This window comes from Pleurodeles waltl, chromosome 3_1 (assembly GCF_031143425.1).
Source record: "Pleurodeles waltl isolate 20211129_DDA chromosome 3_1, aPleWal1.hap1.20221129, whole genome shotgun sequence".
Lineage (NCBI taxonomy): Eukaryota > Metazoa > Chordata > Amphibia > Caudata > Salamandridae > Pleurodeles > Pleurodeles waltl.
This window is the reverse complement of record NC_090440.1, coordinates 1,802,004,291-1,803,157,723: the sequence shown is the minus strand read 5'-3', so window position 1 is coordinate 1,803,157,723 and position 1,153,433 is coordinate 1,802,004,291. Positions and strand designations below refer to the sequence as shown.

General features: G+C 47.2%; 1 long non-coding RNA gene across 2 annotated transcripts; it reads right to left on the bottom strand.

The window, feature by feature from the left end:
- Window positions 1-499,814: 499,814 nt before the first annotated feature.
- LOC138283428 (uncharacterized) lies at window positions 499,815-1,024,552 on the bottom strand. 2 transcript variants are annotated; one of them, XR_011201255.1, is made up of 5 exons: window positions 1,024,399-1,024,552; window positions 1,007,710-1,007,800; window positions 732,710-732,842; window positions 731,588-731,713; window positions 499,815-500,454 (listed from the first exon to the last, which is right to left on the bottom strand). It is a non-coding gene; the product is annotated as an uncharacterized lncRNA (long non-coding RNA). The 2 variants fall into 2 exon arrangements; XR_011201254.1 differs by lacking the exon at window positions 499,815-500,454 and having other exon boundaries at window positions 731,250-731,713.
- Between the last annotated feature and the right edge of the window lie 128,881 nt (window positions 1,024,553-1,153,433).

Sequence of the window (1,153,433 nt, the reverse complement as noted above, 5' to 3'; positions counted from 1 at the left end):
CCTTTCAGGTGCAGCTGTCAGCTCCTCCCTCCCCACTCTGGCCCAGTAGACCCATTAGGATATACAGGCTACACCTCAGCTCCCTTTGTGTCACTGTCCAGAGGGAATTCACAAACAGCCCAACTGTCAGTCTGACCCAGACACGGATTCCACAGGCAGGCAGAGGCACAAAATGGTTAAACAAGAAAATGACAACTTTCTAAAAAGTGGCATTTTCAAACAGACAATCTAAAAACCAGCTCCACCAATAGATGTATTTGTAAACTGTGAGTTCAGAGACCCCAAACTCCAGATCTCTATCTGTTCCCAATGGGAAATTACACTCAAGAGGAATTTAAATGCCATCTCCATGTTAACCTATGGGAGGGATAGGCCTTTCAATAATGAAAACCAAATTTGGCAGTATTTCACTATCAGTACATGTAAAACACAACTGTACATGTCCTACCTGTTAAATTCACTGCACCTTGTCAATGGGGTTACCTACAGCCTAACTTAGTGGTGCCTTACATGTACCAAAAGGGAAGGTTTGGGCCAATCACAAATTAAACAATCACCAGTACAATTTGCATAGGGAGCACTTGCACTTTAGCACTGATTAGAAGTGGTAAGTGTGCAGAGACAATAGACCAGCAAAACAGAGTCCAACATACCATAAAGACAGGATTTCAGAACGCAAAACAACAGGGGGAACATGCCAAAAGATGCCAGGTCTAACATCTCCTAATTTATAACATATTGCATGTGTGTTGCAGAGTAGAGCACACACCCAATGTTGGAAATGTTTTAAAGTTTGTCTAAGCATAGGTTTTCTACTGAAAAATATCTTAGATATCATGCAGATACCTTTTGCACTATGGTGTAGATGGGTGTGTGTGGCACTGAAGTGTAATTTAAGTGCTGGTGCAGAGGAAGAGAGAGGCAGTAGGACACACTCTCTGCTGCTTTGGCTCCATAGTGTAAGGCAGGGGAGCAACTTTGATTGAAGCTTTGAGGTATTTTTTCAATATATGACAAGCACCTTTTGTGTTACCAGTGAAGTATTTTTTACTGTGTTCCATTGACATTCTGGGGTCAATATTCAGTTTGCACACTGAATTTCAGAAAAACATTAGCCCTTCTGTACAGGATAATGTTACAGGGTGATTGTGAAAAACTGTAATACTTGGTGTTAGATATGGGGTCTTTGGTTGGCAGTCAGGTTATTCTCTGTCCAAGCACGGACCCTCGCTCTAGTCAGAGTAAGTCACACACAATCCAAATTAATCTATGCATACCCTCTGGTAGCTTGGCACTGAGCAGTCAGGCTTAACTTAGAAGGCAATGTGTAAAGTATTTGTGCAATAAATCAAGCAATAACACAGTATAGCACCACAAAAATACACCACACAGTGTTTAGAAATATATATAATATTTATCTGGTAATGTGTAGGTCAAAGGATTAAAATGCAATAAGTATCTGTTGAGATATCACTGTAAAAAAGTGATATAAAGTGTCTTTTAAAAGCAATAAATGTCTCTTTCAAGCACAAAGTACCTGGTTTGCATTCAAAATCTCCGCAAAGAACCGCAGAGGAGGGGATGAATGGAAAACAAGGAGGTGTTGTCGATTTCTTGGGCCGCACATGGCGATGCGTTGTTTAGTTTTCGTGCAGGGACGGCTGTGCATCGATTTATGGTGCTCAGTCGTGGATCATCTTCGGGTTGTGGGGTTTTCAGAGGCCCCAGGTTCGCTGAGTGGATTTCTGGTGCTGACAGGACAAAGTCACAGGGGCTGCGTCGATCCGGTAGGCGTTGCGTGGAAATTTGTACCACACAGTAGGTGCTGCGTCAATTCCTCTCCGGAAATCAGGCTCCAACTTTCCAGCTCGGCAATGCGGCGATCCAGTGGGCTGTCCGTTAAATTTCCGGTTGCTACGCAGGCGCAGCATCGATCTTCTCGTTGCGAAGTCGGGCTGCTTTGGTCCGGTTCGGCATGCAGTGGATTTTTCACTGCGATGTAGGCTGTGCGTCGTTTCTGGCAGCCTGTCCGCCGATTTTCGCCGCACAAGGAATCCTTCTTGTAGAATTTACTTTTTTTGGTCCTAAGACATCAGGGAACAGGAGGCAAGATCTATCCAAGCCCTTGCTACTGTCCTTGCAAGGCAGCAGGGCAACAGCAAGGCAGCAGTCCTTTACGGGAAGCAGTCAGATGAGTCCTTTGGGCAGCCAGGCAGTTCTTCTTAATACCAAGTCGAATTGGCAGTGAAACAGCACACACAGACCTTGCAATGGCAGGCCTGAGACAAGGTTAAAAGGAGCTACCTAAGTGGGTGGCACAATCGGTGACGCAGGCCCACTAGTAGCATTTAATCTACAGGCCCTGGACACATATAGTGCACTTTACTAGTGACTTATAAGTAAATTAAATAACCCAATTGGGTGTGATCCAATGTTATCATGTTTGAAGGGAGAGAGCATAGGCACTTTAGCACTGGTTAGCGGTGGTAAAGTGCGCAGAATCTTAAAACCAGCAAAAACAGTATCTAAAAAATAGAGGGAGGCAGGTAGGCAAAAAGTTAGGGGTGACCACCCTAAGGGTGTCAGGTCTAACATGTCCCCCCGCTGAAAGTAGGGAGAGCTACCCAACCTCCTGCTAGCTCTACCCAACCTCCTGCTAGTTCTCATTGCTAAGGTGGAAGTATCTGGAGAGACTATCAACATTGGCGTGGTCAAACCCCGGGTGATGCTCCACCATAAAGTCCATCCCCTATAGGGAAATGGACCACCTCAAGAGTTTAGGATTCTTACCCTTCATCTGCATGAGCCATCTGAGGGGTCTGTCTTAACCCGGAAGTGAGTCCCAAACAGGTATGGTCTCAGCTTCTTCAGTGCCCAGACCACAGCTAATGTTTCTCTCTCAATAGCACTCCACCTCTGTTCCCGTGGTAATAGTATGCTGCTAATAAAGACTACTGGTTGGTCTAGGCCCTCCTCATTTAGCTGTGCTAGAACAGCCCCTATGCCATGCTCTGAAGCGTCTGTCTGCACAATAAATTCCTGGGTGTAGTCAAGGTCCTTGAGCATGGGGGCCGTGCACATGGCTTCCTTCAGGGAGTCAAAGGCTTTCTGACAAGCCTCTGTCCAATTCACCAACCTAGGTTGCTTTTTGGAAGTAAATTCTGTCAAGGGTGTCACAATGGATCCATAGCCCTTGACAAACCTACGGTAGTATCCAAGGAGGCCCAAGAAGGCTCTCACCTCTGTCTGTGTTCTAGGTGGTTGCCAGGCCTTGATAGTTTCAATCTTGGCCTGGAGTGGCTGCACCTTGCCACCACCTACTAGGTGTCCCAAGTACACCACGGAACCCTGCCCAATCTGGCACTTACTAGCCTTGATGTACAGGCCTGCCTGTTGCAGAGCCTGAAGCAGCTCCTTGAGGTGGAGCAGGTGTTCCTCCCTGCTGGAACTATAGACAGCTATGTTGTTCAGATAGGCTGCGCAGAAGGCATCCTTGCCAGCTAGGACCTCGTTAACCAACTGTTGGAAGGTAGCAGGGGCATTTTTCAACCTAAAAGGCATTACCCAGAATTGTTAATGGCCCTCAGGAGTGGAAAGTGCAGATCTCTCTTTATCCCCCCTCAGTCGAGGCGATCTGCCAGTACCCTGATGTGAGATCAAAAGTACTGAGGAATTTGGCAGTGCCTAGTCTGTCTACGAGCTCATCAGCTCAGAGGATGGGGTGAGCGTAAGTCCGAGTTGAGATCCCAGTAGTCCACACAGAACTGGCGTTCTGGCTTGGCACCGGGTGCAGCAGCCTTGGGTACCAGCACCACAGGGCTGGCCCAGGGACTGCTCGACTTCTCAATAACCTCTAGGGCCAGCATCTCTGCAACTTCCTCCTTGATGCTGGCCTTCACCTTATTTGACAACCTGTAAATTTTGTTCTTTACAGTGGGACTGTCTCCTGTGTCAATATTATGGACACACAAGTGGGTGAGTCCAGGAGTAAGGGAAAACAGGGAAGAGAACTGCCCCAACAACTCGTAGCAGTCTCCTCTCTGATTTAGAGTCAGGGAGTCAGAGAGATTGACACCCTCCACTGACCCATAACCTTCTTTGGCAGCCAGGAGTTTGGGGAGAGGTTCACTCTCCTCTTCCATGCACTCATCTGTCTCAAGGAGCATACTGACCTCAGACCTTCCAAAATGAGGTTCGAGTCGATTGTGGTGGAGAACCCTCAGGGTGTATGTAGGGGTCTTGAGGTCCACTAGGAAAGTGGCCTCCCCTTTCCGCTCCTTGATTTCAAATGGGCCATTCCAGTGGTCCTGGAGAGCTCTAGGCTCTACTGGCTCCATTACCTAAACCTTGTCTCCAGGTGAGAATTCGACCAGAGTGGCCTTCCAGTCATACCACTCCTTCATCACCTCTTAACTGGCCTCAAGGGTACTTTTGGCCTGCTTCCAAAAGTGTTGGGTTTGGTTGCGGAGGGCCAGCATGTAGCTGACCACATCCTGGGTAGGTGTCTTGGGAGCTTCCTCCCAGCCCTCTTCCACTATGCTTAGGGGTCCCCTGACAGGGTGACCATAGAGAAGCTCAAAGGGGCTGAACCCCACCACTTTCTGGGGCACCTCCCTATAAGCAAAGAGAAGGCATGGCAAGAGGACATCTCACTTACACCTCATGGCCTCAGGAAGGCCAGTGATCATGCCTTTGAGGGTCTTGTTGAATCTCTCAACAAGCCCATTGGATTTAAGATGATAACGGGTGGTAAACTGGTAGGTCACCCCACACTCATCCCACATGAACTTCATGTACACTGACATGAAGTTTGCGCCTCTGCAAACACAACCTCCTTTGGTAACCCGACACGGGTAAATAGTCCCATCAGGGCTCTGGTCACCACCGGTGCAGTCACTGTTCTCGGAGGGATTGCCTCTGGTGGCACGGTCCACCAAAACCAGAATAAACCTGTTGTCCAAGGCAGTTTTGGGAACCAAGAGACCAATGACGCCGATGCACACCCTTTCAAAGGGGGTACCAACTACGGGAGTGGGATCAGGAAGGTCGTAAGCCCTTTCCCTGTCTTCCCACTAGCCTGGCAGGTGGGGCAGGCCCTGAAGAAATTATCTGAGGCTACCCGCATTCTAGGCCAATAGAAGTGGGTGACAAGCCTGGCAAAGGTCTTATCTTGGCCCAAATATCCTGCCAGGGGGATCTCGTGAGCCAGACCCAGTAGGAAGGCCCAGTAACACTGGGGGACCACCAGCACACGTGCTGCTCCAAAGGCCAGAGCCTTAGCCTCATTGTAAAGGAGATCATTCTCCCAGTAGATATGGTGATCGCCTGAGGCTTCTCCAGCTGCTTGGGCTGCGGCCTGTCACCTCAGACCCTCAACAGTGGGACATTCTTTCTGCGTCTTGCAGAATTCTGCCCTTTTTGGCCCACCTTCTACTTGCCAGCCAGAAAGTTCAGGCAGGTTGCCCAGGTCAGCAATATCCTCTCCAGTTGGCTCAGGGGCCTCTTCCTCTGGAACCCCGTCCTCCACAGTGAGAATATCTGAGGCGGGTTTCCCGCGCCTCTTGCGCTTGCTCTGTGCAGCTGTCTGGGCCATTGCTCCAGGCTCCAGATACCCTTGGCTCCCTTCCCGGGCAGCCATGGACCTTGTGGTCATGCAGACCCACTCATTCAAATCTAACATTTCCAGGTGGGATCCGAGCTCTACTTCTTTCCAGGCAGTATGCTTAAGATCATTGCCTAACAGACAATCTACAGGCATGGCAGAACTCACAGCTACTTTTAGAGTACTAGATACCTCCCACTCAAAGGGAGCCAGAGCCACTGGTAGGTGACTCTCGCGATTGTCAGCGACTATGACCTGGTGGAATGTATTAGGGACTATCTGCTCTGCTAACACCAGCTGACTTTTGACAGTAGTCATACTGGCTCCTGTGTCATGCAGAACCTCCACCCTTTGCCCATCAATCGTGACCCACTGCCTATACTTGGAAGTATTGGCAGGCATGTGGGCTTTTGGCACCATCTTATCTCCCAGGGATACTAGGGACACCTCTATCTGCCCCTCAAAGCTAACTGGGACTGTCTCCCCTGAGCGCTACACTAGCCAACCCAGGTATCTGCCTTCCAGTGGTGGGCTCTGCTCTCTTGGAACACTGGGAGTCGCCCTTATAGTGTCCATGCTGGTAGCAATCCAAGCATTTGGGGATGAACTTCTCTATCTTTTTATCGAAGTACCCTGGTTTCTTCCTAAACTTACATGAGGAATGGCTACCACCCCCCCCCTTGGGAATTATCCCCCCTCTTTATTCTGTTGGGGACCCTAACCACCTTTCTGGGTGTCCCACCCAGATACCATTTTGGACACTCTGGTGCTAACCCAGAGGTCCGCCTCCTCAACAAGCTTCCTGGGATCAGTCAGCTTACTGTTTACAAAGTGCTGGTGCAACTCTGTAAAACAAATGCTGAGCAGCATATGCTCTCTCAGAATCAAATCATATAATCCTTTGTAATCATTTACTTTGCTACCCTGCACCCATCTCCCCAGGTCTGTGTGGAAAGTTTGGAGGCTGTCCCTAAACCTCTGACGGTATTTTTCAGGGGTCAGCCCAAATTTGGCCAGTAAAGCGGATTTGATGGGTGCATAGACATTGTGATCATGTGGATCTAGCGTAAGGAGTGTGTCCCTCCCCACTATTGGTACATAAAACCACAAGGCCATCCCCATTGCTCCTCAGAGGTCCCATGAGCCCTTAGTGCAACTTCATAGGCAGTCAACCACTTATCAATGTCATCTCCCACCACATAACTTGGCACCACATTCTTGGGTATACAAATCTTTTTCGCCCCAACAGGTCCTAAATGTATGCTGCCACCATCACTGCTGGATTTAGACTGTCTTGCCTTGATGTGCAACTGCTTGAGACTCAGTTCAAGAGCCAACAAAAATGTATTTTTAGCCAAGGCTCTTTGTTAATCTTGCCATTTGCAATTGGAATTCTCTCTTCTTTCCTATGCGGTCAGGCCCTGATAAGAGACATCTCTCCCTGGTTTGGAAGGGGGCACAACTGCAGTGGTAACATCCTCCACCAATGGCAAAAAATGCTCTGAGGGGGCCATCCTCTGGACCCTCCTCCTCAACATTCTCCTCAGAATGGGCTTCTGCCCAGGACTTCTGCGCCATTTGGAATCCCTCTTTTCTGAAGGCCTTCTGGGTAGGTACTCCCATATCCCTGCAGAACCCCTTCAGCTGTTTAAGAGTGTCGGTTTCCAACATTGCCAGATCAAAATCTTCATCACCTGCTTGAGACCCAGCCAGAGACATGTTGAATGAGGATTTTAGTTAAAAAATGTCAGGTGGAAAATGAAATTGCAGAAAAAGATAAAAAAACAAGTTGACCTTCAACTGTGGGTAGGTAGTGAACACTTAGCTATTGTATGTCACTGCACAAATACAAATCCTATACTCACCGCTGATCAGCATTGCTAGAAATTGGGTCTTTGGTTGGCAGTCAGGTTATCCCCTTTCTAAGCAAGGACCCTCACTCTAGTCACGGTAAGTCAGACACAATCCAAATTATCCTGTGCCCACCCTCTGGTAGCTTGGCACTGAGTAGTCAGGCTTAACTTAGAAGGCAATGTGTAAAGTATTTGTGCAACAAATCATGCAATAACACAGTAAAAATACACCACACAGTGTTAAGAAAAATACATAATATTTATCTGGTAAAATGTAGGTCAAAACGATTAAAATTCAATAAGTATATTTTGAGATATCACTGTAAAAGTTATATAAAGTGTATTTTAGTCTTTTAAAAGCATTAAATGTCTCCTTCATGCACAAAGTACCTGGTTTGCGTTCAAAATCTCTGCAAAGAACCACAGAGGAGGAGATGCATGGAAAACAAAAATCTGTGCGTCGATTTCTGGGGCCACACACAGCGATGCGTCTTTTAGTTTTCACACAGGGGTGGCTGTGCATCGATTTCTGGAGCTCGTTCGTGGATCCGCTTCGGGTTGCAGGGTTTTCAGATGCCCTGGGGACGATGCGTGGATTTCTGGTATTGACAATGGGTGTTGCAAGTAAATTTCCAACGCACGACAGGCGCTGCGTCGATTCCTCTCTGGAAGTCGGGCTGCGTCGTTCCAGGTCGGCTATGCATCGATCCATTGGGCCGTGCGTCGAATTTCAGGTTGTTACGCTTGTGTTGCGTCAATCTTCTATTTGTGAAGTCGGGATGCATCGTTCTGGTTTGGCGTGCGGTGAATTTGTCACCGCAATGCAGGTTGTGCGTCATTTCTGGCAGTCTGTGTGTCGATTTTCGCTGCACATGGAATCCTTCTTGTAGAGAGGAAGGGGGTCATTCCGACCCTGGCGGTCCATGACCGCCAGGGCCGGGGACCGCGGAAGCACCGCCAACAGGCTGGCGGTGCTTCCTGGGCCATTCTGACCGCGGCGGTAAAGCCGTGGTCAGAAAAGGGCAACCGGTGGTTTCCCGCCGGTTTACCCCTGGCCCAGGGAATCCTCCATGGCGGCGCTGCTTGCAGCGCCGCCATGGGGATTCCGACCCCCTTCCCGCCATCCTGTTCCTGGCGGTTTTTACCGCCAGGAACAGGATGGTGGGAACGGGTGTCGTGGGGCCCCTGGGGGCCCCTGCACTGCCCATGCCACTGGCATGGGCAGTGCAGGGGCCCCCTAACAGGGCCCCATAAAGATTTTCAGTGTCTGCTTTGCAGACACTGAAAATCGCGACGGGTGCCACTGCAGCCGTCGCACCCCTACAACTCCGCCGGCTCCATTCGGAGCCGGCTTCAATGTTGAGGGGGGTTTCCCGCTGGGCCGGCGGGCGGCCTTCTGGCGGTCACCCGCAGGCCCAGCGGGAAAGCCAGAATGGCCGCCGCGGTCTTTTGACTGCGGTGCGGTCATTCAGCGGTTCCCTCCAGGCGGGCGGCTCCCGCCGCCCGCCGGGGTCAGAATGACCCCTGAAGTGTTTTTGGTCCTGAGACTTCAGGGAACAAGAGGCAAGCTCTATCCAAGCCCTTGGAGAGCACTTCTCAGCACAGCCAGAGAGCAGCAAGGCAGCAGGTCAACACCAAGGCAGGAGTCCTTCACAGAAAGCAGTCAGGTGAGTCCTTTGGGCAGCCAGGCAGTTTGTCTTGGCATGATGCAGGTTCTGGTTCAGGTTCTCTTCTCCAGGAAGTGTCTGAGTTGGTAGGGGCAGAGACCCTGTTTAAATACCCAAATGTGCCTTTGTAGTGGGGGAGACTTCAAAGAGTGGCTTAGAAGTACACAAGGTCCCCTTTCAGTTAAATCCTGTCTGCCAGGGTCCCAGTAGTGGGTGTGGCAGTCCTTTGTGTGAGGGTAGGCTACTGTCCTTTGACATGTAAGTGTCAGGCCCTCCACCCTCTCAGCCCAGGAAGACCCATTCAAAATGCAGATGTATGCAAGTGAGGCTGAGTATCCTGTGTTTGGGGTGTGTCTGAGTGAATGCACAAGGGAGCTGTCAACTGTACCCAGCCAGACGTGATAGGAAGGCACAGAAGGATTTAAGTGCAGAGAAATGCTCACTTTCTAAAAGTGGCATTTCTAAAATAGTAATATTCAATCCAACTTCACCAGTCAGCAGGATTTTGTATCACCATTCTGGCCATCCTAAATATGACCTTCCTACTCCTTTCAGGTCAGCAGATAACAATGAAATAATATATAAGGGTAGCCCTAATGTTAGCCTATGAAGGGTGCAGGAATCATAGCAGAGTAAAAACGTATTTAGGAGTTTTACACTACCAGGACATGTAGACTACACAGGTACATGTCCTGCCTTTTGCCTACACAGCACCCTGCCCTATGGGTTACCTAGGGCATACCCTAGGGGTGATTTATATGTAGAAAAAGGAGGGTTTTAGTCTTGGCAAGTACTTTTAAATCGAATTGGCACTGAAACTGCACATACAGGCCGTGCAATGGCAGGCCTGAGACAAGGTTAAGGAGTTACCTAAGTGGGTGGCACAATCAGTGCTGCAGGCCCACTAGTGGGGTTTAATCTACAAGCCCTGGGCACATATAGTGCACTTTACTAGGGACTTATAAGTAAATTAAATAATCCAATTGGGTATGATCCAATGTTATCATGTTTAAAGGGAGAGAGCATATGCACTTTAACACTGTTTAACAGTGGTAAAGTGTGCAGAGTCTTAACACCAGCAAAAACAGTATCTAAAAAATGAAGGGAGGCAGGCAAAAAGTTAGGGGTGGCCACCCTAAGGCTACTGTCAGTTCTAACACTTGGCATTTGTTTTTGGGTTGGGCAAGACCACCCTTGTTTTTCCAGTATGATATCTGTGAAGTAAAGATGTTTGTCAGAACTTATGTAAAAAAAAAGAAAATAATAATACACAAAAGAGCACCAGGGCTGAAGTGCATATGCTCTCTGTGTAAATTCTATTTTTAATTGGTTTATCCATGATTGGCATATTTGATTTACTGGTAAGTCCCTAGTACAGTGCACTGGAGATGCCCAGGGCCTGTAAATCAAATGCTACTAGTGGGCCTTCAGCACTGGTTGTGCCACCCACATTAGTAGCCCTGTAATCATGTCTCAGACCTGCCACTGCAGTGTCTCTGTGTGCAGTTTTAAACTACCAATTCAACTTGACAAGTGCACCTACTTGCCAGGCCTAATCCTTCCCTTTTCTTACATGTAAGTATGCCCTAGGTAGCCCCATGGGCAGGGTGCAGTGTATGTTTAAGGTAGGACACATACTAATATGTTTTATATGTCTTGACAGTGAAATACTGCCAAATCCGTTTTTCACTGTTGCAAGGCTAATCTCTCTCATAGGTTAACATGGGGGCTGCCTATAAATATGATTAAAGCGTAGATTCCCTTTGGGAGCAGACAGACACGTGGAGCTTGAGGTCTCAGAATTCACAATTTAAAAAGACATCTTATTGAAAGATCAAACCCTCATTAACCAGTCAAGCCTGGTTGGAGGTCCATGTGGTGAATGAGACAGAACGACATTCTGTCAGTAATCTTCCAGTGAAAGAACTTTATAATCTGCTAGTTTAATGCACATGGTGTCAGTGATTTCAGCTTGACCTTTTCCGTTCCAGGGTATGGTTTGTTTACTCTGTCTGCTGTATAAGTCCGTGAAGTTTCAAAGGGTCAGACACAGCAGAATAGCCAAGCAATGTGTTGAGTCCAAGATATAGAACAGAGATATCATCAGGCACTGGGCCCTATCTTTAAATCAGGAGTCCAATTAAAAAACAATTCTCAGTTCCAAGAGAGGAGAAGAACATGCATCAAATTATTCAGAGCAATTACAGTGTAACTCAGTGAGCCACACACTAAAAGGGTCATTTTGAGTTTGGCCGAAGGAAAACTCTGTCTGCCAAACTTCTGACAGTGTGGCCACCCCCTACATGGTGACCTCCCCACTGGAGTTATTAAGGGTTTCCCTCATGGGAAACAGGCTACAACATTGTCTCCGGCTCGTAATCGAGCCAGCGGCAATGCTGTAGCTAACAGGGTGCATTATCACCATCGCAATGTTCAGGGCAGGGGGGACCCTACACTGCCCGCCTGTGGTCCCCTGCACCTGTTCTCCACCAGCCTTTTCATGGCAGTGTTACCGCCATAAAAAGGCTGGCAGAGAATGAGGTCATAATCCCCCGGGCAGCATCACTGTCAGACTGCTGGGATCCATGATCATGGTGGACCTGGAGGTCCAACTGTTAGGGTTCTTATGTGGCGGTTGGACTGTCGCATTGGAGGTGGTCCAAACCACCACTGCGAGCGACCGCCACACTCGTAACCAGGAGCTAAGTCTCAGACACCAACCTTTTTAGTTTTTTAAAGTGCTTTATTACAGATTTCAAGTCAAACTTACATAAAGGAGTCTCATAACCATAGTAGAGATGTACAAAATCACCAAAGGAGAGTTAAAGCATTGAAAAATATTAAACTTTACAAGCATATGAAAGACAAGTATCTCAATAGCAATAATGTAGAAAATCAGAAACGGAAACTAATGTTTAAATCTAAAATCAAATTCCTCTACCTAACCATTGAATCAAAGTTCTTGAATATTCTAAAACTAAATACTTCAGAAAAAGGGTCAGAAAACAGAACGTCTGATGAAGTTTCCATTAAGAGCAGTGCAGCAGCATTCCAGTCTCAATTCTTCCAGAGGCTTGTATCAATGCAAAAACATCCTTACTGAAAAACAAGTCTTTAAGTCAACATTAATTGAAACTTTCTGAAGTCTTCTGCCTTGACCTTGTACACCCTTGCACTTTCAGGAATTTCAGAAAAGTTACAATCATCATCCCTGGTTACTCCTTTCGTCCTTGCAGAGCTTCATGCAGATCTTGTTATCTCCTGAGCACAATGGGCTCCTCATTAATTCGGTCTTGGATCTTAACACCGCAACTCATAGAAAAACATGCAAAAGCAAACTTCACGTTGAAGATTAGGCACAGAAAAAATATGTCTGGCCTTCACGTCAGCCAAGCTACGGAAACACATTTATACTTTCAGTTTAAATTCATTCTCTACACTGCTTATGATGAAATACAAAATGATTGAATAGAATATTACTTCTAAAACACTAACCCATAAACATGCTTTCAAAACAGTGATTAACCCCTTGGGTGCAGAGGACCTAACGGTTACATCCTCAGCTGCACCACTCGCGTGCCGTGAACGTAACCATTACGTCCTGACCCGGCCAACAGGAGGGAGTGCTAACGCTCCCCCCGTTGGCCTCCAACCCCCCTCCCCCGGGCAGGAATTGAAAGGGAATCACTTCCCCTTCCACCCCAATCCCCCTAGTGACGTCTGATGATGTCTGCGTTCTATCACACGCTGACCTCATCAGAGATCACTCCATCACACTGGAAGCTCAGCTTCCAGTGCGATTGGAAGAGAAATGCTTGCATATCTCTTCGGATCGGGAGGTGGGGAGGAACGGAGAGGCATGAAAGGAAAGGCTTTTCCTTTATTTTCATATCTCTCAGAGCATTTCTACAGCACAATCGCATAGTGATCATGCTGCAGAAATGCCCACTGGACACCAGGGAGTTTTTTGTTTTGTGTAATTGGCATGAGGGGAACAGCCCCTTAAGCAAGGGTCACTCCCCAGGGGGGGCATTGTTTATAAGGCCATTTCTGCCCCCCTTGGGGGCAGATAGGCCTATATTAATTAGACCCATCTGCCCCCAAAGGGGACAGAAACCCCTAAACGCCAGGGGTTGTTTACTTTTTTGTTTTTACAGGTGGGGAGCGACCAGCATTGTCACATCTATACAGATAAAAGTTCTGCCCCACTTGTCAGCCTAAAAACGTTTTTTTTTCAAACTGCCCTTTTGGACCAGCTTTGGGTCCCTCTCAATTTCAACATGTTTTTGGCTCTTCCCTGTCACAGGCACTTGGCCCACCTACACAAGTGAGGTGTGATTATTATCAGTAAACTGAGGGGAACATTGGGTGGTAGGACATTTGTGGCAGTGCGGTGATCTCACACAGAAATTGAGGGAAAATGTTAAATTTTTAGCTAAATTTGAGGTTTTCTGAGGATTCTGGGTAAGAAAACACTGGGGGATCCATGCAAGTCACACCTGTCTGGACTCCCTAGGGTATCAGGTTTTCAGAAATGTCTGGGTATGGTAGGTTTCCCTAGATGATTCCTGAACCCAGGACCAAAAACAGAGAATCCCCGCTTTGCAAAAACAGGTAGTTTTGTAATTGATAAATTTGATATGTCCACATGGTGTTCTGGGGCATTTCCTGTCGTGGGCACTAGGCCTATCCACACAAGTGAGGTACCATTTTTATCAGGAGATGTGGGGCAATGCTGGATAGAAGAAAGTTTGTGGGTCCCCTCAGAATCCAGAACTTTGGAGCACCGAAACGTGAGGAAAAACTGTTTTTTTTTGTCAAAGTTTTAGGTTTGCTAAGGATTCTGAGTAACAGGACCTGGTGAGAGCACCACAAGTTACCCAATCCTGGGTTACCCTAAGTGTCTAGTTTAAAAAAATGCACAGGTTTATTAGGTTTTTCTAGTTGCCGGCTGAGCTGAAACTAAAATCCACAGCTAGGCACTTTTCAAAAAATATGTCAGATTTCAATGTAAAAATGTGATGTGTCCATGTTGTGTTTCATGTCGCGGGCATTAGGCCTACCCACACAAGTGAGGTACCAATGTGGGGAACATAGAATAGAAGAACAAGTGTTATTGCCCCTTGTCTTTCTCCACATTTTTTCCTTCCAAATGTTAGAGAGTGTGTAAAAAAGAAGTCTGTTTGAGAAATGCCCTGTAATTCACATGCTAGTATGGGAATTCAGAGATGTGCAAATAAGCACTGCTTCTCAACACCTAATTTTGTGCCCATGTAGGAAATACAAAGGCTTTCTTGATACCTGTTTTTCACTTTTTATATTCCACCAAATGATTTGCTGTATACCTGGTATACAATGAAAACCCATTGCTAGGTGCAGTTCATTTATTGGCTCTGGGTAACTAGGGTTCTTCATGAACCTACAAGCCCTATATATCCCTACAACCAGAAGAGTCCAGCAGATGTAATGGTATATTGCTTTTAAAAATCTTCCATAGCTGGAAAAGGTTATAGATGAAAACATGGAAAGAATTTATTTTTCACCTCAATTTCCATATTTTTTTTATTTTAGCTGTTACTTTCTGTAGGGAAACCTTAAATGATCTACACAAATGACCCCTTGCTGAATTCAGAATGTTCTATACTTTTCAGAAATGTTTAGCTGTCCAGGATCCACCATTGGTTTCACACCCATTTCTGTCACTAACTGTAAGGAGGCTGAAAGCAGAAAAAATAGTAAAAATGGGGTATGTCCCAGTAAAATGCCAAAATTGTGTTGAAAAGTGTGGTTTTGTGATTCAAGTCTGCCTGTTCCTGAAAGCTGGGAAGATTGTAATTTTAGCACTGCAAACCCTTTGTTGATGCCATTTTCAGTTAATTAACCACATGCTTTCTTCTGCAGCACTTTTTCCCCATTTATTTAAAAACAATGACATTTTAGCTGTATTTTAGCAAAAAGTTATAAGGAAATAAGCACAAACTACCCCAATTCAATTATATCCTGTGAAACTTGTAAGACAGCAGACGGGATATCCGTCATATTTGGGACTGAGTAACTCCCTCTGCCAAGGTCGTAATCTGGCCCTAAGTGTCTTTCATAAAGTCCTGGGGGCTTTAGAAGTGTACCCCTGTGGTGTAATAAGACTAAAGACAGAAAGTAAAAAAAAATTACCAGATGAACCTGGTGGATGTATCTAACCTGGGCTACATCATGCATCAAACTGTGCCTTATTTCTGGTCTACTGCGACCACTGACTATCAAGGCCACTTTATATTTCTTGGCATCATTCTTACTTAACCCATTATCTGTTGGGGGTTCACCCCCCACTCTCGTGCTGAACCTTTTTTGGCTATTCGGGGTAGATTATGCTTAGGCTTCCATAACATTTTTCGCCACATAAGGTATCCATGTCAAATGTGCATCTTTTCTCCCAATAGTCTGTGGATTCTAGAGGTACCCAGGATGTGTGGATTTCCCTGGAGGGGACCAAGAAAATAGGAAAAATGTACCTACAGTTTGAGATTTTTGGCATACATAGGATAAAAGTGCTTGCCAAAAGCATTTTTTCCCTTAAACAGGCATGAACATAAGGGCTGCGGTGTGAAAGTCACCATCTTCCCAGCTTTCAGAAACTTGCAGAACAGAATTAAAAAACCTAATTTCTTAACATAGTTCTTGCCTTTTTTGAAAGAGGCAGCCATTTTGTCAGGCAGCCAGGAAAGTTATAAATGTACTAAAAGTGGAGGAAATTCTAGAATCAGCAAGAGGACATATGTTTAGATCCCTCTAGGCTTTTTCAAAGAAACCATTTGTTGAAATAAAGAAATAATGAAAATGAGTAGTAAAAAACATTTGTGGCAATGTTTTCACCAGTTATTGTCCTGACACCCGGTTTGCCAAAACAATATACTGTTACTTTCATTAGGCATTTCTGGTTGCAGGGATATGAAGGATTTGTAGGTTGTCCAAGATCCCGAAGCACTCATAACCCACAACTAAGCTGCATCTTACAATTGCTTATCATTGTGTACCAAGTATAGAACTATTCATTTGGTGAAGTATGAAGAGTGCAACATTGGTAAATCATGTAGTTCTGAAATGGGCACCACATATGGAGTTTAGGAGCTGCGAATATGTGTGCATTTCTGAATATTTAGTACCCATACTACTATGTGATTCAGAGGTTATTTTTCAAAATGTCTTCTTCCTTACCCAGTGGCTTACATTGGAAGGCACAAATGCAGAAAAATCCAATTGGTAATTACACATGTTCGACTATTCTATGTTGCCACTTGTCTCCGTTAGCACCGCCTTTATGTCATTTTTTGATGCAAAAGCGATGCAAACGTACGAAATATCATTATATTTCGTAAGTTTGTGCTGCTTTTGCGTCAAAAAATGATGTAAAGGTGGTGCTAACTTTTCATAAATCAGAACCTATATGCCTAGGGGAATACAGTGTAGGTTGCCATGTGTGGCTCTCCCAGAAATCATTGCAAACCTAAAAATACATATTTCCTCACATTTCAGTGAGGATAACTTCTGGAATCTGTGAGGAGCCAGAAATGTCCTACCCGAAAGCATTTTTGAAAAATAGACACATAAGGGATGTAGGCACCCTGTTGCAATACCCCCCACTTCTTGCCTGGTTTCTAGATACAACTTGTTTGTAGTGACCTGGGATCCTGCTAACCAAGTCCCCAGCACCAGTGTTCTCTTCCTAAAAATGCAAAAAGATTGGCACAATTGACATCGCCTTTAGCTGCCACTATAAGTCCCTTTTAAATGATACTTAAGTACCCAGGGCATGGGGCACTAAGGCTAGGCCCCTGAGGGCAGACTCACAGATTGTGCCCCCCTCAGGGACCATGCATTCAAGTGCACCTAGCATGCCATTGTAGCCTGAGTGTCCTGGTGTAATCTAAAAATGCAAAACTGACATGGCACACAGCCTGTATGTCCTGTCCACTGCACACTGCATGCAATATAGGTACACCTCCCCTCTGGCAGACCTTCCAGCCCTAAGGCAGCGTGCACTATAATGTGTGTATTGGCATAAATGATAAATGCATGAGCAGTTGGCCCCTAATGTGTCCTTGTGAAACCTGGGCAAAGTAAGTAAAGCAGAGCAGCCATTTGAAATGCATGTGCTGGGCACTGGTCAGTGTGAGTTCCATAGCTATGTGATGACAACTCTGAATCCTGGGTTGTTTAGTATCAAACAACTCAAAACAATAAATTCAAACTGGTACCAGTATTGTATTTATTGCAAATTGTACCCAGGAGCCATCTTAAAGGTGTCCCTTGAAAAAGTTAACTAACCCTGGCATGGTTGCTGGCCAGTCTCAGCCAGCTTGCCACCACCAAACAAGATTCTGGAACTCTGGAGTGGGAGCCTGTGTTCTCTGGGTTCAGGAAACAAAGTCCTTCCTGGGCAGAGGTGTTACGCCTCCTCCCCTAGAAATGTGCACTGCCCTTCCAGCGTGCTTCAAAGGGCTTACCACCTTTAAAACTTGACCCCCAGCCCTGCTGCTAGTATCAGATGGCTGCCCCCCTTGCAAAACCCCACTTTTGGCAGGAGCAACAGTGGGGAAATGTACAAAGAACAGATAGAGAGGCCACTCCCAGCTTGCACCACCCATAAGGTGTTGCATGCAAGGTGACCTCTCCATTTAATTTTCTTCCATCCTGAATGGTAGAAACATAGCATATCGGGAATCTGGATGTGACTTCTGCCAACAGTAAGTGGTCACATAATAGGTGTAGCCACCCTAAGGTAGATGACCCATTGGTCACTACTAGGGACTCCCCTAAACGCTCACTAAATGCAATATTTAATGAGCATCCCTAGACTTGCAGATCAGATTCTAAGACCACAAGAAGGCCTGCAACAAAGAAGACCCAAGGATTGAGAACTGGAATTCCTGCTGTATAAAGAAAAAGGCTCCAAACCCTGCCTGCTGAACTCAGGACTTGGCAATCACCGCTGAGGAGGTTGCATGGACATCAGACAGACTCTACAAAACCCCAGAGGACCTCCACCCTTCTGAAAATTGCCAAATATCTCCCTCCAAAGTGAGGACATCACCTCCTGCAACAAAGAAGCTAAAGATAAGTGAAGTCTAGTTCATTGACCAGCCACTGACCAAGGAATCGTACACAGCAGTGAAACCAAATTCCACCCAACAAACTTGGAAGACAAACCTAGCAAGTCTGCCACGTTTGGTGGCACTGCAACCTCCAGAGGCTGAACTATGCAATAGTCCGGGGTACTGGACACCCAACATCGGACACCAAGAAGAAAAGTCCATTTAGGACTCTCAAAGGACCAGGAGTGAGCCCCAGTCTAGCAACTTCAGGATACATAAGGTCCATCCCCCACAGTGACCCTGCTGACCTGAAACCCACCCTCAAAGTGACCTGCCTCTCATTTCCAAGGGCACTTTTGCGCACAGCTCCTGGCTCACCTATCTGCTCTGCACCTGGCCTCCCTGGGCCCTGCAACGGAGAACCAGCTGTACTCTAAAGGTCCCCCACCCCTTGTTACCTCTACATTCCAAGGGAACCCACCGGACTCACCTGGAAGTCAGCCTGTGCAGCACTTTTCCAAGTGGTCTCCCGACATGGTCCTGCACCAGCTCTAAAGACTTTCAGCAGCTGCTCCCACCGGAACCGGGAGCCATCCAAACTTCTCCGGCTGGCCCAAGGACATCTCGATGACCCCAACTTAAAAATGAAAGGAGACATTTGTAAATGCACTGCCTGATTTTAAAAGCATTTTTAAAGTGTTCTCCCATTGAGTCCTATGGTACGTAATCATGCACACAAACAGAACACTCTCCATACTTTGCAAAATCATAACCAAAATAGTACCTACCTGATTTTGATGATCTTGGTCTAAAATTCTTTATAAAAATCTGAATTACTTTTGTAAATTGGTCTCAAGTTATTCTTTTGAGTGTGTGTCTATATTTATTGATACTGTGAGTACGAGAGATGCTTAGAACTTCTTCAAGATTGGCCTAACTGCTAGACCAAGCTACCATAAAAAATAGAGCATTCGGTGGTCTAGTTTGTACCTCTGTAAACCGAGGTGGCATTGCTTGGACTCTCTTCACACTGCACATCATTTGTTTACAATGTATAGAGAGCCAGCCTCCTACATGGGAATCCATGTGGGGACTTGTGCGGCCCTTACCAGGTTTTTTTACCCTGAAGCCCTTTAAACCTCACACTTTCACTCTAACACACACACATTTTCCTCATACTTCTGTGATGAAAAGCCATGGAATCTGTGAAGAGCCACACATTTTTGACCCACTAGCATTCCTCTAAATCGTCGATTAAAAATGGTACCTCACTTGTGTCGGTAGGCCTAGTGCCCGCAACAGAAAGGGCATGGACATATCACATATCAGTCATCACCTAGGAAAACTTAGCAAATTTGTACATTTTTAAAATCAACTTAAACCAACAAAGGAGAGAGTGAGAAAAGAAGAATGCCTGCTCACCTTCAGAAATATATTTCAAAACCACAATAATTAAAGAAGGTATACTGCCACCTTTTTATACCATTCACAACCTGTCTCTGTGTATTATGGGGCTCTATTAGTTCTTTAAAAAGACCTTTCACATACCAAATGGATGGTATGCAGAGGTGGCAATATGACAAGGGACAGTTTTGAGCAATTCTCATGAAATAGCAAATCCATGTTTATCAAAAAGTTTAAAAAACAATTTTCATTAATTTCTCATTAATTAATTAAAACAAGAAGTAAACACATCTGAACACAAAGAATTTCCAAAGCTAACCATGATAGCAATAATCATCATGCATGAAACAATAATGAAGTAAGATATAATGTAGAATATGTGTTTAGTGATATACCAACCTTCATACAAAGAACCAATGATCAATTGTCAACATGATTCAATGTCAAGGAAATAAGGATACAATTATCCATCTCACGCATGTGAACTCGAATCAGTTAAATATACTGTGTCTGATAAACAGTGTACCATTACTAATACAAAGAATCAATCCTCAAAGAACACATGTTAACTGTCGACGTTTAGGTCTCTTAGAGCAATATGCATGAGACCATCATCAGGAGTAAGTATTAGTACCTGAGAACCAAGTTGCGTATGCTGAAAGGGGCCCTGGAAAGAGAAAAGAAAGGAAAAAGGAGGAAAAATAAAATTCAACATTAAAATCAGAAAGTACAGCCAATGCAAAATGCGTCATAATTAAGCAGGTTACCAGAATCTTTCCAGTGGTGACATATTCTCCGACTTACAGTGAAAAGTCATGTAGTAGATTATCAGTAAACTGATGCCACAAGTGTGTGTTCCAACCAGGCAAAATAGCATCAACACAATGAAGGATCCAGTGTTAGCATCCAATGACCAACAACATGCAGAGTGCGAGTACCGGTATCACTTTAAATAGCCCGTGTACATACCCCTAAGAAAACATGCCGGACTTGACTCATTACTGAATTACTAGTGGACTGGCGAAGCAAGAAATTGACACTAAAGTGATAGCACAACGGGTGATTACACTAGAATGTGTCAATTAATTTAACATCTTCACAAATGGCATTCAAAGGAAAAGCAATAAATTCCCACCATTTTATGCGGCCCCAAGACCGTAAAATTGGATCAAACAGAAAGAATAATTTTACATACATCCAAGTTGTAAGCATCTACTAGAGACTGTGGCTACTACTAGTGCGGATCCCGAAAATGAATACACGTACTGTTCAAGCCCAGAGTTTATTGAATATAAATTCTTCAGAAAACATCAAAAACTTTAATTATGTGTTCTAGAATAACAGGGAACACTGATGAAACAAACCAAAAGCGAGTCCTCACACTCACCACTCAGGGGAATAATACATTTAAGTGAGAATAGTCAACCAGAAGGGCAATAGGACTATGGCCTGTTGGGCACGCTGAAAAAAAAACACGGACGCCATGTAAAATGCGACAGAACCTCAGGCATAAGCCACAATATGTAATAATTTTAAAAAATAAAGCTAGTTTGAGGATATAGCGACAATCACATTATAAGAAGGCAGCACAATACTGTGATCATGGTGTAATTATGGTATAACTGTGTTAGCATGCACAAAGGCGCAGTGAGTCAATACTTATGAGGTGAAAGCAATATCGTTTAATTAGGGGAAGAAAGATAAGGGGAAGAAGAAAAAAGACCAAACAAAAGAGACACTTAGAACAGAATTTTCAGCAGGGGCAGCTCCAATAAAGAAGTACTATGATATTGATAGTTACATTTCAAATCACCACCAGTCTGCAAATAGAAACATAGGCCCTCATTACAACCCCTGCGGTTGGTGATAAAGTAATGCCGCCAATAGGCTGGCAGTAACTATCGCCAAATTATGACCGTGTAGTTACGTACTCAGATAGACAGCCACTTTACCACACCGACCGCCAGGGCGGAAACAGGAGCCACCAGGGTGGTAGCCGTCTACAGCCAGGCGGAAGTCAATGTTCCGCCCACTACATTAAGAGACACAAATCTGCCACCTTTTCCTATGGGGTACCAACGACCTCAAAAGCCTGGCAGAAACAGAACACAGCAGGGAAAGGACTCACCTTTGGAGACACAGAGAACAACAACACCACCATGGAGCCTGAACTTCAGATCTTCCCAATGATTTTCTACGTCTTGCTCCACCACGAACACCAACAACAGTGAAGATGACCATGGTGAGTACAGCCGCCTAGCACACAGGGGAGGGAGGGAGGAAAAAGAGAGTGACACACACGCACAACACACACCCACATGTCCAACACCATACACACAATCAGCTGCAGTAATAAAACATATTGACCCCATAGCCCTTAGGAATAATGCAAGAACAACAGGAATTGATGAAAGTGAGTGTAATAATATAAATACAGTAGAAATACAAATAAATTAAATCTAATGGTATATACATATCTACAGTTCAAGAGACACTGCCCAGTCCTCAATGTGCGTGGGCCACAGGCCAAAGTCCAAGGACCCACTTGTCACGTCCACCAACATGGAGAGAACACTGCAAGGGCATCAACTGGAAAATAGACAGCCACCTCAGGGGGGACGGGGTATGGGGGGGGGGGCACCTAAGCCGGCAGATGGAACAACACCACTGGTCCTGGAGGGGGCAACATGCCCTGTGCTCGATCCTGGGGAGTGCAAGGCCACAGTCTCTCAAATGGGTGACTTGCCCACATGCTCTGGATGGGGCAACATGCCCTCTGCTTTGTCCTGAGCCGTGCAAGGCCATAGTCTCTCAAGTGGGTGACTTGCCCACTGGTCCTGGAGGGAGCAACATGCTCTGTGCTTGTCCTGGGGAATGATAGGCCACAATCTCTCAAGTGGGTGACTTTCCCACTGGTTCTGGAGGGGGCATCGTGCCCTGTGCTTCTGATCCTGGGGAGGATGGGGTGAGTGGGTGTCATACCCACTGGTTCTGGAGGGGACATCGCATCCTGTGCTTCTGATTCTGGGGAGGATGGGGTGAGTGGGTGTAGGAGGCCGGCCTGGCTTATAGTGGGTGCCTGATGGTACTTACACCTTGTGCCAGGTCCAGTTATCCCTTATTAGTAGATTAGTAGTGTTCCAGCAGCTTAGGCTGATAGAGGTAGCTATAGCTTAGGCTGAACTAGGAGACATGCAAAGCTCCTACTATACCACTTATATAATATAGCACTATATCATAAGAATCATAATACTCAGAGTTACCAAAAATAAAGGTATTTTATGTTAGTGACAATGTGCCAAAAATATCCCAGAGGATATACTCCCTCAGGAGGTAAGTAAAATACACAAAATATACACACAAACCAAAATCAGGTAAGTAAACAGTTTGAAAAGTAGTGCAAACAGTGTAGAATACAATAGGATGCAATAGGCATAGGGGCAACACAAACCATATACTAAGAAAGTGGAATGCGAACCACTTAGGGACCCCTTGCCTAGTGTAGTGTGTAGAGGGTCGCTAGGAGTGTAAGAAAACACTAAGGGTGTCCAAGATACCCCACCCAAGACCCTGAAAAGTAGGAGTAAAGTGACCCTACTTCCCCAGAAACACACTAAAGTTGTGATAGGAGATTCTGCAAAGACCACAACAGACTGCAAAACACTGAAGATGGATTCCTGGACCTGAGGACCTGTAAAGGAAGGGGACCAAGTCCAAGAGTCACAAAAGTGTCCGGGGGAGCAGGAGCCCACTAAACTCCGGATGAAGGTGCAAAATGGCTGCCTCTAGGTGGAAGAAGCTGAAGATTCTGCAACAAAAGAAGATGCCAGGAACATCTCCTTTTCACAGAAGATGTCCCACGGAATGCTGGAGGATGCAGAGTTGTTTCTTTGTAGAATGATAACAGCAAACAAGCCTTGCTAGCTGCAAAGGTCACAGTTAAAGAAAATGGGTGCTGCCCGGGCCCAGGAAGGACCAGGAGGTCGCCCCTTGGAAGAGGAGCAACACAGAGAGCCCATGCAGAAGAAGGCAGCACCTACAGAAGTACTTGAACACGGGTTCAAGAAAACTGAGCACAGCAGTTGTCTCAACACTACAAAGGAGGGCCCCACGAAGGCTGTGGTCATCTCAGCAAGTTGAGCAATGCAGGACAGAGTTCTGGGGACCTGGGCTAGCCTGTGCATGAAGGATTCCTTGCAAAAGTGTACAGAACCCTAGCAGCTGCAGTTCACGCAGCACACAGGATTACTGTCAGGCGGGGGAGGCAAGGACTTACCTCCTCCAAATTTGGACAGACAGACCACTGGACTGTCGGGGTCACTTGGATCCACCACCTGTGTTCCAGGGACCACGCTCGTCACTATGAGGGGGGACCCAGAGGACAGGTGAAGCTGAAGTTTGGTGCCTGCGTTAGCAGGGGGAAGACTCCGTCAACCCACGGGAGATTTCTTCTTGGCTTCCAGGGCAGGGCGAAGGCAGACAGCCCCTAGAGCATGCATCACCAGGAAAGCCAGCAGGATTAGGCACTACAATGGCGCTGGTAGTCTTCTTGCTACTTTGTTGCAGTTTTGCAGGCATCCTGGAGCAGTCAGCGGTCGATCCTTGGCAGAAGTCGAAGAGGGAGATGCAGAGGAACTCTGGTGAGCTCTTGCAAATCGTTATCTGAGGAAAAGCCCACAGGAGAGACCCTAAATAGCCTTCAGAGGAGGATTGGCCACCTGGTCAGGTAAGAACCTATCAGGAGGGGTCTCTGATGTCACTTGCAGTAGCCACTCAGAGGCCTCCATTGTGCCCTCACTCCTCTGGATTCAAGATGGCAGCGGTCAAAACACACTGGAGGAGCTCTGGGCACCTCCCCTGGGGTGGTGATGGACAGGGGAGTAGTCACTCCCCTTTCCTTTATCCAGTTTCGCGCCAGAGCAGGGGTTGGGGGTTCTTTGAACCGGTGTAGACTGGTTTATGCAAGGAGGGCACCATATGTGCCCTTCAAAGCATTTCCAGAGGCCTGAAGAGACTACTCCTCTCAGGCCCTTAACACCTATTTCCAAAGGGAGAGGGTGTAACACCCTCTCTCAGAGTAAATCCTTTGTTCTGCCTTCCTGGGACTGGGATGCCCTGACCCCAGGAGGGCAGAAGCCTGTCTGTGGGTTGGCAGCAGCGGTAGCTGCAGAGAAAACCCCAGAGAGCTGGTTTGGCAGTACCCGGGGTCCATGCTGGAGCCCCAGGGATGCATGGGATTGGCACCCCAATACCATATTTGGCATGGGGGGACAATTCCATGATCTTAGACATGTTACATGGCCATATTCGGAGTTACCATTGTGAAGCTACATATAGGTATTGACCTATATGTAGTGCATGCGTGTAATGGTGTCCCCGCACTCACAAAGTCCGGGGAAATTACCCTGAACTATATAGGGGCACCTTGGCTAGTGCCAGGGTGCCCTCTTACTTAGTAACTTTGCACCTAACCTTCACCAAGTGAGGGTTAGACAAATACGTGACTTATAGGTTACTTGAGTGCAGTGTAAAATGGTTGTGAAATAACGTGGACGTTATTTCGCTCAGGCTGCAGTGGCAGTCCTGTGTAAGAATTGTCTGAGCTCCATATGGGTGGCAAAATAAATGCTGCAACCCATAGGGATCTCCTGGAGCCCCAGTACCATGGGTACCTAGGTGCCATATACTCAGGAATTATAAGGGTGTTCCAGTGTGCCAATTAAAATTGGTAAACATGGTCACTAGCCTATAGTGACAATTTTAAAGGCAGAGAGAGCATAAGCACTGATGTTCTGGTTAGCAGAGCCTCAGTGACACAGTTAGGCACTACACAAGGATACACATATAGGCCACAAACTATGAGAACTGGGGTCCTAGCTAGCAGGGTCCCAGTGAGACATATAAAACACACTGACAAATAGGGTTTTCACTATGAGCATTGAGGTCCTGGATAGCACGATCCCAGTGAGACAGTAAAAACACCCTGACATATACTCACAAACAGGCCCAAACGTGGGGGTAACAATCCTAGAAAGAGGCTACCTTCCTACAGTGGGTGCCATACCCACTGGCTCTGGAGGGGGCATCGTGCCCTTTGCTTCTGATCATGGGGAGGATGGGGTGAGTGGCTGTCATACCCGTTGATTCTGGAGGGGGCATCGTGCCCTGTGCTTCTGATCCAGGGGAGTGCAAGGTCATGGTCTCTCAGCTGGGTGTCATTCCCACTGGATTTGCAGGGGACAGGCCGCATGGAAGATCATGGAGGCAGGACTACAGACCGTTCTCTGGCAGTGACGGCTGCTCATTGGTGGTGCTGCTGATGCTGGTGGTGGTGGGGGGAGGCTCCAGCCCATCTCCTGTAGCCTTGGATGGCCTCCCACTGGTGGTGGTTGTGCTGCTGCTGGTGGGGGGAGGCTCCAGCCCATCCCCTGCAGCCTCGGATGGCTGCCTACTGCTGGTGGTGGTTGTGCTGCTGCTGCTGGTACTGGTGGGGGGAGGTTCCAGCCCATCCCCTGCAGCCTCAGACGTCTGCCCACTGCTTGTGGTGGTGATGCTGCTGCTGGTGGAGGGAGGCTCCAGCCCATCCCCTGCAGCATCAGATGGCTGCCACTGCTGGTCATGGTGGTACTGTTGCTGCTGGTGGGGGGAGGCTCCAGCCCATCCCCTGCAGCATTGGACAGCTGCACAACCATTGTTGGTGGTAGGGGCTCTGACTGAGTCCCTGCACCAGGCCCTTGTCCTACCTGCCAGCTGGTGCAGGGCCCTTGCCCTTCCTGGCAGCAGCTGGGGATGGCTCCTTGCCATTCCTGGGAGCACTTGGAGCAGGCTCCTTGCCCTTCCCGGCAGCACATGGGTCAAGCTCCTTGACCTTCCCGGCAGCAGCTGGGGATGGCTCCTCGCCCTTCCTGGCAGCAGCTGGGGAGGGTTTCTTGCCCTTCCGGGTAGCTATTGGGGCAGGCACCCTTTCCTTGAGGCTGCCTGGTGCTCTGGATCCTTTCCCACCACGAGTGGGTATGGAGACTACAGGGCTTGTGGACTAGGTGGCTGATGAGCTTGACTAGGTTTTTGCCACCCTGGCCTGATGTGAAGGACGGGGGGTAGGGAAGAGGTCAGTGGTGGAGAGGAAAATCTTCTTAGGGACATTGGGGCAGGAAGAGGGAGAAGGTTTGGGAGTGGAGGAAGAGGGGGTGGGTATGGTGCAGGTGCATGGGCTGGATGCTGTTGTGAGGTGGATGACGGTTGGGTGTCTGAGTGTTTGCACTTGTGTACCTTGGGAGAGGGGGGCAGACACAGTGGGAGAGGACATGGGGGACGTGTGGATGGCTGTTGTGGTGGTGTCTGCCAGTGATGTGTGTGTTCTGCTAGGTGTGGTGGTGATGCTGGTAGTGGATGATGGTGTACTGCATGCAGGTGTTAGTGTAGACGGAATTGGGATGGAGGAGGAGGAGGAGGAGGAGGTGGAGGGGGACACAGTGGAGGCAGTGGATATTGGTATGTCTGGATCTGGATAGTGTTTGTGTGAGTGCCTGTGGGATGTTGTGTGGTGCTTGTGTTTGCCTGTGCCACTCTTGTGTGTTGTCTTGTGTGCATGCTCATCTGCCTGTGTGCTTGGGATAGGTTGGGGATGAAGGGAATGGGACTGGGAAGAAGAAGTTTGAGGGGGAGGGAGGAAACAGGGACAATGGCTGCCTCAGAGAGGAGGCCAGAGCCTGGATTGATTTCTGTTGGGTCACCAAGCCACTGTGAATGCCCTCCAGGAATACATTTTCTGTTGCATTTGGGCTGCCAGCCCCTGGATAGCATTCACAATGGTTGACTGCCCTACAGAGATGGATCGCAGGAGGTCAATAGCCTGAGGTGCTTGGGGCGAAGGAGATGCCCACCCACCTGGGTGAGCGGGCATGGGCAACATGTTGAGGGGCTGCTGGGAGGGCGGTGCTGGTATGGGGGTGGCGGCTGTACCTGTAGCTGGGGTAGTTACCACCATGGAGCTTCCATCGGAAGAGATATCTGTGTCCGAACTGTCCCCTCCTGTTGCTCCCCTCATCCTCCTTCTCACTGGTGCCTTTACCGTCGGTGGAGTCTGCCTCCTGGGTCTTGTAGGATGCAGCTCCCTCCATCACCAGTGCCTCTGCTCATCCAACAGATGATGCTAATGCACATAAGGACAGGGTGACAAAACAAAAAAGGGGGGGGAGACAAAGGGTACACTTGGTCAATGGCTGCACCAACACCTCCGTTGGCGTAAACACCACCGTCAAACACAGGGAACAGCCCTACGCACTATGCAATACACTACCAGTAATAATGCTAGCCACCAGGGCATGGGGAGGGGCACATGCCACCAACTGCAGCAGACCTGGGACCCAACCACCCCTGACCAACAGTGGATGCCTACAAGGTAGGTAGCATGATTATCACTTCAGAACCCTGCCCACCATGGGACCTACTCTGCAATGTCAGGCCTGGCCTAGGGGCACCCACTGACACACATCCCCCACCTGGGTACCCCCTACCATACCTAAGTTGTAATGAAGGGAACTGTACTAACCCCTTGTGGCTGCTGTGATGCCCTCAAGCATCCATCCAGCTCCAGATAGGCCACCGCCAGTATGCGGGTCATCAGGGGGGTCAGGGTTCGACGGGCACCCCTTCCTCATTGGGAGGCCATCCCTAGATGGGCCTCCGCGGTCTTCCAAGCTCAGCGTCTCAGGTCCTCCCACCATTTCCGACAGTGAGTGCTCCACCTGCCATAGACCCCCAGGGTCTGCACATCCTTGGCGATGGCACGCCATATACCCTTCTTTTGATGGGCGCTGACCTGCAGAGAAATACACACAGCAAAAGGTATCAGTCAGACCATCCTGCCTGTTACACTTATGGCCCACCATAACCCTTCAGATGGCTATTTGCACAAACAGGGCCCAGCACACAAGCTGCATGCCACACAGGAGACATCCACCAACCCCCCTACACAAGGCCTTCACAAACACCACTCTATGCATTCATGCCCCATGCATCGTGCTCACAGTGTACTCACCTGTTGGTCTGGAGGCCCATACAGCAGTCCGTACTGTGGTAGGACCCCATCCACCAGTCACTCCAACTCCACTGAGGTGAAGGCAGGGGCCCTTTCTCCAGTCACACGAGCCATGGTAGGTTCCAGACACAGGTCACAGCAGCTCATGCAGTGTAGGTCCTCTCCTGTTGAAGGTCAGGTAGCAAGTGAGTGATCAGATGGAAAATGGCGGTCACGTCTGCGGCGGTGCATACCGTCACCGCTGGCGGACAGCACCATTGGCCACTGTACCCCATAGGGCCCAATAATAGCCACAGAGGAGTTGCATGGCGGCTGCTGACCGCCTATCACAACAGTGCACAACGTCAGCAGAATTACCTCACTTCCACCTGACCTTCCACACGGGACAGGCGGACGCCATTTCGGGGGGGCAGGCCCTGGATAATAACAGCATTCAAAATTGGACATACAGGACAAATGCCACTTATACATTAAAAGTTAACATCATGCATTGTACTGTTGTGGGTACGATGTGCAGTTTGTGACTGGCTCCTCACTCTTTTGCACCATAGATTTCTACCGCTGCAGATGAATAGTAGATGTAGACGTACCACCGTGTACAGACCCCTGGTGGACTTGGCAACACTGGAGGACAGGCACATCATCCTCACCTATAGACTTGACAGGGCCGCAATCATGGAGTTGTGTGCCCAATTGAAGCCTGATCTAATATCTGCAATCCGTCACCACACTGGGATCCCCCTCTTGTGCAAGTACTAACTATACTCAATTTCTTGGCAACTGGTTCTTTCCAAGTGACAGCGGGCTTGGCAGCAAGAATGTCACAGCCAATGTTCTTAACAGTGCTCACAATATTGTTGTCTGCCCTGATTAAACACATGTGCAGCCACATTGTTTTCCCTCAGGTGGAGGATTTCGCCACAGTGAAAGCTGACTTCTATGCAATGGGACATATCCCCAACATCTTTGGGGCAATTGATGGTACACATATTGCATTTGTCCCTCACTTCCCTGGCAAAATGAACAGGTGTTCAGAAAACAAAAGAGTTTTCACTCAGTCAATTTCCAGATGGTATGCTTGGTGGACCAGTACATATCCCATGTCAATGCTAAGTGTTCTGGGTCGGTGCATGATGCCTTTATCCTGAGGAATAGCAGCACCCCAAATGTGATGGGCCAACTACAGAGGCATAGGGTGTGGCTAATAGGTGAGCGCTAGTGCCCACCCACTTAATGTTGGGGTATGGGTATGGTGTGGACCATATGGGATAGTGTGTGGCTAAATGTTGTCCCTCTATATTTGCAGGTGACTCTGGTTACCCAAACCTATCATGGTTACTGACCTCTGTGAGGAGTCCCAGGACAAGGGCAGAAGAACGTTACAGTGAGGGACATGGGCGAACAAGAAGGATTATCCAACGTACCTTTGACCTCCTGAAGGCCAGGTTTCAGTGCCTCCATCTAACAGGTGGATCCCTTTGCTACTCACCCAAGAAGGTCTGCCAGATAATCGTGGCATGCTACATGTTGCACAACCTGGCCCTGAGACACTACAGTATGGGGGTCATTCTGCCAGCCAAGTTGGAAACCGAGAATGACCGCCGCGGTCTTTTGACCGCGGTACGGTCTTCTGGCGGTTCCCGCTTGGCGGGCGGCTACCGCCGCCCGCCAAGCTTAGAATCAGGGCCTATGTTCCTTTTCTGCAGGAGGAGGAGGCTGGAGATGGCTGTGTGGTAGCAGGGGACCATTGTGGACCGTGAGGATGAGGAGGTAGAGGATGAAGATGAGGACGACAGAACTGCAGTGATTTGAAAATACTTCCAATGACACACAGGTAAGACAGTGTTGCTTCATATTTCATTGTCATTTTATGGATTATCTTTGTCACTTGCATGCTGTTATTTCCCATGTCTATGCCCACTCACTCTACCCTTTGGCAACTAATTTTGCAGATGTTGGTGCCCCACTATCGCTCCTTGTGTGATCACTGCAGCCGACTACAGATCTTTCCTATTTGAACATTACTGTACAGTTGAATTGCAATGTTTGAACCTGGTTAAACGAATACATACTAAAATAAGTTTGACATACTCCAGAGGGTGTTTATTTAAGTGCTAAGAAGTAGAGGGGCAAGTGCAATGGGCTGTGGTAATGATGGAGGAAAGTCCAGGGTATTGTTCCAGTCTATTGGTAGCACAGATGCATTGTCCAAGGGGACGTAGGAAGGGGAGCAATGGCAGTTCAAGGTGGACAGGGTGACAGGGTGGGACACAAAGGTGACAATCAGGAGAACCTCATTTCCTGGTGGGGTCTTGGCAATAGTCTCTGGCTTCTGCCTGGATCACAGGGAATGTTTGCGGGGTGGTTCTCCTTCTGCAGGGGGAGGGGTGTTGGTGGCCTGTTGGTCCTGTGGCGGGGCCTCCTGTCCTTTAGAGGCAGCGGAGGTGGAAGGCAGTTCAGATGTCTGGTTAGTGGCAGGGGCCCGCTGTTGTAAGACTGCCTCCCTCATAATGTTGGCCATGTCTGCTAGCGCCCCTGCAATGGAGACCAGGGTGGTGTTAATGGCCTGTAAGTCCTACCTGGTACTGTCCTTCCTGCAGCTGCCTGTTCTCCTGCACGTTGGCCAGGATCTGGCACAGCGTATCCTGGGAACGTTGGTATGCTCCCAAGATCTCGGTGAGTGCCTCCTGGAGAGTCAGTTCCCTGGGCCTGTCCTTCCCCTGGCAGACAGCAGTTCTCCCAGTGTCCCTGTTGTCCTGTGTCTCTGTCCCCTAAACTGTGTGCCCACTCCAACTGACCCCAGGTCCCTGATTGTTTTGGGTGCGAGGTGCAGCCTGGGGTCCGTGTGGTGGTGGACACACTATTGATTGACTTGTCCTGGGGACAGGGTTATGGGTATGCTGGGTGGGTGCTGTAGTGGTGATTCCTGATGGGGGAGGCTCTGTGGTGGTGTGTGACTGTGCCTGGGTAACCGACTGTCCAGAGGTCCCTGATGGGCCAGGTTGGTAATCCAGATCCAGGTGACCTGAGTTGCTGTCATCACTGTGTGCCTCTTCTGTTAGGGGACTGTATAGTGCTGGCACCTCTTTGCAGCTGACATTGGCTGGGGTACCTGCGGGATGTAAATGCAGTGTTATTGTTTCTGTGTGGGTTGCACTCTTTGATTGTATTGACAGCTTTCACTTGTGTAAGTTGGTATGTGGTGGGCTAGCTGATTCTCTCTAGTGTGCATGCTATGGTGATAAGTGTACATGCAGGTCTGTGGGTGGTGTCCATGCATTGGTATGGCATGCATGGCTTGGCATTGGGATGAGTAATATGTGATGGTGGGGTGTGTGGGAGGTGGTGGAGTGATTGGATGAGGGTGGGGGTATGTTATGACATGCAGGTAGGGGGTTGATAGTAGTAAAGTGTTGACTTACCAGAGCCCAGTCCACCTGCTACTGCAGCCAGGCCCCCAGGATGCATGATTTCCAAGACTTGCTCCTCCCATGTTGTTAGTTGTGAGGGAGGAGGTGGGAGTCCACCGTCAGTCCTCTGTACAGTGAGTTGGTGTCTTGCTGCAATGGAACGTACCTTCCCCTGTAGGTCTTTCCACCTCTTACTGATGTCATCCCTGGTTCTTGGGTGCTGTCCCACGGAATTGACCCTTTACAAGATCCACCGCCATTTCTCTATCTTCCTAGCTATAGATATCTGCTTCACCTGTGCTCCAAATAGCTGTGGCTCTACCCTGATAATGACCCTTAGCTCCCCCTCTGAGAATCGGGGGTGTCTTGTGGTGCCATGGGTGTTGTGTGAGTTGTGTGGGTGAGTGTGTGTAGGGTGATGTGTTTGGGTGTGTGATGTGGTGTGCGTGGGTGGTGTATAGGTGGTGGTGGTGTGTGGCTCTGGTCTTGTCTGTGGTTGTGATGTCTGTCTCATGCCAATTAGTTGTAAAGGGTTGTGGGTATTGTGGGTGTGTGTTTTATAGTGGTGTGATTGTGTGGGTGTGGTGTGTGTATGTGTGTCAGATGTGTGTAGTTTGAATTGTCCAATGTGGTGTTGTTTTGTATGCTTGTATGTATTTTGAGCACAGCGGTGTGTACCGCCAATGGTTTACTGCCATTCAATGTCCGCTGTGGAGATTCGTGGGTTATAATGTGATGGGCATAGTTCTGTTAGCGTAACAGTGTGTGTTTTGATACCGCCAGTTTATCACTGACTTTTTGTGTGACTGAATAGTGACGGATTGGTGTGTTTGTGTCATACTATGGTGAACGGATGTCCGCAACGGTGGTAGCGGTATGTTGGTGGCAGTCAGTGTGGCAGTAAGTGTGATTTATCGCCAATGTCATAATGAGGGCCATAGCCTAGCTCAAACATTGTCCAGCAGTATTAATCATGTACAAGGGGCATGGAGGAATATGATGCTATAGTTTGGGCTATATTACCATTGAAGCCAGTCCTAGGGTTGTTCTACTCCAGTCCCAAGTGGAAACGATCATCCAATTAGATCAATGCTGACCAATCTTCCATACGGTTGAGGCAAGTGTGCAGACTGTTGACCCGTAAAATCCTGCGTAGTTCTTCATGTTGAGCAATGCAGCAATATCAGCTCCTCTAGGTGGTGGCTTAATAACCATAATCACTTGCCAGCGAAGATCATTTTTCATGTGCCAAGCAGAGACAAAGTGATGCACCAGTGGGGCGTTGACCACTCTGCAAAGTAGATAACTTCTGTGTTGATAACTGCATACAGATCTTTTTGGTTGTTTGTCCGATGCAAATCAAATTGCAAAGGGGGAGGTTGCATGAATGACATTCATAATATTACAATTTGAAAATTCACACAAAGCATATTCAATGATACCATACTTGAATCCTTTGGTTTAAGTCGAGAACTGGCACACACTACATTGTCCACATTTGAAATGCTCCATTATGGTTGTCAGGCCCCAGACGTCATGGAGTGTATGGGTTATTACTCTGAAGAGGAGATTAGCACGTACCAGGTGATCTTTTAAATTCTCTCTCTGGCAAAAAGCAAAAAGTGGGTGTTCACTACATAAACTGTTTGTATAGGAGGCTAGCCTGGCTTATAGTGGGCACCTTGTGGTACTTACACCTTGTGCCAGGTCCAGCTATCCCTTATTAGTAGATCAGTAGTGTTCTAGCAGCTTAGGCTGATAGAGGTAGCTATAACAGAGCAGCTTAGGCTGAATTAGGAGACATACAAAGCTCCTACTATACCACTTATATCATATAGCACTATATCTTAAGAAACACAATACTCAGAGTTACTAAAAATAAAGGTACTTTATTTTAGTGACAATGGTGGTCATTACAACATTGGCGGTAAAAGCTGCTTACCGCAGTGCAGAAGACCGCCAACATACCGCCGCGGCCGCGGAATTCCGCCACAGCTATTATGACCCACATCTCGAAATCCGACAAAATTCAGACACCCATACAAGTCCGCCACACCAAAGCTCAGTGATAAAATGGCGAAAACAAAACCTCCACCATCACGCCAACAGAAATACGCCCACGCTATCACGACCCACGAATCCACGCGGCGGTCTTTCAACTGCGGTATTCCATTGGCGGTACACACCGCGCGCTCAAAATACACACACATTTACAAAACACAGCCACATTGGACAATTCAAAATACACACACCTGATACAAATACACACACCACTCCCACACACCCATTACAATATAAAACACACACCCACATCACCCACAAACCCCTACGACCAATATTACAGAGAGAAGGCCAGAGAGAGACACCACCATCCACAAACTAGCATCCACAAGCACTCAACACCATCACCCACAACAACCTCCACGCACAAAACACCACACACCACTACATATCACCACACTTATCACCACATACACCACCCCACACATCACCTACAACACCCCATGGCACGGCAAAGACATTCCAGGTTCTCGGAGGAGGAGCTCAGGGTCATGGTGGAGAAAATCGTCCAGGTAGAGCCACAGCTATTTGGAGCACAGGTGCAGCACACCTCAATTGCAAGGAAGATGGAGCTATGGCGAAGAATAGTCGACAGAGGCAACGCAGTGGGACAGCACCCAAGAAATCGGGACGACATCAGGAAGAGGTGGAACGACCTACGGGGAAGGTGCGTTCCGTGATCTCAAGAAACCAACTCGCTGTACAGAGGACTGACGGTGGACTCCCACCTCCTCCCTCACAACTAACAACATGGGAGGAGCAAGTCTTGGACACCCATCACTAAAGCAAGCCCACTGCACATACCCATACAACCCCCTAAACCATCATCACACAAGTCCCCACATTGGAATGCAAGCACTGGGGTACACCGATCACCCACCCATTGCCCACCATGACACACACAGATGCAATAATTAAGCTTTTACACCCCTGCAGGACCACTACCCAACGTCACCAGACAGGAGAGACCAGACATCTCCACCCCACCCACAGAAGAGGCCCACAGTGATGACAGCAGCTCTGTCCAACTGGATCCAGATGACCAGCCCGGACCATCGTGGGACAGTCGGTTCCCCTCGCACAGGCACAGCCCACCACAGACCTTCCACCCTCCGGTAACACCAGCACAGCACCCACCCAGCGGGCCCATACCTCCATCCCCAGGACACGTCAATCAGCTGTGTGTCCACCACTACAGGGAACCCAGGATAACCCACCACCCCAACAACAACAGGGACCTGGGGGCAGTGGCATTGGGCACACAGCCCAGGGGACGGAGGCTCAGGAACACAGGGGAAATGGGAGGGCTGCTGTGCGACAGAGAGCGGACAGGCCAAGGGAACCCACTCTCCACAAGTCCCTCTCCTCCATCTTGGGAGCATACCACTACTCACAGGAGATGATGGCAACGGTCCTGGACAAGTTTCAGGAGACCCAGCGCATACAGGAGGAACAGTATTTGGGGTTCAGGGAGGAACTCAGAACCATCAGCTCTGCCCTGGGAACTATCGTAGGGGTGCTGAAGGAAATACTCAACACCGTGTGGCACTCCAAGGGGCCCCTGACACTAGCATGGACGATGAACTGCCCACCACCTCCGCCGGCGCTAGTGGACAGGAGGCACTGCCACAGGACCACCATACCAGCACCCCACCCCCTGTAGAGGGAGAACCACCCCGCAAGCAGTCCCTGAGATCCAGGAACAAGACAGAGCACAAAGCCAAGACCCTCGCCAAGAAATGAGATCACCCTGATTGTCAACCCACTGTCCCACTTTGTCACCCTGTCCATATTGGAACTGCCCCAGCTCCACTTCCTATGCCCATATGGGCAATGCACCTATGAGACAAATAGACTGGACTCTGCCATGGACACTCCTCCGCCATCACCCCTCACCATTTTACTCCCCCCTCAAATATTTTGTATGTAAATAAACACAACTAAAGCATCAAAAGATCTGGAGTCTGTCTGTGATTTTGAAATAGTGTATTTGCAATGACAGTGACAAAATTTGCAGGAAATAGTAATGTCAACGTACCTATGTCACACAGCTCTAGTCCATGAGGAATCTAAGCAGATGACACACGTTGGGACCCACACCTGTGAAACCGTAAGGGAAAGTGACAACTCAGTGACCATACACTGGGTGAAATCGACAGACAGGATAGAGGTAGAAGTGTAAAAGTACTTTTAGTAGGCAGGAATGTATTCTCGCCTGTGTTTCACTGGAAATATTGCTGGATGACTGAGTCCCTGTTGTCAATGTCTTCTTCCTCTGCTTCCTCCTCATCACTGTCCACAGGCTCCACAGCTGCCACAACACCGCCATCAGGACCATCCTCCTGCAAAAAAAGGCACCTGTCGTCGCAAAGCCAAATTATGAAGCATACAGCAGGCCACAATGATCTGACACACCTTCTTTGGTGAGTAGAATAGGGATCCACCTGTTATATAGAGGCACCTAAACCTGGCCTTCAGGAGGCCGAAGGTGCATTCGATCACCCTCCTAGTCCACCCGTGGGCCTCATTGTAGCGTTCCTCTGCCCTGGTCACCCTCACAAACTGGATCTCCAACTGCGCTGACAACCTTGCTCCCCTCAAACGCACGCATCGACAGACCAACACCAAAAAACCTCTCTGGTTCTCTGACACCCTCAAAGAATCAAAGAAAACTTGTCGTGCCCTTGAGAAGGCCTGGCGCAAGGACCACACCGCTGACAACATGACCGCCCTCAAGAACGCTACACGCGAACACCACCACCTGATCCGCACTGCCAAAAGGAACTTTTTCACCGACAGACTAGACAAAAACAGTCACAACAGCAGAGAACTCTTCAGCATCGTCAAAGAGTTCTCCAACCCCAGCGCCAGCGCCAACGCCGTCACGCCCTCACAGGATTTGTGCGAATCCCTCGCCACTTTCTTCCATCGCAAGATCAGCGACCTCCACGACAGCTTCGGACACCAGACCCAACCATACACCACTGAACCCGCTTCCCCGGACATCACCCTCAACAACTGGACCCACATCAACACGGAAGAAACCAAATCCATCATGAACTCTATCCACTCCGGCGCCCCTTCGGACCCCTGCCCGCACTTCATCTTTAACAAAGCCGACGACATCATCGCCCCGCACCTCCAGACCGTCATCAACTCTTCTTTTTCTTCTGCTACCTTCCCCGAATGCTGGAAGCACGCTGAAGCCAACGCCCTACTAAAGAAACCTACGGCTGACCCAAGCGACCTGAAAAACTTCCGCCCCATCTCTCTTCTACCTTTCCCAGCCAAGGTAATAGAAAAGACCGTCAACAAACAGCTGACCACCTTCCTGGAAGACAACAACCTGCTCGACCCTTCACAAACCGGATTCCGAACCAACCACAGCACGGAAACCGCCCTCATCTCAGTCACAGACGACATCAGAACCCTGATGGACAACGGTGAAACAGTCGCCCTCATTCTCCTCGACCTCTCGGCTGCCTTTGACACCGTCTGTCACCGCACCCTAATCACCCGGCTACGCTCCACCGGGATCCAAGGCCAGGCCCTGGACTGGATCGCCTCCTTCCTCGCTAACCGCTCCCAAAGAGTTTACCTCCCTCCGTTTCGCTCAGAACCCACCAAGATCATCTGCGGCGTACCTCAAGGCTCATCGCTCAGCCCGACACTCTTCAATGTCTACATGAGCCCCCTCGCCGACATCGTACGCAAGCACGACATCATCATCACCTCCTACGCCGACGACACCCAACTTGTACTCTCCCTCACCAAGGACCCCGCCAGCGCCAAGACCAACCTACAAGAGGGTATGAAGGACGTCGCAGATTGGATGAGGCTCAGCCGCCTAAAGCTGAACTCTGAAAAAACGGAAGTCCTCATCCTCGGCAACACCCCGTCCGCCTGGGACGACTCCTGGTGGCCCACGGCCCTCGGCACCGCACCGACCCCCGCAGACCACGCCCGCAACCTCGGCTTCATCTTGGACCCTCTTCTCACCATGACCAAGCAAGTCAACGCCGTGTCCTCCGCCTGCTTCCTCACTCTCCGCATGCTCCGTAAGATCTTCCGCTGGATCCCCGCCGACACCAGAAAAACCGTGACCCACGCCCTCGTCACGAGCCGCCTGGACTACGGCAACACCCTCTACGCCGGGACCACAGCCAAACTCCAGAACCGCCTGCAACGCATCCAAAACGCCTCGGCCCGCCTCATCCTCGACGTACCCCGCAACAGCCACATCTCCGCACACCTGAGACACCTGCATTGGCTCCCAGTCAGCAAAAGGATCACCTTCCGTCTTCTCACCCACGCACACAAAGCCCTCCACAACAAGGGACCGGAATACCTCAACAGACGCCTCAGCTTCTACGTCCCCTTCCGCCCCCTCCGCTCCGCTGGCCTCGCACTTGCTGCCGTCCCTCGCACCCGCCGCTCCACGGCGGGTGGGAGATCTTTCTCCTACCTGGCGGCCAAGACCTGGAACTCCCTCCCCACCAGCCTCAGGACCACCCAGGACCACTCCGCTTTCCGGAGACTCCTAAAGACTTGGCTGTTCGAGCAGCGATAACCCCCCCTTTCCCCCCTAACGCCTTGAGACCCGCACGGGTGAGTAGCGCGCTTTATAAATGTTAATGATTTGATTTGATTTGATTTGATTTGGTCCTGGGATTCCTCACTGGGGTCAGTAGCCATGACAGGTTGAGGTAACCAGAGTCCCCTTATAGCCACACCTGGTGCCTCTGTAGTTGACCCATCACATAAGGGATGCTGCTATTCCGCATGATGTAGGCGTCATGCAGTGAGCCAGGGAACATGGCATTCACATGGGAGATGGACTGGTCTGCCAAACATACCATGTTTACATTCATGGAATGATAACTCTTCCGGTTCCTGTACACCTGTTCACTCCTGTGGGGGAGGACCACAGCCACATGGGTCCCATCAATGGCACCTATGATGTTGGGGATATGTCCAAGGGCATAGAAGTCACCTTTCACTCACTTGCAAGGAAATGGAGCACTGATAGTACCTGCACTTGAGGTGGGATTCCAGTGGGATGGCGGATTGCTGACATCAGGTCTGGCTCCAACTGGGTACACAGTTCCTGGATAGTGGCACGGTCAAACCTGTAGGTGATGATCAAATGTCTTTCCTCCATTGTCGACAGGTCCACCAGCGGTCGGTACACCAGAGGATTCCGCCATCTCCTCACATGTCCCAGCAGACGGTGCCTATGAAGGACAACAGCGAGCACAGAATCAAACAACTCAGAGGTATGTACCCACAGTCTGCACAGAACACCATTCATACACAAAATCTGGCCTGTATGTGTGTTGAGAGTAGGCCTAGGTATGTGTGACGCAGTTGGTAATTAGGTCATGTGGGCCCCTGAAATGGCAGCTGCCTGACCTCTAAAGCGTGACAATGGGATGCGAGGTAACTGTGCTGGCGTTGTACACTGTCGCGGTAAGCGGTCGAAGACCGCGGCGCAATGCTGCATTGGTTAACATTGGACCCTATGGGTCCCAGGAGCCAATGACGATGTACGCTGGCGGTGATGGTACGCACCGCCGCGGACGTGAAGGAAGGGGGCAGAGTTCTGCGTGCATGAAAGACGCTGAATGCATGTGCCACATGGCAAGGGTAGGGATGGGGGCCACTCACTTTGACGATGCAGTTGGTAATGACTTCTATTCTTCCCCTGTACATTTCATGTAGGTCAGCGCCCACCAGAAGAAGGATATTTGGCGTGTCATCGCCAAGAACGTCCGGAACCCTGGGGGTCCAACACAGACGGAGCACCCACTGCCAGAAGAGATTGGAGGACATTTGCCGCTGGAGCAAGAAGACGGCGGAGGCTCAGCTGGGAAGGGCCTCCCAACGTGGGAGGGGTGCCTGTCGAACCATGACCCCACTGATGTTCCGGATCCTGGAGGTGGCCTACCCTGAGTTGGATGGGCGCTTGAGGGCATCACATCAGACACAAAGGGGTGAGTACACTCTCATTCATCTGACTTTGCACGCAGTGAAGGTGTCTTGGTGGGGGAGGAGGGCTGTGGGTTCCCCTAGGCCAGGGCGAGTTCCATAGGCTAGGCCCATTCGTAAGGCATGGCCCTGTGGCCCCCCACCCCACCTCTGTAGAGTGCCAAGTACAGCTATTCATGCCCCAGGGTCATCTATGTGTGCAGATGTCGTCCATAGCCTTGTAGGCCATTTCCCAGGAATTGCACTGTAGAACCCAACAGCGCGACGTATTGCGGGGGCTGTTGTGCCTGTCTTGTCCACCAACGGCAGCGGTAATCCATGCACTCAACCTGTCTTTCTTCTGTTCCCCCCCGTTTTTTTGCAGTCTCCCTCTTCTTGTGTGCATTAGCATCATCAGGCGGAGGTACAGTGGCACCGGAGCACGAGGAAGCTGCATCCCACATGGGCATGGAGGCCCACACTACGGACTCTGAATACACCAGTGGGACGGAGGGCGAGGGGAGCACCACGGCAGTCACAGGATCTGCAATCAGCAACACGGACTCATCCTCCGATGGGAGCTCCCTTGTGGTGGCGGCAACATCTGTGCCGCACACTTCAACAGGTACAGCCGCCACCCCCCCTACCAGCACCGCCCTCCCAGCAACCCCTCAGCCTTTGCCCCGTGCCCGCTCACCCAGGAGGGTGGGCATCACCTTCACCCCAGGCACCTCAGCCCATGCCCCTGTCACCTCTGCTGCCCTCAGTGAGGAGGCCATTGACCTCCTCAGGTCCCTCACTGTTGGGCAGTCTACCATTTTGAATGCCATCCAGGGTGTAGAAAGGGAGATGCAACACACAAATGCATTCCTGGAGGCCATTCATTCTGGTCAGGCTGTCCTTCAGCGAACCCTTCAAACTCTGGCCTCAGCACTGATGGCAGCCATTGTCCCTGTGTCTAGCCTCCCCCCTCCAACTTCCTCCACCCAGACCCAATCCCCTGTACCTCTGCCTATCCCAAGCACACCATCAGACCAGCCTGCACACACCTCACCACACAAGGGAAGCTCAGGCAAACATAAGCACCACACATCCCACAGGCACTCACGAAAGCATCACACACATACAGACACACCAACATCCACTGCCTCCACTGTGTCCCCTCCTCGTCGTCTCCCTCCTCCCTCCCAGTCTTGTCTACACTCACACCTGCATGCACTACCACTACAGCCACTACGTCCCGCACCAGCACACCCACCACCACACCCAGCTCACGTACACTCATCACCCCCACTACCATTTGCACGTCCCATGTGTCCTCTCCCAGTGTGTCTGTGACGCCCCCTCCGAAGATACACAAACGCAGGCACACACCCACCCAACAGCCATCCACCTCACGACAGCCTCCAGCGTATGCACCTGCACCCAAATCCACAAAAGTTACACCTCCTACAAGCACCACCTCTTCCTCCACACCCAAACCCCCTCCAGCTACCCGTCCCAGTGTATCCAAACAACATTTCCTGTCCCCCCTTAACCTATATTCCACCCGCCCTTCCAACTCATAGGTCCCGTACTAGCACCTCAGCCAAACAATCTCCGGGACCAGTTGTGCCTGTTATTACAGGTATGTGGAGTGCACCAACCACCAGGCCAGCCAGTCTTTCACTGAGCCACAGCACAGCCATTCCCCCCCCTGTGAAGCACCAGAAGTTGGACAGTTCCCGGCGGGAGAGGGGGAAGACTCCAGCAAGCCAAGCCGCTCACAGGGGAGTGTAGACTCAGCTGTGACTCCTCCCAAGGTGGGGAAGGGGCGGAAGAAACCTGCAGAGTCAGTGAGGAGCAGCACAGCGGAGAAGACGGCCATCATCCCCGCTGGCCAGGAGGCCACCGCCAGCCCCATTGTCGCTGCCCAGGAGGGCCCCGCAAGCCACAGCCCAGCTGCCCAGGAGGGCCTCACAATCCACAGCCCAGCTGACCCATGAAGGACCGCCAGCCACAGCCCAGCTGGGCAATGACGGACCGCCAGGGCAGGGACCGCTGAACAGGGCAAAGACCGCCATGGCAAGCACCTCTGAACAGGGCAAAGACCGCCATGGCAAGCACTGCTGAACAGGGCAAGGACCGCTGAAGAGGTCAGAGACTGCCAACTCAAGGACCACTGAACAGGGCAAAGACCGCCATGGCAAGGACAGCTGAACAAGGCAAGCACTGCTGAACAGGCCAAAGACCACCATGGCAACCACCGCTGAACAGGGCAAGGACCGCTGAACAGGGCAAAGACCGCCATGGCAAGCACCGATGAACAGGGCAAGCACCGCTGAACAGGTCAGAGACTGCCAACTCAAGCACTGCTGAACAGGGCAAAGACCACCATGGCAAGCACTGCTAAACTGGGCAAGGACTGCTGAACAGGGCAAAGACCGCCATGGCAAGCACCGCTGAACAGGGCAAGGACCACTGAACAGGGCAAAGACCACCATGGCAAGCACCGCTAGCCCATTAGCGGCAGGGGCAGTGACGCAACTGGGATCGTCACGGGTGAGTGCTGCACTCTGGGAACCAGTCCCCCTCCAGAACCAGTGGATATATGCATCCACTCCCTCTGTCCTGCACATGATGAAGCACTCTGGGCACCAGCCCCCCCTCCAGAACCAGTGGAGAACTGCATCCACTACTACTGTCCTGCACAGGATGAAGCACTCTGGGCACCAGTCTCCCTCCAGAACCAGTGTAGAACAGCATCCACTCCGTCTGTCCGGCACAGGATGAAGCACTCTGGGCACCAGTCCCCCTCCAGAACCAGTAGAGAACAGCATCCACTCCCTCTGTCCTGCACAGGATGAAGCACTCTGGGCATCAGTCCCCCTTCAGAACCAGTGGATACATGCATCCACTCCCTCTGTCCTGCACAGGATGAAGCACTCTGGGCACCAGTCCCCCTCCAGAACCAGTGGAGAACAGCATCCACTACCTCTGTCCTGCACAGGATGAAGCACTCTGGGCACCAGTCCCCCTCCAGAACCAGTGGAGAACAGCATCCACTACCTCTGTCCTGCACAGGATGAAGCACTCTGGGCACCAGTCCCCCTCCAGAACCAGTAGAGAACAGCATCCACTCCCTCTGTCCTGCACAGGATGAAGCACTCTGGGAACCAGTCCCCCTCCAGAACCAGTGGATACATGCATCCACTCCCTCTGTCCTGCACAGGATGAAGCACCCTGGGCACCAGTCCCCCTCCAGAACCGGTGGATACATGCATCCACTCCCCCTGTCCTGCACAGGATGAAGCACTCTGGGCACCAGTCCCCCTCCAGAACCAGTGGAGAACAGCATCCACTACCTCTGTCCTGCACAGGATGAAGCACTCTGGGCACCAGTCCCCCTCCAGGACCAGTAGAGAACAGCATCCACTCCCTCTGTCCTGTACAGGATGAAACACTCTGGGCACCAGTCCTCCTCCAGAACCAGTGGAGACTGTTATCCTCTTGAGAGACTGTGGCTTTGCACTCCCCAGGATTGAACAGTGGGCAAACCACCCACTGTTAGAGACTTGAGAGACTGTGGCTTTGCACTCCCCAGGATTGAACAGTGGGCAAACCACCCACTGTAGAGACTTGAGAGACTGTGGCTTTGCACTCCCCAGGATGGTACAGTGGGCAAACTACCCACTGTTAGAGACTTGAGAGACTGTGGCTTTGCACGCCCCAGGATGGTACAGTGGTCAAACCACCCACTGTAGAGACTTGAGAGACTGTGGCTTTGCACTCCCCAGGATGGTACAGTGGGCAAACCACCCACTGTTAGAGACTTGAGAGACTGTGGCTTTGCACTCCCCAGGATTGAACAGTGGGCATGGTTCCCCCTCGTGGATCTGGCATCGTGCACTCATCCGGCTGAGGTGCCCCCCCTTCCCTTCCCCCTGAGGTGCCTGCTGTATTTCTATCTGATGCCCCTGCAGTGTCCTCTCCGTCATGTTCGGGTATATTGTGTGGGCCTCGCCCGTGCATTTTGGGCCCAGTGATCCACGGATTATGAATGATGCAAAACCTGGACTACTAATCGTGGTATATATTTTGTTTATAGTGTATATATATATATATATGTATATTTTTGCTTACTGATTTTAGATATATTACAATAGTTGCACTCATTTCCTTTTGTCTTTGCATTCTTCCGGGGAGGCTGGCGGGCGTTACTGTAATGTATAGATATGCATTGGTGTGTGTGTTGTAGTGGGTGAGGGTCGCGGTGGGGGTTGGGATGTTGAGTGTGTGTGTCCCTGTTTTTTGCCTCCCCCCTCCCCTGTGTCGTCGGTGCAGTGCCCACCATGGTCTTCGCCGCCGGTGTTGGTGCTCCTCGTAGAAGAGCAGGAAGACTAGCGCTGGGAGAATATGAAGTTCCGGCTCCATGCTGTCCTCCTTCCTCATGGAGTGTGTAGAGATGAGTGTTTTTCATTTGAAATGCCTGCTTCGCCATGTTTTTATCCGCTGTGAATCTGCCCCGGAAAAGGTGGTGGATTGGCCTGTCATAATAGTGTGGGCGGTACATTGTCTCCCGCCTATTTGTTGGCGGTGACCGCTGCGCTGTTTGTCTGTACCGCCGTGGCAGTCTGAGTGTTAAAGTGGCTGTATTTGTTGGCTGTTTCCACCACGGTCGTAATTGCGAAATGTTTACCGCCGGCCTGTTGGCGGTCTTACCGCCACTTTAACACCGTCCGCCAGGGTTGTAATGACCCCCAATATGCCAAAAGTATCACAGAGGATATACTCCCGTAGGAGGTAAGTAAAATACACAAAATATACACACAAACCAATATCAGGTAAGTAAAACACTTAGAAAAGTAGTGCAAACACTGTAGAACACAATAGAATGCAATAGGAGACAAAAGGCCTAGGTGCAAAACAAACCATACACTCCTATAAGTGGAATGCGAACCACAAATGGACTCCAGGCCTAGTGTAGTGTGTAGAGGGTCGCTGGGACTGTAAGAAAACACTAAGGGTGTCCAAGATACCCCACCCCAAGACCCTGAAAAGTAGGAGTAAAGTTACCCTACTACCCCAGAAAGACAGTAAAGTCGAGATGGGGGATTCTGCAAAGGCAACAACTGACTGCAAAGCACTGAAGATCGATTCCTGGACCTGAGGACCTGCAAAGGAAGGGGACAAAGTCCGGAATCACGCAAGTGTCCGGGGTAGCAGGAGCCCACTAAGCCCCGGAAGAAGGTGCAAAAGGGTTGCCTCTGGGTGGAAGAAGCTGAAGATTCTGCAACAACAGAAGGTGCCAGGAACTTCTCCTTTGGCCAGAAGATGTCCCCCGGTGTGCTGGAGGATCTAGAGTTGTTTCCACGCAGAAAGACTGCAAACAAGCCTTGTTAGCTGCAGGAGTCACGGTTGAAGATTATGGGAGCTGCCAGGGCCCAGGAAGGACCAGGAGGTTGCCCCTTGGAGGAGGAGACAGAGGAGGCACCCAGCAACAGAACGAGCCCACGCAGAAGCAGGCAGCATCCACAAAAGTTCTTGAACAGGCATTCAAGAAATCTGAGCATGGCGGTTATCTCAACAAAACAAAAGAGGGTCCCACAAAGCTGGAGGTCAACTCAGCGAGTTGGGCAATGCAGGACGGAGTGCTGGGGACCTGGCCTGTGCTGTGCATGAAGGAAGTCTTGCAAAAGTGCACAGAAGCCCTAGCAGCTGCAGATCACGCCTGTCTGGTGTGGGGAGGCAAGGACTTACCTCCACCAAATTTGTAGAGAAGGACCACTGGAATGTTGGGGTCACTTGGATCTATCTCCTGTGTTCCAGGGACCAGCTCGTCAAGATGAGAGGGGACCCAGAGCACCGGTGATGCAGGAGTGTGGTGCCTGCATTAGCAAGGGGACGATTCTGTCGACCCACAGGAGATTTCTTCTTGGCTTCCAGTGCAGGGTGAAGGCAGACAGCGCTCAGGGCATGCCCCACCAGGAAACAGTTGAGAAAGCCAGCAGGATTAGGCGCTATAATGTTGCTGGTAGTCTTCTTGCTACTTTGTTACGGTTTTGCAGGCGTCCTGGAGCAGTCAGCGGTCGATCCTTGGCAGAAGCTGAAGAGAGAAGTGCAGAGGAACTCTGGTGAGCTCTTGCATTCGTTATCTGAAGACAAACCCACAGTAGAGACCCTAAATAGCCCTCAGAGGAGGATTGGTTACCTAACCAGGTAAGAGCCTATCAGGAGGGGTGTCTGACATCACCTACTGGCACTGGTCACTCAGAGGTCTCCATTGTGCCCTCACACCTCTGCATTCAAGATGGCAGAGGTCTGGGACACACTGGAGGAGCTCTGGGCACCACCCCTGGGGTGGTGATGGACAGGGGAGTGGTCACTCCACTTTCCTTTGTCCAGTTTCACGCCAGAGCAGGGGCTGGAGGCTCCCTGAACCATTGTAGACTGTCTTATATAAGGAGGGCAGCATTTGTGCCCTTCAAAGCATTTTCAGAGACTGGGGGAGGGTACTCCTCCCCAGCCCTTAACACCTATTTCCAAAGGGAGAGGGTGTAACACCCTCTCTCAGAGGAAATCCTTTGTTCTGCCTTCCTGGGACTAGGCTGCCCAGACCCCAGGAGGGCAGAAGCCTGTCTGAGGGTTGGCGGCAGCAGTAGCTGCAGAGAAAACCCCAGAGAGCTAGTTTGGCAGTCCATGCTGGAGCCCCGGGGATGCATGGGATTGGCACCCCAATACCAGGTTTGGCTTAGGGGGACAATTCCACGATCTTAGACATGTTACATGGCCATGTTCGGAGTTACCATTTTGAAGCTACACATAGGTATAGACCTATATGTAGTTCACGCGTATAATTGTGTCCCCACACTCACAAAGTCCAGGGAAATTGCCCTGAACAATGTGGGGGCACGTTGGCTAGTGCCAGGGTGCCCTTACACTTAGTAACTTTGCACCGAACCTTCACCAAGTGAGGGCTAGACATATAGGTGACTTATAAGTTACTTAAGTGCAGTGTAAAATGGTTGTGAAATAACGTGGATGTTATTTTACTCAGGCTGCAGTGGCAGTCCTGTGCAAGAATTGTCTTAGCTCCCTATGGGTGGCAAAAGAAATGCTGCAGCCCATAGGGATCTCCTGGAGCCCCAGTACCATGGGTACCTAGGTGCCATATACTCAGGAATTATAAGGGTGTTCCAGTGTGCCAATTAAAATTGGTAAACATGGTCACTAGCCTATAGTGACAATTTTAAAGGCAGAGAGAGCATAAGCACTGATGTTCTGGTTAGCAGAGCCTCAGTGACACAGTTAGGCACTACACAAGGATACACATATAGGCCACAAACTATGAGAACTGGGGTCCTAGCTAGCAGGGTCCCAGTGACACATATAAAACACACTGACAAATAGGGTTTTCACTATGAGCACTGGGGTCCTGGATAGCACGATCCCAGTGAGACAGTAAAAACACCCTGACATATACTCACAAACAGGCCCAAAAGTGGGGGTAACAATCCTAGAAAGAGGCTACCTTCCTACAGTGGGTGCCATACCCACTGGCTCTGGAGGGGGCATCGTGCCCTTTGCTTCTGATCATGGGGAGGATGGGGTGAGTGGCTGTCATACCCGCTGATTCTGGAGGGGGCATTGTGCCCTGTGCTTCTGATCCAGGGGAGTGCAAGGTCATGGTCTCTCAGCTGGGTGTCATTCCCACTGGATTTGCAGGGGACAGGCAGCATGGAAGATCATGGAGGACAGGCAGCATGGAAGATCATGGAGGCAGGACTACAGACCGTCCTCTGGCGGTGACGGCTGCTCATTGGTGGTGCTGCTGATGCTGGTGGTGGTGGGGGGAAGCTCCAGCCCATCTCCTGTAGCCTTGGATGGCCTCCCACTGGTGGTGGTTGTGCTGCTGCTGGTGGGGGGAGGCTCCAGCCCATCCCCTGCAGCCTCGGATGGCTGCCTACTGCTGGTGGTGGTTGTGCTGCTGCTGCTGGTACTGGTGGGGGGAGGTTCCAGCCCATCCCCTGCAGCCTCAGACGTCTGCCCACTGCTTGTGGTGGTGATGCTGCTGCTGGTGGAGGGAGGCTCCAGCCCATCCCCTGCAGCATCAGATGGCTGCCCACTGCTGGTCATGGTGGTACTGTTGCTGCTGGTGGGGGGAGGCTCCAGCCCATCCCCTGCAGCATTGGACAGCTGCACAACCATTGTTGGTGGTAGGGGCTCTGACTGAGTCCCTGCACCAGGCCCTTGTCCTACCTGCCAGCTGGTGCAGGGCCCTTGCCCTTCCTGGCAGCAGCTGGGGATGGCTCCTTGCCATTCCTGGGAGCACTTGGAGCAGGCTCCTTGCCCTTCCCGGCAGCACATGGGTCAAGCTCCTTGACCTTCCCGGCAGCAGCTGGGGATGGCTCCTCGCCCTTCCTGGCAGCAGCTGGGGAGGGTTTCTTGCCCTTCCGGGTAGCTCTTGGGGCAGGCACCCTTTCCTTGAGGCTGCCTGGTGCTCTGGATCCTTTCCCACCACGAGTGGGTATGGAGACTACTGGGCTTGTGGACTAGGTGGCTGAGGAGCTTGACTAGGTTTTTGCCACCCTGGCCTGACGTGAAGGACGGGGGGTAGGGAAGAGGTCAGTGGTGGAGAGGAAAATCTTCTTAGGGACATTGGGGCAGGAAGAGGGAGAAGGTTTGGGAGTGGAGGAAGAGGGGGTGGGTATGGTGCAGGTGCATGGGCTGGATGCTGTTGTGAGGTGGATGACTGTTGGGTGTCTGAGTGTTTGCACTTGTGTACCTTGGGAGAGGGGGGCAGACACAGTGGGAGAGGACATGGGGGACGTGTGCATGGCTGTTGTGGTGGTGTCTGCCAGTGATGTGTGTGTTCTGCTAGGTGTGGTGGTGATGCTGGTAGGGGATGATGGTGTACTGCATGCAGGTGTTAGTGTAGACGGAATTGGGATGGAGGAGGAGGAGGAGGAGGTGGAGGGGGACACAGTGGAGGCAGTGGATATTGGTATGTCTGCATCTGGATAGTGTTTGTGTGAGTGCCTGTGGGATGATGTGTGGTGCTTGTGTTTGCCTGTGCCACTCTTGTGTGTTGTCTTGTGTGCATGCTCATCTGCCTGTGTGCTTGGGATAGGTTGGGGATGAAGGGAATGGGAATGGGAATGGGAAGAAGAAGTTTGAGGGGGAGGGAGGAAACAGGGACAATGGCTGCCTCAGAGAGGAGGCCAGAGCCTGGATTGATTTCTGTTGGGTCACCAAGCCACTGTGAATGCCCTCCAGGAATACATTTTCTGTTACATTTGGGCTGCCAGCCCCTGGATAGCATTCACAATGGTTGACTGCCCTACAGAGATGGATCGCAGGAGGTCAATAGCCTGAGGTGCTTGGGGCGAAGGAGATGCCCACCCACCTGGGTGAGCGGGCATGGGCAACATGTTGAGGGGCTGCTCTGAGGGCGGTGCTGGTATGGGGGTGGCGGCTGTACCTGTAGCTGGGGTAGTTACCACCATGGAGCTTCCATCGGAAGAGATATCTGTGTCCGAACTGTCCCCTCCTGTCTCCTCCGTGTTGCTCCCCTCATCCTCCTTCTCACTGGTGCCTTTACCGTCGGTGGAGTCTGCCTCCTGGGTCTTGTAGGATGCAGCTCCCCCATCACCAGTACCTCTGCTCATCCAACAGATGATGCTAATGCACATAAGGACAGGGTGACAAAACAAAAAAGGGGGGGAGACAAAGGATACACTTAGTCAATGGCTGCACCAACACCTCCGTTGGCGTAAACACCACCGTCAAACACAGGGAACAGCCCTACGCACTATGCAATACACTACCAGTAATAATGCTAGCCACCAGGGCATGGGGAGGGGCACATGCCACCAACTGCAGCAGACCTGGGACCCAACCACCTCTGACCAACAGTGGATGCCTACAAGGTACGTAGCAGGATTATCACTTCAGAACCCTGCCCACCATGGGACCTACTCTGCAATGTCAGGCCTGGCCTAGGGGCACCCACTGACACACATCCCCACCTGGGTACCCCCTACCATACCTAAGTTGTAATGAAGGGAACTGTACTAACCCCTCGTGGCTGCTGTGATGCCCTCAAGCATCCATCCAGCTCCAGATAGGCCACCGCCAGTATGCGGGCCATCAGGGGGGTCAGGGTTCGACGGGCACCCCTTCCTCATTGGGAGGCCATCCCTAGATTGGCCTCCGCGGTCTTCCAAGCTCAGCGTCTCAGGTCCTCCCACCATTTCCGACAGTGAGTGCTCCACCTGCCATAGACCCCCAAGGTCTGCACATCCTTGGCAATGGCACACCATATACCCTTCTTTTGATGGGCGCTGACCTGCAGAGAAATACACACAGCAAAAGGTATCAGTCAGACCATCCTGCCTGTTACACTTATGGCCCACCATAACCCTTCAGATGGCTATTTGCACAAACAGGGCCCAGCACACAAGCTGCATGCCACACAGGAGACATCCACCAACCCCCCTACACAGGGCCTTCACAAACACCACTCTATGCATTCATGCCCCATGCATCGTGCTCACAGTGTACTCACCTGTTGGTCTGGAGGCCCATACAGCAGTCCGTACTGTGTGTGGTAGGACCCCATCCACCAGTCACTCCAACTCCACTGAGGTCAAGGCAGGGGCCCTTTCTCCAGTCACACGAGCCATGGTAGGTTCCAGACACAGGTCACAGCAGCTCATGCAGTGTAGGTCCTCTCCTGTTGAAGGTCAGGTAGCAAGTGAGTGATCAGATGGAAAATGGCGGTCACGTCTGCGGCGGTGCATACCGTCACCGCTGGCGGACATCACCATTGGCCACTGTACCCCATAGGGCCCAATAATAGCCAAAGAGGAGTTGCATGGCGGCTGCTGACCGCCTATCACAACAGTGCACAACGTCAGCAGAATTACCTCACTTCCACCTGACCTTCCACACGGGACAGGCGGACCCCATTTCGGGGGGGCAGGCCCTGGATAATAACAGCGTTCAAAATTGGACATACAGGACAAATGCCACTTATACATTAAAAGTTAACATCATGCATTGTACTGTTGTGGGTACGATGTGCAGTTTGTGACTGGCTCCTCACTCTTTTGCACCATAGATTTCTACCGCTGCAGATGAATAGTAGATGTAGACGTACCCCCGTGTACAGACCCCTGGTGGACTTGGCAACACTGGAGGACAGGCACATCATCCTCACCTATAGACTTGACAGGGCCGCAATCATGGAGTTGTGTGCCCAATTGAAGCCTGATCTAATATCTGCAATCCGTCACCACACTGGGATCCCCCTCTTGTGCAAGTACTAACTGTACTCAATTTCTTGGCAACTGGTTCTTTCCAAGTGACAGCGGGCTTGGCAGCAAGAATGTCACAGCCAATGTTCTTAACAGTGCTCACAATATTGTTGTCTGCCCTGATTAAACACATGTGCAGCCACATTGTTTTCCCTCAGGTGGAGGATTTCGCCACAGTGAAAGCTGACTTCTATGCAATGGGACATATCCCCAACATCTTTGGGGCAATTGATGGTACACATATTGCATTTGTCCCTCCCTTCCCTGGCAAAATGAACAGGTGTTCAGAAATCAAAAGAGTTTTCACTCAGTCAATTTCCAGATGGTATGCTTGGTGGACCAGTACATATCCCATGTCAATGCTAAGTGTTCTGGGTCGGTGCATGATGCCTTTATCCTGAAGAATAGCAGCACCCCAAATGTGATGGGCCAACTAGAGAGGCACAGGGTGTGGCTAATAGGTGAGCGCTGGTGCCCACCCACTTAATGTTGGGGTATGGGTATGGTGTGGACCATATGGGATAGTGTGTGGCTAAATGTTGTCCCTCTATATTTGCAGGTGACTCTGGTTACCCAAACCTATCATGGTTACTGACCTCTGTGAGGAGTCCCAGGACAAGGGCAGAAGAACGTTACAGTGAGGGACATGGGCGAACAAGAAGGATTATCGAACGTACCTTTGACCTCCTGAAGGGCAGGTTTCAGTGCCTCCATGTAACAGGTGGATCCCTTTGCTACTCACCCAAGAAGGTCTGCCAGATAATCGTGGCATGCTACATGTTGCACAACCTGGCCCTGAGACACTATGGGGGTCATTCTGACCCTGGCGGTAAATACCGCCAGGGCGGAGGTTGGCGGTAGCACCGCCAACAGGCTGGCGGTGCTCCGCCGGGCATTCTGACCACCGCGGTACATGCCGCGGCCAGAAGCGGAAAGCCGGCGGTGTACCGCCGACTTTCCGCTGCCCATGGGAATCTGCCATGGCGGCGCAGCTTGCTGCGCCGCCATGGGGATTCTGACACCCCATACCGCCATCCTGTTCCTGGCGGTTCGCCCGCCAGGAACAGGATGGCGGTATGGGGTGTCGTGGGGCCCCTGGGGGCCCCTGCAGTGCCCCACAAAGAATTTCAGTGTCTGCTTTGCAGACACTGAAATTCGCGACGGGTGCAACTGCACCCGTCGCACCTTCCCACCCCGCCGGCTCCATTCTGAGCCGGCTTCCTCGTGGGAAGGGTGTTTCCCGCTGGGCTGGCGGGCGGACTTTCGGCGGTCGCCCGCCAGCCCAGTGGAAACCCAGTCTGACTGCCGCGGTCTTTTGACCGCGGTACGGTCTTCTGGCGGTTCCCGCTTGGCGGGCGGCTATCGCCGCCCGCCAAGCTTAGAATCAGGGCCTATGTTCCTTTTCTGCAGGAGGAGGAGGCTGTGTGGTAGCAGGGGACCCTTGTGGACCGTGAGGATGAGGAGGTAGAGGATGAAGATGAGGACGACAGAACTGCAGTGATTTGAAAATACTTCCAATGACACACAGGTAAGACAGTGTTGCTTCATATTTCATTGTCATTTTATGGATTATCTTTGTCACTGGCATGCTGTTATTTCCCATGTCTATGCCCACTCACTGTACCCTTTGGCAACTAATTTTGCAGATGTTGGTGCCCCACTATCGCTCCTTGTGTGATCACTGCAGCCGACTACAGATCTTTCCTATTTGAACATTACTGTACAGTTGAATTGCAATGTTTGAACCTGGTTAAACGAATACATACTAAAATAAGTTTGACATACTCCAGAGGGTGTTTATTTAAGTGCTAAGAAGTAGAGGGGCAAGTGCAATGGGCTGTGGTGATGATGGAGGAAAGTCCAGGGTATTGTTCCAGTCTATTGGTAGCACAGGTGCATTGTCCAAGGGGACATAGGAAGGGGAGCAATGGCAGTTCAAGGTGGACAGGGTGACAGGGTGGGACACAAAGGTGACAATCAGGAGAACCTCATTTCCTGGTGGGGTCTTGGCAATAGTCTCTGGCTTCTGCCTGGATCACAGGGAATGTTTGCGGGGTGGTTCTCCTTCTGCAGGGGGAGGGGTGTTGGTGGCCTGTTGGTCCTGTGGCGGGGCCTCCTGTCCTTTAGAGGCAGCGGAGGTGGAAGGCAGTTCAGATGTCTGGTTAGTGGCAGGGGCCGGCTGTTGTAAGACTGCCTCCCTCATAATGTTGGCCATGTCTGCTAGTGCCCCTGCAATGGAGACCAGGGTGGTGTTAATGGCCTGTAAGTCCTACCTGATACTGTCCTTCCTGCAGCTGCCTGTTCTCCTGCACGTTGGCCAGGATCTGGCACAGCGTATCCTGGGAACGTTGGTATGCTCCCAAGATCTCGGTGAGTGCCTCCTGGAGAGTCAGTTCCCTGGGCCTGTCCTTCCCCTGGCAGACAGCAGTCCTCCCAGTGTCCCTGTTGTCCTGTGTCTCTGTCCCCTAAACTGTGTGCCCACTCCAACTGACCCCAGGTCCCTGATTGTTTTGGGTGCGAGGTGTAGCCTGGGGTCCGTGTGGTGGTGGACACACTATTGATTGACTTGTCCTGGGGACAGGGTTATTGGTATGCTGGGTGGGTGCTGTAGTGGTGATTCCTGATGGGGGAGGCTCTGTGGTGGTGTGTGACTGTGCCTGGGTAACCGACTGTCCAGAGGTCCCTGATGGGCCAGGTTGGTAATCCAGATCCAGGTGACCTGAGTTGCTGTCATCACTGTGTGCCTCTTCTGTTAGGGGACTGTATAGTGCTGGCACCTCTTTGCAGCTGACATTGGCTGGGGTACCTGCGGGATGTAAATGCAGTGTTATTGTTTCTGTGTGGGTTGCACTCTTTGGTTGTATTGACAGCTTTCACTTGTGTAAGTTGGTATGTGGTGGGCTAGCTGATTCTCTCTAGTGTGCATGCTATGGTGATAAGTGTACATGCAGGTCTGTGGGTGGTGTCCATGCATTGGTATGGCATGCATGGCTTGGCATTGGGATGAGTAATATGTGATGGTGGGGTGTGTGGGAGGTGGTGGAGTGATTGGATGAGGGTGGGGGTATATTATGACATGCAGGTAGGGGGTTGATAGTAGTAAAGTGTTGACTTACCAGAGCCCAGTCCACCTGCTACTGCAGCCAGGCCCTCAGGATGCATGATTTCCAAGACTTGCTCCTCCCATGTTGTTAGTTGTGAGGGAGGAGGTGGGAGTCCACCGTCAGTCCTCTGTACAGCGAGTTGGTGTCTTGCTGCAATGGAACGTACCTTCCCCTGTAGGTCTTTCCACCTCTTACTGATGTCATCCCTGGTTCTTGGGTGCTGTCCCACGGAATTGACCCTTTACAAGATCCACCGCCATATCTCTATCTTCCTAGCTATAGATATCTGCTTCACCTGTGCTCTAAATAGCTGTGGCTCTACCCTGATAATGACCCTTAGCTCCCCCTCTGAGAATCGGGGGTGTCTTGTGGTGCCATGGGTGTTGTGTGAGTTGTGTGGGTGAGTGTGTGTAGGGTGATGTGTTTGGGTGTGTGATGTGGTGTGCGTGGGTGGTGTATAGGTGGTGGTGGTGTGTGGCTCTGGTCTTGTCTGTGGTTGTGATGTCTGTCTCATGCCAATTAGTTGTAAAGGGTTGTGGGTATTGTGGGTGTGTGTTTTATAGTGGTGTGATTGTGTGGGTGTGGTGTGTGTATGTGTGTCAGATGTGTGTAGTTTGAATTGTCCAATGTGGTGTTGTTTTGTATGCTTGTATGTATTTTGAGCACAGCGGTGTGTACCGGCCAATGGTTAACTGCCATTCAATGTCCGCTGTGGAAATTCGTGGGTTATAATGTGATGGGCATAGTTCTGTTAGCGTAACGGTGTGTGTTTTGATACCGCCAGTTTATCACTGACATTTTGTGTGGCTGAATAGTGACGGATTGGTGTGTTTGTGTCATACTATGGTGAACGGATGTCCGCAACGGTGGTAGCGGTATGTTGGTGGAAGTCAGTGTGGCAGTAAGTGTGATTTATCGCCAATGTCATAATGAGGGCCATAGCCTAGCTCAAACATTGTCCAGCAGTATTAATCATGTACAAGGGGCATGGAGGAATATGATGCTATAGTTTGGGCTATATTACCATTGAAGCCAGTCCTAGGGTTGTTCTACTCCAGTCCCAAGTGTAAACGATCATCCAATTAGATCAATGCTGACCAATCTTCCATACGGTTGAGGCAAGTGTGCAGACTGTTGACCCGTAAAATCCTGCGTAGTTCTTCATGTTGAGCAATGCAGCAATATCAGCTCCTCTAGGTGGTGGCTTAATAACCATAATCACTTGCCAGCGAAGATCATTTTTCATGTGCCAAGCAGAGACAAAGTGATGCACCAGTGGGGCGTTGACCACTCTGCAAAGTAGATAACTTCTGTGTTGATAACTGCATACAGATCTTTTTGGTTGTTTGTCCGATGCAAATCAAATTGCAAAGGGGGAGGTTGCATGAATGACATTCATAATATTACAATTTGAAAATTCACACAAAGCATATTCAATGATACCATACTTGAATCCTTTGGTTTAAGTCGAGAACTGGCACACACTACATTGTCCACATTTGAAATACTCCATTTTGGTTGTCAGGCCCCAGACGTCATGGAGTGTATGGGTTATTACTCTGAAGAGGAGATTAGCACGTACCATGTGATCTTTTAAATTCTCACTCTGGCAAAAAGCAAAAAGCGGGTGTTCACTACATAAACTGTTTGTATAGGAGGCTGGCCTGGCTTATAGTGGGCACCTTGTGGTACTTACACCTTGTGCCAGGTCCAGCTATCCCTTATTAGTAGATCAGTAGTGTTCTAGCAGCTTAGGCTGATAGAGGTAGCTATAACAGAGCAGCCTAGGCTGAATTAGGAGACATACAAAGCTCCTACTATACCACTTATATCATATAGCACTATATCTTAAGAAACACAATACTCAGAGTTACTAAAAATAAAGGTACTTTATTTTAGTGACAATGGTGGTCATTACAACATTGGCGGTAAAAGCTGTTTACCGCAGTGCAGAAGACCGCCAATATACTGCCGCGGCCGCGGAATTCCGCCACAGCTATTATGACCCACATGTCGAAATCCGACAAAATTCAGACACCCATACAAGTCCGCCACACCAAAGCTCAGTGATAAACTGGCGAAAACAAAACCTCCACCATCACGCCAACAGAAATACGCCCACGCTATCACGACCCACGAATCCACGCAGCGGTCTTTCAACCGTGGTATTCCATTGGCGGTACACACCGCGCGCTCAAAATACACACACATTTACAAAACACAGCCACATTGGACAATTCAAAATACACACACCTGATACACATACACACACCACTCCCACTCACCCATTACAATATAAAACACACACCCACATCACCCACAAACCCCTACGACCAATATTACAGAGAGAAGGCCAGAGAGAGACACCACCATCCACAAACTAGCATCCACAAGCACTCAACACCATCACCCACACAACCTCCACGCACAAAACACCACACACCACTACATATCACCACACTTATCACCACATACACCACCCCACACATCACCTACAACACCCCATGGCACGGCAAAGACATTCCAGGTTCTCGGAGGAGGAGCTCAGGGTCATGGTGGAGAAAATCGTCCAGGTAGAGCCACAGCTATTTGGAGCACAGGTGCAGCACACCTCAATTGCAAGGAAGATGGAGCTATGGCGAAGAATAGTCGACAGAGGCAACGCAGTGGGACAGCACCCAAGAAATCGGGACGACATCAGGAAGAGGTGGAACGACCTACGGGGGAAGGTGCGTTCCGTGGTCTCAAGACACCACCTGGCGGTTCAGCGGACTGGCGGTGGACCCCCACCTCCTCCCCCACAACTAACAACATGGGAGGAGCAGGTCTTGGCGATTCTGCATCCTGAGGGCCTCGCAGGAGTCGGTGGAAGAATGGACTCTGGTAAGTCAAAGCTTTACTACTATATACCATACCCTTCCTGCATGCCATCACAAACTCCTACCTCTACCCTCACCCTCATCACTCCACCAACTCACATATACCCCACTATCACAAACCACCCATCCCAACACCAAGCCCTGCATGCATGCATGCAACCCCAACGCATGGACACCCATCACTAAAGCAAGCCCACTGCACATACCCATACAACCCCTAAACCATCATCACACAAGTCCCCACATAGGAATGCAAGCACTGGGGTACACCGATCACCCACCCATTGCCCACCATGACACACACAGATGCAATAATTAAGCTTTTACACCCCTGCAGGACCACTACCCAACGTCACCAGAGAGGAGAGACCAGATGTAAGGAAATGCCTCCTTGGCATGGTTGCCCCCTGACTTTTTGCCTTTGCTGATGCTATGTTTACAATTGAAAGTGTGCTGAGGCCTGCTAACCAGGCCCCAGCACCAGTGTTCTTTCCCTAACCTGTACTTTTGTATCCACAATTGGCAGACCCTGGCATCCAGATAAGTCCCTTGTAACTGGTACTTCTAGTACCAAGGGCCCTGATGCCAAGGAAGGTCTCTAAGGGCTGCAGCATGTCTTATGCCACCCTGGAGACCTCTCACTCAGCACAGACACCCTGCTTGCCAGCTTGTGTGTGCTAGTGAGGACAAAACGAGTAAGTCGACATGGCACTCCCCTCAGGGTGCCATGCCAGCCTCTCACTGCCTATGCAGTATAGGTAAGACACCCCTCTAGCAGGCCTTACAGCCCTAAGGCAGGGTGCACTATACCATAGGTGAGGGTACCAGTGCATGAGCATGGTACCCCTACAGTGTCTAAACAAAACCTTAGACATTGTAAGTGCAGGGTAGCCATAAGAGTATATGGTCTGGGAGTTTGTCAAACACGAACCCCACAGCACCATAATGGCTACACTGAAAACTGGGAAGTTTGGTATCAAACTTCTCAGCACAATAAATGCACACTGATGCCAGTGTACATTTTATTGTAAAATACACCACAGAGGGCACCTTAGAGGTGCCCCCTGAAACTTAACCGACTATCTGTGTAGGCTGACTAGTTTTAGCAGCCTGCCACAAACCGAGACATGTTGCTGGCCCCATGGGGAGAGTGCCTTTGTCACTCTGAGGCCAGTAACAAAGCCTGCACTGGGTGGAGATGCTAACACCTCTCCCAGGCAGGAATTGTCACACCTGGCGGTGAGCCTCAAAGGCTCACCTCCTTTGTGCCAACCCAGCAGGACACTCCAGCTAGTGGAGTTGCCCGCCCCCTCCGGCCAGGCCCCACTTTTGGCGGCAAGGCCGGAGAAAATAATGAGAAAAACAAGGAGGAGTCACTGGCCAGTCAGGACAGCCCCTAAGGTGTCCTGAGCTGAGGTGACTCTAACTTTTAGAAATCCTCCATCTTGCAGATGGAGGATTCCCCCAATAGGGTTAGGACTGTGACCCCCTCCCCTTGGGAGGAGGCACAAAGAGGGTGTACCCACCCTCAGGGCTAGTAGCCATTGGCTACTAACCCCCCAGACCTAAACACGCCCTTAAATTTAGTATTTAAGGGCTACCCTGAACCCTAGAAAATTAGATTCCTGCAACTACAAGAAGAAGGACTGCCTAGCTGAAAAACCCCTGCAGAGGAAGACCAGAAGACGACAACTGCCTTGGCTCCAGAAACTCACCGGCCTGTCTCCTGCCTTCCAAAGATCCTGCTCCAGCGACGCCTTCCAAAGGGACCAGCGACCTCGACATCCTCTGAGGACCGCCCCTGCTTCGAAAAGACAAGAAACTCCCGAGGACAGCGGACCTGCTCCAAGAAAAGCTGCAACTTTGTTTCCAGCAGCTTTAAAGAACCCTGCAAGCTCCCCGCAAAAGGCGTGAGACTTGCAACACTGCACCCGGCGACCCCGACTCGGCTGGTGGCGATCCAACACCTCAGGAGGGACCCCAGGACTACTCCGATACTGTGAGTACAAAACCCTGTCCCCCCTGAGCCCCCACAGCGCCGCCTGCAGAGGGAATCCCGAGGCTTCCCCTGACCGCGACTCTTTGAATCCTAAGTCCCGACACCTGGGAGAGACCCTGCACCCGCAGCCCCCAGGACCTGAAGGACCGGACTTTCACTGGAGGAGTGACCCCCAGGAGTCCCTCTCCCTTGATCAAGTGGAGGTTTCCCCGAGGAACCCCCCCCTTGCCTGCCTGCCGCGCTGAAGTGATCCCTAGATCTCCCATTGACTTCCATTACAAACCCGACGCCTGTTTCTACACTGCACCCGGCCGCCCCCGCGCTGCTGAGGGTGAAATTTCTGTGTGGACCTGTGTCCCCCCCGGTGCCCTACAAAACCCCTCTGGTCTGCCCTCCGAAGACGCGGGTACTTACCTGCAAGCAGACCGGAACCGGGGCACCCCCTTCTCCCCATTCTAGCCTATGTGTTTTGGGCACCACTTTGAACTCTGCACCTGACCGGCCCTGAGCTGCTGGTGTGGTGACTTTGGGGTTGCTCTGAACCCCCAACGGTGGGCTACCTTGGACCAAGAACTAAGCCCTGTAAGTGTCTTACTTACCTGGTTAACCTAACAAATACTTACCTCCCCTAGGAACTGTGAAAATTGCACTGTGTCCACTTTTAAAACAGCTATTTGTGAATAACTTGAAAAGTATACATGCAATTTTGATGATTTGAAGTTCCTAAAGTACTTACCTGCAATACCTTTCGACTGAGATATTACATGTAGAATTTGAACCTGTGGTTCTTAAAATAAACTAAGAAAAGATATTTTTCTATATAAAAACCTATTGGCTGGATTTGTCTCTGAGTGTGTGTACCTCATTTATTGTCTATGTGTATGTACAACAAATGCTTAACACTACTCCTTGGATAAGCCTACTGCTCGACCACACTACCACAAAATAGAGCATTAGTATTATCTCTTTTTGCCACTATCTTACCTCTAAGGGGAACCCTTGGACTCTGTGCATGCTATTCCTTACTTTGAAATAGCACATACAGAGCCAACTTCCTACACCAGACATCTCCACCCCACCCACAAAAGAGGCCCACAGTGACGACAGCAGCTCTGTCCAGCTGGATCCAGATGACCAGCCCGGACCATCGTGGGACAGTCGGTTCCCCTCGCACAGGCACAGCCCACCACAGACCTTCCACCCTCCGGTAACACCAGCACAGCACCCACCCAGCGGGCCCATACCTCCATCCCCAGGACACGTCAATCAGCTGTGTGTCCACCACTACAGGGAACCCAGGATAACCCACCACCCCAACAACAACAGGGACCTGGGGGCAGTGGCATTGGGCACACGGCCCAGGGGACGGAGGCTCAGGAACACAGGGGAACTGGGAGGGCTGCTGTGCGACAGAGGGCGGACAGGCCAAGGGAACCCACTCTCCACGAGGCCCTCTCCTCCATCTTGGGAGCATACCACTACTCCCAGGAGACGATGGCAACGGTCCTGGACAAGTTTCAGGAGACCCAGCACATACAGGAGGAACAGTATTTGGGGTTCAGGGAGGAACTCAGAACCATCAGCTCTGCCCTGGGAACTATCGTAGGGGTGCTGAAGGAAATACTCAACACCAGGAGGGACACTGTGGCACTCCAAGGGGCCCCTGACACTAGCATGGACGATGAACTGCCCACCACCTCCTCCGGCGCTAGTGGACAGGAGGCACTGCCACAGGACCACCACACCAGCACCCCACCTCCTGTAGAGGTAGAACCACCTCGCAAGCGGTCCCTGAGATCCAGGAACAAGACAGAGCACGAAGCCAAGACCCTCGCCAAGAAATGAGATCACCCTGATTGTCAACCCCCTGGCCCACTTTGTCACCCTGTCCATATTGGAACTGCCCCAGCTCCACTTCCTATGCCCATATGGGCAATGCACCTATGAGACAAATAGACTGGACTCTGCCATGGACACTCCTCCGCCATCACCCCTCACCATTTTACTTCCCCCTCAAATATTTTGTATGTAAATAAACACAACTAAAGCATCAAAAGATCTGGAGTCTGTCTGTGATTTTGAAATAGTGTATTTGCAATGACAGTGACAAAATTTGCAGGAAATAGTAATGTCAACGTACCTATGTCACACAGCTCTAGTCCATGAGGAATCTAAGCAGATGACACACGTTGGGAACCACACCTGTGAAACCGTAAGGGAAAGTGACAACTCAGTGACCATACACTGGGTGAAATCGACAGACAGGATAGAGGTAGAAGTGTAAAAGTACTTTTAGTAGGCAGGAATGTATTCTCGCCTGTGTTTCACTGGAAATATTGCTGGATGACTGAGTCCCTGTTGTCAATGTCTTCTTCCTCTGCTTCCTCCTCATCACTGTCCACAGGCTCCACAGCTGCCACAACACTGCCATCTGGACCATCCTCCTGCAAAAAAGGCACCTGTCGTCGCAAAGCCAAATTATGAAGCATACAGCAGGCCACAATGATCTGACACACCTTCTTTGGTGAGTAGAATAGGGATCCACCTGTTATATAGAGGCACCTAAACCTGGCCTTCAGGAGGCCGAAGGTGCATTCGATCACCCTCCTAGTCCACCCGTGGGCCTCATTGTAGCGTTCCTCTGCCCTGGTCCTGGGATTCCTCACTGGGGTCAGTAGCCATGACAGGTTGAGGTAACCATAGTCCCCTTATAGCCACACCCGGTGCCTCTGTAGTTGACCCATCACATAAGGGATGCTACTATTCCGCATGATGTAGGCGTCATGCAGTGAGCCAGGGAACATGGCATTCACATGGGAGATGGACTGGTCTGCCAAACATACCATGTGTACATTCATGGAATGATAACTCTTCCGGTTCCTGTACACCTGTTCACTCCTGTGGGGGAGGACCACAGCCACATGGGTCCCATCAATGGCACCTATGATGTTGGGGATATGTCCAAGGGCATAGAAGTCACCTTTCACTGTAGGCAAGTCTTCCACCTGAGGGAAAACGATGTAGCTCCGCATGTGTTTCAGCAGGGCAGACAACACTCTGGACAACACATTGGAAAACATCGACTGGGACATCCCTGATGCCATGGCCACAGTTGTTTGAAAGGACTCACTTGCAAGGAAATTGAGCACTGATAGTACCTGCACTTGAGGCGGGATTCCAGTGGGATGGCGGATTGCTGACATCAGGTCTGGCTCCAACTGGGCACACAGTTCCTGGATAGTGGCACGGTCAAACCTGTAGGTGATGATCAAATGTCTTTCCTCCATTGTCGACAGGTCCACCAGCGGTCGGTACACCAGAGGATTCCGCCATCTCCTCACATGTCCCAGCGGACGGTGCCTATGAAGGACAACAGCGAGCACAGAATCAAACAACTCAGAGGTATGTAGCCACAGTCTGCACAGAACACCATTCATACACAAAATCTGGCCTGTATGTGTGTTGAGAGTAGGCCTAGGTATGTGTGACGCAGTTGGTAATTAGGCCATGTGGGCCCCTGAAATGGCAGCTGCCTGACCTCTAAAGCGTGACAATGGGATGTGAGGTAACTGTGCTGGCGTTGTACACTGTCGCGGTAAGCGGTCGAAGACCGCGGCGCAATGCTGCATTGGTTAACATTGGACCCTCTGGGTCCCAGGAGCCAATGACGATGTACGCTGGCAGTGATGGTACGCACCGCCGCGGACTTGAAGGAAGGGGGCAGAATTCTGCGTGCATGAAAGACGCTGAATGCATGTGCCACATGGCAAGGGTAGGGATGGGGGCCACTCACTTTGACGATGCAGTTGGTAATGACTTCTATTCTTCCCCTGTACATTTCATGTAGGTCAGCGCCCACCAGAAGAAGGATATTTGGCGTGCCATCGCCAAGAACGTCCGGAACCCTGGGGGTCCACCACAGACGGAGCACCCACTGCCGGAAGAGATTGGAGGACATTTGCCGCTGGAGCAAGAAGACGGCGGAGGCTCAGCTGGGAAGGGCCTCCCAACGTGGGAGGGGTGCCTGTCGAACCATGACCCCACTGATGTTCCAGATCCTGGAGGTGGCCTACCCTGAGTTGATTGGGCGCTTGAGGGCATCACATCAGACACAAAGGGGTGAGTACACTCTCATTCATCTGACTTTGCACGCAGTGAAGGTGTCTTGGTGGGGGAGTAGGGCTGTGGGTTCCCCTAGGCCAGGGCGAGTTCCATAGGCTAGGCCCATTCGTAAGGCATGGCCCTGTGGCCCCCCACCCCACCTCTGTAGAGTGCCAAGTACAGCTATTCATGCCCCAGGGTCATCTATGTGTGCAGATGTCGTCCATAGCCTTGTAGGCCATTTCCCAGGAATTGCACTGTAGAACCCAACAGCGCGACGTATTGCGGGGTCTGCTGTGCCTGTCTTGTCCGCCAACGGCAGCGGTAATCCATGCACTCAACCTGTCTTTTTTCTGTTCCCCCCCGTTTTTTTGCAGTCTCCCTGTTCTTGTGTGCATTAGCATCATCAGGCGGAGGTACAGTGGCACCGGAGCACGAGGAAGCTGCATCCCACATGGGCATGGAGGCCCACACTACGGACGCTGAATACACCAGTGGGACGGAGGGCGAGGGGAGCTCCACGGCGGTCACAGGATCTGCAATCAGCAACACAGACTCATCCTCTGATGGGAGCTCCCTTGTGGTGGCGGCAACATCTGTGCCCCACACTTCAACAGGTACAGGCGCCACCCCCCCTACCAGCACCGCCCTCCCAGCAACCCCTCAGCCTTTGCCCCGTTCCCCGCTCACCCAGGAGGGTGGGCATCACCTTCGCCCCAGGCACCTCAGCCCATGCCCTGTCACCTCTGCTGCCCTCAGTGAGGAGGCCATTGACCTCCTCAGGTCCCTCACTGTTGGGCAGTCTACCATTTTGAATGCCATCCAGGGTGTAGAAAGGGAGTTGCAAAACACAAATGCATTCCTGGAGGGCATTCATTCTGGTCAGGCTGTCCTTCAGCGAACCCTTCAAACTCTGGCCTCAGCACTGATGGCAGCAATTGTCCCTGTGTCTAGCCTCCCCCCTCCAACTTCCTCCACCCAGACCCAATCCCCTGTACCTCTGCCTTTCCCAAGCACACCATCAGACCAGCCTGCACACACCTCACCACACAAGGGAAGCTCAGGCAAACATAAGCACCACACATCCCACAGGCACTCACGAAAGCATCACACACATACAGACACACCAACATCCACTGCCTCCACTGTGTCCCCTCCTCGTCGTCTCCCTCCTCCCTCCCAGTCTTGTCTACACTCACACCTGCATGCACTACCACTACAGCCACTACGTCCCGCACCAGCACACCCACCACCACACCCAGCTCACGTACACTCATCACCCCACTACCATTTGCACGTCCCATGTGTCCTCTCGCAGTGTGTCTGTGACGCCCCCTCCGAAGATACACAAACGCAGGCACACACCCACCCAACAGCCATCCACCTCACGACAGCCTCCAGCGCATGCACCTGCACCCAAATCCACAAAAGTTACACCTCCTACAAGCACCACCTCTTCCTCCACACCCAAACCCCCTCCAGCTACCCGTCCCAGTGTATCCAAACAACTTTTCCTGTCCCCCCTTAACCTATATTCCACCCCCCCTTCCAACTCATAGGTCCCGTACTAGCACCTCAGCCAAAAAATCTCCGGGACCAGTGGTGCCTGTTGTTACAGGTATGTGGAGTGCACCGGCCACCAGGCCAGCCAGTCTTTCACTGAGCCACAGCACAGCCATTCCCCCCCCCTGTGAAGCACCAGAAGTTGGACAGTGCCCGGCGGGAGAGGGGGAAGACTCCAGCCAGCCAAGCCGCTCACAGGGGAGTGTAGACTCAGCTGTGACTCCTCCCAAGGTGGGGAAGGGGCGGAAGAAACCTGCAGAGTCAGTGAGGAGCAGCACGGCGGAGAAGACCGCCATCATCCCCGCTGGCCAGGAGGCCACCGCCAGCCCCATCGTAACTGGGCAGGAGGCCACCGCCAGCCCCATCGTCGCTGCCCAGGAGGGCCCCGCAAGCCACAGCCCAGCTGCCCAGGAGGGCCTCACAATCCACAGCCCAGCTGACCCATGAAGGACCGCCAGCCACAGCCCAGCTGGGCAATGACGGACCGCCAGGGCAGGGACCGCTGAACAGGGCAAAGACCGCCATGGCAAGCACCTCTGAACAGGGCAAAGACCGCCATGGCAAGCACTGCTGAACAGGGCAAGGACCGCTGAAGAGGTCAGAGACTGCCAACTCAAGGACCACTGAACAGGGCAAAGACCGCCATGGCAAGGACAGCTGAACAAGGCAAGCACTGCTGAACAGGCCAAAGACCACCATGGCAACCACCGCTGAACAGGGCAAGGACCGCTGAACAGGGCAAAGACTGCCATGGCAAGCACCGATGAACAGGGCAAGCACCGCTGAACAGGTCAGAGACTGCCAACTCAAGCACTGCTGAACAGGGCAAAGACCACCATGGCAAGCACTGCTAAACAGGGCAAGGACTCCTGAACAGGGCAAAGACCGCCATGGCAAGCACCGCTGAACAGGGCAAGGACCATTGAACAGGGCAAAGACCGCCATGGCAAGCACCGCTAGCCCATTAGCGGCAGGGGCAGTGACGCAACTGGGATCGTCACTGGTGAGTGCTGCACTCTGGGAACCAGTCCCCCTCCAGAACCAGTGGATACATCCATCCACTCCCTCTGTCCTGCACATGATGAAGCACTCTGGGCACCAGCCCCCCTCCAGAACCAGTGGAGAACTGCATCCACTACTACTGTCCTGCACAGGATGAAGCACTCTCGGCACCAGTCCCCCTCCAGAACCAGTGGAGAACAGCATCCACTCCGTCTGTCCGGCACAGGATGAAGCACTCTGGGCACCAGTCCCCCTCCAGAACCAGTAGAGAACAGCATCCACTCCCTCTGTCCTGCACTGGATGAAGCACTCTGTGCACCAGTCCCCCTTCAGAACCAGTGGATACATGCATCCACTCCCTCTGTCCTGCACAGGATGAAGCACTCTGGGCACCAGTCCCCCTCCAGAACCAGTGGAGAACAGCATCCACTACCTCTGTCCTGCACAGGATGAAGCACTCTGGGCACCAGTCCCCCTCCAGAACCAGTGGAGAACAACATCCACTACCTCTGTCCTGCACAGGATGAAGCACTCTGGGCACCAGTCCCCCTCCAGAACCAGTGGAGAACAGCATCCACTACCTCTGTCCTGCACAGGATGAAGCACTCTGGGCACCAGTCCCCCTCCAGAACCAGTAGAGAATAGCATCCACTCCCTCTGTCCTGCACAGGATGAAGCACTCTGGGCACCAGTCCCCCTCCAGAACCAGTGGATACATGCATCCACTCCCTCTGTCCTGCACAGGATGAAGCACTCTGGGCACCAGTCCCCCTCCAGAACCAGTGGAGAACAGCATCCACTACCTCTGTCCTGCACAGGATGAAGCACTCTGGGCACCAGTCCCCCTCCAGGACCAGTAGAGAACAGCATCCACTCCCTCTGTCCTGCACAGGATGAAGCACTCTGGGCACCAGTCCCCCTCCAGAACCAGTGGAGACTGTTATCCACTTGAGAGACTGTGGCTTTGCACTCCCCAGGATTGAACAGTGGGCAAACCACCCACTGTTAGAGACTTGAGAGACTTGAGAGACTGTGGCTTTGCACTCCCTAGGATTGAACAGTGGGCAAACCACCCACTGTAGAGACTTGAGAGACTGTGGCTTTGCACTCCCCAGGATGGTACAGTGGGCAAACTACCCACTGTTAGAGACTTGAGAGACTGTGGCTTTGCACTCCCCAGGATGGTACAGTGGTCAAACCACCCACTTTAGAGACTTGAGAGACTGTGGCTTTGCACTCCCCAGGATGGTACAGTGGGCAAACCACCCACTGTTAGAGACTTGAGAGACTGTGGCTTTCCACTCCCCAGGATTGAACAGTGGGCATGGTTCCCCCTCGTGGATCTGGCGTCGTGCACTTATCCGGCTGAGGTGCCCCCCCTTCCCTTCCCCCTGAGGTGCCTGTTGTATTTCTATCTGATGCCCCTGCAGTGTTCTCTCCGTCATGTTCGGGTATATTGTGTGGGCCTCGCCCATGCATTTTGGGCCCAGTGATCCACGGATTATGAATGATGCAAAACCTGGACTACTAATCGTGGTATATATTTTGTTTATAGTGTATATATATATATGTATATTTTTGCTTACTGATTTTAGATATATTACAATAGTTGCACTCATTTCCTTTTGTCTTTGCATTCTTCCGGGGAGGCTGGCGGGCGTTACTGTAATGTATAGATATGCATTGGTGTGTGTGTTGTAGTGGGTGAGGGTCGCGGTGGGGGTTGGGATGTTGAGTGTGTGTGTCCCTGTTTTTTGCCTCCCCCCTCCCCTGTGTCGTCGGTGCAGTGCCCACCATGGTCTTCGCCGCCGGTGTTGGTGCTCCTCGTAGAAGAGCAGGAAGACTAGCGCTGGGAGAATATGAAGTTCCGGCTCCATGCTGTCCTCCTTCCTCATGGAGTGTGTAGAGATGAGCGTTTTTCATTTGAAATGCCTGCTTCGCCGTGTTTTTATCCGCTGTGAATCTGCCCCGGAAAAGGTGGTGGATTGGCCTGTCATAATAGTGTGGGCGGTACATTGTCTCCCGCCTATTTGTTGGCGGTGACCGCTGCGCTGTTTGTCTGTACCGCCGTGGCGGTCTGAGTGTTAAAGTGGCTGTATTTGTTGGCTGTTTCCACCACGGTCGTAATTGCGAAATGTTTACCGCCGGCCTGTTGGTGGTCTTACCGCCACTTTAACACCGTCCACCAGGGTTGTAATGACCCCCAATATGCCAAAAGTATCACAGAGGATATACTCCCATAGGAGGTAAGTAAAGTACACAAAATATACACACAAACCAATATTAGGTAAGTAAAACACTTAGAAAAGTAGTGCAAACACTGTAGAACACAATAGAATGCAATAGGAGACAAAAGGCCTAGGTGCAACACAAACCATACACTCCTATAAGTGGAATGCGAACCACAAATGGACTCCAGGCCTAGTGTAGTGTGTAGAGGGTCGCTGGGACTGTAAGAAAACACTAAGGGTGTCCAAGATACCCCACCCCAAGACCCTGAAAAGTAGGAGTAAAGTTACCCTACTACCCCAGAAAGACAGTAAAGTCGAGATGGGGGATTCTGCAAAGGCAACAACTGACTGCAAAGCACTGAAGATCGATTCCTGGACCTGAGGACCTGCAAAGGAAGGGGACAAAGTCCGGAATCACGCATGTGTCCGGGGGAGCAGGAGCCCACTAAGCCCCGGATGAAGGTGCAAAAGGGTTGCCTCTGGGTGGAAGAAGCTGAAGATTCTGCAACAACAGAAGGTGCCAGGAACTTCTCCTTTGGCCAGAAGATGTCCCCCGGTGTGCTGGAGGATCTAGAGTTGTTTCCACGCAGAAAGACTGCAAACAAGCCTTGTTAGCTGCAAGAGTCACGGTTGAAGATTATGGGAGCTGCCAGGGCCCAGGAAGGACCAGGAGGTTGCCCCTTGGAGGAGGAGACAGAGGAGGCACCCAGCAACAGAGCAAGCCCACACAGAAGCAGGCAGCATCCACAAAAGTTCTTGAACAGGCATTCAAGAAATCTGAGCATGGTGGTTATCTCAACAAAACAAAAGAGGGTCCCACAAAGCTGGAGGTCAACTCAGCGAGTTGGGCAATGCAGGACGGAGTGCTGGGGACCTGGCATGTGCTGTGCATGAAGGAAGTCTTGCAAAAGTGCACAGAAGCCCTAGCAGCTGCAGATCACGCCTGTCTGGTGTGGGGAGGCAAGGACTTACCTCCACCAAATTTGTAGAGAAGGACCACTGGACTGTTGGGGTCACTTAGATCTATCTCCTGTGTTCCAGGGACCAGCTCGTCAAGATGAGAGGGGACCCAGAGCACCGGTGATGCAGAAGTGTGGTGCCTGCATTAGCAAGGGGACGATTCTGTCGACCCACAGGAGATTTCTTCTTGGCTTCCAGTGCAGGGTGAAGGCAGACAGCGCTCAGGGCATGCCCCACCAGGAAACAGTTGAGAAAGCCAGCAGGATTAGGCGCTATAATGTTGCTGGTAGTCTTCTTGCTACTTTGTTACGGTTTTGCAGGCGTCCTGGAGCAGTCAGCGGTCTATCCTTGGCAGAAGTTGAAGAGAGAAGTGCAGAGGAACTCTGGTGAGCTCTTGCATTCGTTATCTGAAGAGAAACCCACAGTAGAGACCCTAAATAGCCCTCAGAGGAGGATTGGTTACCTAACCAGGTAAGAGCCTATCAGGAGGGGTGTCTGACATCACCTACTGGCACTGGTCACTCAGAGGTCTCCATTGTGCCCTCACACCTCTGCATTTAAGATGGCAGAGGTCTGGGACACACTGGAGGAGCTCTGGGCACCACCCCTGGGGTGGTGATGGACAGGGGAGTGGTCACTCCACTTTCCTTTGTCCAGTTTCACGCCAGAGCAGGGGCTGGAGGCTCCCTGAACCGTTGTAGACTGTCTTATATAAGGAGGGCAGCATCTGTGCCCTTCAAAGCATTTTCAGAGGCTGGGGGAGGGTACTCCTCCCCAGCCCTTAACACCTATTTCCAAAGGGAGAGGGTGTAACACCCTCTCTCAGAGGAAATCCTTTGTTCTGCCTTCCTGGGACTAGGCTGCCCAGACCCCAGGAGGGCAGAAGCCTGTCTGAGGGTTGGCGGCAGCAGTAGCTGCAGAGAAAACCCCAGAGAGCTAGTTTGGCAGTCCATGCTGGAGCCCCGGGGATGCATGGGATTGGCACCCCAATACCAGGTTTGGCTTAGGGGGACAATTCCACGATCTTAGACATGTTACATGGCCATGTTCGGAGTTACCATTTTGAAGCTACACATAGGTATAGACCTATATGTAGTTCACGCGTATAATTGTGTCCCCACACTCACAAAGTCCAGGGAAATTGCCCTGAACAATGTGGGGGCACGTTGGCTAGTGCCAGGGTGCCCTTACACTTAGTAACTTTGCACCGAACCTTCACCAAGTGAGGGTTAGACATATAGGTGACTTATAAGTTACTTCAGTGCAGTGTAAAATGGCTGTGAAATAACGTGGACGTTATTTTACTCAGGCTGCAGTGGCAGTCCTGTGCAAGAATTGTCTGAGCTCCCTATGGGTGGCAAAAGAAATGCTGCAGCCCATAGGGATGTCAAGTGGACCACTCCTCCTATCCTTTGTGTTTTTTCCTACTCTTGCTCCTGCTAAAAGCAGCAGGCATGAGAGTCACATTTCAAAGGTGGTAAGCCCTTTGAAGCTCGCCGCCAGGGCAGTGCACATTCCTGCAGGAGGAGTGTGAGCATCTCCACCCAGGAAGGGCTTTGTTCTGCAACCTAGGTAGACAGATCCCCCACCCCAAGGTTGTAGATTGGTTGTTTGGTGGTTTCAGGCTGGATACAACCTGTCAGCAACCATGCCAGGGTAGTTAAAATTTGCATGGGGCACCTCTAAGTTATCTCCTGGGTACATTTAGTAATAAATCCAATACTGGTACCAGTTTGAAATGGGGTCTCTGGTTGGCAGTCAGCTTGCACTCTGTCCAAGCAGGGACCCTCACTCTAGTCACAGTAAGGGAGGAATACAGCTCAGATAACCCCTGCTCATCCCCTTGGTAGCTTAGCACAAGCAGTCAGGCTTCTCTCACATGCAATTTATAAACCATTTGTACAGACACACAAAGTAACACAGTGAAAACACCACAAAAAGACTCAACACAAATTTTTTAAAATAGCCAGTATTTATCTAAATCAAACAAAACCAAAACAACAAAAATCCAACCTACACAAGCAATGTTCTGAATTTTTAAAGGTTAAACTTGAATGTATTGCTTAGGAAAACAAATGCTTCAGTTTAGAGTTGTTGTGGCTTCGTGATGAAGTAATTCCCAACAATCTGACGCCAATGGCGCTGGTCATGCGGACCCCAAGGTACAAAACCTTTGGTAATGAAGAAACAAGCCACGCACAAAGTCGGGGAAAAGAGGCATTGCTGGATCCGGTGCGGTATTGGTTCCTTACTGCACAGCAGGGGAAGTGATGCAGCATTGGTTCCTTACACTGCAGCATGTTCGATTTCAGGTGGGTCAAGACATGGTAGGGCAACCTCATGGAGTCGTGGTTGCACCATGGGGCTGCGGGCCCCGCAGTGGCGTTGGGTGTCAGGGATGTCGATGACACGCACTCAAGTATCAAAAAGTCATGGGATGTCAGCTGGGCTGCAGCGGCGTCAGCCTGCGATGTCGACCGGGTTGTCGCACTCCAGCGGGGACCATGGCTTTGGTTGCAGACGATGTTGCGATCTCAAGCAGAGGCATCGGTCCGGGCATCGTCCGGAGTTAGTGCACTGGTTTTTCTTGTGCTTCAACCAGCTTTCACTCCCAGGGGCCCAGAGACTGGTGTAGGCACCACCTGACCAGCTAGAATCCACAGCAAGTAGACCTAAAGGCTGTAAGTGAAGTCTTTGCTGTCCTTGGGACTTCTTAACAGGAGGCAAGTTCAGTCCAAGCCTCTGGAGACACTTCACCAGCATGATTGTAGAAAGCGGAGTCTGGTCCTTTCCCTCTTAGGCAGAAGCGGGCCAGCACAGCAAAGCAACAGGCAGAGTGGCAGGTCCTCCACAAGCATTAAGCTCTTCTCCTTGGCAGAAGTTTCCACACCAGCAGAATGTGATGAGGGGCTTCAGACTATCCCACATCTCACAGATGTCCATTGCCCTTGCACTGGGGGAACTGAAGGGTTAGAGGCCCATCTGCATGGCTGCAACTGAAGCAGTGTTACGCCCCACAGCATGAACCTTGCAAGAAGGAATATGGGTGCTTCATATCGCAAATCAGATAATTCAAGGCCTCAGGAAAATATAGAACGACCAAAAATTATAGTAAAGCCAATATTTGCAGCATTGCAAACAACACATTTTTCCCCAGGCAACAGCAATATAACTAAATTAAAACTAATTCTTCTTTTAGAAACCACTACATTACTCTGAAAGCGAATCTATTTCAATTTAACCTTTTTCTTATAATGCAAACGTCGTAATCAATATATCTATAATGTTACACAAACAATAATGTTTCTAAAGCAAATCTAATTCCATTTGTTACTGCTACCCTACATCTGTTTATGCAGAACAAGCTAAATTTTAATATACTGCAAATACAAGATGGCAGGTCAGATCTGGGACATGCCGTTTTTAACAATGATTTCCTGTCATCTTTTCCCTTCTGTACACACAATATTCTGTTAACTTCACAATGCAGGGAAGTTTATAACTAGAAATGGTGGCATTTCATTTCCATATTAATCATGTTCACGTTCCCTTGACACTCTCCCCCAAAGTATTTGTCAGACAAGTGCATTTTCATGGTAAATTATTTATTTTCAAATTCATTGAGAAAAGGAAGAAACGCTTTCAGTGCCCAAGCAAACGCTCTATATTTTGATCAAAATAAGGAATACAGAAGCCACTTCTTTATGCACTTCTCTGCAGTTGAGTAGACACTCCATACAATTTTGGGCTGTTTGGTCCTGCTGAGCAAGTCTAGGTTTACGGGCTGCAGGGCGTGTGTGAGTTGAAAGGGGAAATGAAAGGGAAACATTAAATGAGTACGAAATTGTGACCTTAATACAAGCTCTAGTCACATGAATAAAGACACTCACCACGCTTTGAGGTGGGGCGTGCAGGAAGCAATCTTCCTGTTAATGGGACCAAATGTGCCCAGGATCATCCACCATGGCTCTTTTTTTATCAGAGTGGAAATACAGCTCCTCATACTGTTAAATCTAGTTATTTTTTACATACCATCACAAACTCAGGAAGCCGGCCAGTTATCGCTGGATGGCAGAAGCCTGGCTGAACAAGCCAGTGTCCAAAGCCCCAGCTGACATAGCGTTTAAATCTAGTGGAAACATGCCAAGCACTTAAACTCCTACTGCCTATAATTAGCCCTCCAGAACCGTATTCCCAGGAAACCCATCTGAAACGTAACTGTTCAGAATTACTGCTCTACAGATGTAGCTAGAATTATCCATTCCAAAGCTGTATCTGGACAGAGTCACCCTCCATATCCCTGACTGTTCATATTTCCTCCCAAACCCCTACCTGTTCTGTGTCACACTTCAATGCTCATGTCTACCGGGACTCTGCAAACTTGAACTAATGCCCTACTGACCCCTTGGTCTCCCAATGAGCACACAAGGAGGGGCCACAGTCAGATCCTGTCCCGCTATCACCGATACTCCCATATACAAGAACAGAGATCATATAAGCGCCCATCAGTGGCCATCATATGCTGTCTTCTCTTTTATTATAATGTTGCATATATAACAGGCCATCTGAGTTCAGGAGTTCTATACCGTGCATATCTACAGGGCGCTATATCCAGAAGCCCTCTCAACCCTCGCCGTATTGGCTTTTTCTTGGTGCAGGTGATTACACCATTACATGAAGTACAAATGTCCAGCTGATGATGTCTAGGAAGCACGTTTCACTATTCAACTATCAAGAGTATTGGAGCTGTTTTTCCCTGTCTGTTCAACAACAGTCCAACTTAAAAAATACATAATTGTCTAATAGTAAAAAAAAAAAAAAACAGGTATCCTCACTATAAATGAATTTCAAACAGACAAAAATACAGAGCGATTGACCTCTTTTCTGGTCAGAACCCTCACACATAATTCAGATCTGGGTCTATTGCATACCACAGGTAAAAGTATCCGGTTCCTTAAGCCACAATGTCACCACACGCTGTAATATGTGGTGTCAAGTGTCTTTGAGAATCCGCCACGTTCTATGGAGTAAAAGTCAAAGGCGTAAATAAAACCTATTTCCTTAATGACGGCTTCATAGGAATGAATAAAACAAGGAATCCGTGTCCCAATAGTGGAATTCTTCTGAGGCAAAGAGTCAGCATCAACAAATGGAGGGAGTGAGGAAACGACTGAAGTAACACAGCTTTGTTGAGTTGCACCTGTCAATCACACTGAAGTCCTTATGTAGCAAAATAACTGGAAAAGGAAATTACATTAAACATCACATGGCAGGAACTATAATGAATTTGGAAAATCAAGAACAATCAAAGGAATCAGTAGCCATGGTGGAAAAGGAAAATACTTTAGAATGAAAACCTGAACTGGACAAGTTATGGAGTAGCTTTAAAAGACAGCTGCAAACTGTCAGCTAGGTGATTGTCATTTTGCAGTTGGTAGAGGGAGGAGGAGAAATCAATAAACTTGGAACATGAAAAGTGAGGTGAGTGAGACTCATATCTCTCAGCTGCAGGATTCTTGCAGCATATGATACCCGAGGACAACAAAACCACGCAAGGAAGTATAGACCTTGGACATCCAAATTTATGAAACACCTACATCAGAATACTCCCTAGCCCAGGGTTTCAGAAGAGGACAAAAATATTTAGCCCACATGCTGTACCCACCTCATTTTTCTTGAATTATGTCTCACGAAATAAATTCTATTTTGATGGCCACTTTTATCAACATGCTATAGGGATGTCCAGGAAAGCTGTTTTGCTCCAGATTTTGCCATTCTATACATGGACTACCATAAGGGCAATAAAATGCTTTCTAATTTGAATCTGTTTTACAACAACTTTATTGTTTGGAAATGGTATGTAGATAATATATTCATGATTTGGCACAGTTCTGCTGCTACATTAGCAGAGTTTTCAGAGTGGCTCAATATTACTTGTAATGGGTTAAAAATTCTTGGTGGCAACTAGTAAGTCGGAGATTCCCTTCTTGGACCTTTTAATTAAAACTTCAGGGGATGAATTGTATACTACACTGTACCAAAAACCTACAGAAAGAAGCACTCTTTTGTCCTATAAAGTCAGCACCCCAGGGCATTTCGTGATTCACTTCCCTATTCACAATGTCTTTGTATTAGGAGGAACTGTTTTTTCAAAGAATATTTCTTCCTAGAGGCTAACACACTGTCAAAGAAACTGATCGCTTGGGGTTACTCACGGAAACTGATGAAATGCTGTATGGAGAGGGCGTGGTATTGCTCAATGGATTTATTGTTAACCCCAAAGAGAAAACGAACAATGAATGCATGGTTTGCATGACAACTTTCTCCCCTGTTTCTAATTGCCTTAAAAAATGTATATTGAAGCAATGGCCGATACTGAATGCAAACTGTAGGAAAGTACCATCTTGCCTGGCATGTTACCCCCATTTTTACTTAAATGTCAGTTTGTATTTGCCTGTGTCACTGGGATCCTGCTAGCCATGACCCCAGTGCTCATAATTGTGGCCTGTATGTGTTCCCTATGTGGTGCCTAACTGTATCACAGAGACTCTGCTAACCAGAACCTCAGTGTTTATGCTTGCTCTGCTTTTAAAATTGTCACTGCAGGCTAGTGACTATTTTCACCAATTCTGATTGGCACACTGGAACACCCGTATAATTCCCTAGTATATGGTATCTAGGTACCCATGGTATTGGGTACCTAGTGACGGTTTTCATTACCTACTTGAAAGAATTCTCAGTCCAAATCAGTTCAGTGGATCAACCTTGGAGAACATCAAACTAAAGCCCAACTTTGAATCTGAATGCAAGTGGTTTGATGTCTACTTGAACTGCCTTAATGTTGGAGCTCCGACTAAGTTGAAACCTGCCTTAGATTGCTTGTGTTGCAGTTGGGAGAGGATTGCCCACTGCCCTGAGAGTCTGACTGCATGTGAGAGGTATATTGACTCTTATTTTAGCCTCAGCATCACAGTAATCTAGTGTGAATGCAGAGGCCTGGGCCTGTCTATAGTAAAGCAAGGTTCAAAACGTATTCTCTGACCTACAGTGGTGCACAAAGAGTGTCCTCAGAGTGGGCATTGGACATCAGTCTTTACCCTGGTGTACCACATAAATAGGTGGTGGCACTGTAGTGGGTTTTATTAATCTGCAGTTTGACCAAAACCTTTTCTCTGTGTCAGTAAAAGGGTAGCCTATTGCCCATTCGTGTTTAAAGTTCCACTGTTAGGCGAAACCCAGAACCATTCTCGGCCATCCAGGGTAGATGTTGAGTGCACCTATTTACAGTGAGTGGGAAGCACATATATGGTAGTAGGACTATGTGTGATGTATGAGTCTGATTATTGGGGTCAGTGGAGTATGAATCTGAGAACTAGGGCCAGAGGGATCCATTCTGGATGCCCATTGTATAGCCTGGCTCAAGGTAGAGAATAAGGAAAGCTTCTTCAGACAGTTGAAGAGGATTGTCTTGTCATAGAAATTCAATGAGGGCCTTGTTAGCAAAGGGATGGAGAGTAGTTCTTCCTACTTGCTGACAGTTGGAAGGTGATAGAGGTGAGGGGTGACTGTTGTTTCTTTGGTTCAAGGTGAGGATGCTTCTAAAGAGGAACTGCCCTTTGCCTGTCTCTGATTTCTGCATCAGGAAAGTTGAGGACTTCCTTGTGAACAGATCTCATACTTAAAATTACCCAAGTTTTGTATACTCCTGTTTGGAACCTGTATGGGAAGGGGCCCCTTCCCATTTTCCTATGGGATACCACCACATTTAAATGGTGGTAACGTATTAATGTTTTGTGACCAGAATTTTATCACCATACAGTAACACATACTATACCGACTAAGAATTTGGAAGAGACCGACAAAATATGCCCCTTACATATAACAGCAGATGCAAATTCCCATTCTGTAATATTACTGAATCACATTTCCCATGTTGTAAAATTGAAAAGGCATTTTTTCTGGTCGTAAATGGCCCAATTTCTGCAAATTGGAAAATTTGCAAATAGACAATTGCTTTGTACAACTATCATTTCTGTGATGCTAAGGCGGTGTTAAGGTGACCATTCACCTGTGCCTGTAACAAAGTGGCAATATGCATTCCTTGTGCCTCTTAGCAAACGCTTGCGCCATCTCATGGCTGCATCAGCCAAAGTGTATGAAAAAATTTACACATTGCTCCAATGCATGTTTTCTGATGGCATTGTATGTGCCACAAATGACACATACCATGTGATGCGTGACGCATCAGAACGGGCTAATGTTGTGTTGCAATGCAACATTAAAAAATCATGCACAGACGCGTAGCATAAAAAAAAAACAATGTATCTTCAAAAACATGAGCACAGGAAGTGAGGTAAGAAATCTCCCATGTTGCACACAAGGAACTGCAAAATTACTTTCACTTTCTCTTACAGTCACAGTCTTTTTGTCTATCTTGGTGAGAAGAGGTGTATTTGCGAGCTGTGCCTATGAGTGGTGTTTGAGGTTTCTTTTGTGCTATCTTCCATCCAGTTATTGTCCCTGACTTCTATATTGTCCTGTTTATTTGTCATTTGTATTGTGCAGTAATTGTATTGTAGAGTGTCCATCTCTAAGGTAGTATTCAAAGTTCAGGTAGGGGTTGCTTGGGTGTATTTATTTTTTTCTTAAGGGTACATTTAGTGTGTGTGATGTGATGTCACGGTCAGGAAGGGCACGTCACCTCAGTGCTGATGTATGAGGTGGACTCTTCTGGCTAGCACACCATTACCTGCACAACATGGTGGCCATGGGTGGACGAGTAATTCAAAGGCAAGGGAGATGCAGAGGGGGAAAGTTCTCTCACAAATGTCAAGGATCTTCAAGACTAAGTGAACTGCCAGGCAACTCAAGCATCACTGGGAAGACAATGTGATCAGAGAGCATGACCTTGTGGACCACATTGGGATTAAGGTCGGGGAAACGGTGGGTGAGTACACAGTCTATGTGGTTGACTCCTGTTTAACAATTTCAAGTACATGTCAACTGGCCATGGGGCTTCCTTTACCAAGTTGAGGGAATGGGCAGAGTCTTGAGTATTGTATGGCACAAAAACATCCATGATAATGGCAGCACTGCACTATTAACGAGATAAAAGGCTTATTCCGGTCCTTGTTCCCTGGGTTTTACCACCAAAATCTGAAAAACACCAATGCCAACACAACTGAACCATGGTGGAATGGTACATGGTTACCAGGAACACGTGTCCATGTCAACCAAGTGCCTAACTACTGTTGTATGTTGCATAGTCATGTACATTTTGGCTTACAAAATTACACAGGAGTAAAGGGAGTCATGACTGTGTCCTGTGAGTCATGTGTGTGCAGAGTGACATTACGATTAGCAATGTTTGAAAAATGTTGTAGTAGGAAGTCATCTGCAATAACTTAACAATGTAGAAGTGGCAGGTATGTCTACTTCCAGCACAGATGTGTATATGACAGTCTGGCAAACCAATGTATTTCACTGAGACATGTATAATGCCCTAATTGAGTGTTTATCAGCCTAAGTATTCTAGGATCATTGGCAAGTTATGTCTGATGCGCAATCGTTTTTCATAGAGTTCATTGTGCAACACCCACAGTGTCATATCTCATGTTATTTATTACAGGTGGACCCCAAACATACACTATTGGAGAGGTGCCAATCTCTGATGACCCTGATGCAACCAGTGAGTCACAAACTGTATGTGTAATGTGTTGTGCAAGTGTTGTGTGTGCTGTGGTATGTTGTAGGTAATACCATGTACCAAGTGCATGTATGCTACTATAAACATAGTAGGAAAAACATGTATATGGATTGTATGGTTACAGTTGTGTGTGGGATGTGCATCCATGAAATTAATGCACTGGTGGCAACATGTGTAGTAAGGGCCATGGAAATGTTGGACATGGTACATGAGTCACATAACAGTAATGACAATATGGACATGTGGCAAAAGTTAAGGGCCCAACACATGTGATGCATAACCATGTGAATAGTTATCTAAGATTAGCAGGACAGGGATCAACATGCCACACTTAATATGCCAAACCTTTGACAACCATTGTGGTGTGATGTCCCTTTATCTGAGTCATAGTTTGCAACATTTCTAACCTATGTCATTATCAAATATCTAGTCATGTCTGTTTGGCGAGAAGGATGTCCATACTTCATTGACATATGACATGCCATAACCCACAGCATCATCTACTCATAGTGATGCAGATAGTGTACATTATGTGATGTAAAAAAATTGCACACAATGTACAGCATTTACAGTGCTGTTCAAAGATTCCTGTGCAGATGAGATGAAATACATGCATGCACCCATATGAGATGGTGGTGCTGAGTGCTGTTATGCAACATGTTGAGCATAGTTTAGAACACAAATACAACCAATGGGCAGCCTAGTATGAGAAAACAAATTACTCTGGGACTATGCATCAAGTCATACCACAGCTCACCAGGTGCGGAACTGTGTCCATATGAGCGTATTATCATCATCCTCTGTGTGATATGAGTGAGTGCACCCCCTACAATTTCACATTTGATGCCTGTCACAACCAATTGTGCATATAGCATTGTGTCCTGACATCTGTTCATGCCATATTTGGTTCTGTTTGAGACCACATTTTACTTGCAATTCTGGCTCAGATTAGTTTGTTACATCCAATGGAACTGAGGTAATTTGCGCAAGCATGAGGGACATTGATGAGCAATCCAGCATGATGAGTGTGATGTTGCATGGTCACATGGCTGATGTGTATGAGAATCCTTGTCAATGTAATTGTGCAACAATAGCTAGTCTTGATATCATAGACATGGGCAATGTGAAGATAACAGATGCCCACTGTGTCACAACTGCAGATGGTGTATTCATTGCATGCTTCCTATTCATTTGCCAAAAATAAAATTGACTGACATGTATAATTCATGTTACAGCTGCAAACATGACCGGACCCCAGAGGTGCCAATTTGAGAAAAAGGCAGAAAGGTACCACCGCATTCGCCAGGTTGCCAAGGGGTACCTGAGACTGCAGCGCCGATATGACAGTGAGTATGCATCAAGGGCATGGAAAGCCTTCCCTCAAGGGGGTCCAGCTAAAGAACCTTCCACCACCACCACCAATGCAGAAGCAAGGCCTGTGGCTACATACAGTGCCACTGCTCCTGGGGCAAGACCTTCTACCTCTGAACCAGCTACAAGTTCCTCTGACCGCTACTATGGCTGCACCAATCTATGTTGAAACCCCATAAGTGCATTGATTAAGAATGGAACTGGCAGACCTAAAATATAAGATTGGCAGGGTGGAGCACCAAAATGGACAGTTTTTAGCGCTGTTCTGTGAACCAAAGGCCTACATCATGAAGCGCCGAGGGGACACTTTTTAATGGACACTGCCTTCCCTTCCCTTTGTAAATATGAATGTATATAGTTTGGGTATATAGTTAATCAGGGTTTGTTAAGATACCGTAGTGTAGATTAGTTGTAGGACTTAGTAGTAGCTTTTTCTTAGGGATAGGTGGTTTAGGGTATCTCCTTTATTATTTTGGTTCGGGAGTGGGGTGATATTAGATAATATTAGGGTATGTGTTTAAAAAAAATAAAAAATAATAAAATATAAAAATTTAATAAAAAAAGACATGGGGGTCATTCTGACCCCCACGGGCGGCGGAAGCCGCCCGCCTGGCGGGAGCCGCCAGAAGACCGTACCGCGGTCAAAAGACCACGGCGGTCATTCTGACTTTGCCGCTGGGCTGGCGGGCGACCGCCAAAAGGCCGCCCGCCCGCCCGCCCAGCGGGAAAGCACCAGCAATGAGGAAGCCGGCTCCGAATGGAGCCGGCGGAGTTGCTGGTGTGTGACTGGTGCAGTTGCACCCGTCGCGATTTTCAGTGTCTGCCAAGCAGACACTGAAAATCTTAATGGGGCCCTGTTAGGGGGCCCCTGCAGTGCCCATGCCAGTGGAGTCCCCAGGGGCCCCACGACACCCGTTCCCGCCATCCTGTTTCTGGCGGTGAAAACCGCCAGAAACAGGATGGCGGGAAGGGGGTCGGAATCCCCATGGCGGCGCTGCAAGCAGCGCCGCCGTGGAGGATTCCCTGGGGCCGCGGGAAACCGGCGGAAAACCGCCGGTTTCCCTTTTCTGACCGCGGCTGTACCGCCGCGGTCAGAATGACCCCAGAAGCACCGCCAGCCTGTTGGTGGTGCTTCCGCAGTCGTTGGCCCTGGCGGTCCATGACCGCCAGGGTCAGAATGACCCCCATAATTGTTTAGGCCATATAGTTAGTCAATGTTTAGCTTCAGTTACACTTGTCCTTGTCGATATTTGTATATTAAGAGGAATGGGGTGTTAGATTTCTAGTTCTAGTGTTAGACCTTACAGCCTTAGGGTGGTCATCTCCCAACTTTTAGCCTGCCTCCCTCCATTTTTCTGACACTGTTTCTGCTAGTTTTAGGACTCTGTGCACTTTACCACTGCTGTCCAGTGCTAAAGTGCATATGCTCACTCCCCTAACCCTGGTAACATTGGTTCCTACCCAATTGGCATATTTAATTTACCTGTAAGTCCCTAGTAAAGTGCACTACATGTGACCAGGGTCTGTAAATTAAATGCTAATAGTGAGCCTGCAGCACCGATTGCTCCACCCACATTAGTAGCCCCTTAACCTAGTCTTAGGGCTACCATTGCAAGGCCTGCGTGTGCAGTTTCACTACCATTTTGACTTGGCATTTAAAACTACACACAAGTCAATCCTAAGGTAGGCCCTAGATAATCCGTAGGGCAGGGTGCTATGTAGATAATAGGCAGGCCATTTACTTATGTGTTTTACAAGTCCTGGTAGTGAAAAACTCATAGATCTGTTTTCCACTACAGTGAGGGCTGCTCCTCTCATAGGCTATCAGTAGAAATGCCCTCATATGTTTTCAAGTGTTAGATTCTGATCTTGCAGGAGTAGCTTTGTCATATTTGGTATTGCCAAAATGGTAATAGTAAATTCTGCTTACTGGTGAAGTTGGATTTGATATTTTACGATTTTAGAAATGGCACTTTTAGAAAGTGGGCAGTTCTCTGTACTTACTACCATCTGTTCCTTACAGACTGTCTCCAATTCATGTCTGGTCTGTGCTGGTTGACAGCTCCCCTTGTGCATTCCATCTAGACAACCACAAACACAGAACAGTCAGTCACATCTGCATTCATCTGCATACTGAATGAGTCTTTCTGGGAAGAAAGGGTGGAGGGGCTCACACTTACATTTTAAAGGCCAGTGGCCTGCCCTCACACAAAGGACTGATAACCCCCCACAGGCATCCTGGCAGACAGGACTGGGCTGTAAGAGGAACTTGTGCACTCGAAAACCACTCTTTAGAGTTTCTCACAATTCAAAGGCACTTTCATGTATATAAACTTGGTCTCTGACCCCACCAAATCAGACATTTCTGGACTTACACCTGCACTCTGTCAGAGGAACTGTCTGGCTGTTCAAAGGACACATCTTGACGGCTTTGCTGAAAAGGTCTGCTTCCCTGCTTGTTGCCCTGCTGCCCTGCTGCCTCTGCCTGCCTCCTGAAGTGCTCTACAAGGCCTTGGATTGAGATTGCCTGCAGAAATCACAACTGGGAAATCGCTGCACCGCTGACCGCAATGACACAGCACTAACTTCCTGACGTAAAATTCAACTCAGTGCCTGCCTTGCGACGTAAAATACGATACATCACCTACTGGATCGATGTAGCGCCTGCTCCTTCAACCAGCATGTGCAGGATTTTCAATGCATTATCCCTGGGTGTCAAAATATCCCTGCATCGCAGTGAGGAACCAAGACTGCATGCCTGAAAAACTATGCAAACCCTTGCAGCATGGAAAGAAATGACACATTGTCTGTGCCACATTGAAGAATCTGATGCAACACCTTATTTTTCCACGCATCTCCTCCTCTGCGGTCTCCGTGCTTTGTTATTTTTTACACATTCCAGGACCTGTGTGATACAAAGAATGAACTACTGATTTCTAAGTATTGAGACTCTTTTAAACATTTTAAAAGTGATATTTCAACTTGTGCTTATTGGATGTTTGTTGTTTTCACTGTGTTACTGTACGATTTATTGTACAAATATTTTACACATTGCCTTGTAAGTTAACCCCGACTGGTCAGTGCCAAGCTACCAGAGGGTGGACACGGGATAATTTGGATTGTGTTGTGACTTACCCTGACTAGGTCTGTGGCCCTACTTGGACAAGGGGTATACGTCTGCCAACTAGAGACCCAATTTCTAACATTTAGAATAAGTAGAGATAAGATAAGTTAGTTTTAGGAATAAGTTGAGCTAAGACAGTGTAGTATAGGATAGTTTAGGTAGGTTAGTTGGTTTAGGATTTTTGGGCTTAGTTTTGTACTTGAATTAAATCTTGATTATTTTTCTAATATATGGTCTCCATCCTGGTTTACTGTGTAGGTGGTAGATTGTATGCACAGGTCATGTTAGGCACAGACCTTTGCAAGTAGTAGTTAGTTTACTTTTGTGACTATGTGTATCCTCTATGCTCAAGTTCCTGCAAGGTTGGCAATGGTATCACATCAGCACCTCCAGACATCTTTCAGCAATGTACGTGACACACTGGATGTGTGTGGATACACATCCCAAAAGAAGAATTCATACAGCATTTATCTGTATTGTTAAGTAATGTGACTTGATTGCAATTGTGTTGTTGTAATTACATTCCCCCTGATCTAGATTTTGTCACTGAAACACTCATGACTTCCCCTCACATTCTTACATATGCTTCATTTGTCACATCAATGTTTTCATGTTACTACCATCCTTGCTAGGCCAAGCCACCCGTGTAGTGATTGCTGTCTGCTATCACAATACAGGCATGCAAATTGTCAAATGCCATGCTTGGGATATTTAGGTACAACTTGCTAGTTCACATAGCTATGTCACCTCAATCATGTTGCAGTAAGTGCGTGGGACTTTGTGTATGTGCATGTCACTATTCCACACATGTCCCTTAGGCCAGTACTCAGGGGCCTATTCCCAATCCCCTAGCACTACCAGAGCATGTCTTCTTGTGATAGTCCCATGCCATTGAGCTCTTTCACTAATTTCAAGGTGACATAAAGACACTTTGGGTGGCTTAACACCCCATTATATACATGCCTCCCCCCAATGCAGATTTTTGTGGCACAGGGGCATGAAATGGGTGTTGCTGGGGGCATAACCATGCAACACCCATTGCATTTGGCAGTGCATCAGATTTACAATGGAATGTAGACCTAAGGCAGTGCCAAAAAAATGATGCCAGCCCAGGGGTATGGTTTGCATGGCAAAACTGGAAGACAGAAACATCTTTTGCCTCCTTTTTGCTTATTGTTTGTGTTCTGCATTGTGCAACACACATAATAGGAGCAAGGAGCTATTATTGTTTGTATATGTGCAGGGAGGAAGACTTCCTGCACATAAACATCCAATCCCTGCAACACAGACACCCTTACAATATGGTGTAAGTGTATCTGCCTTGGCACTAGACAGCTGCATCAGCATTAGCACTGGTGAAAAAACATGGTTGCACAGTATCTTATTCCATACAGTGCTAACCTGCATTTTGGTAATGATGCAGCTCAGCACAGCTACATTGCTTTCGGCACAATGCTGCCCCATTTTGTTTTGTAATTAGGCTCCTCAGTGTGTAGGTTTCATGCAGTTACTGCCCCTGGTACCGCTTCAAGACAATTTATCTTTAGAGTTAATTTATTAGCATGTGAAATTATTTTATTGGTTGTACTGTACAGTACACAGGAGACTGACCCCATGAGAGATCCAAAACCATTGGATGTGAAGTCAGAGTCCGGGGGGAACAACATGTCATGAGACATGTGTAGAAGAGGAGTGTATCAGTGAGTAGGTGATCACATTGTCAATTGGTAGGAATTGGCCACAATGACAGTTCACATCTGTGAGTGGTAAACAGTGGGAAAGTGAAGATGGGACGTTGATATGTGTTGTAACACTGGCATGATCTTAAACACGGAGCAAAAGAGAAACTGTCCATGCGCTACAGACTCTAGCTACCAGGCGTTTTTTCAGGTGAATGATGTTCCTCCCACATCTTCATCCTCTGATGTGTGCAGGGCCTCCCGTGCCATGGTTGGTACTGGTCTTGAAGTTGAGAGGGGCACACACAAATCAGGGGCTGGAGATGGGGATTCAAAGGTCCGAGCAACTGTCATCTGTGGAAAGATGAAAGGCATCCCTGCAGCAAGGAGGCACTGCTGGTTTTGCAACACAGCAACAACATCACAGTGGTAGGCAGCCAGGTTACCCCTGATGGAGCCCAGCATCTATTGCATGGTCTCCAGGACAGTTTGGATAGCCCTCATCCTGTTGTCAATTATGTTGAAGCCACTTTGGGAGGGCATTCGTTCATCCCTTTGCCTCAGGACATCAGCGATTTCAGCCAGGGTCTGCTGGAGTCCATGCAGCAGAGAGTGGGTGCCTCTGATGGCAAAAGAATTGTCCTTATTTGGACTGAGGCACCTATGGCCTCTCACTAGGCTGCTCACCATGGTATCTATCCCCACCTGCACCTGCTGTGCCAGCTCCCACTGGACTCCTACCACTGCATTTTGGAAGATGATGTCTGGGTCCTGGGGGGCCAAGGCTCTGGATGAGGTGGCAAGTGGTGTGTGTTGTATGTTGGGTAATTCATTTGTAGACCCTGCAATGCCATGTGTCCTCCTTGCGACTAGAGATGGTATCTGGATGGCACCCAGGAGCTGCTGAAGAGTATCAGAATTCATGCTTTGCAGCTAGTCATCATTGGTGAAGTCCAAGACAGGCAATTTGTTGTCATTATTGGCATCATCCTCTTAAAGGAGATTGAGATATGCCAATGTTGATTTCTGTTAGCTGTTCACATGAGTCATTAGGTTGGTAATCATGGTGCTTCACTTATATGGTGCAGAGCCACGCATTAGGTCCCTCATTTATGGGCTCCTAGTGGCACATTATGCTACCAGTGTGTTATTTTTTGGAATGGACCCTTGGCACAATATGAAGGCCCACATTTCCAAGTCCAGTCTAAGCCATCTTGTGTGGTTCTTTTGGGTTACTGCATTTAGATCCCTTTCACGCATTACACTGCATGGCAATTGCGTGGCATGGGTGTTGCTTGGGATGTTCACATGCAACACCCAAGGAAACGTACAGAATCTGTTGCATTGACAGATCTATAAGTTTTGTATATTACATTCTTCTGTCACCCCACATGGGTTGTAAGAGTGATGTGAGGGGGAGAACTTTTCAAAAGCATTCTCTTTGTCACGTCTTATCATGTGTGCTGGATCCTGAGCCACCCACACTGCAATACGACCACCTCTCATGTATAGGGATATACAGGAAGGTGTCCCTTCCTTCATGACAACACTCATACCTGCAACACAGGCCTGCTTAAGCATGGGTGCAAAGGTTCCTGTGTTGCAGGGCTGAGTATTGCTGTGCATGAAGGGACACCTCCCTGTAAATTCCCATACACATCAGGTCATTTAGACTTACTATCAGTGGTTCAGGATACAGCACGATTGATGAGAAGTGACAAGGAGAATGCTTTAGGACAGTTCTCCCCTTTTCATCACTCTTACCACACCCGTAGTTTGGTGTAAGGAGCTGACACATTGGCAAACTTGTGTGAATGCATCAGGTTGCTACAGGAGTGGCTTTGTTGTAGTACTACATATGACTGACATTGTTGTGGGCCCAGTTTTTGCATCTTTCAATGTGTGTTATAATTGGCAACAGTCATTGAAAGTGGCAAACAGCATTCCTGATTTACACATGTGTACAAACCAGGCACTCCTACACCATGCTCAATGTGTGCCAGTGTTGGAGTTAGGCAGCAGTTAGTGCCCCATCACCAAGGGTAGTACAGGGATGCATGGCATGTTAGTGACAACTAAACATTCCAGCATATTCAAGATGATCCCACACAGCAGGCTGGGCTGCTGTACTGCACTGCATAATTTCATCATATATGGTTAACAATGGCCCACATTTCCCAGACACTGACTGCAAACTGCCCTACAACAGCATACATTTTATGTTACATTCCAGAGGGGCGGAGTGCCAGGCCATATTTCCTAGGCCAAGGAAGGCAGTTTGTGTGCCTTTTAATGGTCTGGTATTATTTATCCCTTTCAGACCACACACTGTGTGTAGATGTCATTCCATGTGTGTTACTGCGGGTGTTCCCATAGAACACACATGTAGCCCACCCAAATTCTGAAGCCTTCCCAAACATTTACATCTGGGAATGCCACAGTTTCACACACCACCTCAGAGTTTGCATAGAAATGACATGAGAGTGAGTGTCATCTTTGTTTGTCCCCATAATGTCATATTACACTATATGCTGCATTGTGCATCACACACAGTAAGATGGAAAGACCACTTGTGCCTGATGTTGCACAAGAAGGTGTCCCTTCACGCCAATAGCATTCATACCCAATACACAGACACCCTTGCAGCATAGTGAAGGTGTGCCTACATAAGCACATGGCAGGAAATTGTGCCCCACACAGACAGTAATGACAGAAATGCCCTTATGTTGTGTGCATGTTACATTAGTTCCCTATCCCAGTGGTGCAGGAAGACATATCCCTGCCCTTGCTGCCCAACCATGCACAACAGACCTGGTACATGATGGCCAATGAGAGTTAACCTTAGGGTGAAGGGAGTGGTGTGATGGTTTTGAAGTGATCTGTGCATATGGTGGAGGTGTCAGTGTACATTACATGTGTTTGGTGTTTAGCCATTATAGTGCCCCCATGCAATATTTTGCATGCATAGAGTGCCTCCTATGTGCCTCGCCCATCTGCCATTAGTTAGTAACAACATTGCCCTCTCTGCAACTTACCCAGTGTTTGCTGTTGGTCATCATATCCTGCAGTGTCCTGTCCCTGGACTCCGGTCACCAACTCCTCCTGGATGACCACTGCCACCATCTCCTCCAGCTCATCCAACTACTCCTGCAGTGTAGGATTTCCACCTCCGGTCTCCAATGCTGCCTTTCGGTTGCTGGCCATTTTCTCTTTTGTTCTGCACTTGCAATCATGCCAGTGCTTTTTACAATCCATCATATTCCTCTTCACCTCTGCCACACCTTTGACTTTATCAACTATGGCCTGCCATATGGCCTCTCTCCTACTTATGGGCAATTTAGAGGTTACAAAGAGCTGGTGTTGGTGCTCCATCACCTCTGTGATCAGGATCTGATTTTCCTCTTCACTGAACCTACTTTTCCTCTTCCATTTCCCCTTCTCCTGGTAGTCTGTCTGGACATCCTGGCTTGTACTGGGCTGATTGGGGTCTCTCTGTTATCTCTCCTGTCCTGACTCCTCAATTGTTTTACCTTGCGGCTTCCTTTTGGCATTTTTTAGTTTTTTAAAAAATTGACAGTAGCACGATTAGTTTTAAAAAAGTGCCCCAAATCATGCTAGCGCCACATTTGTGGCACTAGCGTTGTTTTTTTTGATAGTGTAATTTTTTTTTTACGCTAGCCTTTACTTATCACCATGCTGTGCCATTTTGCAAATATCGCACAAGCATGGCTGTAAGAATTGATAATAGCCAGCGTTAACATTTTTGATGCACAACTACGCTAGACCAGTTGAATGTCATATCTTGTAAATATGCCCCAAAGTCCCAATGTAAAGCCTCAGACAGAGTTGAACTATGTTCCTGTATACAACCTGTCCTTCTTCATGGTTGGCCTCAAATCGCGCCTAGGTTCCAGTCTATCATGACCAGTGGAGCACATTTGATGGTTAATGATTTTTAGCACTATTTTTGTTTAAAACTTTAAGAATTCATGTTTCTGTAGGAAGCTGGCCCTCTGTGTAGTGTACAAAATTAGGTACACTGTGTAGGGGGTCCAGGCAACCACACGTTAGTTTCCAGAGGCAAATACCAGATCAACTAATGTTCTAATAGTTCTAATAGATGAGGTAGCTTTGTTGAGCTGTTAGGCTAAATTTGGAGAAATGCAAAGAATTAGCGGTACTTACAGTATCAATCATGCGACTCACACACTCAAAGGAATAACTTGAGACCATTTTATAAAAATGCTTCAGATTTTTATATCATTTTTAAGACCAGGATTATCAAAATTTGTTAAGTACTTTTTAAGTTATGATTTTTTCAAGTTTTAATAAATGCAGTCTTTCTGTGAGTAATTGCGCAACATACAAATCAATGGAAGGCCACCTGTAAAAATACATATAAAATAGTACTCTCACTTTACCATTTTCAGCTTTGGCAGGTTGATTGCAGTCACCAGTGGGCACACTGTGCCAGCAGGAGAAGTTTGTATGGCTCCCAGTTCCGGTGGGAGCAACAATAGAAGACTCTTGAAGCTGGTGCAGGGCCACTGCGAGGGATCACCTGGAGAAGGTCTGCAGGGCCCGGTTTAAACGTAGTGCCTTGGGGCCTTTTTGTGGTGTTGAGGCTGCAAGAGGTGAGGGCCCCTTGGGGCCCCTTGGGGCACTGCTGCTTCCTCTTTGCAGGGTGCAGGGGACCAGGTGCAGGGCGAGTTGTTGATCCAAGAACTGTGCGCAGAGATGCCTCTCTGGTCCAGATGCAGGTCTCGGTCAGGGTCGCTTACAGGACAACGGGGGCACTGTGGCTGGAGGTCCAGAGTGTTCCTGAAGTTCCTCGACCGAGGTTTCCTTCTGGTCCAGTTGCAAGGAGATCTGTTTTACTTGGTTTCCGATGTCCACTGACCAGTACTCAGGGTATTAGTTTGACTCAGCCACTGGAGGGCACATTGCCACCAAACCTAGCTCACTTGCAGGGTTTGTCCTTGTGGTCATTGGTGTGTCACCAAGTATGGCTGAAACTTCTGGTTTGGGTGATATCAGCCGGTCAGTGAAGTGACTCTCACTGGCTTGTTGGTTCTTGCTTCATTGCCTCCACTCAAAAGGGCGATCTGGGGCAATTTGTGAAGCCTAGAGGTCCCCTGGGTTTCTTGGGATCAGACCAGTGTCCAGCTACTCCGCAGCGGTGATTGTCAGATCCTGGGTGCAGCAGGCAGTGTTTGGCACTTTTTCTTGATGCAGCAGGTCCATAGTTCTCATGCTTTGGATCTTCCTTGGTGCTGGTCTTCTTTGTCCTTTCAAATCTAATTTCCTGGGACACTTACCTTTGGGTGACTCCACCCACTTTAGTGATCACTTCCTGTGGGAAGGGTCACTGCCCTAAACCTAATTGGCTACTTTCCCTCCACTCAAGATGGAGGAAAATTAAAAAGAGGATCCATCTCACAGGCAACACCTTAGGGGTAGTGAATGCCAGGTGAGGCCACTCCCCCTACCCTTTGTGTGGTTTCCTGCCTTTGCGCCTGCCAAAAGTGGGGCTTAGCAAAGTGGGAGGCCATCTACTGCTAGGAGCAGGCCTGGGGGGTCAAGTTTCAAGGGCGGTAGCCCTTTGAAGCTCACTGCCAGGGCAGTGCACATTTCTGAGGGAGGGGGTGTTAGCTCCTCTACCCAGAATTGGCATTGTTTTACAAACCAGAGAGACAGAGCTCTTCCCCAAGATTTGTATGTTGGCTGTCTGGAGGTGGCAGGCTGGCTGGAACCAGTCAGCAGCCATGCCAGGATAGTTGGCTTTTGCACCTATAAGGTAACCACTTGGTTCATTTTATAATAAATCTAGTAGTGGTACAAGTTTGGGTTTATCATTCTGAGTTGTTTGATACCAAACAATCCATAGTTCAGAGTAGCGATTATGTAGCTGGTAAACTCGTGTTGACCAGTGTCCAGTACATATATTAAAATGGCTGCTCTGTTCACTCACTATGTCCCAGGTTTGGCAGGGACACAGTTGGGGCATATTGCTCATGCAGCTATGCCCTCACATATAATATAGAGAACCCTGCTTTAGGGCTTTATGGCCTGCTATACGGGTGTTGTACCCATAGTAAATCCAATGTATAGTGGACAGGGCACACAGGCAGTGTGCCATGTTGAGTTTGTATTTTAGGTTTGCACCATGACACTCATCCTGCTATGGCAGTGCTGAGTGCATCTGGATGCATGGCCCTAGAGGGTGGCACAATCAGTGCTGCTGCCTCCATGGGCCTACCCTTACTACCCCATGCCCTCAGTACCTAAGTACTTTTTACTAGGGACTTATAGTGGTAGCTAAAGGTGTATCTAATACCTTTACAATGTTTTAGGGAGAAAAAAAAACACCAGCACTGGGAACCTAGTTTGCAGGATCCCAGTGCACTCCAGGCCAAGTTGCATTCAGGAACCAGGCACAAAGTGGGGGGGGGACTGCAACAAGGTGCCAGTTTCCCACACTCTTTGGTTCCCCATATTGGACTTTTATCATGTTAGTGTCATTTTACTAATTAAACTATTCTCAGTTTTTCTGAATTAGTTTGTGATTTTTAGCGTATTGTGTTTTAACTTTATTACTTTCTTGGCACTGCAGACATACTTTATAAGTCTGTGGCATACTTAACAGGAGGTTGTGCTCATGTTAATTCAGTGACTTCAGTGGTTCATATGACAAGTACATGTATAACTTAAAGTGGATAGTCACTACTGTTAACTAATAACCCAATTTCTTCCAATTACAAGCAATAACAATGATGACTCCTGTGGTGATGTATTGAAAGTGCAGGATAGTCCAGATCTGGATAAACATACTTAGCCAACTTTTAGATAAAAATCTGGTTGGCAGAAGAGAATTTAGCCAATAAAAATTGTTATCACTGTTAGCCACTCACATTTGCTAAAAAACTGACTCTACCATATTGTAAATAGCCATAGATGATAGAGGAGTGAGATTTCATCCATGACAAATAAATCTTCTGGAACATCCATCTGTATGGACTTAGGCTCTGTTAAGTCATGAAAGTCCATATAATGGTTTTAGAGAACTTTATGCTTCTCCACATATTCTTGCATTTGTTTAATCACTAACCTCTCAGTAATCCTATTGGGCAAAGGTAAGTTTGGGATTTTGGTCTAAATAATCAGCCGAACCTTTCTTCTTGAGTTGTATGATAATTGCATGTTTAATCGGTCGAGGACACTGCCCTGAGAAAAACAGGATGTAAACAATACTAAGAAGTTAGGGGAAAGTGTGGTTAAAAGAATGCCTTGATTCCAGATTCTGAAAAGGACTTTTGTTTAGAAACACTGTTAGTTATATGTATTATTCCTAACTGCATCCTCTATCAGGGAGGGGTGAAGAGAGCAGATGGCTATATATGTGAGAAAGAGAATGTGCAATGGAAACATAGGAGTGACCAGGTACAGCAAGATGGTGGTCGGGTTTTAGGACTGTTCTGATCTGTCAATGCCCACCGCAATCTTCCCTCTGTTAGCCTGTAATAGAGCTGGTCAGCAGTGCGGAGCTTAAACAGCATCACTTGAATCATTTTTTTTTTACCGCAAACTTGCTTAGAGCTAAGTGTCTACCTGTGACTGTGAGGCCTATATTGTGGTCTAGTTGGCATGGAGCGGGCCTGAGAGACCCAGTAGCCTGGATAGCACAGCATGGTGTTCTGGTAGGTGAGAAGGCATAACCTATCAACCCACCCTTGGACCATCCTAAGTTGACAGTGCTCCAGCGGGGTAGTTAGGCTGCCTCGCGTCTGCCTTAGACTGCGTGGCTTGGACCTGTGGGAGATGATGGCAGCCCCTCAAGGAGAGCAGTAGTCACCAGTGAGAGACAGTGAGTACAAAACTGGGGCCCCTGCAACTGTCCAGACTCATTCCCCAACCGTGCACAGCTGTGGACACATCATGAGTAATGGTGTCCCCCTGATGACTAACCCTCCTGCCAATGGCGGTGCCATGAAGACCTGATGCGGGCAGTGATCCAGGGCTGCTTTGAGGGCTACGGCAAGTGCTGAGCCCCCTATGATGCATTGAGAGTCTCAAGGCAGTGGCCAACACGAGCTGGAAACTCTACTCCCCCATAGAGAGACATGATAGCACCTGAAGGATGCCTTCCATAAATGCCTACCCCGTGAACCCATCGCAGAGGGGGCACTCTAGATACCAGGCATCCCAATTACTGCTGAGGACCTAAAGGGCAGCGCGGAGGGCTGCACCTGCCTTATGTCCAGATGACCAGTAGCTGACTGGGGGTGAGGTGGAAGATTACAGCCAGCCATGCTAGAGGACCTTGTCTTCAAGGAAGAGATACAAGAGTCAATATCTCATTATTTGACAGAAAACTGCAGTACAGCCTCTTCCAGGCCAGTCAAAGGTAAAGCGCTACATGTTGTGATTAGAAGTTATTGCATCCTCACTGTGGTAGCCATTAGAGCAGACCTTCATAGGAACTTAACACACATTGAAGCATTGCTAGGAGCCTTAGGAGACAGGGAAACCCCATGGAACTGCAGGCTTTGACATCAGTCATGTAGCAACATGCCCAGCTAATCAAACAGTTACACTGCTTGGACTCTATGGCCTATGAGGCGAAGATGCATGCTGAACGGGACAAATAGGGCTGCCTTTTAGCATGATTCCCATGCAGTGCAACATCTGCCTCTCCCATTAGCATGATCTGAATGACTCTGAGACACCTGGTTATTAACCAAGTAGACATACACAATGCATTTACCACCCAACATCAAACTGTATGAAAACCTCCTCTGACCGTCAGACCCACATCCATGACTTCCTAAGCAAGGTCACATTGCCTATGCTTGAACCCTAGATAGGTAAGTGCTCAATACACCCATTACTATACAGGAAACACAGAAAGCCATCAGGCATGCAGCCACCAATAATACCCGAGAACTTAATGGGCTGCCTATTTATTTCTACGAAGCATATGAGAACCTACTAGCTCCTACGTTCCTTGAAATGAACCAGGATCTGCTGATGGAAGGTTGGCTTCCGTTGTCACCCTGAGAGTCACTCCTAGTATCCCTACCCAAAGCTGATAAGGACCCCCTAAAAGTAACTTTGTACCAGCCATTGTCTCTGCTTGGGACAGATTATATGATTCTATGCAAGATCATTGTGGTCCGATGCCTTGAGCACATGCCAAAACTGGTTCTTTCAGACAACAATGCCATCATCTCAGTCTCATTTACAATACTCAACATCCACAGACTTCATAAAATAATGGAACTCGCCTCTGTCCAGTGGCTCCTTGCAGACTGCATGGTGCTGGACTTGGAGAAGGCATTCAATACTGTGAACTGGGAGTATCCATTCTCGACCTTTACCTCCTTGGCCATCATGGGCAGGTTTTTCTATACAGAACCCACTGCCCGAATGAAAATTGGACAATGCATCTCCTCCTATCCTCAGTGAGCAGAGGAACGTGGCAGGCCTGCCCCCTGCCCCTCTTTGCCATGGCAATGGAGCCACTAGCACAGAGAAAACAGGATCAGGTGTGTGGTATTCCTCTGAAGGGTGAAATACATAGGGCCAGATTTAAGAAAAGTGACACTACATTGCATGTAGCTCCACTTTTCTTGTGGCCCCTTGCGCCCGGCTTCTGCCATGATGTGTGCACAACATTTTAAATACGGCACACCATGGAACAGAGTAGGGGCGATCGTGAACGAATTTCTGATGCTGTTGATGTGCTGTTCAAGGTTAGTTCCAAAACCTTGGCACTAACCCCGAACAGTACATAGGGGCCCATTAAAAACAATGCCATGCTCCCTTTTAACTCTGAGCAGGTGTTAAAAATGCCAAACAAAATGACGCAAAGAAATCTTTTAGATTTCTTTACATCTTTTCTTGGGCCCCCTTGCATACATTGTGCCTTTGTAAATTTGGCGTGGCGATTTTGGCTTGTTGGGCCACATTAGCATGAAATAAACGATGCTGATGTGGCACAAGGAGGCACTAGGGTCTCTCAAATATGCCCCATATTGTTTGGCTGTTTGCAGAGATTGTCATAATCCACGTCCTTGATGTCCCACAAGGCATATCAGAGATCGGGGATATCCTATCAGAGTTATGAGCAGCCTATGAGTGAACTGTGCCAAGTCCTGCTTGTTCTCGCTTCACCTCGATTGACTGCCACAACTCCTGATAGTAGATTCACATCTCCTTCGCTGGGAGCCCCACACATTCCGCTACTTTGGCATACTTGTCTATCATGCCATGCATAACCTCATAGGGCACGATTCACAAAGGTAAACATAGGCCAAATGTACAAGTTTAGACCTAAAGTCTAACTTCACGTGTAGTAAAGTTAGACTTTTACTCTAAGTTTACACTTTTGGTCTAAGTTTAGAACAAAATTGTAACTTAGACCAAAGGTTTAACTTTACCCGTAGCAAAGTTATACTTTTGGTCTATGTTTACACTTTTGGTTTGGTTTGGTTTGGCTTGGCTGCAAGCCCTTCAAGAGGAATGGAAGAATGTGGATAATTAGTTGAGCAAGATGTATGCCAGCAACCTTTTGTCTACTGGAAACCAAGTTTTCCATTGTAGCACATGGCTCTCAGGATAGCAAAGTGGAGCAGTCCAAGGTCTAATCATGGGAGATGGTGTGGGCTAGTACCTCAATTCACTAGCACAAATCAACAACACCCAATAAACCAGGCCCAGTCAGTGCTTTCACTTATAAAAAGGAAAAATACTTAATTACACTTACACACTACTAATACACAATAATTTACAAATAAGTTCATGGGTGTTACCACATTAGTAAAAGCAGAAATATATCAACAAAAAACCAATGCAACCCCATTTAATAATCAATATGGATGGTACCCTCCTACAATGGCATTCATTAAGGTCTTTTATGATTCAACGTTAGTGTTGTAATTGTCAAAGTATTTCCATACACTTCAATCACCTTCATTGAAATAGATAGTGATTGACTGGTGATGAAGTCCCTGCAAATAAAACCTTTTCATGTTCTTGATTAAACCATATACATTTCCATTACCAATTAGGCATTTCCAATTCAACTTTGTGTACACATTTTTTTTCACATTTACTACGCTTCAAAAAACAACTATAAGACGAACCAACAGGAAACCACACACTTGAAGACAACATTCTAAACTCAAAGAGTGATTGAAACAGAAACAAACATTTCCTGGGATCATCTACGCACTTTCCTGGATTTTACAGTGACGGGAAACTTATGTTTGGAGCTATTGGATCAACAATGATGTAATCTTGTTCACCCCATTTCATAGAATTTAAGGTATTTGGACTTTCAGAAAAGATTTTGTCTAGTGGGACTTTTCCATTTCTTCAGGGGGGGAATGTTAGACCTGACATCCTTGGCATGGTCTCTCATGTCTTTTTTGCATCTGCTTCCCCTGGGTTGATTGTGTGCTGAACTCTGTTTTTGCTGTCTTTACCAATGCTGAGAAGTGCTAAAGTACGAGTGCTCCCTATGTAAATTGCAGGCGTAATTGGCTTTTCAAGGATTGGCATATTTGATTTCCTAGTAAGTCCCTAGTAAAGTGCACTAGAGGTGCCCAGGGCCTGTAAATCAAATACTACCAGTGGGCTGGCAACACTGGTTGGGCCACCCACATCAGTAGCCCTGTAAGCATGGTTCAGGCCTTCCACTGCTGTGTCTTTGTGTGCAGTTTTAACCTGCCAATTTGACCTGATAAGTGTGCCACTTGCTGGGCCCACAGCATCCCTTTTTATACATGTAAAGCACCCTTTAGGTAGGCCCTAGGCTGCCCCAAGGGCAGGGTGCAGTGTATGTTAACGGTGGGACATGTACTGATGTGTTTTACAGTGAAATATTGCCAAATTCATGTTTCACTGTTGCAAGGCTTATCTCTCTCATAGGTTAACATGGGGGCTGCCTTTAAATATCCTTAAAGTGTAGTTTCCCTTTGAGAGTAGATAGAGATTTGTAGTTTGGTGTCTCTGAACTCACAATTTAAAAAAACATATTTTGGTAAAGTTTCTTTTTTTTTTTAATTGTTTGTTTGAAAATGCCACTTCTAGAAAGTGGGCATTTTCTTGCGTACACCATTCTGTGACTCTGCCTGCTTGTGTATTCCCTGTGTGGGTCAGACTGACAGTTGTGCTGTTTGTGAATCCCTTCTAGACAGTGACACAAAGGGAGCTGGGGTGTAGTCTGCATACCCTGATGAGCCATCTAGGCTAGAGTGGAGGGAGAAGTGGTCACTTACTCCTGAATGGGCTGTGCCTGCCTTCGCAACATGCAGTCTCCAACCCCCTGGTGTGTGTCTTGGGCAACACCTGGGCAAGGCAGGATCTTGTGAACAACAGAGACTTTCCTTTGAAGTTTGTCTTCTTCAAACGCAGAAAGGGGTATAAGTAGTGGACCCAAAACCCCAGATCTTCAGATTACTTCTGGAACAAAGAGAAACCTCTGCCACGTAGAAGAGCTGAAGTACTGCCCCTTTGTCTGTGAGTGTGTTCCTGGGCTGGCCTGCAGTTGCTGCTTCTGCTTGAAAGAGACCAAAGACTGGACTTTATGGTGTATTCCTGCTTGTGAAGAATCTCCAAGGGCTTGGACTGAGCTTGCCTCCTGTTTTGAAGTCTCTGGGCCATCACAGACTTCCTCTGCCAGCACCTGGACTTTCTGCTGACATTCCTGCCCTCCCAAGGGGTATCTCCTACAGTCCCTGGGCCTTTCAGAGATGCAGTTGGCAGACCAATGACAGAAATTCACATACAGGAAGCCGTGCGGGGAAAGTTTTGATGTACCACCTGCAAAACGGCTGTAAAAAGAATGCAAGACCCACCTCGTGGCTGAAATCGACCCACCAAATGCTTCACGGCTGGGAAATTGACGCACTTGCATCGCTTCCAGAGAAACAACATAACACCCACGTGTGGCAGGTGGAAATAACACAAATCCCATGCAATGCAGTTTTCCATCACTGTGCAGCCTGATTTTACACGCAACATTGTTTGGCATCAAATTCATCATGAACCTTCACAATCTGAGTTGCCCTGTCTCCAAATCCACACATCGCTCTCTTGCAGGAAAGAAAAAGAGTATGTGAAACCACAACACTCATTTGACATCATCATAAAAAAGGAAGAGAACCTTCCACAACAAAAACACCACTTCAAAAAGAAGAAGGTTGCAGGAATTTCGGTAAAAATATGCTGCACATTCTGAGAACATTACTTCAGAACAAGATGTTGGCATTGACTCTGCTAGACGGCGTGGGAGAGGGCACATTAGTTTGCCAGAATCTTCAAGAGTACTAGATGCAAAAGCAAGTAACAGCTACACCGAAGTCGAAACCTCAGATCGGCGGGTCGTCCCTCCAGACAGTGTATAAATTAAATACACAAATTGAGAGGGACATAAAAGGTACAACTAAAATAATCTTCTGTGAAACACTAATATTTAGTTGTGACATTCTTCAGGATGAAAAAGATTGGCCTCAGAAGTTTGTTGACTTCTCCCACAAGGGGAAGATGTAATGTTACAATTTGTCTCAGTCCTAGTTCTTGAAGAAGTTAAACAGGCATATGCTACATAATGGGTTCCTACACAAGCCCCTGTGCTACATCACAACCATGTGATATGAGATAAAGACTCACCTCATCATAAAATACCCATAATGTCCAGCTCACAAGTGCAAACTCAAGCCCCATTTAAATATGAAGCAAAAGCTCCTGTAAGGGAGATTTTCTTCCAGATCAAGTACCAGTAACTAAATTAAGCTTTTGAATCTTGCATGAACAGCCCTTTATTTCCAGTAGTTAAGCAGGGTCACTCCTATAGAATAGCCTTAGGTGATAGATATTTGAATAGCCACACATGCAGATTTGCAATACAAAATTCACACATACGGCTTGCATGAACAATGTTGCCCATAAAAAAATATAAATATATTTCCAACAGGGGCTTTCTGCCAAAACATAGAGCCTGAAACCAGGGATTTAACCACTTTGTCCACACTTGGCTCTAAGCACCATTTTTGTCTGCTCCATCAGGTTCATAGGAACAATCCTGGACTGTTTGCTGCCCGTGTAACATCAGTATTGCATGATACTGATCTAGAAGCATTGTCCTATGTTGATGATATCTACCTCACTGACGATGACTTAAACACATATCGAACCAAGGTAGATCACATTGCTTTAGAATTTGCTGAACATGGCTACACATTCAGAAAAACTAAAATTGCTTTTCTCAGTGTCCTGTTCTTAGGATACAAGTTATCAAATGAGGGAAAGAGCCTGTCATAACACTACCTAAATAAATGCACCCAATTAAAACCACTAAGCACTAATAAAAAATTACAATCTTTATTAAGATTTCTACATTTCGGCAGATGATACATCCCAGACGATGCATAATGCTTGAAACTACTGCACAATTTAATTCATCAAGGTTTTTCTAGTAAAATATTGGACACCAGAACATAATACATCACATATAAGCATCTTTGTTTTATGCAAGATGCCCAAAAACACCGCACACATTTACAAAGTGGTGCAATGCATGCATTGCGCCACTTTGTTACTCCTTGCACCACATTATGCCTGCGCCAGGCATAATGTATGCAAGGAGGGAGTTCCCCCATGGGTGCAGCGCCACTTATCTGAAATATGTCCCTTGGTACCATTGGTTTACATATGTAAAATTCAATGAAGGTGACGGTACTGATTGCATATCAATCACATTTATATTCTAATGCAGAAATGTATTTTGCATCCACTGAAACAATCCTGACTGCAGTTCGGATGGTTGTCATAAAGGAAAGACCACTGGCTCATAGGAAACACATCATTGTTGGTAGCCCTGCCCAGGCCTTACAGGCTGCCACAACAGTCAGTGTCCCAAACAAGAAAGTCTTAAATCCTAGATGGATACAATGGGAAACCTGCTTGACTGCAGCTGATGTAGATTATGGCCCTCATTAAAACCCTGGCGGTCGGTGATAAAGCGGCGGTAATACCGCCAACAGGCCAGCAGTAAAAAAAATTGAATTATGACCACAGCGGAAACCGCTTAGAAAGGCAGCCACTTTAACACACCAACCGCCATGCCGGTAGCAACAAGCACCGCGGCCGTAACCTCCAACAGCCAACCAGAAGATAATGTACCACCCACAGTATTACAACAGGTCTATCCGTCACCTTTTCCAGGGCAGTACCAATGACCTCAAAAGCACAACGGAAACTGGACACAGAAGGCAAAGGACTCACCTCTGGAGAATCAAGGAAGAACCACAACACCATGGAGCCGAAGTTGCACATCTTCCCACTGATTGTATACCTCCTCATTCACTATGAACAGCAACGCCGGCGAAGACGACCACAGTGAGTACTACCGCCTAGCACACAAGGGAGAGGGGAGGAAAAAGAGAGTGACACACACCACGCACCACCCCCACCCCCAATGCAATACACACAAACAGATGCAGTAACATTACATATACACCCCGTACCCCTCAGGAGTAAATGATTAAAGTGAGTGTAGTAAGAAAAAATATGAGAAAATCGTGCTTCAAAACAAAACAGTATATACATATTTACAAATGGAGGGAGACCTCCCAATCCTCAATGTGCGTGGGCCACAGGGCCACATCACATAGGCCAAGGCCCCACTTGACTCCTGCAACAACACAGAGAGATCAGTGCGGGGGCATCAGGTCAAAAATATACAGGCACCTCTAGGGGACGGGGAACGGGGGGCACCTCAGCTGGAAGATGGTACAAAACCACTGGTCCTGGAGGGAGCTACATGCCCTGTGCGATGTCCTGGGGAGTGCAAAGCCACAGTCTCTCAAGTGGGTGGTTTGCCCACTGCTTGGTCCTGGGGAGTGCAAAGCCACAGTCTCCAAAGTGGGTGGTTTGCCTACTGCTTGGTCCTGGAGAGTGCAAGGCCACAGTCTCTCAAGTGGATGGCTTCTCCACAGGTTCTGGAGGGGGCTTTGTGCCCAATGTGCTTCATCCAGGCATGGAGGGGGTCAGTGGATGACTTCTTCCACTGGTTCTGGAGGGGGCCTTCTGCCCAGTGTGCTTCATCCTGGCAAGGATGGGGTCGGCTTCTTCCACTGGTTCTGGAGGGGGCCTTGTGCCCAGTGTGCTTCATCCTGTCAAGGATGGGGTCAGTGGATGGCTTGAGGGGACCTTGTGCCCATTGTGCTTCATCCTGTCAAGGATGGGGTCAGTGGATGGCTTGAGGGGGCCTTGTGCCCATTGTGCTTCATCCTGGCAAGGAGGGGATGGGTGGATGGCTTCCCCACTGGTTCTGGAGGGGGCCTTGTAACCAGTGTGCTTCATCCTGGCAAGGAGGGGGTTAGTGGATGGTTTCTCCACTGGTTCTGGAGGGGGCATTGTGCCCTGTGTGCTTCATCCGGGCAAGGAGGCGGTGAGTGGATGGCTTCTCCACTGGTTCTGAAGGGGGCATTGTGCCCTGTGATGCAGCACTTGGGGAGTGCAAGGTCACAGTCTCTCACCTGGGTGTCACACCTACAGGATTTGCAGGGTCCAGGACGCACTACAGCCGATGGAAGCAGGACTACACACTGCCCGCCGGCAGTGATGGCTGCTCAGCGGTGGCAGTGCTGGTGTCGGGGATGGCAGTGGTGGGGGGAGGTTCCAGCCCTTCCCCTGCAGCCTTGGATGGCTGCCCACTGGGGCTGCTGCTGGCAGTGGTGCTGGTGGCAGTGCTGCCAGTGGTGGGGAGAGGCTCCAGCCCTTCCCCTGCAGACTTGGACGGCTGCCCACCGGGGCTGCTGCTGCTGGCAGTGGTGCTGGTGGCAGTGCTGGTGGAGGTGCTGGTGCCGGGAATGCCAGTGGTGGGGGGAGGCTCCAGCCCCTACCCTGGAGCCTCAGACGGCTGAACCGCCATGGTTGGTGGTGGGGGCTCAGAATCTGGCCGAGTCAGCTACATCCGAAGCATGCTGGAATTTGGGAAAGGAGTGCCTATAGTGTATCTGTTATAGACTGATCAAATTCCTATCTTTGTGGTTATACAAAGTAACTATATAAAGACTCCCACAAATATAGTAATGGTACATTTTTTTATGAACTTTGGAAAGAATAACCACAATTATATTTCATAACAGGAATCAAAGAAATATATAAATGTAAATGACTCAGGATTGGGTGATTGTATAGATGTGAATATTCCCTGGTTATGTTGTGGATGTGGATGTGGATATTTGATAAATTATTGAAATGTGTATGTATATGTCCTTTGGGATTGATATATATGTGTTGCTAATTAGAATTGTCTGATGTGTTGTCCTGTCGTGTATTATTTGGAGTCTGTTCGTGATTTTTATCAGTAATTAACTTGTCTTTATGTCTTTGTGTTAGGAGTATTTTTTCAGGTTTTTAGGATTGATTTACATGTTATGAGAAATAAAATTTACATATTCTGTTTCTATTCTTTTTTATGTGTAATTAGTGCTTGTTTGTAAAATATATAGGAGAGTGGTATTCTTTATGTAGATAGGCTCAGAATCAGGGCCAGCACCAGGCCTCCTGTCCTTCCTGCCTGCAGGTGCAGGCCCTCTGCCCTTCCCATTGGCAGCTGGTGGTGCCTCCTTGCCCTTCCCCTCGGCAGCTAGTGGTGCCTCCTTGCCCTTCCCCTTGGCAGCAGGTGGTGCCTCCTTGTCCTTACCCTTGGCAGCCGGTGCAGGCACACTGTCAGAGCTAATGGTTGGGTCACAGGAGCCTCTCCCACCTGCTGTAGCTACCGGCACTACTGTGGTCGTGGACTGGGTGGCTGAGGTACTAGCCTGGGTTCTGACCACCATGGCCCGATGTGAAGGATGGGTGGGGGGTAGGGAAGAGGTCAACGGCAGAGAGGAAAAGCTTCTTAGGGACACTGGGACGGGAAGGGGGTGAAGGTTTGAGAGTGGAGGAAGAGGGAGTGGTTGTTGGAGGTTTCTATCTGCTGTGTTTGGGTGCAGGTGCATGGGTTGGATGCTGTTGTGAGGTGGATGGCTGTTGGGTGTCTGAGTGCTTGCGTTTGTGTACTTTGGGAGAAGGGGGCACAGACACAGTAGGAGAGGACACAGAGGATGTGTGCATGGATGTGGGGGTGGTGACTGCCAGTGAGGGGTGTGCAGTGATAGATTTGATGGTGATGGTGGTAGTGTAGTGCATGCAGGTGTGAGTGTAGGCACTACTGGGAGGGAGGTGGACGAGGAGGAGGAAGGGGACACAGTAGAGACAGTGGATGTTGGTATGTCTGCATCTGGATGATGTTTGTGTGAGTGCTTGTGGGATGGAGTGTGGTGCTTGGGTTATCAGTTGAAAGTCTGATAGAGGACACAACAGCGAAGTTGATTTAGTGGTCCAAGAATCTGAAGGCATGGAATGATGGAGGAATTTTTCAGGTGAGCACCAATTTCATACTAGAGACAAATGCAAGTATTTTTGTCTAGATGATTAATTTTGAGCAGATAGAGACAGGAGGATGGTTATTGCCAGACATTTTCCCATTGCAGAGTTTTGGGAACTCTTTAAGAGGATGTTCAGTCTTGTTGAAAATGGACAGTGTTTTAGCACCATGCTATATCAACTGTTTGAAGGAAGCAGGCCAAAGGGCTTGTCAGATTTAGCAACGGGATTTTGGGAGCTCTGTTTTCAGCACAAAGTGCATGTGAGAGCTGAGTATCTGCTGTGGCTAAAGAACTTAATGACAGATTTGAACTTATGTTATCTTTGAGATTAAACCGAATCTGATCTGTCCATGGTCCTGTTTTTGAATTGCACTTGCATTATTTTCATTGCTCCTATAGAATAAATTAGTGACTGTATTGCTCTTGCTTATAAATGGTCATTATCTTCTGGGACGCTCCGCTGTTGAACTAGTTTCAGAGGTATTGAAATCTAATTATTCTTCTCACAAAGCGCAAAGAGACCTGTTCCTTGTAAATATTTGTACTATTCCAGTTCCTGATGGAATTGTTTAGAATAAGGTTCCCTATGCTTTTTGTGGTCTAACAGAGACTATACAAATTCCACATATCTTCAAAGTGTCTCTACATGAGGTGATAACCACAGTTGCTGTGTTTGATGAATAGGACATTATAATAGTGTCTTCAATGCTCTTGGAGTCTGAATATTATACTGCATTTGAAAGTGAGGATATATGCATGAATTCTGCCAACTATGGCAAAATGTTTTGTCATCATCACTATGCACACCATCACCTACCCAGATCTAGCACTCCATGTATAGTTTTTAATTATACACAATGGGGACACTGCTTGACTCCACCAGTGAGAAGTTCAAGAACATATTTGGAAAAATGTACATATTTATATGGGCATGATACTTCAGAACTTGAGTCTTATTATTTTATCTTAACACCTTCAAAAGCAAGGAAAAAATATGCTGATCCACAGAAAATTCTTATTTTTCTTTAATTTCCCAACTAGTAATTAAAGGTTATGAATACTGGATACAAATTATTTAAATCAGTTCAGTGAACAAAAAGCTGAGTAACACAGTGCAGCAGACCACCCACCTAGGTCTGGCAAAAATTGAAGACATTAATGTGCCCAGCATTCCCTCAATTGAATATTTTGAAAATTGGCAACATTTAGTAAATTTAATTCTGCACTTTCTGGTCCCAATCAGTGCGTATTGTGGCCAGTGGACACAAATGGTTGTTATGCATATTTTTTAAACTCCTCACAGGGCTTAAAAGCAAGCAGACTGGACCCTCATTATATCCAGACACAGCTCTCAACTGTGGTCACTACACACAGAGTAGAAAAACTATGTCAGCAATGGTTCCAACATTCCACATTGTCAGTCTTGAAAAAGCACCTCTCTCTCTTCTTTGATGAGATGGATTTTCAGGATTTCTTGCTAGGCCCCAGGTGACCATGATCCAAGAGTATCCTGTATGCCATTTACAATGAAACTTGGAAGCTTTCACAAATGGAAACTGCTTCTTGTTAAAGACAAACCGAGCAGGCTAATTTAAAAAAAGCTGTTGCTGATAATTGAATGAATACATTGTCTACTCATACTGACACTTGTCTTGTCTCATATGTGGTTTTCTGTTTCTCAGCTATTATGAGATGCTGCAATAAGGTACGTTTCCCTATTGCGAAAGATATTATGATAGCTAGCTTATGGCCTTCCATTCCAAACTTTAATGTTAAATTCGAAATGCAGAGCTTGCTAAAAGCAATATAGTTTCAGGAAACATGGTGCTGAAATCTGCCTGGAAAACTTTCAAATTGCTGTTAAACATAAATTTTCAGCTGACACTTTAGTGAACTTGTGAGTCACATCTTTAATGCGACTAACACTGCAGGTTTTGTTCACTTTTTTCAAACAAATAGGTCTGGATTTGTCAGTACTTTCCAGACGGTTTTTGAAGTGATTTGATCTTTTATGCACTTTGTGTTTTCTAGTATATTTGGAGTTATACCACTTGTGTTATTCCTGCAGGTATTTCAATTCTGTTTTTGCTGCTCCACAATGGGTGTCCGATCTCAAGACCAAATGGTGATGGAACTGGTGCATGCCCAGCTCTATTGTGAATGCATGATACAGTACTTTGACGTACATTTATTGGAGGGCATATATGGTGACTGGTCTTTGTCCTTTTAGCCAGTGTGTCCCGCTTTCTTTGATGCCCTTTTGAGTGTGCACTCAACACCTGTCTTGCAATGCAATTGGTACAATCTATGGGCCTGGATCTGCTGATATTCCCTTTAAGGGTTCATTTTTGGGGTTGTCCTATGAGATTATTATTGCTTCAGGATACCTTTTATGAGCCATTTATGTGGACATGGATGCTATGGCTCCAGGATTCCTTCCTTCTGGCACACCCACTGTGGGAAATGCCCAGGATACTACTACCTCAGCAGTAGATGAGGCTATTGGCCATGTTTGTTCCTTCAACTAGCTCACAGAGGCCCTTGTGGTTCTGTCATCTGCAGAAGTTGGATCCATTCTGATTTCCGTTTACAATGACTGATTGATGTTATACTATTAAATAGCTCATTTTGTATTCAACTTGTTATTTTGCTTGAAGTGAACAGTTTATATTTTTATTCTTTTTATACCATGGTTTCGTTGGAATTTACTGTTTCACAGCAAGGCGAGTTGTAGTGATGTTTTCTTGGACCCATGTGGGTTACTTGTTTTAGCTTAGTTTTATATTTTACATTTTACACATTTTAGCAACAGTGTTTTTAGCATGGCTTTTTAACTGTGACATTTACATACTTCGCTTGTTTGATATTATTCTAGGAATAGATTGTACGAGTTGCTTGTTCTAGTTTAGTTTAGTTACCTCCTTTTCTCAACATATATTCAATACATTCTGTTCAAGGCTAGGAAAACAGTACTCAATATCCTAGTACTTGCATTGTCCGTTCAGGAGACAGATTTTAACATCCAGACATAGCATCACATCAGGCCTATGCTTCTCACACAGTGGCTTTTTATTATATGAATGGTGCACTCACCCGAAAAAGGCAGAAGTGTACTCTAGCTCTAACAGCCCTTGGTCAAATAGTGTATTCGACATGCAGCTTTACAGGTGAAAATCTACCAGCTTCCAGAGAGGATTGCCATCCACACTACAGTCTGAATTATGTTGCAGTTTCCAGGTATGGGGCTAAGGCTAATACCGTAAATCAAGCAAAGGCAGAGGGTACACCTGCTATGCTCTCAGTATAATCTTAGAGTTATGTAGGAATATATAGAAATTATTGCTCATGGTTGGTTTATTTATCCTAGTTACCAAGTGAGTAAGGCTTACTACTTTACTATGTTTCATCTGCCTAATTATCACAGCTCATTCTCTTTATGCAAGATTACAATTGTTTCAACAAATGTATTGAAAACCTATGTTGGGTCTTTCATGTGTTTTGCCTGAGTATGCATGAGTTGTACAACGAGAGGGTGAGATCTCTTTCTACGACTTCCTTGGGTTCTGTTGGGCAAATTTACAAAATAATAATTCAGCCATGTGCCAAAAGCCATCTTGCAGTGCCGAACTGCTCTATTAGGAAAGTGCAGGGATGAAATGTACTTACAGCTATATGTTATATTCCTGTATTTTCCTCAGCGCTGGTGCACAATTGGCAGCCAAGCACTAATGCAGGCACCCTTGCACCATGGTGCAGGGGTGCCTGCATTGCATGGATGATTGTTTATGTGCAGGTAGGGACGCCTTCCTGCACATAAACAGTCATTAATGGAATTTTCCTTCTGCATTCTGCAGCACACATAGAAAGATGAAAACACAAGGAGAAAGAAATATATTTTTTCTTGTTGCGCAACTTTTATGCCACCCCTGGGGTGACGTAGGAATCTGATGCATTCCAAACCTTGTAAATATGGGAATGCAGCTGATTCCATGGGTGTTGCATGGGAATACCCACAGCAACACCCATGGAATTCTTTTGATGCAGAGTAATGCATGAAAGGAGGGCATATTTATAGAACCATGACAAGCCGAGCAAGTTGGCTTTGCACGGTCTTGTAAATATGGGCTGGCACACTGTGCCACCGGACCATCAAAAAGTGACACTCCTGTGGGGTTAGGGGCTTGTAAATATGCCCCAGAGTGTCTTTTTCAGGTTGCCACAATCACCATTCACCTGGCAGGGTTGGGAGTGTAGGTGAGGCACAGTGATCTAGCAAGGAGTTGGTCAGGCAATTTCTGTCGGTGTGGGTGGACTTAGGGCATCATTATGAGTTTGGTGGTCCATGAGCTGCAATGGCTGCAGTGGCGAAATGACCGCCATTGGCTTGGCAGTCGGACCACTGTATTACAAGTCATGTGGGTAGGCAGTGCAGAGTATTGTGGTCACAAGGCAGCACAAACAGGCCAGTGGAGACAGTGTTGCCACCGGACAAATTATGAGGTTGCAAACCGCCAATGTAACTGTGGCTGTCCAACCACCAAGTCTCAGCAGGCAGAAATGGAAAGTATAAAGGGAATAACTCACCTTCAGGAAGTGTTACACATCCTGTGCAGCCACAGAGCCCATCACACACTTCCTGCCACTATCTTTGCTCATCAATGGAGCCTAAAATCCACGCAGCCATGGATGCAACCGACCCAAGTACACACACTTTCCTTCGTCACTAAGCTCAACAGATCATTGCGCCATCATCTAACATGATATGGGGGTCACGCTGTGTTGGCCAAGTACACTTGTCATCGTGTACACAGTCAGAGTCATTCACAAAGATGTACTGATCATGAAAGCCGCCAAGGTGAAGTTACTAAAATGAGCTCCCAGGTTTGGGATAACATATCTGTAAATATCCCAGTTTTGCCCTGCCATCCACCCCATACCTTTATGTCCCCGCAGAGCAGACCTCATGAGGAAAATTACAGAAGAAACTGGTTCCCTCTGCATGCATGATTGCTGGATTCTCTCTTCTAGTCTATTTCCATGCCAGGCAGTGTGATGATCTCTGCCTACATTTTACAGAAGCCTGGGGTTACCTTAAGGTACTAATCATAGTCATCGGAGGTTGAGCTGAACACTTTGCCAGCTACCAATCTGGCCTATTGCTTCTTATGGTGCTGTGGGGTGGCTGGATGCTTTGGTGACAACCAACTGCAGTCTACTATCTTCTGTAGGCTGAATGCTGTCTGACTTTAGCGGTCTGCCTACTGCTGAGAGTTTGCCTTGAACCTTGCTCACCTGCCATCGGTGAGGTGGAATCATCATTATTGCTGCTGCTGACCAAACTGTACTGGTTCGGTCAGTGGTCTCAATCTTGAGACTATGCTGTCTCCGATGAGAATCTGCTGCCCCCCACCATGCCTGATCCGTGTGGTGGGCCGGTTCGAGACTGTGTCACTACCATCAAGGGATTCTGCCCCCTTCCCGGATCCCTTTCACTTTTCCAGCCAGCGTGACTCTGTATTGGTCACTCCCCGAGCTATGCTCTTCTATGTGTGGGCGGGGCAAGTTCATTTGGATTGTGAATGCCTATGCATCTGTGGCTCCAAAGTGGGGGTATTTAGTTGCAGTGCATGAGCACTTCTTGCAGCACTGCTCTCGGCACACTTGAAGGCTGTTCACTCTGCCCCGGGGATTGTCCTGACTGCTCCTCTGGAATTTGACCCTTTGAATACCCAACTCTGCAGTGGTCTGTTTGCCGGACCTCCATTTTATGGTCACTCTTACTCAGGTGGGACCCATCCCCAAAATGGTGGCTGCACAGTCAAAATTAAAATAGGCCTCAAGGCACCCAGACCACGGCCCTTAGCTCCCTTCTTCTATCCTCATGTACACCCTCCATTTGTGCTCTCACATATGCTTCCACCCTCTATAAATTAGACATTTGAGCTCTCACAGAGGCATCTACCCCCATAACTTAGGCATTGATTCTGCAGCTACTTATGTTCCCAGTAGATTTATCTTAATCACTTAGACAACCATTTTATCCACTACTTAACCACTGTTCCATTACCTATTATGGAGCCATAAGACCAAAGTTCGCACACTTTCATAGGTCAGCTGCAATGATTTCAAGACCAACTACCACCTTAACCTATCTAAAAAAGCTGCAAAAAAATTCAAATGTAATCTACTCAAATGCAATTCTGAACCGCTCATATCTGATTCACCTTTGCCCTAAATACGGTATCTTGGTTAATGATCCAATCTTCTACACCAACCGAAGTGCTCAATGGAGGAGAGCTATAGTCTCTTTGCTCTGGATTAACTCATCTACGAAAACACCCCATAGCCTACGAATCACCATTATCCCATCACCAATCTTCAAGGCCAAATTAACCATTTCACTCTACAACACTGTAAATGTGCTCATCCAATCATCTGACAGAAACCTAAAGTGATTTGATGAAATCTTTTTCAGGATCAAAAACTTGGTATTGAACAATGCCTCCTCTTCATCCAGTAGATCTCCCTCCTGCATTGTAATTGAAACATTGGCATCACCCATTCCCACATCTAGCCTATCACCCACACCTCGACTTGACCATCTTTTTACCTACAACACTATAATGGATGCTTTTAGCCCTAGGTCATGTATTCCTACTCATGATTCTTACCTCACCCCTGTACCTCATTTATCTGTCTTGCCCCTCCCTTAGCTCATAATACGATGAAAATGAATGCACCCTGTGCTAGATTTACAAACATCTCAAATCAGAGATTCCCAGGACCTCCTTCATTCAAGGGCTCCTCTCCCTTCCTTCAACCCAATGGGCAACTTGGCATTTCTAGGAGACCCTTTCTACCTCACTTCCAATCATTACTCCTAAATCCCCACCCAATCATCCTCTTCCTCCCATCACATCCCCTATTTCTGCCCTCACCACCTATGACTCATCCAGGTCAGACACAGCTCCCCTCACTCCAAAGGGACCTCTCACGTTCTCAGTGCCCAGTCAAAGCTACACCCCTATTTTTCTGAATCCTTGACTCTTGATGACCAACATGATGCTGTCAATAGTGACCACCAGATAGTTAAAGATGATCTCCAGAAACTCATACTCACTACCTCAAAGCTCGAGAAATTCTGGAACCCCAACCGGACCACCAAACTTAACAGAACCTCACACTCTAATCAATACGACCTATCCACAATGAGAAAGCTGGTCTGCTCCTGGCAAGAGACTCCAATGCTCAACCACGCAACAACCATGAGCTGGAGAACTTGACCCCACTCTGATCCCGCTACTAGGCCCCTGAGAATTACTGACTGTCTTTTTGAGGCTGACATTCACTCCCTTTTACTATCATATAAGCTTCACTTGAGAACTTGTCTCTCTCAAAGCTCAACATCCAGACCATTCCCTCCAACCCTCTTAGAAAACCGAATCACAGTCAAACTGCTTTGAACAAGTGCAGCCTGCTACATGTCCCAAATATGCACCAAGAGACACTATTAATCAAATCTCACATCAAGTCAATGCTTCTCAATTGCAGGTCTACTGTAGAATATGCAGCGGACATAGCTGATCTAAACTTTGCACATGACCTTGACCTCCAAGTCCTAATGGAAACCTGGGTCAATGATACCTCACCCATTCTTGGCATCCTAGTTCCAGCCAACTATGACACAATCAGATTGAACAGATCTAGACAAACTGGGGGAGCATAGCATGCATTTATCGCTCCCCTTTCATCCTGAAACACGCACAAAGCTCTCCAATGTCTTCTTGCATGTACCTAAGTATTGATGTATGGAACAATGGTAAGATTGTGTGCACTCTTCACATCTTCTAATCGTCTACCATGCCCTGTGTTAACAACCCACTTTTCTTCGAACATCTAATGTAGATCATGACGACTAACTCAGTCCAATGCACCAACCAGATCTTCCTTGATGATTTTAACATTTACAGGAACAATTCTAATGAACCTAAACTGAACTCCTTCAAGGCCTTCCTCTCGGACCTTAACATGACCCATTCTTGCAAAGGCCCAACATATTTTAGAGGCTCTAAACTCGATCTTATCATCGCCACGAACATTGTCATACAGGTAGAATCCATATCCCCTTGCAGCTGGTAAGATCCCTGAACACAAGAAAGAAAACGAGCTACAGCTAATATTCACTGTTGTTTACAATGTAAAACAACCAAACCATCAAGATAAATACAATATAAAAAATGATATTTATTCCATATGTATGTACAACAACAAAACACCAATAATCCAAATATAATATATAAGTATTTACATGTTCAAAGGGAAAGACACACACACTAATATATAGTGAATAGACAAAGACAAAGAGTTATACAATACAAGACACAAAAGATGATAGAAACATAACATAAGAAAAAGAAAAACAACAAATCCAAACTATACAAAATACAATAAAATACAAATTGAATATATACTTTCTCTATGGCACTACTTAAGAGCCTTAATAACATTCATAGTTGTAACATATAATAACTTAGAACAGGATCACGTCTCCACCTAGTTCATAGGAGAAAATTACTTGGACCCTAAAATTTCATATTCCATTCTAGCAACTGTAGGAACTAAGCCTACGCGCGTTTTGGCGGCAAAACTCCGGTTTGTAGAACCGCCTTCATCAGGGCAATTCCTTTTTAATATTCAGTGACTGATATTGCAGTTCTTTTAAATTCTCGTCTCTCCCATCTGAATCAAATCAGATGACAATGCTGATGCGTTCACTTATAAAGGGAGCACAGAAAAAATGATTTTCTAACTTCAACTTCTGGTCACACGGGGCTCCTTATACCGGCATGCAGCCAGATTCACAGCTGACTTCCTGAATTATCTTTTTCACTTCCCTTTGCCAGCCACTGTTGGTTTTACTGTAATGCTCCGGTATACCTAACATAAGTCTGATCTTATGTTTATACTGGTCCATATCCAGGAGGACAATTCCTCCCCCTTTGTCACAAGGTTTAATAACAATGTTTCTATTCTGCTGTAATCTCAAAAGGGCCTGATGTTCATTTCTCGTAAGATTATAGTTAGGTTTAGGAGTGAATTTACACAGTTTTTTAACCTTCTCAAGGAACAAGTTCTCAAAGATTCTTATTTCTGGTCCTACCATATCAAGGCTTGGGAAGAAGGTGGATACAGGTTTCAGCCCGGACAGATTGTTCTCTGCAATATTATTTCTGTTCTCAAAAAATCTGCTAAGCCTGATGCGTCTAAAAAACGCATGTAAGTCAGTAAGAAGTCCAAAAAAGTTGATGGATACACTTGGAACAAAAGATAAACCTTTCTTCAAAATAGCTTCCATATCTGCATCCAAGGTACAAGAAGTGAAATTAAATACTGGTATGGGATCTAGTCCCTCCCGTATTGTTGTCTCCTTGTCTGCAAGAAATGTGCAGGGCTGTCTGTATTGTAATACACAGGGTGAGCCGTCCGGCTCACTTGCCAGGCCAGGGTCAGGACATATTGACCTGCTAGCACCATTATAAGCAAAGGGAGATCATAATGGCAGCAGCTCGGACAAATCAATAATTGACTTTGAGGGCTTTCGTGTTGGCTCATTTCAGGACTTGTCAATGCTGACTCTGCAGCTCCGCAGAACACTCAGACCTATAATGGATTTCCTGAGAGACAATGGTATCAGATATATGTGGGGCCATACTTTCTGCCTCCAATTCTTCTGGCAGAATAAAACCTGTATTTTCTGCACGGTAGAGGAGGCACAGGTGTTGGAAGGTATGCCGCCCTGCATCAAGAGAGGTGACCACGGACTGATGGGGGTTGCTCGAAAAACCAAGACAGACGAATCAAACAGAATATGCCCTCCATGGCAGAGAACCAAAAAGAGAGAGCGGCATTGCTTAGGTATCTACGCAGTAAAGACAGCATCTCAGATGTAGACACGGACCAGTGAGGCCCTGCAGGCCCTTTCCACTACCCCTGGCGGATGGAGACCTGCGGCCCAATAGGCAGTCAGAGCGATAGACCTTGGGCTGGTGCAGGTAAAGAGACAACTGTTTGAGGAGGCGGTGCAGCGGGACTCCGACCCCCTTCCAGAGTGGTGATCGCCTTGCAACGGCATGAGAATCGAACTCTCCCACAGTTTGTTCCCAGGCAGGGAACGCTGTTCAAGTTAATATCTCATTGTCTGTTTATTCCTCCCTTCCTCTCTATCCCTCTGTCCTGCCTCTGCTGGGACTACACCTTATCCTATTTCCAGCCATGGGTACACATATCAGGGCCCTCCTGGGGCAGGCTGGGAGGTCCCGTCGGCACAATAGCGGTAGGCCTTATTCTTCCCATGACCACTATTCTTAGCCTAAATGTCCGGGCCTCAATGCCACAGTAAAGCATCAGCCATTACTGATACAGCTTATAGACGCACGGGCTGATCTGTGTCTTTTACAGGAAACTCACTTAGTTCGCTCAGACTGGAGGGGACTGAGATCACGATGGTTCGACAGACAATTCTACTCCTTTGGCCCTGGGAGGCGGGCAGGAGTGGCCAGTTTCCCGGGACGGTTCCTTGGGGTGCAGGCCGAGATTCCTTGGCGACTTCTCTCCCTCCACATAGACCTTCGAGGACATAGGCTGACAGCAGCTAACATTTACGGCCCAAATGACCAAAAGGATCGATTCCTCAGAGGCACCCTAGCAAGGGTCATGGTGACCCCGGATGAGGGCATTGTGGTGGGGGGAGATTTCAATTTAGTACCCGACACTCTGCTAGACAGATCAGCACAGAGAAACAGCCAGACTGGTGCTTTTACTAAGGACTTCCGGGAATGGTTAAGGGCGGCGGGACTCTCAGACATGTGGCGCAGACAACACCCGACGGAGAGGGCATACTCTTTCTTTTCTGCAGCACACCAGACCTATGCATGCATTGATCTTTTCCTCACCTCACCACGTGTTACCAACCAAGTGACCAGGACTTCGTTGGGTGTAGCATCCCTGTCTGATCACGCCCCGCTTACGCTGTCGCTGGCCCTACAGCTGCATGCTCCGGTTGCTAAATGTTGCCGCCTTAATGCGAGACTCCTAACCTACGAAGACATCCTAATGGAAATTGAGGTTACGATAAGATAATATCTGGAGGCAAACGATACCCCCAAGGTTGGCGTGGCCACACTCTCGGAAGCCTTAAAGACAGTCGTTAGGGGGCAGTTCATAGCGTTCGCTGCAAGATTAAACAGGGCCCAGTGGACAAAACACCAACAACTAGCGGATGACATACGGACACTGGAGGCCACCCACGGTTGGGCTGTGTCACTGGTGACGCAGAGACAGATTGCTTCCCTACATAAACAACTGTGGGGGTCATTCTGACCCCGGCGGGCGGCGGGCGCCGCCCGCCGGGCGGAGACTGTCAGAAGACCGTACCGCGGTCATTTTGACTTTCCCGCTGGGCAGGCGGGCGACCGCCAAAAGGCCGCCCGCCCGCCCAGCGGGAAAGCCCCAGCAACGATGAAGCCGGCTCCGAATGGAGCCGGCGGAGTTGCTGGTGTGCGACGGGTGCAGTGGCACCCGTCGCGATTTTCAGTGTCTGCTTTGCAGACACTGAAAATCTTAATGGGGCCCTGTTAGGGGGCCCCTGCAGTGCCCATGCCAGTGGCATGGGCACTGCAGGGGCCACCAGGTGCCCACGACACCCGTTCCCGCCAGCCTCTTCCTGGCGGTGTAAACCGCCAGGAACAGGCTGGCGGGAAGGGGGTCGGAATCCCCATGGCGGCGCTGCTTGCAGCCCCGCCAGGGAGGATTCCCTGGGGCAGGGGAAAACCGGCGGGAAACCGCCGGTTTCCCTTTTCTGACCGCGGCTTTACCGCCGCGGTCAGAATTGCCCCTGAAGCACTGCCAACCTGTTGGCGGTGCTTCCTCCGTCCCCGGCCCTGGCGGTCCATGACCGCCAGGGTCGGAATTACCCCCTGTGTGCCTTGGGCAGTGACAGGGTGGAATATGCCCTGCTACAGACCAAACAGAGGTATTACGCAGGGGGTGATCGGATGGAACGCCTATTGGCTCACTGGCTTCGGGTCCAGGCGGCGGGATGGTGAGTGGCAGAACTCCAGCTGCCTGACGGCAAACGGACCTGCCAGGAGGAGCAGATTGTTGCCCAATTTGAGCGGTTCTACTCCTACCTATACGCAGAGGAGGGGCTCGATGAGGAGGGGGTGGGAGGCTATCTGGCCTCCGTCCCCCTGTCTCGGATTTCCCTGACCACCAGTGAAACGCTAGACGGAGACATCACCATAGCTGAGGTCTTGGCGGCTATACAGAGGCTGACGATGGGGAAGGCACCTGGGGCTGATGGTTTCAGCGTGGAGTTCTACAAATCTTTTGGTTCTTTGTTGGCGCTGGTCCTGGCCCGACTATATAACAGACGGGGGCGGCTGTCCTTCTTCCTTCCTGCAGCTGTTGATAGTGACCATAATCCCTAAGCCGGGAAAGGCCTCTGCAACTCTTATAGCACTATCATGTTGTTGAACGTGGACGCTAAGATTTTTACAGGAATCCTAGTCCTTAGACTGAAACCGTACACGCAGAGCCTGATCGACCCGGACCAAACTGGCTTTATCCCCGAGCGCTCCTGTAGTAACAACACTAAAATGTTATGCCATTTACTGGACAAAGTGCAGCAAACTCAAATCCCAGCCCTTCTTCTTTCTATCGACGTGGAAAAGGCTTTCGACAGGGTTCATTGGCGATACCTCCATTAGGTCCTGCGGCATGCTGGGCTTGGCCCTAGATTCCGCAACTGGGTACGTTGTTCTTATGATAAGCCTAGAGGCATGGTGTCTGTAAATGGCAGATTGTTGCCGGATGTTTTCTATTTCTAGAGGCACGCGGCAGGGTAGCCCTTTCTCTTCCTTATTATTTGCTCTCTGTAAGGAGCCCTTTGCTGAACGTATATGTAATAATCCTGACATAACGGGCCTTCCAATGGGGAGCAGATCACATAAATTGGCTCTCTATGCGGACGATGTGCTACTCCAGCTCTCCCGGCCTCAATCCTCCCTGGTGGGGATTATGACAGAATTAGCAACATTTGGTGCGGTATCAAGCTTTAAAATGAATCTCACTAAGTCCTCAGTCTTGAACTTGACCGTCCCAGAAGCTGAGAGGTGCACCCTGGAGGCCGGGCTCCCTTTCTCTTGGGCCACACAAGACATTTTGGGGTGTCATTCTGACCCCGGCGGGCGGCGGGAGCCGCCCGCCTGGAGGGAACCGCCGAATGACCGCACCGCGGTCAAAAGACCGCGGCGGCCATTCTGGCTTTTCCGCTGGGCCGGCGGGCGACCGCCAGAAGGCCGCCCGCCGGCCCAGCGGGAAACCCCCCTCAACAATGAAGCCGGCTCCGAATGGAGCCGGCGGAGTTGTAGGGGTGCGACGGGTGCAGTGGCACCAGTCGCGATTTTCAGTGTCTGCAAAGCAGACACTGAAAATCATTATGGGGCCCCCAGGGGCCCCACGACACCCGTTCCCACCATCCTGTTCCTGGCGGTAAAAACCGCCAGGAACAGGATGGCGGGAAGGGGGTCGGAATCCCCATGGCGGCCTGGAGGATTCCCTGGGCCAGGGGTAAAGCGGCGGGAAACCTCCGGTTGCCCTTTTCTGACCGCGGCTTTACCGCCACGGTCAGAATGGCCCAGGAAGCACCGCCAGCCTGTTGGCGGTGCTTCCGGGGTCCCTGGCCCTGGCGGTCATGGACCGCCAGGGTCGGAATGACCCCCTATATAGCTAGGCTTGAGAATACACCCCAAGCCTGAAGCAACGGTGGCATGTAACTATACGAGGAAGTTAGACTCTGCCTGCACTGCACTGGCAAAGTGGAGGGCTTTCGGCCTTTTATGGCTGGGTCATATAGCGGCGGTCAAGATGACTCTCCTGCCTAGAATACTCTATCTCATGCAGACTCTGCCACTGCGGCCACCACCCCATCTCCTAGACAAATTTCAGGCGTTTATATGGGAGTATATTTGGAATGGTAAGAGAGCCAGAATGTTGAAGGCCCAAGCCTATCTACCTCAGGCGGAGGGTGGCCTGGGTATCCCACACTTGCTTAACTACTACTATGCTGCTCAGCTGCGGTATATGGTGGAATGGGCTCACCCGCAGATGAAAAAATACTGGTGCTTTATCGACCAGGCCATAGCGGGAATGCACATATGGAAAGTGCCATGGCTCCCTATAAAACACTGCCCGCCCGCAGTGTATGTGTCCCCAGTCTTGCGGGCCACACTTGGAGCATGGGACAGGGTGCACATGGCAAAGGGACTGTCCACCCCCATTTCCCCCCAGGCATCGCTCCTCGGTAATCCCGACTTCCCTCCTGCGGTCAGGGACCCAGCGTATCTAACGTAGCAGGTTGCACAGTGCAAGAGAATCGGAGACCTTTTTGATGAGGACGGGATAATGACTTTCACCAGGCTACAGGCGGTATATGGTCTTCCTGGCAGTGCCTTCTGACAATATCGGGATGTCCACCATTGGGCATCCTCCCCTGCAATACGACCCCATGCGAGAAGACTTCTGACCCGTTTTGAACAGTGGCTCCTAACTAGGGACACAGACAATCGCATTCTGTCTGATATCTACACGTTCTTGATTACATCGCCTCAGCTTCTCAACACTTCAGCCAAATGTAGATGGGAGTTCAAATGCGGACGCACCTTTACAGACAGCGAGTGGAGGGATATCCTCCACAGTGACGGCTTGCGCCACGAACACCAAAGAAATGTTCCTGAAAATAGCCCACTATATGTATTACACACCTGCCAGATTGGCTACCTGGGGAGGGCAGAGCGATGGTGGATGCTGGCATAAATGTGGGGGGGAGGGCACACTCACACACTTGCTATGGCTTTGTCCAAGGGTTGCTCCCTTTTGGGGTCTGATCCTTCAGGCGATAGATGATATATGTGGCACTAGCATACCTCAGTTTCCCAGTTATATTCTGTTGGTCCTCCCTAATCAGCTGATGTTTCCGCTCTGCTTTCCTAGGGCTGGGCTATTACTCTGGCCTTGGGGGTGGCAAAGCAACTCACTTACACGGACTGGTTACATAAATTGTGGGCTCTTATGGGCATGGAAAAGCTGACGGCTGCGGTGACTGGCACACTCCCCCTTTTTGACAAAATGTGGGGTCCGGCTTTTAGGTACTTGTCAGCAGAGTTTAGGGAGCTGTCATGTCCCTCCTACCATCGTATACTGCAGCTGACCACAGCAGATGACTCTCAGGACTGAATGGTGGACTTGCCCCTCATACCACTTGGGCAGACCACATCTACTCAGGGTAGTCCCATTGGCTGATAACAGCAGTCAACTGAACTAAGGTGTTCCCCCCTTTTTTCTACCCCCTACTCTTCTTTTTTCCCTCTGTTTCCTCCCCACCGGCCTCTAGTTGTAGGTGGGAGATGTCGTAATGTTTCAAAATCAATAAAAGAGATCTTAAAACATAAACTGGAACTGTCTGGCGGCAGTCACACCTCAAGAAGTACTAACTCTATACTCTCAACAAAAAACTACTGCTCCTTCCCTGGCCTAGCCCCAAGAACATGAAACGTTCTACCACATTTAATCAGGTGAAACCCCTCAACTACCTCATTCAAAAAAAGAAGTAAAATTGCTTTTGATGAACAAATTACTTCAGTAATAACCCTGAAGTACTCACCTGGCATATTCCTTGATGCACCACTAGAATGTGAATCTACTTAACCAATTTGGTTCACAGTACATTTGCTTTGATACTTGTCTTTTCCTGTTTGCTTTTTACCATAGGTGTGACTTGTATGCTATTTGATGCCCAATCGGTGATGTTCGAGCTGTATACAACTCCTCAAATATATAAATAAATAAAATAAATGAAGAAGGTCTAGTTCACAGCCACAAAACACCCCATTTGGGAAGGTAACTAACACTGCACTACAACACAACACAACAACACAAGTCTGCACATCTTAGGCACAGGGACAGTGAAGTGAACACAACATTTTGTCATATAATATCAACAATACAGCAACATCACATCTACAAATTCAACTGACACCCTCACATTGCACACATGCCATGGACTGTCATCAGCTACAACATGCATATGTATGGATGTGTCATGGAACACAAATACCTCTCCCATGAACCAACCCTGCAAAGGACCCACACATCACAAACACTGCAACACTTTGAAAGGGCAATGTGGAGCAGAGTAGACAAAGAGACAAATAAACAATACTCACTATGCAACCAACACCTGCACTATAGGGATGGGGCATCAGGAGAACTCAGGGAAGGATGCTGCACTGAGATACATATCACTTTGCACATGACCAAGACAACATTTGCACAGGAACTGGAGCTACATGTTTCTCAGGGCCAAGTACTACTAGAGCCAAGTGACATGCCTATCTGCATAATGTGGAAGTGCAAATCAAGAAAGCAAATACAACTGCAACTGAATAGGACATACATCTAGATTAAGTAGCTGCAAGGTACACACACAGCTAAATGGACACATGCACAGACAAATGCAAACAAAGAAAGTACAACTGAACATCCTCTATGTCTGCACAAACAAAATTCAAGCTGCCACACTTGAGATGAATCCATATCAGAGGAACAAGTCTAACACCACTAATGCTGACATTCGACCACACAAGATGAAATACTTATCATACCAAACAGAACACAATGCAGTGACACCACAATTGCATTAACAAACACATATCCATACAGTCAACATCTACCTTTGTTGTGGGTGACACCTGCACTGCCTACAAAGGCAGATACTGCAAACAATAGATAATGAATCAGTAAGCAGGCTGAAACACACACAACTGTAGGCACACAACACAAGTTGCTCAGAATCAAAAGAAAGGTGGAAAAGGAATTGCAGGACAAATGTATCCCCCAAAAACAACTATTTGGGTTTATTTTAATCTAAATGTGAAATGTTCAAAGCCAATGGCAAGCCCATCAGCCTTTCAGTGCATAGTACTGTGCCCAACACTTGAATCCTACTAATGCCAGGGAACCTCCACAGGAAGGGGTATCAAATGGGCAGGCAGGCACCTTAGGGATCATCTGGGGGTTGAATTTGGGATGGGTGGATTTGGGTTTTGGAGGGGTGGACTGTTTCTTTGGAGTGGTGAGCTCCTTCTGGGGGGGAAGGGGTACGAGTGCTTGCAGGGGGGCGGGTGTGACAGGGAAGTACTTGGAGGTGGACGGGATGGGTTGGTATGTGGGCAGGCCTCTTGGATTTGCAACAGGGTGGAGAGAACTGGGGAAAGCTCAAATTCAAACAAAAATCTTTCCTTGGGAACACAAGGACGGTCACCAGAAGGGGTGGGGATTTAGAGATTGAGGGAGTGATTGTCGGTGTGTCGTGTGGATGTCTTGGGTGTGTGTGTGAGGTATGCTTATGTTTCGGTGGTGTCTGTTGCTTGTGTCGCTGTGGGTGTTTGTGTGTCTTGGGGGATGGGAAGTGGAGGTTCTGCATGATGTGGGAGTGGTGGATATTTGGGGTGGGGTGGTATCTGCAGGTTTGCTTGTAGTCATGGATATGTGAGTGCCTGTTGGGGTGGTGTCTGCAGGTATGATGGGTGTCTATCTGTCTGCTGGGGTGATATCTGCAGGAATGGTGAGTATGATGGTGTGTCACTGCCTGTTGAGGTGGTGCCTGTGGGTATGCTGGATGTGGTGTGTGGGACAGTAGAGGTAGTGGGGGTGTCTGGGGAAGAGCTGACAGATGTGTACGTGGGTGTACGTTGAGTGCTTGCGAGCCAGTGTGTTTTGTGGTGTTTGCATTTATGTGTGATGCTTTTGTGTGTTGAGGTGGATGCATGCAGATCTATCTGTGTGCTTGGGAGAGGTAGGGGAATGGGGGATTTGAATTAGAAAGAGGGAGGTGGAGGGGGACAAAAGGTGGGGGTGACTGGCTGTCATCAGTGAGGAGGCCAGAGCCTGAAAAGATCGCTGTGGACCAGACCTGAACTATGAACGTCTTCCAAGAAAGCATTTGTCTGCTGAAGTTGGCAGGCCACCCTTGGATGGCATTCACAATGGCAGTTGGCCCACAGAGATACTCCTCTGGAGGTCAATAGCCTCCTCACTCAGGGCAGCAGGGGTAGCTGGGTAAAGGAGACAGCCACCCCCTTAGGTGAGTTGGCATGGCCAACTGGGTGGGGACCAACAGGGAGGATGGCAATAGAAATGGGGGTGTCACACAAGGATGGTACTGGAGAATGTAGATCCGGTCTCCTCTGTGGCACTTCTCTCACCCATTGGGCCACTGCGTCTCCCCCTGTCAGTGGTGCCTTGACCTGAGGTACAGTGGTCAGTTGCTTTCCCACTCAGCTGTGCCCTGCCTCCTTCACTCACCTGGGCTGAGGCTGCAAATACAAAGATAAATAGCATCATCAAATGTCCATTATCCCACTTGAACAGCAGCTGTGAGTAGCAAACATTACCATCATGTCAGGTGAGCCTCAGCAACAAACTCCACCGAAGTGGCCCCTACATGTACTATAACATATGCATACATGACATCTGAACTGTCAACAGTTGCCCACAGGGACATCATGATCTCAGACAACTATAATTGCATGGCTGAAGTTGTGCAATCACAATACCCATTTAACACATAGGAAACCACATCACCTTCAATGCTTTGCCTCATAAAGCAAACGTCACTTACATGTGGTCATTCAATAGCAGGCCAATGCCAACTGCATTCCCACAGATTGCACACAAGGTCATGCAGAGATATATTTGTCACAATAACACAAAAATAAGTAATGATGCTCCCCAAGCATGCCATGTTGCTGACAACAGTACAATAGTGTGGAGAAGGTCACATGGAAATACTCATGTCACACTGGAAACAAATCCACAATGCATACTTCACCAAATAAAGTTTGTACCAATAGAGTCAAGGAGGTAGTACCAATGTTGCTCTAAAAGGCCACACATTTGGCATGGAAATATACACTGTAGACATCAGGTGCAAATTGGCAGGGAGCTGTGTCCATAAAATCCACAACACAATGATTCAGCAGGCCTCTGGGAAATTACCACTAATGCCTAGCACCCCTTACAATTACATACTCTGATTGCAACAGTAGAAGCCATTAGTCCTTTGTATGTTCGAGAGACATACAGGTGTGCAAATATCTGTAGAAGGCCCTCAACATGTTGCCCAAGGAGAAGCTACATCACTGTTTCTGTTTTGGTCCTGCAAACACTGGTGGCTGTGGATGAATGGTTGTACCCAAACATATGTGATTTCAACATACCTGGAAGATATCCCACGATAAATGCTAAAAGTCAGGTAAAAAAAACTTACACATTACACATCTGCAGGGCACTTTGCTACATGATGCCATAACAATGGCCTGCAGATGCACATTGTGGCTAAAAATATCTAGTCATACATGTCTTGCTCCTCAATTGCTACTGCAGTTGCACATGTCAAATGACATGCAATGATAGTTAAGGGTATGTGTCAGTCACACACTCCTGTCTGTGGCACCACATAAAATGTACTCCCATTGCAAGTGTCCTATTCCCAACACAGATTGGCATGCACATATATGTGAAGGAATACATGACTCATCCCATGAACACAGGTAGACCATGGATAAAACAACATGGTATACATTTTGTCAAAAGAGAAAGGGACACATACTAACATGCAGGCACAAGGGGGGTCATTACAACCCTGGCGGACGGTGTTAAAGGTGCGGAAATACCGCAAACAGGCCGGCAGACCAAAAAAGGGAATTATGACCCTGGCGGAAACGGCCAGCAAAGACAGCCACTTTAACACACCGCCCGCCACGGCGGTACAGACAAGCAGCGCGGCGGTCTCCGCCAACAGACAGACGGAAGACAATGTACCGCCCATAGTATCACAACCCGCCAATCCGCCACCTTTTCCGGGGCGAATTCACCGTGGATAAAAACACAGCGGAAACAGTTACTGCAATGGGAAAACGCTCACCTCAACACATCCCACGAGGAACGAGGACTCCATGGAGCCCGAATTACACATTCTTCCGGCCCTTATATTCCTACTCATCTATGAAGACCAACAGCGGCACGGCCGAAGACAATGGTGAGTACAGCACCTACGACATGGGGGAGGCAAAAGTTAGGGGGACACCCACGAAACACTCCGACCCCGACCCCCACTCTCACATATTACAACATACACACCAATGCATCCAAAATAATCACAGTAACAACCCACAATCCCCCCGGAAGAATGCAAAGACAAAGCAAAATCTGTTCAAACATTGTAATGTATCAATATACATGTCTGTCAAAAATATATAGATATATAAGAAAATCAGCCAGAAATATATACATTACGAGAAGTAGTGCAGATATGCACATAGCAATGTCCGTGCACCACTAGTCCAAAAATGCATGGGCGAGGCCCACAAAAGATACCTGTCCTCAATCGGAGAGAACACTGCCGGGGCATCAGATAGAAATACTACAGGCACCTCAGGGGGAAGGAAGGGGGGCACCTCAGCCGGATGACTGCAAAGCCAGATCCACGACGGGGCTCCATGCCCATTGATGTATCCTGGGGAGTGCAAAGCCACAGTCTCTCAAGTCTCTACAGTGGGTGGCTTGCCCACTGATCAATCCTGGGGAGTGCAAAGCCACAGTCTCTCAAGTCTCTACAGTGGGTGGCTTGCCCACTGTACCATCTTGGGGAGTGCAAAGCCACAGTCTCACAAGTCTCTACAGTGGGTGGCTTGCCCACTGTACCATCCTGGGGAGTGCAAAGCCACAGTCTCACAAGTCTCTACAGTGGGTGCGTTGCCCACTGTACCATCCTGGGGAGTGCAAAGCCACAGTCTCTCAAGTCTCTACAGTGGGTGGTTTGCCCACTGCCATATCCTGGGGAGTGCAAAGCCACAGTCTCTCAAGTAGATAGCATCCGCCAGTGGCTCTGGAGGGGGACTGGTGGCCAGACTGGATCAGTCTCCCCGTGAAGGTTCCTGTCCCGTCACTGTTCCTGATGCACATGGGATAAGGATGCTCGATGTGGCGGTCTTTACATTCTTACCCGGTGCATGCCCTGTTCAGCGGTGCTTTGCCATGGCGGTGCTTGCCCTGTTCAGCGGTGCTTTGCCATGGCGGTACTTGCCCTGTTCAGCGGTGCTTTGCCATGGCGGTGTCTGGACTGTTCAGCGGTGCTTTGCCATGGCGGTGTCTGGACTGTTCAGCGGTGCTTTGCCATGGCGGTTCTGGACTGTTCAGCGGTGCTTTGCCATGGCTGGCTCTCTGGACTGTTCAGCGGTGCTTTGCCATGGCGGTGTCTGGACTGTTCAGCGGTGCTTTGCCATGGCGGTGTGTGGACTGTTCAGCGGTGCTTTGCCATGGCGGTCTCTGGACTGTTCAGCGGTGCTTTGCCATGGCGGTGTCTGGACTGTTCAGCGGTGCTTTGCCATGGCGGTCTCTGGACTGTTCAGCGGTGCTTTGCCATGGCGGTCTCTGGATTGTTCAGCGGTGTTTGCCATGGTGGTTCTGGACTGTTCAGCGGTGCTTTGCCATGGCGGTTCTGGACTGTTCAGCGGTGCTTTGCCATGGCAGGGCTTGCCCTGTTCAGCGGTGCTTTGCCATGGCGGTCTCTGGACTATTCAGCAGTACTTTGCCATGGGGGTCTCTGGACTGTTCAGCGGTGCTTTGCCATTGCAGTCTCTGGACTGTTCAGCGGTGCGTTGCCATGGCGGTCTCTGGACTGTTCAGCGGTGTTTTGCCATGGCGGTGTCTGGACTGTTCAGCGGTGCTTTGCCATGGCAGTCTCTGGACTGTTTAGCGGTGCTTTGCCATTGCAGTCTCTGGACTGTTCAGCGGTGCTTTGCCATGGCGGTCTCTGGACTGTTCAGCGGTGCTTTGCCATGGCGGTCTCTGGACTGTTCAGCATTGCTTTGCCATGGCGGTCTCTGGACTGTTCAGCGGTGCTTTGCCATGGCGGTCTCTGGACTATTCAGCGGTACTTTGCCATGGGGGTCTCTGGACTGTTCAGCGGTGCTTTGCCATGGCGGTCTCTGGACTGTTCAGCGGTGCTATACCATGGCGGTTCTGGACTGTTCAGCGGTGCTTTGCCATGGCGGTTCTGGCTGTTCAGCGGTGCTTTGCCATGGCGGTGCTTGCCCTGTTCAGCTGTGCTTTGCCATGGAGGGGTCTGGACTGTTCAGCGGTGCTTTGACATGGCGGTGTCTGGACTGTTCAGCAGTGCTTTGCCAAGGCGGTGTCTAGACTGTTCAGCGGGTCTTTGCCATGGCGGTCTCTGGACTGTTCAGCGGTGTTTTGCCATGGCGGTGTCTGGACTGTTCAGCGGTGCTTTGCCATGGCAGTCTCTGGACTGTTTAGCGGTGCTTTGCCATTGCAGTCTCTGGACTGTTCAGCGGTGCTTTGCCACGGCGGTCTCTGGACTGTTCAGCGGTGCTTTGCCATGGCGGTCTCTGGACTGTTCAGCGGTGCTTTGCCATGGCGGTTCTGGACTGTACAGCTGTGCTTTGCGATGGCGGTGCTTCCCCTGTTCAGCGGTGCTTTGCCATGGCGGTGTCTGGACTGTTCAGCGGTGCTTTGACATGGCGGTGTCTGGACTGTTCAGCTGTGCTTTGCCATGGCGGTCTCTGGACTGTTCAGCGGTGCTTTGCCATGGCGGTGTCTGAACTGTTCAGAGGTGCTTTGCCATGGCGGTCTCTGGACTGTTCAGTGGTGCTTTGCAATGGCGGTGTCTGGACTGTTCAGCTGTGCTTTGCCATGGCGGTCTCTGGACTGTTCAGCGGTGCTTTGCCATGGCGGTCTCTGGACTGTTCAGCTGTGCTTTGCCATGGCGGTTCTGGACTGTTCAGCTGTGCTTTGCCATGGCGGTGCTTCCCCTGTTCAGCGGTGCTTTGCCATGGAGGTCTCTGGATTGTTCAGCGGTGCTTTGCCATGGTGGTTCTGGACTGTTCAGCGGTGCTTTGCCATGGCGGTTCTGGACTGTTCAGCGGTGCTTTGCCATGGCAGGGCTTGCCCTGTTCAGCGGTGCTTTGCCATGGCGGTGTCTGGACTGTTCAGCGTTGTTTTGCCATGGCGGTCTCTGGACTGTTCCGCAGTGCTTTGCCATGCCGGTCTCTGGACTATTCAGCGGTGCTTTGCCATGGCGGTCTCTGGACTGTTCAGCGGTGCTATACCATCGCGGTTCTGGACTGTTCAGCGGTGCTTTGCCATGGCGGTTCTGGCTGTTCAGCGGTGCTTTGCCATGGCGGTGCTTGCCCTGTTCAGCTGTGCTTTGCCATGGCAGTGTCTGGACTGTTCAGCGGTGCTTTGACATGGCGGTGTCTGGACTGTTCAGCAGTGCTTTGCCATGGCGGTGTCTGCACTGTTCAGCGGTGCTTTGCCATGGCGGTCTCTGGACTGTTCAGCGGTGTTTTGCCATGGCGGTGTCTGGACTGTTCAGCGGTGCTTTGCCATGGCAGTCTCTGGACTGTTTAGCGGTGCTTTGCCATTGCAGTCTCTGGACTGTTCAGCGGTGCTTTGCCATGGCGGTCTCTGGACTGTTCAGCGGTGCTTTGCCATGGCGGTCTCTGGACTGTTCAGCAGTGCTTTGCCATGGCGGTTCTGGACTGTTCAGCTGTGCTTTGCCATGGCGGTGCTTCCCCTGTTCAGCGGTGCTTTGCCATGGCGGTGTCTGGACTGTTCAGCAGTGCTTTGCCATGGCGGTCTCTGGACTGTTCAGCGGTGTTTTGCCATGGCGGTGTCTGGACTGTTCAGCGGTGCTTTGCCATGGCAGTCTCTGGACTGTTTAGCGGTGCTTTGCCATTGCAGTCTCTGGACTGTTCAGCGGTGCTTTGCCATGGCGGTCTCTGGACTGTTCAGCGGTGCTTTGCCATGGCGGTCTCTGGACTGTTCAGCATTGCTTTGCCATGGCGGTCTCTGGACTGTTCAGTGGTGCTTTGCCATGGCGGTCTCTGGACTATTCAGCGGTACTTTGCCATGGGGGTCTCTGGACTGTTCAGCGGTGCTTTGCCATGGCGGTCTCTGGACTGTTCAGCTGTGCTATACCATGGCGGTTCTGGACTGTTCAGCGGTGCTTTGCCATGGCGGTTCTGGCTGTTCAGCGGTGCTTTGCCATGGCGGTGCTTGCCCTGTTCAGCTGTGCTTTGCCATGGAGGGGTCTGGACTGTTCAGCGGTGCTTTGACATGGCGGTGTCTGGACTGTTCAGCAGTGCTTTGCCATGGCGGTGTCTAGACTGTTCAGCGGTGCTTTGCCATGGCGGTCTCTGGACTGTTCAGCGGTGTTTTGCCATGGCGGTGTCTGGACTGTTCAGCGGTGCTTTGCCATGGCAGTCTCTGGACTGTTTAGCGGTGCTTTGCCATTGCAGTCTCTGGACTGTTCAGCGGTGCTTTGCCACGGCGGTCTCTGGACTGTTCAGCGGTGCTTTGCCATGGCGGTCTCTGGACTGTTCAGCGGTGCTTTGCCATGGCGGTCTCTGGACTGTTCAGCGGTGCTTTGCCATGGCGGTCTCTGGACTGTTCAGCATTGCTTTGCCATGGCTTTCTCTGGACTGTTCAGCGGTGCTTTGCCATGGCGGTCTCTGGACTATTCAGCGGTACTTTGCCATGGGGGTCTCTGGACTGTTCAGCGGTGCTTTGCCATGGCGGTCTCTGGACTGTTCAGCGGTGCTATACCATGGCGGTTCTGGACTGTTCAGCAGTGCTTTGCCATGGCGGTTCTGGCTGTTCAGCGGTGCTTTGCCATGGCGGTGCTTGCCCTGTTCAGCTGTGCTTTGCCATGGAGGGGTCTGGACTGTTCAGCGGTGCTTTGACATGGCGGTGTCTGGACTGTTCAGCAGTGCTTTGCCATGGCGGTGTCTAGACTGTTCAGCGGTGCTTTGCCATGGCGGTCTCTGGACTGTTCAGCGGTGTTTTGCCATGGCGGTGTCTGGACTGTTCAGCGGTGCTTTGCCATGGCAGTCTCTGGACTGTTTAGCGGTGCTTTGCCATTGCAGTCTCTGGACTGTTCAGCGGTGCTTTGCCACGGCAGTCTCTGGACTGTTCAGCGGTGCTTTGCCATGGCGGTCTCTGGACTGTTCAGCGGTGCTTTGCCATGGCGGTTCTGGACTGTACAGCTGTGCTTTGCGATGGCGGTGCTTCCCCTGTTCAGCTGTGCTTTGCCATGGAGGGGTCTGGACTGTTCAGCGGTGCTTTGACATGGCGGTATCTGGACTGTTCAGCAGTGCTTTGCCATGGCGGTGTCTAGACTGTTCAGCGGTGCTTTGCCATGGCGGTCTCTGGACTGTTCAGCGGTGTTTTGCCATGGCGGTGTCTGGACTGTTCAGCGGTGCTTTGCCATGGCAGTCTCTGGACTGTTTAGCGGTGCTTTGCCATTGCAGTCTCTGGACTGTTCAGCGGTGCTTTGCCACGGCGGTCTCTGGACTGTTCAGCGGTGCTTTGACATGGCGGTCTCTGGACTGTTCAGCGGTGCTTTGCCATGGCGGTCTCTGGACTGTTCAGCGGTGCTTTGCCATGGCGGTCTCTGGACTGTTCAGCATTGCTTTGCCATGGCGGTCTCTGGACTGTTCAGCGGTGCTTTGCCATGGCGGTCTCTGGACTATTCAGCGGTACTTTGCCATGGGGGTCTCTGGACTGTTCAGCGGTGCTTTGCCATGGCGGTCTCTGGACTGTTCAGCGGTGCTATACCATGGCGGTTCTGGACTGTTCAGCGGTGCTTTGCCATGGCGGTTCTGGCTGTTCAGCGGTGCTTTGCCATGGCGGTGCTTGCCCTGTTCAGCTGTGCTTTGCCATGGAGGGGTCTGGACTGTTCAGCGGTGCTTTGACATGGCGGTGTCTGGACTGTTCAGCAGTGCTTTGCCATGGCGGTGTCTAGACTGTTCAGCGGTGCTTTGCCATGGCGGTCTCTGGACTGTTCAGCGGTGTTTTGCCATGGCGGTGTCTGGACTGTTCAGCGGTGCTTTGCCATGGCAGTCTCTGGACTGTTTAGCGGTGCTTTGCCATTGCAGTCTCTGGACTGTTCAGCGGTGCTTTGCCACGGCGGTCTCTGGACTGTTCAGCGGTGCTTTGCCATGGCGGTCTCTGGACTGTTCAGCGGTGCTTTGCCATGGCGGTTCTGGACTGTACAGCTGTGCTTTGCGATGGCGGTGCTTCCCCTGTTCAGCGGTGCTTTGCCATGGCGGTGTCTGGACTGTTCAGCGGTGCTTTGACATGGCGGTGTCTGGACTGTTCAGCTGTGCTTTGCCATGGCGGTCTCTGGACTGTTCAGCGGTGCTTTGCCATGGCGGTGTCTGAACTGTTCAGAGGTGCTTTGCTATGGCGGTCTCAGGACTGTTCAGTGGTGCTTTGCAATGGCGGTGTCTGGACTGTTCAGCGGTGCTTTGCCATGGCGGTCTCTGGACTATTCAGCGGTGCTTTGCCATGGCGGTCTCTGGACTGTTCAGCTGTGCTTTGCCATGGCGGTTCTGGACTGTTCAGCTGTGCTTTGCCATGGCGGTGCTTCCCCTGTTCAGCGGTGCTTTGCCATGGCGGTCTCTGGATTGTTCAGCGGTGCTTTGCCATGGTGGTTCTGGACTGTTCAGCGGTGCTTTGCCATGGCGGTTCTGGACTGTTCAGCGGTGCTTTGCCATGGCAGTCTCTGGACTGTTTAGCAGTGCTTTGCCATTGCAGTCTCTGGACTGTTCAGCGGTGCTTTGCCATGGCGGTCTCTGGACTGTTCAGCGGTGCTTTGCCATGGCGGTCTCTGGACTGTTCAGCATTGCTTTGCCATGGCGGTCTCTGGACTGTTCAGTGGTGCTTTGCCATGGCGGTCTCTGGACTATTCAGCGGTACTTTGCCATGGGGGTCTCTGGACTGTTCAGCAGTGCTTTGCCATGGCGGTCTCTGGACTGTTCAGCTGTGCTATACCATGGCGGTTCTGGACTGTTCAGCGGTGCTTTGCCATGGCGGTTCTGGCTGTTCAGCGGTGCTTTGCCATGGCGGTGCTTGCCCTGTTCAGCTGTGCTTTGCCATGGAGGGGTCTGGACTGTTCAGCGGTGCTTTGACATGGCGGTGTCTGGACTGTTCAGCGGTGCTTTGCCATGGCGGTCTCTGGACTGTTCAGCGGTGTTTTGCCATGGCGGTGTCTGGACTGTTCAGCGGTGCTTTGCCATGGCAGTCTCTGGACTGTTTAGCGGTGCTTTGCCATTGCAGTCTCTGGACTGTTCAGCGGTGCTTTGCCACGGCGGTCTCTGGACTGTTCAGCGGTGCTTTGCCATGGCGGTCTCTGGACTGTTCAGCGGTGCTTTGCCATGGCGGTCTCTGGACTGTTCAGCGGTGCTTTGCCATGGCGGTCTCTGGACTGTTCAGCATTGCTTTGCCATGGCGGTCTCTGGACTGTTCAGCGGTGCTTTGCCATGGCGGTCTCTGGACTATTCAGCGGTACTTTGCCATGGGGGTCTCTGGACTGTTCAGCGGTGCTTTGCCATGGCGGTCTCTGGACTGTTCAGCGGTGCTATACCATGGCGGTTCTGGACTGTTCAGCAGTGCTTTGCCATGGCGGTTCTGGCTGTTCAGCGGTGCTTTGCCATGGCGGTGCTTGCCCTGTTCAGCTGTGCTTTGCCATGGAGGGGTCTGGACTGTTCAGCGGTGCTTTGACATGGCGGTGTCTGGACTGTTCAGCAGTGCTTTGCCATGGCGGTGTCTAGACTGTTCAGCGGTGCTTTGCCATGGCGGTCTCTGGACTGTTCAGCGGTGTTTTGCCATGGCGGTGTCTGGACTGTTCAGCGGTGCTTTGCCATGGCAGTCTCTGGACTGTTTAGCGGTGCTTTGCCATTGCAGTCTCTGGACTGTTCAGCGGTGCTTTGCCACGGCAGTCTCTGGACTGTTCAGCGGTGCTTTGCCATGGCGGTCTCTGGACTGTTCAGCGGTGCTTTGCCATGGCGGTTCTGGACTGTACAGCTGTGCTTTGCGATGGCGGTGCTTCCCCTGTTCAGCTGTGCTTTGCCATGGAGGGGTCTGGACTGTTCAGCGGTGCTTTGACATGGCGGTATCTGGACTGTTCAGCAGTGCTTTGCCATGGCGGTGTCTAGACTGTTCAGCGGTGCTTTGCCATGGCGGTCTCTGGACTGTTCAGCGGTGTTTTGCCATGGCGGTGTCTGGACTGTTCAGCGGTGCTTTGCCATGGCAGTCTCTGGACTGTTTAGCGGTGCTTTGCCATTGCAGTCTCTGGACTGTTCAGCGGTGCTTTGCCACGGCGGTCTCTGGACTGTTCAGCGGTGCTTTGCCATGGCGGTCTCTGGACTGTTCAGCGGTGCTTTGCCATGGCGGTCTCTGGACTGTTCAGCGGTGCTTTGCCATGGCGGTCTCTGGACTGTTCAGCATTGCTTTGCCATGGCGGTCTCTGGACTGTTCAGCGGTGCTTTGCCATGGCGGTCTCTGGACTATTCAGCGGTACTTTGCCATGGGGGTCTCTGGACTGTTCAGCGGTGCTTTGCCATGGCGGTCTCTGGACTGTTCAGCGGTGCTATACCATGGCGGTTCTGGACTGTTCAGCGGTGCTCTGCCATGGCGGTTCTGGCTGTTCAGCGGTGCTTTGCCATGGCGGTGCTTGCCCTGTTCAGCTGTGCTTTGCCATGGAGGGGTCTGGACTGTTCAGCGGTGCTTTGACATGGCGGTGTCTGGACTGTTCAGCAGTGCTTTGCCATGGCGGTGTCTAGACTGTTCAGCGGTGCTTTGCCATGGCGGTCTCTGGACTGTTCAGCGGTGTTTTGCCATGGCGGTGTCTGGACTGTTCAGCGATGCTTTGCCATGGCAGTCTCTGGACTGTTTAGCGGTGCTTTGCCATTGCAGTCTCTGGACTGTTCAGCGGTGCTTTGCCACGGCGGTCTCTGGACTGTTCAGCGGTGCTTTGCCATGGCGGTCTCTGGACTGTTCAGCGGTGCTTTGCCATGGCGGTTCTGGACTGTACAGCTGTGCTTTGCGATGGCGGTGCTTCCCCTGTTCAGCGGTGCTTTGCCATGGCGGTGTCTGGACTGTTCAGCGGTGCTTTGACATGGCGGTGTCTGGACTGTTCAGCTGTGCTTTGCCATGGCGGTCTCTGGACTGTTCAGCGGTGCTTTGCCATGGCGGTGTCTGAACTGTTCAGAGGTGCTTTGCCATGGCGGTCTCAGGACTGTTCAGTGGTGCTTTGCAATGGCGGTGTCTGGACTGTTCAGCGGTGCTTTGCCATGGCGGTCTCTGGACTATTCAGCGGTGCTTTGCCATGGCGGTCTCTGGACTGTTCAGCTGTGCTTTGCCATGGCGGTTCTGGACTGTTCAGCTGTGCTTTGCCATGGCGGTGCTTCCCCTGTTCAGCGGTGCTTTGCCATGGCGGTCTCTGGATTGTTCAGCGGTGCTTTGCCATGGTGGTTCTGGACTGTTCAGCGGTGCTTTGCCATGGCGGTTCTGGACTGTTCAGCGGTGCTTTGCCATGGCAGGGCTTGCCCTGTTCAGCGGTGCTTTGCCATGGCGGTGTCTGGACTGTTCAGCGTTGTTTTGCCATGGCGGTCTCTGGACTGTTCCGCAGTGCTTTGCCATGGTGGTCTCTGGACTATTCAGCGGTGCTTTGCCATGGGGGTCTCTGGACTGTTCAGCGGTGCTTTGCCATGGCGGTCTCTGGACTGTTCAGCGGTGCTATACCATCGCGGTTCTGGACTGTTCAGCGGTGCTTTGCCATGGCGGTTCTGGCTGTTCAGCGGTGCTTTGCCATGGCGGTGCTTGCCCTGTTCAGCTGTGCTTTGCCATGGCAGTGTCTGGACTGTTCAGTGGTGCTTTGCCATGGGGGTCTCTGGACTGTTCAGCGGTGCTTTGCCATGGCGGTCTCTGGACTGTTCAGCGGTGCTATACCATCGCGGTTCTGGACTGTTCAGCGGTGCTTTGCCATGGCGGTTCTGGCTGTTCAGCGGTGCTTTGCCATGGCGGTGCTTGCCCTGTTCAGCTGTGCTTTGCCATGGCAGTGTCTGGACTGTTCAGCGGTGCTTTGACATGGCGGTGTCTGGACTGTTCAGCAGTGCTTTGCCATGGCGGTGTCTGCACTGTTCAGCGGTGCTTTGCCATGGCGGTCTCTGGACTGTTCAGCGGTGTTTTGCCATGGCGGTGTCTGGACTGTTCAGCGGTGCTTTGCCATGGCAGTCTCTGGACTGTTTAGCGGTGCTTTGCCATTGCAGTCTCTGGACTGTTCAGCGGTGCTTTGCCATGGCGGTCTCTGGACTGTTCAGCGGTGCTTTGCCATGGCGGTCTCTGGACTGTTCAGCGGTGCTTTGCCATGGCGGTTCTGGACTGTTCAGCTGTGCTTTGCCATGGCGGTGCTTCCCCTGTTCAGCGGTGCTTTGCCATGACGGTGTCTGGACTGTTCAGCGGTGCTTTGACATGGCGGTGTCTGGACTGTTCAGCAGTGCTTTGCCATGGCGGTCTCTGGGCTGTTCAGCGGTGCTTTGCCATGGCGGTGTCTGGACTGTTCAGCAGTGCTTTGCCATGGCGGTCTCTGGACTGTTCAGCGGTGCTTTGCCATGGCGGTGTCTGGACTGTTTAGCAGTGCTTTGCCATGGCGGTCTCTTGACTGTTCAGCAGTGCTTTGCCATGGCGGTGTCTTGACGGTTCAGCGGTGCTTTGCCATGGCAGTGCTTGCCCTGTTCAGCGGTGCTTTGCCATGGCGGTGTCTGGACTGTTCAGCGGTGCTTTGCCATGGCGGTGTCTGGACTGTTCAGCGGTGCTTTGCCATGGCGGTCTCTGGACTGTTCAGCGGTGCTTTGCCATGGCGGTCTCTGGAACGGGCATTGGTGTGTGGCATGACGATCCCTAGACTGGGCATTGGTGTGTGGCATGACGTTTTTATGGACTGGGCATTGGTGTGTGACATGACGATACCCAGACTGGGCATTGGCGTGTGGCATGACGTTCCCTCATAGCGCACCGGGGCTGTGGCAGCCGGGTCCCTTCTGGGCACTGACTCCGGCAGTTGTCTCCTGACCAGTGACGATACTTGGGCCCTCCTGGGCACTGACTCCAGCGGTTACGGTGGTCTCCTGACCAGTGACGATACTTGGGCCCTCCTGGGCACTGACTCCGGCGGTGGCGGTGGTCTCCTGACCAGTGACGATACTTGGGCCCTCCTGGGCACTGACTCCGGTAGTGGCGGTGGTCTCCTGACCAGTGAGGATACTTGGGCCCTCCTGGGCACTGACTCCAGCGGTGGTCTCCTGATCAGTGACGATACTTGGGCCCTCCTGGGCACTGACTCCGGCGGTGGCGGTGGTCTCCTGACCAGTGACGACGGTGCTGGCGGTGGCGTCTCGACCGCCGGGAATGATGCCGCCCTTCTCCGCTGTGAGACTCACAACAGGCTGGGCAGACTTCCTCTGGCCCTTCCCCACCTTTGGTTGAGTCATAGCTGACTCTCCAATCCCCTTGGGACCCCTGTGAGTTGTTTTCCCACGAGGAGTCTTCACACGGTCCCGTCGTCCACTTTCCAATTTCAGAGCCTTTACAGGGGGTGGGCTGCCAGTGCCTTAGCTCCGGGTCATACTGCCTGTCCTGGAGGCCGGTGCACTCCACATACCTTGAACAGGCGCCACTGGTATTGGAGGCATTTTGGCTGAGGCGCTACGACGGGACTGATGAATTGGAGGGTGTGGTGGGGACAAAAAGGTCAACTTTACACAGGGACAGTTTCTGACGAACACTGGGATGGGTAGTTGGAGGGGGTCTGGGAGTGGAGGAAGAGGAGGTGGTTGTAGGAGGTGTCACTTTAGGTGTTTTGGGTGCAGGTGCAGGTACTGGAGGCTGTCGTGAGGTGGATGGATGTTGGGTGTGTGGTTGCCGGCGTTTGTGTACTTTAGGAGGGGGCGTCACAGACACACTGGGAGAGGACACAGGGGACGTGTAAATGGCAGTGGAGGTGGTGAGTGCAGGTGAGCGGCTTGTGGTGCTGGGTGTCCTGGTGCGATTCCTGGTGCCTGTAGATGTGGTGCATGCAGGTGTGTGTGTAGACGAGACTGGGAGGGAGGAGGGAGAAGAGGAGGAGGGGGACACAGTGGAGGCAGTGGATGTTGCTGTGTCTGTATGTGGGTGAGGCTTGCGTGAGTGCCTGTGGGTTGTGTGGTGCCTATGTTTGCTTGAGCTACTTGTGTGTGCTGACTTGTGTGCATGCTGGTCTGTAGGTGTGCTTGGGATGGGCTGGGGTACAGGGGATTGGCTCTGGGTGGAGGAGGTTGGAGGTGGGATGCTAGACACAGGAACAATGGCTGCCATCAGTGCTGAGGCCAGAGATTGCAGGGTTCGCTGAAGGACAGCCTGACCAGAATGAATGCCCTCCAGGAATGCATTACTGTGTTGCAACTCTCGTTCTACACCCCGGATGGCATTCACAATGGTAGACTGCCCAACAATGAGTGACCTGAGGAGGTCAATGGCCTCCTCACTGAGGGCAGCAGGGGTGACTGGGGCAGGGCCTGAGGTGCCTGGGGCGAAGGTGATGCCCACCCTCCTGGGTGAGCGGGCACGGGGCGAACACTGAGGGGCAGCTGGGAGGGCGGTGCTGGTAGGGGAGGTGGTGGCTGTACCTGTAGAAGTGGGGCACACAGATGGTGCCGCCACCACAAGGGAGCCCCCATCGGCGGACGAGTCCGTGTCGCTGGTTGGTGATCCGGTGGCCGACGTGAAGCTCCCCTCGCTCTCCATCCCACTGGTACATTCTGAGTCCGTGGTATGGCCCTCCATGGCCATGTGGGATGCAGCTCCCTCGTGCTCCAATGCCACTGTACCTCTGCCTGATGATGCTGATGCACAAAAGAACAGGGAGAGCACAAAAAGGGGGGGGGGGGAAAGACAGAAGAAGAACAGGTTGAGTGCATGGCATACCGCTACCGCTGGCGGACAAGACAGACACAGCAGCCCCCTGCATTATGCTGTGCTCCTGGCCTCTGCATATGCAATTCCTGGGATATGGCCTACATTGCTATGGTGGGCATCTGCACACATGGATGCCACAGGGGCAACTATACCTGTACTTGGCACTGTACTGAGGTGGGGTAGAGTGCCACATGGGCTGCATTACAGAGGAGCCTAGTCTATGCATTTCTGGCTGGCCTAGGTACACCCAAACCCCTCCTCCCCCACCCAGACCCCTCTACTGCACGCAAAGTCCGCAGAATGAGGTTGTACTCACCCCCTTGTGTCTGCTGTGATGCCCTCAAGCGCCCATTCAACTGCGGGTAGGCCACCGCCAGGATCCAGAACATCAGGGGTGTCATAGTGCGACGGGCACCCCTCCCACGTTGGGAGGCCATCCCCAGCTGAGCCTCCGCCGTCTTCTTGCTGCAGCGGCGAATGTCCTCCCATCTTTTACGGCAGTGGGTGCCCTGTCTCTGGTGGGCCCCTAAGGTCCAGACGTCCTTGGCGATGGCACGCCAAATGTCCCTCTTCTGGTGGGCGCTGACCTACATGACATGCACAAGGGAAGAAGAGAAGTCATTACCAACTGCACCGTCGATGTGAGTGGCCCCCCTCCCTACTCTAGCCATGTGGCCCATTCATTGACATGCATTAATGTTCCCTGAACTCTGCCCCCTTCCCTCTTCCACCCAGCCCTCTCCACCGAGGCCTAGCCCATACAACGTGCTCCCTGTGTACTAACCTGTTGGTCTGGAGGACCGTAGAGTAGCGTGTACTGGGGGAGGACCCCGTCTACCAGTTTCTCCAACTCCTGAGCAGTGAAGGCAGGGGCCCTTTCCCCAGATGCAGTAGCCATCGTCGCTTCCAGACCGAGGTCACAGCAGCACTTGCAGTGTAGGTCCTCTCCTGTCGAAGGTCAGGTATCTAGTGATTGAACAGATAGAAAATGGCGGTGATGTCCGCGGAGGTGACGTCTGCGGCGGTGCGTATCATCACCGCCGGCGCACCTGTTCATTGGCTTCTGGGACCCATAGGGTCCTATGTGAACCAATGCAGCATTGTGCCGCGGTCTACGACCGCCTACCGCAACGGTGTGCAACGCCAGTGCAGTTACCCCACAATCCCATTGTCCCAGTGTAGAGGTCAGGCTGCCGCCATTTCAGGGGCCCACATGGCTTCATTTAATTCTGCGTCACACATAGCTAGGCCTACACTCAACACACATACAGGAAGGGTTTTGTGTGTGGTGTCGTGTTCTGTGTAACTGTGGGTACATACCTGGATGAAAATTGACTTTATCGTCGCTCTTGTCCTTCGTAGGCGCCGTCAGCTGGGACATGTGAGAAGATGGCGGAATCTTCTGGTGTACCGACCGCTGGTGGACCTGTTGACAATGGAAGAGCGACATGTCATTGTCACCTACAGGTTTGACCGTGCCACAATCCAGGAACTATGCACCTAGTTGGAGACAGACCTGATGTCACCAATCCGCCATCCCACAGGAGTCCCCCCTGACGTGCAGGTGCTGTCAGTGCTCCATTTCCTTGCAAGTGGCTCTTTTCAGACAACAGTGGCCATGGCATCAGGGATGTCCCAGCCTATGTTTTCCAACGTCTTGTCCAGAGTGTTGTCTGCCCTGCTAAAACACGTAAGGAGATACATCATTTTCCCTGAGGTGGATTATTTGCCTACAGTTAAAGGTGACTTCTATGCCCTTGGACATATCCCCAACGTCATAGGTGCCATTGATGGGACCCATGTAGCTCTGGTCCCCCCCCACACGAGTGAACAGGTGTACAGAAACAGGAAGAGTTATCATTTTATGAATGTACAGATGGTCTGTTTTGCAGACCAGTACATCTCCCAGGTTAATGCTATGTTCCCTGGCTCTGTGCATGACGCCTACATGCTGCGGAATAGCAGCATCCCTAATATGATGGGTCAACTCCAGAGGCACCGTGTATGGCTATTAGGGGACTCTGGTTATGCCCAACCTTTCCTGGCTACTGACCCCAGTGAGGAATCCCAGGACCAGGGCAGAGGAACGCTACAATGATGCCCATGGGCTGACTAGGCAGGTGATCGAACGCACCTTCGGCCTCCTTAAGGCCAGGTTCAGGTGCCTCCATATGACAGGTGGTTCCCTATTCTACTCACCGAAGAAGGTGTGCCAGATCATCATCGCCTGCTCGATGCTTCATAATTTGGCTTTACGACGCCAGGTGCCTTTTCTGCAGGAGGATGGTCCAGATGACGGTGTTGCGGCAGCTAGGGAGCCTGTGGAGCCTGGGGACAGTGATGAGGAGGAAGCTGAGGAAGAAGACAACGACAACAGGGAGTCAGTCATACAGCAATATTTCCAGTGACACACAGATGAGAACATTTTCATATTTTACATTACATTCACTGTCACACGTCTTCCTCTGTCCTGTGTGTAATTACTTGGGATTGTTTGGTAATTGAGTTGTTTCTTTCCATTACGGTTTCACAGGTGTGGTTACCAACGTGTGTCATCTACTTGCATCCTTCAAGGACTTTTGATGTGTGACACTGGTATGTTGCTTTTACATCTCACAATGCATTTTCACACTGTCATTGATATTACATTTTAACAAATCATAGACTGACACCAGATTGTTTTGTGTTTCAAGGGTGTTTATTGCAGTGCTCAGAATTGGGAGGGGGTTGTTAAATGGTGATGGGTGAGTGCGGAGGAATGTCCATGGCAGAGTCCAGTCTATTAGTCTCACAGGTGCACTGCCCATCTGGGCATAGGAAGAGGAGCTGGGGTAGTTCAAGTATGGACAGGGTAACAAAGTGGGGCAGTGGGGGGACAATCAGGATGGTCTCATTTCCTGGCGGGGTCTTGCCATCTTGCTCTGTCCTGTTCCTGGATCTCAGGGACCGCTTGCGGGGTGGTTGTCCATCTGCAGGGGGTGGGGTGCTGGTGTGGTGGTCCTGTGGCGGGGCGTCCTGTCCACTAGCGCCGGCGGAGGTGGTGGGCAGTTCATCGTCCATGCTAGTGTCAGGGGCCCCTTGGAGTGCCACGGTGTCCCTCAGGGTCTGCTGTATCTCCTTCAGCACCCCTACGATGGTGCCCAGGGCGGAGCTGATGGTCCTGAGCTCCTCCCTGAACCCCAAATACTGGTCCTCCTGCAGGCGCTGGGTCTCCTGAAACTTGACCAGGACCGTGGCCATCGTCTCCTGGGAGTGGTGGTATGCTCCCATGATGGAGGTGAGGGCCTGGTGGAGAGTGGGTTCCCTTGGCCTGTCCGCCCCCTGTCGCACAACAGCCCTCACAGTTCCCCTGTGTTCCTGTGCCTCCGTCCCCTGGACCGTGTGCCCACTACCACTGCCCCAGGTCCCTGTTGTTGTTGGGGTGGTGGGTTAGCCTGGGCTCCCTGTAGTGGTGGACACACCGCTGATTGACCTGTCCTGGGTAGGGAGGTTTGGGCCCGCTGGGTGGGTGCTGTGTTGGTGTTACCAGAGGGGGGAAGGTCAGTGTTGGGCTGTGCCTGTGCGAGGGGAACCGACTGTCCTGAGGCCCACGATGGTCCAGGCTGGTCATCAGGCTCCAGTAGGGAAGAGCTGCTATCGTCCCTGTGGGCCTCTTCTGGGGGTGGAGTGGTGTTGTCTGGACGCTCTGGTGTGGTGACGGCCCTTCGTGTTCCTGCAGGGGCATAAGAGCATGATTATTGCATGTGTGTGTGTCATGGTGTGCAATGGGTGGGTGTGCGTGTACCCCAGTGCTAGCATTCCTTTGTGGGGGCTTGTGTGATGATGGTTAGGGGGTTGTTCTGGGTATGTGCAGTGGGCATGCTTAGGTGATAGGTGTCCATGCTTTGTTGTGTCATGCAGGGCTTGGTGTTGGGATGTGTAGTTTGTGTTATTAGTACATTAGTGAGGATTTGGGGTGATAGGGGAGGGTGTGAGGGTGGGGGTGTGTGATAGCATGAAGGTAGGGTGGGGGATATGTTAGTTAAGATTTGACTTACCAGTGTCCCATCCTCCACCGACTCCTCCGAGGCCCTCTGGATGCATGATGGTCAAGACTTGCTCCTCCCATGTTGTTAGTTGTGGGGGAGGAGGTCGGGGTCCGCCGCCAGTCTGCTGAACCACGATGGTGTGCCTGGAGACTGTTGGTCGTTCCACCTGTTCCTGATGTCCTCCTTATTTCTTGGGTGCTGTCCCACAGCGTTGACCCTGTCCACTATTCTTCGCCATAGCTCCATCTTCCTGGCTATTGATGTGTGCTGTACCTTTGAGCCAAATAGCTGTAGCTCTACCCGGACAATTTCCTCCACCATGACCCGGAGCTCCTCCTCGGAAAAGCGCGGGTGTCTTTGGCGTGCCATGGGGTGGTGTGTGTGATGTGTGGGGCGGTGTGAGTGTTGATGTGTGTGGTGATGTGTCGTGGTGTGTGGTGCTTAGTGCGTGGATGTTATGCTGGTGTTGTGTGCCTCTGCGTGGTGGGATTGTCTGATCTGTGCTGTGTCTCTGGCCTTTGTGATAGATTTTTGGTCGTAGGGGTTTGTGGGTGATGTGGGTGTGTGTTTTATATTGCGTTGGGTGTTTGGGAGTGTTGTTTGTATGTGTGTCAGGTGTGTGTATTTTGAATTGTCCAATGTGGCGGTATTTTGGAGATGTGTGTGTATTTTGAGCTCGGCGGTGTGTACCGCCAATGGAATACCGCGGTTCAAAGACCGCCGCGTGGATTCGTGGGTCGTAATAGCATGGGCGTGTTTCTGTTGGCGTGGAGGTGGAGGTTTTGTTTTCGCCAGTTTATCACTGACCTTTGGTGTGTCTGACTTGTGTGGGTGTCTGAATTTTGGCGGTTTCCGAGTTGTGTGTCATAATAGCAGTGGCGGAATTCCGCTGCGGTGTATTGGCGGTCTTCTGCACGGCAGTAATCGCCTTTTACCGCCAATGTTGTAATGACCCCCAAGGAGTGCTGGCAACAGTGATGCCACGCATGCCATGTCCATTTATCACTTAACAAGGGAAGGTATTGATCTGTAGCTACACCCAAAGATAATTTAATGCTCTGTCACATGTACGATGGTCATCTTCAAATTATAGACAGTAGTGAGGCACCAGCATCCGTCACACGCTGAAGACAAGTAGCCTCTGGGTGGCAGATGCCAAAATACTAATTTAGCCAGACACATGGCTGAGGACAGTGATCCATAACTTCCTTTACTTTTGCCTGAAACACTGAGGAGTAGAGGTCTGTTGCATAGAATTCACAACCACTACAGCAACAAACAGTACTTGATTGATCAATGTAAACAGCCATTTGTTTTCCCTGCAGAGCAAATTGTTTTTAGATTGTTCACAGTTGTATCCTAGGTCCCTGGGCCAATAGGCCAGGCACATTAGCATTAGGGGTGGGTGGTGAGCTCTACTCTGCTGACAAATTTAACTGAGGTTTTGGCACTCAGGGCTCTGATTGGGGTGCTGCATCCAGCCAAAAACTATGCTAGCCCAGCAGCAGAGAAGAGCTTACCAGCATGCACACAGTGCTTGCACTGTGTGGGCTGTACTTTACACTTGGCCTAAAATGAAGACAACATTTGCCCTACAACAGGAAAGGAGATCACAAGCTAAGGCTGTGCTTTCTGCCAGTCAGTAGCTTGGAGCTGCTGCAAGCTGCTGCTGAGGGACTGCCCCAGTGCAAGGTCCAGATCCAGGCCTCCCTCCTTTCATTGTCTTCAGCAGACCAGGATCAGGTAACAGAGTGAGGCAGAGAACCAGGTCACTGGCAACGGGGAGCTTGGACCTAGATAGCATTCAGGTCATACCCTCATTTTGCTTTCTCTTCTATGTGTGCGCACAGGGGTCAGCGCTGGGCATGGACAGGATTTGTACATTAGGTGGATCTGTGCTTGGAAAAAAGGAAACTTGCGGTCAGGACTTCACTTCAAAATAACATGTCTCCCCTGGAAAAGGAAGTAGTTTAATGGGGTACGTTACTGAAGCCAGCAGAGAGAGCTGGAGCCCTGGAGAGCATCAGCTACTGAGTGGTATTCCAGCAGCCCATCCCAGATAGAAATGTGTGTGGCCTGAGAGAGTTCATTAGAGCCGAGTGTCAAGCAAGGCTTGGCACTTTGTGAAAATACCAGCCTGCTGGTGGTGACCTGGTTTGCTGCTGCTAGTGCTGGGCCCTAAAGAAAGGGCAGTTTGAGGCTGTGTGTAAGTACAGAGGAAGCGATTGCAAGACTGGTACAAGACAAGGGGTGTGCTTGGGCCTCTGTTGCAAGTTTGGGAAGGAGGGCAGTTGGTGAAGGGAAGTGTGCAGGTGTGGTTGAGATCAGCAGACTCCAGGACGGGGGACTCTGTCAGCACAAGAGGCCTGAAACAGCAGCTTTCTCTGCCTATGCCATACCACCCTGGCCTACATGCACCCTATCTCGGAAGTGCTAAGGAGGGTCAGGCCTGGTTAGTACTACTAACCAGGCCCAACCGTCCTTAGTGCTTCTGAGATCAGTTGCATGCAGACCAGTGTTGTAGGGCAGGTGGCATTCTACCACACCTGGAACTACGTGGAATTTCACAGAGGTTTTAGCTAATTCTGCGGAATTCCACAGAGTAGAACTCTATGAGCTCAGCCCACCCTTAATCAGCATGCAACACATTACAAAACGACACAGTCACTCATCTACTGTGTCACACATGGCGCATCCCTAATTCTCAAGGGGAGATGTCTGAATCTAAAACATTAACATGACAATGTGGCAATGTCACATGCATGAATATGCCCTGTACTCACCCTCTTGTGGCTGCTATGCTCCCATCTAATGCCTATCAAGGTGTGGGTATGCCAATGCCAGAATGCATGATATTAGAGGCATCGTGCTCTGATATGCACCCCGCTCATGTTGAGAGGACAGCCCCAGCTGGACCACCCCGATGTACAGGGCCCAGCATCTCAGGTCCTCCTACCTCTTGCAACAGTGGGTGCTCTGCCAGCTGTGGACCCCTACAGTCAGCACCTTCCGGATGATGGCTCTCCATATCTCCTTCTTCTGATGGGTGTTCACCTGCATGAATGCAAAAGACTACAATCACAAGTTTTCACACAAATGGTCGAGATTCAAATGTCAGAAAAACCAAGCTGGACAATTTCAATTTGTTAACACACCACAAATACAAAGCACACAAGCCAAAAAGTACATAGACAAGCCTACACACTTTTGTATCCATCTGCAGACTAACCCACTATCCTGCTCATGACCTATCATGACTAAGCAAGCATACTCACATCAGGTAGCCCATGCTCCAGCAACATGTACTCAGATGAAACACTACACACATATGTGGCTTCAGAAGGGTAAACTCCTGAGGCTTAAATGGACCAACACATTCACACTCTGTGGGATCGACTCACTGCATACCCTACAGGCAACTGCCATTGTGCAGCCTTCACTTTTTCACTTGAGTGAAAATAAAGGAGCTGGCAGGGTGGGTACATAAACTGTATTCCTTGTACATGTGTTGACATGTGGCCTACCAAATGTAGACTGGTGCCACTTGAGAGGGTGGGTCCTGTGGTATCTATCTGTACCATAGAACACTCCTTCGGACATATGTTTCTATATCACAGAGATGGCATCCATCATACAACAGTATGCATTGTACAATTTACGCTCTGTGACCAAGCTAGTGAGTCATGTCATGGCTTTCAGGAATCAGCACACTGTCTGCAATGTGGGACTGTCAACAGTGCAATTAGGCTGTATATGGCAAATATGACTTATGTGAAGGTGACAACAGAGATGTGGGAGTGAGGGGCCTGTCCTGAGTCAAAGACACACATTGCCGATGATGCTAAATGCACATATGGACTAGTTTAGGGATTAACCACAGTATCTATTCCTAATCTAATCAACATACAGAGGATTTCAGGGCAGGTTCTCCCACTAGAGCCTCATAGTGGCCACACAACAGGAACTGCTGGTGTACAGGGAGTAGGTACAGTGTCACAGTTGCATAGCCACAGTAACTCTACCCCAGGCTGGACTAAGCACCATTCTGGGAGATACATTTGCCAGGCCCTGGTCTCTGCTAGCTGAGCATTCAGAACCTGCATGACAATCCATTTCCATCACATCCATGCATAGCAGTATATTATGGGGCCATCAGCAACTTGGCACGTGATATGTGACAATCTGGAGGGCAGAGCGAGTCTGGGTATGCCTTCCAGACTGCAGTTTGGCAAGGCCAGTTGTGTGGGGAAATATCTGTAATACTACACACATTGCTTAAAAGAGCCTCAAATGATTCAAACAAAATGCATATGCAGCTCATGCTGTGAGGCACATAGATGTTGTCTAACATTTACAATCATCATAAAAAAAAGATGTCAGTTTGGTGCCTGAGGCAGCCTGTGGCAGCCTCAAGGAGATAGCATCCCGACATCTTGGGGGAACTGCAAAGGAGGGGGAAAAGAGAAGCCACACAGTTGGACAAAGGACCAAGGGAGCACGGAGGAGCACAGAGGTCACGTCAGCTGGTCAGCGGTGAAGCTGGGCAGAGCTCTGGCCACAAGGTGAGAGTAGAGAGGAGAGAAAGAGCCTGAGGTGGTGTAGGTCAGCTGGCCAGCTGGTAAGATCCAATTTCTATTGGTGCTTGGGACCTGGACCTGCCCTGTTTTCCACCCAGCTACAACTGTCTGCTTGCCTATAATCACAGACCTGCTGCTACTACACAAGGAGGATCAAGGACCACAAAACACTGCACACAACGCAATGAGACTTAACTTACCATATGTTACTGGCCACCAATACCTGCACCATGTACATCATATTGATACCACAGAGATTGCAACAACGGTCCCACAAGAAGTCTATCTGCCATGCAGGGGCATATTGTAGCTTGTGAGGGGAGAAAAGGATAGTGTTGAAAAGTATCAATTGTGCCTATGAGATTTTGACGTGCTCATCTGGTGAGCCATAGAACTGTTCATACAGGGGTAGGACCTCATCAACTAGCCTCTCCAGCTCCTCTGGAGGGAAGGCAGGGGCCCTATCACCTGCTAGGCGTGGCATCATTGCTTCCAGAGGTGGCACCCAGCAGCTCAGGTTATGGAGGTGTTGCTGGAAGCAGAGCCAGGAGTCAAGTGTCTGAATATGCAGAACATGGAGGTCACATCTGCCACATATGCAGTTGTCATCGCCAACGAAAGCAGCCATTGGACCACGACCACCACAGGCAACAACATGAGCCTATGGCTGTATCAGCCGCTGTTGCAACTGCCTACCGCCCGGATTAGTTCTGTCAGCAGACGCAGGTGGTTCCTAATGTTGAGTGGAGTTGGTCAGGCATCCTCGGTTTTGGTGGTCTGAAATGCTGTATTTGACTTTATAATTTGTGTCACACCTACAATAAATGTTTATTTCCTTCACAAACATCCTTATTCTGTCTTGTCATGTAGGGCCTTCTACTCAACCACTGTTGTAGTTTGTTGCAGGGTACAGATGGCATTTAACAGTGGTGTATGGGCCACAACCACTTACGGTCATTTTGGTTGTTGGAATATACAGTCACATTCGAGGGGCAATTTTGTAGCACATCTCTGAGTTCAGTCACAATCCATGTAGTGGACACGTCTTGAAAACCATGTGGGTCACCTGTGAACCTTGTGTAGTTACCAGCTGTGATGTGTACTGGGTGTCATGTCTATCCAGTCAGAAATGCTTTGTCACATGATATTGTTGGCATGCATCATGTATGTTGCTGGGTATACACTGACTAATGTTACAGATCATGTCTTGTCACACATAGGTACCATGGAAGGGGGAGGATGTGACAACTTTCTGACTACTGTCCACTGCTAGACCTTCAGACCATGGAAGTACGCAACGTCATCCTGCTCACCGTCTAAATAAGCAAACAATAGTGGACTTATGCTGTCAGTTGGAGAGAGATCTGATGCCAGCTATTAGTTATCCAAGAAGCATACCACCCATTGGTAACAGGATTCATGTCAGTTTTGCACTTCCTAGCCACAGGGTCCTTCCAACATACAGTGTTTGAGAAAGGACCTCCTTTGACATGGTAACCCCCCCACTTTTTTGCCTGGAAAATGACGCGGTTTTAAACTTTAAGTGCCCCGGGCTCTTGCTAAATACGGTCTTTGCTTCCCCAAAGCTTTTCTATGTTTGGCACTTCAGCCACCTTTGTACATCGCTAGTAAATAGAACTTGTTACCCAGGGCATGGGTACTGAAGAGGGTTCCTCAGAGCTGCATTACCAATTGTGCCACCCTGAGAGTCCCCACCACAGCCACATGCAGACTGCCATTGCAAGTCAATGACAAGGTATATCCAATGTTGCAAAGTCAATATGGCACTCACCAAGTGCCACTAACACTGCATGCAATATAAGTAAGTAAACCCTCTGACAGGCGTTACGGCCCTAAGGCAGGGTGAACTATTATGAGTGTGAGGGAAAATTTGTGGAAGAGAAAATATGTCCACAATATGGCCCTCATTACAGCCCTGGTGGACGGCGGTAAAATGGAGAAATGTCCTGCCAACAGGCTGGCAGTACGTTTCCCCATATTATGACACTGGTGGTTTGGCTCAAGCCAAACCGCCAATGTACCACACCATCTGCCACAGCGGTAATGACCCCTGGGCTGGAGACTGCAGTCTCCAGCCAGGAGGCCGTCACTAGCCTGCCTGCAGGATTATGACCCCTCCTACCGCCATGGTTTTTCGTAGCTTCCTTATCGGCACGAAAACCATGGCGATAGACACTATCAGTGACAGGGAATCCCTTCCCTGTCAATGATAGGGGTCTACCCCTCCCGCGGTGTACCCCCCCATGCCCCAGTCCAAGACAATCCCAACGACATACACGCACCTTCATGCACCATCTAACACACCCATATACACACTCATACCCACATTCATCCATGCATGCATATATCCATTCACATACACGGACATACATATATACGCATACACGCATGTACACAACACAACATACATGCACTCACACATCCATACACGCACATATGGACAACACACATCTCACACCCGCATACAAGCACGCACAGATATACACACACAACAGACCCCTCCCCTGTCGGATCACCCGACTTACCTGATGTCAGGGGGTCATCCGGCAGGAGATGGGACAGGGCACTGCTGCCAGCAGCAGTGTCCACCAGCAGAACACCACCAGGCTATATCATGTGTCATGATACGGTCTGCGGTGGGCTACTGGCGTGGTGCTGCTGCTGGTAGCAGTGCCACCTTACTGCCATCCGCCACCGTGTCTGCAGCCCTAATTCTGGCTACGGTCATAATATGGCAGATGTCTTGTTGCCGTGTTGACAGTCTTTTGCCCGCCATCGCCACGGCGGTAGGCGGTATATACTGCCAATGTTGTAATGGGACCTACGTCCTTGATAATTCTTATACCTAGTAAGTGTACAGGGCAGTAATAGAAAAAGCATGTGCTGGACACTGGCATTACAAGTTCACTAGCTACATGATGGCCCCTCTGAGCCCTGGGTTCTTTGGTATCAAACAGCTCACAATAATAATCCCACAATGATAACAGTGTTGGATGTATTATAAAAGGTACCCAGAGGGCATCTTAGAGGTGTTGGCACCTTAGAAGTGTCCTCTGCAAAAGCCTAACAGCCCTGGCATAGTTGCTCACTGGTCCTAACCAGCCTGCCAACACAAGACACAATTCTGGACACCTGGGGTGAGAGCTCTCAGGAACCAGAACAAAAAGCATTTCCTGGGTGAAGATGTTAGACCTCCTCCCTCAGACAGACACCCTCCACCAGCAGACAGCTTCAAAGGCTTTGCTGCTGCAGGTCTGGCAGGTGAGGTACCCACTCAATTTAATTTTCCTCCATCTTGGATGGCAGGAAAATAGCCAATCAGGGTTAAGGATGTGACCCCTTTTCACAGGAAGTGGTCACTTAGTGGAAATACCCACCCTAAGGTAGGTGGCCCATTGGCCATTTCCCGGTACTCCCCCAAGTCCCCCTACATGCCATATTTATTGAGAATCCGTGGACCAAGAGATTAGATTGGATAGACTAGGAATAAAGAAATTGCAAAGCACAAGCACAGAAGTCCTGCTGCACAAAGAAAAGGGCTCCAAACCATGCCTGGTGCTTCAAGGATTCAACAATCGTGACTGAGGTGTCACCTGGAAACCTGAAGAACTCTACAAAATCCCAGAGCACCTCCAGTCTTCTAAAAAGTGCCAAGAACCTCCCTCAGAGTGAAGGTATCACTCTCCTGCACCCTGCAGGCAAAGAATCCGTGAAGCCCAGTTCACTGACCTACTGATGAATAATGAACCGGACTCAGCAGCCCAAACAAAATCTACCCAACAGACCCGAAGGACTAAACCTACCTCTGTGTCAAGTTTGGTAGCACTGAGACTTTCAGGGGCAGTAGTGTACCACTAGTCGTGGTAGTGGGCCCCTAACATTGGAAACCTAGAAGCAAAGTCCACTTTGGGCTCTCAAAATCCCAGAAACAAGCACCAGGTAGGAGACTTCACGTGGCCCTGCTGACCTGCAATCCACCCTCCAAGTGACCTGCTCCTTGCTCCAAAGGCTCAAAGACACATGACACCTGACTGACCTATTTAGGCTGCACCCTGCCTCCCTGGCTCCTGCATTGACAAACCAGCTGTGCCTTAGAGGTCCCTAATCCCTTGCAACCTCCAACCTCCAAAGTAACTCCATCCCAGTCCTAAGAGAGGTATACCTGTATAGTGCACTGGTGTTGAAGAACAATAGAGAAACAGAATTGGGCTAATTTGTGTAGATTTGTGTTTGGTAACTAAAGTGACTGATCTAGTCTCTGAAGAACCAGGAAAACGGAGTGGACCCTGCAGGCAAATTGTGCTGAGTTTGAAAGGTCAATCACTTTTGGAAAAAAAAACAATTCCCCATTAGCCCCTAAACATTTCAAATCATAAAACTAAAGTTTACAAATTTGTTTAACTCCCTCCCTCACTGTCTGCCACCACATACATTATCAGTCATCACTCACAATCACTCAATATATCATCACTCATTGGTGCAATAGTTAATATGAACAGTGGTAAATACAACATTTTATTTCTTCTTTGGTGCTGGCAACACATTCGAATTTTGCATTGGCACTGGCAGTCTTTTATTCAATGAACGTCTGTGGCAGCCCTTCTGGGTGATACAAAAAAAGGATAGATAATGGCATGTGAGGGAGGCAGACATTGTCTCCAATGTCTTGAAGGGAATGTGGAGGCTTCTTCACTGCACCCATGTTCAACTCCAACCCAGTCATATATGAAACAAAAAAATGGTGGGGCAGCATAAATCCGACACAAGCATAATGTTCCACTAGCTTTTTTTGCAAAGAAAAAAATAAGTTAAAAAATAAATAATTGAAAAGTTCTGTGGTGACACTGGAATACTCAGTCCTTCAGAAGAGTTATTTTTCAAACTCAGGTGGTTATGTTGGTCAGCTAACACACTTGATTCTGACCAATTCTTCTCCTCTTGTGGCATTTCAGAAACTGTGTAATCAGGTGGCATAACATGTTGGTTAATTTTTGATCATGGTCAATCTCTCCTCATTTTGAGGCAAGAGACTGGTCCTTCTCTCTCTAACAACTGTGGCAGCTGCACTAAAACCATGATCAGCAGACACACTAGGTACAGGACAAGCCTGATACTTTATTGCCAGTTTGCTGATCTCCACTGGAGCATCTTCCCATACCAATACACCAAGGGGTTTTGATTCACATAGACCTCTTTTCAGCAATCTAGAAACTCTTTGAACATCCTCTGAATGGTCACTGGTGCTGCCACTTGCATTTGCCTTCCCCTCTGCACTGGACTTAAGACCTTCCACTAGGAACCAATCCAATTTAGAGGTTGGGTCTGATTCTTCTGTTCCTGTTGTGTTCTTGTTGCTGGTGATCGCTATTGTGATGGAACAAGACTTCCCTCTCTGGACGTTGAAGGCATTACCCCAAAACTGTGTGGTGGGACTCTAATGAAAGTTGGCAGAATGTTTTTGTAGAGTGGATCAAGTAGGGTGGCACAGCTGTACTCTTTGGTCGAGATAATGTCAATTTGCGGCCTTGGACTGCAAGTCAAGCAATTGCTTACGTCTCAGCCAAGGCATGTGCTTCTGTGTTTTTGTTCACACCTCCGAGTGTGAACCTTTGAGAAACCTGCTTTAGCTGGTCCGGTAGCAAAAACAAGAAAGGGATAGCTTGGCCATTTGGTCCTGCTTGCTTCCCATACTTCCCTTACTTCCCATGTGAAAACCTCAAAAGGGAGTAGCATCTGTGTCAGGCATTTACTAGACCCCATTTGTCTGCATACATGGTCATAGTTTTCCCAGTTGCATTCCCTCCTCTTTGAATGACATAAATATTGATTTGTCTGTACTGCTAAAAACAGCAATTGCAACATGTAACATGTCAAGTTCCAATGTTCTGGCTCCTCTTTTATCATGGCTTTAACTGCTACTCTATTGACATACTGATTTATCCACAACTGTTCCTGTGGTTAAAAGAAGGCTGGTGTGAGTGCAGATTCATCTGCAGGTTGTCAGTATGGTGCTGTCTTCTTTTTGCAGAAAGTCTTGTACAGCCAGGTTGTTGCGGTAGACAAAACAAAGGACCCTGTAATAGCCACCATCTGCCATGGCCTTGACTATGTTACTGGCATTGTCTGGGGCAACAAATATAATTTGGAAACCTCTGAGTTGCAGACATTCAGACACCTTGATGTTGAAATCATCCAAGATGTTTGCAGCTGTATGTGAATTATCCAAGATGAACGTGGCTACTGTTGTATGATGCCGAACGCTCTTAAAACTTTCTTCAGGACCTAGATCTGTAGAAAGCTTTTGCTCTACTCCCACAAATATGATCCAGTGTGCAGTGATGCACATGTAATCAGTTGCCTGACAACTGGTCCACATGTCTGTTGGCAGGTGGATAGTGTGGACAACACTTTGCTGCAAAGCTTGTCTAACCAATACAGTACAATGTGATGCAGCACTGGAACAGCAACTCTGGCAAATTAGGTCCAACTTCCATTTTGGGCACATGGCTGACACAAATTCTCAGAATCCCACTCCTTCCACAAAAAAAGGGAAGAGGTCCAGTGCTAAAATGTAACCATCGTCCCATGGTACAAATGTGCCTTTGGGTGGTTGTGGATGTAGGGCTCCTCCTGCCTAAACATGGACATAATATTAGCTTGTATTTTCTTCCTTCCTGGGGCTACTGAAGCAGGTGACTTTCCAGAAGTAGGTGGTGGTAGACTCAATATGTGTCATGGGGCAGTCACCATATACCATGGTGCCATCTGATTCTGTATCTGCTTGTGCCATTTTAAGGTCACTGAGGCTGGTGATTCTAGTGCATTGCCAGGGACAGGGCTGCTTTGCATGAGGATATCACCCTCATCTTTATCACCTACCACCGTGATTTGACAAGTTGTATCTGATATTTCCTGACTCTCCTCACTTTCACCACCATTCTCAGCAATGCCTAAAAGTTGCTGCTCCCATTGGATTACATAATGTTTTTTTCATATGGGTCGTCTGGCCTCCAGTACCACAATGTGAACCAGGCTTACGTCGACAAACACTTTCATGCTAAATGAAGCATATTGTAATGTTTTCCTCCTGTTTGGATATCATAATAAAGTCCTAAACTGGGGAGGAGCTCTTCTTAATGGATTACTGGCAATTACTGAAGAAAAACTGGAGGAGGGGAGATGTGCCAATTGCCTCTTTGCATTACATACTTCTACTAAGGTATGGGCTGGTGCAAGTCTCAGCCGGGGCCTTACAAATATGGGAGTGGGTGGGGCTACCCATGCCACATCCCTCAGAGCAGGTTGGATAGTAATGTCAGACCCCTCTGTGCCAGCTTCCCAAATGACTGACTATTCATTGTCATCCTCCTCACTATCCCCTTCCATGATTTTTAGGGTTTCTGGAACTTTTCTTTTCCCTTGCCACTGCTGGCATCTCCTGTCCTCTGCCGGTGTCCACTCTATGTCCCTATCATCATCATTGCCAAGTGGTGCTTTGCGAAGATCGTCGAGTAGTACCCTTCCTTTTCCTTGTTGGAGATTTGGGAGACAATTATTCTAAAAGAGAAGGCGCTTGCTCGGCAGGAAGCTCAACCTCCTGTTCTGCCCCAACTTCAGAAAGATCTACTATTGCTGGCTGCAACTGCGGCTGCTGTCAACTTTGCTACTACTTTGTAAAAGGGACAAATCAAGAACAGCATCACTGTTCGTCGGCGTTGCCATGATTTCAGTGGCTCCTTCACTGACAGACATGGCCTGGGTTTAGGTTGGGGTGGTGCTGTTGGTGCAGGAGTGTTCCACTCGGAGGCCGGTGTGCCAGGCGCACATCTCCCGAAAAAGGTTGTGGTTGGTACGCCTCTGGTGGAAAGCTGCTTCTTCTCACTGACCACTTTCTAGAGATCAACTTTTTTTGAGACCATCTTAAAACTCCCTGTTGGGAGTACCACTAAGTTGCACAAGTGGAAGGGATTGTAGTACTGAAATAACTGTACAAGCCTTCTCTTTTGCAGTACTGCAGGTGATGTCTCTACTTCTCTTGTGCACCTAAAAGTAACCAAGCAAGAAAAACATGTAGTTAGTAAAATGTGGTATTGTGGTAGGCTGAAATAGTACAGACAAATGCAATATTAGTGTGGTGGGTTATGTAATAAATACCAATATAATCCAACATTTTAAAGTCAAACCACACCACCACACCATAAGATTACATTTCAAATTTCAAATCAGGCAACAGAACATGCAGAAATAATTATTTGCTTTATCTTCATCTGTTTTGAAGAAGACACCAGTAGTAGTCAGAGAAAGATGTATGGGCAAGTGGAATAATCTTTAAAAAAACTTATGATGGTAAGGTGGTCCATGGGAAATGTAATAGTTCTTTACAAAATATGTATTATACTGCTTGTGTGCCTGCAGTGCACTTCAGCCAGGTTGTCCAGGAAGAAATTAAATTATGCACCTAAATGTTGATGGATGCATGGATCAAAGCAAAATGCATAATTAAATAAAATGAATGAATAAAACTGTTTAAGATAAAACATATACAAATCTAAAATAAAAATGTAAAAAATCTAATAAAAACAACAAATTAAATGAAAAAAAAAGTTAAAAAAAAAAAAAAAAAAAACATTTTTAAATAAAAACAAACCAAAAACAAAAATTAAATAAATGCTCAATAACTGCCAATGTTTGTATGGGAGGACAAGAAGAAAGAAACCCATTGTGAGGAAGGGAGGTGCAAAATAAAAAAAATGCAAAAAAGGAAGGAAATATTATAAGCAATCAGAATCATATTCTTTTGGTAGACATATGCTTCAATGACCCCCAAGAATACCAATAAACTCTGATCACAAAAATCCATGCAAGCCTATGGCAAAGGTACACTGGGTGGATGCACAAAATGGCCACCAGACACACAGTCAAATAAAACCAACAGCGAGCAAGGAGTAATGGGGGACAAATAAAACATTCAAACCTATGGCAAAGAAACACTGGCTGGATGCACAAAATGGCTGCCAGTCACATAGTCAAGCAACAACAGCAATCAAGAGGCATGGCAAACAATGAATACATACAAGCCTGTGGCAAAGACACAGTGGCTGGATGGACAAAATGGCCACCAGCCACATGGTCAAACAACAACAGGGAGCAAGTAGGCTTATCAAATCAAATGCAAACAATAGCCAAACATTTTAATTTTTAATTTAATCCAATGCCATCCCTGCCCTAAATGAAGTTTTAAAAGCATATATAACTGAAACATATGTACCATGCACTGATGACCACAAGTACTGGGTCTACTGGCATGATGGCCCTTTGGAAGTCTAGACCACATAGTAAAATAAATGAACATTGCAAATGTAACAAACATGGAGAAAAGGTACCGAACTGTGCAAAAAAGTTCCTTTACAAAAGATGAAAAATCAATGCTATGCTAAATAAATAACTAGGGGCCAGGTGTATCATTATTTAAAATAGTGATTCTCTGCACCTCACAATTAGGTAATCGTTATTTGAATGTATGAACCTCCATGATTTTCATTTAGCATTACTTAGAGAGTCGCACATTGACCTACCTCAATAATATTATTGAGGCAGGTTTCAATTTGAGACCCATTTGGAATCTCTGAAATCACAGGAATGGTGGCCTGCTGAGCTCAGCAGACCACCATGTCTGCGGCTGCTTTTAAATAAAGCAATCATTTTTTTTTATTACTTAAAGAAAAATGAAAACTTTGTTTTTTAAGAGTAGGCAGTGGTCCATGGGACAACTGGCTGTTCTTAAAAAAACATTTTTGTATCTTTCACAAATGGGAATGGGTCCTTTGGGGACCCCTTACTGTTACCACCTATGTGAAGGAGTTGGTAAAATGCAAATGTTTTGTGACTGCCTTTTGGTCACAAAACATTCCCACATACTGCTGTGATTTGGTATTGGGCTGAGATGCCCTGAACATGCCCCTTCCTAATAGCGAATCAGAATGTATGTGCAATTCCAAATTGCAATTCAGTAACATGTTGCTGAATTGCAAATTAGAATTGGTACATATCAAAATGCATTTGTGCGGTCCCAAACTGCCCGATAGGCCAATTGCGACTGCAAAAATGCATGATACATATAGGCCTGTGCCCCTTGTTAAAATCCAGGCCACCCGCCACTATAACATTTAAATATCAAATTAAAGTACAAAGAAATATTGCTGCATGCCCAAGCAAACAAATAACATCATCATACAACAGTTTTGAACTTACTTGTGTGATATCATATTCCTTAAATCAAAAGGTATATCCAGGAGACAAAGAGAGGGATCCTCCCATCTCAAAATCCAAGTGAAAAGTGACCAGCAGATGGACAAAGCACTGGGAGAAGCCTGTTAAACAGGAACATGAAGTTGGAGTCTCTGGTGCACTACCTTCCTGTTTTGAAAAAAAAAGGCTTCTCACATTAAAAAACAACTTGAGGAGTCCATTGGAGAAAAAAAAATCCATTCAAAAACATCTTTTAACTAGATTTAGATGAATCTTGAGTTGAAAATCTACTTGAGGTGTGCTTGCGAGTGGCACTATTTTGGTCATTAGTGGCATGAGAGTATTGTGATGCTCTCGAGCGAGTGCTAAAAACAAATCTCATGCATGCGACCAGAAAAAAAAGCTCCACTCCACACCAAATAGCCCAGAATTCAAGAACTTTGCACTACTCCGCTTAGTGCAAAGTGCCTAAATTCCTATACCTCCACCAGCGGAGCACAGTTTTCCACCCAGGCCTACTGATTTGCATTTGGCTGGCTCCAAACTGGAACAGCACGGTGAGCAAACAAATGATAGATTTAGGCCCAGAACACTGACTGGGGTGAATGGTGAACATTGTTCAGCATCCCATCCATCATCTGTTCTTTTTGCACATTCTTTGAGCACTCCTCACCTGATGATGAACCTGGAAACCTATGATATGTTAAACCAACATAACTCAATGCAAAAGGAGAGGCATGTGGCATTGGTGTTGTCTTACCTCCCTAAAACCCCTTAAAGTTTCTAATGATCATAAACAGTGTGCCAGCTATAGTTAATCATGCACATTATATCATTTTTCAAGCATATATCCTGATGTCACTAATAATGCTTGTTTCATTCACAGTCATAGCCCATTATTCGATCACTCCTCTCCTCTCTTTCCAACTTGCCTCAGGAAGGGATCAGTAGATCCCACACCACCCCACCCTACTCTGTGACGAGATGGGAGATTGACATACAGCATCAGATGCATAGGGCCTAAGCTTTAAAGACCAAAACAATTGGAGAGAAAAGGAAGACTAGACACCTTATGACCTTCTAAAAGAACATCAAAACACAACAGGTATGGTGATAATGTACATTAGAAAGACAAATTGCCTATTCTTAGTCACTTGTCTCTAGGCACCAGACCTCTTGAGGGTCTTGTTTTATTTAGATGGTGTGGCCTCATCCACATAATGTGGCATGATTCATCATTGGGCACTTAATTCCACCCTGCTAAGGAACCAGGAAGAAGTTAATCCCAATTACTGAGGGAGTTCTTGAGATACACTCATCACCTGGATAAGGCAGGGATCCAGCCAGAACTAATAAAATCATAATGTATATCACAGGTATATCATTTATTTGGTGGTACCTTAGCTATGTTTAAAAATAGATCAAAAGATGAATCACTGGATGTCTGGGGTTGCAAAGACCACACCACACTTAAAATGTGGCAACATGTTTCTGCCCACACATTTGCCAGATAACTGGTCAGGGGCATTCCTCAGTGCTATCAGGGGATCCCTATTTCTACTACTGTGGGTGTTCTATTATAGGAAAGACAGATATCCCCTGCTTTTTGTTGTATCATCTTTCGATCTAGGGCACAGAACCATAATATTTGAACTATTTCTACAATTGTTCATATTACAAATGTAGTATATTAGAAAGTAGGGACTTTTGACATACAGCACACATGATGAGAAATGTGGCACTGTAAGTCATTGAAACATACACAATGCATATCTGGTGGAACTTGGGACAGTTAATTTAGAATGTACTTCATGGTCTGGTGATGGTAGGCAGCTCCTGCAGTCACACACTTAGTTTATGGGATGTTTGGTATGAATCGTCTTAGCGAAAAGCAAAGTATTCAAGATTTATTATGTCATTATATCAATTTTTTCCCATGATGTGTATTTAGTTTAATGAATTTGCAGGTAGGATGCAAGAAATTCAAAAGCTTTATTATTAAATCACTCTTCTTAGTTTTTCAATCACACAACTATGTAGCCAGAAGCAATACTGAAAGGATTTGAGACATCATTATGCAGAGTTGTTAGACCTGTCAGCCATAGGGTGGTCATACCCCAACTTTTTGCCTACCTCCCTCCTTTTTTATGATCCTGTTTTTGCTGGTTTTAGTACTCTGTGCTCTCTCTCCCAAACATGACAACATTGTTTCTTACCCAATTGGCATATTTATTTAGCTATAGTTCCCTAGTATAGTGCACTTTGTGCCCGGGGCCTGTAAATTAAATGCTACTGTTGTGTAGCAATTTTAGTTATAGCTCCATGCACATTATTTTAACACAATAGGCTGCTGTGCACTTTAACCTAGATATATTTTTTTCAGCTTTGTCTTATTATTGTTACAATAACCAATTTTACGGTCTTGTTTTATTTTCCATCTATCTAACTGTTTTTGCCTAGGACAGCACTCTGTTCTCAAACAAGACATTCTTGATCACTCTGTGCTCGGGCTACAGCATGGTACATTGCCAGTGAACGTGGTAGAAGCTTAGTCTCTAACATTCGTAGAAAACACACATCCTTACGTAGGGACATTTTCTCAGAACATCAGCTGTATTATTATAAAAACACTTCCTTGTCCCTTACACGTTAGAGGGAGATTCCAGCCAGGGAACTACGACTGTATGCTGATTGCTGAATGCTTTGCTACAGATGCTAACGCAGACCACATGCCTTTGCTCAGGTATGGGGGTTGATGACTTCCCAGGGGAACATGAAGGACAGAATTAGAGCTTAACATGCTGTGCTCTATCCTAGCCTAGGTAGGAGCTAGTCCATTGATAATAGTGGCAATATGATAGAGTTGTCTTTATGCTTCCCTCTTCTGGTCACAATTCTAATACTGTCATGTTGTGTCGTCCTGGTTATTGCAGCACACGCTTTGCTATCTAAGATGCAGTCATTTTATTAAAACTTATTATTAAAACACATACTGCTTCTGTTTGTCATTTATAAATGAGACTGAATTATAAATGAGAGAAACGGATGAGACTTGAGTGACCACGACTTCCATGGGAAGCCAAGTATGTCATGCACTTGGCTGCCCAGTCATCCCTATCCTTGGGCAGAGATGAGGCACTGCTAGTTAGCCGGAGCAAAACCCGGATTGGAGTGACAGGTGTCACCCGCAGTGGGTTAGACTTAGTCTCCCACACCGCGGGCGATTCTGCAGCTCAAAATCCAGTAGTCTCATTAAAATAATGAGCGCCTACATGACATGGTGCCGCCAACGTTTGGTCAGGCTCTAATTTTCGGGTCCTCCAGAGTATCTCTGTCTCATTATATACAATGACGCCTCAGTACCGTATACGGAGACATCTGTGGTACTGAGGATTTCCACCCCAGACCCGTAGGCTATCCTAGCTGAGGCTGGAGGTTGTCAAGCTTGAACTTTAAAAGGAAAAACCCCATTGGGGGTGCCTTCTCTGAACATATAGTGTATCTATGATGGCGAATCCACAGCAGATACAAATAGCAGTTAATATGAGGCAACCGCTGACTGCACATTTATTAGCAAATGGCCTAACTGTCCAGGGGGGTCCAGTCACATTTGTGGTGGATGCCCATGCAGCTTATAGAACAGAACTGTTTTATTCTTGGGTCACATTTCCAGCAGTTGATGGGAATACAGCTACATTTCATCATTATACACATGCAAATGCACCGGGACAATACTGAGCATACGCATATTTAGAAATACCGTTATCTTATCAAGAATATAATAATTGGCTTGATGGTGCCCTACCCCACACAATTTTACCAGTAAGGTTAGGTCCTCTAAGTAACGATGGTCCTACCTGGCCTCTATTGGCCACCTATACACCACATCCTGCAATTGCAAATTTAGTGGTAGCTGAGGTTCTTCACTTATATATTGAATTAACAGCGATATATAGATGATTAGTACAATTCATAATGGAAACATTAAATACAAACCCAGCACGTGCCGCTCCAGCACATCCACATGCAGCAACGCCAGGTATACATCCTGCAACTGTACATTCAATCATGGGTGAAGTACCAGCCAAACGGGAGGAAACTCCGTTTTGGTTAGCACAGAAAAATAAATGCGCTGGAGGCAGTATTTCACCATATAGGACCTCAGGATAAACATAGAATATTAAGGATGTGCTTGCCATTTGGTATGGTCCCTACGGTGGATAACTGTCATACCTGGGGCATGGTATTTGCAGCGCTCTATACAACTGCACACGGTACACTGACACTTGCCAATTTACCAGAGGTGTTAAAATAAATTCAAGATGAATATGGGGCTGCCCCGGCCCTAGATTTGAGGATGCAATTGATGGGTAATTTTGCCACAGTATCTTCAATCATTTTAAGTAAACTTAAAGGGAAAGCAGTCGCACTTGCAGTCCGCATGCGGCTCTGTGTCATTCCACAACATGATCAGGAAAGCGAGCTACCTATGATAATTGCAGAGACCTATTCTAGCATGGATCGAGACAGTTTAGAGGCCAGACCATCTAAACCACAATTTCAGGGCAAATCGAATAAAGATTTTCCCAAGCAAGCACCTGAGGATAATAAGAAACGCTGGGATAAAAAAAAAACTCCTAAAAAAGAGAGGGGAGAATCTCCACGTACGGAGACACCGCAGAATAGATATAATCACAGAAATAGAGATGATATATAAACACCTGATAGATATCAATATACTGATACATGCCAATCTCGTTCCTTTCAGGACTCATCAGAAAAATTAAATGAGAGAGGTGGGCGATCAGAGAGAAGAACAGAGTACGTGAAACCGAGACAGGAATCACAACGCTCATCGGAGGTTTCTGTTAAAAAGGAAAAGAAACCCGCCCAACAAAAACCCCAATTCGAAAAGAAAAAAGTGGCAGCAGTCACAGTCCGACATGCCACTCAGGAGGAGGGTCCTCTTGAAGAACAAGAAGTGGGCACTAGCGCTGCTAGACAACGCGGCAGTGGTCACAATAGTTCGCCGGAGTCTTCTAGAGCATCTGGAGGTGAAAGCAACTGATGACTTTATACAAGTAGAAACTGCAGGCATGCGTGTCTCCACGCCTGATAGGGTGTATAAAGTAACGCTATAGTTAGAAGGAGACATTAAGCGCATAATAAACGCAATATTTTGGGATTGCCTAGTAAATATATATATAATGTTTTGTTGGCTGAACAAGATTGGCCACCTGAATTTGTCCGTACCTGCCCATATGGGGAAGACATGATTAAGCCTTCCTTCTCGCCCCTTGTTCCAGAGGAACTCGCTGAATCCTATGCCATTGATTGGGCTTTGGCACAGGCCCATGCATACTACTGAAATCACGTAGGATGGGATAGAGAATCCCCCTACCATGTAATTCCAATCAAAAATTGAACCTCAACCTCAACCGCAGTATCCAATAAAACATTAAGCAAAAGCACCTGTGAGAGAAAAAATCACACAATTAGAGTACCAGGGCGTAATTGAACCTTGTGTCTCCCCAATGAATGATCCATTGTTCCCAGTAGCCACACCAGACCATTCATATAGAATAGTCTTAGACTACAGACACTTAAGCAGTCACACATGCTATACAAAACTCACATAGCACAGCACTAATGAACAATGTAGTGCGTAAAAAATACAAAACAACAATGGACATTTCCAATGGTTTTTTTCTGCCAGAATATAGCACCTGAGAGTAGAGACTTAACAAGTTTCAGTGCACTAAGCTCCCAGAAAAAATTCTGTAGTTTACCTCAGGGGTATAAGAACAGCTCAGGACTGTTCGCAGCTCGTTTGACAGCAATTTTGTACGAGATTGATCCTGAAGCATTGTCCTATGTGGACGATATCTATCTTACGGATGATGAACTGCTACAACATCTAGGATGGGTAGCCTACATTGTTAAGGATTTGAGGTATTTGGCTACAAATAAAAATTTTAAAAAACGTAACTTGCCTTCCTCAGCATCCTGTTTCTGGGATGTGAGCTGTCAAGTGAAGGGAAGAGCCTAGCGCCACAATTCTTAGAAAAATGCGCACAGTTACAACCGCTGAATACGATTAAAAAACTCCAATCTCTATTGGTTTTCCTAAATGTTGGCAAAATTTACATTCCAGATTATGCTACACGCATAAAACCTTTATATGATCTGATATGTACTGATTTTTCAAGCAAATTCTGGACAATTGAACATACATGCATTCTTCGAGAATTGCAAACAGACATGCTTGCAGCACAACACTTACACACAAGGGACAACAAAACACATTTGGTCATCAGAGTAATAGCTGCTGCCATTGGTTTCACCTATGTGACATTTAATGAAGGTGAGACAGTCCTGATTGCGCACAAATCATACTTATATTCAGCGGCAGAACAACTCTTTGCTCCCACTGAGAAAATTCTCACTGCTGTACAGATGGCTGTCATTAAAGAATGACCTCTTGCCCGAGGAAAACGCATTATTGTTGTTTCTCCAATCCCAGCCCTTGAGGCTGTTACAAAAGCCAGCATTCCTAACGCAAAAGCATTACATCCACATTGGATTCAATGGGTTACATCTTTGACAGCCACTGATGTAGTTTACATTTTTGACCTAAAGCTACAAACTCAAGAATTTTTGCAGTATGAACTAGAATACCCAGTTCCAGCAAATATATTGCTTATCGAACAATATCATAGAGTCATGTATACCGATGACTCTGCACAACCTGCGATTGGCACAAAACACCAATATTCGGCTGCTTGCACTGTCGTAAGCAGCTATATAGAGGACGATAAATTTTGTCCCCTACATACCTTTACGCAAATCCTAGGGGATTGCACAGCACAATTGGCAGAGCTAAAAGCGCTGTTGATGGCACTGGAACATACGGATCCTGCACAGCCCATGCTGATTGTTTGTGATTCAAATGATTGTGTCCAGTCCTTTAATGAATATCTTCATTACTGGCACCAGAATGGTTTCAGAGATTCCAAAGGCAACACCATTAAACACAGACTTCTGTGGGTGAAAGTAGAGGATCTGAAAGAGATGCTATCAAATGTTCATGTTGTACGTACACTTGGAGGCCAGCGCATTGGGATACACGTTGCTGGAAATACATTGGCTGATGAAGCCACAAAGCCAGCAGTGGCTGTGGCTGCTGTAGCTACAGTGACTCGTTTGAGTTCAAAACCAGACGCAGACATATGGGCTGCTGTGATAGCTACGGCTGATGGTACGCGCTATCCTAAAGGATTTCCTGACAAATACTCCTACCGAATAGGAGGTATGCTGAACACCGAGGTTAAGATACCAGGCGTAGGGGTACGAGACATTACCAATAGAGATATAAGATCACAATTCATTAAAGCAGCGCATGGAGGGGTGGCATCTGCCCAAGCTGGTGTGGCGGCCACAGTTTCGATCTTGCAGGCCCGTTATTGGTGGCCAGGTCTCTATAAAGAGACAAAACAGTATGTCCTTTGTTGCATCATCTGTCAACAAATAAAAGTTTCCACTGGCAAACGCCCGCCGCAAACACCCCTCTTGATTTCAAACAAACCATTGCAATGTGTGTACTTGGACCATTGCGGTCCCCTAACACCGGATAGTGCATACAAGTATATATTAGTCACTGTTGATTCATGCTCCAGATTTTAATGGGTGTGGCCACAACGCTCGGCTGATGCTCGGACTGTTATTAAAGATTTGCAAGTCTTTATCGGTACATATGCGGTTGCGGCTTTCCATTCGGACCAGGGCCCTGCTTTCGCCTCAAGGGCATTCAGGGACACCATGGCTTCATTCGGGGTCCAACTCCAGTACTCGTCTCCATTTCATCCTGAGGGAAATAGTGTTGTTGATGATTAAACCGTGATTTAAAGCAATCTTTAACAGCCAGAGTCTTAGGTACGGGTCATAGTTGGCTTAATCACCTATATGGGGTCTAGAGAGCACTTAACAATCTGCCTAGAAGGTCCCTGGGGGGTCGTACTTCATATGAGTGCTTGTTCGGAACTTAAATGTATGTTCCGGATCTTGATGGTCCTGGCGTGGAGGCAGCAAAAACACCTTTTGACATAAATGAACGTGTCACTGTCTTACAGGAATTGCAACAGTTCTGTGACGATAATTCCTCTATCAGTGCTACCTTCACGGGAATCAAGGATGTGCCTGTAACACCTACCGGCTGGATTCCCAGAGTCTGGGATCTTCTACGTGAAAACGTTGCTGTTAAAAAGGAATTTGGTCCTTCCTATCGAGCACCAGTCCCAGTACTGGGGATACACGGTCCCAGAACTGTAATTCTACCACCATTGGCAGATGCCAAAGAAAATCGTTTTGTCTCCATCGACAATGTCAAACTACACCATGTGGCTGATCCTGCACAGCAGACCAAGAGGAACATCCAGTAGTTCCCGAATCCCTCTCACTACTGGTCAAGAAGTCCTTCTACAAGTTGTTGACAGCAACACTGACACCTCCCCGAGCTTGGGGAGTGTGGAAGATGATTTTGCATTGGTGCCATTAACATCGAGCAATACAGAAATAATTGACCGATTTGACTCAGCTTCAACGGATGATGCTATTTATTGTGTACCACAACAGGAAACATCAACTCCACCACTGACCACGGCTCCAGCATTTGCACGTACTGCTTCTGGATATTTTGCCGACTTCAATGATGACGTTTCAGACTCATCTGCCTCTTCGATACCTGAATTATCAAAAACACGTAAGCTAATGAACTGGCTTCAAAAAACATATTTTATTTTCCCATGGAACTATCTATGGCTTTCCTTGTCTGTCCTAGCTTTTCTACTTTGGATTGGTTTTGTTATCACTTTCTTTTGTTAATAAATGGTCATTTTCTTCCTGAAAAATCAACAGTTGAATTGGTGGAGGAGGCCTTAAAATCACATTTTTCATCGCACAAGGTCTGAAGAGACTTATCAGTTGTGAACATTTCCACAGTACCAATTCCTGATGGGATTGTTTGGGACAAAGTAATATTTGCTATATACGGTCCAGCTGAAGTTATTCAAATACCATGGGCCTGATTACAACTTTGGAGGAGGTGTTAATCCGTCCCAAAAGTGACGGTAAAGTGACGGATATACCACCAGCTGTATTACATGTCCATTATATCCTATGGAACTCGTAATACGGCTGGTGGTATATCCGTCACATTTGGGATGGATTAACACCTCCTCTAAAGTTGTAATCAGGCCCCATATGTGTTCAAACTATCAATGAACAATATTATAACACCAGGCATTGTTTCTGATAATTGGGATGTGAAAACACTTGATTCGATGATGACTGAATTGCAGTATTATACTGTATTTGAAAACGAAGATGTTTATCAATCCAAAGAAAATTATGGTAATATGTTTTGCTATAATTATCATGGGCATCATTTCATACATAGAGCGAGCAGCCCCAAAACTGTTTTTAATTATACACAATGGGAACATTGTCCAACTCCACCACATGGGAGTTCCAAAACATATTCTGAAAAGTTTACATATTTTTCTGGGCACAATGTACAAAATGCTGAGTCATATTATTTTAAAGTACCACCTACTAAAGACATACATATACTAATGACAAATATGACATTTATATATCCGGAATCCTTAGTTTCCCGGTTGTCTATAGAAGGCTATGAATATTGGCTGAAGTCGATCAATCTGAAAAGTGTATGGGGAACTAGACATTGGCAAATTAGGGGAAAGGAGGCTTTATTTAGAGCATGCCTCATACCTGTACAAATGATATTCTTAAATGAAACAGTACAACAAACAAGTTGTTTAGGCTTAGCTAAAATTAAGGAATAAAAAATGCCCAGTATTCCTGCCCCTGCAAAGTTTTAGAAATGGCAAAAATATACAAATGCAACTGAAGATCAGCTTGACGAATGGGTCCAGAATGGTACATTTAATGTTTCACTGACACGTCCTGGCAGGTGGTTATTGTGGCCAATAGATATCAATAGGTGTCATCAACGTTTCAACAACTCCTCAGGGGGTTTTAGAAATAGTAGGCCGGACCCTCACTATAATCATCCGAACATGCGGCTATAGTTACAACATATAGGCGGTCATTACGCGCCGTGTTCGGGCTGGCGGTCTTTCCATCGACCGCCAGCCTCCTGGAAAACCCACCGGCCGTATAATGACCTCCCCCCAGGCCGCAAAATTGAGGGTGGCTCCAGCAGCACCGGTCGCTCATGTCACTGCCCGTAAATCGGGCAGTGACATGCGTGACGTGTGCCTGCACGGGGGCCCCTGCACTGCCCATGCAAAGTGCATGGCCAGTGCAGGGGCCCCCAGGGGTGTCCTGGGGCACCCCCTCCACCAGCCTTTTCCTGGTGGGATAAGGCTGGCGGCATGTGAAACATTATCCGCAGAGTAGCACAGCTACCCTGGCGGATGGTGTTTCCTCCCGCCACCAGGCTGCCTGGTGGCAGGAGCATGGCGGTGGGTGACGACTGCCGCTGGCCATGTTCGTAATGACCGCCATAGTGTAGGAAAATTGTGCCAGCAATGGTTAGGAACATCCTCACTAGATGCGGTTAGAGAACACCTCAGTCTCCTGTCTAATAACACTGACTTACAGGACTTCCTGTTAGGCCCCAGAAAACATCTTAGGAAGCGTTTCTTATATGAGGTATATAATGAAATTTGGAAGCTTTCCCAACAAGAAGCAGCTGCCCGGTTAAGGCAAATAGACCAGGAAAATTTGAAAAAGGCATTAGCTGTTGTGGATAATGGGATTAATACCTTGTCCGACCTGATATCCACTTTCAATAATATTGTCTCTTCTGCTATAGACAGTATACAAATAGATATGTCTTCTTTACACCATGGACAGAGTCAGCTAAGGTCCATTATGCAGTTGGGTTGGACACCTCAAACATTGAAGGCGGGTCGCGTTCCCTGGCAGCATGTCAGTGCTAGGGTGATATTTTCTTCCTTTAATTTAATGCGACAACAACAACTAATGGCTAAGAAGGAAGCAACATATTAAACTTAGGCCCTCATTACGACCCTGGCGGTCGGTGGTAAAGCGGCGGTAAGACCGCAAACAGTCCGGCGAAAAAAAAATTGAATTATGACCTCCGCGGTCATCCGCCACTTCACCATTCCGACCGCCATGGCGGTGATGACCGCTGGGCTGGAGATTGCTGGGCTGGAGATTTCGGTCCCCAGCCTGGCAGCCGTCACTACACCGCCAACGGTATCAGGACCCTGCATACCGCCATGGATTTCAGGTGATTGGGAACCGCCATGAGATCCATGGCGGTAGGCACTATCAGTGCCAGGGAATTTCTTCCCTGGCACTGATAGGGGTCTCCCCCACCCCCGCTACCCCCATGAGTCCTCCCCCGACATCCCGGCCCCCCTGCCACCCCCCAAAGGTGGCACAACCCCCCTCCCCACCCTCACCCCAAATTGCACATATACACACCCCTACACGCACACAACCCCAACATGCACATACATGCACCCCTACACGCACACATACATCACGACAACACATACCTGCACACATACAAACAGACATGCACACTGACCGACCCACACACATTTCCCATACAAACAGCACCCCCGCATGCATACACGCACTCACACACCCCCTCTACACACTCACAGGCATACCCCAATGCACGCACACAACACACATCACCCCCCACCCCCCTTCCCTAACAGATGATCAACGTACCGTGTCCGTTGGCCCTCCGGGAGGTGACGGGATCCATGGGGGCAGCTCCGCCACCAGCACACCGTCACCAGAACACCGCCACACCGAATCATGGGACGTGATTCTGTGGGTGATGTTCTGTTGACGTGGCGGTGGAGGTTGAGCAGCATCCACTTTCCCATCGACCGCCAGTATGGCTGCTGGCGGCTTTCCGTACGGAAAAGGACGGAGGGCTGCCAGCGGTCATAATACGCGGCGCGGAAGACCACCACCACTGGCGGTCTTCAGCACGGCGGTACCTCAGCGGTCTTGCGAAAAGACTGCCGAGGTCGTAATGTTATCTGAAGGGAGTTCCAGTCCCCTTGATTAGACCTATGTTCCAGGTGCTTTCAAACGGCAGCTACATCCTCCTCAATGTTGATGACTGTTGTGGTATGCGAGCCGGAATAGTTTACGTTGTTTCGGTCTCTGAAGTCGTTTCATGCTGCGGGAACGTACTTTTTCTCCCCACTAAAATTAAAGAGGTAGCTGACAATTGGCCTCACATTGCCATGTGAATTTTGCCAAGTTGAGCAGACTTAAGGCTTTATTGTTTCAAAAGCATGTGGCCCTTATATCTGCACGTGAGACCTATGCACTTTAGGTGGCAAGGTCAGCAGAAATACAGTCCCTTTTAAATACAAATTTTCTGAGACACTTTGGTGAACTTGTGGGATGAATATTTAATGCGTCCAGTACAACTGGAATCGCACATTTTTTTAAAGCTGTTGGTTCTGGTTTTATTCACACCTTCTCCTCCATATTCGGTTTGATACCATCAGCAATCCACTCAATCTTCTCTAGTATTTTGGGGGGATTTCCAATAACTTAGGCTTTATTAGCTGGCATCTTGCTGTTGCTATTTTTTATGCGCAATGGCTGTCCCGCCGCAACAAGGAGGAATGAAGGCGCTCCCATAAGCACAGCTGTGTCATGAACGCATGATGCAGTATTTTGGAGCAACACTCCTGGAGCAATTGTGGTGTGGCTGGTCTTTGTCATTCAGACCGGTTTTGCATTGTATGCAGCCCGTGTTTCAGTGCCTCTGGTGCTCTTTCGAACATGCACTGAAAGTCTGCCTTTCGACGCAGCACTTGCCTACATTGGACGCTGATCTGTTGATGTTCTCGCTGAGGGTTCATTACCGGACATGCGCATTGAGGTTGCGTTTGCTACGAGAAGCTACTTATGAGCCACCTTTCCTGGAGGATGTAGCTCATGGCTCATCACTGGGCACACCACGGAATGCTGCCTTTGCTGAGGCTGAGGCTAGGGAACACAACTGCTCCTTGATCCTTCATGGCAATGACTTTCCAACTTTAACTTCGGCTGAAGTAGAAGATCGTCTGTCCTCCATGGTCCCAGAATCGATTGGAAATTTTCAAAATTGACTTTGTCTTTTGAAATTTGGTTTAATGCCCCATGCTCATATTTTAAATTGTCCCTTTACATGCTCACGTGTCCCTTCGACTTGTCATCATCAACATTGCTTTTATATATATATCGTAGGTTGAGCTTTTTGTAACAACTTATATGTTTTTAGGCTTTGAACCACCTTCAACCGGCAAGGGGAGGGTTTTTTGAAGCCATTTTAGTTATAGCTCCATGCACATTATTTAAACACACTAGGCCGCTGTGCACTTTAACCTAGATATATTTTTTTCAGCTTCGTCTTATCATTGGTACAATAAATATTTTTACGGTCTTGTTTTATTTTCCGTCTATCTAACTGTTTTTGCCTAGGACAGCACTCTGTTCTCAAATAAGACATTCTTGATCACTCTGGTGGTCATTACAACCCTGGTGGGCGATGTTAAAGCAGCGGTAAGACCGCCAACAGGCCGGCGGTAAACAAATTGCAATTACAACCGTGGTGGAAACCGCCAAAAAAGACAGCCACTTTAACACTCAGACCGCCACAGCAGTACAAACAAACAGCGCGGCAGTCACCGCCAACAGACAGGCGGGAGACAATGTACCACCCCCACTATTATGACAGGCCAATCCGCCACCTTTTCCGGGGCGGATTCACTGCGAATGAAAACACGGCGGAAACAGGAATTTTGATGGGAAAACGCTCACCTCTACACACTCCACGAGGAACGAGGACACCATGGAGCCGGAACTCCAAATTCTCCCTGCGATAGTCTTCCTGCTCCTCTACCAGGAGCACGAATGCCGGCGGCGAAGACCACGGTGAGTACAGCACTTACGACACAGGGGAGGGGGAGGCAAAAAACAGGGACACATGCACGCAACACCCCCACCCTCACCCACCACAACACACACACTAATGCATATCAATACATCACAGTTACACCCCCCAAACCCCCCCCCGGAAGAATGCAAAGACCAAAGAAAATGAGTGTAACCATCGGAATATATTAAAAACAAGTAGGCAGAAATATATATATATACAATGTACAAAATAAATACCAGGCAAAGTCTGTGGAACAGTGGGACCACACGGTATGGGCGAGGCCCACACAGGATCCCCGACCATGACGGAGAGAACACTGCAGGGGCATCAGACAGCAAGAAAACAGACACCTCAGGGGGAGGGAAAGGGGGGGCACCTCAGCCGCTTGAGTGCACGATGCCAAATACACAAGGGGGCCACATGCCCACTGTTCAATCCTGGGGAGTGCAAAGCCACAGTCTCTCAAGTCTCTACAGTGGGTGGCTTGCCCACTGTTCAATCCTGGGGAGTGCAAAGCCACAGTCTCTCAAGTCTCTACAGTGGGTGGGTTGCCCACTGTTCAATCCTGGGGAGTGCAAAGCCACAGTCTCTTAAGTCTCTACAGTGGGTGGGTTCCCCACTGTTCAATCCTGGGGAGTGCACAGCCACAGTCTCTCAAGTCTCTACAGTGGGTGGTTTGCCCACAGTTCAATCCCGGGGAGAGCAAAGCCACAGTCTCTCAAGTCTCTACAGTGGGTGGTTTGCCCACTGTTCAATCCTGGGGAGTGCAAAGTCACAGTCTCTCAAGTCTCTACAGTGGGTGGGTTGTCGACTGTTCAATCCTAGGGAGTGCAAAGCCACAGTCTCTCAAGTGGATGACAGTCTCCACTGGTTCTGGAGGGGGACTGGTGCCCAGAGTGCTTCATCCTGTTAAGGACAGAGGTAGTGGATGGATCTCTCCACTGGTTCTGGAGGGGGACTGGTGCCCAGAGTGCTTCATCCTGTTAAGAACAGAGGTAGTGGATGGATTTCTCCACTGGTTCTGGAGGGGGACTGGTGCCCAGAGTGCTTCATCCTGTTAAGGACAGAGGTAGTGGATGGATCTCTCCACTGGTTCTGGAGGGAGACTGGTGCCCAGAGTGCATCACTCACCCCGTGACGGACCCAGTTGCGTCAGTGCCCCTGCCGCTCATGGGCTAGCAGTGCTTGAGATGGCGGTGCCCTGTGCAGCGGTGCTTGAGATGGTGGTGCCCTGTGCAGCGGTTCTAGAGATGGCAGTGCCCTGTGCAGCGGTGCTTGAGATGGTGGTGCCCTGTTCAGCAGTGCTTGAGATGGCGGTGCCCTGTTCAGCGGTGCTTCAGATGGTGGTGCCCTGTTCAGCGGTGCTTCAGATGGCAGTCTACATTGCAGGGTCTCAGTTGCTGGCGGTCCTTCATGGCCCAGCGGGGCTTGTGCTGGCGGTCCTTCATGGCCCAGCGGGGCTTGTGCTGGCGGTCCTTCATGGCCCAGCGGGGCTTGTGCTGGCGGTCCTTCATGGCCCATCGGGCCTTTTGCTGGCGGTCCTTCATGGCCCAGTAGGGCATGTGCTGGCGGTCCTTCATGGCCCAGTGGGGCTGGTGCTGGGGGTGGCCTCCTGGGCAGCTGGGCTGGGGCTGGCAGTGGCGTCCTGGGCAGCTGGGCTGGCGGTGGAGTCCTGGGCAGCTAGGCTGGGGCTGGCGGTGGCCTCCTGGGCAGCTGGGCTGGGGCTGGCGGTGGCCTCCTGGGCAGCGGGGATGATGGCGGTCTTCTCCGCCGTGCTGCTCTTCCCAGACTTGCCGGGTTTCTTGTGGCCCTTCCCCACCTTGGAAGGTGTCACAGCTGACTCCACACTCCCAACGGGACCCCTGGGAGCGGGTTTGGTGGCTGAAGTCTTCCCCCTCTCCCGCCGGGCACTGGCCAACTTCTGATGCTTTACAGGTGGGGGGCTGGCTGTGCTGTGGCTCCGTGCCACACTGGCTGTCCTGGTGGCCGGTGCACTCCACATACCGGTGACTACAGGCACCACTGGTCCCGGAGATGTTGTGGCTGAGCTGCTACTTCGGGACCTATGAGATGGACGGGGTGGGGGAGGTGTGGTAAAAAGGTCAAGGGTGGACAGGAAAAGTTTTTTGGGCACACTGGGACGGGTAGCTGGAGGGGGTTTGGGAGTGGAGGAAGAGGTGGTGGTGGTAGGAGGTGTACGTTTGGTGACTTTGGGTGAAGGTGCATGCACTGGAGGCTGTCGTGATGTGGATGGCTGTTGGGTGGGTATGTGCCTGCGTTTGTGTATCTTGGGAGGGGGCGTCAAAGACACACTGGGAGAGGACACAGGGGATGTGTGAATGGTAGTGGGGATGGTGACTTCACGTGAGCAGGTGTGCTGGTGGGTGTGCTGATGAGGGACGTAGTGGCTGTAGAGGTAGCGCATGCAGGTGTGAGTGTAGACGAGACTGGGAGGGAGGAGGGACACGACGAGGAGGGGAACACAGTGGAGGCAGTGGATGTTGGTGTGTCTGCATGTGTGTGTTGCTTGCGTGAGTGCCTGTGGGATGTGTGGTGCTTATGTTTGCCAGGAATGCATTTGTTTGTTACAACTGCCTTTCTACACCCTGGATGGCATTCAAAATGGTAGACTGCCCAACAGTGAGGGACCTGAGGAGGTCAATGGCCTCCTCACTGAGGGAAGCAGGGGTGACTGGGGCAGGGCCTGAGGTGCCTGGGGCAAATGTGATGCCCACCCTCCTGGGTGAGTGGGCACGGGGCAAAGCCTGAGGGGCTGCTGGGAGGGCGGTGCTGGTAGGGGGGGTGGTAGCTGTACCTGTAGATGCGGGGGCACAGATGTTGCCGCCACCACAAGGGAGCACCCATCAGAGGACGAGTCTGTGTCGCTGGTCTCAGCTCCTGTCCCCGCCGTGGAGCTCCCCTCGCCCTCCGTCCCACTGGTGAATTCAGACTCCATAGTGTGGCCCTCCATGGCCATGTGGGATGCAGCTCCCTCGTGCTCCGGTGCCACTGCTCCTCCGCCTGATGATGCTAATGCACACAAGAACAGGGAGACCACAAAAAGCGGGGGGGAACAGAAGAAAGACATGTTGAGTGCATGGATTACCGCAACCGTTGGCGGACACAACAGACACAGAAGCCCCCTGCACTACGCCGTGCTCTTGGGCTCCACTGCTCAATTCTTGGGAAATGGCCTACAAGGCTATGGACGACATCTGCACACATAGATGACACATGGGCATGAATAGCTGTACTTGGCACTCTACAGAGGTGGGGTGCCACATGGCCTGCCTTACGGAGGGGCCTTGCCTACGGAACTCGCCCTGGCCTAGGGAAACCCACAACCCACATCTCCCACCCAGACACCTCCACTGCGCGCAAAGTCAGCAGAATGAGAGTGTACTCACCCCCTTGTGTCTGCTGTGATGCCCTCAAGCACCCATCCAACTCCGGGTAGGCCACGGCCAGGATCCTGAACATCAGGGGGGGTCATGGTGCGACGGGCACCCCTCCCACGTTGGGAGGCCATCCCCAGCTGAGCCTCCGCCGTCTTCTTGCTCCAGCGGCGAATATCCTCCCATCTTTTAAGGCAGTGGGTGCTCCGTCTGTGGTAGACCCCCAGGGTCCGGAAGTCCTTGGCAATGGCACGCTAAATATCTTTCTTTTGGTGGACGCTGACCTACATGAAATGTACATGGGAAAAAGAGAAGTCATCACCAACTGCACCGTCAAAGTGATTGGCCCCCATCCCTACCCTTGCCATGTGGCACATGCATTCACCGTCTTTCATGCACGCGGCACTCTGCCCCCTTCCTTCTTACATCCAGCCCTCTACACACAGGCATAGCCCATACAACATGCTCCCAGTGTATTTACCTGTACTTACCTGTTTGTCTGGAGGACCGTAGAGTAGCTTGTACTGGGGGATGACCCCGTCCACGAGTTTTACCAACTCCTCCGATGTGAAGGCAGGGGCCCTTTCCCCAGACGCACAAGCCATTGACTCTTCCAGACCGAGGTCACAGGAGCACTTGCAGTGTAGGTCTTCTCCTGTCGAAGATCAGGTATCGAGTGATTCAACGGATAGAAAATGGCGGTCATGTCCGCGGCGGTGCGTACCGTCACCGCCGGCGTACATCGTCATTGGCTCCTGGGACCCATAGGGTCCAATGTTAACCAATGCAGCATTGTGCCGCGGTCTTCGACCGCCTACCGCGACGGTGTACAACGCCAGCGCAGTTACCTCACATCCCATTGTCCCACTTTAGAGGTCAGGCAGCCGCCATTTCAGGGGCCCACATGGCTTCATTTTCAACTGCGTCACATAGACCTAGGCCTAGACTAAACACACATACAGGCCACCTTTTGGGTATGGATGGTGTTCTGTGTAAACTGTGGGTACGTACCTCTGACTCCGCTGGGACATGTGAGGAGATGGGGGCATCCTCAGGTGTACCAACCATTGGTGGACCTGTCGACAATGGAGGAGCGACATTTGATTATCACCTACAGGCTTGACCGTGCCACAATCCAGGAACTGTGTACCCAGTTGGAGCCAGACCTGATGTCAGCAATCCGCCATCCCACAGGAATCCCCCCTCAAGTGCAGGTGCTGTCAGTGCTCCATTTCCTTTCAAGTGGCTCATTTCAAACAACTTAGGCCATGGCATCCGGGATGTCCCAGCCTATGTTTTCAAACGTATTGTCCAGAGTGTTGTCTGCCCTTCTGAAACACATGCGGAGCTACATCGTTTTCCCTCAGGTGGAGGATTTGCCTACAGTGAAAGGTGATTTCTATGCCCTGGGACATATCCCCAACATCATAGTTGCCATTGATGGGACCCATGTGGCTTTGGTCCCCCCCACAGGAGTGAACAGGTATACAGAAACCGGAAGAGTTATCATTCTATGAATGTACACATAGTATGTTTGGCAGACCAGTACATCTCCCATGTGAATGCCATGTTCCCTGGCTCGGTGCATGATGCCTGCATCCTGCAGAATAGCAGCATCCCTAATGTGATGGGTCAACTCCAGAGGCACCGTGTGTGGCTATTAGGTGAGCACCTGGAAGCAAGTAATTGGGAATGGTTGTCTGGTGTTATCCCTACAGGTTATTGTGTGTCTAACAGTTGTTCCTCGCCATTTGCAGGTGACTCTGGTTACCCCAACCTGTCATGGCTACTGACTCCAGTGAGAAATCCCAGGACAAGGGCAGAGTAACGCTACAAAGAGGCCCATGGGCGAACTAGGAGGGTGATCGAGCGGACCTTCGGCCTCCTGAAGGTCAGGTTCAGATGCCTCCATATGACAGGTGGATCCCTCTTCTACTCACCAAAGAAGGTGTGCCAGATTATCGTGGCCTGCTGTATGCTTCACAAATTGGCCTTTTCTGCAGTAGGATGGTCCAGATGGCAGTGTTGTGACAGCTGTGGAGCCTGTGGACAGTGATGAGGAGGAAGCAGAGGAAGAAGACATGCACAACAGGGACTCAGTGATCCAGCAATATTTCCAGTGAGACACAGGTGGGAATACAAACCTGCCTACTACATGTATTTTAACACTACTACCTCTCTCCTGCCTGTCGTTTTCACCCAATGTATGGTCATTGAGTTGTCACTTTCCCTTACGATTTCACAGATGTGGGTCCCACTGTGTGACATCTGCTTAGATTCCTCATGGACTAGAGCTGTGTGACATAGGTATGTTGACATTACTATTTTGAAAACATTTTAGCACTGTAATTGCTAATACACTATTTCGAAATCACAGACAGACTCCAATGCTCAATATTGGAGGGGTAGTGAAATGGTGAGGTGTGATGGCGGAGGAGTGTCCATGGCAGAGTCCAGTCTATTAGTCTCACAGGTGCATTGCCCATATGGGCATAGAAAGTGGAGCTGGGGCAGTTTAATTATGGACAGGGTGACAAAGTGGGACAATAGGATGACAATCAGGGTGGTCTCATTTCTTGGCGGGGGTCTTGGCATTATGCTCTGTCTTTGTCCTGGATCTCAGGGACCGTTAGCGGGGTGATTCTCCCTCTGCAGGGGGTGAGGTGCTGGTGTGGTGGTCCTGTGGCGGGGCGTCCTGTCCACTAGCGCCGGAGGAGGTGGTGGGCAGTTCATCGTCCATGCTAGTGTCAGGGGCCCCTTGTAGTGCCACTGTGTCCCTCCTGGTGTTGAGTAGTTCATTCAGCACCCCTACGATGGTGCCCAGGGTGGAGCTGATGGTTCTGAGTTCCCCCCTAAAGCCCATATACTGTTCCTCCTGCATGTGCTGGGTCTCCTGAAACTTGGCCAGTACCGTTGCCATCGTCTCCTGGGAGTGGTGGTAGGCTCCCATGATGGAGGAGAGGGCCTCGTGGAGAGTGGGTTCCCTTGGCCTGTCCGCCCCCTGTCGCACAGCAGCCCTCCCAGTTTCCCTGTGTTCCTGGGCCTCGTCCCCTGGACCGTGTGCCCACTACCACTGCCCCCAGGTCCCTGTTGTTGGGGTGGTGGGTTATTCTGGGTTCCCTGTAGTGGTGGACACACTGCTGATTGACGTGTCCTGGGGACGGAGGTATGGGCCCGCTGGGTGGGTGCTGTGCTGTTTTTTCCAGAGGGGGGAAGGTCTGTGGTGGCCTGTGCCTGTGTGAGGGGAACCGACTGTCCAGAGGTCCCTGATGGTCCGGGCTGGTCATCTAGATCCAGTTGGACAGAGGTGCTGTCATCACTGTGGGCCTCTTCTGTTGGTGGTGTGGACATGTGTGGACCCTCCTGTCCGGTGATGTTGGGTAGGGGTCCTGCAGGGGTATAAAAGGATGTTTATTAAATCTGTGTGTGTAATGGTGTGCAATGGGTGGGTGACCGTGTACCCCAGTGCTAGCATTCCTGTGTGGGAGCTTGTGTGATGATGGTTTAGGGTGGTGTATGGGTATGTGCAGTGGGCATGCTTTGGTGATGGGTGTCCATGCTTTGTTGTTTCATGCAGGGCTTGGTGTTGGGATGGGTGGTTTGTGATGTTGGGACATATGTGAGGAGTTGGGGTGCTGGGGGTGAGGGTGGGGGTATGTGATAGCATGTAGGTAGGGTGGGGGATGTAATAGTAAAGCTTTGACTTACCAGAGTCCATTCCTCCACCTACTCCTGCGAGGCCCTCAGGATGCAGAATCGCCAAGACCTGCTCCTCCCATGTTGTTAGTTGTGGGGGAGGAGGTGGGGGTCTGCCGCCAGTCCGCTGAACCGCCAGGTGGTGTCTTGAGACCGTGGAACGCACCTTCCCCCGTAGGTCTTTCCACCTCTTCCTGATGTCCTCCCGATTTCTTGGGTGCTGTCCCACTGCGTTGACCCTGTCCACTATTCTTCGCCATAGCTCCATCTTCCTTGCAATTGAGGTGTGCTGCACCTGTGATCCGAATAGCTGTGGCTCTACCCGGACAATTTCCTGCACCATGACCCTGAGCTCCTCCTCCGAGAACCTGGGGTGTCTTTCCCATGCCATGGGGTGGTGTAGGTGATGTGTGGGATGGATTGTGTGGTGATAAGTGTGCTGATATGTAGGGGTGTGTTGTGTGAGGTTCGTGGAAGTTGTGTGGGTGATGGTGTTGTGTTCCTGTGGATGCTGTTGTTCTTGCTGGTGGTGTCTCTCCCTGGCCTCCTTTCAGAATTTTTTGTCGTGGGGGGTTGTGGGTGATGTGGGTGTGTGTTTTATATTGTATTGAGTGTGTGGGAGCGGTGTGTGTATGTGTATCAGGTGTGTGTATTTTGAATTGTCCAATGTTGTTGTGTTTTGTGAGAGTGTGTGTATTTTGAGCGCCGCGGTGTGTACGCCAATGGAATACTGCAGTTGAAAGACCGCCGTGTGGATTCGTGTGTTGTGATAGTGTGGGCGTATTTCTGTTGGTGTGACGGTGGAGGTTTTGTTATCGCCAGTTTATCACTGACCTTTGGTGCGGCGGACTTGTGTGGGTGTCTGACTTTTGGCGGATTCCAAAATGTGGGTCATAATAGCTGTGGCGGATTTCCGCAGCCGCAGCGGTGTGTTGGCGATCTTCTGCATGGCGGTAAGCGGCTTTTACCTCCAATGTTGTAATGACCGCCTCTGTGCTTCTTCCAAGGCTACAGCACAGTATATTGCCGGTGAACGTGGTAGAAGTTTAGTCTCTAACATTCTTAGAAAACACACATCCTTATGTAGGAACATTTTCTCAGAACATCAGCTGTGCTATCATAAAAACACTTCCTTGTCCCTTACGCATTAGAGGGAGATTCCAGCCAGGGAACTACAACCGTATGCTGATTGCTGAATGCTTCTCTACAGATGCTAACGCATCCCACAGGCCTTTGCTCAAGTATGGGGGTTGATGTCTTCCCTGGGGAACATGAAGGGCAGAATTAGAGCTTAACACGCTGTGCTCGATCCTAGCCTAGGTAGGAGCTAGTCTATTGATTATAGTGGCAATACGATAGCGTTGTTTTTATGCTTCACTCTTCTGGTCACAATTCTAATACTGTCATGTTGTGTCGTCCTGGTAATTGCAGCACACGCTTTGCTATCTAAGATTCAGTTGTTTTATAAAAACTTATTATTAAAACACATACTGCTTCTGTCTGTCATTTATATATGAGACTGAATTGTAAATGAGAGAAACCGATGAGACCTGAGTGACCACGAGTTCCCTGAGAAGCCAAGTACGTCATGTGCTCGGCTGCCCAGTCATCCTTATCCTTGGGTAGAGATGAGGCACTGCTAGTTAGCCAGAGCAAAACCCGGATTGGAGCGACAGGTGTCACCCGCAGTGGGTTAGACCTAGTCTCCCACACCGCGGGTGATTCTGCTGCTCAAAGTCCAGTAGTCTCATTAGAATAATGAGAGCCTACACGACACTACTACTAGTGGGCCTGCAGCACTGATTGTGCCACCCACAAAAGTAGCCCTTTAACCATGTCTTTGGCCTGCCATTGCAAGGTCTGAGTAGGAATGGTGGAGGGGCTCTCTCTTACACTTCAAAGGCCAGTGGCCTGCCCTCACAAAAAGGACTGATAACCCCCCACAGGGATCCTGACATACAGGAGGACTGGGCTGAAAGGGAAACATGTGCACCTCAAAGCCACTCTTTGAAGTTTCACCCACTTCAAAGGCATTTTTGGGTATATAAACTGGGTCTCTGAACCCACCAAACCAGACACTTCTGGACGTACACCTGAACTCTGTCAGAGGAACTGCCTGATGCCCAAAGAACTCATGTGGACTGCTTTGCTGAGAAGGACTGTTGTCCTGCTTGTCGCCCTTCTGCCTGCTGGCCATTGACTTTTCTGGAAGGACTCTTCCTTTCCTAAAAGCGCTCTCCAAGGGCTTGGATTGAGCTTGCCTCCTGTTCTGAAGTCTCAGGGCCAACAAAGTATTCATCTACTAACTTCTAGCTAGTTCACTGACCTCAGCAACTCCAGCATTGACTTCAGCGGTTCCAGCACCACCGCCAATGCCACACCACTGCCTGCTTTGGCTCTATGGTCCTCGTTGCACGCAGCAACCTGCAGCGCACGTCTGACATCGCTGCAACGCCGCTGATGTCCCACAGTGTGATCACGACACTGTGAAGTTAACACATCACGTCTTGCCTTACAGGATCCATCGCCCCTGCAGGGTCACAGGGAACTGACGCCTCACCACCGACACTGTACCAGTTCCCTCTGCAACTGGACAGAACTGACACCTCGCCACCCCTGCCTCGCAGTGCAGAACTGATGCCTCACCTCCTAGGTGCCGTAAGAGACTGATGCCGTATTGGCTTCAGTGATGCATCACCTCCACGACTCTGTGTGACATCTTTGTTTCTTCGTTTTCAAAGGTACTGTGCCTGGGGGTCTGTGCAACTTCGTGACCGGCACAGGTGGCTATTGGGAACACCTCTGTCAATGATGAAGTGATAGCCCCAGTTAGAGCTAATGTATTTCTAAGCACTTTAGTGGGATTTAATCTTCAAAAATTCATAAATTTGCTTGTGAACATTCGATTTTCATTGTTTTGACTTTATTTTATTCAGATAAATATCATCTATTTCCAAACGTGTGTGGTGTACGTTTGTGGTTTTATCACTGTGCTACTGTATGAGTTATTGCACAAATACTTTACACATTGCCTTCTAGGTTAAGCCTGCCTCCTCTGTGCCAAGCTTCCAGAGGGTGAGCAAGGATAATTTGGGTTGTATTGTGACTTATCATGACTAGGATTGTGGTCCCTTCTTGGACAAGAGTGTATGCCTCTGCTAACTAGAGATTCCATTTGTAACAACAGAAAATTCCTGTTAGAAATGGGGTCTTTGCTTGGCAGTCAGTTTACACCCTGTCCAAGTAATGACCCTCACTTTAGTCAGGGTAAGTCACACACAATCCAAATTATCCTGTGCCCACCCACTGGTAGCTTGGCACTGAGCAGTCAGGCTTAACTTAGAAGGCAATGTGTAATTTGTGCAATAAATCACTCAATAAGAAACTATAACACCACAAAAATACACCACACAGTGTGTAGAAAAATATATAATATTTATCTGGTTAAATGCAGGTCAAAACGATCAAGATTTGATAAGTACACTTTGAATTATCACTGTAGGAAATGATAAAAGAAGTCTTTAGTGTTCAAAAAGCAACAAGTATCTCTTGCAAGCACAATGTACCTGGTTTGCTTTCAAATTCTCCGCAAGAGGCTGCAGAGGAGGAGAGGCGTGAAAAACGGGGAGGTGTGCGTCAATTTTTCTGACACACACAGACAATGCGTTGTTGAGTTTTCACACAGGGCAGGCTTTGCGTCAATTTCTGGCACGTAGATTGGGATCCTCTTCGTGTTGAGGGGTTTTTGGATGCCCCGGGGGCGATGCATTGAAATCCTGGGTGTGGAGGATGAAGTCACAGGAGCTGTGTCGATCCGGTGGGTGATGCGTGGAAATTTATGCCGCACGACTGGCGCTTGCATCGATTCCTCTCAGGAAGCCGGGCTGCGTCATTCCGGCTCGGCTTTGCATTGATTCCATGGGTCATGTGTCAAAGTTCCGGTTGCAACGCTGGTGCTACGTCGATCTCCACTTCAGGGAGCCAGGCTGCATCGTTCCAGTTCAGCGTGCAGTGATTTTCTCACCTCGATGAAGGCTGTGCGTCGTTTCTTGCAGGCTGTGCGTCACATTTTTGCCACACAAGGAGTTCTTTGCAGGATGATTTTTTTTTGGTCCTGAGACTTCAAGGAACAGGAGGAAAGCTCTATCCAAGCCCTTGGAGAGCACTTCTCAGCAGAGCCAGAGAGCAGCCAGGCAGCAAGGCAGCAGTCCTTTGCAGAAAAGCAGTCAGGTGAGTCCTTTGGACAGCCAGGAAGTTCCTCTTGACAGGTTGCAGGGTCTGGTTCAGAGTTTCTTTACCAGTGGTTTCTTGTTCAGAAGTGTCTGAGTTGGTAGGGTCAGAGATGTAAGTGTCAGACCCTCCACCCTCCCACCCCAGGAAAACCCATTCAATACACAGATGTGTGCAACTGTGACTGGGTATCATGCATTTGGGGTTGTCTGAGTGAATGCACAAGGGAGCTGTCAACTAAACCTAGCCAGACATGGATTGTAAGGCACAGAAGGATTTAAGTGCAGAGAAATGCTCACTTTCTAAAAGTGGCATTTCTAACATAGTAATATTAAATCCAGCTTCACTAGTCAGCAGGATTTTGTATTACCATTCTGGCCATACTAAATATGACCTTGTTACTCCTTTCAGATCAGAGTCTACAGCTCAAACAGTATATGAGGTTAGCCCTAATGTTAGCCTATGAAAGGAACAGTCCTCACAGCAGTGTAAAAACGACTATAGGAGTTTTACACTACCAGGACATATAAACTGCGCAAGTACATGTCCTGCCTGTTATCTACATAGCACCCTGCCCTATGGGTTAGTTGGGGCCTACCTTAGGGGTGACTTATATGTAGAAAAATGCCAAATCAAAGTGGCAGTGAAACTGCACACACAGGCCTTACAATGGTAGGCCTGAGGCATGGTTAAGAGGTTAGTTATCTGGGTGGCACAATCAGTGCTGCAGGCCCACTAGTAGCATTTAATCTACAGACCCTGGGCACATGTAGTGCACTTGACTTGGGACTTACAAGTAAATTAAATGAGCCAATTGCGTATGAGCCAATGTCACCATGTTTTAAGGAGAGAGCACATGCACTTTAGCAGTGATTAGCAGTGGTAAAGTGTACAGAGTCCTAAAGCCAGAAAAAATAAGGTCAGAAAAAAGAGAAGGAGGAAGGCAAAACTTTTGGAGGTGACCCTGCAGAAAGGCCATTTCCGATAATTCCCAAATTGTTTTATGGGAGTTTTAAAAGAATTTTAGTAATCCCAAACTGAATAGCCTCGATACTTACTGCATCAAGGAGACATTCCCGGTCTGATACCTACTCGTCCCCTTATGCCGAACGAGCTTGCTAGCACTGGAGCCAAAGTCTTTACAGCTATTTGAGGCTGGTGATCGTCATGTTTGGGCAAGGCCACCTGGGTCCTGCACAGTCATGGCTCCTCACGTGGAAAAGTGGCAGGGTGGCGCATGGCGAGATTATATGGGAATTACAACAAAACAAACAGAAAAATGAATTAAAAAAATACCAACTCACCTGACTCCCCGCTGCTGCAGCAGTCTTCTGACTCCACAATAGGCACATGCTCCAAGCCTGCCCTGCAGCCAATCCTAACACTGCTCTCATGTTGCTGGCAGCATGAAAGTAGCGTTAGGATTGACAGGGGCGCCCTGGCATGGTGCTGCCAGGCAGACTGGGAACACAGTGCCGGGTTGGTGAGAGCTCAGAACGCATGTGTGTTTGACCATCCTGAGACTGCTGGCCAAACACACATGCGTACTGAGCATCCCATCAAGAGGAACTACCTGGCTGCTCAAAGGACTCATCTGGACTGCGTTGCTGAGAAGGACTGTTGCCCTGCTCTTTCCCTGCTGCCCTACTGGTATTTGACTTTGCTGAGAAGGACTCTGCCTTCCCCAAAAGTGCTCTCCAAGGGCTTAGATTGAGCTTGCCCCATGTTTTCTGAAGTCTTAGGGCCAAAAAGACTTCATCTCTTGAGGAAACTCCTTGTGCGTTGAAAATCAACACATCGTCTGCCAGAATCAACGCAAAGCCTGCATTGCAGTTGAGAAATTGCAACGCAGCCTGACTTCCCGAGTGGAAATTCGACACAGCGTCTGCCTTGCGATGGAAATTTTGCTGCACCGCCTACCGGATCGATGCAGCACCTGTGTCTACTTCCAGTGCCTCAAGGATTTTTACCCCCATCAGCCCTGGGTATCAAAATACCCTGCATCGCAGTGGGGAACTAAGACTGCGTGCCAAAAGACAATGCAAAGCCCTTCATCTGTGCCGCACCAGAAAATCCAATGCACACTTATTTTTCCATGTATCTCCTTCTTTGGGGTCTCTATGCATTGTTATTTTTGATTTTTTAGAACAAAGTACACCAAAAGCATTACACCATTTTATATAAAGACGAGAGCCAGTAAAACTTTTACTGTGATGAACTGTAAAAAGCAATAAGAACCCAAAATTGCAGCACAGAACATTTCAGTCAATGGCATTTTATATTTCCACACACAAGTCTCTCAGTTTTCCTACTAGGCAACATCTCTTTATCATCTCATTATGGCTAGTTCTATATGGTAAGATTTGCAGGATCTGCCTCCTCTCGAGAGGACAAAGAGGGACTAGTTTGGCACAGTCCAGACCTGTGTAAAACCATGGATTTCTGCCCCCCCAGCCTCCCCTTTGGTGACCTGCTTTTTTAATGACTGTGCAAAAGGAAGCCTGTGTTTTTTTAATGTATTAATTTTATCTCTGATTAATGTAGATATTTGTATGTGAAATATATATTCCATACACTGGAAAATCACATGGTCAAGGGAGGGGGGTTGTTCAGTTGTTTCCAAGTGTATGCTATCACAAGGCACACTGTGAGCAAAAGATGCATTAGGAGTTTACCTGTGTGAGTAAATAATGGATATTCTAGATCGTCACCTATGTCCCTCAGTAGTAGAGTCAGAGGGTTCCTGGGTTAACCCAGAGCCATTGTTATTTAAGCTGTTCAATTATCTCTTTCCAAAACATTTGATCTTGGTCACAGTTTCACCATATATGGGCCATAGTTCCTCTCCCCCCACTACCTCTTCAACAGACTTCTAATGAAATAAACACTGCATGCACTGTAACTAGGATGAGGTACCAGTGCAAAAGAATCTCATACCTAGTTTCCTTATGTTGTGTAAATATAAAAACCTTTCTTGCTCATGACCATACTTTGACTTAGAACTGGTATTTGTATTTATAAGGTGGTTCACAGGCGGCTATATAGGTGACCTGTAATATGTTGTTTGTTTTTATGTAATCTATTAAACATTCAAATCCTTTCTTTGTTGAATCACTTTCCAGAAGAATTCTAAGGGCAAGATTTCAAAGAGGACCACCTCTTTCAATTTCTGTTGTTGACCTCAGTGTGTTAGCTGTAAATATTTAAAATGATAAAGCCTTGGAAGGTGTCAAAGTTGTTGGCAGGCGTCCAGTGTTTTAAGCCATACTCTCTTTTATGAGTTGCCTAATGTCGCCTCTCTGGTCCTAAACCAGGCTTGAAAAGCTCTGTCATATATGATAGTGGAAGATCAGGGTCTAGAGTCGGTGGGAGGGGTTAGGGGAGATGGAAACAAGATTATTCTTCCCCCTCTGGTCCTGTGTCACAGAGTTATTTAAGATGGTATTAAAAAGAGTTTCTGTGATGTTTAGGAGGCAGCCACTGAAGTACATACAGAAGCTGCTTAGATTTGTTTTCTGATATTGAACTCGTACCTTGTCCTTGCTCAACTTTAAAATATTCAGTAAAGTCCAGATCTACATGGAACACATACCCTTGTCTTGAGTGACACCAGCACTGCCCACAAAGGCAGAAATTGCAATCAACAGCAAATGGATCAGCAATCAGGCTGAAACACACACAACTGTAGGCATACAACATAAGTTATCCAGGAACAACAAAAAAGTAGAAAAGTAATGGCAGGAAACTTGGGTTTATTCAACCCTTAATAATGAGAATAAAAGGCCATTGGCCAGCCAATCTGAAAGCCCACACTTGACTCCTATCACTGCCAGCCAGGGAACTCCACAGGAAGGGGCATCAAGTGGACAGGCAGGCACCCCAGGGATCATCCTTTGGGCGGGGGGTCAGATATGGGATGGGTGGGTTTGGGGGATGAACTATTTCTTTGAGGGTTGGGCTTCTTCTTGGGGGAGGCGTATGAGTGCTTGTACTTTTGCAAGTGTGACAAGGGAGGACTTGGACGTGGAAGGGATGGGTTGGGATGTGGGTGGGGGCCTCCAGGCTCTGGGAGGGAGGGTGAAGGGAACAGGGTAAAGGGCAATCTCAAAAAGGAAAGTCTCTTTGGGAGCATGGGGATGATCTGCAGAAGGGGCTGGAGATTTGGAGGTTGAGGGAGTGGTTGTCTGGTATGGGGCGTAGATGTCTTGGATGTGTGTGAAGTATGCTTATGTTTGTGGAGTGTCTGTTGCATGTGTGAGTGTGAGCATTTGTGTAATTTGGGGGGTTGGTAGGTGGAGGTGTTGGGTGATTGAGTATTGGATGTGTGTGTTTCTGTTGGGGTGGTGTTGTGGGTATGCTTGACGTGGTGGATGTTTGTGTGTATGGTTGGGTGGTGTCTGTGGGTATGCTCAATGTGGTGGAAGTCTGTGAATCTGTTTGGGTGGTGTCGGCAAGTATGCTGGATGTGGTGGATGTGTCTGTGTGTGTTGTGGTGGTGCCCTTTGGGTATGGTGGCTGTGGTGGATGTGTCACAGGCTGTTGTGGTGGTGCTTGTGGATATGATGGATGTGGTGTGTCAGTCAGTGACACTGGTGGGGGTGTCTGGTGAAGTGGTGGCTGATAGCATGTTTGTGGGTGGATGTTGAGTGCCTGCATGGCAGTGTGTCTTGTGGTGTTTGTGTTTATGTGTGCTGTTTGTGTTTGTTGATATTGGTGCATGAGTGTTAGACTTTTCATCCTTGGCGTGGTCTCCCTTAACTTTTTGCCTCTGTTCCCCAGGTTGTTGATGTGTGCTGGACTCTGATTTTACTGTTTTGTTACTCTGGGCACTTTACCACTGCTAACCAGTGCTAAAGTGCAAGTGCCCCTGTTTAAAATGTGTACGTAATTGGTTCTCCATGATTGGCATATTTGTTTTACTGTTAAGTCCCTAGTAAAGTGCACTAGAGGTGCCCAGGGCCTGTAAATCAAATGTTACTAGTGGGCCTGCAGCACTGATTGTGCCACCCACACAAGTAACCCTGTAATCATGTCTCAGACCTGCCACTGCAGTGTCTCTGTGTGTATTTTTACACTGTAAATTCGACTTGGCAAGTGTACCCACTTGCCAGGCCTCAACCTTCCATTTTCTTACATGTAAGGCACCCCTAAGGTAGGCCCTAGGTAGCCCCAAGGGCAGGGTGAAGTGTATGGATAAGGTTGGACATATAGTAATGTGGTTTATATGTCCTGACAGTGAAATACTGCCAACTTCGTTTTTCACTGTTGCAAGACCTGTCTCTCTCATAGGATAACATGGGGGCTACCTTTAAATATGATTAAAGTGTAGATTCCCCTAGTGAGTAGATGGACATGTGGAGTTTGGGGTCCCTGAACTCACAATTTAAAAATACATCTTTTAGTAAAGTTGATTTTGAGATTGTGCGTTTGAAAATGCCACTTTTAGAAAGTGAGCTTTTTCTTGCTTAAACCATTCTGTGACTCTGCCTTGTTTGTGGATTCCCTGTCTGGGTCAGTTTGACAGTTGGGTTGTTTTTCACCTCGCACTAGACAGTGACACAAAGGGAGCTGGGGTGTAACCTGCATTTCCTGATTAGCCATCTCTGCTAGGAGGGAGGGGTGGAGTGGTCACTCTCATCTGAAAGGACTGTGCCTGCCTCTGACAATGCAGGCTCCAACCCCCTGGTGTGTGTCTGAGGCCTTGCCTGAGCAAGGCAGGATTTCATAAGTAGGTGTGAGTCCCCTTTGAAGAAAGGTGACTTCAAAGACTGAAATGGGTATAAGAATGGCACCCAAATCTACAGACTTGAGAAACACTTCTGGAACCAAGAGGAACCTCTGCCTGGAGAAGAGCTGATAGCTGAGGAAGAAGTGCTGCCCTGCCTGTGACTGTGCTTTGTGGAGCTTTCCTGCAGTGCTGCTTCTGCCAGAGTAAGAGGGCAAAGACTGGACTTTGTGTGCCTTCCATCTTGTGAAGAAATCTCCAAGGGCTTGAGTTAGAGCTTGCCTCCTGTTGTTTGAAGTCTCAGGGACAGCAAAGACTTCTCTCTGCCAGCGCCTGGAGTCTCTGGAGAGACTCCTGCTCTGACAAGTGGTGCCCTATCCAGTCCCTGGGCCCTTGAAAGGAAAGCTGGTGTAAATCCAAGGAAATCGACTTCGGCCGACTCCGGACCGACGCCGCTGCTGTATCCGGTGACGCCGCCTGCACCCGACGCCGTGACCTTCTCTAGAACGCAACGCTCTTCTCAGGCGCCAACGCGGCAGCAGACCCGCTGAAGTTCGCGACTTCGTGGAAGTCGCCGCACCACGTCGTGACCGACGCAGCTCGAAGTGCATGGATTCAACGTTTCGCACAGACGCCGCAATCCCCGACTTCGCGCATCGGCTTGTTTTCACTCTTCACCAAAGGTACTGTACTTGGGGTCTACACGACTCCGTGTCCGGCGCCGCTGGTGTCGGCTTGTTGGGAACGACTGCCTCACGGCGCTGTGTTAACATCTCATCGAAGCATTTTTGTTTCTAAGCGCTATTTTTTAGTTTAATCATTAAAAATTCAGAACTCGACTTGTGTATGTTGGATTTTTGTCGTTTTGGTCTTGTTTTGTTTAGATACATATTTCCTATTTTTCTAAACCGGTAGTGTTTTCATTAGGTTGCTGTGTGTGTTGGTACAAATACTTTACACCTAGCACTCTAAAGTTAAGCCTACTGCTCTGCCAAGCTACCAAGGGGGTAAGCAGGGGTTAGCTGAGGGTAATTCTCTTTTACCCTGAGTAGAGTGAGGGTCCTTGCTTGAACAGGGGGTAACCTGACTCTCAACCAAAGACCCCATTTCTAACAATGAGGATATGTCTGTGTGCTTGGGATAGATAGGGGAATGGGGGATTTGGATTGTGAAGAGAGGAGAGGAGGGTGGACCAAATGTGGAACTTGACTGGCTGCCATTAGGGAGTAGGCCAGAGCCTGAAAAGATCCCTGTAGGCCAGACATGGCATTATGAATGACTGAATGAATCAATCAATCAATAAGGGATTTGTAAAGCGCACTGCTCACCCGTGATGGTCTCAAGGCGCTGAGGATGGGAGTGGGGCGAAGGTGGGGTGGGAGAGGTGCTGCTACTGCCTGAACAGCCAGGTCTTGAGAAGTTTCCTGATGGTAAGGAGGTCTTTGGTCTGGCGCAGGTGGGTGGGAGAATGTTCCACATTTTGGCAGCGGGGTGCGAGAATGATCTACCTCCGGTTGTAGTTCTGCGGATGCGTGGGACAGTTGCGAGGGCGGTGGAGCGGAGAGGAGTTTGAAGTTGATTCTCTTGTTGACTGGGAGCCAGTGAAGGTTTTTCAGGTGGTCTGGGATGTGGCAGTGATGGGGATGTCCAGGATGAGGCTTGCGGAGGCGTTCTGGATGCATTTCAGCCTCTTCTGGAGTTTGGCCGTAGTCCAGTTTGCTGCTTACGCGGGCTTGGGTAACTGTTCTTCTGGTTTCGGTGGGTATCCATTTGTGGATCTTTCGGAGCATGTGGAGGGTGTTGATGCAGGAGGAGGAGATGGCGCTGACTGGATAGTGAGGGGTCCAGGAGGAATCCTGGGTTGCATGTTTGGTTGGTGGGAGTCGGAGCGGTTTCGAGATTGGCAGGCCAACTGGGGTCATCCCATGTGGAGGGGGTGGAGCTGATGATAAGGATTTCCGTCTTGTTGGAATTGACTTTGAGGCAGCTGCTCTTCATCCATTTGACGATGGTGTTCATTCCTTCGTGGAGGTAGTTCTTGGCGGAGTCCTTGGTGAAGGAGAGGATCAGCTGGGTGTCGTTGGCGTATTAGATGATGTTAAGGCTGTGGGATTGGGCGATGTTAGCGAGCGGGGCCATGTAGATGTTTAAGAGGGTCGGGATGAGGTACGAACCCTGGGGTACGCCGCAGATGGTTTTGGTGGCCTCCGAGCGGAATGGGGGGAGGCGGACTCTCTGGGTTCTGCCGGTAAGAAATGAGGTGACCCAGTCCAGGGCTCTGTCGCGGATTCCAGCATTGCTGAGGTGTGAGTGTAGGGCGTGGTGGCAGATGGTGTCGAACGCGGCTGAGAGGTCCAGGAGGATGAGGGCCGTGGTATTGCCACTGTCCAGTATGGTTCTGATGTCAATGGTGGTGGCAATTGGGGCGGTTTAGGTGCTGTGGTTGCTGTGGAATCTGGATTGGGAATTGTCCAGGGTGCGGTTCTCCTCTAGGAAGTGGGTTAGTTGTCTGTTGACGGCCTTCTCAATGACTTTTGCCAGTAGGGGGAGCAGGGAGATAGGCCGGAAGTTCTTGTGGTCTTTTGGGTCCACCTCGGGTTTTTTGAGGAGGGCGTTGATTTTGGCATGTTTCCAGCTCTCCAGGAGGGTGGTGGTCTTGAAGGAGCTGTTGATGACCTTCCGCAGTTGGGGTGCGATGACGGAGCTTGCTTTGTTGAGGGTCTGGTGATGGCAGGGGTCAGTTGGAGAGCCGGAGTGGATGGTGTTCATGATTTCAATGGTGTCGTTGTCATTGACGGGGGTCCAGGAGAGCAGGAGGTTGGTCAGAGGTAAATCTGTGGTGTTGGTGGTTGCTGGGGGGGGTCTGGGTGCTAAAGCTGTCATGGATGTCTGCAATCTTGTGGTGGAAGTAGGAGGCTAGGGAGTCGCAGAGGTCTTGGGGTGGCTGGATGTCGTTGGTGTTGGAGCTGGGGTTGGAGAGTTCCTTCATGATGTTGAAGAGCTCCTTGTGGCTGTGTGTTGTTGTTGATTCAGTCTTTGAATGTGGTTCTTTTGGCAGCTCGGATGAGTTGGTGGTATCTGCGGATGGCGTTTTTGAAGGCTGTGTGGTTGTCAAGAGTCTGATATTGGCGCCACTTTCTTTTGAGTCTTCGGCATCTTTGCTTAGATTCATGGAGGTCGGTGGTAAACCAGAAGGCCTGCCTGTCAGTGTGTCTGTTGGGGGGATTCTTGATTGGGGCAAGAGTATTGGCACAGGTGTTCACCCATTGCCTGAAGTTGCGGGCAGCTGCATCAGTGTTGGTCGTGTTGATGGGTGGGTTCTGAGAGAGGGTCACGATCAGTTGGTCTTCGGTGACCTAGTTCCAACTGCGGTGGGGGATCCGTTGTGGGTGGTGGTGTGTTGTGGGTTTCTTGAAGGAGAAGTTGATGCACCGGTGGTCTGTCCAGTGGAGTTCGGTGGTGTGGCTGAAAGATACGTGATAGCTGGCAGATAAAACAGAGAAGAGTGCGTGTCCTGCACAGTGGGTTGGTGTTGTGACGAGCTGTTTGAGGCCGAGGTTGGAGAGGTTGTTCAGCAGCTTGGCGGTGTTGTTGTCGTTGGTGTTCTCGAGGTGGAAGTTTAAGTCTCCGAGGAGTATGTAGTCAGTGGATTCGAGAGCGTGCATGCTGATGATGTTGGTAATGGAGTCACTGAACTGCAGTCGTGAGCCGAGGGACCTGTACACGAGAGTCCCTCAGAGGGTGGTGTTTGGGTCATCGTGGATTTGGAAGTGCAGGAGTTTGGCGGTGCTGAGGGTGTCTTCAGTGTTGGTCGTGATCCTGAGGGTGTTCTTGTGGATGATGGTGATGCCTCCTCCTAGTTTGTTGGAGCGGCCCTTGTGGGTGATCTTGTAGCCTTTTGGGATGGCTATGGCGATGTCAGGCGCTGAGGAGGGGTTAATCTAGGTCTCGGTCAGGAAGGCGATGTCTGGGGAGGGTGAGTCGAGTAGATTCCATAGCTCTACTGCATGCTTGTGGATAGAGCGGGTGTTGAGGAGGATACATCTGAGATGGTTGCGTCCTGCGTTGGTGGGTGGGTCTTTGGCGTGGAGGCTGGTGAAGGTGCAGTTCCGGCAGGAGAAGGGTCCGAGGGTGGCCTGCGGGGAGGCTTGAAGGCAGGCGGGAGAGCGGCTGGTGTTGAGGGCGTGGAGACTGGCGGTGTCGTAGTGAAGATGTGCATGGCGGCGGTGGGGGGGAATGGGAGCCAGGGGTTCTGGCGATTGGCGCGGTCCAGGTGCGGATGGGCGCAGGCGGGTTTGCCTTTGGTGTGCCTTCGGCACGCCAGTGGTGCACCCGCTGCGCGCAGCTGCCATTAAATAGGGAGGTGGGAGAGAACAGCTGGGAGGCGGGAGGGGGACGAAAAACAGCGCAAAAAGGGGGCAGAGCCAAAAAAGGGGGAGGGTTGGGGGCAGCAGCAGCAGGGTAGAGCGAGAGAAGGGGAGAGCGAAAGTGAGAGAGAGAGAGCAGAGTAAGAGAGAAACAAGGAAAAGGAGCACTAAGGGACAGTAGTGGAGCAGAGAGCAAAGCAAAGCAGCGAAAAGGAGGAGAGAGGCAGAAGGTAGTCTAGTAGGAGAGCAGAGTTCTCCCACTAGATACCAGGAATGAGGCGCAGGCAGAAGCCTGTGGGTGGAGGAGGGCCTTGAACTCCTGACAGGGGCCAGGAGTTCAGAGGAGCCAGGGAAAGGGAAAGGGCTCTACTTAGAGGATGGAGCCACCGGAGGCAGAGCAATCCACTGACCAGGTCAGTGGTATTGCTCAGCCTACAACGCAGCAGCCACCATTAAGTAGGGAGGTGGGGGAGGAGAGGACAGCTGGGAGGCGGGAGTGGGATGAAAATGGTGCAAAAAAGGGGGCAGAGCTGGAAAAGGGGCAGGCCACGTGGGCAGCAGCAGCAGGGGAGATAAAGAGCAGGAGAGCAAAAGTGAGAGAGAGAGAGAGCAGAGTGAGAGAGAAAAGAGGAAAAGGAGCACTAAGGGACAGTAGTGGAGCAGAGAGCAAAGCAAAGCAGAGAAAAGGAGGAGAGAGACAGAAGGTAGCCTAGTAGGAGAGCAGAGCTCTCCCACTAGACACCAGGGATGAGGCACAGGCAGGCGCCTGCGGGTCGAGGAGGGCCTTGAACACCTGACAGGGGTTAGGAGTTCAGAGGAGCCAGGGAAAGGGAAAGGGCTCTACTGAGAGGGTGGAGCCACGGGAGGCAGAGCAATGCACTGACTAGGTCTGTCCAGGAAAGCATTGGTCTGCTGAATTTGGCTGGCCAGCACCTGGATGGCATTCACAATGGCAGTCTGACCTACAGAAATACTCCTCAGGAGGTCAATAACATCCTCACTCCTGGCAGCAAGGGTAACCGGGGCTGGGATAAAGGTGCCTATGGCACAGGAGACGCCCACCCACTAGGAAGAATGTACATGGCCTAATGGGTGGGGAACGACAGGGACGGTGGCAATAGAACTGGAGGTGGAAGACAAGGATGGCACAGGAGTATATTCCGATTGGTCCGGCACCACTATGGAGTGAACACTGGAGGTAGAAACCAATGAATATGATGTAGATCCAGTCTCCTCAATGGCACTCCCCTCAACCTCAATGCCACTGGGTCCCTCTATGTCAGTGGTGTCTTGACCGGAGGTACTGTGGCCAGATGCTTCCCCACTTGGCTGTGCCCTGTCTCCTTCTCTTGCCTAGGCTGATGCTGCATTTACAAAGGGAAATAGGGTCATCACATGTTGCTGATCACACTTGAACAAAAGCTCTGATTAGCAAACATTACCATGATGTCATGTAGGCCCCAGCAATAAACTCTACCTAAGTGACCCACACATGTACCATACTATATGTATGCATGCCACATAAACTGTCAACAGTTACCCACAGGAAAATCAGGATATCAGACAACCAGAATTACATGTCTGAAGTTGTGCAAGCAAAGGAACCATTGAAGAAGTAGGATACCTCATCAACGGTCAATGTTTTGCCTCAGTTACCTGTTGCCTCAGTTACCTGTTGTCATGCAATAATGGGGCAATGCCAACTGCATTCCCACTGATCCCACACAAGGTCATGCAGACATTTATTTGTCACATACACAATACCTCAACATTAAGAAATAATGCTACTAAACATGGCATGTTGCTGACAACAGCATAGTAGCCTGGAGAAGGTGAAATGGAAATACTCATGTCACACTGGAAACTACACACTTTACCAAGTAGCATGTGTCCCACTGGAGTCGTGGAGGTAGTGCCAATGTTGCTCTGATATGCCACACATTTGCCATGGAAATGTACACTGTAGACACAATGCACAAATTGTCAGGGAGATATTCCCCTAAAATCCACAACACAATGAATCAGTAAGCCTGAGGGAAATCGCCACTAATGTCTAGCGCCCCTTACAATTGCATACTCTGATTGCATTAGTAGAAAACCAATAGTTCTTTGTCTGTTGGAGGGACTCAGAGATTTGCAAGTACCCGTAGAAGGTCCTCAACATGTTGCCCAAAGGGAAGCTGCATCACTGTCTCCATTTTGGTCCTGTAAACCCAGATGTTTGCTGATGAATGGTATTACCCAACCACATGTAATTTCAACATAACTGCAGGTAATTCATGATGGATGCCAACAGTCAGGTAAGAAGTGTTACCCATTACACATGTGCAGTGCACTTTGCTACATGATGCCACATCAACGGCCAGGTAATGCACATTGTGGCTAAAAAAAATTGAGTCTACTGCAGATGTACATGCCAAATGACATGCAATGACATTTGAGGGTATGTGTCAGCCAACAGAATTTACACCCACAACAACAACAGTACTTGATCGATCAATGTACACAGCCACGTGTTGTCCCTGGACAGCAAAGTGTTTGTTGATTGTACACAGTTGTGTCCTAGGTCTCTGGGCCAATAGGCAAGGGACATCAGTATCCACCACATTACATATTTACACAAACAGCTTCTCCTCTATTGTGTGACACATGGCTCATCCCTAATCATCAGGGGAGAAGACACCTTAACATGGCAATGTGACAGGCAGGATTATGCCCTGTACTCACCTCCTTGTGGCTGCTGTGCTCCCCTAAAATGCTCATCAAGGTCTGGGTACACCACTGCCAGGATGCGGGACATAAGAAGGGTCATGGTCCTATGTGTGCCACGCCCATGTTGGGAGGACAACCCCAGTTTGAAATACGTGATCTTCTGGGCCCAGCATCTCAGGTCCTTCCACCTCTTGCGACTGTGGGTGCTCTGCTGACGGTGGACCCCTAGGGTCCGCACCTCCTGGGTGATGGCTTACTATATCTCCTTATTCTGATGAGCATTGACCTGCGTTGATGCAAATGACAAATCAAGAGACATTCCCAGGTTTTGGCACAAATGGTTGAGTCACACACATGTCAGAAACACCAAGCTAGAAATAGTAAATTGGTTAACCCACCACAAGTGTAAAGCACACAAACCCATATGTACAGGGATATGACTACAGACATATATCTCCCTCTCCAGACTAACCCACAACCTGCTTAGGACCTACAATGACTAAGCAGACCTACTACCATCAGGTAGCCCATGCCCCAGCAACATGTACTGTGATGTGAGCCACTATCAAACACTACACATATATGTGGCTGCTGCAGGGTAAACTCCTGATGCCTGACTGGGCCAACATATTTACACTCTTTGAGATTGAGTCACTGCATACAGTCCCTACAGGCAACTGCCATAGTACAGACTTCACCCTTACACTTGAGTGACAATGGAGGGGCTGGCATGGTGGGTATAGAAAGTGTATTCCTTGTGCATGTGCAGACATGTGGCTTACCATATGCAGACTCATGCCACTTCAGGGGTGGGTTTTAGGGTATGTGCCTGTACCACGGTACACTCCTTTGGACATATGTATCTATCCTACAGAGATGGCATCCAACATACAAATGTATGCATTGTACAATTTCTGCTATATGACCAAGGTACTGACTCACATTTCATGGCCTCCCAGGAATCAACACACTATCTGTACTGTGGGGCTGTCAGTGCAATAAGCCTGTACAGGACAAAGATGACTTCTGTGAAGGTGTCATCAGAGCTGTGTGAGTAAGGGACCTGCATGAGTCAAAGACACACATGGACAATGATGCTAAATGCACAACATTTGTGGATTAACCTCAGTAACCATTGTTAGTCTAGTTAATGGACTGAAGCATTCAGGACAATTTTGTCATTAGGGCCTTATATTCGCCATAGGAGATGGTCTGCTGGTGTACAGGGAGTGCATGCAGTACCACATCTGCATGGCCACAGTGACTCTACCACAGCCTAGACTGTGTCCCATTTTGGGAGATACATTTGACAGGTCCTAGTCTCTGCAGGTTGAGCATACAGAACCTAAATGTCACTCCATTTCCATCATTTCCATTCATGGCAGTTCATCATGTGGCCATCAGCAATTTGGCACGTGGTGTGTATGGCAACCTAAAGGGCAGAGTAAGTCAGGATATATCTTCCAGACAACATTTTTGCAAGGCCAGATGTGGGTTGAAAGATTTATGGTACTATACACATTGCTTAAAAGATCCTCAAATTACTCAGACAAGATGCATACACAGTTCATGCTGTCATGCACATACATGTTGTCTAACATTAGCAAATATCGTAAAGAAAAATATGTCAGTCAATGGAGTAAAGTCTCCTTACCTAGTTATGTGCATCCAACACAGGGAGGATCTAGGACCCAAAAAACTCACACAACACAATGTGACTGAACTTAACATATAGTACTGGCCATCAATATATGTACATTTACATTCCATTGATGCCACATAGACTGCAACAACAGGCACACAATATTTCTAACTGGCACACAGGGACACATTGTAGCCTCTGATGAGGGAAAGGATGGTGTTGAACAGTATCAATTGTGCCTATGAGATTCTTACCTGCTCATATGGTAAGCCATAGACCTGTTCATAAAGGGGTAGGACCTCACCGACAAGCATCTCCAGCCCCCCTGGAGAGAAAACAGGGGACCTATCGTCTGCTGGATGTGGCATGATTGCTCCCAGAGGCAGCACACAGCAGCTCAGGCTGTGGAGGTTTTGCTGGCAGCAGTGTCAGGAGGCAAGTGAGTGAATGTGCACAACATTTCTGCCAAATTCCTGTTCGTCAGGCAGACACAGCCGTTGGACCACGACCCCCACAGGCAGCAATGCTAGCCTATGGCTGTGTCCGCCATGGAACAGCCTACTGCCCTGATGACCTCTGCAGGCGGTTGTGGGCAGTTCCTAATGTCCAGTGGAGTAGGTCAGGCATCCACTATTTTGGTGGCCTGAAATGCTGTCTCAGGCTTTATAACCTGTGTTTTGTTGCATCACAAACATCCCTACTTTGTCTTGTCATGTAGGTCCTTCTACTCAACCACCAGGCTAGTTTGTTGTAGGGCACAGATGCCATTTAACAGTGGTGCACCGGCCACAATCGCTGACAGTCTTTTTGGTGTTTGGAATATGCATTCACATTTTGAGGGGCAATTGTGTAGCACATCTTTGAGTTTAATCGAAATCCATGTTGTTGAAAACCATGGGGGTCACATGTCACTGCTGGTTAGTTGCCAGCTGTGATGTGCACTGGGTGTCATGTCTATCCTCTCAGAAATGCTTTGTCACATGACATTGTTGGCATGCATCATGTATGTTTTTGTAGACACACTGACTAATGTTCCAAATCATGTCTTATCACACATAGCTATCCTGGGAGAGGGAGGATGCGACAATCTCCTGTCTACCATCCGCTGCCAGAACTTAACTTTCTGGTAGAATGCCTCATCATACAGCTGTCCGGTCTGAATAGGCAAACAATAGTGGACTTATGCCATCAGTTGTAGTCAGATCTGATGCCAGCAATTAGTTATTAAACCAGCATACCACCCATCATACAATTAATGTCAGTATTGCACTTCCTAGCCACAGGGTCCTTCCAACATACAGTGGCCCTATCTGTTGGGATGCCCCAACCTATGTTCAGTCTGGTGTTGAAGGATTTTCTCTCAGCAATGGTGAAAGACATTGGTTTCCCTGATGTGATGTTTAGCCAATGTGAACGCTGATTTTTAAGGTTTTGCCCACCACCCACATGTGGTGTGGGCCATTGCAACAGAAAGAACTTCCATTCTATCAACTTGCAAGTTGCCTGTTTGGCAGATCACTGCATCGCACATCTGTGCCTGTTACCGGGATTCAGCCCATGATTCTTTTATATTGCGCAACAACACCATACCCCAGCTAAAGGCTCAACTGCACCTAGAGAAGTCCTGGCTGGCTGGTAAGTCACATCTGTCCTGATTGTATGTGTGCAATGCCAGTTGCTACAATCATGAATTACTCTGTTGCACCTATGTCCCATTCCTTCACTGGAGACTCCACATATCCAAACAATCCTTGGCTGTTGACACCGCAGATGAATCCAATTGCGCCAGTAGAAGTCTGCTTCAATGAGACCCATGGAAGGACAGAGTGGCCAGTGGAGTGGGCCTTTGGGCTCCTGAAAGCCAGATTTCACTGTTTTGACCAGACTGGTGGAGGTCTCCTCTACTCATCTGGGAAAGTGTGCCAGATCACTGTGGCGTGCTGTATGCTCCATAACAACGCCCTGTGGAGAAATAGCCCATACATCCCACAGGAGATGGAGCCTGCAATACCAATGGGTGAGACTCCTGAAATGCATAGTGAAGATGATAGTGGTGAAGAGGAAGGAGCTGACTTGCAGGAAGATCTCATCAACAGCTACTTTTCACGAGTGTATATCATGTGATGTCATGACTGTAGGTGTGAGAATATATGGAATTGAGTGTTTTAGAAAAAGCTACAGAGCTGATCGGCAATATTCAGCGACAGGATGCTTGACACATCTCTACCTTGATGATATTGCTTTGTTTATATCCGTTTCCTTGCATTGTACTTTGTTTTCTAGTTGTTTGCTATTAGACTTGTGCCCTAGGTATGTTTTTAAGCCTATTGACCTTGATTTGTTCTTTGTACATGTACCTTCACCATAGTATCTTCATGTGGGCATTTTCAGAGTTGTGAAATTGGCAGGTATCTGATCCTGTTCTGACATACAAAGTGAGTATGGACTTTCCAGGTAATGTATGTCAGAGTTTGGATGTTTGCGCCCTGTACCAAGAAATTTTGCACAGTGTTTGGATGTCAGTACAGAAGTGTGCATTGCACTTGTTTTGTGTCTTGTGGTGGGCCTGATGCATCATGTGTTAAAATAAAATATGTAGTCCTAGCTTTTGATTAAGTCATTTTTCCTTCACATTGGCTAAACACTCTTTTTGTATGACCTGTAGATAGCTACATATGTTTTTCATCTCTGCAGGCCACAGTGCCTGTGTCACAACACTAAAATATATTTGTGTCATATCACCAGATTCATGGGCATTGGAATATGATTGCTCTGTGATCAGGGATTGTTGTACTGCTATCTGTCTCTATCATGGATAATGTGATGTTGTATTACTTTGGTGTGCTATGTGATAAGGCCCAAGCTGCTGACATCAACCACTTCAATGTTTGCCTATTCTACAGGACAATGTCTGACAAATCCATTCTTTCTGTGGTCTGGGTGTCTGTACCTTGAAATATTTGTTTTTACTCAGTATGATTCACACATTCTTGTTTCTAAAAGTCCAGACATATTGACAGCCTATGTGCTGTACACTTGAATACAATTTTTGGTTTGACCAGACACTTGTACTAATGTTTTGTTGTATAAAGGCTATAATCCTGAGCTGGACACTGTGTACCTGTAACATATCCCTGCTTGCACAAGTAACTTGTGTCATCATCATATGGTTCACGTGGTCTTACATCTCTACATAGCTAAATGTGAAATTTAAGCAAGCAGACAATGAGTATGTGGTAGGTAAATGTATTCCAAAGCAAATACAGAAAATACATTTTGGACACAACGAAACAAAAGATGCCAATTGAAGGGGTCAGTCATGGCGATTGAAATCATTGGAGTAGATGCCAAACAATTGGGAGTCCAAAGTCAAGAGTACTTCTCCCATTGGAAGTTGTAGGTGGTTGAGGATCAGTCAATATAGCGTATGTGAGGCACACAAAGGAGGTCCTTTAGGAAGAGGCCACTTGCTGGCAGTAGTGGGTGTATTGCACCACCAGGATTATTTTCTGGATGTCCCCGCTTGCGTGGAGTGGGATCTGCTGCTACAGAGTCTGGGGTGTCTGGGGCTGTTCTTCCTCTGACATGGCCTCCCTTCCAGTTTCTGGCACCATTGTGGATGTGTCTGGTGTTGATGAGCCAAAGGAAGGGGTAGATTGTTGTTGAAAAGCCCTGCTGAGGGTGGTGTGACTGTCCCTCAGCACCCCTGTGGGAGGCTATGTTGTTACTATGGGCTTCTATCTGTTCCTGCATGTCTCTGTGCAAGTCCCTCTGTAGCTGCTTGATTTCCCGGTGGTCAGACAACACTTGGCCCAACACGCCTTGGGACTCATTATAGACCCCCAACATGTGGCTGATGGTGTCCTGGCTGACAGCAGCCCCAATGGCCTCAATCTGCTGACCCACAGCATCCCTCTCATGTACCCTACCCCCACGGGCCTGTGCCCTAGCCCCAGGGTGCCCTCTCCAACTTGGACTCTCATTGTCAGAAATGTTGCGCTGCAACTCAGGATCCAGGACTTGGGGGCACAAGATGGTGGACACTGTGCTAGGGACACAGGTTGGGGTCCAAGTGGTTGCCTGTGATGTTGAGGCAACTGGGCTGGAAGGTGACGTTGTGGCCACAGTGAGACTGACTGTTGCCGCCTGACCAGGTTCTCCAGATGGGCCAGAACTGTCCTCCATGTCCAGGCATCAAGGAGTGTCTTGTTCACTGAGGGCATCATCCAGGCAGGTAGTGGCAGTCTCTTCATTCAATTAATCAATCAATCATATGTAGAGCGTGCTACTCACCCACTAGGGTCTCAAGGCACTGAAAGGAGGAGGGGAAAGTGCTACTGCTTGAATAGCCAGGTCTTGAGGCATTTCCTGAGGGTCAGCAGGTCCTGGGTCTGTCGTAGGTGGACGAAGAGGGAGTTCCAGGTCTTGGCGGTGAGGTAGGAGAAAGATCTTCCGCCGGCTGTAGATCAGTGGATGCGGGGGATGGTGGCGAGGTTGGCGGAGCAGAGTTGACAGTTGAAAGTGTGGAAGGTGAGTCGCTCGTTGAGGTAGGCAGGGCCATCATTGTGGAGTACTTTGTGAGCATGGATGAGTTTAAAGGTGATCCTCTTGTTGACGGGGAGCCAGTGTAGGTCTCTTAGGTGGGCTGAGATGTGGTTGTAGCATGGGATGTCGAGGATGAGTTGTGCAGAGACGTTCTGTATAGGTTGCAGTTTTTTCTGGAGCTTGGCCGTGGATCCTGCGTAGAGAGCATTGCCGTAGTCCAGTCTGCTTCTGACGAGGGCATGGGTGACCGTCCTTCTAGTGTCGGTGGGGATCCATCTGAAGATCTTGCGGAGCATGCGAAGGGTGTTGAAGCAGGAAGATGAAATGGCATTGACTTGCTAGGCCATGGTGAGCACTGAGGCCCTCATTACAACCCTGGCGGTTGGTGATAAAGCGGTGGTAATACCGCTAACAGGCCGGCGGTCAAAAAATGTTCATTACGACCATGGCGGAAACCACCAACACAGACAGCCACTTTAACACACCGACCGCCACAGCGGTAGAAACAAACACCACGGCTGTAACCACCAACAGACAGGCGGAACACAATGTACCGCCTACATCAGTACAAGGCACCAATCCACCAGCTTTTTCAGGGCAGTACCAACGCCATCAAAAGCATGGCGGAAACAGGAATTGGAAGGGAAACCACTCACCTCTTGACAGCCAACGAGGAACCAGGACGCCATGGAGCCCGAACTACAGGTGTTACCAATCTTGGTGTATCTTCTCATCTACCAGGAGTACGAAGGACGGCGGCGACGACCACAGTGAGTGCTGAACCTACCACACAGGGGAGGGGAGGAGGGAAAAGAGAGTGACACACACACGCAACACCCCCAACCACAACAACACACACACACATATCCAATCACATCACAGATACACCCCATCACCCCCTGGAAGAATGCAAGGACCAAACAAAATGAGTTTAACTAGTGTAATATTTGAACAATCAGCTAGCCCAAGAGAACAGCAAATAATCAATATATACAAATATTTACAGCAAGTACACAAGTCCGTACACTGTCCCTTGAAATGTCCGTGGACCAGTGGTCCCAAAAAGCATGGGCGAAGCCCACCCATGACACCTGCCTCAAAACGGAGAGAACGCTGCAGGGGCATCAGGTTGAAAAAAAAACAGGCACCTCAGGGCAAAGGGAGGGGGGGCACCTCAGCTGGATGATGGGACGCCGCCACTGCTCCTCAAGGGGGCTCCATGCCTGGGGAGTGCAAAGCCACAGTCTCTCGTCTCTCATGTGGGTAGGTTGCCCATTGCTTGGTCCTGGGGAGTGCAAAGCCACAGTCTCTCTAGTGGGTGGTTTGCCCACTGCTTGGCCCTGGGGAGTACAAAGCCACAGTCTCTCAAGTGGGTGGTTTGCACTGCTTGGTCCTGGGGAGTACAAAGCCACAGTCTCTCAAGTGGGTGGTTTTCCCACTGCTTGGTCCTGGGGAGTACAAAGCCACAGTCTCTCAAGTGTGTGGTTTGCCCACTGCTTGCTCTTGGGGAGTGCAAAGCCACAGTCTCCCAAGTGTGTGGTTTGCCCACTGCTTGCTCTTGGGGAGTGCAAAGCCACAGTCTCACAAGTCTGTGTCATGTTCCACTGGTTCTGGAGAGGGCTTGGTGCCCAGAGTGCTTCATCCTGCCAAGGACTGTTAGTGAATGCTTTTCTCCACTGGTTCTGGAGAGGGCTTGGTGCTCAGAGTGCTTCATCCTGCCAAGGACTGTGTTAGTGGATACCTTTCTCCACTGGTTCTGGAGTGGGTTTGGTGCCCAGAGTGCTTCAGGGACTAGGTAGCATGATACTCCATGGAGGCAGAGCCACACTCCACCTTGCGGCGACTTAGGCTGCTAACTGCTGGTAGTGCCAGTGCTGGTGGTGGTGCCTCATGTAGTGTGTGCAGGGTCCAGGATGTCTCCTGCAGCCTCGGACAGCTGCCCACTGGGGATGCTGCTGATGTCTGCTGTAGTGGCACTGGCTGGGCACGTGGCGGGGCAGGTGGCGGTGGCTGCGGCGGTGTCTGCGGTGGTGTGTGGGGCAGAGATGCTGCTGGTGCTGCCCGTGGTGCAGGTGTCTGCAGTAGTGGAGGGAGGCACCAGGCCGTCTCCAGCAGGTTCGGACGGCTGCCCACTGGGGATGATGCTAGTGTCTGTAGTTGTGGCAGCTGCCGTGCAGGTGGAGGTGCAGGTGGCGGTGCAGATGGTGGTACAGGTGGCGGTGCAGGTGGCAGTGCTGGTGGCGGTTCCATGCGGCGGTGCTCACCGTAGTACAGGTTGCTGGTCTGTCATGAGAAATGGTGGTCACCAGTCCCTTACCCGGAGGCTCCGTGCCCTGAGGTGACTTTGCTTTTGAGTCCCTTTCCCACCTTGCTAGTCGCTGCTGGGACCTTGGCACTGTCCTCGTTGGTTCTGGATGAGGCCTTGCTGGGTGGGTGGTGCGGCTTTTCCCTTCGGCAGGCTGGCCCCTTCTTTACCTTTGCAGGTGACGGAATCGGGTGGTCCTTAGCTTCAGTAGGTGGTACACTGGCAGCCCTGATGGGTGCCCCCTTTGATCCTCCCAGACTTGCAGGACTACAGTGGATGATGATTTGGTGGCTGAGGTCCTGGCCTGGGCTCTAGACTTCCTGGCCCTAAGGTAAGGACGGGGGGAGGTGTAGGGAAGAGGTCAATGTTAGCCAGGAAAGGTTTTTTACACACACGGGAACGGCAAGATGGAGGGGGTTTGGGAGTGGTGAAAGAGGTTGTAGGAGGTGTACGTCTGCTGAGTTTGGGTGAAGGTGCATGGGTTGGAGGCTGTTGTGAGGTGGATTGCTGTTGAGTGGGCGTTTGTGTACTTTGGGAGGAAGGCTCACGGACACACTGGGAGAGGACACAAGGGACGTGTGAATGGTAGTGGGGTGGTGATTGCACGTGAGCGGTGTGTAATGATGGGCATGCTCGTGATGGAGGTAGTAGCTGAGGATGTAGTGCATGCAGGTGTGAGTGGAGACGAGACTGGGAGGCAGGGGGAGGACGTGGAGGAGGGGGACACAGTGGAGGCAGTGGATGTTGGTGTGTCTGCATGGGTATGGTGCTTGTGTGAGTGCCTGTGGGATGTGTGGTGCTTATGTTTGCCTTAGCCACTTTTGTGTGTTGATGTGTGTGCATGCTGGTCTGATGGTGTGCTTGGAATAGAGGGTAGAGGGGATTGATTCTGGGTAGTGGAATTTGGAGGGGGGAGGCTGGATACAGGGACAATGGCTGCCATCACTGCTGAGGCCAGAGCCTGAAATGCTCTCTGTTGGGTCGCCACGCCAGAATGAATGCCCTCCAGAGATGCATTTGTTTGCTGCAAATGCCTCTCGACACCCTGGATGGCATTCAAAATGGTTGACTGCCCAACAGTGAGGGATCTCAGGAGGTCAATAGCCTCCTCACTAAGGGCAGCAGGGCTGACTGGGGCAGGGCCTGAGGTGCCTAGGGTGAAGGAGATGCCCACCCTCCTGGGTGAACGGGCACAGGAAGCACGCTGAGGGGCTGCTGGGAGGGCAGTGCTGGTAGGGGGGATGGCGGCTGTACCTGTTGTCGCGGTGGGCACAGAAGTGCCTGCCACCGCAAGGGAGCTCCCATCAGAGGAGGAGTCGATGTTGCCGGTGTCCGCTCCTGTCCCCGTCGTGGAGCTCCTCTCGCCCTTCGTCCCACTGGTGCCTTCAGAATCCATAGATTCACCCTCCTGGGCCATGAGGGATGCAGCTCCCTCCATCTCCGGTGCCTCTGCTCCTCTGCCAGATAATGCTAATGCACACAAGGACAGGGTGACAAAACAAAATGGGGGGGAGACAGAGGAGACACATGGTCAATGCCAGTAACACCACTACCGTTGGCAGACACAACACACAGGGAGCAGCCCTATGCACTAGGCCATGCACTAGCAGTTAGTAGGAAAATCACCTGCCCATGGGGTACTATGCCTAACATCATTTGCTGCACACCTGGAACCAACAGGAGCCTGACTAGTTGTAGATGGCCACTACCACTATTGGGGTTGGAGTGCCACAGACCCTGCCTAACAAGGGACCTACCCTACCAAGTTCGCCCTGGCCTAGGGGAACCCACAGCCCACATCCCCCACCCAGACACCTCGTAAAGCACGCAAAGTCAGCTGAATGAGACTGTACTCACCCCCTTGTGGCTGCTGTGATGCCCTCAAGCGCCCATCCAACTCCGGATTTGCCACTGCCAGGAGGGTCAGGGGGGTCATGGTGCGACGGGCACCCCTTCCACATAGGGAGGCCAGGCAAGATATGGCTTTGACCATTAGGAGGCCTAGTTGAATGTGAGCATGCAAACTGAGGACTTCGTGGTATATGTGACTGTAGTCATCATGTTCCCAGTGCAGTATGAATGTGTCTGCTGCCAATACCAATCTGGTGATGCATCTTGAGGCCTTATGAATGCATGTTATACACACTGGATAAGATGTAATTCCTGTCCTCCAGCATTTCATCTTGGGTTAGCAAGCTATCTTGACCGATACGTCTGCAACTTGTGCATGATCTGTGCTTTATCAGTCCCAGGTGAGTATACTTCATTTGAGAGTTGACAAACAAAGGTATTTGGACAGGTTGCCGCTGTGCTGGTTGCTGGAGTTAGAGTTACAGGGCCTATTGGGCTTTGCAGACATGTCACTCCCTCTTCTTCCCAACACTTAGCCAATGGAATCGTCCCAGATGAGTACACTTCAATTGAGAGTTGCAAAAGAGGGGTCTTTGGACAAGTGAACACTGGTCTGGTGTTTGGAGGCAGAGAAACAGTGCCTCCTGGGAGTTGCAGTCAAGTTATTACTTCTTTTTCACACAATTGACAATTAGTATCCTCCCAGGTGAGTAAACTTCAATTTGGAGTTGCTAAATAGGGAAATTTTGGCAAGTGAACACTAGTCTGGTGTTTGGAGTTAGAGACACAAGGCCTCCTGGGAGTTGTAGTCATGTCACTCTCTCTACCACACATACTATACACATGGTATCCTCCCAGGTGAGTACAAAGCAATTGAGATTTAAAGAACAGGGGTATTTGGACAAGTGACCAATGGACTGGTGTTTGGAATTAGTGCCTAAGGAATCATGTCACTGTCTCTACTACACACTATACAAATGTTATGCTCCCAGGCAAGTACACTTCATTTGTTGGATACCAAACAATGGTGTTTGGACAAGAGAACACTGGGCTGGTGATTGGAGTAACAGTAACAGAGCCTCCTGGCCTCAGCAGTCATGTTACTCCCTGTACTACACACACTACACAAATGTGATCTCCCCAGGTGAGTAAACTCTATTTGTGGGTTACCAGACAACGGTATTTGGACAAGAGAACACTGGGCTGGTGAGTGGAGTCACAGTAACATCGCCTCCTGGCCTCGGCTGTCTTGTCACTCCCTGTACTTCCCACTCTTGACAATTGGAATCCTACAAAGTGAGTACACCTCTTTTGTCAGTTACCAAACAGGAGTATTTGGACAAGTGAATACTAGTCTGCTGTTAGGAGTTAGAGAAACTGTGCCTCCTGGGAGTTGTAGTCAGGTCACTCTGTCTACTACACACACTGTACAAATGTTATCCTCCCAGATGAGTACACTTCAATTGAGAGTTAACAAACAGGGGTATTTGGACAAGTGTACACTGGGCTGGTGGTTGGATTTACAGACAGAGGACCGTCCTGGCCTTAGCAGTCAGGTCAACCCTTCTACTGCCCACACTTGACAATTGGTATCCTCTCAGGTGAATAAACTTAAATTGAGATTTACCAAACGGGTTTGTGTACAAGTGAACAGTGGTCTGGTGTTCGGAGTTGCTGAAACAGTGCCTCCTGGGAGTTGCAGCCAGTTCATTCCCTCAGTTTCACACACTTGACAAATAGCATTCTTCCAGAGGAGTGAACTTCATTTGTGAGCTCACAAACAGGGGTCTTTGGACAAGTGAACACTGGTCTGGTGTTTGAAGTAATAGAAACAGTACAGTCAGATAACCCTCTGTACTACATGCACTATAGAAATGTTGGGTATTGCATATCTGTATGCAGACTGCATTTAGGTTTGGGCATACATTTAACTGTTGAGATATACCATGAGTCCTGTTATCAATATTGTATATTGAACGACTTACAGGCCCTATTTTGACCAATGGCATGTGATGGGTCTTGGTAGCTGTGATGTTGAATCCAATATTACAGATTGACAGTGTTGACACTCAGATACTCTGGGTATTGAATGTTGGTGGGGTACATGAACAAGACAATGGCAAAATCTGAGCTGTTAGCATGCATTACATGGCATTTGTCTGACTTTTTTTGTCTTGTGACTCACCAAACTCCACTCCCCCAGGTATTTTTGTTAAGCCCTCAGGATGCAGTATAGCCAAGTTATTTTTATCCCAGGGAAAGGGATATAATGGGGCACTGAGAGGGTCACAACCAATCTTTGTGGCCTACAACTGGTGCCTGAAAATCAGAGAACGGACCTTGCCCCTGAGGTTGTTCCTCCTCCTCTTGATGTCCTCCTTTATGCGTAGGGTGGTGCCTACAGCATTCACTCTGTTGACTGCCCTGTCCCACATTTTGAGTTTCCTACTGAGAGGAGTATGCTGAACTTGTGCTCCAAACAATAGTGACTCTACACTTATGATGTTATCCACCATGACTCTTAACTCATCTCCAGAAAAACTGAGATTTGTAGAATGGGACATGATGGAAAAAACAAGGGTGACAGTGACTTACTAAACATGGAAGGTGCAAAACGGTGTGAATGGACAAAAGTGTGTGCAGGGTGTTAGATGTGTTGGTGAAAAAGGGGTGCCTAACCTATGTGTGTATGGGAAATAAGGTGCTCTGGCTTCTGTGTTTTGCATTGGAAATGCAAAGAATTGTGGTCTGTGAAGAGGTGTATTTTACAGTGTCCTTTGCAGCGGTGTCTTCTATGGCAATGTCTGTCAGCTGTGTAATTTTCAAATTCATCCAATTTGACATTGTCTATTACTTTGAGACTGGGAACTGCTGTGGTTTGGACCACCATTGGCTTAAAGCCATGAGGTGTCCACCAACGTGACTATGTGCTTGTAATATGCTCAGTGGTTGGCTGCGGTGCTGTCAGTGCTGGAGGTTGGACCCCCTATTTCCAGGCCGCTGTGCCGCTGCTTGGCTGCCATTTTTGTTTGACAGCTGATGGTCCTGCCTGTGTAACTCGTAATAGGGCAGTCTTAGAGACAGATGGTATGACGGTCTTTTCAGGACTGCCAACATGGTGGGCCTGCAGTCTGACCACCAAACTCGGAATCAGTCCCAGACCAGCTCCACATGTACTGAGTTCTTGTACTTGTTGGAAGTCTAAATGTCAAACTCGCAGACTAAGGGCCTCATTACGAGTTTGGTGGTCTGTGGACCACCATGGCAGCAGTCCGACTGCCTCAACTTTGGTAGTTGTACTGCCAGATTCCAAGTTTGGAGGTCAGACCACCAGAAGACTGCCAGCAGACCGTCGGCACCACCATAGTCAGTGCAACGGAGACCTCAGCAGTCCTGACTGTGGCAGCCAATGTTGGAGATCCTGGCATTGGGACCGCCATGGCCATTAGGAACAGCATGACTGCCAAGCTTCCAATGGCGATCCCACCACCATTGAAAGCTTGGCAGTCAGGCAGGTAAGGGGCCCAAAATAGGGGGGAGGCAGGGGATACGGCCTCATGGAGGGTGAGGTAGGGGCCAATTTTGGGGTTCGGGACTGTGTCCCTTCTATGATGTGATGCCAGTTTCAGGGAAACCATCACATACAGATACTCAGCCCCCGCACAAACTTCTTCAATCCCATCTTCAATTTCATCTCCCACCTAGCGACAGACTCTGATCACTGTCTATTCCTGAGTGACCTCAACTACCACCTAGAAGACCCAGACAACTCCAAAGCACAACACCCATCAAAATGATGAGCCTCATCTGCCTCTCCCAGCTGGTCACCTCACCTACTCACAGCACAGGACACACCCTTGACCCCATCTTCTCCTCAAGTGGTAGAATCAAGTTCTCCCACATCTAAAAACCAACTTTACCAAAAGATGTATTTTTTAATTCTGAGTTCAGAAGCCACAAACCATATTTCTATCTGCTCAAAATGGGAAACTGCACTTCTTATTTATTTAAAGGCAGTCCCCATGTTAACCCATAAGAGAGATAGGCCTTGCAACAGTGAAAACCACATTTACCAGTATTTCTATCTCAGGACATGTAAAACATATCAATACCAGTCCTACCTTTAGCATGCACTGCACCTTGCCCATGGGGCCACCTAGGGCCTAACTTAGGGGTGACTTACATATACAAAAAGAGAATGTTTGGGCCTAGAAGTGTATACACATGCTAGATTGAATTGGCAGTTTAAATCTGCACACACAACACTGCAGTAGCAGGTCTGAGCCATGTTTACAGGGCTACTCAGGCGGGTGGCACAATCAGTCCTGCAGGCCCACTAGTAGCATTTGATTTACAGGCCCTGGGCACCCTTAGTGCACTTTACTAGGGACTTGCTAGTAAATCTAATATGCCAATCATGGAAAAGCCAATCACACATACAATTTACACAGGGAGCACTTGTACTTTACCACTGGTCAGCAGTGGTAAAGTGCCCAGAGTGCCAAAACCAGCAAAAACACACAGTCAGGAGACCACCCAAGGATGCCAGGTGTAACAGTGACCGTCAACCCTTGGACCCCTGCCTACATCTTCAAGCCACGTACCCATTCTAGGAATCATCCTAGATACCGAACTCACCATGAAGGAGCAGGTCAACGCGTTCCCTTCTTCATTCTCTGCATGCTCGGAAAGATCTTCTGATGGTTACTTATCCACACCAGGAAAACTGTCACCCATGCCCTCATCAACCAGTAGCCTGGACTACGGCAATGCTCTCTATGCCGGAACTTCAAAACAACTCATCAACCGCCTCCAGACCATCCAGAACGTCTCACCGAGACTCACCCTCAGCCTTCCCAGAAGAAGCAGGATCACCCCTCCCCTCAGGGCTCTCCACTGTCTCCCTGGACAGCAACCCTGCCTCTTCAAACTCCTCACCCATGCATACAAGGCAATCAATAACACCAGGCCCACGTACCTCAACAGCCTCCTCTCATTCTACCAACTGACAAGAGAGCTCTGCTCATCCACCCTCACCTAGACACTCATCCCTCACATCCACGGCAAACGTACTGGTGGATGCTCCTTCTCCTAACTCGTCACCAACACCTGGAACAGCCTCCCCTCCTCCTTCGCACTGCTCCCTCTTGTACTGGTTTCACGAAAAAATTCAAGACCTGGCTCTTCAACCACCGCAGGCAGCAAGTCAAGACTCGCAGCTCCACTCCAGGGTGAGAAGCTCATGCTTTAAAATACCTTGTTGATTGATTGATAGTCTGCCTGTTGTGCAGCTCTATTATACTGCCACCTGGCTTCCTCTGCCATCACATCAGCCCCGTAGGGAACTTGTAATCCGACAGGCCTGGGAGTGTCAACCTAGCGCCATTCGAAAGGTCCTGCAACTATCAGCCTGGCACCATTCGAAAGACCGTCACCATGGCAGTCCGGTGGTCCAACTGCCGAACTCATAATGAGGCCCTAAATTTTCACAGGGTTAGGACCTAGTCTACTATCTTGAATCATAAATATCTATATTTTGCCTATACCTGACCTCCCATTACTCTGAGTGTTACCATAGTTCACAATCACAGTGCCTTTCTGAGAGCCCCAAAACTTTCTGTGTCTAAATTTGAATTTGTTATTGTTTTTTGGGGGTTTATAAGATTATGATATGTTCTATCAAATGTGCCCCTAATGGCTTTTCAAGTGGATTTTCGTTGTAGTAACATTTATTTGCATCCCAAATTAATATGCTTGATGAGTGTCCCAGCTGTTCCTGAATATCATTTTTCAATTACCTCTTTTTCAGGCATCTGAGATACCAGATTGAACTGTGGAGATTCTAAATTGGTCTCTCCAGGCCCAGTTCATAACTGAATAATGAATGGAAACTTATAGAAATAAACTTGCTTCTCAATAAGCTCAAAGCAGTCCCAAATCAACTGAGCAACTTCCAACCCATATCCCTGCTTTCCAATCTAACCAAAGTGATTGAAAAAGCTATCAACAAGAAACTCACAACCCACCTCTAACTTCACCATCTTCTAGACAACACTCAATCAGGATTTAGAAAGAACCACAGCACCAAAACAACACCCATCACAGCCACTGATGACATTTGAATTATACTGGACTAATGAGAAACAGTTATCCTCTTCCTGCTAGACCTCTTTGCGGCCTTCCACAGTCTCCCATAACACCCTCATCTGAAGACTCCACAAGATTGGCATACAAGGATCCACTCTCAATTGGATCTGTTTCTTCCTCACAGGAAGAACCTAGATGGTCATGCTGCCACTCTTCACAACAGAGACCAAGAAATTAATGTGCAGAGTCCTACAGTGATCAATTCTCAGCCCTCCTCTTTTCAACATACACATTACACTGCTCTCCAAAATCATCCAATGACAGGATATCACAGTCATCTTCTACGTTGATGACACCCAGCTCATCCTCTCACTGACAGACAAAAGAACCACTGCCAGAACCAACTTCACCAACTGCTTGACCATGCCAACAGACTGGATGTGAACCAACTGCCTGCAGCTCAGCTTTGGCAAGACGAAAGTACTGGGCTTCGACAACAAGACCTCCCCATGGGACTCCACCTAGTGGACATCAGAGCTAGGACCAAGACCCACAGACCGTGCAAGAAATCCAGGGATCATCCTAGATGACAAGCTAAACATGACAGCTCAAGTCATCTTAGTGTACACCTCCTGCTTCTACATCCTAAGCATGCTGCAAAAAACCTTCAAATGGTTGCCTTAGAACAACAGACGGATGGTCACACATACACTCTTCTCTAGCAGACTGGACTACAGCAACCCTCTATGCCAGAATCTCCAAACAACTCCTACACCAGAGGTCTTCAAACCGGGGGGCTGGCCCCCCCTAGGGAGGCCTCAAGTGATCATAGGTGGGGCGTTAGACTCTGGCCAAAGGAAGCATTAAACAGATAACAGGCCTTTGTTTTAAGCACAAGCATGTTATTGCATTTTTAAAAAGGTAACAGTACTTAACTGCAATGTTTAAATAGATCTAGACATATTTAAATATTGCCATCTTTATAAAATAATTATGAAAAATTCTGAGGGAGGCCCAATGATTTTTATTTTTCAACTGGGGGAGCGCTGCATTAAAGAGTTTTGGAGACCACTGTCCTACACAAACTTGAGGCCTCCCAGAACACCGCTGCAAGACACATTCTCAACCTCCCATTCTGGACCCACATTACAATGCATCTCAGAAGCTTCACTGACTCCCTATGCACAAGCTCAGGCAATTCATTCTTCTCACGCATGCATAAAAATCCCTACAGAACACAGGACCAGATAACCTGAACAGCCACATACACTTTCACCATCTCACCAGACACCTACGCTCTGTCTTACTCTCACTCATTCCCCTCACCCTCAAAATCAAAAAAGGATATAGCTCATTTACCTACATCACACCCACGACATGGAAGGATCTCTCTCTACACATCAGAGCCTCCTCCTCACTTCTTGAGTTCTGCAGGAAGCTGAAGATGTGGCTCTTTGTACAGTATAGGTCCTCTGAGGACCAGAAAACTACACACCTGTGCACGTGCCTGGATACCCTCTCAGGGGATTAGTGTACTATACAAATCAATATGACATAACCTAAAATACCATAACATAACCTAAAATATATATAGTAAGTATAAGTAATCGTTTAAAATACATTAGTTGCATTTATTGTGTAAGTAATTGTTTTGTGGGGTTTCCTCTTTTTGTTTTTTGGGATGGAGAAGTATATTTTCTTAAAATAATTTTTCAAAACATTTTATTATGTATTTTTTATTAATATATGTATTTTTGTTTGCAATAAGATTTTCACTGTTTTTCATTTAAGGTTATTAAATGTTCTTACAAAATGATTAGGAGGCACAATTATGTTTGATTTTCCACTACATAGTTGCAGCTTGGATTGGGTTTTGGAAATCATTTTTAAAATTTTCTTAATAATGTTGTGCAGTTTCAAGAATGTTCACAAAACTTTCAAAAATTTAAGTTCTTACATATAAGCACCTTCCTAGAAGGATTCAGGGTGACTCGAGAAGCAGGGGTGGAGAAAAGAAGAGGGATCCCAGAACATGTTTTCCCTATTCTCTTTTCTATAGAAAAATTGATCACTGACAACACAAAAACTGCTGAGGAGAATTGCACCAAATTTGTCAGGAAGACCTTGGACCGGGGTGCACGGATTTGTGATTTGGTGCAAATCCAATCAGTAGTTTTTTGAGAAATTAAGCCTCAACATTTATAGGTATTTCACGTAGCAGAGGATTCGTGGAGCTTACACATCTCACAACGAGATATGATTGGCGACCACCACAACAACAATGATGTAATGGATATCATGTCAGGACTCAGCACTCAGTTCTGAGCCCTGTAAAAAAAAGATGAAAAAGATATAAAGGGGTAGGGTAGGAATATCCTGCCTCCTTTTGTTAGGTAAGGGGAATCCAAGAGAGGCTAGAACATATGTCTTTTTACATTTTGCAGCAAATTTGTGGTGGATAGTGGTGGTTTGAGATGTCATCATTGATATCATCAGTTATGTCATAGAACATCTCATTAGTGATGTAATATATGAGTTTAAAATCTGTGAATTGAGGGGGTGCAAACTATAATTATCAGTGATAACTACAACTGGTAAATTTCTTTGTTTTTTAAAGGTTAAAACTTTATGTTGTTGGAAAGTGGATTATGGCTAAGAGCAGGTAAGTACCTACACTTAGCAATAGGCCACAAACCACACTACGTCCAGTTAAGGTCTCAGTAAATTAATCCTTGCTTAACCCGTGGTAGCTTGACTATGAGAAGTTAGGCTTAACTTAGGAGACAGGTGTGTGTATGCATGTAATGTCAACAAAACAGTAAATAAGTCAAACACAACACTAATTAAAAAACAATGTATATTTTTAAAGATTAAGGCAGTCATTATGACCTTGGTGGTCCTGCCCCACCACGCCTGCTGTTGCGGTCAGACCGCCGACAGCGTGGTGGTGCGGGACTGCCAAATAATGACCACGGCAGTGAACTAGTTGCATCACAGCCAGTTTACCACCTGCACCACCATGGGGATGGGACTGCATGGCCGAAGGTTGACCACCTTTAACCTGGCAGTCCACCTAACACCGCCCACGGTATAATGAGTATTGTTACTGTCAGGGATCTGTGGCAGCAGCCCTACCATGAAATCCCTGGTGGTAAGGATACTGGCGACAGGAATACTAATTCCTGTCACCACAACAGAACTCCCTAACATCCCCTCCATGTAGGAGGCCCCCCACACCCATTCTCCTCGGAAGCCCCCCACCCTGTCAAGCAGCGATGTCCCCTCCCCCGATCCCTGTTCTGACACCCCCGCCCCTCTGATCCACTCATTCATACACCACACTCGCATATGGACACGCACACATCCACACTCACTCATTCACACACACATACACACATGGCCAGGACACACGCCCCCACCCCCCCATACATGCACACATACTCCCCCTCCCCTCACCCGCATACACACATACATACTCCCCCTGCATATACTCACACATACTCCCCCCACCCCTGCATACATGAATTCATACAAGTGCACAGACATTTGCACGCATGCAAACACACACATCACCCTGCCTCCATTCACACACACACACCCCCATTCATGCACACAACACTGAACTCCCCCCTGCCCTGTCGGACGATCACCTTCCCTGGTGGTCGCAGTGGTCGTCCGGGAGGGAACAGGGTCCATGGCGCTTGCTCCGCCGCCAGCGCCCCGCCAACACAACACCACCACGCTGTTTACAATGTTGTAATACGGCAGGCAGTATTGTGGTGATGTGGCGTTGGCGGCAGGGCAAGCTCCAATAGACCGCCGACAGCCAGTATGGCTGCTGGCGGCTTCCCCGCCAAATAGTGTCAGAGAGCAGTCAGCAGCCATAATATTGCGGTCTTCAGACAACAAAATAGACTGCCGAATCATAATGAAGGCCTAAATGTTTTCTACTTCCTAGAAATCAAAAGCTCCAGTCTGGACATCTGGTTGGGAAAAGTCAAAATTCAAGGCCGACCGCGATGGAGCCCTGCTTGGTTAAGGTTTTACCTTCACACTTATCAAATAGCAAAAAGATTTCTTACCTACCTAGACGAAGTCACAAATTGAGGACGACCACAATGGAGCCCTCCTCGGACACACTGTGGGAGAGAGTCCTTGGTCAAACTTTTACCTTCGGACTTAGAAACTTTTCTGGAGCTTTTCTGCCCCGAGGTCGGATGACCCTCTGCACCAAGCCAATTTCAAATGAATGTTGTTGGATTGCCTTTTCACAAGGCCCTGGTCAAATCCTGGAAGTCTGGGGCTCCATAGCTTTTCAGCGGGATGAACCTGCAAGTCAGGCTGGATCACAGTCGACGTTGGCTGGCTTGACTCTCACCGTCGGTTAAGCTTTTTTCCAAAGTTGCTCCAAACATCTTGATCTCTTTCTAGAAGTACTTTTAAGGTCTTTCAAGGGTCCACAGCTCTCCCCAAGGTTCCAGAACCTCTAAGTTGCTGGGTGGGGGTTAGGACTTCAACTCCAAGAGTGCACCTCAATCAAATGCATAAATGGCCACTGGTCAGCTATGCTGTTTTTGCAGCACTTGATACAGGGGACTTTGGCCATCTAATTTCTACCTGTAGCTTACAGGGAGTCCCTTCTTAGAGTTATAGAATTAAAGCAAAGTCCTTTTCTCGGTGAACCCCAAAGTGTGCAGCTGGTGCAGTCCTTCTCAGTGCAGGGACCAGGTGCAGGCCAGGGGTCCAGCAGGGCAGTCCTCCTTCTTATCTTTTTCCAGTAGGGATCTGAAGCATGGGGCTGCTCAGACATATTTATCCTTGCTTCTGGGGTGAAAAACAAGGGGGTGCTCCTGTCTAATCATATGCAGGCCACCACCCTCTTGAGTGACCGCTCCCTAGGAAGTGTGGCAAAAATCAGTCCCAGGGAGCTATGTTCCTCAAAAACCCAAGATGGCAAAAATTAAATCCTAGAGTTTAGATCTGGCTGGATCCACACTCTGGTGTGGCTAATATCCCTTTACACACTCCTTTCCAGCCCTTGCTTAATCTAATCAGGGGGCACCTGAGTGTCTGGGGCTGCAAATCCCAAGCCCCAAATGTCCTTCCCTCCTTTGAAGTCCAGTTTGGCTGATTTCCCCCCCATCCTTTTCTACCATCTGCTGAGGCAGCTCTCCTTCCACCAGATGCTTCCTTTGTTTCAGCCCAGGCCACTTCGCACCTTATCAAGGCAGCCTGGCTCAGGCTGCCAGAGGTTGCAAATCAGAGAAGGGCACTGTAGGGCTGAAGTTGGTAACTTTTAGCAAGAGTTATAAAACTCTTCCGCTGTTCAAGTTATATTAACCTCAACAGTGGCAAGTTGTTGTATTTATTATAACTTTTAATTTGATACCGAACTTGCTATATTCAGCTCCTTCCTATGGAAAATAAAACTTTATTATTTTGAAATAGTGTTTCTCCATGTTAGCCTATAGAGCTAATTTACTACAATAGAGAAAACAAATTTAGCTATTTTTCCATCTTCAGGGCTTATAAAACATATTTTATAAAGTCCCTGCTTATATTTACACTGCACCCAACCCTGGGGGTACTTAGGGCCTACCTTAGGGGTAACTTACATGTCAAAATAAGGTATTTTAGGACTTTGAAGTAATTTTAATTCCAAAGTCAAATTTGCAGTTAACATTAATCTAAGAGCAGCGAGCAAGGCAGGCCTGCCTTTAAAACGATACTGGGTACCATAGCAGTGCACATATGGGTATACTACCTATGCTGGGGCCCCTAAACCTACATGCCCTATCATATACTAGAGACATATAAGTAGGTTGGTACAGCCAATTACTATTAGCCTAAGTTGCATATATCCTTTTAATCAGAACACAGGCCCTGGGACTGTTTAGCAGTGGCCAGGACACCATAAGAGTCAGGAAAACACCAATGCGAGTGAATCATAGGGGCAAAAAGTGAGGGGCTTCTGCAATTAGCCCAGTTTTCTCACATATTGTTTATGAATTTTTCACCTAACTACAACCTCCCTTTAAATATATATATATATATATATTATATGTATGTATATATATATATATATATATATATATATATATATATGTATATATACATACATACATATATATATATATATATATATATATATATATATATATATATATATACATATATATATGTATATATATATTTATTTTTTGGGGTTAGGCTCACATTTTAAATGTATAAAAGTATCGAAATTCAGCAGTTATAGTTATTTCAAGTAACTATATCTCATGGCCTTAGGTAACTATAGCTCGCACACCTGCCATCAATAATTTTACTAGAAATGTTACATTGATATTATCAATGATGTTATAATAGTTGTCATGAGTGCTGTAATACCTGTGGTAGTTAGCAGTGCATGGTGAGGACGCTAGTTATAGTTACCTTAAGGCAAGAGTTATAGGGCCAGATGTACGAAAGGATTTTACCCATTCTGTGTCTATGGGAAAAAGCTTTCGTACATATGGCCCATAGTTACTTGAAAAAACCCTAACTAAAACAGCTGAATTTCTATGATTTTGCCATGCTGGTTTGCTTGCGTAATAGTTCTGATCAAAAGTGTTTAACCATACCCAGAACACGAGGTTAACTGTGCAGTGAGATAACATCACAAAAGCTAGGTTAGCTAGGACATGTGAATAGGGCTCCTGTTTTCCTTCTTTTATAAAGTGTTTAGAGAACAGAAACTATGAGGTGGTAATCAATGTTTTCTTTAGTCAGATGTGCGCTACTATGGTAACAAAAACTTTGAACGTTAGTCAGAAAACCCACTGTAGAATGCCTGCTACATTTGTGTGCTGCTGAAACAGTTTGCAGCTGGAAGATTCCCACGGATCATCTATAGGGATATATGGGACTCTTCCCCAGTTGTGCACACACTTAGGGCCTTATTACAACTCTGGTGGTCTTAGGACTGCCATATTGGCGCAACAGTCATACTGCCAACAGGCTGGCGGAGAAGACTGCCATACTATGACAATGGCGGTATTCACAACAGAATACAGCCAAAGCACCGCCGGCACGGCCACTGGGGTCCGGCCACCAAGGATGATGGTAGCCACCTGCAGGTCGGTGTAGACCATGTTTCCGCTGGACAGATTACAAGGTTGCACAACACCAAGGTTTCCACCATGGCCACATAACCACTGAAACCCAGGCAGAAACGAACTGCATAAAAGGAGACACTCACCATCAGGAAGCCATACTTATCCAGAGCAGTCAAGGAACCAGAACTACATTGTCATCCCGCTCCTCCTGCTCGACCAAAGACTTTGGAATCTGCTATAACGACAGCAATCATAAGTACACACACTTTCCTGTCACTGTTGTATATTGTCAATCTATGTACGCTTACACAACATACATTCGGGAAAGGGGTGTGAGGGCGACACTGAAACGTAACAGCACACTCACACGCATACTCACATACAGCCACACACAACCCTCCATACACAAGAGCGATGCTATGGCCAACACACACACACACAAACACACACCCACAGTACCACACAACACCACAACATGTCACAACTACAAAACAACCACATAATTTCCAATCTTCTGGAAGGGACCCACATCGGACACTACCCAGGGACACACCACACATACATCACAATGTACCACCAACAGAGAACAAACGCCCTGATTGACTTACACAGATCAATGTATCCAGCATACCATGCACAAAACATGCACACCAACACAGTCAAAGCACACAAGGCCCACAACACACCAAACAAACACGTCAACACAAACACCACTCAATACCAACACAACAAAATGTCTTGAATGCACAAATTTCCATCACACAACGCACACCTTACCAAGGTCAGACAAAAGCACTGCACAGAACCATACATGCAGGCCAAAGAAGACAGGTAGTACAATCACCACACACACAAGTACAGACACACAACTAATGTCAGCCAGGAATAACTCCATACAAGGGAAATAAATACATGATAAAGATGTACCCAGTACACCAACAACAGGTTGGTTCTATTATATTATCAAAATGAAGAGATGTGCAACACAAAGGCAGTCCAAAATGACATCAGTATTGAATCATACAGTGAACAGATGTGTGCCCCTAACTTGACTCCTGACTGCTGTGCAACCTCCACAGGTAGGGGCTTCAAGTGGACAGGTAGGCACCATCTGGAGGGGTGGGGGTTGTTTGCAGGTTTTAGATGAGGTCTTTGTGATCTGGCTTGGACGGGGGGGTTTGGCTTGGTTTTAGGTTTAGGGGTGGGTTGGGATTTTTTGATGTGCAGACTTCCTGGCAGGGGAGGGGCATGTGTACTTCTGGGGGGCATGGGAGGTCTTAGAGGTGGAAGGGATGTACTTGGGGGGATACTGAATGTCTGAGGGTATCACAGGGGGAGAGGAGTAGGGAAAAGGGCAAACTCAGAAAGGAAAACTTTTTTACATACACAGGGTGGTCAGAGCAAAAGGCTGTGGGAGTAGAGTGAGAGAGTGGTTGTCTGAGGTGTTGGTGTGGATGTCTTGGGTGCATTTATGTGCGAGGTATGCTTGTGTGTGGTAGATGATATGCCTTGGGATGAGGGGACGGAGGTGCTGGGGGATGCTGTGGTGGGGGGGAGTGTCTGTTGGGGTGGTGACTTCAGGTATGGTGGATGTGCTGCATGTAGGTGTGCCAGTGGTTGTGGTATCTGCGGATTTGGTGACTTGGGTGGATGTCTGAGAGTATGTTTTGGTGTGGTCTCTGGCCAGGATTGGTGTAGTGGCTAGATCTGTGAATGTTGGTGTAGTGTCTGCAGGTGTGTCAGGTGTGCTGTCAGTGATACTACGGTTGGTGGGGGTGTCGGGACAGGTTGTGACTGTTGCTGTGTGTGCAGCACAATGTTGCTTGTGTGCATGCCTGTGGTTTGTCTTGTGGTGCTTAGGTTTGTCTGAGCTACCTGTGAATGTTGAGGTGGATGCATGCCTGTCTGTGTGCTTTGGCTGGGTAGTGGAACAGGGTTTTGGGTTTGGGAAGAGGAAGGTGGAGGGGGATGGTAGACAAAGGGTGATTGGCTGCCAACAGTGTGGAGGCCAGAGCCTGAAAGTATCTCTGTAGGTCAGCCAGTGCACTGTGAATGCCCTCCAGGAACACATTACTCGGTTGAATCTGAGTTGCAAGTGCCTGGATGACATTCACAAAGGTCGACTGACCCACGGAGTTGGACCTTAGGAGGTCTATAGCCCCCTCACCGAGGACTGCAGATCTGACGGGGTCTGGGGCACAGGTGCCTGCAGCAAAGGAGACACCCACCCTCTTGGGTGAGTGGGCACAGCCAACTGGATGGGGAGCTACAGGGAGGGCAGTGGTAGTAAGGGGGGTGGAGGACTTAGATGGTGCTGGGGTGGTCCCAGGTGGGTCCGCCATTGCCAGGTAGTATCCACTGGAGGAGGAATCCGAAGATGAAGAACTGGATCCTGTATCCCGCGTGGGACTCTCCTAGCCCTCTGGGCCACTGGGTCCCTTGGTGTCAGTGGTAGCATGACTTCCGTCCCCATGGCCCACAGTTTCCCCACTAGGATGTGCCCGGTCTCCTTAGCCTGTTGATACTGATGCTGAGAAACAGAGAGAGAGGTAGGGTAATCACATTCCTTACATATACATACATGATAACATACACAACAGTAACATCACATCAATGTGTAAAACGCCCCGCGGTAGTAACCGTTTTGATCCAACATCATGTCACAACAACATACTTTCTGCAACCCTATATGAAAACAACGTCACACACAATATAAGCCAACTATCTGACCACTACATCACCATCATATCAGTACAGCTGTAACATAAACTATTCATGCACAAGATGATTGGTCAACGTTAAAAGTATACTCCTATACAGAGCTTTGTAACAACAACCCATCAATGGAAGTCAGTGTTAACCGTGATTTCCAAAATCCATACATACTTCAAATCTACCCTTGCCCAGTCCATTACAAGATGCCATGTTCCATAAGAGTTACCTCATGACATTCCATTTACAACACAGCATGTTGCTTAGCAATCACATTCATAACATGTAACTGTGTCTATAACATTCATAATTACAAAGACCACAGATGCACCTACTTTATTTGGCATATCCAAATTTGGAGTGTAATAGATTTCTATTACATTTCTACAACACATGTATCAATTGTGTTTTTGCAAAGCTTCATACCTACTTTGTGGACCTACTCATCATAGTCATTATCACATAGAAAACAAAGTCATGTACAGTAATAGGGGCCTACTTAGCACACAGGATTTACCCACAGACAGTTCCAAGGAGCATCCCAACACCTTCAATACAATGCATACCTGTGATGTGCATAAAGCCCACATACAGTGCTACTAATCATGATGAGTATCAACCTCAACTTAATATCATCAGTATTTCAACATCACTGTCAGCACTTCAGATATGAGTAACCTTACATCCTTACATCTTTGGAGCAATGTTACACTGACATAAACAACTTTGTAAGTAACCATGATTGAGACATACAGCTAGAATCCAGCAAATTGACTGATAACATATACCATTCCACTAACGTGTAAATGTCAACTACAATGCCTGCAACACAATGAAGTTAGTGTAAACCTAGCTTAGCCATACTAAAATCCTTCAAAACAGAATCAGAATAGCAAAAGTATTTATTCAAAATTTGGATCACAAATCTTAAAAATGGCAGGATCTTCCAATGTACACATGATATTGGCAAAAAACACTATACATTGTACCTATATAGGAGATGCCCTGCCCTGTGTAGCATGCCCACAATACATTGGCAAAGGGGAATAGCAGGCTAGTCACTTATCTTCAGAATACCATGTACATGGTACGAATAGTCTGAACTCACATGTCAATTATATGTCTTGAACTTCGAAGGTAGAATTACCACAATGCTTTTCTTCATGTAGGATGTCCACCCTGATTAAATATCACATTTGCCAATGTACAGTCGACACTTAACAATGGGGACACCTTCTCACACCTCTGAGTAAGTGTAGCAAGTATGCTAAGTGACTTTTCAGAATGAGATAACACCCTCACATGAACTTAACAACTAGTTCACAAGTCATGAATAATTAGCATGTTTCTTAAATGTCAGTCCCTATGTTGCACAAAGAGGTAGATCCAGTGGACTTGGAATGGACTGAGACCAAAGATCTCGACAACTTGCCAACAGGATATCTGGAGTATGGATCAGTAGGTGGGATGGATGACTCAGCATGTTAAGCATAGAGCAATATAGTGGTACACATATGACACAGTCACATGTGCAACACCACATGCTTTAATAATATATGTTTAGCAGAGGTGAGTTTTATACGCCTATACACAATAGAATGTCCAAACCTGTACATCAATGTTATTAACTGTACACCTAGGTGTTCCTAGGGGACACTTTGCCTTTAGCACTTACCACATTGTCACAGCTTAAATACTTACACATTATACACTGAAATGGCAGAGGAATGTACATGTGTATAATCAGTACTTATCCCCTTGTGGCAGCTGTGCTGCCCTCAAATGTCCATCCATCTCAGAGTAGGCCACTGCCAAAATGTGGGCCATTAGGGGGGGTGTAAAGGTCTGATTTGCACCCCTCCCATGTTGGGAGGACATCCCCAGCTGGGCCTCTGCGGTCGTTTTGGCCCAGCATCTCAAGTACTCCCACTGCTTCCAACAGTGGGTGCTCTGCCGGCTGTGGACCCCCAGGGTCCGCCATTGCTTGGTAATGGCACGCCAGATTCCCTTCTTTTGATGGGAGTGGGCCTGACTGAATGACACAGAGAAAAGGAGAAATTCATGTCCACATGCACCATACCAACACAGGTGGTCAGAACACTTCAGTCATAGCAAGTAAGCAAACATTCCCTTCCTCTCAATTCAAACGCCTTCCTAATTTTCCACCTGCAGCCTGCCGATGTGTGAAGTGGAGTCGCCCCTACAACATGCATGATCAGTACCAGGTATTGACTAGGCACATAGGACCAGGTCACACGATTGTCCATTCCATGGTATGTCACTATAAATATTTCTCACGCCATTATTGTTGGACATGCTGCAATCTATGGCGCAGATTTATGGAAGCGTCACTTTCCCTGCACCCCTTAGCACCCATGTGGCCACCATGTGTCCACCGTATTTAAAATACGGCATTCCATTGTGCAGGGTAGGGGGCAATAGTGTTATCCTTCATGACGCTATTGATGTACTCTGCAGGAGTAGCACCAAAATATTGGCGCTACTCCTGCAGAGTACATAGACTACATAGGGCCCCATTATAAAGAATGGAAGGCCCAATTTAATGCCTGCTCTTGAGCAGTGCCATAAAAATGGTGTAAGGAAATCTCAGAGATTTCCTTACGCCATTTTTTCCAGCTCCTCTAACGGGGGAACACCCCTTTTGCATAATTATGCCTGGTGCAGGCATAATGTAGCGCAAAGGGTTACAGAGTGGTGCAATGCATGCATTGCGCTACTCTGTAATTAGGGTGCAGGATTTTGGCCTCGTTGAATCACATTAACATCAAAATAAATGATGTTAATGTGGCACGAAGTGGCACTAGGGGCCTATAAATATGCCCCTTTGTTGTGTATAGAGCCAGTTAGATGACACACTATCTACCATGTATCACTACTGTATGTCTGCCTATGCACATGTACACATGTCCATACGCCCACACATGAGTGTCCAGGCCTTCACTATTGCACATTTTATGTACACCATCATACACTCCACCTTTCACACATTGGTATACCATTGGACTCACCTGCTCCTCCGGTGCACCATATAGCTGTTCATACAGGGGTAGAACCTCATCCACAAGCTTGTCCAGCTCTTCTGGAGTGAAGACTGGGGCCCTATCACCTGTAGGAGGTCATGATAGCTCCCAGAGGCAGTACACAGCAGCTCAGGTAGTGGAGGTCTTGCCGGCAGTAGTGTCAGGTGTCAAGTGAGGGATTTTGCAGAAGATGGTGGTCACGTCCGCACGTGCATGACCGTTACCACTGCCAGCTGTTGCTATTGGCCCAAGTCTGCCAAAGGCAGCAATGTTTTTCAGTGTCAATGTCCACCGTGACTGTAACACATACCGCCATGACGACATCTGCCGGCAGAGTAAGGTCACTTCCTTATGTTCAGTACAGTAGGTCAGGCAGCTGAAATTTTAAAGCAATTATATGTATGGGAAAGTAATGGAAGGTGCATCATTTACTATAAACTAGAATGTATGGACACGTTTTAAGTGCTGCTTTCATGTTTAGTAGTCTCTGTGCAAGTGAGTCTGTCAGTGATGCATGGCTGGTAATGAAAACAAAAATCTACATGCAACAGCATATTAGTGACGCCAGTGCAGTATAGGTGCAACAAAGATATTGCACGTATGAACTAGGTTGGACTATCAAACACTGCCATTCACATGTATATGCATGTAAAGTATATCTGATGTTTTAGGTAATCTGCATTAAAGGGAACTGACATAGAATGTATAGCAATATGCTGTACATCAAATGTCAGATGTTTCATTAGCATCATATGAAGATATCTGTGACTTGTGTATGAACATATTCATTATGTGTTCATTATGTGTGCAATCTTTTTCGGTCCCATGTACTTACCCTGGCATGAAGAGAGGAAGGCAACCTCCAGTGTACCAGCCACTAGTAGACCTACAGACCATAGATGATAGACTTATTATACAAATATATTACTTGAATAGGCATACAATCATGGTGCTATGTCATCAGCTGGAGCCAGATCTGATGCCTGCCATTCACAATCCCAATAGCATACCTCACATTGTTCAAGTCATGTCAGTGCTACACTTCCTGGCCACTGGGTCCTTTCACAATATAGTGGCCCTAACTGCAGGGATGTCTCAGCCTATATTCAGTCTGGTTTTGAAGGCTGTACTGTCTGCATTGTTGAAACACCTGGAGAGCTACATCAGGTTTCCCCAGCGTACGGATTTGGTCTATGTGAAGTCAGAATACTATGCTTTGGGACAATTTCCACATGAGGTTGGAGCCATAGATGGCACCCATGTAGCCTTGGTTCCCCGCAGTTCCAATAAACAGGTATATGGGAACAGGAAATATTACCACTCTATCAACGTCCAGGAGGTGTGTTTGGCAGGGCAGTATATTTCACAAGTCTGTGCAAAGTATTCAGGATCCCTCCGTGAGTCCTTCATCATGTGGAAAAGCAATATCCCACTGCTGATAACACAACTCTAAACAGAGAGGGCGTGGCTGGTTGGTAAGTCAGATATGACATGGGTGTCTGCAAAGTTTTTCTCCTGCTACCACAAATATGTATGTCCAAGATAAATGTTTGTGTAGTTATACCTATTTCTTACAGGTGACTCTGGCTACCCAAACTGTCCTTGGTTACCAGTGATGTACCCAGCCACGCCAGTGAAAGTCCGCTTCAATGAGGCCCACCGAAGGACAAGGCGTGTCATGAAGTGGACTTTTGGGATCCTGAAGTCTAGATTTCAGAGCTTGGTCAAATCTAGAGGAGATGTTATAGACCGTTCATACCAGATGACAGGGAGACAGCAGAACCAGCGGGTGAAAATGCATAATTGGGTACTGAGGATGAACCTGATGAAGATGAAACTGGAGACATCATGGCAGATGTCATAAATCAGTACTTCAACTGACTGAAGGTATGTAATGTGTTGTGAAAAGTGTGATTCAAATTTATAGGTTTTAATTGACGCCTGGCATGTTACCTCTTATCTACCATCATTTGTGAGGACCTAGGTTGCTCCAATGTCAATGCCAATGACTCAGGTATGCATGCTGATTCTTAGATGTTGCTGTGTACTGAGCAGTGTGGGAAACAGTGTCATGAGTTGTTACTGCACAAGCAAAGTCACACTTGTACAAATCACTTGTCAGAATAAATGCCTGTTTAAAATATGTCCTGTCCCTTATCTTTGATGTTCACAGATTTGCTGAATGTCTGTTAGGCTCATCCTCAATGGCAAATCACAGACTGTTTCAGAGGCAGATGGGATTTGAAGGCAGACATGGGAAGTGGACATGGATGTAACCAGGTACTTATTAGCATGAGTATGTGGAGTGTAACTTATATGGCCAGACTGTCAGGACACTGGGATGGAAGTGTGTTTTTTCTGCAAGAATACCTGTTTGGTACTGGAGGTAGTCAAATGGTTCCATCTGTGTGTCAATATGTGTTTGACACATGTGAAAAAGTTGAATCAGAACCTCTACCATCAAAATGGTTTCTGTTGTATGTGACCTACCTTGTACATTGCTGTCAGTGTGTTAATATTTTGCAGACCAAAGTGCATGTCTCCGAGGACTGACATAGGTGAGCGGCAAGCCTACAGGTACCTGACCATGGTAAGTGAAAGGTTCCAGGACTGGGGATATCAGTACTGATCTCTTTCTGTATCATGGGATATGATTATTAGGAAGCAAAGGTGTGGGTATGTGATAATGCTTTACATGGTGAAACAAAGGATCAATCTGTTTGCCTCCTGGCTTGTAGAAAGACTGACATGTCCCTATCATCTGTATCCTGTGGGTTATTAGTGTATGAAACCTAAGCGGGCATTCTGAAGTCACCAGCAGTACTGCTCTATCTACTGATTGCCAATCTACTAACAAATTTGAAGAGACGCACAATACAGCAGAATTGGATTATGTCTGTAGTGTAATCTCAATGTAGTGAGTCTCCTGGTTATAGAGTACACATGTGATGTCCATAACGATACAGAGGGACACATTGGTACAAGAGGTGTCATACATGACAGTTGTACATGGTTGATACATGACACTTACACAGAACCTGTGTTCATGTTGTATTTATTGGGGAGTGCAAAACAATATGTGTGAAAAGAAACTGAAATAACTGAAGTAAACAGTGAATTGTTTTGTCATGGTGGATGAAATCATCAGGGCAGCTGCTACACCATTTGGAAACATATGTCCAGTGTCCTTGCAACATATGAAAATGGAGTTGGGTATTAGAACAGTGTATCTGTGGCACACAAGAGGAAACAATCAAGAGAGGTTCACTTCCTAGCAGTGGGATTGGTCCTGGCATCTGCTTCTCCTGGATGTCTGCATTTGGGAGTGGGTTCTTCTGCTACAGAGGGTGCGGTGTCCGAGGCATGTCCTTCCCCTGACAGGGCCTCCACTCCACTAGCAGCCACAGATGTTGAAGGGGCTGATGACTTATTACTAGTGGCAGAGGCCTGATTTTGTGTAGCAAAGCTACTCAGGGCAGTGTTGATGTCCCTCAGCATCCCAGCAATGGAAGTTAGGATGGCATTTTGAGCCTGCCACTGCTGCATGGCTTCCTGGTAGTTATCCTTCTGCAGCTGTTGGATTTCTCCCATCATGGTGAGTACCTGGCCCATCATAAAATACAAGAGGCACTCATTATAACATGAAAAATAATAGTACTCATGAGTCAGTATACATAGGCAATGTTTTGTCATATATTTCTGAAAATTAATAGGATTATTTCCAACATAATCCCCAATTACAGTATCACTGTCCAAATCCAAATAGTAGAATTAATTGATCTGTTGTTCCAAGTTTACTATGATCCAAAGTCCAAGTACAGATTTCTCTAATCAAAGTTCAATCATATTCTTCAAAAGATGATATAGCTTATTATTTAAACTTTAGCAGCCGCATCCAAATTGATACCCAGTCCAGATTTTCTCAAATCAAGGTTTAATCATATTCTTCAAAGGATGATATAGCTTATTATTTAAATTTTAGCAGCCGCATCCAAATTGATAGCCTGTGTATCCATATTTCCTAATTAAAAGGGAGAGACCTAAACATATATGTAGATGCGTCCTATATCATAAGTATTCCTTACAAGCGAAGCACAGAATAATTCTGTTAAGCAACTTATCTGCTAATATCAGTTATTTCAATCCACCTTCCAATGAGTCAAAACGTGAAGCGCGAGTACGCATGTGTATCGATCAAGTATCAAAAAACTGGCCCATCATGCCTTGGGAATTTTGGTAGACACCAAAGACTTGGGAGGTGGTTTCCTGGTCAGTACTGTCCCTTTGAGTCCCCATCCAGTGGCCCACGCCATCCCTCCCACGCACCCTATTCTCATGTGCCTTTGTCCCAGGCACAGTGTGCCCACTCCCAGTGGTGGCGGGTTTATCACTGTCAAAAGGAGACCTGGGTACCTCTACAGGGGGCACACAATGGATGGAACAGTCCTTGGGACACAGGTTTTGGGGGTAAATGGTTGCCTGAGATGTTGTAGCAACAGGGCTGGGAGGAGTCAATGTGGGCAGGGTGGGGCTGACAGCAGTTGACTGACCAGGTGTCCCTGATGGGCCAGTTTCATCGTCAGTGTCCAAACATCCAGTGGTGCTGTCCTCTCTGGGGCCTCCAACCAAATGTGTTTTGGCAGTCTATGGTATCCTCTCCGTGGTGACATTGGCAAGCTTACCTGTGGGAGAAGTGGAACACACAGTTGCTGTAAGTGATACAACAAGTTATGTTTAAGTTTGAGTAGTAGTAATATTGTGTGAGATGCATACACTGACTTTACATGCGCTCCTGAAATTACAATATTAGCTGCTGCCAAATCGTAGTTAAAACAAAGTGATAATCAGGTTTTTAAATTTCATACACCATGCTAAAAGCTGTTTGACTATGTTGGTAGTTCTATGACTGCTGAAACCCTCTTATGTTGTCTCACTGATGAAATGAGTGATTACATTTGTTGCCTAGTAAAGTGTATGCCATAATTTATCCAAATGAAAAGTGAAAAGTGAACAATGCACAATGGGGTCAGAGTTGGCACACAGTATAGGAGTTAGCAGTTGACTTTGGCTTCCATCTGGATGTACTGCAAGTGCATCTGGTTTGACATCTAGTTCTTCACCCCAGGTGAGTCAATGTCAATCTTAGGAAACAATCTCTACGGGCAGTTTGATAGGGCACTCAGCTGTAGCTGTGTTTTGCCACTGATGGTAGTGCAAGTGGGCCATTGTATTGCTGCCATTACAATACAATGGCCCACTTTCATAGTGGAACATTCATGATGGGTGTTAGACCTGACAGCCTTAGGATGGTCACCCCTAACTTTTTGCCTGCCTTCTTTCATTTTTTACATTGTTTTTGATGGTTTTATGACTCAGCGCACATTGCCACTGCTATCCAGAGCTAACATGCATATGCTCTCTCCCTTAAAACATGGTGACTTTGCCACTTCAACTTGGCATTTAAAACTACTTGCCAACCCTTAAACTCCCCTTTTTCTACTTATAAGTCACTCCTAAGGTAGGCTCTAGGTAACCAAGAGGGCTGGGTGCTGTGTAGGTAAGGGGCTGGACATATCTCAGTGCGTTTTATATGTCCTGGTAGTGGAAAACTCATAGATTAATTTTCTACTGCTGTGAGGCTTGCTCCTTTCATAGGCTAACATTAGGGCTACCCTCATAAACTGTTTGAGTGGTAGATTCTGATTGGAAAGGGGTAAACAGGTCATATTTAGTATGGCCAGCATGGTAATACAAAATCCTGCTGACTGGTGAGGTTTGATTTAATATTACTTTTTTAGAAATGCCATTTTTAGAAAGTGAGCATTTCTCTGCAATTAAAATCCTTCTGTGTCTTACAGCCTGTCTCCAATCCACGTCTGTGTAGTGTCTTTCCGTCATGTTCTCACTGTGTTATTGAATATTTATTGCGCAAATACTTTACACATTGCCTTTTGAAGTTAAGCCTGACTGCTCATTGACAAGCTACCAGAGGGTGGGCACAGGATAATTGGATTGTGTGTGACGTACAGTGACTAGGATTGTGATCCCTATTTAGACAAGGGTGTATAACTCTGCCAACTAGAGACCCCATTTCTAACAATGGGTTACATTACTTGTTAGTTTCACTTGCAAGACAGCTCAAAATTTGTGCACTGTACTGGTTTACTTGATGGTGGAATGGTGCATTCTGGGAGTTGTAGTGTTATTGGTTCCCAGTACTTCAAATGCCATTTTCAAGGACTATAGAACCAGGTGAGTTTAATAGACATGTGGCATGCCAGAGAGTGGTATTTGTACATTTGGCACAGAGGGGTGGTGGGTGGTTTGGTAATTGAGGTGCAGGAGGTGGTGAGGGAACATGCAAAACAAAACTTTTTTGTGACATGAATATTGTAGAGACTTACCAGACTCTGCTCCCCAAGGTATTCCTGTCAGGCCCTCAGAATGCAGGATGTCCAAGACCTTCTCCTCCCTTGATGTGAACTGTCGGAAAGGAGGTGGGGCCCACTGCCAGTCTTGTGTACTGCCAGCTGGTGTCTGGATGCCATGGAACGAACCTTCCCCTGAGGTCATTGCACCTCTTTCTGATGTTGTCCCTTGTGGGTGGGTATCTGCCTACAGAAATGACCCTTTTGACTATTCTTTGCCACAACTTCATTTTCCTGGCTATTAATGTTTGCTGGACCTGTGATCCGAAAAGGTGTGGCTCTTACCTGAAAAATGTTATCCACCATCACCCTAAACTCATAATTTTTTAATTGTGGGTGTTCTTATGGGCACATTGCAGTGGTGGTAAGGACGGTGAGATAGTGTAACAAATAAAAGTAGAGGGAACCGTTAGTGATGAGGTGTGTGCACTGTGTTATGAGTGGGTGACGGATGTGGTGTATTGTGTGTGATAGTAACTTGTGTGTTGTGTATGTTGTGCAGGTTTGGGATGTATGCATGGTGAAATGTGTTTAGGTGCTAAAACATCTGGAATTGTTATTCCTTCTCTGTGGCTGTGAGTGGCGTTCTGACTGCAAAAGATTGTGGGTTGTGTAGGGGTGTCTTGTACAGTGCAGTGTATAGATGTGTCAGGTGTATGGATGTGTGTCAGGTGTAGGGTATTCAAACTAGTTAATGTGGTGAGGTGTTCTGTGTGATGTGAGTTCAGACCAGCATGGTTCGCACCACTAATGGTTTTCCGCAATGGAAGAACAGCTGTCGTGATTTGTGGATTGTAATCTGATGGGAGGATTTTTTGTCAGGCTGGCAGTGCTGGTGGTGGAACTGCCTCTTTTCCATCCTCCAGTATCCTGGCGGTTTCAGAATTTTGGCTGGCTTTTAGCAGACTACACGGTGTGACTCCTAATGCGGAGGTCGGATTACTGCCAACATGGGGGTCTTTTGACAGTCGACACTACGGTGGTTTTACAGTCAGACCGCAAAGGTCATAATCCCAGCCCTTTTTTTCTTAACTCTCTAATCGTACCTTTTGGTGCTTGCAGGTTAATGGGTGGGGGTGTGTGAATCAGTGTTCCTTAGAGGTGGAAGTGACTGCTGCCACCTGAGCCTTCATGCTACTCATCAGTCTACAGCTGGTACCTGCAGGAACAAGTGTTTTTGTAGCTGGCAGCACCATCGGGTGGTTTCTAAATAAACATCAAGAGCCCAACTCACAAAGATATTTGCATGTGTAAGTTTTTCTATACTTTCTGAATTCCTGATACTCATAAATCTGGACCTGTGCAGGGTGTAATTTTCGAAAAACCTTGGGGAATCAGGCCTTATGTGTTTGAGAATATATACAGGCGGCCTCCCTATACCCCCAAAATATAAATAACTATGCTGCGCCCCGGGAGATGGGGTATCCGGGGCAAAGATTGGCCTGGGAAAGTGGGCCGTGTGGCCCCCTTCTCCAAAAAATAATATTAATAATAATTATGCCATGTCCTGGGGAATGGAGTCTCTGGGGCCAAGATCGGCCTGAGGAGGGGGTCTATGTGGGGTTTGGTTGTTAAAAGGGTCGGCCGAAGGCTGTGCACAGAGTGGGGTTGGGTTGTTATATGGGTTGACTGCAGGGCCTGGCCGCAGGCTAGGCTCTGGTGCCAACGATCGCCACGCACAGCCAAAGGCTATGCACCGTGGTGGTTGGGTTAACGTATAGTAATGAAAATTACTTAACGTAAAAAAAAACACAGAAGTTCACTGAGAAAAAAACAAAGGTTACAGGGACATTATAGTTAGGAAATAGAATTAAACAAACGTTACAAATTAACTGAAAAAAACAAAGGTTACAGGGACATTTTAGTTAGGTTCTGAATTTCCTAGCACAAAACCATAGAAATACTGCAGTTCTTTCAAGTAACTATAACTTTTGCACTAAGGTAACTATAACTCGTGCCCTCACCATGAGTTGCTAATTACTTCAGATAGTACAGCATTCATGACAACTTCTATAACATCCTTAAAAGTATAAATGAAACATTAGCAAGCAAGTTTTTGAAAGAAAAAGCTGTGCATGGCGGAGCACAAGTTACATTTATCCAAATGCATGGGCTATGTTTATTTGAAAGACCTCTAACTCTGAAGTTTCTATGGTTTTTTATGAGTAAATTCAGAACCTAACTATAATGACCCCGTAACCTTTGTTTTTTTCAGTGCTCTATATATTGAAAAAGAAAAGAGGCCCCTGTGTCTTTCCCCAACAATGTGGCAGACAGAGAAAGGGCCATGACCCCCAATAAATCAAACTGCACACTCCAAAACAACCAGGAGAACCATCCTGACTCGCCTCAGACATAAAGAATGAGTCTCTGTCATGAAGGATAGCTGAAGTCGGGATTTTATGGGATTTATATATACATATATATAAAAATGTATAAATATACAAAGCTTGCATTGCACCATTACTTAACTCCTAGTTCAGGGCAGGTGTTAGGGGACCTGTGGGCATGTTTTCATGGTCAGAGACCATGGAAAGAGCCCACAGGTGCCCTTCCCTGGCCCCAGGGACACCCCCACACACACCAGAGGGACACCACAGGATGGAGGACCAATCCCAGATAAGTCCCGGTAAGTATTTCATATATTTATTTTTTTCCTCTCGTGGGCCCTAACTTGGGCCCCCTGCATGGCACTGTGCCCAATGACCATGCCCAGGGGACTTAAGTCCCCTGGGCATGGACATTGGTCTAGGGGGCATGACTCCTGTCTTTATTTCGACAGGAGTCATGTCCATGGCAGTTGTGCGTCTAACAATGGCACTAGTCAGGTTAGAGTCATTATTTTGACTCAAACCTAACTAGCGCCATTTTTTCACGCACAACCACAGTTTTCCCTACGCCTCTCCTACCCGGTTAGTGTCATGTATTTTGACGCTAATTGGGCCTTAGCGTTGGCTTGCACCATTCCTTAAATATGGCGCCCGGCTGGCACTCTGGAATGGCGCCAGCCGGTGCCATACTTTTTGACACAAACCTGCGCTAATGCTGGTTTGCGTCAAAGAGTGTAAATCAGGGCCCCAGTGTTTTATGTTTTTCCCTAAACTGGGTGACCTGTCGACAGAAGCATAGGTAGGTGTGGCTGAAAAGGTGTCACTGCACGTTAGAATTCAGCTCACTGAAGTACCCCAATGCCTTCCTAGGGTGTGTGATACCTTTTTCAACGGTGTGTGCTGCCTGATATCCCCGGTGCTGGCCTTTGGGTGCAGTATTGATTGTCGTCAGAGATGTAATAAGGGTGACTTTCAGCAGAGATGGTGACCATAGGTGCTAAACCCCTCCTTGTGTGTGGTTTAGGAGTCGCAAATGAATGAGGGATGTCGTGACAGAAGAGATATTGTCTGGGCATGAATCACGGTGTGTTCTCTGAAGGTGAAGCCTCTGGTCCTATGTTTTATTGTAGATGGTGACTGGAGGAATTACTTTTGGTACATGGTGATGCTTCTCGAGCGTGGCTTTTGAGTGTAGGCTCTATTGTAAGTGGTAAGAGCTTCAGCCAATCGATTAATCAAAGTATTTGAAACTGTTTTTTTAATTCAATATTGAGGAATGTTTATATGATATGATGTAGAGCATGTATGCAGTCCTGATATTAATATCAGGGCCTCGATGATAAAATCAAAGATAAAATCATTCTCTCTCAAAAGTGAACAGACTTAGTTGAACCAAGTGTGTACTTTGAGATGTGAAATTAACCAGAGTGCATTGATCATGAAAACATAGCCTGACTCAAGCAAGGCCCCTGACCTAGCCGGAGAGAGCACTTGTTTTTCTGTTTCATTTTCAGGGGATTTGGATCCTGTGAAGATTTTTCCAAAAGGTAAAACAAAAATGCTTTTTTGCACCGGTGGGTCACCAGGGAATACCCAACATTCCTACCCTGCCCCCTTTTCTTTTCCATTTACATTTTCTTTTGAGACTGGGCTGAGGTCGAGTCCCAAAATGGCTACCATCACTTCCTGGTTTAATTGTTGGCAGCCAATCAGATCTCAGCATGAGATCTTCGGGATCTACAGAGCCTCTGCGTCCCTGTATATCTATATTTCTTTTTCCTTTCACAACTCTAAAATGTCTTAATGAATTTACACCAATTCACAAATGTAGGAAAGTACCATCTTGCCTGGCATGTTATCCCCATTTTTACTGTATTTATTTGTTTTTGTCTGTGTCACTGGGATCCTGCTAGCCAGGACCCCAGTGCTCATAAAGTATGCCCTGTATGTGTTCCCTGTGTGGTGCCTAACTGTATCACTGAGGCTCTGCTAACCAGAACCTCAGTGTTTATGCTCTCTCTGCTTTTAAAATTGTTCCTGCAGGCTAGTGACTAATTTTACCAATTTTGATTGGCACACTGGAACACCCTTATAATTCCATAGTATATGGTACCTAGATACCCAGGGTATTGGGGTTCCAGGAGATCCCTATGGGCTGCAGAATTTATTTTGCCACCCATAGGGAGCTCAGACAATTCTTACACAGAACTGCCACTGCAGCCTGAGTGAAATAACATCCACATTATTTCACAGCCATTTTACACTGCACTTAAGTAACTTATAAGTCACCTATATGTCCAACCCTCACTTAGTGAAGGTTAGGTGCAAAGTTACTTAGTGTGTGGGCACCCTGACACTAGCCAAGGTGCCCCCACATTGTTCAGGGAAAATTCCCCAGACTTTGTGAGTGAGGGGACACCATTACACGTGTGCACTACATATGGGTCAATACCTATATGTGTTATGACTCTGTCGTCCTAGGGGGCGCTGTAAGGGGACTCTCGGTACCCTGGGTCTCACCTTGAACACTTATCTAGAGTCCCTTGCTGACTCCTGTTTGTTTCTCTTTTCACCATGATATACTTGTGTAGTACTACATTTGCTTCCTGGGACTGCTAATCCCATACTGCACAGCCTGGTAGTCAGGAAGCCTGGATTCTGTTTCCCATTGTTTTCTATGGGAGAAGTCCAGTTGCTCCTTTTCACCGGACCCTAACTTCCAGGACTTGCAAGTGTCTGATATTACACACACCTGAGGCTCCTCTTGTGCAGCCCAGTTTGGAACTGCTTATAAGCAGCCATTTCCTCAAGCTCCCCGTCGTGCATTGGAGTTCGATTCCTTTGTGTTACAGACCCATTATCGGATGGTGTTCCAGTTTTGTTCCTGTTTTGTTCCAGCTTATACCTGGTTCCTGTATTTCTGTCCTGCTCCTGATTGTTCCATCCAGAGTCTGCTACCTATCTGTTAGCCTTGTACCTGTTTGTTTCTTCCAGAGCCTGCTCCCTGTTTCTCTGTCCTGCTCCTGCCTTGTTTCAGCCTGAACCTGCTCTCTGTTTCCCAGTCCTGTTTTCTGCTTATTCCTACACCCTGTATTCCAGCCCTGTGCTTGCCTCTTCCAGCCAGAGCCTGCTCTCAGTTTCCCAGTCCTATCTCTGTTTGTTCGAGCAAGAAGTTTGTGCCCTGTTTTCAAGTCCTAGTCCTGCCTTTGCTTTAGCCTGAGCCTATTCCTAGTTCTTGCCTCTGCCTCTTAGTTTGGTCCCTTCTGTTTCCGTTTCTTCTTGGTTATTTGTGTCTGGTAAGTGTTCTTTTAGTCTTCACCAGTGTATAAGTGTCCTCCTTTGTACTTGGGTTGGCTCCTGGTTTCCAGGAGGCAATTCTAGCCCCCATCCTTGTCTAGTGTTATACGTTGTCTTTAGTGCCTAACAGTGACAGTGTGCTGTTTTCTCAGGAATCGCCACTGTGTTTCCAGCTGGACCCACAAGAGCGTGTCTTGTGTATGTAAGTACTATCCTTGTTTGTGCTCTAGGGTCAAGAGACAGAATAACGTCTGCTGCCTCCTTTCTATGGGGCTGGCAGGGTGACTATCTGTAAGAGCAAACTGCACAGAGGCATTGACATTCCATGTCACTGTGGGAGGTTCTGCTCCTTACTCTGTGTACAACCCCAGAGTGTTTGTCCATTAGTAATCTGTTTCCTGTTTGTTCACACAAGGGTTGCTTTGCCTTTACTTTCCTGTGCCTGTCCATAGCTCTCCTTTCCATGTATGCCTTTAGCTGCTCTTCTGCCCCATTATACTACCTCTTTAGGATATTCAGTGACCCCCAAGGGGTGTCCCAACCAGAGTTCTGATCAGACCCGCCCAAATCCGTCACAATATGTAGTGTCACAATGGTAACTCCGAACATGGCCATGTAACATGTCTAGGATCATGGAATTGTCATTCTGGTATTGGGGGTGACAATTCCATGCATCCCGGGTCTCCAGCATAGAGCCCGGCTACTGCCAAACTAACTTTCTGGGGTTTTCTCTGCAGCTACCTCTGCTGCCAACCCACAGACAGGTTTCTGCAGCCCAGTACCAGGAAGGCAGAACAAAGGATTTCCTCTGAGAGAGGGTGTTACCCCCTCTCCCTTTGGAAATAGGTGTGAAGGGCATGAGAGGAGTAGCCTCTCCTGGCCTCTGGAAATGCTTTTAAGGGCACAGATGGTGCCCTCCTAGCAAAAGCCAGTCTACACCGGTTCAGGGATCCCCCAGCCCTGCTCTAGCATGATATTGGACAAAGGAAAGGGGAGTGACTACTCGCCTGACCAGCACCTCCCAAGGGGAGGTGCCCAGAGCTCCTCAGTGTGTCCCAGACCTCTGCCATCTTGGATGGCCAGTGCCCAGAGGTGACGTCAGAGACCCCTCCTGATAGGTGCTAGCCAATCCTCCTCTGTGGGCTATTTAGGGTCTCTCCGGTGGGTATCTCACCAGATAACGAATGCAAGAGCTCACCAGAGTTCCTCTGCACTTCCCTCTTCAACTTCTCTTCATCGACCGCTGACTGCTCCAGGACGCCTGCAAAACCGCAACAAAGTAGCAAGAAGACTACCAGCAACACTGTAGCGCCTCATCCTGCCGGCTTTCTCGACTGTTTCCTGGTGTTACCAAACTTCTGCATCACCGGTCCTCTGGGTCCCCTCTCATCTTGACGAGCCTGGTCCCTGGAACACAGGAGCTGGATCTAAGTGTCCCGACTGTCCAGTGACACTTCTGTCCAAATTTGGTTGAAGTAAGTCCTTGCCCCCCACGCCAGACAGTAATCCTGTGTACTGCGTGAACTGCAGCTGCTCGGGCTTCTGTGCACTTTTGCAAAACTTCCTTTGTGCACAGCCTAGCCCAGGTCCCCATCACTCCGTCCTGCTTTGCCCAACTCGCTGAGTTGGACTCCAACATCGTGGGACCCTCTTTTGTTGTTCTGAGTCGACCGTCGTCCTCAGATCTTCTGAATGCCTGTTCAGGTGCTTCTTTGGGTGCTGCCTGCTTCTGTGTGGGCTCTCTGTGTTGCTGAGAGCCCCCTCTGTCTCCTCCTCCAAGGGGCGACCTCCTGGTCCTTTGTAGGCCCTGACAGCACCCAAAATCCTAAACCATGACTCTTGCAGCTAGCAAGGCTTGTTTGTGGTCTTTTTGCGTGGAAATAACTCTGAATTCTCCAGCACGCCGTGGCACATCTTCTGACCGAAGGAGAAGCTCCTGGCATCTTTCGTTGTTGCAGAATCTTTGGCTTCTTCCACCCAGAGGCAGCCCTTTTGTACCTTCATCCGGGGTTTAGTGGGCTTCAACCCCAATGGACACTTGCATGACTCTTGGACTTGGTCCTTTGCAGGTCCTCAGGTCCAGGAATCCGTCTTCAGTATTTTGCAGTCAGTTGTTGTCCTTGCAGAATCCCCTATCTCGACTTTACTGTCTTTCTGGGGTAGTAGGGCAACTTTACTCCTATTTTTTAGGGTCTTGGGGTGTGGTATCTTGGACACCCTTAGTGTTTTCTTACACTCCCAGTGACCCTCTAAACACTACACTAGGCCTGGGGTCCATTCGTGGTTCGCATTCCACTTTTGGAGTATATGGTTTTTGTTGCCCCTAGGCCTATTCTCCCCTATTGCATTATATTCTGTTCTACAGTGTTTGCACTACGTTTCTAACTGTTTACTTACCTGATTTTGGTTGTGTGTGTATATTTTGTGTATATTACTTATCTCCTAAGTGAGTATATCCTCTGAGATACTTTTGGCATATTGTCACTAAAATAAAGTACCTTTATTTTTAGTAACTCTTGGTATTACGTTTTCTTATGATATAGTGCTAAGTGATATAAGTGGTATAGTAGGAGCTTTGAATGTCTCCTAGTTCAGCCTAAACTGCTCTGCTATAGCTACCTCTATCAGCCTAAGCTGCTAGAACACCTCTAATCTACTAATAAGGGATAACTGGACCTGGCAGAAGGTGTAAGTACCACAAGATACCCACTATAAGCCAGGCCAGCCTCCTACAACAAAACCTACACTTTCCTGACCAAACACTAGCTTTCTGCCAAATTTGGTGTAATTTCTTCCAGCGATTCGGGCTGTAGTCATGTTCAAAATCCCTACTGTGAAATGCATGGGGAAAATATGTTTTGGAACACCCCCTTTTTCTCGGCCCCTGCTTGAATCACAAATCACCACAAAGCACCCTGAAACTTTCAGGACAGCAGCTGTACTGCCATATTAGTAATGAAGATTTCATGAAGATTCACCGAACAGCACTAAAGTTATTGACAAAACTAAAATGTATGTATGTATTCACTGAAAAATCCAAAGTTTACAGAGACGTTATAGTTAGGCTAACATTTTAAATGTACAAAGCCCTACAAATTTGCCAGTTATAGGTAGAGTTATCCCAACTAACTATAACTTGTTCCCTAAGGTAAATATAACTCGCGCCCCTGCCATGCACAGTTTTTTCGTCAAAAAAAGTACTACACATATTACATTGATTTTTTCAATGATGTAATGAAAGATGTCATAAGTGCCATAATTTGTAGGCAATTATGAGTGCATGGCATTAATTAAATGGGTCTCCGGGGCTGTGGGGGAGGCCATTGGACACCCCCCACTTACTTTGAAACATTTTTGCCCTGTGGGAGTGGTGGTCCCCAAGGCATGGGGGGGTCGCAGTCCCCCGTTCTTATTTGCACATTTGCCCCGGGTGGTGGCAGTCCCCGGGGCTTATTAGAGTCCAAAGAGGGGGACGTGCACCCCCATCCTCCATGATGCCCCCAGGACCTGGTCCACCCGGGGACAAACAAAAAAAAAAACGAGAGACTGAGCTTTTTTTTAAAAAAAGCTCTGAAAAATCTGCTAATCCATCATTATTACAAACATAGCAAAGAAGATAAGCAATCCAACCACTGTGAATGTGGTTCTAGTCGTTCTAAATTAGAACTAATTATAATTGGCTCTGACAATCTACCCATAAGTCTCTAAGATATGGTAGGGCATATAGGTTTAGGGACCCCAGTATAGATAGTAGACTCATAGGTGCATCACTGTGGTGTTCGGTGTCATTGTAAAGGCAGGCCCCTCAAATTCGACTTTGGAATTAAAAGTACTTCCAAAGCCTCAAATAACCTTAATTTTGCATATAAGTCACCCCTAAGGACTGCCCTAGAGGCCCCAAGGGTTGGGTACAGTGTAAGTATAAGCAGTGACTTTATAAACTTCATAAAATTATGTTTTATAAGCCCTGGTGAGCGAAAAATAGCCACATTTGTTATTCCCTATTGTAGTCAATGAGACTTCATTTTAGAATGTTAAAGTCTTATTTTCCTTCATAATAAGGTAAATATAGCAAGTTTAGTATCTAATTAAATGTTATCATAAATCCAACAACTTGCCAGTGTTGAATTTAGTAAAATTAACCCAGGGAAAGAGTTTTAGAACTTTTTCTAAAAGTTACCAAATTCAGCCCTGTAGTGCCCTTTCCTGATTTGTCAGCTTCTAGCAGCCTGAGCCAGGCTGCCTTGCTGAGGTGTGAAGTGGCCTGTACTGAAACAAATGAAACATCTGGTTGGGGGATGGAGAACTAGTACAGCAGATGGCAGAACAGGATGGAGTAAGAGTAGCCAAACTGGTCTTCAAAGGAATGAGAGCCACTTGGGACAGACACTGGACCTCCTCCATTTCCTGATGCCCCAGATAGCTTGGAGCACCCTGATTAGATTAGGAGAGGGACTGGAAAGGGGTGTGCTAAGGGAAACGTAGCCACACCAGTGGGTGGAGTCAGCCAGATCGAAACTCTAAGACTGCATTTTTGCAATCTTGTATTTTTGAAGAATGTTGCTCAAGGGATTGATTTCTGCCACACTTACCAGGAAGTTGTCAGTTAAGAGGATGGTGGCCTGCACTCTATTGGACAGGAGCACCCACCCCTGCTTCCTACCCCCAGGAGCAAAGAAAAATATGGCAGAGCTGACCCTCAATTTAGATTCCTGCTGGAAGAAGATACTGGAGACGAAGGACTGCCCTTCTGGACCCCTGGCCTGCACCTGGACACTGCACTCAGAAGGACTGCACCAGCTGCTCACTTTGGCCGTCATCAACAAAAGGACTTTACCTTGCTTCTGCAAATCCAGGAGTGGACTCCCTGTAACCTACAGGTACGAAGAAGCTAACCAGTGTCCCCTGCATCAAGTCCTGCAAGAATGGCCCAGCTGACCAGTGCCCATTGGCCATTTAAGGGATTCTGACAAGGTGCATTCTGGAAACTGAAGTCCCAGCTTCCAAGGAGCAACTCAGAGCTTCTGGAACCTTGGAGCATGTTTGTGGACACTTTGTGGACCCCAAAAAACTGTTCTGGAAGAAGATACAGAGGTTTAGTGAGGTTTGGAGCAATTTTGGAAAAAAAGCTCCATAAGTGGACCGACCTGACATCGAGAGTCAAGCCAGCAACAGTCATCCACAACCCAGCCTGAATTCCAGATTCATCTAGCTGAAAAGCTCCAGAGCCCCAGAATTCCAGGATTTGACCGGGGGCTTGCGGAAAGGCAATCGTTTGATGTCGCATCAAAATCAGCTTGCTGAGGAGGACCTTATGAAGTCGGGGAAGAAAAGTGCCTGAAACTATGCTAAATGGAAAAATAAAAGTTTAACGAGGACTCCCGTGCAGTGTATCCGAGAATGGCTCTATCGCAGTCAGACAAAAATTTTGACTTTGCACCGGTTGAAGAAAATCCCCAAGAAACATTCTAAGTGTGAATGTAGACCTTGATTGGACCTAGTGGGGGTTTGTGGCCTATTGCTAAGTGTACATACCTATGTGCCCTTATCAGTAATCCACTTTCGAACAGGCACTTCAAGAAGGATGATTCCCTGGGACACATTTCACTTTGCACATGCCCCTAAAACACTATACACACAGAAACTGGCCCTTCATGTATCTGAGGGACCACCAATAGTGGAGTCAAGTGGCATGCCAATCTGCCAAATGTGTAAGTGCAAGCAAGTACAACAGCAACAGCATGGGTCACACATGTAGATGGAGTAGATGTAAGGTACACACATGAAAATGGACACAAAATCCGTCAAATACATAGGAAGGTAGCACAATTGAACACCCTCCATGTGTGGACAAATAGAACTCCTGCTTGTACACATGAGACAAAATCCAAACAACATCAGGGGGGGGGGGCATATTTAATACAATACATGTTGACATTGGCAAGCCAAGATAATATACTTGCATTATCAAGCAAAACACAATACAAATACACCCCAATTGGATTGCCACCCAAATTATCGGTACAGTGAACATCAACCGTTGTCATGGGTCACACCAGCACTGCCCACAAAGTCAGATTCTGCCAACCACAGTAAATGGATCAGCAATCAGGGTAAACATACACAATTGTAGGCATATAACACAAAATGTTCAGGAACAAAAAAAAGGTAGAAAAGTAACAGCAGGCCAAATGTGTCTCCAAAAACACCTTGGGTATGCTATAAGAAAAACAATGATGATCAACTGCCATTGGCCAGTCCACACCAAAGTCCATGCACTGTCCTGTGCACCAGATTGACTCTGATCACTGCCAGCGAACGTTCACAGGAAGGGAGATCAAGTGGGCATGCAGGCACCTCAGGGATCATTCTTAGGTGGGGTCGGATTTGGGATGGGTGGGTTAGGGTATGGGCGGGGTAATCTTCACCTTTGGAGGGATGGACTGGTTCTTAGGAGGTGTGATCTTCCCCTTCTTCAGGGTGAGAGGGCTATAGCTGCTTGCAGGGGGGCAGGTGCGATAGGGGAGAATTTGTATGTGAAAGGGATGGTTTGCGATGTTGGTGGTATTCCTTTGTTTTTGCAGGTGGGAGGGGATCACAGAGGTAATGGCAAGGTCAAAAAGGAAACTTTCTTGGGGAAAACTGGTAGGGTCTGTAGAAGGGATTAGGGGTTGGGAGGTTGAAGGAATGCTTGTCTTGCCTGTGGATGTTGATGTTGCTAGTGTGTGCATGTCTGAGGAATGCTTGGGTGGTGTCTATTGCATGTGTGAGTGTGGGCATTTATGTTTCTTGGTGGCCTGTGAGGTGGGGCTACTGGGTAATGTGGGAGTGGTGGCTGTGTTTGTGGGTATGATGGTGATATCTGGGGGTGTGGTGGATGTGGTGGCTGTGTTTGTCGGTGTTGGGGTGCTGTCTGGGAGTGTGATGATGTGGTGGCTGTTTTTGTGTGTTGAGGTGGTATCAGGGGGTATGGTGGATGTGGTTGCTGTGTCTGTGGGTGTTGTGGTGGCATTTTGGGGTTATGGTGTAAGTGGTGTGGACAGTGGATGTGTCAGTGGGTATTAAGATAGAATCTGTGGGTATGCTATTGTAGTAAATAGGTCAGTTGGGGTAGAGGTGCTGTCTGTAGGAATGGTGGTTGTGGTGTGTGAGAGTGAGTGACTGTTGAGTGCTTGTGTGCCGGTATGTGTTGTGGTGCTTATGTTTATGTGTTCTGCTTGTGTATGTTGAGGTGGTGTATGCATATGTATCTGTGTGCTTGGGCTAGGAAGGGGGATATGGAAATTAGATTGGGAAGAGGTAGGTTGTGAAGGTAGGATTGTGGGGTGTGGATGGCTGCCATCTATGAGGAGGCCAGAGCATAAAACGATCATTGTAGGACAGACATAGCACTATGATTAACTTCCAGGTACACATCCATCTGCTGGAGCTGACTGCCCTGTACCTGGATGGCATTTACAGTTGCAGTCTGATCCACTTAGTTACTCATCAGGAGGTCAACAGCCTCCTCACTTAGAGCAGCAGAGACAATAGGGGCAGGGGGTGAGGTGCCTGGGGTGAAGGAGACACCCACCCTCATGGGTGAGCAGGCACATCCAACTGGGTGGGGAGTGACAGGGAGGGTGGTGATGGAACTGGGAGTGGTGTACAAGGATGGAACAGGTCAGGTCCTCATCGGCTTGCCACCTCTAGGGAGTGGCCACTGAAAAAATAATCTTAAAATGATGACATGGATGCTATGTCCTCTGTGGCCCTCACTTCACCCTCTGGGCAACTGGGTCCCTTTGTGTCAGTTGTTTCATGACTGGAGGTACCATGGCGAGCTGCTTTCCCACTTGGCTCTGCCCTGTCTCCTTTGCTTGCCTGGGATGATGCTGAAATTATAAAGACAGAAAAGGTCCCTACATGTTCCTGATCACCCTTGAACGGCAGCTGTGGTTAGCAAACATTATCATGACATACAGTAGCCCCCGACCTCCAGCAATGTGGCTCCAACATTTGCAACACCATATGGATGTATGCTACATGAACTGTTAACAGTTGCCCGCAGGAGGTTTAGAATCAAAGACAACTCCAATTGCATGGGTGAAGTTGTGCAATCACAGTACCCACTGAACAAGTGTGAGACCTTATTGTAGGAAAGTAGTTTCTTTCAAGCATGGTTACCCCCATTTTCGGCCTGTTTGTCAGTGTGTTCGATTGTGTCTACTGGGATCCTGATAACCAGCACAACAGTAGTTATCCTCTCTTCTTCTAAGTGTGGTTGTTGGATACTGTTAACACAGGATTCCACTCATAATTGGCATACTGGTCCCCCATATAAGTCCCTAGTACCTAGGTACCCAGGGCAATGCGGTTCCAGAAGATCCCAAAGGGCTGCAGAATATTTGTGCATGCACCCTTTCACTGACATTTACACTACAACAGGTCACTTATAAGTCACCCATATTGCAGGCCTTCTAGCCCTGAAGGCTGGTTGCAGAGTAACTGTGTGTGAGGGCACTCCTGCACTAGCTGAGGTACCCCCACAATCTTCCAGACTTTGTAAGTGTGGGGACGCTATTTTATGCGTGCACTGGACATAGGTCACTACCTATGTACAGTTTCACAATGGTAACTCTGAATATGGCCATGTTTGGTATCAAACATGTTGGAATCATACCCCAAGGCTTTTGCAATCATTGGTTGTATGATTCTATGCACTCTGGGGGCTCCTTAGAGGACCCCCAGTACCGCCATTACAGCCTTCTGAGGTTTTCCAGGCAGCCCCAGCTGCTGCCACCTCACAGGCAGGTTTCTACCCTCCTGTTGTTCAAGCACCTCAAACCCAGTAAGGCAGAACAAAGCATTTCCTTTGGGAGAGGGATGTTACACCCTCTCCCTTTGGAAACAGGTGTTACAGGCATGGGAAGGGTAGCCTCCCAGAGCCTCTGGAAATGCTTTGAAGGGCACAGATGGTGCCTGTCTTGCATAACCCAGTCTACACCAGTTCAGGGACCCCCAGACCCTGCTCTTGTGTGAAACTAGACGAAGGAAAAGGGAGTGACCACTCCCCTGTTCATCACCACCCCAGGGCTGGTGCTCAGAGCTCCGCTAGAGTGTCCCTGGGTTTTGCCATCTTGGATTCCAATCCGGTAGGGCAATCTGGGAGCTTCTGAGTGGCCAGTGCCAGCAGGTGATGTCAGAGCCCTTCCCTGATAGGTGCTTACATGTGTAGCTGACCAATCCCCCTTTCGGGGCTATTTAGGGTCTCTCTCTTGGGTGGTTCTTCAGATTCGGATGGCAAGACTCCATGCAGGAATCCTCTGCATCCTTTACTTCACCTTCTTTCTGAAGAAACTGTATCTGGACCCTCTAGGAACTCTACAAACTGCAACAAAGAAGCAAAGACGACTTCTGCAACATTGTATTTTCAGCTCCAGCCAGCAACTTCAAAAGTTTCAAGGTTGTGCATCCTCCGAGGACTGCCTGTCTTCAACCTGCACCAGAAGAACAAAGGAATCCCCATTGAAGTGAAGGAGTCACTTGCCTGCTTCAGCAGGCACCCCTCTGCAGCGATGACCGGTAGCTTGGGTCCCCTCTCCTGAAGAAGTGCATGGATCCAGTAACACAGGTGGTAGACTGAAGTGGTCCCGATGGTCCAGACGTCCAACTGTCCAACTTTGGTAGAGTTAAGAGCTTGCCTCCCCACAAGACAGTACCCCCTTGCACTGTGTGTTTTCTAATTGCCAAGGCTTGTTGGCATCCTTCTACAAGGTTTTTCATGCACATTGCAGCTTTGGCCCCCAGCACAACTCCTGCGATGCACAGCCTCCTGCGTGGTTCTCCGTCAGCTTGGGATCCCTTTGTGTAGTGCTGCATGTGCCTCCTTTTGCACCTTCTTTGTCCCCATGCTGTGGGACTCCTGTGCACATTGCCTGGTCTTCCAAGGGCTCTCTGAGTTGCTGAGAGCCCCTTCTGACTCCCCCTCCTGGGTAGAGTCGACCAGGTCCCTCCTGGTCCCGGGCAGTGCCATTTTCCGCTAACTGCGTGCTTTGCATGTGCCATGGCTTTTTGGCCGAATCCAGTGATGCAAACCAGACAGCATTCATCCATCTGGCGTGGGAGATCTTCTGCACCAACCAGGAACCAGCATCTGTCTTCTTGGGTGCAATACTGGCTGTTGTTCCTCATCAGTGGTACCTCTTTTGCACCTTCATCCGGGTTAGCAGGGGCTCCTGTTCTCCCGGGACTCTTCAGTGCTTCTTGGACTTGGTCCCCTTCTCCCACAGGTCTTCAGGTCCAGGAATCCATTGTTGGTGTCTTACAGTCCTTTCTGGTTCTTGCATAATCTTCTTTCTCATGTTCTTGTGGGTTCTAGTAAAGTTACTGTGATTTACTCCTGCTTTCCTGGGCTCTGGGGTGGGTTCTATTACTTACCTTTGGTGTTTTCTAATACTCCCAGCACCCCTCTACACACTACACTTGCCTAGGTGGGAAACCAACTTTCGCATTCCACTTTCTTAGTATATGGATTGTGTTCCCCCAGGCCCATTTTCAACTATTGTAATTTTCACTATTTGCACTTATTTCTAACTGTTTTTACAGCTATTTCTACATACTAGTGTATGTAATTTCTGTATTAATTACCTCCTAAGCGAGTATAGTCTCTGTGGTATTTTTGGCATTTGTGTCACAAAAATATGGTACCTTTATTTTTGTAACACTGAGGGGGTCATTCTGACCCTGGCGGTAAATACCGCCAGGGCCGGGGTCGGCGGTAGCACCGCCAACAGGCTGGCGGTGCACCACCGGGCATTCTGACCGCGGCGGTACAGCCGCGGCCAGAAGCGGAAAGCCGGCGGTGTACCGCCGACTTTCCGCTGCCCATGGGAATCCGCCATGGCGGCGCAGCTTGCTGCGCCGCCATGGGGATTCTGGCACCCCATACCGCCATCCAGTTCCTGGCGGTTCACCCGCCAGGAACAGGATGGCGGTATGGGGGGTCGTGGGGCCCCTGGGGGCCCCTGCAGTGCCCATACCAATGGCATGGGCACTGCAGGGGCCCCCGTAAGAGGGCCCCACAAAGAATTTCAGTGTCTGCTTTGCAGACACTGAAATTCGCGACGGGTGCAACTGCACCCGTCGCACCTTCCCACTCCGCCGGCTCCATTCTGAGCCGGCTTCCTCGTGGGAAGGGTGTTTCCCGCTGGGCTGGGTGCATCGCCAGCCTGTTGGCGGTGCTACCGCCGACCCCGGCCCTGGCGGTATTTAGAAAACACACATTGCATAGAAGTGTACACTGGAGACAAGTTGGGCTAAATGTCAGAGATATTTGTTCACAAAATCCATAAGACAATAAACTATCTAGCCCCAGGGAAATCACATCTCTTGATTGGTACTCCTGACAATACCCTACTCTGAATGTATCAGTAGAAGCCAATAGTCATTTGAATGTTGTAAAGGGCCAGGGAAACTCAAGTACCTGCATAAGGCCCTTAACATGTTGCTCAATGTGAAAGTATATAATTGTTTTTTTGTCATGCAAACACAGATTCCCTTGAATGAATGTTTGTACACAACCACTGATGGTTTCCACATTACTGCAAGTCATTGCCTGATGCATGTCAACAATTAGGTAGCGAACCTTCACCATTTCACATGTGCTAAGCACTTTGCTAAAAGATTCTACATCAATAGCATGGAAATATACATTGTGGGTAAAAATGGTGGTCCTACCTGTCATGTCCTTCATTGCTACTGCAGTTATACATGCCAAATTACATGCAATGACAGATGACGGTATGTGTGAACCACCAATCAATGGTGACACACTCATGTCCATAGTACCACATGAACTGTAGGCCAATGACGTATGTCCAATTCCAAACATATGTCAGCATGCACACATATGTGAGGGAATCAGACATCATCTCATGAAGACATGTTGATCATGCATTAAACATCAGTGAAAATGATATGGCAAAAGTGAAAGGTACACATGCTAACATGTAGGAACAAGGAATGGTGGCAACAGTGATGTCACCAAAATCATGTCATTGGATATTCACTACTTACCAATGGAAAGTATTGATCTGTGATTGCACCCAAAGGTCAATGTATGCTCTGTCACATGTCTGATGGCCATCTTCACACGACAGACAGTAATGAGGCACCAGCAATCTTGATACACTGAAGACAAGTGGCCTGTGGGGGATGGAAGCCACATGCTCACTTGAACAGACATATGGCTGAGGACCTGAGGCTGTTGTGTACAAATTACACCCACAACAACAAACATGACCTGATTGATCACTGTATTCAGCCATGTGTTGGCTCTGGAGATTTAATTGGTTGTGGACTGGATTTGGTTGTGTCCTAGGTCACCTGGCTAATGGGCAAGGCACATCAGCATGCACCAACTTCCATACATGCACAATTACTCATCTTGTGTGTCACACATGGCCCATCCCCAATCTTCGAGGTTAGATGGCAGAACCTAACACATCAACTCGACCATATAACAGGCAGGAATATGCCCTGGACTTATGCCCTTGTAGCTGCTGTGCTCCCCTCAAACACCTATCAAGCTCAGGGTATGCCACCGGCAGAATGGAGGCCATTATGGGGATCAGGCTCTGACGTGCTCCCGCCCATGTTGGGAGGACAGATCCAGCTAGACCTCTGTGATCTTAAGGGCCCAGCATCTCCCACCTCTTCCTACAGCGGGCTATCCACTGGCTATAGAGCCCCAGGGTCTGCATCTTCTGGGTGATGGCTTTCCAAATCCCCTTCTTCTGATGGGCCTTGACATGTATGGATGAAAGAAACAAACCAAAGGTTACAAATACAGTTTGTTTGCCCCACTGGTTCTGTCACACACATTTCAGAAACACCAAGCACAAAAAAGTGTAACTGTCAGTACACCACAAGTGTAAAGCACACATGCTGATAAATACAGGGACATGACTACACACTTTTGGATTAATCTGCAGACTAACCCACTACCCTGCTCATGGCCTACACTGACTAAGCATGCCTACTGACATCAGGTAGCTCAAGCTCAAGCAACATGTACAGTGATGTCAGCCACTATGAAACACAACACACCATTGTGGCCTTCTGAAGGGTAAACTCCTTGGGCCTGGCTGGACTGCCACATTTACATTATGCAACATTGACTCACCTCATAAAGTCTCTACAGGCAACTACCATAGTACAGACTGCACCCTAAGACTTGGGTGAGAACGAAAGGGCTGCCATGGAGGGCATGGGAAGCCTCTTCCCTCTGCTTGTGTGGACATGGGGCATACCCAATGTAGACTCATGCTACTTCAGGGTGGGTTTCTGTGGTATGTAATTATAACCCAGAACTCACTTTTGATCATAAGTAGCAAACCTACAGAGATGGCATCCAACATACAAAGGCATGTTTGGTCTAATTGTTTACATGTAGCCACGCTAATGAGTCACATGTCATGCCCTCCCCAGAATCAACCAACTGTCTGCACTGTAGGTTTGTCACTTGTGCAATACACCTGTACTGGACAAATATGACTTATGAGCTGACAACAGAGCTGTAGGAGTAAGGGTCTTGTCATAAGTCAATGATACAAATTGAAATGGTGACACATTGCCACAGTTGCATGGCCACAGTTACTCTACCCCAGCCTGGACATGTCCCATACTGGGATATACATTTTACAGGCCATGTTCTCTGCAGGCTGAGCATACAGAACATAGGTGACACACACATTTCCATCACTTAAATGCATGGCAGTACATCATGTGGCCATCATCAATATGGCTTGTCCCTTGTGCCAGTTTGAAGGGCACAGTGAGTTGTTATATGCATCTCATACAACCGTTTGGCAAGGCCAGATGTCCAAAGATGTGTCTAGGCCTTAACACACATCACATATCACATTGTTAATGTGCACTACCTGCACCATGTACAACCCATTTATGCCACACTCAATCTGACAACATGCACACAAAAAGTCGAACTGCCACACAAAGGTACACTGTAGCCTGTGAGGAGGGAAAGGATGGTGTTGAACAGAGTCAAATATGTCTATGAGGTTCTTCCCTGCTCCTCTGGTGAGCTAGAGAGCTGACCATACAGGGGAAGGACCTCTTACACAAGCTTTTCAAGCTCCTCTGGAAAGAAGGAAGGGGCTGTTTCACCTGCCTGGAGTGGTATGATTTCTCCCAGAGGTGGCACACAGCAGCTGACATTGTGGAGGTGGTGATGGCAGCAGTGTCAGGAGTCAAGTTTATGAATTTGCAAAACTCAGCATACATGTACGCCAAGTAGGCTGTCTTCACTGTCGATGGCCACAGCTATTCTCCTGCAACCGTCACAGACAACAATGTTAGCCTATGGCTGTGTTTGCCGTGGATGGAAACTACCCACCGTGCTGTAAACTCCTACTAGTGCCAGTGGGTGGTTCCCAATGTCCAGTGAAGTAGGTGAGGCATCTGCCATTTTGGCAGTTGGAAATACATTATTGGTCCCTAATAAATGTGTCACAGCACAAATATATATGTTGGATCATCACACACATTATAAAGCAGCCTTGTTGTGTAGGATCTACTACACAATCATCAGTGTAGTGTGCTGCCGGGGACAGATGACATAGTACGCTGGTACACTGCCCACCACCGTTGTCGGTATTTCTGATGGTCGGAACAGACTGTTAAATTTCAAGGGGCATTTGAGGAGCAGATAGTTGGGTGTTACCCAAATCTATGTTATGGACACAAATGTGTTAGCAACCCTGGCGGTCACATTTGACCCTTGTGTAGTTGACAGCTGTGATGCATAGTGGGTGTAATGTATTTAAAGTCAGAAGTGTTTGTCACATGAGTTTGCTGCTATGCATCATGTATGTTGGTGTGGACGCAGTGACTAATGCTCCAACTCTTGTCTTTTCACAAATAGGTACCCTGGGAGAGGGAGGAGGCGACAACCTCCAGTGTACTGTCTATTGGCACACCTTCAAACCATGAAATAACATCACATCATTAAACAGCACTGTCTGAGTAGGCAAACAATTGTATATTTATGTTGTCAGTTGGAGCACCATCTGATACCTGAAAACAAATATCCAACATGCATACTGCCCATTGTTCAACTCATGGCAGTTTTAACTTCCTGGCCACAGGGTCACAGGGTCCTTCCAATATAAAGTGCCATATCTGGTGGTACGTCCCAATCTAGGTTCAGTGGTGTTTTAAGAGATAAGCTTTCAGCAATGATGAAACACATTGACAGCTATATCAGGTTCCCCAGATGTGATGATTTAGTCAATGTGAAGGCTGATTTCTATGGTTTTGCTCACCTCCCACATGTGGTGTGAGCACTCATATTGCCTTGATGCCACTGCAGGCCAGTGAACAAGTTTATCACAACATGAAGCACTTCCATTCTATCAACATGCACATCAAACGTCTGTACCCAGTTCCCAGGTTCAGCCCGTGATTCCTTTGCAACGTGAAACAGCAGCACAACCCAGATGATGTCACAACTGCAACCAGAGAGGGCCTGGCTGGTTTGTAAGCCACATCTGCCCAGATTTTGAGTGTGCAATGGCTGGCACTGCAATCATGAAGTGAGTGACTCATTGTTGCACTTATGGCTCATTCCTAAACAGGCGACTCAACATATCCAAACCATCCTTGGTTAATGACGTCGCTGAAGGGAATCCAACTAAACCAAGGGAAGTCTTCTTCAATGAGGCCCATGAAAGAACACAGCAGGCAGCGGAGCAGACTTTTGGGTTCCTGAATGTGAGATTTTGCTGTCTGGACAGGACTGGGAGAGCCCTCGTCTTTTCACCTGAGAAAGTGTGTCAGATCACTGCGGCATTCTGCTTGCTTTATAACATCCCTCTACGGTGGACTATTCCTTACACCCCAGAGGAGGGGTAGCCTGTGGTGCCACCGGGTGAGAATCCTGAAACGCCAAATGAAGATGATAGTGGTGAAGAGAAAGGAGCTGACTTGCGACAAGATTCCATTGACAGTTACTTCTCATGAGAGTAAGTTTTTCATGAGATGCCATGACTTTGACTGTACAATGAACTGTAGTTGTGGTAATGTGTGGAGTTAATTCTTGGAAATAGTTAGGGAGCTGATGCTCAGGCAAAATCAGCCAAAGGGTGTTTGATGAGGTAGCTTTTGACATATCGACATCTTGATGCTTTGTTTGTGTCAGATTTCTTGTACTGTACTTTGTTCTGAAGATGCTTGCTATGTGACGTGTGTCATATGTATGGTTTTATACCTATACTCCTTGTTTTCTTCTTTGTTCAGTTACCCTGACCATGACGTCTTCATGTGGGCATTTCATAGTTGTGACATTTGCAGGTATGTTATGCTGTTGGACATACAAAATGGACATGGATTGTTCCTGGGAATGTAGGTCACAAACTTTGGGTGTAGAAGACCTGTGCCAAGGCAGCTTGCACAGTGATAGGCTAGAAGTGCAGAAAACTCCATTGGAATTGTTCCTTGTCATGTGGTGGCCTGATGCATCATGTGTGTCATCATGTAGTCAGAATATATGTAGTCCTAGGCCTAGTCCTATAGTTAGAATACAGGGCCTATAGGCTTTGCAGTTAGGTCAATTCCACTACTTCCCAACACTTGGCAAATGGCATACTACCAGGTGAGTAAATTTGATTTGAGGGTAAACACACAGGTTTCTTTGGGGAAGTGAAAACTGGGCTGGTGTTTGGAGTTAGAGGAATAAGGCCTCCTGGGAGTTGTAGGCAGGTCACTCCCTCTTCGTCCCAACACTTGACAAATGGTATAATCCAAGATGAGGAAACCTCATTTGAGAGTTCACTAACAGATGTATGTGGGCCAGTGAACACTGGGCTAATGGTTGGAGTTAAAGAAACAGGGCCTATTGGGCTTTACAGCCAGGCCAATCCCTGTACTTCCAAATACTTGACAAATGGCATGCTACCAGGTGACTAAATGTAATTTGAGGGTACACACACAGGTCCTGGATCCTATCCTTGGTGTGGCCTCAAAGGAACTGAATAGAATTTTTGGGCCCTTCGGGGCCGTGAGCAGGTCTATTGGTTCCAAAACCTTGTAGCTCACACCACCTGCCAACGTTTAGTTTCGTCAACTCAATCCTCCTAACTACAGCATTCACCACTCACGGGGATGGCACTTCGAAGCTCCAGCCAAACTGTTAGTGACAACAACAGGATCTTCACTCTACAGAGTGTTACATTGATAACTGTCTACAACACTTCCCTGCTCCTCACAGCCCCCTAGACTGTGAATGGGACTCTGCGCTGGACTGAGAAAGTCCCTGTTGTGGTAGACTTAGAATGCTGGGAGATCATCCATTCTGACCATCATATGTCATCCTGGAAAAATAACATGGTTAGGATTCCAAGGCTGGCAGTTAGAGTGGGAAAGACGAAGGGTCAGGATGCTTTTCACAGATGGTGCCTTTAATTGGAACAAAGATCTTCAAGCGAAACTAAAGGTGTCTTCTCATCACAGAAGATCATAATACTGACGATGAAGATGGGATAGTACATTTTCAGAGTAACTAACCTAGTCCCTTTATCTGACCCATGCTCCATTGCGGTTAGCATGAACTTGTGACTTGCTTCTGGTCTTGCACAACCAAATGATGCAAGTGGCACTTGGGGATTTTTTTCACACTATTTTCATTTAAACCTTTAAAATTGCATTACTCCAGTTATACTGACTGGAATTTGTCACTTTGGTCTTGTTTTGTTTATTAGAATATACTCTATAGTTCTTACCTGGTGTGGGATCCCTTTTATGATTTGTTTTTATTCTATTACTGTTTAAACTGTTGCAAACATACCTCTGTGCCAAGCTGTCAAAAGCTTGAGCACGGGTTAATTTGAGGTTTGCTTCTGACTTCAATCTGACATTGACTGTGGCTGCTGTTTGCGTGGGGTTTTAACCTCTCCCCTCCAATTCCCCTCAAAAGGTACCTAATTTTCTTACAGTTTCTATACATTCCTCTAAGGAAGATGTATTCAAACAAAGAGGGTTTGGCAATTGAATTTGGAGAGCTTAGGATACACCTTAGGATCCTTACTGTATGGAATGGTAAAAAGGAGGAAATGAAGAGGTAATGGGCTTGATGCCCATCTTCAGTGACATTTTAGCTTCATGGGATGGACGACAGTCTAAGGAATGATGAGATAGCCAGCAGCAAGTTAGCTATAGTTTAAAAGTAACACAGGACTTTGCCATTTTTCTACTGATCTTCATTTATTCCTGACTTGAGATATGAGCGGGTACACTGCAACAGCGGCATCGGGCTCAACCATTGACAGATTTAGTTGAAAGGCTGCTGGCAGCCATTGTTTTCCAATAACACACAGATGGATTATGTAAATCATTTAATTTTCTACCTTCTCTTTTTCTTAACTTCTCTCAGAGCAATGGCTTGTAGATAAATTTCTTTAATTTGACATTCAATGCATATTACAAGTAAAGTCGTGTTTCGCAAAAGGATCTATGGGCCAGATGTCTCAAACTTTTGCGAGTCGCAAATGGCCCGATTCGCAATTTGCGACCCCGCAAAATCGGAAATGGGATGCAAAAATCTCATTTCTGACTCGCAAAATGCGATGCGAGCCGTTACCGACTCGCAAAATTTGTGACCCCATTTTGCGACCCGCAAATAGGAAGTCACAATTTGCGAGTGTCAAACCATATGCAATAGCAACTCGCAAATTGCAACTAGTCGCAAAAAGCCCATTTTGCACTTCCAATTTACCACTAACTCAGAGCAGGTGGTAACCATTACCAAAGTATAAAAGGAGACCCAGAAGGCATCTGGGTTACTCAAGATGGCGAAGATATACCTGATAGCAGTGAGGAGGAGAGCCCACGCCTCCCAGCAGAGGAGGAGGAGGAGCCAGAGACAGTAGAAGATATACAGAACAAGGCAGACACTCTTCCAGCAAACTGAGGAGGAAATTTATGATAAATATAGACTTAGCAGCGCAGCTATACTAGATTTAATAGAATTACTCAAACCACAGCTAGAACGCCAGACTGTGCGCGGCTGTGCCATCCATACGCATGTGCAAGTGCTATGTTCACTGCATCTCTTGGCCTCGGGTAGCTATCAGGGGGTCATTGCTGTGGCAGGTGGGGTATCCCAAAGTGCACTATCGTGGTTCTTTAGGGCATTCCTAGACGCCTTACTCACACACATGTCCCGATACATATACCTACCCAGGAATGAGGCAGAAATCAACAGCACCAAGTTGGAATTTTACAGGATTGCCAACTTCCCCCATGTCATAGGGTGTGTAGACGGGACTCATATACAAATATGCCCTCCTGCAAACCTGGAATATCTGTTCCGCAATAGGAAGTGTACCCACTCACTCAATATTCAGGTGGTATGTGACGCCCATTATATCATCACTGACATGGTTGCCAAATTTCCAGGCAGTACTCATGACTCCTACATTTTTAGGCACAGTGGGATACACCAGAGCCTGGAACGTGGGGAGTTTGGAGACGGATACCTCCTAGGTAGAGCTGAATACACCTTGAAGACATGCACACAGGTCAATGTGCAAACCACCCATGCCTTGCTAACATTGTACGTTTTGTGCCAAACAGGTGACAGTGCATATGCACTACATCCATGGATACTAACACCGTACTTAACACCCAGCAATGATTGCGCGAGGCGATACAACAGTGCACATAAGAGGACCAGGAACATGATAGAATGTACCTTCGGACTGCTGAAAGCAAGGTTCAGATGCCTCCACCGAAGTGGAGGTGCCCTCCAGTATACCCCAATTACAGCTTTCAAAATAGTTGTTGCATGCGCTATACTGCACAACATTGCCACCCGACGTGGGCTACCTCTCACCCCTGAAGACCCAGATTCTGAGGATGAAGAGCAAGAGTAACCACATCGCCATCATGGGGATAGGAGCATCACAAATCAAGGCAGACTGAGATGGGAACACATTACAAACCAATACTTTGGAAGGTACGTGCCAACTTTTACCATACTCACCAATGTAACACACCAAGAGTCCATGTGTTAAATTGGAAAGAACAAGTGATTTAATAAGTGCAAATAACCAAACTATGTACAATAGGAACAGTTCAGGGGCTTCAATAGTCCACCTGGCATGGGACACATTGACATCATGTGCCCCAAACCCAAGGACAGTGTGGAGCTCACACCCTATGGTGGGCTCGGCCAGCCTGGCTGGTACTAGGGGGTCAGCAGTGCTCTGCCTTGTGCTTCCACTACGTAGCACCCGGGTGTCACTGGCAGAGACACTGCTGACAGTGGAGCCCTCCTCACTGTCCTGTGGCGTGTCGCCTGTGCCCCTGGCCACCTGCCGTGCCTCCATGAGGTCCATTGCATGGCTGAGACGGCCCAGTCCCCGTGCCACATCACCTGCAAAGTGGCCCATGTCCACCTGGAGGCTGACTGTGCGCCTAGACAGCCCTGTTGTGTTGACAGCCAGGATAACTATAGAGGAGGCCATCCTGTCCAGGCGTTGCAGCAGCTGGCGGTCCCTGCGCCGTGCACTGTCACTCTGCATTAGCAGTCCTGCCACTAGTTGGCGCATAGACAGTGCAAGGTCACCCGTGTTGTTACCGATCACCTGCAACTCCGAATGTACCTGCTGCATACTGATGGCATGATTGTGTTCAAAGCGCCGCAATACCCCACTAATCCTCCTTAATTGTTGGTTTTGCAGGCGCTGACCCCGTAGCAGTTGGGCCTCGGTTGGTGATGTGGAGGCATGCCCTGACTCTGCCTGCCGCTCTGCTGTTGATATTCTACGTCGCCTGCGAAGCGGTGGAGGCCCTGTATTGTCTGCCATGGCAGCCTGGCTCGTACCTGGTGCAGGCTCACACACCACTGTTGCAACAGGTGTTTCCTGAGAGGGCATGGTGTCGGTGGTGCAGGTAGCAGTGGTGGCTGGTCCTGTTGTCTCCTGTGTGTGCTGGCTGACCATTGTCCCCTGGCTGCTTGGGCTGGTGGGGGTGTCTTGTGGGAGACCTGTGGGACATAGGGAACACACTGTCAGTGTCTACTATCTGTTATCAACTTCCTAATAAACTATTTCCTATGAACTGCCTACTTGACTACATTGCCCATAATACATCATTCTGGTGTTTGCTACTCTGAAATGGAGCTATCTTGGTTGTGCATGCCCCTGTGTACAAGGTGGGTGGGGGTATGGCATTGATGTGGGTACATGCATGTCACATGGTACTCACCGGTTGATGGTCCTGCCTCAGAGGTGTCCAGATCTCCCATCCCGCTTATAGCCTCAGGCTCTAGGGTCTCTTCTACCCTTTCCTCCAGGGGTGTGGGTGGTGGTACCGTCGATGGTCCCCCTCCTGTGCCTCTCATCTCCCGGGGCCGCTCTGCCACCCTCTCCTTGGTCCGGGAGCACAGGTCATACCACCTTTTCTTCAGTTCTTCCACACTCCGGTGGCTGACCCCCAGGGAGTTGACCTTGTCCTGGATCTCCTGCCAAATTCTTTTCTTCTCTGTGTCTGGCACGGTGAGGGCTGCCCTGCCAAACAGCTCGTCATGGTGCGGACAGCACTCATCAGTCAGCACCTCCAACTCCTTTTCAGCAAACTTTAGCTTCCTTTCCTAGGATTGTCAGACATGGTTGCAGGAGCTCTGTTTGTTAGCTGTGCTGAAGTTGAAATGGGTGTGGTCCTCCCTCTTCCCAGGTGTATCTGTAAACTTCCTGGCTGTGATGTCATCATCATGTGCCAGGAAGTGTTTTCCTGAGTGTTCTGTAGTGTTTTCCAGAGTGTTCTGCAGCACCTGCATTCAATTTTCAGCACAGTCGCTATTTGCGACACCCACTCGCAAATTGCGGGTCCGTTTTTTGCACGGTCGCAAAAAGCAACCTCGCAAACAGCGGACTTGCTATCTGCGGTGCGACTCCGTGTGCGAGTCGCAAATTGTCTTCGCACTTTCTACCTGCATTGCTGTTAGTGACTCGCAAATTGCGAGTCGCAATTACTCGCAATTTGCGAGTCGCTATTTTTTACCTCCCTACATCTGCCATTTTATCTATAGGAGAATATTCCTTGCTTCAGAGATTTTATTGGTGGAATGTGAACAGACCTTTAGATCTTTACTTCGTTTCACGATCGGGACGGACATGGCTCATCCCTTACACTATGGGTAACTATGGGCTATCATTGGATACTTACCAGCTCAATAATATGGAAAGCCAATTAATTCAAAGATTATACAAATATAAGCCCTGATCAAGTCCTTTTGGTTAGGACGAAACGCGTTGGACTCTATTGAACTTGCGTAGGGGTGCACTATCTTTATATCTTTTGTATTTAATCCAGTTGGGATTGCCCTTGTGGTGGCAGGTGCTGTGATTTGTGCACACGCAGTAGCCAGAGATATTATAGCCTTAGAACCCGCCGTAGCGGGCTCTACCGGCTATTAAAGGCCCGCTCCCCGCGTTAAATGCCCGAGCCGAAGGCGAGGGCATTTAACAAGGGAGAGGGACTTTAATAGCCGGTAGAGCCCGCTACGGCGGGTTCTAAGGCTATTAGAACATTCTGCCACACAGGGCAGAATGTTCTATAAAAAAAAAAAATGTTCACTGAGCCTGAGGGGATTTAAATCCCCTTGGGCTCCGTGAGGCTTTGTTCACAGCTGTTGCTGTGAACAAAGCGAACATTGGAATGTTGGCGCTGCGGGCTTTTACCGGCCTGTAAAAGCCCGCAGCAGTCCATTGTCTTCAATGGACATGCCAACATTCCAATGTTCTAATAGGCTATAATAAATCGCATAGACTTTTATACTTTCATGGTAGTTAGGGACAAGTGCATTTCTAAGGCCCAACCCGCCACCAATCTAGTAGCAGACCTTTAGGCAGTATCAAGATGAAATTGTAACTAGTAATAAGAACTATAAAGTAGTATGATAATGATATGATAATTTCCCTCGATCGACCCTTTGGTATCGCTAGTTTTTCTTCCTCTGTAAGTTGATAAGCATCCTTTATGGAGACAACCACCGTAGTCTTTTCTTCTGAATTGTGCCACATGTCCACCGTTTTCTTCTGTTAAATGTTGTTTAAGTGGACATATCACATTCATTTTGTATTGCTTGACTTTCTATTCTAATACATGTAGGTAACAGATATGAATATGAGTACATGTTAGGTGTGTGGTGTGGACATCACGTGGAATGTTTCCAGCAGGGATACTTGAATGCGTTCAACACTGAATTATATTAAGTATGAAATATATACAATGTTCTCAGCAGTGGTGCAGCAAGGAAGACAGGGCCCTTAATGTAAGCAAAACGGACCCTCGATCCACTGGTTAAATAAAGAAATACGGCTATAAAGGGGGTGCAGAATGCTCCTTAGAACCAGGGGCTCTGCTGCCACTGCACCTGCTGCACCATTTAATAGCCATCCTACAGGTTCATACTGTCCACCAAATGGCTGCAGCGTTACAAGATTGAGGTGTCGAAAGAATGGCCTTGAATTGAAACATCCAAATCTATTTTCAGTATTCACAGGCGCAGAAAGTTTAAATTATTCATTAAGCTTATTTACTTATCATCAAAGCTGTGATAATCCAGAATTAGTGATGTGTTTGGAATTAGAGTATGTACACAGGCCTCAAGTAAATCCTCAAAAACATTTTAAGGACATACAAAGGGGTAAGGTAATTGTAATGAAGCAAAGCAAAAGTAGCTTTGTTGTAGGCTGAAAATAATTCGATTCTTGCTTAAAAGTAACATTTAAAAGCATGATTACTAATGAAATGCAAATTAAACTAGAACAGAGACATTGGTCTTTTCATATCAGTTTTGTACAGGATGTACTTTCAGCGTAAGCATTCCCAATGTGTTATTTGGTAGTTTGGAGTACATTGATGATGCTGAATGCAAGGATTACGACACAACTTTATTTTCTGTCATTTTTCCTTAAGTTTTAGTTAGTGCCAACAAAGGACACTAAGCATTTGGTAAAGGTTTAAAAGCTTGACCGAGAACAGAACGTCCCTGAAGAGACCCAGACGACTGCAGATCAAAGCTACGCTTCAGTTTTAAACCTAACTGCCATTTATTCAGAAAATGCTGAAGTGATCATAGAAGCTGAGAGAAGGATTATTTTTTCTAGCAGCAAAGGTTCATATGCATTGCTATTTAAATATTTTCTCAAGTAATCGCAGTCTGAACAACACTGTCTGAGAGATAAATGAAACAACTTTTAATTAGTTAATTTAACATCATAGTAATTGAGTGCAAATAAATGTTTCCAAAATTCTAGACACTGTTTTGACTTCTAACACATATCTGATGCAAGTTGCACACATAGCTGTAGCGCAGTATGCCTGGTTTTTACCCATTCCTTGTAGGCTCATTAACAACCTCGCAGTTGCAAATATATAAAATGCCTCAAAGTTGTAAATCAATGCACGGTAAGAGAGGGATCACTGAAAGTCACACATGTGGCACAATATGGTACAATGCAACGACATAACAACAAAGAAACGCAGTTGAAACACTGGCTAGCCAACATGCACACAACGTGTAACATTTACAGCCATGAATGCTGTGTTCATAAAACAAAGACAGCGCAGAATGGATCACAAGCTTCCCTCAAAACGCATTACCTATTAAGAAACTGTCGACATTAGCTAGCCAGTTGCAAATTTCGGGGGATCTACAACCCGTTACACAATACATATGACGTGTAGGAGAGAAAAATAATATTTTAAAGCAGAGGAATCGAGAGGATCTGTGTTCTTAGATGAAGTTATTGAACCGGAAACATATTCATATCCCCAAATTAGTCATTCAAATCAGACTTTACCTACAAATTGTTTGTTCGGTGTCTTAGGTTTCATACCGCTTCTGTGTTTGTAACCCCACAAGTGGAGGCCGACCTTGATACTAATAGGAGTAAATAACCGAGTGTGAGCTCGCAGGCACTATAGCACAGACTAACACTATGATGTGTCTCTTCAAGGTATTTTGGTGCAACACAGACTAACCATATATTGGACCTCTGCACTGCAAATAAAAGTACCAAAATCACAAGTGTGGATCGCAGACATTCTAGCACGCATGCAAGTGGGTTTATGATGTACACAGTTTTCTTTCAATAATTTTATTGCAAATGTTGTAGTGATAATCTCAAAGATGCCATACACGATGTCACCAATGATATAATATATGGAGTAATTTGCTGTGCATCGCGAAGGTCTGAGTTATAGTTACCTCAGGGTGCCAGTTATAGTTACTTGAAAGAATTCAAAATCTAACTGTTGAATTTCAATGGTTTTGAACGCGTAAATTCAGAACATAACTATAATGTCCTTATAACCTTTGTTTTTTTAAATTAAATTTCTATTTTTTTAAATGTAATCTTAATTACTATACGTTATTCCAAACCCCGCAGCACACAGCCTTCAGTCGTGCACAGTGGGGGTTGGTTGCAGGGCCTAGCCTGCGCCAGGCCCTGTATCCAAGCCCTTATAACCATCCAACCCCGCAGCATGCAGAAGTTGGCCACAGGGCCTGTCCCTGTTAGTGGATCTGAGAGTGGGTAGGTGAGTGTCTGAGTGGGTGGGAAAGTGGGCCTGGGTGGGTACATGAGTGTCTGAGTGGGTTGGAACAAGGTATAGTAATTAAAATTACTTAACGTTCAAAAAACATATAAATTCACTGAAAAAAACAAAGGTCACAGGGACATTATAGTTAAGTTTTGAATTTACTATACAAAACCATAGAAATTCTGCAGTTATAGTTAGAGCTCTTTCAAGTAACCATAACTCGCACCCTATGGTAACTATAACTCACACCTTGGCCATGCACAGCTGCTTACTCCACATATTATGTCACTGATGAGACCTTGTATGGCATCTGTTAGAAATGGGGTTTTGGTTGACAGTCAGGTTACCCCCTGTTCAAGCAAGGACTCTCACTCTAGTCAGGGTAAAAGAGAATCACCCTCAGCTAACCCCTGCTTACCCTCTTGGTAGCTTGGCAGAGCAGTAGGCTTAACTTCAGAGTGCTAGGTGCAAAGTATTTGCACCAACACACACAGTAACTTAATGAAAACACTACAAAATGACGCAACACCAGTTTAGAAAACATGAAATATTTATCTAAACAAAACAAAACCAAAACGGCAAAAATCCGACATACTCAAGTCAAGTTATGACTTTTTAAAGATTAAACTAACAAATAGTGTTTAGAAACACAAAATACTCCAATGAGGGGTTAACACGGCGTTGAGTCGGAGTCGTTCCCAACAATCCAACACCAGCAGCGCTGGCCACGGGGTAACGCGGACCCCCAGGTACAGTACCTTTGGTGAAGAGTGAAAACAAGCCAATGCGCGAAGTCGGAGATCGCGGCGTCTGTGCGAAACGTTGAATCTGCGCACTTAGAGCAGCGTCGGTCACGACATGGTGCGGCGACTTCCATGGAGTCGCGGACTTTGGCAGGGCTGCAGCAGTGTCGGGCCTGCGAAGGTCGTCATGTTCCAGCGAAGATCACGGAGTTGGTTGCAGGTGGCGTCACCGGATTCAGCAGCAGCGTCGGTACGGAGTCTTCCAAAGACGATTTCCTTGAATTTTCATCAGCTTTTCCTTTCAAGGGCCCAGGGACTGGATAGGGCACCACTTATCAGGACAGGAGTCTCAGCAGAGAGTCCAGGTTCTGGTAAGGGAGAAGTCTTTGCTGTCCCTGAGACTTCAAACAACATGAGGCAAGCTCTAAATCAAGCCCTTGGAGATTTAGGCCCTCATTACAACTTTGACGGGCGGCGGAGGCCGCCCGCCAAAGTTGCGCCGCAGGAATACCGCACCGCGGTCTGAAGACCGCGGCCGGCATTCTGAGTTTCCCGCTGGGCGGGCGGGCGGCCGCCCGCCAGCCCAGCGGGAAACAACCTTCCCACGAGGACGCCGGCTCGGAATCGAGCCGGCGGAGTGGGAAGGTGCGACGGGTGCTACTGCACCCGTCGCGTATTTCACTGTCTGCTATGCAGACAGTGAAATACAAGTCGGGCCCTCTTACGGGGGCCCCTGCAGTGCCCATGCCATTGGCATGGGCACTGCAGGGGCCCCCAGGGGCCCCGCGACACCCCCTACCGCCATCCTGTTCCTGGCGGGCGAACCGCCAGGAACAGGATGGCGGTAGGGGGTGTCAGAATCCCCAAGGCGGCGCAGCAAGCTGCGCCGCCTTGGAGGATTCCAACGGGCAGCGGAAAACCGGCGGGAGACCGCCGGTTTTCCTGCACTGACCGCGGCCAAAGCGCCGCGGTCAGAATGCCCTGCAGGGCACCGCCGGGCTGTCGGCGGTGCTCCCGCCAACCGCGAGCCTGGCGGTCACAGACCGCCAGGCTCGTAATGAGGGCCTTAGTCTCAAGATGGAACGCACACAAAGTCCAGTCTTTGCCATCCTACTCTGGCTGAAGCAGCAACTGCAGGATAGCTCCACAAAGCACAGTCACAGGCAGGACAGGTCTTCTTCCTCAGCTCTTCAGCTCTTCTCCAGGCAGAGGTTCCTCTTGTTTCCAGAAGTGTTCTAAAGTCTGTGGTTTTGGGTGCCCTTCTCATACCCAATTTCTTTTTTTAAGTAGGCCTACTTCAAAGTAATGTTTCTTTTGAATGTGAAATCCTACCTTGCCCAGGCCAGGCCCCAGACACTCACCAGGGGGTCGGACCCTCATTGTGTGAGGACAGGCACAGCCCTTTCAGGTGTAAGTGACCACTCCTCCCCTCCCTCCTAGCACATATGGCTCATCAGGAAATGCAGACTACACCCCAGCTCCATTTGTGTCACTGTCTAGAGGAGAGGTGCAACCAGCCCAACTGACAAACTGACCCAGACAGGGAATCCACAAACAGGCAGAGTCACAGAAATGGTATAAACAAGAAAATTGTCACTTTCTAAAAGTGGCATTTTCAAACACACAATCTTAAAATCAACTTTACTGAAAGATGCATTTTTAAATTGTGAGCTCAGAGACCCAAAACTCCACAGGTCCATCCACTCCCAAAGGGAATCTACACTTTCATCAGATATAAAGGTAGCCCCCATGTTAACCTATGAGAGGGATAGGCCTTTCAACAGTGAAAAATGATTTTAGCAATAGTTCACTGTCAGGACATATAAAACACATTACTGCATGTCCTACTCTAACCATACACCCCATCCTGCCCTTTGGGCTACCTAGGGCCTACCTTAGGGGTGTCTGACATGTAAAACAAGGGAAGGTATAGGCCTGGCAAGTGGGTACACTTGCCAAGTCAAATTTACAGTTAAAACTGCATGCACAGACACTGCAGTGGCAGGTCTGGGACATGATTACAGAGCTACTTATGTGGGTGGCACAACCAGTGCTGCAGGGCCACTAGTATGATTTGATTTCCAGGCCCTGGCACGTCTAGTGCACTTTACTAGGGACTTACTAGTAAATCAAATATGCCAATCATGGATAAACCAATTACATACAATCTTACACAGAGAGCATATGCACTTAGCGCTTGTTAGCAGTGGTAAGGTGCTCAGAGTTCAAAAGCCAACAGCAACAGGTAAAAAAAAATAGGAGGCAGGAGGAAAAACGATTGGGGATGACACTGCATAAGCAAAAATGTCCAACAGCATCTTTGACATCACTGCAACGTTTAAAATAACATTTTTGATAAGAAAACTGTGCATGCAAGGGTGTGAGTTATAGTTGCCTTAGGGTGTGAGTTATAGTTAATTTAAAGAATTCTAACTGCAAAATGTATTTGGTTTTGTGTGAGTAAATTCAGAACCTAACTATAAAGTCCCTATAACCTTTGTTTTTTCAGTGATTTTATATATACACACACACACACACAAACACACAAACACACACACACACACACACACATACATATAATACCTACCGGTGGTCACGAGTAGGCAGTTATAGTTAGAGGAGCCATTCATTCCATAGTCAGAGCGTTTTTTGTTTTGCCAATAACTTTGGCATTGTTAGAAAAATCTTCACACTTGAGTTGGTTCAGCTGTTGTGTTGAAAGTTTTGGGGTGATTTGCCAAGCAGGAGCCAAGAAAAGTGAGGTCCCAAAACACTTTGTCCCCATAATATGTTAATGGAATTTTTCAAATTTTTGAGCACAATTACAGCTAGAACCGCTGAATGGAATGCACCAAATTTGATAGAATGCTAGCTCATGGTCTAGAAAGAGTGGTTTTTTTTTGTGATGTGGTGTAAATCTGTTCTGTCGTTTTTTAAAATATTAGAGTTTAAAAAATATGGATATGGAGGCACACGGATAATCCGCAGATCCAACTGTCCCCGTGCTGCTATCTGATTGGCTGCCAACACTTCAACAAGGAAGTGTTGGCAGCCATCTTTGGACTTGGCTTCAGCAGAGTCCCACAAAAAAAGATTAAAAAAGGCCTGGGTATGGTCACACTGAGCCCCTAGCCTTGGTCTCGGGGTCCATGGTGGGGGCGATGGCTAAAAAGTTTTTTTTTTTTAAATCTCGGAAAAATCTGTGGATGGATCCGCTTATTTTCCTGCAATATTTTTTCAAAAAGCGTCAGCCTCCCACCCTTTTCTTTTCTTTTACCCCAAGGTGGATCAGGTCCCGGGGACACTGGGGGCTTTAAAAAGGAGGGGGTGCATGGTGTCCCCCTCCTAGGGCTTGTATTAGCCCCATGGATCACCACCTCCCCGGAGCACTCACAGACAAACATGCAGGGGGCTATGCAGCCCCCCAGACCCTGGGGTCCACCACCACATTGGGGCAAAACAATAATTGTATGGTGGGCCATGTGCTAAATGTGATATGAATGTGGGGGGCCCGCACAGCCCCCCGCAGCCCAAGGGACTGCCACCTGCTAGGGGCAATTTGCACTAATGAAGGGGGGGCGGCATGGCCCACCATCCTTCCTAAGGCTGAAAAAATAATGAAGTGGGTCTGTTGCAAACACCCGGCCCTGCAGGCACCCAGGACAGATTGCTGTCCAGGGAGGTGGGCCATGCAGCCTTCCTCCTTCATTTAATAGAGGTGGGCCCCAAGGAATGGGGTCCCCAGGTAGGAAATAGGCCACATGATGGGGGTCATGTGGCCCTCCTCCTCCATTTAATAGAGGTGGGCCCCAGGAAATGGGGTCACTGGGGCCAAAATTGGCTAGGGGGGCACACAGCCTCCCTCCCCCATTGAATAGTGGTAGGCCCTAGGGGATAGGGTCCATGAAGCCAAAATCTGCTAGAGCAGGCCCCCCCCCTCCATATTTCTCCCATTAAATTGCTCAGAGTATGAAAATGTGCAAATCACCAGGATACTGTGCCATCTTGGCCCTTCACTGTCTACCTTAGCAGTGTGCATATGTGTTTCCCCCATTTTGACAGGATGATGGACAGCTTCTCAAAGTGCCCCAGGGCATTTCCCACTGATTTTGATGGCACATGCTTGATGCTGAGGAATATGGGGACATCTCCACAAAACATAGAAGCACTTACTTCATATAGATAGGAGGAAAGACCCTAGTTTGATGGATATTTACCTCTTTGTAGTCTTCTTGGCCTCTCTGTAGAAGGATTCATGTGACACAGAATTCTGGAGAAAGATGCACGGGGAATAATCACATTGCCAAATGTACAAAAGGTCACTGCTGACATTCCTGTTGCTCCATTACACAGCTTTAGTGTAGAATACATACTAGACATTTACCCAGGGAGGAAGAAAGAACTCCTCTTGAGTAGATATTTCATACAAAGCTGTGGACTCGTGTTGGATAAAAGGGCAGATGAGATTCTTTTGTGGCAGGGTCACTCACACAACTACTGACACCCACACAGACACCTACACACCCACTCAGACACTCATGCATCCACTTGCAGACTCATTTACACACTCATGCACCCACTCACAGACCCACACGGAGACTCACACACCCACAGACCTACCTAAAGACTCATGCACCCACTCAGAGACTCACACATCCACTCACATACCCACTCAGAGACTCATGCACACAATCACAGACTCACTCAGATTCATGCACCCACTCACAAACCCACCCAGACTCACACACTCACTCACAGACCCACTTAGACACTTATGCACCCTTTCAGAGATCCACTCTGACATTCACGCACCCACTCACAGAGCCACTCAGACTCTCACAAATACACTCACAGACCCACACAGACATTCACACACCCACTCACGGAGATATTCTCACACCCACACACTCACCCAGAGACACTCTCTTATACCTACTCTCACACCCACACAGATACTCTCACACCCACTCTCACATCCACATAGACCCTCTCACACCCACTCTCACACCCAGACAGACACTCTTGCACCCACTCTCACACCCAGAGGCACCCTCTCACACTTATTCTTACACCCAGAGAGACAGGCTATGCAGCCAACTCCCGCTACACACGGTTAAAGGCTGTGCATGGCCATGGCTGGATTAACATATAGTAATGAAAATTACTTTACATTAACAAACACCATAGAAATGTGTTTTGGGACCCCGTCTTTTTCTTGGCCCCACTTGATAGATCCCCCGAAACTCTCAAGTCAACAGCTGAATTGACCAAAGTTTAATCCTTGAAAATGTCGTAAAGATTTGTCAAGTGGTGTCAAAGTTATTTGCAAAACAAAAAAACGCTCTGTCTATGGTAAAAAAAAGTCCTAACTATAAGTACCTAGTGGCGACTGCCACTAGGTTATATATATTAGGCAGTTATAGTTAGAACCTAGTCTCTATATAAAAAGTGTTTTTTTACTTGCCTGTATCTTTGGCGCAGCTTGACGAATCTTCACAAAACTTTCCCAAAAAATTTGCCGGTCAGGTTAGCTGCTGTCTGGAAAGTTTTGAGGTGATCCATCTGGGGGGGGTGGGGGTGCGAGAAAAATGGGTGGTCCAAAAACACATTTTCCCCATTATGTTTTCCATAGGGATTTTGAACAGTGATATCTTGAAACTACTGGACAAAATTACACCACATTTGTCAGAAAGATAGGTCCTGGTCCAGAACGAGTGTTATTTTTTGTTTTGGTGTAATTCTGCTTAGTAGTTTTAAAGAAAGTATGTATAGTGACGTGAAGAATTTGTGACCACTCCCGACCTTGTGCAGAGATCTGATTGGCTGCTACCACTTCAACAACAGAAACTGTTGAAGTGTTGGCAGCCATCTTGGGACTCAGCTAAAGCCGAGTCCCGGAGAAAAAGCAAAAAATAAAGAAAAGGGACCAGGGTATGAACACCCTGACCCCTTAGCTCTGGTGCTGAGATCCCAAAGGGACCCCCAGGGCTAAAAAGCCTTTTTTTTATTTTACAGACGGAGTCACAGTGGATCAGCGGGCCCTCCTGCTTTGTTATTATAAACCCCCCAGGTGGACCAATGCCCAGGGGCATTTGGGTAAAAATGCAGGGGAGCCCTCCTGCTGCTCTAGGGACCACCAACCCCAGGGTAAAAATGTTTTTTATATGTGGGGTGGCCCGATGGACTCCCCCACAGCCCTGGGCACCACCACCTCCCCAGGCCTACAAAGAATTAGAAGTGTGGAGGCTCACGGCCCCTGCACCCCAGGGATCACAACCTCCCTGGGGCACATACTTAATAATGTAAAGGGTGTCAGTTTCGGACTCCCATCAGCATAGAGGACCACCACCTCCCCGGGGCTATCTGGGACCAAGAAAGAGTTCTACTGATTTATCTGTTTGTTTATTCATTTTTTAATGAAAAGCCATTTACGAGCTATATAGCAGTGCATATAGGAATATAGCAGTGCATCAGAAGCTTTAAGGCTTCCCTTGCAATGCCATTGCTTCAGCAAGCAGGGAGCTGCTTTAACAGCAGCTCCTTGCATGCTGAAGTATTTCATCTGTGTCCCCTGCACGTGTACCTATGTGCAGGGGACAAAGATGAAAGCTTCGGATTTGGACAGAGGGGACCTGCTTTACAGGTCCCACTGACAAAACCCAAAGTGTTTGTTGTTGCATGGCTGCAGCTGTAGAGGTGCAGCCAAGCCACAACAAACAGCTACGTCCTGCAGGTGGGCACCCTGGGACATTGCAGGAGCCGGCTCTGGGGGGTGGCGGTCCATAGGGGCATCATTGGCTCCTCGAGGGGGTCCGTGTGGCCCCCCTCCAATATATATTGCCCTGCAGTGGTGGTGGTCCTTGGGGCTGGGGGTTTGCAACAGACCTATCCCATTGTTTTTTTTTAGCCCCTGGGTGGTGGTCTTTGGCGCTGTGGGAGGGCATAAAGTTTCACTTTGATGTCAGGGAGGTGGTGGCCCCCAGGCTTGTGGGGGCTGCATGCCCCCCTCTGCATATATAAACAGTTTAGCCCCGGAGAGGTGGTGGTCCCTGGGTCTATGGGGGGCCATGCAGCCCCTCAACACACAACTGATTGCTCCAGGTAGGTAGTGGTCACCGGTGATGCAGCCCTCCTGCATACATAAATAGTTTAACCCCAGGGAGGTGGTGGTCTCTGGGGCATAAAACTGCCCTGCGTGGGGGGAATCTTGCACCCCCCCTTAAAATGTACCTGCCTCTGGGACATCATTGTGAATTCAGAGCAACATTTTTTTTTAAGTGTTTATTCTCCTGGTGGGGTCCCTCTGGGACCCCAGCACCAGAGCTAAGGGGTCATGGTGAATCTACTGTGGCCTTTTGTTTTATTATTTAAATTTCTTGTCAGACTTGGCTGAAGTCAAGTCCCAAGATGGCTTCCAATACTTTCTGGTTAAACTGTTGGAAGTTAATCAGAGCTCTGCATATCTCTGCACAAGCTAATTATTATTTGTGAAGTCGGTGCAGCCACATATATACAAATTTGGATTTCCTTTAATTTCTCAACAACTACTGAATGGATTTACAGCAAATAACAAAAAATACAAACTGTGTAGTGAAAGCTACCTTGCTGCCAAATTTGGTTTAATTTTGCCCAGTGGTTCAGGGTGTTTCAAACTCCTATGGGAATTAACATGGGAAACACATGTTTTTTTACTTTCCTTCTTTCTCTGCCCCAGCTTGACAGATTACTTCGAAACATTCCGTGTGCGACAAAAATCACTGGGGCACTTTTTCATCAAACAGTGCCAATGATATATGCAACTCAAAAATCTCTTTTGCTATAGAAACATGGTCCTAACTATAACTACCTATTAGCGACAGTAGGGTGGAAGCAATAACCTTTCAGAGACACGGACAAGTGACAACTGATGAATGTATTACCTACTAACAGTCAGCAGTAGAGATTTATAGTTAGGACCTAGTTTTCATGGAAAAAGCATTTTTTGACTTGGCAAAATCTTAAGCGCTGTTTGACGAATCTTCATAAAATGTTCCCCAAAAAGTGTCACGTTGGGTCTTGTTGTGCATGGAAAGGTTTAGGGTGATCTGTTAAGCAGGGCCAAGAAAAGGAAAAACAGGACCAAAAAGTATGTTTCCAATGTTAATTCCCATAGACTCTTTAGACATGCCTGCAGTGTGAACCACTGGACAGAAATACACAGAATTCGGTAGAAAGGTAGATTGCGGTCTGCCTATCACCCTTTTTCTTATTTGGTGTAAATCCATTCAGTAGTTTAAGAGAAATTAAAGAAAATCCAAGTTTGTTTATCTAGGGTCCAGACGACTTCGAGATTACTCTCGATTTCGTGCAAGATATTATTGGCTGTCAACACTTCAACTAGGACGTGTTGGCCGATTCCCCAAAAAAATGTAAACAAAAGAAAAGGGGGTAGGGTACCTTTACCCTAGCCACCTATCCTTGGCCCAGTGGTCCCCTGGGACCTCAAAAGGGCTTAAAAGCATGTTTTTAAAAAAAAACATTTAACAGTGTGCTTGATTTTCATTTTGTGCACGGGTGGGCCAGGTCCCGGAGACATTTCCAGAATAAAGTATGGGTGCACACTCAGCCCCCTCCTAGGGCCTATTAAAGCCAAAGGGACCACCATCTCCCGGAGGTCAAGAAATACAAAGTGACTAGGGGTCCCAGCAGACTCCCCCAACAGCCATGGAAGGCAGTGGTTGGGTTAACTGTCAGGCTTTTCAGGCTATTACCTTTTTTGCAAGAGTGAAATGGACACAAAGTAATTTGTCCCAGTCCAGCACCATCTCAAGTAACCTATAAAGCAGTATTCTTTTACAATTCATAACTCAGCTTCTACTCATTGGATTTTTTATGTTTTTGTCTTGGTTTATTTATAAAATTAGTGCCTATTTCTCTAACCTGGTGTGGTGTTTTTTTCATTGTACTGTGGGTTGCAAATATACTTTCGCTTTAGATAAGCTTGGCTGCTCTGTGCCAAGCTACCAGGGAGTAAACATAGGTTATCTTCTATTGTGTATGTGACTTAACCTGAATAGAGTGATAGTCCATACTTGGAGTGGATGCATACCCCTGCCACCTAAAGACACCGTTTCTAACATATGCCTTCTCAAGTCTTGCATATTTAATCTCTGCAGCGAGAGATTATAAATCCTCTATACCCAGTGCAGTGAAAACACCAATCAGGGTAACCCATCATCTTTATGAGGCAGTCCATCTTAAATTCTTGCCTCTTTTGTTGCTGCCGCTGTTTCCTATATTATCCTTCATTGTTTCCCTGATTGATATTGTTAATTTAAGGTTACGTAATTAATTTCATTGCACACGCACATTCGATTACTCCTAGAGAATCAGAATCATTTTTAACTCAACGTTCAGCCACTTCACTCATTGCCGTTTGTAATATCGGATGGAGTCTCCTCTATTCCGTCGTTGTTGTCCAAATACTTTGAAATCTGTCTCTTTTGTTATGGTATACTTACCTAAGGCAAATCAATCACAAAAGGTCGTGCTGTTACAATGAAGTTAGCTATAATTTAATAATTGTTTGTATGGGTTCCTATTTTCATGTCAAGAATAACGGCAACAATCAGGATATTAAGGGGCATATTTATACTCCGTTTGCGCCGAATTTGCGTCGTTTTTTTCGACGCAAATTCGACGCAAAACTAACTCCATATTTATACTTTGGCGTTAGACGCGTCTAGCGCCAAAGTTCATGGAGTTAGCGTCATTTTTTTGCGTGAACACCTTCCTTGCGTTAATGATATGCAAGGTAGGCGTTCCCGTCTAAAAAAATGACTGCGATGCTATTGCGTCGGATTTATACTCCCGGGCAAAAATGATGCCCGGGAGTGGGCGGGACTAAAAAACCCGCATTTGCGCCGGATTTTAGCGCCTGGGTCAGGGCAGGCGTTAAGGGACCTGTGGGCTCAGAATGAGCCCAGAGGTGCCCTCCCAAGCCCCCAGGGACACCCCCTGCCACCCTTGCCCACCCCAGGAGGACACCCAAGGATAGAGGGACCCACCCCAGGGAAGAGAAGGTAAGTTGTGGTAAGTATTTTTGTTAATTTTTTTTTTGTGGTATAGGGGGGCCTGATTTGTGCCCCCCTACATGCCACTATGCCCAATGACCATGCCCAGGGGACAGAAGTCCCCTGGGCATGGCCATTGGGCAAGGGGGCATGACTCCTGTCTTTGCTAAGACAGGAGTCATGTTAATGGCGTCTGGGCGCCCAAAAAAATGGCGCAAATCGGGTTAAGACGTTTTTTTTGCCTCAGCCTGACTTGCCCCATTTTTGGACGCCCAAACGCCATTTTTCCCTACGCCGGCGCTGCCTGGTGTACGTGTTTTTTTTTCACGCACACCAGGCAGCGCCGGTCGGCTAACGCCGGCTAACGCCATTCAATAAATACGGCGCCCGCATGGCGCTTCAGAATGGCGTTAGCCGGCGCTAATTTTTTTGGCGCTAAACTGCGTTAGCACAGTTTTGCGTCAAAAAGTATAAATATGGGCCTAAATTTGAAGAGAGGGGGTTCGTTGAAAGGAACTTATTTACTTTTTAAAATCCCTCTGTTTCGCAGTCTAACCAAAACGCTATTATCTCAACATTAAAATCTGTGGTTTCCAGTGTAGGCAGTTATATGTCTCAAGTTTCTGGGGACAATGTTGTATTGAATGAGGAATTCCAGTTTATCTTGAGACATACATGTTCTGCAGAGCTGGAAGAACGTCCTCCTCTTTGCATTTTCCTAGAGTGCAGTCAATTTTCAACTCAGTTGGGCTAGTGATTAGTTGCTCTCAGCCTTCTGGTAAGAATGACCTTCAGTCACATTCACGACCCTCTGGCCTGGAGGTACAGAACCAGGCATAGAAGTGCCCTAGTATATTGGAGAAGTAATAGATATGTAATGGTGATAATGATGATTATCATGGAGATGTGTTTATATTTAATGATATTGATTTAGACTCTGATGAAGTTGAACGTTTTGCTATTGGTCTGATGCTCCTTTAAAACAGAGATTGCTTTACCACTTTCTGCTAAAGGTGAGGGCTCTCATAATTTGCCTACAGCAATTATCGATGCTAATAGGTTGCCCATGTTCGGCCACTCTTTTATCTTGCATCTTAAATTCATGGATTGACTTTCACTCGATGATGTGCCTGAATATATTATTACGATTTTAATATATAACAAATATAATATTTCTAACCTATCTAAAATGAGGGCAGACTTTCCCAGGCCCGTTTTTCCAGTCATGCCACCAGCTACACTGAAAGTAGATAAAAAAACGAATTACATATTTTACCTACATAGTACATAATTTACATATTACATAATTTGAATTACATATTACGTAAGTGAACATGACCTATTGATAGAGCATGGATAATAAATAGTGTGTTTGGATTTGAAAAATGTCCTTTAGTTTCTTTAGCAAACCCAAGCAGGCAAATTTGCTTTCCCTATTTTTAGTCTATATTCCACTCCTTGTTGTTTCAAAAAGCTCCGAAACCCCTTGTGGGAGTCTCAACAGATTCCTAAAACACCTACTCGTGAGTCTTAGAGCTCTAGGTCTTCAGATGGTTTATCTCGATAACTTAATTTCCATAGGGAAGACTCATATTACTGCGGCTCTAACTTTAGAAATCTGTACATCTCATTCAAGAATATGGGGCTTGACATAATTAGGAAAAATAAATTCTGACTCCATTACAGCCGATGGAATTCCTTGGCTTTTTGTAGTCGATTTCAAGACAGCGATCTTCCTGTGGATACTTAAACATAATGTAATCACAAAGGAGCTAAAATAGGTTCCTGATTTTTCTGTAATATCGCTCCACCAGACGGCCAGATTGGTATGTCTTTCATACATCCATGCAATATTTGCAGCCCCTCCTTCATCCTCATACTCTTCTGAAGATCAACGATTTGAAAGATAGCTTCTCTCAATCAGATTATGTTCCGCAAATGTTGAGGGGAAATTACATGGTAGCTAAAATATCTGAACCTGGGCAGTGCTATTTTTCCTATTAACCTTATCTAAGAATCAAATGCAAGCCAGTGAGCCCAGAGGATTGATGTAGCCAGCTCTCGACTGGCAGACCATGGCGAAGGAAGATGCATACTACTTTGCAACTTGGAGATTAACAAACTATAGATCAAGATATGAAGTCCTATTACAAACGGATAACTTCAAAGCGGTCAGTTCAACTTGTTTAGGAGGCAGAAGATCCAAATGGATGGTCAAGTTAGTAAAATGTTTTTGGGGTAATTTTGTCTTAAAAACAGAATTTGGGTCCGTGCAGAACACCTCAGACTTGTTCCTAACAAATGCGAGAGAGCACGGGTATTGGCAACTACATACCCGTGTATTCTAAGAATTGAACCAGATTCGGGGTCCTTTCTCTATAAATCCATTCAACTCCCAGCTGAATTCTCAGCAAGATCATTTGCTCAGATTGAGGCTGGGTCCACTTGCCTACACTCAGATGCTTTTCTACCAGACTGTTCAAAAGGTCTTCTCTATGTTTCTCTTCTTTTTTCTATGATCTCCTGGTGCTTAACTCAAATCTGCAGACTGCAAGTTCAGGTAATTTATCACTCCTTTATACAGAGCTTAGCCCTGGCTTCATTCCCTCCTAGAACTATCCAAAGGTTTTCAAGTGATTCATCCACATCATCTTCAGTTCTTGATTAACTCCTGGGGATGCAGTCATGAAATGATTCTGCCAGACAAATCCAGTAAGTGGCCTGGAATCTTTTCAGATGACATAAAGGGGTCATTCCGACCCCGGCGGGCGGCGGGCGCCGCCCGCTGGGCGGAAACGCCAAAGACCGCACCGCGGTCAAATGACCGCGGGGGTCATTTCAACTTTACCTCTGGGCCGGAGGGCGATCTCCAAAAGATCGCCCGCCGACCTGCGGGAAAGCCCCTGCAGAGAGGAAGCCTGCTCCGAATGGAGCTGGCGGATTTGCAGGCGTGCGACGGGTGCAGTGGCACCCGTCGCGATTTTCACTGTCTGCTAAGCAGACAGTGAAAATCTTTGTGGGGCCCTGTTAGGGGGCCCCTGCACTGCCCATGCCAGTGGCATGGGCAGTGCAGGGGCCCCCAGTGGCCCCACGACACCCGTTCCCGCCAGCCTCTTCCTGGCGGTGTAAACCGCCAGGAACAGGCTGGCGGGAAAGGGGTCGGAATCCCCATGGAGGCGCTGCAAGCAGCGCCGCCATGGAGGATTCCCTGGGCCAGGGGAAAACCGGCGGGAAACCGCCGGTTCCCCTTTTCTGACCGTGGCTTTACCGCCGCGGTCAGAATGGCCCGGGAAGCACTGCCAGCCTGTTGGCGGTGCTTCCTCTGCCCTCCACCCTGGCGGTTTGAAACCGCCAGGGTCGGAATGAGGGCCATAGTTTCTTCCAGTACTTTTGGCTTCAGTTTCTAAACTCCAGGCAGATTGCTTGAGGGTGCTTAGTACTCTACTCATGCTAACCCTCATTATTCGGCAAGTAGTGGAGGTTCAGCTCTTTGATTGTATTAATCAGGGCCCCTTAATGTTTTGAAATAGTTGCTGACATTAGGGCTCTAGAAATTTCCACAATGCTACACTCAACTTATAAGATGGAGGCTCAATCTTCTTTGGCTATGATTAACACGCTTCAAACAACCATAATACAACCTCCATCCTCACAACAGAATGTAGCTTTTTCTAGTGGTGTTGTACAGTGACGTTCTAATTTTATGAAGGACACAGAGATTAATATTATCCGTTCATGTTTTGCATTGAATTTATTAAAATTGCTATCCCTCTAAAACTGCCTTTGTGTGATACAAATCTCTTTCTCTTTGTTTCTGGTGCTGATCCCCTATGCGATGTTCTTTCTAATGAGGGCTCTTGGTGCTCTTAATGTAATTTGTATCTTATATTGATGCTGAAATATCTTTCTGTCAAGAATATCCTGGGCCATTATATCACAGGTAAGAATATTGGGCCAGATGTAGCTAGCCGTTTGCATGGTGCAAACTGAGAAAATCGCAGTTTGCGCCATGCAAACAGCCTAACGCGATGCTCATTCACAAATAGGAAGGGGTGTTCCCTTCCTATTTGCGACTCGCATCGCAATTCAAAATTGCTTTGTGACCGCAAAGGCGGGCGCAAAGCAAATCACCTTTACCACCAGTGTCACACTGGTGGTAACTCATTCGCAAAAGGGAAGGGGTCCCCAGGGGACCCCTTCCCCTTTGTGAATGTGGGCATAAAGGTTTTTTCAGAGCAGGCAGTAGTCCAATGGACCACTGCCTACACTGAAAAAACTAAACCAAACGGTTTTGTCATTTTTTTCATTTTGCTACTCGTTTTCCTTTAAGGAAAACGGGCTGCAAAATGAAAAAAAAACTGCTTTATTGAAAAAGCAGTCACAGACATGGAGGTCTGCTGACTTCAGCAGACCATTATCCTTGTGAGTGCAGGGACTCGCTATGGGGTCGCAAAATGCGACCCACCTCATTAATATTGATGAGGTGGGTCTTTGCGACCCCATAGCGAGTCGCAGACGGTGTCTGAGACACCGTTCTGCATCCGAATTTGCGACTCGGGAATTCGGACCTTCCTACATCTGACCCATTGTACTTTTCTTTGTTTTTAAAATTGCTGTAAAAATATTGAGTTGTAAAATATCACTCCATAGTATATAATTTTTGGTATAATATATTTTCTGCTTTTTTTGCAGGTTTATATTATTATTATTTTAATATCTTTTATTGTATTTAATGTAGGTTGTTGTGCTAGATTATGTTTTAGAAGCAAGTTGTGTTTGTACAACAGCTGTGTGGGAACGTTTTTTAAAAAAAAAAATTCATTTAATTTGGTTATATTTCAATTTATATTGTATTTAATTTTTGGCTAATATGAATATGCCAGGGATTTAAAAAAAAAATACCCCATTTAAAATAAGATAAGTGATCAACAGTATAAAGTACTCCTCAAGTGGCCATTCAAATAGAGAGTTCCTTCATCTGGGTTACCATATAATATACTGCCAGGGAGTCTGAAAAGATCAACAAATTGCCATACTGCTTCAGCATCCAATTCTTCACTAAAAGCTGATAACAAGCCAAGTCCGAGAGAAGAGGGGCTGAGCCCAGCTGATGTCTGTTTTCTTTTCAAGGGAACACTCTTGCCCTACTACTGATAACTACAGCTCCCTGCCTTAAATATGCTATACAGTGTGCTGAATCCTAATAAACACTAGGGGGGTTATTCTAACTTTGGAGGAGGTGTTAATCCGTCCCAAAAGTGACGGAAAAGTGACGGATTTACCACCAGCCGTATTACGAGTCCATTATATCCTATGGAACTCGTAATACGGCTGGTGGTATATCCGTCACTTTACCGTCACTTTTGGGACGGATTAACACTCCTCCAAAGTTAGAATAACCCCCTAGATGTAAGTTAAGCAACTCCACATTCTCATAGTATAGTACACTGAAGTAGTCTTTAGGGTTTTAAGTTGCCAAATGTCATTTCAACTATGATAGAAATGTTCACATTATTCTCGTTGTTAGTAATATTCTTTGTGGTTGTTTTAAAATGTGCTATGCAACGGGATGAGACTGTGGATATAAAACACTTTTAAAAATGAAGGGCCCTATTACAAATCTGGTGGTCGGAAGACTGGCAGTCTTGCAGTGGAGGTTGGACCACTGTGGCGGTCAGACTGCCACATTACGAACCTGGTGGTCCGACCGCCAAAAGACCGCCGTCTCTGCCAGGATCTTTGATCCCGACGGGATGACGGCGGTTGTAGTTGTAATCAGCCACGGTGGCGCTGAAGTCAGCACCACCGTGCTGATTACAACCATGTTCTCTGGCGGCCTTTTCATGGTGGTTCAACGGCCATGAAAAGGCTGGCAGGGAACAAGTGCTGGGGGCCACAGGGGGTACCCCTGTACTGCCCAAAACATTGTTGTGGGCAGTGCAGGGCCCCTCCCTCTGTACTGTCATAATGTTGAGTGCCTCAGGTGGCAGGCCGAAGTCAAGGCAGCTAATGACACCTCTGGAGATCAACTGATATAAAAGAATGACTTCCTTTATAGTGATCCAAATGTTCCTGACCCTGGGGCAACCCATGTGTTGGTGGTCCTGGTGCACTAAGACTGTCCTAAGTAACAGGTTTGTACTGGACTTGGTGGACTATGCCACTAGTTATCCAGAGGTAATACGTCTGTGGATTGGAACTACAAGTGCAGTGGCTAGGGTTGTAATGGGGATTTTACAAAGGTGGGGTTCCCCAAAGAAGCAGTGTTTGACAGAAGTGCAAACTTCATGTCAGCATGTGGGATGAGTGTGGAGTATCTAATAAGTTCCCCACACCCTATTACCCCCAGACCAAAAAACTTGTTGGGCAGTTTAACAAGACCCTTAAAGACATGATTATGGGCATCTCAGAGCCCATGAGGTGGAAGTGGAATGTCCTCTTGTGAATCCTTATTTGTGACTCCAGGAAGGTGTCACAGAAGGGAGTTGGGTTTAGTCCCTTTGAAATCCTGTATGGCCACCATGTTAGAGGACCACTCGGTCTTTGTAAGGAGGGGCGGGAGCAAGCTCCCAAGAAGCCCTCAGGATATAGTCAGCTATAGAATGGCTCTCAGTAATGAAGGGCTTCTGCAAGTAGGCCACTGAGAACCTGGAAGCCAGGCAGAAGGTGATGATGCTCTGGGATAAACAGTTTCAGCCTAGCCAAAAAGTGTGGAAGAGGAAGCCAGTGAATCCCAGAGCCCTACAAGACCATTGATCTGGACCCTATGAGGTGAAAGAGACAAAGTGGGAGGTCACCTACCTGGTTGACCTCAGGACTCCAAGAAAGCCTTATGGGTCCTCCATGTCAGTCATTGCAAACAGCACAATGAAAGGCTTGAAATCACTATGATCCTTGTGACAGATGATGGGGTTCAAGAGAAGAATGGACCTATCCCTGGCCTCCTACCTTCCAAGGAGTGGGATGGCTCAGTAAAAAGTGTCAACCTCTCCTCTAAATTGAACCCAGAGCAACAGTGGGAGCTCTGCCACTTGCTGGGGCAGTTTGCCTCTTTATTGTTACATAACCCCTGGCCTCAGAAATCTGTGTAACCTTGATGTTGACAGATAGGATTGTGACCTGTTACAGCTCTAGTGAGTGCTTCATATCTTGAAACAGGCAGGCCTGTCCATTAAGGCAAGCAAGTGGCAGTTTGGGCAGGAATCTGTGGTCTACTTGGGACACCAAATGATTGGGGGCAAGGTGCAGCCCCTCTAAGCCAAAGTCCAGAATATTCTATCTGGGAATGGAATGGGAACCTCCCAACATAGACTAAGATGAGAACCTTCCTATGGCTCACTGGATACTGCACAGAGTTAGTCAAGGGCTATGGCACTATTTTTGCCCCATTCACCGAGCTGCTTTTTAAGAAGCAGCTCAAGAAAGTGAAATGAACAAAGGCCAACAAGAAAGCTTCTGACAGCATGAAGGAGGCCATGCATACAGTACCCATACTCAGAGTCCCTGAATACTCCAAGGAGTTTATAGTATAACAAGATGCCTCAGCGCATGGCATAAGGGCTGTGCTCTCACAGCTAAATGAAGAAGGTTTAGGTCAACCAGTGTCTATGATCAGTAGGAGGTTACTTACCTGGAAACAGAGGTGGAGTGCAATTGAGAGGGATGCTTTTGCTGTGGTGTAGGTACTGACGAAGTTGAGAACTTACTTGTTTGGGACTCACTTCCAGGTTCCGATGGACCACAGGAAGCTGGGATGGCTAATGCAGATGGGGTGAGAATCCCAATTTTTGAGGTGGGCCCTCTCCCGACAGGAATTAGACTTTATGATGGAACACGGTCCTGGGACTGATCACATTAGTGCTGATGGTCTTTCCATGGGGGTGGGTAGTTTCCCTGATTTTCAGATTGGGGGACACATGATTGACCTGTCATCCTTGGTTAGTCTTCTCCCAAACATTAATCCTCACCCTTCATATTTTTTTGTTTTTTTTGGCATGAGGAATTCTGTACCATCCAAGTTGGGCCCCGATGGAAATTAAAAAAAAATACTTACCTATACTTACCCAACTTACCTGGGGTGGGGTCCCCCATCCTCCGGTGTCCCTCTAGTGTGGGTTGGGGTGTTCATGGGGCTAGAGGAGGGAACCTGTGAACCCATTCCATGGTATTTAACCATGGAAATGGGTCCATAGGTCCCCTAGTGCCTGGTCTGACCATGTCGTTAATAATTTAGCCCCACCCGTGCATCATTTTAGCATGGGGGAGAAACATGAGTATACTGGGTTAGCACAATTTGTTAGATGGGAATGCCTACTTTGCATCTCATTGACGCAAGGTAGGTTCACGCATCTTAAAAATTGTGCAAACTCAAATATTTTGACTTTAGACTTGTCTAACGTAAAAATATAAATATGGAGTTAGTTTTGTGCTGAATTTGCGTAATTTGGCACAAATAGGCTATAAATATGCACCTAAATGCTGTAAGGATAGGCATCCTGACAGGATGGGTAGGGCAAAGCTGTTCTCTGGCCCACATGCATTTTTAAAGTGCTGCTTCCAGCAAACACACCTTGGAACCTCACGCCAGACTTTTGTCACCCCAGGCTACTTGGATTTTTCGTACAGAAATGGAAGAACTTTCCACAACCAGATATGGGGGTAGCTGGTATGTCACCTCCAATTCATGTATATATATATTACACCTCCTAAACTACCTCTTTAGTACAGTCCTGGAATTATGGAATACTTCAGATGGCCTGACTTGTACTCAAGAGGTCTGACTTGCGGATTGATGCCTGCCTTGCTCCCACAGGACTGCCCTGATACTACCAGAGGTCTGCCCTGCAGCGTGAGGACTGCCTTAACCCCCAGAAGACAGCCCTGCTACTTGAGGCCTGCGCTGTTCTCTGAGAAGGAAGATTAGTCAAGCTTTCATCATCCCAGGCTACCCTGAGTGACTCCAAAGATCAGTTGGCTGACCTCCTGTCTGAGCTACAGGGACACAACAAGCTCCAGGGACTTCCCTTCAAATGGCCCGCAAACCTGCTGCCCTTGACCTGCCTGGACCTCCATCTGGACCTTCCTGAGCCCTGTTGGCTTCTTCTGCAATTAGTTCTTGGTCCCTAAGAGGAGCATCCCCATGTCCTGGACCCTTGACTAGCATAAATTGAGCTCCTCCTGTCATGAAAGGAGAAATCCTGAAGTATTGGGCTTTTCATAACTGTAAACAGGCCTAGTCTTGTCAAGACTCTGCTCTCCGTGATCACGGCTGTTGCAAAGTGGATTATTGGTAAGGGCAGGTAAGTACCTACACTTAGCAATAGGCCATTAACCTCCCCTAGGTCCAGTCAGGTCAAATTATTCTAGGAGACAGATGTGTAAAGCATTTAAAACTCACAAAACAGTGAATACGTACAACACAAAACCCAATCAAAATCTAACACCAATTTAGAAACACAGATTATATTTTTATCTTTAAAATGACATCAAAATGATTAAAATCATATTTGGGGAACTGGAAATATGAATTTTTAAAGAGTTAATTCTAGCTCATAGAAACTAAAAGCGCCAATCTGGTGATCTGGTCGCACTAGACTGGGGCAAAGTCAAAGTTTGAGGCTGACTGCGATGGAGCCCTGCTCGAACAACAGCAAGTGGGAGGCCTTGGTCAAAAGTTTACCTTCGGAATTAGTCTTTTTTGTTCAAAGATTTTCTTCAGCGAGATAAAGTTGCCAATCCACTCTGACCTCCCTGGAGCCCTTTTTGGACCTGCGTCACAAGAGACCTCGGTGAAGAATTCTACGTTCAGACTTAGACGGTTTTTCAGGACGGAAATCTTCGTCCGGGCCAAAGCTGAATCTTGATCTGACATTCCTGGAACGCTCCTAGAATACACTGCGTGGGAAGTCCCGGTCAACGTTCAGACTTTTTTGGAGCTTTTTCCTTCCGACAGGAGTCAACCCACCTCAGAAACCCGATTCCGATACAACGTCTTCGGATCGCCCGTTCCAGGAGTCCCCTGGTGAGATCTTGGAAGTCTAAGTCTACGGCTCTGGAGTTTTTCAGCGGGATATACCTGCAAGTCAGGTCGGGTTGCGGTTGAGGAAAGCCAGCTTGACTCACCACAGTGCGTCAGTCCCTTTATGGAGCTTTTCTCCAAAAGTTCTCCAATGTTCTCCAAACTTCTAGATTTTTTTCCAGAAGTTCTTAAAAGGTCGGTTAGGAGTTCACAACTTACCCCAAGGTTCCAGAAGCTCTGAGGTGCGCCTTGAGGTTTAGGACTCCAACTCCCAGAATGCACCTGGTTCAAATCCAAAAATGACCACTAACCACAGGTCAGCTGGCCAGTTACTTCAGGTTTTGATGCAGCGGGCTCTGGTTAGCTATTTTTCACCTGTAGCAAGCAGGGAGTCTCTTCTTGAACCAGTTGAAGACAGGCAAAGTCCTTTTAGTGGTGAAGCCCAAGTGTGCAGCAGGTGCAGTCCTTCACAGTGCAGTGTTCAGGTGCAGGTCAGGGGTCCAGCAGGGCAGTCCTTCTTCTAATGGTGTTCCTTGTAGGGATTTGAGGTGTGGTTGCAGCTCTGCCATATTTATCCTTTCTTCTGGGTGGAAAGCAAGGAGGACAACTGTCCAATCACAATCAGGACACTACCCTCTTTGATTACCACTTCCTGGGAAGTGTGGAAAAACTCAATCCAAGGAAGCAACATTCATTAAACAAATGAATTCTGGAGGTTAGGTCTGGCTGTGCCCACCCACTGGTATGGCTAAAAATCCTTAAAACACCCCTCTTCTGCCCTCTCCTAATATAATCAAGAGGACACCTGGTTGTCTGGGTTTGCATGAAGTGGGGGTGGTCCTGAGCTGCTCCAAATGTCCTACCCTGCTTTGAAGACCAGTTTAGCTGCTCTCCCCCAGTCCTGTATCACAATCTGCTGAGGCATATCTCCTCCCCCAGGTACTTCCTTTGTGTTCAGCCCAGGCTACTTCACACCTCATCATGGCAGCCTGGCCAGGCTGCGAGAAGCTGGCCACTCAGAGAAGGGTACTACAGAGCTAAAGTTGGCAACTTTCAGGTAGAGTTCTAAAACTGTTGTTGCATTATTATAACAATCAGTTTGAGTCCAAAATGTACATATCTCCTCATTTTAGCCGATGGAGCCTATTCACTACAATGAGGGAAAACAAATTTGGCTATATTTCCTTACGAGGGCTTATAAAATATATTATATAAGGTTCCTGCTTATAGTTAACTGCACCCAACCATGGGGGCACCTAGGGTACACCTTAGGGGTGACTTATTGATACAAATGAGGTAATTTAAAACTGGAAGTACTTTTAATTCCAAACGCAAATTTGCATGTAACTTTAATTTATAAGCAGCCAGAAAGGCAGGCCCGGCTTTAAAATGACCCCAGGCACCTCTGCAGTTCACCTATGGGGGCACTACCTATGCTGGGGTACCTAAACCTATATGTTCTACCATATACTAGGGCCTTATAGGTAGGTTGATACTGCCAAATATAATTAGCCTGATTTGCATACTCATTTTATGCAGAGTACAGGCCCTGTGACTGGTTAGCAGTACCCAGGGCACCATCAGAGTCAGAAAAACACCAGCAATAAGTGAAAAATGGGGGCAAATCATTAGGGGGCTTCTGCAATCAGCCCAGTTTTGTCACAACTGCAAACAGGAACCCCCAGTGAACGCAACTCTTTCCACTACAGTAACCTCGAGCATCAACTGGCAACAAGAGATATGCATTGTGTGCTTCAGAAGTGACAGCCTGTGGTGACCTCTAATGTGAAGCTCCAGCAACAACCGTCTGACATTGGATTAGATCTTCATACTACATCAATGACCTTCTACAACATCAGGCCTGATCTTTGTGCTATGGTGATGACCAGCAGCACTGGTCTCTCTGCTCCTTGCAGCCTTCTCAACCTTGAGCAGAACTCTTTGTGCCAGACTTTGAGAATGTAACTAACCCAGACCCTGTATCCAGCCTGCAATCAGCCTCAACTTGGGACATTCCCCTGGCCAAGTGCAACTGTATGACCGCAAGTGGCACTTTGTACTTTTACGTGCTATATCTACTTAAAAACTTGAAATGTCATATCTCGGAGTCTACTGTTTGTATTTTTGTCTCTGAGGTCTCATTTTATTGATGAAAGGTTTCTCTATGTTTCTAAATTGCTTTAAGATTTTTCTTGTGTTGTGTTTTCACTTTGTTACTTTTTCTGTTCTACATAAATATGTTACAGTTAGCTTCTAAATTAAGCCTGATTGAAGCTACCAGAGGATTGAACACAGGTTAATTTAGTCACTTTTTGTGGTTCACCATGAAAAGCATTGTGGTTGTTGACTGAGTGGGGCTTCCATCCCTCAACCACCAGCTCCACCAGGATCTCAGATCCCAGCAGTCTGGAGGATCTTGGAGGTCCTAATCTGCCAAGGCAGCACTGCTCTGGGGATTACAACCTTGTTCTCCCCCATCGGTTTCTTGGAGGTACCACTGCTATGAAAAGGCTGGTTGAGAACGGGTGCAGGGGGCCACAGTGGGGCCTTGCACTGCCCATGCACTGGGATTGGCAGTGCAGAGCCCCCCCTAGCCAGCACCATAGCAATCACTGCAAGGGTGATGGAGTCAATGCTGTAACCTGTGTCCCACTTGCACAGCGGATGGAAACTCAGGTTTCCGACCGCCAACCTAGCAGAAGACTCTTAATAGCTCCAGTGGGGGGGCCTCCACGTAGGGGGTGGCCACCCTGTTGGATATTTGGCAGATGGGCTTTCTCATCCTTCAAACTCATAATAGGGCCCTCTGCCTAGAATGTTTGGAAGCATCTACCTCTACCTCTTACATGAAAGAACCTGCCCCCTGAGACCACAGGCATCTGGAGAGCAAAACAAAAAGTAGAGTTTTACCAGCTAGTGGCCCATTCTTGCTGGGTCTCCCAGAGAACCTGGTTTCAGTTGCACACCACACCATACACATATTATTCCCATTAGAGGTGGAGAAATCATGTACTGATGCCCAGGAAGCCATAGGGATTAATAGAAGATTGTTTCCCATACCCAGGAGGCCCTGAGGTACCTGTTATGGCTTTTGAGGAGACACACTTCCTGGCGTGTTATATTGTTCCTTCTAAAGTAATAGGACTGCATATTCGGATGACAGGACTTCAGAATGTGGGATACTTAGGGCCTCATTTACAAGCCCCTCTCACCGCTGTAGCATATTTTTTTTTACGCTACAGCAGCACACAAAGGGCCAGATGTAGGTAGGTATAATTTGGCGACTTGCAATTTGCGAGTCACAGCAACTCGCAAATTGCAACTCACAAAACCAAATGCAGAAAGGTGTCTTAGACTCCTTCTGCGACTCGCTATGGGATCGCAAAGACCCACCTCATAAATATTAATGAGGTGGGTAGCAGTTTGCGACCCCATAGCGAGTCCATGCACTCACAGGGATGGTGGCCTGCTGGAGACAGCAGACCGCAGACCTCCATGTCTGTGACTGCTTTTTTAATAAAGCAGTTTTTTTTCTTCTTTTTGCAGCCCGTTTTCCTTAAAGGTAAACGAGTTGCAAAAAGAAAAACTTCTGAAACCATTAGGTTTCAGTTTTTTCAGAATAGGCAGTGGTCCATAGGACTACTGCCTGCTCTGAAAAAACATTTTTTTCGGCATTCACAAAGGGGAAGGGGCCCCATGGGAACCCCTTCCCTTTTGTGAATGAGTTACCACCCACTTCAAGTGGGTGGTAACTGCGAGTTGGTTTGCAACTGCATTCGCGGTCACAAAGCAACTCAGCATGGCGATGCGGTCGCAAATAGGAAGGGAACACCCCTTCCTCTTTGCGAGTCGCAGCCTCAAATTGCGAGTCGGTACTGACTCGCAATTTGAGGTTGTGCATCGCGTTTGGCCTTTTGCACGTCGCAAACTGCGTTTTTCGCAGTTTGCGACTCGCAAAAGGCTTCCTACATCTGGCCCAAAGTCCCCAACACAGTGCCAGATTTATAAACTGACAAAATTGTACTATTGCGCCAGTTTGTGAAGCCTTGGTCCACAGTATATCTGCGCCAGGTATAATGTATGCAAGGTAGGCGTTCCCCCGCAAAAGACCTACAGTAATGCACAGTGAAATCTACAAGATTTCGCTGCACCATTCTGTGCCATCACAGGGTCATTTTTTTAACACCTGCTCAGTGCAGGTGTTAAAGTTGAGCTGTGCTGTATTCAGTGGGGCCTCCCTAACATGGCTGGAATAGCATCAACATTTTTGACACTAGTCCAGGAATGCTAAGGTGTTGCTCCACAACAGCGTCAGAGCTGTGGACACTGTGTGCCATTAAGCACTGTACTATAAATACAACGCTCCCATGGTGTCGGCCAAGAAAACTGGTGCATTGTCCACACTGTCAGAAACCACCGGCCTAACTCCTGGCTAGCTCACAGTGCCTCACCTGAACCCCTAACCTGAGTGGGTGGAAGGTGACTATGGCAACCTAATTGTGACATTCTGACTCACCCAGGAAGTGGTGGAAATAGATGTCACCCTTTCCTTGGATTATGCATGCATGCCTGGATGAAACACAAAAGATATATGAGATAGGTTTTCAATATATTTAGTGAAAGAATTATAATCTTGCATAGACAAAATGAGCTGTGATAATTAGGCAGATAAAACAGGGCAAGGTTACCAGCATCATGAACAGGTTAAGGATGATGGATAATCCAGCCATGTTGAGTGATTGCTAAAAATGCTAGAGGAACCTACACAACCCTGAGACTATACTGAGAGCACAACTTGTGTACACTTCTGCCTGGCTGAATCAAAGGGATTAGCCTTAGCCCCATACATGGAAATGGCATCAGGAGTCAGCCTGTAGTATCAATAGCAATCCTCTCAGGAAGTAGGTAGATTAGCACCAACAAAGCTGCATGTTGTACAGAGCATTGGTCCCAAGATGGTCATGGCTGGAATTCCCCTCTGCCCTTTCTTGATCAGTGCATCATTTATATTATAAAGCCACACTCTGTTAGAAGCACAGCTCTGATGCAATGCTATGTCTAGATATTAGAAGCTGTGTTCTGAATGGGCAATGCAAGCACTAGGATATTGTATGCTGTATACCTAGCCTTGAACAGGATGTACTGATTACATGTGGAGAAAGGCTAACTAAAACAAGCAACTTGTAAACTATGTTCCTTGAATAATATACAAGAAAAGGGTGTAAAATATCACAACTAAAGCAATGCAGCTGAATTGTGTAAAACTTGAAATATAAAACAAAGCTAAAAAAACAGGGGAACCAACTTGAGTACAAGAGGCTCACAATAGGAGCACCATTTCTCTCTCGCCTGCACCGGAAAAGTGAGAGAAGTGTCCAGCCAGGAAGGGTTGGTAACAGAATGCTTTCCTCTCTACCTCAAGAAAGAGCGTGTAGAGTAGAGGGGAAGTCATGAGACTGTATGGCTCACAGGCAGTACCACACAGTCCACTTTGTTTCTACCACTGGGTGGGAAGTGTTGTGTGAACAGAGTCACATGGAGAGGGAGGGATGCTACTTGAAAGAAAACACAACAAAACAAAAATACAGCTGCTGTGCTGCATTATGTGAGAGGAACATATCAGAATAAGGGCATATGTACTAAGATAAGGCACTGCTTCTCTCTTCCTTTCAGCAGTCGCACTTTAGGCTGGCTTGTGCTAATGCACACACACTTACACCATAGGTCAAGGGAATGAGATGGCTTCAAGCACAGGTTCGGTACTGGAAGGGTTCCCTTCCCATACAAAATACTATGCTTAGACTTGGTTTAACACTGTTTCAAATGTATGTGTGTGTTGTACAAATTTGGAAATGGTTTGAGAAAAGAAAACCTTTCTCAAATGTTACACCTGCCTAGTTTTTGGTTCAAAGTCTTGTCTATCTTTTTTAGGAGAAGGAGATAGAGCTGTGCATCAAAATACATGGGTGTCAACACAGTTATGGCCATGTATCATTTTTGGTAAGTGCTTTTGAAACAAAATAGCACAAGGTACTAATTTGTATTACTCCAGGGCTACTTTTTAATGCAATTCAGGATTAGCACTAGAACGTGAATCCCAAACGAGCACTTTGCACCAGTTTTCATCACTCGCTCAGTACAAACCAAGCACAAAATGTAAGCAATCCTCCCGCCCTAATGTGACTGCAATCATATGACAATCATGGCATAATGACCAGTCATCACACATTTTGGATTTGCTCGTTATTATTAACACTATTTTCAGAGCTAATAAATAGCACTAAAAAGGGGGTAGTATGAGGCATTGCAAAGACTACCATTCCCAATCTTCTCTCCCCAAAGAATGTCATATCACTGCTTTATCCACCATGTATCTGTAAAGAAAGTGACATTACTTATTTCCCACCAAACCTACATTTTAAAGACGTCAGACAAGTTGATGTCCATTGGAGGTGACATCAGTGGTTTACTACGAAAACAATTTTTAAAGAAAAAAGGCAGGCAAGTGTGCTTCATTCTCCATCATCCATTTCCAATGGATGTAAATGTACTGCTTTACTTGTCAACCATTTCCATAGGAAGTGACAGCATTGGTTTCCAGCCAAACTCATTTTTAAAAGAAGTCAGGAAAGTGAATTTCATTCTTTACCATTCAACTCCACAGGAAGAGACATCACTTCCTCCTTTCTCTCTACATCATTCAGCTCCTAATAGGGTGCCACTGCCCAGGTATTTCCAGCAAAGGGTAGACACAGACAAAGGCATTGCCTGTTTGTGCCTGTTAGAGCAGGGAGGCCCTCAAGCTATAGCCCCTGTTCTACCAACAAGCTGTCTACCGAAAAGAAAAGATAAATATTGATATTGTTTAAATACTTCTCAACAACAACTTAATGCTTGAACTCATTTCTGCCAAATCTTTGCCCACAATTTTTACATAACTTCAAACCTGTTTTAGAGAAAACTCTGTGATCCTCTCCGTTCCAACTAAAAAATTGAAGGGCAAGCTAAAACTTTGAGTACTCCGGTATTCTAAAGACCTTGCCCCTCTCTCCACAGACAGCTAGGAAATTGGAATAAAAACAGATATCCCACTCACATTATTATATCAAAGTCCTTCTGAGCCTCATCATATCAGTTAAAGTACTCTATTAATGCCGTCAATGAGGACATCAAAGGAAGCAGAACTCTTCAAGTCTATCACATCACATCCGCTAAAGTGCTTTATTATCACCATCAATGAAGACACCAAGAGAAGCAGAGCTCTTCAAGACTATCAAGCGCTGTATCAAACTCTTGCTTGAATCTCTTATCCCACACTCCACTACTACTACAGTGTAATCAACCTCTTCTCTTGCAAACACCCCTTCTTGTGAATCCTGTAATAGCCAGCCTTCATAGCCAAAATCTCCTGCAGATCTGATTGTCATACTCAACACTATCTGTGTCTTCCTATCAAGATGATTTTTTATCCCCTACTTCTTTAAAGTTCTTTCTCTGAAAGCTCATTCACTTCTACACAAAACTGGCCATCCCTTCCTCAATCAAAGCTTCTTCCCTAAAGCTCTAAATAAGACCTGATCCTCCCTCTTGTGAGGAAAACTACGCAAGACCTCGATAACCTTCCAATTATAAGCACATCTCATCTACTCTTTGTTGACAAGATAATTTCAAAAGCAGTCTACACTCAACTTCTAGATTATATCAGTGCTAATCTTCTTCATAATCTACCAATCTGTCATCAGTTCATGCTGTAGCATAGTGATTGCTGCACTTTACCGCTGAAGAAGATGACAATGGCCTCCAGGTATTTCTGCGTCTGTCAGCTGCCTTTGACACCGTCACCATCAATCATCCTACCCTCGTTCACACCTTGATTCATTGAGATGAGATTCATTGGCAATGTCATTGGCAATGTCCTTCACTTATTCTCCTTCTCTCTTTCCATCCAATACCAATTTTTTTTTGGGTGCACCTCCAGGTCTCAAAAGTTCACTGTCCCATGCAAAGTAAATAGGAGTTACACACTATCCCCTGCCATCTTTGACATCTGCATGGAGCTCCTTGTGGTTCTACTGACAGACAACAGAATTAAAAGTCACCAACTCATCAGACTGTCCAATGTCTGCCTGAAGGTCAAGCCTCACCAAGACAGAATTCCTGTTAGAAGAACAATAAGTAAGAGATAGCATAAGACTGGCTCCACAAAATGAACATTGATGGATTTGGAACCTAACTTTCACAGAATGCCAAGTGCACAGAACACCAACCTCAGCTTCACGAACATATTACCAAAAAACAATGATGGCCTGGTATGAACTCTGTGTTTGAAAGCAACTGAAGCTGCTTCTTCTAAAAAGCAACTTCAGAACTTATGGCCAAGCACTCATGCTACTGCATCATGATGACGGTAAAAATATGGTCAGGTCGCTTACATCCTAAGTAACTTTGCTGACTCTCCTTGCTTGGCACACCATCTTTAAAATGAGCTCCATCTTTTCAAAGGCCATCAAGACCAGTAAACTCACTTATTGGTAAGGGCAGGTAAGTACCTACATTTAGCAATAGGCCACTAACCTACACTTAGGTCCAGTTAGGTCTCAATAAATTAAACCCAACTCTACCCTTGGTAGCTTGGCAACGAGCGACAAGGCTTAACTTAGGAGACAAATGTGTAAAGCATTTCAAAATCACAAAATAGTAAATAAGTAAAACACAAAACAGAATGAAAATCCATCACCAATTTATAAACATAGAGTATATTTGTATCTTTAAAATGGCACCAAAATGAATAACATTGGATAAGGGGAACCAGAGATATGAATTTTTGAAAAACGTGCTGTTTTCTAATGCATGGAAATGAAAAGTGCCAATCTGGTCATTTGGTTGCACCGCGACAAGGGCAAAGTCAAAGATTAAAGCAGACCACGATGGAGCCCTGCTCAGCTACAGCAAGCGGTAGGCTTCGGTCAAAAGTTTACCTTCGGACTTAGGCCCTCATTACAACCCTGGCAGTCAGTGATAAAGCGGCGGTAAATACCGCCAACAGGCTGGCGGTACATACCGCCAAATTATGACCATGGCAGAAACAGGTCAGACAGACAGCCACTTTAACACACCGACCTCCAGGGTGGAAAGAACAGCCACCATGGCGGGAACCACCTACAGATAGGCGGAAGTCAATGTTCCGCCCACCGTATTATGAGGCAGGAAACTGCCACCTTTTCCGGGGCGGAATAATGACATCAAAAGCTTGGCTGAAACAGACCTCAGAAGGGAAAGGACTCACCTGTGGAGACTCAGGGAACAACAACGCCACCATGGAGCCCGAACTGCATATATTCCCAATGCTCTTCTACGTTCTGCTCCACCACAAACACCAACGCCGGCGAAGACGACCACAGTGAGTACTGCCACCTAGCACACAGGGGAGGGAGGAAAACAAGAGTGACACACACACGTAACACCTTCACCCCCAACACCATACACAGAAGCAGATGCAGTAATATAACATTTTGACCCCATGCCCCTCAGGAATAATGCAAGGACAACACCAATAGGTCAAAGTGAGTGTAATAAGATAAATATAGTAATAATACGTGCCCTGTGATCTTCATCCTGGGGATGATGGGGTGAGTGGATGACTTCTCCACTGGTTCTGGAGGGGGCATCGTGCGCTGTGATCTGCATCCTGGGGAGGATGGGGTGAGTGGATGGCTTCTCCACTGGTTCTGGAGGGGGCATTGTGCCTGTTGTCCTGTGCCTCTGTCTCCTGAACCGTGTGCCCACTGACGCCAGGTCTCTGATTTTCCTGGGGTTGTGGAGTGTCCTGTGGTCTCTGTAGTGGTGGGCACACTGCTGAATGACGTGTCCTGGGGACAGCAATATGGGCCCGCTGGGTGGGTGCTGTGGTGGGGTTTCCTGAGGGAGGAGGCTCTGTGGTGGTGGGATACTGCTCCTTTGTAACCGACTGTCCAGAGGTCCCTGATGGGCCAGGTTGGTCATCCAGATCCAGGCGAGCAGAGCTGCTGTCATCACTGAGGGCCACTTCTGTGGGGGGACTGGATGTTGCTGGCACCTATTCTCCAGTGACATTGGCTGGGATACCAGTGGGGATGTAAATGCAGTGTTATTGTTTCTGTGTGTGACATATTGTGCATGCGTGGAATGCTCTCTATGGTTGTTATTGCCCTGGCAGCTTTGCCTTGCGTGAATTGTTATTTGGTGGCCTAGCATTTTCCCTCTAGTGTGCATGCTTTAGTGACAGGTGTCCATGCAGGTCTGGGAGTGGTGTACATGCATTGGTATAGCATGCAGGGCATGGGATTGGGATGGGTGAGATGTGATGGTGGGGTGTGTGGGTGGTGGTGGAGTGATGGGAGTGAGATTGAGGGTGGGGGTATGTGATGGTATGCAGGTAGGGGGTTGTAGTAGTATAGAGTTCACTTACCAAAGTCCAGTCCTCTTCCTACTCCTGCCAGGCCCTCAGGATGCATGATTACCAAGACTTGCTCCTCCCATGCTGTTAGTTGTGGGGGAAGAGGTGGGGCTTCACTGCCGGTCCTCTGTACAGCGAGTTGGTGTCTTGCTGCTGTGGAACGCACCTTCCCCCATAGGTTGTTCCACCTGTTCCTGATATCGTCCCTTGTTCTGGGATGCTGTCCCATGGCGTTGAACCTGCCCACGATCCTCCACCATGGCTCCATCTTCCTAGCAATGGATATCTGCTGCATCATCATCACCTCCTACGCCGACGACACCCAACTTGTACTCTCCCTCACCAAGGACCCCGCCAGCGCCAAGACCAACCTACAAGAGGGTATGAAGGACGTCGCAGATTGGATGAGGCTCAGCCGCCTAAAGCTGAACTCTGAAAAAACGGAAGTCCTCATCCTCGGCAACACCCCGTCCGCCTGGGACGACTCCTGGTGGCCCACGGCCCTCGGCACCGCACCGACCCCCGCAGACCACGCCCGCAACCTCGGCTTCATCTTGGACCCTCTTCTCACCATGACCAAGCAAGTCAACGCCGTGTCCTCCGCCTGCTTCCTCACTCTCCGCATGCTCCGCAAGATCTTCCGCTGGATCCCCGCCGACACCAGAAAAACCGTGACCCACGCCCTTGTCACGAGTCGCCTGGACTACGGCAACACCCTCTACGCCGGGACCACCGCCAAACTCCAAAACCGCCTGCAACGCATCCAAAACGCCTCGGCCCGCCTCATCCTCGACGTACCCCGCAACAGCCACATCTCCGCACACCTGAGACACCTGCATTGGCTCCCAGTCAGCAAAAGGATCACCTTCCGTCTTCTCACCCACGCACACAAAGCCCTCCACAACAAGGGACCGGAATACCTCAACAGACGCCTCAGCTTCTACGTCCCCACCCGCCCCCTCCGCTCCGCTGGCCTCGCACTTGCTGCCGTCCCTCGCACCCGCCGCTCCACGGCGGGTGGGAGATCTTTCTCCTTCCTGGCGGCCAAGACCTGGAACTCCCTCCCCACCAGCCTCAGGACCACCCAGGACCACTCCGCTTTCCGGAGACTCCTAAAGACTTGGCTGTTCGAGCAGCGATAACCCCCCCTTTCCCCCCTAGCGCCTTGAGACCCGCACGGGTGAGTAGCGCGCTTTACAAATGCTAATGATTTGATTTGATTTGATCTGTGCTTCAAATAGCTGTGGCTCTACCCGGATGATTTCCTCCACCATGACCCTTAGTTCCTCCTCTGAGAGTCTGGGGTGTCATTGTGGTGCCATGGGTGTAGTGTGAGCAGTGTTGGTGAGGGTGTGTAGGGTGATGTGTTGGGGTGTGTGATGTAAGGTGTGTAGGTGGTGTATAGGTGATGGTGGTATGTGGCTCTGATTGTGTGGGTGCTCCTAATGTCTCTGCTTGAAATTGTTTGTAGTCGTAAAGGGTTGTGGGTAATGGGGGGGTGTGTTTTATAGAGGTGTGGGTGTGGTGTGTTAGGTGTGTGTAGTTTGAATTGTCCAATGTGGTGCTGTTTTGTTTGAGTGTGTGTATTTGGAGCACAGCTGTACATATCGGCAATGGTTTCCCACCATTAAATGTCCGATTGTGGTGATTCATGGGTCATAATGTTGTGGGCTTTGTTCTGTTGGCGTAACGGTGTGGGTTTTGATACCACCAGTTTATCACTGACCTTTGGTGTGGCGGACTTGTGTCTTTGGCTGTATAGTGACGGATTGATATGTACATGTTATAATATGGTAAGCAGATATCCGCTGCCACAGCGGTATGTTGGCAGCAGTCAGCATGGCGGTAAGTGGGATTTACCGCCAATGTCATAATGAGGGCCTTAGTCGTTTTCTTTAAGATTTTCTTCAGAGGGACGTAGTCTAGAGTTCGAAATGACCTCCCTGCAGGAGCCCTTGGTGAAGATTTCTACGTTTGGACTTACACAATATTTTGAGATGAAAATCATTCGACTGGGCCGAACCTGAATCTTGATCTGATGTCCCAGAAGCCCTTTTCGATACACTGCTCGGGAGGTTCACGGTCTACTTTCTACATTCAGACTTAGTCACTTTTTTAGAGATTTTTAGAGATTTTCTTCAGTGGGACAAACCTGCAAGTCAGGTCAGGTCGAGGTTAGAGTTAGAGTTGGCTAGAGTTGCTGTGGCGGATCGGTCCCTCTATGGAGCTTTTTCAAAAAGATCCTTGATTCTTCTCCAAACTTTTGGATCTTCTTCCAGAAGGTCTTTTAATGTTCTCTTGGAGTCCACAACTCACCACAAAGTTCCAGAAGCTCTGAGTTCCTCCTTCAGGGTGCAGACTAAAACTCCCAGAATGCACCTGGCTCAAACTCCAAAACAGCCACTGGACAGTGGACAGCTGGTCAGTTTCTTCAGAATTTGATGCAGGGGGCTCTGGTTAGCTATTTTTCACCTGTAGGAAACAGGGAGTCCCTCCTTGAACCAGTTGAAGCCAGGCAAAGTCCTTCTCTTTTGTGGAGCCCAAGTGTGCAGCTGGTGCAGTCCTTCAGAGTGCAGTGTCCAGGTGTAAGTTAGGGGTCCAGCAGGGCAGTCCTTCTTCTCTTGATGTCCTTCCTTGTAGGGATCTGGTAGGGATCTGAGGTGTGGGTGCAGCTCTGCCATGTGTATCCTTGCTCCTAGGTGAAACACAGCGGTTCCTCGTTCTCTAATCAGATGCAGGGTCCTTCCCCCTGTGATGACTACTTCCTAGGAAGTGTGGCAAAAATCAATCCCAGGGAGCAACATTCTTAAAAAATACATCATGGCTGAAAATTATTTTTGGAGGTTACTCACTGGTGTGGCTAAAAATCCTAACCATGCCACTCTCCTGCCCTCTCCTAATCTAATCAAGAGGGCACTTAATTGTCTGGGGGTGCAGGATGCAGGGGAGGTGCTAGGTTGCTCCAAATGTCCCTCTCTGCCTTTGAAGACTAGTTTGGCATCCCTACCCCCTTCCTGCTTCCCCTTCTGCTGAGGTAGTTCTACTCCCCCAGGCACATCCTTTGTGTTCATCCCAGGCCGCTTCACTCCTCATCAAGGCAACCTGGCCAGGCTGCCAGAAGCTGGCCAATCAGAGAAAGGCACTACAGAGCTAAAGTTGGCATCTTTTTAGGTAGAGTTTAAAACACTTTACCTGAACTAGTTATATTAAATTCAATAGTTGTAAGTTGTGGGATTTATTATAACAATTAATTTGATACTAAACTAGAGGTATCTGACACTTAAGGGGACTTTGTTCATTAAAATAAAGTCTCCCCATTTTAGCCTATGAAGGCCATTCACTGCAGTGAGGGAAACACAAATATGGCTGTTTTACCTCACCAGGGATTTTAAAACTATTTTTATAAGGTCCATGCTTATAGTTACATGGCACCCAACCCTAAAGGCATATAGCACCTTAGGGGTGAATTATATGTAAAAATAAGGTAGTTTAGGACTTTGGAAGTACTTTTAATTCTGAAGTCGAATTTGCATATAACTTTAGTTTAAAAGCAGCCAGCAAGGCAGGCTTACTTTTAAGTGACACTGGGCACCTCATCAGTGCACCTATGGGGGCACCACCTATGCTGCGGTCCCTAAACCTACATGCCCTACCATATACTAGGGAGCTATTGGTAGGTTGAAATAGCCAATTATAATTAGCCAAATTTGTATATTTATTTGATACAGAGCACACATCCTGGCACTGGTTGGCAGTACTCATGGCACCATTAGAGTCAGGAAAATACCAGAAAAAAATGAAAACAGGAGCGAAAAGTTGGGGGGCCACTGCAATCAGCCGTTTGCTCACACACACTCACAGCAAAGACACCATAGACTGGAGCCTCTGAAGTGTAAAGAAAGGAAAACAAGGCAGAAGGTGTTTCCATCTATGTACCCAAGATATAAAACGACCTCCTGGTAGCAATGATGACTATCACAATAGTGCTTCAATTTCATGGAACAGTTGAAGGTGCATCTTTTAAAGGAACCCTACATCACAATGCCATGACAGTATATTTCTAGTCATGGACCCTACCTCCCTCTCCTATCACTTATTACCTGTCTGCTTGCATTTGACCCTAAGCCATGCTCTGCTACTGTTTTGTTTGTGATGTACAAATACTGCATGCATACATAATTCACACTATACTGTAAAATGAAAATCTTTTCCTAACACCCATTATGACTGTTTCAAATGTTTTAAACTAACAATTAATATTTGTCCCCCTGATTTAATCTACTACATATACTATGCACCAAAAGAGTAACTAAAAAATCAGTATATTCAGTATATATCACACACATTGGAATACTTTTGGTACTTTACGTATTCAAAGGAGATTCAGATCTTTATTGGGGTAATCCCAAATGTAAATATACAGTGGCTGCTGAACACCTTGCACTAATTCAAAATCTTGCAGACTACCCATTCACTTTGACTGGTTTGACCATTTGCCAATTCCCATCACTATGCGATGCAACATCCCTAATGCCCCCCATTAAGAAAATGCTAATGTGAGTATCAAAAAAGGGCACCCCTTCTTTCCTGTGGACCACTTTATACCTACCATTAAACAGATTGACTTTGCTAAGGCAATCGCAAAAACTATGAAATATCCAATAGTATCATTCCATTTTTTCTCCAAGAAAGACACCCAAGACACAGCAAATTATGGTTCGCTCAGCAATTTTCACCTATCAAAGAATGTTAAAGAAAAACAGAAGGTGAATGAAAGAACTCAAGTCTTTTCAACTACTTTTGCGATCAAGAAAATTCAGAAATAAAAACCAGTCTCCAAAATCTGAGCCACAATCCACCTCCTCAATATCACCCCACACACACTACACTTGATCTTTCTCTTAGACTTATTATAGCGACCAGACTGGATCACAAAGCAAAAACACACCTATTCTGAATGACCTCCACTGGCTCTCTTTGAAAGAAAGGATGTGCTTCATACTATACACTCTACCTAATTAAACCATTCACATCAATAGCCCACCATAATTTGAACAGTTGCTAACCATCTCAAGAGGATCCAGAGGTCTGAGAAGCAAGGAGTCCCTGGAGCTGGAAATCCCCAAACTGAAATCCTCTCTTGATGGAAACACTCATTCTCTGAGGCAGAGGTAATCACATGAAATTCCCTACTAGCCATGTTCTAGAAATGTATGCTTCTTGTTGCTTTCAGAACACAATTCAAAAATATATATTTTTAAAGAATTCCTAGCCAGGTGATAATTCTGAAGCTTATCACTCATTTTAGTAGCATTCATTAACTCTAAAATTATAATTGTTTATTATGTACTATGACTTCATTGTTTAACAAAGTCAAATCAGTCAATGTATTGATATTGTGTTCTAACTTATGTTGATGGAATATTTCTTCTTGTTCATTTGTTTTTGTAAAGCAACCATATTCCTTGTCAGGCCTTGATTTCTCTATATACATATTTAAATGAATAAAGGCATGTGTACATTTAGGAAATTTCAATTTCCTGCATGAACAGCAGTGTCAAATGCTATTAACTGCAAAAAGCCAGTGATATAATTGTGCTAAAGAAGGTGTCTCTAGGCATTGAGTGTAACATTGACTAGCAAAGGCGTAAACCTGATACCATTATTGTGAACATTCTTTAAAAGCCAGTAGCCTTGAAATGTTAACAGTGTATATCCTGGCTTTGCTGCAGGTTGATATATAGAATATGGCTGTAATGGTGTTAGAATGTGCTGGTACTTTATAAATTTAAACATGGGCATCTATGTCTAGATTCGCTGTTCAATTGGGCTGACATTATACCTGAAATCCTTGTTTCAAAACGTCAAAATCTTTTTGACTTTACTGTGAATTTATTTTGTTAATGTGATTCTGATAGTGTTTTTACACTCTTTTCTACGTTGACATCAGAAGGCCTGCACCCATGAACGTCAATTTACTGAAATGCAGAGGTAGAGGTAGTGACATCACATGCAATTTGACCTTTACTTTCACTCACACACCCGGTTACATATACACACATATACACACATATTCACACATACACACATTGTTGCTCACAAAACACACTCTTATCCGCAAGCATGCACACAACATGCATTCAAAAGCATTTTTTACTCACCTAAACCCCTTTGCTGCCAGGCCTTTTCCCCCTTAGGTGCCAGGCCTTTTTTTGGCTATTTTGAGCAGTTCGCGCTTAGGCCCTCATAACTTTTTGTCCACCTAAGCTATCCATGCCAAATTTGTGTCCTTTTTTTCCAACATCACAGGGATTCTAGAGGTAGCCAGATTTTGAAAGGTTCCCTTGGAGGAGAGCAAAAAAGTAGCCAAAATACAGCAAAGATGTTGTTTTTTCCCCAAAAATGGGAACAAAGGGCTGCTGTAGAAGGCTTGTGTTTTTTTTGTGTTTTTTTACCTGAAAATGGCATCAACACAGGGTTTGCGGTCCTAAAATCACCATCTTCACAGCTTTCAGGAACAGGAAGACTTGAATAAAAAAAACACACTTTTCAACACAATTTTGGCATTTTAGCGTCCTTCCAGTTAGTGAAAGAAATGGATGTAAAACCAATGCTGGATCCCAGACACCTAAACATTTCTGAAAAGCAGACAAAATGATGAATTCAGCAAGGGGTCATTGTGCAGATCCTACAAAGTTTTCCTACAGAAAATAACAGCTAAAATTTAAAAGAAAATTGAAATTGAGGTAAACAAACAGCCATTTCTCTTCACGTTTTACTTTTTCCTGTGATGTCAGATTTTTTAAAGCAATATACGTCTGCTGGACTCTTCAGGTTGTGGGGATATATAGGGCTTGTAGGTTCATCAAGAACCCTAGGTACCTAGAGCCAATAAATGAGCTGCACTTTGCAATGGGTTTTCATTCTATACCGGGTATACAGCAATTCATTTGGTGAAATATAAAGAGTGAAACATATAAAGAAAAACGTTGTATTTCCAAAACGGGCACAAGATAAGGTGTTGAGAAGCAGTGGTTATTTGCACATCTGTGAATTCTGGGGACCCCATACTAGCATGTGAATTACAGGGCATTTCTTAAATAGACGTCTTTTTTACACACTGTCTTACATTTGAAAGGAAAAAATGTAGAGAAAGACAAGGTGCAATAACACTTGTTCTGCTATTCTGTGTTCCCCCAAGTATCGCGGTATAAATGGTACCTCCTTTACGTGGGTAGGCCTAACGCCTGCAACAGGAAATGCATCATGGATACATCAAATTTTTACATTGAAAACTGACGTGTTTTTTGGAAAGTGCCTAGCTGTGGATTTTTATATCTTGCTCAGCCGGCATCTAGGAAAACCTACCAAACCTGTGCATTTTTGAAAACTAGACACCTAGGGGAATCAAAGATGGGGTGACTTGTGGGGCACTCTTCAGATTCTGTTACCCAGAATCCTTTGCAAACCTCAAAATTTGGCCCCAAAAACCACTTTTTCCTCATATTTCGGTGTCAGAAAGTTCTGGAATCTGAGAGGAGCCACAAATTTCCTTCCACTTAGCGTTCCCCCAATGCTCCTGATAAAAATGGAACTCACTTGTGTAGGTAGGCCTAGTGCTTGCGACAGGAAATAAAATGCTGCAAAACACTATCTGGACACATAAAAATTATCAAATTTAAAACTACCTGTGTTTGCGGGGTGGGGCACCTGCATTTTTGGTCCTGGGCTCAGCAGCCATACAGGGCAACTTAGAAAACCCAGACATTTCAGAAAACTAGACACCCGAGGGAGTCCATGGGGGTGTGACTTGCCTGGATCCCCCAGTGTTTTCTTACCCAGAATCTTCAGCAAACCTCAAATTTAGCTAAATAAAAATCCTTTTTTCCCACATTTCTGTGTGGGATTACTGGACAGGGACAAATTTCCTACAACCGAACATTCCCCCAGTTTCCCAGTAAAAATGATACCTTACTTGTGGAGGTGGGCCAAATGCCTGTGACAGGGAAGAGCCAAAACATGTCGAAATTGAGGGGGAACCAAAGCTGGTCCAAAAGGGCAGTCTGAAAAAAACAAAACATTTTTAGGCTGACAAGTGGGGCAGAATGTTTATTGGTATAGATGAGACAATGCTTGGTGGTAGGAATTTTGTGGATTTTCCATCACAAAAATGTGGAAAAAATGTGTGATTTCCAGCAAAGTTGGAGGTTTGCAGGGCATTGTGAGTAAGAAAATGGTGCAGGGTGCATGTGAAGCTCACCACCCTGGACGCACCCAGATGTTTAGTTTTCAGATGTGTCTAGGTCTTGTGGATTTTTCTACATGGCAGCGTCCCAAAGTCTAAAAAGTGCAGCCCTCACCATTCCAAGTGGGACGAAATTGAGAGTTAGCCAAGCACTCATGGCCCATATGTAAAACCAAAACCGAAGATAATCAAATGCCCTCTTGCTTGCAGTGGGATAAGATGTTTTACTGTGCGGGGAAGAGCTAAAAGACTGTTACCCCTTCAGTTGGGGTAGGGGCACAACCATGTCCATACTGGTTGGTAGCCACCACCATACTCTTGTTTTTTTTGTAATTCCCTGACATCTAGTTGACCTTCTGCCCCCAGGGTTTGGATCATGGGTAATTGCCCCATCTGCCCACTGGTGGGCAGGACAACTCTGGCCCCATTTATTTGGAGTGGGGGTATGGCCATACCTCCACCCTCTTATTTTGAAAACAAAATCTTCCCTGGTCTCTGGTGGGCATTCTGCCCTCCTTGGGGGCAGATGGGCCTTCCAAAAATAGGCCAATCTGCCCCCATGGGGGCAGTTATGGCCAACAGTAATGTGCCCCCATATGGCCAACAGTAATGTTCCCCCATGGGGAGCAACCCTTGCCCAAGGGGCTGCCCCCAAACAAAACACACAAATACACACACCAATATCTGGTGCCTAAGTAGTTTCTGCCCCTGGGGGCAGATTGGCCTAAGAAAAATAGGCCGATCTGCCTCCAAGGGGGGCAGAAATGGCCTAAAATTAATTTGCCCCCAAGGAAGCGACCTTTGCCTTAGAAGTCGCTCCCCTTGGATGAAATGCAGCTGGGACCCCTAAATTACGTCCATGCCTGCACCACTTTTTGAGGGTGCAGATCCCTCATTTTTTTTACATTTCGAATAAGCCCTGTGTTGAGGGCAGTTCTGTTTTAAGGGGGCTGATTTGTCGCACTCTAAATACTTGCACTTTATTAGAGCTGGATGTCTAGAACAGTAGGTTGAGAGTCCCCTGTGCATATAGAGCTGCTATTTTGAAATATAGCAGCTGCTCTAATTGTTGACAGGGGATGTCCTTTAGCTATTTAAGATGAGCGGTTGCACGGACGCACCACAGGCTCAGTAATAGTAATTCCGTCTGTGCCCGTTCGCGCTCTTACTGTACTCACCACCAGGCATGCTGCCCATTTTCATTCACCTCTCTGCAGTGTTGTTTATTTTTTGCTGAAGCTTCTTTCGCTATGCATAGGTTCTCATTATGAACATATGGGTTTTGGTCCGGAGTTTAGCCTATCTCCTGTCTGTACTGGTTGTTCTAGCTCCCTGCCAATATACAGTAGAACTTAGAATATCACTTGGGGCAAACACTGCCACTAAAACGCTTGGGGGGAAATAGAGATTAATGTGTGATCCCTACACAAAAACACCCTACACGTATTAGAGCTACTCAGTATTGGATAAATAGATGTTCTGGTTCTTACTGAAACCTGGCTTTCAAAGAGCTCAGAACTGGATATCGCAATGGCGATTCCTCAAGGCTATGGTATGCTCTACTGTAGCAGGGAGGGCAAGAGAGGTGAGGCTATTGTTATTGTTTTCAAACAGTCCCTTAGATGCTCCTCTGTTGAGGTCACAGAGCTTCAGGGGACTGAATCACTCTGCTTTTGTCTCACACTGCCTGCCAAAAAAAGTAGCTGGGATTTTAACCTATCGACCACCCAGCTACGCTGGAGAATTTCAGGCATCCTTAGATGAGAGCTTATCTAGGTGCCTTTTAAAATTCTCTAGCTTTACCATGCTGGGCAATTTCAGTATTAATCCGCATAATATCGCAGATCCATCTGGTCAACTATTCCTTGAAAATAAGTCTTTTGGGAGTATAAAACAATTAGTACAATAACCCACCCACTCTACAGGTTGCATTATTGACCTTATTTTTTCTGTTAGACCAAGAACTCAGACCATCTTAGAAATGAAAAGTCAGGCTATATCCATATCATGATTTCTTTTGCGTGAAGGATGGAACAGGATACAATAGGCAGAATAAATATTCCTTCTCTCCCCCACTGAAATTGGTCACAGTCAAATGATAACTGCCACTGGTGGACTCAGCATACCAAGGAGGTGCAGGATATGGTAGCTGATTCTTGGGTGGTTAACGATTGGCTTTTACAGATGGCAAATACGGTGGCACCAATTACAGAGTTTTCTGGTACAGTTAACAGCAGACATTCAGCTGCTCCCTGGTTCAATAATGTACTAAGGAATCGGAGCAGGCAGTGCCACAAATTGGAAAGACACTGGAGAAAGGACTACCTGTAAGTGGATAAGAACCACTATAAAAGAGCCCTGGAGGATTACCACCAAGCAATTAAGAGGGCTCAAGTTGATCTCTTTGCCAGGCAGTTGGTTGACTCTGGCTGCAGATCCAGAGATTTTTTTAGAATTGTGAAAAAATTCACTCACCTGGATGCACTTGAACTACCATTACAGCTTCCCCAAATTTATGTTCATAGCTATCAGACTTCTTTGATAAAATCAGAGGTATTGTGGAAGTACCTACAGGAACCGATGGCCCCCCCACAGATGGGTGAGTTGGTAGAGCTGCCGTAACCTCTGTGCAGTCAGGGGCTTGCTCCTTTCATGCGTTAGAGCCTATTACACTGCAAGAATCGGAACAAGTGCTAACAGCCTGCAAATCTGTTGTGACCGATGATCAGTGCCCTCCTCATATTTATTCAGCTAATTGCACAGCTATTACCTTCACCCTCAATCTTCTACTAAATAGCTCTGTAACTCAGTCATAGTACTGAACTGTTGGAAACAAGCCAAACTAATCCCCTTGCTAAAGAAGTTATCGGCTGACAGGTCTGTTTTGACTAATTTCAGGCCAATTTTATTACTGCCAGCTTTCTCTAAAAGTTTTGAGAAGTGGGCCCATTGGCAATTTTCTGAATATCTGGAACATCACTACTTATTACACCCTTCCAAATCTAGTTTTAGACCAGGTTTCATTTTGAAATCCAATCATGTTGAGGTCTCAGACACCATAAAGGTAGGGTAAAAGGGGTTGCATTGCTGCTTATCGATCTATTGGCAGCTTTTGACACAGTTTCTCATTTCATTCTACCACAACAACTGCGAGGTATTGTAGCCAGTGGTTCTGCATTGGCCTGGTTCCACTGATTTCTGGCTGACCGTAGACAAGCGGTTTGGATGGCACCCTACTCCTCTGAACTCAAGCCTTTAGAGTTCGGCATTCCCCTAGGGGAAACATCTGAAACAACGCAAATGTTCATCACGCAAGTGTAACAATGATTGCCGAAAAAAACCTAACTTTTTCTGTGCATTAACCAAGCACGTGCCAAACTACACTTATGCGTGGTTAAGGCAGAGAGCAGTCTACAATGCGGTGAGGTAAGTGGCTGGAAAGAGTTTGGGGTAGTTTTTATGGGTGGGGTGGATTAAGGGCTTGAGGTGGATGAGGGGTCGGCTATTTTTTTTATATGGGTTGGGTGTTTGGGGAAGTTTACGTTTTGGGCTTAGGGTGGGTGGGGGACTGAGTAATTTATTTTGTAAGGAGGTGGCGGGGTTGTGGTATTTTTCTTAGGGCTTAGGGTGCAGATGGGGTATTTTATTTTTTTGTGGCAGGGGAATGTTTTAAGAAGGGAGTAGGAAGGATCGCGAGAGGACAAGGTGAGGTATGTGGGGTTGGATTTAGTGCTTAGGTTGGGTGGGGAGGTCAGGGTAGTTTATTTTTACAGACAGAAATGGGGGTGTTGGGGAGGTTTTTTTATTTTTATAGGGCTTGGGGTGGGTGGGGGCTGGGTAGTTTATTTTTTAGGCATGCAGTAGTTTATTTTTTAGGGATGGGGAAGCTTCAAGGAAGGGCGGGAGGAGAGAAAATGAGGAAGGATCGGGAGAGGATGCAGTGAGGGGTGTGGGGTTGGGGCAGGGTTTGGGGGTCGTTTTTTAGCGGTGGAGATGGATTTAGGGCTTAAGGTGGTTGGGGGCTAAAGGTAGTTTATTTGTTACGGATGGGAGTGGAGGGGATGGGTAAGTTATTTTTTAGGGGTTTTGGGGTAGTTTATTTATTAGGTGGTGGGGAATGTTTTAGGGCTCAGGTGGGTAGGGACTGTTTTTTTAGGGTCTATTGAGGTAGTTTAGTTATTAGGGGTGGGGCAAGGTTTTAGGGCTCAAGGTGGCTGGGGGTGTAGGAGTAGTTTCATTTTTAGGGGCAGGTGTGAGGGGCTTGAGGAACTTTTTTTAGGGCTTACAGTGGGTGGGTGGGTGGATAGTTTAGTTAGAAGGGGTGGGGGAAGTTTTAGGGCTCAGGGCTGGTGGGGGTGTCTGGGTAGTTTACATATTAGGGATGGGGGTAGTTTTGGGCCTCAGGTTGCTGTGCTTTTTTAGGTTGAGGGGGGTTGTATGACAGAAACATGTATACTGTATCCACATATGCCTTTACTAAGCATTTACTAAAATTTGTTGTAAAGGCATGCTTGGTAAAGGCATGCGTGGAAAAGACACAGTCGTAGTTCTGACTACGTTGTTAAGCATGCGTTGTTTCGGCATGCGTGGCTCTGTAATACAACCTTCCCCAATAGTCTGCTCTGAGCCCAACATTATTCAACGTGTATATGACACCTCTTGCTGTGCCGATTGAAGCATTTGGTATGCAAGTGGTGTCCTAAGACGATGATACACAAATTGTCCTCATGTTAGACAGGAAGCTACCCAACGTCTCAACTAACATTAAGGCATGCCTGACAGCTGTGTTCCAATGAATGTGTCTGAGCAATCTGCAGTGCAATACTAGCAAAACAGAGATCCTGTTATTTGGCACACCTCCCCCTTCATGGGATTGCCATTGGTGGCCTACTCAGGTCCCATCTCTGCCAGCCCCTACTTCGGTACTGCAGAACTTTGTGGTAAAATCTGATAACAGGACTTCTTTTTACACACAGGTCGATAGTGTTGTGGGCATCTGTTATGGTCTCTTAAAATCATTGAAGGAGTTCTTATATCTGCTACCTAGGCAGTATCAGAAAATGATAATTCACGCTTGTCACTCCTTGATTAGACTTTGCAAATGCCATTTATTGGGGCGTACCAGCATATCAACAGAGAGGACTGCAGTTAGTACAGAATGCCGTAGCTTGTCTTCTGTTGAAAGTGATGGAAAAAGTCATATCCAGCTTCATCCTAAAGAGCAGCCCTGGCTTCCTATCAAGGAGAGAATTCCATTCAAAGGGCTCATGCTGACTCACAGAGCCTTTCCCAAACAGGGCCAAAGTACTTGAGAAACAGTATTAGGCCATATCATCCGGCTCGATCTCCGCATTCCTCTGATGTTCTGAAGGTGATGGTCCCGAGAATGAAGAGGAAAAGAGGGATGGCTTCTCTTTTTCTTTCCTTGCTGAAACAGCTCCGAACTCAATTTCTTTTGAGCTTTGGATGATGAAGGACAGACTCACAGTCGAATGCCTTCTCAAGACCTGGTTATCTGAAAGGGCATTTACGTAATCTATGTCAGCATTGATAGTCACCAAGTCAGCAAGCTTAGTAGCACAGCAACACTCTTTGAGTAGCTATATGCTAAGTAAATTCAACTGTTTTATTGATCTGTAGTAGATGTAGACTTTAGTTGTCCACTGTGACTTTCAATAGGGTATGAGATTTGCACCCTTGGCAGTTTGCAAGGCTCTGTGGAGGGTGTCCTCACTGGTATTTCCTGCTGTCATTTTGTAGATATTTGCAATTTTGAGCATTGTACTCAGGTGGGTGTGCATTAAAGGGCCTTCTATTCTGAAGAAAGACACTTATGGGAAATGAATTCATCAAGTGTTCTTTGATGTCTTACTGAGTTCTGCACTTCTACCACACTGCACTTCTACCCCCTCTGAGTCAGCCTTGGATTGCTTTTCTTCACTGCCCTGAAGCATGTGCTAAAGGGGTATTTGTCCTGAGTTTGAGGGTCTACTGTACGGAGGGTCTAGTACACTAGAGGTGAAAGACCCCAGTTGATACAATTTCGGAACTAGTATTTTTGAAATGCCCTAGGATCTACTGATATGTATTTTCTACTGTTGAATGTAGTCGATATGTCACCTGAGAATCAGTGTTTTCTTTATGTATATTCCTGGAGATTTCAAATGGGCTGTTTGTAGGCTTATCCTATAAATTCAGGAGAAGGTTTAGAATTAGGTTGCTGCTAATGATAATTGTATATCTCTGTATCAGCATTATTTTGAGCAAAAACTGCAAGTAAGACCATAACATGCAACCTAGAAGAATGCGTCTGTTGTTCAACTCTTTATGATACTTGTAGCTCCACGTTGGCTTACATGAATTTGCCAAGCAAGACATCAACAAGCATTTGTGCAGTGTCATATATGATGTTAACACAAGGCCCTACTTCCCATTATATTTAGTGATGTACTTGACAATACGTTCACAAAATGGCCAGCAAAATATATAATTACAACCTTCAGTAATTGTGAGTCTTTTATATGGATTGAACATATATTCATATACATACCGCTCTTAAGCATCCTACAGGGCTACAAAAATATTGGCACAGAAATGTGTTTATCCTTGTATGTGGTGCAGCAATTAATGGAGGTGCCAAAGTGTTTATGAGGTTTTTGCATTAAAAGTGACTATTCGACAAATTGTGCAGAGATATACAATATATAATTGCTTTTTCGCATGTTGGCATACTTCTGCTAGAGGCATTGATGATGACAAAGTTTCCAATGAACATATCATAGAAGTGATATTTAGCTGTGATATTTCTGTATGATGTGTTCCAACTGTAGATCTCAAGGAACACTGGGGGCATGATTCACAAAGGTAAACTTACTCTTTTCAGTTTACGTTTTTTTGGTATTCACAAATTACCAGATAATAGTAGGTTTACAACTGTAGAGATTGCACAGTTCTGACGGACAACTCTGTACATAAAAAGATAGACTTCTTTTTATGCGCTGAGTTCTTCTCCCTTACTGTGGATGTTCTGCTGTTATAAACTTACTTTTAACTCTTAGCTTGTAAATACCAAGAAAATGTAAAATTACACAAAAGTGTAAGGGTCAGATTTATCAGCCCCTTGCTCCATATATCACCCCATTAGCATCATTATTTTAATGCTAATGTGGCGATATTATGGCGAAAACGCCATGCCATATTTACAAAGTGGCCCAATGCACACATTACGCCACTTTGTAACCCCTTATGCCGCGTTATGTCTGCGGCAGGCATAATGTATGCATGCAGGATATTCCCCCGTTAGGGGGACCCCAAAAATAGCACAAATATTCTAAAGACTTCTTTGCGCCATTTTTTTCCGCATTTTTAACACCTGCTCAGAGCAGGCATCAAAAGGGGGCACACCATTGGTTACAATTGGCCCCTATGTTCTGTTCAGAGCTAGTGCCAAAATGTTGGCACTAGATCTGAACAGTACATCAATAGCGTCAAAAATGTTGACTCTATTGCTCCCTACCCTGTGCTCTGGTTTGCCATATATTAAATACGTTGCACACATGGTGGCAGTAGGGGTGCACTAAGGGGCACAAGAAAGTGGTGCTGCACTCGGTGCCCCTAAGTTTGCCCTTTGTGAATAAGGCCCTAGGATTGTACAATGGGTCACAATAGACCAGAGCAAACCAGTTCAAACTAGTTCATTACCCATTCAAATTGTGTAGCATCTCCTGAAGAGCTACAGAAGTCCCAGTGCTCTCACTGGCCTTTTTACTATCTACAAGAGCACTTATAAACTTCTTCAGCCACTATAACTGTGTGTACCACATGTACATCACTGAAACATAGACTTACATTAGACTCTTCAATGAGCACAGGGGCTGAAAGCGAATGGTGATTCTCATAGTGTAATGAATTGAGATTCAAGATTTCATTAAAGACACAGAGGCTAACATGATGCCTTATAACCTTTAATGCCACTCCTGCAGCACCTTTAAAGAACCTTACAACAAACAAAAACAACACTTTTCAATTATTCAACTAGAATCAGAACCATATAGGCCACAAATATCCCCTTCACTGAACACGCATCCTCTTTTAAATCAATGAATTATCTTCACTTTTTTGTTTCCTCTGCAACAAGTTATCCTTCATCTTCTGTTCCAAAACAACTTTTATCCAGATTAATCTGCGGAAAAAAACATTGATTCATCACCAACATCTTGCTCCAAACCAATATCTCTTAACAATATTATACCCAACAACAATATTGTAACAATTCTATTCACAACCTATGTCACATCTTTCCATCATTTTATTTTATATTGGGTTGAGGAGGGCGGGATAATGTTAGCCTCCATGTCCTTAGTGAAATATTGATTCCCTATTCATTACACTATGAGAATCAGCATTTCATTTTAAGACCGGAGGCTACCATTACGCATGTTGAAAGCCCTTCAACACTACATTCGACAGATGCTTTATTGGTCTGAAATAATGTTTTGCAAAAGTACTAAAATTAATGGAATTAGCTGCCTTCAGAATCTCTTCTCCAGACAAATACATCTTATTCGCTATATCCCCTCACACAGAAAGAGACTTAGGTGGTCATTACAACCCTGGCGGACGGTGTTAAAGCGGCGGTAATACCGCAAACAGGCCGGTGGAAAAAAAAAGGGAATTATGACCGTGGCGGAAACCGCCAACATAGACAGCCACTTCAACACTCCGACCGCCACGGCGGTACAGACAAGCAGCGCGGCGGTCACCGCCAACATACAGGTGGAAGACAATGTACCGCCCACAGATTCACAACCCGCCAATCCGCCACCTTTTCCGGGGCTGACTCACTGTGGATAAAAACACGGCGGAAACAGCTTTTGCAATGGGAAAATGCTCACCTTAACACACTCCACGAGGAAGGAGGCCATCATGGAGACTGAACTACAAATAATCCCTGCGCTTGTCTTTCTGCTCCTCTACGATCACCATCTACGTAGGCTCCGAAGACAACGGTGAGTACTGCACCTAAGACATAAGGGAGGGGGGAGGCAAAGGTCAGGGGGGCACACACGCAACACCCCCACCCCCAACCTGACCCTCACCCACTACAACACACGCCAATGCATGTCCAAACAGCACAGTAACAACCCCCCTCCCCGGAAGAATGCAAAGACAAAAGGTAATCAGTTCAAATATTGTAATGTATCAAACCACAGTAACCAAATATATACATATATATACACATACCAGAATTTATGCATTACGATTAGTAGTGCAGGTATGCACATATCAATGTCCGTGCACCACTGGGTCCAAAATGCAAGGGCGAGGCCCACACTAGATACCTGTCCACAAACGGAGAGAAAACTTCAGGGGCATCAGATAGAAATACAACAGGCACCTCAGAGGGAAGGGAAGGGGGGGCACCTCAGCCGGATTACAGCACCACGCCAGATCCACAACGGGGCTCCATGCCCATTGATGTATCCTGGGGAGTGCAAAGCCACAGTCTCTCAAGTCTCGACAGTGGGTGGGTTGCCCACTGCATTATCCTGGGGAGTGCAAAGCCACAGTCACTCAAGTCTCTATAGTGGGTGGGTTGCCCACTGTACCATCCTGGGGAGTGCAAAGCCACAGTCTCTCAAGTCTCTACAGTGGGTGGCTTGACCACTGTACCATCCTGGGGAGTGCAAAGCCACAGTCTCTCAAGTCTCTGCAGTGGGTGGGATGCCCACTGTACCATCCTGGGGAGTGCAAAGCCACAGTCTCTCAAGTCTCTACAGTGGGTGGGTTGCCCACTGTACCATTCTGGGGAGTGCAAAGCCACAGTCTCTCAAGTGGATAACAGTCTCCACTGGTTCTGGAGGGGGACTGGTGCCCAGACTGCATCAGGCTCACTGTGACGGTTCAAGTTCCGTCACTGTCCCTGCTGCACATGGGCTAACGATGCTTGATTTGGTGGTCTTTTCCCTGTCCAGCGGTGCTTTGCCATGTCGGTCTTTTCCCTGTCCAGCGGTGCTTTGCCATGTCGGTCTCTGCCCTATTAAGCGGTGCTTTGCCCTGTTCAGCGGTCTTCACCATGGCGGTCTTTTCCCTGTTCAGCGGTGCATTGCCATGACGGTCTGTGCCCTGTTCAGCAGTGCTTGACTTTGCAGTTTGTGACCTGTTCAGTGGTGCTTTGCCCTGTTCAGCGGTCTTCACCATGGCGGCCTTTTCCCTGGTCAGCGGTGCTTTGCCATGGCGGTCTTTGCCCTGTTCAGCGGTGCATTGCCATGGTGGTCTGTGCCCTGTTCAGCGGTGCTTGACTTTGCAGTTTGTGACCTGTTCAGCAGTGCTTTGCCCAGTTCAGGGGTCTTCACCATGGCGGTCTTTTCCCTGTTCAGCGGTGCTTTGCCATGGCGGTCTTTGCCCTGTTCAGCGGTGCATTGCCCTGTTCAGCGGTCTTCACCATGGCGGTCTCTGACCTGTTCAGTGGTGCTTGCCTTTGCTGTCTGACCTGTGCATTGGTGTGTGTCATGACGGTCCCTCATTGCCCAGCGGGGCTGTGGCTGCCGGGGCCCTCCAGGGCACTGACGCTGGCGGTGCTCTGCGGACCAGTGACTTCAGTGCTGCCCTCCAGGGCACTGACCCTGGCGGTGCTCTCCGGACCAGTGACTACAGTGCTGCCCTCAAGGGCACTGACTCTGGCGGTGGTCTCCGGACCATTGACGATTGTGCTGCCCTCCTGGGCACTGACTCTGGCGGTGGTCTCCGGACCAGTGACGATTGTGCTGCCCTCCTGGGCACTGACTCTGGCGGTGGTCTCCTGACCAGTGACGATTGTGCTGCCCTCCTGGGCAATGACTCTGGCGGTGGTCTCCGGACCAGTGACAACAGTGCTGGCGGTGGCGTCCCGGCCGCCGGGCAGGATGGCGCCCTTCTCCGCCGTGCTGCTCTTCCCAAACTGTGCAGACTTCTTCTGGCCCTTCACCACCTTTGGAGGAGTCACAGCTGACTCAGCACTCCCCCTGGAACCCTTGTGAGCAGTTTTTCCACCAGGAGTCTTCACCCTGTCCCGTCGGCCACTTTCCAACTTAAGGTGCTTTACAGGGGGTGGACTGGCAGTGCTTTGGCTCCATGTCACACTGGCTGCCCTGGTGGCCGGTGCACTCCACACACCTTTAACACGCACCACTGGTACTGGACTTTTTTTTGGCTGAGGTGCTACTACAGGACCTATGAATTGGAGGGGTGAGGGTGGTGGCAAAGATGTCAACGTTGCTGAGGAAGAGTTGCTGACGAAGACTGGGATGGGTAGCTGGTTGGGGTCTGGGAGTGGAGGAAGAGGAGGTGGTTGTAGGAGGTGTAACTTTAGGTGATTTGGGTGCAGGTGCAGGTACTGGAGGCTGTTGTGAGGTGGATGGATGTTGGGTGTGTGGATGCCTGCGTTTGTGTACTTTGGGAGGGGGCGTCACAGACACACTGGGAGTGGACACAGGGGACGTGTAAATGGTAGTGGGGTGTGGTGAGTGCAGGTGAGCGTGGTGTGGTGCTGGGTGTTCTGGTGCGAGTCCTAGTGCCTGTAGATGTAGTGCATGCAGGTGAGAGTGTAGACGATACTAGGAGGGAGGAGGGAGACGACGAGGAGGGGGACACAGTGGAGGCAGTGGATGTTGTTGTGTCTGTATGTGGGTGATGCTTGTTTGAGTGCCTGTGGGTTGTGTGGTGCTTATGTTTGCCTGAGCTACTTTTGTGTGTTGAGGTGTATGCATGCTTGTCTGATGGTGTGCTTGGGATAGGCTGGGGTACAGGGGACTGGGTCTGGGTGGAGGAAGTTGGAGGGAGGAGGCTAGACACAGGGACAATGGCAGCCATCAGTGCTGAGGCCAGAGATTGCAGGGTTCGATGAAGGGCAGCCTGACCAGAATGAATGCTCTCCAGAAATGCATTACCGTGTTGCAACTCCCTTTTCTACACCCTGGATGGCATTCAAAATGGTAGACTGCCCAACTGTGAGTGACCTGAGGAGGTCAATGGCCTCCTCACTGAGGGCAGTAGGGGTGACAGGGGCAGGGGCTGAGTTGCCTGGGGCGAAGGTGATGCCCACCCTCCTGGGTGAGTGGGCACGGAGCGAACGCTGAGGGGCTGCTGGGAGGGCGGTGCTGGTAGGGGAGGTGGCAGCTGTACCTGTAGAAGTGGGGGGCACAGATGGTGACGCAACTACAAGGGAGCGCCCATCGGCGGACGAGTCCGTGTCGCTGTTTGGTGATCCAGTGACTGACGTGAAGCTCCCCTCGCCCTCCGTCCCACTGGTGTTTTCAGAGTCTGTGGTGTGGCCCTCCATGGCCATGTGGGATGCAGCTCCCTTGTGCTCCGATGCCACTGTACCTCCACCTGTTGATGCTGATGCACACAAGAACAGGGAGAGCACAAAAAGGGGGGGGGGGGCGACAGAAGAAAGACAGGTTGAGTGCATGGCTTACCGCTACCGTTGGCGGACAATACAGACACAGCAGCCCCCTGCACTACGCCGTGCTCTTGGCCTCTACAGATGCAATTCCTGGGATCTGCCCTACATGGCTATGGTGGTCATCTGCACACATAGATGACACAGGGGCATGTATACCTGTACTTGGCACTCTACAGAGGTGGGGTGGAGTGCCACATGGCCTGCATTACGGAGGGGCCTAGCCTACGGAACTCGCCCTGGCCTACGGAAACCCACAGCCCTCCTCCCCCACCCAGACCCCTCCAGTGCGCGCAAAGTCCGCAGAATGAGAGTGGACTCACCCCCTTGTGTCTGCTGTGATGCCCTGAAGCGCCCATCCAACTCAGGGTAGGCCACCGCCAGGATCCGGAACATCAGGGGGGTCATGGTTCGACGGGCACCACTCCCACGTTGGGATGCCATCCCCAGCTGAGCCTCCGCCGTCCTCTTGCTCCAGCGGCAAATGTCCTCCCATCTTTTCCGGCAGTGGGTGCCCCGTCTCTGGTGGACCCCCAGGGTCCGGACGTCCTTGCCGATGGCACGCCAAATGTCCTTCTTCTGGTGGGCGCTGACCTACATGACATGTACAGGGGAAGAAGACAAGTCATTAACAACAGCACCGTCGAAGTGGGTGGCCCCCATCCCTACCCTTGCCATGTGGCACATGCATTCACAGTCCTTCATGTTCCCTGATCTCTGCCCCCTTCCTACTGACATCCAGCCCTCTCCACCCAGGCATAGCCCAAACAATGTGCTCCCTGTGTACTTACCTGTTGGTCTGGAGGACCGTAGAGTAGCATGTACTGGGGAGGACCACGTCTACAAGCTTCTCCAACTCCTGAGCAGTGAAGGCAGGGGCCCTTTCCTCAGACGCAGCAGCCATTGTCTCTTCCAGACCGAGGTCACAGCAGCACTTGCAGGTATCAGCTGATTGAACAGATAGAATATGGCGGTCACGTCCGCGGCGGTGAAGTCCGCGGCGGTGCATATTATCACCGCCGGCGCAATTCATCATTGGCTCCTGGGACCCATAGGGTCCAATGTTAACCAATGCAGCATTGCGCCGCGGTCTATCACCGCCTACCGCGACGGTGTACAACGCCAGCGCAGATACCTCACATCCCATTGTCCCAGTTTAGAGGTCAGGCAGCCGCCATTTCAGGGGCCCACATGGCTTCATTTACTACTGTGTCACACATACCTAGGCCTACACTCAACACACATACAGGAAGAGTTTTGTGTTTGGTGTCGTGTTCTGTGTAGCTGTGGGTACATACCTGGGAATTTGTTGACTCTGTGGTCGCTGTTGTCCTTCCTAGGCACCGTCAGCTGGGACATGTGAGGAGATGGCGGAATCCTCCGGTGTACCGACCGCTGGTGGACCTGTTGACAATGGAGGAGCAACATGTAATCATCACCTACAGGTTTGACCGTGCCACAATCCAGGAACTGTGTACCCAGTTGGAGCCAGACCTGATCTCACCAATCCGCCATCCCACAAGAACCCCCCCTGATGTGCAGGTGCTATCAGTGCTCCATTTCCTTGCAAGTGGGTCCTTTCAGACAACAGTGGCCATGGCATCAGGGATGTCCCAGCCTATGTTTTCCAACGTGTTGTCCAGAGTGTTGTCTGCCCTGCTGAAACACGTAAGGAGCTACATCGTTTTCCCTCAGGTGGAGGATTTGGCTACAGTGAAAGGTGACTTCTATGCCCTTGGACATATCCCCAACATCATAGGTGCTATAGACCCATGTAGCTCTGGTCCTCCCCGCAGGAGTGAACAGGTGTACAGGAACCAAAAGAGTTATCATTCCATAAATGTACAGATGGTATGTTTGGCAGACCAGTACATCTCCCAGGTAAATGCTATGTTCCCTGGCTCTGTGCATGACGCCTACATCCTGCGGAATAGCAGTATCCCGTATGTGATGGGTGAACTCCAGAGGCACCGGGTGTGGCTATTAGGGGACTCTGGTTACCCCAACCTGTCATGGCTATTGACCCCAGTGAGGAATCCCAGGACGAGGGCAGAGGAACGCTACAATGAGGCCCATGGGCAGACTAGGAGGGTGATCGAACGCATCTTCGGCCTCCTGAAGGCCAGGTTCAGGTGCCTCTATATGACAGGTGGTTCCCTATTCTACTCACCAAAGAAGGTGTGCCAGATCATCATCGCCTGCTCGATGCTTCACAATCTTGCTTTGCGACGCCAGGTGCCTTTTCTGCAGGAGGATGGTCCAGATGGCGGTGTTGTGGCAGCTGTGGAGCCTGTGGACAGTGATGAGGAGGAAGCTGAAGAAGAAGACATAGACAACAGGGAGTCAGTCATACAGCAATATTTCCAGTGACACACAGCTAAGAACTTTTTTTGTTACTATTACATTCACACTTCTACCTCTATCCTGTCTGTCATTTAGTAGCAGTATTTGGTAACTGAGTTGTACCTTTCCATTACTGTTTCACAGGTGTGGTTACCAACGTGTGTCATCTGCTTGCATCCTTCATGGACTTGTGATGTGTGACATAGGTATGTTGGCATTACAATTGAAAATGCATTTTGACACTGTCATTGATAATACAAATTTACCATATCTCAGACTGACTCCAGATTGTTTTGTGCTTCTAGGGTGTTTATTTAAGTGCTCAAAAATGGAGGGGGGTTGTAATATGGTGATGGGGGATGGTGGAGGAATGTCCATGGCAGAGTCTGGTCTATTCGTCTCACAGGTGCTTTGCCCATATGGGCATAGCAAGTGGAGCTGGGGCAGTTCCAATCTGGACAGGGTAACAAAGTGGGACAGTGGGAGGACAATCAGGGTGGTCTCATTTCCTGGCGGGGTCTTGCCATCTTGCTCTGTCCTGTTCCTGGATCTTAGGGACCGCTTGCTTGGTGGTTCTCCGTCTGCAGGGGGTGGGGAGCTGGTGTGGTGGTCCTGTGGTGGGGCGTCCTGTCTAGCGCCGGCGGAGGTGGTGGGCAGTTCATCATCCAGGCTAGTGTCAGGGGCCCCTTGGAGTGCTACGGTGTCCCTCATGGTCTTTTGTATGTCCTTCAGCACCCCTACGATGGTGCCCAGGGCGGAGCTGATGGTTCTGAGCTCCTCCCTGAACCCCAAATACTGCTCCTCCTGCAGGCGCTGGGTCTCCTGAAACTTGGCCAGGACCGTCGCCATTGTCTCCTGGGAGTGGTGGCATGCTCCCATGATGGAGGAGAGGGCCTCGTGGAGAGTGGGTTCCCTTGGCCTGTCCGCCCCCTGTCGCACAGCAGCCCTCCCAGTTCCCCTGTGTTCCTGTGCCTCCGTCCCCTGGACCGTGTGCCCACTACCACTGCCCCCAATTCCCTGTTGTTGTTGGGGTGGTGGGTTAGCCTGGGTTCACTGTTGTGGTGGACATACCACTGATTGACGTGTCCTGGGGACGGAGGTATGGGCCCGCTCGGTGGGTGCTGTGCTGGTGTTACCAGAGGGTGGAAGGTCAGTGTTGGGCTGTGCCTGTGCGAGGGGAACCGACTGTCCCGAGGCCCACGATGGTCCGGGCTGGTCATCTGGATCCAGTTGGCCAGAGCTGCTGTTGTCACTGTGGGCCTCTTCTGTGGGTGGAGTGGAGATGTCTGGACCCTCCTGTGTGGTGACATTCCATAGTGGTCCTGCAGGGGTATAAGAGCATGATTATTGCATGTGTGTGCGTCATGGTGTGCAATGGGTGGGTGTGCGTGTACCCCAATGCAAGCATTCCTGTGTGGGGGTTTGTGTGATGATGGTTAGGGGGTTGTTATGCGTATGTGCAGTGAGCATGCTTTAGTGAGGGGTGGCCATGCTTAGTTGTGTCATGCAGGGCTTGGTGTTGGGATGGGTTGTTTGTGTTATTAGTACATTAGTGAGGAGTTGGAGTGATAGGGGAGGGGGTGAGGGTGGGGGTGTGTGATAGCATGCAGGTAGGGTGGGGGATATGATAGTTAAAATTTGATTTACCAGTGTCCATTCCTCCACCGACTCCTCCGAGGCCCTCTGGATGCATGATGGTCTAGACTTGCTCCTCTCATGTTGTTAGTTGTGGGGGAGGAGGTGGGGGTCCGCCGCCAGTCCGCTGTACCGCGATGTTGTGCTTGGAGACCACAGAACGCACCTTCCCCCGTAGGTCGTTCCACCTCTTCCTGATGTCCTCCCGATTTCTTGGATGCTGTCCCACAGCGTTGACCCCATCCACGATTCTGTGCCATAGCTCCATCTTCCTGGCTATGGAGGTGTGCTGCACCTGTGAGCCAAATAGCTGTGGCTCTACCCGGAGGATTTCCTCCACCATGACCCAGAGCTCCTCCTCGGAAAACCTGGGGTGTCTTTGGCGTGACATGGGGTGGTGTATGTGGTGATGTGTGTGGTGATGTGTAGTGGTGTGTGGTGTTTTGTGTGTGGAATGTTGTATGGGTGATGGTGTTGTGTGCCTCTGTGTGGTGGGGTTCTCACTTGCTGTGGTCTCTGTCTCTCGGCTTCCTAAAAATTTCTGGTTGTAGGGGCCTGTGGGTGATGTGGGTGTGTGTTTTATATTGTGTTGGGTGTGTGGGAGTGGTGTTTGCATGTGTATCAGGTGTGTGTATTTTGAATTGTCCAATGTGGCGGTGTTTTTGAGATGTGTGTGTATTTTGAGCGCGGCGGTGTGTACTGCCAATGGAATACCGCGGTTGAAAGACCGCCCCGTGGATTCGTGGGTCGTGATAGCATGGGCGTGTTTCTGTTGGCGTGACGGTGGAGGAATTGTTTTCGCCATTTTATCACTGACCTTTGGTGTGGCGGACTTGTATGGGTGTCTGAATTTCGGCGGATTCCGAGATGTGTGTCATAATAGCTGTGGCGGAATTCCGCGGCTGCGGCGGTGTATTGGCGGTCTTCTGCACGGCGGTAAGCGGCTTTTACTGCCAATGTTGTAATGACCCCCTTAATGTTTGACACATCAATACCACCTTCTTTCATGACATTTTTTACCAACCTTGACAATCGCATGGACTTTCTGCACCATACGATTTCACATAAGAGATAAACAACTGACTCTCTCCATTTTTTCTATATTCTAGCACTCTGTTCTCATAATTAGTCATGCAATTCACCACACATAATTTCTTTTCATCTGGCAAAATGGGATAGAATATATACTCTGACATAGTCTTTGCTCTCTTCCAGATTTCAAAATACACTAAGGGGGTTATTACAACTTTGGAGGAGGTGTTAATCCATCCCAAAAGTGAAGGTAAAGTGACAGATATACCACCAGCCGTATTACGAGTTCCATAGGATATAATGGACTCGTAATACGGCTGGTAGTATATCCGTAACTTTACCATCACGTTTGGGACAGATTAACACCTCCTCCAAAGTTGTAATAACCCCCTAAGTTTGGGCCCAACACCTTGTTACTTACTTCTCTACGCTTTCACATCCTAAACTCTTTTGCATGAAACCAGACGTAGTAAAGTTTCTAACTTCTTTGAAAGTCTATTTAAGTCCAATTATTTATTTAAAGGCCATTCCAAAAATGACAACACCAAGTTAACATTCCATAACACATTATTACATGGTCTAGGAGGTCTTCTCAATCTCCTACTTTTTAAACATTTGCATACTATAACATTTCTACCAATTGTCCATCAACCTATTCATAACCAGCGGAAATGGCAGACCTGTAACAATTCACGGTTTGATAACCCAAACTTTCTTCAAATTTCTCAACAAGAATATTGACCACCTCCACTATAGGAGCATCCACGGGAGCCAGACTCCTTTCCATGCACCAATAAAACCAAACTTTCCATATTCCCATGTATCTTCTCCTAGTCCCTGGAGCCCATGACTACTCATGCGCTTCTGCAGTTCTATTCAAAAGTCCTCCGGAACAGCTAGATCTCCTGCTGCCTTCTAAACAGGAAGGCTTAGGACCCTGTTCTGCACCAATAGATGATCCTCACCTTCTGCCTACCTCAATAAACCTTCCCTTGCGGAAAGTAAAAAAGGTTCTGCGCAAGACAATGCCATTACTGTTGGAAACCACACCTGTGAGATCCAAAATGGAGTCACCATCTCTCCTTTCTCAACTTCAACAACACCCTCTTTATCATTGTCAACTTGGAAACGCATACGCTTTCATCCCTTTCCACATCTGTTGAAATGCATCGACTGCTATTTATCGAACTAGTAAGTTAATAGACTGGCAAAAGGATCCACTTCTGATCTGTCTTGCAACAACAACTGTGATACAGTTTCCAGTCACTGAAATCCCTCAGATGCCTCAAATTCCAATCTGCTGCCAAATTTAGGATCACTGGCAAATATTCTGCCTTTACTGCTATCTTGTGTTCCAGGCTAAAACTTGAACACTCTTTTGCCAATTCTGCCAATCCTTGGGATCTGCCACCCTTCTTTTTTTTATATAAGCAACAGCTGAATTGTTGCCCATCCTCAACAAAAGTGATTGTTCTTCTTAACTGCTCCTGAAACTTTTCAACACATACATTCTGCTGTCAACTTTAAACAATTTATGTGACTTGACTTGACTTCTCTTTCCTTGACCAAACTCCACTTGTCTGTTGATCTCCTAATAATGCTTTCCAACCACTTAAACCTGCATTTGCCTCCAAATACAGATTTTGAGTGCATCCCACAAATATGTGACCATTCCAAGCTTCTATATGCTTTATCCACCAAAGTAACTACTCCTTTGCATCCACATCCAACAAAACTATGTCTCCATACCATAATTCAGTTCCCAATGCCTCTGCTTTTGTCCTCTGTAATAAACAGTAATGTAGAGGCCCTGGAAAAATAGCCTGAATTTAAGATGAGAACAAACCAACTATCCTATGTAGTTCCCTCAACTCTAAAGTCTCCTTTTTCAGAACTTGAAAAATCTCCTTCTTTATCATCTTTATCTTCTTCTGAGGAAGTTGTACATGAGTCTCCACTGTATTTAACTGAAACCCTAAAAATTCGATAGTCTGAGAGGGTATCAATACAGATTTCTCTTCATTCACCATAAACCCCAAGCATTTCAACATCTTTAACACTATTACCAACTCCTTCTTCAGTTCCTCTACATACTGATATATCAAAAGAATGTTGTATAACTAACTGTAAATGCAACCTTGCCTGAAAAAGGATACAACTACCTGCATCACCTTCTTGAAACACCAAGGTGCAGAGGAGAGGCCAAAAGAAGGCACTGAAACTGATAAAGATGCTTTTTCGACTAGAACTTTAAATATTTCCGACTTACCTTAGCCATAGGAATTGTGAAATAAGCATGTTTCAGATCCAACTACACTAACCAGTCCTTCTAAATCAACAGATCCCTTAAACAATAGATTGCTTCCATTTTGAAATGTCTATACTTTGAAAATCTGTTCAGGTCTTTAAGATTAATAACTGGTCTCCAACCATTTTCCTTTTTTCTAACTAAAAAAATAGTGCTTGAAACACTTTGCTGTCTCCTCTGTGTGAATTATCACACCTTTTTGAATTATTGCATCTATTTCTGAATATACAATATGTTCCTGTTCCTCTAAAACACTTAACTCCCTTTGATGAGGGAAATTCATGAATTCTATTGCATATCCCTGGATAGTCTCCAACACCCAAGGATCCTGTGTTATCTTTTCTCATTCCCCTACGTAATGTTTAAAACTTCCTCCTTCACTTGCAAGGGGAAAACCAGAACAAATCTGTGTACTCACCTTGGCCAGGCCATCCTTCCTCTGCTGGGGAAAAACCCTGTTCACTGGGAACCTCTTCCTCTATACTGGTCTCCGTATTGGTTACTGTATTCGGACCCCTGAAACCCATGGCTAGTAGTGAGTCCTGTTCTACCAGCCCTGCCAAAAAAACTATTTCCAAACATCCTACATATATAACCTTGGGTGTTGTCCAAGGCTGTAACCTTGTTCACATACCTTCTAGTATTCTTAACCAGTCCATCACCAAACAGTAGCTCCTTAGCATCATTGCTGGTCTCCTTATGTGCCATATCTCACAATGTTGGGATTATCTTCCCCAGAATTGCACTTCTTCTTTCTGCCAGCAACCCGGCATTTGTATCTCCTAACATGACCACAGCCCTTTGGCATCATCCTCTTAGTAGCTCCAGATCCACCTGATCCTTATTCACATAAGCCTTCTTGGCCATGGCCAATATTCTGGCCAGTGGACCCACAACATCTAACTTCTTATCCTGGCAAATGTTCAAGGAGCGTTCCAGACCCTTTATTGTATCTCTGCCTATGCATAATAAAAAACTGATTAATTCTATACCTGGATTCAGTGTATTACACACCTTTTCTGCAATAACCAGTCTAGAGCACTCTGCCCTCATTACTATCATCATCTCCTTATCTAGAGGTTTACGAATCCACTCCTTAAAAAACTTCCCTACGTGATCCATTAGCCACCATTCTAAGGTTTCTGGCTGTTTACTATTTAAAGGAGAAAACATTTCTCCCCCAAAGGATCTCGTATTGTATCACATGAGCATCCCTTTTCAAATGACTCATATTTCTCATTAAATTAATCATTCTGATGTAAATCCAAAACATATTCATCAATAAATCCTGTATTTTCAAAGCAAGACATATTCTCAATTTCCCTTTCAAAGTTTTCTTCATTATGCGTGTCGCATAGGACACTTCTTCCTTGAGGCCGTCAAGGACACCTGATATCTGTGTGCCCCCAAGGACATCTTTCTTAGAAATGGCATTTAAGCCATCCTTCCCTTTTTTTGATAGCACAACATCTTCCACATGTCTTATTTTCTTATTTCTTTTCTTACCTATCTCATCACTCCTTCCTTCTCCCTCAGAAAGTGAATAAAGTACTTCTCCAGAATAATTTTCTTTCTTCTTCCAATCTTTCAAAATGTTCTCCACTGTTTCTTTTACTTGACTTTTCACTTCATGTTGAATTAACTTCTTAACAACTTCCTCATTAATCATTTTGGCCATAATGTTCAAATTACAACCTTGTTCAGGACACATATTTCCTACAAAACAACCCAAATACTCTAATCTTCCCAAACAAACAGCCTTATTATTCACTCCCACCAAATTCCTGCAATAATAATCTGAACCTGACCAAAATATTACCCTAGACAGTATGTTAAATATAATAACTTTAGAAACGGAACTCGCGGTAACACACCATTATATTGTTTTTATGGATAATCTCCCAATCCAAAATGGCAGACCTCTTGAAAGAGGTTCCGCAAGACCTTCAGACACTTCAGAGTGTCTTTAAAGTGAAGGTCATGTTCACGTGTGGCAAAATGCTCACACCATCACAGCTATTCAAATTAAAACTAACGCGGACACGAGCCGCATCCAGTGCGACTCAATTGCTGACTTCTGCTCACACGATCTGGATCATAGCTACTGCACGAGACGCATCTTTAGTGGTTTAAACTGCGTGATAACTGTCAATAAGAATTTTGGTTGTTAATTCTTTAATTTTTTTTATATATTAGCCAGCAAACTAAAGGAATTTCTTATACCAGTTCCTACATATTTTAAAAAGCAGTAATGAATAAATGTTTCACGAAAATAAAATGAATGTCAAAGACACTTAAGGCCACATTAATAAGTTACTTAACTCTAGAAGAACAGAACCATCTTCTAAAAGTTAGAAGAAAGTTCATTATCTTAACAAACAAAAACTCTAGGAAAATGACTCAATACATAAAATAAATCTTACTAAAAAAATGACAATATGCAAAATGGAAGGTACCTAACTCTCCATGAGCAGCCATGAAAAGAGGATGAATGTTCAGCAAAGGGGTTATTTGTGTACTATATGGTTCTGATTTAAGTGTTTTTGCTTGTTGTAAGGTTCCTTAAAGGTGCTGCAGGAGTGACATTAAAGGTTATAATGCATAATGGTAGTCGGTCTTGAAATAAAATCATAGGCTGATCATTGTTCAAAGATGAATGCAACAGATTGTCATGTGGTTAAATGCGTTTAACTTTGGGGTCGTACTTTGTAGAACAACATGTTAATCCTATCATTCTCTTGGCATCCACCATTTGTACACTCCAAATAGTTCCCAATTTTGCAGTCAGTGAAATACCTGTATTGCTCACTGGATAAATGTCACTGAGGAGACGTTATAGCATTTGGAATCACTCTGGATAGTTCCATGATGAGATACGTTAATGTGGCCCAAGAAGGCAGAAATCCCTGTGCCGAATTTACAGAGTGGCGCAATGCATGCATTGAACCTCTCTCTAACCCTTTTGTGCTACATTATACCTGTGCCAGACATAATGTATGCAAAGGGGGCGTTCCCCTGTTAGTGGAGCCGAAAAAATGACACAAGGAAATATATGAGATTTCCTTGCACCATTTGTTTCTGCACTTTTACCGCCTGCTCAAAGCAGGCGTTAAAATAGGGCTTCCATTATTTAGGATGGGCCTCTATATACTCTGCAGGAGTAGCGCCAACATTTTAGCGCTACTCCTGCGGAGTACATCAATAGCGTCACATTGAATGACGCTACTGCCCCCTATCCTGCGCCATGGTGCGCGGTATTTTAAATACGACACACACATGGTGGCGGTGGAGGGGGCGCTAAGGGGTGCAGGAAAAGTGTCTCTGCCCCTGGTGCAGCACCACTTTCCATAAATCTGCCCCTTAGTCTTTAATGAGTCTAAAATCATGCCATACACCTAAGGTGAGACTTTAAAGAACTGGATCACATCTTCCAGGCACTAACGACTGTTGTCCGGCTTCTACTCAATATATGGGTTGGTTTCAAGACCTGGCCTTGTCTACATGTCCCTCCTTAAGCATCTCTCCAAACTTCAGGGCCGATGTTTTCCATCCAAAGTATATTCCACCAAGCAAGGCACATTGAAGGAGACCACTGTATTAATGCTCATCACTCTGGCCAGTGTTTCCCTTAACCGATAAAGAGTACCCAAAGAAATCTGGGAAAGACGTCATAACACACCAGCGCTGACAGGCGGTTGGTCATCATTCCAGCTGAGAAAAGTGGTGAGCTCTGTGAGCCTTTTTGCTCTGGGCACCTCCTGTTTGGCTGCTTAATAGTTTTCCATATGTTAATTTTCCCTCCTACCCGAAACTACATTGAACTTTTGTCTGACTGAGTTGAGCACTATATCAAAAAATTTAATCGCGTGCAATACATTTTGAAACCCATAATGTATTTATTATTGAATGATGCGTCTTAATATATAGATAATCCACTTAAAGAGTATTTTTCAGGAAAATTCTTCTTTATTGCAGACACTAATCAACTCGCAAAAGCTGTATTTTTTTCATAACAGATGCTTTCATTTTTGCGATTCTGAGAAACTATATATTACATTACTAGGCAAACTTAACTACCTAATACCCATCACGTTTGTCATGCATATCAGTAATAGGGAACAGTAGATGCATCCGGTTAAAGCAATTAGTAAAAACGACTTGCGCCGTTAAGAATAAGCCTATTATAGGTTACCAGGAAGAGGACCAATTAATTCGTTTATGTCACCTATGACTACTTATCGAGGACATTAATTGCTAATCTAATTGCTTATTAACATAACATTCAAAATTAATTACGTGAACAGAATAATATGTGCACTGTTGAAGTAATGTGTGCTTTGAATGTCATCGCTTCTAACAAATGAACGTAATACTTAAAATATTAGCCTAGTTGATTTGAGTTTGGTTTGTTGTGAGTTATGTGGTATAAAATATCAATAACAGCTTCAAGGTTAAGGCATTCATAATAACAAAGAAGACAGGGATAAGAGGTGGGCCTTTATTCTACTCTATCTCGGGGAGAGATGTCAAAGAGCAACGGCTGGAGAGAAAAATCACAAATGTAAAGGATACGGGTAGAATTCTAACTAGCATCTTTATTTAAAACTGCCAAAGCTTACAAGCATAAATGATTTTAAGTTCAAGGAACTTGGAAAATATCTACTCAAGTGGGTACAATACTTGTGAGGCCAGATGGACAGTAAGATATTTGTAGGCAGTCATCTGGGGCTTCCGAATAAGTTAGAATCAGACTGAAGCAATCCCTAAATGCAACGGATATGACCCCTGTAGGAAATTGAGATTTTGGTTGACTAGGGTGGAAGCTATACTCAAACAACAACCACAATACTTGCTAGAGTAAACAAAAGAATTACTAAATTAACCTTGCTTTAGCTTTGCTTTGGTGATTGTCGTGGGTGGGAGAGCTTTGGTATGAATAGGCCTATTCACGTCCACAAAGAATCCCAGATTTCAGGATTTTCTCTTTTTTACTTCAGGAGGAGCTCTCACAGATGCTAGCCAAGGGTCCAGGATCTGGGGGCACTTCTTAGGGATCGGAACTCACTTCAGCAGAGGCCATCAGCAGAACTCGGGCAGCCCCAGACAGGTCCAGTTGGTTCTGGTCAGCTGGGCAGTAGCAGAGAGGAAAGTGGAAGCTTTTTGTGTCTCTGTAGCTCACACAGGACGTCAGCCAACTGACCCTTACAGTCACTTTGGATAGCCTGGGAGCAAGACCAGCAGGCCCAGTCTTCTTTCTTTTGGCAGTCTTTCAAACAGCATGACAGTCATTCAGGCAGCAGGACAGTTTGAATATTTCACAGGTCCACAATAGTTCTGAAGAGTGGTTCTGAATGTCCCATTTTATTCCTGGTGCCAACCTTTGTGTAGAGGAATTCTGCGGCGTTCACTGAAAACTGATTATCGCCAGTTCTTCTCCTTCTCCTGGTGCTGGCTCCAAACTATCTAGGAAACTGAAGTTAGAGCAGGCCTGGTGTCAGCTTGCTTTGTCAGTGCTGCAGACGGGGACCATTGAAATGAATCAGGGCATGGGGCAGCCCTTCCTCAGTCATCCTCTCAGGAAGACTCTCTCCCCCTCATACCTAGGCTTCCTTTATCTCACCATTATTTCCAGTCATGAAACCCAGGTCACAGCTAGAAAGGTTTTGGGCAACTAAATGACAACTTTCTAAAAGTTTCATTTTTGGAACAGTAAAGTAAAATGTAACTTTACCACTATGGAGGATTTTAATTACAATTCATTTGAGTATAAATAGTATATCTCTATCTGCTCCCGATTTGAGGTTAACACTTATTAGGTATAACTATATAGCTCACTGTAAGTCTATGGGAGAGGGTGGCCTTACAGCAGTGAAAAATTACTTTAGGAGATTTTCACTATCAGGATATGTAAAACTTAAACCCACATGCCTTATCAAATACCATGCACACTGCTCATGACGGACCTGAGGAGATATTGTAAGTAGTAAAAAGAAGGGTCTATGCCTGGCAAAGGTTTATTTTGTTAGGTTGAAATGGCATTTTTCAAACTGCTTTACATACTTCAGTAGCAGGCTGGAGAAATGTTTTAAAAGGCTACCAGTAGCATTTAAATTTCAGACCCTGGGAAATCAGGTGTATGTCTGTTTTACATGTTTTGAAGAGGAAGTACAAGCACTTTACTAGTAGTTAGCAGGTAAAAAGTCCTAAAAGTCAATAATAAAAGGTTCAGAAAGGAATGCAGAGGAAGGCAAATATCTGTGGTGATCCTACAGAAAGGGCCAGGTCCAAATACCCCTAATGTTAGAACAAGACCAGTGTGCGACAATGCCCCATTTTGGTTGGTCAGGCCATTTGTTCCCAATTTTGTTTCTAGTTTTTAGACTCTGCACATTGGGACACTAATGCCAGTGAACAGTGTATGTTCCTGTCCCTAAACCATGCACAAATAAACGAACCCCTGAGTGGTACATTCAACTTTCTTATAAAATCATAATATATGGTACAGAAATTACTCATATGACATAGAAAGGCAAATATCACTTATGGTCTGCAGTACTTATTGTGCCATCCACTAGTGTGACAAGGCAAACTTGGCTTAAGCCCAACTCTTGTAGCAGGGCAACTGCAAGTTAAGCCTGCAGCCGGACTTGTCAACATTGACCACTTGACAGGGGAGCCCCCCCACACCTTTGCATATGAATAAGTCATAGTTATGTAGACCTTTTAGCCCACAAGGTAGGGTGCAAGGCATTTGGAAATGGATCATGTAGGAATTGAATGTTATTATGTCCCTACATTAGCAAAACCCCACATGCCCTCACCACCCAATCCTCCCAAATTCCCGGGAACAACAAGCTGCAAGAGGACTCTTCCTAGAGGTCCCTAGATGACAAGTAGCAATAGAGATAAGACCTTTGCCTGAACCCCTGTGTATCTGTAAGTGTCTCTCTGAGGTCCTGGGGACCTACAAAATGTAACACTGTTGCAGTTGTTTGGGCACGGGAAGAAAGTTTGAAAACGTTTGAAAACTTTTCTTCTATAGCTCCAGCTGGACCTTCAAAAAAGTGGCAGTTCTGTGTCATCAGATAGTATTTCACATTAATCCCACTCAAAGATCTATACATCTCCAAACTTCCAATGAAACGACTAAGTCCAAGTCTGTTTTAGGACTTGGAAACTTTTCATGGGGAAACCTCCAAAGCGCTGTTTCCCCAACCTTTTTCAGTCACCCAGCCTTCGGTTTGACAGCGGTGATTACATTTGCAGCACCAGGAAGGATTTTTTTTCTCAAAAAGTGACAAAGTTGATTTCTTCATTGGGACTTTGTAGAAATGCTTACACTTTCCTTCGAAAATGTGACACACCTTTGTGAAATGGGACTTAAGATCTTTTTTGACATTTTTGACTTTCAAACTTTCATGAGGACCATTCAACTTAGTGTATCCAACCCAGACTTCTTCATGGTTTGCCTGAATTTCATGACTTTATGTAATTACTTGCCAATCATGATGAAAATTTAAAGTGAATGTGCATATTTAACACATACAAACATGAACAGATGTAACTTTTCTATGGTGACAAAAGCCTTACTAAGTTCTGTTGACTCTAAGGAGATATGTATCCAACTAATAATGGATCATTTATTGGTGTCTATTGTAATACAAGTGATGTTTGCAATATTCTTCTCAAATATGTTTCACATACACCTTTTACAGAAAGGGATTGATGTATAAATGTCCTGCCTAGCAAGGAAAAACAAACACACTTACTATCTACATCCTGTTTAGCTAATAGTACATGAGTAGAAGCAGTAGATAACCCCTGATATAATCTAGCATCTGATGCTCAAGGTAGAAGCACTTTGTGACAGTCTAAAAAACTATACTGGTTATTCTGGACCCGCTCCAACTATGACCTACCGAAAACTAGTTTCGGTATTGTGTCAAATTCTGACACCTTCAAAAGAAGGACACTGGCATCTCAAGTTTGTGGACGTTTCAAAGAAGGAAAAGAAAATTGCATTGCAGAGTCAGTTGTAGTGACTCTGTAGTTACAATTAGGTCAGTGTTTCCATGAAAGGTTGTTTACTGTTTTCCTAACAACTTAAGTGCCAGTCAGATAACCTGCAAGAAACATTACTAGTTCATCAAATTTAGGTCAAGCATGACAAGTTTTGTGCAGATCTGTTGAGGAGAGAATAACTATGGGGATTTGGGTAGTCAAACAAATGACCTTTCCCATTTAACTTCATTTAACTCCTATAAAAACATTTGTTCTCTGCTTAAAAAACAGTTGAACACAGTTGTAACAAACCTGCATTTAACATTACTCATAGAATTGCCTTTGTTTGGTTTGGTGCAAACCTCTTCAATAGTATTTGAGAAATATGCACAATAAAAATGTGTGAGATAGGCTTGAAAGGGTTACAAAGTTAGGGTCTAGTTTAGATCTTGACAGGTGTTATACTGCCAAGCTGCATCGGTTCTGAAAAGACCGTCAAGTCAACAGTGTTCACCTGCTGTATTTAGAAGTATTTGCTGCTGAGCCAAAGACTGCCATGACGGAGAGCACTCAGTCACACCAGCTGCATCCTGCAGCTGACATGGCTGACTCCAATACTGATGAGTAGCCCACCCTCACCGTCTTGGTTGTAGGATCCCCCAGATTCTATTTAGATCACACAGTCATGCTGGTGGGGCATCAGTGGCGGGCCCATTTCAGCAGGAGACCACCAGGGGACCTGTTCAGTATAGTACTATGGCTGTGGCTATTGGTTGGCTGCTAGCAGCCCACACTTGTTGTATATTGGACAATTGTGAACACCTGCAAAACACACTATAAAACAACCTCCATTTCAGACCATGATCATTTGCCATCACACCGCAGAACACCACTTATCAGCTTAACCAACCATACAGGAGAATGTTTTTTTTCAGTGTTTCTCTCCCTCTGTGTTTTTTGTTAATATTGTTTTGATTCTCCTAGATGTTTTGGCACTTTCATTTTTTGAAAATAATCATAATGACAGGGAGGAGAAATCCCCATTTCACAGAGGGAGAGTTGTCTGTCATGGTGGATGAAATTCTTAGATTAGGGCCAAAATTGTTGGAGTACAAGTACAAAATAGAACCATATCTCAGGGAAGGCAAATGTGGTCCAGAATAGTTGATAGAGTGAACGCTGTAGCAAACAACCTGTGCACTCAGGAGGATACTGGGAAGAGGTGGAAAGACCTCGGTGGGAGATTGCATTCCCTGGCCTCCAAGTGTCATCTGGTTCCCCCATTGCAACTCTTTTCCTGAGAGGATAAGGTCTTGCATATCCTAAATCCTGAAGGCTTGACAGAAATCCCCAATGGAGTGGAGACTGGTAAGTTGCATTTAGCAACGTCTCAACAATCACAAATGGAGTCCTGCCGTCAAGTTAGACATTTAGAATGGGTCAAAACCGTTATCACAACAGATATATCTAAACGTGACCACACAAAGGCCCTCATTACAACCTTGGCGGTAAATCCCGCTTTCCGCCGTGCAGAAGACCGCCAACATACCGTTGCGGCAGCGGAATTCTGATACAGGTATTACGACTCACAGCTCGGAATCTGCCACAATACAGACACCCACACAAGTCCGCCACACCAAAGGTCAGTGATAAATTGGCGATCCCAAAACCTACACTGTCACGCCAACAGGAATACACCCACACTATCACCACTCACGAATCAACGCAGCGGTCTCTCAACTGCGGTATTTCACCGCCACGCTCAAAATACACACACATTTACAAAACTACACCACATTGGACAATTCAAAATACACATACTTGATACACATACACACACCACACCCACACACCCAATCCAATATAAAACACATACCCACATCACCCACAAACCCTTACAACCAAAATTCAGAAGGACAGCCAGAGAGAGAGACTACCTAACACAACATCAGCATCCACAGACACACAACACCATCACTCATACAACATCCACGGACCATTAACAACACACACCAGCACATCCCCTCACACATCACAACAGACACCACCTGACACATCACCCACACCACATCATGGCACCTAAAAGACACCCCAGGTTCTCTGAGGAGGAGCTCAGGGTCATGGTGGAGGAAATTGTCCAGGTAGAGCCACAGCTATTCGGATCACAGGTGCAGCAGTCATCCATTGCAAGGAAGATGGAGCTATGACGAAGAATTGTCGACAGGGTTAACGCAGTGGGACAGCATCCAAGAACACGGGATGACATCAGGAAGAGGTGGAACGACCTACGGGGGAAGGTACGTTCCATGGTATCCAGACACCAGATTGATGTACAGAGGACTGGTGGTGGACCCCACCTCCTCCCCCACAATTAACAACATGGGAGGAGCAAGTCTTGGCGATCATGCATCCTGAGAGCCTCGCAGGAGTAGCAGGAGGACTGGACTCTGGTAAGGCAAATCTTTACTACTTTATCCCCCCCACCTTACCTGCATGCTATCACATACTCCCACCCGCACCCTCATACCCATCACCCCAACAACCCACAGATACCCCACTAACACAACCCACACATCCCAAAATCAAGCTGTGCATGGAACACCAATGCATGGACACACATCACCAAAGCATGTCCAGTAGAGAGACTCACGCATGCCCCAAAATCACCAATCACGCAAGGGCCACGGCAATAATGCAAGCACAGGAGTAGAGGGTCACTCACCCATTGCACAAGATGGCACACACAGATACAATAACTATGCATTTACACCCCAACAGGACCCCTACCCAACGTCACCAGACAGGAGGTGCCAGACATATCCAGTCACCCCACAGAAGAGGCCAACAGTGACGACAGAAGCTCTGCACGCCTGGATCAAGATGACCAGCCCGGCCCATCAGGGACCTCGGGAAAGTCAGTTCGCCTGACACAGTCACAAACCACCACTGAACCTCCCCCCTCAGGAAATACCACCACAGCACCCACCCAGCGGGCCCATCCCTCTGTACCCAGGACACGTCAATCAGCAGTGTGTCCACCACTACAGGGAACCCATGCAACCCCACTAACACAGGACGATCAGGGACCTGGGGGCAGTGGCAGTGGGCACACGGTTCAGGGGCCCTAGTGGACAGGAGGCACCGCGACAGGAACAACAGGCCACCAGCACCCCACCCCCTGCTGATGGAGAACCACCCCGCAAATGGTCCCTGAGATCCAGGAACAAGACAGAGAACATTGCCAAGACCCCACCAGGAAATAAGACCCCCCTGAATGTCACCCTTCTGTCCCACTTTGTCACTCTGTCCACCTTAAACTGCCATTGCTCCACTTCCTATGCCCCATTGGACAATGCACCTGTGAAACAACTAGACTGGACTCTGCCATGGACATTCCTCCACCATCACCCAAGCCCATTTCACACACCCCACCAATTATTTGCACAGAAATTAACACGCTTCAATCACAAAACAATCTGGAGTCTGTCTGAGCTTTCACAAATGTGTAATTGCAAAACCTCTGGAATATAGCAATGTCAATGTACTTGTTCACATACCAATATAACACAGCTGTAGGCCAGCAATAAACATAGCAGAGCGCACAAAGTGGGACCCACATCTGTGAAATAGAAAGGCAAAGTAACAAGTCAGGGTCCATACACTGAGTGAAAATGACAGACTTATGCTAGCTCCAACAATAGTATGAGATGTGGGAAGCAGTTACATCTTCTTACCTGTGTCTCACTGGAAGTATTGCATGATGATGTTGTTTCGGTTGTCTACATCTTCTTCTACTGCCTCCTCTTCTTCACTGTCCACAGGCTCCACAGCTACCACAAGACCACCATCTGGGCCATCCTCCTGCAGAAAAGGCACCTGGCGTCACAAAGCCAGGTTGTGCAGAATACAGCAGGCCACGATTATCTTGCACACCTTCTTCGGTGAGTATTATAGGGAGCCATCTGTCAGATTGAGGCACCAAAATCTGGCCTTCAGGAGGCCGAATGTGCGTTCTATAATCCTCCTTGTATGCCCATGTGCCTCATTGTAGCGTTCCTCTGCCCTTGTCCTGGGATTCCTCACTGGGGTCAGTAGCCATGACAGGTTGGGGTAACCAGAGTCACCGGCAAATGTCGAGGTACAACTGTTAGACACACACTAACCTTAGGGACAACCCCATACCCAGACACCTATGTCAACTGTGTTGGGACCTTGGCCTTACCTATTAGCCACACACGGTGCCTCAGGAGTTGCCCCATCACATAAGGGATGCTGCTATTCCTCAAAATGTAAGCGTCATGCACTGAGCCAGGATACGTGGCATTCACATGGGAGATGTACTGGTCTGCCAAACACGCCATCTGCACATTAATCGAATGGTAGCTTTTCCGGTTTCTGTACACCTGTTCATTCCTGCGGGGGTCAAATGCCACATGTGTACCATCAATGCCCCCAATGATGTTGGGGATATGTCCCAGGGCATAGAAGTCACCTTTCTCTGTGGGCAAATCCTCCACTTGAGGGAAAACAATGTAGCTGCACATGTGTTTCAGCAGGGCAGATAACACTCAGGACAACACGTTAGAGAACATTGGCTGGGACATCCCTGATGCCATGGCCACTGTTGTTTGAAAAGACTCACCTGCCAGGAAATGGAGTACAGACAGAACCTGCACTAGAGGGGGGTTTCTGTGGGATGGTGGATAGCTGAAATCAGGTCTGGCTCCAACTGGGCACACAGTTCCATGATTGTTGCACGATCATGTCTGTATTTGATTATGATGTGTCTCTCTTCCATTGTCGACAGGTCCATCAGGGGTCAGTACACCAGAGGGTGATGCCATCTCATCACCTGCCCCAGCAGACATGCCCTATGGAGGAGAACAGCGAGCAGAGGGTCATCCAACACTGAGGTATCACAATGTGTTATTTGCTGAAACGTTGGTAAATCGCAATGTGCCGGTATCTGTTTGTATTCCCGGCCGAGATATGTGTGACTCCGTTTTTATCCATCTCATGTGGACCCTTAAATGGCAGCTGCCTGATCTGTAAGGTGGGACAAGGGGAAATGAGGTAACTGCGCTGGCATTGAACACCGTTGCGGTGGGCGGTCGAAGACGACTGCGCAATTCAGCATTGGTTAACATTGGGTCCCATGGGTCCCAGGAGCCAATGACGATGTACGCCGGTGGTACGCACTGCCGCGGACGTGACACCATTTTCTTACTGTTCCCTCACTTGATACCTGACCTTCAACAGGAGAGGACCTACACTGCAAGTGCTGCTGTGACCTGTGTCTGGAAGCAACGATGGCTACAGTGTCTGGGGAAAGGGCCCCTGCCTTCACTTCGGAAGAGTCGGAGAAACTGGTGGATGGGGTCCTCTCCCAGTACACACAACTGTACGGTCCTCCAGACAAACAGGTGAGTACACTGTGAGCATGGTGGATGGCACCGGAGTGTATGGAGTGCGTGAATGGAAGAGGGTGGGGAGGGGGACAGGCCAGCATGTCAGGATTGTGTGTGTATGTATGGCAGGGCCAGTGTGGGAGGTGTTCGGCAATGCTGAGACGAAATGTACGGGCTAGAAACAAACATTTTTACTTCACTTTTCCTCTAGGTCAGCACCCACCAGAAGAAGGGTATTTGGCGTGCCATCGCCAAGGACGTCCGGACCCTGGGGGTCTACATTAGAGGGAGCACCCACTCCTGTAAAAGATGGTAGGACTTGCGCCGCTGGAGCAAGAAGACGGCAGAGGCCCAGCTGGGGATGGCCTCCCAACGTGGAAGGTCTGCCCGTCGCACCATGACCCCCCTGATGTACCAGACCCTGGCGGTGGCCTATCCGGAGTTAGATAGGCACTTAAGGGCATCACAGCAGCCACAAGGGGGTGAGTACACTCTCATTCAGCTGACTCTGCGTGCATTACGAGGTGTCTGGGTGGGGGAGGTGGGCTGTGGGTTCCCCTAGGCCAGGGCAAACTTGGCAGGCAAGGTCCCTTGTTAGGCAGGCTCTGTGGCACCCCAACCCCACTAGTGGTAAAAGCCATCTACACCTAGTCAGGCTCCTGTGACTTCCAGGTGTGCAGCAATTGGGCCTAGGCCTCATACCCCATGGGCATGTGAATTTGCTAGGAACTGTTAGTGCATGGCTTAGTGCAGAGGACTGTTCCTCGTGTGTTGTGTCCGCCAACGGTAGTGGTGTTGCATGCACTGAACATGTGTTTCTTCTGTCTTCCCCCCCTTTTTGTTTTGTCTCCCTGTTCTTGTGTGCAATAGCATCATCTGGCAGAGGAGCAGTGGCACTGGAGCAGGAGGGAGCTGTAACCCACCTGGCCCTGGAGGGTGAAGCAACGGAGTCTGAAGCCACCTGTGGGACGGAGGGCGAGGGGAGCTCCAGGACAGGGACAGGAGCCTACACCAGTGACAGCGACTCCTCCTCTGATGGGAACTCCCTTGCGGTGGCGGGCACCTCTGTGCCCACCGCATTAACAGGTACAGCCGTCACCCCCCCCACCAGCACTGCCCTCCCTGCAGCCCCTCAGCATGTGTCCCGTGCCCCCTCACCCAGGAGGGTGGGCATCTCCTTCGCCCAAGGCAACTCAGCCCCTGCCCCAGTCAGCCCTGCTGCCCTCAGTGAGGAGGCTATTGACCTCCTGAGATCCCTTATGTTGGGCAATCTACCATTTTGAATGCCATCCAGGGTGTTGAGAGACATTTGCAACAAACAAATGCATACCTGGAGGGCATTCATTCTGGGCAGGCGGCCCAACAGAGAGCATTTCAGGCTCTGGCCTCAGAACTGATGGCAGCCATTGTCCCTGTGTCCAGCCTCCCCCCTCCAACTTCCTCCACCCAGACCCAATCCCCTGTACCTCAGCCTATCCATGCACACCATCAGACCAGCATGCACACTCATCAACACACAAGAGTGGACATGGCAAACATAAGCACCACACATCCCACAGGCACTCACACAAGCACCATATCCATGCAGACACAGCAACATCCACTGCCTCCACTGTGTCCCCCTCCTCCACGTCCTCCTCCTCCCTCCCTGTTTCGCCTCCACTCACACGTGCATGCACTACATCCTCAGCCACTACCTCCATCACCAGCACGTCCATCACCACACACTGCTCACGTGCAATCACCACCCCACTACCATGCACACATCCCCAGTGTCCTCTCCCAGTGTGTCTGTGAGCCCTCCTCCCAAAGTACACAAATTCAGACACACACACACCCAACAGCCATCCACCTCACAACAGCCTCCGGCTCATGCACCTTCACCCAAATTCAGCAAACGTACACCTCCTACAACTACTACCTCTTCCTCCACTCCCAAACCCTCTCCATCTTCCTGTCCCAGTGTGTCTAAAAAACTTTTCCTGGAAAACTTTGACCTCTTCCCTTCACCTCACCCCGTCCTTCCCCTAGGAACAGGCTTTCCAGGTCCCAGCCCAGAACCTCAGCCACCAAATCCCCAGGCACAGTGGTGCCAGCAACTGTGGGGTCATCGAGTGCGCCACCCATCAGGGCTGCCAGTGTGCCACGTAGCGAGGGCAAGGCCAACACCCCAGAGGGAGAAGCCGCACCTACCAGCCACCGAGGGCTCAGCCAAAACAAAAGGGGACAGTGGCAAGACACCTGCAGCACCAGCAAAGGTGGGGAAGGGACAAAAGCAGAAGAGCAGGTCAGGACAGGGCACGGTGGCAAGGACTGAGGGACTAGTGTCACCCCTTCTGTCAATGACTACACCAACCTGTACGGTGGCGAACACCCCAACCTGCCCCACCACCAGCACCGCCACCTGCACCGCAACCAGCACTGCCACCTGCACCGCCACCAGCACCACCACCTGTACAGCCACCTGCACCGCCAACGGCACGTCTGCAGCCTCAGCAACAGTCTCCAGCATCTTCCCCAGTGGCAGCCATCCGACGCTGCAGGAGACGTCCTGCTGTGTCCCTCAACAGGTGCTGACACATGCACCACCGCCAGCACCGCCGCCACAGACACTGCCGAAAGCACCGCCACCAGCCCCACGACGTGCTCGGACAGTGACACCACCGCTGACATGGCTACCATCCCCATTGAACAGCCATCTGAAGATGGAGGAGACTTCCTGGACCCTGCCCAGCTTCCATGAGGCATGACTTCCATCATTGTTTGCACCTGCAGGTGGAAGGCGAAGCCGCAGCAGTGTGGGGTATGTCTCTGCCTCCATGCCGTATCACGCTACCTGTTCCTACGCAATCTTGTGGCACACACACCCAGGTGAGGGAATGGGACCGGCCACACTGCATGTGGAGCACTTTGGGCACAAGGCCCCCTCCAGAACCAGTGGAGAATCACATCCACTACCTCAATCATTGGCAGGATGACGCACTCTGGGCACAATGCCCCCTCCAGAACCAGTGGAGAATCACATCCACTACCTCAGTCCTTGGCAGGATTAAGCACTCTGGGCACAATGCCCCCTCCAGAACCAGTGGAGAATCACATCAACTACTTCAGTCCTTGGCAGGATGAAGCACTCTGTGTACAATGCCCCCTCCAGAACCAGTGGAGACTGTTATCCACTTGAGAGACTGTGGCTTTGCACTCCCCAGGATAAAGCAGTGGGCAAACCACCCACTGGAAAGACTTGAGAGAATGTGGATTGCACTCCCCAGGATACAGCAGTGGGCAAACCACCCACTGGAAAGACTTGAGAGACTGTGGCATTGCACTCCAGGATTAAGCAGTGGGCACACCACCCACTGGAAAGACTTGGGAGACTGTGGCTTTGCACTCCCCAGGATAAAGCAGTGGGCAGACCACCCACTGGAAAGACTTGAGAGACTGTGGCTTTGCACTCCCCAGGATACAGCAATGGGCATGGAGCCCCCTCGTGCAGCATTGGTGTCGTGCGTTCATTCGGCTGAGGTGCCCCCCATTCCCTTGCCCCTGAGGTGTCTGTTTATTTTCGATCTGATGCCCCTGCAGTGTTCTCTCCGTTTCGAGTCAGGTAACTTGTGTGGGCTTCGCCCATGCATTTTGGGACAACTGGTCCACGGACAATGATTGGTACACTATCCAGACTTGTGTAGTTGGTGTATGTATTTGTATATACTGAATTTTGAACTTTCACTATCAGATTTTTCATGATTACAATTGTTACAATTATTTAATTTTGTCCTTGCGTTCTTCCAGGGGCGAGGGGGCGTATATGTGATGTTGCTGCCTGTATTTGTGTGTATGGTGTTGTGGGTGGGGGTAGGGGTATTGCATGTTGCGTGTGTGTGTCACTCTCTTTTCTCTCCCCCTCCCCTGTGTTGTAGGTGCAGTACTCATCGACGGTGTCTGTCCTGCTCCTGATAGAGCAGGAGGAAGACCAGCATGGGCAGGACCTGTAGTTCGGGCTCCATGGTGTCCTGGTTCCTTGTTGGGTGTCGAGAGGTGAGTGGTTTCCCTTCTATGTACTGTTTCCGCCGTGCTTTTGATAGCGTTGGTTCCGCCCCGGAAAAGGTGGCGGATAGACCTGTTGTTATACGGGGGCGGTACTTTGTCCTCTGCCTGTCTGTTGGCGTTACCGCCGCGGTGTTTGTTTCTACCACCGTGGCGGTCGGAGTGTTAAAGTGGCTGTCTATGTTGGCGGTTTCCACCATGGTCGTGATAAAAAAAAAATTCCGCCGGCCTGTTGGCGGTATTACCGCTGCTTTACCACCGTCCGCCAGGGTTGTAATGAGGGCCAAAATATCTTGTTTCATACCAATTACTGCCATCATGGTTGTATCTCTCGTTTTAACAATGTGAAATTGTGTGTTGTTCCCCATTGATCATCCCTTGCAGTTGCTTAGTTCGTTGCTTTCTATCAATGTATGTTGTTGGTCTCCAAATTTCATCCATTTACACATGAAGATACAGGGCTTCATTATGACCCTGGCGGTCCAAAGACCACCAGGGCCACGCTGGCCGTTTCACAACCTACGGACTGGCGGTGAAGACTGCCACATTATGAGTGTGGCTGGTTGGCCTCAGCCAACCTGCCACATCCCCAGTTGTACCGCCAGGGCGGTTGGACAGCCGGGATGCTGATTAGCATCTCTGATCCGGCAGTCCAATGAAGACCACTGCCGGTATCAAGAGACGGCTTTCCACCAGGGTTTCCGCAGCAGTAGCACCAATATAAAAACCCTGGAAGAAAGGCTACCGGTGACAGGAAATGTCTATCCTGTCACCGGCAGATGATTCCCCCACACTCCCTGCAATCCTAATACCCCCCACTCCCTCCTCCATAGCAGAACCCCCCTTCCCACATACATGGAGACAGACACCCACACGCATCCTGCATACGCTCATTCACACACCCGCATACACTCATTCACCAACACTTACATACATGCATTAATTTACAAGCATCCGTACATGCATACACTTACAAGCATCCATACACGCACTCAATTCAACAATCATACATGCATTCAAACACGCATGCACACACCCATACACACACACATTCATATACGCAAACACACATGAATACATACTTACATGCACACAGGCAGGCAACACCGACTCACACACAAAAACACAACATACCCTACCCTCCCAACTCCCTCCCCTGTTGGATGATCAACTTACCTTGTCCAGCGAGGAGGTCATTCGGCAGGGACCAGAAGCAGGTGCTTCCACGGCCAGCAGCACACTGCCATCAAGTCACCTCCAGGCCTTATTACAGGTCTTAATATGACTGGTGGAGTCCTTTTGGCAGGGAGGGGCCGGTGGTGGCACCGCCCATGCGCTTCCACCCTCCAGCACGACTACTGGAGGATTTCCGCCCAAAATGTGGCAGAAATCCTTCAGTACTCGTAAAATGGTGTTCAGAAGACTGCCAACACTGGTGTTCTCTTGGCGCCCATGGCTTCCGCAGTCTGATGAAAAGAAGTCATAATGAGGGCCAAAGAGTCTTTAAGTGGTATTTTCACCTATAAAGATCATATCCATATCTGTGTACATGTTGCAAATGTGTGTTCATCACCTCTATAGTTATTAAAATAGATATGTTTAACTCACATTTTAAACAAGTACTGCCTATGGTGTCAACAGATGATTACAACTACCATGATGCCCTGTTTTTCTATCTGCAAGACAATAGCACAATGTAATGTTGCTCCACGTTACCTTACTCCCATATGTGCACACATCTCAAAAACTTTTGACAGTCACCATGTCATGCTATGGATGAAAATGTCAGGACCGCTCTACAACATCATCACTGGAGTTCACATTTGTGTAAATCAGCCTGCATGTGTAAAACAATGAAAATAACACAAAGGCCTAATCATTCTATCAGTCTGATTTTACTTTTCTAGGTTGCCTCATTTGTAGCTAAAGACACATATGAGGTACAAACAAGATTTTAATTTCATATTGTCACCTTTCTTCTCTGGGCCAGTGTACTACCATCTGCCAATCAATACCCTTCCACTCCAGACCAGGATCAATATTTCAGTGAGGATTCCAGTCCAGAAAGTTCAGATGATCGTGAGCAGCCTGGTCCAACTGGTTTGTCTGGCCATGCAGCTCCAATGAGCAGCACTTGGCCAACCCCAGCTGCAACCACATCTCAGCATCAGGATACATCTACTTCCTGTGCACTGAGAAACTACACACCAATCTTGTGACCCCCCACCCCCCAGTGCTGGCTGCTATTGAGACAATACCAACACTGCCTCAAGTTGTGCCAGGACCCAGTAGGATGGGGCACATTGCCTCAAGGGCACGGGGTAGTGAGTGTAGGGGTCATGGTTGGGAATATTTGGGCCAACAAAGTGAGGCCACTAGCATCTTTGCAAGCCAGACCACAATTGTCTGAGCCTTGGGAGCAGCACAACAGTCCGAAGACATGATGGGCTAAGTGATAAATGAGCTCTGGGAGATGAAGGATGTGCTGAGGGAGCTCATTTTGGAAATAAGCAACCACAATGAAAAATGAGCTTCCTAACTGGGGTGCTTTTTGACATGTATCACCATACGTGCAGGGCATTTCCCATACCCTCTGCCCCTGTCTGTGGTCCTTCTACATCTGGACCAAATACACCACTGCCAGCCACAGACAGGGAGGCCTTGCCACATGAGGAGCTGGCTTCTCCAAATCTGGGTCCCAGCAACTGTACCCCTCCTCACCTCCCCAAAGGAGACAGCCATCCGGACCACCAGGGGAGGACAACAAGACCTCCACCACCACCTCCAAGAGACAGAGGTCCTAATTTCCTCCAGTATGTGTCTAGCATTCACTCTGTGGACTATTTCCGCAACACATTAACCTTTTTTGAGAACAGTAGCATCTTGTACAATTGGACTCCAAACTGTTTTTGGCTCTACTATTATACTTTCATCCACTATGATAGATTTTCTTTTCAGTTTTTTTCTTATTGTTTGAAAACACATTTGTGTTATTTTGTGTCATTCAAATAAATGATATGGACAGAAACTACAAGACTCTTGCTGCATTTCTTGTGGTATTTCATTTGTCATGTCTGTCTTCCACCATAATTTTTTCAAATCTTCTGAACATGTATTTGCAAATGAAAATTAGAAATGTCAAAGAAGTAATGTTTTGTCAGTTTCATTCAAGCAAAACAAAACAAAACAAAATCCCAATGTATTGGTAACATACATATGTAGGTAACAAGTCATAGATGAAATCAGAGCTGGGTTTCACAAACCATGCATAGCCCTGATAGAATGTGCCATTTGGAGGTGGAGACTCCATGGTGTTGACATCATGGAAGAAAGGGAATATTTCATGGGATCAAATAAATTGGAAAACTATCATTAAGGCATGTCCTCAGCTCAGGCCATACATCCTGCCCTCACACAGGGAATTCTACATCAATAACACCAATAATCTACTTCATAGCAGTAAAACTTATTGAGGTCACATGACTATTACAAGACACTGTGGCAGTATCTGTTGCAATGTCATAACCACCATTCAGTGGTGTTATAAAAAGTGTGTCTATCAGCTATGAGGAGACAAATCAACAGCTACCTTCACTCCACACAGATTGAAAATGTAGCCAATGTGAAGGAAGAACAGCGTGCTGTGGCTTGATGTACACGTCGGTTGAGCAAGTTAAGTGGCACATATTGCCTTGATTTCAACATCACACAGAAAACAGGTCTGATACAATCTTATCAACTTCCATTCAATCACAGTGTAACTTGTCTTTGTATAAGATCTGTCCATCCCAAGTGGGTGTCTGTCCAAGGATAAACCCAGGTTCAATTTGTACTTTCTAGCAGCAACATATCACTGCAAATGTCACAACTTTGAAATTTCAAAGTAAAGATGGCATGGTAAAGGACCGTGAAAGAGAATGGCAAGAGATAATTAATGATTTCACATATTAAATTAGGACATGTATACTTAGCACAAAAAAGGTTAACCTATGTTAATAAACACAGTAGTGTATGTTTGGAAACTATGACCCACTAACATTTTTGCCTTGGACTTTTATGAACTAACCATTCCTCCTTGCAGTCTGATACATTCCCTATGTCATATTTCATTCTGACATTGGACCTTACAAAATGTAAAGGTAAACTTACACTCAAGTGAAGAAGTGTGTCTTCTTCTTCACCAGTGTCATCTTCATTGGGCATTTCAGCACCCTCACCCGGTGACTCTTTATGGTCTCCATACTCTGCGATGATTGGGATGATTGGGATGTTATGTTGCAGGGCGATGTTGTGGAACATGCACCTTGCAACCGTGTTTTGACACACCTTATCAGGTTAGTAGAGGAAGGCTTCACCAGTCTTGTGCAGGCACCTAAAACTGACTTTGAGGAGCCTTAAAGCCTGCTCCACTGGCCTCTGTGTTCTTCCATGGGCCTCATTGAAGTGGACTTCCCCTGGCATTTCTGGATTACTCAGGGGTGCTAACAACCATGATTTATGAGCATTGGCTGGGACTCCTATATGGAAGCGATAGATCAATAGATTAACAACATATCAAGTCATTGTACCTTCCTAAACAAGGATTCAGGCAAATGATTCACAAGTTATATTGTACTTACCAGCAGGCCAGGCCCTCTCAGGTCCAAGTTGTGACATTTGCAGTGGTATGATGCTGTTCCATAGTGCAAAGGAATCATGTTTCGACCCATGAAAGCTGGCACACACATTTGAGATATAAATCCAGTAAGCAGAGAACTTGCACATTGATGGAATTGAAGTTCTTCTGATTGTGGTTGACTTGTTCCCTTGGGTGTGGTTGCATCAAGGTAATATAAGTGCAAACTATTTCACAACCGCATGTGGTAGGCCACCCAAAGCATAAAATTCTCCCTTCACCATGGCCAAATCCTTTTGTTGTGTTAAATGGATGTAGCTGTTGATGTGTCTCAGCATTGACAAAAGGGCCTCTTGTACCACACCACTGAAGGTTGGTTGGGATATTCCTCCAGATATTGCCACAGTATATTGAAAAGAGCCATTGGCCACAAAATGAAGTACTGCCATGATTTTCACTATTGGTGTTATTGTGTTTGTATTCATATTATGAGGCAGGAGATCGGGCTCCAGCTGGTGACACACATCCAGGATAGTTTGCCTTTTTAACCAAAACTTCTTAACAACACCCCTTTCCTCCATGGTGGCAAGTCCTGGAAATGCATTGAAGGCCTGAGTCTGTTGTCTGCTATCCATGGCTCGGTTCATATGTCTACATGTATGAGAAAGAAAATATCAGATAAATGGCTACACCATAATTTGATAATCAATACCCATCTTATATCTTGGGAGCTTTAGAAATGTCATTGTGTCATTTATGTACATACAATGTTGTCAAATCAATTTCCATTTCGAAAATCACTTTTTTAATGTTTTTTTTTTATTATGTGCCAAAAATACATTTTAAATGTATAATTTGCAGATAATTTTTTTAAAACATTTTTTAAAAGATAGGGTCAACTGAGGTATCACTTCCCCCTCAGCACTATTGATGTCAAACAGAGTCACGGTTCACTTTTTAATGTGCATATCTTGCCAAAAACAGTGTCATTTGTATTTGACATTTGTATGGACACTAGCCTCCATTTTGAGTGCTGGTGGCACACTAACAATGTAAAAATATACAGCTTCTTACCCTAAAATGACGGCTGTCTAACCTTGCCATCAGGACATTGGCTACCCAACGGACATTGACAGAAGTTGACCGTGTAGTAGATTGAACAGTTTGCAATGGACCTTGCCAAAAGCTAACATGTGTGACAGCTATGCACAAAACCAATGGTTGTGTCCTTCTTCGTCACATATCGCATCTACCATGTAATTGTACGAGGCATATTGAAAAAAAGCTCTCTTGCCTCTTAACACTGCAGCCAACATGTCCTCCTCATTTGTATTTGCTGTGGTTCCCGATCTCTGGGAGCCAGGGTGCCAGGCAAAGCAGACAACAGGGCTCCTGTCTTCTCCCCTGAGGAACCAGAGCTCCTCCTCTACGATGCCCTGTCCTGTTCAGTCAGCTGTATGGGACCCCAGATGAACAGTTACATGTTTGAGTGGGAAATGTTTGCCAAACTAACTTGTCCCTCTTTGTCCACAGGATACGTGGTCCCTTTTTATTCATGACTGATGTGTTGTGATTGAAGGGAAGTGAACTAAATGATTTAGCTAGATGCAAGGTGTTGTTTGAGGATGTTAGAAATGTCTGTGCTTTGAAATGAAAAGTCACCTGTGATAATTGGTTGAGTCTGCAGTGCATGTTCCTCACAATTCCAGGTTTAATGAGACAAAATGAAGTCACTGTACCACTAGTTTAAGTGGAAACATACAGTCCAGGTCAAAATGCTAGAAATCTGACATTCAAGTAGATTGTTTAGAGTTCTGGAATTGTCTGATGCTATGATGTCAAGTTAGTGTGCAGGCCATAATTGGGATTTGGAATAACTCTTTTTGTTAAACATGTCATGGTGCCACATATACGGAAAGGCATTGCCTGTGCTGCCAGTCTAAATGACACAGTCTCACAATCAGTCATACACCTATGTCCCATGAGTACACACGCACTTGTTCATGCATCACTCAAAACCATCCTCTCACTGACATATGGCAGTACTATCATACTGCTCTTAGTCACAGTATGTGGTCTAAACCATAGTATATGACTCTTAGGAGTGTAGGCATGAAGCCAATGTAGCTGTGTGTGTGGTTATGTGAAGATAATGTACAGGTTGTTTAGCCTTTAGTAGTGGGTTTGACTAAACTGCACTGGATCTCACTACATGACATGTTACCTATCCCTGCCCTAGAATTTTTGTGCCCTATATTGGTAACATGAGGAACAAATGTTGAGGCTGCTCTCCAAAGCACTGCAAATTAATGTTTCTAAGCAACTTTGAAATGTTTATAGATAATCTGTACTGGCTGTCCTGAAAATGCTTGTGAGAGCTGCTATAAAATTGTGTGAGTGCAGTAAAGACAAACAAAATCACTCAAATCCTCTTTTGTTGTCATTTATTCTCATCCATACAGGTAAACACATATCAAAAGCAAGACATCTAGAAGGCCATTGCATAGAAGGTGTGGATCCTGGGGGGTCAGCCTGCATTGCACAAAGAGGAGGGAGGACCTCCGACGCTGGGCCAGGAAGTCAGCACCAGTCCAGCTTGGCCAGGCCTCCCAACGAGACAAGCGTGTATGCCGCAGCCTAATCCCCCTAATGGCCCGCATCCTTGTGGTGACCTACCCAGAGCTTGATGGGCAGTTGAGGGGCCCACAGCAGCATCAAGGGAGTGAGTTATTTTATGTAGCTATTCTTGATGTTTAAACTTTTTAATTAACAGCAATGTAGTTTGCCATCAACATGATGGTTGAAGCACATCCAACGCAGATGAAGATTTCTGGAGGAGTACGTTTTTCAGATGGTGTCTGATGCTGTGTTTGGAATGTATTTTTGTGCCAAAGTTTGTCACAAGATTCTTCATCACAAGCCAAGTACTATCTAGAGCAGACATATGGCAACATATGAAAAAGGGGAACTTGCATCTTCTCAGTGTTATGAGGGAAGTGCATACCAAACATGCCTCATTGGAGGATTGGGTCGGGTGTGATGCTGCATCACAGATGTGACTAGGTAATGTAGGCCCTATTGCTGGTGACATGGCATAGTAAGCACTTATGAGACAGTTGCAGTTTCAGACTTTACATTGGTAAGTTGGTACACTAAAAATATGTTCATGAGCAACTGCACCAAAAGTACTGGAAATATGCATACAATGACTCCATTCCTTATCTGGAAACTGTATGAGAAATGTTTCAGTAGCAAGAATCAGTTCATTCCATGTAGAGAGTAGCAGGTTGTCATGAAGCCTTATTCCTTCCCAAATGTGCATGTGAGCCAGTCTGCGTCAAACAACATGACTTTTCATGACAGAATCTATTGATTGAAACAGACACAATGTGTACACATTGGTGACAGTGTTACACTTACGCCAAATGACATGTAAGTTTCTTTAGTTATGTCCAGATGGGAAAGCAATGATGGTAAGCAAAGTGATACTTGAAATGACAATTGCAGATGAAAGGTGAATATGTTGAACATTTTTTGCTCTGTACTTCAGTGGTTTAGCAATGTATCCAAGCCTATGTATTTACTAATGCTGTTAAAGCCATTTATCATGCAGAGAAATAAAAGTGGTTAAGTAACAAAGGTATACATGGTATGGGAGCTAGCATGGGGAATTTTCTGACTATGAGCAGATGGTTTGTAGAATTCTTCCCACATGCATGGGATACTGATGATAAAGAAACCAAGTTTCAGTGCCTTTAAGCTGGTGCAATCTATAGACTTGGCAAATGTTTTCCAAGCAACGTTCCTGTTAAATTCCATTTGCACAGAAACCCTCAAACTGTTGTATCTGTTTTTACAGCATCATCTTGGCAAGGTGTATTGACGGTGGCCACGTAGGTGGAGAAGGAGCTGGGCACTGTGGCCCTGGTGCAGACACCACAGACACAAAGGATTACAGTGCCACTGAGGCTGAGGGGACTGCTGCAAGGCCACACATGACTCATCATCTTCTTCGAAGGCCTGCAAAGATGTCCCCAGTGCTGGTTGACTCTAGTGTGACCACTCCATCTGCACCATCGTCCACCCCCCAAGTTCCAGTTCCCACCCTCCCTATTGCCCCCCCATTGGCCTTAGCTACTACCCTAAAAATGGCAGGGTGACCTTTGCTGCAGGCACCTCCCAACGCCCTAGTCTCCCACAATGCACTCAGCCAGGTGGCTGTTGATCTTTTGAGGACTATTGCTGTAGGCCAGACCATACTTTTGAATGCCATCCAGGGGCTTGCTGGTCAGAATACCGAGATGTTGGATTACTTGGATGGCATTCACGGTGCCCTGCCTGGCCTACAGCAATCATTCTAGGGTCTGGCCTCCTCTTGATCGCAGACTCCCACCCACCCCAACCTCATACCACAAATCCCACCCCATCTCCAGTCCAAATCCCTATTCCCACCCTTATTTAGAGCACAAACACACATATACATGCACCCACTCCAGAAGTCACAAGAAGCACATCCTCACACTGACACAACAAGAAACAGACACACACATGCAGATACCACAAATCCCATCACCACCACAGGCATACCCACACACAACACCCACCATGACAGAGACACCCACACTCACCACTAGCACACCTGCAGACCCACACCCACCAAAACACAGCCATCCACACACACCACCAGCACACCCACAGACACCACACCCATGTCTACACAAACATCCACACACACCACCAGCACACCTACATTCGCCACACCCACTACTACATAATACCCACATACACCATCAGCACACCCACAGTCACCACACCCACCATGACACACACATGTACCAGCACACCCACAGACACTGCAACCACACATACCACCTCCACAACAGACACATCCACACACACACATACTGAACACAAATGCCCTCATTCATCCACACAACAGACACCCTGTAGGAATCACAAAGCAAAGCATGCACCACAAAAATGAGATCCTCATGCTCACCCACCATCAACAGACTCCTGCACAAGAGCCACTGACACTCCCACTACCTCCCAACCCCAGCTCTTCCTGGTCAACCTACCTCTTTCTCCAAGGAGGATATATTTGTTCTGTCCCTGACCCTTCCTCAACACAGACCGTCCCTCTGAAACCCTAGACCAAACAACTGAATGTCTCTGTATTCCTTCCAAATCCAAGCCCACCCATTCCAAATCCCATCCCACACCTCCAAACTCAAAACAACTCTTCCCAAACCCAAGGACACCCCCTCCAGTAACATCATTGAGGTGCCTGCTCTCTGCTCCATATACACCCCTTCTAGAGGAGGTTTATTTTGCTAGTGAGTTTAGGAGGCAAGTTACGGGCATGTAACACATACTATGGACTAATGGCCTAGTGCCTTTGTTTTTTTCTTTGTTCAATTAATTAGTTTATTTATGACCGAGTTTTCTCGTTTATATGACATATTTTATTTTGAGAATCCCTTTGTCCTGGCCTCATTTTATGATTGTTACAAAGTGTTTTCTGATTAGGTTATTTCTGCTAATGTTTGTGCCATGCCCATACTTTCATTTCTGACAATTACAAGCACAGGTTATATATTTTGGAGAATTTTATAATGCATACATTAGTGTTGTACATTTGTGGTGGACATGTCAATTTTCGTGCCAGCATTCATATTGTTACTGGACACTTATATCAATATTATATATGTTTCTGTTATTTTGACATGATGCACATTATGCATTACATTCAGAAACTGGTACATTACTGTTAGATGGCATCTAATGTTTGTCATATATTGCACACACCAGGGCGACATGTGACCTTCAACCCTCTCTGCCGTATTTGCTGTTTAGAGTTCAGTTGGTAATACATTCTGTGTACACCCACTTGCAGCACATTGTAGTGAAATTGCTACATTATCATGAGTTTGAGTGGTTCCTATAGGGTATACTGTTTTTGGATTTATTGGGAAATTATTGCACACATCTGTATGGACACATTTCTATCTGTGATTGCTGCAACCTTTTGTGCAGGTGCCCATTGCCCTGAAGGCAGTTAAGATAAGATTTTCTAAGTACAACTTTACACACTTGTGCATTCCACATCACTATGGTGTTGTTTGCAACAGTTATTTACACATGCATGAGTCTAGTGCCACTGCACAACAACAATTCAGAGGATTACAGGTATGACAGTGACTTACGTTCTGTCATGGTAATAAAAGAGTTGATTTTCTTCTTGGTCCAGGAGCAGCAGCAATGGCAGATTTGTTATGGCCGGGTTTCGTGATACATGTTTCTTCAAATCCTTTTCCACAGTATCTCCTAGTTCGGCTTTCAATGCACCTATCAGTTGTGTATGTCAAATGTAACTAAAAGTCATACATTTGTGATATATTACCTTGAAAAGTATAATTTACTATGCACATTTCAACACCCACAAAGACAGTACTTTAATTGTTATATTCACATTTCAAAGCTACAGAGAGGTCAATATTATTTAGGCATTCATGGCATTTTCTCAATTTTGATTCTTTCCTATCTCAAATTATAAAAGCATTAACCTTGTATCTTCCCATGAAAATCGCATCTGTGCCCCCACTCACACCAAAACATACAAGCTTAGCATAAAAGGGAGCTGTGGAATTATGGAAAAGTACAGATGAGTTTGTGTGTACGGAGAATAGGAAAGTGAGAGAAATTGCATGGTCAGTTTGGGACTTACATGCAAGGGGCAGCTAATTAAATATAATAATGGAAGAGTAATGTTGAACCAGGCTTCGGTGCCTAAATCAGGGTACTATGCATGCAGATGTGACTGAGATCTAATAGAGCAATAATTCTGAAAAAATATGCATGTGACTACTAGGACAAAAGTTCACATTGACTTACTGGAATTTATCAAACACCAGCAACTCATCCATACGTAAATTTAGATTTGAGTGTAGCCCCAAAATGGCCATAGAATGTATTGCTGCCGTGCAGTTAATGAGCCCATCTTAATTTTAACTACTCAGTGCTTTTTAACTTGAGGTTACATGAATTCCTACCTAACAGCGTATTGTGACAGAATGTGGCTACTGGCCTATAAAAGAAAGAGCCTTTCTGTGAACTGGAAGACCTAATAAAGCTCATTCCATTACATGAGTACCCAGAAACGTATTCATCTATAAACCTTTGCATATTTCTTCCACTAATCTAACCTTGAACCTTTAGAGTCTTCTGTATTCAAATGAAAAGTTATGTCCGAACTACAAAGTAGATGTTCTTTAGCGCACATTCAGTTAACTGTAATTACCTTTCAGCTTTTTGCAAAAATCAATATTAAATTTCAAATTTCATCGACATATTGATCAACCATAGACAACCACTGTTAAAAATTGCTTGTGAAAATAACAACCTTAAATCCAAAAGGCGTGTTGTGCTTGACAATGTCATTCTTTGTCACATTTACCTTTGTTATGATGCATACACTATTTTAATGCTGATAAAGCATATAGACTCATCATTTCTTTCTTTCTCTCCATGGTGTTTCAGTGGACAGTAAAGATGAAACCAGTCAAGAGCAGGATCAGGGGCAAAGACAAAGAAAGAATGTGGCTACTAGGCAGGCATCAAAAGGCTCCAGCACTACCACTAATAGGGAGGGACAATCCACCACCAGAGAAAGAGTGCACCAAATCAAAAACACTAGGAGCAGGCGCTCTGAAGGTCACTGAGGCAGTGATACAACGAGGCACCACACGGTAGGAAGAGCTGATAAAAGGGTAATTCCTGATGCAGAAGATTAAACATCAGTGGTACTCCAGAAAAAGGCCTGCCTGTCATGAGGCCCCATCCATCAGTTAAGAGGCCTTCTCTACAACAGAACATCTAACTGCACCATTGCCTACCTTTCATCTTCCTCCTGGAAGTGACCACAAGGAAGATTCATGGCCGAGGATAAAACAGCCCCAAACTCCCCTCCTTCCTCAAATTTTGTCCCACCCCCATCCTCAAGGTAGGTTACCATTGCTCCTTTCCTTGAGGCCATTACATCAGACTTTAAAAGGTACGGTGCCTTGGATGAGGTGATCTCGTCCAAGGCACCTGTTCTTGGTGCCTTGGACGAGATCAGATTGTCCTGCACCCGGCCCACGGGGAGCGCTAGCGCTCCCCGGCCGCTCCCCCGTCAGCCACTCACCCACATCCCTTCCTCTTCCACCCCCGATCCAGCGCGCCAACGTCATCAAGTATTGCCGGGACGCGCTAGAAGCCATTTGCTTCCAGCGCATCGAGGGAAGAGCACTCCCAACAGGTGAGTCCTTCCCTTTTTGGGGGCTTGGGGGGAAGAAGAGACACGGGGGGAAAGGAAAGGGTTTTTCCTTTCCACCCGTGCCTGTTTTCAGTGGATTCCTGCTCCACGATCGCGGGCGGGGCCCACAATCGTGGAGCAGGAATCTCCACTAAGCACCAGGGATTTGTTTATATGTTTATTTTTGGGAGCGACCCCTTGGAAAGGGGGGGCCGAAAACCACTAGACACCAGGGAAATCATTTTGGTCATTTTTTTGGGGGGCAATTTTTTTTCCTATTTCGGGGGGGCCGAAAACCACTAGACACCAGGGAATTTTTATGTTAGGTTTTTTGGGAGCGACCCCTTGGGCAAGGGTCGCTCCCATTGGGGGCAATTTTTTTTGTCCTATTTCGCCCCCCCCCGGCAGCAGATCGGCTGATTTTTCATCCGATCTGCCCCCATGGGGCTCCGAAAACCACTAGACAACAGGGAAATCATTTTGGTCTTTTTTTTTTAGGAGCGACCCCTTTTGCAAGCGTTGCTCCCATTGGGGGCAATTTTGTTTCCTATTTCGGCCCCCCCTGGGGGCACATCGGCTGATTTTTCGCCCGATCTGCACCCGGGGGAGGGGGGGGTGCGTAAAACCACTAGATACCAGGGAATTTTTATGTTATGTTTTTTGGGAGCGACCCCTTGGGCAAGGGTCGCTCCCATTGGGGGCATTTTTTTTAATCCTATTTCGGCCCCCCCCAGGGGCAGATCGGCAGATTTTTCGGCTGATCTGCCCCCAGGGGGGGTCCCAAAACCACTAGACACCAGGGATTTTATTTTCTTGGTTTTTGAGCAGCAACCTCTTAGGCAAGGGTCGCTGCCCCGGGGGTAATAATTTTTTATATGTTTCGCCCCCCGGGGTTAGATCGGCCATGTTTTTTGCTGATCTGGCCCCAGGGAGGGGTCGAAACCCACTAGGCGCCAGTGATTGTGTGGTGTGTGTTTTTTGTGTTTGGGGGTACCCCTTGAGCAAGGGTCGCCCCCCACCAAAGGGGTTGAAATTTCATATTGGCCATCTCTGCCCCCCTTGGAGGCAGATGGGCCTATTTTTGTAGGCCCATCTGCCCCCAAGGAGGGCAGAAACCACCAATACGGTAGGTATTTTTTTCCCCCCTTTTTTTGGTTTAGTGCTGGGGTGCCCCCTTTTGCCCCCTTTGGCAAGGGTCGCCCCCTAAAGGGGACACAGAGCTGTTGGCCATTTCTCCCCCCTTTGGGGCAGATCGGCCAATTTTTTTTACACCCATCTGCCCCCAAGGGGGAGGGCAGAATCCACTTAGGCCCCAGGGATCCTGTGTGTGTGTGTGTGTTTTGTGTGGGGGGGCGGCACCTTTGGCAAGGGTCGCCCCCCCAAAGGGGGCACGTTAGTGATGGCCATTTCTGCCCACCTTGAAGGCAGATCAGCCTATTGTTTTTAGGCCCATCTGCCCCAAAGGGGGGCAGAAGGCACCAAGATGTCAGAGATGTTTTTTTTTTTTTGGTTCCCTTTGTTTTTTTTGTGCTGGGGGCACCCCCATTCGCCCCCTTTGGCAATGGCTGCCCCCGCCCCCCCAAACAGGATACAGAGCTGTTGGCCATTTCTGCCCCACTTGGGGGCGGATCAGCCTATTTTTTTTTTTAGGCTCATCTGCCTCCTAGTGGGGCAGAAGCCACTTAGGCACCAGGGACAATTTCTAAGTTCTTGGTGGCGGGGTGTTTGTCAAGTGGCGAACTATTTGTATTTGTGATTATAACAGTTTCATTCTTCTTTTTGTTCTAGTTCAAAGCTTTTGCTTCCTTTGCTGTGGATCCTTGCAGTTTTGGCAGTAGTTGTCCTGCGGTTTGCATAGCTGCATGTTAGGTAAGTGAAAGCAATTTACTCCAAAGGAGTATTGTTGACATGCATGAATGACATGTTTGTAGGTGGTGTACTAAATGCAGTATTGTGTGTGAAATTGTCCTTAAATTTGAGCACAATGATATCAGTGTTGTCATATGTCTAATTTGCTTTTTTCTTTTTTTTTTTAGTGGGATATCATTGGTGATTGCTGTGTCTGTAGTAGTTGCTGGTGAGTAGCTTTTTCAGGCAAGTGAGTGGTATAGTTTTTTAGTACATAACTCTTTGTGATAAAGCTACACTTTGTTTATTACTTATTTTAGTGTTAGTTGTTGTTGGCAATCCATTTCTTGTTAGTGAGGATAATAGCTAGCCGCAGAGTGACCGCTCAGCAGGGTGTTGGCATGCTCTTTGAGTCGTCTTCAGACCATGATTACGAGACTGACTCTGCATGTGAGGCAGAGGAGGAAGTGAGAGATTCTGGCAATTAGTTTTCTGTCCTAGAGTAGTCTTCTGATGAGGAAGCTACTCTCAATGCAGATGAAGGGCTTGTTTTAGAGGAGGACATTGATGTGCCAAGAGTGCAGCAGCCTGGGGCTGAAGGGTTTCCCATTAGAAGACCTGACACCTGGATTGCCCCAAACATAGAGCAGCCACAGTTACCTGCATTTACTGGTCTCCCAGGGTGTAGAGTCACTACGGAAAACTTTTTGCCTGTCCATTTCTTTCACTTGTTTATGGACAATGTATTTTTGGAAGAGATTGTGGAGCAGACTAATTTGTATGCAGAGCAATATTTGAGGGACAATGCTGCCAGACTTAGGCCTCAGTCTAGAGCTACTCAGTGGGTTCCCACATATCTGGAAGAGATGAAAAAGTTTTTAGGTTTGACTTTTTTTGGAGGGTTGATCAGGAAGCAGTCACTGGCTTCTTGTTGGTCTACTAGTCCCTTGATGGCATTGGCTGTATTTCTTGCGACTATGACACGTAATCGCTATTTGCTTCTTCTTCGTATGCTGCATTTTGTATACAATGCTTTAGCCTTGCCATGAGATCACCCTGATTGTGACTGTCTTTTTAAGATTAGGCCTGTCCTTGATCATTTTGTAGATCGTTTTTCAGAGGTCTATGTTCCAGGCAAAGAGATAAGTGTGGACGAGTCTTTGGTCCTTTTCAAGGGGAGTTTAGTTTTTAGGCAGTACATTCCTAGTAAGAGGGCCCTGTATGGGATTAAATTGTATATGCTGTCAGAAAGCAGTACAGGATATGTGTATAATTTCCGGGTCTATACTGGTAGGGATTCCAGTATTGACCCTCCTGGTTGTCCGGCCACTTTTGGAGTTAGCGAAAAAATTGTGTGGGAACCTGTTTAACAAAGGTCACCATTTGTACGTAGATAATTTCTACACTGGAGTGCAGTTGTTCAAGGTGTTGTTTAGAGTGGACACTGTTGCTTGTGGCACAATCCGTTCTAACCGGAAAGGCTATCCAAGGGAGCTTGTCTGTAAAAAACGTGAGAGGGGACAGTGCAGTGCAGTGCCTTGCGGAATAATGAGCAGCTAGCTCTAACATTTTCAGACCGGAGGGACGTGTACATGCTATCTACCATCCATGATGAGAGTACTTCCCCTGTGACTGTTTGAGGTCAGGTTGCGGAAGTGCGCAAACCTGCGTGCATTTTGGACTACACTAGGCACATGGGTGGTGTTGATAGAGTAGATCAGAGGTTGGAACCTTACACTGCTCTTCATAAGTCTTACGTGTGGTATAAAAAGTTGGCCCTACGTTTATTTCATTTGGCAACTTTTAATGCTTTTATTGTGTTCAAGGATTGTTCACATGAGTCAAGGATGACATTTATTAAATTTCAGGAGTCAGTGATAGAGAGCCTTATTGTGGTGGAACGGGCAAGTGTTCCTAGAAGAGTAGAAGTGTTGGAGGAAGTGGCTATATTGAAAGATCGCCACTTTCCAAATCACATTCCTCCCACTCCCAAAAAAAGACTTGCCCACAAAGAAATGTAGAGTATGTGCCCGGAGAGCAATCCGGAGGGAGAGCCGGATGTACTGCCCCGAATGCCCTTCAAAGCCAGCCCTTCAAAGCCTGGGCTGTGTGTGCCCGGCTGTTTTAGAAGTTACCACACTAGGAAAACATTTTGGGAAATACCGTGAGCATAAACTGCCTGTTTTATATTTTCATATGTTCAGTTTCACGGTTGTATTTAGTTAGAGCTTTTGTGTTTGTAGTTTCATCCTTATTTTATAATTAGTTAGTGGTTTCTTTGCTGTTTATAAACAACAAAAAAAGTGATTGCGGTGTGCTTGGGGTGGCGCTTGGCTGGTGGTGTGTGTGGGGTGGCGCTTGGCTGGCGGTACTGGTGGTGTGGCGCTTGGCTGGTGGTGTGCCTGGGGTGGTGCTTGGCTGGCGGTGTGCATGGGGTGGTGCTTGGCTGGCGGTCTGCGTGGGGTGGCGCTTGGCTGGCAGTATGGGTGGTGTGGCGCTTGGCTGGCGGTGTGCCTGGGGTGGCGCTTGGCTAGCGGTGTGCGTTGGGTGGCATTTGGCTGCCGGTGTGTGTGGGGTGGCGCTTGGCTGGCAGTGCCAGCCAAACGCCAGTCCACACACTCATCAGCTGGTGTGATTGCTGTATCAGGCATGTGGGCGTATGAAAGTGATGGGCCCTTGACGTTGTGTTTTGGGGCATTTCCTTTTGCGGGCGCTAGGCCTACCCACAGACGTGAGGTATCATTTTTATCGGGAGACTTGGGGAAACGCTGGATGGAAGGAAATTTGTGGCTCCTCTCAGATTCCAGAACTTTCTGTCACCGAAATGTGAAGAAAATGTGTTTTTCTAGCCAGATTTTGAGGTTTACAAAGGATTCTGGGTAACAGAATCTGGTCAGAGCCCCACAAGTCACCCCATTTTGGATTCCCCTAGGTCTCTAGTTTTAAAAAATGCACATGTTTGGTAGGTTTCCCTGGGTGCCGGCTGAACTAGAGGCCAAAATCTACAGGTAGGCACTTTGCAAAAAACACCTCTGTTTTGTGTCAAAAAATGGGATGTGTCCACGTTGTGTTTTGGGGCATTTCCTGTTGCAGGCGCTAGGCCTACCCACACAAGTGAGGTATCATTTTTATCGGGAGACTTGGGGGAACGCTGGGTGGAAGGAAATTTGTGGCTCCTATCAGATTCCAGAACCTTCTGTCACCGAAATGTGAGGAAAATGTGTTTTTTTAGCCACATTTTGAGGTTTGCAAAGTATTCTGAGTAACAGAACCTTGAGAGAGCCCCACAAGTCACCCCATCCTGGATTTCCCTATGTCTCTAGTTTTAAAAAATGTACAGGTTTGGTAGGTTTCCCTAGGTGCAGGCTGAGCTAGAGGCCAAAATCTACAGGTAGGCACTTTGCAAAAAACACCTCTGTTTTGAGTCAAAAAATGGGATGTGTCCACATTGTGTTTTGGGGCTTTTCCTGTCGCGGGCGCTAGGCCTACCCACACAAGTGCGGTATCATTTTTATCGGGAGACTTGGGGGAACGCTAGGTGGAAGGAAATTTGTGGCTCCTCTCAGATTCCAGAACTTTCTGTCACCAAAATATGAGGAAAATGTGTTTTTTTAGCCAAAGTTTGAGGTTTGCAAAGGATTCTGGGTAACAGAACCTAGTCAAAGCCCCACAAGTCACCCATCTTGGATTCCCCTAGGTCTCTAGTTTTAAAAAATGCACAGTTTTGGTAGGTTTCCCTAGGTGCCGTCTGAGCTTGAGGCCAAAATCTACAGGTAGGCACTTTGCAAAAAAACACCTCTGTTTTCTGTCAAAAAATGGGATGTGTCCACGTTGTGTTTTGGGGCATTTCCTGTCGCGGGTGCTAGGCCTACCCACACAAGTGAGGTATCATTTTTATCGGGAGACTTGGGGGGACGCTGGATGGAAGGAAATTTGTGGCTCCTCTCAGATTCCAGCGCTTTCTGCCACCGAAATGTGAGGCAAACTTGTTTTTCTAGCCAAATTTTGAGGTTTGCAAAGGATTCTGGGTAACAGAACCTGGTCAGAGCCCCACAAGTCACCCCATCTTGGATTCCCCTACGTCTCTAGTTTTAAAAAATGCACAGGTTTGTTAGGTTTCCCTATGTGCTGGCTGAGCTAGAGGCCAAAATCTACATGTAGGCAGTTTGCAAAAAACACCTTTGTTTTCTGTAGAAAAATGGGATGTGTCCATGTTGTGTTTTGGGGCATTTCCTGTTGCGGGCGCAAGGCCTTCCCACACAAGTGAGGTACCAATTTGATCGGGAGACTTGGGGGAACATAGAATAGCAAAACAAGTGTTATTGCCCCTTGTCTTTCTCTACATTTCTTCCTTCAAAATATAAGAGAGTGTGTAAAAAAGACGTCTATTTGAGAAATGCCCTGTAATTCACATGCTAGTATGGGCACCCCGGAATTCAGAGATGTGCAAATAACCACTTCTCCTCAACACCTTATTTTGTGCCCATTGTGGAAATACAAAGATTTTCTTGATAGCTATTTTTCACTCTTTATATTTCAGCAAATGAATTGCTGCATACCCGGTATAGAATGAAAACCCACTGCAGGGTGCAGCTCATTTATTGGCTCTATGTACCTAGGGTTCTTGATGAACCTACAAGCCCTATATATCCCCGCAACCAGAAGAGTCCAGCAGACTTAACAGTATATTGCTTTCAATAATCTGACATTGCAGGAAAAAGTTACAGAGTAAAACGTAGAGAAAAATTGATGTTTTTTCACCTCAATTTCAATATTCTTTTTTTCAGTTGTTATTTTCTGTAGCAAACCCTTGTAGGATCTACACAAATTACCCCTTACTGAATTTAGAATATTGTCTACTTTTCAGAAATGTTTAGGTTTCTGGGATCCAGCATTGGTTTCATGTCCATTTCTGTCACTGACTGGAAGGAGGCTGAAAGCATCAAAAATTGTAAAAATGGGGTATGTCCCAGTAAAATGACAAAATTGTGTTGAAAAATTGGATTTTCTGATTCATGTCAGCCTGTTCCTGAAAGCTGGGAAGCTGGTGCTTTTAGCACTGCAAACCCTTTGTTGATGCCAAAAGCAGTGGTTATTTTCACATCTCTGAATTCCGGGGTCCCCCTACTAACATGTGAATTATAGGGCATTTCTCAAATAGACTTTTTTTTACACACTGTCTTACGTTTGGAAGGAAAACATGGGAAAGATAAGGGACAATAACAGTTGTTCTTTTATTCTGTGTTCCCCCAAGTCTCTGGATAAAAATGGTACCTCACTTGCATGGACTGGCCTAATGTCCGCGACAAGAAACGTAACATTGACACATTTTCACATTGAAATCTGACGAGTTTTTTGGAAAGTGCCTAGCTGTGGACTTTGGCCTCTAGCTCAGCCGGCACCTAGGGAAACCTACCAAGGGTGTGTATTTTTGAAAACTAGACACCTAGGGGAATCCAGGATGGGCTGACTCGTAGCACTCTCACCCAGGTTCTGTTACCCAGAATCCTTTGCAAACCTCAATATTTGGCAAAAGAAACACCTTTTCCTCAAAGTTTGTTGACAGAAAGTTATGGAATCTGAGAGGTGCCACAAATTTCCTTCCACCCAGCATTCCCCCAAGTCTCCCAATAAAAATGGTACCTCAATTGTGTGGTAGGACTAGTTCCTGTGACAGGAATGGATCACACACCTGTCAGTTTTAGTCCTTACATGAGGGCAACTGTTGACCCCGGGGTGATCCATTCCTCACGCAGGCACTAGGTACAAGCACTCAAGCAGGGTAGCGTTTTTATCAGGACAGGTGTGGAAACATGAGGTTTTTATTCAGCATTTCACATTTGCAGGGTATTCTGGGTAAGAAAACTTTGGGGAATCAACACAAGTCACACCTCTGTGTACTCGCCCGCGTGACTAGTTTCCAGAAATGTCTGGGTTTTGTAGGTTTCCCTATATGGCCGCCGAGCCTGGGACCAAAACACAAGTGCCTGCCTTCCAAAGCTGGGTTGTTTTGTGAGAGATAATTTTGATGTCTCCACAATACGATTTGGGTGGTGAAATTTGGGGCTGAACTAAATTGGGGAGCTCCCAAGTGGGCACTCTCTCTGTGCTTGCCCCCACATGCACCTGCTCTCTGGGTTTGGCTAACCATCTATTGTCCGCTGCACAAACTGTGGTTGCGAAGGGACAACAAGACCGTACTCATCACCGCCCTCAGAATCACTGGAAGAGGAGTTGCCGGAAAAATCACTCCCAGAGTCCTATCCCTCTGATGTTGTCTCAGTATCTGATGTCTCAATCTCTGATCCTACACCAATAACCCGACTTAGGGCTTGAGCAGCTGTCATCCAACAAGATGCTATCTCTGCTACTGGCTAAACTCTCTCTCTATAACACTAGCCTAGGTTGACAGTCACAAAATTGCTAATGGGTGTGTTGCGTGCAACAGTGAAGGTCAGTCACCTTACCTTTGCTTCTTCCCGCAATCAGCACATTCTCTCAAGACACTCAAAAAAACAAAAATGACACACTATTACTTCACCTTGTTGTTTACTAATCGTCACAGTCTTTAGCACCTCTGGTGCCAAGTCCAACAATCATTATCAGTGCTCCCACTCCCATGACCTCCTCCTTGGATTCCCTCACTACCACCCAGCAAAAGTGCCCTTCATCTCTCTATAGTCCCCCTTGTACATACATTTCATTTCTTTTACAGGGCAGGTAATGGCTGGCTTTACTAATCCACTCAGCTATTTACATAAAATACAGATAAACCTTCTGCACTACTTTATGGCATCAAAACTGCCTCTAGGCAAAAGTCAGATCCTTTTGTAGCAGAAACAAAATCACAAGAATTACTTTACTTTTTAATTGCTACCTAAAAGCGGCAGTTGAAACACATCAGTTGAAGTATGCGCATTGCTTTGAAGACATCCATATCTTTTCAGCTAGTTACGTGCCCCTGCCAGTTGTGTTTCCTAGTATGTCTGCCTGTGTTGTTCCCAGAGCTACCGCAGTATGTCCAGTAACTCAGTAGGTATTCGAACATGCTTTAACATGCAAATGTCAGCATCAAAAGAGATGACAATTGTTGTATTAAAATTAGACCCGGGAGAAATATTATATATGCTGAGGTATTGGAGTAATTTCAGTAACTACTCATTAGTCTTCTGATGCGAAATTACCAAAATCACACAATTATCCCAGGTTGAGTAATTAAGAGAATTCTGGGTCAAAAGTTCTACTGAGAGAGCCAATGGTGGTGGAACAATTTTCAGAGTATGGGTGCTGCCGTCAATGGTTCATCACTGAAGTGATAGGGATTATGAAAATACCAAGCAGCACACCAAAAACATTAATTGCAAGTGAGCCACACCCATTCAGCAAGAGAGCGGTAAGGGTGTGGTATGTTGCTAGTGGTGCATTTTTTAGTACATTGTCACAAATATATTACTAAAACTTGGCATCAGCGCATTTTTCATTGAAATAGCCACTAAATTAGCACGGATGTACAATTTTACAGATAAACCTATAGAGTGCACAAAAAGATAATGTGTAGCAGTTAGGTTTGAATGATTTTTTATCATTTGCACACCACCAAGTAAGATCTACTTATTTGTTTAGATCCTATTAAAAATCCATCATATTTCAAAATTAACAACATAGGTGTTTATGTGAAATAATTGTACAGTCCAATTACATGTAATTAAATGTTGTTTTATGTTAGAAAAAATGTAGATCCTACAGCCTAGCCTTTAACACCTCTAGAATCCAAGCAAGGCTGTCACATAGCTCACTTTATTAAATCTTCGCACTTTGCAGTCAGAGAAAGAAAATTAGACACTGATCTCCATGTTGAAAGAATAAGCAGCAATCTGTCAGAAGACACAGCTTGACATTTGACCTCTGTCTTTGAAGCACAGTTTACCCATTGAAACTCCAGCTTGGTTATTTTGGGGGTGCTGCTGATTAGCCCTCCTACTTCCAGCACCTATGGCAGGAACACAGGAACAAAGAACTACAAGACAGCGAGCTGCTCCTGGCCAATGCTATTCATGTCTGGTAGCACTTAGTGCTATTTTCTTAGAGCAAAATGCATCCTCAGTCCATTTTGGATGCACAGATTATTTTTCACTAAGAGAATGAATAGTGCTAAATGCAAGATTATGCTTAAAAAATTACACAGAATTATGAGTAATTTTGAGATAATTATGCTAGAGAGAACTATGGGGGTCATTCTGACCCTGGTGGTAAAATCCGCCAGGGCCAACGACCGCAGGAGCACCGCCAACAGGCTGGTGGGGCTCCCATGGGCATTCTGACCGCGGCGGTACAGCTGCGGTCAGAAATGGAAAACCGGCGGTGTACCGCCGGTTTCCCGCTGCCCTGGGCAATCCTCCATGGTGGCGCAGCTTGCTGCGCCGCCATGGGGATTCCGGCCCCCATACCGCCATCCTGTTCCTGGCGGTTTTGGCCGCCAGGAACAGAATGGCGGTATGGGGTGTCATGGGGCCCCCGTAACAGGGGAGGGCATCCTCATGGAAGGGTGTTTCCCGCTGGGCTGGCGGGCGGCCTTCTGGCGGTCGCCCGCCAGCCCAGTGGGAAACCCAGAATACCCGCGGCGGTCTTTTGACCGCGCAGCGGTATTCTGGCGGTTCCAGCCAGGCCGGCGGCTTCTGCCGCCGGCCGGGGTCAGAATGACCCCCTATGTCAGTTATACCCACCCCTACTTAAAACCTGAGATGGAGAAAGGGCAGGAATCTTAACCAAAAGAAAAATCTCTAACATACAGTCTCAGTTGTGTGGACAGACTTCAGATTTCATATGCACTTTGAAATTTTAATTTCTACATTAATTATTCTTTTGGATTATGATTGGAACTAATTGTTTTGGACAGTTTGTACTGTTTTTCTATGTTCCATAGTAGGCAATGTAAATAGACATGTCCCCAGTGTTCCCATTGTGTTTTTTTTGTTCGCTGTCCAGGCCTCTCCAAGCTTACATGGACTCTAGCACTATTTTTGATATTTAATTGCTTCCTCTCCTGCGAATAAAATTTCAATATACAGTTTTATGTTAGGTATAAAAGTTATTGTTTACATCTAATTTGGAGGTTTTGCTTCTCTTTCCTGCACTTATATGCATGCCTTTAGATGCATCCAAAAGTGTGTTGTAGTAAAATATCAATCAAAACAGAAGTCCTGATTTAAAGTTTTGCAGATGAGTTACTCTGTCACAAAAATGATAGATATCCAATCCACCATATTACGATCTCCACAGGCTATCATGGAACTGTAATAACCCAAACAGTAGGGTTGTCACATTTTTATGGCGTAACCCCATCCTCCAAACTTTAAATCAGGCTCAGAGTCTGTATCTCAATACAGTAACAGTTTCTCACATCATATTATTCTATGGCGATCTGTAGGAAATTGGGTTGCTGGTTGAGGGGGGGTGAAACCCCACTCTAACAGGAACCACAATCCTTGTCAGGGTTAGGCACAAGCAAGCCTCATATTAACCTGTACTCAATCCTCTGGTAGTTTGGCACAGAGCAGCCCGGCTTAACTTAGAGGCAATGTGTAAAGTATTTATGCAGCAATTCAACCTGTAATAAACTTAAACCACAACAGAACTAAAATCCAACACCACCAACAAATACCAGAATGCAATCAATACATCATAAACAAAACAATGAAAATCCAATCAGTGCAACCAAAGATATGCAATTTTAAAGATCTATGTGAAAATAACACCAAGTGCCACTTGTGACTGTCAGGTCATGCAAAACTGGGAGAAGGTCACAAGTTCAGACCAACTTGGATAGAGCATGGGTGGGATACAGGGACCAAGTTAGTCCCCCTGTAATGTTACCTTTACCTTCTCAGGCCAGCACAAAGAGTCCCAATCACAGCGAAGGGAGGTGAAAGAAGGAGGGGAGCATTGTGAATGGTCATCAATGTGGAGCAAAGAGCAGGCCTGCCGTTGTGGTTGCCTGTTGCTGTAGGACATGAAGCTACTGTTTTTGTCATGAACAATCAAGCCAGAGCTCTGCAATGCCATTACCCATGAGCGGTCGATGCTGTACTGCAAAGGTTTGGGTCAATGGAGCTTCGCATTAGCAGGCAGCGAGGGCGACAAGATGTTTATGCCAATGGGCCTGTTCGCGATGGCGAAGAGCTAAAAACTTAAATTCAGCTCCACTGAGCCACATCAAGAGTCCAAGACTTGAGGTGCACCACTTGGTGGTCAGGGTTTTGCTCCAGCTGGATCTGGATGCTGGTTCAGGTGGTTGAGAGCCTGCTATGTCCCAGTGGCTCTGAACAGTAGGACAGAAGACTACCCCTGGAGTCCTGGGTTCAGACGCAGGTCCAATCTCTCCACAGGTCTAGAAGTGTACTGAAGAGTTGATGACTGAGATCCAATATTTAAACTTGCACCTCCTTTTAAGCTGGAGAAGCTTCAAAGGTTTTCCCTTCAAAGAGCAAAGCTTTTCTCCCACGCTGGCTCCTGATTAACTATAGGGGTATGCAGTCCTTTGTGTGGAGGTAGGACACAGCCTATTCAAGTGTAAATAAGGCTGTGCCCAGCTCTGCCCTCTCCTCCTGCCACTGATGGCCCATCCAGGCACACCTGAGGCCTTTTCCAAGAGGAATACACAGCTGCCAACTCTAACCAGTGATGTGACTCAGTGATAGGCTGCAGGCACTAAACGGCTAAGGTATAAACCTCTCCAAATAACATCTCAAAAGGAAAAGTGTTTGGGACAGCTTATTTATTTCAGGAAGCCTGTTAGGTTCAGATGTGCAGAAATAAGATTTGCATTCAGTGATCACAAATTGCGCACCAAATTTTTGCCAATCCAATTAGATTTTAAGTGCCAACCTATATCCTAATAAGTTGTTTTTTCAAAATCACCATTCAAAGTCAAAGTAGGATGAAATCCACCCAATTTCATGACTTTTCATTTGGTAGGTGTAGGAGGCTGGCCTGGCTTGTAGTGGTACTTACACCTTGTGGCAGGTCCAGTTATCCCTTATTAGTGTAGAAGAGGTGTTTCTAGCAGCTTAGGCTGATAGAAGGTAGCTATGGCAAAGCAGCTTAGACAGAACTAGGAGACATGTAAAGCTCCTACTATACCACTGGTGTCATATGCACAATATCATAAGAAAACACAATACACAGATATACTAAAAATAAAGGTACTTTATTTTTATGACAATATGCCAAAAGTATCTCAGTGAGTACCCTCAGTATGAGGATAAGAAATATACACAAGATATATGTACACAAACCAAAATTATGCAGATAATAGAAAAAGGAAGTAATGCAAGCAATGTAAAGTTACAGTAGATTGCAATAGGAGCACATAGGTATAGGGGCAACACAAACCATATACTCCAAAAGTGAAATGCGAACCACGAATGGACCCCAAACATATGTGAGCATGTAGAGGGTCGCTGGGACTGTAAGAAAACAGTGAGGGTTAGAAAATAGCCCACCCCAAGACCCTGAAAGGTAGGTGTAAAGTGCACCTACTACCCCCAGAGAGCACAGAAGTCGTGATAGGGGGATTCTGCAGGAAGGACAAACACCAGCAATGCAACAACAGTGGATTTCCAGACCTGAGTACCTGTAAGACAAGGGGACCAAGTCCAAGAGTCGCAATAGTGTCGAGAGTGGGCAGGACCCCAAGAAATGCCACCTGAGGGTGCAAGGAAGCTGCCACCTGTTGGAAGAAGCTTGGTGTTCTGCAAGAACGAAGAGGACTAGGAACTTCCCCTTTGAAGGATAGATGTCCCACATCGTGAAGAAGCTTGCAGACGTGTTCCCATGCAGAAAGACCACAAACAAGCCTTGCTAGCTGCAAGGGTCGTGGTTAGGGTTTTTGCATGCTGCTGTAGCCCAGGAGGGACCAGGATGTCGCCACTTGGATGAGGATACAGAGGGGGCACCCAGCAAGTCAGGGAGCCCTCACAAAAGCAGGCAGCACCCGCAGAAGTACCTGAACAGGCACTTAGAAGAAAAGTGAACTGGAGTCCACCCGAAGTCACAAAAGGGAGTCCCACGATGCCGGAGGACAACTCAGAAGGTTGTGCACTGAAGGTTAGAGTGTTGGGGACGCAGGCTTGGCTGTGCATGAAGGAAATCCTGGAAGAGTGCACAGGAGCCGGAGCAGCTGCAAATCACACGGTACCCAGCAATGCAATCTGGCGTGGGGAGGCAAGGACTTACCTCCACCAAACTTGGACTGAAGAGTCACTGGAGTGTGGGAGTCACTTGGACAGAGTTGCTGAGTTCCAGGGACCACGCTCGTCATGCTGAGAGCGGACCCAGAGGACCGGTGATGCAGTCTTTTGTTGCCTGCGGTTGCAGGGGGAAGATTCCGTCAACCCACAGGAGATTTCTTCAGAGCTCCTGGTGCAGAGAGGAGACAGGCTACCCCCAGAGCATGCACCACCTGGAAACAGTTGAGAAAACTTGCAGGATGAAGCGATAAAAGGTTGCTAGTAGTCGTCTTGCTACTTTGTTGCGGTTTTGCAGGCGTTCTGAGCAGTCAGCTGTCGATCCTTTGGCAGAAGGTGAAGAGGGAGATGCAGAGGAACTCTGGTGAGCTCTTGCATTCGTTATCTGGTGAGATCCCCAAAGCAGATACCCTAAATAGCCAGAAAAGGAGGTTTGGCTACCTAGGAAGGAGGATTGGCTACTAAGAGAGGTAAGAGCCTATCAGAAGGAGCCTCTGAAGTCACTTGCTGGCACTGGCCACTCAGAGCAGTCCAGTGTGCCACAAACACCTCTGTTTCCAAGATGGCAGAGGTCTGGGAGACACTGGAGGAGCTCTGGGCACCTCCCATGGGAGGTGCAGGTCAGGGGAGTGGTCACTCCCCTTTCCTTTGTCCAGTTTCGCGCCAAAGCAGGGCTGGGGGATCCCTGAACCGGTGTAGACTGGCTTATGCAGAGATGGGCACCATCTGTGCCATCAAAGCATTTCCATAGTCTGGGGGAGGCTACTCCTCCCCATCCTTCACACCTATTTCCAAAGGGAGAGGGTGTTACACCCTCTCTCAGAGGAAGTCCTTTGTTCTGCCTTCCTGGGCCAGGGCTGCCTGGACTCCAGGAGGGCAGAAACCTGTCTGAGGGGTTGGCAGCAGCAGCAGCTGCAGTGGAGACCCCAGAAAGGCAGTTTTGCAGTACCCGGGTTCTGTGCTAGAGACCCGGGGATCATGGAATTGAATTCCATGATCTTAGACATGTTACATGGCCATGTTCGGAGTTACCATTGTGACGCTGTACATAGGTAGTGACCTATGTACAGTGCACGCGTGTAATGGTGTCCTCGCACTCACAAAGTCTGGGGAATTTGGCCTGAACGATGTGGGGGCACCTTGGCTAGTGCCAGGGTGCCCTCACACTAAGTAACTTTGCACCCAACCTTCACCAGATGAAGGTTAGACATATAGGTGACTTATAAGTTACTTAAGTGCAGTGGTAAATGGCTGTGAAATAACGTGGATGTTATTTCACTCAGGCTGCACTGGCAGGCCTGTGTAAGAATTGTCAGAGCTCCCCATGGGTGGCAAAAGAAATGCTGCAGCCCATAGGGATTTCCTGGAACCCCAATACCCAGGGTACCTCAGTACCATATACTAGGGAATTATATGGGTGTACCAGTATGCCAATGTGAATTGGTAAATTTAGTCATTAGCCTGTTAGTGACAAATTTGGAAAGCAGAGAGAGCATAACCACTGAGGTTCTGGTTAGCAGAGCCTCAATGAGACAATTAGGCATCACACAGGGAACACATACAGGGCACATACTTATGAGCTCTGGGGCCCTGCCTGGCAGGTTCCCAGTGACACATAGACTAAAACAACATATACAGTGAAATATGGGGGTAACATGCCAGGCAAGATGATACTTTCCTACAGTAGGTAGCAACTTCAACTGCAATTCTGATTAGTAGCCAGAACAGGGATGGTGCCATGATCCCAAATGGTTTCAGCTGACATTCTTTGAAGGTAACAGTGCTGCATTTACATAACAATATTCTTTTAAAATGTTTGAGCACTTTCCACTCCCAAATAAACTGTTTTTACATTCACAAAGGGGAAGGGTCATAAAGGGTCCTTTCCCCTGTGCAAATGGGTTAACTCCACCATTGAGGAGATAGAAACCTATCAATGTTTTATGACTCAAATTGCAAAAAACTGATACAAAGCATTGCGAATCGCAATATGAAAGAGACAGTCTAAACAAGCTACTTCCTGGTTATAGTCTGTTATTTTCTAAGTCCATTTTGCTGTACCACTAAATGGGTTTAATGCATCTAAAAAAATAATGTAGCCATCTCGAGCCCTGGGATTTAGCGACTTTCATGCTTGGAATTGATAAATGGCTTAGAACATCTGGGCCTTTTTCACCTTTTGGAATCCTCCAGGTTGCCTTCTCTGTCCCATAGTTTTCAAGGAAATAGAAGGGCTGGTCTAGCTATTCTTCCACTTAATAAATCAGTCAGTAGATTTGTAAACTGCTTCTTGTCACTTATGTGGGTATCCAGGCACTGGCAGGAACCAGTTGATTAGCCGAATAGCCATGTCTTCAGGGACTTTCATCACTCTGGAAGAGAAGGTGAGGTCCGGAGATGAAAGGGTAGCTCATTCTATGTATTCACTGCTAGGTAGGAGAAGAGGTGACCTCTGCATTTGCTACAATGGATGCAGGGTTTGAGGGTTTAAGTAGATAGTGTGCAGTTGTGTAGGGCCTTGCATGGATGGGTCAGGAGCTTAAACTGGCATCTTTTCTGTACAGGGAGCCAGTGGAGTGCTCTGAGGTAGGGGGTGATGTGGGTTTATCTGGGGCAATCTAGGATGAGTCTGGCTGCAGCATTCGGTATGGTCTGTTGTCATCAGAAGAGGTGAGCTGCAATCTTTGCACAGAGACTGTTGCCATATTCCCATCTGCTGGAGAAGAGGGCCTCGTTTATGGTGCTTCTTGAATCTTAGGATAGCCATTTGAACACCTTATGAAGCATGCAGGGGATGAAGAAGCAGAAGGCTGAGATAGAGTTGACATGACTCAACATAATTAGCTTGTTGTCCAGAATGATACCTTGTTTCCTAGAGGGATTAGTGGGCGTTGGAGTAGGTCCGAGTTCGGAGTGCCATCAGGAAGCATCCCATGGGGAGCTTCTGTTTCTGAAGATCAATACCTCTATCTTTTCCATGTTGAGCTTAAGGCAGTTGTCTTTCATCCAGTTGGGGACATCTGTCATGAAGCTGTGGATGTTGGTCTTTGTGTTGTTGGTGTCTTCGGAGAGGGAGAAGATGAGTTGTGTGATGTCGACATAGAATGTGATATTGAGTTAATGAGTTTTGACAATGCTGGTGAGAGGTGTTATAAAAGTGTTGCAGAGGGTGGAACTAAGCCAGGATCCTTGGGGTATTCAACAGGTGATTCCTTTGTTTCGGAGGTAAAGGAAGGAAAGCTGACTTTTTCTGTAGCTCAGGTACGGTGCATCTGAGAGTGGTTCCTTGGGTGCCTATATTGTGCAGCCCTGTGATAAGTGTGTAATGGGAGACTGTACTGAACGCTGTGAAGAAGTCTAGGATGATCAGAGCTGCAGTCTCTCCTCAGATAAGTAGGGCTCAGATGTTGTCAGTTGTCATGATGAGGTTTTGCTCGATGTTGTGGTTCCCGCGGAATCCCGATTGTAAGGAGATGAGTCGTATCTTCTGTTCCAGATGTGAGGAGAGTTGATGGTTGATGGCTTTTCCTAATACTTTGGCTAGGAATAGGAGCAGGGAGATCAGTTGCTGGTTGCTGTGGTTTCTTTGGTAGGGCACTACTGAAGCGTGTTTCCAGTCCTTGGGGAAGGTGGCTATGGCAATTGAGGTGCTGAAAATGGTGGTGAGTATGTGAAAGGCGAGGCCAGCGGGTAAGCATGGTGGACACAATCTAAATCGGCTCCATAAAACCCCCAATTATCTGCTACATATACACCATACAATCAAGGACAGCCGCTGAAGAACGATCCCCTCTCACCCTCAGACAGTGGGCTACAGCGTGGTGGCTCCAGCAACCAAGAGACACCACAGAGATCTGACCAACTGTGATCCGCGGCCTTAAGGATCAGAGATGTGGAGCGTCCTGTGAGGCCTCCGTTAAGGAATCCGGAACTCGTGAATAGGAATCAAGCAGACAAGGATGGTGCAGTGCTGCTGCAGCTGAGGACGCCCTGCCTGCTGGTCAGTTGAAGAGATTCGCTGCATGGGCCCGGGGCGAGACGTCAGCAACTTGGGGCCTAAGACAGAAGACTGCCTAGCTTATGAGGTGTGTGGTGGAGCAGGAAGATCGGTGAGAGAGCCGGGGTGGGACGTGCCCTAACCCCATTGAAGGTCTGAGTTGTGGGCAGCTAACTCGGCTGGTGGCACAAGGCAGATTGGGGAGGCACTGAGGCAAAGCATGAGCCCTGGCAACCGAGGGCAGGGAAGGCACTGAAAACCTGCCAGTTAAGCTCGGGTACGGAGCACGTGCGATGGCTCTGGGAAGAGACCCAAGGCACTAGGCATAGGAGCATTTCAGGCACTGAGGCCAAAGCACTAGGAAGCCAGGCGCACACCGCTAAAGCCAGGACAGACAGTGGAGAAAGTGCAGCTGCAGACACTGCATTATAAGATGACTGGACATTGAACAACCTAAGCCAGGTGCTAGGATGTTGCCTTCCTGAACTATAGGAACAACCCCTGAGGTGGGTCACGTGACAGTGAGGGAGGGAGTTTTGGAGTGGATTGGATCCTGCTGCCTCTTGGGGAGAGTCGGCCCTCAGACATTACTAATGAGAAGTGAAAGGAAGGGGCCAGTTGGCTCAAGAGTCTGAGCTGAAGATCGATACTTCAACCCTGTTGACAGCAGTGCAGCAACAATAGTGTTCAGGATAGGGAAAACCCGGACAACCGACACCCAGGTGACTCCTCGTGGGCAAGCAATCTCCACTGCAGGACTGGCAGGACCAAAAAGTGTGACAAGCGTCTTTGGAGACTAAGCTAAATGCGGTGCTATCTGCCATCGAATTAACCAGATCCTCGCTAGAGTCTAAAATAGACACTGTAGCATCCGATCTTAGCCTGTTGCATGCAAACCATCAGAAACTTGCTAACAAGGTAAATGCAACAGAACTAGCACTTGACACCCTGCAACCAAATGTCCTCACTACAAGAGCTTGCCTACCAAGTACAAGTTCTGGAATCACAAATCGAGGATGAAGAATGGGGGTCCCGCAGGAATAATATTTGTGTTGTGGGACTCCGGGAAGGTATTGAGGGTCAAAATGCGGTACAATATATAGAATCCCGGCTACGTGAGCTACTCCCAGCATACTCTCTGTCAAGTTTCTTCTCCATTGAAAAAGCCCATAGGGGTCCAACTCATAGACCTCTCGCTTTCTCCATTCCCGAGAACAAGACGCAGTGTTGAGAGAAACTAGAACACTTTCTAAAATATCAAAAATATGTTCTTTCCAGACTACACCTTAGCGGTCCAGTTGCAGAGGGGATCCTTTATGGCTGTTAGGCGAAGAATCTGAGAATTGGGTCTAAAATACTCATTACTGTTCCCAGCATGTCTACGAGTGATAGCAAAAGGTACTGCACACTTCTTTTTTCCCCTGAAGATATAATGAAATGACTGGAACACTCTGGCCTTGACGGACAAAAAACGACCACACCAAAACAACAGCATGAGCCCTGCGGAGCAGCGTCAGGCCGCTGTGCTGACAGCCACGCCTCTTTGCTAGAGCCTGTAGATGGAAAAGCTACAGACATCTGATGAGGAAAGTTCAGTTTCTACGTGGCCCTCTGGAAATTATTCTTCCGCAGGCAGCAGACACTATCATTGAGAAACCCAGAACAGGTCCATAATTCGGTCTGTAAGTAATAACCAACCAGGGAACTGCTGACAGACTATCCATGATTCATAAGGGGTGGTTTCTCTCTCTCCCAACCCCACTGCCATTCAAGGCTGGTTGTACTGGTCCCTTGCTGCATCATCATCAAACCCCCCTAAAGTGTACCACTCTTATGGTATTTCAATTGTTGACATTCACAGGTTGTGTTTTACTCTTTCACTGTTTCCACCAGTTGGTTTGTAGACATGCAAGAACTCTCTGCTAAAGGGCAATGAAGATAACCAATACACGATTATCTTTACATAAGACATCAGTTATGGGGAGGTTTGGGTTTACATCCACATGGTACCAAAGATTGTATAGCTCACACAACAATTCTGACCTGGATTGTGCGGGGCATCCATACACCCAGTAGATGATAGGCTTTCTATACATATCTTCAAAGACACGCAATGCACATAGCGCTATTGCAGAGTCCCATCTGACACATAACTGGGGACTCCATGATATATGTCATGCCCACAATGCCTCTGCCAGAGTCTACTCTTTCCATTCAGCTCCACATGGGTTACATGTGAGTATTGATAGGTTGCTCTGCACTTCTAACCTAATACAACAAGTCCAACATGTAGATTATAAGGGCCGAACGCATTCAGACCACAATCCCCAATATCTCCAGTTACACTGAGACCTAGATCCTACACCTGTACCTACATGGCGCATCCAACCAGCGGACATAAAAGACCGCCATTCTGCCAATCGGTCAGTCACATGTTAACGGACTATTTTGATAGGAATGAGGGTTCCACCAACACAACTGCCACAGAGTGAGATGCCTTTAAGGTAACTCTGAGTGGTCACTGTAAGGGGTTAACCTGGAACATGTGAAAGCAGTTAGATAAGAAGGTGACCCTGCTGGAACATAGGTTAATACACCTAGAAGACAAGGCTACACATAATACTGAGAGCCTAGCGCCACTTATTGTCGCACAGAGAGAACATTTGTCTCTCTTAGAAAAATTGCGTTGCACAAACTATGCAGCACATGTAACTAGAACTCACACTGCAGCAGATAGGACTGGTTCCCTCCTGGCAATTCTAATATAACAAGACAGACCTCAGCGCCCAATCGAAGTACTGTGCAATTCAACAGGAGCATTACTGTACACTCAACGTGAAATTCATACAGAGTTGACCCATCATTTCAATGCACTATATGGTACTGCTAACACTCTCCTTACGAGTGACATCAACTCATTTCTGATGAGTCTCCAAATACCTCAGGTGACATTAGAACACAGAGTTGCATTGAATTAACCCAGTTCGGTATCTGAAGTTCAGAACACCATCAAAGCTCTAGCTACCAATAAAACCCCTGGCCCGGATGGGCTACGATCAGAATTCTTCAAGACATATGCCCACAGCAGGCACCCTGCCTACTTCTTCTTTACGAGGAAGCACTAGAATTAGCACATCTCCCCACCACGCTCTGAGACACCTTTTTAATTACCCTACCGAAACCACACAAAGACCCAACACCAACTAGCTTATACAGGCCACTGGCACCCCTCAACTCCTACTATAAGATACTGGCTTAGATCATAGCTGACTGATTAGCACCCCTGATACCAGACTTAGTCCACAGAGATTAGAATGGCTTTGTGCCAACCAGAGCTACATCGTTCAATATCCATAGATTCTTTAGCCTTTTAAGACATGCACTGTCTCGGTGGCCCTTGTTCGGATGCCTGGTACTTGACTTGGAGAGGGCCTTCGATTCCTTGGAGTGGTCGTATCTCTTTCGGGTCTTACAACAAATGAGGTTGGGCACCCGATTCACAAATATGGCACGGCTGTTTTATACATCACCAATGACTAGAATGCACAAGGGGTCTTTGATCTTTCCTTCCATTTCTATTGAGAGGGGCATGTGCCAGGGATGCCCCCTCTCTTCCCTTGTATTCACTCTGGCAGTCGAGCATTAGTGCTCAGGGAGTGGGAGGAGAGTGGGGAATACCTCTAGGGAAGGGCATGTATGCAATATTGCTTTATGTGGATGGCATCCTCATGTACCCACGTGATGTCACACATCTGCCCATCTCCATCACTGCAACATTCACTACATTTGCAGAACTATCAGGACTCCGAGTCAATTGGACTAAGCCCTGTATATTCCCATTTTTGTCTACAGCACCAGATCCTGGTCTTCCCCCACCTGAGCCACCGCTGGTATGGAAGCCGCAGACATTTTGATGTCTGGGGATTCAGATGTATCGCACAGACGATTACTTGCTAGATGGCAACATAATGCTAGCAGTAACCTCTTTCAGATGCAAATTACCTTGTGGAAGACTCTCCTGATCTCTGTAGCGGGCCGCTCACACCACTAAAAAATTTCACATTACTGCGCTTATTATATTACTTTACAAATCTCCCAATATATATCCCGGCATCATATTTTAATTCAATAGAACATATACTTTGGGAATTCCTATGGCATGGTTCATGTTGCCGGATAGCACTCTCTAAACTTTACATGGCTACTGACCAGGGCGGTTGGCACTTCCTAACTTTGAACTTAATTACCACGCAGGTCAACTACAGTGGGTATCACACTGGGTTTCTGGCCAGAATCTGGCAGACTTGGCAATCCTAGCCCTGACATGGACACTTCACGATTTGCTTTACTTATTCCAACTATGTGCAAAACACCCTACAGCAGAGGCCCCTCTACTGCAGACAGCACATCGCTGCTATCGCTGGAGTTTATACCTTACTAATAGAGTGATCCCTTCTGCACCGTTGCGGGCACTAGTGGGAACACCACAAGGAGCACACACCACGTCAACGTCAGAACTAGCCGCTTGGAGTGCAGCCAGGATACATACACTTGGGGACCTCTATGATAACCGTGTTATCCTCACTGTTGCCGCATTAGGAGAAGACACTAATGTCCCCCCTGGCATCTTCCTCCTATACTGCTCCCTCACTGGAGCTCTGGACAGGCCTGGGGGGACATAACTCAGGAACCTCCCACACACCTGACATTACAATATTTACATGTACTTGGTGCAGGAACACACCTGGTGTATTGGCTAGAGGAATCTCTGAGATACCACACCTCCCCTCCGCTCACGCAGGACCATTGGGAGGCCCATAAAGCTGCACCATACACAGATAAACAATGGTCTCAAATACTGGAGAGCCCACTGAAAGTACTGCATAATGCTAGATTCCGGCTCATCCAATACTATATCCTTCACCAACCTTACCTGACACCACAACAAATTAATTGCTTCTTTCACAGAACTGATGAGAGCTGTCCCTGATGTCACTTGCACATGCTCTGGTCCTGCTCCACCCTGCAGGGCTATTGGAAGGCAGCAGTGGACCAGCTACAGCATTGTATGGGCCGAACAATCACTAACACCTGGGAAACATGTATATTAGGACTTTTCCACCAAACTATAGATAACCATGCCACCTCCATGTTCCTAGACCTAGGACTTATCCTAGCCAAATGATTCATCATCTGATGGTAGAAGAAAGCCGAAACGCCATGTTATGAGGCCTGATACCATTCTGTGATGGCTTGGGTGTAGGCGGAAAGCGTGGAACTCCACAGGGAGGATGCATTGGGTATCCGCAAATACCCCTTAGCAATCCAATGGGACATAAAACTAGCAAATCTACTCACTCCACTCACTGCCAATACATGGGAGGACCAGAATCCTCAATAAACAGAATATCTGGACTGAGACAGCCTTCACGTATTGTTGCATAGCCGAACACAAAACTCTAACATAGGTGGTATTGGTTAATATATGATAACACTGCTTCAATCTGCACACTAGACAACATATTAATCCATCGTAATGAGATTTCTAAGACCTCCCTCTACTCACACTATAGATGTATCAGAAAATCTGCTACCTAATGGTAAATGTGGTCGTACACCACCATAATTGGTAGAAACTAGTTTAATCATTAGATGGCTGGCTACCTTTTTCCTTTGTTATTATGTTAAAAAGTAAATGATTGATCTGACAAGAAACAAGATGTGCATCTGCCTAAAAAACATTATTGAATTATTAAGTGATATAGAATATTTTGCTTAGGATGATGTGTATTATGTAAACCATTAAAAAGAAGGTATCATATTGAAGATGTCATTAGCCATAATGCACCAATATGACCATTCCTTTTTTTGTTGTAATTTCAACCATAAACTTAAAAATCAATAAAATAGATTCAAACCAAAAAAATGGTGGTGAGTATGTGCCTCATTTTGGCTTCGCCTAGTTTGAAGATGTGGTGAAGTCTTCAGTCGGTTAGGGTCTCTGAGTGGTCTGAGTTCATGATGAAGTCAGTGTCCTGTGAGGTGGACTGACTCCCATCAAGTTAGTTAGATGTCTGTAGGGGTATAGGAATCACTGTGTTGCTTGAAGAAGGGGTTTGAAGTTTCTGTAAATGTTGGAGATCTTGTCATGGAAGAAGTTTGCATGGTTGTCATACAGTTCCTGTGAAGGGGTTATGTTGTTTGTTGCAGCTGAGGGGTTGGAGAATTCTTTGACAATGTTGAAGAGTTCTTTGCTGTTTTTGAAGTTGTACTCGATGCATGAGGCTAAGACTTTTTTCTTCAATTCTCTTAAAATTCTGTGGTTGAGGGCTGTCTTGAAGGAAGTCTTGACAGTTGTGTCCTTGCTCAATCAATCAATCAATCAATCAAACAAATTTCTTAAGCGCACTACTCACCCGGTAGGGTCTCAAGGTACTGGGGGGTGGTGGGGTTACTGCTCGAAAAGCAATGTTTTGAGGTGCTTTCTGAAGGTTAGGAGGTCCTGGGTCTTGCTTAGGTTGGTGGGGAGGGAGTTCCAGGTTTTGGCAGCAAGGTGGGATAAGGATCTGCCGCCGGAGGTGGTGCGTTCGATGCGGAGGACTGTAGCGAGGGCGAGGTCGGAAGAGCGGAGCTGTCGAGTTGGTTTGTGAAAGTTGATTCGTTCGTTGAGGTAGGCCGGTCTGGTGCTGATGCACCATTTCCTTTCCAGTTGTTTATAGTGGCATTTAGCAGTTCTGAGGTCTTCAGTGCACCAGCTACTCTGCCTGGTGGACCTTCTGTGGGTGTTGTAGCTGATGGGAGCAATGCTGTTGGTGCAGTTGGTGATCCAATTGTTGAAGTTTCAGATGTTCTGGCCTAGGTTGCTGGAGGAGATGAGGTGGGTGGTGTTGAGGGTGTTGATCCATGTGTCTTTTGAGACTTTGCTCCAGCTGTGGTGGGGAGTGCTGGACAGACTGGAGGGAGAGGTCCATGAGTTAATGATTTTGAAGTGGATGATGGAGTCGGTAAAGATCAGTTCAGTGGTGTGGCAATACCTGATGCGATTGCTGGAAGTAAACATGGGGGTCTAGCGTGTTGCCTGCAGTGTGAGTGGGGTTTTGGGCAAGTAGGGTGAGTCATGCTGTCGATGAGGTTGGTAGTGTTGGTATCATGGTCATTGAGATGTAAACTTATGTTGGCAAGGAAAATGTAGTGATTGGAGTCTATGGCGAGGGGGGATGAAGTCGCTGATGAAGCTGCAGAAGACAGGATGTGGTCCAGGAGGACGGTAAGTGAGGGTTCTCCTGATGGAGGTTTCACTGTTGATTTGGAGTCAGAAGTTGAGCTGTTCCATGGCTGAGGTAAAGTTGTCATTTGTGGTGGTGCATTGGATAGATTCATTGTGTATAATGGGGATCCTTCCATCAGGCTTTTTCATGTGGTTGCAGACTGGTGATCTTGTATCCTCTGGGTATTGCGGTGGCGATGTTGGATGCGGAAATGGGGTTGAGCCTGGTCTCAGTAAAGAAGAGGACATTGAGTGGGATGGAGATGAGGTTCCAAATCTCAGTTGTGTGTTTGTATACCTAGTGTGCGTTGAGAAGGCACATCCAACTTGTTGTTTTTGTTCAGTGGTCTGTTTGGGATGGGGCTGGTTGGTGCTCTGGGGTGTGCGCTATGGCAGGTAAAATGGCAGTGTGTGCAGGTGAAAGATTCAACTGTGGAGCATGGGTCGGCACAGTGGCAGTGTTTGTTCTGGCGTACAGGGTCAAAGATGTATATCTCAGCGATGGTGTGTCTGTGGGTGCTACTGGTTATGGCAGTGAGCATGGCCTAGGTGCGGATGGATGCAGATGGTCTTGCCTTTGGTGTGCCAGCAGCAAGCCTGCTGCGGGGGATGCACTGCGGCCTGTATTAAGTAGGAAATGGGGTGAGTGGGGCTTCTTTTGGCGGGAAGGCCAGTGAGTTGGAAAATCTGGGCAGGAAAACCTGGGCAATGACAGTGTCACTTAGTCAAACAGTATTGACTATTAACTAGATCAGGCTGGAACAAGCAGTTATTGGAGGCCACAGGTAAGTGGCAGCCTAGGTGCCTCCCAAAACAAACTAGTGAGAACAATGGATTAGTCATAATTAAAATGGTACAATAAAATAAAGTCAAACACAATCATATCTGTTCTTGTCACCAGTGCTAACTTTGTTGACAGACCCTTAGCTGTCGACTATTGAACCTGAATCCTGGAAGACGGTGGTAAACATGTTTGCCAGGATCAGGCAGTTGTTAATAATAAAAAATAAAAAATAAATCATTTTCATTAGTGTGACTGATATACTAGTGAGTTCCAATCTCATCTGAAAAAGGCAGTGATAATTTATTTAGATCTATATTCAATTTTCTATTAAGACATAAATAGTCAGTACACTGACATTTAGTAGAAATGACAAAGGGGCAAAGAAATTAGAAATCACCTTAGATAGTTGTCCATGTAATGATGTTATCGGTTTACCTGATGGAGAAGTGGAAGAGATACACATGCATAGACAAAAAAGACAAAGGCCCTGATTTAGAACTTGGCAAACAGGTTCCTCCGTCACAACGGTGATGGATATCCCACACACCAAAATGTAAATTCCAGAGAAGATAATAAGATTTTGATTTTGATGGATGGGATATCCATCAGCGTTATAATGGAGTTACTTATCTGCCAGATTCTAAATCAAGCCCAAAGTGTAAAAAAACAGTATGCCTGTCATACACATGACATATAGAAATGTAGAAGAATACAGTGACCTGTTGGATCAAAACTTTAGAGATGTCATTTTCAATGGCAACAAAAGGACATGCCATAAGAAGTAGTTTAAAATATAAATTATCATTCACAAAGTATAAACATCTGGGATTTAGGTGACCTTAGAGGGTGACAAGGGAAACATAGAATATAGAATACTGTACACTTGAAAATAAAGCTGAAAAAATAAAAATGTATTTAGAGACAGATGAATAGCAAGATTAGCCATATTGGATTGCTCTCTCAATTTCTCGAATAATATGTGCAGCTTATAGTAATTAAAAACATATAACATATCCATTTATAAGGCTAATCTTCTTGAAAATTATTGCTAAAAGCTTACTAGTCTCTGGCATAAGTCTGTTGTTTGTGGCCTAGCCACAACTTAGCACAATATTTAGAGCAGAAGAGGAGAGGGCTGCAGTTGGCTAGACTACAAGGGACCTTCACAAATTAACATATATGTATGTGCACACTGAATGGCTATGGATTTACAGTATACCTATATGTAGAATCAATTGCAAAAAACACATATAATAAAAATACATTTGTATCAGCTTTGAGGGATTTAAAAACAAGACATACAAAACTCAAGATTGTGATAGCATCATAGATGTGACATACCCTGTGTAGTCGGGATGTGTTTAGACACAGTCGCTGGTTGTTGTCTTGCTGTTGCAGATGAAACTCCTGTTTCTGTTATTAATGACAAGGCATATTAAATTGGGACTGCATTAAAATGTGTGACAAACACTGTACCCACATAGCATTTCCCAATGCCTGACTCATGGGTAGTATACAAACAAGTGACCAGGAAGTAGTATCCAACATTCCAAGACATGTGATGGCTTAGTCTTGTAACATTGCCATGATCAACCGTCTTCTACCTATCCTGTGCATGGTTTGTCATTGGAGATGCTTATGTCCCAAAACTCTGGGAAGTTCACACAGCATTTGCTGCTACGTGTATGACAAGCACATTTCCTTTCTCATTTCCACACTGAATAGCATCTGATGGTTGGCCACATTGACAACACATGCATACAAGCACATTCATGAAAACACGTCTTGTGATGTTCACACAGTGGGACTACTAAATTTGTAAGAGCCAATTCACACACATTGAGACACAGGCAATGAGTTAATGTATTGAGTTGCGTAGCCTTGCTATCCTCTATTGACGCACAATCTGCTGAAACTTGGTAATACCAATTTGTATTTCACACGTTTGGGGATCTATCGCGTCAGTGAAGAGTGCAAATCCGGTACAACAACTAGAGGATCATGGTCCGCAGTAGTATGATCTGCCACATGTGCCCATACACCAGAATGCACAATGAAGGTGCAAGCAGCCTATCTCTGTATAGTTGCACCTGTCATGTACTATAATATGTGAGAAATGACCCAAACCCAGTAAAAGACAGAAATTGTGGTGCATACGCGTCAAAAATGATGCACATGCGTCACAAAATGCTGCATATGCGTATAAAAATGACGCTCACTGCCATGATACATCCATTGGCCCTGAGCGGTAATTCCCACACTGTACCCCATGAAATTGGTTAACTATGAAAAATATTTGAAAATATGGATGCAAGGTAATTTCTAAGCGTGTGCATCAAAAACAAATGACGCACAGACTGTAAGCATTATAATATTTTGACGCATAGGAATAAAAGCGAACCGCATTTGAGGCAAGAAGTGATGTAATAATATATCCTGTTTACAGAATTGGTACAGTGGGTGTACTTTCGCTTTCACTTTGCAGTCTGTGATTTTTCTTGACTGTGTGGCTGTGTTTGGACTTGTCTCTTTGTGAATATTGTGAATTTGTCTCCTGTGTGCTCTTTATATTGTCTTTTGCCATTTTCTAAGTGTCTGTGGTATCCTGTGTAAGTGTATTTTTGTCATTTCTGGTGTCTAATTTTGTCTTTGTACTGTTGGGAGTCTGTTGTGGGTAGTGTTAGTTTGGGGATAGTTGGGCTGTTTTAGGGTTATTTACTTTTCATTTCCGTCTCCTCTTTTCCCTTCATTTTCCTCTGTACTCCTTAATTCCTTCTTTTTTTTCAAAACTTTTGGGTAGGTCACGTCTTGGTAGAAAGGGAGAGGAAGAGCTGGGGGGATTAATTTGTCTGGTGTGCCACTTCCTCCCTTTGATGATAGAAGCAGGTGGCTGGGTGATACAGGGGTATCACAAGGAGGCAAGGAGGATCCGGTGGGCAAAGGTCCTGCATCATCTTCAAAGAATATACAACAAACCGCACAACGACCACCAGCTAAAACACCGTTGGGCTGACATAGTTGCCAGGGAGCAAGACATGCTGGACCACCAGGGGATTGTGATTGGTGGCCCTGTTGGTGAGTACAATTCAGAGTAATGTGCACATTTAAATGCTCTATAGTGACAGTAGCAGATTTGTTCATATGCTGCAGGCAATGTTTTTGGACATGTAGATGCATGTTAAACATATAGTGGCCGTGAGTTATACAATAATTGCAACATTGTTACCGTCATTTGTTGACTCAACAGCTGCACTGAGTTACAAAACACAACTGCAGCCTGTAAATTAGTGCTGCCTTCACATCAATAGATGATGCAAATGTGGCTCGAACATATGTATAGGCATGGTCTGTGAGTGTACCATGAAAGACATGTTTTTAATCCAGATATTTTCAAGAATTAATGTGTCCCCCAATTATTTCTGAAACATGTCTAAACTGGATTCTGACACATACGTAACAAGTTATTTCTGACCTCAGGTAACATTTTAGGCTGATATTTTGACTTGGTTGTGCCGCAATTAAATTACGGATGGATGCCAAAAGTAATGCACAAGGGTTCATATCTAAATGTTTGGTGCTACTTTCCATAGCTGTGGCACATAAAATGAAGCAAATTATACAAATTGAGGGGTAACAACTGTCCATGGCCCACTGTTCATTGTACTTGTGTGTTTTACATTGGTCTTGGGCACAATTGCTGGAACAGAGCTAATGCATTTGCCATCTGTGTTACTCTATTGCAATGAACTTCTCATAAGTTATTGGATCATCATGGGATACCTGACGTTGGGGAATGCATGATCACAATGTATTACATGCATGATGTCGTGCAAGGGACCCTTGATCAATTCCATCATACATATAAAGTATTAGTTTGGCACACCCATGCTGATCTAGTGCAGCATATGTTTAATAACTAACTTCCCAGTTTGGAGGCTATCACTGACATGGGTGTATGCTAAGATCAGAAGACCAGCATTCCTGTGACTGCTATCATTCCGAAGGTACATACAAATTGAAACCTACTTCATCATGATTGACACAGTGGTACATTTGCTAAACCTTGTGTTAATAATATCACAGTGTCAGTTTGCTGTGTATCTGCTGATCAACCAATTTGGCAAAAGTAAGATGATGAATGTGGCTCATCTGTGATTTCCTAAACCCATAATGGGTACACAGGGCAAGGAGTGACACATTTCACGTGCAATTGCTACACCTGTGCCCATGCAGTCTGTCATGGATGACTACAATATACACTTTCAACATATATCTCCTTGTTGTTTCCAAATATTAAAACTGGCCAATCCATGGCTAGCCTCAAACTGTCACCAAATAATGCACAGGATCCCTGCCATTATGGTGTTATAGAGGACATGTGTGGCTCAGGGTACACTGTTAATGTAGCATATGTAGCCTAGACACAACACAGGCCCTACATGTAAGGGACCATAGAAAGCTTGATAAATCATGACCTTAAATCAACCCACAGGTGTGTCACACAGTAAATGATTGTCCTTTGATGCACAAGCCACAATCCCTGAGTGACTGGTATTGCAGTGCTCCAGGAAAGTGGCTTTGCATGTCTCTCATTACTACAAATGATGAGAGGAGTGCACTCCATAAATGAGTCTGCAAACAATTGATGAAGCATGTTTGCCACCACATGATAGTTAGGGCTACTGCATGTGTGCAGATATGTGTGTCTCACTCACTGGAGTGACCGGGTCCTGTACAGACCCTTTGCTTCAGATGTTTGCAGTGGTATGTCTGTTGCAGTATCATCATGCCTGAGAGGCTGGACTTTCAGATTTAATGTTGCACTGAGTAATTTTATTTGGAAGTGTTGTACAGTGCACAGACATTGAGCACATTTCTCCTTTCCATGCTTTACAGGTGGACCTGCCCCCTACACAATCAGAGAGGTGGCTCGATTTGCAGACCCAGACATCTCCAGTAAGTGTTGATATTTCAGTTCTGTGTTGTGTTTGCAGCTGTTGTGTGATTGGCTCCTGTGTGCTGGACACATAGCAAGGTATGATGTGCTGGGAAATGATCGGATATGTTACTTTAGTGGAGTATCACTTTTTTTCCATCTTTGAGTTAGCGTATAGTCATATTTTGGGATTGTAGTGCAGCCCTGTAGGCATGGTCATGTGAATAGGGTGACATTTGTTGTTAAAATTTTTACTAAGAACATTTAGCAGAGGGCCATATTTATGATTTAGTCAGCAAGTCAGACCCTGAATATCACAGAATAGGGATGCCAAAGTCTTACCCAAAGACTTGAGCCTCCCTGTTCACTAATGAACATGTTCGACTGTATGTTTGACTTCCTAGCAGCACGTAGCTCCACATGTTGTGCTACTTGTATGTGGCACTTGAGTACAATGTCATAGGTATGCATGCACGTCATACCCAGATGTGTGCTTGCATCTATCTGCTTGTTGTAAGACATGTAGTAGTGGTATTAAATGATGTTGACAATTGTCTGCATTTCCAAACATAATTGTGGATGGGATTGTCCAAGGTTTGGGTATATCCTAGTTAGACATCCTCCTTACCTGTGGTAGACTGCCCAAACCCATGTACAGCAGTCCAAAATTTTCCTGGGTGCCCTAGATGTTGGAAAGTATTTCTTGCTTTTCCATCCCCCACCCTGAGGCACAAGCTTAGGGTTAAAAAATGTGTACCTAGGAGTGATGATCCAAGTTTAGTACACAGACATGTAAATCTGTAAATCACTTGTCCAAAACTAGGATATGCACCCATGATTAGCAACTGCATTCCATCCTGGCAATTCCATTTACAAATCACAGATCTTGTGGCCCTTGATCGTCATCCAGAAGATAGTCATTAGTTGGCCTGTCACATGGGAAGGACTTGCAGCATTTTTTACATGACAAATGGCTGAACAATGATGCATAGGTCATTTAAGTTGTTGCACATCTTTTAGAGCATTGCTGTGCTGTTAGATAGGACATGTGTAGGCTTCGTTGGCATGTACTTCCTCAGGGCGAATCTGTGATCTTTATGGTGAAATGGACTGCTTCAGCTACATTAGGGGCCAGATGTAGGAAAGGTTTAGCGACTCGCAAACGGCGAAAAACGCCGCCTGTGAGTCGCTAAACCCCATCTGGTATGTAGAAATGCATTTTGCGAGTCGGAACTGACTCGCAAAATGCATTTTCGAGTCGCAAATAGGAAGGGGCGTTCCCTTCCTATTTGCGAGTCGCAGTGGTATGCAATTCCATTTGCGACCGCAAAGGCGGTCGCAAATGGACTCGCAGTTACCATCCACTTGAAGTGGATGGTAACCCACTCGCAAACGGGAAGGGGTCCCCATGGACCCCTTCCCCTTTGTGACTGGACCTAATAATAATTTTTCAGAGCAGGCAGTGGTCTAATGGACCACTACCTGCCCTGAAAAATACCGAAACAAAAGGTTTTGGTTTATTTTTCAAAGTGCAGCTCGTTTTCCTTTAAGGAAAACAGGTTGCACTTTGAAAAAAAAAAAAAATGCTTTATTTAAAAGCAGTCACGGACATGGAGGTCTGCTGTTCCCAGCAGCCCTCCATCCCCGTGAGTGCCCTGAGTCGCTATGGGGTCACAAATTGCGACCCACCTCATTAATATTAATGAGGTGGGTCTTTGCGACCCCATAGCGACTCGCAGAAGGTGTCTGAGACACCTTTCTGCATCGCAAATTGCGACTTGCAATTTGCGAGTTACAGGGACTCGCAAATTGCAAGTCGCAATTTGGGAGTTTCCTACATCTGCCCCTAGATGTATTATTTCATTAACTTCAGTAGCTATATCACACAATGAAGGACCTAATGCTTGGTTTTATCTTTTTTAACAGCAGCCAATATGAATGCCATCCAGATTCAGGAGTTTCAGCGCCGGGCGATGCGTTACCGCCACATTCTGGATGTGGAGTCTGGGTTCCACCACATGGCACGGCGTTATCGCCACGAAAGAGCCTCCGGAGTGTGAAGGGCATTTCCCCAAGGGGGCCCTTCGGTGTTCACCCCAGCACCACTACTACCACCCAGGTGGCACCAATCATATCAGGCACCACTGCAGGACCATCAATCTCCAATGCTCCCGGACCTATCACAGCACCACCTGCACCTCCTCCTACAAGCATGGCACCGACAACCAGACAAACATCTTCAACTGGCACCCAGACCACCCCTGCTGCAGTCATTGACCCTGCAGATTTCCAAGGGATGCAACGTGACATTGAACGTATGTCAAGGAAAATGAACAGGCTGCAGCAGGAGGTGGCACAAGTTAATAAGAGGGTGCGTGCCATCAGGAAGAACCTGCGGAGGGCGAACTTGTGAACAATATACCCTCAGCCATGATTCCCTCCCCTCCCTCCTCTTTCCTGGTTCTTTAAATTAGTGGGTCTAGGGGGCTTAGTGTAAGGGTAGAATAGGCTGTTAGTTTAGTTTATAGTAGTGGGTTGGGGGTGGGAGTATGATCATTTTAATATTGTTTTTTATTATGTGTGTGGGTGGGGGATGATGTTGAGGTTTTGGTGTTTTAATTAAAAAAATATATATATATATATAAAAATACAAAAAATATATATATATTTGTTTAGTATAAGATAGCATGTGTTTAGGTTAGTATATGTTGTCCTCCATGTGTCCCGTCTTATAAAGGAGGTAGAGGGGTTGATGTTTAGATGTTTAGTTAAATGTGATAAGTAAGTTTAGCTTAGGTTAGGTAGGGCCTGTTACGGGTAATGTGTAGTTAGGACAGGTTAGGTTAGGTAAGGTGTTTCCCCAGGTTTTATCTTCCTTTTTTACTGATAAATACATATTTAGGTACTCCTTTACAGTATGTGTCACATGCTTGGGGATCAGGGCCTAGCCATGGCTGAACAGTGTCTCTTTAGTATTTGCATTTGTGTCCCATCCTGTAACCAATTCCCAATTGAGCTGTTACATTGGCAGCTACACCAGAGCTACTTTGCTAAGATTCTGCCATCCATTGCACCCACCACTCAAGGTTACTATGGATCCCAAAGTGTTGTTCATTTTTTATGTATGTTTTCAATCTCACATACTTTTGGACCAGATTTGGTAATGAAGACACTGTGTTACGTCTGCCTGCAGCCTGATGTTCAAGTGAAGCCTTATAAGGTGAGTGTTGGTACAATCTCATGTAGTATGGTATACATAACTCACACCTATCATTTGTTACATTGTTCAACCAGTTTATTTATTTGTACGTACACTCATACACATCCATTCCTGCTGAATGGTGTATGTTAGAAAACTTTTGGGTCAAATGTCACATATGTAAAGATTGGCTTGAAGAAAAATTTGAAGACAATAATTTTTGACAAAGTGGTTGTGCAAGTGCTATTTATTTTAAAGTGCTTTAGTGCTATATTTACATTGTCCATGATTGTGAGTCCATTAGTGTGACACCTTCCATTGTGATCCTACACAAGTTCAAAAGGACATGTCATTGGACATGCTGGGGTGAAGTGTCAGACAGTGCTGAGAGACAGAATTTGTCAATGAGGTAGTAAGAGACAATCACAGGGCAGAGTGACAAGATAAACAGTTGCTGGAGAACAGTGCTGAGAGCAGCTGTTGCAAGACTGACATGTTACAAAGCACAGGACCTTGGTTATAAGTGGGCAGGTGGCAGGGACTAGTGCTACCGGGTACTCTTATGGGTGAAGATAATCTGTTCCACTTCTTCATCTTCTGATGTGTGTGTTGTCTCTTCTGCCCTTGGTGGTGGTTGTGAAGGGGCAACACACAGCTCAGTGTTTGAAGACGTGGATTCAGACATCCCGGTAGCTGCCAACTGTGGGGCTATTAAGGGCAGTACTGCAGCAAGGAGGAGCTGCTGGTTCTTAAGAATAGCAGCCACATCACTGTGGTAGGCAGCCAAGTCAGCCCTGAGGGTGTCAATATTACATTCATGCACGCGTTGAAAAGTTTGTTGTTGGAGGTGTTGTGTCAACTCTCTTACAGCTGTGCTGATTTCCTTCACACTTTTTTCAAGTTCATGCAAGATTGATGTTCGCCCTTGCATGGCTGCTGCGTGTTCTGCAGTTGACATCATGCACAAACGCACCCCCTCTAGGCTGGCTGCCATATTTTGCATCCCCACCCACACCTTCTTGGCCATCTCCCACTGTACTCCAACTACTCTACAGTTCTCTCAAAGCTGGTGCCAGTGTCATCAGAGTCCTCAGCTGGGTTGGAGCTGGCAGGTCATACAATTGGGGTGGTGGGTGGGTCCTCTGTGTTGGCTGCTGTATCTGTGCTCCTCCTTGCGACTGAAGGTGGGGTCTGGAGGGTCCCAAGGACATCTTGGAGGGTCTGCTGGCTGATGTTTGTCAGCTCGTCATCCATGTCATCAGAGTAGTCCCGGACAGGCATATCCCCAGGAGAGCTGTCGTCCTCTGCAATGAGATATTGTACAATTAGTGTCTGTGTTGTGGGATTTGTAATGTGACGTGCCTGTCTTCCTAATTGCTGCAAATTGTGATTTTGGTTCCTGTTCATTACTCCTGTCTTTAATATAAGCATTCTCCCCGGCCTATGCCCACCTGCATGTTACATGTATTTTGGTCAGTTTGTGGGCTTGTCAGCATCACATCCTCTAGGTGTTGGTTGTGGCCAAATTGTATATTGCCACCTTCTTGTCCTACTCAACCCTTCGTCTACTTCCATTCTCATGGTGAGGCCTTGCACTGGCTGTGGTTGTTCTGATGTCACTTGCACCACACTTAACAATCTGGAACTGAGCCAGTCTCAGATATTTCACATCCAGCTGTATGTTGCTGAGACCTAGCATATACCATGAATAGCATTGGCATGGCACACTACAGATATCAGCATTGGTAGTCTGTAATGTTGATGTTGGGGAATGTGTGTGACATTGGATTGCTACGAAGGTCCTAGTAGTGTTCCATTTCTTCTTCTGACTGTGAGGGTGAATTTCACTAGCCGGTGAAATATGTCCTCCCCCTCAATGCTGTTGTCTGAGCAGTATGACATTAGGGATGTTGCATGTTGACATTGGAGCTGTTGTGACCCAGGAACAGGGTGGACCCTGACATATGCAGCATGGGTATGACATTAGTGCTGTGTACCTCATAATGTTTATGACAATGGCTGATGTTTGTAGCAACAATGGACAATCACATTTGAAAGGATTAGAACATTTTTATTGATTACAGGGGATTGATAACGTTGTCAACCCTTTAATTTCGGTATGTTTGATCCATGGGGACATTACTGCCATTAGCTACTTGACCTGCACACACAGCAGAGGTGGTAGTGGCAACTGTTGTCAATGTTAAATTCCACTTGCAGATATGGGCTGAGACTGTTAATTGAGCCCTAGTTCATGTAGGGAGAATACCAGCTGTCGTGTGACAGCAGGCCAGTTTTACGTTGTACCCTACCCTCCTGGAATGGCTTTACCTTTCCAACATCCTTGGCATGGCAGCATACCCCCATGCAAAGGTTGTTGGTGTAGTGTAGTACTGTGCCCCAGGTTTCCTCTGAACAGGCCATGCCCCTGTGCGGTGCCCATTTACCCATTCCACTCCCTGAATTTCATGACTTAAATGCATTTTGTAGCAGGTATGTCCCCCCCTGCTTGCAGTTAACATTTGTGCTTTTTAATTCCCCATGCGACTTAGCCTGCATCTGTGTTGTGTCCTGTTAGTCTGCACTGTCCTGTCCTTGAATCCCTGTGACGATCTCCTCAGGGATGATGGCTGCCACCATCTCCTCCATGTGGTCCAGGGCCTCCTGCGGTGCAGGACTCCCACCTCCAGTCTGCAGTGCTGTCTTCCTGTTCCTGGCCATCTTTTCCTTTGTCCTGCACTTGCAATCATGCCAGTGTTTCTTGCACTTGATCACTGTTCTCTGTACTTCTGCCACACTGTTTATGTGCTGGTGTTCCGTCACCTCTTTCACCAGAATTTCCTGCTCCTCTGCATTGAAGCAACACTTTCTTTTCTTCTTCTCCCTCTCCTGGGTCTTGTGTTGGTCCTCCTGGCTGGTTCCTGGTCTGTTGTCATCTTCCTGGGGTCTGTCCAAGCATCTAGGATCCATTTTGGCTCTCCTTAGCACATTTTGCAGTGTTTGCGCTGCTTTTTGATGCTATTGCGTCAAAAGACGGCGCGGATCCAGTTTGCGACGTCGTAAACCGGCTCACAGTCATTTTCGCCACGTTAACGTCATTTTTCTTTACGACGAGACACATTGCTTTGAGTATTAAAAAAAAAGACTCACACCTGTGGTTTGCGTCGCCATGCGTCAAAGTATAAATTTGACACCCGAGCGGCGCAAAGAAATGACGTTAGCTGGAGGTAAAGTTTTTGACGCAAAACTGCATCGGCGCAGTTTTGCGTCAAAAAGTATAAATATGGGCCTATGTCTTTAATATTCATGGGCTGTTCAGGGAAAGTCTGTATAATGCACCTCCCTTCTCCACACTACAAGTACTACCTAGTGTTAGTCTGATGCTCCTTTTCCCTTCCAGTCTAATTAACAAAAGCTCTCTATGTGACAATGGGTCTTTCTGGAATCTCTCAATTAGCAGACAAAAACGCTTTACGGAATAATGAGTAACAACTTGAAACCCCTTTTTAATTTCAATGCCTTTCTTATAATTAAAGTTCAAGCAAACGTGCCAAATCGAGACATTCAGAAATAAATAAGATGCAGTGATCAGTTAGTTCCTTCATTCTTGGTATTTTTTTGTGTAATAACACATAAGACCTCCTCAGCAGATTGTTCCAAATCATTACATTATGACATCTTCTACAAGGCTGGTAAAAGGACTTTATAGAAATGTAGATAAGCACTTGAGTTATTTACTAATGGGGATGCCAAGGCAATACTGATTCAGTAGGACACCTGATCGAGTAACCCACTGTGTATTGCTCTAGATTAGATTGTACAGGACAAAACACACAATTTACTGTAAGAGAGTCTAAAATCTCTTCAATTAAGGAAATCTTCGGAAAAACATGAGGCACTGAAGGGACTTCTGGGATGTCTGAAGACCATGACAATAAGGTCTGTTTTAGTTCTAAATTCTCAAGGCACAATTCATATATCGTTTGTACCTCCAAAGTCTCAAGATACAATTCTTGTAACTCTTGTACCAGATCCTGAAAATGATGCACAATACTGCAGAATGCACATATTCAATGATGTTACAATATGTTAAGGACTAGATGATGAGAAGGATGGTTGAGTTCACTTCCAGATAGTGAGAGTGTAGACTGACTCCTCAGAGTAGGAATTGTGCCAGCCTGCGAAGAATTCCATACATAAAAGATGGCATGTGCCACCCTTACAGAGTCTAAGGTAGGAGGGAAACTTCTTAAAGTAAAAAAAAAAACTACTTTGTAAATCTGGAAATCATTGGTTAAAACAACAAGCAACCACACTCTACCTGAACATGAGAAAGTAAAAAGAACCAAGCAGAACAAGCAATGCCAAGGAATGATTCATGAAGATCTAAATATATAGGCTGTAGGAAAAATAAGTGGCTAAAATGAGTAGTGAAAGGGGCATTAAGTGTGACAAAAAAAGAGAACAATGCAATGTGACATATTTGGACCTTCCATGCATTGCCATGCAAATGCATGAAACAGGCTTTGACATATTAAAATCACATGAAGAAACTCTGCAACTGCTTGGACTGAGATTAGGGGATGGCGTACATGGTTTAATTCTCTCTAGTGGATTTACTCATAATTACTACAAAATTAATCGTAATTATGCAAATTTATGTGAGAAGAATAATCCAGAATTACTCAAGCTGAGGCAAGTGTGTTATTTCTGTAATTTTGCATCACAAGAATAATACCTAATTACTGAAATTACCCCAACTAATGTGACATAACTAACATTTCATTAAGACCTAATTGGTATATTTCAATAACATACAATCCACTAACCACCATCTTCAGCGAATATTTTACCAGTCTTAGTAAATCCCTTCTTTGAAAATTCATGGCATTTGATCAACCTAAAAGAAGAAGTACATGTTTGACATACAGTGTAACATGTATTCTCAAACCCCACTGTTGGAGCTGGAGAATACATGGGATGCCCCCGCTGGGATGTTGTCAATCAGCTCCAGCTGTGAAGTTGCTGTATATCTGACTGGACACAACCGTAAGTTAGTTTTAACTCTGTCTTATTGCATTAGTGAGTTCCAATGCTCTCTTTATATTTTGACCATCCCATATAAAAACACTGGTTATCCTCTCTCTTGTTGTAATCCTTGGCCACAACGAAAACGTATATATATATATATATATATATATATATATATATATATATATATATGCCAAGAATTAGCAGTGCACTCTATCAAGGGGAAAGTAAATCTTATTTTTTATTTATTTTCAGGGCTGGAAAAACAAAAGAACAACGCGTTTCGACCATATGGTCTTCTTCGAGTTCACATCCGGTTACTATTACAGATCCTATTTATAGTACCACCCTAATTACTCATTACAATGCATGCTGGGAGTCGTAGTTCTAAAATAACAAAGCAAAAATTAAACACTCTAATAAGTTTCGCTGCATTTCAAATAAGTGCATGATTTCAATTCAATTAGACAGAAAATATATATCATCTAAATTAATCAAACAAAATCATTGATCCTCAGTAAATATTTAAGTAAAAATAACCTCACATTCACTTCATATACTTTTCCATTATTTTAAGCATTATTACAGCTCTACTTATGATATTGACGCTAATTTTAAACTGAAAAGTCTACAGCTATGCACTAATTTCATTATGTATCAATAAATCCAAGAAAACAAAAAATATATTAATAATAAATCGGTTATAAGTGTATCAATCCAACTTATCATATACATTATTGATAATTAGCGCTTGTCTATACCCGCAAAGGCGGTCAAGATAAATGGTCTCATAAATCTAAAAGATTTTATTTTCACATTTGGTTATAGATATTATGCATGAATAGGACTACTGGACCTACAAATGAACATAAAGTTCCTCATCATTGTTTATCCCGAAAGGGGCCCTTGTTTTCATCTGTATTATAAGCCTGGATTCAAGTCGCCTTAGTTTTTTGACTCTGTCCCCTCCTCTCTCATGTTCCGGGATATGATCAATACCATAATATCTAAGGGTTCTCCAATCATTTTGGGTGTGTGTTTGTAATTGTCTGCCTGTTGCGTATGTATAATCCTTATGAGTAATTGCTCTAATATGTTCTAGGATTATTTTCCTAAAGCTGGTGACTTCTGGCAGATTTAGAGCCTCATTACGAGTTTGGCAGACGGGAAGGCGGCAACATTGTTGACGGCTCGTAATCAAGGTGGGGTCAATGCTGATACCCGCAGGGGGCACCTGCACCCTCGTAATGTGCATTAAGAGGGTGCTGAACAGGGGGACCCCCGCACCTGTTCTCTGCCAGTCATTTCATGGTGGTGAAACTGCCATGAAAAGGCTGGTGGAGAACCAGGTAGTAATCAGCAGGGTGGCGCTGACTTAAGCGCTGCCTTGGCTGATTCTAACCTGCATCACTGTCAGCCTGTCTGAAACATGTTCCTGGCAGAGACGGCGGTCGTTTGGGACTCTGACCACCAAATTTTTAATTTGGTGCTCGGCCTGCCAAACCGGCAGCGGACATGACCCTCACCACTAGTCTGGCAGTCTGTTGACCATCAGACTCGTAATGAGGCCCTTAGCGACTTTATTGGAACCAGATTCTGCCAGCATAATAAGGTTGCAAACTGTAGGCAAACAGGGCTTGCCAGAGACCTTTGCCACAACTTCCCACTGAAATGGATTTCTCGCTGCAGAAATGCTCAGAGCGGGAGCAATAGGAAGTTTTGACCCAGCAGAAACACCTTCACCTGATTGACTTGGCAGGTTTTTCTGAGTTCTTTTTGAGGACTTTGGAGCTAAAAAGTGTCTAATCCCAGGTTTCTAGGGGTGTTAGGAGAAGTGCATGTTGACAGGGCCAAGGATCCCAGGAACTCAAGAAAAGCACTTAGGAGTCAAATCTTACTCCAGCAGACCCCACCAGCACGCTCCATGGCAGGTCCAGTTTGAGGTGGCCTGCTCTGCTCCTTAGGAAAAAGGGATTTTAGCACCATGGTGTGTCCCAGTAGCTTAACAGGAAGACAGTCTCCAAATGTTTGGTAATATGTCATTTCCTGAGTTCATTCTCCCGTCATAGTTGTTAATTTGCTCAACATCATTAAAGTATTTAGGGGCTTAGTTACAATCCCCTTGCGCCACCAGAGCACCACTGTTTATGATGCTCTAGTGATACAGAGTTTAGACTCATATCTATGAGGCCACGCAAAGCCACTTTGCTTGGCATTTCATGGCCTGGTAGATATGGTATAAAGCACATCAACAAAGGTGGCTGAATTGCTTTACACTGCATCGGAGGGTCATTCCATTGCCATTGTGGTAGGTTTTCCCATACAACACCCACAAGATTTGATGCATTTCCAGATTTTCAAGGACCTCTAAACCTGGGATTACATCAAAACTTTATGCCTCCTCAGGGGAGCCATAATGAAAAGAAATATCTTTATTTCTCCTTGTGTTTTTATCTTTCTATGTATGCTGCATTCTGATGCATGTTTCAGTGCAGGAAGGTGTCTCTTCCTGCACAAACACAAGCCTGCCAACAACACAGACATCCATGCACCATGGTGTAATGGTGTCTGTGTTGGTGCTAGGCACCAAATTGTGTGCTGGTTGAAAGGACAGGAATGCACTGTATCTCATAAATACTGTGAAATCTTTCCATTTTAAATTGCTGTAGGGCAGCACAGCAAAAAGACTTGTCATGCTGCCCTATGCCAATTCATTGTAAGTATTCTCCAAAATGTCTACACATCACCTACATTTAGAATACCACTTTGGTTCAATAAGATTTACATATAGGTTGTTTTTACTGGCAGTCCTGCAACGTATTTTGCCAACTTTAGCTTACTTATACATTTAAACAGGCCAATTCTCATGTTAACATAATCAAGTGATTCATTAATCGTTTTGCCTCTCTCACTGTGGCTTTATCATCAAATAAACCAACTTCCCCTCTCAATCTTCTTTGCTTGAGGCTGCTGTGGTATGCTTTGTGCTTTCATTTTCTCTTTTTGAGTTTCATGCTATTTCAAATTGTATGGGGTAGATTTAAGAAAAGTGGCTCTGGCCCAAGTGCAGCGCCACTTTCCTTGCGCCCCTTAGCACCCCTCTACTGCCACCAAGTGTGCTGTATCTAAGATACCGCGCACCATGGCGCAGGGTAGGGGTCAATAGCGTCAACATTTTTTACGCTATTGATGTACTGTTTAGGGTTAGCACTAAAACTTCAGAGAAGTGCGGCACAATGGTTAGAGCGGCAGACCCTGATGCAGATATCTGGCCCGGGACCAGCGTTCAATTCCCGCCTTGGCGGGTCTTGGGCTCAATTCCCTTGGACTAGATAATTCTCGCCTCAGTGCCTAATCTAATTAATGGGTCCCACTCTGTAACTCAGGGCAATAGCTTGCTTAAGCTCCATAAAAGCCCTCACAGCGCTTGGATGCCTGGCTTCACCCTGGGGCTGTCCAGGAGTGGGCGCCTCACAGAGAAAAGCCAGGAGGGGTTCCACAGCAGTATGAGTACAGTGCCTTGAGACCCTAATGGGTGAGTAGTGCACTACACAAGTGCGAAGTTTAACAATACACAGGGGCCCATTGTAAACAATAGGGTGCCCCCTTTTAATGCCTGCTCTGAGCAGGTGTTAAAAGTGTGAAAAAAATGACACAAAGAAATCTCTTAGATTTCTTTGTGCCATTTTTTCACCACCCCCTAATAGGGGTACGCCCCCTTTGCATACATCATGCCTGGCACAAGCATAATGTAGCACAAAGGGTTACAAAGTGGCACAATGCATGCATTGTGCCAATTTGTAAGTTTGGCTGGGGGAAAAGGCCAGCTTAGCGCTGCCTTAGTGTAAAATAAATGATGCTAAGGCAGCACTAAAGTGGTGCTAGGCCCTGTTAAATCAGGGCTTATGTGTCTGTAATTCAGTTACCATTCTATATGCTGCTCTTCTGCCACAATAATTCTTTCCAGAGAACACCTATCACTTTCTAATAAATTCAAAGGGTTAAAGACAATTGTGATGAGGCTTACCAGGAGGTAGATTGCCGGTCAGTCTGTGTCCTCTGACACAGTTTTCTAAGCTCCTGTGCTGCCCCATCCTTGGCTTTCCACTTAGGTACTGTTCTCCTGTGTTCTTGTGGACATTCTAACTTCCCGTCTTCTTAATCTCATCTCCAAGTGGCCGATACCGAGTCGGTGTCCCTCCCAAGCTGATGCTGTAAGCTTCTTGCAGAGCTTGTTGGGTCAATATTCATGCAAAACCAACTTTGGTTATTGCTGCGTGCGGTCTGTACACAGGAAACTGTGTGCCATATTTGTGTCTTTGAAGGTAGAATGCCCATTTTTTGCATAGTATTGAGTTTTTGTTTGCTAGAGATTTCTCTTCAAAGCAACATATTTACTTTGTTTTTTTGTCTTAGCATGGACTTTTATTTTACCTTGCCTGTTTTATGATACCATTTTTCTGTTACATTATGTGTGTATACAAGGAAAAAATAAAGGGGCAAATGAAATGAAACCGCAAATTCAACACTGACTTTTGTTACTGGTACCCTATGTTAAATTGTTTGAGTAAGATAGAGCTTCATATATCTTATACTTAGAACTGAAGTCCGTCAAACAAATCTCAAATGGTACATATCAGGTGGTTAAAACTGACATATTGACAGCAGAAGACTTTGTCCTCAGTTATAGGATTTTTAGCAAACCAGGAAAATAATGTTCCTTGCTGCTGAAGGCAACATCAGAAAAACTTCCATATGAAATGCAAACGCCTTTGGCATGACATACACCTATGTAACATTTAAGGAGATGTTTGAAGTTGTTATGCTATGAAATGCTTCCAGGCATGAAACGTCCAAACCAATTTTCTGGCCTAAGAAGATAGCTGCCAGCCTTATTTACATGCACACTACAAATACTAACATTTTAAAGCAAAACATTTGAAAATAAATTATTTATTTGACACATTTCATTTAAAGACTTGCTTAGTTTCGTATTTCATAAAAATGCAACCAAGAGGAGGTAGGGTGCTAAGCGCTTCTTACCCTCATATTTCCTTGTTTTCAAGTAAACATTTTTAATACTGCCTTTTTCACTTACTCACATGCTGTTGGGCTTACATTTCTCACATTTCAAAAAAGGAAATATATATGTATTGTTGCATAAATAGATCAAATACAGATATATTACAATGCTTAAAATGTAAACCTTGGTTTTAGCTTAAGAGTTTTTATTGAAATTGTCTAATGTTAGCAAAATATATTAAATGTGTTTATATTGCAAAACAACACCTACACATTTAAGGTATTGTAAATCCAACATATTTTGTTTTCTGTGAGATTTTGAAATAATAACTAAAGGGTGGATCAGGAATATACTTCCACAAAGTCATTCAGTCAGTCAATCAGTTATTTAGTTACTTTTTAGGTAAAACACAGTTCAATGAGAACACCAGGGTTTAATTGCAACAATCAGCTGGCAGATAAGTTTGTAACCTGTTGTGAGTTAAGTATTAGGTAGCACCAAGCCAAACAGAATTGAAAAACATACTAACATTCCCAAGCCAATTTACTAACAAGTATTGGCAAAGTCAGTAGATCTGGCCATGGAAACTGTGCAATGGTTATTTTCTACATTTTACTGCAAGCAAATGCCACAAAGAAAAAAAAAAACTTAACTAAACAAAACATTTCTGCCACCTATTGGCATTAAAATGCTAAAACAACAAGCTTTTCAGTTATGTCATGCATATTATTATTATTATTATTATTATTATTATTATTAGTAGTAGTAGTAGTAGTATTAGTATTAGTATTAGTATTAGTATTATTAGTATTAGATATAATAAATCAGCACATAGCCAAGTATTCAAATTACAGAAATGCTATTAAATCTTGAAAAATGAGTCAGGAACTAAGGCCCTCATTACAACCCTGGCGGTCAAAGGTTTTCCGCCACATTGGTCCCGGTGGATTTAATCCTCCATGCCCAGGGGATTACGAGTCCCCTTCCCGCCAGCCTTTTCATGACGGTAGGAACCGCCATGGAAAGGCTGGCGGAAAGGGGAGTCGTGGGGCCCCTGGGGGCCCCTGCAATGCCCATGCCTTTGGCATGGGCAGTGCAGAGGCCCCCTGGCACAGCCCCATAAAGCTTTTCACTGTCTGCACGGCAGACAGTGAAAAGCGCTACGGGTGCAACTGCACCCGTCGCACGGCTGCAACACCGCCGGCTCCATTTGGAGCCGGCTCCCATGTTGCAGCCGACATCCCCGCTGGCCCGGCGGGGATGTCATGAAACTTGGGGGGCAGCGGTTGCCACCCGCCAAAGTTGTAATGAGGGCCTAAATCTTTGTACTACTATGCATCCAAATTGCAGGCTCGTATTTTAAGTTCATATACAATATAAATACATGTACAAAAGCACAGCTTTCTCAATGAAGAGAATAGATCAAAAGGATCTCTTTTAGGCAGATGTGTACAATGTGCATAGGCTTTGTGCAGTCACTAAAAGTGAAGGGAGTCAATAGGTAAAATGTGGTAACCCATTGCTAAAACCTATAGGGTGTCGTGAACAGATGGAAAATGGGAAAGACAATTCAACAGACAGGGGGTTGATCCCTCCGATCAAATCCAGTCCACATATGTAAATTATGTGTGAATTGTTTGGTAAACCTGAAAAAAACGTTACAGTTAGGCTCACATTTCAGATGTACAAAACCAGTGAAGTTCAGAAGTTATAGTTACCTCAGCTAACTATAATTTTTGCAGTGTAATGCACTGCTTATGACCTCACATACTACATCACTCATGACATGATCAGTGACATCATTGGTGACTTTACTGGAAACATCTCAAATGACATCACTGATAACATCACTGATGACATCATCCTGTGATAATAAGTGGTTGTATAGATTTGGGAGTGTGAGAGGCTGTACAGATGACAGGGTGCATGTTTGCTTGTATGATTGAGTGACAGAGTGTAATTGTGACTTGATCAGTGAGTGAGTTGGTGAGTCAGTGCCTGTAAGTGTGAGTGAGTGGCTGTATCACTAGGCTTTTTCAGTATCATTATTTTTATGGGAAAGTGAATGGATGTTTGAGAAGCTATATCGGTTAATACCTGGGTGTGTCAGTGTGTGCATTGGTGAGTGAGTGGCAGTATGAGTTGCTGCATGGGTGTGTGAGTGGTTGTATGGATGAGTTAGTGGATGTGTTATTGACTGTATTGGTGAGTGAGTGGGAGAGTCAGTGACTGTATGGGTGACTATATGGGTGTATGAGTGACAGTATACATAACTCGCAGGCTGTATCAATGACTGTATGGTTGTGTAAGTGGATGTGTGAGTAGTTGTCAGTAAGTGAGTTGGTGGGTTAGTATCTGCATGGGTGACTGATTGAGTGTGTCTGTGATTGTACTGGTTAGTGACTGGGTGTGGTAGTTGTTGCACAAGTGAATTACTTTGTGTGTAAGTGTCTTTACCGGAGAATGAGTGGCTGTGGCTGTGACTATATAGCTGAGTCTGTGGGTGTGGGGCTGCTTGTATGAGTGAGTGAGTGGGTATAATAGTGGCTGTATTAGTTGGTGTCTAAGCAGTATATGAGTGTGAGTGGGTGTGTGAGTAGTTTAATAGGTGTATGAATAGCTGATTTGAGGCCTGATTACAAGATTTGGCTGTCGGACCTCCAGACCACCATATTACGAGTTGCACAGGTAGGACTGCCAAAAGCAAGCTACATGGCCATTACTGTTGAGGGCGGGAAATAGGCAGCCCATCCACCCGCACCGACAACCTGTCAACCAACCACTGAATGTATTAGTCACAGTGGTAGACACCCAGGGCAGTCTGCCAATGGGGGTCTGAACCACAGCGGTTCGTGGTCAACAAAGTAAAAGGCAACACTACATTGGATGGATTTGAAAACAACACAACTGAAACACATTGCCACATCTGACACACCTGCAAATCACACCATAAAATATACCCCTTCATAAACCACAATCCTTTGCATCTACAGTGCCAAACACCCAAGTTGTCCATCACCTGTTCATTTTGATTTTGTCACCCTAAGTGGGAAGGGTATGCCCAGACATGGGTCCGGTGCTCACTGCACCACTGGATTCAAGCTAGCCTGGCTGATGAAGGGTGATACTCTGAAACCGGTCACAGGATGTTAGTTTCTGGTCCAGGGAGAACCTGGCTTGGCAGTTTGGGTTGGACTATTCCCATGGGGAACAGGGTCAAGTCTGATTTGCATAAGGCTGGGTCTAAACTGAGGTGGCGTGGTGGGCAAACAAACAATGGATTAAACCCAGATCTTTGTGACTGGGGTTGAATGTTTGCATTGGTCAGCATTCTGTCCATCATCTGTTCTTTTTTATTTTAACACCCAAGCCGAAGTACATCAAAACAATTACCAAACTATAGATTAGGGACCTCCACAACTTTCCCTAAGCACATATCCCACACCCTGAACACACTGCTATGTACAGTTACATCCATTTGCTCTTCCCAACCTCATTAACTCACCATCACCTGTTAATTCCCCACCACTTATTTTTCTTTCCCCACAATGTCACCCCTTAAGAATCCCTGTTTTACTGAAGATGAGTTAGTAGTCATGGTGGATAAAATAAGCCACATCTATTCGGAGCCCAAGTCCAGCACACTACTATCCCCAGGAAAATAGAAATGTGACAAAGGATAGTCTATAGAGTGAATTCTGTAGGGCCTACCCCAAACACAATGTATGACATCTGGAGGAGGTGGAACAACCTCAGGGAAAATGTCTATGGCATCCAGATACCAGCCGCATGTCCAGAAGACTGGCAGTGGTCCCCCCTTCCTTCTTTACAACTCACATCCTGGTAGGAGAAGGTCTTGGCCATCCTGCGTCCTAAGGGCTTGACGGGAAAACCTGGAGAAGTGGAGTCTGATAAGTCACCACACAAAAATCTCCCCCAAATTTATTGTCATGCATGCTCACTGCTTACCTTTTGCCACCTTCACTGTCACACCATTCACAAGCCCACTGTCCACCTGTCCATAGACCCCTGTCTGGCATCCCACATGTGAAGTAAACTCACCTGGGATAAGACATCTCTGTATCATCATCATCATTATTTACTTTATTTCGGTAAGTAAAAAAATACCATAAAAGTACAATACATAGCAAATTATAAAAAGGATTATATAAATGTTTTTTACCAAAAAACACAATAAAATGAGTAAAATATTTTAAGAAAAAAAAGTTAAAACCATGGCAAAATAGACATCAAATATTTTTCTCCAATAATATAAAACAAGACCTCTGAACCCAGAAAATGTCAGCTAATGTCATACACCAGGGTACAATAAATATACTTAAGAAGATCTAAATCTAAAAGGCAGCCGTCCAATCTTGCTCTTTGAATCACTATCTAAAGCGCCATAATTGATTCCAAGAAGTTTTCCACAAGACGGACTACCTAAGCAAATAAATCAGGTATTGGAAAATTCTCTCAGCAGATGAACAATTTCCAGAATCCATTTGTATCCAATGATATAAAAAAAAAAGCGCCTCTAGTACCACAAAATATCAGCTAATATCATGCGCCAAAATACAATAAATATACATAAAAAGATCTAAATCTAAAAGGCAGATACCCGGTCTTGTTCTTTGAAATCGCTAGTCTAAGATGCCAAATTGATTCAAAGAATTTTGCCACTGGATAGGCTATGTAAACGGATGGATCAGATTTGAAAACTCTCTCAGCATATGAGCAACTCTTAAGACCCAGTTGTTTCCATAGGGGACTAATCCAAAGGGCCCTCTGTTTATCATATGCACAACATTGAAAAAGGACATGTAGGGCAGACTCTTCGTTCTTGCATCCCATCGGACATATCTTAGACCTATTAGTGGAGTTAGACCATTTATAAGTTAAAGAACGCAGAGGGAGGGACCCTATTCTGAATCAGATAAAAAGGGCACGTGCGAATGGAGAAAGTCCTGCAGCCATGAAGGGCTCAAACTCATAGTGACATTTAAATAGCAGGTAGCTGTCAGACATGGACAACAGCACAACCTCAGCAAATTGAGCAGTCTGAACTTTGAGCCAAAAGGCGTCCTTCAACGACTGCACAGCGTTTTTAGGGATGGAAGAGGGATCCTTCCAGTAGGACACCAATTCAAGGTGAGTTAGGGACCGTTCAACATAAACACACCAATTAATTTTAGTATTAGGGTTGGGGCCCACCAGATTAAGGAGCCCACATCTGAATGGAATGAGGGCGTCTGATGACCATAGCCGAATCCAAAACAAGAGGGGCCTTAAGGCAGCAATCTGCTTAATTGAAAAAAGATTTAAGTCCATTCGGATGGGCAAGGATGGAGTGCTGGAAGGAACTTTTAACAACATCTTCAGAAACTGGTTTTACACCCTGGCCCGATTCACCAAGTTGCAGTGACCCCAAAGCTCTGCACCATACAGAGCCCCCCCCCGGCTTGAGATTTGTATATTTCGAGAGCAGGAGTCAGAGCAAAACTGGGGGATCTGGTGGCAAATCTCACAATGCCACCCGCCCTTTGCTTCAGACACATTAATAATTTCTGACAATGGGCATGCCAGAAATGTGAGTCTTCTAATTTTATGCCTAGATAATCAAAAGTGCCCACTCTTTCCAGGGAAACACCTTCTAGGTATACAGGCCTCTTCATTTTCTACTTTTCATCCCCAAACACCATATATTTAGTTTTTAATGAGTTGATTTCCAACCCATGGTCCTTGCAGAACTCCATAAACTTTGAAAGCAGACTTGAAAGACCCATAGCTGTTCGAGAGAGTAGCAAGGTATCATCATCAAATAAAAGGCATGGGAACTTCTGCCCACCCATACTGGGGGCATCACCAGGACAATCTAAAAGGTACGGAATACAAGCATTGATAAACAGAAGAAACAGGATAGGTGCAAGAATGCAACCCTGCCTCACACCGCAAGCTGGGGGGAATGCTGGAGTCAGATCACCTGCTGGGCCCCAACGTACTCTGGCACAATTGCCAGAGTAAAGATCTTTAATTATATTAATCATGGAGCCCGGGACTCCAGTATTGCTCATAACCTCCCACAGCTTGGGGCGCGGGACAAGGTCAAAAGCGGATTTCAGATCGACAAAGGCCACAAATAGATGGCCATGGTCTACGTCTACGATCTTCCACTTAATGGTAGTAAAGCGGAAGACCTGATCGATAGTACTGACCTTGTCCCTGAATCCTGCCTGAAGATGGCTTAATACCTGATTTTTCACTATCCAATGTTTCAGTCTGCTTAGCAGCTGAAAGCAGAATATTTTTTGCAAGTTATCTAATAAGCTAATGGGTCTATAGTTTCCCGGAAGACTCTTTTCTCCTTTCTTATGAATGGGCACAATTGTTGCCACCTTCCAGGAATCCGGATAAGACCTAGTAGCCAAAGCAATGTTCGATATCCTGTTGATATACCGGGTCCATGTGGACAAGTCTGATTTATACAGGTCCGAGGGGATACCATCTGGTCCAGGAGCCTTCCCTGATTTTTGGCACAGATTGCCAACTCTGTTTCTTTAAAAGTAAAGGGAGGCACCGCAGGGCAACACGTTGGAGATTCTGCAAAGCTAGTGTCAACAATTTCTGGCGAAGAGCCGTACAGTAAAATGAGTAAGCCAGGTGGCAGCAGCAATGTGGCATTCTGGAGTGAGTGAAAGATATGGGTCTCTGCGTGAAACCAAGAGCCAAAAAGGTTTAACATCCCAGGTCCTGGCCGCCTCAGCCAGATCTCCCCATAGACTTTCCTCATGCTTAAGTTTGCATAATTTGCAAGTGGAGACATAAGTTCTTCTAGCATTTACAATGGCTTCCTGTGTCTTCGACTTTAACGCTTTAGTCAGGAGACTCTTGGCCTCACGACACCTCTTATCAAACCATTTGCAGTTAGATACGATAGGGGATTTCCTTCGATTCGTAACAGATTTAAAAAAAAGCTCCTTAAGAGCCGCAAAAAGAACCACATGGGAAGACATAACTTCCAGAGGGGATAACACAATATAATCATCAAAAAGCTGGTGGCTAGAAACTAAGGCACGCAGTTTATCGTTTAACAGATTGGACTTCTGAAACAAAGCCCATCTCACAGTGCGACTATTGCTAGACAATTTCAAAGAATCGTGAGCATTAGAAGCAAAGTGCGACGGAGGCCCTGCAAAAAGAGTTCCATTAAATGCAATTTGTAGAGGGGCATGGTCACTAGTAAACCGTGGACCCACTTCCACATCAATTATAGAGTGCCAAACCCGTAGGTCAAAAATGACATAATCCAAACTACTGCTATAAAGGCCCTTAAAAAAAGTAGGTCTAGCAGGATTGTCAGCAGGAAATCGGCCATTTCCGAAACGAAGGCCATGAATTATTGCACGATCTATTATCTGCGTCGCCCTGCAAGAAGCAGCAGACGACGCTGGATGGGGTAAGAAAGGGGGAATATTCCACACTTCCTCTTCAACCTGTGTTGGCTCAGCGTAAGCTGAGTCAAATTCAATTTGCACATTTAGATCACCTGCAATGATAATAAGATGTTTAGAACGAAAGTCAGATATGAGATTATGCAGGAGATCTATAGTAGCAGACTGGTGATCGGAAGGGCCTGGTCTATTATAGATATTAATACATAACACCTGAGTACCTGAGTTTGGCCGTATTACTATTGCTAAAATATCACAGGAGTCAACAGTGATCTCCCTTACTTTGCCCACCTCAGTCAACTTGACCCAGGTGCATGAACCCCCTATTGCCCTACCCATAGTAAACTGCATAGCATTTTTAGTGAAGGAACAAAAACCGTGCCTGTATACACAATCCGTGGCCCAAGTTTCCTGGAACATGCAAATACAGAAGGATTCAACATAAGCCTCCCACTCAGGATCAGCTAATTTGCTCTTAATACCTGCCACATTCCAAGACAAAAATTTCCATGTGACATACGTAGTACTGCAAGTGGCTACACAAAAGTCAACATCCAATACTGTATTGGAGGTCACAATAGCAATACTAGATGGGTCCCGTGGAGTGTTAGCACCCAGGCTTGGCACAGATCTTTGAAGTGACAAGGCCTGAGAATCATGTCCAGCACTAGATTTACAAGGATTAAGAGAACATAGTCAATCCACATCAGGTGTACCCCCTTGAGGCACAGGGTCTTGAGCGCTAACACATTTAAAAATAGGGACCATGTCAAGCTCAGCAACAGGGGAAGGTGCCAAACCGGAAGAGGCAGCAGGATCAATTACAATAGATCGAATCAACTTGTCCATGCATGAACGAGAGAACAAGTTCTTATTTCCCAAAGCGGACATGCTGTCACTAAAAAATATATCAAATTCCGTCCTTGGAAAAGTGCGAGCTTCCATCTGCAGGAGACCCATAACTAAAGAAGGGCTTGCAAGATTGAGTTTGATAGTATCCCGCCCGCCAGTGCAACCACACAACCGTGAGGCAAATACAATGTCTGAGTGGATGATAGAACCACAGCCTCTGACATGGCGGATCCTATGTGAAGCCTTATTAATTGAAGAAGGTGTATCTTCCCTCGAGTGAGCTGTGAGAGGGGGAACATTGCGCATATAAATACAATTTCGATTAGTCGTGTGGGTAGAATGGTCCACAGTCCAGTCGATAATGGTAGGAGAAGATATAGGTTTCGCCAAAAGTGGAGCAGAGTGTTAACTGTAATAAGGCCTATAGCTAGAGATCTGGGAAACCTCCAAAGTCAATAGAGGATCTACTGGCAAAGCGACAGAGACCGTGGGATGAGTATATTGCAATGGCACTGGGTTCGGGGCACACTGAGAAGTTGGATCAGATTTAAGAAGCTTAAGAACTTCAAGCCTTAGACACTTCAGCTCCCCTACTTCACGCTTTAAACTAGAGACTAGTGCTAAAACATCTTCTCTAGAGGGATCACAGTTAGAAGGCACAGAAGTCAAAGGAGTCTGTTTGGCACTGGCCAAGTCTAAGTGATCCAAAACAGAAAAACGATTTGAACAGGAAATCCCATGGAGAATAAAGTCAGTGGCTATAGCTTCCAAATTAGAACCAGATTCATGCAAAGGTGAGGGGTTAGCCATACAGGGCAGACGTAGGGAGGCAGGAGCTTGGACTGGAATTCTCGGGGGCTGGACATCAATAGAGGAAGTGGATCCCGATGTTAAAAACGGAAATAGAGTTCCGGGTTTCAACCTCTTTCGAGCATTGCTCTCTTTTTCCTTAAGGATAGACTCCACTTCTTCAATTAAATTGTAAATTTCTCTGGACACGCAGTTGGTATGAGGTTGCGTGACTCTACTAGATTTGGAAAATTTGGTTTTAGCAGGGCCTAGGTCTGGGCTGGATTGCCCCTTGTGCTTTCCCATTCTTAGGTCCAAGAGGGGGGGGCCTAGCCCATCCTGAAAGGAATGCAAATAGTCACAGCAGGTCAAGCAGTGTTCTATAGGGCACAGCAGGTAAGCCAAGTCTCCCTGAACCTCTCAAAGAGCCAATCGCCGCCAGAAAAAAGAGAACAAATACAAATAAAAGGATATGGCCCAGCCCAGACTCTTCAGGGCGCTGACGGGCGCAGGACGTCCCGCGCGCGTCCTGGGTTACAAATTTAAAGGGGCCTGGTCCCGCCCCTGATCAGCTGGTGCTCCCAGCAAGGCTTGGCTTGTTGGCGCGTCCCGCGAAGCGGGCGCGCGTTACAAATTTAAAGGGGCCTGGTCCCGCCCCTGATCAGCTGGTGCTCCCGGCAAGGCTTGGCTTGTTGGCACCTCCCGCCACCTTCACTGTCACCCCATTCACAAGCCCACTGTCCACCTGTCCATAGACCCCTGTCTGGCATCCCACATGTGAAGTAAACTCACCTGGGGGAAAACATCTCTGTATATTGTGTGTAGTTCAGGGATTGACAGCACTACAATTCCCAGCAGGCACTGTTATATAATTCCAAGAACCAGAAAAGTGTATCCTACTCAAAATGACCTTGCCTGTCAACTCCCCATTAGAGTGTACCCACCTGAGAGGGTGACATCAGTATAGTGTGTCTGTAGCACAGGCGCTGACAGGACTGCTAAGGCCAGGAGGCACTGGTACTGTCACTCAACTCAGCCAACACAGCGTTCTCTGCTCCAATGACCCTTATCCCTGAGCTCACCATTGAAGTGTACCAACAGGAAGGATGGCATCTGTATAGTGTGTGTGTAGTACAGCCAGTGACAGGACTGGTAAGGCCAAGAGTCACTGGTACCCTCATTACAACCAAAAGAACTGTGTCCCCTTCCCTGAAGACAACAGTATTTCAGATCTCAAATGATGTGTACTCACTGTGGGAGTTGGCATCTGTCAGGTATTGTGAAGCAGTGAGATTGACAGGACTGCAACTCACAGCAGGCAATGCTCCCATAATTACAAACAACAAAACTCTGTCCTCCCCGAAAATATACATGTTTACCAAATCATCATTGAAGTGTGCTCACGTGGGAGGAAACCATTTGTATAGTGTGTCTAATACAGGGAGTTACATGACTGAAATTCACCAGTCCAGTGGATGCTTGCAAATATACCTTTATTTGGGAAATCACACATGAAGTGTGCACACCTGGTGGGATGACATATAACAAGTCCATGAAGTACAGTGAATGACATGACTGTTAAGGCTTGGAGGCTCTGTCTTCCCAAAAGCCAAACACAATCCCAGTGTGCATCTGTCCAAATATCCTTTTCGTTAACTTGCAATGGAAGTGTACCCACCTGTGAGGATGACCTATGTATACTGTGTGTACTACCTGGAGTAACATGACTGTAAATCCCAGAAAGGCCAGGAGGACCACTCCCTGTAATTCCAATAACCAGACCAGTGTCCATATGGCATTGTGAATCTGTCTGTAAACTCACAGAGGACAGTTCTGACTATCTGGTCCACCCTGATTTTTCGCTTGTTGATCACTTTTTTTTTTTTTACCTTTTACTGTGAGGGAGCCTCATAGTTGAAGACTCACCCACAGTAAACTAATGGCAAAATGGACTGTGTGTGTTTACCACCAGTGCTGCCTTGCTAAGGAAAGGCTGCCATGCTGCCGCAAGAGTATTAGGTCCCGGGTTGGTTCCACGTGATCATGTGTGCACACGCATGTGCACACCTGTGAGGGCTGCGCAGGGAGAACTCCTGGCATGCGCAACCCAAAAACTTTGCTTAGGTAGCCTGACGCAAAAGGAACTATGCAGAGTGGGTGGTGACCTGGGGTAGGCCTCATGAGATAGGTGTACCCATGTGAGGGATAGTCAGTGTGTTTACTGTCTTTGCACTGTAGGGACACTACATTAAATGTCAACGTCCGTGTGCTTACTGTCTTTTCACTGTGGGGACACTCCATAAAATGTCAATGGGAAAGGATAGCCTAGGGCACAACTCAGGTCCCCTAGGGTCAACAGAGGCCAGAGTCACACTAATGTATACTATAACCTGTATGAAAAGAATAAGGTTACCAAGGCATAGTTGCACAACTGATGGGTCATCTAGAAATCTCAGCTTTCTCTGACTCAGCTAAGGATTAGGGTCAATTACTGCTCTGTTCAGCTGCCTGAGCAGGGCCTTACATCAATCAGCCAGCTGTCAGCCCATGCCAGGAATGGGTGGAGAGTCCCTTGAAGGGATGTCAGGGAGAAGGTGCTGAGAATTCCAGAGCACATGTAGCATTAACTCCTGGACAACGCCATTTTGAGCTATCCCAGAGGACTATGCAGGAAGGAGGAAACAGGAGCAAGGAAGTGATGTGGCATATCTGTATTGGCCAGAGGTGCAGGCGTGCTGGACACTTCCTCCCCCACTTAAAAGTTCTTGCACAGGGGTGAGTTCTCTCTCTTGGCTGTGCTTCACTGCAGGACACTGGGACTGAAGCCGGGTGTCATGGACAACTGGAAGGAAGAATCCCTGACTGTCCCCTGTGGCAGGGACACTGCCCCATAATGACTTCATACCTAGTGAGGCACATTCCAGGGCCAGGTAAGCCCCCTTGCCTCCCCTGCAGACCAGTTGGGGAAAGACTGAGCTGGCTCAAGGAGAGCATGCTACCCAGAAGACAAGGAAGGCACACAAATGAAAGGCTGGTGCAGGGAGTCAGTGGGACTGGCTCCCTACAATTTGGGGATCTTGTGGGCCAGGAGGCCTAACAAAAGTGCTCATGCTGGCAGGGGCTCGTCACCAGGAGCAAAACAACACTAGGATTGCCAAAATCACCCCTCGGGGGCCCGAGATATTAAAGAAAAAGTTCTGCGACGTTTGAGTTTTTCTGAGCGAGCGGCGAATCTCATGGGGCTCTGCCGCTGCTCAGGTCAACGCCCCTGGGGTGGGCCAGGGCCTATGGGCTACGCCCAAAATGATGTAAAACCAGGAGGTGCCATTGCGCCCCCTGTGAAGGTGTTGGAAGGGGTCCGGACCCCATCCTGGGGCCCCACCAAGAAGCAATGCCGGGGGATGCGGTTGCGTCCCATGTGAAGATGGCCACCGGCCAAAGGAGGGTTCACTAGCCAAAACCAAAGCTGGGGAGCACTGTCACACTCCCTATGAAAATGCCCGAGGGACCACAGACCCATGCCAAGGCTCCACACTGAAGATGAAGTCAGGGGCGTCATTGTGCACCCCCTGAAGATGCCCATCCTGTGGCCCCATGAAGAGGAAGAAGGTGAGGAAGACCCCATCCTGGGGCCCCTATTGTGGCAAAGAAGGAGGGGGAGTGCTGCTGCACTCCCCCAAGGTGGTCCATCTAGCCACAGCTCACGCTTCTGCCCACAGGATCAGGCAGACACCAATTGAGGGGCCAGCTCCCATGGCAGAACATGCTGGGCTGGGCTTCCTGAGCTGCTCCCCAACATTACTTACCTCACAAGAGGTGACCGGATGGGACCGGACGGACCCCATGAACACAATGGCATCCAGGGGTGGGCTTCCCATGGTACTCTCTGACGAGGAGGTAGTCTGACAAGACAGCCTCATAGGGGTGTCTGGGTTGGACCAGATACCCCCCACACAAAGAGGAATGTGGTGCGAGGCTACAGGAAGAAATCAGTGAAAAAACAAAGGGAAGCAGCTCTCCTCAGCACTGTGGGAGAGCCACTCATCTAATAAGTAACCTGCCCCACAATGCCTTGCGAGGCACCACACGCTCTCCAGCTCCATTCTCAGCTTGTGGTGCCCCAGAAAGATGGGACCACTACCCACAAAGTGCCCATGGACAGTGGGAGCTGCAGGAGCAGTACAGCCTCCCCCCAATGTAAACTCTGTGTCTCCACCCTAGGTTGGGTGGGACAAAAGAATCATAACCTCCACAGGGTTCCAAAGCCCCAGAAGCCCAAGCTCTTTGGAACTTTTGTTCTATGCTTGTGGAACTGTGTTCTCTTGGGGCAAAAGGCTGTATTTACAAGTAGTTTTACAGCCTTGGTGGAAATGATAACATGCTATGCTAGAAGTAATCTAGGAATGTGTGATGTTAATAGGGAGTCTTCTAATATGGTTTCGGAAGGGTCATATGACCAAATACTCTCTAGGAATGCAGGATGGTTTTATACAATGTTATCAAACGTAATCTGAAATTAATCCTAACAGCACCAAATATTTAAACATGCACATACAGGTTCTTGTTAATGCTTATATGAATAGTGAGACTGACAGCTACCTCTTATCAAAGCAGGTATACTTCTTTGCAAGATGTAGGTGTTGTCACTCCAGCTTACAGTCAAATATTGCATTAGGATACAAGTAAATGTTTTGCCATGTGGGTTGTTGGGTTATATTTCGCCTTGGTGGAGACGGGAATGATAACACAATGTTATCTAAAAGTAACTCTATCAATTTGTGTATACTTGTAAATTGTTGCACATTATTGAGTAATGTGTGTGTAATAAATATACTCTTTCTTTATCAAAAGAAAAAGTACAGATTGGAGAATTATTTTGTGGGTGTCATTCTTGTGTGCTCATGAATTTGGTTTACTAGCCTACACCACCTCCATTGAGTAAGCCTTGGACTGCTCTGCAATGCTACCCTTTGAGAGTCAGGCGCTACAATAAGGTGTTTGGTGCAGACCCATTACTTGTGCATGCCACACAACTAATGACCCACCTTCCAACAGAACACACTGTGATGTGGCTAACCACATAGATCCATCTTGAGCAGCTAAGCCAAGATTACAATATTGTGGATAGAAATGAGAGCTCAACCTGTGTGCAACAAAAAAAAGAAAAAATCAAAGGCCTCAAGATGCATCACCTGAATGGTATTGAAAGCAGACACATTCACAATGCACTGACCACATGATGACAACAATCATACATACAACAAAGTTCTGGGTCTATCTGCATTACAGTCAACTAGGCAATAAAATAATCTAAACCGAATCTGTATGTTACTCAAATGTCAGGTCAATATAATTGATAGCATATGTACCTCTCACATAAGGAAAACCTGCAAATCCAAAATGTACATGGCCTTTACTAAACATCACTGTAAACTATTGGAGGTAGATGTCACAATACAACCTGTATCTCTCACATCAAAAGGTTTGGCTGGCACTGGGAACACTGAGCCCACTCAAGAGACTGCCACTACCACCATTGATAAAGTTCTCGGTGAGGTCAACACTTCTGACCATCAGGACGTCGAGGACGGTTCTGGTCCATCAGGGCAACCTGGTCAGATGACCCCAGTGAGCCTCACCATGATCACATTGAGTCATCCCAGCCCGGTTGCATCTACATCACAGGCAGCCATTCGTCCCCCAACCTGTTTCCTAGGGACTGTGACAAACATCTTGTGCATGAGTCACAGCAACACACCTCCAACAATGATGGTCATGGAACCAGTGGTAGGGGGCAAGCTGTGCCAAGGTGCAGGCACCTGGGGGTAGGTTATGTGGGAAGGATGTTGTGGGTCAGAGGCATGAGGTTACTGGGGATGGTCCTGGCCAGGATACCATCAGCCAACTCTCAGGAGCCTATCAAGAATCCCAAGGCATGATGGGCCAGGTACTTGCCAAACTCAGGGAGATCAAGCTGCTGTAGCAGGACTTTCATCTTGAGTCTCTGGAAAAGTGGGAGGCCACCAACACCATCCTGGCCTCCCTGTCAGGGTGTTCAAGGAGACAAGCAGTACACTATTCAAGGACCATGAGCAACACCACATCTCCTTTCTTTGGCCAAGCAACACCAGTCCCTTCAACATCTGTGGCAGCCACTGGAACGGATGCCCTGTCAGGGGAAGTACCCACCTCAGACACCCCTGCCTCTGTAGCAGCACAACCAGGAGCATCGGATGGAAAGACACCACCCACTGCCAGCCAGTGACCTCTCAGTGAAGGAACTCCTCTTGTGCCACATATTCACTCTGTTGACTGTTCTTCAACCACATTCCATTTCATATGGTAGTAGGACACAGGACTTTGGGTTTCAAATGTTGTGGCATCTACTAATATGATTACGTCCGCCATGACTGATTCCACCACTTTACTTTTCTGTTGCATCTCCTATTTCCTGCACCTACGTCAATGAACTCACCTATCACAAAAACTTTGCCTGCTAACTCCGGGGCACATTTATACTCTGTTTGTGCTGGATTTGCGTCATTTGTTTACCCAAATCCAGCACAAACTTAACTCCATATTTATATTCTGACGCTAGACCCGTCTAGCGTAAAAAATATGGAGTTAGGGCCAAATGTAGCAAAGGTTTTTACCCATTCTGTGTCTATGGGAAAAAGTGTTCGTACATATGGCCCTTAGTGTCATTTTAAAGGATGCGTGAAACTGCCTTGCGTCAATGAGATGCAAGGTAGGCGTTCCCATCCAAAAAATGACTCAAACACCTTAGTACCATATTTATACAACAGGGCAAAAATAATGCACGGGTGGGAGGCAGACCCGAAAAATGACACTAAACTCGATTTGTGTCAAAATGTAATGCCTGGGTCAGGGCAGGCATTCAAATGTGGCAAACACACCACCACTTAAGAAAAAGTGCACACAAGCAATATCACAGAGCAACAGGACAACATGGAGATGCTACTGATACAGCTTGCAAGACAATGCCGAGAACAGGAACAACAGCAGCTGCCACCATCTCCCCAATGCGGCCCACAAAGGCAACGCAGAAGGCAGGAGAGGGTCTTCAAGAACAGGACAACCCTCCATGGCCTCAGGGAACAGGACATCATCTGGAGGTATTGACTGAACTGGGAAGCCATACAGGAGCTGCTGTGCCAAATTGAGCCACAACTAACAGCTAGCCTGCATACACCACACAATATACCACCGGTAACCAAGCTGCTAGCTGTCCTGCATATGATGGCAAGTGGCTTCTTCCAGAAAATGGGTTCCCTGGTCGCTGGGGAATCGCAGTCCTCATTCTCTGCCTTCCTGCCCAAGGTCTTAGATGTCATAATCTCCCTTACACCCCACCACATCAGCTTCCCCAACACCCAGCAGCAGGAGATAAAATAGGGCTTCTACCTAATCCATGGCTTCCCGCATGTGCTTGGTGCAATTGACTGCACCCATGTCTGGATCGTACCACCTGCAGAAACAGAGCACCTATTCCGGAACAGAAAGCACACGCATTCCAAAAATGTGCAGGCCATAGTTGACCACCAGGGATTGCTCACTAACATCTTGACCAAGTATTCTGGGAGTGTCCATGATTCATTCATATTCCGCCACAGCACGATCCATCAGCACTTCCAGGATGGACAATATGGCAATGGCCTTCTTGTCAGTAAGTCAATAAACCTAGCAATATACACACAGCACAACAACCCAGTAGGACACACAAAAAAATACACCACTACATTGACATGTGGGCACGATGACACTGAGGTGTGACATCTAGAGCAACAAGGGGCCAATGCCAAAGCCCACAGTGACAATGACATGGCCTGCACTGGAAGTACAACTTGGAAGATGAACCATTGACAGCTAAAAGAGGCCACATAGTCAATCCAACCCCCTCCGAAGCAGTATGTAGCATGGGAGGGGTGTGCAAGTGTGTTGCAGCAGCACTAATATCATGAGACGCATATCATGATGCTGACTCACATGTAGGTGACAAGGAAGCACTGAGGCAGTACCAACATCATACAGCACTCCTGGGGTGCTGTTGCCAGGTAGCAATAAGGAACTGGACTTGGCTATGAACACATTTTGATGTGCCACTAATGCACACTGCACACTGCTGCACACACTGAAAGAGCCAATTGTCCATCAAAATAGCATATGTACAGAGAGATGGCCCTTCCTGCATGAATACATCCACTTCCACAAAGCAGTAGGCCAGGTTACCTAGAGCAAGTTTGGGATTGTAGATGCACGGTTGCACATGAGCCACTGGCAGACGGAAGTTTTGCCTAGAACCAAGTCACATATGGGAAAATTGTGCATTGTCAGTACTGAACATCTCAGTGTTATCAGCTTGTGGAGATTTGTTGTGCATTGTCACCTAGCCAAATCAAAGGGCCTCACTGTTGCATTTCATCTGCACTGACATATGTCTAATTGGATGGGATGTCCAGTGTAACCATGTTATCACCACATCGGAATCTATTGGGTGTGTGTGGAAGTATCATGTCCCCTCCAGTGAAAGCACACTAAAACATGTTGAACACTACACAAAGCATGATACATGCATACTGACCAACAGTTTGGAAAGAAAATCATAGATCCCAGGTCAATGAGCCAAACACAAGTTGTCAAGTCAAACAACACACATAGAAGCTCAGGATCACACACAATACTACAAACACATATGAGTCTCGGACGACCCAAGATATCAACTGTCATGCTACATGACATTCCTGTTGCAAGCACTAATAAAATACTCACTCCTATTATCTTTTGCAGTGGATCAGGGTTACGGGATCCAGCCATGGCTCATGACCCCATTCCCCAACCCAAGCACAGCAGCAGAGTGGGCCTATAATGAGGCACATCGGAGGACACGCACCAATGTGGAAAGGACCTTTGGCATCCTGAAGTTCAGATTCAGGTGCCTGGACATCACAGGAGGCAGCACAACATTTGTGTGAGGAGGAACATCCCTCTATATGAGCCAGAGCAAGAACTGCCTGAGGAGGAGGAGGATGGTGCCAAGGAAATTGAGGGGAACAGCAAACACAGCTGCAGGAATGTGCCGTAGACAGCTAATTGTCCAAATTTCTTTCAACCAATAGTCACTCTACACACCTTGTTAAGATATGTAAATAAACACCTTACTCGATCACGCAATCCTGCTCTGGTTTCTTCTATCTCCATCACATGTTCCTTAGGAATGTGGGTATTACCTCAGGGAGCATGTTACAAAGACAAATCAGACTACTTCATATGCAACATCACATGTGATGCATATGATTGTACAGCAAACATCCCACACATCTAAAAAATACTCATCTGTTGAATTTCACATATGCAGGACAAAATCAATGGACCACATCATATGACTCACATCCACGTTGCCAACATGGTCTACTGTAGCACATGAAACACAACCATGACATCTCCAAACATAAGGTAAATAAGCGCCCCATATGGCATGCTATAAAAGAACTACATTCGTTTGCATGGACTTCAGGTCTCATAATGCACTGCCTGGTAGTCGGTAAGACCTGTAATCTTCTGTCCATTGCTTCCGATGGGAAAAGTCCGGTTGTCCCTTTATACTGGATTCTCTCCTCCAGGGCTTGTGAGAGACTGAAGCTGCACACGCCTGTGTCCTCTTTTGTGCAGCCCAGCCATGTGGCTGTGCCCTGGCCTTGCTCCTGCCTGGAACTTCTTATAAGCTGCCATTCCCTGAAGCTCCTCGTTGTGCATTGGAGTAAGATTCATTTGTGTTCCAGACCCCTTGTTGGATTGAGTTACAGTCCTGATTCAGCCTGAACCTGCTCTCTATTTACACAGTCCTGTTCCTGCTTTTTCCAGTCAGAGTCTGCTCCTTATTTCTCAGCCTTGTTCATGTCTGTTTCTGCCAGAGCCTGCTTTCTGTGTCCCAGACCTGTTCCAGCCTTTGCGTCACCCTGAGACTGTTCCCTGTGCCTGGCTTTGCCTCCTAGTTGGTTCCCTCGCTTTCTGTTTCCTCTTGGGTTATCGTGTCTGGTAAGTGTCTTATCAATCCTCACCTGTGTAGAAGTGTTTTCCTTTGTAATTGGGTTGGCACCTGGCTTCTGGGAGACATATCCAGCCCCCATCCTTTGGTAGTGTTGCATGTAGTATTTAGTGCCTAACAGTAAAAGTGTGCCATGGCAGTATTCCAGGAATTGCTACTGTGTCTCCATCCGTAAACACAAGGGCCAGTCTCGTGTATGTAAGTACAATCCTTGTTTGTGTCCTAAGGGTCCAGACACAGAATCACTTCTGCTGCCTCTTTTTTCTGGCGCTTGCGTGGTGACTATCTGTAAGAATAATCTGCAAAGAGGCACTGACGTTCCCTGTTGCTGTAAAAAGTTCTGAGCCCTACCCTGTGTACAACCTTAGTGATAAGCCCTGTGTGTTTTTCCTTTACTGACCTGTTCCATATTTGTTCACACTAAGGTTGCTCTGCCTTCAAATTTCTGTGTTCTTTGCCTTACCATAGCTGGCCTTTCCCCTTGTATGCCTTTAACTGCTCTTCTGCTTTAGTACACTACCGCCTTGCGAGATACTCTTTGAACTCAATGGGTGCTCCTAACCCGCCCAAAACTGTAACACCATGGAGCCCAATCCTGACACATCGTATACATGCCCACATACTTGAACTAGACACTTCTGACAATTGCAGCCAGGGCAGCAGGTCCACCATAGCAACATTAGTAATACAGGTAATTGTTATGAGTCAAACTGACATGTACCAAACATTTTATGGGTGGAATTAAGGCACAGTGTCTCAAACACAGTACGTACCAAGCATGTACACATGTCTGACATTTGTGTAGTTCACACACAAGTCACCATGAAGTTGTAACCAACAATTAATGACATATGAAGGGTAACATATCCGACATAGCACTCATCATCCATCCTCAATCATCCCTGAGTTTTGTTTGTCATGTCAAATGTAATGTCTCCAAAGTCAAACAACTACACACATCACATGAGTCAACACATATTGGAAACACATGTCATGACTGTTGTAGATCACTGATTGCCATCAGATGTAGATACCCATTTGGAACACATTCATACATTGGCATTACGTCCAATGTATTGCATGACGTTCCTTCCGAAACACACATATTGTTGTTACAGATCATTCACACCCAAAATACATAGTTGCATGCTCACCCACATGTGGCCAACCATCATACCACACACTGCAGGCCATACCATCCTATCTTCATGTTGATACAGGGCGCATGCATGTTAAATATTTGAAAATCAAGCAATCAGAAAACTTTGACGCAAATGCGTTGAAAACTCACACAAACGCTAACTAACCATACATGGGCCTTAGCGTAAGTTCCACCTGCACACCACATGCATGCGGATATCCATTGAAATTGAAGTCTACAAGTAATGCATGGTATTTTGCTGCACATGTAGGTTATGCATCAAAAATATTCACGCAAACATCGTATGTGTCAAAAAATGCACGCATGACAGAAAATGGGCCGCAAAGGGGACAGGAAGTGATGTAATAGGAAATCCTGTTTACAGGCATGATACAGTAGGTGTGCTTTCCCTTTCACTCTACAGTCTGCTTGTCCTTGACTGTGTGGCTGTGTCTATGTTTTGCTGGTGTCTTGATTGCATTTCATGTATCTTGTGGTGTCTCTCTTGTGTCTTTTGTGAATTCTGTTTGTTTATTGTACCTGTGTATGTGCTTTTGTGTAGTTTAGTGTCTTTCAGATTGTATTTGTACTGTCGGGTGTCTGTCTGGGGGTTAGATTAGTTGGGTTAGTTGTGGTTCTTAGGTTTGGGCTGTAAGTTTCCTTTTTTTACATTTATTTTCCTTGTTTTTTACACTTTTTCATTTTTGATTTGTTGTGCAATGACATGTCGGGAAGGGCGAGGCTGACCCGCATGGGGGAGGAAGAGCTTGGGGGCTTTGTGTGGCTGGTGTGCCACTTCCTTTCCTTGATGCTGGAGATGGGTGGGCATGTGATACAGGGTTATCACACAGAGGCACGGTGCTCTACCACCTCAAATTACTCTACCATACAAGCAGGAATGAGCACCAGCTGAAGCATCGCTGGTCTGACATGATGGCCAGAGAGCAGGATCTGCTGGACCACCTGGGTGTGGTGATCAGTGGCCCTGTTGGTGAGTATCACATTGACAAATGTCTACAGTAGAATGTTCCTGAGTGACAGTAGCAGAAGGCTTGATGTGTTGCATGCAATGTTTGTGGCCATCTTGAATGTAAGAAGAACAAAGTGTTAGTGTCTCAGTACTGAGATGGAGTCCACATGTCTATACATGTTAACAATGCAGTCCTGCGGTTTGTTGAGTCATGTACGACTATCACTTAGGGCTACATGTACCAAGTTATTTTTAATTGGCACAAACAGCCTAGTTTTTTGAATTTGTCTGTTTACATCAGGAAGAAATGTTTATTCAAATTCACATACCCAACTTTTCCATTCTGCAATCACATTGCCGAATCACAAAACAGGGTTTGCAAGTGGCATTTAGGAAGGGGAGTTCCCTTCTTATTTGCGAGTCGCAGTCCGCTGATTGATTGTTTGGTGACCACGAATGTTGTCACAAAACAATGCCAGTTACCACCAGTTTCAGGTTGGTGCGAACCAATTCGCAAAAGGGGAGTGGTCCCCATGGGATCCCTTCCCCTTTGTGAATGCATGCCAAAAAATTGTTTCAGAACAGGCAGTGGTTCTGTTTACCGTTAATAAAATGAGGCTGCATTAAAAAAAAATATATACATCTTTATTTGAAAGCAGTCACAGACATGCTGGTCTGCTGAACCCAGCATGCCAGCATCCCTGTGAGTGCCACCATTCCCAAGGGGTTTACAAAATGAGACCTACCTCATTCAAATTCATGAGGTAGGTCATTTGCTACCTCATTTGTGATTTGCAAACAGTGTCACTGACAGTGTTGTACATCAGATTATCCTATGTGCAAATTGCAAGTTGTTAAGTCTCGCAATGTGTGACTCACAAAACCTGACATTTGGACATATGGCCCTTAGTAACACATTTCAGGTGCAATGGCAACACCTGTGCCCATGCATTCTGTCAATGATGATCAGGTAAGACACTGTCAGCATACCACATTTCACTGTATCAGGACAGCAAAGTGGCCAATCCATGTTTGACGCTACATTGTCATCATTACACACACATGATCCCTGCCATTATGTTGGCAAATGGGGCATACACAGCTTAGGGGACACTGCCAATGGGGCATTTGTTACCTACATACAACTGAGCCACATCTATCATGGACCACTGAATGCATGATAATCGCAGACAGAAAATTGAGCCACATGTCCATCACACAGTAACTCAGTGTCCCTTGATGCTCAAGCGACAATACTTGAGTCACTTGTATTGCAGTGCACAAGGGAAGTGCCATTGAAATTGTCAGCAAAATACAAATCATGACATGAAATGGATCGGCCACAAATGCTTGTAGTCGGGTTTAGCACCACATTATTGTTAGGCCCAGTGCATGTGTGCAGATGTGTGGCTATCACTCACTGGAGTGTCAGTGTCAATGTGAGTTTGCAGTGGTATGTCTGTTGGACTGTCTACATGCAGGATAACCAGCTCACTTATGTAAAATGTTACCCACTGGGATATGCTGTCCACACGTTTGTACAGTGATCTGACATTAAGCATATATTTCCTTTCCATGTCTTACAGGTGGACCTGCCCCCTATACCATCGGGGAAGTGGCTCGATTTCAAGACCCAGACGTATCCAGTAAGTGTGATAATTTCTGTCCTGTGTGGTGATTGCAGCTGTTGTGTGAGTGACTCTTGTGTGTTGCACTCATTGCAAGATATGATTAGCTGGCACGTGAACTGATATATTACTTGAGTGGATGTTAACATAGTGTTCCGTGCAAGGGTTAGACATTCACAGGCAGAGAGTCATATCTTGGGAGTCTTGTGCTGCGCAATAGGCAGCAGTGTGTGAACAAGGTGATTACTAGCGACATGTGGGCCCGCATGTGACTTGGAAGTGCTCAAGTGTCAGTATATTGGCACTGGATCATGCCCTCATTCTCACAACACAGTGATGCACCAGTTTTCCACAGCAAATTGTGCATCCCTGTATTGTAATGTACATGTCGGACTGTATGGGTAACTGTCCCCCAGCATCTAGCCCCATAAGGTATACTCCATTACCTTGACACTTATGTGGTATGCAATAGGCGTGCATGTAGGTCAAGACCAGACGTGTGCTGGCATCAATGTGGCTGTTTTGTAAATTGTGTTGGCAGATCAGGTGTTGATGGTTGTCCACAACTGGACACATGAATGTGGATGTGAATGACCTATAGATACCTTAGTCCTAGGTGGCAGCCCTCCTCACATGTGTTCCACCCACTAAACCCATGTACAAGTGGACGTGCCTTTGTTGTTGTCCTCAACAGTTATGAAGGTGTATTGTATGCTCATCACCCCTGAGGCACAGGGGTAGGGGAACAACATATATCTAGGTAGATGTGATGGTCACCGTGTAGATGACAGTCATCTCATTCAAGCATGCATGTGTCCCAAACAACACTGACCCCTTACGATTAGCAACTGCATACCATCCTGCCAATTACATCTACAAGTCACTGGTCTTGGGTGCTTTGAAGTTGACTCAGGTGACAAAGATTAGTCGGCCTGGCCCATGTCAAGTAGTTGCTGCCTTTGCATTGTGGCACATTGCCCTACATCAATGCACAGATCACTTTATTTGGTACAACTCTTGTTGTGCTGTGATGTGGTGTTAAAGACACAATGGGTAGGCAGCGTTGCCATTGCATTCATCAGGGACATTGTATTATCTGGATTATGATTTGGACTGCATGTGCAAATTGAGGCAGAGTGTTAGATTATCATCCGTACATGCATCAAGATTATCATCCGTACATGCATCAAACAATGATGACAATGATGGTTGCCTGTCTCATTTTTACAGCTGCCAACCTGGATGTAGCAGAAATCTGGGCTTTCCAGAAGTGGGCAGTGAGATACCGACACATCTTGGATATGGAGTCTGGGTACTGAAGGATGGAAAGACGCTATCAAAGAGAGCGAGCCACAGTGGAATGGCAGGCTTTCAGCCAAGGGGGACCATCATTGGTCACAAAGGTTGTAGTCACCACCACGACTGCACACATTACCACAACGGCCACTCTCACATCTGCCCCACCTGCTGCACCATCAACTTCTGCACCACAGACCACCACACCTGCTGCACCATAAACCTCGGCAACACAGATAACCACACCTGCCCCAGTGGACATGGCTGCAATTGCTGAGCTCCAGAGGGACATGAAGAAGGTGTTAAAAAAGCTTGACACCATTCAGAAGGATGTGGACAAAAATACACGGAGGCTGAAGGCAATTAAAAAGACACTGTGGAGGATTAACCTGTGAAATCTTGTCTCCCTTCAACCCTAATTCAGTCTCCTCCCTCCTCATTCTCCATACTGTTTTGTAGTGGGTTTCAGGGGATTAGTGATATGTTCGAGTAGGGTAGTTGTTTATATAGGATAAGTAGGTTTGGGGGTGGCTTTTCCTATTCTTAAATGTTAGTTTGTGAGTGGGTGGGTGGGGGTTAATGTTAGGGCTTTTGTGTATTAAAAAAAAATTAATAATACAATAAAATATATATTTGTTTAGTATTAAGTAGTATATGTTTATGTTAGTATATGTTGTCCTGCATGTGTCTTGTCATATAAGAGGGCTGGGGGGGGCAGATATTTAGAGTGTGTTATTAAATGTGGTAAGTAAGCTTAGCATCGGGTAGTTAGGGCCTGTTGTGGGTAATATATAGTTAGGATAGATTAGGTTAGTATAGGTGTGTAACATAGTTTTAGTTCTGTTGCGTACATAGTTATTAAAAATGTAGGTACTCCCTTACTGCATGTGTCATATTCTTGGGACTGAGGGTCTTTTCATGAGTGTACAGTGCCAGTGGTCTGTTAGCCTGTGAATTCCGTCCTGCATCCAGATCCCTCTCTTGACATGTTAATTCCCACTTCCAACTGAGCTCTCACATTAGCAGCTACAACAAATCTAAATCTCAATGCATCTTCCCTCCAATGTATCCACCACCCAATGTGACTATGGTTCCCATATATTAGACAGGTAGGTGTGCTTTTTAAGCTGTAATTACTTTGATCCTGTGTCCTGATGTTGGGCACTGTGGGATGTCTGCCTGCAGCCTGAAGTTCATGTGAACACTGCTAAACTGAGTAGTGCAAATTTCAGATGAGGCCAAGTATACAAATTTCACGCCAATGTGTTTTATTAGTACTCCCAGCTGACGTTATTGGCCAAACACTCTTACACAGCCATTCCTGCTGTATGTTGTGGGTGAGGCATGTATGGTTTAAAGCAAATGTTATATTCACAGTGGCTTGATTATAGGGGATGTGGCCAGCATTGACTTTCATCTTGTAGATCCCTTGCCCTGATTTATACTTTTTCACCCCGCATTTGCGTAATTTTTTGATGCAAAAGCGGCACAAACTTACAAAATACAATTACATTTTGTACGTTTGCACCGCTTTTGAGTTAATAATGACTCAAATGCGGTGCAAAAAATATAAATCAGGTCCCTTGTGCGTAGATATCTGCCCACATTATTTCTGCACTCTGCTATTCACAGTCTGTGACCATAGACATGTTACATGCATCATAAATATCCAGCAAAGTAGGTGTGTCACATTACATAGAGACAAAGTGGGTGTGTAGGTGCTGTTTATTTTAAAGTGTTGTGCAATATTTACATAGTCCAGGTCTGTGACCCCATTAGTGTAAAGCATTCTATTGTGATGCAACACAAGTGCAATGTTGAGTGACATGTAATTTGGCATGCTGAGATGAAGTGTTGTTCAGTCCAGAGGAACATGAATTGCCAATTGAGTAGTGAGAGACAATTGCAGTTCATCGTGAAAAGGTTAACCATTTACCATTTTACCATTTTTTTATTTGTTGTCAGCCTATCCGGCCATAACAATTACACACTATAAATACCAATCCATCATAACACTATAAAAATCACATTAGATAAAACATCTCAATAAAATAAACAAAAACAAAAAACTACACTTGGCATCTTTGGTTTGATGTGTGCCAAGGTGCACCCAATTTACCCTACATTATCATAGACATGATTTATAACAATAATTTACATAGCACACTTAATATATTTTTAAAAGACATTGGGGGTCATTCTGACCTCAGTGGTAAAAGGCGCTTACCGCCGGTCAGAAGACCGCAATAACACCGCTGCGGCCGCGGGAAACCGCCACGGTCATTCTGACCCGCAACAGGCAAACCGCCAAAAACCCGACATCCACAAAAGTAAGCCACACCAACCGCCAGCGAGAAACTGGCGATGACCAAACCTCCACCGTCACGCCAACAGAAATACGCCCATTCCATTACGACCCACGAATACACGCGGCGGTCTTTCAACCGCGGTATTCCATTGGCGGTACACACCGCCGCGGTCAAAATACACACACAGCTCCAAAACACTGCCACATTGGTCATTTTGAAACACACACACCTGATACACATACAAACACCACTCCCACACACCCAACACAATATAAAACACACACCCACATCACCCACAAACCCCTACGACCACCATTTATTGACTAAGGCCAGAGAGAGACACCACCAGCTAGTACAGAGCATTCACAGGCACATAACACCATCACTCACACAACATCCACGCACAAAACACCACACACCACCACACTCAACACACTCATCACCACAAACGCCACCCCACACCTCATCCACACCACCCCATGGCACCCCAAAGACACCCCAGGTTTTCAGACGCTGAACTCAGGGTCATGGTGGAGGAAATAGTTCGGGTAGAGCCCCAGCTCTTCGGGGCACAGGTGCAGCACACCACCATTGCCAGGAAGATGGAGCTATGGCAAAGAATAGTGGACAGGGTCAACGCTGTGGGACAGCATCCACAAAATCGGGACGACATCAGGAAGCGGTGGAACGACCTACGGGGGAAGGTGCGTTCCATGGTATCCAGACACAACATCGCGGTGCAGAAGACTGGCGGCGGACCCCCACCTCAACCCCCAGAATTCACAACATGGGAGGAACAGGTCTTGGCGATCCTGCATCCTGAGGGCCTCGCAGGAGTAGGCGGAGGAATGGACTCTGGTAAGTCTAATCTCAACTACTTCATCCCCCCCACCCACCGGCATGCCAAATCATACACCCACCCTCCCCCCCCACCCCCATCACACATCCTCCTTGCTAATGTCTCACCATCACAACCCACCCATTCCAACACCAAGCTCTGCATGCGACCACAAACCATGGACACCCCTCACCTAAGCATGCCCACTGCACATACCCATCCCCCCCAAACCACCGTCACAACAGCCCCCACAAGGGAATGCCAGCACTGGGGTACACGGGCAACCACCCATTGCACGCTATGGCACGCACAGAAGAAATAACCATACTCTTATACCCCTGCAGGACCCGAAAGCCACGACACCGCCCAGGATGGTCCAGAAATGTCCATTCCACCCCCCGAAGAGGCCCACAGTGATGACAGCAGCTCTGTCTCCCTGGACCCAGATGACCAGCCCGGCCCATCGGGGACCTCGGGACAGTCGGTTCCCCTCAGACAGCCACAGGCCACAGCAGACCTACCCCCCTCTGGGAACACCAGCACAGCACCCACCCAGCGGGCCCATGCCTCTGTCTCCAGGACACGTCAATCAGCGGTGTGTCCACCACTACAGGTCACCCAGGTTAACCCACCACCCCAACAACAATAGGGACCTGGGGGCAGTGGTAGTGGGCACACGGTCCAGGGGACAGAGGCCCAGGGAAACAGGGCAACTGGGAGGGCTACTGTGCGACAGGGGGAGGACAGGCCAAGGGAACCCACTCTCCACGAGGCCCTATCCTCCATCATGGGAGCATACCACCGCTCCCAGGAGACGATGGCGACGGTCCTGGCCAGGTTCCAGGAGATCCAGGTACTGCAGGAGGAACAGTTTATGGGGTTCAGGGAAGAACTCAGAAATATCAGTTCCGCAATGGGCACCATCGTTGTGGCTCTCTATCAGATTGTCAGCACATTGCGGGACCATGTGGCACCACAAAGGGCCCCTGTCACTACCATGGACCAAGAACAGGCTACCACCTCCACCGGCGCTAGTGGACAGGAGGCCCCGACACAAGAACAACAGGCCACCAGAACCCCACCACCTGCAGAAGGAGAACCACCCCGCAAGCGGTGCCTGAGATCTAGGAAGAAGACAGAGTAGGATGCCAAGACCCCTGCCAGGAAAGGATACCCCCTGATTGTCATCCCACTGTCCCACATTGTCACCCTGTCCAACCTTAAACTGCCCCTGCTCCACCTTCCAAAGACATATGGACAATGCACCTGTGAGACTGAAAATCTGGACTCTGCCATGGACATTCCTCCACCACCACCAATCACCGAATTGCAACCATTACCCAAAATTGAGCACTTTAATAAACACACTTATTGCACAAAAATAATCTGGAGTCTGCCTGTATTTTTGAAAAAATTTATTACACAGAACCGTGCCAAAATGTCCAGTTCCATTGTGATGACAACATACCACTGTCACACAGCTGTAGTCCATGGGGATACAAAGCAGAGGTCACGGAGTGGGGCCCACATCTCTGAAATTGGAAGGGAAAGTCACAACTCAGTTAACATACACTGGGGGGAAACTCAGACAGTAGAGAGGCAGGAGACATTAAGTAAATGTAAAATGCCGGTGTTGATACTTACCTGTATGTCATTGAAAATACTGCTGTATCACTGTGTCCCTGTTGTCTGTGTCGTCCTCTTCGTCTTCCTCCTCTTCACTCTCCGCAGGCTCAACAGCTGCCACAACACAACCATCTGGACCATCCTCCTGCAGGAAAGGCACCTGGCGTCGCAAAGCCAGGTTGTGAAGCATACAGCAGGCCACGATGATATGGCACACCTTCTTTGGTGAGTACATTAGGGATCCACCTGTCATATGGAGGCACCTAAACCTGGCCTTCAGGAGGCCGAAGGTCCGTTCGATCACCCTCCTAGTACGCCCATGGGCCTCATTGTACCGTTCCTTTGCCCTCACTGGGGTCAGTAGCCAGGACAGGTTGGGGTAACCAGAGTCACCAATTAGCCACACACGGTGTCTCTGAAGTAGTCCCATCACGTAAGGGATGCTGCTATTTCGCATGATGTACGCGTCATGCACTGACCCAGGGAACTTGGCATTTAAATGGGAGATGTACTGGTCAGCCAAACAGACCACCTGGACATTCATGGAATGATAACTTTTCCTGTTCCTGTACACCTGTTCACTTTCTCTGGGGGGTACCAAAGCCACATGGGTCCCATCAATGGCACCTGTGATGTTGGGGATATGTCCAAGGGCATAGAAGTCACCCTTCACTGTAGGCAAATCCCCCACCTCAGGGAAAACGATGTAGCTCCGCATGTGTTTGAGCAGGGCAGACAACACTCTGGACAACACCTTGGAAAACATAGGCTGAGACATCCCTGATGAAATGGCCACTGTAGTTTGAAATGACCCACTTGCCAAAAAATGGAGTACTGACAGCACCTGCACTAGAGGGGGGATCCCTGTGGGTTGGCGGATGGGTGACATCAGGTCTGGCTCCAGCTGAGCACACAGTTCCTGTATAGTGGCTCTGTCAAGCCTGTATGTCAGTATGACATGTCTTTCTTCCATTGTCGACAGGTCCACCAGCGGTCTGTACATGGGAAGATTCCTCCATCTCCTCGCAAGTCCCAGCGGACGGTGCCTAGGAAGGACAACATGGAGCACAGAGTCAATCAACCCACAGGTACGTTCCCACAGCTTGCACAGTACACGATTCTCAATGCATTGAATGGCTTGTATGAGTGTTGATGCAAGGCCTAGGTATGTGTGACGCAGTAGAAATTAAGATATGGGGGCCCTTGAAATGGCGACTGCCTGACCTGTGAAGTGCGACAGTGGGATGTGAGGTCAATGCGCTGGCGTGGCACACCGTGGCGGTAGGCGGTCGAAGACCGCAGCGCAAAGCTGCATTGGTTAACATTGAACCCTATGGGTTTCCGGAGTCAGTCCTCGTCTCCCTCCTCCCTCCCTGTGACGTCTCCACTCACACTTGCATGCACAACATCTTCAGCCACTATGTCCATCACCAGCACACCCACCAGAACACTCCACACATGTGCTGTCACCACCCCCACTACCATTTACACGTCCCCTGTGTCCTCTCCCAGTGTGTCTGTCACGCCATCTTCCAAACCACACAAACGCAGGCAGTCACCCACCCAACAGCCATCCACCTCACGACAGCCTCCAGCACAAGCACCTGCACCCCAAGACACCAGACTTCACTCTCCTACAACCACATCCTCTTCCTCCACTCCCATAGCCACTACAACTACCCGTCCCTGTCTTTCTAAATTGATTTTCCTTTCCAACCTTGACCTCTTTCCATCAACTGACCACCCCCCTCCATCTCATAAGGCTCCAATCAGCACCTTAGCCACCACAAAACCTGGACCTACTAAGAAAATAGTCCAAGGATTTTGGAGTCCACTACCTTCAAGCCCAGCTGCTTCGGCTGGGAGTAAAGAGACGGCCAGCCCACCCCCTGCAAAAAAAGCAAAGAAAGCCAGTGCCCGGCGCGAGAGGCCAAAGACAGCAGGCTCCACAAGCACTACCCTGGCACCATCAGGGAGTGGGGTGCCACCTGGCACACCGGCAAAGGGAGGAAAGGGCCACAGACGAGCAGGGAAGGGTGGCAAGGGCAGCGCGCCCGACAAGTCCGACAGCAGGCGAGCTGCCCAGGAGGACCCGCCAGCCCCAGCCATGCTGCCCAGGAGGGCCCGCCAGCCCCAGCCAAGCTGCCCAGGAGGGCCCCACCAACCCCAGGCCAGCTGCCCAGGAGGGCCCCGCCAGCCCCAGCCCAGCTGCCCAGGAGGGCCCCGCCAGCCCCAGCCCAGCTGCCCAGGAGGGCCCCGCCAGCCACAGCCCAGCTGGGCAATGAAGGAGCGCCAACTCAAGCAACGCTGAACATGGCAAGGACTGCCAAGGCAAGCACCTCTGAACAGGGCACCGCCATCTTAAGCACCGCTCCACAGGGCACCACCGTCTCAAGCACCGCTCCGCTGGGCCCTTCAACTCAAGCACCGCTCCGCTGGGCCCTTCATCTCAAGCACCGCTGAACTGGGCCCTTCATCTCAAGCACCGCTCCGCTGGGCCCTTCAACTCAAGCACCGCTCCGCTGGGCCCTTCAACTCAAGCACCGCTCCGCTGGGCACCGCCGTCTCAAGCACCGCCCCGCTGGGCACTGCCATCTCAAGCACCGCCGTCTCAAGCACCGCTCCGCTGGGCCCTTCAACTCAAGCACCGCTCCGCTGGGCCCTTCAACTCAAGCACCGCTCCGCTGGGCACCGCCGTCTCAAGCACCGACCCGCTGGGCACCGCCGTCTCAAGCACCGCCCTGCTGGGCACCGCCGTCTCAAGCACCGCTCCGCTGGGCCCTTCAACTCAAGCACCGCTCCGCTGGGCCCTTCAACTCAAGCACCGCTCCGCTGGGCACCGCCGTCTCAAGCACCGCCCCGCTGGGCCCTTCAACTCAAGCACCGCTCCGCTGGGCACCGCCGTCTCAAGCACCGCTGGCCCATTGGCAGAAGGGGCAGGCCCGCAACTGTGTCGAGCAGGGCTGCACGAAGCACTCTGGGCACCATGCCTCCTCCAGAACCAGTGGAGTCTGTAATCCACTTGTGAGACTGTGGCTTTGCACTCCCCAGGATGGCACAGTGGGCAATCCACCCACTGGAGAGACTTGTGAGACTGTGGCTTTGCACTCCCCAGGATGGCACAGTGGGCAACCCACCCATTGTAGAGACTTGTGAGACTGTGGCTTTGCACTCCCCAGGATGGCACAGTGGGCAACCCACCCACTGTAGAGACTTGTGAGACTGTGGCTTTGCACTCCCCAGGATGGCACAGTGGGCAATCCACCCACTGTAGAGACTTGTGAGACTGTGGCTTTGCACTCCCCAAGATTGAACAGTGGCCAGGGAGGCCCCTCGTGGATCTGGCGTCGTGGACTCATCTGGCTGAGGTGCCCCCCCTTCCCTTCCCCCTGAGGTGCCTGTAGTTTTGCTATCTGATGCCCCTGCAGTGTTCTCTCCATTGGAGCCGGGTATCGTGTGTGAGCTTTGCCCATGTGTTTCGGCCCATTGGCCCACGAACAAAGGCTGATACCCAATTTGGACTGGACAATTTACATATGTATATATAGTTAGAGATGTTTGATATATTTTTTTACTTAGCCGTACAATATACTTCAAATTTCAGGATCATTTATTTTTGTCTTTGCATTCTTCCAGGGGGTTTGGGGGTGTCACTCTGAGTTGTTGCTCTGCATTGATGTGTATGTAGTTGTGGGTGAGGGTGAGGGTGGGTGTGTCGCGTATGTGTGTCCCCGTAATTTTTTGCCTCCCCTGTGTCGTAGGTGCAGTACTCACCGTTGTCTTCTGCGGCGGCGTTCGTGCTCCTGGTAGAGGAGCAGGAAGACAATAGCTGGTAGGATGTGTAGTTCGGGTTCCATGCTGTCCAGATTCCTCGTGGAGTGTGTAGAGGTGAGCGTTTTACGTTCGTAATGTCTGTTTCCGCCGTGTTTTTATCGGCGGGGCTACCGCCCCGGAAAAGGTGGCGGATTGGTGGGTTGTGATAGGGTGGGCGTACATTGTCTCCCGCCTGTCTGTTGGCGGTCACTGCCGCGCTGTTTGTTTGTCCCGCCGTGGTGGTCGGAGTGTTAAAGTGGCGGTCTCTGTTGGCGGTTCCCGCCAGGGTCAGAATTCCATTTTTTTTACCCCCTGCCTATTGGCGGGTTGGCCGCCGCTTTAACACCGACCGCCAGGGTTGGAATGACCCCCATTATATATCTAGAATTTAGATAACTTATTCTGGCACTAATCATTCGGGGCCTTACGGTGCCAACCACCAGTTTGATTGCCGCCCAGGACCTATCCCCATTTTACAGCAGCCTGCACCCGCTTCCCAAGCTGATAGCAGCTGTGGGACAATGCAAGCAATTATACTTGTGCCAACTGCAGGTGCATTGATAAACGTAACTTCCAAGCCTCCAGTATATAAGTTGAGACCTTCGTCACAATATGTTTTTCATCTGATCGCATACATAACACTTCCGCGTCTTTGCACTTCCTGACTCCGTATGATCTAAAGAGTGGACGTAGGTACAATAGCGGAGTTTAAGCGTGAAGTGACATAATAAAAGGAAGTGGGATAATGTTTCTTGGCCACCGTGAAGTCATGGACAGCATTCTAATCTACCCGGGGGGACGGGTTGCCATCTATTGGTCACCGCTATCACCGGTAGTGTACCCATGCGAAATTTAAAATAAAGAGCCCTTTTTTCTTCCGGATAAATACTATCTATAAAAACAGCTGGTTTAAGCTCTTGATTAAACAAAATATAACACTTAAATAAAGGACTAAGGGGCTCATTACGACCTTGGCGGTATAAGGCGCTTACCGCCGTGCAGAAGACCGCCAATACAGCGCCGCTGCCGCGGTAGACCGCCACTGCTATTATGACACACATCTCGGAATCCGCCAAAATTCAGACACCCACACAAGTCCGCCACACCAAAGGTCAGCGAGAAACATGCAGAAACAAATCCTCCACCTCCACGCCAACAGAAACACGCCCATGCTATTACGACCCATGAATCCACGCGTCGGTCTTTCAACCGCGGTATTCCATTGGCAGTACACACCGCCGCGCTCAAAATACACACACAGCTCCAAAACACAGCCACATTGGACATTTCGAAATACACACACCTGATACACATACACACACTACTCCCACACACCCAATACAATATAAAACACACACCCACATCACACACAAACCCCTACGACCAGAATTTCTGAGAGAAGGCCAGAGAGAGACAGCACAGAATGGAGAACCCCATCACACAGAGGCACACTACACCATCACCCACACAACACCCACGCACAAAACACCACATACCACTACACTCACCACACTCATCAACACATGCACCACCCCACACATCACACACACCACCCCATGGCACACCAAAGACACCCCCGCTTCTCCGAGGAGGAGCTCAGGGTCATGGTCGAGGAAATCCTACGGGTAGAGCCACAGCTATTTGGATCACAGGTACAGCACACATCAATAGCCAGGAAGATGGAGCTATGGCAAAGTATAGTCGACAGGGTCAACGCTGTGGGACAGCACCCAAGAAATAGGGAGGACATCAGGAAGAGGTGGAACGACCTACGGGGGAAGGTGCGTTCCACGGTATCCAGGCACCACATCGCCGTACAGCTACCTCCTCCCCCACAACTAACAACATGGGAGGAGCAAGTCTTGTCCATCTTGCATCCTGAGGGCCTCGCAGGAGTCGTTGGAGGAACGGACACTGGTAAGTCAAATTTCAACTATCATCTCCCCCACCCTACCTGCATGCTATCACACACCCCCACCCTCACACCCTCCCCTATCACTCCAAATCCTCACCTATCTACCCATGACACCAACCACCCATCCCAATCCCAAAACCTGCATGACCTAACTAAGCATGGATACCCATCACTAAAGCATGCCCACTGCACAGACCCACAACACCCCCCAACTATCACCACACAAGCCCCCACACAGGAATGCCTGCACTGGGGTACACGCACACCCAAACATTGCACATCATGAAACACACACATGCAATAATCATGTACTCATACCCCCGCAGGAACCCAAAGGAACGTCACCACACCAGAGGGTCCAGACAACACCACTCCACACCCACAAGAGGCCCACAGTGACGACAGCAGCTCTGCCCCACTGGATCTTGATGACCAGCCCGGACCATCGTGGTTCTCAGGACAGTCGGTTCCCCTTGCCCAGCCACAGCCCAACACCGAACTGCCACCCTCTGGGAACACCAGCACAGCACCCACCCAGCGGGCCCAAACCTCCATACCCAGGACAGGTCAATCAGCGGTGTGTCCACCACTACAGGGCACCCAGGCGAACCCACCACCCCAACAACAACAGGGACCTGGGGGCAGTGGTAGTGGGCACACAGTGCAGGGGACGGAGGCACAGGAACACAGGGGAACTGGGAGGGCTGCTGTGCGACAGAGGGAGGACAGGCCAAGGGAACCTACTCTCAACGAGGCCCTCTCCTCCATCATGGGAGCATACCACCACTCCCAGGAGACTATGGCAACGGTACTGGCCAAGTTGCAGGAGACCCTGCGTCTGCAGGAGGAACAGTATTTGGGGTTCAGGGAGGAGCTCAGGACCATCGGCTCTGCTCTGGGCACCATTGTAGGGGTGCTGATGGACATTCAAACGACCTTGAGGGACACCGTGGCACTCCAAGGGGCCCCTGACACTAGCCACGACGATGAAATGCCCACCACCTCCGCCGGCGCTAGTGGACAGGAGGCACCGCCACAGGACCAACACACCAGCACCCCATCCCCTGCAGACGGACCACCACCACGCATGCGGGCCCTGAGATCCAGGAACAGGACAGAGCAAGATGGCAAGACCCCCGCCAGGAAATAAGACCACCCTGATCGTCCTCCCACTGTCCCACTTTGTTACCCTGTCCAAATCGGAACTGCCCCAGCTCCACTTCCAATGGCCAGATGTGCAATGTACCTGTGAGACTAATAGACTGTACTCTGCCATGGACATTCCTCCACCATCACCCATCCCCATTTCACAACCCCCCTTCATTGTTATGCACTTAAATAAACACCCTTGAAACACTATTAAAACTGGAGTCAGTCAATGATTGTGAACTTTGTATTGTCAATTACAGTGTTAAAAAAGGTTACCCATTGGAAGGCCAACATACCAATGTCACACATCACAAGCCTTTCAAGGGTGCAAGCTGTTGACACGTAGGTTACCACAATAGTGAAACTGAAATGGAAGGGGACAACTCAGTTAACAAATAGGGAGTGAAATGTAGGTACAGGATAGAGGTAGACGTGTGAAAGTTAATAAAATGTGAAATATGAAAATGTACTCACCTGTCTCTCACTGAAAATATTGCTGTATGACTGACTCCCTGTTGTCGTTTTCATCTTCATCAGCTTCCTCCTCATCACTGTCCACAGGCTCCCCAGGCTCCCCCGCTGCAACAACACCGTCATCTGGATCATCCTCCTGCAGAAAAGGCACCTGGCAGCATGGAGCAGGCAATGATGATGTCGCACACCTTCTTCGGTGAGTAGAATAGGGATCCACCAGTCATGTGGAGGCACCTGAACCTGGCCTTCAGGAGGCCGAAGGTCCGCTCGATCACCCTCCTAGTCCGCCCATGGGCCTCATTGTACCATTCCTTTGCCCTGGTCCTGGGATTCCTCACTGGGGTCAATAGCCATGACAGGTTGGGGTAACCAGAGTCCCCCAATAGCCATACACGGTGCCTCTGGAGTTGACCCATCATATCAGGGATGCTGCTATTCCGAAGGATATAGGCGTCATGCACAGAGCCAGGGAACATAGCATTTACCTGCGAGATGTACTGGTCTGCCAAACAGACCATCTGGACATTCATGAAATGATAACTCTTCCTGTTTCTGTACACCTGTTCATTCCTGCGGGGGGGAACAGAGCTACATGGGTCCCATCAATGGCACCTATGACGTTGGGGGTATGTCCAAGGGCATAGAAATCACCTTTCACTGTAGGCAAATCCTCCACCTCATGGAAAATGATGTATCTCCTTACGTGTTTCAGCAGGGCAGACAACACTCTGGACAAGATGTTGGAAAACATAGGCTGGGACATCCCTGATGCCATTGCCACTGTTGTCTGAAAAGACCCACTTGCAAGGACATGCAGCACTGACAGCACCTGCACGTCAGGGGGGATTCCAGTCGGATGGCAGATTGGTGACATCAGGTCTGGCTCCAACTGGGTACATAGTTCCTGGATTGTGGCACGGTCAAACCGGTAGGTCACGATGACATGTCGCTCTTCCATTGTCAACAGGTCCACCAGCGGTCGGTACACCGGCGGATTCCGCCATCTTCCAATATGTCCCAACTGACGGTGCCTAAGAAGAACAACAGCAAAGAAACTGACAGCATTCCTCCAGGTATGTACCCACAGTCACACACAAGACTACAACAGACAATTAACCCATCCGGGAAAGGTTTTGAGTGTAGGCCTCGGTATGTGTGACGCAGTAGTAATTGAAGCCATGTGGGCCCCTGAAATGGCGGCTGTCTGACCTCTAAACTGGGACAATGGGATTGTGGGGTAACTGCGCTGGCGTTGGACACCGTCGCGGTAGGCGGTCGTAGAGCGCTGCGCAATGCTGCATTGGTTAACATTGGACCCTATGGGTCCCAGGAGCCAATGAACAGGTTCGCCGCCGGTGATGATGCGCACCGCCACGGACGTCACCGCCGCGGACGTCACCACCATTTTCTATCTCTTCAATCACTAGATACCTGACCTTCGACAGGAGAGGACCTACACTGCTAGTGCTGCTGTGACCTCGGTCTGGAAGCGACGATGGCTGCTGCGTCTGGGGAAAGGGCTCCTGCCTTCACTGCACAGGAGTTGGAGAAACTTGTGGATGGGGTCCTCCCCCAGTACACGCTACTCTACGGTCCTCCAGACCAACATGTTAGTACACAGGGAGCACGTTGGATGGGCTAGGCTTGGGTGGAGAGGGCTGGGTGGATGAGGGAAGGGGGCAGAGTACATAGAACAGTTATGCATGGGGATGAATGGGCCACAGGGACAGAGTTGGGAGGGGGCCAATCACAACGACGGTGCAGTAGGTAATGACTGTCCTCTTTCCTTGTGCATGTCATGTAGTTCAGCGCCCACCAGAAGAGGGACATTTGGCGTGCCATCGCCAAGGAAGTCCGGACCCTGGGGGCCCACCAGAGACGGGGCACCAACTGCCGTAAGAGATGGGAGGACAGTCGCCGCTGCAGCAAGAAGACGGCAGAGGCTCAGCTGGGATGGCCTCCCAACGTGGGAGGGGTGCCCATCGCACCATGACCCCCCTGATGTTCCGGATCCTGGCGGTGGCCTACCCGGAGTTGGATGGGCGCTTAAGGACATCACAGCAGACACAAGGGGGTGAGTACTACCTCATCATATGGACTTTGTGTGCAGTGGAGGTGTCTGGGTGGGCGTGGTGGGTTGTGGGTGTCCCTAGGCCATGGCGAGTTAGGTAGGCAAGGCCCCTCCGTTATGTAGGCCATGTGGCACTCTACCCCAGCTCAAAACAGAGGGAAGTTGATGTATGGTTGCCCCTTTGCCATCCATGTGGGCAGATTACTACCATTGCCATGTAGGCCATATCCCAGAAATAGCATGTGCAGAGGTCAGGAGCACGGCGTAATGCATGGGGCTGCTGCGTCTGTCTTGTCCGCCAACGGTAGCGATATGCCATGCACTAAAACACTCTTTCTTCTGTCTCCCCCCTTTTCCTGCTCTCCCTGTCCTTTTGTACATCAGCATCAACAGGCGGAGGTACAGTGGCACCGGAGCACGAGGGAGCTGCATCCCACATGGCCATGGAGAGCCACACCACAGACTCTGAATTCACCAGTGGGACGGAGGGCGAGGGGAGCTTCAAGTCGGCCACCAGATCACCAACCAGCGACACGGACTCGTCCGCCGATGGGAGCTCCCCTGTGGTGGCGGCACCATCTGTGCGCCCCGCTTCTACAGGTACAGCCGCCACCTCCCCTCCCAGCAGCCCCTCAGCGTGTGTCCCGTGCCCGCTCACCCAGGAGGGTGGGAATCACCTTCGCCCCAGGCACCTCAGGCCCTGCCCCAGTCACCCCTGCTGCCCTCAGTGAGGAGGCCATTGACCTCCTCAGGTCACTCACTGTTGGGCAGTCTACCATTGTGAATGCCATCCAGGGTGTAGAACGAGAGTTGAAACACGGTAATGCATTCCTGGAAGGCATTCATTCTGGTCAGGCTGTCTTTCAGCGAACCCTGCAATCTCTGGCTTCAGCACTGATGGCAGCCATTGTCCCTGTGTCCAGCCTCCCCCCTCCAACCTCCTCCAACCAGACCCAATCCCCTGTACCCCAGCCCATCCCAAGCACACCTACAGACCAGCAGGCACACAAGTCAACACCCAAAAGTAGCTCAAGCAAACATAGGCACCTCACACACCACAGGTACTCACACAAGCATCACACCCATACAGACACAGCAACATCCACTGTCTCCACTGTGTCCCCCTCCTCCTCTTCTCCCTCCTCCCTCCCAGTGTCGTCTACACACACACCTGCATGCACCACATCTACAGGCACTAGGACTCGCACCAGAACACCCAGCACCACAAGCCGCTCACCTGCACTCACCACCTCCACTGCCATTTACACGTCCCCTGTGTCCTCTCCCAGTGTGTCTGTGACGCCCCCTCCCAAAGTACACAAACGCCGGCAATCACTCACCCAACATCCATCCACCTCACAACAGCCTCCAGTACCTGCACCCAAAACACCTAAAGTGACACCTGCTACAACCACCTCCTCTACCTCCACTCCCAGACCCCCTCCAACTACCCATCCCAGTGTCCGTCAGAAACTGTCCCTCTGTCAAATTGACCTGTTTGCCCCCACCCCCCCCTCCAGTTCATCAGTCCCGTCATAGCACCTCAGCCAAAAAGCCTCCAGTACCAGTGGTGCGTGTTCCAGGTTTTTGGAGTGCACCGTCCACCAGGGCAGACAGTAGGACCCGGAGCCAAGGCACTGTCAGCCCACCCCCTGTAAAGGCACCAAAATTGGAGAGTGGACGAAGGGACCGTGTCAAGACTCCTGGTGGGACAACAAGTGAAATGGGATCGAAGGCGATTGGTGAGTCAGCTGTAACTCCAAGGAAGGTGGGGAAGGTTCTGAGGAAGTCTGCCCAGCCTGTTGTGAGTGTCACGGCGGAGAAGTGCGCCATCATTTTCGGCGGTCCAGACACAACCGCCAGCACCGTCGTTACTGGTCAGGAGACCACTGCCAGAGTCAGTGGCCAGGAGGGCCCAAGTATCGTTACTGGTCAGGAGACCACCGCCAGAGTCAGTGCCCAGGAGGGCCCAAGTATCGTTACTGGTCAGGAGACCACCGCCAGTGTCATTGCCCAGGAGGGCCCAAGTATCGTTACTGGTCAGGAGACCACCGCCAGAGTCAGTGCCCAGGAGGGCCCAAGTATCGTTACTGGTCAGGAGACCACCGCCAGAGTCATTGCCCAGGAGGGCCCAAGTATTGTTACTGGTCAGGAGACCACCGCCAGAGTCAGTGCCCAGGAGGGCCCGAGTATCGTCACTGGTCAGGAGACCACCGCCGGAGTCAGTGCCCAGGAGGGACCAGGATCCCACAGCCCCGCTGGGCGATGATGGAACGTCATGCCACACCCCAATGTCCAGTGTGGAGTTCGTCATGCCACACCCCAATGTCCAGTGTGGAGTTCTTCATGCCACACACCAATGTCCAGTGTGGAGTTCGTCATGCCACACCCCAATGTCCAGTGTGGAGTTCATCATGCCACACCCCAATGTCCAGTGTGGAGTTCGTCATGCCACACACCAATGTCAGTATCTGAACCGCCATCTCAGGCTACCGCTGAACAGTCCATAGCCAGCCATGGCAAAGCACCGCTGAACAAGGGAAAGACTGCCATGGTGAAGACCGCTGAACAGTCCATAGCCAGCCATGGCAAAGCACCGCCGAACAAGGCCAAGACCGCCATGGTGAAGACCGCTGGACAGTCCATAGCCAGCCATGGCAAAGCACCGCTGAACAAGGCCAAGACCGCCATGGCAAAGCACCGCTGAACAGTCCATAGCCAGCCATGGCACAGCACTGCAGTCCAGACACAACCGCCAGCACCGCCGTTACTGGTCAGGAGACCACCGCCAGAGTCAGTGGCCAGGAGGGCCCAAGTATCGTTACTGGTCAGGAGACCACCGCCAGAGTCATTGCCCAGGAGGGCCCAAGTATCGTTACTGGTCAGGAGACCACCGCCAGAGTCAGTGCCCAGGAGGGCCCAAGTATCGTTACTGGTCAGGAGACCACCACCAGTGTCATTGCCCAGGAGGGCCCAAGTATCGTTACTGGTCAGGAGACCGCCGCCAGAGTCAGTGCCCAGGAGGGCCCAAGTATTGTTACTGGTCAGGAGACCACCGCCAGAGTCAGTGCCCATGAGGGCCCAAGTATCGTTACTGGTCAGGAGACCACCGCCAGAGTCATTGCCCAGGAGGGCCCAAGTATCGTTACTGGTCAGGAGACCACCGCCAGAGTCAGTGCCCAGGAGGGCCCGAGTATCGTCACTGGTCAGGAGACCACCGCCGGAGTCAGTGCCCAGGAGGGACCAGGATCCCACAGCCCCACTGGGCGATGATGGAATGTCATACCACACCCCACTGTCCAGTGTGGAGTTCGTCATGCCACACCCCAATGTCCAGTGTGGAGTTTGTCATGCCACACACCAATGTCCAGTGTGGAGTTCGTCATGACACACCCCAATGTCCAATGTGGAGTTCGTCATGCCACACCCCACTGTCCAGTGTGGAGTTCGTCATGCCACACCCCAATGTCCATTGTGGAGTTCGTCATGCCACACACCAATGTCAGTATCTGAACCGCCATCTCAGGCTACCGCTGAACAGTCCATAGCCAGCCATGGCAAAGCACCGCTGAACAAGGGCAAGACTGCCATGGTGAAGACCGCTGAACAGTCCATAGCCAGCCATGGCAAAGCACCGCTGAACAAGGCCAAGACCGCAATGGTGAAGACCGCTGAACGGTCCATAGCCAGCCATGGCAAAGCACCACTGAACAAGGGCAAGACCGCCATGGTGAAGACCGCTGAACAGTCCAGAGCCAGCCATGTCAAAGCACCGCTGAACAAGGCCAAGACCGCCATGGTGAAGACCGCTGGACAGTCCATAGCCAGCCATGGCAAAGCACCGCTGAACAAGGCCAAGACCGCCATGGCAAAGCACCGCTGAACAGTCCATAGCCAGCCATGGCAAAGCACCGCTGAACAAGGGCAAGACGGCCATGATGAAGACCGCTGAACAGTCCATAGCCAGCCATGGCAAAGCACCGCTGAACAAGGCCAAGACCGCCATGGCAAAGCACCGCTGAACAGTCCATAGCCAGCCATGGAAAAGCACCGCTGAACAAGGGCAAGACCGCCATGGTGAAGACCGCTGAACAGTCCATAGCCAGCCATGGCAAAGCACCGCTGAACAAGGCCAAGACCGCCATGGCAAAGCACCGCTGAACAGTCCATAGCCAGCCATGGCAAAGCACCGCTGAACAAGGGCAAGACCGCCATGGTGAAGACCGCTGAACAGTCCATAGCCAGCCATGGCAAAGCACTGCTGAACAAGGCCAAGACCGCCATGGCAAAGCACCGCTGAACAGTCCATAGCCAGCCATGGCAAAGCACCGCTGAACAAGGCCAAGACAGCCATGGTGAAGACCGCTGATCAGGGCAAACACCGTGTGGGTATGAATAGGCCGCCACATCAGGCATCCTTCTCCCATGTGCAGCTGGGACAGTGACAGGACAGGAACTTTCACGGGGAGACTCATCCAGTCTGGCCACCAGTCCCACCCAGTACCAGTTGAGAACTGCATCTACTTGCGTCAATGTGGCTTTGCACTCCCCAGGATGGTCCAGTGGGCAACCCACCCACTGTAAATACTTGAGAGACTGTGGCTTTGCACTCCCCAGGATGGCACAGTGGGCAAGCCACTCACTGTAGAGACTTGAGAGACTGTGGCTTTGCACTCCCCAGGATGGCACAGTGGGCAAGCCACCCACTGTAGAGACTTGAGAGACTGTGGCTTTGCACTCCCCAGTATGGTCCAGTGGGCAACCCACCCACTGTAAAGACTTGAGAGACTGTGGCTTTGCACTCCCCAGGATACATCAATGGGCATGGAGCCCCGTCGTCGATCTGGCTTTGCAGTCATGTGGCTGAGGTGCCCCCCCTTCCCTTCCCCCTGAGGTGCCTGTAGTGTTTCAATCTGATGCCCCGGCAGTGTTCTCTCGGATTTTGGTCAGGTATCTATTGTGGGCCTCGCCCATGCATTTTTGGACTGTTGGTGCACGGACATTGTTGTGTACATATCTGCACTACTTCTTGTATTGTATATATAAATATGACAGATTTCGAGATATGATTCAGTATATTTTTATATGACATGTATATTGGCACATTACAATATTTGAACGGATCTCGCTTTGTCTTTGCATTCTTCCGGGGGGATTGTGGGTTGTTAATGTGATATTTTTGACTGCATTGGTGTGTATGTTGTAATATGCGAGGGTGGGGGTGTTTGGTGGGTGTCCCCCTAACTTTTGCCTCCCCCGTGTCGTAGATGCAGTACTCACCGGTATGTTCTGCGCCTAAGTCGCTGTTGTTCATACAGGAGCAGAAAGACAAGGCAGGTAGTATTTGGAGTTCCGGCTCCATGGAGTCGTCGTTCCTCGTGGAGTGTGTTGAGGTGAGCGTTTTCCCATAGCAAAGGCTGTTTCTATCCACGGTGATTCCGCCCCGGAAAAGGTGGCGGATTGGTGTGTTGTAATAGTGTGGCCGGTACTTTGTCTCCCGCCTGTCAGTTGGCGGTGACCGCCACGCTGTTTGTCTGTACCGCCGTGGCGGGCGAAGTGTTAAAGTGGCTGTCTTTGTTGCCGGTTACCGCCAGGGTTGTAATTCCATTTTTTTTCCGCCGGCCTATTTGCGGTATTACCCCACCTTTTACACCGTCCGCCAGGGTTGTAATGACCACCTAAGTGTCTCACACATGCTCTGTGTCTTTTGGTCCCAGTATGCCTTTTTTATAACAAATAGACTAGGCCTTCTGATTTTTTCTGGATGAAGCTAGAAATCTTCCTGGCCTATAGCAGCCAGGATGGTTGAGATGTGTTTGAACCAGGGCAATTTCCGATGACTTTGTAGCTTCATAATGTCCATCAGTGCATCTCTATATGGTTTAAGTTCCTCTTTTGCCCAAATACGGATCCAGTATCTTATTGGAGCCAAGGCAATGTAATCCTCAATCTTCCTCATTTGTAGATCTATTCTTATTGCGTTCATCGGTGTGGCATTGCCTAAGCAAAGTAATCGGCGTAAAAATTAGTTCTCGGTTACTTGTATTGATGGAGTCTTTCTAAATCCCCAGATCTCTGTGCCATATAGTGCTGCAGCCCTTGCTTTTGTTTTATATTCAAGCAGTGCAGAACTCACAGAGTGATTGCCTGTAGCTTTTGCAAATCTGAGTACAGCTCCAGCTTGTTGGGCCAAGGAGATATTGCATTTATAAATTTGAGGTTTCCATGTCAGTTTTTCATCCAGCCGGCAGCCCAGGTAGTCATAAGTGGCCACTTGGGCCAAAGGCTTTTTATTTACCCTAAAAGTCGATCACATCTTCTGTTTTTGGTTAAGAATCATGAACTTGGTTTTCCCCTCACTAATTACCATACTCCTTGAGGTACAAAATAATTCAAAACCACCAAGTAGTCAATGCATTTCTAACTCCGTTCTTGCCAATAATACAGCGTCATCTGCAAAAAGCAGGATAGGTATATTTTCATTGGCTAGTTTTGGCACATCCAAATTTAATTTCCTCAGGTCTTGACTTACTTCGTTTATGTAGCAATTAAATAAGGTTGGCGCCAAAACACAACCTTGTTTTACGCCTCGCTGGATTGGGATCCCTGCCGTGTAATCGTTTCTCGTACTGTATCTGACCCTGGCGGTATTACCTGTATGCAGTAGGATAACAGCCTTAGGATTATTCCCTGTATTCTGACAGCAACTGCCATAATGTTTGGCAATTCACGCTGTCAAAAGCTGTTTGAAGATCCACAAAAAACAGGTATAATGGACAATCTTTTAGGGTTACATATTTAGCGCAAATCATGTTCAACTTAAAAAGTTGATCTGTTGTGCTTTGGCCTCTCCTAAAGCCAGCTTGATGTGTCAATAATAAGTCTCCATCCTCTAGCCATTGATCTAAACGCGATTGAATCAGTTTGGCGAAATTTTTCCCACACTATCAAGCAATGAGATTGGCCTGTAATTACACACCATATCCCATGGTCCTTTTTTGTGTATTGGAACAATTATTGATTTCTTTCAAGAAGTGGGGATTACCTCGAGGTGCCAAACACTGTTGAATAGACGTGCTAAAGCAGGTAGCCATAACGTTAGTTGGTTACGATAAACGTCTGAGGGAATGCCATCTGGGCCTGCAGCCTTGTACGGCTTTTGGAGGAGAATAACATGTTTAATCTCTTTCTCACTAAAATCCAGTGTTAACTCCTTTGCACATGGAACGGCATGGATTGCCTGCATGGAATTTGTGCTAGGGAGTTTATTAGGGACTGGTTCGTCCTGTGTTTCATTTTCCGACACAATGGGCCATTTTAATGATGCCACATATGTCTCTTGGAGTCGAAATGCCTTACTTGATCTTTGGTTACTGGCTTCCAACTCTTGACTGAAACTATTTAAATTATTGGTACTCCCGGGTACCATCTTGACCTCTTCCTGGTACAGGGCGGTGAAGTGCTTTACCCAGAGTTGCGGGTTGATGTTCAGCTCTAGATTTTTCGGGGGGCCTTCGCATCCCTACCTGATTACCTCCCAAAACGTCTTACAGTTTCTTGCCGAAATTGCATGCAGGAGAATTTTCCAAAGCTTGTGTGGGAAAGTCTTCCTCTTGTATCTCAGTACTTTCTTATACTGTTGCCTGCACTCGTAAAAATGTTGTTCATTAAAGTCATTCAGATGCCGGTTCTTAAATGCTTGAGATAGCACCCTTTTTAATTTTAAACACTCCCCATCAAACCAGCCCACCACATATTTGAATTAGTTTGGAGATGCTTGGTTCTTTCCTTTGTTGTTTGTAGTAGCAGATTATTAAAACTATGCAGGAGGGGTAAGGCCTCGTTAACTGATAGATTAAGGAACGTACTGAGTGATAACAACCAAGTTTGACTAGGTACACTTGTGAAGGATTCGTCCACATTGGACCATAATATGTTTTTCCTATTTGGTCTCATAGTTATTGTTAGACTATTCCCGTTATAAGGAGACTCAGTTTTCCCTGAACTCATGTCTGGATAGGTCATCTCCATTAGCAATGGGTCCTGGTCACTCTCAATCCTGTCCCTTATTTCCATGTCGATGACATAGTGCCAGGCTTTGATGTTTATTGCCATGTAATCGATTATACTTTGCCTTTTTCCAGTTCGAAAGGTGGGTTTGAAGACTTTATCTGAATTTGAGCTTCAAAAATTAATTCTCCTTTCTTGGAGTCTTGACAACGTTGGATGAGGGGTGTCGGAATGTTCCAAGCGTGATCTTCTTCTACTACATGTTTGTCCCCAAGAATAGAATGGTGTTTAATGTTAAAATCACTGCATATTAAAAAAAAGGTTTTACAAAGCTGAGAGGGGCGGTCGTTCGTGTGACCAAATGCTGGATTCCTCCAACCTTTGGATCTTTTGTTTAAAATATATTCCTTGAGGAGCCGCACACCTGGCTTGACTTGGACGCAGCTAATAGGAGGGAAATACACGTTTAATATTTTGAGTGACCACTCCTTGTATTTTACTGCAAGCGTGTCGATTCCCTTGCTTAATACAGCATGAGTTACTGCAGAGTTTCCCAGCAATGAGGTTCTGATCCAGATGGTCAAGCCTTTGTTTTGTGGCAGGTAGATGGAAAGTAGAAAACCCATCTAGATCGATGGCATTAATAGACCAGGTTTCCTGGAAACAGCTGATATCTTGTTGTTTAATGAATTCTACCCAATCCTTGTCCTCTGTTTTGCTTTTTAAGCCTGCAATGTTCCAGTTTAGGATTTTTTATGTTGGGCTGGTTCTGTCCTTTATATTCAAGCAGTCCATTTTTTGCTACAGGCTTCTAGATGGCTGACCTTCATATATCTGCGACTGTGGGGGGTTACCCATGCTGTTTTTGGGGAATTAACCAACAGGCAGAACCTCATGTTGCTCAGATTTGTTCGTTCAGGTAGTTGTTGTTTGGAGCTAATTGCTCCCTGCAGTATCGTGCCAGACTTGCCTTTTACCTCATGCCGACCTAGCACATTTTGCTTTGGAGCTTTTTCAAGAAATATTGTTGGATACAGTTCCTTTTGCGGAATGGCGGTAGATATTTCCCAGATCTTTAACGAATTAGAGCATTTAAGGATCTGTTTTATTGTCCAAGTTGAAGCCCAGACTGTTTCTGTTGATTCCCCACTCTCTAGTCCTTTTCTTTGTATGAATCTTACTGAGAGCAGATCTTTGGTTGTTACGTTCTGCAGGGCTGGAAGGGAGTTAACCAGATGTAAAATATTGGACCTGTTTAAGATGTCTTGGCTTCCTCTTGAGGAATACTCGGGGATAAACATGATCGTATCTTCAAGCTCTTCTCTTATTTCGGTGCGGATCTCGGTGTGCCCGCCACCTCCCTGCGACCATCTTCCTTGAAGTTGATTATCTTCCTTCTCTTTACTGTGGGTGGTAGCTGCCCATCCGGACAATGCTAATTCTTCCTGACCTTTTATCTTTCCATATTGTGACTCTATATTCCTATATCCTTCATGTGGTTGCCTTTTTGGAGGCCAGTTTCCCGTTTTTTCTTTCATTTCCAGGTCAAGCACTGGGCGAGATGGGGCAGGCAAATCAATAGCCCACCGGACTGGCTACTGAAATCGTAATTTCCTGGGCTAGCCTGAGAGCTATATTTTGCTTTTGTCCGAGGTGCGGGAACCGGAGCTAATAAATTATCCACGCACATAGTTGTTCTTATATTTTGTTCACTTCCTGTGAGCTCGGGGCTCTTTGCCCTCCTGATTTCACTTTTACTGTTTTCTTGTGATGCCCTCTCAGTAATAGAGTTCGGAGGCTGCTGACATTTTCCGTTGTAGTTTCCCACTGTGTATGAGTAATGTACCTGAGCTAGGTGTTCTGTTTTTGTAACTGGGAGGCACTTGTCCATGCCAGTGCTTAATTTTGATGTCTCTAGGCTCTTTTTAGATGTTCCATTGGCTAGAACATCGCTTACCTCGCTTGTCCCTAAGTTTGCACCTGGATCTTTTTCCGACCTCCTTCCATTATCTGTGTCATACCCAGACGCTTGATTTCCCCTGAGGCCGGTGGGTATACGATTTATGTGGGAATGGGAAGTGCAACTTTTATCGCACAATAGTCCGGGATTTTTATTTGTAAAATTACTGTCTTTACCTGTTGGTTTTTCAAAACTCTCAGGCTTAATGTTTTGATCTCTGTACTGCTGTTGGACAGGCTGGTCACCTATATTCCTAATTTGCCCTGCTGGACTTGCCTCTCGTGACAAATTTAGTGGCTTTTTTACTGACACTTTTTTATTTCTTCTGGCTTTTTTCCACTTATTTTTCCATTTACCTATTGATTGAGGCCTTTTGCTCGGGACCCTCTTTTCTGCTATACTTAAAGCTTTGAATCCAGGTACAGGACTTCCGTTCTTTCCCTCTGTCATATCTATACAGATGTTCGCATCTGGGCAATCCTCTCGTCCTGGGCCTAAAGGCCCTTCTCTGTCTTCTCCGTCTATTGGCTGTTTCTGTTGATTCATGATTGCACACCTGTGCGCTTTTGAGGCTGTATTTACAATCTTCAATTATATTTTTGATTACTTTCTGGACTTCCAATAGTTTTTCAAGCAGTGGGCCACAAGCTTGCCTGTCCATCTTATCGGCCACCGCCTGATTCATCAGATTTTCCCTTATAACGCCCTCTACTAGGGCCATCCTGTAATCTATGGTCTGTATTGAAGCTGTAAATTGTTTAGTCAGCTCAAGTTGATCATCGAATGTTTGAGACTGGGCCATGATCGTTGTTGCAATTGAGTCCAATGTTGTACATATAACTTTCATAATACTAAGAATTGGTTGGTTTAATGAGAAATCATCTCTATTTCCCCAAGCTTGCCCATTTTGTTCATTAATTGTTTGACCTTCTAAGATCTTATCATCCTTTTCCCTCTGGCCTTGTATTAGACTGCCTTCCAGGAAGGTTAAATCTTCCGATGTTATACTATTTAATTGGGGCTCTATATTGCCAATTACGGAGTTGTCGAGCGAGGAAAGCTCCAGACTAAATTAACTACTTTCGTGTCTACACAGTGTTTAATAGGTTTTTCCTGTTTGGCTTTCGTGATGGAGCTAAAACACTGGAAGCTTACGGGTCTGCTTTATTAATAACTGTTCTGTTTCTGGCCCTTTTGTATTCTGGATTACTATAGGTTCTGCTTGGGCACATTGTGGTGGGATATTAATGTGGAGCTCCCGGGATTTAATAGTCCTGCTTGAGCTCCGGGATGATTTCTAAATGGCTCATGGCTTGTTCTTTGGTCCCCCAAAGCATAGCCCCATTCTGGGAAGTTGTTTAACTGCACTTCGCCATCCTTGAAGCACTTATTCACTGGATGAGATGATCGAGATGATCTAGAAGATCGCAGCTGGGATAGGGGAATGTCCGGCTGCCCGGTCTCTGAGTGCTCCAGTTCGAACTCCCCCACGTTGTCAGTTCCTATTTCCCCCAGTGGCAATACTGGGGAGTCACTAGCTTTAGAACTTTGCATCTGCAGCCGATCAGTGTTTGAGTTCACATGGTTGTAGTAGTTAGTAATGGTGTTTGCTTTTGGTTTGGCTTTCCATGCCCCCGAGTCCCACCTGGACCCAGGTGCATTGGTGTGTGCGATTGTCTCCTACTTGGAGGACTTGCAAGGCCCACCGCAGTTTCTCCTACGTCCATTATTACACCCCCATGTTATTGGGGTCAGTACGGGCTGACGGCAAAGGTCCTAAAGCCAGTTCAGGTGTGCCACCCGCCTCTTCTCCTGGTTCACTTTCGTAGCCGGAACTCCCGAATTGGACACTCTCTGCTGTGACCTGTCCTTGATTTACAAATTCCCTTTGGGATAGCTGAGTGATTCCGGGATCCTGGTCCTGGTCTAACCCAGGATCTTGCAGACTGTCGGATTCCTGCTTTGGTCTTTGGGATTTCGTTGGGCAGACTAGTGCTTCGTTAGCCTCCCTAGCCTCCCTGGCCCTCTTTGTTTCTCCTCTTGTTCCGACCATCTTCCCCATGTCCTCCCCTTGGTTCCTCACTGGATCTTTAGAGAATAACTTTTATTATTATTGTTATTGTCTTGATATGTATTATTTTACTTGAACTCTTGCCGTAGAGGACAATACCAGCAGTGCCAGCAGTTTCAGTCTCAGTCTCAGTCTCAGTAAGTTTTTTTTTTTTTTTTTAAGAAGTAAAATTGTTTTGTGGAGGTAAACAATACGTAGTGCACAAAACGCAGTACACAGATGGTGTCTATTCCTCCGGCACCATTAACATCTGCTCCTCTCTTCTCTTTATCAATCTTTATCAATCTCCTGTTTCCTTTCTTCCCCTTGACAGTCGCTTCGCTTCGCGTCTCAATGTCTATAACTGTCTATAACTGACTTGACAAGTTGATAGCAAGTTGGTAAAGTCGCTCACTTTCACTGTTTGTACTTGCTTCCACTCGCGTCCACCGGGGTCTGCCGTCACCACCCCTCTCCACTTCTCCACTTCTCCACTTCTCCACTTCTTCACTTCTCCTGCCTCTTCGTCACCTCAAGAAGTGCCTCACAGCGCATTACACCTCCCAGGGCTCAAGGACCACATGGACCGAGCAACAACCGGACCACCAGCAACCAAGACAACAGCAACCAAGGCAGGAGCTGGGGCTGTGGGCTGAGGGCTGAGGGCTGAGGCTAGGGCGAGACAAGGGGCGACCAAGCACCAGCGACCGGAGACCAACCAGGGCTGACGCTAGAGCGGGGACAGGGTACAGCCAAGTGCCTCAGCGCAGCAGGACCAGCATGGCGGGAATCAGCAGGAATCAGCCCGTGAGTCAGGGACTACCTCAGGGACTGCCTCAGGCCAGCCTCAGCAAGGCTCCACAAAGCACCACAGGAGCCGCAGGAACCAGTGTGGAGGCCGACGTAGGAGCCGGTGTAGGAGCCAGGAGCTTCCTTCAGGGCACGGCAGGAACCAAGCCAAGCACAGGAGCCGTAGGAGCCACAGGATCTGGCGTTGAAAACCAGCGTGGGAGCCGGGGGCTGCTTCAGGGCTGCTTCAGGCTTCAGGCAGTCAAAAAAAAGAAAAAAAGGAACCCGCAGCAGGAGCGCCCCCCCCCCGGATCACTGAAAACCGCAGAGCCCCAAAAACGCACCGCAGCGGCACAGCGGTACCCCTCCGTGGCCGGGAGCGAGACGCGAGCCACTCGGCACCGGCGTCAGGCAGCGTCACTGGTTAACAGTGTGTCGGTGAAGAGTGCCTGTAACCAACTGTAGCAACACTGGCATGTTGTAAAGCACAGGACAAAGGAAAGTCAGTGCCCATGTGGCATGGGCTGGTGCTACCGGGTACTCCTACGAGTGAAGATGATTTGTTCCACATCTTCATCCTCTGATGTGTGTGTTGTCTCCTCTGCCCTTGGTGGTGGTGCTGGTGGATTTGAGGGGGCAACACACACTTCGGTAGTTGGAGAAGTGCACACCAAATTCCCAGCAGCTGCCATCTGAGGAACTACATATGGCATTACTGCAGCAAGGAGGAGCTGCTGATTATTCAGTATGGCAGCAACATCCCTGTGTTAGGCAGCCATGCGTGCCCTGAGGGAGGCCAGTTCCCGTTGCATGGAGTCCAGCTTGGTGTCATGCATGCAGCAGCAAGATCGGGAGGGCAGGTGTTGTAGCAACTGCCTCACAGCAGTGGTTAGGTCCCTTTCATACTGTTGGACAGTAGGGATTGTGTGACTTGTTTGGCTGCTGTCTGTTCGGCGGACGTCATCATGCACATGCGCATCCCCTCAAGGCTAGCTGCCATAGTTTGCATCCCCACCCGGACCTCCTTAGCCAGCTCCCACTGTACTCCCACTACTTTCCTCTCAAAGGTGGTCCCTGTGTCATCAGAGTCCTCAGCTCTGTTTGAGGTGGGAGGTCATACTCTTGAGGTGGTGGGTGGGTCCTCTGAGATGGCTGCTACATGAATGCTCCTCCTTGAGACTAGAGGTGGTGTCTAGAGGGTTCCCTGGACATCTTGGAGGGTTTCCTGGCTGACGGTTGTCAGCTGGTCATCCAGGTCATCAGGGTAGTCCAGGACGGGCAGATCCACAGGAGATCCATCATCTTCTGCAATGAGATATTGTACAATTAGTGTGTCTGTGTTGTGCCAGTTGTAATGTGATGCCACTTACTTCCTATTGGTGGTACATTGTCATCTTGGTTCCCATGCATTGTTCCTGTCATTATTGTTTGCCAGTTGTAATGTGATGTCACTTACTTCCTATTGGTGGTACATTGTCATCTTGGTTCCAATGCATTGTTCCTGTTATTATTGTTTGCAGTCTCTCAGCCCTATGCCCCGCCTGCATGTCACATGTAGTGTGCGCAGTTTGGGCAATTATCTGCATCACATCTTCTAGGTGTGGGTTCTGTCCAAATTGTGGCTTGCCACCATCTTGTCCCCAACAACCCTCCCTCTGCTTCCATTTGCATGTGGAAGCCTTGCAATGATTGTTTGTGTGCTGATGCCACATGCACCACACATAACAATATGGCCCAGTCCCAGTCTATCATTTTTGACATACACCTATGTGGTGATAGACCTAGCACCACACCATGCATGGCATTTCCATGAGACAATACAGGTGTTAGCATTGGTAGTTGTCCATGTTTATGTTTCCGTGTGTGTGCTACATTGCATTGCACTGATGGACCTGGCAGAGTTCCATTTCCTCTTGTGACTGTGCAGGTGTGTTTGCCTTCCTACACATATACGTCCTCCTCCTCAATGCAGCTGTCTTAGCACTTTGATACCTGAGATGCTGCATGGTGGTATTGCAGCTATTGTGACACGGGCACAGGGGTAAACCCAGGGATGAGCAGCATGGGTATGAGATTACTGCTGTGTACATCATTATGTATGCAACAGTGCCTGATGGTTATTGAGTCTATGGACATGAGCAGTTGACAGGAGTTGCACTTGGATAGGGATTAATGGGTATTGATCATATAGTCATACTGAATCGTCATTTCGAGTGTGTTTGTTCCACAGGCACCTAACTGGCATTTCCTAATTGACCAGCACACACAACACAGGTAGTTGTGGCAAATGTCAATGGTGAATGCCGCTTGAGCCAATGGCCTGAGACTGGGCATTGTCCTCTAGTTTACACTCTGAAAATACCAGCTGTCCTGTGACACCAGACCAGTTTTACGTTCTACCCTACACTCCTGGTCTGCTTCAGCATTTCCACCAGCCTTTGCATGGCGGTGTACCCCCATGCAAAGATTGTTGGTGTTGTGTTGTGCAGCTGGATGCCCCTGCACAGCCCATGCACCTGGCATGGGCAGTGGAGGGAGTCCCGTGCCGTGCCCCTTTGCCCTTTCCACTGCCTTATTTGCAGGGCTGACATGCATTGTGTAGTAGGCATGTGCCTTCCCCTTCTTGCACTTGACATTTAGACATTTTGGTCTCCCATGCAACTTACCCTGCATATGTGTTGTTTCCTGGTAGTCTGCGCTGTCCTGTCCTGCGATACCAGTGATGATTTCCTCTGGGATGACGACTGCAACCATCTCCTCCACCTCGTACAAGTCCTTCTGGGGTGCTGGACTACCATCTCCAGTCTGCAGTTCTGCCTTCCTGTTCCTTGTCATTTTTTCCTTTGCCCTCCGCTTGCAGTCATGCCAGCATTTCTTGCACTCAGTGATAGTTCTCCTGACCTCTGCCACACTGTTAATCGTGTCCACAATCTGTTGTCAAATTGCCTCTCTCCTCCCAATTGGCAATTTAGAGGTAATGAAGAGTTGATGCTGGTGCTCAGTCACCTCTCTCACCAGTATTTCATGCTTGTCTGAGCTGAAGCGACACTTCCTCTTCTTGTCTCCTCGCTGGGTCTTGCCGTTGTCCTCCTGGCTGGTTCCTGGTTGTCTGGGGTCTCTATGGGGTCTCTCCTGGCTTCTGGGATCCATTTTGGGGTTCCTTGGCACTGTTTGCTTCGTTTGCATTGTTTTTTTGACGCTATTGCGGGGAAAAATGGCACATATTCGTTTTGTGATGCTTTTCCATGTCGGAAACCGGATTCATTTTTCCTGCGTTAATTTGATTTTGCCTCACGACAATGCAATGGTTAGCGTCAGGAAAAATGACTAACCTATTCTTAGCGCCACGCCAAGTATAAATATGACGCATGGGTGGTGCTAAGAAATGGCGCTAGCCAGTGCTACATTTTTTGATGCAAAACTGTAGAAATCTGGCCCTTTTTTTCCACATTTTGAAATTTTTAAATGTAAGCCCATGTGATGCACATGAGGAAGGCATAAGATGGTAACGGAAGGAGGGATATGTCTCATTTGGTGGCATGCTGAGAATTACTAGCAACCCAATGATACAAATATCTGGTCACACCAAACATTCTATTGCACTGTACAGCACATAGGCTGTTGAAAAGTCTGGAATGTGATGGCCAAGAATGGCTGAACCATATTGAGTCTGGTTAGATATCCTATGGTACCATCCCCCAGACCACAGAAGAAAGGGAAGTGTCAGACTTCTTCCCGTAGAATAGGCTAACAGTTTGGCGGACATTGTTAACGGCTTGAGCCTTATCACATACTAAAACCAGGTCTGCCAACACAACATACTGCATGGCACGGACATAGGGCAGTACAACAGTCGCTGATAGGTCCATTCCTTTACAATGACCACGCATCTGGTGGTATGATACAAACCTGTGTCATTGTTGCGGCACAGGCACTGTGGCCTGCAATGATGAAACACATCTACAGCTACAAAAAGGTCATACAAGATCATTATCAATACAACATAAAGGGAGAACGCATGGATTGCACTTGATGAGAACATATTTCAAGGCCATATGATCACACACATGAGACAATTGGACCAACACACCACACCAAACCAGTGTATTGTGCACTTCAGAATTCCACCTACCCCCTGTCCAAGCTGCATTAGCATAGGACTCATACACCCTAAATCTGTGACCAACAACAGCTGGATCAATCCATGTCCACTTCATATGTCAGAACTGCAACAGATACCTGCCAATGTGACAACTCTGAAATGCTCACATGGGAGAATGTATGGATTGCACTTGATGAAAACATATTTCAAGGCCATATGATCACACACATGAGACAATTGGACCAACACACCACACCACACCAAACCAGTGTATTGTGCACTTCAGAATTCCACCTACCCACTGTCCAAGCTGCATTAGCATAGGACTCATACACCCTAAATCTGTGACCAACATTACCTGGATCAATCCATGTTCTCTTCATATGTCAGAACTGCAACAGATACCTGCCAATGTGACAACTCTGAAATGCTCAAATGAGGATGCATGGTAAAAGTTTCTGATCAAAAACAACACAAGAAGTTTAGGCTGGAAAATTAATACCTATGACTAAAACCTCATATTTAACTTCAGTAGTCCACTTACATTGCAATTAGACTGACACAGACAAAGCAGATAATCAAGGTAGTAAAATGTTCAAGTGTGACTTAGAAAGCCAACCTTAGCTGTATACTGCAAAGCAAGAGATCCCCTGTCTTTTGGTAAAAAAAAACCCTACTCAGTACATCCTGACAACTACAGACCCTCATACAGTCCCAGTAATCACAAAACATTACATACTTACACTCAAGTAAAGTAGTGATTGATGCGCGCTGCCCACAAGTCTTCACCTTCCTCATCACCGCTGTCATCCTCATTTGGCATTTCAGGATTCTCATGTGGTGGCACTGCTAGCTCCCCCTCATCTGGAACGAATGGAATATCCCTCCACAGGGCAATTTTGTGAAGCATACAGCAGGACACAATGATCTTACACTCTTTTTCAGATGTGTAGAGGAGGGTTCCACCTGTCTTGTCCAGATACCTAAATCTGGCCTTCAAGAGCCCAAAAGCCCACTCCACAACACACCATGTTCTTCCATGGGCATCGTTGAAGTGGACTTCCCCTGGCATAGTTGGGTTCCTCACTGGCGTGAACAGCTATTGATGGTTTGCATATGCAGAGTCCCCTGTTATGGAATGGGATAGGTGTGCAACTATGAGTCTCTCTCATCAGACTTTTTGCAGCAGACATTGGACACAAACAGGACATATGTGACTTACCAACCAGCCGGTCCATCTCTGGGTACATCTGTGATATCAGCTAGTGGATTGCACTGATCTGCATAATGAAGAGATCAAGGACTGAACCCAGATAATGGGAACAGACCTGTAAAATATAGAGATATGCTAAACAAACAACTTGGACATTGATGGAATGGATGTTCTTTCTGTTGAAATACACTTGATCATTGCCATACTGTGGGAACAAGGCAACATGTGTACCATCAGTGGGTCCCACCACATCTGGGAAGTTTGCCAAACCATAAAACTCAGCCTTCACATGGGTGAAATCCTCATGTTGAGGGAACTGTATGTAGCTGTCCAGGTGTTTCAACATTGCTGAGAGTACATCCTTCAAAATATCTGAGCACAGGCTGGGACATCCCAGCAGATAGAGCCACTGTATTTTAGAAGAACCCTTTGGCTAGGAAGTGCAAGACTGCCGTGACTTGCTCAATGGGTAGTGTTAGAAATGGGTTCTCTAGTTGGCAGTGGTATATACCCCTGTCCAGGTAGGGATCACAGTCCTAGTCAGGGTAATTCACAACACAATCCAAATTATCCTGCGCCCACCCTCTGGTAGCTTGGCACTGAGCAGGCAGGCTTAACTTAGCAGACAATGCGTAACGTATTTGTGCAATAAATCAAACAGTAACACAGTGAAAACACCACAAACACACACCATGCAGGTTTAGGAAAAAAGATAACATTTATCTGAATAAAATAAGATAAAGACAACAAAGATCCAATAAGCACAAGTTGAAATGTCACTTTTAAAAGGTTGAAAAGAGTCTCGATCCCTATAAACCAACAGTTGTTTCTTTGTTACACACAGTACTTTGGATGCATCAAAAATGACAACACACCTAGACCACAGAGGAGGAGATGCGTGGAAAAATTAGGGGTTGCATCGGATTTTCTGGTGTGGCACAGACAATGCGTTGTTTCTTTCCAAGCTGCAAGGGTATGCGTCATTTTTTGGCATGCATTCTTGGTTCCTCACTGCGATGCAGAGATATTTTAACACCCAGGGATGATGTGTTGAAAATCCTTGTCATGCTGGAAGAAGGAGCAGACCCTCCATCGAACGGGTATGTGATGCTTGAATTTTCCATCACAAGGCAGGTGCTACATCGAATTTCCATTAGGGAAGTCGGTGCTACGTCTTTCTGGTTGGCTGTGCGGGGATTTCTCAGCTGTGATGCAGGCTTTGCATCAATTTCCACAGGCGTTGCATCGACTTTCGATGCACAAGGAGTTTCTTGAAGAGATTAAGGGGATCGTTACAACATTGACGGTAAAAGCCGCTTACCGCAGTGCAGAAGACCGCCAACACACTGCTGCGGAATTCCGCCACAGCCATTATGACCCACATCTCGGAATCCGACAAAATTCAGACATCCACACAAGTCCGCTACACCAAAGGTCAGTGAAAAACTGGCGAAAACAAAACCGACACCGTCACGCCAATAGAAATACGCCCACACTATCACGACCCACGAATCTACGCGGCGGTCTTTCAACCGCGGTATTCCATTGGCGGTACACACCGCCGCGCTCAACATACATACACATCTCCAAAACACCACCACATTGGACAATTCGAAATACACACACCTGATACACATACACACACCACTCCCACACACCCAATACAATATAAAACACACACCCACATCACCCACAAACCCCTACGACCACAAAGCACGACCGAAGGCCAGAGAGAGACACCACCATCAACAAACTAGCATCCACAGGCACACAACACCATCACCCACACAACTTCCACGCACCTCACACAACACACCACTACATATCACCACACTTATCACCACACACACCACACATCACCTACACCACCCCATGGCACGGCAAAGACAGCCCAGGTTCTCGGAGGAGGAGCTCAGGGTCATGGTGGAGGAAATCGTCCGGGTAGAGCCACAGCTATTTGGATCACAGTTGCAGCACACCTCAATTGAAGGAAGATGGAGCTATGGCGAGGAATAGTGGACAGGGTCAACGCAGTTGGACAACACCCAAGAAATCGGGAGGACATCAGGAAGAGGTGGAACGACCTACGGGGGAAGGTGCGTTTCGTGGTCTCAAGACACGACCAGGTGGTTCAGGGGACTGGCGGCGGACCCCCACCTCCCCACCCACAACTAACAACATGGGAGGAGCAGGTCTTAGCGATTCTGCATCCTGAGGGCCTCGCAGGAGTTGGTGGGGGAATGGACTCTGGTAAGTCAAATCTTAACTATTACATCCCCCACCCTACCTGCATGCCATCACGTACCCCCACCCTCGCCCTCACCCCTATCACTCCAACTCCTCACAAATGTACCAATATCACAAACCACACATCCCAACACCAAGCCCTGCATGCAACAACAACGCATGGACACCCATCACTAAAGCATGCCCACTGCACATACCCATACACCCCCCTAAACCATCATCCATCACACAAGCTCACACACAGGAATGCCAGCACTGGGGTACACGGTCACCCACCCATTGCACACCATGACACACACGGATGCAATAATAATGCCTTTCCACCCCTGCAGGACCACAACCCAATGTCACCAGACAGGAGGGTCCAGACATGTCCACTCCACCCACAGAAGAGGCCCACAGTGATGACAGCACCTCTGTCCACCTGGATCTAGATGACCAGCCCGGACCATCGTGGGCCTCGGAACAGTCGGTTCCCCTCACACAGGCACAGGCCACCACAGACCTTTCCCCATCAGGAAACACCAGCAGAGCACCCACCCAGCGGGCCCATACCTCCGTCCCCAGGACACGTCAATCAGCTGTGTGTCCACCACTACAGGGAACCCAGGATAACCCACCACCCCAACAACAACAGGGACCAGGGAGCAGTGGCAGTGGGCACACAGTCCAGGGGACGGAGGCCCAGGAACACAGGGGAACTGGGAGGGCTGCTGTGCAACAGGGGGCGGACAGGCCGAGGGAACCCACTCTCCACAAGGCCCTCTCCTCCATCATGGGAGCCTACCACCACTCCCAGGAGATGATGGCAACGGTACTGGCCAAGTTTCAGGAGACCCAGCGGATGCAGGCGGAACAGTATTTGGGATTCAGGGAGGAACTCAGAACCATCAGCTCCACCCTGGGCGCAATCGTAAGGGTGCTGAAGGAAGTACTCAACACCAGGAGGGACACTGTGGCACTACAAGGGGACCCTGACACTAGCATGGACGATTAACTGCCCACCACCTCCCTCAGCACTAGTGGACAGGAGGCACCGCCACAGGACCACCACACCAGCACCCCACCCCCTGCAGACAGAGAACCACCACGCAAACGGTCCCTGAGAACCAGGAACAAGACAGAGCACGATGCCAAGACCCCCGCCAAGAAATGAAACCACCCTGATTGTCATCCCACTGTCCCACTTTGTCACCCTGTCCATAATTAAACTGCCACAGCTCCACTTCCTATGCCCAAATGCGCAATGCACCTATGAGACTAATAGACTGGACTCTGCCATGGACACTCCTCCACCATCACCCCTCACCATTTAACTTCCCCCTCCAATATTTTGAATTTAAATAAACACACCTAAAGCAGCAAAAGATCTGGAGTCTGTCTGTGATTTCGAAATAGTGTATTTGCAATTACAGTGACAAAATCTTCTTGAAATAGTAATGTCAACATACCTATGTCACACAGCTCTAGTCCATGAGGAATCAAAGCAGATGACACATGTTGGGACCCCCACCTGTGAAACCGTAAGGGAAAGTGACAACTCAGTGACCATACACTGGGTGAAAACGACAGACAGGATAGAGGTAGAAGTGTAAAAGTACATGTAGTAGGCAGGAATGTATTCTCACCTGTGTTTCACTGGAAATATTGCTGGATCACTGAGTCCCTGTTCTGCATGTCTTCTTCCTCTGCTTCCTCCTCATCACTGTCCACAGGCTAAACAGCTGCCACAACACCGCCATCTGGACCATCGTCCTGCAGAAAAGGCACCTGACGTCGCAAAGCCAAGTTGTGAAGCATATAGCATGCCACGATGATCTGGCACACCTTCTTTGGTGAGTAGAATAGGGATCCACCTGTCATATGCAGACACCTGAACCTGGCCTTAAGGAGGCCGAAGGTCCGCTCGATCACCCTCCTAATTCGCCCATGGGCCTCATTGTAGCGTTCCTCTGCCCTGGTCCTGGGATTCCTCACTGGGGTCAGAAGCCATGACAGGTTGGGGTAACCAGAGTCACCTAATAGCCAAACACGGTGCCTCTGGAGTTGACCCATCACATAAGGGATGCTGCTATTCTGCAGGATGTAGGCATCATGCACTGAGCCAGGGAACATGGCATTCACATGGGAGACGTACTGGTCTGCCAAACGTACCATCTGTACATTCATGGAATGATAACTCTTCCGGTTCATGTACACCTGTTCACTCCTGTGGGGGGGGACAAAAGCCACCTGGGTCCCATCAATGGCACCTATGATGTTGGGGATATGTCCAAGGGCATAGAAGTCACCTTTCACTGTAGGCAAATCCTCCACCTGAGGGAAAACGATGTAGCTCTGCATTTGTTTCAGCAGGGCAGACAACACTCTGGACAATACGTTGGAAAACATAGGCTGGGACATCCCTGATGCCATGGCCACAGTTGTTTGAAAAGACCCACTTGCAAGGAAATGGAGCACTGATAGCACCTGCACTTGAGGGGGGATTCCTGTGGGATGGAGGATTGCTGACATCAGGTCAGGCTTCAACTGTACACAGTTCCTGGATTGTGGCACGGTCAAACCTGTAGGTGATTATCAAATATCTTTCCTCCACTGTCGACAGGTCCACCAGTGGTCGGTACGCCATCTCCTCACATGTCCCAGTGGACGGTGCCTAGTAAGGACAACAGCGAGCACAGAGTCAAACAACTCAGAGGTATGTACCCACAGTCTACACAGAACACCAATCATACACAAAATGTGGCCTATATGTGTGTTGAGACTAGGCCTAGGTATGTGTGACACAGTTGGTAATTAGGCCACGTGGGCCCCTGAAATGGTGGCTGCCTGACCTGTAAAGTGGGACAATGGGATGTGAGGTAACTGCGCTGGTGTTGTACACCGTCGCGGTAGGCGTTCGAAGACCGCGGTGCAATGCTGCATTGGTTAACATTGGACCCTATGGGTCCCAGGAGCCAATGACGATGTACGCCGGCGGTGATGGTACGCACTGCCGCTGACGTGACCACCATTTTCTATCTGTATAATCACTCGATACCTGATCTTCGACAGGAGAGGACCTACACTGCAAGTGCTGCTGTGACCTCGGTCTGGAAGAGACAATGGCTCGTGCATCTGGGGAAAGGGCCCCTGCCTTCACATCGGAGGAGTTGGAGAGGCTCGTGGATGGGGTCCTCCCCCAGTACACGCTACTCTACCATCCTCCAGACCAACAGGTATGTACACAGGGAGCATGTTGTATGGGCTATGCCTGTGTGGAGAGGGCTGGTTGTAAGAAGGAAGGGGGCAGAGTTCTGCGTGCATGAAAGACGGTGGATGCATGTGCCACATGGCAAGGGTAGGGCTGGGGGCCACTCACTTTGACAGCGCAGTTGGTAATGACTTCTCTTCTTCCCCTGTACATTTCATGTAGGTCAGCGCCCACCAGAAGAAGGATATTTGGCGTGCCATTGCCAAGGACGTCCGGACCCTGGGGGTCCACCACAGACGGAGCACCCACTGCCGGAAAAGATGGGAGGACATTCGCCACTGGAGCAAGAAGACGGCAGAGGCTCAGCTGGGGATGGCCTCCCAACGTGGGAGGGGTGCCCGTCGAACCATGACCCCCTGATGTTCAGGATCCTGGCGGTTGCCTACCCTGAGTTGGATGGACGCTTGTAGGCATCACAGCAGACACAAGGGGGTGAGTACACTCTCATTCAGCTGACTTTGCGCGCAGTGGAGGTGTCTGGGTGGGGGAGGAGGGCTGTGAGTTTCCCTAGGCCAGGGCGAGTTCCTTAGGCTAGGCCCCTCCGTTAGGCATGGCCCTGTGGCCCCCCACCTCACCTCTGTAGAGTGCCAAGTACAGCTATTCATACACCTGTGTCATCTATGTGTGCAGATGTCGTCCATAGCCTTGTAGGCCATGTCCCATGAATTGCACTGTAGAGCCCAAGAGCGCGACGTAGTGCAGGGGGCTTCTGTGTCTGTCTTGTCCGCCAACGGTAGCGGTAATCCATGCACACAACATGTCTTTCTTCTGTTTCACCCCCCCATTTTTTGTGGTCTCCCTGTTCTTGTGTGCATTAGCATCATCAGGCGGAGGAGCAGTGGCACCGGAGCACGAGGGAGCTGCATCCCACATGGCCATGGAGGGCCACGCTACAGACTCGGCGGGGACAGGCGCTGAAACCAGCAACACGGACTCGTCCTCCGATGGGAGCTCCCTTGTGGTGGCGGCAACATCTGTGCCGCCCGCATCTACAGGTACAGCCGCCACCCCCCTACCAGCACTGCCCTCCCAGCAGCCCCTCAGCTTTCGCCCCGTGCCCACTCACCCAGGAGGGTGGGCATCACCTTCGCCCCAGGCACCTCAGCCCCTGCCCCTGTCACCCCTGCTGCCCTCAGTGAGGAGGCCATTGACCTCCTCAGGTCCCTCACTGTTGGGCAGTCTACCATTTTTAATGCCATCCAGGGTGTAGAAAGGCAGTTGCAACAAACCAATGCATTCCTGGAGGGCATTCATTCTGGTCAGGTGGCCCTTCACCAAGGCTTTCAAACTCTGGCCCCAGCACTGATGGCAGCCATTGTCCCTGTGTCTAGCCTCCCCCTCCAACTTCCTCCACCCAGACCCAATCCCCTGTACCTCTGCCTATCCCAAGCACACAATCAGACCAGCCTGCACACACCCCACCACACAAGGGAAGCTCAGGCAAACATAAGCATCACACATCCCACAGGCACTCATGCAAGCATCACACACATAGAGACACACCAACATCCACTGTGTCCCCCTCCTCGTCGTCTCCCTCCTCCCTCCCAGTCTCATCTACACTCACACCTGCATGCACTACCTCTACAGCCACTACGTCCCGCACCAGCCCACCCACCAGCACACCCTGCTCATGTGCAGTCACCACCCCCACTACCATACACACGTCCCCTGTGTCCTCTCCCAGTGTCTGTGATGCCCCCTCTGAAGATACACAAACGCAGGCACACACCCACCCAACAGCCATCCACCTCACGACAGCCTCCAGCGCATGCACCTGCACCCAAAGCCACAAAACGTACATCCCTACAACCACCACCTCTTCCTCCACTCCCAAACCCCCTCCAGCTACCCGTGTGTCCAAACAACTTTTCCTGTCCAGCCTTGACCTATTTCCCACCCCCGTCCAACTCATAGGTCCTGAACTTGCACCTCAGCCACAACATCTCCAGGACCAGTGGTGCCTGTGGTCACAGGTATGTGGAGTGCACCGGCCACCAGGACAGCCAGTTTGGCACAGAGCCACATCACATCCAGTCCCCCCCTGTGAGGCACCAGAAGTTGGCCACTGCCCGGCGGGAGAGGGGGAAGACTCCAGCCACCCAAGCCGCTCCCAGGGGTCCCGGTGGGAGTGTGGACTCAGCTGTGACTCCTCCCAAGGTGGGGAAGGGCCACAAGAAACCCGGTAAGTCTGGGAGGAGCAGCACGGTGGAGAAGACCGCCATCATCCCCGCTGCCCAGGAGGCCACCGCCAGCCCCATCCTCGCTGCACAGGAGGCCACTGCCAGCCACAGCCCAGCTGCCCAGGAGGCCACCGCCAGCCCCATCCTCGCTGCACAGGAGGCCACCGCCAGCCCCATCCTCGCTGCACAGGAGGCCACTGCCAGCCCCATCTTCGCTGCCCAGGAGGGCCCCGCCAGCCACAGCCCAGCTGCCCAGGAGGGCCACAGCCCAGCTGCCCAGGAGGGACCCGCCAGCCACAGCCCAGCTGCCCAATAAAGGTTCGCCAGCCCCAGCCCAGCTGGGCAATGAAGGACCGCCAACTCAGGCACCGCTGAACAGGGCACCGCCAACTGAAGCACCGCTGAACAGGGCACCACCAACTCAAGCACCGCTGAACAGGGCACCGCCAACTCAAGCACCGCTGAACATGGCACCGCCAACTCAAGCACCGCTGAACAGGGCACCGCCAAATCAAGCACCGATGAACAGGGCACCGCCAACTCAAGCACCGATGTACAGGGCACCGCCAACTCAAGCACCGATGAACAGGGCACCGCCAATTCAAGCACCGCTAGCCCATGAGCGGCAGGGGCAATGACGCAACTGGGACCGTCACAGGGTGCGTGATGCACTCTGGGCACCAGTCCCCCTCCAGAACCAGTGGAGAGATACATCCACTATCTCTGTCCTTGGCAGGATGAAGCACTCTGGGTACGAAGCCCCCTCCAGAACCAATGGAGAAAGGCATCTACCTGAGAGACTGTGGCTTTGCACTCCCCAAGATGAAGCAGTGGGCAACCCACCCACTGTAGAGACTTGAGAGACTGTGGCTTTGCACTCCCCAGGATTGAACAGTGGGCAAACCACCCTCTGTAGAGACTTGAGAGACTGTGGCTTTGCACTCCCCAGGATTGAACAGTGGGCAAACCACCCACTGTAGAGACTTGAGAGACTATGGCTTTGCACTCCCCAGGAATGAACAGTGGGCAAACCACCCACTGTAGAGACTTGAGAGACTGTGGCTTTGCACTCCCCAGGATTGAACAGTGGGCAACCACCCACTGTAGAGACTTGAGAGACTGTGGCTTTGCACTCCCCAGGATACATCATTGGATATGGAGCCCCCTCTTGTGGATCTGGTGTTGTGCACTCATCCGGCTGAGGTGCCCCCCCTTCCCTTCCCCCTGAGGTGCGTGTTGTATTTCTATCTGATGCCCCTGCAGTGTTCTCTCTGTTTTGATCTGGTATCGTGTGTGGGCCTCGCCCATGCATTTTGGGCCCAGTGGTCCACGGACTATAAATGGTGCAATACCTGGACTACTATTCTTGGTTTATATTTTGTTAATAGTGTTTATATGTATATTTTTGCGTACTGGATTTTAATATATTATAATTGTTACATTCATTTCCTTTTGTGTTTGCATTCTTCCGGGGGGGGGTTTGGGGGTGTTACTATAATGCATAGATATGTATTAGTGTGTGTGTTGTAGTGTGTGAGGGTGGGGGTGGGGGTGTTGCGTGTGTGTGTCCCTGTTTTTTGCCTCCCCCTCCCCTGTGTCGTAGGAGCAGTACTCACCGTGGTCTTCGCCGCCGGCGTTGGTGCTCCTGGTACAGGTGCAGGAAGACTATCGCAGGTAGGATTTGGAGTTCCGGGTCCATGGTGTCGTCGTTCCTTGTGGAGTGTGAAGAGGTGAGCGTTTTCCCTTCGAAATTCCTGTTTCTGCCGTGTTTTTATCTGCGGTGAATCCGCCCCGGAAAAGGTGGCGGATTGGTAGGGCGTGATACTGTGGGCGGTACTTTGTCTTCTGCCTGTCTGTTGGCGGTGACCGCCAAGCTGTTTGTCTGTAGCGCCGTGGCGGTCGGAGTGTTAAAGTGGCTGTCTTTGTTGCCGGTTTCCGCCAAGTCGTAATTCAATTTTTTTTACCGCCGGCCTGTTGGCGGTCTTACCGCCGCTTTCACACCGACCGCCAGGGTTGTAATGACCACCTAAGTCTTTGAGACTTCAGAAACAGGAGGTGAGCTCAATCCAAGCCCTTGGAGAGCACTTTTGGGAAGGCAGACTGCTTCCAGCAAAGTCCGAGGCCAGCAGGGCAGCAAGGCAACAGCAGGGCAGCAGTCCTTCTCAGCAAAGCAGCTCCTCTGTCAGAGTTCAGGTGGAGATCCATTAGTGTCTGAATTGGTGCGGTCAGAGATCCAGTTTATATACCCAAAGATGCCTTTGCAGTGGGTGAGACTTCAGAGAGTGGTTTTGAAGTGCACATGTTCCCCTTTCTGCCCAGTCCTGTATGCCAGGGTCCCTGTGGGGGGTTATCAGTCCTTTGTGAGAGGGCAGGCAGGTGGGAGGCCCTCCACCCTTCCAGCCCAGAAAGACCCATTCAGAATGCAGATGTGACTGGGTGTCCTGTGTTTAAGGTTGTCTGGGTGAAATGCACAAGGGAGCTGTCAACCAGCACAGGCCAGACATGGATTGTAGACAGTCTGTAATGCACAGATGGTATAAAGTGCAGAGAAATGCCCACTTTCTAAAATAGTAATATTAAATTCAACCTCACCAATAAGCAGGATTTTCTATTACCTTTCTGGCCATACTAAATATGACCTGGTTACTCCTTCCAGATCAGAATCTACTCAAAGGTGTGTGAGGGCAGTCCCAAAGCTAGCCTAAGAAGGGAGCAGGTCTCACAGTAGTGGAAAATGAATTCATTAGTCTTTCACTACCAGGACATATAAGTGCATGTCCTGCCTTTTACCTACATAGCACCTTGCCCTACGGGTTACCTAGGGCCTACCTTTGGGATAACTTCTATATAAAAAAGGGTGTTTAAGGCTTGGCAAGCAATTTTAAATGCCAAGTCGAAGTGGCAGTGAAACTGCACACTCATGCCTTGCAATGGCAAGACTAAGACATGGTTAACAGGCTACTTATGTGGGGGGCACAATCAGTGCTGCGTGTCCACTAGTAGCATTTAATTTACAGGCCCTGGGCACATGTAGTGCCCTTCACTAGGGACTTACAAGTAAATCAAAAATGCCTTTTGGGTATGAATCAATGTTACCATGTTTAAGGGACAGAGCATATGCACTTTAACACTGGTTGGCAGTAGTAAAGTGTGCAGTCCTAAAACCAGCAAAAACAGTATCAGATACGTAGAAGGAGGCACGCAATAAGCTGGGGGATGACCACCCTAAGGCTGTCAGTTCTAACAGGTGGTATGCTATTTGGATGATGGATGGCAGGCAACTGATCTGGCTCCAACTGATGACACAGATCATTGATTGTTTGCTGATTCAGACTGTAGATCTGGATGATGTGAGGTTCTTCCATGGTTTGAATGTCTGGCAGTGGACAATAGACAGAAGGTTGTCTGACACTCTCCCTCCCTGTATATACATAGGTATGACAAGAACTTATTTTTGCCATCATTCTAGGTGTCCCTTGCAACATACGTGATGCATGTCAATGACAATCTGTGACAAGGCATGTTGTAAGTTGAGGACATGATACATAGTACACATCACAACCGTTAATCACACATAAGTAACATGTTACCCCCTTGCTTTGCAACAGACACATATACATCATCTATCTGGTCATCAAACATTTGTGCATGAAACTTGCCACTCAGACTAGGACTTCATGTCCCAATCTTTAAAATGACCTTTGTCAGGGGGGACTGTGCCCCAAAGCAAATTGCCGTATGTGCCTAACAATGTACACAAATGCTGTCTGAGTAGTAGGTACTACATGACAGGGCAAAAAAACACTTTTGACTAGGAAGAAAATCATTTTTGGAGTTGTGACACATATTTCAGAGGCACTTAACACATTTCAGGCCTCTAAAATGGTGGCTGCCTGACCTACTCCACTGGACATTAGGAACCGCCCGCGACCGCCGGAGGATGTCATCATGGCTGTACATGGTTGCAAATGTGGCAGACACAGCCATAGGCTAATGTTATTGGTAGTGGCAGTCGCAGGCCAATGACTGTGTCTACCAGCGGTGATGGCCCCATACGTGGCGGACGTGATCACCATGTTCTTCAAAATCCCTCACTTGACAACTGACACTGCTGCAGGCAAGACCTCCACTACCTGAGCTCCTGTGTACTGCCTCTGGGAGCAATCATGCCACGTCCAGCAGGTGATAGGGCCTCTGCCTTCTCCCCAGAGGAGCTGTAGAGGGTAGTGACAGAGGTCCTACCCCTGTATGAACAGCTTCATGGTGCACCTTAGGAGCAGATAAGTGTCCAAAAAAATGTTCTCCGTGCTTCACCATATATTCCCTAATGAGTTCTTCTACATTGTTGTGTGTGTGTTTTGAGTGTACCCTTATCTACTTTATTTGGGATGCACAAAACTAGGTGAGGTGACATCACTGCCATTCCCATACATCTCTTACAACATGAATGTTGTCAATTTGGGCCACATGTATTTACATGACAGCATGAGCTGTGTATGCATGTTGTATGTATAAGGTGTGTGTAAAATGAGCTATGTGTGTGTTGCTACTGAGATTTCAAACCACATCTGGCCTTGACAAACTGTTGTTTTGAAGGCATATCCTGGCTCACTCTGCCTTTCAGATTGCCACTTACACATCACATGGCAAATTGATATTGGCTACATGATGTACTGTCATGCATGGAAGTGATGGGAATGGAGTTTCTTGTAGGTTCTGCCGGCTCAGCCTGCAGAGACCAGGGACTGTCAAATGTATCTCCCAGTATGGGTTCAAATCTAGGCTGCTGTTGAGTCACTTTTGCTGTCCATCTATAGCACTGTACCAACTCCCTGAATCCCAGTAGATCCTGTTCTATGGCCAAATCTAGGCTCTATGTTAATATGGAGCTTATAGAGGCTGTTTCCCTGATGAGCATGACAATGGTTTTAGGGGAGAGTTAATGATCTGTGACAAATCTGCACTGGGCATCATTGTCAATGTGTACATCGGTCCCCTGACAGGTTTCTTATTCACACAACCCTGTTGTCATCTTCACATAGGTCACATTTGTCCTGTGCAGGCTTATTTCATAAATAATAGCCCCACAGTGCAGACAGTGTGTTGATTACTGGGAACCCATGATATGTGACTAAGTTGCTTGGTCACATGGCAGTAAATGGAAAATGTATGCCTTGTTTGTTGGATGTCATCTCTGAAGAATGGTCACATATGTCCAAAAACATGTTCTGTGGCACAGGAACATGACACAGAACCCCACCCCCTGAGGTGGAATGAGTATGCATTTGTTAGTCCACACTTTCACACATGGACAGGGTAGAAACTTTCTGTATCCACCATGCCAGTCCCCTCATTGTAACCCATGTGTAATGTTTGAGTTTGTACTTTGGCAGCAGCCTGTAAGAACTGTATGCAGAGAATCATTCTCACAGAGTGTGAGGCTTTTAATACATTCATGCCTAAGGAGTTTACATATCAGAAGCCACAGAGGCGTGATGTGTACCATAGTTGTTCAGATCTCAGTCAGATTGCTAAAACATGTCCCACTAGATGTCAGTTGACCTACCTAGTCAGTGAAGTGCTTGGGCAGGGCCGTGGGTTGATCTGCAGATTGGGAAGTGTTTTCCGTCATGTCCCTGTGCTCAATGGCTAGTATGTGCCACACTTGGGCAGTTTGGGGAAAAAATAATGCTTTTAGCTTTGTGTACTGACATGTATGTGACTCAGCCATTTTGAATGGCACTTGTGGACAGCATTTCTTATCTTGTCTTTTGCATCCATGGAAGTCAACACCCATCAGAAGAAAGGGATATGGACAGTGAATGCCAAGAAGGTGCGGACCCCAGGGATCCACAGCTAGCAGAGCACCCACTAATGCAAGAGGTAGGAGGACCTGAGACGCTGGGCCCCAAAGATAGCAGTCACAGCTGGGGCTCTCCTCCCAAAGTGGGTGGGGTGCCCATCAGACAATGACCCTCCTAACGGCCTGCATTCTGGCGGTGGCCACAAGGGAGTGAGTACACAACAAATTCCTGCCTGTCCTATTGCCAGGTGAGTGCATGAGGTACTGACTGCTCCCCCAGACAATTAGGGATGAGCCATGTGTCACAGAGTAGATGGAAGATTCTGTTGACATGTCATGTAAATCAAACTGGTGTGCCTTGCCTTTTGAACCTAGGGTCTAGTACAAATCTGGGGGGGATCCTCAAAACACTTGCTCTGCAGGGACCTCAAATGGCTGTGTATAGTGATCATTCATATAATGTTTGTTGTTGTAGTGGGTGTAATTTCTGATCTACAGATCACTACACCTAAATGTTACAGGCCAAAGGTAAGTAAGTTACAGATCACTGTCTTCTGCCATGTGTCTGGGTATGTGTGCATATAGACATCTACCAGCCGGAAGCTAGTTATCTTCAGTATACAATGGGTGCTAGTGCCTCACTGCATTCTGTGAGGAGTAGGTGTCCATCATACATGTGACATCGCTTACATGGCTAATTGTTTGCAGATGTAGCAATCTACCTCCCCTTTGTAAGTGGGGAATGTCCATTGACATGAATTATGTCCCATGACGGTTGCCAACATTCATTGAGCCGACATGTCAGCCTGTGTCTTTTTCTCTTTAGAAAACATCTGCAATTTCATGCATGTTCTACCGATGTTGATGAGTGATGTCTGTATTCCCTCACATATGTGTGCAAGGAAAACTGTTTGTGAAATAGTACATTTGCAATGGTGGTACATTTCATGTTGTGCCACAGAGAGAAATGTGTCATCATTATTTATTGTCTGACAGATACCTTTTTTGGCATATATAACTGAAGTAGCAATGAGGGACATGACAGTTAGGGCCAAATTGTGGAACCACTGTGTGTTTATCTATGCCCTTGATGTGGAATCATGTGGAAATGTGCACTGCACATGTGCAATGATTGAGGATTGTGCCCTGACTGTTGACATGCATCATGGAGTGACTTGCAGTGATGTTGGCATCACAGGTATTTGGGTACAGGCATTCATCCACAGACAGGCCCCAGAATTGGCGTGTCTAAGATGTGGATAGTGATGTTACTTCTCATTGGGCAACATGTTGAGATCCTTCATTGAGTAATTGGAAGCGCTGTATCTCTGCAACATGAAAAGGACAGATGGTTAGTACAGAATCACTCAGATAATGTCATTGTAATGAGTGTCAGACATTAGTGGTGACTATCCTGGGGCTTACTGAGTCATTATTTTGTGTGTTCTGGAGACATCTCCCTCTGACATATTGAACCTGACGTCAATAGTGTTCCTTTCAGTAACACATGTGAGGCCTATCGGAGTAACCTGGATACTACCTCCTTGACTCTTTTGGGAAAGGCATCACTTGTTGAAGTATACATTGTTGAAATGTTTCCAATTGTGACATGGGTTTTTCCATGTCACTTACTCCAGGATATTGCACTTTTGTAATCAACATAGCAGCATTTGATGACATAGGGGGTCATTACAACCCGGGCGGAAGGCGGAGAACTGGCGGTAAGACCGCCAACAGGCTTGCGGTCTTACCTTGTGGAATTATGACCATGGCGGTTACCGCCATGGTCAATCGCCGGTTCTCCGTTCCGCCCGCCAAGGCGGAGACGAGCGCCAGGCTGGAGACCTGGGTCTCCAGCCCGGCGGCCGTCACTATACCGCCGGCGGTATTTGGACCCGGCTTACCGCCGTGGATTTCCAGCGGTTTCAACCGCAATGAAATCCATGGCGGTAAGCACTATCAGTGCCAGGGAATTCCTTCCCTGGCACTGATAGGGGTCTTCCCCACCCCTCACCCCCACCCCAACTCCCTACCCTACACCCCCCACCACCCCTGCCACCCCCCAAAGGTGGCAGGTCTCCCCTCCCCACCCCAACAACCCAACATCACATAACTCACACACACCTGACACGCATGCAGGCACCACCAACACACACACACACACCAACATACATGCCAACATCCACACACACAGTCAGACACGCACACCCACATTCAAACATATACGCACACATCCATACAGACATACCCACAGACATACACGCACTCATTCCCAAACACGCATCACCCCCACAAGCATACACGCACTCACACACCCCCTCTACATACTCAGACGCACTCCCCCATGCACGCACACAACACCCCCTCCCCTAATGGACGATCGACTTACCTGGTCCGTCGATCCTCCGGGAGGGGGCGGGAGCCATGGGGGCAGTTCCGCCGACACCACACCGCCAACAGAACACCGCCACGGCGAATCACAGAACGTGATTCGCTTGGCGGTGTTCTGTTGGCGTGGCGGTGGAGGTGGAGCAACCTCCACTTCCCTGCCGCCGTCAGTAAAGGGATGGAGAGCTGCCAACGGTCATAATTGGCCGAGCGGCAAACCGCCTGCACTGGCGGTCTTCCACGCGGCGGTCCCTCGGCGGTCTTTAAAAAAGACCGCTGAGGTCAAAATGACCCCCATAATTTCTAATTGTACATTATGTATGTGCCAAAGCGATGTGTGCATGACCTTGAGTAGGAAATGTGGGAATAGACTTTACAATGGGATGCCATTTTTTGCCAAGAGTTAACTTAGGCCTAGTGCATGTGGCACAGCTTTGAGGATGGAGAGGTCTCCTAGTTGTTGTATGGTTATTGTGGTTGCAAAACATCAGCTATGCAATAGTAGTTGTCTGAAATTGCTATTTTCCTGTGGGCAACTTTAGTAAATTCAGATGGCATCCATGCATCTGTTTTGACACACGTATGTGCCACTTAGGTGTAAGTTTTTGCTCGGGCCTACTTGACATGAAGGTATTATTTGTCAATAATTGTTGTGATTGAAGTGTTATAATGGACATGTTAAGACCGATATGCAACATATGAACAGGCAAGTGAAGGAAACAGGGCCAAGCCAAGTGGGGAAGCATCTGGCCACGGGACCTCGGGTCAAGATCCATCGACACAGAGGGATCCAGTGGGTGAGGGGAGTGATATGGGGGAGACCGGGACATCATCGTCATCGGATTCCTCCTCCAGTGGCCACTCCCTAGTGGTGGCATACCCATCAGGAAATCCCCCAGTACCATCCTTGTCTGCCACCCCGTTCTATCACCGCCCTCCCTATTGCACCCCAGCCAGGTGGCCGTGACTTCTCACCTAAGAGGGTCGTCATCTCCTTTGCCGTAGGCACTTCTGCGCCTGCCCCTGTTACCCCTGCAGCCCACAGTGAGGAGTCTATTGACCTCTTGAGAAGTATCTTTGTGGGTCAGACAGCAATTGTGAATGCCATCCAGCGATTGGCAAGTCAGGTCCAATAGACTAATGTATTACTGGGAGGCATTCATGGTGCAAAGTCTTGCCTACAGAGATCTTTTCAGGCTCTCGCCTCCACACTGATGGCAGCCTCTCAGTCCCCACTTTTCGCCCCTCTTCCAACTCCCTCTTCCCACTCTAAAACAGATCCCACCCAGCTCCCAGTCCATCCCATTCACCTCCAAGGCCTCCCCTGTCCTTTGTTTACTGGTGGTGTTGTTTGAATTCCATTCCAGATCGATACACATATGTAAGGACAGTCCCTGGCCAGTGGTGAATGTGGTGAATGTGAGTGTGTGAAATGTATTTGTATTTGTATATGTCTTGTATGTGTGTCGTTGTTGATGTGTTTGATGATGTTGTGTAATCCTCAGTCTCCCTGTGCCTGAAATGTGTGGCTGTGTGTATTTGTGTAGTGTTGCAGTGCTGTGTGAGTGTGCTTGGCCCAGTGTGCGTATTGTGACTGTGTATGTGTACATGTTGATGTATGTTTGCGAGTATGTGTTCTTTGAGACATGTATCTGCTTCCTGTGGCTTGCCTACTATGATGTATTTGCAGACACTACAAGCTGTTTTTGAGGTTGGTGATGTATTTACTTGTGAGTACTTATCATTATTTGTGTCCACAGCGACGTTGACTTTGTTGTCTTTTGATGATCATCAGCAGCAGCATGTTTGTGAATGATTCCATGGTGCAGCAGTCGTGTAAAGCATAATCAATGACAAAACTGACCATTTCATGATTGATATAATATGTGAGGTCACAAGTAGTGCATTTCGAGGGTGCAAGTTATACTTAGCTGAGGTAACTAGAACTGCTGAATTTCACTGGTTTTATACATGTGAAATGTGAGCCTAACTATGACTTTGTAACCTTTGTTTTTTTCAGTGAATTTCTATGTTTTTTAAATTCTATTCCCTAACTATAACATCCCTGTAACCTTTGTTTTTTTCAGTGAATTTCCACGTTTTTTAAAGTAAAGTAATTTTCACTACTATACGCTAATCCAACCATCACTGACGGGCGTGCACAGCTGACCCTTATAAGCACCCAACCCGGCGCTGTGCACGGCTTCTGCCAGGCCCTGCAGCCAACTCTTATAACCACCCAACGCTGTCCTGCACACAGCCTTCGACCATGTGCAATGGGGGTGGGCCAGAGAGCCTGGCCTCCAGCCAGGACCTGCGGCAAACCACTATAGCCACCCAGCCTGGTGTTGCTCATGGCCTTCAGCCATGCACAGCAGGGGTTGGCTGCAAGGCCTGGCCTGTGACCAGACCCTGCAGTGAATCCCTATAACCAGCCAACCCCATTTTGCTCATGACATTTGTCTGTGTGCAGTGGGGATTGGGTACAAGGCCTGGCCTGTGGCCAACAACCCCTATAGCCACCCAACTCTGCACTGGGCATGGCGTTTGGCGGTGCGCAGGAGGGGTTGGCCACCACGCCTGCCCAGCTGACCCCCATCCTCAGGTTGATCTTGGTCCCTGAGACCACATCCCCTGGGACCCAGCCTAATTATTTACCTTTTTGGAGAGGGGCGGCCCAAGGGACCCCATCCCAAGGACCCGGCCTAATTATTTAATTTTTGTTGGGAGGGAGGCCGCACTGCCCTCCTCCTTTGGTCAATCTTGGCTTCGGAGACCGCATCCTGTGGGGCCCAGGCTAATTTTAGAATTTTTGTTGGGGAGAAGGGCTGTCCGTCCCTCCTCCCCTGGCTGATCTTGGTCCCTGGGACTCCATCCTATAGGGCTCCCAGCATAATTATTTTGTTTTGGGAGAAGGGGCCCACATGGCCCCCTTCCCCTGGCTGATATTGGCCCTAGGGAGCCCATCCCCCAGGGCCTAGCCTACTCAATTTAATTGTTTTTGGTGAGGGGGCTATGTGGCCCTCCTATTCCGGGCCGACACCAGCCTTGGGGCCCCACATCCCAGAGTCCAGCCTGATTATACATTTTTTTGGGGTAGAGGGGCTGTAAGCTGAGTCCTAAGATGGCTGCCAACACTTCCTGGTTGAAGTGTTGTTAGCCAATCAGACATCTGCACGGGGACAGTTAGATCCAAGGAGGGTCTCAAATGTCTCCAAAACTACTGAACGGATGTACACCAAATCCCAAAAAACCTGCTTTCAGGACCAAGATCTATTTTTCAGCTAAATATGGTGTATATCTATTCAGCTTTTCAGGCTGTAGTCATGTTAAAAATTTTGAACAATCCGATTGACATAGAATAGGGAAAAAGAGTTTTGGGACCCCCCCTTCTTTTCAGCCCCCACTTGATAGAGCACCCCATAAATTTCTGGAAACCAGTTAAACTGACCAAGATATAAGTTATGAAAATTTCATGAAGATTCAAAAAGCGGCGCCAAAATTATTGGCAAATCAAAAAATGATTTGTCTTTGAGAAAAAAGTACTAATTATAACTACCCAGTTATAGGTAATTTATTTACATATATATATATATGACGGAGTATTGTGGAATTCGGCAACTCCACATTCTACAGAGAACGCGGACTACCCGATAGACTTTGCACTCCACAACATAGCAGAGGTTTTTTTTATTTCATCCAGTTGGTGCATGCTTTCTGTCAGTTTGCGCATGCGTGATGTGAGAAAAAATACTTCTGCTCTCTCATGATCACAAACAAGATTTTTTTACCTGCTCATGAGAGTTAGCGCCTTGCTAGCGATTTCTGACATGTCTTTTTTGATGAAGGCGAGCACAAGTGAGCTCAATCAACTGCTGCTGCAACCTGGTGAAGCTGAAGCAGCTAAAATCTACAACTTCAAGTGAAAAATCGTCTGTAATTGAACATTTGCAATGATAATTTTGTGAGAGGAGTACAATTTTGAGGTGGGAGGATTATTTTCTTTGTCTCCTGGATATATCATTGGATTTAAGGACAGTTGTATTTGAGTTTTCACAAGTAAGTTAAAAAACACTTGTATAAGTGTGTTGTACAACTTGTTTGTTTGACAGGGGGGATGCCCCAGGATTTATCTGTACTTTTATTCGATGTTTTAAATTTATGTTGGTGGGTGGCTTCCCTTTATGACCTAGGTATATTTTTACTTGTAATTTTTGTTCTACAAAGGAAATATGTTTAACAGTGCACTACATTTGCTACTTTTTCTGTTTTGTAAATTTGCAATATCCATTAAATTCAATGTTGATGTAAAGTGGCTTAGCCTACTAATGTAATAGGCCTTCCAGCTGCAGGCCCAGTACCAACCATGTGTGCATGATGAAAAACAACTGTTTGTGGTGTTTGTGGAACTGAAACACCATGGATGGCATTGGATGAAAGATAACAAAATGTTGTATGGCAGTATTTCACATTTTCAGTGTAGGGGGGTTGTAGAATTCTTGATGCCTTTGTATGATGTGTGTTGTTGTAAAATTCTGTAGTCCCTTTAATTTACATTTTTGGAATTACTAATACTGACTTAATGCTGTTTTTTCTCTGGTACCAATGCCTTCTTTGTCTGACCAGTGAGTGAGAGTGTTTGTCATAGGCCACCATTTGTCTTTGTGACCAGGGGTCCTTTTTGTATAGTCAAAATTATAGTCTTATATCTGTATGTGTTTATTTTATTTTCTATTCATCCTGTTTATTGTTTGATGTGTCTGGTGGCCATTTTGTTTAGGCAGCCTGAGTCCTGCATGTGTTCTCCTTTGTTGTGGGGACCATGCCTCCTTGCTGGTTGTTGTTTGACCTTGTGGCTTGTTACCATTTTGTTTAGGCAGCCAATGTACTTTCAGGCTGCATGTGCTCTTCTTTGTTGTGTTTTGTTGTGGCAGCCAGGCCTCCTTGCTGGTTATTGTTTGACCATGTGGATGGCGGCCATTTCGTGTAGGCAGCCAGTGTGCTTTAGGCCTGCATGTGTTCTTCTTTGTTGTGGTGGCCATGCCTCGTTGCTGGTTGTTGGTTGACCATGTGGCTGGTGGCCATTTTGTGCAGGCAGCCAGTGTGCTTTCAACCCGCATATGTCCTTCTATGTTGTGGTGCCATGAGTAGGCAGCCAGTGTGGGTTCAGGCTGCATGTGTTGGTGGCCATGCCTCCTTGCTGGTTGTTTTTGAGCATGTGGTTGGCAGCCATTTTGTGTGTTGTTTATTCCGGCCTAGTAGGTCAACAATGCTTATTACTAACTGTAGTATATGAGCAGCTTTTTTGTATTGATAAATTTTCTTCACATTTTTCACATCCACCACTCCTTGCCTCCCAAATCCCTGTGGCTTTTCATACTAGTCCCTGCCCCTAGTACATAAGCAATCGCAATCTATTTAAAAAAATGTTCATCCTTTTCTGCTATTTTTTTCACAACCTTTATTTTATTTTATTTTATATCAGTTTAGTAATAATAATAAAAATATTTTATTTTTTGGTAAACTTTTTTCTTGCGTTTCAATTTTTTTTACATAAATTATTTTTTTCCCCCCAGTTTTTCCCATTAGCCCAATGTCTGCCATAGGCGTACAGCAGCACCACATTTTATAACATTACATTATTCAAGGATTATTATTATTCCATTTGTCACCAGCAGCTCCCTGAATGCCACATGCGAAGTTGATTCAGATAAAGCTAACAGTTACATTCTGCATGTTGTAATTGTTGCTCTTTCTTATCCTTCAAGACCTACATGCTAATGAAAGTTAACGTTGGAGTCTTGTTTTTACAGATGGATACACCGTATTTTATAATTATGCATATGTTTATTTAAGTAACCATTCTATGATATTGTTTGTTTCTACTACTAATGCAACTCTAAAACAATGCAAAGTTTCACTGATCCTTCTTGCATGTTTGCTTTTAGGTGCACGAAGAGAAAGACATCACCCACAATACTGCCAGACAGAAGACCTGTGTTTGATGTGACACGTGACCACACTCACAACCACACGAACGTCTCTTCAGCTGCTGAAGCTAAGTGCTACTGCCAACTGACAGCTTCAAGATGGCCCCAAAGAAAGCTGCTACCAAGAAAGCGGCCAGTGGTAAGAAGAAGCTTCCCACCACTGGTATGTCGTCCCATAATGTTTTGGGCAAAGGCATGAACTTGCTGCACCAGCCTCTGAGGAGCAAGCTGGGAGCACCACTCTCACATCAGCTGCCCCATTCCAAAGTAGGTCCAAGCTCATGTCTGTCACAGAGGCAGCCTCTCTAATCACACGAACGCCGACGAGCAGTGGCGTTAAAGTGGACTTATCTTTTTCTCGAAGTACTACCCTATCATTGCCGGAAACTCAGGCCAGTGAACAACAACAGCCACAGCCAGCAAAAGCAGTTCCTCCTGAAGTAGGAACACACAGGATATTGAGTTTCATACAGAGGAGGCCGATTAAAGCTCCTCTTTCACAAGATCCACTGTTTTTCAGATCTCCACCATCTTCTTCCTCAAGCCCCCTTCTGATGATCAAGACTCCACTTGGATGCCTCCTCAGTCTTAGAAACGCCAGAAAAGGCAAGGAGTGAAAAGAAAGGTTCCTGAAAGCCCTAGAGTCATGGATGAAGAAGAGGAGGATGACGAGTCTGATGATGAGCCAGTCATCATGGATGTTAGCCCAGCCCGAGTGGAGTTAAACATTACGCCATCTTCTCAACCTGCTCTGAGGGATAAGTCACGGATACCACCACCTCCACCAGCTTCCATATTTACAAGGCCCCGAGTGTGACCTATATCCACGCCCACCTCAGTAGAAGAAGGCACCGCAGAGAGGCAAACACCATCAAAACAACATCTACCTACCACTACTTATTCAGACATTGGCAGTGTCACCAGTGTTAGAAAGCTAACCTCCCCAGTTTGGGACTTCGTTACGGTTAGTAAAAAGGAGCTAAATATTGCCAGTTGGCAAGAAAGTGTTAGTTGGTGTAAGCCTGGTACAAACTATGGAACCGGAGGCAAAACAACCAATTTGGGAAAATACCATGCAATCCGCTGGGAGGCGCACCTTAGCGCCCAAAAGGAAAAGCCTGAAAGTGGTGTTAGTGAATGTGTTGAAAGCAGGGAATCTGATCTGATCATGGTGGAAGGTGAAGAAGAGGGTGACATTTGTTACACAAATCAGCCCTATCGTCAGCAGTGCAGTAGTCACCCACACCAGCAACATCGCAATGGCACAGGAAGACTCAGAGTCAGGTCTAAACCCCAAGGCAAGAACCTACAGCGGCTTCCCCCCTGAGATGCACATTGAGCCTACTGCCACCTTCTAAGTCACCTGCATCAGTGCACCAGCGAAAAAAAACTAATCAGGCTACTATTACTGCCATATTTAGGCAGGAGGAGTAGTATGAGAGCAATCACCCAACGGCACATTTTAACATCAGGAAACTAGCTAAAACGTTAGCATTGGACCTCCTCCCTTTTACGTTTATGGGAAGGAGTGGGTTTACTAGAATTTGTGCCCAAAATTGAAGGTTCCCAGCTGGACCTATTTCGCCAGCTGCTGTTTCATCACTACATCATGATGTGCTGGAATTAGTGGGACAAGCTTTGCAGCAGAGTCCTCTCCTGAAAATCCACCTGATGACAGACATGTGGACCTGTTGACAAGCAACTGATTACATGTGTTTCACTGCACACTGAATCTCTTTTGTGGTGCTTGAAAGCATGCACCAGTAGCTGTGTTTGCCATGGAAAAATCCCATACAGCTGCAAATGTCTTAAATGACTTCAACAACAAGGTCTTTGAATGGGTGCACCCCAGAGGGCTTAACGCTGGATTTGTTGCCACGGACAATGTCAGTAATGTAGTTAAGGCCATGTCAGATGGTGGCTATTTCAGGGTCCTGTGTTTTGGTGCACTACATAAACATAATTATACAGGACTTCCATAAAAACGAACCTCGAGTCAGAAACTTACTGTCCACATGCAGAAGAATCTGCACTCATTTTAGGCATTCTTTTAAAGCTTGCTAGCTTGATACCAGAATGCCAGTTAAAGCCCTCATACAGGAGGGGCCAATACATTGGAATTCGACTTGTTACATGTTACAACGTCTGTTTGAGCAGAACAGACCAATAAATTAATATGTCATGCAAGGAGGGGATGTAAAAGGCATGACCATTGAGATGGGCCAATGGGGCCTGGTCAAATGCCTGACAGAGATGCTGCTTCCCTTTGAAATGTTTACATGGGAAGTCAGAAAGGAGGAATGTACCATGGGTCAAACTTTCCCATTGGTGCATATGCTGTAAAAACATCTAAATGAGGTGTCTGAAATGTATGCAGGTGTGAATGAAAAAAAACAGATGTGCAGGAGTTGGTGGAGAGCTTAATCATTCGCTTATCTGTTAATACAAGGCAAAGAGACATTGTGTAATCCAAACATTACATCTGTGCCACAATTCTTAACCCATGGTACAAACAATTACTGGCCACTTTCATTCCTTTTTTCTGATGGGGATGTTTCAACCTAGAGAACATGGGTTGCTGAGTAAGCAAGAGACCTAGAAAAAGAATGGCTGGAAATTAGAGGCCCCAATCACGGGCAGAAGTTCTGGGGTGCAGCCTACAACTTCCATGGCTCACAGCAGCCAAAATCGACACCAACAACAACAGTGGAAGGAGCAGCAGCCTCAAAATCTGCATTTGACTGGTTTCTAAAGTCCACTGTAGAGGTGAAGGCAACAGAGCTTGAGTAAGGTGGAGCAGCAATGACTATTGAGCGGACGGTCCAGGCCTACCTGGATGACTCAAGGGAGGTCTATCTGGATCTAAACCCACTGGTGTGTTGGTGTAGGAAGAGGCACCAATAGACAGTTTTCAGTAGGCTGGCAATAAATATCTGGCTCGCCCTGTAGCAGTGTGTCTGTTGAGCGTGTGTTCAGTACAGCTGGTGCAGTTGACATTGAGAAGGAATAGTCTTTCACCCAAAAATGTCGAGAGATTGACCATGATCAAAATTAATCAGCACATTATACCACCAAATTAAAGCATACCTGAAATACAACAGGAGGTGCATGGGGGTGATGATTGGTTAGACTCAGGTCATGGAAGTGTGTTAGTTGACCAACTTCTGGGTGAACGTGAGTTTGAGGATGAACTCTACTTTCCTGACTATACCTGGGGCACCATAGAGCTTTCTACTTTTTTTTTTTTTTAATATCTTTTATTGCTTTTTCTAACAAGTCAATAATAAGTACAGAGTCGACATTCAAAACTTTCACCCTTAACTCCCCGCCCTCCCCCTTCATGCACTTGAAGCCACCGTGTAATTTCCATTAGTCAGTATTTCACTGATTAATATAGCAGCCTTTCACATACATTAACTGTTTTATGTCTAAGGAGTAGAGGTGAGCTCTGTATCGGATTCTGAAGTAGAAATTGAGTCTTCGGGTGTAGGGTTGTCTCGGGGCTTTAGGCTCTCCAAAATTGAGTCCCATTCTTTTGCTACATCCCTTGGTCTTCTCCCCTGCATAGCTTCTTGCAGTAGTACAGTTCCTTTGATTTCAGCCCATTTTATTAAAGCGTCCTGCCATCTATTTATTTGAGGGTCCATTGCGTCTTTCCAATGTAATGTAATTTCCCTTTTAGCTAAGACTAAGGCAAGATCAATACATTTGTTAGATAATTTGTAAACTGAAGGGTGAGGGAAGTCTCCAAGTAGCGCCATTAAAGGGGAAGGAGTCAGTGTTATTTCTATGCTAGCAGAGATTTTCCTGATGATTTCTTCCCAATATGATCTTATTCGTGGGCAGCTCCACAGCATGTGCACAAGTCCCGCTGCTGGTTCAGCACATCTAGGACAGCCTGCTTCACTTGTATTATACATTTTAGCTGTCATATATGGGGTTAGGTAGGCTCTGTGATAAATATTTAAGTTAATTAATTTAAATCGGGAATTCCTAGATACTGAGTATATATGAGAGGTAATCCTTGTCCACTGCGGTTCCTCTATGGCAGTTTTCAATTGTGTCTGCCATTTCAGTGTAAGTTTGTTCAGAGGTGTATATGTGCTTTTATGTAGGGTTTGGTAGATTGCTGAAATCATTCCTCTTTGCTCCCCCATTGAGCAAATAAGACTGCAACCTTCGTGAGTTAGAGGTTCCTGTGTGCCTGCTCTCCATGTCTTTTGTATACTTCTTGTGACTGTGTTGTAGGTAATAAACATTCCTGACGGGATATCGATCTGTTCTTGCAGTTCTGTGAATGTGCGTAGCTTCCCATTGCAGAACAGGTGCCCCAGTGTTGCTATGTTATGTGCTGCTAGTTTATTAAGGCCTATTAGTATTGGGCTCCCCATTAAGTGTTTCAGGCAGGTTATTGGCGCTTCTGCTGCATACGGAGTCTTTGTGTGTGTGCTCTTTAGATATTGCTCCCAGCAATTTCTTATCTACTCCCACTCTAGTGTCAGTTGTTGTTTTTGTCTCCTAGGGTTCAATAGTATATTCAGTATCGCTTCTAATGGGCAATTTAGGGGGGCTCATAGTTCGTGTGCTACTGGCAGATCACTGATTAATTTTGCCAGCCATTGTAACTGCCTGGCCCAATAGTATATTTCTAAGTCTGAGGCAGCTAATCCTCCTTCTGCAGTGGGTCTTTGGGGGAAGTGCAATGCAATTTTATGTCTGCCCGTTACCCAAATAAAGATCCTAATAATTGATTCTATGTCCTTGAACACTGCTTTCGGGATCGCAAGCGGGATTGTAGAGAAGTAGTACAACAATCTGGGCAGCACTATCATTTTAAGTAAGGCGATTCTTCCTGACACTGTCAGAGGCAGTGTTTCCCAGAAGCGCATGTTGGATCTTATCGTTCTCAGTGCCCTGTGTATGTTCCCCTCTATCAAGTCCTCTATTTTGTGATATATGTTCACTCCTAGATATTTAAACATATTAGGCGACCAGGGCAGTCCTCTTGTGTCACTGATCCTTGAAGTGCCTTCTGTCAATGGGAAGATTGCAGAGTTCTTCCAATTAATTCGCAAACCTGAAGCTCCTCTGAATCTCTCTAGCATGTTCATTGCTCCCGATAGGTCGGCCTCAATGTTCCGGAGGATGAGCAGTATGTCATCTGCATAGAGAGCAATATGGTAAGTCCAGTGGATAGCTGGTATACCTCTAAAATACAGCCCTGTTCTGGCCATTTGGGACAGTGGTTCCACGGCCACCGCAAACAGTAGGGGTGACAAGGGACATCCCTGTCTGGTGCCCCTTCCTATCTCAAAGGGGTTTGATATAGTGCTGCCTGTTCATAATCTCGCGGTTGGGTTAGTGTATAAAAATTTAGTCCAACGGACAAATCCCTCTCCTATCCCCAGCTTTAACATGACCCGTTCCAAATAATCCCATCTCAGGCTGTCAAATGCCTTCCCAATATCTACTGATGTAATTGCTGCCTGTGTCATTGTCGGAGGTACCGAGTGGAGTATTGTGACCAGTCGTCTAATGTTTTGGGCTGTACTACGTTGAGGGATAAACCCAGATTGGTCTTGATGGATCAATGAGGACATATGAGGTAAAAGTCTGGTGGCTAATATCCGGCTTAATATTTTATAGTCCATGTTAAGCATCGACAATGGTCCGTAAGAACGGACATCATTAGGTGGTCTATCTGGTTTCAACAATGGTAACATGACAGCCTCATTATTGGACTGAGGCAGGCTTTTACTATTCCATGCCTCCGAGTATAATGTGCACAGATGTGGGGCTAATTGATCCTGGTACATGCTGTAGAACTCCATTGGGAGTCCGTCAGCACCCGGGACCTTGCCTCTAGCCATACTTTGAATCGTGGACTTGATCTCTACAAACAATATTGGTTTGGCTAAGGCCAGACTATCCCCCTTTCCCAGTTGAGTGAGGGCAAGGTCTTCCAGCTCCTGTGTCTGGGAGTTATTAAGAGTTTCGGTAGGTGGTGCGTATAGTTTAGAGTAGTAGTTAGCAAAGCTTGTGTTTATCTCTTTCTGGCCATAAATACTATAACCTGGGTTTTCTTCTATTTCCACTATGACTGTTTGTTGTTTCGGTGGGTTAGCAAGCCAGGCCCACAGGGCGCCCGCCTTATCTCCCTCTGTGTGTTGCTTAGTTAAGTATTGCCTATAGTCGAAGCGAGCTAGTCTTGTATTTGTTTCAGTTATTTTTGCTTTAGTTTCAGTTAACAGGGGGATCAGATTTGGGCAGTCTGCGCTCAATATCCCTGAGGGAGTCTTCAAGCCTCTGGAGTTCCATTTCCAGCGACCTTCGGACCCCTATGTTCTCATTGATGCAAGGTCCTCTGATTACTGTTTTGAACGCCTCCCACTCAATTGATCTGGAAGACGCGGTCCCTATGTTTTTTTTAAAGAACTCATCAATAGTTATATGAAGTAGGTGTTTGAAAACTTCGTCTTCTAGCATTTCTGCTCTGAGGCGCCATGTTGGGATTCTCAGCCTCTCTTTGCCCCAGGTCAATGAAACAACTAGAGGGTTGTGATCAGATATTGTGCGGCAAAGGTATTCAGCTGCTATTACTTCGCTTTGTATTTCAGGGGATGTTAGAAAAGTGTCAAATCTAACACTTAAATCATGTACTGAGGAGTAAAATGAATATTCTCGAGTGTGCGGGTTGAGTTGTCTCTGGCTGTCTCTCAGTTTCCAGTGTTGTTGCCATTCTGTAAACAATTTGGCAGTTTTTATAGCCTGAGAATGTGACAGGGGAGGATGAGATCTATTCAGATTAATATCTGCTATACAATTTAAGTCTCCCCCAATTATGTTGGGTCCTGCTAGAAATGGTCCTATCTCCAGAGATAGCTTGTTAAGAAATGTTCCCTGTTCTTGATTTGGTGCATATATACTACTTATTGTTATATCCTTTCCCTCTAGTTTCCCCACTGCCATTACATATCTCCCCTTTTTATCTATGACCTCGTGCAGTTTTTGGAAGGGCATCCCAGGGCGAATGCATAGCAACACTCCTCTAGCAAATGCTGAATAATTAGTGGCAGATATTTGGCCTCTCCGCCTCTTTTTAAGGGCACTGATTTCCTGCTCTATAAGGTGAGTTTCTTGTATTCGAGCTATGTGTATCCCTCTACGTTTAAGTTGGCTATACACATTGTACCTTTTAGACATATTATTTAAGCCCCTGACATTCCAGGTAGCTATTTTATACTTCGTGGTCATTTTCAAGGTTTACTTGCATGGAGCAGTTATGATGTGTACCCTCTCCCGGGCGTTTAGGTTTACACCTCAATAATGTTTCTCTAGTGTGAAGGCTGCATGAGATTGTGACGGTGAGTGCATGAATTAGCCCTCTTTTTTAAGTTAATGAACCAAACTCCCAACTCCCTCTCCCCTGGACCGGTGACCAGAACTATCCCCGTCCAAACTATTACAACTTTACCAAGCATCCTATAGGTGGGTGGTGCACCAGAAGCCAAGAGCCTACGCCCCGGACCGCTCCCGGGACCCAGATCAATTATATTAGCTACCCACAGGGTTATCATTCCTTTTTTTTCCTGAGCTTACTCCTCTCTGGCATGACCTGGTAACATTTGCTAAGTTTCTAGATAACAACAGCTTAATTCTAGGTTCTTCCATCATTTATACTGTTCCGACATTCTCTTGGCATTGTCTAAACTGTTTTTGTCGGTGCCTAGATTTACTTATCCCCCTCAATACAACTGGCTAGTTATTCTCACATCGTTACTCACAAGACCTCAATTTATCAAAGTTCAAATAATATCTTCCGACGATCTTGGGGTCACTTTGCGCATACTGATGAGGGTGTCCCGCGAGGGTACTGAGGAGCCCCCACAGCACGAGTCGTGATCTGAGATATTTCCAGAGGACTGGGTCAAGGGGAGGATCCCCCACTCAGCGCTGCGTCTCCTGCTTCTCGCATTTCTTGGAGTGTTTGGTGTCTCGGGGGGGGGGGGCAACCTCCATACCTCGTTTAGTAGATCTGCTGCATCTCCTAAAGGATGTTCGGAGACCACCGCGCCGGGGGTTGGAAGAGGTGATGTTCAGAGACTCCAGCAAATCCCATGCCAGTTGTGGCGGGGTGAAAAAATGTGTCTTGCCCTCGTACTCCACTCTAAGTTTGGCCGGAAAGAGCATCGCATAGTGTATTCCCTGTTAACGCAGTATGCGTTTAGCGTCTTTGAAGGAGGCCCTTTGTGCTTGCGTTTCTTTAGTGAAATCTGGGAAAATCATGACTCGTTGGTTTTCCAGTGTTATTTCACCTTTTAGACGGGTTTGTGTTAATGTAGTCTCTATCTTTGAAGTGAAGCAGTTTTGCAACTATCGGTCGTGGTCTCACTCCTGGGGGAGGGGGTCTGCTAGGGACTCTATGGGCTCTCTCTATTGCAAAAAATGATGAAAGGCCCTCCGGGGCCATGATTTCTTTGAAGCAGTTTTCTAGGAAGGATTCCATATTCGCTGCTGATGATTCCATTCCCTCCGGTAGACCTATCAGTCTAAGGTTGCTCCTGCGGGCGCAATTTTCTGCATCTTCAGCTCTTGTTTCCAGCATTTTTATCCGAGACGTAAGTCCAATGAGATCTGTGGTCTAAGACTTCTGGGTTGGGGTCAGTTGTTCAAGCGCCTTTTCATTTGACCCCCCTCTTTCTGTGAGTCTACGATGGTCATCCCTTTATAATGAAAGGTCCATAGTTAGATTATCTATCTTCTGTTCAAGGGCTTCGCGGGATTCCCTGATTGCTTGTAGTATCGTGTCCAGTGTCGTTTCCTGGCTTAATGTGCTATCCTGCAAGCATAGCCTGGGGGATTGTTCAGAAAGCTTAGTTACCGTAGACTCTTCAGGGTCTTGGCCTTCACGTTTTTTGGTTTACCCATCTTGCAGTCTCTCTGATTATTCACGAGGGCAGGGCTGCTTTCTTCTGTTGAACGCAGGGTGTTAGTAATCCAGTGATTTTTATGGTAGGGACCCCCTGGTCGCCCGCATACGCTCAATAAGGTGTCCGAGTGGGAGGGACTGTAGTGCTGGGAGGGTTGGCTTAGAATTTATTCCCTTTCCGTTTGTGTTGAGTTGTTGTCAGTGAACTGGGGGCCCCGGGTGTGTGGGGTTCAGAGATCTGTATGGTATTGTTTTCCTGACTTTTCAGGTGGATGGCTTCTTTCCAGCCAGTAAGTATTCGCACTCCTACAATTTACTTGTTTTTGGTCTGGGGTTCTTTATTTTAGGTTTTATACTTGGATTAAATTAAGCTCCAGTATTGCAGTAGGCATTCTGTTAATTACAGCTTCTTTGGTTAACATGGGGTGGGCAGACCATGTGATTCCATGCTCTTCACCATTCTATAACAGCGGGCTGCAGTGTGGTGACCGGCTCTCTCTGCTTCAGCCGGACTGGTCGCTTTCCTCAGGCTCTCACCTTCAGTCGTGCTTCCCCCCCTCCTCTTACCTCGTCTCTCTTCCGATTCTCACCGAGGGGGGGGTTCGCCGCTGTCCACGCCCTTCTTTTGGGTCTTAAAATCTCAGCTGCTGCAGTCCCCAATGCATTCACGCGCTCTCCTGCTGGGGGAACGCCGCTCCATTCCGATGCCGAGTCGCAGGCACCTTTTTGTTTTCGTGCGGCCTCGATCTTCAAGCTCCGGATCTCTCTCTGCTGCCACCCGATTCCCACTGGCAGTGTTCCTATGGATGCTGCAAGCTTTCATATGTTGGAGGCATGGTCCGGTGCTCCGTTCATGGCTTTTTTACTGCAGGATTAGGTGGGCCCCGTTCACGGCTCTCGGAGCGTCGCGCTTAGGCGTGAGGCTTCATCGGCTGCAGGCCATGCACGCCCATAGAGCTTTCTAGTTTGTACTATGAACAGCTTTGAGAGAAAAATAGCTAGCTGTGGTAACTATATTAGTGTATATTGTTTGTTTCAGTCCAAATGATTATTAAACTGCAACTTGTATGGATGAATTGCAGTTGGACCAGTGTGCATTGAAGAAGCCCCCAAGCACTCTGAAATCACTTCAAGGAGATTTGAGAGACAATGAATGCCTCCATTCTGTGCCTATCCTTTCTTTTGTCCCCTAGCTGGACTGCCCCAGATATTTGATTTACAACTTACTGGCCAATGTGTACTGAATCGAAGAGGATCAGCAATGTGCCACTGTACTTGACTGAAGTAGGTAAGTAATGCTAGATATGCCTCAATGATTGATATAAGGGATATTTGTTTCAATGTTGAGAATTGAGATGGTTGGTGTGACTCATCATGTTTAGTGGTGGCAGATAGTAAGTGGGTGTTTATATTGTTTAAATATATTACACTGGTGTAGGAAGGTAGCCTCTTTCTAGACTTGTTACCCCCCCTTTTGGCCTGTTTGTGAGTATATGTCAGGGTGTTTTTACTGTCTCACTGGGATCCTGCTAGCCAGGGCCCAGTGCTCATAGTGGAAACCCTATCTTGTCAGTGTGTTTGATATGTATCACTGGGATCCTGCTAGCCAGGACCGAAGTGCTCATATGTTTGTGGCCTATATGTGTTCCCTGTGTGGTGCCTAACTCTATCACTGAGGCTCTGCTAACCAGAAACTCAGTGTTTATGCTCTCTCTGCTTTTAAAATTGTCACTGCAGGCTAGTGACTCATTTTACCAATTCTGATTGGCACACTGGAACACCCTTATAATTCCCTAGTATATAGTACCTAGGTACCCAGGGTATTCGGGTTCCAGGAGGTCCCTATGGGCTACAGCATTTCTTTTGCCACCCATAGGGAGCTCAGACAATTCTTACACAGGACTGCCACTGCAGCCTGAGTGAAATAACGTCCACGTTACTTCACAGCCATTTCACACTGCACTTAAGTAACTTAAAAGTCACCTATATGTCTAACCCTCACATAGTGAAGACTAGGTGCAACGTTACTTAGTGTGAGGGCAGCCTGGAACTAGCCAAGGTGTCCCCACATTGTTCAGGGCAAATTCCCCGGACTTTGTGAGTGCGGGGACTCCATTACACGTGTGAACTACATATAGGTCAATACCTATGTGTAGCTTCACAATGGTAACTCTGAACATGGCCATGTAACATGTCTAGGATCATGGAATTGTCACCCCAATACCATCCTGGTATTGGGGGGACAATTCCATGCATCCCCGGGGCTCCAGCATGGAGCCCGGGTACTGCCAAACTAGCTTTCTGGGGTTTTCTCTGCAGCTACCGCTGCTGCCAACACTCAGACAGGTTTCTGCCCCCCTGGGGCCTGGGCAACCCAGTCTCAGGAAGGCAGAACAAAGGATTTCCTCTGAGAGAGGGTGTTGTGATAAAGGCCTGAGAGGAGTAGCCTATCCTGGCCTCTGGAAATGCTTTGAAGGGCACAGATGGTGCCCTCCTTGCATAAACCAGTCTACACCGGTTCAGGGATCCCCCCAGCCCTGCTCTGGTGAAAAACTGGACAAAGGAAAGGGGAGTGCCAACTCCCCTGACAAGCACCTCCCAGGGGAGGTGCCCAGAGCTCCTCCAGTGTGTCCCAGACCTCTGCAATCTTGAATGCAGAGGTGTGAGGGCACAATGGAGACCTCTGAGTGGCCAGTGCCAGCTGGTGACGTCAGCGACCCCTCCTGATAGGCTCTTGCCTGGTTAGGCAGCCAATCCTCCTCTGAGGGCTATTTAGGGTCTCTGCTGTGGGTTTCTCGTCAGATAACAAATGCAAGAGCTCACCAGAGTTCCTCTGCACTTCTCTCTTCGACTTCTGCCAAGGATCAACCGCTGACTGCTCCAGGACACCTGCAAAACCGCAACAAAGTAGCAAGAAGACTACCAGCAACATTGTAGCACCTCATCCTGCTGGCTTTCTCGACTGTTTCCTGGTAGTGCATGCTCTGAGGGCTGTCGGCCTTCACCCTGCACTGGAAGCCAAGAAGAAGTCTCCCGTGGGTCGACGCAATCTTTCCCCTGCCAACGCAGGCACCAAACTTCTGCATCACCGGTCCTCTAGGCCCCCTCTCATCTTGACGAGCGTGGTCCCTGGAACACAGGAGCTGGATACAAGTGTCCCCTACAGTCCAGTGGCCCTTCTGTCCAAATTTGGTGGAGGTAAGTCCTTGCCTCCCCACGACAGACAGTAATCCTCTGTAGTGCGTGAACTGCAGCTGCTAGGGCTTCTGTACACGTTTGCAAGACTTCCTTCATGCACAGCATAGCTCAGGTCCCCAGCACTCTGTCCTGCATTGCCCAACTTGCTGAGTTGGACTCCGACTTCATGGGACCCTCTTTTGTTGTGCTGAGATGACCGCCATGCTCAGATCTTCTGAATGCCTGTTCAGGTACTTTTGTGGGTGCTGCCTGCTTCTGCGTGGGCTCTCTGTGTAGCTGAGCGCCCCCTCTGTCTCCTTCTCCAAGGGGTGACCTCCTGGTCCTTCCTGGGCCCTGGCAGCACCCAAAACCTTCAACCACAACTCTTGCAGCTAGCAAGGCTTGTTTGCGGTTTTTCTGCATGGAAACAACTCTGCATCCTCCAGCACTCCGTGTGACATCTTCTGACCAATGGAGAAGTTCCTGGCACCTTCCGTTGTTGCAGAATCTTCGGCTTCTTCCACCCGGAGGCAGCCCTTTTGCACCTTCATCCGGGGTTTAGTGGGCTCCTGCCCTCCGTGGACACTTGCGATATCAGCTCCATGGAAATCAACAGGGGTGATGTGAGAAGGAGTCTAAGAGGCCTATTCCAATCTGTGGAGTGGTGATGAGAGGTGCGTCAATTACTTGACTTGGGAAATGCAATTCTGCTGTGTGTGTGTGTCTGCTGGCTAGCTCAAACATGAAACTATGTAGTTGTTTGTTGCATCGGTTGTAGGGAACTGGAGGAGACAGACACGTGATGGATGTTAAAAATGTCACATTATGCAGTGCTCTAGGCTAAATGTTATGATGAGCATTAGAATTGTGAGTTAGATCATCATAATACATGCTGACCTGTCTGTGATTGTTGCTGGATGATCGCAAAGGTCTTTGCTCTTGCTCTGCCACTGCTGAATCTTCTTGGGACGCTGCTCCTCATGTGGCTTACCTTCCATTCCATACTTCTTTATTCTACAATATCATGATGATAATCATTTTTGTTTTACAATCCACAGGTCTTTTCTTCTTCTGCACCATAACACTCATGCTAACCTTATCGGACAGCTTCATGCGGGCACCCAAGAAGATTGAGGGGGCAATCCCAGAAGACTACAGATGCACCATCCAATTTACAGTACAGACTAGTATAATTTTTCTTTCAATATTCTTATTTTTAGAACTGAGGGCCATATTTATACTTTTTGATGCAAAACTGCGCCGGTGCAGTTTTGCGTAAAAAATATTACCGCCGGCTAACGCCATTTCTGTGCATTTATACTTTGACGCACGGCGGCGCAAACCACAGGCGTAAGTCTTTTTTTTTATGCACACCGCAGCGTCACGTCGTAAAGGAAAATGATGTAAACAAGGCAGAAATGACTGTGGGCCGATTTACGACACCGCAAACCGGATATGCGGCATTTTTTGACGCAATAGCATCAAAATTCCCCACAAACACAGCCATTTCAGCAGAGGAGAGCCAACATTGATTCCAGATGCCTGTACAGACTCCAGGAAGATGACAAAAGACCAGGAACCAGCCAGGAGGACACACACAAGAACCATGACAGGGAGAAGAAGAAAATAAAGTGTCACTTCAGTGCAGAGGAACAGGAAATTCTGGTTAAAGAGGTGACAGAACACCAGCACCAACTGTTTGTCACCTCAAAGTTGCCAATCAGTAGGAGAGAGACAATATGGCAACAAATTGTTGACAAGATTAACAGTGTGGCAGAAGTGCGCAGAACAGTCATCGAGTGCAAGAAACGCTGGCTTGACTGCAAGCGCAGGACCAAGGAAAAGATGGCCAGGAACAGGAAGGCAGCACTGCAGACTGGAGTTGGGAGTCCAGCACACGAGGAGGCCCTGGACCACATGGAGGAGATGGTCGCAGCCGTAATCCCTGAGGAGATCGTAACAGGGATTCAAGGACAGGACAGCGCAGGCTACCAGGAGACAACACACATGCAGGGTAAGTTGCATGGGGAATTAAAATGCACTAATTTCAACTACAACCGGGGGGGGGGATATCGACTACAAAATGCATGGAAGTCATCATATACATGGAGTGACATGGGTAAAGGGGTACAGCACGGGGCATGGCCTATACAGAGAAAAGCTGGGGCACACCATAACACAACACCAACAACAGTTCCATGGGGGTATGCTGCCATGCCAACGATGCAGCAATGGTAAAGCCACGCCAGGAGGGAAGAGCACAACGTCAAACTGACATCCTGTCACACGTCAGCCACTATACCCCCCAGGATTAACTAGGGCCCAATTAACAACCTCTAGCCATACCGACAACTGGAATGTAACAGTGACAACATTTGCCACTACCACATCCGCTGTGTGTGCAGCTCAAGTGGCCAATGGCAGTAGCGTCCCCATGGATCATACACACCTAAATTAGAGGGCTGAGGATGACAACTTTAACAATCCCCTGAAACAAGACAAATGTTCCATTCCTGTCAATTGTGAATGCCCATTGTTGCCGCAAACACCAGCCAATGTCATCAACATTAGGAGCTACACAGCACTAAGGTCACACCCATGCAGCAAATGTCAAGGTCCATCCTGTGCCTGGGTCACAATGCAACATCCCAAATGTCATACTGCTCAGACAACAGCATTGAGGGGGAGGACACATGTAACTGGTGACTGAAATACACCTGCACAGTCAGATGAGGAGATAGGACACTGCTACGACAATCAGGGCAATCCAATCTACACACATTCTCCAGCATCAGCTGTACACATTACCAATGCTGACATCCATATCGTGCCATAACAATGCTATGCATAGTATACGCTACATTTCATATAAGTGGATGTGAAAGATCAGAGCATGGGGCAGGTCCAGATTGTTAAGTGTGCTGCCAGTGCCATCAGAGCACCCACAGCCAGTGAAAGGTCTCACCATGAGAATGGATGTAGACGGAGGGTTGAGTAGGACAAGAAGGTGGCAAATCACCATTTGGCCAAAACCAACACCTAGAGGAGATGATGCCGACAAGTCTAATAACTTACCACAATACATGTGACATGCAGGTGGGGCATAGGCCTGGGAGAATTCCCATCTGAAAGACTCGATCAATGAACAGGAAACAAGATCACATTGTGAAATCATCACAAGGCAGGCATGTCACATCACCAATGCCACAACACAGACACACTAATTGTACCCTATTTCATTTCAGAGGACGATGGATCTCCTGTGGATATGCCTGTCCAGGACTACCCTGATGACATGGATGACGAGCTGACAAACATCAGCCACCAGACCCTCCAAGATGTCCTTGGAACCCCCCAGAGCCCACCTTCAGTCACAAGGAGCAGCACAGAACAAGCAGCCATCACAGAGGACCCACCCACCACCCCAATTGTAAGACCTGCCAGCTCCAATACAGCTGAGGACTCAGATGACACAGGCACCAGCTTTGACAGAACTGTAGTCGGAGTACAGTGGGAGCTGGCCAAGGAGGTGCGGGTGGGGATGCAAACTATGGCAGCCAGCCTAGAGGGGGTGCGTTTGTGCATGATGTCAACTGAAGAACAGGCAGCAGCTATGCAAGGGCGAACAACTATCTTGCAGGAAGTAGAAAAAAGGCTGAAGGAAATCAGCACAGCCGTAATACAGTTGACCCAACACCTATAACAGCAAACCTGTCAACGGGTGCACGAATGCAACATTGAACCCCTCAGGGCTGACCTGGCTGCCTACCATCGTGAGGTGGCTGCTATTCTTAAGAACCAGCAGATCCTCCTTGCAGCAGTACTGCCCTTAAGACCCTCACAGGTAGCAGCTACTGGGATATCTGACTCCACGTCTTCAAACACTGAGGTGTTTGTTGCCCCTTCACAACCACCACCACCAAGGACAGAGGAGGCAACACACACATCAGAAGAAGAAGACATGGAACACATCACCTTCACACGTAAAAGTACCCGGAAGCACTAGTCCCTGCCACATGGCCGCCTATTACCAAGGTCCTGCCCTTCGTAACATGCCAGTCTTGCAACAACTGTACTCAATGACTGTTCTGCAAACCACTGTATATCTTGTCAGCCTGCCTTGTGATTGTCTCTTACTTACTCATTGGCAAATCCTGTCCCTCTGCACTGTCTGACACATCACCCCAGCATGTCAAATGCATTTTCATTTAGCACTTGTGTAGGATCACAATGGAAGATGTCACTATAATGGACTCACAATCATGGACAATGTACATATAGCAATACAGCACTTTTCAATAAATAGCACTTCCACAACCACTTTGTCTCTGTGTAATGTGACACATCAACCGTGCAGTACACCACTGAATTTTGCCTCCTGTCAAATTACATAGCTTGTCAATACAACTATCCTGAAATAATGTAGTCTTCTAACTATGCACAGTGGCCTGGATTCTACCATACTCTGCCCTTCCTGACGGTAATATCTGATGAAAAGAGAAACTATACACCATAATGCTGTGTTGGACAGAATAATGCTTCCTCAAGGGATATCTAAGCCATTAAATAGTGCCTGCAAAATGTTGCCTCCATGCAAAACTAACACATATAACATTGCATAACATCTAAGGGAACAGTCATCAAACTGCATGAATGGAGGTGTCTGAGTTTACATCCAAATAAGTAATCATGCTGAACAGTGTAACACATGATCTATGTGAGTCATGAACGTGATACTACAAGAGTGCTTACTACCACTCAACTTATAAGGGTTTCCTTGAACATCAGACTGCAGTCAGAAATAACACAGTGTCCCCAATACCAAATCTGGAAGCACTGTATGTGACATTGAAAACATACTTATTGAAAAAAACATGTTGGTATCCATAGTAAGTGTGATTGGTGGTTGCAATGAATGGTCTAATCTATGCAAGGTTGCTTTGGGGTAGCTGCCAGTGTTACAGCTAATTTGGGATGTGTTTGTAGCATAGGACACAAATTGCAATACAAAATAAATCATGTTCACTCATGCCAAGGCCCTGATCTACAAGCATGTCACACATACTGTAAAGGGTTTACTACATATTTATTAAACTGTAAAATCAGAAGAGAAAACTCGGGGGAAAGCCTTACCTACCCTAATCTACCCTAACTACTCATTACCCACAACTGTCCCTAACTAACCTAAGCTAAACTTACTTATCACATGTAACAAAACGTTCTAAACATCAACACCCCATCCCCCTTATGAGACGGGACACATGGAGGACAACAGATACTAACCTAAACACATACTATCCTATACTAAACAAATATATATATATTTTTTAATGTTTTTATTTGTATATTTTATTTTATTTTTAAATCAAATTTTCTTTTTTTTAAACATACAAGAACCCCAACATTGCCAAACACACTAAAAAAGAAACAGTAGAAATAATCAGGAGCCCCCACCCCCACCCACTAACACTAACTAAACTAACAGCCTATATTAACCTAACACTAAGTCCTCTAAACCCACAAAGTATAAGAATAAGGAAAGAGGAGGGAGGGGAGGGAATCATGTCAGTCAAAATGTCTATAGGTTGGGCCTCCAGAGGGTCCGCTGATGGAACGCACCCGCCGGTTTATATGTTGCACATCCTGCCGCAGGCGACTCATTTTTCGCAGGACACGGTCCAATTTACGCTGCATCTCAACAAAAGCCACAGGGTCATAGGCTGCAGCTGGGGTGGTCTGGGTGCCTGCTGAGGAAGTGTGGGGACGTGTAGTGTCCATGGCTGTGGGCTGCCCTGCAGGTGGTGCTGTGCTAGGGCCTGGAGCCCTCGCTGATGTGGTTGCCACAACGGTCCCAGCTGTTGGTGGTGCCACCTGGGTGGTAGTGGGGGTGGTGCTGGTGGTGGCTGTGGTGAGCAAAGAAGGGCCGCCCTGTGGGAATGCCCTCCAGGCTCCGGAGGCCTGTTCGTTCCGGTATCTGTGGGACATTCTTTGGTACTGAGACTCTACCTGAAGTATATGCTGATACCTCATTGCCCGCCTTTGGAATTCCCGCACCTGGATGGGTGTCATATTTGCAGCTGTGAAGACAAATCGAAAAAATAACATTAGGAACTGCATTGTGTGAAATGGCACAAGAAGTAAATCAGACAATACATCTACTGTACTTGTAACAGCTCATATCATCATACAGATCATTGAATGTCCCTGAGGAAGTACATGGCAGGCCAGCCTACAAAGGTTCTATCACACATAGCACATCCAAATCCTACAAGATGGGTAAAAACTGGCATGTTTTGCCATCATACTTCTGCCAGTTGTCAGCTAACAATCATGCAGCACATCCTCCGCCAATGCTAGGGCTACAAATGTCATTGTACGGGATGGAAATCTAGGGCCACATTATCTGCAAGTTGTAAATGTACTTGCTAGTATAGTACTCACTTGGGAACAATGAGTGTGTATATTAGGTGCAGACAAAAGATTCACTGATTTTCATGTCTGTGTAGCAAACTTGCCTGTGTTTGAGGGTGGGGGGGTGGAGTAACAACTAACAATTTCAAACAACATGGACACCCAGGAAGCTTATGAAAGCTGGACATGTGTTTGGCTCTACACATACACCACAGGTAAGGTGTATCTACAAATAGGAGACAGCAAACCCTTGACCAATCCCAGTGCCACACATGTCTGTAAATGCAGACCTTTGTCCACATCATATACTTGCAGTAAGCCATGACTTACAACTGACACATAGATGCAAGAACACCCCTGGCCATGATTTGCATGCACACCTAGGCCATTGCACTCAAGTGCCACATACTCGTAGCACTACATGTGGAGCTACATGCTGCTAGGAAGTTCAACCTACAGTTTAATAAGTACATCAGTGAACAGGGAAGCCGAAGTCTGTGGGTAAGCATTTAGCAGCCCCATTCTGGAAGAATGTGGGTCTGACAGGCTGACTAAATCACAGATTAGGTCCAGTGCGACTCTTGATGATACAAGTGTTATCCACATGACTCATCCCCATTCACATTGCGGGGCCTACAGGACTGACCTAGAATCCCTAAATAAGACAATAGGTTAATCATTGGGCAACTCTAAATTGGTGATAAAATGAAATCCCACTCATAGAACAAGACAAATGATGGGCCAGCGCATCACACCTTGCTATGTGTTCAACACACAGGAGTCCATCACACATCACCAGCAAACAGATATATCAACACTTACTGGAGTTGTCTGGGTCCTCGAATGAAGCCACGTCGCCCACAGTGTGGGGTGCGGGTCCACCTGTAAGGCATGGAAGGGAGAAATGTGCTCAAATTCTGTGCACTGTCCAACGATTCCAAAGACAAATACTATGTGTAAGTTTACATAAGTATATAAAGCCACTCAGACATGATGATACTGCATCCGATATAGCACGGCTAACATGTACATACCATGGGTCTCCTGTGAATTTTACACACATATCTGCACACATGCAGTGGCCCTAACTATCATGTGGTGGCAAACATGCTCCTTCATTAGTGAGCAGACATAATAATGGAGTGTATTCTTATCATCATGTGTATCCAAGAGAGACACCCAAAGCCACTTTCCTTGAGGAGTGCATTACCATTCAACCAGCCATTGTCGCCATGACACATTTATGACGCACAAGTACAATGTACAGAGGGGCAGTGACAGTTGTAAGCTCTCATGTTGTTACATTGTCTTCATTTGATGTTTCCCAGTTATGATGAGTTGCACCAACCATAGAGATATGAACCCATGTGCATACCTTTGGCCAGCCATCCGTAAACGAAAGGTGGAACAACAAACACCAAATACCAGTCTAAGATGTTAGCGGAGGGCACCTTGAACTTTTTCCCTATGTCTCCAAATCCAAATACATGTATCCGAAATGACAAAGGGCCACAATAATCCATAAGATTTTTTAATTTCAGTAATTGCTTTCCTTACACACTCACCAGACACACAAGACATATGTTTGGGCCACATTGCTATCATCAATTGACGTGAAGCCTGCACTCATTTTCAGCCTCTTATAGTGTTTCAAAAGTCAGTCTAGCTGTTTCGTCAACAAATGTAGGTAGTGATTTTGGAAATCTATAACTCACAGGCAAATGTGACCTATATCTATACATAATTGGCTCCTGATTTGTGTTGCTGTTTGACACAAAGGCGGCACCAACTTACATTAAGCAAAAGTATTCAGTAAGTTTCAGAGCACTTGCTTCCTAATAGCTAGCAATTGTGGTCCTTAACATAGTCCATAAATGACCCTGTATGTTTCCAAAGCATTCCACACACTCAACAAAAGTGCCGGGAGATATTGTACAAATCATCTGATGTCACTACTGAGCATTTAATCGTGCACATGTACATGATTTGTACTCACCAACAGGGCCACCAATCACAATTCCCAGGTGGTCCAGCAGATCTTGCTCCCTGAAGATGAGTTCAGCCCAGCGGTACTTCAGCTGGTGGTCATTCCTTGGGGTCCGATAGACGCGTTGCAGGTGATGCAATACCTTTCCCCAGCGGAGCCTCCGTGCCTCGGTGTGATACCCCTGTATCACCCACCCACCTGCCTCAATCATAAGGGGGAGAAAATGGTACACCAGCCATATGAAACCCCCAAGCTCCTCCTCACCCATCTTGCCAAGACGATACCTACCCACCATCTTAGCAGAAAAAAGGGAAATAGGGGATAAAGGGGGACAAAGGAGAATAGGGGGAAAGTAGAATATGAAAAACGTAAACTAAACAACTAAAACAGCCCAACTATTCCCAAACTATCACTACCCACAACAGACTCCCAAAAACAACAAAGACAATACAATACTAGACAATTGTACACAATAAACACTCAGACAGGATACAACAACAATATTTTATTCACAAAATGACAAGTAATGGAACACACAGGAGACAAATGCACAATTTAACCAGACAAAACTCTCAACAAAGCCACACAGTCTAGAAGAATCACAGACTGCAAAGTGAAAGTGAAAGTACACTCACTGTACATTATCTGTAAACAGGATATCCTAGTACATCACTTCCTGCCTAAAATGGTGGCCGTTTTTATCATTATGCGTCAAAATCCTTTGACGCATACAGTCTGGGCATCATTTTTTTCGATGCACAGGAGTAAAAATGAGCCCGCATCCATATATTTGGAAATAGTCTAACACTTAACCATTTTTCTGAGGTACAGTGTTGAAGAGTCAATGGTGTTTTCAGGGCATTATGCGTTGTTTTTCGGGCATAATCGTCATTTTTTTACGCTTGTGCGTCAACATTTCAGGGCATTAACTGGGTTTGGGTCATTTTACCATTTTAATGTTGGGTAACATTTGTGCCACAACTGAGATAAGCTGATTCCACCCACTTTAGTCTTGACAGTGTATGGGCACATGTGAGACATCATATTGCTGCGGACCATGATCCGCTACTTCATTAACAGGATTTTCACTCTTCGCTGACGCACTAGATGTCCATATGTGTGGCCTACATTTCTGTATTGCACAAATTGGGCATGTTTGGCATCAGGAGAGGATAGCAATGTGACGCACATAAGTACAATACCTCAATGCCTATGGCTCAATGTGTGTGCATTGGCCACTAATGTAGTTGTTGACCCAGTGTGTGTGCATCACAATATGCATTATTGCAAATATGCTTGTATGAATGTGAAGTTAATGTGTCCAAACCTTAGATGCAAGTCAGTGTGGAAATGAGAGAGAACATGTGTAAGTCATGGATGTAGCAACATCTGTTGTGTGCACTTCCAAGATTTTGGGTAACGTAGGAACCACAAATGACAAAGCATGCACCGGATAGATGGCAGACACTTGTTCATGTCAATGGTCCAAAAGTTGCCCATCACATGTCCAGGAAATTTGGATACTTCTTCATAGGCACTTGTTGGTGAACCCACCGTGAGTCAGGCACATTTATAGACTAAGTGGGTTCCATGTTATTGGCACGGAAAGCCAAAGGTGACCCACAACTGAAATATCACCGCACAGTTGTGGTCATATGACTGAGCCACAACTCTCCTGTGCCAGTGGTGGACCAGCAGACGAGGCAGCACGTGGCCACATATTTCCAGTGATCAATTGCACAGAGGTGTCTGGTTCATATGTGTGGTCCAATGTGTATCCTGTATATTTTTAGGGGTCTATGTAGTCACAGTTACGTCCAGGTCTCATCATGAGTCAGTGGCGGCTATTCCTGTATCTACTGAGTATCCTTCGGAGATCAATGTGAGTAAAGTCGATGAGGACAAGAGAAGCTACATGGGGATGGTCCCACCCTGTCACTGCAGACGTGTTATGAGACTGTCAACAGGGCAACCTTGGTGTGCTAAGTGAGATCATATCTCAGGAGTCATGTTCCGGCAGGTGTCATTACAACATTTGTACACAGGTTGGCCTGGAAAGTTCCCACTGCATCTGGGAACATCATAGCATCTGTGTTGATTAATCTTGCAGCTATTCAGCATGCGCAGGCCATCAATATGGTGTGAGCAATCTGATTCAGAGTGTGAATTGTCAGGGTCCTAACATGTGTGGAATTTTCATGAACATTATCAGAGGTTTCTGGTTCTGCTGGTTCACCATATCCAATCCCTGCATACGGCCCTGGTACACTGTCACACTTTGTCGTTCATGCATACATGAGACCCAGACAAGGGATAGGCCATGATTTTGGTATTTGGAGACAAGTTTACAAGTATGGTACAATAACAAAGCTGATTATGCTATACAATGTATTTGAGTATGCATTGAGAAAGCACCTGACAAAATACCCCCTGAGGAATGTGAGGTTTGGGAAAGCAAGTGTGGTACATATGTAGAAACAAGGAACCTTTAGGGTAACGCACAGACAGGTGCCAGTCAGGCTGACAGGATGCAGGGTCAATCAGGATCCAGCAATTTCACAAGGTACATACTTAGTGGCCTGACTAAGACTGGTCGGAGGAAGAACAAGACAGTTGATATGGAAGACTGTGTTTTGGAAGGTGACACATAAACCCAAGGGCTGTGTTACACAGCTTATTTTTCTAGCAATGCATTACAGTGTAATCGACAAAATGGCAGCTTCTATGCTGTTCCAAGCATCTGCAAGAACAGTGCATGTTCAAATGGGTGGTCTGCATGGAGGTGCTCACAGGTGGGTGCTGCATCAGTTTCTCACAAGTCCTGTAGGTGAGATTTGAGTTCAAATGGCAAACAGTACCTTTCACATGGGAAGCAATCTACAGGTGATAACAGGGCTTAGAAACTACAAGCCAGTGTATTAATTGATCTGACGTCCATGCAGTCAGATGTACTATGACAATGGCATACCATACGAAAGGGTGAAGCACACTGGATTACTATTGTTAGTCTGTGTGTGTAGAGGAGGAAATATCTGTGTACACATATTACCATTATAGGGACCTCTTCAGACAGGTGGGGTGAGACCAGGAGCATGGGTGTGTCAGGAGTTAGGACATGGGCTGACATGTACATAGAATTTAATGTGTGCAATGCTTGTCATAGGTGTGGCACTTGTGCTGTCTATGTTCAGATTATATGGAACTCTAGTCACAGATAGTCCTTGCAAAGATAGGTGCTGTACGACTTACTGCTGTCAAGGGTCTGGTCATACATTCCTGTTACCAGTGCAATAGCACATCCACTGCCTCATGTATGAGGCATTTTTTTCCCTTATAGGCTGGTGGTGTCGTACTTGTGTGCCATATGCTGCGATTAACCATGTTGCCAACATGTATGTGTGAAATAGGTGTGGTCCTCTGCTATTGCCCTTCAAAGGTGAAATGTACAGGATATATGTAATTTACATTGTGTGTGTATGTGACTGTTGTGTAATACGCATCACAATTGCTTTGGAATGTTCTGTGTCCTGATCTGTATGTCAGCAATGCTCCATGAGGCTACACTCTTATTCTGATAGTTAGAGATAAAGGTGAGCAAAAATGATTACCCAGACCATGATATGATGATTATTTTCAGTGTTTATTTACATCTGTTGCTACAGTGGTGATGGTGAGTTGTTTCAAAAGAAATTGTTCACAATATGTTGGTGCCTACGCAATCCAGCAGCTGTGTTTTGTTGTCCCCCCTCATGTTGCAGGCCAGCATCCTCCTCTTCCTCCTCTTCAGGCATTTGTGGCTCTGGTTCTAATAGGGGAATGTTCCTTCATATACAAATGTTGTGCAGGATGGCACATGTTAAAATGATCTTACAGACCATTTCTGGTGAATATAGGAGGCTGCCACCAGTGATGTTGAGGCACCTGAATCTCGACTTGAGGATGCCAAAGGTCCTCTCTAGTATGGTGTGTATCCTCCTATGTGCCTCATTGTAGGCACGCTCTGCTGCAGTGCTTGGGTTGCCAAATGGTGTCATAATCCATGGCTGGATCCCACACCCCTCGTCAGCTGAAAGAGAAAATGATTGGGATCATGTTGACGTATCTTGCCCCATGCATATCACCTTGCATGGCAGTAGTTGTCTTGTGTTGTCTGTGGCTCTTTTGTGTTATTGTGTTGATTCCTAGGCTTCTAGGATGTAACATCTGCATTGGGTTGTTTCCTTGGATGAACAGGTGTTTGCCTGCTGACCGGTTGTCAGCAGTATGTTTTGGGATTTGCAGTACAGTGTGCACTTCCTAGCATTGTGACTTGTGATACAGGTGTCCCTGTGTCTTCACTGGGGGTAAGATGATAGTTCCATACACAGAATCAACTTGACAGTGGTGGTAACACGTTAGCATCTATGTACCCTGTACATCCCATACCTTTAGACATATGCAATGGATTAATTTAAACATCAGTGAGACGCTTACATTTTGCAAGGTGACAATTAGCCAAACCTCTCCATACGTTGTGATCATTGACGTATTGACATTAGACTGTACACTAATTTCAGATGTGTGACACGTTCACTGCAGACCTATCAAACATGGCTAGCGGTGTCACAACCTCAGTGTGTTCCTGTCCACATGTTGCTGTTGTGGTGTATGTGTTCTGTGTCCTAGAGGGTTGCTGTGCAGTGTGTGTATATAAGTAGGTTTCTGTACTTACCAACAAGTAGTCCATTGCCATATCATTCATCCTCGAAGTGTTGATTGATTGTACAGTGACGGAAGGTGAATGAGTCATGGACACTCCCAGGATACTTTGCCACAATATTGGTGATCAATCCTTGGTGATCCACAATGGCCTGCACATTGATGGAATGTATGTGCTTCCTGTTGCAGGATAGGTGTTCAGTTGCAGCAGGTGGCACAAGGCGTACATGTGTGCAGTCAATGGTACCAAAGACGTGTGGGAATCCATTAATGAGGTAAAACCCCTGTTTTGTCTCCTGCTGCTTCTGCTGTGTGTTTGGGAAGCAGATGTGGAGGGGTGTGAGTCCAATGATGGCATCCAGTAATTTGGGCAAGAAGGCAGAGAATGATGGCTGTGATATCCCGGCAACCAGGGCACCAGTGGTATGAAAGGAGCCACTTGCCAACATGTGAAGTACAGCTAGCAGCTTGGTTTCTGTTGGGATGGTGCAGGTGGTCAACAAGCTGGGTGCCAACTGTGGCTCAATGTTGCGTAGCAGCTGCTGAATGGCTTGCCAGTTCAACCTGTACCTCTGGATGATGTCATGTCCCCTGAGGCCATGAAGGGTTGTCCTGGTGCGGAATATCCTCTCCTGCCTTCTGTGTTGCCTTTGGGGTCTCTGCTGGTGTTGTGGTAGCTGCTGTTGTTGTTGCTGTGCTCTGCGTCTGTGTGCACCCTGGATGAGAAGCACCTCAATGTCTCCCTTTTGCTGCTCTGCTGTTTCTTCTGTGTGTTCTGATTAAATACAGGTGTATTTGCCCCATTTTAATGCCTGCCCTGACCCAGACATTAATTTTTGACGCAAATCAGGCTGTGTGTCATTTTCTGACTCCGCCTCCAGGCCGTGTGGGTTTTTTGCCCGGAAGCATAAATACGCCGCACGGGCGTTTGAGTCATTTTTTGGATGGGAACATCTATCTTGCATATGATTAACGCAAGGCGGTTTCCCGCATCCAGAAAATGACGCACACAGTGGGATTTTGACGTCCGCGGGCTCGGGCGTAAAAGTTTAAATATGGGCAAGGTTTGTGCCAAATGTGCGTCAAACTTTTTGACGCACATTCAGCGCAGCCAGATTATAAATATGCCCCTGAGTGTGTTACCTTCACCCCAAGATTAATTAAGATATGTATTATTTTGCAAAAATACCTGATCGAACATTTTTAGATATATACAACTTGGGTCTCACTGGAGCTTGCAGAATGTTCAGTTATCTGTGTCATACATATTTATGTTTTTCTATTCCTCCCACAACAGGCTGATGATCATTTCACAGTTGAATATTGTGTTTGTGTTGTGTTTGTCTTTTTCTCACACCTTTCCAAAATCCCTTGCCCCACCATTTATCAAGTCCCTAACCCTCCTCCCCCAGGCTGTGTGATTGATTGAGGTGTTACTTCATAATTTACACCACTGATAAATCTCACACTTAGTGTGGTGGATGTGATAGAAGCAACCTCATCTCAGTATGTAGGATATTCATTTCAGTTCACCTAGGTGGAGCGGGACCTCGCTTCCGATGCCTTTACTGTTAGTGCTTTAGCATGCTACTACTACACCACCATTGTACCTGGAGAAAACATGCAGCCGTCGCTTCATCTATTCAGGTAAGATAATTATGAAGCATTGTTGTAACTTTAGTTTAGGCAATATAATTGGCAATGGAAAATCTCTCCACTCCACTTGTATGGGTAACATTTTGAAGAATGCACTGCAGAGACTAGAACAGTATTGGGACAAGGTTACCTTAATGCATAAATAATTGTTATACACTAACAGCAGATTTGTAAAACATGCTGTGCTAGAAGGAATACACTATTAGTAGATTTTGAACACACGCTGCGTAAAGGCAGCAATGCGAAAAAAAAAGATTTTAGGCATAAAGAACTCTACATAACTATTTATTTAACCCTTCCCTAACAAAAATAATAAATAAATACCCATCTCTTCCACCCACAACTTGCCCACCCTTATCCCCAAACAATTGTCCCTTTCCAAAAACAATGTTTAAAACAGAAATAATATGTCCAATTGTCCATTGTTCATAATAAGAAAAAAAGTCCGACAAAAACTCATTCCCACCCTTTCCACCCACAACAAGTCCCACCCACCAAAATAAAAGGTTAACAAAGGGGCAGAGGAAGGCACTACATGCGGCCAGGATTCTCCTGCAGAGCCCCTCCACACATGCCTGAGGGGCCTCTAGATGTGCCAGCCTTCGCAGGACGCAGCTTTAGAAGATGGTCTCCGAGGAGGGCAGCAAGGATAATATGACAAGCGGCTGCCCTGGCACTGTGGCGTAGGTGTTGCTGGCTGGAGGCACTGGGGCCTGGCTGGGCCCTGAGTATCAGCAGCAGTGACTGCTGTTGCATCCTCCTCCTGCTCCTCTTCCTCGAGGACCACCAGCTGCTGGTATTCAGCCCATATGGCCTCCAGATTCATCCGCCGCAGACAAGCTGCTATTTCCTACCATGTAGGTGGAACAGCAGGAATAGCTATATCAATAAAGAAATAAGAGAAATTGTAAACGATGCTCTGAGCAAAGCACTTGTTTAAAATCATGTAGTGTAGTGACACAGTAGAAGTACATTTGGTGGTCACCTCAGGCCATACAATTTTAAGGTGATAACTGTCACAGCCATAATATGCACTATGGAGTACAAGTATACTTCTCTCTACTGGCGAGGCATTGTTAGCTCAGCTGGTGCCATAGTTGTAGTCGTTACTGTATGCAGCTGGGGCAACTGTACTCGAAAATTATTTTATTACAGTGGCCCGTTCTTGTTTCTACCTGGATTACTAAGAACAAAACCAGACACATAGGGGGTCATTCTAACCCTGGCGGTCATGGACCTCCAGGGTGGATGACCACAGAAGCACCGCCAACAGGCTGGCGGTGCTTCCCTGCCCATTCTGACCGCGGCGGTAAAGCCGCGGTCAGAAAAGGGGATCCGGCGGTTTCCCACCGGATTTCCCCTGTCTGGGCTGAATCTCCATGGCGGCGCTGCAAGCAGCGCTGCCATGGAGATTCCGACCCCCTTCCCGCCACCCTGTTTCTGGCGGTTTTTACCGCCAGGAACAGGATGGCGGGAACGGGTGTCGTGGGGCCCCTGGGGGCCCCTGCACTGCCCATGCCACTGGCATGGGCAGTGCAGGGGCCCCCTAACAGGGCCCCAGCATGATTTTTACTGTCTGCTTAGCAGACAGTGAAAATCGCGACGGGTGCAACTGCACCCGTCGCACCCTTGCAACACCGCCGGCTCCATTCGGAGCCGGCTTCTATGATGCAGGGCCTTTCCCGGTGGGCCGGCGGGCGCTCCTTTGGCGGGCGCCCGCCGGCCCACCGGGAAAGCCAGAATGGCCTCCGCGGTCTTTTGACCGCGGAGCAGCCAAATGGCGGTGACCGCATGGCGGGCGGCTACCGCCGCCCGCCGCGGTCAGAATGACCGCCATAATCTAATCAATCATGCAGACATCCTGTCTGCCTTAAGTAGGTGGTGGGAGAAGCGATGCACTGTAGTAGAGGGGATGTGATTAAGATTGTATGCAGTGCATTTGCATCATCATGAACTAACCCATTCAAGGCACTTTTTTATGGACCACTTTGCTCACTGTCCTCAGGCCTCTCCTCCATCACACATTGTAACAGCTACTTTTTTGTAAAAATATACATTTGCTTTGAAGTAAGAAAAGGAATCTTCTTAACGTACTCAAGTGGAAGGTAAAGTAGAATATTAGGATGGGTAGGGAAAGTACACCCTTTACAGATCAATCAATTCCTCATCATCATCATCATGTGTCTAAGGTTTGGTTAGCAGTGTGACTCACTGTGGTTTGCAAATGTTGAAAGGGAAAAATATGAAAAGAAGTAAATGCATTATGGAAGCCATTATGAATTATATTTATCACTTGGCTTGAAAAAAGTGGTGCAACCAAATTTAGATTTGTTCAAATTATTCTGAAGCCTGGGACAGAACTTATTACTAGGAAGTGACTGACACAGTGGGCACTGGGAGGAAAGAGAAACACACCTTTTGTTTTAGCATTGCCTTGCATTGAAAAGTGTTTGACATCTTAACTTAATTTTAGCTGACAGAAGCACATTCCATAGCCAACATTGCAGTGCTGATTCTGCTGAATTGAACCATGCAGCTGTTAGGTCATCATGAGTGGCACTGGTGAAAGGCCATAGCAGGGAGGGAGGCTATGGTTGAGGATGCTGGGATACATATTACTTGCCTCGCTTGAAAAATACTGTGAGTCAAGCGAATATTCTGAGACACCATCCAAACCTTTGCATCAAACCTTTGATAAAAACCATTCTAAGCAAGTAAAGTGGGTGAGCAGAATGCCCCTATCTAGAAGAGCTCCCTTGTTTCTTCACCTCAGGCACTTATCTGTTTATCATCATTGCAAATGTCTTCTTCTAGTACTCTTATTCTTCTTCACCCTTGGCTTTGATACATACCATTTCAGCAACATTTTACATACTCTCACCCAGTCCTTCGCCATTTTTCAAATTCTAAACATGGCTCTCTACTAACCTTTAACCAACATACATTTACCCAACTACCACCCATTCATCCTTTCACTCATTCACCCATCCAAGAGATCTAACCCACATCAATCAATCAATCAATCATTCGCATTTATAAAGCGCGCTACTCACCCATAAAGGGTCTCAAGGCGCTGGGGGGGGGGGGGGGAGGTGGGGGGGGTGTCAGTGCTCGAAGAGCCAGGTCTTGAGCTGCCTTCTGAAGGAGAGGTGTTCAGGTATGGCGCGAAGGTGGCTGGGCAGAGAGTTCCAGGTCTTCGCTGCCAGGAAAGAGAAGGATCTTCCTCCGGCGGTGGCTTTGCGGATGCGGGGTACGGCTGCCAGGGCCTGTCCGGCGGATCGTAGAGTGCGCGGAGGAGTGTAGAAGGAGACGCAGTTGTTGATGAGTTTGGGTCCGAGGTTGTGAAGGGCTTTGTGTGCGTGGGTGAGGAGTCGGAAGGTGATCCTCTTGTTGACGGGGAGCCAATGGAGTTTTTTCAGGTGTCCTGAGATGTGGTGGTGGCGAGGGGTGTCCAGGATGAGTCTTGCAGCAGCGTTCTGGATCCGTTGGAGTTTCCTCAGCAGCTTGGTGGTGATGCCCGCGTACAGGGTGTTCCCGTAGTCCAAGCGATTGGTGACGAGGGCGTGGGTGACGGTCTTCCTGGTGTTGGTGGGGATCCAGCGGAAGATCTTGCGGAGCATGCGTAGGGTGTTGAAGCATGCCGAGGTCACCGAGTTCACCTGTCTGGTCATGGTGAGGGATGAGTCCAGGATGAAGCCGAGGTTGCGCGCGTGGTCGGTGGGTTGGGGGGTGCTGCCTAGGGCGGGGGGCCACCAGGAGTCGTCCCATGCGGTGGGAGTGGGGCCGAGGATGAGGACCTCCGTCTTGTCGGCGTTCAGTTTCAGGCGGCTGTCTGTCATCCAGTTCGCCACTTCCTTCATTCCTTCATGTAATCTGGTCCTAGCTGAGGTGGGGTTGTTAGTGAGGGATAAGATGAGCTGGGTGTCGTCGGCGTATGATATTAGGTCGACTCCGTGTTTGCGTGCGATGTTCGCCAGGGGGGTCATGTAGATGTTGAAGAGAGTGGGGCTGAGGGAGGATCCTTGAGGTACGCCGCAGATGATCTCCGTGGCTGTGGATCTGAAGGGGGGCAGGCGGACTCTCTGAGTCCTTCCGGAGAGGAAGGAGATGATCCATTCGAGGGCCTTGCCTCTGATGCCGGCGTTGCTGAGGCGTCGTATCAGGGTGCGGTGGCAGACCGTGTCGAAGGCTGCGGAGAGGTCCAGGAGTATGAGGGCCACGGTCTCACCCTTGTCGGTCAGGGCTCTGATGTCGTCCGTGGCTGCGATGAGGGCGGTTTCGGTGCTGTGGTTGGTCCTGAAACCGAACTGTGTGGGGTCGAGGGAGTCGTTGGTTTCCAGGGTGTTGGTGAGTTGAGTGTTGACAATTTTCTCAATCACTTTGGCGGGAACGGCAGGAGAGAGATGGGCCGGAAGTTTTTGAGTTCAGTGGGGTCTGCTGTGGGTTTCTTTAAGAGGGCGTTGAGCTCTGCGTGTTTCCAGCTCTCCGGGAAGGTGGCGGGGGTGAGGGAGGTGTTGATGACATCTCGGAGGTGCGGTGCGATGATGTTGTTGGCTTTGTTGTAGATGTGGTGCGGGCAGGGGTCCGATGGGGATCCGGAGTGGATCGAGTTCATGACGCGGGTGGTCTCCTCGGTGGTGGTTGGGCTCCAGGTGAGGATGGTGGTGACATCGGTAGCGGGTTCCGGGGGGGGGTTCGCGTCGGTGGTCGGGAAGCTGTTGTATATGTCGGTGATCTTGTGGTGGAAGAAGGTTGCGAGGGAGTCGCAGAGGTCCTGTGATGGAGGGATGGAGTTGTTTTCTGCGTCCGGGTTGGAGAGCTCTTTGACGATGCCAAATAGTTCCTTGCTGTTGTGGGCGTTGTTGTCAAGTCTGTTCCGGTAGGCTGTTTTTCGTGCGGCGCGGAGGTGTTGGTGGTGTTGGCGGGTGGCGTCCTTGAGAGCTGACATGTTCTCTTCGGTCTGGTTGAGGCGCCACGTCTTCTCGCGGGCGCGGCATTCTTTCTTGGAGTCCTTGAGGTCGGGGGTGAACCAGGAGTTTTTCTTGTGGTTGTTGGTGCTGGCTTGAGTTTTCAGGGGGGCCAGGAGGTTGGCGCAATCGGAGATCCAGTTGGTGAGGTTGTTGGTGGCTTCGTTTGGGTCGGTGGTGCTGGTGGGTCGGTTCTGGGAGAGGGTTGATGCGAGCTGATCCATGGAGATACGATTCCAGTGTCTTCTTGGTGGTTGCTGGGTGTGGTGGTGCACAGTGGTCTTCTTGAAGATGAAGTGGACGCAGCTGTGGTCCGACCAGGTGAGTTCGGTGGTGTGGCTGAAGGTGATGTGTTTGCTGGAGGAGAAGATGGGGTCGAGCGTGTGTCCGGCGTAGTGGGTGGGGGTGTTGACTAGCTGATTCAGTCCCAGGTTGGCGAGGTTGTCCAGTAAGGAGGTGGTGTTGTTGTCGGTGAGGTTCTCCAGGTGAAAGTTGAGGTCTCCTAGGAGGATGTAGTCGGTGGACGAGAGTGCGTGAGGGTTGACGAAGTCTGCGATGTCTTCGCTGAACTTGGTGCGGGGTCCTGGTGGTCTGTACATGAGGGTGCCTCTGAGGGTGGTCTTGGGGTCGCTGTGGATCGTGAAGTGGAGATGTTCGGCGTCGGGGAGTGAGTTGTCGGTGTCGGTTGAGATGCGGATGGAGTTTTCGTGTAAAATGGCGATGCCTCCTCCGATGCGGTTGGTGCGGTCTTTCCGGATGATTTTGTAGCCATCGGGGATGGCTATGTCGGGTGCCGAGGAGGGATTCATCCAGGTCTCGGTGAGGAAGGCGATGTCCGGGTTCGTAGAGTTGATGAGGTTCCACAGTTCGATGGCGTGCCTGTGGACGGATCGGGTGTTGACCAGGATGCAGTGGAGATTGCTTCCGGGGGAGTCGTTCTTGACGGGAGCGGTGTTGGTCCGTAGGCAGGTGAAGTGACAGTTGCTGCAGGTGAAGGGTCCGTGGGTCTGTTTGGGGGTGGCGCGGTAGCAGCCCGGAGTGCGGCCGGGGTTGAGGTTGACGAGGGTGGCGGAGTCGTAGGTCAGGCGGGGGGCGCGGGGGCCAGGGGTTCGGGCGCTGTGCGCGGTCCAGGCGCGGACGGGCGCAGGCGGGCTTGCCTTAGGCGCGCCTTCGGCGCACCAGTGGCACGCCCGCTGCGCGCGGCCGCCATTTAAGGGGTAGCCGGGGAGGCGGGGTCAGCTGGGAGGCGGGAGGAGGGCGGGTAGGGGGAAAAAAGCGGCAAAAAAAGCGTCGGGAAAAAGGCTTCGAAGGCGAGGAGGCCTAGAAAAATGACAAAGTGCCGAAAAGGCGCAGAAAGCAGGAAAAACGAGGGGGAGACGGCGGGAGGGCAAGGGGGACGTCACTCAGAAGATGCAGGCACTCGGGGATACAGAAGGAAACCAGGGGAGCGCGATCACACAGCACAGGCACTCGGGGATACAGAAGGAAAAAAAGGGGAGCGCGAACGCAGACAAACGTCAACACAGACACTCGGGGCACAGGCAGCGATGCAGGCAAAAGAGAAGGCAGAACAGGGGATCTGGATATGGTGGCGCTGTGAGGACAGGGGAGCGACCTACCCTGGGGTCAAGGGTCACTACCACTGCCTCGCATCGGCCGCAATTTAAGGGGTAGCCGGGGAGGCGGGGTCAGCTGGGAGGCGGGAGGAGGGCGGGTAGGGGGAAAAAAGCGGCAAAAAAAGCGGCGGGAAAAAGGCTCCGAAGGCGAGGAGGCCTAGAAAAATGACAAAGTGCCGAAAAGGCGCAGAAAGCAGGAAAAACGAGGGGGATACGGCGGGAGGGCAAGGGGGACGGCACTCAGAAGATGCAGGCACTCGGGGATACAGAAGGAAACCAGGGGAGCGCGATCACACAGCACAGGCACTCTGGGATACAGAAGGAAAAAAAGGGGAGCGCGAACGCAGACAAACGGCAACACAGACACTCGGGGCACAGGCAGCGACGCAGGCAAAAGAGAAGGCAGAACAGGGGATCTGGATCTGGTGGCGCTGTGAGGACAGGGGAGCGACCTACCCCTGAGGAATCCGTTCATCCATTCAGGCATGGAATCCTTTCACCCATACCCTTTCACCCACCTGGGCTGGCATTGTTCACCCATATACCCTTTCATTCATCCTTCACCCATACATGCATCCTATCATCCTCCTCATCACCCGCCTATATGAGTATTAATGTGTACCCTTTCATCCACACACACATCCTTTCACTCATATTATATCTTACCCATCCATTCTACTTCCATCCTTTTTTCAATTTTCCAAAACACATAGTTCAAGTTCATTTAATAAACCCTAGCCTGCTGAGTTCCAGATAGAAGAGTCCAATACTTATTTAACTCCTGCTGCATCTGCAAAAGCAGAGTATTGACGAGTCAGTCAACAACACTAGTACACCCTTTTAGTGACTATGTTACTAATTGTCCATAATTAAGCAATAGGACCTACCATCGCCCACCCCTGCTGCTGCAGAGACTCCCCCCTGATCTGCTCCTGCAGCCTCATTGGCGCTGGCACTGCCGCTGCTGGCCCTAGCACTGGTGGTCGGTGCAGCTAGTAAAACGAATTACACAATTTAGATGCCACATACGCCTCCCCTACTGTTTTTTTCTAATACCAAATACAACTGAAAATATATAAGTATATTTTTCGATATGAATTTTCTTCTATGAAAATATCAGGTGGGTATTTTCTTGTTTGGAAATTTGTTAAAAGGAGGGCTGTGCAAGGTGCTCCCCTCAGCTGGCAGAGCTAATGGAGTTTCTGGAACTCTGCACTCGGCTTGGAGGGCGGAGTTGTCCAAAAAGCTGCACTAGCCCTACCAGCCGAGCTGAGCTCACCCGGGGCGCGCCGTAGCCCAGTATAGACTGCACAGCGCAAGTACAGACAATCATTTTTTGAACTGCGCAGCCCCTAATTGGGCTGCAGCACGCACCGGAGCAGAGAGGAGGACTCGTCGGAGAAGAGGACCCTCCGGGAAGACTCAGGTAAGTCCTCTGGAGCACAAACAAGGACTGAAACAGCAGCTTTCGCTGTCTATGGCCCTGGCCTGGCCTCTTGTGCACCGGCCTAACTTATGTTAGGTGCACATGGGCCAGTGTGGTGCACAACAGGCCTGGCTGATGAAGAGATAAGGAAGAAATTATTAGGAAAAAGGAAGGGAAAACAAGTCAAGAAAATAAAGAAAAAGTTAAAAAGTTGCAAAAAAAATACACAAAAATTTGGAGAAAATTTAAAATACAAAAAAGAGAAAGAGAAAAGGTAAAATTATCAAAAGAATCCACGCAAAAAAAAGGTTTTAAAAGTATGAGATGGAAGAGCTATAGAGAGGATAAAACTAGGCTTCAGCACCATCACGAGCAAAAAACAAAACAAGATGATCGGGCCCAAGCAAACTCTGTGGTGCTGTGAGTGCGAGACTTTGAAACATTAAACTTCAGACGAACATGCACAGCAAGAAGCTTCACCCACTAGCGGAACTGTGTATAGCGGCAGAGTTTTTTTGTACTCCGTGGAGCGCTGCCAAGCAAACTCCACCCAGGCCTAATATATATATATAATTACTATACGTGATTCCAGACGTGCACAGCTGAGGTGGGTCGCAAGGTGAGGCCTGCAGCCAGGCCTTACAGCCAAGCCCTCATAGCCACCCAACTCGGCACCAAACATTGCCTTTTGGCTGTTTTGGCTATGCGCAGCACAGGTTGGCCATCGGGTCTGTCTCTCTCAGTGGATCTGTGAGTGTCTTAGTAGGTCTAAAAGTGGGTGTGTTAGTTTATGAGTGGGTACATGAGTGTCTGAGTGAGTGTGTGAGTAGAAGCATGAGTATCGGAGTGCATGTATGAGTGAATGAATTAGTGTTTGAATGAGTCTGTGGTTGCATAGTTCTTGGAAATTCACGAAAGTTTGTGAATATCACGTGTATTTTAAACCCATAATCTGCCCCTCACACACACCTATACCACACCCCTAGGGTCAGGGTGCCTTCACCCTGACCCCTTATGCCACTTTCAATTCGGATATTCACCCCAGGGACAGTGTCCCATGAAATAAGCTGGCGGCCACAACTTTCTTGTCAGGTTGTGGTCCGTTAATTACAGCGCTTCTTTTCACATGTGTATTCGTAAAAATGCACAAATATTTGTGAGTTATTAGCGAAGGATCCATGTCCCTAGAGATACAAATTGATTTCTTCTTTAATTTCTCAAAAACTACTGAACGGATTTATACCAGATAAGTGAAAGCGTGATCTGAGTACCGAAAGCTAGCTTTCTGCCAAATTCGGTGTAATTCTGTCCAGTAGTCCAACTGTAGTAATGCCTAAAGGTCCTATGGGAAGTAACATGGGAAACGCAATGGTTTTTGACCCCCCCCCCTTTTTTACTTGGTCTCTGCTTGACAGATCACCCTGAAAGTTGTCATGTGTAACAAGAATCTCCGGGCCACTTTCTTGAAAAAGTTTGGGAAGATTCATCATACGGTGCCAGAGATATAGGCAATCCAAGAGACATGGTTCTACCTATACCTACCTACTGGCAACCCACCAGTAGGTAATATATATATATATATATATATATATATATATATATATATATATATATGTGTGTGTGTGTGTGTGTATAAATATATGTGTGTTTGTATATATATATATATATTGCGCGGACTCGTCTCAACTGTATGGGAACACTTTACATGAGCACCAGTTATGTTACACCAGGACATATTCATTTTTGGTAGGCACAAGGAGATTAAGGGCCTGATTACGAGTTTGGTGGTCTGGGGACAGCCACCGCAGAAGTGGCGATCCGGCTGCCTCCATGTTTGTGGTCTGACCACCGTATTACCATACATGAGATTGCATACATGAAAGACCACTGATGTCACACCGACACCGTGTCACAGTAGACCGCAGCAGCAGCAAAATAGGTCAATGCCCCTCACAGAGGGCAGAATGCCAGTGTTCCTGCTGGTCAAATTATGATGTTGCTTTCTGCTGATGTGACTGTGGCGGTCATACCATCACATATGAGCTGGTGGAAATGGAGGGATATAAGGCAGAACCTCACCTGTGCCTCATTGGAACACATCCTGTGTCTCCATGGAGCAAATCCGACAGCTTCTGCTGCTTGTTCTGCTCAATGGTGCACACAATTTACACTGTTGTGGATGAAACAAAGTCACTTACCTGTTTCCTCTAGCTCCACAACAAATTGACAGGCCACTAGTGTCCTTGTTTGTGGGCTTTGCTCCATGACCCAAATATATTTTGTGTGCCCCATTTCACAGTAGTACACAACGTATGAACCAATCAAAGCCTCATGATGCTCCTTTTGGCCAGGTCACTGACACTGCACTGCCACACGCTACAAAACTTGATATGTGTGCACATTCCAGTTTTATGTTTAGTGATGTGTTCATTGTATCACGCAACAGCAAATCCTCATCAATAACACCTCCAAATAGAAGTGACATCCTCATATTGTTCACATGCCATAGCCTGTTGTGAAATGACATACAGTATTGATGTCACACTGAACTCAAACTCACCTTCCCTGCAAAATCATTGCAATGGAATCACACATCATATACATTACAAGAGATTGTAAGGAAAATTGGATGCAGAATAATTTGTGTAACACACATCTAAAGTTCCCAATGTAAACAATCCCTCCAAAACAGGAATGGCTGCATCGGGAGGACCCCAGGATGGCTGCTGTCTGGGACACATTTCACTTTGCACATGCCTCAAAACCAACATTTGCACATGAACTGTGGGTTGATGGATATCAAGGACAACCAATAGTATAACCATTTTTCAAGCCTATGTGGCAAATGTGTAAGTCTAGAAAGCACATACACCAGTAACAGCATCTGTCACACATTTAGATAAAGTAGGTATAAGCTACACACATGAAAATGGACACATGTCCACTCCAATGTATAGGAATTTGGCACAATTGAACACACACCATGTGTGGATAAAGAAACATCAAGCTTGCACACATAATAAAAATGTCCAGTCTACATCAGAGGAAGAAATGTCACCCATTAGATGTTGACATTAGCCAAGACAAGATTAAATACTTACCATATGAAACACCACCTAATGCAATGCTACCTCAATTAGATTACACCCCACACATCCAGCCATCAAACGTTTCCTCTTGTCTTGGATGACTCTAGCAGGTTCCAAAGTCAGGTCTTACCAACCACATCAAATGGATCATTAATCAGGGTGAAACAAAAACAACTGTAGTCATACATCACAAATTATTCATGAACATCTAAAAGGTAGAAAAGTAATGGCAGGACCAATTTGTAGCAAAACAGCCAACTGATGTTTGTTTTCAACACTACAAAAATGGAGAAAAAGCCAATGGCCAATCCTTGTAACTAATGTACTGAGCACACTGCTGTGCCCCTCAACGTGCCTCACACATCACTGCCACAGGAATCTCCACAGGAAGAGGCATCTAGTGATCACCCATGGGTGGTGTGGGGTATGGTTGGGTTTTGGATGGGTGGGTTTGGTCTTGGGAGGGGTGAGCTTCATTTTGGGATGGGTACCCTTCTTTTTGGATTTTGGTAGTGGTATAGTTGGTTTCAGGGGCATGTGTCACAGGGGAAGGATGTGGATGTGGATGTGGAAGGGATGGGTTGGGGTGTGGGCAGAGTCCTTGTTGCTTTGGAATGGGGGTTTAACTGCGGTAAGGTCAAGAAAAAACATGAAACTTTCTTCAGGAAAATGAGTAGTGTGTTTAGAAGGGATTAGGGGTTGAGAGGTTGAATAAGTGCTTGCATCAGGTGTGGGTGTGGCTGTTGTTGGTACTGGTGCATGTGTGTCTGAAGTATGTTTGTGTTTTGTTGGTGTCTGTTGCATGGGCAAGTGTGGGCATTTGCATCTCTTGGTTAGCTGTGTTTTGGATATGATTGTAAGGTTGGAATGGTGGATGTGTCTGTTTGGCTGGGGGTGTCTGGGGGTATGGTGTGAGTGGTGACTGTGTTTGTGGGTGTTGGGGTAGTGTTGGGGTATGGTGTGAGGAGTGGCTGTGTCTGTGGGTGTGGGGGTGGTATCTGAGGGTATGGGGTGAGTGGTAGCTGTGTCTGTGGATGTTGAGGTGGCATCCGGGGATATGGTGTGAGTGGTGGCTGTGTCTGTGTGTATTGGGGTAGTTTCTGGTGTTATGGGGTGAGTGATGGTTGTATCTGTGGATGTTGGGGTGGTATCTGGGGGTATGGTGTGGGTGGTGTTTGGGTCTGTGGCTGTGGGTGTGGTGTCTGGGGTTATGGTGTGTGTGGTGGTGGGTGTGAGTGAGGTGAGTGTCTTTTGAGTACTTGCATGCTTGTGTTTCTTGTGGTGTTTGTGTCTGTGTTTATGTGTGCTGCTTGTGGCTGTTGAGGTGTCTGTGTCCATATGTGTGGGTGTGCTTTGACAGGAATGGGAATAGGGAAATTAAATGGGGAAGTGGAAGGTGATGGAGGAAGATTGTAGGGGTGGAAGGCTGGTGGGAGGGAGGAGGCCAGAGCCTGCAAAGAGTTCTGTAGGTCAGACATAGCACTGTGAATTTCTTCCAGGTATGCAAATATCTCCTGGAGGTGGCTGCCCTGCACGTGGATGGCATTCAGAATGGCAGTCTGACCAACAGAGATGCTCCTCAGGAAGTCAATAGACTCCTCACTCAGGGCAGCAGAGATAACAGGGGCAGGGGTTGAGGTGCCTGGCATGAAGAAGACACCTAACTTCTTGCGGGAGGGGGCCCGGCCAACTGGGTGGGGAACTGCAGGGATGGTGGAGATGAAACAGGGTGTGGTAGGCAAGGATGGAACATGTGTAGGTCATAAGTGTTCCAATACCACTAGGGAGTGTCCACTGGAGGTCCACACTGAAGACGATAATGTTGAGCCCTCTGGGCCATTGGGTCCCTTGGTGTCCAATGTTTTGTGAGTGGAGGCAGCATGGCAAGCTGCTTCCCCACTGTGGTGGCCCTGTCTTCTCTGCTTGCCTGTGAGGATACTGAAATGACAAAAAGGCCATTCCATGTGCCTGCACACACGAACAACTACTTTGATTGCAAAACATCAGCATAATGGACAGTAGTCCCTCCCCCCAGCCACAAGGTCCTCCAAAGTGACTTCAGCATTTGCAATACTATATGAATGCTTGCTGAATGAACTGTAAACAATTGCCCACAGAAAAATCAGAATCAAAGATAACTTCAATTGTATGAGTGAAGTTGTCCAATCACAATACCCATAGATCAAGTAGGAGACCCTGTCAACTTGAATGGTTTGGCTCTTGTACCACCCCTCGGTAACCTTTTGGCATTAAATATTATGGCAAAACTAAGTTCAGTCTCACAGATTCCACACAAGGTCCTGCAATCAGCAAATATTCAAGAACACAATACCACATCATGATGAAATGATGGGCAAATAACCTAGTCAGGTTGCAGCAAGAAGTACATTAGCCAGAAGCAGGTGACATGAAAACACACATGTCACACTGTAAAAACTCACCAAAGGTAACTGCACAATGTGTCCATTGTCTAGTTAGCCTCATGGAAGTTGAAATAATATTGCTTTGCTAGATTATGCATCTTGCATAGAAAAGGGCACTGGAGACAATCTTGTCAAAATGTGAGAGACATCTGTCTACAAATATCCACAGCACAATGAATCAGATAAGCCAAGGGAAATCGTCTGTTTTGATTGGTACTGCTGAGAACACCCTTCTAACATTGCATAGCTAAAAGGCTATAGTCCATTGAATGTTGTTGTGGCTCAGGGAATTTCAATTTTTTGAAGAGTGCCTTTAACATGTTTCTCAATGGACAGGCACATCACTGTACCTTTTTGTCATGCAAACACAGATTACATTGGAATACGATTCCAACATATGATTCCAACATTTCTGCATGTCACTACCTGATGCATGTCAACAGTCAGAAAATGAGCCTTCACCAATTAACATGTGCAAAGCACTGAGCCAAATGATTCAACATCAATGGCATCGAAATTCACATTGTGAGTAAGTACTGTAGGTCTGCCTATCATGTCCTTCATAGGTTTTGCAATTGTTCATGATAAATAACATGAAGTAATGTGTGACCCAACAAACAATGTTGACACACTCCTGTCTGTGGTACCACATGACCTGTATACCCATTACATAAAAGTATTTTCCAATACATTTTTGGCATGCCTACATATGTGATGAAATCAAACATCATCCCATGAAGACAGGTAGATCATATATGAAATTGTAGTGGACATGATACTACAAATGTGCAAGGTACACATTCTAACGTGTAGGCACAAATACTGATGCCAACAGTGATGTTACCCAAATCATGTAACTGTACATTCCCTACTTACCCATGGCAAGTATTCCTCAGTGACTGCACACAAAGGACAACTTATGCTATGTTACATATTTGATGGCCACCATGACATGAGAGATAGTAGTGACGCACCAGCACTCTTGACATACTGAAGAAAAGTGGCCTGTTGGGTACAGATGCCAATATTTTCTCTTGAGCAGAACCATGACTTAGTACAGTGATCTACTACCTCATGTTGTTTTATGACAGGGCTGACACACTAAAGGCAGGTGGACTTTTGGGTACAAATAACACACACAACATGAAACAACATCAGATGATTGACCTCTGTAATCAGCCATGTGTCTTCCCAAAAGAGTATATTGGTAGAGGGCTGTACTCTGTTGTGACCAGGGTCACTAGGACAATAGGCAAGGCACATCCACATGCACCATCTACCATACCTATACAAACAATAACAAATCTTGTGTACCACACATGGGCCATCTCCAATATTCATAGGGAGATGTCTGCCTCTAAAGCATCAACCTAGCAATGCAACAGGTAGGAATCTGCTCATAACTCACCTCCTTGTAGCTGCTGTGCTTCTCTCAAATACCTATCAAGCTCGGGGTAGGCCACCGTCAGTATGCGGGCCATCAGGGGGGTCCCATGATGGGAGGACAGCCCCAGCTGGACCTCTGCAATTTTCTGGGCCCAGCATCTCCGGTCTTTCCACCTTTTGCAAAAGTGGATGCTCTGCCGGTGATAGACCCGAGGGTGGCACCTTCCGTGCGATGGTTCTCCAAATCTTTTGCTTCTGATGGGCGTTCATCTGTATGGATGCAATAGACAAATGAAAAACGTAGGAAAGTCCTCCTATTTGCACTGGTCACCCCCAAACTGGACAGATATTGGTGGTTACTGACTCTTGGCTGTGCCCTGGGTATTGCTTACCAGTCCCAGGGCCAGTGCTCTGTGTAAAGTGGATATGCAAATTAGGCTAATTAAAATTGGCAATATTAACCTACCTATAAGTCCCTATTATAGGTTAGGGCAAGTAGGTGTAGGGACCCCAGCATAGGTAGTGCACACATAGGTGCACTGCTGAGGTTCCCAGTGTTATTTTAAAGGCAGGCCTGCCTTGCTGGCTGCCTTTAAAGTTACATGCAAATAAGCCTTTGGAATTAAAAGTACTTACAAAGTCTTAAATAAAGTTTTTTCCAGATATAAGTCACCCCTAAGCTGTGCCCTATGTGCCCCTAGGGTTCGGTGCCTTGTAACTATAGGCAGGGACCTTATAAAAATAGTTTTATAAGCCCTGGTGAGGCAAAATAGCCAAACTTGTTTTTCCCTCATTGTAATGAATGGCCTCCATAGACTAGAACGGGGAGACTTTATTTTAATTTATAAAGTCCCCTTGAGTGACAGACACCTCAAGTTTGGTATCAAATAAATTGTTGTAATAAATCCCACAAATTACAATTGTTGGATTTAATATAACTTGTTCAGGTAAAGAGTTTTAAACTTTACCTACAAAGTTGCCAACTTCAGCCCTGTAGTGCTTTGCTCTGATTGGCCAGCCTCTGGCAGCCTGGCCAGGCTGTCTTGATGAAATGTGAAGTAGTCTGGGATGAACACAAAGAGATGTGCCTGTGGGAGGAGAACTTCCCTCAGCAGATAGAAAGGCAGGAAGGGGGAGGGCTGCCAATCTGGTCATCAAAGGCAGGAAAGGACATTTGGAGCAACGCAGCACCTCCCTCACATCCTGCAAAACCCAGACAATTAGGTGCCCCCTTGACTAGATTAGGAGAGAGGCGTGTTTACGATTTTTAGCCACACCAGTAGGTGGACTCAGCCAGATGTAACCTCCAAAACGTATTTTTCAGCCATGATGGATTTTTGAGGAATGTTGCTCGCTGAGATTGATTTTTGCCACACTTCCCAGAAAGTGGTCATCACAGGTGGAAGGACTCTGCACCTGATTGGAGAACCTGGACCCCCCTGTTTTTCACCCAGGAGCAAGGATAAAACTGGCAGACCTGCACCCACAACTCAGATCCCTACAAGGAAGAACTACAGGAGAAGAAGGACTGCCCTGCTGGACCCCTGACCTGCAGCTGGACACTGCACTCTGAAGGACTGCACACTTCGGCTTCACCACAAGAAGGACTTTGCCTGGCTTCAAGTGGTTCAAGGAGGGACTTCCAGTTTGCTACAGGTCTCCTCCACCAACTCTTGAAGAAACTGACAAGCTGACCACTGTCCAGTGGCCAAATTGGAGTTTGCACCAGGTGCATTCTGGGAGTTGTAGTCCACACCCTCAAGGAGCATCTCAGAGCACCTTGGCGTGAGCTGTGGACCTCGAACAAACCTTAAAAGAACATCTGGGAGAGGATCCAGAAGTTTGGAAAAGTTTAGAGAACTTGACTGACACGCTGCGGCAACTGTAGCCGCTTGCCTTAACCGCAATCCGGCCTTACTTGCAGGTCCATCCCGGTGAAGAAACACTCAAAAAAAGTGTCTATGTCTGAACTTAGAAAGTTGACCGGGATCTCCCAGGCAGTGTATCCAAAGAGGGCTTCAAGGACTTCGGATCAAGATTCAGGTTTGCTCCGGTTGAAGGATTTTCATCTAAAAAAAATGACCAAGTCTGAAGGAAAAATCTCCACCGAGGGCTCCCACGATGCATATCCGAGGAAGAGTTCCAGGAGGTCGGATGGGACAGGCGACTTGGTAGCGCTGAAGAAAATCTGCAGAAAAAGGACTGAGGGGGTCATTATGATCCCCGTGGTTCATCCCACCATGCCCCCGACAGGCATCCTGATGGTGGAAGAAAACATCATCTGGCAGGGCAGCGCTGCTGTGCCTCAGATAATTATCCCTACAGCCACCAGCCTTTCCCTGGTGAGTTCCCCCACCAGCGAAAGGCTGACGGAAGGGGTGCTCCAGGGCCCCCCTGGGGTCCCCTGCACTACCCATGCAGCTGGCATGGGCAGTGCCCCATTGCGCAGGTCATTGCCCGATTAGCTGAACCCACCGCACAGAGGCATTGACGGCGGCTCCATGTAGAGCCGCCGGCAATGTCCCGGCCAGGCATTTTGCTGGGCCGGGAGGCAGAAAAATGTTTCCGCCCGCCGGCCCAGCAGAATGTTCTTAATGCGGCCGGTGGTGTCCCGGGGGGGGCTGACGGTCAGTTAAATGACCGCCAGCCTGAACACGGCAGTACACACCGTGGGTTCATAATGAGGGCTAAGTCCTAAGGTAAACTTTTGACCGAGGCCTCCCTCGGGCTGTAGCCAAGCAGGGCACCATCGTAGTCCCCCTTAATCTTTGACTTTGCCCCGGTCAAGGTGCGACCAAACCACTAGATTGGCGCTATTCATTTCTAAGCTCTAAAAAGCATTAATTCTTTAAAAATTATATCTCTGGTTCCCTTTATCTGATTTTATTCGTTTTGGTGTTATTTTAAAGCTAACAATATTTCTTATTTGTTTTAATTGGTTTTGGATTTTTTAACTGTTTCCTGTCTTTTATTTAATTATTGTTTTGTGATATTTAATGTGATGTTTAATTTATTGAGGCCTAACTGGACCTAAGTGGAGGTTAATGGCCTACAGATAAGTGTAGGTACTTACCTGCCCTTACCAATGACCCATTTTCCAACAAAAAGTTTGCAATTGCACTTTTGTAGGGTAACTGGTTGTTAAACTCACATTTTGGAAACAACTAGCAAAAGCAATTTGTAGTTGTCAACAGACCTTATTTATAAAGCACACATGGTGATAAGTACAGGGACACTTTTGGAGTCATCTGCTAACTATTAACAACCCTGGTCATACCCTACACTGACTGACCCTACACTGACTGGGTCATACCCACTGACATCATGTAGCCCAGGGCCAAGCAACATGCACTGTGATGTGAGCTACTATGAAATACAACACCCCATTGTAAACTTCAGAAGGGTAAACTACTTGTGCATAACTGTACAGACACCTTTACATCCAGGCACATTGACTCGCGGCATACAGTCTATACAGGCAACTCCCGTGGTATAAACTACACACTAAAACGTAGGTGACAATGAAAGGGCTGGCATGGGTGTCACTGAAATCTTCTTCTCTGTGGATTTGTGGACATGTTGTCTACTTAATGGATTCTCATACCAGTTCTAAGTGGGTTTGTGTGGTATGTACTGGTATCACAGGAGACGGTTTTTACCATATATGTCACTCCGACAGAGATGACACTCAACATGCCAAGGTATGTTTGGTCTGACTGGTTGCATGTAACAAAGCTAGTGATTCACTTGTCATGATCCCACTGAATTAACCAACTATCTGCACTGTGGGTTTGCCACTAGTGCAATAGGCCTGTACTGTACAAACAAGACTTAAGAAAAGGTGATAAAAAACTTGTGGCAGTAAGGGGCGTGTCTTAAGTGAATGACACACATTGACAATGAGGGTCAATGGAAATAAGAACCAGGTCAGGCAGTTACCTCAGTCCCCATTCCTAATGAAGTCAATGTAAAAGCATTCAGGCTAAATATTGCTTCTGAAGACTCATTTTGGCCACCTCTAAGGAACTGCAGGTCTACAGGGAGTGGACCTGATGTCTCATTTGCATAGTCACAGTTATTCTGCATCATCCTGGACTGTCAATCAATCAGGAGTTTATAGAGTGCAGCTACTCACCTGTTAGGGTCTCAAGACGCTGGGGGGTAAGGTGGGATTAGAAAAGCCATTTCTTCAGTTCCTTTGTGAAGCTGGGGAGGGGTATGGCTTGTCTGATGTGGATGGGTAGAGTGTTCCAGGTGGTGGCAGCGAGGTAGGAGAAGGAAGGAGCGTCCTCATGTTCTGGTTTTCCTGATGTGGGGTACTTCTGCGAGATAGACCTGGGGTGAGCATAGGGTCCTGGCGCTACATGGAAATTGAGTCGCTGGTTAAGGTAGGTAGGTCCGGTGTTGTGGAGGGCTTTGTGTGCATAGGTGAGGATTTTGAAAGTGATTCCTTTTTCAATAGGGAGCCACTGCAGTGTGCGTAGGTGTTGTGATATATGGCAGTGTCGGGGTAGGTCGAGGATCAAACTGGCAGCGGCGTTCTGGATGTTTTGCAATTTGCGGGTGAGTTTTTTGTTGATTTCTGCATTGCCGTAGTCAGGTCTAATGGTGATAAGGGTGTGTGTGACGGTCTTTCTATGCTTGAGGAGGATCCATTTGAAGGTCTTGCGTAGGAAGCAGAGGGCGTGGAAGCAGGTGGAGGTGACTGTGTTGATCTGAAGGTTCATGCTAAGGTTGGGGCCCAGGATGATTCTGAGGTTGCGGGAATGGCAGGTGGGGTGGGTGGGTTTCCGAGGGTTGATGGCCACCAGGCATCGCTCCATGTGTTGTGTTGGAAGCCCAGGATGAGTACCTCGGTCTTATTTGTGTTGAGTTGAAGGCAGCTATCTCTCATCCAGTTGGCGACTGCTTTCATACTCTCGTGGAAGTTGTGTCTGCCCTTGTTTGGTTCGTTGGAGAGGGAAAAGATGAGGTGGGAGTTGTCTGCGTAGGATATGATGTTTATTCTGTAGCTTCTGATGATGGTGGCTAGCGGGGCCATGTGGATGTTGAACAGTGTGGGGCTGAGGGAGGATCCTTGGGGCACTCCGCAGGTGGTGGGTGTGGGTTCTGTGAGGAAGGGGGCAAGTCTTTCTCGTTGCGTTCTGCCAGAGAGGAAGGATCGGATCCAGTTGAGGGCCTTGTCTCTAATGCCGGCTTCATGGAGTCTTCTAATCAGGGTGTGATGGGAGAATGTGTCGAACGCTGCTGTGAGGTTGAGTAGGATGAGTGTCGATGCCTGTCCCTTGTCCAGTAGGGAGCGGATGTTGTTTGTTGCAAACAGGAGGGCTGTTCCGGTGCTGTGGTTGGACCTGAATCTTGATTGGGAGATGTTAAGAATGTTGTGGCTTTCTAAAAATGTAGTGAGTTGGCTGTTGACTGCTTTTTCTATGACTTTCACAGGAAATGGAAGTAGGGAGATGGGCCTGAAGTTTTTGAGGTCGGTGGGGTCAGCCAATGGTTTCTTGAGAAGAGGGTTGATCATAGCATGTTTCCAGTTGTCGGGGAAGGTGGCAGCAGCTAGTGAGTAGTTGATGGTGAGGCAGAGATTGGGTGCAATGGTGTCTGCAGCTCTGTTGAGGATCGGATTTTTAGTGTATCTTTGGTGGAGAGGGGTGTCCAAGTGGAGATTGTGGGTTTGTTGCTTTTGGTTTTTAGACGGTGGTGTTCAGCGTGTGGGTTGTCCTTGTTAAAACTGTCATGGATGGTCTTGATTTTGTAGTGGAAGTCGGTGTTGAGTCTGTTGCATAGGTCCTGTGAGGGTGGGATGTCTGTTATCTCACTGTTGGGTTGGGAGAACTCCTTGATGATGTTGAAGAGTTCCTTGCAGTTGTGTGGATGTGAGGAGATCGTGTCTTGGATAGCCTTCTTTCTGGTGTTTCTGATTAATTGATGGTTTGCAGTGGTGGTGGCTTTGAAGTTGCAGTGGGCTTCTGGTGATTTAGTGTTTCTCCAGATTTTTTCAAGGCGGCGACAGGTGCATCTTGATTCCTGGAGTTCAGGGGTAAACCCACTGGATCTCTTTGCGTGGGTGTTGTTGTTCTTTTTGACGGGGGCTATGGTGTTGGCACAGTCGGTGATCCACTTGTGGAGGGTGCGTGCTGTGGTCTTTGGGTCCTCGTTGTGAGTGATGGTGGGTGTGGCAATGGAGAGGGTGGCGGTGAGCTGATCGTCGGTTATTCTTGTCCAGTTTCTATGCGATGGCTGGGGTTTGGTGATCATGGGTGAGTTGAAGGTGAAGTGTATGTGTATGTGATCTGTCCATGGGAGTTCCGTAGTGTGGCTGAATGTAGCAGCAGTTTGTGTGGTGAAAATGGGATCGAGGGTGAGTCCTGCTGAGTGTGTTGGCTCTGTCATGATCCATCAAAGAATATGTTGTGGAGGTTGTCTAGGAGGGAAACAGGGTTGGGGTCTTGTGGTTTCTCAAGGTAGAAGTTGAGGTCTCCCAGCAAGGTGCAGTTGGTGTCTGCGATGGCTTGTGCAGAGATGAAGTCCGTGATGGAGTCGGCAAAAGGTATGGGGGATCTGGGACAGTGGTAGATGATGGTTCCCCTGATGGTGGATGTCGAGGTGGTGTGTAGATTCAAGTGGAGGTGTTCCATCAGGTTAATGGCTTCGGAGAGTGTGTTCAGTCGGAGGTTGGACCTGTGGACGATGGTGATTCCCCCCCAAGGGCGGCTGGGGCGATCTTTCCGAGCGATCTTGTACCCCTGGGGGATGGCGATTTCTGGGCCTGAGGTGTTATTGGTCCAGGTCTTGGTGAGGAATGCAACGTCTGGGTTGATGCTGTCGAGGAGGTCCCAGATTTCTTAGGGTCTGGTGAGTTGTTGCGGGTGGGTTGTGCTGGGTCCCGGGTGTTGGTGGTGGTGCAATATGGATGGCAGCAGAGACAGCTGAATGGACCGAGTGTGTTTCCTAAAGCTACTTGCTTGCAGTTGTTGTTGCATCCTGGGTTGAATGTGATGAGTTCATCTGCTGTGTAGAGGCAGCGGGTGGCAGGGCCAGAGGTCCTGGCACTGGTTGCATTCAGGTTGCTGGCGGGTGCAGATAGGCTTGCCTTAGGCTCACCTTTGGTGTTCTGGCAGCGAGCTCGCTGCGCAGCGGCCGTCATTAAGTAGGGAGGGGGAAAGAGAGGGCAGCTGGGAGGTGGGAACAGAAAACAGCACAAAAAAGAGGGGGGGCAGCGGGGGCAGCAGCGGCGGGTATAGAGCACAAGAGATAGAGGAGGGTGGCGGGCAGCAGGGGCAGCAGCGACGATGGAAAGAAAGAGGGGGGGAGTGAGAGTGAGAGAGAGAGAGCAGAGTGAGAGGAGAAAGGGACAGACATGAGGAGCACAAAAGGGACAGAACACAGAAGGAAAAGCACACAAAGAGTGAAATAGAGGCAAAAAAGGAAAAAAGGAGAAAAGAGGCAGAGGACAGCTTAGTAGAAGAGCAGAGCTCTCCCACTAGACACGAGGGATTAGGGGCAGGCAGAAGCCTGCGAGTGGAGGAGGGCCTCGAACCCCTGACAGAGGTCAGGGTTCAGAGGAACAAAGAACTCTACTTGCCGGTGGAGCTATGAGGAGGCAGAGCAGTCACTGACTAGGTCAGTGGTGTTGCTCGACCTACCGCGCAGCAGCTGCCATTAAGTAGGGAGGGGGAAGGAGAGGACAGCTGGGAGGCGGGAGCAGAAAATGGCGTGAAAAAAGGGGAAGGCCTCGGGGGCCACAGCGGCGGGGATAGAGCGTGAGAGAGAGGAGAGGGGGCGGGGTCACAGGGAAAGCATCGGCGAGTGAAGAGAGAGGGGGAGAGCAAGAGTGAGAAAGAGAGAGAGTGGAGTGAGAAGAAAAAAACAGGGAGGAGAGAGTGAAAAGCAGAAAGCGATAGACAAAAGGGGCACAAAAGGGACAGAACACGTAAGGAAAATCACACAAAGAGTGAAATAGAGGCAACAAAAAGGACAAAAGTAGAAAAAAGGCAGAGGGCAGCCTACTAGAAGAGCAGAGCTCTCCCACTAGACATCAAGGATGATGAGCAGGCAGAAGCCTGTGGATGGAGGAGGGCCGTGAAATCCTGACAGAGGTCAGAGTTCAGAAGAACAAAGGGCTCTACTTGCCACTGGAGCTACGAGGAGGCAGAGCGGATCACTGACTAGGTCATACTGTGAAAAGGCTTAGTCAGGACTTGCTCTCTGCAGGCTGAGTATACATGAACATGACATTTCTACCACTTCCATGCATGACAGTACATCCTGTGGCCATCCTATATGTGAGTTCAGGGTTGTGTGGCACTCTTAAGGGCTCCATGATTTTTACATTGTTCTCATACAAGAGTTTGCCAAGGCCTTATCTGGGATGAGTCTTCTGTGGAACTTTACACATTGCTAACAACATCCTCATCTGACTCAACAGTATACAAGCACATCACATGCTGTAATGCAAATACATTTACTGTGTCATTTACCATCATCAGCTATATCACTGTTTGGATATAAAGTTTACTTGCATAGATAAATGAATGCAACAGAAGGAGGATCTAGGCCGTATTACACTTCACACAACACAATGGTCATTTGAAATACACAGAGTACAGGGCTCCACAATCCACAACCTGTACATCCTATTTATGGATCACAGATTGTGACAACAGGCACCCAAATAATTCACTGGGACTCAGAGGCACATTATCACCTATGAGGAAGGTAAGGATGGTATTGAACAGTGTCAAATATGAAAACGAGGTAATTACCTGTGCCTCTAGTGAGCCATAAAGCTTCCCACACAGGGGAAGGACCTCTTCCTCCAGCATCTCCAACTTCTCTGGATGGAAGGTAGGGACACTTTTACCTCCATGGCCTGGCATGATTGCTACCAGAGGCAGCATGCATCAGCTAAATTGGTGGAGGTGTTGATGACAGCAGTGCAAGGAGGCAAGCAAGATATTTTCCAAGCTGCGGCGTACATGTATGCCAAGTATTCGGTCATCACCTTCAATGGCCACTGCCTTTGGACCGCGGCTGTCACAGTCCACAATATTAGCCTATGGCTGGGTACACTGTGGTTGAAACCGCCCATCCTGCAGTCTTCTTTTGTCAGTGGCGGGATGCTCCTAAAGTCTGATGAACTAGGTCAGGCACCTGCCATTTTGGCAGTTGAAACTACAGTTTTGGTGACTGATAAATGTGTCATAGCATCTATAAATGTGTAGTAACATCTCAACATATGGAAAGCTCCCTTCATATGCAGATTCTCCTACACTATCATCAGTATAGTGCGTTGCTGGTCACAGATGCCATATTACCGTGGTGTACTGTAATGCACTGGTGACCGTATTTTTGGCGGTCATAACAAACTTTACAGTATCAAGGGGAAAAAGAGGAGCAGACAGGTGTGTTATGTGCACATATATGTTGTCGTCACATGTCTAGACAACCAAGGGTATCATAGCTGAACCTTGAGTAGTAGACAGTCTTGATGTGTAATGTTTTTCTAGTCAGTAATGTTTTGTCACATGACTTTTGTCTTAATCATCAGATATGTTGGCCTGGACACAGTAACTAATGCTGCTCCAACTCATTTCATTCCACAAATAGGTACTATGGAAGAGGGAGGAGGTATCAACCTCCAGTCTTCCGTCCATTTCCAGACCTTCAGACAATGGAAGAGCGTGTTGTAATTAAACATGTTCCATCTGAATCGGTAAACAATCCAAGATTTATGTTGCCAGTTGGTGCCAGATCTCATGCCTCAAATCACTAATCCGACATGTATACCACCCATTATGAAACTCAAGGCAGTATCACACTTTCTGGCCGCAGGGTCCTTTAAATATACTGTGGCTATATCTGGTGGAATGTCACATCCTATGTTAAGTAGTATTTTAAAAGACTTGTTATCAACAGTGATGAAACACATTGAAAGCAATATCAGGATCCACAGACAAGAAGATTTAGCCAATGTGAAGGTTGACTTCTATGGATTTGGTTGCCTCCCACATGTGGTGGGAGCCATTGATGGCACCCAAATTAAATTGGTGCCACCTGACCAAGTCTATCGAAACAGGAAGCACTTCCATTCTATCAACATGTGTTGGAAAGTGGATTATTGCTAAGGGCAGGTAAGTACCTACACTTAGCAATACCCCACTAACCTCCACTTAGGTCCAGTTAGGTCTCAATAAATTAAACACAGCTCAACCCTTGGTTGCGTGGCAACAATTGACAAGGCTTAACTTAGGAGACAAGTGTGTAAAGCATTTCAAAATCAGAAAACAGTAACTAAGTAAAACAAAAAAACACAATAGAAATCCAACACCAACTTATAAACAATAGATTCTATTTTTATCTTTAAAATGACACCAAAATTATGAAAATCGGATAAGGGGAACCGGAGATATGAATTTGTAAAGAATTTACGTTTTCTAGCGCATAGAAGCAACTAGCGCTCAAAGGGTTAAAAAAAGCTCACACTGGGCAGGGACAAAGTCCAGAGTTAAGGAAACTAACGAGGTAACACTGTTACACTTACTTTCAGAAGTGTTTCTTGAATCAGGAAAGTGGTCCACAGCACCAGCCAAGGGTTCAGAGGCTGGTTTGCCTCTTGGGGTTTGGGACTACAACTCCCCCAATGTACCTCTTCAACTTATGGAGTTGCTCCAAAAGTCTCCAAACTTCTGGATCTTCTTCCAGAGGTCCTTTTTGGGTCATTGAAGTATCCACAACTTGATCCAAGGTTCCAGAAGCTCTGAGTTGCTCCTTGGGAGTGGGGGTTAACTGAGGGTGATTCTTCTTTACCCTGACTAGAGTGAGGGTCCTTGCTTGGACAGGGGGTAACCTGACGGCCAACCAAAGACCCGATTTCTAACAATTGGTAAGTGTTAAATGCTGGAGGATATACATTAAATGCCTAATTCTTGCCTTCCGGAAGAATAGAAACATTAAAGATCACTTAATACAAGCGTTCCTCCCAGCCCCATGATCAATTGTACACTAAAAGAGGTGTGGGGCTTGACCTCAGTGTTTGGTCATAGGAAATATGGAATGTGCAGTGTTTGTGAACATACAATTGAAACTAAATATTTTGCATACAGAAATGTGAAGATTGCATTGACCCATTTTCATTACTATAGCATAACTGTTACCTATGCCATGTGCGATGTTATAAATTGGTCAAACAATGCAAAAGAAAAGAATTAGAATATGTGAACACAGAAACTGGCTGAGATGCAAGGTTCCTAATGCGCCACTGGTTGAACATTTTGAAAGAAGGAGTCATACTGAGAACGATCTTCGCTGGCAGGTCATTGATGTGGTGAAGGTGCCTGATGGTGGAGAAATCCCTGACCTTTTGAATGAGGGAGAACTGAAACGTATCCTAAGGACTAATAACTTGCATAATGGATGGAATAAGATGGAAGATTGGGCATTATTGGTTTAACCAGCATGCGTTTCTGACAGACCTGTTTGTGCATAACTCGCACTCAATACTTCATACTTGAGTTTTTGAATATGTGAAGCTGCAATGATCCTGTGCTGTAACAGATTTTTTCCTGCTATTTAATACTTTTAGTTTTTCTGCTTTTTGTGGCATTCTCATTGTTATACTACCTTGTCTTGCTAAATCAGAAGTAATTCCCTCTTGCCATGCTTAAATAAGAATTGCACCTCAGTAACTATAGATGTCTATCCAATTATAGGGCCTTAAATATGATGAGTTTTACGTTACAATATATTTATGTACAACTTTATTTTGGCATTTTTATGACAGATTCCAGAACCATTCTTCAATTAAGGACCCAAATTAACATGGCACTGCTTTGATTAATTGCAGTTAGTGTCAGATGATCTTGGGATAGTTTCCTTGTGACTCTATTGCAAGGAATTCAAGAACTGTTATGCTAGTTTTGTTTATATAGGCTTTCTTTTCCTGGTTTACTTTACTTCACTCTGCTTTATTTAAGTATTCTGGCACTGGTTTCATGGCCTCTCTCACATATTGCGCTGTTATTACTAGACCTTGGTCTCTTTACTGGTATTGTCGCTTTTGTGGCACGTTTCACTTATTGCACTTGTCTTTCCATAATTTCACACCGTTTTCACCATTCCAATATGGCCGCCATGGGTTTTGGTTGGATTGACTATTGTCCTTCCTGCGTTCACATATTTTACAGTCTTTCCGGGTCATAATTCATCAGTGTATTCCACTTTTCTATAGCATTCTCGAGCATGGAGGTCAGGTGCATGGCATTTGTTGTTTCTTTAGAGGAAATCATTACTTTTTCTCTAAGACTTTTCCTTTTTTTCTCTTCTTCTCCCATTCTCATTCTACATGTTACCGTCTAACAGATTTTATGTGATCTAGTTTTGCAGCTTCAGGCAACCATTATACCATCCTGTTGATGATCCTTGTATTTGTATCGATCAAAACATCATTGACAAAAGCACTCTGACCCTAGTGTATATAAGGGATTGAATTTTTTGGTACAGTAGTGTGCTTAGGAACACCGCAAGCATAATTGTTGGAAGTTTTTGTCACTCTTTGTTTGCCTGTAATATGTTTTGTACTTATACATGTGCAATCTTGTAAGGGTATCACCCTTACTTTAAAACCCAATGTTCTAATAAAATAGAAAAGTGTTTTAATGACATTACCTATATGTTTCATGGGCTATATTTTATATTCCTAGTGCATCGTTTACTAATCTTTTTATGTTTTTGGTACCCTTTCCTTGTAGCATATTACAACCCAAGGTATTTAATTCCTTTTGGGTTATCCGTGTTCCTTAGGTCAGATTGTACCAAGGAACATAAACTGTTGTTAGCTGCCTTGAAGAAGAAGCCTAGAGATCAGGATGTAGTTTGAAGCTGAAGTACTCTATATCAGAGCACCCTTCGAGCATGGAAGGGTTTTGTTCCAGCCAGAAGTTTGTTCCAGCCAGAAGTTTGCGCCCTGTTTTCCAGTCCTAGTCCTGCCTTTGCTTCAGCCTGAGCCTAATCCCAGTTCCTGCCTCTTAGTTTGTTCCTTCTGTTTTTGTTTCCTCTCGGTATTTGTGTCTGGTAAGTGTTTTTTTCAGTCTTCACCAGTGTATAAGTGTCCTCCTTTGTACTGGGGTTGGCTCCTGGTTTCCAGGAGGCAATTCCAGCCCCCATCCTTGTCTAGTGTTATACGTTGTCTTTCGTGCCTAACAGTGGCAGTGTGCTATTGCTGTTTTTCCAGGAATTGCCACTGTGTTTGCAGCTGGACCCACAAGAGCTAGTCTTGTGTATGTAAGTTCTATCCTTGTTTGTGCTCTAGGGTCCAGAGACAATCTCACTTCAGCTGCCTTCTTTCTATGGGGCTGGCAGGGTTACTATCTGTAAGAGCAGACTGCACAGAGGCATTGACATTCCCTGTCACTGTGGGAGGTTCTGCGCCTTACTCTGTGTACAACCCCGGCATGTTTGTCCATTTGTAATCCGTTTCCTGTTTGTTCACACAAGGGTTGCTCTACTTTTACTTTCCTGTTTCCTGTGGCTGTCCATAGCTGTCCTTTCCGTGTATGCCTTTAGCTGCTCTTCTGCCCCAGTACAGTACCTCTTTAGGATATTCGGTGACCTCAAGGGGTGTCCCAACCAGAGTCCTGATCAGACCCGCCCGAAACCGTGACACAAAAGACTCACTAGGACTGCTTTTCCGACAAGGACTGCTACCTTGCTGTTGCCCGGCTGCCTTGCTGCTCTCTGGCTGTGCTGAGAAGTGCTCTCCAAGGGCTTGGATAGAACTTGCCTCCTGTTCCCTGAAGCCTCGGGACCAAAAAGACTTCACTCCAGCAACTGGACTTCTTGTGCAGTGAAAATTCAACACACAGCCTGCTAAAAATGACACACAGCCTGCTCCGCGGTGAGAAATTCACTGCACGCCGAACTGGAATAATGAAGCGCAACTTCGCAAGGAAAAGATCGAAGCGGCGCCTGCGTTGCGACTGGAACTTTGACGCACGGCCCACCGGATCGACGCACAGCCTACCGGGATGACGCAGCCCGACTTCCAGAGAGGAATCGACGCAGTGCCTACCGTGTGCAAGAAATTTCCACGCAACGCCCACTGAATCGATGCAGCGCTGGTGACTTCACTCCGCAAGCTCAAGATTCCACGCACAGACCCTGGGGCGCCAGAAAACACTGCAACCCGAAGAGGATCCAAGTCCATGCACCGGAAATCGACGCAAAGCCTTCCCATTCATGAAATATAAGGAAGCAAGCTGGTGTGCGAAGGGGCAAAACTGACGCACACCTCCCTGTTTTCCACGCATTGCCTCCTCTGTGGTCCCTTGCGGAGATTTTGAACACGAACCAGGTACTTTGTGCTTGCAAGAGACCTTTATTGTTTTTAAGAGACATTTACTTGTTTTGCAAAGACTTAAGACACTTTATATCGCTTTTACAGTGGTATCTCAACATCTACTTATTGCATTTTAATTGTTTTGACCTGTATCTTATCAGATAAATATTATATATTTTTCTAAACACTGTGTGGTGTATTTTTGTGGTGCTATATGGTGTTGTATGATTTATTGCACAAATACTTTACACATTGCCTTCTAAGTTAAACCTGACTGCTACATGCCAAGCTACCAAAGGGTGGGCACAGGATAATTTGGATTGTGTGTGACTTACCCTGACTAGAGTGAGGGTCCTTGCTTGGACAGGGGGTAACCTGACTGCCAACCAAAGACCCCATTTCTAACAATAAGTACATACACGGTGGCCAAGAAGGACAAGCTGTTCTTTACTGTTTGGACCTGAGCTCTGCCTTTTATTCTGTTAAAAGGTCTACCATTTCTGCTGGACCTTTTTTGCCAGTTTATGACTAGTTTAGATCTAAGGGTCAACCAGGGTAGGACTCACCTTATGATCTTTGATGAAAAGAAAAACAATAGTGATGCCTTTGTAGACAGTAGCTCTAAGAACAGTACTGTCCCACTGTTTTCATATTCTGGAATTCCCTTTGACAGTCATCTAACATGGGTCCCTTCAAGTCTAGTTGAGCTGCTGCCTTTCCAACGCCATTTAGGCTCTTCTCAACTTTGCCCATTGATTAGGCCAGAAGACTTTTAAGGAACTCAAAACTATTTATAAAGCCAAATGTTGCACTGTCGCCTCCAGTGGGTTTGGGCTACGGCCATTAATGATCAGGTTTGAGAACAGCTTTATTATAAAGCTACTGTCTGTCTCCAAAATACCGGCACCTTTATTTGTCATACTGAAGTTGAGATTGGTTATTTAAATTATTTCATAAAAATGCAACCACTACTCCTGTAGCTCGGGATCTGGTTAAAGAACCAGATCTTGTTCAACAGGGCAATGCTTGTTGACTGTCTGGATTTTACAGATGCATAACAATTCCCGGGATAAGGTACATTTGTGATACCTGCTGAAGGCTGAGACGGGATGATTTGTTCACGTCTCCTGGCAGCATGACAACTGTCTCCCTCTCTTCTCTAAAAATATATATTTTTAGCTGGTTGCATGGAAGAGAGAATGTGGAGGGTGGTTGATATGCCAACTGTCCAGCTCCATATGCGGATCTGTTTGAACACCAGTATTTAACCTTATCTGACATGGGTTTGTAACCAGCATCATAGATGTTTGCTAGTTATGTTCAAACTATGCATTGTGCACTTTCTGGCCACCTTTCTTTGCCAGGGCTCCTATTTTCAAAGCTTACCTGTCTGTCCATGTGATAATTACTCAGCTCAAAGCACAATTTAATTTATGTTTTTTTGTAAACTTTACTAATTATTGAGAAAACAATATTCGTTACCCTTTTAAAAGAGGCTAATATCTGATATTTCAAAGCTGTCTTTATCAATATGTAGACTCTACGGTCTGTGAAAATCTGCTTTCTAACTGCTGTTTTCGTTCAATGTGCTATAAAGCAGAGGGCCACTACGATTATTTGATATCTGATGCACTTTCATTTGTTCTAGTTTGTGTGGATTATTATGCTTTAATGATTTGTTTATCTTCCGGTCTTTTGACGTTTTTAACATTAAGCTGCTCACTGTACGATTTTATTGAGGTCTGTATCAACTTGTGTGAATTCATGTCCTTTTATACTTTTATGGTCTAGCTAACCAAATAAAGTTGAATATGACTCTGAATCTGATGATTTGGATGGGCCAACAATTCACCATGTTTATATCACACATGCACTAGGAAGCGTTTAGCAATTTCTCAGTGCCAGGAGTCAAAATAGGACAGTTATTTTAGTTCCATGAAAACAAGAACAAACTTTGTGTATCATGTAAAAGTGAAAATTCTCTAGTATTGCCTTTATATTGTTAACGATATCAGACACAAGAGCACATCCATCACAACATGAATAAAGGAAACAAACATAGTCCCTGTGCACTTACCTCAGCAGCTGTACTGTACTCAATAATGTGAGTCAGTGTACTGATACTTACATATGGTATTGATTGAATTGTTCACTCATCTACTACACAGTCTAGGTACACCCACATCCTAATGTCGGCGTACCACTTTGCTGGAATCATTTCTGATATATTTGTAATGTCATCAATCACATAAGAGGGCATAGCTATGGATGTGATCCCTCTACCACTGCCTCCCTTACAAGTGCATTTGCAATTAGGAAATAAAGTGATCATTTTTTTGGACAAAAATCCTTTTTGGGGATTGAGAAAGCAGCTAATTATGTTTATTTGTTTTCTCTGTATTATTATGTTTAAAAGTAATTTGGTTTATGTCTGCTAGTTTTGAGGAGACAAGCTGGTAGGTCAAGGCACAGGGATGCAAATGGCATTTATGTAAATGTCGTAGCTTAGACACAGGCGGTCATTACGAACATGGGGTTAATTTCTGCCACCGGCATGGCGGTCCAGACCGTCATATAATGTATGTAGCAGAACCGCCAAGGGTGAAACGCCGCCCCCACTAGGCTCCCCCCACCAGGCAGCCTAGCGGTGGTGGCATTTCTGATCGACAGGGCTACGCTGCAAGCAGCGCTGGCTGCAGAATAATGAGTCCGATTCCACCAGCCTTTCCCTGGAGGTTTACACCACCAGGGAAAGGCTGGCAGAATGAGAGACTCAGGGCCCAAGTGCACTTGGCATGGGCAGTGCAGGGGCCCCCATGCACAGCCCTGTCACGCTTTTCACTGCTCGATTTATAGGCAGTGAAATGCAAGACGGGTGACACATTGCCGCCGGCTCCAAATGTTCAGGCCCTGCAGCCAGCAGGGCCAGTTGGCGGAAACACTGTTTCCGCCCGCCGGCCCAGCTGGATGTTCGTAATGTGGCGGGTGGGGGGTTCTTCATGCTGACCGTCTTCTGGTGACCACCAGTGCCGATATCGTAATGAGGGCCATAATCTGCTTTCGTATATTCATGCCCATCCCAATCTACAAGTGCAAACTACACCTTAAAGGACATCATTATCTCTGCTTACCTAGCACTTTATCTTCTGCACATAGATCGAAATGTAGCTCCCCAGCACGCGACACATTGAGAATGTCTCCCCCTCTCTGTCATATATATCTTTATTTCTGTCTGTCACAAACAAACTGTGCTTCTTTTTGTACGAAAAAAAGTCTCATAGCGTACGTGTCGTCATATGTGACATCTAGGCCCATATTTATACTTTTTGACGCAAAACTGCGCTAACGCAGTTTTGCGCCAAAAAAATTAGCGCCGGCTAACGCCATTCTGAAGCACCATGCGGGCACCGTATTTATTGAATGGCGTTAGCCGGCGTTAGCCGGCGTTAGCCGACCGGCGCTGCCTGGTGTGCGTGAAAAAAAAACACGTACACCAGGCAGCGCCGGCGTAGGGAAAAATGGCGTTTGGGCGTCCAAAAATGGGGCAAGTCAGGCTGAGGCAAAAAAATCGTCTTAACCCGATTTGCGCCATTTTTTTGGGGCGCCCAGACGCCATTGAAATGACTCCGGTCTTAGCAAAGACAGGAGTCATGCCCCCTTGCCCAATGGCCATGCCCAGGGGACTTCTGTCCCCTGGGCATGGTCATTGGGCATAGTGGCATGTAGGGGGGCACAAATTAGGCCCCCCTATGCCCAAAAAAAAATTACAAAAAATACTTACCACAACTTACCTTTTCTTCCCTGGGATGGGTCCCTCCATCCTTGGGTGTCCTCCTGGGGTTGGCAAGGGTGGCAGGGGGTGTCCCTGGGGGCTTGGGAGGGCACCTCTGGGCTCATTCTGAGCCCACAGGTCCCTTAATGCCTGCCCTGACCCAGGCGCATTTTTTTGGGCGCCCAGACGCCATTGAAATGACTCCTGTCTTAGCAAAGACAGGAGTCATGGCCCCTTGCCCAATGGCCATGCCCAGGGGACTTCTGTCCCCTGGGCATGGTCATTGGGCATAGTGGCATGTAGGGGGGCACAAATCAGGCCCCCCTATGCCAAAAAATAAATAAAAAAAAATACTTACCACAACTTACCTTTTCTTCCCTGGGATGGGTCCCTCCATCCTTGGGTGTCCTCCTGGGGTGGGCAAGGGTGGCAGGGGGTGTCCCTGGGGGCTTGGGAGGGCACCTCTGGGCTCATTCTGAGCCCACAGGTCCCTTAACGCCTGCCCTGACCCAGGCGCTAAAATCCGGTGCAAATGCTGGTTTTTTAGTCCCGCCCACTCCCGGGCGTCATTTTTGCCCGGGAGTATAAATACGACGCATATGCATCGCAGTCATTTTTTAAGACGGGAACGCCTACCTTGCATATCATTAACGCAAGGAAGGTGTTCACGCCAAAAAATGACGCTAACTCCATGAACTTTGGCGCTAGACGCGTCTAACGCCAAAGTATAAATATGGAGTTAGTTTTGCGTCGAATTTGCGTCGAAAAAAACGACGCAAATTCGGCGCAAACGGAGTATAAATATGCCCCCTAATGTGTGTATGTGCTGACCAGAGCATTGAAAGCACAGTGAAATGAAAGAACACTTTGTCAGCTATAGGGTTAGCCTACGAGTCCTGGTTGTGCCAAGACAACCTAATTCACAGTTAATTGAATGATAACCACAACGGAAGCCAACATTGACCAGATATCCTCACATTGACTGATTTTGGAGGAAAATAATGCGAAAAATATGCGCTGCCAGATGATTCAATTGATGTTGGAGAACAAAATAAAGATGCCTCATTTTCAGGTCCACTCGGGTGAAATATTGAAGCAATAGAAGGCGCTCACAGAGGTAATTGGGACATACTATAGCATAAGCGAAGTGCAGCACATCGCTACATATTATGTTGTATTTGGGGAAGTGTGAAATTTGCATAATTTGCTTTTGTTAAATGCCCTAAAAATGATGCAAAACTACGAATGATTGCAAAAACCATAATTTAGCACTATATTTTAGAATGAACTACGTCCCTTTTGATGGGAGGATGCATTTCACGCTAAAACACAAGTATCACAAGCAACAGCCGTTTGGAAACAGTTCTGTTAAGGTTGTTTGTGAAGTGAGTTGCACCGAGGTTTCTTGGTATTAACGCTAGAAGTAGCAGGTACATTACTCTGATAGTTGTAGGAACAGGAAAGTTTTCAGTCACTTCTGGAACAAATAAGAGCTGATTCACAGTAAATGATTACAGGTAACGCAACAGCTACAGAGATAGCTCAGTTATCAAACGTAACTGTTCTGATTCTGAGAGGCCTCAGGATAAACTGGTCATTTGGGCTTAGGCTGGGGGGGGTACTTATGCCAACTGAATTTGCATACAATAAAATTAGATAAATTTCATAGGACAGCTGGATTAACAATAGTTATTGCTTTAAGACAATTCTCTGGTGAACTGGAATGAAAAACGTTAGGTATCGCCTATTAGTGAAAGAAACAAGTACTCAAAACCTTGTTGACATAATGGCCAAAAGAGCCTCTAGGCGAATTCCTAGGTTTGGTTTTGTAATCGAGGAAGAAGGACGGGGGCCCATAACAGAAGGCATGGACAATGAATCCAGAGTAGCTGCACCATCCGGGACCATTAGCATTTCGTTCTTAGGAGTGTAGTGTCCTCCTGGGCATGTTCTAGTGTTCCACCAGCCACTCTGCTGAGGGCTGGTCTTACACACACACTCCACACCCATTCAACACAGGCGTCTTCTGTCAGGTGACCCTGCCAATAAAAAGGGCAGGGAGCACGTGCCTGTGGCCAGTAAACAGAACCATGCTAATGTGTCTGTGTCACCTTCTTTCGTAGCATGAGAGCCTAGGGCCACCAACATTACAATGGCGATGAGTGGGTCTGACCCCACGTGCATGCCGCCTTGCGCTTCGCTGTTCCACATGGGAGAAGAGTGAATGGGCTGCCACACACCAGAAAAAAAAACATGTAAACTGCCCAGAGCCCTCCCGACCATTAAATCACCTGTCTCCACACCACAAGGCTTTGTGCAAGAAAGAAAAAAAGAAAAGAGAAGAAAGGCCAGCAAAAGCCCTACCAGTCTGACAACTCCTCCCAGCCAGCATGGCTCCTCTCCGGGATCTGATTTCCACAGACGAGGCCCGTAGAAGGAAAGATTGTCTTCAAGCTGAAAAGAAGGGCCACAGTGGTATCTAGTGGCCAAAGAAAGGTCCTGCACCCTTGTTTTTGTTTTAACAGGGAAACAAGCTTTGGTGAAAACAACTTGACAGCAGCACCCCCAGAAAGTGACTGCGCCAGACCAGCAGTGCACCCATGGAAGGAAACAGCGCAGAAGACGGGAACGATGTGTACGACCGCTGCACAGCAAAGGCTACCTGCAACAGTGAGAAATGGACTTAAGTGCCACGCGAGGCACTAGGAGAGTGTGCATGGCCTGCACAGCTCTTGGCGGCTGTCCGCCGCCACCCCTGAAAGAGCACCATGTGCCCCACCAGTGATGGATAACACCACAAGATAGGAGAGGAACATGTCAGGCGTCAACAAAGGACGTCCTGAAAGAAAAAAGAAAATGTCAGAGGTGCACAGAGAGCTGTGCCACCGAAGCTGACAACATGGGCAGGACCCCGAGAACATGGACAGAGCACCCGAGAGCGTGACGTAACGCCAGGGACAAAAGGCCGTGCCAGCTGGCCACACAGCAACAGAAGATGGCCACCGTTGGCCCATCATTGAGCAGGTCAGCAGAACGTACTGACCCTGCCAACAAATTGAGGCACAAGTGAGTGTCGCAACAGCGCAGTCTCTTGGCGCAAGAGTGGCGCCCTCGAGTGAAGAGATGGAGGAAAAGAATGGTGACCCTCCTGCTACAGAGCGGTCCATCAAGAAGATCCCAGAATGGACCAGACCTGCGAGAGGTCTGCCAGAAGAGCGGATCAAGTCCTACTGACAGGGCTCAGCCTGCGACAGGCTGCGACCGAGCAAGATGTGACCTGTGGCACAATGCCACATCCAGGATGAAGAGCAAGATGCACAGGCAGAGATGCAGTGAAAGGTCCATGTGATGCAGCATGCGACCTGTGGCACGACGCCACACCAAGGAGGAAAGAGGAGAAGAGAGCGTGGCACAATGCTACAACAAGAAAGGATGAGAAGAAGAGGAGTGTGGCAGACCGGTCACACTACAGATCGACTACAACACAGGTGAGCAAGTGGAAGGACGAAGAGTGACACAACTAAGGACTAAGGTATCCATCAGGACAAGACAGCCACTGGGGCGAGCAGACGTCACTGAAGACAGCCACGCGGGTGGACCCCCGCGCTTCTCAGTGCGACCGTCCTGCCACTTGTCACCGTCTGCTTGGCTGCGATGGCATCCCTGTCTCTAATTGCACAGGCCAGACAAGACCCGCCAGTAGCCACGAAGTCCGTCAAGTCATCCTTCTGCCGACGAAGATGTTACCACTTGTTTGATCTGCAGAAGGATGAAAAAATATCACCATCTTGATGAGGTGCATTGCCCAACCACCAAAGGAGCACAGCACCACCTGAGTGGAGCCAGAGTCAGCAACAAGAACCAACGCTGACCAGTCATCTCTGGCAACATGGAAACTGACCACCTGAACACCTGCCATGAGCCCCGTGAACCAGACACCTGCCGGTGAGAGCAGACCAGACCATTTGGACCATCCACACTTGAGGTTGCACAAGACTTGGATGTGGCCCTGTTGGGAGTTCAGTGCGACTCCTTTGGCACGGCCTATGTTGGCCTGCACAGCCCACGCGGTCCAGTGGCAATCCAGGGGCAAGAGCCTCCAGGGAATTCTGGTGAGAGAGGAATCGCGCTGCGAGAGATTAATCTGAGACAGCTCCACGTCAGGCATCGGGAAGCATGGAGGTCTCATACAGAGACTAGTCCCCAAAGACTGTTGCACTGTGGCCAGAACACCTACATCCTGACAGCTTGAGCAAGCTGACATTGTATCAACCACCCTTGTGGCTCCATGTGACAGGATGTGATCCTGTAGGTGGTTCTTCTGCAACACCTTTGCTTGGCCTGCGATAGGCCGGCACAGTCCACACAGTCCTTTGGCAGCCCCCCATGCGGGACCGGACCGACAATCCCCTTCAAACTGTGTGGTTGTGGACAAGGGTCTGAAGTATCCGAATGTTATCTGCACTGCTGTTCATGCCCAGCGCAGTCTGGTTGAACAATGGAGGCATGATGTGATGCTGAGTGCCCAGCTGCATCTGTTTCATGCCGCAGGTAAGGTTGTTCACCTGAAGAGTCTCTGTATATATTTTGTGTCTTTGTTTCTCTCCCACAGGTTAAACTTTGTTGTTTTGTTCCTCAATAGAATTTGGGAGGGATGTAGTGTCCTGCTGGACATGTTCTAGTGTTCCACCGGCCACTCGGCTGAGACTGACCTTACACACACACCCCACACCCATCCAACAGTCATCACCAGTCAGGTGACAGAACCATGCTACTGTGTCTGCATCACCTTCTTTCATAGCATGAGGACCTAGGGCCCCCAACACCACATTGAGGACTACAGTAGCATCAGGCAATGTCTCTCAATGTGAGAAAATGTACCAGGTGATTAATATATGACCTGGGGAAAAACTTTACCTAGTACAAGCTCAATATAATTAAGAAATATAGGGTCCAAAAATGTTGGCTTACTAGAAAGTAAGTTTAACTTGAAGATTTTTAAAGATTCCTTGAATTGGGGAGCTGTGCCCTGAGGTTCCACCAGCCATAAGTTTGGGTCTCCAATGTCTGTAGCATTGTTCCTGTTTAAGCAGTTACATTCAATCTCTTCAACAAGAATATCTAAGCTTCAGGCTGAGGTACAGCTGTACCACAGAATGTCGAGAACAACAATATCACATAACAAGAATATTGTATCAAAATTATTGTGTATTCAAATATTGGATTACATACTTTGAATATAAATTACAAATTGTGTTAAAGATATTGTAGAACAGACTAGTGCTTAACAAGCATTGGCTTAGCCAATAGTTCTCGCCTTTTGGACTGTATAAGTATTTAGCCATGCAGCACATTAAACCTTAATCAGAAATAAACTATCTGCGCATTCCTTCATACACTTGGCATCACAATCACAATAAAAATAGTATTGGAAGAAACATGGTCATTTAACCAAATAGTCAGCTCCCAGAGGGCATAACCACATGAGAAGAAAAGGGCATAGAGCATTGCGGTATAACCATATATTCAGCACCTATAGAGTACAGTGCATTACAAATGTTCTTGCCTAGCAGGCCTGCAATAAAAATAGCATTTGGAAGAAACATGGTCATGCAATCATATAGTCATCCCCTAGAGGGCATAACCACATGAAAAGGGCAGAGAGCATTGCAGTTCAACCATATATGCAGCTCCTAGAGGGCATTGAGCATTACACGTTTTCAGGCCTAGCAGGCCTGCTAGAATTTTATTACAAACAAGGCCCTTAGAACACAAACTACTTCTAGCTGTAAAGCAAAAGCTCCAGCCATGAGAGAGCTTAAACAGACATTGAATGGTGGGAGAAGTTAGGATATAGCCCCCCTCTCCAACCTAGTGTGGGGACCTAGAAAATTAGCTGGACCGAAAGAGCACAAGTGCTGAACATTTGGTAGTCCTGAGCCACCACAGTCTGAGCTATGGGCAAAAATGTGTTGTAAAAGGAATGCCCCGCAAAGCTTTATGGGGCAAGTTTCATGAGTGCAGTGAATATCGTGTATCGGCTCTCCCGCTGTACTCAGAGTCACGCTGAGGGTTTCCCTTGTGGGTTTTTTTCTATTTAAAAGGCAGCAGTTTGCTTTTTTTCAATTCCTCAACTTGGGAAGAATTTAGGAATAGGGCTGCAAATTTAACCATTGCTCATATAAAGCATTCCCAGCTTCTGGCCGAGTTCACACTAGGTAAATAAATATAAATGAATACCTCTCCAGCTTGCAGCCTTTGTCCGGCGCAGACTCAACAAAGAAACAGCAATATGCAGTCCTTATTTAAAATATGAAGATTAAAAAATAATATATTTATAAATGAATAATTATATTAAAATGTACATATCTATTACATATAATTTTAATGTAAATTCTTTAACGAGTATAAAAACGATTTTTAAATGAACAACTTTTAAAATATTAACAAAAATATCAAATTAAAATTAAAAAAAACATAGAACCAAAATCAATTTATAAAATAATGAAGTGAATACAATTAATATAAACAATTAACAAAATACATTTTTAAAAAGGTTTAGACTTTGGAGGGGTTTCACCCTCCAAAAGCAACAACTGTAGGAAAGGTTTTGGACTTCAGAGGGTTTCAATTTACTATTCTTATTCCAGGCTAAGTAACAGCAGAGAAAGTGTTTGTGCTAGGAGGGACTTTCCAACTCATAGCTATTTTGTAAAAAAAAAAAAAGAAATACCTAACCACATAATATCATTATATATTATTTTAAATAGAAATGCATACTACCTAAATCTAAAAAATGTAAATATAAAGTAAAAACCGAGATAGTAAATAAATATACTTTAAATTAATTTTCAATAAAAAATATAACTGAAATGAAATAAAATATAATTGATACAAAGTTCATTTTACAAATATTATTAATAAATACACGTTTCAACCAATTAATACATAATACAAAACAATAATGTATTTTAAAAAGTACATGATTATCAATGAAACTCTTAAAAACTATTAAAAAATAAATAAAACAGATGTAACCTCCCACTCTAATCCCCTAAAAACCCAACAACATGCTACGGAAATATGAATTACAAACATATGAAATTTAAATAAACAGTTAAATACTTTGCTTAGTAGCCAATTTCAACAATTTATTTACATTAAGCAATTAACATTAAAAATAAACTCATTTATTCAGCCTTCAACCCTATTTTCCAACAAACCTAAAAAAAACACTACTGCAAAATAAATTGCTAATTACATTTAAAATAATAAATTAGACAGTTACAATTGCAAACTATAGTTTAAACAATGTGTACAATTATACTAAGAAACTAACTCCAAATACTAATATACTAACTAATAAATATTACATTAATTCAAAAATTATTTACTACAGCTATATTTAAGTGAATAATATTAACTACCATAATATTGTTTAAAACAATGTTATACAAAAATGCTATTCTTACCTTAGATTGTCTGTTCCACTACATTGTTCTGGTGATTATATTTGACACCAAATTCATATCACATGATATTTTTGAATCAATATTCTTGTGATTCACGCTGAGGTGCATCGTTAAACACACTTTGTAATGGCACAATCAACCCGTACGTTTGAGTGTTTTCTAAGGTTGTTCCTTGGTGAACCCTCCTGAGACTTCCCCACAGTGATTCCTTGTGGGCAGGTCCATATTAAGGGGCACCTAAGGCTGGTTCAGCACAATGTTGGGTGCAGTCAATACAGCAAATGGAGGTCATCGGAGGGGTGAGTGCTGATGAAACGTTGGCTCACACGGAAGACGCTGCCCCAAGGAATTTTGAGGTAACCCATTTGTAACTTTTATTTAAAATGCTGAGGCATGATTCCCAGACCAAGGTTGATAAACAATGTTGCAATTGCCTGCTCACAACACAATGTCTAACATGTTCTCTTAGGGCGCACTAACATGTTTGGTTCCTAGTTTTCTTGTTTTGTGGAGATGCAGAAATCCTTGTAGGATTCCAGCTTAATATACAAAAAATCATGCTCAAGATAGTGAAGCAAGAGCTGAGAAAATCAAAAGCATGGAATAAAGGTGCATTTTTCTGTAGAACTTCTGTAAATCATGCAGGAACACAACAAACACTTCTTGAAGCAAAGTAGTGTGATGTGGCATGAACATGACACAGACAACTTAACAATGAACAACTTACAATCGTCCTATTTGTGAGAAGATGGCCTGGTCTGTAGTGGGTACCAGAGGTACTTACATTATACCTTATACAGGGTCCAGTGATCCACCTTAGTGAAATGTAGGCAGTGTGTAGCAGCTTAGGCTGTCTAGGGGTAGCTGTAGCAGAGCAGCCAAGGCTGAACTAGGAGACATGCAAAGCTCTTACAGTATCTCTATAGTCACACAGTACTTATACACAATAAAAGACAATACTCAGTGTTACCGAAAATAATGGTACTTTATTTTAGTGACACAGGGCCAAAAACATCTTAGAGGCAATACTCCTACTGGAGGTAAGTATTATACACAATATATACACTAGTAACCAAAATCAGGTAAGTAAATAGAATAGAACACAATAGATTGCAATGGGCCTAGGGGCAACACAAACCATATACTAAAGTAGTGGAATGCGAATGTCGGTTTCCCTCCTAGGCAAGTGTAGTGTGTAGAGGGGTGCTAGAAGTGTAGGAAAACTCCAAAGGTAAGTAAATTACCCTAACCCAGAGCCCAGGAAAACAGGAGTAAAGTAGAGCAAGTTTCCTCAGAGCACACTGAGTCGTGGTAAAAGATTATGCAAAAATCAAGCAAGGCTGCAAGACACCAACAATGGATTCCTGGACCTGAAGACCTGTGGAGAGAGGAGACCAAGTCCAGAAGTCGATGAAGAGTCCAGGAAGAACAGGAGCCCCTGCCAACCCAAATGAAGGTGAAAAAGTGGATTCTCCTGTTAGAAGAAAAGAGCAGAAATGCACCAAAGAAGAGAGCTGAGGGTTCCTTCTTGGTGCAAGAGATGTCCCACGTCGAGACATTGGATGCAGGCTGTTTTTTGTCATTGGATTCCACCAACAAGCCTAGGCTCACGCAAATGTCGCAGTTGGTGGGAAAAGGCACTACCTGGGCCTTGGAGGGACCTGGTGTAGGAAGTTGGCTCTGTATATACGATCTCAAAGTGAGAGATAGTGTGCACAGAGTCCAGGGGTTCCCCAAGAGGCTTGACAGAGGCAATAATAGATAATACTAATGCTATATTTGTGGCAGTGTGGTCGAGCAGTAGGCTTATCAGAGGGTAGTGTTAAGCATTTATTGTACACACACAGGCAAAAAATGAGGAAAGCACACTCAAAGTCTTAACTGCAGGCCAATAGTTTTTTTTTATAGAAAATATATTTTCTTAATTTATTTTTAGAACCACAAGATTCAATTTTGAGGTAAGTATATAAAATGTAAGGTACTTCACACAGGTATATATAGAACTTTGATTTAAAACAGTAGTTCACACTATTTTGATTAAAATGGAAAATAGCTATTTAAAAAGTGGACACTGCAAAAATCAACAGCTCCTCTGGGAGGTAAGTAAACGTTAGTTTCTCAGGTAAGTAAAGCACTTACACACAGTCTCCTGGGCATAGGCAGCCCACCATTGGGGGTTCTAGGCAACCCTAAAGCCACAACACCAGCAACAGAGGGCCGGTCAGGTACAGGGGTCAAAGGAGGGCCCAAAACACATAGGTGCCTATGGAGAACAGGGGTGCTCTGGTTCCAGTATGCTAGCAGGTAAGTACCTGTGTCCTCGGTGAGCAGACCAGGGGTGTTTTGTAGAGTACTGGGGAGGACACACACAAGCACACAAAACACACCCTCAGCTGCACAGGGGCGGCCGGGTGCAGTGTGCAAAGTAGGCAGCAGGTTTTGTATTGAAAACAGTGGAGGGACCCGGGGGTCACTCTGGCGATGCAGGCAGGGCACAGGGGGGCTTCTCGGGCCAGCCGCTGACTGGGCTAGGATGAGGGCCGCCTGCTGGTTACTCCTGCTCTGGTAGGTGGTTCCTCTTGGTCCTGGGGGCTGCGGTGCAGTGCTCTGCGGTGCAGTGCTTGGTCCAGCCGTCGGGTTCCTTTGTTACCAGGCAGTTGTGGTCAGGGGGAGCCTCTGGATCCTTTCTGCAGGCGTCGCTGTGGGGGTACAGGGAGGTCGACTCAGGGTGTCCACATCATTGGAGTCACCTGGGAGTCTCCTCTGCGATGTTGGTTGTCCTGAACTCGAGCCGGGGGCATCGGGTGCAGAGTGTGAAGACACACACTTCTGGCAGGAAGTGAGAGTCTCTTTAAAGTTGCTTCTTTGTTGCAATTTTGTTGCTGTTTCTGGACAGAGCCCCTGTCCTCAGGAGGCTCTTGATCCTTTAGGTGCAGGTCACTCCTTTGAGTCCTCAGAGGTCGCTGGTCCCGCTGGATGCATCGCTGTGCAGGTCCTTCGAGTCTGGAGACAGGCCGGTAGGGCTGGGCTAAGTCAGTTGTTATCTCCGTCGTCTCTGTGGGGCTTTCAGGTCAGCAGTCCTTCTTCTTGTTTTAATTTGCAGGAATCTGATTTCCTGGGTTCAGGGTCACCCGTAAATACTGAATTTAGGGGTGTGTTTAGGTCTGGAGGACAGTAGAAAATGGCTACTGTCCTTGAGGGTGGCTACAACCTCCTTGGGCCTCCTCCCTGAGGGGAGGGGGGCACATCCCTATTCCTATTGGGGGAATCCTCCAAAACCAAGATGGAGGATTTCTAAAGGCTGGGGTCACCTAAACTCAGGGCATCTTAGGGGCTGTCCTGTCTGGTAGGTGACTCCTCCTTGTTTTTCTCATTATCTCCTCTGAACTTCCTGCCAAAAGTGGGGGCTATATCCAGGGGGCGGGCATCTCCACTAGCTGGAGTGCCCTGGGGCATTGTAACACGAAGCCTGAGCCTTTGAAAAAAAGAAGGTCCCCTGGTTTTCCATGCATCTTCAGTCACTCAAAAGAGACTGCAGATGCTTAGAAAGGAAATGGAGGAAATCCATTTGACATTCCGCTGAAAGAAGATTATAGGGCGCCCATTAGACGGTTCCAGCTGGAAATTAAAACAGCACAAAGCGTCTACTATGCGGCCAAAATAGAACAGACGGCTAACTCCCCTAAAGAAATGTTCCAAATTTTAAAAGAAATTGTATACCCTCATGTTCAAGTTGAAGATGTGGAAGCTTCCTCCAAACATAACAATGAGCTAGGCTCCTTTTTCCAGAAAAAAATATCAAACATCTACTCAGCCTTTCTTATACAGCCATCCAGTCCTCAGGAGGTTAGCCTGCAGAATGGTGGTGATACAGTGAACCTAGCAAGGTCCCCCCCTCCTCAGCCATAACATTATCATTATTGAGCACACCTAAATCTGGATCATCTTTAGACCCTGCGCCCCCGTCTATTTTAGTCCAAGGAACATCTACAATAGTCCCCATTTTGACCAATCTACTGAATCTTTCCTTGACCAGTAGCTCTTTTTCCCCACAGTGAAAGCACACAATTATTAAGCCACTGCTCAAGAAACCCAATCTGGATCCATCTGTATTAAATAATTACAGACACATCTCAATGTTGCCAAACCTGACCAAGATTCTTGAAAAACATGTCAATACTTCTCTTTCCACCTTTTTGGAAGACAACCATATTCTTCATCCTTCTCAGATGGAATTTAGGCCTGATCACAGCACAGAGTCAGCACTCATAGGAGCTATAGAAGAAATCAGGAGGAGACTAGACCAGGGAATGGTCTCTGCAATTGTGCTCCTTGACCTCAGTGCTACCTTTGATACTGTAGACCACAACATTTTACTCCATAGAGTGAAAGAAATTGAAGGTAAAGGACATGTTTCCTGTCAAGGGAGGACCTGGCCTAGTGGTTCGGGCTGGACTGTTCCCATGGGGAACAAGGTCAAGACTGATTTCCATATGCTGAGTTCAAACTGGGGTGACGTGGCGAGCAAAATAATGATGGATTAAATCCAGATCTGTGACTGGGGTTGAGTGTTTGAAAAGTTTCAGCACTCTGTCCAAATTTGTATTTTTTTTTGTGATGTTACTTTGTGCGCACTGAGTGGCAGGGTATGCCCAGACGTGGTTCCCTTGCTCACTACGCCACTGGATTCAAGCTAGCCAGGCTGATGAAGGGTGATACCCTGAAACCGGTCCCAGGATGCGTGTTTCCTGTCCATGTAGGACCTGACCTAGCGGTTCGGGCTGGACTGTTCCCATGGGGAACAGGGTCTAGACTGATTTGCATATGGCTGGGTCCAAACTGGGGTGACGTGGCAAGCAAAATAACAATGGAATAAACCCAAATCTGTGACTGGGGGTGAGTGTTTGTAAAGTTTTAACACTCCATCCATCATTTTATTTTGTATTGTGATGTTGCGAAATGCCTGGTCTGTTGTAGGAAAGTACCATCTTGCCTGGCATGTTACCCCCATTTTTACTTTTATGTATGTTTGTTTTTGCCTGTGTCACTGGGATCCTGCTAGCCAGGACCGCAGTGCTCATAAAGTGTGCCCTGTAGGTGTTTCCTTTGTGGTGCCTAACTGTATCACTGAGGTTCTGCTAACAGAACTTCAGTGTTTATGCTCTCTCTGCTTTTAAAATTGTCACTGCAGGCTAGTGACACATTTTACCAATTCTGATTGGCACACTGGAACACCCTTATAATTTCCTAGTATATGGTACCTAGGTACCCAGGGTATTGGGGTTTCAGGAGATGCCTATGGGCTGCAGCATTTCTTTTGCCACCCATAGGGAGCTCAGACAATTCTTACACAGGACTGCCACTGCAGCCTGAGTGAAATAACGTCCACGTTATTTCACAGCCATTTTACACTGAACTTAAGTAACTTATAAGTCACCTATATATCTAACCCTCACTTATTGAAGCTTAGGTGCAAAGTTAAGGGAAATTTCCACGGACTTTGTGAGTGCGGGGACACCATTACACGCGTGAACTACATATAGGTCAATACCTACTTCTTACTTGCAATTGCTGAAAACATATTTCTTGCCCATATGACCACACACATGATGCAATCGGCCCAACACAGCGCACTAAACAAGTACAATGTACACTTCTGACCTTTCACCCAAACACTTTTCAGGCTGCCTTGGCACAGGTCTCACACACCTCAAAACTGTGACCTACATTACCTGGAATAGTCCATGTCCACTTTGTATGTCAGAACTACATCAGGTACCTTCTAATGTCACAACTCTGAAATGCCCACATGAGGATGTCATGGTGAAGGTACCTGTACAACGGGCAAAACAAGGAGTATAGGCTTGAAACCATATGTATGACACAAGTCACATAGCAAGCATCTAGAAAACAAACAACAAGGCAAGGAAACTGACACAAACAAAGCAACATCATCAAGTGGGGGGGTGAAAAGCAAACTCATTAAGCAGCCTTTGGCTGTATATTGCAGAGTATTAGCTCCCTAGCTATATCCAAAACACTCAACTCAAAACATTCTCAGAAGTACATTTCATTGTACAGTCACGGTCACAAGACATAATTACATTCATGGGAAGTAGCTGTGAATGAGATCTTCTCACAAGTCATCTCCTTCATCTTTACAACTGTCATCCTCAGTTGGCATTTCAGGATTGTCACTCTGCACTGCAGGCTCCTCTTCCTCTGGGATGTACAAAATAGTCCTCTGCAGGGCACAATTGTGGTGCATGCAGCATGCCACAGTGATCTGACGCACTTTCCAGGGTGTGTAGAGGATGGCTTTACCTGTCTGGTCCAGACACCTACATTTGCCTTCAGGAGCCCAAGAGCCCTCTGTTGTTGGTACACTAGCACATCCAAGACCTCGATTATAGTAAGATATTGTTGCTTGCAACATTCTGACTTATTTGGGTATGGTCATTACATCCTTGAATATCAAGTTTGCAATAATCAATCCTTGTTGATTATGCACATTTTATTCCCCCTGCTCCGACTGAAACTGCCAAAACATGTGCTCTTCACAATGTGAACAATATTGAACATGTGCCACAATCAGAAGGATAATTGGTCAAATTCCTTAACGAGCAACCAATTGCCTTTTCACCTCCTCCAACTGTAACAGCCAAAACATGTGCTCTTCAGAATGTGATCTATATTTAACATGTGCCACAATCAGGAGAACAATTGCGCATTTCCATAACAAGCAATCAACTGCCAAAAGGCACTTGTACACATTGTATTATTTAGGAATGCCTGTGAGTCTGATACCGTGCTTGGTTTCAAGCGCATTGCTCTGCTCACCTGTTTACAGTCAAGTTGAGCTCCTTGACTTCCAGCCTACCTCCAGTCGAGTTCCAGTGCAAGTCAAGTTCCTTGTTCTCCTGCCTGCCTCCAGACAAGTTACAGTGTTCCTTGTTCCAGCATTTCTCGTCCTCCGGACAGCCGCGACTCGAATGCCCTTTGGTCTGCTTCCTGCAGACTCCCGGCTCTCCTCTTCCATCTTCTGCTGATGAACCCGTACTTCCTCTAAAAGAGAGAAAATAAGAAAGGTGAAAAAAACACAGTTTGGGTTCTTCTGAAATTTTCAAGCAAGTCATTTCATTTGAAGGTAAAGAAAGAATAATCGCGTAAATGAAAGAAAACAGAGCTCTATCTTTTAAGTAATTTATGACAATAGGAACTAGTGTGATTTATCATTTGGGTGGGAATCCAAGATACCACTAAACAGACTTTAAGGAAAGACATATTTCCTGTAACAAGTGCTCCCCTGAAAATTAGGAGATTGGAAATAGAGCAAGTTTACTGGAACTTGCATTGGCAAGAAATTACTCCAGAACACAAAGAAGCCCTTTAGTCAACTTGATTGTTTTTGATTTTGGACTTTGTTCCAGAGACTCTGAAAGTGTTATAAAAAGTGGAAGAGACTTGTTCAGCCTTATAGAAACGTGTGCACAATGTGTCAACAATAACTGATATTATGCAATGAACAATAGTTTATGCAAGTTCAATGTAGTAATGAAGCAATTTTATTGCAGCCCAGAATCCTAAAAAACCAAGAACACAGTATTTTGAGGAATCAAAAGTCCTGACGCCCAACATGACTCAACACGCAGTCCAGGGTCTAGCAGTCAGATTCTGCAGTCCACGAAGCAGAAGTTGTTATTTTTTCTTTTTCGCTTCCCAAAACCCCCTTCCCCTTGTGGACCTGCGGGACGGCAATGTACTCTTCATTGCCGTCATGTTAGTCCTCATCGGGATTAGGATATTGTCATAGCTCCATTGGAATGCCTGGAATTCAGATGAGTGGCATGGACAGAACACCCGCTCCACTACCCGCCTTGTTCTTTAATGGACTTTGTTCAAGTGGACTTCCAAATATGTAGTTGGATTCCTTATTGGCATCAACAACAAGCCAACATGTGTGTCATCAATGGCCCATACCACATGTGGGAGGCATGCTAAACCATAAAAGGCAGCATTCCATAGGCTAAATCCTGATGTTGGGTAAACTTGATGTAGCTGTCCAGGTGTTTCAACATTTCTGAGAGGACATCCTTCAACATCAGACTGAACATAGGCTGGGACATGCCAGCTGACAGGGCCACTATATGTTGGAAGGACCCTGTGGCAAGGAAGTGCAATACTGACATGAATTGTACAATAGGTGGTATGATGGTTGGATAACTAATAGCTGGCATTAGATCTGGCTCCAACTGACAGCATTTTGTGATGATTCAGACTGTAAAGAAGGATTATGTGTCATTCTTCCATGGTCTGAAGGTCTGGCAGTAGAGGGGAGACAGGAGGTTGTGTCATCCTCCCTCTCGCTGGATACCTATGTATGACAAGACTCGATTTCTAACATTAGTCATTGTGTCCCCAGCAACATACAGGATGCATGTCAATGATATCATATGCCAAAGCATTTCAGAAGGGATAGATATGGCAATCGGTACACATCACAGCTGCAAATAACACGAGTCCCATGTGACCCCCATGGTTTTCCACACATGTACACAACATGCATCTGGACCAAACTCAAAGATGTGCAACACAATTGACCCTCAAATGGATTGTCATTTAGGTTCTGTATACTATGCCTGCAGAGACCAGGGCCTGACAAATGTATCTCCCAGTATGTGTCCTTTTTTAGGCTGGGGTAAAGTTACTGTGGCTATGCAACTGTGGCACTTTGCCTACTCCCTGCACCCCAGCACATCCTGTCATGTGGCCAATATGAGGCTCTGGTGGCAAATCCTGCCCAAAAATGCCTCATTCCTTTGATTAGATTAGGAATGGGTAAAGAGATTAGTTATTAATCTAGGGAAACATCCTTTTTTACAACTTTTTTTTTCCGAAGGTCGTGGTTAACGAAAGCGCAACAACGCTTTTTTTAACCACGACTTCGGTTTTTTGTGCCTTAACTACGTATGTTCTGAACAACGAACATGCGTGGTTAAGGTACAAAGAAGGGACTTGGCGAATGTAAGTGTGGGTTTAGGTTTTGGGGAGGGGGTGGGGGGTCAGGGGGTTTTAGGTTTTGGGGTGGGGTTGGGGGGGTGGGGCGTTTTTGGTTTTGGGGAGTGGGTGGGGGGTCAGGGGGTTTTAGGTTTTGGGGTGTGGTTGGGGCGGTGGGACGTTTTTGGTTTTGGGGAGTGGGTGGGGGGTCAGGGGGTTTTAGGTTTTAGGGTGGGGTTGGGGGGGTGGGGCGTTTTTGGTTTTGGGGAGTGGGTGGGGGGTCAGGGGGTTTTAGGTTTTGGGGTGGGTTTGGGGGGTGGGGCGTTTTTGGTTTTGGGGAGTGGGTGGGGGGTCAGGGGGTTTTAGGTTTTGGGGTGGGGTTGGGGGGGTGGGGTGAGGGATGTAGGGTGAATGGTGCCTATTGCTAATGATTTTATCAGGAATGCCTTTACAACGAAATATCGTTGTTAAGGCATTCGTGGTAAAATCATTAGTAGTAGCAACGAGGTCGGTGTTCCGACCTCGTTGTTAACGCAGTAGGTTTTTTTGCAGTCGTTGTTTCGTCGTACAGTCATTAATCTAAGCCATATGTGCACTTAGCATCATTGTCAATGTGTGTCTGACTCATGACAGGTTCTTTACTCCCACAGCCCTGTTGTCACCTTCACACAGGTCATATTTGTCCTGTAAAGGATTATTGCATAAATGACTGTCCCACAGTGCAGATAGTGTGTCAGTTTCTGGGAGGCCATGATATGTGACTCTGTAGCTTGGTCACATAGCAGAAACTGTACAACACATGACCTTGTTTGTTGGATGCCATCTCAGGAGGATGGACACATATATCCAAAGGAGTGTTCTGTGGTACAGGTACATGTCACAGAACACCACCTCCCTGAAGTGTCATGAGTCTGCATTTGTTATGGCACATGTCCATAGACTGTTTCTGTACCCATAATGCCAGTCCCTTCATTATTACTCATGTGTAATGTTTGAGTTTGTACTTTGGCAGTTGGCTATAGGGATGGTGTGCAGACAGGCAATCTCACAGAGTGTGAATGTGTTGGTCCATTCATGCCTGAGGAGTTTACCCTTCAGAAGCCACATAGGTGTGATGTGTTCCATAGTGGCTCACATCACAGTGAGGTTGCTAGATCATGGGCTACATGATGTCAGTAAGATTGCTTAGTCATTTTAGGGTCTGAACAGGGAACTGTGTTAGTCTGCAAGTGGAGAAATGTATGTCTGTAGTTATGTCCCTGTACTAATTGGCTTGTATGTGTCATACTTGAGGAGTATTGACAAATAGGAACGTCCTAGCTTGATGTTACTGACATGTATGTGACCCCACCATTTGTGATGAAACTTGTGATCATGATCTGCTTTGTCTTTTGCATCCATGCAGGTCAACACTCATCAAAAGAAGGGATTGTAGAGAGCCATCGCCAATAAGATGCAGACCCTGGGAGTCGACAGTCGACAGAGCGCCCCCTGTAGGAAAGGTTGGGAGGACCTGAGATGCATGGAGTGGAAGATCGTTGAGGTCTAGCTGGGAATGTCCCCTCAATGTGGGTGGGATCCCCGTCAGACCATGATCCCCCTAATGGCCTGCATTCTGGTGATGACCTATCTGGAGCTTGATGGGTGTTTGAGGGCAGCACAGCAGCCACAAAGGGGTGAGTACAGGACATATTCCTCCGTGTCACATTGCCAAGTGAATGGGTTAGGTTTTGAATGCACCCCTGACAAGTAGGGTTGAGCCATGTGTCACACAGTAAATTGTTTGTGTACATGTCATGTGGTGCACACGGATGTGCCTTGCATATTGGTCCAGGGACCTAGGACACAACTCTGTAGAATCCACAAACCACTTGAACCGCAGGGACGACATATGGCTGGTTACATTGATCAAACAACTTCTGTTTGTTGTTTTAGAATGAGTAATTTCTATGCTACAGGCCACTACTCCTAAATGTTACATGCCAAAGGTAATTAGGTGATGGATGACTGTCCTCAGCCATGTGTCTGGGTAACTGTGTATTTTGCCATCTGACACCCAGAGGCTAATTGTCTTCAGTGTGTGATGGGTGCTGCTGCCTCAACACAGTTTATAATGTGAAGATGTTCAGCATACATGTGACAGGGCAAACGTTGTTCTTTGGAAGCAGTAATAGGTCTTCTCTTTGTAAGAGGGGAATGTCCATTGAAATGATTTATGTGTCATCATTGTTGCTAACATTCCTTGTGCCTATATATCAGAATATGTGACAGAACAACTAGGTCCTAAACAACTATAGCCTAAACTATTACTGCTAAACAACTAAAAAGTCTCTACAACTAAGTACTGAACAACTACTGTCTGAACAACTATTGTGTCTGAATAACAATTGCCTGAACAACTAATATATATATATATTCTAAACAACTAATAAACCATAAAAACCAAAAGGAAAACCTTACCTTAAAATTAGTTGTTCAGGCAATTGTTATTCAGGCACAATTGTTGTTTAGACAGTAGTTGTTCAGTACTTAGTTGTAGAGACTTTTTAGTTGTTTAGCAGTAGTGGTTCAGGCAAGTAGTGGTTTAGACCTAGTTGTTCAGGATGTTTCCCCAGTGTTCTAATTCAGAAAAACATTCCTGGAACTCTTACTTGCTAAATTGGACTTCAGTGTATGTACACTACTAGATCTCGCAACATTTTTTTGTAGCCTCCACAATAGTATCTGTTAGAAATGGGATCTCTGGTTGGCAGTCAGTTTGCACTTTGCCCCAGCAGGGACACTCACTCTAGTCAGGGCAATGGACATACACACTTAAGATCACCCCTGCTCACCCCCTCGGAAGCTTGGCACAAGCAGTCAGGCTTATCTCAAAGGCAATGTGTATTTGTACCAACACACACAATAATATAGTGAAAACACTACAAAATGTATACCACACCAGTTTAGGAAAATAGGCAATATTTATCTAAATCAAACAAGACCAAAAAAACACAAATCCAACATACACAAGTCAACATATGAAGTTTCAAAGATTAAGAGAAAACAATGGAAATGTTGATTTTACACAAAATCGCTGGTTTGTGTCTAAAATAAAGCTGCACGGGTGAGCGTTCATCGGAAAAGTCAGCGATGCATTAATTTCTTCCTCGCAATTCAGGTTGTGTGTCATTTTCTTTTCCAGTCGGGCTGGTGATGCATCATTTTTCTTCCTCACAAGAGAGCAATGCGTTGATTTCCAGATGGGGCACATCGGATCCACGCAGGGTCACAGTGACTTTGACGCTCAGGGACGATACGTGATAAAGCTGGTCGCACAGTGTTAGAAAACCGGCTGCGTGGGGTTTGCACTGTTATCAGCAGCCGCAAATGGGTGCTGTGTCGTTTCTCCAGCTGCAATGCATTGATCTCCTAGTCGCGATGCAGGTGGAGCACCGATTGCAGCCGCAAAGCTGGTGGCTCGTTATTTGTCAGCTGCATTGCAGATGGTGCATCGAAAATTTCCCCTGACTGTGTTCTGTGCGTAAACTTCAGTCCTTGTTCTGCTAACTTCACCTTTCAAGGCCCCAGGGACTGGATAGAGCACCACTTGGCAGGACAAGAGTCTCAGCAGAGAGTCCAGTTGCTGGCAAATGAAGTCTTTGATGGCCCTGAGACTTCAAAACCAAGCTCAGTTCAAGCCCTTGGAAAATCTTCTCAAGCAAGAAAGCAAGAATGCACAACAAAGTCCAGTCTTTGTTTCCTTTCACAGGCAGAAGCAGCAACTGCAGGATAGCCCAACAAAGCACAGGCAGGGGCAGCACTTCTCAGCTCTTCAGCCCCTTTCCTTGGCAGAGGTCCTTGGCTTAGTTCCAGAAGTGATCTTGATGAAATCTAAAGTCTGGGGTTTAGGGTCCAAAACGTATACCTCTTTCTGCCTTTGAAGTAGGCAATCTTCAAAGGAAAGTCTCTGTTGTTTAAAGGATCCTTCCTTGCCCATGCCAGGCCCCAGACAAACACCAGGGGGTTGGACACTGAATTGTGTGAGGGCAGGCACAGCCCATTCAGGTGTCACCCCAGCTCCCTTTGTGTCACTGTTTAGAGGGGATTCACAAACAGCCCAACTGACAGTCTCACCCAGACACGGAATACACAAGCAGGCAGAGTCACAGAATGGTTTAAGCAAGAACATGCTCACTTTCTAAAAGTGGCATTTTCAAACAAACAATTTAGAAACCAAATTTACCAAAATATGTATTACTAAATTGTGAGTTCAGTGACACCAAACTCCATATTTTTTCTACTCCCAAAGGGAGCACTTAAAATATACCTTAAGGCAGCCCCCATGTTAACCTATGAGAGAGATAGGCTTTACAACAGTGTACCAAATTTGGCCTTATTTCACTGTTAGGACATGCAAAACACATCAGTACATGTCCCACCTCTAACATACACTGCACACAGCCCACCTTAGGGGTGTCTCACATGTACAAAAAGGGAAGGTTTGGGCCCGCCATGTAGGTACACTTGCCAAGTCCAATTGGCAGTTGTTAAAACTGCACACAGAAACGGCAGTGGTAGGACTGAGACATGCTTACAGGGCTATTCTTGTGGGTGGCACAATCAGTGTTGCAGGCCACCAAGTAGCATAGTAGCATTTTATTTACAGTCCCTGAGCACCTCTAGTGCACTTTACCAGGGACTTACTAGTAAATCAAGTGTGCCAATCATGGATAAACCAATCACCAATACAATTTACACAGAGAGCATATGCACTTTAGCACTGGTTAACAGTGGTAAAGTGCCCAGAGTCCTAAAGCCAACAAACACTGGTCAGAAAAAACAGGAGGAGGTTTGGGGAAGGTCCAACAGTATCCATAAAATTAGCACCTCACCCTTTTTATATAGGAATCAAATATACAAAATTACATTATGCGGAGTTTCAGTCAAACGTGTATGATTTAGGTAGAAATGTGTGCATGCATATTGCAAATTGGAACAAGGCACAACCTTTTGTAAATACTAATGAATCCAGCTGAATTCTGTCCCTTCTGTCTTACACGTCATTGTCTACATTTGGAGGGGAGCATTATATGTTGCCTCTTGTTAATTAGCTTACTGTTCCTTTTTCTCAACCTGCATATTGATAAGGGGGATATTGTGCTATATGTCAATAATGCTGTAGTTAGTTGAAAGGAGAATGTCCTTTCTAGGAATGGAAGGAAAATGGAAGGACGGGAACGGCAGAGTATGGAAAAGACAAAGGCGGTAATTCTGACCCTGGCGGTCGGTGTTAAAGCGGCAGCCAACCCGCCAACAGGCAGGCGGTAAAAAAAATGGAATTCTGACCCTGGCGGGAACCGCCAACACATCCCGCCACTTTAACACTCCGACCGCCACGGCGGGGCAAACAAACAGCGCGGCGGTCACCGCCAACAGACAGGCGGCAGACAATGTACCGCCCACCCTATCACGACCCACCAATCCGCCACCTTTTCCGGGGCGGGAGCCCCGCCGATAAAAACACGGCGGAAACAGACCACGAATGGGAAAACGCTCACCTTTATACACTCCACGAGCAATCTGGACAGCATGGAACCCGAATTAAATATCCTACCAGCGATTGTCTACCTGCTCCTCTACCAGGAGCACGAACGCCGCCGCAGGAGACAACGGTGAGTACTGCACCTACGACACAGGGGAGGGGGGAGGAGAAAAGGTAACGGGCATACACATACGCGACACACCCACCCCCCCCCCCAAATCCCCACACACCAAAGCAGAGCAACAACTCAGATTTACACCCCCCAAACCCCCGGAATAATTCAAAGACACAATAAAATGATCATTAAAATCGAAGTATATTAAAGCATATTTGAACTGAAGTGAAATATGAGATATTTAAAATAAATAAATCACAACATGAACAATGTATACATAGTCCAAAAGTCCGGCACATATTGGGTACATGCCATTGTTCGTGGGCCAATGTGCATTAACACATGGGCAAAGCCCACACACGAGACCCGATTCCATTGGAGAGAACACTGCTTGGGCATCAGATAATAAAACCACAGGCACCTCAGGGGGAAGGGAAGGGGGGCACCTCAGCCACATGAGTCCACGACGCCAGATCCACGAGGGGCCTCCATGCCCACTGTACCCATCCTGGGGAGTGCAAAGCCACAGTCTCTCAAGTCTCTACAGTGGGTGGCTTGCCCACTGTACCATCCTGGGGAGTGCAAAGCCAGAGTCTCTCAAGTCTCTACAGTGGGTGGGTTGCCCACTGTACCATCCTGGGGAGTGCAAAGCCACAGTCCATCTGGTGGATTACAGACTCCACTGGTTATGGAGGAGGCATGGTGCCCAGAGTGCTTCGTGAAGCCCTGCCCGACACAGATCCGGCCCTGCCAATGGGCCAGCGGTGCTTGAGATGAAGGGCCCAGCGGAGCGGTGCTTGAGAGGAAGGGCCCAGCGGAGCGGTGCTTGAGAGGAAGGACCCAGCGGAGCGGTGCTTGAGAGGAAGGGCCCAGCGGAGCGGTGCTTGACTTGAAGGGCCCAGCGGAGCGGTGCTTGACTTGAAGGGCCCAGCGGAGCGGTGCAGAGACGGCGGGGCCCAGCGGAGCGGTGCTTGAGATGAAGGGACCAGCGGAGCGGTGCTTGAGAGGAAGGGCCCAGCGGAGCAGTGCTTGAGATGAAGGGCCCAGCGGAACGGTGCTTGAGATGAAGGGCCCAGCGGAGCGGTGCTTGACTTGAAGGGCCCAGCGGAGCGGTGCAGAGACGGCGGGGCCCAGCGGAGCGGTGCTTGAGATGAAGGGCCCAGCGGAGCGGTGCTTGAGAGGAAGGGCCCAGCGGAGCGGTGCTTGAGATGAAGGGCCCAGCGGAGCGGTGCAGAGACGGCGGGGCCCAGCGGAGCGGTGCTTGAGAGGAAGGGCCCAGTGGAGCAGTGCTTGAGAGGAAGGGCCCAGCGGAGCGGTGCTTGAGATGAAGGGCCCAGCGGAGCGGTGCTTGACTTGAAGGGCCCAGCGGAGCGGTGCTTGAGATGAAGGGCCCAGCGGAGCGGTGCAGAGACGGCGGGGCCCTGTTCAGCGGTGCTTCTCTCGGCGGGGCCCTGTTCAGCGGTGCTTCTCACGGCGGGGCCCTGTTCAGCGGTGCTTCTCACGGCGGGGCCCTGTTCAGCGGTGCTTCTCACGGCGGGGCCCTGTTCAGCGGTGCTTGTCTTGTGTTCCTAGGGAACCAGATCTGGGCAATCATTCCCGCTCAGTCGCCATCCGACCTATCGCTTTCGGGGCCCTCCTGTGCAGGACTCCTGGGCCCCTGGGTGTCATCTGTCACACCCCAAATGGGGCTGGTGGGGCCCTCCTGGGCAGCTCGCCTGCTGCCGGACTTGTCCGCCCTGCTGCCCTTGCCCCCCTTGGTGGAATCTCTGGGGCCCTTGCCTCCCTTTGTGGATGGGCCAGGTGACGGTGCAAGGGTGGTGTCCTTGGGGGCAGCCGTCTCAGGCCTGTCGCGCCGGCCCTTCCCTTTTTTGGTTCTTTTCCCAGGGGGTGGGCTGGCTGTCCCCTTGCTGCTGGCCGATGTTCCTGCCCTAGGAGCTGGTGGACTCCAATAGCCCTGAACGATGGTCCTAGTAGGTGCAGGGCTTGTGGTGGCTGAGGTGCTGTTTGGACTCTTACGAGATGGAGGGGGTGGGTCAGGTGATGCAAAGAGGTTAATTTTGGAGAGGAACAACTTTTTAGGAGCAATGGGAAGGGTAGGTGCAGGGTAGGTGCAGTGGGTATGGGAGTGGAGGGAGAGGATGTGTTTGTAGGAGAGTCAAGTGTGCTGTCTTTGGGTGCAGGTGCTTGTGCTGGAGGCTGTCGTGAGGTGGATGGCTGTTGGGTGGGTGGTGGGGGTGGTGACTGCACGTGTGCGGACTGTTCTTGTGGGTGTGGTGGTGATGGACTTACTGGCTGATGGTGGTGTGCATGCAGGTGTGAGTGGAGACGTCACAGGGAGGGAGGAGGGAGACGAGGGGGAGGGGGACACAGAGGAGGCAGTGGCTGTTTCATGTCTGCATGTGGATGTTGCTTGGGTGAATGCTTGTGTGATCTGTGGTGCTTATGTCTGGATGAGCTGCCCTTGGGTGTTGAGGTGTGTGCAGGCTGGTCTGTAGGTGTGTCTGGGATAGGCAGAGGAACAGGGGAGTGGGACTGGGTTGAGGAAGTTGGAGGGGGGAGGCTAGACACAGGGACAATTACTGCCGTAAGTGCTGAGGCCAGAGTGTTGAACGATCGCTGATGGGCAGCCTGACCCAAATGAATGCCCTCCAGGTATGCATTGCTCTGATGCACCTCCCTTTCTACCCCCTGGATGGCATTCAAAAGGGTAGACTGCCCAACAATGAGCGTCTGGAGGAGGTCAATGATCTCCGCACTGAGGGCAGCAGGGGTAACTGGGGCAGGACCTGAGGTGCCAGGGGCGAAGGAGATGCCCGGCTTCCTGGCCGAGCGGGCACGGGGCGAACGCTGAGGGGCTGCTGGAAGGGTGGGGCTGGTGCGCTGGTGGCCCACAAGGGAGCTCCCTTCTGAGGACGTGTCGGTGTCGCTGACGTCTCCATGGGTCCCCGTTGTGGAGCCCCCCTCGCCCTCCGTCTCACTGGTGTACTCTGAGTCGGTTGCATGGCCCTCCGGGGCCATGTGAGATGCAGCTCCCTCGTGCGCCTATGCCACTTCTCCTCCGCCTGATGATGCTAATGCACACATGAACAGGAAAACCAAAAAAAGGGGAGGGAGAAGAAAGAAAGAAAGGCATGTTGAGTGCATGCATTGGCGGCACCGTTGGTGGAGAGGACAGACACAGAAGCCCCCTGCACTATGCCGCGCACTCGGGGTACACTACTCAATTATTGTGACTTGGCCTACAAGTCAATGGACGACAAATGCACACATAGGTGAGGCCCAACAATGGATATCTGTACTTAGCACCCTACAGAGGTGGGGGGCGGGGGCACAGGGCCATGCCTAACGGAGGGGCCTAGCCTACAGAAACCGCCCTGGCCTAGAGATAGCCACAGCCCTCCTCCCCCACCCAGACACCTCCACTGTGCGCTAATATAGCAGAATGTGCTGATACTCACCCCCTTGTGTCTGCTGTGATGTCCTCACGCGCCCATCCAAATCGGGGTAGGCCACCGCCAGGATCCGGGACATCAGGGGGGTCAATTGCCGTGTGGCACCCCTCCTAGGATGGGAGGCCATCCCCAGCCGAGCCTCGGCGGTCTTTCTGCTCCTGCGGCGGATGTCCTCCCACGTCTTGCGGCAGTGGGTGCCCCGTCTGTTGTGGACCCCCAGGGCCCGGACGTCCTTTGCGATGGCACGCCAAATGTCGATCTTCTGATGGGCGCTGACCTATGTGACATGGACAGGATGGAACAAGAAATATCATCACTTTCCTACATGGTCGATGTGAGTGGCCCCCCCTCCCCAACCTTGCCATGTGGCACATGCTCTCATCTGTCGTGCGTTGCACTCCCCATTCGCACCCCTCCCCACCATCTTACACCCACCCCACTCAACACAGGCATAGCCCATACTACGTGCTCCCTGTGTACTTACCTGTTGGTCTGGAGGAACGTAGAGTAGCGCATACTGGGGGAGGACCCCATCCACAAGTTTCTCCAATTCCTCAGATGTGAAGGCAGGGGCCCTTTCCCCAGTCGCTGCAGCCATTGTATCTCCCAGACCGAGGTCACAGCAGCACTTGCAGTATAGGTCCTCTCCTGTGGATGATCAGGTCTCGAGTGATTAAGCAGATAGAAAATGGCGGTCACGCCCGCGGCGGTGCGTACCGCGGCGGTGCGTACCGCGACCGCCGGTGCACATCGTCATTGGCTCCTGAGACCCATAGGGTTCAATGTTAACTAATGCTGCTTTGCGCCGCGGTCTTCGACCGCCACGGTGTGCCACGCCAGCACATTGACCTCACATCCCATTGTCACACTTCACAGGTCAGGCAGCCGCCATTTCAAGGGCCCACATGGCTTAATTTCTACTGCGTCACACAGGCCTAGGCCTTGCATTGCCACTCATACAAGCCATTCAATGCATAGCGAATCGTGTTTTGTGCAAGCTGTGGTTACGTACCTGTGGGTTGCTTTACTCTGTGCTCCATGTTGTCCTTCCTAGGCACCGTCCGCTGGGACTTGCGAGGAGATGGAGGAATCCACCCGTGTACAGACCGCTGGTGGACCTGTCGACAATGGAAGAACGACATGTCATACTGACATACAGACTTGACCGAGCCACTATTCAGGAACTGTGTGCCCAGCTGGAGCCAGACCTGATGTCCCCCATTCGCCAACCCACAGGGATTCCCCCTCTGGTGCAGGTTCTGTCAGTACTCCATTTTTTGGCAAGTGGCTCATTCCAAACAACAGTGGCCATATCATCAGGGATGTCTCAGCCTATGTTTTCTAAGGTTTTGTCCAGAGTGTTGTCTGCCCTGATGAAATACATGCGGAGCTACATTGTTTTCCCTGAGGTGGGCGATTTGGCTTCAGTGAAGGGTGATTTCTATGCCCTTGGACATATCCCCAACATCATTGGTACCATTGATGGGACCCATGTGGCTTTGGTTCCCCCCAGTGGAAGTGAGCAGGTGTACAGGAATAGAAAAAGTTATCATTCGATGAGTGTCCAGGTGGTCTGTTTGGCTGACCAGTACATCTCCCATGTAAATGCCAAGTTCCCTGGGTCTGTGCATGACGCGTACATCATACGAAATAGCAGCATCCCTTATATGATGGAACAGCTACAGAGACACCGTGTGTGGCTAATAGGTGACTCTGGTTACCCCAACCTGTCGTGGCTACTTACCCCAGTGAGGAATCCCAGGACAAGGGCAGAGGAACGCTACAATGAGGCCCATGGGCCAACTAGGAGGGTTATAGAAAGAACCTTCGGCCTCCTGAAGACCAGGTTTAGGTGTCTGCACATGACAGGTGGATCCCAAATGTACTCACCAAAGAAGGTGTGCCATATCATCGTGGCCTGCTGTATGCTTCACAACCTGGCTTTGCGACGCCAGGTGCCTTTCCTGCAGGAGGATGGTCCAGATGGTGGTGTTGTAGCAGCTGTGGAGCCTGTGGAGAGTGAAGAGGAGGAAGACGACGGGGACGACACAGACAACAGGGACACAGTGATACAACAGTATTTTCAGTAGCACACAGGTACGAATCAACCATGCCATTTTACATTTACTTAAAGTCTCCTGCCTCTCTACTGTCTGAGTTCCCCCCCCAGTTCCTGTTAACTGAGTTGTGACTTTCCCTTCCGTTTTCAGAGCTGTGGGCCCCACTGCGTGACCTCTGCTTTGTTTGCCCATGTGTGACAGTGGTATGTTGTCATCACAATGTAACTGAACATTTTGGCACTGTTATGTCTAATACATTTGTTCAAAATACAAGCAGACTCCAGATTTTTTGGGTGCAAGAAGTGATTTAATTCAAGTGCTAAATTTAAGGAACATGATTGTAAAACGGGGATGGGTGATGGTGGAGAAATGTCCATGGCAGAGTCCAGTTCTCAGTCGCACAGGTGCATTGTCCATATGCCTGTGGAAGGATGGAGCAGGGGCAGTTCAAGGTTGGACAGGGTGACAATGTGGGACAGTGGGATGACATCAGGGGGTATTGTTTGCTGGCGGGGGTCTTGCAATCCTACTCTGTCTTCTTGTGAGATCTCAGGTTCCGCTTGCGGGGTGGTTCTTCTTCTGCAGGAGGTGGGGTTCTGGTGGCCCATCGTTGTGTGGGGGCCTCCTGTCCACTAGCGCCGGCGGAGGTGGTAGGCTGTTCCTGGTCCAGGCTAGTGACAGGGGCCCTTTGTGGTGCCACATGGTCCCGCAATGTGGTGACTATCTGGGTTAGGGCCACGACGATGGTCCCCATTGCGGAACTAATGTTCCTCAGTTCCTCTCTGAACCCCATGTACTGTTGCTCCTGCATGACCTGGATCTCCTGGAACCTGGCCAGTACCGTAGCCATCGTCTCCTGGGAGTGGTGGTATGCTCCCATGATGGAGGAGAGGGCCTCTTGGAGAGTCGGTTGCCTGGGCCTGTCCCCCCCCTGTCGCACAGCAGCCCTCCCAGTTCCCCTGTTTCCCTGGGCCTCTGTCCCCTGGACGGTGTGCCGACTACCACTTCCCCCAGGTCCCTGTTGTTGTTAGGGTGGTGGGTCAACCTGGGTGCCCTGTAGTGGTGGACACACCGCTGATTGACGTGTCCTGGAGACAGAGGCATGGGCCCGCTGGGTGGGAGCTGTGCTGGTGTTCCCAGAGGGGGTTAGGTCTGGTGTAGCCTTTGGCTGTCTGTGGGGAACCGACTGTCCCGAGGTCCCTGATGGGCCGGGCTGGTCATCAGGGTCCAGGGAGACAGAGCTGCTGTCATCACTGGGGGCCTCTTCTGGGGGTGGGATGGACATCTCTGGACCCTCCTGGGCGGTGTGGTGGCGTTCGGGTCCTGCAGGGGTATAAGAGTATGGTTATTGCTTCTGTGTGTGGCATTTCGTGTAATGGGTGGGTGGCCGTGTTCCCCAGTGCTGGCATTCCCTTGTGGGGGCTTTTGTGACGGTGGCTTGTGGGGGTGATGGGTGTGTGCAGTGGGCATGCTTTGGGGATGGGTGTCCATGCTTTGGGGACGCACGCAGGGCTAGGTTTTGGGATGGGTGGGATGTGATGGTGAGCCATTTGCAAGGAGTTGGTGTGATGGGGTGGGGGTATGATTTGGCATGCAGGTGGGGTGGGGGGAATGAAGTAGTGGAGATTTGACTTACCAGAGTCCATTCCTCCGCCTACTCCTGCGAGGCCCTCAGGATGCAGGATATGCAAGACTTCCTCCTCCCACGCTGTGATTTCTGGGGGAGTAGGTGGGGGTCCGCCGCCAGTCCGCTGTACTGTGATGTTGTGCCTTGATACCATGGAACGCACCTTCCCCCGTAGGTCATTCCACCACTTCCTGATGTCGTCCCGATTGCGTGGATGCTGTCCCACAGCGTTGACCCTGTCCACTATTCTGCTCCATAGCTCCATCTTCCTGGCAATGGTGGTGTGCTGCACCTGTGCACCGAAGAGCTGGGGCTCTACACGAACTATTTCCTCCACCATGACCCTGAGTTCTGTGTCAGAGAACCTGGGATGTCTTTGGGGTGCCATGGGGTGGTGTGGATGAGGTGAGGGGTGGTGTATGTGTTGTAGAGTGTGGTGAGTGTGGTGGTGTATGGTGTTTTGTGTGTGGGAATTGTGTGGGTGATGTTGTTATTTGCCTCTGTGTGATGGTGTACTCTATGCTGTGATCTCTCTCTCTGTCCTTCACTCGCAATTGTGGTTGTAGGGGTTTGTGGGTGATGTGGGTGTGTGTTTTATAGTTAATTGGGTGTGTTGGAGTGGTGTGTGTATGTGTCTCAGGTGTGTGTATTTTGAATTATCCAATGTGGTAGTGTTTTGTAAAGGTGTGTGTATTTTGACCGCGGCGGTGTGTACCTCCAATGGAATACCGCGGTTGAAAGACCGCTGCAGGGATTTGTGGGTCGGAATGGTATGGGCGTATTTCTGTTGGCGTGACAGTGGAGGTTTGGTCATCGCCAGTTTCCCACTGACCTTTGGTGTGGCGGACTTTTGTGGATGTCGGGTTTTTGGCGGTTTGCCAGTTGCGGGTCAGAATGACCGTGGCGGTTTACTGCGGCCGCGGCGGTGTTATGGCGTCTTCTGCCCGGCGGTATGCGACTTTTACCGCCGAGGTCAGAATGACCCCCAAAATGTTTTTTAATGATGTGTAGGGTATTTTGTTGCTATTGCAGAATGAATTGAGGAACCCCAGGACCAAGGGCCAGATGGACTAACATTAGAAATACTGATTAAATTGTCTAATTGCCATTCTCTCTGAATCAAAATTAGGAAATTGGAGGACTCTTTTGAGTTTCATTACTGATTCCTAATGGGTGGCAAATAGACCTAGCTCATGCATATTAATGGGATAGGTACCAGTTTGCGACCCATTAGGAATCACAGCCATCAAAGGGATGGCAGCCTGCTGGCTCAGGAAATCACTATGTATGTGATTGCTTTTAAATAAAGCATTTTTTTTAATGCAGCCCTTTTTCCATGAAGGGTAACGTAATGCATTAAAAAAATAAAAATAAGAGGTTTAATTTTTAAGAGTAGGCAGTAGTCAGTGGGACCACTGACTGCTCCTAAAAATGTGTTTTTGAATATTTTCAAATGGGAAGGCGTCCCTTTGCATTTGCGAATGGTTTACCACCAACTTTAAGTTGGTGGTAATGTGTGAATATTTTGCACCCATAATTCGATCGCAAACATTCATACACTCGATTCTGATCACGTAATTGGAAGGGATGCCCTAAACACACCCCTTTTAAAAAACAAATTGGTAAGTATTTGCACTTCTGAACTGTGATCCTGTAACATGTTATTAATTGTAATTTAGGATTAATACTTACCAAATTACTTTTTTTCTGGTTGCACATGAGCATGTTCTATGAAATGGGCCATTTGGAGCCAGATAAACGCTTGATACACCTCACCCTAAGTCTTCTATTGGTCAGGCTGTTGTTTGTTATTTATTTCTTATTTGTAATAGTAGTTTCCATTTTTATTATGTTAAGGTTCTCTTTTTACCTCATAGTTTTATTGGTTTGCTGTAAGGTGGCAGCTTTTTTTTCTTCACCATAAAACATATTGCTTTATGATGTATGCTACAAAGTCATATATTGATTTCCTTTCACATATTTATTAGGGGTTGAATATGCTCCATCAATTTTCCATTAAAAATGTAGATCATTTAAAAAGTTACACTTAACCTACATTGAAGTATCCGTTTCAAAGTATCTGAAATGGCGAGTTCCAACTTCTATTGAGAATACCCAAAATGTGTCACTAACTGAGACATCCTATTCCTTAACGGTGGATTTACACATTTGAAAGTTTCCACTAAATATAAGATCTAGAAAAGGTCTTCAAATATGGGATATGGGAGAGGGGGCATGGTGATTATTGGACAGGAAATTTGGAATTGCAAAAAGAATGGGAAGATTTCATATCACACATACCACAGCACATCTCTGCACAAAACAGAAAAAACTATAATGTCTGTTCTTTGAATAATCTGTCAAATTTGGTAATTTCATTATCATGTTTATATTCCTGGCTTTACAATATTTATTGGGAAATCATTGTTCAAAAGGTTAGTACATTTACTTTCATGGCCATAGCTGGTGAATGGTTGGTTTAAATAAGCTAATTCTTTCATAGTCCACCCCCCCCGACTCATAAGAAGTACAATAAATGCTTTAGGATAAAAAGTCACACATTGTATACTTGTTCTTGTAATAATTTAATTTCATATACATTGTTTTCAATATACTGCCCCACAAGTTCTGTGCGGCAAGGAACATTGCCTACATTCAAAGGTAGATGAGTTTACTTTTCTCAACTTTATATAGCAAGTAATCTATATCCTTACTTAGAGTTGGTTGGGATCCTAAAATGCTTACATACCTGTTGTCCATCAGAACCTTTGCAGCTAGCAGATAACTAGCAATTGGTGGCATTCTCTGATGATCTGTGACCTGCTCTTACCTTCTCAACTGAAGGACAGATATTTTATGAAAGTATCTCATACTAAACTTCAGAAACTAGACACTGTAGCAATGCTGGTAAGATAATAAAGCTCTCTGTTTTTCTTCAGATATCTACACTGCCCCAGGATATGGCAGTGCTCAGCTGAATGGCAAGTCAAAGTGGCAATATCTAGTGTCTCTGTTTTCTCTCTCATCCTGGGCTCATGTTTCCGGGCTTATTTCGGGCCAACATGATACTCTGGGGATTATTTACATCTGCTCTGCACCGCTGGTGTGTCACGTTTTGTGCAGGCTGCTGACTCATATCTACAGGTCCATGCAAAGCCACTTTGTGTGGCTTTGCATGGCTTTGTAGATATGGAGTAAGGCAACACAGTGCAAGTCGCTGCATTGTTTTACTTTGCATCGGGGAGGTGTTTCAATGGGTATTCCCACACAGCAAACCTGGGAATGCGGCAAAAGCATATGCCACCCCAAGGGTGGCTTAAGGGTGAAGCAATAGGGAGAAATATCTTTTATTTCTCCCTGTTTTTTTTCTCTTTCTATGTGTGCTGCATTTTGCAGCACACATAGAAAAAGGAAAACACAGTTATGATTGTTTTTGTGCAGGAAGGTGTCCCTCCCTGCACAAAAACAATCATCCCTGCAACTCAGGGACCCTTGCACCTTGATGCAAGGGTGCCTGCATGGGCGCATGGCAACAAATTGTGCTTCAGCGCATGAGAAAAGGACAGTAATGCAACATATCTTGTAGATACAGTACATTCCAGCCCTTCTGTGATGATGTAGGGCAGCACAGCAAGAATGCTTGAGGCTCTGCCCTGCATCAAAATGATGTAAATGACCTCTGTGTATAGTTGGCACTGGATATGATGAAGTGTAGTAACATGCATTGCTCCAACTACATCCCAACCTCACGATTACCACTTTATGACACTTAGAAATACAAAACATAACTGTGACCATCTAGGAGTGAAATGAATATACACGTTGTTTAGTTTTAGAGTCCATCATGAAGTTTGTGACAACCTGTGTTATGGCTGATGCAAACTCCTTAAAGCATATATAATCCATTGTGAGTATTTAAAGGGGCATATTAAGGGCCTGGTTTATACATTTTTAGCACTGCATTTGTGTCATTCTTTGATGCAAAAGTGGCGCAAACTTACAAAACATAATTGAATTTTGTACGTTTGTGGCGCTTTTGTGCCAAATTCTAAACTGTTGGTATATTAAAAATGTTTCAGTAAATATACGTCGGAATCTTGTGATACTGTTGCTGGTGGGTCTCCTATTCAGTTTAAAGTCGATTTAAAAGAAGGTTTTAATAGAGACATGTCATCTATTGATAATGGCTTCCCAATTTGTTCAACAATTAAACTACACAGAAAGCATTTTTGCCAGGCAAGTATGTCTTGATAGTTGATTAAACGTATTGTAAGGTACCATTTTCAAGATTTTGTTTAATATACATTCCAGGGGATCAGTGTCCCTGATGAGAATAAAATTTATAGACCTTGTAGTACAAACCTAGAGGCAATAGCCTGCATTTGGTGAATTTGGCCTGTTCTGTTACATTATAGGAAGATATTACTTCAGCCTCTATTTAGCTGTAGTTGGGTGCAGATCCATAGCCACAGCAGTGAAAAAAAATGTGAATCCCTTCGCTGCCAGGCCTTTTCCCCCTCAGGTGCCAGACCTTTTTTACGGCTATTTGGGGCAGTTTGCGCTTAGGCCCTCATAGCATTTTGCCCACGCCAAATTTGCATCCCAATTGTCCCATCTGCCCACTGGAGGGCAGAACAGCTTTGGCCCCATTTATTTGGGGTGGGGGTATGGCCATACCCCCACATTCTTATTTTGAAAAAAACAATCTTCCCTGGTCTCCGTGCTTTTTGCTCCCCTTGGGGGCAGATGGGCCTTCTAAAAATAGGCCGCTCTGCCCCCAAGGGGGGTCAGATACGGCCAACAGTAATGTGCCTTCACGGGGAGTGACCCTTGCCCAAGGGGCTGCCCCCCAAACAAAACACACACATACACCAATCGCTGGTGCCTAAGTGGTTTCTGTCCCCCGGGGGCAGATTGGCTTTATAGAAATAGGCCGATCAGCCCCCAAGGGGAGCCGAAATGGCCTAAAAAAAATGTGGGCCCCCCCAGGGGAGAGACCCTTTTCCAAGGTGTTGCGCCCCTTGTGTAAAATTGGCGCAAATAAAATCCCCGGGCCTAGTGGTTTCTGACCCCAAAGGGGGCAGAAATGGCCTAAATTAAATCCCCCCCCAGGGGAATGACCCTTGCCTAAGGGGTCGCTCCCCTTATGTGAAATTAACAAAAAAATAAAAATCCCTGGTGTCTAGTGGTTTCTGCGCCACTAGGGGGCATATTGGCTTAATAAAAAGTGGCGAATCTGCCCCCAAGGGGGAAAGAAATGGCCTAAAGACAATTTGCCCCCCAATAGGCCGATCTGCCCTCAAGGGGGGCAGAAATGGCCTACAACAAATTTGCCCCCCAAGGGAGCGACCCTTGCCTAAGGGGTCGCTCCCCTCACGTGAAACGGACAAAAAAAATACCTGGTGTCTAGTAGTTTCTGCCCTCCTTGGGGGCAGATTGGTCTAATAAAAATAGGATGTTCTGCCCCCAAGGGGGGGCAGAAATGGCCTAAATACAATACAAGTTGTCTCCCAGGGGAGTGACCCTTGCCTAAGAGGTCACTCCCCATATATAAAAAAATAAACAAAAAAAAAATCCCTGGTGTCTAGAGGTATCGGCCCGCCCCTGGGGGCAGATCGACCTAATTATAATAGGCCGATCTACTCCCGAGGGGGCTGAAAAGGCCTAAGAATATTTTTCTACCCTGGGCAGTGGCCCTTGCCCATGGGGCCGCTCCACTTATGTATAAATATAAAAAATAAAAAAAATCCCTGGTGTCTAGTGGTTTCTGCCCCTCTTGGGGGAGGATTGGCCTAATAAAAATAGGCTGATCTGCCCCCAATGGGGGCAGAAATGGCCTAAAAGTAATTTTGCCCCCCCCCTGGAAAGTGGCTGTTGCCCAAGGGGCCCCTCCCTTTTTCAATAATAAAAAACAAAAACAAATTCCCTCGTGTCTAGTGCCATTTCTGCTGCCCGGGTGCATCGTGATCGAGCAGCAGAAATGCTGAGAAAGACATCAAAGGCATTTCCTTTCCTTTAATGCCTCTCTCGGCCCCTCCATGTGTTCGGAGGAGAAATGCAAAAGAATCTGAGCTTCCAGCACGGAGGGGTAGGCCTCTGATGAGGTCAGCGCGCAATTGCCCGCTTTTGTCATCAGACGCTAAAGGGGTCGGGGGGACAGGGGTTGGAAGGGGAAGCGATTCCCCTTCCATACCTGCGCAGGGGAGGGGGGTGCGAGACCCCCAGGGGGAGTGCTAAGACTTCCCCCGAGAGCCCCTACTTGGACGGAACGGTTACATCCTAGGCACCCAAGCAGTGCTGCCCAGGACGTAACCATTACGTCCAGGGCACCCGAGGGGTTAAAGGTTAGTATTTGGTTCATTACGAAGTCTATGCAATGAGCATTTACTTTAATAGTAATTGTTCTTATATTTAGAGAGGTTGAAAACATTTATATGGCATCATAGATTTGTTGACACTGTTGTGACTAACTTATTTTTAGCTTATGTATTTGGTGACTGCATTGCTAAGATATATTTTTTATGTTGTAGTTCACAGTTGTATGCCATGGAACTCATTGACTATAATTATGTGTATGTCAATAGAATGCACATGATTTTAAATGCATAATGTATAAGTTTCAATTTTTTTTATTTATGGAAAGGAACTCTCAAACGGATCCACATAAAAAGACCAAAATTATTAATAAAACACAGATAAATAAATAAATAACCACCAAGCCAACATTACACTCATCAAAAAGGAACACCAAATTCAGTAAATTGTACTTAATACAAGTTTGAAAAAGAACCAAATCCTAAAACAGAACAATTCATTAGGAGGGGCATAGAAAGACTAAAGTAACTCCATGGCAGACAAAACAGACACTAAAGACAGATGGGTCTCAGCCATTTGTGACATGGTGGTAAAAGGGCCAAACAAACAAATAATACATGATCTAAATCTTGGACATTGGCTCGACACAGATGACAATCTGCTGCAGTACCATGCATTTTGCCACAAGAGCATTCTGTGGGAGCAGTCCTTGCCACAACAGGTTCCAGAACCGACTAACCCCATGTGGCAAGTTCCATGTAATGTAGGGCAGCACTTTTTTTTTCCCGAAATAGAATCCATTGAGTTCTGGAAACCACACTTTATTTAACACGCTTCCTTTGAAAACTTAAGGAATATGTGGCTTGTTTCAAACAGACTTTTAGTTGCGGCGTATGTTGGAAAGTGGATTATTGGCAAGGGCAGGTAAGTACCTCCACTTAGCAATAGGCCATTAACCCCGACTAGGTTCAGTTAGGTCTCAATAAATTAACCCCATCTCAAGCCATGGTAGCTTGGCAAAGAGCGACAAGGCTTAAATTAGGAGACAAAGGCCCTCATTACTGATGACTGCTAGCCTCGCCATGGTGGTCTTACCGCCGCGGACCCAGCAGAAATGACCGCCACATCACAAGTTGTGGGATTTGGCAGATGCGAAACCTCCACAACACGGCCTGGCCTGCCGGTGGCTGCAGACTGCCAGGCTTTCCCTGAAGGTCACCACAACATGAAAACCCTGGCGGAAACACACCCGCTGACAGGAATCCCCATTCCTGTTGCCTGTACATGCACCCCCACACGTCTACAAACATGCACACACACTCCCTCCCATCAACACACTTACAAACACCCTCCCACCCCTTCACGCATGCATGCTTTCACATACACACCCCTTGGCATACGCATACATTCACACACCCACTCACTAGTATACATGCAGACACCCACCCAATTCACTCGCTCACAGACACGCACTCATACACCCTCATTCGCACACATACATGCACTCATACACCCCCATTTGCACACACACACGCACTCGTACACCCACATTCACACACGTACACACACTCATACACCCCGATTCGCACACATACATGCACTCATATACCCCCATTCTCACACATACACGCTGTCATACACCCCAATTTGCAAACACACATGCACTCATACACCCCCATTCGCACACATACACCACACACATGCACCCAACACTCCCAAACCCCCACCACCACCCCCCTTTCAGACGATCACTTACCTTCTCTGTTGAGGAGGCCATCTGGGAGGGGATGGGTCTTGCATTGCTTGTAATACGGAGGACGGTGTCTTGCTGCCATGGCGGTGCTGGCGATGCAACTGCCTCTTGAGAGTCAGACTTCCACCCATAAATGGTCAAAAGTCCCACAATGACTCCTAATATGGCGATCAGCAGACAACTAGCACTGGCTGTCTGCTGGCTGCAGCGGCTTCGGTGGTCTTTCAAAAAGACCACCGAATTCAAAATGAGGGCCAAAGAATGTAAAGCATTCAAGTTCACAAAATAGTCATGAAATAAAACACAGGAAACAGTTTAATAATGCAAAACCAGTTTATAAAATAGGAAATATTTTTATCTTTAATTTGACAGAAAACAAATAAAATCGGATAAGGGGGACTGTTTTTAAAGAATTAATGTTAATTAATGTTAATTTCGCCAATCTGGTCGCACCTCACCCGGTCAAAGTTTAAGGCCTACCTCGATGGAGCCCTGCTCGGCTACAGCAAGCCAGAGACCTCGGTCAAAAGTTTACCTTCCGACTTAGTCTTTTTCTTCGAAGATTTTCTACAGCGTGACGAAGTCGCCAGTCCGATCTGACCTCCCTGGAGCCCTTCCTCAGATACGCATCACAGGAGACCTCGGTGAAGATTTCTACATTCAGACTTAGACGCTTTTTTGAGATGAAAATCCTTTGACCGGGCCAAATCTGAATCTTGATCTGACATCCCTTCGGATACACTGCGCGGGAGGTCCTGGTCAACTTTCTATGCTTAGACTTAGTCACCTTTTCAGAGATATTCTTCAGCGGGACAAACCTGCAAGTCAGACTGGGTCACGGTTAAGGTAAGCAAGCTAGAATCACCGCAATGGACCTATCCCTCTATGGAGCTTTTTCCAAAAAGTTCTCCAGTCTTCTCCAGACTTTTGGATCTTCTGTTCCTTAGGAGGTACTGCTCACCCCAAGGTTCCAGAAGCTCTGGGTTGCCATACACCTGGCTCAAACTCCAAAATGGCCACTGGACAGTGACCAGCCTGTCAATTTCTTCAGGATTTGATGCAGGGGACTCTGGTTAGCTATTTTTCACATGTAGCAAAGAAGGAGTCCCTCCTTGAACCAGTTCATGCCAGGCAAAGTCCATCTTGTTCCATCTTGTCGGGAAGCCCAAGTGTGCAGCTGCAGAAGTCCTTCAGAGGGCAGTGTCCAGGTGCAGGTCAGGGGTCCAGCAGGTCTCTCCTCTTCTGATGTTCTTCCTTGTAGGAATCTGCGGTGTGGGTACAGCTCTGCCATATTTCTCCTTGTCCTGGGTGAAAAACAGGGGGGTCCTGGGTATCCAATCAGAGGCAGGCTCCTTCCCCGTTTCATGACCACTTCCTCGGAAGTGTGGCAAAAATCAATCCCAGGGAGCAACATTTCTCAAAAATCGAACAGATTTAGATTTAGATTTAGATCTGTCTGAGCTACCCACTGGTGTGGCTAACAATCCTAAACATACCACTCTCCTGCCTTCACCTAATCTCATCAAGAGGGTACCTAATTGTCTGGGGTTCCAGGATATGAGGGAGGTACTTGGTTGCTCCAAATGTCCTTCCCTGCCTTTGAAGACCAGTTTGGCAGCCCTTCCCCCTTCCTGCTTCCCCATCTGCTGATGCAGATCTCCTCCCCCAGGCCACTTCACACCTGATCAAGGTAGCCTAGCCAGGCTGCCAGAGGATGGCCAATCAGAGAAGGGAACTACAGAGCTAAGGATGTCAACTTTCAGGTAGAGTTTTAAAACTCTTTACCTGAACTATTCATATTGAAATAAGGTCTCCCCCTTTTAGCCTATTGAATCCATTCACTACAGTAAGGGAAAAAACAAACTTGGCTATTTTACCTCACCAGGGCTTATACATTTTTCTATAAGGTCCCTGCTTATAGTTAAAATGCACCCAACCTTAGGGGCATATAGGGCACACCGTAGGGGTGACTTATATGTAAAAATAAGGTAGTTTAAGACTTTGGAAGTACTTTTAAGTCCTAAGTTGAATTTGCATTTAACTTTAGTTTAAAAGCAGCCAGCAAGGCAGGCCTGGCTTTAAAATGGCACTGGGCACCTCAGCAGTGATCCTATGAGTACACATCCTATGCTGTGGTCCCTAAACCTATATGCCCCACCATATACTAGGGACTTAAAGGTAGGTTGATACTGCCAATTATAATTAGCCTCATTTGCAAATCCACTTTACACAGAGCACTGGCCATGGGACTGGTAAGTAGTACCAAGGGCACAGGCAAGAGTCAATAACCACCAGTATCTGTCCAAAATGTTTGTGGGCGACCAGGGCAAAAAGGAGGAATTTCCTACAGCGGAGTTATAGCCAAGACCCAATTACGATCCAACTCCAGCATCTCTAATGCATAAGAAATGTTTCCTCAAATAGTAAACCTACTTTTATTATTATCTGCCAACAATTCTTTCCTCAGCAAGTACCTTAATGTCTCTTCCTCACTCCTTTCAAGGCATACAAACCTGCACACCACCTCTGCTAGTCCCTTGGCAAATGCACCTCTCAAACCCATCTTCAACCTAAGGACCACCACTGAGGGGCCAGAATTGGTTGCGGTAAGCTTTTATAAGGATTCTGCCTTCCATTGAGATCAGGAAGCCCCTTTTGAAGACATCAATCAGTTTCAAACAAAAAAGGATGCTGGAATTTTACACTGTAGACCAATAAAAGATTCACGAAATGTCTCCTCCCCATTGCCCTGTTTAAAGCCCCAAGCCTCTTGCTTGGAAGCTAGCTTTACACACATTATTTTCTATAATACATAATTTACAATATTTGATCCAGTATGTGTACTGTAGACAGTGAAATTCCTTCTCAATTTGGCAAGCATTTTTTTTTCTGACCAAGTATACACTTGAATGGTAGGACTTAGGGTTCTGTTATTTTCATAATTTGACACCTGCAATAAAATTGTAGTATATCCTTTCAGCTTGTGGTGCTTAAGGCGTCTCCAGAAAGACATGTGTGTTGCACTGTTGGACATTTTAAGCATTGTCACTGGCTCCCAATGTGTGGAATAAAGTGCTTCTAGACTGATGAATATATACATAAATTGGCAATCCATGATTTAAACCATCCCTTTCCTTAATAATGGAAAGTCAAGGGCAGTGGTGGAACAGGGATCTCATGAAAATGTTCAAATTGGATCTTCATTTGGTGTCATGTGGTACGCAACAGGGCTTCTGTCTCTTTAAAGCTGGGAAGAGAAGTCCTAGTAGTTAGGGTGGGAAGGTCTCCTTGATGAAGGATGTCTCTTGTCTTTTTTTTTTGGATTGCTGTTTGCAGACCTATTTTTATCAAAAGTTTAACATACGCCAAGAGAAGGGAATTGCTTCATCTCTGGGCAGTACTAATCGCTCACCTCATGCTATTAGTTTTTTGGTGTATCATACTGCCTCAAAGTGACTCTATTGGAAAGCATTAAGGACTATTTTTCTTTTAAATAGTACCCTCAAATTTCAAACTTTTTTTCACATTCAATTTTTTATCTCATACATTTTGGGGGTCATTCCGACCGGGCCGGGGACCGCGGGAGCACTGCCAACAGGCTGGCGGTGCTCCCTTGGGCATTCTGACCGCAGCGGTTCGGTCGCGGTCAGAAGAGGAAAACCGGCGGTCTCCCACCGGTTTTCCACTGCCCTGGGAATCCCCCATGGCGGCGCAGCTTGCTGCGCCGCCATGGGGGATTCCGACCCCCTCACCGCCATCCTGTTCCTGGCGGTTCCGCCCGCCAGGAACAGGATGGCGGTGAGGGGTGTCGTGGGGCCCCTGGGGGCCCCTGCAGTGCCCATGCCAATGGCATGGGCACTGCAGGGGCCCCCGTAAGAGGGCCCCACTTTGTATTTCAGTGTCTGCATTGCAGACACTGAAATACGCGATGGGTGCCACTGCACCCGTCGCACACCCTCCACTCCGCCGGCTCCATTCGGAGCCGGCCTCCTCATGGAGGGTTGTTTCCCACTGGGCTGGCGGGCGGCCTTTTGGCGGTCGCCCGCCAGCCCAGTGGGAAACCCAGAATGACCGCCGCGGTCTTTTGACCGCGGTACGGTCTTCTGGCAGTTCCCTCCAGGCGGGTGGCTCCCGCCGCCCGCCGGGGTCAGAATGACCCCCTTTGTGTCAAAAACCACCCTTATATTTCCCCGCTAGCAGGGATTTTTTTAAGCAGTTTTATTCAGTATTTGTCTCTTTCACGGCCACCCTGGCATTCTTAAACACATTATTTATAAACACCAGGGCCCATAATCTGACAGGTGTCACGCAGCTCAATGCAGCAGCCAAAAAAGCTGTGCTGCTCTGCGTGACAAGGAGGACGCTAGGGAGAGGGAGAGGGGAGGGGAGTGCCATATCTATATGAATATGGCACTCTCCTCCCTAGCACTGGTGCAGAATTCAGCTGCTGTGCGCCACACACACACCTTACCGTCATAGTATTAGGGTGTGTGTGAGTCTAGCATAGGTTTTGTACAGGAAGAGTAATATTCCTGTACAAAATACTATACCTAGACCAGTGGAAATGCTTTTCCTAATTTGTGTGTTTGCTGTACAGTGCGACACACAAGCAAAGTCAGAAAAGTACGAAGAAATAAAAATATTTATCTGTTTAGTGCCTGCTTTTAAAAGGCATTATTTTTTGGCACTAAAACCTTTCTTCTGATGTTTGAGAATAGAGTTTAGTATCAAAAAGCATGGGTTGTAGCATGGGTGCTCCCATGTACCGCCCATGTAACGCTCCCTTGACGCAAAGTAATGTAAAGCAGCGCTTCACCCACTTTTGCTTTAATTTGCCACACAAACCAATGCAAATACTTATTTGTATTGGTTTGTGAATGCCAAAAAAGTTTAACAATACAAAAGTAACACTAAACAGATGATAAGCATTTGAGAATCTGGGCCTAGGTATCCCTCTCCACCCTTATCTTTACTATGTTGCTTAAATTTACAGGTGGTCCATGTGCCTCAGACACTTATCATTGTATTCAACTATTTTACTGAAGTAACATCCAACTACTCTTCACAAGGACAGACTGGCTGCTCTGAAATAAACCTCACTGGCTGATTCACATGGACATAAAAAGGCAGATGAGGCATTGGTTACCACCGGGAATATAAATACCTCCTCAATGTCAACAGACGGAAGGGCAGAACTTTGTGAGAGGTTTCAGTAAGCTAATAATGGACCAGTGTTAGAAGCTACGACAGCTGATCAACCCATTAAGAGTGTCTGGGTGCAAGTTTTCCTTCAGGAGCTGGCTAGGCTCAAGATCCTGAGAAAAGGATATATGCAGTTTTGTTATACTGCAGCCAACACAACTTGAATTCTTAGTCAATGGAAGATTCACCACCTGTCTGCTGCCTCTCCATGTTTCTAATCTGTGTGTCTTGTTGGTCCACTCTCTTAGGTAGTGATGGACTTGGTATTGTCTCTTAGTTCCTGGAGGTCACATATAACCATTCGAGCCAATCTGTCTACTATTCAAAACTGTGCTTCTGTTCTATTTTGCGAAAAGCTCTCTTCTTTTTTTTGTTTTTGTTTTTTCTTTCTTAGGGTAATGGGTGTGGTGGCAGGCACGTGCGGTAACAACACACTAGGACTGTCTGGTCATTTGACATCAGTAGGGGATGGATAATTATTTTTCCAGGATACTGGTAGGGTACACCCTGAAGGGGTGTCTGTCATTTAAATCAAATGTTTGGCTGGGCTACAATAATATCAGTTGCACTAGTCAATCAATTTCTATATATGGGGCGACTATACTCTGCTCTTGGCACTTCAGTTATAAAGTTCTTAAATCATTCTCTGATTCAAAGGGAAGATGGGCAATCACCCAGATAATGATCTCCTATAAGACTTTTCCTGTTTGTGCTGTGTACGGCCCAAACATTGACGGGCTAGTTGATTAATTGTTTAGAATTATTAGATTGGACAGGTGATCTTCTACTTTTTTCGACATTTCAACTGTATTATGAACAATGCAGTTGCCATAACTAACTGAACTGCACATCCCTGTGTCACCAAAACTAGAGCAGCTATCCTTTAGATAATCTGCAAAATGTATCTGATTTATGGCAGATTTTGCATCCTGCAAAGCCGGGCTATGCTTTCTATTCCTTGCCCCGTAAACAGTATTCTAGAATTAATATGGCTTTCATTTGGCAGATGGTAGTCAAACTTGCTGATATTGAGGTTTGTCCCAAAATAACATCCAATCATAATCTGATTCTGCTGACTTTGATGTTACCTGACACTGGGCAAGGATGTGTGTTTCTTTATGTTTCCTTTTTCTATTCTTCCAAAACCTGATTATAGAGCACTTTTTTTTACTTGCTTTGGGAGTTCATTACTTTGCTTCTCCACATACCGTTTGGGATGCGATGAAGGCATACATGGAGGTGTTATGTGACAGATCCTCCTCAATTTAAATAAATCAGAGAAAGAAGAAGAATTCAAATTTCAGACATGTATACAGCAATTTGAGTATTTGCATGCCTAGGCAGTTTCAAATAGAAGCCCTGAGGATGCATCTGTTTATCCTGAGTGTTAGAATTTTCATCCTTGGCATGGTCTCCCCTTACTTTTTGCCTTTGTTTCCCAGGTTGTTGATGTGTGCCGGACTCTGTTTTTGCTACTCTGTGCACTTTACCACTGCTATCCAGTGCTAAAGTCCAAGTGCTCCTGTATAAAATGTGAATGTAATTTGCTTTCCATGATTGGCATATTTGATTTACTGGTACATCCTTAGTACAGTGCACTAGAGATGCACAGGGCCTGTAAATCAAATGCTACTATTGGACCTGCAGCACTGGTTGTGCCACCCAAATTAGTAGCCCTGTAAACATGGCTCAGACCTGCACTGCAGTGTCTCTGTGTGCAGTTTTTAACTGCCAATTCGACTTGGCAAGTGTACCCCCTTGCCAGGCCTAAACCTTCCCTTTTCTTACATGTAAGACACCCCTAAGGTAAGTCCTAGGTAGCCCCATGGGCAGGGTGCAGTGTATGTTTAAGGTAGGACATATACTAATGTGTTTTATATGTCCTGACAGTGAAATACTGCCAAATTCGGATTTCACTGTTGAAAGGCCTCTCTTTCTCATAGGTTAACATGGCTGCTGCCTTTAAAAATGATTAAAGCGTAGATTCCCTTTGGGAGCAGATAGACATGTGGAGTTTGGGGTCTATGAGGCCACAATTTAAAAATACATCTTTTAGTAAAGGTGGTTTTAAGATTGTGTGCTTGAAAATGCCACTTTTAGAAAGTGGTCATTTTCTTGCTTAAACCACTCTGTGACTCTGCCTGTTTGTGGCTTCCCTGTCTGGTCAGTTAGACAGTTGGGCTGTTTACACCTCCCTCTAGACAGTGACACAAAGGGAGCTGGTGTGTAGCCTGCATATCCTGATGAGCCATCTGTGCTAGGAGAGAGGAGGAGAGTGGTCACTTACACCTGAAAGGGCTGTGCCTGCCCTCACACAATGCAGTCTCCAACCCCCGGGTGTGTGTCTGGGGCCTGGCCTGGGCAAGGCAGGATTTCACAAACAAGAGAGACTTTCCTTTGAAGTAGACCAACTTCAAAGTCCAAAATGGGTATAAGAAGAACACCCAAAACCACAGACTTTAGATCACTTCTGGAAATCAAGAGGAACCGCTGCCTTGAGAAGAGCTGAAGAGCTGAGGAGAAGTGCTGCCCTGCCTGAGACTGTGCTTTGTGGAGCTATCCTGCAGTTGCTGCTTTTGCATGTGCCACGGGACAAAGACTGGACTTTGTGTTCCTTCCTGCTTGTGAAGAAATCTCCAAGGGCTTGTCTTGAGCTTGTCTCCTGTTGTTGAAGTCTCAGGGCCATCAAAGACCTCTCCTGCCGGCACCTGGACTCTCTGCTGAGACTCCTGCCCTGCCAACTGGTGCCCTATCCAGTTCCTGGGGCCTTGGAAGGTGAAGCTGGCAGACCAAGACTGAAAAATCCACTCACAGACCACCGTGAGGGGAAAATATTGACACACCTTCCGAGCCGCGGCTGAAAAACGACACGCCTCAGGCTTCACGCCAGAAATCTATGCTCCACCAGTATCGCAGCTGCAAAATCGATACACATAACTGGAAGAACGACACGCCACACCTGCTGACAGAGGCACATAACGTCTCAACCCGCTATGCGTGGTTTTGCCGATACTGTGCAGCAGAATGTTTTTCGCACACCTCGTTGGGTGCGGAAAAAAAAATGCAATGCCTGCCCGGACTTGAGTGCTGCCTGGATCAGCGCATTGCTCCCCTACGGGGAGGAAAAACGACGCATGGTGAGCCAACTGGAGAAGGAGAAACGGCGCATGGTCTCAGATGCTGGTGAGAAATTGACGCACCGCTTACCATTTTCGGCGCACATTCACCCATGCATGTGTATTTTAAAGCTACCCAGGTACTGTTCAACGCTAATAGTGTTTTTGCTGTTTACTAAAGGATTTATTACTCTTTTTGCTTTTTAATTCATAAAGTGACTTGTGTATGGTAGATGTTTGTGGTTTTGGTCTTGTTTTGTTTAGATAAATATTTCCTAGTTTCCTAAACCTGTATTGTATCATTTTGTAGTGTTTTCATTAACTGTGTTACTGTGTGTGTTGGTATAAATACTTTACACCTAGACTCTGAAGTTAAGCCTGCCTGCTCATGCCAAGCTACCAAGGGGGTGAGCAGGAGTTAGCTGAGGTTGGTTCTCCTTTACCCTGACTTGAGTGAGGGTCCTTGCTTGGACAGGGGGTAACCTGACTGCCAACCAAAGACCCCATTTCTAACACTGAGTCAGTCAAACAATGCTGTATTTTGGATTGTGGGTTAAGGGATAAGGTAGCTCTCCAGTACCATAGGAATAAGTTGCTAGAATACGAATATCGGGAGAACATAGGTAGGGTATTAGCGGATTAACTTACTGAAAAGAAACATAGGAATAATATACAATGTATAAAGGGTGGCACTCAAGACACTGTGAAGCAGTTTTAAGATTTGTATAAGGATCTTTATGGTCAATGTTGGAAAATGGGTTATTGGTAAGGGCAGGTAGTTACCTACACTTAGCAATAGGCCACTACCCTCCACTTAGGTCCAGTTAGGTCCCAGTAAATTAAACCCAGCTCAATCCTTGGTAGCTTGGCAACGAGCGTCAAGGCTTAACTTAGGAGACAGAGGGGGTCATTTTGACCCCGGACGGCGGCAGTAGACGCCGGCCTGGCTGGGACCGCCAGAAGACCGTACCGCAGTCGAAAGACCGCGGCGGTCATTCTGGGTTTCCCACTGGGCTGGCAGGCGACCGCCAAAAGGCCGCCCGCCAGCCCAGCGGGAAACTCCCTTCCACGATGAAGCCGGCTCCGAATGGTGCCGGCGGAGTGGAAGGTGTGCGACGGGTGCAGTGGCACCCGTCGCGAATTTCAGTGTCTGCTGAGCAGACACTGAAATTCAAAGTGGGGCCCTCTTACGGGGGCCCCTGCAGTGCCCATGCTATTGGCATGGGCACTGCAGGGGCCCCCAGGGGTCCCACGACACCCCTCACCGCCATCCTGTTCCTGGCGGGCGGAACCGCCAGGAACAGGATGGCGGTGAGGGGGTCGGAATACCCATGGCGGCGCAGCAAGCTGCGCCGCCATGGCGGATTCCCATGGGCAGCGGAAAGTCGGCGGTACACCGCCGACTTTCCGTTTCTGGCCGCGGCTGTACCGCCGCGGTCAGAATGCCCGGTGGAGCACCGCCAGCCTGTTGGCGGTGCTACCGCCGACCCCGGCCCCGGCGGTCCTTGACCGCCGGGGTCGGAATGACCCCCAGAGTGTAAAGCATTCAAATATCAAAAAACAGTGATCAAATAAAACACAGGAAAACCAGTTCATAACAATAGGTTATATTTATATCTTTAAAATGACACAAAAACAAATAAAATCGGATAAGGGGAACCGGATATATGAATTTTTAAAGAATTATTGTTTTTTAGCACCTTGAAACAAAAAGCACCAATCGGGTCATCTGGTTGCACCTCGACCGGGGCAAAGTCAAAGTTTAAGGCCGACCACGATGGAGCCCTGCTCGGCTACAGGCCGCGGGAGGCCTCGGTTAAAAGTTTACTTTCACACTGTGGGGGTCATTACGACCTCGGCGGTCTTTTAGCAAGACCGCCGAGGGACCGCCGTGAGGAAGACCGCCTGTGCAGGCGGTTTGCCGCTCGGCGTGTTATGACTGTTGGCCGCTCTCCACCGTTAGGTGGAGGGAGTCGGGGTGGGGGGTGGGGGAGACCCCTATCAGTGCCAGGGAAGGAATTCCCTGGCACTGATAGTGTTTACCGCCATGGATTTCATGGCGGTTCAAACCGCTGGAAATCCATGGCGGTAAGCCGGGTCTAAATACCGCCGGCGGTATACTGACGGCCGCGGGGATGGAGACCCAGGACTCCAGCCCGGCGGTCGTTTCCGCACTGGCGGGCTGGATGGAGAACCGGCGGATGACCATGGTGGTAACCGCCATGGTCATAATTCACCAAGGTAAGACTGCCAGCCTGTTGGCGGTCTTACCGCCGGTTCTCTGCCATCCGCCAGTGTTGTAATGACCCCCTTGGTCTCTTTTTCGAAGATTTTCTCAGCGGGACGAACCTGCCAGTCCAATCCGACCTCCTGGAGCCCTTCTCCGGATACGCGATGCCGGAATCCTCGGTGGAGATTTTTACCTTCGGACGTAGTCATTTTTTAGAGGTGAAAATCCTTCGACCGGGGTACACCTGGATCATGATCCAACGTCCCTGGAGCCCTCCTCGGATACGCTTCCTGGGAGGTCCCAGTCAACTTTTTACCTTCGGATATGTCTCTTTTTCGGAGATTTTGTTTACCGGGACAAACTAGCAAATCAGGCAGGGCCGTGGTTGAGGCAAGCCGGCTGGAGTTGCCTCGGCGGGTCGGTCCCTCTATGGAGCTTTTTTTCAAAAGTTCTCCAAACTTCTCCAAACTTCTGGGGCTTCTCCCAGATGTCCTTTTAAGGTTCTATTGAGGTCCACAGCTCACCCCCAGGGTCTAGAAGTTCTAAAATGGTCTTGGGGGTGTGGACTGCAACTCCCGGAATGCACCTGGCACAAACTCCTTTTTGGCCACTGGGTAGTGGCCAGCTGGTTGATTCCTTCAGGAGTTGGTGCAGGGGACTCTGGTTAGCAATTTTTCACCTGTAGCAAACAGGGAGTCCCTCCTTGAACCAGTTGAAGCCAGGCAAAGTCCTTCTTGTGGTGAAGCCCAAGTGTGCAGCGGGTGCAGTCCTTCTGAGTGCAGGTTCCAGGTGCAGGCCAGGGGTCCAGCAGGCAGTCCTTCTTCTCCTTTGGTTCTTCCTTGTTGGAATCTGATGGGGATCTGAGGTGTGGGTGCAGGTCTGCCAGTTTTATCCTTGCTCCTGGGTGAAAAGCAGGGGGTTCCTGGTTCTCCAATCAGGTGCAGGGTCCTTCCCCCTGTGATGACCACTTCCTGGGAAGTGTGACAAAAATCAATCCCAGAAGGCAACATTCTCCAAAAATCCATCATGGCTGAATCTGATTTTTGGAGGTTACATCTGGCTGAGTTCATCCACTGGTGTGGCTAAAAATCATAAACACACCCCTCTGCTGCCCTCTCCTAATCTAATCAAGGGGGCACCTAGTTGTCTGGGGTTGCAGGATGTGGGGGTGTTGCTGGTTACTCCAAATGTCCTTCTCTGCCTTTGAAGACCAGTTTTGCAGCCATCCCCCTTCCTGCCTCACCATCTGCTGAGGGGAGATTCCCTCCCACAGCCACATTCCTTTGTGTGAAGCCACGACCCTTCAAACCTCATCAAGGCAGGTATTGATCATTTAAGGAGACTTTAAAAATTAAAATAAAGTCTCTCCATTCTAGCCTATTAAGGCCATTTACTGCAATGAGGGAAAAACGAATTTGGCTGTTTTTACCTCACCAGGGCTTATAAAACTATTTTATAAGGTCCCTGCTTATAGTTACATGGCACCCAGCCCTAGGAGCACATAGGGCACACCTTAGGGGTGACTTATATGTAAAAGTAAGGTAGGTTAAGACTTTGGAACTACTTTTAATTCCAAAGTCGAATTTGCATATAACTTTAATTTAAAAGCAGCCAGCAAGGCAGGCCTGCCTTTAAAATGACACTGGGCACCTCAGCAGTGCACCTATGGGTGCACTATCTATGCTATGGTCCCTAAACCTACATGCCCTACCATATACTAGGGACTTATAGGTAGGTTAACTTAGCCAACTATAATTAGCCTATTTTGCATATCCATTTTACACAGAGCACTGGCCCTGGGACTGATAAGTAGTACCCAGGGCACAGCCAAGAGTCAGTAACCACCAGTACCTGTCCAAAAAGTGTGGGGGTGACCAGGGCAAAAAGGAGGAATTTCCTACAGTCAATCTCAGCTAATCAGATGGTCTCAGATCAAGGAATACCTACAGGGAGCCATACTGCACCATCTTGACTCTCTTCAGTCTTCAGTTGAGAGTGATATCAGTAGCCTGGAAGTAGAAGTGGCAATCAGATCACTGCCACTGGGGAAGGCCGTCAGGGAAGACTCCATTCCTCTTGCTTTTTATAAGACATTCAGTGGTATACTTCTCCCAGAATTCATGAAGTCGATATAATATATCGATGATGGGGATGAGATCCCTGCTTCCTGGGGATGTACCAATATTGTGGTCTTTTCAAAGAAAAAGAAACCTCTGAAGAAGAGAGGGTCATATCGCCCTATCTCTTTGATTAAAGCTGATACCAAAATTTATGCTAAAGTATTAGCCTCATGTCTTGCTCCTATGGAACAGTATCTGGTCTCACCTCAACGACATGGTTTTGTACCAGGTAGGGATACCATTAGCCATACAAATATAGCAGTTGGTGTCTTTGACATTGTCAAATCTATAGGTTAGAAGGTTGGTATGATATAACTAAACACTGAGAACACTTTTGACGGGGTCTCATAGAGTTTTCTCTGGGCAGCAATGGTTGCTTTTGGTGTTGGCTTGTAGATGTATTTCTCGAGTACAGAGCCTCAATAGAAACTCTGTGGCTAGGGTGGTTTTGGATGGACATTGTACTCCATTTTTTTATATGCGCAGGAGTATCTGTCATGGCTGTCTGCTGTCTCCCTTGATGTTCACCTAAGACATCAAGCCCTTCCTAAAGCTTCTTATTTTTAATCAATGGGTCCAGCCAGTCATAGCCAATGGGGTTGAGTTGAAAATAAGTGCCTATGCCAATGATATGGCAATTTATATCTCTGACCCTATGTCAGCTACTGACCAAGTGTCAAATGAGGCAATAAGGTTTTGGGGCCATCTCTGGATACAAAGGTAGTCTACAAAAACTCATGTTCTGCTAAACTTTCAAGCAGCGAGCCCAACACTCAGAACTGGCTCGGTCGCTACCTACCTTGGAATTAGGGGGTGTACCAGCGTAGCATCTGTCAACTTAGCTATGAGCCTTTATTGCAGTCAGCTACAGCGAAGATGGAACAGTCTTCTGACAAGCATAATTGGCTAGTGTGACATTGTCAAAATAAATACTCTCCCAAAGTTAATTTATCTTTTCCACTCCAAACCACTCAAGGTTGCAGACACATTTTTCAAATGTTGTGAGTGTGCTGTCAGTACCTTTATCTTGGGCCATATGCAAGCTAGATGGGCTGTTCGCTTTTTAAAACTCCCATATAATAAGGGGGTTTCCAACTACTTGATTTCAAGCTTCACTTTTGGGTTTCCTTTGGAGCTCACATTAGGAATTAATTGATCAGAGCCCAGTTCCAATCCTACTGGGATATCAAATGTCACGGGCCCAAATATCAGGTTTTTCTTACATATCCATTCTGATGCTAACTACTTCAAGCAGGTCCATTTCAAGATCATCAAAGACATTGTTCGAATCTGGGGGAGATATGCTGAGGTACGCTCTTCCTCCCAAACATATAGATGCACCACTATGGAGCAATCCCAACCTTCCGTCTATTTTTCACTCCGTTGCTGAGCTTTGGTACAGCAAGAGGCTTAAAAACAGTGGCTTTCTTTTTTCTCTACCTTGGAAATGCTGAATGGTCTCACGAAACAGTCTTTCTTCAAATACTTGCAGATCCACAGCTTTTTTCTCCACAGTGAGGCATATACTGCAGTCGAGGAGGATCTAATTATCCTGTCCTATTTATTTACTACTACTAGTAAATTGTCAATCAAGGCACAATATAGATCTTAACTGCTTATAAAGCCAACAATCTGTCAATGTTGGCTTCTAAATGAAGATTTAGGCACCAGTCAGAGATCCTCCCTGAAGAAATTACCTGTTCTTTTAACATAATTAATTTTTTGGTCCTATCAGTTAGTCTTAAGCTTCATCAGTTCAAGACAACCTTCATGTTATACTATACTGCTGAAAGAATCTACAAGAGCCCAACAAACTATTCTAGTTATGTTCATTTTCTCTCTTCGCATATGGGTTCAACCTCCAGCTGCCTGTTAAAGAGCTCATGGTGGCTTACAAACTTGACTGTGACTCTAGCTATACAAAGGTCTTATTAATCGCCATATTCACTGCCCAACTATGTATTCAAAGATCTTAGATTTATTTTGTACCCCCCTCGACTCCAGAGTGGTGGGTTCTATTTGTAAGATATTTGAAATGGTATAGGGTATTTCTAGGGCAATGGGTGCAGAGGGAATTGGACGCCTCAAACACATGTGGGCTATTATTTCAGATTTTTCATTGCTGAGATCTCTCTATGGTCTTGTCTTCCCTTTTTTTCTTCTCTCTCTTTTCTATATATGTTACTTGTTATTTTCATTCTAGGTATGATTCCCAATGATTCCCTCATTGGTTATCTCTCTCTCTCTTTTTTTTTTTGCTTGCTGTTACACTTGTGCTGCTATTTGTATAACACATTGTTCTTTGATCAGTTCCAGCTCAAATTAATCAAAATGAGAAAGATGTAATAGTCCAAAACATAACACAATCAGAACAATAAAATAAGCCCTTCATTTTCAATAGGTCTTTCTGACTTTGTTGACCCTTTAAGTGAAATGCTATTTTTAAATGACTTTGTTAGTATTCAAATGTGAGCTCACTCCTATGCCCACATTTTACCACTTAATTTCTAATCTTTCTGAACCCTTGCTAGAGGGTTCCTAAGTTGTTTTAATTCACTTATGATGCCAATGCCTCACAAAATTTACAAACAATGCAGCAAGCCACCTTGCTGTGCTGCATGAAATGGAGAGGGCAGAAATGCACTGTATTTAACATTATATGGTGCATTCCTCCTCTCTGCTTGCACTGGCTAACAAATTGCTGCCTAGTTCCAACACAGCCAGGATTGTTGTTGTGCAGGAAGATACACCGTCCTCCACAAAAACAATCTTCAGAGGCATTTGTTTCCTTCTATGTGTGCTGCAGATTGCAGCACATGTAGAAAAAGGAAAGTGAGGAGAAATAAACATAGCTGAGTTTGGCCTGGTGTCTGGATTCTGGGTGAATATGCAGAAGTCCCAGGTCCTTAGTTTGTATGTAAGCTCGGATCATGAGGAAGACTTGAGAGCTAGATACCACTTTCTTTGGTCGTCTTCGCGGCTTTCCTATCTAGGGGTTGATTTGGCGACCTCTGCTGCAAAGACGGCGTGCTTGAATTACACAAAGTTAGTTCTTGAAGTGCAGCGAGACCTGGAGTCCTGGGGGAGACACAAACTGTCCTGGCTGGGTAGGGTGGCGGCGGTGAAGATGCCAGTCTTGCCGCGTATACTTTATGTGTTCCAGGTGCTTCCTCTGACTCCACCTATATCGCCCTAAGGGGGGGGAGGGCTGTCGATTCCCTGCCTTTTGCGATATTTTCAGGAGACGCAGTTGCGTTTTCTTTTAGAGTGGAGTCGCCCACTTACTGAGAAACATTGGTGCTTTATGGATCAGGCGGTGGCGGGCTCTCATATATGGAAGGAGACCTGGCTCCGGCGTCGGCACAGGGCAGGGGGACTCTACTCTTCCCCAATCACGGGAGCAATGTTACATATTTGGGATGCAGTGGCTTGTCGAGTGGGGCTTACGTCTTTTCCGTCTCCGATGACCCCCATAGGTGCGAATTCTGACTTTGAGCCTGGGCTCCGTTTAGAAGGCTTGAGACGGTGGTAAGAGGGGGGCTGCAAGAGGGTGGGAAGCCTTTTTGATGAGCAAGGAGTGTTGTCCTTTGATCAGATAAGGGAGGCGTATGGCTTGACAGAGGCAGATAGGCTGATGTACTATCAGATACGGCACTGGGCCCTGTTGCCGGCTAACAGAGCATTAATAGATAGGCCTCTTACGCCGTTCGAGAAATGGCTGTTGATGAAGAAGGATGATAAATGAGTAATTTCAAAACTCTACCTGCTTCTGCAGGGGGAGGAACGTCCGCCTAAGTCTAAGGGGCAGTTGAGATGGGAGAGGGAGCTGGAGAGGGAATTTTCGGATGAGGAGTGGGACAGTATATTTTATAGAATACATCATACAGCCTATAATGCAGCAGGGACGGAGACAGCATTAAGGTGGCCTCCTACTGGTATTATACTCCAGCAAGGATACACGCATGGGACTCCATCAAGTCTAGCCTCTGCTGGACAGGGTGTGGTATCACGAGCATGCTTGTGCATTTACTTTGGCATTGCCCCAAGCTCCATTGATATTGGGAGAGCATTATAGATGATATTGATACAGCGTTCCATACTAAGATCCCTAGATTTCCATTGTACATCCTGTTGGTTTTGCCCAATCCCCTCACCTTTCCCCTGAGATCACTAAAGGGGCAGCAGATGGCCCTGGCCATCAATGCGGCGCTGCAGATGATTTTAGCTTTGTGGGGTACAGATAGGGTAACGAAATATGTGTCCTTGCTCCAGAAGCTGTGGTTTATCCTGGCAATGGAAAAGCTTACCTTGGCCTCTCAGCAGCGGGTGGGTGATTTGGGCACACTGTGGAGGCCATTCTTTCAGATTTTATCCACAGAATTTACAGAGTTGACATGCCCGGCTTATTTGAGAGTTTTGGGGCTGACTTGAATCTTGGTCAGGGTGCCTGTTTGGAGAGATTTTCGGGAGGGCTGGGGCTATGTGGGAGGAGCGGGCGGGGGAGCGGAGAGACGGGAGGACGACATGGACTCTTGAAGGGAAGCACTGTTGGTAGGTTTTTAGTTATATGTATGCTTGGTTTACCATGTACGGAGCTCGCAGCTTAAAAGATTTCTGTGTGTTAGCCACCTGCTCATTGGATCGCAAGGAGGAGGCTGGCAGTGAGGTCTCTTTGGGCATAGATCAGGGATTTAATGGAGGGTCTCTTGTTTGCCGATCTGGAGCTTCTCTGCGGTGGTGGTGCATTTTATCTGTCATGCTGTGATGTGCTGTACTTTATATGTTAATATGCTTAAATCAATAAACAGATTTGATCCATAAACATATTTCTCCGTGTTACATCTCCCCTAGAGAGAGATAGCATTATGACATATTCTCAGGTCTACCACTAATGGTACATCTGCAAATGTGCCGAAATACATGGGTGGATGTGTGGGAACATCCATGCTTCACCCAGGTAACACCTACCTTGGGCAGAGTAATGCAAGGCAGTGACATGTGCTGCCTTGCATTACCCCACATTTACTAACCCACACAAGGTGGCTTTGCATGGCTTGGTAAATATTATTCACAGTTTTGTATCGCCCTTGTGCCCCTTTGCGTGGCACAAGGGTGTTGCAAACCCATGACAAATATGGGCCTCAGTATCCAATTATTTACTGTGTACTCTAAATAAGGCTGAGTCTCCTAACCTGGAATCAAATTTATTACATCTGGCACTCCACATTTTTTAAGAGGAATGTGGTCAGCTATGTGAACCATTCTTACACTTATTGATCAGTACATCATTTCAGTATTTGTAGGAGTAGTTTAAACCCAAACTTTTTGTCTTCACTCCTGCTGTTTTGCTTAATTCGTTTTTCATAACTTTAGGATTCTGCACACATTAACACTGCATATCAGTTCTGTAGTGCTTGTGCTCACTCCTATAAAATAAGCATAGTAAATTTGGCATGCACCTGATTAGCATAATTAATTTACTTGTAAGTCCCTAGTATATTGGTATACTATATATCCGGGGTGGGTAAATGAAATACTAGTAGTGGGCCTTTAGCACTTAGGCCAATATTTATACTCCCTTTGCGCCGGATTAGCGTCATTTTGTTTTACGCTAATCCGGTGCAAACTTAACACCGTATTTATATTTGGACGCTAGACCCATCTAGTGTCAAAATTTCAGTGTGTGCATCATTTTCTGGATGCGTGAAACCACCTTGCGTCAATGAGATGCAAGGTAGGCGTTCCTGCCCAAAAAATGACTCAAACACCTGTGTGCCATATTTATCCAACCGGGCAAAAATGACGCACAGGTGGGAAGCGGACCCGGAAAATGACGCAAATCCCGATTTGCGTCAAATTTTAACACCTGGGTCAGGGTAGGCGTTAAACTGGGGCAAATACACCGCTACTTAAGGAAAACTCACACAAGCAACATCATTACCCAAGAAGGACGACATGGAGGTGATACTCATGCAGCATGCCAGAAGACGCTAAGCACAGGAACAACAGCAGCAGCTACCACCACACCAACGTGGACCCCAAAGGCAATGCAGAAAGCAGGAGAGGCTATTCAGGACCAGGACAACCCTCCTAGGCCTCAAGGAACATGACATCATCCAGAGGTACAGACTCAACTGGCAAGCCGTACAGCAGCTGCTGCGCCAAATTGAGCCACAGTTAACAGCCAGCTTGCAGACACCCCACATTATTCCACCAGAGACCAAGCTGCTAGGTGTCCTGCACATGTTGGCAAGTGGCTCATTTCAAACTACTGGTGCCCTGGTTGCCGGGGTCTCACAGCCCTCATTCTTTGCCTTCCTTCCCAACGTACTTGATGCTATCATCTCCCTCACACCCCGCCACATAAGCTTCCCCAACACACAGCAGAAGCAGCAGGATACCAAACAGTGGTTTTACCAAATTAATGGCTGCCTGCACATGCTTGGTGCCATTGACTGCACACATGTACGGATTGTGCCACCTGCTGCAACTGAGCACAGAAAGCACACCCACTCCATCAATGTGCAGGCCATTGTTGATCACCAGGGATTGTTCACCAACATCATGGCAAAGTATCCTGGGAGTCTACATGATTCCTTCATCTTCCGCCACAGCACCATCAATCGGCACTTCCAGGATGTACGATATGGTAATGGCCTTCTTGTTGGTAAGTCCAGAAACCTAGTAATATACACACAGCATAGAAACACTGTAGGACACACTAGACATACACAATTAGATTGACACGTGGGCAGGAAGACACTGAGGTGTGACACTGGTAGTCATGTTTGATATCCTGACCCAATGGGATTCACACCTACGGATAAATGACTGCTGTGAATAACAATAGATCCCACTCTAGAGCCACAAGGGACCAATTTAAAACCACACAGTGTCAATGACATCAGCTTAACTGGCAGTATAACTTGGAAGATTAATCATTCAATATCACATAAGGCCACAGTCAATCCCACACCCTTCCAAGCAATACGTTGTGTGTAAGGGGTGTGCAATGTGTGTTGCTAGAGGTCAAACACCATGAGACACATAGCATGATGACGCTGACTCAAATGAAGGTGACATGGAATTATTGAGGCAGTACCAACATCCCACATCACTCCTGGGGTGACATTGCCAGTTAGCAATAAGGGAGTGGACTGTGCAATTAAAACATGTTGATGTGACACTAATGCAAAGTGCACACTGCTACACATACTGAAAGACAATTCCCCATCTACACAACAGATGTACAGGGACCTTCCTACACTGGCAGGGGGTGTCCCTGGGGGCATGGGAGGGCACCTCTGGGCTCCTTCCGAGCCCACAGGTCCCTTAACGCCTGCCCTGACCAGGCGCTAAAAAATGGCACTAGAGCGGCTGGACGTCATTTTTTTTGACCCGCCCACTCCCGGGCGTCATTTTTGCCCGGGAGTATAAATACGGCGCACATGCCTCGGAGTCATTTTTTAGACGGGAACGCCTACCTTGCATATCATTAACGCAAGGAAGGTGTCCACGCTAAAAAATGATGCAAACTCCAAGATCTTTGGCGCTAGATGGGTCTAACGCCAAAGTATAAATATGGAGTTAGTTTTGCGTCGGATTTCCGTAAAAAAAAATACGCAATTCCGGCGCAACCAGAGTATAAATATGCCCCCCATCAGTCATAAGGTAAAAAAGTGCATCATACATGAGGCAGTGGATCTGAAATTGCATTGGTAACAGCATTGTATGACCAGACGCTTGACAGCAGTAAGTGTGACATCAGCTATCTCTGCAAGGAGCACGTGTGACAGGAAGTGCATCAAACCTGAAAATGGATAGCACGAGTGCCCCAGGTATGATAAGCAATGCTCACAATACATGCCCTGCACAGTCCATTACAGGTAATAAGACCTGCCACTGCCATGTTTTCAGTCTCTGCCTATCCTTCTCTAGGGGGAACTGTAAATGGACTATCTGTACCCTGGGAATCATCATCTACACTCACCCAGACTCCCATTCTGACTCATGTGTGCTTCCCTTTTCAGTATGGCATGCCATAGTTCTACTTCATCAGCTTGCATGGACTTCAGGTCCCATAATGCACTGCCTAGTAGTCGGTAAGACCTGTAATCTGCTGTTCATTGCTTCCGATGTGAAAAGTCAGGTTGGCCCTTGTACTGGATTCTCAACACCAGGACTTGTGAGAGACTGAAGCTGCACACACCTGTGAGCACACTCATGCAGCCCAGCCATTTGACTCTGCTCTGCCCTTGCTGCTGCCTGTAACTGCTTAGAAGCTGCCATTCCCTGAAGCTCCTTGTTGTGCACTGGAGTACAATTCATTTGTGTTTCAGAGCCCTTGTTGGATTGTGTTACAGTGCTGAGTACACCTGAAACTGCACTTTGTTGTTTCCACAGTGTTGTTCCTGCTTGTTCCATTCAGACTCTGCTCACTGTTTTTCTGCCTTGTTCATGTTTGTTACTGACAGAGCCTGCATCCTATTAACCGGACTGGTTTTGAGTCTTTGCGTTAACCAGAGATGTTCCCTGGGGCTACATTTGCCTCATAGTTGGTTTCCATGTCCTCTGTTTCCTCTTGGGGTATTGTGTCTGGTAAGTCTACGATCAGTCCTCAACTGATTAGAATAGTTTAATTTGTTTTCTTATTTTTTTTGTACCGGGACCTGCTTTCCTGGGGGCCAATCCAGGTCCCATCCTTTGTCTGGTTTTGTATGTATTCATTAGTGCCAAACAGTGACAGTGTGCTATGGCTGCATTCCTGGATTTGGTACTGTGCCTTCAGCCCAACAAACAAGTGCTGATAATGTGTATGTAAGGACAATACATGTTTGTGCCCTGATGGTCCAGACACAGATTCACTTCTGCCACCACCTTTCGATGGGGCTTGCGTGGTGACTAGCTGTGAGACTAATCTGCACAGAGGCACTGATTGCTATGGGAAGTTCAGAGCCCTACCCTGTGTACAAATGTAGTGATGAAACCTACCTGTTTGTCTATTAATGATCCATAACGTATTTGACCACAACAAGGTTGCTCTGTTGTCACCTTTCTGAAATTTCTGTTGTACCATAGCTGCCCTATCCCCTTGTATGCCATTAGCTGATCTTTGGCTTTAGGTCAAATCTGCTTTGAAGGGTACTCAGTTAATTCAAGGATTGGCTCCACAGACTCCTGACTACACCTGCACGTAACTGTTACGCCATGGAGGCCAATACTGACACAGGGTACACATGCCTACACACTTGAACTGAACACTTTTGTGCAATGAACCACTAGAAATATGTGAACAAATGCAGCATGGTCTGCTGGTCCACCACAGCCACAGGAGGAACATAGGTCATTTACATTAGTCAAACTGTGGTGTACATAACAATGTTATGATTGGATTTGAGATTCTGTGTTACAAACACTGTACTTACCTAGCATGTTCAAATGCCTGACTCATGGGTAGTATACAAACAAGTGACCATGAAGTGGTAGCCAACATTTCATGAGATGTGAGGGGTAACATATCTGACATAGCCCTCATCAGCCATCCTCGAACTTTCCTGTGTATTGTTTGTCATGGGAAATGTATTTTCCCAAATGTCAAGCAAGTACACACAGCATAAAAGGCAACAGATATTACAAACACATATCATGACTGATGTACCTCATTGATTGGCATCTGATGGTGATACCCATTTGTAACATATTCATACATGAACATTACGCCAAAAGTTTTGGATGCCGTTCCCACAGAGGCACACAAATAATTTTAACAGTCAATTCACACACAAAACACACAGGCCATGAATCTTTTTTTTGTATCGTAGCCTTGCTGTCCTCTATTGATGCAACACCTGTGCACACTTGAAAAATCCATTTACATTTCTGAAGTTTGTGCTGCTGCTGCGTCAGTTAAGAGAGCTAATCCTGCACAACGATATGAGTATCATGTGCCAGAGTAGTATGGTCTGCCACATGTGCCCAGACACATTGAACACACACTGCAAGTGATACCATCCTATCTTTGTCTAGTTTTAGGCTGCATGCAATTTAAAATTTCAAAAATGACGCAAAAACAGTTTAAGACAGAATTTTTTATGCAAACGCGTACAAAATTGACGCTAATGCACATTATACATCAATGGGTCCCTAGCGTTAATTCCACCAGCGCACCCCAGGCATGCGGATATCCATTGAAAATGTATTGAACCATGAATGTGTGGGATTTTGATGCACATGCGTCACAAAATTTAGATGCAAACTCTGTAAGCGTAAAAAATGTACATGCAAGACAAAAAATGGGCCGCAAATGAGACAGGAAGTGATGTAATAGGATATCCTGTTTACAGAAATGGTACAGTGGGCGTACTTTCACTTTCACTTTCACTTTGCAGTCTGTGATTATTCTAGACTGTGTGGCTGTGTTTTTGATTGTCTCTCTGTGGATTGTGTTATTTTTGTCTCCTGTGTGTTCTATAATTTTCTACCTCCTTTTCCTGTTGTTCCCTCTTTATTTTTGAATTATTGTTTTGGTGTGATGTCGGGAAGGCCACGGCTGGGGCGTATGGGTGAGGAGGAGCTAGGGGTATTTGTGTGGCTGGTGTGCCACTTCCTCCCCCTGATGTTGGAGGCTGGGGGCCATGTGATACAGGGGTATAGCACGGAGGCAAGACGGCTGAGGTGGGCAAAGGTGCTGTTCCACCTGAGGTGGATTTTCAACACCCAACGTAATGATCACCAGCTGAAGCATCGCTGGGCTGACCTAGTGGCCCGAGAGCAGGACTGTTGGACCACCTTGGTGTGGTGATTGGTGGCCCTGTTGGTGAGTACCAAATTGACTAATGTGTACAGTACAATGCTCTAGAGTGACAGTAGCAGATGTTGTGACATGCTGCATGCAATGTTTGTGGACATGTGGAATGCAAGTTGAACAAACTGTGAGTGTACCAGGAATGGGGTGTATTGCACATGGTAATACATGGTAACAATGCAGTCCACAGTTTTGTTGAACCATGTCCGAACAGTATTCAGGGCCATATGTACCAAGCTCTTCATAACCTTCACTGTTATCTTAGGCCCATATTTCTACTTTGTTTGCGCTGCATTTGCGTAATTTCTGGATGCAAAAGCAGCGCACACTTGCTACATTCAAATTTCTTTTGTTAAATTGCGCAGCTGTTGCGTCAACAAATGAAGCAAAAGCGACTCAAAGTAAATTAGACATCTGGGCCTAAGTTCACTGTTTCTGTGTGTTTACATCAGGACAAATAATCATTCACATGGGCAAACCCAAATGGGCCATTATGCTACCAGATTGCATTATCACAAAAGAGGGTCATCTCGTGGCATTTCAGAGTAGGCGTTGCAATTCTACATTTTTTGCTTGGGCACAATTGCCAGGACTGAGCTATTGCAGTTACCATCTGTATCACACTGGTGCCAACCCATTTTCGAAAGTGAAAGGGTCAGCATGGGATCACTGCTCTTTGTGGATGCATGGTCACAAACTATTATTGTGCATAATGTTGTGCAAGGGACCACTGACTGCTTCCTTAATACTATTTTAGTGAAGAAATATGTTGTTAAATTACTTTCTGTACACCCCTGCTGAAATATAGCAGCATTTCTAAAAATTTAAACTTCTCAGTATGAAGGCAGTCACAGACATGGTGGTCTGCTGAGCTCAGCAGACTAGCATTTCTGTGAGTGCCGCCGTTCCCAAAGTGTTTTCAAATAGAGACCTACCTCATCATGATTGCAGAAGTAGGACATTTGCTACCCTATTTTTTAATTAGCGAACAGTGTCTGTTTGGGATGTACTACCTCTGATGACTAAACTTGCTAATTGTAAGTTGCTGAATCTTGCAATGTTTGATTCACAATACATGATATAGGTACACATGGCCCAGATTGACACATTTCAGGTGCAATGACTGCACCTGTGCCCATGCATTCTGTCAACGATGATCAACGAAGACACTGCCAACATACATCATTTTGCAGTTTTGAAACAGAAAAGTGGCCAATCCATGTTTAGCATAACATTGTCATCAATTAACACACAGGATCCCTGCCATCATGTTGTCATAGGTAGCATAAACGGCTTAGGGTACACTGCCAATGTGGCATATGTAACCTACATACAACACAGACACACCTATTATGGACCACTGAAAGCACAATAATTCCTGAAAGCAAATCAACCCACATGACCATCACACAGTTACTCATTGTCCCTTGATGCACAAGCCACAATATCTGAGTCACTGGTATTGCAGTGCACCAGGAATGTGGCATTGCATGTGTCTCCCAATTACAAAAGATGAAATGGAGTACCATCTGGAATGTATTGTCCACAAAATTTAGTAATCATATTGGGCACCATATGATTATTAGAACCTGTGCATGTTTGCATATGTGTGTCTATCACTCACTGCAGTGACAGTGTAAATGCATGTTTGCAGTGGTATGTCTGTTGGGATGTGTACATGCCTGATGTGCAGCTCTATCATATAAAATGTCACACACAGTGATTTGTTGTTCTGACGTTTGTACAGTGAGCAGACATTGAGCACTTATCACCCTTCCATGTTTTACAGTTGGACCAGCCCCCTACACTATAGGTGAAGTGGCTCGATTCGAGGACCCAGACGTATCCAGTAAGTGTGAAAATGTTTGTCCTGTGTTGTGTTTGTAGCTGTTGTGTGATTGACTCCTGTGTGTTGGACTCATTGCAAGATATGATGAGCTGGCACATGATCTGACATAGTGTTCCATGGAAGAGTTAGACATTCAATGGCAGAGAGTCACATATTGGGAGTCGAGTGCTGCGCAATAGGCATAGGCAGGTGAACAAGGTGATTTGTAGCCACGTGTATGCCAAAAATTGATTTGGAGGTGGGCAGTGTCATAATTTAGTCAGCAAGTCATACTCTAATTCACACAAAACCGTGATGCATCCGTTTTACACACAAACTTGTGTATCCCTGTTAAGTAATGAACATGTAGGACTGTATGGGTGACTGTCCCACAGCATCTAGCCCCACTTGTTAAACTCCATTGACGTAGTCCTTGAGTGATAGGCGTGCATGCAGGTCAAGGCCAGATGGGTGCTTGCATCAATGTGGTTGATTTAGGAAATTTGTTAGTGAGATCTGATGTTGATGGTTGTCCACAAATAGAAACATGAATGTAGATGTCCAATGGTTGGCTCACTCCTGGTTGGCAGGCCTCCTTACCTGTGTCACACTGACTAAATCCATGTGCAGCTGGAGGCAGGCAAAGCTTCGTGGTTGTCCTTGATGGTTGAAAATATGTATTGCATGCCCATCCCCCTTGAGGCACAGGGTTAGGGGGAGAAGATATATGTAGCTACGTGTGATGGTCACAGTGTAGATGACAGACATGTAATTCAAGCATTCATGTGTGTCAAATTACAATGTCCCCTTATGATTACCAACTGCATACCATCCTGCCAGTTCCATATACAAATCACAGGTCTTGTGTGCCTTGAATTTGACCCAGAAGATAGGGATTAGCTGTCCTGGCACATGTTGAGTGCTTGCAGTATTTGTTATGTGACCAATAGCACTACATATATGCACAGATCAATTAATTAAGTGCATACCTTGTTGTGCGTTGCTGTGCTGTTAGATAGTTGATAGGTAGGCTGCATTGGCTTGTCATTCCTTTGGGACATTCTGGCAACTGTACTGTGATTTGGACTGCATGTGCTATTTGTAAGGAAGTGTTAGATTATCATCCATACCTGTATCACACAATGATGTCACTAATGTTTGCCTGTCTCTATTTTTACAGCTGCCCACATGAATGCACAGGAAATCCGTGAATTTCAGAGGCGAGCAGTGTGATACAGACACATCCTTGATTTGGAGGCTGGGTACCGCATGATGGCTAGGCAGTATCGTCACGAGTGAGCCACAGGTGCATGGAGAGCTTTTAGCCAAGGGGGGCCAGCATTGACCACAACAGCCGCCACCACACCAACTGCAAGCACAGTGGACACTGGGATGACAGCCACTCCAGCTTGACCCTCAACCTCATCAGCCCAAGGCCCAACAGCAGCACCATCTGCACCACCACCTCCAACCACGGCACCAGCACCTGCAACATCAAGTGCAGCTCAGACCACCACAGCTGGAGTAATGGGCATGGCAGCATTGCGCCACCTCCAACGTGATATGCAACGTATGATGAGGCGCATAGACAGTCTACAGCAAGAGGTGGCCCACAACAGCAGGAGACTGAGATCGTTAAACAAAATACTGAGGAGGGCAAATCTTTGAGTTTATTGTTCCTCACCCCTAATTCCGTTCCCTCCCTCCTCTTTCCTCATACTGTTTTTTAGTGGGTTTAGGGGGCTTAGTGATAGGTTAGCGTAGGTTGTTAGTTTAGTTAGGATAAGTGGGTTGGGGGTGGGGGAGTTATATTATTACATGTTGGTTTGTGGGTGGATGTTGATGTTGGGTTTATGTGTATTTAAAAAAAATACATATGTATATATATATATATATATATATATATATATATATATATATATATATATTTATTTTATTTTTTTAGTTAGTAGGTGTTTAGGTTAGTAAATGTTGTCCTACATGTGTCCCGTCATATAACGGGGATGGGAGGTTGATGTTTAGAGTGTTAAGTTACATGTGGTAAGTAAGTTTAGCTTAGGGTAGTTAGGGCCAGTTGTGGGTAATGTATAGTTAGGATAGGTTAGGTTAGTTTAGGTGTTTTACATAGTTTAAGTGTCCATTCATACATATATAACAAAGTTTTATGTACTCCTCTACAGTATGTGTCATATGCTTGGGGATCAGGGCCTTTGCATGAGTGTACAGTGTCAAATTTGTGTTTGTCTGTGTGTTCCATGCTGCATCCACTGTCACATTGGCAGCTACAACAAAGCTACTTTTCTATGCATCTGCCATCCATAGAACCCACCACTCACGGAGACTATGGTTCTCAATGTATTGTAAAGGTTGGTGTGATTTTAAAGCTGTCATCATTTGAGTCCTGTGTTGGAATCTTGGGCACTGTGGGATGTCTGCCTGCAGCCTGATGTTCATGTGAACTCTAATATACTGAGTGGTGAAGTTCAGTATACATATATCACACCTATGATTTATTACATTGTACTCCCGGGTGACGTTATTGTCCAAACACTCATACAAATACATTCCTGCTGTATTGTGTGGGTGTGGGATTAAAGGTTAGAGTCATACGTCACATATACAATGATTGTCTTGTAGGGGATGTGGACAGCATTGAGTTTCATCTTGTAGATACTTTGGGCCTGACATAAACATTTTCTTCACAGCATTATACTCTCTAAACTTCAGAAATAAGCCAAAGGCAGCAGAGATGATGATAAAATCCAGACTGTTGTGCATATATATCAGCCCTGCACAGTTGATGTGTCAGATTACACAGAGACAAAGAGGTTGTGTAGGTGCTGTTTATTTCAAAATGCTGTAGTGCAATATTTACATAGTCCAGGGTTGTAAGTCCATTAGTGTGGCACATTCTATTGTGACTCAACACAAGTGCAATGGTGAGGGACATGTCATTGGACATGCTGTGATGGAGTGTCCTTCAGTGCAGAGGAACATGAATTGCCAATTAGGTAGTGCTAGACCTGACGCCTTAGGGTGGTCACCCCTAACTTTTTACCTACCTCCCTCCACTTTTTGGACACTGTTTCTGCTGGTTTTTAGACTCTGCACACTTTACCACTGCTAACCAGTGCTAAAGTGTATATGCTCTCTCCCTTTAAACATGGTAACCTTGGTTCACACCAAATTGGACTATTTGATTTACTTGTAAGCACCTAGTAGAGTGCACTATATGTGCCCAGTGCCTGTAGATTAAATGCTACTAGTGGGCCTGCAGCACTGGTTGTGCCACCCACTTTATTAGCCCCTTTTACCTTGTCTCAGGCCTGCTATTGCAAGGCCTGTGTGTGCAGTTTCACTGTCACTTCGACTTGGCATTTAAAAGTACTTGTCAAGCGTAAAACTCCCCTTTTTCTACATATTAGTCACTCCTAATGTGTTCCCCTAGGTAGCCCCTAGAGCAGGGTGCTGTGTGGGTAAAAGGCAGGACATGTACCTGTACCTATGTAGTTTACATGTCCTGGTAGTGTAAAACTCATAAATTTGTTTTTACACTACTGTGAGGCCTGTTCCCTTCATAGGCTAACATTGGGGCTGCCCTCATACATTGTTGAAGTAGTAGCTGCTTATCTGAAAGGAGTAGGAAGGTCATATTTAGTATGGCCAGAATAGTAATACAAAATCCTGCTAACTGGTGAAGTTGGATTTAATATTACTATTTTAGAAATGCCACTTTTAGAAAGTAAGCATTTCTCTGCACTTAAATCATTCTGGGGGTCATTCCGACCCTGGCGGTGCTTCATGGGCAATTCTGACCGCGGCGGTAAAGCCGCGGTCAGAGAGGGATTCCGACCCCCTTCCCGCCAGCCTGTTCCTGGCGGTTCTTACCGCCAGGAACAGGATGGCGGGAACGGGTGTCGTGGGGCCCCTGGGGGCCCCAGCACTGCCCATGCCACTGGCATGGGCAGTGCAGGGGCCCCCTAACAGGGCCCCATAAGGATTTTCAGTGTCTGCAAAGCAGACACTGAAAATCGCGACGGGTGCCACTGCACCCGTCGCACCCCTTCAACTCCGCCGGCTCCATTCGGAGCCGGCTTCATCGTTGAAGGGGCTTTCCCGCTGGGCCGGCGGGCGGCCTTCTGGCGGTCGCCCACCGGCCCAGCAGGAAAGTCAGAATGACCGCCGCGGTCATTTGACCGCGGTACGGTCTTCTGGCGGCTTCCGCCGCCCGCGGGGGTCAGAATGACCCCCTCTGTGCCTTACAATCCACGTCTGGCTGGGTTTAGCTGACAGCTCCTTGTGCATTCACTCAGACACACCCCAAACACAGGGTACTCAGCCTCACTTCCAGACATCTGCATTTTGAATGGGTCTTCCTGGGCTGGGAGGGTGGAGGACCTGCTCTCACACAAAGGACTGCCACACCTCCTACTGGGACCCTGGCAGACAGGATTGAACTGAAATGGGACCTGGTGCGCTTCTAAGCCACTCTTTGAAGTCTCCCCCACTTCAAAGGCACATTTGGGTATAAAACAGGGCCTCTGCCCTACCACCTCAGACACTTCCTGGAGAAGAAACCTGAACCAGAACCTGCACCCTGACAAGAAGAACTGCCTGGCTGCCTAAAGGACTCACCTGACTGCTTTCTACAGAGGACTGCTGCCTTTCTGTTGCCCTGTTGCCTTGCTGCTCTCTTGCTTTGCTGCAGAAGTGCTCTCCAAGGGCTTGGATAGAGCTTGCCTCCTGTTCCCTGAAGTCGCAGGACCAAAAAGACTTCTCTCTTGCAAATTGACTCCTTGTGCGGTGAAAAATTAGACGCACAGCTTGTTCCGCAGTCAAAAATTCACCGCACGCTGAACTGGAAAGACGCCGCTCGACTTCTCGAGGAAAAGATCAACGCGGCACCTGCGGTGCGACCGGAACTTCGACTCACGGCCCTCCTGGACAACGCCGCCCGAATTCCAGAGGGGAAGTCGATGCAGCGCCTGCGGTGAGGGAGAAAATTCACTGCATCGCCCACCGGAACGACGTGCAGCTAGTCAACAAGCCCAGGATTCCACGCACAGACCCCGGGGTGTCTGAAAACCCCGCAACCTGAAGAGGAGACCCGCCCGCGCCCCGGAAATCAATGCAACGTCTTCCCCGCGTGGAAAATAACAACGCAAGTCTGTGTGTGAAGGGGCGAAACCGACGCACACACCATTTTTCCATGCATCTCCTCCTTTGCGGCCCTTTGCGGAGATTTTTCACTCCAACCAGGTACTTTGTGCTTGAAAGAGACTTTGTTTACTTTTAAAAAGACTTCAGACACTTTATATCACTTTCCAGTGATGTCTCTACATTTTCTTATTGCATCTTTGATCGTTTTGACCTGCAAAATATCCAGATAAATATTATATATTTTTCTAAACACTGTGTGGTGTATTTTTGTGGTGCTAAATAGTGCTAGTGTATGATTTATTGCACAAATACTTTACACATTGCCTTATAAGACCCCATTTCTAACATTGGTGATCAGCGGTGAGGATAGAATTTGTATTTGTGCAGTGACATACAGTAGCTAAGTATTTCACTACCTACCCACAGTTGAAGGTCAACTTGATTTTTATCCCTTTTGCAAATTTGTTTTTTCCTGACAATTTTCTAAACCTAAATCCTCAGTCAACATGTCTCTGGTTGGGTCTCAAACAGGAGATTTTGACCTAGCCCTGTTGGAGACATATACTGTCAAACAGCTAAAAGGGTTCTGCAGGGAGATGAGTGTACCCACCCAAGGGGCCTCCAGAAAGGAGGCCTTTTTTAAGTGGCACTGAGGTCCTGGGCAGATGCCCATTTAGAGGAGGATGCTGAGGAGGAGGAGCCAGAAGATGGCCCCAGAGGATTTTTTGCCATCAGTGGGTGTTGTTACCACTGCAATTGTGCCCCCTTCCAGACCAGGGAGCAGTGTCTCTGATCAAGGCCTGACCGCAGAGGAAAGGAGAGAGGAGAGGGAGTTACAATTGCAAATGACAAGACTGAAAATTGAGGCTCAACAGGAGGAAAGAAGGGCAGAGAGAGAAGCACAAGCAGCTGAGAGAGCCTTGGCTGAAATGAAACTTTTGTTGGCTCATGAACTGAGTCTCAAGGAGCTGGATCTTAAGGCAAAACAGTCTGAATCCAGCAGTAATGGTGGCAGCATACAGACAGGACCTGCTGGAGAAAAGAAGGTTCGCATACCCACAAATGTGGAGCCCAGTTTTGTGGTGGGAGATGACATAGATAAATGGTTAGCTGCTTATGAAGTTGCACTAAGGGCTCATGAGGTTCCTGAAGGGCAATGGAGTACAGCTATGTGGAATTATGTGCCACCATTGGGGAGGGACACGCTTCTCACATTGGACAAACCAGATCAAAACAGATATCCACTTCAGAAAGCCATTTTACTTGCCAAGTTTGGGCTGACCCCTGAGAAATACTGTCAGAGGTTCAGGGACAGCACCAAACTGTCCACACAAACATGGGTAGATTTGTTTGACTTTTCCATTAAGGCACTGAATGGACGGGTGCGGGGCTGCAAAGTACATGATTACACAGGATTGTATAATTTGATTCTGAGAGAGCATATTTTGTACTTTGTGTTTGAAAGAGACTTTGTTTACTTTTTAAAAGACTTAAGACACTTTATATTACTTTCCAGTGATGTCTCTACATTTTCTTATTGCATCTTTGATTGTTTTGACCTGCAAAATATCCAGATAAATATTATATATTTTTCTAAACACTGTGTGGTGTATTTTTGTGGTGCTATATAGTGTTAGTGTATGATTTATTGCACAAATACTTTACACATTGCCTTCTAAGTTAAGCCTGACTGCTCAGTGCCAAGCTACCAGAGGGTGGGCAGGATAATTTGGATTGTGTGTGACTTACCCTGACTAGAGTGACGGTCCTTGCTTGGACAGGGGTAACCTGACTGCCAACCAAAGACCCCATTCTAACAGGTAGTGAGAGACAATTGCAGTCTGTTAGAAATGGGGTCTTTGGTGACAGTCAGGTTTCCCCCTGTTCAAGCAAGGACCCTCACTCTAATCATGGTAAGAGAATCACCCTCAGCCACCCCCTGCTTGCCCCCTTAGTAGCTTGGCAGAGCAGTAGGCTTAACTTCGGAGTGCTAGGTGTAAAGTATTTGTACAAACACACACAGTAAGTTAATTAAAACACTACAAAATGAAACAACACAGGTTTAGAAAAATAGAAAATACTTATCTAAACAAAACAAGACCAGAACAACAAAAATCCACAATACACAAGTCAAGTCATCAATTAAAAAGCAAAAAGAGTCTTTATGTAGTTTAAAACACACACTAACACTGTTAGCGTGAAAATGTACCTTGTGTGCGTCAAAAATAACCCCTCACAGGCGAGTATGTGTCAAAAAGGGATTGTGATATGCCAATTTCACTCACGAGCGAGACCTTGCGTCGTTTCTCCTTTTGTTGGGTCGGGCACGTCGTGTCTTCTCTCAGTAGGAAAGCGATGCGTCGATCCAGTCAGCACTCTCGGGTCCAGGCAGTCCTTGTGTTGTTTTTACACGCCCAGCGGTACTTGCGTCTGAAATCCAGCCGCACGACGATTCAAAAACCACGCAGCACGGGTTTCGATCTCCGAGTTTCTGTCAGCGATGCTGCACTTCGTTTCTCCAGCTCCATGCGCCGATTCTTCAGTCGCGTTTCCGGAGAGCATCGATTTTCATCCGCAGAGCTGACGGCACGTAGTTTCTTCAGCCGCAGATCAGAGTTGCGTTGATCTTTTCCCCGTACTGTGCTTTGTGCGTGGATTTCCTCCTCTTAGGCTGCCAGCTTCTCCTTTCGGGGCCCAGGAACTGGATGGGCACCACAGGGCAGAGTAGGAATCTCTCTAGAGGCTCCAGGTGCTGGAAGAGAGAAGTCTTTGCTGTCCCTGAGACTTCAAACAACAGGAGGCAAGCTCTAAATCAAGCCCTTGGAGATCATCACAAGATGGAAGGCACACAAAGTCCAGTCTTTGCCCTCTTACTCTGGCATAAGTAGCAACTGCAGGATAGCTTCACAAAGCACAGTCACAGGCAGGGCAGCTCTTCTTTCTCAGCTCTTCAGCTCTTCTCCAGGCAGAGGTTCCTTTTGGTTTCCAGAAGTGTTTTAAAGTATGTGGTTTTGGGTGCCCTTCTTATATATACCCAATTTCTCCTTTGAAGTAGGCCTACTTCAAAGTAAAGTCTCTTTTGAATGTGAAATCCTGCCTTGCCCAGGCCAGGCCACAGACACTCACCAGGGGGTTGGAGACTGCATTGTGTGAGGGCAGGTACAGCCCTTTCAGGTGTGAGTGACCACTCCTCCCGTCCCTCCTAGCACAAATGGCTCATCAGGAAATGCAAACTACACCCCATCTCCTTTTGTGTCACTGTCTAGTATGAGGTGCAACCAGCCCAACTGTCAATCTGACCCAGACAGGGAATCCACAAACAGGCAAAGTCACAGAAATGGTATAAGCAAGAAAATGCTCACTTTCTAAAAGTGGCATTTTCAAACACACAATCTTAAAATCAACTTTACTAAAAGATGTAATTTTAGATTGTGAGCTCAGAGACCCCAAACTCCACATGTCCATCCGCTCCCAAAGGGAATCTACACTTTAATCAGATTTAAAGGTAGCCCCCATGTTAACTTATGAGAGGGACATGCCTTGCAACAGTGAAAAAACAAATTTAGCAATATTTCACTGTCAGGCCATATAAAACACTTTACTATATGTCCTACCTTAACCATACACTGCACCCTGCCCTTGGGGCTACCTAGGGTCTACCTTAGGGGGTTCTGACATGTAAGAAAAGGGAAGGTTTAGGCCTGGCAAGTGGGTACACTTGCCAAGTCGAATTTACAGTTAAAACTGTACACACAGACACTGCAATGGCAGGACTGTGGCATGATTACAGAGCTACCTATGTGGGTTGCACAACCAGTACTGCAGGCCCACTACTAGTAGCATTTGATTTACAGGCCCTTGCCCCTCTAGTGCACTTTACTAGGGACTTACTAGTGAATCAAATATGCCAATCATGGATAAGCCAATTACAAACACATTTTTTAAAGGAGCACTTGCACTTTAGCACTAGTTAGCAGTGGTAAAGTGCCCGGAGTAACAAATACAGCTAAATCAGAGTTCAGCACACATCAACAACCTGGGGAACAGAAGCAAAAAGTTAAGGGAGACTGTGCCAAGGATGAAAAGTCTAACACAGTCCATAGTGGTAAGGTAAACAGTGTGTTGGAGAACAGTGCATGTTGCCAACTGTAGCAAGACTGGCATTTTATCAAGCACAGGGCATAGGAAAATCACTGCCCATGTGGCATGGACTGGTGCTACCGGGTACTCCTACGGGTGAAGGATCTGTTCCACGTCTTCATCTTCTGATGTGTGTGTAGTCTCCTCTGCCCTTGGTGGTGGTGGGTTTGAGGGGGCAACACACACTTCAGTGTCTCAAGAAGTGGACTCTGAATTCACGGTAGCTGGCAACTGTGGGCCTATTAAGGGCATAACTGCAGCAAGGAGGAGCTGGTTGTTATTGAGTATAGCAGCTACATCGCTGTGGTAGGCAGCCAGGTCGGCCCTGCGGGGGTCATGATTGTAGTCATGCATGTAGTGAAATTTTGGGATGCCAGGTGTTGTGGCAACTCCCTAACTGCTGTGGTGAAGTCCCTCACACCCTGTTGTAGTCCTTGCAGTAGGGATTGTTAGACTTTCATGGCTGCTCACTGTTCTGCGGATGTCATCATGCACATGCGCATCCCCTCAAGGCTGGCTGCCATATTTTGCATCCCCACCCGCACCTCCTTGGCCAGCTCCCACTGTACTCCCATGACTGTCCTCTCAAAGGTGGTCCCAGTGTCATCAGACTCCTCAGCTGTGTTTGATCTGGCAGGTCGTACTATTGGGGTGGTGGGTGGGTCCTTTGTGATAGCTGCTACATCTGTGCTCCTCCTTTCGACTGAAGGTGGGGTCTGGAGGTTTCCCAGGACATCTTGGAGGGTTTCCTGGCTATTGGTTGTTAGATCGTCATCCATGTCATCAAGGTAGTCCAGGACAGGCATATCCACAGGAGAGCCATCGTCCTCTGCAATGAGATATTGTACAATTAGTGTGTCTGTGTTGTGGCAGTTGTAATGTGACGTCACTGACTTCCTATTAGTGGAACATTGTAATCTTGGTTCCTGTTCATTGTTCCTGTCATTAATATTAGCATTCTCACAGGCTTATGCCCCACCTGCATGTCACATGTAGTGTAGGCAGTTTGGGGAATTGTCTGCGTCACATCATCTGTGTGTAGGTTCTGTCCAAATTGTGTCCTGCTACCTTCTTGTCCTACTCACCCCTCCCTCTGCTTCCATTAGCATGGTGAGGCCTTGCAATGCTTTTGGGTGTTCTGATGCCACTTGCACCACACATAACAATATGGGACTGACCCAGGATATGATATTTCACATATACCTATATGTTGCTGAGACCTAGCACATACCATGTATTGCATTGACATGACACAATACAGGTGCATCATTGGTAGTGTGTCATGTTGATGTTTGCCAATGTGTGCTACATTGGATTGCACTGATGGGCCTGGAAGTGTTCCATTTCCTCTTATGACTGTTGTGTTTCACTACCTAGATACATATGTCCTCCCCCTCAATGCTGTTGTCTTAGCAGTATGCCAGTTGAGATGTTGCAAGGTGGCATTGCAGCTATTGTAACACAGGCACCGGGTAGACCCTGGAATGGACAGCATAGGTATGACATTACTGCTGTGTACTTCATAATGTAAGTAACAATACATGATGTTAATTAAGCCTATAGAAATTAGCATTTGACAGGATTTACACTTTGTTAGGAATTGAAGGAGATTGATCACATCATCATCCTGAACCCTCTATTTGGGTGTGTTTGTTCCATGGGCACCTAACTGTCATTTCCTAATTGACCAGCACACATAGCACAGGTGGTAGTAGCAACTGTTGTCAATGGTAAATGCTGCTTGAGGAAATGGCCTGAGACTGGGCATTGTCCCCTAGTTTACGTTCTGACAATATCAGCTGCCCTGTGACAGAAGCCCAGTTTTACGTTCTACCCTCCCCTCCTGGACTGGCTTTGCCTTTTCAACAGCCTTGGCATGGCGGCGTACCCCCATGCAAAGCTTGTTGGTGTTGTGTTGTGCTGTGGCCCTGGATTCCCCTGCACAGCCCATGCACCCGTGCTGTGCCCCTTTGCCCTTTCCACTGCCTGATTTCCATGGCTGACATGCATTGTGTAGTAGGTAAGTACCTCCACCTGCTTGCAGTTAACATGTAGGCAATTGTGTCCCCCATACAACTTACCCTGCATATGTGTTGTTTCCTGGTAGTCTGCGCTGTCCTGCGCTTCCTGTGACAATCTCCTCTGGGATGACGGCAGCTGCCATCTCCTCCATCTTGTCCAGGGCATCCTTCAGTGCTGGACTCCCACCTCCAGTCCGCAGTGCTGCCTTCCTGTTCCTTGCCATTTTTTCCTTCGTCCTGCGCTTTCAGTCATGCCAGGGTTTCTTGCACTCTGTGACAGTTCTCCTGGCCTTTGCCACACTGTTTATCTTGTTGACAATTTGTTGCCAAATTGCCTCTCTCCTCCCAATTGGCAATTTTGAGGTGATGAAAACTTGATGCTGGTGCTTCGTCACTTCTCTGAGCAGTATTTCATGTTCCTCTGCACTGAAACGACACTTCCTTTTCTTCTTGTCTCTCCCCTGGGTCTTGTCTGTGTCCTCCTGGCTGGTTCCTGGTAGATTGGGGTCTCCTTGGGGTCTCTCCCGGCTTCTGGGATCCATTTTGGGGCTCCTTAGCACTGTTTGCTGCATTTGCGCATCTTTTTGACACTCATGCGGTAGAAAATGCCGTATATCTGGTTTCCGACGTCGCAAACCAGATTACAGTCATTTTCCCTGCGTTACCGTCATTTTGCTTTACGATGTAGCGCAATGGTTAGAGTAAAAAAAATAAAAAATTATTTTAACCTGTGCTTTGCGCCACCGTGCTTCAAAGTATAAATTTGAGACACGGGTGGTGCTAAGACATGGCGTTAACCCGGGTTACATTTTTTGACGCAAAACTGTGAACGTGCAGTTTTGCGTCAAAAAGTATAAACATGGCCCTGTATGTGGTCATGTGGGTAGCCCTTTAAAACATGTCTCAGGCCTGCCATTACAGCATGTGTGTGAAGGTTTAAACTGTCAATTCCACTTGACAAAACAAAACATTTTCCAAGCCTAAAACTCCCTTTTTAATACATATACGTCACACATACGGAAAGCCTCAAACAGCATATAGGGCAGGGTCTACTTAAAAATGTGGACATTTATTTTTAAGTTTTACATGTTTTGGTAGTGAAAAACACATTACTAGTGAGGGGCTTACCATTTTGATAGGATAACTTTAGTTGAACTTATTACATTTAATACTTGATAATTTGTGTTTGTGAGCAAGTAGGAATCTCATGTTTGGTGTCTCAGGGGTTGTACATCAAAATCCACTTTAATGATAAAGTTAAATTTGAAGTCAAAGTTTTTAAAATGGCACTTTTAGAAAGTTGACATTTTTTTGTCCTAACCATTTGGTGCCTGTAACATGTTCCTTGGTCACATGTCTAGGTGTACTTGGCCCTTGTGCATTCCTCCCAGACAGGCACACAATGAAGACTGGGTGTCGGCAGGATGAGCCATCCAAGAGATGATGAGATTAGGGGTGGGGCTCGGTACAGCCCTACTTGCACTTCAAAGACACTGCCTCAACTCGCACACAAAGAACTTCACACTAGTTTATTGTGACTGCAGAAAGACTGGGACGGGGGCACATGTGAGAGGCATTGTGACCAAGATCTCTAATCTACTTTCTATTCTTGGAGGCTTGTGTCCATCATGCTGCTGTGGCTGACAGCACTACCCTTAGTGTTCTCTTGTGCAAACAGCATGGCACCCAAAGTCTCAACTTTTTTTAACATTTTCCACCCCAACAAGAAAGAATGTTACCTTTTTGTAGTGCTTCATGGTGGACTTTTATGTGATGTAAATTAGGATTTTCAAATTTAACAATATTCAAGTTACAGACTTGATAAAGATATAAGTCTGAGTGGATCTTGCTAGAAGTTGAATTTTTGACATGCAGGACAACACTTGGGTCTCAGGTGAGCATCAAACTTGATGAATCAACGTGTCTACTGTGTTTATCAGCAATCACATTGAATGAATACAGTGCTCTTGCTGTTCTTGGTCGTTTTTTACCCATCTGGCGTGCAATTACTGTATTCAAAGGTCTTGGTTATTAGTTACAGCTTCAATAGTTTGTATCAACCCACTACCAAGCACAAAGAAAGTATCTATACATCACCAATACAATTTTAAATGATGTATCTTCCTCCTTAGAATGATGGACTCCTCCTGCTTGCAATCAACATTGCATGCAAAGACAATTATCTGTGTTATGTGTTAATATTGTGCACCAATAAACACATTGCAGAAAGCAGTCTCTGTTTAAGATTTTTGCCTCTCCATTATGTAATATGCATCGTGTCCAAAGTGTCTGGTTTATTTCACTGTTATAGAAATGCAACATGCATCACACATTGAATGCCAGTGTCATTGTTTTGCCAGTGTTGTTTTGAATACTAATGCATTAAATTGATTCCTCAAACCAGACAAGTCTGCTCAAGAGCTGTTCACAGATGTTATGCTGATCTTATAAAAAAGTGTAATCAGTGCTTTCGATGGACCGATACTGTCATGCACTGAGTACCTTTGCTTCATTATTTTGCAATGAAACGCATTTGCACGTCTCAGGAAGGGAACACTACTTCAATTGGGAGAATACCTGCACTCCTCAGCAGGGATGCAAAAATGTAATCGGAGCGCACAGGCAATCCTCAGCAGCAGTACGATCATTTTAATAGGAGTGTACTAGCACATCTCAGCAAAGGTACAATACTTTCAATGGGAGAGTGCAGTCACCTTTCAGCAGCACTGCAATAAATTTAATGAGAAAGCACAGGCACTCCTCAGAAATAGTACAATACTTTTCATGTGAGAGTAGTCCTCAACAGGGTAATGATACTGTTTCACCGGCAGTGCCTAGCTGGGGTAAAATACCTTTAAATGAAAGAGTACTGTCACTCCTCAGCAGAGGTACAATACTTTTAGTTTATAAATATAGGGCACTTCCGATTAACCAATAGGAACACTGTATAGTTGGGAAAGTTTCATTTGAATTAGCGGCTGTGATGCATTTATGTTTTCAATTAGGAGTTAACAAGCACAATTGGCAATTGCTGAAAGTTCTTTGTTGCCTGCTGGGAGCGCGTAGCCACAATTAGCTGTGTGGTGTGCCCTTTACAAATAAATATAGTAATTTAGACGTCAGACGCTCCAAACGGGGTGAACTGCCGTCTTATTTTACAGTACATCATCAGGCATCGTTTACAATGGAATGTGTCGCGCATATTAGGCCAATTATAAGATGTTTACTAGTTATAGATGACTCGGATCACGGCAACAAACGGCCCTATTGCATTTCAACAATGGATGAGTTTCAAGGAAGTCCTTTACTGTAAAGTGGGCAAGTCGTGTGTACTCGACAACCACAGGAAATGGAATGCTAAGTGAAGATAACGCTGCTGTCCTTTGCAGCATTTCTTTTTGTGGCGTGTCATTCCAGAGCCTCGATTCAAGACGCATTTGCACCTTCATTGCAGAACACCCACCACCTCTGGCGCCAGGAGACAATGTGAATGGTGTCGTCGGGTCTATACCATGGAAATGCTTTTCACGCTCTCTGGCCTTTCCTATCTCCTAAACGACAGTACTCCTAACTAGGACATTTTAGACGTGTCCCGAATCACACACACCCTTTTATGTGAGAAAAGCGCGCCAATGAATAAGTTAGATGATTCGATTTTGGCTGGCATAGCAAAGTCGTAACAAAGGCGCATGCACAGGTGCCATGTTTACCTTCAACTACACGCTGAGCTGATATTTAATTTTAATGCCTGCGGGTTTTCATAGTGTTCTAAGGAACACGGAGTTGCTTTTAGCCGGAAATGGCCATTACTAAAGAGAGAACAATAAAAGAGTGATGTGGAGGAGTGTGTGGGATGAATGTTGTGGATACAGAAAGCGAGAGGAAAGAGAAAGACTGCTGAGAAAAAAAAGCAGACTTCAGAGGCCTCTGAGTCCCCTTCATTCAATTGTAAGCCCAGCAAAAGATGATCAAATGATCTCGGTGAAATGAAAACTTGCATCCTGAAGGACCAGTGTTCCTATTTTCATTCTAATAACTGCTTCCCTAGTTATCACTTCTTTTCATACATATTTCATGTTTGCAGTTAACTCGTCTTTATTTTGTTGTCTGAAGTAATGTTTTAACATTTCTTTCTTTTATCAAGGGAATCATTTTATTATTTGGTCCTAGATTCCTGCTTTTTGACATCAAAATACCTGCTTTCCCTAGTCAAGATCTTCCTGGAGTCATTCTGAAGTCATAGGATGACTTCAGCTGGGCTATTCCTATAATTAACTGGTGAAGTCCTCACAGGCCATCCTGAAGTATTCCTATAGGGCGAAATATTTCAATGAGATGACTCTAAAGATATCAGAAAAACTACTGTAGAATGGTATTGTGATGACTTCAAGGTGATGATCATTTACTACTGTAGGATGGCCTTCTGATTACTTCAGTGGAAAGCATGTGATGAACTTTTACTATTCCAGTGTGATTCCCTGATGACTTCAGGGTACGCTAGTATTACTTCAGGATTATAATAGGATGATCTCAGCATGACTTCAGGATGGAGTGTTACTACACCACAATTACTCCCTGATGACTTCAGGATGAGGTTTTATTACTCTAGAATGATAGCATGATGATTTTGGGAGGGGGCTGTTACTACTTCAGGGTAGTGCCCTGATAACTCCTTGATGTTGTTGTTTTACTCCGCAATGGTCCCATACTGATTTCAAAATGGGGGTGCTATGCCAGGATGAGCACTTTTGCGAAAATTATAAAACCTGTATTTGTGCAAAAAGAGTGGATCATGGTCACAGAAACACCAGAACTGCTTTGCAGGCAAACTTGAAAAAAGGGTGAAGTACCTTATTTCCAAAAATGAGAAAACACTTTTGCGAAAATTATAAAACCTGCTTTTGTGCGAAAAGAGTGGATCATGGTCACAGAAACACCAGAACTGTTTTGCAGGCAAACTAGAAAAAGGGGTGAAGTCCCTTATTTCCAAATGTGGGAAAACAAATGTCAAGCTGCCTGCATTACCTTGTGCTGTAAAATTATCCAAGAAGTCACTGGTTACCCATTATTATTCTGAAATAATTTCCAATGGCTAATCATAACTATCTAGCAATAGATACCTGTACTGACTGGTTGATGGAAACCAATTTGATGTGTATAAACAGTAAGCAGTGCAGTTGTTATACCCTTGTAATTAGCTTCTCAGAACCCATTAATAATAGCCCTGTTCCTGCTTGCTCATTCTGTTGTGTTAGCAATCTTGCAGCAACTCATTATTCACTAAAGGATATAATTGGCTGTTGGCGCCTTTTCTGTGCATCATAATTGGAGGAGGAGGAGACAGAAAATAGCAGGTTCCCACTTACCATGCAAACTTCATCCAGACCCTGTCATGAGTACTGTAGGATATGTACCGTTACTTCAGGATGATTTGTCTTTTGCTAAGATCTATGACTACCACTCATCCTATTTCAATGTAAACGCAAAGAAGTATTGTTAACCTAATATACAGCAACAACCACAAACCCATCTGTCACTTCTCCACTCCTTGTAATCCTGCCACCATGTTGTTCTGTGACTCCTTCTGGTAGTAGTGGAAAGGCAGGTAAAAGTGAGTGATTGTAAGTGCCTGTGATAATGCAACAGCTGGAGAATTTGTATGGAGAGAGACAAGGTATGTGTGACTGTGTGATTGGGATTTTGTGACGAACAGTGGTTGAGGCCTGTAATTGAGCTTCAATGTAATATTGGGAACAGCAGATCAGGATACTGCAATTAAATGGAGTTGGGTTTGAAGATATTGGGAAAGATTAATGTCCGTGATGGGTGATTGGTGTTGAGGTGGTGAGTGGTTGGCAGTACCTGATAAAAAATAGCTTGATCAGATGATGATTTCTGTGGTTCGCGATCCTACGTGTAAGAAAATAAGTGTTGGTGTGACTCAAAGGTATTTATGGTGGTTTCAAAAATATAGTGTCAGGGAACTTTCATACATAACTAAGTAATATGGTTGAATGGCTGAATGCTGTGAGAACAGAGTTAGCCTCTTAGGCCCATATTTATACTTTTTGACACACAACTGCGCCAACGCAGTTGTGCGTTAAAAATTTTACCGCCGGCTATCGCCAATCCAATGCGCCATGCGGGTGCCTTATTTATGGAATGACGTTAGCCGGCGCTGCGGACTGGTGTGCGTCAAAATAAATTACTCACACCAGGCAGCGCCGGCGTATGGGAAAATGGGGGTTGTGCGTCAAAAAATGGGGCAAGTCAGGTCTGAGGCAAAATTCAGGCCTCAAACCGGATTTGCGCCATTTTGTTTTGACGCCCAACCTCCATTGACATGACACCTGTCTTAGCAAAGACAGGAGTCATGCCCCCTTCCCAAATGGCCATGCCCAGGGGACTTATGTCCCCTGGGCATGGTCATTGGGCATAGTGGCATGTAGGGGGGCCCAAATCAGGCCCCCCTATGCCACAAAAAAAATCGGAAATAAATACTTACCCGAACTTACCTTTACTTCCCTGGGATGGGTCCCTCCATCCTTGGGTGTCCTCCTGGGGTGGGCAAGGGTGGCAGGGGGTGTCCCTGGGGGCAGGGGAGGGCACCTCTGGGCTCCTTCCGAGCCCACAGGTCCCTTAACGCCTGCCCTGACCCAGGTGTTAAAAAACAGGCTGTGCGTCGTTTTTTAAGGCCCACCCCCTCCTGTGCGTCAAAATGACGTCAGAGTATAAATATGGGGCACAGGCCTTAAAGTCATTTTTTGGAAGGGAACGCCTACCTTGCATATAATTAACGCACGGCTGGTTCCCCCTTCCAAAAAATGACGCACATGGTGGAATTTTGACGCCCGCGGGGTCGGACGTCAAAGTATAAATATGGGGCAGGGTTTGCGCCGATTGTGCGTCAAAATTTTTGACGCACATTTGGCGCAAACAGAGTATAAATATGCCCCTTAGTATCTGTGGAAGAGCAGCCTTTGGTAGAGAGATGAACAGGTAGTGTTGTATGAAAAGGTGGGCGTGCTATGAGTGGATGATAAGGTGAGGTGTAAATGACTATAGTCTGATTTAGAGTTTTGCCGTCAGGTTACTCAGTCACAACCGTGACAGTTATCCCGTCCACCATATTATGATTTCCATAAACTATAATGGAATCGTAATACAGCGGATGGGATATCCGTCACATTTGTGACGGAGTAACCTCATCCTCCATACTTTAAATCAGGTACTAAGTATGATTACATGGTGCATGTGAGTAAAGGCAAGGCAAGTAATGTTTTGAGTGGATGGTGCGAGTAACTGAGCATGTGTCAAGGGAATCATGGCAAGACTCTCTGCAGAACAGAGCTGGCTCTATCAGGGGGCCCTCTGAAAGGCTGGGGCCCTGGGCCAGAGAACCACTTTGCCCATGCTTTAAAACATGTAGGTTTTTTTCTGATAAATGTATCGCTGTGTATGTTGCTAGAAGATCCGTTTCACTTGCGGAGTCCCCCAAGGTCCCATCTTATTCATATGGTCATTTTAACTACCTTAAGGAGTCCCTTGACCATGCCACAAATCAACAACATTGAAATTCCCCAACAGGATGATGACCGACATTTATCCTGTGCCCTAGCCATCCAACACCTCAAATACTGTCTTTACCTCATCCAGATCAGGATGTCGAACATATATCTGATGCTCAACCACACCAAGACAGAACTCCCACTATTCATCAAGAACAACAAGCAACATCTAGTGGAAATCTGGCACAGTGACATGAGCATGGGCGTATTTGAACCCCAACATTCGCCTAAGTCATTCAGATGTACTCTGGACACCAACTTCACCCTGAATGAACTCATTGCTGCAAAAACTAAGATGGCCAGATACAATCTCTCCATACTGAAGGAAGTGAAACCATTCTTAAGAGAAAATGACTTCAGAAATGCTATCCCAGTTTTTGACTTCTCACATCCTGATGGTTGTAAAACACTAATCAACACCCCCTGGACATCATACTGCCCCAGCACCTCCCTACTATGCATCCTGTATGCTACAGCATTCCTCATTAAGGCCTCAAGAAATATGACCACATCACCTTCTGCTCTGATGGAACTCCACTGGTTCTCCTTGCCAGCTTGTACAATCCTCAAAGTCAGCTGGCCAACATGCTCACCACCTCCAATGACTCTCAGCACACATGCATTCATGACACCATCAAACTGGAGATGAAGTAGTTAAAAAATAAAATAAAATGCCACAGGCCTGCTATATTTATCTGCTCAGTATCTAGATTGACATCCCTAGCACCATCAGGACCACCCCAACCATGCTTCAATTTTGGAGACAGCTGAAGACTCACCTCTTTAAAGAACACTACATCACAAGAATAACAGTCCACCTCTACTGCCACAAGCCAGCTTTTCCTCCAATACTGTCTTATGACTGTATTCTTGCCTTTGCTCTTGTACAGTGTTCTACCTTTTGGTCTACCTTTTGGGCAGGTTCATGATATATAAGCTTCACATGTGTATACTAGACCTGTGAGAAATTTGAATTAGAGCGACATAATTCACTTAATTTTGGGAATTATGTGTTATGCTTGCAACACATAATTGCACCTACAATTGATAAAATGGAATCAAATTATAACATTGTGAGCATTTTATCACAATATACATTGTTAACAGTAGTTATTATAAATAAAAATTATGTAAATTGTGTAAAAGAAAAAAACTAAAAAATCTTTACCTATGACTTTTCTTATATAGTCTTATGAACACACTGTATTCCAAATTACATTTGAAGAAAACTGATTTAATACCTATATAGTGTTCACTAAGTAGTAATCAGTAAAAAAAAAAATTAAATCATACAGAATGTTGGACCTTTTTGCCAAAAAATGTAACCAAATAGTGGGCATATTCTCAGGGTAATTAGCAAGTCAGGCTCAAAACATCAGGGGCAGTTGTGTCACATTAGGAATAAATTATGCTTGTGGAATCATCAGATGTTTATTTTCAAATCACTCTCAAACCATCAAGAAAAATTGGATCTGATAAAGTAATCAGATACTCATTTTTAAATCCTCCTAAAATCAGTGGAAATAGTCACACCTTGTGAAGTAGTCAGATACTCATTGTTAAATCATCCTGAAGTCATCATGAATAGTCACACCTTGTGAAGTAATTGGATACTCGTTTTTAAATCATCCTGAAGTCATCAAGTATAGTCACACCTTGTGAAGTCATCAGATACTCATTTTCAAGTCATCCACAAATCATCCAGCACAAGTTTCTAAACTTTGCTGATGACTTCAAGAGCTTGATGATGTCTGATGATGTGACAATAACTTCTACAGTAGTTAGATGATCATCTGATGACTCTGAGATGGCCTCTAAAGTAATGCTGTTTGACAAGGGTTTTCTTTTGAGGTATCATGTACCTAATCATCTTAAGTCATTGGCGCTGCTGTAGCTGTCATCACAGCGGAGGCTGCCAATAAGCAACAACACTACACTAATGGCAACACATCATAACGGTTTGTTCTATATAAAATACATGACGCACATGCTAAAGAATAGTGTGCATGAAAAGTACAGCAATATAAACTGCATTACTGTTAATTTGAATTGGTAACATACAAAGTATATTTTAATAAGAATCCTGGACAATAATTATTAAGTAATTGCATTTGTATCTGTCCTTCTGAGTGAATGAGCCAATATGTCCCTTTCCTAGAGAGAGAGGTTGGCCTATTCACAGCCTGCACTTCGTACACTCATAATGCATTCATTTGTATTACCAAAGGGCCCATATATATATATATATATATATATATATATTTTTATATATATATATATATATATATATATATATATATATATATATATATATATAGTGCTTTAAATGAGCTGGTACTGTCTGGTACTGAGTACCAGCACTGCTCAAGAAACACGTAATACTTTTAATTGGAGAGTACCAGCACTTCTCAGAAACAAGCAGGTACTCTGAGTGAGAGTACTGGCACTTCTATTTTTCCATTTAAAGCACTGGAGATATAATATATATATATATATATATATATATATATATATATATATATATATATATATATATATATATAGGTCTGCTGAACTTACTACAAGATGGGAGATTGAAACAGGGGTCTAGAGAGGGATAACACCTGCTCACAAAAGAGTAAGCCCATCGCTTTTCCCAAACTCCATTTATAAAGTTACTAAAGCAAAATAGATTCTAAAGCAATATTAAATGGATGCCAGTTCTGCCATGGAGCAAAACTAAGCATAACATATGGCCAACCACTGTTACTGCAACACACTCCCATAGAAATAAAAGAGCCAACAAATAACTGTAGACATTTATTGGAGAACCAAGGAAATTCTTTTTAAGATTGTAATGTTATTCTAAGCTTTCTTTTGGTATTTAAGATCCAATATGTTTTTAAAAGCGAAACTTGCTAAATTTTACAGCAAGGTTTGCCACACCTGTGACACACTGGTAATGAAAGGACTGATTGTGCTGAACTCCACAATCCATCTGTGGGTGAAACACATTTCAGCACCAACCAATCACATCACTGCTAACCACATAGTAGATGAACTTGCACACCAAACAACTTTTTTCTGCCTTCACTACTATGTCTCATTTTGTGAAGTAATAAGTTGTATGATGAAATACTGCAGACAAAAATAACCACAGCAAAAATATCACCCCAAAATATTGAGGACACAAATATTGACTTTACATACTTGGGGTCTCATTAGGAGTGTTAATGTCTTCAGACCGCCACACTCCAGGTTGTCCCACAGCCACATTAGGACCCTGGCGGGCAGCACTGCCTAAAGACCGCTGTCACCACCAGGAACATTGTTCCCAATGGGCTTACGGCGGTCTGAGATGTGCTCAGTCCAGGAGAGTGGCAACTCATAAGAGTGGCAGTCCTTGTAGCAGCACAGCAGTCCTTTCTAGCAGAGTATCCTCATGTCCAAGGAGTACTGAGTTGATGGTGTCAAAGGTCCAGTACTTATACCCAATTGTGCCTTGGAAGTGCCTTTTGCATACATTGTACCCTGTCCTCTGGGTCTTATAGGGCCTACCTTAGACGTTACTTATATACATAAAAAGGGACGGCTTAGGCCTGTTAAGAGACTTTGGGGGTCATTTTGACCCTGGCGGTCCGAGACCGCCAGGGCTAAAATGACGGAAGCACCGCCAACAGGCTGGCGGTGCTTCCTGGCCTATTACGACCGCGGCGGTAGCGCCGCGGTCGCACCGCCGGGGCCGGCGGTTTACCGCCGTTTTAGCCCCAGCGGTGATAATCCGCCAGGGCAGCGCTGCAAGTAGCGCTGCCCTGGGGATTATGACACCCCTACCGCCAGCCTGTTTCTGGCGGTTTGCACTGCCAGGAAGAGGATGGCGGTAAGGGGTGTCCTGGGGCCCCTGGGGGCCCCTGCACTGCCCATGCCACTGGCATGGGCAGTGCAGTGGTACTCTAACAGGGCCCCGGACAGCTTTTCACTGTCTGCACAGCAGACAGTGAAAAGCACGACGGGTGCAACTGCACCCGTCGCACGGCCGCAACACCGCCGGCTCCATTAGGAGCCGGCTCCTATGTTGCGGCCTCATTCCCGCTGGGCCGGCGGACGCAAACTTGGTTTGCGCCCGCCAGCCCAGCAGGAATGTCGTGATGGGGGCCGCGGAAGTGCGGCCGCCTTGGCGGCCGCACGGCGGTTAGCCAATGTCGTAATGACCCCCTTTATCTTGTGAGGTTGAAGTGACAGTGTAACTGCACAGAAAGGCTCAGCAAATGGCAGGCCTGAGAAAATGCTAAGGGGTTACATACGTAGGTGGCACAATCAGTGCCTGTAGGCCCATTAGTAGCATTCAATATACAGGCCTCAGGCATATGTAGTGCACTCTACTAGGGACCTAAAAGTAACTTAACTATGCCAATTGGGTATGAGCCAATGTTACCATGTTTAGGGGAGAACGTACAAGCACTTTAACACTGGTTGACAGTGGTAACGTTCACAGTGTTCTAAAGCCAGCAAAAACAAGGTAAGAAAATGGAGAGAGACAGGCAAAAATTGGGGGGTAAGACCACCCTAAGGGTGTCAGATCTAACAATTGATTATTAACTGTTGAGCAAGTATGTGGTTGTGATTAATTATGTAAATGATGTAATGCTAATTTACTTAATTCATATATTAAGTGCAGCTTGCTACATTTGTAGGGGTATAGTGTGGGAAGTTAATCAAGTAATAAATGATAATAATTATTAAACGTAAACTTAAATTTTTAGTTATTTAATTATTATAAATTGCATAATAATTATATATTTTAGTTAAGTTTTAGGTGTGAGATGCTGGGTTTGTATAGTTATTTGGTAGGAAGTTAATAAGTCAAAATTAATTAACAATTATTTATACTTAATGACTTACGTAAGTAATTATGTGAATGTATTTTAGTTACATTTGAACTATGGGTTGCAGGGTTTTTGGGGTATAGGGTGGCAAGCTAATTAAGTAAAAATTAAATAACCAATATATTTTTAATTGAAGATAATTATTCCATTGTTTATGAATTTTGTAAATTGGTTATTTTTTTTATTTCTTTGATATATGTAATATGATAATTAATAACATTTATATTAACAGTTTTACATTTTTCTGAATTAATAGGGTTATTCAAATATGTGATGTTGTGGAAGTGATGTAGTTTACCTACAGTTGCTTAAACTGGAGTGGGAATAGTAAATCTTACCCTTCCAAAAGCCAACACTTACCCTGCTGATGCACAGACTGGAGCCAATACGTTAAATTTAACCCATTTGAAGCCCAACACTTTCTCTACTGTTGCACAGACTGAAGTGGGAATGCCAAATCTTACCCCTCAGAAGTCCAACGCTTTCCCTACACAAAACCCAAAGGTTACAGGGACGTTATAGTGAGGTTCCGATTTTACATGCAAAAAAGCATAGAGATTCAGCCTTTATAGTTATTTCATGTTACTATAATTCGTGACCTAAGGTAATTATACCGCATCCTTGCCATGCGCAGTTTCTCATCAATATTTTACTGAAAATGTTATAGTGATATTATCAATGATGTCATAAAATATGCGATGAGTGTTGTAGTATCTGGGTAATTAGCGAAGCACGGCAAGGGCATGAGTTATATTTACCTTAAGACGCAAATTATAGTTACTTTAAATAACTAACTTTTCCCTGTAACAGTGTCAGAGCACTGTGACATTCCTGCCGACGAGACGAGAAGGCGGTTCCTCAGGCGGTTCGTCAGTCGTTTTCCGGCGTTTTCCGGTTCCGGGTCAGTCAGCGTGGAGTCAGCGCGCCGGAGTCAGCGCAGAGCGGAGCCGCACATGGCTCGCCACTCGCAAACCTCACCGGTGAGCCTCCTAGTACTCCTAGCCTCCTAGTACAGGCAGCGGGATCAGGACCCTGCCCATAGCTCGCCTGACAGCCAAGCCGCCGCCGGTGCGCCCTGACAACGTGCACAGACTACACAGAGGACAGCGTCCCCCCCCCTGCGGACCTCCGCGGAAGCGGCCCGATCGCGGGTGCGGCTTGCGGGGGGCATACGGGTATAGGGGCTTAGGGGGCTACACATTTTTGGGTGGCAAGAAAGAAGGGGCCCCTCAAGGACGGCACACCGGGCGCCAGGCTTTGGGACATTGGCTACAGGACATCAGCTAAAGGCCCTCTGCTCCAGGTGCTGCCCGTGTCGTGAACCCCAGCAAGAGGCAAGTGAGCAGGTGAGCCACAGAGGGCAAAGGGGCTAACGGGGGGCAAGGAGGGCAACAGGGCAGGGGGAAGTTGGTCCAGGTTCTGGTGTCGGTTCCACCTCCAGGACGTGCAGCACCACTCACCCTGACCCACCCTGGTAGTCCCACCAGGCAGTCTGTGGCCTCACCCCCCCCTTGCCCTGCTCCTCCACCCGCACTTGCACCATGCCCAGGGTAGCCAGGGCCAGGAGCGGAAGGGACCAACACGGCCCAACAAGGACTGGCACGGTCCAGCAACTCTGGACTCTCTGCACCTCCCCAGGACCCAGGCCCCCAAAAGCTCCAAGTTCCCCTGAGGGTGATCGCACACTCAGAAATCAACGTCCGTTAAAGTTTCTTTTTGGAGGACGGCACCCCTAACTGCCTGAAAATAATAAAAGGCACAACAAGGCACAACAAGGCCCTTCTCCCTCACACCAACAGCCCGCCCAAAATCACCCCGCTCTAAGGCAGCAAAACTTACCGATCATGAGATCAGGCAAAACGCAAGGCAGTATTACCAACCGTCCAGCAAAACAAGGAAAGAGAAAAAGGAAAGGAGACCTGGCTCTGGATGATGCAACCCCAAAAAGGAGAGCAAGCAGCGAACAGGATCTCCCCCTCCCCCTCCCATGCAGGAGGCAAAATCTAACAAATGGCACACGCGGGGGAGGCAACCAAAATTCCAGCATGGAAGAAACAATCTGGGGAGAGCCCGGCTTTTGGAAAGCGGCGACCCCGCCGGAGGGGGTTCCAGAGTCCGCAGTCTCTCCCAAGCACCACAAGATAACCGATTATTTCACTACTGCTGGTACCAACGCCACCAGAAAAAGGATCGACTCCCTGGCTCCAACCCAAACAAGTTTTGGGGAAATAACCTCATCCAGCCAAGACCGGCAACAGCAAGGAAGCAGTGAAAAGAAACTTCACTTCCTCCCCTCCCCCTATCGCCAACAGTAGTGATCAAGAAAAATCACCCTACGAAAGTAGACGCATCAAGTATAGTCCAGGACAATGCGGTACCAGCTACTCCTACACCAGGATCCCTCTACAATCCTAGGCAAGACTTAATTCTATGTAATAAATCCCTAGACGCCACTAAGTACCAATGGACATCTAGTCCAGCGAAACTACCCATCCTGGACTCTGAACTGGTAGCAATCGCAGAACATTTAGAACAAGAATCTCAGGAAGGTGGCCCACTCTGTCAAAGTCCGAAACTTCACTCATTCCCAACGTACAACTGTGAAAAAGAAGAACAGGACCTCTGGGATATAGAGCAGGTCTTCACAAACGAATCAGCAAAAGCAGAAACAGTGACAGACGCACAGAAAGTCCCCCATAAAACAATAATAAACAAAGTACTATCAAGTGATAACCAAGAGCCCGACTTAAAGTTACAAGCCCCAGTGGCAGTCAGGTCAGAAGAAATGTGGGCTGCAATCCTAAATTCAATGCAAGCAACGGTCATGGTGCTTCAATTTCATTCAAATAAAATGGACATTCAAGTTGACTTGCTAAACACCCTGGCAGAATTTGTCTCCGGGATTGACAGTAAGTTGGAAAAATTAAACGCACTTATAACTAGGGCGCAAGTCAATCACTCTAATGACTGTACAATTTGTTCCTGTAAAGAGGTAGTAGAAAAGATATCTCAACTGCCGCAAATCTTAGAGGGAATACTTCAAGAAATCCGCTCCACCCGGAAGGATGAACATACATGTACTAAACCACTCGCCACCATGCTAAAATCTACTCCGAGGGAGCAGAAACAAAAAGAGCAGCAGCCCCTTTCCTCACTAGCGCCCGTTTCATCGATTGTAAGTGAGGAGAGAATATTGGCTGACAGCCGCCAACTAGCAAGTGTTCGTATGGAACCCATGGTGAATCATCCTCCGCTACAGTCCATCAATAAGCCCGGGAACCCTGAGTTTCCCACAACCCGGACCCTCTCAAAAAGAGAACGAAAGCGGGCAAGGAAGGGAAGGAAGTCCGCCCAACCTCATCAACTCAACTCATCAAAAGATCCACCTAAAGACCAGGTGATGTCAAATGGAGGGTATAATAGAGACATTACTACCCAAATAAGTACAAGCTCTAACACAATAATAGATGTGATAACACTCCCCACCTCAGCAGACATTACCCACTCAACATGGTCCCCCCTGAGACCACCCGAAGCAATTGGCACTATAACAAACTTAAGACCAAGCCCCACAAGGGGCCAGCAGAGCACAAAACTAAAACCCATTACGCCTGCGCTGCCCCCCCAACTAACACTGGTCAATGTAGGCAGCAAGTCTGCCTTTAGTCAGAGGGAAGATGGCTATAAGGAGCAAAACCGGCACATAGAGCAAAATCAGTCACTTATAACAGAGACGAATACCCTCCAGTTACTCTGGATTCCAGAATTCACCTCCAGGTCCCCCACAGATGTTCTTAATCGCTCTTCTATCTTAAGAATCATAAAAGCCCTACCGGATCTTCAGTTTGTAGCCTCAGAGGACCTTGCAGCTATAAAATTGATCCAAGCAAGAGGCAACCAACACACGGATCCAACACTCACCATCTTCTCGGCATCAGATATCCCAAAGCGGATCATGAAAAGAAAGGACCTATTGAAAGCCTGGGGCATTGAGATAACCACATACAAAGGAGACCGCTATCCAACTCCGTTACTAGTCTCACAATACCTGGGAACTCACAAAGGCACATGGTCGGTTCTGAAAGGAGTACATCAGGCCAGCAGACCCATTGAAGAAAGGTGCAGTGAGAAAAATCCACCTGAGCACCCACTGACAGTCCAAGTATGGAGAGAAGAAGGGAGGGAAAGAGTGGTCTTGGGTCAACAAATGTATCCAGAAAGGGAATGGGCAGCGACGGTTTAACCCCCAAGACTGATGGGCAACAATTGAATTGGTAAGGATCAACCCGTACACAGCATTTTATCCATTTGCTCCTGGAACGTCGGTGGCCTACGATCAAAACTGGAGGATCCTGCAGTAATACATTTTTTCAGCTCCTTCGACATTTTACTCATACAGGAGTCCTGGGCAATGGAATCAATACCGATAATCGGATTCATGGAATATTTTAGCCCAGCAACGAAAACAAGTATGCCCGGTAGGCCAAAGGGAGGCCTTGCCATTTACGTTAGCACCAGCCTTTTGGTAAAAATCTCTGAGCATAAGGAGGAAGACCAACCTTTCCAATTACTCCAGCTAGACGATTGGGAGAAAAACACACAGGATTCACTGATTCTGGTCAACACATACATCAATCCTAAAAATAGAAAAAATTTAAGCAAACAAATTTTTAACTCAACTATTAAGGATAAAATGTACAGTAAAATCAGCATTCTGGTTAATGTCGGCCAATTTCAATCTCGGCTTATTCCACAACCCCAGTGAGGATCACATCCAAACAGTGGCAAGCATGCCCAGCCAAACCCTCCCAAAAAAACTCAGGAAAGACAAAATAGGGGAGAGTTTCATACGCACCTGTGAATTAGTATGCCTCTTCACGCTAAACGGACGGAAGTGCCCCGATATCCCACCGGCATCGACAAGATTCTCCGGGAAATCGGTCTCCTATCTAGACTACACTTTGGTGTCCCCTGCTTTTTATAAGTTAGTAAACACCTTTACCATCATGGACCACACAGAAAGCGACCATAAGCCACAGGTATTTGGGTTATGTGCATCACCGCAAAAACCGGAGAAAGTGGTAGCCCTAAACGGGACACTAAGCACCGAAAACCTGAAACGACTCAAATGGTCCTCTGACACCATTGAAAGTCAGGCAGAAGAGGCCCTACGAAAGCTATAATCAATTACCACAAGTGGGGCAAAGTTGACAACAGTTTGGAAGGACTTTGCCCTCGACCTCATAAAAAAAGATTACTTAAGTAACACGAGAAAGGGAGCTCAATTGAATCACCGTCAAAGTTCACTTTTACCGCTCTCAGTGCGCAAAAGGAAAGCAGCTGTAGGCAAATTATTAAGGTCACTGTGTAAATGCCCAGATAATGGATCAATATTGACCGCCCTGAGAGCAAAGGAAATTGTATAAAAAGGATCTATGGACCTTTAAAAAAGGCCAACAGGAGGTCCTGTGGGGCAAACTACATTTTGCGACCAAAACATCTGACTCCAAAAGATTTTGGAAATTCATCAATACAATAGACAATGGTGTAAAAGCAGGCAATAACGCAAACATAACAGAGGAAGTATGGGTATCCCATTTAAAGTCCCATCTAAAAGAACCGACCATCGAAGAAGTCCCTCAAATTCAGTCACATATAATTGGCTGGGATCCCAACATCCCTGAACCTTTGAAATTTACGGCACCAGAACTATTAAAAATCATTGGAAAGTCACAAATGAACTGCACCCCTGGCCCCAATGGCTTACCGCAAGCACCATTTAAACAAGAAATGGAAAGATGGGCCAATTTCCTGGCAGCAATGTTTAATGACGTGATTACAACAGGCAACGTCCCGGCATCCTGGAAAGGCTCAATAATCCACTCCATATATAAAGGTGGGAGTGTGCTCTCCCCAAGCAACTACAGACTAATCGCTCTTTTAGACGTAGACCTCAAGTACTTTTCCTGCTGTGTGCTAAACCATCTAGAAGTCTGGATTACAGATAACAATATTCTACCCTTTAATCAAACCGGGTTCACCAAACACCAAGGAACTTTAACAAATCTTATGGGGCTAGGCCTGATCATAAACAGAGCAAAAGCAAAGGGGACTCAAACCTATTTATGTTTTGTTGACTTTAAAGCTGCCTTTGACTGTGTTTCCCGCGGCAAATTGTGGGCCAAATTACTACAGTGGGGGCTGCCACATTCTATTTTAAATGCCATCAAAATGATACACTCTGATACTTGGGTGAAGGTTAAATTGGGGAAAGGCTCTCATCTATCCAGGGCAGTCAAAACAACAGTGGGGGTGAAGGAAGGCTGTGTATTGGCCCCAACACTCTTCAACCTGTACTTAGCAGATCTCCCCACCAAGTTAAATGGTCACTCATCTCACTGGGCGGTCAACAAGTATCCAACCTACTATATGCAGACGACCTACTACTAATCAGTAATACCAGAATAGGCATGCAGAAATTGTTAAATGCATTAGAAGAATACTCAGGTTCTAATGATTTAGAAATTAATCATAAAAAATCTAAAATGATTACCTTAAACCTCAGGCCAACCACCCAAGGTAAATGGCACATGAATGGGAAAACCCTAGAGGAAGTAACATCATACAGATACCTAGGATTTGTGGTGGATGCTAGAGGTAATTACACGCCACAAAAAGAAGCAATAAAAAACAAGCCGCAGGCCATTACTTACGCCTTTTGCAAGCTAGCAAACTCAATCTGTGGTCATGCTCTGAACCCATTAACAGCTGTAATGAGAGCGAAGCTACTTCCAACCATCACCTATGGGACCGAAATAATGAGGGGGATGGAAGTAGGTCTACTGGATAAGCTTCTGATAAAAACCTAGATGCGCATTTTTCGGATACCCAGGCGTGCTTCGCCTTCCCAGATCAGACTGGAATTCATGCTGGTCAAACAGTCGTTAGCCCGACCGGCGGCATACATTAAATGCTGCTACAAATTGAGCTGCGCTTCAAAAGGGACTTTAGCCAATCTAGTCTGGCAGGAAATTATCCTAGAAAGAGGGAACTCCAACCACATATGGTATCTAGAAAAAAGTAAGAGTCTTTTGAACTTAGATGAGGTATGGAACCGGTCTCTACCCATCCCCGTTTTCAATAAAGCAGTGAATAAAGCAAGTAAATTACAGAGCTTGCTAGAAGATAAGATCTCATTGACCAAAAGGGAGCATAGTTGGTTGATCCTTAACTCCTACAAAACGTTTAAAGAATCACCACTTATGGCTGGCTCCTACTCACAGAAAATCAAGCAATCCTTTCTCAGACTTAGGCTGGGTGAAGTCCCGACTTTAGACCTCATGCCAAAATGGAAGAAGGAGCGGCAAGTAGGCTCCCAGGAGTGCCGTCTCTGTCATCTAGCAGATGAAAACTTGATGCATGTGGTCTGCATTTGTCCAGCCCTGGCGGCCGAAAGGAGACTCTTACTGAAAAAATAGTTTAACGGTTTAAGAATTAGATCCTGCAGACAAGCATTAATTGCAGCTTTTAACCCTCGAAATACAATATTGAACATTAGGCTGGTTAAATTTTCGGAAATTTTCACTCTTAAAACCACAGCCTCTCGAAATAACCAAGTCAGAGGGAGGGCGGAAACGATAGCGAAATCCCTATAACCCGCTATGAACATCTTAAAGAAGGGAAGGCTCCTAGGTAGTCCATTGGGTTGTTTAGCTTGTGTCGTAATAAAGTCCGGTATCAACAATCAGACTTAAGTAGGGGTAAATAAAATTGATAGAAGGTCTCTTCCCACTTTGTCCTATTTTTACTAATGCCTCATTGGTCTGTTACTGTTCTCTTTAAAAAAAATTGTGAAAGGAAATTTCATATATCATTTCATTTTAAACACAGGATTTTATTTGGCGCTGTACTTATCTTACCCACAATAAGATTGTTCTGTTGTCCTATTATTAATGCCTTATAGCACTAGTACGTTCTTTTCTTAAAATCTTTATGTGGAAGGAAATTTTACTTACCATTTCACCCTAAGCTAAAGAACTGTAATTGCCTTCTTGCACTAAAATTGTTCTGTTAAATGTTTATGAGAAAGGAAAAGTTTTATGGTTTTGATTAACTAGTAAACTTGTGTTTTTACTCTTACTCTTACTGTAACTAACTTTAACAGCTGAATTTCTATGTTTTTTTGTGTGTAAAATCTGAACCTAACTACAACGTTCCTGTAAACTTTGTTTTTTTTGTGAATTTCTGAGTTTTTAAAAAAAAAATCTGTTTCATAGCTATACCATCCTTGTAACCTTTGTTTCCTTTCAGCGAATTTCTAGGTTTATTTTAACCCCTTCCCCGCCACGGACGTAATGGTTACGTCCATGGCAGCGCCCGTGTGGCGCCATGGACGTAACCATTACGTCCTGAATGCTTCCCTCGGGAGAAGCGCTAGCGCTCCTCCCGAGGGACGCCCCCCCACCCCCCCAGGTCAGGGCTGACCGGGGAATCCCTTCCCCTTCCACCCCCGACCCCCCCCACCCCCCCCGGTGACGTCAGCGCGCGAGCGCGCGCTGATTTGTCACAGGGGCCTCCCTAGTCGCGCTGGAAGCTCTGCTTCCAGCGCGATTGAAAAAGAAATGCAAAAGCATTTCTTTTTCAATCACTTGGGAGGCCCGGAGGGGCTTCAAAGGGAAGGAAAAGTATTTCCTTCCCTTTGAAGTCCCTCCGAGGGTTTCAAAAGCCGGATTGCTTGCAATCCGGCTTTTGAAACCCCACTAGACACCAGGGATTTTTTTTTTTCTTCATTGAAATTGACAAAAGGGAGCGACCCCTTGGGCAAGGGTCGCTCCCAGGGGGGGCATTTTTTTGAAAAGGCCTTTTCTGCCCCCCCTGGGGGCAGATCGGCCTTACTAGGCCGATCTGCCCCAGGGGGGGCAGAAACCTCTAGGCACCAGGGACCATTTTTTTTTTTTTTTTTTTTTTTTTGGTTCATTTTTTTTTATTGAGGTGGGGAGCGACCCCTTAGGCAAGGGTCGCTCCCCTTGGGGGAAAATTATATTTTGCCCATTTCTGCCCCCCTTGGGGGCAGATTGGCCTATTTTGATGAGGCCAATCTGCCCCCAAGGGGGGTAGAAACCACTAGACACCAGGGTTTTTTTTATTTTTATTATTGTTATTGACAAAAGGGAGCGACCCCTTGGGCAAGGGTCGCTCCCAGGGGGGGCATATTTTCGGGAAGGCCTTTTCTGCCCCCCCTGGGGGCAGATCGGCCTACTATTAGGCCGATCTGCCCCCAGGGGCGGCAGAAACCTCTAGGCACCAGGGACCTTTTTTTTTTTTTTTTTTTCATTTTTTTTTTTTTTGGTGGGGAGCGACCCCTTAGGCAAGGGTCGCTCCCCTTGGGGGAAAATTATATTTCGGCCATTTCTGCCTCCCTTGGGGGCAGATTGGCCTATTTTGATGAGGCCAATCTGCCCCCAAGGGGGGTAGAAACCACTAGACACCAGGGAGTTTTTTCTTTGCGTGAATTTCACGCAAAGGGAGCGACCCCTTAGGCAAGGGTCGCTCCCTGGGGGGGAGGGCAATTTATTTTAGGCCATTTCTGCCCCCCCTGGGGGCAGATCAGCCCCCAGGGGGGGAAGAAACCTCTAGGCGCCAGGGCAAGTTTTTTTTTGTGTTTTTTTTTTTTTTTCTTTCTTTTTTTTAGAGATGGGGAGCGACCCATCAGGCAAGGGTCGCTCCCCTGGGGGGCAAATTGTATTTAGACCATTTCTGCCCCCCTGGGGGCAGATTGGCCGATTTTAGGTCAATCTGCCCCCAAGGGGGCAGAAACCACTAGGCACCGGGGATTTGTTTTTTGGCGCCAATGTCACGCAGGGGGAGCGACCCCGTAGGCAAGGGTCGCTCCCGGGGGGCGGGGGGTGGGGGTTGGGGGGCCAAATTTATTTTAGGCCATTTCTGCCCCCCCGGGGGACAGATCGGCCTATTATTAGGCCGAACTGCCCCCGGGGGGGGGGCAGAACACTCTAGGCGCCAGGGCAATTTTTTTTTTGTGTGTTTTTTTTTTGTTGTTTCTTTTTTTAGAGATGGGGAGCGACCCATCAGGCAAGGGTCGCTCCCCTGGGGGGGCAAATTGTATTTAGACCATTTCTGCCCCCCTGGGGGCAGATTGGCCAATTTTAGGTCATTCTGCCCCCAAGGGGGCAGAAACCACTAGGCACCGGGGATTTGTTTTTTGGCACCAATGTCACGCAGGGGGAGCGACCCCGTAGGCAAGGGTCGCTCCCGGGGGGGGGGGGGTGGGGGTTGGGGGGGCAAATTTATTTTAGGCCATTTCTGCCCCCCCGGGGGACAGATCGGCCTATTATTAGGCCGAACTGCCCCCGGGGGGGGGCAGAACACTCTAGGCGCCAGGGCAATTTTTTTTTTGTGTGTTTTTTTTCTTTTTTTGTTGTTTCTTTTTTTAGAGATGGGGAGTGACCCATCAGGCAAGGGTCGCTCCCCTGGGGGGGGCAAATTGTATTTAGACCATTTCTGCCCCCCTGGGGGCAGATTGGCCAATTTTAGGTCAATCTGCCCCCAAGGGGGCAGAAACCACTAGGCACCGGGGATTTGTTTTTTGGCGCAATGTCACGCAGGGGGAGCGACCCCGTAGGCAAGGGTCGCTCCCGGGGGGGGGGGGTGGGGGTTGGGGGGGCAAATTTATTTTAGGCCATTTCTGCCCCCGGGGGGGGGGGGGCAGAACACTCTAGGCGCCAGGGCAATTTTTTTTTTGTGTGTTTTTTTTTTTGTTGTTTCTTTTTTTAGAGATGGGGAGTGACCCATCAGGCAAGGGTCGCTCCCCTGGGGGGGCAAATTGTATTTAGACCATTTCTGCCCCCCTGGGGGCAGATTGGCCAATTTTAGGTCAATCTGCCCCCAAGGGGGCAGAAACCACTAGGCACCGGGGATTTGTTTTTTGGCGCCAATGTCACGCAGGGGGAGCGACCCCGTAGGCAAGGGTCGCTCCGGGGGGGGGGGTGGGGGTTGGGGGGGCAAATTTATTTTAGGCCATTTCTGCCCCCCCGGGGGACAGATCGGCCTATTATTAGGCCGAACTGCCCCCGGGGGGGGGGCAGAACACTCTAGGCGCCAGGGCAATTTTTTTTTTTTGTGTTTTTTTGTTGTTGTTTCTTTTTTTAGAGATGGGGAGCGACCCATCAGGCAAGGGTCGCTCCCCTGGGGGGGCAAATTGTATTTAGACCATTTCTGCCCCCCTGGGGGCAGATTGGCCAATTTTAGGTCAATCTGCCCCCAAGGGGGCAGAAACCACTAGGCACCGGGGATTTGTTTTTTGGCGCCAATGTCACGCAGGGGGAGCGACCCTGTAGGCAAGGGTCGCTCCCGGGGGGGGGTGGGGGTTGGGGGGGCAAATTTATTTTAGGCCATTTCTGCCCCCCCGGGGGACAGATCGGCCTATTATTAGGCCGAACTGCCCCCGGGGGGGGGGGCAGAACACTAGGCGCCAGGGCAATTTTTTTTTTGTGTGTTTTTTTGTTGTTGTTTCTTTTTTTAGAGATGGGGAGCGACCCATCAGGCAAGGGTCGCTCCCCTGGGGGGGGAAATTGTATTTAGACCATTTCTGCCCCCCTGGGGGCAGATTGGCCAATTTTAGGTCAATCTGCCCCCAAGGGGGCAGAAACCACTAGGCACCGGGGATTTGTTTTTTGGCGCCAATGTCACGCAGGGGGAGCGACCCCGTAGGCAAGGGTCGCTCCCGGGGGTGGGGGGTGGGGGTTGAGGGGGCAAATTTATTTTAGGCCATTTCTGCCCCCCCGGGGGACAGATCGGCCTATTATTAGGCCGAACTGCCCCCCGGGGGGGGGGGGGCAGAACACTCTGGGCGCCAGGGCAATTTTTTTTTGTGTGTTTTTTTTTTTTGTTGTTTCTTTTTTTAGAGATGGGGAGCGACCCATCAGGCAAGGGTCGCTCCCCTGGGGGGGGCAAATTGTATTTAGACCATTTCTGCCCCCCTGGGGGCAGATTGGCCAATTTTAGGTCAATCTGCCCCCAAGGGGGAGGAAACCACTAGGCACCGGGGATTTGTTTTTTGGCGCCAATGTGACGCAGGGGTAGCGACCCCGTAGGCAAGGGTCGCTCCCGGGGGGGGTGGGTGTTGGGGGGGCAAATTTATTTTAGGCCATTTCTGCCCCCCCGGGGGGCAGATTGGCCTATTATTAGGCCGATCTGCCCCCGGGGGGGGGGGCAGAAACCTCTAGGCGCCAGGGGAATTTTTCTTTTTTTTCTTTGTTTTTTTTTTTTTAGAGATGGGGAGCGACCCATCAGGCAAAAGTCGCTCCCCTGGGGGACAAATTGTATTTAGGCCATTTCTGCCCCCCTTGGGGGCAGATTGGCTGAGTTTAGGTCAACCTGCCCCCAAGGGGGCAGAAACCACTAGGCACCGGGGATTTGTTTTTTGTTGCCAATGTCACGCAGGGGGAGCGACCCCGTAGGCAAGGGTCGCTCCCGGCGGGGGAGGGTGGGGGTTGGGGGGGCAAATTTATTTTAGGCCATTTCTGCCCCCCCCCCTGGGGCCGGCTGAGCTACAGGCCAAACACCACAGGTAGGCACCTTGCAAAAAACACCTCTGTTTTCTGTGAAAAAATATGTTGTGTCCACGTTGTGTTTTGGGCCATTTCCTTTTGTGGGCGCTAGGCCTACCCACAGAAGTGATGTACCATTTTTATCGAGAGACTTAGGGGAACGCTGGGTGGAAGGAAATTTGTGGCTCCTCTCAGATTCCAGAACTTTCTGTCACCGAAATGAGAGGAAAAAGTGTTTTTTGGGCCAAATTTTGATGTTTGCAAAGGATTCTGGGTAACATAACCTGGTCTGAGCCCCGCAAGTCACCCCATCTTGGATTCCCCTGGGTTTCTAGTTTTAAAAAATGCACTGGTTTGCTAGGTTTCCTCAGGTGTCTGCTGAGCTACAGGCCAAAATCCACAGGTAGGCACTGCTTTTTATAAAAAAATGTGATGTGTCCACGTTGTGTTTTGGGCCCTTTCCTTTCGTGGGCGCTAGTCCTACCCACACAAGTGATGTATCATTTTTATCGGGAGACTTGGGGGAACGCTGGGTAGAAGGAAATTTGTGGCTCCTCTCAGATTCCAGAACTTTCTGCCACAGAAATGTGAGTAACATGTGTATTTTTAGCCAAATTTTGAGGTTTGCAAAGGATTCTGGGTAACAGAACCTGGTCCGAGCCCCGCAAGTCCCCCTCCTTGGATTCCCCTAGGTCTCTAGTTTTCAGAAATGCACAGGTTTGGTAGGTTTCCCTAGGTGCCGGCTGAGCTAGAGGCCAAAATCTACAGGTAGGCACTTCGCAAAAAACACCTCTGTTTTTTTCCAAAATTTAGGATGTGTCCACGTTGCGCTTTGGGGTGTTTCCTGTCGCCGGCGCTAGGCCTACCCACGCAAGTGAGGTATCATTTTTATCGGGAGACTTGGGGGAACGCTGGGTGGAAGGAAATTTGTAGCTCCTCTCAGATTCCAGAACTTTCTGCCACAGAAATGTGAGTAACATGTGTATTTTTAGCCAAATTTTGAGGTTTGCAAAGGATTCTGGGTAACAGAACCTGGTCCGAGCCACACAAGTCACCCCTCCTTGGATTCCCCTAGGTCTCTAGTTTTCAGAAATGCATAGGTTTGGTAGGTTTCCCTAGGTGGCGGCTGAGCTAGAGGCCAAAATCTACAGGTAGTCACTTTGCTAAAAACAGCTCTGTTTTCTGTGATATGTCCACGTTGTGTTTTGGGGCATATCCTGTCGCGGGCGCTAGGCCTACCCACACAAGTGAGGTATCATTTTTATCGGGAGACGTGGGGGAACGCTGGGTGGAAGGAAATTTGTGGCTCCTCTCAGATTCCAGAACTTTCTGCCACAGAAATTTGAGGAACATGTGTTTTTTTAGCCAAATTTTGAGGTTTGCAAAGGATTCTGGGTAACAGAACCTGGTCCGAGCCCCGCAAGTCACCCCTCCTTGGATCCCCCTAGGTCTCTAGTTTTCAGAAATGCATAGGTTTGGTAGGTTTCCCTAGGTGGCGGCTGAGCTAGAGGCCAAAATCTACAGGTAGTCACTTTGCTAAAAACAGCTCTGTTTTCTGTGATATGTCCACGTTGTGTTTTGGGGCATATCCTGTCGCGGGCGCTAGGCCTACCCACACAAGTGAGGTATCATTTTTATCGGGAGACGTGGGGGAACGCTAGGTGGAAGGAAATTTGTGGCTCCTCTCAGATTCCAGAACTTTCTGCCACAGAAATGTGAGTAACATGTGTATTTTTAGCCAAATTTTGAGGTTTGCAAAGGATTCTGGGTAACAGAACCTGGTCCGAGCCCCGCAAGTCACCCCTCATTGGATTCCCCTAGGTCTCTAGTTTTCAGAAATGCACAGGTTTGGTAGCTTTCCCTAGGTGCCGGCTGAGCTAGAGGCCAAAATCTACAGGTAGGCACTTCGCAAAAAACACCTCTGTTTTTTTCCAAAATTTAGGATGTGTCCACGTTGCGCTTTGGGGTGTTTCCTGTCGCCGGCGCTAGGCCTACCCACGCAAGTGAGGTATCATTTTTATCGGGAGACTTGGGGGAACGCTGGGTGGAAGGAAATTTGTAGCTTCTCTCAGATTCCAGAACTTTCTGCCACAGAAATGTGAGGGACATGTGTTTTTTTAGCCACATTTTGAGGTTTGCAAAGGATTCTGGGTAACAGAACCTGGTCCGAGCCCCGCAAGTCACCCCTCCTTGGATTCCCATAGGTCTCTAGTTTTCAGAAATGCACAGGTTTGGTAGGTTTCCCTAGGTGCCGGCTGAGCTAGAGGCCAAAATCTACAGGTAGGCACTTCGCAAAAAACACCTCTGATTTTTCCAAAATTTAGGATGTGTTCACGTTGCGCTTTGGGGTGTTTCCTGTCGCCGGCGCTAGGCCTACCCACGCAAGTGAGGTATCATTTTTATCGGGAGACTTGGGGGAACGCTGGGTGGAAGGAAATTTGTAGCTCCTCTCAGATTCCAGAACTTTCTGCCACAGAAATGTGAGGGACATGTGTTTTTTTAGCCAAATTTTGAGGTTTGCAAAGGATTCTGGGTAACAGAACCTGGTCCGAGCCCCGCAAGTCACCCCTCCTTGGATTCCCCTAGGTCTCTAGTTTTCAGAAATGCACAGGTTTGGTAGGTTTCCCTAGGTGGTGGCTGAGCTAGAGGCCAAAATCTACAGGTAGTCACTTTGCTAAAAACAGCTCTGTTTTCTGTGATATGTCCACGTTGTGTTTTGGGGCATATCCTGTCGCGGGCGCTAGGCCTACCCACACAAGTGAGGTATCATTTTTATCGGGAGACGTGGGGGAACGCTGGGTGGAAGGAAATTTGTGGCTCCTCTCAGATTCCAGAACTTTCTGCCACAGAAATGTGAGGAACATGTGTTTTTTTAGCCAAATTTTGAGGTTTGCAAAGGATTCTGGGTAACAGAACCTGGTCCGAGCCACACAAGTCCCCCCTCCTTGGATTCCCCTAGGTCTCTAGTTTTCAGAAATGCATAGGTTTGGTAGGTTTCCCTAGGTGGCGGCTGAGCTAGAGGCCAAAATCTACAGGTAGTCACTTTGCTAAAAACAGCTCTGTTTTCTGTGATATGTCCACGTTGTGTTTTGGGGCATATCCTGTCGCGGGCGCTAGGCCTACCCACACAAGTGAGGTATCATTTTTATCAGGAGACGTGGGGGAACGCTGGGTGGAAGGAAATTTGTGGCTCCTCTCAGATTCCAGAACTTTCTGCCACAGAAATTTGAGGAACATGTGTTTTTTTAGCCAAATTTTGAGGTTTGCAAAGGATTCTGGGTAACAGAACCTGGTCCGAGCCCCGCAAGTCACCCCTCCTTGGATCCCCCTAGGTCTCTAGTTTTCAGAAATGCACAGGTTTGGTAGGTTTCCCTAGGTGGCGGCTGAGCTAGAGGCCAAAATCTACAGGTAGTCACTTTGCTAAAAACAGCTCTGTTTTCTGTGATATGTCCACGTTGTGTTTTGGGGCATATCCTGTCGCGGGCGCTAGGCCTACCCACACAAGTGAGGTATCATTTTTATCGGGAGACATGGGGGAACGCTAGGTGGAAGGAAATTTGTGGCTCCTCTCAGATTCCAGAACTTTCTGCCACATAAATGTGAGGAACATGTGTTTTTTTAGCCAAATTTTGAGGTTTGCAAAGGATTCTGGGTAACCGAACCTGGTCCGAGCCACACAAGTCACCCCTCCTTGGATTCCCCTAGGTCTCTAGTTTTCAGAAATGCACAGGTTTGGTAGGTTTCCCTAGGTGGCGGCTGAGCTAGAGGCCAAAATCTACACGTAGTCACTTTGCTAAAAACAGCTCTGTTTTCTGTGATGTGTCCAGGTTGTGTTTTGGGGCATATCCTGTCGCGGGCGCTAGGCCTACCCACACAAGTGAGGTATCATTTTTATCGGGAGACGTGGGGGAATGCTGGGTGGAAGGAAATTTGTCGCTCCTCTCAGATTCCAGAACTTTCTGCCACAGAAATGTGAGGAACATGTGTTTTTTTAGCCAAATTTTGAGGTTTGCAAAGGATTCTGGGTAACAGAACCTGGTCCGAGCCACACAAGTCACCCCTCCTTGGATTCCCCTAGGTCTCTAGTTTTCAGAAATGCACAGGTTTGGTAGGTTTCCCTAGGTGGCGGCTGAGCTAGAGGCCAAAATCTACAGGTAGTCACTTTGCTAAAAACAGCTCTGTTTTCTGTGATGTGTCCACGTTGTGTTTTGGGGCATATCCTGTCGCGGGCGCTAGGCCTACCCAAACAAGTGAGGTATCATTTTTATCGGGAGACTTGGGGGAACATAGAATAGCAAAACAAGTGTTATTGCCCCTTGTCTTTCTCTACATTTATTCCTTCCAAATATAGGGGTGTGTGTAAAAAAGACATCTATTTGAGAAATTCCATGTAATTCACGTGCTACTATGGTCACCCCGGAATTCAGAGATGTGCAAATAACCACTGCTCCTCAACACCTTATCTTGTGCCCTTTTTGGAAATGCAAAGGTTTTCTTGATAGCTATTTTTTACTCCTTATATTTCAGCAAATGAATTACTGTATACCCGGTATAGAATGAAAACGCACTGCAGGGTGCAGCTCATTTATTGGCTCTGGGTTCCTCGGGTTCTTGATGAACCTACAAACCCTATATATCCCCGCAACCAGAGGAGTCCAGCAGACGTAACGGTATATTGCTTTCGATAATCTGACATTGCAGGGAAAAGTTACAGAGTAAAAAGTAGAGAAAAATTGATGTTTTTTTCACCTCAATTTCAATATTTTTCTTTTTCAGCTGTTATTTTCTGTAGGAAACCCTTGTAGGATCTACACAAATGACCCCTTGCTGAATTCAGAATTTTGTCTACTTTTCAGAAATGTTTAGGTTTCTGGGATCCAGCATTGGTTTCATGACCATTCCTGTCACTGACTGGAAGGAGGCTGAAAGCACAAAAAATTGCACAAATGGGGTATGCCCCAGTAAAATGCCAAAATTGTGTTGAAAAATTGGGTTTTCGGATTCAAGTCTGCCTGTTCCTGAAAGCTGGGAAGCTGCTGAGTTTAGCACCGCAAACCCTTTGTTGATGCCATTTTTAGGGGAAAAACCACAAGCCTTCTTCTGCAGCCACTTTTTCCAATTTTTTTGAAAAAAACAAAATTTTCCCTGTATTTTGGCCAATTTCTTGGCCTCTTTCAGGGGAACCCACAAAGTCTGGGTACCTCCAGAATCCCTAGGATGTTGGAAAAAAAGGACGCAAATTTGGCTTGGTTAGCTTATGTGGACAAAAAGTTATGCGGGCCTAAGCGCGAACTGCCCCAAATAGGCAAAAAAAGGCCTGGCACAGGAGGGGGAAAAGGCCTGGCAGCGAAGTGGTTAATGTTAAGTCAATTGCCTATTGCAATGCATGGTGGAGGGAATTGGATGCAGGGCCAGGCCTAGCATTGTGCTGCACCCACCCATGCTTTATGCTCCTGCCCCCCTCCTCCTTGTCATCCATTATCGAATTCCATGCCCCTGCCCCTCATTACAGCCCTGTGTGGCTGTTGTTCTGCCACTGCCCTTCCAGTCTGCCCTGAGCAGTTAGCTTGCTGCCCTATCCACCTCCTCCTTGCCCTCTTTTGTTGAAGTCGTTGCCCTGCATATTCCGAACTGCTGGTGCTTCCCTCCATTTAACTTGATGTCTCTGCCCACTTCTCCTGCCCTCTATTGCCCCATCATTGCATTTATGCTTACCTTGCTGCTCTTACTCTCCTTCCCCCCTCCCTCCAATGTCTGTGTGTTTCACCCTGCTCCCTCCTTTCTGCCCACCATGTTCTATGGACCTGCCACTGCCCCCTGTGCCTATTCTAAGTGTTCTGTTGAGCTGCTACTGCCTCTCCCACCTGCCTAGCATGGTCAGGTGACTGCCACCTGTCCCTGCCGCCTCTACCCTGCCTGACTGAGGTTCCATGCCCCTTTTCCGGGCCTCCTGTCCTTCATAGTCCAGTTTGCTTTCATTCTCTTCTGCACTCCATGCTTTGTTGTGCTGCAAGTGCTCCTCCTGCCTACCCTGTGTGGTCTGTTTTGAAGTCCCTTTCCCTGTCCTCTCTTGCTGGGTTTAGCCCTTGCCCATGCCTTCGTTCCTCCATGGTCTTTTGTGCATGCACCACCCCCTCTTGCTCACCATACATGTTCTGCTGCCACTAGCCCTCCATCTTGCTGTGCATGGTCTTCTGTGCTGCCACAGCCCCTCAGACCTGCCCTGTACGGTCAGATTGCTGCCCCTGACCTTCTCCCACCTACCCTCCATTGTCTGTGTGTTTGCCAGTATAGCCTCCATGGTGTGTTGTGCTTCCAGTGTCCATCCTGCCTGCTGTCCATGGTCAGCTGGTCAGCTTGCTGCTCCAGCCCTTCCCCCTTGCCTCTGCCCTCTGTTTTTCCTGTGCAGGCCCTTATCCAATCCCTCCTGCCTAGTCAGGTCCTTTGTCATGCCCCTTCACCCACCTTCCTCTCCTTCATGGTCTATTATGCTGTAACTGTCCTTCCTGTCTGACTGATGTGGTATTCTAGCTGCCCCTGCCTCTTTCCCCTCTGTTTTGCTTGCACATGGCCCTGTCCCCTCCCTACTGCTTTACATGGTCCGTTGTGCTACACTGCCATCCATAAGTCGAAAGTCAGGGCACTCATGAGTCAAAGTTCATTTCATTACAAGTGTTTAAAGTCCATACTGAACTTGTATGGTGCTGATAGCCACACAAAGAAATTCGTTGTAAGACTGGGATTCATGAAAGAAGGAATCTTCAATTTATTCTTGAAAGATAAAGTTCATCACAGTGATAGTAAACAATCCATAAGGTCAGCAATCATGTGACCATAACAGCTGACAATAATCATGTAGCAACAAACGCCAACACGTTTTTCTCGATTTATTGCACTTTCGTCAAAAGTGACCTCCTTTTCTATTTGTACTTATTGCTATTTTCTCTTCACAAACCTGTATGATATTCTTCTTCGTATGTCACACATGTCACGTATTGCATGTTTTCCAATCACATAAACATCACGGTGTGAGTGACTTGTTCTTGTCGCTCATTATATTTAATGAATTAGAGGTTGTTATACTACAACTTGTAGACACTATTTTTGTTTATTTCAGCCCTGATGAAGTCTTTGAGACTGATCTCTCATAAGACGAAACACGTGTTGGCGTTTGTTGCTACATGATTATTGTCAGCTGTTATGGTCACATGATTGCTGACCTTATGGATTGTTTAAAAGGAGACAGTGGGCAGACCCCTCTACTAAAGGTAATGTGGGTGGGTGCTCCTCTCATGGACTGAGTACATGCAGATTTGAACTCTCACTGCTATGCTCTCTCTAGAAGCTGGGCATTAGGTAGGAATCATATAGACCTGTGTATTCCAATATTCTGACAAACCTAATCTTGTTATGTGTCATTGCCCTAATAATTGCAACTCATATATTTTATCGTAGAGCGCAGCCTTTTCAATAAATATATTGAAAACTCTTCTGCATCCACACACCAAAATAAACACATTTAACTTTTATTTATATATGAAGAAAGAAAATTTGGTGCAAGGACTAATGATAAGGAGTAGAAGTAAAGATAAGAGGTTCTCAGGCTTCCTGTTGGACTTTTTTCTTATGTAGGGTCATCCCCAATCTTTTTGCCTCCTGCCTCCTATTTGTTCTGACCTGTTGCTGTTGGCTTTTGAACTCTGAGCAATTTACCACTGCTAACCAGTGCTAAAGTGCATATGCTCTCTGTGTAAATTGTATGTAATTGGTTTATCCATGATTGGTATATTTGATTTACTAGTAAGTCCCTAGTAAAGTGCACTAGAGATGCCAGGGCCTGTAGATCAAATGCTACTAGTGGGCCTGCAGCACTGGTTGTGCCACCCACATAAGTAGCTCTGTAATCACGTCTCAGACCTGCCATTGCAGTGTCGGTGTGTGCAATTTTAACTATAAATTCGACTTAGCAAGTGTACCTACTTGCCAGGCCTAAACCCTCCCTTTTCGTACATGTCAGGCACCCCTAAGGTAGCCCCAAGGGCAGGGTGCAGTTAAGGTAGGGCATATAGTAATGTGTATTATATGTCCTGACAGTGAAATATTGCTAAATACGTTTTTCACTGTTGCAAGGCCTCTCCCTCTCATAGGTTTACATGTGGGGCTACGTTTAAATCTGATTAAAGTGGAGATTCCCTTTGGGAGCGGATGGACATGTGGAGTTTGGGGTCTCTAAGCTCACAATTTAAAAATACATCTTTTAGTAAAGTTGATGTTAAGATTGTGTGTTTGAAAATGCCACTTTTAGAAAGTGAGCATTTTCTTGTTTATACCATTTCTGTGCCTGTTTGTGGATTCCCTGTCTGGGCCAGTTTGACAGTTGGGCTGGTTGCACCTCACACTAGACAGTGACACAAAGGGAGCTGGGGTGTAGTCTGCATTTCCTGATGAGCCATCTGTGCTAGGAGGGAGGGGAGGATTGGTCACTTACACCTGAAAGGGCTTGGCCTGTCCTCACACAATGCCTTCTCCGACCCCCTGGTGAGTGTCTGGGGCCTGGTCTGGGAAAGGCAGGATTTCACATTCAAAAGAGACTTTACTTTGAAGTAGTCCTACTTCAAAGGAGAAATTGGGAATAAGAAAGGCACCCAAAACCACAGACTTTAGAACACGTCTGGAACCAAGAGGAGCCTCTGCCTGGAGAAGAGCTGAAGAGCTGAGGAAGAAGAGCTGCCCTGCCTGTGACTGTGCTTTTTGGAGCTGTCCTGCAGTTGCTGCTTCTGCCATATTAAGAGGGCAAAGACTGTACTCTGTGTGCCTTCCATCTTGTGAGGAAATCTCCAAGGGCTTGATTTAGAGCTTGCCTCCTGTTGTTTGAAGTCTCAGGGACAGCAAAGACTTCTCTCTGCCAGCCCCTGGAGTCTCTAGAGAGACTCCTGCTCTGACAAATGGTGCCCTATCCAGTCCCTGGGCCCTTGAAAGGAAAGCTGGTGGAAATCCAAGGAAATCGACTTCGGACCGTCGCCGCTGCTGAGTCCGGTGACACCGCCTGCAACCGACTCCGTGATCTTTGCTGGAACGCAACGACCTTCGCCGGCCTGACGCCGCCGCAGCCCCGCTGAAGTCCGCGAAAGTCCGTGGAAGTTGCCGCACCACGTCGTGACCGAAACCGCTCAAAGTGTGCGGATTCAACGTTTCGCACAGACGCGGCGATCCCCCACTTTGTGCATCAACTTGTTTTCACTCTTCACCAAAGGCACTGTACTTGGGGGTCTACGCGACTTCGTGCCCGGCGCCGCTGGTGTTGGCTGTTGATAACGACTCCGTCACGATGCCATGTTAACATCTCATCGAAGCATTTTGTGTTTCTAAGCGCTATTTTTGAGTTTCATCTTTAAAAATTCATAACTTGACTTGTGTGTGTCGGATTTTTGTCGTTTTGGTCTTGTTTTGTTTAGATAAATATTTCCTATTGTTTTAAACTGGTGTTGTGTCATTTTGAAGTGTTTTCATTAAGTTACTGTGTGTGTTGGTACAAATACTTTACACCTAGCACTCTGAAGTTAAGCCTACTGCTCTGCCAAGCTACCAAGGGGGTAAGCAGGGGTTAGCTGAGGGTGATTCCCTTTTACCCTACTAGAGTGAGGGTCCTTGATTGAACAGGGGGTAACCTGACTGTCAACCAAAGACCCCATTTCTAACACTTCCCTAATGGACAAATGGTAGATTGCCAAATTACTTCTGCTTCCAGGATGTACCCTGTTGTCATTACTGTTGAGGTTCGTAAAATGGGCATCATGGGCTGTTTTATGACAGAAGCTGATATGAGACACAATCCCTCTAAGGGAAGTTAAATCAGACAAAACACAACTTAAGAAACAATTGCATTACAAATTTGAATTACAATGGTGTAATTAGTGTAATTTTGGTAACTTCATGTTACTCTTTTTACGTGAAGTTCTTTAAAGTACCTTATAACTCCACATCAAATAATTCTTCCCCACTTGTGCTGTAGAACTTTTAGTGAACTATGTGAACAACAAGAACAATATTAGGCAGGCATCTGTTGTTCTATGCCCTTTTGTTTTTTTTGCACCATTTTCAGCATAACATATCAGTTTTGTATTCCATGCAATTACAACAAGTTCATGTAATTTTGCCAACATTTTTCAGAATTCTGCAAAAGCAAGTTACACAAATATCGCACACCTCTAATTATGTATTGTGTGGGGTGCAAAGAGAGATGTGTGACAATGCACATTCAACGACCTTGTAATTTACAAATAAAAAGGTTAGAGCCAAAAGACAAAAACATTTAGCTTAAGGCCGCATGACATTCATAACTCCCAGTGTGGTGGTTTCTCCTTTTTCTTTCTAGCCCCACACCAGTGGAATAGCCTCCCACACCACATTTGTTCCTGCTTTGATTTTGCAAATTTAAATTTTTTTTGAAACCCCGGCTCTTCTAAACAGTTGCATTTCCTTCTGTTCTCTGACTAGCGCTGAGATACTCATTCAAGAGTTAGTTATTTTGCACTACATAAATGCTGTTAACATAACATAGCACTTAGCTTACCAGTTTGTACCATCTGTGTGCTCTGTGATGTCTGTGCAGATCTTGGTGCAGTGAAGAGAAGTAAATGTTGTGGCATGCGGTGGATGGGACTACAACACAGTCTTAAAAATGATAAACGCATATATTTGGTTTAACTGTATAAATGTCAAGGTCAGATTTGACTACAATGATAAGTTGGTAAAACACATTCTAAAACGGCGTGTTAGGGTTTAGAAAACCAAATAATACAAGTCTTGTGCAGTATGGTAGTGACATTGTTAGTGTGAGGACATAAATCTCTGTGCATAGTTAGGTTGCATTGAGAAACTGGCCCTATGTGTTGCCCTGCTACATTTGCAATTGCTACTGCCCAAGTCATTTTACACTTAGAAATGGTGAATAAATAAAAATAGGAAAGCTACTCCTTTGGGGGTAAGGGTAAATGTACACATTAGTAAATCTACACTTGTAAATTTATCTTTGTGACTGTTTAGCTCAGTATTTCTAACAGAGATTTTGTAAATGTACCTTCGTGAATGTTTGGTTCAGTATTTCTACCAGAGATGGGAATATCTTTCTATTAACTGCCTGTAGCTCTACCCCACCCCAAATTGAACATCAGTGGAGCAGACTCAGCCAGACCTATTGGTAAATGTGTCTTAATGTGATCTAAAATGTCATTTTGTGGATTAGTGGCTCATAGTTTAAGGGGAAATCAATGGTCTCAGAACTTTAAAAAATAAAAAGGAGTGAAAATAGCTTAGAAAACTCCAATACAATGTTTATAAATGGTAAACTTGGCATTAGCCCTAGATTTGGAGTATAATGAGCATGCTTCCAAGCAAATGTACTAACAGAATCACACCCCTCACTACCGCAGTGGTGGCCTTCCCATCAAATTTTGAGTTTTTTCTCAGTTCAGCAGCTGTTCTTTGGCAAAGAGTCTTCTGTATGTGATCCAAGAACCGTTGCAATGATAAATGTGGGTGACAGAAGACACATCATGTCAAGAAAGCATGACAGAATAGTGGTACTTTTTACATTTTCCAAAGAGAGAAAAGCAAACCGGAAAATAGAGCATTAGCGTCTATGATGCAATCAGAGCTTTCTCCGAGGGATTTTTTAACTTTTGCTGTTAGACTCTGTTATCTCCAAGAAGGTTGACAGACATGGTTTCAGCTGCCCATGCTTAAAATGAGATGGACTTCGATCTGATTTTAACTGGCATTCAAGCTGCTGCAACTGGAGCCTGCACTAGCTCTGCCACCACAAAACTAACCTCCACCACTTACAACTGAGGTAGGAGATGCACACCGGGTATGTGCCAAAAATTGGGCAGACACCCTAACGACCACCTTTAAATGAAACCCTTTGTTTTCATGCAAAGATAAATGGGACGCAAGCATTTTTAACATGACCATACTCTAGGTTTGCATGTCTTCACTGTCAATAGTTGACTCGTGGTAGTAGGAAGCAGTAGAATCACTGAACCCTACTATTGCTGACATAATAGCAAGTGAACTGCTTTGTATTTTTCTGCAATATACCGGTCCGTATGCTGTATGGAATTTATTGGTATTTGGAAAAAGAAAGCTTATGCTATCTATGCCCAGGTACACGTATTTGCAGGAAGGTCCATTTTATGATTGTCACTAGACAGTAATATATGTTTGCCAATGCTCTTGTCAGCAACACAAATACATGTATATATAATAGCTTTGCATAAGTAAACTTCGGCTGTTTGGTGCATTGGACAAACCTATTTCAGCTACTGATTGATGAAAGGACCATTCACATTGTTGGTCAGCCTCAACATTATTTTCTATTCTCCAGTTTCTATTCATAGCAATGGTGTATTAAATGTATGAGTCAGCCTCTTAAGTAGTGTGATTGCACTACATGGACTGGTAAGTGTCTTTGCTCTGCAGTGGAAGCCTTTTGTTATGCTCAAAGCAAAGCATGTAAGTAGTTCTAACTGCACACGCTCTAACTGTGCCCCTCTCTCTTAGAGGCCACAATCCCTTAGGCATAAGGGGGAGAGATTACACTTCTTCATAGTCAACTTTCTTGTCAGGAAGAAAATGCATTATATCAGGATGTGTAATGACTGGCAGAACTAAGAGGCGTTTGGTAATTGTACTGCTGCTTAAATTCTCTGATTGTATTAAAAATTACATCCACCAGAAGAGTAATTGACCACACACAAGAAAGAACTTCTGCAGCGTCCTTTTCTGTTCCCACAGAGAAATTTGTGCAAGTACTCTGCAGTTGTTCTATGAGCTTTAAGGAAATGATAGACCAGCAGCATGAGGCTATTTGTGCTTCAGATGGCAAAAACTGCCTGCTAATATGCCTCACTGTCCTGATCATGTTTAGTTCTGTAACGGTATTCCTGCCACCACAGTAGGCCTGGTTACCCGCTCCCTAAGTTCCCCGCCAGGTGGAAATAGCCATATCTGCAAGTTTCATGCAATCAAAGGCCAAGAACAAGAAGCCCAGCCTCCTGCAATTGCCCAACTTCAGCTCTAAATTGTTATGGTGAAAGCTATCAATCCACTTCCATCGCTAATGGTTTGTGTGGTGCCACAATTACATCTCATTTGCCAGTGATTAGTGCTGCAGGTGTGGCCTGTGAAATTATGACAAAACTTGGGTTCAACAGGACACAGGGGTGTCAACATAGTGGCCTGTGTGATCTCAGACACATTCTGGTACCTGCAACACCACAGCTCAACTTTGAAATGCTGTGTCCCAGGAAGTCAGAGGTAGAAACAGGCCAGCAAGTTGCAACCTTGTCTGTTCCTTGAAGGCAGGACAGGACTTGCCATAGCGGGCATCAGGCATTTCCCCTGGAAGCTGGAAGAGTGGGGGCCAGTTTTGTTACTGGTGGAGGTTTTGCAATGGTGCTGCAAAACTTGCTTCCAGTAACAAAAGCAGCAGATCGTCACACTTGCCCCCCCCCCCCGACCCCAGGGGACTGGTCCGACAAAATTGGCAGGGCTGCCTTGGGTTCCCACTCTGGCCCTGCTTGAAGGCACGTACGTTTTCCTTGCATTTGGTGGTGGTTGTGCAAGAAGTCCTGGTTTGCTCTTACAGCCTAGCTTTAACAGCTGTATAACAGCTGCATTCGGGCTCTGTGGGAGCTTTTGGTGTGACTTTGCAGTGCTGCTTTTTGTGGAAGGGCACATCCACAGACAATTTAGGGATAGGTTTTAGGGATAGGGTCGATGTTGCAACACCACAGGCAGTTCATGGTGCAAGAAATAAAAATAAGGGCATTATTTACAAGTGGCTTGCACTGCCAGTGCATCACTTTTTTTGATGCACCAGCAACACAGGCTGCAGGCCCATATCTACAAGGCAACACAAAGCCACTTTGTGTGGCTTTACATGACCTTGTAGATATGGAGTAAGGTGATGCAGCGTAAGTTACTGTGTTGTCTAACTCTGCATCAAAGAAGCGTTCCATGGATGTTGCAGTGGCGCTCTCCAGATTTACCAGGATTAGTAAACCTGGGAATGTGTCAAAAGCCTATGCCTCCACAGGGGAGGCGTAAGGGAGGTGCAAATAAAGAAATACCTTTATTTATCCTCGTTTTGTTTCCATTTTCTACGTGTTCTGAATTCTGCCGCACATATAAACAGAGGAAAATGCCTCCTGTGATTGTTTTTGTGCAGGAAGGTGTCCCTTCCTGTACAAAAACAATCACCCCTGCAACTCAGACACCCTTGCATCATGGTGCAAGGGTGCCTGCATTGGTGCATGGAAGTCCATTGTGTGCCAGCGCAGGAGAAAAGGACAGGAATGCGCCATATCATGTAGATACAGCGCATTCCTGACCTTTTTCTTTTGACGCAGGGCAGCACACCAACAGGGTTTGCAGTCCTGTCCTGCGTCAAAAGATTGTAAATATGTCCCTAAATGAATACATAAGATAACTACATTACCATTGCTTATACAGGGTCACTGTGGTTCATGTGAGTTGTACTTTTGAGGTTGTTCCATGAATTGCGGTGTGTCCTAGAAAATACAACCTTTCAAAAGGTGTAAGTGGCATGTGTAGGACAGTGTGATGCAATTTCTCTCACCTGGAAAAAAATAATCATTTTGTTGATTGTGCATTATATCCGTCTTCCATCTGACTATTATATTTCCCACAAGAAACTATTTTATGAAGGCTAGTCAGATTCACATATCTCTTTCCATCAAAGTCTACTCTGGTGCTGATTAAGTGACCATCCTTTAACATAGGCGTTCCAATATTTTTTAAATTTAGATTGCCATGTACATGAGTTTTCTTCGCTCCATGCCTTTTTGGTATGTGTGTATGCCTAGTTTTGTGAATGAGCATGATATCACTAGGTTGTGGGTTCTCTATGAAAATTTAAAAAAACTTATGGGGTAAGCGGGTTTCTGTCTGTGTTTATTAGTCAGTCAGAAGAATATAAGAAATTGCAAAGGGAAAAAGACAAAACTAAATCCCTGGCTCATTTTTCTGTCTGTCTACAGACCGTTTTAGCTGCCTGCTAGAGCTCACATCAACACAGACACATGAACAGAGTGGGCTTTGGGTCACCTCCTTTCAACCACTGCTTAAAGTGTCATTTCCATTTATTTGGCAAAGTAACCCATATACAGCATGACATATATGATGCAAATGTAAACGGAATAGTTCTTGAACATACAATTTTAAGGAAAGGGTATCTAGCAATTTTATTTTCTCCGATCACATCTTTAAAACACTCCATTTGTGAGTATAAATGACACTTCAAAGGAAGTGTTCATGTTAACAGCCACACAGAGAACTGAAATTAAGGGTGCCGGCGGGAAGGTTCAACATACAGAACGTCAGAAAGAGGTGTCCCATTCTGTAGAATTTTAAATATATGTTCATTGAGAATCACTTTTCAATTGAAATAATATAATGTACGCAATGAGATGTTGGTTCTCATTTTGATATCATGTCTATTGCTTGAAATTCAGCACAATGCACGCTTTTTTCATGTTACTGATTCACGGGTGCTGAGTTCCACATGGTTGAACAATAAATAGAAAGTACATAAAAGAGCTCTTCTACCCCCAACGATGTAGTTTTTTATTTTATTTTTTTGGGGAGATTCATTACAACACCAAAAAAGACAGAAGATCAATACCAGCATAGGAAGTGCAGTTGAACACAAAGCGACCAAGTGCCATATATAGGAGCTGGGGACAATACTGATGCATTGGACCAAATGTCCAGTATTAGTGGAAGCCCATTCGCTGTTTCTCTGACGCTTTCACACCTTCTGTCAGCAGATCGGTTGTTAGGAGAGCCCATATATTCTTAGAGTGAGATGCCACCAGCAGCTCCTCTGCGTAAAGTTCAAATTAGTTTCTCCAATAGACAAGATACATTAGCCATTGCTGCTTCCTCGGTAGTCCCCGGTACTCTGCGTTTACCCCAGCACGTTTTGCTCCCCAGTAACACTTTTGCTAGTCTCCACTCCGCCGGTGACACATTTTTGATTAAGCCCAAGATACATATTTGGGGTTTCTGACCCATCTGTTCCATTAACATGTTTGATAGTGCATCGATTATTTGTGTCCAGTAGAAGAAGACCTGGGAACACAGCCAAGCCAGGTGGACGAAGAGTGCTTCGACCTCCCATCATCTCACAAAATGTGGATCTTCCTTTAGTCCATAACTGTGCAGTTTGACTGGGTTATGGTAGAACTGGTGCAAATACCTAATGATGCGGAGGTTACCATTAGGGAATTTAAGGCTTTATTCCGTCTACCCTGTGCTTTCTCTGTTGTTACTTGGCTCTCTGAGTGATGTTGTAGAGCATGTTTATCAGCCTCCGATGTGAAAGAGTTGTCCAGGGTATGTGTAGTGAAGATAGGGCGAGGGGGCTTATATGGGAGTGCAGCTCGAACTGCAGCATGGATGAGGACGTATGTAAGGGTTAGCAGTGGTGTGCAATATTAAGGGCGGAGAAAAGCTTCTAGTTTATTGAACTTATCCCTGGGATAGTTGCACTTTGTGTAAGATAGCTAGAATGTTTTTCCTCATAAGTTGCCACTTTGAGGGCGTGGTATCTTGGAGGGGGCATATAGTAGCTCCTGAGAGACTGTGCTTATAGTTTTTGCTATGCATGCACCTCTTACTTCCACTGTTAACACAACAGGTCGGAATGGTGTTTAATGGCATTGGGCTTACACTATCTGCCACCCCTACAACACGTGGGATGTATGCATATGGGTTTTACCAGCAGTGTGCAAACTGAGCTTGAGAGCATAAATATTAAGGCAGTCATTCTGACCGCAGCGGTCGCCGCCCTCCAAGCGGTTCCTGCCGAAAGACCGCGGCGGCCATTCCGGCTTTCCCGCTGGGCCGGCGGGCGACCGCCAGAAGACCGCCGGCCGGCCCAGCGGGAAAGCCCCTTCAACAATGAAGCCGGCTCCGAATGGAGCCGGTGGAGTTGAAGGGGTGCGACGGGTGCAGTGGCACCTGTCGCGATTTTCAGTGTCTGCTGAAAATCTTTATGGGGCCCTGTTAGGGGGCCCCTGCACTGCCCATGCCAGTGGCATGGGCAGTGCAGGGGCCCCCAGGGGCCCCACGACACCCGTTCCCGCCATCCTGTTCCTGGCGGTAATTACCGCCAGTAACAGGATGGCGGGAAGGGGGTCGGAATCCCCATGGCGTATTCCCTGGGCCAGCGGGAAACCGGCGGGAAACCGCCTGCTCCCCTTTTCTGACCGCGGCTTTACCGCCGCGGTCAGAATCGCCCAGGAAGCACCGCCAGTCTGTTGGCGGTGCTTCTGCTGCCCTCCGCCCTGGCGGTCATGGACCGCCAGGGTCGGAATGACCCCCTAAATGTCCTAATCAGGAGCGCCAAAGTCTTCTTGTGCATAGGGTAGGATGAGTGTCCCCCATTGTAATCTGGGTTGTTTACCTCCCCATACGAGGGTGGTGAAGTGTGTTTTCAGTGTCTTAAAGAAATATTGTAGTAGCACTACAGGGATATTTATGAATACATATAGAAACCGGGTCAGTGTGATCATTTTCAGAATTGCTATTCTATCTGCAATAGACAAGGGACGTTTTGACCATCTCTGGACCTTGTCCCACAAGGCTCAATATAGCAATGGCATAATTGATATGTACAATTTCGTCTGGGTCTAGGTGTAGCCATAGCCTGAGTTATTCCACCAGGCTAGTACTTCACTTTAATGGGTACTCCAGTTTACGAATGACCATAGCCAGTGTCAGAAGGAAGACCAGGGATTTGTCACAGTTAATACTGAGGCTGGTATGTCTTCCAAATTCTATGCATTCCCAGATTAGTGGTGCAAGATGGGCTTTGGGAGTATTAACGTACCTGACCATATTATCAACTTACAGTGAGATTGCGATTGGTCTCTGAGTGAAGGACAGAGCCAAAGCAGCTTGGTGCTGCTGTATGTTATAGGCCAAAAGTTCCAGTGCTAAAGCAAAAAGCAGGGGGGGGAGGACAGCCATGCCTTGAACCTCTGACAATTGTTATGCGTTCGGAAGTATGCCCATTTTTCCATACTTGCCCACTGGACCGGTGTACAGTAGTTTGATGCATTGTATGAAACTTACAGGCATGCTCGTCCATTCCAGAATTGCAAACATGTAGGCCCACTCTATAGAATTAAAGGCATTGGTGGCCTCCAATAACACAGTTGCAGCATCCAGCTGGGGGTAGAATTATTGGAGTGGTGCAAAGATGGTAGATAATTATGTGACATAGACCTAATCAACAGAAATCCTTACTGATCGGGAAAGATCAAGTTAGGTAGGAGAGGCATTAATTTGTTTACAGGAAGCTTCACTAGAATCTTTACATTTATGTTTATGGGCAATAGAGGCCTACAGGAGTCACAGTGTTCTGGTGCTTTTTGTGGCTTGAGAAGGGTAACTATAAGTGTTTTTGCATAGTGAAGGGGGTAACACTTGTGTGTTATAGGCTTCTTCATATAGCTGAAGCAAGTGTAGCACTAGGAGAAGAGCAATTTCTTCATAGAATTTACATTTTAGACAATCCATTCCTGGGGCTTTGTACGTTGGAAGTTTCAGTATGGCCTTTCTGATCTCGTCTACTGTGATGAGCTGAGTTAGAAATTCCCTTTCACCCTTCGGCAGCCAGATCAGCGCAATCTCATTTAGATAGCTGCTCAACCTGGCAACAGTGCCACGCATTTAATATAGGTTAGTATAATAGTCTGAATAGTCTTTAAAGGTTTAAAGGCTGCCAGTAGTTCTTGGAGTCATAATGATCTGTGCCATCAGGGAAAGTGCTTTTAAGTGTGTTTGCATGTTCCCACTGTGTCTTTAGCTTATGTGTCAAAGCTCATTCCGCTCTTCCTCCCTCTCTATACTCCCTTGCCACTGGGTGTTTAGACATGTGTTGTATTCATAGTCAGCTGTGGCATTGCAACTTGTTACCAGCTGACATATATTAGCAATAACTGCATTGTTTGAACATGTTTCTTATAGATTTTCCAAGCTTTGCATCTGCTGCTCCATGTTGTGCAGCTGAGTACATAGTGCTTTATGGATGCCTGCTTGTATACTAATGTATATGCCTCTAATGATGGCTTTGAACAGTTTCCAGAGGATACTCACCGTATCCACAGAACCTGCATTGTCCTCAAATAATGCTCATATGTCAGACTGTATTTCATCCCGAAATACAGGATCAACCACCTTCCAGATCCACCACAGGAATTGAGGGAATCACTATCATGAGCAAAACCAAGATGTGGTCTGATAGCATTCTGGGAAGATGTGTAATAGCCCATGTATAAACAATGACATCTTGAGTTGTCAGCTAGTAGTCCAGATGTGAACATGTGTTATGGGCTGTAGATATGAATGTACCCTCATGCTTGGTAGGAAATGTCTTTCTCCACTAGTCTAGCATGCTGTGATAATCCATGCCAAATATATTTGCTTGAGTAGCCCATTTACACTGCCAGTGCATGGAGGATGATCTCTCAAGAGTGGGGTTCAATCAAGTGTTGAGGTTCCCCCACAGAACGCTGCATGTCATTAGTTTAAGTTATGAGGAGTGCTGATGTCGGTCCGACAGAGGACCCCGAGGCGGGTCATAGTGCCAGTGATTGGTACACTCTTTCTATCATGAACAAACATGTAAACTGGTCTGCAACAAATATTGCCTGGAGGAGGTTCTCCATGAAGGGTTCCAACTTCCTTCTGTTAGTCTTTTCTGGTATTCTAAGAATGAGCACATTATTTCTCCATGACCTGGCTTCTAGGTCTTATGATTTCACCTTAAGTGACACCAATGTCTTTCCGACATCATCCAGTCTGTCCCCCTTAATTTGCACTTCATTTTCAACATCCGAAATGTGCTGTTGCACAGCTGCATGCACAAATCTTCTTTGTCCATCCTTTGAGCCATATGGTCCTTTCTTATGGTGAATACATCCAGTTTGGTGTCAATGGACAACATGCTTTGCTGCATGGTGTGTAGCAGTGTTTTTATATCTGGAGAGACATCCTGATGACCACTTGGAGCAATGGTCTCAGTGCAGTCTTGCACCCATTGGCCAGCCACCTGGGAGCTGTTTTTAGACTCAAAGTGTAGTTTCAACTGCCTTTGGTCAGATTTCACCATGGTAGCAGTGCAGCCCTGTAGAGCCTTGCCTGGTACAGTCACTATGGAGCAAAGCTCAAATTGGTGCAATTGTATTGTATAGGCTGCTCAGAGTTTCAGCATTGCTACTGCAGCAAGAGGCCTGGGGAGGATGAAGAACATAAAAGAGGGTTATTCACTCTTATCCCCCTTCTGCACCAACAGTGGGGGGTCCTGCATTCCCTCCCAAAGTTGCAGCTAAAAGGACATATGTAGACCCTGGTGTGTAGTATGGGGTTGCCCTATAGTGCAGTCCAGCTGTGATTTCTGCTCTGTGCCAGAACTCAGGTCTCAAAGTGGTAGGTCACCAGCATGGATGAAGGGTTACAGTATTATGATTTTCAATGTCAAAAAGGCCAGCTGTCTGCCCCTCGAGCCAATCTGAGCTTCAGAAACAATGCTGTCTGTGTGCCCACAGCAGTGTTGACAGTCCTGTCTTTCTCCCCAGGAGCCCAAGTGGAGAGGCATGAGCAGACACTCAGGAGTAGGACATTCAAGGGGTTTGCAGTGATCCTCCACCCATAGCGCAGACAACCCGGCCCCACTGGTGTCTCCCAAGGTTCACAGTCCAGGGCAGACCAGGTCCAAGGCTGGTGCCTGGCCCATGATGCGCTCCATAGCAAGGACACATGTCAATGCCCACTTCTCCATACTGCCCAATGGCCGTGTGGCTGCCGTCATTGCATTATGCCACAGGCTGGCCCACCTCCCTGGCACATTCCCAGTCTGCATCTCCAGCTACAGGTGCCCACCAGCCATCACGTCTAGTGAAGGCTGCAGTTCACTGCCTCGAAGGTCCTTGAGTCAGTTCTGCCACAATGCAGCCCCCCACCAGCCAGAAAGAGATCACCAAGCTATCGTCCGTACCTCCTCTATCTTCATCAACCAGCATTTTGGATCTCTGTTTGTTATACAAAAGGTGCAAAAAATCCAAGGAACGAACACAATCCAACCTCCTGTTCTTTATGGTTTGCACTCTGAAGTGCAGTCCTAATAATAAGACCTTTCCAATCACTGAATGCATTGCTCCCATGAACTACAACCAAACTTGGTAAGGGGAAAAACACTTTACTCACACTTTCACAATAAATGTCAAAGTTTTTTTCTGTTCTGAAAAAATGAAGCCAGAGGATATATGTTTGGGCAAAAGAATTTTGGATAAGAGATTTCATACAAAGACTATAGTTTTGTGGATGTCCAAACCTTACTAAAATGGACCCCGGTCACCTCTGCTACTCACTCTGTTTAATTTAAGGGCTTCACAGGACTTATTTCAATTGCAAACCTTTTGGCTTGAATCAAGAAATGAAGTACACACATCTTTAATGTCAGATGAAACCACACCACCAACTTGGGTAACCTCAGCTTCCCAAACAGCACAAGATCAAAACAAGTAACAGACACCCTCTCCAAACTCATCTATACACTCACTGTGGTACTGCATGCCACACAACCAACACACTCTATAGGCCTCATCTTCTCAGTATCCTCAGCAATCCAATGCAGGCCACCCATGCCCCTTGACTGGACTAACCACTTTGCCATCCCTACATCCCTGTAAGCATCCTACCAACAAAATATAGGACAACACAAAAGAGATGACCAAACCTTGAGATCCTTCAAAGGCTTTTCCATAGACAAGGTATTGCTGTCATCCTACCAACTCCATGTCTCACTGCAAAACCCTTCTAAACAGCTTCAAACTTGTTTGGAAAGCAACATAAACATTCACACCAATAGCAACAGAACATACAAGCCAAATACTTCAGCATCTTGCTATTCTAAAGATCCTCCTGAAAATAAATGATCAATCTGCAGACAGGAATGAAAAGAAAAGAAAAACAGAACTCCAGATGTCTTCTTGATACTGACATCCATCCTTGCAACATGCAGACAGCTCATCACATCAGACAAAGGAAAGTATTGTTGCCCAAATGTGAATTTACCTTGAAAATACAAGACAAGAGCTGTTTTGCAAAACAGGAATGGTTGTTTAATTAAACATTACGCCTAGGTGAACAGTTACAGAACTGAGGTCTGTGGACTGTATCAAAGTACATCTGTTCCTCATAGTGTTTTATACATTTCTGAGGGTTCAATAAAACAATTACAACTTTCCTATTGAGGTGAAGAATGTGAACAATTGTCATGAAGTCATAAATAAGGTCCTGATAACAAATGCAGGTGGGCCTAGACCTTGCATGGGCAAAATGTGGGCCAGCCAGTAACATATCCAGATGTCAGGCTAGAGGGGCACGTGATTGCTATGTGTTACTGTGTGTGCTGTGTTCTGATTGGCAGTGCTTTCCTAACTTCATATGGCATCTTACTTTATGGTGTTTGGGATTGTGTTCACCCCTCAGGCCATGTGTGTTTTAATGGGGGCCATTCTCCTGGGACCATTGTGGTGTCACTGTGCCTATCTGTGACCTGAGTTACCTGTTCACTTGTTGTCTGCCAGTTATGTGCTGCCCCACCTGTGACTTGTCAGTCAGTGATCTCAGGCCTAGGTCTCAGAGTCTACCTGATCACATATCTTGGAGTCGCGGTTGATGGAATGTTCATGTCGGGTGGATTAGCTAATAGTTATATGATTTCATTGGTATATGTGATTGTGTCATGGTTCACAACAACATCTACTTTACCAATATTAACATTCCCCACTATAGGTGCATTTTAAGCTACTTAATTCAATCAATTGGGGGACTGGGAGAATGAAATGGTCCAGTGTACAGTCTCCCTCATCTAAAGTCAAGTACTCCAAGGTACACTGTTCGCGAAGTGAAATCTTATTCAAACCTAACTTGGGAACAATGACCAGGTCATATAAGCAAGCATGTGTTAGAAGCAAGAGCCTTCATCCACCAGTAAGTGGCATGCTTCATCATCAGGCCCACTTATCATGGGGCCAGCCCTGCAATGCCTGACAGGAACCACAGCTGGGCTCTATGCTGGAGATCTTTTAGTTGAGAGGTGCCAGTGCTGACTCCAGGGATATTCTCAGACCTGAAGCCATGTGGAGTGAAGGAGTGGTATGTATGGTGTTAAGATTGGCCATAGGCGCTACGAAAAAAGGATTTATTGCTATCTAAAGGGTTCATGCCAAGGTTAAAAAAACAGGGAGAGTGACTCAGAGAATAATGTCTCCATACTCTCCAAGTGAAACTGTGTAGAAAACAACTTTTCTCTACTCCAGTGTACTGGTCAACATATGTAATGCCCTTGGTGTCTAAAAGGAATGCACAGTATATCTTGAGGACCAAAAATAGGCTCTCTCTAGTTCCCACTAATAGGCAAAAAAGTTATGCTCCCAATGCATATGTTTCTAGGTGTGACTTACACACTTGTTGCTGTTGATTTCCTAGTTGAGACGACCATATAGAAAAAGAAACAAAGATATAAAAATAACTCATTATAGACACGTTTGTGCCCATAGGAATCAGCGTTCACACGCACACACTCCTTGAATGAACCTAGTGATCTTGCCATCATGACTCATTCTGTGATAATCCTAAAACATGTGATGAACACACATAGGCAAAAAGGATTTCCTAAGATCCTTAAAGGGGTCCAGCCTTCACGGGGACAACCCATTGTCCATGTTTCGTGATGTCTTTCTCCAACCAATTGTACAGTGGATGTCTTAATTAGTCTTGATGTTGAGAAGCTCTACACCAATATACCTCAAGAGGCTATGTGTATGTATGTGAACAGTGATTCCTATTTGCACAAAAGTGTCTATATTGAGCTATTTTTATATCTTTGTATACTTTTCCTATATATTTTTTCTTTCTCCAGGTTGTCTCAAATAGGGAATCAACACATGAGTGTAAGTCACACCTATAAACACATACATTGAAAGCATACCTTTATGCCTATTAATGGGGACTAGGTAGAGCCTCTGTTTGGTCCTGAAGAAATGCTGCTTGATACTTTTGGACACAATGGGTGTCAAACATGTCGACCAGCACACTGGAGTGGAGAAAAGCTTTTTCTACACAGTTCATTTTGAGAGCATGTGGAAATTATTTTCTGTGCCACTTTCCCCTTGTTTTTAACCTTGCCATAGGCCCCTTAGCAATAAATAATTATTTCTTAGTGCCTATAGTTAATGTTAACCCCATACATGCCAGTCCTTCACTCCACATAGCTTCAGATCTGAGAACAACCCTGGAGTCAGCATCAGCACATCTCAACAAAAAGATCTTTGGCAAAGAGGCCCCCTTTGGGCCAATTGGGCACTTCGGCGCCGGCCAAACGAGCAGAAGGCAGGATGATGAAGCATGCCACCGTGGTCATTCTCCCTCAGTTGGGTGTGAGTAGGACTTCACTTCTCTGAAAAGTGTCCCTTATTGCACTTGAATTTCCAACTGCACCATTTAACCCATACTTCACGACAGTCACATTATTGGGTCTTCAGTTTTGCTTACTATTACTTTCCTAGTTACTTGCGTTCTACCCAGCTTGAGGACTGCGTTTTTACAGTAGGATACCTCCACTTGCAGGAAACCACACAAAAACAGTACCAATCTGTAAACAGTCAAAAATGAAGTTCATAGGCCGGTCAGCCACCAAGGAAGCCAGGAGGACCAGTTTGTGAACCACAACCACTCATGCTCAGGGGCATCTCCCACTTCACGCATGTCTAATTGGTGCAATGCTTGGATCGCAAGAGTCTGTGTCCCATTGTCCAGTCATTGCTTTGTATAAACGTGCAGCAGGATGCACCGATCTTCGCACACACCTCACCCTCCATTGCAGTTATTGAGCACATACCAATGTTGCATCTCCAAGAAGTGGATGGCTCTCATTTCTTTTTTTTTATCACAGTAAGGCCGAACTCAGTGCTATTCATAATTTTGAGCATTTCCCACCTGGTTATTTTCTGCCATCGAGCATTCGCTTTTGTCTGCAAGGTGAAGAAGAGTATGGACCCTCCCACTGATACTTGTGCATCAGAAAACAGTCTGGATCACTCTGGAATGTCCTTGTACTGAGACCAGGCAAAATAATCAGCAGTTCTTTTCTCTTGAGCCTGATACAACAGAGTTGTCTTCTTCCTTAGCGAGTGTTGGTACATTTCTGAGAGATCTTCTCTGGGAATGACCTGGGTTGGGGTGTGTATGGTGATGAGGGAGCAGAGACTATGCCATCTGGGGACAAACTAAATGTAGGCAAACCTACAGCATTGCCAGTAAGTGTCCATCAGGGTGGAGGTGCCTGATTGCTTGTCTGGAATGTGCAGTATTGTGCCACAGTTTTTGTTTTTATCCAGCTGAATTGTTCCTATGCCTCAGAAACATAAGGAATACAGCATGAGTTTCCCTACAGGTAGGGGTTGACCTTTCCTTTTTTATCCACGTATACCTATCTATCTCAGTATTCCAGATTTCCTGACATAGAGGGGCATATTTATACTCTGTTTGCGCCGAATTTGCGTCGTTTTTTTCGATGCAAATTCGGCGCAAAACTAACGCCATATTTATAATTTGGCGTTAGACGCGTCTAGCGCCAAAGTATGAGGAAAGAGCGTCATTTTTTTCCGTGAACGCCTTCCTTGCGTTAATGAGATGCAAGGTAGGCGTTCCCGTCCGAAAAAAATGACTGCAACGCAAATGCGTCGTATTTATACTCCCGGGCAAAAATCACGCCCGGGAGTGGGCGGGCCAAAAAAAACCCGCATTTGCGCCTCTTTTTAACGCCTGGGTTAGGGCAGGCGTTAAGGGACCTGTGGGCTCAAAATGAGCCCACAGCTGCCCTCCCATGCCCCCCTGCCACCCTTGCCCACTACAGGAGGACACCCCAGGGACATTCAGGTAAGTTCAGGTAAGTATAAAAAAAAAAAAAATTATATTTTTTTTTTGGCATAGGGGGGCCTGATTTGTGCCCCCCTACATGCCTCAATGCCCAATGACCATGCCCAGGGGACATAAGTCCCCTGGGCATGGCCATTGGGCAAGGGGGCATGACTCCTGTCTTTACTAAGACAGGAGTCATGTAAATGGCGTCTGGGCGTCGTTAAAAATGGCGCAAATCGAGGGGAGGCGATTTTTTTGCGTCAACCTGACTTGCACCATTTTTAAGATGCCCTAACGCCATTTTTCCTTACGCCGGCGCTGCCTGGTGTACGTGGTTTTTTGCCACGCACACCAGGCAGCGCCGGTCTGCTAGCGCCGGCTAACGCCATTCAATAAATACGGCGCCCGCATGGCGCTTCAGAATGGCGTTAGCAGGCGCAAAACTTTTTGACGCTAAACTGCGTTAGCGCAGTTTAGCGTCAAAAAGTATAAATACGGGCCAGAGTATCTATGCTATTATTCAACCCTCCCTTATGAAACTCATTTCTCTTCTTATCATTGAGGTATATGGCCCTACACTGAAACTCCATGTTTGGGATCCACATGTTGTTAACGAAAGTCTCAGATATGCTAATGTAATAGGATTCCCATTTTTGGAACATGACTATTGTAGTAGGGATGACAACACCACCGTTTGTGGGTGACTGAGTCAATTCCACACCGTCTGGGCAGCTGTTGGCCCAACCCTTTTGGTTACCTTGCAGCACCTTACCCAGACCTGAAAGAAAAGGGGATTTGTGGCATCATGAAACATAACACTCTGTGACTTCTCAGGGGAAGTTGTGGTCGACAAGTGCCACTCCTTTCTCTGTTAGGAAAATGTCTTATACACACAAATAGCCGAAAGAATGAGATGCAGGGTGGTTTTCAATACATTTATGGAAAAGACTGCAATCTACAATAAAATATACAAGCTGCAATTATTAGGGCAATGAGACATGATAGAATTAGGATTGTGGTGACCATAAACATCCCAACATATTGGAATAATATGCATAGATGAATTCTACATAACCCTTAACTCCTAAGTGAGACCATAGTAGTGATAGCCCAATCTGTCCATACTTAGTCCATGAGAGGGGCACTTGTCCCCAATATCTGGAATATAGGGGTGTACCCCCGTCTCCTGGGTTGGGTGTAGAGACAGGACTGCTGTCAGCAATGAAATGGTATGCTGCTTGGATGGAATACTGGTTGAAATTACCTCTTTGATGTCCCTTGGCCTGTAAAATGTTTTTGCAAGAAACAGGTTTCTGTTCCATGAAAAGCCTGACTTGGGCATGTGGCTAAATGTCTGACTGTTTTCAGAGTCTTGTGGTGGCAATTGCTAGCTGGATGATCATGTACTGCTCTTGTCAGCCTTGGACAGAAACTTATGGTGAAATGTTGTGCACAGAATAATAATAATGCTTTTGCAGAATCAGAGTTACAGCTGATTAGAAAATAAAAACATCGCTGCTGAAGGCAGGCTACCAAAAAGTCAATAAAACAGAATTAATAAAATCAGAGCACATATTTAGGTGAAAGAGCACAGGCCGCAGGCAACCTACACTAAAATATGTATGCTCAAGCAGAGTGTAAAATGAACCCACAAAACTAAGGGCTACCCTTGGATCACAGATGGAAGCTGGATAGGACATGTTTGTGCATTGGTTTGGTAGTTTTACTACCTCCAAGAATTCTTTTTCTGCAAAGTCTTGGGGCCAAACATTATCCTCCCCTATAGCGTCCTTTCTGTGCATCCTCAATAACTCAGTTTGGATATGGTTAGGCTTGGTGGGAAGGTATAGTGCTGTGAGATTGGTCTTATAGTGGGTCAGATTTACTACTACCTTCTGAGGTTCTACTCTGTTGGGTTGTACCTTGGCCCTAATACTACAAAGGTACAGGTGGAGAAGGCATTTTGTTTTTTCAGTGGATACATCTCAGGACAAGTAAAACCTATCTGTACCAACAGCATGCGGTATGAGTGAACAGATGTAACATGACCTAGCTGATGTTGTGGAATCTACGGCAGTCATGTGCTGATGTCATGTGTTGTGTAGGAGGGCACTGTGTAGTGCATGTGGAATGCTCATGCTGTGTTCAGTGTTAAGTAACATGGGAGAAGTCCCTACAGTTCGAAAAGTTTATGGTGCAATTTGTGGTTCTTGATGCTTTTGGGATTGTTGATGTGGTATAGTTTGGGGAAAAGTTCACAATGTGGTTTGCAGTAATGTGGTCCTGTTGTGCTTTTTGGTTTGATCGTTGAAGAGGTAATGGCCCCCTCTAAAGATGGTACACTTTAAAACTCAATTGAAGACATTTTGGATATAAGATAGTGTTGTGTAGCCATTTTAGTAGCTGCATGCACATTATTTTAGCAAACTAGTTCTGCCACTGTGCACTTTAACATAGATATATTTTATTCAGCTTTGTTTATTATTTTAACAATAGTGAGGTCTTGTTTTATTTCTTTCTCTCTAGCTGTTCTTTGCCTAGGCCAGCACTGTGTTCTTAAACAAGACATTTCTTTCACTCTATGCTTCTCTTGAGGCTGCAGTAAGAAAGGTTGCTGGTAAACATGGTAACATTTTGTCTCTAGTATTCATAAAAACATACACATCCTTATGTACGGACATTTTCTTAGAATATCGGCTGTTTTATTATAAAAATACTTCCCTGACCCAAACATGTTAGAAGGAGATTCCAGCCAGATGACCAAGACTGTATGCTGATTGGTGAATGCTTCGCTACAGCTGCTTATGCAGACTTCAGGCCTTGGCTCAGGTATGTGGAAGGATGTCTTCCCAGGGGAACCTAATGGGCAGAACTAGAGCTTAACTTCCTGTGCCCTACTGTAGCCTAGATAGGAATAAGTCTGTTGACTATAGTGAAAATATGGTAGTGTTATTTCTATGCTTTACTCACCTTGTCACCATTTTAATCCTGTCAAGCTTTATTGTACTGGTTATTGCAGTACATGCTTTATTGTCTAAGATACAGTTGCTTCATTAAAGCCTTATTGAAACATATACTGCCTCTGCTTGTCCTTGTATATGTGAGACTAATGTAAATGAGAGAAACAGATGAGATCTGAGTAACCACGATTTCCCTGAGGAATCAGTTGTCATGCACTCGGCTGCCCAATCATCCCTGCTCTCGGGTAGAGATGAGGCACTGCTAGTTAGCCGGAGCAAAACCTGGATTGGGGTGACAGGTGTCACCTGTAGTGGGTTAACACTCACTCTCCCACACTGCAGGCAATTTTGCCGCTCAAATCCAGTAGTCTCATTAAAACAATGAGAGCCTACGTGACATGGCGCCGCCAACATTTGGTCAGGCTCTAATTCTGGGGTCCTCCTGAGTATCTCTGTCTCACTACATACAAAGACACCTCAGTACTATATACAGAGATGTCCGTGGTATTGAGGATTTTCCTCCACAGCTAAGTAGAGAGTACCTAACTAACGCTTTAGTTGTTCAAGCTTGAACTCTAAAAGGATAATCCACATTTTCTTGTGCTTATCTCCGACAAAATTTTCCATTCATTATGGCGAATCCGCAATAGGTAGCAATTGCAGTCAATATGCGACCACCCCTTGCTGCACATTTACTGGCACATGGCCTAACGGCCCTGGGGGGTCAAGTCACATTTGTTGTTTAGGCTCACGCAGCTTATAGAACAGAACTTTTTCATTCTTGGGTCACATTTTCAGCAGTTGATGGGAATACAAATACATTTCATCACTACACACTTGCAAACGTACCAGCACAATACAGAGCATATGCATATTTATAAATACCTCTATCTAATCAAGAACATAATAATTGACTTGATGGCGCTCTACCCCACATGATTTTGCACGTACGGTTAGGTCCTCTAAATGATGAAGCGGGCACTAGCTCTGTTAGACAGCACGGCAGAGGTCACAGTAGTTCTTCGGAATCTTCTAGAGCATCTGGAGGTGAAAGCAACTGATAACTTCCTACAAGTAGAGGCTGCGGACATGTGTGTCTCCATGCCTGATAGGGTGCATAAAGTAATGCTACAGTTAGAAGGAGACATTGAGCGTACAATCAACGCAATCGTTTGGGACCGCATTGTAAACATATATGATATTTTACTAGCCGAAAACGATTGGCCATCTGAATTTGTCCGTACTTGCCCATATGGGGAAGATGTTATTAAACCTTTCTCGCCCCTTGTTCCTGAGGAGCTCGGAGAATCCTATGCCATTGATTAGGCATTGGTGCATGCACATGCATTATATCGTAAACACGTAGGATGGGATAAAGATTCCCCCTATCATGTAATCCCTACTAAAAATGAACCCCAAACACAACCCCAATATCCAATAAAACATGATGCTAAATTACCCACAAGGGAACTCCTCACACAACTAGAGTACCAGGGCGTAATTGAACCCTGTGTCTCACCAATGAATAATCCATTATTCCCAATATCTAAACCGGACCATTCATTCAGAATAGTCTTAGACTACAGACATTTAAACAGTCATACATGCACATATGCTATAAAAAACTCACATAGCACAGTACTCATGAACAACTTATGCCACTTGTAGGTAGCTTTTTGCACGTCGTAAACATAGAATTTCACTGTTTGCGACGTGCAAAAAGCACATTGCGATGCACAAAAACAGTTTTGCGATTCGGTAACCTGGTTACCGAATCGCAAAACGGGTGTGCGACTCACAATTAGGAAGGGGTGTTCCCTTCCTAATTGCAACTCGCAGTGCAATGTAGGATTGTTTTGTGACCACGAACGCAGTCACAGAACAATCGCAGTTAGCACCCATTTCAAATGGGTGCTCACCCATTTGCAAAAGGCAAGCTGCGCCGCCATGGAGGATTCTGCAGGACAGCGGAAAACCGGCGGGAGACCGCCGGTTTTCCTGTTCTGACCGCGGCTGAACCGCCGCGGTCAGAATGTCCTGAGGAGCACCGGCAGCCTGTTGGCGGTGCTCCCGCATCCCCGGCCCTGGCGGTCCTTGACCGCCGGGGTCGGAATGACCCCCTTAGTCTTTATCAGTACATATGCAGTTTGGTTTTGGTTTTCCACTCAGACCAGGGCCCTGCTTTCGTCTCAAGGGCATTCAGGGACGCCATGGCTTTGTTAGGAGTCCAACTCCATTACTCGTCTCCATTTCATCCTAAGGGAAATAGTGTCATGGAGTGACGAAACAGTGATTTAAAGCAGTCCTTAGCAGCCAGAGTCTTAGGTACGGGTCGTAGTTGGCTTAACCACCTGTATGGAGTCCAGAGAGCACTTAACAATCTGCCTAGAAGGTCCCTGGGGGGTCATACTTCATATAAGTGCCTGACTGGAACTCAAATGTATGTTCCTGATCTTGATGGTCCTGGGATGGACGTGGCAGAAACACCCTTTGACATAAACGAACATGTCACTGTCTTGCAGGAGTTACAAAAGTTCTGTGATGACAATACTTCTACCAATGCTGCCTCCACAGGAATTAAGGATGTTCCAATAACACCCACCAGCTGGATTCCTAAAGTTGGAGATCTAGTTCGTGAAAAGGTTGTTGTGAAAAAGGAGTTTGGTCTTTCTTATCGTGCACCGGTCCCAGTCTTGGAAATACACGGTACCAGAACTGTCATTCTACCACCTTTGGCTGGTGCCAAACAAAACCGCCTTGTTTCTATTGACAATGTCAAGTTAGACCATGTGACCGATCCTGCACAGTAGACCAAGAGGAACAGCCAGTGATCCCGAATCCCTCTCACTACTGGTCAAGAAGTCCCTCTACAAATTGTGAGCAGCAACGCTGACACCTCTCTGAGCTGGGGGAGGGTGGAAAACGATCTTGCATTAGTTTCACTAACATCTGTTTCAACACACAATACAGAAATAACTGATAGATTTGACACAATTTCAACACAGACAGATAGCGTCATGTATTCTGAACCACAGCAGGAAACCCCCACCAGTTCTCCACCTTCAGACACGGCTCGAACTTTTGCACGAAATGCTTCTGGATACTTTGCCGACACCAACGACACTCTTTCGGACTCATTCACCTCTTCTACATCTGAACTGTCAAAAGCACATAAGCTGAAAAACTGGTGTTAGACGTGGGGTCTTTTGTTTGCAGGCAGGTTACCCCCTGTCCAAGCAAGGACCCTCACTCTAGTCAGGGTAAAGGAGAATCACCCTCAGTTAACCCTCGCTTACCCTCTTGGTAGCTTGGCACAAGCAGGCAGGCTTAACTTCTGAGCCTAGGTGTAAAGTGTTTGTACCAACACACACAGTAACTCTGTAAAAACACTACAAAATGACACAACACAGGTTTGGAAAATAGGAAATATTTTTCTAAACAAAACTACACCAAAACGACAAACATCCAACATACACAAGTCAAGTTATGAATTAAAAAGCAAAAAGAGTCTTAAATCCTTCAGAAAACAGAAAGTACACTGTTAGCATTCAAAAGTACTTGGGTAGCGACTAAATAATACTGCACGGGCGAGTGTGCTTCGAAAAAGGGCAGTGATGTGTTGATGTCTCACCTGCAAGCGAGACCGTGCATCGGTCCTCCTTCGGTCGGGTCGGCGTGGGTCTGGACAAGCACCTCGGGTCCAGGCAGGTTTTCATAGTTTTTCAGTGCCCAGCGAGGTTACGTTGAAAATCCTGCTGCACGGTATCAGAAAAACTGCGCTAGGTGGCTCGCGATGTTATCAGCCTCCGTCAGGGGGGGGTTGCACATCATTTCTCCAGCTGCGATGCAGGTGGTGCATAGATTTCAGCTGCGATGCCGATGGAGCGTCGTTTCTCAACCGCGTCTCGAAAGGTGCGTTAAAAATTTCTCCACAAGGCGGTCTGTGCGTGGATTTTTAATCTTGGTCTGCCAGCTTCACCTTTCAAGGCCACAGGAACTGGATAGGGCACCAATTGGCAGGGCAGGGGTCTCAACAGAGAGTCGAGGTGCTGGCAGGGGATGTTTTTGATGGCCCTGATCCTTCAACAACAGGAGGCAAATCCCTACAACTCCTTGGAGATTTTTTCACAAGCAGGAATGTACAACAAAGTCCAGTCTTTGTCCCCTTGCACAGGCAGAAGCAGCAACTGCAGAATAGCTCCTCAAAGCAAAGCCACAGCCAGGGCAGCACTTCTACTCAGCTCTTCAGCTCTTGTCCAGGTAGAGGTTCCTCTTGGTTTCCAGAAGTGATCTAATTTTTCAGGGGTTGGGTGCTCTTCCTGTACCCATTTCTCTTGTTTGTGAAATCCTGCTTTGCCCAGGCCAGGCCCCAGACACACACCAGGGGGTTGGAGACTGCATTGTGTGAGAACAGGCACAGCTTTCAGGTGTAAGTGACCACTCATCCTCTCCCTCTTAGCACATATGGCTCATCAGGATATTCAGGCAACACCCCAGCTCCCTTTGTGTTACTGTCTAGAGAGAGGTGCAAACAGCCCAACTGTCAAACTAACCCAGACAGGGGATATACAAACAGGCAGAGTCCCAGAATGGTTTACGCAAGAAAATGGCCATGTGAGAAAACAGGGCTGATTGCAGAGCCCCCCTAACTTTTTGCCCCCATTTTCCACTTTTTGCTGGTGTTTTCCTGACTCTGATGGTGCCCTGGGTACTGCTAACCAGTCTCAGGGCCTATGCTCTGTGTAAAATGAATATGCAAATTAGGCTAATTATAATTGGCTAAGTTAACCTACCTATAAGTCCCTACTATATGGTAGGGCATGTAGGTTTAGGGACCACAGCATAGGTAGTGCACCCATAGGGGCACTGCTGAGGTGCCCAGTGTCATTTTAAAGGCAGGTCTGCCTTGCTGGCTGCTTTTAAATTATAGTTACATGCAAATTCGACTTTGGAATTAAAAGTAGTTCCAAAGTCTTAAACTACCTTACTTTTACATATAAGTCACCCCTAAGGTGTGCCCTATGTGCCCCTAGGGCTGGGTGCCATGTAACCATAAGCAGGGACTTTATAAAAATAGTTTTATAAGCCCTGGTGAGGTAAAAACAGCCAAATTTGTTTTCCCCTCATTGTAGTAAATGGCCTTCATAGGCTAGAATGGAGAGACTTTATTTTAATTTTTAAAGTCTCCTTAAATGATGCATACTAAGAGTTTGGTATCAAATTAATTGTTGTAATAAATCCCACAACTTCCATTTGTTGGATTTAATATAACTTGTTCAGGTAAAGAGTTTTAAACTTTACCTGAAATGTTGCTAATTTCAGCCCTGCATTGTTTTTGCTGCTGTGCTCTGATTGGCCAGCCTCTGGCAGCTTGGCCAAGCTGCCTTGATGAGGTGTGAAGTGGCCTGGCTTCACACAAAGGAATGTGCCTGTGGGAGGGAATCTCCCCTCAGCAGATGGTGAGGCAGGAAGGGGACGGCCTGCCAAACTGGTATTCAAAGGCAGAGAAGGACATTTGGAGCAACCAGCAACACTCCCACATCCTGCAACCCCAGACAACTAGGTGCCCCCTTGATTAGATTAGGAGAGGGCAGGAGAGGGGTGTGTTTATGATTTTTAGCCACATCAGTGGGTGGGCTCAGCCAGATGTAACCTCCAAAAATCAGATTCAGCCATGATGGATTTTTGGAGGATGTTGCATCCTGGGATTGATTTTTGCCACACTTCCCAGGAAGTGGTCATCACAGGGGGAAGGACCCTGCACCTGATTGGAGAACCAGGACCCCCCTGCTTTTCACCCAGGAGCAAGGATAAAACTGGCAGACCTGCACCCACACCTCAGATCCCCATCAGATTCCAACAAGGAAGAACCAAAGGAGAAGAAGGACTGCCCTGCTGGACCCCTGGCCTGCACCTGGAACCTGCACTCAGAAGGACTGCACCAGCTGCCCACTTGGGCTTCACCACAAGAAGGACTTTGCCTGGCTTCAACTGGTTCAACCAGAGTCCCATGCACCAAGTCCTGAAGAAATCAACCAGCTGGCCAATGCCCAGTGGCCAAAAAGGAGTTTGCGCCAGGTGCATTCTGGGAGTTGTAGTCTGCACCCCCAAGGACCATCTCAGAACTTCTGGACCCTTGGGGTGAGCTGTGGACCTCAAAAGAACCTTAAAAGGACGTCTGGGAGAAGCCCCAGAAGTTTGGAGAACTTTTGTAAAAAAGCTCCATAGAGGGACTGACCCGCCGCGGCAACTCTAGCCGGCTTGCCTCAACCGCAACCCGGCCTGATTTGCTGGTTCGTCCCGGTAAAGAAAATCTCTGAAAAAGAGACTAAGTCAGAAGGTAAAAAGTTACCGTGACCTTCCAGCCAGCGTATCCGAGGAGGGCTCCAGGGACGTCGGATCAAGATCTAGGTTTACCCCGGTCGATGGATTTTTACCTCGAAAAAACGACTACGTCCGAAGGTAAAAATCTCCACCGAGGATTCCCGCATCGCGTATCCGGAGAAGGGCTCCAGGAGGTCGGATTGGACTGGCAGGTTCGTCCCGCTGAAGAACATCTTCGAAAAAGAGACTATGGCCCTCATTCTGACCCTGGCGGTTCCCTACCGCCAGGGCCAACGGGGGCGGGAGCACCGCCGACAGGCCGGCGGTGCTCCCTTGGTCATTCTGACCGCGGCGCTTTGGCCGCGGTCAGAACGGGAAAACCGGCGGTCTCCCGCCGGTTTTCCACTGACCCTTAGAATCCTCCAAGGCGGCGCAGCTCGCTGCGCCGCCGAGGGGATTCTGACCCCCCCTACCGCCATCCTGTTCATGGCGGGAAAGCCGCCATGAACAGGATGGCGGTAGGGGGGGTCGCGGGGCCCCTGGGGGCCCCTGCCGTGCCCATGCCCCTGGCATGGGCACGGCAGGGGCCCCCTAACAGGGCCCAACTAGGCTTTTCAGTGTCTGCGATGCAGACACTGAAAAGCGCTACGGGTGCTGCTGCACCCGTCGCACGCCTTCCACTCCGCCGGCTCGATTCCGAGCCGGCTTCCTTGTGGAAGGCGCTTTCCCGCTGGGCCGGCGGGCGATCTGAATCAGATCGCCCGCCGGCCCAGCGGGAAAGTCAGAATACCCCTCGCGGTCAATTGACCGCGGGGCGGTATTCAGGCGGATTCCGACGGGCGGGCGGCAACCGCCGCCCGCCTAGGTCGGAATGACCACCTATGTGTGAAGGTAAACTTTTAACCGAGGCCTTCCGTGGCCTATAGAGCAGGGCTCCATCGCGGTCGGCCTTAAACTTTGACTTTGCCCCGGTCGGGGTGCAACCAGATGAACCGATTGGCGCTTTTTGTTTCTAGGTGCTAAAAAACAATAATTCTTTAAAAATTCATATCTTAGGTTCCCCTTATCCAATTGTATTTGTTTTTGTGTCATTTTAAAGATAAAAATATAATCGATTTTTATAAATTGGTTTTGGATTTTTAAACTGTTTCCTGTGTTTTATTTAATTACTGTTTTGTGATGTTTGAATGCTTTACACTCTGTCTCCTAAGTTAAGCCTTGACGGTCGTTGCCAAGCTACCAAGGGTTGAGCTGGGTTTAATTTACTGAGACCTAACTGGACCTAAGTGGAGGTTAGTGGCCTATTTCTAAGTCTAGGTACTTACCTGCCCTTACCAATAACCCATTTTCCAACATTTTTGGTGAGCAGTGGTGGGATCCTGTACTTGTGTTCAGTATCACGTTACAGTTTTAAGTAAAACAAATAAAAAAATCCTTCAAATTGTCCTAGTGCAAAAATTGTTTTAATTTTTAATTTGGATTAATTTCAATTATTGAATTTTTGTGATTTTTCTAAATTCTTGTTTCCAATTTTTGCAAAAAGTTTTTGTTGACACAAAACTAGGGAACCATGGAGCTTGATCTGGCTAGCCTACCCACACTGACAGTAGTCCAGCTTAGGGGGTTGTGTAGTGAAAGAGGGTTGCCTGCAACCACTGACCTCAGGAAGCACGTCCTGATCAAATCCCTGACAGCATGGGCTGAGGCCCAAGAGGTAGACCCAGAGGAAGCTCCAGAGGAGGGAGAAGTAGGGGAGGATGCTAGCTCTAACCACTCAGGGGAGGGAGGGCATCCAAGCCTAAGTGTGGATGAGGAAGACCGGTCCTCATTACATACAGTCACTAGGGGCAGACCCAAAGCTAGTTGGGGGAAGGGGGTCCCTTCAGGAGGAGAGAACCTGTCCCTCAGAGAAAGAGACCTGGAGGCCCAGCTAACATTTATAGCTTTGGAGGCAGAGAAGCTGGCCCTAGAAAAGAAAAAGTGGGCAAAGAGAGAGAAAAGAGATGGTGGCAGCGACAGAGAAGTTGAGGTGTCCATGGGTGGGTTTTTTTGCCCCAGATTACCCAAGGGGGTGTTTCCTGATTATGTAGAGGGGGATGATATAGACAAGTGGTTGGAGGCCTTTGAGAGGGCACTCCAAATGAGAAGGGTTAGGCCTCAATATTGGGGTTCCATTTTGTGGGAGTTGGTCCCCAACTCAGGGAGGGATAGGCTTCTGACCTTAAAGGGGGGAGGAGGCAGATTCATACCCTAGTATGAAGAGGTGCTTAACCAAGAAGTTTGGTCTGACCCCAGAGCAGTATAGAATGAAGTTCAGGGACACCCAGAAGGTCAGTACCCAGTCTTGTGTTGACTTTGTAGACACCTCACTTAAGGCACTAGTGGGCTGGATTATTGGTAACAAAGTAAATACTTATGAGGGGTTATACAATCTGAGCATGAGAGAGCACATCTTGACCAATTGTACCCAAGAAAGGTTAAGGCAGCATCTAGTGGATTCTAAGCTGACCAACCCTAGAGAGCTAGGGGAGGCAGCTGATGAGTGGTTGAGGACCAGAGTGATTGTCAAGTCCCGGGGGGGGACTCCAAGAAGGGGGGGTCAGGTCCCCAAAACCCTAAGGAAGGAGGTGGTAAGCCCACCACAGAAACTCCCTCTGTACCCCAGAGCCCTAAGGAGGAGAGTAAATTCCACTCCCACTCTGAAAAGCAGAGACAGGGAGACCCAGGGTTAAAAAAGCTCTTGGACAGTAAGGCTTGCTTTGACTGTCAGCAGACAGGTCACTTCAGAGGAGATGCAGCCTGTCCAAAGAAGGTGGTTAGCACTGGGCTGTCCAGTGTAGCCATGGAGGAGGACTCCTCAGATGATGAAGTCCTCCTAGCATTGAGCTGGGAGACAGGGCCAGATGGTAAGCTGGTGATCCCTGAGGGTGGGAGTAGGCACTTCCACCCCATTCAGGTGAATGACCGGTTAGTGACCCCAGACATGTATATCCCAGGAGAGACCAGGAAAGTCAGGATAGCCACAGGGGAGGTCACCTCCAAACCTGTAGCCATAGTGCCCCTAGAGAGGATGGGTATCCTTGACTGGTTTAGGATGGTAGTCAGGGCTGACCTCCCCCTAGATTGTATCCTGGGCAATGACCTCCCAGAGGTGAGTCTGGTCCCAGTTGGGGCGGTCGCCCAGGGCGCCTCCCCAGCCCAAAGTCCTGGGGAGTCAGTCCCTACAGTTAGGAGACAGGGGTCCCCAAGAAAAGGAAAGAAGAAAAGGAAGGGTAGGTCACTCTTAAAGAGAGTTCCAGGGAGCCAAATGCCTTCTGCCCCAGTAGGGGGGGAGCCCAGAGTTGGCACTGGTGAGGCCTCACATTACCCCAAGGAAGTCCTGAGTAGTCAGGCAGCTGTCCAGATGCAAGGTGTTGCCCCTGCACTGACAGAAGGGAGAGTGGAAGGAGGGTGTCTGCCACAGGAGGTGGTAGCCCCCCACTCTAGACAGCAAGAGGGTGCCAGGACCCTACAGTTGCCCCTAAAGCAGCTCAGCCACCTGTCAGTGGAGAGCTTAGGGTGTGGTTCTGGGTACTGACAGCTGTCAGTAGCCTCTGCTGGGTGCTAGCCTTCCTGGCAGCACTGTACTTGGCCTGGGAGGCAGACCCCAGGGCCAATAGCAAAGTAGACCCCCTGACCCTGTTGGTCATGGTGGGGTAGCTCAAGTGTTGGGTGACCTCTTTGGGTAAGCTAGGTGTTGCCCTAGCAAAGTTAGGAGTAGGGGAGGTGGGCACCTCACTACCCAAGTTGGCAGAGAGAGAGGGGGAAGACCCCTTTAGAGAGAAGTTTCAGTTTGAGATGGGTCCTTTCACTGTTGGGATGGCTTCACTACCCAGAGGGAGTGACCATGGCAGGAGGATGTAAGGCAGAGTAGGCCCTGCAAAGGGACAGCCAGTTTTCTTCACTGTCTTCCTCGCCTAACAAGCCAGGAAGACTCTCCCAGGGTTGGGCTGAGTCTCCTGGGCGAGTGGGCTGGGGGGGGGGGGCTTGTGTGAGAAAACAGGGCTGATTGCAGAGCCCCCCTAACTTTTTGCCCCCATTTTCCACTTTTTGCTGGTGTTTTCCTGACTCTGATGGTGCCCTGGGTACTGCTAACCAGTCTCAGGGCCTGTGCTCTGGCAATGGCGGTATTCTGTCTCCCGCGGCCTCGGCGGTCTTCTGAAGAGACCGCCGAGGTCGCAATGACCCCCTAAGTGTGAAGGTAAACTTTTAACTGAGGCCTCCCGCGGCCTGTAGCCGAGCAGGGCTCCATCGCGGTCGGCCTTAAACTTTGACTTTGCCCCGGTCGAGGTGCAACCAGATGAACCGATTGGCGCTTTTTGTTTCTAGGTGCTAAAAAAAAAATAATCCTTTAAAAATTCATATCTCCGGTTCCCCTTATCCAATTATATTCGTTTTGGTGTCATTTTAAAGATAAAAATATAATCTATTTTTATCAATTGGTTTGGGATTTTTGAACTGTTTCCTGTGTTTTATTTAATTACTGTTTTGTGATATTTGACTGCTTTACACTCTGTCTCCTAAGTTAAGCCTTGACGCTCGTAGCCAAGCTACCAAGGGTTGGGCTGGGGTTAATTTACTGAGACCTAACTGGACCTTAGTGGAGGTTAGTGGCCTATTGCTAAGTGTAGGTACCTACCTGCCCTTACCAATAGCCCATTTTCCAACAGTCCACTTTCTAAAATTGGCATTTTCAAAAACATAATCTCAAAACCAACTTTACTAAAAGATGTACTTTTAAATTGTGAGCTCAGGTTCCCCAAACTCCATATGTCTATCTGCTCCCAAAGGGAATCTATGCTTTAATCATTTTTAAGTACAGCCCCTATGTTAACCTGTGGGAGAGATAGGCAACAGTGAAAAACTAATTTGGCAGTATTTCACTGTCAGGACATATAAAACATATTAGTATATGTCCTACCTTAACCATACACTGCACCCTGCCCATGGGGCTACCTAGGGCTTACCTTAGGGGTGTCTTACATATAAGAAAATGGAAGGTTTAGGTCTGGCAAGTGGGTACACTTGCGAAGTCGAATTGACAACAGTTTGAAACTGCACACACAGACACTGCAGTGGCAGGTCTGAGACATGATTACAGGGCTACTCATGAGGGTGGCACAGCCAGTAATGCAGGTCCACTAGTAGCATTTGATTTACAGGCCCTGGGTACCTCTATTGCACTGCACTAGGGACTTACCAGTAAATCATATATGCCAATCATGGAAAGCCAATCACATACACATTTTATATAGTAGCACTTGCACTTTAGCACTAGATAGCAGTGGTAAAGTGCCCAGAGTGACAAAAACAGCAAAAACAGAGTCCAGCACACATCAACAACCTCGGAAACAGAGACAAAAAGTTAGGGGAGACCACGCCAATGATCCTAATTCTAACAACTAGCTTAAAACAAATTACTTTATTTTCCCATGGAACTATCTGTGGCTCTGTTTGACTGTACTGGCCTTCCTCCTTTGGATTGGGTTTGTCATAATATTCTTTCTATTAATACATGGTCATTTTCTTCCTGAAAGGTCAACAGTTGAACTGGTGGATGAGGTCCTAAAACCCAATTTTTCTTTTCACAAGGTCCTCAGAGACTTATCTTTCGTGAACATTTGTGCTATACCAATTCCTCATGCGATTGTTTGGGATAAAGTTACATTTCATATATATACGGCCCGACAGAGGTCATTCAAATACCATATGTGTTTAAACTTTCAATGAACAATGTAGTAATACCCAGATTTGTTTCTGATGACTGGCATGTGAAAACAGTTGATTCCATGATGACTGATTTGCAGTATTATACTGTAATTGAAAGTGAAGATGTTTATCAATTTAAAGAGCATTATAGTGATGTGTTTTGCTATATTTATTATGGGCACCATTTCATTCATAGAGCAAGTACCCCAAAGACTATTTTTAATTACACACAATGGGAACATTGTCCAACTCCACCACAAGGTAGTTCTAAAACATATTCCGAAAAGTTCTCATATTTTTCTGGGCACAATGTTAAAAATGCTGAGTCATATTCTATTAAATAACCATCAATGGAAAATGTACATATATTATTGACAGATACGAAATTAATCTATTCAGATTCCTTTGTTTCCCAGTTTGCTATAGAAGGCTATGAATATTGGCTGAAGTCGATTGACTTAAAAAGTGTGTGGGGAACATGAAATTGGCAAATTTGAGGGAAGGAAGCTTTATTCAGGACATGCCTGAAACCTGTTCAAATGATATTTTAAATGAAACTGTACAACAAACAAGTTGTTTAGGCTTAGCAATAATTCAGGAATTGAATGCATCCAGTATTCTGTCCTTGCAAAATATATAAATGCAGCAGAAGAGCAAATCGATGAATGAGTCCAGAATGGCAAATTTAATGTGTCACTGTCACGTCCAGGCGGGTGGTTATTATGGCCAATAGATACCAGTGGGTGTCATAAATGTTTTATAAACTCCACAGGGGGTTTTAGAACCAGTAGGCCGGACCCTCACTATGTATCATCCGAACATGCGGGTATAGTAACAACATACAGTGTAGGGAAATTATGCCAGCAATGGTTGCAGAGTTCCTCACTAGATGGTGTTAGAGAACACCTCAGTCTCCTATCTAATAAAACTGACTTACACGATTTCCTGTTAGGCCCCAGAAAAAAACACAGACAGCGATTCTTATATGAAGTATGTGATGAAATTTGGAAGCTTTCCCAACAAGAAGCTAATGCCCAGTGAAGAGAAATAGACCAGGAAAATTTACAGATGGCATTAGCTGTTGTAGATAATGGGATTAATACCCTGTCCAACCAGATATACATATTAAACAACATTGTTTCATCTGCAATAGACATAATACAAAGTGATATGTCTTCACTACACCATGGACAGAGTCTACTAAGGGCCATCATGCAGTTGGGTCGGACACTTCAAACATTGAAGGCAGGTCACGTTCCCTGGCAACATGTTAGCACAAGGGATATATTTTCCACTTTTAATCTAATGCGACAACAACAACTAATGGCTAAGAAACAAGCGACTTATGTTATGTTAAACATCACAAAGTTAGAAAAGTTGCTTTTTACTGTGGCTACAATACCATCTGCTGAGTGGTTAATACACGGGGTCATTAATCTGCCTATTTCAACACTCCAAGTCACGTCCTGTTTAAAACACATTCCAGTAGGCAGATATGAAAGGCTGGGAGAAAGTTACATCCATGAGGTATGGGAGCTGCCCTTCTCGTACAAATGTCTCAGTGGCATGAAAGAGGTCTTTCTTAGTGGTAGTGAATGCAAGACTTCTGTCAGCCATTTGATGACTTGTAAACAGTTGTCCTTGCACGGGGCGTGTAACGCTTCGGCAACAAACTTGGGCCCTCATTATGACATTGGCATTTAGTACCGCTTACTGCCATGCTGACTGCCGCCAACATACCGCCGCCGAATCGGGTTACTAATACGCATGTTATGACACACACATAGCAATCCGTCACTATGCAGCCACACACAAGTCCGCCAGCCCAAAGGTCGGTGATAAACTGGCGGTAGCAAAACCCACACCGTTACACCAACAGAACCACGCCCACAACATTATGACCCAGGAATGACTGCAGCGGACATTCAATGGCGGTAAACTATAGTCGCTACGTATTGCCGTGCTCAAAATACACACACACTAATAAAACAACACTATATTGGACAATTTGAATAACAAACACCTGACACCCATACACACACCACACACCCACACCACTATAAAACACACACCCACATTACCCACAACCCTTTACGACTAAAAACAATTGACACAAGAGAGATAGCAAGACCTCAGATAAGACCACAGCCACACACCACCATCACCTATACACCATCCATGCACCTTACATCACACACCCCAACACATCACTCCACACACCCTCACCCACACCACTCACACTACACCCATGGCACTGCAACAACACCCAGATGCTCTGAGGAGGAGCTAAGGGTCATGGTGGATGAAATCATCTAGGTGGAGCCTCAGCTATTCGTATCACAGGTGCAGCAGACATCCATTGCAAGGAAGATGGAGCTATGGCAGAGAATCATGGACAGGGTCAACGCTGTGGGACAGCACCCTAGAACAAGGGATGACATCAGGAAGAGGTGGAACGACCTATGGGGGAAGGTGCGTTCCACAGCAGCAAGAAACCAACTTGCTGTTCAGCGGACTGGCAGTGGATCACCACCTCCTTCCCCACAACTAACAATATGGGAGGAGCAAGTCTTGGCAATCATGCATCCTGAGGGCCTGACAGGAGTAGGAGGAGGACTGGACTCTGGTAAGTTAACACTCTATTACTATCACCCCCCCACCTGCATGTCATCACATACCCTCACCCTCACTCCCATCACTCCACCACCTCGCCCACACACACACCACCATCACAACCCACCCCTCCCAATACCAAGCCCTGCATGTGACACCAGTGTGCGGATCCCCATCACAGACCTGCATGGACACCCATTACTAAAGCATGCACACTAGAGAGAATGATCTAGCCCACCAAATAATTAGTCACACCAGGCAAAGCTGCCAGGACAATAACAACCATAGAGGGCAACACAACCATGCACAAGATGTCACACGCAGAAACAATAACACTGCATTTACATCCCCACAGGTCCCCCACCCAACGTCACCAGAGAAGAGGTGCCAGCAACATCCAGTCCCCCCCAGAAGAGGCTCACAGTGATGACAGCAGCTCTGCGCGCCTGGATTTGGATGACCAACCTGGTCCATCCGTTACCTCTGGACAGTCGGTTAGCCAGGCATAATCCCATACAACCACAAAGCCTTCCCCCTCAGGAAACACCACCACAGTACCAACACAGCGGGCCCATACCTCTGTCCCCAGGACATGTCAATCAGCAGTGTGTCCACCACTACAGGGACCCCAGGCAACCCTACAAACACTGGGGTCAGTGGCAGTGGACACATGGTTCAGGAGACAGAGGCACAGGACAACAGGGAAGCTGGGAGGACTGCTGTGCGACAGGGGGAGGACAAGCCCAGAAAACGGACTCTCCAGGAGGCACTCACGAAGATCTTGGGAGCATACCACCATTCTCAGGAGACGATGGGCCTGATACTGGACAAGTTGCAGGAGACCCAGCAGCTGCAGGAGGGACAGTACCTGGGGAGCAGGGAGGACTTGAAGGACATAAACACCACCCTGGTCACCATTGCAGGGGTGCTGGCAGACATGACTAACACCATCAGGGAGGCAGTGGCACACCAGTAGACCCCTGACACTAGCCAAACCACTGAACAGCCTTCCACCTCTGCAGGTGGCCCGGAGGCCCTGCCATATAACCAACAGGCCACCAGCACCCCTCCCCCTGCAGAAGGAGAACCACCCTGCAAACGTTCCCTGAGATCCCGGCAGAAGCCAGAGACTATTGCCAAGACCCCCGCCAGGAAATAAGACTCTTCTGATTGTCACCCTTGTGTCCCACTCAGTCAACCTGTCCACATTGAACTGCCATTACTCCACTTCCTATGACCCCTTGGACAATGCACCTGTGATCCACATAGACTGGGCTCTATCCTGGACATTCCTCCACCATCACCCCAGCCCATTGCACATCCCCCTCTACTTATTGTATGGAGCCTGTCAAATGATTGAACAATGTATTTGTTTAACAAGCTTTAAACACTGCAATACAACAGTACAGTAATGTATACATAGGAATGGCCTGTAGTTGGCTGCAGTCAACACACCAGGAGCGATAGTGGGGCACAAATATCTAAAAATAGAGATACCAAAGGGTACAGTAAGTGGCCAAACAAGTGGGAAAATCAGCCTGCCAGTGACAATGTCGAACACAAAACTGTCAATGAAAAGTAAAATCACAGGGTCTTACCTGTGTGTCATTGGAAGTATTGTCGTATTTTTGCACTTCTGTTGTCCTCATCCTCATCTCTGCCTCCTCATCTTCACTCTTCACAGGGTCCACTGCTGCCACACACCCATCTCCAGCCTCATCCTCCTGCAGAAAAGGTACTGGTGACGTAAGGCAAGGTTGTGCACCATACAGCATGCCACGATGATCTGGCAGACATTCTTGGGTGAGTAGTACAGGGATCCACCTGTTAGATGGAGCCAATGAAACCTGGCCTTCAGGAGGCCGAATGTCCTCTCTATGATTCTTCTTGTTCGCCCATGGGCCTCATTGTAAAGTTCCTCTGTCCTTCTCCTGGGATTCCTCACAGGGGTCAGTAGCCATGAGAGGTTGAGGTAACCAGAGTCACCTGAAAAAGTGGAGGGACAACTGTTAGCCACACACTAACATTTAGGGCCCGCACCATACCCATATGCCAACACCAACTGAGTGGGAACCAGGGCTCACCTATAAGCCACACCCGACACCCGGTGCCTCTGGAGTTAAGTCGTCACACATGGGATGCTGCTATTCCTCAGGATGAAGGCATCATGCACAGACCCAGGACACTTTGCATTGACATGGGATATGTACTGGTCTACCAGGCACGCTACCCGCACATTCATGGAGTGAAAGCTCTTTCGATTTCTGAACACCTGTTCATTTCTCCGGAGGGGGACAAAAGCAATATGGGTACCATCAATAGCCCCATTAATGTTGGGGATATGTTCCATTGCATAGAAATCAGCTTTTACTGTGGCCAAATCCTCCACCTGGGGGAAAATGATGTAGCTGCGCATGTGTTTATTCAGGGCAGACAACACTCTGGTCAGCACTATTGTGAAGTGACATTCTTGCTGCCAAGCCCACTGTCACTTGGAAGGAGCCAGTTGCCATGAAATGGAGCACAGATAGGACTTGCACAAGAGAGGGGATCCTGGTGGGCTGATGGATAGCAGAGTTTAGGTCAGGCTCCAATTGGGCACACAGCTCTGTGATTGTGGCCCTGTCCAATCTATAGGTGTGTCATGACACGGGGGCCAGAGGCATCTCCCGCTCGGGCCGCCGGCGGGGTGGCGGTCCATTTTACAGATCGCGGGGCCTGCCGCAGCCCTTTTTTCCGGCCGTGCTTTGTTTTATTTACTGCAGCTAGGTGGGAGGCCCAGGACTGGGAGTCGGTCCTTGCTGCGTATAATGCGTGACGTGGGTGTTGTTGCGGGGTGCCCACTCCCCCCTCGGTCCTTCCACTTACCTGGTGCCCCATCCTAGGGTCTTCTCTTTTTCCTTCTTCCTGGAGGAGCCATGATTTCTCTTTCCCAGCATACCATTCTCCTTTCATCTACCCTGCATGCATCTGTTTCCCTTACCACTATGGTGTATTTTCCTATCTGGCTCTAAAGCCCCTTTCCCAATCCAAGATGGCAGTCCTACTTCTTCTCTTTGTGTTGCAGCACTTTTCCTGTGGTGGTCACGCTCCAGCTGGTCTTGTGTTGGACTCCAGTTTCGCTCCTGTTTTTTCTCTGTCCTTCCAGTAAATTTCCAGGCATTGAAGTTCTGACTTTCTTGTGTCCTCTTTCTGTTCCAGGGAGTTCCTGTCTGGAGGTTTTTTCCCTACGGGGTTTTCCTTTGGGACTCTTTCTTGAGGGCACGGACTGTGGTGGCATTCTACTGTTGGCAGCACCATGGCTTCCGGAAGGGATCGCCCCTACCTCGGCAAGAGTAGGACGTGCAAGAACCAAGGATGCACGCCATCCCCATCTGGTCTGGACGGGAAGTCAAAGGTAAATCATGACAAGGTGAGGATAATGTGCCTATCCTCCATTGTTGTCAAGTCGACCAGAGGCCTGTACACGGGGGATGTCTCCATCTTCTATTCATCCACAGCGGTTGCACTCTAGGGAGCAAATCAGTGAGCAGCTGGTCAGTATTCATATTACAAACAGTACACTGCATTGCATGTTGTGACTGTAACAGTATATTGTTGGATAGGCCCAAATGGTGCATATGTGTACTGTGACGCAGTTAGGGGCCATGGCCTTCCCCCCCTGAAATGGCATCCACCTATCCTGTATGGAGGGTCATGTGGAAATGAGGTAATTCCGCTGACGTTGTGCGCCCTTTGCGGGAGGCGGTCGAGAACCACCGTGCAGCTCCTCATTGGATACCGTTGGGCCCTATGGGTTACAGTGGCCAATGGTGATGTACGCCGATGGTGACGGTACGCACTGCCGCTGACGTGACTGCCATTTTCTATCAGTTCGCTCACTTGCTACCTGGCCTTCAACAGGAGAGGACCCACACTGCAACTGCTACTGTGACCTGTGTCTGGAATCGACCATGGCTCGTGTCACTGGGGAAAGGGCCCCTGCCTTCACCGCTGTGGAGTTGGAGAGACTGGTGGATGGGGTCCTACCCCAGTACGGAATGCTGTATGGGCCTCCAGACCAACAGGTGAGTATACTGTGAGCACGATGCCTGGGGCATGAATGCATGGAGTACTGTGTGTAGAGGGGTTAGTGGAAGGGCCCTGGGCAGCATGCTGCATGTATGGTGGGCATTGTCTGTGTGAAAGGTGATGTGAGGGTTGTGGTGGGCCATGAGTGTAACAGGCAGGACGGTCTGACGGATCCCTTTTCCTATGTGTATTTCTCTGCAGGTCAGCGCCCATCAAAAAAAGGGTATATGGCGTGCCATTGCCAAGGATGGGTGGACCCTGGGGGTCTACGGTATGTGTACCACCCACTGTCACAAATGGTGGGAGGACCTGAGACGTTGGGCACAGAAGATGGCAGAGGCCCAGCTGGGGATGGCCTCCCAACAAGGAACGGGTGCCCGTCGAACCCTGACCCCCATGATGGCCCGCATACCGGACATTGCAGGGTAGGTCCCATGTTGGGTAGGGTCTGATGTAAACCTCCTCCAACCAAGATAGTAGGCATCCACTACTGGGCAGGGGTCTGTGGGTCTCTGGTATGCTGCAATTGACGTTAGTTATCCCTGTCCATGGGTTGGTGACTAGCATTGTGACTGTTAGTGCCTAGTGCGTATGGCTGTTCCCTGTGTGTCTTTGTTGTGTACGCCAATGGTGGTGTTGTTGCCGCCATTGACCAATGGTATCCTTTGTCTCTCCCCCGAATCCACTGATGGTGATGGCACCAGTTGGACGGAGGGTGAGGGGAGCACCACGGCGGACACTAGAGGGTACAGTTCTGACAGTGATACCTCCTCCGATGGAAGCTCTCTGGTGGTGACGGACACCTTTGTGCCCACCCCAACTATAGGTTCAGCCGCCCTCCCAGCAGCCCCTCCGCGTGTTTCCCTTGCCCGCTCTCCCAGGAAGGTGGGCATTTCCTTCGCCCCAGGCACCTCAGGCCCTGTCCCAGATAACCTTGCTACCCTGAGTGAGGAGGCTGTTAACCTCCTGCGATCCATCTCTGTTAGGCAGTTAACCATTGTGAATGCCATCAAGGGGCTGTCAGCCCATTTACAACAAACAAATGCATTCCTGGAGGGCATTCACTCTGGCATGGCGGCCCAACATAGATCATTCCAGGCTCTGGCCTCCTCCCTGATGGCAGCCTTTGTCCCTGTTTCTAGACTCCCCCCTCCAACTTCCTCTACCCAATCCCAATCCCCTCAACTCCAACCTATCCCAAGCACACAGGTAGATCAGCATGCACACAAGACAACACACAGGAGTGGATAAGGCAAACACAAGCACCACACATCATCCCACAGGCACTCACACAAACACCATCCAGATGCAGACATACCAACATCTACTGCCTCCATTGTGTCGCTCTCCTCGTCGTCATCCACTTCCCTCCCAGTTGTGTCTACACTCACACCTGCATGCACTACATCCCCATCCTCTCCCACCATCACCATTACGCCTATCGCTACACGCCCCACACTTGCAGTCACCACCCCCACATCCATGCACACTTCCCCTGTGTCCTCTCCCACTGTGTCTGTGCCCCCTCCTCCCAAAGCACACAAACACAAGCACTCAGACAACCAACAGCCATCCACCTCACAACAGCATCCAGTTCATGCCCCTGCACCCAAAATCAGCAGACACCTCCTACAACCACTTCCTCTTCCTCTACTCCCAAACCTTCATCCTCTTACAGCCCCAATGCCCCTAATAAGCTTTTCTCCTCCACCGTTGACCTCGTCCCTACCACTCCCCGCTCCCGTCCTTCACATCGGGCCAGGGTGGTCAGAACCCAGAAAAGCACCTCGGCCACCCGGTCCACAGCCACAGTAGTGTTGACAGCTACTGCAGGTGGGAGAGGATTCCAGACACCAGGCACCAACACTGAAAGGATGCCTTCACCAGCAGCATCTAGGAAGGGCAAGGAGGCACCACCAGCTGCGACAGGGAAGTGCATGAAGGCACCACCACCAGCAGCGTATAGGAAGGGCAATGAGGCACCACCAGCTGTGACAGGGAAGGGCAAGGAGAAATCCCCAGCTGATGACAGGATGGGCAAGGGGCCTGCACCAGTAGGCAGGAAGGACAGGAGGCCTGGTGCTGGGACTCATTCGGAGCCCCCACCATCAACCATGGTGGTTCAGCCGCCCGCGGCTGCATTTGAAGTGCTGGAGCCTCCCCCCACCACTGCCAGCACCGCCACCAGCACCCCCTCCAGCACTGCCACCAGCACCACTGCCAGCAGCCGCAGCCCCAGTGAGAAGCCTTCTGAGGCTGCAGGGTTGGGCTGGAGCATACCCTCACCACTACCAGCACCGCCGCCAGCACCACCACCAGCAGCAGCAGCCCCAGTGGGCAGTCATTTGAGGCTGCAGGGGATCGGCTGGAGCCTCCTCCCACCACTGCCAGCACCGACACCAGCACCGCTGCCAGCACCGCCACCAGCACCACTGCCAGCAGCAGCAGCCCCAGTGAGCAGCCGTCCGAGGCTGCATGGGGTGGGCTGGAGCCTCCCATCACCACTGCCAGCATCGACACCAGCACCACCGCCAGCACCACCACCAGCACCACTACCAGAACCAGCAGCCCGAGTGGGCAGCCGTCCGAGGCTGCATGGGATGGGCTGGAGCCTCCCCCCACCACTGCCAGCCCCAACACCAGCACCGCCACTGCCACCACTGAGCAGCTGTCACCGCCAGCGGACTGTGTGTAGTCCTGCATCCATGGGCTGTTTTGCGTCCTTGCCCCTGCAAATCCTGTGGGTCGACACCCAGGTGAGAGACTGTGACCTTGCACTTCCCAATATCTGCATCACAGGGCACAATGCCCCCTCCAGAACCAATGGAAGAAGCCATCCACTAACTCCATTCTTCCCAGGATGAAGCACACTGGCCACAATGCCCGCTCCAGAACCAGTGGAAGAAGCCGTCCACTAGAGAGACTATGGCCCAGGACCAAGCAGTAGGCAAACCACCTACTTGAGAAACTGTGGCCTTGAACTCCCCAGGACCAAGCAGTGGGCAAACCACCCACTAGAGAGACTGTGGCCTTGCACTCCCCGGGACCAAGCACAGGGCATGTAGCCCCCTCCAGAGCATGTGGGCAAACTACCCACTAGAGAGACTGTGGCCTTGCACTCCCCAAGACAAAACAGTGGGCAAGCCTCCCACTTGAGAGACTGTGGCCTTGCACTCCCCAGGACCAAGCAGTGCGCAAACCACCCACTAGAGAGACTGTGGCCTTGCACTCCCCAGGACCAAGCAGTGGGCAAACCACCCACTAGAGAGACTGTGGCCTTGCACTCCCCAGGACCAAGCACAGGGCATGTTGCCCCCTCCAGAGCATGTGGGCAAGCTACCCACTAGGGAGACTGTGGCCTTGCACTCCCCAAGACCAAACAGTGGGCAAACCACCCACTTGAGAGACTGTGGCCTTGCACTCCCCAGAACCAAGCAGTGGGCAAACCACCCACTAGAGAGACTGTGGCCTTGCACTCCCCAGGACCAAGCAGTAGGTAAACCACCCACTAGAGAGACTGTGGCCTTACATTCCCCAGGACCAAGCAGTGGGCAAAACTCCCACTAGAGAGACCGTGGCCTTGCATTATTCAGGACCAAGCAGTGGGTAAACCACCCACTTGGGAGACTGTGCCTTGCACTCCCCAGGACCAAGCACTGGCCAAACCACCCACTTGAGAGACTGGGGCCTTGCACTCCCCGGGACCAAGCAGTGGGCAAACCACCCACTAGAGAGACTGTGGTCTTGCACGCCCTAGGACCAAGCAGTGGGCAAACCACCCACTTAAGAGACTGTGGCCTTGCACTTTCCAGGACAGCGCACAGGGCATGTTGCCCCCTCCAGGACCAGTGGTGTTGTACCATCTTACGGCTGAGGAGCCCCCCCATTCCCTGTCCCCCCCGAGGTGCCTTTATTTTTTTGACCTGATGCCCCTGTAGTGTTCTCTCCGTGTTGTTGCAAAACCCCCAAACCCCCCGGAAGAATGCAAAGACAAAAGGAAATGAGTGGAACCATTGTAATATATCAAAATACAGTAACCAAATATATACATATATATATATATACACATTAAACAAAATATACACCACGATTAGTAGTGCAGGTAATGCACAAGTCATTGTCAGTGGACCACTGGGCCCAAAATGCATGGGCGAGGCCCACACAAGATACCTGATCAAAACGGAGAGAACACTGCTGGGGCATCAGATACAAATACAACAGGCTCCTCAGGGGGAGGGGAAGTGGGGGCACCTCAGCCGGATGAGTGCACCACGCCAGATCCACGAGGGGGCTCCATGCCCATTGATGTATCCTGGGGAGTGCAAAGCCACAGTATCTCAAGTCTCTACAGTGGGTGGGTTGCCCACTGTTCAATCCTGGGGAGTGCCAAGCCACAGTCTCTCAAGTGGATGCCTTTCTCCACTGGTTCTGGAGGGGGACTGGTGCCCAGAGTGCTTCATCCTGTGCAGGACAGTCTGAGTGGATGCATGTCTCCACTGGTTCTGGAGGGGGACTAGTGCCCAGGGTGCTTCATCCTGCCAAGGACAGAGGTAGTGGATGCCTTTCTCCACTGGTTTTGGAGGGGGACTGGTGCCTAGAGTGCTTCATCCTGTGCAGGACAGACTGAGTGGATGCCTGTATCCACTGGTTCTGGAGGGGGACTGGTGCCCAGAGTGCTTCATCCTGTGCAGGACAGACTGAGTGGATGCCTGTCTCCACTGGTTCTGGAGGGGGACTGGTGCCCAGAGTGCTTCATCCTGCCAAGGACAGACTGAGTGGATACATGTCTCCACTGGTTCTGGAGGGGGACTGGTGCCCAGAGTGCTTCATCCTGCCAAGGACAGAGGTAGTGGATGCCTTTCTCCACTGGTTCTGGATGGGGACTGGTGCCCAGAGGGCTTCATCCTGTGCAGGACAGACTGAGTGGATGCCTGTCTCCACTGGTTCTGGAGGGGGACTGGTGCCCAGAGTACTTCATCCTGCCAAGGACAGACTGAGTGGATGCATGCCTCCACTGGTTCTGGAGGGGAACTGGTGCCCAGAGTGCATCATTCTCCCCGTGACGGTCCCAGTTGCGTCACTGCCCCTGCCGCTCATGGGCTAGCGGTGCTTGAGTTGACGGTCCTTGCCCTGTTCAGCGGTCCTTGCCCTGTTCAGCTGTGCTTTCCCTGTTCAGCTGTGCTTGCCATGGCGGTCTTTGCACTGTTCAGCAGTGCTTGAGTTTGCAGTTTCTGACCTGTTCAGCGGTGCTTGCCATGGCGGTCTTTGCCCTGTTCAGCAGTGCTTGCCCTGTTCAGCAGTGCTTGAGTTTGCAGTTTCTGACCTGTTCAGCGGTGCTTGCCATGGCGGTCTTTGCCCTGTTCAGCGGTGCTTGCCGTTGCGGTCCTTCATTGCCCAGCTGGGATAGGGCTGGCGGTCCTTCATTGGGCAGCTGGGCTGTGCCTGCCGGGGCCCTCCTGGGCAGCTGGGCTGTGGCTGGCGGTGGCCTCCTGGCCAGTGACGATCGGGGCTGCCCTCCTGGGCACTGACTCTGGCCTCTTGGCCACTGATGATTGGGCTGCCCTGCTGGGCACTGACTCTGGCGGTGGCCTCCTGGCCAGTGACGATTGGGCTGGCGGTGGCCTCCTGGGCAGCGGGGATGATGGCGGTCTTCTCCGCAGTGCTGCTCCTCCCAGACTTTGGTGATTTCTTCTGCCCCTTCCCAACCTTGGGAGGAGTCACAGCTGAGTGGACACTCCCCCCGGGACCCTTGTGAGCAGCTTTGCTGGCTGGAGTCTTCCCCCACTCCCGCCGGGCACTGTCCAACTTCTGGTGCTTCACAGGGGGGGACTGGCTGTGCTGTGGCTCCATGTCACACTGGCTGCCCTGGTGCCCGGTGCACTCCACATACCTCTAACAACAGGCACCACTGGTCCCGGAGATTTTTTGGCTGAGGTGCTAGTACTGGACCTATGAATTGGAGGGGGGTGGTGGGAAAGAGGTCAAGCTTGGTCAGGAAAAGTTTCTTAGGAACACTGGGACGGGTAGCTGGAGGGGGTCTGGGAGTGGAGGAAGAGGAGGTGGTTGTAGGAGGTGTAACTTTTGTGGCTTTGGGTGCAGGTGCATGCGCTGGAGGCTGTCGTGAGGTGGATGTATGTTAGGTGGGTGTGTGCCTGTGTTTGTGTACTTTGGCAGGGGGCGTCACAGACACACTGGGAGAGGACACAGGGGACGTGTAAATGGTATGGGGGTGGTGAGTGTACGTGAGCGGGGTGTGGTGGTGGGTGTGCTGGTGCGGGACCTAGTGGCTGTAGTGGTAGTGCATGCAGGTGAGAGTGTAGACGAGACTGGGAGGGAGGAGGGAGACGACGAGGAGGGGGACACAGTGGAGGCAGTGGATGTTGGTGTGTCTGTATGTGTGTGATGCTTGCATGAGTGCCTGTGGGATGTGTGGTGCTTATGTTTGCCTGAGCTTCCCTTGTGTGGTGAGGTGTGTGCATGCTGGTCTGATGGTGTGCTTGGGATAGGCTGGGGTAGAGGGGATTGGGTCTGAGTGGAGGAAGTTGGAGGGGGGAGGCTAGACACAGGGACAATGGCTGCCATCAGTGCTGAGGACAGAGTTTGCAGGGTTCGATGAAGGGCAGCCTGACCAGAATGAATGCCCTCCAGGAATGCATTTGTGTGTTGCAATTCCCTTTCTACACCCTGGATGGCATTCAAAATGGTAGACTGCCCAACAGTGAGTGACCTGAGGAGGTCAATGGCCTCCTCACTGAGGGCAGCAGAGGTGACAGGGGCAGGGGCTGAGGTGCCTGGGGCGAAGGTTATGCCCACCCTCCTGGGTGAGCAGGCATGGGGCGAAGGCTGAGGGGCTGCTGGGAGGGCGGTGCTGGTAGGGGGGGTGGCGTCTGTACCTGTAGAAGTGTGGGGCACAGATTTTGCCGCCACCACAAGGGAGCTCCCATCGGAGGACGAGTCCGTGTCGCTGGTTGCAGATCTTGTGACCGCCGTGAAGCTCCCCTCGCCCTCTGTCCCACTGGTGTATTCTAAGTCCGTGGTGTGGCCCTCCATGGCCATGTGGGATGCAGGTCCCTCGTGCTCCGGTGCCACTGTACCTCCGCCTGATGATGCTGATGCACACAAGAACAGGGAGACCTCAAAAAGGGGGGGGGGGGCGACAGAAAAAAGACAGGTTGAGTGCATGGCTCATCGCTACCGTTGGCGGACAATACAGACACAGCAGCCCCCTGCACTACTCCGCGCTGTTGGGCTCTACAGATGCAGTTCCTGGGATATGGCCTACATGGCTATGGTCGACATCTGCACACATAGATGACACAGGGGCATGTACACCTGTACTTGGCACTCTACAGAGGTGGGGTGGAGTGCCACATGGCCTGCATTACGGAGGGGCCTAGCCTACGGAACTTGCCCTGGCCTAGGGGAACCCACAGCCCTCCTCCCCCACCCAGACACCTTCACTGCGCGCAAAGTCCGCAGAATGATGTTGTACTCACCCCCTTGTGTCTGCTGTGATGCCCTCAAGCGCCCATCCAACTCAGGGTAGGCCACCGCCAGGATCCGGAACATCAGGGGGGTCATGGTGCGACGGGCACTCCTCCCACGTTGGGAGGCCACCCCCAGCTGAGCCTCCGCCATCTTCTTGCTCCAGCGGTGAATGTCCTCCCATCTTTTCCGGCAGTGGGTGCTCCGTCTCTGGTGGACCCCCAGGGTCTGGACGTCCTTGGTGATGGCACGCCAAATATCCTTCTTCTGGTGGGCGCTGACCTAAATGAAATGTACAGGGGAAGAAGAGAAGTCATTAGCAACTGCACCGTCAAAGTGAGTGGCCCACATCCCTACCCCTGCCATGTGGCACATGCATTCACAGTCCATCATGCACGCAGAACCGTGGCCCCTTCCTTCTTACAACCAGCCCTCTCCACTCAGGCATAGCCCATATAACGTGCTCCTTGTGTACTTACATGTCGGTCTGGAGGACCGTAGAGTAGCGTGTGCTGGGGGAGGACCCCGTCCACGAGCTTCTCCAACTCCTGTGCAGTGAAGGCAGGGGCCCTTTCCCCGGACGCACGAGCCATTGTCTCTTCCAGGCCGAGATCACAGCAGCACTTGCAGTGTAGGTCCTCTCCTGTCGAAGATCAGGTATCGAGTGATTGAACAGATAGAAAATGGCGGTCACATCCGCGGCAGTGACGTCCGCGGCGGTGCGTACCATCACCGCCGGCGCACTTCGTCATTGGCTCCTGGGACCGATAGGGTCCAATGTTAACCAATGCAGCATTGCGCCGCGGTCTTCGACCGCCTACCGTAACGGTGTACGCCAGGGCAGTTACCTCACATCCCATTGTCCCAGTTTAGAGGTCAGGCAGCCGCCATTTTAGGGGCCCACATGGCTTCATTTTCCACTGCGTCACACATACCTAGGCCTAGACTCAACACACATACAGACAACAGTGACCATGGCATCAGGGATGTCCCAGCCTATGTTTTCAAATGTGTTGTCCAGAGTGTTGTGTGCCCTGCTGAAACACATGCGGAGCTACATCGTTTTCCCTCAGGTGGAGGATTTGCCTACAGTGAAAGGTGACTTCTATGCCCTTGGACATATCCCTAACATCATAGGTGCCATTGATGGGACCCATTTAGGTCTGGTCCCCCCCCACAGGAGTGAACAGGTGTACAGGAACCGGAAGAGTTATCATTCAATGAATGTACAGATGGTATGTTTGGCAGACCAGTACATCTCCCAGGTAAATGCTATGTTCCCTGGCTCAGTGCATGACGCCTACATCCTGTGGAATAGCAGCATCCCTTATGTGATGGGTCAACTCCAGAGGCACCGGGTGTGGCCATTATGGGACTCTGGTTACCCCAACCTGTCATGGCTACTGACCCCAGTGAGGAATCCCAGGACCAGGGCAGAGGAACGCTGCAATGAGGCCCATGGGCGGACCAGGAGGGTGATCGAACGCACCTTCGGCCTCCTGAAGGCCAGGTTCAGGTGCCTCCATATGACCGGGGGTTCCCTATTCTACTCACCAAGGAAGGTGTGCCAGATCATCGTGGCCTGCTGTATGCTTCACAATTTGGATTTGCAACGGCAGGTGCCTTTTCTGCAGGAGGATGGTCCAGATGACGGTGTTGTGGCAGCTGTGGAGCCCGTGGACAGTGATGAGGAGGAAGTAGAGGAAGAAGACATTGACAACAGGGACTCAGTTATCCAGCAATATATACAGTGACACACAGGTGAGAATACATTCCTGCCTACTACAAGTACTTTCACACTTCTACCTCTACCTCTACCCTGTCTGTCGATTTCAACCAGTATATGGTAACTGATATGCACATTTCCATTACGGTTTCACAGGTGTGGTTTCCAACGTGTCTCATCTGCTTAGATTCCTCATGGACTTGAGATGTGTGACATAGGTATGTTGACATTACATTTGAGAAGGCATTTTGTCACTGTCATTGCTAATATACATTTTCTAAATCACAGACTGACTCCAGGTTGTTTTGTACTTCAAGGGTGTTTATTTAAGTGCTAAATATTGGAGGGGGGTTGTAAAATGGTGAGGGGTGATGGTGGAGGAATGTCCATGGCAGAGTCCAGTCTATTAGTCTCACAGGTGCATTGCCCATATGGACATAGGAAGTGGAGCTGGGGCAGTTCCAATATGGACAGGGTTACAAAGTGGGACAGTAGGAAGACAATCAGGGTGGTCTTATTTCTTGGCGGAGGTCTTGGCATTGTGCTCTGTCTTGTTCCTGGTTCTCAGGGACCGCTTGCGGTGTGGTTCTCCATCTGCAGGGGGTGGGGTGCTGGTGTGGTGTTCCTGTGGCGGTGCCTCCTGTTCACTTGCGCCGGCAGAGGTGGTGGGCAGTTCATCGTCCTGTCTAGTGTCAGGGGCCCCTTGGAGTGCCACAGTGTCCCTCCTGGTGTTCAGTATCTCCTTCAGCACCCCTACGATGGTGCCCAAGGCGGTGCTGATGGTTCTCAGTTCCTCCCTGAAGCCCAAATACTGTTCCTCCTGCAGGCGCTGGGTCTCCTGAAACTTGGCCAGTACCGTTGCCATCATCTCCTGGGAGTGGTGGTATGCTCCCATGATGGAGAAGAGGGCCTCATGGAGAGTGGGTTCCCTAGGCCTGTCCGCCCCCTGTCACACGGCAGCCCTCCCAGTTCCCCTGTGTTCCTGTGCCTCCGTCCCCTGGACCTTGTGCCCACTACCACTGCCCCGAGGACCCTGTTGTTGTTGGGGTGGTGGGTTATCCTGGGTTCCCTGTAGTGGTGGACACACAGCTGATTGACGTGTCCTGGGGACGGAGGTATGGGCCCGCTGGGTGGGTGCTGTGCTGGTGTTACCAGAGGGTGGAAGGTCTGTGGTGGGCTCTACCTGTGTGAGGGGAACCGACTGTCCCGAGGCCCACGATGGTCCAGGCTGGTCATCTAGATCCAGTTGGACAGAGCTGCTGTCATCACTGTGGGCCTCTTCTGTAGGTGGGGTGGAGATGTCTGGACCCTCCTGTCTGCTGATGCTGGGTAGTGGTCCTGCAGGGGTGGAAAGGCATGATAATTGCATCTGAGTGTGCAATGGGTGGGTGACCGTGTACCCCAGTGCTGGCATTCCTGTGTGGGGCTTGTGGGATGATGGTTGTGGGGGGTATTATGGGTATGTGCAGTGGGCATGCTTTAGTGATGGGTGTCAATGCTTTGTTTTTGCATGTGGAGCTTGGTGTTGGGATGTGTGGTTTGTGATATTGGTAAATTTGTGAGGAGTTGGAGTGATAGGGGTGGAGGCGAGGGTGGGGGTCTGTGATAGCATGCAGGTCGGGTGGGGGATATGATAGTTAAGATTTGACTTACCAGAGTCCATTCCTCCACCGACTCCTGCTAGGCCCTCAGGATGCATAATTGTCAAGACCTGCTCCTCCCATGTTGTTAGTTGTGGGGGAGGAGGTGGGGGTCCGCCGCCAGTCCGCTGTACCGCGATGTTATGTCTGGAGACCACGGAACGCACCTTCCCCCATAGGTCGTTCCACCTCTTCCTGATGTCGTCCCGATTTCTTGGGTGCTGTCCCACTGCGTTGACCCTGTCGACTATTCTTCTCCATAGCTCCATCTTCCTAGCAATGGAGGTGTGCTGCAACTGTGAGCCAAATAGCTGTGGCTCTACCCGTACGATTTCCTCCACCATGACCCTGAGCTCCTCCTCCGAGAACCTGGGATGTTTTTGCCGTGCCATGGGGTGGTGTAGGTGATGTGTGGGGTGGTGTATGTTGCGAGAAGTGTGGTGATATGTAGTGGTGTGTTGTGTTTTGTGCGTGGAAGTAGTGTGGGTGATGGTGTTGAGTGCCTGTGGCTGCTAGTTTGTGGATGGTGATGTCTCTCTCTGGCCTTCTTTCAGATTTTTTTGTCGTAGGGGTTTGTGGGTGATGTGGGTGTGTGTTTTACATAGCATTGAGTGTGTGGGAGTGGTGTGTGTGTGTGTGTGTGTATCAGGTGTGTGTCTTTTGAATTGTCCAATGTGGTGGTGTTTTGGAGATGTGTGTGTATTTTGAGCGCTGCGGTGTGTACCGCCAATGGAATACCGCGGTTGAAAGACCGCCGCATGGATTCGTGGGTCGTGATAGCATGGGCGTATTTCTGTTGGCGTGACGGTGGAGGTTTTGTTTTCGCCAGTTTATCACTGACCTTTGGTGTGGCGGACTTGTGTGGGTGTCTGAATTTTGTCGGATTTCGGGATGTGGGTCATAATAGCTGTGGCCACGGCGGTGTGTTGGTGGTCTTCTGCACGGCGGTAAACGGCTTTTACCGCCAATGTTGTAATGACCATTCTGCCGCTCAAATCCAGTAGTCTCATTAGAATAATGAGAGCCTATGTGACACTAGGTTTGGTTTGTTATTTCCTTACGTGTGTCATAGCCAATCATTTCCTAGGAATTCCTGCATTTTCATCATTTCAGTGAGGCACCTGAAGGTGGCCCCACTTGAGGTATCTAATTTGAAAAAATTGATTATTGTTCATTAACATATTCATTTTATCGTTATTATCTCCCCCTGTCTGTGTCTGACTAGATTTAGGGCTGTAAGCCTTTTTTACGGAGTGCTGGGAGCATGCGGGTATCTCATAAACATTTGGGTAATTTTAATTATTTACTACTGTTCTGTCAGCTGCCAGTCCTCCAGCATCCTAGTGTGTGCATGTGGGAGCCATCGGTGTGGGCAGTGTTTTTTAACTATATGGTCATGGAGTATGCATAAAATGGAGTCGTCTTACACTAAACCTTGATCTGCACTCGAAACGTGCCCTGATGTCATGTCACCACCACCCTAGTCTCGGCATGTTGCGTGCAACATGCCACTTCCTGGCGGTTCCAGGTGTCTTCACTAAGCCTTTTTACTAGAGTCTTCTTTTGGGCTAACTTTGGGCTTTTTTTTGTTGGTCTGTGGGCAATTCCCTAGATCTTTGCATTATCAATAATTTAATTGACAGGAACCTGAGGTGATCGGAGAGTTGTTTCGTTGCCATGATGTGTCTCTGATATTGTGGTGTCTGAGATTGGGACTATTGCTTCCTCTCAGACCATGTGTGTAAGCTCATGTGTGTTGGCTGATTTATAGGGCTGATACAGGTGTAAGCATTGTTCTGTGTTCTATTCTGCTCAGAACAGTGATGGCTGTTTTCAGATTCCCTTTCCCCTGACATCTCCCTCTCCCTTGGTGTAGGAGGCTGGCCTGGTTTGTAGTGGGTACCTAAATTTCACCCTCAAGGAACACATTGCCAAAAACACACAGGCAGCCTAGTACCAGCCCTCTCTTCTATAAAATGTCACACATTTTCTTAAAGAAAGTAACGTCAGAACTGCTATTGAAACTGTCATAGGGGGTCATTACGACCTCAGCGGTCTTTTTGCAAGAAAACTGTTTCAAACCGCAGGAAATCCACGGCGGTAAGCTGGGTCCAAATACCGCCGGCGGTATACTGATGGCCGCGGGGCTGAAGACCCAGGTCTCGAGCCCGGCGGTCATTCCGCCCTGTCGGGCGGGACGGAGAACCGGCAGATGACCATGGCAGTAACCGCCATGGTCATAATTCACCTAGGTAAGACCGCCAGCCTGTTGGCGGTCTTACCGCCGGTTCTCCGCCATCCGCCAGGGTTGTAATGACCCCCTTAGGGGGTCATTACGACCTCGGCGGTCTTTTTGCAAGACCGCAGAGGGACCGTCGTGCGGAAGACCGCCTGTGCAGGCGGTTTGCCGCTCAGCGTATTATGACTGTTGGCTGCTCTCCGTCGTTATTCCGATGGAGAGCCGCCAAAAGCCATACATGCGGGTGGCGGGGAAGTGGAGGTTGCTCCACCTCCACCGCCACGCCAACAGAACACTGCCCAGCGAATCACGTCCTGTGATTCACTGTGGCGGTGTTCTGTTGGCGTGGCGGTGTCGGCGTAGCTGCCCCCATGGCTCCCGTCCCCTCCTGGAGGATCGACGGACCAGGTAAGTCGATCGTCCGTTAGGGGAGGGGTGTGGGAGGGTGTTGGGTGTTGTGTGCGTGCCTGGGGGTGTGCATGTGTGCATGTAGGGGGGGGTATGTGAGTGCGTGTATGCTTGCGGGGGTGTTGTGTGTATGGGAATGAGTGCATGTATGTTTGTGGGTATGTCTGTATGGATGTGTGCGTGTATGTTTGAATGTGGGTGTGGATGTAGGCATGTATGTCGGGGTGTGTGCGTGTGTGTGTTGGTGGTGCCTGCATGCGTGTCAGGTGTGTGTGAGTAATGTTATGTTGGGGGTCGGGGTGGGGAGGGGGCCCCTGCCACCTTTGGGGGGTGGCAGGGGTGTTGGGGGGTGTAGTGGATGCAGTCGGGGGGTGGGGGAGACCCCTATCAGTGTCAGGGAAAGAATTCCCTGGCACTGATAGTGCTTACCGCCATGGATTTCATGGCGGTTCAAACCGCAGGAAATCCACGGCGGTAAGCTGAGTCCAAATACTGCCGGCGGGCGGGACGGAGAACCGGCGGATGACCATGGCGGTAACCGCCATGGTCATAATTCACCTAGGTAAGACCGCCAGACTGTTGGCGGTCTTACCGCCGCTTCTCCGCCAGGGTTGTAATGACCCCCATAGTCTCTTGTCTGGAAGTGGTAATGCCTTATTCCATGGCCTTATTCTTAACACTGGCACAATCTACGGACATCCTAAATGCTGCAGCATATCTCACTGAGGGCCTGAACAGATATGATTACATCACCCAACCCTGATAGAATTCAGTTGGATCTCTGTAGGAGTCTGGCCTGGTGTGTGGCGGATACCTATGGTACCTATGGTACTTACACCTTATACCATGTCTAGTTATCCCTTATTAGTGAATTGTAGTAGTGTTCTAGCAGCTTAGGCTGATAGAGGTAGCTATAGCAGAGCAGTTTAGGCTGAACTAGGAGACATGCAAAGTTCATGCAATACCACTTATAGTTACAGACTCGGATGACCCCATTACCCACCATCCATTCATCAGCAAGATTACTGAAAAAGCAGCCAATATATATTCATTTTTCAGATCAAATCAATGTTAACTATCTCTTGTACTGAATATAAGTCTGGCTTCAGATCACGCTGCACTATAGTGACGACTACCTTACAAAGTGCAGATGATGACTCTTGACTACAGCTACAGATGACCCCTGCCTCCTGATATTGCTGAACATTTCAGATACCCTTAACACAGTTGAACATCACACCCCTTTACACAAACTGGAGTGTCAATTCAAATTCACTACCAATGTCCTTCACTGTTTTAACTCCTACTTTTCTAACTAACAACAGATAGTTCACACAGACACCTTTAGGTCACATATGATCCCTATCATTCATGGAGTGCCCAAAGGATCCATTGTGTCTCCTGTCACTTTCAGCATATACATGGAGCCACTAGGTGCTTTTCACACAGATAACAGCATCATGATTCACCAATATGTGGAAGATACTCAACTCTGCTTAAAAGTCACCTCTGCTTCAGACATCCAACACTTCAAATGCTGTTTGAACATCATCAAGAACTGGCTTTCATACACAAATCTGAAGCTCAACTCAACAAAAGGCAGTATTCCTGTTATTTTCTATGAACACATACAAGATACATTACAAACCTGGCTCAATGACATATATCCCCTTGGCTTCAAACTCCAACTTTCACCAAATGCCAAGTCACATGGATTCTCACAGGACACCAATTTCACCCTCAAGGAATACTTTGCCAAAAACACACAGACAGCCTAGTACCAGCCCTCTTGTCTATAGAATGTCAAACCATTTCTTAGAGAAAGCAATGTGAGAACCAGTATTCTCTCATAGTCTCTCATCTGGAAGTGGTACTGCCTTATTCCACCGTCTTATTCTTCACACTGGCACAATCTATGGACATCCTACATGCTGCAGCATGTCTCATTGAGAGCCTGAAGAGATATGGTTACATCACCGAACCCTGATAGAATTTAGCTGGATCCCTGTAGGATGCTGGCCTGGTGTGTGGTGGGCACCTATGGTACTTACACCTTATACCAGGTCCAGTTATTTCTTATTAGTATAGTGTAGTCAGTGTCTAGAAGCCAGGCTCTCTAGATGTAGCTATGGATGAGCAGCCAAGGTTTAACTAGGAGACATGCAAAGCTCATGAAATACCACTGTAGGCACACTTAGGGGGTCATTCTGACCTCAGCGGTAAAAGGCGCTTACCGCCGGTCAGAAGACCGCCATAACACCGCTGCGGTCGCGGTAAACTGCCACGGTAATTCTGACCCGCAACTGGCAAACCGCCAAAAACCCGACATCAACAAAAGTCCGCCACAGCAACGGCTAGCGCAAAACTGGCGATGACCAAACCTCCACCATCACGCCAACAGAAATACGCCCATGCCATTCTGACCCACAAATCCCCGCAGCGGTCTTTCAACCGCGGTATTCCATTGGCGGTACACACCGCCGCGGTCAAAATACACACACCTTTACAAAACACTACCACATTGGACAAATCAAAATACACACACCTGAGACACATACACACACCACTCCCACACACCCAATTAAATATAAAACACACACCCACATCACCCACAAACCCTTACGACCACAATTGCGACTGAAGGACAGAGAGAGACAGCACAGCATAGAGTAGACCATCACACAGAGGCAAATCACAACATCACCCACACAATTTCCACGCACAAAACACCATACAGCACCACACTCACCACACTCTACAACACATACACCACCCCTCACCTCATCCACACCACCCCATGGCACCCCAAAGACACCCCAGGTTTTCTGACGCAGAACTCAGGGTCATGGTGGAGGAAATAGTTTGTGTAGAGCCCCAGCTCTTCGGGGCACAGGTGCAGCACACCACCATTGCCAGGAAGATGGAGCTACGGAGCAGAATAGTGGACAGGGTCAACGCTGTGGGACAGCATCCACGCAATCGGGACGACATCAGGAAGCGGTGGAACGACCTACGGGGGAAGGTGCGTTCCATGGTATCAAGGCACAACATCGCGGTACAGCGGACTGGCGGCTGACCCCCACCTACTCCCCCAGAATTCCCAGCATGGGAGAAGGAAGTCTTGCACATCCTGTATCCTGAGGGCCTCGCAGGAGTAGGCGGAGGAATGGACTCTGGTAAGTCAAATCTCCACTACTTCATTCCCCCCACCCCACCTGCATGCCAAATCATACCCCCACCCTCACCCCCACCCCCATCACACCAACTCCTTGCAAATGGCTCACCATCACAACCCACCCATCCCAAAACCTAGCCCTGCATGCGTCCCCAAAGCATGGACACCCATCACCAAAGCATGCCCACTGCACACACCCATCACCACCACAAGCCACCGTCACAAAAGCCCCCACAAGGGAATGCCAGCACTGGGGTACACGGCTACCCACCCATTACACGAACTGCCACACACAGAAGCAATAACCATACTCTTATACCCCTGCAGGACCCGAACGCCACCACACCGCCACGGAGGGTCCAGAGATGTCCATCCCACCCCCAGAAGAGGCCCCCAGTGATGACAGCAGCTCTGTCTCCCTGGACCCAGATGACCAGCCCGGCCCATCGGGGACCTCGAGACAGTCGGTTCCCCACAGACAGCCACAGGCTACACCAGACCTAACCCCCTCTGGGAACACCAGCACAGCTCCCACCCAGCGGGCCCATGCCTCTGTCTCCAGGACACGTCAATCAGCGGTGTGTCCACCACTACAGGGCACCCAGGTTGACCCACCACCCCAACAACAACAGGGACCTGGGGGCAGTGGTAGTGTGCACACCGTCCAGTGGACAGAGGCCCAGGGAAACAGGGGAACTGGGAGGGCTGCTGTGCGACAGGGGGGGGACAAGCCCAGGGAACCTACTCTCCAAGAGGCCCTCTCCTCCATCATGGGAGCATACCACCGCTCCCAGGAGACGATGGCTACGGTACTGGCCAGGTTCCAGGAGATCCAGGTACTGCAGGAGGAACAGTACATGGGGTTCAGAGAGGAACTGAGAAACATTAGTTCCGCAATGGGGACCATCGTCGTGGCCCTTAACCAGATAGTCACCACATTGCGGGACCATGTGGCACCACAAAGGGCCCCTGTCACTAGCATGGACCAGGAACAGCCTACCACCTCCGCCGGCGCTAGTGGACAGGAGGCCCCCACAAAACGACAGGCCACCAGAACCCCACCTCCTGCAGAAGAAGAACCACCCCGCAAGCAGTCCCTGAGATCTCACAAGAAGACAGAGTAGGATGCCAAGACCCCCGCCAGCAAAGGATACCCCCTGATGTCATCCCACTGTCCCACATTGTCACCACTGTCCAACCTTGAACTGCCCCTGCTCCATCCTTCCACAGGCATAAGGACAATGCACCTGTGAGACTGAAAACTGGACTCTGCCATGGACATTACTCCACCATCACCCATCACCGTTTTACAATCATGTTCCTAAATGTAGCACTTTAATAAAATCACTTATTGCACTTAAAAAATCTGGAGTCTGCTTGTATTTTGAACAAATGTATTAGACATAACGGTGCAAAAATGTTCAGTTACATTGTGATGACAACATACCACTGTCACACAGCTGTAGTCCATGGGCAAACAAAGCAGAGGTCACGCAGTGGGGACCACAGCTCTGAAAACGGAAGGGAAAGTCACAACTCAGTTAACAGGAACTGGGGGGAAACTCAGACAGTAGAGAGGCAGGAGACTTTAAGTAAATGTAAAATGGCGTGGTTGATTCGTACCTGTGTGCTACTGAAAATACTGTTGTATCACTGTGTCCCTGTTGTCTGTGTCGTCCCCGTCATCTTCCTCCTCTTCACTCTCCACAGGCTCCACAGCTGCTACAACACCACCATCTGGACCATCCTCCTGCAGGAAAGGCACCTGGCGTCGCAAAGCCAGGTTGTGAAGCATACAGCAGGCCACAATGATATGGCACACCTTCTTTGGTGAGTACATTAGGGATCCACCTGTCATATGCAGGCACCTAAACCTGGCCTTCAGGAGGCCGAACGTTCTTTCTATAATCCTCCTAGTTCGCCCATGGGCCTCATTGTAGCGTTCCTCTGCCCTTGTCCTGGGATTCCTCACTGGGGTAAGGAGCCACGACAGGTTCGGGTAACCAGAGTCACCTATTAGCCACACACGGTGTCTCTGTAGCTGTTCCATCACATAAGGGATGCTGCTATTTCGCATGATGTACGCGTCATGCACTGACCCAGGGAACTTGGCATTTACATGGGAGAAGTACTGGTCAGCCAAACAGACCACCTGGACATTCATCGAATGATAACTTTTTCTGTTCCTGTACACCTGCTCACTTTCACTGGGGGGAACCAAAGCCACATGAGTCCCATCAATGGCACCAATGATGTTGGGGATATGTCCAAGGGCATAGAAATCATCCTTCACTGTAGCCAAATCGTATTTCATCAGGGCAGACAACACTCTGGACAAAACCTTAGAAAACATAGGCTGAGACATCCCTGATGATATGGCCACTGTTGTTTGGAATGATCCACTTGCCAAAAAATGGAGTACTGACAGAACCTGCACCAGAGGGGGAATCCCTGTGGGTTGGCGAATGGGGGACATCAGGTCTGGCTCCAGCTGGGCACACAGTTCCTGAATAGTGGCTCGGTCAAGTCTGTATGTCAGTATGATATGTCTTTCTTCCATTGTCGACAGGTCCACCAGCGGTCTGTACATGGGAGGATTCCTCCATCTCCTCGCAAGTCCCAGCGGATGGTGCCTAGGAAGGACAACATGGAGCACAGAGTCAAGCAACCCACAGGTACGTAACCACAGCTTGCACAGTACACGATTCGCTATGCATTGAATGGCTTGTATGACTGGCAATGCAAGGCCTAGGCCTGGGTGACGCTGTAGAAATTAAGCCATGTGGGCCCTTGAAATGGCGGCTGCCTGACCTATGAAGTGTGACAATGGGATGTGAGGTCAATGCGCTGGCGTGGCACACCGTGGCGGTAGGCGGTCAAAGACCGCGGCGCAAAGCAGCACCGCCGCGGGCGTGACCGCCATTTTCTATCTGCTTCATCACTCGAGACCTGATCATCCACAGGAGAGGACCTATACTGCAAGTGCTGCTGTCACCTCGGTCTGGAAGAGACAATGGCTGCTGCGACTGGGGAAAGGGCCCCTGCCTTCACATCTGAGGAATTGGAGAAACTTGTTGATGGGGTTCTCCCCCAATATGCGCTACTCTACGGTCCTCCAGACCAACAGGTAAGTACACAGGGAGCACGTTGTATGGGCTATGCCTGTGTTGAGTGGGGTGGATGTAAGATGGTGGGGAGGGGAGCGAATGAGGAATGCAACGCACGACAGATGAGAGAATGTGCCACATGGCAAGGTTGGGGAGGGGGGGCCACTCACATCGACCATGCAGAAAAGTGATGATATTTCTTTGCCCACCCTGTACATGTCACATAGGTCAGCGCCCATCAGAAGATCGACATTTGGCGTGCCATCGCCAAGGACGTCCGGGCCCTGGGGGTCCACAACAGACGGGGCACCCACTGCCGCAAGAGGTGGGAAGACATCCACCGCGGGAGCAGAAAGACCGCCGAGGCTCTGCTGGGGATGGCCTCCCAACCTAGGAGGGGTGCCACACGGCAATTGACCCCCCTGATGTCCCGGATCCTGGCGGTGGCCTACCCCGATTTGGATGGGCGCGTGAGGACATCACAGCAGACACAAGGGGGTGAGTCTCAGCACATTCTGCTATATTAGCGCACAGTGGAGGTGTCTGGGTGGGGGAGGAGGGCTGTGGCTATCTCTAGGCCAGGGCGGTTTCTGTAGGCTAGGCCCCTCCGTTAGGCATGGCCCTGTGCCCCCGCACCCCAACTCTGTAGGGTGCTAAGTACAGCTATCCATGGCCCGGGCTCACCTATGTGTGCAGTTGTCCTCCATAGACTTTTAGGCCAAGTCACAATAATTGAGTAGTGTACCCCGAGTGCGCGACGTAGTGCAGGGGGCTTCTGTGTCTGTCCTCTCCGCCAACGGTGCCGCCAATGCATGCACTCAACATGTCTTTCTTTCTTCTCCCCCCCTTTTTTGGGGTTTTCCTGTTCATGTGTGTATTAGCATCATCAGGCGGAGGAGAAGTGGCATCGGCGCACGAGGGAGCTGCATCTCACATGGCCCCGGAGGGCCCTGCAACCGACTCCGAGTTCACCAGTGAGACGGAGGGCGAGGGGAGCTCCACAACGGGGGCCCGTGGAGACGTCAGCGACACCGACACGTCCTCAGAAGGGAGCTCCCTTGTGGTGGAGGCAACATCCGTGCCCACCGCAACTACAGGTACAGCCGCCACGCAGCGCACCAGCTCCGCCCTCCCAGCAGCCCCTCAGCGTTCGCCCCGTGCCCGCTCGGCCAGGAAGCCGGGCATCTCCTTTGCCCCAGGCACCTCAGGCCCTGCCCCAGTTACCCCTGCTGCCCTCAGTGCGGAGATCATTGACCTCCTCCAGACGCTCATTGTTGGGCAGTCTACCCTTTTGAATGCCATCCAGGGGGTAGAAAGGGAGGTGCATCGGAGCAATGCATACCTGGAGGGCATTCATTCGGGTCCGGCTGCCCATCAGCGATCGTTCAACGCTCTGGTCTCAGCACTGACGGCAGCCATTGTCCCTGTCTCCAGCCTCCCTCCTCCAACTCCCTCCAGCCAGTCCCACTCCCCTGTTCCTCTGCCTATCCCAGACACACCTACAGACCAGCCTGCACACACATCAACACCCAAGGGCAGCTCATCCAGACATAAGCACCACAGATCACACAAGCATTCACACAAGCAACATCCACATGCAGACATGCCAACAGCCACTGCCTCCTCTGTGTCCCCCTCCTCCTCGTCTCCCTCCTCCCTCCCTGTGACGTCTCCACTCACACCTGCATGCACACCACCATTAGCCACTACGTCCATCACCAGCACACCCTCCAGAGCACTCCGCACACGTGCAGTCACCACCCCCACTGCCATTTACACGTCCCCTGTGTCCTCTCCCAGTGTGTCTGTCACCCCCTCTTCCAAACCACACAAACGCAGGCAGCCACCCACCCAACAGCCATCCACCTCACGACAGCCTCCGTCACAAGCACCTGCACCCAAAGACAGCACACTTGACTCTCCTACAACCACATCCTCTTCCTCCACTCCCATACCCACTGCACCTACCCTTCCCATTGCTCCTAAAAAGTTTTTCCTCTCCAAAATTAACCTCTTTGCATCACCTGACCCACCCCCTCCATCTCGTAAGAGTCCAAACAGCACCTCAGCCACCACAAGCCCTGCACCTACTAGGACCATAGTTCAGGGCTATTGGAGTCCACCAGCTCCTAGGGCCGGAACATCGGCCAGCAACAAGGGGACAGCCAGCCCACCCCCTGGGAAAAGAACCAAAAAAGGGAAGGGCCGGCGCGACAGGCCTGAGACGGCTGCCCCCAAGGACACTACCCTTGCACCGTCACCTGGCACATCCACAAAGGGAGGCAAGGGCCCCAGAGATTCGGCGAAGGAGGGTAAGAGCAGCAGGGCGGACAAGTCCGGCAGCAGGCGAACTGCCCAGGAGGGCCCCACCAGCCCCATTTCGGGTGTGACGGAGGACACCCACGGGCCCAGGATTCCAGCACAGGAGGGCCCCGCTAGCGAAAGGTCGGATGGCGACTGAGCGGGAATTATTGGCCAGATCTGGTTCCCTAGGAACACAAGACAAGCACCGCTGAACAGGGCCTGCCGTGACAAGCACCGCTGAACAGGGCCCCGCCATGACAAGCACTGCTGAACAGGGCCCTGCCAAGACAAGCACCGCTGAACAGGGCCCCGCCAAGACAAGCACCGCTGAACAGGGCCCCGCCAAGACAAGCACCGCTGAACAGGGCACCGCCGTGACAAGCACCGCTGAACAGGGCCCATCATCTCAAGCACCGGTCCGCTGGGCCCTTCATCTCAAGCACCGCTCCGCTGGGCACCGCCGTCTCTGAACTGCTCCGCTGGGCCCTTCCTGTCAAGCACCGCTCCGCTGGGCCCTTCCTGTCAAGCACCGCTCCGCTGGGCCCTTCATCTCAAGCACCACTCCGCTGGGCCCTTCCTGTCAAGCACCGCTCCGCTCGGCCCTTCATCTCAAGCACCGCTCTGCTGGGCACCGCCGTCTCTGAACTGCTCCGCTGGGCACTTCCTGTCAAGCACCGCTCCGCTGGGCCCTTCCTGTCAAGCACCGCTCCGCTGGGCCCTTCATCTCAAGCACCACTCCGCTGGGCACCGCCGTCTCTGAACTGCTCCACTGGGCCCTTCCTGTCAAGCACCGCTCCGCTGGGCCCTTCCTGTCAAGCACCGCTCCGCTGGGCCATTCCTGTCAAGCACCGCTCCGCTGGGCCCTTCATCTCAAGCACCGCTGGCCCATTGGAAGGGCCGGATCTGTGTCGGGCAGGGCTTCACGAAGCACTCTGGCCAACATGCCTCCTCCATAACCAGTGGAGTCGGTAATCCACCTGATGGACTGTGGCTTTGCACTTCCCAGGATGTGACAGTGGTCAACCCACCCACTGTAGAGACTTGAGAGACTGTGGCTTTGCACTCCCCAGGATGCTACAGTGGGCAATCCACCCACTGTAGAGACATGAGAGACTGTGGCTTTGCACTCCCCAGGATGGTACAGTGGGCATGGAGGCCCCTCGTGGATCTGGCGTCGTGGACTCATGTGGCTGAGGTGCCCCCCCTTCCCTTCCCCCTGAGGTGCCTGTAGTTTTATTATCTGATGCCCCAGAAGTGTTCTCTCCAATGGAATCGGGTCTTGTGTTTGGGCTTTGCCCATGTGTTTATGCACATTGGCCCACGAACAATGGAAGGTAGCCAATATGTGCCGGACTTTTGGGCTATGTATATATTGTTCATGTTGTAATATATTTTATTTAGATATTTCATATTTCACTTAACTTCAAATATGCTATAATATACTTCAATTTTAATGATCAATTTATTTTGTCTTTGCATTATTCCGGGGGGTTTGGGGGGTGTCACTCTGACTTGTTGCTCTGCATTGGTGTGAAGGGATTGGGGGGGGGTGGGGGGGTGGGTGTGTCACGTATGTGTGTGCCCGTAACCTTTTCTCCTCCCCCCTCCCCTGTGTCGTAGGTGAAGTACTCACCGTTGTCGTCTGCACCGGCGTTCGTGCTCCTGGTAGAGGAGCAGGTAGACAATAGCTGGTAGGATGTTTAATTCGGGTTCCATGCTGTCCAGATTCCTCGTGGAGTGTATAGAGGTGAGCGTTTTCCCGTTCGTAGTCTGTTTCCGCCGTGTTTTTATCGGCGGGGCTCCCGCCCCGGAAAAGGTGGCGGATTGGTGGGTCGTGATAGTGTGGGCGGTACATTGTCTGCCGCCTGTCTGTTGGCGGTGACCGCCGCGCTGTTTGTTTGTCCCGCCGTGGCGGTCGGTGTGTTAAAGTGGCGGGCTGTGTTGGCGGTTTCCGCCAGGGTCAGAATTCCATTTTTTTTACCGCCTGTCTGTTGGCGGGTTGGCCGCCGCTTTAACACCGACCGCCAGGGTTGGAATGACCCCCTAGGTACTTTCACACATGAAAGAAAACACTCAGTGTTACAAAAATAAAGGTACTTTATTTTGGTGACACAAATACCAAAAATACCATAGAGTCTATACTCCCTTATGAGATAAGCAATACACAAAATAAATACACTAGTATGCAGAAATACCTTTTAGAAAACAGTGCAATTAGTGAAAATCACAATAGTTAGAAATGGGCTTAGGGGGAGCATTAACCATATACTAAGAAAGTGGAATGTGAAAGTTGGTCCCCCACCTAGGCAAGTGTAGTGTGTAGAGTGGAGCTGCGAGTACTAGGAAAGCCCAAAGGTAAGTACCACAACCCACCCCAGCGACCACGAAACCAGGAGTAAATCATAGTAAGTTTCCCAGAATATACACAGAGAAGTAAAGAAGAATATTGCAAAACCCAGAAGATACTTCAAGACACCAACAGTGAATTCCTGGACAAGAAGACCTGTGGAAGAAGGGGACCAAGTCCAAGAAGTACAGGAGAGTCTAGGAAGGGCAGGAGTCCCTACCCACCAGGATGAAGGTGCAAAAGGTGAACCACCGTTGAAGAAGAGTCAGCATTGCACCCAAGACGGGTTCCTTGAGGTTGCAGCTGATGTCACATGCCAGATGGAGGATTGCAGTCGGGTTTGCATTGTCGGAGTCTGCCAGCAGGCCTTGGCACCCGCAAAGCTCACTGTTAGTGGAAAATGGCACTGCCGGGGACCAGGAAGGACCAGGTGGAGTATACCCAGGAGGGGGAGTCAGAGGATGCCCTCAGAGACACAGAGAGTTCACAGAAAACCAGGCAGCACACACAGGAGTCCCACAGGATGGGCACACACAAGTTGCAGAAGAGGCCGAGGCAACACTTTGAGAAAGGCTCCCACGCTGCTGGAGAACCACTAAAGGAGCTGTGCATCACAGGATAAAGTGCTGGGGCCTGGAACTTCAAGATGCATGAAGATCTTGGAGGAAGGATGCAAATAAGCCTTGGCAGCCGCAAATGATGCAGTGAAGGGGTACTGTCCTGCATGGGGAGGCAAGAGCTTACCTCCACCGAAGTTGGAAAGTTGGAAGAGAGGACCATTGGGACCACTTCAGTCCACCACCAATGATGCAGGATCCACGCAGCTCAGCAGGAGAGAGGATCCATGCAGCAGGTCGTCATCGCAGTTGGTGCCTGCAGAAGCAGGGGAGTGATTCCTTCACCCCAAGGGAGGTTCTTTTGCTCATCTGATGCAGGCTGAAGATGGGCTATCCTCAGAGAATGCACAACCATGGAAATGTTGCAGTTGCTGGAAGGAGCCAGAGTTACAATGTTGGAAAAGGCGTCTTGTTTCTTCGTTGCAGCTTGTGGGTTCCTGATGCAGTTTTGTTCTGTGAGAAGTCAAAGTGTAGGATGCAGAGGATACCTGCTGGAGTCTTGCAATACAATTATGAGGAACCACACAGGGGAGAGACCCTAAATAACCCTGAAAGGGAGATTGGTCACCTAGCTGAGTGACCACCTTTCAGGAGGGGGCTCTGATGTCACCTGCTGAGACTGGCCACTGAGATGCTCCTAAAGTTCCTTGCCAACCTTGAATCTAAGATGACAAAACCCAGGAACCCTCCGGTGGAGCTCTGAGCACCACCCCTGGGGTGGTAATGAACAGGGGAGTGGCCACTCCCCTTTCCTTTGTCCAGTTTTGCACTAGAGCAGGGACTAGGGGTCCCTGAACTGGTGTAGGCTGGTTTATGTGAGGAGGGCACCAAATGTGCCCTTCAAAGCATTGCCAGTGTCTTGGAAATCCTTTGTTCTGCCTTCCTGGGCTCGAGCTTCTCAAGCAACAGGAGGTCAGAAACCTGTCTGGGAGGTGGCAGCAGCTTGGGCTGCCCAGAAACCCTCTGAAGGCTGTGATGACAGCACTGGGGGTCCTCTAAGGAGCCCACAGAGTGCATGGAATCATACAACCAATGCTTGAAAAAGCCTTAGGGTATGATTCCAACATGTTTGATACCAAACATGTCTATGTTCGGAGTGGCCATTATCTAGCTGGACATAGGTAGTTACTTATGTTCAGTACACCTGTAAAATGGCATCCTCTCACCTCATGAAGTCAGGGAAAATGGGCCTGGAGTTCAATGGGGGCACCTCTGCTAGTGCAGGGATGACCTCACACACAGGTACTTTGCACCATGCCCTCTGGGCTGGAAGGCCTGTCATAGGGGTGACTTATAAGTGAACTGGTGTGGTGAAAAGTGGCAGTGAAAGGGTGCTTGCACCTTTTAATGCAGGCTACAGTGGCAGTCCTGTAGAACCCTAGAACTCTTTGCTTGGGCTCCCTATATGTGGCAAAATATACGTTGTAGCCCATAGGGATCCCCTGGAACCCCAATGCCCTGGGTACCTAGGTACCATATACTAGGGACCTATAATGGGGCACCAGTGTGCCAGTTATGGGTGAAATACCGTGATAACAGTTGCCAGCAACTAAATTTATGGGAGAGAGCATAACTACTGGCAAACACACTGACAAACAGGCCAAAAGTGGGGTAACCAAGCTAGAAAGAGGCTACTTTCCTACAATCCCCTTGCTGGCCTGCTACAGCTTCTAAAACAGCTGCACCATTTATAAAGCCATCACAATCAGTACCTGGACTTATCTTGCAGACAAGCTCACAATCTTTGGTTTTTCATATCACACCCACTGCCAGGACACCATCAGACTGCAGACTAAGAAGTGCAAAAAAACTAAAAACAAACAGCAGGCTTCAGCCCTCATGATCCAGAGCATTACTATACCTACCAGACTGCCTCAATGTTGCTTGAATTTAAAAAACAGTTAAAACTCACCTCTTGAAATTTAAAGAACACAACACAACATTGAAATGCAATAACTGTCCACAACCCAACTTTCTCTCCTATCACATGTTGGCTTTAAGGTTGCCTGCTCTTGTACAGCACTCTGCTGCCTTTTGGTTAGTTTTCACGATAGAAATAGCATATATATAAATACCAGAAAAATCCAGAACTGTAATAATGGGACATTTCTAGACACTGAAGGCACCTTCAGGAGTTTAGCTCATAACCACCACTTGTTGAATTATGCAGCATGCCAAACCCAAGCCTGTCCACAAAAGAGCTTTCGGGGTTGAGAAGTGTGCACCTGCCATAGTAACCTGTTACTTGTGATGGTTTAACCTATGGTTAATGTCTGCTGGAAAGGGATAATTTATTTTCAGTGGTCATTTGCAACAGTTTCACCAATTATACATCAAACATGAGGCAAATGCTACAGCAAGCTCTTCTCTGTTGCATTCATGTTTCATATTAACGTCCACAATTTGTGACTTATGTGTCTGTTGTTGGTAGTTCATCAAAAGTAATGTATATAACTTACTTTCTCCTCTCCTATAGCCAACAATCGTCATGTCATATTCCCTTTCCCAAATGGCATAGGCAAAAGGCAAAAACAGAACAAAATGTTTAATGCCATCAGAAGTACTATCAGAGTGCATACCTGAGAGCGTGGGGGTTCTGTTAAAAATATATAGAGATTACACTTAGTCAACCAAGGTAGATTGTTATTGCTGAATAGGTGTTATACTATTATTGGGAACAAATATACAGGTTGTCACTTTGGTGGAGATTCAACTCAAGAGAAAATTGACTTTCAACTGTCCCATTAATATAGGAATGGGGTCTTCCTAACCTTCAGGCTGCAGCTATTTAACTGAGATATAGTACAAATGAAAACAAAAAAAAGTTATTCAATCGTAGTTTTCCTGTTTTAAACCTTGGTTTTGCAATATTGTTTTTAATTCATTTTATTGATTTGTATACACATGAACAACAAAAAACATTGTCTAATTGTAAAAAATGGGTATATCAAAGTTCAGCTCAGATAATGTTACACTGTGGAATAGGAAATATAGAACAGAGTGACTGCAGTACTCATATCAATGTGGTATGTAATGCAAAGACCTCTGAATTACAGCTAACGAGTGTGGATTTTGGGGGGAAGGTATGAGAGGGTAATGTGAGGGAAATGTTTGCACTCTGTTATCTGTCACATTTAGGGTCAAAACAATAGAGTGTAGATGATCTGGAACGTAGATTGAAGAATATCTTACAGAAAATATAAGAATGTGGGCATGAGCAAGGGGAAGGACAAGTTGGTTTACAAAGCTCCCATCATTTGTCACAGGTCTAAAGCATTATGAAATCTGGGTGGGCAGGAAGTGATATAGAGAGGCAGTAGACAGTGCATGTATCAATCCTTGAGCAAGAACAATGTGGCAGTTTTAAATCATAATATACGTGCAAAGTGGGTTAAAACAGAAGAGGATCCGATCTCATATTTCGTACCAGGCTGGTCATTATTCTGTTGATCAGCCTCTCAAGTCCCCCAATAATCAACATTTCTTTGACCCATTCATCGTGGGGTGGCACTTTCAGAGATTTGTACCTTCACAGTGTTGCCACTGGTAAGAAAATTGCAAACCATCTCAATCAGTGGTTGGTCATATCAGGAATTTCTGATACAGTGTGCAGCACGATTTGAAATGGCGTTATTGCAAAGTGGTATCCACATGAGTTATACAACATGGAACTGACCTTGGACCAGAAGCCAGCCAAGTTATGACATTTGCCTTAGAAGATGTAATGTATATCATTCATTTTGGTTGCATCTCCAACAGCATAAATTCGGATTCATGTTGGCTGCATGTATTGTTTGTGATGACCACTGGTGGTCATGGAGGACCTTGTAATGGCTATATTTACGCCAACCTGAGGCCTTCGTTATGTATTGTCCATAAGTTAGACCATTGATATTCAGTGAACTGTACCGACAGTCATTCCTAACAGTGTTGTCTAAATGCAGGAGAATTCTGGGTTGAAAAAAAACCTTGTTGAGAATAGTATAGCAGAAACCTGCCACTAAGCCTCTGAAATAGCTCCAAAGTCAAAATACTGTTGTGTTAGCAATAAGGCCAGACTATATTAGTGCAGGCACAACTTTGTGTTTTAGACGTTGCGATAATAGACCAAACATCTGTTGAAGGGAATTGCATAAGTCACAGAAGAATTTTTAGTTGTTTTCACATGTAAAGTCACTTATAAAGCTGATATACGATATACATTGTCTCCCATTTTCTCTAGTGGAAGGTTTGACATACAAACAACAACCATGCATTTTCGGCATGTAGGGAGCTTTTGATGCCAAGGAGCATATTTACAAGCTCTGTGTGCTTCCGGTGCATCACTTTTTGTGACGCACCATCGGTGATCAATGCAGGACCATATCTACTAGGCCACGTGCAGCCACTTTGCGTGGCTTTTCATAGACTTGTAAATGTGGTGTATGGCCTACAGGTGTACTTGTTCACAGGAAGGGCCTCACTCTGTTATTAGATGTATCAGTTCAAAGATGGATATTTCCGGTTGGGCTACAACGGGAAGGATGTTGTCCACATACAACAACACCGTGTAAGGTCCCAGGTACGTCATTACTGTAATATGGCAAATCTGCTTATTTCATTGTCACCCCAGAAGATACACCTTTTTCTGGAACCTATTTTTACTGGCTGTATATGTATATTACCACTGCTTTGCAGTAGTAGTAAAGTGCGTCTGCTTCCCTTCTAAAACATGCACTGTACATTGGCACATCCTGCCTGGCCTATTTAACTTCCTTATAAATCCAGTGTAAATGATGAATAAAGTGCACGTATATAATAAATGTTAAATGCTGTGTGTGGGTTGCAGTATATATTTATACCACTCACATTTGTGACAAAAATACATTTCTGCTAGGAGCACCCGTGTGCTCTGGCTAGGCTGCAGCTTAAATGCACTGCAGTGACACTTGACAAAGAAAAATGCCTTTGTCATGTAGGCAAAGCTGATTTCTTATAGGTATTATTCACCCATACATTATAAGTCACCTGTGGATTACAAGCCCACAGGGCAGGGTGCTAATATATATAAATGTGGAGTTATATTACAAATTGGAGTTACTGTACCTTCACAGTGAAGTACAACCCAAAGCTATTTCATTGTAGGCCTTGCTAAATCTTTACATAATAGGCCGAGAATTCATGCTTAGGGCTTTAACTCTTTATTTTCCTACCTTGCTTAGTAAAGGGCTATCAACATTATTTCGTAGTTAGTCTTAAAATCAATTTTTTTTAAACTTATATAGAAAATTAACTTTGTGAAAATGCATTGAAGGCTACCTGGGTCACAACTGGCTTAAATCAGTTGTACCACTCATCAGACCCCCAGAGCTTGAATACACATCCTTGAATGGGTGAGTTAAAGACCCCGGCTCAAAGAACAATGGCAGCAGCAGGTAGTAGAACAAAGGGCATCTTTAGTACTACCTCTTTTGACTGAGAGATACCTCGGAGGGCATCTCAGTTTCATTACTAAAATCGTCGTCCCAGACAGCCAGTCACTGCTCACAGTAGCAGGGAAAATCAGTTTGTCCACCTGTCATGCCTCCAGAGCTAGAATACATACCCTTGGTTGGGAGAATTAACAATTCTGACTCAGAGGTCAATGGCGTGCCTCTGGGCCTAGGAAAGACCAAGAGGTATTAACTGCTTACAATTAAGCAAGGATTAACTACCCAAGACTGGATAGAAACAGTTAGCACAAACTTACTACTACCTCTTCTGACTGGGAAATGCCACAGAAGGTGTAAGGAAATGCCTTTTTTTGTTTGCTACAATTTTCATGTAAAATATCTACTTAAAGTGACAAGGCCCAAAAAACGGCTTTAACTTTTGCCGGTTGAGCTGGTCCATAGCAAAAAATTTGTATTACAATTAAAAAAGCCAAGGCCCTTATTTATACTTTTTGACGCACAACTGCGCCAACGCAGTTGTGCGTCAAAAAATTTACCGCCGGCTAACGCCATTCCAAAGCACCATGCGGGCGCCTTATTTATTGAATGACGTTAGCCGGCGCAGCGGACTGGTGTGCGTCAAAAAAAATGACTCACACCAGGCTGCGCCGGCGTAGGGGAAAATGGAGCTTGGGCGTCAAAAAATGGGGCAAGTCAGGTCTGAGGCAAAATTCAGGCTTCAACCCGATTTGCGCTATTTTTTTTTACGCCCAACCCCCATTGAAATGACTCCTGTCTTAGCAAAGACAGGAGCCATGCCCCCTTGCCCAATGGCCATGCCCAGGGGACTTATGTCCCCTGGGCATGGTCATTGGGCATAGTGGCATGTAGGGGGGCACAAATCAGGCCCCCCTATGCCACAAAAAAAATACGGAAAAAAAAACTTACCTGAACTTACCTTTTCTTCCCTGGGATGGGTCCCTCCATCCTTGGGTGTCCTCCTGGGGTGGGCAAGGGTGGCAGGGGGTGTCCCTGGGGGCATGGGAGGGCACCTCTGGGCTCCTTCTGAGCCCACAGGTCCCTTAACGCCTGCCCTGACCCAGGCGTTAAAAAACGGCGCCCATCAGGCTAGGCGCCGTTTTTTAAGGCCTGCCCCCTCCTGTGCGTCAAAATGACGTCACAGTATAAATAAGGCGCACAGGCCTTAAAGTCATTTTTGTGGAAGGGAACGCCTACCTTGCATATAATTAATGCAAGGCTGGTTCCCCCTTCCAAAAAATGACGCACATGGTGGAACTTTGACGCCCGCGGGGTCGGACGTCAAAGTATAAATATGGGGCAGGGTTTGCGCCTATTGTGCGTCAAAATTTTTGACGCACATTCGGCGCAAAGAGAGTATAAATATGCCCCCAAGTGTCTCCCCCTCCTGCAATGTGAGTCTCTTGCAACAGTGCAATTTGAGTACCTCTCAGTTTAATGTATTTTTGAACTGCATGCTCCTTGTTTGCCATACCCATTCCATGAATATTCCACGTCAGAACATTGATTCTCACCATGACATCAATACTATTATATAGTATCAATAGTATTGTGGGTCTGGCAACCCTCAATACTGTGAGACGCACATCCCCCATGGTCACCTTCGGGAGATACATGCTGCAGATAATAAATCAATTCCATCCAACATGACGCTTCGATCTTTAAAACTAGAACACACAACTCCCCTCCCAGGGTGGCCCCAGACAAAGGGAGCCCACCCAAACATCGAATTAACTTTTTCAAATGGAGGGTGCTCTCACCTACATGCATGTAAGCACTGCAATGCCCAGGAGCAGGATGAATGCTACTGTTATCACAGGATAGTTAATTCATATAGTCAATGATGTAACCAGACAGGAGAGTTATTTCTGCACAAAGCTTACCGAGCCATCATTGTTCATAGGTAGTGTCAGTATCTATGGATCCAAAATCCCACCACACCTCATTTGTGTAATACCTTGAACTACAGCTGCACCTTCAGTGACCTCTCACATCCATTCTTCCGCTGTCTGCAGTGTCACAGCAGGCAACATCATCACCATCCTACTGTTAGTGGAATGGGTGGATTCATCCTTCATCCTTCCTGCATCTGTGATTGTGGAGACTGTTGATCTGTCCACAGTGAGGCTACAACAAACAATGCTTTTATCTGTTCTTCTTTTGCTTGTTACAGTGTTGATGCTCCTTGTACCAATATGTTTCCAGTTTTCCAGGTAGCATGCCTTCCGCAGCATTGGTGCTGAGTTGCAGGGGGCTGATGCTATGGAGAAGCTGATGTGGAGGATTCGTAACAACATTGTTCCAGTCAATCGCACACTCCTGCTGGCTCTGTAAATAAGTAGGTCTTATTACCCAAATCAAATTCATTGATAAACTCAAACTTATACCAAATATTGTACAAAAGGTATTGCAATAAGTCACCTTTTGCCTGCCTAAAAGCTTTAGAATGCATGGGCATGACTGTCCATCTCTCATCCTGGAGCTGAAAACCTCCTTAATGAGGTGTGTACTTTCTGACAGAGTTGAGCAAAAGGCCTTGGGAGTGAGGTGTTATATTCCTTTGATAGGATGATCATTTGGCTGTGCCCAGGAATGTAATTACCTTCAAAGAGGCCTACCTTGTCACTTGGGACTGCCCCATTCCTTTGTCCCTGTAGCCAATCAGGCATCATTCTCTGCACCCAAAAGCAGTGGTTTTGAGTTACCACCAAGGATGTGTTGCTCATTTCCCCACACCTCTAGAGTGGACACTGGAGCTTCGCACAGGGGAAGAACGGCTCTGCCATTTTTGTTTTAGATAGAGAGGGGCAATATGGGATTTTACGCAGTAGGGAACATAAGAACTATTGCAAAAGTGTGTAAGGTTACCCCCAAGGAACTTTTTGTGGTTAGGTAGGGGCCCAGGCTTCTGTTGGAGTGTACCCTGACCACAGAGCACTGCTTCTGAAGCCCTGGGGAACCATTGGTTGGAGTCAGATTGTACTCCTTTTCCCTGAACTCCAAAGTGTGGGATTTGAAAATCAACCAGTGGGCCTGACTTTGTGCATCTTCCACTAGGTTCTTCTCCACGGCAGCAAATGGAATTCAGTGGGACTGACGCCAACCAGTATCCAACAACATCAAACCTTCTCTGGCTATAGACTGCATCCTTGTCCCACTGAAGAAACTTTACTGCCAGAAAAAAAGTATAAGCACAAAGGTAGAAATTTTTATTGGGTTTGATTATGAACAGCATCCGATCTACATCGATGGCGTCATGGGTATCGACTCCATACTTTACCCGCTTGGAGCATTTCCCACTATCATTGCCATATTCCTTGAGATCTCATCCTTCCTGGAACCATTGTCGACAAGCACATTTTCTGATCCACCCTGCAGCCTACCCTTTCTGAGGACTCTTCCTTCTTAGAAATGTTCTAAGTGTGAAGGTAACTTTCTGACAGTGACCAATACCAACCTATTATCTGATCCACACTCCATCACAGTCTACAATGAATTTTTCCTTCGTCCCATTTTAGTATGACCAGTTGCCCATGGTTGGGTGTTTTGGGCTTCTTAGCGCTATTCTTATTTTAACATTTTTAGAATTCATATCTATGGTTCCCTGTGATGGATTTCTGTTGTTTTGATTTTATTTTGTTCAGTAAAGTAGTCTCTATTTTCAGAAATCAGAGTGCAATTTTGTTGTGTTTTTGACTTTTTAACTGTTTCAGAACCTTGATTTATAGATTTTCCTCCATTAAGCCTTGACGCTCTGTGCCATAGCTACCTGCCTTTGACCTAAGATTTAAGTTACTGAAACATTTACTGGACCTAACAAAATAGATCCATTATTGCTTGTGGGTGACTGTCATCCAACCCAATCAATAATCCACTTTTTCACAGAGCAATTATCATATTCCTCCCCAGCACCCTCTTAGACAGTCAGGCTCCAACCACAGTTGATGGCAAAACCAGTTTATTCCTGTGAAGTAGGAGAGTGGCCAAAAGGCTGTGGACAGCTTGCATTGTGGCAGTTGGGTCTTGCCATTTTCAAACAGGTGGTCCTGGCTAATTTTACAGTAAGGCAAACAGGAAATGAGTCAGAAGGAGGTGGGAGACTGATTGAAGATAGTTTAAATTTTGTGTTAGATTTTCTACAATCACTTAGTACACAGTATAAATCTGGTACCTCTCAAACCATTGTTGGGCCAGAGTAAGACTTGATCTGAAGAAGGAGGTCCTGTTGGAAGAAGAATCCTGGCTTTTGACTCCTGACTCAAGAAGTAGACTGATTGAAGGACTCAAGGACTCTTAAATCCTGCTGACACCCAGGGACTCAAACTGGTCTCCAAGGGTCAATTGTTTAGCCTCCTGTTTACATTATTCAGGGACACAGCGACTAAAGAGGATTTGGACTCCACAGTAGACATGGCTGGAGAGAGAAAGGTTGTCCTGAGGAGCTGGGAATTGCATGACTGACCATAGGAAGCTTTCCAAGTAGTCAAAGTCTAGGCCTGACTGAGACACCCAACTTAGTGTATTTGACATCCCCTTCATTGCGTTGGTCTGAAATTGTGTCTAGGTTCTGGTCCACCATGAGCTGTTGTTTTCATTAGTGCTTGTCTTCTTGCCTTAAAATGTTAAGATATCATATCTCTTGTTCCCCTCTATTTATTTTGATGATCTTGTTGTCAGTATGCTCATGAAATTGTTCTTTATTTTATAATTTTTTGATACTGCCTGAACTTAGCATGCACACATCAATTGAAATTGCCTACTGCTTGTCTGATAGCTACCAGGGGTTGACCAGAATTATTTTCAAAACTGTGTTTTGACCCAACCAGAGTGGGTTTATTGAATTAGTAGGCATGCCAGCCTGATGTATGAGGAAAAACTCCACTTTCTTTTCTCTGTGGAAACAACACCTCATACTGAGGAAGTCATTCTCATAATTGCTGATTTTCATCTTCACAATAGTTGTGCAGAGCCTTTGTGATTCAAGCTTTATGTCCTGCCCATTATTTTCTGTGACCCATAAAAACTCAAGCAAATGATTAAGAATTTGATGCATATAGCAGTAGATGTTGTTACAGACTAAAACACAGTGACAGGGGGGCGTGGCCAAGATGGACATGTGTCCTGGAGCTCCGCTGCCCGGGCTTCTCTGGCACCGTTGCAGTCCTGAACCATGCCAGTAGAGGCGTCCCCGAGTCTCTGGGGGACGCCGAGAAGAACCAAGGGTCACCCGGAGCGGCCGGACGGGAGTTTGTCGGGCCGGCAGAGGCTGCCGGGCAGGGCGGTCGGAAGGGCCTAGGAGAGGTTGCGTAGCTCCTGGTCTGGCGGCACTGCAGAGTGGAGCGGCGGCTCTGGTGTGTTTGGTGCCGGCTGTCGGGGCCGGGGGGGCAGCAGAGGCCGGTGACACGTGGTCGCAGCCTCCCGGGCCTGGTGAGGGCCTTCCAGCCTACGGGGAGGCCCGATTGGGACGGTGAAGGCTTGGCTGGGGAGAGATAGAGCCCCCCCGGCCCCCTTTGCGACGGGATAGCAGGGGGCCCCGAGGTGAGAGGAGGAGAGCACAGGTGTGGGGCTCGGCGGGACATTTCAGCCCGCAGCGCGATTGAGTGGACGGCGGCCCTGGCGGACCATTAAGCACTGGAGCTGGAGGGCCTGGTAGCGAAGAAGCAGCATGATGGGCTGGCCCTGAGTGAGCAGAGGTGGAGGGGCCGGCCGCTCACCATTAAGTTGGACTGAGTGCCTACAGCAGGAGTGAGGGGCCTCAGTGGAGGGTAGAGGCCCGGCAGACAGACTGCTATGAGGCGCTGAAGTGTGCGACGTGCGCTGTTCTTACTTTTGTGGCGGCTGGTGCATAGGGCACAGATGGTGCCCTCCAAGCCGAAGAGGGACCAATCGGTGAGGGAGATGCTGACAAGATCTCACCCCTCACAGAGCAAGCCTTCCGACGGGGCCCTGCAGGCAAGGAGGCCTGATGGCCGGGGTGAAGAGGAGGAGGACAGCGGGGCACCAGTGACAAAGGGTTTTCTTACCTCCTTGTTTGACTCTCTGAGGATGAACCTGCAGGAACTTTGGAAAGACCTTTCTCAGGAGCTGAGGGACTTGCGTACAGATGTCACCTCGTTAGGGGAAAGGGTGTTGAGTATGGAGCATAATGAGATCTCCCGGGGAGAAGAGATCGAACAGCTGCAACGGGAGGTTCTGCGACTCCGTGAGCAACAGGAGCAACTGCGGATCGCGGCAGAGGACCTGGAAAATCGCTCTTGGAGACATAATATCCGTATCAGAGGTGCTCCCGCCGCGGCGGAAGGCGAGGATATTAGGGAGTTTGTTACGGCCCTGTTCCGCTCCATCCTGGTCTTGGACAGCACGCATGAGATAACACTGGACTGGGTCCACAGAGCTGGTCGGCCGGGGGGGTCCAACGTACGCCCCTCGGACATCTTAGCGTGTGTACATAATTTTGCAACTAAAGAAAATATCGTGCAAAAGGCATGCAATCTTCCCCAGGTACAGTTTAGAGAGCATACGCTGCAGTTGTTCCAGGACCTCTCATTGCAGACATTGCTGAGGCGTAGGGAACTTAAGCCTATCACTGAGCACCTCCGAGCTAACTCTACGCCATATACCTGGGGTCACCCATTTCATCCTATGTTTTGATTGGGGGACCAGATGAGGCAAGTGAAGTCACTGCAAGAGGCCCGCCAGATCCTGAATCTGGAGGAGGTGGAGCGGGGTCCCGGGCCTCAGAAGGAGGGCCCCGCTGAGAACCGGCCAAGATGGCGAAGGAAAGATAAGAAGCGGAAGCAGCCACGACCGTCATCGTCCGAACGTGCGCTGGAGAGCAGTCTGTGTTGAACAGTCTGATGGCGGGACCAGTTGCTAGATGCGAATTGTCCCTGGAGAATGTGCCGCGGTGCAGGCCATTTTCAGAACAAGTAGTGAAGATGCTGGAGCTGAGCCAGGGCAGCGGAGTCTCGGGACGTTGCAAGACAACTTTGGGAGGTGTTGTCGACCCCTGTCTAGAACTTACCTCTTTTTGGACTTCTGATAGAGGACTTGTCTGTGTTTGATGTGCACCTGTTGTGCTCTTTGGTTTAGTTATTTTGTGCTCCCCCTAGAGGTCATATGTGCTATTATCATGGCCCTCATTCTCCAGAGGGCTCGCTTCTTCATGGGCCATCCCCGGCTGCTGCCCCGCTGGGAGGGACACCACCCAGGGTTATATTCACACACCTACTCATGTCATTAAAATGTCTAAATCTTAGCGTCAGGGGCCTTAATAGTACTACAAAGAGGTTGGCGATCCTCTCTGCTCTAGAGAGATCTGAGAGCCACATCTGCCTGCTGCAAGAGACGCATTTGTTGGCTGCAGACACATATCGTATGCGTTCCAGATGGTTTCCCCTGCAGTTTTGGTCCTCCGCCCCTACGAACCATGCAGGGGTGGCGATCTTGATATCGAAAGCTTTTTCTGGGGAGGTAGTCGCCAAGATACACGAGGTCAGGGGGAGGTTTCTGGCCCTTAGACTGCACATAGAATCATTCCACTTCACAGTCGCTACGTTATATGCCCCCAATGGACAGCAAGAATCATTCATGAGGCAGGCTGTATCCCCGATGCTTACTACTCCGGACAGGGCTATCCTTATAGGTGGGGACTTCGATATGGTCATGCATAACGATCTAGACCGATCTGGACAATGCTACGGGTTGACCGGGGCGCTGTCATCTGCAGGGCGACAGTGGTTGGCTGACTGTGATCTTGATGACGTATGGCAGAGGGCGCATCCGACTCTCCGGTACTACTCGTTTTATTCAGCGTCTGCCAAGACTTATACACGCATAGACTTTTTTCTGGCCTCCTCGGAGTTTCGTTCCTGAGTCAGGGAGACCTCGATTGAGTCTAGTGCTCTGACTGATCATGCCCCCATAACATTGGTGTCCCGCCTTGAAGGGGAGCGAGCCCGGGTCCTGGAATGGCGCTTCCGGGACACAATGCTGCAGTCCTGGTCGGTGGAAGAAGCATTGCAGCGGGTGATCCTGGATTACCTCAGACACAATGATAATTGGGAGACTAGCCTAGCGACACTTTGGGAGGCGTTGAAAGCAGTCATACATGGGGAGGTGATCTCACTTTCGGCAAAATAAAATAAAGCTAGAAGAGAGCAGAGAGCTGTGTTAGAGCAGAAGGCGTCAGCACTAGAATGCTCCCACAAACTTACTGGCGACCCTAGAGTTTGGAGGGAATTGGAGAAGGTGCGTCATCAGTTGAAGAGACTGGATTGGGACCAAGCACAGTATGCCGTAGCCCAGCTCAAACACAAATTCTATGTAGGGGGTAACCGATGTGGGAAACTTTTGGCTCATAAGTTGAGGGCTCAGCGGTCTGCCAATGCCATCAAGATGGCGTGCTCACCCGACTGGGGTGAGGCGCGGACGGATAGGCAAATTGATGCGGTTTTTGTGGATTTTTACAGAGAGCTATATGCAGCAGATTCAGTCCCTAGCACAGATCCTTCCTCGTTTCTCACAGACTGACGGGTTGTGCCACTCCGCGAGCAAGATGAGGACTGCCTTGATAAACCCATACGGATAGAGGAGGTGATCTCGGCGGTCTCCTGTGTTAAGGTCGGGAAGTCTCCTGGCCCAGGCGGCTTCACAGCACTCTTTTTTAAGACCTTCTGTCCAGAGTCGGCCCCAATCCTTTCGCGGCTCTTTAACTCTTTCCTCACAACGTAGGCCCTAACTCCCAGCATGTTGGAGGCCACTATCACGGTCACCCACAAACCTGGGAAGAATCCGGAAGACTGTGGCTCATATCGACCCATCTCGCTCCTAAATATAGATGGCAAGCTATTCACGGGCATCCTGGCGCGGCGACTTAACCCTTTTATGCCTGAACTTATTGACCCGGACTAGGCGGGCTTCATACCCCACCGACAGTGCGGAGACAACACGAAGCGGCTTTTACACTTAATAGACAAAATGAACAGGTCCCACAGAGAGGAGCTTCTCCTCTCCATAGATGCAGGGAAGGTGTTTGATAGGGTGCATTGGCTCTATCTCTTCCGGGTGTTGGAGCGCTTTGGGGTTGGACCTGCGCTCCTGACATAGATGAAATGTATATATCAGGAGCCCAAGGCAGCGGTCCGCATCAATGGGACTCTGTCATTGCCGTTTCCGATATGGCGGGGAACGCGGCTTGGGTGTCTGCTCTCCCCGCTTTTGTTCGCTCTGTATATGGAGCCTCTAGCTCAGCATCTCCGCGACGACCCCCACGTTTCCGGGGTTAAATTTGGGGGAAATCATCTCATTAGTCTATATGCGGATGATGTGATTCTTACTTTGGCAGAACCCTTGGTCTCGTTACCTGCGCTTATGGACGCCCTCAATACCTTTGGCAGGGTCTCAGGGTTTAAAGTGAACACACAGAAGTCTCAAGTCCTAAATTTGTCAGTCCTCCCGGAGCATGAGGAGGCCCTCCGTTCTAGATACCCCTTCATATGGACAGCGAAACATATCCCGTACTTAGGTATAGTGTTGGCCATGTCGGCGGCTAAGACGGTTAGCTTGAATTACGCCTCCCTCTCTAGGGAGATTTTGAAGGACCTAGGACACTGGGGGAAACAAAAGCTTTCCTGGTTTGGTATGGTGTCTGCGGTTAAGATGACGGTTTTACCGTGCATACTCTATGTGTTTCAGACGCTTCCTCTGGCTCCACCGCCTCATACTATTGCAATGCTTGAAGCGGCGATTTTGACGTTTATATGGGATGGGAGGCACATTGCACCGTTAAAAGGAGGCGGGAGGATTAGCGGTCCCCTGCCTGCTGAGGTATTACCAAGCAGCTCAGTTGCGCTTTCTGCTGGAGTGGAGCCATCCGCTCATGGAAAAGCATTGGTGCTTAATGGAGCAGGCAGTGGCTGGGTCCCACATATGGAAGGAGCCTTGGCTCCGACGAAGGCATAGAGCACAGGGGATTTATTCATCCCCGATCACAAATGCGACCCTTTGGGTATGGGATGCAGTGGCAGTCAGAAACGGTCTGATGACCTTCCCCTCTCCCATGGAACCAATTTGTGAGAACCCGGACTTTGCCCCAGGTTTGCAGTCAGAGAGCTTTTGTCGTTGGTATGAGGGGGGTTGCAGAAGAGTGGGGAGTTTATTTGATGTGGATGGAGTAATCCCTTTTGATCAGATGAGAGAGGATTACAGACTCGCGGAGGCTGACAGGTTGACGTACTATCAGGTACGACACTGGGCTCTCCAGCTGGCGGTAAGGCCCTTGGTGGGTAGAGCGCTTAAGACTTTTGAGAAATGGCTCCTGATGAAGAAAGATGATAAACGGGTGATATCGGAACTGTATAGGCTCTTGCAGGGGTAGCACCTCCATCGAAAACCACGGGACAGAAGAAATGGGTGGAAGAGTTGGGGCGGGAGTTGGCGGAGGAGGAGTGGGAGAGTGTCCACTATAGAGCACACCACACAGCGCACAGCGCACAGCACGTCGGGAGCAGAGACAGTTTATAAGCTGGCAACATTCTGGTATTATACACCGGCTAGGGTGCATGCATGGGACCCATCTAAATCGAGGCTCTGTTGGAAGGAATGTGGCAACACGGGCACACTTATACATCTGCTATGGCACTGTCCCAAGCTCAATAGATTTTGTAATGGCATCCTTGACGATATAGACAGAGTATTTCATACGGAGATTCCTAGACTTCCAGCATATGTTATACTGCGTTTACCCAACCCCTGCGCCTACCCCCTTTGCTCATTGAGAGGCCGGCAGATGGACCTTGCTCTTAATGCAGCGCATCAGACGATCTTAGCTTTGTGGGGCTCAGATAGGGTCCCAACTTATACCTCCTGGCTCCATAAGCTTTGGTTCATCCTTGCGATGGAGAAACTAACACTGGCTTCTTGGCAGAGGGCAGAGGAGGCCTACACGCTTGCATGACCCTTTATTCAGAGTCTTTCCACGGAATTCAGCGAACTGACTTGCCCTGCTATCTAAGGGTTCTGGGGCTACTGGAGGTGTCTGATGGTGGGGGGTTGTCCGGCAGAGCTGGAGGGTGATGGGGTTGGAGGGCCTCCTGTGGGGAATGTGGAGCGGAAGGTGGCGAGATGGAGAGGCATTGCTGCAGGTTGAATGGGGGAGCACTGTTTTGTTATTTTGTTTTTGTGCTTTCCAGTTTTATTATGGACTGGTTCCCTAGTCACTGGTAACGTGGGCGCCAGCTCCAGTGGTTGGGTTAAGGGGACAACAGCTTTTGTTTGCCTTTGTCAATTAGCGCCTCTGCCTTATCCGTCCTTTGATATGCATGACAGCGGTTACTGGTCTGTATTCATTGCTGCCGGCCGACATGGTTGTAGGCACAGTGTTTTGTATGTGGTTCTCATGCATTTTATATACCAATAAACAGATTTGATCCATAAAACACAATGACATGCATGGTGAATACCATAGACAATTCCCGGCACTCAATAGTGCAAAGTTCATAAAATGTAAGACACACCAAATGGTGTTAAAGATGTTTTTACCCTACGCACTTAAATCATTTGGTGATATGGTAGAAGAAGAGAGGCATGACCCTGTAGTCACACACTAAGTTGGAGGGAGAAAAATCACCATATGCCAGTCAGGAACTCAGCGATATAATGCACCTAAATAGAACCACCTATGATTTATTTCCTCACTGACTTCATGAAGCTTGTCACTCTAGCTGTTTAATTATTTTGGCCTTACTCCTGCCGGCTCTATCTTAGCCCTACTGTGAACAATATGCTCATAGGGCAGCTGATTACTCCAGTGTTGTGTGATGTAATCAGCATGTGGTCAGACAGCATGGAGAGTGATGGGTATTATAGGCCCTGGCTGCTGTAATTCACATCGCATAACTTCCAGGTTTCGTGGCCCCACATGAGGGGGGGTGAAATGTATCGGTCTAGCTCCCGCTCTTTAAAGGAAGTGGTAGAGATTCCTGTCTTTTTGTTAAAAAGGCAGAAAGAGTCCCTGCTTAGAGGGTGATTACGGGCAATAGGAAATTATCAGGATATGCCTAAAAAGAGGAGACCTTCCAGGTTAACTTGATATATGTAAATATGCCTGCTTAGTATCGGCAAAAGGACAGTAGAGCTTACACCGTTCTTCTTAGAGAATGCATAAAAATGGTTTGAACTGGTTTCAAGAAAACCAAGCCAACTCGCTAAATTATCCTGGGAGAGGGACAAAGGAAGTTTGGGGTTTATCTTGATAAAACTGTCATTTCTATAATGACTGATGTTGTTCTGGGCGGTGGTTAAAGGAGGTACAGCTCTGTTGGTTAGGGACCTAGGTTTTAGATTTTATTTGTGAGCGGGGGTATGGTGAGACTATAAATGAACAGTCTAATCTCCTTCCCCTCCTTTCAAGAAACAGAATTAGCTGATTCAAGGTGATTTTATCATTCAAGCTATAGTTATTGGTCCTAAGTCTGTAAACCCAACACTGTTGTTGTTCCAGCAATGACTTGGACATATCATTGCTGGAAGTTATTCTTTCAATGATGGTCCAGTGAAGGTTAGTGTTAGCCTGCCCTTTTTCCAGGTAGCATTTTTTTCAGTTTTGTGGTGAATCTCTGACATCAAATGTTGCTTCAATGTTCTCCAATCCTTTTTTTAATGTGTGTAAGGTCATTCCTATGTATGGGCATTCATTCAGTTATATGGCATTGTTGGAATTGCAATTTGTATAATTCTTCTGGACCCAAGGGGTTCTGAGATTCAGGTCAATGGTGGTAGATTTCTTTGGGAGGGGACACACTGTGCACTGGTCAAAGAGATGATGGCCCATAACTCTAGATGATTCCATAATATATTCAAAGAGGTGGTTGTGTTTCTTGGTGGTCTGGTATGTACCAGAAGGTTTCTCAGGCTGGTTCTTTTCTTAAATGAGAAAAGAGGTTTTTCAAAACCGAGTTTGTTGCATCTTAAGATACACCAGTTCCTTGAAATTATCCGCTTCACTTTGTTGGACACATTATTGTGTGTGGTTAGACAGTTAAGTTTCATTGGGTTCTTACTTATTCTGTTCCTCTAACAGTAAGCCTCTATGGTTGTTCTGTGCCATTTTGTTGGTTCTTTGGATCATTAATTTAGGGTAGTGTCTGTTCAAGAGTTTTCTGGTAAGTATAATGGCTTGTTGCTTGTAGTCCTCGATCCTTGAACAATTCATCATAATTCCGAGTAATTGTCCTACTGGTAGATTTTCTTTGAGCACCTGTGGGTGTGCACTTTCAAAGTGGAGGAGACTGTTTCTATCTGTAGGTTTTGTGAAAAGCTTTGTGATCAGTTTGCCTTGTTCACCCATGACAATGACATCATGATTGTCATAGTAAATCCAAAACCTTGTTACAGCTGTTAAGCCAGTCTAAGAAGTGATTTGCATTTCCAGTGGTACCATGCTAGATGATGAATACATCTTCTATATATCTGGCCCAAAGGTGTAATTTCAGTTTGAAGGGATTTTTGTTTCATACGTTCTGTTGTTTTGTTGTGTAGCCATTTTAGAAATAGCTCCATGCAGGTTAGCTTGACACATTAAGCCACTGTGCACTTTAACCTAGATATATTTTATTCAGCTGCACATTGTTATTTTTACAATAACCAGTTTTACGGTCTTGTTTTAATTTCATCTATCTAACTGTTTTTGCTTAGTTCAGCACTGTGCTCTCAAACAAGACATTCTTGGTCACTTTGTGCTTCATTCAAGGCTACAGTTTGTTACATAGCCGGTGAACATGGTAGAAGTTTAGTCTCCAATATTCGTAGAAAATACACATCCTTATGTAGCGACAATTTCTTAGAACATCAGCTGTATTATTATAAAAACACTTCCTAGTCCCATTACATGCTAAGAGGGAGATTCCAGCCAGGGAACCATGACTGTATGCTGATTGCTGAATGCTTCACTACAGATGCTAACGCAGACTACAGGCCTTTGCTCAGGTATGAGGGTTGATGTCCTCCCGGGGAACCTGAAAGGCAGAATTAGAGCTTAATATTCTGTGCTCAGATTATGATTTAGATAGGAAATAGTCTGTCAATCCTAGTAACAATATGATAGCGTTATTCTTATGCTTCACTCTTCTCGTTACCATTTTAATACTGTCAATTTTTGTCATCCTGGTTATTGCAGCTCACGCTTTGCTATCTAAGATGCAGTAGTTTTATTAAACCAATCATTGAAACATGTAGTGCTTCTGCCTTCCATTTATATATGAGACTGTATTGTGAATGAGAGAACCGGATGTGACCTGAGTGACCACGACTTCCCTCAGAAGCCTAATATTTCATGCACTCGGCTGCCCAACCATCCCTATCTTCTGGTACAGATGAGGCACTGCTAGTTAGCAGGAGCAAAACTCGGATTTGAAGCGACATGTGTCACCCACCATGGTTCGGACTCAGTCTCCCACAACGTGGACGATCTTGCTGCTCAAAATCCAGTAGTCTCATTTGAATAATGAGAGCCTACGCGACAGTTTGAATGAGTCTACATATACACAGGCTATGCTTGGCACTCACATACTCCCCATTGAAGTTCTGTGTTGAAGTTAATAGACCCTATTTTCAAATTGGAAAAGTTATTTGTCATTGCAAAGTGGGACAGTTGCATGATCCAAATGCCTGTTGCTTCCAATGGCCACTCCCTTCCATTAAGAATATTTTCAATGACTTGCAGACTTTCTTTTTTGGGGTATGCTTGCAAATAGTGCTTCCACATCTAGGTCCATCAGAAGGTTGTAAGTTCCATCAAACTCAAGGTCTGAGATGATGTTCAGCAAGTGTTTTGTATGTTTAATGTAGGTTGTCATTTCTGTACCAAGTGGTTGTAAAAGCCAACCTATAAATTTGGAAAGTGGTTCTGGAATCAAGGACAGTCCAGTGGAGGATTTCCCTGTTTGTGTATTTAAGGTGGAGTGTAGAAATAGGGTATTCTATGTTTACCAGTGATCGGAAACACAGACTCCTTTCCAATGATCCATCTCTCATTCTTTGCCTTTTCCACCAAAACATTGATTTCCTTCTGAAGTACTTCAGTTAATCTGTTTCAACACTCTGTAGTTTCTTGCATCTCTTAATACTGTAATGCATGCCTCTATGTAGTCATCTGTAGACTGAATCATGATGGCTCCCCCTTTACCTGGTTGTAATATGATGAGGTGACTCTTTTTTGTGAGGTCATCTAGTGCTTTTCTTTCATCTTTAGTAAGGTTGTGGAAATTCACTTTCCTTGTGTACATATTTTCAAAATCCTTTGGTCACTGCTTCTTCAATGGTCAATACTTCACTTCAGGATTACCCCGGGTGGGGGATTGAATGATGCTTTTTTAATACTGTGTAGCATGGATCAGATGCTAAGTGGGCGCATTTCTAAAAAAGGCTTTCAGTTTTATTTTACCAAAGAACTTTGCCAATTCAAATCTCAATAAGACCTTATTAACAAGGTTGGTTGGAACAGTACAGTACCCAAGCTTATATTAAGGACCTGGTGTTCCTCAGGTGTCACCTGTTCCATCGTCAGATTGACAACAAGGTCTACATGCTGCTTGTTCCCAGTTGTGGTTCCCAGGTTTTTCCGCATGTTCTTGCGCCCCTCTTTTCCTCTACTGGCTCTTCCCAATGTACCCGTTTTCCTCCTCTGCCTTGTTTCCCTCTCTGCCCTCTTCTCCCTAAAAAAGGGCAATTGCCCTAAAAAAAAAGAGGGTGGGGGAAATTCATCATTGGTGGAGGACCATAGTTTCCTCTGGTAATATTGGCTGTAAGATCTTCTGTTGTGTCACCCTATTGTTCACCTTTAGAACATCTGTCAGATCTCTCAGGAATAACTAAGTCAGAACCCGATAATCCACTTTGGTTCTGTGTGTTCTCTTCTGTGACTCTGTGTCATGGCTTGAATAGTCATCTTTTATGTAGGGGTAATCTTTTTCATGCAAGAACTTCTTGATATCATTTTTTAGTTTGTACCCCATACTCTGCAGGAGAAAGTCTTTATATTCCCCAATCTCCTTATTTGCCTTGAATACCCCAAACTTGATCTGCGTATTCAAATGGTCTTTACTTTCCTTTATTTTCAACAGCATGGCATCTGATATACATTTGGCTGTATTGATTATTAGAATACGGCAATCTCTAGAACAGCATTACACAATTAGGGACCAATCTTTTCTGAATCGCTTGTCTTTTATGAAGTTTCTTGGTTTATTTTTAACTATTAGCCCCAATGGTGCCGCATATGCTCTTAATATTTGGTCATTACTGCCCCATGAATAAAGCTCTTAACTTTCATTTTATCTCAGTAAGTTCTTTCAAACTATCAGCTTCGGCTAGTGCATTAGTTATACTTGTTCCATTTATCAAAGGGGCTGCTGACAATACTATGGAAACCGTTCCTTCAGTAAAGGCTAATTAAAGTTGCTTAGGTATTTTGCTTAGAGGCAACTTAGGTTATGAATTATAGATTTGTAAAGCGTTGTAGCTGTATGCTGTTCAGAATCCAAAAGGCTAACCAACAAGAGCCTACCATCGGAGAGGCAAGAGAATTTTTAAGGATAAACGATACATTCTCCCTACACTGTCAAGCAAAAAAACTAAAATGGTATCCTCACCCACTATCATGCATCAGAAGTGCGGAGCTGATCACCATCTGTTCCATTAATACAAATATTTATTTTGAAGGACCCTCACCCACTCTAGTAGTGGCATGCTTCATCATCTGGTCTGATCCCAGTCCCTAAAACCAGGATAGGCTTGAACATGTTCCAGGGAGCACTTTGAATAATTAATTAACAGCCGAGGTCCTAAAGAATATAAAACTACCTTAAGCAACCCAGGTTTCCCCTTCACTGGTGGTTACTTAGATATGGTTAAAAACTATAAAGTGAGTAAAGATGGGAAATAATGACCCTATTACCTGAGATACTTGTCGACATGTTTTAGCCTGTATATCATGGCCACTAAGGGCCCTTGAGCTTTCGTCAGGACAAAAACATGCCCTGGAACTTCTGTTCCCCTGACTCTGTTGATTTTCTGGAAAGAAGGCAGGCAAACATCTAACATATAAAGCATGTGAACAGACAGGCATACTATCCATGAGGAAAAACGCCTCTTCCTTTGGCTGTGGAAACAACAAATCACTGAGTTGAAGGCATTCTCATCCTTGCTGATTTTCAACTTTGCAATAGTTGTGCAAATCAGCTGTGATATCAGACTTTTTATCCTACTCAGTATTTTCTGTGACCCATAACAACTCAAGCAAATGATGAATAATTTAGTGCACATAGCCATAGACACAGTGACAAACAAAAATACACTGACATGTATGGTGAATACTATAGGCAATTTCTTGCAAACAATGGTGTAAAGTTCATAAAAAGTAACACACACCAATTGGTGTTAACATTGTTCTTATCCTACACAATTAATTCATTAGGCAGCATGGTGGGGGGCAGGGAGCATGCCACAGTGGTCAGAGACTAAGTTAAAGGGAAAATAAATCACCATACGGTGAGATAATGCGCATAAACAGAACCACCCACTATTTCTTCCTGCATTCACTTCGGCTGCCATGCTTCCCATTTACCTATTTTGGCCTCACTCCCACCATTTCTATGTTAGAGCTACTGCGAACAGTCTGCTCATAAAGCAGCTGATTACTCTGGCATCACGTGATGTCATCATCACATGGTCATGCGGCATGAAGAGTGATGGAATCGTACTTCCTGGCTGGTGCGATTCACAATGTGTTAAGTCTAGGGTTCGTGGCACCACACGGGGGGGGGGAGTGTATACATCTATCTGCCTCATGCTAAAGGAAGTGATAGAACTTCCTGCCTTTTTGTTTAAAAAAAAAGAGAAAAACACCTGCTTATAAGGTGATTCTGGTCAATAGGAACTTTTCAGGATATTATCTTAAAAAAAGAAACCATGCACTTTAACTTGATATATGCATGCTTTATATGATTGATATCTGTCCGTCTTCCGCCCAGAAAATCAACATAGTCAGTGGTATGGAAGTTCTGAGGCAGAATGTTATCCTGATGAAAGCCCAGGACCCTTAGTGGCCACGATCCTTGGCCATGAAACATGTCAACAAGTGAAAAGGGTGATAGGTTCATTATTCCCCATATTTACCCAACTGTTTGTTTTTAACCATGCCTGAGCAACCACCAGTAAAGGAGAATCCTGGGTTTCTTGAGGGATTTTTATATCCTTTAGAACCCTGACTGCTAATTATTATTCAAAGTTCTCCCTGGAGTATTGTTAAGCCTATCATGGTTTTTAGGTACCAGGGTGAGACCTGACGATGAAGCATGTCACTACTGGGGAGAGTGTGGGCACTTTAAACAAAATAATCATGTTTGTGGATGGTCTGATGCAAGATAGTGGGTGAGGATGCCCTTTTGTGTATTTGTTTGGTAGAACATGTTCCCCTGTGCAATGCAGTCAAAGGCTTTCTTGTCAACCGGGAGTGGCACAGCCTTGTTTATCACCAAATGGTCATCCTTGCATAAAGTCATCCTGTGTTGACAGTCTGACAACGGTATTCTCTTATTGAGTCTGTTGGCCTGTGCATTGTCAAGTAACTTTCTGTCAGTATTCAGGGAGGGGATTGCCCCACAGGATCCCTACCAGGTTTAGGTAGAAGAAAGATCGTTGCACAACAGACCTTAAGATGGAGTTTTCCTTTTGTCTCAGCATGTTTGAATGCTTTGCAAAGTTTTGTGGATATTATGGAAATCTTAAATGTATTCACGTTGTCCAGTTCAGTGGGAAATCAAACATCTACTGGCACCTTGTCAGTTCTTATGTATTTGAGGATTTTCACTATGCCCTCTTCTATGATGCAATTTTCCAGTCCTTTCTTCTGCTAAGGGTTTTGGGTCGCTAGTTATATGGTGTTAAAATGTTTATATTGGTTGCTATCGTACTGGTGTAATCAAAGTCACTGAGGCAACTGAAGGACGAGGCAAATTTCTTTGTGATCTCCATGGGATGTAGCAGAAGCTCACCATGGTGGTTACAGATAGCAGGTATAACTGATGTTGATTCCCTTTGGCAGTTGTGTAGCTAAAGGGCAGCAGGTCTTCTCACCATGCTTATAGTGTTTCAACTTTAGCTGCACTCTAACATATTGGGCTTACAATGTAAAGAATATTTAGGTTGAATTCAGCCTTTGATAATTTTCTTAGCAGGGTCTAATTAAGTGAGGTGTTTCAGCATCTAGTAAGGCTTTGTACCGAACTTTACAGCTAAACCTCCCCCCTTTGTTCATCCATGCACCATTTCACCCCAATGTATGCCTTTCTAACTGGGCAATGTGTTTGATTGACTACTACAGAGCCTTCATTGCTTGCCATCAAATATGTCAGATGTTATTCCAGTTGCATTACTCATCTGTACTGTATTTAAAAATATTCATAGCACTTCTTCACTATGGGAATAATGAGTCCCATGGCAAATTGTTGGAGAATTAGGGCATGGCCTGAGATTACACCCTCCTAGATTTCACTTGCCACGACATTTGACAGCAGGTTGACACATGTAAGGAAACAATAAATGGGAGTAAAAGTACCATGTATACACCAAACAAAGTGATATTCCTTCTCATAGAGTCATCTGTGATTGACTGTTCACTCAGTCCTTTCCTGCAGCCTTGAGGTTGTAAGATGTCCATCACCTCCATGACCACTTTTAACAATTCTCCCTTTACTTGGGTTCTTAAGTTTCTTTTTCTTTCCATTTATGGTGAAAAGCATTGCTGCAAGTTTTAACAGTATGTGCCTGAAGTATGAAATGTTTGAAGCAGGGAACACAGGACCAAACGTTTCCTGTTTTTTTGTTAGCATCATGTAAGACACCAGTGGAGAAGTACATGGTGTGATGTTCGTGTAGGAACAGACCTTGTTTCTTGCTCATGTTCCACTGCTGCTCGATATTTGTTTGAGGACTCTGGTCTAAAACAAATCACCGTTAGCTCAAATACATTTCACTTCCACGGCTGTATCTTCATTCATAATTTACAAATATGTAAGTAATGGAGGAATGCATTGTACTTAACACTTTTAGCAAGTATAAAGTCAGTGTTTCTTAAAGAATGCTGGTGGCAACAGGGTGCTTAGGGAGTCGATGATCCATTTTATCTACTTTCCATCACCGCCTCTGTGAGCTGGCGCAGTCTCACCTGTCTTGTTTGAGGCATGTGGTGGCAGCACCATAACAGACTATCCTCATCCTCAGTTTTCTATGGAAATAGTCACGTCCGTTCCGAGTTATGTAGTAGTTCAGCAAGGTTTTCCATGCTTATGTCCGCTCATCAGTCGTATTCATATAACCCTTCATGTGACCACATTGAGGACGGTGTATATTCTGCTGGGCTACTTAGAGCTGTTCTCTTTGCTTTCAAGCACTGGTATCCTTAACCTCCTGGATACTATAGGTGAGGACGGTACAAGTAGGCAATAAACAGAGTAAATCCAAACAGTTTTCCTCTCAAGACAATCAGCAAGCTTGCAATATATGTTCACCAGTAGTACGAAATGACGGAGTCTAATTGCAGGTTAATTAGTGTGATGAAGTTAGGTAGGGGTTGAATGATGGGTACTTGTTGGGGAGTGAGTAAAACTGTGACAACATCCATACGTGCCCAGTCATCCCAGTATGAGCTGGTCACTGACCACAAAATGGATCTTGTCTTGAGTACTTGTCAGTATGGCCGCAACTCCATGGTGCTTATCGGGGCCATGAAAAATCCTAACTCCAAATCCTAGCATGTCAGAAAAGTGAGGGTGTGTTCTCCTAACAAAATGAGCAACGGAGGAGCATCTCTTCCACAACAAACAGCCTCCAGGCTTCCACAGATTTTTCCATTCATGCACGGTGGATGTGCTCGTCTATTGAGTGGTATCTCCAACCGAGGTTACAGTAGCTTCAGCAAATAGCAGGTAGATGGAGGCCTTCAACACGTGGTTGAAGATTTAGTTTCGCAGAAGCTCTGCCCATTCTGCAGCATTGATTCTAGACAGAGGCCATCTCTCACAGCCATCTCGAAATGTTAGTTGCACAAATGTAGGGTGGACTCGCGCACGTCTTCACAGGTCTTCACACCAACATGCGTGAGGGAGATAGTGATTTCCCATTGTTAAATTATGACATTACTGAGAAGGGCGGTTCGAAGCTTTAGGGAAAGTCAGGTACCAGCTCCTCGCCCAAGCCATTTCCCTCAATATTGCATTTTTGAAGAGAAGACCATATTTTCCAAGCACGGTACAGGAAAAAATACATTTTTCATGCAAAATGTCTTGAGATGTTACAAAAGAAAGCTAAAAAACTAATACTGCAGGAGCAGTTTTACTTTGTTATGCTTATACAGGTCTGTAAGACTGCTGGTTCGGAAAAACATTGCTGGGATACTTTTTCACAAATAGATTTCCAATAACTGCAGGAAAGCCAACCACTAAAAGTGTGCATAATGAGTACAAAGCTAAACAGCTTTTTGGCTTACAAACTATCACCATTTATTGAATACCCACGAAAACAAGATATACCTCCATGTCAGGTGAGAAATAATTGTCATTACTGTGGCCCCTGATGGAGAGTTCTCATCACTCATGTTGTGCCTTGTGCAAACATTCGCCTTTCATGGTACTGCAAACATATAGCTATTCACTAGGAAGTATAAATGATTTTCTATAAAATAATAAACATTGCTTTGGGAAACATATATGTTTTTCGTAATAGTAATAAATATGGAGGGTGAACATGTTTAATATTTTGTATATCTTTACCATGAGACTATAAGCAGTGGCACGACCGATATCTCAGTATTTCTCAATGGATGCGCAGGAACCTTCATACGAGCCGGAAGACAAAACTGGTTGACTGGTTTCATGTCATGAAGTGCACACAGACACCTACAGTGATGAAAAAACAAAGGAATGTGAGAATACAGAGCGCGGGCATGACCTTTTGTGAAGGAAAGGTCAGCATAATAAACGTATTCCCAACAGTAGACATCCGGTTACAAAGCAGCTAGAAGTGAAAATAGAATTGATTCTTTGGGGCACGAGTTAGTCAAGAAGTAACTGATTGCATTTGTGCTTGTTTGAGCTATTGTGAACACGATGCTGTAGGTGAGGGCCTGTTTGTGAGCCCCACCGTATATATAGCCAGTTATGGCAAAATTATTTCCAAAACTCCTAAACTTTACGAGGCGGAACCTATATTCGGTGAAACACTTAACCAGTAAGCCACTGTAGACCATTGTACCCAAAGATATGTATTTTTTTTAGCTTAATAATCTTTATTATGCGATCTGAAGTTCAAACAACAGTCAATATCACAAAAAGCAATAAAACGACAAAGTTCATAAGCGATATACAAGGTAAAAGCTGTTAACATTTTATGTTGTAAAAGGACAAATTTGGGTGAAAAGGGGAAAGGGGAATACAAATCTATATTTGAAAACCAGGTTAGTAAATACAATAAAATATACGTATAATGAGAAAAACTAGAACTATGATTCTGAGAAAAGGCATAGAACTAAAAGACTGATCTCATCCAATTACTTTTCAGTTTTAATGCTTCAATTTATGTAAGGTGAGGTTCTTGCAGAAGTACCAAATCTGGGTTATAAGAGGCAAGATGAGATAATATTATCTGCCTTTTCACAGGTTAAACAAAACCTTTCACATTCTAATATATCACTCTGAATATAACCAACAAGAAATAAATATAAAGCTAAACAACCATTCATAAAATACGACTTGTAAGCCTAGACAAAAAGACTTTCAGGCATATGAAAAAGAAGATAGAGAAAAAAAGACAGGAAAAAAGGAAGGAAAAAAGGGTAAGGAAGCAAGTGCAGAAAAAGAAGACAGTACATGTCAAATGACGACTGATTGACGTACCTCAATGGTAGACAAGAAGAAAACAGGGAGTTGTAATGCACAGGAGACAGCACAACCAATACGAAGGAGCGGGCCACACGGAATTTCACATGAGAACAAATGGTAAACAGAGATATAGATGACTACGACAATTCTGTGAAGAGAATAGATATGAATTAAACTAACAATAAACACTAGTATATCTTAATTAATGAAAGGCAAAAACATTTGGAGTCAATGTTTAATTTTTCCTGAAGCGTTGGATCCAGCAACATCCATCAGATCCTTTGAGTGAAAATGAATGCATTTTCTAAGGTCCGCAGGATCTTCAAAGAGAATGTGTTTTTCTGTAATGTCACTGCGAAAATGCAAGGATGAAACAAACCATATCTTGCACCCAATGAACGTAATGCAGGACAACGTTCAAGGAAGTCTTTTCTTCATTTAGCAGTAGCTGTAGACACACCTTGGGTCAAAAACAGTTTTGCACCAGACTAGATAAGTGTTTTTTGTTTAATTTTGGCTGTATTTAAAACTTGTAGAAGATCCGTGAACTTCATAAATAGAATAATTACACCTCAGGGTCTTGTTGACGCAGAAATAGAAGTAAGACGGGGTCCCAGTGTGAGAGAACAGGGCTGATTGCAGAGGTCCCCTAACATTTTTTGCCCCCATTTTTCACTTTTTGCTGGTGTTTTCCTGACTCTGATGGTGCCCTGGGTACTGCTAACCAGTCCCAGGGCCTGTGCTCTGTGTTAAATCAATATGCTAATTAGGCTAATTATAATTGGCTAAGTCAACCTACCTATAAGTCCCTAGTATATGGTAGGGCATGTAGGTTTAGAGACCCTAGCATGGGTAGAGCACTGCTGAGGTGCCCAGTGTCATTTTAAAGGCAGGCCTGCCTTGCTGCCTGATTTTAAATTAAAGTTATATGCAAATTCAACTTTGGAATTAAAGTAGTTTTGAAGTCTTCAACTACCTTATTTTTACATATAAGTCACTCCTAAGGTGTGTCCTATGTGCCCCTAGGACTGGGTGCCATGTAACTATAAGGAGGGACCCTATACAAATAGTTTTATAAGCCCTGGTGAGGTAAAACAGGCAAATTAGTTTTTCCCTCATTGCAGTGAATTAACTCCATATGCTAGAATGGGGAGACTTTATTTTAATTTTAAAAGTCCCCTTAAGTAACAGATACAACAAGTTTGGTATCAAATGAATTGTTATAATAAATCCCACAACTTCCAGTTGTTGGATTTAATATAACTTGTTCAGGTAAAGAGTTTTTAACTTTACCTGAAATGTTGCCCACTTCAGCCCTGCAGTGCTTTTGCAGCTTTGCTCTGATTGGTCAGCATCTGGCAGCCTGGCCAGGCTGCCTTGATGAGGTGTGAAGTGGCCTGGCTCAACACAAAGAGATGTGCCTGGGGGGAGGAGATCTCCCCTCAGCGGATGGGAAAGGAGGAAGGGAGAGGGCTGCCAAACTGGTCTTCAAAGGCAGGGAAGCACATTTGGAGCAACCCAACAACATCCTCACATCCTGCAAACCCAGACAATTAGGTGCCCCCTTGATTAAATTAGGAGAGGGAAGGAGATGGGTGTGTTTAGGACTTTTAGCCACACCAGTGTGTGGGCTCAGCCAGATGTGACCTCCAACAATCACTTTCAGCCATGATGGATTTTTGAGGAATGTTGCTCCTTGGGATTGATTTTTGCCATACTTCCCAGGAAGTGGTCATCACAGGGGGAAGGACCCTGCCCCTGATTGGAGAACCAGGACTCCCCTGTTTTTCACCCAGGAGCAAAGATAAAACTGGCAGACCTGCACCCACACCTCAGTTCCCTACCAGATCCCTACCAGGGAGAACTACAGAAGAAGGACTGCCCTGCAGGACCACTGGCCTGCACCTGGACACTGCACTCTGGAGGACTGCACCAGCTGCACACTTGGGCTTCACCACAAGAAGTCTTTGCCTGGCTTCAACTGGTTCAAGGAGGGACTCCCTGTTTGCTACAGGTGAAAACTTGCTAACCAGAGTCCCCTACACCAACTCCCGAAGAAACCAACCAGCTGACCACTTTCCAGTAGCCAAAAATGAGTTTGCGCCAGGTGCAATGTGGGAGTTGTAGTCCGCACCCTCAAGGAGCATCTCAGAGCTTCTGGAACCTTGGGGTGAACTGTGAACATCAAAAGAACCTTAAAAGAACATCTGGAAGAAGATTCAGAAGTTTGGAGAACTTTTGGAAAAAAGCTCCATAGAGGGACTGACACGCCGCAGCAACTCTAGCCAGCTTGCCTCAACCGCGACCCGGCCTGACTTGCAGGTTCATCCCGGTGAAGAAAATCTCCCAAAAAATGACCAATTCCGAATGTAGTAAGTTGACCGGGACCTGCCAGGCAGTGTATCTGAAGAGGGCTCCAACTATGTTGGATCAAGATTCAGGTTTGCCTCGGTCGAAGGATTTTCACCTCGAGAAAACGACTAAGTCTGAAGGTAAAAATCCCCACCGAGGTCTCCCGCAATGCGTGTCTGAGGAAGAGTTCCAGAAGGTCAGATTGGACTGGCAGGTTCGTCCCGCTGAAGAATATCTCCAGAAAAACAACTAAGTCCTAAGGTAAACTTTTGACTGAGGCCTCCCGCGGTCAGCCTTAAGCTTTGACTTTGCCCTGGTCGAGGTGCGACCAGATGACCAGATTGCCACTTTTTGTTTCTATGCGCTAGAAAGCAATAATTCTTTAAAAATTCATATCTCCGGTTCCCCTTATCCGACTTTTTATTAGTGTTGGTTTCATATTAAAGCTAAAAATATTTCCTATTGTTATAAATTGATTTTGGATTTTTAAACTGTTTCCTGTGTTTTATTTAATTACTGTTTTGTGATATTTGAATGCTTTACGCTTTGTCCACTAAATTAAGCCTTTTCGCTCGTTGCCAAGCTACCAAGGTTTGAGCTAGGTTTAATTTACTGAGACCTAACGGGACCTAAGTGGAGGTTAGTGGCCTATTGCTAAGCGTAAGTACTTACCTGCCCTTATAAATAACCCATTTTTCAACACCCAGTCTATGGGCTCATTGAACACTTAAGGTAGAAGATTAAGGTAAATCCAACAGATTTGGAAGAAATGAAGTGAAGAAAGAAACTGGATCTCCACCCTCAATACCTTCGGAAAGACCATACAAACATAGGTTATTGCATCTATTCCTGTTTTCAAGATCTTCAGCCTGTTTTTTTAGTATTGAAACTTCCTTTGCCAAAGAAGCAATTTTAGAAGCGGACTCCTGTATGGCATTGACATTGTGTTCAACCAACCTTAGTCGAGATTCCATAGAAGACCACTTGTCATTCAGATTTTGAATGCGAGTGTTGGTTTCCTCAATAAATGATCTCAGGGCTCTAATTTCCTCTAAAACAGTATCCAGAGAAATAGGAGATGTAGACTTCGGAGGAGAAGGAGGATCCTTTTGTGTCTCTTATTTGCCAAAGATGAAAAAGACGACTTTGAGGGCAGAAGCGTGGATGATACTGAATGAGGGGAACTAGATTGAGCCATGTCAAGCAGAGATATTAAAGTTTCCATCAAAGGAAACATGAAAGATTGATCCGAGATCAAGGTAATCTCTGAAGAAGATTTAAGAGACTGTAAAACTTTCCTGCTTTTTCCCATATAAGGTAAATCTGAAGAAAATGCTGAGGAAATGTTGCAGCAAGTGAAACCTCCTTCATGAGGTGACAATACATCTGTAAGGGGAAGCCTCCAGAAGGTTCTCTAACTTAAAAGAAAGCACCAGGTACAAAAATAGGACCCTCAGACCCACTCTTCAGTACACTTCTGACCCTGTGGGTTCTACAGAGGAAGGACACATTGCTGCCCACCTGCTTGAGGCCTGGTCTGCTGACTGAGAAGAAAGGTTGGACTTGCACCTTTCATCCCAGGCAGAAGTGACTCCAAGGTTCAGCTGACTGTTCTCCAGTTAGAGCTACAGGGAAATAGCTAGCTCCAGAGGACTCCCTGCATCTTCCCAGCTGACCTTCTGCCTCGACCTGCCTGAGCCCTTCTGAGTTATGCCAGAGTGAGTTCCTGATCCTTAAGACATGCTCCTCAGGACCTGGGCCCATGGCGTGGCACCAGTTGAATTCCTCATTGAAGGAAATTAGACATTCTGAAGCTTTAGGCTCAATCAATCAAACAGGACTTGTATAGCATGGCTAATTACCATGAGGGGGAATTCCTTCCAGTACTTTGCACTGAGGTCTCTTTGTGACCATCAAGAGGTCTGTTTGCACCAAGATCTTGCCTCCTGCACTGACCTCCATCGCAAGGTCCCAGTGAACCCGACTCTTTACGCTACAGCCACCTCCATCACCAACTGGCAACGTAAGATTTGTACTTAGCGATACAGCATTGACAGCCCGCAGTGCCTGCCAATGTGAATCATCACTAGCAACCATCCGTAATGATGACATGATCTTGGCACTACAGTGACGACTCTTCATGATTCCCAGCCTTCTCACTACACTACAGCAATGTCCACCTGCAAAGCTTTTCGTGCTCCTCCCAGCCTATCCCACAAACGGAACTCTTTGCCGTGGACTTCAGAAGGTAGCTTTTCTGGTCTCTGTATCTTTGTGAAATTTGTGAGTGTCACCTGGTCTTGCAAGACCAGATAACCATGAGTGGCACATTATGTTTTTAAGCACTATACTTTCCTTGAATCATTGAAAGTGTGTTTCTCTTGTTCTACTGATTGAATTTTTGATGTTTTAGTGTCAAATAATATTTTAAAATTTGCTCTATTTTTCTAAATAGGTGTAGGAGTTTTCTTGTGTTGTTTTTTCACTCTATTAATGTGTGGGTGCTGCATAAATACTTAATATGTTGCCTCTAAGTTAGGCCTGACTACCTTTGTGCCAAGCTACCACATGGTGTAAGCACAGGTTATTTAGTGACTTTAGTTGTTTCACACTGATGGTAAATGTGGACGTTACTGAGAAGGGCTTACACCCTGCTCAGCCAACAACACAGTTTCTGACAGGGCCATTTTTAATTATCATGTCCTCATCTCACTATATAAATGGCCAACATTTTAGTGATTTGGCATATTAAGAGCCTTCGTGCACAGCCCAGCAGTTAAATGGCTGTTGAAAGCTAGCACCTGTAAGAGCCAAAAAGATATACTGAAGAATGTGCATATGGAGATGCATTACCTGGCTATTTGCTTTCAGTTTTAAATGCCTAGCACTTCAGTAGCCATACTGTATGTATAGCAATATTACAGAATGTATATGGTAGTGTTATTCAGCCTATGGTCAGGAAGGCTAGTTATTTGGCAGATATTCAGGACATTAACATACAATACAATTATAGTTAGCTTAAATAGGACTCGATTACTTTATCCATAGCTATTTAAAAAATGTGACGTGGAGCTGTCACTCCTGGGTATACCTAGGCCCTGATTTATACTTTTTTTGCGCCACATTAGTATCATTTATTGACGCAAAAGTGGCGCAAACTTACAAAATACAACTGTATTTTGTAAGTTTGCGCCACTTTTGCGTAAAAAAATTACGGTAATGCGCTGCAAAAAAAGTATAAATTAGGGCCCTAGAGGCTTGTTATTTGGCTTCTTATGGTCTCACCATATATCAATAAAGAAGGTATGTCCAATTTTGTTAATACCGGGCTTGTGTTTCTTTTGGGCTGCTGGGTCATAATCGTTGTTTGCTAATACATTTGTAATTTCATACCATAAAATATTTATCTTTCATCAATAAAATATCTCATGCACTTTGTATTTCAATATAAAGTAAATATACTTTATGGCTGCATTTCAATTTGTGAAATCGTGCTTTCCTACATGTTTCTTATTTGGAGTGCAGTTTACTTTATTTTATAAACATTCATCTCATTGTAATCTGATGGCTGTCAAGTACATGGTAATATCACTATCGGAAATAATGTCAGTGTCTTTAAATTTCTACAGTTAAAAGGAAGAAACAATTTTGTGTGGAGAGTTACAGCCTTCTTTTAAGGTAAATCACTCATAGCATGAATAAATAGTAATATTTCAACTGTAGCTTTTAAAAGGGCTATCGGCCTATATCATTATGTAACCTAGTATAACATAATTTGTTTTAGGTCTGATGAAGTGCTGGTGGGCAAATTAAACTTTCAAAGGCCAAAATATCATGTGTATTGCCTGTATTCGTGTAACAAATATTATTTTAACAATTTTGCAAGCCAAAAACTATCACCTGCATGCAGACTTACTATGGCTGAAGAGTTATCTATTCTGCTGTGCCTACCTCCTTTCTAGTAATAAGGTTATTAGGGAATGTGTCCCACATAGCTTCATGCAGCAGAAAACCACGGATCACAACATGCACTTACCATGGCCAGGCTCTCCAAGGTTGGATTGCATAGACCATGAACTTGGAGTGCTAACACTCGCATTGCCACAACTGTGACATCATCAATGTCAATGACGTAACGCAGAGAGATTATTGTGAAAGCATTTCATAAAGCCTGGCTTAGGGAGGATTGAAAGAACAGAACATCTCAACTGGCTTGGGAAAGAACATGAGTTTTTAGTAAGCAACCACCACAGGAAAAAAAAGAAAGTTCCAGCGCCCTAAACTAAGGGCCTGATTTATGAAAAGTTAGTGCCGCCTTTGTGTCAATTGTTTGACGCAAAAAGCAGTGCAAATTTGCACAATATATTTTGTACGTTTGCGCCTCTTTCTGCGTCAAACAGTGATGCAAAGGCAGCGCTAACTTTTATAAATCAGGCCCTTAGGCCCCTATTTATACTTTTTGAGGCAAACCTGCGTTAGTGCAGGCTTGCGTCAAAAAGTATAGCGCCATTCCAAGACGCCGGCCGGGCGCCATATTTATGGAATGGCGTTGGCCGACACTAATGCCCTGTTAGCCTCCTTGGAAAGGACGGACAACCCCCCCATGGACATGGCTCCTTTCTTCGTAAAGATATGAGCCATGCCCACCACCCCAATGGCCATGCCCAGGGGACAAATGTCCGCTGGCCATGGCCATTGGGGCCAGCGCCCTGCAGGGGGCCCGAGCTGTGTTGTGTAAAAAAAAAAAATACTCACCTGTACTTACCTGGGATGGGTCCCCCATCCTTAGGTGTCCTCCTGGTGAGGGGGGGGAATGGTGGGGTGTCCCTGGGGACAGGGAAGGACATCTGTGGGCAATTTCCATGGTCTCTGACCATGGAAATATGCCTACAGATCCCCTTACACCTGCCCAGACCCAGGCATTAAATAATGGCACTAAGCAAGCTTAGTGCCATTATTTAGGGTCCCCATCCCCCAGTGCTGGACTTTAGCACAGCGGGATAAATTTTGCCCAAAGGCCATATCTTCCTTTTCTGAACGGGAATGCCTACCTTGCATCTCGTTGGCGCAAAGTAGGTTTTCCCCTCCAGAAAACCACATAAACTCCATAACTTTGGCGCTGTAGTTCAAGACGCTTGAACTACATATGAGTCTCTTGTTCCATGGGTCTTTTGTCAGCAAGAGAGAACTGATCTCATAATAGCTGCTGGAACACAACCTAGCAGTGAAGATGGGCCTCGCCTGATCCTGGATAATACAGGTAAGCTTCCTTTCTTTGTTGAAAGTTATTGCAGACTTTATCTGCAGGCTGCTCCCCAAGCAGACATACTCTGAGGAAAGGTATCCACAGAGCCAATACTTTGTAGTCTACCTGATGATAAGAGGGATGCACTGACACAATACATGCTCTATATTATAGCCCTTCTACCTGCTTCTTCATTGTTTGTAGTAAGCCTGTTCAGTTGGTGTCTTTATACATTGCATATGAAAGGGATTTAAAATCAGCTAATAATGACTGTACCATATAAATTATACAGATCCTTGTCTACAAGACAAGGTGAGAGGCTGCATATCATCTGATGAGAACAATGAGCACAATTCTTATCCCTTAGACCCTTTAGTGTCGGATCTTCACTTACAATCCTATAAACTACAGCTCACCTCGGAAATACTGAGGGCCTGATTTCTATGTTGGTGGTAACTATCCCACCATCTGTTTTCTGAATGAAAACCCATCCATCACCATGATGGTCCGCCTGCTGTATTTAGATGTTGGTGGACACATAGACTTTAACTTACCCGAGTCCTGCCGACTCCACCAAACATTCCCATCAATGTCAACAGCGTCATAGGAGAGTGTGCCTGAGGATGAGACTCCAGCCACATTTACTGCCAAGCAGACTTGGATGTGCCATACTGCCAAGTAAAATGGCAGTCCGACTTCCACTTCTTACTTGGTGGATTTAGAGAGAAAGTGGGTGAAAACTCATATTTTCTTCCGATATCAATCCCGTTTCTGTCTGGACACAACTGAACAGAACCCTCTGTAGCTGCTCCTATGGGACCCTAGAGAAAACATGACCCTCTCCTGTCACTGGACAAGAAGGTAGGCAACCTGCACTGGCTGTGTACATTGGAGGGTCACTGCAGATGGGCACAGGATAATTACAGACATATACAAGTTCCATAATGTTTTTAATTCACTGAAACATGAATATGTCGGAGACACAGGTGGGTCAGACATGGAGAGAGGCTCACTGGTACACGACACATATCGGACACATACACCACTGTCATTATGGCATCAGAATTCATTGCCAAATAAATGCTGTCACCACAATGACAGTATATCCACACTTGTCAGCTGTGTCAATGTGTGCACATTGCAAGGGGACCTATACCTGTCAAGTTGTGCTTGTTTTGTGTGTGTGAGTCAGTACATGTACATGTGTGTGTGTGATGCGATTTCCTGGTTGAGTTGTAGGGAGGTGTAGTGCTACTTACATATGGCATGGATGTTGTTGTGTATGTTGCGTTGTGTGTTTTATTGCTGTGTGCATAACCCAGGTAATTGTTTTTGTCTGGTGGTCACTGTTGTGATGCGTGTAGTTGTGCTTGTGTGTGCATGTGTTTGTCTAGGTGAGTGTGTTGCTTGTTGTGGTTGTGTTGTGTGTGATACAGGGAGACACATATGTGAAAGTTAGAGTGTATGTGTGTGACTTACCTCTATTCCATGGCCACTGGCGTTGTCCGATGTCCATTGGGTCCAGCAATGTCCTCTCTCCATAACAAACTGCCAACAGTACACGGCCTGTCCAGCTGTAACATTTAAATATGGCCGGCACGAGCCCGCCTGCCTGATGGCTAGGAAGAGCACTTCATCCTGGTGGCCTTTGGCTCAGAAGCAATACATCTAAATATGGCGGGCGGAAGACCGTTGACTTAGTAGTCTTCTTGAGTCTGCTGCTGATGTGGCTTGGTGGCATGACGGTCAAGATCTAAGTCAAGCCCTCAATTCATTGAGGTAACTAATTGTGCCTGTCAATCTTAGAACTCATGCTCTATTTGTTCTCTCCCAGCAACCGTTATCTTTCTTGCTTTGGCTTTTGAAACTGCATATAGTTACTAGGTTGGTCAGGCTACTGTAAACCTCTTGAGTGCGGATGTTGACTAATGGGCAACACCCACACTCCCTCCCTAGTGCGTCTGTCAGCCAATGACCGACACTGGAGAGGGCTTAAACGTATCTTTTGGTGTTCTGTACCTCCCTCACCACTCCTCTTGCCCATCTATTTCATCAGAGTGCTGTGAGGCACACTAGTCTCACATATTCCCCACCAGTGCAGCAAGCAGCAGCAAGTGAGTACTCTCTCCTACCCTAGTGGGTAATAAATGCAGAAAACAGCCTCCCCAGGTTTCAGGGATGCCTTGTTTGAGGGGAAGTCTCCCCTTTCCAGCACTGCCTTCCTGGAATTGTTTCCTGCTGTGGATCGCAGTTGTGCCACAATAGACAGCCAGAAAACTGATGAGGCTACCAGGGACCTGAGTTTTTGAGGTTGGCACTCATGGTAAATGAGCCAATCCCCACTTGGTAGATATTATTCAGAAAAAAGTGTTTTTCCCTGGGGGAACGCGATCTTGCCCTCAGGAGCAAAACACAATAGTGAAATGATCAGGGATTGGTGATCCTGGCATATGGACCAAACTCCCTTTTGGCCCCACATTGTTTATTTTTTTTAAATGTGTGCTCATCTTTCAGTTTCTTATTTCTATATTTAGTTGTTATAATGGTCTTAATGAGGTGAAACCTTTGTCTAGGCAGTAGGAGCATTTTTTAAACCACAAACTAATGATTTAATACTATTGAAAATTTGATGCTTTATACCACATAAGTGCCTTTTATTGCAGCATAATTTAGTCAATCCTATCCCATAACTGGGCGCTCTCCTGCCACATAATTCCAGTGACCCCAGTAATAGCACTGTATTTTTTCACAAAGTAGCATGCCTGCCCACAAAGTTGTAGGTGGTTCTATGTAAATGTGTGCTTCTTGAGCTCAAATATAAATATTTGGCTTCAGGAAATTGGTTTTATTCTGACAAAGGCTCGCAGTTTACCCAGCAATAAACATTTTCATAAACCATGACAAAGGTATGCTGTAGTATTTGGTATTTGGCTAGGTAGAGTGATACTGTGTCTTTTGCTTTTCTTTTCTTGGTGTCTTTGGAGAATCTGCAGCTTCAGTGCAAAAGATAAGTAATTTTGTGTTTATTTACTGTTGCACACATCTCACAGGCACACACACTCACTGACTGACTTCGAAGAATAATTCTGCCTTCTACAGAGGACACTATTTTAGAAAGAAGGTTTTAGCCAGTAAGCAGAGATAGCATCTCAGTGAATGACTGATGCCCAGGCCTTAACTTGAGTTATGGAAGTCAGCTCTGAGGCAGGATCAGGTACTGAGATAGAATCTAGGGGAGAGGAAAATGGACCAGAATCTGGAAATTATTTTTCAGTCAACAAAGTTCAATTTGATTACTCGTCATCAAGGGATTATAAGGGACATGATAATGGCAGATGTGATGTCCATTCACAAGCATAGCCTGTGCATAGGAATGATCATTGTTGGGTAGAGTAACCCAGAGAGCAGGCAAGTGGTGCATCAGGCACACATGGAGTACTACCTTGCTAGCCCAACAATTTAGCTCAGCCCCAGATTTCCCATTTATTGGCAACACTGGGTGTAACATCAATAAAGCAAGTTTTTTGGCTGATTGACTACATTCATCTTTTTGGATATTGGATGTTGGCTTTCTTGAGGAAATGTTGCAGCAAACAAATATGAGTGAATAGCCCAATTTCTAAAGTAGCATGGAGGCACTCTAGTGCATCAATAAAGGATACATCAGTAGAATCCTACTTCCCTGGAAGAGATGATAACATTTTTGGGTCTTATGCTCAAAATGCGGGTAGTGCACAAACCCAGCTTGCAGTCCTATTGGTCTACTCGCACAGTTTGGTTAGCATCCATCTTGCACTGTACATCAGCAGAGATTGTTTTTTGCTATTGCAGTGCTTGCTGTATTTTAATGATAATTCTGCTGCATTGCTCCAGGACTAAGCCTATGCGGAACTCACAGAGTTTTCCTCTGGGAAATTCAATGGGGCTAAAAAAAAAATCTATGAGTTTCTGCTTAACTCTGTGAATGAGCAGAAGAATACTCATCCGGTGTTTTCTCATGCTTGTAGTGCAATCCGCACTGAAAAATAAGTGCAAACAGCACATGTGGAGCACAAGGGAATGGGCAATTTTTTTTGTCTGCTACTGTTTCCCTGTCCTTGCTAGCTGCACTCTATCCCAATCCATCCCCATCTGATCCTTCCTAAGCTAAACCTCAACATTTCCATTCATATTTTGTTATTGTCTAATTTTTCCTGTGTTTATTTGATGTTTTGGTGACTTTTTTGTACTTTGTTTTTGTTTAATCCTTATACCTTTCCTGGCCTATCCTCTGTCCGTCCTCCTTCTGTTTCTCAACTTTCCCACCCAACTTGAGTTACCATTCCATCCTTCTCCAGTCACTATGGCAGAAGTAGAGAGCAAGACCACCACCTGTACTGCATGAGGGCATCGTAGAAGGGATGCAGCTTTGCCCTATCTTTACTGAGTCAGAGGTGACAACACAAATCTTTTTGGATGCAGCGCCACCACCACCTCATGCTGGCAGCAGGTGGGAGGCCCAGCAAGGGCTAAGCCATGCTGAAGTGTCAGGTGCTGTGGGGCAAGTTTGGTGGTGTGTGCACCACTTCACCAGGATCACTCACACTGAGCAGCACTGATGCACCACCCCAGTACCGGAGCTAAGGGGTCAGGGTGACCCAACTATGCCCCGTTTCTTTTTTTAACTTTTTTTGTGGGACTCAGCTGAAGCCAAGTCCTAAGATGGCTGCACCCTTGCCATGCCCTGCTAATTACCCTAGATATTACAGCACTCGTGACATCTTTTATAGCAACACTGATAATATCACTGTAACATTTGTTGCAAAATTGTTCATAAAAAACTGTGCATGCCTTAGGGAACAAGTTATAATGAAATAACTATAACTGGTCAATTTCTAAGGTTCTGTGCTAGTAAATTCAGAACCTAACTCTAACGTCCCTGTAACCTTTGTTTTTTTAAGTGAATGAGTGAATGTCTATGTTTTTTAAAAATTCTATTTTCTAACTGTAAAGTTTCTGTAACCTTTGTTTTAAATGGAAAATATAAATATGTGTGTGTGTATATATATATATATATATATATATATATATATATACATATATATATATATATATATCCTACTGGGATAGCCAGTAGGTAGTTATAGTTAGGACTCTAAGGTCTTATATATATATATATATAATTAAATAGATCAATGTATTCATATATATGTATACATATATATGTATATATATATATATATATATATAAATAAAAAAAAACTTAGAAATTCAAATTCACTAAAAACCATATATATAATTAAATAGATCAATGTATACATATATGTATGTATATATATATATATATATATATATATATTGCCAACAATTCTTCTGTTACATACAGAGAGTTCCCGGACACCACATGGAAGTCCAAAAGTGCTTTATTCACCAATGCTTCCTCCCAGTACAACCCGTTTCAGCCGTAGCCTTGATCACGTAACACTTGAGAGTGTCTCACATCCCAACTATATACCACTACTAGCATACACGTAAGGATAAAAATAAAAGAAGGACTACCAGGTTGCAGGACTATCCCGCAATGTGCAAATGTCAGCCCCATCGTGGAATGTCCAGAATAACCCATCAACAATACTAAAAGTAATCTTATAGTTACAAAATTGTCCACAATATTTGCTCACTTTAAACATAAATTAATTATATTCCTTATAGTCATTTAAATAGCTTCCATATTACATATTAAATATTAAATATGAAATATTATTAATATCCCAAATGGTCCAGAACAATTTTAAAGACATAGTATATACTGGATGCCATTATATTCCTAAAATATCCACATTAATTACACTTATTGACCATTAATTGATTATAATCATTTAACTGACCTCCATATTAAATATTTAAATATTTAAATGTTGATATCAAAAGGTGATCCAAAACTGTAAAAGATAGTATTTATCGGATAGCATTGTATTCCTGAACACATAAATACACATTAGTATATGAATGTACCCTGACAGCCCTATGTTGATATTCAAAACAATTTGTATGTATGTGTGCAAATATGTGTCTCTTACTACCTACCACGGATCAAAACACCACTCACAGTGTCACATCTATCACAAAATTACCATAAAAAACCCACTAAATATAAATAAAATATGATTAAGATAACTGACAAAAATATACATATCCAGCAGCTTCAATTAACCTAAATGCACATTCATCTCCTCACTTGAATTCAAACCACCAGGGCTCAGGGTGTTGAGTCTGATAATCAGTTTTGATTCCAAAATCCTCATCTTCCTCTCTCCGTTACCTCCCCTGATACTGGGTTTAATCTGATCAATGACTGCAAAACTCAGCAGCCTCTCATCCTCATTGTGTTTGTCATGGAAATGTCTTGCCACTGGGTATGTTCGATCAAAATTGCGAATCGCACAAATGTGTTCAAGAACCCTCTTTTTAGCCTTGTCTATTGTGCTACCCACATACAGTTTCCCACAGGGGCACATCAAACAATAAACACAGAAATCTGTATTACAATTAAAATGTCCTCGAATTTGATAAGTCCAGTGCCCATTTTCCCCAAATACTTTAAGGCAATTGCTACTGTATTTGCATGCCTTGCATTGTCTGAAACAGAAAATGCCCACAGAATGATCAAGGGACATAGCTCTAACACTATCCCTAGTTATTCTATTACGGCTGAGATCATCTCTTAACGATCTTGTCATTTTTTTCAGCACTTTTAACGCATGCTCAGAGCAGGCGTTAAAAGGAGGCACAACATTATTCATAATGGGCCTCAATGGGCTTTACAGGATAAGCCTCAACATTTTTTACTGCAATCCTGCAAAGCTCTGAACTAGCATCAACATTTTTTACTCTAGTTCCCTAACTACCGCCATGGTGCACTGTATCTTAGATACGGTGCACACATGTTGGCGTTAGTAGTGCTAAATCTGTCCCTCAGTGTTTCTTCCACTTCAAAGCTGGTATCAGGTATAAACCTAGGACCCTCAGACTCATTCCTCAATTCACAATTGGACCTGCAGAAGACTCTCAGAGTTTGGACCTGCTTTGTGAGGCCTGCTGTGTACTTAGAGCAGCCCTGCTCCTTCAAGAGGACTGCTCTGCTGCTTCAGACCTTCTTTCCGGCTGGGACCCAGGATCTACCGAGTGACTCAAAGGGCAAGTTTGCTGACTCTGTCATAACTACTGTAAGACTAAAAGCTCCAACAACTTTTAAAGTGCACCTTGAGCCATCCTGAAGTGACTCACTTTTGTGATGAAGTATTCCACTCCACCAACTTCTAAATCAAGCCACAAGTCTGAACAGAAAAAATAATCACCATGGTTTTGTCCAGTGGATCTTTGAGAACAACAACTCCTCCTCTAGCTCAGTCCACTTCTTATATCCAGACTGTGCTCCATTGCTGACAGCCATACCTTTAGACTTTGTCTCGGTCCTGCACCACTATATGTCAAAGGTTGACACTTTGATCTTTTAGCCACTAGATTTCACTAAAACCTTTAAAAGCTTCAATCATTTTACTGATTGTATTTTTGTAAATTTTTTGGCAAATAATTTACTGACTGTTCATCTATTTTTCTAAAATTAATGTGGGATTTTGTTGTGTTGTTTTTCGCTTTGTTACTGTTTGTGTGCTGCATATGTACTTTACACATTGTCTTTAATTAAGCCTGACTGTGTTTGTGGCATGCTATAGAGAGTTAAGCACAGGTTAATTTAGTGACTCTTTATGGCTCATCCTGACATGGATTGTGGGCACTGCTTGGAAAGGACTCATACCCCCTTAACCAGTACCTAACTTATCCATTGTCTCACTGGAAGAGACATTGAATGGATTTGAGAGAAGAAAGAGTAAAGATGAAATCGAATAACTCATTACACCTCTGGGCCCTATCTTTAATTCTTGCTTTACTTTCTTTTTTATTATTTATCTTTCCATGCTCTCAGACAGTTCAGAATGAATTATGTTATGCATGCTGTTGATTCATTCGATCCTTCTTTGTGAGGTAAGGGTGACTGCACAGAAGAAGAGGTGTTAGTTGCATCCTCTTGGAGGCAATTTTCCTGTCCAGGCGACTCCTTTCAGAATATTGTATCCTGAAAATCCAATAAGTGTTCATACTTACCATGACAAGCTTAGGTGTAAAATGTAAGACCACTTTATATGTAATCTGTAAAAATGTATTTGAAAGTGATGCACAACTGTTTAGTGTTAACGTTTTTAAAATGTCATTCTATATACTTATTTGTTAAAGTTAGTGTACAGAACAATACACACATATAATAAAAAATACAATAAAAAATGACAACCTTTGTTGTAGTTGTATTAATGATGTAAGAAACCAGAACAAGCTATGACAAATGTTTAATGCGTCCATTTTCTTACGATAATGGCATTACTCCTAGTCCTACTCCCTCACCTTCCTTTTAAACCAATGAGGCCTCCCGTCTCCCCCCTAGACCCTCCCTTCCCCTTTTAAACCCCCCCCCCCACCCTTACCTCCTCCTGTACAAAAACCAAGCCCAAGCAGCAACTCGGACAGTCCGTACCGGGAGGGCGGGAGGGAACGGAAAAGGAAGGCGAGGGAGTAGGACTAGGAGTAATGCCATTATCGTAAGAAAATGGACGCATTACCTCCCGTCCCTCCCTCGCCTTCCTTTTAAACCAATGAGACATAGCAAGAAAAACACAGGAGACGGACACTGAGTTGCAAGAACCTTTATTCATATCCTGCCCCAAGGACACCAAAACACCCTACCCCTATTACCTCATAGAGGATAAGACCCGGTGACCCAATACCGACTCCAAACTACCCAAGTCCGATAGCCGATAATGACGCACAAACGTCAAAGGTGAAGCCCAAGTGGCGGCCCTGCAAATTTCCACCACGGAGGTCCCTTGTAGTTCTGCCATTGTAGCCACCATACCTCTGGTAGACTGACCCTGAATCCCTTGAGGCGGCACTACCCCTTTCAAGGAATAGGCCAACAGAATCAAAGATCTCACCCACCGACTCAAGGAAGCCGTGGAAGGTTTCTCACCTTTACGTGCCGGACCGAAATTCACAAAAAGCGAATCCCCCTTACGAAAAGAAGCCACCACCCGCAGGTACTCCAATAAAGCCCTGCGTACATCCAACGAATGCAAACGGACCTCTTCCTTTGAGGAGGGATCAGGACAAAATGAAGGAAGGATAACCTCCTGACGGGAATGGAATGAAGAATTGACCTTCGGAATAAAGGAAGGAACCGGAACCAGAACTACCCGATCGGGAAAAACCTTACAAAAAGGAAAGGAACAGGCCAATGCCCCCATCTCCCCTAACCGACGAGCCGAAGTAATGGCTACCAAAAAGAACGTCTTCAAAGACAGATGGCGTAAATCACAGTCCCCCAGTGGCTCAAATGGGGCCTCTGTCAAAACATCCAAAACCAAAGAAAGATCCCAGGAAGGAAAGGAACGTACTGGGCGAGGAAACAAATTAACCAGACCCTGAAAGAATCTAGGCATCAGGTGCCCTTCATCTTGAAGATTTCGCCACGGACCTCTGAATGCCTGAATCGCCGCCCACTGTACCCTCAGAGATGCTACTGACAAACCCAATTGTGCGCCGTCCTGTAGGAACTGCATCACTTCAAAGATAGACGCGCAGGTAGGATCCAACTCATGATTCAAACACCAAGAAGAAAAAACCCGCCACTGTCTACCATAGGAAAGTAAAGTGGAACGCCGCCTGGAAGCCAATAATGTAGAACTCAACGCTACAGGTACCCCCAGACCCGTCAAGCCCCGCCGTTCAACTTCCAGGCCGTCAAGTGCAACCTCCTCAACGACACCACTGAGAGGCAGGGAAACTCCAGGGGGGATGGACAAAGAGGCAGAGGCCACATCCTCCCTTCTGCCATCAGCCTTAACAACGGGAACCAATTTGCTCGCGGCCAAAGAGGTGCAATCAGGATAACCCTGGAGCCCAGATCCCTCACCCTCAACAGAAAAGCCCTGAGAAGTTGAAACGGAGGGAATGCATACAACAGACCCCTCGGCCAAGGACATGACATCCCGTCCACCTCCCAGGCCTGGGGACACCGAAACCGGGAGCAGAAGCGATCCAACTTCGCATTTTCTGCGGACGCAAACACATCCAACACTGGAAGCCCCCAAAGCCGAACCAGATGCAGAAACAGAGACTTCCGGAGGGAGAAAAGTTGAGACGAAGGAATCACCCTGCTCAGAAGATCCGCCCGAACATTGACCACCCCCGAATGTACATAGCCCTGAGAGAAGGAACCCACTCCTGAGCCCACACAAAAATCTCCCTGGCAAGACTGAACAGAGCCCTTGACCTGGTCCCTCTTTGTCGGTTGACATAAGCTTTGGCCACTAAGTTGTCCGTCCGAATAAGAACCGCCGTCCCCCTCAGGGACCCCTGGAAATGGACCAGAGCGAGAAAGACCGCTCTCAATTCGCGCCAATTTGATGACCGACTCGCCTCCTGAGGGGACCAAAACCCCTGAACCTGAGCCGACCCTATCCACGCACCCCAACCGGAGAGGCTGGCATCCGTAGTCACCACCACGGGCCTCAGAGGAGACAAAGGAACCCCTACCCGAAGATGATCTGCATCCAACCACCATTGCAACTCCCTGCGAATCAATCTGGACCCCGGAACCCTGTCCTTCAGAGAACCGGACCCCGGAGTCCACCTTTTCAAGAACCACGTCATCAAGCACAGGAGATGGAAACGCGCCCAAGGAACCAGAAATATCATAGATGCCAAATGACCCTGCAGTCGCAACCAAAGAAGAGCTCGTGGCGCAGTCAGTAATACAACCTTCTTGACCAAGGCCTGGAGTACACCCAACCTCTTCTCTGATACCGATACCAAGCCTAGAAGAGTCTGAAAGCGAGCCCCCAGAAAAACCAGATCCTGGGACGGAACTAAATCTGATTTCTCCCAATTGATTAAAAACCCGTGGTTTTGCAGGACCCCCAGAACTTGGTCCACCTGTCTCTGCAACAGGACCCGTAACTGGGCATGAATTAAAATGTCGTCCAGATATGGATGAATAAACACCCCTTCTGAATGTAGCAAAGCCACCAGGGGGGCCAGCACCTTTGTGAAAATCCGAGGAGAAGATTTCAGACCGAAAGGAAGAACGCAAAACTGGTAGTGTTCTTGATCCACGGCAAACCTCAGGAACCTCTGAGAAGATCTTGCCACAGGCACGTGCAGGTAAGCATCCTGCAGGTCCAGCGACACAAGAAAGTCCCCTTGCCTGACCAATGGAAAGATAGTCTGAAGAGACAGCATGCGGAAATGCACTGTCCTGATCCAAGTATTCACCTCCTTTAGATTGAGCACTGGTCGAAAACCCCCTGAAACTTTCTGCACAAGAAAGAGGACCGAATAAGTTCCCTGACCCCTTTCTTTCAGTGGAACGCGGGAAATGGCCCCCTTGACCAACAAGTCCCTTACTCCGTTCAATAATGCCCTTCTCCTTGACCCCCCTGAAGGCAGAGGGGTGGGACGCACCCCTGAATCTGGAGGAACCCTCACAAAATCGATGACATAACCATTGGCCACAATGTCTAGCACCCAACGAACGTTGATACTTTCCTCCCAAGCTGAAAGAAAGTGACTCAGCCTTCCCCCAACCGGCCCTATGCCAGGCCGGTTCGCAGGAGCAGCCTTCTTAGGAGAAAAACGCGGCTGAAAACGCTGTTTCCTAAATAAAAAGGATTTGGCCTCCCTATTCGGAGAAGATCGGGAATGCTTCTTCCACCCTTTATTAGAAGTAGATCCCCCTTTATAAGGTAAGGCATGTTTCCGTTCCTTAAACGCCTTGGAAAGCATGGATGGCAATTGCTTTCCAAACAAGTTACGACCTTCAAACGGCAGTCTCAGCAAGGCCGCCTTCTCCCCTGGGTCAGCCTTCCAGGAACGTAACCAGAGGGACCTACGAGCCCCAATCAAAGCCCCAGAGGCCAGCGCTGAAGTACGGACCACATCTGAAGAAATATCCGCCAACAATCTGGCCTGTTGCTCCATAACAGCCAGGAGCTCTGAACATTCTGCACCTTCCTGAACAGCCACCGCCAGCTTATCAAAGTCTTGCACCAACGACTGAGCCGCATAAGCAGAATATATACCTGCCCTTAGTGCCAGATTCTCACCGGCAAATGCCCTTTTAAGACCTGAATCCACTTTACGATCCGTGGTATCCGTAGGCACACAATCCTCCGGATTTACCGCCGTTTTACCAATCAGGGTAGCTAAAATTGAATCCAGGCGGACCGAAGGAGGTAATACCTCCTCACCCTCAAGTAAATACAGTTTCTGCAGGAATCGTGGAACCTGAGCTTTTTCCACATCTTTCCATTCACGAAACACAATATCCTTCACAGGTCCCTGGAAAGGCATGGCAAACTTGGAAGGGGTCTGATATTGAGGAAATAAGTGAGAATCCGAGCTTGAAGGATAAAACACTGGGAAACCCAAATTGTCCCGAACATGTGCCATCACCTCCCACATATCCTCTCTGGATACATATTTACCCCCAGATGACGTAGATGGAGCCTCATCACCCTCACTGTCTGACGAGGACTTCCTTGTAGCAGCCGATGAATGAGAAATCTTAGAGTGACCAGTCCTGGTCACCCCTACTTGAAGAGCCCTGGTAACAGCCACTTCAATCATCTCCTGCACCTCCTCCCTGGACATGAGGGGAGTGCCCCTATCCTGTAACTGTGAGCCCCCAGGAGTGGAAACTCCAGCAGCAGCCTCCTCCTCAGAGAAGGAAGATGAGAAAATCCTACGCCTCTTTGCCTGAACCTTCGGCATGACTATCCAATAAACACTGCCTTACATCCCAAATCACTCCCCATATATAGCGAATAGGACCTGCCTCCTAGAAATAAACCAATCCCCAAAAAGGTCAAACATTCCTGGCAAAACAATAAACGATTCCTGGCATCTCAGCCCAAAAATCTCCATCCCGCAGCTCCTCGCTGCTCAGCAGCGTGGTAACCCGGAAATGAAAGCCCCAGCCACAAAGGGCCGGTCGACCCCGTCGGCCGGCCCTCATTCCGCGTAGTTCTGAGCAGCCCAGCTGCTCGCCTTCAAACGCGATCAGCTGCCGTACTCCTCGTGGAGCTCCGCACCCCGAGGAGCACCTTCAACGAAGTCCTCCAGGCCCCGCCATGCAGGTAAGGGAAAGAAAAAACGTCTAGCGTGGGCTAGACGAAAGAAACAGGAGGAGGTAAGGGTGGGGGGGGGGTTTAAAAGGGGAAGGGAGGGTCTAGGGGGGAGGCGGGAGGCCTCATTGGTTTAAAAGGAAGGCGAGGGAGGGACGGGAGGTAATGTGCAAGATAAAATACCAGTTCCAAAGGGTCCATTGAGGAAGAAATACCAGAAGTCTACTTGGAGTTATTAAGGATGGGCTTCCAAATAAAATGCGGCTGAAATGAAAAATAATTTTGTACACAATTTGCTGGCATACATTTCTTGGACTTATTACTCATATGTCGCCCTTTAGCAAAACATAACTCATTATAACTGTTATATAAAAATTCCTCACCTCGGGTTCAAGATTCGGGGTCACGCTAAGGCAGCAGGATGGAGTCAACAGCAAACAAACATCAAGCAAGAACAAGGCAAAGAGGGGAATTAGGCAAAGGACACGAGAAAGCAAGGAAGGAGAAATACAAGAAAAGAGAGGGCTTGCGATCTGATGTTCAACCTAAGCAGACGCGGATAGCTAATCCAACAATGAATCATCACCAGGAACCAGGTCTGCGGGTAGTGCAGTTAAACATGATCTACCAGTAATAACCTTGACGTGAACTTCTGTTCTTGGAAGATCCCATCTATGTGTTAGATAGAGCGCTAGTCTGTCCCAGTCGCCAGTACTTTATTTTCTAGATTCTCCACTCTTTCCTTGTCAAAGCCTCGTGACTCGCCGGTTAATGCAGGGACTGATAGTGATCTAACTATATACAGGGAGATTTAGGATTGAATTCTTGACACAGATATTAATCGGACAGCAATCTAACTACGATTGAATGATCTGTTCTACTACAGTTTGAGCTAAATCCTCCTTGCAACTAAAGGTTGAAGTTATTGTCAATTACACAGTTCTCGAGAGGATTTAAAGCGGATTTGGCAATTAACTAGTTATAGGCATCTACAATTTCTAGGAACCATTAAATATATACTTTTTTCTTTGGCCTCTCTTCTAGCTAATGGAAATAGAACTTCCACGTCAGTAGGTGAGAATGCTTTATTTTAGTTTTTACTCGAAATCTATTTAATAAAACGTCTTCAAACTACAGAGACATCTGGGAAGCATATCACAGTCGCTTTAGATAACATCAAATACATTAGCATATTATTAGAGATAGAACCCAGCATGTAAAAACTTAGGGGCATATTTACAAGAAAGTGGTTCATCGGTCCGACCTGCCACTTTTCTTGAGTCGCCCCTGCCCCACCTAACAACACCATGGCAGCGCCATATTTAAAATACGGTGCACCATGGCGGTCGTTGGGACAATAGCATCAAAAAATGTTACACTATTGTGACGCTTTGCTGCACTAGCGTAATAAATGTTGACGCTAGTCCAGCAAAGCACAGGGAGGCCCATTGATTAAAATAACAGCATCATTTGACTTCTGCTATGAGCAGGCGTTAAAAATGCCAGAAAAAATGGTTCAGTGAAATGTTGTATTGGAATGCTCCCCCTCGCATACATTCTGACTGATGCAGGCATAATGTGGTGCAAAGGGGTTGCAAAGTGGCACAATGCAAGCATTGCGCCACTTTGTAAATACAGCGTGAGGGAAAAGCTACATAGGGTGGCACAAGGTGGCTCAAGGGGCTTTTAAATATGCCCCTTGATAGAGCGTTACCGATCTACTAAATTACCTGTATTTCGGACGCTCTTAGGTCGATGAATCTTTTGGCTAAGTGGGACACTCCTCGCCCTTACATTAATCAATTTAATCAAAATCAATAATCAATAACGAACATAAGCAATGCCCTGATCAACATAACACTTCACAATTAATCCAGAAAACATATCGGCGAACTATGACCTTTCGGTCATAAATAACCACACCAGTTTATTCAAAGTTAATGCATTTATTTCCCTATATTAACAAAGCTAGCACAATATAGATGTGTCTCAACACCAAATGATATATGTAAATGAACATTAATAGCTGTCCATAACGACGGAAAAGATGCAATCTATGCAGCATTTGAATAACAATGCATTCGATCATAGCAACGCAAACCACTAAAACTATAATCTGTAATGAGCTAATTGCATACATTAGTCAGCATAACAAGGTCTCAAATTGCATCGTGCAACAAATGAATCCTCATCTAACCTCAAATTAGCATCGGCATGTGGGATTTCATGCAAAAACAATTTAGCAACATTAATTTGGAAAACTCCTAACTAGGGCTCTCAACAAAATCAGCAGTTGGTTACCTAAAAAGATACACAATGCAATTGTACATTTTCCTTTCATATTTACCAAATTCAATCAGCATTCAAGGAAGTCTTCGTCTCACAGGTACCGGTTTCGATCAGCATGGGTACCGGTTTCGATCAGCATGGGACGGGGCAAAAGGGGCAGGGTGGACGGGGCAATTGCCTCACAGCGGCAAGCTAAAAGGACAAAACTACTACTTCATGCAAAGGGGCAAATCAAAGTTAAAGTCTCTAGGGCGAGAATTTCTTAAAGTCTCTTTCTCTCGATTAGAGAAAGCATCAAAATGGCATCGCAGTTGGCTGTAATGTCCTGCAAAATGGCGGGTATGGGCTGCGAAGAATAAGATGGCCCCTTCTTCTTGTGTACCTGGTTTAAATAGACAATAGTTCGAATCCAGTAGGGCTTCCATTGGAGAGTTCATAGGTTAGCTTCAAATTGTCCAATCAAAAACAACAGTTTACAAGCTTCTACCTAGGCATACATTATCCTTGGAGTCGGGAACGTAAGTTGCAACATATTTTACCAATTAACTCCCTTTCAGAGCGTCCATTGTCTGCACCTGCAGATTGACCTTGGAGCAAAGAAGAAGATGCCAGGCTGGCACGAAACCTTAAAGATAAGCATGTGAACCGATCTCACTGGAAAAGTACAGCTTCAAGCAAAAATACACGTTTTACTAGCACAATGGAAAAATACGAGCATCTAAACCGTGAGACATGGCAACTAGGCCAAAGCCTCCACTAAAGTAATGCTAAGCTAAAACATTTCCAACAAGCAAATCATGGCACACGTTTACGATTATGTCAAATTAATACAATTCTAATACATCACGTTATATAAAGCACGCTTATAAATGTTGGCAAACTACTCTAAGGGCACATTTGTCGCCGTACAATCTTTATTAGTTCGGTTAAAGTCACACTTGATTATTGCAGTACTACGTTTATGCGCTAATAAATGTAAAACCTTCATTTCAGCGTCATCAATCCCTCCTCTGATGACTACTTGTCATCACACAAAACCATTCCCACAAATTTTATTCCATTAAAATTCTGTCAGTTCTCTTTGCCTTTTAGTTCCCCTTGTTCTTGCTTTGTATTCTTCTGCCATTCTTTTCATCATTTTCTCTTCCTTCCTTCTTTTAATTCTTTCCATTATCATTATTATTCCCCTTTTTATTCCCCAAATTCCAAAAATGCAAATCAATACTATTAATATTCCCTGTATTATTTTTAGCAATATTCCATTCCAAATGCCACCAAGCCAATTTCCCACTGACGCAATTCCCTTTCCAACCTTCTCCCAAACTCCTGGTTCTTTCAATTCCTTCAAGTCTGCACTCTCTTTTGTTAGATTAGCAAGCATTGTTTTAATTTTCACACTGTTGTCTGGTATATAAGTGCAACAGTGGCGCGCACCAAGCATTTTGCAAACGCCGCCATCCTTTGCTAAAAGAATGTCTAAGGCAAGCCTGTTTTGAAGAGTCATAGCTCTTTCCGCTGCAAGTTCAGCATCCATCAGGATTATAGCACCTGAAAACTTTGTCAACATGTTATCCACTATAGTAGACAACTTTCTTATTTTGATGGAATTCAACACAACTCCCAATGAAGGAATCATGGCTCCAAATATATCTCCTACCACAGCAGCTGCGGTCTCTCTTTTCTGGATACGATGAGATCCAGACGTCTTTGGTATCATCGATAGGTCATCCAGTTGATAAACCTTTGGGAACACTATACCCAAATAACATCTCCCCCACCATCCCTTTGGAAGACGATAATAGGCATTATGCCCACAAATGTAATATACACCCTGTATGACAGGGTCAAGTCCGTTCAGCATGAATGTCCATTTGGCCTTAAAGATAAACGTATGTTTACACTCACTCGCTCCTACGAAAATGTTATCATAATAAGACTCACCTCGATATATACAAAATTTCCCTATATGCCAAGCATCTAAAGCTATTCTCCCTTGTGTCTTTATTGCGGCAAAATCATAATTATCTACTGAAGTCCTTTTACTTAGCTCTTTTTCTAATTTCGCATTCATTTGTGCCCTTCTATCATCTGTGCGATCTAAGAAGCTTATTTCTACTGCAGTGAGCGAGCAGGTAAGATTTTCCCTATGAGCGTGAGCTGTTTCAAAAGTTTGCATTGTTCGAAAAATTCTCTCATTATTTTAGCATCCCAATCCTTAGCAATCTGGCTTAGCTGCGTGATTATAGGAACATATGCAAAGGTAACATCATAATTTGAGTAAAAATACTGTATGTTTGTTTGACCATAAAATCTAGAAGTTACTATACTACATGTAATCCCATATGTAAGAGGCATGTGGTGATAAGTCACCCCTTCCTTTACCGATGTCGGTATCTGTGTACACACATAACAATCTTTCGCATCCATAGTCTCAACATATTCTGTTAGCAAGCGATAGAAAACGTTATACGAAAGTTCCTTCTTATCATGCAAGTGTCTCTCATCTAATTCTAGCCTTTTCAATGCGGTTAGTTCAGTGACAGTGACAGGAGCAGAAGTAGAAGCATCAATTTTCTCATTCTCACCCTTACCACGCGATGCAAGCACTATTGCCATTATTATTAGTACACATGCAGCTATCGAGCCTATACACACATATTTACAATATTTCACTCTACTGTTTTGTGTCATGATCTGTATAGAATCAGAGAGCTAGAAGCACCTATAAAAGAAACTATTTAGCAATTCAGTTACAAAGCTGAACGAGCGCGATGTTCACACAGTTCTCTTCGGGAGCCAAGTCACTTATCGGGTAGCAGCATTTGTCTCAATTCGGCAATAACTCAGTCTCAATTCGGCAATAACTCTTTTTTTTTTTTTTTTTTTTCAAAGTTCAATACCTCTCCCCTTTTTTTTTTTTTTTTTTTTTTCCAGAGTTAGCAACGTTGTCTCAAATCGGGCTTAAGAGTCAATCAGGTTATCAAAGTCTTATCAAGTTAGCAAATGTCTCATCCGGTTTAGCAATGTCTCATCTGGTTGTATCACGTTATATTATAGCAAGCAATGTCATTTACCATCTTTTCAATCAACAGTGTCCATAAAACTTTTCTTTTCTATTGGTATCTCTTCTTCTTCGTTCTCGAGGCTAAGGGATACAAATTCGTCAGTCCAATCGTCATTGACTACATATGCCCATTCTGGACCGGAATATCTCCTGTTTGGTATCCTTTTCCTTTTCAATTTTGCATCTCTCTTTGATTCTGCCTCACTGGTACTTTCCTCTTTGGCCAGGTCTTTTCCTTCACTGGATGTTGGTATCACGACAGACACTTCCTTTCTTTTCTCTTTCACTCTTGGCCCTTCATCGTCGTTCAACTTTTCTCTAGTCCTTGCTTTTACTGGTGATATACTTGGTCTTCTCTTTGCACTGTGTCCACTTGATGGACCTGCGATCTCTTCTGAAGAAGTTTGAACAATTTCGTTCTGTTCTGCCTTGTCCCCTTCTTCTGGGAAGTCAATCAGGTTTTCCTTTTCTTTCTCTGTACCGTCTGCTTCTGGGAAAGCCCTCCTCTGATCAGGCTCTCCTGCTTTTTCACCTCTTTCGAGCCCTTTGTCACCGTTACTCTCTTCAGGCTCTTTATCACTTTCAGCTGCTTCAGGCTCTTTGTTACCTTCAGCTGCTTCGTCGCTGTCTGAGGTTTCTCCTTGGTCTTCCTCAAGTGAATCGGTTGCTTCGTCCTCAGAGAATATTTCTCTCTCCTCTATTTCCGTCTGTTCGCTTCTAGTTCTGTTTTGCTCTGCCTCAGCACTCAGCACTTTGTCATCGAATACTGGCAGTTTCAGCGCTTCAACTTCCTCATCGGTGGGACACAACACTTTCTTTGTATGACTGGCGTGGATCCAGTTGGGAACTCCCGCACACTTCACAGCGGTAGTGGTCGCCAGGATCACTTGGAAAGGGCCTTTCCAACGGGGTTCCAGACACGACTTCCTCACGTGCTTCTTTATCACGACCCAGTCACCTGCTTTCAGTGTGTGTCCTGGACCTTGGATCTGTGGCAAGGTGGTTGCTTCCACCTGGTGAGAGAAAGAGCGAACCACGTCAGCCAGACCTTTGCAGTAGTCTAACACCATATCATCTGTAATATTGAAAAGCGCATTTGCGGGAACTGCAGGAAGTCTCATGGCCCTGCCCATGAGAATTTCGTGCGGGGACAATCCAGTCTTTCTGTCAGGGGTGTTTCTCATTGACATTAACACCAAAGGCAATGCGTCAGGCCATTTCAAATTTGTCGATGCACATATTTTCGCCATTCTTGATTTCAGTGTACCATTCATTTGCTCCACCAGTCCTGATGCTTCAGGGCGATAGCTACAATGCAGTTTTTGCTCAATGTTCAGCGCTGCGCAAAGTAACTTTATCACCTCGTTATTGAAGTGGCTTCCCCTATCTGATTCTAAAGAGATCGGGAATCCGAAACGTGGTATCAACTCCCTCAACAATAGTTTTGCAACTGTAAGGCTGTCATTTCTACGTGTTGGGTACGCTTCAATCCAGTGACTAAAAATGCACACAATCACCAACACATACTTCAGACCGCCATGCACAGGCATCTCAATGAAGTCCATCTGCATTCTACTGAACGGGCCTCCTGCCCTACCAATGTGGCTCACGTTCACAACTGTTCCCTTTCCTGGGTTCATCTGCTGACAAGTGACACAACGATGGCAAACTGCTTCTGCAACTTGACGGAATCTGGGGTTAAACCAATCAGTTTTGAACAATCTTATCATGGCATCTCTCCCTAGGTGAGCCTGCCCATGATAGAACCGCGCTAGCTGCGATAAGAGACTATTTGGTAAGACAAATTTTCCCTCATTTGAAACCCATAACTCATCTGGTCTCTTTGTACATTGTGCCTTAATCCAGGAAGCCTTCTCATCCTCCCTGACACTATTCTGTAATTCTTTTAGTTCATCCATTGTATCCACGACCTTCAAGGCAAATGCTTCAGCTGGTTCGAGCTCTGGCTCACTTATCGAATTCCATTCATCCCTGAGCAATATACAGTTCAAGGCACAAAATCTTGCGACCTGATCCGCATATGCATTTCCCAGGGAAACGTAATCCTGTCCTTTTGTATGAGCACTACACTTTACCACTGCAATTTCGGCTGGCATTTGAATGGCATGTAACAATTCCCTTATTCTCTCCCCGTTTTTCACTGGGGACCCTGAAGAAGTCAGGAAACCTCTCTGTGACCATAGTTGCCCAAAGTCGTGCACTATTCCAAACCCGTACTGACTATCATTGTAAATGGTAACCTTCATCAATGCAGACAGTTGGCATGCTCTTGTAAGGGCTACAAGTTCTGCTACTTGAGCGGACTCCTTGAAGCCAGGACGCTTCCAAGACACCTGTTACAGTACATACAGCATATCCTGCTTTCAATACTCCCAATGCATCTCTTAAACATGACCCATCAACAAAAACAATTTGGTCATTTTCATCAAGCTTAGTATCCTTAATGTCAGGTCGGGGTTTTGTGCAAAATTCAGTCACCTGAAGGCAGTCATGCTCGATGTCCTCAGCGTTCTCTATTTCAGCATTTTCACCGGGAATCAAGGTTGCTGGATTCAACGTAGTGCACCTTTTCAGCTGCACATTCGGTGAGCCCAGAATTATTTTTTCATACCTTGTGAGTCTTGCTCCAGTCATGTGTTGCGTTCGGGAGCGGGTCAAAAGTATCTCAACTGAGTTAGGGACCATGACTGTTAATGGGTGTCCCAACACTATTCCTTCACTCTGAGTGAGGCTGATACCAACTGCTGCTACGGCGCGCAAACACCCAGGCAGTGCTGCTGCGACCGGATCCAAAGTAGCTGAAAAATATGCTACTGGTCTGTTTATGCCACCATGGGCTTGGGTCAAGACAGACAAAGAACATGCATCACGTTCATGACAAAACAATGTGAAAGGCTTTGTGTAATCAGGCATACCTAAAGCTGGAGCCCTACACATGCATTCTTTCAATTCAATAAAAGCATCCATCTCATCTCCTTTCAGCTCAATTTCATCCAAGGCATCCTTCTGGGTCAGTTTCATGAAAGGCTTTGCTAGAGTTGAGAAGTTGGGAATCCACTGGCGACAGTAGCTCACCATCCCCAAAAACTTCCTCACCTCTCTCCTCGACTTTGGTGGACTCATTTGAAGTACACTTGTTATTCTTTTCTTCATTATTCTCCGTGACCCTTTCTCTATTTGATGACCCAAATATTTCACTTTCTTCTGACAGAACTGCAACTTTGAAGGAGACACCTTGTGTCCATTCCTTCCCAAATGGTTCAGCAGAGCAATGGTGTCGGCTGTGCAGCCACTTTCTGTCTTAGATGCAATCAGTAAGTCATCAATGTACTGTACTAGGGTTGACTCAAATGGCAATTCTAACGCCTCCAAGTCTTTCTTTAGAATCTGATTGAAAATTGACGGTGACTCCGAAAACCCTTGAGGAACTCGACACCAACTGTAAACTCTGTCTAAGAATTTCAAACAAAAGAGAAATTGGCTGTCCTCATGAAGAGGTACCGAAAAGAATGCTTGTGACAAGTCGATGACTGAGAACCACTCGGCATCGCAAGGAATTTGAAACATTATCACGGCTGGATTCGGTACTACGGGGCAGCATTTAACTATGATGTCATTTATTTTCCTTAAGTCCTGCACTATTCGGACCTTTCCACTCGGCTTTATCAGTCCCATGATTGATGAATTACATGGACTGCTTAACACTTCTTTCAGTACTCCCTGTTTTACAAACTCGTCAATGAGTTGGGCAACTTTCATGAGGGTGTCTTGTGCCATGTGGTATTGTGGGGTCTGGGGAAAGGTTACATTGGGTCTTACGGTCACTTTCACTGGTTCCACTCCTTTCACCAATCCCACCTCTTTTCCTGTCATATCCCACACTTCCTTTCCGACTGTTTCCCGTAATTCAGCTGGAATATCTTCTTCAGTTAACATCGGACAAAGGTTAATCAGAGGATATTCTTCATCGACAGTTTCCATCTCATCCTCTTCTACACTGTCCTCTTCTTCCCCATCACTGCTCGTCTCAATTCTAATTCCATCGTTCAAACACATAATCGAACATCCCAATTTGCATAATAGGTCTCTCCCTAACAGCGCTATCGGGCTTGTGTCACATACCACAAAATTATGTGACCCTTGATAGTTACCAATGCTGACTGGTACTGGATCTGTGATTGGGTTCGTCAGGTACCTGTTTGCTACTCCCACCACTTGAACTGTTCTCCCTGATAGGGGCAAATCTGGTACTTCAGTGCTCCTAACAGTTGAACGTGTGGCTCCTGTGTCAACCAAGAATGAAACACGATGACCCATAACTCTTCCCTCCACATATGGACCCTTTTGATCAACTTCCAAGGATGCTGCAAGCACACAATTTCCCTCCTCTTCTGAACTTTCACTCTTCCATCCATCGTTTATTCCATTCTCACTGTGTAATGGGAACTGTTGTACTGTGTCATTTGTACTCATCACCTGACCCGAGACCTGTGGAGGAACCATCACTTGCTGCTGACTCATTGGGGCCAAAGGTATTTGCATTTGCTGATTAGGTACCATGGGTAACTGCTGTTGCATTGGCTGCATTTGCGTCATCTGCATACGGGGCATCTGCATCTGCGTCTGCTGCGGCTGCATGGGCTGTAATCCCAGCAGCTGATTTATGGTCTGAAAATTTGGGTTTGGACCTCTCATTTTCGGTCCCCTCATTGTCTGGAATGCATTGACATCATTGTTTTGCTGACCAACACCTGCACCTTCCTGCACCACCATCGGGCACTCGCGTTTCCAATGTCCGACAATTCCGCACGCGTGACACAGCATCACCCTTTTCATTGCCTGCACACCATTCGGTATCACAACAGTGTTTAAATCCGGACCATTACTCCCAAAACCTCCTCTGCCTCTGCCTCTCGCCTGTGGCTGAAACACCATGTTTCCCTGCGGCTGCGGCTGCGGTATCTGCTGTGGGAACCCTTGCAACCCTGTCTGAGCTGCTTTAAGTTGCATCATCATCACTTTCTCTTTCAACTTTTTCTGTTTCACTTCAATTTCGTCGCTACAGTATTTCGCATAATTCAACACCTCATCAATCGGTTTCGACTGCCAACAAATCAAATGCGTCTTTATCATATGACTTATCTCTGGTCTCAGCCCTTCCACAAATCTAAACACAAAATGAAGCATGTCCTTCGCCTCTATTGTTTCCGTACCACTGTAGTTCTTGAACGCCTTCAACAACCTCTCATAGTAACCATGAATCGACTCTTTAGCCTCTTGGGCAGTTCGATCAATCTTCTGCCAATCCACATTTTTCGCGTCAACCTTCGTCTTCAAATGCTCAATCACCTTGTAGTACAAGCTCATTACCATAGGTGACGGCGCACCCGTATCCCTGTCTCTCTCTGGTTCACTTGTCGGCCAACCCACAGCCCTTTTGCACTCTTCCCACAGATCTGCCGGAACCACAATCTCAAAGAGGGTGTTCAGGTCTTCCCAAAGACATTTTGCAAGCTTCACAAACCTATCAGTCTGCTGATACCATTCAATCGGTTTCTCTCTCAGTTTGGGAAAATCATCCGTAAAAGACTGAATGTCGCTTCTGTGCCACGGTACATGTATTAACTTTCCCCCTGCTGTCTCCCTCATTGGTAACATGGCTATTGCATCACTACTCTGTGGTCTTTTCTCCTTGTGCTCTGAGACACTATCTTTCCTCTTTTCCTTTTTCTTCGCCCACCTGCTTTCCCATTTGTCTAAGCACCTCCACACTTGTGCACTCTGCAGCAATTCTCTAAGGTGCGTTTTCATGCCTGCTGACCTCATGTGTTCAAAGTCTGTGGTCCCGAAATCCAACCTATAGCTCCTGCTCAAGTGTTTTGTCTTGTCTATCTCAACCCCGTTTTTGTCAGCTATTTCCTGGAACCTTCTATGTACCTTGTTCACTTCTCTCGTAATCCTGGGACATAGATACCTCAGCTCTTCTTCTGAGTAGGACTCTAACCTATTCAGACCCATAGTCCCTTCCACCAATTCTTCTGCTTCCATGTTCAACCTTACCCTATTCAGATAGTCTTCTCCCTTCCCACTGGCTGAGCTTTGTGTGGAATTCAGACTGTTGAACCACTGTGTTAGCTGTTGCGCATTCAACCCCATCAGTGTAGCATTCACATCGACTGCCATTGATGGTTGCGGCAACTTTTCAGTGTTCGATGATAGCGGTATCATCAGTGGGGGACTCGACCTCACCATTGTTGACTGAGCACATATGGGACTAAACTCCATCAAGGACCCAGATCCAGTTGGCTGAGCCGCCAGCGAAGTTGTCGCTGGAGCGTTTTCTATGTACCTCCTTTCCGTCCCATTCTGCACCACTAATCCCTGGCCGCTCACACCTGAGTTAGGCTGACTGTACAAAGGTACCGGTGGACCTACAGTAATGGGTAGGGATATCGCATCTGGGTTCTGTCCATTCCCCATGCTCTGAGGCATGTTCATTCCCACACTATGGGTCATCATTGCCTGCATGCCCGTCTGACTCCCCGTCATCTGAGCATGTGCCGTTCCCCCCTGCATCTGCTTTTGTGGCATCAAAAACTGGGTTAATTCAGCTTGTGCCAGTGCTGGGTTGCGACCATTCTGTACTCCCATTACGGTTGGATCTAGAACCATTCCCGTACTGTTGTCACTGCTGTAGTACCTTGGGACCTGCGGCTGATAATTTTCTGCTGCTTCCAACATAGGCACATCTGGATATATTCTCCTAACCTTCGGTATCTGCGGGGTGAACAGTAAATTAGGGTCCTTAGATCCCGATGGCGTTTCTGAATTCGGGGTTTCATTATTCTGTACCTGTGCCGGAGGGGCAGAACTGGTACTTGGACCTTGTCCACTCTCTGCATAGGGTGGTGGACGGTCGTTCAGCAATTGCATAATGAACTCCTCATCCTCTGAGTCGTCTTCCTCTCTATCTTTGGAACACCTCCTGTTTGTCTTACAGGTAGCTTTCTTACCTGTCTCCTCTTCTTCCTTAGCTATTGCGGGAAACAATTTTATCCCCTGCAATACATCTGACCTCCACACCTTCTGTGCATTATCCCATCTAGCGTCCGCTAGTGTCTTTTCTACCTTTCTCATCCTGGTCTCGAATTTCTTTTGCTGTTGCTGTCTAGCCATTAGTTCCCAAATCGCTAGAGCCTCAAACTGTGCTGGCCTTGGAGGTACCTTCATGTTGTACATCGCGAATCTCAAATTCTCTAGGATCCTTATATTGAATGTCCCATGGATCGGGAACGCTACGCTCCCATGTTTCTCTGTCAGCTTGTGCCATTGCTTTAACCAAAGGCACGGAGCTACCCCCTTTTCCTCCATTACAATGTAAGCTGGTGTACCTTCGGGTGGCGTCTCCTCTCCTACGCTCACTCTAATGTAAGACTCCCCCTTCATCGCACTCTTTAATGCTTTAAAAAATTTCATTTTCTCGTCTTGTATTTCACAAAATTTGTAATCAATAAGTGACTTTAATTCCCGGAATACTCTTCGCTTGCCTTTCCCCTTCCAATCGAGCCCCACGGACTGCGTCCAATCCGTGCGCGACCCTTCTCTACAACCAACCTATCCCAGCGCGGCTCCTAGTGACGTCACACTCACACACTGCGGCTGACAAAGCCTCGCAGCTAGTCCTCCTTCACTCAACTCCTCTCGTAACAACTTCTAGCATGTATCGCGAGCACCCAAAATAATAATAAAACAGATCTGTCGGTTTACTACAGGAAGGGTAACACAATTGCTTCAGGACCTTAGGGATTTTTCACTAGCCTCGGCAGTTATTCCATCTTTCTCGGTCCCCACTTTCGCAAGCAAATCTGACCCGCAGACTCTGCTCTCAACTTGTCAATGATCTATTCTAGTGCACTTAGAATTTGTCAAAGCCCGAAGTCGAAGTTTTCTTTCACTCCCTTAACACACGCACCGACTCGTTGACCACGCCCGGTCAACCTATTAAACCGACCAGACCACAACATAAAACAAGTGTCTCATACACTTTTCAACATACTCCGGAGTCTCTTGACCTCGCAGGGCCCGTCTCAACAACAACAACCACGTGGACCTTTTTCTGCACAAAGCGCCACATACACATGAAGTTCGACGACTTCCCTACTCTCACACTCGGAGTCGCACCTCCGCTATTCTCTATGAAGTTCGACGACTTCCCTACTCCTACACTCGGAGTCGCACCTCCGCTATTCTCTAAAATCCTCGCAACCTTTTCAAACAATCTGTGGCAATAAGCTGTGCAAGCGCAAAATCCTAACTTCACTCATACCGTCACTAGTACCACCAACGCCGATCTCACACCTCCATTCTTTCCATTCGCAAGCTCCGAGATCCCGGGAAAGTCGCGGGGGACTTAGGGCATCATCATTCTCTCAATCTGTTTTACCCAAGAAAAATCTAATTCAACACCATATACCTCTCGAGCAGGATCCCAAAGGGCGAAACTATTAATTCAACACCATGTACTTAAGTGCGATGGGTCCCAAAAGGCGAAACCGTTAATTCAACACCATGCACTTAAGTGCGATGGGTCCCAAAAGGCGAAACCGTCCTCTGCTACCATCTACTGATAGAGCGTTACCGATCTACTAAATTACCTGTATTTCGGACGCTCTTAGGTCGATGAATCTTTTGGCTAAGTGGGACACTCCTCGCCCTTACATTAATCAATTTAATCAAAATCAATAATCAATAACGAACATAAGCAATGCCCTGATCAACATAACACTTCACAATTAATCCAGAAAACATATCGGCGAACTATGACCTTTCGGTCATAAATAACCACACCAGTTTATTCAAAGTTAATGCATTTATTTCCCTATATTAACAAAGCTAGCACAATATAGATGTGTCTCAACACCAAATGATATATGTAAATGAACATTAATAGCTGTCCATAACGACGGAAAAGATGCAATCTATGCAGCATTTGAATAACAATGCATTCAATGATAGCAACGCAAACCACTAAAACTATAATCTGTAATGAGCTAATTGCATACATTAGTCAGCATAACAAGGTCTCAAATTGCATCGTGCAACAAATGAATCTTCATCTAACCTCAAATTAGCATCGGCATGTGGGATTTCATGCAAAAACAATTTAGCAACATTAATTTGGAAAACTCCTAACTAGGGCTCTCATCAAAATCAGCAGTTGGTTACCTAAAAAGATACACAATGCAATTGTACATTTTCCTTTCATATTTACCAAATTCAATCAGCATTCAAGGAAGTCTTCGTCTCACAGGTACCGGTTTCGATCAGCATGGGTACCGGTTTCGATCAGCATGGGACGGGGCAAAAGGGGCAGGGTGGACGGGGCAATTGCCTCACAGCGGCAAGCTAAAAGGACAAAACTACTACTTCATGCAAAGGGGCAAATCAAAGTTAAAGTCTCTAGGGCGAGAATTTCTTAAAGTCTCTTTCTCTCGATTAGAGAAAGCATCAAAATGGCGTCGCAGTTGGCTGTAATGTCCTGCAAAATGGCGGGTATGGGCTGCGAAGAATAAGATGGCCCCTTCTTCTTATGTACCTGGTTTAAATAGACAATAGTTTGAATCCAGTAGGGCTTCCATTGGAGAGTTCATAGGTTGGCTTCAAATTGTCCAATCAAAAACAACAGTTTACAAGCTTCTACCTAGGCATACATTATCCTTGGAGTCGGGAACGTAAGTTGCAACATATTTTACCAATTAACTCACTTTCAGAGCGTCCATTGTCTGCACCTGCAGATTGACCTTGGAGCAAAGAAGAAGATGCCAGGCTGGCACGAAACCTTAAAGATAAGCATGTGAACCGATCTCACGGGAAAAGTACAGCTTCAAGCAAAAATACACGTTTTACTAGCACAATGGAAAAATACGAGCATCTAAACCGTGAGACATGGCAACTAGGCCAAAGCCTCCACTAAAGTAATGCTAAGCTAAAACATTTCTAACAAGCAAATCATGGCACACGTTTACGATTATGTCAAATTAATACAATTCTAATGCATCACGTTATATAAAGCACGCTTATAAATGTTGGCAAACTACTCTAAGGGCACATTTGTCCCCGTACAATCTTTATTAGTTCGGTTAAAGTCACACTTGATTATTGCAGTACTACGTTTATGCGCTAATAAATGTAAAACCTTCATTTCAGCGTCATCACCCTCAGCACAAAAAAACAGACAATTCAATAGCTCCAGGAGGCAGAAAAAGTGAACTGTAAGTATCCAAGTGGCAAGTCTGAAGTGAATATTCCTTATACATTTACAATATTAACCAACGGAATTCAAACAAAGTGAGAGGAACAGCCTGGGTGGGGTAGAAGCTGTACTGGTTGTCATCAGGGCTAGCACTTGGGCAAGGGGAGGAGGGGTAACATGAGGTGAGGGAGAGAGTCAGGGGGAGAGGTAAGGAGTGTTGCAAGCACTAAAGGGGTCCCTCCATTACCTGTGATTTTGGTACAGTGTACCTACTTCAATCAGTTGGAGGGCTTTAAGTCTGGGGGAGATTCAAGCATGAGTGTTCTAGTCATGAGAAGCATAGAAGGAAAGGTTGCCAAATGTAGGTGAATTTGCTGTCAGTGCAGTTGATCTTATGGGGCAGAAGTTCCATAGATAGGACTTGCCACATGCGAGTGTACCAATGAGCTATCGGGGGTGGACTTTTTTTTCTTCTCCAAAATAGAGCAATTAATTGTTTGGCGGCTCCCAGCATGGAGCTGATTGAAAACCACTCAGCATGTGTCATGGTTTTGAGATGTGAAGGCCTGATACCTAGGATCACTATCAGGTAGAATTCTGGGATGGGGAAACCTATATCCCCCTTAAAATGACTGAAGATTTCTTTTTTTCCAAAATGTCATTATAAGTGAACAGGACCACCATACGTGAAAGAAGTCACCCAGTGCCATGGAGCAACACCAACAGAGGGGTGAAGAGGTGTGAAGGATTGAGCGAAGCCTCACTGGGGTTAAACACCATTGTTTCATTACTTTATATGCCATTTCGCATTGGGCTATGCTTCTGGTTTCCCGAGGTATGTCCTTCCACAGTTGTTTCCATTGTTTCAGGGTGGCTTCAGCCACCTCTGCAAGCCATTGTGTTTGGTAGAGGTACGAATGGGGTAGGGTAAAATGCTGAAGCACTTAATACATGCATCAGATTAATCATCGGGTCCTGTCGAATTATCTGACTAGTGTCTCAAAGGAAGCAAGGTGTCATTTTGCTCCGTGCACGTTGGTGGGGTAAAGTGCCCAGAGGCGCAATTGGTAGTACTGTAACCAAGTCAAGATGGGGGGGCAAAATTCTTTCTGTCACTAGTCAAAAGTTTGAATGGAGTCGCCCTCAAAGAGATCCCCAGGGGTATGGCAGTCAGCCTCTTGCCAGTGGTAAAAGGAATGTGATTGCAGGGCCCAGAATCGTTTTTGTGGGAATCACAATATGTGCACTTTGCCGTCTACCGTGCTTAGGGAGCTTTGCTAGGTCCCGGAGGGGTCAACAGGCCACGGCCAGGTCCTTGTGGAACCAGTGTTAGTCACTTTCCCATATAACCCACTTTGAGATATAGCACAAGTGCGCAACCCAGTAATATTCGAGGAGATTTGGACAAGCTAAGCCCCTGCGGTCATGAGGGAGCATCAACACCATGGCCCTCATTATGACCCTAGTGGTCTTCTGACCGCCAGGGCCATTGTAGCAGTATCACTGCCGACGGGCTGGCGGTGAAGATCCCCACATTATGAGTGTGGTGCGTTGGCCTCTGCCAACCCACCGCTTCCCTGCCTATACCGCCAGGGCGGTTGGACCCGCTGGGCTAGAGATGAGCATCTCCGACCCGGCGGTCCAATGAAGACCGCCGGTGGTATTAGGATTCGGCTTTCTATCAGGTTTTCTGCGGCTGTAGCATTGCCATAAAAACCCTGGTGGAAAGGCTACTGTGACAGGGAATTTCTTTCCTGTCACTGGCAGACAACTCCCACCCACTCCCTGCAAGCCCTATTCCCCCCATGCCCCTCCATACTAGAAGCCCCCTCCCCACCGCCTCTTCTACTACAGTGCCGCTACCCCCCTACCAGAACAGCACCCCCTGCCCGCCACCCTGCCAGAACAGTGCCCTCATTCCGCAGCAGAACAGCGCCCCACCTCCCCCTACCAGAACAGCACCTCCTCCTAGTACATCAGCACCCTCCCCACATACATGCACACACACACACTCATACGCACCCCACATATACTCATTCACTCACTCTGCATACACTCATTCACCAACACTGACATACACGCATTCACTCACAAGCATCCATACATACATTCACTCACATGCATCCATGCACACATTCACTTCAACATTCATACACGTATTCACGTCAACATTCATACACGCATACACACACACATACACAGACGCATACACACACCCATACACACGCACACACACATGCATACAAACACGCATACACACTTACATTCACACACGCAGACAGCACCCACTCACACGCGCACACACAACACCCCCACATCCTCCCATTCTCCTTTCCTGTCGGACGTTTGACTTACCTTGCCCGGCGAGTAGGTCGTACAGAAAGTAACAGGAACAGGCGCTTCCACCGTTGGCAGCGCTTTGCCATCAGGACACCGCCAGGCAGTATTACAGATTGTAATACGGCTGGTGGAATCCTTTTGATGGGGCAGGGCCAGTGGTGGAACCGCCCCTGCGCCTCCGACCGCCATCACGACTACTGGAGAATTTCCACCGAAAATGTGGCAGAAATCCTTCAGTACTCATGATATGGCAGTCTTCTGGCACTCACGGCTTTGGCGGTCTTGTGAAAAGACCGACAAACACGTAATGAGGGCCCATGTCATTGACTCATATCCTAGTGATTGGGAAAGCCTCGGATGCCCTGATCTTGTTAGTAATCATGGGACCTAGGCCAATTTAATTAAGGATTGCTCGAAGAAAGGCCCAGCAAACCCTGTCAAATGTCTTCTCCATGTCTAGCGAGAGTAGGCATGATGGTATATTGTGGCGCTGAGCCTTCTCCACTAGATGGGCTATGCAGCAGATATGATCCATCTTTGTCTTTCTCTTTTGAAGCCAACCTGGTCTGGGTGGATGAGACTCAGGAGTTAAGGCTCTAGTCTAGTCAATGTATCTTGGTGAAGAGCTTAGCATCAGTATTAAAAAGTGTGATGGGGCGGTACAAGGTGCAAAGAGACGTGTCTTGGCCAGTTTAGAGACCAACATAATTTCGTCCTCACACATGGTGGGGTTTGGACCCGTATCCATCATACGGGTATTGGTGACTACTTTTCATTTTTAAGCAATTATTAAAAATGATACAAAAGATTTTAACCCAAACTGTTGCTGAGCCATAAGAAATACTTATGGGGACACTAACGGCAACACATAAGGGTAGTTTTACTAGCAACTGAATAACTAGCATGGGCTTGTAGCAAGGCGTGAGAAATCATGGCCAAAAGGTGCCATGGCAGGTATTGTTTTTGTAATCTTTATTTTCATTTTCAGAGTAAGTACACAAGAAAACATAACATACAAAACATAGGCTCCACTGAGCAATGGCACAAGAGAAGATAAACAGCAGAAGAAACAAAATACCCAGGATGGGTAGGGGTACCCAATGGGTGATCCCCCCCAAATCGTCAACTACTCAGGAACACAACAAGAAACTAAAGGGAGAGGGAGGCTGACAGACAGGGCCAAAGGAGAGAGTAGGGAGACTACAGCTGTGCATATGCAGTGACACAAAAAGGAGAGAGCACCACTGAACCGTAGGGGAGGGATAGAAAAAAGAGGGCAAGGGGACAGAAAGGGGTGGGAGATGAAGAGGTGGTGGAGTGGCAGAAGCGGTTGAAAGGAGGAGGACCATAAAAAGAAGGGAAGCCCATCAGCAAGACATCCAAGAATCCAGGTGCATAATGGGCTAGGCAAGGCAAAGCCTCTTCAAGAATCGGCCAGCAGGAATGGGGCCCAAACCTGCTGATAAATGTTAGGCATGTCTGCAATAAATTATCTTCTCATAAGAAGCTGTTTGGAACATTGTCATGAGCCATTTAACATAAGAAGGAACATGAGAGACGCGAAAATGTCATAGGAGACAGAGCTTCACCGAGGTCAGAGTTGTGACCAAGAGCCAGCACTCAAGGTGCATCATGGGGAGGCATGAGCAAAGTCATGCAGTAGCACTGCCTTCTGAGAAAGCAGGGAGGGTAGAGGAAATGTCCAGCTTAGCCCATAACTGTGGGACAGCAGGGCAATTATACAAAATGTGAGTAGTGGCACAGCCCACCTGAGAATGGGGTACATGGCCAGCCCTCTCCAGCTTGGATGGTGTCCAGTACCAGTCCTGCAAACATCAACCTGGACTCCCACACCCCATGGTCCAGGTTGTGAAGGAGCTCTGTTCAGACCTCCTCCTCATACTTGACATGGAGCTTTGTGTAGGAAAGTACCATCTTGCCTGGCATGTTACCCCTATTTTTACTTGTATGTCAGATTGTTTTTGCCTGTCTCACTGGGATCCTACTAGCCAGGACCCCAGTGCTCATAGTTTAGGGCCTGAATGTGTGTACCTGTGTAGTGACTAACTGTGTCACTGAGTCTCTGCTAACCAGAACCTCAGTTCTTATGCTCTCTCTGCCTTTAAATTGTCACTATAGGCTAGTGACCATTTTCACCAATTCTAATTGGCACACTGGAACACCCTTATAATTCCCTAGTGTTAGAAATGGGGTTTTTGGTTGGCAGTCAAGTTACCCTCTGTCCAAGCAAGAACCCTCAATCTAGTCAGTGTAAGTCACACACAATCCAAACTATCCTGTGCCCACCCTCTGGTAACTTGGCACTGAGCAGTCAGGCTTAACTTAGAAGGCACTGTGTAAAGCATTTATGCAATAGATCATACAATAACACAATATAGCACCACAAAAATACACTACACAGTGTTTAGAAAAATATATAATATTTATCTGGTTATTTGCAGGTCAAAACGATAAAAGATGAAACATGAGATTGTAGAGATATCACTGAAAAGTAATAAAAAGTGTCTTAAGTCTAAAGCAAACAAAGTCTCTTTCAAACACAAAGTACCTGGTTTGGAGTGGAAAATCTCCGCAGAGGGCCGCAGAGGAGGAGATGAGTGGAAAAATGGTTTGTGCGTCGGTTTCGCCCCTTCACACACGGACTTGTGTTGTTATTTTCCACGCGGGGAGACGTGCGTCGTTCTACAGGAAGAAAAATGGTGTGTGTGTCGGTTTCGCCCCTTCACACACAGACTTGCGTCGTTATTTTTCACTCGGGGAAGACGTGCGTTGTTTTCCAGCACGCGGACCGTCTCCTTCTGTGGGTCGTGGGATTACCAGATGTCCCAGGGTCTGTGCGTGGAATCCTAGGCTTGTTATCCAGCTGCGCGTCGTTCCGGTGGGCTGTGCGTGGAATTTTCTTCCTCACGGCAGGCGTCGCTTCGATTTCCTCTCTGGAAGTCGGGCGGTGTTGTCCAGACGGGCCATGCTTTCACTGCGGAGCAAGCTGTGCGTCGAATTTTCCGGCGCACCAGGAGTCCAGTTGAAAAAGAGAAGTCGAGAAGAGAGCTAGTGCAAGGGTGCCCTCACACTTAGTAACTTTGCACCTAGCCTTCAGTAAATGAAGGTTAAACATATAGGTGTCTTATAAGTTACTTAAGCGCAGTGAAAATGGCTGTGAAATAGTGGGTGCACTATTTCACTCAGGTTGCAGTGGCAATCCTGAAGAAAGGTTGTTCTGAGTTTCTTGTGGGTGACAAAAGGAATGCTGCAGCCCATAAGGATCTCCTGGAACCCCAATTGCCTGGGTACCTAGTGTAGGAAGGTAGCTTCTTTCTAGCATTGTTAGCCCCACTTTTTGCCCGTTTGAGAGTATATGTCAGTGTGTTTTTACTGTCTCACTGGAATCCTACTAGCCAGGACCCCAGTGCTCATAGTGAAAACGCTATTTGTCAGTGTGTTTTATACGTCTCACTGGAACCCTGCTAACCAGGACCCCAGTGCTCATAGTTTGTGATATGTATGTGTATCCCTGTGTAGTGCCTAACTGTGTCACTGAGGCTCTGCTAATCAGAACCTCAGTGCTTATGCTTTCTTTGCCTTTAAAATTGTCACTGTAGGCTAGTGACCATTTTCACCAATTCTAATTGGCACACCAGAACACCCTTATAATTCCCTAGTAAATGGTACCTAGTAACCAGGGTATTGGGGTTCCAGGGGATCCCTATGGGCTGCAGCATTTCTCTTGCCACCCATAGGGAGCTCAGACAATTCCAACACAGGACTGCCACTGCAGCCTGAGTGAAATAACGTCCACCTTATTTCAAAGCCATTTTACACTGCACTTAAGTAACTTATAAGTCACGTATATGTCTAACTCTCACTTGGTGAAGGTTAGGTGCAAAGTTACTAAGTGTGAGGGCACCCTGGCACCCTAGGACCAACATGACCCAGACTGTCCTATGGTCCTGCTGTCCAAGTTTGGTGGCAGTAAGAGCTTGCCTTTCCGGTTTGCAACAGTATCCCTGTGCACCCCGTCATCTCCATCTCTTTGGGCACTTGTGCACTTCTTCAAAGAATCCTTCATGCTCAGTGTAGCCCGGGTCCCCAGCACTCCATCCTGCGACCCACAACTTGCTGAGTTGTTTTCTGGCGGCGTGGGACCTTCTGGTTGTGCTGCACCAACCGCAATTTGCACCTTCTTTGTCCCCGTGTCCTGGGACTCCCGTGGGTGCTGCCTGGTCATCTGTGGGCTCTCTCCAGTGTTGGGAGCCCCCTCTGCCTCCTCAGTCTGAGTTGAGGCCCCCAGGTCCCTCCTGGGTCCAGGCAGCACCATTTAGACGCAAACCATGACCATGCTTGAGCAAGTGCTTGTTGGACGAATCTTGCGATGCAAACCTGTCTTCATGCAACTCCTGCACCAAGCAGGAACCCGCAGCCATCTTCCTTGGTGCTCTTCTGCAGACTTCTTCTTACTGGAGAATCCTCTTTTGCACAATCTTCTAGGTTGGCAGGGGCTCCTGTCTCCTTCCTGGAATCTTCTGCGACTTCTGGACTAGGTCTCCTCTCTTCACAGGTCTTCTGGTCCAGGAATCCACTGTTTGTTGCTTGCAGTCTTGCTTGGGTCTTGTAATAAGTCTTATCACGATTTGTAGTTTGTCCTGAGGAAACTTGCAGTTCTTTGCTCCTACTTTCCTGGGCTCTGGGTTGGGGTATTTTACTTACCTTTGGTGTTCTCTTACACTCCCAGCGCCCCTCTACACACTACACTTGACTAGGGGGGAATTTGTGATTCACATTTCACTTTCTTAGCATATGGTTTGTGTTACCCCTAGGCCTATTGCATTCTATTGTATTGTCTACTGTTTGCTCTGTTCTATGGCTATTTACTTACCTGCTTTTGGTCTCTAGTGTATATATTGTGCATAATACTTACCTCCAGAAGGAGTATTGTCTTTAAGATTTTTTTGGCCTTGTGTCACTAAAATAAAGTGCCTTTATTTTTGGTAACACTGAGTATTGTCCTTTATTGTGTATAAGTACTATGTAACTATAATGGTATTTGCAGAAGCTTTGCATGTCTCCTAGTTCAGCCTAAGCTTCTCAGCTACTCCTACCTCTAGACAGCCTAAGCTGCTAGAACACATTTCACTAGTAAGGGACAACTGGACCTGGTATAAGGTGTAAGTACCTTAGGTGCCCTCTACAAACCAGGCCAGGTTCCTACAGGGCCTGGCACCCTGTTGCAAGAATGCGAGTTGCAACAGGTAGAGCACCAGAGAGTACTGCTCCACTGAGGGACAAGCCCAGACCCATGCGCTTCCTAGGGGCAACCAACTTAAGGACAACCAGCCATGGCCTGGCTGTACCCCATAAGAATCTCTTAATAAGCTTTGAACTATGCCGGAGTGGGGAAAGCAGAATCAGGAGCAGCTACGTGCTCAATATGTACATGAACCAGAACAAGGTGACCATCTGAACAGCTGTGGTGGAGCTGGAGAGGGGCAGCACCTCGCTCTTTCCCCAACTGATCTTGTATTCTGCAATCAGTGCAAGCCTGTCCACAAGGGGGAAAAGAGCCAGAAGGGATCTTGGGAGGTCCCAGAGCATCAGCAAGAAGTCACCTGCATAAATAAGGATGAAAGAAGGATCGCCAAGTGTGTAGGGATGTTCATTATCTGACTGTCATACAGCCTAGGCTAGAGGTTCCAGAGAGAGCAGGAAAAGAGCAGAGAGAGCTGGCACTTCTGACGCGTCTCCCGCTGAATCGGTAAGGAGGGGGACAAGTAGCCTGGTAAAACCCTGGAAGCAAAAAAGATAATTCAGCTCCATTTTCACCTTCTCCAGCCGTTGGTGAGAGGAATTAAAAAGATAGGCAGTGTACAGCTGTGTCAGACTTCGGAAGTTTGCTCCTAAGGTGGCGTGATGTGACACCCTCTGATTATTGTGGGGAGTGGCATCGTGCACGAGATACATCCTCCTCATGGCCTTTGACACCACCGAGAGCATCTGCATTGATTCCACCACGCCTTTATTGCCATTGAGATAAGGTTGGACATTACAGCAGAAGTACTGCATCTGCTTGAGATGTCTATATTAAGAAGCATTAAACTGCCAGGGACTCAGGATCAGCTAGGTCAGACACCCATGCAGATGAAGACTGACTGGGGAATGATCTGAGAGAGAATCCACTATTATATGGGTGTACAATACCAGTGAGGTGAGGGAGTGTGAGACTAGGAAGTAGTCCAGCCTGAACTTGGAACCATGGACCTGGGACAGGAAGGTGTAGGACTTATCGGTCAGGTGGAAAAGATGGCAGATGTCAAGTTGACCATTGTCTTTCTGGGTGCCATGCAGGCTGGCCCTGTCCACGTTAGCTGCCCAATCAACCAGCCTATGCGGTCAAGTACAACATCCACAGCCAAGTACCAGTCATTGCCCAGCAGGAGAAGTGCAGAACCCACTGCAGCAAGCACACTGTTGAGGCTGAGGATGAAAATTGCCTTGGCCCCTTACAGGGGCATATTCTTAACCCACACAACCAACTATATCCAAGTTCCTGAAGTAGACAAAAAAGCACCTTCTCACCTGGTCTGTCCACATCTTCAGAACAGAGCAGGAAGGACTGCAGAGCAGAAAGATGGCCACCTCTTTTTTGTGCAATCGGGGGTGCATCCCTTTGGGCAACTGACGGGCCCGGCAGCTGTGAATAACCTTACCGACCCAGTTGCACATGAGTTTATCAGACTCAGGGCAGGTGAAATGAGTCTTCTGCCACAAGGCAATATCGGCTCAGTGTGTGTTCAAATATACCAGGACCTTCTTCTACTTGATATAATGGTTGAGGCCATGGACATTACAGGACAGGACCATCAGGGGAGCCCAATGTGGTGGGCATAGAGGAACAGCAGGCTAGAGGAGAATAAGTGAACCAGACTGTGGGAACATAATGAGGTGTGTATCAGGGGCATAGTGAGAAGGAGGAAGGATGTTCAGGAAGGGGAGAGGAGAAAGAGGAAGGGAAGAGGAGGAGGGGAGAGATGGGAAGTGCAAAGAGAGGTGGAGAAGGGTCAGGGGTGCAGGGGGCTTAGGGTGAAGAAAGTGGGCACAATCTCCCCTGCAGGAAATGAAAATAGGGAAGATCAGTGAGGGCCACCAAGAAAACCATAGGGGAAGTTGAGAACCTATGAACTCATCAGGGCCCAAATGCTCGACCAGGGCCAGAGAAAGGAACAGGATGGGTGCTATGTACGGGGGGATTAACAAAAACATGAAAACATGAGGCGATGGAAGCACACTGCAGACTTGGCCAGCGGGAGAAGGAGGGGGGTGGAAGGTGCACAAAGTGGGCACAACATCACACAGGACCGTGTGGTATGCAGGACCCCCAACAAACTCCCTCATAAAGGTACAAAGGCACATAGACCCAAACAATGACTGGTAGCAGCAAAAAACATTTAAAAACAACAGCATCAAGCATCATCATCAGTGAATATGTTCTCCTCCCAATGCACCACAAAAAACACCCAAATTCAACAGTACATAGCCATAATCAGCAACAATTGGAGGAGGGGAGCAAAGGCACACATATGCAGTGACATAAAGAATCTAAACCTCTAAACACCACAGGATATGCTCAGCCAGTTGAGTAGCGGGATGTTGAGTGGCTGTTGGAAAATGGATTATTGATAAGAGCAGGTAAGTACCTACATTTAGCAAGAGGCCACAAACCCCCACTAGGTCCTGTCAAAGTCTCAATAAATTAATCCTGGCTTAACCCTTAGTTGCTTGGCAACAGGCAGATAGACTTAACTTAGAGACGGGTGTGTAAGGCATTTAATATCAACAAAACAGTAACTAAGTAAAACAGAAATACATAATAAAAATCCAACACCAATTTATAAATATAGATTAAATTTTATCTTTAAAATGACACTAAAAGGACAAAAATCCAAGAAAGAGAACAGGAGATATGAATTTTTAAAGATTTAGGCCCTCATTACAACATTGGCGGTAAAAGGCGCTTACCGCCGTGCAGAAGACTGCCAATACAGCGCCGCGGCCGCAGAATACCGCCACAGCTATTATGACCCACATCTCGGAATCCGCCGAAATTCAGACACCCACACAAGTCCGCCACACCAAAGGTCAGTGATAAACTGGCGAAAACAAAACATCCACCGTCACGCCAACAGAAACACGCCCATACTATAATGACCCACGAATCCACGCGGCGGTCTTTCAACCGCGGTATTCCATTGGCGGTACACACAGCCGCGCTCAAAATACACACACATCTTTAAAACACCGCCACATTGGAAATTCCAAATACACACACCTGATACACATACAAACACCACTCCCACACACCCAACACAATATAAAACACACACCCACATCACCCACAAACCCCTACGACCAAAAATTCCCAAAGAAGGCCAGAGAGAGACTACAGCAATAGACAACCCCACCACACAGAGGCACACAACACCATCACCCATATAACATCCACGCTCAAAACACCCCACACCACCACACATCACCACATTCATCAACACATACACCACCCCACACATCACCTAAACTACTTCATGTCACGCCAAAGACACCCCAGGTTTTCCGAGGAGGAGCTCAGGGTCATGGTGGAGGAAATCCTACGGGTAGAGCCACAGCTATTTGGAGCACAGGTGCAGCACACCTCCATAGCCAGGAAGATGGAGCTATGGTGCAGAATCGTCGACAGGGTCAACGCTGTGGGACAGCATCCAAGAAATCGTGAGGACATACGGAAGAGGTGGAACGACCTACGGGGGAAGGTGCGTTCAGTGGTCTCCAGGCACACCATCGCGATTCAGCGTACTGGCTGCGGACCCCCACCTCCTCCCCACAACTAACAACATGGGAGGAGCAGGTCTTGACCACCATGCATCCTGAGGGCCTCGGAGAAGTCGGTGGAGGAATGGACACTGGTAAGTCAAATCTTAACTATCATATCGCCCACCCTACCTGCATGCTATCACACACTCCCACCCTCACCCCCTCCCCTATCACTACAACTCCTCACTAATGTACTAATAACACAAAGCACACATCCCAACACAACTAAGCATGGACACCCAGCACTAAAGCATGCTCACTGCACATACCCATAACAACCCCCCAACCATCATCATACAAGCCCCCACACAGGAATGCTTGCACTGGGGTACACGCACACCCACCCATTCCACACCATGACACACACACAGGCAATAATCATGCTCTTATACCCTGCAAGACCACTACGTAACATCACCACACAGGAGGGTCCAGAAATTTCCACTCCACCCACAGAAGAGGCCCACAGTGACAACAGCAGCTCTGGCCAACTGGATGCAGAAGACCAGCCCGGACCATCGTGGGCCTTGGGACAGTCGGTTGCCCTTGCGCAGGCACAGCCCAACACTGACCTTCCACCCTCTGGTAACACCAGCACAGCACCCACCCAGCGGGCCCATACTCCGTACCCAGGACACGTCAATCAGCTGTGTGTCCACCACTACAGGGAACCCAGGGTAACCCACCACCCCAACAACAACAGGGACTTGGGGGCAGTGGTAGTGGGCACACGGTCCAGGGGACGGAGGCACAGGAACACAGGGGAACTGAGAGGGCTGCTGTGCGACAGGGGGCGGACAGGCCAAGGGAACCCACTCTCCACGAGGCCCTCTCCTCCATCATGGGAGCATACTACCACTCCCAGGAGATGATGGCTACGGTCCTGGCCAAGTTTCGGGAGACCCAGCGCCTGCAGGACGAACAGTATTTGGGGTTCAGGGAGGAGCTCAGAACCATCAGCTCCGCCCTGGGCACCATCGTAGGGGTGCTGAAGGACATACAAAAGACCATGAGGGACACCGTGACACTCCAAGGGGCTCCTGACACTAGCATGGACGATGAACTGCCCACCACCTCCGCCGGCGCTAGTGGACAGGACGCCCCGCCACAGGACCACCACACCAGCACCCCACCCCCTGCAGATGGACAACCACCCCGCAAGCGGTCCCTGAGATCCAGGAACAGGACAGAGCAAGATGGCAAGACCCCCGCCAGGAAATGAGACCACCCTGATTGTCCTCCCACTGTCTCACTTTGTAACCCTGTCCAACCTTAAACTGCCCCAGCTCCACTTCCTATGCCCACATGGGCAATGCACCTGTGAGACGTATAGACTGGACTCTACCATGGACATTCCTCAACCATCACCCATCACCATTTTGCCACCCCCTCCAATAATTAGCAATTCAATAAACACCCTTGAACCACAAAACAATCTGGAGTCAGTCTGGGATTTTGAAAATGTATATTAGCAATGACAGTGACAAAATGCCTTTTCAAATGTAATGCCAACATACCTATGTCACACATCACAAGTCCATGAAGGATGGAAGCAGATGACACACGTTGGTAACCACACCTGTGAAACTGTAAGGGAAATGTACAACTCAGTTACCAAATACTGCTACTAATTGACAGACAGGATAGAGGTAGAAGTGTGAAAGTGAATGTAATAGTAAAACAATTGTTCTCACCTGTGTGTCACTGGAAATATTGCTGTATGACTGACTCCCTGTTGTCTATGTCTTCTTCCTCAGCTTCCTCCTCATCACTGTTCACAGGCTCCACAGGCTCCACAGGCTACACAGCTGCCACAACTCCGTCATCTGGACCATCCTCCTGCAGAAAAGGCACCTGGCGTCGCAATGCAAGATTGTGAAGCATAGAGCAGGCGATGATGATCTGGCACACCTTACTTGGTGAGTAGAATAGGGAACCACCTGTCATATGGAGGCACCTGAACCTGGCCTTCAGGAGGCCGAAGGTGCGTTCGATCACCCTCCTAGTCCGCCCATGGGCCTCATTGTAGCGTTCCTCTGCCCTGGTCCTGGGATTCCTCACTGGGGTCAATAGCCAGGAGAGGTTGGGGTAACCAGAGTTCCCTAATTGCCACACTCGGTGCCTCTGGAGTTGACCCATCACATACGGGATACTGCTATTCCACAGGATGTAGGCGTCATGCACTGAGCCAGGAAACACAGCATTTACCTGGGTGATGTACTGGTCCGCCAAACATACCATCTGTACATTCATGGAATTATAACTCTTCCGGTTCCTGTACACCTGTTCACTCCTGCGTGGGGGGACGAGAGCTACATGGGTGCCATCAATAGCACCTAGATGTTGGGGATATGTCCGAGGGCATAGAAGTCACCTTTCACTGTAGCCAAAACCTCCACCTGAGGGAAAACGATGTAGCTCCTGACGTGTTTTAGCACTGCAGACAACACTCTGGACAACACGTTGGAAAACATAGGCTGGGACATCCCTGATGCCATGGCCACTGTTGTCTGAAATGACCCAGTTGCAAGGAAATGGAGCATTGATAGCACCTGCACTTCAGGGGGTATTCCTGTGGGATGGCGGATTGGTGAGATCAGGTCTGGCTCCAACTGGGTACACAGTTCCTGGATTGTGGCACGGTCAAACCTGTAGGTGATGATCAAATGTCACTCCTCCATTGTTAACAGGTCCACCAGTGGTCGGTTCACTGGAGGATTCCGCAATCTTCTCAAATGTCCCAGCTGACGGTACCTAAGAAGGACAACAGCGACCACAGAGTCAACAAATTCCCAGGTATGTACCCACAGCTACACAGAACACGATACCAAATACAAAACTCTTCCTGTATGTTTGCTGAGTGTAGGCCTAGGTATGTGTGACGCAGTAGTAAATGAAGCCATGTGGGCCCCTGAAATGGCGGCTGCCTGACCTCTAAACTGGGACGATGGGATGTGAGGTATTTGCGCTGGCGTTGTACACCGTTGCGGTAGGCGGTCGTAGACCGCAGCGCAATGCTGCATTGGTTAACATTGGACCCTATGGGTCCCAGGAGCCAATGATGAAGTGCTCCGGCGGGGATGATACGCACCGTCGAGGACGTGACCGCCATTTTCTATCTATTCAATCACTCGATACCTGATCTTCGACAGGAGAGGACCTACACTGCAAGTGCTGCTGTGACCTCGGTCTGGAAGAGACAATGGCTGCTGCGTCTGGGGAAAGGGCCCCTGCCTTCACTGCTCAGGAGTTGGAGAAGCTAGTCGACGGGGTCCTCCCCCAGTACACGCTACTCCACGGTCCTCCAGACCAACAGGTAAGTACACAGTATGGGCTATGTCTGTGTGTAGAGGGCTGGTTGTGAGAAGGAAGGGGGCAGAGTTGAGCGAGCATGAAGGAGTGTGAATGCATGTGCCACATGGCAAGGGTAGGGATGGGGGCCACTCACTTCGACGGTGCAGTTGGTAATGACTTATCTTCTTCCCCTGTACATGTTATGTAGGTCAGCGCCCACCAGAAGAAGGGCATTTGGCGCCATCGCCAAGGAAGTCCGGACCCTGGGGGTCTACCAGAGACGGGGCACCCACTGCCGTAAAAGATGGGAGGACATTCGCCGCTGGAGCAAGAAGACGGCGGAGGCTCAGCTGGGGATGGCCTCCCAACGTGGGAGGGGTGCCCGTCGCACCATGACCCCCCTGATGTTCCGGATCCTGTCGGTGGCCTACCCGGAGTTAGATGGGCGCTTGAGGGCATCACAGCAGACACAAGGGGGTGAGTACAACATCATTCAGCAGACTTTGCGCGCAGTGGAGGGGTCTGGGTGGGGGAGGAGGTCTGTGGGTTTCCCTAGGCCAAGGTGAGTTACGTAGGCTAGGCCCCTCTGGAATGCAGGCCATGTGGCACTCCACCCCACTTCTGTAGAGTGCCAAGTACAGGTATACATGCCCCTGTGTCATCTATGTGTGCAGATGTCCACCATAGCCATGTAGGCCAGATCCCAGGAATTGCATCTGTAGAGGCCAAGAGCACGGCGTAGTGCAGGGGGCTGCTGTGTCTGTATTGTCCGCCAACGGTAGCGGTAAGCCATGCACTCAACCTGTCTTTCTTCTATCGTCTCCCCCCCCTTTTTGTGCTCTCCCTGTTCTTTTGTGCATCAGCATCATCAGGCGGAGGTAGAGTGGCACCGGAGCACGAGGGAGCTGCATCCCACATGGCCGTGGAGGGCCACACCACGGACTCGGAATAAACCAGTGGGACGGAGGGCGAGGGGAGCTTCACGTCGGTCACCGGATCACCAAACAGCTCCCTTGTGGTGGCAGCACCATCTGTGCCCCCCACTTCTACAGGTACAACCGTCACCCCCCCTACCAGCACCGTCCTCCCAGCAGCCCCTCAGCCTTCGCCCCGTGCCCGCTCACCCAGGAGGGTGGGCATCACCTTCGCCCCAGGCACCTCAGCCCCTGCCCCTGTCACCCCTGCTGCCCTCAGTGAGGAGGCCATTGACCTCCTCAGGTCACTCACTGTTGGGCAGTCTACCATTGTGAATGCCATCCAGGGTGTAGAAAGGGAGTTGCAAAACGGTAATGCATTTCTGGAGGGCATTCATTCTGGTCAGGCTGCCCTTCATCGAACCCTGCAATCTCTGGCCTCAGCACTGATGGCAGCCATTGTCCCTGTGTCTAGCCTCCCCCCTCCAACTTCCTCCACCCAGACCCAGTCCCCTGTACCCCAGCCTATCCCAAGCACAACATCAGACAAGCATGCACACACCTCAAAACACAAAAGTAGCTCAGGCAACATAAGCACCACACAACCCACACAACCCACAGGCACTCACACAAGCATCACCCACATACAGACACAGCAACATCCAATGCTTCCACTGTGTCCCCCTCCTCATCGTCTCCCTCCTCCCTCCCAGTGTCATCTACACTCTCACCTGCATGCACTACATCTACAGGAACTAGGACTCGCACCAGAACACCCAGCACCACACCCCGCTCACCTGCACTCACCACCCCCACTACCATTTACACGTCCCCTGTGTCCACTCCCAGTGTGTCTGTGACACCCCCTCCCAAAGTACACAAACGCGGGCACCCACACACCCAACATCCATCCACCTCACGACAGCCTCCAGTACCTACACCTGCACCCAAATCACCTAAAGTTACACCTCCTACAACCACCTCCTCTTCCTCCACTCCCAGACCCCCTCCAGCTACCCGTCCCAGTGTTCCTAAGAAACTCTTCCTCAGCAACGTTGACCTCTTTCCCACCACCCCCACCCCTCCAATTCATAGGTCCCGTAGTAGCACCTCAGCCAAAAAAGTCCGGTACCAGTGGTGTGTGTTAAAGGTGTGTGAAGTGCACCGGCCACCAGGGCAGCCAGTGTGACACGGAGCCAAAGCACAGCCAGTCCACCCCCTGTAAAGCACCTTAAGTTGGAAAGTGGCCGACTGGAGAGGGTGAAGACTCTTGCCGGCAAAACAGCTCACAACGGTTCCGGGGGGAGTGCCGAGTCAGCTGTGACTCCTCCCAAGGTGGTGAAGGGGCTGAAGAAGTCTCCAAAGTCTGGGAAGAGGAGCACGGCGGAGAAGGCCGTCATCCTCCCCGCCGGCCGGGACACCACCGCCAGCAGTATCATCACTGGTCCGGAGACCACCGCCAGAGTCAGTGCCCTGGAGGGCAGCACTATCGTCACTGGTCCGGAGACCACCGCCAGAGTCAGTGCCCTGGAGGGTAGCAGTATTGTCACTGGTCCGGAGACCACCGCCAGAGTCAGTGCCCTGGAGGGCAGCAGTATCGTCACTGGTCCGGAGACCACCGCCAGCGTCAGTGACCTGGAGGGCCCCGGCAGTCACAGCCCTGCTGGGCACTCAGGGACCGTAATGCCACACACCGCTGAACAGGGCAAAGACCACCATGGTGAAGACCGCTGAACAGGGCAAAGCACTGCCATGGTGAAGACCGCTGAACAGGGCAAAGCACTGCCATGGTGAAGACCGCTGAACAGGGCAAAGCACCGCTGAACAGGTCAGAGACAGCAAAGGCAAGCACCGCTGAACAGGGCAAACATGGCAAAGCACCGCCATGGTGAAGACCGCTGAACAGGGCAAAGCACCGCTGAACAGGTCAGAGACAGCAAAGGAAAGCACCGCTGAACAGGGCAAAGCACCACCATGGTGAAGACCGCGGAACAGGGCAAAGCACCGCTGAACAGGTCAGAGACAGCAAAGGCAAGCACTGCTGAACAGGGCAAATCACCGCCATGGTGATGACCGCTGAACAGGGCAAAGCACCGCTGAACAGGGCAAAGCACCGCCATGGTGAAGACTGCTGAACAGGGCAAAGCACCGCCATAGTGAAGACCGCTGAACAGGGCAAAGCACCATCATTGTGAAGACCGCTGAACAGGGCAAAGCACCGCTGAACAGGGCAAAGCACCGCCATGGTGAAGACCGCTGAACAGGGCAAAGCACCGCCAAATCAAGCATCGTTAGCCCATGTGCAGCTGGGACAGTGACGGAACTGGGACCGTCACGGGAAGCGTGATGCACTCTGGGCACCATTCCCCCTCCAGAACCAGTGGAGACCTGCATCCACTCTGTCTGTCCTTCACAGGATGAAACACTCTGGGCACCAGTCCCCCTCCAGAACCAGTGGAGACATGCATCCACTCTGTCTGTCCTTCACAGGATGAAGCACTCTGGGCACCAGTCCCCCTCCAGAACCAGTGGAGACATGCATCCACTCTGTCTGTCCTTCACAGGATGAAGCACTCTGGGCACCAGTCCCCCTCCAGAACCAGTGGAGACATGCATCCACTTGAGAGACTGTGGCTTTGCACTCCTCAGGATGGAACAGTGGGCAACCCACCCACTGTAGAGACTTGAGAGATTGTGGCTTTGCACTCCCCAGGATGGAACAGTGGGCAACCCACCCACTGTAGAGACTTGAGAGACTGTGGCTTTGCACTCCCCAGGATACATCAATGGGCATGGAACCTGTCGTGGATCTGGCGTGGTGCTGTCATCCGGCTGAGGTGCCCCCCTTCCCTTCCCCCTGAGATGCCTGTTGTATTTCTATCTGATGCCCCTGCAGTGTTCTCTCCGTTCCAGGACAGGTATTGTGTGTGGGCCTCGCCCATGTATTTTGGGCCCAGTGGTCCACGACATTGAAATGTGCATACCTGTACTACTATTCGTGATGTATATATTTAGAATGTGTATATATTGATGTATATATGTGCTTACTAATTTTTGATACATTACAATGTTTGAACTCATTTCATTTTGTCTTAGTATTTACCTGGGGGGGTTGGGGGTATTTACTGTGATGTTCGGAAATGCATTGGTGTGTGTGTTGTAGTGGGTGAGGGTCGGGTTGGGGGGTGGGGGTGTTGCGTGTGTGTGTCCCTGACTTTTGCCTCCCCCTCCCCTATGTCGTAGGTGCAGTACTCACCGTTGTCTTCGGCGCCCACGTTGCTGGTGATCGTAGAGGAGCAGGAAGACAAGCGCAGGGAGTATTTGTAGTTCGGGCTCCATGGTGGGCTTCTTTGTCGTGGAGTGTGTTCAGGTGAGTGTTTTCCCATTGCAAAAGCTTTTTCCGCCGTATTTTTATCCACAGTGAATCCGCCCCGGAAAAGGTGGCGGATTGGCGGGTTGTGATACTGTGGGCGGTACATTGTCTTCCGCCTGTCTGTTGGCGGTGACCGCCGCGCTGCTTGTCTGTACCGCTGTGGCGGTCGGAGTGTTAAAGTGGCTGTCTTTGTTGGCGGTTTCCGCCACGGTCATAATTCCCTTTTTTTGTCCGCCGGCCTGTTTGCGGTATTACCGCAGCTTTAACACCGTCCGCCAGGGATGTAATGACCACCTAAATGTTTTCTAGCTCTTAGAAATCAAAAGTGCTAATCTGGACATCGGTCCACACTTGACTGGGACAAAGTCAAAAGTTGAGGCAATCGGCAATAAAGCCCTGCTTGGCTACACTTAGTGGGAGGCCTCGGTCAAAGTTTTAACTTCATACTTAAACACATTTTTGAAGATTTCGCATGAGTGGGACAAAGTCACAAGTCGAGGCCAACCTCGCTGGAGCCCTCTTCGAATACATGTCGTGGGAGGCCTCAGTCCAGGTTCCTACGTTTGGATTTCTAAACTTTTTCAGGGCTGAAATCTTCATATGGGACCCGGTCAAAGTTGAAGCCGACCTCTACGGAGCCCTCCTTGGATTCACTGCGTGGGAAGCCTCACTCAAACTTTCATCTTCGAACTTTTCAGGAGCTTTTCTTCCCTGACGTCAGACAATCTTCCTCAGCAAGCTGATCTCGATGCAACATCATCAAATCCCCTTTCCACAAGCCCATTGGTGAAATCATGGAAGTCTGGGGCTCTGGAGCTTTTCAGCGGGATAAACCTGCAATTCAGGCTGGGTCATGCACCCACAATGGCCGGCTTGACACACGACATTGGGCCGGTCCACTTATTGAGCTTTTTTTCTAAAGTTGCTCCAAATTTCTCCAAACTTTAGATGTTCTTCCAGAAGTACTTTTAATGTCTTTTAGGTGTCCACAACTCACCCCAAGATTCTAGGATCTCTGAGTTGCTCCTTGGGGTTAGGACTACAACTCCCAGAATGCACCTGGTCCAAATTCTATAATACCACTGGTCAGCTTGGCTATTTCTGCAGGATTTGGTACAGGGGTCTGTGGTCTGCTCCTTTCTACCTGTAGCTTACAGGGAGTCCCTTCTTGGAATAGTATAAACCATTCAAAGTCCTTTTCTTGCTGAAGCCCAACGTGTGCAGCTGGTGCAATCCTTCTGAGTGCCGTGTCCAAGTGCAGGCCAGGGCTTCACCGGTGCAGCCCTTCTTTCTCTTGTCTTGTTCCAGTAGAGCTATGAGGTGGGGTGCAGCTCTGCCAATTTTATCATTGCTCCTTGGATGGAAAGCAAGAGGGTGCTCCTGTACAATCACATGCAGCCACCACACTCTTGAGTGCTTACTTTCTGGGAAGTGCGGCAAAAATCAATCCCAGGGAGAAACATTCCTCCAAAATCCAAGATGGCAAAAATTCAGTCTTAGAGTTTACATTTGGCTGAGCCCACCTACTGGTGTGCCTAAATTGTCCTTAAAACACCCCTTCCTTAATCTAATCAGGGGCCACCTGGTTGTCTCGGGCTTCAGAAAATGGGGGAGGTGCAGTTGCTGTCCCTAATGTCTTTCCCTCCTTTGAAGTCCAGTTTGGCTGCCATCCCCCCATCCTGTTCTACCATCTGCTGAGGTAGATCTCCTCCTACCAGATGCTTTCTTTGTTTCAGCCCAGGCCACTTCACACCTCATCACGGCAGTGTGGCTTAGGCTGCAGAAGCTGACCAATCAGAGAAGGGCACTGCAGAGCTGAAACTGGTAACTTTTAGAAAGAGTTCCAAAACTCTTTCCAGGTACAAATGATATTAAATTTAACAGTGGCAATTTGTTGGGTTTATTATAACTTTTAATTTGTTACCAAATGTGCTATATTTAGGTCCTTCCTATGGAAAATGAGACTTTAATAATTTAAAGTAAAGTCTCAACATGTTAGCCTATGGATCCCATTCACTACATTGGGGAAAATTAATTTGGCTATTTTTCCCTTGGCAGCACTTATAAAACAGCTTTTATAAAGTCCCTGCTTATAGTTACACTGCACCCAACCATTGGGACACTTAGGGCAAACCTTAAGGGTTCCTTATATTTAAAATAAGGTAGCTTAGGACTTTGCAAGTGCTTTTAATTCCAAAGTAGAATTTGGGGTTAACTTTAACTTAAAAACAGCCAGCAAAGCAGGCATGCCTTTAGAATGACACTGGGCACCCGAGCAGTTCACCTATGGGTGTACTACCTATGCTGGGATTCCAAAACCTACATACCCTGCCATATACAAGGGACTACAGGTAGATTGGTACAGCCAATTATAATTAGCCTAATTTGCATATGCCATTTTAATCAGAGCACAGGCCTTGGGACTGTTTAGCAGTTCCCAGGGTACCATCAGAGTCAGAAAAACACCAGTATGAGTAAAAAATGGGGGCAAAAAGTGAGGGGGTTTCTGCAATCATCCCAGTTTTCACCTAGTGGCCATCTGGGGGTGCTTGATAGCCAGGACAGGGGTCTCAGGAGGCTTCAGTGGAGAGCAGCATTTGTCTCTGCCTGCCTTCTCGGTGAGTTCCTGAACAACCCTGACGGCTCTATCCTTCCACTTGTGGAAGTGAAAAAGGAGATTCCTTCCTGAATGACAGCCCAGCAGCCAGGATAGTCCAAAGGGTGGGAGCGTGGGAGTATCCACACCCTCAACTGAGAGAGGGCAGTGTCCAAGTCAGAATCATGCACAAAGTCTAGGAAACCTCAAAGGTCCTTGGGGTCCAGGAAATCTCTTGATTTGCCATCCACAGTAATCCACATGTGAGGTAGTTCAAACAAGGCAAACTTGATGTCCCACTTCAGAAGAGCTGGATTAAGGGCTGAAAAAGCACTCCTTTTATCACTGGTGTACCAGGAGAAATCCCCTGCCATGTAGGTTGCATGTCCTTCATAACCACAGGGACCATTTTTTAAGGCATTGTATAAAATTTGCATGGTCTGAGGGTGCGAGAGGAAGCATGCTATGAGTGGGAAAGGCTTGCCAGAGTTGAAAGGCCAGTAGGTCAAGATCCAATGAGCCCACTGTACCTCAATTTTGGGGGGGTGAAGGGCAGGTCCATGAGGTGCAGAAGGATGTCAAAGAGGAAGTGCCCTGCATCGTCCTGTTCTATCCCCTCTAACAAGCCCAGATAACAGAAGTTGAACCTGCGACCCCTGTCCTCAAGGTTGGTGACCTTGTGGTGGAGGTGCCAAAGCTCAGACTCCATGATAGTCACCCTCAGCTACTGCATGGTGATACTGTTCTCCACTCCATCCAGTCGATGTTGGAACATCCTTATTTCCACCCTGATGGATTTCTTGTCCATATTGAGGTCCATGATCTTGGCATCCATGAGTTCCAGCTTCTGGTAGACAGATGTGATTTCCTGCAAGATGCAGTCCTTCGAGGTGCCTGGGTGTGTCAGTGGTGCCAGTGTTGGAGGTCTTGCCACAGCCTCAGTAAAAAGCAACTGGTGAGACGACTTCCCGCAGGGCATGAGCAACAGGAGCCTAGTGTGGCATGGAGGGGAGGTGATCTGAGGGGCCCCTGTCAATGACCCTATAGCAGGCTGGAACAAGAGTACAAGGGAGAGCAGGGGCCCTCTGTGGGCTATCCAGGAGGTATACTGTGAGGGCCAGTGGAGCCACCCAGCTTGGAAAGACAGCAAGGTCCAAAAAAGACAGGACGGAGGTCCTGCCCAGAGGATGCCACAACTGTGGGTCACAGAAAGGAGCAAAAGACAGGTGCCACATCTTTGCACCAATCTTACAAACTTCCTAGCAGCAGAAGATGGTGGGCCCAGTCTGATCAGATGGAAGGCAGCATGCAACAGGCAGAAAATGTTGAAGGAGTGTCAGTCCCAAAAAAGGAGGGAGGGAGGAGAGGAGTAGGCAGCCAGCTCCAGTAGGCCGCACTACCGGGCTGTCTTTTGGGTCTTCGTTAGCCCCTGTTTTATACTCCAGGAAGCACGGTCCTAAAATGGTGAGAGCCAACAGGGCCACATGATGATGTTGTCACCCCCAGTGGTCACAGTGCCACAGTTACGTTGGTTGGGTGCACCAGGCTGTATTGGATTGGAGAGAATGACCCCTATGTGGTGTGCAGAAGACCCCTGCCGGGATGTGTCAGCAGGCCACCAGCAGTGTACCGGATCCAGATTAGGGCTGCTGGAAAGCCACCAGAAGCAGGGCCCCCAGGTTTGGGGGCACCAGAAAACAGAAGGGCAGCTGTGCAGGATGTTGAGTGGGCAGAGGTGCACCTGTAATGACTCACCACATATAGGTGTAATGGCCCGCGAATCACTGCACCCCCTTTGGGGCCTGAAGGAGGCTGCTTCAGCAGCAGGAAGCATCAGGGATGAAGGAGTGTTGGCATATAGAAAGATGGGGGCCGGCGCCCCTGTGGGAGATACTCTGGCTGCATGGTGATGGTAGACCAGAGAGGGGCCTGGTCTGGACCTCAGTATAAGGAAGGCTGCTATCGCATTGGCACCCTATGTGCAATCAGCGTGGCCACTCAGGCCTACCGAGCACACGACATGATAAGAGAGAGGCTGCCAAGGCACCCGTTAGGTACCTGCATTTTTAGGAGGCAAGGATTAAAAAATGCGGGTGGGCGGCCCCTGGAGAATGCAGAAAACTGCTTTGGCGACCACTGGCAAACAGGAGCTTCGGTGCTAGGAGGGCGTCTGTGTTGGCGGTCAAGCTCCACTCCTGTGTGCCATGGCCTTAGTGGGCCTTACTGTCCCCTACCAGCACTACCCATAGGTCTCACTTCTATTTTTATTTTTCTCTTGTTTTTCTTTTTTTTTCCTTTACACACCTCCCACCTTGGTTTCTGCTATACAGGTGTACATTGCCAGATTTTAATGTGCTAAATTGGGTCTACACGGAAGGTTGCACATGTCAGCAATGCCTCAAGACTGTCCTTACCGAGCTTCATACAGACCTATACATGTACTGCATTTTTTCTTTGTTCACCAATGGGATAATGTGACAGAATACTTCATTTTCGCAACTTTAATTGTTACTACAATGGGATGATTTTTCTTTCCGTGTTATTGAAATTCAATAAAGAAATAGTTAAAAAAGAACTTACTGGGCCGCATTTATTTAACTAAAGAGCTTCGTTTCTGCTGCACTGTGACCACTGTACCGCGATCCCTCAAACTGGGTTCTTTGACACTCATAGATGTTCTCCTGAGCAATACACTAAGAAGGCTTTAACACATACACCACTAAATATTGCACCCAGAACCACACATATTTACAAAACAGAAGATAAAAAACACATGATTGCAGCCTCATCTAAAGAACCTTACAAAGCATAGGGGTGCCTTCTAATAGAATGTCAATCCAGGCTCGACTCCGTAGGTCTGGGGCACTATTAGCAATTTATGCGCAGTATACCCTAACCAATAAAATCAAAATAACCCCATATATGTTTATAGCAAATCATTTAAGGGGTGCAGTTATGGAAATTCTGACCTACTGGCTTTGTCAAAAGCCTTCATAATAAAATCAGAAGTAACATTCCAGTATGCATGAACATTTCACTTTGTTTCCACAATTATAATGTGATTTTGCCCGTTCATTTCTAAGAAAAAAAAACAACATATTAGCCGCCATATTTCCATGGCCATGTAACTATGACCATTTGAGCAATGGCCGCCTTTTGGCTTTACACTAGATTTTTCAGTAGCCTTTAAGTACCCATAAGAAACTCGGGCAGATTTCTTAACTTTTTCAAGTGCAGAACTTTGGTTGCTGTCATGGATTGCTTGAAAGGGAGATAGCACAACAGCGCCATATCTTTTGGTAAGTATAGCATTGATTTTATCTCAACCAGGCTGCCATGCACCAACACTCACCACTCACACCTTTGCACCATAGTTCAAGGGGTTTTGTGATTTCTGTCAAGAACACATTTCATATTGGAAAGGGACCTGTAGGAAAGTAGCCTCATTCTAGCTTGGTTACCCCCACGTTTGGCCTATTTGTCAAAGTGTTTGACTGCGGTAATCCAGTATTTCACCCACAAATGGCATACTGGTGTCCCCTTATAAGTCCCTATTATATGGTACATAGGTACCCAGGGGATTGGGGATCCAGGGGATCCCTATGGGCTGCAGCAAATCTTTTGCCACCCATAGGGAGCCCATGCAAAGGCTTCTACAGGAATGCCACTGCAGCCTGTATAAAAAGGCGCATGCATCCTTTCACTGCCGTTTACTCTGCACCAGGTCACTTATAAGTCACCCCTATAGTAGGCCCTTCAGCCCTGAGGGCAGGGTTCAGAGTACCTACGTGTGAAGGCACACCTGCATATGCAGAAGTGCCCCAACGCCCCAGAACCATTTCACAGACTTCGTGAGTGCGGGGACACCATTTTACTCATGTACTGGATATAGGTCACTACCTATGTCCAGCTACATAATGGTAACTCCGAACATAGGCATGTTTGCTATTAAACATGTTGGAATCATACCCCAATGCTTTTGCAAGCATTGGTTGTATGATTCTATGCACTCTGGGGCCATTCCATTCTTCTTAGGTTTTCCAGGGAGATCCAGCTGCTGCCACTTCTCAGAAAGATTTCTGCCCTCCTGTTGCTTGAGCAGCTCAAGCCCAGGAAGGAAGAACAAAGAATTTCCTTTGGGAGAGGGGTGTTACACCCTCTCTCTTTGGAGATAGGTGTTACAGGCTTGGGAAGGGTAGCCTCCCCAAAGCATCTGGAAATCCTTTGAAGGACACAGATGGTGCGCTCCTTGCATAATCCAGTCTACACCAGTTCAGGGCCCTCCAGTCCCTCCTCTGGCACGAAACTGGACAAAAGAAAGGGGAGTGACCACTCCCCTGTTCATCAACACCCCAGGGGTGGTGCTCAGAGCTCCTCCAGAGGGTCCCTGGGTTTTGCCATTTTGGATTCCAAGTTGGCAGGGCACTCTGGGAGTATCCAAGTGGCCAGTTGTAGGAAAGTACCATCTTGCCTGGTATATTACCCCCATTTTTTACTTGTATGTATGTTTGTTTTTGCCTGTGTCACTGTGATCCTGCTAGCCAGGACCCCAGTGCTCATAAAGTGTGCCCTGTATGTGTTCTCTGTGTGGTGCCTAACTGTATCACTGAGGCTCTGCTAACCAGAACCTCAGTGTTTATGCTCCCTCTGCTTTTAAAATTGTCACTGCAGGCTAGTGACTAATTTTACCAATTCTGACCGGCACACTGGAACACCCTTATAATTCCCTAGTATATGGTACCTAGGTACCCAGTGTATTGAGGTTCCAGGAGAGCCCTATGGGCTGCAGCATTTCTTTTGCCACCCACAGGGAGCTCAGACAATTATTACACAGGTCTGCCACTGCAGCCTGAGTGAAATAACTTCCATGTTATTTCACAGCCATTTTACACTGCACTTAAGTAACTTATAAGTCACCTGTATGTCTAACCCTCACTTAGTGAAGGTTAGGTGCAAAGTTACTAAGTGTGAGGGCACCCTGGCACTAGCCAAGGTGCCCCCACATTGTTCAGGGCAATTTCCCTGGACTTTGTGAGTGCAGGGACACCATTATATGCGTGAACTACATATAGGTCAATACCTATGTGTAGCTTCACAATGGTAACTCCGAACATGGCCATGTAACAAGTCTAAGGTCATGGAATTGTCCCCCCAATAACATTCTGGTATTGGGGTGTCAATCCCATGCATCCCCGGGGCTCCAGCATGGACCCCCTGTACTGCCAAACTAGCTCTCTGGGGTTTTCTCTGCAGCTACCACTGCTGCCAACCCTCAGACAGGTTTCTGACCTCCTGGTGTCTGGGCAGCCCAGTCCCAGGAAGGCAGAACAAAGGATTTCCTCTGAGAGAGGGTGTTACACCCTCTCCCTTTGGAAATAGGTGTTAAGGGATGGGGAGGAGTAGCCTCCCAAAGCCTCTGGAAATGCTTTGAAGGGCACTGATGGTGCCCTCCTTGCATAAGCCAGTCTACACCTTTTCAGGGAGCCCCCAGCCCCTGCTCTGGTGCAAAACTGGACAAAGGAAAGGGGAGGGACCACTCCCCGGTCCATCACCACCCCAGGGGTGGTGCCCAGAGCTCCTCCAGTGTGTCCCAGATCTCTGCCATCTTGAATGCAGAGGTGAGAGGGCACAATGGAGACCTCTGAGTGGCCAGTGCCAGCAGGTGACGTCAGAGACCCCTCCTGATAGGCTCTTACCTGGTTAGGTAGCCAATCCTCCTCTGAGGGCTAGTTAGGGTCTCTCCTGTGGGTTTCTCGTCAGATAACGAATGCAAGAGCTCACCAGAGTTCCTCTGCACTTCTCTCTTCGACTTCTGCCAAGGATCGACCGCTGACTGCTCCAGGATACCTAAAAAACTGCAACAAAGTAGCAAGAAGACTAGCAGCAACATTGTAGCGCCTAATCCTGACGGCTTTCTTGACTGATTCCTGGTGGTGCATGCTCTGAGGGCTGTCTGCCTTCACCCTGCACTGGAAGCCAAGAAAAAATCTCCTGTGGGTTGACTGAATCTTCCCCCTGCCAACGCAGGCACCAAACTTCTGCATCACCAGTCCTCTGGGTCCCCAATCATCTCGACGAGCGTGGTCCCTGGAACACAAGAGCTGCATCCCAGTGACCCTGACAGTCCAGTGGTCCTTCTGTCCAAATTTGGTGGAGGTAAGTCCTTGCCTCCCCACGCCAGACAGTAATCCTGTGTAATGCGTGATCTGCAGCTGCTAGGGCTTCTGTGCACTTTTGCAAGACTTCCTTCATGCATAGCACAGCCCATGTCCCCAACACTCCGTCCTGCATTGCTCAACTCTGTTAGTTGATGTCTGACTCCGTGGGACCCTCTTTTCTTGTGGTGAGATGACTGTTTTGCTCAGATTTTATGAATGCCTGTTCAGGTGCTTCTGCGGGTGCTGCCTGCTTCTGCATGGGCTCTCTCCATTGCTGAGCGCTCCCTCTGTCTTCTCCTCCAAGCAGTGACCTTCTGGTCCTTCCTAGGTCCTGGCAGCACCCAAAACCTTCAACTGTAACTCTTGCAGCTAGCAAGGCTGGTTTGCGGTCTTTCAGCATGGAAAGAACTCTGCATCCTCCAGCACATCATGGGACATCTTCTGACCAAAGGAGAAGTTCCTGGTACCTTCCGTTGTTGCAGAATCTTCGGCTTCTTCCACCCAGAGGCAGCCCTTTTGCACCTTCTTTCGGGGTTTAGTGGGCTCCTGCCCCTCCCCCCGGACACTTACGTGACTCTTGGACTTGGCCCCCTTCCTTCAGAGGTCCTCAGGTCCAGGAAATAGTCTTCACTGCTTTGCAGTCAGTTGTTGTCTTTGCAGAATCCCCTATCTCAACTTTACTGGGGTAGTAGGGTAACTTTACTCCTACCTTTCAGGGTCTTGGGATGGGGTATCTTGGACACCCTTGGTGTTTTCTTACACTCCCAGTGACCCTCTACACACTACACTAGTCTTGGGTTGCATTCCTGGTTCACATTCCACTTTTGGAGTATATGGTTTGTGTTGCTCCTAGGCCTATTGTCTCCTATTGCATTATATTGTGTTCTACAGTGTATGCACTACTTTTCTAAGTGTTTTACTCACCTGATTTTGGTTTATGTGTATATTTTGTGTATATTACTTACCTCCTAAGGGAGTACATCCTCTGAGATACTTTTGGCATACTGTCACTAAAATAAAGTACCTTTATTTTTAGTAACTCTGAGTATTGTGTTTTCTTATGATATAGTGCTATATGATGTAAGTGGTATAGTAAGAGCTTTGCATGTCTCCTAGTTCAGCCTAAGCTGCTCTGCTATAGCTACCTCTATCAGCCTAAGCTGATAGAACACTACTACTTTACTAATAAGAGATAACTGGACCTGGCACAAGGTGTAAGTACCACAAGGGACCCACTATAAGCCAGGCCAGCCTCCTACACCAGTGCCAGCAGGTGACATCAGAGCCCTCCCCTGATAGGTGCTTGCCTATTTAGTTGACCAATCCCCACTTTCAGGGCTATTTAGGGTCTCTCTCTTGGGTGGTTCTTCAGATTCAGATTGCAAGACTCTAGCAGAAATCCTCTGCATCCTTTACTTCACCTTCTTACCAAAAAAACTGCATCTGGACCCTCCATGAACTCTACAAATTGAAACAAAGAAACATAGACAACTTCTACAACATTGTATCTTCAGCTCCTGCCAGCAACTACACCTGTTTACCATTTGTGCATCCTCAAAGGACAGCCTGTCTTCAACCTGCACCAGAAGAACATAGGAATCTCCTTTGGAATGAAGAAGTCACTCCCCTGCTTTAGCAGGCACCACTCTGCATCAACAACTTGTTGTGTGGGACCCCTCTCCTGAAAGCTGCATGGATCCTGCATCACGGGTGGTGGACTGAAGTGGTCCCAACAGTCCTGACGTCCAACTGTCAAACTTTGGTGGAGGTAAAAGCTTGCCTCCCCATGCAAGACAGTACCCCCATGTACTGCGTGTTTTGCAGTTGCCAAGGCTTGTTGGCATACTCCAACAAAGTTCACCGTGCATCTGCGGCCCACAGCACTCCTTCCTGTGATGCATAGCTTCCTGTGTGGTTCTCCGGCGTCGTGGGACCCTTTGTTATAGCGTTGCATGGGTCTCCTTTTGCACCTTCTTTGTCCAACTGCTGAGGGACTCCTGTGCATACTGCCTGGTATTCTGAGGGCTCTCTGAGTTTCTGAGAGACCCCTCTGGCTCCCCCTTCTGGGTAGAGTCCACCAGGTCCCTCGTTGTCCTGGGCAGTGCCATTTTCTGCTTACCGTGAGCTTTGTGTGTGCCAAGGCTTGTAGGTGGAATCCAGCGATGCAAACCAGACTGCAATCATCCATCCAGCATGGGAAATCTTCTGCACCAACCAGGAACCCGCATCTGTCTTCTTGGGTGCAGTGCTGACAATTCACCAGTGGTTCTTCTTTTGTACCTTCATCCCAGTTAGCAGGGGCTCCTGTTCTCCCTGGACTCTTCAGTGCTTCTTGGACTTGGTCCCTTCTTAAGCAGGTCTTCAGGCCCAGGAATCCATCGTAGATGTCTTGCAGTCTCTCCTTTCTCATGTTCTTGTGTGTTCTAGGAAAGTTACTGTGATTCACTCCTGCTTTCCTGGGCTCTGGGGTGGGTTCTATTACTTACCTTTGGTGTTTTCTAATACTCCCAGCGCCCCTTCTCATACTACAGTTGCCTGGGGGAGAAACCGACATTCACATTCCACTTTCTTAGTATATGGTTTGTGTTCTCCATAGGACCATTTCTAACTATTGTAATTTTCACTATTTGCATTGTTTTCTAACAGTTTTTACAGCTATTTCTGCATAATAGTGTATATAATTTGTGTATTACTTACCTCCTAAGGAAGCATAGTCTCTATGGTATTTTTGGCATCTCTGTCACCAAAATAAAGTACCTTTATTTTTGTAACACTTATTTTCTTTCGTGTGTGAATACTGTGTAAAGACAGTGGTATTGCATGAGCTTTGCATGTCTCCTAGATAAGACTTGGCTGCTCAGCTACACCAACCCTGGAGAGCCTGGCTTCTAGACACTGTCTACATTTCACTAATAAGGGATAACTGGACCTGGTATAAGGTGTAAGTACCATAGGTAACCACTACAAACCAGGCCAGCCTCCTACAGGACCCTTCAAGCACACCATGCTTTAATATTTTCTTACTTTGTTTGTGAGCTGTACAGTGCACAATAGTTGCACCGTTGGAATACTTTTCTCAAATCTTGTGCATGGTACAGGGAGATGTACATTTTTGGCACAATGTCCTGTCTGCCTTTTTAGTAGATCATCCTTTTTGTCACAACCCATACGTGTTTTCATGGGAACACCCATGTACCACTTATAGACTGCCCCTGTAACACAAAGTATGTTACAGTACCACTTTCCATTATTTTAGGAAATTCTTCAAAGCCAATCAGGATATGTTTTGTAAAGTGAATCCCAAAACAACACTTTACACAAGGTGTGCATCACGACTTAAAGCATCAATACCATCTGACCAGCAAGAGGACTTCTCTGGGAGCAAAATTTGCATTTGTCCTTATCAGAGGTTTTCTTCCAAAGTCACTAGTTTCAGTGGAAGCTCATCCAGTACTTATCTGACTTCAGGAGGTCTTTCTCAGTTCAGCCTGTTGTCTTGCTCTGCTGAAGGGTTTTGACTTCCAGAAAAACAACAAAATACCAATATAAGTCCTCTGAGGCATACCTGGTTAATGTAACCGACTATCACGGTTGGCCTCAAATTGCCACCCTGGTCCCGGTCTACTATGACCATTGACTATTGCCGCTTTCTAACTTTTTGGATATTTTTCTTAAATCTTTAAAACTTCATATCTCCTGTTCCCCTTATTGAATTTTTGTGTTTTGGTGACATTTTACTCCTTAAATTTTACTCTAATTTTGTGAAATGGGAGTAGGCTTTTAGATGTATTGTTTTTTGCTTTTTTAATTGTTTTGCTACTTCTAAATGCTTTACTCATTTTCTTTAAGTTAAGAATGTCTGCTCTGTGCCATAGCTACCAGGGCCCATATTTTACTTTGTGCTCGGTATGCACAATGGGTGTGCACGCCATTTTGAGCACCCCACAGGACACAATGGTCTTACAGAAGGGGCTGCAGACACTTGTGTGTCCCCATCTGTAATACAGGCAGAGCTGGTGCACATGTTGCACAAGCGCTATCATGAGAGGGAATCACTTTCACTCTGTCCCCACACCATAATACCAACATGGGTGCAGAGTCAAATAACTCACAAAACGTGGCACACTTTCAGTGCCCCTCCTAAAGGCAGCTCTCTAGGGGGGCAGGAAGGGATGTCCCATGGACCCCTCAGACATCTCCCTGCAGGAGGCTCACTGCACGCACCTGCAAAAGGATCTCTAATCAATCTTAGAACTGCAGCTTTTAAATAGCTGCTCAATATTTCACTTGATTGTGATGCCCCCAGGACAGCGCAAGTCTGTGGGTTGTGCATGCATTCTAAAATGACACACTTTCACTGTTTGCACACGGTGCAACTTTTGAAAGCTGTGTTGTGGCACAAACAAGGAAAGTGCACTGTATTTGTAAAACGGCGTCAAGGGTTGATCTAGTTTTTAAATTGTTGAAACCTTTGACTGATTAATGACTGTATTAATTGTGGTGGACTGGCATCCAAACCAACTAATAACTCACTTTTTCTCAGCTTCTTTCTTGGATATTTAATATACCTACTGGTAGTGATTTCTATTAAAGTAGGAATCCCTGTTCTTGTAGGGCATCCATACACTTCTAACCAAGGACTTCTTTGAGACCAGGCAGTCAAGTCACCTGATCCTGCTCTCCTGCTCTCTCCATGTGATACTTCTTCTGTGTGAGGAGTAGGGAAGAGGGTCTTCCTGGAAGTTTCTCCCCATTGTCCTTGTAGGGAATTTTCACTTCTATTTAGTCACCTCCACACATTTTGCTCTAGATGCTGTTGGTCATGACTCTGAGAGTGCACTTGCGCCTGCTAACCAGGCCCGAGTGCCAGACCTCTCTCCATAAATTGGTATTTGTGAGTTGGCATCCACAATGGGCAAGTACTTTAACCTCCATATAAGACCCTGGTATATGGTAGCAGTGGTACCCAGGACATAGGTGTTAATGGGGTCACCAGCACCCGAAGCACTGTTTGTGCCACCCTTAGTGACCCAAATAAACTAATGACAAAAGGCCTGTCATTGCAGACTGTAGGAGCAGTATAAACTGTTCAAACCTGACTGTGCCTACACCATGTGTGACACAACCAAAACACTATCCTTAATATATGTTAGTCACCCCTACAGAAGGCCTCCTGAGCCTAGAAGGCAGGAAGCATTATATTAAGGGTTCGTATATATAAGTGGCAGCTTATATATCCCTATAGTGGCCTTTTCTATTAAAGGCTACTATAAGTAAGCCACGGTCCATAGAATAACGCCGGCTGGCACTTGCACAAACTCAAGGTCACCAGCTCCGTTAGGGTGCTGCTGAAATGGGTCACATTTGATATTAAACAAAATGCCTTCTCACCCCTTACATGAACCTTGTGTTGAGAGCAATGGATCATGGACCCAGAGAGCAACCTCAGAGGTTGCCCACCTAGGTGGCCAGGGTTCCTGTGCTCTGGCTGCTAGCTCACAGCTGCTGTCCCCATGGCAGGATTTTGACCCTCTCAGAAGAATGGTGGGCACTCCCAGGGGTCAGGACAAAGGTCTGAATAGGAAGAAGGTCACTTCCCTTCCTCCATCCCTCCCAGGAAGGCTAGTGAAGTGGCACATATAGGCAGTGAGCTTCAAATGGCACACCACCTCTGATATGCAAGCAGGCTGTCCCCAAGTAAAGGACAAAGCTATCTCCCTGCCCTCAGGCACATTTGCACCTGTCCAGGTGGGAAAATTAGTCAAGAGGCGTATACACCCACAAGCCTAGGCACACCTCTAGGGTGGGCTACCCGGTCTGTACAACAGAGGAAGACATCTGCCATCTTGAAAAGTGGCTATATAGAGGGTTCAGGGTAAAAAGGTGCCACAACCCACCAGATGTGGTCAGCTCAGGGGCAGATTAGCCACTGAGGCTACTAGTAGATTGGCTACTTGCACCTACATCCCTCACTGTAGGATTTAAGTGACACCCCTGGAACCAGAACCTCAGATCTGCAACAATGTAAAAAGAAAGGACAGAAGGAGACCTGCATTGATGACAACATAACCCTGCACTCACAAAAGGCGAGATACCTTGAACCTGCGACAACCTTTCTGGAACTGCTAGAATTTTACTCTTCTTGGAACAAATTTCTTTTTCCCCAGCAAAAGAGAACAATGTGTTAGCCAAAGGCAAGACCAGACTCCCTTGGACTAGTGGCACTAGTCCCCTGCCAGCTGGTCATTGTGCCCTATGAGGGATCACCCAAAAGCAGGTGATCCAGTGCATTGAAGGGAGTGCAGTCCAGCTTTCCACCAAGTTACAGCTGGCTGCCTTTTCCCCGGGACCTCTGGAAAGGGAGAAAACTTCTCCTCCACCTTACCACTGCCAAGGCTTGTTGGTGGCCAGTCGGGTCATCACCACCTTTACTCTATGCTGCAACCCGAGGGCACACTGCAACACTTACATCCGATGTCATCAGTGACTTAATTGTCCAGTTTTTTATGTTTGTTTCCTCACCTCCTTTGTCACAGTGGTAAAGCCAGCAACTGCAGATCCTGTTCAGCACAACAAATAGCCAAGCACACCCCTGTACCCGAGATGCCCGAGCTAGGTGGAGCTATTCTGCCTGGTGACTCCTGATCTAGAGACCCACACAAGCTTAACCCCCAGTGAGCTCCCACAAACTGAGGAGAGGTATTATTGTACACATGTGTTTGTTATACCTATTTGCTTTTTCTTTCTAGGTACCAACCGCATTGTTTGATAGAGCCATAGTTAGATGTTTTCCAAATTTGTGTTACTAAATTGTTTTGCATAAAGCCAAAAATGCTGATCTGGTGTTAGTTAAGGATTCTCAGTGCTGAATGTCTGCGATAGGGAATAACGTTTGATGCTTTCTTTGCGGAACCTAAATATATGTGATGTCGTTTGCGCAATTGTTCTTGTTATTAATTTACACCGTAACCTTAGAATGTGTAATAGTCCAAGCTTTGATTAGATTGTGGTTCTTCCATAGATTTGGACAGACAGTGTTGTTTTTGTATGTGTATCATTTGATTTTGAGATTAATTTACATGACGTTAGCATTATTAATATAGGGAAATAAATCTTCTAACTTTACTAAAAGATGTGGTCATTGATTCTTGATGCTATCAATGAATTATTTATTATTTATCTGCATGTACAGGAGTTATGGTGGGATCATCTTAATTGTGAGTCCAAAGGTTCATCAACATATTCGCGTCCCCTTTTAAGTTTACTTATTAAGGTCAGACGTGCTGGCAACCCCACAAACAAATTGAAAGCCAGACCCCAGGGGATAGGATTCTGGGGGATAAAATCAGCCGGGGAGGAAGGAGGCCACGTGGACCTGCGGCCAACTCCCACTGCACTTGGCCAAAGGCCATGAGCAGTGTGAGGTTGGGTGGTTAGGGGTATTGGCCAGGCCCTGCAGCCAGTCCCACCGCTCAAGGTTGGATGGACATAGGGTGCATGGTGGTGCTTGGATTAACATATAGCAATGAAAATTACTTAACATTAAAAAAACTTAGAAATTCATGGAAAAAAACAAAGGTTACAGTGACATTATAGTTAGGGAATAGAATGAAAAAAAAACTGAAATTCACTTAAAAACCAAAGGTTACAAGGACGTTACAGTCAGGGTTAGAATTTACTCATGCAAAACCTTAGAAATTCATTAGTTATAGTTAGAGTTATTTCAAGTAACTATAACTCGTGCCCTAAGGTAACTAAAACTCGTGCCCTCACCATGCACTGCTAATTGCCCCAGATATTACAGCACTCATGACATCTTTTATAACATTATTGATAATATCACAGTGACATTTATTGTAAAATTATTACTAAATAAATTGTGCATGGCAGGGATGAGCAAGGCTACGGCCGAAACGCTTTAGGTGGGAACCATCTGCAATATTAAATCTGGATTCAGCAAACGCATTCATGAGTGTCTAAGAATTCTTTCATGTGGTTAGAAATTATTTGGGACATATTGGGGGCTACCGGAGCCCTTCTTGGACCACCGCAACACGTGCCTCCCAAACTCCAGATGAAGATGGGCAGCATTACTTTTCAAGTTTGGAGGCCACCTGGGAAACTGGTGCCTGCTTGAGGAGGTCCCACAGAGTAACTCTAGGCGATTAGCTGCGGGAAGAGAAAATAGCACACAAAAGTGAAGACACTGCTTGGGAACTGCACCCCCCCAGTGATGAAAGAAACAAGTGAACTGGCTGACTTAGGAGTCCCGGATCTTGGGAGGGAACATGGTGGGCTGATCAGCTCATTTCACTTTCACTGCCTCAGTGCTCTGGGGGCTATCTCAGGAAAGTGGATTCCTTCTTGGGGATCACTCAAGGAGAGCTATACACAAGCAGGGATCCACCCACTAGGCACCAGGGAAGGGGGAGCAAGGGCTTTTGCTCCCCCAGTAATTGTGGGCATAGTCAGTCTTTCTGCCCCTCCCCCCCCAGGGGGGCAGTAGCCCCAATCTGCCATGCCGTGGAGGTGAATACCCACTACATCACCAGGGATTGTTGTGTTTATCAAGTGTGGGGGTGGGGCATGATCACCTTATCGATGTCCCACCCCAAAAAAAATTAGTTCAGTCTTTCTGTCCCCCCTGGGGGGAGGGGGCAGAAAGCCCACTAGCACAGCAGGGAATATTTTTATATTATTGGTGTAGGGATGGAGTCTGGCTATGATGGCCTTGTCAATGCCCACACCCCCAGAAAATTATCACAGTCTTTCAGCCCTCTGCAGTGGCAGAAAGCCCACTAGGAGACAAGGGAATACTTTTTTTTTAGTTTGGGAGTGGGGTGGGACATGATGGCCCTGTCAATGCCCGCCACTCCCCTAAAAAATCGGCACAGTCTTTCTCCCCCCTTGGGGGACAGATGGTGGCAGTTGCCCCTGATCTGCCCCCCTGGGGGGAAGCATACTAGTCACCAGGGACTATTAGGGGTGGGGACTGCGTAGAATGGGCATGGCAGTGCACTCCATCTCTCCAAAATAGGTGCAGTCTTTCTGCCCACCCTGCTGACTAAAGCATTTCATCTCAATAGCAAGGAAAGGTAAGTTTTACTCTTTTGGTTGTTGATTTCACATATGGGTTAGCAGAATTTGGCTAACTCCAAATATTGCCCCACTTGCAATGGTGAGTGGCTGCACTTTTTGGGCTTGGGTAGGCTTCTACCTGGAATAACCTGTCAGACCCAGTCACTTCTGAAAATTAGACATCTGGGGAAGGTCAGGGTGGTGTGCTTCAAATGCACCCCACACCATTTCTGTATCCCCAATGCCCTGCAAAATTCCAACTTTGCCTAAAGTCATGTATTTTCCCTAAATTCTGTGATGAAAACTTCCAGAATGTTTCAGTAATCCACAAAATTCATACCACACAGCATTGCCCTAACTGTGCCGATAAAAACTCTGCCCACTTGTGTGGCTGGGTCTAATGCCAGTGACAGGAACTGATCCAACCAAGTTCAATAGGTGTCTCCAAGCAAGCGCTCCCATTGTCCTTGCTTTGATCCGTTCCTGTTGCATTTCCTTGATACCTGTTTTTCACTCTTGCTATTTTAGCAAATGAATTGCTGTATACCCGGTATACAATGAAAAGCCATTGCAAGGGGCAGCTCAGTTATTGGCTCTGGGAACATAGGGTTCATGATGAACCTACAAGCCCTACAAATACCCATAATCAGAAGGGTCCAGTAGACGCAATAGTAAATTGCTTTTGAAAATCTGTCATTGTTAGGAAACGTTACAGATGAAAACATAGACACAAATAGCTGGGGGGTTTTCAACTCAATTTCAATATTTGTTTAATTTAACTGTTACTTTTTAAAGGAAAATCTAGAATGATCTATACAAATGACCTCTTGCTGAATTCCAAATTTTGCCTACTTTTCAGAAATGTACAGCTTTACAGGATCCACCATTGGTTTCACATCCATTTCTTCACTAACTGGAAAGAAAGCACAAAAATAGAAAAAAATGGGCAATGTTCAAGTAAAATGCCAAAACTGGTTTGAAAAAGGTGGTTTTCTGATTCAAGTCTGCCTGTTCCTGAAAGCTGGGAAGATGGTAATTTTAGCACTGCAAACCCTTTATTGATAGTTTTTGCAAGGAAAAAAACAGATGCTTTATTCTGCAGCACTTTTTTCCCCTCTTTTTCCCAAAAAAGAATTGTACCTGTATTTTGGCTAATTACTCAGTCCTTTCCAGGGTAACCCACAGACCCTGGGTACCTTTAGAATCCCCAGAATGGCGGGAAAATGGAGGTACATTTGGCCAAATCCTGGCTCTAAGCACAGGAGGGAGGAAAGGCTTAGCACAGAAGGGGTTAAAAAGTAATGTTTATATTTGTGTCCTTGATATTTTTCGGTGATATTTTTGTTGCTGATAATTTTGTCAAAATGTGTTCATGCAACTCACAGCTTTCTGGGCTGAAAGAAAGACGCCAGTGTCCTCCCTCCTATAAATTGACGCTGCCCATTCAGGTCTGAATTCCACCATTCCAGACTTTAAAAACTCCTGGTAGCTGGAGTCAGAGGTCTGCCTGCCTAACATGTTCCCCAAGTTGTATCATTCTGCACTAACTTGACATGCAGGTGCTTCGTATCAGTTCATGGAGATTCTACCCATCCACCTCTGTCAGGAGAAACATAAACTTTGAAGGGTGGGCCTATTGTTTCAGGGGAGTTTCAATCTGTCAGCTCGACAGCATAGTAATTACCTTTCCCAGCAGAGCAACAATTAGGTAATAATTAAGAATAGCAAAAACAATGGCCACATTTGATTTTATTGCCTGTTTCGCGAATTACTTTTGAGAAGTTGTGACATTTGTGACTAAAAGATTGACCAATCTGAAATGATGGGTTAAACAATTCCCACAACTTGGACGTCTTCGGGCTCCTGGCTAATACCTTTGCATAGATGTAATCTTGTATAGAACACAGTTACTGGGCTACTTGCAGCTCGCAAAATGTTCTAGTTTTCGTATGGGGACTTTGTAGCTTTCTCTTGCAGGAGAACAATTACTCACACCAACAGACAATAATAAGGAAAGGGTAAGACAATTCATTCTAGAAGTGATGAAGAAAATAGAGATCCTGAAATTAACATTTGCGGTAATGTCGGAAATGTCATGCCAGGCATAGTCCTCACTTAGTACATTTGAATCCCTTGCTATGTGAGAAATAACAAACCAGCTTCTCAAAACACTTGTTTTTAACAGCTCATCGTCTCCAGAAAAAGGTGAATAACTGACCCGTTTGGATCATTGCCCGCACAAAGGCCTTCCTGCCACAGACAATAACTAAAATGCCTCTAGATTTCATTACACCACTTTCCTTTCAGAAAAAAAGAAGACGAACTTAGAGCAGTCTCTGACTATAGGGGGTGAGAGAAGATGCGCTTATAAAGGGTGGGCATGGTGTGCCTTTCATTTTTCTGTCATCACCAGAGGTCCAGAGTGGGCTAGCTTTGGGAGAAGTATGGAGACAATGAAGGAGAATACTTAGCGAGGTTTGGTTTTGTCGGTTTGGAAAACTGGAACACAAGCCACCTTGGGTCTGAGTTCGAGATGATACTTTGGAAAACAAGAACTGTGTCAGAGTGCAATAAATGGTGACACGACAATTTGCTGGAACCTATCTTGTCATGCTAATGTATTTCCACAAATCACAGGTAAATTAATTTTTAATCTCTCAGCGCTCGACAAATCAGAAGAGAAAAGACACAATCGACTCTTTACATTAGGAATTTTAATCTTCCTAGTAAACGGCCGGAAAGAGGGGTCTTCAGCTTTATTCTGCTTATCTGTAGCTTTAAGATGCTCTGGGCGATAGGAAAGCTAGCCTCTGTTGCCCTTCAAGATAAAATCAAAGGAATCAAGGAATGTTCCGAAGTCGGATGCCTGCTGCTCGGAAATTCGCTTCCAACATCGTAGCATGGCCGAGTTACGAAAATGGTAATTCTCGCCACCTAGCCCATGGGTGTTGGAAGTAGAGAGTAGGAAATGAAGGGACCAGTTGCAGCTGGACATTCTGCTGTGAGGAGCCATTGCCAATGTTATATGCAGAGAGACTTCTGAAAAGCCACTTCTGGAGTGTTCTATAGTTTCAGTTACTTTTAAAGAAGAACATTACGCCCCACAAAGGAACAACTATATTTGAAGGCCATAAGCATGTTAAAAGCTATTTTAGCTACAGATACTTTATTTCTAGGCGAGAAAGGAGAATACACTGCTCCATCATCATAGCTGTTGTAAGAGAATTACTCCTAATACAGTTCATTTATAGTGCTCAATTTATCAAATATATCCGTATTATTTTCCGTATTGATCCCTACATCAAGCATTACTTCAATTTTGTGTCACTCATTGATGTTTATAACTCAGTTGATTTGAACATTTTTAAACGTGTATCACTCTCAACTGCTGTGTTGCATTATTTTTTCTGCTCATGTAGTAAATTAATTTTACCCTGAGAAAGGCATTGGTGCCCGTGCCACAGTACAAAGGGCTCGCAGAGGATTCCTTAGTGAAATCTGTTCACATGTTGAAGTTAGATTGCTCTGCCTTTGTGGGAGCATGCTGAACCACATCTCACTTTCAGACCACAGCCTCTCTTCCCCGTAGATTAGAAATCTGGACATCACATGCAGAAAGGTCCTCTTCCCTGCTTGCCAATTGGGTGCGGTTCCAGGACCACATAGATTTTCTAGTCCTAGGCTCTTCCCTATCCTGCAGGGTCCTAGATGTAAATCAGAGGCAGTCTGCCACGGTGGGACAGTTGCCTACTCCTTGGAGACACTAAACATTCGTTCCGGACTATACATGTCTTCCAGTAATATGAACAGGCTTGCAGGAGCTCCACATTATTCAAGGCATGCCCATAGGCCTGCCACACATACGTTGATTCTTTGGTTCTCTGAACTCTATCTACTTTCATCTCACACATTACAAAAATAAAATATGACTAATCGAGAAAGCCTCACGTACAAGATAATTGGATCTCCCAAAAAACTACTTTTGCGCAGGGATCGTTATTCCGAGTTTGGTGGTATTTAACACACCTGGGCCCTGATTACGATGGTATTTAGCACACCTGATAAATAATACCACAGGGATTGTTGTTATATAAAGTACAACTCAGCAGTGAAGATCGTGAAATGGAGAAACAATTTCAACTGTACAGCGGCAGTTCATTTATCGATGTGTTCAGTGACAAACATTGTTTTCAATTTGCATTAGAAGTATGCTTCCGATCTGGAAAACATACAATTTATCCTTCCTTCAGAGGGTTGTATTTTGCTGGTGAGTGTTTCTGCAAAGAGAAAAATCGTAATTCTGTGTGTGCGGCTGGTCCGTGCCCATTATTTTCAAGTTATCTTCTAATTTACACTGTATTTGGGACTTTCCCTCATTTTAACAAGCCCATTAACTCAATATACCTTCTAGGCCTCCCAAAAATATGATCTTATGTTACTATTTGAACATCGGGCCTGCCCTAAAATTCAGGACTTTCTAAACTGGTTCCCTTGCCATATAGTTTCAAATTAGCAGCCACCATCAATCCATTTCTACAGATTATGGCTAGATGTATCATTTAATAGTGCTTGTCACAGTTGCACACAGTTGCTTCCTGGAAATCCCATCTGAAGTACGTCAACTGACCTGTGAAAAGTAGCCCCCTTCATGTTTACTTTTATTGTAATGAATCTGGATAATCATGGATATCACCTGTATTGATTTGAAAATAATGATTATGAGTGTTATGTGAAGAGATGACAGAGGCTGATCATCTTTGAAGCATCTGTCATTAGGCTTACTTTCAGATGATTTCAGCATGGTCAGAGCAAGATAAGCCCAGACACAAGGAATATCCCACACCCACCGTTAAGTTTCTCAGCTTCCTTCCAACGTTTCAGACGTCAGTAGCAAAATTCTCAGATATCAGTTCATAATCCAGCTTGAGTGTCAGCACGTGCTCTGGCTCAGCGTGGCTGCAGCATACAATAGTCACATTCTCACGACCACAGCTGCCACAATACACTGATGAGCAGCCTCATAGAATAAATTGACTGGGTAAAAGACTGCCTGTCAGGGAGCAGAAACCTACTAATAAAGCACTTGCATGGTGTGGGCACAGCAGTGCTTAATTTGAGATGATAGTGTCCAGTGCCTGGCACTAACACTTAATTTTCAACTTGGCTGCTTTTTACAGTCTGACACATTCCTATAGCTTTGGGGGCCTTGAATAGTCTGTATTGTTATGCTTATAGGAGTGTGATGGTTAGTAGGTGTGTTGGTAGACTCATTGGTAACACAGTCGGGGCAATGGATGGTGCAAGCTGTAGTGGGGCAATGGATGGTGCAAGCTGTAGTGGCCTCCTGACGAGGGCCCTGCCACTGGCTTTTTCCCTCAAATTAAGCTCTGGTGCACAGATGTCACAGTGAAGCAGCAGCAGTGGAAGTAGGACCATTGACTTACGTGGCAGCAGTAGTGGTAAGCTTCCAGGAGAAGGGAAGCAACAGCAGGGTCACATTGTGCCAGGACTGTGGTTTCGAATAAAAGAGCAGTGAGGCAGGAAGCAGTGTAAGAAGGACTACTTGGGAGTAACGGAAGCAGAGGAATGAATACCTCGATCATTGGGGCAGTGAGTAAGCAACCAGTTTCTCATATCACGTTTGCATAGAAACTGTCAGGAATGATGAGGCAACAAGGGAACAGAAACGCACACCCTGCAAGCAAAGCTGACCTGTTAACTAGCATTTTTTTTACCTTCTCACTGTTGGCATCCGTACACCAGACTGACTTGTATTTGTTAGTTTTAAAAATAACTATTTGGCATCAACACTGTTCTGATAATCATTACTAAACGTCCATTTTTGTGGCTGTTAATTCCGTCCTGCTAATGATGAAAGACCGCTGAGATATTTGCACTCTGGAGCTGTACTCCTGCCTTATTCACCTGCTGCAGAATTTCAGATAATCATGGAGTTTCGTGCACTCCCTGAATATCTATGTCGTATACATATTGCCTGTGCTGAATTTTTACATGAAAACTGAATACCCGAAGTATCCCATGGGGTGACCACCCATACTATTCAGTTGATCTGTACATTAAACTCTGCGCGTTATGAGCCCGTGCTTAACATCTTTCCGAGAGTTTGTTAGTCAAAAGTTAATTTATGAAAACAGTTATGTGACTTTTTTGGAAAGGAAAACTTCTGGTTGTTATCTCACATTAACAAACGTACTGATGCTCCCTTTTAATAGTACTACTTATAAAGCAGATTATGTGTGGTCAATTAATCCTTGATGCTAATGTTGTGTGATTAACACATTAAGCACTCTAAAAATGTTATGCTTTTATTTGAAAATTACTGAATTTCGCAAATTTGTTCATGCATTTTTAAAGTCAACACAACGTAATTTTGGGGGAACTGTTCATTAAAAAGTAACCTTTGGTTTTCATTCTTCAAAATTATAATTTAAAGTAAATGTAAGGGCTTAGTTACGGGAAATTGGTGTTGAGTACTGCTGCATTTCTTGTTGCTGCGCTGCCCTATACCATTGTGAAAGGGCAGGAATGCACCTTATATTATTCAATATGGTTCGTTCCTGTCCTTTCCTCTTGCACTGGTGCAAAATTGGCTGCTTAGCGCCAACGCAGGCACCCTTGCACCATGGCACAAGGGTGGCTGCGTTGCATGCAGGATTGTTTTTGTGCAGGAAGGGACAATCCCAAGAGGCATTTTCCCCTTTCAATGTGTGCTGCAGAATGCGCTTCTCCAGGTGTACACAATTAAATAAATCTGAGGCAGCATCAAATCACATGGGTGTTGTGTAAAAAAAAAACACTGCATAGAATTCCTCCCTGGGGCAGTGTAAAGCAATTCAGCAACTTGTGCTGCTTTTCACGTACTCCATGTCTATGAGGCCATTCAAAGACATGCAAAGAGGTTTTGCCTTTCCTCACTGGTTGGTGGAGAGGTTTGCACTGCCAAAGCATCAGAAAAAGTGACGCTCCAGTAGTGCAAGCCTCTCATAAATAAGCTGCAATATATATACGTGTACTATAGGTAAACAGAGGTGCATCTCAGATAGACAGTCAATGTGAATCTAGAAAATTCCACAATATCATCAAACACAGAATGCTACTTGCCTAACGATTCCAATCGTAGCAAAATATGCAAAAAATGAAAAAGTCAGTCCCATCTAATCTAGTTGTTTCTTTGAAATTCGTCCTGCTGATATTCACAGTGTGAATATGTGCAAAAATAGAGAGGCAAGCAAATTTTGGTGCAGCCTTCATTTTGACAGGCTAATGTTAGTGGCGGCTCTTCCTTATGGGCTCTAGGGCTATGCCCTCATTGTTTTCTGGCCCATTACTACATTCACTCTTGGTCTAATAGAAAACATGCCAACTGTCCAGCAACAGTGTAAAGGATGCAAGTAACACTGATGGCTGGCACAAACACATAAAGGCACCTGCACCAGCCATCAGAGTGAATGTTGAAATCTCAGCCCTGACCTCAGGGCTCTGGCACACCTCAGCGCTTCTCCCATTTGTGACCTGCTTAAGTGTCACAGATGAGAATAGCCTTGGCCACTGTAAGCTTAAGCCCTCCAGTGTCCGTGTCTAAGCAAGATTTATCCTGTCACTTAACCCTTTCCCAACTTGTCACAGATTTGGGAAAGGGTGGGTTGAAAGAGAAGACATGGAAACGTTGAATCTCTGACTGATCAGGTTTGATATTTGTGCCATGCTCCAGTGCTGATTGAAACAGGTCAAAGCAGTGTGACTGCCCTGGGGTAAAAGGTCCAAATGGGCCCTGCACACGCAGAAAGGTAATTAAAGAATGATTTTAAATGTTGTGCGCATATTGGTGAGATTATGGCCCTCATTACAACCCTGGCAAACAGGCCGGCGAAAAAAAAAAATGGAATCATGACCATGGCGGAAACCGCAAACATAGACAGCCACTTTAACACTCCGACCGCCACAGCGGTAGAAACAAACAGCACGGAGGTCACCACCAACAGACAGATGGAAGACAATGTACCACCCACCCTATCACAAGATGCCTATCTGCCAACTTTTCTGGGGCGGAACCAACGCAAACAAAAACACGGCGGAAACAGTACACAGAAGGGTACCATGGTGAGTCCTGCACCTACAAAACAGGGGAGGGGGAGGGAAAAGAGAGTGACAAACACACACAACACGCAACACCCCAACTCACACCCTCACCCACAACACCATACACACAAATACATGTAGCAACAGTACACATACACTCCCCCTACCCCCTGGAAGAATGCAAGGACAAAAGGAAATGATTTGAACGAATGTAATCATGTGAAAGCTCATTATCAAAGTTCAAAAACCAGTAAATACAATTATGTACACCAACTACACATGTCCGGATAGTGCACCAATCATTGTCCATGGACCACTAGGCCCAAAATGCATGGGCGAAGCCCACACTAGATACCTGACTGGAAACGGAGAGAACACTGGAGGGGCATCAGATCGAAATGAAACAGGCACCTTAGGGGGAGGGGGGCACCTCAGCCAGATGAACGCACTACGCCACTGCTGCATGAGGGGGCTCCATGCCGATTGCTGAATCCTGGGGAGTGCAAAGCCACAGTCTCTCAAGTCTCTCCAGTGTGTGGTTTGCCCACTGCTGCATCCTGAGGAGTGCAAAACCACAGTCTCTCAAGTGTCTCAAGTGGGTGGTTTGCCCACTGCTTTATCCTGGGGAGTGCTAAGCCACAGTCTCTCAAGTCTCTCAAGTGGGTGGTTTGCCCACTGCTTTATCCTGGGGAGTGCAAAGCCACAGTCTCTCAAGTCTCTCAAGTGGGTGGTTTGCCCACTGCATTATCCTGGGGAGTGCAAAGCCACAATCTCTCAAGTGGATGTCATTCTCCACTGGTTCTGGAGGGGGCCTGTTGCCCAGAGTGCTTCATCCTACCAAGGACTGAGGTAGTGGATGTATCTCTCCACTGGTTCTGGAGGGGGCCTGGTGCCCACAGTGCTTCATCCTGCCAAGGACTGAGGTAGTAGATGTATCTCTCCACTGGTTCTGGAGGGAGCCTGGTGCACAGAGTGCTTCATCCTTCCGAGGACTGAGGTAGTGGCTGTATCTCTCCACTGGTTCTGGAGGGGGCATGGTGCCCGGAGTGCTCCATGTGCAGGGTGTCCGGTACAATTCCCTCACCTGGGTGTGTGTGCCACGAGATTGCTGAGGTACAGGTAGCATGATACGCCATGGAGGCAGCGACATACCCCACACTGCTGCGGCTTCGCATTCCACCTGCAGGTGCCAACAGTGATGACAGTATTGCTTCATTGAAGCAGGCCAGGGTCCTGGAACTCACCACTAGCCTTGGACGACTGACCACTGGGGAGGGTAGGCATGTCAGCGGTGGTGCCACTGTCCGAGGATGTCGCGGGGCCTCTGGCGGCGCTTACGGTGGTGTCTGTCGTGGCGGTGCTTACGGCAGTGTCTGTGGTAGCGGTGCTGGCAGCGGTGTCTGTGGTAGCAGTGCTGGCGGAGGAGTCTCTGGTGGCAGTGCTGGTGGTGGGGTCTTTGGCGGCGGGGTATGTGTCAGCACCTGCTGAGGGAGAAAGCAGGATGTCTCCTGCAGCCTCGGACGGCTGCCCACCGGGGAAGAGGCTGGGGACTGTCGAAGCGGCTGTAGACGTGCCGGAGGTGGTGCAGGTGGCGGTGAAGGTGGTGGTGTTCGCCGCCAAACAGGTTGGCGTGGATGTGGACAGAAGGTGTGACACTGGTCCCTCAGTCTGTGCCACCATGCCCTCTCCTGACCTGCCCTTCTATTTTTGGCCCTTCCTCACCCTTGATGGTGGCGCAGTTGTCTTGCCACTATCCCCTTTCGTTTTCGCTGACCCCTTAGTGGCTGGTGTTTTTGGCTTCTCCCTCTGGGATGTGGGATCCTTTTTCACCTTGGCAGGTGGCGGAATGTCCTTGCCCTCGCTATGTGGCACACTGGCAGCCCTGATGGTTGGCGCACTCCATGACCCCGCAGTTGCTGGCACCACTGTGCCTGGGGATGTGGTGGCTGAGGTGCTGGGCTGGGACCTGGAAAGCCACGCCCTAGGGGAAGGACTGGGGGGGTGTAGGGAAGAGGTCAATGTTAGCCAGTAAGAGTTTTTTAGACACACTGTGACGGGTAGATGGAGGGGATTTGGGAGTGGAGGAAGAGGTAGTGGTTGTAGGAGGTCTACGTTTGCTGAATTTGGGTGAAGGTGCATGGGCTGGAGGCTGTTGTGAAGTGGATGGCTGTTGGGTGGGTGTGTGCCTGCCTTTGTGTACTTTGGGAGGAGGGCTCACAGACACATTGGGAGAGGTCACAGGGGATGTGTGAATGGTAGTGGGGGTGGTGATTGCACGTGAGCGGTGTGTGGTGATGGGCGTGCTGGTGATGGAGGTAGTGGCTGAGGATGTAGTGCATGCAGGTGTGAGTGGAGACGAGACTGGGAGGGAGGAGGGAGGAAGTGGATGTTGGTATGTGTGCATGGGTATGTTGCTTGTGTGGGTGCCTGTGGGATGTGTGGTGCTTATGTTTGCCTGAGCCACTCTTGTGTGTTGATGTGTGTCTATGCTGGTCTGATCGTGTGCTTGGGATAGGCTGAGGTACAGGGGATTGGGTCTGGGTGGAGGAGGTTGGAGGGGGGAGGCTGGACACTGGGACAATGGCTGCCATCAGTGCTGAGGCCAGAGCCTGAAATGCTCTCTGTTGGGCTGCCTGGTCAGAATGAATGCCCTCCAGGTATGCATTTGTTTGTTGCAAATGCCTCTCAACACCCTGGATGGCATTCAGAATGGTTGACTGCCCAACAGTGAGGGATCTCAGGAGGTCAATAGCCTCCTCACTAAGGGCAGCAGGGCTGACTGGGACAGGGCCAGAGGTGCCTGGGGCGAAGGAGATGACCACCCTCCTGGGTAAGCGGGCACGGGACAGAAGCTGAGGGGCTGCTGGCAGGGCGGTGCTGGTAGGGGTGGTGGCGGTTGTACCTGTTGATGCGGTGGGCACAGAGGGGCCCGCCACCGCAAGGGAGCTCCCATTAGAGGAGAAGTCGCTGTCGCTGGTCTCTGCTCCTGTCCCCGCAGTGGAGCTCCCCTCGCCCTCCGTCCCCCTGGTGGCTTCAGACTCCGTAGCGTCACCCTCCAGGGCCAAGTGGGATGCAGCTCCCTCCTGCTCCGGTGCCAATGCTCCTCCGCCAGATGATGCTATTGCACACAAGAAAAGGGAGACCACAAAAAGGGGGGGAAGAAAGAAGAAAGACATGTTCAGTGCATGCAACACCACTACCGTTGGCGGACACAACACACAGTGAGCAGCCCTCAGCAATATGCCATGCACTTATAGTTCCTAGATTTTTCACATGCCCATGGGGTACAAGGCTTAAGCCCAATTTCTGCACACCTAGAAGTCACAGGAGCCTGACTAGGTGTAGATGGCTCTAACCACTAGTGGGGTTGGAGTGCCACATAGCCTGCCTCACAAGGGACCTTGCCTACCAAGATCGCCCTGGCCTAGGGGAACCCACTGCCCAACTCCCCCGCCCAGACACCTTGTAATGTGCGCAGAGTCACCTGAATGAAAGTGTACCCACCCCCTTGTGGCTGCTGTGATGCCCTCAAGCGCCCATCCAACTCCGTATAGGCCACCGCCAGGATCCGGAGCATCTGGCGGGTCATGGTACGATGGGCACCCCTCACACGTTGGGAGGCCATCCCCTGCTGGGCCTCCGCCGTTTTCTTGCTCCAGAGGCATAGGTCCTCCCATCTTTTACGGCAGTGGATGCTCCGTCTGTGGTAGACCCCCAGGGTCCAGACGTCCTTGGCGATGGCACGCCAAATAGCCTTCTTCTGGTGGGCGCTGACCTAGAGGAGTGGTGCAGGTGGAAAGGACATTACTGACCTGGACGGACCGTGATACTCATTGCACACCAGTTCCCACCCATGCCAGGACGCACATAAACTCACAATCCACACATGTGGGCCTCAGCTCCCTCCCATGTATCTTCCAGCCACACCACTCAAAGCAGGCATTGCCCATTCAGCATGCTTACAGTGTACTCACCTTTTTGTCTGGAGGACCGTACTGTTGTGTGTACTGGGGGAGGACCCCATCCACTAGTTCCTCCAACTCCTCCGAAGTGAAGGCAGGGCCCCTTTCCCCAGACACATGAGCCATCATCTCTTCCAGACACAGGTCACAGCAGCACTTGCAGTGTAGGTCCTATCCTGTTAAAGGTCAGGTATCAAGTGAGTCAACAGACAGAAAATGGCGGTCACATCCACGGCGGTGCGTACCGTCACCGCCGGCGTACATCGTCATTGGCTCCTCGGATCCATAGGGCCCAATGTTAACCAATGCTGAATTGCGCTGCGGTCTTCGACCGCCCACCGCGACGGTTTACAACGCCAGCGCAGTTACCTCATATCCCCTTGTCCCACCTTACAGGTCAGGCAGCCGCCATTTCAGGGGGCCACATGGCATTAATAATAACTGCATCACACCTACCTAGACCTGGAATACACACAGTTACAGGCACATAGCGGATTAATAACTTTCTGCAAATTAAATTTTGTGATACCTCAGTGTTGGCTGACTCTCTGCTCGCTGTTCTCCTCCATAGGGCACGTCTGCTGGGGCAGGTATTGAGATGGAGGCATCCTCCGGTGTACAGACCGGTGGTGGACCTGTCGACAATGGAAGAGAGACACATAATAGTCACATACAGACTTGATTGTGCAACAATCCAGGAACTGTGTGCCCAGTTGGATCCAGACCTGATGTCAGCTATCCGCCTTCCAACAGGGATAACCCCTCCAGTGCAGGTCCTGTCAGTACTCCATTTCCAGGCAAGTGGTTCCTTTCAAACAACTGTGGCCATTGCATCAGGGATGTCCCAGCCAATGTTCTCTAATGTGTTGTCCAGAGTGTTGTTTGCCCTGGTGAAACACATGCGCAGCTACATCGTGTTCCCTCAGGTGGAGGATTTACCCACAGTGAAAGGTGACTTCTATGCCCTGGGACATATCCCCAGCATCATTGGTGCCATTGATGGGACACATGTGGCATTAGTACCCTCAAGCAGGAGTGAACAGGTGCACAGAAACCGGAAGAGCTACCATTCGATGAATGTGCAGATGGTGTGTTTGGCAGACCAGTACATCTCCCATGTGAATGCCAAGTTTCCTGGCTCAGTGCATGACGCTTAAATTTTGAGGAATAGCAGCATCCCTTATGTGATGGGGCAACTCCAGAGGCACAGTGTGTAGCTAATAGGTGAGGCCAAGGACCCAATACAGTGTGAATAGGTATCTGGGTATGGAGTTGTTCCTAAGGGTTAGTGTGTGTCTAACAGTTGTCCTTCGATATTTGCAGGTGACTCTGGTTACCCCAACCTGTCATGGCTACTGACCCCAGTGAGGAATCCCAGGACAAGGGCAGAGGAACGCTACAATGAGGCACATGGGCAAACTATGAGGGTGATCGAATGAACCTTCGGCCTCCTGAAGGACAGATTCCGGTGCCTCCATGTGACAGGTGGTTCCCTCTACTTCTCACCAAAGAAGGTGTGCCTGATCATTGTGGCCTGCTGTATGCTGCACAACCAGGCTTTGCGACGGCAGGTGCCTTTTCTGCAGGAGGATGGTCCAGCTGGTGGTCTTGTGGCAGCTGTGGAACCTGTGGACAGTGAAGAAGAGGAGGCAGAAGAAGAGGATATCGACAACCAAAACAACATAATCATGCAATACTTCCAATGAGACACAGGTAAGAAGATGTCAATGCCTCCCACATCTCATACAATTGTTGGAGCTAGCATGTCTGTCATTTTCACTCAGTGTATGGACTCTGACTTGTCACCTTGCCTTTCCATTTCACAGATGTGGGTCCCACTTTGTGCCCTCTGCTATATTTCCTCATGGTCCACAGCAGTGTTACATCGGTTTGTGCACAAGTAAATTGACATTGCTATATTCCATGGTTATTGCAAGTAAACATTTCTGAAAGCACAGACTGACTCCAGATTGTTTTGTGATTGAAATGTGTTTATTTCTATTCTAATAAGTGGAGGGGGTTGTAAAATGGGTTGGGGGAATGGTGGCAGAGTCCAGTCTATTGGTTTCACAGGTGCATTGTCCAAAGGGGCATAGGAAGTAGACCAATGGCAGTTGAAGGATTGTCAGGGTGACAAAGTTGGACAGAAGGGTGACATTCAGGGGGGTCTCATTTCCTGGCGGGGGTCTTGGCAATGTTCTCTGTCTTGTTCCTGGATCTCAGGGACCGTTTGCGGGGTGGTTTTCCACCTGCAGGGGGTAGGGTGCTGGTGTCCTGTTGTTCCTGTGGTGGTGCCTCCTGTCCACTAGCGCCGGCAGAGGTGGAGGGCTGTTCATCATCCAGGCTAGTGTCAGGCGACTCTTGTTGTGCCACTGTGTCCCTCTTGGTGTTGGCCATGTCTGCCAGAACCCCTGCAACGGTGACCAGCGTTTTGTTAATGGACTTCAAGTCCTCCCTGATCCCAAGGTAGTGTTCCTCCTGCAGCCGCAGGGTCTCCTGAAACTTGGCCAGTACCGTTGCCATCGTCTCCTGGGAATTTTGGTAAGCTCCCATGATGTTGGAGAGTGCCTCGTGGAGAGTGGGTTCCCTGGGCCTGTCCTCCCCCTGTCGCACAGCAGTCCTCCCAGCTTCCCTGTTGTCCTGTGACTCTGTCCCCTGAACCGTGTGTCCACTACCACTGCCCCCAGGTCCCTGATTGTCCTGTTTTAGTGGGTTTGCCTGGGTTCCCTGTAGTGGTGGACACACTGCTGATTGACGTGTCCTGGGGACAGAGGGATGGGCCTGCTGGGTGGGTGCTGTGCTGGTGTTTCCTGAGGGGGGAGGCTCTGTGGTGGCTTGTGACTGTGTCAGGGGAACCGACTGTCCCAAGGTCCCTGATGGGCAAGGCTGGTCATCTTGATCCAGTTGTGCAGAGCTGCTGGCATCACTGTGGGTCTCTTCTGTGGGGGTAATGGATATGTCTGGCACCTCCTGTCTGGTGACATTGGGTAGGGGTCCTGTAGGGGTGTAAAGGCATGATTATTGCATCTGTGTGTGCCATCGTGTGCAATGGGTGAGTGACCCCTACTCCAGTGCTTGCATTCTTGGCTTGGTCCTTGTGTGATAGTTGGTTTGGGGTCTGTCTGGGTATCTTTACTGGACATGCTTTGGTGATGGGTGTCCATGCATTGGTGTTACATGCAGGGCTTGGTTTTGGGATGTGTGGGTTGTGTTGGTGGGGTATCTGTGGGTTGTTGGGGTGATGGGTGGGGTATGTGATGGCATGCAGATTACCAGATTCCAGTCCTCCTGCTACTCCTGCGAGGCCCTTAGGATGCAGTATTGCCAAGACTTGCTCGTCCCATGTTGTTAGTTGTGGGGGAGGAGGTGGGGGTCCACCGCCAGTCCTCCGTACAGCAATCTAGTGTCTGGAGACCACGGAACGCACCTTCCCCTGTAGGTCGTTCCACCTCTTCCTGATGTCATCACTAGTTTTTGGATGCTGTCCCACTGCGTTGACCCTGTTGACAATTCTGTGCCATAGCTCCATCTTCCTTGCAATGGATGTCTGCTGCACCTGTGATCCGAATAGCTGTGGCTCTACCCGGACGATTTCCTCCACCATGACCCTGAGCTCCTCCTCAGAGAACCTGGGGTGTCGTTGGGGTGCTATGATGTGGTGTGGTTGAAGTGTGAGATGGTGTGTGTTGTGATGTGTGAGGGGATGTGTTGTTGTGTGTTGTTTGAGGTGTGTGGATGTTGTGTAAGTGATGGTGTTGTGTGTCTGTGGATGCTGGTGTTGTTAAGGTAGTGTCTCTCTCTGGCCTGCTTTCACATTTCTGGTTGTAAGGGTTTGTGGGTAATGTGGGTGGGTGTTTTATATTGGATTGGGTGTGTGGGTGTGGTGTGTGTATGTGTATCAGGTGTGTGTATTTCGAATTGTCCAATGTGGTTGTGTTTTGTATATGTGCGTTGATTCGTGGGCTGTGATAGTGTGAGCGTATTCTTGTTGGCGTGACGGTGTCGGTTTTGGTATCGCCAGTTTATCACTGACCTTTGGTATGGTGGATTTGTGTGGGTGTCTCTATTGTGGCGGATTCCGAGCTGTGGGTCGTAATACCTGTTGCGGAATTCCGCAGCCACAGCAGTATGTTGTCGGTCTTCTGCACGTCAGTAAGCGTAGTTTTCAGCCAGGGTTGTAATGAGGGCCTATGTGTCCACAAGAGAGTATGTATGTATGTGTGAGCATATCTGCATGTCTATCTGTATGTGAGTGAAGAAGTGTGTCAGACTTAGGGACTGAGAGTGCTAGAAAGAGTAAGTATGAGTAAGAGTGATCAAGTGAATGTGAGTAAGGGTGAATAACATTGAGTGAAAATGAGTGTAACATAGTGTAACTGTGAGTGAGTCAGGGTGAAACTGAGTGAATCATAAAATCAGTGAGACTGAGTGAGAGTAAAAAGTAGTGCAATTGATTATTTCAAAGTGCTTCAGACTGAGACTGAGTCAGTGAGAAAGAATGAGTCTTAGGGAAAATTGGAAACAAGGTCTTCAGAAGAAGGCTCGTGATTTCTTCCCTGAAAATGGCATCAACAAAGGGTTTGCGGTGCTAAAATCACAACGTCCTAGCTTTCAGGAACAGGCAGACTTGAATCAGAAAACCCAATTTTTCAACAAAATTTTGGCTTTTTACTGGACATATCCCATTTTTACTATTTATTGTGCTTTCAGACTCCTTCCAGTTAGTGACAGAAATGGGTTTGAAACCAATGCTGGATCCCAGAAAGCTAAACATTTCTGAAAAGTAGACACAATTCTGAATTCAGCACGGGGTAATGTGTGTAGATCCTATGAGGTTTTCCTACAGAAAATGACTGAAATAAAAAAAAATGACATTGAGGTGAAAAAAGCAGCCATTTTCTCGATGCTTTACTCTGTAACTTTTTACTGCAATGTCAGATTTTTAAAATCAATATACCGTTACGTCAGCTGGACTCTTCTGGGTGCGGGGATGTATAGGCCTTGTAGGTTCATCAAGAATCCTAGGTACCCAGAGCCAATTAATGAGCTGCACCTTGCAATGGGTTTTCATTCTATACCAGGTATACAAAAATTAATTTGCTGAAATATAAAGAGTGAAAAATAGTTATCAAGAAAACCTTTGTGTTTCCAAAATGGGCACAAGATAAGGTGTTGAAAAGCAGTGGTTATTTGCACATCTCTGAATCCCGGGGTGCACATACTAGCTTGTGAATTACAGGGCATTTCAAAAATAGACTTCTTTTTTTACACAATGTCTTACATTTGGAAGGAACAAATGTATAGAAAGACAAGGGGCAATAACACTTGCTTTGCTATTCTGTGTTCCCCCAAGTCTCCTGATAAAAATGGTACCTCACTTGCGTGGGTAGACCTAATGCTCGCGACAGGAAACACAACATGGACACATCACATTTTTACATTGAAATCTGACGTGTTTTTTGCAAAGGGCCTAGCTGTAGATTTTGCCCTCTAGCTCAGCCGGCACCTAGGGTAACCTACCAAACCTGTGCATTTTTCAAAACTAGACTCCCAAGGGAATCCAAGATGGGGTAACTTGTGGGGCTCTCATCAGGTTCTGTTACACAGAATCCTTTGCAAACCTCAAAATCTGGCTAAAAAAACACTTTTTCCTCACATTTCGGTGACAGAAAGATCTGGAATCTGAGAGGAGCCACAGATTTCCTCCTACCCAGTGTTCCCCAAAGTCTCCCGATAAAAATCGTACCTCACTTGTGTGAGTAGGCCTAGTGCCCGCGACAGGAATGCCCCACAACACAACGTGGACACATCACATTTTCCAAAAGAAAGCAGAAATGTGTTTTTCAAAGTGCCTAGCTGTGGATTTTGGCCTCTAGCTCAGCTGCCACCTAGGAAAACCTACCAAACCTGTGTATTTTGTAATAATAGACACCTAGGGGAATCCAACATGGGGTGACTTGTGGGGCTCTCACCAGGTTCTGATACCAAGAATCCTTTGCAAACTTCAAAATTTGGAAAAAAATACACTTTTTCCTCACATTTCGGTGACGGAAAGTTCTGGAATCTGAGAGCAGCCACAGATGTCCTCCTACCCAGCATTCCCCCAAGTCTCCTGATAAAAATGGTACCTCACTTGTGTGAGTAGGCCTAGTGCCCGCGACAGGAATGCCCCACAACACAACGTGGACACATCACATTTTCCAAAAGAAAGCAGAAATGTGTTTTTCAAAGTGCCTAGCTGTGGATTTTGGCCTCTAGCTCAGCTGCCACCTAGGAAAACCTACCAAACCTGTGTATTTTGTAATAATAGACACCTAGGGGAATCCAACATGGGGTGACTTGTGGGGCTCTCACCAGGTTCTGATACCAAGAATCCTTTGCAAACTTCAAAATTTGGAAAAAAATACACTTTTTCCTCACATTTCGGTGACGGAAAGTTCTGGAATCTGAGAGCAGCCACAGATGTCCTCCTACCCAGCATTCCCCCAAGTCTCCTGATAAAAATGGTACCTCACTTGTGTGGGTAGGCCTAGTGCCCGCGACAGGAATGGATCACACAAGAGTCAATGGTAGTCCTTGCATGAGTGCTACTGTTAACCCTGGAGTGATCCATTCCTGACGCAGGCACTAGGCGCAGGCACACAAGTGGGGTTGTGTTTTTATCAGGACAAGTGGAGAAACACTGGGTGGTAGGAATTTTGAGGATCCCTCCACATTCCTGTAGTTTCTGTGATAAAAAAAAAAAGAAAAATAGTGGTTTTAATCAACGTTTCACTTTTGCGGGTATTCTGGGTAAGAAAACTTTGTGAAATCCAAACACGGCACACTTCCATGGACTGCCTTGGGTGTCTAGGTTTCAGAAATGTCTGCATTTGGTAGGTTTCCCTATACGGCTGCCAAGCCCAGGACCAAATTCGTAGGGGACTGTCTTAAAAAACAAGCCTGTTTTGTGGTAGGTAATTTTAATGTCTCCACAATCCGTTTTGGGTACTTCCCTGTTTTGGTCACTTGCCCAGTCACTAAAGTGAGACAGTTTTTTGTTGGAGACTTAGTGGAATGCTGAGTGGTAGAAACTCTGTGGCAGCCTGCAGATCTCTGGACTTCTGCTCATTGAAATGCAAGGCAAATGTATATTTTTTTATCTGAATATTGAAACCAAACCTTCTGAAGGTGGGCCATAAAGCCGAGTTCAGGCACCAACCTGTTTATGGTCCATTCACACTCCATTCATGCACAACAAACAACCCTTTCATACCGCCAACCACGGGCCCAGTCCTACCAATCACTGCACTCACATTAACTTACCGCTGCTAGAAAAGGGCCCATCACATTCACACGCCACAAAACGGAATACGTATGACTACATTTTACCACCTGTCAAGTAACTGCCTCCTTCTTCCTTAACATTACCAAATGCATGTGTAACAAACCTTTACTAATGACTCCCGTGACAGCCACCTGAGGCTCAGGAAGACATGTTTTTCATGCGCATTTAACGCACTCACTGTGCTAAATCCAACTCCTACTAGTTTGTGGGTGCAAGTTGGGGGTGTCCGAGTTTGCTGTACAAAGCGATTCCTCGAACTCAGTGAGCATATTTACCTTTGAAACTAAGGGAGACATGCTGGGGATTTCTCATGATGTTCCCTAAAGAGAAGGTCATAGGATATGAAAAAGGGTAGTGTTTGGCACACAGGGGAGTCAATGAATTGTAGTGAGCACGTATACATCACGCCTATCCAAGAACTTGACTGCAAGCTGTTTGTTAGAATGTAATGAAGTACTCTGGGATTTCTGGAGCTTCTTGCAAACAAGCTCCTTCGGGAATCCTTTGTGGTTACAACGAACTGTACCGCAGGCCACAGTGCCAGCTTTGTAGAGCTCACTGAACAGCTCTACTCCTGTATAGAAATTGTCCACATAATGGATATAACCTTTGTGAAGAAGGGGCTGGACAAGTTCCTATGTAATCCTACCTGTGACCCCTAACGCCGGAGGGCAACCTACAGGGTTTATGGTAGAATCCTTCCTTGTGTACACTCTCAAGCTGTACACATAGCCAGAAGAGCTCTCACACAGCATGTACAGCTTCATGCCATAGCAAGCTCTCTTGCTCGCAATGTACTGTCTGAAAAGCAGGCGTCATTTGTACAGGATCAAGGACTCATCAACTGCTATATTCTTTCCAGGAATATAGATCTCTGGTAACGTGGCAGACAAATGTTCCACGACAGGCCGAATTTTGAATAACCTGTCATGGTCTGGATGGTCCTGGGTCAATGCAGCAGAATAGTCATTGAAATGCAGCATGCGCTGCAGTAGCAAAAAACGATCTCTGCTCATGTATGGTGTGAAGATGGGGGTTACCCAAACCGTGCGAGTTGTCCAGTAGGACTTCAAGGTGGGTTTCTGCACTAACCCCATTTTGAGCTTAAGGCCCAAAAGTATCTTCAACTCTACCACCGAAGTGGGAGTCCACTGGCGTGCCCTAGAGTGCCTCCACGCTCCCTCAGAAATTGGTCTGCACGGAAATTTGTTTGCTGCACAATTTCCTGAAGGAAGTCAACATCCAAAAATAGATGGATGTAGTCGACTGGCAAAAAGTTAGCTGTATCGACTTTACATCCAGCGTCACCATTAAAAGGTGGAATTTGGGGCTGAACTAAGCAAGATGGCTGCCAAGAGAGCACTCTCTCTGTGCTTGTGGGCGCATGCACCTGCTCTCTGGGTTTGGCCTACCCAATGTTGTCCCACTGCACAGATTGTGCTTGCGAAGGGACAGCACGGCTGTCATCATCGTCTCCTTCAGACTCACTGGAAGAGGTGTCATCGGATGGGACTTCGACGACTGAAAAATCACTCCCAGATTTTGCCCCATTGTCCTCTCCCTTAGATGCTGTCTCAGTATCTGCTGTCACAGTCTCTGATCCTACATCAGAACTGTCCTCCATAACCAGAGTTAGGGCTTGATCAGCAGTCATCCAATGAGACGCCAGTTAATAAGAAAAAATAGGTTGGGGTTGCTTTGGGGGGGCGATCGCGCCCCCCAGATTAAAAAAAATATGTATGATTTAAACAAAAATAAAAAACAAAATGGCGGGGTCGGCACTCCGAACACGGGCCGACCCCTGGGGAATCACAAACGATTGAAGTTTTCCCTGGGGGGCGATGGGGCCCCCCCCAGGGAATATTTAAGAAAAAAATAGAAAATGTTGGGGGTCAGCCCTTAGGCTGACCCTCTATTGGGCCATTTTTTGTTTGCACATGTGTGCTTTGCCAAGTCTCTCTCTCTCTTTCTCTCTCTCTCTCTCCATATATATATATATATATATATATATATATATATATATATATATATATATATATATATATACATATATATATATATATATATGTATATATATGACAAGTCTTTATAGAGATGTGTGTATATATATATATATTATTATTATTTTTTTTCATGTGTTGTTTTCTGGGAGCCACAATTGCCTCCCCAGGGAAACCACACATATATAAAAGAGAAATATATGCGGAAGTTGTTCCGCGTCTCCGAGACAAAAAAAATAATAATATTCCTCCGGTGCATTACACTGGAGGATTTTTTAACCCCCTCCCTGGTGTCGTCCACTGGTCATGGCCCGCACCAGGGAGGTAGTGCGGGCGTCAGTCGATGCCCGCACTTAATGGGTTAAAAAATAGATGATCAGATCAGAGCCCTCAGTGTTTTCAGGAAGTCCATATATGCACACATTATTCCTGCAATTTTGATTTTCAAGATCTTTTCTGACTTCAGCTGAGAGTTACACAAAGCTGCAAGTTGTAGACCTTCTGTTTTTTTGTTCTACCATTAAAACCTGTGACTCTAGAGAAGACCATTTATCATCTAAATGCTGTAACATTTTGGTAGTCTCTTCCACAAAGGATTTCAGCTCTCAAATTTCTTGAAGAATCACATCCGTAGAAACCGGCATCGATTTCACTGGAGATAGGGGGTCTTTTTAGGTATTTTATTTGACTCAATCAGCATTTTTCTTAATGAAGAAGTTTTCAGAATGGTAACTCAATGAGACTCAGATTTCTCAGAAGTAGCGTCATCCATATCATTGTGATTAGAATTTGAATTTGACGGAATAACATTGCTGGAGGTCCCAGGAAGTTTAAGGTTTCTTATTTTCCCCATGTACGACAAAAGGGCAAGAGAAAAAAGGGAGAAATTGCAGGAGACTACTGCCTCTCTGTGAGTGCATGAGGCAAAAAATGTGAGTATAAACACACTAGAGGTAATTTGTACTGAATTGAAAACTTGAAATATGGTCACATTGACTGAACTACTGAATGCATAAATTATTGGGAAAAAATGACAATTTCTTTCCTGTGAAAAAGACAATAAAAAACAAGTCAATTGACCGGAGATCTGAAGAAGCATGTGAACAAAGCTCAGAAAGGTGTGCAGGAAACATGAGAACAGTTGGTAGGATCTCACACTGGAAACTAATAGTCATAAACACAGTCCAGAGGCCAGCTGAGTTAAGTGAATCACTGTAGTGAGGTAGCATGCTGGTGCACAAAAAGAAACCTTCAAAGTGCTAACAATTCATTTTATGAAGTATAACCATTCTTAAAGAGTTTTAAAATCAGCAGCGGCCCAACTGGTAAATTGTTCCTGAATGCAGTGGTTAAAAAAGGAAATTATTTAAGGAGCGCAACAGTTTCAAATGCGGCTCTATGCGAGGATATGCACCCACCACCTTTCAAAATGGCAGGCATGACCTCTCATTCTGAGGTAATATCCACCGTAACCAGCAGCATGTAAGAATGAAAATCAACAGAGCTTGAAAATGGCTCCTGCCACTCACCAAAGAATCAGGGGGAGACACATGCTTGCCACCTCCGTCAGGCGAACCCCAGATGGTCCGTAGATTGCTGAAGACTCCTGCATCTGTCAAAGCTCAGCAAGGCACCACCATCTTGGCTGACGTTGAGACCACGCCACTTATGAAATGCATTTTAACTCATATAAATCTGGTTACTGCATGTTTTTATGTTTTTTAAAATTTGCTATGGAATGTTTGTATTATGTTTTAATCTTTTGTCTGTTTCTCTTGTGACCTAATTGTGAGTGAAAAAAAGACTATTTGATGTGAAGTGAGTCAATGAGATCAAGTGAGACCGAGTGAGAATGAGTGAGTCAGAGTGAGTAACAGTGCAAGTGTGAATGAGAGTAAATCATGTGATAGAACGCTATTGAGTGAAAATGTATTAGAAAATAAGACTGCGTGCACACAAATGTAAGAGAATCCCTTAAAGCCTCTGAGAAGAAGTCACAGTCACTCACAGGAATTTGAGCCAAGAATTATGGCCCACATTTTTAAAGGTTACAAGCTGCTAATAGACTTGTTTCATAAACTGGGAACTTCGGGGTACTGGATTATAACAACTGTGATATTTATCCCATCCACGGCTGGGGCACTCATAATCAGGCTTCAGAAGTGGAAGACACATTCCCCAGCTATGAAACCAAATTTAACTCCATCCTGCATATCTGTCAAGCTTCAGCTCGTCACAACTTCCAGAACATCTTCAATGAATTAATCAACTGTACAGCACTAAAGGACGCAAAATGAAGAATAATTAAACTGCCCTGAAGTCACCTGTATTTGATCTTTCACCTCTATCTGTTCCCAACCACATATTGCACAGTACTCTGTTACTTTACAGCTCAGAGTGCATCTCATAAATACACATACTGCCATTCATAATGTATTTTCAAAATACATGCTCAAACAGGTGCATGGAATGCTTCATGCATGAGATGACCAGCTAAAGTAGATAAACAATGTGTTTCCCTACCAAAGCAGTGATTCTAAACTGTGTTCTGGGACCCAAGGGAGTCTGCCATCCCTACTCACGGTGTCCGCAACTGTATTACCAAATTAAATAATATTACAATTAATACAATAAAATTATATGTATATAAAAAGCAATTTTGAAAATGTGAAAAGTTCTATATTTTATTGTGAATTAAACATTTCAATATTTGAGCATTTATTGTTGTAAACTTGTTCTTGTAACTGACTCTCAGCTCTCGCCTGTGCCTCATCCCTGGTGGCCTAGTGTCCATATGCATGTAAGTATCTTGCTGTTTCTCTTTACTCCTGCTTTTACTTCTGCATTTTACTTCTGTTTTTAACTTCTGTTTATTTTTCTGTCTTTTTTATTTAATTTTGCTTTTCTTTCCTTCTTGTCTCTTTCTCCTTTCACTTTCCCCATGTTTTCCTGTGCCACTGCTGCCCCTGCGGCCCGCCTTCCTCCCTCCCTGCTAAGTGCTCCCTTCTTTCCTTCCTCCCAGCTGAACAGACCCCCCCATATCCCTCCCCTTCTTAATGGTGACAGCTGCGTGGCCATGCCACTGGCACGCCAAATGTAAGCCCGTCTGTGCCCGGCGCACCATAGACCCTGGTTCTCCCTACATCCGCTGGTTCAAGTCCAATACACTATGCACCCTCAACTCGGGAAGATCCTTAGCCTGCCACCTAGCCAACTTGAGGAACACTCATGGACCTTTTATCGAGCCCTGCATGCTCTCTGACCCTCCACTGACCACCACACGATCCTGAACCAAGCACAGACGACCACCTCAAGTGCTTACACATGCCTCCTCATAAAGCACGCAGTAGAAGTCTGGGACCCCCCTTGACTCGACCGCCCTTACGTCGCTCTCCTAACGGAGACGTGGTCACCCTCACCTTGGCCCCAGACCTTGCTATGGCCATACCAGACAACTACAAAATCATCCACTAGGACAGAGCCAACCGGCCTGGAGGAGGCATTTCCATGGTCTATAAGAACACCCTCCACCTGACAACCACCAACAAGTCACATTTGCAGCCAACCCATGAACATCAACACTTCGAAGTTCAGACCAACCCCAACTCCTCCCTCCATTGCACACTCATCTACAGGCCACCCGGACCCAAACTCAATTCTGCGAAGACATCGTCAACTTCATCGCCCCCCAAATGCTTCCCTCCTCCAATTATATTCTACTCGGTGACCTCAACCACCTTAATATCCACTATGACCCCAACACCACAAATCTCTTGGACAACCCTGCAACACTTGGCCTCAAACAGCTTGTCAACGTCCTCACCCAGAGAGCTGGACACACCCTCGACCCAGTCTTCTCAGCACGGAAAAACATCACCATCTTTCATATCTCTGAACACCATTGGACTGACCACAAGTGCATCCTCTTTACCTTCACGAAGAACACAGCATGTCACAATGCCCCTTACCCCCCAGCAGACGCTGGGGCAATGTTACAGAAGTGCAACTCACCAATGCTTTCAGCCACTCCCCCCCCCATCAGACACAGCGAACGTTAATGAAGCCACAAGTAATCTACACCGCTGGTTATTGGAATGCGCCAACAGCGTAGTCCCCCTCAGGAAACCCACAGGTAACCGACATACTAAAACACCTAGATGGTTCACTGCAGACCTACAAGAGTCCAAATTTTCCTGCAGATGACTGGAATGGAAATGGGGGGACAGACAATCAACCTAAGACTGCATAGCCCACAAGAATGCAGTCACCACACACCACCACAGCATTAGAGTCACCCAAAATGTCATTCAAGAATTCCTCAGCACCAGCGCTTACACCAGCAAATAGCTCTTCGCCATCATCAAAGAGTTCACGTACCCTGGGACAGACACCTCATCCATCCCTCCCTCCTAAGACCTCTGCGACGACCTCTCCACCTTCTTCCACTGAAAAATCCTGGCCATTTATGAAGACTTCAAGAACCAAAACCCACCTGTACCACCCACAAATACCACCACCAGGTCCAGCACCACACCAGATCTTCATCTCTTGGACCTCCATCACCAAAGAGGACACCCAGAGACTCATGAACTCCATCCACTCGGAAGCACCCTTGGATCTTTGCCCTCAGCACATCTTCGCCCTGGCCTGCTCCACCATAGCACCTGAGCTCTGCCCAACTATCAACCAAGGCTTTGAGACTGTCACTTTCCCTTCAGACTGGAAACATTCTGAGATCAACCCGCTACTCAAGAACCCACGAAGGGAGCTGAAAAACTACAGACCATCTCTCTGCTTCTTTCCCCGGCCAAAGTAGCGGAAAAGGCAGTCAACCGGCAACTCACTGAATTCCTCAAGACACACCAACTCCTGGACCGATCCCAATCTGGATTAAAGAGCAACCATAGCACCAAAACAGCACTTCTAGCAGCCACCAACGATATATGTGCCACACTAGACCATGGACCTCCTTGACCTCTCGCTGCATTCAACACTGTCTTCCACTCCACTCTCTGCAACAGACTCCATGACGTCGGCATCCAGGATGAAGCACTGCAAGGGATCAGGTCCTTCCTCACCAGAAGAACACAGAGTGTCAGACTACTGTTGTTCACATCAGAACCCAAAGACACATGCTGCTGAGTGCCCGAAGGATTATCACTCAGCCTTACACTTTTCAACATCTACATGGCCCAGCTAGCCAAGATCATCAAACAACATGGGCTAAACATCGTCTCCTACACTGATGATACCCAACTGATCCTCTCCCTGTCCAACGACCCGTTAAAGGCCAAGAGACATTTCCACAATGGGATGAGAGCAGTCGCCGCCTGCATGGAAGCCACCTGCCTCAAACTCAACTCGGACAAAACAGAGATCCTGGTAATTGGCTCCACCCCTTCCACCTGGACCCTCCGACACGAGGAAGACAGTCACTCATGTACTTGTCACTAGCAAACTGGACTACGGCAATGCACTCAATGTCGGCATCACCAAGAAACTGTAATCAAGACTACAAAGAATCCAGAGTTCAGCAGCCAGACACATCCTCAACACCTGGCTCTCAGTCAACAGGTACATCACATACAAACTCCTGATCCACACCTAAAAGGCACTACACAAAATAGGACTGGCATACCTCAACCATCACCTCACCTTCTACGTACCCAACAGACAATTCCACTCTTCCCAGCTCACCCACACAGTCGTTCCCAAGATCGGAAAAAGTACAGTAGAAGGAAGATCGTTCTCCTAACTTGCACACCGGACATGAAAGACTCTACCTCTCAAACTCCGACAGATCGCATCACCGAAGCACTTCAGGAAGGACCTCAAGACCTGGCTTTTTAATTGAGCAGCACACCCGCAAACAGCGCCTTCACAACCTATGGGTGATTAGCCATGATATAGAAATTACTGGTTGATTGATTCATTGTATTTTTAAGTATTGTTTTGAAATTCAAATCATATAAATTGTTTAGGCTGGGTGACCCAGCTTTCAATAATGACTCAGTGGGGGTCCCTGGATTCCTGTAATAATTCAATGGGGGTCCACTGAAATCAAATGGTGGTTAAGCATGTAATAGAGTGTATAACTCACTCAAAACATCAGTTGAACACATAACTTTAGTAAAACAAATAACTTTATAGACCCTGAGAGATCAAGATATTCTATTTATTTATATTGTGCTATGATAAACATATTCAAAGTGTATTGCCACCAGTGGTCTAATTGACATTCATTCGGTCCACAAAAGGAGACGCAATCCTAGAAACAGTTTGAATGATGACATCAGATTACTGATCAACATAAATGTGTGACAACAACCACAATTTGTTGCTCAGGTAATGAAGGCTTTACAGTTAAAATGGTGAATGTACAGCAACCCACAATCTTACATTTGTTCACTAGTTATATTACATACTGTAAAACAAGTGTGTTTTGTGATCTTTATGACTTGTTTTTGTTCTCTAACTAATGTGGCATCATACAATCACTATCTGGAGTGATTGCCTGCAGGCCTGTATTTTTGGGTAGTGTATTATGTGTCTACAATATGAGGTCTGTAGCAGGAGATGTAAGAGATCTATGTGGTTCTGACATGTGACATACATGATAAAATTTGGGTGAGATGCTTGAGGTCTTGTCTTGATCTTTGGTCGTGGTTGGTGAACTTGATGTTTATGGTATAAATTCACATTTAAAAAAAGCTATGTGAGATTACTAGTGTTAGACCTGGCATGCTTGGCATCGTTTCCCCTAACTTTTTGTACTCTTACCTCCTGTTTTTCTGACTCATTTTTGCTGGCTTTTAGGATTCTGGGCACTTTACCACTGCTGACCAGAGCTAAAGTGTGGGTGCTCTGTTCTCTAAACATGGTAACTTTGGCTTCTCCGCAGTTGGCGTATATAATTTACTTGTAAGTTCCCAGTAAAGTGCCCTATAAATGCCCTGGCCCTATAAATTAGAGGCTACTAGTGGGCCTGCCTCACTGATTATGCCCCCCGTTGCAGTAGCCTTTCAAACAGGTTTCAGGCCTGCCACTGCAGAGCCTGTGTGTGCAGCTTAAACTGCCATTTCGACCTCTGAAGTGCATGCACTTGCCAAGCCCAAACGTTCCTTATTATTGCACATGTCATCCTTAAGGTAGGCACTAGTTAGCCCCAAGGGAAGGGTGCAATGTATTTAAAGCACTAGACATGTACTCTTAGGTTTAACATGTCCAGGTAGTGAAAAACACTTAATTTCATTTTTCACTATTGCAAGGTCTATCTCTCCCTTAGGATAACATTGGGATAACCTTGAGCCTTCTTTTAAGTGTCATTTCCAATGGGGAAATATGGAGTTTGGTGACTCTGGACTCACAATTGAAAATCACAACTTATAGCGAAGTTGGACTTTAAATTGTAAGTCTGAAAATTACACTTTAAGAAAGTTGCCATTTTTTTTACTTTAACCATTCTGTGCCTCTACCTGTCACTGACTACACATCCGGGGTTGACAACAAGCTGGGCTTTGTGCATTCCCTCTAACGATTCACACAAAAAGGGAGCTTTTTTATCCTGATGGCCCATCATCAGACTGATGGTTCTTCCTTGGCTAGATGGGTGAGGGAGCTGATACCTGCACCTGAATAGGGCCGTGCGTCTCCCCACACAAATGGCTGCATATCCCCCTGTAGAGTGTCTGTAGCAAGGGAAGTGGGGTAGGGACCATGTGATCTTCAAAGGCCTCACTGATGTCTCGCCCATTTCAAAGGAACAGCTGGGTATAAGTACTGGACCCCAACCCCCCGAAAATCAGAACTCTACTAGAATCAAGGACATTCTGCCAGGAAGAAGGACTGTTGTGCTGCAGGACTGCCTGGAACACTACAATTGCATTGCTGAGTTGGCCTATTGTTTCTGTGTGTTGTGCTGTATGAGGGACTGCCACTTTGCTACTTGCTTTGTAGTGTTGGTCTGCTGCCTGCTGCTTCTTGCCTGCTCTCTCCATTCTTGAATCTAAGGGGGTTATTCTAACTTTGGAGGAGTGTTAATCCGTCCCAATAGTGACGGTAAAGTGACAGAAATTCCACCAGCCATATTACGAGTTCCATAGGATATAATGGACTCGTAATACGGCTGGCGGTAAATCCGTCACTTTTCCGTCACTTTTGGGACGGATTAACACCTCCTCCAAAGTTAGAATAACCCCCTTAGTCCTCCAAGGACTTGTTGGAATGCCCCCTGTTCTGGAGATCTCAGGGGCATCAAAGACTGTTTCAACAGCATCTCTGGGACTCAGCAATCCTTGAGTCCTTCCCCTGTCTGAGGTGCCACAGCTGTGGACTGATTGAGATTCTACATCTACAGCTGGCTGTCTCTGACCGCACACGTCTGTGCTGAGTGCTGACCGAGCTTGCTGTGCCTGCAGCTGCCCCTCTACAATCATACACATCAGTGCGGGTTTCCAACAGAGGGCTTGATTCACAAAGGGAAACTAGGCCCAAAAGCCTAAGTTTAGACCAAATGTCCAAACTTAGACCAAAAGAATAACTTTACTACAAGTAGTATGAGTTTAACTTCAAGCTAAGGCCAACAGTCTAAACTTAGACTAACTCATAGTAAAGTTACACTTTTGGTCTAAGTTTATACCACAACATTGTGAGCAGCTGGCCCGAAACAGACAACAAATAAAACTACTGAAATTGAAAAGAAACCCACCAAACCATCAGTAGAGAGAATACAGGGCCCAGGCAGATATTGTCAAGTTAATGCCCATTAATGAGGCTGTTATTAAGAAAACCTGTGTTAGGATTTTCGGTTTGATTACAGAAAACAGAGGAGGCAGGATGGAGAAGTGAATAGGGAAGAGGCATGGATACTGGCGCTCATTACAACCCTGGCGGTCGGTGATAAAGCAGCGGTAAAAATTTGATTCATGACCACGATGGAAACCGGCAACACAAACAGCCACTTTAACACTCCGAACACCACGGCGGTAGCAACAAACACCACAGCGGTAACAGGCAACAGCCAGGCAGAAGACAATGTATCGCCCACTGCATTACAACACGCCCATCCACCAGCTTTTCCAGGGCAGTACCAATGCCATCAAAAGCACGGCGGAAGCAGAACACTGAAGGGAAATAACTCACCTCTCGACACTCAAGGAAGAACCAGGACGCCATGGAGCCCGAACTACAGGTGTTCCCATGCTGGTGTACCTTCTCATACACCAGGAACATGAATGGCAGCGAAAACGACCACAGTGAGTACTGCACCTAGCACACAGGGGAGGGGGGGAGGAATAAGACAGTGACACACACATGCAACATGCAACACCCCCACCCTCACTCCCAACACCATACACACAAACACATGCAACAACATTACATATACACCCCGTAACCCTCAGGAATAGCACAAGGACAAAAGGAATGGAGTAAAACATTAGTAATTTTTAGAAATACGTTCATAAAGAAATAAACAGTATGTACAATATATACAAAAGGAGGGACAATGCCCTCTCCAAAATGTCTGTGGCCCACTGGGCCAAAACACATAGGCAAGGCCACATTTGACTGCTGCCTCAATATGGAGAGAACACTGCAGGGGCATTAGTCAAAAACACACAGGTACCTCAGGGGGATGGGGAATGGGAGGCACCTCAGCCAGAAGATGGTATAACGCCACTGGCCTGGAGGAGGCTCCATGCCCACTGCTTGGTCCTGGGGAGTGCAAGGCCACAGTCTCTTAAGTGGGTGATTTGCCCACTTCTTTGTCCTGGGGAGTGTAAGGCCACAGTTTCTCAAGTGGGTGGTTTGCCCACTGCTTGGTCCTGGGGTGTGCAAGGCCAGAGTCTCTCAAGTGGGTGCCAGTTTTCCACTGGTTCTGGAGGGGGCCTTGTGCCCAGTGTGCTTCATCCTGACAAGGAGGGGCTGAGTGGATGGCTTCTTCCACTGGTTTTGGAGAGGGCCTTGTGCCCAGTGTGCTTCAAACTGGCAAGGAGGGGCTGAGTGGATGGGTTCTTCCACTGGTTCTGAAGGGGGCCTTGTGCCCAGTGTGCATCATCCTGGCAAGGAGGGGCTGAGTGGATGGCTTCTTCCACTGGTTCTGGAGGGGGTCCTGTGCCCAGTGTGCTTCATCCTGGATGGGGCACAGTCTCTCACCTGGGTATCACACGACAGGTGTTGCAGGGGCCAGGGTGCACTGCAGCCCATGTAGTCACCACTACACACTACTCTCCGGCGGTAATGGTTGTTCAGTGGATGCCAGTTGCGCTGCAGGTGGCAGTGCAGGCAGTGGTGGTGGCAGCCTCCAGGCCTTCACCTGCAGCTTCGGACGGCTGCCCACTGGGGCTGCTGCTGCTGGCAATGGTGCTGCTGGTGGCGGGGCAGGAGGCTGTGCTGGCCGCGTTGTAGGTGGCGGTGCGGGCCGTGGTGCAGGTGGCAGTGCTGTCCACGGTCCAGGTGGCGGTGCAGGCAGTGGTGGTGGTAGCCTCCAGGCCTTCACATGCAGCCCGGATGGCTGCCCACTGGGGCTGCTGCTGCTGGCAGTGGTGCTGCTGGCGGCAGCACAAGTGGCGGTGCGGCCACAGTGCAGGTGGCGGTGCAGGCCATGGTGCAGGTGGTGGTGCTGGCAGTGGTGGTGGTAGCCTCCAAGCCTTCACCTGCAGCCTCGGACGACTGAAGTGCCATGGCTGGTGTTCTGTGCCCCTTCCTGCCCTTGGCAGATGGTGGTGCCTCCTTGCTTCTGCTAGCTGGAGTCTTTGTCTTGCCCTTGCTGGCTGGTTGTGCCTCCTTCCCCTTGCTGGCTGGTGTCCCCTTCTTGCCCTTGCCAGGTGGCGGACCCTTCTTGGCCTTGGCAGGTGTTGCTGGCACACTTGCTGGGCTGACGGGTGCCTCCTTGGAGCCTCTCACAGCTGCAGAAACCACAGTGGTCATGGACTGGGTGGCTGAGGTGCTGGGCTGGGTTCTGGCCACCCTGGCCTGAGGTGAAGGACGGGGGGAGGGGTAGGGAATAGGTCAATGTTGGCGAGGAAAAGTTTCTCAGGGACACTGGGGCGGGCAGAGGGTAAAGGTTTGGGAGTGGAGGAAGAGGGAGTGGTTGTTGGAGGTGTCAGTCTGCTGTGTTTGGGTGCAGGTGCATGAGCTGGATGCTGTTGTGAGGTGGATGGCTGTTGGGTGTGTGTGTGCATGCGTTTGTATACTTTGGGAGGAAGAGTCACAGACACAGTGGGAGACGACGCAGGGGACGTGTGCATGGATGTGGGGGTGGTGACTGCCAGTGAAGGGCGTGTAGTGATAGGCGTGCTGGTGATGGAGGTAGTGGATGAGGATGTAGTGCATGCAGGTGTGAGTGGAGACACTACTGGGAGTGAGGTGGACGACGAGGAGGAAGGGGACACAGTGGAGCCAGTGGATGTTTGTGTGTCTGCATGGGGATGGTGCTTGGGTGAGTGCCTGTGAGATGAAGTGTGGTGCTCGTGTTTGCCTGAACCACTTCTGTGTGTTGATTTGGGTGACTTCTGCACTGAAGGTGCACTTGGGATAGGCTGGGGTTGAGGGGAAGGGGACTGGGTAGAGGAAGATGGAGGAGGGAGGCTGGAGACAGGGACAGTGGCTGCCATCAATGCGGAGGCCAGAGCCTGGAATGCTTTCTGTTGGGCCGCCACGCCAGAGTGAATGCCCTCCAGTTATTAATTTGTTTGTTGCAAATGCCCTGCTACACCCTGGATGGCATTCAGTATGGTTGACTGCCCAACAGAGAGGGATCTCAGGAGGTCAATAGCCTGCTCATTGAGGGCAGCAGGGCTGACTGGGGCAGGGCCTGAGGTGCCTGGCGTGAAGGAGATGCCCACCCTCCTGGGTGAGCGGGCACAGGAAACACGCTGAGGGCCTGCTGGGAGGGTGGTGCTGGTATAGGGGTGGCGGCTGTACCTGTTGTTGGGGTGGGCAAAGCGGTGTCCGCCACCACCAGGGAGCCTCCATCGGAGGAGGAGTCACTGTCGGTAGTGTCCCCTCCTGTCTCCGTCGTGGTGCTCCCCTCCCCCTCTGTCCCACTGGTGCCCTCACCCTTGGTGGATTCAGCCTCAGGCCCATGTGGGATGCAGCTCCCTCAGTTGCTGGTGCCTCTGCTTCTCCACCAGATGATGCTAATGCACACAACAACAGGGTGAGAAAACAAAAAGGGGGGGAGATACACTTGGTCAATGCCAGCAACAACACTACTGTTGGCATATACAACACACAGGGAATCGCCCTATGCATTAGGCCATGCACTACCAGTTACAATGCTAGTCACCAGCCCATGGGGTACAATGCCTAACACCTTTAGCTGCACACCTGAAACCCACAGGACCCTGCCTAGTAGTAGATGCCCACTAACACTAATGGGGTTGGAGTGCATCTGATCTTGCCCATCATTGAACATACCCTGCCATGTTGGCCCTAGCCTAGGGGCACCCACAGCCCACATCCCCCACCCAGGTGAAACTTTAAAGCACGAAAGTCATGATTCAGAATCTGCACTCTCCCCCTTGTGGCTGCTGTGATGCCTTTAAGTGCCCATCCAACTCCGGATAGGCCACCGCCAGGATGCGAAACATCAGGGGGGTCAGGGTATAAAGGGTACCCCTTCCTCGTTGTGAGGCCAGCCTCAGCTGGGCCTCCGCCGTCTTCCTTGCCCAGCGGCGCAGGTCCTCCCACCATTTGCAGCAGTGGGTGCTCCGCCTGTCAAAGACCCCCAGGGTCCGCACCTCCTTGGTGATGGCATGCCAAATACCCTTTTTCTGATGGGTGCTGACCTGCAGAAAAAATACAGCAGAAAAGGGATTAGTCATACCGTCCAGACTGTCATACTCATAGCCCACCATATCCCTCCCATCCCCTTACACACATACATTGACCACCATACATGCAGCACTCTGCCCAGGACCCCCCTACACAGGGCTTACACACACAGCAATCCATACATTCAAGGCCCACGCATCATGCTCACAGTGTACTCACCTGTTTGTCTGGAGGATCATAGAGTAAAGTGTACTGGGATAGGACCCCATCCACTAGTCTCTCCAACTCCTACGAAAGTGAAGGCAGGGGCCTTTTCCCCAGACACTTGAGCCATTGTCGCTTCCAGACACAGGTCACAGCAGCACTTGCAGTGTAGGTCCTCTACTGTTGAAGGTCACGTAGCAAGTGAGTGCAAAGATAGAAAATGGTGGTCACGTCTGCGGCGGTGCATACCGTCACCGCTGGCGTACATCGCCATTGGCTCTTGGAACCCATAGGGCCCAATGATAACCAATGTGATGTTGCACGGCGGTCATCGACCGCCGAACGCAATGGTCGTCGACCGCCGACCGCAACGGTGCACAACGCCAACGGTATCACCTCATTTCCACTTGTCTCTCCTAACAGGTCAGGCAGCTGCCATTTCAGGGAGGCACAGGCCCTGGCATCTAACTGCGTCACAGCAGACATTGGCACATCAACTGACTATCGAGTTCACATTCTGTATCTGTAAAGGAAGAAATAAATATTAATATTGACATATGTGTGAATATGACTTTCTGCTCACCGTTTTTCACCCTAGAGTTCAACCGCTGAGGATTAATAGGAGATGGAGACATCCCCCTGTGTACAGACCCCTAGTGGACCTGGCGACAATGGAGGACAGGCACATTATCCTGACCTACAGACTTGATAGGGCCACAATCCAAGAACTGTGTTCCAAATTGGAACCAGACCTGATTTCAGCTATCCGCCACCCCAACGGTATCCCGCTTAAGTTCAGGTCCTGTCAGTGCTCCATTTCCTGGCAAGTGGTTCCTTCCGAGTGACAGTGGCCATGGCATTAGAGATGTCTCAGCCAATGTTCTCAAACATGCTGATCAGAATGTTGTCTGCCCTGCTGAAACACATGCGCAGCTATATCGTTTTCCCCCAGGTGGAGGATTTGGCCACAGTGAAGGCTGACTTTTGTGCACTGGGACATATCCCCAACATCATTGGTGCCATTTTTGGGTCACATATTGCATTTATCCCCCCTCCCCAGAGAAATGAACAAGTGTTCAGAAATAGGAAAAGCTTTCACTCTCTGAATGTGCAGATGGTGTGTTTGGTGGACTAGTACATCTCCCATGTCAATGCCAAGTATCCTGGCTCTGTGCATGATGCCTTTATCTTGAGGAATAGCAGCATTCCATATGTGATGGATCAACTCCAGAGGCACAGGCTGTGGCCAATAGGTGAGCCCATGGTCCCCACCCAGTTGATGTAGGTATATGGGTGTGGGTTTGGCCCTAAGGGTGAGTGTGTGGCTAACAGGTATCCCTCGAATATTTGCAGGTGACTCTGGTTACCTCAACCTCTCATAGCTACTGACCCCAGTGAAGAATGCCAGGAGAAGGGCAGAGGAAGGTTACAATGAAGCACAATGGCGAGGAGAACAAGGAGGATCATTGAGAGAACCTTTGGCCTCCTGAAGGCCAGATTCCGGTGCCTCCATCTGACAGGTGGATCCCTGTACTTCTCACCCAAGAAGGTGTGCCAGATCATCGTTGCATGTTGCACAACCTGGCCTTGAGACGCCAGATGCCTTTTCTGCAGGAGGATGAGCCTGGGGATGGTCGTGTGGCAGCGGTGGAGCCTGTTTACAGTGACGAAGAGGAGGCAGAGGAAGAATATGTGGACAACAGAACTACACTAATTCAACAGTACTTCCAGTGACACACAGGTAAGACACTGTAACTTCACTTTCCATTGTAGTTTTGTGTTTGACATTGAACATGGCTGCCTGATTTCCCTATTTCTATGGCCACTTACTGCACCCTTCAGCGTCTCTATTTTCAGATCTCTGTGGCCCACTCTGGCTCCTGGTTTGTTTACCGCTGCACACTACAGGTCATACCTATGTACATATTACAGTACATTTGAATTGCAATGTTTACAGTTTGGAAACTTAATACATTTGTCATAGAATCCAGACTCCATACTTGAATTTGTTCAAATGGTGTTTATTTATGTGCTAATAAGTGTAGGGGGTATTGCAATGGGCTGGGTTGCTGATGGAGGAAATTCCAGGGTAGAGTCCATTCTATTTGTATCACAGGTGCATTGTCCAAGGGGGCATAGGAAGTGGAGCAATGGCAGTTCAAGGTGGACAGGGTGACAGAGTGAGACAGAAGGGTGACAATCAGGAGAGTCTTATTTCCTGGTGGGGGTCTTGGCAATGTTCTCTGGCTTCTGCCTGGATCGCAGGGACCGTTTGTGGGGTGGTTCTCCTTCTGCAGGGAGTGGGGTGCTGGTGGCCTGTTAGTCCTGTGGCGGGGCCTCCTGTCAACTAGCGCCGGCAGAGGTGGAGGGGTGTTCTTCAGTTTGGCTAGTGTCAGGGGCCCGTTGGTGTGCCACTGCCTCCCTCATGGTTTTGGCCATGTCTGCCAGCACCCCTACAATGGTCACCAGGGTGGTTTGATGTACCTCAGGTCCTCCCTGATCCCCAGGTACTGTCCCTCCTGCAGCCACTGTGTCTCCTGCAGCTTGGCCAGTATCTGGCCCATGGCCTCCTGGGAATGGTGGTATGCTCCCAGGATGCTTAGTGGAGAGTGGATTCCCTGGGCCTGCCCTCCCCCTGTTGCATAGCAGTCCTCCCAGCTTACCTGTTGTCCTGTGCCTCTGTCCCCTGAACTGTGTTGTCACTGCCACTGACCCCAGGTCCATGACCGTCCTGTGTTTGTGGGGTTGCCTGGGTTCTCTGTAGTGGTGGACACACTGCTGATTGACATGTCCAGGGGACAGAGGGATGGGCCCGCTGGGTAGGTGCTGTGGTGGGTGTCCATGCTTTGTTGCTGCATACAGGGCTTAATATTGGGATGGGTGGGTTGTGATGGTGGGGTATATGTGAGGTGGTGGGCTGATGGGGTGAGGGTAGGGGTTGTTGTTTGTGATGGCATGCAGGTAGGGTGGGGGATCAAGTAGTAAGGATTTGACTTACCAGAGTCCAGTCCTCCTGCTACTCCTGCAAGGCCCTCAGGATGCATGATGGCCAAGACTTGCTCCTCCTATGTTGTTAGTTGTGGGGGAGGAGGTGGTGGTCCACCGCCAGTCCTCTGTACAGCTACCTGGTGTCTTGCTACCACGGAAAGCACCTTTCCCCGTAGGTCATTCCACCTCTTCCTCATGTCATCCCTTGTTCTTGGGTGCTGTCCCACTGCGTTGACCTTGTCCACGACTGTCCGCCATAGCTCCATCTTCCTTGCAATCGATATCTGCTGCACCTGTGATCCAAATAGCTATGGCAGTACCCGGATTATTTCCTCCACCATGACCGTTAGCTCCTCCTCTGAGAACCTGGGGTGTCTTTGTGGTGCCATGGGTGTAGTGTGAGTGGTATGTGTGAGGGTGTGTGGGGAGATGTGTTGGGGTGTGTGCTATGAGGTGCGTGGATGGTGTATTGGCGATAGTTTTTTGTGGCTCAGATTCAGTGTGTGCTCCTGGCTTGTCTCTCTTTCACTTGCCAAAATGTTTGTGTCATAAAGGGTTGTGGGTGTTGTGGGTGTGTGTTTTATAGTGTGGGTGTGTGGGTGTGGTGTGTGTATGTGTGTCAGGTGTGTGTAGTTTGAATTGTCCAATGTGGTGCTGTTTTGTTAGTGTGTGTGTATTTTGAGCGCAGCGGTATGTACCGCCAATGGTTTACCGCATTGAATGACAGCTGCAGTGATTCGTAGGTCCTGATGCTGTGGGTGTATTTCTGTTGACGTAACGGCGTGGGTTTTGGTACTGCCAGTTTATCACTGACCTTTGGGCTGGCGGACTTGTGTGGGTGTCTGCATAGTGGCGGATTTCTATGTGTAGGTCATAATACCCATAGCGGTATACCGCTGCAGTCACAGTATTTTGGCGGCAGTCAGCATGGCGGTAAGCAGCACTTACTGCCAATATTGTAATGAGGGCCACTGTCTCTAAGCTCTTCCAGGCCTGTAACAGTGCCAAAAGAGTAGATGACACAGGGAGATGGCCTTAATTTCCAAGTCCTTTATTCAGACACCGTAGGAGAGGGGGCTTAGCAGGTTTCCTAATGTCAGTCTAGGGAAGCGCTGAAGTTGAGGGATATGTGAGCCTTCAATTGGACAGGAAGGTTCCTGATCACAAAGAGCTACCAAAATATAAATTGTTAAGAGCAAATGCCATGGACAAATTGTGTCGCTCTTAGATGCCAAACATTACTTTTTCCCCCAAGGTTTCCTTACATTTTCCCCTTTTTGGCTCTGTTTTGGTTGCTACTAATCCCAAGGAACCCTGTAACTGCATATTTAGTGCATTATTAAAGTACATAATTGCATAATTGTGGTACCCCGGGGTAAAGGAGACTCAGGGCCTGATTCTGACCTTGGCGGTCTTTTCGCAAGACCGCCGAGTTACCGCCGCGGTAAAGACCGCCGACCGCGGCGGTATGCCGCTGCGCGTATTCCGACCGCTGGGAGCGTTCCGCCGGAATACCGCCAGCAGCCACACTGGCGGTCGGCGGGAAAGTGGAGACTGGTCAACCTCCACCGCCACGCCAGCAGAACACCGCCCCCAGAATTACGACCCACATTTCTGTGTGGCGGTCTTCTGTTGGCGGTCTTCTGTTGGCGGTCACGTCCCTATGGCTCCCGTCGCCTCCCGGAGGACCAACGCACAAGGTAAGTTGATCGTCCGTGAGGGGAGGGGGTGGGGGGGTGTTGTGTGATGTGTGCGTGCATGGGGGTGTGTAGAGGGGGTGTGTGAGTGCGTGCATGCGGGCGGGGGGTGCTGCTGTGCCTTTGGGCAATGTGTGTAGTTCGGCGGGTGCGCATGTCGGCATGTATGTGTGCGGGTATGTGCCCCCGTTGTGTATGTGTGTGTGTAGGGGGTGTGCATATGTGCATGTTGGGGGTGCGTGCATGTCGGGGTGCGTGTATGTGCATGTCGGGGTGGGGGGGGCAGGGGGTTCGTACCACCTCTGGGGGGTGGCAGGGGGGTGGAGGGTGTGGGGGGAGGACTCGTGGGGGGCAGTCGGGGGTGGGGGAGACCCCTATCAGTGCCAGGGAAGGAATTCCCTGGCCCCGATAGTGCCTACCGCCATGGTTCGCATGGCGGTTCCCGACCGCCAAAAACCGCGGCAGTAAGCAGGGTCATGATACGGTTGGCGGTCTTGGGTCGACCGCCGGGCCGGAGTGTGCGAACTCCAGCCCTTCGGTCATGACCGCCGTGGCGGTCGGAGTGGGGAAGTGGCGGTCGATCGCGGCGGTGACCGCCGCGGTCAGAATGCCATTTTTTGGACCGCCGGTCTGTTCGCGGTCCGACCGCCGCCTCTCCGCCGACCGCCAAGGTAAGAATCAGGCCCTCAATTTTTCTTCCTATGTTACAGTCTCCTAATGTTTTGCAAACATGGATTGCTTTTCCTTTAAAAAATGTAATATATGAACATCAGTATAGTCATTATAGAGTCACTTAAATGTTCTTTTAGTTGTTAAATTTAGTATAACTGTGAGGTGTTATTTTTCTCTACATTGCCTTGAGTCTTTGGTTAAGATGTTTTTTAGAGATATAAACTACACTGTTGCATAGGCTCTCATTATTCTAATGAGACTACTGGATTTTGAGCAGCAAGATCATCCACAGTGTGGGAGACTGAGTCTGACCCACGGTGGGTGACACCTGTTGCTCCAAATCCGGGCCTTGCTCCGGCTAACTAGCAGTGCCTCATCTCTCCCAAAAGGTAGAGATGATTGGGCAGCCGAGCGCATGAAATACCATACTTCTCAGGGAAGTCGTGGTCACTCAGGTCGCATCCGGCTCTCTTATTCACAATTCGGTCCCATATATAAATGACAATAAAAGCAGTATAAGTTTTAAAGATTGGTTTAATAAAACGACTGCATTTTAGATAGCAAAGCGTGAGCTGCAATAACCAGAACAACACAGCACAACAATATTAAAATGGTGACAATGAGAGTGAAGCATAAGAATAATGCTATCATATTGCCACTAGAATCGATGGACTATTTTCTATCTAAATTATATTTTGAGCACGGCATGTTAAGGTCTAATCCAGCCTTTCAGGTTCCCCCGGGAGCACATCAACCCTCATACCTGAGCAAAGGCCTGTAGTCTGCGTTAGCATCTGCAGTGAAGCATTCAGCATACAGTTGTGGTTCCCTGGCTGGAATCTCCCTCTTGACGTGTAATTGGACTAGGAAGTGTTTTTATAATTAACACAGCAGATGTTCTAAGAAAATGCCCCTACGTAAGGATATGTATTTTTCTACGAATGTTGGAGACTAAACTTCTACCACGTTCACCGGCAATGTACCAGACTATAGCCTTGACTGAAGCACAGAGTGATCAAGAATGTGTTGTTTGAGAACACAGTGCTGGGCTAAGCAAAACAGTTAGATAGAAGAAATTAAAACAATACCGTAAAAGTGGGTATTGTAAAAACAACAATGCAAAGCCGAATAAAATATATCTAGGTCAGGGTGCACATTGGCCTAATGTATTAAACTAACATGCATGGAGCTATACCTAAAATGGCTACGCAACAACACAGTCGTCTTCATTGCACCTGCCATTAGGTGCATTATTATTATGAAATGTCAGATTGAAACTGATTGCTGTTCACAGAGGAATTTGCCACACCTGCCATGATGGGATAGTCAAATAGGATGTAGTTTCACAGACCATCCTAGAACCATCTTTGGCATATACCTTTATGCATCTTATTGTCAATTTTTTATAAATGTTTTTATTGCAAATAAACCAACATACACTCCGACAGAAAGCATCATTCATAATAGCACCATGACACAGCCCACGGCATCGCTTAAAACCACCAAAGTTAGAAATTCCAACCTCCCATCTCCAATGCAATTCACAGGGTGATTCGCGCATGTGAGCTCCCCAGATGGAAAGCGTCACAGCCAGTGTCCACAGGGGAGTGGGAGGATGCAAAGTCCACCTCAGTATTCATTCCATCTCCCCCAAAATTTGGTCCACTTATGGGGACATCCTCGTTCTACATAGACTGCCCTTTCAGCCAGCATGGATGAGTCCAAATCATTCTCCCAGTCCTGCAGCTTGGGCACAAATTTGGCTTTCCACATTCGTACAATGTTGTGGCGATTGTTAACCCCAGAGTCATCCATAACTGGTCTATCCTGGTAAGATTGGATATGACCCAAACATTTAAGAGACACCACTTTGCACTGGCCTCCATGTTAATACAACATACCCCATTCAAGCAAATGACTACTGCTTCTCAGTAAAGCTGGATGACGGGGCAACTCCAAATCATGTGGAAGAATGTTTACCTCCTGACCACATTTCTGGCTACAGAGATCAGAGGAGATTTTGCCCATTTTAACCAAGATAGTACAGGCATATTAGTTTTTGTGTAGAAGATTCAAATGTATGAGATAAAATCAAGACTGAATAGCCACCTCCCGAGGGGATGCCAAGGCTTCAAGTCATTCATCAATGGGGAAAATTCTCAAGATTTTGACCCCATTTTTCCCTCAAGAGAGTGAGTGTGTCAGGAGAGTTACTGATCAGTTTACGATGCGTAAGGGAGATTTTCTGGGCATATCTTCATCTAGTAGTCTGTCCTAATATGGCGAGGATTCAGAGGGTTCCTCTCCTTTAGGTAATGCTTTGTGTAGTGCATGGAATATTTGCAAGTAGCGATAGACCTCAGTGGTTGCCAGTTGAAACTTCGGTGAATGAGGTTACCCTTCCCTATGTCCATAAATCACCAACTTTGGAGAGGCCAATGAGGTCTCATCCGTCAAATCATTGCTGTGTCCCTAGTGTACCAAATTGTGTGGCATCCCAGAGGTGGTTGGCCTGTGTAATTCTCCCCTGCCATCCTAAGGCCCTGAGTGTTGTGTGCCAGAGTGAAAGTATGACTGCTGTCTGAGAGGGAAAAGTTGTCATGCATGACAATCCATATATAGCCCTATTTTAGCCCCCCGGGTGCATGACAAGTCTGTACAACGGGTAGGTTGGCTCCCCGTCCAGCAGATGAGCCCAGTGGTTAATGACAATGAGCTGTACCACCCGGTAATACTTTGTATGTCAGAGAGTGCAATACCACCCTCATACCAGCTCCTTGTCAACTTTCTGAGGGCTATTCACACTGGAAAACCATCCCAGAGTAGTGTTCGGAGTTCAGATTCCATTGCTTGGAAATAAGAGTGCAAGATCACATATGGAATATTTTGTAGTGCATAAAGAAATCGGGGTAACGCCATTATTTTGAATAGGTCTGTCTTCCCCAGCAGCGATAGGGGCAAAGCTCTCCAGCGGCAGACAACTCTCCTGATGCACTTAAATAGGGGGGTCATGATTATGGGTATAACGCTTTTTGTGTCAGTGGTAATGTAGATCTGCAAGTAACAGAAGCCCCCATCCACAACCAATGCTGTACAGTCTTGGCGTAAGTGCGGAGCATGACCATGTAGGTGGTAAATGAGGGATTTGTCATAATTAATGCTATAGTCTAAGAGCCAGAAGTATATGTTGAGAATATGCATTATATTGTCAAGGGTATGAACAGCGTCAGAAACATAAAGTGAAATATTATTGGCATAGAGGAAAATGTTGTCATCCCAGTCTTCCGTCCATCTCATTCCTTTAATCAGGGGGTCACGTTTGATCCAGCCTGCCAGGTATTCTAATACAAGAGCGAACATTAAAGGGAAAAGTGGGTATCACTGCCTCTTTCCCTGTTGAAGAAGGAAAGTTGGAGATGTGCCCCTGTTCACCGTCATCTGGGACAAAGCAGCAGTGTACAAGTGTCTCAACCATGATATGAATCGGGGATCGAAGCCCAGCTTGGCTAGGATTTTAAACATGAACAGATTTTGGCTATGTCAAAGGCCATTCATGCATCCAGTGAAAGTACGAGAGCATCCTCATTAATACTCACTGTACACCCCAGGATCCTATGTAGGCATCTCATGTTAAAAGAGGTACAAAGCTGGATTAATCCATGTGGACCAGGGTCTAGGGACCAGCTGGGTAGCCAATAGTTTAGCCAACATTTTAACATCTGCATTCACTAAGGAGATCAGCCTATATGAGGCACACTTCTCTGATGGTTTGCCCTCTTTATTTATAACCACTACACTAGCTAGCCTCTGATCTCTGAGTAGGGAGTCCTTTCCACAACTTTCATTAAACATGTGCAGGAGATGGGCTGCAATCTTGGGAGCTCTAAGTTTATGGAGTTCTAGGGGCAGAAAGTTGAGGCCCACAGCCTTGCCGGAGCTCAAGGCACAGATCCACTGTATGACTACAGGTACTGTAAGCTCATGTTCTAGAAGGTCTCTATTTGCGAGAAGTTTAGGAGCTGTATGTCTATCATTAACTGATAGCACTCATTGGCGGTAGCAGTGCACACAAGAGAGTAGAGAGTCATGTAGTAGGCCACAAAGGATTTTGCCAATCTTTGTTTGTCTCTCACAGACTCCCCCTTTTCATTCTGTATTTCCAGAACCCCTTGGTTGGCTACATTCCTCTTATCTAACCAAGCCAGGAGCTTCCCTGCATTATCTCCCACCTCATAGACGTGTTGCTGGGTTGTGCAGGGGCTGGCCCTAGATACATCCATTGTCACCCCCCTGTATTCCATCTGCTTAAGTGTTTAAAGGTGTTGTAGATCCTCCAGTAAGTCATCATTGAGCTTGGACTCTACCTCCCTCTCAAGTGTCTCCATCTGGGCTGTTTATTTACTTTCATGTGTCCTGCTATCAGTGAGCGGCCCTGCCCCTTGATGACTTCTTCATACACCTTCCAAGGGGCTGCACCAACTTCAAAGAGCTCTCATTCTCGTCGAAGTATATTTCCGTGGCTTTGAGGAGGCTCTCTTGAATGCAGAGTATTTCTAGGTAGCACTTGTGATTGCACTGGTTTAGTATACCAGTGATCGTCCAGATTGCGGAATGATCAGAAATCCCCCTGGCAAGATGTTGAACCTCTCCAAAGTGTGGGAGCTGAGTGAGGATATAATCTATGCATGAGAGGCAGCCATTGGCCCCCGGATGGTATGTGTAGAGTTGTGGTGTGGAATTAAGAGCATGCCAGGTATCCACAAGTCCCAGGGCATTCACAAAGATCACCAGTGAGCAACGGGTGGGCCCCTCTGCCCCAGAGACCATCTGTCCCTATAGTCACAGAAAACAATGTTAAAATCTCCCCACCCATCACTAGTCTGCTCTCAAGGACATGAAGAAGGAGGGAACTGAGCTCCAGGAGTATTGTGTTGTTAAATTTTGGAGGAACATAGACCAAAATAATATTGAGCCCCTGACCCTTCCAGCTTTTGGAAACTGCTATGAATCTCCCATGGGAATAAGACCAAGGCCCTCTTTACAATATTGGCGGTAAAAGCCGCTTACTGCCGTGCAGAAGACAGACAACACACCGCCGCGGCATTCCGCCACAGCTATTACGACCCAATGCTCGGAATCCGCCAAAATTCAGACACCCACACAAGTCCGCCACACCAAAGGTCAGTGATAAAGTGGCGAAAACAAAACGTCCACCATCACGCCAGCAGAAATACGCTCACACTATCACGACCCACGAATCCACGCGGCGGTCTTTCAACCGCGGTATTCCATTGGCGGTACACACCACTGCGCTCAAAATACACATACATTGATAAAACACTGCCACATTGGACAATTCGAAATACACACACCTAATACATATACACACACCACTCCCACACACCCATTACAATATAAAACTCACACCCACAAACCCCTACGACCAAAATACCGAAAGAAGGCCAGAGAGAGACACTACAAACTATTAACAAGCATCCACAGGCACACAATACCATCACCCACATAACTTCCACACACCTCACACAACACACCACTAAATATCACCCCACTTATCACTACACACACCACCCACACCACCCCATGGCACGGCAAAGACACCCCAGGTTCTCTGAGGAGGAGCTCAGGGTCATGGTGGAGGAAATCATCCGGGTAGAGCCACAGCTATTCGGATCACAGGTGCAGCACACCTCCATAGCTAGGAAGATGGAGCTATTACGAAGAATAGTGGACAGGGTTAACGCAGTGGGGCAGCACCCAAGAAATAGGGATGACATCAGGAAGAGGTGGAACGGCCTACGGGGGAAGGTGCATTCCGTGGTCTCAAGACACCACTTTGCGGTTCAGCGGACTGGCGGCAGACCTCCACCTCCTCCCCCACAACTAACAACATGGGAGGAGCAAGTCTTGGCGATTCTGCATCCTGAGGGCCTCACAGGAGTAGATGGAGGAATGGACTCTGGTAAGTCAAATCTTAACTGTTACATCCCCCACCCTACCTGCATGCCATCACATACCCCCACCCTCGCTCTCACCCGCATCACTCCAACTCCTCACAAATGTCCCAATATCACAAACCACACATCCCAACACCAAGCCCTGCATGCAACAACAAAGCATGGACACCCATCACCAAAGCATGGCCACTGCACATACCCATACACCCCCGAAACCACCATCACACAAGGTCCCACACAGCAATGCAAGCACTGTGGTGCACGGTCACCCACCCATTGCACACCATGGTACAGATGCAATAATCACGCTTTTACACCCCTGCAGGACCCCTACCGAACGTCACCGCACAGGAGGGTCCACACATGTCCAACAGAAGAGGCCTACGGCGATGACAGCAGCTCTGTCCAACTGGATCTAGATGAACAGGCCGGCCCATCTGGGACCTCGGGACAGTCGGTTCCCCTCACACAGTCACAGGCACCACAGAGCTCCCCTCCTCTGGAAACACCAGCACAGCACCCACCCAGCGGGGCCCATACCTCTGTTCCCAGGACACGTCAATCAGCAGTGTGCCCACCACTACAGGGAACCCAGGCTAACCCACCACTCTAACAACAACAGGGACCTGGGGGCAGTGGTAGTGGGCACACCGTTCAGGGGACAGAGGCCCAGGAACACAGGGGAACTGGGAGGGCTGCTGTGCGACAGGGGGAGGACAGGCCCAGGGAACCCGCTCTCCACAAGGCCCTCTCCAACATCATGGGAGCATACCATCATTCCCAGGAGACGATGGCAACGGTACAGGCCAAGTTTCAGGAGACCCAGCGGCTGCAGGAGGAACAGTATTTGAGCTTCAGGGAGGAACCCAGCTCCATCAATTCCACCCTGGGCACCATCGTAGGGGTGCTGAAGGAAGTCATCAACACCAGGATGGACACTGTGGCACAACAAAGGTCCCCTGACACTAACCTGGACGATGAACTGCCCACCACCTCCGCCGGCGCTAGTGGACAGGAAGCACTGCTACAGGACCACCACACCAGCACCGCACCCCCTGCAGATGGAGAACCACCCCACAAACGGTCCCTGAGATCCAGAACAAAAACAGAGAACAATGCCAAGACCCCCGCAAAGAAATGAGACTGCCCTGAATGTCATCCTTTTGTCCCACCTTGTCACCCTGTCCATCCTCAAACTGCCCCATCTCCACTTCCTATGCCCCTTTGGACAATGCACCTGTGAAACAAATAGACTGGACTCTGCCAGGGACATTCCTCCACCATCACCCCTCACCATTTTACAGCATTCTCCAATATTGAGCACCAAAATAAACACCCTTAAAGCACAAAACAATTTTGAGTCTGTCTGTGATTTCGAAATAGTGTATTAGCAATTACAGTGGGCCAGCTCTAGTCCATGAGGAAACAAAGCAGATGTCACACAGTGGGACCCACATTTGTGAAATCGTAAGGGAAAGTGAAAACTCAGTGACCATGCACTGGGTGAAAAGGACAGACAGTACAGAGGTAATAGTGTCAAAGTACATGTTGTAGGCAGGTTTGTCTTCTTACCTGTGTCTCACTGGAAGTATTGCAGGATAACCGAGTTCCTGTTGTCGATGTCCTCTTCTTCTGCTTCCTCGTCTTCACTGTCCACAGGCTCCACAGCTGCCACTACACCTCTATCTGGACCATCCTCCTGCAGAAAAGGCACCTGTCATCGCAAAGCTAAGTTGTGAAGCATACAGCAGGCCGCGATGATCTGGCATACCTTCTTTGGTGAGTAGAATAGGGAACCACCTTTCATGTGGAGGCACCTGAACCTGGCCTTCAGGAGGCCGAAGGTCCTCTCTATAATCCTCCTAGTTCGCCCGTGGGACTCATTGTAGCGTTCCTCTGCCCTTGTCCTGGGATTCCTCACTGGGGTCAGTAGCCATGACAGGTTGGGGTACCCAGAGTCACCTGAAAATGTCAAGGGACAACTGTTAGACACACACTAACCTGTAGGGATAGCCCCAGACCCAGACAACTATTCCCAATGATTTGGTTCCAGGTGCTCACCTAATAGCCACACACTGTTCCTCTGGAGTTGCCCCATCACATAAGGGATGCTGCTATTCCGCAGGATGTAAGCGTCATGCACTGAGCCAGGGAATTTGGCATTCACATGGGAGATGTACTGGTCTGCCAAACACACCATCTACACATTCATCAAATGATAACTCTTCCGGTTTCTGTATACCTGTTCACACCTGCGGGGGGGACCAAGGCCACATGTGTCCCATCAAGTGCATCTATGATGTTGGGGATATGTCCCAGGGCATAGAAGTCACCTTTCACTGTAGGCAAAACCACCACCTGAGGGAAAACGATGTAGCTCTGCATGTGTTTCAGTAGGGCAGACAACACTCTGGACAACACGTTGGAAAACATAGGCTGGGACATCCCTGATGCTATGGCCACTGTAGTTTGAAAAGACCCACTTGCATGGAAATGGAGTACTGACAGCACCGGCACATGAGGGGGGATTCCTGTGGGATGGCGGATAGCTGACATTAGGTCTGGCTCCAACTGGGCACACAGTTCTAGGATTGTGGCACGATCCAGCCTGTAGGTGATGATTTCATGTCTTTCCTCCATTGTCGACAGGTCCACCAGCGGTCTGTACACCAGAGGATGCCGCCATCTCCTCACATGTCCCAGCAGATGGTGCCTATGAAGGACAACAGCAAGCACAGAGTCAACCAACTCAGAGGTACGTACACACAGCTTACACAGAACCCGATACATAATCAGAAATTAGCATGTATGAGTGTTGAGGCAAGGCCTAGGTATGTGTGATGCAGTTAAAAATAGAGCCATGTGGGCCCCTGAAATGGCGGCTGCCTGACCTGTAAAGTGGTACAATGGGATATGAGGTAACTGCACTGGCGTTGTACACCGTCGCGTTAGGCGGTCGAAGACCGTGGCGCAATTCTGCATTGGTTAACATTGGACCCTATGGGTCCCAGGAGCCAATGACGATGTACGCCGGCGGTGACGGTACGCACCGCGGCGGACGTGACCGGCATTTTCTATCTGTTCAATCACTCGATACCTGATCTTCGACAGGAGACGACCTACACTGCAAGTGCTGCTGTGACCTCAGTCTGGAAGAGACAATGGCTCATGCGTCTGGGGAAAGGGCCACTGCCTTCACATCAGAGGAGTTGGAGAAACTCGTGGATGGGGTCCTCCCCCAGTACACGCTAATCTACGGTCCTCCAGACAAACTGTGTGGAGTGGGATGGATGAAAGATGGGGGGGGATAATGAAGCGTGCATGAAACAACGGTGAGTGCATGTGCCACATGGCAAGGTTAGGGATGCGGGCCAATGACTGTGATGGTGCAGTTTGTAAGAACTTCTCTTTTTCCCCTGTACAATTCCTGTAGGTCAGCACCCACCAGAAGAAGGATATTTTGGTGTGCCATCGCCAAGGATGTCCGGACCCTGGGGGTCTATCACAGACGGAGCACCCACTGCCGTAAGAGATGGGAGGACATTCGCCGCTGGAGCAAGAAAAGGGCAGAGGCCCAGCTGGGGATGGCCTCCCAACGTGGTAGGTGTGCCCGTCGCACAATGACCTCCCTAATGTTCAGGATCCTGGCGGTGGCGTATCCGGAGTCGGATGGGTGCTTGAGGGCATCACAGCAGCAACAAGGGGGTGAGTACACACTCATTCTGCTGATTCAGCTCGCAGTGGAGGTGTCTGGGTGGGGGAGGTGGGCTGTGGGTTCCCCTAGGCCAGGGCGAGTGTGCTAGTTAGGTCCCCTTTTTCAAGCAGGCCCTGTGGCACCCCACCCCAGCTGGGTACAGTGCCAACTACACTTAGTCAGGCTCCTGTGACCTCCATGTGTGCAGATGTCGTCCATAGCCTTGTAGGCCATGTCCCAGGGATTGCATAGTGGACCCCAAGTATGCAGCATAGTGCAGGGGGCTTCTGTGTCTGTCGTGTCCACCAACGGTAGCGGTAATGCATGCACTCAACATGTCTTTCTTCTGTCGCCCCCCCCCCTTTTTTTTCATCACAGAAGGAGGAGCAGTGGCACCGGAGCAGGAGGGAGCTGCATCCCACATGGCCTTGGAGGGTGACACTACGGAATCTGATTTCACCAGTGGGACGGAGGGCGAGGGGATCTCCATGGCGGGGACAGGAGCTGACACCAGTGATACGGACTCGTCCTCTGATGAGAGCTCCCTTGTGGTGGCGGGCCCATCTGTGCCCCCCCATCTACAGGTACAGCCGCCACCCCCCCCTTCCAGCACCGCCCTCCCAGCAGCCCCTCAGCCTTTGCCCCGTGCCCGCTTACCCAGGAGGGTGGGCATCTCCTTCGGCCCAGTCACCTCAGGCCCTGCCCCAGTCACCCCTGCTGCCCTCAGTGAGGAGGCCATTGACCTCCTCAGGTTCCTCACTGTTGGGCAGTCTACCATCTGGAATGCCATCCAGGATGTAGAGAGGCAGTTGCAACAAACCAATGCATTCCTGGAGGGCATTAATTCTGGTCAGGCAGCCCTTCAGCAAGCTTTTCAGACTCAGGCCTCAGCACTGATCGCAGCCATTGTCCCTATCTCTAGCCTCCCCCCTCCAACTTCCTCCACCCAGACCCACACCCCTGTACCTCAGCCTACCCTAAGCACACCATCAGACCAGCATGCACACACCCCAACACACAAAGGAAGCTCAGGCAAACATAAGCACCACACATCCCACAGGCACTCACGCAAACACAACACACATGCAGACATAGCAACATCCACTACCTCCACTATGTCCCCCTCTTCCTCGTCTCTCTCCTCTCTCCCATTCTCATCTCCACTCACACCTGCATGCACTACATCTACAGCCACTACTTCCATCACCAGCACACACACCACCACACCCCGCTCACGTGCAGTCACCACCCCCACTACCATTCACACATCCCCTCTGTTCTCTCCCAGTGTGTCTGTGACGCCAAATCCCAAGGTACACAAACGCAGGCACACACCCACCAAACAGCCATCCACCTCACGACGGCCTCCAGCGCATGCACCTTCACCCAAAGTCACCAAACGTACACCTCCTACAACCACAACCTCTTCCTCCACTCCCAAACCCCCTCCAGCTACCCGTCCCAGTGTTCCCAAGAAACTTTTCCTGTCCACCCTTGACCTCTTTGCCTCATCTCCCCACCCCGTCAGTCTCCTAGGGCCCGACTCTCCAGGTCCAAACCTAGCACCTCAGCCACGACATTGGCGGGATCAGTGGTGCCAGTAGTCACCGGATTCTGGAGTGCACCAGGCAGCAGGGCAGCCAGTGTGGCAAGGAGCCACAGCACGGACAGTCCCCCACCTGTCAAGCATCAAAAGTTGGCCAGTGCCCGGCGGGAGAGGGGGAAGACACCAGCCACCAAAGCCGCTCCCAGGGGTACAGGTGGGAGTGTGGAGTCAGCTGCGACACCTTCCAAGGTGGGGAAGGGGCACAAGAAACCCAGCAAGTCTGGGAAGATCGGCACGGCGGAGAAGACCGCCATCACCCCCGATGCCCAGGAGAAGACCGGCATCAGCCCGCTGCCCAGGAGGCGACCGCCATCAGCCCAGATGCCCAGGATGCGCTGCCCAGGAGAAGACCGCCATCAACACCGCCAGCAGCAGCCCGCTGGCCCAGACAGGACCGCCAGCACCAGCCCCGCTGGCCAGGAGGCGACCACCAGCAGCATTCCTGCTGGCCCAGACAGGACCGCCAGCAGCAGCCCCGCAGGCCCAGACAGGACCACCAGCACCAGCCCCGCTGGCCCAGACAGGACCGTCAGCACCAGCCCCGCTGGCCAGGATTTGACCGCCAGCAGCAGCCCTGCAGGCCCAGACAGGACCGCCAACAGCTGAGTCGCTGGCAAGGACACCGCCACCACAAGCACCGCTGCAAAGCACACCGCCGCCACAAACACCGCTGCCAAGGACACCGCTGCCACAAGCACCGCTGCAAAGGACAACGCCGCCACAAACACCGCTGCCAAGGATACCGTCACCACAAGCACCACTGAACAGGACACCGCCGCCACAAGCACCGCTGAACAGGACACCGCCGCCACAAGCACCGCTGGCCCATGAGCGCCAAGAGCACTGATGCTACTGAGTCCACCACGAGCAGGATGAAGCACTCTGGGCACCAAGCCCCCTCCAGAACCAGTGGAGATTTATATCCACTACCTCAGTCCTTGGCAGGATGAAGCACTCTGGGCACAAAGCCCCTTCCAGAACCAGTGGAGATTTACATCCACTACCTCTGTCCTTGGCAGGATGAAGCACTCTGGGCACTAAGCCCCCTCCAGAACCAGTGGAGAAAGGCATCCACTACCTCAGTCCTTGGCAGGATGAAGCACTCCGGGCACAAAGCCCCGTCCAGAACCAGTGGAGAAAGGCATCCACTGCCTCAGTCCTTGGCAGGATAAAGCACTCTGGGCACAAAGCCCCCTCCAGAACCAGTGGAGATTTACATCCACTACCTCTGTCCTTGGCAGGATGAAGCACTCTGGGCACAAAGCCCCCTCCAGAACCAGTGGAGAAAGGCATCCACTACCTCAGTCCTTGGCAGGATGAAACACTCTCGGCACAAAGCCCTCTCCAGAACCAGTGGAGAAAGGCATCCACTACCTCAGTCCTTGGCAGGATGAAGCACTCTGGACACAAAGCCCCCTCCAGAACCAGTGTAGATTGACATCCACTACCTCAGTCCTTGACAGGATGAAGCACTCTGGGCACAAAGCCCCCTCCAGAACCAGTGGAGATTTACATCCACTACCTCTGTCCTTGGCAGGATGAAGCACTCTGGCCACAAATCCCCCTCCAAAACCAGTGGAGACTATTAGCCACTTGAGAGACTGTTGCTTTGCACTCCCCTGGATTGAACAGTGGGCAAACCACCGACTGTAGAGACTTAGGAGAATGTGGCTTTACACTCCCCAGGATTGAACAGTGGGCAAACCACCCACTTTAGAGACTTGAGAGACTGTGGCTTTGCACTCCCCAGGATTGAACAGTGGGCAAACCACCCACTGGAGTGACTTGAGAGACTGTGGCTTTGCACTCCCCAGGATTGAACAGTGGGCAACCCACCCACTGTAGAGAATTGAGAGACTGTGGCTTTGCACTCCCCAGGATTGAACAGTGGGCAAACCACCCACTGGAGTGACTTGAGAGACTGTGGCTTTGCACTCCCCAGGATTGAACATTGGGCAAACCACCCACTGTAGAGACTTGAGAGACTGTGGCTTTGCACTCCCCAGGATTGAACAGTGGGCATGTGGTCCCCTGGTGGATTTGGCGTCGTGCACTCAACCGGCTGAGGTGCCCCCCCTTTCCCTTCTCCCTGAGGTGCCTGTTTTATTTCTATCTGATGCCCCTGCAGTGTTCTCTCTGTCATGTTTGGGTACCTTGTGTGGGCCTCGACCATGCAGTGTGGGCCCAGTGTTCCACGGACTTAAATGGAGCAATACCTGGACTTGTATTCTTGGTGTATGTATTTGTTAATAGTGAATATATATTTTTGCGTACTGGATTTTAATAGGTTACAATGGTTATACTAATTTCCTTTTGTCTTTGCATTCTTCCTGGGTGTTGGGGGGTGTAACTGTAATGTATCATGCTGTATTAGTGTGTGTGTTGTAGTGGGTAAGGGTGGGGGTGGGGGTGTTGCGTATTGCGTGTGTGTGTCCCTGTTTTTTCCCTCCCCCCTCCCCTGTGTCGTAGGTGCAGTACTCACCGTTGTCTTCGCTGCCGGCGTTCGTGCTCCTGGTAGAGGAGCAAGAAGATAAAGGCTGGGAAAATGTGAAGCTCTGGTTCCATGGCATCCTGGTTCCTCGTGGGGTGTGTAGAGGTGAGCGTTTTCCATTTGAAGTCCAGTTTCCGCCCTGTTTTTGTTTGCGGTGAATCCGCCCCGGAAAAGGTGGCGGATTGGTAGGTTGTGATACTGTGGGCGGTACATTGTCCTCCACCTGTCTGTTGGAGGTGGCCACCGCACGCTGTTTGTTTGTACCGCCGTGGCAGTCGGAGTATTAAATTAAAGTGGCTGTCTTTGTTGGCAGCTTCCGCCACGGTCGTGATTCCAATTTTTTTACCACCGGCTGGTTGACGGTTTTAGCGCCGCTTTAACATCGACCGCCAGGGTTCTAATGACCACCTTAGTCTTTTTCTTGGAGATTTTCTTTAGCGGGACAAAGTCACCAATCCAATCCGACCTCCTTTGAGCCCGGAAATGCGTCACAGGAGACCGCAGTGAAGAGTTCTACCTTCAGACTTAGATTATTTTTGAGGACGGAAATCTTTGTCCAGGCCAAGCTGAATCTTGATCCAACGTCCCATGAGCCCTCCTCGGATACGCAGCGCGGGAAGTCCCGGTCAAGTTTTTACATTCAGACTTTGTCACTTTTTTGGAGATTTTTCCTTGTGATGGGGTCGACCTTCCTCAGCAAGCCAACTTTAATTTGAGGTAATTGGATTACCTTTCCAGGAGCCCCCAGTGAAATCCTGGACTCTGAAGCTTTTCAGCAGGATGAAGGCGGGGTCACGGTTGAGGTAAGCCAGCTTGACTCACCACGGTGGGTCCCTTTATGGAGCTTTTTTCAAAATGTTTTCCAAACTTCTGGATATTCTTCCAGAAGGTCTTTGAAGGTCCTTTAGGAGCCCACAGCTCACCCCAAGGTTTCAGAAGCTCTGAGTTTTTCCTTTAGGGGTAGGACTCCAACTCCCAGAATGCACCTTGTTCAAATCCAAAACTGACCACTAGCCACTAGTCACTTTCTTCAGGTTTTGATGGCAGGTACTCTGGTTTAGCTATTTTTCACCTGTAACACGCAGGGAGTCCCTTAGTGAACCAGCTGAAGACAGGCAGGTCAGGGGTCTAGCATGACAGTCCTTCTTCTTCTGTAGTTGTTCCTTGCTCCTGGGGTGAAAAGCGGGGGAGGGCAATTGTCCCATGTAGACCACTACCCTCTTGGATGACCATTTCATGGGAAGTGTGTCAGAAATCAATCCAAGGGAGCAACATTCCTTAAAAATCCAAAATGACAGAAACTGAATTTTGGCTAAAAACCCTTAACACATCCCTCTCCTGCCCTCTCCTAGTCTAATCAAGAGGGCACATGGTTTTCTGGGATTGCTGGAAAATGGGGGAGGTCCTGAGCTGCTCCAAATCTCCTTCCCTCCTTTGAAGACCAGCTTGGCTTCTCTGCCCCCATCCCGTTTCACTATCTGCTGAAATAGATCTCCCCCCAGGCACTTCCTTTGTGTTCTGCCCAGGTTCTCATGCTGGCCAATCAGAGAAGGGCACTACAGAGCTGAAACTGGTAACTTTTAGGAAGAGTTCTAAAACTCTTTCCCTGAACTAGTTATATGAAATCCAACAGTGATAGGTTGTTGCATTTATTAAAACAATCCGTTTGATAACAAACGTGCACTATCTAACTCATTTGGAGACTTTATTAATTAAAATAAAGTCTCCCCATGTTAGGCTATGGAGCCTATTCACTACAATGAGGGAAAAACAAATTACGCTAATTTTCTTCACCAGGGCGTATAAAAATATTTTATAAGGTCCCTGCTTATAGTTACACTGCACCCAACCCTGGGTTACATAGGGCACACCTTAGGGAGACTTACATGTAAAAATAAGGTTGTTTAAGACCTTGGAAGTACTTTTAAATCCAAAGTCGAATTTGCATGTAACTTTAATTAAAAGCAGCCATCAATGCAGACCCGCCTTTAAAATAACCCTGGGCACCTCAGCAGTGCGCCTCAGGGCTCACTACCTATGTTTGGGGTCCCTAAATGTATATGCCCTATCATATACTAGGGACGTATAGGTATGTTGAAACTGCCAATTATAATTAGCCTAATTTGCATACTCATTTTAATCAGTGCACTGGCCTTGGGACTGGTTAGCAGTACCTAGGGCACCATCAGAATCAGGAAAACACCAGGAAAAATTGGGGCAAAAAGTTGGGGGAGTTCTGCAATCAGTCCAGTAGCATTTTTGTAACAGGGATGTAGTTACCATCACAGCAGCATGGGCAGAAGCAACACCCTCATGTGCTGTTTTAATGAGATCTGGTCTCTGACCTTGGTTGGGGGCCATACAATAGCCCACCACTGGAATTGTTGTGAATGCAATATTTTGGGCGCTGAGGTGGTAAGTATGTTTAGTATGCCTTTGGTAGGGGCTTGCCTTCAACCAAGGCTTTCACGGCAGCCAATGTCTTTTTGTCCAGTCTCATGAGTAACTGCAGCAACAGAAGCCATATCTACTTTGGATTTGGTAGCTTTGGTAGCAAAAGTGTTTCCTACAACATGTACTCCTATACATTTGTGGCCCAATGTATGTGCAACATGAGCGTTTGGTAGTCTGGATCGACTACTTTCTCCCACATGTTTTTCTGTTTGATGCCTCCCTTTTGAATCTTGTAGGACTGGACACAGCAATCTGAATCATACATCAAGGTGGATTTTCAGGATCCATGTGTTTCAGTACCAAGGTTATAGCCTTGAGCTCTAAAATTTGTGCAGTTCCCTAGGGTCTCTTTGTAGGTATATTGAGGGTGAAAAGTACCATCCGTCATAACTCTGCTAACTGCTGCATAAGCAGTGGAGTACTGATGTTTTGTACCTAAGTCTGGTTGTGCAGAACAATCAATATAAATGATCATTTTTATTGATCAAGAGGCATGATGTTAGAGGGCATGGGGTGCTCAAGTTCATCTTGTAGACATTTTGGGGTCTCTAGTTTCAGGTCGAAAACATAATCAACATCAGTGGAAGTCGGGGAGGTTGCCCATTGAATCTAGCGTGGATGCAATGCTTTTGTGTTTGTGACACTAGCTTTGGCAACTGCCTTGAGGACTAGCACCGGGTAATGACAATAATGTGTTTCCCTTGGGCAAGAGGCCTCTTCTTAATGACAGTCATCTGTACAGCAGTCAGTATGTTTTCTGTTGGTGCAAATCTTTGTTCTGCATTGGAGTACAACTGTGATTTCCATGCTATGAATACAGTCACCCCAGTTGAATGTGACATAGGTGAACCTGATGGCACCAGGAATTATTCTGATGACCATGTTTGTTTTTTTGTCTTGTATGTATAAGGGTTGTGCCTCTAGCATGTCTTGTTGCAAATCTCTAAGTATGCGTGTATGTTCTGTTGTCCAGTGTTTGAAGAATCTCTGCAAATTAATTCATGAAGTGGTTTTATGAGTTGTGCATAATCTGGTATATATTTTCTGCCAAAATTAAAGAAACCCTGTAAGGAGTGCAATTTCTTGATGGTGTTTGGAGGTTGAAGTTGACTGCACTTTTTGAGAAAGTAAGGGGCTAGGCTTTTACTTTCATCAGATAGTTTGTATCCTAAAAATAGGACAGTTAGAAATGCAATTTTAGTTTTCTTAAAGTAAAATTTGTAGCCTTGGAAAGCGAATACTAAAACAATGCAATCCATCCAGGCCAAATGTGCTTTGAGGTTGTCATCTGTTAGGTAAATATCATCAATATAAGACAATACCTCAGGATCAAAGGATCAATATTATGTATAATTGATGTCACATGGGCAGAAAATACCCCGGGCTGTTCTTACACCCTTAGAGCAATTGACAAAAGTGCCACTGAGAGCCTAATGTGCTAAAGGCACTCAGATCCTGGCTTTCAGACACTGGATTTGGCAGAAAAAAACATTGGAAATGTAGAAGGTTGTTTTGTATTTTATTCCACACAATATTGACGATAAGTGTTGTGCTGTGTGCATTTTGTAATGTAAATGTGCATGTATAACTATTTAAATGTCTGCAATCTAAGACTATTCCATATGAATGGTCTGGTTTGCCACATAGAATAATGGGTTATTCATTGCAGAGACGCAGGTTTTAATTACTCCCTGGTACTCAAGTCATGTGAGAATCTCTCTGACGGTTTCCTTAGCTTCATGTTAATTTGGATATTGAGGCTGGATCTTTGGAGTAAATCTAATTAGTATTAAATGGTAGGGGGAATCCCTGTCCCACCCTACATGGTTTCAATGCAGCGCAGGAGCCCAATTGGCAGTGTCGGCTTCCTTTAGCACATCTGGAACTAGGAATGAGAAAGAAGGCAAAATTGCACATTCCCCATGTAGGAGCATGTCAATAAATTCAAGTGGCCAATCTTTTTCCATAAAAAAAAATATTGTAATTTAGTGCGCTCAATGTTTCACTAAATCTGAATGTTGAATTTGTAGACCTACTGTCTCAACTTCAAGGAAGTCATTAGTCGGTGTCACAACCAAAAGATCTACAAGGCGCTACCAGTATATCGTGACTTCTGCTGCGCTGTTTAGCAGAGTCATTTCCCTTGTCCTATTCTTCAATAATGTTTTCAGTATGAGTGGTGTCTTTCATTGAAATGGGTGACACATTTTTCTTTTTAAATTGGGGCTTTCGCTGCAGACGTTTCTCTTTCTTTTTTGTGAAAGTCACTGAGGAGCGTTGGGAGTCCTTTTTTGGCTTCCTGTAGTTACTTCGGTCTTCTGATCATCTTCCTCTCTCACTCTATCTGGTATGTCCTGGAAGGAACTAGATTGGCGACTGTCAGTATAATGATATCTATGTGGCACTTTTGAAGTATCCCTATTTCTAAGGTTGTGTCTTTTTTCTGAGGTCACCAGTGGTGGAGATTCCGCTCTTTGTGGTCTTCTATCTTTATTTTGTTTTTGCTTATCCAAGAGTTTTTTAGAGCCCTTTTGTGCTTGCTTAATACCTTCCTTATTGTTGGAATCCTGGAGTTAAAGTTTAATTGGTCTGGCCCCCAGACTATACCGATCTACACTAGTATAAATTTCAGAAATAGTCTTTGGTAACTCACGCTGCTGATTCCACTGAGGGACTTCCCAGAGCCACTGGCGAATTGCCAGTGCTGCTGCTTCCCCTATAATATATTGCTTAAAATTATTGTGGATACTGTGTCAAAGTTGTGCATCCATTTCATCCCTAAATCCAGGGCTGGGGCTGCCCTGTGTTCATTTTGATTTTGCTTCAAGACTTCCTGTAGATTCGCAAGTGTTGGTGTACCATGTGTGGTGGTATACAATGCGTCAAAGACTGTACCGCAAGTGGCACTCAATCCCACACTGTCTTGGCAGCTATCAGCCCAACCCTTTTGGTCAGCTAGCAGCACCTCACCAAAACCTGGAAGAAAAGGTGATTTGTTGCAGCCTAAAACATGACACTCTGTGGCTCCTCAGGGGAGGTTGTGGTTGACAAGTCTCACCTATTTCTCTTGTTAGCAAAATGTCTAATACACACATAGGCCTATGAAAGAGATGCAGGGTGGTTTTCAAAGCATTTATTCAAAAGGGTGCAATCTACAATAACATATGTGAACCTCAATTATTAGAGCAATGATGCACAACAGCATTAAAATTATTTCTACCTAACTTCTAAGCGAGAACATAGAGGTGATAGCCCAATCTGTCCATATTTAGTCCATGAGAGGAACACCCACCCCCATTACCTGAAGGACAGGGGTCTGCCTACCATCTCTGGGGGTTGGCTGTAGATACAGGGCCGAGTTCAGCAATGAAATGGCATGCAGCGTGGATGGAATCCTGGATGGAATTAACTCCCTGTAGTTCCCTGGCATAAACAGTTTTTTATAAGAAACATATTTTTGTTCTGTGAAAAGGTCTGACATTGGGCAACTGCCTAAGTGTCGGACTGTTTACAAATGCTTGTGGCAACAATTGCTATCTGGATTACGGTGTACTGGGATTCGTCAACCTTGGACAGAGGTACATGGTGAAATGTTGTGCACAGAATAATAATAACAATGCTTTCACAGAATCACAAAGTTAAAGCTGATTAGAAAATAGAAAAACTTCCACTGAAAGCAGGCAAAGTAAAATGAATAAAACTGAATAAAAGAAATCAGAGTGCATATGTAGGTAAAAAGGCACCGGCCGCATTCCTAAGCTAAACTAAAATATGTGTGACCGAGCAGGGTGAAAAATGAACCCACTACACCATATCTTTTACAGAGGAAATACCTACCTCTTTTGTACAACAGCCTGTCCATGATGAGGAACCTGTCCCCAACTCTTTCTGCTCCCATGGATGAAGACACCTGCAACCAACTCCTGGACACTACTGGACATTGTTGGGTCTCCTATTTAATAAACCCAGGTTGTTTCTCATACAGCTGTTTGCCATATCACCAGCAAAGATCATGATAACCTCAAAATCAGCTTTCAGTAGAGATTAGTAGGGGTCCAGCAGTGTTTGGAGGTAGAGGTAAAGTTGTAAATGGAGACTTTGGTGGGCATTCTTGAAGGAGACTGGAGCTATCTTAGCCCCAATAAGGGTTTGGTAGAGGCAGTAAGGAACACCCATTCTTGGCTCCATGAAACTGATGCCTCCTTAGCTGATGTAAAACAGCATTCAACAACATCCTTCTATATCCAGTGATGTTGTCATCCAGCTAGGAGGAGCCAGCTCTTGCAAAGAAATACCATACAGCCTTTGTGGCATTCACTAATGTTCTGGGCAAAATGGGGCACACATCTTGGGCCATATTTATACTTTTTGACGCAAAACTGCGCTAACGCAGTTTTGCGCCAAAAAAATTAGCGCCGGCTAACGCCATTCTGAAGCACCATGCGGGCACTGTATTTATTGAATGGCGTTAGCCGGCGTTAGCCGACCGGCGCTGCCTGGTGTGCGTGAAAAAAAACCACGTACACCAGTCAGCGCCGGCGTAGGGAAAAATGGCGTTTGGGCGTCCAAAAATGGGGCAAGTCAGGCTGAGGCAAAAAAATTGTCTTAACCCGATTTGCGCCACTTTTTTTTGGCGCCCAGACGCCATTAACATGACTCCTGTCTTAGCAAAGCCAGGAGTCATGCGCCCTTGCCCAATGGCCATGCCCAGGGGACTTCTGTCCCCTGGGCATGGTCATTGGGCATAGTGGCATGTAGGGGTGCACAAATCAGGCCCCCCTATGCCACAAAAAAAAATGAACAAAAATACTTACCACAACTTACCTTTTCTTTCCTGGAATGGGTCCCTCCATCCTTGGGTGTCCTCCTGGGGTGAGCAAGGGTGGCAGGGGGTGTCCCTGGGGGCAGGGGAGGGCACCTCTGGGCTCATTCTGAGCCCACAGGTCCCTTAACGCCTGCCCTGACCCAGGCGTTAAAAAGAGGCGCAAATGCGGGGGTTTTTGCCCCGCCCACTCCCGGGCGTCATTTTTGCCCGGGAGTATAAATACCACGCACATGCCTGGGAGTCATTTTTTAAGACGGGAACGCCTACCTTGCATCTCATTAACGCAAGGAAGGTGTTCACGTCAAAAAATGACGCTAACTCCATGAACTTTGGCGCTAGACACGTCTAACGCCAAAGTATAAATATGGAGTTAGTTTTGCGTCGAATTTGTGTCGAAAAAAACAACGCAAATTCGGCGCAAACGGAGTATAAATATGCCCCCTTATGTCTCTGAAATGTGGACATTAGTGCCATCCACCATCACTCCATATCCTCCTGTTGCAAATAAACAACAAGCACAGGAGGCTGGAGGGTGAACATTTGTCAGAGGATGAAAATGTAGAAGTCCCAAGTGTTAGACCTAGACTTGCCTGCTGAAGATTAGTGAGTGTCTTCTGGCCAGTTCATTTGCTTGTCATTGTGCCACCTTCATCACAAACAACTGCAGTCTTATATTGGTAACATGAAGTTGATCTTGTTTATCTGCTCTTGTCATATAGCATATCTTTGTAAATGGTAATGTTCGTGAGTGCACTCATCATGTATGGCATATTTTGAATAATTTCCCTTTTCAAAATGTAATAATTTTAGTTGCTTGGGTTTCCTCTTTTTAAAGTACCTTTCCTTGATTACATTTGTTAATGTAATCAACCATGCATGGCAATAACTGTACTTAAACATTTTTGGCTGTTGAACCAATGATGAGCAACAGTAACACACACACACACACACACACACACACACACACACACACACACACACACACACACACACACACACACACACACACACACACACACACACACACACACACACATATATATGTATATAAAGCTCTGTAAATGTCACCATATCCTTTGCCAACAACGCAGGAGACAGAGACGGGGTCGCGACCCCCTCATATCACTCCGAAATCTTAAAGTGCAATTTTAAATTTGGTTTTAACGGATGTATTTCTTTGATTCGCTTGGTAGGTGATCACACCGGAGATAAGATACTGATGGACCTGAGGATCGTTTAGATGTCCGAACGAGAAAACATCTGTGGGAAAACAAAAGAGCTATTACATCCTTTTATTCAATCCTTATCCATTAAGAAATGTAATTGGTTAGGGTAATTAGTTGTGATGGCATGGGTATAATGTGAAACCATTGTTTGCTCATTTGGGCTGAATTTGAAGTATGAAGAAAAAATGTAATGCCTTTGATTGTTTTGGGATGTAGTGAAAATATATATTGCCCACTTGGGCTGATATTCTTAAAAGGATATGGTTCAAATATATTTCTGCCCACTAGGTTCGCAGGTGTCATGATGTAAATGTGGTGAATTGAGTGAAGATATACAATATAAATAAAAAACAGAGAGATAAGTAATTGAACTAGAAAATAATTCAGTAAAGATGAGAATTTGCATGGGAATTAAATTAGTCTCTTAAAGATGGTGGACTCGGATTTGTTTAAAACGCGATACTTCAATTGTTCTGATGGAGTATGTACAAGTCAAAACAGTCATAGCTCATTTCTTGAATTTAGATGTTAAAGAGTTCGATTTCGATCAAATGAATAAATTGTAATTGCCTATTTTTCATCATGTACTAACATCTGCGGGATTGTGAAAATATATAGGGGCATATTTATACTCTGTTTGCGCCGAAATTGCCTCGTTTTTTTTGACGCAATTTCGACGCAAAACTAACTCCATATTTATACTTTGGCGTTAGACGCGTCTAGCGCCAAAGTCCATGGAGTTAGCGTAATTTTTTGCGTGGACACCTACTTTGCGTTAATTACATGCAAGGTAGGCGTTCCCGTCTAAAAAATCGACTCCGAGGCATGTGCGTCGGATTTATACTCCCGGGCAAAAATCACGCCCGGGAGTGGGCGGGTCAAAAAAAATGACGCACGGCCGCTTTTGCGCCGTTTTTTAGCGCCTGCAAAAGGCAGGCGTTAAGGGACCTGTGGGCTCTGAAGGAGCCCAGAGGTGCCCTCCCATGCCCCCAGGGACCCCCCCTGTCACCCATGCCCACCCCAGGAGGACACCCAAGGCTGGAGGGACCCATCCCAGGGACATTAAGGTAAGTTCAGGTAAGTGTTTTTAAAAAAAAAAAATTGTGGCATAGGGGGGCCTGATTTGTGCCCCCCCTACATGCCACTATGCCCAATGACCATGCCCAGGGGACAGAAGTCCCCTGGGCATGGCCATTGGGCAAGGGGGCATGACTCCTGTCTTTGCTAAGACAGGAGTCATTTCTATGGGGGTTGGGAGTGAAAAAAAAATGGCGCAAATCGGGTTGAGGCGAAAAAATTGACTCAACCTGACTTGCCCCATTTCTTGACGCCCAAGCTCCATATCCCCCAACGCCGGCGCTGCCTGGTGTACGTCGGTTTTTTTAACGCACACCAGACGGCACCGGCGGCTAACGCCGGCTAACGTCATTCAATAAATACGGCGCCCGCATGGCGCTTCAGAATGGCGTTAGCCGGCGCTAATTTTTTTTGACGCAAAACTGCGTTGGCGCAGTTTTGCGTCAAAAAGTATAAATATGGGCCATATTGTTTATGTTCATGTGATTAGATTAGCCGTTAAAAGATGGCCGACACTATTTAATCAAAACCTCATGGTTCTGGACCTGGAGTCCTTTTGCAATGTTTATTAGTTGTGGGATGCACATAGTATTTATAAAATAGAAAAAAGTTAAAGTTAATAGTTATTCACTCGTGAACAACAAGACTTTGGCCCTCATTACAACCCTGGTGGTAAATCCCTCTTACCACAGTGCTGAAGGCCGCCAACATACCGTGGCCGCGGTGTAAATCCACTACAGGTATTACGACCCACATCTCGTAATCCGCCACAATACAGACATCCACACAAGTCCGTCACACCAAAGGTCAGTGATAAACTGGTGATACCAAAACCCACACCGTCACGCCAACAGGAATACACCCACACTATCACGACCCACGAATCAACGCGGCAGACTTTCAACCGTGGTAAACCATTGGCGGTACACACCACTGCGCTCAAAATACACACACACTTACGAAAACACAACCACATTGGATAATTCAAAATACATACACCTGATACACATACACACACCACACCTACACACTCACACCACTATAAAACACACACCAACATTACCCACAACCCCTTACAATGAAATTTCTTTGAAGAAGCAGAGAGAGAGAATAGCAAACACAACACCAGCATCCACATGCACACAACACCATCACTCATACAACATCCACACACCCCAACACATCACAGTACACATCACAACAAACATCACCTCACACATTACCCACACCACATCACGGCACTTCAAAGACACCCCAGGTTTTCTGAGGAGGAGCTCAGGGTCATGGTGAAGGAAATCATCAGGGTAGAGCCACAGCTTTTTGGATCACAGGTGCAGCATACCTCCATTGCTAGGAAGATGGAGCTATGGCTGAGAATTGTCGACAGGGTCAACGCAGTGGGACAGCACCCCAGAACATGGGAAGACATCAGGAAGAGGTGGAACGACCTACGGGGGAAGGTGCGTTCCGTGGCATCCAGACTCCAGAGGACTGGCTGTGTACCCTCACCTCCTCCCCCACAACTAACAACATGGGAGGAACAAGTCTTGGCAATACTGCATCCTGAGGGCCTCGCAGGAGTAGCAGGAGGACTGGACTCTGGTAAGTCAAATCTTTACTACTACATCCCCCCACCCCACCTGCATGCCATCACATAATCCCACCCTCACCCTCAACCCCATCACTCCAACACCTCACATATGCCCCACTATCACAACCCACCCATCCCAATACCAAGCCCTGCATGCAACACCTCTGCATAGACACCCATCACCAAAGCATTTCCAGTACAGATACTCACCCAGGCCCCAAAATGACTAATCACACAAGAGCAAACACAATAATGCAAGCACAGGAGTCGAGGGTAACTCACCCATTGCACAAGCTGGCACACACAGATACAATAACTATGCATTTACACCCCAACAGGACCCATACCCAACGTCATCCGGCAGGAGGTGCCAGACATATCCAGTCCCCCCACAGAAGAGGCCCACAGTGATGACAGCAGCTCTGCACACCTGGATCAAGATGACCAGACCGGCCCATCAGGGGCCTCTGAACAGTTGGTTTCCCTGCCACAGTCACAAACCACCACAGAGCCTCCCCCCTCAGGAAACACCAGCACAGCACCCACCCAGCGGGCCCATAACTCTGTCCCCAGGACACGTCAATCAGCAGTGTGTCCACCACTACAGGGACGCCAGGCAAACCCACCAACCCAAGACAATCAGGGACCTGGGGGCAGTGGCAGTGGGCACACGGTTCAGGGGACAGAGGCATAGGATAACAGGGAAACTTGGAGTACTGCTGTGCGACAGGGGGAGGACAGGCTCAGGGAACCCACTCTCCACAAGGCACTCTCCAACATCATGGGAGCATACCATCATTCCCAGGAGACCATGGGCACATAACTGCCCAAGTTTCAGGAGACCCAGCGGCTGCAGGGGGAACACAACCTGGGGATCAGGGAGGACTTAAAGTCCATCAACACCAACCTGGTCACCATTGCAGGGGTGCTGGCAGACCTGGCCAACACCATGAGGGACACAGTAGCACACAAACGGGGCCCGGACACTAGCCTGAACAATGAACAGCCCTCCACCTCCACTGGCGCTAGTGGACAGGAGGCCCCACCACAGGACCAACAGGCCACCAGCGCGCCACCCCCTGCAAAAGGAGAACCACCCCGCAAACGGGCTCTGAGATCCAGGAGCAAGACACAGAACATTGCTGTAGGAAAGTACCATCTTGCCTGGCATGTTACCCCCATTTTTACTTGTGTGTATGTTTGTTTTTGCCTGTGTCACTGGAATCCTGCCAGCCAGGACCCCAGTGCTCATAAAGTGTGCCCTGTATGTGTTCCCTGTGTGGTGTCTAACTGTATCACTGAGGCTCTGCTAACCAGAACCTCAGTGTTTATGCTCTCTCTTCTTTTAAAATTGTCACTGCAGGCTAGTGACTAGTTTTACCAATTCTTATTGGCACACTAGAACACCCTTATAATTCCCTAGTATATGGTACCTAGGTACCCAGGGTATTGGGGGTTCCAGGAGATCCCTATGGGCTGCAGCATTCCTTTTGCCACCTATAGGGAGCTCACACAATTCTTACACAGGACTGCCACTGAAGCCTGAGTGAAATAACGTCCACATTATTTCACAGCCATTTTACACTGCATTTAAGTAACTTATAAGTCACCTATATGACTAACCCTCACTTAGTGAAGGTTAGGTGCAAAGTTACTTAGTGTGAGGGCACCCTGGCACTAGCCAAGGTGACCCCACATTGTTCAGGGCAAATTCTCCAGACTTTGTGAGTGCGGGGACACCATTACACATGTGCACTACATATAGGTAAATACCTATATGTAGCATCACAATGGTAACTCCGAACATGGGCAGGTAACATGTCTAGGATCATGGAATTGTCAGGACAATTCCATGCATCGCCGGGTCTCCAGCATAGAGCCCGGGTACTGCCAAACTAACACTCCGGGGTTTTCTCTGCAGCTACTGCTGCTGCCAACTCTCAGACAGGTTTCTACCCCCCTGGGGCCTGGGCAGCCCAGTCCCAGGAAGGCAGAACAAAGGATTTCCTCTGAGAGAGGGTGTTACACCCTCTCCCTTTGGAAATAGGTGTAGAGGGCCTGAGAGGAGTAGCCTTTTCTGGCCTCTGGAAATGCTTTGAAGGGCACAGATGGTGCCCTCCTTGCTTTAGCCAGTCTACACTGGTTCAGGGATCCCCCCAGCCCTGCTCTGGGGTGAAACTGGACAAAGGAATGGGGAGTGACCACTCCCTGAGGTGCCCAGAGCTCCTCCTGTGTGTCCCAGACCTCTTCCATCTTGGATGCGGAGGTGTGAGGGCACAATGGACACCTCTGAGTGGTGGCTAGTGCCAGCAGGTGACATCAGAGACCCCTCCTGATAGGTGCTTACCTTTCTCTGTAGCCAGTCCTCCTCTGAGGGCTATTTAGGGTCCCTCCTGTGGGTTTATCTTCAGATAACGAATGCAAGAGCCCACCAGAGTTCCTCGTCACTTCTCTTTTCGACTTCTGCCAAGGATCGACGGCTGACTGCTCCAGGATGCGTGCAAAACTGCAACAAAGTAGCAAGAAGACTACCTGCAACATTGTAGCGCCTCATCCTGCCGGCTTTCTCGACTGTTTCCTGGTGGTGCATGCTCTGAGGGCTGTCTGCCTTCACCCTGCACTGGAAGCCAAGAATAAATCTCCTGTGGGTCGACTGAATCTTCCCCCTGCTAACGCAGGCACCAAACTTCTGAATCACCGGTCCTCTGGGTCCCCTCTCATCTTGACAAGCGTGGTCCCTGGAACACAGGAGCTGGATCCAAGTGTCCCCGACAGCCCGGTGGCCCTTCTGTCCAAATTTGGTGGAGGTAAGTCCTTGCATCCCCATGCCAGACAGTAATCATGTGTACTGCGTGAACTGCAGCTGCTAGGGCTTCTGTGCACTTTTGCAAGACTTCCTTGGTGCACAGCCTAGCCCAGGTCCCCAGCACTCCGTCCTGCATTGCCCAACATGCTGAGTTGGACTCCGATTTCGTGGGACCCTCTTTTGTTGTGCTGAGTCAACTGTTGTGCTCAGATCTTCTGAACGCCTGTTCAGGTGTTTCTGCTAGTGCTGCCTGCTTCTGTATGGGCTCTCTGTATTGATGAGTGCCCCCTCTGTCTCCTCCTCCAAAGGGGCGACCTCCTGGTCCTTCCTGGGCCCTGGCAGTACTCAAAACCTTCAACCATGACTCTTGCAGCTAGCAAGGCTTGTTTGCGGTCTTTCTGTGTGAAAAGAACTCTGCATCCTCCAGCACGCCGTGGGACATCTTCTGACCAAAGGAGAAGTTCCTGGCTCCTTCCGTTGTTGCAGAATCTTTGGCTTCTTCCACCCGGAGGCAGCCCTTTTGCACCTTCATCTGGGGTTTAGTGGGCTCCTGCCCCCACTGGATACTTGCGTGACTCTTGGACTTGGTCCCCTTCCTTTACAGGTCCTCAGGTCCATGAATTTGTCTTCAGTGCTTTGCAGTCAGTTGTTGTCTTTGCAGAATCCCCTATCTCAACTTTACTGTCTTTCTGGGGTAGTAGGGTAACTTTACTCCTACTTTTCAGGGTCTTGGAGTGGGGTATCTTGGACACCCTTAGTGTTTTCTTACACTCCCAATGACCCTCTACACACTGCACTGAGCATGGGGTCCATTCGTGGTTCGCATTCCACTTTTGGAGTATATGGTTTGTGTTGCCCCTAGGCCTATTTTCTCCTATTGCATTCTATTGTGTCCTACAGTGTTTGCACTACTTTTCTAAGTGTTTTACTTACCTGATTTTGGTTTGTGTGTATATTTTGTGTATTTTACTTACCTCCTAAGGGAGTATATCCTCTGAGATACTTTTGGCATATTGTCGCTAAAATAAAGTACCTTTATTTTTAGTAACTCTGAGTATTGTGTTTCTTATGATATAGTGCTAAGTGATATAAGTGGTGTAGTAGGAGCTTTGCATGTCTCCTAGTTCAGCCTAAGCTGATCTGCCATAGCTACCTCTATCAGCCTAAGCTGCTAGAACACCTCTAATCTACTAATAAGGGATAACTGGACCTGGCACAAGGTGTATGTACCACAAGGTACCCACTATAAGCCAGGCCAGCCTCCTACAATTGCCAAGACCCCCACCAGGAAATAACACTCTCATGATTGTCACCCTATTGTCCCACTTTGTCACCCTGACAACTTTTAACTGCCATTACTCAACTTCCTATGCCCCCTTGGACAATGCACCTGTGAGACCAAGAGACTGGACTCTACCATGGACATTCCTCCACCATCACCCCAGCCCATTGCACAGCCCCCTACACCTACTTGCACAGAAATAAACACCCTTGAATCACAAATCAATCTGGAGTCAGTCTGTATTTTCACAAATGTGTAATTGCAACCTCTCAGCAATATAGCAATGTCAATGTTCATGTTCACATACCAATGTTAGACAGTTATTGGGCAGCAGTAAACAGAGCAGAAGGCACAAAGAGGGATCCAGATCTGTGAAATGGAAAGCCAAAGTGACATGTCAGGGTCCATACACAGAGGTAAAAGGCAGATTTATGCAATGTCCTACAGTAGTATGATATGAGAGAAGCAGTGCCATCCTCTTACCTGTGTCTCACTGGAAGTATTGCATGATGATGTTGTTTCGGTTGTCTATATCTTCTTCTTCTACCTCCTCTTCTTCACTGTCCACAGGCTCCACAGCTGCCACAAGACTAACATCAGGGCCATCCTCCTGCAGAAAAGGCACCTGGCGTTGCAAAGCCAGGTTGTGGAACATACAGCATGCCACGATGATCTGGCACACCTTCTTCGGTGAGTAGTATAGGGAGCCACCTGTCAGATGGAGGCACCGGAATCTGCCCTTCAGGAGGCCGAAGGTGCTCTCTATTGTCCTCCTAGTTCGCCCATGTGCTTCATTGTAGCATTCCTCTGCCCTTGTCCTGGCATTCCTCACTGGGGTCAGTAGCCATGACAGGTTGTAGTAACCAGAGTCACCTGCAAATATCCAGGGACAACTGTTAGACATCTTCCAACCCTTAGGGACTCTCCCATACCCAGACACCTATGTCAACTGTGTTGGGACCTTGGGCTCACCTATTAGCCACACACGGTGCCTCTGGAGTTGGCCCATCACATAAGGGATGCTGCTATTCCTCAAAATTGTGAGCATCATGCACTGAACCAGGATACTTGGCATTCACAAGGGAGATGTACTGGTCTGTCAAACACACCATCTGGACATTCATAAAATGGTAGCTTTTGCGGTTTCTGTACACCTGCACATTCCTGAGGGGGGAACAAATGCCACATGTGTACCATCAATGGCACTAATGATGTTGGGAATATGTCCCAGGGCATAGAAGTGACCTTTCACTGTGGGCAAATCGTCCACTGAGGGAAAACGATGCAGCTGTGCATGTGTTTCAGCAGGGCAGACAACACTCTAGACAACACGTTAGAGAACATTGGCTGGGACATCCACTTTCCTGGCCAGGGAACCACTGGCCAGGAAATGTAGTACTGAAAAGACCTGCACTAGAGGGGGGATTCCTGTGGGATGGCAGATAGCTGACATCAGGTCTGGCTCCAACTGGGCACACAGTTCATGGATTGTGGCACGATCAAGTCTGTATGTGATAATGATGTGTCTGTCTTCCATTGTCGACAGGACCACCAGGGGTCTGTATACTGGAGGATGACGCCATCTCATCACCTCCCCCAGCGGAAGTGCCCTATGGAGGAGAAGGGCGAGCAGAGTGTCAGACACCACATAGGTTTCACAAGGCTGTTTAGAACAATTGTGATGTAATCAGTGTGTGGCACTGTCTGTCCGTATTCCTGACCAAAAGTGCTGTGACGCAGTTAGTTGCCCTGCCATGTGCCCCTCAGAAATGGTGGCTGCCTGACCTGTAAGGAGGGACAAGGGAAAATGAGGTAACTGCGCTGGCGTTGTGCAACGTTGCGGTAGGCGGTCAAAGACCGCAGTGCAATTCAGCATTGGTTATCATTGGGCCCTATGGGTTCCAGGAGCCAATGACGATGTACGCCGGCGGTGACAGTACGCACTGCCGTGGACGTGACTGCCATTTTCTATCTGTTCACTCACTTGATACCTGACCTACAACAGGAGAAGACCTACACTGCAAGTGCTGCTGTGACCTGAGTCTGGAAGCAACAATGGCTACAGTGTCAGGGGAAAGGGTCCCTGCCTTCACTGCGGAGGAGTTGGAGAAACTGGTGGATGGGGTCCTCCCCCAGTACACGCTACTTTACGGTCCTCCAGACAAACAGGTGAGTACACTGTGAGCATGATGCATGGCACATGAATGTATGGAGTGTCGTGGATGGAAGAGACGGGGGCAGAGGCCAGCATATGAGGATGGTGAGTGTATGTTTTTCTGGGCCAGGGTGGGAGGTTTGTGGCCAATGAGTAAGAAGAACTGGACGGGGGAGTAACATTCATTCTTACTTCACTATTCCTCTAGGTCAGCGCCCACCAGAAGAAGGGGATTTGGCGTGCCATCGCCAAGGAAGTGTGGACCCTGGGGGTCTACCATAGATGGAGCACCCACTGCCGCAAAAGATGGGAGGACCTACACCGCTGGAGCAAGAAGACGGTGGAGGCCCAGCTAAGGAAGGGCTCCCAACGTGGAAGGGGTTCCCTTCGCACCATGACCCCCCTGATGTACTGGATCCTGGCGGTGTCATATCCTGAGTTGGATGGGCGCTTGAGGGCATCACAGCAGCCACAAGGGGGTGAGTACAGTCTCATTCAGCTGACTCTGCGCGCTTAATGATATTTCTGGGTGGGGGAAGTGGGCTGTGGGTTCCCCTAGTCCAGGGCAGATGCGCCAAGGTAGATCCATTGTTTTGCTGGCTCAGTGCCACTCCAACCCCAAAAGTGGTAGTGGCCCTCTACACCTAGTCAGGCTCCGGTGGGTTCCAGCTGTGCATCAAATGGGTCTAGTCAGAGTCTCCCATGGGCATGTGCTTTTCCCCTGAACTGTTAGTGCATGGGCTAGTGCATGGGGCTGCTCCCTGTGTGCTGTGTCTGCCAACGGTAGTGGTGTTGCAGGTTTTGACCATGTGTCTCTTCTGTCTTTCCCCCCTTTTTTGTTATGTCACCCTGTCCTTGTGTGCATTAGCATCATCTGGCGGAAGAGCATTGGCACCGGAGCAGGAGGGAGCTGCAATCCACATAGCCCTGGAGGGTGAATTTACGGAGTCTGAAGGCACCAGTGGGACGGAGGGTGAGGGGAGCTCCACAACGGGGACAGGAGGAGACACCAGAGACAGCGACTCCTCCTCTGATGGGAGCTCCCTTGTGGTGGCGGGCACCTCTGTGCCCACCGCATCAGCAGGTACAGCCGCCACCACCCCCACCAGCACTGCCCTCCCAGCAGCCCCTCAGCGTGTTTCCCGTGCCCGCTCACCCAGGAGGGTGGGCATCTCCTTCGCCCCAGGCACCTCAGGCCCTGCCCTAGTCAGCCCTGCTGCCCTTAGTAAGGAGGCTATTGACCTCCTGAGATCCCTCGCTGTTGGGCAATCAACATTTTGAATGCCATCCAGGGTGTCGAGAGACATTTGCAACAAACAAATGCGTACCTGGAGGGCATTCATTCTGGCGTGGCGGTCCAACAGAGAGCATTTCAGGCTCTGGCCTCAGCACTGATGGCAGCCATTGTCCCTGTGTCCAGCCTCCCTCCTCCAACTTCCACTACCCAGACCCAATCCCCTGTACCTCAGCCTAACCCAAGCACACCATCAGACCAGCATGCACACTCATCAACACACAAGAGTGGACATGGCAGACATAAGCACCACACATCCCACAGGCGCTCACACAAGCACCATTGTCATGCAGACACACCAACATCCACTGCCTCCACTGTGTCCCCCTCCTTGACGTCCTCCCTCCCAGTCTCATCTCCACTCACACCTGCATGCACTACATCCTCAGCCACTACCTCTATCACCAGCACGCCCATCACTACACACCGTTCACGTGCAATCACCACCCCCACTACCATGCACACGTACCCTGTGTCCTCTCCCAGTGTGTCTGTGAGTCCTTCTCCCAAAGTATACAAACAAAGGCACACACCCACTCAAAAGCCATCCACCTCACAACAGCCTCCAGCCCATGCACCTTCACCCAAATTCAGCAAACTTACACCTCCTACAACCACTACCTCTTCCTCCACTCCCAAACCCCCTCCATCTTTCCGTCCCAGTGTGTCTAAGAAACTTTTCCGGGCGAACATTGACCTCTTCCCTACACCTCACCCTGTCCTTCCCCTAGGGACAGGATGTACAGATTCCAGCCCAGCACCTCAGCCACCAAATCCTCCAGCACGGTGGTCCCTGCAAGTCCTGTAAGATCCCAGGCGGCACCCATCAGGGCTGCCAGTGTGCTACCTAGCGAGGCCAAGGATCAGCCCATTCCGCCACCTGCCAAGGTGAAAAAGGTGCCCACATGATGTAGGGAAGAGCTACACCAACCACCCAGCAAGGCCTCCTCCAAGCCAAAAGGGGACAGTGCCAAGGTCCCAGCAGTGACTTCCAAGGTGGGGAAGGGACACAAGGCTAAAGGGAAGTCAGCACAGGGCACGGAGCCTTTGGCTCAGGGACTGGTGTCCCCCCTTCTGGCAAACAGAGCAGCAACCTGTATGGCGGTGGACACCGCCACCTGTCCCAGCATCATCCCCAGTGGGCAGCCGTCCAAGGCTGCAGGAGACGTCCTGCTGTCTCCCTCCACAGGTGCTGACAAATGCACCACCGGCAGCATTTCCGCCACAGACACCGCCACAACCACCGTCACCAGCCCTGCGACGTGCACAGATAGTGCCACCACAGCCGACATGGACAACATTCCCAGTGGACAGCCACCCAAGGCTGCAGGAGACGTCCTGGACCCTGCACAGCATACGTGAGGCACCACAACCAGCACTGTTAGCACCAGCAGTTAGCAGGCAAAGTTGCAGCAGGGTGGAGTGTGTCTCTGACGCCATGGAGTATCATGCTACCTATTCCCAGGCAGTCTTGTGGCATACACACCCAGGTGAGGGAATGGGACCTGCCACACAGCATGTTCAGCACTCTGGGCACTAAGCCCCCTCCAAAACCAGTGGAGAACTGCATCCATCACCCCAGTCCTTGGCAGGATGAAGCACTCTGGGAATTAAGTCCCCTCCAGAACCAGAGGAGAACTGCATCCACTACCCCAGTCCTTGGCAGGATGATGCACTCTTGGCACTAAGCCCCCTCCAGAACCAGTGGAACATGCCACACACTTGAGAGACTGTGGCTTTGCACTCCCCAGGATAAAGCAGTGGGCAAACCACCCTCTTGAGAGACTTGAGAGAATATGGCTGTGCACTCCCCAGTATAAAGCAGTGGGCAAACCACCCACTTGAGAGACTCGAGAGACTGTGGCTTTGCACTCCCCAGGACAAATATGTGGGCATGGAGCCCCCTCGTGGAGCAGTGACATTGTCCCTTCATCCGGCTGAGGTGCCCCCTCCCCTTCCCCCTGAGGTGCCTGTTTATTTTTGATCTGATGCCCCAGCAGTGTTCTCTCCGTTTACAGTCAGGAATCATGTGTGGGCTTCGCCCATGCATTTTGGGACCACTGGTCCATGGACAATGATTGGAACACTATCCGGACTTGTGTAGTAGCTGTGAATATTTGAATATACTGATCTCTTACAGACCTGTTTCCATATCTGAATTTTCAAAGATTACACTCATTACAATCATTTCATTTTGTCCTTGCGTTCTTCCAGGGGGTGACGGGGTGTATATGTTATGTTGCTGCATGTCTTTGTGTGTATGGTGTTGTGGGGGAGGGTGGGGGGTGTTGCGTGTTGCATGTGTGTGTCACTCTCTTTTTCCTTCCTCCCTCCCCTGTGTGCTAGGTGCAGTACTCACAGTGGTCGTTGCCGCCGTCTTTGCTGCTCCTGGTAGCAGAGGAGGTGAACCAGCATTGACAGCACCTGAAGTTCGGGCTCCACGGTGTCCTGGTTCCTCATAGGGTGTCGAGAGGTGAGTGGTTTCCGTTCCAAAGACTGTTTCCGCCTTGGTACAGCCCCGGAAAAGCTGGTGGATTGGTGCCTTGTAATACAGTGGGCGGTACATTGTGTTCCGCCTGTCTGTTGGCGGTTACCGCCACGGTGTTTGTTTCTACCGCCGTGGCGGTCGGAATGTTAAAGTGGCTGTCCATGTTTGCGGTTTCCGCCAAGGTCGTGATTCCATTTTTTTTACCGTCGGCCTCTTGGCGGTCTTACCGCCGCTTTAACACCAACCGCCAGGGTTGTAATGAGAGCCTTTGTCTCTGAAACGCTTTGGCCTTGCTGTGCCTTAATAAATTCTTCACTTTAAAGGTATTGTGACGGAGACTCATTTTTACGTCTCAGCGTGTTTGAGATGCTGCACCTGGTCGAATTAATGGTTTCGGAGTGATATAGATAAAAATATATATAATATATATATATTTATATATATATATATTGGATCCAATAATATCACACACTGTCTAGCCTTAACAATATGGAGAATCATCACATCAGCTCAATCAGCACAATAGCATGGTACCCATTAACCAGCAACATGCAACAGATTTTAAACATATGGGAGGTATAAGTGTCACTTCTACTTCAGGTGCAACATCCTGAATGGGCATAAAGATAACAGCTTACATATGTTGTCAAACTGAAATAAGGATCAATTCCTTCAAGTAGACTTCAAAGTCTTCCTCCAATACTCTGTGTACTAACTACATAAAAACAGATGTGCACTTTTCAGCTACCAGACTGAAGATGAAAGAAACTGGTACGTCAAGAACACATCTTTAATATTATAAGTAAGGGAAACACATACCACATATGGTTTGATATATCTGAAGTGTCAGTGGGACATTTCTGTCGCACAAGCCAAAGGAAGGTAAACATATCGATTAAGGCCATTTCATCTGAGGCTCACAGCCTGTGTTGGTTGTCCATTGTTGATAGCAGGCAGGGCAACTAGACCCAAACTGCAGAGGGGAACTAGTACTTCAAGCCACAGTGGTGGGGCTACCATGTCACGTCTTCTTTTGCACTTACCACAGCAGCGTTATTATGCGCTGCGTGTGATCGCGTTACACGGAGTTTCCGTTCCTGACTGCTGGACGGTTGACTAGCACAGGCTGTGGTCCAATTAGACCTCCATGCTAGTGTTTTCTATCATTACGGACACACTCCACAGTACATTTCTTCTGTATTGGAAGTTTACCTTTCTCTCTAAAATAACAGACTACCGTACAGTCTACTGGATTATTCATCATATTTGATATAGGACTACATTTGAGATCTAACAGAAGCATCTTTCGAACAGTCTTTTTTTCAACCTTAGTTTCTGAGCCTTGAAAAAGTCAGAGAGGACGAAACACGTTGTGGCTGTTTTCTGTTTTTATGATTTCTCATATGCCTTTTTCTTATATATGGAAACTAATACCTTTGAATACCATTTTGTTTCTCCCATTATAAAGGATTAAAATATCTCCTGCAACTTGACTTTCATGGACTTATTATTTTTGGAGTGCCCTGGTTTGCTTTTTTTCATGTCACGCAATGTGCCTGAACATAACCTCAGAGCCAGTATTTGCGCACACATTGCCAATATTTCCGGGTTTAATGTGCAAATGCATGCAAACAGCATTTGTGCATGACTGTATTTCCATGCCTCAATTCATTGTAGCCAAATCTATTGGCTTTGCCTGTAATTTACACTCAGAAATTAGGCACTACTGGATCTTTGAGAGTATTCACTACACCTACTAGCATTGGATGTCTGCAAGATGGTTGATACTGAGAAAATCTTGTGCATATGTGCATGTCTGACACACAGTAAAGAAAGCCCTGACGCCTTATTGGAAAAATGCCTTCTGTTACCAAAGGCATCTAAGTACACATAATAAACAAATACTTCCATGTGACAAGAAGATATGAATGAGGGATTTCCCTAGAAACTCAAGAAAGTGCTCCCACAAGCATCAAGAGGTAAACTTATTTGAACCTGTATAAAAGTGTTATACATGTACTGGGATAAAGAAAATTACATCGGACTTCTATCTGAATGTCACAAAATGGGAGGGGTTCGCAAAGAGCTTAAATGGGAGGAACATTCACAGAGCAGAGTAAGCAGGATAACTTTACAATGTAAAAACAAATATGTGTTCATATTGTTATAGCTCATTCTTAGGTGGGAGCAACAGTGTTGTATATTATGAGAAGGAATGCAAGACGAAGCAAGATTGCATACATCAAGTGAGGTCTTCAATTATACACAGTTACACACTATTAGGGCATCATTAGAGATTAAGGCCCTCATTACAACCCTGGCAGTCGGTGTTAAAGTGGTGGTAATACCGCAAACAGGCCGGTTGAAAAAAAAAATGGAATCATGACCATGGCGGAAACAGCCAACATAGACAGCCACTTTAACACTCCGACCGCCACCGCAGTGCAAACAAACAGCACAGCAGTAACCGCCAACAGACAGGCGGAAGACAATGTACGGGCCACCCTATCACAAGATGCCTATCCGCCACCTTTTCCGGGGCGGAACCAAGGCGAACAATAAGGCAGCGGAAACATTACACAGAACGGAAAACACCCACCTCTCCACACCCCACGAGGAACCAGGACGCCATAGAGCCCGAATTGCAGATACTGCAGATGCTGGTCTTCCTTCTCTTCTATCAGGAGCACCAACGACGGTGGCGACAACCACGGTGAGTACTGCACCTACAACACAGGGGAGGGGGGAGGGAAAAGAAAGTGACACACACATGCAACACCCCTACCCCCACCCACACCCACACCCACAACACAATACACACAAATACATGCAGCAACAGTACACATACACCCCCCCCAGCCCCCTGGAAGAACAAAATGAATTGATTTGAATGAATGTAATCATGTGAAATCTCATTACCAAAGTTAAAAATCAAGTAAACACAAATATGTACACCAACTACACAAGTCTGGATAGTGCACCAATCATTGTCCATGGACAACTGGGCCCAAAATGCATGGGCGAAGCCCACACATGATACCTGACTGGAAACGGAGAGAACAATGGAGGGGCATCAGATCAAAATGAAACAGGCACCTCAGGGGGAGGGGAAGCACCTCAGCCAGATGAACGCACGACGCCACTGCCGCACGAGGGAGCTCGATGCCCACTGATGTATTCTGGGGAGTGCAAAGCCACAGTCTCTCAAGTCTCTCCAGTGGGTGGTTTGCCCACTGCTGCATCCTGGGGAGTGCAAAGCCACAGTCTCTCAAGTCTCTCCAGTGTGTGGTTTGCTCACTGCTGCATCCTGAGGAGTGCAAAACCACAGTCTCTCAAGTCTCTCAAGTGGGTGGTTTGCCCACTGCTTTATCCTGGGGAGTGCAAAGCCACAGTCTCTCAAGTCTCTCCAGTAGGTTGTTTGCCCACTGTTCTATCCTGGGGAGTGCAAAGCCACAGTCTCTCAAGTCTCTCCAGTGGGTGGTTTGCCCACTGCTTTATCCTGGAAAGTGCAAAACCACAGTCTCTCAAGTCTCTCCAGTGGGTGGTTTGCCCACTGCTTTATCCTGGGGAGTGCAAAGCCACAGTCTCTCAAGTGGATGTATCTCTCCACTGGTTCTGGAGGGGGCCTGGTGCCCAGACTGCTTCATCCTGCCAAGTACTGAGGTAGTGGATGTATTTCTCCACTGGTTCTGGAGGGGGCCTGGTGGCCAGAGTGCTTCATCCTCCCAAGGACTGAGATAGTGGATGTATCTCTCCACTGGTTCTGGAGGGGGCCTGGTGCCCAGAGTGCTCCACGTGCAGTATGGCCGGTACAATTCCCTCACCTGGGTGTGTGTGCCACGAGACTGCCAAGGTATAGGTAGCATGATACGCCATGGAGTCAGCGACATACCCCACACTGCTGTGGCTTCGCATTCCACCTGCAGGTGACAACAGTGTTGACAGTAATGATTCATGGATGCTGCCCAGGGTCCTGGTACTCACCACCAGCCTCGGACGACTGACCACTCGGGATGGTAGTCATGTCAGTGGTGGTGCCACTGTCTGAGGACGTCACAGGCCCGCTGCCAGTGCTTGGGGCGGTGTCTGTCGTGGCGGTGCTGGTGGCGGTGTCTGTCGTGGCAGTGCTGGCGGCGTGGTCGGTGGCGGCGGTGCTGGCTGCGGGGTCTGTGGCGGCGGTGCTGGCTGCAGGGTCTGTGGTGATGGTGCATGCAGCGTGGTCTGTGGCAGCGGTGCTGGCTGCGGCGTCTATGGCCGTAGTGCTGGCTGCGGGGTCTGTGGCGGCGGTGATGGCTGCGGCATCTATGGCGGCAGTGCTGGCACTAGGGTCTGTGGCGGCGGGGCATGTGTCAGCACCTGCTGAGGGAGAAAGCAGGATGTCTCCTGTAGCCTCGGGTGGCTGCCCAATGGGGAAGAGCCTGGGGACTGTTGCAGAGGCTGTAGACATTCCAGAGGCGGTGTAGGTGGCGGTGCAGGTGGCGGTGTTTGCCGCTGTACAGGTTGGCGTGGACGTGGACAGAAGGTGTGACACTGGTCCCTCAGTCTGTGCCACCATGCACTCTCCTGACCTGCCCTTCTGTTTTTGGGCATTCCCCACCCTTGATGGTGGTGCAGTTGTCTTGCCACTATCCCCTTTCGTTTTTGCTGACCCCCTTGGTGGCTGGTGTTTTCATCTTCTCCCTCCGTGATGTGGGCACCTTTTTCACCTTGGCAGGTGTTGGAATGTCCTTGCTACGTGGCACACTGGCAGCCCTGATGGTTGGCGCACTCCATGACCCCGCAGTTGCTGGTGCCACTGTGCCTAGGGATGTGGTGGCTGAGGTGCTGGGCTAGGGACATCGAAAGCCTGGCCCTAGGTGGAAGTACGGGGGGAGGTGAAGGGAAGAGGTCAAGGTTTGCCAGGAAAAGGTTTTTAGACACACTGGGACCGGTAGATTGAGGGGGGTTGGGAGTGGAGGAAGAGATAGTGGTTGTAAGAGGTGTACGTCTGCTGAATTTGGGTGAAGGTGCATGGGCTGGAGGCTGTTGTGAGGAGGATGGCTGTATGGTGGGTGTTGCCTGCGTTTGTGTACTTTGGGAGGAGAGCTCACAGACACACTGGTATAGGACACTGGGGATGTGTGAATGGTAGTGGTAGTGGTGAGTGCACGTGAGTGGTGTTTGGTGATGGGCGTGCTGATGATGGAGGTAGTGGCTGAGAATGTAGTGCATGCAGGTCTGAGTGGAGACGAGACTGGGAGGGAGGAGGGAGACGTGGATGAGGGGGACACAGTGGAGGAAGTGGATGATGGTATGTGTGCATGGGTATGGTGCTTGTGTGAGTGCCTGTGGGATGTGTGGTGCTTATGTTTGCCTGAGCCACTCTTGTGTGTTGATATGTGTGCATGCTGGTCTGATGGTGTGCTTGGGATAGGCTGAGGTACAGGGGATTGGGTCTGGGTGGAGGAGGTTGGAGGGGGGAGTCTGGACACAGGGACAATGGCTGCCATCAGTGTTGAGGCCAGAGTCTGAAATGCTCTCTGTTGGGCTGCCTGGCCAGAATGAATGCCCTCCAGGTATGCATTTGTTTGTTGCAAATGCCTCTCAACACCCTGGATGGCATTCAGAATGGTAGACTGCCCAACAGTGAGGGATCTCAGGAGGTCAATAGCCTCCTCACTGAGGGCAGCAGGGCTGACTGGGGCAGGGCCTGAGGTGCCTGGGGCGAAGGAGATGCCCACACTCCTGGGTGAGCAGGCACAGGACAGATGCTGAGGGGCTGCTTGGAGGCAGCGCTGGTATGCGAGGTGGTGGCTGTACCTGTTGATGCGGTGGGCACAGAGGGACCCGCCACTGCAAGGGAGCTCCCATCAGAGGAGGAGTTGCTGTCGCTGGTCTCTGCTCTTGTTCCCGCCGTGGAGCTCCCCTCACCCTCCGTCCCACTGGTACCTTCAGACTACATTGCTTCACCCTCCAGGGCCAAGTGGGATGCAGCTCCGTCCTGCTCCGGTGCCAATGCTCCTCCGCCTGATGATGCTATTGCACACAAGAACAGGGAGACCACAAAAAGGGGGGGGAAGACAGAAGAAAGGCATGTTCAGTGCATGCAACACCACTACCGTTGGCGGACACAACACACAGTGAGCAGCCCTCTGCAATACGCCATGCACTTAAAGTTCCTAGATTGATCACATGCCCATGGGGTACGAGGCCTAAGCCCAATTGCTGCACACCTGGAAGTCACAGGAGCCTGACTAGGTGTAGATGGCTCTAACCACTAGTGGGGTTGGGATGCCACATAGCCTGCCTCACAAGGGATCTTGCCTACCAAGATCGCCCTGGCCTAGGGGAACCCTCTGCCCACCTCCCCCACCCAGACACCTTGTAATGCGCGCAAAGTCAGCTGAATGAGAGTGTACTCACCCCCTTGTGGCTGCTGTGATGCCCTCAAGCGCCCATCCAACTCCGGATAGGCCACCGCCAGGATCCGGAACATCAGGGGGGTCATGGTGCGATGGGCACCCCTCCCACGTTGGGAGGCCATCCCCAGCTGGCCCTCCACCATCTTCTTGCTCCAGCGGTGCAGGTCCTCCCATCTTTTACGGCAGTGGGTGCTCCGTCTGTGGTAGATCCCCAGGGTCCAGACATCCTTGGCGATGGCACACCAAATATCCTTCTTCTGGTGGGCGCTGACCTACCAAAATGGTACAGGGGGAAAGGACATTACTCACCCGTCCGGAGCGTCATACTCATTGCCCACCAGTTCCCACCAATGCCAGGAGGCACACAAACTCCCCATCCGCACATGTAGGCCACAGTCCCCCCACCCCCATATTTCTTCCAACCACACCACTCAAAGCAGGCATTGCCCATTCAGCATGCTTACAGTGTTCTCACCTGTTTGTCTGGAGGACTGTACAGTTACGTGTACTGGGGGAGGACCCCATCCACTAGTTTCTCCAACTCCTCGGAAGTGAAGGCAGCGGCCCTTTCCCCAGACACATGAGCCATCGTCGCTTCCAGACACAGGTCACAGCAGCACTTGCAGTGTAGGTCCTCTCCTGTTGAAGGTCAGGTATCAAGAGAGTGACCAGACAGAAAATGGCAGTCACTTCCGCGCCGGTGCGTACCGTCACCATCGGCGTACATCGTCATTGGCTCCTCGGACCCATAGGGCCCAAGGTTAACCAATGCAGAATTGCGCTGCAGTCTTCGACCGCCCACCACGATGGTGTACAACGCCAGCACAGTTACCTCATATCCCCTTGTCCCATCTTACAGGTCAGGCAGCCGCCATTTCAGGCCACATGGCATTAATAATAACTGCGTCACACCTATGTAGGCCTGGAATACACACAGTTACAGACACATTGCGTATTAATAAATTTGTGCAAATTAAATTTTGGGATATCTCAGTGTTGGCTGACTCTCTGCTCGCTGTTCTCCCCCTTAGGGCACGTCTGCTGGGGCAGGTGATGAGATGGGGGCATCCTCTGGTGTACAAACTGCTGGTGGACCTGTCGACAATGGAATAGAGACACATAATAGTCACATACAGACTACAACCCAGGAACTGTGGGCCTAGTTGGAGCCAGACCTGATGTCAGCTATCTGCCATCCCACAGGGATACCCCCTCTAGTGCAGCTCCTGTCTATTTCCTGGCAAGTGGTTACTTTCAAACAACAGTGGCCATTGCATCAGGGATGTCCCAGCTAATGTTCTCTAACGTGTTGTCCAGAGTGTTGTCTGCCCTGCTGAAACACATGCGCAGCTACATCGTGTTCCCTCAGGTGGAGGATTTGCTCACAGTGAAAGGTGACTTCCATGCCCTGGGACATATCCCCAACATCATTGGTGCCATTGATGGGACACATGTGGCATTAGTTTCTACCCCCCCTCCCCCACAGGAGTGAACAGGTGTACAGAAATAGAAAAAGCTACAATTTGATGAATGTGCAGATGGTATGTTTGGCAGACCAGTACATCTCCCATATGAATGCCAAGTTTCCAGGCTCAGTGCATGACGCTTACATTTTGAGGAATAGCAGCATCCCTTATGTGATGGGGCAACTCCAGAGGCACCATAAGTGGCTAATAGGTGAGGCCAAGGACCCAATACAGTGTGAATAGGTGTCTGGGTATGGGGTTGTTCCCAAGGGTTAGTGTGTGTCTAACAGTTGTCCCTCGATATTTGCAGGTGACTCTGGTTACCCCAACCTGTCATGGCTACTGACCCCAGTGAGGAATCCCAGGACAAGGGCAGAGGAACGCTACAATGAGGCACATGGGTGAACTAGGAGGGTGATCTAATGCACCTTCAGCCTCCTGAAGGCCAGATTCCAGTGCCTCTATATGACAGGTGGTTCCCTCTACTACTCACCAAAGAAGGTGTGCCAGATAATCGTGGCCTGCTGTATGCTGCACAACCTGGCTTTGCGACGCCAGGTGCCTTTTCTGCAGGAGGATTGGCCAGCTGGTGGTCTTGTGGCAACTGTGGAGCCTGTGGACAGTAAAGAAGAGGAGGCAGAAGAAGAGGATATCAACAACCGAAATAACATAATCATGCAATACTTTCAGTGAGACACAGGTAAGAAGATGTCACTGCCTCCCACATCTCATACAATTTTTGGAGCTAGCATAAGTCAGTCATTTTCTCTCAGTGTATGGACCCTGACTTGTCACTTTGAATTTCCATTTCACAGATGTGGGTCCCACTTTGTGCCCTCTGCTATATTTCCTCCAGGCCTACAGCTGTGTTACATCGGTATGTGCACAAGTAAATTGACATTGCTATATTCCATGGTTATTGCAATTACACATTTGTGAAAGCACAGACTGACTCCAGATTGTTTTGTGATTGAAGTGTGTTTATTTCTGTGCTAATAAGTGGAGGGGGTTGTAAAATGGGCTGGGGGGATGGTGGTGGAATGTCCATGGCATTGTCCAGTCTATTTGTTTCACAGGTGCATTGTCCAAAGGGGCATAGGAAGTGGAGCAATGGCAGTTGAAGGATGGACAGGGTGACAAAGTGGGACAGAAGGGTGACATTCAGGGGGGTCTCATTTCCTGGCGGGGATCTTGGCAATGTTCTATGTCTTGTTCCTGGATCTCAGGGACCGTTTGCGGGGTGGTTCTCCATCTGCAGGGGGTGGGGTGCTGGTGTCATGTTCCTGTGGCGGTGCCTCCTGTCCACTAGCGCCAGCGGAGGTGGAGGGCTGTTCATCATCCAGGCTAGTGTCAGGGGCCCCTTGTTGTGCCACTGTGTCCCTCCTGGTGTTGACAAGGTCTTGCAGCACCCCTGCAATGGTGACCAGGGTGTTGTTAATGGACTTCAAGTCCTCCCTGATCCCAAGGTAGTGTTCCTCCTGCAACTACTGGGTCTCCTGAAACTTGGCCAGCACCATTGCCATCATCTCCTGGGAATGATGGTAAGCTCCCATGATGTTGGAGAGTGCCTCTTGGAGGGTGGGATCCCTGGGCCTGTCCTCCTCCTGTCACACAGCAGTCTTCCTAGCTTCCCAGTTGTCCTGTGCCTCTGTCCCCTGAACCGTGTGCCCACTGCCACTGCCCCTAGGTCCCTGATCGTCCTGTGTTAGTGACTTTGCCTGGGTTCCCTGTAGTGGTGGTCACACTGCTGATTGACGTGTCCTGGGGACAGAGAGATGGGCCCGCTGGGTGGGTGCTGTGGTGGTGTTTCCTGAGGGGGAAGGCTGTGTGGTGGCTTGTGACTGTGTCAGGGGAACCGACTGTCCCGAGGTCCCTGATGGGCCGGGCTGGTCATCTTTATCCAATTGTGCAGAGCTGCTGTCATCACTGTGGGTCTCTTCTGTGGGGGAACTGGATATGTCTGGCACCTTCTCTCCGGTGACATTGGGTAGGGGTCCTGTAAGGGTGTAAAGGCATGATTATTGCATCTGTGTGTGCCATCGTGTGCAATGGGTGAGTGACCCTGTACTCCAGTGCTTGCATTCCTGGCTTGGTCCTTGTGTGATAGTTAGTTTGGGGTCTGTGTGGGTATCTGTAGTGGACATGCTTTGGTGATGGGTGTCCATGCATTGGTGTTACATGCAGGGCTTGTTTTTGGGATGTGTGGGTTGTGTTGGTGGGGTATCTATGGGTTGTTTTGGTGATGAGTGTGAGGGTAAGGGTGGGGTATGTGATGGCATGCAGGTAGGGTGGGGGATAAAGTAGTAAAGATTTGCCTTACCAGAGTCCAGTCCTCCTGCTACTCCTGCGAGGCCCTCAGGTTGCAGTATTGCCAAGACTTGCTCCTCCCATGTTGTTAGTTGTGGGGGTCCATCGCCAGTCCTCTGTACAACAATCTGGTGTCTGGAGACCACGGAACGCACCTTCCCCCATAGGTCGTTCCACCTCTTCCTGATGTCATGCCGTGTTCTTGGATGCTGTCCCACTGCGTTGACTCTGTCGGCAATTCTGCACCATCTTCCTTGCAATGGATGTCTGCTGCACCTGTGATCCGAATAGCTGTGGCTCTACCCGGACGATTTCCTCCACCATGACCCTGAGCTCCTCCTCAGAGAACCTGGGGTGTCGTTGAGGTGCCATGATGTGGTGTGGGTGATGTGTGAGATGATGTGTGTTGTGAGGTGTGAGGGGGTGTGTTGTTTGAGGTGCGTTGTTTGGATTTACCACCAGGGTTGTAATGAGGACCTAAGTGATCTGTGCAGCACTGTACAATTTTAGGTCAGCTGCCAAGATGCATTAAAAACCAGGTACCCATGTTGACTTAGTCACTATACAACATATTGTTACTTAGTTAATGTAATAAAACATTAAACAAAGTTAGGAATTGAAAACACTCCCAAAATTGACCTTCATTAATCCTTTTGAACACTTATATTTTTCTGGTATTTTCCAATAGGCATTATGCTGTAATCCTAGTGATGTCTTGAGAGAGGCAGAATACAAAATATTGTTGTATGTAGATATTTAATAGGGGTCACACCTTGTTTACATTATCCCTCAATTTAGGGTTCAGGTTTGTCTATGTGCTGATTCACAATAGGTTATAGTATACCATGATATATAACATTAATATTTACACACTTCTAAACAATCTAATTATTTATTGATAGTGATGCATCTACACTGTACCCATCAGGGTGGACCAGAGATCATGGTCCAGACATTGTGAAACCTTTTTACTGGGGTGATTTCTATCATTTAAAAGAGTATACAAAGGGTTGATACACCTTTCATCAGTCTTTGACACTAAAACTCTTTCTTGAAATAGCTCTGTGCTGATGTGATAGAAAAGGACCAATATTACAAATTACAACTATAAAGCCAGTTTTTGTTTGGGAGTTTCAGGTTAAATATATTTCACAAAAATACAGGTACCCGACAAGATCACCTTTACACTCAGTCATGTTTTCCTTTTCTCTGAATGAAAGAGGCAAACATTTAAATGTGTATTTGCAACACCAGAAATGCACTATGGAAAATACAGTTGTCAGACATCCTTATGAGGGAGCTGAAGCTGTGTAAAAATTGTTCGAATTTTCTTATGGTGAGCATCAATAGCTCTAGATATGCTTCTGCATGATTAGATTGAGAGATGTGAGGATAACCAGATGGATACCTGGGCAGAGACCCAGGTATGTGGAAGGTCGTGGGCATGCCCATGTACCTCCAACTCCCTCACACTGGGAAGCTGTAGATCCAGCTGGTTGGCACCACTTGCACCACCAGCTAGTAAGGAGCTCATGTTGCTTCACCTGAACAGATACTGATGAGTCGTGGTGCCGGCTCAACATACCCTGATTCTGGGCAAATCCCTTAATTTTCCTGTACTGTAAAAATAAATGTGACCTTGTGTTACGTCATTGTTCTCCTGTAAAGCACCCCATTACCTTCAGGTTGAGGTTGTGTTATATAAGACTATGGAAAAAAGGTCAACTAGACAGTGGTCTACATGTGGACACAGTTTTGGTGCTTCAGTAACTATATTTTGGTTGCCAATAGGTGCTTCCTTAAGAATGGCCAGGGGTGTTTTCGGAGATGGTCTAGCACCAGGGGACTAAGATATGGCCAGGTTACCCAAGTCCATCTTCAAAAGGGAACCAGGTGTATCCAATTTTGTGTTGTCTGGAATGACTCCTGGTTGACCTAAGGGGGCTCCCTTTGTATTAGGGAGTGGCTGAGTTAACCTTGTCGAGTACTAAGTAGGGGTCATAGTGAAAATCTCGGGATGCTAAATCACATTTTCTTGAAGGTGGTGATTGAAGGGCCAGCCTGGTGGGTACCCATGATTTTGATTTTGAGAATTTCAGGGAGAGAATGTTATGTTTAGCCTTGTATTGAAATGCATGTTCATTATACATTATATCAATATTTTGTTGTGTCAATATCAATAAATGTTATCTATTTGTCTTTATTAAAACAAATATGGCCTGATAACGTTTAATTCTCAAAATCAAGTTTTGTGGCCCAGGCTACTTCATCGCTCTAATGAAGAATGGGGCTGGTTTAGTGTATTTGTCCAGATATCATTCCCACTCTACCTCTGAGAGTCCCTTGATTGTGTTAATGTGAACTGTTATCTTTGGTACCAAGCGTCGGATTTAAAATCCCCTCTTCAGGCAGACAGTCAAACAACGGGAGCTATCTGTACTCTGTCTCAGCGGAAGGTGCATTAAAGGATAGGATTCCACTTGTCACAGATGGCATAGGGCAGCATAATGCAGGGTCAGTGGGCACCAACTGCCATGACAGAAAGATTTGGTGGGTGCAGAGCCAGGTGCTGTCCATTTAGAGTGCCATTCATATGCACTTGGCAGTATATTACATGTTCAGCTAACAAGTACCAGGGGCAAAAGACATACACAGCGTTCTGTGTGATGGACTGGGAGAGGTCAGCACTTAGCAGCCCTTGATAGTTTGCAGTTGAATATTGCAAACCATGTGTCCCTACTGTGGTGCACATGTCCCCCCCTACCCAAACTGAGGTACACAGCAATCATGTGGTAGAGGAGCACAGTGACAGGCTGCTCTTCTCTGCTTCCTTTGTATGGAGTGTTAGAGTAACTGCCTATTAAAGTAACTGTGTGGCATAATGTTATTGTCAAACCATCACCCTGATGCCAGTGCTGCCCAACAGACTCTCAGGCAACATCAATGCTTGGGCCATTTCTAGCCTCATTTTTGGGATCGACTAGGCAGCCAGGAGCATTTTACTCAGAGACTGCCGACAGGACTATCTTTTAAAAGTCCCTGACTCCACCAATAAATGCTGGTGCCACCTACTATCAGCCACCAAAACAAATTAACTCTTGTCCAGACCAATGGTTTCCCAATATCACTTTGCATGATCTGACTTTTTAGGCAGTACTTGTGATTCTTAGAACCAAAAACACAAGCACCCCAGAATGCAAAATTCAGTTGATAAAAATGTCTGGTTTGCCTGATGGACACTGAATCACTGAAAAACAATTTTTTCTTGTATGTAGCTATTGCTACTCCTTGTCAAGGTTAGTAAGTGCTATATAAGTTTAATTACATATAGTCAGGGCCACTGGAAATATGTGAAGGAGAGGACCAAGTTATGTGTTAGGGTTGAGTAAATTATGCTGCAAGAAAAACCAACTTATGAAGGGTAATGTGGCACATTTCATGTCACTATGGGGGTCATTACAACATTGGGGGTAAAACCCGCTTACCGCCGTGCAGAAGACTGCCAACACACCGCCGCGGCCGTGGAATTCCGCCACAGCTATCATGACCCACATCTCGGAACCCGCCGAAATTCAGACACCCACACAAGTCCGCCACACCAAAGGTCAGTGATAAACTGACGAAAACAAATCCTCCACCGTCACGCCAACAGAAACACGCCCATGCTATCACGACCCACGAATCCACGCAGCGGTCTTTCAACCGCGGTATTCAATTGGCGGTACACACCGCCGCGCTCAAAATACACACACATCTCCAAAACACAGCCACATTGGACAATTCCAAATACACACACCTGATACACATACACACACCACTCCCACACACCCAATACAATATAAAAAAAACACCCACATCACCCACAAACTCCTTCGACCCAAAATGAGAGATGAAGGCGGCAGAGAGAGAGCACAGCAATAGAGAACCCCACCACACAAAGGCACAAAACACCATCACCCACACAACATCCACGCACAAAATTCCACACACCACTACACATCACCACACTCATCACCACATACACCACCCCACACCTCACCTACACCACCCCATGGCACGCCAAAGACACCCCAGGTTTTCCGAGGAGGAGCTCAGGGTCATGGTGTAGGAAATCGTACGGGTAGAGCCACAGCTATTTGGATCACAGGTGCAGCACACCTCTATAGCCAGGAAGATGGAGCTATGGCGAAGAATCGTCGACAGGGTAAATGCAGTGGGATAGCACCCAAGAAATCGGGAGGACATCAGGAAGAGGTGGAACGACCTACGGGGGAAGGTGCATTCAGTGGTCTCCAGGCACAACATCGCGATTCAGCGGACTGGCGGCGGACCCCCACCTCCTCCCCCACAACTAACAACATGGGAGGAGCAGGTCTTGACCATTATGCATCCTGAGGGCCTCGGAGGAGTCGGTGGAGGAATGGACACTGGTAAGTCAAATATTAACTATCATATCCCCCACCCTACCTGCATGCTATCACACACCCCCACCCTCACCCCCTCCCCTATCACTACAACTCCTCACTAATGTACTCATAACACAAACCACACATCCCAACACCAAGCCCTGCATGCAACACCAAAGCATAGTCACCCCTCACTAAAGCATGCCGAAAGCACATACCCTTAACACCCCCCCAACCATCATCACACAAGCCCCCACACTGGAATGCTAGCACTGGGGTACACGCTCACCCACCCATTGCACACCATGACACACACACATGCAATAATCATGCTTTTATACCACTGCGGGACCACTACCCAACGTCACCAGACAGGAGGGTCCAGACATCTCTACCCCACCCACAGAAGAGGCCCACAGTGACGACAGCTGCTCTGGCCAACTGGATCCAGATGACCAGCCCGGACCATCGTGGGCCTCGGGACAGTCGGTTCCCCTTGCACAGGCACAGGCCACCACAGACCTTCCCCCCTCTGGTAACACCAGCACAGCACCCACCCAGCGGGCTCATACCTCCGTACCCAGGACACGTCAATCAGCAGTGTGTCCACCACTACAGGGAACCCAGGATAACCCACCACCCCAACAACAGGGACCTGGGGGCAGTGGTAGTGGGCACACGGTCCAGGGGACGGAGGCACAGGAACACAGGGGAACTGGGAGGGCTGCTGTGCAACAGGGGGCAGACAGGCCAAGGGAACCCACTCTCCACGAGGCCCTCTCCTCCATCATGGGAGCATACCACCACTCCCAGGAGACGATGGCAACGGTCCTGGCCAAGTTTCAGGAGACCCAGCGCATGCAGGACGAACAGTATTTGGGGTTCAGGGAGGAGCTTAGAACCTTTCAGCTCCGCCCTGGACACCATCATAGGGGTGCTGAAGGACATACAAAAGACCATGAGGGACACCTTGGCACTCCAAGGGGCCCCTGACACTAGCATGGACGATGAACTGCCCACCACCTCTGCCGGCGCTAGTGAACAGGACGCCCCACCACAGGACCACCACACCAGCACCCCACCCCCTGCAGACGGAGAACCACCCCGCAAGCGGTCCCTGAGATCCAGGAACAGGACAGAGCAAGATGGCAAGACACCCGCCAGGAAATGAGACCACCCTGATTGTCCTCCCACTGTCCCACTTTGTTACCCTGTCCACATTGGAACTGCCCCAGCTCCACTTCCTATGCCCATATGGGCAATGCACCTGTGTGACTAATAGACTGGACTCAGCCATGGACATTCCTCCACCATCACCCATCACCATTTTCCCGCCCCCTCCAATAATTAGCACTTCAATAAACACCCTTGAACCACAAAACAATCTGGAGTCAGTCTGTGATTTTGAAAATGTGTATTAACTATGACAATGGCCAAATCCGTTCGAAAATGTAATGTCAACATACCTATGTCACACATCACAAGTCCATGAACGATGCAAGCAGATGACACACGTTGGTAACCACACCTGAGAAACCGTAATGGAAATGTACAACTCAATTACCATATACTGCTACTAATTGACAGATAGGATAGAGGTAGAAGTGTGAAAGTGAATGTGATAGTAAAAGAAATGTTCTCACCTGTGTGTCACTGGAAATATTGCTGTATGACTGACTCCCTGTTGTCTATGTCTTCTTCCTCAGCTTCATCCTCATCACTGTCCACAGGCTCCACAACTGCCACAACACCGCCATCTGGGCCATCCTCCTGCAGAAAAGGCACCTGGCGTCGCAAAGCAAGATTGTGAAGCATCGAGCAGGCGATGATAATCTGGCACACCTTCCTTGGTGAGTAGAATAGGGAACTACCTGTCATATGGAGGCACTTGAACCTGGCCTTCAGGAGTCTGAAGGTGCGTTCCATCACCCTCCAAGTCCGCCCATGGACCTCATTGTAGCGTTCCTCTGCCCTGGTCCTGGGATTCCTCACTGGGGTCAATAGCCAGGACAGGTTGGGGTAACCAGAGTCCCCTAATAGCCACACACGGTGCCTCTGGAGTTGACCCATCATATACGGGATGCTGCTATTCCGCAGGATGTAGACGTCATGCACTGAGCCAGGGAACATAGCATTCACCTGGGAGATGTACTGGTCTGCCAAACATACCATCTGTACATTCATGGAATGATAACTCTTCCGGTTCCTGTACACCTGTTCACTCCTGCGTGGGGGGACCAGAGCTACATGGGTGCCATCAATAGCACCTATGATGTTGGGGATATGTCCCAGGGCATAGAAGTCACCCTTCACTGTAGCCAAATCCTCCACCTGAGGGAAAACGATGTAGCTCCTTACGTGTTTCAGCAGAGCAGACAACACTCTGGACAGCACGTTCGAAAACATAGGCTGGGACATCCCTGATGCCATGGCCACTGTCGTTTGAAATGATCCACTTGCAAGGAAATGGAGCACTGATAGCACCTGCACGTCAGGGGGTTTTCCTGTGGGGTGGCGGATTGGTGAGATCAGGTCTGGCTCCAACTGGGTACACAGTTCCTGGATTGTGGCACGGTTAAACCTGTAGGTGATGATCAAATGTCGCTCCTCCATTGTTAACAGGTCCACCGGCGGTCGGTACACCGGAGGATTCCGCCATCTCCTCAAAAGTCCCAGCTGACGGTGCCTAAGAAGGACAACAGCAACCACAGAGTTAACAAAATCCCAGGTATGTACCCACAGCTACACAGAACACGACACCAAATACAAAACTCATCCTGTATGTGTGTTGAGTGTAGGCCTAGGTATGTGTGACGCAGTAGTAAATGAAGCCATGTGGGCCCCTGAAATGGCGGCTGCCTGACCTCTAAAGTGGGACAATGGGGTGTGAGGTATCTGTGCTGGCGTTGTACACCGTCGCGGTAGGCGGTCGTAGACCGCAGCGCAATGCTGCATTGGTTAACATTGGACCCTATGGGTCCCAGGAGCCAATGAGGAAGTGCGCCAGCGGTGATGATACGTACCGCCGCGGACGTGACCGCCATTTTCTATCTGTTCAATCACTCGATACCTGATCTTCGACAGGAGAGGACCTATACTGCAAGTGCTGCTGTGACCTCGGTCTGGAAGAGACAATGGCTGCTGCGTCTGGGGAAAGAGCCCCTGCCTTCACTGCTCAGGAGTTGGAGAAGCTAGTCGATGGGGTCCTCCCCCAGTACACGCTACTCTACGGTCCTCCAGACCAACAGGTAAGTACACAGGGAGCACGTTGTATTGGCTATGCTGGGTGGAGAGGGCTGGATGTCAGTAGCAAGGGGGCAGAGTTAAGCGACCATGAAGGACTGTGAATGCATGAGCCACATGGCAAGAGTAGGGATGGGGGCCACTCACTTAGACGGTGCACTTGTTAATGACTTCTCTTCTTCCCCTGTACATGTCATATAGGTCAGCGCCCACCAGAAGAAGGACATTTGGCATGCCATCGCCAAGGACGTCCAGACCCTGGGGGTCCACCAGAGACGGGGCACCCACTGCCATAAAAAATGGGAGGACATTCGCCGCTGGAGCAAGAAGACGGCGGAGGCTCAGCTGGGGATGGCCTCCCAACGTAGGAGGGGTACCCGTCGCACCATGACCCCCCTGATGTTCCGGATCCTGGCGGTGGCCTACCCTGAGTTGGATGGGCGCTTGAGGGCATCACAGCAGACACAAGGGGGTGAGTACAACATCATTCTGCGGACTTTGGGCACAGTGGAAGGGTCTGGGTGGGGGAGGAGGGCTGTGGGTTCCCCTAGGCCAGGGAGAGTTAGGTATGCTAGGCCCCTCTGTAATGCACGCCATGGGGCGCTCCAACCCACCTCTGTAGAGTGCCAAGTACAGGTATACATGCCCCTGTGTCATCTATGTGTGAAGCTGTCCACCATAGCCATGTAGGCCATATCCCAGGAATTGCATCTGTAGAGGCCAAGAGCACGGCGTAGTGCAGGGGGCTGCTGTGTCTGTATTGTCCGCCAACGGTAGCGGTAAGCCATGCACTCAACCTCTCTTTCTTCTGTTCCCCCCCCCCTTTTTGTGCTCTCCCTGTTCTTTTGTGCATCAGCATCATCAGGCGGAGGTACAGTGGCACCGGAGCACGAGGGAGCTGCATCCCACATGGCCATGGAGGGCCACACCACAGACTCTGAATGCACCAGTGGGATGGAGGGCGAGGGGAGCTTCATGTCGGTCCCCGGATCACCAAACAGCGACACGGACTCGTCCGCCGATGGGAGCTCCCTCGTGGTGGCGGCACCATCTGTGCCCCCCACTTCTACAGGTACAGCCGCCACCACCCCTACCAGCACTGCCCTCCCAGCAGCCCCTCAGCCTTTGCTCCGTGCCCTCTCACCCAGGAGGGTGGGCATCACCTTCGCCCCAGGCACCTCAGCCCCTGCCCCAGTCACCCCTGCTGCCCTCAGTGAGGAGGCCATTGACCTTCTCAGGTCACTCACTGTTGGGCAGTCTACCATTGTGAATGCCATCCATGGTGTAGAAAGGGAGTTGCAACACAGTAATGCATTCCTGGAGGGCATTCATTCTGGTCAGGCTGCCCTTCATCGAACCCCGCAATCTCTGGCCTCAGCACTGATGGCAGCCATTGTCCCTGTGTCTAGCCTCCCCCCTCCAACTTCCTCCACCCAGACCCAGTCCCCTGTACCCCAGCCTATTCCAAGCACACCATCAGACAAGCATGCACACACCCCAACACTCAAAAGTAGCTCAGGCAAACATAAGCACCACACATCCCACAGGCACTCACGCAAGCATCACCCACATACAGACACAGCAACATCCACTGCCTCCACTGTGTCCCCCTCGTCGTCGTCTCCCTTCTCCCTCTCAGTGTCGTCTACACTCTCACCTGCATGCACTACATCTACAGCCACTAGGACTCGCACCAGAACACCCAGCACCACACCCCGCTCACCTGCACTCACCACCCCCACTACCATTTACACGTCCCCTGTGTCCACTCCCAGTGTGTCTGTGAGGCCCCCTCCCAAAGTACACAAACGCGGGCACCCACACACCCAACATCCATCCACCTCACGACAGCCACCAGTACCTGCGCCTGCACCCAAATCACCTAAAGTGACACCTCCTACAACCACCTCCTCTTCCTCCACTCCCAGACCCCCTCCACCTACCCATCCCAGTGTTCGTCAGAAACTCTTTCTCAGCGACGTTGAGCTCTTTCCCACCACCCCCAGCCCTCCAATTTATAGGTCCCGTAGTAGCACCTCAGCCCAAAAAAGTCCGGTACCAGTGGTGCGTGTTAAAGGTGTGTGGAGTGCACCGGCCACCAGGGCAGCCAGTGTGACACGGAGCCAAAGCACTGCCAGTCCACCCCCTGTAAAGCACCTTAAGTTGGAAAGTGGCCGACGGGAGAGGGTGAAACTCCTGGCAGAAAAACAGCTCACAAGGGTCTCGGGGGGAGTGCTGAGTCTGCTGGGACTACTCCCAAGGTGTTGAAGGGGCAGAAGAAGTCTCCAAAGTCTGGGAAGAGCAGCACAGCGGAGAAGGCCGCCATCCTCCCCGCCGGCCGGGACACCACCACCAGCAGTATCGTCACAGGTCCGGAGACCACCGCCGGAGTCAGTGCCCTGGAGGGCACCAGTATAGTCATAGGTCAGGAGACCACCGCCAGAGTCAGTGCCCTGGAGGGCAGCAGTATCGTCACAGGTCAGGAGACCACCGCCGGAGTCAGTGACCTGGAGGGCACCAGTATCGTCACAGGTCAGGAGACCACCGCCAGCGTCAGTGACCTGGAGGAACCCGGAAGCCATAGCCCCGCTGGGCACTGACGGACCGTAATGCCACACAACGCTGCACAGGTCAGAGACAGCAAAGGCAAGCACCGCTGAACAGGCCAAATACTGCCATGGTGAAGACCGCTGAACAGGGCAAAGCACCGCCATGGCAAAGCACCGCTGAACAGGCCAAAGACCGCAATGGTGAAGACCGCTGAACAGGGCAAAGCACCGCCATGGCAAAGCACCGCTGAACAGGGCAAAGACCGACATGGTGAAGACCGCTGAAAAGGGCAAAGCACCGCCAACTCAAGCATCGTTTGCCCATGTGCAGCTGGGACAGTGACGGAACAGGGACCGTCACGGGGAGCGTGATGCACTCCGGGCACCAGTCCCCCTCCAGAACCAGTGGAGACTGTTATCCACTTGAGTGACTGTGGCTTTGCACTCCCCAGGATGGTCCAGTGGGCAAGCCACCCACTGTAGAGACTTAAGAGACTGTGGCTTTGCACTCCCCAGGATGGTCCAGTGGGCAACCCACCCACTGTAGAGACTTGAGAGACTGTGGCTTTGCATTCCCCAGGATGGTCCAGTGGGCAAGCCACCCACTGTAGAGACTTGAGAGACTGTGGCTTTGCACTCCCCAGGATGATCCAGTGGGCAACCCACCCACTGTAGAGACTTGAGAGACTGTGGCTTTGCACTCCCCAGGATGGTCCAGTGGGCAAGCCACCCACTGTAGAGACTTGAGAGACTGTGGCTTTGCACTCCCCAGGATACATCAATGGGCATGGAGCCCCGTCGTGGATCTGGCGTGGTGCTGTAATCCGGCTGCTGTGCCCCCCCTTCCCTTCCCCCTGAGGTGCCTGTTGTATTTCTATCTGAAGCCCCTGCAGTGTTCTCTCCGTTTGTGGACAGGTATCTAGTGTGGGCCTCACCCATGCATTTTGAGCCCAGTGGTCCACGGATATTGATTTGTGCATACCTGCACTAGTAATCGTGATGGATATATTTGGAATGGTATATATTTCTGTATATATGAGCTTACTGTATTTTTATTCACTACAATAGTTATACTGATTTCCTTTTGTCTCTGCATTCTTCCGGGGGGCTTGGGGGTTGTTACTGTGCTGTTTGGACCTGCATTGGTGTGTGTGTGTTGTAGTGTGCGAGGGTCGGGTTGGGGGTGGGGGTGTTGCGTGTATGTGTCCCTGACTTTTGCCTCCCCCCTCCCCTATGTCGTAGGTGCAGTACTCACCGTTGTCTTCGGTGCCTACGTTGCTGGTGATCGTAGATGAGCAGGAAGAAAAGCGCAGGGAGTATTTGTAGTTCGGGCTCCATGGTAGCCTCCTTCTCATTGAGGCCCATATTTATACTTTTTGACGCTAAACTGCGCTAACGCAGTTTAGCGTCAAAAAGTTTTGCGCCGTCTAACGCCATTCTGAAGCGCCATGCGGGCGCCGTATTTATGGAATGGCGTTAGACGGCGCAATGAGACCGGCGCTGCCTGGTTTGCGTGGGAAAAAACCACGTAGACCAGACAGCGCCGGCGTAGGGGGAAGATGGCGCATGGGCGTCTTAAAATGGGGCAAGTCAGGTTACGTCGAAAAAATCGTCTTAACCCGACTTGCGCCATTTATTTTCGACGCCCATCCCCCATCAACATGACTCCTATCATTGTAAAGATAGGAGTCATGCCCCCTTGCCCAATGGCCATGCCCAGGGGACTTCTGTCCCCTGGGCATGGTCATTGGGCATAGTGGCATGTAGGGGGGCACAAATAAGGCCCCCCTATGCCACCAAATCAAAATATAAAAAAAAAAAAATCATACTTACCTGAACTTACCTGAATGTCCCTGGGGTGGGTCCCTCCATCCTTGGGGGTCCTCCTGGGGTGGGCAAGGGTGGCAGGGGGGGTCCCTGGGGGCATGGGAGGGCACCTGTGGGCTCATTTTGAGCCCACAGGCCCCTTAACGCCTGCCCTGAGCAGGCGTTAAAAAGTGGCGCAAATGCGCCGTTTTTTGTCACGCCAACTCCCGGGCGTCTCTTTTGCCCGGGAGTATAAATACCACGTAAAGGCCTGGGAGTCATTTTTTAGACGGGAACGCCTCCCTTGCATATCATTAACGCAAGGAAGGGGTTCACGCTAAAAAATGACGCACATTCCGGGAACTTTGGCGCTATTCGCCTCTAACGCCATAGTATAAATATGGCGTTAGTTGGCGTTAGTTTTGCGTCGAAATTGCGTCAAAAAAAACGACGCAATTTCGGCGCAAAAGGAGTATAAATATGGCCCTGAGTGTGTAGAGGTGAGCGGTTTTCCATTGAAATAGCTGTTTCCGCCGTGTTTTTATCCACAGTGAATCCGCCCCAGAAAAGGTGGCGGATTGGCGGGTTGTGATACTGTGGGTGGTACTTTGTCTTCCGCCTGTCTGTTGGCGGTGACCGCCGCGCTGCTTGTCTGTACGGCTGTGGCGGTCGGAGTGTTAAAGTGGCTGTCTATGTTGGCGGTTTCCGCCACGGTCATAATTCCTTTTTCTTGGCCACCGGCCTGTTTGCGGTATTACCGCAGCTTTAACACCATCCGCCAGGGTTGTAATGACCACCTATGACTTCATTATTTTGTCCTTTTTACACTATTAACACTATCAGGGCATTATTTGCACCTCATTAGTACAAGCATATAAACCAAATAAAGCAATAAGCAACAGATAGGTGACCAGTCAAGCTTTGCAAAGGTTCTTCCACTACCCAGTAACATGTGTTGCTGCATCTCTAGGAACTTTTGAACCGTTTGAGCTAGAAACCTTTTTTGTTTAAATATGCAGATTATGCAGCAGACAATGGGTTATGTGGCATATGCAGGGAAACTATGGCTGTGCGAAAAATGCTGCAACTGCACAATTGCATAATTCCAATAGCCCTGCATGCAATATAATTTGTCACTCTAAATTCTTTGCCTGGAAGCACTCAGGTTAACAGTCACGTTGAGAACAGGGAAGAGGTTGCCTTTCAAGTGCAAATGCTGCCTCTATCATCACAGTGTTAATAGGCAAGCATTGTCTCAGTGAGGAATGCTAAAGGACATTGCCATGCACAGAGAAAGCCCCCACCATGGGATATGTGAACTAATATTGTATTGCTGTAATTCTATTTACTTAGCCCTTACTAGCCCTGGTGAAGCATTACTGGTGACCTCGCCCACTCCTTTGAAGGCACTTCCAAGCAGGAGGAAAAACTGAACGTGTCTCTCTTTAAAAAGTTTTTTTTTTTTTCTTCGACGCCGGCTTCCCAAACAGTGCCATGTCTGAGACAAGCGCACACGAAGCTGGAGCCATGACTAAAGTTCACAACGGGGGAGAGGAGGGGCCTGCGGCTGAAACCCCTTTATCCCAGTGTGCATTGCACGCCTGGTTGATAGCATTTTAAAAAGTTATAGGTACTGATCAAGTTGTGCAGCATAATATAAAATTACTACTTGGGAGCCAGCCCATGGGTTCTGCATGGCCCTTCACAATTTATTGTCAATGTAAATTACGACCTATTCAGATCTATAAATAATTTAGGTATTTTAAAATAAATGCGTCATGTTGTTCCCAATGTTGCATGCTAAGCAGACATGTTTATTGTATTGTGTCTTATCTCTGTTAGCATGTGTGTAGTATTGTTCAACACACATTATAGCATGCTAATATGTGAAATTAATATGTCTGATCATGAATTCATCCCTGTAGGACTATCGTATGAAGTTTCTGCAACTCCACAGTTTCTACAAGTATGGACATTCCTACTCTATGTTACCACACTAGCCAGGTCAAGGTCCATCACTAGCAGCCGAAATGTAAAGTGATTCTTATGTCCCTTTTTAATAATGTGTTTCCCACTCTTTTTTAACACAATGCAGGACATCAACCTGAATATCGTGGCTGTAATGACTAACACTCTTCATTATATAGGCATGTGCACAATGTCAGAGTCTGCTAAAATAAATAAACATATGTTAACATCATCTTTAGCAACAACATAACAATTAGCAGTTTACATCCATGTCTTACATGTACACAGCATACCTTATTGTCTAATGACATGGTACATTTGACGTGACAAAAACTCAAGTGACACATGAACACATCCTAACCATCAGCCCTTCGGCCCCCTTAACAAACATCAGCACATACAACAGTTACACATAATATACTCTAAACATAATCTTAATAAACATTAATTACTAAACATATATACTATCCATATAACGTTACCCATCCCTCTGTCTTAAATGTCCAACCATGCCTGTAAAAGTTAATATTACCTAAAACTATCCAAGACTGCACTTGTCCTGCATCTATTACAATACTAAGGGCCTGGTTTAGAGTTTGGCAGAGAGGTTACTCCGAAACAACGGTGACAATTATCCCGTCCGCTGAAGTATAAATTCCATTATATCCTGCTATATTATAAAATCTGAAATTATTAGAAATAAGGGGGAGGAAAAATAGGGAAAGGGAAGATATGGTAATTTTTGAGTTATGATGATATTGGCCTGCTGGCAGCCATGGAGAAGTCTATTGTTTTCCAGCATTTTTTTATTCAGTTTTCGCATTTGTTCTGTCAGGGTATTTGAGGCTGTTTTTTACTTACTCATCATTCTGAATTTTGTCATTTCTATTTTGTCATCCTTGGCACTGGATTTCCTTGATAACAGACTTTTCCATTTTGACTGTGTTTTCTTGGTGGTGCCCCTCTTGGTCCCATGAGTTGTGGTGGTACATGTTGAGGTTGATGGTAGGTGTGGGTCAGTGGCATGGGATCATGCACTCTGTTGTTTTTCATACTAATAAACCCTACCCATCGTCTGAAAATGCAGAGCGACCATCTGAAGTCTTGCATATCTAGCCTTGCGAGCTGCATATTGCTTTTTCTAATCCACATTCATATCTGCTACACACTCCAAAAATATAAAACTTAGTCTATCTTGTTTATACCAAAATACAATGAATAAAGTATTACTTTTCATCCTCGTATGATCACACATTCATTCCCTGTTTTTGTATGTTATGCTCACAAAAGTATTACTTGCTAATGACATCCCACATGTATTTCACCATCCAATAACAATCAACAGGTTGGTTCACTTTATTACTCTAACATAATTGCCCCTATTAGTAACAAATATGGTCACGGCATAGTTCTTTACATACATATTGGCCCAGAAATGCTGCATGCATGTGTGTGCTGTATTGCCACCCAGATCACATACAATTAAATGAAGAATTTGCAACTGTTGATTCTTCCACTGCGATTCTCATGATAGCAGTGCAATACACGTAGAGATACCAAATGATGGTTACTTCATTTCTATGGTCTCATGTGGGGTTTACTTCATGAAAAGAACACCATATATACTAAGGAATCACACAACGATTGCATCATGAAAGGGAATGGAATGCATCATAATACTTTAAATGAGGAAAACTACACAATCCCTTTTTTTGGCTCTGGTTGGTTGAGAACAGTTATTTCGTGCTGGATATATCACAAGCTTGAATGACACATGTGACACTTAGCACCAAATGCGTGGTTTATGGGTGTTCCTTTCACCCACCAATGCAGGGCTAGATTTACTGAGTCACATGCAACACATCAATACCACTTGCTGCACTGCATTGTGTGACAGTGAGAGAGCAGGAACGTACCATTTCTGTGAAGATAAGGGGCAGTCCTGTTCTACCCTTCCTTGTGGCGCTGAGTGTAGCCTAGTAGTGAGTACAAACACAGCCACCCTTGGCCCATGGTACAAAAGTGGATGTGTTACAGACATGAAGGTATTTGTGCAGGAAAGGAAACATTCCTGTCTAAATGCAGTCCTTAGAAGCATTTTCCTGTTCCTATGTGTGCTGAAGAATGCAGCACACGTAGAAAGAGGAAGTTACAAGAACAAAGAAAGATAACCTTGTTACTCCTCACTTGGTAAGCTGTAGCATGACAACCTAATCCATACTTACACAAACTTACTAAATGTGAGGCTGCCTCAAATACTATACATAGATGCATGGTAACAAACATGCTCCACCCATTACGTGCTGTGTTCTGAATGGCTGAGTGTTCTTATTTACATGTTGCATTTGACTTTATGGTATTTTGGAACTCCGTGCATCCCTCCAGCCATATGTGCTTTATTTAGGCCAATCTATCCCTGTACTTATCTGTGGGATTGATCTGAGCTTCCTGTTTATAAGTTTGTCTGCCGGCTACATGCTGTCCCACCTGTGACCTATCAATCAATAACCTCAGATCTACGTCTTAGAGCTTGCCTGAACAGGGACTTTTGAGTCGGGGTTGACAGTTTATGACGAGTTGATTCAACAATAGTGATGTGATTTCATTTCTAAAGGTGAACATATCATGGTGCATCAACATTGATTTTTTCAATATTAACAAGACTGTCAAGTAGAGACATATGTCTATTGGACCTTAGTAAATTTTCCTTGTAGGTGTCTAATGCCGGGAAGAAAACTATTATATGTAGAGTGTAGGTCCGAGCTATGTCAATCCATTTAATGTGGATTAGCAGCCAATGACTTTCATATGTGAGTGAAGTAAAATGTATAACTTTGAGGTAACCCTATTAAAGAATGCCTTTCTGTAAGCATGGGAGTGCATTATGGGGATATTGAGGTTTAGTTTGACATGGCCTAGCATTGCACATACAACATCCAGAGTGTGCTTTAATGTTGCAGAATGAGTGTGTGCTTCTCCCACATTTGAAAACATTTGGAATTGAAACTGTGAGGCATACTGCTGTGGTTCCTATGTTGGTGGTATCCACCGTTATTACCTTTATTGCTAAAATATATCCTTACAGCCAGAAATTGGTTGTTGGTTAAGAGGAGTAGACTCTACTAAAGGAACAGCCACAATCCTCAGGGTGCACCACAAACAACTGTGCTCAACCTACTGGTAGTTTAGCACGAAAACAGTCATGTTTAAATTAGAGAGAATGTATAAAGTATTTATGCAGCACATAAACTATGATAAAGTAAAAACACAACACAAATCCCACACCAATTTAGAACAATAGAGAACATTTTAATTAGTTATTTGACCCAATACAACAGAAATGCAATCAGTGGAACCAAAGCTATGAATTTTTTAATTTTAATTTGAAAACTAGTGCCTAAACTATCACAATTACAACCACGGGCATCTAGTCATGTGAGACTGTCACAAAGTCGAAAGCTATGGCTAACTGTGATGAAGCGTGGGTCAGAAAATTATGGTGGATAGGGCCCGGTCTCTGCTTGCCTTCCAACTTAGAAGAAATTTTGCAGAAAATGGCTGAGAAGGTAAAAGACAGTTGGGCATGCAGCTGGTGGTGTCTGAGGAGGAGGTGCCCTAGTCAGGGAGCTGCTGGCTGAAGTCACAGTGAAGAATCCTTCATTTGGGCTTAGGGCTTGACATAGATCTTGGCAGTGTTACCACCATACCGTGGTGGCGGCAAACCTGAAAAGATGATCAAATCGACAGTGTACCACCTACTGTATTTAGATCTGTTGCAGTTGAAGCGAAGACCACCATGACAGAGTGCTCTTCCTACCCATGAGGGTCGCAAGTTCTCTATGACCCTATTTAGCTGTTACAGTCCTGCAGGCTGTGTACTGGCTGCAGATTGCTGATGGAGGGAGACCGTTGCTGGACCCCATGGACATCAGACAATGGCACTGGCCATGGAATAGAGGTAAGTCACATACACACATTGGGGGTCATTACAACATTGGCGGTAAAAGCCGCTTACCGCCGTGCAGAAGACCACCAATACACCGCCGCAGCTGCGGAATTCCGCCACAGCTATTATGACCCACATCTCGGAATCCGCCGAAACTCAGACACCCACACAAGTCCGCCACACCAAAGGTCAGTGATAAACTGGCAAAAACAAAACCTCCACCGTCACGCCAACAGAAACACGCCCATGCTATTATGACCCACGAATCCACGCGGTAGTCTTTCAAACGCGGTATTCCATTGGCGGTACACACCGCCGCGCTCAAAATACACACACATCTCCAAAACACCGCCACATTGGACAATTTGAAATACACACACCTGATACACATACAAACAACACTCCCACACACCCAACACAATATAAAACACACACCCACATCACCCACAAACCCCTACAACCCAAAATGAGAGATGAAGGCGACAGAGAGAGAGCACAGCAATAGAGAACCCCACCACACAAAGGCACAAAAACCCATCACCCACACAACATCCACGCACAAAATTCCACACACCACTACACATCACCACACTCATCACCACATACACCACCCCACACCTCACCTACACCACCCCATGGCACGCCAAAGACACCCCAGGTTTTCCGAGGAGGAGCTCAGGGTCATAGTGTAGGAAATCGTACGGGTAGAGCCACAGCTATTTGGATCACAGGTGCAGCACACCTCTATAGCCAGGAAGATGGAGCTATGGCGAAGAATCGTCGACAGGGTAAATGCAGTGGGACAGCACCCAAGAAATCGGGAGGACATCAGGAAGAGGTGGAACGACCTATGGGGGAAGGTGCGTTCAGTGGTCTCCAGGCACAACATTGCGATTCAGCGGACTGGCGGCGGACCCCCACCTCCTCCCCCACAACTAACAACATGGGAGGAGCAGGTCTTGACCATTATGCATCCTGAGGGCCTCGGAGGAGTCGGTGGAGGAATGGGCACTGGTAAATCAAATCTTAACTATCACATCCCCCACCCTACCTGCATGCTATCACACACCCCCACCCTTACCCCCTCCCCTATCAATCCAACTCATCACTAATGTACTTATAACACAAACCACTCATCCCAACACCAATCCCTACATGACACAACTAAGCATGGACACCCATCACTAAAGCAGGCCCACTGCACATACCCATAACACCCCCGAACCATCATCACACAAGCCCCCACACAGGAATGCTTGCACTGGGGTACACGCACACCCACCCATTGCACACCATGACACACACAGATGCAATAATCATACTTTTATACTCCTGCAGGACCACTACCTAACATCACCAGACAGGAGGGTCCAGACATCTCCACTCCATCCCCAGAAGAGGCCCACAGTGATGACAGCAGCTCTGCCCAACTGGATCCAGATGACCAGGCCGGACCATCGTAGGCCTCGGGACAGTCGGTTCCCCTCGCACAGTAACAGCCCAACTCTGACCTTCCACCCTCTGGTAACACCAGCACAGCACCCACCCAGCGGGCCCATACCTCCGTACCCAGGACACGTCAGTCAGCTGTGTGTCCAGCACTACAGGGAACCCAGGATAACCCACCACCCCAACAACAACAGGTACCTGGGGGCAGTGGCAGTGGGCACACTGTCCAGGGGACGGAGGCACAGGAACACAGGGGAACTGGAAGGGCTGCCGTGCGACAGGGGGCGGACTGGCCAAGGGAGCCCACTCTCCACGAGGCCCTCTCCTCCATCATGGGAGCATACCACCACTCCCAGGAGACAATGGCAACGGTCCTGGCCAAGTTTCAGGAGACCCAGCACATGCAGGACAAACAGTATTTGGGCTTCAGGGAGGAGCTCAAAACCATCAGCTCTGCCCTGGGCACCATCATAGGGGTGCTGAAGGACATACAAAAGACCATGAGGGACACCGTGGCACTCCAAGGGGCCCCTGACACTAGCATGGATGATGATCTGCCCACCACCTCCGCTGGCGCTAGTGGACAGGACGCCCGCCACAGGACCACCACACCAGTACCCCACCCCCTGCAGATGGAGAACCACCCCGCAAGGGGTCCCTGAGATCCAGGAGCAGGACAGAGCAAGATGGCAAGACCCCGCCAGGAAATGAGACTACCCTGATTGTCCTCCCACTGTCCCACTTTGTAACCCTGTCCATATTGGAACTGCCCCAGCTCCACTTCCTATACCCTTATGGGCAATGCACCTGTGAGACTAATAGACTGGACTCTGCCATGGACATTACTCCACCTTCAGCCATCACCATTTTGCCACCCCCTCCAATAATTAGCACTTCAATAAACCCTTGAACCATAAAACAATCTGGAGTCAGCCTATGATTTTGAAAATGTGTATTAGCTATGACAGTGACAAAATCCGTTCTCAATAGTAATGTCAACATACCTATGTCACACATCACAAGTCCATGAAGGATGCAAGTAGATGACACACGTTGGTAACCACACCTGTGAAACCGTAATGGAAATGTATCACTCAGTTAGCAGATACTACTTCAAATTGACAGACAGGATAGAGGTAGAAGTGTGAAAGTGAATGTAATAGTAAAAAAATTGTTCTCACCTGTGTGTCACTGGAAATATTGCTGTATGACAGAGTCCCTGTTATCAATGTCTGCTTCCTCCTCCTCACTGTCCACAGGCTCCACAGCTGCCACAACACCGTCATCTGGACCATCCTCCTGCAGAAAAGGCACCTGGCGTCGCAAAGCAAGATTGTGAAGCATAGAGCAGGCAATGATGATCTGGCACACCTTCCTTGGTGATTAGAATGGGGAACCACCTGTCATATGGAGGCACCTGAACCTTGCCTTAAGGAGGCCGAAGGTGCGTTCGATCACCCTCCTAGTCCGCCCATGGGCCTCATTGTAGCGTTCCTCTGCCCTGGGATTCCTCACTGGGGTCAATAGCCATGACAGGTTGGGGTAACCAGAGTCCCCTAATAGCCACACACGGTGCCTCTGGAGTTGACCCATCACATACGGGATGCTGCTATTCCGCAGGATGTAGGCATCATGCACTGAGCCAGGGAACATAGCATTTACCTGCGAGATGTACTGGTCTGGCAAACATACCATCTGTGCATTCATCGAATGATAACACTTCTGGTTCCTGTACACCTGTTCACTCCTGTGTGGGGGGGGGGGACCAAAGCCACATGGGTCCCATCAATGGCACCTATGATGTTAGGGATATGTCCCAGGGCATAGAAGTCACCTTTCACTGTAGCCAGATCCCCCACCTAAGGGAAAACGATGTAGCTCCTCACATGTTTCAGCAGGGCAGACAACAATCTGGACAACACGTTGGAAAACATAGGCTGGGACATCCCTGATGCCATGGCCACTGTTGTCTGAAATGACCCACTTGCTAGGAAATGGAGCACTGATAGCACCTGTACTTGAGGGGGGATTCCTGTGGGATGGCGGATTGGTGACATCAGGTCAGACTCCAACTGGGTACACAGTTCCTGGATTGTGGCACGGTCAAACCTGTACGTGATGATTAAATGTCGCTCCTCCATTGTCAACAGGTCCACCAGGGGTCGGTACACTGGAGGATTCCGCCATCTCCTCACATGTCCCAGCTGACGGTGCCTAGGAAGGACAACAGCGACGACAGAGTCAACAAATTCTGAGGTATGTACCCACAGCTACACAGAACACGACACTAAATACAATATCCTTCCTGTATGTGTGTTGCATGTAGGCCTAGGTTTGTGTGAAGCAGTTGTAAATGAAGCCATGTGGGCCCCTGAAATGGCGTCTGCCTGACCTCTAAAGTGGGACAATGGGATGTGAGGTAACTGCGCTGGCGTTGTACACCGTCGCGGTAGGCAGTCAAACACCGCGGCGCAATGATGCATTGGTTAACATCTGACCCTATGGGTCCCAGGAGCCAATGACGAAGTGCGCCGGCTGTGATGATACACACCGCCGCAGAGGTGACCGCCATTTTGTAGCTGTTCAATCACTCGATACCTGATCTTCGACAGGAGAGGACCTACACTGCAAGTGCTGCTGTGACCTCGGTCTGGAAGAGACAATGGCTGGTGCGTCTGGGGAAAGGGCCCCTGCCTTCACTGCACAGGAGTTGGAGAGGCTCGTGGACGGGGTCCTCCCACAGTACACGCTACTCTACGGTCCTCCAGACCAACAGGTAAGTACACAGGGAGCACGTTGTATGGGCTATGCCTGGGTTGAGAGGGCTGGATGTCAGTAGGAAGGGGGCAGAGTCCTGCGAGCATGTAGAAGTGTGATTGCATGTGCCACATGGCAAGTGCAGGGATGTGGGCCACTCACTTCGACGGTGCTGTTGCTAATGACTTCTCTTCTTCCCCTGTACATGTCATGTAGGTCAGCGCCCACCAGAAGAAGGATATTTGGCATGCCATCGCCAAGGACGTCCGGACCCTGGTGGTCCACCAGAGACGGAGCACCCACTGCCGGAAAAGATGGGAGGACATTCGCCGCTGGAGCAAGAAGACGACGGAGGCTCAGCTGGGGATGGCCTCCCAACGTGGGAGGGGTGCCCATCTAACCATGACCCCCCGGATGTTCCGGGTCCTGGCGGTGGCCTACCCTGAGTTGGATGGGCACTTGAGGGCATCACAGCAGACACAATGGGGTGAGTACACTCACATTCTCATGACTTTGCGCGCAGTGGAGTGGTCTGGGTGGGGGAGGAGGGCTGTGGGTTTCCCTAGGCCAGGGCGAGTTCCATAGGCTAGGCCCCTCCGGAATCCAGGTCATGTGCCACTCCACCCCACCTCTGTAGAGTGGCAAGTACAGGTATAGATGCCCCTGTGTCATCTATGTGGGTAGATGACACTCATAGCCATGTAGGCCATATCCCAGGAACTGCATCTGTGGAGGCCAAGAGCACGGCGTAGTACAGTGGGCTGCTGTGTCTGTATTGTCCACCAACGGTAGCGGTAAGCCATGCACTCAACCTGTCTTTCTTCTGTTTCCCCACCCCTTTTTGTGCTCTCCCTGTTCTTTTGTGCATCAGCATCATCAGGCGGAGGTACAGTGGCACCGGAGCACGAGGGGGCTGCATCCCACATGGCCATGGAGGGCCACACCACGGACGAAGAATACACCAGTGGGACGGAGGGCGAGGGGAGCTTCACGTCGGTCACTGGATCAGCAAACAGCGACACGGACTCGTCCTCCTATGGGAGCTCCCTTGTGGTGGCGGCACCATCTGTGCCCCCCACTTCTACAGGTACAGCCGCCACCCCCCCTACCAGCACCGCCCTCCCAGCAGCCCGCTCATCCAGGAGGGTGGGCATCACCTTCGCCCCAGGCACCTCAGCCCCTGCCCCTGTCACCCCTGCTGCCCTCAGTGAGGAGGCCATTGACCTCCTCAGGTCACTCACTGTTGGGCAGTCTACCATTGTGAATGCCATCCAGGGTGTAGAAAGGGAGTTGCAACACACTAATGCATTCCTGGAGGGCATTCATTCTGCTCAGGCTGCCCATCAACAAACCCTGCAATCTCTGGCCTCAGCACTGATGGCAGCCATTGTCCCTGTGTCTAGCCTCCCCCCTCCAACTTCCTCCACCCAGACCCAATCCCCTGTACCCCAGCCTATCCCAAGCACACCATCAGACCAGCCTGCACATACCTCAACACACAAGGGCAGCTCAGGCAAACATAGGCACCACACATCCCACAGGCACTCACACAAGCATCACCCACATACAGAAAGAGCAACATCCACTGCCTCCACTGTGTCCCCCTCCTCGTTGTCTCCCTCCTCCCTCCCAGTGTCGTCTAATCTCTCACCTGCATGCACTACCACTACAGCCACTAGGACTCGCACCAGAACACCCAGCACCACACCCCGCTCACCTGCACTCACCACCCCCACTACCATTTACACGTCCCCTGTGTCCTCTCCCAGTGTGTATGTGACGCCCCCTCCCAAAGTACACAAACGCGGACACCCACACACCCAACATCCATCCACCTCACGACAGCCTCCAGAACCTGCACCCAAATCATCTAAAGTTACACCTCCTACAACCACCTCCTCTTCCCCCTCCAGCTACCCGTCCCAGTGTTCGTCAGAAACTTTTCCTGAGCAACCTTGACCTCTGTCCCACCACCCCCACCCCCCCAATTCATAGGTCCCGTACTAGCACCTCAGCCAAAAAAAAGTCCGGTACCAGTGGTGCGTGTTAGAGGTATGTGGAGAGCACCAGCCACGAGGGCAGCCAGTGTGACACGGAGCCAAAGCACTGCCAGTCCACCCCCTGTAAAGCACCAGAAGTTGGACAGTGCCCAACGGGAGAAGGTGAAGACTCCTGCTGGCAAAGCCGCCCACAAGGGTCCCGGGGGGGATTTCGAGTCAGCTGTGACCCCTCCCAAGGTGGTGAAGGGGCAGAAGAAGTCTCCAAAGTCTGGTAAGAGCAGCACAGCGGAGAAGGCCGCCATCCTCCCCGCTTGCCAGGACGCCACCGCCAACCCCATCGTCACTGGTCCGAAGACCACCGCCAGAGTCAGTGCCCTGGAGGGCAGCACTATCGTCACTGGTCCAGAGACCACAGCCAGAGTCAGTGCCCTGGAGGGCAGCACTCTTGTCACTGGTCCGGAGACCACCGCCAGAGTCAGTGCCCTGGAGGGCAGCACTCTCGTCACTGGTCTGGAAACCACCACCAGAGTCAGTGCCCTGGAGGGCAGCACGATCGTCACTGGTCCGGAGACCACCGCCAGAGTCAGTGCCCTGGAGGGCAGCAGTATCGTCACTGGTCAGGAGACCACCGCCAGCGTCAGTGCCCTGGAGGGCCCCGGCACCCACAGCCCCGCTGGGCATTGAGGGACCGTCATGCCACACACCGCTGCACAGGTCACAGACAGCAAAGTCAAGCACCGCTGAACAGGGCAAAGACCGCCATGGCAAGCACCGCTGAACAGGGCAAGCACTGCTGAACAGGTCAGAAACGGCAAAGTCAAGCACCGCTGAACAGGGCAAAGACCGCCGTGGCTAGCACTGCTGAACAGGGCAAGCACCGCTGAACAGGTCAGAAACGGCAAAGTCAAGCACCGCTGAACTGGGCAAAAACCGCCATGGCAAGCACCGCTGAACAGGGCATGCACCGCTGAACAGGTCAGAAACTGCAAAGTCAATCACCGCTAAACAGGGCAAAGACCCCCATGGCAAGCACCCCTGAACAGGGCAAGCACCACTGAACAGGTCAGAAACGGCAAAGTCAAGCACCGCTGAACAGGGCAAAGACCGCCATGGCAAGCACCGCTGAACAGGGCAAAGACCGCCATGGCAAGCACCGCTGAACAGGGCAAGCACCGCCAACTCAAGCATCGTTAGCCCATGTGCGGCTGGGACAGTGACGGAACTGGGACCATCACGAGGAGCGTGATGCACTCTGGGCACCAGTCCCCCTCCAGAACCAGTGGAGATATGCATCCACTACCTGAATCCTTCACAGGATGAAGCACTCTGGGCACCGGTCCCCCTCCAGAACCAGTGGAGAACTGGATCCACTACCTGAATCCTTCACAGCATGAAGCACTCTGGGCACCAGTCCCCCTCCAGAACCAGTGGAGAACTGCATTCACTACCTGAATCCTTCACAGGATGAAGCACTCTGGGCACCAGTCCCCCTCCAGAACCAGTGGAGAACTGCATCAACTACCTCTGTCCTTCACAGGATGAAGCACTCTGGGCACCAGTCCCCCTCTAGAACCAGCGGAGAACTGCATCCACTACCTCTGTCCTTCACAGGATGAAGCACTCTGGGCACCAGTCCCCCTCCAGAACCAGTGGAGAACTGCATCCACTACCTGAATCCTTCACAGGATGAAGCACTCTGGGCACCAGTTCCCCTCCAGAACAAGTGGAGAACTGCATCCACTACCTCTGTCCTTCACAGGATGAAGCACTCTGGGCACCAGTCCCCCTCCAGAACCAGTGGAGACTGTTATCCACTTGAGAGACTGCGGCTTTGCACTCCCCGGGATGGTACAGTGGGCAACCCACCCACTGTAGAGACTTGAGAGACTGTGGCTTTGCACTCCCCAGGATTGATCAGTGGGCAACCCACCCACTGTAGAGACTTGAGAGACTGTGGCTTTGCACTCCCCAGGATTGATCAGTGGGCAAACCACCCACTGTAGAGACTTGAGAGACTGTGGCTTTGCACTCCCCAGGATGGTACAGTGGGCAAACCACCCACTGTAGAGACTTGAGAGACTGTGGCTTTGCACTCCCCAGGATGGTACAGTGGGCAACCCACCCACTGTAGAGACTTGAGAGACTGTGGCTTTGCACTCCCCAGGATACATCAATGGGCATGGAGCCCCGTCGTGGATCTGGCTTTGCACTCATCCGGCTGAGGTGCCCCCCCTTCCTTTCCCCCTGAGGTGCCTGTTGCATTTCTACCTGATGCCCCTGCAGTGTTCTCTCCGTTTCTGGACAGGGATCTAGTGTGGGCTTCGCCCATGCATTTTGGGCCCAGTGGTCCACGGACATTGAATTGTGCATACCTGCACTACTAATCGTGATGTATATATTTGGAATGTGTATATATTTCTGTATATATGAGCTTACTGTATTTTTATTCATTACAATAGTTATACTGATTCCCTTTTGTCTTCGCATTCTTCCGGGGGGAGTTGTGGGTTGTTACTGTGATGTTTGGATATGCATTGGTGTGTGTGTTGTAGTGGGTGACGTTCGGGGTGGGGATGGGGGTGTTGCGTGTGTGTGTCCGTGACTTTTGCCTCCCCCCTCCCCTATGTCGTAGGTGCAGTACTCACCGTTGTCTTCAGCGCCGCCGTTGCTGATGTTCGTAGAGGAGCAGGAAGACAAGCGCAGGGAGTATTTGGAGTTCGGGCTCCATGGTGCCCTCCTTCCTCGTGGAAAGGTGAGCGTTTTCCCATTGCAAAAGCTGTTTCCGCTGTGTTTTTATCCACAGTGAATCCGCCCCGGAAAAGGTGGCGGATTGGTAGGTTGTGATACTGTGGGCGGTACTTTGTCTCCCGCCTGTCTGTTGGCAGTGACCGCCGCGATGCTTGTCCGTACCGCCGTGGCGGTCGGAGTGTTAAAGTGGCTGTCTCTGTTGGCGGTTTCCGCCACGGTCATAATTCCCTTTTTTTCTCCGCCGGCCTGTTTGCGGTATTACCGCAGCTTTAACACCGTCCGCCAGGGTTGTAATGACCCCCATTGTACCTTCGCCTTATGTGTCCCCCTGCACTGCACACTGCACAACACACCACATACGCACTTATAACCATTGCCATTCCACCACAACACAACATGAATATGCCGGAAATACCCATTGCCATACATCCATGACACAACACACACGCATTTCTGACACTGCATGCACACCTTAGAGCCACTTCCAAGGGTCCAGGACTGGGGTGGCACCCCTTGACAGGGCAGACTTATAGATGGCAGATTCCAGGTGCAGATGTAGGTTGGGTGGAAGTATTTTATGTCCCTGAGACTTCAGATCAGGAGAACAGTTAGCTCTCCCTTTGAGTCACTCTTGGTTTTGGGTTGGAAAGAGGCAGGTCATCTTTTTGACCTCCAGGCAAGGGGCAGCAGGCATCAGTTCAGCACAGCAAAGCAGGAGTCCAGCAGAATAACAGTCCAGCAGAGTGCCAGTCCTTGTGGCAGCACAGCAGTCCTTCTTCCTGGCAGAGGCATCCATAGGTCCAGAAGTGTACTCAGTTGGTGATGTCAAAGGTCCAGTAATTATACCCATTTGGACCTTTGAAGTAGGGGAGACTTTAAATACAGGCCTTTGAAGTGCATGGACCCCTTGTCCGTTCTGCCCTGGCTCCAGGATCACTACAGGGGGTTATGCAGCCCTTGTGTCTGGATAGGACACAGCCTATTCAGGTGTATGTGAGGCTGAACACAGCTCCTCCCTCCCATCCTGCCTGGGATGGTCCATCAAAGCTCATCAGATCATACCCAAGCTCCATTTGTGTGTGGCAGTCTAGAAGGAATCAACAAAGCCATGCTGTCACATCACCCCAGACAAGTTATCAGAGACAGGCAGCAGGCACCAAATGGCTAAAGTAAGCTACGTGCTGTAGTTTTTTAAAAAATTCAAGAGACTCAAATTATGCAAACAGTCATATCCAGAGTTTACAGAGTCCTTTTCAATTGCATTCCCCACTGAATACCTTAGGTAATCGAAGAGTAACCTTCCCAAGTTGACTTCACTTTTTAGAGGTAGACTATGTCACCTTATTACTCTTCTGTTTTTTGCAGGGGTTATAATAGGAATTGTGGCAGCTAGTATAACACTGTTAGTTCAACTTGGTAAGCTGTTTATCTGTAAAGTGCTAACTTACCCTAGAAATCTGTAAGCAATGCCTTTAAGCAATGTCTTTGTTCCTACTAGAGTTTAGAATGCCTTATTTTCTCTTTTCTCTTCCGGTCTTTAGAGCAGAAGCTGGTTGCACATCAAGGGAGTGCAGTGGGAGCAGATAAACAAGGAATGCAGCAGTAGCCGGCTGATTGAGAAGGCATGCTGGAGAAGTCAGCTGGTCAAGAAGACATTGAATGGGATCCGGCCAAATCTGGAAGGTAAGTAGTGGCATAGACATCAGGTACACAGAGGCCCTTCTCCCCGCAAGATCTTATAGACAAAGCTAGAGCCACATGTTAGATGAAGTTTAAATAACCGCCCCACTCAACAAGGCCAATCAAGGGTGTCCAAGATCTTGTGCGATCTCAGCAAATCCCAGAGGGTGCTGGCCAACTGGTAAAAACACTTGCTCCCCTATTGTACAAACACTCCATGGACACACAACAAAACCTGAGTGCATATTGTATAACCTATTAATACTCATCATGTGAGGATGGTGCTCGAGGGCTGAGATAACCCAAATAATACTCCAGTTAGGAGGCATTCAGAGTGTGGAGGTTGGGCAAAATAGACTAGGAGGGTGTGAAATGGGGCCAACAGGGAGACATAGAGTCAGGTTCATGACATTGGGGCTGCAACAGTCCTACCTTTGGGATGGCATGTGTAAGGTTTGGGCCGGGCAAAAGGGCTATTTTGCCAGGTAGCCTTGGCAGTTCAAATCTGCACACCGAGGCTCTGCAGTGGCAGACCTGAGTCATGTTTAAAGGGCTACATAAGTGGGTGGCACAATCAGTGATTTAGGCCCACTAGTAAGTAACTAAGTAAAATCTTTTTTGATTTGATTAATTAAAATCATTACAAGATAAGAGCTATAATAAGTAGAAATGCTTAAAACATATAAAAGGAAGCAGTGAAAATGTCTTATTGCTCAATGTCCCGCTGTGATATTTTATGCCTATTTTGAGTGGGAAAACAGATGGCCATTGGGCATGTTTGAAGATGTGTATTGGGCCTGTCTGGGTAGTAAATAGAAGAGCAAAGTGGCAGAGCTGAGTCCCTGTTTTGGAGCAAGTGTCTTGGTTATTGGGTGTATGCAGACTGGCTAGTTACTTTAATTATTTCCTGTTCCACACCCTGTAGGTATTTTAATGTTTGAGATATTATACAAGGGTCCTTGGCATTTAGACAGGCTGATATTGCTTGTCTGCAGGACTGTATGCCCACCTGGTTATATAAGGTCCTAAAACAGTGATGCTGGAGATTTAGAGTTAAGCTGCAGAGGCAGAAGGAATCACATCTTCTTTTGATTAGCCACATAACATGTAGGAGCTTTCCGCTGGTTCCCTTAACCAGTGTGGTACGTGTTTGTATGGAAGGGCAGCGAGGTGGTATTTTAGGAGTGATCCCTTGAATCTTCTATAGAGAGTCTCACTCAGGTATGCTTGTGGTTATAGCTGCTTATGACTGTTTAGAACCATCCATGAGTGGGCATGTTTCACGAGGAAAACCTTGTCCTCTAGTGATGAGACTAATCTTCACATTAGGCCGATTTTCTTTTTTAGTGACTCTGGTGCAGGAGATGTGGACCATAAGTGAGTGAGTCCAAGTTGGTCAATGGAATCTCTGAGAAATTTCCCCACTGCTAAAGGGATTTTATTTATTTACAGCCTGACGTTGTGGTATAGTGTATTCCTTTCGGCTGACTTGAGCCTGTAGCACATGATGACAAAGGCAGCTCTTCTGTCAATTGTTTGTTTTAGAAGGCTGAATTCTAGCCTGATCTGGGCTGCCAAGGTATATCTGGGGAGGTGAATAATTTCCCTGTAGATTTTGACTATGGTGATGTTCAAAAAGGTTGTAGCCAAACCTAGGAGGGCTCTGCTTGCAGAGGCTACGGTTGAGACTATCTTTGCTCTAGCTGTTTCCAGGATGGGGTAGTAAGAGGGTCCTTTCAGCTTCCTACAGAGATCATTGAGAACTCGGAGCAAGGCACTGTATCCCCCACCTTGGTGCGGCCGATCAGAACCAAGTCATCGGCATACAGCATGCTTGACAGATGGATCATGCCAAGCTTTGGGACATGGTGGTTTACCGCGACCAAGGATAAGGAGAGGTCTGCTACGAATACGTTAAAAAGCGTTGGGGCTAGAACGTACTCCTGCTTAAGCCATGAGATGTTGATATGGCCCTGGAAAGCCAAGCTCCATTATCTAGCTTAATTTTGACCTATTTATCTGTGTATACATTTTCTATTGCTTTTAGGAGTGTGGATGGAACAGCCCAATTCTTTAACTTACTCCAGAACAGATTTCACAGGACACAATCATAAGCCGCTTTTTAGACTATGAAGGAGAGATACATTGATTGGCTGATTGGCTGATTGGCTGTTTTCTTCTCCAAGCTTCCAGCAGCAACGTTAGTGCCATGATATTTGTCAAGGTTCCAGATTTTTGTGAAACCCACCTGATTGATCGGAATGATGGAGAATGTTTTGGCCCAATCCATGAGCCGTTCCAAAAGGATGTCCTCATAGTACTTTGCCTTGTTATCAATAAGGGCTGTTAATCTGTATTTTTCAGGTTTTGACCTGTTGCCCCCCTTGAAGACTGGTGTGATCATAAACCCTTTCCAGGGGGCTGTGATTATATCACCTGACAGGGCGTGGGTAAAGAGTGGGGCCATATGTGCTGCCCATTTTGCTGGCTGTGCTTGAAGGGGTATTGCATTTGGGTTGGGGCCGACTGTAGGTCTGACTTTGTTGATCTGCCTTTTTATTGTATCCTCATCTAGGATTCCCTGCTCCTCTAGGGTGATGGGACCTGCCTCGTATTGCCTGTCTGCCGAGGCCTTTCCTTGTCTGCCTGGTGTGTCTACTGCATGTTCATAGGTGTAAAAGTGAGCAGTAAAAAAGGAAGGAGAACCATGCTTCCTTGGATAAGTTCAATCTCGGACGTGGCAGTGCTTTGCTATTTAGGAAGTTGACGGTGTGCCACAAAAGCATTGGCATTATCATGCTTCATATGCCAGATGAGCTTTGCCCAGAAATCTTCTGCCGTTTCTTTCTTTTTGATCCAGATGACCCCTTTTAGCTCCTTCTTCTTGCACCTTAGGTTGATTTTGAATACTTTGCTTTAGGGAACCGTTGTACCACCCTCAGATCCCTGTTGACCTTCCTTTTGAGGATTTTTATTTCTCTATACATGTTCTTGTTCCAACTTTGTGCTGAATGGCCAGCTGTTGTTTGGGCTGCGTGGATATTGACTTCCGAGATGTGTTGTAGGGAGAATGATGTTATGAATGTTGCCCGTTTAGTGTTGGTTGGTTACTATCATTTTGGACCAGCTTGAAGTGATATTCGGCTTCCTTTACTGGTGAGACCATGTTGGTTGCTAACCATTTTACCCTTCTTAGGTTGGACAGATAGGTCAATCCCTGTGGTGAATTCCCTGCCACAGCAAATGCGAGATCCAGCTCCTGCGGCAGGTGGTCACTCTCTGACCTTGCCCCCATTTTGAAAGTTTGCACTTGCTTTAAAAGAGTAAGTCAATCAAAGAGTTGCAACAAGTAGAGTCAAAAGACATTGCTGGTGAGGCATCATCTTGGAAGCGACTCTCTAGGGCTCTTATGACCAGGTGTTCAAGTTTGCCTAAGAGGATGTGACCCCTTTGGTCATTTCTTCCTTTCTGTGCATCTGCCTGATGTGGAATGACCCACTGGCACCCTTGTACCTCAATGATCTCATTTGTAGTTGAAGATCCTAGTAATTAAGCCTTGAAATCACTAGTTACTATGGTTATAGAGTGCTGCTGGGAGGCTCCTAGCCTAAGGAAGCTATCTCACACTTTCTCCAGTGCCCGCCTGGTCTTTGTGGTTTGAAGGTGCGTAAAGATTTACTAGTACTACTAGGTGACCTGTGGTTGCATTCACCCTGCCTGCAGCCCTAGGTGCAGTATTTGAATGTGGACTGAGTCTGTGTGTTGCTCTTCACACCGATGTTAAGAGTTGTTCACAGATAAATTGCAAGACCCCCTTTGCTGCATCAAAATTTGACTCTTTGGTCGTTGGGATTGCATGGTGTGAGTGTTAGAAATGGGGTCTTTGATTGGCAGTCAGGTTACCTCCTGTCCGAGCAAGGACCCTCACTCTAGTCAGGGTAAAAGAGAATCACCCTCAGCTAATCCCTGCTTACCCTCTTGGTAGCTTGGCATGAGCAGTAGGCTTAACTTCAGAGTGCTAGGTGTAAAGTATTTGTACCAACATTCACAGTAACTTAATGAAACACTGTAAAATGACACCACACAGGTTTAGAAAAATAGAAAATATTTATCTAAACAGAACAAGACCAAAATGACAAAAATACACAAGTCAAGTTATCACTAAAAATGCAAAAAGAGTCTTCATATAATTTTAAACACACACTAACGCTGTTAGCATGAAAATCTACCTTGGGTGCATCAAAAATAACCCTGCACGGGTCAGTGTGTATCGAAAAAGGCTTTTGATGCGTCAATTTCACTAACGAGTGAGACCTTGAATCGTTTCTCCTTTGGTTGGGTCGGTCTGCGTCATTTCTTATCTCCGCAGGAGAGCGATGCATCGATCCAGTCAACACTCTTGGGTCCGGGCAGGCCTTGCGTTGTTTTTACACGCCCAGTGGTGTTTGCTTCGGAAATTCAGCTGCACGATGGTCCGAAAACCACGCAGGGTGGGTTGCGATCTCACCAGCCTCCGTTAGCGATGCAGCACGCCGTTTCCTCAGCTCCAGGCATTGATTTTAAGGTCACGTTGCAGGTGAGCGTCGATTTTCAGCGACGCATACATTTTTCAGCCGCAGATTGGAGTTGCGTCGATCTTTTCGCCACTTGGCGGTCGGTGCGTGGATTTCTCAGTCTTGGGCTGCAGGCTTCTCCTTTCAGGGTCCCAGGAACTGGATGGTCACCACTTGGCAGAGTAGGAATCTCTCCAGAGACTCCAGGTGCTGGCAGAGAGAAGTCTTTGCTGTCCCTGAGACTTCAAACAACAGGAGGCAAGCTCTAAATCAAGCCCTTGGAGAGTTCTTCACAAGAAGGAAGGCAACACAAAGTCCACTCTTTGTCCTCTAGCACAGGCAGAAGCAGCAACTGCAGGATAGTTCCACAAAGCACAGTCACAGGCAGGGCAGCTCTTCTTCCTCAGCTCTTCTTTAGGCAGAGGTTCCTCTTGGTTTCCAGAAGGGTTCTAAAGTATGTGGTTTTGGGTGCCCTTCTTATACCCATTTTCTCCTTTGAAGTAGGCCTACTTCAAAGCAAAGTCTCTCTTGATTGTGAAATCCTGCCTTGCCCAGGCCAGGCCCCAGACACTCACCAGGGGGTTGGAGACTATATTGTGTGAGGGCATGCACAGCCCCTTCAGGTGTGAGTGACCACTCCACCCCTCCCTCCTAGCACAGATGATTCATCAGAAAATGCAGACTACACCCCATCTCCCTTTGTGTCACTGTCTAGTGAGAGGTGCAACCAGCCCAACTGTCAAACTGACCCAGATAGGGAATCCACAAACAGGCAGAGTCAAGGAAATGGTTTAAGCAAGAAAAGGCTCACTTTCTAAAAGTGGCATTTTCAAACACACAGGGGGTCATGGGGATTCCGACCCCCTTACCGCCAGCCTGGCTCTGGCGGTTTTGACCGCCAGAACCTGGCTGGCGGTAACGGGTGTCGTGGGGCCCCCTAACAGGGCCCCACCAAGATTTTCAGTGTCTGCCAAGCAGACACTGAAAATCGCGACGGGTGCAACTGCACCCGTCGCACTCCTTCCACTCCGCCGGCTCCATTCGGAGCCGGCATCCTCATGGAAGGGGGTTTCCCGCTGGGCTGGCGGGCGGCCTTCTGGCGGTCGCCCGCCAGCCCAGCGGGAAACTCAGAATGACCGCTGCGGTCTTTCGACCGCGGTACGGTCTTCTGGTGGTTCCCGCCAGGCGGGCGGCTACCGCCGCCCGCGGAGGTCAGAATGACCCCCACAGTCTTAAAATCAACTTTACTAAAAGATGTATTTTTAAATTGTGAGCTCAAGGACCCCCAAACTCTACATATATATCCGCTCCCAAAGGCTATGTACACCTTAATCATATTTAAAGGTAGCCCCCATGTTAACCTACGAGATGGACAGGCCTTACAACAGTGAAAAACAAATTTAGCATTATTTCACTATCAGGACATATAAAACACATTACTATGGGGGTCATTACAACCCTGGCGGACAGTGTTAAAGGTGCGGCAATACCGCAAACAGGCCGGCGGAAAAAAAAGGGAATTTTGACCCTGGCGGAAACCGCCAATAAAGACAGGCACTTTAACACACCGCCCGCCACAGTGGTACAGACAAGCAGCGTGGCGGTCACCGCCAACAGACAGGCAGAAGACAATGTACCGCCCATAGTATCACAACCTGCCAATCCGCCACCTTTTCCGGGGCGGATTCACCGTGGATAAAAACACGGCGGAAACAGTTACTGCAATGGGAAAACGCTCACCTGAACACATCCCACGAGGAACGAGGACTCCATGGAGCCCGAATTACACATTCTACCGGCCCTTGTATTCCTACTCATCTACGAAGACCAACAGCAGCGCGGCCAAAGACAACGGTGAGTACTGCACCTACGACGTGGGGTAGGCAAAAGTTAGGGGCACAGACACGAAACACTCACATATTACAACATACACACCAATGCATCCACAAAAATCACAGTAACAACCCACAATGCCCCCGGAAGAATGCAAAGACAAAGCAAAATCAGTTCAAACATTGTAATGTATCAATATACATGTCTGTCAAAAATATACAGATATATAAGAAAATCAGCCAGAAATATATACATTACGAGAAGTAGTGCAGATATGCACATACCAATGTCCGTGCACCACTAGTCCAAAAATGCATGGGCGAGGCCCACAAAAGATACCTGGCCACAATCGGAGAGAACACTGCCGGGGCATCAGATAGAAATACTACAGGCACCTCAGGGGGAAGGGAAGGGGGGGCACCTCAGCCGGATGACTGCAAAGCCAGATCCACGACGGGGCTCCATGCCCATTGATGTATCCTGGGGAGTGCAAAGCCACAGTCTCTCAAGTCTCACAAGTGGGTTGGTTGCCCACTGTACCATCCTGGGGAGTGCAAAGCCAAAGTCTCTCAAGTCTTTCCAGTGGTGGTTTGCCCACTGCTGTATCCTGGGGAGTGCAAAGCCACAGTCTCTCAAGTCTCTGCAGTGGGTGGGTTGCCCACTGTACCATCCTGGGGAGTGCAAAGCCACAGTCTCTCAAGTCTCTGCAGTGGGTGGGTTGCCCACTGTACCATCCTGGGGAGTGCAAAGCCACAGTCTCTCAAGTCTATACAGTGGGTGGGTTGCCCACTGAACCATCCTGGGGAGTGCAAAGCCACCATTTCTCAAGTAGATAACATCCGGCAGTGGCTCTGGAGGGGGACTGGTGGCCAGACTGGATTAGTCTTTCACGGCAGTGGGTGCCCCATCTCTGGTGGGCCCCCAGGGTCCAGACGTCCTTGGCGATGGCACGCCAAATGTCCCTCTTCTGGTGGGCGCTGACCTACATGACATGCACAAGGGAAGAAGAGAAGTCATTACCAATTGCACCGTCGATGTGAGTGGCCCCCCTCCCTACTCTAGCCATGTGGCCCATTCATTCACATGCATTAATGTTCCCTGAACTCTGCCCCCTTCCCTCTTCCAACCAGCCCTCTCCACCCAGACGTAGCCCATACAACGTGCTCCCTGTGTACTAACCTGTTGGTCTGGAGGACCGTAGAGTAGCGTGTACTGGGGGAGGACCCCGTCTACCAGTTTCTCCAACTCCTGAGCAGTGAAGGCTGGGGCCCTTTCCCCAGACGCAGCAGCCATCGTCGCTTCCAGACCGAGGTCACAGCAGCACTTGCAGTGTAGGTCCTCTCCTGTCGAAGGTCAGGTATCTAGTGATTGAACAGATAGAAAATGGCGGTGACGTCCGCGGCGGTGACGTCCGCGGCAGTGCGTATCATCACCGCCGGCGCACCTGTTCATTGGCTCCTGGGACCCATAGGGTCCTATCTTAACCAATGCAGCATTGCGCCGCGGTCTACGACTGCCTACCGCGACGGTGTGCAACGCCAGCGCAGTTACCCCACAATCCCATTGTCCCAGTTTGGAGGTCAGGCAGCTGCCATTTCAGGGGCCCACATGGCTTCATTTACTTCTGCATCACACATAGCTAGGCTTACACTCAACACACATACAGGAAGGGTTTTGTGTTTGGTGTCGTCTTCTGTGTAACTGTGGGTACATACCTGGATCAAAATTGACTTTATCGTCGCTCTTGTCCTTCGTAGGCGCCGTCAGCTGGGACATGTGAGAAGATGGCGGAATCCTCCGGTGTACCGACCGCTGGTGGACCTGTTGACAATGGAAGAGCGACATGTCATCGTCACATACAGGTTTGACCGTGCCACAATCCAGGAACTATGTACACAGTTGGAGCCAGACCTGATGTCACCAATCCGCCATCCCACTGGAATCCCCCCTGACGTGCAGGTGCTGTCAGTGCTCCATTTCCTTGCAAGTGGGTCTTTTCAGACAACAGTGCCCATGGCATCAGGGATGTCCCAGCCTATGTTTTCCAACGTCTTGTCCAGAGTGTTGTCTGCCCTGCTGAAACACGTAAGGAGATACATAATTTTCCCTGAGGTGGAGGATTTGCCTACAGTTAAAGGTGACTTCTATGCCCTTGGACATATCCCCAACGTCATAGGTGCCATTGATGGGACCCATGTAGCTCTGGTTCCCCCCCACAGGAGTGAACAGGTGTACAGAAACAGGAAGAGTTATCATTCTATGAATGTACAGATGGTATGTTTGGAAGACCAGTACATCTCCCAGGTTAATGCTATGTTCCCTGGCTCAGTGCATGACGCCTACATCCTGCGGAATAGCAGCATCCCTGATATGATGGGTCAACTCCAGAGGCACCGTGTGTGGCTATTAGGGGACTCTGGTTACCCCAACCTTTCCTGGCTACTGAACCCAGTGAGGAAACCCAGGACCAGGGCAGAGGAACGCTACAATGAGGCCCATGGGCGGACTAGGAGGGTGATCGAACGGACCTTCGGCCTCCTTAAGGCCAGGTTCAGGTGCCTCCATATGACAGGTGGTTCCCTATTCTACTCACCGAAGAAGGTGTGCCAGATCATCATCGCCTGCTCGATGCTTCATAATTTGGCTTTGCGACGCCAGGTGCCTTTTCTGCAGGAGGATGGTCCAGATGACGGTGTTGTGGCAGCTGTAGAGCCTGTGGAGCCTGTGGACAGTGATGAGGAGGAAACTGAGGAAGAATACAACGACAACAGGGAGTCAGTCAAACAGCAATATTTCCAGTGAGACATAGTTGAGAACATTTTCAGTTTTAACATTACATTCACTGTCACAGGTCTTCCTCTATCCTGTGTGTAATTACTTGGGATTATTTGGTAATTGAGTTGTTTCTTTTCATTACGGTTTCACAGGTGTGGTTACCAACGTGTGTCACCTACTTGCATCCTTCAAGGACTTTTGATGTGTAACATTGGTATGTTGCCTTTACATCTCACAACGCATTTTCACACTGTCATTGATATTACATTTTAACAAATCATAGACTGACTCCAGATTGTTTTGTGTTTCAAGGGTGTTTATTGTAGTGCTCAGAAATGGGAGGGGGTTGTAAAATGGTGATGGGTGATGGCGGAGTAATGTCCATGGCAGAGTCCAGTCTATTAGTCTCACAGGTGCACTGCCCATCTGGGCATAGGAAGTGGAGCAGGGGCAGTTCAAGTATGGACAGGGTAACAAAGTGGGGCAGTGGGGGGACAATCAGGGTGGTCTCATTTCCTTGCGGGGGTCTTGCCATCTTGCTCTGTCCTGTTCCTGGATCTCAGGGCCCGCTTGCGTGGTGGTTGTCCGTCTGCAGGGGGTGGGGTGCTGGTGTGGTGGTCCTGTGGCGGGGCGTTCTGTCCACTAGCGCCGGCGGAGGTGGTGGGCAGTTCATCGTCCTGGCTAGTGTCAGGGGCCCCTTGGAGTGCCACGGTGTCCCTCAGGGTCTGCTGTATTTCCTTCAGCACCCCTACGATGGTGCCCAGGGCGGAGCTGATGGTCCTGAGCTCCTCTCTGAACCCCAAATACTGGTCCTCCTGCAGGCGCTGGGTCTCCTGAAACTTTACCAGGACCGTCGCCATCGTCTCCTGAGAGTGGTGGTATGCTCCCATGATGGAGGTGAGGGCCTCGTGGAGAGTGGGTTCCCTTGGCCTGTCCGTCCCCTGTCGCACAGCAGCGCTCCCAGTTTTCCTGTGTTCCTGTGCCTCCGTCCCCTGGACCGTGTGCCTACTACCACTGCCCCCAGGTCCCTGTTGTTGGGTGGTGGGTTAGCCTGGGTTCCCTGCAGTGGTGGACAGACCGCTGATTGACCTGTCCTGGGTAGGGAGGTTTGGGCCCGCTGGGTGGGTGCTGTGCTGGTGTTACCAGAGGGTGGAAGGTCAGTGTTGGGCTGTGCCTGTGCAAGGGGAACCGACTGTCCTGAGGCTCATGATGGTCCGGGCTGGTCATCAGGCTCCAGTAGGGCAGAGCTGCTATCGTCACTGTGGGCCTCTTCTGGGGGTGGAGTGGTGTTGTCTGGACCCTCTGGTGTGGTGCTGGTCCTTCGTGTTCCTGCAGGGGCATAAGAGCATGATTATTGCATGTGTTTGTGTGATGGTGTGCAATGGGTGGGTGTCTGTGTACCCCAGTGCAGGCATTCCTGTGTGGGGGCTTGTGTGATGATGGTTAGGGGGTTGTTCTGGGTATGTGCAGTGGGCATGCTTGGGTGATAGGTGTCCATGCTTAGTTGTGTCATGCAGGGCTTGGTGTTGGGATGTGTAGTTTGTGTTCTGAATACATTAGTGAGGATTTGGGGTGATAGGGGAGGGTGTGAGGGTGGGGGTGTGTGATTGCATGCAGGTAGGGTGGGGGATATGTTAGTTAAGATTTGACTTACCAGTGTCCCATCCTCCACCGACTCCTCCAAGGCCCTCAGGATGCATGATGGTCAAGACTTGTTCCTCCCATGTTGTTAGTTGTGGGGGAGGAGGTGGGGGTCCGCCGCCAGTCCGCTGATACGCGATGTTGTGCCTGGAGACCATTGAACGCACCTTTCCCCGTAGGTCATTCCACCTCTTCAAGATGTCCTCCATATTTCTTGGGTGCTGTCCCACAGCGTTGACCCTGTCCACTATTCTTCGCCATAGCTCCATCTTCCTGGCTATTGATGTGTGCTGTACCTGTGAGCCAAATAGCTGTGGCTCTACCCGGACAATTTCCTCCACCATGACCTGGAGCTCCTCCTCGGAAAAGCGGGGGTGTCTTTGGCGTGCCATGGGGTGGTGTGTGTGGTGTGTGGGGCGCTGTGAGTGTTGATGTGTGTGGTGATGTGTAGTGGTGTGTTGTGTTTTGTGCGTGGATGTTGTGTTGGTGATGGTGTTGTGTGCCTCTGCGTGGTGGGATTGTCTGATCTGTGCTGTGTCTCTGGCCTTCGTCTCTAATTTTTGGTCATAGGGGTTTGTGGGTGATGTGGGTGTGTGTTTTATATTGCGTTGGATGTGTGGGAGTGTTGTTTGTATGTGTATCAGGTGTGTGTATTTTGAATTGTTCAATGTGGCGGTGTTTTGGAGATGTGTGTGTATTTTGAGCGCGGCGGTGTGTACCGCCAATGGAATACCGCGGTTGAAAGACCGCCGCGTGGATTCGTGGGTCGTAATAGCATGGGCGTGTTTCTGTTGGCGTGGAGGTGGAGGTTTTGTTATCGCCACTTATTCACTGACCTTTGGCGTGGCGGAGTTGTGTGGGTGTCTGAGTTTCGGCGGATTCCGAGATGTGTGTCATAATAGCTGTGGCGGAATTCTGCCGCCGCCGCAGTGTATTGGCGGTCTTCTGCACGGCGGTAAGCACCTTTTACCGCCAATATTGTAATGACCCCCTATATGTCCAACCTTAACCATACACTCCATCCTGCCCTTCTGGCTACCTAGGGCCTACCTTAGGGGTGTCTTATATGTAAGAAAATGGAAGGTTTAGGCCTGGCAAGTGGGTACACTTTCCATGTCGAATTTACAGTTAAAACTGCACACATAGACATTGCAGTGGCAGGTCTGAGACATGATTACAGAGCTACTTATGTGGGTGGCACAACCAGTGCTGCAGTGCACTGTACTGGGGATTTACTAGTAAATCAAATATGCCAATCATGGATGAACCAATTACATACACATTTTGTATAGTAGCACTGGTTAGCAGTGGTAAAGTGCCCAGAGTAACAAAACAGCAAAAACAGAGTCCAGCACACATCAACTACCTGGGAAACAGAGCAAAAAGTTAGGGGAAACCATGCCAAGGATGAAAAGTCTAACAGCGAGAAACCTGGGGTTGGTACTGACTCTTGAGGCCAGGTCTTCTGTAGGGTGACCACCAAGAGGTTTTGGAAGTAGTGTGCTAGATAGTGGTCTTCCACTTTATTAGCCAATCTGTTTGTATTCCAAGAGCAGAGTTAAAAAGTTTGAGTTTCAGAGTCAGAGGTATTTCCTTGTATGGCTGCCAGTCATCCAGCTCTTTGAGGGCTGTTTAAAGCTCTGGCAGTCCTTTCACACTCTCTGGTGGCTGGTCCAGTACAGGTGTGGCTCATGGCATGGTGTAATGGCTCTGATCCAGTGTCTTTTCCCTTGCTCTATGGACTTGCTCCTAGAGCATTTTTTAAAACTGAACATGGTTTTGGCAATGAGCTAGTTTTCCCTTGCTACTGGCCTGAGATGGCCCATCCAGGCACATCTAATGCCTCTTTTGTGTGTTTGTCTTGGTGGAATATATAAAAGCCAACTGCCAACTACACCCAGTCTTTGACCCAAGAACAGGCTGCAAGCACCAAACACTTAGGACAGCAAAATGCCCATTTTCTGAAAGAAGGTACTTCTAAATTGTGACTTGAAGTCTGACTTTACCATTAAAGAGGATTTTAAATTACAATTTCACAGACACCAAATATGACTTTTCTACTTGTTCCTAATCAAAAGTTAACACTTATTAATGTAATATGTTAACCCAATGTTATCCTATGGGGGAGACTGGCCTCAGAGTATAGAAAAGTTAATTTGTGAGTTATTCACTAGCAGGACATGTAAAACATAAATGTACATGTTCATCTTTTTATAACAATGCACTCTGATTTTTCAGCTGCTTAGAACCCAACTTAGGGACATTTTATTACATATAACATTTTATATATATATTTATATATGTATTATATGTAAAAAAAAGGGAGTTTAAGGCTTGGCTTGGGGGTTTCTTGCCAAATCGAATGGCTGTTACAGCGACATGACATTTACTGGAATATACAAAGTTTTGTATGATTCAGTAAATCTTTTGTTTTGAAACCATGGTTTGTGGTATCCAATTGTTGAGTAATGTTACATATATTTGTAGATCCAGACCCACAGTAGGCCTGCTTTGTAAATGTGTAATCAGTTTAACTTTATGTAATGTCACTCTATGAGGGGACACACTTATGGGCAGAGGCATGAGTGCAACCATAATCCTACAATGGTAGGCTTTCACAACACAAACTTTCCCTCTGTATCAACATGTATCGCAGCACATTAAATGTACTTACCACAGATGGTTACCCACACAAAGAGGGTTAGCATGGGTTTGAATTTAAAAGAATTTATGTAGTTTTAAAATTCAAACAGTTAATTGACTACATAACAGTGCACTTATTTACAGTGTTACGTGCCCATATGAGTCTATGCCTAACCATGCTGTAACCGTATTGGTGCGGAGGAATCACTCAGGACTCGCGTGTACTATGTACAAGGGTTTTATTTTTAGGTTTTGCTGGGTTACAGTTCAGGTATGTATAAGTCTTTCTTCAACTGCAGTGGACTGTTACTCTCGTGGTTCATTCTTCACTCTTCTCTTTCTGTCTCCTTGTCTCACAGGTTTCCCCGGGAAGCGCATGTGGAGAGAACAGAAAAATAGCGGTAAGTGGTCAGGGTTTTATTTTCTCCCTAAGGTTCATTTATTCTCTCTTCCTGTCTCTCTTTTCCCCTCAGGTACTCGTTTATCTGACCTTTTTCTGTTACTGTTTCTTTCTAGGCACTTTCCTCTTTCTCTTTCCTCTTGGCCTAGATCTTCTGCTTCATGCCTCTTTCATTCTCTTCTGTGCCAGTACAATTCTGTGCACGGTGCCTTGGGTGCGGACTATACTGGATACTGTGCTTTGTTGTGGTCTGTTGATAGTGCTTTCCCAACTCTCACCCCTCTCAGTGCCCGTGCCTTTTCTTTTTCTCACCCCCTTCCCCCTTCTCTCTCTCTCTTTCTCTCTCTCTCTCTCTCTCTCTCTCAGGGACGTGGTCCCACACACCTGGAACTGCCAAGCTTCTCCAGAAGCGTGGCGGGATGCAGCGCTCCGTCCTCCTGGTTGCCTGTTGCAGGTGATCCCGTCAGGCATCTCCGGCCTTCTCCTCGAGCAGAACACTGGTTTTGCTGTCTCCGGGTTCTGGTCGGCACCACTCTGCGTCTTCCTCGTCCGTCTGTCTTTCGCTGTCTTCCCCCTCCGTTGGTCTTTCGCCGTCTTCCTCCTCCGTTGGTCCTTTCCCGTCTTCTTCCTGGACTCCAGCCTCCTCTTCACATCCTCCGACCCCTGCATGTTCTGACATCGGCAGTTTTGACCTCCCAGCATCCCGCCACCGCCGACCGTCCCACCAATCACGGGAAGGGAGCCCGGGAAGGTTGAGATCACAAGTGGCAGCGTCAGCACAAGTCAGGGCCATGTGCGGGCGATCAGGTTCCAGCCCGTCACACATGCATACATTGAATTATGTATTTTGAAGATTGAATAGATTTGAAAATAAATACCAAGTGCCTTTTGTTTATAACTGGAGGTGTTTTAAGAAGTGTTATTGATACTCAGCATATAAGTAACCACACATTATCAATTCTGCTTTCTTTGGGAAATGCACATTCTGCGTGGATCACGGTTTCTGGGTCAGTGTCACTTAACAGCAGTATGTATCATTACACTGTCAGATAACGTGCAGAAATTCCTCCATGGCATTTGAACTTGTAATCATGGTTATATATAAGTGTATTGGTGCATTTTAGAGGAGCCTACTCAGCAACCATCATATATCCACTAATATGTTCTGGTGAAGGTGCAGATGTGTAACATTGCAAATAAACTGCAACACAAACATTTGCTACAACGAATTGTGAATTCAGTGATGTATGGATAACTGTAATGGTTGTAGTACGCCATTTCCAATGTTTATTATTTTGTCAAAACTACTACAACATTCCTTAGATATGTTTTGTTAGAACTATACAAATTTATTTACAGCATGTATGTGCAGATTTATTTGACAATTTACACAGCTGAATGTAAAACATTATGAGCTAAAATTGACAGACGATTAATTTCTTCTTGTGCGCCCTTCCAATGAGTGCACAATGTTTTGATTCTCCAGATTGTCTCTAACTTCACTTGCAAGTAGACATTGGCTATCCAATTCTAAATGTGTTCTGACCCATATATTGTGCAGGATAGCACAGGCCAGAATTGTTTGCACAGCATGGATCTTGAGTAGAGGCTAGTCCAAGCAACATAAATGGGATTTCTTCCCTCCTACAGTCCTTTCTATAACATTTCGGAAGCTTCTTAATGCAGAGTTATATCTTTTCTGAGCTTTTTCTCTGTTTGGCTAAACAGGGTCATTAGCAATGGATGTAGGCCATACCCTGATGAGAGAGATGGAGAAACATATTAGGAGTAGCTCACAACTTTCATTTACATGCTGGATGATTGATAGTTCTGGAAACATAGGTCCTCATTACAACCCTGGCGGTCGGTGTTAAGACCGCCAACAGGCCGGCGGAAAAAAAATGGAATCACGACCATGGCGGAAACCGCCAACATAGACAGCCACTTTAACACTCCGACCGCCACGGCGGTAGAAACAAACAGCTTGGCGGTCACCTCCAAAGACAGGCGAAAGACAATGTAACGCCCACACTATTATGAGAGGCCAATCCGTCACCTTTTCCGGGGCGGAACCAACGCAAACAAAAACACTGCGGAAACAGGACTTGGAAGGGAAAACACTCACCTCTCCACACCCCACAAGGAACCAGGATGCCATGGAGCCAGAACTCCAAATACTCCCTGCAAAGGTATTCCTGCTCCTCTATAAGGAGCAACAAAGACGGCGGCGACGACCACGGTGAGTACTGCACCTACAACACAGGGGAGGGTGGAGGGGGGAGGGAAAAGAGAGTGACACACACACGCAACACGCAACACCTCCACCCCCACTCTCACCCACTACAACATACACACAAATACATGCTGCAACATTACATTTGCACCCCCCTCCCCACCTTCAAGAATGCAAGGACAAAAGGAAATGAGTTGAACAATTGTAATCATGAAAAAAACAGTAGCCAAAACTCTAAATACAGTATATACAATTATGTGCACCAACTACACAAGTCTGGATAGTGCACCAATTATTGTCCGTGGACCACTGGGCCCAAAATGCATAGGCGAGGCCCACACTTGATACCAGACTTCAAATGGAGAGAACACTGCAGGGGCATCAGATCGAAAAGAAATAGGCACCTCAGGGGGAAGGGAAGGGGGGGCACCCCAGCCAGATGAGTGCACGATGCCAATGCTCCACAAGGGGCCTCCATGCCCATTGATGTATCCTGGGGAGTACAAAGTCACAGTCTCTCAAGTCTCTCCAGTGGGTGGTTTGCCCACTGCTGTATCCTGGGGAGTGCAAAGTCACAGTCTCTCAAGTCTTTTCAGTGGGTGGTTTGCCCACTGCTGTATCCTGGGGAGTGCAAAGCCACAGTCTCTCAAGTCTTTTCAGTGGGTGGTTTGCCCACTGCTATGTCCTGGGGAGTGCAAAGCTACAGTCTCTCAAGTCTCTCCAGTGGGAGGTTTGCCCACTGCTTTATCGTTGGGAGTGCAAAGCCACAGTCTTTCAAGTCTCTCCAGTGGGTGGTTTGCCCACAGCTGTATCCTGGGGAGTGCAAAGCCACAGTCTCTCAGGTGGATGCCTTTCTCCACTGGTTCTGGAGTGGGCTTTGTGCCCAGAGTGCTTCATCCTGCCAAGGACAGAGGTAGTGGATGTGATACACCACTGGTTCTGGAGGGGACTTTGTGCCCAGAGTGCTTCATCCTGCCAAGGACAGAGGTAGTGGATGCCTTTCTCCACTGGTTCTGGAGGGGGCTTTGTGCCCAGAGTGTTTCATCCTGCCAAAGACAGAGGTAGTGGATTTGATACTTCACTGGTTCTGGAGGGGGATTTGTGCCCAGAGTGCTTCATCCTGCCAAGGACAGAGGTAGTGGATGCCTTTCTCCACTGGTTCTGGAGGGGGCTTTGTGCCCAGAGTGCTTCATCCTGCCAAGGACAGAGGTAGTGGATGTGATACTCAACTGGTTCTGGAGGGGGCTTTGTGCCCAGAGTGCTTCATCCTGCCAAGACCAGAGGTAGTGGATGCTTTACTCAACTGAAGGTGGTGCATCATGGAAGCTGCCCAGGCTCCTGGAACTGACCACCAGGCTCAGTCGACTGACCACTGGGGATGGCAGCCATGTCTGCGGTGGTGCCACAGGCTCAGGTTGTCACGGGGCTGCTGGCGGTGCTTGCGGCGGTGTCAGTAGTGACGGTGCTGCCGGCAGGCTCTGTGGCATCGGTGCTGGCGGCGGACTCTGTGGCAGCAGTACTGGCGGCGGAATCTGTGGCAGCAGTGCTGGTGGCGGACACTGTGGCAGCAGTGCTGGCGGCAGGCTTTGTGGCATCGGTGCTGGCGGCGGACTCTGTGGCACCGGTGCTGGTGGCGGACTCTGTGGCAGCGGTGCTGGTGGCGGTGCTGGTGGCAGGCTCAGTGACTGCGGTGCTGGTGGCGGTGCATGTGGAGGTGCAGGTGGCAGTGCAGGTGGCGGTCTTCTCCGCCGTACCGGTTGGCATCGACGTGGACAGAAAGTGTGACACTGGTCCCATAGTCGGTGCCACCATGCCCTCTCCTGACCTGCCCTTGATTTCTGGCCCTTCCCCACCTTGGATGGTGGTGCAGCTGTCTTGCCACCATCCCCTTTTGTTTTCCCTGAGCTCTTGGGGGCAGGTGTTTTTGCCTCCCCGATGTGGGCAACGTTTTAACTTTCACAGGTGGCGGAATGTCCTTGCTCTCGCTACATGGCACTCTGGCTTCCCTGATGCTTGGCTCACTCCAAAAGCCCGCTGTTGCTGGGACCACTGTGCCCTGTGATGTGGTGGCTGAGGTGCTGGGTTGGGACCTGGAAAGCCTGGCCCTACAGGATGGACGGGGGGGGAGGTGTAGGGAAGAGGTCAATGTTAGAAAGGAAAAGTTTTTTAGACACACTGGGACGAGTAGATGGAGGGGGTTTGGGAGTGGAGGAAGAGGTAGTGGTTGTAGGAGGTGTACGAATGCTGTATTTGGGTGAAGGTACATGGGCTGGAGGCTGTTGTGAGGTGGATGGCTGTTGGGTGAGTGTGTGCCTGCGTTTGTGTACTTTGTGTACTTTGAGAGGTGGTCTCACAGACACACTGGTAGAGGACAAACGGGATGTGTAAATGGTAGTGGGGTGGTGAGTGCATGTGGTGAGTGCATGTGAGCGGTGTGTGCTGATGGGCGTGCTGGTGATGGAGGTAGTGGTTGAGGATGTAGTGCATGCAGGTGTGAGTGGAGACGAGACTGGGAGAGAGGAGGATGACGTGGAGGAGGGTGACACAGTGGAGGCAGTGGATGTTGGTATGTCTGCATGGGAATTATGCTTGTGTGAGTGCCTGTGGGATGTTTGGTGCTTCTGTTTGCCTGAGTCACCCTTGTGTGATGAGGTGTGTGCATGCTGGTCTGATGGTGTGCTTGGGATAGGCTGAGGTACAGGGGATTGGGTCTGGGTGGAGGAAGTTGGAGGGGGGATGCTGGACACAGGGACAATGGCTGCCATCAATGCTGAGGCCAGAGCCTGAAATGCTCTCTGTTGGGCTGCCTGGCCAGAATGAATGCCCTCCAGGTATGCATTTGGTTGTTGCAAATGCCTCTCGACACCCTGGATGGCATTCAGAATGGTTGACTGCCCAACAGTGAGGGATCTCAGGATGTCAATAGCCTCCTCACTGAGGGCAGCAGGGCTGACTAGGGCAGGGCCTGAGGGGCCTGGGGCAAAGGAGATGCCCACCCTCCTGGGTGAACAGCCACGGGACACACGCTGAGGGGCTACAAGGAGGGCGGTGCTGGTAGGGAAGGTGGTGGCTGTACCTATTGATGCGGGGGCACAGAGGGGCCCACCACCGCAAGGGAGGTCCCATCAGAGGAGGAGTCGCTGTTGCTGAAGTCACCTCCTGTCCCCGCCGTGGATCTCCCCTCGCCGTCCGTCCCACTGGTGGCTTCAGACTCCGTTGTCTCGCCCTCCAAGGCCAAGTGGGATGCAGCTCCCTCCTGCTCTGGTGCCACTGCTCCTCCGCCTGATGATGCTATTGCACACAAGAACAGGGAGACCAAAAAAAGGGTGGGGGAAAGACAGAAGAAAGACATGTTCAGTGCATGCAATACCACTACTGTTGGCAGACACCACAAACACAGCAGCCCTCTGCACTATGCCATGCACTTAGAGTTCCTAGAGTAATCACAGGGTCATGGGGTACAAGGCCGATGCCCGATTGCTGCACACATGGAAGTCACAGGAGCCTGACTAGGTGTAGATGGCTCTTACCACTGGTGGATTTGGGGTGCCACATAGCCTGCCTCACAAAGGGTCCTTGCCTACAAAGCTCTCCCTGGCCTAGGGTAACCCACTGCCTACCTCTCCCACCCAGACACCTCGTGAGTCGGATGGATGTGACGGTACTCACCCCCTTGTGGCTGCTGTGATGCCCTCAAGCGCCCATTCAACTCCGGATACGCCACTGCCAGGATCCGGAACATCAGGGGGGTCATGGTGCGACGGGCACCCCTCCCACGTTGGGAGGCCATCCCTGTAGGAAAGTACCATCTTGCCTGGCATGTTACCCCCATATTTCACTGTATATATGTTGTTTTAGTTGTATGTGTCACTGGGACCCTGCCAGCCAGGGCCCCAGTGCTCATACGTGTGCCCTGTATGTGTTACCTGTGTTATGACTGTCTCACTGAGGCTCTGCTAATCAGAACCTCAGTGGTTATGCTCTCTCATTTCTTTCCAAATTGTCACTAACAGGCTAGTGACCAATTGTACCAATTTACATTGGCATACTGGAACACCCTTATAATTCCCTAGTATATGGTACTGAGGTACCCAGGGTATTGGGGTTCCAGGAGATCCCTATGGGCTGCAGCATTTCTTTTGCCACCCATAGGGAGCTCAGACAATTCTTACACAGGCCTGCCACTGCAGCCTGAGTGAAATAACGTCCACGTTATTTCACAGCCATTTTACACTGCACTTAAGTAACTTATAAGTCACCTATATGTCTAACCTTTACCTGGGAAAGGTTGGGTGCTAAGTTACTTAGTGTGTGGGCACCCTGGCACTAGCCAAGGTGCCCCCACATTGTTCAGGGCCAATTCCCCGGACTTTGTGAGTGCGGGGACACCATTACACGCGTATACTATACATAGGTCACTACCTATGTATAGCTTCACAATGGTAACTCCGAATATGGCCATGTAACATGTCAAAGATCATGGAATTGCCCCCCCAATGCCATCCTGGTATTGGGGAGACAATCCCATGATTCCCCGGGTCTCTAGCACAGACCCGGGTACTGCCAAACTGCCTTTCCCGGGGTTTCACTGCAGCTGCTGCCAACCCCTCAGACAGGTTTCTGCCCTCCTGGGGTCCAGCCAGGCTTGGCCCAGGAAGGCAGAACAAAGGACTTCCTCAGAGAGAGGGTGTTACACCCTCTCCCTTTGGAATAAGGTGTCAGGGCTGGGGAGGAGTAGCTTCCCCCAGCCTCTGGAAATGCTTTGATGGGCACAGATGGTGCCCATCTCTGCATAAGCCAGTCTACACCGGTTCAGGGATCCCTCAGCCCGGCTCTGGAGCGGAAACTGGACAAAGGAAAGGGGAGTGAGCACTCCCCTTACCTAAACCTCCCCTGGGAGGTGCCCAGAGCTCCTCCAGTGTGCTCCAGACCTCTGCCATCTTGGAAACAGAGGTGCTGCTGGCACACTGGACTGCTCTGAGTGGCCAGTGCCAGCAGGTGACGTCAGAGACTCCTTCTGATAGGCTCCTTCAGGTGTTGCTAGCCTATCCTCTCTCCTAGGTAGCCAAACCTCCTTTTCTGGCTATTTAGGGTCTCTGCTTTGGGGAATTCCTTAGATAACGAATGCAAGAGCTCATCAGAGTTCCTCTGCATCTCTCTCTTCACCTTCTGCCAAGGAATCAACTGCTGACCGCGCTGGAAGCCTGCAAAACTGCAACGAAGTAGCAAAGACGACTACTGCGACACTGTAACGCTGATCCTGCCGCCTTCTCGACTGTTTTCCTGGTGGTGCATGCTGTGGGGGTAGTCTGCCTCCTCTCTGCACTAGAAGCTCCGAAGAAATCTCCTGTGGGTCGACGGAATCTTCCCCCTGCAACCGCAGGCACCAAAGAACTGCATCACCGGTCCTCTGGGTCTCCTCTCAGCACAACGAGCGAGGTCCCTTGAACTCAGCAACTCTGTCCAAGTGACTCCCACAGTCCAGTGACTCTTCAGTCCAAGTTTGGTGGAGGTAAGTCCTTGCCTCCCCACGCTAGACTGCATTGCTGGGAACCGCGTGTTTTGCAGCTACTCCGGCTCCTGTGCACTCACTGAGGATTTCCTTCATGCACAGCCAAGCCTGGGTCCCCAGCACTCTAACCTGTATTGCACGACCTCCTGAGTTGTCCTCCAGCGGCGTGGGACTCTCTTGTGCAACTTCGGGTGAGCACCGATTCACTCCACTTCGTAGTGCCAGTTCTGGCACTTCTGCGGGTGCTGCTTGCTTCTGAGTGGGCTCCTTCTCTTGCTTGGTGGCCCCTCTGTCTCCTCACGCAATTGGCGATATCCTGGTCCCTCCTGGGCCACAGCAGCATCCAAAAACCCTAACCGCAACCCTTGCAGCTAGCAAGGTTTGTTTGCAGTCTTTCTGCGGGAAAACACTTCTGCATGACTCTTCACGACGTGGGACATCCATCCTCCAAAGGGGAAGTTTCTAGCCTTTGCAGAATCCTCCGCTTCTACCATCCAGTGGCAGCTTCTTTGCACCCACAGCTGGCATTTCCTGGGCATCTGCCCACTCCCGACTTGATCGTGACTTTTGGACTTGGTCACCTTGTTCCACAGGTACCCTCGTCTGGAAATCCATCGTTGTTGCATTGCTGGTGTTGGTCTTTCCTGCAGAATTCCCCTATCACGACTTCTGTGCTCTTTGGGGAACTTAGGTGCACTTTGCACCCACTTTTCAGGATCATGGGGTGGGTTATTTTTCTAACCCTCACTGTTTTCTTACAGTCCCAGTGACCCTCTACGAGGTCACATAGGTTTGGGGTCCATTCGTGGTTCGCATTCCACTTCTAGAGTATATGGTTTGTGTTGCCCCTATCCCTATGTGCCCCCATTGCATTCTATTGTGACTATACATTGTTTGCACTGTTTTCTATTGCTATTACTGCATATTTTGGTATTGTGTACATATATCTTGTGTATATTTGCTATCCTCATACTGAGGGTACTCACTGAGATACTTTTGGCATATTGTCATAAAAATAAAGTACCTTTATTTTTAGTATATCTGTGTATTGTGTTTTCTTATGATATTGTGCATATGACACTAGTGGTATTGTAGGAGCTTCACTCGCCTCCTAGTTCAGCATAAGCTGCTCTGCTAAGCTACCTTTTCTATCAGCCTAAGCTGCTAGACACCCCTCTACACTAATAAGGGATACCTGGGCCTGGTGCAAGGTGTAAGTACCCCTTGGTACTCACTACAAGCCAGTCCAGCCTCCTACAATCCCCAGCTGGGCCTCCGCCATCTTCTTGCTCCAGCGGTGAAGGTCCTCCCATCTTTTACGGCAGTGGGTGCTCCATCTGTGGTGGACCTCCAGGGTCCGGACTTCCTTGGCGATGGCATGCCAACTATCCTTCTTCTGTTGGGCGCTGACCTGGAGGAATAGTACAAGGGAAAAGGAAAAACTGTAAACCGTCTGGACCGTCACAGTCATTGGCCCACGTTCTCACCCTTGCCCTGATGCACACACACACACCGTCCGCACATGCAGGCCTCAATCCCCCTCCCCCATGTATCTTCCATCCACACCACTCCAAACAGGCATTGCCCATGCAGCATGCTCACAGTGTGCTCACCTGTTTGCCTGGAGGACCGTAGAGAAGCGTGTACTGGGGGAGGACTCCATCCACTAACTTCTGCAACTCCTCCGAAGTGAAGGCAGGGGCCCTTTCCCCAGACACATGAGCCAACGTCGCTTCCAGACTGTGGTCACAGCAGCACTTGCAGTGTTGGTCCTCTCCTGTCGAAGGTCAGGTATCAAGTGAGTGAACAGACAGAAAATGGCGGTCACGTCCGCGGCGGTGCGTACCGTCACCGCCGGCGTACATCATCATTGGCTCCTGGGACCCCTACGGTCCAATGTTAACCAATGCAGGATTGCACTGCGGTCTTCAACCGCCTACGGCGACGGTGTAGAACGCCAGCGCAGTTACCTCATATCCCTTGTCCCACCTTACAGGTCAGGCAGCCACCATTTCAGGGGGCCACATGGCATTAATAATAACTGTGTCACCCCTATCTAGGCCTTGCATACACACAGTAACAGGCACATTGCGAATTTACAAATGTTTGCTACTGACATTTAGTTATACCTCAGTGTTGGCTGACTCTCTGCTCGCTGTTCTCGCTGGGGCAGGTGGTGAGATGGGGGCATCCGCTGGTGTACAGACCGCTGGTGGACCTGTCGACAATGGAAGACAGACAAGTAATAGTCACCTACAGACTTCATCGTGCAACAATCCAGGAACTGTGTACCCAGTTGGAGCCAGACCTGATGTCAGCAATCCGCCATCCCACAGGAATCCCCCCTCTAGTTCAGGTCCTGTCAGTACTCCATTTCCTGGTAAGTGGGTCTTCTCAAACAACAGTGGCCATTGCATCAGGGATGTCCCAGCCTATGTTCTCAAACGTGTTGTCCAGAGTGTTGTCTGCCCTGCTAGAACACATGCGCAGCTACATCGTTTTCCCTCAGGTGGAGGATTTGCCAACAGTGAAAGGTGACTTCTATGCCCTGGGACATATCCCCAATATCATTGGTGCCATTGATGGGACACATGTGGCCTTGGTACCCCCGCAGGAGTGAACAGGTGTACCGAAACCAGAAGAGCTACCATTCACTGAATGTGCAGATGGTGTGTTTGGCCGACCAATACATCTCCCATGTGAATGCCAAGTTTCCTGGCTCAGTGCATGACACTTACAATCTGAGGAATAGCAGCATCCCTTATGTGATGGGGCAACTCCAGAGGCACCGTGTGTGGCAAATAGGTAAGGACAAGGACCCTATACCCTGTGAATAGTTGTCTGGGTATGGGGTTGTCCCTAAGGGTTAATGTGTGTCTAACAGTTGTCCCTCGACATTTCCAGGTGACTCTTGTTACCCCAACCTGTCATGGCTACTGACCCCAATGAGGAATCCCAGGACAAGGGCAGAGGAACGCTACAATGAGGCACATGGGCGAACTAGGAGAGTGATCGAAAGGACCTTCAGCCTCCTGAAGGCCAGGTTCCGGTGCCTCCATATGACAGGTGGTTCTCTCTACTACTCACCAAAGAAGGTGTGCTAGATCATCGTGGCCTGCTGTATGCTGCACAACCTGGCATTGGTCCAGAAGGAGGTCTTGTGGTAGCTGTGGAGCCTGTAGACAGTGAAGAAGAGGAGGCAGAAGAAGAGGATATCGAAAACAGAAACAACGTTATCCAGCAATACTTTCAGTGAGACACAGGTAAGAAGATGTCACTGCCTCACACCTCTCAATCAATTGTTAGACCTATCATATGTCGGTCACTTTCACCCAGTGTATGGACCTTGACTTGTCACTTTGCCTTTCCATTTCACAGATGTGGGTCCCACTGTGTTACCTCTGCTATATTACTTCATGGACTAGAGGTGTGTTACATCGGTATGTTGACAATATAATTGACATTGCTATATTCCATAGTTATTGCAAATACACATTTGTGAAAGCAAAGATTGACTCCAGCTTATTTTGTGATTCAAAGGTATTTATTTCAGTGAAACATAGTGGAGGGGGTTGAAAAATGGGCAGGGGTGATGGTGGAGGAATGTCCATGGCAGAATCCAGTCTATTTGTTTCACAGGTGCATTGTCCAAAGGGGCATACGAAGTGGAGCTAGGGCAGTTGATGGATGGACAGGGTGACGAAGTGGGACAGAGGGATGACATTCAGGTGGGGTCTCATTTCCTGGCGGGGGTCTTGGCATTGTTCTCTGTCTTTGTCCTGGATCTCAGGGACCGTTTGCAGGGTGGTTCTCCTTCTGCAGGGGGTGGGGTGCTGGTGTCGTGGTCCTGTGGCTGTGCCTCCTGTCCACTAGCGCCGGCGGAGGTGGTGGGCTGTTCATCATCCAGGCTAGTATCAGGGGCCCCTTGTTGTGCCATAGTGTCCCTCCTGGTGTTCACAAGGTCCTTCAGCACCCCTACAATGGTGACCAGGGTGGTGTTGATGGACCTATGTTCCTCCCTGATGCCCAAATACTGTTCCTCCTGCAGCCATTGGGTCTCCTGAAACTTGGCCAGTACCGTTGCCATCATCTCCTGGAATGATGGTACGCTCCCATGATGTTGGAGAGGGCCTTGTGGAGAGTGGGTTCCCTGGGTCTGTCCTCCCCCTGTCGCACAGCAGTCCTCCCAGTTCCCCTGTTATCCTGTGCCTCTGTCCCCTGAACTATGTGCCCACTGCCACTGCCCCCAGGTCCCTGATTTTCTTAGGTTGGTGTGTTTGCCTGGGTTCCCTGTAGTGGTTGACACACTGCTGCTTGACATGTCCTGGGGACAGAGGGATGGGCCCGCTGGGTGGGTGCTGTGCTGGTGTTTACTTAGGGGTGAGGCTCTGTGTGGCTTGTGCCAGTGTCAGGGGAACCGACTGTCCCGAGATCCCAGATGGGCTGGGCTGGTCATCTTGATCCACTTGGACAGTGCTGCTGTCATCACTGTGGGCCTCTTCTGTGGGGGGAGTGGACATGTCTGGAACCTCCTGTCCGGTGACGGTGGGTAGGGGTCCTGCAGGGGTTTAAAGGCATGATTATCGTATCTGTGTGTGCCATCGTGTGCAATGGGTGGGTGACCCTGTACTCAAGTGCTTGCATTCTTGTGTAGGACCTTGTGTGATAATTGGTTTGGGGATCTGTTTGGGTATCTGTAGTGGACATGCTTTGGTGATGGGTTTCCATGCTTTGGTGTTGCATGCAGGGCTTGGTGTTGGGATATGTGGGTTGTGATATTGGGACATTTGTGAGGTGTTGGAGTGATGGGGTGAGGGTGGGGTATGTGATAGCATGCAGGTAGGGTGGGGGATGTAATAGTTAAGATTTGACTTACCAGAGTCCATTCCTCTGCTACTCTTGCGAGGCCCTCAGGATGCAGTATAGCCAATACCTGCTCCTCCCATGTTGTTAGTTGTGGGGGAGGAGGTGGGGGTCCGCCGCCAGTCCTCTGAACTGCAATCTGGTGTCTTGAGACCACGGAACGCACCTTCTCCCATTGGACGTTCCACCTCTTTCTGATGTCATCCCTAGTTCTTGGATGCTGTCCAACTGCGTTGACCCTGTCTACGATTCTGCACCATAACTCCATCTTCCTAGCTATGGAGGTGTGCTGCACCTGTGATCCGAATAGCTGTGGCTCTACCCAGATGATTTCCTCCACCATGACCCTGAGCTCCTCCTCAGAGAATCTGGGGTGTCTTTGCGGTGCCATGATGTAGTGTGGGTGATGTGTGAGGTGGTTTGTGTTGTGATGTGTGAGGGGATGTGTTTCTGTGTGTTGTCTGAGGTGGGTGGATATTGTGTGAGTGATGGTGTTGTGTGCCTGTGGATGCTAGTATTGTTGATGGTGGTGTCTCTCTCTGGGCTTCTTTCTCAATTTTTGTCGTAGGGGTTTGTGGGTGTGAGTTTTATATTGTATTGAGTGTGTGGGAGTGGTGTGTGTATGTGTATCAGGTGTGTGTATTTGGAATTGTCCAATGTGGTTGTGTTTTGTAAATGTGTGTGTATTTTGAGTGCGGCGTTGTATACCGCCAATGGAATACCGCGTTTGAAAGACCGCTGCGTGGACTTGTGGGTCGTGATAGTGTGGGCAATTCCTGTTGGCGTGACGGTGTCGGTTTTGTTATCGCCAGTTTATCACTGACCTTTGGTGTGGGTGTCTGGATTTTGGCTGATTCCGGCCTGTGGGTCGTAATAGCTGTAGCAGAATTCCACCGCCGCATTGGTGTGTTGGAGGTCTTCTGCACGGCGGTAAGTGGGATTTACCACCAATGTTGTAATGCGGGCCATAGTATACAAACTGTTAAATCTTCTCTTAGTGTTTGTTGTGGTAGTATGAATGTTGTAGGGATTAATGGAAGTTAGCCACATGTGACTATACAGAAAGTTGTTTAGCACTGTACAATCAACACTTCTTGAGATTATGCAGTTGTATGTCAGAATTGCCCTAGATATCATTGATATGTACCACACCTCTATAAAATCTGCACTATATTCATCCCTTTTAACATAGTTTTGACTTGGTGTTGTGGTTGGTATATGCAAAATGCATGACCTATACTACTATACTACTATATTTATTTTGTTAATACTGCCTGACACCTACATAGTATTTGGTTAAATGCAGATGAACACATAAACTTAAAAGATTCTTTTTTTGGGTAAAAAGATACATATATGAATATAATTATTTTTCCTGTTTGACACATGCACCATTATTATCCAAGCAGCATAGTCCTTTAATTACATTTCTTCATTCTGCACCACTACCTTTTTCTCAAATACAGTCGTAAAGTAATACATACCAGATGCAGTCAACAAATGTATGGTTTGACTAATCTTGTGATGATTGATTAAATATGAGTCATGTACATACATGTGCCATTAACATTTTGTATGTGACTGTGTCTAGACATTTCTTCTACTAGTAGTTACTATTATAAACTGGGAGGACATATTATGTGCCAAAGTGTTATGTATTGTTTCATGTGATTGTTAGGAATTGGATTGTCATACATAACGGACACATTTGGTTAGTGGTTTCCATTGCAGAATGATCAACATTATTACATTTCTAAATACTTACTACACACTGTACACCATGGGTACTCACAAACATTTTCGAGGGGCCCAAATGTTAGGTCAGTGACATGCCAGAGGGCTGCATTGATGCCAGTGGGGTGGCAGACCAGCACCCAGGTTGGGGGAATTGGTGATAAAGTGTATGTATGCAAAGTGAAGAATATACATCTAGTGGCTGAACTGAACAATTTGAAACCAGAAAACCTGGGATTTATTTCAGCTTCCCTACTTTATCAAATTGTGTGATGCTAGGTAAATGTTTAATTTCACTTTCCCTACTTTTTCCTGTGTTTGGTGCACTGTACAAAACCTTCTCCTGTGTTTGATTTAATAATATTTAATGCTGTTCATCTGTTGTAGAAACTCAGGCAACCTAAGGAGTGCACACAACTGACTTGCCTCTTTAGTCACTGTTGGCATTGTTGTCAGTATAGGAAGAATAATGAATGTTTCTATATTCATGTTTTTGAAAACTTAAGGTTGTGCATGTTAACTATACTTTTTTGGATTTTGAAGAGACTGTCATATTTTTACACTTTTGGTGCAACATGTCTTTAAAAATGAAGGTGTTTCTAAAGTTAAGTGAAGGACTCCCATCTTTTTATTGTTAATGCTGAGTTTAATAAACAGCAGCCCAGTGCTCCTGTTGACCGAGGGGCTGCATGTAAAGGTCAAGGGGGCCTCGTACTTTGAGTAATAATCCTATATACAAAGGCCCTCATTCCAACCCTGGCAGTAAAAAAAATTGAATTAAGACCATGGCGGAAACCGCCAACACAGACAGCCACTTTAACACACTAACCGCTACGGGGGTAGCAATAAGCACCGTGGCGGTAACCGCCAACAGCCAGGCGGAAGACAAGGTTCCTCCCATTGTATTATGACACACCAATCGCCAGCTTTTCCGCGGCGGTACCAACACCATTAAAAGCACGGCGGAAACAGTACACAGAAGGGAAACGACTCACATCTGGAGACTCAAGGAAGAACCACGACGCCATAGAGCCTGAACTGCAGGTGTTCCCCATGCTGGTCTACCTCCTCCTACACCAGGAATACCAGCGCCAGCGATGACGACCACGGTGAGTACTGCCGCCTAGCACACAGCTGGGAGGACTGTTGTGCAACAGGGGGAGGACAGGCCCAGGAACCGACTCTCCACAAGGCACCCACCAACATCCTGGGAGCATACCACCATTCCCAGGAGACGATGGGCCAGATACTGGCCAAGATGCAGAAGACGCAGCGGCTGCAGGAGGGACAGTACCTGGGGATCAGGGATGACCAGAGGGACATCTACACCACCCTGGTCACCATTGCTGGGTTGCTGGCAGACATGGCCAACACCATGAGGGAGGCAGTGGTATACCAATGGGCCCCTGACACTAGCCACACCAATTAACAGCCTTCCACCTCCACTGACACTAGAGGACAGGAGGCCCTGCCACAGGAACAAAAGGCCACCAGCACCCCTCCCCCTGCAGAAGGAGAACCACTCCGCAAACGGTCCCTGTGATCCAGGCAGAAGCCAGAGGACCCCGCCAGGAAATAAGACTCACCTGAATGTCACCCTTGTGTCCCACTCTGTCACCCTGTCCACCTTTAACAGCCATTGCTCCAGTCCCTATGCCCTCTTGGACAATGCACCTGTGATCCACATAGAATGGACTCTATCCTGGACAATCCTCCACCATCACCCCACCCCATTGCACATCCCCATTATATTTTCATCAAGTAAATAAACACCACTTTGCAAAATACCTATCACTATATACCCCTCACTGGCAGTCACCACCCCCACATCCATGCACACGTCCCCTCTGTCCTCTCCCACTGTGTCTGTGCCCCCTCCTCCCAAAGTACACAAATGCAAGCACTCAGACACCCAACAGCCATCCACCTCACAACAGCATCCAGCCCATGCACCTGCACCCAAACACAGCAGACAGACACCTCCTACAACCACTCCCTCTTCCACCACTCCCAAACCTTCACCCTCTTCCTGCCCCGGTGTCCCTAAGAAGCTTTCCTCTCCACCCTTGATCTCTTCCCTATCCCTCCCCACCGTCCTTCACTTTGGGCCAGGGTGGTCAGAACCCAGGCCAGCACCTCAGCCACCCAGTCCACAGCCACTGTAGTTTTGGCAGCTACTGCAGGGGTGAGCGGCTCAAAGAAGATACCCATCAGCACTAGCAGTGGGCCTGCACCAGCTGCCAAGGGCAATGCCAAGGAACAACCACCAGCTGCCAAGGGCAAGAAGGGACCATGAGCTGCCAAGGCCAAGGATCCACCACCAGCTGCCTAGGGCAAGAAGGGAACACCAGCTGCCAGGGATGCACCACCAGCTGCCAAGGGCAAGAAAGGACCACCATCTGCCAAGGATGCACCACCAGCTGCCAAGGGCAAGGAGGCACCACCAGCTGCTAAGGGCAAAGGGCCTGCCCCTGCAGGCAGGAGGGACAGGAGACCTGGTGCTGTGACTGGATCTGAGCCCCAACCATCAACCATGCCGCTTCAGCCATCCACGGCTGCAGGGGAAGTGCTATATCCTCCAACCACCACTGGCAGCACCGCCAGCAGCACCGCCACCGGCACGGTCAGCAGCACCGCCACTGTCACAGCCACCAGCACCACTGGCAGCAGCAGCAGCCCCAGTGGGCAGCCGTCTGAGGCTACAGGGGAAGGGCTGGAGCCTCCCCCCACCACTGGCAGCACTGACACCAGTACCGACACTGCCACCACTGTACAGCCGTCCCCACCGGTGGATGGACTGTAGTCCTGCCTCCATGGAGTATCATGCATCCTGCCCACAGCAAATCTTGTGGATCTGACACCCAGGTGAGAGACTGACCTTGCACTCCCCATGTGCTGCATCACAGGCACAAAGCCCCCTCCAGAACAAGTGGAAGAAGGCATCCACACACCCCCTCCTTGCCAGGATGAAGCACAATTGACACTGATCTCCTTCTAGAATCAGTGGAAGAAGGCATCCACTCCCCCCCTCCTTGCCAGGATGAAGCACACTGGGCACAAAGCCCCCTCCAGAACCAGTGGAAGAAGGCATCCACTCACCCCCTCCTTGTCAGGATGAAGCACACTGGGCGCAAGGCCCCCTCTAGAGCCAGTGGAGAAGCCATCCCATAGAGAGACTATAGCCTTGCACTCCCCAGGACCAAGCAGTAGGCAAACCACCCACTTGAGAGACTGTGGCCTTGCACACCCCAGGACCAAGCAGCAGGCAAACCACTCACTTGAGAGACTGTGGCCTTGCACTCCCCAGGACATCGCAGAGGGCATGTAGCTCCCTGCAGGAGCAGTGGCGTTGTACCATCTTCTGGCTGAGCTGCCCCCTTCCCCCTGAGGTGCCTGTGTATTTTCGACCTAATTCCCCAGCAGTGTTCTCTCCATATTGAGGCAGGAGTCAAGTGGGGCCCTGGCCTATGTGATATGGCCCTGTGGCCCACGGACATTATGGACTTGGCAGTTTCCCTCCATTTGCATATATGTAAATACTGTTTTGATTTTTGAGGACGTATTTCTAGTATTTTATCTTATTACACTAATTTAATCTATTCCTTTGGTCCTTGCATTATTCCTGCGGGGTACGGGGTGGATATGTAATGTTGTTGTATCCGGTTGTGTGTATGGAGTTGGGGTGAAGGTGTTGGATGTGTGTGTCACTCTCTTTTTCCTCCCCCCTCCCCTGTGTGCTAGGCGGCAGTACTCATCGTGGTCGTCATCACCGGCATTGGTATTCCTGGTGTAGGAGGAGGTAGACCAGCATGGGGAACACCTGCAGTTCGGGCTCCGTGGAGTCATGGTTCTTCCTTGAGTCTCCAGAGGTGAGTCGTTTCCCTTCTGTGTACTATTTCTGTTGTGCTTTTTATGGTACCGCCCCAGAAAAGGTGGCAGATTGGTGTGTCATAATACAGTGGGCCTTGTCTTCCGCCTGGCTGTTGACGGTTGCTGTTTGCCTGCGCCATGACGGTTGGTGTGTTAAAGTGGGTGTCTGTGTTGGCGGTTTCCGTCATGGTCATAATTAAATTTTTTTACCATGTTCCTGTTGGCGGTTTTACCGCCGCTTTATCACCAACCACCAGGGATGTAATTAGGGCCTATGTATCCTCTTTATTGGCTCTTTCAATATATATATTCTACAGCACACATGGAGAGAGAAACATGCCTTTCTGGATAGTTTCTGATTAAGAAGAGATCACTTCCTGCACAGTACACATCAGGTATGTTACCCAGGCACTCTTGCATAATGACAAAGGGTGCTTACATTGGTGCTAGCTTGCACATAGTGACTCTTCACAAGGAAGGACTGCAAATGCTCAATAGATTTTTACATAAGTGGATTTCTGGTCTCTTCCTTTCACAAAACACAAACCAGCAACTTTGCTTGCTATTCTGAGCTGCACAAGAGACTATTTAATATGACCCCCATGGTACCCATTTAGTTATCATTTTTCAACTACACATACTGTGGGGGAAATAGAACACTTTATTGATCATATATTTGGATAATATTATTACTATTTCACCTCCACATACATATGTTTGGCTGTACTACAAGAATTACCAATCAGTAAACCATTTCCGTAAGCTCTTCTCTGAAAGCGCTCATATATGGTGTATGGTGCAGTGTTGAAAACTATAGCAAACAAACACAAATGATGATGCGGATCTGTGACTGGGGGGGTGAATATTTGATTTGTTCTGCATTCCGTCCATCATCTGTTGTTTTTTAATTTGTCGCCCCAAGTGGGAAGGGCATGCCCAGACGTTGGTCCCATGCTTGCTATGCCACCAGATTCAAGCTAGCCTGGCTGATGAAGGGTGATACAGTGAAACCAGCCCCAGGATGCTTGTTTGTGGTCCAGGATGGACTTGGCCAGGCAGTTTGGGCTGAACTGTTCCCATGGTGAACAGGGTCAAGACCGATTTGCATATGGCTGGGTCCAAACTGGAATGGCTTGGCAAGAAAAAAAAAGATGGAATCTAGCCAGATGTGCGCCTGGGGGTGAATTTTTTATTTGTTCTGCATTCTGTCCATCATCTGTTGTTTTTGCATTTGTCGCTCTAAGTGGGATGGGTATGCCCAGATGTGGGTCCTCTGCTTGCTATACCACCAGATTCAAGCTAGCCTACCTGATGAAGGGTTATACCCTAAAACCAGTCCTAGAATGTTTGTTTCTGGTCCAGGGAGAACTTGGCCTGGCAGTTTGGGCTGGACTGTTCCCATGGGGAACAGGGTCAAGACTGATTTGCATATGGCTGGGTCCAAACTAAAATGGCATGGCAAGCAAAACAAATGATGGATTAAGCCCAGATCTGTGACTGGGGCGAATGATTGATTTGTTCTGCATTCCGTCCATCATCTGCTGTTTTTGTGTTTGTCCCCCCAAGTGGGAAGGGTATGCCCAGACTTGGGTCTCAAGCTTGCACTGCCACCAGATGAAAGCTAGCTTGGCTGATGAAGGGTGATACTCGAAAACCAGTCCCAGGATGCTTGTTTCTGGTCCAGACAGGACTTGGCCTGGTAGTTTGGGCTGGACTGTTCCCATGGGGAACAGAGTCAAGACTGATTTGCATATGGCTGGGTCCAAACTAAAATGGCATGCCAAGCAAATAAAATGATGGATTAAGCCCAGATCTGTGACTGGGGTGAATGTTTGATTTGTTCTGCATTCCGTCCATCATCTGCTGTTTTTGCGTATGTCCCCCCAAGTGGCAAGGGTATGCCCAGACTTGGGTCCCATATTTGCTCTGCCACCAGATTAAAGCTAGCCTGGCTGATGAAGGGTGATACTCCAAAACCAGCCCCAGGATGCTTGTTTTTGGTCCAAGGAGGACTTGGCCTGGTAGTTTGGGCTGGACTGTTCCTATGGGGAACAGGGTCAAGACTGATTTGTATATGGCCCAGTCCAAACTAGAATGGCATGGCAAGCAAAAAAACTGATGGATTAAACCCAGATCTGTGACTGGGGGTGAATGTTTGATTTTTTCTGCATTCTGTCCATCATCTGTTGTTTTTGCATGTGTTAAAACTATAGGCATCATGGGGACAGGCACTATTCTTGCTACTACATTTGTGAGGATTACTTTATGGTCCACAATTGTCTGCACATCGATGGAAAATTATGTTTGAGGATGCAGTTTATATGTGCAAAAGCTGCAGGTGGCACCAATTTCACAAGGTGAATTGTTGTTGGCTGATTTTAGGAAACAGCCGATTCTGAGGAGTTAGCTAAAGAATTGTACCCAGCACAAATGGGAGAAAAGCAGAAAAAGTGCCCTCTTGTATTCCAGCCAACATAGCAGATGTTTTCTCAAAAGATCCAGGCCCCCACATGTGTAGTACTGTCATTAGTTTCACTTGCGGTGGTATGGCAGTGGACCATCCTGTTGCCGGTTGAAGATTGATCAATTATTTTCAAACAGCTCCAGTATATTCCCCTTTGTAAATCGGTATAGCTGAATCACTCCTTCCTCCTCCTTAATATCAATGAGAGTGAACCTATGTTTGAATACCCTCCTTCCTCCTTTGTTGTCCCACATCAACACCTAGTTGCAAAATAACTTTCTCCATGGCTTGTACTAACTGCCTTGTGCCTGTCCGAACACCTACATTAGCCGTGTGACTCATTTCCATTGTAGCATTATACTACATGATGCCGTGTCACATGTTAACTGCTTAGTAAATCACACTGTGTTACTGCTGCATAAGGACTAGCATGGGAACACCCACCTTGCATACATTATTGTCTACATCACACAGGCCAATGCCAAACAGCATTTGCACAATGCAAGTCTTAAAAAGTGAACCAATTTGCCTCCTGCTTCACTTGATAATTCTGACTTAAGCCCTTGAGTTACCTTCTTTGCCTTGCATGATGAAAGGGGAATGCAAGGGTTTCGTAAATCTGGTGTCAACTCGGTAGTCCTGTAGTACTGATGTCTGCTGGGCCCTGGAGTTTGGAGCATATCATATTTTCGGTATGCTTTTTCTGGTTGTGTCTTGTTGTTGTTGAGTCTGTTACCCCCCACCTAGACTGTTGGTGGACTTCCAACGTACTCCTTGTCCGGCAGATAGCTAGATCTCTACTGAGCATGCTCTGTCCTCTGTCATGTGCCTTGTTGTTAAGAGTTTGTGTTCCCTGTCCCTGTACTCTTCTTGTTGTTGCTCAAATGAGGATATACCTTAAAAAACCACAGACAAGAGGCGTCTGATAAAACAGGAAATGGTTTGTTCAATTAAACATTACGACCGGGAGAAGAGTTACAGCACCGGGTTCTAAGGACTGTCTCTCATAGTACATTGAAATGGAGCACGTTTTATACATTTCTTTTGGAGCAATACACCCATAAAACATTTTTTCCCTGGTGAAATATGCGAAAAGTTGACAAGGAGTCATAGATACAATTACCAAATAGAGAATGCAGGTGGACCTCATCCTGGTGTGGAGACTATGTGGGCCAGCGAGTACGTGTCCAGATGTCCGGCCTGAAGGGTTTGTGGTCACTGCGTGTGCTGTGCATGTTGTGTCCTGATTGGCTAAGTGTACCTAACTACATGTGACATCTGACTTTATGGTGTTTTGGGAATGCATGGGTCCATCTGGCCATTTGTGCTTTTTTGGGTCCAATCTCTGGGGACCACTGTAATGTTGCTGCCTATCTGTGGGATCTGATCTAAGCATGTGTGTTTGGCAAATTGCTACGTGTTACCCCACCTGTGACTTGTCAGTCATTTACCTTCAGACCTGGGTGGCAGAGTCTACCTGACCACGTACCTGTGTGCTGGGGTTGACGGGTAGTTCATAGGGAATCAAATGGGTGATGCAACTTTGTTTGTGTATGAAAATATATCATTCATATATAAAGGTGTCTTGTTGTCATACACATTGATTAATCAGACATCAACATTGTGGTGCAAAGTCCAGTGTTGCATTGGATCCTGTTCTCTTGGCTAGGATCAGATCAGCTGCAAAGCCAGCTAGCGGTTGTGGCTGTTTGGGTGCTTAACTTAATGGCACTGATGTTTCTCTGTGTTTTATGGTTCCAAAGATTCAAGTAGGACTGTGTATCTGGTCAACATAAACATCAGTGTATAGGGAGTCAGTCTGCTTATACCAGCTACTGGATCTTTTTTAGCCATCAAGCTCTGTATGACTGTTAAGTCATATGGCAAAAACAACTCTGTTGCGTTCAGATGCTTTCACAGTACACAGCAAAGTCCAACTCAATTGCATAATCAGTCTCATTTGGCTCTGCCCATGCTGTAATAAGGACATATCACTCTGAATGATATATCATGCAGATGACTCAGTGTTTTTCAAAGAATAAATGTGAGTTGACAGTGAGTAGTCATACCATTGTCCACAGCAGCCAATGCTTTCTCAAAAATGTTCCCTGTCAATTTGTCTTAATCGCCCAGCAGCACCTTGTTGGGAAATTTTCCAAATCTTATTTCAAATGGTACAAAGAAATATTTTTTGATGTTGTGGTCTAGAACCTAACAAGAAATCATGTAAATATGTGTCATCGGAAAGGAGAGATAGGTGTTCCTTAACTGAAGCAAATGTGGAATGTTGCAACCATTTCTAACACAATTTCTCTATGCTAAAAGTTGTAACTACCATTGAATAATGTGAGTACAAGTACCAGGGGTCTAGTCTGTCAACTTTAAAACCCAAAGTGGAGTTTACAACCAACAAGCTGAGGCAAAATCACAGTTCTTCTATCTTGAATGCCTAGAACTATCACTGGTACTCAATATGATGGCCCAAATTCCTTCTTGTCAATAATCTTCCCTTGGACAAGATCCCCAACCTTTGAAATCCAGCTGGTAAATGGTGGTTACTTCTTCACTTCAGCAGAGTAAAAACAGTTTGTAATTTCACGTGAGCGCTTATCACAGAAGTCTTGTAATTCCTTTAATACAGTGAAACATTCATTGATGTCAAAAGGTGTGTCTGCCACCACTGTGCCACCATTATCGAGATCCCGGACATACGTCTGGTTGCTAAAAGGTCCTTTTAAGGTGTCTGGCCTCCCAAAGATTTCCTAGGAAGGAAGATTATTTCAACTTTCTGGAATCTATTCAAGGGATAGATCCAACTATGTCCTGAACCTAGTATTCTAGCTGTTAAGGGCTGCTTTATGTCTTGATTCTACCTTTCCACTATCAAATTTACATTAGAGTGATAGGGACAGAAGTAATGCACAGCAACCTCTGGGATGCCCATGGTATCCCTGTAAGCCTTACAGGCAAACACAGGTCTCTGGTCCGAGTGGAATGCTGCTACAGAATATGCCCAAACAAAGACTTGCAAATCTATAAAAACAGCATCAATCAAACACTGTGGCCACCCATAGGAATCTAGAACATGAATCTAGAGCTAGTAGAATTAATTTGAAACTAAGGGCCTGATTATGACCTTGGCAAACGTGATACTTCATCACAAACGTGACGGATATCCAGTCACCCGTATTACAAGTTCTATTATATCCTACGTAACTTGTAAAACAGCGGGCGGGATAAGTGTCACATTTGTGACGGAGTATCCCATCCGCCAAGGTCGTAATCAGGCTCTAAGAAGAGTACCTGTGTTGGCTGTGCAGTGGTGGAGCTTTAAATTTGCTGACAAATGTTACAGTTGAGAAAATATTGTTATATCTATTGTGCAGACCATGCCACCTACATTGTGTTTGAAGTAGAGAAACTGTTGCCACCACATCAACATGTGCAAATCATAACCCCTCTTATGCAGCTATGATTAGTTCTAACCAGCGGTTCTTGTTGGGTATTACTTGCTTACTCACTCACTCCAGGAATGCAGGCACAGAAAATACAGATAAGAATATTTTGCTGGATATTTTTTAGGTCAGGGAGTGCCACTGCATGAAACAGTGACTGCAGCTATGATGTCATCATCCATCCTCATGTGTGAACGAGTAATTGCAGATACTACAGCAGTCCGGACTGCTGCTTTTGCGGCTTCATCAGCCAGTGAATTCCTTGTAACATGTGTTCCAACAATGTATGAACTGCACAAGCCCATGGCAAGCCATCTTCAATGTGCCACTTTTCCCCAAAGCAGTTTATCCTTGATAGCATTCACTTTTGAGTCTCTGAATCTACTCAGTGCCAATAATGCATAATTTCTTTGTAGGACTGGACATAATAAAACAAATCATACAATATATATGTAGGGAATTCAGGATCCGTATTCTCTAATGCCAAAATCAGTGCTTTTAATTAAGCCAGCTGGGCAGTATAATCCTCTATAGAATGTGTAAAAAATCTAATTGGTTTCAATTTATAATTTTTCATGACACCACATACCACTAAGCAAGCAGCAAAATATTGCTGTTTGGTGCCAATCGCAGGCTGAGCTAAACCATTGGTATAGATTTTAAAATCTTACTGCTCCAGAGGCAAAACGTCACTAGGCACCAAGTATTCTTGTTTGATTTGAATGAAATCTTGGTTCAGCAAAGTTGGGTCAAAAACATTGTCTACATCAGTGGCTGTCAGGGAACGGGCCCACTGCCTCTATCTTGGATGTAAGGCTTTCGCATTAGGAACACTCACTTTGGTCACAGGCTCTAAGGCTGGGACAGGGATTACAGCAATGATGCATTCACATTGATACAATGGTCTTTTCTTAATGACAGCTGTCTAAACTGCAGTCAATATTTTTTCAGTGGGTGTAAAACACATTTCGACTTTGGAATATAAATGTGAGTTATATGCAATAGGCACGGTATCCACTTCATTGAAGGTGACATGTATAGCATTAGGATCCTGCAATGACGAGTATCACCAGATTGGTTGTATGTGATAGGATTATCTGGTTTCATTACAGGAAAAAGAGGATTACTAATAGGATAAACACGGGATTCAATTACTCTGTGGTATTCAAGTTGTGAGAGAATTTTCCTTACTGGAGTTTTTGTTTCATGTTTAATAGGATATTGTACTTGTGGACCAGAGTGTATCCATATGGTTGGGGGAACCCTTATCCCATCCTACATGATTGTGGTATAATGCCGGGCTTTGTGCTATGGACCAATCATCGGAATATGCCTGTTTAACTACTTCAGGAACAATAACAGAGAGGGAGGGTAGTATGATGTCTTCTTATGGGACTTTCCTCAAAAACTGAGGGTAGCCCATCTACCTTGGCCAAGATGATTTCCTAAATATATGCTAATTTATCCCAGAATTTCACTTTGATAGTGTGTGGCATATTACCCTAAATTTGAATGTTCAATTCATAAAGTCTGTCAGGTGGGCTCACCCACTGATCTGATGTTTCAACTTGAACAAATATACTAGTTACTCTCAAAACCGGAAGATTCCAGAAAACTATTGTGACCTCTGATGTGCTATCTGGCAGTGTCAATGCCAACATCTTGTTCTTAAGGAGTGTTATCCATCTGTGTTTGCATATTTAATGGCAATACCCGTAACTTTATGCTTTTTGAATGGGAGTATTAGTTTTTATGATGTAAGTTGAGTCCATTTACGGTTTCACATACTCTTTATGCCTGCACCCCTACCATCCTCCCCTCTCAGAGCATTTCATGAGTCCTGAAAGGAAAGAGAAAGACGTGTATCAGAATACTGACACCCATCAGGCTGTTTAAGCGTATCATGGCTATGCAAAGTATAATGCGATTCAATGGTCTCTGGTTGCTGTGGTCCATCCCGTGTTTTGGTTTGTCTTTATTTTTTTGTTTACCCCAGTGTTTTTTAGAGGGCTCAGATTTCTGTTTGGTTAGATTTGCTTTTAATATGTGGTTATTAGGCCTGGCTTTGTGATTTATCACGACCTATAGATGTATAGGTGTCCGAAAATATTTTTGGCAGTTTGTGCTCCTCTTCCACTAGAGGAACCTGTGCCATTGCTGCTGCCTCCCCCTTAATATTATTTAATAGAATTGAGGAAACCCTGGTAAGGTTGCCAATGAACTTCATCCCCAAGTCCAGGGTAGGGGCAGCCCTGTATATAATTAGAATCTGTTTTAGTACCTCAGGCAAAGCAACTATCAATGGTGTATCATCTGTTATGGTATATACAGCAGCAGACAGTGCCCCAAGTGGCACAATCTTTAGTGAGGGGAACCATACATAGTGATAGCCCCATAGTGAGAGTCCTATGTTTATCTTGGAGTCCTCTATAGGAAAATACTGCTTTAAGCTGATTTGATTTTTGGGCAACCCAGAACAGAATATCTTCTGTCTGGTGGGAAGCTTGTCCATAATTGCATTAATAGTAACATGACTCATTGTGAGCACAGATAACTGCAGCTTGACAGCTTGCACAGCCCTGGCTGGGACAGTCTTATCATTAGCATAACATACTGTGTCAAATGTCTATATAGTCTAACTTAACCTATACGTATGGCATAGAGTTCACCATCATTTAATAGTGCCAGATTAGGGTATGGTGTGTTGCTGGCTAGGATAGGCCAGGCCGCCCCAATCATTACTGAGGGAACCCAGTCTTTTACTTTTCAGTCCATGTGGACTTTGGAACTAATTGTGATGTTCCTGATATGTTAATACCATTTCTAATTGGTAGTAAGGCCTGGATTTATTTGGTGCTGCCATCTCAGTATACGCATAAAATGTTTGTGCACTTGAGCCTACTGCAGAAAAATCGACTCATGAATAAAGCAATTTGCATTTATATACTTCATGGGGAGCTATCACAAAGGTAACTTCACCTGTGAGAGGGAGACCCTGTTGTACCAAGTATGATGTGACAGCATGTCTACAATTGACCGGAATGTTAAGTGCATTCACCATTTTAAAGAATAGGATTCCGATCCTTTTAAAGGTTCAAGATTTAACAAACTGCAGACTAAAATAGGGGTTTCCTATTAAGTTGAGGAGAGTTAAACCCTAACACCGTGGATGTCTCTGTATATAAGTAAAAAGGGGGGACTTGGGTACACCTAACTCAGGAGACTCGTTAAGTAAGTTCCTGGCTTATAACTTTGATGGTGCCACGTTATATGGTTTGCATGAATCAAGTAGGACTGTTTATCTAGTCAACATAGACGTCAGTGTATAGGGACTCAGTCCACCTATACCATCAGGAAATGCTGACACAGTTCCTAGTCCTATCTCAACCCCTAAACACACCAGAGTACCAGATAGTATTTACAACCTCAAACAGGACTACTCAGATTCCCAAGGATATAGTGGAAACAGATCTGTCCTTTTGCTTTCACTCTGTGCACCCAAGATGAAACACAAGAAAGATGCAAAAATGTTGTTTCAAACATTTATTGCAACAATCTTATTCTTGTGCAAAAAACATGAGCTGTGATTATTAGACAACTGAGACAAAGCATGGTAACAAGCATTTCGAAAATGGTGAAAAAGATAAACAATTCAACCATGATAATAGTTTGTTGACACAATCCTATCTGTCACTACCTATTGGGATGCCTAGTGGAAGTACCCTCTGCCAGATCAGTTGGGATAGTCTAACCTCTCATACCTGGGTAAGGTGTACCAGGACATCAGGAAGCTGGTCTGGTGTAGTGCAGGTTATTGTTCTGTACAAGGTAGTGGTCAGAGTCAGCAAGGCTGCATCTTGGTCACTGGTGCGTTCCAGGATAATCCTAGCCGAAGTGGTCTTCTGGTTAATTTGTCTTAGAAGCAGTTTTTATAATATAAGCACATTTGGTGCCACACTTTGTCAGAGGTGCAGGGCTAGGTCAATAATATATCTGCAAGTAAGGAGCTGTCTCCATGGAAAATCACAATACTAATCACATTTGGTTGCCCAGCTGTGGACAGAGTGTACAGACTGGATTGCAGCAACATTTACAATAAACAAGCTGCATGTTCAGTGAATTTTTAGTACATTATTGCTCGTGTGAAAAGTCCTATAGAAGGTCTATCAGAATAGAAATGCTAAGTTAAAGAGTGCAATAAAAAATGGAGGTACTAATCAGGCCCTATCATCCTTCACCACATCTGCCATCTGATATTGAATTTTTTCTTTCCTATTTGATACAACTTTGGTCCCAGTCTTAGGCAGTTGTCTTCATTTACCTAAGTTTTGTATGTGGACCAGCGCCTCTTTCTGGCATTCGCCTGATATCGGCAGGGCATGTTTTGGGGGCCTAGGTTTCCTCCCTACCGATCTTTTGTTTCGCATTTTTGACTGTTTCTGTTATCCTCTCCTTTGGGAGATTACTCCCTTGGATGTACTGTGTGTGTCTTTGGCCACTGGGGCTTATGATGCTTAACTGCTTACTTATGATGCTTAACTGGGGCTTATGATGCTTAACTGCTTAAATGGGTGTATGTGTGTCTCTGTTCCTCCTGGTTTCTTCTTGTTTTTTGTCTGGATGTTGCTCTTTCAGGCTTGCTGTCTTCGTGGATGATTGATGCTAGCTACACATGTGTTAGTAAATCCTCATAATATAAGGATTGGAGAGGGTAATGAGTAGGAATACTTTATTTACTTTACCTGATTCCTTATTCCTGATTCCTTATTCTCGCTCAGGAGAAGGTGAGTTTTTACCTGTGAAGCAGGCAATGTGATGGCTGTCTCCAGCATGTGACCTCAACTTATGATGTAAGCAATTAGACAAAATTTAAGAATTTGAGTAATGGAGTTACCAATAAGTAATAAAAACATTGGTGTGGCATGAACCTGATGACTGGAGAAAAGGCAATATCCTGTCCATTTTCAGGACCAGCTTGTCATCGTGCAATTTCTCTCATCTTTACCCACTCCAGGATGCATGAGATTGCCCCCCAAGTGTAGGAGCCCAAGACAGCCATTTGTTGTAGCTGAGAAGGCTGGGTTCCATGAGAGGTTAGGTTGAGTACAGCTGTGCTTTATTTAATAAAATCAAAGGGGCATGTTTATAGGCCCCTAGTGCCACCTTGCGCCACTTTAATGTAATTTATTTTGACATTAATGTGGTCCAATGAGGCCAAAATCCCTGCACTATATTTATAGGGTGGCGCAATGCATGCATTGCACCACCCTGTAACCCTTTGCGCTACATTATGCCTGCACCAGGCATAATGCATGCAAAGGGGGCATTCCCCCGTTAGGGAAGCCGGTAAATTGGTGCAAGTAAATCTATGGGATTTCCTTGTGCCATTTATTATGGCACTTTTAATGCCTGCTCAGGAGCAGGCGTAAAAAGGGGGCTTCCATTCTTTAGAATGGGCCCCTATGTACTCTGCAGGAGTAGCACCAACAGTTTGGCGCTACTCCTGCCGAGTACATCAATAGAGTCATTATTTTAAATACATGGTGCACACATGGTGGGGGTAGGGCGGTGCTAAGGTATGTAGGGAAAGTGGCACTGCACTAGGTGCAATGCCACTTTCCATAAATCTGGTATTAAACCCAGATTCAGATTTGGGCCATTCAGAGTCCTGAAAAAGACATAGGCATCTGAGTATCCTCAGGAAGCAGATACTACCACATGCATTTTTGTGGACACATGCAAGTGTCTCATGAACCCCGTAGGAAACTGGGTTACTAATTGTGTTACCTAACATACTGAAAACCAACCAAGCACCCCATTGTAGCACTTGACTCTGTCAGGGTAGCGAGGCAGGGCAGCTCAAGAACTACTAAGGGGAAGTGATGTGGGCTAGTAAGCACTATTCACTGGCACACCATAATAACACTCAATAAATGATTGTCCAGTCAGTACTTTTTCTTTACAAAAAGGAGAAGTACATTTATGACACACATACTAGTAAATACTATGCAATAATTTACAAGTATAAACATTGGCCGATTGAAAAAACCATATGTAACATTGTGTAATCACCATTGACCCCTCCTAAAGGGGTCACACAAACATATCAAGCAAGTCTATTGGGTTTGTAAAGGTTCAAGAGCAACAAATCACATGTATAAATCATTGTAGTGTACTTAAATGCAGTTATCAAAAATAATGCTCCAGAATGAATGTAATTATTAATACCGACAAAACAGATATACTGTGAGCAGAATTCATTGTTATCATTATGGCAACCAATAAGTCATTTAGAATGAGTACAACAAGTGTCTGGGTGGTTTTTGTACATTTTACACCATCAACTGCAATTCATTGCAACCATACACTTGGCTCCCAGAGGGCACTTCAATACCAAACGTCCTTTAACCACTTTTACGCCTTTCAGGCCATAGTGAATACAACCATACTCATAGCCCCTCAAGGGTGCGGCACTCCCAGCTGTGCAGCAAATGCTTTACCTATGGAGTGCTTGAAAATTATGAAAAAAATCAGGGGGAGGTGAAGGTTTTGGGGTCCCCCCAACTTAGGGTCAGGTTTTTACAAAGCTGTTCTGGGAAATCAGCACCTTTCCTGTCATTGTTTGTGGCCACCCCTTCGTCCTTGGACAACCAAAAGGGGAGATACAATCAAAATTGGTTTCAAAATAGCCAATCCTAGCAGGGCATTATGTGGCATGCTGCCAGAGCTGTGCATATTAGATGAGCAGATCTCCCACTTTGCTAAGGAGAGCCACATCTTGCTTTTCCTTTTGTTCTTGTTCTTCATTTTCATTTTGTGGCCTTGCTCCCCACATTGGGGGACAGCTCAGGGAGCCCACCTCAAGCTGTCCTACCACCCCATGCCAGCAGCAATGCAGTGTGCTGCCACGGGAGCCAGCAGTACTCTCCTGGCCTGCCCGCTACTGAGTCACTGGTCACATCAGTTCCTAGGGACTCAGCTCTGCCCCTCACCAACATCACTGCAAGGGCCTTGTACACCAAAGGTTTGATGCAAGCCACCCTCCTGGGTTGGCTTCAGCTGTCTAGGCACTCTCCTTTGTTCCGTGGCCTTAGGCAGGCACATCCCTAGTACTTGTAAGAGCTGAGTGACTGATGTAGATCAGTTTGTCCCACCTCTTTCTGCCTCAGGACCTGGAAGAAGGGCTCTTAATTGCTCCTTTTGTGTGCCTTTCTTCCTACTGCTGGAGAGAAATTTAATTAACTAGGCACAACAGGCTGACAAAAGGCCTGGGCTCAGATCCATTTCTGGATGACCCATTTGGTGTGCAAATATCATTTTGGAAGTTACATAATTGACTTTCCCACATAGATTACACTACACTTCAAGATATGAATGGTCTCTGTATGCTAAAGGGGAACGAAACACAGTTCTTTCCCGATGTGTATAATAGAGTGTCACTGTAGACAAAACAGTAAATCACATTGACTTTCCTCATTGGTGTACACTAACCTTATAAGGCCTGTTGGTCCTGGCCCTTTCTACAGGATCATCCCCACATTTATTGCCTTCCTACTCCCTTTTTTACTGAATTTGTTTTTGTTGGCTTTGGAACTATGGGTATTTTACCATGGCTAACCAGTGCTAAAAGTGCATGTGCTCTCTGCTTAAACCACAGTAACATTGGTTTATCCACAACTGGTCCCTTGTAAAGTGTATACATGTGCTCAGGGCCTGTAAATTAAGTGCTAGTGGTGGACCTGCAGCACTGATTGTGTCATCCACTTCAGTATCCTTGACAAGACTCAAGCCTGCCATTGCCTCTAGGTGCAGTTTTAAATGTCCTTGTCGATTTGGCATCTTAACCCTCTTGCCAGGTCCAAACCTTTTTTTTTAATACATATAAGTCACCCTTAAGGTAAGCCCTGGCCAGCTACTCCCCCTGCGGGCAGGGTACAGTGTATTTAAAAAGCTGGACATGTACTTTTAAGTTTTATATGTCCAGGTAGTGAAAGACTCTTAAATTAGTTTTTTACTACTGCAAGGCCTAGCTCTCCCATAGGTTAAAAGTGTGATTGCTTTATTACATTTTATGAGTGTCATTTACAATTTAGCAGAAATGGAACTCCCAAGTCTAGTGTCTCTGGAATCTCAATTTAAAATCACAACTTATAGTGGAGTCGGATTTTAAACTGTAATTCTGAAAATGCCACATTTATAAAGGTGGGATTTCCCTACTTTAAATCATCTAGAACATTCTGCTTGTCTCTGAATACACACCAGGATGGGCTTTTGTGCATTCCCTCCAGACAGTCACACACAAAGGGAGCTTAGGAGTGACTGAGTGGTCATCTGCATGTTGATGGGCCATTCTGGACAGGATGGGAGGGAGAGGCTGGCACACCTAAGTGGGCTGGGTCCTGAGTCCACACATAGGCTGTATAGTCCCGTGTAGTGGGTCTGGAGCCAGAACAACAAGGGCAGGGACTCTGTGCACATTAAAGGCCTCTCTTTTACGTCTCCTCTACTTCAAAAGCACCACTGGATATGAGAACTGGACTTCTGACTCCACGAAATCAGCACACCTCTGGGCCTGAAGACATACTGCCAGGAAGGATTGCTGTGCTGCTGCAAGGTCTATCACTCTACTGAAGTTTGCTGGATTCCTGTTTTGCTGTGCCTAACCTGCAGCCTGCTGCTCTCCTTTCCTGGGAGGACTGGACCTGCATCTCTACATCACCAGGACGAAATGACTCAAAGGGCATGTTGACTTGCCTCCTGCCCTGAAGTCTCAGGGACATTAAAGACTTCCAACAACCCTGCTGCAGTTTCTGGACCGAGTCTGTCACCTGTGAGTCATGCCCTGCCAAGTGGTGCCAATCTAGTCCTGGGCCCTTGGAAGTAGATTTGGTATCTGTTTCCTACCAGAATCCATTCCATTCATCACCGTGGATGCGCTGGTCGGAAGAGACACATCCCCTTCAATGACACCCCATCACTACCTCAGAAGACATTGAATTGTTGGCTGTGCAGCTCAAAGTCAACACATCACCCGCATCTAAGGGGTTCAACATCAATGCATCTCCGATTGCAAGGCTCAGAACCGATGCATCGCCTACACTACCAGTATCAACGATGATACATTAACACCGCTGCTCCTCGCATCACTCCGCGATGTCGATGCAACCTCGAACCAAGGTACTGATTTCAGCCAGACAAGGTTGGTCCCTGTATCTGACTCATGCTCCATCATGGTCGACTTGACTTTACAGATTTCACCCATTCTAGTATGACCAGACTGCTCCTGTTGGAGCTTTATGCATTTAAGCATTATATTTCCAGACATTCTTTAAAAATTCATATCTCGATTTTTACTTATTGCATTTTTTTTGTTTTGGTCTGGATTTGTTTAAATTAAGCTCTATTTTTCTAACTGCAGATTATTGTTGTGTGGTGCTTTCCCTGTATTACTGTGTTTAAGTTTTGCACAAAAACTTTACACATTGTCTCCTAAGTTATGCCTGGCTGCTCTGTGCCAAGCTACCAGGGGGTGGGCCCAAGTTATTTATGGTGTGTAACTGACTTACCCTGATTAGGATTGTGGCTCCTGCTTGGATAGGGTGCATACCTCTGCTAACCAGAAATAAAATTTCTATCCTAAGTAAATATCTAACTCTGCAGAAACCCCATTGCGCCAGGGTACCTGTACGCAGTTACCAGGCTGTGCACAACAACAGTCTTCCATGTCAGCCTGCACACGTGCACATGCGTGCGCACACATGTTCCTGGGTAACCAGACAAGTGCCCTTTACCCTTGCTACCAGGCCTTTTCCCCCACAGGTGCCAGGCCTTTTATTGGCTATCTGGGGGAGTTTGCGCTTAGGAGCTCATCATTTTTTGTCCAAATAAGCTACCCAAGCAATTGTGTTTCCTTCTTTTCCAACATTCTAGGGATTCTAGAGGTACCCAGAATTTGTGGGTTACTCTGGAGGAGACCAAGATATTAGCCAAAATATAGCAAGAAAAATATATTTTTTAAACAAAATGGGAAAAAAGGCTGCAGAAGAAGGCTTGTGTTTTTTTCCCTGAAAATGGCATCAATAAACAGTTTACCAGTGCTAAAATAACCATCTTCCCAACTTTTAGGAACAGGCAGACTTGAATAAGAAAACTACATACATACACAATGTTGGTATTTTACTGGGACATACTCCATCTTTAATATTTTTTGTGCCCTAAAAAAAAAAAAATATCCCTGGTGTCTAGTGGCATTCCATCAGCACGCTATACAATCTTGTTGCAGAAATGATCAGAGAGACATGAAAAAGAAAGAAAAGGAAAAGCCTTTCCTTTTCATGCCTCTGACCTCCCCTGCCCCCGTACCGAGGAGAAACTAATCTGTTTCTCCTCTTGATGTTGGCGACCACTGATGAGGTCAGCACACAATTGCGTGCTGACTTCATCAGACGTCACTGAAGGGGGGGTAGGGAGGGAAGGGGAAGTGATTCCCCTTCCAGCCCTGCCCTAGTAGAGGCTTAAGGGGAGGGGAGTGCTTCCCCTGAGGGCCTGGTGCAGGACGTAACAGTTATGTCCTGGACACCCGAGCGGTGCTGCCCAGGTGTGACCTGATACATGTATTATAGCCACACAGTGCTATCAATGCCTACTGATCTGACAGTATGACATGCCAGGTACATCCCAAGGCTACAAATGTCAACCATCCATGAAATTAACCATCCTACATGTGGTGTTGGGTATTAAAGAGGCCATGACATCCAGTATTAGTGCATGCGGATCATTACTTCACACTGTGTGACAGGTTTGATTTCACAAACATTGAAGGATTCAAATACCCAAGCTAGGGCAGCTGGTTGCCAGAATTATTTCCATTGTATGAGGGGTTGATCTACAGAATCCATTGCCAAATGCCAATGTCTAAACACATATGAGTCAATTTCTCTACTCTACTCCGTTGACCAGTTATTTATTGACATCCATCTCTGCTGATACCATTATGTTAGTGGAATTATATCTAAGCCTATGTGAACATGCAGCTGCACCTTTTTGCAATGTCATGACTGTTTCTGTTAGGGCCCTTCTCCAACAGTGTCACTGCTAGGTTCAAAGGACTATTATAAGGGAACTATTTCAGTGCTTCAGTTAGAATTTGAGGTGGCTGAATTATCCTATTTCTGTAAAGCCTTTAATCAATCAGTCAGGAATTTGTTACTTACCTGTGAGGGCCTCAAGGTAAAGGAGAGAGAGGTGCTGCTACTGCTCGAACAGCCAGGTCTTGAAAAGTTTCCTGAAGGTGAGGAGGTCTTTGGTCTGGCTTAGGTGGGTGGGAAGAGTGTTCCACGTTTTGGCGGCGAGGTGCGAGAATGATCCACTGCCAGTTGTAGTTCCGCGGATACATGGGATGTTTGCGAGGGCGAGGTTGGCGGAACGGAGATGTCGGGTCAGGGTGTAGAAGTAGAGCCGTCTGTTGAGGTATTCTGGTCCGGTGTTGTGCAGTGCTTTGTGAGGGTGGGTGAGGAGTTTGAATGTGATTCTCTTGTTGACTGGGAGCCAGTGTAGGTTTCTCAGGTGGTCTGTGATGTGGCAGTGGCGGGGGATGTCCAGGATGAGGCGTGCGGAGGTGTTCTGGAAGCGTTGCAGCCTCTTCTGGAGTTTGGCCGTGGTTCCTGCATACAAGGCATTGCCGAAGTCCAGTTTGCTGCTTACGAGGGCTTGGGTGACTGTTCTTCTGGTTTTGGTGGGTAACCATCTGTAGATCTTTCGGAGCATGCGGAGGGTGTTGAAGCAGGAGGAGGAGATGGCGTTGACTTGCTGGGTCATGGATAATGAGGAGTCCAAGATCAATCCTTGGTTATATGCGTGGTTGGTTGGAGTCGGAGCGACTCAGAGAGTGGCAGGACACCTGGAGTCATCCCATTTAGAGGGGGTGGAGCCGAAGATGAGGACTTCCGTCTTGTCGGAATTGATTTTGAGGCAGCTGCTCTTCATCCATTCGGCGATGACCTTCATTCCTTCATGAGGAAGGTATTGGCGATGTCCTTGGTGAGGGAGAGGATCAGCTGGGTGTCGTCAGCATATGAGATGATGTTGAGGTTGTGGGAACGGACGATGTTAGCGAGCGGTGCCATGTAGGCGTTGTAGAGGGTCCGGCTGAGGGATGAACCCTGGGGTACGCCGCAGATGATTTTGGTGGCCTCCGAGCGGAATGGGGGGAGGCGGACTCTCTGGGTTCTGCTGGTGAGATAGGAGGTGACCCAGTCCAGGGCTCTGTCACGGATTCTTGCATTGCTGAGACTTGAGTGTAGGGTGTGGTGGCAGACGGTGTTGAACGCAGGTGAGAGGTCCAGGAGGATGAGGGCCGCGGTTTTGCTGTTTTCCAGTATGGTTCTGATGTCGTCAGTGGCGGCGATGAGGGCAGTTTTGGTACTGTGGTTGCTGTGGAATGCGGATATTGAAGGGTCCAGGGTGCAGTTCTCCTAGAGGAAGTGGATTAGTTGTCTTTTGACAGACTTCTCGATGAGTTTTGCCAGGAAGGGGAGCAGGGAGATAGGCCGGAAGTTCTTGAGGTCCTTTGGGTCTACCTTGGGTTTTTTGTGGGGGGCGTTGATCTCTGCTTGTTTCCAGCTCTCCGGGAAGGGGGCGGACTCGAAGGAGCTGTAGATGATTTTCCGTATTTGGGGTGCAATGACAGAGCTTGCTTTGTTGAGGATGTGGTGAGGGTAGGGGTCAGATGGAGTGCCGGAGGTTGGTCAGAGGTGAATCTGTGGTGTTGGTGGTTGCCGGGGGGTGTCTGGGTGCTGAAGCTGTTATGGATGTCAGAAATCTTGCGGTGGAAGTAGGTGGCTAGGGAGTCGCAGAGGTCTTGTGATGGCGGGATGGCATTGGCGCTGGACCTGGGATTGGAGAGTTCCTTCACAACGTTTAAGAGCTCCTTGAGGCTGTGTGCATTGTTGTTGATTCGGTCTTTGAAGGCGGTTCTCTTGGCAGCTTGGATGAGTTGGTGGTGTCTGCGGATGGTGTTATTGAAGCCTGTGTGGTTGTACAGAGTCTGATCTTGGCGCCACTTTCTTTTGAGTCTTCGGTAGGTTTGATTGGATTCGTGGAGGTCGGTGGTAAACCAGAAGGCCTTTCTGTTGGTGCGTCTGTTGGAGGGATTCTTGATTGGGCCGAGAGAAGTGGCACAGGTGTCGACCCATTGCCTGAAGTTGCGGGCAGCTGCATCAGTGTCAGTGTTGTCAATGGGTGGGTTCCGGGAGAGGGTCACGACGAGTTGGTCTTTGGTGACCTTGTTCCAACTGCGGTGGGGGATCCATTGTGAGTGGTGGTGTGTTGTGGGTTTCTTTAGGGAGAAGTGGATGCAGCGATGGTCTGTCCAGTGGAGTTCGGTGGTGTGGCTGAAAAAGACGTGATTGCTGGCAGAGAAAATAGGGTCAAGTGTGTGTCCTGCGGAGTTGGTCGATGTTGTGACGAGCTGTTTGAGGCCGAGGTTGGAGAGGTTGTTGAGTAGGGTGGTGGTGTTGTTGTCATTGGTGTTCTCGAGGGAGAAGTTTATGTCCCAGAGTAGTATGTAGTCAGTGGATACAAGAGCGTGTGTGCTGATGACATTGGTGATGGTGTCGTGGAACTTCTGTTGGGGGCTGGGAGGCCTGTAGATGAGGGTCCCTCGGAGGGTCGTGTTTGAGTCAGTGTGGATCTGGAAGTGCAGGTGCTGAGGGTGTTTTCGGTGATGGTCATGATCCTGAGGGTGTTCTTGTGGATGATGGCGATGCCTCCTCCTGGTTTGTTGGAGCGGTCCCTGCGGGTGATCTCGTAGCTGTCAGGGTTGGCTATAGCGATGTCAGGCGCAGAGGAGAGGTTCATCCAGGTCTCAGTCAGGAAGACAACGTCTGGAGAGGCTGAGTCGAGTAGATTCCACAGCTCTACTGCATGCTTGTGGACGGAGTGGGTGTCAAGGAGGATACATCTGAGATGGTTGCGTCCTGCCTTGGTGGGTTGGTCATTGGCGTGGAGGCTGGCGAAGGTGCAGTTCCCGCAGGAAAAGGGTCCGTGGGTGGTCTGCGGGGAGGCTTGAATGCAGGCAGGAGAGCAGCCATTGTTGAGGACGCGGAGGGTGGCTCCATCATAGTTAAGACGTGCGTGGTGGCGGTGGTGGGGACGAGAGCCAGAGGGTTCTGCCGCTGGGTGCGGTCCAAGCATGGACGGGCTCAGATGGGCTTGCCTTCGGTGTGGCATGCCAGCGGCACGCAGCCACCATTAAGTAGGGAGGTGGGGGGAGGAGAGGACAGCTGGGAGGTGGAAGCACTGGTGAAAAATGGCACAAAACAGTGGGCAGGGCCCCAAAAAGGGGACGGGCCGCAGGGGTAGCAGTGGTGGGGGAGAGATAGAGGGGAGAGCGAAAGTGAACGAGATAGCGGAGTGAGAGAAAAACGATGAAGAGAGTGGGGACGCAAAAGGAGCACAAAGGGACAGAAGAGCAGAGAGCAGAGAGCAAAGCAGAGAAAGGAGGAGAAAAGGAGGAGAGCGGTAGAAAGTAGCCTAGTAGGAATGCAGAGAGCTCCCACTAGACACCAGGGATGAGGCGCAGGCAGAAGCCTGTGGGTGGAAGAGGGCCTCGGACTCCTGACAGGATCAGGAGTTCAGAGGAGCTAGGGAAAGGGCTCTACTTGCAAGGTGGAGCCACGGGAGGCAGAGCAGTGCACTGACCAGGTCTTTATTATGCCTTAGAATTGTTCATCTTAACATCCCCCTCTTATCCGCTATCTCTGTGCCTTTACAAGGGTATCCTTATATCATCTAGCCTCCATCTTTTACTAACTCATTCCCACCCCTCTTTTTTATTTTATTCCACTCTTCTCCTAAGTCCCTGCTAACCTATTTTAGACAAGCTTTGTTCTCTGTAAATGTCCCTATGTCCTTGTAAAATAAAGTAATTAGTAGCATGCATATTTTCTCAGATGCCATTGAATTGTCATTTCATGATAATGCTAACTCTTAAATGGGGTGTTAAATTTTTTCTCTGTTATGCAAAAAAAATTGAATAAAGGATTGCTTAAGAAACGAAACCAGATACTACCACAAGTTTAATCAAACATTGGTTTAGCAGAGATTTTGAATAAGCTTACTCTTGGAGTGATATACAGGGACTGTAATTGTAACTTGCATACCAATAATACATGACTGTTGAATGTACTTTTAATGTCCAGTCAGTGTTCTGATATGATAAAAAGTATCATACTTGTATTCACTTTATTCTACAATGCAGTGATGAAATTAAATCCGACCTTACAGATCGTTTTCTTTCTTCCCAAATAACATTTGACATCAATCTACCTCCTTAAGGCAATATTAGAAAATAATCATGTCAAGGGCATTTCAGTAATAGGTATATGGTGTGGTGTATGGTTAGATTGAGCAATTGAGAAGGATCTTTTTAGATATTAATTGTGGGTCGGCATAGGTGGGTTTTTTAATAAATAACTTGGGTCTCCAAACACTTAGAGGACTGTAGCAAAATGTGAAAACTTTAAGAAAGTGATAAATTGCAAATTATTTCAACACGTCAAAGATGCCTTATTACCATCATAAGAATGGGAATCTTTAGAGTTGCCATTGTATAGAATGTCAAAGAATGTGATTGATATGGCCCTCATCAAAGGACTCCTCAATATACTAATTAGATAAGTTGACTATAGGAGTCTGCGTGGTTGAAAGATGCTAGTACGTTTTCTCAAGTTATATCAGAATTTCAAAGGACATTAAGGGGGTCATTCTGACTCCCGCCGGCGGCGGTAACCGCACGCCCGGCGGGAGCCGCCGAATGACCGCACCGCGGTCAAATGACCGCGGCGGCCATTCTGGCTTTCCCGCTGGGCTGGCGGGCGACCGCCAGAAGGCCGCCCGCCGGCCCAGCGGGAAAGCGCCTTCAACGAGGAAGCCGGCTCCGAATGGAGCCGGCGGAGTTGAAGGCGTGCGACGGGTGCAGTGGCACCCGTCGCGATTTTCAGTGTCTGCTTGGCAGACACTGAAAATCAATGTGGGGCCCTGTTAGGGGGCCCCTGCAGTGCCCATGCCAGTGGCATGGGCACTGCAGGGGCCCCCAGGGGCCCCACGACACCCGTTACCACCATCCTGTTCCCGGCGGTGAAAACCGCCAGGAACAGGATGGCGGTAAGGGGGTCGGAATCCCCATGGCGGTGCTGCAAGCAGCGCCGCCATGGAGGATTCCCTGGGGCAGCGGGAAACCGGCGGGACACCGCCGGTTTCCCGTTTCTAACCGCGGCTGTACCGCCGCGGTCAGAATGCCCATGGAAGCACTGCCAGCCTGTTGGCGGTGCTTCCGCGGTCGTTGGCCCTGGCGGTCGGTGACCGCCAGGGTCAGAATGACCCCCTAAATGTATTTTGCTGTACTAACCTATAGAGTTAGGAATAGCAGTGGGTGACATTTTACTGTTTCTGTTTAGTGGACCAAATTTGCAGAGCTTTGTACTACACCATAGTAAAATTCCTCTTTTTGCATGGCCATCCATTTTTTTTTTAATTACTGCTTCTGAGAATTTGATTCTGTACACTGGGACTCTGCTCACCAGAAATGTCACAATAGGAACTGTAAGTCCCTAGTATATTTTTCCAAGTGCACCTAGGGCCTATAATGTAAATGTCATTAGTGTACTATAGCTTACATTGTGCCACAACTAGACTAGCAAAACATGGCTACAGGACTACAACAGTAGCCTGTCTCTGCAGTTTTAAAACTGCAAATTCAACCTTCCAAAATAATCCCTTTTGATAGGTATAGACTCTCCATTTAAATATTAATAAGTCATCCCCAAATAAGCCTTAAATGTCCATGAGGTAAGGTGCACATTGCCCTTGCAGTAAAAAGTCATTAAAAGCTATTTTCACTGTAGCAGCATTAGCTGTACCATAGGAAAGTATTGGGAGGTAAAATTAAATTCAAATAATAGCTCTGCTTAGTAAACAAATACAAAGTTAATTCTTGGACTTTTTAAAATATGTATTACAAGCCCAGTTCACTGGTAAAGTTGAATTTGTAACAACTATTTTGCAAAAGGTCATTTTCAAAATCCACCTTCATCTTCCATAAAGGCTCTAGAAGCTCATTTTGTAAGTGTCTAATTGTAGGAGGCTGGCCTGGCTTATAGTGGGTACCTGATGGTATTTACACCTTATGCCATGTCAAGTTATCCCTTATTAGTAGTTTAGTGCTGTTCTAGCAGACAGCTTAGGCTGATAGAGGTAGCTACAGCAGAGCAGCTTAGGCTGGACTAGGAGACATGCAAAGCTCCTACCATACCACTCATATCAGATAGCAGTATATCATAAGAATCACAGTACTCAGAGTTACTAAAAATATTTTAGTGACAATGTGCCAAAAATATCTCAGAGAATATAGGTGGTCATTCTGACCTCGGCGGTAAAAGGCGCCTACCGCCGGTCAGAAATCCTCCATAATCCCGCCGCGGTCGCGGAAACCCGCCACGGTCATTCTGACCCGCAGAAGGCAAACCTCCGAAAATCCGACCGCCACAACAGACCGCCAGACCAGCGGTCGGCAGAAAGGTGGAGGTGACCAAACCTCCACCGCCACGCCAACAGAAATACGCCCATCCCATTACGACCCACGAATCCACGCGGCGGTCATTCAAACGCGGTATTCCATTGGCGGGACACACCGGCGCGGTCAGAATACACACCAACGAACAAAACTCACCCACATTGGACGATTTGAATCCCACACACCTGATACACATACACACACCACTCCCACACACACAATACAATATAAAACACCCACCCACATCACCCACAAACCCCTACGCTTACAAAATCGTAAAGAAGGCAAGAGCGAGACACCAGCATCCAAAACATAACAGCCACAGCCACTCAACACCATCACCCACACACTATCCACACACAAAACAACACACACCACCACACTCAACTCACTTAAATACACATACTCCACCCCACACATCATACACACCACCCCATGGCACCCCAAAGACAACCCCGCTTCACAGACGAAGAACTCAGGGTTATGGTGGAGGAAATCGTTCGTGTAGAGCCCCAGCTGTTCGGCACACAGATACAATACACCAGCATTGCCCGGAGGACGGAGCTATGGCAGAGGATTGTCGACAGGGTGAACGCAGTGGGACAGCACCCCAGAAATCGGGAAGACATCAGGAAGCGATGGAACGACCTACGGGGGAAGGTGCGTTCCATGGTATCCAGGCACAACATCGCCGTGCAGAAGACTGGCGGAGGACCCCCACCTCAACCCCCACAATTCACATCATGGGAGGAGGAAGTCTTGAACATCCTGCATCCTGACGGCCTCGCAGGAGTCGGCGGAGGAATGGATACTGGTAAGTTGAAGCTTCAATACTGCTTCCCCCCCACCTGCATGCCAAATCAGACCCCAACCCTCACCCCCATCCTCGAACCCCATCCTCACCCCCACCCTCACCCCCACCACCATCCTCACCCCCACCACCATCCTCACCCCCAACACCATCCTCACCCCCACCCCCACCACACCTATTCCCCGCCAATGTCTCACCATCACAACCCACTCATCCCAAAACCTAGGCCTGCATGCGTCCACTAAGCATGGACACCCATCACCAAAGCATGCCCAATGCATATACACATCCCCCCCACAAGCCACCCTCACCAAAGCCCCCACACACGAATGCCAGCACTTGGGGACACGAGAACCCACAGATACACCCATATGCGACACATTGAAACTATAACCATACCTCTATACCCCTGCAGGACCCGACCGTCAACACACCGCGGCGGAGGGGCCAGAATTATCCACACCCCCCACCCAAGAGGCCGTCAGCGATGACAGCAGCTCTGTCGATCTGGACACCGATGACCAGCCCGGACCATCGGGGACCTCTGGACAGTCGGTTCCCCTCACACAGGCACAGGCCACTATAGACCCTAACCCCTCTGGGAACACCAGCACAGCTCCCACCCAGCGGGCCCATGCCTCTGTCTCCAGGGCGCGTCAATCTGCGGTGTGTCTACCACTACAGGGCACCCAGGATAACCCACCACCCCAACAACAACAGGGACCTGGGGGCAGTGGTAGTGGGCACACCGGCCAGGGGGCAGAGGCCCAGGGAAACAGGGCAACTCGGCGGGCAGCTGTGCGACAGGGGGGGGAGGAGAGGCCCAGGGAACCCACTCTCCACGAGGTCCTCACCACCATCATGGGAGCATACAACCGCTCCCAGGAGACGATGGCGACGGTACTGGCCCGGTTCCAGGAGATCCAGGTGCTGCAGGAGGAACACTATCGGGGGTACAGGGAGGACATCCGAGCCATCAACACCACCCTGGTTACCATGGTAGGGCTGCTGCAGGACCTCGTAAACAGCAGGGCGGACACTGAACAACACCCAAGGGCCCCTGCCACTAGCCGGGACCAAGAACAGCCATCCACCTCCGCCGGCGCTAGTGGACAGGAGGCCCCCGCACAGCAGCAGCCCACCAGACCCCCACCTCCTGCAGGAGAAGAACCACCCCGCAAGAGGGCCCTGAGATCTCGCAAGACAGAGTAGGATGTCAAGACCCCCGCCAGCAATGGATACCACCTGATGTCATCCCACTGTCCCACATTGTCACCCTGTCCATCCTCGAACTGCCCATGCTCCATCTCTCCACAGGCCTCTGGACAATGCACCTGTGTGACTGTTACTCTGGACTCTGCCATGGACATTCCTTCACCATAGCCCCCACCCACTTGAAACCACCCATCCCATTTTGAGCACTTCAATAAACACCTATTTTGCACCAAAATATCAGGAGTCTGGCTGTGATTTCAATAGATTGTAATTGACATGACAGTGCAAATATGTCCTTGTACATGGTGAAGTCAACAAACAGCTGCCACAAAGCTGTAGTCCATGGGGAAACGAAGCACAGGACTCGTAGTGGGGACCCCAGATCTGAAATAGGGAGGGAAAAGCCAAAACTCAGTCATCATACACTGGGGCAAATAGACAGGCAGCAGAGATGCTGCAGAGTAGTTAACATTTACTGAATTATCTTTGAAATGTTACCTGTGTCCTATTGGAAGTACTGTTCAATGATTCTGTCCCTGTTGTCTGTTTCAGCCCCGTCGTCTTCCTCCTCGTCACTCTCCTCAGGTTCCACCGCTGCCACAACACCACCGTCTCGACCATCCTCCTGCAGGAAAGGCACCTGGCGGCGCAAAGCCAGGTTGTGAAGCATGCAGCAGGCCACGATGATGTGACACACCTTCTTAGGTGAGTACATTAGGGATCCACCGGTCATATGCAGGCAGCGAAACCTGGCCTTTAGGAGGCCAAAGGTGCGTTCGATCACCCTCCTAGTACGCCCATGGGCCTCATTGTACCGTTCCTCTGCCCTGGTCCGGGGATTCCTTACTGGGGTCAGTAGCCATGACAGGTTGGGGTACCCAGAGTCACCCACTAGCCATACACGGTGTCTCTGTAGCTGTTCCATCACGTAAGGGATGCTGCTATTCCTGAGGATGTAGGCGTCATGCACTGACCCTGGGAATTTGGCATTTACATGCGAGATGTACTGGTCAGCCAAACACACCACCTGGATGTTCATTGAATGGTAACTTTTTCTGTTCCTGTACACCTGCTCCCTGTCTCTTGGGGGAACCAAAGCCACATGGGTCCCATCAATGGCACCAATTACGTTGGGAATATGTCCAAGGGCGTAGAAATCACCCTTCACTGTAGCCAGTTCGCCCACCTCAGGGAAAATGATGTAGTTCCTCACGGATTTCATCAGGGCAGACAACACTCTGGATAACACCTTTGAAAACATGGGCTGAGACATCCCAGAAGGAAGCAATTCCGACGGTTGTCTGAAATGACCCACTTGCCAAGAAATGGAGTACTGACATGACCTGCACCAGAGGGGGAATCCCTGTGGGTTGGCGGATGGGGGACATCAGGTCGGGCTCCAGCCGGGCACACAGTTCATGGATAGTGGCACGGTTAAGACGGTAGGTCAGGATAATGTGGCGTTCTTCCATTGTCGACAGGTCCACCAGCGGTCGGTACACGGGAGGATTCATCCGTCTCCTCGCCCAACCCAGCGGACGGTGCCTAGGAAGGACAACATGGAGCACACAGTCAGGCAACCCACAGGTACGTACTCACAGCTAGCACAGTATACGATTCTCTATGCAGTGAATGGCGTGTCTGAGTGGCTATGCAAGGCCTAGGCCTGTGTGACGCAGTTGAAATTGAGCCATGTGGGCCCTGGAAATGGCGGCTGCCTGACCTGTGAAGTGTGACAATGGGATGTGAGGTCAATGCGCTGGCGTGGCACACCGCGGCGGGCGGCGGGCGAAGACCGCATTGGTTAACATTGAAGCCTATGGGTTTCAGGAGCCAATGGCGAAGGGCGCCGGCGGTGGCGGGACACACCGCCGCGGTACGCACCGCCGCGGACGTGACCGCCATTTTCTATCTACTTATCCACTTGCGACTTGAACTTTCACAGGAGAGGACCTATACTGCAAGTGTTGCTGTGACCTCGGTCTGGAAGGGACAATGGCTGCTGCGACTGGGGAAAGGGCCCCTGCCTTCACTGGAGAGGAGTTGGAGAAACTTGTGGATGGGGTCCTCCCCCAGTATGCGCTACTCTACGGTCCTCCAGACCAACAAGTGAGTTTAATTCTATCTGGATTTGGGGCCACTGGCTGGCTTGGGGGCCTGGCGGGGATGGGGGGCATGTTGGGCCTGGCGGGGGGCCTGGCGGGGATGGGGGGCATGTTGGGGCTGGCGGGGGGCCTGGCGGGGGGCCTGGCGGGGATGGGGGGCATGTTGGGCCTGGCGGGGGGCCTGGCGGGGATGGGGGGCATGTTGGGCATGGCGGGGGGCCTGGCGGGGGGCCTGGCGGGGATGGGGGGCATGTTGGGGCTGGCGGGGGGCCTGGCGGGGGGCCTGGCGGGGATGGGGGCCATGTTGGGCCTGGCGGGGGGCCTGGCGGGGATGGGGGGCATGTTGGGCATGGCGGGGGGCCTGGCGGGGATGGGGGGCATGTTGGGCATGGCGGGGGGCCTGGCGGGGGGCCTGGCGGGGATGGGGGGCATGTTGGGCCTGGCGGGGGGCCTGGCGGGGATGGGGGGCGTTGGGCCACTGGAAAGGAAAATGCTGAGTAACTTGAACGTGGTATTTCTCCCTCCCTGTACGTGTCACATAGGTCCGCGCCCATGAGAAGATCGGGATTTGGCGTGCCATCGCCAAGGAAGTCCGGGCCCTGGGGGTCCACCATCGACGGGGCACCCACTGCCGCAAGAGGTGGGAGGACATCCGCCGCGGGACCAAGAAGACCGCCGAGTCTCTGCTGGGGATGGCCTCCCAACGTAGGCGGGGTGCCTGCCGTCAACTGAGCCCCCTGATGTTCCGGATCCTGGCGGTGGCCTACCCTGATTTGGATGGGCGCGTGAGGGCAGCACAGCAGACACAAGGGGGTGAGTCCAAGCATTATCTACTCTGTTGTTGCGCAGTGGAGGTGTCTGGGTGGGGGAGGAGGGCTGTGGGTCCCCCTAGGCCAGGGCGATATCTGTAGGCTGGGCACCCCCGTAAGCCCCTGTGTCCCCAGCCACCACCCTCAGTAGTGTGTCAGTACAGCCATCCCTGGGCTGTGTCATCCATGGGTGCAGTTGACAACTCTAGGCGTGTAGGGCATGTTCCACGGAATGCGTAGCGGACCCCAAGTGCGCAACTTAGTGCAGGGGGCATCTGTGTCTGTCATGTCCGCTAACTGTACCGGAGATCCATGTAATCAATATCCCTTTATTTCTCTCTCCCCCCCCCTTTTTGTTTGTCTTTCTGTGCTTGTGTGCATCAGCATCATCAGGCGGAGGAGAAGTGGCATCGGGGCAGGAGGGAGCTGCATCTCACATGGCCCAGGAGGGCCATGCCACAGAGTCAGACTGGACCAGTGAGACGGAGGGCGAGGGGAGCTCCACGACGGGGACGACTGGAGCCTGCAGCGACACGGACACGTCCTCGGAAGGGGGCTCCCTTGCGGGGGTGGCACCATCCGTGCCCCCCGCCATTACAGGTACAGCCGCCACCCAGCGCACCATCTCCGCCCTCCCAGCAGCCCCTCTGCGTTCGCCCCGTGCCCGCTCTGCCAGGAAGCCGGGCATCTCCTTCGCCCCAGGCACCTCAGGCCCTGCCCCTGTTACCCCCGCTGCCCTCAGTGAGGAGGTCATTGACCTCCTCCGAACGCTCATTGTTGGGCAGACTACCCTTTTGAATGCCATCCAGGGGGAGGAGAGGGAGGTTCATCGCAGCAATGCGTACCTGGAGGGCATTCATTCGGGTCAGGCTGCCCATCAGCGATCGTTCCAGGCTCTGGCCTCAGCACTGACGGCAGCCATTGTCCCTGTCTCCTGCCTGCCTCTACTAACTCCCTCCTCCCAGTCTCCTGTTCCTCTGCCTGTCCCACCCACACCATCAGACCAGCCTGCACACACCTCAACACCCAAGAGAAGCTCATCCAAACATAAGCACCACAGATCACGCAGACATTCACACACGCAACATTCCGATGCAGACATGCCAACAGTCACTACCACCTCTGTGACCCCCACCTCCTCGTCTCCCTCCTCCCTCCCTGTGACGTCTACACTCACACCTCCATTCACCTCACCATCAGCCAGTGTTTCCATCACCAGCACACCCTCCACTCCAGTCCGCACACGTGCAGTCACCACCCCCACTGCCATTTACACGTCCCCTGTGTCCTCTCCCACTGTGTCTGTCACCCCCTCTTCCACACCACACAAACGCAGCCACCCACCCACCCAACAGCCATCCACCTCACGACAGCCTATCCCTCCTGCACCTGCACCCAAAGACAGCAAACGTGACTCACCTACAACCACATCCTCTCCCTCCACTCCCATTCCCACTGTACCTACCACTCTCCATTGTCCCAAGAAGCTCTTCCTCGCCACTACTAACTTCTTTCCTGACCCTGAGCCCCCCCCTCCTTCTCGTCGGGGTAAGAAGAGCACCTCAGCCACCACCAGCCCTGCAGCCCCCTTGACAAGGGTGCAGGGGTATTGGAGCCCGCCAGCCCGCATGTCTGGATCTTCCCCCATCAGCAAGGGGACAGCCAGCCCACCCCCTGGGAAGAGGAGCAGAAGGCGGAAGGGGCGCCGCAGGAGCCCGCCTTCTACATCCCCCCCGGACACCACCCAGAGACAGTCACCAGCCACAGCTCCAAAGGGAGGAAAGGGCCACAGGCCGACGACTAAGGAGGGCAAGGGCAGCAAGTTGGAGAGGTCAGGCAGCAGGCCTGCTGCCCAGGAGGAGCCCACAACCCCCATAGCCGCTGCCCCGGGAGGAACCGGCACAGCTGCCCCGGGAGAGCCCACCAGCCCCATAGCCGCTGCCCAGGGAGGACCCAGCCCAGCTGGCCAGGAGGGCCCCACCACCCACAGCCCAGGTGGGCAGTGAAGGAGCACCATCCCCGCTGCCCAGGAGGGCACCACCAGGCATTTAGCAGTTGGCCATAGACCGTCCGCCGTCTCAAGAACCGCTGAACTGGGCCCTTCAAGGCAAGAACCGCTGAACTGGGCCCTTCAAGGCAAGAACCGCTGAACTGGGCCCCGCCGTCTCAAGAACCGCTGAACTGGGCCCTTCAAGGCAAGAACCGCTGAACTGGGCCTCGCCGTCTCAAGAACCGCTGAACTGGGACCTTCAAGGCAAGAACCGCTGAACTGGGCCCTTCAAGGCAAGAACCGCTGAACTGGGCCCCGCCGTCTCAAGAACCGCTGAACTGGGCCCTTCAAGGCAAGAACCGCTGAACTGGGCCCTTCAAGGCAAGAACCGCTGAACTGGGCCCCGCCGTCTCAAGAACCGCTGAACTGGGCCCTTCAAGGCAAGAACCGCTGAACTGGGCCCTTCAAGGCAAGAACCGCTGAACTGGGCCCTTCAAGGCAAGAACCGCTGAACTGGGCCCCGCCGTCTCAAGAACCGCTGAACTGGGCCCTTCAAGGCAAGAACCGCTGAACTGGGCCCCGCCGTCTCAAGAACCGCTGAACTGGGCCCTTCAAGGCAAGAACCGCTGAACTGGGCCCTTCAAGGCAAGAACCGCTGAACTGGGCCCTTCAAGGCAAGAACCGCTGAACTGGGCCCCGCCGTCTCAAGAACCGCTGAACTGGGCCCTTCAAGGCAAGAACCGCTGAACTGGGCCCCGCCGTCTCAAGAACCGCTGAACTGGGCCCTTCAAGGCAAGAACCGCTGAACTGGGCCCTTCAAGGCAAGAACCGCTGAACTGGGCCCCGCCGTCTCAAGAACCGCTGAACTGGGCCCTTCAAGGCAAGAACCGCTGAACTGGGCCCTTCAAGGCAAGAACGGCTGAACTGGGCCCCGCCGTCTCAAGAACCGCTTAACTGGGCCCTTCAAGGCAAGAACCGCTGAACTGGGCCCTTCAAGGCAAGAACCGCTGAACTGGGCCCCGCCGTCTCAAGAACCGCTGAACTGGGCCCTTCAAGGCAAGAACCGCTGAACTGGGCCCCGCCGTCTCAAGAACCGCTGAACTGGGCCCTTCAAGGCAAGAACCGCTGAACTGGGCCCTTCAAGGCAAGAACCGCTGAACTGGGCCCCGCCGTCTCAAGAACCGCTGAACTGGGCCCTTCAAGGCAAGAACCGCTGAACTGGGCCCTTCAAGGCAAGAACGGCTGAACTGGGCCCCGCCGTCTCAAGAACCGCTTAACTGGGCCCTTCAAGGCAAGAACCGCTGAACTGGGCCCTTCAAGGCAAGAACCGCTGAACTGGGCCCCGCCGTCTCAAGAACCGCTGAACTGGGCCCTTCAAGGCAAGAACCGCTGAACTGGGCCCTTCAAGGCAAGAACCGCTGAACTGGGCCCCGCCGTCTCAAGAACCGCTGAACTGGGCCCTTCAAGGCAAGAACCGCTGAACTGGGCCCTTCAAGGCAAGAACCGCTGAACTGGGCCCCGCCGTCTCAAGAACCGCTGAACTGGGCCCTTCAAGGCAAGAACCGCTGAACTGGGCCCTTCAAGGCAAGAACCGCTGAACTGGGCCCCGCCGTCTCAAGAACCGCTGAACTGGGCCCTTCAAGGCAAGAACCGCTGAACTGGGCCCCGCCGTCTCAAGAACCGCTTAACTGGGCCCCGCCGTCTCAGGAACCGCTGAACTGGGCCCTTCAAGGCAAGAACCGCTGGCCCTCTGGCAGACGTGGCAGGGCAGGATCTATCTCGGGCAGGGCTGCAGGATGTCCTCTGGCCAACTTGCCTCCTCCAGTGGCAGTGGGGTCTGTTATGGACTGTTTGGACTGTGGCTTTGCTCTCCCCAGGATGGCCCAGTGGGCAGGCCACCCACTGTATGGACTGTTTGGACTGTGGCTTTGCTCTCCCCAGGATGGCCCAGTGGGCAGGCCACCCACTGTATGGACTGTATGGACTGTGGCTTTGCTCTCCCCAGGATGGCCCAGTGGGCAGGCCACCCACTGTATGGACTGTATGGACTGTGGCTTTGCTCTCCCCAGGATGGCCCAGTGGGCAGGCCACCCACTGTATGGACTGTTTGGACTGTGGCTTTGCTCTCCCCAGGATGGCCCAGTGGGCAGGCCACCCACTGCATGGACTGTTTGGACTGTGGCTTTGCTCTCCCCAGGATGGCCCAGTGGGCAGGCCACCCACTGTATGGACTGTTTGGACTGTGGCTTTGCTCTCCCCAGGATGGCCCAGTGGGCAGGCCACCCACTGTATGGACTGTTTGGACTGTGGCTTTGCTCTCCCCAGGATGGCCCAGTGGGCAGGCCACCCACTGTATGGACTGTATGGACTGTGGCTTTGCTCTCCCCAGGATGGCCCAGTGGGCAGGCCACCCACTGTATGGACTGTATGGACTGTGGCTTTGCTCTCCCCAGGATGGCCCAGTGGGCAGGCCACCCACTGTATGGACTGTTTGGACTGTGGCTTTGCTCTCCCCAGGATGGGCCAGTGGTCATGGAGTCCCCTCGTGGATCTGGCGTCGTGTACTCAAGTGGCTGAGGTGCCCCCCCTTCCCTTCCCCCTGAGGTGCCTGTCCTATTTTCTTTCTGATGCCCCTGCAGTGTTCTCTCCGTGGAGTTCTTGTCGTGGGACTGGGCCTTGCCCCTTTGCACAGGACCCCTGTGATCCACGGACAGTGGTTGGACTACATTTAGTAGCTGTATATATTTTGTACATAGTTTATTTATTTTTTGGGATTAATGGCGTACATATTTCAATATATCTGCCCGTTTATGATCTCTTCTTTTGGTCTTTGCATTATTTCGGAGGGGGGTGGTTTGTGGGTTGTGACAGTGATCTGTGGGAATGCATTGATGTGTGTGTTGTAGTGGGTGTGGGTGGGTGGGTGTGTGCCGGTAATCTTTTCCCTCCCCTGTTTCGTAGGTGCAGTACTCACCGATGTCTTCCGCGCCGCCGGGCGTGCTCCTGGTATATGAGGAGGAATAGGAGTGCGGGGATGACCTGTAACTCTGGCTCCATACTGCCGGAATCTCGCGTGGAGTGCGTAGAGGTGAGCGTTTTCCCGTTCGTAGTCTGTTTCCGCCGTGTTCTTATCGGCGGTGCTCCCGCCCCGGAAAAGGTGGCAGATTGGTGGGTCGTAATAGGGTGGGCGGTACTTTGTCTGCCGCCGGGCTGTTGGCGGGAACCGCCGCGCTGTTTGTTTGTACCGCTGTGGCGGTCGGAGTGTTAAGTTGGCGGGCTGTGTTGGCGGTTCCCGCCAGGGTCAGAATGCCATTTTTAATACCGCCGGTCTGTTCGCGGTCCGACCGCCGCCTCTCCGCCGACCGCCAAGGTCAGAATGAGGGCCATAGTCCCTTAGAAGGTAAGTAAAATACACAAAATATACACACAAACCAAAATCAGGTAAGTAAACAGTTAGAAAAGTAGTGCAAACACTGTAGAATACAATATGATGCAATAGGCCTAGGGGCAACACAAACCATATACTAAGAAAGTGGAATGCGAACTACTTAGGGGCCCCTGGCCTAGTGTAGTTTGTAGAGTGTCACTGGGAGTGTAAGAAAATACTAAGGATGTCCAAGATACCCCACCCCAAGACCCTGAAAAGTAGGAGTAAAGCGACCCTACTTCCCCAGAAACACACTAAGGTTGTGATAGGAGATTCTGCCAAGATCACAACAGACTGCAAAGCACTGTCTAGTCTCATTAGAACAATGAGAGCCTACGCGACAAGGTGACTTATAATTTACTTAAGTGCAGTGTAAAATGGCTGTGAAATAACGTGGATGTTATTTTACTCAGGCTGCAGGGGCATTCCTGTGTAAGATTTGTCTGAGCTCCCTATTGGTGGCAAAATAAATGCTGCAGCCCATAGGGATCTCCTGGAACCCTAATACCCTGGGTACATAGGTACCATATACTAGGGAATTATAAGGGTGTTCCAATGTGCCAATTAGAATTGGTGAAATTGGTCACTAGCCTATAGTGACAATTTTAAAGACAGAGAGAGCATAAGAACTGAGGTTCTGATTAGCAGAGCCTCAGTGACACATTTACTCACTACACAGAGACACACATTCAGGCCACTGGGGTCCTGGCTAGCAGGATCCCAGTGAGACAGGCAAAAACAAACTGACATAAAAGTAAAAATGGGGGTAATATGCCAGACAAGATGGTACTTTCCTACACAACCCCCTCCAAACAAGGGACAATAATGCCAACCTTGCCCAGGTGAGTCTTCATTGTCTCAGTGGAAATATCTGGAGAGTCCATCTGCATTGGAGTGGGTACTCCCAGGTCTATGTTCCACTGTATTGTCCATTCCCTGTAGGGAGATGGACCACCTCAACAATTTAGAGTTTTCACCTTTCATTTGTTTAAGCCGTAATAGAGGTTTGTGGTCTCTCTGAACAATAAAGTGAGTACCAAACAGGTATGGTCTCAACTTTTTCAGTGCCCAGACCACAGCAAAGGCCTCCCTCTCTATGACAGATAAATGCTTTTTTCTAGGGGTCAACCTCCTGCTGATAAAAGCAACAGGTTGATCCTGGCCCTCAGTGTTAAACTGTGATAGAACTGCCCCTACCCTAATTATGAAGCATCAGTCTGGACTATGAATTTCTTGGAGTAACAAGGGCTTTTTAGGACAGGTGCAGAGCACGTGGCCTGTGTTAGCTCATCAAAAGCCTTTTGACATCTAGCTGTCCACATTACCTTTTTAGGCATCTTTTTACTAGTGAGGTCGTTAAGAGGAGCTGCAATGGAGCCATAGTTCTTAATGAACCCGCTATAGTACCCAGTGAGGCCTATGAAGGCTCTCACCTCTGTTTGAGTTGTAGTGGGAGCCCATTCCATAATGGTCTGGATCTTCCCCTGCAAAGGTGCAATATGTTCCCCACCTACCAGATGGCCCCGATAAACCACTTACCCCTGCCCTATCTGGCACTTTGAAGCCTTGATAGTGAGGCCTGCCTTTTGCAGGGCCTCCAAAACTTTCCATAGGTGGACAAAGTGCTCATCCTAGGTGGCGCTAAAGACAGCTAAATCATCTAGATGTGCTGCACTAAAAGCTTCCAAACCTTGCAGGACTGTGTTCACCATCCTCTGAAAAGTGGCAGGTGCACTTTTCAAACCAAAGGGCATAACAGTGAACTGATAGTGCCCCCCAATGGTGGAAAATGCTGTTTTAGGTTTAGCATCTTCTGACAACTGAATCTGCCAATACCCTGCAGTTAAGTCAAAGGTGCTTAGATACTTGGCAGAAGCCAGAGCATCTATCAGCTCATCTGCCCTGGGTATAGGGTGGGCATCAGTTTTGGTTACTTGCTTGAGACCCCTATAGACAACACAAAAACTCATTTATTTTTTACCATCTTGAGTGTGAGGTTTTGGGACAAGCACCACTGGGCTAGCCCAAGGGCTTTCAGAAGGCTCAATCACTCCCAGATCCAACATTTTCTGTACCCCTTGTTTTATTCAATCCCTGACATGGTCAGGCTGCCTATAAATCTTACGTTTGACAGATAACTGTCTCCAATGTTGATTGTGTGCTCACACTAGGTAGTTGTACCTGTGATCAGTGAGAAGAGGTCAGAGAATTGGCCTAGAGGATTTATACAGTTGTCCTTCTGCTCAGCAGTAAGGCAATCTGCAAGCATCACTCCCTCTACTAAGCCATCAGCTTCAGTGGTGGAGAAAAGGTCAGGGAGAGGGTCACTCTCTTCTTCCTGCCCCTCATTAGTTGCCATGAGCATTGTTAAGTCAGCCCTGTCATAGAAAGGTTTCAGGTGATTGACATGGAGCACCCTAAGGGGACTCCTGGCAGTGCCCAGGTCTACCAAGTAGGTGACCTCACCTTTCTTTTCAACAATGAGATGGGGTCCACTCCATTTGTCCTGGAGTGCTCTTGGGGCCGCAGGCTCCAATACCCACACCTTCTGTCCTGGGTGGTACTGGGTCAGGACAGCCTTCTGGTCATGCCATTGCTTTTGGAGCTTTTGGCTAGCCTGAAGGTTTTTACTGGCCTTTTTCATGTAGTCAGCCATTCTGGATCTTAGGCCAAGTACATAGTCCACAATGTCTTGCTTGGGAGCTTTTAAAGGTTGTTCCCAACCCTACTTCACAAGAGCAAGGGGACCTCTTACAGGGTGTCCAAAGAGGAGCTCAAAGGGGCTAAAGCCCACTCCTTTTTGGGGTACCTCCCTGTAAGCAAAAAGGAGGCATGGCAACAGGACATCCCATCTCCTCCTGAGTTTTTCAGGGAGTCCCATAATCATACCTTTGAGAGTTGTATTAAACCTCTCAACCAGACCATTTGTCTGTGGGTGATAAGGATTAGTGAACTTATCAGTTACACCACACTCCTTCCACAGAGCTTTGAGGTATGCAGACATGAAATCACTACCTCTGTCTGACACCACTTCCTTAGGGAAAGCCACTCTGTTAAAGATTGCCAGGAGGGCCTTTGCCACTGCATGAGCTGTAGTGGTCCTTAAGGGTATGGCTTCAGGAGACCTAGTGGCATGGTCCACTACCACAAGGATAAACCTATTGCCTGAAGCTGTTGGAGGGTCAAGGGGGGCAACTATGACAACCCTTACCCTTTCAAAGGGCACCCCAACCACTGAGAGTGGGATTAAGGGGGCCTTAGGTGTGCCACCAGTCTTGCCACTGGCTTGGCAGGTCACACAGGAGCGACAAAACTCCTTAGTGTCCTCTGACATGTGAGGCCAGTGAAACAATGAAACAAGTCTGTCCCAAGTTTTACTCTGGCCCAAATGCCCAGCCAAAGGAATATCATGTGCCAAGGTCAGAAGAAACTCCCTATACTGCAAAAGGATGACCAATCTCCTGGCATCTCCAGGTTTAGGGTCCCTTGACTCAGTGTAGAGGACGGTATATCCCCAATACACCTTATGGCTATCAGTGATATCCCCATTCTACTGTTTGACAGCTTGCTGTCTTACACCCTCTAGTGTGGGCTAGGTCTGCTGTGCCACACTCAGCTCTTCCCTAGCAGGCCCCCCTGCACCCAAAAGCTCAGCAGTGTCTGCTGCCAGCTCATCTGGTGAAGGTTCTGCACAGGGAGAGGATTCCTCTTCCTCAAAAGGGGGATCTTCTGGAGAGGGAGGGATACTGCCATGTAACCATCCCTCCAAGGCCTTCACTGAACAGTCTACAAAGTCTGTCCAGTCTTGAGAGGACTCTTTTCTGGTTTCTCTGAACTTTATCCTTTATTGTTCAGTGGGTAAGCCAAATACACCTAAGAATGCATCTTTCAAAACTTTGTAGTTGTTGGCATCACTTTCTCTGACAGTAAGGAGCCTATCCCTACCCTTACCAGTGAAAAATAGCCACAAGATAGCAGCCCACTGCCTTTGAGGGACCAACGGTACCATACAGGCCCTCTCAAGTGCAGCAAACCACTTGTTGATATCACCCCCCTCCTTGTAAGGGGGGACTATCTTGTGAAGGTTTCTTTAATCTTGTTCTCTTTCAGGATTACTATCAAGAACACTGTTGCTGCCACCATGCGAACTAACCCCAACTTCTGTCTTCCCCTCTCTACATCCAGAGACTCCCTGTCTAAGGACAAGTGCTGCTGTCTCAGCTTCATTCTGGCCTCTTCCAACCTCAGCTTTCTGAGTTCCCTGTCTACGGTGTTATACTCAGGGTGGGAGGCTTGGGAATTCTGAGACACAGAGGTAATGTGGGAATTGGCAGAACTGGACCTGTCTCTAACTGGCTGGACTCTAGTTACCTGGCCTTTTGGAGTGTAAGGTGCCCAACTGATGTGTAACCCCCTCCCACTACCAGCTTCACTAGATGGCCTGTTAGCTGACAGGTCTTTGGAGGAACCCACATCAGAGTCTTCAGGGCCCTCCCCTGAATCTTGCTGGGTACCTTCCTCCTCTACCTCCTGATCCTAGGATGGGCCAGACTGGTTCTGGTCACTTTCTAGGAGAAGGCCAAGGAGAAGATCTTTGGTAGAGTTCTTACCAATGCTTAAACCTCTTTCTATGCAGAGACCCTTCAAACCTTTAAAGTGTAAACTACCATAGGTTGCCTGAACAACTGTGGGTGTGAGCTCTACAGCAGACAAAGTTGTAAGAAAAAGTTTAAGATAGAGAGAAAAAAGTTTTTAGAAACTTTTAAAGAAAACAGGAAAACTTTTCAAACTTTTCAAAACGTTTGAAAACTTTTTAGAAAGTTTTTTAGAAAGTTTTTAGAAAGAGAGTTAAACTGTTTAGGTTAACTGTGTATATTTTTAAGTATTTGGAATATGTTTTTCTTATGAAAAGCACCAATGAGAAAGTGGCAAAGCAGTTACAAGTACTTATCGCACCGCTGCACCACCAATGTAGGAGGCTGGCCTGGCCTATAGTGGTATCTGATGGTACTTACACCTTGTGCCAGGTCCAGTTATCCCTTATTAGTAGGTTAGTAGTGTTCTAGCAGCTTAGACTGATAGGGGTAGCTATAGCAAAGCAGCTTAGGCTGAACTAAGAGACCAGCAAAGCTCCCACCATACCACGTATATCACATAGCACTATTTCATAAGAATCACAATACTCAGAGTTTTTTTGATAAAGATTTTTTATTGATTTTTGCAAAAGAAAAAATAACCATGATACAAAGGTCATAACACGATGCCAACGGGCATCCAACATTGGTCGAACCTGTGATCCCAGATAGCACTAATATTAAAGATAACAGATAACATAGTATTCAGGAGCCTAGTGCGGCTTCCTATTTCCCCCATATCCTATTATATTTATTCGGACATCCTCTAGCCTCATATACAAGTTTTTCACTCTGCGCACACCAATCCACTCCCTGTCTCCATTTAGCCAACGATGGGGCATTCTTGGCCTTCCAGTTTGCCACTATGTCCCTCTTAGCCACTAAGCACGCCACCCCAAGGAAAATTCGATCTGGTCTCCTTAGCTCGATGTCACCCATGATCCCGAGGAGGAGGGGTAGAGGCTCTCTCTCTATATTCTCCTGCAACACCTCAGAAATCTCCCCCAGGACCGCTCCCCAATAGGCTACCATGGCCGGGCAGGTCCACACCATGTGGAAGAAGTCAGCTGTAAGGTTTCTGCAGCGAGGGCACTCCGCGTTGGGGCGGAGGCCCGCTCTGTGTAGTTTGTCGGGTGTGAGGTATGCTGTGTGCAAAAAGTAAGTTTGTATCAATCTGAAACGGGTGGCGATCGCCAGGGCCCGCGGGGCCATTAGCGCCTCACCCCATTCCATCTCTTCCATGGGGCCCACCCACCCCTCCCATCTCTGGCGAAGTACCCCCAGGGAGCCCGAGGTGCCGGAGACCAGGGTGCGATATATCTGGGAAACACCTCCCCTACCTAGGCTCCCCATCAATGCCTTGGCCTCCATGAGGCTGCATTCAGGTATGTTTTCCCCCTCTCGGATGTGTACTGATAAGGCATGTCGGAGCTGGAGGTATCTGTGGAACTGTGTCTTGTTTAATGAAAAGTTTTTCTGGAGATCTTCAAAGGACCGTATGTGTGACCCGTTCCAGACATCGCCTAGTGTGGAGATGCCTATGTTGTCCCAGTTCCGAAACCCCTCCAAGCCCGCCACCTCCACCAATTGCCTCCCATGCCACAGTGGGGTCTGCTGGGTAAGTCGTCCCCACCACCCCGTTGACTTTTGAGCCGTCCGCCATCCCTGTAGAACCACCCTGGTCACATCTGGGACGTCTCGAGAGATCGGACCTCCATAGAGGGTGTCCAAAATCCGTGGGTAACCCATCGTTTGGAGCTCCAGTCGGTACGCCTGGTCCGTCCACCCACCCCCCATCCAGTCATTAATCACAAGTACTTGTGTCGCGAGGTGGTAGGAGTGGATATTGGACATGCCCAAACCTCCATCATATACATCCCTCTGGCAGGTTTTGAACGCTAATCGTGGGCGGGCTCCGCTCCATATAAATTGACGCACCAATGAGTCCATTTCCCCAAACCATTTCCTAGGGATGGGATGGGGAAAATTTTGCAGGAGGTAGAGGAGCCTAGGAAGGATCATCATCTTATAGAGCACGATTCTACCGAGCAGGTTAAGGGGGAGTGTCCTCCAGTGTAGGAGATCACTTCTGATTTTTCTGGTTAACGGTGTAAAGTTAAGTTCCCATGTCAACTCAGGGAGAAGTGAAATATACATTCCCAGATATTTGAAGCTATTTCTTCGTACTGGAATGTTTCGCTGCCAGTCCACACAATCCCCGGAGCGGTGTAGGGGGACCAGTAGGGACTTGGCGGGGTTCAGGATCAGCCCCGAGGCTTCCGCGAAGAGGCCCAGGATCTCTAGCACGCGGGGGCCACTTTTAGCCGGGTTGGATAGGTATAGGAGGACATCGTCTGCGTATAGCGCCACACGGTCTTCTGCACAGGCAGGCCAGGACCAGCCCTCGATCAGGGGGTCTCCTCGCAGCAGTATCGCAAGAGGCTCTATCATTAATGCGAAGAGCAACGGGGATAGCGGGCAACCCTGCCGGGTCCCGCGGCCAATAGGGAATGGGTCAGAGACCACTCCATTCACCCGGACTCGAGCTGTCGGTTTGGAGTACAGGAGTCTCACCAGGCCTCGGAATCTGGGACCGAGTCCATTTTTCTGCAAGACCAGTTCAAGGTAAGACCAATCCACTGTGTCAAAGGCTTTTTCAAAGTCCAGCAAGAGTAATGCCAAGTGTGCGTGCGACAGAGTATTGCGATGTGCCAGAGCCAGATGCAACCGCCTAATGCAGTGCCTGGTGCTACGAGTGGGCATAAAGCCACACTGGTCAGGGTGCACTAGTGTAGGTATTATCTCTTTCAGTCTAGAGGCCAGGGTCGAGGAAAGCACTTTGATTTCAATGTTTAGAAGTGAGATGGGTCGGTATGCCGAACAATGTCTCGATGGGGGCTGAGTTTTGGGAATCACTACTATTGTCGCCTGGTCAATCTCGGTGGGAAATCGGCCTAGTTTCTCGGCTTCCCCATAAATGTTGAGTAAGTGGGGACCCAGTATATCACTGCATTTGCTATATAGCTCTGCCGGGAATCCGTCAGGGCCGGGGGTCTTGCCCGATGCCAGGCTGGAGATTGCACTGGTGATCTCTGCAAGGCTAATAGTTTCATCTAGCCTGTCTCTTGCCTCCAGGGAGATCCTGGGGAGAGTGATCTCATTCAGGAGGGGAGTCTCTTTCTCAATAGCGGGGCGGGGGTGCATTGCATAGAGGTGGGCATAGTAGGACGCGAAACTTTGTGCGATTTCAGCTGGTGTCCTAGAGAGGGCACCCGAGGGCTCCAAAATCTCAGGTATAACCCTGCTGGCCAGAGGACGCGCGGCCAGCCAATGTAGGAGCTTCCCATTTTTGTCCCCCCAGCCATATATACGGGCCACCGAAGCTCTCCAAATGCACCTGGCTGAATCTAGCATTATGGGCCTGATTCTAACTTTGGAGGATGGTGTTAAACCGTCCCAAAAGTGGCGGATATACCACCTACCGTATTACGAGTTCCATAGGATATAATGGACTTGTAATACGGTAGGTGGTAAATCCGCCACTTTTGGGACGGTTTAACACCGTCCTGCAAAGTTAGAATCAGGCCCTATGGCCCTCATTCTGACCTTGGCGGGCGGCGGAGGCCGCCCGCCAAAGTCCCGCCGCCAGGTTACCGTTCCGCGGTCGAAAGACCGCGGCGGTAATTCTGACTTTCCCGCTGGGCTGGCGGGCGGTCGCCTTCAGACCGCCCGCCAGCCCAGCGGGAAAGAGGCTTCCACGATGAAGCCGGCTCGGAATCGAGCCGGCGGAGTGGAAGCTGTGCGACGGGTGCAGTTGCACCCGTCGCTTATTTCACTGTCTGCTCAGCAGACAGTGAAATACATGTAGGGGCCCTCTTACGGGGGCCCCTGCAATGCCCATGCCAGTGGCATGGGCACTGCAGGGGCCCCCAGGGGCCCCGCGCCCCCCCCCTACCGCCATCCGGATCCCGGCGGTGGCGGTAGGGGGGGTCGGAATCCCCGCGGCGGTGCAGCAAGCTGCGCCGCCGTGGAGGATTCAATGGGGCGGCGGTACACTGGCGGGAGCCCGCCAGTGGTGCCGGTCCGACCGCGGCTTTACCGCTGCAGTCGGAATCCCCATTGGAGCACCGCCGGCCTGTCGGCGGTGCTCCCGCGGTCCTCCGCCCTGGCGGTCTTTGACCGCCAGGGTCAGAATGAGGGCCTATGTGTTTAATTTCTTCTCTAACCATAGTCAGCTGTCTCAGGGCAGCGGCAGACGAAGAAGTCATTTGTTGGCGTTCCAGTCTCAGAGCCCTGGCCTCCAGGTCAGAGATCTGGGAGTTCCTGTCCCGCTCGCGGGTACGGAGAAGGTACTTGGCATGCCCTCTGAGGGTAGCCTTACAGGCGGCCCATAATGATCCTGGGGAGCGGACCGACCCCAGATTCAGATCGAAGTATTGAGTTAGTTGATTTCTGATCTCTTGGGTGTAGTCTTTGTCTTGTAAATACCATGCGTTTAGGCGCCATACTGGGCGTTTGGAGGGATCCGCTCCACCCAGTCGGACCCGCACTGGTGCGTGGTCCGAGACTCCCCGGGGGAGTATCTCTGCCCCTGTGACACTCGAGAGGTCCAGAGCAGACATGAATACCAGATCAATTCTGGATTGCGTCCGGTGGGCGGCCGACGTGTGGGTGTACCGGCGATCCCTAGGGTGCCAAGTTCTCCATACCTCGCAGAGGCCAAGGCTCTCGGTCCAACCAGTAAGAGCCGAAGCCCTGCCTAATCTACTGGCCGTAATCTCGCCGGATACATCCAAATCCGGATCGAGAACCACGTTGAAGTCCCCCCCCAGCAGGGTGGTCCCCTGGGGCAATCCCACAACCACTCGGCGAAGCGAGTGCAAGAAGGCATCAAGTCTCGTCGGGGGGGCATACGCAGATATAAAATTTATCGGAGTTCCATGAAGAGTCCCCGTAGCCACTACAAATCTGCCCTGTGGGTCGGCCTGTGTTGCTGTGATCACCACAGGCAGAGAGCGGTGAAGTAAAATGGCTACCCCTCTAGAGCCCCTGGAGAAGCCTGCGTGGTATACTCTGTCATACCCTCCCCGTATGAGCATGGGGCACCTAGTCCTAAGGAGGTGGGTTTCCTGCAGAAGGACCACTAAGGGGGAGTATCTGCGGAGAGTGTTAAATACTGCTGACCTCTTAATCTTATCCAACAGACCATTTACGTTCCAAGAAAGAACCTGAGTTAATGAGTGCCAGGCGTGAATTGTATAGGTGGTGCATAGGGCTGAGTTTCAGGCTGTGGACCCAGGGACGTCCATTTCAAACAAAACAGTAAAATAATAAGGAAGCTAAGCAACTTCTTCCTATCTAGGCTAACTTCAAAAACCCCTCCCCCCAACCACCCTCCTCCCCATACTCCCACCCCGGAAGCATCTGTCGCCCAAATACCCAACCAAAACCAGACAGCCAGCAGGACTGTCCTTGGGGTGGAGTGGTGGACCCCTCCATATAGTCGGATCAATTACAATTAGTGGTGACCTGCCAAGTCTCAGGTATCTTATAGTAGAAAGGCATGACTCCTTCTGTAGTGACCCTTGTAAGGTCTGCATAGGTGAAACGGACATCTCAAGTCATTTTGGACTCCCATCAGCAGGTGTCAAGTGTGTCATATTAACCAAGGACCGGGGACTGACTCAGGCCGTTATCATCTGCCGTTTGGCCTGGGATCTGAGGCCCAGAAGGGTCCGTGGGTTTCTTCTCTGTTTGTGAGCCAGAATCTCGGATTTCCTCATTGTTGTCCAAATTGTTTGTGTCTTTCGGTCTCCCTCTCCGGGATCTGGTGCGCCTCCGGCTCCTCCGGGGGCCTCCCGGGGTGAGGGGTCCGACCCGAGGGGCCCCCTCCGTGTGCTCCAGGGGCCCCCTCCGGGCACCGATGCCCTCCTCCGTCAGCCAGTCCCAAGCCTCTTCAGGTGTTTCAAAAAAATGTGCTCGCCCGGCCAAGAGGACCTTGAGCCGCACGGGGAAGAGGAGCATGTATGAAAGTTGCATCAACAATACTCAGAGTTACTAAAAATAAAGGTACTTTATTTCAGTGACAATGTGCCAAAAATATCTCAGAGGATATACTCCCTTAGGAGGTAAGTAAAATACACAAAATATACACACAAACCAAAATCAGGTAATTAAACAGTTACAAAAGTAGTTCAAACACTGTAGAATACAATAGGATGCAATAGGCCTAGGGGCAACACAAACCATATACTAAGAAAGTGGAATGCGAACCACTTAGGGACCTCTGGCCCTAGTGTAGTTTGTAGAGGGTCGCTGGGAATGTAAGAAAATACTAAGGGTGTCCAAGATACCTCACCCCAAGACCCTAAAAAGTAAGAGTAAAGTGACCCTACTTCCCCAGAAACACACTAAAGTCGTGATAGGAGATTCTGTCAAGACCACAACAGACTGCAAAGCACTGAAGATGGATTCCTGGACCTGAAGACCTGTAAAGGAAGGGGTCCAAGTCCAAGAGTCGTTAAAGTGTCTGGGGGGGCAGGAGCCCACTAAACCCCGGATGAAGGTGCAAAATGGCTGCCTCTGGGTGGAAGAAGCGGAAGATTCTGCAACAACAGAAGGGGCCAGGAACTTCTCCTTTGCAAAGAAGATGTCACACAGCGTGCTGGAGGATGCAGAGTTGTTTCTTTGGAGAAAGACCGCAAACAAGCCTTGCAGGAGGTCGCCACTTGGAAGAGGAGACAGAGGGGGCTCTCAGCAACACATAGAACCGATGCACAAGTAGCCAGCAGCTGCAGAAGTACTTGAACATGGGTTCAAGAAAACTGAGCACGGGTCATCTCAACACTACAAAAGAGGGTCCTACAAAGCCAGTGGTCAACTCAGCGAGTTGAGCAATGCATGATGGAGTGCTGGTGACCTGAGCTAGGCTGTGCATGAAGGATTCCTTGCAAAAGTGCAGAGAAGCCCTAGCAGCTGCATTTCGCACGGTGCACAGGATTACTGTCTGGAGAGCGGAGGCAAGGACTCATCTCCTCCAAATTTGGTCAGTTGGACCACTGGACAGTCTGTGTCACATGGTTCCACCACCTCTGTTCCAGGGGCCACGCTCATCAGGATGAGAGGGGTCCCAGAATACCGGTGACGCTGAAGTTTGCTGCCTGCTGGAGCAGGGGGAAGATTCCGTCGACCCATGGGAGATTTCTTCGTGTCTTCCAGTGCAGGGTGAAGGCAGACTGCCCCAGAGCATGCACCACCAGTAAACATTCAAGAAAGCCGGCAGGATCAGGCGCTACAATGTCCCTGGTAGTCTTCTTGCTACTTTGTTGCAGTTTTGAAGGCGTCCTGGAGCAGTCAGTGGTGTATCCTTGGCAGAAGTCAAAGAGGGAGATGCAGAGGAACTCTGGTGAATTCTTGCATGTCGTTATCTGAAGAAAAGCCCACTGGAGAGACCGTAATTAGCCCTCAGAGGAGGATTGGCCACCTAGTCAGGTAAGCACCTATCAGGAGGTGTCTCTGACGTCACCTGCTGGCACTGGCCACTCAGAGGCCTCCATTGTGCCCTCATACCTCTGGATTCAAGATGGCAGAGGTCTGGGACACACTGGAGGAGCTCTGGGCACCACCTGTGGTCCATCACCATCTGTGGCGATGGACAGGGGAGTGGTCACTCCCTTTTCCTTTGTCCATTTTCGCACCACAACAGGGACTGGGGGTTCCCTGAACCGGTGTGGACTGGCTTTTGCAAGGAGGGCACCATCTGTGCCCTTCAAAGCATTTCCAGAAGTTGGGGGAGGCAACTCCTCCCCAGCCCTTAACACCTATTTCCAAAGGGACACGCTCTCTCAGAGGAAATTCTTTGTTTTGCCTTCCTGGGACTGGGCTGCCCAGACCCCAGGAGGGCAGAAGCCTGTCTGTGGGTTGGTAGCAGTGGTAGTTGCAGAGAAAACCCCAGAGAGCTGGTTTGGCAGAACCCGGGGTCCATAGTGGGGACCCGGGGATGCATGTGATTGGCAACCCAATACCATATTTGGCATGGGGGGACAATTCCATGATCTTAAACATGTTACATGGCCATATTCGGAGTTACCATTGTGAAGCTACATATAGGTATTGACCTATATGTAGTGCACACGTGTAATGCTGTCCCCGCACTCACAAAGTCCGGGAAAATTGCCCTGAACTATGTGGGGGCACCTTGGCTAGTGCCAGGGTGCCCTCACACTTAGTAACTTTGCACCTAACCTTCACCAAGTGAGGGTTAGACATATAGGCGACTTATACGTTACTTAAGTGCAGTGTAAAATGGCTGTGAAATAACGTGGACATAACACCTAGGATCTGATTAGCCCCTTTGATGAGATGGGTCTGTATTTTGCAGATTTTCAAGTGTACTGTGGTTTTCTGCCATGAATTGAGTGTGTGCCAAGAACTGAATCTGGCTTGTGTTCAAGGTTTAATGTGTAGTTAATCTAGTCTTTGGTTACTACTATATTATTCAGGGAAACTGAGTGAGTATGGGTAAATCTTGCAGCATCTTCCGAAATGTCTTTATTTCTTAATGTGTTCAATAATACACTGGACGATTCTGCTTTGATATTCTCTGTTTCCCAAGTCTCTTATCAGAAAAGATGGCAGATGTTTCTTCCAGATGTGAGGTATCTCAAACTGTGTCAACATCATTTAGATCTATAAGGCAACCGTTATATGTTTTGTGAGACTTGGTTTTCATCTCTTCATATGTTATAAGCTAGTTTTAGGTCGATCAGCGATGAATTTGGACAGGTACTGAGCTGACACAAATAATCAAAAGCATTCCAAATAGATACAATATGCAAGATATACTTTTCAATTTAAATAGTGTGTTACAATGGGGTCTGCACAACAGCAGTTTAAAAACAGACTATTACTAGAACCACTTGCACAAAAAATGTCTTACAGAAAGCTTATAGAAAGAAGGATTTCAATGTATCTTTATGTTTGATGATCCAGACGTGTCACCAAGTTCCACTCTTCACTTTTCCTTAGGGCACATTTATGCACTGATTATACCATTTTTCCCATTAGTTACAACTGGCTCATTAAAGTTCTGTGGGGTCTCAGACTGCACAGGGAAATGCAGCCATCCTACCCCTACCTGCATAACCCATCCTATTGAAAGATCCAGTGTCACCTGGCATCCCAAAAAACAAAACTGGAGGCAGGGTAGAAGGGAAGGCATCAGGCACCAGTTAGAAATCTTTGCATTCCATGGAGCACAAGCCCATACAGCTGCCCCTGCAGCAGACAAACTGGACTTAGCATCCTTATGTGAGCTGTGGGCTTACGAGTCGGTCTAGATTGCTCAAGGAGGCACCATGCACACCATGGGTGACATGGCCTCCCTCTTTTTGACTCCCTTTGACTTTTGCCACACTTCCTCCTACTCCTGGTCATGTGGTTTACTTCGTGTGTGAGGCGCTTGAGGCTTGTGTAGCTTGCTTGTTTATTTCAGGTTATTCCAGGTTGGTTGTTTTTATGTACAGCTTGTAGGCCTTGTAGCAAGTGGGAGCTGAGCTCAGGGACACTCTTGAGACACTGTGCGGTGCCCTGGAATGCAGTCCCCTGCATGTAGCTTTCTCTCCCGGAGATGCACAGCTTCAGCTGCTAGGAGCCAGGAGACAACTGCAGTCAATTGCAGAAGACAAGGACAACTTTCAGGCAACTACAGACCAACTCCTTGCTTCAAGGGTACTCACTGCTTGGTGCCTGGTGCTTGGCAGTTCAGATCTGATGGTCACATTAGGCCCTGTGTCTGGGGGCTCCATCAGTTAACTTGGGCTTTAGGCCACCTCAAGCCACCTTGAACTGCCAGAAACTGCTGCAGCTCTGCCTCCAGAATAAAAACATCAATGTAGATGACTTCTTCAATCCGTTGCAAAGCTTTCTGGACACTAGCATCCCGCGCTTGCTAAGGAAGACAAATGTTGCAAGGTGGTGTATAGTTGTTATGATTTTGGAACTGCAATGCACTTAGTTGGTTGGAACGCCCACTTTTGAACTCCTCAGGTGCACTGGAATATCTTTCGTCAGAAGAAGAAGGAACGGTTGTGCAATGTCACAGGAAACCTTAGGGGGTTAGTTACTATTTGCTGGGACACCATAGTGGAACATGGGAATGGTAACAAGTGCAGCCTTGTGGACCACACAAAATTACGACAGTCACAGTGTTAGTGGTACTAAAAACACAAGCCTGCATCTTATGCACCTTATGCCCTAACATGCTTTTCAAATGTACTGTTCGCAATCCTCTCTACTTTTCAATAAAACTGTCTATTGCCCCCATTAGACTAATTTCTTTAATGAAAAAATACATCCTAAGAAAGGCCAAAGTATGGCCTAAGGCCAATAGGCAGGTTTCAGATGGGTAAAAGTTCCAGAATATTCTGGGAACAAAATTCTGTGTTATTACACAAGATTTCGGCCAATGCATGTTATCACAGCCACCTTGATTTGGTGGGTGATAAAAACACCAAACTTCAGACCATCACCATTGCTTGGATTCATTGTCAATGGAGTGAAGTTCCTTCACTAGTCTCTCTAAAGTTCTCATTTGCCATATAAGAAGTCACCTTTTTCACATTGGATTCTACCTGGAATCTTCAACCCTTGAGGACCTGGTACACTAACCCTCACACCTCACACCCTGAATACTGGTGTGCAGTAATCTGAGGAGCAAAAATACTTTTTTCAAATGTTTTGTAAAGGAGATTCTCAAGACAAAGGAAATATTGAACTTGATTGAGGTCAGTGCCTGAAACTGAGTAAAGTCTTAAATTGTTTCAAGACTGAAGATGGCGCCTGGAAAACAATCCTCCTGTTCTCCCTGCCCAGACTGCCCTGGTGCCTGCTGCTTTGCTCAGGGTGGTCCCCTGGTGCTGGGGAATGTTCAGTCTGAGCGCGGACTGCCACCCGCGAGAACTGACGCGGTGGAACATCGAGGCCGGGAGGATCATGGCGTCAGCTGTGACACCATGGTGCAGCCGGCTGGAGGAGCGCTCCACGTGAGGACACTGCGGTGCCCCCGTACTTCTTCGCATGGGCCTGACGTGCCTACAGGCCACATAGTGGGGACAGGGAGGCGCATTGGCGGACCGCCTTGCAGCCTGGCGCATTGAGGGGCGAGTGGTGCCAGTGATTTCCAAGTGAGTGGCCCACAAAAGGCCTGGAGGCCTGTTCAAGAACGAGGTCAATAGAATTGCTGTGAGGACCCCTGCAGACTTGCTGTGCCCTCTACTGTTGGGGCGCTCACCTTGTATTAGCGGATTGCTGCCTGAGAGACAGTGGCTGCCCACCGCATGACAGACACTAGTAGCAAAGACGGCCACGGCTGAGAGAAGCATTGGGGGGCTGGGGTAGGGCGCCCAGTCCAGCAAGTACTTTCTTCGACTGGAAGCACATTGACTGAGCCAGGAGTAGTGTGAGGTGGGCCTCTTGGGACTCCTGGCACTTACCAGCAGTGCAGGACACAGCTCCCACGGCGGCAAACGTACCACAATGAGACACAGCTGTGCATGGCTGGGGTGGTCAGCGGAGCACACACATGCTGCATGCCCGCAGCGGGGGTGCTCGCTGCGCGGGTCACCCACGCAGCCCTGGTACAGGCCCAACACAACAGCAGAATGGCGATGAGGACCACTCCGTGCGTGCTGACCCCTCTACCATATGGGGAGCTCAATGCACTGTGAAAGATGACTGAGAGATAATTGTAGCCCTCAACTCAGTGAATATCGGCAACAAATTCTCCCGCGGCTGTTGGAGGTACTGAGGGTCTGTGTGGGTCGGTTTGGCCAGCGAATTGATCTCACACCAGATGGCACATTGATTGAGCCAAGGAGATTGTGCAGAGGGCTCAGTTGGACTTCTGGTACCTACCAGCAGTGCACAATCCCGTGGCTGTTTTGGCTGCCACAGCAGTATATGCACCACAATGTGACAGGGTGTATGGCCGACAGTCTGGGCTGTGTGCGTTCATTTTGACTACTTGCTGTGGGATAGAACCACATACAATCATGGTCAAACCAAAGCCGCATAGGCCGCCACCGACAGTGGAGGGAGAGGTGCCGCCTCCCCATGAACGCGTCAGGAGACCACACTGCTGCCCTTCATCAGATGAACGAAACACTGTGGGCTCACTCGGCACAATTCAACAAGCTCTTACAAGCCGTGATGGACACTAAATTAACCACTAAGACTCAGTGGCACTGTAAGTGAACCTACTTAGAGCAGATCACCGCAAACTAGTGGACAAAGTTTCTGACAACGAAACCACACTTGTCACAGTTCAGTCTGGAATCAAAGAACTATGGGACCAGTTACAGTCGATGGAAACGGAGCTTACTCTTTTGCAACGCAGAGTGGAGGATGCGGAAGGCCAGTCGCAGAGGAACAATATCAGATTCGTGGGGTTCTCGGAGCGGGTGGAGATGCCAAATGCTGAGGCATTCTTAGAACAATGGTTAAAGGACACGCTATTGTCAAATAATGCATCGCCTTCGTTCACGGTTGAACATGCCCACCGGATCCCGAGCAGGCCACCGCACCGAGGGGCTCCACCTTGACCCCTGATTGCTCAACTCCTCAACTTCCGTGATAGAGACCAGATCTTCCAGAGTTTCAGTCCACAGGACCCTAGGCAGTTGGACAATAATGTTATTATGGCTTATCCTGGCTACACCATGGAGCTGCAACGTAAGCGTGCGTCCTTCACGAACGTTAAACAACTCATACGCAACAGCAGTCTCACCTATTCTTTACTATTCCCAGCACGTCTTCGGGTGATAAACGGAGAGATAACCCACATTTTCCCATCCCCAGAGGACACCTGGCTTTGGTTACATGCCAAGGGGCTGGTCAAACCAAACAGCGATGACTCCAAACAGGACGAATCAATCACACCTCAATTTCGTTGTCGAAAGAAACCCGGAATCGGGACAAGTCCCTTCAGAACACAGGTGGCCAAGAGTCAAGCACAGGCCTAAAAAGACGCTAATCTGTTCACATCTGCGCAATACGCCATCCATCGCGTGGACAAGAACATGGACTCGAACTCATCGCAGGGCCGATCCAGTGCCGCCACCTCCCCCTCCTTATTCGGGCCCAGAACTAACTCCGCGCACAACAGACAATATTTAAACCTCGCTTAACGCCACTGGCTTTGGGAGCACTGCTCCGTTCCCCAGGATCTGATATGTAGCACAGCAGACCACACAGACGTGATGGTGATTGGCTTTGCAGTAGGGGGCGAGCACAACAGGATCTAGCACTCCTACACCGCTTTCATCACCCACCGACCTGCTTGGACATCCCCGCTGTGGCAGGTTCCAACGTCATCGATGGAATTAACGGTAGGGTAGCTGGGGCAGAATGGGCGTGAAGATTACCCGGATCGGCTGTGGCCCATGGAACTCTTGCTTTTCTCACCCACGCCTCCTCATACCCATAGTGGTTACTAAACGGACAATGTTAGGACAGTTGTTACCTGTGTCACCCGTTGTGCCAACATGTTACGAGTTGGGCAATGCCCAGTAAGTTCCTATTTTGCTCATAGTTGCTCTTCTAGTATATTTTTCTTTGTATCTATGGAACAGCATGGGGAGGGAGAGGGTGACTATACAGAGGGGGGTGACTGGCTGGTAATGGTGTTCTCTACACTGTCCCCACCCCAATATCAAGCACTTTCAATACCTACATTACCACACAACCTCGTATTCACATGGGCACTGACACTTACAACACATTAACATGAAATGTGAGAGGCATGGCCACTACCACCAGAAGCTGCAGGGTGTATTCATACCTCAAAAGGCACAAAATCCACATAGCGATACTGCAGGAAACACACCTCACAGCAGAGGACTTACACAGCCTCAAAAGCAAATGGTGGGGTCTAGCATATGGAGCATTGATGTCAGCATTTGCCAAGGGGGTGTTGGTGTGGGTCGCCCCAGAGGTTCCCTACACAGTAGAGCATCACAAGACTGATGTAGATGACCGATACGTCCAATTGGAGGGGTCATTGGACGGCAAGCCACTAGTTATAGTAGGGCTATATGCTCCTAATTCGAAACAAGGGGACTTTCTTCTGTGGGTCATGCCCCAACTCCTCCAAGACCCTACGTCCAACAGCATATGGAGCGGTGACCTAAGCTATGTACCAGGCATAGATATGGACAGATCCCACCCACCAATGGATGGTGCTTCCAGTAGGAAAACTTCCCCGGTGTTGAGGATGTGGATGTTGGAGAAGAGACTCTGCGATGTGTGGCGCCTCCTTCACCCTCTAGACAGAGAAAACTCCTTTTATTCCCCGGTTCACCGCCTACACACCCGCGTAGACTTGTTGGTCAGCTCTTCTGGGCTTACAAACAACATCACCGGGGCATCATATTTGGCTAAGATGATATCAGATCGTTGTCCACTGATGGGCTCCATTCAATGGGGCAGGGCGCGCGCTCGCATTCCCATTTGGCGGTTGCAGCTGGATCTGCTACTAGATCCTCCATTCTGCCAGAATTGGTGGGGAGCATCTCCAATGATTTCAAAGTTAATGGGGAGATGGCTGCGTCGCGCACAGTAAAATGGGATGCCCATAAAGTGGTGGTGAGGGGCCTCTGTTTATCTACGGTGGGTGGGGTGCAGCATATGTTGGCCCGTGAACTGCGTCAGATAGAAACAGAGCTGCGGGAAGTGGAGCATGAGGTGGTGCTGGGCGCTGCAGTTCCGGAGGCCCTAGGCGAACCACGCACATGCAGAAATGAGGTTGAATTGTGCCTCAGGAAATACAATTACCGACATTACATTGCCAGGACACATTAGGAAGGCGACCGCTCCTGGCATGGTTGGTACGCGGTGAGCAACAGCGCACTCCCATAGGGGCCATAAGACTAGATTCCGGAGCAGTGGTTAACACACAAGCAAATATAAATGATACATTCAAGCAATACTACAGCACACTGTATGCTTCGAGGCCCTCCCCATCAGCGGCACAGATGGCAGACTTTTTTCATTCACACCCCCTAGCTCACCTCTCTCCAACACAGCAGATAGAATTAGAGAAATCCATAGATGCTGATGAGATTCAGTTTACTTTACGACAATTAGCCCGTAATAAAGCACCAAGCAGTAATGATCTACCGGTAGAATACTACCACACATTCTCAGCGCATATAATCAAACCGCACATTGAAATGTTGCATGAAGCACAAAAGAAAGGGCAGCTCCCGGATTCCCAGCGTGAGGCATTAATAGTGGTCCTCCCCAAGCCAGGTCGTGATCCTTTGGATGTACGGTCCTATCGTCCCCTCTCACTGTTAAATCTGGATTGCAAGCTAATGGGTAAGGTCCTCGTGAACCGACTGCTCCTGCTTATGTCGTCTCTGGTACACGACGACCAGTCGGGATTCATACCCGGTCGGAATACCTTCATAAATATTAGATGTCTGTTACTGCTCATGTCGGATGTCCCAGAGCTAGAGCACAATCGGGTAGCAGTATCCCTCAATATATATAAGGCTTTCGATACCCTAGGCTGGCCTTTCCTAATGGATGCAATGAAGAGCATGGGGTTCAGGAAGGTATTTCTGAGGTGGATTCGCACCCTGTAATCTGGTCCTACTGCAAGGGTTAAGACAGGTGGGATTATATCAGAAAGTTTCCCTATTGGGAGGGGTAAGAGACAGAGTTGCCCATTATCGCCGCTGTTATTTACATTAGAGAATGAACCTCTGACAGCACAGCTTAGACGAAGGGTGCAATAGTGGGGCATACCTGATGGTGATAAACACCAGATAATTTCCCTCTATGCTGAAGACGCACTGATATATCTGCACAATTGCACTGCATCGCTTCCGGACCTACTGCAACTATTGGATCTATTTGGGGACCTTTCTGGCTTACAAAAGAACTGGTCAAAGTCCTGCCTGTTCACACTGACACCTGTTCCCGAGGGCCTCCGTTCAACTCTCACGAAACATAAGCTACTGTGGTGTTATACCACATTTAAATATCTAGGTATTCAAATATATCACAATGCAGTTGAACTTAGAGAAAGCAATTTGGGTTGCACAGTCAGATCGGTTAAGGGCTCTCTGTCATTTTGGCGCTCGCTTCCGCTATCCCCAATGGGGGGTGGCGATTGCGAAAATGATAATACTTCCAAGACTGCTATACCATTTCTCCGCACTACCAACAGTAATCCCCATTATCTTTTTTACATCACTGAACAGTCTGATGATTGACTTGGTGTGGAGCAGTGGAGCACTCCCCCGACACACACCTACCCCTCGCACAGGGGGGCCTAGGCACACCGAACTATGAGCTGTATTACGGAGCTGCGTGATTATATTGGACACTGCGCTGGATGCAGGACCCCCCGAACACAGAGACAAAGTTGGTACATGTCACCTTGGGCCATACCAACGTGATGCAATGGCTATTAGACCACAACAGCCTCCCACGTCAACATTACATTCTGTTGGAAGTGGCACGCAAGTGCTGGCCCCGCTATATACTTGATGGGCACCAGGATCCACCTTATTCGCCCAGGATCCCACTGCTGGCCATTTCCGGGGTGTGGAAACTGACTGAACACCACAAGCTAACATCATGACCTGAAATGGGCATGCAAACAATTGGGGACATATTCAAAGGGATTCGCATCATGTCCTACACTGAGCTCATGTTAGCACATGACGTGGGGCCGGAATGGTTCATAACATATTGCGCACTACAACAGCTCACACGCAGAACATGGCAAAGCGGGAACAGCAAACCTCTAACTACCCCTTTCTTACACGACTTGTTTGCCGGCCCAGGAACTCATTGCAGCATATCCCAACTGTATGGTATTCTACTTGGGAGCCCAGACGTGGCTCAAGCAAGAGCGAAGGCTAGATGGGACCGGGTTCTTCCTACGCCGCTATCACAAAAGGCATGGTGCAATGCACTTAGTCAGACAAGAGGTGTCGCGTAACCGAAGATTCCGCTCTACACAATTTAATTATTTGCACCAAACCTACTTATCCCCACACCAGCTCCGGCGCATGTTCCCCTAGGCTAGTCACGAATGCCCATGATGCGGCGACTCGGACGCCACCTTTTGCCACATGACGTGGGACTGCCCGCCGGTCTTACGGTCTTGGCACACTATAAATTCTTTAACTGCTGAACTAGTGGAACACCCATTGTCCCCCACGCCCAAATCCTGTCTACTAGGTATCCGCTCGAGTTCCGAGGGGTGGAAACATATATACAGGTGCATCAGATTGGTATTCGTGTTGTTTAAACGCCTTCTGGCAATGCAATGGAAAGCTCAGAACACGCCGGAAACACACTACTGGCTGGACGACCTGTTGAAATGGGCAAAGGCGGAGGCACAGGTGCTACACTCACTCCGAGACATAGGGATGAAGATCAAGGGATTAGACACATGGGATAATCTCATCATCTCACTTGAGAACAAAGACGACACCCGCCCCCCCAGAAACCACTAGAGGTACCACCAGACATGTATGTCTTACACGTCGGTAGCATAGCTTAGTTGAGATTACATTAAGGCATGCATATGGGGAAGCTGGACCTGTACAAACACTTCCTACATCAGGGTTTTCACACAACTATCTGGAGCACTCAGAGGTACGCAATCCGTGTTCAGCATAATTGTTACCTGCATTTACACCATCATATGCACACATGGCGGGTTCGGAAACACCATGTGCCTGCTGTGGCATCTGCCACCTGGACCAATAAAACATAGAATAACACAGAGAGTGCTACCAACTGTTGTGACAACACTGATGAGCCGTCCGTTGCTGCCTGTCTCCACCTGTCAATTGTTTATGTCAGAGATTGAATTATTTAACTCGTCAAGTATCATGTCACAATGGGTATACCTCCCCAATCTCCTCCACCCCCCTCGCCGGAGATTTCTCCCAAGCTGTCACTATCTTACCTCTTTCTTCTTGTTTTTCTCTTTCTTACTTTTTCTCGTTTTCTTATTTACTGTCTTCTCTCCTTTATTGCTGATTTACCTGCTTGTATTGCTGAAGATTAAAAAAAAAAAAAAAGTTTCAAGACTAACACTTTTTTAATGAACCAGGAAAGATGAGATGAAGATCAAGTAGAGAACTAATACAAGTACACATTCTGCAGCACACAAAGAAAGAACAAATCATCTTTGAAGATTGTTTTTATGCAGGAAGGTGTCCCTTTCTGCACAAAAACAATCTCCCCTACAACACAGCCATCCTTGCACCTTGGTGCAATTGAGGCTACGTTGGCCCTAGGCAGGTAAAGACGGCACATCCCTGTGTTTCAGAACTGACACAGGTTGGTACTGCCAATTTCAGCGCAGCGTAGCACCAGTTGTTTGTAAATATGCCCCCGTGTTTCCTGAGCTAGAATTATTTTCTTTTTCTGAATTTGCGTTGCTTAAATACATATTCTACTACTCGTTGTTTATTTTAGGATAGTGCTAGGTGCCTCTCCCTTAATGCATCTCTCAAGACTACAACAGATCTCTTTACTTATAAAGTTTTATAAAGCAAGACCCAGGCCCAGGGGTGTCAAAGTTCTGACTAGCAGATATTCAGAAGAAAATGTCTGAAGATAAAGAATTGTTGTATCATACGATAAATAAAAATAGCATGATGTTGGGGGATATAATATTAAAAATCACACACATGCAAGTTTCTAGAGGGCTCCACATTAAAAGAAAATATGCTCATAATCCTGACTCCTCTTCATATTTTAGCAAAGTGATTCTTAACATGCGGGCCGTGGATTCTTAGGGGTCCACGACAATACTTATCAGGGTGTCCATGACTGTTAAAAAAATTAAATCATATAAGCAGATTAATACAGTATATGTACATAGATAGATAAATGTAGAGGTGAACATTTTAAAACGTTCTCTAAATTTAAGGAATTTGATATTGGGAGCTAAAACTGAAGTCGGAACCCTTAGCTTGATTCGTAGGAACAGTTCAAGTAATTGAGAACAGTAGTTTGAACGAATGATGACCTCAAAGAAGGCACAGACAAAAGGAGTGCATACATTAGGATCAAAAAAGACAAATCTGAATGCTAGAGTCTATCACACTGTTTTGTCTTTTAAAAATAAATCAAGAGTTTGAAAAAAAATTGATTTTGGATAGCTTTTGTCTGTGCATTAAACACAACATTTACTAATGGATGTATTTCATAAATGTACATTGTTTCTGTAGTTTTGTACATAGAAATTGTTTACATGGGGGTCCTTCGTGGCCATTAGTCATTAATTTGGGATCCCCATTTCTCAAAAGATTAGACACCGCTGTTTAGCACGACATAAGGCTCCTTCCCTTTCCATTATTTAGATGCTTATCCAGTGCTAGTGGGATATATGTTATTATGTGTCATTTTCAAATTTCACACCAGGAATATTCTCATATTAATTCCATCATTCACCCAGGGAAAATCACTGAAAAAAAGAAAAAGTAGCAAAAAGACCCAACTTGAAAGTTTTCACTTTTTTCACTGAAACTTGTGCTTAATGATATTTTCACTGTGAACATTACCTTCAAAACGTTAATGCAATTGCAAAACTGTACCTCTAAGCCATTTATATTTTGTTGCATTTAAAATTTGACGTCATGACTACAATCTATTTTTGACCATGAATGTCTTTGTGAAATACATGATTCACTCAGCTGAGCAGAATAAAGGCAAAAAATATGCAAACCAAATAATTTTCAGAACATTGGAAAATGTAGCATTTTAGGGGTCACAATTTCTGGCTTTTCATTTTCAATATTTGCACATCATACTGCGCAAACCGTGCTTAATTGAGACATAATTACACATCTACTGAGTTTTCCTATCCCACTCGATTTACTAAGAGCTTTGCTGTAATCATGGAACGGAAAGCGCAGCATGGCAGATAATGATATGACTCTCCACGCAGGTAAGTTCATTACATTTCACAATTAAATCCAATTGTTCACCCACTGAGTGTATTAATTGTTATCATCTGCTCTGCATCTGAACCCAAATTCGACACAGTACATTTTTCCCATTAAAACATTAACACTTTCAGGCAGTTTGAGCCATCTTTGCTGATCTCACGGCAAAACACTGCAAGCCAGTGACTTCACTGGAACAACCTAGTTGAGATATGCTCTAACTCTCTAATTTTGAAGGGATTTCTGAACCTCCATAGAGTGATGATCTGCAGGTTTATTTTGAGAGTCAAGCCATTTTGTGAACTAACAAACATGACATCCAGTCCATCGGATTACGATCCCATTATCTCCTATGACGATCGTAATACGGCAGACGGTATATCCATCACAATTTTGACAGAGTATTCTCTTTGCCAAGACCTAAATCAGGCCCCAAATCTTTCCTTAACCTATGTATACAGTGGCAACTGCTACTTACTAAATGCATCAAGCTGCAAAGGTTGCTGAGAGTTGGCTGATAACACTACTTACTTTTTAGATGTTTGAGTGCCAGTGCCCAGAGCACCCCTTAGAAGCCCACGGCCAGCTTTATTAATTGTCAGCACAACAAATACCAAAAAGGCGTAGTCCTGATTCCACCTCCAGCCTCTTTAATCAACTGCTAGACACTCCCTGCCTGTGAGAAAGTCATATTTTTTGCCCTGATCACTCCCAAAAAGTTTGACTGATGCCGGTGGTTACTGACTCTGACTGTGTCCTGGGTACTGCTAACCAGGGCCAGTGATCTGTATAAAATTACATAAGCAAATTAGCCATAATTATAATTGGCTCTGAAAACCTACTTATATGTGGCTAGTATGTGGTAAGGCTTGTGGGTTTAGGGACCTCAGGGCAGTGAGAGCACCCCTGGGTGCCCTGCTTTGGTCTCTGGTGTCATTATAAAATTTGGCCTGCCTTGCTGACTGCCTTTAAATTATAGGTAACCCAAAATTTGACTTTGAAAAAAACTACCTCATCTTTTCATATGTCACCCCGGTCTGCCATAAGTGCCCCAAGGGTTGTGTGCAGTGTAAATCAGGGACTTTATAGAAGATGTTTCAAAAGCCCTGGTGAGGGGGAAAAAAAACTAATTAATTTTTCCCCATTTGCTCCATAGGCTAAACAGTGGGAGGCTTTCTTTAAAAATAATAGTCTCATTTGCAATAGCAAGGAGATGAATCTATCAAGTTTGGTATCAAATTAAATGTTATAATAAGTCTAACAACTTGCCACGATTGAATCGTCAGTAGTACAGAGAAAGAGTCTTAGAACTCTTTCTGAAGGTTACCGAAATCAGCCTTGTCTTGCCCTGAGTGTGAAGTGGTCTGGGCTGAAACAAAGGAGGAGAGCTGCTGGGGTAGATGCTAGAGCAGGATGGGGGAGAGTGGCCAAACAGGTTTTCAAAGGAGGGAAAGTCACCTGGGACAGAAACTGGACCATTTCCTGTTCCCCAGCCAGATGAGGTCCCCAACAATAAGATTGGTAGAGGGGCTAGAACGGTGTGTTAGGGAAATATAGCCACACCAGAGGTTTTTTCCATGATGGATTGTTAAAGAATGTTGCTTTCTGGGATTGATTTTTGCCACACATCACAGAAAATGGTCACCCTAAACCCCATTGGACAGGGGCTTCCCCCGCCTGCCAAACCAGGAGCAAGAATAAATATGGCAGAGCTGGCCAGCAATTCAGATCTCTGCTGGAAGAAGAAACTGAGAAGAAGGGCTTCCCTGCTGAACTTTGCCTTGCTTCTGCAACTCCAGAGTGGAGTCCCTGTAAGCTACAAGTACAAAGAAACTCACCAGAATCCCTTGCAGCAAGCCGTGCAAGAAGAGCCCATCTGAACAGCATCCAGTGGCCATTTGAGGATTCTGACTAGGTACATTCTGAGAAATGTAGTCCCAACATTTAAGGAGCAACATAGAGCTTCTGGAACCTTGAATAACATTTGTGGACACTTCAAGGACCCAAAAAGGACTTCTGTAAGAATATATCACTTAAAAAAAACAAATGTTACAGGGACGCTTTAGTTAGGCTTTTAAACATACCAAACCAAAGAAATTCCCGAGTTATAGTTATCTCAAGTAACTATAACTCGTGCCCTAAGGTAAGTATAACTTGTGCCCCCACTACGCACAGATATCTGACCAATATATTTACTGCAGCTGTTACAGTGACGTTTTAAATTATATTATCTTAGATGTCATGAGTACTGTACTTTGTGGCGTAATTAGCTGTGCGAAGGTCCACAAAGGGGCATTTAGGAGTATGCGCATATTCAGGTTTTCAACAGTCTCCCAGTGTAGAGAACACTTGCATAGAGTTGTAGCTCCCTCTGACTTTAAAACATCTCTCCGTTCCTTCAGCTCCTTACTGTATCGGGGACTGCCACCACTGATAAATTTAAAACAAAGGTGGAACTCTGTAACTTCTAACATCAGGGGTAGTCTCACCGGCGAGAAATGGTGAGTATTTCCCTATGACAAGTAGATTTGGATTGATGCAGCCCTGGATTGAGATTAATGGGCCCAGAAATGTGATCATTTGCAGGATTGCTACACACACAATTGGCAACTGCCAGATGAGTGGTTAAAACAGTGAACCACAATTCCCATAATGCCCCTGGATGGATTGCAAGAGGGAAATAAAAATATAGATTGATAAAGAACTTATCAACTTTGATTAAAACAGTGAACCACAATTCCCATAATGCCCCTGGATGGATAGCAGAGGGAAATAAAAATATAGATTGATAAAGAACTTATCTACTTTGATTAAGATAGTAAACCACAATTCCCATAATGCCCCTGGATGGATTGCAGAAGGGAAAAAAAAATATAGATTGATAAAGAACTTATCCACTTTGATTAAGACAGTAATAGTCAAAACTTGTCAGTGGCATTTGGTGGGATGCAAATTGTGATTATTTTTTAAATAAATTAGAAATCTGTAACACCTAGGTGTGTGGCATCATCTTTTGGTATGTGATATATTTTTATATATAATATATACATGTGATATACATATATATATATATATATATATATATAATAATGTATACATTTCACCTACTGGTGGTCAGCAGTAGGTAGTTATAATTAGGACACTTTTCCATAGGAGAATTTTTTTTTGTCTTGGCTATATCTTTGGCACAGTTTGACAAATCTACTTGACCTTTTCCACAATAAAGGCCCTCATTACAACCTTGGCGGGCGGCTGAAGTGTCCCGCCAAGGTTGGACCGCCAGGCGGCCGCCAATGCAGCCGCACTCCTGCTGCGGCCATTATGAGATCCCCACTCGGCCGGCGGGCGGAAACCTGGTTTCCGTCCACCGTCCCAGCGGGGATCTCGGCGCAACTCAGGAGCCGGCTCCAAATGGAGCCGGCGGTGTTGCGGCTGTGCGACGGGTGCAGTCGCACCCATCGCGCTTTTCACTGTCTGCTGTGCAGACAGTTAAAAGCTGCACGAGGCCGTGGCAGGGGGCCCCGCGACTCCCCTTTCCGCCAGCCTTTTCATGGCGGTTCAAACTGCCATGAAAAGGCTGGCGGGAGGGGGACTCGTAATCCCCTGGGCAGCGCTGCAAGCAGCGCTGCCCTGGAGGATTACTTCCGCCGAGACAAAGGTGGCAGAAAACCGCTGGTCCCGGCGGTGCGACCGCGTCACGTCCACCGCAGTCATAATCCCCATGGAAGCACTGCCAGCCTGTTGGCGATGCTTCCACCAAAACAGCCCTGACGGTCGAAGTCCGCCAGGGTGTAATGACCCCCAAAGTGTCTTATTCAGTCTTGTTGTACATGAAAAGTTTCAAGGTGATTTATTTAGGAGGGACTGAGAAAAAAGGGGGTAAAAAAAAGCATTTCCCATGTTAATTTCTAATGTTACTGCAGCCTGAATTGCTGAACGGAATTACACCACATTTGGCAAGAAGGTAGCTCTTGGTCCAGAAAGTACACTTCTTGTTATTTAGTGTAAATCCATTCAGTAGTTTGTGACATATATAAGGGAAAATAAATTTGTATATCTGGTCGGAGCCTAAGCACAGATCTCGTGGTGAAATCTGAATGGCTGTAAGTACTTCAGCCAGAAAGTGATGGCAGCCATCTTGGGACCAACATACATGATAGTACCCCATTTAAATGCTCTGTAATGAATGGTAGGTTTTGAGGGGCACAAAAAGGAGAGCATTTAAAGGGTGGTAACACATCTTAGTTACAATATAAATTATTTGTTGTTAAGGTGATTTTACTCTGTGGAAAAGCCTTTTGCTGGGATTTTATGAGTTATGTTTGGAAAAAAAACTTTTTCCTCATGATTTTCCCAAAGAAGTTATTGAAGGTGCTCCAGAACATGAAAGCACATTTTCTGTAATTTCACACTATTGTTCTCCACTATCAGATAATGAAGTCTGGCATTCTCACTGCTACATCTACTTCCAACAGTAGCATCCAGTCAATTGATTTTCTTGTGTTATACCGCAACCTACTAGAGTGTACTAAAGACCAACTAGAGCGCTAACAGCCATTCGTATGAATTATGACAGTGGTGTGGCACCCCTGAAGTCATCTTGATTGAATCAAACTGAAAAAACGTAAAACATTTAAGGGCAGAATTTTTAAAAGTGGTACTGCACCTAGTGCTGTGCCACTTTTTTTAGCACCTCTTAGTACCCCTTACACCACCATGTGTGTGCCGTATTTAATATATGGCACACCATGGTGGTAGTTAGGGAACTAGCATAATCAGTTTGTATGATAGTTCTGCTCTTTGTAGGATTAGTATAAAAAATGTTAACACTAATCCTACAAAGCCCATTGAGGCCCATTGTAAACAACGGTGTGCCTCCTTTTAACGCCTGCCCTGAGCAGGCATTACAAATGGTGAAAAAAATGATGAAAAGAAATCTCTTCGATTTCTTTGTGCCACTTTGTCAGCCCCACTAACGGGGGAATGCTCCTTTTGCATACATCATGTTTGGCACAGGCATAGTGTAGTGCAAAGGGTAACAAAGTGGTGCACTGCATGCATTACAGCACTTTGTAAATTTGGTGCTGCAATTTTGGCCTCTTTGAGACACATTAACGTAAAAAATAATGACGCTAATGTGGCTCAAGGACATGCTAGGGGCTCTTAAATCTGCCCCTTAATTTAGAAAATAACAAAATTAGGGGGTTCATTTCATCTTAGAAATTATGGTTAGCGCTGTAGAAAAAAAAAATATGACATGTTTTAAGTGGCTTCTAAAATAACTTCCTTTTTTACTTCCAACATTTAAAACTTATATATAAATTTTCCGGAAAGAGCAAATGTGAGAGTTGGAATTGATTTTCATACCTAACGCATCCGTGAATTGAATAGTTATTTACACATTCCCCTCCAGAGAGAAACATAATTAATGTAAGTAAATGTCCCTAAATTGCCAGATTCTGCCACAGACTGCAAAATATTCTGGCAAAATATGCAGATGATTAGTGGGAGCAACTTTACTGTATTAAGCCCAATGTACCAGGTAAGTCTGATCAAAAAAGCACATGTAGTTTATTTAGCTATTTCAACACATTAATACACAATTCCTCTGTCTGTGGAAAGCATCCACCTCACACCCCACTTCATCTACTTCGCCAACACCCAGCAACTGCAGCAGGAGATCAAGCAAGGTTTCTACCAAATTGTTGGGTTCCCGCATGTGTTGGGTGCATTGGACTGTACGCATGTCCAACTTGTGCCACCTGCTGCAAAGGAACACCTCTACAGGAACACACCCATTCTATAAATGTGCACACCATTGTGGACCACTGTAGGTTCTTCACAAACTTCCTAGCCGAATATCCTAGCAATGGCCATAATGCCTACATATTCTGGCACTCCACCATCAATGAGCAGTTCCACAATGGGCAATATGGCAATGGGCTACTCGTAGGTAAGCCACCACACCAATCATTACACAGACAACACACCAAACTTGTAGGACAAACAATACATACACTAGACTAAACACACATGGACAAGGGAACACAGATGTACAGACAACACATTTGCCACATGCCACACTACATTCCATTCATTGCACATCACACACACACACCCATATGTACATAATACAGACTCAACCTGACTGGCACACCACATGAAGGACAGGTGGAGCTATGCCCCCTTTGGAAAAGGAAGCTGGGCCCAAACTTCTACAGGTGTCCACTGGTTGAAAAACTAAACACAGATCCAACACACATACCACCTAACAAGGAATAACTCAGCTATGTGAACAGCATTGGCCATGCCACTGTGAAGAAAGTCACACATAAGCACAGCCCCACATTTGTCATAGTGGAGAAGCCTCCAGTGGCATCAATATCAAATGCCATCCAAGTGTTGCCATCACCAACTACATATCACCTAAACATGCCAGACATACTCATTGTGTACACCTCAACCTGTCTGGTGCATCTTGCCATACACATAGGAATACAACATCAACAGCCATGAAAGATCATGTGTAGGGATTGACACCTAACAGCACACCTACCATCATACCCGGTAATTCCACAACTTCCTAACATGATGCCAGGGTACCAACAGGGACTGTGGCAGTTGGACTACTGACAATGTACTCGGAGAGGCCAGAGATGCATGTAAATGAGGAGACATGGGACTTAGCAGGACTGGTCATGTGATGCAGGGTATAGCAGAAAAACACATCATTCCCACTCCTGTCACACAGGTGTCTGAAAACGCATGTATACATCATTACACTTGCTATAAAACTGTGCCACACTGTGCTCATGATCCACATGCAGATATGTATGCCAGCCAGCAACTTCCAACAACAAACGTTTGTGTAAGGGAGCTTTTCCAAGGGAAAAAGAAAAGAAATCACATGCTACACACAGGGCACAACATATGTGTCATGGCACAAAGAACAGAAAATAGGTACAAAGTCTCAGAACATCACTCTTCTGCAGGTCTAAAGTGAATGGACTGTGTACCACATGTCAAGAAAGTGGCGCAGCATCGACACCAGTGCCACTGTAATTGCGCCACTTTGTCATACCCTACTGCCACCATGTGGGCCCTGTATACGATAAACTGCACACCATGGCGCAGAGTAAGTGCAATAGTGTCACGATAATGGATGCAATAGTTGCACTCTGTAGGAGTACTGACAACTTTCCTGACCATTTCATGCAGAGTATATTAGCACATTCAAAACTATGGTGTGCCCCTCCTAAAGCCTGAATTGTGCAGGTGTTAAAAGTATCTGTGATAAATCATGCATAGGAACTTTAGAAAATCATCTACACCAATTCTGCTAGTCCTCATATTGTGTGAATCTCCTTCTTGTAACTATGATGGCTGGCACAGGCATAATCTGCGACAAAGGTTCACTAATTGTCACCCAGCATACGTAGTGCCATATAGAAACATGGTGGCCTGAGATTGGCCTTGGGCTAGAATAGGTTCAATACAAATGACGCTATTCTGGTGCAAGTAGGTGACAGGTTTCACTAACATTAGGACACAGCCTCAAATGTGGACAACACAACACATATTTTGCATGTTCGAATTGGCAGTCCAGATTTAATTTGACAATCACCAGGTCCTGAGCCACAACTCATGATAGTAATGTCCACCACCACACACCAATGCAACCATTCAACAAAACAGGAACACACACAATATCAGGTGCAAGTCTGAGTCACCACTACACCTAAAACTGACATCTGCCATGGCACATACAAAACCACAAATATGTGTGACAGAAATACATTCTTACATTCCTTTGCAGCTAGCCAAGGTTACTGCATCTAGCCATAAGTGGTGACCCATTTTGGCAAGCCGGAAACAGAAAGAGAGTATGCATACAATGAAGGCCACAGAAGGATATCAAATGTGGTAGAGAGGACATTTGGGCTCCTTAAGTCAAGGTTCAGGTGCCTGGCACTGACAGAGGAAGCCTGTTATATGCACAATCCCTGAAATGCAAGATTATCCTTGTATGTGCATTCTTGTAGAACATATGTCATATGACTAATGTTCCCCTGGGACGAACTGGTAGATGTCCTCAAAGAGGAGGAGGATGACAGTGGTGCAGCACAGGTGGAAGGGGAACACCAAAACACTGCTGCAGGAGTTTTCAAGAGACAACAAATTGCACTGAACCTCTACAGCTAGACACAGTACAACAAAAATCACCCCGTAAATATCACCATTAAATCACTTTGCACCAGATTGTCCATGGCATACTCATTCTTTGCTTCATATACCATTGGAAAGTTGCTCATTCCTCAGAGAGCAGGAAAAACCACAACAGTTACAAAGAATGTTGGATCATAGGTTGTGATTTAAAAGGTTCTAATGCCTCCATGCCGCACATCAGCGTCACATTTCTCATGCTCATGTGGCTCTCAAAAGCCTAGATCCATGCACCAGAATTATTAAGTGGCATAATGTATGCATTGTGTCAATTCCAACCCTTTGCACCACATCATGCTTATGTCAGGCAAGATGTATGCAAGTGGGGGCAAATTATGGTAGGGGCTGTTTCAAAATGGTGTACTTGAAACTAAGGAGCTAAACTGTGTCACATTTCAGGCGGGTAGCTGTAATGCCAGCCCTGGGCAGGTGTGGCAAGGGGGAGCACTATTAGTGTCAATGGACCATCACTGGACAGGGTTAGGGCCAAACGTTTGACCCGAACCCTGCACCGTATATCAATGGCGTTACGTAACGTGAGTGCTATTGGCCCCCAACATTGCCACATGGTGTGCTGTCTCTCAAGTATAGCACACACATGTTGGCTGTGGAGTGCGCAAAGGGTCACAAGAGAAGTGGAGCAGCAATAGGTGCTGATACACTCTCAACACATATGCCCTGTAACCAGGAATGTTCTATAAAATGGGAGAATGCACCACCACATGAATGTGTGGGTGAAATGTAGGCAGAGTTCATAGAACGTCCAATGTACATTCTCAGACACATGTCACACAATTGTGTTGTCTTGACATATGCATGCAGCTAATCTGGAAATACATGTGAAGACTTCTGTACTGGTGTATGGCCTAGGTAGGACAGGTCCTGAGCCACAACTCATCACTCGTTTGTAATGCATTGTCACAATTGGCTACACCCTTGGCTACCACTATTAGTCCCTAGTCAAAGGGTACTTAGGTACCTAGGGCATGGAGTATTATGGGTAGGCCCCTGAGGGCAGCAGCACTGATTGTGCCGCCCCTGAGGCCATGCATCCAGATGCACCCAGCACTGCCATTGCTGGCTGAGTGTCCTGTTGCAAACCTAAAGCACAAACTCGACATGGCACACTGCCTGTGTGCCCTGTCCACCACACTGTATATACTATGGGTAAGGCATCCCTCTGGCAGGCCTTACAGCTCAAAGCAGGGTGCACCATATTATATGTGAGGACATAACTGCATGAGCAATATGCCCCCACTGTGTCCTTGCCAAACCTGGGACATAGTGAGTGAACAAAGCAGCCATTTCATTACTTGTGCTGGACCATGGTCAACACAAGTTTCCCAGCTCCATGATGGCCACTCTGAACCCTGGGTTGTTTGGTATCAAACAAATCAGAATGATAAATCCAGCCTGATACCAGTATTGGATTTATCCCTAAATGTACCCAGGGGTCAAGTATCCTTCACATAGTTGCTGACAGGTTCTATCCAGCCTGCCATCTCCAGACACCCAATCTACAAACCTTGGGGGTGAAACCTGTCCCTCTTGTTTTTAGAACAATGCCCTTCCTGGGTGGAGGTGCTAACACCTCCTCCCTCAGGAATGTGCACTGCCTTGGTGGCGAGCTTCAAAGGATTTATCGCCTTTGGAACTTGACTCCCAGGACTGCTGCTAGCAGCAGATGGTCAGCCCCTTTGCAAACCCCCACTTTGGCAGGAGCAATGGCAGGAAACCACACAAAGGGTAGGAGGAGTGGCCTCACCTGGCATGCACCACCCCTAAGGAGTCACCTGCGGGGTGGACTCTCCATTTCATTTTCCTTCATCTTAGATGGAAGAAAAATAGCAAATCAGGTATAGGGAAGTGACCCTTCCCACAGAAAGTGGTCACTGTAGTGGGTGTAGCCACTTAAAGGTAAATAACCCATTGGCTCTACCACGTTCCCCCTAAAAAACCCACTAAATGAAATATTTAGTGGGCACCCCTAGACTGCATATTCAGATGCAAAGGGCACAAAGAAGACCAGCACCAAGAAGATCCACACCATGAGAACTGTGGACCTGTTGCACAAAGAAAAGGCACTAAACCCTGCCCCCTGCACCCAGGACCTGACAATCACCACTGAGGAGCTGCTGGGTAACCAGACTGACTTCAAGAAACCCAAAGATCCTCCATGCTTCACCAATCACCCAAGAACTCCCTCCAGAGTGGAGGTAGCATTCTGCTGCAATGAAGCAACTAGCAACCCAGTGAGGTTCACTATACTAACCGGCTGCTAACTCTCAGCATCCAGCCAGACCCAATGCCATACTAATGACCACTAAGACAAACCGTGTAAGTGTGCAGAGTTTGGTGGTACTGCACCCTTTAGTGGCCAAACCATACCATTACCCTTTGTACTGGTCAGCTGACATCAGACACCATGAAAACCAGCCCACCCGGGTCAGAAAAAGGACCAGGAGGAAGCATCATACGAGAGACTTTAGGAACACCCCAAACCTCCTGCCAGAGTGCCCCAGTTGTCCTTTAAGTGGCCCTTAAAGTGACTTACTCAGATCAAAAGTGCATCTTTGCGCACAGCTCTAGGCTCACCGATTTGCTGCCCTGCAACAAAGAGCCTGCTATGCCCTAAGGATCCCTCACCCCTTTTGACCTTGACACTTCAAAGGGACCCCAAAGAACCACCTCTAAACGTACCTGCACAGACCTATTCCAAGTGTTCCCCCTGCAGTGGCCCTGCACCAGCTCCAGAGACATTTCCCCATTACTCCCACCGAAACCGGGAGCCGCCTGAATTTCTCCAGCTGGCACAATGTGCCCACCAATGACCTTGTCCAACCTGCAAAACAAGAACTTGGTAAAGAAACTGTGATTTTGTATGTATTTTTTTAAGGGCGACTTTTCATTGATTCCTATGGTACATAAAGACTATGGCCCTCATTACAACATTGGCATTAAATTCTGTGTACCGCCGTGCATAAGACCGCCAACACACCGCTGCGGTGGAGGAATTCCGCTACAGCTATTACGACCCACAGCTCGGAATCAACCAAAATCCAGACACCCACACAAGTCCGCCACAGCAAAGGTCAGTGATAAACTGGCAATAACAAAACCTCCACTGTCACACCAACAGGAATACGCCCACACGATCACGACACACGAATCCACACGGCGGTCTTTCAACCACGGTATTCCATTGGCGGTACACACCGCTGCGCTCAAAATACACACACATTTACAAAACACAACCACATTGGACAATTCGAAATACACACACCTGATACACATACACACACCACTCCCACACACCCAATCCAATATAAAACACACACCCACAAACCCTTATTACCAAAATTGAGAAAGAAGGCCAGAGAGAGACACCACCAGAAACAACACTAGCATCCACAGGCACACAACACCATCACTCACACACCATCCACGCACCTCAGACAACACACACAAACACATCCCCTCACACATCACAACACACACCACCTCACAAATCACCCACACCACATCATGGCACCTCAACGACACCCCAGGTTCTCTGAGGAGGAACTCGGGGTCATGGTGGAGGAAATCGTCCAGGTAGAGCCACATCTATTTGGATCACAGGTGCAGCACACCTCCATTGCTAAGAAGATGGAGCTATGGCGCAGAATCGTCGACAGGGTCAACGCAGTGAGACAGCATCCAAGAACACAGGATGACATCAGGAAGAGGTGGAACGACCAACGGGGGAAGGTGCGTTCCGTGGTCTCCAGACACCAGATTGCAGTACAGAGGACTGGCGGCGGACCCCCACCTCCTCCCCCACAACTAACAACATGGGAGGAGCAAGTTTTGGCTATACTGCATCCTGAGAGCCTCGCAGGAGGAGCAGGAGGAATGGACTCTGGTAAGTAAACTCTTAACTATTACATCCCCCACCCTACCTGCATACTATCACATACCCCCACCCTCACCCCCATCACTCCAACACCTCACAAATGTCCCACTATCACAACCCACCCATCCCAACACCAATCCCTGCATGCAACACCAAAGCATGGACACCCATCACCAAAGCATGTCCACAACAGATACCCACACAGACCCCAAACCAATTATCACACAAGGTCCTAGACAAGAATGCAAGCACTGGAGTACAGGTTCACTCACCCATTGCACACAATGGCACACACAGATGCAATAATCATGCCTGTGCACCCCTGCAGGATCCCTACCCAACGTCACCGGACAGGAGGTTCCAGAAAGGTCCACTCCCCTCACATAAGAGTCCCACAGTGATGACAGCAGCTCTGTCCAACTGGATCAAGATGACCAACCGGGCCCATCTGGGACCTCGGGACAGTCGGTTCCCCTGACACAGGCACATGCCACCACAGAGCCTCACCTCTCAGGAAACACCAGCACAGCACCCACCCAGCGGGCCCATCCCTCTGTCCCCAGGACACGTCAAGCAGCACTGTGTCCACCACTGCAGGGAACCCAGGCAAACCCACCACCCCAGGAAAATCAGGGACCTGAGGGCAGTGGCAGTGGGCACACGGTTCAGGGGACAGAGACACAGGAAAACAGGGGAACTGGGAGGACAGCTGTGCGACAGGGTGAGGACAGGCCCAGGGAACCCACTCTCCACGAGGCACTCTCCAACATCATGGGAGCTAACATCATTCCCAGGAGACGATGGCAACGGTAACGGTACTGTACAACTTTCAGGAGACCCAGCGGCTGCAGGAGGAACACTATCTGGGGATCAGGGAGGAACTCAAGTCCATCAACACCACCCTGGTCACCATTGTAGGGGTGCTGAAGGACCTTGTGAACACCAGGAGGGACACTGTGGCACAACAAGGGGCCCCTGACACGAGCCTGGATGATGAACAGCCCACCACCTCCACCGGCACTAGTGGACAGGAGGCACCACCACAGGACCACGACACCAGCACCCCACCCCCTGCAGATGGAGAACCACCCCGCAAACGGTCCCTGAGATCCAGGAACAAGACAGAGAACAATGCCAAGACCCCGCCAGGAAATGAGACCCCCCCAAATGTCATCCTTCTGTCCCACTTTGTCACCCTGTCCATCCTTAAACTGCCCTAGCTCCACTTCCTATGCCCCTTTGGACAATGTACCTGTGAAACAAATAGACTGGACTCTGCCATGGACATTCCTCCACGATCACCCCTGCCCATTTCACAACTCCCTCCACTTATTTGCACAGAAATAAACACCCTTGAATCACAAAACATTCTGGAGTTAGTCTGTGCTTTCACAAATCTATATTTGCAATGACTATGGAATATAGCAATGTCAATTTAATTGTCAACATACCGATGTAACACAGCTCTAGTCCATGAGGTAATATAGCAGAGGTCACACAGTGGGACCCACATCTGTTAAATGGAAAGGCAAAGTGACAAGTCAGGGTCCATACACTGGGGGAAAGTGACAGACTTATGATAGGTCAAACAATTGTATGAGATGTGCTCAACAGAGGTCAAGGCACACGTGAATTAATATATAAAATCAGTAGTCCATAAGTGCTACATTAACAAATCAATGATCAAATATGAATAGATATGCAGGTTGGCAGAAATTCCAATTGAGTCCTTAAGGTGTAAAATTCATCCTTTAATGGAACAGAAAACCAGCAAGAACAGCCAACTCGTGTTTCGTCATAGGAGAAAATGCTCCCCGTGACTTCCTCAAGGATGCAGAAGATATCAAAATCGAACAAAAAAAAAATACATAGTACATACAAAAATAAAGTAATGTTTAACCATAAATTCAATGAACACAAAAGAGAAACCCCCGTGACTTAGTGATAATCACACTTAGTATATCACAGTGTGCTCACAACAATATGTGTGTGACCAAATGTGACAAAATAAGACATCCCTCTCGGAAAGAAACTGGAGAGGGCGACAAGCATCACGACACCCACGTGAAAAGAGAAAAGGAACCACTAAATCAACAAAACCAAATGTGGATTCTAGATACTTGAGACAAAGGAAAACAGAAGAACCAGCCGCAAAGACCCCATGAGTCTTAAAATTAAGATAACCTTAAGTCATGCCGTAAAACTAATAAGTATAAAGCAAATAAACATACCTCGAGAAGGCATGGTGCACAGTTCAAAACCATAAGTGGCTAAGCAGTCCCTTTAACGTTCATAATCAATAAACTGGGAACAGAAATAAATTGCCAAAGCAAAATTAGAAGGGAGACAACCTCCAAGTGGTATTCCATGTGTGTGATGTACACCATAGTTCCCAAAAAAACCTACCAGGTCTTATGGCTCTGTATATGTAATCCATAAGGAATAATTATAAGTGGTGTATAATTAAGCACCATCAGAACTGCGGGCAAAAGAAATCATAATTATAAGTTTATCAGGATTGCCAGTGTAATACCACCTTCACGCGACCAACGCCTGCACGCAAATATTACCTACAGCTTACCTCGCTATGAGAGAAGTACCGAATAATATACTGCGGAGCCATAAATCAGAGCTCCGGTCGACCGGTAGCGCAGCCGGGGTCCCGTCTGCCTCCGTTAAAATATTGATGTACTTAGTAAATTCCCGCAAGACTTAAGAAGTTTCCATGAAGCCCGTCCGCCATGTTAGCCGGCATGTATAATGGAAAGATATTGAAAAAACGGGCGCCATCTTGTAACGATGAGAGAACTTCTCTTAATAAATATATATCCTTGCATGTTTATAGAAAGGAGTGTAATAGCAGAAAAACGAGGATTAATGAAAAATAAAAATAAGGCGAAAACCGAAAAATTTTGAAAATGGGAGTTTTTCAAGTCCAACCCATTAATGTACTCCTGGTAAGGCAAAGTAAAATCAATAGGAAATTATATAGCCCCACTCTACTATGGGTGCAGCCAATAACATTTAAAATGTCAAAAGTTATCAAGGAATAAGCATAAATTCCACAAGTTAACAGTGCATTTCCATGATAGTGGTGTGCAATTCTCCTCCTGTCTGTCCCATCACACCCGTCCCAAACTCCAGTTCGGATAGCTTCACATAATGTACATCAGTTAACCTATTCATACAATGTCGAATATACACAATAAAAAAGAAGAAGATAGAGGAAGAAACCTTAATAACATAAATTAATCCCCGTTAAACCATATGTATTATCCAGATTGAATGATTATAACATCGCAATTACACAAATGAATTAGATTTAAACTCAAAGTGGTTACTTTACAGGATTCTGTAAATTGCCCCCAAAAGCCTCTGTACATCAATATAGAGTGGCATATTCATTAATACAATGATAATCACAATAATTGAACATTAATAATAGTAACCCTTTGTCCAATACCCGTATATCAACAACAAGAGCAATACTATAATACTAATATTATAATATATTGAATAGCGCATAAATAATATACATGATGACTCAATATTAGCCCAAGAAGTATTCCATCTCATGGTTAGTGTTAAGGCCCATCTCCACCGTCCTGAGTTTAAAGATTCAATAACACTCCCTTTTCCTAAGTGTTAACTCCCTATTACCTCCCCTTGAATTCATGTGTACAATCTCAAAGCCAAAAAATTCAAAACTCTGATTTCGACCCTGTTTAGGGCATTGACGTATGTGTGTAACAATGGGATATCGTTCGTCCCCCTGTCTAAGAGCTCTGTAATGTTCACTCACTCTCGTTTTTTGTGGTCTGATAGTACTGCCCACATAGTAATGTCCACACTTGCAGACAATCATGTATATGATCACAAGTGGTCCCTTTTTTCAGACACTTGTACTAATACTAACATTTGAACTTTGACCTGCTTTTACCCTTTCTCTCCCCTCCCAACTCAGCATGGCTTGGAATCGCATTGACCACTTCCTTCTACAGTAGTCCTTAATGTTCCCTTGAATGCACACAGCAGTCCTCTTTTTCTGAATTCTCATGGGTGGGGCTGACTATCAGTTGACGAGCCCCTCTCTCTTCCTTGTGTCCTGATTGGTCCACGCTGAGTGCCATGACCTTATTACCTGACAACCTCAGTCATCTCAACACTTCCGGGATTGCTGCCGTCGGGTAGGTGTTGCACCTTGCTCAACCTGTGAGTATGCTCCTCGCTTTACGAGGCTGAATTACGCTTATCCCCGCATTTTTTAGATGCTGAGCTTACTCTTTTCAACCACAAGCATTTCATGTCACACCAGCGAAAGGGGTGGAACAGCAATTTTTTATGGTTCAGACCAGAGCATGGCTCTGCGCCGATTGCACGGAGCTCTTCACCGTTTTCTTTTTTGTTTTTTAAATGTTTTTATTCAGCAGGTGAAACTTTACATTACATATATGTATAAATCCAACTTTCGTCATTGCCTACATAAATGTTTTGACATATTAACTTATAGCATACAATTGAATTTTTCATATTTTTCAAAATTGAATTACTTAATCTCCTTCCTCAACTTTCCCTACACTCTGCCTAAACTTCAGCAAAATTGCTCATTTTGGCCCAAATCCCATGATATCTTTTCACAGCTCCTATTCGCTGAGCATACAATTTTTCTCTAACCCTTGTAAATTCCATTTTCGCCCCCCATAGTGCGTATGACGGGGTCTGGTGATTTCCATGCCTGCAGGATAAGTGATAAAGCTATCAATGTACCTGCAAATACCATCTGTCTGGATGCATTAGAAAGATTTATATTTTGCGTCATGCCCCAAAGCGCAACCAATGGGCTAGGGGTGATCACATGGCCTATACAGGAGCTTAACCTCTGAAAAATCTGCTCCCAGTACCTTGCCAGAGATATACAGTGAAAGCACATATGCATCCAATCCCCCTGAGAATTTTGACAGCGTGGGCAGGAGCCTGGTGTCTCTGGATGCATATCTCTTACTACAGCGGGGGTATAGTACAACAACCACCTAGAGAATAAAGTAATCTTTTTAAAGTTGGCCCCTCTATGTGCTTTGTACAACACCTCATTGTGTTTTCTCCAATGCTGTATCTCTATCTTACATCCTGTCATATTGGCTATTCACACCAAAAGTTGGGTAGTTATCTTGGTTGCCCCTGCATCCTGAAGTAATTTATACCATTTTCCAATATGTGGTTGGTTACCATAGAAGGCCTGAGCGATCGGTTTATTTGCGCAGTTCAAAGGTTGTCGCGCTGGATGCAAGGAATGTTGAATTTGACAATATGAACATTTTAAGTTTTCTGAAACATCTCTTGAACCCATTACACAGTGTGCCCATCTTTTCAAACAATCCACTAAGTAAAAATCCTCTAAGGTCTTAAAACCCAGCCCTTCCCATTGCAGTATATTGCTTTGACTTAATTCCACTCCTAAAAGCCCAATGTCCCTTACTCGTAGGAACGAAAATGCCTTATCAATTTAGTATTTGCGCTTTAACTGTGATATAGTTTCTTGAATCATGACTGGTAATTTATACCTGACCCTTTTTGGTAGGCGAGGGAATTTCAAAAAGCACGAAAAACGAACATTCATATCTAACATCATCTGATTGAGATAAAAATTACAATTTGGCTTTTGCGCTACTCTCGAAACCCAATCAAATACAGCTGCTTCATAATAAGCTACCATATCGGGGAGAGCAAATTTTAGTGTTTGGCACATCACACACGTATGTGGACACATCAAAATGATATATTACAAAACTACCTGTGTTTGGGAAGGAGGAGGCACCTATATTTTTGGTCCTGGGTGTGGCCTTCATCTAGGGAAACCTATCAAACCCAGACATTTTTTTAAACTAGACACCCCAAGAGTCCAGGGAGGTGTGGCTTGCATGGATCCCCCAACATTTTCTTACCCAGACTCCTCTGCAAACCTCAAAATTTGCTTAAAAAAGCATATTTTCCTGACTTTCGTTTGTACGATCACCGCTCCAGCACACAATTCCAACTCCCCAGCATTCCACTCAGTCTCCCAAGTAAAATGACACCTCACTTGTGTGGGTCCCCAAAGCAGAGTCAGCCTAAAGATGTATAAAAGAATCTGTCCTTATCAACTCGCTGTGCTATCCCCTCTATCTCTACAAGTTTTTGGCCTTATTCTGTTGCTGGCACCTGGCCCACCCACACAAGTGAGGTATCATTTTTATCGGGAGACTTGGGGGAACGCTGGGTGGAAGGAAATTTGTGGCTTCTCTCAGATTCCAGAACTTTCTGTCACCGAAATGTGAGGAAAATATGTTTTTTTAGCCATATTTTGAGGTTTTCAAAGGATTCTGGGTAACACAAACTGGTCAGAGCCCCACAAGTCTCCCCATCTTGGATTCCCCTAGGTCTCTAGTTTTTAAAAATGCACAGGTTTGGTAGGGTTCCCTAGGTGCCGGCTGAGCTAGAGGCCAAAATCTACAGGTAGGCACTTTGCAAAAAACACCTCTGTTTTCTGTCAAAAAATGGGATGTGTCCATGTTGTGTTTTGGGGCATTTCCTGTCGTGGGCGCTAGGCCTACCCACACAAGTGAGGTATCATTTTTATCGGGAGACTTGGGGGAACGCTGGGTGGCAGGAAATTTGTGGCTCCTCTCAGATTCCAGAACTTTCTGTCACCGAAATATGAGGAAAAAGTGTTTTTTTAGCCAAATTTTGAGGTTTGCAAAGGATTCTGGGTAACAGAACCTGCTCAGAGCCCCACAAGTCACCCCATCTTGGATTCCCCTAGGTCTCTAGTTTTCAAAAATACTCAGGTTTGGTAGGTTTCCCTAGGTGCCGGCTGAGCTAGAGGCCGAAATCTACAGGTAGGCACTTTGCAAAAAACACCTCTGTTTTCTGTCAAAAAATTGGATTTGTCCACGTTGTGTTTTGGGGCATTTCCTGTCGCGGGCGCTAGGCCTAGCCACACAAGTGAGGTATCATTTTTATCGGGAGACTTGGGGGAAGGCTGGGTGGCAGGAAATATGTGGCTGCTCTCAGATTCCAGAACTTTCTGTCACTGAAATGTGAGGAAAATGTGTTTTTTTAGCCAAATTTTGAGGTTTGCAAGGGATTCTGGGTAACAGAACCTGGTCAGAGCCCCACAAGTCACCCCATCTTGGATTCCCCTAGGTCTCTAGTTTTCGAAGATGCACAGGTTTGGTAGGTTTCCCTAGGTGCCCGCTGAGCTAGAGGCCAAAATCTACAGGAAGGCACTTTGCAAAAATCACCTCTATTTTCTGTCAAAAAATGGGATGTGTCCACGTTGTGTTTTGGGGCATTTCTTGTCGCGGGCGCTAGGCCTACCCACACAAGTGAGGTATCATTTTTATCGGGAGACTTGGGGGAAGGCTGGGTGGCAGGACATATGTGGCTCCTCTCAGATTCCAGAACTTTCTGTCACCGAAATGTGAGGAAAACATATTTTTTTAGCCAAATTGTGAGGTTTGCAAAGGATTCTGGGTAGCAGAACCTGGTGAGAGCCCCACAAGTCACCCCTTCTTGGATTCCCATAGGTCTCTAGTATTAAAAAATGCACAGGTTTGATAGGTTTCCCTAGGTGCCGGCTGGGCTAGAGGCCAAAATGTACAGGTAGGCACTTTGCAAAATACACCACTGTTTTCTGTAAAAAAAATGGGATGTGTCCATGTTGTGTTTTGGGGCATTTCCTGTCGCGGGCGCTAGGCCTACCCACACAAGTGAGGTATCATTTTTATCGGGAGTCTTGGGGGAACGCTGGGTGGAAGGAAATCTGTGGCTCCTCTCAGATTCGAGAACTTTCTGACACCGAAATGTGAGGAAAACGTGTTTTTTTAGCCAAATGTTGAGGTTTGCAAAGGATTCTGGGTAACAGAACCTTGTCAGAGCCCCAGAAGTCACCCCATCTTGGATTCCCCTAGGTCTCTAGTTTAAAAAAATGCACAGGTTTGGTAGGTTTCCCTAGGTGCTGACTGAGCTAGAGGCCAAAATGTACAGGTAGGCACTTTGCAAAATACACCACTGTTTTCAGTCAAAAAATGCGATGTGTCAACGTTGTGTTTTGGGGCATTTCCTGTCGTAGGCGCTAGGCCTACCCACACAAGTGAGGTATTATTTTTATTGGGAGACTTGGGGGAACGCTAGGTGGAAGGAAATTTGTGGCTCCTCTCAGATTCCAGAACTTTCTGACACCGAAATGTGAGGAAAACGTGTTTTTTTAGCCAAATTTTGAGGTTTGCAAAGGATTCTGGGTAACAGAACCTTGTCAGAGCCCCACAAGTCACCCCATCTTGGATTCCCCTAGGTCTCTAGTTTTTGAAGATGCACAGGTTTGGTAGGTTTCCCTAGGTGCCGGCTGAGCTAGAGGCCAAAATCTACAGGTAGGCACTTTTCAAAAATCACCTCTATTTTCTGTCAAAAAATGGGATGTGTCCACGTTGTGTTTTGGGGCATTTCTTGTCGCGGGCGCTAGGCCTACCTACACAAGTGAGGTATCATTTTTATCGGGAGACTTGGGGGAAGTCTGGGTGGCAGGAAATATGTGGCTCCTCTCAGATTCCAGAACTTTCTGTCACCGAAATGTGAGGAAAACGTCTTTTTTTAGCCAACTTGTGAGGTTTGCAAAGGATTCTGCGTAACAGAACCTGGTGAGAGCCCCACAAGTCACTCCTTCTTGGATTCCCCTAGGTCTCTAGTTTTAAAAAATGCACAGGTTTGGTAGGTTTCCCTAGGTGCCGGCTGGGCTAGAGGCCAAAATGTACAGGTAGGCACTTTGCAAAATACACCACTGTTTTCTGTCAAAAAATGGGATGTGTCCATGTTGTGTTTTGGGGCATTTCCTGTCGCGGGCGCTAGGCCTACCCACACAAGTGAGGTATCATTTTTATCGGGAGTCTTGGGGGAACGCTGGGTGGAAGGAAATTTGTGGCTCCTCTCAGATTCCAGAACTTTCTGACACCGAAATGTGAGGAAAATGCGTTTTTTTAGCCAAATTTTGAGGTTTGCAAAGGATTCTGGGTAACAGAACCTGGTCAGAGCCCCACAAGTCACCCCATCTTGGATTCCCCTAGGTCTCTAGTTATAAAAAATGCACAGGTGTGGTAGGTTTCCCTAGGTGCTGACTGAGCTAGAGGCCAAAATCTACAGGTAGGCACTTTGCAAAAAACACCTCTGTTTTCTGTAAAAAAATGGGATGTGTCCACGTTGTGTTTTGGGGTATTTCCTGTTGTGTGCGCTAGGGCTACCCACACAAGTGAGGTATCATTTTTATCAGGAGACTTGGGGGAACATAGAATAGCAAAACAAGTGTTATTGCCCTGTGTCTTTCTCTACATTTTGCCCTTCCAAATATAAGAGAGTGTGTAAAAACGACGTCCATTTGAGAAATGCCCTGTAATTCACATGCTAGTATGGGCACCCCGGAATTCAGAGATGTGCAAATAACCACTGCTCCTCAACACCTTATCTTGTGCCCATTTTGGAAATACAAAGGTTTTCTTGATAGCTATTTTTCACTCTTTATATTTCAGCAAATGAATTGCTGTATACCCAGTATAGAATGAAAACCCACTGCAGGGTGCAGCTCATTTATTGGCTCTGGGTACCTAGGGTTCTTGATGAACCTACAAGTCCTATATCCCTTCAACCAGAAGAATATAGCAGACGTAACAGTATATTGCTTTAAAAAATCTGACATTGCAGGAAAAAGTTAAAGAGTAAAACGTAGAGAAAAATTTCTGTTTTTTTCACCTCAATTTCAATATTTATTTTATCAGTTGTTATTTTCTGTAGCAAACCCTTGTAGGATCTATACAAATTACCCCTTGCTGAATTCAGAATTTTGTCTACTTTTCAGAAATGTTTAGGTTTCTGGGATCCCGCATTGGTTTTATGCCCATTTCTGTCACTGACTGGAAGGAGGCTGAAAGCACAAACAATTGTAAAAATGGGGTATATCCCAGTAAAATGCCAAAATTGTGTTGAAGAATTGTGTTTTCTGATTCAAGTCTGCCCGTTCCTGAAAGCTGGGAAGCTGGTGATTTTAGCACTGCAAACCCTTTGTTGATGCCATTTTCAAGGAAAAAACAACAAGCCTTCTTCTGCAGCCCCTTTTTTCCCATTTATTTGAAAAAAATGAAATGTTCACAGTATTTTGGCTAGTTTCTTGGCCTCCTTCTGCGAAACCCACAAAGTCTGGGTACCTCTAGAATCCCTAGGATGTTGGGAAAAAGGACGCAAATTTGGCGTGGGTAGCTTATGTGGACAAAAAGTTATGATGGCCTAAGCGAGAACTATTCCAAATAGCCAAAAAAAGGCCTGGCACAGGAGGGGGAAAAGGCCTGGCAGCAAACGGGTTAAGGACCTACTTTAAAGTAAGGCCTGTGACTGCATTATCCCCAGCAAAACAAATGGAGGACATTCAGGAAGGGGGCTCCCTTAGCTTACACCCAAAAGTAGGTGAGGAAATGGTGGGGATAGTGAGTTAAGAGAAAGAGATGCTCCCAGGATTCTCCAATCGGAAATAAGATGCTTTAAAGTAGAGTTGAGTGGAATAGGGACAGGGCAGCCCCTCCTAAAGAAAATGGCCTACAGCCTCCAGATGCTTTTGTCCAAGAGACAGAACAGCCTATCGGTCTCCATGATGCTATTTTGACTCAGAATTTTTCAGTGGAGTCAATGTTTTTTGCCATATCAGAGGATATCAAAAAGGGCTGTGCAGTTTCCAAATTAAATCAGGGAGAGATAAGAGAAGCCTGTGAGGCATAGGAGAAGACGTTCAACCTTTTAATAGTAAGAACTCAAGCCCATGAAGATAGGGTTGGAGTGATGAAAGATAAATTGAGGGTAGATAACAAAGAAATTCAAATATTGAAAGCAAGTGAGCAGGAGCTTCAAAATGAACTAGAACAGTTGGAAAACAGTTCAAGGGGAAACAATCTGAGAAATTCGAATGTGCCGGAAGGAGTGGAAGGGGAAAACTTGAAATCTTATCCGGTTTCTCTTATTAAATCCGCAGTTATGTTGGAGGAAAGCGAAGAGGAAATTGCAAAAGATATTCAGAGAATTCATAGAGATCCCTTTAAGAGAAGACCTAATAATAGTAACCCCCGAAAAATCCCGATTAACTTCCAAACTTAGGCATTTGAAGATAAAATATTGTTTAAATCATTAAAATTAAAAACTATAAGAGGGGAAGATTTCTCATTTGAGATTAGGTCAGATTTATCCAGAACCACTGTAAATAAACAATGGGAGTTAGGGAGACATTTGGACGAATTTTAAAAACTAGGCGCTACTTCACAATTGAAGTTCCCTGCCTCCCTTCAAGTCATGTATACTAACAAGACCTATAAAATTAGAAATGTTACTGGGGCAGATGAGCTGCTGGCAGTGGGAATGTGGAGAAAAATGAAGTGCCCATATAGTGCCCATGTAGGGTAAACGTGGTCCGCCTGGGAACCATGGGACGACCTAAAATGGGCCAACACCAGTCCACCACATCAGGGGGTTCTCCAAGGTAGGGGAGGGAGGGGGGTATGGTGGAGTCACATTGGTGGGGGTTGAGTAGGGGCACCTGGTCGGTAGCATGCAGGAGAAATGTCCACCTCAGCTAGTGATTATATCATATTATATAAAATTGATAGACAACACTGGAGTGTGACAGGGGCCCAGGGACTGAACCTTTCAGATTTTGTCACGGCCTGAGAACTAAAAGAAGAAGAGATAGGGTCCTACAGAAAGAAACTCATTTAAATAGAGCAGAAAGTGTGAAGCTGTTTAAAACAAAAATATGGGTCCAATATTGTGCCTGTATGGAGCATGAGTCTAACACAAAGGGTGTGGCAATCTTATTTAAACATCGGATTAATGCAGTATTAGTGGAGGTGAATTCAGACACAGTCGGACGTTGGATCATTGTTAAGGCAGAGATTAGTGATAAAAAGATTATAGTGGTCTACTTTTATGGTCCGAATAACGACGATATAGAACCACTTAGACGGATGTTTGATCTAACTCTCTAGACCAAATTATAATGGCGGTGACTTCAATATAGTTTTGAACAACAAGCTAGAAAGGTCATATAAATATAGATCTGTAGGAACAGCAAAATCTCAGTGATATTTGAGGGGGATGATGAAGGAATTTGGGTTGTGCGACTTATGGAGGCAGAGAGTTAAAGCAAAACAGGCATTTTCGTTTATCGATAAAAAGCATAGTCATGCCTCATGTATTGACTACTTCCTGATAGATTAGAGACTGTGTAACGCAGTGGACGATCTGTCATATTTACCTGTGCACCTATCGGACCATGCAGCTGTTATGTTAGAAACTAATCTAATCCAAGAATCAGGATGTAGGAGATGGACTCTAGACCATTCTTTGTTGTTAGATAAAGAGCTTATCTCCCAACCACGTATAGAAACAGAGGAGTTTTTTTAAGGTTAACTTGGGGTCTGCTCCAAAAGTATGGGATACTTTTAAGGTGGTTAGAAGAGGGAAATGAGTTTAGCTAGTTATAAAAATAAAAAGTTAAGGAATGAACTAAGCCTTTTAGAACAGGAAATGTTAAGGTACAGGAATGAGCTAGTATAAAATATGCACTGGGAAGCGGTCAAGGCTCTGACCAATAAGTTGATCTGTTTGAGGCAACAGCTTGAGGATGTGTTACAAGCTAAAATTGCAAATAGTTGGCAAACAAGTAAACTGGCACATTTTGTATATGGGGAAAATGCATGAAAACTGTTGGCTTGGAAGAGTAAATGTGATCAGGTATGGAATCATATTAAGAAGATTAAGTTAGATCAGCTGGGGGAAAGATCAATGAATGGTAGGGCCATTGAGTCTGCTTTTCAAAAATTCTTCCCCCAACTCTATTCACAAGAAATAGAGGTAAGTGATGAAGAGGTAGAAGGCTGGCTGGGGCAGTACACACTCCTGAGCATTACGCATGAGGACCAGTCTCTTCTGAACAAATTAATTACACATGGGGAAATAAGAAACACACTAGAAGCGTGCAAGGGAGGGAAAGATGCAGGCCCAGATGGCATTCCGGTAGAATTATATAAGGTCTTGGGAGAGGCCATAATTCCAGTCCTGTTAGAATTGTTTAGAGGGATTCTTGGGAATGGAGCCTCCATTCCGATTTCATGGAACGAGGCGATTATAACATTTATTTTGAAACCAGATAAGAGCCAGTTGAAATGTAAATCATATAGGCCTATATCATAGCTCAGTAGCAACTATAAATTATTTGCTAAAATATTGGCGAATAGACTAAAGGTGGTGGTGAATGGTCTAATACATTCTGTCCAAAAAGGTTTTGTGAAAGGGAGATACTTGCATGAATTGACCTTTAATTTAATTGGGGCAATTGATTTGGCCACCACTTTTGAAGCCCCTTTGGCAGTTATAACCGTGGATGCAATGAAGGCTTTCAACAAAGTTAACTAGAGATATTTAAAATCGATTCTGAGATGTTGTAATTTAGGTGAAAAATGTTGTATGGCTATTGGTTTGATTTACAATGCTCTCTTGACAAGGGTATTAGTAATGGAGACCTTACTGAGCCTTTTAAGATAGCCTGAGGCACTAAGCAGGGCTGCCCTCTGTCACCCCTTCTATTTAATGTATGTATATAACCATTTACTAGGAAAATTAGACAGAACTCCAAAATATCCCCTTTTAGTTGTAAGGGTTGGGAGAAAAAGGTATCCTTATACGCGGACAAACTTTTAGTGTATAATGACAACTTATCAACAGCCCTTCCTGCACTATTAAGTATAGCAGAGAACTTTGGTAGAATATCCGGATACCAGGTGAATTCAGAGAAGGCAAAAATAATGTTCTGGAATTTGAAGGAGAATCCAATTCAAGGCAATAAGGAAATTAAATACTTAGGCATAATAATCACACAGGATCTCGAGCAAATGGCAGAGAAGAACCAAAACAATAGCTGGGGGAGTGTAGTAAGATGATACAAAGATGGGCACACCTCCCTGTGACTATATTGGGAAGAGTTAATCTGATTAAGATGGTCATCTTACCGAAGTTGAATTTTCTGTTTAATACCATCCCACACTCCATGCATAAAGGTCTCCAAGATAAAGCACAACAAGCTATTAATTCCTTTATATGGGTGTCTAGGGGCCCAAGGATCTCTTGGAAAAAAGCTGTGGAGAAGAAGGGAGAAGGGTGAGTTGGCACTACCAGATTTAAAATACTACGGGGCATATTTATACTCTGTTTGCTCCGGATTTGTGCTTTTTTTACACAAATCTGGTGCAAACTTACCTCCATATTTATATTTTGATGCTAGACCTGTCTAGCGTCAGTGTCAAAATATTGGAGTTAACCTAATTTTTTTACCGTGAAAACCTACCTTGTGTCAATGAGATGCAAGGTAAACTAAAGGTTTCGTTTTTTTTTTTTAAGTGCAGCTCGTTTTCCTTTAAGGAAAACGGGCTACACTTAAAAAAAAAAAAAACTGCTTTATTTAAAGCAGTCACGAACACGGAGGTCTACTGACAACAGCAGGCCTCCATGTTTGCGAGTGCCTATACCCGCAATGGGGCCGCAATTTGCGACCCACCTCATGAATATTGATGAGGTGGGTCATTGCGACCCCATTGCGAGTCGCAGTCGGTGTCTGAGACACCATACTGCATAGCAAATTGCGACTTGCAATTTGCGAGTCGGATGGACTCGCAAATTGCAAGTCGCAATTTTGCATTTTGCTACATCTGGCCCATAGTTACTATTGCCATAACACGCCTATCTGGGATTCCTCAGGCACACCAAAATGTGTTAGCTTTGCCAATAAGGAGGGCCGGTATCAAAGTTTGGGGTGACCGCTTCAGGGAAGATGTTTTACTCGCCTGGGAGAAATTAAAAGAGAGAACTGGGCGTTTCCTCTTCAGGCTGAAGTATATTCACCTAAAAGGTTGGCCGAGCTGCTCTTGTGCAGGTTTAAGCTCCGTGTATTCCCTGGAAGGTAGTTTACTGGTAGACTCTCCTGTCCCTAGGAAAACAGCGGTTTGGTATTGGGAAATTTTGGATGGTTTGGATAGTGATACTTACTTGGCGGAAGTGCTTTGGGGAGACATTATGCCTCTGGAGAATGTGCAAACATAGAGCTTATATTTCACCTGATAAGCTATCCAAATTGAGAAAAGGAGAGGCAATAGAGTGTCCTAAATGTCGTCTGCAGAGCACAAGGGATATTTATATGCTGATGGAGTGTCCTGGTGTATATTTCTTCTGGGAGGATATTTGTAAATCTCTCTTGAGTATATTAAGGCGGAAATTTACAATAAGCCTTCCATTGATCATATTTGGGAAAATTCAAGAAATGGAACAGAGGAGTAGAGAATGGAATAGAGATGAGAGAAATCTCTTTTTCTATTCTATTTTACCACCTAGAAGAGAAGCTTGTAGGAAATGTGTGGCGTTTTTTCCCCCATCACATATGACTGACTTAACTCTCTTCTTCACACGTCAAAAATGGATGTAGCAGTAGGAGGCTCCAACAAGAACAAGGAGAGACTGAGGGCTCCTCTGGTAAGATCAAGAGGAATTAGGAGGAGTATGGTTTTGGAATAAGCCCCTGTTGTTATTAGAAGTCCTATGATTACACACTTCTCCCTGCTCTCCAGCTGTATTGGTCTGGCTTTTGTTATGGGAAGGCTGAGTGAGAGAGAAGTGATGCCCCTGCCATAGGCTTCCTCCATTCACAAAAGGATACGAAAGGCTAAGCAATGGAGTTGGCTTGGAGTCTGAGGTGAATGAGGACAAAAAGAAAGACTATAGTACCACCAGGTGTAATCAAGCCAGGCTTAAATTTCTTAATCAAATGATTAGCCCTAAAATTATTGTAATGGGGGGGAGGTGCAAAATATCACTGCTGGCAACCATTGGAACTGTCCGGACAGATAGAAAATCCCTCTGCCTTAATTTATCTATAGAAGAGGACCAACCTAAGACCACCCCCTAGTTTTATACTGGTGATTCTCCCTATACAAGCTACCTGTTCATCACAAAGGTTGTCTGGGGTTTTATGTGTGTTGGCACAAGCAGCTGTTGAAATCTTCTCAGGGACCACCTGGTGCCTAATACCATCTGAAAAAGGCAAACACTGGCTCAAGCTGGACGGTATTTCTGCAATAGGATCAGCTACCTGAGCAGTAATAACAGAAGAATGCAAACAAAATATGGGGGTACTTAAGAAATATTCAATTTGGACTCTTAGGGATCCAATAGAACATGCCAGAGATTCTACCATCTCTTCTAGCTTATCGAACGTCAGAGTTAGATTTTCTTGGGCCAGTAACATTTTTGCTTCAATATAAATGAGAGCACTCTCAATAGCATGCTCAAATGCATCGAATGGCTGATCCTTCCTAGATTTCCTTAGATTAATGGTATTAGAAGACAGGGTTTCAGAGATGCCCCCTTGCCATTTTTACTTTTATCTCATTACCACAAGATGGGGTCCTTCCCTCTGTGCCACCCTGTCTAGAGCATCCAAAGGGATGGCCATAACTTTGTGGTTCAGACCAGCCCCTGGACTACCTTTCCAGAGAGAAAGAGAATTTTGATTAGATCCAATCACTTCAGTGTTTAAAACATGGGGAACAGGGCTCATTAACAACCAAGGAGTCCAAACCCTGTCTTGAGTTACTTATTTGTTCTACAACAGATGAGATTTCATTGGCAAGAAATCCCACAGCATTATTTAAAAAGGTGAACATATAACTACTTGTTCTTGGGCATTTGTCAGTGGAGTTTCACGCCTCAGCTTTCTTTTTCCCCCTAGTGTTGGTATGTAACAACAAACAAACAGTAATTTAAAAACAAATCATTATGCAGGGCTCAGACTAACAAATGAAAAAGCTAAAGCAGCAATTAGGTAGAAAGACTACCCTAATTCTACTAACCACAGTTTTATGCAGAGAAACAGCAGGTGGAAAACAAGGACAAGAGGGGTAGCCCAGCACAGCCTCCTCTGATGGGCTAGGACGGGCTTGTCTTCACCTGGGCATGCATCCGTACGTGTCCCGTGCACGTCCACCTGCAGGCTCCAAGAGGCCTTTAAATTCGAGTCACTGGCCTCGCCCAATGATTGCAATGGTAGCTCGGGGACCGAGTCTTTCTCCAGCTGTGCTGTCTCCAAGTGTGCAGGCAGGGATACGGGCAAGGAAACCGCAGAAAAAGGAACCCACTCTGCAGGCTCTAAGAGGCCTTTAAATGTGAGTCACTATCTCTGCCCTCTGATTGCCATGGCAGTGAGGGACCGAGACCCACCCTAGCTGTGCTGTCTCCAAGTGTGCAGGCAAAGATGCAGGCAGGGAAACCGCTGAGAAAGGAACCCGTGCTGCGGACTCCAAGAAGCCTTTAATTGTAAGTCACTGGCCCCGCCCACTGATTGCAATGATAGCCGGGGTACTGAGTCCCGCCCCAGATGTGCTGTCTCCAAGTGTGAAAGCAAGGATGAGGGCAGGGAAACTGCCGAAAAAGGAACCGGCACTGCAGGCTCCAAGAAGCCTTTGAATTTGAGTAACTGTCCCCACCCACTGACTACGATGGCCGCTGGGGGACCATGTCCCACCGCAGCTGTGCTGTCTTTAAGTGTGCAGGCAAGGATGAGGGCAGGGAAAGTGCTGAGAAAGGGATCCCACAATGAGTGGCGCAAACATATCTTTGCAAAAGAATGGTTTTGGAAAAATGTTCAAATTCTCTGAGTCATAGCTCGGGCTTTTTAAGCTTGGAGATAAGCCTCCTTTTAACAATGTTGAGCATGTTAATTTGAATGGCTATTCAGACTACCTGTGATTGGGCTCTGGTGTACCTGCCCCTTTATTTCAGAGTAGGTCAACTAAGGGGTGGGCATACTCTTGGAAAGAGAAGGGGGGCTGGTTTCCTCATTTAATATCTTTATGTTGTTCACATCTCTTTAAAAAGGTTACTTCCATTACAAAGTAGATAATTCTACTGCAGCTTTTGTTCCATATATCTTCTACTAAATGCCTGTTGTATGTAATATAAATTCATAGGTTTGCATGACTGTTAAGCTTACAAGTTTGTGTCACTGCTTCACAATAATACTAAAAATTTTGTACCTTTCTATAATGTGTATTGCAAGTCCTACTTTATGGCATGTCAGTCATTAGAGGCATGTATGTCTCTGTCTTTATTCAGAGTAGTATACCTCGATTTGAGTGATGAAAGTGCTGTATTACATGGGAACATTGTGTTTAGGAGATATGTGAAATCATACTTTTACCCATGCAGTTTTGTCATTGGGACAAATTTCACAACATGATGAATATGCACAGTTTGTCAAAGTTGCAAAGCTTCCTTTTTGGGAACACATTCTGCAACACAAGGTTTTGTGGTGACATTTTCAGAAGAAGCCACCCATAAAAACAAATTTACCTAGATTTCATTTGAAAAATATAATTTTGTGTGGCATTCCAATTGTTATTGTTTTCAAAATCGCCCCAAACTCAAGCCCATCTTCAGTCGTCTGCATCTCATTCACACTCAGCACAAGCAACCTGCATCTGCATCACAACATCTCATCTGTACTTATTATCAAACAACAAATCTCTCATCCCATGCTCTCCGGTAAGCTGTATAGTGATATCTCCTTCACTCCTACTCACCATGAAATTGGTGGACATGAGAAATTGGGTTGTTGATTGAGTGTGGTGTTAACTCTGCTCAACCAGGAGCCAAACTTCCCTATCAGTGTAAACCTGTACAGTCACTAAATTATAGTGAAAACACAACAGAAGAAAATCCAACACCAACTTAGAAAAATAGAGTAAATGTAATCAATTTTTTTACAAGAAAATTACAAAAATCGAATCTGTAAAACTGGAGTTATGATTTTAAAGATAGAGCCAGTCAGATATAAGAAGTAGATAGGGACTGGTCAACACTTACCTTCGACCTCAGAACAAATGTAAGGGAAAAATGTCTAAGAAGGTAAAGTTCAGGGGACAAGGCTGCAGACGGTGCTCGAGGAGGAGGCGTCATTGTAAGATAGCAGCTAGATGAAGTCGCATTAAAGATATCCAAGTTCATACTTAGGGGCATATTTATTAAATATCTGCATCACTCTTGCAACTCGCAAGGGGATGTAAGGGCGACGCAAAACCTAAATGAGATTTAGCAAGCCATGCCAGGCCATCTTGCCTGGCACTGAGGGGGTTGACAAATCTAGAGTTATGCAAGGCAGCACAAATACCTGCCTTGCTTTATTCTGTGGGAGGGAGACATGTCATGAGTGGAACGTAGATGTTCCCACACATCCACCTATGGATTCTAACACATTCTCAGATTTACCAACATTTGTTGACCTGAGAATGCATCAGAATTGTATGCCTTCTCTCCAGAGGCACTTTGAGGAGAAATCTTTATTTCCTCTAATTGTTTTCTCTTTCTATTTCTGCTGCATCATGCAGCACACTTAGAAAGAGGGAAATGACCCTGAGAAATGGTGTTGTGCAGGAATCTGTCCCTTCCTGCACAAAAACAACCGTTGCAACATGACCCAAGGGTGCCTGCATTGGCGTTAGCCAGCCAAAAGTACACCAACACTAGCACAGGACAGGAATGAATCATAGAATGGTAAACACATTCCTGACCTTTCCCATTCTCGCAGCGCAGCAAGGTGGCTTGCTACATTGCGTTGTATGAATTTTTTTATAAATATGGCCCTTAGTCTCTTCTTTAATAGTCAAAAATCTTCAGTGAGATGAGTCTGTAGCCAATGAGTGTTCCACGGGGCTGAATACCCCTTCTACATAAGACAGCTGAACAGTATTTGCTGCTGTGAAGAAGAATGTAGTGAGAGCTGTCGTAAAGTCAGGCCAAACGGTGCCGCACCTTGGGTGGGTAGACGAGCAGGTTGGCCCTGGTCCCCTCTCAGTTCTCATGCAGTTTTTATCCGGAACAGTTTTTAGCCACATTTTTACAAGTCCCCAGTTTTGAACTTTGGCTATCTGGGCACTTTTAGTACCACTTCCACTGGTTCATGACTGGAGAAAATAAATTATACTTTTTTTAAGGCGGAGAGATCATTCAAGCATTTGAGCTTTTAAATATAAGAGGTAGGAATATACTATTAGGAAACAAAAACCGATGAACATTCCCTGTAACACAAGGGAACCTGATTATTTACACATGCATCTAGGTTATCATTACAATTCCATTATTATTATTATTATTATTTCAAGTACTGCATAAATCACATGTAATTGAGTCCAAAAGGGTTCAGCCCTTTTAACCATGCCTTTGTCATAAAAAAGCAATCAAAGAAGCAGACAGCTTCACTGTCAAAGATAAAGTCCAAATGACACACAGTATATAACCAGACATCCTGTAAAGGAGGATCTGGCACCAAAGAAGACGCAACTGATATATCAGAAATGGGAACATTAAAACATCTCAGAAACCTTGCAGTCAATGCTGAAGACTCCTATATTTCATTGTAAGTCGTTTACAGTGCTATTTATATTCTTAAGACACCTTGTGTGAAAGGGAGAGGGCAGGAATCCACCATATTACATACTATATGGCACATTCCTGTCCTCTTCTTGCACTAGCCTACACTGTGCTACCTTGTGCCCATGCAGACACCCTTGCGCCCTTGTGCCAGGGTGCCTGTGCTATAGGCAGGATTGCTTTTGTGCAAGATGTGAAACCTTATTGCACAAAAACAATCCTCAGAGGCATTTCCTCTTTCTAAGTGTGCTGCAGAGTGCAGCACACTTAAAAAGAGGAAATAATGAAGAGAAATAAAGATGTTTCTCCTTGCTGCACCTACCATGGGAAGACGTAGCATTTTGACACATTACCAAGTTTACAAGTGTTGGTATACGTGGGAACCCACCAACATCCATGGGTGGATACGTGGGAACACCAGTGTTCCACGCATGGAACACCCTCCCAGGAAAGAGTAACACACAGTACTGTCTTGCCTTTCTTCAGATTTACGAAACAGCACAGGGCCATCTAAGACAGCCTTCTATTACTTGGTAAATATGAGTTTGGGATGGCATTGTCCTTACAACACCCTGCATGATGCAAGGGCAATGAAATCCGTTGATAAATCTGGAAATGTATCTAACTTCTTTAGAGGTGGAAAATTAGAACAAGTTACCTCTAGGGAATTACATCCATGTGCAGGAATAAAGGCTCAAAGTCCTCAAGAAGGAAGATCTAATACTCAAAGACAAATGTCTCAGCACATAAAAAAGATAGGGCTGTCCTGTCTTTTTATGTGCTGAGACTTCACAGTTGTAAAAATACTACTAGTAAAATACCTTTGTGAATAGCAAACAATCATAAACTTTGACAAAAAGTGCAAGTTTACCTTTGTGAATCAGACCTACAGCTTCCAGGGGCTTTAATCTCCCTGGTCCTCCCCACAGTCCACGATAGATTCAATTATTGACCCTGTTCATGTTTTCAAAAGGTAACTGAAGACAGGATTTTTTAGTTGGATATTTGCACAAAATTATATTGTTTATTACAGAAGACATGGATGTGCAATCAGGCCATGATTGAATATTTTGTGACTATTCAATTAGTGGCATGTGATATCAATGTGAGCCAAATTCCTGACAGTTAAAGAACCTTACTTTCATCTACAATTGTGGAGAATATGGCTAAATAGAATGAAGGTGTGACTAGATCTTTGCATGTGAAGTCAGATTTTACCCAAAAACAGTATAAGTTGATTTATTAATTCTAATAAATGTGTATATATGGTTAATAGGTAAAACCAATACTAAATTCAATTTTTAAAAGATCAAACAATATTTAAGTTATCTCTGGCTTCATTTCTTCAATGCTTTGGTATTTGTTTTAGGAAATTAACCTGTGGTTAAATCCAATAATTATGGATGCTATTAAAAAATAAATATATGTGACCTATTAAATATCTGCAGCATTTTTTCCTATAAGGTCACTATCCAAGCAGCTTTAGGTTCACTGCTGAACGTCCTTACAACATTTGGTGCAATGATTTTTAATGGTTGTTACAAAACTGACATCTCTGCAAGACAAACATATCATTATGGAAATCAGCAATGTCTCATTGATTATATATTTATGACAACCTGCTTTTGTGGACTAGTAAAAGGTTTTAGGAATTTAAAACAGGTGATAAGCGAGCCTTGGACACTGCAAGTCGACATTTGATCGAAATCTGCCATAGTTTATGTTGGAAAGTGGTTATTGGTAAGGGCAGGTAAGTACCTACACTTAGCGATAGGCCACTAACCCCCCACTAGGTCCAGTAAGGTCTCACTGAATTAACCCCAGCTCAACCCTTGGCAGCTTGACAATGAGCAACCCAGCTTAACTTAAGAGTCAAAGGGCCTGATTATGACTTCAGAGGACGGAGGAAAAGCCTGTCCGCCCGAAATCCTGATGGGCAGATTGCCACCAGTGTGGATGCCTCTCTGCTGGGTCCAGCAGAAAATGGCCCACAGCACTGTCTCCAGCTCGTAATCGGGCCGGCTGCAGTGCCCTAGTGCGTAGGGTGCACCAGCACCCGTCGCAATGTTCAATGTCTGCTTTCCGACGGTGCTGGCCAGGGAGGCCTCTGCATTGCCCATGCCAAGTGCATGGGCAGTGCAGCGGTCCCTCGAGACTTCCTGCACCCCGTCTCTGCCAGCCTTTTCATGACGGTGTTACCACCATGAAATCGCTGGCAGAGAAGGGGATCGCAATCCTCAAGGCTTCACTGCCCTGGCAAATTGGGACTGCCACGACCGCCAGACTGAAGGGACAAGTAATTCTGATGGTGCAGCCAGTGAGACCGCAGCACAACCACAGTGGTCATAATGCAATGCTCATACTGCTGCATTGGTGGTGGTTCGACTGCCACCACGAGTCTGGTGGTCAGTAGATAGCCAGACTAGTAATGATGCCCAAAGTGTGAAAAACATTCAAATATCACAAAACAGTAATAAAATAAAACACAGGGAACAGTTTAAAAATCCAAAACCAGTTTATAAAAATAGGAAATATTTTTATCTTTAATATGACATAATAATAAATAAAATTGAATAAGGGGACCCAGAGATATTTATTTTTAAAGGATTAAGGTTTTTTAGCGCATAGAAACTAAAAGTGCCACTTGGGCTATCGGGTCGCACTTCGATCGGCTCAAAGTCAAAGTTTAAGGCCATCTGTGATGGAGCCCTGCTCTGCTACAGCAAGTGGGAGGGCTCGGTCAAAAGTTTACCTTAGGACTTAGGGACATATTTAAAAAAAGTGGCGCTGCACACACATTTAAGCTCCACATTTCTTGCGCCCTCTAGCACCCCCTAACTCCACCATGTGTGTGCTGTATTCAAAATATGGCACACCATGGTGGTAGTTAGGGGACTAGTGTCTGAATTTTTGATGCTACTCCAGTGCTTGCAGGATTAGCGTAAAAAATGTTGACGTTAATCCTGCAAATCAACCAGAGGCCCATTGTAACCAATGGAAGCCTCCTTTTAATGTCTGCTCTGAGCAGGCGTTAAAAGTGCCAAAAAAATGATGCAAAGAAATCTCTTAGATTTCTTTGTGCCATTTTTTTGCCCTCTGATGGGGGAGCGCCCCCTTTGCAAATATTATGCCTGGTGCAGCATAATGTGGCGCAGAGGGTTACAAAGTGGCACCACTTTGTAAATATGGCGTGGTGTTTTTGGCCTTCTAACGCCACATTAGTGCAAAAAATGATGGTAATGTGGCATTAGAATGGCGTTAGGGATTCTTAAATTTGCTTCTTACTCTTTATCTTGAAGATTTCTCCCACCTGGATGAAGTCACCAATCCGATCCGACCTCCCTGATGCCCTCTTCAGATATGTATTGCAGGAGACCTCGGTGAAGAATTTTACCTTTGGAATTAGATGATTTTTCAGGACAGAAGTCTTCATCTGGACCAAAGTTGAATTTGGATCTAATGTCCCTGGAGACCTCCTCAGATACACTGTGCGGGAAGTCCCAGTCAACTTTTCACATTCAAAGTTCACTTTTTTGGAACGTTTTTTCTCTGACATTGGAAGACCTTCGTCAGCAAGCCGATTTCGAGTCAACATCATTGGACTGCCTTTCTAGGAGCCACCAGTGAAATCTGGGAAGTCTGGGGCTCCGGAGCTTTTCAGCAGGCGAACCTGCAAGTCAGGCCGGGTCACAGTTAAGGTAAGTTATCAAAAGTTCTCCAATAACCTCCAGACTTCTGGATCGTCTTCCAGAAGGTCTTTAAAGGTCTTTTAGGAATCCACAGCTCACCCCAAGGTTTTAGAGCTCTGAGTTGCTCCTTGAGGGTTAGGACTCCATCTCCCAGAATACACCTGCCTCAAACTCTAAATGACCATTGGACAGTGGTCAGTTGGTCAGTTTTTTAAAGAGTTGGTTAGCAATGTTTCAACTGTAGCAAAAAGGGAGTCCCTCCTTGAACCAGCTGAAGCCAGGCAAAGTCCTTCTTGTGGTGAAGTCCAAGTGTGCAGCTGGTGCAGTCTTTCAGAGTGCAGTGTCCAGGTGCAGGTCAGGGTTCCAGCAGGGCAGTCCTTCTTCTTCTGATGTTCTTCCTTGTAGGGATCTGGTAGGTTTCTCGTAGGGAACTGGTAGGGAACTGAGGTATAGGTGCAGCTCTGCCACATTTATCCTTGCTCCTGGGTGAAAAACAGAGGGGTCCTGGTTCTCCAATCAGATGCAGGGTCCTTCAGAGTGCAGTGTTCAGGTGCAGGTCAGGGGTGGCACTGCCCCCAACCCAACCCTGGTGGCACTTAGGGCAACCTTAGGGGTGACTTATATGTAAAAAATAAGGTGGATTAAGACTTTAGAAGTACTTTTAATTCCAAAGTTGAATTTGCATGTAATTTGAGTTTAAAAGCAGCCAGAAAGGAAGGCCTGCCTGTAATGTTTGGGGTGACCTGGGCAAAAAGGAGGCCTTTCCTACAGTTTTAGAGAAAGGGTTTTCCCTCAGAATATTCTCGTCACTTTTTAACACGCTTGGAAGGAAGTTAACTCATGCAATTATTCCAAAATCAGAGTTACATGCATTTTAGTCAAATGATTCTGTCAGGATTTAACATGACACATTGGAATAACAATGTGATAAACAGTGTGATTGTATGTTGCAGCCTCAAGTTAAGGAAATCCCTCAATGAAAAAGAAAACAAAGCATATTAAGTCTAGTAAAGTTGGCTGGCTTGATAAGCACTACCAGGAAGCCAAAGTAAGATAAGAAAAATGACATATATGTAACGAGAACAAATGGTGCCTAGAAACTGGAATATTATATGATCCCAGTACAGAAACTTGATATGAAAAAAGAAATGGGAGCCTCAATCTCAAATTTTGGGATCAAAGATCTGTTGCTATTGACTACCATGAATGAAAATAATTGTGGAAAATGCTGTGTCATGGCTCACTTAACAGCCAACCGACTCTCACTTGTGTAATCCCAGAAGAAGCATTGCTAACATTTTTAAGGGAAGATTTGGGATATACTGATGTAATCTTAGCTCCTCTGCAATACGCACACAGTGTTTGTGTTGTAAATTTATTCCTAGTGGAGACAAGGACATGTACCATTGGTTCCCTAAACTAAATCTGAGCTTCCCACCACGGTAACCTTCCAGCGGTTATCATTAAAGTCAACACAGACTGGTGAGACACATTTTTGCACTTTTTTTGTGCTGCAGAGACAGGTTGTTTCCTCAATAGCTAGAAAGGTGCAGTAATTAATCCAATAAATAGATTAATTGATGTTGGGGCAAAAGTGTTTGCCAAAATTGTATTGCTATCTGTAAATACTCAATTGAAGATCACAATTTAATAGCAGTGGTATGAGGTGGATTTAAAGCAAGCTATTAAAATATTGACCATTGTTTTAGTTTATGGGTAACATATCAATTAATAAAACCATGGAGAACTATGTTTTGTTGCTATGCAGATTAAAGAACAGCTTTTGTTATGGTGGATAGAGATATACAAGTTGGCAGCAATGGCCACCACTCAAGGCTTGTTATCTGGGTCATCAGCTTGAATTGGTACCTCTTCTGTATGGGGAGCCAATGGAGTTGCCGGAGGTGGGGTGTGATATGGGTTCGTCGGGGAAGGCAAGGATGAGTCTGGCTGCGGTGTTCTGTACGGTCTGAAGTCTCTGTAGGAGGTGCGCTGTGATTCCTATGTAGAGGGTATTGCCATAGTCCAGTTTGCTGGTGATGAAGGCCTGTGTCACTGTGTGTCTTGTGTGTAGATGTAGCCACTTGAAGATCTTACGTAGCATGCGCATAGTGAGGAAGCAGTTGGAGGAGACGCGTTGATCTATGATTTCATAGTGAGCTTGTTGTCAATGATGATTCCAAGGTTTCTGGCGCGGTCAGAGGGAGTGGGTGTGGGTCCCTGGTCTGTTGACTACCAGGAGTTGTTCCATGTGTTGCTGCTGTTGCCAAAGATCAGTACTTCCGTGTTGTCTGTGTTCAGCTGCAGGCAGTTGTTCTTCATCCAATCAGTGATGCTTGTCATGCATCTGTGGAAGCTGGTTCTGGTAGTGGAGGGGTTGTTGGTGAGTGAGAGGAGGAGTTGAGTGTCGTCCTCATAGGAAATCATATTGAGACTGGGGGATCTGATGATGTTGACCAGCACAGTCTTATATGTGTTGGAGAGCGTAGGGCTGAAGGATGAGCCCTGAGGGACACCACAGGTGATCTCCTTGGGTTCGGAGAAGACAGGTGAGAGGTAGATCTTCTGGGTTCTTCCAGTGAGGAAGGATGTGTTCCATCCGAGCGCATCCCCTTAGATGCCAATGTGGTGAAGTCTTTCAATTAGCATAAAGTGAGATACGGTGTCAAAGGCTGCAGAGAGGTCAGGGAGGATCAAAGCTACTGTTTGTCCTTGGTCAAGGAGGGTTTGGATGTCACTTGTGGCTTTGATCAGGGCAGTTTTGGTGCTGTGATTGCTGTGGAAGCCAGATTGGAAGGCATCAAGTAGTTGGTTCTGCTCCAGGTATATCATGAGATGCTTGTTGATGCTCTTTTCCAGTACCTTCACTGAGAATGGGAGCAGGGAGATTGTGCAGTAGATTTTGGGTTTGCTGGGGTCGGCGGAGGGTTTTTGAGTAGTGGTCTGACTTCAGCGTGTTTCCAAGCATCAAGAACTGTTGCAGAGTTGATAGATGTGTTGAAGAGAGTGGTGAGTGCCTGGCCGATCCTTTGGTTTCCAAGGTTGAAGATGTAGTGCGGGCATGGGTCTGTGGGAGCTCCCAAGTGGATGGATTTCATGCTGGATATGATGTCCTGGTGGAGAGGATGTTACAGATGGTTAGTATGTGGTTTGTGATGATTAAGGTGGTGGCATAACTGTCTAGAAAGTATGTAGGTGTGGGTTGGAGGTTTGAAGTTTCAGTATATGGTTGCGATCGTGTTGTGGAAGAAGTGGGCAAGGTCGTCACACAGCTCCTGTAAGGGTGTGATGTTGTTTTCGCTGGCAGCCGGGTTGGAGAATTCCCTAACAATATTGAAAAGTTCCTTGGTGTTGTTGCCGCTGGTTTTGATGTGTGTGGCAAATGCTGTCTTTTATGTTGCCCTCAGCAGGTGGTGGTACAGGTCAAGGGAGGTCTTAAAGGCTGCTCTGTCGAAGGTGTCCTTTCTGGCACTACATCTCCTCTTCAGCTGTTTGCTGTCTCGTTTCACCGTTCTGAGTATCTAGGTATACCAGCTGGCCTTTTTGGGGGGTTTTCTTTGGATGTTGCTCTTGATGGGGACATTGCTGTTGCCACAATTGGTGATAGTCGTTGAAGTATTTCACTCCCTGTTCAAGACTGGTGATGGTAGCAGGGTTAGAGGTGTTGAGGGCATCTGCCCAATTGGTCTCTGAAATTTTGTTCAACCTCCGGTGGTGGGCACTGGTCATCTGGAGGGTGGAAGTGCAGGAGCTGGAAATGCTGAAGTGGAAAATGGAGTGATCGGTCCATGTGAGTTCTGTAACATGGCTGTATTTGATGCAGTTGTTGGGGGTGAAAATGGGGTCCAGCATGTGTCCTGTGGTGTGCGTAGGGTTGTGGACAATCTGGGTCAATCTGAGGCTGCTCATACTGTCAAGGAGGTGTGCATTGTTTTTGGGGTCGTCGATGTGGAAGTTTAGGTCATTGAAGAAGATGTAGCCCTTGCAATCTAAGGCCCTGGGCGCGACACAGTCTGCCCTGGTGTTGCAGAAGCTGGAGCGGAGGCCTGGGGGTCGGTATGTGAGTGTGCCGCTGATGGTTGTTTTGTCATCCATGCAGATCTTGAAGTTGAGATGTTCCATGGGGGTGGTGGTGTTGTCGGTGGTGGTGGTGCACTGAATGGTCTCTCAATCAATCAATAATATTTATAAAGAGCGCTACTCACCCGTGAGGGTCTCAAGGCGCTAGGGGAGGGAGTTACTGCTGCTCGAAGAGCCAGGTTTTGAGCTGCCTCCGGAATGTGAGGTGGTCCTGAGTGGTTCTGAGGTTGGCGGGGAAGGAGTTCCATGTCTTGGCCGCCAGGTAGGAGAAGGATTTCCCACCTGCTGCTGTGCGGCGGATGCGAGGGACGGTGGCGAGTGCCAGGCTGGCAGAGCGAAGTTGACGGGTGGGTGTGTAGAAACTGAGGCGACGGTTGAGGTATTCGGGTCCCTTGTTGTGGAGGGCTTTGTGAGCGTGGGTGAGGAGCCTGAAGGTGATCCTTTTGTTGACGGGTAGCCAGTGCAGGTGTCTTAGGTGGGCGGAGATGTGGCTGTTGCGGGGTATGTCGAGGATGAGGCGAGCGGAGGCGTTTTGTATTCGCTGAAGGCGTTTCTGGAGTTTTGCAGTGGTTCCTGCGTATAGGGTGTTTCAGTAGTCTAGGCGGCTTGTGACGAGGGCGCGGGTCACAGTTTTTCTGGTGTCGGCGGGGATCCAGCGGAAGATCTTTCGGAGCATGCGGAGAGTGAGGAACCAGGAAGACGAGACGGCGTTGACTTGTTTGGTCATGGTGAGAAGCGGGTCCAGGATGAATCCGAGGTTGCGTGCGTGGTCTGAGGGGGTTGGTGCGGTGCCCAGGGCCGTGGGCCACCAAGATTTGTCCCAGGCGGACGGGGTGTTTCCGAGGATGAGGAGTTCCGTTTTGTCTGAGTTCAGTTTCAGACGGCTGAGTTTCATCCATTCTGCGACGTCTTTCATTCCATCATGCAGGTTGGTCTTGGCGATGGTAGGGTCCTTGGTGAGGGAAAGTATCAGCTGGGTGTCGTTGGCGTAGGAGATGATGTTGATGTTGTGTTTGCGTGCGATGTCGGCGAGGGGGCTCATGTAGACATTGAAGAGAGTCTTTGATGATGATGGCTGTTCCTCCTCCCGGCTTGTTGGTGCGGATCTGGTAAGTGATTTTATATCCAACAGGGACCACTGTGGCAATGTGTGGGGCAGATATGGGGTTGAGCCAGGTCTGTGTGAGAAAGACCGATGTTGGGTGCGAGGGTGATGATGAGGTCCCATAATTCGGTGGAATGCTTGCATAGTGAGCGTGTGTTGAGAAGGGCGCATGCAAGTTTTTGTTTAGGTGGGGTCTGTGGTGTGTTCGGGGTGGTGCCGGTCGGTGGACTGGTGTGTATTCTATGGAAGGTAAAATGGCACTGGGTGCAGGTAGAGTGTCCGAATGTGGAGCGTGGAGCGGTGCAGTGGCAGTATTTGTTGCGATGTCGGGGGTCGACGGTGTGGAACTCGGCGATTGTGTATCTTTGGTGGGAAGGAGGGTCAGGGGTCATGGTGCTGGGTACAGCCAAGGCACAGATGGGCTTACCTGTGGCACACCTTTGATGCACCAGTGGCGAGGTCACACTGCGCCTGCATTAAGTAGGTCCTGGGGTGGGTTGGGCTTCTGTTGGCGGGAAGAACGGTGACTGGGAAAACCCGGTCGGGAAAACCCTGTCAGGAAAACCCAGGCAGCTGCGATGTCACTAGATCAGTCTGGAAAAGCAGAAACTGGAAGCCACAGACAAGTGGCAGGCAAGGTGTCCAGGTGCCTACTCACTTTGGCAATGGTAACAATGAGAAAAGCTTTCACTGTCCTCCCAAAGTAAAATATCAATTAAATGTTTCAATTAATTACTTAATAGTAAATTTCAGTGGGTGCAAACTTCAAGAAAATAGATTTATTTAATGATGACCTTATAACTCCGGGATACAGATATTTTATCAGCACCCTTAACCATGTCTAAATTTGAACCACACATTTTTGGTTAGTCATGTCTCATTCCAAAGAGATATTGAATTTTCAGAATCAAAACTGTTAGTGTCTTTGGTAATACCCACTCTGGGCGGTCATAAAAACTTTCCAAAATTATCTGAGTTATCAGGCTACATATGATGCAGGAAATGTTTACATTTCATATAGGTATGAATCCTTTTAACATGTGCGTGAAATGCACAAGTTGTCATATGTTATTAGAGTGTACACTTCTTTTGAGTTGGATAGTGATTTATAAAATATGTCTATTTTTTAAATATGGTACTATGTCTTGTTAGTCCATTAAACCATAATGAAGGTCATAAAAAATATTTTGAGTGACATGCAGTTTTAAGATGGGGGTCTGTGCCATGGGTCATTTCATGAATACTTAAAAAATATGGACATTTTAATGCATCAGATATTGACTCAGGTTGCTGTCCCACTTGTCCCACTATAAGAACTGTAAGACTATAAATTCTGTTTGTAATATTTCTCTATCACTTTTCATCCCATGGTTTAAAAGAGTTTACCTCTGGAAGAACCATGTTACCAACCACAACATACTAACTAATTTCTGCTCCATCGTTTTTCTCAAAATATTCTCCAGAATGAAGTTAGTTGCTAAATGGCCTTTAGCAAGAACAATATTTGACGATATATCAGACTTGTGAAATCTGGTATTCACCCATTACATTGGACAGAAGCAGCTCTGTTAGCAATATTAAACAATTTGCAGCAAATCCTTGACCTGGGTGTGAGAGCCAACCTGTAGTGTGTTTACACATTTTTGTGCAGGTGCCAACCATTAACTTAGTATGTGGTCTAGAGGCCCATAAGTATTAATTGATAATGTTGTTTTATTGTATTACATTATATTGCTTGTGATTTACATGATACTGTGGCATGTCTCTTTCTCATATATTCATTTATCCATACACATTATAGTGTTTACTTAGAAAGATTTGTCATATATTTTCTCATATATGACTATAAGAGTTCCCATCCGATTTTTCCATGCTGCATCAGATACCACAAGGGACACGTTCTCATGGTTGTCCTGTGAAACAGTACAAATATAACATTCTTTGCTTTCTGTGGCAGAACAGCTCATATGTTTGGAGTTAGTGACATTGTCTTTAAAAGCATAAAGGCTGATAATGCAAATTGGCTCTAACTGACTGAGACTCCCATGTTGAGCAAGCACCGCCCAAGTTGACTAGACAGACCTGAGATGATGTATAAACCTCTCACAGTAGAAGACCTTTAAAGTGCTATTTTTATTAGCAGAGACTCTGTAGGAAGTGCGATTATTGAAAATACTATGTGCATCCGTTTATATTCTGTTCATTCTGCATTGATAATGTTATTGTGATATCTGGTACTATAATCCTATAAATGTTCTGCATTAGTTCAGCTTCTGATAAAAAAATCTATTACCAGTAGTAGTCCAGACTTCATGCGTGTGTGCTTTCACTGGAAAAAGGGTGAGGAGAATCAAAGAAAAGCACCTGTCCATTCAGAAAGTGGGACTTTTTCTAGGTAGGTCATGGGAGAGGTTCATAGGACACCTATGCACTTTCCCCTATCCAGATGGGTTGTTGGTATACCTGCATTGACTGGGAGACTAGAGAAATCTATTATTTTTTACAAAGATTACTTGGCAGAACAATAGAGTGGATCCTGTTAGACCGCAATGAAGAGCTTCTTCTGCACAGGAGACCATGAAAGAAAGCAGCAGGGGCAGAGTGGGGGAAAAGTCAACAGCCCATAGGAGCCCCCACAGTGTTGCCATGCTCAGAGGCACTATATTCAGATTCCTTTGTTTCCCGGTTGACTATAGAAGGCTATGAAAATTGTCTGAAGTCGAGTGACTTGAAAAGTGTATGGGGAACTAGACATTGGCAAATAAGGGGGAAGGAAGCTTTGTTTAGAGCATGCCTAATACATATTCACATTATTATATTTATAAATGAAACTGTGCAACAAACAAGTTGCTTAGGCTTAGCAAAGATTAAGGAATTAAACACGCCCAGTATACCTGCCCCTGCAAAATTTTATAAATGGTAAAAATATATAAATGCAACCGAAGTTCAACTTGATGAATGGGTCCAGAATGATACATTTAATGCTTCACTGACATGTCCTGCTGAGTGGTTATTGTGGCCAATAGATACCAATGGGTGTCACAAACATTTTATTAACTCCTTGGGGGGTTTTAGAACAAGTAGGCCAGACTCTCGCTATACATCGTCCGAACATGCAGGTATAGTTACAACATATAGTGTAGGGAAAGTATGCCAGCAATGGTTAAAAACTTCCTCACTAGATATGGTTAGAGAACACCTCACTCTCTTGTCTAATAACACCGACTTGCAGGATTTCCTGTTAGGCCCCAGAAAACAACATAAAAACACTTCCTATATGAAGTGTATAATCAAATTTGGAAGCTTTCACAAGAAGAAGCTGCTGCCTGGTTAAGGCAAATCGACCAAGAAAATTTGAAAAATGCATTAGTTGTTGTAGATAATGGGATTAATACCCTGTCCGACCGGATACACACTTTAAACAACATTGTTTCTTCTGCAATAGACATTATACAAACTGATATGGCTTCCTTACATCATGGACAGAGTTAGCTAAAGTCCATTATGCAGTTGGGCTGGACACTTCAAACATTGAAGGCGGGTCATGTTCCCTGGCAATATGTCAGTGCCAGGGAAATATTTTCTTCTTTTAATTTAATGCCACAACAACAACTAATGGCTAAGAAAGAAGCAACTTATGTCATGCTAAACATTGAGAAATTAGAAAAGTTACCTTTACCTGTGGCTGAAAAACCCTCTGCTGAATGGTTAATACACGAGGTCATTAATCTGCCTGTTGTGGGATGCAAGCCGGAATAGTTTATGTTGTTTCGGCCTCTAAGATCGTTACATGCTGCGGGAACATACTTTTTCCTCCCACAAGAGTAAAAGAGGTAGCTGACATTTGGCCTCATATTGCTACATCTAATGTGAATTTTGACAAGTTGAGCAGACTCAAGGCTCTATTGTTTCAAAAACATGTGGCTCTTAATTCTGCACGTGATACCTACGCACTCCAGGTGGCAAGGTCGTCAGCAGAGATGCAGTCCCTTTTAAGTACCAACTTTCCGAGACACTTTGGTGAACTCGTGGGATGTGTATTTAATGTGTCCAGTATTACTGGAATCTCAAACTTTTTAAGGCTGTTGGTTCTGGTTTCATTTACACCTTCTCCTCCATATTTGGTCCAATACCATCAGCCATCCACTCAATTTTCTTTAGTATTTTCGGGTGATTTCCAATAACTCAGGCTTCATTAGCTGGCGTTTTGCTGTTGCTATTTTTCATGTACAATGGCTGTCCCGCCGCAATGAGGAGGAATGAAAGCGCTCCCATCAGCGCAGCTGTGCTGTGAACGTATGATACAGTATTGTGGAGCAACACTCTTGGAGCAATTGGAGTGTGACTGGTCTCTGTCATTGAGACCGGTGTTTACATTGTGTGCAGCCCGTGTTTCGGTGCCTCTGGTGCACTTTTGAACATGCACTGGAAGTTTGTCTTTCTACGCAGCGCTTGCTTTTATTGGACACTGATCTGTTGATGTTCTTGCTGATGGCTCATTAGCAGACATGCACGATGAGGGTTTGTTTGCTACGGGAAGCTACTTCTGATTTGCCCTTCCTGGAGGATGTGGCTCTCAACTCGTTAATGGGCACACCACAGAATGCCGCCTTGGCTGACGTTCAGGCTATGGAACACAAATGCTCCTTGGTCCTTCTCGGCGATGCCTTTCCAACTTTAACAGCTGCCGAAGTGGAAGATTTCCTGTCCTTTATCGTCCTGGAGTCGATTGGAAATTCTAAAGATGACTTTGACTCTTGCATTCGGTCTTTTTATGCCACATGTTAAAAGAGTTAAATTGTCCATTTATATGCTAATGCGTCCTTTTAACTTGTCCTTATTGATATTTTTACATGTATCTTAACGCCTTCGCTGCCAGGCCTTTTCCTTCTCAGGTGCCATGCCTTTTTTTTGCTGTTTGGGGCAGTTTGCGCTTAGGCCCTCATAACTTTTTGTTCACATAAGTGACCCACGCAAAATTTGCGTCCTTTTTTGCCAACATCCTTGGGATTCTAGAGGTACCCAGACTTTGTGGGATCCCCTGAGAAAGACCAAGAAATTAGCCAAAATACAGCAAAAATTTCAGTTTTTTTTTTAAATTGGAAAAAAGGGCTGCAGAGGAAGGATTGTGTTTTTTCCCCTGAAAATGGCATCAACAAAGGGTTTGCGGTGCTAAAATCACCATCTTCCCAGCTTTCCAGAACAGGCAGACTAGAATCAGAAAACCCCTTTTTTTAACACAATTTTGGCATTTTACTGGGACATACCCCATTTTTACTATTTTTTGTGCTTTCAGCCTCCTTCCAGTTAGGGACAGAAATGGGTGTGAAACCAATGCTGGATCCCAGAAAGCTAAACATTTCTGAAACGCAGACAAAATTCTCAATTCAGCAAGGAGTAATTAGTGTAGCTCCTACAAGGGTTTCCCACTGAAAATAACAGCTGAAATAAAAAAATATTGAAATTGAGGTAAAAATAAACCAGCCATTTTTCTAACTTTTTTAACTCTGTAACTTTTTCCTGCGATGTTAGATTTTTGAAAGCAATATACCGTTGCGTCCGCTGGACTCTTCCAGTTGTGGGGATATGTAGGTTCATCAAGAACCCTAGGTACCCAGAGCCAATAAATGAGCTGCATCTTGCAATGGGTTTTCATTCTACACCGTGTACACAGCAATTCATTTGATGAAATATAAAGAGTGAAAAATAGGTATCAAGAAAACCTTTGTATTTCCAAAATGGGCACAAGATAAGGTGTTGAGAAGCAGTGATTATTTGCACATCTCTGAATTCCGGGGTGCCCATACTTGCATGTGAATTACAGGGCATTTCTCGATTAGACGTCTTTTTAACACACTGTCTTACATTTGGAAGGAAAAAATGAAGAGAATGACAAGGGGCAATAACGTTTATTTTGCTATTCTGTGTTCCCCCAAGTCTCCCAATAAAAATGGTACCTCACTTGTGTGGGTAGGCCTAATGCTCGTGACAGGAAACGCAACATGGACACATCACATTTTTACATTGAAATTTCATTTGTTTTTTGCAAAGTGCCTAGCTGTAGATTTTGGCCTCTAGCTCAGCCGGCACCTGGGGAAACCTACCAAACCTGTGCATTTTTGATAAATAGACACCTAGGGGAATCCAAGATGGGGTGACTTGCGGGTGTCTCACCAGGTTCTGTTACCCAGAACTCTTTGCAAACCTCAAAATTTGGCTAAAGGAAATACTTTTTCCTCATATTTCTGTGACAGAAAGTTCTGGAATCTGAGATGAGCCACAAATTTTATTCCACCCAGCGTTCCCCTGAGTCTCCCGATAAAAATGATACCTCACTTGTGTGGGTAAGCCTAGTGCCCGCGACAGGAAATGCCCCAAAACACAATATGGACACATCACATTTTCCCAAAGAAAACAGAGGTGTTTTTTGCAAAGTGCCTACCTGTGGATTTAGGCTTCTAGCTCAGCCAGCACCTAGGGAAACCTACCAAACCTGTTCAGTTTTTAAAAACTAGACACCTAAGGGAATATAAGATGGGATGACTTGTGGGGCTCTCACCAGGCTTTGTGACCAAGAATCCTTTGCAAACCTCAAAATTTGGCTATCTGAGAGGACCCACAAATTTCCTTCCACCCAGCATTCATCCAAGTCTCCAGATAAAAAAGATACTTCACTTGTGTGGGTGGCCCAGGTGCCTGCAACAGAAAAATGCCAATAACCTGTAGAGATTTAGCACAGCAAGTTGATAAGCACATATTTTTCTTTTATACATATTTTAGGCTGACTCTGCTTTGGGGACCCACTCAAGTGAGGTATCATTTTACTTGGGAGACTGAGGGAAACGCTGGCTGGTAGGATACTTGTACTGGAGCAGTGATCCTACAAAGAAAAGCGAGGAAAATATGCTTTTTAAAGCAAATTTTGGGGTTTGCAGAGGAGTCTGGGTAAGAAAATGTTGGGAGATCCAGGCAAGCCATACCTCCCATGACTCCTTGGCCTGTATAGTTTTAAAACATGTCTGGGTTTGGTAGACTTCCCTAGATGAAAGCCGCACCCGGGACCAAAAACATAGGTGCCCCCCCAAACACAGGTAGTTTTGCAATACATCATTTTGATGTGTCCATGTACTGATGAGATGTTCCAAACACTAAAATTGCAAAAGGAAATGCACTTAGGTTATTTTAAAAAGACCCCTCACCCACCAACCAAGTTGGAGGCATGCTTCATCTTCGGGGTCCCACCCGAGACACCTAGCGTGTCACAGGTGTGCTGCGATGCCTGATTACAGCGGAGCAGGTTTTGTTATTTTTACCACACGTACTGGTGGGATTTGGCACGAGGGTGGGCAATGGTTCAGTAGATCAAATTTTAACAAGAGATTTCACAAAAATGAAATGCACTTTTAATAACTGAAAGGCCAAAAAACTGACCCAATGACTCACAGCTCGTGAGCTGTAAAGCCACAGCAAGGCACCAACCACTTTATAGTCCATTCACACACCTTTCATACATGACATGCACAAGACCACTCACACCGCCAACCACGGGCCCACCACATTACAACACTCGCATCGACAGACAGCGCCACTCAAGGGCGCATCACTTACATATGCGTTCATGCCTGATACAGCAATCACACCAGCTGATGGGAGTGTGTCAACTGGCGTTTGCCTGGCAGTGTGTTGCAGTAGCCAACAGCAAGCCAATATTTACACCGCCAGCCAAGCACACTGCCAGCCAAGCGCCATCCCATGCACCCCGCCAGCCAAGCACTACCCCACTCACACCGCCAGCCTAGCACCACCCCACTCACACCGCCAGCCAAGTGCCACCCCACGCACACCACCAGCCAAGTGCCACCCCACGCACACCGCCAGCCAAGCGCCACCCCACGCACACCGACATTACTTTTTTGTTTGCTTTTAAACAACAAAAGAACCACTAATTATAAATAAGTACAAAACTACAAACACAAAAGCTCTAACTGAATACATGACAGTAATGCCAACCCTAAAACTGAACATATGAAAATATAAAACAGCAGCTTACGCTCACTGTATTTCCCAATAATTATTCTGTGTGTGGTAGCTCCTGAAACAGCCACCCACACACAGCCCATGCTTTGAAGTACAATCAGGGCAGTACATCCTAGTTTCCTTCCTGATACCTCTTCGAGCACAGGCTCTACATCTCTTAGCAGGCAAGTTTTTTTTGGCCATGGGAGGAATGTGCTCAGCAAAGTGACGATCTTTCAACCTAGCCACATCCTCCACCACTGCTTCATCTAGGAACTCTTCCCTCTTCCAGCACAACAAGGCTTGCTATGATAGACTCCTGAAATTTCACAAATGTCATCCTTGACTCTGGAGAACTATCCTTGAAGACAACAAAAGCATTAAAAGTTGCCAAGTGGAACAGGTGAACCGCTAATTTCTTATACCAAACATAAGACTTACGAGCAGCAGTGTAAGGTTCCAACCTTTGATCTTCTCTATCAACATCACCCATGTGCTTATTGTAGTCTAAAATGCAAACAGATTTGCGCACTTCAACAACTTGACCCCAAACAGCCACAGGTGAAGTACTCTCATCATGGATGGTAGTTAGAATGTACACATCCCTCCTGTCTACAAATTTCAGAGCTAGTAGCTCATCATTCCGCAAGGCACTGCACTGTCCCTTCTCAAGTTTTTTACAGACAAGCTCTCTTGGATAGCCTTTCCGATTAGAGCGGATTGTACCAAAAGCAACAGTGTCCACTCTGAACAACTCCTTGTACAACGGAATTCCAGTATAGAAGTTATCTACATATAAATGGTGCCCTTTGCTAAACAGTCATCTACCAAGTTCACTAACTCCAAAAGTGGGTGGACAACAAGGGGGGGTCAATATTGGAATCCCTACCAGTGTAGACACGGAAATTATAAACATATCCTGTACTACTTTCAGATAGCATATACATCTTAATTCCATACCGTGCACTCTTGCTAGGAATGTACTGTCTAAAAACCAAACAACCCTTGAACAGGACCAAAGACTCATCTACAGATATTTCTTTGCCTGGAACATAGATCTCTGAAAACCGATCCACCAAATGATCAAGGACAGGTCTAATCCTAAAAAGACGGTCAGAATCAGGGTGATCTTGTGGCAAGGCTAAATCATTATCTACAAAATGCAACATCTGCAGAAGAAGCTCATGCCGGTTACAACTCACGATTGCAGGAAATATAGCAGTTGCCATCAAGGGACTAGTTGACCAATATGAAGACAGTGATGGCTTCCTTATCAGCCCCATCAAAAAGTTAAACCCAATAACTTTTTCAACTCTTCCAGATTTGTGGGAATCCACCGGCTAGCTCAAGAGTGTGGCCTAAGTCTGGCAGCGCTGTCCCTCAAATACTGCTCTGCATGCAAATTAGTCTGCTCAACAATCTCTTCCAAAAATATGTTGTCCATAAACAACTCAAAAAATTTGACAGGCAAAAAGTTTTCCATATCAACTCGACACCCTGGGAAACCAGTAAACGCAGGCAATTGTGGCTGCTCCATGTTTGTTGCAACCCACTTGTCAGGTCTTCCAATGGGAAGCTTTTCAGCCGCTGGCTGCTGCACCATAGGCACATAAGTGTCCTCCTCCAAAACAGGCCCTTTGTCAGCACTAAGAGTGGCTTCATCATCAGATGATTCCTCTCTGACAGAAAATTCACTTCCAGAATCTTGCACTTCCTCTTTTGCCTCAGATAAGGGTCAGTCTCATAATCATGGTGAGAAGACGACTCAAAAAGCACGCCAACAACCTGCTGAGTGGTCATCCAACAGCTAGCCATGATCCTTCCTACAAAAATTAATTGGACAAATGCACCACCAACAACCATCACTGTGTAAGATAAGTAACAAACAAAGTGTAGCTTTATTACTAAGAGTTATAAACTCAAAAACTATCCCGCTCACTTGCCTGAAAAAGCTTGACTCACCAGCAACTACTCTGCACAGACACAGCAATCACCAATGATATCCCACTAAAAAGAAAGAAAGAAAGGCAAATTAGAAATAAGACAACACAATAATCATTGTGCATAGATCTAGGGACAATTTCACACACAATCCTGCATTCAGTACACCACCTACAAACATGTCATTCATGCATGGCAACAATACTCCTTTGGAGTAAATTTAGTTACTTACCTAAAACATGCAACTACGCAAACCGCAGGATAACCATTAACAAAACTGCAACAAGCCACAGCAAAGGAAGCAAAAGCTTTGAACGAGAACAAAAAGGAGAAATAAACTGTTATTATCATAAATGCAAATACTTTGCAAGTTGACAAACTCCCCGCCACCAACTATTTTTAAATTTTCCCTTGTGTCTAGTGTTCTCTGCTTGGGGGCAGATGGGCCTAAAAAAAACAGGCCAACTGCCCAATAGTACTTTGTGCCCCTTGGGGGCGACCCTTGCCCAAGAGGGTTCCCCAACACAAAAAAAAACAAAGAAAAAAAATCCCTGGCGTCTTCATGGTTCCCACCCATCAGGGGCAGAAGTGCCTACAAAAAAAGGGCCAATCTGCCCCCAAGGGGGTCAGAAATGGCCTAAATTACATTGCCTCCTTTGGGGGGTGACTCTTGCTCAAGGGGCCACCCTCAACACAAAGCACAGACACACATACATGATCCCAAGGGGTGCAGAAAGGCATAAAAATATTGGCCCATCTGCCCCCAAGCAGGGCAGAACTGCCCAATAGTACTTTATGCCCTTTGGGGGCGATCCTTGCCCAAGGGTTCGCCCCCAACACAAAAACATCAGCGCAAAAAAACAATCCCTGGTTTCTAGTAGCTTTCTGACCCCCTTGGGGGAAGATCGGCATAAGAATAAGAATAAGACCGCTCTGCCCCCAAGGGGGGCATAAATGGTGAAAAATACATTGCCCCCAAAGGAGAGGGACCCTTGCCCAAGGGGTCGCTCTCCCACACAATGAAAACACACACACGCACACACACTAATTCCCTGGTGTCTAGAGGGCATTCCTGCTGCCCGATCGAGGAGTGCTCAAAGAGACATTGACGGAAAGGAAAACCCTTTCCTTTCCATCGATGCCTCTTTCAGAGGGATCGCCCCTGCCCGGAGATAAAACTTACCTCCTTCCTCATAGATGCGCTGGAAGCAAATGGCTTCCAGCGCTTCTTTGCACCCTTTCATGATGTCAGCGTGCGATCGCGCGCTGACGTCATGGGGGTTGGGGATGGAAGTTTGCTTCCAACACTGACCTGGGGGGTTGTGGGGGGGGGATGTCCATTACGTCCATGGCCCTCAAGGGGTTAAAGTGCTTTTTAGTACCTTTTATGTATATTTACATAAAACGAACAAGGGGAGGATGTCACTTTTACGGTCTTCTTTTATTTTCTTCTATCTGACTGTTTTTGCCTAGGCCAGCACTCTGTTCTCAAACAAGACATTCTTTCTCACTCTGTGCTTCTTCCAAGGCTATAGAAAGATAGGTTGCTGGTGAACGTGGTATGAGTTTAGTCTCTGACATTCATAGAAAACACACATCCTTACGGAGGCACAGTTTCTTAGAACATCAGCTGTTTTGTTATGAAAACACTTCCTTGTCCTTTACACGTAAGAGGGAGATTCCAACCAGAGAACCACAACTGTATGCTGATTGCTGAATGCTTCCCTACTGATGCTAATGCAGAATTCAGGCCTTTGCTCAGGTATGGGGATAATGTCTTCTCAGGGGAACTTGAAGGGCAGATTTAGAGCTTAACACACTGTGCTCTATTATAGTCTAGGTAGGAATGAGTCTATTGACTCTAGTAACAATATGGTAGCGTTATTTTTATGCTTTACTCTCTTCATCACAATTCTAATCTTGTTATGTTGTGTCATCATGGTTATTGCAGCTCACACTTTGCTAAATAAGACGCAGTCGCTTCATTAAAGTCTTATTGAAACATATACTGCCTCTGTTTGTCATTATGTATATGAGACTGATGTAACTGAGAGAAACGGATGTGACCTGAGTGACCACGGCTTCCCTGAAAAAAAATTATGTCATGTGCTCGGCTGCCCAATCCTCCCTGCCCTGGGGTAGAGATGAGGCACTGCTAGTTAGCCGGAGCAAAACCAAGATTGGAGCGACAGGTGTCACCTGCAGTGGGTCAGACTCAGTCTCCCACACTGCAGGTGATTCTGCCGCTCTAAACCCAGTAGTCTCATTAGAATGATGAGAGCCTACACAACAGCCCCAGAGACAATCTCTGCTCAGTTAGGACTATTTTGATAGATACAACCCAAATGGCTCTTTCCAGCATTATATCTATGTTAGTCGGTTTAAGCGGTTGCACACCATTCTGATAGCTTTCCTTTTGCACATATTGCTCAGAAAACAACCACAGTTAGGGTGATAAACAATTTCTTACTTACCCAGTTTTGCTGGGCAGGCAGTTTTCCAAATCCCACATCAGAGGGGTGGTCCAGTCCAGCCTTGTTCAGCTGCGGTTCCTTCACCTGTTGGTTGATGTCTTCTCTTCACCGCAGGATCTCCCAAAGTACTATATAGCGCATGTGGTGGGGATGCAGAAAAGTAGCTCCTTCACCTAGGCAACGCAGTCTGGAACTCACAGTCACTTTACCTGATCCTCGGTGTCTTCTCATGCATCCCTTGCCGCAGGATCTCCCAAAGCACTATATGAGACCATGGAAGCAGTTCACAGGTGCCCTTCCCTGCTCCCAGGAACACCCCCAGCCACCCCCACCCACACCTGGAGGACACCTAAGGATGGGGGGACTCATCCAATGTAAGTCCAGGTAAGCTTAAATTTTTCTTTTACAAGTGCGTGGGGGGCCTAACTTGGGCCCGCTACATGGCACTGTGCGCAATGGCCATGCCCACATGAGTCCCCTGGGCATGGCCATTGGGCAGGAGGGCATGACTCCTGTCTTTACTAAGACTGGAGTCATGTCCATGGGGGCTGTGCGTCAAAAAATGATGCTAATCATGTTAGCGTCATTTTTTCTGACTCTAACCTGACAAGTGCCATTCTTCGACACACAACCTCCTGTTTCCCCTACACCTCTCCCACTCAGTTAGCATCATTTATTTTGACACTGACCAGGCCTTACCGCTGGCAAGCGTCATACCTTAAATATGATGGCTGGTTGGCGTCCAGGAATGGCGATAGCAGGTTTGTGTCAAAAAGTATAAATCAGGGCCTAGGTGTTACAGGCTTGGGAGGGGTATCCTCCCCAAGCCACTAGAAATGCTTTGAAGGGCACATTTTGCATAATCCAGTCTACACCGGTTCAGGGACCCCCCAGTCCTTGCTCTGGCATGAAACTTGACAAAGGAAAGGGGAGTGACCAATCCTCTGTCCACCCCGGGGGTGGTGCTCAGAGCTCCTCCAGCGGGTCCCTAGTTTTTGCCACCTTAGATTCCAAGATGGCAGGGAACTCTGGGAGTGTCTGAGTAGCCAGTGTCAGCAGGTGACACCAGAGCCCTCCCCTGATAGGTGCTTACCTGGTTAGCTGACCAATCCCCCTTTCAGGGCTATTTAGAGTCTCTCCTTTGGCGGTTCTTCATATTCTGATTGCAAGACTCCAGCAGGAATCCTCTGCATCTTCCACTTCAACTTCTCACTGAAGAAACTTCATCTGGACCCTTCAGGAACTCTACAAACTGCAACAAAGAAGCAAGACGCCTTCTAAAACATTGTATCTTCGGCTCCTGCCAGTAACTGTGATTGTTTCCCAGTCATGCATACTCTGAGAACAGCCCATCTTCAGCCTGCACCAGAAGAGGGAATGGATCTCCCTTGTGGTGAAGGAGCCACTCCCCTGCTTCAGCAGATACGTACTGCAATGATGACTGGCTGCGTGAATCCCCTCTCTTACTGAGCTGTGTGGATCCTGCATCACAGGTGGTGGTCTGAAGTGGTCCTGACAATTCTGACATCCTACTGTCCAACTTTAGTGGAGGTAAGAGCTTGCCTTCCTGTGCAAGACAGTACCCCTGTGCATTGCGTGTTTTGCAGTTCACAATGCTTTTTTGCATCCTTCCATGAAGTTCTTCATGCATCTTGCAGCTCCAGCCCCCAGCACTCTATCCTGCGACGCACAGCTTCCTGAGTTGTTCTATGGCGGCGTGGGGGCCTTTGTCGTCGTGCTGCATAGGCCTCTTTTGAACCTTTCTTTGTCCCTAAGCTGTGGGACACTTGTGCATGCTGCCTAGTCTTCTGTGGGCTTTCTGAGTTGCTGAGAGCCTCCTTCAACTCCCCCTCGTGGGTAGAGTCCACCTTGTCTGTCCTGGTCCTGGGCAGCGCCATTTTCTGCTACCTGCAAGCTTTGTGTGTGCCAAGGCTTGTTGGCAGACTCCAGCGATGCAAACCAGACTGCAGTCCTCCATCCGGCGTGGGACATCACTTGCACTAACCAGGAACCTGACTCCATCTTCATGGGTGCAAAACTGACTGTTCTGTTTCACCGGTGGTTCTTCTTTTGCACCTTCATCCAGGTTAGCAGGGGCTCCTGTTCTCCCTGGACTCTTCTGTGCTTCTTGAACTTGGTCCCCTCCTTCTCCAGGTCCTCAGGTCCAGGAATCCACTGTTGGTGTATTCAGTCTCTTCTGGTTCTTGCATTATCTTCTTTTTCATTTCTGTGTGTGTTCTGGGAAAGTTACAGTGTTTTACTCTTGCTTTCCTGGGTACTGTGGTGGGTTCTAGTACTTACCCTTTCGGGTTTTCTAGTACTCCCAGCTCCCATCTACACATTACACTTGCCTAGGTTGGAAACCAACATTCAGATTCCACTTTCTCAGTATATGATTTGTGTTCCCCCAGGCCAATTTCTAACTATTGTGAGTTTCACTAGTTGCACTGTTTTCTGTTTTTACACCTGTTTTTGCATACCAGTGTATGTAATTTGAGTATTACTTACCTTCTAAAGGAGTATAGTCTCTATGGTATTTTTGGTATTTATGTCACCAAAAAAAGTACCTTTATTTTTGTAACACTGAGGGGCATATTTATACTCCGTTTGCGCCGAATGTGCGTCGTTTTTTTCGACGCAAATTCGGCGCAAAACTAACGCCATATTTATACTTTGGCGTTAGACGCGTCTAGCGCCAAAGTATGGGCAAATAGCGTCATTTTTTTGCGTGAACGCCTTCCTTGCGTTAATGAGATGCAAGGAAGGCGTTCCCGTCTAAAAAAATGACGGCGACGCAAATGCGTCGTATTTATACTCCCGGGCAAAAATCACGCCCGGGAGTGGTCGGGTCAAAAAACCCTGCATTTGCGCCACTTTTTAACGCCTGGGTCAGGGTAGGCGTTAAGGGGCCTGTGGGCTCAAAATGAGCCCACAGGTGCCCTCCCCTGCCCCCAGGGACCCCCCCTGCCACCCTTGCCCACCCCAGGAGGACACCCAAGGATGGAGGGACCCATCCCAGGGACATTCAGGTAAGTTCAGGTAAGTATAATTTTTTTTTTTTCTTTTTTTTTTGGGTGGCATAGGGGGGCCTTATTTGTGCCACTATGCCCAATGACCATGCCCAGGGGACATAAGTCCCCTGGGCATGGCCATTGGGCAAGGGGGCATGACTCCTGTCTTTACTAAGACAGGAGTCATGTAAATGGCGTCTGGGCGTCGTTAAAAATGGCGCAAATCGGGTTAAGACGATTTTTTTGCGTCAACCTGACTTGCGCCATTTTAAGACGCCCTAACGCCATTTTTCCCAACGCCGGCGCTGCCTGGTGTACGTGGTTTTTTTCCACGCACACCAGGCAGCGCCGGTCTGCTTGCGCCGGCTAACGCCATTCAATAAATACGGCGCCCGCATGGCGATTCAGAATGGCGTTAGCCGGCGCAACATTTTTTGACGCTAAACTGCGTTAGCGCAGTTTAGCGTCAAAAAGTATAAATACGGGCCTGAGTATTTTCTTTTATGTGTGTGAGTACTGTGTGACTACAGTAGTATTGTGTGAGCTTTGCATGTCTCCTAGAAAAGCGTTGGCTGCTCATCCACAGCTACCTCTAGAAAGTCTGCCTTCTAGACACTGCCTACACTACACTAATAAGGGATAACTGGACCTGGTATAAGGTTTAAGTACCTTAGGTACCCACTACAAACCAGGCCAGCATCTTACATGCCTTTTACAGGAAACCTGGACATCCAAGTTAGTTTATCGCTCTGGTTATGTCAACTTTAGCAAAGTAGCTGTTACAAGAGGCAAGGGCAGACTCTTAGGGGCTTAGTAAACTGGGTGAACACTGCATTCAACTGTAAGGCCCAAGAAATAAAGACAGTTGTCAAACATTCTTTGTGTACTGCTAATGTTTCCATCGCTGCGTGTTTACATCTATACTGTTTATCTAAAGCCAGGGGGGACTAATGGGGACTCCCCAATTATTGAGCTGTTGACTATGCACATGGCTAATGTCCTGGTAGGAGTGTTGAAGCCTGTGGGTGGAGATTTTGATTGTCATTTTGAACCCATGGATGCTAGTGGAACTGCATTCACACAGGATGAGGATGTTGTATGGTTATTCCCTCCTCTGGGAATTCCACCTATTAAGAAGTGGTCTGCCCTGGCACTACAATTCAATGCACTAACAGTGAACTAGGGTCTGTGGGCAGGGAATGGCAGGACTCAGCCTGATAGAGTCGGGAAGCAAACATTCAATCAGATTCCTGGCAGCACCCCCATTAATTACCTCCTGGTGGATGTAAGAGCTTGACCACTTGTAAAAGATATGATAGTACTCAACAGAAGGGACAGCCATCACAATGCACTTGTTATTGATGTAGAGCTGCCTGCTGGGAGCAAGAGGATTAGTGTTGTCAGCCTTTTGATCGCAGGCTAAAGATTTCCAGCAATAAGCATAACTTCAAGTGGTCTATTATGGCTAGCACAAACGAGCAGATTCAGAAATATACAGGCTTTTCACGCACAGCATTGAAGAGCTTCAGACTCTAGATTGGGATATGGTACAGAGGGACCAGCCAGGCCAAGGGGCATAGTTGTACTTTTTGACGCAAAGTGCACGAAAAAAGTATACTGCTGGCTAGCGCCATTCTAAAACACCAGGCGGGTGTCATATTTAAGGAATGATGATAGCCGGCAGTAAGGCCCGGCAGGCGTCACAAAAAAGGAAGCTAGCCAGGTGAGGGGATGTAGGGGGAACAGGAGGTTGTGCATCAAAGGATGATGCTAGTCTTGGCAGAGGCATAAAAATGCCTCTAACCAGAATAGCATCATTTTTTGATGTAAAACCCCCGTGGACAAGACTCCTGTCTTAGCAAATATAGGAGTCATGCCCACCACCCCAATGGCCATGCCCGGGGGACATATGTCTCCTGGGCATGGCCACTGGGCCCAGTGCCATGTAGGGGGGTCCAAGTTAGACCCCCCCTATGGCACTTTAAAAAAACAAAAAAAAATGTACCTGTACTTACCTTACTCGATGGAGGATGGGTTCCCCCATCCACTGGCGTCCCTCTGGTGTGGTTGGGGTGGTCCCTGGGGCTAGGGAAGGGCACCTGTGGGCCCATTCCATGGTCTCTGACCATGGAAATAGGCTCACCGATCCTCTAACGCCTTTCCTGACCCAGGTGTTAAATAATGGCGCTAAGCAAGCTTAGCACCATTATTTAAGGCCCCATTCCCCCCATGCTTGATTTTAGCTTAGGGGGATAGATATGACACTAAGGCCATATCGTCATTTTCTGCCAAGGGACACCTCCTCATTGATGCAAGGTAGTTTCCTGCTAACATAAAATTACTTTAACTCCAAAACATTGGCGATAGATGGGTCTAGTGCCAAAGTATACATTTGGAGATTTGCGTTTACACAAATTTGGCGCAAAGCAAGTATATATCTGGGTCCAAGTATGTACCATATATAATGAACTCTTTGCATGGCTAAAAAATCACTGTTCTGGGACTTCAAAAAGGCCTTTCAGGAGAAAGCTCCCCCACTCTTGGTATAGTAAGACCTGTAAAATAGCTAGGGCTGCCATTATAGCGGGCAACAAAAGAGAAGAGAAAGGCATGTAGGAGGTGCGTTAAGACTGCAAGAAACTGCTCTCAACGGGAAGCAAGGAAGGCTAGTGTTTGATTGAGGAGAATGTCCCTCCTGCATACTGGGTTGCCCACTTTTCCAGCTGGTATGCTGCAAACAATACTGAGAGCATTCCCCTACCTGTCAGGGAAGTTGTGCAGGGCAGTGAGATGGCCATGAAATAGATTGTGCTGATATCGCTGGCTGAATTGAGATCGGTGATCTTCAAGACGATCCCTAATAAAGCACCATGGTTGGATAAAATGACAGGAGATTTCTTCCAGGGAGAGGTTGAGGTTTGTGGCCCCTACTTTGCAATTCTATTTAATTCCATCCTGTTAGGGGCATCTATACTGCCTACATGGGCTGCTGCTGAGAGAGCTCCAATCTACAAGAACGGTTCCTCACTAGATCCACATAATTATCCACCAATTAGCCTGATTGATTGCTTGCAAAAGGTATTTAGCAGAATCATACTGCAACGGTTATTAACCTGGATTGGTGAAAGAGAGGTATTATTGCCTTTGCAGGTGGGTTTCCGGGAATGTACTAGTATGGTGGACTCGGTTTTCTGGCTTTAGCTTATTTTTTGGAAAATATTGATCCTGGGAGGCAGCCGACTTTATGTTGCATTTGTCGATTTACGTTCAGCATTTGATTTGGTGCCAAGGCAAACACAATGGCGTATTTTGGCAGACATGGGGGTTCTAGTGACCTCCTGGCTGCTTTTTTTGCCCAAGTTCACTGTGGCAATTTGGACGAGATGACAGAGCCGTTCCCTGCCAGCAGAGGAGTAAGACAGGGTTGTGTCCTTTCCCCAGCCCTTTTCACGTTTTATATTAATGACTTAATTTAATTTCTGGCCCAATGTGATGTGTTTCTCCTTGTCTGGCTAACATTGATGTTCACAGATGATACCTTGTTACTATTAAAGTCACCAATAGGGCTGCAGAAAATCCTAGAATGCTTTGTGAACTTTTATGAATAGAAAGGTTTAGAAATGAACATGACTAAAATGAAATATACGGTTTTGAATACTTGCCCCTCCACACGACCAAACGCAAAGCTCCTTGGGGTTCCTCTGGAACAAGTGCAGATATTTGAGTATGCTGGGCTGACACAAAGCAGCTAGATTGAAGATGTAACATAGGGAAGTAAAAAACAAACAGAACACATAATGGACGGAATGCTGAACAATGCAAACATTCACCCTCAGTCACAAAGATCTAGGTTTAATCCATCGTTTTGTGGTCACCAAGCCACGCCAGTGGGACCAGCCATATGCAAATCAAGTCTTGACCCTTCTCCCCATAAGAACAGTCCAGCCAGAACTGCCAAGCTAGGTCGTCCTTGAACAGGAAACAAGCATGCTAGGACTGGCTTTGGTGTATAACCCCTCATCAGCCAGGCTAGCATGAATCCAGTGGTACATGACAGGGTACCTACATCCGGGCATATCCTTCCCACTTAGGAAGACAAAAGCAAAAAGAACAAATGATAGACAGAATGCTGAACAATGCAAACATTCACCCTTAGTCACAAAGAACTGAGGTCCATATTTATACTTTTTCTGTGCCGCATTTGTGTAATCTTTTGATGCAAAGAATTGCAAACTTACAAAATACAATTGTATTTTGTAAGTTTGCGCCGCTTTTGCATCTAAAAGAGGTGCAAATGTGGTGCTAAAAAAGTATAAATATGGGCCTTGGTTTAATCTGTTGTTTCTTTGCCCACAATGCCACCCCAGTTTGGACCCAGCCATATGTATATCAGCCTTGAATCTGCTTCTCAAGAGAACAGTCCAGTCCAAACTGCCAAGTCCTCCCTCAACCAGAAACAAGTATCCTGGCAACAGTTTCAGTGCATAACCCTTCATGAGCCAGGCCAGACGGAATCCATTGGTGCAGTGAGCATGGGACTTAAGTCTGGGCATATCATTCCCACTTAGGGTGACAATAGCAAAAAGAACAAATGATGGACGGACTGCTGAACAATGCATACTTTCACCCTCAGTCACAAAGATCAGGGTTTAATCAATTGTTTATTGACCCACCACTCAACCCCAGTTTGAATCCAGCCACATGCAATTCAGTCTTGACCATGCTCCTAATGGGAACAGTTCAGCCCGAACTGCCAAGCCAGGTTCTCAGTGGACTGGAAACAAGCATCCTGGTTCCAGTTTTGGGGTTTCACTCGTCATCAACCTGACTAGCTTGAATCCAGTGGTGCAGTGAGCACAAGATCCACGACTGGCCTTACCCTTCCCACTTAGGGTGAAAAAAACAAAATGAACAGATGATGGATGGAACGCTGAACAATGGACACATTCACTCCCAGTCACAGAGATATGTGTTTAATCCATCTTTTTTGCCAACCACTCCACCCCAGTTTGGACCCAGCCATATACAAACCAGTCTTGACCCTGGTCCCCATAGGAATAGTCCAGCTGAACTACCAAGCCAGGTCCTCTCTAGACTGGAAACGACTTCCTGGGACTGGCTTCAGAGTATCACCCCTCCAGGCTGACTAACTTGAACCTAGTGGCGCAGTGATCACGGAACCCACTTCTGAGCATACTCTTCCCACTTAGGGAGACAAAAGCAAAAACAACAGATGACGGCGGAATGCTGAACAATTCAAATATTCACCCCCATTCACAAAGATCTGGGTTTAATCCACTGTTTTATTTTTCCAACACACCTCCTCAGTTTGGACCCAGCCATATGCAAATCAGTCTTGACCTTCTTCCCCATGGGAATAGTCAAGCCCAAACTGCTAAGCCAGGTCCTCCCTGAACTGGAAACAAGCATGCTAGGAATTGTTTTGGGGTTTTATTTTTTATCAGCCAGGTTAGCTTGAATCTAGTGGTGCAGTGAGCATGTGAGCCATGCCTGAGCATATCCTTTCCACTTAGGGCAACAAAAGCAAAAAGAAAAGATGATGGGCGGAATGCTGAAAAAGCTAACATTTACCTGAGTCAGAAAAATCTAGTTTTGATCCATTTTCTTTTTGCCCAACATGCCACCACAGTTTAGACCCAGCCATGTGCCAATTAGTCTTGACCCTGCTCTCCATGGTAACAGTCCAGTCCGAACTGCCAAGCCAGGTCCTCCCCGAACCCTATCAAGCATCCTTTTAGCAGTTTCGGGGTATCACCTCTCATCAGCCAGGCTAGCTTGAATCCAGTGCCAAAATGAGCATGGTATGTAATTCTGGGCATACCCTTCCACTTAGGGCTACAAAAACAAAAAGAACAGATGATGGATGGAATGCTGAACAATGCAACCATTCACATGCAGTCACAAAAATCTGGATTCATTTTTTTCTTTTTTTTTTTTGCCAACCACTCCACCAACTTTGGACCCCACCATATGCAAATCAGTCTTCACCCTGCTCCCCATAAAAAATGTCCAGCCCGAACTACCAAACCAGGTCCTTCCTGGACCGGAAACAAACACCCTAGCACCAGTTTTTTGGTATCAACCCTCAACAGCCAAGCTAGCTTCAATCCAGTGGTGCAGAGCACAGGAGCCACATCAGGGTATACCTTTCGTACTTAAGGCGACAAAAGCAAAAACAACGGATGATGGACCCGAATGCTGAACAACGTAAACATTCACCACCAGTCACAAAGATCTGGGTGAAATCCATAATTTTGTGCCCACCTCTCCACCCCTGTTTGGACAAATCCCTATGCAAATCAGTCTTGACCCTGTTCCCCATGGGAATAGTCCAGCCCTAGCTCCCAAGTCAAGTCCTCCCTGGCCTGGGAACAAACATCCTGAGACTAGTTTTGGGGTATTGCCCCCTCATCAGCCAGGCTGGCTTGAATCCATTGGTGCAGTGAGCGTGGGACAAATGTCTGGGCAAAGTCGGCCCACTTACGGTCACAAAAACAAAAATAACACATGATGGATAGAATGTTGAACAATGCAAACATTCACCCCCAGTCACAAAGATCTGGGTTTCATCCATTGTTTTTTTTGCCCAACATGCCACCCCAGCATGGTCCCAGCCATAAGCAAATCAGTCTTAACCCTGCTCCCTATGGTAGTAGTTCAGCCCGAATTGCCACACTAGGTCCTCCCTGGTCCGGAAACATGCATCCTGGTACCAGTTTTAGCCAGGCTAGATTGAATCAATCTATTGGAAACTTATCTGGTCCACGGAGGAGCTCATGTCTTATTGTGATGGACTGAATTCATTTTGGGGTATTTTGGGCTCAGGTATTCTTCCTTGAGTCAAGTATGTAATAGATACCCTGGTGAAGGTTGGGATGACCCCCATGAAGCCTCCACAATTAGTAAATCTGTCCTGAAGGTGAAGTACAGGCAACATGTTCAACTGCAATATTCGGTTGCAAACCACAGGTGCATGTTCTACGAGGTACCCTTTTAGACATGCTCCTCTTAATTAAAGACAATTTTTTATTTTTGCATTTGCTTGATGAAATGGAACCCCCTCAAACCAGGAAGCTATATTTGCAAATTAAGTATAGTCTGCTCCCTCTGGCATCTTTTACTGCTGAGCGTGGGAGCTCACCTGAGCAAGCAGGGAGTGTATTTTGTTCTTCTGTCCTGCCCAGACGGGCATACACAACTGACTTGTACTGGCTTGCTGCAACTTTGGGGTTAGGAAATTTGCTGAGGCTCTGGAAATTTTAAAATCCCATACTAAACAGAGCCTAATCTTTGCTGTATCTCGTTATTTACTACTAATGTGGAGAATTTGGAAAAAGTTTGCCTAAGGCAAGATTTCATTGATCACCCGGCCGTGTAAAGATTGGGAAACCATAGATCGGTGATGGAATCAGCCTCTTTGCTGCAGTATGGTTGGTGCCCTGGTCTGACAAGTGTTTAATTTGTATATAATGCTTGAATTTCAAACTGTTTTCATTTAATTTATTTTTCTGCAATATTTTAATGTGATGTATTATATTTATGATTTTATGGACAATTGCCAAAATAAGGAATTTGAAAATGGAAAACTGAAATTGCTATAGATGTAGAAAAAGCTAGAGGAGCTGGTGGCTAAGGAGGTTTAGATAAACCTCAGAATGCAAGTACTGGGACAAGGAAAAAGATTAAACTTAATGAAGATTGCCAGTATGTACTCCAGTCATTTATATTTCGGCGCAAAAAATACCAACAATAATTTTCATGTCTCTACTATTACAGTTATAGTTAATTAAAAACGAAACCTTGAATGAATGCACACATTAAATTAAATTGCATATATACTATTTCATTGCATCCGCTGTATTCCTATGAGTTAAACCATTTAATCATTAGCTGTGCAATTGTTAAAATACCAAATAAAAACCAAAATAAAAATAAAAGCAAGATACAGCGCAGTAGGAAATAGCATTTTGTTTTTCATAAGAACACGTATCTCGTAAAAGTAAAGCATTGCGCCTGTCTACAAAAATATCGTAGCTGCATGATGAAGAATAAACATTCAGAAGTCTGAGATTACTACTGCTCGAACATATCCCAAAAGCTCCTTCTCCTCTTTCCAGTTTTAAAACGAGTGTTTTTCAAAGGGCATTGCAGTTCAACAGCATAACAAGCACCGTTCCCTCAAATGTGTTTTTTCAGCGTAGGTAAGTAAGCAGATTTAGTCAGTGATGGTCTGGGATTTGAACGCAACTCATTTATTTAAAAGGTTTGCTATGCTTGCGCTAGGATGCCAACTGCCAAAATAATTTTAATGAATAGGGAGCTAAGCTGTTTTGCTATCCTATTCTTTAAAAAAATCCGTTATTTAAGTTGTCAAAAAGCAACCAGTGAAATCATTGGCCCCCTAATGGATACATGTTTATCCTTCTTCTACTGCTTTTTCACAGAAATAGATAGCATCAGCACAGCACAGCTCCTGTTTATGTTTTTATTACCTGGTATAAACCACGTAGTTCTTAGGAACACAATGCAATTTATAACAAGACTATCTCTACCTGTATGGGGGTGATCTATCTATCTATCTATCTATCTATCTATCTATCTATCTATCTATCTATCTATCTATCTATCTATCTGTCTGTCTGTCTGTCTGTCTGTCTGTCTGTCTGTCTGTCTGTCTGTCTGTCTGTCTGTCTGTCTGTCTGTCTGTCTGTCTATCTATCTATCTGTCCCTACCTGCGTGCTTGTCAGCCTGTCTGTTGAGCTATGCAAAAACAAACAGGAGACAGCCTACATACTCATCTAGGGCTTTTGCTAACACAACTGAACAGAAGAAGGGGGCTATAGTGGAACCAATCAAAGTTTTTTTCGTCATCAACAATAACACTCAAATTGCTACTTGCTGTATTATTGCATCTTATCATATGGTATTTGGAGGTTTGTAAATGAATATCCCTTGCTGTAGACCTCTCTAAAAATACATTAATTTGTAGAACGGATACTCCAAGAATTTATTAACTAGGTTTCAAAATCATAGCAAGCATGCATACATAGTTATTGCATAAACATGATTCCATCAAAAGAAAATGTAAATTATGAACCATCTAAGGATAGTCTGCTTTAGGTACTGTGAAAAAAAACATTGTTTGTCCCCCATCTGAATCAATTGGAAACAACGAGCCACAATCAAATTGTTCAGTTAAGACCTTTTCCTATGTATAGTTGACACGTTTCGGCTTAGTTGTTCATGGACTCCTCAGGACAACACAAGAGTGTGTAAGATCGCTTCAAATAACTAAGTTTAAAAACATCAATATCCAGTGACCTATACAACCAAATCTTAAAACCTTATAATGCAAATGTATAAGAATATTATATACAGGTACAAATAAAGTGCAAAGTAAAAATAACCATATTGAACCTCAAAAAAAATCTAACACTGTGTGTCACTAACCATGATGCAGTGCGTAAAAGGGTATCAAATGCTCAGAAGGACATTAAAAATCCCAATGGAAAAGGGGACCTATGTGACTAAGGCTCTACAGTAACATACACCCTCATACAAGTGAATTAAAACGTGCTGGCTATTAGGACCACATGCCTAAAATAACAAATACCCATATGGATGAAAGGTATTTGCATTTCTTAACTTGCCAAATTGTAATTTTGGCCCGTCAAGAAATGCAAAACTCCTTTTTCAAAAACAGAAATGCTTGGTGGCATCACAACCTGCATTTTCTATTCAGTAGAAATCCCAATGTGTGAGTCACAAATTAGGAAATCGAAAATAGGGATTTACTATTTTGCGATTTCCTAAGCACAAGTTTCCTAAATGCGAAATGGGCATATGGGAAATGCTATTACCATTGAATCCAATTCGATAGTAAATATGTGCAAAAAGGGGAAAAGGCACCCAAAATGAACTTTATACAGTGCCTTAAATCTCATACTCACTCAGAGGGCATAGCAGCACTTTGGGAATCCTTTGCATTTTCAAAATTGCGATTATCTATTAGGAAATCACAAATTCAGAAATGCAAAAACATTCCTACTTATGGACCTACACACCAGGGAGGGTTTCGCATTTACTAAATACCAATTAACTGATTGGTACCAGATGAATGGTTTTGCATTTACTAAATATCGATTTACCAATTTGTACCAGGTGTATGAAAGTTCCATTTCCATTTCCTAATTAAAATAAATGTAAAATGGAATGGAAGAAAATCCCATTTTCATATTAGTGATTCTTACAGAGTAAAAACCGCTATTAGGAAATCAGTGTTAAGGAAATGCAAAGCAGGTCTACCTATCTACCTTAGGCCCTCAGGTAGAAATTATTTAGCATTTCCAAATTTTCAATTTCGAAATCACACAATTGGAAATGCAAAAGCTTCCCCACCTATGGGCCTAATCTAAGGGAAGAAAAAGTAATGCTTTGGGCGAGTGTGAGCTTCAAGGCATTGCAAAAAGTGCACTTTGGGTGCTTTTTCCACATTTTGCCCATGGTTACCATCAAATTGAATTCAAAGGTGAGGATTGAAAAGCAGCGGTAGGATTGGACGGAGCACCCTGGCTGGGTGCTCAGAGGCAGAGTGGGGGCCTCTGCCTGCTCTCTCCAAGCTGGCACTGTGTTGTCAGGATCGACAGAGCCTACTGCGCATGTATATTTGGCCAGCCCAAGACGGCCAGCCAAATATACAAGCGCACTAAGGGAGAGAGCTGTGCACTTCCCCTCATTCCCTGTCACACCCATGTCCCCACCCCTTTTGCAGTAAAAACATAATAAACAAAGTTTATTATGTTTTTACTGTAAAGGATTTGCAGCTGCTGCTGCAGGCTGGGAGCCGACGCTCCTCCGCCATAGCCCCTGCTTGCAAGTGTTAGTCATTTGCTGGGTTTCGCATATACCAGTGAAAAGTAAACTCAGTAACAGGCTGGAAATGGAAATGCATTGACAATCTCCCATCATCTTAGAATTGTGGTAGGCAGCCTGTGCTTGCGTCTCATAAGGTCAAACATCTCTGAACTTTGGTTGGTGATAAATACCTGGTATTGGTGTGCCAATCGAATGATGTCAACCCGTGTGTGAACTAGAAGATCTTAGTTGTAATAACACACACCAAGATGACCAAACAAGAAATCGCAGCCATTCTCCAAGTTGAGGAAGACAACAATCTATAATAAATTTGTTGTCAAGTGGACCACTTGTATGATTTGCAAAATCCAGACAAACAAAGGAGCAGATTTATGTGCTCATTATAAACACTGGCTGAATCCACCAGCTAGCATGGCGGGCCAATCCACCACATAATAAACATGGTGAGGGCCGCCATCAGCAGCCCTCACTCACCGCCAGGCTTCTGCCGTCAGGCAGCCTGGCGGTGAGTGGAAACACCATCCGACAGGGTAGCTGCGCTACCCCTCGGAAAATGTTTCCTGATCCACCAGCCTTTCTGTGGCAGGTTATCCCGCCAGGGAAAAGCTGGTGGAGGGGGTGCCCCAGGGCACCCCTGGGGTCCCCTGCACTGCCTATGCACTTTGCATGGGCAGTGCAGGGGCCTGGTGCAGTGCCCCGTCGCGCAGGTCACTGCCCGATTTCCGGGCAGTGATCTGTGCGACGGGTGCAGCTGCACCTGCCGCACAGAGGCATTGGCGGCGGCTCCATGTGGAGCCGCTGTCAATGTCCCGGCCAGGCCTTTCTGTGGGCTGGCGGGCGGAAACAATGTTTCCGCCCGCCGGCCCACAGAAAGGTTCTTTATTTGGCCGGTGGGATCCGGGGTTGCTGGCAGTCAGTTTTTTGACCGCCAGCATGAACACAGCAGTTGTTACCACTGTGTTCATAATGACCACCTTAGAGCCCCTTGAGCCATCTAATGACACATTAGTGTCATTTTATTGACACTAATGTGGTGATAGATGGCCAAAAATGCTGCACCATATTTACAAAGTAACCACTTTGTAATCCTTTGTGGAACATCATGCATAATGTATGCAAAGGGGACGATCCCCCTGTTCCCCTGTTGGGGGGGGGTGAAAAAATGGCACAAAGAAACCTAACAGATTTCTTTGAGTCATTTTTTTCAGCACTTTTAAAGTCTGCTCAGAGCAGGCATTAAAATGAGGCTCACCATTATTCATAATGGGTCTCAATTGGCTGTGCAGGATTAGCGTCAACATTTTTATGCTAATCCTACAAATCTCCAGACTAGCGTAGACATTTTTGATGCTAGTTCCCTAACCATCGCAATGGTGTGCTGTATCTTAGATATGGCGCACACATGGTTGCGTTAGGAGGGTGCTAAGGGCCACAAGAAAAGTAGCACTGTACTGAGTGCAGCACTGCTTTTCTTAAGTCCGGCCCAAAATGTTTAAAGGACTAAGATGATTTAAGAAACCCATAGGGAAGTAACAATCTTGCTGCATCACACTACATGATGGTCATAGGAACGTCTTCATTATATTGAGCATATCATTAAAATAACACATATATACGTATAAGCACACTCAGAGAAATTAATTTTTGTTGATTTACAGTGAGAATAATTGATCCAGAGTTCTCTTGGACTTCACAAATACTTCTTAATTTCTTGGACATTTCCGAATTCATTTTAATTAATTACCAAACTTCATCATGTTTATTTAAGCCAATGATAGGTGTCTGGAATTTTTCAATGTACTTGGCTTCAGTCTTTAACTGTAAGAATTCAATAGATCTCCCTCTTGCATCAACTGTAGCTACAAAAAGGACTGTCCACCTGATATTTTCCAAAAGGGCCCTGTCTTTGACATATTGTATGAACGGCACTCCAGGTGTTTTACACTGGATGAATGAACTATGTTTCCAAATTCAGGTTTTTACTGATTAGCTCATTTGTCCAATATATGGTTTATCACAGGGGTGCCAAATGATATATATGTTGTTGTAATTTAAAAAGTTTGTAGGAAAGAGCTTAAGTAATGCATTAAAATCTTTAATTTCTGTCTTTCTAGTGGCTCTACCTAAAGGTTGCTGTACACTGTGTCATCTCTTAAAAGAGAACAAAGAATTTGGCATGTCTAAAGTATCCAGTGTTCTATAGTTAGCTTTAATGATCTTCTTCATTTTGTTGCCAATTGATGAAAATGTCAACTCACAAGGTAAGAGTGTGTTGTTGTTCCTTTCTTTTATTACCAGTAAGCTGTTTCTAGGGGTAAACCATGCTCTTTTAAGTGTGTTCTTAACCAGTTTTTTGGGTACCCTTGATTTATCATGTTTTTACAGACCACCTCCCAATTGGGAAATTAGTTTTCCTTATGTGTACAGTTCCTGCTGATGCTCAGGAACTCTCAATATAATGAGTTATCTTGAGGGATCTGAGGTGATTATATGTGAAATGGAGGAGAGTATTGTGATTGTGGGTCTATTATATAAATTTACAGATAGTTGCCCATCATCCATTATAATACAAAGATCTAACAAATTCAATTTTTCCTTACTAGGTGTAATAGTAAAATGTACATGAAATAAACACTCATTCAACAATTCATGAAAAGTGGTTAGTTTAAATGCACGATCTTTCCAGGTGAAAAATATGTCATTTATGTACCTATACCATGATTTAATTAGGTTAATATATGCATTTAGGGTAATTTGTCCTCAGGCCCAAAAAATATTTGCTGTTTCTGGAACAAATGAATACCCTATGGCTATGCTTTCACCTGTAGATAGAGCTCATTTTCAAAGGCAGAACAATCATTTTCAGGTATATGGCGTCATGACATCAAAAATTCAGTCTGGACTGATACTGCTTGAGGTCTTTTATCAAGAGTGTGACACAACACTGCTAGGTCTTCATCTTCATCTTGTGGCACATTGATGTATAGGGACTCAATGTCTGTAGACACCAACATATTGTGTTTAGGGAGGCATGTCATTATATTTTGAGATTAAATCAATAGAGTCCCTATTGTATGCTTTAGATTGTAGCACAAAAGGTCTAAGGAAAAAGTCAGTGTATTGGGTAGGATTGAGCAGAGTTTGCAGAGTTCTGCTCCGTGGAATTCCATGGAGTGAAAAAAATGTCTGCAAACCTCACCTAACTCTGCGCAAGCAGGATGGAGTTGTGCTTGCCTCCCCGTTTGTACTGATTAGTGTGGGTTCACTTTGAAATGCGAGCACGAACAACACCACACAGTTGCCTGCACGTGCAGCCATCTTGTATTTCCTATTCTGTGCACGGTGGTGCTGGGTCTACTTTTCAATCCCTACTTTAGCTTAGTCGTCATCCTAACTTTGTCCAACTAATCCTCCCTTGTATAACATTTAGTTCCTTAGTGTGTGTGTATTTGTGTTTATGTATGTTATGATTGTGCCTCTTTTTTATTTTCTGTGATTTGTTTGTCCCTTTATTAGTTTGCTCCTAACTTATCCTAACTTAATTTCTCCCCCTATTTTACTTCTTCTCATCCTGTTTCTTTTACATTCCACCCAGCTCCAAGGCAAAACATGGGTGTCGAGGCGATGCCAGTGCAGGGGGTGCAGTGACCTGCACACTCAGCCGTCACCAAAGGGTGTTGCCTCACACCATCTTTCGCAACGATGAGGTAAACGCAATCTCTCCTCCATGCTAACAGTAGGCAGCAGGCCCGGGAGTGGGTTCAGACTGTAGGAGTGTTGGCGGCTTTGGGGGAGGGTGCACCATTGCATCTGCTGATGCAGTTGCGTTCAGCACACCTAGCAGCAGCTGATGCACTAGTAGGCCAATATCCCTGAGCGGGAGAGGGACCTGCTCAGCCTGGCTTGCGGGGCTTGGTGAGTATAAGTGATTAATTATTACATATTTTATTGTGTCCTGTCCTATAATGCTATTTGTTTTCAAAAAGCATGGTGCTCACACTCAGATATAAATTCATTTCATGTAACATAATGTTATGAATATTATCTGTGATCCAATTTGAGCGAGCCAGATGATCAGTGCTATCCAGTTCTGCTTGGGCTGGTTATTTTAGAAGGTATGCTTTCTGACTCCCCTGTCCTGCCACTCAGATAATGGTACTTTGGTGGCAGTAATAGGTAATATATATCAGTGAGTTAGTGTTATTTGTGTCTTTCTTTTTGTGTAGCTCTTACAAACTTCCAGTGATGTATGCATGCATCTAATGTTTGAAAAGGTAAACTGACTGATTGGCCCATCAAAGGGGGTTGTGAATATGATTTGCGTCGTAAAGATAATTTGTTGCAATGCAATAATGTTTCCAAATGTAGTTTAGGAAACTTGAAATAGGGGTTAGGTAAGGTGTCGGAAAATAGGACTAGGTCAACTCTCTTTTATAGGTATTAGACAATCTGATTAAAAAAAGTACATTGTCAATTTGTCTCTTCCTTTGCCTTTCAAAATATTTCTAGGAGTATAATTGTAGCACTAACCTATTTTTGTTATCTTCTTTATTTTTTTACATCGGCACCCAATGACAAGAAGAGTTCATTAGAGGGCTGGGCAGAAGAGAGTGCCACCACCAGTGGAAGTTCCACAGCCACCAACAGCGCTGGGGAAGACGGCTCTGCTTGCCCCATTAAGTTCTTGTAAATATTTATTTCTGTAACATTTATCTCTCTTCATTAGATTAATGTTTCCTCCTTTCTCTTATGCTGTGACTGTTTTCAAATGCTCTTCATTCTAGTCAATGCTTATTCTTGTTATTCTCCATTTTCCTTTTTCTATATTTCTTGTTTTTGTAGCTAACTTCCTCCTGTTTCTGTACTAATCTATAGCTTAATCTTTCTTCTGTTCAGACATGCCATCTCTCCCCCTTAGGTTAGTTATGCCGTCTCTGTCTGTGGACTGGTACTGTAAGACTAAGACACTAGATTGGGCAATCTACTGTGAAGATTGCAGAGTTTTCAGACCAAGGGAAGCTCTTCTACATTTGTTTGTTGAGAAGGCTTTCTATTTATTGCTCATGCTCAAATGATGAGAGAGTGGCCAATGTGAACCCCCCCCAATGCTGTGTTATATTATCCCAGCAGTTTCGATGGCAGTGCAGCATGGCAGTAAAGTAGTATGAGGACAGCCCAATTGCATTTGCCAAAATTGCCAACCAAAAGCAAACCATATGTCCTTCATTGACCAATTTATTCTACTCCTTCATTAAGCTTCACATGACTCACAGTCATCATCCTATCTCTGTCCCTCCATTACTGTTGGATTGACTACTGGCTTTTCTAACATTGTCAACCAGCAAAATGCCCACAATTATATTTTAGATGGTTGAGGTAATACTCCGTACTCAACTGTAATCATGTGTTGCAGTTTATTATTTCTTTTTAAAAAGGGGGGGAGGTTTATATGGCATCTTAAATGTATAATGTTTTTTCTACCCACAAATACCATCAATGCTGTGGCCAGCACCAGTGCTCCAGATGCAGCATCTGAAATTGGATTCTCTGCAGTGGCAGGTACAGGTGATGGTAAGTCACATTGATTGGTTATTGACAATTACTAGTATACCCACTATATTTGTTAAGTGAGGGGGATCATCCATTACCTCCCTGCCCATGGCACTTCGGGAGTCGAGACCCATTGCCCATGATGATGATGACTCCACCCAACTGCAGCATGGTTCAATCCGGCACTTCAGTGTTGGCTGTGCAATATTCGTCTGCTTCTGTTAATGTAGCATTTACAAAGCTTTCAATGGATTACAAACCGAAACAAAAACAAGTTGTCTTTCTCTTCCCTCACAGTGCCCATTCAGTCACCTTCCCTAGTACTGCCCTCCTTTACTCATTCCGAAGTTCTGTCCACTTTGAAAAAAAAACATTTTTGCAATGTGCCAACTGGTACAGCCCAGACAAGTGGTCTATACTTCATCTGGTTCCATAATGGATTTACGCCTGTTCAAATTTGACATTCATCAACTTTCAGTTACAGCTACAGTGACTGACAGCCTATGGTACATCATCAGTGAAGCACTCCAATCCCCAAGTATTCTATGGAAAACCTCTATCATACCTTCCTGGACATTTCCCTGTATCTGCCCTGCTGCAGCAGACTAAGGACCTGATTAAGAGTTTGGTGGAGGGGGTTGCTCCATCACAAACGTGACATAGATCTGTTTGCCGAATTATGAACTGTATTACAGTGACTGGATTTCTGTCACGTTTGTGGTGAAGTAACCCCTCCATCACACTCTAGTCTAAATCAGTCCCTAAGTCAAGTTCCCTTTCCTTTTTCCTTCCATTACTTCCAAGTGAATGTATTTGATTTAAATAATTTTAAAGCGGGGTTAAGTGTCTGTGATTTCATGTTTTACAGATTGGATACTCTGTGAAAAACATGCCCAGAAAAATATATATATCCCATTCCTTTCCCTGTACTACAGTACATCTTTTTTTCCAACTTCTACTTATGCCAGACAGGATATCTATAATCTGCATGTTATACATGGTATGTGTGACATATAATCATCATCTGCCTCTTTGTAGTCAGGGTAGAATTGATAGGCATTTGGAGTAGAGCAAGTCAATTTGAATCAAGCTGCATTAGCTGCAGACTGCAGAGAGTAGCAAATTTTAAGTGTACCCAATGCAATAGCTAGCACGCTTCTAATCATTTAGTACAACAATAATAGAATACTTGTACTCCATAGTGGCTGATGTCCTTTTTATTTTTTCCCCACAAGTGTATATGAGCTTTAATTTTTTCACTCCCTCCCTGTGACTGACTTTTCTGATCATCACATCAAAAATTCCAAAGGCCCTAGGTACCAGCAGCTTATTATACTTTGCTACTATGTAAATACAAAAAAAACAAGTGTTTGCACAGAACGTTCTTTACAATTTGTCTTAGTCTTTTTCTTTTTTTGTTCTTTCTTGATAAAGCTACTCCTGCTGGAAATTAGGTTTGCTAATGCTTGTTTGGAGATGTTCCCGTTGTTCCTAGTGTAATTTGCATTTGGGATAGGGTTTGTGCTTGCAGTGCTTTAGCAAATCACAGGTGGACTGCGATGTTTGTGAGCAATAGGGAGTTTGCGTACTCCAATGTAATTTGCTAGGGAGTGTGCATACTCCAAAGGGTGTTTGTAGTGAAGTCATCGTACTTCAATTGAGAGTGGAGCTTTGTGCTAAAAAATTGCCCACATGGTTGTTGGTATAGAGACCCTGTGTGGTCTAAGACTCTGGAATATTTTATAAATGTAGGAGACACTTGGTTGTTGTTGTTGCAATCGCGCATGGTTGACAAATAGTATTCCTAAAGTGTGTGTCAAAGGGAGCGTTAGTTTGAAAGATATTGGTGATTCCTGACTGCACAAGAAGGATCTAGTATTAGTCAAGGGTGAAATTTGCTGGTCGGAGTTTACTTGCGAATCAGAAAAAGCAAAAAATGAATGAGTAGTTGTCAGAGCTAAAAGCTGCAATCAAAATATTTGTGAAGCTTCCAAAGTGATTGTGTTCCTTACCTGTAGTAAACAAACAAGTTGATGTGTTGATTTTTTTCTGTGGTGCTTGCAAAACTTTGCACTTAGGTTTGAATGAATTAGTTTTGAAAGACAAGTCCACATTCCTTTGTCAGCCGATGTGCGTGTGAGTGTGACGTCAGTAGGTCCACACTGGGATTGGTCGGTTAGTGAGAAGGAGCCACAGACAGATTGCTGGACAACCATGAAGTGTTATTGGTTGAGAAAGGCAAGCAAAAAAGATTTTAAGATTGAATTACTTCTTGTTTTGAATTTAAATGGTAGTTTTAAGCCTTATTAAAGTTAAATGCAATTTTTCAAAGTGTTAAAGAGTACACTCAAGGGAGATGCTTTTATTCCAGTTAGACTTGGAGAAATTGCCCCGTCAGAAGGTACACCTGCATATATCATAATGGAAGAGAAAGGTTCTGCAGCATGCATTTGGTTGAAACAGGGGTGTAAAATTACAGAGAAAGAAGGGAGTTTATCGTTTTCTTCTTATTGAACTTCCAATATGAGAATTGTAGACAATTTGAGGAGAGTGCTGTAGGTATTAAAACCTCCTCCAAGACGAGCACAATTTGAAGCTTTAGCCATTTAGGAGTTGTTAGCCAAACAACAAGAGAAATAAAAATTTGAGAGGAGAATGAGAAAGGTTGAGAAGACATTATTAGAGGGAAGGTGGGACAATGAACAGAAATATTGGAGAACTGAAACCTTACAGGGTATTAAAATGTTTTCTGCAATTACACAAGAGAAAGAGAACAGTGTCAGGCAAAAGACAAAGAGAACAAATAAGGACTCTTCTGAAGAAATGGAGTAAAAGTCAGATGAGGCTAGGAAATCATTGAATTATGATGATGATTCAGACAATTATGAATTTAAAATGCAATAACTGAGAAGTCATCCTCCATCATATGCAGCACAAGATACAAGTCCAGGTACTAGTACTGGTCAAAGTGCACCAGTACCAGTTGTAGTAATGCATGGTCAAATAGAGGTTGCCACTAACTCTCCTATTATCACAGTTATTCAGACACCTATGGCTCAGGTTGAGCTCTATGTAGTCTACCCTACAATTCCTATTGTAAGTTCTGCACTGAGCATGAGAATATCAGTGGTGCCATCATCACAGACACCAATTGAATAATGTTCAAACATTTATTGCCTTCTAGGTTAACAATGCTAAGATCACCTAAATCAAACGCATGACCAAGTGATAAAAATACAAGAATAACACAGGCTGACCAAATCTTCCAAAGGATCTTAATCTAAACAGGACATTTATCATTACACATTCAAGAACCACCATACAGAATAACAACAATAGCAGAATAGCAGATGAATGATAGAAAAGAATACATTTAGTTATTGCAAGTGAAATTTTTACAATCAAATTATATGAAATAGTTGAATTTAGATTTTGGCATCCTTAACTATTACAATACTTCAATTAGCAGGTTTGGGCTTTGGCTTCATGCAAAAGGAAAAGAAGACACAAATTAATTTAAAAAACATCTGACTATGGCACAAAACAAAAATAGCGGTTGGCTTCTCTGAAGAGAGATAATATAAATATCTGCAAGAAAAACAAATGCACATTTGGTTATACCTCTCCTAAATGAATCAGCATGAGATGTAGCGATGTCTTTATCAGTGGAACATCTGGTCTTCTTTGTACAGCAACAGTATTATGAATGGGGAAACAGTTCAGTAAAGTTTGAGCCTATTGTATCTGAACTGACAGAATCCTCGAAAAAAGTGCTAAGATATCTAAACAGCACTGGAGTTAAATGGAACCTGACTTTGCCATATTAAAGTTCTAGAAAGCAAGTAACTTAAATTCAATTGGTCAGATTATGGGGCGGTTTAGGTCAGAACCAATTAAACTCATTCCACATTTGAGAAGTATCTTTTCTTCATTTTCTCCATTCACGATTGGATAATCTTCTCTTACTGCTGTCACCAGTTTCCACAGTAGAATACAATTGTTGCAGGTTATACATGAGCACTGAAAACTATTGTTCCTGGGTACACATTATCTCATCTCAGTAAGACAGACAGATGTTACAACATAAAGACAACTTTTCCCCAGTGAGCAAGTCACACAGAATGTTTAGAGAAACATAATTTGCAGAGTTAACACTTTAAAAACATTGCCTCTGCAAAATTAGTAAAACGTGAGGCCTTTTAAAACCAATGCTAAAACTTAAAGAATAAAACATTTATATGTATGAATGTGCTTTTTGGTAAAGCGCACTTCGACCAGAGGTATCAAAGCGCTAGAGGGGACATTGTAACCCCTACTACACCTACCAATTAGGATGAGAAAAGCCAACTTTTGACTTGTTTGTGGAAAGGCAAAAGAATGGGGATATTCCTAATTTTAAAAGGGAGAGAATTCCATAATCTCACAGCGGCTGTAGAAAAAGCTCTATCTCCCACTTCACTTTTTTTGTTCTATGAGGGCGCGCTAGCCTTAGGTCTCTAGCTTAAGCAGCGACTAGGAGTATACCACCTGATTGACGGATGTAGGGAACGAGGGCCTTGTAGATGAAGAGCCTTATGAGCCACACAAAGTTCCTTGAAAATGCTATGCTTCCTAATCAGCAGCCAGTGTAGCTCCTTTAGACCCTCTTTGCCTGATGAGAACTTGGCTAGCCCAATTACCAGATGAGTACTTTGGTTCTGAATGAGTTGTAACTTGTTTAAGGATGCTTGGTTAAAGTTGAGATACATGGCGTTAGAATAGTCCAACCTTGACCCAATCAGAGCCAGAACTACCGTTGCTCTAAGATCCATAGGGATGAAGGGGAGGATTTTCTTAAGCATCTTAATAATCTAAATGCACAAATTGGTAACTTTATTCACTTGGGTGTCAAAAGTTAAGGAAGAATCACAGGCACTCCCAAAGTTTTTTACCACTGCTGAGGGAACCGGTAGGGTCCCACATGACTCCAGCCACCAGTTTGAATTCCAGATGGAGGGGTTTGCACCGAAGATAATAACCTCAGTTTTGTCCCCATTCATCTTTAGCCAGTTTTGCTCCATCCAGTTTTTAACTATTAGCTATAATAGTAGTCCTATCCTGAAAGGAGACTATAATTTGGGTGTCATTGGCATAAGATGACACCTGGAATCTGAAGGACCGCCCTAAATCCGCCAAAGGTGCAACACACAAATTAAAAAGGGTTGGACTTAGCGAGGACCCCTGTGAGGCTCCACAAGGGAGCTGAAATGGAGCAGAGCTAAAATCCCCACATTTAACTAATAATGATCTATCAACAAAACATTTAGGGCTGGTCTCCTCAATCCTACCTCCCAAAGACGATTAATTACTATAAGGGGCGAAATGGTATCAAATGCCGCTGGCAGATCAAGCAAGATTAGAATTGCGCCTCCACCTCAATCTACCTGTTTCCTAATTACGTCAGTAGTCGCAATCAGGGCCGTTTCCATGCTATGATGCTAACGGAAACTGTGTTGGGATATGCCCAGGCAGTCGTAAGTTGTCAGGTAGGAGGTATGCTCTTGATTTAAGCTTCTTTCCATTCTGAGGGGAACACGCCCGTTCCACAACTTCTGTATACAGCCTCTCCAGTGGAGCTGCCACCGAGTCACAGACTAGCTGCAGCATGCTGGTAGAACACGGGTGAGCAGTGGACCCTGAATGTATCCTGGGTAAAAGGCACTTGATTTGCTCAGAAGTTAAGGGAGCAAAATTATCCATTGTGGAATCCTCCGGCCAACCCTGCATTAGAACACCTGATTTGTTCTCTCACGGGTGGATGAGAGTCCAGAAATTCAGAGTAGATTTTTACAATCTTATCTTTAAAAAAATTAGCTGCACTGTCACAGAAAATCTGAGAGTTTCTAGTATTTGTGGTGAGATGGGGGCAGTTAATGCCTTGACAGTCTTTAACAGTTCTTTAGGGGTATTGCCTGTTTTCTGTGAGTAGTAGCAGGTCTTAGCCTGTTTAATGGCCCATCTCTCAGTTCTTTCAGCTTTATACTTTCTGGTAAGCCTGGGTAAAGTTTCCATTTCCTTTCCTGCCTTCTAATATCTCTTTTAAGAGCCTTAAGCTCACTGGAATACCATGGGGCCAATGTATTTTTCTCTGCTTTGTGGTAGACTACCTTCAAAGGGGACATGATCTCAATAGCACCCCTAATCCATGTATTGAAGTCTGCAACTCATGACCCTGTTCTTTCCAGAGGCCTCCCCTTATTGCCCCCTAAGATGAGGGAGAGTTCTTCTCTCTTTATCTGATCCCATTTCCTGTAAGTAATGGCGCAAAACTGTGTAACTTTATTTTGTCGCTTAAAGTTTAATTCAAACAAGATAAAACTATGATCTGACCAGTCTAATTGCGTGCATTCCCCTATTGACAGATTTTTATTTGTGGGGAAAATACCATCTACAGTGTGGCCTGCTAGATGAGTGGGCATGCTGACCACCAGGGACTATCCAAAGCATGTCATAAGATCTAGGAGAATAGAGGTATCTTTAATCTCTTTATCTTCCAAATGGAAGTTGAAATCACTGAGAATTATGCTATGATCTAACAAAATTAAGGGTTTAATAATTTGGGCCAAATTATCCAGGAACTGCTTTGTTTAGACCTAGTGGAAGATATAACAATAAGCCTTCCATTTTAGAGGAGTTACCAATTTTGATCTTGAAGTATGCGCCTTCTCAAATGTTTGAATCATCCATTAAAGGAATGGGGCTGCAGCCCAGAGAATTTTTAAAGAAGATTGCCACACCACCGCCTCTTTTGTTGTGTTTATCCATCCTTTCAACACCATAGCCCATGGGTAAGGCAGATACAAAGTCAGGGTCTGAATCCACTCTTGCCCAGGTCTCTGTTAGGAATAGCCAATCCAGATTTTTGTCTAAAATGAGTTCCCTTATTTCCAGGCTTTGCTTGACGAGTGATTGGGCGTTGCTCATCCACACTTATTGGAGCCCTGTATATTAATACTAGCATTCCCTAATGAGCTATGTGCCCCGGTCCCCATAGTTTCAGTCCCCCTGCCATTGTGGTTTCTATAATCCGGTGTCCAGGTACATAATTGACAGCTCCATTTTTCCGTGGGAGGGAGAGGAAAAGAGTCATCTCCTCTTTCCGACCGCAGGAATTAGGCATAAGGGGCGAGATGCAGGAAACGTTTAGCGAGTCGCAAACTGCAAAAATTGCCGTTTGCGACTAGTTAAACGCATTTCCCTATGCAGAAATGCATATTGCGAGTCGGGACCGACTCGCAATATGCATTTCAGAATCGCAAATAGGAAGGGATGTTCCCTTCCTATTTGCGATTCGGATTGGAATGCAATACCATTTGCGACCGCAAATGCGGTCGCAAAGGGTATCGCAGTTACCATCCACCTCAAGTGGATGGTAACCCACTCGCAAATTGGAAGGGGTCCCATGGGACCCCTTCCACTTTGTGAATGGACCCAAAATTATTTTTTCAGGGCAGGTAGTGGTCCAAGGGACCACTACCTGCCCTGAAAAAATACCAAAACTAAAGGTTTCGTTTTTTTTTTTAAGTGCAGCTCGTTTTCCTTTAAGGAAAACGGGCTACACTTAAAAAAAAAAAACTGCTTTATTGATAAAGCAGTCACGAACATGGAGGTCTGCTGACGACAGCAGGCCTCCATGTTTGCGAGTGCCTAGACTCGCTATGGGGGCGCAATTTGCGACCCACCTCATGAATATTAATGAGGTGGGTCATTGCGACCCCATAGCGAGTCGCAGACGGTGTTCTGCATTGGAAATTGCGACTTGCAATTTGCGAGTCGCTCCGACTCGCAAATTGCAAGTCGCAATTTCCAAAATTGCTACATCTGGCCCAAGGTTCCTAAGGTGCATTACTTTAGAGTGCCTCTGGGGCCAATTTGCTTTAGAACCAGCAGAATTTCTGGACCCTGGTCCCGGTCAGCCATAGACAGGTGCAGACGGGCTTGTCTTAGGCACGCCTATGGCGTGCCAGCAGTGCGTCCTTGTCACCCCCTGGCTATATTGGGCTTGTCTGCCCATGTGGTGAGGAGGGGGCGTTGCGGCAGGCACAAGAAACTGGTCCGCCTTCCTCCAGCAGAAAAATACAAGTAAAATGACTGCCCCTGGGCTCTAACAGGCCCTTCTAAATGATTGAATAAAAGTAGGTGCAATTTAAAAAAATTAAAAGCGCAATGCTTTGGAAAATAGTAGCATCATTACAAGTAGCAGATTAGTGATAAAGCATGCCTAAGAATAGCATCCGATACACGGAGTAGCACAAATGTCAGAATTGCCTGCTGCATGTCTGCGTCACCCCCTGGCTATAATGTGCTTGTTTGCCATGTGGTGAGGAGGGGGCGTGGCGCCAGGAACAAGAAACTGGTCCACCTTCCTCCAGCACAAAAATACTAGGAAAATGACTGCCCTTGGTCTCTAACAGGCCCTTCTATATTATTGAATAAAAGTAGGTTCAATATTAAAAAATTAAAAGCGCAATGCTTTAAAAAATAGTAGCATCGTTACAAGTAGCAGATTAATGGTAAAGTATGCTTAAGAGAAAGCATCCCATACACGGAGTACAAAAAATTTCACAATTACCTTTCCTAATATTTCAACTATTAATCCTTTTAGTGCATATTAATATTCCTCTTTCAGTATGTTTAATTATGAATAAACAAAATACATTTTCATTAGACAGGTATTTTCTCATGTTTATACATGATGTTTATGGGGTTCAACATATCAGCTATACATTTTTATTTATTGATGCATGTTTTCAAATAACCCTTTTATGATATGTTATTTCACACTATATTTTAATGTCACAAATGTTATTAATGATGTTTGCACTCCAACAGATGGCACACCTTGAGGCCTTCACTGATCACCTGGAAACCCTCATACAAGATGCCCTCTTCTAGCCCTTTTTTAATTTTCTTTTGGTGGGGTGAGTTGGGGGAGTTAGGAAGGGTGTTTTTCTTTGTTACGGACACTTAATTTGGACATACTCTGGACATTGTTTAGGGATAAAAAAGCTGTGGGAGAGGTTTGGGTCTGTTGTGGGTGGAGAAGGTGGAGTTTACATTTTATATTTATATTTTACATGTTAGTAAAGGGGTCATTTTTAAAATTCACTTTGTGTCTAAAGTTTTTGTGTGTTTTACTTTAACTTTGCACTGATAACTTTTCATGCAGCCTGCCTTTTTAATCTATTTTTCTTAGTGTATGCCAGTTGGGAGGGCATGCTGATATCCTGTGCAACGCCTTCAGAAACATAGAGAAACAAGCACTTATTGCATCAGCAGTAGAAGTTAGTTACATATGGAGTAAAGTAGTTCTCTTCACCACATAACTCTCTTACCTGAAAAGATGAAGTGATGGCTGACAGCTGCTCCCTCTGTCAAAGTTCCAAGTTCCAGCACCTTTTAGAATAGTTTCTCAAGCTGTCTGCTTAAAGTAGTGGTAGTGCGCTAAAAGGGAAGGCATCACAGCAGGGTCCCACTCCCACCTAGGTGATCATAACAAAAACTAACAACAGTAAATTGTTTGGAGCAATGGTGAGCATGACATTTGAAAACCAAAGTTATTGATTCCTCAAGTCATGAAAAATGTACTCAAAGTCTGTACTTTGTAGTCGACAAAGTGAAGCTGTTTATTTATGCATAACAAAGGCCTGAATGATGATGTTTACTTTGAAGAATTACGTTCTTTCTTACATATGTGTGGTTGGGTAAGTAGGGCTGGTGTGGACTACTGCTGAGGTAATAGAAGATCCCGCCATGAGTTGGTGTCGCATTTACCCACATCCGCCCCACCAAGTGTGGGATCTATTTGTTGTAAATTAAGTCACACCTCAGTAAATCACACAGCCCAGTAGAGGAGGGTTACAGGTTTGATGAATGGATGGTATAGGAGATTTGGGGAAAGGTGTGACAAATACTAACACAACACAACAACAGTGTTCATCAGGGAGATGAGCAGCACTTCATCATCATCAATCTGTTGTGGAAGGAAATGAAGGAATGAGTATGACATAGATCTATTAAATGTACTGAAAACAGTACTTCTGCCCCAGAGACTCAACATATAGATATCTAAATGTTTTGTCATCTAGGTTTGAAAAAAATGTAATTGTGGAGGAGTGAATCGAACCTACCCAGTTCTAAAAAATGTGATTGTTAAAAGAAAAATTATACTGAATGATACTGTATTGTGGAATGTCTGTCAATCGTGGGTGCCTGTCTGAAGACAGGCACTGTAGGTAAGCAGGAGTGTTAAGCTCATCTTTCGCCTTTCTTTCATGCAGGAGAGGAGAAGGCCTGCAGATTATAAAACTGGAAACTGTATTGTAGATATTACAGAGTCAAGGAGAAGGACAGAAGGAAGGTAAGCTTCATGAGAAGTGTACTAAAATTACATAGAGGCAGAGCAAAAGACAAGAAGACTCAGAGTTTCACTTTTGCCACCAGTGAAACACACACACTCATCAGCATTTCCCAAATCAATGTACCTCTCTCAATTCCACATACCTGAATACTAGACCTCAGAGTTATGGTTTCCATGTGAAGTCGATAACACTCTGAGTCCTTCCATCCTCCTCCTGAATCAGAGCATCTAGGTACCAGTCCCAACCCAAGAAAGGTAGATGTGTAGAGCACTACTGTTAAAGAACAAAGAGAAAAACAGAATTGCTGTATGTTGTATAGATTTGTGTTTGTTAACTAAAGGGACTGGCCTAGTCTCTGTAAATCTAGACTTTACAGGTATATTTTTTCTTAGTATGTTTGTAAAGGGCAGTCACCGTCAGGAAAAATAATCACCAATCACGCCCCAAAGATTGATCAAAGTTTACTATTAATCAAACACTCTCCTTCACCACTTTGCAGAGAAATTATCACTCACAATCAATCACTCATTGCTGCAATATTTGTACTTAGTTAGAGTTATCTCTTCCAATCCAAGAATGGGTTGGTTAGGTACACAATTATATCTTTGAAGCAGGCAACACATTGGAACTTGGTATTTGCACTCTAAATGAATCTTCTGAAGCAGCCCTGCTAAGTGAAACAGAAAAAGGATAGGCATACAAGGGAGGCAGGCATTGTCCCAAATGTCATGAAGGTATTGTGGAGGCTTCTTCAGTGCGCACTGGTCAAACTCCAATTCAGCCATGCATGTGACTAAAAAATTGTGGGAAAGAATAAAGATGTTCCACTAGTCCTTTTTTCTTTTTGCAAAGACAGAATTTCAATAGAAATAAATAAAAAAGTTCTGTGATGGCACTGGCACATTCAGTTCGGGAAGTAGAATGTGTCCTCACACTCAGGTGTTTTACCCAGAAGTTTGTCAGATGAAACACTTGAATCGGAGCAATCCTCCTCCTGTGTTTTTGTGGGACCAATGTACTGAGGTGGTATGAAATGTTGGTTCATTTTGACCATGATCAGTCTCTCCATGTTTTGAGGCAGGAGACTGGTTCTTCTCACTGTAACAACTGCACCATCTGCACTAAGCACACGCTCAGCAGACACTTTGGATACAGGACAAGCCAGATACATTATTGCTAGCTGATGAGCCCTGGACTTTGGTGGATCTTCCCATTCAAATACACCAATGGGTATTGATCCAAATACATCTTTTTGGGCCATCCAAATACTCCTGGAACATCCTCTGAAGTGCCATTGGTGCGGTCACTTGCTCAATCTCTTTTGCCTTCAACGCCTCACTTGACTTAGGACCTGCCACTTTAAACTAAGCCAATGCAGAGGTTAAGTCTGATTCTTTTGTTGCTATTGTTGCCGGTGTTCTTTTTGCTGGTGTTGGCTGCTGTGATGAGACTGCTCTCTCTGGACATTGAAGGCAGGATCCCAGCACTGTGAGGTGGGACAATAAGTTACAGCCATTCTTCTTCCTGGTGTCTGGCTTGCTCATCAATCCACCTCTTGTATTTTGAAACATCCCCTTCAGAAAAATGAAAAAAGTGGGCAGAATGTTTTTGTAGTGTGGATCAAGTAGAGCGGCACAGATTAAATGATGTCATTTTGCTGCCTTATCTTACAAGCTAAGTTAAAGATTAAGGGGGTCATTCTGACCCTGACGGCCGGTGGCCGCCAGGGCCACCGACCACGGGAGCACCGCCAACAGGCTGGCGGTGCTCCCACGAGCATTCTGACTGCGGCGGTTCAGCCGCGGTCAGAAGCGGAAAGTCGGCGGTCTCCCGCCGACTTCCCGCTGCTCGGGGGAATCCTCCATGGCGGCGGAGCGCGCTCCGCCGCCATGGGGATTCTGACACCCCCTACCGCCATCCTGTTCCTGGCGGGTCTCCCGCCAGGAACAGGATGGCGGTAGGGGGTGCCGTGGGGCCCCTGGGGGCCCCTGCAGTGCCCATGCCAATGGCATGGGCACTGCAGGGGCCCCCATAAGAGGGCCCCACTGTGTATTTCAGTGTCTGCAATGCAGACACTGAAATACGCGACGGGTGCAAACTGCACCCGTCGCACCCCTGCAACTACGCCGGCTCAATTCTGAGCCGGCGTCCTCGTTGCAGGGGCATTTCCTCTGGGCCGGCAGGCGCTCTTTTGGAGAGCGCCCGCCGGCCCAGAGGAAATGTTTGAATGGCCGCCGCGGTCTTTTGACCGCGGTGCGGTCATTTGGCGGCTGTACCTTGTACCTTGGCGGACGGCCTCCGCCGTCCGCCAAGGTTATAATCACCCCCTAAGCTCTCAACAAAGGCATGTGCTTCTGGGTTTTCATTCACACCTTTGAGTGCAAACCTTTCAGACACCTTTAGCTGGTCCTGTAGCAGATCCTACAATGGAATTGCTTGGCCCTTAGTACTGCCCTCCTAAAAAGGAGGGTATCATATGTGTCAGGCATTTGACCAGGCCTCATTTATCCGTATCCATGGTCATAGCTTTCCCAATTGCATCCCCTCCTCTTTGAATGATATAGTCATTGATCTGTCCGTACTACCCGAACAGACGTTGAAATGTTTAAAATGTTGAGTTCCAACGTGTTGGCATCTCCTGTATCAGGGCTTTAATTGGTATTCTGTTAGAAAGTTGAATTATCTGCAACTGCTTTCAGGCTCTAAAATAATGGGTGAAAATGAGTGCAGGCAAATTAGATCTGACTTGGAAACTTCAATTTCGGGCAGATGGCTGCCACAAATTCTAAGAATCTGCTTCTTCCACAAAAGAAAAAGGGAGGAGGTCCAGCACTAACGTTTTTGGCAGCTTACCATTATATCAACATTCAGTTAGGTGGTTGCGGTTGTAGGGCCCCTCCTGCCTAAAAATGGCCATAATAGTAGCCTGGATTTTCTTATTTTCTGTGGCCACTGATGCAGGGAACTTTCACGAAGTAGGGTGGTAGACTCAATGTGCATTCTTCATCTGGCTGTGTGCCAGTGTGAGGTCACTGAGGTTGGTGATTCTGGTGCACTGCTGGGGAGAGGGCTGCTTTGCATGAGGATGTCACCCTCTTCTTCCTCACCTCCCACCATGATTGGACTAGTTGTAGCTGATGTTTACCGGCTCTCCTCACCTTACCACCACAAAACACGTTCAGCAATTGTGTTTGAGTTGCTCCTCCCACCGGATTTCATATTGGTCTTTTGGCCTCTAGTACCATAATGTGAACCAGGCTCACCTTGATGAATACTTGCATGGCAAATGAAGCATACTGCAATGTTCTCTTCATGATTGCTAATCATAAATAAGTCCCAAACTGAGGAGAAGTACTTTCTTAGTGGGCCAGTGTGAATGCCTGAAGAAGGACTGGAGGTAGGCGGGTGTCTTGTCAAATACCTCTCTGCAGTGCATACTTCTACTGAGGAAGGGGTTGGTGCATGTCTCAGCTCAGGCTTTACAAATATGGTAGCTTGTGGTGCTACCTATGCCTCATCCCTTGGAGCAGTTTGAATAGTAATGTCGGACTCCTCTGTGACAGCTTCCACAATGACTGGCTCATCATCGTCATACTACTCATCGTCCTTTTCCATGCTTCTAAGGATTTCAGTAACTTTTACTTTTCCCTTGCCTCTCCTGGCATCTCCCGGAATCTGCCAGGGCCCACGCCATGTCACTATCATCGTTATCAGAAGTGGTGCTAGGAGAAGATGGTGGAGTATTGCCCTTACATTTCCTTGTTGGAGATCTGGAAGCCAATGATTCTAAAACAGGAGGTTCTTGCTCAGAAGGAAGCTTGACCTCTTGTTCTGCTCCAACTTCAGGAAAATGTACTGTTGCTGGCAACAGCTGCTGTCCACTTTGTTCCGTTTCCTGAAATTATTGTGTACTACTTTGCAAAAGGAACAAAACCAATTTGTTTTCACTGATCGTTGGCATTGCTATGTTTGCAGTGGATGCCTCACTGACTGACATGGTCTTGGGCTTAGGTTGGGGTGGTGCTGTTGATGCTGAAGCGATGTTCGCAGGTTCCTGCCCGGAGGCCATTGCGGCAGGCACACATATTCCGAAAAAGGTTGTGATTGGCACACCACTGGTGGAAAGCTGCTTCTTCTTACTAAACACTTTCTTGGGAGCAACGTTTTTTGGGGTCATCTTAAAAGTCTCATTGTTCGGTGGCACTGAGCTGCACAAGTGAAAGAGATTGGAGGAGTAAAGTCACTGTACAGGCCTTCTGTTTGGCAGTACAGTTGGTGATGTTTCTTCTTTTATTGTGCATTTAAAAGCAACCAAGGAAGAAAAACATGTAGTTAGTGAAACATGACATTGTTACAGATTGACATCAAATAGTACAGACAAATGCAATATTAATGTGGTTGGTTACTTATGCAATAAATAACAATTTATTTTAACATTGTAAAGTCAAACCACGCCACCATACCATAAAATTTCATTTCAAATGAGGCAACACAACATACAGATATAGCTCTTCGCTTTTTCTCCATCTATTCTAAAGGAGACACCTGTGGTACTCAGAGAGGTGCATGGCTAAATGGAATAATCCTTAAAAACCTATGGAAGGCAAGTTGGGCCAGGGGAAATGGAATAATCATTAAAAAAAATGAATGATGCTGCTGATGTGCTGCAGTGCACAACAGGCAGGGAGTTGTCCAGGAGGAAATGGAATTATACCTAAAGAAACTGAATGCAGGAGCTTGGCTGTGCGCTTATGGTGGATTGATAGAAGAATGGGTGGATGGATCAAGGCACACTGCTGGAAAAAAAAGAAAAAAAAAGAAAACTGTAAAACATTAAAAATCTAAAATAAAATAAAAAAATAAAAAAAATAAAAATTATCCAGGAGGAAATGGAATTATACCTAAAGAAACTGAATGCAGGAGCTTGGCTGTGCACTTATGGTGGATTGATGGAAGAATGGATGGGTGGATCAACTGTAAAACATTAAAAATCTAAAATAAAAAAATAAAAGTAAACATTAAAAAATACAATTATAATACAATTAAAATAAAATAATTGAAGTAAAAATGAAAAGAAAAAAATTATAATACAATTAAAATAAAAAATAAATTAAAAAAGTATGAATAATTGCTGGTGTTTGTATGGGAGGATGAGAAGAAGGAAACCTATTGTGAGGCAAAGAGGTGCAAAATAAAAAAAACATTTAATAATATAGGCACTATTCATCAAAATCATATTCATAGCATACATATGCTACAATGATCCCCAAGCATAATATTAAACTGGTATCACATCCATCCATGCAAGCCTATGGCAAAGGCATACCGGCTGAAAGCACAAAATGGCCACCTGCCACATGATCAAACAACAACAGCGAGCAAGGAGGCATCAGGGAAAAATGAATGCATGCAAGCCTATGGCAAAAGCACACTGGCTGGATGCACAAAATGGCCCCCAGACACATGGTTAAACATCAGCAGCGGGCAAGGAGGCATGGAGAACAAAGAAGACATGCAAGTCTATGGCAAAAGCACACTGACTGGATGCACCAAATGGCTCCCAGCCACATGGTCAAACAACAACAGCAAGCAAGGGGGCATTGGGAACAAAGAACACATACAAGCCTATGGCAAAGGCACACTGACTGGATGTACAAAGTGGCCGCCAGCCACCAGGTCAAATAACAACATACAAGGAAGCATGGTGACCAAAGAACAAATACAAGCCTGTGACGAAAACGCACTGGCTGGATGCACAAAATGGCTGCCCGCCACATGGTCAAACAACAACAGCGAGCAAGGAGGAATGGAGAACAAAGAACACATTCAGGCTTATGGACACATACTACCCACTTTGCCCCTGGGCACATGGCTTTGAAAACAAAGACAAATGGTGGCTGATGACAAACACACCCACACAGACACACTGGTCGAAAAAGGAGGCAAAGTTGTAACACTAACATTAACTTAGCACTGAGCTATAAAGAATTTACTAGAACACACATCCTCCTTGGCCACCATATATTACCCCACATATACACTTTTTGTAGAATGGAAAATGAAATGCAAACAATAGCCAACATTTCTGATTTAATTAAATGTCACCCCGGCCGTAAATGAAGTTTTAAAAACATATACCACAGAAACATTTGTTTTATGCACTGCTGACTAGGAGAGGGTCTATTGATGAACTGGCCCAATGGAAGTCTAGACCACATAGTAAAATAAATGAATATTGCAAATGTAACAAACATAAAGAATGGGTACTGAGCAGTGCAATGCTTTTCCTTTACAAAATCAATCAAATACAAAAAATGATAACAAGCCCCCTATTTAAACTCCGGGCCACCCACCACAATAAAACATAAAAATAAAATAAAAGCACAAAGAAATACTGGTGCATGCTCTATCAAGCAAACAAAACCTTTATACAATAGTTTTTTAACTTCCTTGTGAGATATCAGAAAACAAAGTTCTTAAATCCAAAGGTATGTATCCAGGAGACAAAGAGAGTGATAATTCCACCTCGAAATCCGAGTGAAAAGTGACCAGGAGATGGACAAAGAGCTGGAAGTGGCCTGCTGGACAGGAACAGGAAGTTGGAGTCCCTGGGAATAAAAAAACAACATGAATGGTCCATTAGAGAAAAAAACCACTCAAAAACTTCTTTTTGACTAGAATTAGCTGCATCGCAAGAAGAAAATCTACAGGAGGTGTGTTCTTCAGTGGCACTGTTATTGGCACCGTTGTGGCTGGAAGTGCGAAATCTCATGTGTGCTTGCTAGCGGCCTGAGAGTATTGTGACGCTCTCTCATGAGTGCCAAAAACAACAAAATCTTAAGCTCAAATGGAAAACAAAACTCTGCTTTTTGTCAGATGGTAGAATTGAATAACTTTGTGCTGATGACGGCAAAGTGCCCAGATTCAGAAAACTGTACCAGAGAAGCAGAGTTTTGTGCCTGGGTTTGGTATTGGGCAATAGGCTCAAGCAAAGATCCACATCCTGAATCTATAAGGGGACTAAGGGTTTTGGCAAACTTTTATGGATGTGCTATACATGTCTGGAACTCGTGGATGTTTTTTTCATTGAGTAATTCAATTTCTTTCTTACTGGTCCAGTGTTTGCTAACTCCTCCTCTGTAATGGATAAAATCTAATGTTTAAGGTCCAGAGTGGGGATGAAAGTATTTTCTGGACTGGGAGCCAGTGCATCAAGTGAAGTTCAAATGCTAACATACATTTTTTGTCCAAACAGGATCTTCCTAATTCTTTTAGATGTGCAGAAGCTTGGTTAGCATAGTTCATCAAATAGCAAGATAAATTGGATTGTCAAAATTGTGTATTGAATGTATAAAATAATTTACCAACATTATTCTATGTCAAAGTCAAAATACTTTGCAGAAGTTTCAGGCAGTGTAAACAAATGTTCCTTGCTGCAGAAAATGGTGCTTTAAAATAGATCTCATAGCCAGATTAGATGCCTAGATTTGTAACTACTGCTGGAGGTGGTATCTAAGATGCAATATATGCAGGCAATGAGATCATTGCATATAACATGATTTCGGCTTTCATGGCTTGAGCTTCGAAAAATCCATCATCAAGTAGTTTCAATGGAGCATAAGAGTACTGTACTATCATCAGGTATTTAGGGGCATATTTATAAGCCCCTAGCCTCAACTTGCACCACATTTGTGGCATTTATTTTGACACAAATGTGGTGTTACGGTGGCATTTCCCACGTGCCACATTATGGCCCTCATTACAACCTTGGTGGGTGGCGAAGGGCAGAGTTTCCGCCCGCCGGCCCAGCGGGGATGTCGGCCGTAACATTGGAGCCGGCTCCTAATGGAGCCAGCGGTGTTGTTGTGGCTGTGCGATGGGTGCAGCTGCTGCTGTGCAGACAGTGAAAAGCAGGGTGGGGCTGTGCCTGGGTGCCCCGTGACTCCCCTTTCTGCCAGCCTTTTCATGGCGGTCTCTACAGCCATGGACAGGCTGGCGGAAAGGGGAGTCATAATCCCCAGGGCTGCACTGCAAGCCCTGGTGGATTTTTACCGCCGGGACAACGACGCGGTCATAATATGGCAATTTGTACTGCCAGCCTGTTGGCCGTACAATCGCCAAAACAACCCTGGCGGTCTTTGACAACAGGGTTGTAATGAGGCCCTATGTCTCTGCCAGGCATAATATATGTAAGGGGGCATTCCCCCAGTAGGGGGGCTGAAGCAATGGCACAAGGAAATCTAAGAGATCTCCTGACACCAATATTTTCAGCACTTTTAATGCCTGCTCAGAGCAGGCGTTAAAAGAGGGCATACCATCATTTGTAATGGGCCCGATACATTCGGCAGGAGTAGGAGCAACATTTTGGTGCTACTCCTGCAGAGTGCATCAATTTCATAAAAAAATGACGATATTGCCCCCTACCCTGTGCCATAGTGCACCGTATTTTTAATATGGTGCACACATGGTGGCAGTAGGGGGGCGCTAAGGGGCGGAATGAAAGTGGCGCTGACCTAAGTGCAGCACCACTTTTCTCAAATCTGCCCCTTAGTAACTGAATAAATATTTGTGTTTACCTGCATACAAAAATACACTTTATATGGACGAAATTAGTTGGGCAGAGGAAACACACACTGACTAAATGATAGTGGCAGTCCTTTAGAAGACGCCCCAACACCCCAGCATAGCAAAAGACTTAAAAAGGCACACTTGAACCTGTTCAGGGCTTCAGGTTCACAGAAAATATTATTTCTATGTGCATGCCTAGCCAAACATGTTACATTTAGGCATATATTTTAATATGTCACAATTGACCGAATCAGACACTGTTGACTGATTTAATAATTTCTGTGCAAAGACAGTGTTATCACCTATGATGCAGACATTATCTAGCACCAATACATTTACTTGTTGTCTGGAAAACCACTTGGTTAGGGTCCAAAATCGTATTGGATTCCACAAAAGTGTGAAGCTGATGTGTGACTTGGAGACCGTATTCATTTGAGGTCTTTAGCAGAAAATAGGAAAATATTGATAAGTGTAAACTTTGCATGTTCTTGTGAATCAAGAGGAGATGCCTTAACAGAGCCCACACTGCATGAGACTTTAATTAACCCAGTGCATTGTTTGTGGTAATAGGGCTGTTAACCAGCTGACGTAAGAGCCAACCATATATTTTTCTATTTAGTGGGCAAAGACATGGATCGTGAGGTGATCTGTTGAAACGACAAGTGACCTCAGGGCAGTAAAGAAGTTTAGTTAACTGCCTCAACAGGGCACCAGTTCATGTTTACTATTACAAAGACGTTACTGTTTTTCAGGATGGAGATATTCTCTACAACTAATTATCCTCCAGTCTTTTTGACATTATTATGAATAAATTCAGCATTGCAAACAGTGGGCACAAATACATTGGTAGATCACAAAGGAAATATAGGAAAATAAACAGGTCAGAAAATGTCCTTAAAAAGATCAACAGTGTTGGCTTTTCTAGATGGGAAGTATCTCTTAGCTGTCCTGATATTGTGCTTCTCCTTTTCCATCTGCTCTGTTACAATATTTCAGACTGCTGTTCTCCAGTGTTTCACTTGTACAAAATGTATTTTTTCTCATTTAACTCAGGAAGAACCTTTTTCCATTTTAAGTAATAAGGTCTAACCACTGATAATGTCCTGAATGGTAGGTGGGTCCCATGCACAGGAACCAAGCTATGTTTGACTGATGAGCCCTAATAAGCAAAACTGGTTGTTGGTTGCTTGTATTTCTATTGAGGAAGGAACTGGCCTAGTAGTTCAGGCTGGACTGTTCCAATTGTAGCAGGGTCAAGAGTAATTTGCATTTTTCCGGGTTGAAACTGAGGAGGCATGGTGGACAAAGGTTGGAATGCTGCCCTGAAATTGACATCGATTAGACATATTGCAAGAGTTCTCCCATCACTTTTTGTTCACTTGATGTACCATCCTATTCCTAATAAACATGTGAAAGGTAAAATACAAAGATATACTAGGGTAGTAGGGGCGAATGAAGCCGCACTTCTAGGCAGTACAACAATGGTTAATAACAGGTATGTGAGATAAAGCAAAGTCTGGTGCAGCTTGGCCCAGTGCCCTACTACCCAGAAGGCACAATCACGGGTATCAAAGTACCCAAGGACAAAATTGAAACAAATTGGCCACAGCACACAGAATATATTGTCCAATCATGTGGTGAGGATAAGGGATCCCTGGTGGTACGTTGAAGGTTATGAAGAAGTATGAGGTAAAGAGAAAATCTTGAGTCTTGTTATTAGATGGTGTCTTTAATTGTGGAAATTAGAAATCATGATGTCATCAAAGATATACAGCCAACACGTGTTTCGTCACACAAGTGACTTCATCAAGGCTGCAAAAAATAGTAATGAAAGCAAACATTGGTATATAAAAGTGTGTGGAATCCAATAATGGGTTCTTTGGTGATCAAGTATAAAAAGAGTCCAAAGCACGGTGCAGTGACTGGTGATTGGTGTCAAAGCTTAATTGGGATGTGACTAAACATGGCAAAAACGGGCAGTGTGAGAGGGACCGTTTATTACAAAGTACACATCAGATGGAGTGAGTCAATGTGAGTGTGTGATTTTAGTTTGCGAGTAAAGATACCGAATAGTAGGCCCTACCAGTGTAAAAAGTGTGTACAAAGACTATAAGGTAAGGTGTGATAGGTACGAGAGTGAAATAGGACTAAGAGAGATCAGGTATGTATGTGGGTAAAAACATCCAAAATAAAAGTACTGAGCCAGACAAAGTACATAAATAACGAGGAAGGGCCCCTTGGAGCCAAGGTCGGTAATTCCTACCTGGGCCGTGCGGCCAGAGTAGTAGACAGTGGGCAGCTGAGTGGGCTTAAGTAGGAGAAAAAAGTTCTGGGAGGAAAAAAGAGAGAGGTTAAATTCAAGTAGGTCTGCCACGAGTGGGCAGAAGGAACACGATCAGAACGTAGACATGGAGAAAACAAGGGATAGGTTGGGAGAGGGGTGGTCAGGAGGAGGAGGAGGAGTGGTAGGAGTAAGTACTGTGATTTAAGCACAGATTAAGTCACTGTGTACATACCTTAATGAAATGGTAAAACTAAGAGTAGTCATGCTGCCCGAGCAGTAACAGGAAAGTTGGATGTTGAGCGCGTTGGTTGAGGTAAGTATATGAAGCCCTGATAAGCCTCGAGTCAAACCTATAGAGATGTCACACACAAATTATGAGAGAGAGGGGAAGCCTGTATTACTATGAAAAAAAACGAAATCAATCTCCCCAGAGGAGTGTAGGTGAAAGAAATTGTTTAGAAAGACTGTTAAAAACATTTTTTAGGTCTTGAAGTAGTTCTTAAGGTAACAGAATGCTGGAAAGGAAATGTTAGGGCCTTCAAATGCGAGTGCATTGAGGCTAGGGTAACCGGGAGCCAATCGTAAGGCAGAATCCGAGGCTCGGATTGTCGGCAATCACTAAGTGTCAAAGACCATTTAGTGGAAAAAGAAACAACAAGTGTAAGTAGTCGCATGTACCAGGTGGTTGAGAACAGTAAATAAAAGCGAACGTGAACTGGGAGAGTATACATTTAATTTGTGAAGACAAAAAAGAGATAAGCATATATGCAAGTGTACAGATATGTAGTAGTACTAGCGTTGTTAGAATTTCAAATGAAAAAAAAATAATAATAATTTATAAGAAAAGCCGTAACTTGGGTGGACTCATCCACCAGAGTTAAGAACATACCTGAACTACGTCGGTTGTAGAAACACGGTGAGTTGTCTGAGAGCGTCTAGTGGTTGGTGAGGACCCGCGCTCGTGTGTTTATGGAGAGAGGAAGCGCTAACAAAATAAACGAAGGACCAGAAAATGCGTCCATGGGATAGTATGGCGGCCATATTGGGTGTAGGGAAGGGACATGCGACAGGAAGGGAAATACAGGTATGGCCACGGAGCACGTAGGACGGCGGCCATCTTAAGGTGGTGTGAGGCATCGGGTAAAAGACGGGAGCATAAGAGATTGGAGAATATCCAAGGAAGGAGAGGCAAGGAGATCTCGGCTAGAAGATATAATATAAGAAAAATTGTAGGAAAAATAGGAGAGCAGCGTTAAGAAAGTTGGAAAAGGAGGGATAATTAGAAAATGGAAAAATATATTCTAAAAAACAGTAGGTTAAGTAATGTGCCAGTTGTATGATGGTTAGTAGTAAAAGAGACACTCTGGAGGACAGTACAGTGAGCTCTAAAGTGTGGAATAAAAAGAGAGAAGCTGGGAAGAGAGAAAGGTGATAGGTGATCTGAACAACGTGTCGGAAGTTGATAAAATTACTTTGGTTCCAGTAGTGTGATGGAATAATTGTATTGGCGTGTACACATTAGTAGAGGTGATAAAAAGTGACAAAGGTATTGGTGCCTGTGGAGAATGAGACTATGTAATGCAGTAACCCTATTTGACAGTAATGTATGTACACGAAAGAGACGTCTCGTCTCGCATGACCCAAACAGTGGTGCCTACAAAATTCGAGATCATGGAATACAATAACACAATACAATGGTGCCCTTTGTACATGAATTAGAGGGCAATGGTGCCTGCAACTGCCATGAACGGACTGCGGTACCAAAATTCGATAGTGTCATCCATACATGAATACATAAGTAAATAGGTTAAACACAAAGCAAAAGAATACATGTTAAAGAACAAGAATGATGTAATTGTAAATACTGTTAGGCTTCCGCCTAAGAGGTGTACATAAGTGAACATGGTGCAACATCAGATAAGCAAAGAACGGGCTAGAGTAGTTATGTCAGGAAAAAATGTAATTCACGGTCCGTGTTGAGGCCTAGTTCGACAGCACGGAGTTTTATGATCCACTTTGCCTCGCATCTACGCAGGTCCCTGGTTCTGTCTCCACATCTTGGTGAGTTGGGGACCTGAGCGATGCCATGGAATCTAACCTTTAAGAGATCATTAACCCCGTGTGCAGTGTTGAAGTGAACAGCAAGGGGATAGTTAGTGTTGACATTTCTAATGGCCCTGATGTGCTCCTGAATGCCTTCTTTCAGTGGGCGTATAGAGCTTCCAATGTAGAACAGACCACACATGCATATTAGGCAGTAAACAGTATATTTTGTGTTGCAATTGATGAAAGTCCTGATATGGTACGTTTTTCCGGTGTTGTAGGAAAAGAAAAGGGTTTTGGTGAGGGCTAGCTGGCAGGATATGCAGCAGCCACATTTGTAAAAACCATTAGGTTTCTCTGGCATCCACCCCAAAGGGCGTGTGGGAGCGGAGGGGCAGAGAAAGCTAGGGCACAGGATGTTCCTAAGTGTGCGACCCCTGCTGTGCACGATGGTAGGTGAGTCACCTATAGAGTCTTTGAGACACGTGTCCAGCATTAGCAAGTTCCAATGTTTCTTCAGAATCCGTAGTATTGTCCTACTCGCAGAGCTGTATTGGGTAATGAATGAGACCTGTCTTTGTCTGGAGAGCTTGTTTTTACCAGGATTATGAGGGCTCTTGATTAGTAGGTCGTTTTGGTTCTTATTGAAAATACGTTCGCTAGCAGGAATGTTGCCAGTCCAAAGTTCTCTCCATCATATGCTAATCTATACATGGGCCAATTTGAAAAAATACACCTTTGGTCCAATTGTCCGACACATCTCACCCAACACATCCTCTACTGGGGGAGGTACATTGACGATATCCTTGCCATTTGGACTGGCAACATTCCTGACTTACACTCACTCATTGAACACCTCAACATCAATGATTTTAACTTAACATTCACCCACAAGGTGGACACTACCCAGATTAAGTTCTTGGATCTATTGTTGTACACTACAGACAATAAGATCATGTCTAGACTTTACAGGAAACCTACTGCCTGCAATTCCATCCTGCATGCACAGAGCGCGCATCCCCTCACACAGATCAGGGCCATACCATATGGGGAAATGGTCAGGATTTGACGTAACTGCACCGACACTGGTGTTTTTAAGCAGGAACTCAGGAATCTCACTCACCGCTTCCGTGCTAGGGGTTACCCAAACAAACTCCTCTCAAGAGCTAGCGAACGTATTTTCAACAAGAACCAACACGACCTACTAATCAAGAGCCCTCATAATCCTGGTAAAAACAAGCTCTCCAGACAAATACCGGTCTCATTCATTACCCAATACAGCTCTGCGAGTAGGACAATACTACGGATTCTGAAGAAACATTGGCACTTGCTAATGCTGGACACGTGTCTCAAAGACTCTATAGGTGACTCACCTACCATCGTGCACAGCAGGGGTCGCACACTTAGGAACATCCTGTGCCCTAGCTTTCTCTGCCCCTCCGCTCCCACACGCCCTTTGGGGTGGATGCCAGAGAAACCTAATGGTTTTTACAAATGTGGCTGCTGCATATCCTGCCAGCTAGCCCTCAACAAAACCCTTTTCTTTTCCTACAACACCGGAAAAACGTACCATATCAGGACTTTCATCAATTGCAACACAAAATATACTGTTTACTGCCTAATATGCGTGTGTGGTCTGGTCTACATTGGAAGCTCTATACGCCCACTGAAAGAACGCATTCAGGAGCACATCAGGGCCATTAGAAATGTCAACACTAACTATCCCCTTGCTGTTCACTTCAACACTGCACACGGGGATAATGATCTCTTAAAGGTTAGATTCCATGGCATCGCTCAGGTCCCCAACTCACCAAGATGTGGAGACAGAACCAGGGACCTGCGTAGATGCGAGGCAAAGTGGATCATAAAACTCCGTGCTGTCGAACTAGGCCTCAACACGGACCGGGAATTTAATTTTTTCCTGACATAACTACTCTAGCCCGTTCTTTGCTTATCTGATGTTGCACCATGTTCACTTATGTACACCTCTTAGGCGGAAGCCTAACAGTATTTACAATTACATCATTCTTGTTCTTTAACATGTATTCTTTTGCTTTGTGTTTAACCTATTTACTTATGTATTCTTGAATGGATGACACTATCGAATTTTGGTACCGCAGTCCGTTCATGGCAGTTGCAGGCACCATTGCCCTCTAATTCATGTACAAAGGGCACCATTGTATTGTGTTATTGTATTCCATGATCTCAAATTTTGTAGGCACCACTGTTTGGGTCATGCGAGATGAGACGTCTCTTTCGTGTACATACATTACTGTCAAATAGGGTTACTGTATTACATAGTCTCGTTCTCCACAGGCACCATTACCTTTGTCACTTTTTATCACCTCTACTAATGTGTACACGCCAATACAATTATTCCATCACACTACTGGAACCAAAGTAATTTTATCAACTTCCGACACGTTGTTCAGATCACCTATCACCTTTCTCTCTTCCCAGCTTCTCTCTTTTTATTCCACACTTTAGAGCTCACTGTACTGTCCTCCGGAGTGTCTCTTTTACTACTAACCATCATACAACTGGCACATTTCTTAACCTACTGTTTTTTAGAATATATTTTTCCATTTTCTAATTATCCCTCCTTTTCCAACTTTCTTAACGCTGCTCTCTTATTTTTCCTACAATTTTTCTTATTTTATATCTTCTAGCCGAGATCTCCTTGCCTCTCCTTCCTTGGATATTCTCCAATCTCTTATGCTCCAGTCTTTTACCCGATGCCTCACACCACCTTAAGATGGCCGCCGTCTTACGTGCTCCGTGGCCATACCTGTATTTCCCTTCCTGTCGCATGTCCCTTCCCTACACCCAATATGGCCGCAATACTATCCCATGGACCCATTTTCTGGTCCTTCGTTTATTTTGTTAGCACTTCCTCTCTCCATAAACACACGAGCGCGGGTCCTCACCGACCACTAGACGCTCTCAGACAACTCACCGTGTTTCTACAACCGACGTAGTTCAGGTATGTTCTTAACTCTGGTGGATGAGTCCACCCAAGTTTCGGCTTTTCTTATAAAACATTTATTTTTATTTTTTTCATTTGAAATTCTAACAACGCTAGTACTACTACATATCTGTACACTCGCATATATGCTTATCTCTTTTTTGTCTTCACAAATTAAATGTATACTCTCCCAGTTCACGTTCGCTTTTATTTACTGTTCTCAACCACCTGGTACATGCGACTACTTACACTTGTCGTTTCTTTTTCCACTAAATGGTCTTTGACACTTAGTGATTGCCGACAATCCGAGCCTCGGATTCTGCCTTACACTTGGCTCCCGGTTACCCTAGCCTCAATGCACTCGCATTTGAAGGCCCTAACATTTCCTTTCCAGCATTCCGTTACCTTAAGAACTACTTCAAGACCTAAAAAATGTTTTTAACAGTCTTTCTAAACAATTTCTTTCACCTACACTCCTCTGGGGAGATTGATTTCGTTTTTTTTCATAGTAATACAGGCTTCCCCTCTCTCTCATAATTTGTGTGTGACATCTCTATAGGTTTGACTCGAGGCTTATCAGGGCTTCATATACTTACCTCAACCAACGCGCTCAACATCCAACTTTCCTGTTACTGCTCGGGCAGCATGACTACTCTTAGTTTTACCATTTCATTAAGGTATGTACACAGTGACTTAATCTGTGCTTAAATCACAGTACTTACTCCTACCACTCCTCCTCCTCCTCCTGACCACCCCTCTCCCAACCTATCCCTTGTTTTCTCCATGTCTACGTTCTGATCGTGTTCCTTCTGCCCACTCGTGGCAGACCTACTTGAATTTAACCTCTCTCTTTTTTCCTCCCAGAACTTTTTTCTCCTACTTAAGCCCACTCAGCTGCCCACTGTCTACTACTCTGGCCGCACGGCCCAGGTAGGAATTACCGACCTTGGCTCCAAGGGGCCCTTCCTCGTTATTTATGTACTTTGTCTGGCTCAGTACTTTTATTTTGGATGTTTTTACCCACATACATACCTGATCTCTCTTAGTCCTATTTCACTCTCGTACCTATCACACCTTACCTTATAGTCTTTGTACACACTTTTCACACTGGTAGGGCCTACTATTCGGTATCTTTACTCGCAAACTCAAATCACACATTCACGTTGACTCACTCCATCTGATGTGTACTTTGTAATAAACGGTCCCTCTCACACTGCCCGTTTTTGCCATGTTTAGTCACATCCCAATTAAGCTTTGACACCAATCACCAGTCACTGCACCGTGCTTTGGACTCTTTTTATACTTGATCACCAAAGAACCCATTATTGGATTCCACACACTTTTATATACCAATGTTTGCTTTCATTACTATTTTTTGCAGCCTTGATGAAGTCACTTGTGTGACGAAACACGTGTTGGCTGTATATCTTTGATGACATCATGATTTCTAATTTCCACAATTAAAGACACCATCTAATAACAAGACTCAAGATTTTCTCTTTACCTCATACTTCTTCATAACCTTCAACGTACCACCAGGGATCCCTTTTCCTCACCACATGATTGGACAATATATTCTGTGTGCTGTGGCCAATTTGTTTCAACATGTGAAAGGTGTCACATGTCACAGGTCCCATTTACAATTAAAAACAAAAAAACAGAAAAGGCAGAAAAACTCCTTTTGCAATGTTGATAGTTCTTGATGCAGAGCTTTACTGGAGTTGGACAGCAAGGCACCCAAACTACCCCGGGACAGAGTAGAGCTAGAGTCCAGTATTAAGTCTTCCCGGTCAGAGATTTCAGTAGGAAAAATAGCTGGAGAACAAAAACAAAAATCAGGGACAAAAGGCATCTAAGGTGGGTGATGAACACGATGAAAACTTGGATGTTCAAAAGCATTGTTTATCTTTCTCAGACAAAACCCTTCTCTTGTATGAGTTATGCAGAAAATCATATCACTAGAAATCCATCTTGGAGAGGGAAGTGCTGGCAGCACAAACTGGAATGGCAAATATCTTGATTAGGAATGGGTATGAGGCTAACCATGCACATTGTATCAGGAAAATATGATTGCCCTTATACAGCAGGCACAAGAAGGGAAACCAAATGTTTGACATGCTGCCCTTGACCCACCTCATATCTTTGATCCAGTGCACCCTTTTCTGACTCCTCAGCATGGTGTTATAGACTGTACACAGAGCAGACTGCTTCTAGTGAGAAACCCTTGAGGGTGCTGTAGCTACTAGAAAAAGCAAATGAGGAATTATTCCTGTGCACCATGCATGAGGAGCTGTCTGAGAAAGGCAATTTACATCAGAGTTGCATTGTCTTCCAGCCTGCTGATAAAAGGTCAGGTGTCAACACCTCTGCAGAATCAAAGCAGAGTACAGTCTGCAGAAATATCAAGTCATACGTAGATTGAAGGCAGTCCAGTAACCCAGCATGCCACAGTTTCCTGTAGTACATGAACATACAGGATACATGTGCAACTGTTTCTGAAATGTCATTCTGGGGACCTTTGTTAAATCAGAATCCTTAAATAAAAACAGGAACAGCAAGATCAGAGGACCAAAATACATAGACAGAGTGGAAAAGTAAACAAACTCAAACAAAAAGTTGAGTGCCACACATAGTGCAGTGAGAGCCCACAATGCAAGTTATCCTATTTTTGGTGTCCATGTTTGATGTTTTTTTTGCTTTCTCATATTTTTGCCGTCCATGCCAAAAACATGAGGAATTGAGGAAGCGGGATACCACTTCTCATGGGTGTGCAAGGAGTGCATTACATGTACCTCCAATATCTTGCATGAGGGTCCCCATTCCCACACCCAGAAACCAGAGTGTGGGAACACCAATGTCAGGATCAGAATTCCACACAGAAATTTCACTCCACTCATTTGTAATCAACCTTATCATTTTACTTGAGTGCGGCGTATACACACAAGGCAATCCAGATGTACTAGCATTCAACTGTAACAACTGGGTTCTAATGTCTCTAGGGTCCTGGTGCCTCCAAACTGCAGACCTCCAAACTAGGATCAAAGTTCTTTGTTCTAGCGTTAGGCAAGGAAGAATATTTTTATACTTACCTAAGGGAGGAAAAATGGGTTAGAATCTCATGACTCAGCAATGCAATAAACAATCCACTGTGAAGCCAGTCCTTTTTCTATTATGAAGGAATATACTTTAATTAGAAACAAAACAAATATTGCCCTCACATTTTATGAATATATACATTGTGGAAGTAGGACATTCCATTAAGGAAATCCTCCAGAGGGACACTAGATCTACACAGAGACATTCTGACCCTTGGCGGTGCTCCAACGAGCATTCTGACCGCGGCGGTTCAGCCGCGGTCAGAAGCGGAAAGTCAGCGGTCTCCCGCTGACTTTCCGCTGCTCGTGTGAATCCTCCATGGCTGCGGAGCGCGCTCCGCAGCCATGAGGATTCCGACCCCCCCTACCGCCATCCTGTTCATGGCGGGAAAGCCGCCATGAACAGGATGGCGGTAGGGGGGGTCGCAGGGGCCCCCGTAAGAGGGCCCCGCAAAGTATTTCAGTGTCTGCATTGCAGACACTGAAATACGCGATGGGTGCCACTGCACCCGTCGCACCTTCCCACTCCGCCGGCTCGATTACGAGCCGGCATCCTCGTGGGAAGGTCGTTTTCTCCTGGGCTGGCGGGCGGTTTTTCAGCAACCGCCCGCCAGCCCAGGGGAAAACTTGTAATACCCGCCGCGGTCTTTTGACCGCGGCGCGGTCTTTTGGAGGGCGGCATCCTGGCGGGCGGCCTCCGCCGCCCGCCAGGGTCATAATGAGGCCCAGAGTGCACACAAAGAAAGGCCACAAAGTTCAATTGAAACCCCAGATGTACCCTGGTCCTCCTATGTAGGAGGGACCTCTTACAGTCTGTGCACCGACAGCCTGGGCCTCATAAAAGCGTAACACCTCCAACAAAAAACATGGTCAACGCATTAATTTGTCAGGATATCAACATATCAATTGAAAACCATAAATCTTGAAGTATAACATACTTCAACATTATAAAACATGTCTGATATTACTAGAAATATGGCCTTATGAAACTCTAATTCCATATCAGCAACATGCAGTGATTTAAACATTTAATTGCACATCTTTGCTACAATAAAACATTAAAACAGATAACACAAAATCACTGAGTCTTAGTGCTAAATTAACCCAGTTGCTTACAAACTTCAGAGGATCCAAACACCCAGGGATTATGGGAAATGCTTGGCCTGGGATCTCTCAGCAGCATATCTCCGGTGGCCCACAAACAAGTTTAGCAGGTTATACTGCCTGTCAGAACTTTCCAGCCCTCTGGGCTTTGTGGTCTTCTGAAGGACACTTATGTGTCTGACAGGATTTTGGGGAACCACTTCCCAGGACACCTTTAAGCAGCACTGGTCCAAAGAAGCCCAAAGGAACCCTGTCCCTCAGGGTCCTCAGTAAGTACACCCTGCTGCTGTGTCCCTGCTGAAGTTGGAAGGTTAGCACAATTGGCCTTGGAGACAGTGTCTACTAGCTTCCAAGGATACAAGTACAGAGTGTCCCTCAACTCCTGACAAGAATGTGTCCATATGATTCGTTTGGTGTCTTTCGCCTGTGAGGTTTGAGATTTAAAAGGATATGTTTAGTGGAGTCAGCAGGTAATCCCCAAGACTCCACCCCTAGACAGTGATGCATTTTTGAGTGACATGAGCTCAGACCACAAGCTCTTGATTAGGGGAAAATTAGGGTAACAGCTATAGAAACACCTGACCCATCTTCAGTGGTTCAATACCAGCTTTGCATATATTGGTAATTCATCAGACACAAATTCACTGTGACATTCTGCAGATGATAAAAAAGAAAGTTTCACTCTTCCGGAGCCCTTGCTCTCTAAATCCCAGACACATGCAGAACTGGGTAAATCTTCCAACTATCAGATACTTTCAACCTAATCACTGCCTTTCCCTCAAGACCTGCCATTGTGAAAGGGACAACAAAGTGAGTCAAATGCTTAAAATGTGTTCAAGTTATTAACAAATTAGCAGTGAGCAGCCATACTAAATCACACATCTTACACTAAGCAGCAGGGACTCTGTGTCTATCACCAAATATTTTATAGGTGGACTTGTTTTTTAATATATTTGTAAAGGTGTTTTGTTGCCCTTTGCTAAACCATGTAAATGGTTCGGTACAGAAGGCATATTTACAGTACCAAAACAGCTAGACCAGGCTCTTGGATTGTACCTATTCATGCAAAAGAAAGGTGATGCTCCAGGAAACTATGCAGTCAATTGTTATAAGTAAACTCTACCAATTAAATCAACTTTATTGATTCGTTCTGGTGAAAAAAACAATGCAGATATTGTTCTATTGTTTGGTTTAGTATTTCCGTCTAAACATCAGTTGAAGAAATCTTGGCTTATAATTAATAGTTCCTAACTGTTGCAGTAATGTGTTCTAAAAATGTGATGCAAGCTGTGATTCTGTGTGATGATTATCTCAGAGAGTCTAAGTTATCTGACTATTTTTTTTACAAAGCGCTTGGCGAGGCCTGTAGCTTTGGGCAATCTATTGATTGAAATCAAGTCAAATTAGGAAAAATAATCAGCCACCATCCACAATGCTGTGTACCTTTCAGATTCCATCAGCTCCACCATAAAGTCCCTCACCATTCTAGGGTTGATAGGGGGTTTAACAAACATACCTTCTTTTGGTGGGATGAATTATTCTGAGAACATGTGATATACTTACCAGTATAATACTGTGTAGTATGTTTCATATTTGGCCACCTAAACAACCTTATGAATAATTTAGTGGTATTCTTGCCCCTCGAATAACCAGAGCAGATATTATTATGACAGAAGGTAATTTGTATTTCTTGCAGTGCTGTTCCAGGCATACTCATCTTCTGATGTTGGCATAAATAACCCTGTTGCTTGCTACTTCTGGAGTGATTTTCTTGTGGCCAGGTGTCTTATTCTGTTTTATTTTGATCCTACTGGATTTGGTAACATATGTCTTAGTTTGAAAATCTCCTCTCTGTCTAGATAGCTGATATAGTGGTCAACTGCTCTGGATCCATACAATCTTCTACCCTTTATTGAGATAAAGCATCTGCTTTCCCTTGATTATTTCTTGGATGGTAGGTGATGATATAGTGAAACTGTGAAACATACAAGGACTGCTTAGCACGAATTGTTTAGGTGAATTGCTTTGATTTGAGAAATTTAAGGCCCATATTTATGGAAAGTTAGCACTGTCTTAGCGTTATTTATTTTGACACTAAACCAGTGCTAACTTAGCTCTATATTTATATTTTGACATAAGACCCTTCTAGTGTCAACATATCTGAGTTAGCATAATTTCTTAGAAGCACCAACCCACCTTGCATCTTATTGCAACAATGATATGCAAGGTAGGCGTTTCCTTCTAAAAAATGATGCTAACCCTCCAACGGCATATTTACCTCCTGACACTAAAATGACGCACACTAAGGAGGCAGACCTAAAAAAAGATGCTAAGGCCAATTAGCATCAAATTTTAACGCCTGGTCAGACCAGGTGCTAAAGTGATGCTAGGCACATTTTCTTGGGGAAACACCATGAAGTCCACCATGGTATCACTGTTTTGGGCATATATAGGCCCACCCCTAGCATCACGACCACCCACACCACAGGAACACTACGAGTGGAGGGAGTACATCCCATGGGTCCAGATCTTCTTGTGAGAAAGTCGCAAAAGCGAAGATTTGTGCTGGTAAGGGATTACTTCATTCAATAGGTGTTATTACGTGGGACTTGAATGAGCTGTTTTTGGCACAACAATGAAAAACATTTTCATGAAACAGGGTTAAAACTGAATTTGGTAAACTAGAGAACATTGGATCTAGGTGCAAATGGCAGTCATACGCAAACATTTAGCAGTAACACTCAAAATGTATTAATTAATAAAGTGTGAGTAACATTATACAACATGTGATCCGTAGCACATGCCAACTCATTATAGGATCAAGTACCCTGTACTTGTAAAGGCCACACGTTCATTAATGTGCAAATCGCAAAATTAAAAGTACTAAAATAAAATTTGATAATCTGTACCTTACTAGCAGAGTCACACATCCCGCAAAAACATGGCAATGACATTTTACAATTGTATGCAATTCTATGATATAGAACCATTTAGATGTACCTACAGTATTTTGTGTTAAGGTGGTCTGTGCCTAAATCCTGCCACATTGGGTGGTCACTGGAAACTGTTGCACTGTGGCCCTTTTGTGGGATTGCCAGGCAGAGGCCAGAAACCTGGAGACACACATATAGATCTTCTCATCAGTGTCTGACCTAATTATTCTCAGTGCATGGTCAATTGCCCACACACCCAGCAAAATGCACATTGGTCGTATCCATTTCTCGTGGGCCAAGGCATAGGCTTGCAGAAGAGGAAATTATGTAAAAGTTATTCTTCCTGGTTGCAAGATGAACATAAAGTGCTAGTGCAATAATTTGGGCCCCATCGGATGCAAAAACTATTAATTAGTAGTGTGCCAAATCTGAAACCTTAGAATAACTGCTTAGCTAGAAAAGTATATTTAATCTCTACAAAGGTTACAAACATGGGAACAGCCTTAAAATCCAAAGATCCATCAGTACAACTTCCCAATTGAGTTTTCCTGATCTCCTCTTCCTAAAACAAACATGGTATTAACAAACCCTGGGCCTTTGCAGCCTGTGTGTCATTGTCCCACAGACAAGGAGGAGACATTGTTGGAGGTTAACTCAAGAGCACAGGAGAGAGAAACCTTACAGCCCGTGTATCGCTCTAATTTAGGGACCCCTGTAAAGGGCATAGAGGTGGCCCGGGCACATTAGTGGACAGATACAAGGGATAAAGGGCAGACTTGATGATGGAGGGAAATCTGGGAGCGGGCCTGGAGAGAAAGCAGCAGTGTCACAAGAACAGAGGCAAAACTCACATCCTTAAAATGGCCTCCCACTTGTTCGCTTGGAGATTGCTCCTGATTGAGCCCCCTATGCAGTCGTACTTACAAATGTTCCCCCTTTAGTGCTGGCTGTGAGTGAAACGATGGATCAACTAAAAAACAAGACAGGACACTGGTTGGGCAAAAACTGTGATTTCAATTGTAAGGATTTGAGGGATATTTTGTTTGTTAGAAGGATTGGGTGGGTGGGGGCCCCAAGGCAAAGGAAGGTAATGGGGAGGCCCCAGTCAAAGAAAGGTAATGGGGACTGTCTCATTGTGAATTGCAGATATCCAAGGTTGGTACAACAACTTCTCTAGACATGTTTTACGGCTCCCGCGGTAAATGGAAAGATTGGTATGGTCCCCCTGGGTTTTTTCTATAGGCATACTCAGCCCATAGATAGATGTCGAGCCAGGAGGTCAGTCAATCTGCAGGAGAATGCGCAGCCGCCTAGATTGGAATGCAGAATTACCAGAAGCGCTGATTTGGTGGAGAATGACTGATGGTATGATGGGGATTCCGGTTGCCGAAGAGGAAAGGGGCAGGGTAGCTAAATTGTGGCCCTTAAATGCAGCCTTAGGTTTGGAAGGGGTGGGTGAGATGACCTCTCAGACCTGTCTAATTTCCTGAAATGTGGCAGGGTATGACACCAAGCTCCAAGATGGGCAATGGGTTAATTTTGTGGTAGAGTACGATTTAATTTTACTCCGGGAGACCTGGTCAGAAGGAGAAGCGGTTTGGGATTGCTTTCAACGGTTTGCAGTACTGATTGAATGGTCATTTGGTGGCAGTCCAAAAGGGGGTTTTGTCACTTTGGTTCAGTCCTCCAAGATAGCGAAAGCATACCGTATAAATTGTAGTCAGCGGGGTCTCCTCATTATTTGGGTAGTCTTTCAAACAAGTATAATTTATTTTGATAAATTTCTATAATGCAGTATGGGACTCCGGTTGCCAAATTGGGGCCCTTTTTTCAGTGTTGCAGATACTGAGGGGAAAAGTGGAGATGTGTAGTATGGAATTTTGCGCCATCATTTCTGGGGATTTTAATAAGAAGATAGGGGGATACTGCACAGTGGCGAATCCCTTTGAGTTGGATAACAGTGTGTATGCAATTGATGGAACACAGGATGTAAGGGGAAGATCCTTCATCAAGGGGATACAGAGTCTGGGATTGGTGAATATATCTGAACTGGAGTTTGCAAATGAATCCAACCTTTGTGGGGAGAGGGGCTGGGATGACAGTTGACTATATTTTTGTATCACCTTCACTGAGAAATCTGGTCCGGCACGGTAAGGTCATAAGGCATTATCTTAGTGACATTAACCCTCTTACGGTGTCTATAAATTTCCCATATAACGTGTAAACCTGTGTTCAGAGGGCCGGTGGCTGTGAGAATAAATGATCAGGGAAGAAGAATTGGATGGAGACAGGCAAACAACCCACAGGTAGTGGCGAGGGTGGTGAGCCAGGATCTAACTTTGATAACAATTTCTGGCTGAGTCCCCCCCCCCACCGGGGAAGTTATTGTGGCGGTGAGCAGACTAAATGAAGCCATTAAAGAATGTATGTTTAAAATTGAAAAGCCCACTCCTATGCTTCACAGAGGTTGGTTAAGTAAGCCCTGCTATGAGGCGAGGAAATCCCTGAAGAAGGCTTTAAAGGCACAACTGAGATGTGAGGTTTAGGTGAGCAGTGCGCGAGCTCAGTATAAAGCTGTCTTACATGAAAGAAAGCAACAGCTCAAGAAGTAGGCCTGGGAGGATCTGGAATATGCGTCACGCACCAAGGGCTCAGCGATGGTCTGGAAGATCGTAAGTAGGTGCACCTTTGGGACAGAAACGACTGCAGTGCTGGGCTGCAATATCTTACCCGATGTCTGAGTGAGCTATTTCTGGAGGGTTTTTATGGGGGGCACCCAAGGGGAGGAATTGGATGAGCTACATGAAAATACCCCTAACCTGGCTATTAGATTTAGGGGGTCATTACGACCTTGGCGGGCGGCTACCGCCGCCCGCCAGGCGGTAACCGCTGTGCGGCCGCCAATGCGGCCTCACTCACGCGGCCCCCATTATGACATTCCCGCTGGGCCGGCAGGCGCAAACCAAGTTTGCACCCGCTGGCCCAGCGGGAATGAGGCCGCAACATAGGAGCCGGCTCCTAATGGAGCCGGCGGTGTTGCGGCCGTGCGACGGGTGCAGTTGCACCCGTTGCGCTTTTCACTGTCTGCTATGCAGACAGTGAAAAGCTGGCCGGGGCCCTGTTAGGGGGCCCCTGCACTGCCCATGCCAGTGGCATGGGCAGCGCAGGGTACCCCAGGGGCCCCAGGACACCCCTTACTGCCAGCCGTGCAGTGCAAACCGCCAGAAACAGGCTGGCGGTAGGGGGGTCGTAATCCCCAGGGCAGCGCAGCAAACAGCGCTGCCCTGTCGGATTACATCCGCCGGGGCCGGCGGTGCTCCCGTCGTTTTGGCCCTGGGGTTATAATACCGCCAGGGTCATAATGACCACCTTATTAGTCTTGATGAGGTGTGGGAGGCTATACAGGACAGCTCTAGCCATAAAGCACCGGGCCCAGATACCCATACTGCTCAATGTCCTAAATGCGGCACTCATTGCAGGGATCTTGCCCTCTTGGAAATCGGCGTGCATTGTTTCTGTGTATAAAAATGGAAACCGGAGTGAACCCAAATCCTATCGCCTAATCTCACTCCTAGACTCCTCAGTGAAAATCCTGGGACGAATAGTTCTAAGACACATTGAGGACTGGATGAGTGGGAATGATGTGTTGAGCTGGGTCCAGTATGGCTTTAGAGAAGATACGGCATTTGCCGCACCAACTTATGGTGAAAAACTTTCTATAACGTTACAGCACTTGCTGCACCCATTTATGGTGAAAGACTTTTTAAAACATTATTTTAATTCATTCTAATGACTGCATTTATCATGATGCTCTGGGGCTATTCGAGCTGAAATGTAAGACAGGGTGCTCCCTTTTTGGATTGTGTATTTAACGGCTCCCGTGAGCCTTTGAGCTGACGAGCTCTGGTGAAGCACCTGTGCACCTACTGAGTGGTACAAAAACCTGAGAATACGTTTAGGCGGCATTCCAAGCAACCCCATCTGCCACACTTTTCTCTCCGCTGATGACGGCCGAAAGTTAGAAACACGTGTCCGGAGATACGGCATTCGCCGCACCAACTTATGGTGAAAAACTTTCTACAACGTTACAACACTTGCTGCACTCATTTATGGTGAAAGAAATTTTGAAATATTATTCAAATTCATTCTAATGACTGCATTTATCATGATGCTTTGGGGCTATTCAAGCTGTTGTGTAAGACAGGGTGCTCCCTTTTTGGATTGTGGCTTTAGAGAAGGGCTTGGAACTCAAGAGCAGTGTTTAAATTTGCTTATGCTGATTGGTAACTATACACAGGCAAAGAAGGGCACCCTGTACCTTGCCTTCATAGATCTTAGCTGCATATTCGATAAGGTGAACCAGAGTAAGCTATGGGAAAGGCTATCCTTGATGGGCTTGGATCCCCAAATTGTGGAACTGCTCTGTTACTTACATTTGGGAACAAATGCAACTGTGAGGTTCGGGATGAAGGGAGAATGAACAGAATATTTTGGGTTTAGAAGGGGTGTGAGACAGGGGTGTGTTCTGGCCCCCACCCTTTTTCTCTTATATACTAATGGGCTGCACAATTTTCTGAAGGAAAAATGTAAGGATGTTCCCAAAATAAGTGGAAATAGTGTCCCTGTCCTGATATATGCAGATGATGCAGTACTTATGGCTCGGACCATTAACGGTATCCGCGAGGTGGTTAGGGTGTATGATAATTTAATGTTTGACTTGAACTTGGAGGTTAATAGCAGTAAGTCATATTTCATGGTTTGTGGTAAACCAAGGGGTGAAGTGGGTGCATTAAAAATCAATGGCCAATGTATTAGCCATGTACAGGAATTTCCCTATCTGGGGGTAACTTTTGACGATAAGAGTACATGGAAGCCCTGCATCTCAAGAAGGTCTGTGAGTTTTAACGCTGCTGTAGGAGCTACCTTTGAGTTTGCCTCAAGAGTGGGGAATAAGCCCATACAGCCCCTGCTTGAGGTATATAGACGCAAATGCCTCCCGGTCTTAACATATGGGGCAGCACTCTGGGTCTATTCGGAAAGTAAGGCTCCCATGACAGAAGAAAATTGCTTCTGCAGAAGGATGTTGGGGGTGGGACAATATACCTCCTGTTTTTGTGTACATAAGGAACTGAATTTGGAGTTCATAGACAATGCTATTAAGATGGTGCCCTTTTTGCTATGGATCTCAATTTGTTTAAATGAGTGTGCCTCCCTAAATAGGGAAATCCTGCTTGACTGTATGGCTTGCAATCGTGCTTTAGAAATTCCCTGGCTGTCCTATATAAAAGAACTCGCTGCATCTCTTGGTCGCCCAGAAATGTTTAATGCCCCAGAATTTTTAACACACTCTCATAAACAGTGGGCCAAGGAGAACCTTAATAATATTCTAGGAGCCAAGAGGAAAGCAGTGGAATTAAAGAAACAATCAGTGATAGATTTCCTAATATTAAAGTTGACGAAGGGTCAAGAGTTGTATCTCCTAACGGTAAAAAATGTATGGGAAAGGACACTTATTTTGCGCTTCGACTCAGGAGTAATTAGATGTAATCCGCTAGGACAATATGACCCAACATGTATACAAATGTGCCCCTGTGATGGGGTGGCCGCACAGTCGCTGCTCCATTTTACCTTGTTTTGTGATTTTTAAAAGCTCCATTTAGGTGACAATTGTTATTCCCCTTGTTGAGGAAAAAGGCGTTTCTGCAGTATCTCCCAGCTTTTGTGTTGCTGCAAATGGTCCCTGATGTGTTGGTGTGCCGGGGGTGGGGTCTTTTTTAAAGGGAGCCATAACTTGGCGGAATAGCATAAATTATTAATTATTTACATGATTTTATTTACTAAATTTTGTTTCAAAAAGGAAAGTGGTAGTATTTTAAGCTTTTATCTGTGTACAGTTTTAGCTTGTTTTGTTCATTATGTGTTATGTAATTATGTGATTTATGAATGATATTATTTAACCGAATAAAGAAATGATGATTACTGTTTAGAACCAGGGAGGTACAGACAGTTTTTTAAAATGAAGCTTCCCCAACATGTAAATTAGCTCTGTCTGTGACAAAACACTGAAGGCTGTGGAGCACTCACCAGGAGTTTCACAGTCATAATTTTTTCTGTGTAGCAAAGGACAGCAACAAACAAATTGTCCTTCTTTTCTGCAGTGCAAACATATTAATTCCTTCTTCTTCTAGGTCTGTTCAGCTTAGGCAACAGTTTCCTAATAGAGACGATCTGGCCAGGTTCTTCACCAGAACTATCTGATATCACTTCAGGCATTAGAGCTGGGTACGCTCACCTTCCCTAACTCAATGTTTCATTGATTTCTTTCTTGAGCTATTTAGAAAGTGAGGTCAATAAGGGCTTTACACATAGCCAGCCAGTTCACAGCCATAAATGAAGCTTCCTTAATCTCCTCACAAAGTCCTCTGTAAAAGGCATTGCTGCTGATTCAGTAGTCCTCTTTGCGTCTGCGCAACAGTTCCCAACTTCATTGGTAAAGTAGGAGTTGCCTCATGTGAGTAGGCTGCTTAGTGTGTTTTTTGTCAAAAACCTTTGCAAATTGCTTTAGGAATAGCAGCAGTTGTGTTAACTATGATTTCTTATAAATGATTAAGGAACTTGGGGCCAGATGTAGGAAAATTGCAAATTGCGACTTGCAATTTGCGAGTCCTTCCAACTCGCAAATTGCAAGTCGCAATTTGCAATGCAGAACGGTGTCTCAGACACCGTCTGCGAGTCGGTATGGGGTCGCAGAGACCCACCTCATTAATATTAATGAGGTGGGTCGCAAATTGCGACCCCATACCGACTATAGGCACTCGCAAACATGGAGGCCTGCTGTAGTCAGCAGACCTCCATGTTCGTGACTGCTTTTAAATAAAGCAGTTTTTTTATTTTAAGTGTAGCCTGTTTTCCTTAAAGGAAAACGAGCTGCACTTAAAAAAAAAAACGAAACCTTTAGTTTCGGTATTTTTTCAGGGCAGGTAGTGGTCCTTTGGACCACTACCTGCCCTGAAAAAATAGTTTTGGGTCCATTCACAAAGGGGAAGGGGTCCCATGGGGACCCCTTCCAATTTGCGAGTGGGTTACCATCCACTTCAAGTGAATGGTAACTGCGACACCATTTGCGACCGCGTATGCGGTCGCAAATGGTATTGCATACCACTCCGAATCGCAAATAGGAAGGGAACACCCCTTCCTATTTGCGATTCTGAAATGCATTTTGCAAGTCGGTCCCGACTCGCAATATGCATTTCTGAATAGGAAAATGCGATTTGCGAGTCGCAAACGGCAATTTTTGCCGTTTGCGACTCGCAAATGCTTTCCTACATCTAGCCCTAAGTCAAAATGGTCACAACAAAACACTACTTCAGAGGAATAAGTAACAAATGCTTGCAGTCTAGTTATGAAATGCAAACTACATTATATTGAATGCCTGATATCTCCTAGGTTCTCTTTCTTTTTTCTCAGGTAAAGCCAAACCAGTTGCAGCCATAGATGGATGAATTAGATAGTTAGAATGCATAGTGGGATTGGAAAGTAATGAAGACCTGCCTGAGGCACAATTAGAGCTTGCACTGCTAGGTGGGGCATTCATTTCTTGAGTTCAAGGTAATTGATCTTACCTAACAAAAATGATATTTCTTGTCTAGCACTATCCAAATCATCCTGCACCTTAGAGACGGCTTGTGCAGGTGTTTGAATGGGTTTAGTATGGGTTAGGTTTCAGAATCCATCGCTTGTGCCTTGCAAGCTTTAAGGTTTGAGGCTTAAAAGTGTATGTTGTTGGATTCTGATGCTAACACTCAAGACACTATGCTTAAAGTCTTCTGTGGTTCTGAATGGCAGGAGCTATACTTTCTTTATTGTAGGAAAATGGGGGTAAAGGTGAGACAAACATTGAAGGCATCTGGTTCAAAACCAACTTTGCATGTGTTGGTGATTCTTCAGACACACACATACTTTCACACATCCTCACAGTACCGTGAAGATAACATCATGCATGAGACAGTTAATACAAAGCACCACCCCTTCCAGCCACACTCCCCACTCCAGTCCAGGCTTACCACATTCTCAGGAAGAAAGTGTCATGAGTACCATTACACACTTGGGAATCCTGAGAGCCTAAGAACTGGTAAGGAGTTGAATTGAGTTGAAGCCAGTGAAATATTAAGGAAGAAAGCAACGGAGGAACACGCCAGACAGGTATTTCCAAAGTATAAATCATACGGTTGGACAGACAGTGAAGTACGGAGCAAGCCAAGCAAAGCAGTCTCTCGAGGGGGGGAGGAAACAAGGAAAGGAAGAGGGAAAACAACAAAGTTATAGGCAAAGAGCAACAAAGGTAAAAAACTTTGAGTCAGAGAGCATGCAAAGAAGAAGCTCTGATCTAACTGACCACAGCTTCTTGTAGTTCTTAAATTCTTGTGGAAGCTCCCCCTTTCATCAGGTCTTGCTTCTGGTAATTCTCTTAGGGCCTTCACCTGGAAGGATCTTACAATACCTTTGTGCCCACAGCCACTAACTAGCCCTCCAAATCTTCCAGTCTTACTACTCTGTTTTCTGTCCCTGCCATGCCTTCTCCTGCTCTTGTCAGTCTTGTACCCCTAAACAACCCTTATCCTGACATCCTCTTCTGTGGTCCATTCTTCTCTTATGGTCTCTGCCCCGTGCAGGGTATTAACAGTCAATGTGGAGAGATGTAGTAAGCAACGGAGGAACACGCCAGACAGGTATTTCCAAAGTATAAATCATACTGTTGGACAGACAGTGAAGTACGGAGCAAGCCAAGCAAAGCAGTCTCTCGAGGGGGGGAGGAAACAAGGAAAGGAAGAGGGAAAACAACAAAGTTATAGGCAAAGAGCAACAAAGGTCAAAAACGTTGAGTCAGAGAGCATGCAAAGAAGCAGCTCTGATCTAACTGACCACAGCTTCTTGTAGTTCTTAAATTCTTGTGGAAGCTCCCCCTTTCATCAGGTCTTGCTTCTGGTAATTCTCTTAGGGCCTTCACCTGGAAGGATCTTACAATACCTTTGTGCCCACAGCCACTAACTAGCCCTCCAAATCTTCCAGTCTTACTACTCTGTTTTCTGTCCCTGCCATGCCTTCTCCTGCTCTTGTCAGTCGTGTACCCCTAAACAACCCTTATCCTGACATCCTCTTCTGTGGTCCATTCTTCCCTTATGGTCTCTGCCCCGTGCAGGGTATTAAAAGTCAATGTGGAGAGATGTAGTAAGTTGTCAACTCTACCCATTTCAGAGTTGCAGTATTATCCCTGCACTTATTTTATTCTAGATAATCCCTAGATGGCACTTTTGGGGTATATCCTACAGGCGTGTCCATCCCCCTCCACTGCTGCCTGGAGTATTCAAGATGGCAGAAACACACTATGGTATGCGAGACTTCCATCTATTCTTAGCTCTGCTACTGACACAGCAAACCTGATGTCTTCCCATCAAATTTTGCAAGGAACCCCTGATATGACTAGTGCCAGAGTTCTACATGTTCTTCCTTTGTCTCTGTGAAAAGGGCATGCTCAGGCTTGTCAGCGAGTGACAGTTAATCATCCTATGCAAAGCTAATTCTATACCAATGGGACTATAATCTAGCAGGAAGGATGACAGGGTTCGAACTGCAGCCTGGTCATCAGAGTGTGGTTGTTCAAACCTAAATCATCTTTAGGGCTAGTTCAGAGCAATAATATAAAAACAAAGTATGTGAAGAAGTGCAACCATGGCCAAAATAATATTTCTATGTGCTTGGATGCTTTTAAACATAGAAAATGTCTTGTCAATCATGCTTTTGATGTTGAGCCAATGCACAGGTATATTCTGTGCAATACCGCAGACCTTAATCAAAGAAAGGGGACCCTTCTTTTTGAATGGCCAATTAACTTACATTGTCTCTATAGGTTATACTCCATAATCAATGTATCCATTGTCCCATCTGTGACAGGTTACTTGTGCACAGGCTGAGTCAGACAGTATTCTTCTTTGCTCAGCCTGCACAAGTGTACATATATGTGTGCACATATATTTACATATAACAATAGACCTACTCATACAAGACTTTGCAATGGGGAGATCATGGGACTGGTTAAAAGATACTTTAAAGCATTTAAAATCTAGTGTGTCTGCTATGGTTCTCTCATAACTGAAAATACCCAGGAAACGTTTTCCATAATCCATCCATGGCTATTAATAGCTGACTCAAAGATGAAAGTTGCCTTAGCTTGAATTATAGTGACTGGTACAGACAGAAACATATTCATTACTGTAAGGAAATAATAGTTAATTCTTCTCATCCAAGTAGGCCTTCCAGTGTATTTAACTATATGGAGTGGCAAGCATTTTAGTTTATCATTGAAGAAGCTGCAAAGGCCACACGTTGGTGTTTGCCAGCTATTGGTTTAGCAATAGCTGAGACAAATGAAACATGCAATATCTGCAACTTTCCCTAAAAAATGTTGTTAATGCACCAAGGCCCACATTTACACTTTTTTAGCACCGCATTTGCGTAATTTTTTGACGCAAAAGCGGCACAAATTTACAAAAACCCATTTTATTTTTTACGTTTGTGCCGTTTTTGTGTCAAAAAATGACACAAATGCGGTGCTAAAAAAGTATAAATATGGCGCAAGTTCTTTAAAATCTAGACCATCCAAAACACCTCTCAAAACCATCAGTCTTACATTGATGTGGAAGTGCTACCACCAAGTGTCACGGAGGATAATCTAGGCACTCAACTGGAGCAGTCAATGCATATCCTGCTCCACTTGCTGTAAGTGCTCATTTAATTCAGCACACTGAAATTACTTTTCAATGTACTGAGCTCTTTGTTTGGGAATTTTGGTCTTCCGGTTCAAGTATGAAACAAAGACTTTGTACTGTAGCCCTTCATATCCCCTCAGTTTCAAATCCCTAGCATTGCTCAGATTGATGTGGTATAGGATGCTGGGTCCTTCCTGACACTTGAAAGATGTGGAAAATGCCATGCGGGTGCATTGTCTGCCCGGCATTACATTGAGCTCAGTGAAAGAGCTCCGGGGTGTTCGATGGGCCATGGTTGCATTACTTCTGATTTTTACTTTGTTTATTTCAGTTTTATGAGACACATTTGTATAGAGTATGTGCCTCACAGAACAACACTTCTAACAATACAAAAGTGTGCATTAGTTGAACAACAGTGTAGATCATCACCTTCAAATGTTTGCATCATTTGCTGAGTCTGAAGACGATACTTAGAAATACAGACTGAAAGCACAAGTGTAACATCTTTCCATTGAGCACGGGTTGGACAGTGAACTATGTTGTCCTTTGTTTCCTGCAGCATGTAGTGCTGTTGTTTTTATGTCCCCTGTGTGTATGAATATTACAAGTTAGCTCTCCTCTTCTATTGCTGCTGTACAGCTTCTATCTCCATCCTCTCTCCATTTTGTTTCTAGAGCATTGATTGAGGGGGTTATGCCTCTCATAGCTGGGGTTTCCGGGTGTGTCTCCAGGCCTCTGCACCTGGCTGTCACCAACCTTCTTGAAGCAGCAATAAAGGACGGACAAAGGGGATATCTGGCCTAAAAAATCCTCACTTTGAATAACAGAAAGTAGAGCCAAACCCCTAAACCCTAGTATCCACCAAATAACACTGCTCAAGAAGAAGTAACCTGCACACTCTTGATGACAATGTCTTCTTAAAATCTCTAATAATAGCCCTTTCCCCAGGCTTCAGCGTCTGTGTTTCCATCCTCCAGCAACAGGAATTCAGACAATGCAATTTCAATGTCTGGGTGAGCTGTCCTCATTCCCATTTTGTGCTGTGCTAAATCAAGTACATCTAAAGGGAACCCGCTTTGTTCTTCTGATTAATAACTTGAGCCAGCCTTTAGGGGTGAACATCAGACGATATTATCTCCTGCATTTGCATTAGCTCTTTTTCAGTGTTTGCATTATTTATCCTGTAAATTGTTCCTGTTGCTAGAAACATGAGGTTCCTGCTTCTTTCAAGCACAGCCTAAAACTGATGATAATTCTCTAGATATGCATCCAGCCATTATTTCCCATTTCCTACCCCAGTGCTGATTAGCTGTCCTTGCTGAAACATTAGTCCATAGGTAACCCAGCAACAGATAGCCCTATTAAAGTTCTTAATATATTCTTTTCATATATGCACATTTTATTGTTTCTTTCTACAGTTGTGTATGCTTAGACTGAAGATTGCATGCTGGAGCCCCTTAGTGGAACACCCTTGTAAACTAGGTAATATTTTTCCCCTGTTTTACCAGAAACAAATCCCCTCCCCCTTTCTTTGGAATGACCCTCTCCTTAATTTTTATCCACTGCACATCACCTCTTTTGAGCAGAGCCTAGTTTGTCTTGTGCATGTTTGTGATCATCTTTATTATTGTGTTTCTGCAAATAGCCCTCATTTCATTCCAGAATTTTAAACAAATTGCCTACTCTTCTTTGAAAGTCGTACCTGAACATAGCAATATCTATTCTCCTCTGTCTCATCTGCTAATGCCACCAACCGTCTGCATGAACTCCCATACTCCCCCCTGAATGATCACATCTAACTCCTATCAATTTACTCCACCACAAAGAAACTGGAGAAAAGGCAAGGAATGATTTTCTTGAGAGCACAAGACTAATCGTAATAACCATTGAATTAACAACTAACCTTGGGCACCGGAGCAGCATGCTGCATGGTGTAAAGGATTTCAATGCTGCATCCAGAGTAGTAAGGAGTATATAAATGCAATGACAATTACAAAATAAAAATTACACATTATTTGTCCACTTATCTACATTCATGGCCTGTGCTCTGGGCATGCTGATGATGAAGAAATGCCTCATGGGTATTGAGACCAAAGCATTGTTCTTGGTCATGACTGTTAAAAATAGGGTCTCTGGGAGGCAGTCAGTTTACACTCTGTCAAAGCAGGGACCCTCACTCTAATCAGTGTAAGGGAGATACACATCTCAGATAACTCCTGCTCACCCCCTTGGTAGCTTGGCACAAGCAGTAAGGCTTATTTCAGATGCAATGTGTAAAGTATTTGTACCAACACACGCAGTAACACAGTGAAAACACCACAAAAGGTCGCCACATCAGTTTAGGAAAATAGCCAATTTTTATCTAATTGGAACAAGACCAAAATGACAAAATCAAACATTCATTAACAAAGATATGAATTCTTAAAGTAAAAAGAGTCTTAATCCCTAGAAGTCAATTAATGCGTTTTTTTAGCACAAAGTACCTGGTATGTATGAAAAATAAAGCCACATGGATGAGAATGAGTCGGAAAGGCAAGCAATGCATAGATTCCTTACCCGCAAGTGAGGATGTGCATCGATTCTTTCTCCACCAGGCAAGTGATGCGGCTGTTTCGGGACCAGCAGCCTCAGATCCGTGCACTGATGTGGACGATATGTGAAGAATCCGGACGCACGACAGCGATGAATCTGCATTGAGCTGGCAATGTGTTGATTTCACTGGTGCTGCATCAATTTTTCAGCTGCGGTGCAGGCGCTGAATAAATATTTCCGCCGCTTAGCTCTGGTGCATGAATTTTCACCCTGGATTCACTAGCTTCTCCTTTCAAGGGCCCAGGGACTGGATGTTGCACCTCTTGGCAGGGTAGGGGTCTCAGCAAGAGAGCTCAGGTGCTGGCAGATGATGTCTTTGATGGCCCTGAGACTCCAGAACAGGGGGAAAGCTCAGTCTAAGCCTTTGGAGAATCTTCACAAGCAGGATACTCAGCAAAGTCCAGTCTTTGTCCTCTTTAAGAAAGAAGCAACAACTGCGGGCCAACCCAGCAAAGCACACACAGCAAAGGGCCAGTACTCCTCCTCCAGCTCTTCTCCTTGGCAGGAGTTCCTCTTGGACCAGAAGTAATCTAAAAGTCTTGGGTTTTGGGTCCTCTACCTATACTCATTTCTACTTTTAAAATAGGCAAACTTCATAGGAAAGTCTCTTTTGTTCACAAGACCCTGCCTTGCTCAGGCCTGGCCTCAGACACACTCCATGGGGTTGGAGCCTGCATTGTGTAAGGACAGGCACAGCCCGTTCAGGTGCTGAGTCGATATTTCTCCCACTTAGCTCTGGTGCATGATTTTTCACCCTGGATTCACTAACTTCTCCTTTTTAGGGCCCAGGGACTGGATGTGGCACCACTTGGCAGGGTAGGGTCTCAGCAAGAGAGCCCAGGTGCTGGCAGATAAAGTCTTTGATGGCCCAGAGTCTCCAGAACAGGGGGTAAGCTCAGTCTAAGCCCTTGGAGAATCTTCACAAGCGGAATACACAGCAAAGTCCAGTCTTTGTCCTCTCTAAGGAAGAAGCAACAACTGCGGGCCAACACAGCAAAGCACACACAGCAAAGGGCCAGTACTCCTCCTCCAGCTCTTTAGCTCTTTTCCTTGGCACGGGTTCCTCTTGGACCGTAAGGCACAGCCCGTTCAGGTGCAGGTGTCAGCTCCTCCCTCCCCTCTCTAGCCCAGGAGTCATCAGGATATGCAGGATACACATCAGCTCCCTTTGTTTCACTGTCTAAAGGGAATTCACAAACAGACCAACTATCATTCTGACCCAGATGTGCATTCCATGGACAGGTAGAGGCACAGAATGGTTAAGCAGGAAAATGCCCACTTTGGAAGAGAGGCCTTTTCATACAGACAATCTAAAAACCAACTCTACCAAAAGATGTATTTTTAAATTGTGAGTTCAGATACCCCAAACTTAATCTATCTGTTCCCAATGGGAAATTACACTTAAAAGACATTTAAACGGAGTCATCCTGTTAACCTTTGGGAGAGATAGGCCGTGCAATAGTTAAATTTGAATTTGGTAGTATTTCACTACCAGGACATGTAAAACACACCAGTACCTGTCCTACCTCTCTAAATACACTACAATCTGCCCATGGGGCTACGTATGGCCAGCCTTAGGGGAGAATTACATGTAGTAAAAGGAAAGGTTTGGACCTAGCAAATGGGTTCTCTTGCCAGGTTGAATTGGCAGTTCAGGACTGCACACACAGACACTGCAGTGGCAGATCTGAGATATACTTACAGGGTTTGACCCAGTGCTTAATTTGAAATAAAAGGTAATACCAGGTCCAACTATAATTTGCAGGAGGTCCATGTGGCTCTTGCCATCGTCTGCCTATGTCAACTGTGCAAAATGTCAGTACCAGTGCTACCAACTATCAATTACAATGACACTATGATTTATCCAACATCACCCAACTGTAAGGTTAGTGTGGACACACTAGTGTCTTTATGTTGTTAAAGTATATAGACTAGTAAACAGCACTTCAGATGTAAAATCCTAATAAAAACGATGAGGAGTTGAAGGTGACTTTTGTTTCGAAAAATGTAACACTGCCAGTGCTGAGCACTGAAACATATTGGCAGAAGATAAGCAAAACCCTGACTGCCACTCTTTTTTAAAGCAATTCTTAATTGAAGATTCCTACGTGCATTCTACATTGAAAAGAACAATTCCATTCAATTAATCAATCAATCATTTCTAAAGCACAGCTAATTACTTGTAGGGTCTCAAGGCACTGTTTGTGGGCATGCTGTTCAATTGAAGAACCAGGTCTTGAGGTCCTTCCTGAACTGCTTGAGTGGTGCTGTCTGCTTGAGCTTGAGAAGTAGAGTGTTCCATGTCGGGGCTGTGAGGTAGGAGAAGGATCTTCCTCCTGCTGTGCTTTTCTGGATCTTGGGAATAGTTGCAAGGGTGGGCTGGGATGAATGGAGTTGTCTTTTGGGTATGTCGAAGGCAAGGTAGTGGTTAAGGTATGCCAGTCCTATGTTGTGAAGTGCCTTGTAGGTGTGGATCAGGTGTAGGTGATGCCCTTATTGACTGGGAGCCAGAGTAGATCTCTGAGATAGGAGAAGATGTGGCTTTGTCAAGAGATGTCCAGGATGAGTCTGACTGCTGCATTTTGGATTTTTTGTTGTCTTGATTGCTGTTTCTTGGTTATGCTGGCATGCAGAGCATTGCTGTAGTCTGGTTTGCTAGTGACGATTGTGTGGGTGACTGTCTTCCTTGTGTAGGAGGGGATCCACTTGAAGATCTTTTGAAGGATTTGTAGGGTGTGGGAGCATGACGAAGAGACAGCATTGACTTGGCGTGTCATGGATAGTGAGGAGTCCAGGATGATGCCTAGATTGCATGCATGCGTGGTCCATGGGATGGGGGCCACCAGGAGTCATTTGAGTCAGAAGGGATGGAGCTGATTTTGAGGAGCTCCATCTTGTCCGAGTTGAGTTTGAGGCAGTTGGCTTCCATCCAGACAGCGACTGCTATCATCCCACTGTGGAAAATTCTCTTGGCCTTCACAGGGTCATAGACAGGGTGAGAACGAGTTGGGTATTATCTTGTTAGAAAACAATGTTTAGCCCGTGTTGTTTGGTGATCTTGGCTAGGGGGGCCATGAAGATGTTGAAAAGCGTTGGGCTGAGTGATGGCCCTTGGGGTACTCTGCAGCACGTATCTGTGGGTTCTGATGTGACCGGGGACACCCTGTTTTCTTCCAGTGAAGAAGGACCTGATCCCTTCCAGTGCTTTGACTTGGATGCTGGCATCATGGAGTCTGGCACAGAAGGTGGGGTGGGAAACGGTGTCAAATGTAGTGGAGAGGTCGAGGAGGATGAGTGTGCCCGTGCCTCCGAGGTCTACTTTGGCGTGTGTCATTGGTGGCTGCCAGCAGTGCTATTTCAGTGCTGTGGTTGCTCCTGAATCCATATTGGAAAGGGTCTAGGACTTGATGTGCCTCGAGGAATTGGGTGAGTTGCTGGGTGAGAGCCTTTTACGTTACTTTGGCTAGGAAAGGGAAAGAGATGGGTGTGTAGTTCTTCAGCTCCCTAGGGTCGGCAGTGGGTTTCTGAAGTAGCGGGTTGATCTTGGCATGCTTCCAATCTGATGGGAAGGTATCGGTCTTGAAGGATCGATTAATCATTCAGTAGAGCTCAGGTGCTATGGTGGCGCTGGCCAGGTTGTGATGAGGGCATGGATCAAAGGATGATCCCAAGTTGAAGGAGCTCATGAGTCTTGGAGTGTCCTGTTTGGTGATGGGGATCCAGGATTCAGGGTCCCGTGTGGTGTTGGGTCCATGGTGGTATTTGAGAGGGGTGCAGGGGTGTTTTGGTTCCTGAACCTTTCATAAACGTCCTGAATTTTTCAGTGGAAGGAGGTGGTGAGGTCATTGCAGTGGTCTTGGGAGGGAGGGACGGATAAGATGTCTGTCAAGGGATTCATCAATTCTTTGATGATGGTGATGGCTCTTTGCTTTTGTGAGCTCTGGTGCTGCTGCGTTCTTGAATGGTGGCTATTTTGACAGCTCTGATGTTCCTGTGGTGTGTGGTGACTGCGTTTTTTGTAGACTATGCCATCTTGGGTTAATTTGCTGTTCCTCTATTTCTGTTCCAGTCATCTGTACAAGCATTTGACCTCTTGTAGGTTTGTCAGGAACCATTTAGATGTTTTGATATGTCAGTTTCAGCTGGTTTCCTGAGAGGGGCTTAGCTGCTGGTGCATTTCAATAGCCAGGGGTGTAGAATGTGTGCAGCTTCATTAGTGTCAGCGGCGTCCCGTGGGGGGGAGTTACAGAGAGTGATGGTGAGTTTCTTTTCTGTAACTTTGCTTCAGCATCTGCAAGGGAGTGGGGGGGTAGTGGCGTGCAGCTTTCTTCGTGAAGGTAAAGTGGACGCATGTGTGCTCAGTCAAGTGTTTGGATGTGTGAGAGATGGTGATGTTGTTCCCTGCTGAGAAGATAGGGTTGATGTTGTATATGGCTCTGTTAGTGGGGACACTGACAAGTTGTTTGCGGACAAGTGTTGCTAGGTTGTCCAAGAGGTTTGTGGTGATGGGGCATCGTGGATATCCAGGTGGAAGTTGAGGTTGATGAGTAGGATGTAGCCAGAGAAGGTGAGTGCTTGGGGGGTGATGGACCGTTGGAATGGGACAAGGACTAGGGTCCATGGTGCTGGGCATGGTCGAGAGGCGGACGGCCACAGATGGGCCGCAGATGGGCTTGCCTTTGGCACACCAGCAGCGCACCTGCTGTGCGTGACCATACAGCGACCGCCATTAACAAGGTGAGGGAGGCTGATGGTCTGGTCAGCTGGGAGGCAGGAGGCCAGGAAAAGCACTTTGCAGGGAGAGAGGGGGTCAAGGCTGCAGGGGCATCAGAGGCACTGTGAGAGTGTAGGAAGAGAGAAAGAGGCAAGAAGGAAAGAGAATCAAATGGAATAGAAGGACTGAAAATACACAAAATAAATCATAGAAGTAAAAGCAGGAGGAAGGAGATACTTACATGCAGATGGCCACCAGTGATGAGGTGCAGGCGGGAGGCTGTAGGTGGAGGTGGGCCTCGAACTGAGAGTCAGGCAGGCTCTCCATTTGCTTGAGGCTGAGGCAGAAGCAGCAGCAAGAGGTGGAGCTGCACAGACGCTGACCAGGAGGTCAAAGGAGTCGCCCTTTCAGTGCACAGTGGCCACCATTAAGAAGGGGAGGGAGTTGGGGGTCTAGTCAGCTGGGAGGCAGTAAAAGTGCTTTGCAGGAAGGGAGGGGGAGGAGCTGCAGGGGCAGCAGCGGTGTGGGGAAAACATGGGGAGAGTGAAGGGAGAGAGAAAGAGACAAGAAGGAAAAATAATCAAATGGAACAAAAAGACAGAAAACCACACAGTAGTAAAAAACACAATTAAAGGCAGGAGTAAAGAATGAAGGAAGATACTTACATGCAGATGGCCACTAGGCCACCAGGGATGAGGTGTAGATGGGAACCTGTTGGTCGTTGTCAGCCTTGAGCTGAGAGTCAGGCAGGCAGTTGAGGCAGAGGCAGCAGCAGAAGCAGCAGCAGATGCTGCACAGAGGAGGGCAACAGATGCTGACCAGGAGGTCAGAGGAGTCTCCCTCTCAGTGAGCAGTGGCCGCCATTAAAAAGGGGAGGGAGGCAGGGGTGTCCGGTCAGCTGAAAGGCGGAAGGGTGAGAAAGGCATTTCGGAGGGAGGGGAGCGGGACGCCTGGGCAGCAGCTGCGCAAGGAAAATTCAGAGAGAGTGAAGGGAGAAAGAAAGAGGCAAGAAGGAAAGAGAATCAAATGGAATAAAAAGACAGAAAAATACACAGAAGTAAAAACGGAAGAAAAAGCAGGAGTAAAGAATGATAGAAGATACTTACATGCAGATAGCCACTAGGCCACCAGGGATGAGGTGCAGGTGGGAGCCTGTGGGTGGTGGTGATCCTTGAGGTGAGAGTCAGACGGGCTCTCAGTTCACTTGGGGCAGAGGCAGCAGGAGCAACAGGTGGAGCTGCAGGGAGGAGGACAACAGACGCTGACCAAGAGGTCAAATGAGTTACCTCTCAGTGCTCAGCGGCCGCCATTAAGTAGGGGAGAGAGGCGGGCAGTCTGGGCAGCTGGGAGATGGGAGGGTGGGAAAAGCACTTCACAGGGAGGGAGGGGACAGGGCTGCAGGGGCAGCAATGACGTGGGGTATAACGCAGGGAGAGTGAAAGGAGAGAGAAAAACACAAGAAGGAAAGAGAATCAAATAGAACAAAAAGACAGAAAAATACACAGAAGCAAAAAACATAAGTAATGCAGAAGTAAAAGGAAGAATAAAGAGACCGAAGATACTTAAATACAGATGGTCACAAGGCCACCAGGGATGAGGCGCAGGTGGGAGCTTGATGGTGGAAGTGGGCCTAGAACTGAGAGTCAGGCAGGCTCTCAGTTTGCTCGAGTCAGAGACAGCAGTGGAAGCAACAGGTGGAGCTGCACAGAGGATGGCAACAGATGCTGACCAGGAGGTCAGAGGAGTCGCCTTCTCAGTATGCAGTGGCCTCCATTAAGAAGGGGAGGAGGCAGGGGTCTGATCAGCTCTAAAGTGCTTCACAGAGAGGGAGTTGGTGGGGCCTCAAGGGCAGCAGTGGCATGGGAGTAGTAGGAAGGGATACCTTTAATCACCATATTAAAAGTGACAGTTATCCCGCCCCGGAAGTGACGCCATTTCCGGTGGCTGGGACTTCCGGTGTCCCTGAGAGCCCTCCCCGGAAGTGCCATGTGTGCAGGGTGTGTCACGTGGTCTGTGACCTCATGGTGTTGTAGAGTAGCGCCCACCCTTTTTGAAATGTTGCATATAAGGAGCTGGTTAGAGCCGTCTGCCAAACCGTGAACCAATGCTGAAACAGCTTGTCAAGGCACCATGAAGAGATACAATCCGATCGCCAGAAAAGCCGCCTCCTCAGGGGCCCTGAACACTATTGGTAGATATTACCGGACCATAACACCTCTTACGATGGATAAGAATGCACAACAGGCTGTCCCTGACGACAGGGATACCGATGTTACCGGTTTTCAAGAGGAACTTTGCCAGCGGCTTGAAAAGCTCAAACTCAAGGATGTGCCGAACCTGATATCCCCTATTAAGGGGGACATCAGCGACAGCGATGCATCAAAAGATGAATTAAGTGTTGCAGTTAACTTCATCGACATTGAAGATGTTGAAGAGTGTGTAGCACAGCCAAATTCGCCCATTTATGAAGACATGGGATTCCAGGAGGACCCCGAGTCAGAGGCCGTTGTTGTACAGCCGTCAGTTGTAAGCTCCGACGATGCTTCTACCCCGATGGACCTCTGCAACTCGCAAGATTTCAGAGGAGCCTCTGAGTGTGGCGAGAATGTTGAGGTTAGTAAAACTCTATAGACCGTTTTTTTTTTTTTTTTCATGTATACTCTGGTGTCATACTTTTAACTAATAATTTGTCTTGAGCTTTCTGTTTGAACCATAGAAAACAACTGCAGAAAGAGAGTCTCTAGAAGGGTCCGCGCCAAAGGTTAACAACGTAAATTTTTACTGCTTATGTTGTTCCAGACAGTCTGAAAGTATTAATAGCCAGAACAAACAGCATCGTAAGAAATGTGTTTGCACCTACACTAGCCACGATTTTGAAAAGGAATCTCCGGCCGTGCCCTATGACACCATATGGTCAGTTAAAGGTTTTGCAGCGACTGTTGTGAACACGTGTGTTAAACGGGACTAAAATAACCTGTGTTACGGGCATAAAATTATTGAACCTCAGCTCACGAGTGTCTATACGAGTCGTACACTGCAAGAACAATTTGCCACATTTGTAGTCTGCTAGACCCTCACCGAGTCTATAATTTGTTAAGGGTGGTGTACGGGCTGTCAGCTGTGAAGAAAGGTGTCCACGCTGATATGATTAAGGTCATGGCTGCGGCTGTCAATGAGATCCGCTACGCTGCTGAGCCCTGCTCAAAACTCGACCGTATGCAGGGGCTGTGTCCCCACTTTGACAAAAGCATGATAGAAAGGGTTATAGAAAGACAAATGTGTGACATTTATTATAAAAACAGAAGAATGAAGTATTTAGCCCCACGAAAGTTGTTTTAAAAAAAAAGCAGACCATAAATGTGTTACTTAACGCTCCATACTTACTCACTTCTAGGCAGTGAATCCGAGTATCGTGGTGCAAGCTGTCTATGAGTTACACCCGGGATACATCTGTATCGGGAGATTGATATTTGTGCTGGTTAAAGAAAGAATAGCTGAAATACACCTTTGACTCTGCGGTATCTGAACATTTCGGAACCTTCGGCCTTGTTGCAGTGCAGCAGTCATGTGTGTATCGCCAAGTGGTGTATCAACATCCAGCTAACCGCATCTGTTAAATGTCGGATCTCGGACAAAGATCACGCTCAAGAGTTAAGACTTTCACCATTGACTGGGATACACGGGGCTTTGGAGCACATGACTGAAGATTATCTCACAAATAAAGGTTCTGTATTGTCCTACCTAGAACTGTTTGAACTGTTGAATTCTGTCAGTATCCTAAGCGTTCAGAGTTATAGGCATGGGGAGCGGGAAGTCATGTCTAGAACTATTGAGAGTATAGCTATAAAAATATCAAAGTTCGTGACGCTTAGGGTTTGTAAAAGGACCTGCTCTGAGTAACATGTGTAACGGGTGTTGTACTATATATACGCTTGTAAAAAGGCCCCAGGTGGGCCACCGTTTTGCCAGTTATAAGCTATGTACCACAACATGTCAAAAACACACTGGTTGTGTAGTCCCGCCACAATTTTATGTTTTTTATGTTTAATTAAAATGACCTTACACAAAACATGCGTCTTTCATTTCATGGTGATGGTATATGACAGCATGACAGGTGCCATTTTAAGGAAGCTTTAGTACGATACACAGGGGGTTGGAAGCTTCGGAGGCTTCGAAGCTCTATTTAGAAGGGCTCGAGCTGAAAATGAATCTTTAAACCGCACAGTTGTGAAGACGTGGTTAGCTGGGGAAGAGGCTTATTCACTCCACAAACCGGCCAGGAGACGCTTTAAGAGGAGGGCCACCGTTGTTAGCGCACAGCTCGATTATCAGTGGCAAGCTGACATAATCAGTCTTCAAGATCTAGCAAAACATAACAATGGCTCCATGTATATATTAACCGTTATGGACGTCTTGTCCAAGTATGCCTATGCAGAGTCGTTAAACAATAAAAGTGGTACCAGCGTCACAGCCGCTTTTAAAGACATCTTCGCTAGAGGTCGCGTACCTCAGAAACTACAAACAGACGCCGGAAAGGAATTTTTAAACAAACCTATCCAAAAATTCTTAAACCAGCACGCTGTTCAACATTTTGTAACGCACACAGAGGTAAAGGCTGCGGTTGTAGAGCATTTTAACCAAACTTTAAAGTCAAAGATGTGGCAATATTTCACCGCCAACAACACCTACAGATACGTGGATGTTCTACAGGCTTTTATAGATGTTTATAACGCCACCTACCACAGGACAATCAAAATGGCCCCCGTTGAGGTAACGCAGGATAATTCGTTAATGGTGTGGAGAACTGTGTACGGTAGTCGTGTTACGCCGAAGGTCAAGAAACCATCTTTAAAAGAAGGGGATCATGTCAGGGTTTCAAAGTTGAAAGGTGTCATCACCAAAGGCTACCAACAGACATTCAGCGATGAGATATTCATTGTGGAAAGTGTTGAGCTTAAAGGTTAAAGGACTATGATGGTGAAAAGGTAGCAGGTGTCTTTTACAGCGAAGAGTTACAGAAGGTTCCCTATGATCCGAACAGGGTGTACAGGATTGAAAAGGTTCTGAAAAGGAAAGGGAGCGGTGCCAGGAGACAGGGGCTGGTCAAATGGCGGGGGTGGCCCGAGAAATTTAACAGTTGGGTTCTGGCCAGCTCGCTGCGCGGTGTGTGAGGTCAAGCTGTAAGCGCCGTGATGGAGAACTCACTTTTTTATATCACGCTACCGTCCAACGCTTCGAAGGACATGTTCCCAGACAATCAGATTTCTAGTTATACGGTGAAACTGGCAAAGCCAGTGGATTTGAAAGAACCCTGGGAGGTGGCGCTAACGGAGATACAGTACCCTAGAACATGGAATACATTTACAAAGTCCGAGGCTAAATTTCATATAAAGCACACTCTGGATGCCCTGAGCTTTCCCCAGACTTTCCCACATGGCTATTACCCAACCATAGCGTCGGTGGTCGAGGCCATCAACAAATCTATAAGCATCGTTGAAGAGTATGCAAATATATATCTGGTGTCGGATTACGTTAGAAGAAAATTCTTTCTTAGAGCCCCCGAGTTTGATATCAGGTTTACATGTACTGGTAAATTACAGCAGATTTTAGGGACCGTACAGCATGTGCAAAGACAGGTGGCTCCAGACACGACATGCCCCGATATTAACGGCAGATTTTATACACTCTACTTGTATAGTGATATCGTAGAACCGCTGAGGGTCGGGGACAGTTATTCACCTTTGTTGAGATGGGCTCCTGTGCAGGGCGAAAATAACACGATGGTTAATATGCAACATCACAAACTCGACTATGTGGCAATTTCTAAAAACCATTTTGACACTATAACCATCACAGTGTACAACGATCATTCGGAGCCAGTGGCCTTTAAATACGGGAAAGTTATTGTTAAGCTTCATTTAAGACCCCATTGCGACGGTGACTATTAGGCTTCTGCGATGGTCATCATGAAAACCTACAGCGATCCCTCTATGTACAGGGACTATTATAGAGTGCAGGCTGGGTATGGAGGGCACCCGCCCTACTTTCAAGGGGCTCCTGTTATATACAGGTCGGGATTGGGGGGTTTCTTCCGGAGCCTGTTTAGGCGAGCCATGTCCTTTTTGAAAAGAGGGTTCGAAATTGCAAAACCTCATGTTAAAGCGGCTGCTACGAACATAGCCCAGGACGTCGTGGGTAGTGTAACGTCAGCGGTCGCCGAGCGTATGAACACACAGCCCCAAGGAGGAGCTGGGATGATGTACAATGCGCGTGCTGGTGTTAAAAGGAAGCGAAGGGCTTCGAGGCGTAGGGGGCCACCAATGCCCTATAAGAAGCGTAGGACTAATTCAAAAGGCCCACACAAAAGAAGAGCCGTAAGACAGAAGAGATCTTCCAAGAAGAAGAGAACACGTTCTAGTGCGAATATTTTTTAAAGCATCCGTCATGGCCTTCGTACACTGTGCATCGGGTGAATGCGCCAAATCTGAGTTAGATCTGTTTTCTCTCAAACCCACACAGACCAGCATTGAAAACAGTTTTTTCATGGACGTATCGCCTATGGCCGCTCTGACGCCGCTTGCAACGATAGAGTTTTATGTGTCGGGGTCCACGGATATGTACCTGGATCTCAACAACACTCTTCTGCACCTCGTCTGTAAAATAACCAAAGCGAATGGTGCCAACATCAAGGCTGATGCTAGAGTGGCCCCGATCGCCTACCCCATCGCAACCATGTTTAATCAAGTGGACATTAACCTAGGCGATCGACTCATCACGCAGAGTGATAACATGTATGCCTACAGGGCCTACATAGAGAGTATTCTAAATTACAGTTGCGATGCGCTGGACACACAGCTTTCAGCGGGGCTCTTCTACAGAGATACCAAAGCGCATTTGGAGAACACGGCTTTGGACGGGGACAACAAGGGTTTTAAAAAAAGAGCCAGCTTTGTCGCCGCCAGTAGGCAGTTTGACCTCCTGGGGCGTGTACATTCAGACCTTTTCTTCCAAGACAAACTGCTAGTCAATGGTATAGATCTTAAGATCAAACTCAATCGTAACAAGGACACTTTCTGTCTCATCAGCGGTGATGTGGAGCAGTATAAACTGGTTATATTGTCCGCGAGCCTGTTTGTAAAGAGAGTGAAAGTGTCCCCGAGTGTCAGACTGGCCCATGCAGGAGCTTTACAATTATCGAACGCCAAGTATGCCATTGAAAGAGTTGCTCTGAAGATATTCAGCATCCCCGCAGGTACCCAATTAACGCAACAGCAGAATCTATTTCTGGGACAATTACCGAAACTCATCATCATAGGGTTTGTGGACAATACAGCTTTTAGCGCCCTCTACAACTCAAACCCTTTCAACTTCAAACACTACGATATCAACTATGCCGCTTTGGTTCACGAGGGCGACGTGATACCCACAAAACCCTTCACGCCGAATTTTGGAACATCAAATTTTGTCAGGGAATATCTCGGGCTGGTCTTGATAACGGGGAAACAGCTGTGACGCGGGTGTAGTTGTTTCAAGAGAGGGGTATGCGGCCAGCTACACGCTATTTGCGTTCGACCTGACGCCTGACATGGAAGACGGTGACAACTACAACCTGATCAAAAACGGAAATTTAAAAGCAGAAATACGCTTTACACAGGCGCTGGCTGCCAATGTGAACATGGTTGTGTTCTCGGTATTCAACAGCGTTATCCAGGTCAACCACGCCCGGCAGCATTTAAAAAAATAAATAAATAAAATGGACACTGCGGAGATACGAGACTTCTGAAGTAGACATAAATATGCTAAGAAATACTTTCTAGGTGTATTCCCTAGCGATGGACTACCTGAAAATATAGGGCCAGAAAGACCCTGCACCTTCATCTTTAACACCGATCGCTATTACAAGGACGGTACACATTGGGTAGCTCTGTTTCTGGATGTGGACACGGTTATAGCGTTTGATAGTCTAGCAGAGTTCCCTGAGCATAGCATTTATACAATGCCGATATTCACATATGTAAAAAAAGCATCACCCACGGTTGAGTATAACAAACTATGTGTGCAGGATCCTTTGGCCATCACATGCGGGGAACATTGTATATATTTTATTAGTAAAATGTCTGAAGGTATGACGTTTAGAATTTTTTTTTTATCTGTACTCAGCCGATCTAGTAAACAACATCAGGGTTGTTATGAAATATGTGAATGAAAACTACAGGACAATGTCGAGCGCTGTTAAAACAGAATATGGTCTTTGTCAAAAGTGTAAGGCATTGTAAACTGCTATTTGTACTGATGAGTGTCTAAAATAAAAAATAAACATCTTAAAGATGATTTTAGCCTAGGCATTTTTTTTTTTATTCACACGGTGCACATTTTCAAACCATTTTTTTTTTTAAAAAAGATGTCAGACGACTGTTGAAAAGTATAAGTGTTTATTACAAACCTGTTTCAGCACAAACATTTACAAGGGTAAACATGTAAAATGAAGCTAAATTTTTCATCCCGCAAAACTTTTAACAAAAACTGTACATGGGTGCAAATTTAGAGCGGTAACCAGGTGTTCATTTTGAACAGTCTCTTTTTAGGCCCCAAAGGAAGAGCAACGCTGCTCCTAGCTGGTGTTAGTTGTGGAAAGAAAGGCGACGTCAATACAGCGGGGCTCCTTGTAAAAACAGCACGGGTTGGATCTTTTAAACTTTCAAGCTTACGGCGATTCTCTGCGTTACCGATAATCGTTGAGGGAATGTTGAGCTCCGAAGCGGCACTTAGGAACTGCTCCCAACCTCTAGGAGCGTCTTGTGTTGATAGGGTTTTACTGTGTGTGAGACCCCTGACCAGATCATACATGTGGGACCCAGCAACCGGCTGACCCTTGTAAACGAATTCACCCCGGTCGTTCCACGTGGTCAAATCTTTAGTAGCAGTCATTTTACTGAGCAACATTTGAGCAGCCCCTCTATATTTCTGACTTATATTTTTCAAAAGGTCTAGGGCAAAGGCATCCGGTGCGGGTGAGGGTCCTAGGTCTTGAGGCGCCATAGAGGGTATTGGCTGCTGTTCAGCATCTGGGGTATACAGAGTCAGTTTGTTTTTTTCAGAGGTTAATTGCTTGTTGTACTGTAGAAAGTTTTGAAGGGCTCCTGAGTAAAGCCCCGTGTTGTTGTGTGGTTTTAAATCAGTTCGGTTCAAAATGGCTTTGATTTCAGCATCGAGACGCTGCGTTTCGTTTTTGCGTATGTCCCAGACATCAGTGATAGAAGGGCCCAGATGTTCCAGCTGTTGCTGGGGTATGAGGTACATTTTGTGGGCGTGCTCCATCAGGGTCTCAACAGTAGCCCTGTGATTAGGGGTATAGCTATACCTAGCAGCGACCCTATAAAACCACCAGACTGTTTGACCAGTTTTCTTTTAGAAAGGAGCGACCCCCTCTTATTGCTGAGCTTCTTAATAATGTGACGCTTCTTCTTCAGAACGCGGAACTGGCTCGTTGATATCGGGACATTACCTTTTAGGGTGTTTAGGGCTATTTCTGAAATGGCTGCCACTAAATCGTCCGAGGCAGCGCAAATGATGGCCTTTCTTTTCGAGGGGTTGGCTGTGATCAGCATTTTTAGGAGGCCTAAATTACGCCGCAGCCTTGCAGACATAGTGGGGACCTTATCTTACAAGGTTTAGAGTGTAAATGTTATAAAAGTCTTTTTACGTGCTCTTTTTATAGGCTTTGGGACCTTTTTTAGGCGTGTAGGCGACTGGGAAGTCAGGTGGTAGTATACCTGTGCGCAGTCTGTAGTCTTCAAGAGTGTTGGGTTTTAAATCCACCAGTAAGTAGCCATGGGGTTTTGCTGTAGCATCGTTAAAGGCCTCCATGAAAAACTGCGTGTTTCCGGGATACATTTGTTTAGCTATAATTGAGATCTGAAGCTTGTCTCGGGGGTTTTTACACAAGACCATGTATGAGGCGTTGAGAGTTATGGACCGGCTGCTCTTACCCTTGTAAAACAAGCTCTGAACTATATAGCATATTCTCAGATTACGGTGGTGTGAATATTGCGTAAAAGCTCGCTCAATCTCAGGGTGGTCCCCGCCTTCACGCATGAGATCGTCCACCACGGCCATGTTTACAAGTTGTTGAGGTAACAAGTCATTGTCGTTGAGATTATCGGGGATGCCTTCTATAAACCGGATGAGTGGGAACTTTAGGGTGAGCTCCGTGTAAAGATCCTGCCAGCAGGAATAAAGCCACACGATGTTGTTAGGGGTATGAGATAAAACACCGGGAACTTTTTCTAGCAGTTTCTTTCTAAAAAAACTTTTACTGCTATTGGAGGGACCAGCCAAAACGCAGGAGAATGGGTGTTGTAGCCTGGTGTTCATATCTGGGTGGGGTTCGAGCCTCTAATGTCTTTTAATAACCGTAAGGCAGTGTTTTGTAGTCCTCTGTGAGGACCCGTTTGTCAAACACTACTCTTAAGGTTTTATACAACGGTTGTGTTGTAATTTCCCACTTTTTCTTGGACCGGACTATACTCGGGTGGTTTACGACTATGGTTTTGTTATTGCACCAGACCCTTCAGACTGTCAAAGTTTATTTTAATTGTATTGTTGACGTTTAAAGTGATACCTTTGACTTTCATGCAATCCTTGTTGTTTGAGGTCTTATAACTGTACGTCTTAGGGCCTGATGAGGTAAATTCGTGTATATACTCCCCCTTTTCCAGCTCGCTGGTCAAATCCCCTAGATAATCACCCAGCGGAGGATCTTCATCACCCTCTTTACTCACAAAGATAACAGAGTCAGTGTTGTGGTACAAACAACGATCCTGAAGCTTGTCCAGCAATCTGTAAAGCTCTAGCCAGGCGTGAGCAGTTGTGAATCATGCTATAAAGATGTTTATATTGTTACACGTTGTGCAGTACTCTTTGGCGTATTTCTAACATAGAACGGCCGTCTCGTCGTCGATAAATTCACAACTGGAAATGTCATAAACCGGTGTGAATATATACTTAAAAAGCTCATCTGGATCTGTGACGATGGATGTGTTTGACAAATTGGTACGCTGTGCGAATTTTCCCCACAAGGAATTGAGGCAGAGCTTAGCTAGCTGACGGCGGGTGGGGTTAACCTTAATGAACGCAGGTCTCAGTTTAATACCCTCGCGAGCTTTGTAATCAGCGATATACTTTTTCTTTGAGTGCTCATCGACACACCAGTCTGGATACCCCGAGGCCTCCTGTTTGTCTCTGAGAAACAAGTTGATGTACTTAGAAAAGAGCTGGGTGGTTGTGTTTGGAAAGTGCCAAATTTCCAGGATTTTACTGAGCTGATACCCTTTCTCGAGGGCCGTCTGCACCTCGATGGTACACCAAGTCCCTTCCAGCAGCCTCTGCTCATCACTATGCAAGCATTCGCTAGTCTGTTTACTTTCAGCGCAGGTTCGGCATAGGGGGAACATTAGTTTACCGTCGACTCTGTAAGGAAGCACCGGAAAGTAAAGTTTCCGTGGAGGGTGAATCTGGCACTTAACGATTCCAAAATACTCTTTGAGAGGTTTAAAGTTCCTCTATATGATCGAAGGATGTCCCACAGGGTACAACTTCACCTTGTTCACAAACGGATACAGACTCGTGAAGTCATAGTAGTGTATTTTCTCACCCGGTCCAGCTACGCGGTACAATTGTATGGCGTTTGTACGACCGCCGAATAAGGCGTCACGGCTTTCCAATGGTAAAGGTAACTGCTGGCTCTTAATAAAAGTGCCCAGTTCACCATCTTTCGATAGCTCCGCTACCCAATCATGTTCCCAGAGAGTTCTCAGAACAAACCCACAGCTCTCAAGATGCTGCGCCTTCGCCAGAGTCTGACGGTGCAGACGTTCAAACGTGGTGCCCTGCAGTCTATTAAACTCATGGGGTTTGTAACACTGAGGACACCCATGGTAAAAGCAACCATTGAACTCAACGGCGGTTGGCACACCGTTAATTAATGCATACCAGTCTAGGTAGTAGCGACCAAGATGGTATTCGCTGCCCTACAAAGCGTGCTGAATGAAGATGCTCTCATTCGCAGAGACGTACATGAGCCACTGAATAGAGGGCGTGGAGTAACATTTCTGTTTGCCGTTATAGAGGTCAGGTGGTACTAAGGAGATAGTTCCATACAATAAAAACATGTGTTTAAATTGAAGCCAAAGTAATGTTTTGAAATGGGTCCAGGTATACAGTTATTATTATTTTTTTTTTACTCTTGTGTGATTTGGTTTTAATAAACCTGACCCGCTTCGTCATCGTCACCACAACGTCTCTGAAAAGGTGGCATGCTTTTCGCAATATCATAACATCCGCCTGAGAGTAAGCTTTCAATTCGGTTTGAAAATGAAACCATTTTTCACGGTTTTCATCGTACCACTGTAGAAAACTCTCTTTTTCAGAGGGCATCATGTACTTGTAACCATAACTGTCGGGCGGAGGCATAGGGCCGCTGTAATTCTGATTCGCCCATGTGTTAAAAAAGTGAGGGAAATAACCTTTACAACCTTCAAAACCAAAGGCTTTTGGCAGCTTGCTCAACTTCATGCGCAGAAAATTCAAGGTGTCTATGAACCTAATGTCAAAAGGCACAACCTTAAGCAACATTAGTTTGGAACCTTGGGTAATAAGATTAACGGGCAGCTTTTCACATATCAGGTCACGGATAATGAAGAAAGAGTTGTATGCTTTGGAGTTGTGAGCCAGAAATGTATAATCCTGGTATCGCGGTTGCATGAACGTGTTGAGGAAATCATTCACGCATGAAAGTCCTTCAAACTCCCAGCTCCCATCACCTGTTAGAAGGTGGGCGTAAATATAGTTTGGCTGGTGCATCCCCGTCTCTTGCGTACACTCTATATCAAATACGATATAGTCTTCTGTTTTTTTCTGGTGGTGACTTCTGAGCATGTAACACGAGTGGGTTGTTCCGGCTTTAAAAGCCTCTGTACACCTAGGACATTGCATACCTTTACATTTGTGGTTGACAGGCTTGTAACGACCGCAAACCCAACAGTCTGCTTTAAGGACACATTGGGCTAGGCTGATGTGCGTGTTTAAGCAGTCTTGCGACCGACAAAACAGCTTGCACGTTGTGCAGTTCACTTTCTGAGTATCGTCATTGACACATCCGTCCCTTTGACACATTTTACAGTGTAATTCACTGATGTTTGGTCCGATTGATGTATATGTGATCGCAATGCTCACACACGTACTTGGCACCTAGATAACCCTTCAGGTTCAAGACACCGTAAAAGTGTTTTTCATGATGTAGCACATACACGGTCTTGTTTTTCACACCTTCATTGGTAGTGAAGTACTTCCAAGAATCGGCGTGGTATAGAACTTTTACTGTCACGGCAAAGTGGTTCTCAAAAAGTCCCAGGTCCCCAAAACCTACCATGGGCTGCTACCGCCATCGACATAATAACGGCGTCTGGGGTAGAGCGGTCCACCAATAAGCCTGCAATGCTTGCGGCCAGATACATATTAGTAACTCCGGTATTAAAATCGAGCAACCAACGAGATTTCTTGCCGATGATTTTACTGTACATAACGCTCTTTAAGGTTCTGGAAACACCACCTTCACGACCCCTAACAACGAGGGCGATGATTCTAAAGGACCCGTACGGCAGTAATTCAGCCTTGCTCTGTAAAAGTTTAGATAGGTTTTCTAAAAACGTTATAGCGTCAAAAACATCCCGAGACGACCGTCTGGTGAACAGGGGACTATTGAGACCCTGGCGCTGAAAAAGCATCTGAAAGAAATCATTAGGCCCCACATCGTGTAACAATCGTTCGATTAGCGTTTGCACAGCCTGATGTATAGCTATAATGCCATGATCTGAGGAGTGTAGGCGTGTAGGCGATTAAGGTTAACGAACCTAAACTCCTCATAGTGTTCTGTAGCGTTAAACCGCTCTACAACGCGACTATACCGTCTCACACTTTCCATAAATACTGGTTCTGAAGCCTCAGCTTGAGAATTACTGGTTGTTGGAGAGCTCGCGGAGGTATGGTTAGATGTAAGTGTGTTTTTAGACCTTCTGTTAACGCAGAGTCTGGCTTTCTTTAACTTTTTTATTACAAGCTTGCGGTTTCTAGCGCTACCAATCCACTTTGGCTTCTTATGGGTCCATCTGGTTTTTGGTAACTGACCCCTGCCGATCTGAACAATATTTGGAGTGTTTAAAAGTGGTGACACTGACACTTCACCTACTGCAGGTGGGGATCCTTCAGATTGTTTAGGGCTGAGACTGCTCTGACTATCATCCCCAGAGGGCCTGTAAATACCATCAACACCTCCTAACTGTATATTGGGGCTCACATGGCCTCTGAATTTTGAGCGCACGTAAAACTCTTAGAGCTCTACTAAGCAGGTGCTATGGCTTCTTTTTATATTTAGACCTAAGGCCCATTGTACCGGTAAATGTTGCTCTAACATTCCCCTGGTCTGCACTATCGCCTACACGCTGGTATGTTACCCATGCCTACAATTGCTGAAGCGCAAGCTTGGGCCACCATGCTTCTACACTGAGCCAGCAGCTGTTTTAAAGCCTTTATGTTAGCTCTGGATGTCCCTGTATTACAGTCGTTCTTACACAATTTTAAAGTTTTTAGACGGAGTTGGAATTTTAATTGTCTAAACGACTGATGTATTTCTTTAATGTAGCTGTCTAGAACTCTAGTACAGTTTGAAAGGTTGGTTTCAAGGCCAGTAATTGTGGCATTAGAGGTATGATTGCCAACTCCCAGAGACACCCCTGTTATAGGACAATGGCTGACGTTATCACCCCCATTCACTGCTGCTGGATCGGAGCGGGACGTAAAAACAGGGTTCCAGTGTGAACACCCAGGAGTTTGAGAGGCCTGATCATCGCTCGAGGGTTTTCCAAAACTCTGATTTTGCGATCCGCTACACCCTATACTGCTGGCAGGGTATATTGATGAGGATGGTGAAGACCACTACGCACATGCACTTGGTGTAGGACTGGTGGGGTCGTATGCCCCTGGGGGTGTATCGGGGGACATCAAACATGGGTAGGTTAAATGTTTATCATAATAACTGATGGCCGCTGATGTAGAGACAGTGCTGTGTCTGGGTGCTGCTGATTGAGACCCTGCTGATTGTAACCTTGAGGGGCTCGTCTTAGAAGTGTCACGAGGGGATGCGGGGGCTTCAGAATTTTGGTCAGTACCAGCTAGAGCCTTAAGAAGTCCTATACAATGGGAATAAGGATCCTCTACGGGGTGATCATTTTCCAATGGCGAGTCATGTAACAGGGATGGGATAGTTGTACAACCTGGAGGGGTTAGGGCGTTGACAGACACACCTGTATTAGAACGTTGGGACATAGGTGGAACCGGCTGCACCTTAACAACATTTTTAAAAGATAGGTCTAAAGGCACAGATTGTAGCTCAGGGGTCTGGAACTTTTTTCTACGATTCTTTAATGACAGCTTATTTATTTTAGGATTTCTCCACTGTTTTGGGGTCCCTCCAGAGGCCTCACACGGTACAAACTGTTGGGTGTTAGGGGATGTAAGCACAATAATGTCCGGTTGCCCAAGCCCCCTCCCCGGGGTAGTTGTTCGCTGTACTGGTCATGCCCTTTATGACGGCTGGTGTGGTGTAGTTAAGAGTTGTACCTGGACCATGATCAGTGGCTGTAGAGCGCCTGCAGGGCGGGTCTTGGGGGTCTGGGCGGTTCACGAGTACTGATGGCGCTGTGGGGTTTTGAGCAGTCCCAGTGTTGACCTTTAAAGATGACCGAGGCAATTTAGGCGGATGGCCGGCACCTTTGAAGCTCTTGTGGGGTGACTCTAGGATGTAAATATAACAAAATACATATTAGGGATTGTTATAGCTGCTATACCTATGGGGGTGAAAGAGGTTTAGACACACTAAGGATTGTATACATCAGACTCTTCAGTTTCTAAAACTCACCTGGGGTTTTCCGACTTGATGCACCCTTCTTAATAGGTGGGCCGTCCTTAGATGCTGGGGACTTCCTTTTGCGACCAGTGTTTTTAAAGCTCCTATCCAGATTCATGGTCGCTTCTCCCTCAGGGATACCTTGGGATAAAAAGAAAAAAAATAATGTTACATTTACAATATAATAATACATAGACTATACGTACTCCCTGAGGGGATCCCAATATAGGGCTGGGTGTTGGGTTTTTTAGGTTTTCAGGGGGTTTACAAAAGAACTGCATTATTTACCTGCAAAAGCGTTATCCTGAGACATTGTGCACGACCCGTCTTGAACCTGGAGGATTTGCTGTAGAGCGGCAACCGCTGGCTGTAGTTCTGCATCATAACCTGTGCAAACCCACAGACACATGGGAAAACGTTAACAGTAAAATAAAATAAAATAACAATCATGACAACTCTGTTTAGAACGCCCTGTAACACACCCTGTTGAACTGTCTCCACTTCCTCAGAGGGCGGAGCAGGCTCTTGGAGGTCCTACATACACGAGAGATAGACTTGGCTTTAAAACACAACTTGTTACATGTTATATTCATGAACCCTTCATAAAAACAGGTCAAGTGTTAAAAAAAAAAAAAAAAAGATTTAAAAAAAAAAAAAGCTCTCAAGATTCCAACTGTTGAATCGCTATGTTCGGGAGGTATAATACACCTCAACATTTGTAAGGCTTTTCTCAAAAATTATAAAAGGTTTAATAAACAGTCCACATGATGGCGCTATAACACAAGACAAACTCAAGGATTCACTCTATAAGCCATTATTTATATAGTTCCACAAGCTTATTTTACACATATTACTAAGCATTCAAAGGTCTTTATAATGCGGTGTAATTACTACATTTGTAAAAATATATAACACAACCCATTTAAAAAAACGTACAGTTCCTAGAATTTATATATGTACATTAGACTGGAAACCAGATCCTAGGATCCAGACCGGGTTTTCAACTCAGCTCAACAAGGCTCTGAACCATGTGTAGGGGTGGAGCTCAGTCTAAACTCCAAGCTGAGCCAACCCCACCAACACATTTAGGTGGTCATTACAACCCTGGCGGATGGTGTTAAAGCTGCGGTAAAACCGCAAACAGGCTGGCAAACAAAAAAAGGGAATTATGACTGTGGCGGAAACTGCGAACATAGACAGCCACTTTAACACTCCGACCGCCACGGAGGTACAGACAAGCAGCGCGGCGGTCACCGCCAACAGACAGGAGGAAGACAATGTACCGCCCACAGTATCACAACCCGCCAATCCACCACCTTTTCCGGGGCGGATACACTGTGGATAAAAACACGGCGGAAACAGCTTTTGCAATGGGAAAACGCTTACCTCAATATACTCCACGAGGAAGGAGGCCACCATGGAGCCCGAACTACAAATCTTCCCTGCGCTTGTCTTCCTGCTCCTCTACGAACACCAGCAACGTAGGCGCCGAAGACAACGGTGAGTACTGCACCTACGACATAGGGGAGGAAGGAGGCAAAAGTCAGGGGGACACACAAGCAAAACCCCCACCCCCACCCTGACCCCTCACCCACTACAACACACACACCAATGCATTTCCAAACAGCACAGTAACAACCCCCAACCCCCACCCCGGAAGAATGCAAAGACAAAAGGAAATGAGTTCAACCATTGTAATGTATCAAAATACATTAACCAAATATATACAGATATATACAGTAAAAACAATCGAAAATCATACATCACTATTAGAACTGCAGGTATGCACATATCAATGTCCGTGGACCACTGGGCCCACAATGCATGGACGATGCCCACACTAGATACCTGTCCACAAACGTAGAGAACACTGCAGGGGCATCAGATAGAAACACAACAGGCACTTCAGGGGGAAGGGAAGGGGGGGCACCTCTGCTGGATTACAGCACCACGCCAGATCCACGGCGGGGCTCCATGCCCATTGATGTATCCTGGGGAGTGCAAAGCCACAGTCTCTCAAGTCTCTACAGTGGGTGGGTTGGCCACTGTACCATCCTGGGGAGTGCAAAGCCACAGTCTCTCAAGTCTCTACAGTGGGTGGTTTGCCCACTGCTTTATCCTGGGGAGTGCAAAGCCACAGCCTCTCAAGTGGATAACAGTCTCCACTGGTTCTGGAGGGGGACTGGTGCCCAGAGTGCTTCATCCTGTGAAGGACAGACAGAGTGGATGCAGGTCTCCAATGGTTCTGGAGGGGGACTGGTGCCCAGAGTGCTTCATCCTGTGAAGGACAGACAGGGTGGATGCAGGTCTCCACTGGTTCTGGAGGGGGAATGGTGCCCAGAGTGCATCATAATCCCTGTGACGGTCCCAGTTCCGTCACTGTCCCAGCTGCACATGGGCTAACGATGCTTGATTTGGCGGTCCTTGCCCTGTTCAGCGGTCTTCACCATGGCGGTCTCCGGACCAGTGACGACAGTGCTGCCCTCCAGGGCACTGACTCTGGCGGTGGTCTCCGGACCAGTGATGATACTGCTGCCCTCCAGAGCACTGACTCTGGCAGTGGTCTCCGGACCAGTGACAATAGTGCTGCCCTCCAGGGCACTGACTCTGGCGGTAGTCTCCGGACCAGTGACGACAGTGCTGCCCTCCAGGGCACTGACTCTGGCAGTGGTCTCCGGACCAGTGACGATACTGCTGCCCTCCAGGGCACTGACTCTGGCGGTGGTCTCCGGACCAGTGACGACAGTGCTGGCGGTGGCGTCCTGGCTGGCAGGGAGGATGGCGGCCTTCTCCGCCGTGCTTCTCTTACCAGACTTTGGAGACTTCTTCTGCCCCTTCACCACCTTGGGAGGAGTCACAGCTGACTCGGCACTCCCCCCCCGGGACCCTTGTG